The following is a 1153433-nucleotide window of genomic DNA, read 5'->3' as shown; positions in this document are numbered from 1 at the left end:
AAAGAAAAAAGATCAATCAGCGGAGGTTTCTAGGAGAAGGAGCCTATACTCATCACTAGATGAGCTCAAGGAGCCAGTTCTTGGTAGTTCTGAATCAGATGAAAAGGCTATTAGGGCCTGGAAGGCGCTCTCCTGCGCAGGTGAAGCCACTGGACAACTAACAAAGATCGTCCAAAGACCTCAGGAGTCATTCTCAGATTTTGTGGCCAGAATGACAGAGGCAGCAGAGCGTATTTTTGGAGATTCAGAGCAAGCCGCACCTCTGGTAGAATAGCTTATTTATGAGCAAGCCACGCAGGAATGCAGAGCGGCCATAGCCCCAAGAAAGAACAAAGGTTTACAAGACTGGCTCAGGTTTGTCGGGAGCTTGGGGGACCTCTTACCAATGCAGGCTTAGTGGCCGCCATCCTCCAATCCCAAAAATGCTCTATGGGCAGAAATTAATCAACGCATAGATCTTGTCCAGGAACAACTAGATGTATTATGGCAAATAACTCAGCTGGGATGTGAACAAAAGTTTCCGGGATTATGCGTTACTTCCATTCAGTATGAGAAATTTACTAGGGCAGCTAATTTGTCAAAAAGTCTTTCTCAGTATATGTTACAGAATTGGACGGCTGAATTTGAACAGACCCTTCGGGAATTGAGACTTGCCATTATTCAGGTCAAGTCCATGCGCTTGGACCTGTCCCTGATCAAAGGATTACCCAATTGGATCTCCTCAGCATTTTCCTTCTTTAAAGAATGGGTGGGATTGATATTATTTGGAGATACACTTTGCTGTGGATTAGTGTTGCTTCTTTGGTTGGTCTGTAAGCTTAAGGCCCAAACTAGGAGAGACAAGGTGGTTATTGCCCAGGCACTTGCAGCTCTAGAACATGGTGCTTTCCCTGATATATGGTTATCTATGCTTAAGCAATAGGTCGCTGGCCATTCAGCTCTTGCACCCCACGAGGCTAGTCTCATTGCACGGGATAGAGTGAGTGTGCTTCAGCAGCCCGAGAGAGTTGCACGGCTAAGCACTGCAGTAGAAGGGCTCTGCGGCATATATGAGCCTATTCTAGGGAGACATGTCATCTTTCAAGAAGGTTCAGTGTCCTAGTTCCCTTCCCCCAGGAAAAACGACACGGGAGCAGGTCAGGGTTGCTCTGGGTAAAAGCCTGTGAGCCTAAGAGCTAATCCTGTGCGGCTCCTTTACCTGCACACTGGGGATTTGACCTCTATCTCCACTCTCATTAATATGGGTGGCCTATTGCTCTTATTAAAAGAAAAGGGGGACAAATTGGAAAAGAGGAAGTCAAAATATCACTTTTTGCAGATGATATGATATTATATATCAGTGACCCTAAAAATTCTACCAGAGAACTCCTATACCTGATAATCAGCTTCGGTGAAGTAGCTGGATATATAATAAACTCAAACAAGTCAATGACCTTTCTCTATACAAAGAATAAACAGGCTGAGAAAGAAATTAGGGAAACAACACCCTTCTCAATAGTCACAAATAGTATAAAATATCTTGGCGTAACTCTAACTAAGAAGGTGAAAGATCTGTATGATAAAAACTTCAAATCTCTGAAGAAAGAAATTAAAGAAGATCTCAGAAGATGGAAAGATCTCCCATGCTCATGGATTGGCAGGATCAACATTGTAAAAATGGCTATCTTGCCAAAAGCAATCTACAGATTCAATGCAATCCCCATCAAAATTCCAACTCAATTCTTCAACAAATTAGAAGGAGCAATTTGCAAATTCATCTGGAATAACAAAAAACCTAGGATAGCAAAAAGTCTTCTCAAGGATAAAAGAACCTCTGGTGGAATCACCATGCCTGACCTAAAGCTTTACTACAGATCAATTGTGATAAAAACTGCATGGTACTGGTATAGAGACAGACAAGTAGACCAATGGAATAGAATTGAAGACCCAGAAATGAACCCACACACCTATGGTCACTTGATCTTCGACAAGGGATCTAAAACCATCCAGTGGAAGAAAGACAGCATTTTCAACAATTGGTGCTGACACAACTGGTTGTTATCATGTAGAAGAATGCGAAACGATCCATACTTATCTCCTTGTACTAAGGTCAAATCTAAGTGGATCAAGGAACTTCACATAAAACCAGAGACACTGAAACTTATAGAGGAGAAAGTGGGGAAAAGCCTTGAAGATATGGGCACAGGGGAAAAATTCCTGAACAGAACAGCAATGGCATGTGCTGTAAGATCGAGAATTGACAAATGGGACCTAATGAAACTCCAAAGTTTCTGCAAGGCAAAAGACACTGTCAATAAGACAAAAAGACCACCAACAGATTGGGAAAGGATCTTTACCTATCCTAAATCAGATAGGGGACTAATATCCAACATATATAAAGAACTCAAGAAGGTGGACTTCAGAAAATCGAACAACCCCATTAAAAAATGGGGCTCAGAACTGAACAAAGAATTCTCACCTGAGGAATACCGAATGGCAGAGAAGCACCTGAAAAAATGTTCAACATCCTTAATCATCAGGGAAATGCAAATCAAAACAACCCTGAGATTCCACCTCACACCAGTCAGAATGGTTAAGATCAAAAATTCAGGTGACAGCAGATGCTGGCGTGGATGTGGAGAAAGAGGAACACTCCTCCATTGTTGGTGGGATTGCAGGCTTGTACAACCACTCTGGAAATGAGTCTGGCGGTTCCTTAGAAAATTGGACATAGTACTACCAGAGGATCCAGAAATACCTCTCCTGGGCATATATCCAGAAGATGCCCCAAATGGTAAGAAGGACACATGCTCCACTATGTTCATAGCAGCCTTATTTATAATAGCCAGAAGCTGGAAAGAACCCAGATTCCCCTCAACAGAGGAATGGATACAGAAAATGTGGTACATCTACACAATGGAGTACTACTCAGCTATTAAAAAGAATGAATTTATGAAATTCCTAGGCAAATGGATGGACCTGGAGGGCATCATCCTGAGTGAGGTAACACATTCACAAAGGAACTCACACAATATGTACTCACTGATAAGTGGATATTAGCCCCAAACCTAGGATTCCCAAGATATAAGGTACAATTTGCTAAACACATGAAACTCAAGAAGAATGAAGACTGAAGTGTGGACACTATGCCCCTCCTTAGAATTTGGAACAAAACACCCATGGAAGGAGTTACAGAGACAAAGTTTGGAGCTGAAATGAAAGAATGGACCATGTAGAGACTGCCATATCCAGGGATCCACCCCATAATCAGCATCCAAACGCTGACACCATTGCATACCCTAGCAAGATTTTATTGAAAGGACCCAGATGTAGCTATCTCTTGTGAGACTGTGCCGGGGCCTAGCAAACACAGAAGTGGATGCTCACAGTCAGCTAATGGATGGATCACAGGGCTCCCAATGGAGGAGCTAGAGAAAGAACCCAAGGAGCTAAAGGGATCTGCAACCCTATAGGTGGAACAACATTATGAACTAACCAGTACCCCGGAGCTCTTGACTCTAGCTGCATATGTATCAAAAGATGGCCTAGTCGGCCATCACTGGAAAGAGAGGCCCATTGGACATGCAAACTTTATATGCCCCAGTACAGGGGAACGCCAGGGCCAAAAAGGGGGAGTGGGTGGGTGGGGTAGTGGGGGTGGGTGGGTATGGGGGACTTTTGGTATAGTGTTGGAAATGTAAATGAGCTAAATACCTAATAAACAATGGAAAAAAAAAGAAAAAAAATTCTTATGTGAGTGTAACTTTTAAGTATCTGGAGAATCTCCTTTTGTCAGGAGAATTCACCAACTTGCTTCTAATATGCAATGTAGCTTGTACTGAAGATTTCTACCTCAGTGGAATTCCCTGGCTCTTTCATGGTAGTCCCTTGTTTGGGTGCGATTTGCTACTGTCCTTAGTAAACACCTTGCAGACCAGCTCTGAGCTACTGACTCAGTCTTTTGTAATGCTTAATTAATTACTGAATAGGTTAACTTCCTTACTGCATTCTTACAGGATTTTAAGCTTGGCTTCTGGTACCTTGGAACAATGGGGAGACTTAACTATGAAAGAATTTTTCCATATACCAGACTAACGTGGGAATAGTGTATGAGTATATGGGTAAAAGAGAACGCCAAAACTCCAGGACTTGAGCTTCCTTGAAACTCTTTTCCTAGTTGAGTGCTTATAGACTTTTTCAGCCTGTCAAGCAGACCCGACCGGAGGGCTTGGCAGGCTTATATTTTTTCAAAACCAACTTTTAGTAAGGGTTCTAAAATGCTTTAACATACCTTCTATCCCTCTACTCACTAGAGGAAAGGTTGAAAGAGCAAAGAAGGATGTGGAACTGTCTAGAAATATTTCTTTGAAGCAATTCCAATCTATGTTGTCGGGATATCAGTAATTCAGTTCACATGAATCAGCAGCAGCAGCTCAATCCACTCAATCCAGAAGAAACCACAAGGCTCTGCTAATCAGCCTGAATCAGAGGAAGTGCCAAGAAGCCTCCAGAATACCACCAGAAGTTTTTTGGGTCATTTGTTTTTATGAAGTCATGACATACAATGACCAACAAAGAATGGCAAAGCATGCCAATACCATACAGCATCATTCACTGTCTATTGAGCTATATTTATATCCTTTCCAAACATCATGTGTGCTCTTAAGTATCCACTCTAGCTAAAATCAAATGCCCCTTTTCTAGGCTGCCTCTAGAAAAAGAAAAGCTTTTCTTTCTTTCTTTTTTATTATTATGATTTTTTATTAGCCATTTTCTTTATTTACATTTCAAATGTATCCCCTTTCCTATTTTCCCCTCTAAAAATCCTCTATCCCCTCTTGCCCTGCCCCCTGCTCCCCTTCCCACCCACTTCTACTTCCTGGCCCTGGCAGTTCCCTATACTGGGGCATAGAACCTTCATAGGACCAAGAGCCTCCCCTCCAATTGATGACTGACTAGGCCATCCTCTGCTATATTATATATTCAGCTAGAGCCATGAGTTCCATCATGTATTTTCTATGATTGGTGGTTTAGTCCCAAGGAGCTCTAGAATACTGGTTAGTTCATATTGTTGTTCCTCCTATGGCTCTGTAAACCCCTTCAGCTCCTTGGGTACTTTCTGTAGCTCCTTCATTGGGGACTGTGTGATCCATCAAATGGATGGCTATGAGTATTTACTTCTGTGTTTTTCAGGCACTGGCAGAGCCTCTCAGGAGACAGCTTTATCAGACTCCTGTCAGCTAGCTCTTGTTGGCATCCACAATAGTGTCTGGGTTTGGTGGTTGTTTATGGGATTGATCCCCAGGTAGGGAAGTCTCTGGGTGATTATTCTGTCAGTCTCTGCTTCACACATTGTCTCTGTAACTCCTTCCATGGCTATTCTTAGTAAAACATCCTCCCACATGTCTGCTTCAGAAATAATTCCTTATAAAACAGTTTCTAGAGAGGCACAGGTTCCTTCCAGTCTGGGCCAGTACCCTGAACAAATCTTGGACAGGAACTCCAAAGCCAGTTCCAAAACACTCAGTGAAAGCTCCACTCTTAGGTGCTCTAACACACCCAGGATTATAGGATCAGACATGAGGAAGACACAATATCTTCCACAACACTGCAAGTAACTGAGACCAGTGGTACCTAGGCATTCTGGAACACTACCCAACCAGTGGCACAGGTTCCTTCCTGTCTGAGCCAGTGCCCTAAGCAGACCTTGGACACTAACTCCACAGCCTGTCCCACAACACCCAGAAGAAACTCCACTCCCTGGAGCTCTACTCCCATGACTACAGAATCCCAGGTTCCCAGGATCCCAGGAACTTGGTCACACCAGGATATCAGGGTCCAAGAGGCAGCTTGACTCCTAGGAGCTCTGACACACCCAGGATCTCAGGATCCCAGGATCCCAGAGGCATCTGACCTCTGAGGAGTTCTGACACACCCAGGATCACAGGAAGGACAGGCTGCAGTCAGATGTAGTGAGGGCAGGTAGTACTAGAGATAATCAGATGGTGGGAGGCAAGCATAAGAACATAAGAAACAGAAAACAAGGTTATGTGACATCATCAGAACCCATTTCTCCCACCATAACAAGTCCTGGATATACTACCACACTGGAAAAGCAAAATTCAGATCTAAAATCACTTCTCATGATGGTGATAGAGGACTTTAAGAAGGACATAAATAACTCCCTTAAAGAAATACAGGAGAACACAGGTAAACAGCTAGAAGCCCTTAAAGAGGAAACACAAAAATCCATTAAAAATTATAGAAAAACACAATCAAACAGATGAAGGAAATGAAGACCATCCAAGTTCTAAAAATGAAAATAGAAACAATAAAGAAATCAGAAAGGGAGACAACCCTTTAAAAAACTTAGGGAAGAGATCAGGAGTCATAAATGCAAAAATCACCAAAAGAATACAAGAGATAGAAGAGAGAGACTGAGGTGCAGAAGATACCATAGAAAACATTGACACAACCGTCAAAGAAAATGCAAAAAGCTAAAAACTCCTAACACAAAACATACAGGAAACCCAAGAAACAATGAGAAGACCAAACCTAAGGATAGTAGGTATAGAAGAGAGCAAAGATTCCCAACTTAAAGGAACAGTAAGTATGTTCAAAAAATTATAGAAGAAAACTTCCCTAACCTAAAGAAAGAGATGACCATGAACATACAAGAAGCCTATGGAACTCCAAATAGACTGAACAGAAAAAAAATTCCTCTCGTCACATGATAATCAAAATATTAAATGCACTAAACAAAGAATATTAAAGCAGTAAGAGGAAAAGGTCAAGTAACATAAAGGTAGATCTGATAGGATGAATGGGATTACTCATAACAAAAACTCATAGCCTACCTATCAGAATTACATCAGACTTCTCACAAGAGATTATGAAAGCTAGAAGATTCTGGGAAGATGTCATGCAGACACTAAAAGAACACAAATACCAACTCAAAACCAAGCAAAACTCTCAATTATCATAGATGGAGAAACCAAGATTTCCCATGACAAAACCAAATTTACACAATATTTCTACATAAATCCAGCCCTACCAAAGATGACAGATAGAATCAACCAAGACAAGGAGGGAAACTACACCTTAGAAAAAGCAAGAAAGTAATCTTTCAACAAACTCAAAAGAAGATAGCCACACAAACATAATTCCATCTCTGACAATAAGAATAACAGGAAGCAACAATTACTTTTCCTTAATATCTCAATATCAATGGACTCAATTCCCCAATGAAAAGACATAGACTAAGAGACTGGATATGTACACAGAATACAGCATTTTGCTGTGTACAGGAAACACACCTCAGTGACAAAGACAGACACTAACTCAGCTTAAAAGGCTGGAAAATAATTTTCCAAGCAAATGGTTCCAGGAAAGAAGTTGGAGTAGCCATTCTGATATAGAATAAAATCGACTTTCAATCTAAAGTTATCAAGTAAGATACGGGCACCCACATTTATAAAAGAAACTTTACTGAAGCTCAAAGCACACATTGTGACCCACACAATAATAGGGGGAGACTTCAACACCCCACTCTCAGCAATGGACAACAGATCATGAAAACAGAAACTAAACGGAGACACAGTAAAACTAACTGAAGTTATGAACCAAATGGATCTAACAGATATTTATAGAATATTTCATCCTAAGGCAAAAGAATTCACCTTCTCAGCTCCTCACGGTACCTTCTCCAAAAATAATCATAACCATATAATCAGTCAGTCCTCAACAGGTACAAGAAGGTTGAAATAATCCATTCATCCTATCAGATCTACACGGATTTAAATATCAACCAAAACAACAGAAATAACACATATACATGGAAATTGAACAATGTTCTACTCAATGATGACTTGCTCAGGGAAGAAATAAAGAAATTAAAGGCTTTTTAGAATTTAATGAAAATGAAGACACATCATACCAAAATATATGGGACACAATGAAAGCAGTGGGAAGAGAAAAACTCATAGCTCTTCAGTGCCCCCAAAAAGAAACTGAAGTGAGCTTACACTAATAGCTTGACAGCACACCTGAAAGCTCTAGAACAAAAAAGAAGCAAATATACTCAAGAGGGTTAGGCAGCAGGACATAATCAAACTCAGGGCTGAAATCAACCAAATAGAGACAAAAAGAACTATACAAAGCATCAACAAAACCAGGAGCGGGTTCTTTGAGAAAATCAACAAGATAGATTAAACCCTTAGCCAGACTAACCAGAGGGCAAAGAGACAATATCCAAATTAATAAAACCAGAAATGAAAAGGGAGACATAACAATCAAAATATCTTAAAATAATTGTTCTGTTTGTTCAATATTAACAGTTGAAAATATCAAAATCATGTTCTACAAACATCCTGGAAATATTATTGATAATTTTTCTCACTGTGGTTGAAATTAGCATTTTCCTAATGTTTAACTTCAAAGAGTTTTTGATATTTTGAAAAATTTTAAGTATACTTACTGATAAAATAATTTCTCTCCTAGAAAAAAGAATTCTAGGAAAACATCACACGATACAATTGAATCTCCAAAGAAACCAAAAATTTCCACTTCAAAATTACTACACAATGATGACAATATAGGTTATTACTCATTCTAGTACAGTACTACAGAACTGCTGCTTAGAGTTCAAATGCTAACTTGTACCAAGAGGAAGATTCACAATGATTTCTTGCCTATAGCAGATAATTTACAGTGAGAACAAAACAATAGAATGCCAATTATAGGATATAGTCTGTTTCAAATCATATCTGAATTGAATGTTTGTTTAAGGAATAAAAAATGAAACTTAATCAGACTTAGAAAACAGGTTTTACCCTTGAGAAGAAAACCAAATTTGGTGTTTGTATGAATGTAAATGATGGACAATAAAAACAAAGCAATAAAAAATATTTAAAGCCATTCTTGTTTGATTGTTGAAATTTAATAAATTCAAATAACAATGTATTTAGCATATTAAAATATATCAAGAGTTTTTATTTTGGATGCACAGTATATATGATCATATATACATTTCTCTATTTCTACATTTTTATTCAAATCAAGCTAATTTCGAGACAGGAAGCAAATGAAAAGCACAGAAGGTCTATATTTTGAATTTCTCAAACATGATTAACACACCTGCTACACTAGAGAAATACAGAAACTATACAAAGAGACATATTATGTTTAACTGCTATGTAGTATACTCATTTGATTTTGTTACTATAGTCAAGATTATTTTTGAAAAACAAGATAAAATATCAAGCCTTACAGAAAAATATAAATTAATTTTTCAGTGAAATTATTTAAATATAGCACTGTAGAATTCCTATTTACTATTCAGTGCTATGGCTATAGGAAATACAGTATTTTCTTTTATTGATATGTACTGGTATTCAATTCTGTTTTCATTTATTGCCATCTTCCTAAAATTAAATGTAGAGCTGTTGCAGTATATGTTTCAGCCTCTTCATTTAAAATTTCACCTACACCTATAAGTAGGCTCATAGAGCAGACACTGTGTACACAATGCCCCCCCACAGGCATCTTGGAATTTTCTTTATACTAGGTTAAGCTGTGCCTGCCTCATCTTTTCTTAATTTAAGCTAGCCTTCTCAGCCCTCTGTATGATTCACCATAAATGTGTCCCATGGGATACGTTTTCCATCATGATGATGCTTTTTATAATGCCAAACTATCACTATACTCTGAGTCTGTTGTAGGTTGTAACTAGTAACATATAACACTTTTTACATGCTGGTGATATTCAATTTTTAGTATGCCAATATATTGCTAGTCCCAATATGACAGATAACATTAAACCTATGGCTTCTAATTGATAGAGCTGTTTTCAAGTCTTCATGCATTTACCCTCTAAAAGCTAGCTAGCTAGCTAGCTAGTTTTGTATATTGTCTTTGATTTTGCCTTTATTACTATTTCTTAGGATATCCCTTTTTCATTGATTCTAGACTCTACACTTTGGTGTCGCCTTGGTATTGTGTTCTAGACCATGTTGTACTTGCTTAAAATTCTTTATTGACTATATCAATAGGATAACATACACAATAAAATGTCATCATCCACAACACTGTTTCCTCCATCAACAGAAACACTTTTCACAGAATTTTATATCTTCCCTTCCCCTTTTCTCCCTCCCTGTCTCCCTCCTTCCCTCCATTATTTCTTTTTAATTTTATCTATTCACACACACACACACACACACACACACACACACACACACTCAAAACAAACAAACAAACAAACAAACATAAAACCCTATTTTCTACTAGGAACTTTGCTGGGCTCTAAACGTATCTTTTGTGCATATAGGTTAATGAAAAGAAATAGAATTGTATCTAACAGTCATGGGTAACAAATGGTAATCTGCAAAATTGGCAAGTTGAGCAAAATCACACATTGTACAGTGAGGCTATGGAATACGGGCATTTGGCCTTGTTCAAAACACTTGTTAGAGGAAGATAATGTAGATTATTCTATTACTTGGTGGTGGGGATTGGTTCTAATGCTTTGATTTAATTGAGAGTCTGCATGTCCAAATGCTGAAGGTCCTTGTTCCCTATTTGTTTTTGATTGAACAGTAAAGATGCTAGCAACTAATGCTTGGGCAAAGAGAGACAGGATGGTCCTTTATATTTGAGCAGGCTATGAACTTGAAAAAAGGAGACAGAGAATTGCTGTGACTCAGGAGAGAAGGATGAGACCCAGAAGCTGTGGGAGAGAAAGCCAACCAGCTATGTGAGAATTTGGGGTTGGTGGCCACTGGCCACTTCCCTGATTGGGCCTGGGGAAGCAGAGGAAGGTTTAGGAATGCCCAGTCTTTGAGCTAGCCAAGACATTTTAAAATTCTCTCTCTCTCTCTCTCTCTCTCTCTCTCTCTCTCTCTCTCTCTCTCTCTCTCTCTCTCTGTGTGTGTGTGTGTGTGTGTGTTTCATTAGAGAATTTAAAGAGTTCTTGGGTGGGTGACTGAAAGCACGCAACTGGCGGGGAGTACAAAGCAGTATAGCTAAAATTACTGCTACACTTGGCACCATGTATAAAGTAATAATCTGTCAGTTTGCCGTTCATGGTTCTAATATACTATTTTAATTCACAGGGAAAAGAAAAATAAACCACAAAATATAGAGAAGTAACTATTTGCCAGTCAATTAGATAAGTTAGGGAAATAGAAATGAGTCTGAGCTCTCTAAAGTTTATTGTAGTCAGCTGAGTTGGGGTATGAGAACCCAACTGCAACGACAGGCAGTAGCTAAGAGATTGGCAAGAACATCTTCAGCTGGACAGAGAGGAAACTTTAGTCCATCCCATGGTAAGCATCGCTTCTGACCCCCTCCAACCTTATCTTGCCATACTGGCTATGCTTGGCTTTCATTTCTCATGACATTGACTATTTTAAGATGGGAAGTTAAATACTGTCTGTTAAAGATCCTATTTGATCCAGTGGTATGCATATATGTTAGTTAAACTGTGTGTGATGGGGAGCAAAGAGTATATTTTACTAAATTTCAAATGAACTGCTTACCAATGATAACCAACTTGAAAATGTAAGAAGAAACATGTGGTGAGTTTAGGAAAAGTTAAGTTTTTCACATAATAATTGTACTAAATATTTCTTTTCTGGGTCAATTACTTATCTACATATTAGATAAACTACCATGAATTAATTATAACTCACAAAAGCTCAAGTTCTGAATTTTAGGATTTTTTATTTGAGAGATAATTTTTATTATTGAAAACATACCAATGAATTAGAGGGACAAATCCATTGAATTTTATAAAACCCTTGAGAGTCATAATAAGCATGTTCCATAAACTTCAAAATAGTAGAGCCATCTTTCACAAACTAATTTGAGGATTGAACTTCACAAATGCTGTAGATTGTACATCTGTAATCTGAAAATCCAAAATCTAAACGTTTTTCAAATTATAGAATTTTGAGGGCCAGCACTACTTGGCAATTTCCATATTTAGCCTCATGTAGTAGCTTTAGTCAACATGCAGGAATGCTAAAAGTATTGTGTGAAACTCCTTTCTTTTGTTTCATATAAGGTATATGCAAAACAAAAATGAGTTTTTTGTTTAGACTTGAATTCTTTCTTTAACACATCTTGTGATGTATATTCACATCTAAATCCAATTTTAAATCCAAAATCAAAATAAATCTAAAATCAAAGCTCCCTGGTACCAAATATTTCAAATAAAGGTTACATCATGTACCATAATCTGAAATAGATCTATTAATACTTTCATCTGTGACCTCATGTTAAAAAGAATCTTAAGAAATCTAACAACAGATTTTTCTGAAGATATCCCTTATCACATTGAGGAAATTTTCTTCTACTTTTATATGGCTTAAAGTTTGTGTTATAAGTTTCTGCTCAGATGTATTTAATTCAGTTTTGCATCCTCTGATATGCTCATGTGATTTTGTTTTTTGTTTTGTTTAACTTGGACCACTCTAATTGGTGACATGAAGATGGGAGATTGGCACCTAAAAATGAGACAGACTAAAGTCTAATGCAATAACCAGCTGTCTTAGTTGGGGTTTTACTGTTGTGAACAGACACCATGGGCAAGGCAACTCTTCTAAGAACATTTAATTGGGGCTGGCTTACTGGTTCAGAGGTTCAATCTATTATCCTCAAGGTGGGAACATGGCAGCATCCAGGCAGTCATGGTGCAGAAGAAGCTGTGAGTTCTACATCTTCATCTAGAGGCTGCTAGGAGAATACTGACTTCAAGGCAGCTAGGACTAGTGTATTAAAACGCATATCCACAGTGACACACCCAGTCCAACAAGGCCCTACCTAGTCCAACAAGGCTACATGTCCAAATAGTGCTACTTTCTAGGCCAAGCATATACAAACCATCACACCAATTATATTCAGAATATCAGAGAAGTTCAATTCTTAGAGTTAGACAATGTCAATGAGCAAAGTTCACATGATGTCAAGGTGTATACAGTCACAAGGGCAAAGTATGTTCGCATGAGATTAATCTGTATAACACTGCAAGGGCAATCATGGTAGGAGACATCATCTGAATAATAGTAGTATGATGGAAATGTGATGTAAACCCACTCCTATTTACTATAACATCACTAAGGAGAGGGATCCTGTAACTTGACTGAGCAGCACAATAAAGCTGGCCCTGTTGTTATGGGCAGAAGAGCTGGCCGGTTCATCAACTCAAATACCTCTTAGGCCCAGATCCAGGGCTTTGAATTTGCCTACCTCACCATCTACCCCATCAATGAATTGCTGGATTTCATGAAGGGGCCAGTCCTACAGATCCAAAAGTAAAGGATCTGAATGACACAGGGCAACAACAAGATATCTGAGAAGAGTTCCAATGAGGTTCTAGTACTGATAGTGTAGCAGAAGCCAGAGGCCTCCTACCAGATCAACCAATGGCTCATTGCAATGAACATTTACAAAGAATTATAAACAAAAAGGTATATTGTGGGACAAACTGACACATGCTATAGCTCCCAAAATGAGATTTTTTTCCTCTGTTGGAGGGGGAGGTTGCAAGAATGGAGGGCAGGTATGGGGGTAACAGTTGATGAGCAGGATTTGGGTCCATGATATGAAATTCACAAAGAACCTCTAAGAAGTTAAAATATAGAGGAAACAAAAAAAAAACAAAAAAAACCCAAAAACCAGTGGAGGAAGAGGAGGAGGAGGAGGAGGAGGGGAGGAAGAAGAAGAAGAAGAAGAAGAAGAAGAAGAAGAAGAAGAAGAAGAAGAAGAAGAAGAAGAAGAAGAAGAAGAAGAAGAAGAAGAAGAAGAAGAGGAGAAGGAGAAGAAGGAGAAGGAGAAGGAGAAGGAGAAGGAGAAGGAGAAGGAGAAGGAGAAGGAGAAGGAGAAGGAGAAGGAGAAGAAGAAGAAGAAGAAGAAGAAGAAGAAGAAGAAGAAGAAGAAGAAGAAGAAGAAGAAGAAGAAGAAGAAGAGATTATTCCACAAGTTCACATTGTCTTGACATGATTAATTATGCTTTAGATTTTAAACTTTTATTCAGTTAGGATGATAGAAAATGGGGAAACTATTCCTTGCAGATTTGTGTGAGAGTTTTTTAAAGCTTTCTATATTTTTCATAAAATTGATTTTATATATATCTGAAGAAATTGGGTCAATGTATGGACACTTAACTTTATAATGTCTGAACAACAAACAATTGTGTCTACTTTTCCTGATATTGGCCATTTCTGGACTCTTTCTTTGTTCCTTTGAGATAATTATAGAGATTATCTAATCAATCTGATTAGTTGTACAGAACTTTTCAATGTTTCAGCTTTTGTTTCATTGATACTGTCTTGGTTTCTTTCTTATTGCATTAATTTATTTTGGTTGTGTGTGTGTGTGTGTGTGTGTGTGTTTGTGTATTCGTGTGTATATGTGGGCAGTTGTTTGCTTGCTCATGTGTGTCAATGAAGGCACAAGTTATACAGTGGTCATGTGTGAAGTTCAAATGACAATCTTGGGGTGTTTTTCTTTTCTTTTCCACCATGTTGTAAGAAGAGACCTCTTCTTCAGCACATAAGCCAGGCTAGCTTGCCTATAAGTTTCTCTTGAAATGCTCCTGTCTCTGCATCCCATATTCTTTTATGGACATCTGTAGTACTTTGTCTGGATAGATTGTTTTACGTAGATCTGGGTATCTGAGTTCAGGTCATCAGGTTGTTTGGCAAGTAGTTTCACTCATGAGACATCTCCCCATCCTTATGATGGCAGAATTCTTTTTCAGGCTCACATTTGAGCCATGTTATTTAGAAATGTGTTTAATCCTGCCAAATTAGTTGATTTTCCAGAGGTTTTTGTTTTGTTTTTGTTTTTAAGTATAGAATAGCATTTATTCAGGGCATGGGGAGGGGAGTTAAGAGAGCAGTAGAAACAGAGAAAGGCAGAGAGAAGGAGAGAGTGGAGAAATAGAGGCCAACCATGACCAGGTTGGTGGGGGACTGGGGGAGGAAAGGGAGCAAGAGCATAAGAGCGATTTTCCAGTTTTTGATTCCTAATTTAATTCCATTCTTGCCTGGAAATGTGGTACTTAGTCTGCTTTTAATTATTTCAGCTTAGCTATGTATATTTTAAAGTCTAGAATATTGTATAGTCCAGTTAATGTTCATTTAAGCTTAGAGAAAGTGAGAAGTATGAAATTAAAGGTAAACAATTCTGCAACTAAACTTTTAAAAATGTACATGGATAAAAAAATGAAGAGTAGACATAAGTTAAAATTTATGTCTATTATGTCCCAATGAGACTTCAAATTACTGCAACTATTTATAGGATACCACCTGCTATGTATAACTTTTTTATTGGACAAAGTATAACATTATTTAGGGAAATAGATTTGACAAAATAAATACAGCTTTCAAATGTCACTTCTCTTGAACATTATTTATTTTCACTGACAGAAAATGATATGACTTTTGTGTCTATGTAATAAAAATTAAGTAAATAAAGAATTTATTGATGTTTTTGATTAAGTAAAATCAGTGGATAAACTATTGTATGTCATATGGTGAGTCTTTTTTTCCAAGGGAATTTGCATTCTTGGTCACCAAGCAGTCCTATACATTCAGTCTCTTGGAGTTGTATAATCTAAATCTAAAAGTCACTGGGTTAACTAGCTTTAGGTTCTTTATAAAGAGCTATGTGATCATGTTTCATTACCATTTGCTACCCGCTTAAGTAAAGAAATAAGGAGATGTTCATCAGAACTTCACACTTTAGATGTAAGATTAATGACTTCTGGGGATGTAAGAAATGGCCTGGGTAGTGATGGTGTGGAGATTAATCTGACTGTAATCAGTACACAGTTATAATGCTTATAATATGAAATCACTTTATATACCTTGAGCATGTATAGTCTTTGTAATTAAATATTTTCACACACACACACACACACACACACACACACACACACACACACACACACACACACAACCCAAACAAATTAGCACAGCGTTTTTTAATACTGAAAAGTCATTATCAGTGTCCTTTTTTTGCTGTTGGTATTTCAAGTGCCTGTCCTACCCTGGATTTCATTATGTAGTCTAGGTTAGCCTTGAACTCATAATCCTCCTCCTCACCTTCTCAAGGACTGTGATTATGAGCTTTTGGGTCAATGAAGGTTTTAATTAGTGTTTTCCATCACATGATCTGCAAGAGTACAGGGTTTTGTTTCTTTAAACACATAGAAATCATCTTAAACAGACATCTCTCTAGAAGTGACATTTTGTATCAGCGAGGAAGAACTTTCAGTACTTTAACAATTCACTATAATAGGTCATTTTAATATGATGGATTACTTTGGGGGTGATATATAATATTGTTCATTACAAAATGAGAAGTCTCCAAAAACAATAATCAGTTCATCCAGAATTCAGAAAAACATATTTTTCAAGTTGACAAAATGCTCCTAAATACAAATGAAATGTTATTAGCACGTGCTGAAATTGTTAGAAAACAGATTTGAAAGTTTGAAAGCTCTGAGCAAGTCTTGGAAGCAGCATTTCTCTTAGTGTTCCTTGATTCTTCCCACCCTGAAACGTAGGAAATCTGGGAAGCATTGAATGAAAGCATGCAGTTGATAAGGGCACAGCTGTGACAAGGACCTTGAAGCCTCAGGCCTGTGTGGAAAGGCACAGCTCTCTCTTATCAAGAGGAGAGAGTCTGTGTCATGGCAAAGACTTTCTTGGGGGACTAAGCGTGAGTATTGATAATATGCACAGAAACTTTCCATCATATCTTTGTCCTTTTGGATATTTAAAGCCCCGCAGACTGCTCTCCTGCAGAGACTGCTCCTACTGAGATTAGCTAAATCTGTATCTTCAATCCAGCTATAAACCCTGCCTCATTGATTTTTTGGGCGAAATAACCTCTGCCACTTTACTCAATTCTACACACACACACACACACACACACACACACACACACACACACACACACACACACACACTGAAAACCAACAGAAAAGCAAACCAAAACAAAATTAAAAAACAACAAAAACAGACGACTGGCCATCTGGAGTGTTGAGATTCCTCTAGCAGAGAGCCCAGATCACCCAACCTCATCTTTTCTATGTGTCTTACTGTCTGTCTTTTCTTCATTTTCTTATCCTCAGTCAGGTTCAAGTCCCTGGAGGCTGTGCAGGACACAGGGCCAAAGACTTACTATAATAGGACATTATAAATGGTCCTATTTCCTATGTCTGCCTTTCCTTTCTACACTTCCCCCTTCCTGTATATTGTTCTCTGCCCTTTCAGTCATCTGCAGTGTTCATTTTGATCTACAAAGAGACAACATCACTTTAATAATCTCATCATACTGTGTCAGTGTGTAACATATTGTTGGTTTAAATAAAAAGGTCACATACTAATCATTATTATATGTTGTTGTTTACATAAAATCAACAGTCAAGATAATGTAATCAATGAAGTCATTAAAGTAGCAAATAAATGGTAGAAGTATATTACATAGAATAAAACATCAGTGGTTAGGAATATGGTTCAGGAGGTGAAGTGCTTGTCATGTAGGATGAGGGCTGAGATGAGATACCTTCCATGAGAATACATGTGTACACACATGTAAATGACCCATACACACTTTCACACATATGGAAAACATCTACATGAAAGGAAACTTCAATGCTATTGTCTCATATCCTAGTTCTTATGTTGACCTGGAACTTGGCTTCCAACTTGTTTTCATCCATGTCTTTAAACGAACAACGTCAGCAAGTACAGTTCCAAACAGTCAAGTGAAACAAGACAGGGCACTGACAAGAGACATGAATGCAAAACTGTGTCTAGCATGTTAGAATCACACTGAACAGCAAGTCACTATGTTATAGAGGATGGATACTCATATTGAAATGAAATGTTTATAGCCAAGTGGACCTGCTAATGTGGTGAGTCCCATTCCTGATCCGTAACTAGAAGGCTGGTGCCCGGATGTACCGAGGCAGCACCCAGGTCAGGATCTTTCCGCAGGTTACAAGAGCACATCAGAATCCAAACAGCAGAAGCCTGTTTCGATTGCTGTCCAAACAGAAGGGAACATTGTGTTTGATTTTTTTTTTTTTTTGGTTTGCACGTTTTTGTATTAATTATTCTTATTTATTTTCATTTCAAATCTTGTCCGGCTTCCCAGTCCCCTCTTCCCAAACCCCTCACCCCATCTCTCCTTTCCATATCTAACAGGGTGCTCCCCCACTCACCCATTCACTCTCACCTCACCTCTTTTGTATCCTCCTTCTCTGAGGAATCAAGCCTTCAGAGGACAAAGCATATCCTCTGCCACTGAGGTTGGACAAGGCAGACCTTTGCTAAGTATGAACCCGGGCCATGGACCATCCCATGTATGTTCTTTGATTGGTGGTTTAGACCCTGGGAGTTCTGAGGGGGCTGGGTTAGGGTGATTTGATACTGTTGTTCTTTCTATGGGGTTGCAATCCCTCTTAGCTCCTTCAATCCTTCTCCTATCACTTCCCTAGGCTCAGTACAATGGATGATTGAAAGTACCTGCATCTGTCTCACTGAGGTGCTCGAAGAGCCTCTCAGAGGACAGCCATGCCAAGCTCCAGTGATTTAAATTCTTTTCTTGCATGTGGCATACTTTGTTATTGTAAAGATGATTAAATAAATAAAAGAGCACAAATTTGTTTTTTACTTCACATTTTTGACTCTGGTTTATGAATGATCTGCTTGTTTTAAGAAGTTCTCAAATTCTCTGAGCGTCATAAGGGTGTCCATTTGGACTTATGATGGAGTTACCACACAGGGGAGCTTCCTGAGTGGTACAAATTTGTCTTTTCTTTCTTTTTTTTTAAAAATCAATTATTAGCTTACCAAGTAAAATCTTTATTGTGACATTATCCAAACACTCTTCCTTTGGACTGTGTCTCCATTTCTGTTCCCCTCCTCTTGCTGTGCTCCTTCTTCCCCAGTTCTATTATTTCACAAGTATCTCTGCCTCCACTCTAATATATCCTGTGTTCTGTTGTTTTCCCCTATACACTACTTCTAAGCCTCTTTGCCCTTCTCTCGGGCCCCTTTCTAGATTCTTTACCTCTGCCAACATTCACTTCCTCCTAGATAGACACATTTAACAAGTGGATGCTTGGGGCTGCAAGTGGAGAGGAACATGCCAAAACTGCTTTCTGAGCCTGGGTGCTGTTTCCCCACATTCTTATATATCGCATTTGTGATTTGTTTTCCTGGAGTTCGTTATTCTCACTAGGATGTGACAATTTGCAAAGTAGTTTTGATTTACGTTTCCCTGAGATATTCAACACTTATCCAAATTTGTTGAGAAATCCTATATCTTCCTTTGAGAAATTCATTAATTCAATTCATTAATTCATTTACAGCTTAGCAGTTTGGGAGTTTCTGCATTTCTTCAACTCTTTGTCTGAAATAAAGCTAGGAAAGACATTTTCCCCATTTTATAGCACACTTCTGTTAATTGTTTCTTTTGCTGTAAGGAAGCTTTTTAATTTCATGTTATTTCATTGGTGAATTACTGTGCTGCTGGGGTTCTGGTCAGATTTTTTTGGCCTATTTTTGATCAACTTTGATCAAAATTGAGCTAATTTTTGTTCAGTCTAAGAAATACGCATCTGATACCATTCTTCTGCAGATGGGTTTTCAGTCTTGCTAGAACCAATTATTTAAAAGGTTGCCTTTGTTCCCCCCCAATGTATGTTTCCAGTGCCTCAAAATTTAGGTGACTACAGCTGTGGAGGTTAACATCTGGATCTGCTATTATGTCCCATTGGTCTGCATGTTTGTTTTAGTGCTAGTTCCATGCAGATTCTGTCTTTATGGCTCCATAGGACAGTATGGGATCAGGAAATGTGATACCTAATAGTTGTAGCCTTTCTACTTAGAATTGTTCTGGCTACCTGGGGCCTTTTGTATTCCTAAAAGAGTTTTAGGACTTTTTCCTCCTAGTTGTAAGAAAGATGTCATTAAAATTTTCATGGGATTTTTATCAAATATGTACATTATTTTTAGAGTTATAGCCATCTTTCTAATTCTTATTCTGCCAATCCACGAGCATGGAAGAGATTTTCATCATCCAACGACTTCTTCAATTTAGCTTTTCAGTATCTTAAAGTTTCCTTAAAGAAAGGTCTTTAATCTGCTTGGCTAGGTTTATTACTAGATGGTTTTAGGATTTCTATGATCTATTTCATAATTTTGTGTCTTCAGGTTTATTATTGATGTGCATAAAAGCTTCTGATTTTTATACACTGATTTTGTATCCTGAAATTTATGGAAAGCCTTTATCACAGCCATAAATATTCTAGTGGAGTCTTTGTGATCTTTTAAGTACAGAGTCATGTTGTTCCTCTTTGCAAAAAACATGATTCTGAACTGTTTCTTTTATTTTTATATTTTTATACCGTTTTATACATTTCACCTATTGCTAAAACCTAGAGTATTATCTAGGTTAAGAATAGAAAATGTGCAGCTAGGTCTCATCCCAGATTTTAGAAACAATGGTTTCAGTTTTCTCTCCTTAGCCTAATGTTGGCCTTAAGTTTGCCATACATAGCCTTTATTATGTTGAAAATCTTCCATCTATTCCTAGTTTCTTCAGTACTTTTATTGTAAAGGTGTGTTGAACTCTTTCTTATACCTATTCTGTATCTGAGATGTTTGTGTGATTTCTGGCCTTGAATATGGGTTTGCAGATATTGACCAACATTGCATCTCTGGAATGAAACCAACTTGGTTTCCTAATATGGTCTTGAATTCAGTTTGGAAATACTTCTTTTGAGTTTTTTCCTTTGTTCAATAAGATTATCTGTAGTTTGACCACTTTTAAAACTTTTTTTCTCTCTTTCTTTCTGTACATGTGTCTTTAACCATTTTGTGCAGTAATTTTATAAAAGCTTTGTAAACTGAACTTCATAGTGTTTGTGTGTGTGTGTGTGTGTGTGTGTGTGTGTATTTTGGTGGAAGTGTTAGTTATTAGGTCTCTGACAAAAGTTTGTTAGAAACCATTTGGTCATGAGCTTTTCTTTTTTTTTAATTTCTTTTTTTTTTTCCCATTTTTTATTAGGTATTTAGCTCATTTACATTTCCAATGCTATACCAAAAGTCCCCCATACCCACCCACCCCCACTCCCCTACCCACTCAATCCCCCTTTTTGGCCCTGGCGTTCCCCTGTACTGGGGCATATAAAGTTTGCGTGTCCAATGGGCCTCTCTTTCCAGTGATGGCCGACTACGCCATCTTTTGATACATATGAAGCTAGAGTCAAGAGCTCCGGGGTACTGGTTAGTTCATAATGTTGTTCCACCTATAGGGTTGCAGATCCCTTTAGCTCCTTGGGTACTTTCTCTAGCTCCTCCATTGGGAGCCCTGTGATCCATCCATTAGCTGACTGTGAGCATCCACTTCTGTGTTTGCTAGGCCCCGGCACAGTCTCACAAGAGACAGCTACATCTGGGTCCTTTCGATAAAATCTTGCTAGTGTATGCAATGGTGTCAGCGTTTGGATGCTGATTATGGGGTGGATCCCTGGATATGGCATTCTCTACATGGTCCATCCTTTCATCTCAGCTCCAAACTTTGTCTCTGTAACTCCTTCCAAGGGTGTTTTGTTCCCAATTCTAAGGAGGGGCATAGTGTCCACACTTCAGTCTTCATTTTTCTTGAGTTTCATGTGTTTAGAAAAAGTATCTTATATCTTGGGTATCCAAGGTTTTGGGCTAATATCCACTTATCAGTGAGTACATATTGTGTGAGTTCCTTTGTGAATGTGTTACCTCACTCAGGATGATGCCCTCCAGGTCCATCCATTTGCCTAGGAATTTCATAAATTCATTCTTTTTAATAGCTGAGTAGTACTCCATTGTGTAGATGTACTACATTTTCTGTATCCATTCCCCTGTTGAGGGGCATCTGGGTTCTTTCCAGCTTCTGGCTATTATAAATAAGGCTGCTATGAACGTAGTGGAGCATGTGTTCTTATTACCAGTTGGAACATCTTCTGGATATATGCCCAGGAGAGGTATTGCTGGATCCTTCGGTAGTACTATGTCCAATTTTCTGAGGAACTGCCAGACTGATTTCCAGAGTGGTTGTACAAGCCTGCAATCCCACCAACAATGGAGGAGTGTTCCTCTTTCTCCACATCCACGCCAGCATCTGCTGTCACCTGAATTTTTGATCTTAGCCATTCTGACTGGTGTGAGGTGGAATCTCAGGGTTGTTTTGATTTGCATTTCCCTGATGATTAAGGATGTTGAACATTTTTTTCAGGTGCTTCTCTGCCATTCGGTATTCCTCAGGTGAGAATTCTTTGTTCAGTTCTGAGCCCCATTTTTTAATGGGGTTATTTGATTTTCTGAAGTCCACCTTCTTGAGTTCTTTATATATGTTGGATATTAGTCCCCTATCTGATTTAGGATAGGTAAAGATCCTTTCCCAATCTGTTGGTGGTCTTTTTGTCTTATTGACGGTGTCTTTTGCCTTGCAGAAACTTTGGAGTTTCATTAGGTCCCATTTGTCAATTCTCGATCTTACAGCACAAGCCATTGCTGTTCTGTTCAGGAATTTTTCCCCTGTGCCCATATCTTCAAGGCTTTTCCCCACTTTCTCCTCTATAAGTTTCAGTGTCTCTGGTTTCATGTAAAGTTCCTTGATCCACTTTTTTAATGGGGTTATTTGATTTTCTGGAGTCCACCTTCTTGAGTTCTTTATATATATTGGATATTAGTCTCCTATCTGATTTAGGATAGGTAAAGATCCTTTCCCAATCTGTTGGTGGCCTTTTTGTCTTATTAACAGTGTCTTTTGCCTTGCAGAAGCTTTGCAATGTTATGAGGTCCCATTTGTCGATTCTTGATCTTATAACACAAGCCATTGCTCTTCTATTCAGGAATTTTTCCCCTGTAACCATATCTTCGAGAGTTTCCCCTACTTTCTCCTCTATAAGTTTCAGTGTCTCTGGTTTTATGTAAAGTTCCTTGATCCACTTAGATTTGACCTTAGTAAAAGGAGATAGGAATGGATCAATTTGCCTTCTTCTACATGATAACTACCAGTTGTGCCAGCACCATTTGTTGAAAATGCTGTCTTTTTTCTACTGGATGGTTTTTGCTCCCTACTCAAAGATCAAATGACCATAGGTGTGTGGGTTCATTTCTGGGTCTTCAATTCTATTCGATTGGTCTACTTGTCTGTAGCTATACCAGTACCATGCAGTTTTTATCACAATTGCTCTGTAGTACAGCATTAGGTCAGGCATGGTGATTCCACCATAGGTTCTTTTATCCTTGAGAAGAGTTTTTGCTATCCTAGGTCTTTTGTTATTCCAGATGAATTTGCAGATTGACCTAATTCGTTGAAGAATTGAGTTGGAATTTTGATGGGGATTACATTGATTCTGCCTCTTGGAAGCCAAAAGCAATGAATCCCTGGAGCAAGCAAGCTCCAGTGAATAACTGGTTCAACTGAAATGCTTTGTCTCAGTGAATAAAGTGGGGAGTTATTGAGGAAGGGACTCAGCACCCAAACTTGTATCTCTACACATTTATGCACATGCCTCACAAATATACAAGCAAAAAATGAAATAAAAGAAGTATCAAATAAACAACTTATGTCCCAAGAAAGTAAGAAGTCAAATGCAAATGCAGCAAATGGCAAGAATTATAAAGATCATGGAGGAAATAAATGAACTAGAAACTGAAACAAACAAATATATATATACATATATAATAATAATATTATATTATAGTTATATATTATAGAAATATAAATATTAGAAAATTATATAATATATTATTTATAATATAACTATATATTTAATAAAATAGTTGGTTATTAAAAAAATAAACAAGGTTGGCCAACCACTAGCAACATTAGCTAAAGGAAAGAGAGAGAAGACCCTAATTAATATAATTAAAGAGGGGAAATTGTTAAAATAGATTGTAGTTAAATCCAGAATGTTGGTGGGCATATTTAGAAAACAAAATTCTAATACATTTGAAAATTTAGATGAAGTATGTAAATTTCAAGTGCATAAGACCTACCAAAAAGTAAGAACTACTTCCATAGACATTTTACAAGAAATTAGAAGCAGTAACTTGAATTCTTCCTACAAAGAAAAGCTCACAAGCCCCTTCCCCTCCACTCAAGCCCCGGGCTACCTTGCCAGCAGACTTGCCCAACACCCGCACGGGCCCACACAGGATTCCCCACGGGATCCTAAGAAATCTGGTGAGTGGAACACAGTGCCTGCCCCAATCCAATCGTGCAGAACCTGAGATTGCAGGAAATAGGGAAGCAGACTACCCGGGGCTGACCTGGGGCACAAGCCTCTTCCACTCCACTCGAACCCCAGGGTACCTTGCCAGCGGACTCACCCGAAACCCGCAAGGGCCCACACAGGATTCCACATGGGATCCTAAGAACTCTAGCGAGTGGAACACAACTTCTGCCAGGAGGCAGGTTCGACACCAAATATCTGGCTACCTTCCCTGCAAGAAGAGAGCTTGCCTGCAGAGAATACTCTGCCCACTGAAACTAAGGAGAGAGCTACCCTCCCAGGTCTGCTTATAGAGGCTAACATAGTCACCTGAAGAACAAGCTCTTAACAGTGACAACTCTAACAGCTAGCTTCAGAGATTACCAGATGGCGAAAGGCAAACGTAAGAATCCTACTAACAGAAATCAAGACCACTCACCATCGTCAGAACGCAGCACTCCCACCCCACCTAGTCCTGGGCACCCCAACAAAACCGAAAATCTAGACCCAGATTTAAAAACATTTCTCATGATGATGATAGAGGACATCAAGAAGGACTTTAATAAGTCACTTAAAGAATTACAGGAGAGCACTGCTAAAGAGTTACAGGCCCTTAAAGAAAAGCAGGAAAACACATCCAAACAGGTGATGGAAATGAACAAAACCATACTAGAACTAAAAGGGGAAGTAGACACAATAAAGAAAACCCAAAGCGAGGCAACGCTGGAGATAGAAACCCTAGGAAAGAGATCTGGAACCATAGATGCGAGCATCAGCAACAGAATACAAGAAATGGAAGAGAGAATCTCAGGTGCAGAAGATTCCATAGAGAACATCGACACAACAGTTAAAGAAAATGGAAAATGCAAAAGGATCCTAACTCAAAACATCCAGGAAATCCAGGACACAATGAGAAGACCAAACCTACGGATAATAGGAATTGATGAGAATGAAGATTTTCAACTTAAAGGGCCAGCTAATATCTTCAACAAAATAATAGAAGAAAACTTCCCAAACATAAAGAAAGAAATGCCCATGATCATACAAGAAGCCTACAGAACTCCAAATAGACTGGACCAGAAAAGAAATTCCTCCCGACACATAATAATCAGAACAACAAATGCACTAAATAAAGATAGAATATTAAAATCAGTAAGGGAGAAAGGTCAAGTAACATATAAAGGAAGGCCTATCAGAATGACACCAGACTTTTCACCAGAGACTATGAAAGCCAGAAGAGCCTGGATAGATGTTATACAGACACTAAGAGAACACAAATGCCAGCCCAGGCTACTATACCCGGCCAAACTCTCAATTACCATAGATGGAGAAACCAAAGTATTCCACGACAAAAACAAATTCACACAATATCTTTCCACGAATCCAGCCCTTCAAAGATAATAACAGAAAAGAAGCAATACAAGGACAGAAATCACGCCCTAGAACAAGCAAGAAAGTAATCCCTCAACAAAGCAAAAAGAAGACAGCCACAAGAACAGAATGCCAACCCTAACAACAAAAATAAAAAGAAGCAACAATTACTTTTCCTTAATATCTCTTAATATCAATGGACTCAATTCCCCAATAAAAAGACATAGACTAGCAGACTGGCTACACAAACAGGACCCAACACTCTGCTGCTTACAGGAAACCCATCTCAGGGAAAAAGACAGACACTACCTCAGAGTGAAAGGCTGGAAAACAATTTTCCAAGCAAATGGTCTGAAGAAACAAGCTGGAGTAGCCATTCTAATATCAGATAAAATCGACTTCTAACCCAAAGTTATCAAAAAAGACAAGGAGGGACACTTCATACTCATCAAAGGTAAAATCCTACAAGAGGAACTCTCAATTCTGAATATCTATGCTCCAAATACAAGGGCAGCCACATTCATTAAAGACACTTTAGTAAAGCTCAAAGCACACATTGCACCTCACACAATAATAGTGGGAGACTTCAACACACCACTTTCATCAATGGACAGATCGTGGAAACAGAAACTAAACAGGGACACAGTGAAACTAACAGAAGTTATGAAAGAAATGGACCTGACAGATATCTACAGAACATTTTATCCTAAAACAAAAGGATATACCTTCTTCTCAGCACCTCACAGGACCTTCTCCAAAATTGACCATATAATTGGTCACAAAACAGGCCTCAACAGATACAAAAATATTGAAATTGTCCCATGAATCCTATCATACCACCATGGCCTAAGACTGATCTTCAATAACAACATAAATAATGGAAAGCCAACATTCACGTGGAAACTGAACAACACTCTTCTCAATGATACCTTGGTCAAGGAAGGAATAAAGAAAGAAATTAAAGACTTTTTAGAGTTTATTGAAAATGAAGCCACAACATACCCAAACCTATGGGACACAATGAAAGCATTTCTAAGAGGGAAACTCATAGCTCTGAGAGCATCCAAGAAGAAACAGGAGAGAACACATACTAGCAGCTTGACAACACATCTAAAAGCTCTAGAAAAAAAGGAAGCAAATTCACCCAAGAGGAGTAGACGGCAGGAAATAATCAAACTCAGGGGTGAAAAAAACCAAGTGGAAACAAGAAGAACTATTCAAAGAATTAACCAAACGAGGAGTTGGTTCTTTGAGAAAATCAACAAGATAGATAAACCCTTAGCTAGACTCACTAGAGGGCACAGGGACAAAATTCTAATTAACAAAATCAGAAATGAGAAGGGAGACATAACAACAGATCCTGAAGGAATCCAAAACACCATCAGATCCTTCTACAAAAGGCTATACTCAACAAAACTGGAAAACCTGGACGAAATGGACAAATTTCTGGACAGATACCAGGTACCAAAGTTGAATCAGGATCAAGTTGACCATCTAAACAGTCCCATATCCCCTAAAGAAATAGAAGCAGTTATTAATAGTCTCCAAGCCAAAAAAAGCCCAGGACCAGACGGGTTTACTGCAGAGTCCTATCAGACCTTCAAAGAAGATCTAATTCCAGTTCTGCACAAACTATTTCACAAAATAGAAGTAGAAGGTAGTCTACCCAACTCATTTTATGAAGCCACTATTACTCTGATACCTAAACCACAGAAAGATCCAACAAAGATAGAGAACTTCAGACCAATTTCTCTTTTGAATATCGATGCAAAAATCCTCAATAAATTCTCACTCACCGAATCCAAGGACACATTAAAGCAACCATCCATCCTGACCAAGTAGGTTTTATTCCAGGGATGCAGGGATGGTTTAATATACGAAAATCCATCAATTTAATCCATTATATAAACAAACTCAAAGACAAAAACCTCATGATCATCTCGTTAGATGCAGAAAAAGCATTTGACAAGATCCAACACCCATTTATGATAAAAGTCTTGGCAAGATCAGGAATTCAAGGCCCATTCCTAAACGTGATAAAAGCAATCTACAGCAAACCAGTAGCCAACATCAAAGTAAATGGTGAGAAGCTGGAAGCAATCCCACTAAAATCAGGGACTAGACAAGGCTGCCCACTTTCTCCCTACCTTTTCAACATAGTACTTGAAGTATTAGCCAGAGCAATTCGACAACAAAAGGAGATCAAGGGGATACAAACTGGAAAAGAGGAAGTCAAAATATCACTTTTTGCAGATGATATGATAGTATATATAAGTGACCCTAAAAATTCCACCAGAGAACTCCTAAACCTGATAAACAGCTTCAGTGAAGTAGCTGGATATAAAATTAACTCAAACAAGTCAATGGCCTTTCTCTACACAAAGAATAAACAGGCTGAGAAAGAAATTAGGGAAACAACACCCTTCTCAATAGTCACAAATAATATAAAATATCTCGGCATGACTCTAAGGAAGTGAAAGATCTGTATGATAAAAAGTTCAAGTCTCTGAAGAAAGAAATTAAAGAAGATCTCAGAAGATGGAAAGATCTCCCATGCTCATGGATTGGCAGGATCAACATTGTAAAAATTGCTATCTTGCCAAAAACAATCTGCAATCTAATTAGGGAAATCCACATAAAACCAGAGACACTGAAACTTATAGAGGAGAAAGTAGGGGAAACTCTCAAAGATATGGTTACAGGGGAAAAATTCCTGAATAGAACAGCAATGGCTTGTGTTATAAGATCAAGAATCGACAAATGGGACCTCATAACATTGCAAAGCTTCTGCAAGGCAAAAGACACTGTTAATAAGACAAAAAGGCCACCAACAGATTGGGAAAGGATCTTTACCTATCCTAAATCAGATAGGAGACTAATATCCAATATATATAAAGAACCCAAGAAGGTGGACTCCAGAAAATCAAATAACCCCATTAAAAATGGGGCTCAGAGCTAAACAAAGAATTCTTTTTTGAGGAATACTGAATGGCCTAGAAGCACCTGAAAAAATGTTCAACATCCGTAATCATCAGGGAAATGCAAATCAAAAAAACCCTGAGATTCCTCCTCACACCAGTGAGAATGGCTAAGATCAAAAATCCAGGTGACAGAAGATGCTGGCGAATATGTGGAGAAAGAGGAACACTCCTCCATTTCTGGTGGGATTGCAAACTTGTACAACCACTCTGGAAATCAGTCTGGAAGTTCCTCAGAAAATTGGGCATAGTACTAATGGAGGATCCCGCAATACCTCCTGGGCATATATCCTGAAGACGTTCCAATCGGTATGAAGGATCCATGCTCCACTATGTTCATAGCAGCCTTATTTATAATAGCAAGAAGCTGGAAACAACCCAGATGCCCCTCAACAGAGGAATGGATACAGAAAATGTGGTACATTTATACAATGGAGTACTACTCAGCTATTAAAAAGAATGAATTTGTGAAATTCCTAGGCAAATGGATGGACCTGGAGGGTATCATCCTGAGTGAGGTAACCCAATCACAAAAGTACTCGCACGATATGTACTCACTGATAAGTGGATATTAGCCCAGAAATTTAGGATACCCTAGATATAAGATACAGTTTGCTAAACACATGAAACTCAAGAAGAACGAAGACCAAAGTGTGGACCCTTTGCCCCTTCTTAGAATTGGGAACAAAACACCCATGGAAGGAGTTACAGAGACAAAGTTTGGAGCTGAGATAAAAGGATGGACCATCTAGAGACTGCCATATCCCGGTATCCATCCCATAATCAGCTTCCAAATGCTGACACCATAGCATACACTAGCTAGATTTTGTTGAAAGGACCCAGATATTGTTGGCTCACGTGAGTCTATGCCGGAACCTGGCAAACACAGAAGTGGATGCTCACAGTCATCTATTGGATGGATCACAGGGCCCCCAATGGAGGACCTAGAGAAAGTACCCAAGGAGCTGAAGGGATCTGCAGTTTATAGCTGGAACAACAATATGAACTAACCAATACCTACCCCCCCCACCCCCCGGAGCTCTTGTCTTTAGCTGTACATGAATCAGAAGATGGCCTAGTTGTCCATCAGTGGAAAGAGAGGCTCATTGGTAGTGCAAAGGTTATATGCCTCACTACAGGGGAATGCCAGTCCCAAGAAGTGTGAGTGGGTGTATAGGGGAGTGGGTGGGTGAGCGTGTGGGGGACATTTGGGATAGCATTGTAAATGTATATGAAATAAATACCCAATGAAAAATAAATAAATAAATAAATAAATAAATATTGGAGAAAACAGTAATTCAAGGCCGACATCTAAACATAATAAAAGCAATATACTGCGAATCATCAGCGAACATCAAATTAAATGGAGAGATACTTGAAGCAATCCCCAAAAGGATGACCACTCTTCTTGTATCTATTCAATATAGTGCTGGAAGTTCTAGCTACAGCAAGAGGAGACCAAGGTGATACAAACTTGCAAGGAAGAAATCAAGGTATCACTATTTGTAGATGATATGATAGTATACATAAGTTCTAGCTTGAACATTTATAAAACAAAAGGAGGTAAATGGTATTCAAATTGGAAAGGAAGAAGTAAAAAATATCACTATTTGCAGATGATATGAAAGTATACTTAAGTGACCTGAAAAATTCTACAATAGAACACCTACACCTGATAAACAACATCAGCAAAGTGACTGGATATAAAATTAACTCAATCAAATCAGGAGCCTTCCTTTATACAAATGATAAATGGGATGAGAAAGAAAATATGGAACTAATACCCTTCACAATAGTCACAAGTAATATAAAATAGCTTGGGTAACTCTAACCACACAAGTGAAATATCTATATGATAAGAACTTCAAGTGTCTCAAAAAAAGAAATGGAATAAGACCTCAGAAAATAAAGAGATCTGCCATGCTCATAGATTGGTAGGATTAAAATACTGAATATGCCCATCCTACCAGAATCAATCTACAGATTCAATGCAATCCTCATCAATATTCCAACCCAAATCTTCAAAGACATGGTAAGAACAATTCTCAATAACACATGGAAAAACAAAAACCCAGGATAGCAAAAACAATTCTTAACAATAAAAGAACTTCTGGGAAAAATCACCATCACTGACATTAAGCTATACTACAGAGCAATAGTGATAAAAAAAAAAAAACTTCATGATATTGGTACAATTACAGACAGGGTGATCAATGGAATAGAACTGAAGCCCCAGAAATAAAACCACATACTTATGGACACTTGGTTTTTGACAAAGAAACCAGAAATGTACAATGGAAAATTAAAAGCATCTTCAATAAATGGTGCTGGTCTAACTGGCAGTCTGTATGTTGATGTGACTCGAACTCATTGGCATGGGGGCAGAAGGATTTTCTAAACAGAGCTACAATGGCTCAGGTTCTAAGATCAAGAACTGATAAATGGGACTTAATGAAACTGTAAAGCAATAGACATAGTCAATAGGACAATTCTTCAGCCTACAGAATTGGAAAAAATCTTCACTGACCCTACATTTGATAGAGGACTAATATCCACAATATATAAAGCACTTAAGAAGCTAGTCTCTAAAAAAAAAAAAAAAATCGAACAACCTAATCAAAATATGGGGTAGAGAACGATACAAGATTTACAACAGAGGAATCTTGAATGGTAAAGAAACACTTAAAGAAAAGTTCAAAGTCCTTAGTGATCCAGGAAATGCAAATCAAAATGACCTTGAGATTCCACCTTACACCACTCAGAATGACTAAGATCAAAAACTCAGGTGATGACATATGTTGGCGAAATAGTCCACTGCTGGTGGGATTGCATACTAGTACAACCACTCAGGAAATCAATCTGGCAGATCCTAAAAAAAAATGGAAATCTACCTGAAGACCCAGCTATTGCACTCTTGAGCATACACCCAAAAGATGCCCCATCATGCCACAGGGGCATGCGCTCCACTGTGTACATTGTCCATAAGTTGAGGAGGAGGGCAACTCCATAGGAAGACCTATGGTGTCTCAACTAACCTGGACTCCTGTGATCTCTCAGACACCGAGCCACCAACCAGGCAGCATACACTAGCTGGTATGCAGCTCCTGACACATATACAGCAAAGGACTGCAAGGTTTGGCATCAGTGAGAGAAGAAGAATGTGGAGAAACTTGAGGTCCCAGACAGTGGGGAAGCCTGGTGGGGTGGGGTTGGGGGGATGAAGACATCCTGTTGGAGATAGGAGGAATAGGATGAGTAATTGTCAGAAGATCTGGAGGGGGATAACAACTGGACTGTCAAAAAAAAATTAAAGATAATTAAAAAAAAGACATTTCTTCTATAATTTCCAGAGATGGTTTTTATATATTGTTTTCTTTACTTGCTTTATACACAATTCCTGCATCTGTCTATCGCATCTTATATCACTACTGTGAAAACGTGGCATTGCATTTCCCACACAAAACTCAACAATTCTATACACACATTTCTCTCCACTGTGGTAATATTTTAATAACTGTATAGATATCTTTCATTTTGTATATATTATACAGTATCTATAGATTTTATAAATGCCATCATTATTAACACTGAGGTTTTTCTTATGTTTTCTGTTCACGTTTAGTCTAAAGTTTTCAACTTCCTATTTAATGTGTTTGACATAAGCTACCAGTTCAAACAGATGAAGTATGTCCTATAGAATGGGTTCCCTGGTATTGTTTTGTGCTGTTATTTGTTTCCTGAGATATTGTCCCTTTTGTTTCAGACATATTTCCTTGCTTGTTTATGATTACATAAACACAGGACTATGAAGAGTGACGAAAAAGGCCAGTAATCCTCCTGCCTCAGCTCCCAAATGCTAGAATTACAGGTGTAATCAACTATGATGTTTAAATCTCTTACTGCAAATTGATATGAGTTTGATAAATTCTGTATTACCTGATCAGATATATCCAGAAAGGATTGATTTTCCATCACTTGCTATAGCTGACAGAAATTGGTTAATAAATGTTTCCTACAAGCACACTGTTAGGCTGAAGGAAGAATTCTATGTATTCTCATGTTTCTGGTGTCCATACCAATGCTTAAAATACAGTAGTCCACAGTTTATAGACTATCTTCTTCAGCTTCTAACTTATAGAATCTTTCATAACTTGTTTATAATACAGTAATAATATGTAATCTGTAGAGTAAACAGGTATTCTTCGACATTTTATAAAAGATATTTTCTAACAGCATTTGAAGAAGTATATTACTTATAATGTTTTGGGTTCTAAGTGAATCAGGTCACAGTTCTAAATAACTCTCATTTCAAAGGACTATATTCTTAAGAACTTCCAAGGTAAGGTAGTTGGTTAATTCTATGGCTCAATAGTTAATTCTCCTTTTTCTTTCATTTTTTTCTTTTCCATAATGAGTGGATCCTTTCATATAATTACAGGTACCTAGGATGCAAGACTGAAACCAATAGACATAACCTGAACTGCAGCTATAAACATGGTTGTCAATTAATATAATTCAATATTTTAACACATATGAATAGGTCTAAGAGTATGTAATATATAAAAATTAGCCTAACATGTGATAATCCATAAATAGTGAATATGATAAAAAGGGAAATATTAGAATATGCTTAGAAGCTTGAAATATTAGAGGGAAAACAACTAAGTAAGAGGATTTGGAAATATGGGGTTGGAGGAGGCTAGCTCAAGTATTTCATTGTATGATATCCAATGACACACAACAAAATGTTACTGTTCTGTTTTTTTTTTTAATTAGGTATTTTCCTCATTTACATTTCCAATGCTATCCCGAAAGTCCCCCATACCCACCCCCCACTCCCCTACCCACCCACTCCCCCTTTTTGGCCCTGGCGTTCCCCTGTACTGGGGCATATAAAGTTTGCAAGTCCAATGGGCCTCTCTTTCCAGTGATGGCCGACCAGGCCATCTTTTGATACTTATGCAGCTAGAACCAAGAGCTCCCGGGTACTGGTTAGTTCATATTGCTGATCCACCTATAAGGTTGCAGTTCCCTTTAGTTTCTTGGGTGCTTTTTTCTAGCTCCTCCATTGGGGGCCCTGTGATCCATTCAATAGCTGACTATGAGCATCCACTTCTGTGTTTGCTAGGCCCCGGCATAGTCTCATAAGAGACAGCTATATCTGGGTTCTTTCAGCAAAATCTTGCTAGTGTATGCAATGGTGTCAGCGTTTGGAAGCTGATTATGGGATGGATACCGGGATATGGCAATCACTAGATGGTCCATCCTTTTGTCACAGCTCCAAATTTTGTCTCTGTAACTCCTTCCAAGGGTGTTTTGTTCCCAATTCTAAGAAGGGGCAAAGTGTCCACAGGAACATTGTGTTACAACACATGCAATATAACTATTTCTTACCATTCCTTCAGAGATATGTGTCCAGGTTAATTTCTCTATCTATATCTAGTGGTATAGAAGAATTGAACAGGGATAAGACTGCTCAAGACTCAATCTTGCTTGAATACTTAAATCTTTTAAATATACTTAAAAATGATAGAGATACTCTTCCTATGGAAACGTCTTTTGAAAAGGAAGGTAAAGAACGAAAATGGACTAACTCACAAAAAGCACAACTCATGGTAAATTACCCACTTTGTTAAAGCCTTGGTTTTCTTTTATGTAAAATAAGCATCAGTCTAATGGGGTTGCTGAAAAAATAAATGTAACAATATATGAAATGTGCTTATTAAAGGGCATAGCATATTTTAAATACACAATTAATGGTAGCTATTATTATTTTTCATTAGTAGTAGAAGAACCAGCCATCAACAAGACTCAGTCAATACTCAGGAATGTATGTTTATTACCATACATTAGCATAAAAGGGAAAATCATTGAACTAAGTGACACGTTAAATAGATATAATGGTCCCTTGTGCTTGGAAGTCAAATCTGCATATTGACTTCACAGCTGTAACACTATTAATTAAATCCTGTCCTTCAACATGTAAATAGCTTTTTGATAGACTGCTGCTGCCAGATTCTCTTGCTCCCTACTGCTCTCACTAGGAGTACTTGAGCATCTTTTGAAGTCTCAGAGGCTATTTTTCATGCATTAATTTAAGATCAACAGGGGTACAATTAGGTTATTGTTGCTTCCTTGGAAATTACATGACTTGGAATCATTTTACTTCCAAGTAACACATGCAGCCATAAAGATAAGCATTTTTCATCTGACATATGCAGGATACCAAGAACCATACTAAAAATTCAACTCATGCTTTTGTTTTCCAAGGGAGCTAACATTAAATTATTCTGGCATTTGATGCTAAGCAAACTTAAGAGCCAATTTTCTTTACTATTTAACATTTTGAGAGGTATAGGACATTTTTATTTTTGTGATTCCTGAGTGTTTTCAATGTTTCAAATTCTCTAAGCATTTGCATATGTATTTTTATACACAAGCAATTTTATACATAAAAAGAAAGCAGATAATGTAAAGAAATTCACAGTGATTGGTCCTACATAATTCATTGATTTCAACTTCATTTCTTCTAAACAAAATGATAGGAACCATGGCTGATATTATCTGATTGCTTACTCTGGATACATACATTATATGTTTTGTTCCATGACTGCAGTGTCCCTCTAAGGCAAGCATTATTTTCTTTTTCCTATGAAGTAGTTTACTCAAAAAGTTTAAGAAATATGCAAAGAAAATAGGCAGAAGGTGTGAAAGGAGACCACCCACTGAGATCCAGCCCACAAATCTCATACATTATCAAATCTGACTTTTCAGTGTGCACTGGCTTTCTTTTTGTTTGGTATGATGCTTACAAAACTTTCTAAGGTAGTCTGATTTATTAGGACTTTGATTCATTTTTTAAAAAAGCAATTTTAAGATACTTTCAATAGAACCTTATATCTCATGTACATGCAGAAATTCACACACATGAATTTTATGGTTCTGGAAATAAACCCAAGCCTCTGTGTCTTAGTCAGGGTTTCTATTCCTGCACAAACATCATGACCAAGAAGCAAGTTGGGGAGGAAAGGGTTTATTCGGCTTACATTTCCATACTGCTGTTGATCACCAAAGGATGCAGGACTGGAACTCAAGCAGGTCAGAAAGCAGGAGCTGATGCAGAGGCCATGGAGGGATGTTCTTTACTGGCTTGCTTAGCCTGCTTTCTTATAGAACCCAAGACAACCAGCCCAGAGATGGTCCCACCCACAAGGGGCCTTGCCCCCTTGATCACTAATTGAGAAAATGCCTTACAGTTGGATCTCATGGAGGCATTTCCTCAACTGAAGCTCCTTTCTCTGTGATAACTCCAGCTGTGTCAAGTTGACACAAAACTAGCCAATACAACTGACCCCTTGTCAACTTGACACACAAACACATCACTAGTAAGCCTCAACCCTTACATTCTTATTCATCCCCAAGGTCTAAATAACTTTAAATGTCCCACAGTCTTTACATATTCTTAAAATTTCAATCTCTTTAAAATATCCATCTCTTTTAAAAATCCAAAGTCTTTTTAAATTAAAAGTCTCTTAACTGTGGGCATCACTAAAACAGTTTCTTCCTTCAAGAGGGAAAATATCAGGGCACAGTCACAATCAAAAGCAAAAATCAATCTCCAACCGTCCAATGTCTGGGATCCAACTCACGATCTTCTGGGCTCCTCCAAGGGCTTGGGTCACTTCTCCAGCCATGCCCTTTGTAGCACACGCGTCATCCTCTAGGCTCCAGATGCCTCTACTCCACTGCTGCTGCTGCTCTTGGTGGTCATCTCATGGTACTGGCATCTCCAAAACACTGCATGACCCCTTCAGTCCTGGGCCATCAATTGCAACTGAGGCTGCACTTTCACCAATGGCCTTCCAAGGCCTCTCACAGTGCCAAGCCTCAGCTGCTCTGCTCAATTCCTTCATGCCTTCAAAACCAGTACCACCTGGGTGACCCTTACACGTTACCAAGTCCAGCCAGAGCACAAGGTACAACTTTGGCTATATCTGGAACGCAGCAACTGTGCTCTCAGAAAACACTTCCCAGAAGATGTCACCTCAATGATGCTGGTCTCTTCTTAATCACCGCTAATTTCTTAGCTCCAGCTAACCAGCATCAATAGTCCCAGTAATGCAAACTTTTTGCTTTAGTAGTTCTGGTATCTTGTTAATCACAGCTGATTCTTCAGCCCCAGCTAACCAGAACTACAGAATCTTCACAATCAAAACAGCAATGGCCCTGAAAAGAGTCTTTAATTTTCCCTCTGAAATTTCACAAACCAGAGCTCCATCTTCTGTGGTGTTCTCAACATTATCTTCCAAGCTCCTACACGACATCTGACAGAGCTCTTAACAATGGATGGATCTTCAAGCCCAAAGTTCCAAAGTCCTTCCACAGTCCTCCCCAAAACATGGTCAGATTGTCACAGGAATACCCCACTCTGCTGGTACCAATTTGTCTTAGTCAGGGTTTCTATTCCTGCACAAACATCATGACCAAGAAGCAAGTTGGGGAGGAAAGGGTTTATTCGGCTTACATTTCCATACTGCTGTTGATCACCAAAGGATGCAGGACTGGAACTCAAGCAGGTCAGAAAGCAGGAGCTGATGCAGAGGCCATGGAGGGATGTTCTTTACTGGCTTGCTTAGCCTGCTTTCTTATAGAACCCAAGACAACCAGCCCAGAGATGGTCCCACCCACAAGGGGCCTTGCCCCCTTGATCACTAATTGAGAAAATGCCTTACAGTTGGATCTCATGGAGGCATTTCCTCAACTGAAGCTCCTTTCTCTGTGATAACTCCAGCTGTGTCAAGTTGACACAAAACTAGCCAATACACTCTGCAAATACTTGCCAAATACCTATATCCTTTGTCCCTATTTTTCCATTGTCCCTGGTCACCCTTGCCTGTGAAAATTCATTTTTTTCTGTGAAGTTCTCCATTTACTTATTTCACTGGAGAATCCAATCAAGTCAATAAACTAAGGCTTGTGTGTGTGTGTGTGTGTGTGTGTGTGTGTGTGTGTGTGTTATTCCTGTTATTTACTTTAAATTACTTCTATGTACATACATGGCTTGGTGAACAGTTTATATTGATCAAGACTCAATTATTTAGTTTCCCACCAGTTTTCAGCTTACTTGGCTATGAGGTAGTATAAGGCACTTCAATTTCAATACTTTCGAAATTGTGAGTACAGGAAACCAAAATGTCAGTTTGTGCTGGATGGCTTTAATCTATCCTTCTTAAACAGTTTTGTTTTTATTTATGAATGTTAGGACTTGGATAATTCTGCCTTTTAAGACTCAGTTTTATTTAAGCACATAACGTGACAATTAGTGTAAAACTGTCATTTGCCATTTTTCTTTTCTTTTTTTTTTGTTTTATTGGATTTCTTTTTCTTTTTTATATTTTATTTTATTGGATATTTACATTTCAAATGTTTTCCCCTTTCCAGGTCTCCTCTTCAGAAACCCCCTATCTTATCCCCTTCCCCTGCCTCTATGAGGGTGCTTCCTCACCTACCCAGCCACCCACTACCTTCTTCTGGCTCTTGCATTCCCCTACACTGAGGCATCGACACCTTCAGGCCCAAGGGCTGCTCCTCCCACTAACAAGGCCAACCTCTGCCACATTTGCAGCCAGAGCCATGGGTCCCTTCATATATACTCTTTGGTTCAGTCCTCAGAAGCTCCAAGGGGTCTGGCTGGTTGACACTGTTGCTTCCCCCATGGAGCTGCAAACCCCCTCAGCTTCTTCAGTCCCTTCTCCAACTCCTCAATCAGCAACCCTGAGCCCAGTCCAATGGTTGGCTGTGAGCATTCACTTCTGTATTTGTCAGGCTCTGGCAGAGCCTCCCAGGAGAAAGTCATATCTGGCTCCTGTCTGCAAGTGCTTCCCAGCATCCACAATAGCGTCCAGGTTTTGTATATGGGATGAATCCCAGGTGGTGCAGTCTCTGGATGACCTTTCCTTCAGTCTCTGCCCCACACTTTGTCTCCATATTTCCTCCTGTGATTATTTTGTTTCCCCTTCCTAAGAAGCACAAAAGCATCCACACTTTGGTTTTTCTTCTTCTTGGGCTTCATATGATCTGTGAATTGAGTCTTGGATATCCTGAACTTTTGGACTAATATCCACTTATCAGTGAGTGCATACCATGTGCGTTCTTTGGTAACTGAGTTACCTCATTCAGGATGATATTTTCAAGTTCCATCCCTTTGCTTGCAAATTTCATAAAGTCATTGTTTTTAATAGCTGAGTAGTATTCCATGGTATAAATGTACACATTTTCTGTATCCATTCCTCTGTTGAGGGACATCTGGGTTGTTTCCAGCTTCTGGCTATTATAAATATGGCTGCTATGAACATAGTGGAGCATGTGTTCTTATTACATGTTGGAGCATCTTCTGGGTATTGCCGGCTCCTTGTTGGCAGGTCCAGGTCCCAGTCCCACTGGGGTCTCTCTTGGGCTGAGCAGAATGGCGAGAGTGTTGACAGCTCAAAAGAAATACACTGAACAGGGAGTCTTGTAAAAGCAATAATTCATCTTTATGGCATCATCCTCTCGCTTATATAAGTTCGAATATAGAGAGGGGAATTTTTGGTAGGGCAAGGTAACATAGGAGGCGGGGAAGGGTGACAAAGGGTATGGGGTGGCTAACAGGGCCAATTGCAAAGCTCTATGTCAGCAATGGCAGGACAGAGGCAGGGCCAAAGAGGTCTTGCTGAGTCACCCCTATACGAAAGTGACTAAGACAGGTCTCAAAACTCAGCCAGGCTTAGACTCTCCTACAAGTCAGCAGAAACGAGAGCCAGGCTCTGGTTTGTCCTGAAGGCCCAAACCAGGGCCAAATGGGGCCCAACAGGGTATATGCCAGGAGTGGTATAGCTGGTTCCTCAGGCAGTACTATGTACAATTTTCTGAGCAATCGCCAGACTGGTTTTTAGAATGGTTTATATGAGCTTTCAATCCCACCCATGATGGAGGAGTGTTCCTCTTTCTCCACATTCTCGATAGCATGTCACCTGAGATTTTATCTTAGCCACTTTGGCTGGTATGAATCTCAGAGTTGTTTTGATTTGCATTTTACTGATATTGAACATTTCCTTAGGTGCCTCTCTGTCATTCGATATTCCTCAGGTTAGAACTCTCTGTTTAGTTCTGTTCCCGATTTTTAATAGGATTATTTGGTTCTCTGGAGTTTAACTGATGTAGGATTGATAAAGATCTTTTCCCAATATGTTGCTTGCCTTTTGTCCATAGCCTTACAGAAACTGCAATTTTATGAGGTCCCATTTGTAGATTCTTGATCTTAGAGTATAATCCATTGGTGTTTTGTTCAGGAACTTTGCCCCTGTGCCACATGTTCTAGACTTTTCCCCACATTCTCTTCTATTAGATTCAGTGTATCTGGTTTTATATGGAGGTCCTTGATCCACTTGGATTTGAGCTTTGTACAAGGAAATAAGAATGGATCAATTTGCATTCTTCTACATGTTGACTACCAGTAGATCCAGCAACCTTTATTGAAAATGCTTTCTTTTTTCCATTGGATGGTTTTAGCTTTTTTGTCAAAGGTCAAGTTACCATATCTGTATGGGTTCATTTAGGGCTCTTCAATTCTATTTTATTGATCTAGCTGATATTGATTGCTCTAACTGCATAAATAAATGAGTTGGAATTTTGATTGGGATTTCATTGAATCTGTAGATTGCTTTCAGCAAGATGGCTATATATATGTATACACACACACACACACACATATGGCTTTTTTTAAAAATATATTAATACTGTCAATCCATGAGCATGGGAGATCTTTCCATCTTCTGAGATCTTCTTCGACTTCTTTCTTCAGAAACTTGAAGTTCTTGTTATACATATCTTTCACTTGTTTGGTTAGATTCACACCAAGTTATTTAATATTGTTTGTGACTATTGTGAAGGGTGTATTTTTCATAATATCCTTCTCAGCCTGTTTATCATTTGAGTATAGGAAAGCTACTGATCTCTTGGAGTTAATTTTATATCTGGCCACTTTACTAAAGTTGTTTATCAGGTTTAGGAGTTCTCTGGTGGAATTTTTAGGGTCACTTATATATACTATCATATCATCTGCAAGTAGTGATATTTTGACGTCTTCCTTTCCAATTTGTATCCCCTTGATTTCCTTTTGTTGTCTAATTACTCTAGCTAGAACTTAAAGCACTATATTGAATAGATAGGGAGAGAGAGGGAAGCCTTGTTTACTCTCTGATTTTAATGGGATTGCTTCACATTTTCTCCATTTAGCTTGGTGTTTGCTACTGGTTTGCTGTATATTTCTTTTACTCTGTTAACATATGGGCCTTGAATTCCTAATCATTCCAAGACTTAACATGAAGGGATGTTGAATTTTGTCAAATGCTTTTTCAGCATGTAATGAAATGATCATACGGTCTTTTTCTCTGAGTTTGTTTATATAGTAGAATACATTGATTGATTTCTGTATATTGAACCATACCTGCTTCACTGGGATGAAGCCTCCTTGATTGTGGTGAATAATCATTTTTATGTGTTCTAGGATTCAGTTTGTGAGAATTTTATTGAGTATTTTTGCATTGACAATCATAAGGGAAATTGGTCTGAAGTTTGCTTTCTTTGTTGGATCTTTCTGTGGTTTTCATATCAGAGTAACTGTGGCTTCATAGAACAAATTGGTTAGTGTTCCTTCTGTTTCTATTTTGTGGAATACTTTAAAGATTATTAGTATTAGGTCTTTTTTGAAGGTGTGATAGAACTCTGCACTAAACATATTTGGTCCTTTTTTTTATGGTTGGGAGATTTTTAATGAATGCTTCTATTTCTTTATAGGTTACGGGATGCTTAGATGGTTTGTCTGGTCCTGATTTAACTTTGGTACTTGTTATCTGTCTAGAAAGGTTTTCATTTCATCCAGATTTTCCAGTTGTGTTGAGTACAGGTTTTTGTAGTAGAATCTGATGATATTCTGAATTTTCTTAGTTTCTGTTGTTATATCTCTCTTTTCATTTCTGATTTTGTTAATTTGGGTACTGTCTCTGTGCCCTCTAGTTAGTCTGGCTAAGGGTTTATCTATCTTGTTGATTTTCTCAAATAACTAGCTCCTTGTTTTGTTCATTCTTTTTATAGTTCTTTTTGTTTGTACTTGGGTGATTTCAGCCCTGAGTTTGATTACTTCCTGCTGTCTACTCCTCCTGGGTGTATTTGATTCTTTTGATTCTAGAGCTTTCAGGTGTGATTTCAAGCTGCTAGTGTATGCTGTCTTCGTTTTCTTTTTGTAGGCACTCAGAGCTATGAGTTTTCCTCTTTAATTGTATCCCATAAGTTTGGCTATGTTGTGCCTTCATTTTCATTAAGTTATAAAAGTCTTTCATTTCTTTCTTTACTTCTTCTTTGACCAAGTTTTCAATGAGTGGAGAGTTGTTCAGCTTCTATGTCTAAGTGGGCTTTCTGTTGTTTTAGTTGCTATTGAAGACCAGCCTTAGTCAGTGGTGATCTGATAGGACGCATGGGATTATTTCAATCTTCTTGTGTCTGTTGAGGCCTGTTTTGTGATTATATGATCAATTTTGGAGAAGATACCATGTCGTGCTGAGAAGAAGGTATCTTCTTTTGTTTTAAGATGAAATGTTCTGTAGATATCTGTTAAATCCATTTGGTCCATAACTTCTGTTAGTTTCGATGTGATGTAATTTTAAATCAGAGTCTTGTTTTTCTGGTTTGTTGGGGTATCTAGGGCTTCCTGTGGTGGAAGACCTGGGTTCTGATGATGCCAAATAGTCTTGCTTTCTGTTGCTTATGTTCTTGTCCTTGCCTATTGCCATCTAGCTATCTCTGGTGTTAGCTAGTCTTTCTGTCTCTGTGGCTTGTCCTTCCTGGAAGCCTGTGTGTCAGTACTCCTAGGAGACCAGATTTCCCTGGGATGAATTTAGATATGGAGAGCTGTGGCACAGGGTCTGTTCTGGGCACAGATGGAAACTGGAAGAATCCTGTTCCAGGATGCGCCTCAGTTCCTGTGTCCTGAGAGCTCCAGCCTGGTTCCTCAGAGCAGAAGTGGTGGTCTTACCTGTGCTCACAGGTATGTATGTGTGTATAGAATGCTGTGGCTCAGGAACAGATGGAAACTGGAATGGCCTTTTGCCATTTTTAATGGATGATTTCTTTCAACATGGGTAACCACCAAGCAAAACTTTGGAATGAGATATTTGTTTTGATCTGGTTCCTGGTACTTTAAGCATAACATCTCAAGGATTAGATTTAAAGTCATTTATAAAAGCAGAATTTTAAAAATTATAATAGTTCCGACAGCATCGAGAGCTAGAAAGATAATATTGACTTTAATATTTATATGTAAGTATGAAATAGGCATTTGGGAGTAGCAATGAGTTGACAGCATATGTAGCTGAGTTTCTTAACCACTGAAGAAAAACAAATACAGCTTGCTTATTAATAGTATAATTCACTCACTTAAGGAATAACACAATTAGGAATTGTGGAAATTACTCTTAAACTGTTATAAAAATTAAAACTTTGGAATACATTTGAGTAGGTTGGTATTTTAGTTATTTTTTTTCTTGCTATGATAAAAAACCTGACCCTGTCAGCTCATACAGACAGTGTTTAATTGGCCTTATGGTTTTTAGAGAATTAAAGGGATAATGGCAACAATGGCAACAATTCCTGAGAGTTCACACCTTCATCTGAAACACAGAGAGAGAGAGAGAGAGAGAGAGAGAGAGAGAGAGAGAGAGAGAGAGAGAGATGACAGAGATGACAGGAGTCTTTGACCTCAAAGTCTGGTCTCTCTTAATCCTTCCCAAACAATTCTCTAAACTCAGGTCCAAGTATTTAAACATATAAGCCTTTGGGAGACATTTTCAATTAAAAACCACAAAAGATTTCAGATTAAGTGCTGCCTTCACATTCATAGGGAAATTAAGGATAAGAAAGAATAGACTTTACTCTAAATCTAGAAAAAGACAAAGGCTGTCAGAAATCCAAATAATATGGATGTTTGCAGCCAACTGTTGGATTAATCATGGGGACCTCAATAGAATACTTAGGGGAAGGACTGAAGGAGCTGAAGGGGTTTACAACCTCATAGGAAGAACAGCAATATCAACCAACCAGACCTCCCCAGAGCTCCCAAAGTCTAAACCACCAACAAAAAAGTACACATGGAGGGACCTATGGCTCCAGCTGCATATGTAGCAGAAAATGGCCTTATCTGGTGTCAATAGGAGGTGAGGCCTTTGGTCCTTTGAAGTCTCGATGCTCTAGTGTAGGGGAATGCTAGGCTGCTGAGATAGGAGTGGGTGGGTGGTTGGGGGAGCTCCCTCATAGAAGTAGGGGGGAGAAGGGGGATGGAATGGGGGTTTATGGAGGGGAAACCAGGAAGGGAGATAACATTTGAAATGTAAATGAATAAATAAATAAATTAATTAATAAAATAACAAGCACACACACACAAAGAAAATTGAGAAATGGAAGAGTAAATCAGTGAAAAGGAGGAAGCTTTACAAGGCTCCATCTGAGCAGCTCCCAGATTCAAAAAACATATTTCTGTGGGGTCCAGGCTGGGCAGGGTTCTTCTTTCTTGTTGGTTCTTCTTGACATACCAGAGCATCAGTGGAGGGTAAGACTTTGTCTTAGGAGATATTTAGGGTTGCTGTATAATAATAAAAATTTACTTATCTAAGTCTAATTTACTATGCTACTGTAGCTGACATGCCTTCTATGCTCCTCTGAGACCAGAAACTGCAGTCTCTGACACTATCACCTTATCTTAAAACAGTGGGAGATTAAGTAAATGATGGTGTGAGCATCAACAGCAGACATCTTGGTTCCAGGACTCCGCTGAGATTATTCTGCATAGGTGAGAGTGTGGAATAAAGAAGCTAACAGCTTTTGGGACAGGCAGAAGCCATAGAGCTTCTAAGCCAGCCCCCTTTTCAGGCCCCAGACATCTGGCCACTTTCCCAGCTAGAGGATAGGGGTCCACCTACCCAGGAGCAATTTGCCTGAGCATTGGCAGCAGACATCTTGGTTCCTGGACTCCTCCGAGAGTATTCTGCATAGGTGAGAGTGTGGAATACAGAAGCTAACAGCTTCTGGGACAGGCTGAAGAAACTCAGCTTCCTGGACAGGTCCAGTTTTGGGCCTTCATCTTCGGCCAGGAGGGAGGTCCTAACTCCAGATATCAGTGCACTTTCCCTGTAAGAGGAGAGCTTGCCTGCAGAGAGTGCTCTGACCACTAAAACTCAAAGGAGAGATCTAGTCTCCCAGGTCTGCTGATAGAGGCTAACAGAATCACCTGAGGAACAAGCTCTAACAAGAGACAGCTAAATCAACTAAATCCAGAGATTACCAGATGACAAAAGGTAAACGTAAGAATCTTACTAACAGAAACCAAGACCACTCACCATCACCAGAACCCAGCACTCTCACCTCACCCAGTCCAGGGCACCCCAACACACCCAAAAAGCTAGACCCAGATTTAAAAGCATATCTCATGATGATGGTAGAGGACATCAAGAAGGACTTTAATAGCTCACTCAAAGAAATACAGGAGAACACTGCTAAATAGGTAGAAGATCTTAAAGAGGAAGCACAAAAATCCCTTAAAGAATTACAGGAAAACACGACCAAACAGGTGATGGAATTGAATAAAACCTTCGAAGACCTAAAAAGGGAAGTAGACACAATAAAGAAAACCGAAAGTGAGGCAATGCTGGAGATAGAAACCATAAGAAAGAACTCTGGAACCATAGATGTGAGTATCAGCAACAAAATACAAGAGATGGAAAAGAGAATCTCAGGTGCAGAAGATTCCATAGAGAATATTGGCACAACAACCAAAGAAAATACAAAACGCAAAAAGATCCTAACTCAAAACATCCAGGAAATCCAGGGCACAATAAGAAGACCAAACCTACAGATAATAGGAGCAGATGAGAATGAAGATTTTCAACAAAAAGGGCCAGCAAATATCTTCAACAAAATTATAGAAGAAAACTTCCCAAACCTAAAGAAAGAGATGCCCATGAACATACAAGAAGCCTACAGAACTCCAAATAGACTGAACCAGAAAAGAAATTCCTCCTGACACATAGTAATCAGACCAACAAATGCACTAAATGAAGATAGAATATTAAAAGCAGTACAGGAAAAGGGTCAAGTAATATTTAAAGGCAAGCCTATCAGAATTACACCAGATTTTTCACCGGAGACTATGAAAGCAAGAAGAGCTTGGACAGATGTTATACAGACACTAAGAGAACACAAATGCCAACCCAGGCTACTATACCCAAACTTTCAATTATCTTAGAGGGAGAAACAAAAGTATTCCATGACAGAACCAAATTCACACATTATCTTTCCACGAATCCAGCCTTTCAAAGGATAATAACAGAAAAAAAACAATACAAGGATGGAAACCAAGTCCTAGAAAAAGCAAGAAGGTAATCCCTCAACAAACCTAAAATAAGACAGCCACAAGAACAGAATGCCAACTTTAACATAAAAAAATAATAGGAAGCAACAATTACTTTTCCTTAATATCTCTTAATATCAATGGACTCAACTCCCCAATAAAAAGACATAGACTAAAAGAATGACTACACAAACAGGACCCAACATTGTGCTGCTTACAGGAAACCCATCTCAGGGAAAAAGATAGACACTACCTCAGAATGAAAGGCTGGAAAACAATATTTCAAGCAAATGGTCTGAAGAAAAAAGCTGGAATAACCATTCTAATATCTAATAAAATCGACTTCCAACCCAAGGTCATCAAAAAAGACAAGGAGGGGCACTTCATACACATCAAAGGTAAAATCTTCCAAAAGGAACTCTCAATTCTGAATATGTATGCTCCAAATACAAGGGCAGCCACATTTATTAAAGAAACTTTAGTAAAGCTCAAAGCACACATTGCACCTCACACAATAATAGTGGGAGACTTCAACACACCACTTTCACCAATGGGCAGATCATGGAAACAGAAACTAAACAGTGACACAGTGAAACTAACAGAAGTTATGAAACAAATGGATCTAACAGATATCTACAGAACATTTTATCCTAAAACAAAAGGATATACCTTCTCCTCAACACCTCATGGTACCTTCTCCAAAATTGACCACATAATTGGATACAAAACAAGCCTCAACAGATAAAAAAATATTGAAAATTTCCCATGCATCCTATCATATCACATGGATCAAGGCTGCACTTCAATAATAAAATAAATAATAGAATGCCAACATTCATTTGGAAACTGAACAACATTCTCCTCAATGATACCTTGGTCAAGGAAGGAAGAAATAAATAAATTAAGGACTTTTTGGAGTTTAATGAAAATGAAGCCACAACATCCCCAAACTTATGGGACACAATGAAAGCACTTCTAAGTGGAAAACTCATAGCTCTGAGTGCCTCCAAAAAGAAAGGAGAGAGGGCACACATTAGCAGCTTGACAACACACCTAAAAGCTCTAGAACAAAAGGAAGCAAATTCACCCAAGAGGAATAGAAGGCAGGAAATAATCAAACTCAGTGGCAAATCAACCAATTGGAAACAAGAAGAACTATTCAAAGAATCAACCAAAGAGGAGCTGGTTCTTTGAGAAAATCAACAAGGTAGATAAACCCTTAGTCAGACTCACTAGAGGGCACAGGGAAAGCATCCTAATTAGCAAAATCAGAAATGAAAAGAGAGACATAACAACAGATCCTAAAGAAATCCAAACACCATCAGATCCTTGTACAAAAGGCTATACTCAACAAAACTGGAGAACCTGGATGAAATGGACAAGTTTCTAGACAGATACCAGGTACCAAAGTTGAATCAGGATCAAGTTGACCTTCTAAACAGTCCCATATCCCCTAAAGAAATAGAAGCAGTCATTAATAGTCTTCCAAACAAACAAACAAACAAAAAAACGCAGGACCATTTGGGTTTTGTGCAGAGTTCTATAGGACATTCAAAGAAGATCTAATCCCAGTTCTTCACAAAGCATTCCACAAAATAGAAATGGAAGGTACTCTACCCAACTCATTCTATGAATACAAAATTACTCTGATACCTAAACCACAAAAAGACCCAACAAAGATAGAGAACTTCAGACCAATTTCCCTTATGAATATAGATGCAAACATACTCAATAAAGTTCTCACTATCTGAATCCAAGAACACATCAAAACAATCATCCATCCTGACCAAGTAGGTTCCACTCCAGGGATGCAGGGATAGTTCAATATATGGAAATCCATCTACGTAATCCAGTATATAAACAAACTCAAATACAAAAACCACATGATCATCTCTTTAGATGTGCAGAAAGCATTTGACAAAATCCAACACCCATTCATGATAAAAGTCTTGGAAAGATCAGGAATTCAAGGCCCATACCTAAATATGATAAAAGCAATCTACAGCAAACTAGTAGCCAACATCAATGTAAATGGTGAGAAGCTGGAAGCAACCCCACTAAAATCAGGGACTACACAAGACTGACCACTTTCTCCCTACCTACTGAACATTGTACTTGAAGTCCTAACCAGAGCAATTTGACAACAAAAGGAGATCAAGGGGATAAAAATTGGAAAGGAAGGAGTCAAAATATCACTTTTTGCAGATGATATGATAGTATATATAAGTGACCCTAAAAATTCCACCAGAGAACTCCTAAGCGTGATAAACTGCTTCAATGAAGTAGCTGGATATAAAATTAACTGAAACAAGTCAAAGGCCTTTCTGTACTTAAAGGATAAACAGGCTGAGGAAGAAATTAGGGAAACAACACCCTTCTCAATAGTCACAAATAATATAAAATATCTTGGTGTGACTCTAACTAAGGAAGGGAAAGTTCTGTATGATAAGAACTTCAAGTCTCTGAAGAAAGAAATTAAAGAAGATCTCAGAAGATGGAAAGATCTCCCATGCTCATGGATTGGCAGGATCAACATTGTAAAAATGGCTATCTTGCCAAAAGCAATCTATAGATTCAATGCAATCCCCATCAAAATTTTAACTCAATTCTTCAGTGAATTAGAAAGGGCAATCTCCAAATTCATCTGGAATAACAAAAAAACCTAGGATAGCAAAAACTCTTCTCAAGGATAAAAGAACCTCTGGTGGAATCACCATGCCTGACCTAAAGCTGTACTACAGAGCAATTGTGATAAAAACTGCATGGTACTGGTATAACTACAGACAAGTAGACCAATGGAATAGAATTGAAGACCCAGAAATGAACCCACACTCCTATGGTCACTTGATCTTTGACAAGGGAGCAAAAACCATCCAGTGGAGAAAAGACAGAATCTTCAACAAATGGTGCTGGCACAATTGGCTGTTATCATGTAGAAGAAGGCGAATTGATCCATTCCTATCTCCTTGTACTAAGGTCAAATCTAAGTGGATTAAGGAACTCCACATAAAACCAGAGACGCTGAAACATACTGAGGAGAAAGTAGGGAAAACACTCAAAGATATGGGTACAGGGACAAAAATTACTGAATAGAATAGCAATGGCTTGTTCTGTAAGATCAAGAATCGACAAATAGGACCTAATAAAATTGCAAACCTTCTGCAAGACACAAGACACCGTCAATAAGACAAAAAAAGCCACCAACAGATTGGGAAAGATCTTTACCTATCCTAAATCAGATAGGGGACTAATATCCAATACATATAAAAAACTCAAGAAAGTGGACTCCAGAAAATCAAATAACCCCATCAAAAAATGGGTCTCAGAGCTAAACAAAGAATTCTTACCTGAGGAATACCCAATGGCTGAGAAGCACCTGAAAATATGTTCAACATCTTTAATCATCAGGGAAATGCAAATCAAAACAACCCTTACATTCTCTTACACGCGTTCGCGACCGGCCAGGAAAGACGCAGCAAACCAGAATCTTCTGCGGCAAAACTTTATTGCTTACATCTTCAGGAGCAAGAGTGCAAAACCCAAAAACAAAAGCAAAAGCGAAACCCCGTCCCTCTTAAGGAGAGTTATCCTTCGCCTAGGACGTATCACTCCCTGATTGGCTGCAGCCCATGGCCGAGTTGTCGTCACGGGGAAGGCAGAGCACATGGGGTGGAGAACTACCCTTGGCACATGCGCAGATTATTTGTTTACCACTTAGAACACAGCTGTCAGCGCCATCTTGTAACGGCGAATGTGGGGGCGGCTTCCCACAGTTCCCCCTTTTCTATTAATAAGAGCAATAGGCCACCCATATTAATGAGAGTGGAGATAGAGGTCAAATCCCCAGTGTGCAGGTAAAGGAGCCGTACACATAACCTCCTTCCAGGCTCATCACCTAGAGGGGTCCTGGTCTGGTCCCATGTTGTTTTTCCTGGAGGAAGGACACTTGAACACTCAACCTTCTTGAAAGATGACATGTCTCCCTAGAATAGGCTCATATATGCCGCAGAGCCCTTCTACTGCAGTGCTTAGCCGTGCAACTCTCTCGGGCTGCTGAAGCACACTCACTCTATCCCGTGCAATGAGACTAGCCTCGTGGTGTGCAAGAGCTGAGTGGCCAGCGACCTATTGCTTAAGCATAGATAACCATAAATCAGGGGAAGCACCATGTTCTAGTCCTGCAAGCGCCTGGGCAATAACCACCTTGTCTCTCCTAGTTTGGGCCTTAAGCTTACAGACCAACCAAAGAAGCAACACTAATCCACAGCAAAGTGTATCTCTAAATAATATCAATCCCACCCATTCTTTAAAGAAGGAAAATGCTGAGGAGATCCAATTGGGTAATCCTTTGGTCAGGGACAGGTCCAAGCGCGTGGAGTTGACCTGAAGTCTCAATTCCCGAAGGATCTGTTCAAATTCAGCCGTCCAATTTTGTAACATATACTGAGAAAGACTTTTTGACAAATTAGCTGCCCTAGTAAATTTCTCATACTGAATGGAAGTAACACACAATCCCGGAAACTTTTGTTCACATCCCAGCTGAGCTATTTGCCATAATACATCTAGTTGTTTCTGGACAAGATCTATGAGTTGATTAACCAGCATGAGACCACCCTGTATCTTGACATTAGCTGAGGCCTGTTTATCTATGACTGTAGTCACTGAGGCTGACAAAGTGTTAATGGTGTCAGTCGTCTGGACCTGTCCAGACAGAGCCAAGGCTGTCTGAATCAAGGCCAAACCCAGTTCCTAGTTAGTGGTAAAAAAGCAGGGGAATACTTGAGCATTATACATCACCGGCATTGGGAGTGGAAATGTCGACATTATCCCCCAACGCTGCTCTCTCTTTATTATTGACGCCCTGGACATCACCAAGACGAGGGACATCAGTATTCCCTTGGTCAGTCTGGATTTTTCGGGTGAGTTTTTCTGGTATCCAAAATGGGTTGTCTTCATTCTGTGGAAAAACACAAATAGCTCCCCTGGATCTTATCAAAATAGGATCCGGGCCATACCATTTATTATCAAGGACATTTTTCCATTTAACCATCTCATTGGGCCTATCTGGCTCTGAACAATGACGTTCAGCCGCAGTATGGCCATGAGCATCAATATTTAAAAAATTGAGTGTAAAGAGTGCCATAGACACAGACACTCTTGGTACTCGGGGTAGAGTCTCGACTCCCCTCTTCTGTTTTATTAGATAGGCTTTGAGGGTGCGATGCGCACGCTCAACAATACCCTGTCCTTGAGGGTTGTATGGAAGTCCAGTCAGGTGGGTCACGTCCATCTGACGGCAGAACTGCTGGAATTTTTGAGATGTATAAGCTGGTCCATTATCAGTCTTAAGGAGTTTGGGTTTCCCCCAAGCACTCCATGCCTCAAGGCAATGTTGAATCACATGTGAGACTTTTTCTCCGGTTAACGGAGAAGCAAACATGATGCCAGAGCATGTGTCAATGGACACATGGAGATATTGAAGTTTTCCAAAGGAAGAAACATGTGTAACATCCATTTGCCAGACCTGTAGAGGTCGAATACTGCGTGGGTTAATTCCCACATGAGGAACTGGCAAGAACTCACAGCAGCTTTGACATTGAGTAACAATGTCACGGGCTTCTTTTCTTGTCAAGGAGAAACGACTGCGTAATGTTTCAGCCATCACATGAAAATTGTTATGAAAATTTCTTGCAGCCTCTACCGGGGATGATAGGGCAGCAGCCACCACTTTAGTGGCCTTATCTGCCAAATCATTTCCCAGAGCCATGGGGCCAGGTAGGCCTGAATGGGCTCTAACATGAGTAATATAAACAGGAAATCTTCTAGATAACAAAACTAATTGTATCTGCTGAAAAATATTGGCAACTCTACTGGAAGGCTTAATCACTCCAGCCACTTCTAAAAGATTTACTGCATTAACCACATAACAGGAATCTGACACAATATTAAGGGGTTCTAAAAAGGTTTTTAAAACTTCTAAAACCACTAAACATTCTACCACTTGAGGTGAATTTTCATTATATTGTTTGGATACCACTTTACCATTAGCCACATAGGCACCTATGCCAGTTTTTGATCCATCAGTATATACCACAATCCCATTTTTAAGTGGGTTTCTTACTGTTATTTGTGGAAACACAACAGATTGATTTTGGGCAAACTGTAAAATTGGATGTTTTGGATAATGGTTATCTATTTGTCCTGAAAAGGAGGTAACTAAAACTGCCCAATCATTAGATGTGGCTGCCAAGGTTTGAACCTGTGCAGCGGTATAAGGTACAATTAAAAGATATGGACTTCGCCCAAAGTGGGTGATTGCTGCTTTTAGGCCTTTAAGGGCAAGCTGTGCAATTGCATCAGGATACCAATCTATTATTTTAGCTGGGGATACGTTTGGATGGATCCACAACAATGGCCCATTCTGCCACAAAACTGCGGTTGGCAATTGTGCTGTCTTAAAGACACACAAACTGAAAGGCTGCGAATCCTCAATACGTTGTAATTGTGCATTCTGTAAGGCATTTTCTACGTTTTGTAAGGCCTGGTTAGCAGCTAGAGTAAGAGCCCTAGGGGAGGAGATATGAGGATCTCCTTCTAAAATACCAAACAAAGGCCTTAACTCAGCGGAAGGAATCTTTAAAAAAGGTCTGAGCCAATTAATATCTCCCAACAGCTTTTGAAAATCATTTAAGGTATGGAGGTGATCTCTTCTTATCTCTACCTTTTGGGGCACAATCTTATCTGGGGACACCACAGAGCCCAAGAATTGTCCTGTATCAGAAATTTGGACTTTTTCTGTGGCTATCTGTAAACCCCACTGACTTAAAGTTTTAAGTAGAAAAGGATATGCCTTTTGTAGCATGGTAAGGTTTTTATGGCACAGGAGGATGTCATCCATGTAAAGGAGCAAAATTAAAGAGGGGAATTGTTCCCTCACTGGCAAAAGAGCTTCTTGCACATAAAGTTGGCACATTGTAGGACTATTGGACATTCCCTGTGGTAAGACCTTCCATTGATACCTCTTATCAGGTTCCATGTGATTAATAGAGGGGATGGTAAAGGCAAATCTGGGCCTATCCCTTGGACACAAAGGTATAGAAAAGAAACAATCTTTAATATCTATAATAATTAAATTTCAGCCACGTGGTAAGGCGGAAAGTACAGGGAGACCCCTCTGTACCGGGCCAAATAAGTTCATTTGCTCATTAATGGCTCTGAGGTCATGGAGCAGTCTCCACTTTCCTGACTTTTTCTTAATTACAAAAATTGGAGTATTCCAAGGTGAGGTAGATGGTTCAATATGGCCTAGTTTTAATTGTTCCTCTACCAGTTGAATCACAGCTTCCAGTTTTTCAGAGGATAGGGGCCATTGAGGAACCCACACTGGATCCCCTGTTTTCCATGGTATGGGTCGTGCTGCCCCAATGGCCCCTAGGGAAAACCCAGACCCTGTCTGTCTTGGTTTCCATTAGGTGAGATGGGCTCTATCCTTCCCTGTTCTTGATGTCCTAACCCTTTTCCTTCTTTATAACCCATCTTTGCCATGATATTTTTTGCTTTAGCTGAATACCCTCTCGATGGGGCGTTTTCATTGGACAAAATAAGGCCCAAATGCTGCATAATATCCCTTCCCCAGAGGTTAACCGGGAGTGGGAGCACATAAGGTATGAATTTCCCTTGCTGTCCTTCAGAGGATTCCCACGTCAAGGCAATGGAGCTTATAGTGGGACATGATTGATAACCTAGGCCCTGGAATGAATGAGATGACTCTGTGGTGGGCCATGCTTTGGGCCACCAATGTGTAGAAATTATACTTTTATCTGCTCCGGTATCAAGGATGCCTTCAAACTCTTTTCCGTTGATCTTAAGGCGGAGCTTAGGTCTATCATTTAAAGATACAACCAAATAGGCAGAATCATTTCCCGAGGAGCCCATTTTCTTTATCTCAGGTCCTGCAAATTTCTCCCTGGTATTATCAGGGAGGAGCAGCAGCTGAGCTATCCTATCTCCTTTACTAATAGAAAAAACGCCCTTAGGGCTTGAGCACAGGACCTGTATTTCAGGGGAATGTTGACAATCCATAACTCCAGGGTGGACTACTAAGCCCTGCAAGGTGAGTGAACCCCGGCCGAGAATAAGGCCCATGGTTCCCGGGGGCAAGGATGGTATAGGCTCCACTGGCACCCGCTGAATACTCATTTGAGGCATTAGTAGAAAGTCGGAGGCGGCACGCAGGTCCACCCTTGTGGGTCTTCCTGGGTCGCCTCTCTGACTGCTTCCTGGGTCCTGACAAACCGGTTCCCATATCTTTGAGGGCCCTGGGACCGAGGGCCCGATGACCCGTTTTTTGGCACATCAGCTGATTGATTATCAGGTGGGGGAAGGAGTCTGCCCTTTATATCCCTCACAGAGCGACACTGGTCGGCTCTATGATAACCCTTGCCACACTTAGAGCAAAGAGTGAGAGTCCCCCCCTGTTTATCTGGAGCTCTGCAATCTTTCTTAAGATGCCCAGGCTTTCCGCAGTTAAAACATGTCCTCTGATCATTTCTGCCCACGGAGCGGTTTTGGGATTGGAGGATGGCGGCTGCTAAGCCTGCATTGGTGAGAGGTCCCCCAAGCTCCCGACAAACCCTGAGCCAGTCTTGTAAGCCTTTGTTCTTTCTTGGGGCTATGGCCACTCGGCACTCCTGTGTGGCTTGCTCATAAATGAGCTGTTCTACCAGAGGTGCGGCTTGCTCTGAATCTCTAAAAATACGCTCTGTTGCCTCTGTCATTCTGGCCACAAAATCTGAGAAGGACTCCTGAGGTCCCTGGACGATCTTTGTTAGTTGTCCAGTGGCTTCACCTGCTCGGGAGAGCGCCTTCCAGGCCCTAATAGCCATGGAGGAAATTTGGGCATAAGCTCCCCAATGGTAGTTTGTTTGATCAGCAGAATAAGCTCCCTGACCCGTTAACAAGTCAAAAGTCCAATCTCTCTGCTCTGGAGTCAAAGCAGCTGCGTTTGCTCGGGCCTGCGCTTGTGCAGCCTCTTGCCATAGAGCTCTCCATTCCATATATTTGCCCATACTAGGGAGAGCGGCTTTTACAATCATTTGCCAGTCGGCAGGAGTTAGTGCCATGCCGGCAAGCCTGTCTAACTGCACCAAGGTAAAATTAGCATTGGTTCCATATTTACGGACCGACTCGGCAAGCTCTTTAATCTGCACATATTCTGCCGGAGCGTGGACACGCCCACCCTCGGCTCCTTCAAAGACCGGAAATGCCTGTTGTATTTTCCTTTGTTCCTCTCTGGGAATGAATGAGTCTGCGCATTGCCTCTCTGCGCATTGTCTCTCTGTGCAGGGCTGACGCACTACGCAGGGCGGGGGCTCCGCATAGGGCGGAAGTGCACCTTGAAGCCGACTGCCCGGAGGCCAAGCAGCAAACTGGCCTTTGCCAGCCGCTTTTGGCTTTTTCCTTAACTGATTAGCTAGCACTTTATCTGGCTGGTACCCTTTTCCTTCATAATGAGCTGCTTCTTCCTCCCAGTCTGTTTCTTCAGGGGAGAATTCATCATCTGATTCAGAGCTACCAAGAGCTGGCTCCTTGAGCTCATCTAGTGATGAGTATAGGCTCAGAGACCTCCGCTAATTGATCTTTTTTCTTTTCTTTTTTCTTTTCCTTCCTTCTAATCTCTCCCCAGGTATTCTTACCTGACCTTAACTTTTCCTCGGGTTCAAGACCCTTGGAAAGGCCTGTATACTTAGTTTGTGTACCATATTTCCTCTTTGCTCCTACTCTCTCTCCCCGCTTTACTTCTGATAGATTGCCTCGAATTTCGTCCAGAATCCGCCCTGCCTTAACCACTTGATAACATGTGAAAAGGAACAAAAGGGCTTCTAACACTAGAGAAAGTTCAAGGCCAAACATACCTTGTAAAGCTATTTCCCACTTTACTTCTGATAGACTGTCTTGAATTTCGTTAGAAAGTTCAAGGCCAGACGTACCTTGTAAAGCTATTTCCCACTTTACTTCTGATAGACTGTCTTGAATTTCGTTAGAAAGTTCAAGGCCAGACTTACCTTGTAAAGCTATACTTACGGGTACCCTGTTCCCCAGCTGAAGAGTTCTGAATTCACGCAGTTGAATCCTTCTCAACAGTCTGTTTTACGGGAACCTTTATGACCGTGACCCGCAAGTCTGGTTCCGGAATGAAGAATCTTCCTTGCGCCGGTGATGGTTAACTCCCGTCCCGAGTTTCCTTGTCCCGGGTTTTTTCGTCCCGGGTTCTTTCTTCCCGGGTTTCGGCACCAACTCTTACACGCGTTCGCGACCGGCCAGGAAAGACGCAGCAAACCAGAATCTTCTGCGGCAAAACTTTATTGCTTACATCTTCAGGAGCAAGAGTGCAAAACCCAAAAACAAAAGCAAAAGCGAAACCCCGTCCCTCTTAAAGAGAGTTATCCTTCACCTAGGACGTATCACTCCCTGATTGGCTGCAGCCCATGGCCGAGTTGTCGTCACGGGGAAGGCAGAGCACATGGGGTGGAGAACTACCCTTGGCACATGCGCAGATTATTTGTTTACTACTTAGAACACAGCTGTCAGCGCCATCTTGTAACGGCGAATGTGGGGGGGGCTTCCCACAACATTCCACCTCACATCAGTCAGAATGGCTAAGATCAAAAATTCAGGTGACAGCAGATGCTGGTGAGGATGTGGAGAAAGAGGAACACTCCTCCACTGTTGGTGGGATTGCAAGCTTGTACAACCACTCTGGAAATCATTCTGGCAGTTCCTCAGAAAATTGGACATAGTACTACCGGAGGATCCCACAATACCTCTCCTGGGCAAATACCCAGAAAATGTTCCAATCGGTAAGGAGGACACATGCTCCGCTATGTTCATAGCAGCCTTATTTATAATAGCCAGAAGCTGGAAAGAACCCAGATGCCCCTCAACAGAGGAATGGATACAGAAAATGTGGTACATTTACACAATGAAGTACTACTCAGCTATTAAAAAGAATGAATTTATGAAATTCCTAGGCAAATGGTTGGACCTGGAGGGCATCATCCTGAGTGAGGTAACCCAATCACAAAAGAACTCGCACAACATGTACTCACTGATAAGTGGATATTAGTCCAGAAATTTAGAATACCCAAGATATAAGATACAATTTGCTAAACACATGAAACTCAAGCAGAACGAAGACCAAAGTGTGGACACTTTGCTCCTTCTTTGAATTGGGAACAAAACACCCATGGAAGGAGTTACAGAGACAAAGTTTGGAGCTGAGACAAAAGGCTGGACCATCTAGAGACTGCCATATCCGGGTATCCATCCCATAATCAGCTTCCAAACACTGACACCATAGCATACACTAGCAAGATTTTGCTAAAAGGACCCAGATATGGCTGTCCCTTTTGAGACTCATCCAGGGCCTGACAAACACAGAAGTGAATGCTCACAGTCAGCTATTGGATGGATCACAGGGCCCCCATTGGAGGAGCTAGAAAAATTACCCAAGGAGCTGAAGGGATCTGAAATCCTATAGGTGGAATAACAATATGAACTAACCAATATCCCCCTGGAGCTCGTGTCTCTAGCTGCATATGTATCAGAACATGGCCAAGTCAGCATTCAGTGGAAAGAGAGGCCCATTGGTCATTGAAACTTTATATGCCTCAGTACAGGGGAACACCAGGGCCAGGAAGTGGTGGTGGGTTGATAGGGGAGTGGTTGGCTAGGGGAGTATGTAGGGGAGCGTGTGGGGGACTTTTGGGATAGCATTGGAAATGTAATTGAAATAAATACCCAATAAAAAAATATGGAAAAAAATTGCTAGAGCCTTTACCCTTTTGACCAGGTGCTTGTCAGGCTAGGGGGAAATTTGGAGCAATAAAATTCTACTGAAACCTGAGAATAGAATAACACTCATAGAAAGAAAAACTTTTACATAAGCAAATATGCATAAACTTACTTAAGTTTACATAGAGCTTCATGCATGCACAATCATACATTTCCACTCAAATCAGTTGGGTTGAGCTTGCATGCCTTCTCACAATTACATTCTTACACACACACATGCATACATTCTCACAATTACAGGCTTACATCCCTACACCCACACATACCCACACTTACACATGTATATGGATCAAAAGATCAAGCACCAGAAAGAACTGACTTATTCTGGATGAAAAATTAGCTCCAATCTTTGTTGCATAGAGAAAGAAAAAGATTCTACCATTTTAATGATAAATGAATCAACCTCATTGTAAAACAAAACAAAACAACCCCAACCAACCAACCCCCCCCCCAAATTAAACGAATAAAAAACCAAAAACAACAACAAAAAAACAACCAAAAACCAAAACCAAAAAAAACGAAAAAAAAAAAAAACAAAAAACAAAAAACAAAAAAATCTTTGCTCCTTTTAATAAGACTAAGCCTGACTTGTTATTCAGAAGGGGACCTGTTCTGTCCCATCGTCTGCTCTCAGCAGCTTCTTTCTTCCTCTTTCCCTCTGCATTCTGCAAATTGCTCTCTTAGTTTTATATATTAGCAATAGTTTCTAAGTTATTCCACTCCGCATTCTTCTTCTAATCTTGCTCTCTACTCCAGATGTCACAATAATGATCTTATTTTCAACGACTTTTCTACCACTGCTATGCCTATAGCTATAAGTTCTTGAGTTTGGTTCTGTCTAAAAACCGCCCTGTCTAAAAACTTCTCAGCTCAGTTTCTCTCTCAGCTTGGTTTTTCTCAGCTCAGTTCTCACTCCTCTTTTTGTCCTTAGAACTTAAACTTCTTTCAGAATACATGGTCACATGTTAAAACGATTCATCACAAGTTCACACACACAAAAATCAAATCATAAATTGAAATAGAAGTTTAAAACAATAGCAGCCTTATTTATAATAGCCAGAAGCTGGAAAGAACCCAGATGCCCCTTAACAGAGGAATGGATACAGAAAATGTGGTACATTTACACAATGGAGTACTACTCAGCTATTAAAAAGAATGAATTTATGAAATTCCTAGGCAAATGGTTGGACCTGGAGGGCATCATCCTGAGTGAGGTAACCCAATCACAAAAGAACTCACATGATATGTACTCACTGATAAGTGGATATTAGCCCAGAAACTTAGAATACCCAAGATATAAGAAACAATTTGTAAAACACATGAAAGTCAAGAAGAATGAAGACCAAAGTGTGGACACTTTGCCCCTTAGAATTGGGAACAAAACACCCATGGAAGGAGTTACAGAGACAAAGTTTGGAGCTGAGACGAAAGGATGGACCATCTAGAGACTGCCATACCTGGGGATCCATCCCATAATCAGCCTCCAAACGCTGACACCATTGCATACACTAGCAGGATTTTGCTGAAAGGACCCTGATACAGCTGTCTCTTGTGAGGCTATTCTTGGGTCTAGAAAACACAGAAGTGGATGCTCACAGTCAGCTATTGGATGGATCACAGGGCCCCCAATGGAGGAACTAGAGAAAGTACCCAAGGAACTAAAGGGATCTGCAACCCTATATGTGGAACAACAATATGAACTAACCAGTACCCCTCAGAGCTCCTCTCTCTAGCTGCATATGTATCAGATGATGGCCTAGTCAGCCATCAGTGGAAAGAGAGGCCCATTGGTCTTGCAAACTTTATATGCCTAAGCACAGGGTAACGCCAGGGCCAAGAAGTGGGAGTTGAGGGGTGGGGAGGAGAGTGAGGGGGAGTGCATGGGGGACTTTGGGATAGCATTGGAAATGTAAATGAAGAAAATACCTAATTTAAAAAAGGAAAAAAAAAGAAGTTTACAGCAGACAATGTATATATGCATATCCATTAGTAGTAATTATCTGGCTTAACATCCATCACCTGTCAGAGCTCCACATGTTCACTCAAGATTTAACACCATAACTAAGTTATTAGTGAAGTTTTGTATAGATAAACCCAGTCAATATTTATCTTCTGTCCTAGCACCTATAATAAATCATTAGTTCCCTTTTTATGATCTTTGGTTAATTGTTTTACAACCTCTTGGGATATGCTCTGAGTAGTAAAGTCTGGTTACTATCTAACAGCAATTAACTGGTGACACATGGGAGACTGGCAGAATTCTCATTGTAGTTTTGACTATCAGAAAAGAACTTAATAGCAGTCCCTATAAAAGATCTTAATATTCTCTGATATAATTTTAGGAATTCTTATAGGACGATCATTAAGACTACGAAGTCATCTATTTGTCTATATAGCATCACTACAAGACAGTACATCTTAGTGGATCTGCAGAGATCTGCTCCAAAGGGGTAGTGTAATACCTAATTATTGTTATATGTGTTTAATAATAACAGGAAAAGAATAGTAATAGCAGGAATCTTTCTTAAAATGAATTCTCTTATGGCCTTGTCTAATAAAAGTGAATCTATCACAGATTATATTATAAACTGAAGTAGACCATCTCAGAAAGATCACCTGCTAGTTATTAGCTTGTCCTATTATGGCCCCTGACAGATTTCTTGTCTTAGAAGTAAGCTAGGCTGTTCTCCTGAAATGTGCCTCTTACCCTACTCATAAGGTAAGTCCACATTTCTTAACAGCCTCAAATCTAATGTTAGGGTTTAATGAAATAGTAATTCTTCTGTTGAGATGGGTTACCAGTGGAGATGAGTTTTGTTTCATTATACATCATTGTTTAGATGCATGGAGCTAAGCACAGTCTTAAGACAAAAGCCACTGCATTATTCCAGGGTCTTAAGAGCAATCACAAGTCAGGATACCAGTAAAAAAGACTCTAGGAGGCAACTGTAATGAGTAGAGGTCAAATACTGTCAAGCCAAAATGAACAAATCACAAAAGGCTCTGCTTATTCAGAGAAATGCACAGGAGCATGAAAGTGTAGTTTTGATCATAACTTTGGAGACTGATATCACTGTGCCTGACGATAATGGATAAATGGACGAACTTTACATCCATCCACAAGGAAGTTCACTGCTGTAGAGTCTAAAAATTCCCCAACTCTAGTAAGCTACTACACTTCCACAGCCACATTCCTCCATCACAGTGTTTAATGTTTGATGTGTCATAAAAGTACAAAGACAGGCCAATATCTACACATGTTCAGTGTTTTGCTTGCTTGTCCCATTCTCCACATATCTGGGAGATATGCCCTAGCTAGATCCTTAGCCATATCAGGGTCTACAAACCTGGTAGTCTGATAAAGGTTGAGAATCTGCCTGAAAAGTTAAAAATTGCCAGAAGAATTTCCAGGTACACAGACAAGGAGATTAGTAAACTGAATATAGTTTTTGTAGACATCTGACACTTTTCCAGTATCATCTCAGAACAGACATACTCCATGTAAAACACAAGAGTCCCCAAGTTCATGTGACTGCTCACCACATCCATCTGGCAGATTCTGACTTTAAAGAACACAAAAGAAAATGCTCTGGTGTTTCTTCTTTGTAAATTTTTTACACTTCCTTTATTGAATTATTACTAATATTTTTACCTTATTTTTAATTATTTATTTTATTTTTTGAGTTTATAATATAATTATATAATTTTCCCTTACCTTATCTTTCTCTAAACCCTCTATATATACTTCCTAACATTTTTTGAAATTCATGCCTTTTTTACATTAATTTTTGCTATATACACAGACACACGTACACACACACAAACACACACAGACACAATCACACATACACATATGTAGGTATTCCTAAATACATAATTATAATTATAACTTACTTAGTCTGGAAAACATTGTTTGCATGAGTATTTTCAGGGCTGACCACTTGGTATTGGATAACTAATCAGTATGCCCTTCCCTAAGGACAGGTTCTTCTTCAGCTCCCAGAATTTCTTAGTCGTGTATAGTTCTATATGTAGGGTCTTGGACTCTCCCTACCTTTAGCCCTATCATCTGCATTGGCATGTCTTTTCTTGTTGTCCTTGTTCAGGCCACATGTAGGTAATTATGTTGGTGAGACTTTATTGTGAAACATCTGTAATCCCACAGAAAACTCAAGGTCTTTTGACACATAAATTTTCTGCCCCTTTTATAAACTATTGTCTGAGTCTTAGGTATGGAAGTGTTATTGAAAATGCAACCATTCTGGAAGTTGTCTCCTGTACCAATACATTCAAGTTTATCCCCCAATATCTTTTATTAACTTTAGTAAGTTAAGTTATATATTGATGTCTTTGATCTACTTGGACTCGAGTTTTGTGTAGGGCAATAAAAATTTGCAGTCTTCTATATGCAGACACCTAAATAGACCAACATCATTTGTTGAGAGTGATTTCTTTTTCCTATTGTATGTTTTTGGCTGCTGCTTCTTCTTTCCTTCTCCTTCTCCTTCTCCTTCTCCTCCTCCTCCTCCTCCTCCTCCTCCTCCTCCTCCTCCTCCTCCTCCTCCTCCTCCTCCTCCTCCTCCTCCTTCTCCTCCTTCTCCTCCTCCTTCTCCTCCTTTTCTTCCTTTTCTCCTCCTCCTCCTCCTCCTCCTCCTCCTCCTCCTCCTCCTCATTTTCCTGTGGGAAGCCACATGTGCCGTTGCAGGGTGGCGCTGGCTACCACTGGCCACTACCAATGTGCGCATGTGCATAAGAGTTTTTTGCTGAGTCACTGCCTGGCCTGACACATATTAATGAGGTACTGGTAGCATAACCAATCAGGTATGGACACGTCACTCCTAGGCCTATATAAGCAGCACCATTTCTGGGCTCTGGGTCTTCCTCTTCATGCTGAAGCTAGCGTAATAAAGCATTGCTGCAGAAGGATCCGGTTGTCCGCATGTGTTCTTGCTGGTGAGACGATAGCGAGCGAGACATTTTCCTCTTCCTCCTCCTCCTTCTTCCTTTTTCTCTTCTTATTCTTCTTTTTGTAAAAAGGTCAAGTTTCCATATCTGTGTGGGTTTATTTCATTGCCTTTGATTTGATTCCATTGATCAATCTGTCTACTTCTATACCAATACCATACAGTTTTTATTATTATTGCTCTGTAGTACAGCTTGAAGTCAGGAATGGTGATATCTCTAGAAGTTCTTTTGTTGTACCCTTGTTTTTTTTTGTTTTTTTTGTTTTTTTGGTTTTTTTTTTCCATATGAAGTTGATAATTGTTCTTTTAAGGTCTGTAAAGTATTATGTTGGAGTTTTGATGGGAATTGCTTTGAAACTGTGATTGCTTTGCTAGGATGGATTGAATGAATTAGGTAGTGTTCCTTCTGTTCCTATTTTGTTGAATAGTTTAAGGAGTATCAATATTAGCTCTTCTTTGAAAGTTTGGCAAAATTCTGTGCTAAAATTGTCTGGCCCTGGGCTTCTTTTGGTTGAGAGAATTTTAATGTTACCTTCTAATTCCTTAGGGGTTATAGAACTGTTTAAATAATTTCCCTGATCTTGATTTAAGTTTGGTAAGTAGTATCTATCTAGAAAATCATCTATGACATTTAAATTTTCTTATTTTTTGGAGTACAGCCTTTAGAAGTAAAATGTAACGATTCTTTGAATTTCTTCAGTGTCAGTTGTTATGTGTCTATTTTATTTACTGGTTTTGTCAATTTGGATACTCTCTCTCTGCTTTTTAGTTAGTTTGGCTAAGATAAGGAGACAGCTTCATGAAACAAATACCAAAAGCTTATGCAATAAGGTCTACAATTGATAAATAGGACCTTATAAAATTGAAAAGTGTTTGTAAGGCAAAGCAGATAGTCAATAGGACAAAAACAGCAGCCTACAGACTTGCAATAGAATTTTCACAGGCAAAATATTCCACAGAGGTCTAATATCTAAAATATAAAAAGAACTCAGGAAGCTAGACACTAACAAATCAAATAACCAAAGTTTTAAAAAATGGGGTACAGAACTAAATAGAATCCTCAACAGAAGAATTTTGAGTGACAAAAAAGCACATAAAGAAATGTTTAACATACCTAGACATCAAAGAGATGTAAATGAAAATGACCCTAAGATTCCATCTTACACCAATGAGAATTATTAAGACCAAAACCTCAGCTGATGTTGGTGAGGATATAGAACAAGGGGAGCAATTCTCCATATTTTTTGAGATTACAAACTTGCACAACCCCTTTGAAAATCAGTTTGATTATTTCATAGAAAACTGGGAATAGTTCTACCTCAAAACCCAGCTATACCACTCCTTGGGATATGATGCCCACTATATCACAGGGATACTTGTTCTACTTTGTTCATAGTAGCTTTATTTGAAATAGCCAGAAATTACAAACAACTTAAATGTCCCATAGCTAGAGAATGGATGAAATAAATGTAGTACATCTGTACAATGGAATACTATTCATCTATTAAAAAACAAAGTTATCATGAATTTGTAGACAAATGGATGGAACATGAAAATAACAACTCAAGTGAGGTCACACAGACTCAGAAAGACACAAGTGGTATGCATTTACTTGTTGGACATTAGCCATAAAGTGCAGGATAACAATACTACAATCTACAGACCCAAAGAAACTAAGTAATAAGGAGGGCCCAAGGAAGCATGTGTGATTCTCAGTCAGAGTAGGAAACAAGATAATCGTGAGAGGTGGATGGAGAGAGGTAAGTGGGTGATATCTATAATGAGGAGGGGGAGTGAGGATGGCGACCAGCTGTGGAGGCAAAAGGAGGTAGGAGTGGGCTGGGAGTGAGAATGGAATTTGGTGGTACATCTTTGGGACTGGAGACTTAGGATAGGGTAGACTACAGGGAATCTATGGAGGTGACCCTAGCTGAGACCTCAACCAGGCAGAGATATAGAAATGGCCACTGTGTGTAGGTAGCTAGTCAGGGCTTTCAGTGGAAAGAGAAGGCATCAACCCAACCACAAAACATTCAATGGAAAATTTGTTCTGTCTACAAGATCTACAGGGATAAAGATGGAGCAGAGATGGATGGAACAACCAGTCAACGACTAGCTCAACCTGAGACCATCCTATGGGAAAGCGCCAACTCCCTAACACTATTAATGATACACTGCTATGCTTGCATACAGGTACCAAGAATAACTGTCTCCTGGTAGGCTTCATCCAGCAGTGGACAGAAACAGATGCAGAGATCCGCAGTCAAACACCAAGCAGAGCCTGGAAAATCTTGTTGAAGAGTGATAGAATTGATCGAGGACCAAGTTGAGTGAGCCAGAGGCATCAAGGACTCCACAAGAAGACCTCCAGAGACAACTAACCTGGGCCCATGGGGGCTCACAGAGATTGGACCACCAACCAAAGAGCATGCAGCTCTACCTAGTCCCCCCCCCCTACATTTGTCACACATGTGTATTTGATCTTCATGCATGTCTCCTAAAACTTGCTGTCTCTGATTCTGTTGTCTGCCATTGGATCCCCTCCCTGCTACCTGGACTGCCTTTTGGGCTTCATTGAGAGAGGAGGTGCTTAGTCCTGCTGGGAGTAGATGTACCAAGGTGAGGTCTTACCCAAGGGAGCCTTTCCCTCTCTGAGAAGAAAAGGAGGAGGTAATGGGAAGAGGAATTTGTAAGGAAGAACTGGGAAGAGAGGAGGGGGAACATGACTTGGATGCAATGTGAATTAAAAATAGACAGTAACAAGGAAAATGAAAAGAAAAGAAAATACATTCATTAGAACAGCTTTCACTTTTGATTGGTTGTGTTTTTTTTTTAATAAGTCTCTTTGTTCAAAGTAAAGTTTCTTAATGAGCAATGAGGACTGCTATATTAATCTGTGTGTACAAGGACGACTATTTAGGGATTATGCTGATTTAGTGAAGTGGTAGTTGAGGGTTCTCCTCCAAGATCCATATCTTCATTAGGCCTGGTAGTTGAATAGATTTTCAATACCAGACATAATTTCCCTATTGTTGATTGAGTCTTTATGTCTAAGATTTATATTTGACACTCATGGTGCACGTACCATTAATTTCAACACCAGGGAGATAAAGACAGTCAGATCTTTGTCAGTTCAAAGCTAGCCTGAAGTACAGAGTGAGAACTTGTCCCAAACTAAACAAGCAAAAATTTTATATTTTATTACCCAGTTTATATTTCCTCTAATTTTCTTTAAATATGCTTTTATTATTAGGCAATCTTTTCTCTTTTTGTAAATGACCCAATCTTTACTCTTCTGCTTCTTAGCATTTTTAACTTATCCTTCTCTAGAATTTCTTCAGTTTGTGTTTTCTTTATTGCTTCTATTACCCCTTTCAGGTCTTACACAGTTTTATTTACTTCCTTCTCCTGTTTAATTGTATTTTTCTGTATGTCATTACAGGATTTATTTGTTTCCTCTTTAAAAATCTCTATCTGCTTGATTGTATTTTCCTGTGTTTCTTTAATGAATTTATTCATTTCCTCTTTAAAGTCATCTATCATCTTTATAAGATTGAATTTAAGGTCATTTTCTTGTGCTTCAGTTGTGTTAGCATATCCAGGGATGGTGTCACAAAGAATATCCAGGTGCTTTGGAGGTGTAAGGTTGCCCTACCTTTTGTTGATGGTGTTCTTTTAAAGTCCTTTAGCTATCTGGATTTGGTCTCTGGATGGTCTTGTTGTAGTAAGTGTTGGGAAGGGGATGAACCTGGATGGTCCTGGGGTGGCAGTCCTCTGATGGGTATCCAGGTCTGTATCACTTCCCTATATTTTAATGAAGGTGGGTAGAAGAGTGCCAGGAGAATGGAGGTCCTCCTGAGATGGCAGAGTGCTCAGGGCAGACCCAGAGGGCCCAGAGAGCAGAGAAGATTGGTGGGGGAAGGGAAATTTACCTGTATGGTATTCTGGAGTCTCAGGTCTGATAAAAGTAGGGACAGATATAGGGGAAGAGTGGAGGTCTTCCTGGGCTAGCAGGTTGCTCAGGGAAGTTTTTCTTGGTCCAGAGAGCTCAGCAAGCAGGGAAGATTGATGGGAGAAGGAAAGCTTATCTGTATGGATCAGAATCTTAGATCTGATGAAAGTGGAAGGAACGATGACAGGAGAATGGAGGTTCCCCTGGGCTAGCAGGCTGCCCAGGGCAGCTTGGCTTGTTCCAGAGATCTCAGCAATTAGGGAAGATGTGTGCGGGAAGGGAAGCTTACATGTATGGCTCAGGATCTTGCCTGATGCACATCTGGGGAAGGATGTCAGGAGAATGGAAATCTCCCTGGGATAGTAGGTTGCTTAGAGCCAAGAATATACTTTCCTCTTAGCATCTCACGGAACTTTCACTGATCACAGACAAGGATATCAAACAAATATTGTTCCAGCCTCCCACAATTTATCCATAACTATTTTATTCTTTCCTTATAAGATGGATGAAGAAACAATAGAAATCTTGCAAACTTCTGGTTACTGAATAAACTTCATCTGAATAAAAAAAAAATGGGTCAATTTACAAAGTAAGAAATTAAAGACTTTCTACATTTGAATGGAATGAATACAAAGCACACTAAAATTTATGCAACACAATGACTGTGATTCTAAGTGGCAAGTTTTTAATACTAAGTGCTTGCATAGACATATTGGAGAGCTCTCATATTAGCAACATAACAGCACTCTTGAAATCCCTAGAACAAAAAGAAGAAATCGCGGCCAAAGAGGTTGATTGCAAGAAATAATTAAACTCAAGGGCTCCAATCAATAAGATGGAAAGAAGAAAACCAAAACAATACAAAGACTTAAGAAAGTCAACTCTTTGAGAAAATCAACAACAGGAGAGATAGACAATCTCTTATCCAAATTAACTAAAAGGCAGAGAAAGGACATTGATTTACCAAAATTAGAAGTGAAAAGAGGGACATAAAAACAGACACTGAGGAAGTTCAGAGAATTCTAAGACATGTTGTAAAAACTTGTACTCCACCAAATTTTAAAAATCTAAAGGAGGTGGATAGTTTTCTCAATGGATTACATATAATAAAGACAGTTTACAGAGAGCCAAGATCAACTTACATGGGCAGAAACTCAAAGTAAGGCAACTAAAATCAAGAATAAGATGTTTGTCCACTCTCTCCATAAATATGAGAACAATTCTTTGAAGAACGTACACATTTTCCTGTGTTATCAATTTAGAAACATATTAAAAATGATGCTATGTTTTGTATAAAACCATTCCTGATACCTCTGTATGAAATCTCCTTGTCCAGTTGATTTACTACATCACCATTCAGTAACGACATTTGCTGTCTAAACTGAGTTGCTCACATTTGTTTTTAGGAGTCCTTTGGCCAAAGGAAAACACACTTGTGGCCGGTGTCTTATGGCTTTGAAGGCCTTCTACTCTTCTCACACTGTCATGCATTTGCCATTGTGTAGGTGGGGATAGAGTATACCAGAAACACATTATCATGTTCAACAAACTGAATGTTGAAAGACACTTGAGGTACTGTCCCCATAACCTGACTTCTTAGGAGCTTGCTGATATGATGACCTCTAAAGCTGCCTGGTCTCTTAGCTTCTTCCACACAGGTGGCACTATTTTTCTTAATAAAACTGTAATGATTTTAGTAAGGAAGAGTTAAGCCACAAACTGAAAACCTTGAGCTGCTGAGGGTAGGGCATGGATGCTAATGTTAATGAAAGCAGTTTGCTGCCTCCCAGAAAGCAGCTTGAATGGCTTCCTGTGAAATGTGCCCCTATGCTGTTTTAAAAGGAAATTCAAATATAGAGGTGGAATTCTTGAGGGAGGAAATTGAACATAAGGTCATTCTAGAACAGCAGCGTGGAGTAGAAATAGAACGCCAGCAAATATCATTAAGATTACCGATTCTCTTGCTGTGAAGTTAATTAGTAAACTTAATGCACATAATCTCATGGCTGGGAGACTTAATTAGAAGGAAAATTAGAAAGATAAAGAATTTAGGTGGTATTTTCAATGGCTCATAAGATAAAATAAGATTTAACATCATGTCTGTCACTTTTTCTTCTTCCTAACAAAATAGCAATTCATGGCTTTGGCTATTTTTATGTAACAAAATAAAACTTCACTTGCAATTAAATGATAATAAATGAAGTTTTAGCTGACTCACCATAGAGGATCAGAGAACCTTAAAATATACTTATAAAACACAACTCTGATATCACAAAGGAAGTAAACTCATTGCTACAATGCTACATTAGTTTGCCTTAGTATCATCCATTTAAAAAAATAAGAATATTATAAAATAACAAAAATAATTACTCTGCACAGAGAAAGTTTATTGCTGGTTTTATGAGAAGTTGTCTGTTAAACGTGATGAAGCAATATGTTCTTGAATGTGAATGGGCATATAGAAGGCTTACATTTGATTTTATAATGTAACTAGGCATCACAGAATGCCTTCAAAGTTCCTGTTGGTTAAGAACAAGAGTTCTATACCTTTTGCACAATATGTCTCTGTATGAAAATTAAGAATGAAAAAGAAGGCAGAACTGATTAGAAAAATATGGAAAAAAACTGCCTGCAGTACAAGAGCCACATTTTGGGCTAGGGATAGTATATGAATATAGCAAAATATCATTATGAGAAATTTTAATGACTCTGTGTGTGTGTGTGTGTGTGAGAGAGAGAGAGAGAGAGAGAGAGAGAGAGAGAGAGAGAGAGAGAGAGAGAGAGAGACTCTAGCTGGAAATATTCAACATAGGTTGCGTGCTACCCTAGCCATCCAAGCAGGTTTGGGCATGGGTTTCATCTCAATTTGATTATTTCCTGCTTTCTATTCCTCTTGGATATGTTTGTTACTTTTTGTTCTAGGGAGTTCAGGTGTGCTGTTATATGGAGAAGAAGGTATTTTCTATTGGGTTTGCTAAAATAGTTTTCTATATATATCTTAGGTCCATTTGGTTATAACATCTGTTAGCTCCAGAATTTCTTTGTCTTATCTATTATTGATGAGGGTTGGTTATTGAAATCTCTCCCTATCAATGTGTGAGGATCAATATTCACATGTGATATTTCAATCGTAGTGTTTCTTCTACAAATTTGTCACTTCTGTGTTTGTAGCACAGTTGTTAAGAATTGAAATGTCATCTTGGTGGATTTTTAGTTTGATGACCATGAAGTGTTTCTCCCTATCTCTTCTGATTAGTTTGTTTTCACAGTATATTTTGTGAGATAGCTACATGAGTTTGATTTTTTAGTTATATTTGATTGGGTTACCCTTTTCCAATCCATTATAATGTGTTAATGTCTATACTTGATGTTGAAATGTGTTTCTTCGATGCAGCAGTTGGATGGATCCTGTTTTCCTATCCATTCTGTCAGTATGTGTCTTTTCGTGGATAGAATTGAGATTACTAATATTGAGAAATATTAATGACCAATCATTGTCATTGTTTGTTTTTTGTTTGTTGGTCATGGTAGTCGTGGTGGTGCTGGTGGTGGTTATGGTGTGCTTGTGTTTCCCTTTTGATTTCTCTTGTCTGAGATTATTTATTCCCTGTATATTCATGGCTACACTTAACCTCATACTTTTATGGTCTTTTTTGTGTGTTTCAACTATAGTGGAATATTCAGGGCTTGCTATAGTATGATAGCTGGTCTCTGCCATTAAAGCATTTCCATGACTATTGCTGATAGTGTTCTTATGCTGGTGTCTAGGCATCTGGGTCTGGGTTGATTATAGGTCTAGGAGAAGATTTCTGAGTCGGTGTTCTTTGGATGTGTCTCTTATTCCTTGGTTTATTTCCTCTCTGGTCTGCTCTGTGCGTCCTGGGAGTTTTGACTGCATGTGTGACCTGTGGTCTAGTAGCAAGTGTCTATCAAAATTGGGAGCTAGAGTTATGGTGGCTTGTGTGGCTATTAGTCTAGAAGGGGATTTCTGTCTGAGTTGGGCATTGGGACATGATGATGAGAAAAGAGGAGAGAGTATTGGAGATGCTGTTGGGGTTGCAGTGACTGAGTTGAGGAGGCTTGAGGGTGTATGACCTACCTAGAGTACTAATGGCTGGTGTGACTTCTGGTTCAGGATAAGTTTTTGCCCATGCCAGGTATGGGGAATGCTGATGAGGAAGGTATGGGGTATTGGGTATATAGTCTGGGGGATGGCACTGAGAACATTGAGGAGATCTATGTATAGGCAACATATCTGGTCTTCTAGAAGGCAAGGCCTGTGGTTGCACAGGATCAATCTGCTGAATTTGGGAGCTGGGACATAGCAATGAGGTGGGGAGAAACAATTGAGGATTGAGTTTGTTGGAGGCTAGAGATTGGGGAAGATTCTTGGGCCATCTGACCTACCCGTGGCCTGTGGAGGTTATTTGTTTTTTTTTTTTTTTTTAACAAAAGCTTTTTTTGACAGCATTCTTGCCTACAATTTTAAATCTTTCATGTCTCATTCTTCACTATATTGAACATTGTTTCTGTCTTTCTTGTTTCACTATCTCTGTATACTTCAACAAGAGCCACTGGAAACTCCTGATTCATCTGACTACCCTGTCTTGAGGTTTTTGTTTTTTGTTTTTTTGTTTTTTTTTTTCAAAAAAAATTCATTGCTTTTGATTCACCTTCATCAAGTTCTTAGAACATGGATAGAAAGAAGTCAAGTTCTCCACTGTCGTACCCACCTCGTTCAGCAAGGAGAAACGCAACACGGTCAGATTCTTCTCAACAGCTTTTTGAAGGAACACCTCAATGCTATGGGAACTCCAGGCACCCAGGGAGGACTCCTTATATACACCCCAGCACTGGTGAGGGCTATGTGTCCTCCTGGGATTGGTCAGTCTGCCGGCACCTTAATTTGTATGCACCCGCTTGGGAGGGGTTGGCACCAGATTCGGGCTAGTGTCTGCGCAGTGATGTTGTTTACAGCAATGGTGTACCAGAGACCGGTGCCATCTTTTAGGTGTCGGCTGCCTACACTCTACCAGAATATGATAGTTGGCCTCAAGCACAAATCCTGATAGACTCCTGGTTCCTCTCTGAAACTACATGAGCTGGGCTACCAGTGTCTGCATTTCCCTTAGCATTATGGTCTTCTGAATTCCCATGACAATAATATAATAAACTCTGTTCATTACATTCTGTAGTGTCTATAACACACACACACACACACACACACACACACACACACACACACACACACACACAAATCTCATTTCTTTCACAAACTAACAGAGCACTGAACCCACTTCCTCTGTGCCAATTTGTATAAGTAGCTTCCCTTTCCTCTTTCTTCTTGTGAGTTGGATATACCCTATTCTGTCAAATCTATCTCCGATTTATCACTTTGTCTGCCACTCAATTAGACATCACTTTAAACATAGGTTCTTCATTCTACAAACTAATTTTACCTTCATTGTTTTAAATTAAAAGTGAATACTAAGAACATGTCTATATTTCAACCAGAGGGATGAAAGCTATGTCCTAAGGGCTAATCTACACCATAACTAGAAATGGGTTCCAATATCCTGTAACACAAATGTTCTTCACTGGTTACTTTTCTGACAAATACCTGGAAGAAGAAGGTTAAGGAAGTAAAAGAATAGCTGTGTTTACAATTTGAGGGTACAGATCATCATGATGGGGAGGGATTGGAGCAAAAGTAAAGGTGGTTAATCACATTGTGTCCATAGTGAGAAAGCAAAGAGAGATGAATGTTGGTATTCAAATCAGGGGTGCCATCCCCTTGAATGATGCCACCAACATTTCAGGTGTGCTTCCTTGTTCTATTATAAAGTAGTAATTTAAAATTAAGGTGACTAAACAGGTGAGAAAAAAAAAAACAGCCAAAATAGAGAAGGGAAATAGTCTTAATTTGAATGATTCATTCCTACCTATTTTGAATAAGTTAATATCTTGAATAACTGTTTTCTTTCTTATTTAGATATATATTTAATTGGCATAGAATTCTCTCAGATCTAAATAGCTGCTAATTTGTAAGGATTCAACTTTCATTCCTATAGCCTCAGAATACAGAATAAATGCTCAGCTTTTGGCTTTACTATCATTATATCTCCTCATAAATTTGACTCCCACTTCTTCAGAACCTTAACAAACAACTATGACATTAAAGACTGCACTGCCAACATGAACAAATAGCAAGCATCAAAGTTCCCACTGAGGTAACAAGTTTTATTTTCAGTACCCATTGTATATCAACTAAAGTGTAGCTTTTCTTGATAATGTCCATGATACTTTCTTATTTTATCTTCAGGGGTTTCATTTTATCCTCATATGCCAAACAATACAATGAAATTTTCATCACAAAAAAGATAATATCTGAAGTTTCTTGAATCCAAGAACTTTAAATTCAAAAGCCAATGATAACTTCTGATCATTAACTTTCATCAGGGACTGCTGCAGTAAAAATAAAAAAAAATAGCTGAGCATTTACTGTTGTGGATGTGGAGAAAGAGGAATGCTCTTCAATTGCAGGTGAACTGCCTGCTAGTAGAAACACATTAAAAACCAGTCTGGCAGTTCCTGAGAAAATTGTAAATAGTTCTACCTGAAGACCCAGCTATACTCCTCATGAGCATATACCCAAAAGATGTTCCATCATATAACAAGGACACATGCTCCACTATATGTATAATATCAGCCTTATTTATAATAGCCAGAAACTAGCAACAACCCAGATGTTCCTCCACAGAAGAATGTATACAGAAAATGTACATATACACAATGGGATACTATGCAGTGATTAAAAACAGTGACTTCATGAAATTCGCAGAAAATGGATGGAACTAGAAAATATCATCCTAAGTGAGGTAATCCAGACACAAAAGCACACACATGGTATTTACTCACTAATATGTGGATACTAGCCCCAAAGCTCACAATGCTTATGATACTACCTACAGACCATATGGAGCATAGAAGGCAGGAAGACTAGGGGGTGGATGCTTCAGTCCTGCATTGAAAGAGGAACAGGATATTGGGGGAGATGTATGGAGAAGGAGACAAGGGAAAGAGAAAGGAGGAAGGGGAAATAAAGGTGGCAGTATCTGAATCTGGAGGAGACATGAGAGAGGTATGGAAGATCAGGAAATTGAATAAAAGAGGTAGCATGGGGAAGGAGGAACTACAGATAGCCAGTGCAGTGTCCCAGATACCAGAGAAACATGAGACTCCCAGGACCCAACACGATTGGCTTTAGCCTTAGTGTGCAGAAAAGGGGGTTGATAGAACCTGTGGAGAACTCCTCCAGTAGTTAGGCATGGCCTCTGCTCGAGGCGTGGTGCCACACACCCATCTCAGAGTTTTTTTTTAACCCAGAAATGTTCCTGTCTAAAGGAAGAACAGGGACAAAAAATGGAATAGAGACTGAAGGAAGGACCAACCGGGAAATGGCTCCACCTGGGGATATATCATGTCTGTAGACACTAAACCCAACACTGTTGCTATGGTCAAGAGGCACTTGTGGATAGGAACCAGGTATGGCAATTTCTGGGAAGGTCTGGCCACCAACTGACCAATGTAGATGCAGATGCTTGGAGCCAACCATCAGACTGACTTCAGGGAACCTGATAAGGGAACTGGCAGAAGGCCTGGAGGAGCAGAGGGGGATTGCCAACCCATTGGAAGAACAACATAGGCTGGCCTGACCACCCAGTTCTCCCAGAGACTAGACCACCAACCAAGGAGTGTACCTAGAGGAATACATGGCTCCAGATACACATGTAGCAGAAGATGGCCTTGCCCGACAGCAATGGGAGGGGAGGCCCTTTGTCCTGGGAAGGTTTGGTATCCCAGAGTAGGGCGATGATGGAGGGGTGGGGCAGGAGAGTGTGGGTGAGTGGGGGAGCACTCTCATCAGGCCACAGGGAGGGAGAAGGGCAAATATGGGATGGGGTGTGGTGGAGGGTAACCGGGAAGTGGGGTATCATGGGACTGGGGGTTTGTGGATGGGGTAACCAGAAAGTGGGATATTATTTGAGATGTAAATGAATAAAATGATTAATAACAATAATAAAAGAAAAAAAGAATAAATTTAATAATCCACTCCCATATACCTAATTTCTTAAAATATTACTCTATCCCCTCTTTTTTCCTCTTAACCCCCTTTACTTAATTTAAAAATGGATAGTGAAGAGGAAAGCAAAGAGAATTCTCCAAGTCTAAGGTCTCTATTTAGACTCCTCCCTGTCCAAAATTATAATTATTCCAAAATTATCCCTTCAAAACATATCTATAATTTATAATTTAATCAAGACCAGACACCCAAACCTGGAGGATTGGAGTGACAATTTTCCATGACTGCTTTCTTCTGAGTTAGGGTGAAGAATTCTTTTTCTTTTAAGGAGTGGGCAGTAGCAGGAAAAGTACAAAAGATGGTTAGATTCAAGAAACTTAGCTGTAGCATTTTTTGTCCAGTCTCTGTATGTTGAGAAAGGTCAGGGATTAAGTGAATTTCTGACTGAAACAATCTGAAAGGTTGGACAAGCTGAGATCATTGGGGATCAGTTACTAGTTCCAATTGGTTAGCCCACATGGCCACATTTTATGGCTCAGCTAGTCCATGTTGGCTCCTTGTACCTCTCCAGTGTACTGCTCTAGGCAAGGTGGGTCTTTCATTCCCTGTTCCTTTTCTTAGTCTCTAGCCCTGGAAACCAAAACTCTCCCGATCTCTCTCTTCTCAGCTATTGGCTGCTGGCAATTTATTCACCAATCAAAATTAACTTGGGGGTGGGGTCCCAAAGGCTCTGTGTGCCTCCAAATCTTGGAGGCAAGCACTTGACATTAGAATACGGTGTTAGGCCAACCCGCTGCGAACTCTTTCTTTTGGGGATTGAAGAAAATGCTGAGGGTGCCTGGTAATTGGGCACAGATTATAGATCTGTTGCTCTGCACTGGCCACCTTGGGGGACCATAGAGCATGGCACCTAAAAGCAGTCCAGTCAGAAACACACTCCATTGGTCACCATAAACTGTGCTAGCTTCACTAGTACCTGGTATAAGTAGTCACTGTCTTCTAGCTAATCACTGTGCAATCATTGGCTCTCTGCTGGTTGGAATGAATATTTGACATTTAATGCTGACGGTCATATTTCAGAGCCATGTTTATTCTCAGCCACACATGAGATAAGCAGCATGTTCATCCATCTCTTATAATGAATTTTCCCATATTTATTCATTCACCTCCATTGCTTGCTCTTTTTACAGAATCTTTTATTTGAAGTTTCTGCTTGCAAACAGATGCTATGACAGACCAGAGCATAGGGCTGCTATGCTTAAGAAAGTGCTTTTGAAATACACTAAACAAAGTCCCTCACCTGAAAAATATGACATGTCTTCCTATTGCAGCTCCTTTTCAAAGGCCGTTGAGATATTTTTGTTATGCAAATATTGATGAAGTTGCTTCTCTAATGTCAGATCCCTTCAAGGTCCAAACATTATTTAATTAGAGTTGGTATTAATACTGTGTCAAAGAAAGGAAAGGTCTAGAATACACTGCAGTAGTCTAATAATGCTGGTTTGAAACAAGACCCCTGATGTCTTCATTTGTACATTATGCTGTTCATGGCTTTGTTCTATCATTATATGGAAAGTAACTTTTTAATTTTTTATTGGATATTTTCTTTATTAACATTTCAAATGTTGTCCCCTTTTGTGATTTCCCTGCCTCCCAGAAACCCCTATCCCCTCCCCCTGCTTTTATGAGGGTGTTCCTCCACTCATCCACCCACTCCTGCTTCCCTGAACTCAAGATTCCCCTACACTAGGGCATCTATTGAGTCTTCACAGGACCAAGGACCTCTCTTCTCATTGATGCCTGACAAGGACATCCTCTGCTACATATGTAGCAGGAGCCATGTGTACCACTTGGTTAAAGGCTTAGTCCCCGGGAGCTCTCAGGGGTCTGTTTGGTTGATGTTGTTATTCCTATGGGGTTGCAAACCTCTTCAGCTTTTTCAGTCCTTACTTTAACTCCTCCATTGGGGATGCAACACTCAGTCCAATGGTTGGCTGAGAGCATCTGCTTCTGTATTTGTAAGGCTCTGGCAAAGCCTCTCAGGAGACAGCTATATCAGGCTCATTTCAGCAAACATTTCATGGCATCCACAATAATGTCAGGCTTTGGTGACTGTATATGGGATTAATCCCCAGGTGGGACAGTCTCTGCTCTATGCTTTATCTTCATATTTGCTCCCATGAAAATGTTGTTCCCTTTTCTAAGAAGGATCAAAGCATTCACACTTTGGTCTTCCTTCTTCTTGAGCTTCATGTGGTCTGTGAAATGTATTTTGGGTACTTGGAGCTTTTGTGCTAATATGCACTTATTAGTCCATACCATGTGTGTTCTTTTGTAATTGGGTTATCTTACTCAGGATGATATTTTCTAGCTCCATTCATTTACCTAAGAATTTAAAAAATTCATAAATTTTACTAGCTGAGATATACTCCATTGTGTAAAAGTACCACATTTTCTGTATCCATTCTTCTGTTGACATTCATCTGGGTTGTTTCTAGCTTCTGGCTATTACAAACAAGTCTGCTATGAACATGATGAGTCATGGGTCCTTATTACACATTGGAGCATCATTTGGGTATACGCCCAGGAGTGGTATAGCTGGGTCCTTAGGTAGTACTATATACAATTTTTCAAGGAACTGCCAGACTGATTTCCAGAGTGGTTGTAGCAGCTTGCAATTCTAACACCTCCTTGCCTTGGTGTTTTCCATCTATTATTCTTTGTAAGGCTGGATTTGTGGAAAGATATTGTATACATTTGGTTTTGTTATGGAATATCTTGTTTTCTCTGTCTATAGTAATTGAGAGTTTTTCTGGGTATATTAAGTAGCCTGGACTGGCATTGTGTTCTCTCAGGGTCTCTATGACATCTGTTCAGGATCTTCTATCTTTCATAGTCTCTGTTGAGAAGTCTGGTGTAATTCTGATAAGTCTGCCTTTATATGTTACTTGGCCTTTTTCCCTTATTGCTTTTCATATTCTTTCTTTGTTTAGTGCATTTGGTGTTTTGATTATTATGTGATGGGAGGAATTTCTTTTCTGGTTCAGTCTATTTGGAATTCTGTAGGCTTCTTGTATGTTCATGGGCATCTCTTTCTTTAGATTAGGGAAGTTTTCTTCTATATTTACTGACCTTGTAAGTTGGGAAGCTTTTCTCTCTTCTATACCTATTATCCTTAGGTTTCATCTTCTCATTGTGTTCTGAATTTCCTGGTTGTTTGAGTTAGAAAATTTTTGCTTTTTGCATTTTTTTTGATTGTTATGTCAATATTTTCTATGGTATCTTCTGCACCTGATATTTTCTCTTCTATATCTTGTATTCTGTTGGTGATGCTTGCATCTATGACTCCTGATCTCTTTCCTAGGTTTTCTAACTCCAGGGTTGTTTCCTTTTGTTATTTCTTTGTTGTTTCTATTTCTATTTTTAGATTCTGGAAGCTTTTGTTCATTTCCTTTGCCTGTTTGATTGTGTTTTCCTGTAATTCTTTAAGGGATTTTTGTGTTTCCTGTTTAAAGGCTTCTAGGTCTCTACCTGTGTTCTCCTGTATTTCTTTAAGGGAGTTATTTATGTCTTTCTTAAAGTCTTCTATGATCATCATGAGAAGTGATTTTATATCTGAATCCTGCTGTGTATGTTCTTATGCCTGCCTTCTGCTGTCTGGTTATCTCTAGAGCTACCTGCCCTTGCTATATCTGACTGGAGCCTGTCATTCCTGTGATTTTGGTTGTGTCAGAACTCCTCAGATTCCTACTGTCTCTGTGATTCTTGCATCCTGTGATCCTGAGATCCTGAGTGTGTCAGAGCTCCTTGGAGTCATGCTGCCTCTGGAACCCTGATATCCTGGTGTTACCAAGCTCCTGGGATCCTATGATCCTGTGACTGGGTGTTACAGCTCCTGGAAGTTGAGCTTCCTCTGGGTGTTGTTAGACTGGATTCAGAGTTCATGCCCAAGGTCTGCTCAGTGCACCAGCCCAGAACACAATATACCAGTGGATGGGTGCAGTTCCTGCATTCCTGGGTCCTGCTGGTCTTTAAAAGTAACTGTTATTCACCAGTTGTAATTGTTGTCTTATCATTGTGCGTTATAATCTAACTCTTTCTTTTTTGTGAACTATGGCTGGCTAGTTCAACTTACCTATTCTGTCCCAAATTCTTCTCTAAGCTGATTGATTCGAATTGAGTTTTTTAGGGTTCAAATATTGCTGAATGAAGAATACAGACTTAAATAGTATGTAAGGACAAAGAGTGTTTATATTGCTGAAACAACCAGCATGCTAGTATCACCACCATTTCAGAATTGTGATAAAGAAAAAGACATTTGAGTCCCTTTTATAACAGACCTGTTTAAGTGCTTCTGAGACAACAATAGACTTCTAAAACCTACAGCACATTCTGAGGGGTTACAAAAACCATTAACTGAAGGTCATAAAGTAGCTAAAGATATACACCATCACTGCAAAGAGAGGCCCATTGGACTTGCAAACTTTATATGCCCCAGTACAGGGGAACGCCATGGCCAAAAAGGGGGAGTGGGTGGGTAGGGGATTGGGGGGGTGAGTATGGGGGACCTTTGGGATAGCATTGAAAATGTAAACGAGGAAAATACCTAATTAAAAAAAAAGATATACACCATAGGTACAAGATCAGAAGATAAAATATTGACTGGGGTTATGTATACAAGACTTTAAGGAGAACTTATGTTTTTTTAACTCTCCATGAACCTGCAAGCTAGTAATAAATGATGAACACTTAGCCAGATAATTACTCTTAGTGGATATGCAAGTAGACATTTTCTTTTATAAACCTCTCATTTAATTTATGACCTGAATTTATGTGCAAACTCATAATAAACTTTTTACCATGTGATCACTTACTTTGTAAGTCAAACAAATGCTGAGAGCAAAGAGCAGAGACAGATCTCGCTCCCCTTTTCTTCCAGAGTCTTTAACTTAGAGCCATGCAGTTGAAATAGAACCAAGGCTACTTTGTTTAGCCTCCTCTTGTTCTACTATTAGGTGCTAAACTGGAAATTACAGCTTCTCACCCCAGAGCAACCCAGACAGGTAGATCCGTTGCAGATCCAAAATACCTTACACTTAGGATGGGTAGCTATTGCTTTATATTTTAGTTTCTCAGTGGAGATAAAATGGGATAAAAAGGACCTTTCAGCTTCTTTTGGCTTCTGACTGAATTCTCTGCTTGACTTCAAACTAGTTGTGACAATTTGTTCTAATCTTCTGGCACCTTCTCTTTATGCTTCCTTTCTTCCCTTGCAACCTGTTTCTGTCAAACTGTCCCAGTACAAACTGCCTCTGAACTCCACAATCTGAATGGCCACCCACTGAACTGTCAGTAGCTCAATACTTTACTCAGCTGAACTACATGGCCAGAAGACAACTGACTGAACAAAACTGACCTGATTTCCCTGACTTCACTCAAATGTTCTGACTCTGAAATTCTTAACTTTGAACAGCACTAAGCTGACTGACTGATTGAACCCAGATCTACATGCATCTGACTCCTGAGTGCTGAAATTAAGGGAGAATACAACCACACCTGGACCTAAGCTTTCTTTACCTGAAACTTGCTGTGTACCAGGTTTCCTTGAACTCAGAAATTTGCTTGTCTCTGTCTCCTAGGATTCTAGCCAGATCACACAAACTGAGAAGGTCTTTGCATGTGATCACTTGCCAAAACAACCATGTTTTCTGGATGAAAAATTTTCTACAAGTTTAAAACTAATTCAGGAAAGAACACACTCTGTATGTTTACTAGAAAACTTTGAAGCTGTTAATTGGAGGAAAAAGCTGCCCTGCAGAAGGGCAGTACAGCAAGGACTGAATGTATTATAAGCTGTGTTCACCTCTCATAGAGAGAGAAAGTGGAGCTTTTTCCCCCTTCTTTCTTTAGTTCTTACAGTTTTAATTTTCCTTTGAAGAGAGTGGAAAGAATTAGGTGACAAGTTTTACTGCAGTACAAAAGAATTACAGGTCTCTAAAATCAATGGCTTTCAATCAAAGCCTAGACACTGGGTGATGTGCATAAATAATTTTAGACTGATTTGTTAGCTGCAGAAGTGAAGTTGGCCTGGTGTAGAGAAGCATTGTCAATTGCCAGCAATTTACTATGTTTTTGAAAACCACAGGCACCAATTTTCAAAAAAGATTAGGACAGTTACCAACTGTACACATGTGGCATATTTTAGATTTAGGCTATCAACCCAGAAAGCTGTAAACTGACAGCTGGAATTGGAATGAGGCTATAAAAATTGTTGAGAAACTGTTGTCCTGAATGTGTTTACTTAAGGCTATGGTTTAGCCATGAACCCACATGTGCTGTGGGAACTCAATATGAGAATGCAAAAGAACACACTCAATGAAAGGTGAAACATCTTCTCCTAAGATCATTAAGCACCTTTGCAGTGCTCAATTGAAGGACATCCAGATATGGAAATAAACTTCTAGGTGTTATTAAAGAGAGAATACTGTGAATTTATCCAATATAGTTTTGGACCACACTGTTGAATATAATTACTTCTGTCATATGCCAGAATTCTCATATGTTCCTGGATGCTTTTCAACTATAAGTTAACAAAAATATCACTACTGGGAACCATGGAGATAATTGTCAGGGCAATTTCCACTAGTGTTTACTAAAATTAGTGAGAAAAATAGTGTAGAATGCTATTGCTTCAAAGAATTTCCCTAAAAAGTATTTATATTTCCAATGTTGATTTTAACATATCTCCACAGAGACTTTAGTACTTGTTGCCCAAGGTAACAAACTCACTCACTGTCTGACTTATTGATAAGCTTCCAAAGAAAAGAGTATGGACAGAAATGCATGTGGTAGCTTCACTATGTCAAATATTCTCCACAGACAAGCAAGGACGACAATAAAGTGTAAAGAGATTGCAATAGGAAAATATTGATTTAGTTATAGACATTCTGTGCTGCTACCATGACTTAGTTCCAAATACTGTCATGCATCAACTTGATGGTTGGTTTTCTGTCAACGCATAAGCTAGCATCATTTGAAAAGATAGAGACTTAATTCAGAAAATACTTCCCATAGGTAGGACTTCAGGCACCTTTGTGGGAGGGGCATTTTCTTGGTTAATTATCAATGTGAGAGACTTCAGACTACTGTGGGCAGTGCCACCTCTGGACAGGTAGTTCTGGGTTGTATAACAATGCATCCCAGTCTCTGTGTAAGTAAAAATTAGTTGCAACCACACAGAGTTGAATAAGACCCATAACACAGCAAATTTCTGCTGTTCTTTTTAAATAACATTCATGTTAGAGTTTCTATTGCTGTGATTAGACACCAAGACCAAACAAACATGAGGAGGAAGGTGTTTATTTGGCTTAGTCTACATCACAGGTGATCAGTGAAGGAAGTCAAGACAGGAACCTAAATTTGGAGGCAGGATTTGATGCAGAAGCCACAATGGGGTGTTACTTACTATTGTGCTCCACACGACTTGTTCAGTTTGCTTTTTTTTTTTTTAAATAGACTTAGTATCACCATCTCAGGGATGCCACCACTATCAATCACTAAATAAGAAACTTCTCCAAAAGCTTGCCTACAGCCTGGATCTTATGGAGGCAGTTTCTTGACTGAGGTTCCCTTCATTCAGATGGCTTTAGCTTGTGTCAATTTGGCATAGCATTATCTGGTATAATCTTTTATGAACAACTGTGTCAGCAGTGATATTCTCATGTAAGTATGTGTGATAATATCTCCTATAGTTCTGTTACTAATAGCATATTTCTGTATTTTAAAGAAATCAGCTTGATAATAATCTCTTGAAGCTGAGAACTTCCTGCTTGGAGATGATTTTCATGAACAAAAAGTCCAAACTATGTCTGGTAATTCCAACTTTCTTGAAATCTGCTAGCATTTGCTTAAGTGCCTCAGGATTAGTGCAAGCTCATTGAACACATGTGACATTTTTAGCTTTTGTGTGGCCTATCTGACCTCTGCTTTTGGTGGTATTAATTAACCCTGCATTCTTCTGTGCCACTTTCATCTTCTGGGCAGGGACCCAGTGCATGGCATCCCATATGGTCATGAGAAGTTGTCAGATGATTGAAAAAAATAAATGAAGGATGAGGAGCTAGAATAGCTAAGCTCAAAACTCAGGTCACAATAGATGTTGGTAAGAATGTGGAGAAAGAGGAACAATCACAAATTGCTGGTGGGATTGCAAGCTGGTACAACTCTGGAAATCAGTTTGGCAGTTCCTCAGAAAATTGGACATAGTACTACCAGGAGGTTCAGCAATACCACTCCTGGGTATATACCCAGAAGACTCTCCAACATGTAATAAGGACACATGCTCCACTATGTTCATAGCAGCCTTATTTATAGTAGGCAGAAGTTGGAACGAACCCATATGTCCCTCAACAGAGGAATGGATATAGAAAATGTGGTAAATTTACACAATGGAGTACTACTCACCTATTAAAACCAATGAATTGATGAAATTCTTAGACAAATGGATGGATCTGGAGGATATTGTCCTGAGTTAGGTAATCCATTTCCAAAATAACACACATTATATACAGTCACTGATGAGTGCTTATTAGCCCAGAAGCTTGGAATATCCAAGATACAATTTCAAAATACATGAAACTCAAGAAGAAGGAAGACCAAAGTGTGGATACTTTGATCCTTCTTAGAAGGGGGAACAAAATACTCTTGGAAGGAGTTACAGAGACAAAATGTGGAGCAGAGACTGAAGAAATGAACATCCAGAGACTGCCCCACCTGGCTTGGTTGGTGAGCAGAGGGAGAGGGAGGGGAAAGGGAGCTTTCTGAAGGGAAATTAGGAAAGGGGATAACATTTGAAATGTAAATAAAGAAAATATCTAATAAGAAATAAATAAATAAAAACAAGAACTTTTCTCAGATTGGAAATGCCAACTATAAGTGACGCAAAGATATGTTCCCCACCCCTAGTGAGAATTCATTCTCCACACTCAAGAAGACTAGGAGAAGCTTCATTAACAATAGTGTGAGTCTGGCTCTGGCTTATGCCCAAAGAGGAGCCATCTTGCATAGGATATTTTGGTAGTTTATATGGATTCTTGTCTAGATTACACTTAGAGTAATTTAAACAGACAGGAGGCTGCAAGTCTGGCCACATAGGTACATGGAAGATTTATATAGAAATGATATTGTAAGAATTATTTCTCAACTGCACCGATGGTTTGTTTGTCTGTTTGTTTTATCCAGGGTTGTAACCCAGGGTAATCTTGTCCACCTGGCAGTGTTGTGATTTCCTGAAAAGAATACATGGGACTTAATGGATGATCAGGGTTGGTAGCCCTGCACTACTGCTTTGAGCTGCCCCTTAAAGTCACCATCATGCCATAGGCATGAGCCTAATGACTCATTTGGGGTTTTCTCCTTTTGTTATGGGAATGGGGCCTGACTAGAGGTAAAGTTCTGTGAACAAACAGAAGAATGTTTTCTTATCATCAACCCTAAACTTTAACTATGGTATAAAATTTCCATTCCTGCAGTTCTACCAACTCTCAATAATATTATCTCCAGCCATATTGCAGTCAGTACTCCCTTAGCTAAATTCTGTTTGTGTAACTTAATATTTCCCAAGCAAGTTTGCTGGTGAACCCTATACTATCAAGTTATTACTTCAAGTTTCTCTGTATGAGAAGATAATGAGATAGTGAACCAGGTAAGGATAGCAAGGAATCATCACTAATTGAGTGCCAGGTTCTTGTGGCTTGAGTGGATATGGAACACAGATAACAAAGAGAAATGGTAAGGGAGGGTGCATTTAATGCCAGTATGGTTGTGCCATGGCTTTTGGTACCCAAGCTGCCATGAGTTCAGCATGTCTTTGTGCCCAGCTTTTGAAACCCTTCATTTTAAGTCACGTTGCTACAGTCAAATATGACAGATCCAGAACAATAGCCAAGTAAAATGACACTGTTCAGGCTTCCCCAAGTAGAACACAATTCAAATCTGTACTCTGCCAGTATGAAACTGAGAGAAAGTGGAGATAGCATAAGCTCTCACAAAAGTACCCATCCTTCATGGCTCAGCAAGTACAGCTAGCAAAAGACAGGGATGCCTCACATTCTTGTAACAGAGTGAGGACCACGGTTCCTCTTCTGGCAAAATTAAAAAATAAAATCAATATGTGAAATGAACTGTGTTCAAGATCAAAGAATTCATAAAACTGAGAAATAATTTATAATTCCTTGCATTTGCCTTCCTTGGGAATGGAAGAAGGATTCCCTGATAGAGAGTTGAGGGGAAAGAACAAAGGCCAAGAGGAAGATGCTCATACAAGCATAAATTTGTGAAACACTATAAATTTTCCCACTGAGGATGGATGGGGAGTTAAATGAATGAATAAAAAGGAAGGTACAAGGACAAACTGGAATGCTGCTGTGATGGAAAAGGATGGCATGGTAAAAATGGAAAGAAAAAAAAAGATGGAAGAGAAAGTGGAAAAGGAAAGAGGAGACACAGAACTCCAGGTGTCACTCCGTAGGAGGCTGTGCCCAGGAAAGTGAACAGATAGCTCAGAACTGGACACTGGGGAGACAGCTTGGTTCAGTGATGACGCATTGTTAGTGCCTCAAATATGGATACCTTGGGATAAGAAATATGATTAACTGCAGACTTAGAAGGTAAAAGTGTCTGATATGAAAATATATGTTGATGCTTTTAACCACAGTAGATATCTAACACACTGTGACATGTATTATATAAAATTGCATTTAAGAATTTCTCCTATGATTTGCACAGATTGCATTAGAAGACAGCAATGTAGTTAAAGACACACTGATGACAGTATAATGCTGTGTGACTAGTAATTGTCATCTCCTGAAGGCCATCCCTGAGCAGTGAGTGAACCCAGGAACATGTCCTAATCCTATGAAGTAAGCAGATACAGATTTGGGATCTTCCTTATGGTAATTTCATTGCTTTCTTTTCATGACATGAATTGGAAATAACTTATAATGAATTGAAAATTCATCATAAAACAATATATTTCCAAAGAGGAGATACATGAATGAATGCTAGACTTTCCTGAATGTGTCATATGCTCACAATCTCACAATATATGCTCTTTATCCATCCTATAGTCTAATAAAATAAATTGGCACAAACTTGGAGAAATGTGTACAATAAATGTGATTCAGGATGAAGGGTTCCTAAGCAACAACTAAAAAAAAAAAAACAAAACAAAACAAAAAATGTTCTTCTGCAGCCAAAAGAGCTAGAGAGGGAGAATTGCCATTAGTAATACTGTTTTTCTTCAACTCACAATCAATCAACTGCTAATATTGATTTTCTAATTTGTAGCATATTTATTTTATTAATATTCTGTAGCAATTTGCTCTAAGAGTTTTTGTTTGTTTGGTTTTTTTTTTTTTGAGTGTCAAGAAAACTAAATATAATACACACATAATTCAAAAACTCCCCAAACCTAATTTAATTACAGTGGCAAAGGACCCCATGCACACTCATGTCATATATTTACAATATGTTTTTCCTCATCCTCCAGCCTACAATGACCACCAATGTCTTCTTGTCATCATTCATGATCCTCTCACTGCACCCCCACATGACAAATATCTCCCTCAGAAAAATGGTGTATGTGGTAGCACAGAGCAACTTCTCAAATACAAAATTTTCAGAATTTTAGAAGAGTAGTGTCTTTAGTCACTTTTCTTCTAAAAGCAATGCCTCACCTGAATATAAAACCTTCTCGCTAGCAGGGCAGTGGGGGGCATAATCCTTTAATTCTAGCATGGAGGAGGCAGAGGCAGAGGCAGAGGCAGAGGCAGAGGCAGAGGCAGAGGCAGAGGCAGAGGCAGAGGCAGAGGCAGAGGCAGAGGCAGAGGCAGAGGCAGAGGCAGAGGCAGAGGGTCTCTGAATTTAAGGCTAATCTGACAACAAAGCAAGTTCCCGGACAGCCAGGGCTACACAAAGAAACTCTGTATTGGAAAACCAAAAAGAAAGAAGATAAGTAAACAACTAAGTAAATAATAAGTAAAGAAAGATAAGTAAATAAATAAAATTAAAGCTTCCTCCCTGTATTTGACTGTACATAGCCATTCCCTGAAGATTCTTCAATGTGTGAGAGAACTTCAGGTGGTGCCCATCAACACTTCAGGGACATGAACTGAATCTTGGTTTAATCTAAGCCCTTCCATATGTGCTAGATTCGTTTATAAGATGTGGTAGATAAACACTAGAAAAATAAGTCATTTATACTTTTTACATAGTGCTCTGATTTTATAATAACAGTAAACCAGCCCATGGCATGAATTCTTCTACAAATGATTGCACAATAGAACTAGTTATTTTTACTTAATCTAAAACTCATATACTACAATGGCAGTAATTGTTATCATTATTTATAAATTGTATAACTGTTACCAATTCTAATAGCTCTATCATGAGTAATTGTCATATAATACACTCTCCTACATTTGATTTGTTGTTATTTGTTGTATGGTATATTTTAAACTATACATTTTTCTATTTTTTAGCCATACTAACATAATAAATACTTTTAAAAATAATAAAATTTATGTATTACTGGAAGAGTTATTATTAAAAATTGAAAACAATATATAAGGATAAAATTAATGGGAGACAAAGTCAGATACCAAACAGGTAGGTATTTATTCTCTTTTCTAAAGGTCTGAGGTTGTGTATGGACCGCCTAGGAGCTGTCTCATCTTTCTTTTCTTCCTTTCTTCTTTACTATTTTTATTGATTAATCATTTTATATGTTTATATTTCAAATGTCCCCCTTCCCAGTTTCCCCTCCATGACCCCTCCACTCTACCCGCTCACTTTTGCCTCTAAGAGTTTGCTATAAAACCACCCACCCACTCCTGTCTCACCCTTCTAGCATCACCCTTCTTGAGGAATCAAGCCTCCACAGGACCAGGCACCTCCCTTTGCACTGATTCCAGATGAGGCAGTCCTCTGCTACAAATGTAAGTGGAGCCATGGACAGACCCATGCATACTCTTTGATTGGTGGTTTAGTCCCTGGGAGTTCTGAGGGGTCTGGTTAATTGATACTGTTGTTCTTCCTATGGGATTGCACTCTCCTTTAGCTCCTTCAGCTGTTCCTTTAATTCTTTCATTGGGGTCCCCAGGCTCAGTCCAGTGATTCACTGTGAGTATCTGCATCTGTCTTAGTCAGGTGATTACAGAGTCTCTGAGAGGACAGCCATATCAGGCTCCTGTCTGCAAGCACATCTTGGCATCAACAATAGTGTCAGGCTTTGGTGTCTGCTAATGGAATGGACCACATGGTAGAACAGTCTCTGGAAGACCTGCCCTTCAGCTTCTGCTCCAGTTTTGTCCCTACATTTCCTTTACATCAGGAGAATTCTGGGTTAAGAATTTTAGATAGGTGGATAGCTTCACTGGAGGCTATGTCTATCTACTGGTGGTTGTGTCTACAAGTTCTAACGCCCTGCTGTTGGGTATTTTGGCTAATGTTATTCCCATTGGGTCCTAGGGACTTTCTAGTGGTTTCCCAATTACCCCCACCCCCACCCACTCACCCCTGCACTGCTACACATTTCTATTCATTCTTCTGGCCCTCTGGAATTATCTTCTGTCCCTTCCCATACCTGGTCCTGTTCCCCCTTTTTTCTTTCCTCTACCCTCTCCTACCTTGGTCTTTCTCTCCCTCTGCCACCAGTGATTATTTTATTTCCCCTTCTAAGTGGGTTTGAAGCATTAAGACTTTGGTCTTCCTTCTTGCTAAGTTTAATATGGCTTGTGAGTTGTATTGTGCATATTTTGTGCTTTGAGGCTAATATCCAGTTATCACTGAGTACATATCATGTATTTCCTTTTGGGTCTGGGTTACCTTACTCAGGATGATATTTTCTAGTTCCATGCATTTACCTACAAGCTTCATGAGGTCATCATTTTTAATAGCTGTGTAGTATTCCATTGTGTAAATGTACCACATTACCTGCATCCATATTGAGGGACATATGGGTTGTTTCCAATTTCTGACTATTATAAATAAGGCTGCTATGAACATAGTGGAGCACATGTCCTTGTTATATGCTGGTGCATCTTTTGGATATATGCCCAGGTGTGGTATCTTGGGTCTTTAGGTAGAGCTACTTTCAGTTATCTGAGGAGTTGCCAGATTGATTTGAAAAGTGGTTGTACCAGCTTACAATCCCATAAGCAATGGAGGAGTCTTCCTCTTTCTCCACATCCTCACCATCATCTGCTCTTTCCTGACATTTTTTATCTTAGCCATTCTGATTGGTGTAAAGTAGAATCTCCGGATCATTTTGATTTACATTTCTCTGATAACTGAGGATGTTGAACATTTCTTTAGGTGCTTCTCAGCCATTCAAAATTCCTTAGTTGAGAATTCTGTTTAGCTCTGTACCCCATTCTTAATAGGGTTATTTGGTTGTCTGGAGTCTAACTTCTTGAATTCTTTGTATATTTTGGATATTAGCCCTCTATCAGATGCAGAGTTGGTAAAGATCTTTTCCCAGTCTGTAGGTTGCCATTTTGTCCTATTGACAGGGTCCTTTGCCTTTCAGTTTCATGAGATTCCATAAATAACTTGTTGATCTGTGTTGGTTGGTATTGTGTTCTGGAAAATTTCCCCTATGCCGTATTTTTCGAAGGCTTTTCAGCATCTAATGAAATGATCATGTGGTGTTGTTTGTTTGTTTGTTTGTTTTTTAATATAGTAGATTAAGTTGACAAATTTCCTTATTTGAACGATTCCTTTGTCCCTGGGATGAAGCCTACTTGATCATGGTGAATGATTATTTTGATATGTTCTTGGGTTTGGTTTTTAAGAATTTTATCGAGTATTTTTTCATTGATATTCATGATCGAGATTGGTCTGATGGTCTCTTTTTTGGGTCTTTATGTGGTTTAGGTATCAGAATGGCTGTGACTTCATAGAATGAAATATGTAGTGTTCCTTCTGTTTATATTTTGTGGAATGTCTTGAAAATTATTGATATTAGCTCTTATTTGAAGCTCTGATAGACTTCTGCACTAAAACGATCTGGCCCTTGGCCTTTTTTTCCATGGGAGATTTTAGTGATTGCTTCTGATTCCTTAGGGGTTATGGGACTGTTTATATAGTTTATCTGGTCCTGATTTAACTTGATACCTAGTATCTGTATAGAAAATCATCCATTTCATATAGTTTTCCCAGTTTTGTTTTGTATAGACTTTTTTAAAAAGTAGGATCTGATTTTTGATAAACCTTAATTTCTGTTTTTATGTCTCCATTTCATTTTTGTTAATTAGGATATTTTCCCTGTACTCTTTCATGAGGTTGGCTAAAGGTTTATCTATCTATTGATTTCTCAAGGAACCAGATCTTGGTTTTGCTGTTGTTGTTGTTTTGTATAGTTTGCTTTGTTTTTACTCGGTTGATTTAACCTCTGAGTTTGATTATTTTCTGCTTTCTACTCCTCTTGAATGTGTATGTTTCTTTTTGTTCAGATGTGCTTAGGTTGCTAGAGTAGGATCTCTCCAATTTCCTTATGAAAGAACTCAGTGCTGTTCTCCTCTTTGCACTGCTTTCATTGTTTCCTATAAATTTGGGTATGTTCTACCTTCATTCTTGTAAAATCTAGAAAGTCTTTAATTTCTTTCTTTATTTCTTCCCTGACCAGGTTATCATTGAGTAGAGTGTTATATAGTTTCTATGAGTATGGGGCCTTTTTGTTGTTCTTTTTTTTGTTTTTGTTTTTTGCTTTTTGTTTTTTGTTTTTGATATTGAAGACCAGTCTTAGACCATGGTGATCTGATAGAATGCATGGGATTAATCCAATCTTCTAATTTGTCACTGATGTGTGTTTTCTGTATGTAACAAAATGCTAGGTTCTGTTTATATAATGAGTCTGTTAGCCTTTGGATTTTTTTGGAGGGAGGGGGATTGAGTTAATCAATGTTAAGAGATATTAAAGGCCAATGATTGTTGGTGCCTGCTACTTTTGTTGTTAGTGGTGGTATTGTTTTTGTGGTTCTCTTCTTTAGAGTTTGTTGTGAGATGATTAATTTCTTGGTTTTTCTTTTTCTTTCTTTCTTTCTTTCTTTCTTTCTTTCTTTCTTTCTTTTTTTTTTTTCTTTTTGGTTTTTCGAGACAGGGTTTCTCTGTATAGCCCTGGCTGTTCTGGAACTCACTTTGTAGACCAGGCTGGCCTCGAACTCAGAAATCCGCCTGCCTCTGCCTCCCGAGTGCTGGGATTAAAGGTGGCCCAGCTTCTTGGTTTTTCTTGCATGTAGTTCCCCTCTTTGTGTTGGAGTTGTCCTTATATTATCCTAAAGTACTGGATTAGTAGAGAGATATTGTTTAAATTTGGTTTAGTCATGGAATATCTTGGTTTCTCTATCTATGGTAATTGAGAGTTTTGCTGGGTATAGTATCCTGGGCTTGCATTTGTGTTCTCTTAGGGTCTGAATGACATCTGTTCAAGAACTTCTGGCATTTATAGTATCTGGTGAGAAGTCTGGTGTAATTCTGATAAGTCTGCCTTTATTTGTTACTTCGTCTTTTTTACCTTACTACTTTTAATATTATTTCTTTGTTTTGTGCATTTTGTGTTTTGATTATTATGTGACCAGAGGATTTTCTTTTCTGGTCCAATCTATTTGGTGTACTGTAGGCTCCTTGTATGTTTATGAAAATTCCTTTCTTTATGTTAGGTAATTTTCTTCTATATTTTTGTTGAAGACATTTCCTGGACCTTCACATTGTGAATTTTCTCTATCTTCTATTCCTGTTATTCTTAGGTTTGGTCTTCTCACTGTGTCCTGGATTTCCTGGATGTTTTGGGTTAGGAACTTTTGGCACTTCATACTTTCTTTGAGTGCTGTGTCAATATCTTCTATGGCATCTTCTACTCTTAAGATTGTCTCTTCTATCTGTTGTATTCTGTTGGTTATGTGTGCATCTGCAATGCTTGATCTCTTTTCTAGGTTTTCCATATCCAGGGTTGCCCCTCTTTGTGATTTCTTTATTGTTTCTATTTCCATTTTTAGACCTTCGATGATTTTGTTTAATTCTTTCACCACTATTTTCCTGTGTTTCTTTAAGGGATTTATGTTTCCTCTTTAAAGGCTTCTACCTGTTTACCTATGTTGTCCTGTATTTCTTTAAGGGGGTTATGCCCTCCTTAAGGTCCTCTATCATATTTATGGGATGGGATTTTAGGTCAGAGTCTTGTTTTTCATGTTTGTTATGGTATCCAGAGCTTGCTGTGGTGGGAGAGCTGGGTTCTCATGGTGTCAAGTGGCATTGGTTTCTGTTGCTTATGTTCTTGTGCTTGCCTCTCACCATCTGATTATCTCAGGTGTTAAGTGGCCTTCTTATCTCTGACTGGATCTTGTCCCTTTGTGTTCCTGTGAGATTGGTTATGATGGGCCTCCTGGGAGTTGAGTTGTCCCTGGGTGTGGGAGGGTGTCTGGAGCACTGGCTCTGTTCTAGGCTGAGTGGTGTGTTGCCAATAATATGTGTCTTTGGCAGGATAGAACAGATAGGGCCAGCTTCTGCTGGGCCCTGTGGAGGACTCACTTAGGCCAAGTATTGGAGCAGGGTAGGTGTCTTACCTGTGAGCCTGGTTGTGACAGTCCTCTTTCAGGTCAAGCTGTCTCTCAGTATGGGAGGAGTCTGAGTTACTGTCACCTCTTTGTTACATTAGAAGAACTATCTTTAGAAAGATACCTGGCATCATGTGGTAGAATGGATGCCAAAACAACCTCCTAACCTCAGCTAACATGAAAGACTGTGGTATAATCATGTATTTTTCATTCAAGAAGACTCAAAGAGGAGGATAGATCAGCAATGGAAATGATAACAGGAGTTTCTTGCATATAAAAAATATAAAGATATATATTCATTAAAGGGTACATTCAACTGGGAGTATTCTTCACACATGCCTTTTGTTGTTCATTATAGATACTTTCCCTAGTCACTCCTCTTGTCCCTTTAGAGTCTTTTGAGTTGAACCTGAATGGACTACCAGGTCTCCCTATTCCTATATAGAAGTTCAAGTTAACTTGTTCTAGAGATGAAAATCCACAGGAGCAATTTGAATAATGGGCCAACAGGCATTCTCCTGATTCTCCTGGATATTGGGCCTCAAGGGCAAGAGAGTCGCTGGGGACTGGAATAGAGGTTCAGCTCTTTGGTAACACAGGATAAGCATCACTAGGTGGTAGAAAGAGCATGGATACAAATATACAGTAGAATACAGGTATAGATTCCTTGAGTTTGTGCCACATTATAAAAACTATCCTGGAAGGGATTCTTGGAGTTTTATTCAACCCAAAGGACACTACCCAGTGCATTTCACTAAGTACTGGCAATGCAATAATAACTTAAGGATAATATACCACACCTAATAGTAAAATTGATTTTAAATTATATAAGAATTCAGAAATATGCTTCCTTCCAGAGATAGTGATAGAGATTAGGTCTCTGACTGCCAAGAAATTTTAATGTCTGTGAAGTTTATTACATTTTTCTTTTCTTAAACGTATTCCAAGTTACTGCTAATAAACAAATAAAAAAATATATATATAATATTTTTATGGACGAGATATATTTATTGCATACATGCTATACTGTAAGTGTTGCCAAAACATGATGTCATGCATAAGTAAGTTTGCAATCCATGAGGGCATCTGCTTTATAGCAGACACCAGCCTATGGATTTACATGACTTTTTTTTTTTTAATTTTATTTTATTTTTATTAGGTATTTTCCTCGTTTACATTTTCAATGCTATCCCAAAAGTCCGCCATACCCACCCCCCCAATCCGCTACCTACCCACTCCCCCGTTTTGGCACTGGGGTGCCCCTGTACTGGGGCATATACAGTTTGCAAGTCCAATGGGCCTCTCTTTGCAGTGATGGCCAACTAGGCCGTCTTTTGATACATATGCAGCTAGAGTCAAGAGCTCCTGGGTATTGGTTAGTTCATAATGTTGTTCCACATATAGGGTTGCAGTTCCTTTTAGCTCCTTGAGTAATTTCTCTAGCTCCTCCATTGGGGGCCATGTGACCCATCCAATCTGTGATCATCCACTTCTGTGTTTGCTAGGCCCCGGCATAGTCTCACAAGAGACAGCTATATCTGGGTCCTTTCAGCAAAATCTTGCTAGTGTATGCAATGGTGTCAGCGTTTGGGAGCTCATTATGGGATGGATCCCTGCATATGGCAATCACTAGATGGTCCATTCTTTCGTCACAGCTCCAAACTTTGTCTCTGTAACTCCTTCAGTGGGTGTTTTGTTCCCATTTCTAAGAAGGGGCAAAGTGTCCACACTTTGGTCTTCATTCTTCTTGAATTTCATGTGTTTAGCAAATTGTATCTTATATCTTGGGTATCCTAAGTTTCTGGGCTAATATCCACTTATCAGTGAGTACATATTGTGCGAGTTCCTTTGTGTTTGGGTTACCTCACTCAGGATGATGCCCTCCAGGTCCATCCATTTGCCTAGGAATTTCATAAATTCATTTTTTTAATATCTGAGTAGTATTCCATTGTGTAAATGTACCACATCTTCTGTATCCATTCCTCTGTTGAGGGGGATCTGGGTTCTTTCCAGCATCTGGCTATTATAAATAAGGCTGCTATGAACATAGTGGAGCATGTGTCCTTCTTACCAGTTGGGGCATCTTCTGGATATATGCCCAGGAGAGGTATTGCAGGATCCTCGGGTAGTACTATGTCCAGTTTTCTGAGGAACCGCCAGACTGATTTCCAGAGTGGTTGTACAAGCTTACAATCCCACCAACAACGGAGGAGTGTTCCTCTTTCTCCACATCCTCACCAGCATCTGCTGTCACATGAATTTTTGATCTTAGCCATTCTGACTGGAGTGAAGTGGAATCTCAGGGTTGTTTTGATTTGCATTTCCCTGATGATTAATGATGTTGAAGATTTTTTCAGGTGCTTCTCAGCCATTCCGTATTCCTCAGGTTAGAATTCTTTGTTCAGCTCTGAGCCCCAGTTTTTAATGGGGTATTTGATTTTCTGGAGTCCACCTTCTTGAGTTCTTTTTATATATTGGATATTAGTCCCCTATCTGATTTGGGATAGGTAAAGATCCTTTCCCAATCTGTTGGTGGCCTTTTTGTCTTATTGACGGTGTCTTTTGCCTTGCAGAAACTTTGCAATTTTATGAGGTCCCATTTATCGATTCTTGATCTTACAGCACAAGTCATTGTGTTCTATTCAGGAATTTTTCCCCTGTACCCATATCTTCAAGGCTTTCCCCCACTTTCTCCTCTATAAGTTTCAGTGTCTCTGGTTTTATGTGGATCTCCTTAATCCACTTAGATTTCACCTTAGTACAAGGAGATAGGAATGGATCAATTCGCAATCTTCTACATGATAACAGCCAGTTGTGCCAGCACCATTTGTTGAAAATGCTGTCTTTTTTCCACTGGATGGTTTTAGCTCCCTTTTCAAAGATCAAGTTACCATAGGTGTGTGGGTTCATCTCTGGGTCTTCAATTCTGTTCCATTGGTCTACTTGTCTGTCACTATACCAATACCATGCAGTTTTTATCACAATTGCTCTGTAGTACAGCTTTAGGTCTCGCATGGTGATTCCACCAGGGGTTCTTTTTCCTTGAGAAGAGTTTTTGCTATCCTAGGTTTTTTGTTATTCCAGATGAATCTGCCGATTGCCCTTTCTAATTAGTTGAAGAATTGAGTTGGAATTTTGATGGGGATTGCATTGAATCTGTAGATTGCTTTTGGCAAGATAGCCATTTTTACAATGTTGATCCTGCCAATCCATGAGCATGGGAGATCTTTCCATCTTCTGAGATCTTCTTTAATTTCTTTCTTCAGAGACTTGAAGTTTTTATCATACAGATCTTTCACTTCCTTAGTTAGAGTCACGCCAAGGTATTTTATATTATTTGTGAGTATTGAGAAGGGTGTTATTTCCCTAATTTCTTTCTCAGCCTGTTTATCCTTTGTGTACAGAAAGGCCATTGACTTGTTGGAGTTAATTTTATATCCAGCTACTTCACCGTAGCTGTTTATCAGGTTTAGCAGTTCTCTGGTGGAATTTTTAGGGCCACTTATATATTCTATCATATCATCTGCAAAAAGTGATATTTTGACTTCTTCCTTTCCTATTTGAATCCCCTTGATCTCCTTTTGTTTTCTAATTGCTCTGGCTAGGACTTCAAGTACAATGTTGAATAGGTAGGGCGAAAGTGGACAGCCTTGTCTAGTCCCTGATTTTAGTGGGATTGCTTCCAGCTTCTCACCATTTAGTTTGATGTTGGCTACTGGTTTGCTGTAGATTGCTTTTATCATGTTTAGGTATGGGCCTTGAATTCCTGATCTTTCCAAGACTTTTATCATGAATGGGTGTTGGATTTTGTCAAATGCTTTCTCAGCATCTAAAGAGATGATCATGTGGTTTTTGTCTTTGAGTTTGTTTATATACTGTATTACATTGATGGATTTCCGTATATTGAACCATCCCTGCATTCCTGGGATTAAACCTACTTGGTCAGGATGGATGATTGTTTTGATGTGTTCTTGGATTTGGTTAGCAAGCATTTCATTGAGGATTTTTGCATCAATATTCATAAGGGAAATTGGTCTGAAGTTCTCTATCTTTGTTGGGTCTTTTTGTGGTTTAGAGTAATTGTGGCTTCATAGAATGAGTTGGGTAGAGTACCTTCCATTTCTATTTTGTGGAATAGTTTGTGAAGAACTGGAATTAGGTCTTCTTTGAAGGTCTGATAGAACTCTGCACTAAACCCATCTGGTCCTGGGCTTTTTTTTGTTTGGGAGACTATTAATGACTGCTTCTATTTCTTTAGGGTTATATGATTGTTTAGATCATTAACCTGATCTTGATTTAGCTTTGGTACCTGGTATCTGTCTAGAAACTTGTCCATTTCATCCAGGTTTTCCAGTTTTTTTGAGTATAGCCTTATAGAAGGATCTGATGGTGTTTTGGATTTCTTCAGGATCTGTTATTATGTTTCCCTTTTCATTTCTGATTTTGTTAATTAGGGTGCTTTCTCTGTGCCCTCTAGTGAGTCTGGCTAAGGGTTTATCTATCTTGTTGATTTTCTCAAAGAACCAGCTCCTTGATTGGTTGATTCTTTGAATAGTTCTTCTTGTTTCCACTTGGTTGATTTCGCCCCTGAGTTTGATTATTTCCTGCCTTCTGCTCCTCTTGGGTGAATTTGCTTCCTTTTGTTCTAGAGATTTTAGGTGTGTTGTAGAGCTGCTAATGTGTGCTGTCTCTAGTTTCTTTTTGGAGGCACTCAGAGCTATGAGTTTTCCTCTTAGGAATTCTTTCATTGTGTCCCATAAGTTTGGGTATGTTGTGGCTTCGTTTTCATTAAACTCCAAAAAGTCCTTAATTTCTTTCTTTATTCCTTCCTTGACCAAGTTATCATTGAGAAGAGTGTTGTTCAGTTTCCACGTGAATGTTGGCTTTCTATTATTTATTTTGTTATTGAAGATCAGCCTTAGTCCTTGGTGATCTGATAGGATGCATGGGACAATTTCTATATTTTTGTATCTGTTGAGGCCTGTTTTTTGACCAATTATGTGGTCGATTTTGGAGAAGGTACCGTGGGGTGCTGAGAAGAAGGTATATCCTTTTGTTTTAGGATAAAATGTTCTGTAGATATCTGTTAAGTCCATTTGTTTCATCACTTCTGTTAGTTTCACTGTGTCCCTGTTTAGTTTCTGTTTCCATGATCTGTCCATTGGTGAAAGTGGTGTGTTGAAGTCTCCCACTATTATTGTGTGAGGTGCAATGTGTGCTTTGAGCTTTACTAAAGTTTCTTTAATGAATGTGGCTGCCCTCGTATTTGGAGCATATATATTCAGAATTGAGAGTTCTTCTTGGAGGATTTTACCTTTAATGAGTATGAAGTGCCCCTCCTTGTCTTTTTTGATTATTTTGGGTTGGAAGTCGATTTTGTTAGATATTAGAATGGCTACTCCAACTTGTTTCTTCACACCATTTGCTTGGAAAATTGTTTTCCAGCCTTTCATTCTGAGGTAGTGTCTATCTTTTTCTCTGAGATGAGTTTCATGTAAGCAGCAAAATGTTGGGTCTTGTTTGTGTAGCCAGTTTGTAAGTCTATGTCTTTTTATTGGGGAGTTGAGACCATTGATATTAAGAGATATTAAGGAAAAGTAATTGTTGCTTCCTAATATTTTTGTTGTTAAAGTTGGCATTCTGTTCTTGTGGCTGTCTTCTTTTAGGTTTGTTGAGGGATTACCTTCTTGTTTTTTCTAGGGCATGGTTCACGTCCTTGTATTGTTTTTTTTTTCTGTTATTATCCTTTGAAGGGCTGGATTCGTGGAGAGATAATGGGTGAATTTGGTTTTGTCGTGGAATAATTTGGTTTCTCCGTCTATGGTAATTGAGAGTTTGGCTGGGTATAGTAGCCTTGGCTGGAATTTGTGTACTCTTAGTGTCTGTATAACATCTGTCCAGGCTCTTCTGGCTTTCATAGTCTCTGGTGAAAAGTCTGGTGTAATTCTGATAGGCTTGCCTTTATATGTTACTTGACCTTTTTCCCTTACTGCTTTTAGTATTCTATCTTTATTTAGTGCATTTGTTGTTCTGATTATTATGTGTTGGGAGGAATTTCTTTTCTGGTCCAGTCTATTTGGAGTTCTGTAGGCTTCTTGTATGTTCATGGGCATCTCTTTCTTTGGATTTGGGAAGTTTTCTTCAATAATCTTGTTGAAGATGTTTGCTGGTCCTTTGAGTTGAAAATCTTCATTCTCATCCACTCCTATTATCTGTAGGTTTGGTCTTCTCATTGTGTCCTGGATTTCCTGGATGTTTTGAGTTAGGATCTTTTTGCATTTTCCATTTTCTTTGATTGTTGTGCTGATGTTCTCTATGGAATCTTCTGCACCTGAGATTCTCTCTTCCATCTCTTGTATTCTGTTGCTGATGCTCGCATCTATGATTCCAGATTTCTTTCCTAGTGTTTCTATCTCCAGTGTTGCCTCACTTTGGGTTTTCTTTATTGTGTCTACTTCCCTTTTTAGGTCTTGGATGGTTTTATTCAATTCCATCACCTGTTTCGTTGCATTTTCCTGCAATTCTTTAAGGGATTTTTGTGTTTCCTCTTTAATGTCTTCTACTTGTTTAGCAGTGTTCTCCTGTATTTCTTTAAGTGAGTTATTTAAGTCCTTCTTGATGTCCTCTACCATCATCATGAGATATGTTTTTAAATCCAGGTCTAGCTTTTCAGTTGTGTTGGGGTGCCCTGGACTGGGCGAAGTGGGAGTGCTGGGTTCTGATGATGGTGAGTGGTCCTGGTTTCTGTTAGTAAGATTCTTGCCTTTACCTTTCGCCATCTGGTAATCTCTGGAGTTAGTTTTTATAGTTGTCTCTGTTTAGAGATTGTTCCTCTGGTGATTTTGTTACCCTCTATCAGCAGACCAGGGAGACTAGCTCTCTTCCCTGCCTTTCAGTGGTCAGAGCAGTCTCTGCAAGCAAGGTCTCCTCTTTCAGGGTGGTGCACATTTATCTGGTGTTTGGACCTCCTCTTGGCCGAAGATGAAGGCCCAAAACGGGATCTTTCCCAGAAGCTGTGTTGCTTTGGCCTGTCACAGAAGCCTTTGTTTCAGTAGTCCACACTCTCACCTGTGTAGACTACTTTCCTTGAAGTCCTGGAACCAAGGTGGCCCCCGAGGAACGTGAGGCAGAAGCCTCTCGGGCCAGGTGGACACCTGTGCTCTCACCAGGAAGGTGGTCGGTTGTCTGGAGCCGGAAATGGCGCCGCCTCAGAGCTATATAATATTTTCATTAGGTATTTTCCTCATTTACATTTCCCAATGCTATCCCAAAAGTCCCCCATACCCTCCCCCGACTCCCCTACCCACCCACTCCCACTTTTTGGCCCTGGCGTTCCCCTGTACTGGGACATATAAAGTTTGCAAGTCCAATGGGCCTCTCTTTCCATTAATGGCCGACTAGGCCATCTTTTGATACATATGCAGCTAGAGTCAAGAGCTCTGGGGTACTGGTTAGTTCATAATGTTGTTCCACCTATAGGGTTGCAGATCCCTTTAGTACCTTGGGTACTTTCTCTAGCTCATCCTTTGGGGGCCCTGTGATCCATCCAATAGCTGACTGTGAGCATCCACTTCTGTGTTTGCTAGGCCCCGGTATAGTCTCACAAGAGACAGCTATATCTGGGTTCTTTCAGCAAAATCTGTTAGTGTATGTAATGGTGTCAGGGTTTGGAAGCTGATTATGGGATGGATCCCTGCATATGGCAGTCTCTGGATGGTTCATCCTTTTGTCACAGCTCCAAACTTTGTCTCTGTAACTCCTTCCATGGGTGTTTTGTTCCCAATTCTAAGAAGGGGCAAATATATAGGCTTACTTGTTTGGTAAATGCTACTCTTTCTAGCATTAATATGATAGTGGAGAAACTAGGAATAAATAATTGGTATTATAAAGGATCTACAAAAGTTCTTTAGGAAATACTAAACTATACCAGGCAGAATTTATGTAAAGGAGCACTTAAGAATGAGTAGCATGTTAGAATTGGTAGAAACTACAGGAAGGAAAAGCCTGTACCTCTAACATAATTAAAGCTTAGGTTTCCATATGATGGAGAAAAAAAAAATCTCTTCTGATGATTGGACAAGGCATTGATCGTACTCAAGATTATTTTTTTCTGGTTCCATCCATTTGGTTTCAAATTTCGTGATGTCATTTTTAAACAACTCCCTGTTTAAATATCCTATATTTTCTTTATCCATTCTTCTATTGACAGGCATCTCAGTTGTTCTAGCTTCTGGAGGCAACAGCTTTTCCATTCATCATCAGAGATGTTTCTTACTGCAACAGATGGGAACAGATGCAGAGACCCACAACTAGACAAAACCATGTCTAAAGAGAGGTTATAACTTACTTATTTTTATTTTATATGTGTTAGTGTTTTGCCTGTTTATATGCTTTCATGAGAATGGAGAGTGTTGGATTCCTTGCAAGACGAGTTGCAGATAGTTATGAACTGCCATGTGGGTACTCAGATTTGAGCCTAGGTCCCCTGGAATGGGGAGAGAATCTACACCAGGAATCCCAGGAAAGTGGTGGTGGAGATAGTATAGGAACCAGAGGGGATGAAAGGCACCAGAAGAATAAGACCTTCTGAATCAACTGAGCAAGGTGCATGTGAGATCCCAGTGACTGAAGCAGCAAGCTGAGGGCCTATATGGGTCTGTGCTTGGTCCTCTCTATATATACTACAACGTTTATGTTGGTATTTTATGGGAATCTTGACTGTGAGAGTGAGTGGGTCTCTGACTCTTATGCCTGAATTTAGAACTCTTTTCCTCTTGTTGTGTTGTCATGTCCATCTTTGAAACAGTATTTGCTTCATTTTGTTGTATTTTATTTTGTCATATTTTATTGTCATCTCTTAGAAGCATTTTTTCCTAAGGAGAGTTAGAAATGGTGTGGATCTGGAGGGGAGGTGAAGTGAGGAGGTCTGGTGGTGGGGTAACTACAATTAGTAAATATTGTATAAGAAAGAAAGTCTTTTCAATAAAAGTGGAAAAGAGAGTTTTTTTTTAAAGCTTAAGTTTACTGAAGGTATGTTTTTGTTAAGATTTTTTTTACTATGATTATTCACTATTCCCATTACAGAAGGAGATGATACTTCTGTCTCATACTGGCCATTAGGGCCATCATCAGGACCATTAAGGCTTCTCTGTCATTAAATCTGGGTTCTCTTATAGGGAATAACATTATTCTGCCATTCAGGCAGAATGACTGCCTGAGAAAAGTAGCCACGATAATTATGCCAACATTCTACATAGTAAATATCCTCATTTGTATAAACAACCAAATATTGGAATTTTTGTCTCCATGAAACATACTTTATTGCTCTAAGCATAACTTAGAGACATATAAGCTGAGAGGAATTTCTGTTCAGGGCTTGGTTCCCATTTGTGAATTATCCAGAATCAGACTTGCACTATTATTAAAGAACTTTTCCTTTATTTTTCTCTAAGAGCTGGAGTGATTTATCACTAAGAAGCCATATTAATTCTATAATATCATCATTTCACTATTCAAAGCTTGTTGTCTGTTTCCCCAAGAGAAAACCCTCTTTTCCAGCTGAGATAATCAATTACTAGTTGCCACTTAATGCAGCTTGGTGGTTCTGATTGCTGTGATTTATATGAAGAAACATGACTATTCCATATCATTTGTGTTCCCCAACAAAAGCCTTCTCTGTTCTTTTTTTTTTTTTAATTTTTTTATTAGGTATTTTCCTCGTTTACATTTTCAATGCTATACCAAAGGTCACCCATACCCACCCCCCCCCCCAATCCCCTACCCACCCACTCCCCCTTTTTTGGCCCTGGCGTTCCCCTGTACTGGGGCATCTAAAGTTGGCAAGTCCAATGGACCTCTCTTTGCAGTGATGGCCGACTAGGCCATCTTTTGATACATATGCAGCTAGAGTCAAGAGTTCCGGGGTACTGGTTAGTTCATATTGTTTTTCCACCTATTGGGTTGTAGTTCCCTTTAGCTCCTTGGGTAATATCTCTAGCTCCTGCATTGGGGGCCGTGTGATCCTTCCAATAGCTGACTGTGATCATCCACTTCTGTGTTTGCTAGGCCCTGGCATAGTCTCACAAGAGAGAACTATATCTGGGTCCTTTCAGCAAAATCTTGCTAGTGTGTGCAATGGTGTCAGTGTTTGGAAGCTGATTATGTGATGGATCCCTGCATATGGCAATCACTAGGTGGTCCATCTTTTTGTCACAGCTCCAAATTTTGTCTCTGTAACTCCTTCCATGGGTGTTTTGTTCCCATTTCTAGGAAGGGGTAAAGTGTCCACACTTTGGTCTTCCTTCTTCTTGAATTTCATGCATTTATCAAGTTGTATCTTATATCTTGGGTATCCTAAGTTTCTGGGCTAATATCCACTTATCAGTGATCTGTTCTTCTTTTATATGTCTGGATATTAAAATAAGTTCCCATATTGTTACCCCTGAAACAAAACACAATCTGCAAACAGAACTGGGGTCACCTAGAAATGAGCCCTAGGATAAGGAAGGAAGTTATTCTCCACAATATGCTTTCACAGCTGGGAATAACCAGGCACTATTCTTTCACCTCCTCAGGCAAGAAAATTTATCATCCACAATCCTACGACATCTAATGTCAAAGTCTAATAGAAGTTTGTCTTCCTAGTGAGGAATCACTCTACAAGTTTAGAGATTAATAAACAGAAATGTTCTTTATAGTGCGTGTCTGGCTCTGTCTAACAGCCAAAGAGGTGCTAGCCTGGAACAGAAGGCTTTACTGATTTACATTCATACACATTTGGCTTATACATTTCTTATACACTATGATCCTTTAGGTCTCAACATCAGGTTATACTTTGAACAATTAAACAGAGACAGTCTGGCCTCTTAAATGGGGCATTTGCACAGTGAAGATACTGCCAGAAATTTAAGTTTTTCAGTGATTTGTTATTGTTATTGAGGGTTTGTTGTTTATTTTGTTTCCCAATAGTTGTTTTCTGGAGTCATCTTGAACACCTGGCAGAATTATGCTTTTCCTAAGTGCAAAGAGGACTCAATAGCAGCCCAGGATCTAATGGTGGCTGTGATCCTGTGCTATTCCCCTGAGCTACTTGTTAAAAGCATGTTCTTTGGGGATGGCCCTAATGACTGGTCAATCCTAGTGAACAAACATTTATATTCTGACATGATAAATTTTCTTATCCCAACAGGATGATTAGCATACTACTTATTATTAGGGTATTTTAGAAGCAGTGCTCTCTTAGATAAATTCTACTTTGTATTACTTAATTTTTCCTGAGAAAATGTATTCGTAATTAGTTGTATTACTTTGAATTTATCTGCATCAAAAGAATAAGATGAGAATAGCTACATGTGAAGGTACAATAGCCAGTCATCATTTTAAAATTAATTTAAGACAAGGAAATCATGGGATAAGCCAGGGCGTGATAGCAGGAAGAGAAGGAAAGGTTTCCACCAGGAGTATAGTGTAGTACCAGACTAGATGTTAATAATACTCTAATAAGATAAGGAGGAGAACTAACTATTGGCTTTGGGAATGGAATCAGGTGGGATTGGAGGTCTCTGATGCTGCAAGAAAGGAGCATGAAAGAGGAGGACACTCAGATTGCAACAAAAATTGAAAAAATAACCTCCCAGGTTATTGCCAAAATAAGTGAAACACTAAATTTGTAACTAAGGGAATACAAAACCTTAAGGATGTGTTGGCTTTGGAGGTTTGGTTGTTGTTTAATATATGAAAAACATATTTGTGTATCAGTGGAAATTCTCAATTTGCAATGAAAAGTCCTTACAAGAGAGATGGGATAACATTAGAAAATGGTCTTGAACAGGCTGAGGTGAAGTCTAAGCAATTTATGAGCTTAACAAAGCAGGTAGTGGGACACTGAAAAAGAGGACAATGACATAGAGACTCAATCGGAAGACAGGAAGTACAGCGTTTTGTTTTCTTTTTCCCTTGTTGCTTTTCTATGTTGTGTTATCTATGAGAGATATCCATAGCTGAGAATAAGAAGAATTTGGAGGTATTTATGAAGACAGGAGATTGTTAAAAGAAATTCATCAGGGTGTTTGAGGACCACTAGGCTACAGTACAATATTTGTGTTAAAGTGTGTAGCCATTGATGACACTTTGACCTTTGTTAGCTTTATCACATTACATTGAAGTATTACTGGGTGAAATGTGCATTGCTACATCCACTCCAGTAGTGACAAGCTCGACAGGCCCCGAAAACCTGGGCGCTGTCCCAAGGTGAAAAGTTCACGGAAACTTAGTCTCCTGGAATCGTGGCATCCTGTATAAAGAATGCTCCAATGTCCTTGCTTTAGTTGGTAAACGGATCTGTGTGCTTTCCCTTAATACTGCTTTATTACAAATGCTCCTAAGGATTAATTTTTTTTTGACATATAGCTAAGTTAGATTCTAGGCAGTCATTGATCCGACCTTGGGCATGGATAGCTAAGTCACTGCCCTACACAGGAATTTACCATGCAGGAGTTCCAAAAACTCCTGGGGAACCTCTGGGCATGCTATGCTCCCAACATCCCTACCCCTTGGTACTTTAACCCCTTGGTAGCCCGGGTTCTTCCTCTCCTTGGCCCCATACTAGCCATTGGAGCCTTGCTTCTCTTGGTACCCTGTCTCATTCACTTTTTAAAACAGCAGATGAGCAGCATTTCTTTCTTCCTTCCTTCCTTCCTTCCTTCCTTCCTTCCTTCCTTCCTTTCTTTCTTTCTTCTTTATATCATAAATAAGTACACTATAGCTGTCTTCTGACACACCAGAAGAGGGCATCAGATTTCATTACGGGTGGTTGTGAGCCACCATGTGGTTGCTGGGATTTGAACTCAGGACCTTCGGAAGAGCAGTCAGTGCTCTTAACCACTGAGCCATCTCACCAGCCCCGATGAGTAGCATTTCAAAAAACACTACCAATCAGGTCACGGTTCAGTATCAGACTATTTCCAAAATGGGAGACAGTTACTCTGATGACACCTCTCCCTTATATAAAGAAAAATAGGGAGTTGTGGGGTGGTGGGCTGTGCACAGACAGCCTGGTCCCTGGTAGAGCAAAGATCTGGAACCCTGGTGACCCGATGGGTGGTGACTCCCACCTGAATGGGACAGCAGGTGTTTAGCCACACCTCCTGGGTACCTGGCTCCAATCATGTAGCTTCAACACTCCACCCCCAGAGAGGTGTGTGGCCACCAGTCACATAGGAGCATCACTAAGCCCTCCCACATGCAAATAAGGTTTCCCCAATGCTCTCAGACCAAACCAATGAGAAGTACCTGTTGTCAGACCCTCACCCACCCCAAAACTGTATATAAGAATCCTATTCAGAAGGATTAAAAGTGTGCAAGAACTACTCTGTCGTCTGAGCCTTATGTCCAAAGAGCTGTAACACTTGTGCAGAGGTCTGCTCTCCTGAAGCTCCACCACACTCCTCACTGGCTAGCTGGTCTTTTGGTGGCCCAGTCTGATCCGACTCCGTGCCAGGCAGTGTGGAGTAGCCTAGTAACCTGGAAGGCACAGCAGAGATGGAGGTGGAACCAACTGCAGCAGCAGAAGTGGAAGGAACCTTCCCACCTCTCCCTGCCTGCATTTGCTTCCTTTTGCTGGAACTCTCGCACCAGGCTGGGCCAGAGATCTCCATGGAAAGCCTCTGGTACACAGGTCCACAATAGATTACTGTATCTCTCAACTCTCATCACAGAAACTGCTTTGTACAGTAGATAGTCATCAACACAAAGATGTACTATGGGTAATGTGAAGAGAATAAAAGCTTTTGGAGTGCTCAGCTCTAAAAATGCCATGTATCTCTCTCCCTCCAAGGCTCAGGATCATTACCGAAAGGATGGTAGAAAGATTGTAAGAGTCAGAGGTAGTGGACCTCTTTAATACAACAGCATTTTCAAATGTTAGGGTCATGGCCCATTAACTGTCAACAGCTGTGACTGAATCCATCACACATGAACAAGTTCCCCAATACAGACGGAAGAGAAGTTTGGAAATCCCACCCTCAGCAGTGAGGGAAAAAGAGTGTATTTTCTTCTTAAATTCAAGCCTTACAGGCTACCTATCTTCAAAGTGATAGGCCTATAACCCTGAACATAAAGGAAGCACTAAGTAGACTCACTGAGTTTTTAAAAATAGCACATAATTTGGGAGAGGAAACAGGGGAGAAATTAGAGGGGGAGCAAATGGAGTGAATTGGATCAAAATATATTATATGCATGTATTGTTGTGCCTTGTTATGGAGTCCAAAAGGCCAACCAGGAGCCAACTCCAATGCAATTTCATTAAGGTCTTTTTATTACAAACTCGAATTTGGGCTTACTCACTGCCTGCCAAAAGGACAGTTTGGTGAAGCAGCCCTGAACTCTCATCAGGACAAGGTTTTTTAGGAAATGGGAGTGAATGAGGTGGTATCCATTCTGGCAAACATCTAATTGAATGACTATTGTAAGCTAACCAGTGGGTGCTCTGAAGCAAGACCAAATATAATCACAATGAGTCTGAAAGTACATATGAAACTTTCTTTGAGACTAATATGAGACTAATCTTTGATTAATTCTTGCTAGGAAGTAGCTAGGGAGTAACTCTGGCCAAAAGTCCTTCCTCATACTTGGGAGCAGCTGCTTCTGGTCAAGTTTTCTGTTTTGTTTTGGTTTTGTTGTTTTGTTTAATTGTTTATTTGTTTGTTTTCTTTTTTCTTTTAAGGTGAAGATTGGTCCCAAGATGGAGTAGGTTTAGCCTCTCAGTATGATATTCTGAAACAACAACAACAACAAACAACAAACAACAACAACAACAAAAAATAAACCTTGGAAACTTGGTGGTTGACACATAACCCAATCCCTTCAGAGTTGGAGGCACATGGAACTCTATGAGTTTGAGGCCAGCCTGGTCTACATAGTGAGCAGAGCTAGACTTTGTCTCAAAAAACAAACAGACAAAAATCTGTCAAATAACTAAGCAACTCTAGAATGCAAGAAATAATAACCCAATCTTGATAGTTACCTTTATTAAACAATTTATTATTTCAATTTTATAATTACATAAAGAATTATTATAAAAATTTAGGAAAGAAAGTGTTCACATGGGTTCTGATATAAAGATGAATAATGAGCTCCTTATACCATGAGTATGCAATCATATCTTACTATAGGAAAATCTTGTTTAAATACATATCATTCAAGTTCTGCAGGCTTGGGGATGCTGTTCCTCTAAGTCTGATATTCACAAATCTCTCTGTCTCTTACCTGAGTCTGTAACCCTTCCCTTCTTTCAGGTTTCACAGTTGCAAACCCTTTGCTGAGATCCCCTGCCCATGAATGATGTCATAATCATCTCCTAACTTTATCTCCTCCCTCTGACAAGAAGACTCTGTCACTATTCATTTGTCTTGGGGGTACTATCCATTTCCTCCTGGGCTCCTGGCAAAAATGAATGTCAAATTTAAATCTAACTTTCATTGAGAACAATGAGGATTATCTGGCTATAAAAAAATTCATGTTTATTTCTTTATTTGACAGTATTCATGTGGATAACTGAGTCCTTCAAAAGACATTTCCAGACAAGCCATTTGTCTTCTTTTCTATTCTTTTCCATTACCTAGACATTCAGGTTCATGCAACTGAAGGCCCTTTGAAAGATTCAGTGGGTCAGACAATTACCTAACAAAATCAGAAAGCTGAAGAGTATTATAAAGGGCAATGTAGGTCATTACTAAAAGCAAAATAATAACTAGTATTGATCTTAAGCATTGATCCTGCCTTTTTCTTTCTGAATGATTTTACAGTGTTTATTTAAAATGGTTTCTCAAAAATCAATACAAATTTTAAAAGCTTTCATTTCTTCTTGTCCCCAGCACTTGAACACACTGTTGAGCATAAGGTACAGGACTTAATTCTGTCATTATACATAAATCTGTTCACCTTCTCTGTGTAGTTTTATTTACAGCTGCCATTCATGACTTTGTATTTTTAAAAAAAATCTATCAATGTACATGCAAGCAAACTCAAATACGATTACTGAGTCATATAAATACATCAAAAAAACCCCCTAAAAAACCATTGCAATAGGAAGAAGACTAGTTTGAAAGAAGGGATTCAGTGGGAGATTGAGAGGACATGGAGGTTAATTAAGATGAATATGATCAAAATGAATTATATACACATAAAATTGTCAAAAACTTAATTTAAAATATCACTTATAATTTTCCTTACTAAATAAATTGAAAGGACATCAAGAGAAGTACTACAACAGGAAATCTTCACTGCTGTTATTTTTACTGTGATCCAACAGCTAGCATTTATTCATTGGTATTCAAAAGTGAAGCTGGCACTGTGTTAGGACTCCAGATACAGATAGATATAAAATACAATCCTCTTCGGTTTAATGTGGAAGAGTAGAGATTGGCTGCTGTGACAGAGGGTTCCTTTAAGGCTCATGGGGCATGGTTAATGGAGTTGAGTCTTGGGGAATGACTTGGGGAGGTTAATAGGAGGCCTGAGAGTTGGATCATAATATCGTTTCTTTTATAATATTCTCTCTAATACCTAAAGAAACATCTATGACCACCTCTACCACACTGAATGTTATAAATGAATTTCAAATATGGTGGTATAACACTCTGAGGAAATAAAGCAGAAACAGACATGCACATGATGTTTCTCCATGCTTTACAATGTTTCATAAGCAGATAACACACCTAATTAGAACCACTGCTATGGGAATAATGACCACACCCATTCAATAGTGTGTACTCAGGTCACAGAGCAAGTGTTTGTCATATAAGTGCCACATGAAGTCCAAAAGGCTGTTGTTTTGTACTGTGTGGTAAGAAAAAGTAAGCCATATTTTCAGCAGTTTGCAGGGGCGGGGGGCTTCTTCATTTCCTGTGTCTTCTTTTGAGAGCATCTCCCTGCAAGTCATCACTGCCAGTTTCCAGGTTGCATCCCATCCCCTTCCAATTAGTGGCTTGAGAAGCTCAAGCTGTCCTCTTAGTGATCACCTTTGTCCTGCTGCATCTCCCACAGTGGTATTCATCAAGAGTTGAAGCTGAAGGCTGTCAGAGGCAAGAATTGATGGCCTAAGATAAACCATGACAGTGGCAAGCAGGACTTTTACAAGTTTAGCACAATGTGAACTACAGTAAGACTTGTCTAGAGCAAGATAAGAGTGTACAGCTGAGACCCAGGAGGGAACAACAGTGAAGTCATCTAAAACTAATGTGTGGACAGCTGTGAATGGCACAGCCAGCATGACAGTATGCTCAGAAAAGGCCCAGGAGTGAATTAAAAACTAAACAGTGTAAAATAAGGTGTATTAGAGTTCTCTAGAGGAACAGGACCATTAGAAAGAATGAATATAGAAATGTACGGGTGTGTGTGTGTGTGTGTGTGTGTGTGTGTGTGTGTGTGTGTGTGTTATTAATTCAACTTATATTAAGATAGGTACAAAGTCAAATAATCCTCCTTTCTTATCTGGGCTGCTACAAGATGGTGCCTAACAGACCTAGAGTGGGTCTGCCTGAATCAATTAAGGCTACCAGGACACTTCTTTAGTTAATACTTCCCATTCAGATGATGCTAATTTGTGGCAAGTTGACTTAAAACCAACTATCATAGAAGGTAAGAAAGGAGTATTTCAGGAGCAGGCTTCTGAGGACAACTATTTTTAACTAGTCCAATCAGAAATACACAATAGTAGGTTTTGTGATCTCTCTTTCTTTTACAATTATTGTTATTTTATGTGTATGGAGGTGCATTGCATGCATGCCTCATGCTTGAAGAGGCCAGAAGAAGAGCCCAGATCCTCTGGAACTAGAAGTTCAGTTATGAACCTCCTTGTGGATGTGTAGCAACAGAAATATGTTTCTGTGAAATATTAACAAGTGCTCTTAAACACTCGGGCAGCTCTCCTACCCACTTTGGTCATTTCTGAAACATGATCTCACTATGCATAGAGGTTAGCTTTAATAAATTATCCACTTTCTGGCAGGTTTTCAGGTGTCTTCTACTCTTATCTCATGTGCTTTATGCTGAGTTGAATCTATAATGGATCCTGGCTTGCAATGTGACCCAGGTATATATCATTAGAAAGCCAATGCCTACAGGGGTATGACATGTCATCTTGCCATGAGATACAATCACTGCCCACCAAGGTACTTTATCTGTGTGTACTAAACTTCTGTTACTCTCAACTCAGAGACTCTTAACAACTACAATGATAAGTTCTCCAGCAGATTTGATATAGTCAGCAGAGTCCTTGGAAATGAAAGGTGTGGTATGAAATGATCAGGATAACATTTTTTAATTCTGTTTTTTAACTTTTGTGTCCTTAGTTCATCTTCTGGAAAGGAAGTAAGTCAAATGCTGCCAGCACCTGTTGGAGAGGCAGTATGTGAGCACTCTTGTTACCATATGAGATGCCATTGTTTAGGTAAATCAGGGAGAACACCTTAACTATGCTGGATTATTTTTTGTGGTTGCCTAGAGTGTCTCTGTTAATATTTTTTTTCTGCAAAGAAAATTGTTTTTGAAACCCCATTTGAAGATGTTGCCTCCTTTCTCTAAGGCTCCTGGTGGATAGAAATTCAAAATTTCATTCCTTTTCATCCTAATACTTGGAAAAAAATAAACCCAAAGCATATCGTTCTAGTTAAGGAGTGCAGCTAGTTTGTTGATGCTTCAATAATTCTGTTTGGGTATTTTAAAGGAAGCTTAGCTACAGCCAAACTCTTCAAAATGGTACTCTTAGCTGATGCAAGGAATACATCACTGTTAACACATCTATTTAATTATTAAAGTATCATCTGCTATCTGCCTATATCTCACAGTCTTTCCCCCATTTTATTAAAAAATATATTATTTTTTCCTATTGTATAACCTTATAATCCCTTAGCTTTGCTCTTCCAAGTTTTGTCCTATCTCCCCTCATAACTGGTTCCACTCTGTTTCTCATCGGAAAAGTGCTAATTTCTAAGATATAACGATAAAACATAACAAAATAAAATATAACATGATAAAACATAAGCTATCACATCAAAGTTGAATGAGGCAAACCAAAGAATAAAAAGGATCCCAAGAGAATCACTCCTTCCCCCAGAATGCTAAACTAAAATCTATAAATATATGCTCCGGGTCTGGTAAAGACCTCTATTAGTTCTGCGCTTGTTGCTTCAATCTCTTTGAGTATATGAGCATTATTCAGTTAATTTGGAGGGCTTGTTTTCCTGTTGTCCTCTATCCCCTATAGCTCTTACACTTTTTTTCTGTCTCCTCTTCCAAGGTGTTCACTGAGCTTGGATGGACTAGACTTGATGGAGACATCCCATTTAAAGATTTGTGACCCAAGCTTTGAGATCCAATTTCTCTTTGCATAATGTCATCCTCTGGTGCTCTGTATTTGTTTCCATGTGCTATTAGAGGAATCTTCTCTGATAATGACTGAATAGCCTCTCAATGTTAACTGTTTCTCCAAGAACTTCCTCCCTTAATTCCATCTAGAAGCCAGAGTTTTAGAGTGGTGGAACTCTCTCAATCTCAATTTGTTTCCTAAAGACACAATTCCTCCCCTTCCCTCCCTCCCTACCATCCCCCTGCAGTGTCCCTAGCCCCAATTCAGACAGGCATCTCCTGCTCAAGTACAGGCCACACCAACCAGAAGAGTAGACTTACATTTGGAAAGAGACAATGCCAGCCACCTGAATTCCAGATAGGCTACTCGCCTGGGTATTCTATCCTGTCAGTGCATCCTCCTGTTCCATCTGTCATGATATTATCCCCAATCACATACTCCCCTCCTTACTCCTCAAACAAATGTCATGCCATGTCCCAGGTAGGGACTTAGGGTCTCCTTGTTAAAGCAGAGTCTATGATGGCTACCAGAAGTCTAGGACACACAGACCAGAAAACCAAAGAGGGAACAGAAACTAAAAAGCAGAAAAGCCATCCAACAAAGATGAACTCAGAAATCAATTCCTACACCTATACTCACCTCTAACCCATATGCCTAGACAAGAGAATAAGAACATAATTAGCAACATGCAGGACAATATGTCACTATCAGAGTCCAGGTATTGTATTACACCAAGCCATTAGTATTTCAATACAGCTGAAACACACACACACACACACACACACACACACACACACACACAAAGCACCTCAAAACCAATATTATGAAGATTATAGAGATCCTTAAATAACGTGAATAAATCCATTAAAGAAATTGAGGAAAGACAAACAAAAATTAGTAGAAATGAATACATTCCTAAGAAAGCCAAAACAAAAACAAAAGCCAAACAACCAACCAAACACCTAAACAAATAAAACTGTTCTAGACATGAAAATGGAAATAGATGCAATAAAGAAAACACAAATGGGGGAAATTTGGAAATGAAGAATTTAGGTAGTGAAACAAGAATTCAAGGCACAACTATCTTAAATATAATATAAGGGATGAAACAGAGAATCTCAGGCATTAAAGATATGATAGGAGGAATTGATTTATTGGTCAAATAAATGTTAAAGATAAAACCTTCTGACTCAAAATATCTGGGGAATTTAAAATATTATGAAAAGACCAAACCTAAGAGTAATAGGGATAGGCAAAAGAGAAGAATCCCAGTGCAAAATCCTAGAAAATATTGCTAAAAGGTCATAGAAAAAACATTTCCTTAACAAATGAATGAGGTACCTATAAAATGACAAGAACCATAGAAAACACCAAATAGATTAGATCAGAAAAGAAAACCCCTCAGTCTATAAGAATCAAAATACTAAATGTACAGAGCCAACGAAAGTTAAAAGTTTCTTGGGAAAAATACCAAGTAAAAAGTAAAGGTTGACCTATTAGAATTATACTATATTTCTCAATAGGAACTAGGAAGTCAGAAGGTCCTGGACAGATCTACTAAAGACTCTAAGAGACCCCAGATGCCAGTGTGAACTACTGTAGCCAGCAAAACTTTCAATCGTCATAGATGAAGAAAGCAAGATTTTCCATGATAAAGCTAAAGTCAAGCAAAATCTAGCCATAAAGAAGGAGCTAGAAGGAAAATTGCAGTCTATTGAGGTTAACTACACTCATTAAAACACAAAAAATAAATAATTTCACACCAGAAACACACACACACAAACACACCACCACTACCACTACCACTACCACCACCACCACTACCACCACCACAAACAGCAACAACAACAATAATAATATTTTCAAAATATCAGGAATTCATAATTTAACAATTATTGGTCATTGATCTCTTAGTATCAATGAATTTAATTTTCCAATAAAAAGGCAGACTAACAGAATGATTAGAAAACAGGATTCTTTCTGTTGCATACAAGAAACATACCTCAACATCAAAGATGGACATTTTCTCAGAGTAAAGGGATAAAAAATTTCTTCTACACAACTGGACCTAAGAAACAATGTGGTTTAGGCATTCTTTTTTTTTAATTAGGTATTTTCCTCGTTTACATTTCCCAATGCTATCCTAAAAGTCCCCCATACCCTCCCCCCCACTTCCCTACCCACCCATTCCCATTTTTTTTGGCCCTGGCGTTCCCCTGTACTGGGGCATATAAAGTTTGCAAGTCCAATGGGCCTGTCTTTCCAGTGATGATCATCTAGGCCATCTTTTGATACATATGCAGCTAGAGAAAAGATCTCCCGGGTACTGGTTAGTTCATATTGTTGTTCCACCTATAGGGTTGCAGTTCCCTTTAGCTCCTTGGGTAATTTCTCTAGCTCCTCCATTGGGGGCCCTGTGATCCATTCAATAGCTGACTGTGAGCATCCACTTCTGTGTTTGCTAGGCCCTGGCATAGTCTCACAAGAGAGAGCTATATCTGGGTCCTTTCAGCAAAATCTTGCTAGTGTATGCAATGGTGTCAGTGTTTGGAAGCTGATTATGGGATGGATCCCTGGATATGGCAATCGCAAGATGGTCCATCCTTTCATCACAGCTCCAAATTTTGTCTCTGTAACTCCTTCCATGGGTATTTTGTTCCCAATTCTAAGAAGGGGCAAAGTGTCCACACTTTGGTCTTTGTTCTTCTTGAGTTTCATGCATTTAGCAAATTGTATCTTATATCTTGGGTATCCTAAGTTTCTGGGCTAATATCCACTTATCAGTGAGTACATGTTGTATGAGTTCCTTTGTGATTGGGTTACCTCACTCAGGATGATGTCCTCCAGGTCCAACCATTTGCCTCGGAATTTCATAAATTCATTCGTTTTAATAGCTGAGTAGTACTTCATTGTGTAAATGTACCACATTTTCTGTATCCATTCCTCTGTTGAGGGTCATCTGGGTTCTTTCCAGATTCTGGCTAGTATAAATAAGGCTGCTATGAACATAGTGGAGATGTGTCCTTCTTACCCGTTGGGACATCTTCTGGATATATGCCCAGGAGAGGTATTGTGGGATCCTCCGGCAGTACTATGTCCAATTTTCTGAGGAACCGCCAGACTGATTTCCAGAGTGGTTGTACAAGCTTTAGGCATTCTAATATCTACTAAAATATACTTAAAACCAAAAATAATATAAAGTGTCTTGCAAGAACACTTCATACTCATAAAAAAGTGTGTAGGGGGAAACAAAATTACATTTTAATTTTTCACATTTATAGTTCAAATGCAAGGGTACCCACATTTGTAAAAGAAAATTTGCTAAAGCTTCATTTACACATCAACTTCATACATTGATAGTGGAAAACTTCAATACCCTATTCTCACCAAAGAGCAGGTTGTCCAGAAAAAAAAAAACTAAACAGAGAAATTCTGAAGATAGAAGCCATAATAAACCAAATAGATCAAACAGATATCTATAGAACACTGCATACAAACAAAAAAGAATATTCCATCTTTCATCATGTCATGAAACTTTCTCCCAAATTAATCACATATTTAAACACAAAGCAAGTGTCAACAGATACAAGATTATTATAAGATCCTCTTGCATCCCATCAGACAACCATGGATTAAAGATAGATTTCAACAATATCAGAAACAACAGAAAGCCTACAAACTCATGGAAAATGAATATTTCTCTGCTGAATGACTACTGGGTCAAGACAGAAATAAAGAAACTAAAGACTTCCTAGAATCCAATGAAAATAAACACACAACATGCCCAGGCTTATAGGACACAATGAAAGCAGTGCTAAGAGAAAAGTTTATAGCACTAAGTGACTACATAAAGAGAATACATGGGGAGATCTCATACTAGCAACTAAACAATACACCTGAAAGCTCCAGAACAAAAAGACATAAGCACACTCAAGTGGATTAGACTGCAGAAATAAATTGAATGGAACAAAGGGAACAATACAAAGAATCAGTGAAATGAAGAATTGGTTCTTAGGAAAAAAATAAACACCATGGACAAACCGTATCCAAATTTATTAAAAAGCAAAGTAAGAATACTCAAACTCATAAATAAGAAATTAAAAGGGGTATATAACATAAACACTTCCAGACACAGAGAAAACCCAAAGCATCATTAAGATCATATTTTAAAATGCTGGACTCCACAAATTGGAAGATCTAAAAGAAAGGGAATATTTTCTCAACAAATACCACTTACCAATGTTAAATCAAGATTAGATAAACAATTTAAATAAACCTATAACTTGAGTTAGAGAAAGGACTGAAGGAGCTGAAGAAGTTGGCAACCCCATAGGAAAAACAACAATATCAACCAACCAGAACCTGCAGTGCTCCCAGGGACTAAATCACCAACCAACGAGTACACATAGAGGGATCCATGGTTCCACTTGCATATGTAGCAGAGGATGGCCTTGTCAGGCATCAGTGGGAGGAGTGGCCCTTTGTTTTGTGAATGTTCAATGCATCATTATAGGGGAATGCCAGGGTGGGTAGGCAGGAGTGGGTGGGGGAACACCCTCATAGAAGCATGGGGAGGAGAGGTGGCATAGGGGGTTTCCAGGAGGGAAACCAGGAAAGGGAATAACATTCGAAATTTAAATAAAATATCCAGTTTGAAAAAAACAAAACAAAACAAAATAGAAGCAGTCATTAAAAGTCTCCCAATAGGAATGGCAAGATGGCTCAGTGGGTCAGAGTACTGACTGCTCTTCCAAAGGTCCTGAGTGCCATACGGTGGCTCACAACTATCCGTAATGAGATAATGAGATCTGATACCCTGGTGCATCTGAAATCATATATATATATATATATATATAATGTGTCAATGTAATTCACCATATAAACAAACTGAAAACCAAACCAAACAAAACAAAACATGATCAAAACAAAACATGACCATCGCATTAGATGGTGAAAAGGCCTTTGGCAATATTCCACACCCCTTCATGATATAAGTATTTGGGAGATCAGGGATACAAGGGATATACCTAAAATTAATAAAGACAATTGCCGCAATGTTATAGCCAACATCAAGATAAATGGAGACAAAGGTAAACAATTTCACTAAAATCAGGAAGAAGACAAAGGTGTCTACTTTCTCCATATATATCCAATATAGTACTTTTAGTTCCAGTAAGAGAATTAAGACATGTGAAATAGATCAATGGACTACAAATTGGAAAAAAAGAAGTCAAAGTATCACTATTTTCAGATTGTACGATAATATAGATAAGTGAGCCAAAACTTCTGTCAGCAAACTTCTTCAGCTGATAAACACCTTCAGGGAAGTGGCTAGATACAAGATTAACAAACAAACAAACAAACAAACAAACAAACAAACAAACAAAACCTTAGCAGCCTTCCTATGTACAAATGGAAAGGGCTGAGAAAGAAATCAGGGAAATGACACTCTTTACAATAGTTACAAATAATATATCTTGGGAGTAATTCTAACCAAGTGAAGGACCTATGTGACAAGAACTGCAAGTCTCTGACAAAAGAAATTGAATAAGATATCAGAAAACAGATCTGTAATACTCATGGATCTGTAAGATTAACATAGTAAAAATGCCTGTCTTATCAAAGCCATCTACAGATTCAAGACAAGAACTATCAAATTCTAAAACAATTCTTTACCGGCATTAAAAGAACAATACTCAACTTCATAGACAAAAACAAACCAGCTGCACTATAGAGCCAAAGTAATAAATACTTCATGATATTAGTATAAAGTAAGAGACATTAATCAATGTAATCTAATCAAAGACCAATAAGTAAATCTACACACTGATAGAAACCTGACTTTTAATAAAGAATCCAGAAATGTACAAAGAGAAACAATGTATCTTCAACAAACAGTGCTGATCTAAGTAGAGGTCACCAAGTAGAAAAATGCAAATAGATCCATATACTATCATCCTACACAAAACTCAAGTCTAAGTGTACCAAATTTCTCAGTATAAATCTAGATACATTGAACTTGATAGAAGAGAAATTGGGGAATATCCTTGAATGCATTAGCAAAGGAGACAACTTCCTGAACAGAACACTAGTAGGGCAAGCACTAAAATAAAAAAAATTAATAAATGAATAAATGGAACATCAGGAAACTAAAAAGCTTCTGTAAGTCAAACAATACTGTCAACAGGACAAAATGGCAGGCTACAGAATGGAAAAATATTTCATCAGCTCTACATGTGATAAAGGGCTAATATCCAAATTATACAAAGAATTGAAGAAACTTGACATCAACAATCCAAATAACCCAAATTAAAAATCAGGTACATCTCTAAACATAATTCTCAACAGACCGCAAATTGCTGAGAAACACCTAAAGAAATGTTCAACATCCTTACCCATCACAGAATTGCAAATCAAAATTAGTTTGAGACTCCATCTTAAACCTATGATTGGCAGAGATCAAAACGTCACAGCTCATGCTGGCAAGGATATAGAACAAGGATATGGAACAACTCCTTTATAGTTGGTGGGAGTGCAATCTTGGGAAGATGCCTAGTAATTGAGATACAGTGCCTGAAGTGGTAAACAGGTAAGGCTTCCAGTCGAGGGACTGGGACTTCAACCCAGTCCTAAAACCTTTGACCTACAATTTGTCCTTCCTGCAAGATGTGCTCTGTAGTGTTGGCACAGAACTTGTGGGAGTTGCCAACCAATGACTTGAAGCCAAAACTATGACAGTAAATGTGTGTGTGACACTGCTTAGACATCTAGGTGCTAATAGATGAGAGGCTAACACAGTCATCATCAGAAAGGCTTCATCCAGCAATTGATGTATATGGATGCAGATGGCAAAGCATAAGCAGAGCTTAGGGAACCATATGGAAGAGGGCAAGGAAGGATTGCAGGAGCCATAGGAATAGAGGCCTCCTTGAGAACATGGCCCAAAGAATCAATTAAGCAGATCACAGAGCCTATATTTGTTTGAGCTAGTCTTCCAAATATATGTTAATGGTGTAATTGTGGATCTCTTAACAGTAGGAGTGGGGTGTGTATTTCCCATTTTTGCATGCTTTGGGGATCTTTTTCCTTCTATTGGTTTGCCTTTTCCAGCCTTTAAAGGGGCCATGACAAGGGTGTTGGGAATCAAAGCCAGTTCTTCTGGAATAAAAACTACTATTCTTAACCACTGAACCACCTCTCTAGTCCCCAGATATCTTTTTTCTTTTTCCAAGTTGGTTTCTTTGGAAAATTCCACTTCCTAAGCCGTACTCCATTTTAATAACCCATAAAAGTGCCAACAATTTGATTCTACAGATGATAAACTTCATAGTTCTCACAGTGGCACCCGAGGAACAAATGGAATGGAAATAAAGTAGAGACTCACATGAAGGGACACAGAGTCCCACAGGTGCACACACAATGACCCAGTAAAATTCAGGTTGGGGGAAGGGTGTGATAAAGAATGTGGGAAGTCAGACTTGATCCACAGCTACTGTAGTTGCAGGCACAGTCTGTGCACCTGCCGTCCACCTACACACTTGTAGGCCTGCACATACCTGAAGAATTACATTCACTCTCACAAAGTGGCTTTAGGTGCAGACAGCCTAGAGAATAGCTACAATCATCATCCAGTGACTACCCCAACCAATCACAGATAACTGCCTTGGCTGGCAGAAATATCTTCCCAAGCTTCCCCATATTCTTGGGTGCATTTGTTAGCTCCTCTCTGAGGATCAGTCATTGGATTTCTTTTCTGTTCTCAGCTATTTACTGTTGTACTGGAAGAAAAGAATGACATTAACGCTATGGCTCCTAATTCCACTGTGATTTCTTCAAATCATACCAGAGAAAATGGTCAAAAAGTATTGGTGATGGCAAAAATAAATACTGCACATAAGTATGATGATAGAGAAATGGCTGTAAAACTCTACCAGGCGTGAAGATTCTTTGCTGGATAATGACCAGACCGTAAAATTTGCAGGTAACAGGCAAAGGAATTAGAGCTCCATGGACCCAGGGTTGAAACAAAGCCCTGTTTATGAGCACAAAAGAAAATACAGACTGCCCTGCTGTGGGATTAAACACTGAAGATGACAAGAAAATCAGCTGTCCCAGAAAACATTAAAGTCCTTTTTGTATGGTCATTGACCACCCCCTGGTGATGCAGATTGGTTTATAAAAGCAGATGATGACACTTTTATGTTATAGTAGCCAACCTAAGATGGCTTCTGGAAAATCATGACACAGAGAAAGTTGTATTTTTTTGGGTGAAGATTCAGGCCCTATGTAGATAAGGGGTACATGAGTGGAGGGGCAGGCTATGTCTTGAGCAAAGAAGCCTTGAGGAGAGTGGTGAAGGCAGTAAAAATGATTGGGTATGAACCTTTTACCTCCTCTGAAGATGTCAATCTAGGACCATGTTTACAAGAGGTCAAAGTGAAACCAGGGGACTCCAGAGACCCTACTGGGGAAGAAATTTTCACCCCTTATTGTCATAAAGTCGCTTAATTTCAAGTTTGTATCCCAAATCCTTTTGATACCACAAATATAATTATTACCCTCCCATATATGGTCCTAACTGCTACTCTGATTTTACAGTTTCTTTTCACTATGTAGATATTAGAACAGTATATGAGTTGGAATACTACCTAGTTTATCATCTCTGGCTTATGGTTTTGAATATAGATATTAGCCTGCCTTACTTGAAAACCTACTAGAGAAAAGAAGCAAAGCAAAGCAAAATGATGATGTAAATAATTAACCCAGAAAACACTTGAGATGTTTGGTGGAGAGACTGCCTGACCTTGCATAAAAATGGAGCATTTGGTGGAGAAAGCCTTTTCTAAGTGAATACTGTATTTTTTTTTAAAGTTTATAAATGTACAGTGAAGGTATAGCAGTAACTGCAAGCTGTACCTTATTTATACATATATATCTGATAAAATACTTTAAAACAATGGTCAGAAGAGAGATTATGTATGTATTTCTGACTATACTCTTCAAACAAATGTAAAGCTGTGCCAAATCAAGTGAATGGAGCGCTTACAATACTGTCTAGGTCTGATTGAATACTAAAAGAAGGTTTAGCATTGCCTTTAATACTCCTGAGTTAGAGGGATGTACTACCTAAGTAGACTAAAATCTCCCTGGCACACAATATTTTTGTCTAATGAAAGTTTCTTCCTCATAATTTATCAGTGGCAGAATTTCTTCCAGATTTAGAATGCTACCTACCCCTTCCTAACAGTCACCAATAAAGCCACATTATGATGTTATTGCAGGTCTGAACTATGCAAAGTTCTTCGATTTAATTCATGCTTAATTTCTACCATGGTGAGCTATAGTCATTGTGGTCTTTCCCTTTGTGAAATACCTATTTAATGTCTCTGCCACCCAAACTTACTAAATGAATATATATATATATATATATATATATATATATATATATATATATATATATATATATATGTTAGTTTTCTAGAACCATTCATTTTAAAACATTTTCTTGACCAAACATCAGTGGGTGGGCAAAACACACCCAAGATGGCACCCATCTTCTGGATCCATGCAGGGAGCAAGCCTGAGACAACCCATGCCTGATGCCATAAGGCCTGGGCAAAGCATAGCATTTCTGAGGTCAAGCTGAGATGACCCCAGGCACCCTTAAGACAAGAAAATATGTGGTGGAGAAATGGGAGAGAGAAAAAAAAAGGTTGTGTGCATAGTGAAGAAAGACAGAACTGGGTACCCGAGGGTAGTGAGGGACAGCCAGATGTGAGTACCTGGAGATGCCACCTAAGATCATGGTGAGGTCATAGCCTATCTTGTCATGGAGAGCCATGTCAGGGTCCATGGCCCTATAGCAGTGGAGGTCTGTTACCACCAAAGGCTAGGGGGAGTTCCCTGGTCTGGGGTGGCATCTGGGGCCATGTTGATGTTTGAGGGCTGAGCAGAACTGCCTCAACCCTTCACCTGAGAGAGCTGGCTTCAAGATGTGAGAACAGGAGAGGAGATCCTCTCCTCTCACCAGGTATATTACCCAAGACAGTGCCCAGCATCTCACCAAGGAAGCGCAGTAGAACTTGTGGGGAATTGCAGGCTGGTCTCCAGTAGAGCTGAGGTCTGAACCCTGATGGTCATAATTCACCTACATGACACGGTAGGCATAGGCGTTCCCTCATGCTCCTAGAACTCCGGCCCCTGCCTAAGGTACCACTTCCCACAGCCCCCACAAGAGAAGCATGGCCAGTAGTCACTTAAGCAATGGCCCAAGCTTATGACCTTCAGGCTAAACTTATCCCCAGTTACCTAGCAACCGTGAAGACCATAAAAAAGGGTGCTCAACCCACACCTCACTCTCTTATTCCTTTGTCTTCTCACCTCTCTCTTCTCTCACTTCTCTCAATTCTCTCTCCTCTTCCCTTTCTCTGTGTCTTCTTTCCTCTCTTCTCTCTCTCTTTTCCTCTCTCTCTCTCTCTCTCTCTCTCTCTCTCTCTCTCTCTCTCTCTCTCTCTCTCTCTCTCTCTCTCCCTCCCTCCCTCCCTCCTTTCTACCTTCTCTCTTTCCCCTGCATTTCTATAATAAAGCTCTAAAACCATAGAGTCTCTGCTCTACTCCTTCAAGTTCTGCTGAGCACTCTGATCAGTGTTGGGAACTTCTTCCCTCTTCTCTCTCTCCCACAACCCTGGTGGCTTTAGAAAAGTGGCTCCGGGGGTGTCCCCAGGCAGGGATACCCCTTGATCACCCCCTGAAGAGTGGGGTAGAGGAATGCCCACCCAGGGATGAGTGGATAGTATAGATAGCAGCCTTCCAACTCTTGACTGACCAGAGAATAGGGAAACTCTGGCGGGGTGTGGGCATATTTTTCCTTCCATTCTTCCCCAGGGTCTCCCCCGCCCCCTTTTTATTTTGTTTCCACCAAGAACTGACTCTGGTTGTGAAGGTTTTGGGCAGAGGAGATTTGTCCCAGCCATTCATATGATGTGTGCTCTCAGGGCCAAAGGAGAGATGCCCCCTCCTTACCCCTCACCTTCTGCCAGGAGTTGGCACTGGGTTCATGAGAATATGGAAGCTTGCCCTGCCCCTCACTAGCTTCAGCAATCAGGAGAATGGGCCCTATATCTCAATTGGACAATACAGTATAGCTGACCCTGGTGGGAGGTGGTGAGCCAGTCCCAAGGGCATGAGAGTGGAAGAGTTGGCTCTCCCTCTTGCAGGTGGGAGCATTGAATGGGATATATCTAGGGAAGTGCTGGAGATCCTGTCCTTGGTGGTATGGGTACAAGAGAACTGGTGGGATGACCAGCTCAGCTACCATCCAGGATCATATCTAGGACTTTCAGATGGCACACCTCAACACTTACCGCCATCTGTGAACTGGTAGAATGTGTGAAAGGGGTGGTCCTATAGATCAAAGGCTGCAGGATCTCCATGACAGAGGGCAACAACAGGATGCCCAAGAAGAGCCAGGTGAGGATCCAGTGGCCTCAAATCTGACCAATGATTCATTGTAATGAACATCTACAAGTAAAGATGTATGGAGAACAAAAGAGTATACTGTGTGACATACCACAGCTTCCACAATAAGTTTTTTGTGGGACAGGAGATTGCAAGGGTTGAGAGTGCGTTTGAAAAGAACAAGGATATGAGTTGAATTAGGGCTTATGACATGAAATTCACAAAGAATCAACAAAAATGTTAAATGATTAAATAATAAATAAAAAAGGAATATTTTTCCCTTCTATTTGTTCATTGTCAGCTATAAATAACCCATACGAAAATTCAGTGTTGTTGCTTAGGTTAGTAATATTTAATACATTTATTACATTAAGGCTATCCTCAATTTCCTTGGAACCACTTGTCTGTTGTGTAGTTATGATCACATGACTACATAAACTCTAAATATAACTGTAATTCCACTTTGTTGTTCTGGCAAGTGGTTACTTGCAGGTGTCTTTCTCGATTTGTTTAACCTAATTTAAAGTCCTTCCTTTGTAGTTCCAACAGAAGCCATTCGTTAATCCAGCAAAATCATTTGAATGTAGGGTTTTGACAACAATGCATGTAATCACTCTGTTACAAGAAGGAACTTACCATAAACTGTGCTCTGTGGCACAGTACATGTTGAGGTGTGCTCACTTATAAATGTGTATAATTATTAGAATATTTTGAAGAGTCTTTTGACCTTTCTACTTAATGGAAAAGAGTCATTTAGCTGTTTTACAGCAACAAATTTAAAACACTGTGTAAAATACTTTCCATGCTAAAATAGTTTTAAATGTTATGTGAAAATCACATGTGTATGTGCTCACACACATATACACCACACACACACACACACACACACAGAGAGAGAGAGAGAGAGAGAGAGAGAGAGACAGAGACAGAGACAGAGACAGAGACAGAGACAGAGAGCAGAGACAGAGAGGCAGAGAGACAGAGAGGCAGAAAGATAGAGATAGAGACAGAGACATCATGAAAAATAAAGAGGTATGGTACTTTGGTCAAAATGTAGACATAAAAATGTACTGTTTGTCCAAATTCTGTGAATGAGTAACAGACCCCACCCAGCAATGAAGATAAGTATTATAGTTCATTTACCTTCAGTGGAATCAGCCCTTCAAGGCTATTTTGGATATCTATTTCAGTAAAATACAAATGTAAAACACAATATAACCAACCCAAATACATAATAACAATTTCATTTACATCTATATGGTAATATTTCTTACCGGTAATCTAAGATAGAATAGAGCTAAAGCTTCACTGTCTTAAAACTCATTATGTTTGCCCATATAAGGATGTAGGGAACACTGCTAAAAGAGACTGCAAAAGCAAGATAGCGTACATCAGTTTTCTAAAATTCTTGGAAAAGAAAACTGGGTGTTCTGAGCTTGATACAATGCTCAGACAGAAACACATATTAAGTGCCTTGATACATCAGACACATTTAAAAGCCAATTATGGAAGCCAGTTCTAAGGCAAGCAGCTCTGAGAATGGCACACAGATAAACCCTTAAACAAAATGGAAAGGACAGTAAGAAAGCTCTTCTGTCAAATGCTGTCTTGAAATGGGAGCTTGGGTGTTAGAGACGTAGAAAGAGTTCTGGTTTGTTCTGGAAGAAAGTCTTGGCAGGGGTCTTGAAGCAAGTGATATCCAGAAAGTAGGATGAGTAAGGGAGACTAGTTCAAACAGAAGAAACAGTTTATATCAAGACTCAAGGGACACACAGAACATAAGTCCAAGAAATATATAAGTGGGTCTAGAACCCAACCCCCCTTGCAGGAAGTCGAGCAAGAATTGAATCTGAAATTATAGATATGGCACATGGCATAATTGCATACTCCCTGGCACTGAACATTGACCTAAAAGTATTTTGAAACCTTTGAGACTAGTGTTTCCAAAGGACTATCCTGTTTAGAAGGACTGAGAAATGCAGAACATGATGGATTGTAAGGTTGTGGCAGTGGAGAAGAAATGCAACTGCTGAAGCCAGGATGTATTTGGAGGTAGAGTTTGTCAAGAGTGGTGGGAATAAATGTGCAGAATGAGAAATGTAAGAGTGGGAAAGGGAAAGCAATTTTCAGCTTCTGGGCATAGGCAATGGGAACATGGTGGCTGTCTTAGAGCTTATATCACTGTGATGTAAACATCAGGTAATAGTTCATAACCTAGAAAAACCAGAAGGAATTTGGAGTCAGGAGCTTTTGCATAGACCATGGAAAAATGCTGCTTAACTGGATTGATCCTCAAGGATTGCTCAGTCTGTTTTCTTATAGCACCTAAGACTACCAGCCTGGGAATGGCACCACTCACAACAGGCTGGGTCCTCCCACATCAATCACTAATTAAGAAAATGCCCTACTAACTTGCTTTCTGTCCAACCGTATGGAAGCATTCTCTCAATTGAGGTTCTCAACTTCCAGACGACTCTCACTTGTATCAAGTAGACATAAAACTAGCCATCACACTAGGGCCAGTTCTAAGAAAGAAAGACATGTGTTTGACCTGTGCATGCATTTAGGATATGTTAAATTAGACATACCTGTGAGGTCTCCTGATGCTGAAGCATAAAATCAGGATCTGTGTATCTGGGTCCAGAAGCAGGCTAGTTGGAGCCTGAGTCCTAAGTATAATCAGATTAATATTGGTATTTTAAATACAGGCAATTTAAATCCTTCCTTCCTTCCTTCCTTCCTTCCTTCCTTCCTTCCTTCCTTCCTTCCTTCCTGCCTTCCTGCCTTCCTGCCTTCCTGCCTTCCTGCCTTCCTGCCTTCCTGCCTTCCTGCCTTCCTGCCTTCCTGCCTTCCTGCCTTCCTTCCTTCCTTCCTTCCTTCCTTCCTTCCTTCCTTCCTTCCTGCCTTCCTGCCTTCCTGCCTTCCTGCCTTCCTGCCTTCCTGCCTTCCTGCCTTCCTGCCTTCCTGCCTTCCTGCCTTCCTGCCTTCCTGCCTTCCTGCCTTCCTGCCTGTCTTTTTGCCTTCCTGCCTGTCTTCCTGCCTTCCTGCCTCCCTCCCTCCCTCCCTCCCTCCCTCCCTCCCTCCCTCCCTCTCTCCCTTTCTTCCTTCCTTCCTTCCTTCCCTGAATTTCTTCATATGATTTGTTCTAATCATGTTTCTCCTCTCATCTCCTCCAAGAACCCCAATCCCCTCACCTGTCTAACTCCATGCCATTTTCCCTCATTTTAGAAAACAAACACCAAACCTGTCACAAAAAAATGGCTTAAACCTGGCTTACCCACAAGATGTTCTAGGGCAATGGTGTCACACAGCATGCACGAGTGGCTAACTAATGACTGTTCTAACTTGAGGCCCAAACCATGAAAGGTATCTCATGTTGAATACTACCTAGATGGCCAGAAACCAGAAACTGGATGGCTCAGAGACCTGGAGTAAAACCAAACATAACTAGAAAAAGAAGAGCATACAAAATGATTTCTAATGGCATTCTGCTATTGTCATCAGAGAGACTTCCTCTGGCAGCTGATGAAAGAAGATGCAGAGACTCACAGTCACATATTAGGAAGACCTCATGGATCCCCAGGGATTAGGGGGAGGAAAGGTTTAGGAACCAGAGGGTTCAAAAACACCAGAAGAATACAGCCCACAGAATCAACTAAACAGGGCTCACAGGAGCTCACAGAGACTGAAGTGTAAATCAGTAAACCAGCATGGGTCTGAAATATGTCATCTTCATATATGTTATGGTTATTTAGCTTGGGATTTCTGAGGACTTCCTAATAGTGGGAGTTGGGGAATCTCTGACTCTTTTTATTTGCTCTTGAGACTTTTTTCTCCTATTAGGTTGCCTTGTCCGGGCTTGATATGAGGATTTGTGCCTAGTCTTAATGCTTTATGTTATATCGTGTTTGCTTCATATCACTGGGAGGTTTGCTCTTTTCAGAAGGGAAATGAAGACCAGTGGATCTGCAGGGGCTGGGGTTGGGGGTGGAGGGAGATGGGACTGTGTGTCAGGGAGAACTGGGAGGTGTGGAGGAATGGAGGCTATGGTCAGGATGTGTTATATGAGAGAAAAATAAATAAAAAGAGAGAGAGAGAGAGAGAGAGAGAGAGAGAGAGAGAGAGAGAGAAGGAAGAAAGGAAAGAAAGAAAGAAAGAAAGAAAGAAAGAAAGAAAGAAAGAAAGAAAGCAAACAGCTAAATAAAAATTGAGTAAAACAAAACAAATATGAAATAGAAACAGACAGACAGACAGACAAATAGAAACATATGTACACAGAGACATACACAAAACCCATAAGAAAAAAATTGAAAATCATAACATAAGCAACAGGCCAATAGGGGGGAATAAAACCTTAAAAAGATCAGAATCCATTTTGTGATGGCCGTCTACTGCTAGGCATTGAGCATCCCCTAAATTTGTTTTGTTAAACTTTATTAGAGAAAATAGTTTTTTTCCTTTGCACATAGATGACCTTGGAGATAACTTCTGGCTTAGGGATGAGGGTTCTCATTCACTTCCCCTTTCAGCACTAACGCCCCTTGTTGCTCTGACCTATGTAGGCTTTGTGCTTGTGGCCACAGTCTCTGTTAGTTTATATGTGTGTCAGTTCTGTGGTGTCTGGGAGGCCTCAACTTTTAATGTCTTCCATTCTCATTGGCTCTTTCATTCATTGCGCCTCTCTTTCCCCCATAGTTGACCAATCCCTGAGGGAAAGGATATGATGAGGTCATCTTATTTAGAAATGATTGCTATAAAGAATCTCACTTTTCTTACATTGCCCATTTGTGGGTCTCTGTAGTAGTTCCTAACTCCTGAATGATCATGGCTGAGCAAGGCACTCATCAATGGATTTAGCAGAATGTTATCAGAAGTCATTGTATTGCTATATTCCTCCTCCTTCTCCTTCGTCGTCTTCTTTTAGAACAGCAGTATTTAATTTTACTCTAGATGGCTGTTCTATCCAGTCTCGGGTTATTGGTCACTTAAGCAGTTTCAGGCACGGGTTCCATTGTGTAGAGATGGCCTTAAGTTAAATTACATATAAGTTGGATATTACTACATTTTTTGTGCAATTATTGCCTTAGCATATGTTGCAGACAGAACACTATTGTAGGTTTTGTGTCTGGGCTTATATTCACATTTCTTTTCTGGTAGAGTACAGAGTACCTTCCTATACCAAAGATAGTTAAAACATAGGAATAAAGGTTCTATACAGATAACAGCTCAACTTCTCTGTGTTTAATGAGTCATGTAGGTGCTATCTTCACCAATGGAAGATTCACATTTTGTACTGAGCAACTTATAGTCTTGGCAAAAACCCTCATTGTTTGGGAAATTCTATGAACCTCTTTGGCTAATAACTCAATTAGATGTAACCTAATCCTAGTACTGGATGTTTCATGTAGTGATGAGATGTCCACTTGATACTCTGTCTCCCCCATTATTTGGGGATTATATATAATATAATATAATATAATATAATATAATATAATATAATATAATAAATACATACATACATACATACATCTATATATGTATATATGGAAGCTTCAACTGTATCAGGTTTTCATACTACCCCCAAGTGGCCCTTAATTTTACTGTCTCTCCCCTTGTTCCCTCCCTTGTTTCATCTATCATCTTTTTCCCCCAGTTGATTAATTCATTCTAGACCCCCACTCATTAATAACTATATATTCTGTTTCCCCTTCCTAATGAGATCTATCTGTATACTTCCTAGTCCCTTATTTTCTACGTAACCTTCATTGTTCTTTGAATTTTAGCTTGCTTATCACTGACTTAAAGGTTAATACCCACATTTGAGCAAATACATGCTATATTATTTCTAGATCTTGGATACTTCATTTCAGATGATAATTTTCAGTTCTGTACATTTACCTGAGAAATTCATGATTTTAATTTTTAAAAGCTGAGTAATACCCCATGGTGTGTACTAAATTTTCTTTATCCATTACTCCAAGGAACATCTCGGTTGTTTTCAGTTCCTAGATATTACTAACAGAGGAAAAATGAAATTGGTTGGGAAAATGTCTTTCTCAGTGTTAGGATGAACTATCTTTTGGTTATGTGTTTAAGAATGGTGCAGTTGGATCTTGAGGGACATAGATTCCCATCTTCCTGAGAAACTACCACATTGAATTCTCTCATGGCTGCTGAACTCAATTTTTAATTTTTCTGGATTTCCAGGTTGTTTGTTTGTTTGTGTTTTGTTTTTAGTTCTTTATATATGTTCACTATTAGCCCTCCCTTAGATATATAATTGGTGAAAACCTTTTCCCATTCTGTAGCTTGCTGCTTTGTCTGTGAGATGTTCTCCTTTACCACAGAGAAACTTTTCAGTTTCATAAGGTCCCATTTATTAATTGTTATTTTTAGTGCCTATGCTATGAGTGCTCACTTCAGAAAGTCTTTTCTTATGCCAAGGATTCCAGATTATTTGATATTTTCTCATCTATCAACTTCAAGATATCTGACATTATCTTGAGGTCCTTGATCCATTTGGAGTTAAGTTGTATTTAGCTGTGTTTCTTATGAAGGAAGGCTATAGGCTGGGAAGAGTAGGACAAGAGAGACAAAGAAAAGTGAGAAGGGAGGAATGTCTTACATAGAACTGTACTAAGTTGTGCCACCTCAGAGCAACAAGGCCTGGCATTTTGTCAGCAACAATATCTCTGAAGCCACTGATACTGAATGAGTCTACATTCCTGCCTTTTGCTGATCTGTTGGCATGCTGGAGATTCATTTTCTGCATCTCTTGATTGTACTACCCTGCTCTTCTAGTACCCATAAAGGACCCTGAAGCTCCTTTGGGTTCCTTGTTCTCACATTCTGGCACTCTTCCTGATGTCTCTAAATTGAGCCAGTGCCTGCCCACCCATGAAGACCTGAGGCACAATTCAGAGACAGAAGATACAGTCTTGGCATGTGGGGTGGGTGAGTTTTGACAATGATAAAATGGTGTTGCCCTCTCAGTGTTTCTCTAGTGAGGAGCCTATATAAGTAACCAAAAGATAGAATTAATTTTTTAAAGTATAGAAGGAATTGTTAAATTAAGAAATGCAAATGCATCTTCTATGACCTTAAAAAGCCTAAACAGCAGCAGTAAGAGAAGTAGAAAAAAATAAATAATAATCAAGATTATAAGAGGAAAGTATCATAAAATGTGTCCAATATGTTATTATAAAATGTACCCTTGAACCTTGAACTGTGAGTTGAATAAAGCCTTTGTTCCTTTAGTTGATTTTGACAGGACCTGTTACTCCAACATCAACAGGGAAAGAGACTAAGACACAGTATATGATCCTCACACCACACACTGCCTAGCACAGGAATGGCTTGGGTGATCCTGTTGGATAAGTATCAGAGAATTACAATCTTGGACCCTTAAATTTTATGAACCAATGTATTCATTTTCTGGTGAAATCAGTTGCAATTCTTTTCATTGCTTTATTTCTGTCTCTCCTACTTCTACAAGGAAGAGACGTATCCTTGTGATATAGAAAAATTCAAAGTAATAGAACTCTTGCTATCAAGGATTTACAAATAGATTTTCTTAGGAGATATTAATGCACACAAATTAGAATTTAGCTAAGGTGACAATGTTTCCCAAATATATCCAGATCTGTTACAGATAAGCACAATTTATAATGCTAGCATATAAATCTGCTCAGCAGGATTCACCAGTTTCTCAGCCCTTCCCCTAAGAACACACCTCTAACAGCCAACTCAAGGAGGCAGGCAACGCAGGGACAAGTGAATGTCAAGTCCTGTACTGACTGCTGTAAAACCCCCAGTTCTCTCCTTGAGAAAAGCATAATTCTGCCAGATAGGCATGATGACCATAGGTAACAACTATTTGAAAAGTGTAACACTGTTGCATTTAAGAAATAATTCTGATAAGACCTTTGCTGTGTAAAGTTTTCTTCTGCCTAAATACCAGACTTGAAGTCTTCTGTCTTTGTTTAAACTGGGCAACATATTATCTGGTACCAGGGCCTAGGAGAGATTTAAGGATGAAAATGTATGTCAAATGCATAAATCTAAGATGTATATGGCTAGCCCCAGCATCCACTTTAATAAAGAATTTTACCCCATCTCTAAATATGCTAACTGAAGAATTACTGGGAAGATGATATTTCTATGATGCTTGGACTTTATTAGAGATCCTGGTGAAGAGAATGTCAGTGAAGCAACACAGGCACATTTTACACTGATGCTCTCTTCTAGATCCTCTCCCTTCAACATGTAAATCCCTATTTCTTGTGAGAGAACTGGGTGCCTTTTAGAGCATCTGAAGAGACATCCATCAAACTTTTTTTGTCCTGTCTTTACCTGTTATGTGCATCTGCTTTCTACTGAACTATAAATACATCCAGAACACAGCAGACGTCCATGAGTTCCTAAAGCTCTCTATTGCTCCAGGATCATAACTAGATCTGAGTTTGCATTTTCTATGAGTGCCCAGTCCTGTTCCAGGTGAATAGTGATCTCTTACTCAATAAGTGTTTATCTGAAATGCATAACATTTATGATTGAGGGTTATTTCGTGGAGAGTTAGCATTGAATTGCCACCACAGAAAATGTGGCTCTACTGATGTGTGCATCAGATAGTATTTGGACCAAATTTAAAATTTCTCATTACTCTAAAACCTTATATTAATTTCATGGCTCTCTTTTTTTCTTTTTTTTTAATTAGATATTTTCTTTATTTATATTTCAAATGCTATCCTGAAAGTTCCCTATACCCTCCCCCTGCCCTGCTCCCCTACCCACCTATTCCCACTTCTTGGCCCTGGCCTTCCCTTGTACTGGAGCATATAAAGTTTGCAAGACCTAGGGGCCTCTCTTCCCAATGATGGCTGACTAAGCCATCTTCTGATACGTATGCAGCTAGAGACACAAGCTCTGAGGGGTACTGATTGGTTCATATTGTTGTTCCACCTATAGGGTTGCAGACCCCTTCAGCTCCTTGGGTACTTTCTCTAGCTCCTCCATTGGGGGCCCTGTGTTCCATCTTATAGATGACTGTGAACATCTACTTCTGTATTTGTCAGGCACTGACATAGTCTCACAAGAGATAGCTATATCAGGGTCCTTTGTTCTGACTCTTTCTTTTTTTTTTCAACATAGTGCATTTTTGTTTTACTCAAGGCTCAGTTTCCCCTTATAACAATTCTCATATTTACCCCTTTCTTTCTCAGCTATGGCATATTCATATTATATTCAACTTTGACCAAGAATATAGAGAAAACAATATATTGGAGCTTTGGGCTTCAGCCACTATCTGCCTTTAAGTATCATCATACAGTTCATGAAATTCATGGAATTTCATCAAGTATTTGAAACTTCATTCACACACTGGTAGGAAGCTACAATATAAACACAGAACTTTTGCATTTCTCTTCTTAACTCTTACAGTAATTAGTCTTTTACTACAACTATATGTAGGCAATCTTTTAGTATACCTTCCAGTCTTCCTTAAAACATAGTAAAATTTTCAGCATAGTAAATTTTGACTCAATGAGCTTTAACTCCTGAATCAGTCCAGAAAGCATGCTCAGAAAACAGACAGGATTTGGTTATTATTTTATTCTATCTTATCCAAGTGAAATATTACAGTTGGTTCTATATTTTAAATTAGACAATGAAAATATTGTACAAAATCTGGAAAGATAACTAACAAAGAATGGTATACTTTAAAATTTCTTTTAAACTATTTTTCATTTATTTTCAGTCTCTTGGTATGTATGTACTTAGGAACAGCACAGCATACATGTGAGTTCAAAAGGCAACTCACAAGAACTAAGTTCTCTCCTTTCACTATGTGGGTCCCAGGGTAAACGCTGGTCATCAGCTTTGACAGCCTGCACATTTACCTGCTGAGTCATCTCTCTTGTACCATTTCAGAACAGTTTATTAAAATACTTCTTACCTTCAGAAACCGAACTTTGCCAAACCTTGCATCTGAGTTAATAATAGTACTTGAGATTATTAGAATCTATTTTCCTCCTGTATACAGCCTGATTAACTTGCCTTCCAAAAGATAATGTAACCATCTTTTCTATGCCATAGACTTCCCATGCCATCAGGCTAAATTTTTATCTTAAACTCCGTTCTTTTCCCATGTCTCTGACCCAGGAATAATGTTTAAGGCATATGCTTGTGTTTGTTGAAAACATATGGATACATATTGGTAAAATCTGTATGCTGTTTTGAGTTCTCTTCTAGGTCAATCGGGGTCAGTAAGGTAACATTTTCCATTGTAAAACTCCATTATAGATTTCTGTAAAATCATATTCTTCATTCCTTAACCCTACTATGTTTTCTTTGATGTTAAATAAATAAAGAGCAAAGATAACAGATAACAGAGGACAGAAATACACATAACAGACAACAGACAGACTATAGATAACAGACCACAGGCTGATTTGAAGACTTGCAGAAAAAAATAAAGAATTTCAATTTGGCTTTGCTCTTGGTCCAAATTGCATGAGGAAGAATCTCTTCATTCACTAATGTGGTACCACTAAAGATTTGATTTAGTCCCTGATCTAATCTGTATTCTTATTTTATATTCTCATTTGTATTAAAAAGATACTACATTATTTGAAACATTTTTTTAATCAGTAAGGTAGTTAAGGAAAGAAGAGTTAAGGAATTGAATAAAGACTTTTGAATCTCATATTAGATTAGCCACTTTAATCCTCCACTATCAGCATGAATTGGCAATAGTGAAGACTTTTGCCACTGCGGGTAGTTTGAAATAAGTACCTGTAATAGTCTTCAATTTTCCTCATTGCAGTAATATGACATTATCATTTTTATTTATTTCTCTTTTTCCTCCTTTTTTTCTTGAAGTTTTAAAAAGTTAATTATAATTATTTGTGTGTATGCACAAGCAGATGGACATACATCATGTAGAGGCCACAAGTATACTACAGCACATATGTAGATGTCAGAGGACCACTTGTGAGAGTTGGTTCTTTCCTTCCATTGTACAGAATGTGGGGTTTATGCTAAAGTTGTCAGTCTAGGAAGCATGAGCCATTACACACTGAACAATTTGGCCAGCCTTCCTCATTCCTTCTTTCTTTCTCTTCTTTCTCCCTCCTTCTTCCTCACCCTCCCTTCCCTCTCCTGGTCTTTTCATCTCTCTCTCCTCATAAATTCATGTATGATCAACTACACATCCTCTTAGCAGAGGCATTCTCTTCAGGGCCCTGCTTGTGGTTTAAAAATGCTTCTCTTACATTGATACAGTGGCATGTTTTAAGGCTATGACTGAAACACACAAGAATAAGTAGAACACAAAAGCATTTGATTTGCAAGACAAAAATTAAACTCTAATACTATCTTTTCATTTTTACAAATCTATTTGAGTGTATTTAGCAAAGGTTTGTAGTTACAATAATGAGAAGTAGCTTGGTGCTGAGGCCTCATCATGCATAGTATATTGAAGAAGAGGAGCCTATAGTAGCTTTTTATATTACATTTTCACAGATAGTAGACCTAGACTACAAACAAAGCAGCATCTGATTACCATTATCAATATTCACAGTAGGAAATAGAGGAGATTGGAAAAAATGTCTTCAAAGTTGACATTCAAACTATCTGGTACTTAACTTACACTTCAAGCCATAGCAAAGCAGGAGGGTGGAATGAAACATTTTCAAACAAGAGAGTTCTCAAAGGAATGTTCATATTCTTTTGAATCACTAACAGCAACGACAACAACAAAACTCCATCATTATTTTAGAGGCTGTTGTCTAACAAAAGAGACAAGTGGGAAAAAGAAACAAAGGGTCATGGGATTGTGGGAAATGAGTTGGCAAGCAGAAGAAGAGTTTTCATTTCCACTGAACCTATAGTGGTAAACATTTTATCCTTTAAGGAACTTGAATGTTGGAGTTGCCTTAATGTTTTCTTTAGGGCTTCTGCTTCCCCACTGTGTGAAGCCCCTGGGCTTGACTACATGACAGTCACATTACCCAGTAACAACTCAGTTAACCTCCCAACTACTTGGTACCCAAAATAAAACAGCACATGGACACAGGAGTAGAGGCAATTAGATGAGCCAAGTCCTAACTGAGTAATGAATTAAATTATTTCTAGCCAGGCAGTGGTGGTGCATGCCTTACATCTCAGCACTTGGGAGGCAGAGGCAGGAGGATTTCTGAGTTCGAGGCCAGCTTGGTCTACAGTGTGAGTTCCAGGACAACCAGGGCTACACAGAGAAACCCTGTCTTGAAAAAAAAAAAATTTCTAGCTGGGCACAGTGGTATACACCAATCATTATATTTATTATGAGACAGAGTCAGAAATGTTCTATAATGAATTCGTAGCCAGACTGGTTTACTTTAGACCCTGTCGAAAGTAGAGGAAGAAACAGGGTCGGGTGGACTTCTAGGGTATAGTAGAAGAAGCAGGTTAGGAAGCCATTACCAGGGAACAAAACTAAGCCCCAACTTTAAGGAATATTTCCTGCCTATAGAGTATGGAATTATGGAGAACTTCAGCATTCTTATGAACCTGTGTTTGCCTTTATCATTACTATGTGAAAAAGCAGTACAGCAACATATAATATTGGGGAAAATCTCTGTAGCATTTATTTCTGACAGAAGCCTGTAGTGCTTTAAAAGAGACGGCTCCTCATAGGCTCATATATTTGGATACTCAGCAGAACTCCTCTCTGATTTTTACTTGAAGATCCTGCTTGGGTTCCTGCCCTTGACTTCTTTCAATGATGGGTTGTGATCAGGATGTATAAATCAAAGAAACCCTTTTCTCTCTTAGATTGCTTTTAATATGAACATGTTATCACAGCAACAGAATGAAATTAGGTCAGCTAAGTGTATGATTTATTCTGAGCTAGAGATAAATGTGAACTCAGGAGAGGAGTGAAAAAAAATGCATGTGCAATGGAGACTGGTCCTGCTGCTCTGGGAACCTTGGCAAGAACTCTGAACTATGCTGCAAAGCTTTCATAAATATATGATAGGGTCATATCTTTGTCTCAGCCAAAGAGCCAGCTCCATGAATTCTATAGGCTAAATCAGCAAGCATCTAGCTATCTAGTGATGTTACCTGAATGAGTGAGCTCAATTACAAACATCAGTCTGCCCAACTGAACAGGCTGGATTGTTGCCTCACATATTGTAAGCTAAAGAAACAGTAATTGAGGGATAGTTTGTTGCACAGGAGCATCTAATTGATATGTCCAGGTCACATTCAGCAAACTGTTTCCACATTTCAGGAAGTGGCATATTGCTCTCTCCTCTTTCCTGTCCTGACTTTATTTACTTTATTTCCAACATACTTCATTTTTGGAAAAACCTATTCCTAAAGGCCAGAATAGATTACATATTAATACTAAGCATGTATAGAAAACAGCATAAATCCATTGTTTTTAATAGCTGAGTAGTACTCCATTGTGTAAATGTACCACATTTTCTGTATCCATTCTGTTGAGGGATATCTAGGTTCTTTCCAGCTTCTGGCTATTATAAATAAGGCTTCTATGAACATAGTAGAGCATGTATTCTTATTACCAGTTGGAACTTCTTCTGGGTATATGCCCAGGAGAAGTATTGCTGGATCTTCTGGTAGTATTATGTCCAATTTTCTGAGAAACCTCCAGGTTGACTTCCAGAACTAACCAGTAACCCCAGATCTTATATCTCTAGCTGCATATGTAGCAGAAGATGGCCTAGTTGGCTATCACTGGGAAGAGAGGACCCTTGTATTGCAAACTTTATATGCCCCAGTATAGGGGAATGCCAGGGCCAAGAAGCGGGAGTGGGTGGGTAGGGGAGCAGGGTGGGGGAGAGTATAGGGAACTTTGGGGAGAGCATTTGAAATGTATATAAAGAAAATATCTAATTAAAAAAAGAAAACAGCAGTTGTTCAATGACTTGAATAAAATCAGGAATATCTTGATGTATCTACAGAAATTAAGAAGTGAATAAAAATGAATGGATCATATAATTTATAAGAAAATGGACTGAAAAGAATATCATCACATGAAATAAAGTAAGCCAGACTGAGAAGGACTAATCCTTTATTTTCACATACATACACACCCATGTGTGAAAGTAAAAAAGCTTACAATTTGAGAAAAGGAAAAGGAGAGAAAAAGAGGAAAAAATGATCAAAGGACATTGCAGACATGTATGAAGTGTCATAAGGAAACCCATTATTTTAATTAATATGTGGTAATAAAGTAATTCTTAAAATTTAAGTGCTAACGTCTGAGAGACACACATCTACGTATTTCCTACCTCATCCTCTGCAAGGACATTTATCACTAGGTCATAGATAAAGCATGCCTTTTGCTTACAGATTATTCATATCTTTGCACAATCTCCTTGATACTGAGTATGTTTCCAGTCTAATTAGTACCACAGCCAAGAATGTAGCCATGCTATGTCACCTTATTGGTTACTGGTGTCCTTGAGAATGCTTTCCTTACCAGCAGCAGTGAGTGGCTCTGTGAAGATCACCCTTGGTGCTGCCTCCTGCTTCAACTATGAGAGGTTAAATTTTACTTGAGTGTTGAGCCTCGCTTACTCTCAAAGCAAAGAATGCCTAAGATATACCACAGGGCCTCACGCCTATAAAATCCTCTGTGACAGTTTGAGTTTTAAATGCCATGTCCTAATCTCCAATGTGTCAACAATATATTGTTATGGCATCTCATATGCCTATGATATTCTTTGATCATTTTCATCTCTTTCTCTCTCCCAAAGTGACCTCTTTTTCTTTCTCAAATTGTCACCATAAAGCTTTTGCTTCTTTTTCTTCTTTTTAAGTAAAATTTTTAACTAGAAGAAAGGTGAAGCAGTCACGCCTGTGATGAAGGCTTCCTTCCGGGCAATAGAGATGCAGCTCTTGAGTGGAAATGTGGTACCACACCTCTTTCCCCTCTTTTTTTTTCCTTCCGTTTTTGCTTTTGGGTGAAAAATTGAAGGCTTTTATCCTATTACACATGCCTTCTGTGATGTGCCCACTCACCAGAAGCCTAATTAGATTTGCCTGATAATGGGCAGCAACCTCCAGAACCGTAAGCCAAACTCTCTCTTCCCCCACCCTTGGATATTTTCTTTATTTATATTTCAAAAATTTCCCCTTTCCAGGTCTTCCTTTCAGATGCCCCCTCCCCTGCCTATATGAGGGTGCTCCCCCACCAACCCACTCCCGTTCTCCCACCCTGGCTTTCTCTTCTTGATAGGTTAATTATCTCTGCTATTTGTTACAGTAATAGAAAAATGAAACCCATGCTCCCTGATTTTTTAATAGAGTAATGTTAGTGAGAGGACATAGGACCTCTCTACCATGTAATCATTAAAAACCATCCAAGCGGCTGGTGAGATGGTTCAGTGGTTAAGAGCCCTGACTGCTCTTCGGAAGGTCATGAGTTCAAATCCCACCAACCACATGATGGCTCACAACCATCGGAAATGAGAAACAAATAAACAAAACCTATGGGCCAGAGCAAGAGGGAGGAGTCTGGTGCATAGCCCTAGACTGAGATTGCATGTTTCACCTAGGCAATGCCTCTGCCTCTCCTGAGCTCCAAAATTGCTCTCTCACTCCCAGTTTCCTCTGCTAGCTGGGGGCACACTCTCAATAGCCTTGGCTCCTCTGTGGTTCTCTCTCCTTTAGAGCTCACTTTAGTCACCACAAATGAAAAACACCTTAGGATGAGGGGTTGGTGGAGGGGGTAACCGGGGAGTGGGCTATCACTTGAGATATAAACGAATGGAATGTTAAAAAAAAAAAAAAGCAACAGATGACACAACCGCTGGGTGAGAAATCTATCACCCTAAACTATCAACTATTCTATGTTAGAAATCAGTTCCAACAGTTCCTGTTCTATGTGTTGCCTCCTTTCCTCCTGCTCCTATCCTCCTGCATTCCTATTTCCTCTCTCGAATCGAAGGCTGCCTCCTCCTCACCCAGTGCTTGGCTTCTTGTAATCTTTATTATCCAGTCAACTAATTAGGGGAAAATCCTGCTACATTGTGGTGAACAAAATAGATTTAGAATTCCTAGCAGGGCTTCCTGCATCGCATGGATGCGCAAGTCCCTTGTAATCCATTCTGTATATGTGCTATTCTGGTCCAATGGTAAGAAAGGTTGGCCATGCACTGGGTGGAGCCTTTTCTGGTTGGATGAGCTGAGGTGGGGCTAGCCTGTTCACTCAGTTTGTTGAAAATGCTGTGGTTTGGAAGGTGACAAGGTTTCCTGAAACACACACAGTTCAGACACTGGGATGTATGCCAGTGGATTTCAGCCTCGGTTCAGTAAGTAGCTTCAAACAAACCAGGTTCTTGCTCTTGCGATTGGAGGAAAATTCATAATTTCTGGTCCCACATCACAACATGATGAAGATGAAGATGCAGAACTTTTGAAGCTCCTTCAGAAGTTCTGTAGAACACATTAAATCTAAAATACATAAATAAGTCTATCAAAATTAAATATTAAAAATCGGACCTTACTAAAAGTATTTTTGAAAGAGAACAAATAGTATTTTATTTTATTAATAAAGAGAATGAACTGAAAGGTACAAAGATCCTAGAGTGGATGAAGCCTTCATGTGTCTGGACTCTGCACTGGGGCAACAAAGCTATAGATGGAGAAGACAACACACCCACACACACACAGACACACACAGACACACACAGACACACACACACACACACACACACACACACACACACACACACACACACACACACAGGAAGGACAGAATGCAAAAGACAACTAGATAGACTCCAGCCATGTGCTATTATCAGACTCTCAGCTCTGACCTTCCACTTCAAAAACATCCATGAATATAACTGTTCATGGAAAAAACAAAAGCCTTAAAAAGATGCAAGGAAATGAAGGGAGCAAAGGCAGGAGCTAGCTATAGCTCATAAATAAGAAAAGAGGATACTTGTGAGTGGGAGGGAGAAATCAACTATTGCACATTATTATAGAACCCAAAACTAGTGCCATTACTAAAGGACAGGCATTTAAAGATATAGGCTGTTATCTGTAGACTAAGCCTCAACTCTTTCCTGGTGTCCTGCAGAATTTTAAAGCTTCTGGCTTCAAGACTGAGGTAGACTCAGTGACTAAGCTGGAAACTGCACATGTGCGTACACATGGGCAAACTTTCAAGCATACTTTTACATTTTGTTAAAAGAACACTAGGCCTTAGTTGTGCAAAAGGAGAAATGAGTGTGCACTGGAGACCTGATGATAAGCAACCACAGTGAGGCTGGTTAATGACACGGTGGTGAACTTCTGAAATGTTTTGACACTGGGGATCTAATTACAGATAGCACAGTGACCATCGTTAATGACACTGTATTGAACATTTAAAATATACTATGAGAGTTTTACATTTCCATTCTGCAAATAAAAATTTTATGTGAAATAATAGGTAGGTCAGTTTATGTCATAAGGAGACACATATCAAAGCCTGCTGTTTTAAAGTCTGCCTTTTGTTTCTCAGTAATATATCACTACATATGGACATTAACAAATCAAAATTTAAAATATTTACAAATAATACAAAAATTATATTTTACCATTGAGGTATTAACTTGTTTTGAGAGTAGAGAGAAGAACCTGGGGCCAGAACTGTGTTGTTACTGTCTATCTGGCAGCACACCTGTCTAACTGTGTGAGCTGTCTTGCTCAATGGCACAGTAAACAAAAGTATGGAGTAGAAATTCTACATATTTCTGTAATATTCTGTGTTACTATATCTGAATCAACGATATTAGACTTACTGCTTCATCAACTGATAACACTAGACACTGATATACACACATAACCCACATAAAAATAAATAATCATGAAGAGTTAAGAAAGTCAGATTTCCATTTTCTAAATTAGTTTTTAAAATTCTTACAGATTTACACCTGTAAAATGCATATTATTTATTGTTTTTGTGAATTTACAAAATATTTTAAGCATATTTATATTCAACATTGAATAGAGATATTAATTGGAATAAATAATAAAGTTGGACTTAACATCAGTACTCAACTTATATTAACTTTTAAGTTACACTCAATAGCAAACCAAAATTAAAGCAACCTTTAACCTTAAGCTTCAGACAGTTAAGAGAATATGGATTTTTTTAAATGCAGATACAGTCTATTTTAAATTCATACATTTTACTTATTGAGGAAGGGTGCTTTGTTGTAGACATTTGTGCAGCATAGATTCCTGCTGTAACATATACATAGATAACATAAGTTAGGAGAGAGAAAATGATACACATTGAGAATTTATAGTGAAGGGCCTAAAGGCTTTTACATTATATTTTCTCTGGCTTCTTCTATTTGGCTGGTTGAATGACTGTCATTTTGTATCCATCAGTTGGAGGCAGTGACATAGTGAGGGCTGTATTATGATGGATGGAACTGTCAAAACCTCCTGAGTACTTAGATAGTGCACCTGTGAATTACATTTACAAAGGGCTGCATTATGGGAAAGTGTGATTGCTCTATTCTCTTCCAGGTGTTAAGGAAATAGCTGGTAGTTAAAGAACAATAATGCATTTCCCATGCCCATCCTGCCATCTCTTCTGTGTTGCCTAGCTACAATTGAAACAAGTCCCACTGCTTTTAGTCTGTGGGTCTCGTTTCTAAGACACTGAAATCACTCATCCTCAACTAACTTCTAATAATTTAATATAGGAAATGAAGGCCCCTGTAAATCAAGTTCATCACATTGGATTCTGTAGATAGAAAAATAATTCACTACCAACCGAAACTCAGAGGACAAAGACATGAAATAAACACACACCTGCTTCTCTTGCTAATTGTGTTAGTTCCAAGAAAAGCATTTCAGTGAATATACCAACTTCATCTGCTTGCTTTCCTCAAAGATAGATTCAAGGAGCCAGCATTGCTCCTGAGGAGACTGTCCTGTTTTACTCACATGAAGGTAAAGGAAGTGAACATCTTTATGTGGCAAGACATAGATTTTTGTACACAGTGTCAAACTTAGAACTGGGAAGATGCTCAGTGGTAAAGAGCATGCACTGCTCTTGCAAAGGGCCTGAGTTCAATTGACAGAACATTTTACAGTTGAGATGTTTATCTCTAGAAAATTTTTAATCTTTGGAAAGCTCTTAAAAAATTCAAAATATCAATAATCATAAGGTTCACTTCCTATGTCTATAAGAAAACTTCACTCCTTTAACGTCGTTTTCCCACTAACTTATTTATTCATTTTACATGTGGAGTTCTCCCCTCACATAGTTCCCTCTCTCCTATAGCCCTCCCCTTCATCTCTTGAAGGACGCCCCCAGGGTACACCCCAACTCTGACACATCAAATCTCTGAAGGGCTAGGTGTATCCTCTCTCACTTAGGCCAGACTAGGAAGCCCAGTTAGGGAAACAATTCCACAGACAGGCAACAGCTTTAGGGACAGCCCTGCCTCCAGTTGTTGGGAGACCCACATGGAGACTGAGCTGTGCCTCTGCTACATTTGGGCCAGGGACCTCTGTCCAGCCTGTGCATGTTCTTTGGTTTGTGGTTCAGTCTCTAAGAGCCCTAGTGGTCTAGGTAAGTTGACTCGATTTTCCTGTGGAGGTCCTATCCCTTTCTGGGCCCCCAATCTTTCCCCCAACTCTTCCATAACAGTCCTGAGCTCTGTCCAATATTGGCTGTGTGTCTCTGCATCTGTTTAAGTCAGCTGTTAGATGAACCCTCAGATGACAGTTATGCTAGGCTCTTGCATAGAATCCTAAGTGTCAGGAATTGGTGTTTCCCATGGGATGGGTGTCAAATAACGCTGGTTACTTGTTGGCCATTCCTTCAGTCTTTGTTTTATCATTGTCCCTGAATTTCTTTTAGATGGGATAAATTCTGGGTCAAAAGATTTCTGGGTCATTTAGTATCCTTATCCACCAACTGGGGGTTCTGCCTGGCTACAGGAGGTGGCCTATTCAGGTTCCATGTCCTAACTGCTAGGCATCTAGGCTAAGGTTACTTGCATTGACATCTAGGAGTCTCCCCAATTCCAGATCTCTGGCACCTCCTAGAGATTCTCCCACCCCTAACTCCTGTCAACTGCAGATTTCCATTCATTTGGTTGTCCACCTGGCCTTCTCTCCTGTCTCTCCACAAACCTGATCCCCACCCTGCGATTCACCTCCACAACCCCTTTCACACCCAGGTCTCTTCCTCCATCTGTCTCCTGTGACTATTTTACTCCTCCTTCTAAGTGAGATTCAAACATCCATGCTTGGACCTTCTTTCTTGTTTAGTTTCTTAGGGTCTGTGGAGTGTACCATGGGTATCCTGTATTTTATGGTTAATATCCACTTATAAGTGAACACATACCATGGATGTTTTTTTAGGCCTGGGTTACCTCACAAAGGATGATATTTTCTAGTTCTATCACTTGCTTGCAAAATTCATGATGTTCTTGTTTTTTATTTCATTGTGTAAATGAATCACATTTTCTGTATCCATTCTTCCGTTGAGGGACATCTGGGTTGTTTTCAACTTGTGGCTATTATAAATAAGGCTGTTGTGAACATAGTGGAGCACATGTCTTTGTGGTATTGTGGAGCCTCTTTTGGGTATATGCTCAGGAGTGGTATAGCTGGGTCTTCAGGTGAAACTACTTCTAGTTTTCTGAGAAACCAATAGCTTAATTTCCAGAATGGCTATGCAAGTTTGCAATCCCACCAGCAATGGAGGAGTGTTTCTCTTTCTCAAAATCCTCAACAGCAAGTGTTGTCCCTTGAGTTTTTGATATTAGCCATTCTTATTGGTGTAAGGTGGAGTCTCAGGGTCATTTTGAGACATTTTGGAGCTGAGACGAAAGGATGGACCATCTAGAGACTGCCGTACCCGGGGACCCATCAGGTACCAAAGTTAAATCCGGATCAGATTAATGATCTAAACAGTCCCATATACCCTAAAGAAATAGAAACAATCATTAATACTCTTGCAACCATAAAAAAAAAAAAAAAAAAAAAAAAAAAAGCCCAGGACCAGATGGGTTTAGTGCAGAGTTCTATCAGACCTTTAAGATGACCCAATTCCAATACTCCTCAAATTATTCTACAAAATGGAAACAAAAAATACTCTGCCTAATTCATTCTATGAAGCCACAATTACTTTAATATGTAAACCACACAACATCCAACAAAGAATGAGACCATCAGACCAATTTCCCTTATTAATATCTATGCAAAAATACTCAGTAAAATTCTCAATAACCCAATCTAAGAACACATCAAAAAATCATCTATCTTGATCAAGGTGACTTCATCCCAGGGATGTCAGGATGGCACAATATATGGAAATCTATCAACATAATCCTCTATATAAACAAACTCAAAGACAAAAACCACATGATAATCTCATTAGATGCTGAGAAAGCATTTGAAAAAAAATCTTAAACCCATTCATGATGAAAGTCGTTGAATGATCAGGAATTAAAGGCCTAAATCTAAGCATAATAAATGCAATATACAGCACACCAGTAGCTAACAACAAACTAAATGGAGAGAAACTTGAAGCAATTCCACTAAAATCAGGGACTAGACAAGGCTGCCCAGTTTCCCACTACCTATTCAATATAGTACTTGAAGTCCTAGTCAGAGCAATTAGAAAACAAAGGAATACAAATGAGAAAGGAAGAAGTTAAAATATCACCATTCGCAGATAATATGATAGTATATATAGGAGACCTGAAAAATTCCCCAAAAGCTGATAAACAACTTCTGTAAAGTGGCTGGATATAAAATTAACTAAAACAAATCAGTGGTCTTTCTCTACACAAAGGATAAACAGGAAATGGATGGACCTGGAGGGCATCATCCTGAGTGAGGTAACCCAATCACAAAAGGACTCACATGATATGTACTCACTGATAAGTGGATATTAGCCCAGAAACTTAGAATACCCAAGATACAAGATACAATTTGCAAAACACATTAAACTCAAGAAGATCAAAGACCAAAGCATGAACATAAATATCTATTATAGCATTATGTAAACTAAACTACAGGATCAACCAATCATTCACAAGCAAATAATGTTTTTTTTAATGTGATTTTGCATGTATACACAGTGCATGTGTACAAGCAAGCACAAGGGAATTTTTTTCCATTATAAAAACAAAGTTACATCCTTTACAAGAAAATGTATGTAAATGAAGGTGAGCATACAAAGAAAATCACATCAATCTCAGACAAATATAGTGCCTTCTCTCCTACATGAATCCTTGACTTTGTATGTAAATGTTCTTAGGTAACACAGTACAAAAAACAATGAATATATACAATGGAAATTGAAAAACAAGAAGATTATTGGTCTGCAGATCTAGTAAAAGCCTCTTAAGGCCAAAGACAAGAAATGGTATTTCTACAGAGGTAGGTATGAATGTGTTATTTGCAAAGTGATTTGTATCGTAGGAAATTTTAAAATAGAAATTATTAAATGAATGAGGAATGATATCAATATTGTCAAGCTAGTTTTAGAAAAAGTATTGTTGATATTGAAATAGATAGCTTAAAAAAAAAACTAGAAAAAACCCTGAACATCATACAAACAACTATGATACTACATTTTTAAAAATTCAATTTTAATTGTAAGCTAGATACTTGAGATGCAATTTTAAGTTGCAAAAACACTACTCTAAAATTAAAGGTCTTTAAAATTCTTGTTTTGCCTTTGTATTTTATGCGATTTATTTATGTCAAAAGCATTGTCTTATTTCCCTCCTGTGCTCTTTAAATTTAATTTAATATTGAATGGTGAAAGCTGAATTTTAGTACCAAGATTTATCAACTTGTTGACACAGATAAATAAAAACCTTAGATATTAGAAGGTTTGTCACACTCTACAAATCTTTTCTGAAAACATTCTTAAGTAGAAGTATAATTCTAAGAAAACAAACAAACAAACAAAAAACAAAAAAAACCACATAGATTTAAAATTTTCTATTTCTTTCTAAATAATATAAGTATGGAACATATTTTTGCACTAGCATTGGAACTTTTTATCATAAATAGAAAGTTAACTCTGTCTAACATAAACAATATGTTGAAGTGTCTAACTTGCATAACCCACAATTTGTAAAGGCAAGTCCATGATTAAACCTGGCTTGATCCTCAGCCTTGCCTCTCCTGGGGTTTGCTTCCATAGTTTTTCTTCATTGCTTTCCTATACTTTATATTGGCATTCCTAAAAGTTAATGTGATAGTCCCAGACATCACATTTGTACTTCATATTATCTGGATAAGACTAATGTGTCCATGCCTCAAAATTGAGCCCCAAATCCAGGGACTCATTTACATACAAGTGGATTAACTCAATAAGTCCAACTTTGAATCAAATGTCTTAGCCAGAGTATTGACATATATTATTTGGAAAGTGTTATCACTGTCTAAGCAGAAGTGATAAGTAGACCCAACCTTTTCATATACATATGCATTCCCCAAACAAAAGGAGTTCTTACAAATGGAGAGAGAAAGAAGGGAAAAATTCCTGAACAGAACAGCAATGGCTTGTGCTGTAAGATCGAGAATTGACAAATGGGACCTAATGAAACTCCAAAGTTTCTGCAAGGCAAAAGACACTGTCTATAAGACAAAAAGACCACCAACAGACTGGGAAAGGATCTTTACCTATCCTAAATCAGATAGGGGACTAATATCCAACATATATAAAGAACTCAAGAAGGTGGACCTCAGAAAATCAAATAACCCCCTTAAAAAATGGGGCTCAGAACTGAACAAAGAATTCTCACCTGAGGAATACCGAATGGCAGAGAAGCACCTGAAAAAATGTTCAACATCCTTAATCATCAGGGAAATGCAAATCAAAACAACCCTGAGATTCCACCTCACACCAGTGAGAATGGCTAAGATCAAAAATTCAGGTGACAGCAGATGCTGGCGAGGATGTGGAGAAAGAGGAACACTCCTCCATTGTTGGTGGGATTGCAGGCTTGTACAACCACTCTGGAAATCAGTCTGGCGGTTCCTCAGAAAATTGGACATAGTACTACCGGAGGATCCAGCAATACCTCTCCTGGGCATATATCCAGAAGATGCCCCAACTGGTAAGAAGGACACATGCTCCACTATGTTCATAGCAGCCTTATTTATAATAGCCAGAAACTGGAAAGAACCCAGATGCCCCTCAACAGAGGAATGGATACAGAAAATGTGGTACATGTACACAATGGAGTACTACTCAGCTATTAAAAAGAATGAATTTATGAAATTCCTAGCCAAATGGATGGACCTGGAGAGCATCATCCTGAGTGAGGTAACACAATCACAAAGGAACTCACACAATATGTACTCACTGATAAGTGGATACTAGCCCAAACCCTAGGATACCCACGATATAAGATACAATTTCCTAAACACATGAAACTCAAGAAAAATGAAGACTGAAGTGTGGACACTATGCCCCTCCTTAGAAGTGGGAACAAAACACCCATGGAAGGAGTTACAGAAACAAAGTATGGAGCTGAGATGAAAGGATGGACCATGTAGAGACTGCCATATCCAGGGATCCACCCCATAATCAGCTTCCAAATGCTGACACCATTGCATACACTAGCAAGGTTTTGCTGAAAGGACCCAGATAGGTTTTGCAATATGAACTAACCAGTACTCCCGGAGCTCATGTCTGCATATGAATCACAAAAAAAAAGGCCTAGTTGGCCATCAGTGGAAAGAGAGGCCCATTGGTCATGCAAGCTTTATATGCCTCAGTACAGGGGAACAACAGGGCCAAGAAGTGGGAGTGGGTGGGTGGGGGAGCATGTGGGGGGCTTTTGGGATAGCATTGGAAATGTAAATGAAATAAATACCCAATTTAAAAAAAAACAAAAAAATAAAAAATAATAATAATAAAATGAGTTCTAGGAGCTTGGTATATATGCAACTCTTTGTGCTCCTCCAGTCACAGGCATGAAATAACGACTAGAGTGAGTGTGCTCTCATAGACAGGAGGTCTGGAGATCGGCTGGTTTGAAAATTTCATTCTTTCTTTCTATCCCATGCTCTCTCATCACTTTAAAATTTCTGTGTTCCCCAAAGCTATTAAAACAAGAGAGACTGATCGGTGCTAGCTGAGCTCATGTCACATTCATACATCACTCAAAAATACAAATCAGTTTTTAAAATGGGCAATATTATTAATCAAGCAATGTAAAAGTAACTAATTTGAACACATTCTGCTCTATAAGCAGACGTCAGGAAATATTCAATGATCCTCCAAATGCTGTCTGTTAAGTGTACAGCTAGAATAAGGTGACTCGTTTTACTATTTCAGGGTTAGTAAGACAGGCTACACCAGTCTTGCACCCTCTCAGCCTGCCCACTTTCTTCTAGAACAAGGTTCAAGTGGATGCTGGTCAACATTGCCACAGTGACTGTCCTCACAGCTCCACTCTATGATTTGTAAGCTAATTGGTATTCTTTTCCTTTTCCCTGACGTCTTGTTTTGTTTAGTCTTCCATCAATACTTTATTCAATATATGTGAAAAATATTCACACATTTATCCTATAATGTAGAAAGCCTATATGGTTAAGTAGAATTTTACTGTTTCTCTTACATATCAAATAAACAGATTTCAGTATCAATTATGTTCTGTCTTCCCCATTTGAACACATGTAACTGCTTAGGCATTTGAAGTGAATTTAGATAGACCTTTAACCTATATACTATTTTGCAAAAGCATAAATGAGATTAAAAAGTAGCTTACTTTTTATTTTTAAGAGTAAAGTGTACTTAAAATCAAGCAGGTTTTGCAAACACACAAAACATTTAATTAGTATTAATTATAATCAAACACTAATTAAGTTTGAAGATAACACTCAGCACTGCATGTCTGTGATCTTACTATCAAGGTCATATCAACAAGGAGGTCTTAACCAGATAGGCTTTGGTTTCTTCCATCATTTCTAAAAGAACTAAGACTTCAACATCTTGAAAACTTAACAAAGTTACAATTTATCTGCTGGTTCCTCAATGGCCTTGGTGGGGGTAGAATGACATGGCTCCTGCCCCAGGGACAGAACAGAAGAGCATGGCCCTCAAGGAGTGTCAATGGCAGCTATAGGCACAAGACTTGTTTATATAATAATGTACATACTTTCCCGTTCCTCTAAGGAATGTCCTCCCTGTTAAAGTTAATGACTCTGATAATTAGAAGCAGCTTGAATCCAGGAGTCGAGGGTGTGTCTATGTCTTTAGCAAAAATGTAATGCTATGACTTTCAGGACAGCCCTTAAGGCCATGGAAAAGAACTCTAAAAACATGAGTTTGAAAATATAATTTCTCAACTATGCAAAAATATAAGGATGCAATTTGAATTGTCTAAGGAGAATTACAAATCTAAAGGAACAGAGGTGACTACACTATGAGTCAGCTTGTCAGAAAGGTACAAAGTTAGGCAGATACAAATGTAGGCAGGTCATTTTCCTCTCTTCTCTCTGTTCCCTTTCCCACCCAGGACCCTTTGTCCCTCCCCCCTCCTGTGATTGCTTTATTCTCCCTCCCAAGTGGGATTGAGGTGTCCTTACTTGGGCCCTTCAGCTGGTTAATCTTTATGAGTTCTGTGGACTGTATACTAGGTATCATGCAGTTTTGTGGGGGATAATATCCACTTATTAGTGTGTACATACAATGCATTTCCTTTTGCGTCTGAGTTGCCTCACTCAGGATGATATTTTCTAGTTCCATACATTTGACTGCAAAGCTCAGGATGTGCTCACTCTTAATAGCTGAGTAGTATTCCATTGTGGAAATGAACATTTTCTCTATCCATTCATTTTTTTTTAATAGCAACTTTTATGACTTTGGTCAGAAAACTCATGCGCTATCCAGAGAGCTTTTAGAATTTTTACTAGAAGAGAGAGCTTTCTCAACCAGAGGGAGCTGTATCAAGCAGAATGTATCCATTCATTATGAGGTATTGGGTGGGGAAAAGAACTGAAGTCCTGAGGGCCAACAGAAAGAATAGAAACAGGCAACGTCAGGATGTAGGTGGTGGTGGAAACCCTAGAGAATGTATCAGGGACCAGGTAGACTAGAGACTCACAGGACTCAAAGGGAGTCCTTAGATGAAATGCCCAACAGTAGGGAGAGGGTACTTGTAGAGTCCACCTCCAGCAGAAAGACAGGGCATCAAGTGACAGATAAGGTTGCCATCCCACAGTCAAAAACTCTGACCCATAATTGTTCCTGTCTGAAAGAACTGTGGGAACAAAAATGGAGAAGAGCCTGAGGAAAAGGAGGTCCAGCCACAGGCCTAAATTGGGATCCAGCTCAAGGGGAGGCCCCAAGTCCTGACACTATTACTGAGGCTATGGAGAGCTCACAAAAAGGAGCCTGTCATGATGTTCTCCAAAAGACCAAATAAGCACATAAAAGAGTCAGATGCAGATATTTACACCCAACCAATGGACAGAAGCTGTGGTTGAATTAGGGAAAAGCTGAGCAGAATGGAAACCCTGTAGGAGGACCAGCAGTCTCAATTAACCTGGACCTCTGAGATCTCGCAGACCCAGGCAGCATACACCAGTTGATATGAGGCTCACAACACATATACAGTAGAGGACTTCCAGGTCTGGGTTCAGTCAGAGAAGATACACCTAACACTCAAGAGACTAGAGGCTCCAGGGAGTAGGGAGGTCTGGTGGGGTGGGGGATGGTTGGCTTAGGAGGGAGGAGGTATGAGATGTGAAACAGTCAGAGAGTGGACTGGGAGGGGAATAAAAATCTAGAGTGTTTAAAAAACAATTAAATAAAAAAACAAACAAAAACAAAAACCAATCAACCAGCCAAACAAACAGTAAAGAAAACAAATGTAGGCAGATTCCTGAGTTCAAGGTCAGCCTGGGACAGAGCTGGGCATTTAAGATCCAAGAATTTTTTTATAGCAACTTTTATGACTTTGGTCAGAAAACCTATGAGCTTATGCAGAGAGCTTTTAGAATTTTCACTAAAAGAGAGAGCTTTCTCAACCAGAGGGAGCTGTATCAAGCAGAAAGCTAGCTGTGTCAACCAGAGAGTTTGTTTGTTTGTTTGTTTGTTTGTTTGTTTGTATTTTAGAATAGCAAGGGAAAGCTATCTAGAGCAGATCAAGAGGGAGAGAGAGAGAGAGAGAGAGAGAGAGAGAGAGAGAGAACAATCTGAAGAACAGTTTCAAGTAGAACACAGAGCAAGAGCAATCTGAAAAGCTATAACAAGCAGACTTCAGAACAAAGAGCTCTCTGCAGAGAGCTCTCTAGGGAGCCCATCTCAAGAATATTGGCAGCAAGCTTGGATCCATGATTTGACTTTGAGCCTTTTGTTTTTACTGTAAGGGTCTAAGAATCACTGAAGAGAATACTCCAACTCAAATAATATGTAAAAGCAGAGTGTTTATTTTGCAGAAATCCAGCATGAATCTATCATTCACCAGGATGGAGGCAGTGGTGTGAGATTTACAGGTTCAATTTAAAGCTGATTAGGGAAATTCTAGGCAGGACTATGTAACCTCTATTCTGATTTTTTGGCTCTATTTACAGGGGTAGGAGTATCTCTGGGACTTGCTATGGCTTCAAGGACTTTCCAGAGGGAGCCTAGAAACTGTTGATGTCTCTGTTTTAACCTCCTGACTCTGTTTTAACCGCAGGCCACATGATGAGGCAACTCCTGATTGGCTGCCCATGAGGACTGTGGTTTTTCCAGTAACTGACTTGCTCAGACTTGACCAGTTCTGGTCATCAGAAATTTAGGCCTAGTCTTCTGAATTGGCATCTTGCAGCCTGCCATGGAGTCAGTCTCTTTTAGCCCTGTTGTAATCACTCCCAGACAACTCTTCTTTCAGATTCTGGAATTAGCCAAGGTTTGTCCTTAGAATTGCTCTTTCAATTTTTATGTATCATAGCATAGACTTCTTTTTTACCCAGTGTTAAAGTCAAATAGAAGGTAGAAGGTCTTGAAGCAAGTCCATGAGAAAAAATATTCAAAAGAATATGGTACTTGTTTGATGACCAAATGATTCTCTTAGGAACAGGGCATTTTCTGGAGATCATCAGCAGTAAAGTACTGTGATAGTAAGATTAGCAAAGCCATGGAAATAAACACTGTGATTTGCCCTGAAGTTTGCTTTCTAGAAGCTGTTTTCAGCCACATAACAAAGCAATAGAATCAAAGACCAGAATTCACCTGCAGAAGTTAAAGTTCAGAGAACACAGGGCAGGGTGAATAAAATTATCAAGACAAGGGAGAAGCTGGGAAGAGAGAAGAGGAGGAGACACAGAAACAGATACAGAAAGGTAGAGGGGATCACATCAGAAGATCTGTGGCTCCAAGATGACATTGGTCCAAGGAGAAGATGAGCAAAGAAGCAATGAAAGCAGAAGCCTGGATAATTCTCAGGGCTTATACAGAAGGCTTCCAATTGGTCAGAAATCAAGCAAAATTCTTCAGACACAAAATTACCTGACAGGGAGGTTAGAAAGGTAGCTAAGCAGTTAAAAACACTTGGTGTTCTTTCAGAGAACCCAGGTTTTGGTTCCAAGCACCTATATGGTGCCTCCCAACCATCTATACTTCCAGTTCCAAGAGATACAATAGATGATGGATAGATGCCCTCCTCTGATGTCCAAAGGCAGCAGTTATGGATGTGGTACACAAACATACAAACAGAAAACAGTAATCATATGAGCAAAAATAAAATTAAGTAAAAAAACAATACAATTATTAAACAAGAATTGTATTAACAAGGAAAAATTATTCTCAACAGCCCCTTATTGCTATTAACATAGCTCAAATATCAGTTTTCAAAAACAAAATGATCACAAACTGCCAACAAAAAAAATCCAATACTTTGAAAGGAACATAAAAAAATTCAGCGTCTATAATAGAATTGTTGCACTGGCTATAAATCAATTGAGAATTTACTTACACTTAATAAACCAATCCAGTCTGAACCATAATTCTACTAGGAGAGATGGATATATATATATATATATATCCATCCCACCCACCTGAAGCTGGCTGAATCAGACCTTGACTTTGCTGCCTAGAGTGGAGCCTGCCTCCCTAGATCACTCTATTGTTCAGCCAGTGTCCGCTGCTACCTGCTGGGAAGCCACCTAGCTATTCTGGAGACTACACCCTATCCTGCACCTGCACGTGGTCACCTGAAGCTGGGCTCCGAAGATGAATTGGTGGGAATGGGCCTCCCCACTCCTTTATAAAGCGCATCTGTCATTCAACATTTGAACCTTGAGCAGACTAGCATGTCTTAGTTCCATTATTTCTCGACATGACCTGCCTAGGTTCCCTCTTTTCTTTCAGCTCCAGTCTGCTTCCGAGGCTGGAACCCGGACATGAGAGCTGCAGGCTGGCCCCAGCAATTTAGCGTACCAACGCGGGACTTGGGAATGGCAGAAACACTGCTGGTAGGAAGCTCCACAGATAGGAAAGAATTAGAAAATTTGTACCTGGACACGGAGAAGCAATGGGTAAAAGGTTGCTAAGGTGTGGTACAGTCTGAGCTGGAATAGCGTTGACCTGTACTGGATCCGCTCAGGTTCAGCAGTGATATCAGGATCTAGGAACATAACAGGCAGTCGGCCGCAGCTTCCAGAAGCTGCTTTTTAGGCGAGAGAAATAAAAGGGTTTGAATTAAATAATCAGGCAGATTGGCCACAGTTGACAACTGCATCATCAGGCGGGAAGAAAATGGATTTTGAAATTCTCCCAGAGGCAGAGAGAAATCTTGGGGGTCGCCCTGCCTTTTTCTCTCTAGCCCTTCCAGCAGAAGTTCTCTGCTCTCTTTGTGTTGTCTAACGTCTAATGTCTGGTGCACTGGTCTGGTCACGTGTTCAATTCATGTGTGTTCCTGTCTAGTCATCTGAATGACTGAATGTTCTGTTTCATGTTGGAAAATAAAGATGGCTAAAACTTTATCTGCTGGTTTAGCAAGAGAGTGGCCACACACTTTAGCCAGGATCAGGCACAGCAGGAGGGTCCCTGCTGGAAAAACTGTTTTTTAAAAAAGGGAGTCTGCAGCCTCTTGGTTTTGGGGTGAAAAAGCTGATAGATGTTTTTTTCCTAAGAAAATTCTCTGCATTCGTGATTATTGCATTTAGCTAATGACAAAGTGCTTTTTATTTTATAACTATAGCTAGAAAAATTAAAATTCTCTGATTGGTCTAAGTGTAGCTGCTTCAATTGATTTTTTACTGGTAATGTGCTCTGTGTATATCTTCACAAGAGTATCAGCTTATAAGTTATTGGTTAGGATTAAATAATTGTTACATTGGTAACAGAAGATTAGCCTTAAATTGGCAACTCAGAAGTCTTTCAAACACGTGGCATAAAGCATGCCAAAGAACTAGGCCTCTTAGGGATACTTCTAGCTGAGATAATATTTAATGTGATTCTTATCCTAGAAAGTAGAATTAAGGTAAGATTTAAAGCAGTGTCTCTTTAATGAAGCATTAAAGCTTACACTGTCATGCATTCATAGGTATAAATTGGCAGCCAAACCTCGCAATGTGGTAGTGAAGTTTTAATGTTGATTCTAAGGTGATATATTACTTTGAGATTGGGTATTGCTTTCCAAAAGCTGTAGATATTATTCTAACGTTGCATAAGAAACTTAAAAATCATGGTTAAAAATTGCCGCCTTCAGCCTCTTCTGCCTGATAGGAAGGCTAAGGGTGGGCGAGGCTGAGGTGGCACTCACCTCAAAGCACAGTTTCAGCATCCTATTAAAACTACTGTGGCGCTAATAAAGAATTGTAAGATATATTCATGTATTTTAGAAAACCTGTAAGAAAAATTGTGTCTTAAGAACCTGACTAAGTGTCTGTTCCTTGTTCAAAACAGCAATTAAATTGGTTATTACAGAATATTAATAATTGATCTATTGCATACCATCATTTTAAATAAAATTGACAATCAATATCCCAAAGATAAGTTAAAAAATTGTTTTTATGCATGGTTTTTTATCTTCTATAAATTCATGCATGCATGCATTCCAATTACTGTGTTTAAAATCAACCCCTCTATTGGAAATAAGTAGATGTGAATTAGATCACACGTTTATTCTTTTGAGTTTCCTCCTGTTTCAGCATAGATAATTAAGTTGTGTGCTGTGGATGGTGTTTTAAAATGCTGAACAATCAAACCTTAATTTGTATATTAATAGTCAATATTATATCTCAGAGCTCACAATTGCTTAAGATTGTTCATCCCGCGGATGCTATTAATTCTCAGATTTGCAATTGTTTATGCATATACAACTTATAAGTAAAAATGCTGGATTTATATCTCAGACAGTCTATAGGTCCTACATATAAGATGGATAGGATATATAATCTCGTTCTTTATATATTCAAAACAGTTATGTTTTAAGATAATATTTTGATATTCTTGGAATATGTGCATTTCAAATTGTAAAAAAAAAAATTTTTTTTGCTCTTAGTGTCCTCAGTTACTACTTGTTTCCACATAATAGTGTTAATTCTTGAGGACTTCAACTTAATAAATTGCTGTAAATAATGTTCTTATTTCTGAGTTAATCAATAAATAAATTATACACATGTGACTATTGATAACTTTTCAAGCTTTCTAGTTACAACCACTCTTCAAGAGAAGCTATTGAAAGTGCAATTAGTCACTGCCCATGTTATATTAATACTGACTATAACAGTCAAGTATTTAAGATGTTTTGTCAACAAATTATTAATTCTCAAGGACAAGGTATTATGGAACTTTAAAACTTTAGCTTCTTAAAAGACAAAGAAGGGGGAAATTATACCCCTGTGCATATTATTTAATGTATTCCTGTGCACATTATTTAAATCATACTTTTATTTTAGAATTTTGAAATTTGGATGTCAAACTTAATAAATGCCTTATAGTACCTTAGAAGGATCTACTTATTGGCATATGGCTTGATCCTGAACAGCTACCTTATTAGGAAAGGGAAAAGCATAGGTTCTCTCCACAGAATGCTGCAGAAGCATGATGGCTAATTCGTGTGGCAAGCTGACAGGTAAGTTTGCTCAGTGCCCTGACTGTAGTGACAAGAAAGCTGAATTGGGTACATGTTTTCGACCCATCCTTGCTTGCCATTTTTTCAGTTTGGACAAGCGAAGCTGCCTTGCTTCAAGCTTTTTAACCTTATGGTAAAAAGAACATCAGAGACTGTGTAATCTGACTTAGAAAGATTAGTCATATAAAAAGAGTTATAGTGATTCTTCTCTTTCTCTCATGTGACCAGTTATCCTAACTCAATCTTGGACTGGTCTAGTAATAATTCCAGTATTAGAGTATCCCAGGGAAGTTAGCTAAAATATTCTTAATTACCTAACAAAGTTATATTGGAGCACAGCCTCCTCTCCCAGAAAGATTGCAGCCTTTCTGTGATTCTCAAGACCAGCTTCCCAATACCAGGAGCTCTAAGTCTAAGCTTGATTGTTGCTAATTTGCAATTGAATGGAGTACCTGCACTGCCCCAAAAGAAGCTTTTGTACTGTAGCTTTTCACTGTCTTGACTTTGTTTTCAGCCCAACTGCAGCAGGTGTGCATCCCTTCCTCCAACAGCGCAGGTGGCAGTTATTAATCTTCATTCAAGAAGCCTTCTAAGTACATATTGTGGCTTTTGGTCTGATTTGGGAATAAGGTTTGCTATGAGGGGCAGACAGTCTAAGACTGACACCAGATCTCAGAATCATATCAGTCTAGACAGAGGTACATGCCAAGACGCCATGGTTTATTAATAACACACCACAGCGCCATGAAAAGAATTGGAGGAAAAGGTTAATGTCTTAGAAGTAGTAGTCTTAACAATAGGGCAGGACATAGCATATATTAAGGCTAGAAAGGCAGACATTTCAGATATTAGCAATAGTCACTTGGACACTTGGAACATTGATGAATTGACCAGAGATTTAAAAGATAACCTAAGTGTATTGAATCCCCTGGATTGGGTTCAGTATATATCTACTTGCTATTATTATTGGCACTATTTTATTAGTAAATCACTGTGTTTCCATTTATCTTTAGAGCACTCCTGAGATCTGTAGCTATGACAAGGTGGGACATTCCGGAACTTCGGCAGAAATATAAGAAAGAGAGAGAATGCTATGCACACTCCAGTGAAGTTTGCTTGGCAGGCCGAGAGGCCTGGGAGCACTCATGAGGCAAAGAGTTCCACGAAAACTCACCTCCTGGGATTTTTTTCGTTCTCATAACCCGTATATTCTTACCCTATCCCTGAGTTAGTCTGGTGTATGGATCCACCTGCTCTCTCTTAGTATTATCTTATTATGAGTGCCTTTTAAGATTGAATTCTGACATAGCTAAGCCTTCGCCAGTGTTCCAATGTCCTAGAAAGACCTTGAAGCCCACAAACTTGGAATTCGGTAGGAATTCAGTAAGGAAGTTATCTATTCAGCATCTAATTAAGCATTACAAAAGACGGAGCCAGCAGCTCAGGGCTGTTCTTCAGAGTGTTTACTAAGGACAGTAGCCAGTCTTACCCAACAAGGGTTTATCATGAGAAAAGTAAGGGAATTCCACTGAGACAGGTTTCTTCACTAGGCCCAAAGAAATCAGGCAGAACTATAAGAGCATAAATAAATTTTATGCCTCATTCCAGCCTTTTTTTAAATATTAATAACAGGGAGGAAATTGTGACCTCCACCCAGCCTGAAGCTGGCTGAACCAAACCTTGACTTTGCTGCCACTAAGGAGATTACCTAGGGTAGAGCCTGCCTCCCTAGATCACGCTATTGTTCAGCCACTGTCGCAGCTACCTGCTGGGAAGCCGCCTAGCTATTCCAGAGTCTACACCCTATCCTGCATGTGGTCACCTGCAGCTGGGTTCCAAGGATGAATTGTAGGGAATGGGCCTCCCCCTCCTTTATAAAGCACATCCGCCATTAAATATTTGAACCTTGAGCAGACTAGCATGTCTTGGTTTCATTATTTCTTGACCTGCCTAGGTTCCCTCTTTTCTTTCAGCTCCAGTCTGCCTCCCAGGCTCGAACCCGAACATGAGAGCCACAGGCCGGCCCCAATATCCCCAACATATGTGTGTGTGTGTGTGTGTGTGTGTGTGTGTGTGTGTGTGTGTGTGTTATGGTTTCTATTTTTGTGAAGAGATACTATGACCATTTCAACTCATGCAATGTAAAACACTGAGTGAGGGTGCTGGCTTACAGTTCAGAGGTTTAATTCTTTGTTATTGTGGTTGTTTGAATATGCTTGGCCTAGGAATTAGCATTATTACGAGGGATGGCCTTGTTGGAATAGATTTGGCCTTGTTAGAGGACACGTGTTACTGGGGAAGTGGGCTTGACGACCTTCCTTCTAGCTGTCTGTTAGCCAGTCATCTCCTGTTTGCCTTCAGAACAAGATACTAAAATCTTGGCTCCTCTTGGGCCATGCCTTCCTGGATGCTGCCATTTTTCATGCCATGATGATAATGGACTAAATCTCAGAACAAGTAAGCCAACCCCAATTGAACTTTCTTTTAAAGAGTTGCCTTGGTCAGGGGGACTCTTTAGAGCAATGACAATCTTAACTAAGACAGAAGTTGGTACCAGGGACTTAGGTATTGCTCTGATAGGCCTGACCATGTTTTTGTGGAGAAATGTGGTTTTGGGGACTTTGGATTTGGAAAGTCATGGAATGCTTTAAGTGGAACCTAATGGTCCATCCTACTAGGAATATGGAAGACATTGGTATTGAGGATGATTTGAACACTGGAGATCATGATGTTTTGGTGAAGAATGTTGCAGCTTTTTGATCTTTTATAAAGAATCTGCTTGAGGCCAGGGTGAAGAGATTAATCAGATTAATTGCATTGACAAAGGAAGTCTCAAAATTCAATGCAGTTTGGACTCTGTGCTGTGGTTTTGTTGCAGGATTTTCCTTGTCTAATCACATCAGGACAGCAAGAGGCCTGTGATTGGACAGGGAAAAGAGAGGTGGAGCTAAGAGTGGGAGAGACAGAGAGCATCTCAGGGGAGAAGAAGGAAGCAGAATGGAGATGGATATAAATAAATGTGGCTTGAACCAGCCACAGTTATGATATCATAAGATTAGAATAATTGGGATAAAGATTTTATCATTATTAATTGGCTCTGAAATTATTGTATTGGCATCTTGAAAATTGTGATTTTTATTGATACATAAATCTGATTGGTTAACTATAAGCTTCAAGAGTTTTAATTCTATCAGATAATTGAGTGTTGTGATGGCTGACTGTGGGGTCCATGGGGTGTTGCATAGTAGTGAAAGAGGGGGCGGTTCTGGATAGTTGGAGGGCTGAGAGACTGCTGAGTTGAAAGCACCCCACCAGATCCCTGTGGCTTGGCAGGGCTACAGAGTTGGTGGGTTGAGAGAAGCAGGAGCATGAAGAGTTGGCAGTTTCATTTTTAATATTTCCCGCAATATGGCTTAATCTCATGAAGAGCATTTTGATGAAGGATAGCAAGCTTAGAAAAAAATTACAAAAATGTGTAGTTCAAGGGCACCAGGAAGTACAATGGAGCAAACTCCTGTGTACAGGAGATAAATATATTAAGGGAATAGTGGAAGTGACAAGATCTCTTCCAGCTAAGCATTTTGTTTATACATTTGCCATTGAACAAGGAATAGTTATAGCTAGGTGTTATCGTTACCCTGTTATTGCTTTCATTTAGACTTCTAATCTTGAATGAACTACAGTCCAGAAATAGAGGACAAAGGCTTTTGATTCAGAGCTTAGGAAAAGTGGCTATGAAAAACTTTGGTCCAGGCATGGTGGTTCAACCTTTAATCCCAAGGGACAAAGGCAAGCATATCTCTGAGTTCTCATCCTGAGACAGAGCAATTTTTGAAGAAGGAAATTTTAAGTCCAAGAGTGGTGGTACAGGCCTTTAATTCCAACATTTAGGATACAGAGCCATGCAGGTCTCTGAGTTCAAGGTCAATTTACAGAACAAGTTCTAGAACAGTCAAGCTTAGGCAATGAAGGACTAAGAAAATAAGCTGGTGATAATGTATTACAATAAGGGTGCCATGTTCCAGCTTCAGCAAGCAGCAGAATTAGGCATCTTTGGCCATGCTGCTATGGATTTAGAGTCAAGAATAGAAGATACTACTAGGACAATTGATGCTGGCTAGCTGGAGCTAAGCAAATAGCAGTGATTAGGAAGAGAAAAGGGATCATTGAGGTAAAATTTTCTACAAAGTGTTTTCTTAGAGTACAATGACACTGTGTTCCAGAAATAGCCCAGGTGATACCATGTGTTTCAGCTGGACTTGGTAATGTGTAAGAATAATGCAAGTGGTACTGTTTTTGAAGGCATGATGGGATCAGAAAGAGCTTCTGAGGGTTGGCAGTGAGAGAGCACAGGGAAGACCATTGATGAAGATTCAGTCTAGTTGTGTTGATGGCCCAGGACTAAAGGCAAAGAAGTTGAGGCTTGGCACTATGAAGGGAGCCTGTGAGAAGCTATTGCTGAAGCTTAGTTTCAGTGGAAGTTGGAGGTGCCAGTACTGTGTAATGGTCATCAATAACTGCAGCAGCAGTGGAGTAGAATCAGCAAAAGCTTAGAGTGCTATAGAGGCAGAGCTGAAGAAGTGACCCAAGCCCTTTGGAGGAGCCCAGAAGATCATGTGTCAGAAGATTCCTAGACACTGGAATGAGAAGCTATGAAATTGAAGTTGCCTTTGAGACCAAAAATGTTAGAAATGCCAGAGTCATGAAATAATTGTTGAAGAAAGCTTCTCAGGATGGAACTAGCACAGGAGGAAAAAAGGTTGCTGTTAACAAAGATAAAAGGTCTTGGAGATCTGGAAAGCAGACATGGAGATGCAGAGTTTGAAGTTTGCCCAGCTGGTTTTTGGTCTTGCTTGGTTCAGGATTTCTTCACTATAATGTTTTGGAATGGTAATGTATACCCTGTGATGTTTAAGGTATGTGATCTGCTTTTTGATTTTGACTTTATAGGGGATTACAGTTAAGTGACTGAATGAATCTCATGAAAGACTTTGAACTTGTAACATTGTTGAGACTGCTATCTACTATGGGAACTTTGTGAAGTTGGAGTAAATGTATTTTGCATTGTATTATGAGCCTCCAAAGACTCATGTTTTTGAACAAGTGGCCCAGGAATGGAATGTGGTAGTTTGAATGCACTTGATCCCAGAAGTGGCATTATTAAGAGGGTGGCTTTGTTGGAATAGGTTTGGCCTTGTTGGAGGAAGTGTGTCACTTTGAAGGCTTAGATTCCTTCCTTCTATCTGCCTGGAAGCCAGTCATCTCCTGTTTGCCTCCAGAACTAGATGTGGAAATCTTAGCTCCTCCAGGGCCATGTCTTCCTGGATGACATGATGATAATGCCATGCTTCCCGACATGATGATAATGGATGGAACCTCAGAACCAGGAAGCCAGCCCCAATTAAATGTTGAACTTTTTAAGAGTTGCCTTGGTTATAGTGTCCCTTTATAGCATTGGAAGCCCTAACTAAGACAGTCATCAAGTTAGAAAGCATGATGACTTACAGGTAGACAAGGTGCTAAAGAGTTCTACTTCTGGATCCTCAGACAGCAGGAAGAGTGAAAATGGGCCCCCTTTAAGCATCTGCGTCCTCAAAGTTCATCCCAGTGACACCCCATTCCTCAATAGTTCCACTCCCTATGAACCTATAGGGACTACTGTAATTCAAGTCCCCCACCACACACACACACACACACACACACACACACACACACACTAGCATATATGCAGAAATGTAGTTAGGTACCATGTGGCAGGGATAGTAGGTATGGGATGGAGTTTAGTGTGTATTAGCAATCTCTAGGACTTTTTGAAAAAAAAAAATCTCACATCCCAGTCCCAGGGGTAACTTTAACCTTGAGATCAATTCACTTTTTAGCTGATTAGTGAAGTCATTACTGTGGTCCATCTAGCCTGTAAGTGATTCGGCTTAGGATTCTACAGCGATCTGTGTGCTTCACACACTAACTCATGCGTAAAGACTTCACAGTATCTTGAGAAAAATGCTCAAATGAATACATTTTGTGCCTAATACATTTCCTACCTTTCTGAGGGCTTAAGGTGTAGTCTTGTTGACACTAATGGGAGCTTTTATTCCCCTCTTTGTCTGCACTTGAATGGTTGTGCTGACAGGTGGTAATCCAGAATGCATCTTGTTTTCCTTTAGTTGCATGGTGACATTCAAACATTCATCTGAGCCTTGTTATTTTGGTTTTCTTTTTAAATTAGAAAAGAAAGAAATTGTTTGACACTTTTTTTATTGTTGTCTACAACATTTTTATTTTCTTTGGAGTACTCACAAGAAAAAATGTAGGCTTGCTCCTGTTTTGTACAAAGAATGTTCTAAAGTGTCCTTATAATCAGGAGAGGACTTTGTCTACCTGGGTGGGTACAGAAAGAGGGAACTTCTGATACCTCAGGCTGGAAGGACTTAAACAAACATTTTCTCACTCCGGAATGGACAGCAGTGACAGAACAAAGTAATGATTCTACCAAAGTCCTTCCAAAGAATCCAGTTAACCTACTGGTGTAACTTACAAGAGTAGTCATAGGATGTTCCCCAGAGGAGCATAGATGACACAAAGGCAGCCATATAATACAATGTCCACACTAGCACAGGTAGACATGAAAGTGGAAACACTGAAGAGCTCTGTAGCATTTTTTTTAGGTGGTTTGGCCTGGGGCAGAGTCTTCTCCAGGCAGCATGATTGATCAGATTCCCACACACCAGCAATTATTTATGCTTACTTGGAGAGATGGGGCTTTGTGAATCTTGTTAGTTTCAAGAACTTTCTAAGACCCATGAGTTATTTAATTCCACTGTCTCGTGAGCATCATTATCCCTCTACCCTCCTAAAGGGATTATTTCAATTTCAAGAAAATGACTACAAAAGACAAATCTGATTCCTTCATATACACAAATTAAAGTTTTATTTTTTGCTCTTTTTTTTTTGTTGTTGTTTATTCTTCACCAATCTTGGACCAAATTCCTAAAATATCTTTAGACATTTCCCTGCAAAATGCTTTCAGAAAGCATAGCTAAGAGAGTGCTGTAGGTAGTAATCCTCTTTTGTGGCTAAGACAAAGTACTTTGTTTGTATTTTACTAATATATAAATACCAGAAACTTACTATTCACAGTTTGGAGTTTGAGAAGTCCAATTTCAAAGTGCTAGTAGTTTTTCTGTCTGTTCAGAGTTTGTTCCGTGATTTCATCTCAAAGGAAGGAAGGGGGGAAAGGCTGCAGGATAGTTAGCTACCTATCTCCCATCACACCAATTCCATTCATGAAGGCAGTCTTCTTAATACAGTCACCTTGAAATGTAAGTTTGAGCATGAATCATGCATGGTGCACATTCATATTATCTCAGCTCTGCTTCCCCTGATTCAGAGTGTACTAGTCAGTCCTGAGTGTAGGCCCTCATGGTCTGAAGTGATCTGCCCAGGTTTCAAATCTCGATGAAATCTTGCTGTCTTGTGCATTAGAGCTGAATGTTTGCCTAGGACGGCCACTAGTAATTAGGTACATGTGGTCTGCAATTTAAGAGGAAAAGCACAAAATATCCAAATATGTGCTGTGTTACTGGTCTTGTTCCTTGTGAGCAAGTTGGAGAGAATTTTGTTGCATATTTGTTGATCCAAGAATACTCTCAAGCCAGTCAGTATCCTTGAGAAAAAGAAGGAAGCCAAAGTTGACAGAACAAACTTCCACAATCATTGTGACTGAAAACTCCATACACTTATTTCTTACATTATAGTTTCTTCAATTGTATGCATAACATGTGTCTCCTTGAGCTGAAATCAAAGTGTCTTATAGGATAGGCTGCTCTCCGGACACTCCTGTGTGAAATCCATTTCCTTAAGTTTTCCAGAATCCAGTAACCACCTACACCCTCTTGTTCCTGTCTCTTTCCTCCATGTCTAAATCTCCAAATGTAGATGGAGTCTGCTTCACGTTTCAACAGTCTTATCCTGAAATCAAAGTGTCTTATAGGATAGGCTGCTCTCCAGACACTCCTGTGTGAAATCCATTTCCTTAAGTTTTCCAGAATCCAGTAACCACCTACACCCTCTTGTTCCTGTCTCTTTCCTCCATGTCTAAATCTCCAAATGTAGATGGAGTCTGCTTCACGTTTCAACAGTCTTATCCCAACTCCCTTACCCACCCTTTAAGGATTTTTATGGCTATATTGGTTCCTATAGATAACGCAGAAGAACACCTGCATCTTAAATACAGCTGATTAGCAATCCAAACTCAATATTAAGCACTTTTCCCTTTACATTGAATCTTCTCTATGTGCAGATTCAAAGGATAGGGACATGGTTGTATTTGCTTGTACCCTTTTCTGTCTATGCAAAAAATGTAGAAATGAATTCAGTTTTGCTACAGAGGAGATGATTCTCAAGGTTGTTTTTAATGGAGATACTGCTTGAAGGTTCCTTTAAGCCTTAAGGACTGCGTGTTGCTTGTGGCTTGGCCCTGGGGGAATGGCATGATTTGGATGATACATTACTTTTCATGGAAAGAGAGCTATAGAAAGAGATGCACCTGAGAACTCAGGCCTTCCCTCAGTAGCAGCTGGCAAATGGATACAATTGCCTTGAATGATACTAGAAGGAATTTGGAATCAGTACCCTAGTTTTTCCTAAATGTAGGCTTTGATGTATTATGTGAAAAGGATGTGCCAAGTAGTGTAAATGCTATATTAATGCAGAAGTTAGAGTTAAACTTCATTTCTAGGTTTGTGAAGAATAAATTGAACTTAGGTGTGTCTCCCTTGTGCAAGGAGGCTACATCTTAGGTAACAGCATACCTGCAATAAAAAGTCTTCCACTATCTTTGCCATCCTAGTGGTATGTGATGACATATGCACATGACAGATATCACTCTCTATTAACTCAAATTCTTTCTATGGCTTTTAAAAATATATAATAAGAGTATTTACATATATATGTATATACACATATGTGTGTAAATATACATATATATGTAAAAGAGTATAAATATGTAAAGTTAAAACAAGAGTGCTGTTAAAACAAGTTAAAAAATACTAAAACAGTTAAAAAGTTAAACTGTTAAAACAAAAGTACAATAATTGGATAGATGAGATAAGTAATAAAAGCATAATAACAGATAAGGCATCAAAGTTACCTAAGTTATAGTTGAAATGGTTTAGTGTCATTTGAGGTAAATGCATGTTAGAATAAAGACATTCAACAAATACTAAAGAAATCAGAATGATTTTAAAGACAGAAAAAACTAAAGTGAAGAGTAAAGAAAAACTCCACTATTTTTCAGTGCTCAGCTGAAATCAGAGATGACATATAAGATCACCAATCTCAGGTGTCAATTCGACTATACCAAAAATCACAGCTGAGATACACCTCAGAATATGTTCTATAGAAACTTTCAGAGATATTTAATTGATAAAGGAAGGCCCATGTGGATGATGGGTAGCACTTTTATATAGTCTGGTCTAGACTGAATAAAAGGGAAAGGAAATTGGCATCATGCCAACAACTAAGTATAGAGCAACCTAGTCGTATTGCCATGCCTTCCTTCCTGCTCATGAATGTTACCTCTCATACTATTACAGTAAAAGTTGGCTTCACTCTCTCCTTTGACTGTTTGTAGTCAGGCATTCAGTCACACTGACAAACAAAATTGTAGCAATGTATTATCAAAAAGAGGGAATGAAAAATAATCTAATGTAATAAATATTTTATAATCAGAATAAATACTAAGCACATTAAGAATCTTTTAATGATGAAGATCTAAACATAGTATTTTGAATATATGTGTATATGTGTGTGTTTGGGAGAGAGAGGGAGAGGAGGGGGGGAGGGGGGGACGGACGGAGAGAGAGAGAGAGAGAGAGAGAATCACATGAATGGGCATGCTCACATGGGTGCCTGGACAGCCTAGAGACCAATGCCAGGTGGCTTCTTCTATTGTTCTTCACTTTATTTGTTTGTTTGTTTGTTTTCTCTTTGTGTGTTTCTTTGGTTGCTTGTTTGTTTGCAAGAGTTTCTCACTGAGGCAGGAGTTTAAAGAGCTGACTAAGCTTGATCGCAAATGAGCTTCAGGGATCTGCTTCTCTCTGACTTCCCAGAACTGGAATTGCGGACACATGTGCTCTTGCTGAGCTTTTCATGTGAATTCTGTAGGTCATAAATCAGGTTCTGTTGCTTACATGTCTTTGCTGACTGAGCCGTCTCTCTAGGCAAGTATATCAGATTAAGACAGACTGTTAAAATGAATAAACAAACAAACAAACAAATAAACAACAACAACAACAACAATAATAAAACAGACCCAGCTATATGTTATCCACAAGGGACACACTCAAAAACTCATACAGTTTAAACCAAGTTCTAGAGGACTCTTATGTTATAATACCAACTAAATGGCCTTAGCTTTAATACTATACATACAAGGTTCCAAAATACAGAGAAAACTTATAGAGTAACATAATCTTCCAAACTAATGAAGATTCCAGGTAACAGATTATTGAAGTATATGAAGAAAAAAATAGTACTACAGACAGCAACAGGCAATTGCACCATTCCCCCTGAAGATATACATACTGGACTTTCAGTATTGGTAGACATAGCAGCAAAATATATTTAAGGCTATCATTGACTTGAACAACACCATCAATCAACTGGATTAAATTGATATCTATGCACTACGACTCTAAAAAGTAGCAGAATAAACATTTTTCTCAATCCTACCTGAGATATTTTGCAACACAACATCATTCTGGGCCATAAAACAATTGTGACATGAAGAAAGAAACAGAAACATGCAAAGTAGTTTCAGATCAACAGAGGAGAACTAAAGATAAACAACTGAGAGTCACCTAGTATATATATGACAAGAACTTGTATGTTAAACAGCATCTCACAATAACGTGGATTTAAAAAAATTCAAGAGAAACTTAAGCACACTTTGAGGACAATAAAAAGAAAACACAATATGTCAAAATTTGTGCAAACAGTGAGAAAGTAATGTTCTGAAGGAGATTTATAACATAGCAAAGAAGAAAGAGCTGAAGTCAGTAATTTACGTCATAGGGAAACAGAAAGCAAGGAGAAAACCACTGATAGAAACTAAAACAAAGATCAATTAAAATGAGAACAGGAGAGAAATAGAAAAATTCGTAGAAATTCAGATTATTTAAAAGCTAGGTCATTTAAAAAGATAAGAGAAACAAAATAAAATGTAACTTAGACATAGTGGGACAGTTGCTTTAAAATGCATCTATGAGTTTGATATTCTTGTGATACTCCTAACAGTAGTAGTGGTGGGGGCTGTCTCTGAATCTTTTACATGCTTCTGGGACACTTGCCCTCCTACTTGGTTGCCTTCTTCAATCTTGATAGGAGCGTACATGCCTGGATCTATTGTAAATTGCTATGCTTTGTTTGGTTGATATTCCTGGGAGGACTGAAGGGAAACAGAGGAGGGCTGTATCTAGGGACAAATAGAGGTTAGTAGAAGAAGGACTTGGAGGAGAGGAGGAGGGAGAAACTGTGGTTAAGATGTAATATATGAGAGAAAAATAAGTAAATTATTACTTGAAAAAAACAAACTACAGAAGCTCACCCAATGAGTAAAGGAACTAAGTTGGATCAGTATTTACAGACACAACAAGGAAAAGACAGCACCAAGATGAAAGAGCTTTACAGTGAAATTCTATCAACATTAATCAAGAATTCATACGATTTTTCATGACTGAATAAAAATATCAAATCAAAGGAGCCACTTTCTTAATCATTTTATATTTAATGTTCACTGTACTGGCATATACTGTAGTGTTAAGACTTTATTGCATCTATGGCTGAACTGTGATCCATCATGTGCTAGTTCAGGCATTGTATTGTCCATTACCAGGAGTTCTTACTAGTGTCACCCTCATAGATTCCAGGAAGTTTCCATTGCATTTGGTTTCTACATCACCCACCAAGTGGGCTCCAATTTCTGTTGCCTTTCCCTATACTCTCTTGCTCTTTCCTTTTCTATCAGACCTGATCTCTCCTGGTCCCATTTTCACCAATTCTCAGTCCAACCATGACTATCTATTCTATTTCCCCTTCCCAGAGAGATCCAAGTGAAAGACCCCCGAAGGGAGACCCTCACTCAAGCCTCGGGACAGCCGCGGACCCAAGAAGACACTGAGACCGAACTCAAAATGTTGAGGGCAAGATTTAATAAAGCAACAGCAAGAAAGCACATAGACCAGAGCTCTGGGGTCGAAACTCATACACCTAGTATGGTGTAGAGGAGAATCGACCTCGAGCCAAATTTTTCACAGGCTTATATAGGAAAAACTCAAGGGGGGAGAGCGGGGCAGGGAAAGTACAAGTTTGCATAACTAAGGGGTTCTGCCAAGGGACAAGGGGTTCTGCCAAGGGAATTCTACGTAACTAAGGGGTCATGTCTTATTATTTGGCAATGTACCCGGTTCATTCTGAGGTTGTTCCAGGAGGCCCTTATCTCAAAAATGTTCTTGGAACAGTCTTTAATTGGGAGGGTTCGAACTCTAGGGTGAGGAGTTCAGGAATGCATTCTGGGGTGAAGAGTTCAGGAGTGTTCCGGGAACAATCTCTAGATGGGAGGGGTCGGGCTCTGGGGTGAGGAAGAGTTCAGTAATTTTTTTTATCTTTTATTCTTCACAAGCATCCCTCCTTAGAAGCCTCTTTGTTATTTAGCTTCTCTGGCTTTGTGGGTTATACCATGATTATTCATTACGTAACGACCAATGTCCACTATAAGTGAGTATATATCATGTTTATCTTTCTGGGTCTAGTTTACCTCACTTAGGAAGACTATTTCTTGATCAATCTATTTGCCTGCAAATTTCATGATGTCATCTTTTTAAACAACTGAGTAATGTACAAGTCACTTTTATTTGCCTAGTGTAATTGTCATCTCCCAGGCTTACTGCCTCAGTCTGCTAACCTAGCCTAGGCATTGAAGGTTCTAGCCTCCATACAATCTAAACTAGGCTTAGAATGTTATTCAGCCTTACTGCTGAATAAGCTCACTGTTTCTTGTTCTTTCTGATCTCTAGCTGGCTGGCTCAACTCAGCTGTTCTGGCTCAATCTGTTGTCCATGCTGACAGATTCAATTAATTTCTCTTACTTTCTCACCGAATTGCTCAGCTTGGACTCATAACTTTGACAATATGTTCTAATCTTCTGGCTCCTTTTCATTTTTTGGCTCACTCTGTTTTCATCTATCTCTATATTGTTCTCTCTCTGCAACATATCTCTCAATAATTGTTCTGGTTTATCTGCCTCCATTCCTTTTCTCTCTTCTCTCTTACATAGCCATTCCCCATACCTCCGGACTCCTCTCTTCTTGTGAGAGTCTTATTCTGTCAAATCTTTCTCTGAGTCAGCACTCTGTCTATATCTCAATTAGACATTACTTTCAAACATGGGTGCTTCCTTCTACAAACTTTATCTTTATTTTTGGGATTAAAGTCATGTGTACTAAGAACATGTCTGTATTCCAGCCAGAGGGATTAAAGGTATGTGCTAAGGGCTGAGCCCCACCAAAACCAGGAAAAACAGAAAAACAGATTTTTCTGTTAATTATGCAATCTTGGGGTTTACAGAAAGGGATCAAATATCCTACGACATAATAATACTTCATTGTGTAAATGTACCAGATTTTTTTCATCCATTCTTTGGCTGGGGAACATTTAGGTTGTTTGCAGTGTCTTGCTATTGTGAATAAAATGCTATGCTATGTGTCCTTGTGGTAGGACAGAGGGGCATTTGGAGATATATAGGACAGAGAGTATATGCCCCAAAGTGGAATAGCTGGATTTTGAGGTAGATCTATTCCCAATTTTCTGCGGAAATCCCATACTGACTTCCATAGCGGCTGTATAAGATTCCACTCCCATCCACAGTGGGGGAATGTTCCCCTCGTTCCACATCATTGACAGCAGAAGCTGCCATTTGTGTATTGATCTTAGCCTTCCTACCAGGTTTGCACTGCTGATCTGAGAGCTGAAAGTTACAGGCAAACTGCCCCACAACCAAGCACATGAATCATAAAGGGGGACGGGATCTCTAGCCCCAGAAGGATATTTAGGGACTTTGGGGGGAGTGGCTACTATCCTAGAGGAGTGGAGAAAATTATGTCTCCGAACAAACTAGCCAATGAGAAATTCCAGCATGGAAAATTGATTAGGTATATAAAAACCACTGTTTTGTACCAATCCAGCCATTTCATCTTTCCTTTAAGTTGCTGCTGCTCACTTTGCAAGATCACAGAAGAAGCTGCCCCCTTTCACTACCCTGAGTTTCTTGAACTCTTATTATGGTAGGAAGGACCATGGTTTCTCACAGTTTTAAACATGCAAAATTTGTCATATACACAATCTTTTGGGTGTCTCTGTCTGCAGATACCTGTCCTGTATGGCTGCAACCTACTTGGAAGCAGATTTGTATTTATTTATTTATTTATTTATTTATTTATTTATTTATTTATTATTTATTTATTTATTATTTATTTATTTATTTATTTATTTATTTATTTATTTACTTGGTTTTTCGAGACAGGGTTTCTTTGTGTAGCCCTGGCTGTCTTGGAACTCACTCTGTAGATCAGGCTGACCTCAAACTCAGAAATCTGCCTGCCTCTGCCTCCCAAGTGCTGGGATTAAAGGAGTGCGCCACGGAGGCAGCTTTTTTATATTCTGAGAGAGAATAACTTAACAGGAAATAAGGTTAATTATGAAAATAGATGACATATATCATAAAAGAATCAAGAGAGGCAAAAACAATAGATCTTAAAATACTTCCTATTGAATGTTTTCCTCCTTATATGGAAATTATCTTGCTTTCATCAAGAAACTGATAGCAAGACCACTCTATCTTAACTGCGCTTTAATTATGTGTGTATAATTTTTAAGACAGGTTAATTGACTCCTTTCTATAAGCCCCTCTTTCAGTTGTTCTTAGAGAATGTCAAAAAGATAAATTAGCAAGAATTTTCTTAGGCATTTTTTTTTTACTGTCTTTTTGACTACTGACTGCTAACAGTTAGCATAGAGTAGTTGAATTTTTTTAGCCTAACAGATGCTTCTTAAAGCATTTTATATCAAGGGTATGATAATATTAACTACTTCAGACATGATTCTTTTGAGACACTTGCTGGAAGGACTTGTGTACAGGATATCATATCCTATCACTAACAAATTCAGATACAGTAGTGTTTTACTGCAAATTTTATGTCTCTATAAATTTAGACAAGTCTGTTTGCCTTGACTTCAAAGACAATAAAATAATAGGGTTGCCATAGAAAATACGCTAATATTTTTACTTTAAGTTATAGGTAAGCCCTATTCTCTGTAAGACTGAATTACTTTATGCATTCATGCACCTATTTCAAATTATTTTTCTTAGTGAAAAACTATTGAATTCAGAAAAAAATTCTTTTGTATAATCTGGACACATAAACACATTTAAAAATTGCGGTTTTAGAAATGAATTCCAATGAAAATGTCAGTCTTTTGGGCAAATATTATGAAGACAGTACTAGAGCTTTCTGTGTAATTGAAAAAGTAGAAAAGCTATGTATAATTAGAATATAAATTTGCCAGTATTTAAGTTATTCTTTTTTTATAAAAGAGATTATTAAATATTCAGTGAAATGGTATTGGAGAACAATATGTAACACCAGGGAAAGAGGTTCATAAATTATTTCAGCACAATCATTATTTCTTGCTTATTCATATATATGAAGGAACAATCCCCGCAAAAGTTACTTATTCTGATAATAAACTTATACCCAGATAATCATACTCCCCAAAGGTCTTAATGTAATTTGGAATTGATACAGGAACTGACATTTGCCGCCAGTGTATAATGTCATTCCTCTCAGATTTCTGAGTGTTCTACAAGGCATCCTTATGTTTTTCGTGAGAAAAAACAGTCTAGAATCTGTTAAGTGCTTGCTGCCTGTTCAGCCACACATATCTGCATCCTAAGGCTGCTGAAGTGCCTCAGTCTTAACATCAACTCCCCACTGAACTGGGGCAGGAATTTCATCTTTCAAATGAATTTTCTTCATAGGAGTTCTTTGTCCTCTAGAGTAAAGATTCTGAAGAAGATCCTCCTGCAAAATCGTTATTTCTTCCCCATGAACGACAGAACTGGGTGAGTGGATTCTTGGTCAGTCCTATAGTCTGAACAGATTAACTGAGACTTAAAGGCAAGGGTTCTGTGGTAGATGGAGAAAGTTGACCCTGGGACTCCTGGCTGATTCAGTCTTGCCCTCTAACTCTCTGTGGTACACTATATATCTTGTAGACAGGGAAAAGATGGGGCATGCTATGTTGGTCATCACCATATCATATGCTTACCAAAAGTCATATGACTCTTAGAAACTTCTTAAACTTTGGGAAGAAACAAAAGAGAAAGCCATTATTTTTAGAGACGAGTATTATAAGGAACAAATTCACCTTACAAAGTCTCTTATGTATAAAATTGAAAATAAGTAAGACACAACAAAATCATGAAATGAAGTGAAAGAATTTGATAATTACACCATAAGATCTAGTCTCTGTAGATGGAAAAGCAGGTTGCATGATAAATCACATCATAGCAGCCTTACTTTAAAGTCTATTAATTATATAAGAATACACAGCTACTGCTTATATCCTTTTATTAGTTAAGTCATTTGTACTACACTGTCAGCTTTTCATGTAGATCTTGGCTATGGGACTTGGGATCTGAAGACCTGAAGAATGGGGCAGATTGTAGTCTGATGCTATAGAAAACATTATTTCAGGTTCACTGTCCTTTGATAAAAGAATAAACCAAAGAAAACAATCCAAGGAAGGTTGTTTGAGTTCAGAAAAACATGATCAGAAAAGCACGTACATAAATGCCCATAAGCACATACTAAATGTTGTCAGAACAGCTGTTTCCTGGACCATGGGGCAGAATAATTGTAACACAATTGGCTGGCAGGTACTCTAGGTTATATCTGGGAAAGCAGACAAGCAAGGAAGAATGCCATATTCAGACTCAGGGTATGCTGACCAGATTGGGTTCTACAGTGAAATTCTTCCTTTCAACAAGAATAAACATGTCTTATGATTGGATGCAAATCTTTAGTACAATAGGCATGAAATCACATCCAAGAACAATCCAGGAAACAAAATACACCTGAAGTTAAAAACACCTCTCTGCTGTTTTTCCTGGAGCCTCTCTCATACTTCCCTAAGGCATTGTTAACCATGTGTATTATTTTGACCATGTTCTGACACAACACTCATATATACAGTATAGAAAAGGAAATCATTACCAGTGCAGAAAATGAGTGGATTAATAAGAGTGTGAGGCATTAAATAATAACCACTATTAACCTGTATTACTATTAAGAATGAGCCTATCCAATAAAATACATTTGCTAAAGATGTGATTATAAAATTAGAAACTATCAATTGCTGGGTGAGACAGAGACAAAAAGCAGAAGAAATTTCAGAAGGTGTATGGCCTGAGGTGTATTGAGAAGCAACACCACCTTCATTTGACAGAGACAAAAATAGAGGAACTCAGGGGTTGTGCTGACTGGTGTCATGTCACATTGGCACAAGTTAGCATCTGAAAAGAGGGAACCTCAATTGAGAAAATGCCTACATAAGATCTGGCTGTAAGGTATTTCCTTAGTTAGAGATTGATGGGGAGAGAGCTTAGTCTTTTATGGATGGTGCAACCCTGGGATGATTCCCCTGGATTGTCTAAGAAGGCAGGTAGGGCAAACCAGGGGAAGCAAGTCAATAAGCAGCACCCATCCATGGCCTCTGTATCACCTCCTGCCTCCAGGTTTCTGCCCTATTTAGTTCATATACTGACTTCCTAACAGCTACATGGAAATATAAGCCAAATAAACCCTTTATTCTCCAAGTTGCTTTTGTTCATAGTGTTTTATCACAACAATAGTAACCCTAACAATAGATGTCCTGATCTATGCAGGACATCTAGGCCTGATAATACTCAAATTATTATAGTCAGAATTTAGATAAGGGTGTGTTTAGCATCAAAATTATCCTTATAAACTTATTTTATAGTGATCCACTTGTTCTATTTTGTGAAAGTTTAAATTTTAATTTTCACTTCTGTTCTCTTATTTATTGCCTTAAGTAGTTGACATTTTTAAAAATTTATTTTTGTTTTTATACATTATTTTCACCCTAACTTCTCCCTCATTCAAGTCTTGCCATCCTTCTATCACTTCCTCTCAAATTCATGATGCTTTCTTCTCTAGTTATTATATATATATATATATATATATATATGTATATATATATATATATATATAGTACTTTCTTATATGCCTATGTGACTGAGTCTCCCCTTCTTTGCATCCATTACTTGATTGTAGCTTTTCATCTAGTCCTTATGAGATTTCCTTCATCCACATTGGGATGTTCACTGGTGGTGTGCTTTGTCATGTCTTAGAACCAACATTTAGCCTGAATCAAGACTTAGTTATAACGAGCACTCCTCAGGATACTTTGGGTGACAGCATAGAACTGGGCCTCTGCTACCTCACTGCTGACAACACAATGCTGAAGAAGTTTGAGTAGGTTTGATATTAAGCATTGCGTACCTGAAAGTAGGTTTGATAAAGTGCTTTCTCAAGTGAAAGCCTGAAAGACCATGACATTTTTACACTGAGTCTAACTATAGTAATGGTGACTACAAACATGGTTATAGAATCAGAATTGGACCAATAGATGCTTGGCTATTGTATTGCTACTCAGAAACAATAACAAGAAGGAAAGGGGGGAGGGAGGGAGGGAGAGAGAGAGAGAGAGAGAGAGAGAGAGAGAGAGAGAGAGAGAGAGAGAGAGGTCAACAACAACAAGAACAAATGAGGAAAACCGTAAATATGGTCTGTATTCTTGTCACTAATAGAATATTCACAACCACTATCAAATTATAAGTGCAGAACCACTGAACATAAGACACAGGAATGATTGTGGTGTGTGTGTGTATGTGTGTGTGTGTGTACGTGTGTGTGTGTGTGTGTGTGTGTGTGTGTGTACGTGTGTGTGTGTGTCAATGCTTGTTTATATGTTGTACATGGATGGGTTTTTAAATACATTTACATTCTTTATTTTTATATAAATTTAATTTGGAAACAACCACTAGACTAGAGGATTTCTATAATAATTTCTGTAACTTTATTTGTAAAGTTACAGGGAATAATTTTTAGAAAGCAACCAAACCTTACTTTGGAAAGGTTTACAGCTACAGAAGTAGGTGGATTTTGAATTTTGCTAAGTTGTTCACATGAATCTGAGGACACCCCTTTAAAATGGGGGGTGGGGGTAGGACCAATTTGGAATAAAGACATTGAGGCCAATTTGGATGAAGTAAAGACCCTCTATCCATGCTAATCTTTCTAAGTCAGTTAAAGAAATAAATACTAGATATGAAAGTCATTTTTATACTTCTGAAAAAATTACACTTCCTTATTTGAATATATGGCCTTGCATAAATTAATTCATAATTCCTTTGCTTGGACTATTTGGCCTTCCTCCACAGTTTTTCTTGGGATGTACCCGCACTGATGAGAACAGTGAGCCTGTGATGGGCCCAGTAGGCTGGCTTTCATTGAAAACATATTTCCTGCACTATCTAAGATGCAGCTAAGTCTGTGTTACCACAGAGTCTGTCATCACTGGAAACTCCTGAGTCCTCTACAGTGCTTTGGAATCAGAAATTTGGATATTTAACAATCTTTCTGTTATACTTTACATATGGATTTCCTCTCAAGATTTATATGTGGAATGCTTGGTTCCTAGTTGAGGTCATTCTAGTAGGTGAGACAAATGTAAGGAAGATAGAGTTAGAGGAAGTAAGTTCCTGAGATGTGCCACTGAAGGGTATGCTTTGTGCTCTGGCCTTTCTTTATCTTCCTTGATGATTCCCAAGTTGTGAACAACTTCCTATGCCACACATGCCTGCTATAATGTCCTACCTCCCAATAGGTCAAAAGCAAGAGTGTCAGCTGACCTCTACCTGTACCCTCTGAATCCTTGAGCAAATTTAACTCTTTTCTCTTTTCAGTTGTTTCTCTCAGGTACTTTGTCTTAGATATGGAAAGGTGACTACCATGTGCTTTAAGTGATTCTGATTCAGGTTAAAATTTGAGAACTACTGCTAGATCCTACCTTAACTAACCAACAGTTTTATTTCTCACAATTAGGGGATACCTTTAGCTTTAATTACATTTTATGTTTTCATAAAATTACATGTGTCATCTTTGTTCTAGGAGCTCAAATATGCAGTTCATATAGTATAGGCAAAAATAATCATAAAATGGTCATCATTTTTCTTTTATGATATGAAGAGTATATGGCATAAAATGATTTGTCACATCATCAGAACATAATTACCCAATATCTTCTATGTGTTGATTTGAGAGCTGAGTATCAAAGGGTTAAATGGTGAAACTAAATACATCCTTTCTAAAAGAGAATTCAAAAATCACATTCATTTATCAGTTGTGGTGTCTCAGATAAATCCTCTACAGTTGTACTCTAGTGAGCCCCACTGAATAAAGATCTTAAAGTCTTATTAAGGAAATGAGATTCAAAAAGCAGAACCAATTATTCTAGACAGTGGTGATGCACTCCTTTAGTCTCAGTACTCAAGAGGCATAGGCTGGCAGATTTCTGAGTTTGAGAGTAGCCTGGTCTGCAGAGAAAGTTCCAAACAGTTAGGGCTACACAGAGAAAACCTGTCTCAAAACCAAAGCAAAACAAACAAATGATGCAGAACCAATTAGTAATTAGTATAAAATGAATTATAGTCAAGTGACACAGTATAACTTATTAATAATGGAGGGATTTTTATATATTAAAGGAATACAAAGGCTTCCTTGATTTGACTTGAACTGTGTTTTAAGTATGAACAGAGTTATGGTAAATGGGTGGACAAAGGATAGACAGGTTGGTTCACTGAGCACAGATTCACTGGCAAGCTTAAGTAAATTGAATCATTTCAAATAAAACCGCAGCTTATGCATAATAATCCAACAACTTAACCTTTATTAAAATACTTTAGTCCATAAATTCAATATACCCCAAAAATGAACAAATATAGACTAATTATTATGAAGTAGGTAAGCAGTATAAACTCAGGAAAATAGAGCAAGACAGAAATATTCTGTTATCACTGTGGACAAATATTCTTTTGCTTCTATACTTGACTAAAAATAGATAAATCTCAGATACAAAAACAGCCTTAGAAATAAAGAACATAGTCAATTCATCGGCATCATCCATTAGTCATCCATTTATCTTTGTTCAAAGGAAGTACACTGTTCTCTATGCTACATTTTTCTCCATATCTACCTGGTTTTTCCTCTTGGGATTTGAGTAGCAAATTCAAATTTAAAGCAATATGGGAACAATAAAATAGAGGGGGTGTAGATTTATATTAGGGAGTAAGTTTTAGAAGTTGTTGAATACAAACAGAAATTGTTAAGATTTATGTGGAAAGAAAGGAAAAGTTTAATATTACCACGGACTGTGATTTCTATTCAGTGTTCAGAACCACGGAGGACACTGGAGTTGTTTAGTAGTTGCTCTTGTCTGTGCCACCTTTGTTCAGTACTTCTCTTAGGCTGGGCCAAAAGAGTCAGAGCAGTAGTAGGGTTATAGCTACTAGAAGTGGATAAGTGTCCTTATCTTTCTTAGTGTGTTGTATGTATTTGCTGACTCCATTTTGATTCTTTGCACCTGTAACTTCTGAAGATAATCTTTCACTCCTTCCAAAGCCGCTTACTGATTTCCAACCAACTCATAGTCTCCATAGTGAGAGTGGAGAGGAAGTGAGGGCATCAGAGCTGTCTGACCTACTTGAGACCTGTTCCAAGCAGCCTTAGAGTGAGCTCAGTTGTACCATGACCCATCCCAGATAAACCACAAAACACAATCACTTGCTAATGAACAAGAAGTACTTAGAAGAGTTCATTGATGAGAGCCCCTACCCCAAACGTCAGCAGAGATTTGGTCCAAACTGCTTTGGTTATTTGAAGTCATGAATTAAGAGTCATGACTCTATTTACTGAGTGCCTTCTAGGCACCAAGAAACTACACTAAATGCTTTGATGTTAAATGTGAGACAAACCCCATTGTAAAACTTCTATTAGTGTAATCACTGACACCAGAATGAATAGAATAAGCAAGATTTCTACCCAGAAACTTGCTCCAGATTCCTTGAGCTAAACATCAGAATTGTTTATCAATGAATGATACATCTAAATAGAATCTCAAAAAATAGCTGCAAACCTCTTACCTAAGAAGAGAGAGTAATAATTGAATTTGTAAGAATAAAACTATTCTTCATCTTGAAAACTACTACCTGATTTTTACTTTACAAATAAAACATTATTTTATGTAACAATTCTAGGCTATCTAAATCAGGGATTAAGTTTGCCCTCTGTGGATATTTGGTAATGTGGGGACACTGTTGGTGGTAAAAATCTAGTATATTAATCCTGAGGATGCTACCAAGAATCACACATGGTCCAGGACAGACCGCACAGCAAAGGTCTGTGCAATAAGAAATTAATTATGTCTACATCTGTCTGGATTGTCTTTTCCATTTATGAATATGTCTGTTTTGTGCCTGTGCGACCCAGTTTTCATCATTGTAGCTCTGTGACATAACTTGAAATCAGATTCAGCATGTTTATCTTTTGCTCCAAATTGCTTTGGTTATTTGAGGGTTGATGTTCCAGTCACTGTGAAATTCCCGGTGGAATTTCTTCAAAAAACTAAAAGCAGGGCTACCATATGACATGGGTAGATTACAATTAGTATATGCCTGAAGGCCACTAGTTGCATATGCCATACCAGCACATCCATGTTTATTGTAACAGTATTCACAACAGCCTGACTGTAGATTCAGCCTAAGTATATGTCAACAGATGACTGAGTAAAAAATTGAAATGTACATCTACATTTCATATATTCTACATACAAATGATAGATGACAGATAGATGATAGTTTCAGATAATCAGATAGGTAGATGATAGATAAAATCATTTTTCTCACCCATAGAAACTAATAAAAATGGTTACAATTGGATATCACTACATTAAAAGTCCATAATCAGAAAGACAAATATCACATTTTCTCACATTTGTGTATCTTAGGTTATTTATGAGATGAAAGTATAAAAAAAAAAATCTGAAGGTAGGAAAGGGGAGGGCAAAGAAAGGAGAATATAGGTGGAGTGAATTTGTTCAAAGTAAACTTCACTTATATGAAAATGTCTCACTCAGCCCCTCACTATGTACAGTGAATGTGGGCCAGGAAGTTTTCTGTGCCAATAGTGGTAAGGTTCCAAAACCATTACATATAGACGTTTTTACACATTTTAAAAATAATAAAATAAATTTCAATAAGTATGCTGCTTTTTCCCCATGCATTTTCTATGCTCCAACTACAGCATGGCTCTGGGACTTAGTTTAGCAATTATTTCTTGTGTCATTTTAGTTATCATCCTAAACCTTGGGTTATATCATTGCCATTTCTACCTCCAGCCTTGTTTCTCCTGCATTTGGCAAGCACAAGGGAAATGCTGATAAAACCTCAATAAGAACCTGGTTCTCACTTGTTCAGAATCTCCACCAGCATTCTTCGGGATTTTAAAATCAAATCTAGTACAAAATAGAAAACACTTATTGAATATTACAAATTGGAAGAAATAATGTCAAATGTATTCAAGGAATTATTGTTATTATTATTATTATTATTATTATTATTATTATTATTATTTACTTCTAAGTATTCAGCAGTGTGGATATAGAAACCATCTTCTTCTAATTCTTGAATGAGTGTTTTTTCCCCTCCTAAGGAAAGTAAAGAGTCAGATGGCAATCAAACAGGAAGAGATTCGTCAATGGAGAGACTTCCAGGAAGATGCCTGATGCTGAAACATTCAGATTTGCGGGGAGCTGGGCCCTTAGGAGAGGCCCTGAAAGAGGAGCAGCCTAGCTTGTGTTATAAGGGACAAGATGTGAAAGCACAAGCTTTCTCACAAGAGGCTAGAGGGCTGTACAGCAATCAATGTGCAATGCTTTCCTGTTTGCATGAGCCTGAATTCATACAGACTGTCGGTAAGCACCAACAGGAAGCTGGGGGTTTCTGTAGACAGAAGCACTGCTGATAACAGAGGGTAGAGGGTTGCTGCTTGTGTATATAATACAGCTAGTCGGTGGGTAACTGAAAAGATGGCTCAGAGCAAGACAGAAAGAAACCCTGGGTCAAATGACACCATCTTCTGCAATGTATTAAGCATTTCAAATTTTTTTATTACACTGTGTATTGCTTGGCCAGGGCACTACTTCAGCTGCAAACTCTCCCAGAATTATACATTTTCAATAAATTGCTTTAATTTTTCTTTCTTTATTCAGGTGCAGACCTGTTAAATTATGTTTCACAAATAATCAGATTCAATCAGACCCTTCATTCATACCAGCTAGGCTCCTACTAATCTCATCTTATCTGAGATAATTATAATTTGTTTTCTATTTGCATAATTAAATTGTTTTGCATTGCTCTACCATGATCCCAGGAAAACTATTTTAAATGTTAATTATTTAGTAATTATTGATTGTTTATTTCATTTGCTTAACAAGATTTAATATATTCTTCTATGTGCAGGTGCAATTACTCTAGACACATAAAGCAGGGAAATCAAAATTATTTTCAAAACACAAAGCTAGGCATTTATTTGGTCTCCGTGAAAAATAAACTATATAATTCAGAAACTAGTGCAAATTTTAAAACAGTTTGTGAACAGATTTGACCATTTTCATAAAGGTACTGATTAAATAACACAAATAAAAATAACTACAATTTTCAAATGTGTAAGCCAAAAAAATCAAGGAGAAATGATTCAAGAATCTTAAATTTGTCACAATTACTCCATAGGTTCTGTAAGCTGTCCCTGTTAGTGTCCAGAAACTAACCCTTTCTTTGCTACAATCTCTTCATGTGTAGCACATTGCTGGAGACAAAGTAGATGCAAAAGAAAAAAAAGTGTGTTGGTTGAGTGCGGCAGAGTGAGAATAATTGTCTTTTTCCACATGTCAATTATTTACCTGTTAGATGTGATCACATGGAAATTTCACTTAGATGTTTGTGAGCTATGACATTGAAAGCAAACTCCACTTGAGTTAAATCCTTATTCCTACTTATAAGACCTGCAGCGACATACTCATATTTACCTCGTTACCCCCTTTCATGTGTATCCTAGTAAGTAATTTATATCAGAAGGACATCTGTAGTGTTTAACTTTTAATGATATAAATTTTTTGTACATGAATAATTTATATTCACCACTCACTCTGCCTACCAATTTTACTGATATTAGAATACAGAAAACTGAAGGCATAGTGTTAATATTAAAATAATATACAGCTGAAAAGCAGTTTGTTTGGTGTAATGAAAACTTTATGAAAACTTCTATCCTATTCAATGTAGTAATTCAGAAATGTAAACACAAAAAATAATTTTCAAGGAATTGCGAACTTGAAAATATGGCAATGTCCTATGTTCTTAGCAACTGATTAAAATAAAAATTTTCTATAAATACATATTTCAGAATTTTTAGATATTGAAATAATAATTATAACCTATTTTGACAGTTATAAAGTAAATCATATTTAAAGATAGAATAAAATTTTAAGTTCGGCAAAAAGCTCGGTTTTTCATTTATTTCCTTATGATTTACAAAGTAATAATTATTTTACTTTATTTTTATATTTTAAAGAATTTATATTTAGTCATTTTTTCCTCCAGTTGTAGAAAGTGGCAAAGATCTTCATATTATGAATGCTTTTAAATTAATTATATAGTTAGTTAATTATCCTTACATCTCAACCCTAGTTTCCTATCCCTTCTCTCCTAACAGTCCTTCTCTCATCTCCACTCTCATTGACACCTCCTTCATTTCTCTACAGAAAAGGGGAGTTCTTCCATGGACATCAACCTGCCTTAGCATATGACCTTGGAGCAAGATCATGTTATCTTCTCTTACTGACACTAGAACAGGCAGCACAGTGGGGGGAAACAATTCCAAGGTAGGCAACAAAGTCCGAAATAGCCCCTGCTCCCTCTGTTAGGAGTCCCATATGAAGACCAAGCTGCATAAGTGTAACGTATAGGCAGAGAGCTTCAGTCAGTCCCATGGACCCCCATTCATTGGTGATTCAGTCCCGGTCAGCACCTATGGACTCAGATGAGTTCATTCTGTGACTTTTCTTATGGTGTCCTTGACCCTTCTGGCTGCAATAATCCTTCCTCCCCTCTTCTGTAAGATTCCCAATGCTCTATCTAATATTTGGCTGTGGGTCTCTGCATCAGTTTCCATCAGTTGCTGGGTGAAGTCTTTCTGATAATACCTGTACTGCGTTCCTGTCTGCAACTATAGCAGAATATTATTAACAGTGTTAGGGGTAAGATCCCTCTAGTGGATGGGTCTCAACATGGACCAGTCATTGGTTGGCTATTACCTCAATTTCGGTTCCATCTTTACCCTTGCACATCTTGTAGTCAGGACAAATTGTAGATGTCAGGTTTTGTGGCTGGGTTGGCATCCCAGTCCCTCCATTGGTAGTCTTCCTCAGTTACAGCAGGTGGCATGTTCAGGCTCCATATCCCACCCCGACCCCACCCCCCCCCCCACGACCCCGTGCTAGGAGTCTTATCTTAGATTCCGGAGAGTTTCTATTGCTCTAGGTTTCTAGCTCATCCCAGAGATGCCTGCCTCCATCCTAATTGTCTCCCTCCAGTACTCCCCTCCCTCAGTTCTCCCCCTCCCTGAACCCTCCTGTTCCCACCTCCTCATCTAGTGCCTCATGTAACTCCTCCATCCACTAAGTATACTCTATTTCCCCTTCTCAGTGAGATTCACTTGTCCCATCTTTAACCCTCCTTGTTAATTAGCATCTGGGTCAGAGAATTGTGATATGATTATCCTTTACTTTAAAGCTAATATCCACTTATAAGTGAGTACATGCCGTGTTTGTCTTTCTGGGTTTTGGTTATGTTACTCAGGATTATCTTTAAAATTTCTATCCATTTGTCTGAAAATTTCATGATGTCATTGTTTTTATAGCTAAGTAATTCTCCCCTGTGTAAATGTACTGTATTTTCTTTATTCATTCTTCAGTTGACATACATCTAGGTTATTTCCAGTTTCTGACTATTACAAATAAATCTACTATGAACATAATTGAGGAAGTGTCCTTGTGGTACAGTGGAGTATCCTTTAGTTATATGCCCAGGAGAGATGAAGCTGAGTCCTGAATTAGATCTAATCCCAATTATCTGAGAAACTGGCAAATTGATTTTCAAAGTACTATGCAACTTCTAATCCCACCAGCAATGGAGGAGTCTTTCCACATCTTTGTAAGCTTGAGTTTTTGATCTTAGCCTTCCTAGATGTATAAGATGGGGATCTCAGGGTCATTTTGAGATTTGCATTTCTCTGGTGGCTAAGTGCCATGCTGTGTCTGCTTCTTCCTTCTCCATAGCGAGGCCCTTTGGTACTAAAGGAAGAGAAGCTTATCCTGGACAGGAAAATTAGAGGCAGGATCTTGGTTGTCATCGAGTGTATAGGTGAAGAACACATACCCAGGAGCAGCTTCAGAGAACTGGTTCCATTTCTTATGGAGAACAAAGGCATTTAAACCTTTGTGGGGTGAGTATAGGCAAACAGAGTGAGTATGCACTATTGGCCAGGGCCAGGGTGCTGGGGATGCCTCATTTGCATGAGGGAGAATTCCAGGTGCTGTTAGATATGACCTTATAAAGGAAAAGGAACATGAACCTGGCTATTCACTACATGATCCTTTGTGCTGAGGCAAAGGTTGGGGGCACAGGGCTATGTGCACCAGTGTGTGCTGGCCCAGGGCAGGGACGAGTGTTCCTTCTCTGCCAATCTCAGAATGAGATTTCTGGGGTTTGGACATGCCTCCATCGCTCCAGGCCTGCTCCTCCAGTCTTCATGGCTGCCTAGTTCCACAGTTATAGATGTTGATTATTTAAGTATTTCTCAGCCATTGAAGATTATTCTGTTGAGAATTCACTGTTTGGAATCTACCCCCATTTTTAAAATTGGATTATTTAGTTTGTTGATGGCTAAAGTTCTTTATATATTTTGGATATTAGCCCTGTGTCTGATTTGGGGATAATAAATATCTTTTCCCATTCTATAGGCTGTACTTTTTCCTAATGATAGTGTTCTTTGCCTTACAGAAACTTCAGTTTCATGGTGTCCCATTTACTAATTGTTGATCAGAATGCTGGAGCAATCCATTTTTCTGTTCAGGAACTTGTCTCCTGTGCCAAAGCATTCAAGGTGATTCCTCACCTTCTCTTCTAGTACCTTTTGTAGGACTGGATTTGTGAATAGATATCATTTAAATTTGGTTTTGTCATGGAATATCTTGTTTTCTCCTTTTATGCTGATTGAAAATTTTGTTGGGTATAGCAGTCTGTGCTGATATTTGCAGCCTTTATAGTCTGTGAGACATCTGTCAAGGCCCTTCATGCCTTTAGAGTCTCTGTTGAGAAGCCCAGTGTAATTCTAATAGGTCTGCCTTTAAATGTTACTTGACCATTTTCCCTTGCAGCTTTTAATATTCTTTCTTCTGTACATTTAGTACTTTGACTATTATGTGGTATGGCAACTTTCCTTTTTAGTTCAATCTATTTGTTGTTCTGTAAGCTTTTTGTTCATTATGGACATATTGTTCTTTAGGTTAGAGAAGTTTACTTCTGTATTAGTCAGGGTTCTCTAGAGTCACAGAACTTATGGATAGTCTCTAGATAATAAAGGAATTTATTGATGACTTACAGTCGGCAGCCCAATTCCCAACAATTGTTCAGTCGCAGCTGTGAATGGAAGTCCAAGGATCTAGCAGTTACTCAGTCTCACGCAGCAAGCAGGCGAAGGAGCAAGAGCTCGAGCTAGAGCAAGAGCTAGACTCCCTTCTTCCAATGTCCTTATATTGTCTCCAGCAGAAGGTGTAGCCCAGATTAAAGGTGTGTTCCACCACACCTTTAATCCCAGATGAAAGGCGTAGCCCAGATTAAAGGTGTGTTCCTTAAACTCGGAGATTCAATCTTCTGGAATCCATAGCCACTATGGCTCAAGATCTTCAAACCAAGATCCAGATAAGGATCTCCAAGCCTCCAGATAAGGGTCACTGGTGAGCCTTCCAATTCCGGATTGTAGTTCATTTCAAATATTGTCAAGTTGACAACCAGGAATAGCCACTACAATCCACCCCTTGTCAACTTGACACAAATAATATCTCATGTTCACATGAAACAATAACAAGGTTGTAAATACGCCTAACATGATATAACTATCCCTCGTACAATCGCAAACGCATTAGTAAATTTACAATGGGCATTCATATTACTTTATAATCCTCGTTTCTGCAACTGGTTACGTGGCCTTAATTGGTATTTATAACTACCTTCCTCTACTACCCATTCTGTATTTCCTTCACCTTCAGCCAGCACCTCAGCAGGTCTTGGCTCTTTTCCTGGAGGATTGACCCATACCTTCATTCCTGATGGGTCTGTGTCCTTTGTCATCCTGCTTGGACTAGGCTGTTGTAGTTTCCCATTGACTTTAATCACAGGACATGGTAGTACTAAGAGACGCCCTAAGGGATCTCCTACACTCCAGACATACTCTTGCTTACCACCATTGTGAAGAGGTAATCCAATTTCCCCATGGTAATCTGGATCTATCACCCCTCCTAACACTGTTATTCCTTTTTTAGCCTGTTGGTTTAAGGGCATTAGAAGCCCAAAATGACCAGGGGGAAGTCTGAGCTTCCAGTTCAATGGAATGTTTGTTGTAGCTCCTGGTAGAAGCACTCCCCTCTCTGGAGCCAAAACTTCTAGGCCAGCAGAACCTAGAGTTATGGGGACAGGAAGCAAAAATTTTCCTAGAGGGTCACTAGGAGTGATAGTAAGTGGAACTATTCCGTTTTCCACCCCTTGATTCCTGGACCCATGAATCCTGGCTATGGGTGAAACTGTACCATATATCGAGCGCTGATTCAAAGCATATACTGCCTTCTGAAGAACTCTGCCCCAGCCTTCCAAGCTGTTACCACCTAATTGGCGCTGTAACTGCGTCTTCAAAAGGCCATTCCATCTTTCTATCAGCCCAGCTGCTTCAGGATGATGGGGAATGTGGTAAGACCAGTGAATTCCATGATCGTGAGCCCACTGTCGTACTTCTCTGGCTGTGAAATGAGTTCCTTGGTCAGAAGCAATACTGTGTGGAATACCATGACGATAGATGAGGCATTCTGTCAGTCCGTGAATGGTGGTTTTAGCAGAGGCATTACGTGCAGGAAAGGCAAATCCATAACCAGAATAAGTATCTACTCCAGTAAGAACAAAACGCTGTCCTTTCCACGAAGGAAGTGGTCCAATGTAGTCAACCTGCCACCAGGTTGCTGGCTGGTCACCCCGAGGAATGGTGCCATATCTGGGGCTCAGTGTTGGTTTCTGCTGTTGGCAGATCTGGCAATCAGCAGCAGCTGTAGCCAGGTCAGCCTTGGTGAGTGGAAGCCCATGTTGCTGAGCCCAAGCATAACCTCCATCTCGACCACCATGGCCACTTTGTTCATGTGCCCATTGAGCAATGACAGGGATGGCTGGGGAGAGAGGCTGATTGTCCACAGAACGGGTCATCTTATCCACTTGATTATTGAACTCCTCCTCAGCTGAAGTCACCTTTTGGTGAGCATTTACATGGGACACAAATATCTTCACATCCTTTGCCCATTTGGAGAGATCTATCCACATGCTTCTTCCCCAGATGTCTTTCTCACCAATTTTCCAATTGTGATCTTTCCAAGTCCCTGACCATCCAGCCAATCCATTGGCTACAGCCCATGAGTCAGTGTATAATCGTACATCTGGCCATTTCTTCTTGCAAACAAACTGTAATACCATGTGTACTGCCCGAAGTTCTGCCCACTGTGAAGATTTCCCTTCACCTGTGTCTTTCAAGGTTGTCCCAGAAAGGGGTTGTAATGCTGCAGCTGTCCACTTCTGGGTGGTGCCTGCATAACGTGCAGAGCCATCAGTAAACCAGGCTCTAGTCTTCTCCTCTTCGGTCAGTCGATCATAGGGAACACCCCATGAGGCTATAGGCACATGTTTGGCAGCAGATGGCATTGTAACAGGAGTAGAAACCATAGGCATTTGAGCAACTTCTTCATGTAACTTGCTTGTGCCTTCAGGACCTGCTCTGGCCCGATCACGTATATACCACTTCCATTTGATAATAGACTGCTGCTGTGCGCGTCCCACTTTATGACTTGCAGGGTCTGATAGTACCCAGCTCATGATGGGTAGTTCAGGTCGCATAGTAACTTGGTGTCCTATTGTCAAACGTTCAGTTTCCACTAAGGCCCAATAGCAGGCCAAGAGCTGCTTTTCAAAGGGAGAATAGTTGTCTGCAGATGATGGTAGAGCTTTGCTCCAAAATCCCAAAGGTCTTTTCTGTGATTCACCTACAGGGGCCTGCCAGAGGCTCCAAACAGCATCTCTATCAGCCACAGACACCTCAAGTACCATCGGGTCTGCTGGGTCATATGGTCCAAGTGGTAGAGCAGCCTGCACAGCAGCCTGGACCTGTTGAAGGGCCTTCTCCTGTTCCAGGCCCCACACAAAGCTAGCAGCTTTCCGAGTCACTTGGTAAATAGGCCTAAGTAACACACCCAAGTGAGGGATGTGTTGTCTCCAGAATCCAAATAGGCCCACTAAACGTTGTGCTTCTTTCTTGGTTGTAGGAGGGGCCAGGTGCAATAACTTATCTTTCACCTTAGAAGGAATATCTCTGCATGCCCCACACCACTGGACTCCTAAGAATTTCACTGAGGTAGATGGTCCTTGAATTTTGGTTGGATTTATTTCCCATCCTCTGATACGCATATGTGTTACCAATGAGTCCAAAGTGGTTGCTACTTCCTGCTCACTTGGTCCAATCAGCATAATGTCATCAATATAGTGCACCAATGTGATATTTTGTGGAAGATCCAAACGATCAAGATCCCTTCTAACTAAATTATGACACAGGGCAGGAGAGTTAATATATCCTTGAGGCAAAACTGTGAAGGTATACTGTTGGCCTTGCCAACTGAAAGCAAATTGCTTCTGGTGGTCCTTATGGACAGGTACTGAGAAGAAGGCATTTGCCAGATCAATAGCCGCATACCAGGTGCCAGGAGATGTGTTAATTTGCTCAAGTAACGAAACTACATCTGGTACAGCAGCTGCAATTGGAGTTACCACCTGATTTAGTTTTCGATAATCAACTGTCATTCTCCATGATCCATCTGTTTTCTGCACTGGCCAGATAGGAGAGTTAAACGGAGATGTGGTGGGAACCACCACCCCTGCATCTTTCAAGTCCTTGATAGTGGCAGTAATTTCTGCAATTCCTCCAGGAATACGATACTGTTTTTGATTCACTATTTTCTTTGGCAGAGGCAACTCTAAAGGCTTCCATTTGGCCTTTCCAACCATAATAGCCCTCACTCTACAGTTCAGGGAACCAATATGAGAATTCTGCCAATTTCTGAGTATATCTATCCCAATTATACATTCTGGAACTGGGGAAATCACCACAGGATGTGTCCGGGGACCTACTGGACCTACTGTGAGTCGGACATCAGTCAAAACTCCATTAATCACCTGCCCTCCATAAGCCCCTACTTTAACTGGAGGGCCACAATGTTTCTTGGGATCCCCTGGGATCAGTGTCAACTCAGAACCAGTATCCAGCAGACCCCGAAAAGTCTGATTATTTCCTTTTCCCCAGTGTACAGTTACCCTTGTAAAAGGCCGTAGGTCCCTCTGGGGAAGAACTGGAGAAAGGGTAACAGCAAAACCTTTGAGTGTCTTATCAAGATCCTTCCTCAGTGGAACCTGGCCACCCCTTCATTCAAGGGGTTCTGGATCTGCAAACTGTCTCAAGTCTGGAAATTGATTCACTGGCCGAGATTGCTGTTTACCACGATCTAATGTAGCCTTTCTTTCATTTGGCTGTTTACCACGATCTAATGTAGCCTTTCTTTCATTTGTTTGAGAATTTTTCTGCTTATACAGATCAAACAAATATGCAGTAGGCTTCCTATGTATTTCATTCCTGGAAACACCATGATTGGTTAGCCAGTACCAAAGGTCCAACCGAGTCATGCCATTATAAATTTCACCTCTCCTGTGCTGACCATTACTGGGTATGTTATTATAAACATTCTTTTGTCTACGCTGTCCATTATAATAACTAGAATCACCTTGTCTCGGGCGATTCAATGCTGCCACCTGGCCCTTGTTACCTCGGAATCCAACTAAACCCAGTGAATTTAATTCATCTAATTGAGCAGAAGCATCTCCAATGCTAAGATCTGGCACAAGGAAAAGGGAAAGAACAAAACCCTTCAAATGTGCTGGTGCCCCTCTCACCAATTTGCGTCTTATAGAGCTGGTGAAAGGCATATCTTCTGGACCTTCCCATTGTGGACAATTATGCTTTACACAATATATCCACTCTAGCATTGCAATTTCCCTAAGTCTTAAAATCCCTTCATCAACACTAAGCCATGGAATATCAGGCATCTCCAAGTCATTTCCAGTAGGCCATCTTTTGATAAACACCTCAGCCAACCATTCAAACAAACTTTTGACACCTTTTTTAACTATGCGAGCTTCCGTATTAAACCTAGAATCTCTACTCAGAGGACCCATGTCAATAAACTCAGCCTGCTCTAGTTTTATGTTCCTTCCACCCTTATCCCACACCCTTAAAATCCATTCCCACACATATTCACCAGGTTTCTGCTTGAATGAATTAGCAAACTCATTAAGCTCCTTAGTAGTGTAGCGAATTTCCTCATGGACTACACTTTCTACCTCCCCTCTAGGAGCCTGTTTTGCTTTGAGTCTGGTTACAGGTCTAGAAGAAACTATTGGTGGGCCGTGAGCAGACTCTGCAAAATTAATTTCCTCATGTGGGGAAGGCATTATTTCAAGAGGTGGGGCTGAGGGTACTACTTCCTCAGGTGGGGCAAACCCTTGAGAATCTGAGGATTCAAAATTCTCAGCTTCAACATGGTCTTCCCACACATCCCCATCCCATGTTGTAGGATCCCATTCTTTGCCAATTAGAGCCCTTACTTTAACTGTCGACACACTCTGAGGCTGAGACTTGAATTTTCGCTGTAGTTCAGCCAACCTTACAATGAGAGTTTCTGTTTGATTTTCTGCAACTTGAGCTCTATTGCTACAAGAGAGAAGATTCTCCTCAAGGACACACTTAGCAACTTTTAGATCGTTTACTTGTGTCTGGAGCCTTTTGATTTTATCACACAACTCCTTCCTTTCATTCATCATTTTTTCCACAGATACTAAGAGCAGCCAGCCAGTAAAATCATTTTTCGATTTTTTCCCCATCTTGTAGAAAGCTTTGTGCACTGAATCACCTAATTCATTAAGAAAATCAAGGGCATTAGCTTCTTTAAGTTCGGAATATAGTTTCAACCATGGGTCTTCAAAATTCTCTGAGCTCCCAGGAGGGAGAGAATCTGGAGAGGTTTCAATAGTTGAAAGTGCTGGTGGATCAACAAGCCAATTCCAGAATTTTAAAAGATTCATCCTTGTACTTCTGTTACTCTAGAACCACTCCTGGTACCAACTTCTGTATTAGTCAGGGTTCTCTAGAGTCACAGAACTTATGGATAGTCTCTAGATAATAAAGGAATTTATTGATGACTTACAGTCGGCAGCCCAATTCCCAACAATTGTTCAGTCGCAGCTGTGAATGGAAGTCCAAGGATCTAGCAGTTACTCAGTCTCACGCAGCAAGCAGGCGAAGGAGCAAGAGCTCGAGCTAGAGCAAGAGCTAGACTCCCTTCTTCCAATGTCCTTATATTGTCTCCAGCAGAAGGTGTAGCCCAGATTAAAGGTGTGTTCCACCACACCTTTAATCCCAGATGAAAGGCGTAGCCCAGATTAAAGGTGTGTTCCTTAAACTCGGAGATTCAATCTTCTGGAATCCATAGCCACTATGGCTCAAGATCTTCAAACCAAGATCCAGATAAGGATCTCCAAGCCTCCAGATAAGGGTCACTGGTGAGCCTTCCAATTCCGGATTGTAGTTCATTTCAAATATTGTCAAGTTGACAACCAGGAATAGCCACTACATCTTCTATGATACTCTTAAAATTTTTTCTGGTCCTTTGACTTGGGAATCTTTGTCTTCTATTCCCATTAAACATAGGTTTGGCCTTTTCATAATGTCTCAGATTTCTTTGATGTTTTGTGTCAGAAACATGTTAGATGCAACGTTTTCTTTGACCAATGTACCAATTTCTTCTATGGTATCTTCTACACCCAAGACTCTGCATTCTATCTCCTTTATTCTGTTGGTAACGCTTGCATCTGTAGTTACTGTCTGCTTACCTAGTGTCTTAGTCAGGGTTTCTATTCCTGCACAAACATCATGACCAAGAAGCAAGTTGGGGAGGAAAGGGTTTATTTGGCTTACACTTCCATACTGCTCTTCATCACCAAGGAAGTCAGGACTGGAACTCAAGCAGGTCAGGAAGCAGGAGCTGATGCAGAGGCCATGGAGGGATGTTCTTTACTGGCTTGCTTCCCCTGGCTTGCTCAGCCTGCTCTCTTATAGAACCAAGACTACCAGCCCAGAGATGGTCCCACCCACAAGGGGCCTTTCTCCCTTGATCACTAATTGAGAAAATGCCTTACAGCTGGATCTCATGGAGGCATTTCCTCAACTGAAGCTCCTTTCTCTGTGATAACTCCAGCTGTGTCAAGTTGACACAAAACCAGCCAGTACACCTAGGTTTTCCATCTTCAAGATTCTTTTTTCTTTATTACTTATATTTCCATTTTCTGGTCTTGAATAGTTTTATTTATTTTCTTCATTGTACTTTCCTAATTTATCTAAGAGATTTATTTCTTCTTTAAAGGCCTCTACCACCTCCATAAGTTTGTATTTATATCATTTTCTTGAGCTTAACTGTGTTGGGCTATCCAGGACTTACTGTAGAATAGTGGCCTTTGGTTTTGTCATATTGCCTGGGCTATTGTTGATTGTGTTGTTCTCCTTCTGATCTCAGACTGGGGGGTCTGAGGAATTGAGGAGATGGGAGAGTAGAGGACCATGAGTAGAAGAAGGCATAAAGAAACCACATGGAGGAAACAGGAAGACTTTCCATAAAATTGCCATGAGTGAGTAGCCATGGAGCAGTGTAAGCCTGGAGAAGACCAGAAGCATGTAAAGGTTCATTTTCTGAGTATTATCAGCTTAGTCAGCTTAGAGTATTTCAGAACCTTCCTACCTATTACTGCTTACAGCATGTTAATAAAAATATAAGTTCTCTCTGTCTTTATTCGGGAGCTAAAATGGGCCAGAACAGACATAGAAATGCCTTGTAGTTATTTGGAAACAAGAGGGCATATTCCCCCTCAAAAATTACATTTACAAATGGCACTCAATATTTTGCATAGAATTCAAGCTTAGAAAAATTATGGGTGAAGGTAAATGCAATCCTTCTTTGGGAACAGAGCAATTTTCTAGTTCTACACTTTTATGCCTATCTCCCTGATGGCTGAACTACAGCAGGTGGGATAGCTTTGATATCTTGGGCAATCAAAAATAGAATAATCCCCCAAGAGTGGAAAGATTTGACAGGAGCAATATTAGAACCTGGGCCAAAGTTACAATTGCTTTCATGGTGGAGAGAAGAGGCTAGGGAAATACCACAGAGAAATGTAACCAGGGGCATCAATATTTTTTAAACCATTTTCATTAGATATTTTCTTCATTTACATTTCAAATGCTACCCCTAAAGTCCCCTATACCCTCCCCTTGCTCCCCAACCCACCCACTCCTGCTTCCTGGCCCTGGCATTCCCCTCTACTGAGGCATTATAATCTTTGCAAGACCAAGGGACTCTCCTCCCATTGATGGCCAACTAGGCCATCTTCTGCTACATATGCAGCTAGAAACATGAGTTCTAGGGGTACTGGTTAGTTCATATTGTTGTTCCACGTATAGGGTTGCAGACCCCTTCAGCTCCTTGGGTACTTTCTCTAGCTCCTCCACTGGGGGCCCTGTGATCCATCCAAGAGATGACTGTAAGCATCAAGCCCAGCTTCTAGGTGAATGTCAATATACTGAGGTAGAGATGCAAATCGTAAATGATGAAGAAGTCTTGGCATTATATCACATGGCAGCCTTAAATGCCTGGAACAAGATTGAAGAAACGGGGAAGACTTGAACCATTTACTCAAGTTATACAAGGTACAAAAGAAAACAGTCACTGACTTTTTATAAAGCCTGACTTCAGCTGTAGCTAGATATCAGATCTACTAGTTAGGAAGGCACTAATAGAATCTTTGGCATTTAAAAATGCCAGCAATGAATGCAAAGAGGTTATCAGACATTTAAGGTCATGCTCAGCACCTACTGATTAATGGGATTAGGATTACTGTTGATATTGGATCTCATTCACAGAGATGACCTTACTAGGAAAAGCAGTCACTAAAGATGTTGAAAACATCCAAACTCACAAATGTCACAAATTGTGGTAAACAAGGTCCTTTCAAAAGAAATGAAAAGGAAAACCATACAAATTCAAAACAAGAGTGGTCTGGTATATGCAAAAAATGTGGCAAAGGTTGACACTGGACTAATGACTGTAGATCAACAATAAAAATAGGGCAAGCCCTTATCAAAAATGAATAGGGGGCCTATCAGAGACAATAAAATGCTAAACAGCAGAAAAACTATTCCACAATAAACTTTAACACCAATCTTCTGAACTTAGACATTAACAACCTATATGCCAAGATGAGAATAACTTCTATAGGTGAACCAGAAAACACAGATGTGGTAAAAAATTGAATAATTTGGTAAATTTCAATACATGATCAGAGGCCAAAACTATAGGTATTTATAAATAATATTGAAATTGAAGTAATGGTAGACACTGGAGCTTATGGAACTATATGGCTCTGAAATCTTGGCCCTCTAATTGACCTTTTCAAGAGATAGATATCCAATCTCAAGGAATAGGAAATTTATCCCAAGTAAAACAAAATATCATATAGCTTGAATGTATAGAAGACAGTCAAATAGGAAAATTAAGGCCATACATGGATGATATAACCTTAAGCTTACAGGGAAGAGAACTGATACCACAGTGGAAAACACAGATTTTTTTTTCAACTTCTAGAGCAAGCTGTAAAATATATGATGTTCCTGAATAAAAAAAAATTTTAAATGTTATCAAAGACAGCTACAGACTGCCCAGGCTGTCCATAAACCGGATACAGCAGAAGCTGATTCAACTTTAGTTAGGGATGGTCACTGCTCATAAAACATCGAAGGCCTTACTACTAAAAGGTTGACTGTATTGAGCAATGGTCTATGACAAAGAAAAAAATTACATGTGCTACTCCAAGATCATGTGGAAGCTTAACATATAGAAAAATCCACTAGCACTTGACATTCTCCTGTATTTGTCATTATAAATAAATCTGGAGGTAGAGGATGTGAACAGATCTGAGATCAGTAATGCAGTTATTGTGCCAATGGTTTCTTTACGGCCTGAAAATTCTTTGCCTTCCTTGTTATCTAAGCAATAGCCTAACATAGTAATTGAGTTAAAAGTTTGCTTTTTCACAATTTCTTAACAAGAACAAGATAGAGAAATATGTGTTTTCTCAGTGTGTACATATTACTCACCACTCTGTCAGCAAAAAAGATATTACTGGAGGGTCCTCCCACAAGGAATATTGAAAAGTCTTACCTTGTACCAATATTTTGTGTACCAGGCATTGAAAATAATTCAGAAGCAATTTTATCAATCCATAATTTACCATTATATGGATGATATATTGGTTGACGATTCAAATGGATACACTTTAGGAAATAATCATTAATGAAGCTAAGAGAATTTTGCTTCAGTAGGGATTGAAAATTGCTCCTAAAAATATAAGGAGGAGATTCTATTAATTATGAAAGATATATGACAGTTATGCATGAAATTAAATCATAAAAGGTATAATTCAGGAGAGAGCAATTAAAAACTCTTAATGACTAATTTTCTGAGGAACCTCCAGACTGACTTTCCAGAGTGGTTGTACAAGCTTCCAATCCCACCAGCAGTGGAGGAGTGTTCCTCTTTCTCCACATCCTTGCCAGCATCTGCTGTCACCTGAATTTTTGATCTTAGCCATTCTGACTGGTGTGAGGTGGAATCTCAAGCTTGTTTTGATTTGCATTTCCCTGATGATTAAGGATATTGAACATTTTTTCAGGTGATTTACCGGAAGATCCAGCAACACCTCTCCTGGGCATATACCCAGAAGTTCCAACTGGTAATAAGAACACATGTTCCACTATGTTCATAGCAGCCTTATTTATAATAGCCAGAAGCTGGAAAGAACCCAGACTCCCCTCAACAGAGGAATGGATACAGAAAATGTGGTACATTTACACAACGGAGTACTACTCAGCTATTAAAAACAATGGACTTATGAAATTCTTGGACAAATGGAGGTATCTGGAGGATATCATCGTTAGTGAGGTAACCCAATCACAAAAAGAGTCATTAGATATGCATTCACTGATAAGTGGATATTAGCCCAGAAACATAGAACACCCAAAATACAATTTGCAAAACACAAGAAAATCAAGAAGAGGGAAGACCAATGGGTGGATTCTTCATTTCTCCTTAGAAAAGGGAACAAAATACCCATGAAAGGAGTTACAGAGACAAAGTTTGGAGAAAAGACGAAAGGGTGGACTATCCAGAGACAACCCCACCCTGGGATCCATCCCATAATCAGCCACCAAACCTGGACACTATTGCATATGCCAGAAAGGTTTTGCTGAAGGGCCCTGGTATAGCTGTCTCTTATGAGGCTATGCCAATGCCTGGCAAATACAGAAGTGGATGCTCACAGTCATCTATAAGTTGGAACACATGGCCCCCAATGGAGAAGCTAGAGAAATTACCTAAGGAGCTGAAGGGTTCTGCAACCCTATAGGTGGAACAACAATATGAACTAACCAGTACCCCCAGAGCTCGTGTCTCTAGCTGCATATGTATCAGAAGATGGCCTAGTCGGCCATCAATGGGAATAGAGGTCCCTTGGTATTGCAAACTTTATATGCTCCAGTACAGGGGAATTCCAGGGTCAAGAAGAGGGGGTGGGTGGGTAGGGGAACAGGGCGGGGGGAGGGTATAGGAAACTTTCGGGATAGCATTTGAAATGTATATAAAGAAAAATTTCTAATAAAAAAATAAAAATAAATAAAAAAGAGAACTCTTAATGATTTTCAAAATTTCTGGCAGATATTAACTAGCTACAGCCTACAATTGGTTTGACTACTCTAGAGCTCAGTAATTGATTTCACAACTTACATGGTGATAAATACTTGAGTAGTCCAAGAAGGTTATCATCTGAAGCTGAAAAGGAATTGACTCTGGTACAAAAGAAACTACAAGATGCCATATAGATCATATTAATGTAAAGAAGGCCTATATTTAATTATCTTACCTTCTGCTCATTCTCCCACAGGAATTCATATGCAGAGGAAAGATATCTTTGGATATTTTTAGCACTCAAGCAGAGTAAAATATTAAAGATTTTTAGAATCTTTAGAAATTTAGAAATGCTTTTTAGTTAATTCTAAAAGAAAAATTGGCATTTCATCAATTAGTCTGAATAGAACTAGTTAAGATTGTGGTACTTTTTACTAATTTTGGGATTACCTCATTATGGACAGAAAATGAACATTGGCAATGAGCTTTCTGTAACTTTTTGAGAGAAATTAACAACAAATACCCTAAAAGCAAGCAACTTCAGTTTCAAAACAATGTAAATGAATTATCCTTTTTTTATAATGAAAGTGATACCAATTTCTGGAGCCCTTGCATTTTTTACTGCTGCAAATAAATCACAAAAGGCAGGATATAAGTCAGAAAATATAAATAAGGTGGTTGAGAGTCCTTATGATTCTTTCTTTAAAAAAATCAATGTTATGTGAAATTGTTATGGTGTTAGAATTTTCAAGAATCTCTTCATATAGTAACTGAATCTCAGTAAGTAGAAAGAATTGCTTTGTGTATAGATACTGTTGAACTTGTTCAGGATGATTTTAAATTAACTTCATTGTTTATATAACTACAACTGAATAGAAATAGAAATGATCCATGTATATAATACGTACTGGATCCCATATGGGTTTGCTAGACCCTCTAGCGCAAGGCAATAATGAAATTTATCACATATTGATAGGAAATGTGCTAGAGGCTTCAGAATTTCCTAAAACAACCCACCATGTTAGGGAAATATTTAAAGAAACAATTTTCTATCATTTGATAACAAGCCAAGGAAATTGTAAAGAAATGTCCTATTTATGGTTTTATATAACCAAACTCTATTACCTGTAGGAAGAAACCCTGAAGGTATTCATAGAAATGAAATTTGGCAGATAGGTTTTTTTCATTTTACAGAATTTGGTAAACTGAAATTTGGGCACCATAATATAGATATATATTCAAGATTTCAATGGGTAACCACTCTAACTTCTGAAAAGTTTAATTCTGTTATACCATATTGAAAAGAAGCTTTGGCCATTATCAGAATACATTTACAATCTAAGACTGACAATGCTTCAACATATGTCTCTAGTAAAATGAAGCAGGGTTTTTACATATTGTAATATAAACCATATTACAGGTATACCACAAAATCCTACAGGAAAAGCAATGTGGAGAGATCAAATTGTACTTTAAAAGAGATGCTTAACCAACAAAAATGACTAACAAAGATCCTCAGAGATAGATATATAATGCTTTACTAACTTTACATTTTAAATGCTAATTAACTACAACAACAACAACAAAAACTACAGCTGCAAAGAGACATGGATTATGGAAGTAATTATTGAACTAAACCTGTTTATATTAAAGATGCCCTAATCTCTGAATGGAAAGCAGGAAATTTATTATGCTGTGGATGAGATTATGCATATATATCCATGGGAAAATAGAAACTATAAGTTCCTTCTAAAATGATGAAAATCAGATTTTATACAGGGAGACCTCTGAAGATCTTGACTGCAGATAGGAAGAAGGATATCAAGAAGACAAAGACAGGTAATGTGTATATTGACCCTCCTATGTGGGAATATCTCTTGAGACTGATTGAGAAATGAATATCTATTTGTAGTCAATAAATCTTGTCAGCTACAAAGACCTCAGGACTTATGCCATTCTTTTGATAGGTTTAGAGAGAACATTTTTATTGTGGTTTGGTTGTAGTTCTAACAAACTTATAAGAATCATAGATACTTTTCACCTGCTCAGACTAAAGAAACATCATTAACTGACATGTTTACCTTGCATTTTCCAAACAAGTTAATGCTGAACTGTATATTACTTGGGAGAGTTTGTACTTTTACAGACACCAATGAAATCAGTACATCCCAGACAAGATTTGTAACTAGGGATGCTGAAACTCTGAGTCATATTGTTCCAACCTTCTGCCTGATCCTACCTCAGACTGCTTCCGTGCTGTTTTCTCAAAAGATTTGCTTCTATGACAGTTTCAAAGCAGCTAACTCAAATTGCCCATCATCATAGACTGTTCCAGTGAGGACTTCATTTAATTCTGCATTTTCACCGCATATAAAGACTGAACTATAACTGTTACAGCTAGCTTTCTTAAGATTATCCACTTTCCCAATCTTCTTGGGCTCTTTCTCAAAAGAAACCTATGCCCTCAAATCAGTAGGAAGCAATTTAAGAGAACAATGTCCTATTCCCTTAAGAAAAGGTGGGTAGGTTTTGGTCATTCTACTGGGTGATGAATACTTGTCTTTACAAAGATATTAGTTACAAGTTATTACATGGTCTTGATTAAAAAAAAACACAACATCACACACACACACACACACACACACACACACACACACACACACACACACCCTTCCAAGAAAACAAATACAATAAAAAATAAAACAAGGTATAGGTTAAACTCAGGGATTTCCCTCCTTTGCTTTCCTCTATCCTTCTTTCTTTCTTGTATAGGGTTGATATTGAAAAGAAAGGAAGGAGAGATATAGGAATATTATAAAAAAAATAGGGAAAAGGGATAGATTATTGAAGAGTAGAGGTTAGTAAGGGTAGTCTTAAACCAAAGAACTTATCATAGCCAATAATCTTATATTGGTACAGATCTTTCTATATTGATGCAAAATTAATGTAATTTTTGTTATAACATATTATGTATACATGTTTTATCTCTTATTTGAGATATTATACCTGATGATCTTAATAATGTAAAATAAAGATAAAGTCCCATTTAAAGCTGCTATTACAACCCATTTAGAATAATTAAGTAATACAAGTTAATAGCTAATCAAACTCATGGACACATTAGATATTAGGTTAGTTTATCACAAAATATGCTTCTTAGGTTGAACAGATAGTAAAATGCTAAAAAACAAAACAAAACAAAACAAAAAACGTTTGCTTAGTCAGATATACTATGTATATAATTTGTCTTCAGAAACCTTAGAGACTTGCTGAATATGACATATGAAAATGTTTTATCAATTTAGGCCTTTTCATGGACAATGAGACAGGTCTGCTTCTGGCAGCACCCTATTTCTACTTCAAAGAAGATGAGCATCAGAAAATCTCCTTATGTAGCTTGCTTCAAATGAAGCAAGCTGGCACTGGGAAAAAACTGCTCTTGCTTCAACTGCAGACAAAATGTTTTCCAAAATTGGTATATCTTTACACAAAAGTCTCCTGACAATCTTTGCAAGGATAAGCTCTTCATACTTTCTGCCCCACAAAAATCTGCCAAATATTCTGGACTAGAAAACTGAAGAAAGATGCTCCAACGTTTTATAGAAATTCTGGGAAACTTTTCATGAAACCAAATTTCTCTACCATTTCTATAGTTTTGGAAGCTGTTTGACTTCACTTCCTGAATATTCAAGTAATGTTAATACCTTCTCAGGTCTTTCATGGGATTGAAGACAATATATAGTTTTACAATTAAGTTGTTTAGGAATTAAAAAGATGCTTTTATATTTAAGAAGATATTTGTCGGTTAGTAAAACAAGTTATGATAGAAAATGATTTAGGTACAGAGCTTTGAACTCACCAAGATAGGATAAATAGTAGAGTTCTTTATCCAAAGTTGCCAAATTCAGATGGACTTGACATTGTAAAAGTAACTCCTATCTAGTAGTTTTCATAATTGTTCTTGTTATATGTCATTTTTTTTATAAGAGAAAGAGCCTTGTATTTAGAAAAAAAAGGCAGAAATATTGGGGGCTTGTCTGGTGCCGATGTGTATTCAAATGCTAAATATTAACAACCCCCCACCCCAAATCTGGTTGCCGTACCATGAGCACATTCTCATGTACACCAAATGATGTATAAACTTTGCTTGCCAATCTTCTCTAACTGGCTAAGTAGTCACTACAGCCAATTACTGGCAACAATAGAGGTAGTCAGGGTTTTGATTATAGAGCTTGGGGGTCACATGTAGAGACTATGAGATAAAAGGAGAATGGGAGAGGAGGGAGAGAAAAGACAGGTGTCTTAGTTGAAGTGACACTGTAATAAGACACCATGATCAAGGCAACTCTTATAAAGGCACACATTTAATTAGGGCTGGCTTACAGTTTCTAAGGTTCTGTCTATTATCATGTCCTGAAGACAGACATCCTGCAGACAGACATGCAGCTGGGGAAGCCAACAGTTCTGTGTCTTGATCTTAAGCCATCCAGAAGACTATCTACCACAGGCAACCATAGGAGAGTCTCTTCTACCCTGGGTGGAGCTTAAGAAAGGGACCTCAAAGTCCACTTCCACAATGATGTTCTATCTCCAACAAGGCTACATCTACTTCAATGAGGCCATACATCCTATAAGTGCCACTTTCTATGAGCAAAGGATATTCAAGCCACTACAACAGGAGAGCAGGTGGTCTCCATTAGACAGATGAACCAAGAGTATGTGGCCAAGAGAAATGCACCTGAAGACAGAGTGGTATAACAACAACATCCCAGGCAAGACTCAAACAGCAAGTAATTGGGGATCCCAGTTGAGAAACTGCCCATCTATCATAGAAAGTATATTAGGTATAATTACTCAGTAATTGTGCTAAAGCAGATTACATAAATCAATAGGATCAAATCCCAATTATTGGAGGGCTGGCCAAGTCATAATTAAAAATTAATGAAATTATTGAGCAATACAACAGAATTACACTGAAAGGGTTGCCTGCTAATGAACAGAAACAGCTTAGGGTTGTGTGTCCAGGGTCATGATCTAATGGCCACTATAAGTGAGGTTCAAAGGAGCAGGTTTCATATCAAGCTGCCAGTAGGACACAGAAGTTTCACATACATTATGATTATTTAGCAGGCCTAAACTATTCAGTTAGATCTGAGGCTAATCTTTGCCCCTGTGTTCAGGATCTAGTCTCTGCTGTCTCTTTAGATAATATCCTTGTTTATTCTCTCATATTCTTTGAAATGCACAGGATTCCATGATTTTATACATGCAGAATATATTTTGATTCAGTACTTAAATCTGAGAATGTTAAATTGTTAGACTTTTGTTCCCTTTTAAAAAGAGATTTTGTGTTGTCTTTTTTCAAGTAAATTCTGCATGTACCTCAATCAGTCTTTTATTTCCATTAAAATTTTAATTGACGTGTAGAAATCACAAATATTTATAGGACATAGAATTCCATTTGAGTGCATATGTACAATATACGGTAAGCAGATCATGAAAACTGAAATTACTCACCACCTTACACATCTATCATTTTTTTTTTGTTTGAGAAAATATGCAATTTCTCTTTACTAAATATACAATTAACTTTTTATCAACCACAGTTGTCTTAATGTGAAACAGAAAATGACATTCAACTGGAGAGAGAAAGTGGAGTGGGAAAAGGTGATGTAATTCCTTAACAATCAAAAACATCTTAAAAGATAAAAAGAAAGAAGGAAAGTAGAAAAGAGCCATCCCATCTATCTTGTATACTAAGGTACTCACCAACCATCTCCTCCCATTGTCTTCCTTTTATCTGTGGGCCCTGTTAATCATCACTCTTTGAAATCAACTCACCTTCCATATTTACTGGGAACAGGAAGTGTTTATCTTGCTATGCTTGTCTTACCTGATGGAGTGTTATCTGGTTCTATTCAAATGGCAATACATGGCAGAACTTCTATTTTCTAAACTGAATGATACTCCATTTTGTGTATATCCCCTGTTTTCTGCTGCTTATTTACTTGTTTCTCATGGCTTACTTGACCTGCATTCTTATAGAACTGAGGGTCACCAGCCCAGGGATGGCAGCATCCACAATGGACTGTTGCATCTCCTTCAATCACTAATTAAGAAAATGCCCTCCATACATGTTTGTAGAAATTTGGAGTAATTTTTTCCTCCAATTTTTATTAGGTATTTACTTCATTTACATTTGAAATACTATCCCAAAAGTCCCCTATACACCCCCCTCCCTCCGCTCCCCTACCCACCCACTCCCTCTTCTTGACACTGGTGGTTCCCCTGTACTGGGGCATATAAAGTTTGCAAGACCAAGGGGTCTCTCTTCCCAATGATGGCCGACTAGGCCATCTTCTGCTACATATGCAGCTAGAGACACGAGCTCTGGGGGTACTGGTTAGTTCATATTGTTGTTCCACCTATAGGGTTGCAGAACCCTTCAGCTCTTGGGTACTTTCTCTAGCTCCTACATTGGGGGCCCTGTGTTCCATCCTATAGACGACTGTGAGCAACCATTTCTGTGTTTGCCAAGCACTGGCTTAGCTTCACAAGAGACAGCTATATCAGGGTCCCTTCAGCAAAATCTTGCTGGCATATGCAATAGTGTCTGCATTTGGTGGCTGATTATGGGATGGACCTCCAGGTGGGGCGGTGTCCGGATGGTCCATCCTTTCGACTCAGCCCCAAACTTTGTCTCTGTAACTCCTTCCATGGGTGTTTTGTTCCCAGTTCTAAGAAGGGGCGAATTGTCCACACTTTGCTCTTCCTTCTTCTTGAGTCTCATGTGTTTTGCAAGTTGTATCTTGGGTATTCTAAGTTTCTGGGCTAATATCCACTTATCAGTGAGTGCATATCATGTGAGTTCTTTTGTGATTGGGTTACTGCACTCAGGATGAAATCCTCCAGATCCATCCATTTGACTAAGAATTTCATAAAATTATTGTTTTTAATCGTTGAGTAGTACTCCATTGTGTAAATGTATCACATTTTCTGTGCCCATTTCTCTGTTGAGGGACATCTGGGTTCTTTCCAGCTTCTGGCTATTATAAATAAGGCTGTTTTGAACATAGTGGAGCATGTGTCCTTCTTACCAGTTGGAACATCTTCTGGGTATATGCCCAGGAGTGGTATTGTTGGATCTATGTCCAATTTTCTGAGGAACTGCCAATCATTTCCAGAGTGCTTGTACCAGGTTACAATCCCACCAGCAATGGAGAAGTGTTGCTCTTCCTCCACATCCTCGCCAGCATCTGCTGTCACCTGAATTTTTGATCTTAGTCATTCTGACTGGTGTGAGGTGGAATCTCAGGGTTGTTTTCATTTGCATTTCCCTAATGATTAAGGATGTTGAACATTTTTTCAGGTGCTTCTCAGCCATTCCATATTCCTCAGGTGATAATTCTTCATTTAGCACTGTACCCCATCTTTTAATGGGGTTATTTGGTTCTCTGGGGTCCATCTTCTTGAGTTCTTTATATATATTGGACATTAGTCCCCTATTGGATTTTGGATTGGTAAAGATCTTTTCCCAATCTGTTGGTGGCCTTTTTGTCTTATTGATGGTGTCTTTTGCCTTACAGAAGCTTTGCAATTTTATGAGGTTCCATATGTCAATTCTTGATCTTACAGCACAAGTCATTGCTGTTCTGTTTAGGAATTTTTCCTTTGTGCCCATATCTTCGAGGCTCTTCCCCACTTTCTCCTTTATAAGTTTCAGTGTCTCTGGTTTTATGTGGAGTTGCTTGATCCACTTAGACTTGACCTTAGTACAAGGAGATAAGAATGGATCAATTTGCATTTTTTTTTATTTTAGGCTTTCCTCCTGTCAAATGACTTTATCTTGTATCATGTTATCATATAACTCTCCTGCACAATTAGCAAAGCATATTGTTTTAGATTTAGAAATTTTTATGATTTTTACACACTTTCTATTTATGATCTAATTCCCTCTTGTCTCAGGAATTCTGGATTAGCTTTTCTGACTTTATTTTTGCCCCAATCTTTTCAGGCAAGATTATATTAAGTCATATCACTCGTTTGGTTAATACACTACACTGGATTCCTGTTTTATTTATGTTAAAAATCCAAATATTAACTTTCAAAAATTAAGGCTTAACCTCCTCTCTGCCTGCTTGTGTTTATTTTCTGCCATAGAAAGATTGCTTACCATGGAGCGTCCCTACTGTCCTGTACATAAACTTAAGTTCATATCAACTCTGAGTATAATGAAGCTATATAAAATTTTTGGATTTCGACAAATCTTCTTAAAATCCATGTTCAGTAACTTTTATGATGAAAAATTTCCTTCACACTTTTTTTCTTACTGCAGAATCTTGGTAATAGTATATATCACAAAGATATAATATGTGAAGATTGTATCATCGACATGTTAATGTGTAATAGACAATGAGTTTCCAGAAGCTATCAGTATACAGAGGAACTAAAGTACAAGTATATTTGTCCTTGTGATATATATATATATATATATATATATACATATATATATACATATATATATATATATATAATTTGTTTCGTGTACATATTATATACACTGTATTTATGTAAAATGTATTTACACAAAAATACACGGTTGGAGTTTTACTTACAATAATTATCCCTTTAGAAGTTTTGTCACTAAACCTCCTTCCTGTCTTACCCTCAGCCTACTAATTGTCTGTTTACTTATAATACTAGCCTGTTGTTTTCTTATGTGAGGAATATGGGGACAACAGTAAGGTTACCTTATGTTTCTACTCAGTGTGCAGTTATTTGCACATTGTTTTTTATTTTCAATTATCATATAAGTTTTAATATATAATATGTATATAAAATATTTTATGTATTATTTTTAATTATTTTCCTACCAATAATTTCTGTCTGTCTATCATCTATCTACCATATATCTGTCTGTTCCATTTTCTTGTTTCTGAACTGCTTTAAATGTTTTATGTTTATCATGGGAATAATGAAAAATTGATGACTTTTCTCATTTATTTCTGTGCATGTGTCATTTTCTGTATATGAGATGTAGCAGGTTCATTACCTCTGCTTTTTTACAAACACTTTGATGTCCAGTTTCTTTGTCCAGTTGTCAGTTTGGAATACTTTAGAAGTGCGTGTTTAGCTGCTAATTCTCTATGATATTTTGTGATAAGTGATTTTTTTTGTATACAAGACTTTTACAAGTTTCATGATGCACATGAAAATGGAAGTCAGAATTTCTACAGATATTACTATATTAGAAATCTATATACAGACATTGCATTTTTCTAGTTAAAAATGAAGATTTTTAGTGGGAGAGTGGAAGAGAGAGAAGGAGAGGGAGGGGGAAAGAGAGAGAGTGAGAGAGAGGGGGGAATAGGAAGAGGAAGAAAGAAATGTTCCCTTACTGTAGAGTATTGAATAGTATTTCAGACATTTGCCACCCCCCACCAAAATACAACCAATCAACCAACCAAAAAACTCTAAAAACAAAATAAAGCAAAGCAAAGCAACAAAACCCAAGAGAACAAAATTGAATTTTTATTTAAATAAGAATGCATTCCTGAGGTGAGCTCATCTGTCTAATAGTGTCCAATAATTCCTTCCACCAAGCAAACAATGTAGAGGGACATACTGATTGTGCCTTTAAAAGCTCACCTTTATCCTATGAGTTCACTTTTGTACCCATCACCCCAAGCCTTTGTATCACAGCAGCTTGTACCTCACTATAGCATTAGTTTGTGGGAAGTATACTGATGAATGTGAAACTTATTTTTAGGACTCCAAGACATAAAGTTTCTTAATGGCATTTCGAGAGTAAGTGGTTATACAGTTGACACCTATTTCTAATTAGAATAACTTAAACATTACAACAATACATAAAGTACAGTGGTTAAAAATCAACCATCAAGAGCCGGGCATGGTGGCATACACCTTTAGTCCCAAAACTTGGGAGGCAGAGGCAGGCAGATTTCTGAGTTTGAGGCCAGCCAGGTCTACAAAGTGAATTCCAGGAAGACAGCCAGAGCTATACAGAGAAACTCTTGTCTTGAAAAATAAAACAAAACAAAAAACAAAAAAAAACAAAAAAAAAAAACAAAAAAACAAAAAAAAAAAAAACAACCAAAAAAAAAAATCAACCATCAATTGCAAAATAAACTCAGATTTTGCTCGCAGCTTGTTGAAGAGATGCAGAAATTGTCCTGTTATCTTCTAAGTTTTACTTTGTTTTCCTTTCCTTCAGCTTCCCATCAGTGGGTAAACAGCTAAATGTATTAGAATGCAAGGATCTCACTTAGTGGTTTAAGAGGTCTCATTTAATGCATTTCACCTATTATTAGTAATAGGTACATCGAGTCCTCTCTGAAATCTTTTAATTTTGTTCTACAAGTGAGCTTTAATCAACTGAATGAATGTCCTAAGTAATGCATATACTTTTGAAATTATTATACATTTGGCAAAATTATAAAGAAAAATAAATGTTTGACTTACATATTTGGTTCATAGAAATTTAATTATCACTCATATTAAAATGTTTATAGAAAATATTATTCAAACATATAAATATCTTACAAAATTGAAACTTAACATATTTAAAAAGCTAAAGTAGTAGGTCACAATAAAAGCAGCTCTGAGAGAAAAACTCATAGATCTGAGTGCCTCCAAAAAGAAACTAGAGAAAGTATACACTAGCAGCTTGACAGGACACCTGAAAGAAGTGGAACAAAAGAAGCAAATTCACCCAAGAGGAGTAGATGGCAGGAAATGATCAAACTTAGGGCTGAAATCAACCAAGTGGACACAAGAAGAAATACACAAAGAATCAACCAAATCAGGAGCTGTTTCTTTGGGAAAAATCAACCAAACAGATAAACCCTTAGCTAGACTACCTAGAGGGCACAGAGACAGTATCCTAATTAACAAAATCAGAAATGAAAAGGAACACATAACAAGAGAATCTGAGGAAATCCAAATCAGATCCTACTACAAAAGGCTATACTCAACAACACTAAAAAATCTGGATGAAATGAACAATTTTCTAGACAGATACTAGGTACCAAAGTTAAATTAGGATCAGATTAACAATCAAAACAGTCCCATATCCCCTAAAGAAATAGAAGCTGTCATTAATGGTCTCCCAACCAAAAAAAAGCCCAGGACCAGATGGGTTTAGTGCAGAGTTCTATCAGACCTTCAGAGAAGACCTAATTCCAATTCTCCTCAAACTATTTCACAAAATAGAAACAGAAGGTACTCTACCCAATTCATTCTATGAAGCCACAATTACTCTGATAACTAAACCACAGAAAGAAACAACAAAGAAAGAGAACTTCAGATCAATTTCCCTTATGAATATCGATGCAAAAATACTCAATAAAATTCTCCCTAACCGAATCCAAGATCAAATAAAACCGATCATCCATCATGATCATGGCTTCATCCCAGGGATTCAGGGATAGTTTAATAAATGGAAGCCCATCAATATAATCTACTATATAAACAAACTCAAAGACAAAAACCAAGTAATCATCTCGTTAGATGCTGAGAAAGCATTTGACAAAATCCAACAACCATTCATGATAAAAGTCTTGAAAGATCAGGAATTCAAGGCCCATACCTGAACATAAAAACAATATACAGAAAACCAGTCATGGATATCAAACTAAATGAAGAGAAACTTGAAGTAATCACACTAAAATCAGGGACTAGACAAAGCTGGCCACTTACTCCCTACCTATTCAATATAGTACTTGAGGTCCTAGCCAGAGCAATTAGACAACAAAAGGAGATCAAGGGGATATAACTTGGAAAGGAAGAAGTCAAAATATCACTATTTGCAGATGATATGATAGTATATATAAGTGACCCTAAAAATTCCACCAGAGAACTCCTACACCTGATAAACAACTTCAGTGAAGTAACTGGATAAAAAAATTAACTCAAAAAAATCAGTGGCCTTTCTCTACACAAAGGATAAACAGGCTGAGAAAGAAAACAGGGAAACAACACCCTTTACTATAGTCACAAATAATATAAAATACCTTGGTATGACACTGACTAAATAAATGAGAGCTTGTATGATAAGAACTTCAAGTCTCTGAAGAAAGAAATGGAAGTAGATCTCAGAAGTTGGAAAGATCTCCCATGCTCATGAATTGGGAGGATTAATATAGTAAAAATGGCTATCTTGACAAAAGCAATCTATAGATTCAATGCAATCCCCATCAAAATTCCAACTCAATTCTTCACAGAGTTAAAAAAGGACAATTTGCAAATTCATCAGGAATAACAAAAAACCTAGGATAGCAAAACTATCCTTAATAATAAATGAACGTTTGGTGGAATCACCATCCCTGACCTTAAGCTGTATTACAGAGCAATTGTGATAAAAACTGCAGGGTACTGATACAGCGACAGACAAGTCGATCAGTTGAATAGAATTCAAGACCCAGAAATGAACCCATACACCTATGCACACTTGATTTTTGACACAGGAGGTAAAAACATCCAGTGGAAAAAAGACAACATTTTCAACAAATGGTGCTCTCTCAATTGGCAGTTATCATGTAGAAGAATGCAAATTGATCCATTCTTATGTCCTTGTACAAAGCTCAAGTCTAAGTGGATCAAGGAACTCCATATAAAACCAGAGAAACTGAAACTTATTGAGGAGAAAGTGCAGAAGAACCTCGAAGATGTGAGCACAGGGGAAAAATTCCTGAACAGAACACCAATGGCTTGTGCTATAAGATTAAGAATTGACAAATGGGACCTCATAAAATTCCAAATCTTCTGTAAGGCAAAGAACACTGTCAATAAGACGAAAAAAGGCCACCAACAGATTGGGAAAAGACCTTTACCAATCCAAATTCCAATAGGGGACTAATATCCAATATGTATAAAGAACTCAAGAAATTGGATTCCAGAAAACCAAATAATCCTATTAAAAAATGGGGTACAGAGCTAAACAAAGAATTCTCACCTGAGGAATAATGAATGGTTGAAAAGCACCTGAAAAAATGTTAAACATCCTTAATCATCAGGGAAATGTAATTCAATACAACCCTGAGATTCCACCTCTCACCAGTCAGAATGGCTAAGATCAAAAGCTCAGGAGACAGCAGTTGCTGGCGAGGTTGTGGAGAAAGAGGAACACTTCTCCATTGCTGGTGGGATTGTAAGCTGGTACAAGCACTCTGGAAATCTGTTTGGCAGTTCCTCAGAAAATTGAACATAGTACTACCAGAACATCCAACAATACCACTCCTAGATATATACCCAAAAGATGTTCTAACTTGTAATAGGACATATGCTCCACTATGTTCATAACAGCCTTATTTATAATAGCCAGAAGCTGGCAAGAACCCAGATGTCCCTCAACAGAAGAATGGATACAGAAAATGTGGTACATTTACACAATAGAATATTATTCAGCTATCAAAAACAATGAATTAAGACCTGGGGCACAAGCCCCTTCCGCTCCACTCGAGCCCAAGGGTACCTTGACAGCGGAGTCACCCTACACCCACAAGGGCCCACACAGGATTCCCCACGGGATCCTAAGACCTCTAGTGGGTGGAACACAGCGCCTGCCCCAATCCAATCGCGTGGAACCTGAGACTGCGGGAAATAGGGAAGCAGACTACCCGGGCCTGACCTGGGGCACAAGTCCCTTCTGCTCCACTCGAGCCCCAGGGTACCTTGCCAGCGGAGTCGCCCGACACCCGCAAGGGCCCACACAGGATTCCCCACGGGATCCTAAGTCCTCTATCGAGTGGAACACAACTTCTGCCAGGAGGCCGGTTCGAAAACCAGATATCTGGGTACCTTCCCTGCAAGAAGAGAGCTTGCCTGCAGAGAATACTCTGCCCACTGAAACTAAGGAGAGCGCTACCCTCCCAGGTCTGCTTATAGAGGCTAACAGAGTCACCTGACGAACAAGCTCTTGACAGAGACAACTATAACAGCTAGCTTCAGAGATTACCAGATGGCGAAAGGCAAATGTAAGAATCCTACTAACAGAAATCAAGACCACTCACCATCATCAGAACCCAGCACTCCCACCCCACCTAGTCCTGGGCACCCCAACACAACAGAAAATCTAGACCCAGATTTAAAAACATTTTTCATGATGATGATAGAGGACATCAAGAAGGACATTCATAAGTCACTTAAAGAATTACAGGAGAGCACTGCTAAAGAGTTACAGGCCCTTAAAGAAAAACAGGAAAACACATCCAAACAGGTGATAGAAATGAACAAAACCATACTAGAACTAAAAAGGGAAATAGACACAATAAAGAAAACCCAAAGCAAGGCAACGCTGGAGATAGAAACCCTAGGAAAGAGATCTGGAACCATAGATGCGAGCATCAGCAACAGAATACAAGAAATGGAAGAGAGAATCTCAGGTGCAGAAGATTCCATAGAGAACATCGACACAACAGTCAATACAAAATGCAAAAGGATCCTAACTCAAAACATCCAGGAAATCCAGGACACAATGAGAAAACCAAACCTATGGATAATAGGAATTGAAAAGAATGAAGATTTACAACTTAAAGGGCCAGCTAATATCTTCAACAAAATAATAGAAGAAACTTCCCAAACATAAAGAAAGAGATGCCCATGATCATACAAGAAGCCTACAGAACTCCAAATAGACTGGACCAGAAAATAAATTCCTCCCGACACATAATAATCAGAACAACAAATGCACTAAATAAAGATAGAATATTAAAAGCAGTAAGGGAGAAAGGTCAAGTAACATATAAAGGCAGGCTTATCAGAATTACACCAGACTTTTCACCAGAGACTATGAAAGCCAGAAGAGGCTGGACAGATGTTTTACAGACACTAAAAGAACACAAATGCCAGCCCAGGCTACTATACCCAGCCAAACTCTCAGCTACCATAGATGGAGAAACCAAAGTATTCCAAGACAAAACCAAATTCACACAATATCTTTCCACGAATCCAGGCCTTCAAAGGATAATAACAGAAAAGAAGCAATACAAGGACGGAAATCACGCCCTAGAACAAGCAAGAAAGTAATCCCTCAACAAACCAAAAAGAAGACTGCCACAAGAACAGAATGCCAACTCTAACAACAAAAATAAAAGGAAGCAACAATTACTTTTCCTTAATATCTCTTAATATCAATGGTCTCAATTCCCCAATAAAAAGACATAGACTAACAGACTGGCTACACAAACAGGAACCAACATTCTGCTGCTTACAGGAAACCCATCTCAGGGAAAAAGACAGACACTACCTCAGAGTGAAAGGCTGGAAAACAATTTTCCAAGCAAATGGTCTGAAGAAACAAGCTGGAGTAGCCATTCTAATATCAGATAAAATCGACTTCCAACCCAAAGTTATCAAAAAAGACAAGGAGGGACACTTCATACTCATCAAAGGTAAAATCTTCCAAGAGGAACTCTCAATTCTGAATATCTACGCTCCAAATGCAAGGGCAGCCACATTCATTAAAGACACTTTAATAAAGCTCAAAGCACACATTGCACCTCACACAATAATAGTGGGAGACTTCAACACACCACTTTCATCAATGGACAGATCGTGGAAACAGAAACTAAACAGGGACACAGTGAAACTAACAGAAGTTATGAAACAAATGGACCTGACAGATATCTACAGAACATTTTATCCTAAAACAAAAGGATATACCTTCTTCTCAGCACCTCATGGGACCTTCTCCATAATTGACCATATAATTGGTCACAAAACAGGCCTCAACAGATACAAAAATATTGAAATTGTCCCATGTATCCTATCAGACCACCATGGCCTAAGACTGATCTTCAATAACAACATAAATAATGGAAAGCCAACATTCACGTGGAAACTGAACAACACTCTTCTCAATGATACCTTGGTCAAAGAAGGAATAAAGAAAGAAATAAAAGACTTTTTAGAGTTTAATGAAAATGAAGCCACAATGTACCCAAACGTTTGGGACACAATGAAAGCATTTCTAAGAGGGAAACTCATATCTATGAGTGCCTCCAAGAAGAAACGGGAGAGAGCACATACTAGCAGCTTGACAACACATCTAAAAGCTCTAGAAAAAAGGAAGCAAATTCACCCAAGAGGAGTAGAAGGCAGGAAATAATCAAACTCAGGGGTGAAATCAACCAAGTGGAAACAAGAAGAACTATTCAAAGAATTAACCAAACGAGGAGTTGGTTCTTTGAGAAAATCAACAAGATAGATATACCCTTAGCTAGACTCACTAGAGGGCACAGGGACAAAATCCTAATTAACAAAATCAGAAATGAAAAGGGAGATATAACAACAGATCCTGAAGAAATCCAAAACACCATCAGATCGTTCTACAAAAGGCTATACTCAACAAAACAGGAAAACCTGGACGAAATGGACAAATTTCTGGACAGATACCAGGTACCAAAGTTGAATCAGGATCACGTTGACCATCTAAACAGTCCCCTATCCCCTAAAGAAATAGAAGCAGTTATTAATAGTCTCCCAGCCAAAAAAAGCCCAGGACCAGACGGGTTTAGTGCAGAGTTCTATCAGACCTTCAAAGAAAATCTAATTCCAGTTCTGCACAAACTATTTCACAAGATAGAAGTAGAAGGTACTCTACCCAACTCATTCTACCAAGCCACTATTACTCTGATACCTAAACCACAGAAAGATCCAACAAAGATAGAGAACTTCAGACCAATTTCTCTTATGAATATCGATGCAAAAATCCTTAATAAAATTCTCGCTAACCGAATCCAAGAACATTAAAGCAATCATCCATCCTGAATAAGTAGGTTTTATTCCAGGGATGCAGGGATGGTTTAATATACGAAAATCCATCAATGTAATCCATTATATAAACAAACTCAAAGACAAAAACCACATGATCATCTCGTTAGATGCAGAAAAAGCATTTGACAAGATCCAACACCCATTCATGATAAAAGTTTTGGAAAGATCAGGAATTCAAGGCCCATACCTAAACATGATAAAAGCAATCTACAGCAAACCAGTAGCCAAAATCAAAGTAAATGGAGAGAAGCTGGAAGCAATCCCACTAAAATCAGGGACTAGACAAGGCTGCCCACTTTCTCCCTACCTTTTCAACATAGTACTTGAAGTATTAGCCAGAGCAATTCAAGAAGAAAAGGAGATCAAGGGGATACAAATTGGAAAAGAGGAAGTCAAAATATCACTTTTTGCAGATGATATGATAGTATATATAAGGGACCCTAAAAATTCCACCAGAGAACTCCTAAACCTGATAAACAGCTTCGGTGAAGTAGCTGGATATAAAATTAACTCAAACAAGTCAATGGCTTTTCTCTACACCAAGAATAAACAGGCTGAGAAAGAAATTAGGGAAACAACACCCTTCTCAATAGTCACAAATAATATAAAATACCTTGGCGTGACTCTAACTAAGGAAGTGAAAGATCTGTATGATAAAAACTTCAAGTCTCTGAAGAAAGAAATTAAAGAAGATCTCAGAAGATAGAAAGATCTCCCATGCTCATGGATTTGCAGGATCAACATTGTAAAAATGGTTATCTTGCCAAAAGCAATCTACATATTCAATGCAATCCCCATCAAAATTCCAACTCAATTCTTCAATGAATTAGAAGGAGCAATTTGCAAATTCATCTGGAATAACAAAAAACCTAGGATAGCAAAAACTCTTCTCAAGGATAAAAGAACCTCTGGTGGAATCACCATGCCTGACCTAAAGCTTTACTACAGAGCAATTGTGATAAAAACTGCATGGTACTGGTATAGAGACAGATAAGTGGACCAATGGAATAGAATTCAAGACCCAGAAATGAACCCACACACCTATGGCCACTTCATCTTCGACAAGGGAGCTAAAACCATCCAGTGGAAAAAAGACAGCATTTTCAACAATTGGTGCTGGCACAACTGGTTGTTATCATGTAGAAGAATGCGAATCGATCCATACTTATTTCCTTGTACTAAGGTCAAATCTAAGTGGATCAAGGAACTTCACATAAAACCAGAGACACTGAAACTTATAGAGGAGAAAGTGGGGAAAAGCCTTGAAGATATGGGCACAGGGGAAAAATTCCTGAACAGAACAGCAATGGCTTGTGCTGTAAGATCGAGAATTGACAAATGGGACCTAATGAAACTCCAAAGTTTCTGCAAGGCAAAAGACACTGTCAATAAGACAAAAAGACCACCAACAGATTGGGAAAGTATCTTTACTTATCCTAAATCAGATAGGGGACTAATATCCAACATATATGAAGAACTCGATAGGTGGACTTCAGAAAATCAAATAACCCCATTAAAAAATGGGGCTCAGATCTGAACAAAGAATTCTCACCTGAGGAATACCGAATGACAGAGAAGCACCTGAAAAAATGTTCAACATCCTTAATCATCAGGGAAATGCAAATTAAAACAACCCTGAGATTCCACCTCACACCAGTCAGAATGGCTAAGATCAAAAATTCAGGTGACAGCAGATGCTGGTGAGGATGTGGAGAAAGAGGAACACTCCTCCATTGTTGGTGGAATTGCAGGCTTGTACAACCACTCTGGAAATCAGTCTGGCAGTTCCTCAGAAAATTGGACATAGTACTACCGGAGGATCCAGCAATACCTCTCCTGGGCATATATCCAGAAGATGCCCCAACTGGTAAGAAGGACACTTGCTCCACTATGTTCATAGCAGCCTTATTTATAATAGCCAGAAGCTGGAAAGAACCCAGATGCCCCTCAACGGAGGAATGGATACAGAAAATGTGGTACATCTACACAATGGAGTACTACTCAGGTATTAAAAAGAATGAATTTATGAAATTCCTAGCCAAATAGATGGACCTGGAGGGCATCATCCTGAGTGAGGTAACACATTCACAAAGGAACTCACACAATATGTATTCACTGATAAGTGGATATTAGCCCAAAACCTAGGATACCCAAGATATAAGATACAATTTCCTAAACACATGAAACTCAAGAAAAATGAAGACTGAAGTGTGGACACTATGCCCCTCCTTAGAATTGGGAACAAAACACCCATGGAAGGAGTTACAGAGACAAAGTTTGGAGCTGAGATGAAAGGATGGACCATGTAGAGACTGGCATATCCAGGGATCCACCTCATAATCAGCATCCAAACGCTGACACCATTGCATACACTAGCAAGATTTTATGGAAAGGACCCAGATGTAGCTGTCTCTTGTGAGACTATGCCGGGGCCTAGCAAACACAGAAGTGGATGCTCACAGTCAGCTAATGGATGGATCACAGGTCTCCCAATGAAGGAGCTAGAGAAAGTACCCAAGGAGCTAAAGGGATCTGCAACCCTATAGGTGGATCAACATTATGAACTAATCAGTACCCTGGAACTCTTGACTCTAGCTGCATATGTATCAAAAGATGGCCTAGTCGGCCATCACTGGAAAGAGAGGCCCATTGGATATGCAAACTTTATATGCCCCAGTACAGGGGAACGCTGGTGCCAAAAAGGGGGAGTGGTTGGGTAGGGGAGTGGGGGTGGGTGGGTATGGTGTACTTTTGGTATAGCATTGGAAATGTAAACGAGCTAAATACCTAATAAAAAATGGAAAAAAAATAAACAAAAAAAGAAAAAAACAAACAAACAAAAAAAAAAAAACAATGAATTAATGAAATTGTTAGACAAATGGATGGATCTGGGGGATATCATCCTGAGTGAGGTAACCCAGTAGCAAAAAAACAAAAACAAACAAACAAAAAACCCACCACCACACACACATAATATGCACTCACTGATAAGTAGATATTAGCCCAGAAACTGATGAAACTCAAGAAGAATAAAGCCCAAAGTGTGGATACTTTGTTCCTTCCTAAAAGGGGGATCAAAATACCCATAGAAGGAGTTATGAAGATAAAGTTTGGAGTTGAGAAGGAAGGAAGGACCATCCTGAGACTGCCCACACTGGAATTCATCCCACAAACAACCACCAAACCCAGACACTGTTGCATATACCAACAAGCTTTTGTTAACAGTACCCTGATATAGCTGTCTTCTGTGAGTCTATGCCAATGCCTGACAAATGCAGAAGTGCATGCTCACAGTCATCTACTGGATGGAACACAGGGTCCCCAATGAAGGAGCTAGAGAAAGTACCCAAGGAGCTGAAGGTGTCTGCAACCTTATAGGAAAAACAACAGTATGAACTAACGAGTACCCCCAGAGCTCATGTCTCTAGCTGCATATGTAGCAGAGGATGGCCTAGTTGGCCATCAGTGGGAGAAGAGACCCTTATTCTTGTGAAGATTCTAGGCCCCAGTATAGGGTAATGCCAGGGCCAGGAAGTGGGAGTGGTGTGTTGGGGAGTAAAGCCAGGGGTGATGGTATAGAGGAGTTTTGGAGAGGAATCTAGGAAAGGGGACAACATTCGAATTGTAAATGAAGAAAACATCTAATAAAAATTAATAAACAAATGAAGTGGAGAAAAAAGAAAATATCAAATTAAAAAATTATAAAAATTAAAATAAAAAGAAAAATCATTAAAAACAAACAGGAATGGTATCTTTTCATTGGGATCTACTGAGGAGAGCCATGGAGAAGGCCTTCACCTAAAGAGCCACAGTCTAATCTCCAGTAGACGGCCTCTCTGTGCTCCAGGCTATGACCAAAACAAGCCCAAGCCTCAAACCCCAAAGCCAAGGACACCCCCTCAGGGCAACTCAGATCTCCCTTCCCCCTCCTTGCCCCAGGCCAGATTTAGCCCAAGGCCCCACTCCATTCTCAGGTCTTCAGTGGCTTTCAGAGGAGCCTTGATGTCCAAGAGCCTGAGAATCCCCAAGCTAGCTCCAGTGGTTCTATGCTGCAGACTATTCTCCCCCAACTCCCAGAGCAGTGTCCTGGGGCTTTCCTATGGCCCAACACCAGCCCAGTGACAGCATGGGGCAAGCACAATCAACTTCCCATGTCTCTCCTCCCCAGAGTGGCTGAGCTCTGTGGGTGAGCAGATGTAGGGACCACAACCCTACAATCTTGCTGGATGTCAGCATGTAGAAGAATGCAAATAGTCCCATATCTATAACTCTGCACAAGATTCAAAGACCTCAACATATAACTGTACTGAACCCAAGAGAAGAAAAAGTGGGGCACAGTACAGAATGCATCAGCACAGGAGACAATTTCCTAAAGAGAACACTAACACCACAGGTACCAAGATCAACAATTAATAAATGGGACCCCATGACACTGGAAAGTGCCTATAAGGCACAGGACACCGTCAAAGGAACAAAATGACAGCCTACAGAATGGGAAAAGATCTTCACCAACTCCAAATCTTACTGACAGCTGATATCCAAAATATATAAAACACTCAAGAAACCAGATATCAACAACATAAATAACCTAAATAAAGAATGTGTCATAAATGGAAAAAGAATTCTCAACAGAGGAATCTCTAATGTCTAAGAAGCACTTAAAAAATGTTTGATTTCCTTAGCCATCGGGGAAATGCAAATCAAAATGACTCTGAGATTATATTTTACACCTGTCAAAATGGCTAAGATTAAAAACTCAAGTGATGGCTCATGCTGGTGAGGATGTGGAATAAGGTGAACACTCCTTCATTGCTGATTGTAATGCAAACTTGTACCATCGATTTGGAATCAATTTGGTGGCTTCTCAGAGAATTTGGAATAGATCTACCAGCTATACCACTCCTGGGCATATTCTCAAAGAATGTTCCACCATCTTACAAGGACACTTGCTTAACTCTTTTCATAGCAGCTTTATTCATAATAGCCAGAAACTGGACAACAAACAAACAAACAAACAAACAAAACCTAGATGTCCCTCAAATGAAGAATGGATAAAGAAAATGTTGTATACTTTCACCATGAGCTATAACTTCACTATTAAAAAATAACATCATGATATTTGCAGGCAAATGGAAAAGATCATCCTGAGTGAAGTAATTCAGACCCAGAAAGGCAAACATGATATATACTCACTTATAAGTAGACATTAGTTTTAAAGTAAAGGATATGCATGCTACAAAATCACGGACCCAAGGGAGCTAAGTAATAAGGAGGGATCAAGAGGTGGATACTAGAATTTCTTTGAAAAGAGAAAACTGAATAGACATAAAGGGTGGAAGGGGGAAAGACTAGATGGAGGAGAGGGCAATGGAAACAGAACTGAACAGGTTGTGGGAGAATAGAGAAAATACAGGGAGAGAAAAATGGAATGGTGTTATAGATGAGACATCATTCCTAGGACCCTAGGAATCGAGGAAGATGATTCTGACTAAGATTCCTAGTAATGGCAATACAAGGCCTGAACTGACCAAGTTCTATAACCAGGCAAGACTTCCCATGTAGGAAGTGGGATACCAATCCAGCCACAAATCTTTGATCTACAATTTATCCTGTCTACAACATACATTGGGGTAAGGGCAATGTAGAATTTGTGGGGGTGACCAACGAATTGGGTGTTCCAGCTTGAGATCCATGCCATGAGAGGAAACCCACTACAGACACTGCCTGAAGAGCCAGAAGCTGGATAGCCCAGAAACCCAATACAGAACCAAACGTGAAAGGCAAGAAAAAAAAACAAACAAACAAACAATGAAACGATTCCTAATGATAATCTACTGTACTCACAGATTGGCATTTAGCCCAATTGTAATTAGAGAGGTTTCACCCAGTAATTGATGGAAACAGATCCAGAGACCCTCATCCAAACATCAGGCCGAGGGTGGGAAATCTAGCAGAAAAATGAGAGAAAGGATGGTTGAAGTCAGAAGAGTCAAGGACACCATAAGAAAACCCACAGAGTCAACCAAGCTGAGCTCATAAGGGCTTGGGATGACTGAACTGCCAAACAAGGTCTTTTGGTCATATGTTATAGTTCTATAGCTTGATGTTCTCATGAGACTCCTAACAATAGAAGCAAGAGCTTCCATTTGACTCTGACTCTGTTGCCTGCCTAATAATGGGGGAGGTGTCTAGTATTACTGCAACTTGATTTCCCAGGGCTGGTTGACATTCATTGAGTCTGGTCCTTTTCTGGGGAGAAAAGGAAGAAGAATTCACGAGAGGAGAAGAATTGGGGGGGGGGGAGGAGGAGAAACTGCAGTGTAAAAATAAATAAAACTCAAAGAAATAAAAAAGAAAGTAAACACTTTTCCAAGTTAAGATGCCCACTGTTTTATACATACCACCTAGTGTCTGCACTGAGTATACATGAGTATAATCAGTCAAAGTTTATGCTTGAAGCATGGGGGTTTTCATCTCTCTCTTCCTCTTAACCTCTTCTCTCTATATTTGAACACATTATTTTAGTTATAGTATGAAAATTACCTGAGAGATACACAATTTCAACAACTTCAACTTACACATGTGGACATTGGAGAAACGAAATTTTAATTCCTATTGTCTTTGCACCTACTACCACACATTGATTGATTAAGAAGGAAGAATTGGAGAGCCCACAGAAATCCAGCCATTAACTTCGAGAGTGCTCAGTGAGTTCATCTATTTAGAAACATCAGCACCATACTGCTGCAGGTGAAGACTAAAATATAATGTAGCTGTCTTAAGTGAGGCTCTGCCAGTGCCTGGCAAATTCAAAAATGGATGCCCACAGTCATCTATAGGATGGAACACAGGGCCCCCAATGGAGGAGATAGAGAAAGTGCCCAAGGAGCTGAAGGGGTCTGCATCCCTATAGGTGGAACAACAATATGAACTAACCAGTACCCCAGAGCTCGTGTCTCTAGCTGCATATGTAGCAGAAGATGGCCTAGACGGCCATCATTGGGAACAGAGTCCCTAGGTCTTGCAAACTTTATATGCCCCAAAACAGGGGAACGCCAGGGCCAAGAAGTGGGAGTGAGTGGGTAGGGGAGCAGGGTGGGGGGAGGGTATAGGGAACTTTTGGGATAGCATTTGAAATGTAAATGAAGAAAATATCTAATAAAAAAAAGAGAGAGAAAAAAATGTAGTGTCAAACAACAGAAACAGTTAAAGAACTAGGTGTATTTTCTCACTCTTCCCTTCTTGCTCTGATTTCTCTTCCTGAAACCTAATGCCAGTTATAGTGTTAATCCTCAGTTCCCTTAGAGCTCAGCATCACTGTAATTGTGGGCACAAAGTACTTGCATCAAATACCACCCATTGCTTTCATCTTGGCTGATCTGGCCTGTACTCTCAGTAACTCCTAACAAGCACTTCCCAAGAAGACTGTTTCTAAAAGTCAGCATGGCCACTCTGCTGATCTGAGGATGCTGACAGAAGACCACTTAAGGAGCTGGCAGATGCCAAAGCACTAGGTCTAAACCCTCCCATATTTATCTTATTTTACTCTGAAACACATATGAAGATGTTGTTCATAGTATTGATGTATTTTAAGGCAGAAGGACTCAGAATTTAAAGAAACAAATTCATTGCCCATTACAGGGCTGAGTAGCTCAGGTCTATGTTCAGTGCCTAGATCAGGCTGTCATTACAGACATATTTATTAGCCACTTGGATAAATGCCGTCATCATCCATAAGGACATTGGCCGCTTGGTCACTAGGTTCTGCTGTCTGAATGAATGACAACAATATTTTTAACTAAAAAATTATACAGAAAATAGGCATCTGTGTATTTGAAGTGACAGTTTAGATTGTTATTTCCATAATCCCCCGCACCACTGGAATAAATATACTATGACATGCTTCCTTCTAAATATCTGTTTAATTCCATCCTACAAAATTTTCTTTCCGTGTTTGAAAGCTTATTAGTCAGGTCCTAGTCAAAGAGCACCTCTGTGTACAGATTTCTCTATAAGCTATTGTTTCCTAACCTTATTTGTTACCCAAATGGTAGAAAATCTTCAATCGTCAGTTTCATATCCACATTGGACCTCAATGAGACTTGGTTCCTACTCACACTGCATGGAATCGACTTTAGTTTGAATACAGCTCCAGTATGGCCTCTGGGTCTATAAAGGTTCACTCCTGAGTATGTCGCTGTGGTAGGGTGGTACATGATTAAGGGGTGGGACTTAGTGGAATGCACCCAGACACTGGGGTATTCCTTCAGCAGGGATTAATACTGATTTCCTGAGAGAGTAGAATATTACTTTATTCAGCAACAATGATGCATTTTAAAATGGTAATGTACACTTGGAAGAAAAGCAAGTGTCTCAGTGTTTTCAAATCTCTGGCATAAGATTTTGAGAATCAAGGATCATAAGCAGTTCTTGCATCTCTGGCTTTGCCTCTTACCACGTGGCAAATTTTCAGGCACTTCTACCATGTTCCACAAAAGCCCTCACTACATGACAGCAAGGAGCAGCAGGATCACACACTGTTGTACTTCCTGCCCACATCATCTGTCTTTATAAAGCTTTAAGCATATTAGGGTGTTTGGGTGGTCCTGCTGCTTTATGTAAATTGCACTTGAATTTTCAGAACTTTTGATAATATATTTGCTACATTCAACAACCTACTACATGAAGAAAGTTATTATTCTATTCTTTTCATGAAAAAATGATTCATTTGTAAAAAGAGAACATTTTGCAATAGTATTTCTTCATTTTGATAAAACAACTTTGTATTTCTTATAGTCATTGATTGTGTTTTCCTCTGAGTCACTCTGTCACGGGTATAGAAATACCAACACAATAATGTTTTTATGTTTTGAATTTTATTCCATTCTGATTCAGTAAAGTGTTCCAGTACCTCCTCTTTCTGCCCAAGACATTCTTCATGTGATGAATACACTCATTTTGATCTTATTGTTCCATCTTCATGTGATTAACTATGACAACAGAGCATTCTGTATTTCTAAAAAAACAATCATGAATTATCAAATTTACCTAGAAAATGTTGCCGAATTTATTCTTATGTGTTCTAAGGAAAGAATATGAAGACTATAGTAATGAGAAGAGAAACTGTAAAATACATATTTGAAAACCACTAAGAAGAATTGAGAAGTTCCATAAAATAATGTTGGTATTGTATTGTATTTTATTGTATTGTATCGTATCGTATCGTATCGTATCGTATCGTATTGTATCGTATTGTATTATGGTATAGTATGGTACATACATATACACACATACATGTTATACTATGCTATTTGTGAAGATGAAGTTTAAGGAGTAGGATGGATTAAAAAAACTCCCAATTTGAAATTTTAATAATTTCCCACCGCATTCTTCCTTTGGAACAATGAAAGTGTTCGGTTTTCCAAATAATAAAGAGGAAATATGAGAAATTCAAGTTGTGTAATATTCTTGATTAAGGAAATTCTTTTGTTTATAAACTACTGCTCAAAAGAGCATTGGAGATTCCTATTTTTGTTGCGTTTCTCCTTTATAGATGTGTGGAGATATATAGATTTGTCCAACATATTCACTTGAGCAGATGATTATTCTAATTTACGCCATAGGTTCTGAGCGCTACTTTTTAAACACCAAGATCCATCAGCTATCCCTTTACATGGCAAAAGAATTGTATAAAACACACTCAAGATCTTAGAGGAGCCAATAGCACTTTTCACTCTTTTGAAAAATTTACATTTCAAATGCTACCCCCTTTCTTGGTATCCCCTCTGCAGACTCCTTAACTCATTCCCCCTCACCCTGCTTCTATGAGGGTGCTCCTCCTTGCACCTAGCCACTCCCTCCTCACTGCCCTAGCATTCCTCTATACGGGGCATCAAGCCTTCACAGGACCAAGGGCCTACCCTCCCATTGATGCCAGAAAAGATCCCTTCAGCTCCTTCAGTCCTTCCCCTAGCTCCTCCATTGGGCCTCCACATCTGTATTGGTCAGGATCTGGCAAAGCCTCTCAGGAGACAGCCGTATCAGGCTTCTGTCAGCAAGTGAATCTTAGCATCCATAATATGTCTGGGTTTGGTGTCTGCATGTGCAATGGATCCTTAGGTGGGGCAGTCTCTGGATGGCCTTTCCTTCAGTCTCTGCTCCACTTTTTGTCACTGCATTTCTTTTAGACCAGAGCAATTCAGAGTTAAAATTTTGGAGATGGGTAGGTGGCCCCATCCCTCAACCAGAGGACCATGCCTAATCTCTAGATATGGTCTCAACAGGTTCTCCCTCCCATTTGTGGGATATTTCAGCTAATGTCATCCCCTTGGGAGTCTGTGAGTTTCTTGCTTTCCTAGCATCTGGAACTATCTGGTTGCTACCCCTAGTTCCAGCCCCCTCCCCATTGCTACACACCTCTGTTCAATTTTCTGACCCTTTGTACAGTTCCTCCCTCTCCTCCCATACCTGTTTCTGCCTCTTTTTCTCCTCCCCCTCTTCTCTTCCTCCCAAGTCCCTCCAACCCTCTAAATCGCTTGATTATTTTGTTCCCCCTTCTAAGTAGGACTGAATCATACACTCTGGTCTTCCTTCCTCTTGAACTTCATGTGGTCCCTGAGTTTTATTGTGGATACTCCATGATCTTTGGTTAATACCCATGTATCAGTGAGTTTATACCAAGTTTGGTCTTTGTGTCTGAGTTACCTCACTTGGGATGATATTTTCTAGATATATCTATTTGCCTGTGAATTTCATGTAGTTATTGTTTTTAACAGAGCTGAGTAGGACTCCATAATTTAAATGTACCACATTTTCTGTATCCATTCCTCTGTTGAGGGACATCTGTTTTGTTTTGTTTTGTTTTTTGCAGCTTCTGGCTATTATAAATAAGGCTGCTATGAACATTGTGGAGCATGTTTCCTTATTACATGTTGGAGCATCTTCTGGATATATGTCCAGGAGTGGTATAGCTTTCTAAGGAACCGCCAAACTGATTTCCAGAGTGGTTGTGCCAGGTTGCAATCCTACCAACAATGGAGGAGTGTTCCTCTTTCTCCACATCCTCACAAACATCTGATGTCACTTGAGTTGTTGATCTTAGCCATTCTGACTAGTGTGAGGTGGAATCTCAGGGTTGTTTTGATTTGCATTTCCTTGATGACTTAGGATGTTGCACATTTCTCTAGGTGCTTCCCATTCATTCCAGTTTCCTCAGGTGAGAATTCTCTGTTTAGCTCTGTTCCCCATTTTTAATAGGGTTATTTGGTGGTGTGACTCTAACAAAACAAGTGAAAGATCTGTATGACAAGAACTTCAAGTCTCTGAAAAAGAAAAAATGAAGAAGACCTCAGAAGATAGAAAGATCTCCCATGCTCATGGATTGGCAGGATTAATATGCTAATAATGGCAATTTTGCCAAAAGCAATCTATAGATTCAATGCAATCCCAATCAAAATCCCAACTCAATTCTTCACAGAGTTAGAAAAAGCAATTCTCAAATTCATTTGGAACAACAAAAAACCCAGGATAGTGAAAAATATGCTGAAAATAAAATAACTTTTGGTGGGAATCACCATGTCTGACCTCAAGCTGCACTACACAGCAATTGTGATAAAAACTGCATGGTATTGGTATAATGACAGAGAGGTAGATCAATGGAATAGAATTAAAGACGTAGAAATGTACCCATACACCTATGGTCACTTGATCTTTGACAAAGGAGCTAAAACCATCCAGTGGAAAAAAGAACATTTTAAACAAATGGTGCTGGTTCAACTGGCAGTCAACCTGTGGAAGACTTCAAATCAATCTATTCTTATCTCCCTGTACAAAGCTCAAGTCGAAGTGGATCAAGGTCTGTCACATAAAACCAGATACACTGAGTTTCATAGAAGAGAAAGTGGAGAAAAACCCTCAACGCATGGGCACAGGAGAAAAATTCCTGAACAGAACACCAATGGCCTAATCCCCTGAGAACAACAATTGACAAATGGTACCTCATAAAATTGCAAAGCTTCTTTAAGGCAAAGGATACTGTCAAAAGGACAAAACAGTAACCAACAGATTAGGAAAAGATCTTTACCAATCCTACATCTGATAGAGGACTAATATCCAATATATACACAACGAACTCAAGAAGTTAGACTCCAGAGAACCACTTTTCACTCCTTCTTAAACTGTACTGCATTAGTCCTGGTCCTTAGCCCAACCTGCTTCTGTAGCACACCTGTGGTTTATGTTCTCTGTATTGGATGGAAACCACAAACCTCACCTTGGTATTATAGTGCCCTTTTTTTATGGGTGGAGATTACAGCCACATGATAACAAAATCTATAAGCTCTCTTAACAGATTCAGGAGAAATGTTCATTAAATACACATTTTAAACTTAGAAATCACAATTATGTACAGAAGGATCTAAACTTCACTCATGTATCTATAATGGCTAGGTTGGTTTGTGGAAAAAACATTCGTCATGACACTTGGTAAACTGTGACTGTCCCAGGTTCTGACTACCATGTCTGTGTGTCTTCATCTTCACAGAGTCAGAGTGGGTATCATGCCTGTCTCTGCCCATATTGCTTCTGAAATTTCTAAAATAGTGCTGAAATCTAAAACATAGTTTTGTTTTTAAAATTTAGTTATTTATTTATTGTTTTAACTTTCTAAAAGCTGCCACTGCTGGTCCAGTGGTGGCTCAGTGGGCAAGGGTGTTTGCCACCAAACCCAATGATCCAAGTTCCATTTCAGGACCTATGTGGTGGAAAAGCAGAACTGACTACAAATTGTTCTCTGACCTCCCACATGTGTGTGAATACATACATACACATACATTGACATACACACAGTTGCACATGCACCTGCATACATATGCACACATACACATACACAAATGCATACACACATACACACACACACACACCCTCTAGTCCTCACACACACACATGCACACAGGCACACAATGCACAAAGACACACCACACACACACGCACATGCACATGCACATGCACGCACTCACATATTCACCCACAGAGATAATAAAGAAACTAAAGTAAATGTAAAAAGGTTTAAATGGCACTCCATTTCCTTTCCCTTCCCTTTTACATTGAAATCTCTGGTCCTCGTTTCCTGTATCTTTCTGCACCTATAGCCCAATTGGCTTTCATCTGACAGTCAATATCTGAGTCTCAGAAACAGTATGTGCCTTACTTTGCTCCCTGTTATAATTATTGTTTTTCACACAACATTCTAATACTCTGAGAAACTTAATACCTGTTCAGAAAACAACACAACACAATACAACATAAACAAAAAAGAGCAGATAAGATTATTCATAAAAAGGTATGGGGCTATCCCTACATTAGACTATATTTAAAAACTGATACTCCAGTAGTTTCTGATATAGAATTGACTTCTCAATACATTAAGCTAAATTAACACTCCTATATACAAATTGTCAATATTTTGTCCTAACACTTTCTTCCCCCTAGTTGCTTTTGGTCATGGTATTTATCATAACAAAAAAGTAACTTAACTAGAACTCTCTGAATCAAGAATTCTGTTAGATAATAAAATGATACTATTTCTGATAAAGTTCTCAATGGTTATGACTTTAGTACAACTTATATGAACTATAGAAGAACAAAAGGAAAGAAGCAAGATTTTCTCTGACATTGAATGGTGCTCTCTATAAAACATAAGTGAAAATATTCACCACCTCTACCACATTTGGAAATAACAGGCACTGTAATTACAAGTCAAACTGGAAGAAAAGGGTCAAAGAATTTGAGGTGTCTGTCTGATGGCGATGAGTCATTTTTAAGAAGACTACCATGAGAATATGGGTAGACGAGGAAAACAGTATGTGAGGTCAAAGCAGAGTTTACTGTAAGGGAATTTCAAACACTTCAAGGCCAGTGCTCCCAGAATACTGTAAGAAGCCAGAAGGAAGGAAGCTCCCAGATTCAGAAAAAGTGTTACACTATCCACCCTCATCCTCCATCCCCTACCCTCCAAATCCTCCCTTTCCCTCCAAATTCCACCATCGCTGTCCCATCCCACCATAGTCCAGTGTAGTCAGTTCTTGGATTCTTTCAGGGCAGAAAGCATCTGGTAATTTCTGAGCTGATTAAAGAAAGAGGCCATTTTTAACCAAGTGACAATTATGGATGCTTGATAGCTGCCTTCCAGAATAGCATTCATTTTCACCTTAGAGAACGCCTGACTCTGTCTTAACTAATTTTCTATTGCTATGATAAACCACTATTACCAAAAACAACCTGGGGAAGAAAGGGTTTATTTTGGTTATACTTCCACATCACAGTCTATCATTGAATGAAGTTGGTGTGAGTACTAAAGGCAGGAATCTGGAGGCAAGAGTCTGAAGCAGAAGCGATGGAGGAATGCTGCTTACTGTCTTGCTCTTCTTGGCTTTCTCAGCCACAGTAGGCTCAGACTTTCCTGCATCAATCATAAATCAAGAAAATGCCCTATATGTTAGTCAGTTGGGGACATTTTCTTAGTTGAGGTTTTCTCTTCCAAATGACTCTATCTCTGCCTAGTTGACAATAAACTAGCCAGAATACTCTTCATCCTGAGGGTTAGTTACTATTTCAGAGAAAGGGAATTAAATGACCACAAGTTTACAATTCATGCAGATTCACTTTTTTTTTAATCCTCTAACTTCTAAAAATTAAACTAAGAGAAGTAGGCCTAAATTGAGTTAGAAGGAGGAGGAGGCAGGGGTGGTATATCTGAGAAAGAAACTAAGAAATCACAACTCAGTTGGCACAGAACTTTGATCCTTCTGCCTGGGCTTCAGTGGTCTCTATATAGTTTGATGCTGATAATAGGCAAGTGAAGCATTAGTTAAGATGTACTAAAGCTGCAGGAAGCACAGGAGAAAAATACCCGTAATAAACTTCTGTTAGAGCCTCAGCAGTTTTTGATTATTTTTCAACTTTAAAGCTAAATCTCTTGGGAAATATTAGGAGTTGCTTAACCAGCATTTTTGTGCACCCTATGTGGGAATTATTCCAAAATGTCCTGCTCTGCTTACTTGTAATGCACATCTTCTTGGTAAACAACCATGGATGCTTGCCCAAAAAATAAACACCAGCCTGGATTCTAAAGTAACTAAGTTATTTTTATGAGAAAATGCTATCCCTACAAAGTAAAATAGAAAGCCCTGTGAAGCCAGTTTGAGATATATTAATTACTCTTTCCTCATAGGACAGAAACAAAATTTTTGGCTCTTGGAGACTATTTGAAAGTGATGCTCAAATATACTTAATTTTCAAGAATAATGGCTAACTCCAAATTCAAGAGATTAATTGAGAATGCAGTATTAACATGAGAAAGTATGATATATTTTCTGGGGAAGTTGTAGGAAATTTTATATACAGTCCTATGATATAAAGAACAGTTTTAGGTAATAAAAATTAAAAATACAAATTGTGTTCAGTCCCAGACTTTTTCTTAAAATTATACAGCTTTAAAGTTGATAATAATATACTGTATATATGTCATATTTTATCTGTTAGTTTGTTTTATTATTGAATATTCATATTACAATATAACTGACCCATATATTATAACATGTAGATTGACAAGAAAATATAAATTATTAAAAGAACTAAAAATAAACTAGGCTATAATCAGTTGAAGAGCCATGGTTTATAGTGGGTGCCCAGAACCCTAAGTTGAATCCTCACCCCTACCTTCTCCATAAAATAAAAAGTAAGCTGGGTCTACACATGGTGAAAGAGGCATGGCTTATTGTGTTCAAAACCCTGGGTTCAATCCTTCTGCCCCAAACACAACCAAATAATGTACGGTAGCTGTGCCCATAGGGATTCTATTGTTATAACAGTTGGAGATGGTCATTCTCACAAAGAAAAGATTTATATTGGCCCACAATATTGGAGATCTCAGCAATTTCTGATTAGCTCCACTGTTTTTTTTCAATTGAAGATTATATTACCTTGTATCCAATGTTCCCAAAATTCGAGTAGAAAAATTACAGAAATTATCAATAATTTCAGCAAAGTGTTATGATACATAATTGACTTACAAAATTTACCAGTCTTAATGCATATGAGTAACAAGTATGCTGAGAAAGAGCTCATGGGCACGCTCCTCCGCCCAATTTCTCAAATAAAATAAATATTTAAAATATACATAACAAAAGAGGTAAAAGAAAACCTCTACAATGAAAACTTTAAATGTGTAAAGAAAGAGATTAAGAAACATACTAGAATTTGAAGAACTTCCAAGCGTATAGTTTGGTAGAATTAACACTGTGCAAAAAGACCTTCCTAAAATACATTTACTGATTCAATGAAATCACAATCAACATCCTCATATCATTCTTCACATAAATAGAAATAAAATCCTCAATTTGATATGGAACAACAAAAGACCCAGAATAGACTATTAGTTCTAGATATGTATTTGTTTCTATGCATTCTGCTCATTTTAAGTGCTAAGTGTATCTGTCTATGACCCCAAATTTTTTAAAGTTAATTTTTTAATTAGATATATTCTTCATTTACATTTCAAATGCTATCGCCTTTCCTAGTTTCCTCTCTGAAAGTCCCCTCTGCCCTGATCCCCAATCCACCTACTCTCACTTCCTGGCCATGGCATTCCTTTGTACTGGAGCATATAATCTTCTCAAGACCAAGGGCATCTCCTCCCACTGATGGCCAACTAGGCCATTCTCTGCTACATATGCAACTAGAGACACAAGTTCTGGGAGGGGGAGGTACTGGTTAGTTCATATTGTTGTTCCTCCTATGAGGTTTCAGACACCTTTAGCTCCTTGGATACTTTCTCTATCTCTTTCATTTGGGGCCCTGCTGACAGGACCCTGATATAGCTATCTCTTGTGAGGCTATGCCAGTGCCTGTCAAATACAGAAGTTGATGCTCATAGTCATCTATTGGATGGAACACAGGGTCCCCAATGAAGGAGCTAGAGAAAGTACCCAAGGACCCAACTTTTATACATTTGTTTCTATTGAGTCGATTTTGTTCGATATTAGAATGGATTCTCCAGCTCGTTTCTTGGGACCACTTGCTTGGAATTTTTTTTTCCAACAATTTACTCTGAAGTAGTGTCTGTCTTTCTCACTGAGGTATGTTACCTGTATGCAAAATGTTGGGTCCAATTACATATGTAGTTTTTCTGTCTATGTCTTTCTATTGGGGAGTTGAGTCCATTGATATTAGGACATACTAAGGAAAAGTGAATGTTACTCCCTGTTATTTTTGTTGTTAGAGTTGGAATTATGTTTGTGTGGCTATCTTCTTTTGGGTTTGTTGAAAGATTACTTTCTAGCTTTTTCTAGAGTGCAGTTTCTCTCCCTGTGTTGGTGTTTTTCATCTATCCTTTATAGGGCTGGATTTCTGGAAAGATAATTTGTAATTTTGATTTTGTCATGAAATATCTTGTTTTCTCCATCTATGGTAATTGAGAATTTTGCTGGGTATAGTAGCCTGGGCTGGCATTTGTGTTCTCTTAGGATCTGTATGATATCTGCCCAGGATCTTCTAGGTTTCATAGTCTCTGATGAGAAGTCTGGTGTAATTCTGATAGGTCTACCTTTATATGTCACTTGACCTTTTTCCCTTACTGCTTTTAATATTCTTTCTTTGTTTTGTGCATTTGGTGTTTTGATTATTATGTGACAGGAGGACTTTCTTTTCTTGTCCAAATTATTTGAAGTTCTGTAGACTTCTTGTATGTTCATGGGCATCTCTTTCTTTAGGTTAGGGAAGTTTTCTTCTATAATGTTGTTGAAGATATTTACTGGTCCTTTAAGTTGGGAACCTTCACTTTCTTCCATACCTGTGATCCTTAGGTTTGGTCTTCTCATCATGTCTTGGATGTTTTGGGTTAGGAACTTTGTTCTTTTTGTGTTTTTGTTTGTTTATTTGTTTTTTATTGTTGTGTCAATGTTTTCTATGGTATCTTCTGCACCTGACATTCTCACTTCTATCTCTTGTATTTTGTTGGTGATGCTTGCATCAATGACTCTTGATCTCTTTCCCAGGATTTTTAACTCGAGAGCTGTCTCCCTTTGTGATTTCTTTATTGTTTCTATTTCCATTTTTAGTTCTTGGATGGTTTTCTTCATTTTCTTTGCCTGTTTGATTGTGTTTTGCTGTAATTCTTTAGGGGATTTTTGTGTTTCCTCTTTAAGGGTTTCTAGCTATTTACCTGTGTTCTCCTGTATTTCTTTAAGGAAGTTATTTATGTCCTTCTTAAAGTCCTCTATCATCATCATGAGAAGTGATTTTAGGCCCAAATCTTGCTTTTCCAGTATGTTGGTATATCCAGGACTTGCTATGTTGGGAGAATTGGGTTCTGATGATCCAAATAACCTTGGTTTCTATTGCTTATGTTCTTATGCTTGCCTCCCTCCATCTGGTTCTCACTAGTGCTACTTGTCCTCACTATATCTGACTGGATCCTGTCCTTCTTGTGATCCTGGTTGTGTTAGAACTTCTCAGAGTCCAGCTGTTTCTGTGATCCTCTGATTCCAGGATCCTGGGTGTGCTAAAATGTCTGGGAGTGGATCTTCTTCTGGGTGTTGTGGGACTGGCTGCAGAGCTCTGTCCCAAGATGTGCTCAGGGCACTGACCCAGACTGGAAGGAACTTGTACCACTGGTCTGGCAGGATTCCTGTGTCCCTAAATTGTGCTGGTCCCAGTTACTCCTGATGGTGTTGGTTCAGATGTTGTGTCCTCCTCACCTCTGATACTCTGATCCTGTGTGTGTGTGTGTTAGAGTGTCTGAGAATAAAACTTTCTCTGGGTGTTGTGGGACTGGCTGCAGAGTTCGGGCCCAAGGTCTGCTCAGGGTTCAGCTCCATTGTTTTGATCTTGGAAAAGTTATTACACTATGAGGGAAAAGGCATAACAGGAAAAAAAAAACCTGTTCATCTTATGGCTAGTATCCAAGTATAAGGAAAAGGGAGCTGTGGTCCCACTATCCCCTACACCCGATGGCTTGTCACCAGGGTCCATTGCTTTATTTTTTGTGTCAATTGGTATTGCCATTGTTTAGGCAACCATATTGTTAATATTTCTTTGCTTGCCATTTCCTGTCATATAGAAAACACTATTTCATAACAGACATCCTACTTTTTTTAGCTTTAAAAATCTTTCTGTCCCTTCTGAAACAATCCTGTCAGTATAGGAGTTGTATTATAGATGTATTAATTATGATTTGGAATTCTTTGATCAGTTTTCTTCTTCATTTTGACCAGTTGTGAATGTCTGTGATGGTCTATATCTTATAGAAAATGATGCCTCTTTGATGAGGGATGGGAGTGACATTTATTTGTGGTTATAGGGATACATATATGAATTGAAATTGGGACTTATGCTTGCTTGGAAAGTGACAGTACTAAGTTCTCTTTCATCGTACATGGCCTCATCCACCACTGACAGTTGGCTCCTACAATATTTCTAACCCACCCTTTTCTTCAATGACCCATGAGCCTTAGAAAGACGAGTGTGCAATTTGGATTTAGAGTTGATCAATCCATAGTTGTAAGACCCCCTTTCGGGGACCCCCACTCTAGTCTCGGGAGTGTGAGATCACCCAAAGAAACACGAGGACCCACTCGCTGTAATTACATGAGGACGTTTAATTACGGAGCTCCGGACTGACATGCATCCCACACAGGAGATAACGGATGTCGGCCACGAAGCTCGAAAGCCAGGGGCTTTTATGGGGTAAGGGGCTTAGGGGTGTGGAATTCAGCATAGCGACACAGTATTGGCTTATTCAAACATTAACAGAAAGAACACAGTGCATCAGGACTTTGTTCCTGTGGGCTGGGGGCTTATCTTTGTTCACATAGCAACCAGTTGATGTATGACTTTACCCGGCGCCAAGGGGCAATAGAAAGAGGGGAGATTCCGGCCAGATGGTGTTGACTTAGATAATATAGCCCTGCTATGTCTTCACAGTCCCCTTTATCTTATGGTCAAGATGTTCCCAGGAATGTTTTAACTACGAGGCATACCCAGGTTTGTTTTTCTCTTTTCTCAGCCCCAGGCAGCCTCTAGGCTCACAAACAACCAGCAATTTCTGAGTACTTTATATGACTTACACGTCTTGAAATTTCATCTTTCTTTCATAGTCTTTTTTTTTTCTGTGTCTTGAGCAGTCTCTTTATTAATTCTCATCTACTATAGTGATGAAGCCTGAACAATACACTAATCTATGGACATAAATAAGAACTTTGGGGACACTTTATTACTACACTCATTCAACAAAATAATACTGTTAGGTTCTACCCTAGGGGCTTATTCCCTATGTACCCACTGGGTCTTCACCAAGTTAATATTACCAGACAATGATTCCACTTTATGCAATGGGATGTAAATCCAATCAGTTAAGGAGGTTTTCTATTCTCATAATGTGTTTTCCACTGTTTCCCCTATCATGCCAGATCCATCATTTTAGATTTTAGAGTTTACTGCTGTGTAAGATTGTTGATGACTTTTGTCTTCCTTAGCATGCATTGCCTTCCAGTTATTTTTATTTACTTTCAGAATACTCACACTTAGTTCCATGGCAATATTAAGAATCAAAACATTGTGCTTATTGTACCAGAACTAAGTTGGCTGTGACAGTGTACTTGTCTTGAATTGATTCACAGAAGCCGAAGAAGAAGGGGATGCAAAAGCAGCAGAAGAAGCAGAATCATCATCCTCAGCAGCAGCAGCAGCAGAATTAGAGCAGGAGCAGAATCAGAGTCAGAATCAGAGGCAGCAGCAGAAGAACAAGAAGGAAAAGGAGGAGGAGGAGGAGGAGAAGAAGAAAGAAAAAAGAAAAAAGGAAGACAGGAAGATAAGAAGACAGAAAGGAAGACAGAAAGGAAGAAAGAAAGAGAGAGAGAGAGAGAGAGAGAGAGAGAGAGAGAGAGAGAGAGAGAGAAAGAAAGAAAGAAAGAAAGAAAGAAAGAAAGAAAGAAAGAAAGAAAGAAAGAAAGAAAGAAAGAAAGAAAGAAAAAGTGCCACAGACCCTCTGGGTGTGGACGGGTCTCTGGGTGCAGATGGGCATGGAGTTGGTGAGTGACAGACAGACTAACACGCAAGATTGTGTAGAATCTGAATGTATTTTGTCAGGTTGAGCATCAAACTTTTTATACAGCAGAATAGCAAGAAACCAGATGAGATACAATCCACCAAGTTACAGTTATGCAATACAATAGGAATGTATACATCAAAAGAAGGTGGGGACCAGGCTGCTGCCACTAAGAAGGGAGCCAGGTGTAAAGCTAGTTTATTGTTAAACCCACCACCAGGGGTTCTACTTTAGCAGACCTTCTCATGAATACTGCAATACCACAACACCCCTATTTCCTGGGCCCTGATAATTTCTAGGAACTTTTAAGTATCTGTGGAGAATTTCCATTTGTCAGAAGAATTCACCAACTTGCTTCTAATATGCAATGTAGCCTGTACTGAAGATTTCTATCTCAGTGGGATTCCCTGGCTCTATCACTCTGCAGACCAGCCTTGAGCTGCTCTGGCTCCATCTTTTGTAATGCTTAATTAGTTACTGAATAGGTAACTCCCTTACTGCATTCCTACCAGATTGCAAGCTCTTTGGCTTCTGGAACCTTGGAACTCTGGTGGGGGCTTATGTATGTCAGAATTCAATCTTAAAAGACACTTATAATAAGATAATACTAAAAGAGAGCACGTGGATGCATACATCAGACTAATACAGGGATAGGGTATGAGTATATGGGTTAATGAGAACACCAAATCTCTAGGAGGTGAGTTTCTGTGAAGCTCTTTGCCTCATGAATGCTGTCAGGTCTCTCGGCCTGCCAAGCAAATTTCACTGGAGTGTGCGTATCAAGAAAGAAAGAAAGAAAGAAAGAAAGAAAGAAAGAAAGAAAGAAAGAGAGAGAGAGAGAGAGAGGGAGGGAGGGAGGGAGGGAGGGAGGGAGGGAGGGAGGGAGGGAGGGAGGGAGGGAGGGAGGGAGGAAGGAACAAAGGAAGGAACGAAGGAAGGAACGAAGAAAGGAAGGAAGAAAGAGGGAGAGAAGGGGGGAGAGAGGAAGAGAGGGAGGGAGGGAGGGAGGAAGGAAACAATCTAGAATTTGTTCTTGCTGAGAATGAAGCAGTTGAAACTGGATGAAAGCTAACCACTAGCTGATAACACTCCCAAAGTATTCGTTGAAGAAAAACATATTAAGACTCTGCTGTAAGATCATCCAAAATGTGACTTGCTTGTATTGTGAGAAGCTATATTTAAATAGATCTTATATGTGGATGGAGATGATTGGAGATATAGCTTCTGTCAGGCACCTCTAAACTAAGACTGCACTAACAAAGCACAGAGAGTTCCTATGGCCCCGTGTTTGCATGACTTGAATGTGCCTGCTAACACTTGAATACACAAGAAAGACATCCAGTCAGAGTTGTTCCCAGAGGGTGGAGATGACAAAGGTAAAAGAAGAAAGATTGTGTCATAACTCTAAAACCTGCTTAAAACAGTAGACAAGGTCTGAAATGTGCCTCCATTAGTTGATTTAGACTAATTGTACAATTCTAAAAATGAACTCAGATGACCCATCCACATAACAAAGGAATTAACAGATCTCTGCACATCTTCTGAGCCCCTGCTCCTGTATGCAGTGCTCAACTCAATAGAGGCAAATTATTAAGAACAATGATTGTTATCTACATTTCTTAACTTAAAAACAGAAACTCTCAGATTCCACACTTATTTACTGTTAACACTAGGGGTCAGGCTAAGGATAGTCCTGTTTTTACATCATAAACAATGCTTCATCTTGCAGAAATTTTAGTGAATTTCCACTAAATGCATGGTGTTTATACCTTCTCAGCTATTAAGACGATTGTGAAAGGGATTGCTTTTGAAAACTAAAATGACAGTAAATTTTTAAGTATTGTGGTAAAATTTTACTGAATACTTGGAAAATTAAATACTTAGTGACTTAGAATTTCTTTACCTTGCTAAAACACTATTGTGCATATTTCTCTGATTTTATCAATTTCTTTCTTTCTTCTACATATTTCTACCCTTCAAAATTACAAGTTCTATGACAAGGGCAGTAACTTTCACTAGACATTTAAAGTACCATTGCAAGTCAATTAAAATCATTAACTAAAAATCTAAATTCAGAGCATCATTTGATGCTCAAGTCACTAAGTGCTTGTGTATATGTTTTAACTTAGCAATAGTTTAGGTTTGTCCTATGTATAACCAATCTCACACACAAGTGCAGATAGACCTAAACTTAATTCAATTTTGCAAAGAAAGACTAAAATCTTTCAAGTAGAAATAATGAAGTAATTCAGTGAAGTAGAAAGGATATGAGGATGGAGTAAAAGCTCAGAAAATGAGACATTAAACAGAGGTTTCAAGGGTCATTCTAAGTAGAATTGGTTTCTAAGCAAAATATAAACAAATAAAATAAATTTCTCAAATTACAGAATATACCTAAAGCCTAGAGCAATAAGCAAATTAAGGGATAGATACACCATTGTCTATCTGTTTTCATTTGTTCCATTCATGCTTATGCAGAGATTAGCAGGAAAGACTTTTATTTCAGCCTCTATAATGTCAGCAATTTTGTTTTTATACTTCCCAACAGAAAAGTATTTATGAAATTATAAGGAAGTCTGTGTATGATATGTTATTCAGCCTTTCATCATGATAACAAGCACCAGATAAAAAGAACTCACAGACAAAGATAATTTAGGCTATGATTTTTGAAATTATAATTTTATTCTCACACACACTGCTTTGTGGTCATATTCACCTAACATTATTGTGTTTTATTCTATTCCCAATTTGGCCAAGTCAGTCTGTCTCCTACTTCCATATCTTTGAGTGTATGCATTCTGTCTCTCTGTCTCTCTGCCTGTTGGTCTCTGTCTCTTTTCCTCTCTCTAAATCTCTCTCTATCTCAATCTCTCTCTCTGTCTCTGTCTGTCTGTCTGTCTGTCTGTCTGTCTGTCTGTCTGTCTCTCTGTTTGTCTGTCTGTCTCTCTCTGTCTCTCTCTCTGTCACTGTCACTGTCTCTGTCTCTCTGTCTCTGTCTCTGTCTGTCTCTGTCTCTCTCTCTCTCTCTCTCTCTCTCTCGGTCTCTCTCTCCCCATGTGTGTGTGTGTTTGTGTGTGCTGTGTACATGCACAAGTCTCATGCAAGCATATAGATGTCATGTGTTCATGACCGTAATGACCATGACAGATTCAGAAGATGGTGCTACAGATTACTCTGCGTGTATTGTGCTGGATAGTTTTATATCAGCTTGACATGAGACAGAGTCATTCTGTGTTTGATAAATAATGTGGTATCTTCAGCTTTTAGCATTGATGTCACATCATCTCGTCCCAACTGGCAACTGGACTGTATTGAACATATATTAAATATAAATATTAATATATATTACTGTTTTGAGAACTTCTTAAGCTGCACACACAGCTTATAAGAAGCTCTAACACTTTCCAGAGTTTCTAAGCCACAGGATGCTTCTCTAAATCAGAAGAGCCTGGGCCATGGTGACCTAACTAAAAGAAACTAACTGGGACATTCTGGAGCTATAAGGAAGAAGCAGAGAGCAGCACCAAAACCATTAATTTTCCTCTGAATTACACACTTACGTAACAGGGTTGATTTTTAAACACCAAATAATTCAGGTCCTAACCATCACCATCCAAATACATGGTTAAGAAAAGTAAATTCAACATATCTTTTGCATAATCTGAAGTTTAAAATCTAGAATATACTGTATTGATACAGATCAGACAGTGCTCAATTACTGCAACAAAATTAAGACCTAATATGTATATTCTTCACATACGTAAATCTTCATTTCTTGATTCTCTCTTTGTATACTTATGTTTTCATTCAGAGGTTTTTGGGAGTTGTATATTATTGAGAAGGAAGTCTAACAATAGTTTACAGTTAAAAGAAATTTGTGGTGGCTCTGCTTAGTAAAATGAATCATCTTATTTAATCTGCAAATTTGTAATCATATTTGCTTACAATTGATTTATACCACTTGTGATAAATGTACATGGTATATTGTGTTAATTAGAGAGAGATAAAAAATAAATCAAGGTACAGTTTATTGACTGCAGCCCCAAATTAGCCTGTCAACTCACTGCATTTTCATAAAGCAGGCTTTTGTGTGATAGTTAATTTCTGGCAGAAGTGAAACTTAAAGAGATGATAATCCTTTAATGGCTCATTTTTATCATCCATTTGACTGGATTTAAAGTACCACTGAAACAGTACTCCATGTGTGCCAATGAGAATGCTTCCAGAGATGTTTGAGCGGGGAGACTCACTTGGAATGTGTGTGAAGCCATCCTGTGGGCTGGGGTCCGAGCCTGTGGACAAAGGAGAGAGTGACATGATTTTTGATTGTGGATGCAACATGACCAGTCACTTCACCCTACAGTTGCTGTGCCCTGCCTGTCATGAGGGATAACGTCTTCAAACCCTCCCTTAGTCCCATTTATCAGGTTGTTTTTTCATAGCAACAAAAGAGTAACAATAAAAAAGGTCACTGACTACAAATCCTGTAGTGAATATGGGGGGTGGGGGGGGTTGGTGTAAGATAAAGATACTTGTCTTTGTTAACTCTAATTTGAAACATCTTTGTTCTTCTCTCCAATTCAAAAGCAACATTTTCCAGAAGTTGATAGTAGCTGTTACTCTGTAGAGAAGATCTTTCTATAGTGACTTCACCTCACATCCCAGATATGCACACTTAAGTCAAGGAGATAGGTAACATAGAGAAACGCGGGAATTTATTTTTTTTTAATTTTTATTGTCTTGGAAAATCAGGACATTCTAATTTATGGTAATTTTGTAGTGAGAGCAAAAGGGTAAAGGCAAAAGTGACCCCAAGGTGCTACAGCTAACAACACAATTTTCAATTGTTATTTCAAACTTGGCTGAATTCTTTCCAATATAAATATAATTATGGTTTGAAAAATTACATCGTGATATTATATTTTTAAAAATACATTGAATGATGGAACGCTTACTCACTCATTTATTTTTAATAACTTTATTCAGTTTAATAAGCTTATTCAGTTTCAAAAGTTATTACTTAAAATGTATTTTAATATAATCTAAAGGTTACAAAATTACAGAAATTATACAGAAAATCATTGCACAACAGTGAAGATTCTTTGCCAAGGTTGGTCATTGGTTGCATTTGGTCCCCAAATATTATGTCTGTATTTCATTTAGTCTGTTTTTTGTTGTTGTTGTTTTTGTTTTTTGTTTTTGTTTATTTGTTATTTTAGTTTTCTTTTTCTTTTTTCTATATGTCACCCCAATTCCTAAAGAATACCAGAAGGTGTGAAGGCTTTCAGGTTTTTGCTGCTCCCACAGTTAGAAAACAGAGCCATATGTATAAGGCACCATATCTTGTAAAAAAATATTTTAAAAATCCCAGCACAGGTATTCTACTCACCTTAGACTATTTATGGAAGACATATGCACACATCCTATATATTATTATGTCTTAAGCAGCACAATAGCTGGGCAGCTGCCTACCCTCCATGTTGCTAGAATTTACTTTTGATAACCTCAAATTATTACTATTTACTATGTTCCATTTTGGAAAGTCCTCTGGGCCATGATCTCTCAGCCCTTAGCCCGTGGCAGCTCTCCCTCTTCCTCCTGCATGTTCATGTTGTTGTTGTTGTTGTTTTTATTGTTGTTTTTCTAGTCATTTATTTTCGACACCATAGATTGATGGATATATGTAAGACTTCATAATGGAATCTGCACCCAGGAAACAGGTTGACAGGTTACAAGAAACATAGATTTTTAAGTAGCTGTGGCCAAGAAATTAAAGTTGGAATTTTCCAAACAATCTTTTAAGTAATATATCTGCTGAATGATTTTTTTCCCTATCAGTGACTTTTTTAAAATTAGGTATTTTCTTCATTTACATTTCCAATGCTATCCCAAAAGTCCCCCCATCCTCCCCCCACTCCCCCACCCGTGACTTCTTTAAAATTTCATTTTAACAGTTATGATGGACTCCTAATTTTCGTTTCTTTAATAATCTATGAAGTCACATTTCTCAATTAGACCAATCAAAATAAATTTTAGTGTACATTCAAATATTGTGTTTATTTTCCACTTTGGTTAGTTCTTATTTAGTATGAGTTTTAGCATAGATTTGTGTGTGTGTATGTATATACATACACACACACACATATATGTACATATATATATATATATGTGTGTATATATATATATATATACTATGCATATTTTATTGGACACTTAGAAATATTCTTAATACTATTATTATGTATTCATGATGATTAAAGTAATTTTGTGACTAAAGATACAGAGGTAAAATTGGCTGAAAACATACCTTTGGATAAACATAATAGTGTGTATGTCTCAGTAGGAACTGGCCATTGAGGCTATTTCTTATTCAACTCTAACTTCTGTTTCTAAATTTTAATAGTTGTCCAACTTTACTGTTGCAAGCATCATGACTAGTTCAGTCAATTAAAGTATATCCATATGTTAGATTTTTTCACATTATAAAAAATATAAGGAAAAGCTTTTACAATAATTTAAGGCAAATTATTTTATTTAATAATTGAAAATAATTATTTTCTAGCATTATATATCTTGATTATAATTTCCCCACATTATACTCCTTCTAGTTCCTTCCCAACTCCCCTCCCATTCAAAATTATGCTCATTCTCTTTTCCTTAGAAAATAAGCAGAGTTATAAGGAATAATAATAAAATGTAAAACAAAACTATTATAAAGTAAAACAAAAATTATCACATTAGACAAGACAAACAGAAGGAAGAGAGCTCAAGGGAAAGCACAAGAGTCGGAGATCCACTCATTTGCACACTCAGGACTTCTATAAAAACAATAAACAAGAATCCATAATATATACACAGTGGACCCTGTGCAGATTTAAGCAGGACCGGTGCATACAAGGCAAAGTATTTTGTGATGTGTACATTGGCTGCCTGTTATGATGTACAGTCCTGTGTGAGTGTTTAAATCTTAGAGAATTGTCGTTGCATCTTCTTCTTCTGTTTTTTTAAAATATTTTCTTTATTTATATTTCAAATTTTATCCCTTTTCCGGGTCTTCCCCCCCCCCCCGAATCCCCTTTTCTCTCCCCCTCCCCCTGCTCACCAACCCACCCATTCCCAATTCCTGGCCCTGGCCTTCCCCTATACAGGGGCATAGAACCTTCACAGGACCAAAGGCCTCTCCTCCTATTGATGACCAACTAGGCTATCCTCTGGTACACAACTAGGCTCTCCTCTGGTAGAGCCACGAGTCCTTCCATGTGTTTTCTTTGAGTGGTGGTTTAGTCCCTGGGAGCTCTGTGGGTACTGGTTAGTTCATATTGTTGTTCCTCCTATGCGGCTGCAAACCCTTTCAGTTCCTTGGGTACTTTTTCTAGCTCCTTCATTGGGGACTCTATGCTCCATCCAATGGAGCATCCACTTCTGTATTTGTCAGGCACTGGCAAAGCCTCTCAGGAGACAGCTATATCAGGTTCCTGTCAGCAAGCTGTCCACATCCACAAGAGTGTCTCTGTTTGGTGGTTGTACATGGGATGAATCCCCAGGTGGAGCAGTCTCTGGATGGTCATTCCTTCAGTCTCTGCTCCACACTTTGTCTCTGTAACTCTTTCCATGGGTATTTTGTTCTCCTTTCTAAGAAGGACTGAAGTATCCACACTTTGGTCTTCCTTCTTCTTGAATTTCAAGTGGTTTGCAAATTGTATCTTGGGTATTCTTATCTTCTGGGCTAGTATGCACTTATCAGTGAGTGCATACCATGTGTGTTCTTTTGTGATTGGGTTACCTCACTCAGGATGATATACTCCAGATCGATCCATTTGCCTAAGAATTTCATAATTTTATTGTTTTTAATAACTGAGGAGTACTCCATTGTGTAAATGCACCACACTTTCTGTATCCATTCCTCTGTTGAGGGACACCTGGGTACTTTCTGGCTTTTATAAATATGACTGATATGAACATAGTATAGCATGTATCCTTATTATTTGTTGGGGGCATATTCTGGGTATATGCTCAGGAGCAGTATTGTTGAATCTTCTGGTAGTACTATGTCCAATTTTCTGATGAACTGCCAAACTGATTTCCAGAGTGGTTGTACCAGCTTGCAATCCCACCAGCAATGGAAGAGTGTTCCTCTTTCTCCACATCCTTGCCAGCATCTGCTGTCACCTGAGTTTCTGATATTAGCCATTCTGACTGGTGTTACATACAATATGCACTCCTGTCTGTAGTATGAATCTTTAAAATAGTGTCATTGCATCTTTTTGCATTTTACTCATTAATTTTTATTAATATTTATTTCACATAATTTTTTCTTAATATTTTTGTGAAAAGGTCTGATGAGTACTTCAACTTGAACTTTTTGTCAGATTTTTATACTTGATTTATTGTGTTTATTTTACAATTTTCATTTTTCTGAATGTTTAACTTCCATTTGCATCTTGCTTACTCTCATGGTGTCTTTAATTTTTCTTAAAGTTTTATTTTAATACAATTTATTTTAGTTCTACTTATATTGAATTATATATTAGAAGTAGCTATTTAAATAATGTACATTTCACATTTGGTGTGTTTGTTCTCTCATTGGCCCAAATATACTTTGGGTTTTTTTAAATATCCTTTTTATAGCAAAATTCACACTTTTGAATCCAGCTTCTCCGTGTGAAATCAGTAGCTACAGGACAGGCCCCAACTGGTAAGAAGGACACATGCTCCACTATGTTCATAGCAGCCTTATTTATAATAGCCAGAAGCTGGAAAGAACCCAGATGCCCCTCAACAGAGGAATGGATACAGAAAATGTGGCACATCTACACAATGGAGTACTACTCAGCTATTAAAAAGAATGAATTTATGAAATTCCTAGCCAAATGGATGGACCTGGAGGGCATCATCCTGAGTGAGGTAACACATTCACAAAGGAACTCACACAATATGTACTCACTGATAAGTGGATATTAGCCCAAAACCTAGGACACCCAAGATATAAGATACAATTTCCTAAACACATGAAACTCAAGAAAAATGAAGACTGAAGTGTGGACACTATACCTCTCCTTAGAAGTGGGAACAAAACACCCTTGGAAGGAGTTACAGAGACAAAGTTTGGAGCTGAGATGAAAGGATGGACCATGTAGAGACTGCCTTATCCAGGGATCCACCCCATAATCAGCATCCAAACGCTGACACCATTGCATACACTAGCAAGATTTTATCGAAAGGACCCAGATGTAGCTGTCTCTTGTGAGACTATGCCGGGGCCTAGCAAACACAGAAGTGGATGCCCACAGTCAGCTAATGGATGGATCACAGGGCTCCCAATGGAGGAGCTAGAGAAAGTAGCCAAGGAGCTAAAGGGATCTGCAACCCTATAGGTGGATCAACATTATGAACTAACCAGTACCCCGGAGCTCTTGACTCTAGCTGCATAAGTATCAAAGGATGGCCTAGTCGGCCATCACCGGAAAGAGAGGCCCATTGGACACACAAACTTTATATGCCCCAGAACAGGGGAACGCCAGGGCCAAAAAGGGGGAGTGGGGGTGGGTGGGTATGGGGGACTTTTGGTATAGCATTGGAAATGTAAATGAGCTAAATACCTAATAAAAAGTGGAAAGAAAAAAAAAAAAAAGGACAGGCCATGTGGTAGGGGGCTACTAAACAGAAAACAGCAATTGGACAGAAATTCTACTGAAGGGAGTTTGATGCTTCCTGAGTTAATTTAATCACAAAATTCTAAAGAAGTGTTGTTTTACATTTTTTTGTATGCTAAGGAGAGGTTGCCTAGGACTAAGCTCCTTTACATTATAATTTGGAATAAACTGCTTTTCAAGGAATAGCTGAACAACAAATGCAACCCTGAAAAAGCAGCATAACTAGTCTGGCATTATCTTTGACTTTTAGCCCTCATCTAGTCTAAAAATAAAGTAGACCCTTGAACGTTATTGCTTATGACTTTAAGTGAGATGTTGACTTTAAGTAAACTGTCGTCTTGAAGTTATGCACTATGCATGCAGAAAAAGTCCCAGTGACATATCATTGATTACCAGGAACAAGTATCATTTCCCTCTATGGGGCAAATAACCCCCCATCAGCTTTCTTTATGTTTTCTTTACAATACAATCAGTGTTGTTGCAAATCTCCACCCCTACCGAATTATAGTATTCTAATTATCTGTAGAGTTCATTATCACTTAGCGACAATTAATATAGGTCATTATTCTCCTCAGCTGGCCTTATTCTTGGTTTGCCATACATCTCTAATCTAGTAAAAACTCAGAGGACTTTTTTCTCCAAGAAAAATTGAGGTGACCATGGGCAATTGTAGCCTGCATTAGGCTTCTCTCCTTCAGTAATCAGGCCATGACTACATTGCGTTAACTATGTTGTTTTATTTGGGATGGAGGAGAGGTACTCAGTATTTTTCTCTCTCTGAAAACTGCTGTATCTGAGAAGGTAAAAAAAGAATGCTTTGAAGCTTTTGGTTCCTTGTACTCTAGTTATAATGGAGCAAATATTTAGAAGAGGCTCATTCCTCATTAATGGCATTCACATGGCTAAGTACACACTATACAGCCTTTCTATTTTGACTATGACATAACTCAGTTATCACTTGTAGTTCTCCATCCAAAATTGCCCGGTTATTTGCTTTTACAAGAAAAAAATGCCATCCATGACATCATCTGCATCATACCAAGTGACATAGTTGTTTCTTAAGACTAGAGCAAGCCAGGCAGTGGTGACACACGCTTTTAATAACAGCACTTGGGAGGTAGAGGCAGGTGTATTTCTGAGTTTGAGGCCAGCCTGGTCTACAGAGTGAGTTCCAGGACAGCCAGGGTTACACAGAAAAGCATCATCTCAAACAAACAAACAAACAAACAAACAAAAACAAAAAACTAGAGCACCAGGTTCCATAATGTCATTAGAGGTAGAATGTGATAGTTTATAAGTTTATACTTCTCTGCTTGCTTTTTGCAAGATATCACATATATCATATCAACTAGCATAGTTGTTTCTTAATAACAGAGCACCAGGCTCTCTAACGGCATTATTGGAAGTAGGACTTGACATATATATATATTCTGGATGAACTATAATTTTAGGATATAAATTTTCTCACCACATGCAATTTCCATAAACAGAGAAAACAATTGAAACTGGACAGCTTTGAGAAAATATGAGGTTTATGGTTGGTATACATACATAAGCCAAGATGTGCTAAATATATGTTGAGTTTTTTCTATGGAAGCCTGGTTACTGACATATAACTGTTGCAGATTAGGTGATTTCCTGAATTATGATTCTTTCACATGTTGTATGGGATGTGATGGTGTGTTTACTGATCTGAAATTGACATGTAGCTTTTCAAACAATCTCTGTTATTTATTGGCTACTCTGGCTATCAAAGAGTCATCTTTTCATGGAAATTAATATGTTTTGATATCATTGAATATTTGAGTTGCAAGTTTAATCTTGTTGTAGTGTCCATGTTTATTAATTTGTCCATACTAAAGACTTCAAGCACTTTACCTTCAGAGAGTTTATTTATTTTCTTTAAAGCACCAGTAGTAGTGCCTGGACATATATTCTAAAACCTTGAGAGATAGTACATTTCCAAAGCCTTTAGAAAGGTGTCAGTTTCAATTCCAGAGGAAAAAAAGAAAGAGATAATTTATTCATATGTAGACTCAAAGACATAGGAGTGACAAAGTAAGCAAAACTCCAAATAGAGGCGCTATATTTATATATTAAATCCCCTAGTATATAACAAAGAAAGAAGAAAGTAGAATAAGATGGTTACAGAAGCAGAATGGACATATTGCAGTCCTTTTTTGGTTTTCTAGTTTCTCAAATATACCTTCTTCTGTCACATTGCCTACAGTCATAGGTCTGACATGTGCCCCAGCTAAGTGCTGACTCTCCTTACTTTTGTTTATCATAAAAATCTTCCTAAATATAGCTTCATTTCAACATATATCACATCTAACACTCAGTTATGATATGTTCTTTTCCATGATACAGGGCTGTCTTAGTCAGGGTTTCTATTCCTGCACAAACATCATGACCAAGAAGCAAATTGGGGAAGAAAGGGTTTATTTGGCTTACACTTCCATACTGCTGTTCATCACCAAGGAAGTCAGGACTGGAACTCAAGCAGGTCAGGAAGCAGGAGCTGATGCAGAGGCCATGGAGGGATGTTCCTTACTGGCTTGCTTCCCCTGGCTTGCTCAGCCTGCTCTCTTATAGAACCAAGACTACCAGCCCAGAGATGGTCTCACCCACAAGGGGCCTTTCCCCCTTGATCACTAATTAAGAAAATGTCTTACAGCTGGATCTCATGGAGACATTTCCTCAACTGAAGCTCCTTTCTTTGTGATAACTCCAGCTGTGTCAAGTTGACACACAAAAGCAGCCAGTAGAAGAGCTTTTCATCTTTTCTACTAGACAGGTTTTGTAGGAACACTATGTTTGCATATGTAGAATGACTTTGTTCTTCCATTAATGCAAAGTTAAAACATGAGACATTTTGAGCCTTCACTGCCATGGAGACTCATCTTATATACCTATACTTTGGGCTCTCAGCATGGACAATTAACCCCAGAAATCTGATTTGAACTGTGGATTCTCAAGACTGTTTAAGAGTACTAGGTTGTCAGAGACCATCTTCAAACACCAAATATTACTTTCTAGAACCAATTCTAGAAATTCTCAATATCCCTCTTTTTTTCATTTTCTGATTTTAAAAAATCTTTATTTGCAGCCTATGCACCCACAAGATATAAATGACATTTAATATTCCAAATATTAACTAAACAGAACAGACTCAGAAAAACGTTTGGGTGGCAGTGGATATTGCTTTAAAAATAGTAATTATATATGGCCATGTGAAATTATGATTATAAATATATGTTATAAATTGAATAATAAATTAATATGGCAAAATAATACAATCCCTGGCTAACATACAGCCCAATATAAATTAGAGCTTGATAGCTTTTGTTAAGATCTATTCAATATGGGTTGTATAAAGATGATGATATTAATACTATAGACTAGTGTGTATAAGTTTTATGTAGACCTTAATTTTTAATCAAAATAAACACTACAAATAGATTTCAGGTACTCTAACACCAGGAGTTACACACTGTTGTGCTCTGGGAGCTATTGAGTAATTGAAAGCCACGAGAACACATCAGAAATACAGAATTCTGGTTCTCTACAAAATTATTATGTTTCTTGCATGATTAAATGTATGAAATTTAGGAGATGCCAAGTGTGTTTCTTTTCAGCAAAATGAAAAGAAAAAGATGGTGAACTATGGCCTGAAATAAAAGGCTATAAGAGGCTAGTGCAAGGATGTTTTACAAATGGAAAATAAATGAGTAGAGGTATTTTGTCTTGAATAGGTTTGCTTTCAGGGAGAGACCATGTGTTCAAAACAGTAGTTTGTGTAGAAAAGCTTAGACTTAGAACATTGTGATAAACTTTCAGTAACATCTGTAAGTATTTGCCCAGTTCTAAGTAACCTGCAGCTTTCTAATAAGACTAAATTTAAAGGAAGTCTATAATCCCAGAGATGAAAATAAATGTTATGTATTTGGTTTTAGAGTTAATAGCAAGAATGTAAAGGTCTTCAAGAGAAACTGCCCTGTGGACTAAGTATAGGAGCAAATGCAACATGCGATGCCAAACACTGAAAATGTGAAAAATTATTCAGAACCTCTGTAATCAAGTAACTAATGCCATTCCCACCCCTCAAATTCCATCACTCAGCACAAGTGTAAAAATAGATGTGGATGAAAATTCAAGAAAAAAATTGACTATATATTTTTTCTGATCAATTTTTAAATGATTTTTAATGGAGGGGACATGTTCTCCCAAAAAAATCCAAAACCAGAAGTGAATTAAATTCTAGACAATTTGAGTTGATTGTTTAAATGCTGGTGCTTCGGCCATTGAAATAATTTTTTAATGAGCATGTTATGAATATAGAAACATGCATACACTACGTCACCTACATATTGTTCCTGTATATAGGTATGCTCAAACAAATTACTTGCCTAAAAATTAAAACCAAGGAGACCATAGCAGATTAATACTCTTCACTTCCAAAAGAATAAACTATGTTACCCTCCTTCCATCTATTGTTAAGTAGATTGTCTACAAACCGATTGACTTACGTTTCAATTCATAAAAGTAAAGTACTAAGATTGAGTGGAAGTTTGAGAAGAGGAGGTATAGATAGGGATGTGTCCTGCACTGGAATTTTCCAGGAACTGCTTTTCTCTTTCTCCTGTCCCTGACTGACTCTTGTCTTGCTGTAAGAGCATTGAGATGCAGAGGCATGTCAGTACATGGACTGTAGAAATTTAAACTTAGATCTTTATACATGTGGGACAAGTAGTTTAAGCACTGAGACATCTTTTACAGATGAGTGTTTAGAATCTGACATGACCATTAACTGACTCAAATTTTAAAAGACTGAAATGTGTGTATATTCTACAAGACACTAAGCTGCTGCTCAGTTAAGAAACCTCATTTTCCATGTACAGATGTGTCTGGACGACATGATGGGTTTGAGTTTCTGAGCAGCTTGGGTCCAAAAAAATTGGCAGAAAAGCAGATTGTGGATGTAGTGTCTAAGGGCATGTAGAATATTTTTGACATTGACTAATGGCTGGAGCTATTAGAAGTGAAGTTACTTATATCGCAGATTAATGCTTACCTGAGAGCATCTAGAGCAGAAGATGGATTAAACATTCAAATGAATAGAATGACTCATCTAGCACATGCAAGGAAGCCCATGTGATCAGCCAGCTCTATGCTTGAGTAATAATTCCCTGATGGAGTCACTACTGTGATATAATGTCGATTCTATGAATATTCTAACTATGTTTTTTCCCTTTCACAAGGCAGAAAAATAGCTGTTGTTATTGCTAAATATTCCACCTTCTAGTCACAGACACCATTGTCAAGATATAATGCTAAGTAGAATTCACAATTTAGCAGCGATTTTCATCATAATTGAATTGGCATTATTATAGAATTGATATGCCTTTCTTGAAGTTTTTAGGGTAACACAACTACCCAACTACCCAAGGTTTCTTAGAATGTTTTAATTCCAACATGACAGGCTACATGATGTTATCATAGACTAAGGGACCTAATTTCCAAAGGCAGTATATCTTCAATATTTCTTTAATTATGTCATCTCTCCTGGTTTCATACAGACTGCACTACAGAGACAGACATTGTGTTTAATGAAATCTAGCTCCCTTTCAAGCTTCAATTGAGGTATCATCTTACAATGGCCTGTACGCTATGGAATTTTCACTATGGTAAACATCTTTAATCAGTGGTCATTAGTGGTGCCTTATCTATCCATTATACTGTAATAGTTTTAAGATAATAAAGGAACAGAATAGTAAACATTATTTTATGTAACACATTTGAAAAAATTGCACCACAACCTTAACCTGAACAGTCTTGGATATCCTGGCTTGCAGAAAAGGTACATTGTAACATTCCTATTCAATATAAAACAATTAAGCTTAGTTATCATGTGCACTTTTTTGCATTTTGTTTTTCTGTTATTTAACAGCAGAGAAAAAGGTATTTATGTAAGTGACTCTAACTATCATAGTAAGATCATGAGCTGTAAGAGGAGGGCAAAAGGGCATAAGACAGGTATTTAAATGCATATACTGCATAGCACCCCTAGGTTCAGTGTTACCTGAAATTTGGCAAGTAGTGTAACTTTGGTCATAAAAGAGCATAAAAATGGTGTCTTTAACCTAACATACACTTTATCTTGAGTCATCACAGTAAAGAAGATACCCTTGTCTAGACTAGTACCAGCTTACAAGGATGTGTTGGTGAGAAGAGGTAATGTCAGACATCAGTGATAGTCTCAAGATCAACCATGCATGCAATGCTGCAATTTGCCCCACTATGCATATTACAAGATTCCCAAGAAATTATAACCAAGCATGATCATAGGAAAAAAGTGCTCATATAGAGTAAGTCTCACAAATGGAGCATGGGATTTGGGGTTGTGACATGTGTAGACTCTTGAATTTCTTGGTCTGTTTTCCATGTTTACGATCTGAGCTGGGCTGGTCCTTGTCCATTTCCCAAGTGTTAGTTCTAATGACTGGCAAACAGTGACCACATTCTCTAATATTGTGGCCAACATGGTTCACCTCACAGGGAGTCACTCTTTCTATTGTAGCCTCAGCTAAAGAGACTAAATGTTGGAGGGCAATCATTCTCTTCTTACCTACAATGGAACTACCTCTTGCATAATGTGCCTAGTGATCTCTGTCTACCCTCAATCTATTCTCTGGCAGAGACAATGTAGTTATATTTTCTTTTCCTCTGCCAACACTCTTATGTGCCATGCCCTCTGAAAGCGCAATTTACTAGTCTTTGCCCTTCTGTGAGTACTCCCACAACCAATAGCCTCATTGTAGAACACCAGACATAGGCAAGAGTGCATTTAATATCCATTGCAATGGTTCTTACCAATGATGGTGTAGAAATGGGTTGATCTCATCAATTGTACAAGATGTGAAATTATAATCTACAAATAATCACAGCCTTTCAGAGTAGGTGGTAGTGACTTAGAAGAAAGCTCAGGAAGAAATAAACCTATACTCCTTCCACATCCTGGAGAAATGGTGTTGGATACTGCTATTCCCTATTCATTTTGCAACATTTCCAAAATGAAGTTACAAAAATTGATTCACTCTACATGCATCCAAAAAAGTCACAAATTGGGATTACATACGTTATGAATGGGATTATGAAATACTGCACAATACTGCTACTATAAGAGACAGACAAAACATGAAAATTGAAGAGAATGAATGGCAAAATTGTCAATTGGGTTGAACATAGTACCTTGGTTGTAAAACTTAATGTCATATTAACAAATGCATTAACCATTTCTATGTGTTTACAAATGTTGACATTTTACATTTATTTTTTAAACATTGCCTTATTTTGTAACATAGGCAAACCACAGTCTTTTTTTCTCAGCCTTCTGAGTGCTAGGATTTATAAGCATGCGTCACCAAATCTGGGCATCTTTTTAAAATGTTTAATTAGCTATTAAAATTTCTATAAGCTCTTGCTTCTTGCATCCATTTGCTTGGAAAACCTTTTGCCAGTTGTTTACTCCAAGGTAATGTCTATCTTTGTTGCTTAAGTGTGTTTCTTGTATGTAGCAAAATGATGGTTCCTATTTTAATAAACATTATGTCAGCCTGTGTACTTTTTATGGGGGAATTGTGTCATTGATTTTGAAAGATACTCATGACCAGTAATTGTTAATTCATATTATTTTGATGTTTGTGGTAATAGTGTATGTGTGTCCCTTCTCTTTTTTTCTGGTGTGGAGTTATATATTTTCTGTATTTTCTTGGGTCTAGTTAACAGCCTAGGACTTTCTGTGCTCTGTAGTACTGGATTTGTGGATAGATATTGATTAGATTTGGTTTTGTCATGAAATAGATTGTTTTCTCCATCTATGATGATTAAAAGTTTTCTTGGGTATTGTAGTCTGGGCTGATATCTGTGTTTTCTTAGGCAAGACATCTGCCCAGTTTCTCTAGCTTTTAGAATCTCAGTTAAGAAATGGGGTGTGAGTCTGATAGGTCTACTTTTATGTTACTTGGCCTTGTTCCCTTGATGTTTTAAATATTATTTTTCTGTATATTTAAGTATTTTGATTATTTTTGTGTGAAGGGGATTTTCTTTTCTTCATCCAACAAAACTCAAGTGGTAACAAGAACACATGCTCATCACTGTTCATAGCAATTTTATTCCTAATAGTCAGAAACTGGAAAAACCTAGATGTCCCTCAACAAAAGAATGGATACAGAAATTGTGGTTCATTTACACAATGGAATACTACTCAGCTATTAAGAATGAGGACATCCTGAGTTTTGCAGGCAAATGGATAGAACTAGAAAATATCATTCTGAGTGAGGTAACTCAGACCCAAAATGATGTGCATAGTATACACTCACTAATAAGTGGATATCAGCCATAAATTATAGGATAACCATGCTATAATACATAGACCCAAAACAACTAAACAATTAGGATGGCCCAAGGGTTGATTCATGAATTTCACTTAGAAGGGGAAACAAAATATTCATCAGAGGTGAATGGAGAGAGGAAAGGGTGGGAGAAGGGATGTGAAGCTGAATGAAGATGGAGATAAGGTGTGGGCAGGGGTGCAGGAGAGGGCTGGGGGTGAGAATCTAAATCACTGGGGGCCATATCTTGGACCAGCTGGAAACCTGGGAAGTGAGAGGCTATGAGGAGTCTATGGGGGTGACTCTAACTGGAATTCTACCAGTGAAGGATATTGGGAATGAAGTGGCCATCTCCTATAGCCAGGTGGAATATCCTGTGGAGAGAGGGGACATCAACCCACCCACAAAATGTTCCACCCAAAATTTGTCCTGCCTACAAGATGCACACAGATAAAGTTGGGACAGAGATTGAGGGAACAGACAACCAATGACTGCCCTAATTTGAGACCCATTCCATGGGAAAGAGGCAAAGCCTAACACTATTAACATTATTCAGCTATGCTAGTGGACAGGAATGTAGCATGTCTCCTGAGAGCCCTCATTCATTAGTTAATGGAAACAGGGGCAGAGCTAAATATCAGGAGCTCATGGAGTCTCATGGAAGGCTGGGGCATAGAATTGAGCAAGCTAGAGGGGACAAGTACACCACAAGAAGACCTACAGAGTCAACTAACCTGGAAGCATGGGATCTCACAGAAACTAAGCCACAAACCAGAGAGCATGTATGAGCTAGACCTTGGCTCCTTACACATTTGTAACAGATGTGCAGATTGGTTGTTGGTTTCCTCACAACTGGAGTGGGGCTCTCTGTCTTGGCTACCTGCCATTGTACCCTCTTCCCCTAGGTGGACTGCCTGATTGGGCCTTAGTGGGAAAGGATGTGCTTAGTCCTGCTGAGAGTAGATGCCCCAGAGTAGAGTGGTACCCAAAGGGGGTTTCCTGTTCTCAAGGGAAAGGAAGGAGTAATGGGGAGAAGGATTGATAAGGATGGACTGGTAGGAGTGGGGATAGGGACTGTGAAAAGGATGTAAAGTGAATAAATTAATTAACTAATGGAAAAAAAGGAAGAAGGAAAAGCTCATTACCCTTGGGAATTGATCTCTGCTTATTCTCTATCCTTAAAGTATCTACATTTTCACTCACCTGCTGCTTCCCCTGATGTAAATACTAGCTCTGCATTCAGTTCTTCTTGATTCAGCTTCTAGAAGTCTGCGCTGATTATCTTTTGCTGAAAAACTAATTATCTCAAAGTACAATAGCTTAAGACAACATGCATTTGATCAAAACTTATGATGTTGTTTAATTAAACTTGCCCTGGCTTCCATGTAATTTTCTAGACTTGAAAAGTCTAGTGTTGCTCAGTGGTATTCAGTAGGACTGTCCCAGGAGGAAGGTACAGCTTCACTCTTATGCCTATCATAGGGAGGTCTGGAACTAAAAGGCTGACCCTACTGGACATCTTGTAAACAGATCTGTCCCATATGATATCTTCACTTGGGAAATCAGACTTTTGTATGGACTTTTAGAAAGTTATGGAACCTTAGGAATTGGGTCACTGCAGCAGGTGATTTTCTTTAACTGTTTTGCTTTCTGTCCTCATCATTGCATCCTAGCTAAGGAGCCATGTGTCACGGGCTTATTCTCTCGTACCTTGAGCTATGGCAGAGCTTATATGTGGGAGAAAATATAGAATTAAAGTTGCCCTTCAAAAACCATGTAACTTTTTTTTTAAGTGCTCCATAGCCTCAGTAATAGTGTCAGGCCTTGGGACATCCCCTTGAGCTGGATCCCACTTTCGGCCTGTCGCTAGACCTTCTTTTCCTCAGGCTCCTCTCCATTTCCATCCCTGTAATTCTTTCAGACAGGAACAATTTTGGGACAAAGATGTGACTGTGGGGTGGCAACCCCATTCCTTACTTGATGTCCTGTTTTCCATCTGGAGGTGGTCTCTATATGTTCCTTCTCCCTACTGTTGGGAATTTAATCTAAGGTTCCTCCGTTTGATTCCTGAAGAGTCTCTTACCTCCCCGGTCTCTGGTGCACTCTGGAGGGTTCCCCCAACCTTCTATTTCCCGAGATTGCCTGTTTCCATTCTTTCTACTGGTCCTCAGGGCTTCAGTCCTTTTCGTTCACCCAATACCAGATCAGGTTCCCCTCTTCCTCTACTGCCCTCCCATTTACTTTTCCTCTCTGGTCCCTCCCTCCCTCTCCACTTGTGATTGCTTTCTTCTCTCTCCCAAGTGGGACTGACTGAGGCATCCTGACTTGGGGACTCCAGCTTGTTGACACTTTTGAGATCCGTGGACTGTATCTTGGGTATTCTGTACCTTTCCCCCCGATATCCACTTATTAGTGAGTACATACCATGCATGTCGTTTTGGGTCTGAGATACTCACAAAAAGGAACCTTTCATGACTGCCCCCGAAAGACCCAACAAGCAACTGAGTCAGATGCAGATATTTTTACCCAACCAACAGACAGAAGCAGCTGACCCCTGTTGTTGAATTAGAGAAGGCTGAAATAAGCTGAGGACTAGGGGGATCCTGTAGGAGGACCAGCAGTCTCAGTTAATCTGGACCCCTGAGATCTCTCAAACACTGGGACCACCAAACAGACATCATACACCAGCTGATATGAGGCCCCCAACACACGTATAGTAGAGGACTTCTGAGTCTTTGTTCATTCAGAGATAATGCACCTAACCCTCAAAAGATTGGAGGCCCCAGTGAGTTTAGAGGTCAGGTGGGGTGGGAGTGGGGGCATTCACCTGGAGACATAGGGTGAGGAGAAGGTGTGGGATGTGGAGAAGTTGGAAGGTGGATGGAGGGCAGGAAATGGAGTATGGAGTTTAAAAAATAAATTAAAACAACAACAACAACAACAAAATCCATGTAACTTTATAATAAATTAACAAATGAGAACAGATACAAGATACATATTGTCAAGAATATGAAGAAAAAGCAATTAGGGAAGTCTTTGCTAAAATAAATTTCTGTACTTGACATAGAATTTGCTCAAAATATTAAAAAATACTGTAAAATAAAGCTTTCTCATTCTGGGTATAGAGCTAACTAATATGGAAACAGGATACTGAAGATATATGTCAACTCTCATCCCTATTGCTACATTATTCACAATAGCCAAGATATAGAAATTACATAAATGTCCTTTGACTGTTGAATAGATATTCAAAAAGCCAAGAAAGACAGGAACACTACTCAACATTCAATAACATGGATGTGGCTAAAATTAAGTTTGATAAACGAAATAACAATACAATATAAAACAATTTCTATTTATGCTACACACACACATACACACACAAACACATACACACACACACACACACACACAGAGAGAGAGAGAGAGAGAGAGAGAGAGAGAGAGAGAGAGAGAGAGAGTAAAGTTGCCAAATCCATAGAAGGAGGACATGTAGGAGGGAGGTGGCTAAAATTTGAAGATTAAGATTAAAAAGTTAGAATATGTTCTAGAGCAGTGGTTCTGAACTTGGAGGTCACAAGTCATTTTGGGGGACCCTTTAATAGGAGTCACCAAAAACCATCTGAAAACAGATATTTACATTATAGTTCATATAAGTAGCAAACTTATAATTTTGAAGTAGCAACAAAATAATTTTATGGTTGGGGGTTCAACAAAATATGAAGGTCTGTCACAGCATTAAAGGGTTGCAGCATTAAGAAATTTGAGAATCAGTACAATGGAGGCCTAATGTATAGTGATGTTGATAGCAGAAACTAGAAAAAAATATTAATTTCTACATAATAGAAATTTCCTAAAAGGTGGGATCATATTTTCTCATTGTATGCATAAATGGTAACTACAGAGAGGTAATAGGCAGATTAATTGGCTGAATATATTATGTCAAAACTTCAAGTAAAATTCATTGGATATATAACATTGGTATCCCCAGACCCCCTATAACCTCCTCCTGCCCTACTCCCCAACCCACCCACTCCTGCTTCCTGACCCTGGCATTCCCCTGTAATGGGGCATATGATCTTTGCAATACCAAGGGCCTCTACTCCAATTGATGGCTGACTAGGTAAACCTCTTCTACATATGCAACTAGAGACACAGCTCTGGGGGGTACTGGTTAGTTCATATTGTTGTTCCTCCTATAGGGTTGCAGCACCCTTTAGCTGTACATTGCTTTTATTATGTTTAGGTATGGGCCTTGAATTCCTGATCTTTCCAAGAATGTGTGTTGGATATTGTTAAATGCTTTCCCAGCATCTAATGAGATGATCATGTGGTATTTGTCTTTGAGTTTGTTTATATAGTGTATTATATTGATGGGTTTCCATATATTAAACCATCCCTGCATCCCTGGAATGAAGCCTACTTGATCATAATGGATGATTGTTTTGATGTGTTCTTGGATTCAATTAGCGAGAATTTTATTGAGCATTTTTGCATCAATATTCATAAGGAAAATTGGTCTGAAGATTTCTATCTTTGTTGGGTCTTTATATGGTTTAGGTATCAGAGTAATTGTGGCTTCATAGAATGAATTGGGTAGAGTACCTTCTGTTTCTATTTTGTGGAATAGTTTGAAAAGAACTGAAATTAGGTCTTCTTTGAATGTCTGCTAAAACTCTGCACTAAACCCATCTGGTCCTGGGTTATTTTGGTTGGGAGACTATTAATGACTGCTTCTATTTCTTTAGGGGATATGGGGCTGTTTAGGTCATTAATCGGATCCTGATTTATCTTTGGTACCTGGAATCTGTCTAGAAATTTGTCCATTTCATCCAGGTTTTCCAGTTTTGTTGAGTATAGCCTTTTGTAGTAAGATCTGATGATGTTTTGGATTTCCTCAGGTTCTGTTGTTATGTCTCCCTTTTCATTTCTGATCTTGTTAATTAGGATACTGTCCCTGTACCCTCTAGTTAGTCTGGTTAAGGGTTTATCTATCTTGTTGATTTTCTCAAAGAACCAGCTCCTGGTTTGGTTGATTCTTTGAATAGTTGTTTAGGTTTCCACATGGTTGGTTTCAGCCCTAATTTTGATTATTTCCTGCCATCTACTCCTCTTGGGTAAATTTGCTTCCTTTTGTTCTAGAGCTTTTAGGTGTGCTGTCAAGCTGCTCATGTATGCTATCTCTAGTTTCTTTTAGTTGGCACTCAGAGCTATGAGTTTTCCTCTTAGGAATGTTTTCATTATGTCCCAAAAGTTTGGGTATGTTGTGGCTTCATTTTCATTCAACTCTAAAAAGTCTTTGATCTCTTTCTTTATTTCTTCCTTAAGGATGAAATAAAGTATCATTGAGAAGAGTGTTATTCAGCTTCCAGGTGAATGTTGGCTTTCTATTATTTATGTTGTTATTGAAGATCAGCCTTAGTCCCTGGTGATCTGATAAGATACCTGTGATAATTTCAATATTTTTGTATCTATTGAGCCCTGTTTTGTGACCAATTATATGGTCAATTTTGGAGAAGGTGCCATGAGATGCTGAGAAGAAGGTGTATCCTTTTGTTTTAGCATAAAATATTCTGTAGATATCTGTTAAAACCATTTCTTTCATAACTTCTGTTAATTTCAATGTGTCTCTGTTTTGTTTTTCTTTCAGGATCTGTCCATTGATGAGAGTGGGGTGTTGAAGTCTCCCACTGTTGTTTTGTGAGGACTAGCTGTGGTGGGCGTACTGGGTTCTGACGATGCCAAGTGGTCTTGGTTTCTGTTAGTAAGATTTTTTCCTTTGCCTTTCACCATCTGGTAATCTCTGGTGTTAGATATTCTAGCTCTCTGGCTGGAGCTTGTTCCTCCTGTGATTCTTTAGCCTCTGTCAGCACTCCTGGGAGACCAATTCTCTCCTGAGTTCCAGTTGTCAGAGCACTCTAGCAGGGAAGGTACACAGAAGTCTGGAGCTCAGATCCACCTCCTGAGTCCTGGAGTCAGAGCCCTCCCTGGATGCCAACTCTTCTCTGGCAGAGAAGGTGCCCAGGGGTCTGGGTATCAGCTTTGTCTAGTGGCTGAGAATGGAGGCCTGAAGGGATCCTGTCCAAGAAGATCTGTTGCTTCTGCGGCCCACGTGCTCTCCTGCATAGACTGCTCTAAGTGGTCCCAAGATTCTGAGTGTGCTAGGGCCTGCCTTTGTCCTTTGACCCTGTTGATGCTAGCACAAGACCCTCTTGGGTTTTTTGGAATAGATGTTGCATTTCACTCACCACTGATCTCAAGGTCCTGGGTGTGCTAGGGTGATTGTAGCTTGGAGAGTCCTCTGGGGACTTTGGGACCCTCCACCAAGATTGCACCCAAGATGGCAAGGGGGGTGGGGCATAAAATTTCTATAGCATGAATTCAACTGACTGGAAACTCATCAAGTTTCAGCTTTGAAGGGAATCTCATTAAATCATCAACATGGATAGGAAACATAGACAGAATATGAAGCCTAGAGTCAAAGATGAAGAGAAAGAAAATCTGTCCAAATCAAGGAGTTTAAGAAAGTTGACTGAGGCTGGGCGTGGTGGCGTATGCCTTTAATCCCAGCATTTAGGAGGCAGAGGCAGGCGGACTTCTGAGTTCGAGGCCAGCCTGGTCTACAGAGTGCGTTCCAGGACAGTCAGGGCTACACAGAGAAACCCTGTCTCAAAAAAAAAAAAGACTGAAAGTTGAGTGACAGAGGGAGGAAACATTTTGTTTGCTGAAGTTTGGGAGAAGTCGAGCAGTACAGGATGCCCCAAAGGGTTCATGAGTTGCTCTTGTTCCCTTGCTGGTGTTGCTTTTCAAAAGGTAGTGAGCACCAGGCCTGACTGGAGGAATTAGATCCGAGGAACATGTCTTGAGGATTCTATCTGATCCTTGTTCTGCCCACATCCTCTGCTTACTATTTTCCTTGCTCCTGGTGCTATGGTGTTCTGCTTGACTGTCAATACAGAAATAGTGGAGCTAAGGGCTGGGCACTGTTATGGCTGAAACTGAGCAGCCCCTTTAAATTCTTCTCTCTAGAATTCTGGTTACAATTACACAAAATTCCAAGCACAGCAGAGTCATAGAGAGAGCTTTGTGCATTCTTGATATTGTGAAGGACCCATGTTGAAGGCAAGATGGAGAAATGGGTAAATCAATTGGAAGATTGTGGCTGTAAGTCAAGTAATGCAGAACTAGACAGAGACAGCAAAATTCTGCTGAATTAGAGTTCTTATTTGCCCTCTAATTAAAGCTTACAATCATGCCGATTAATTTGTAACATAAGGTTGTAGACCTTGTGTCCTTCAGCATGTTTTTCTAATTTTACAAGGAAGAAAATTAAAGATGAATAGATCTATTTGCGGCACTGGTTGAGAACCCTTTGTGTTTCATGAGGAACTGAAGGCCTATAAGAGCCACTACACAATTGTCATAGTCTGATGAATTTTTTTTTTTTTTTTTTTTCCATTTTTTATTAGGTATTTAGCTCATTTACATTTCCAATGCTATACCAAAAGTCCCCCTTACCCACCCACCCCCACTCCCCTACCCACCCACTCCCCCCCTTTGGCCCTGGCGTTCCCCTGTACCGGGGCACACAAAGTCTGCGTGTCCAATGGGCCTCTCTTTCCAGTGATGGCCGACTAGGCCATCTTTTGATACATATGCAGCTAGAGTCAAGAGCTCAGGGGTACTGGTAAAGAAATAGAAGCAGTTATTAATAGTCTCCCAACCAAAAAAAGCCCAGGACCAGACGGGTTTAGTGCAGAGTTCTATCAGACCTTCAAAGAAGATCTAACTCCAGTTCTGCACAAACTTTTTCACAAGATAGAAGTAGAAGGTATTCTACCCAACTCATTTTATGAAGCCACTATTACTCTGATACCTAAACCACAGAAAGATCCAACAAAGATAGAGAACTTCAGACCAATTTCTCTTATGAACATCGATGCAAAAATCCTTAATAAAATTCTCGCTAACCGAATCCAAGAACACATTAAAGCAATCATCCATCCTGACCAAGTAGGTTTTATTCCAGGGATGCAGGGATGGTTTAATATACGAAAATCCATCAATGTAATCCATTATATAAACAAACTCAAAGACAAAAACCACATGATCATCTCGTTAGATGCAGAAAAAGCATTTGACAAGATCCAACACCCATTCATGATAAAAGTTCTGGAAAGATCAGGAATTCAAGGCCAATACCTAAACATGATAAAAGCAATCTACAGCAAACCAGTAGCCAACATCAAAGTAAATGGAGAGAAGCTGGAAGCAATCCCACTAAAATCAGGGACTAGACAAGGCTGCCCACTTTCTCCCTACCTTTTCAACATAGTACTTGAAGTATTAGCCAGAGCAATTCGACAACAAAAGGAGATCAAGGGGATACAAATTGGAAAAGAGGAAGTCAAAATATCACTTTTTGCAGATGATATGATAGTATATATAAGTGACCCTAAAAATTCCAACAGAGAACTCCTAAACCTGATAAACAGCTTCGGTGAAGTAGCTGGATATAAAATTAACTCAAACAAGTCAATGGCCTTTCTCTACACAAAGAATAAACAGGCTGAGAAAGAAATTAGGGAAACAACACCCTTCTCAATAGCCACAAATAATATAAAATATCTCGGCGTGACTCTAACGAAGGAAGTGAAAGATCTGTATGATAAAAACTTCAAGTCCCTGAAGAAAGAAATTAAAGAAGATCTCAGAAGATGGAAAGATCTCCCATGCTCATGGATTGGCAGGACCAACATTGTAAAAATGGCTATCTTGCCAAAAGCAATCTACAGATTCAATGCAATCCCCATTAAAATTCCAACTCAATTCTTCAACGAATTAGAAGGAGCAATTTGCAAATTCATCTGGAATAACAAAAAACTGATGAATTTTACCATTGCTTCCTGTCACATTTATGGGGAAGCAAGTAAAAGAAAGATGTGCCGATCTGCCCTTGGTGAGCCCTGACTATGGCAGCAATGATGTTCCTTCTTTAATCAAAGCATCATTCTTCTTCTTGATAAACTCAGGGAGTAATGGAAGCTTCACAGAGGATGGGAGGCTACAAATATATGAGGTTCTTTTCTGCTGTGCTGCAAACAAGTAAAAGATAACACTTCATAGAAGTCATTTTCTCTGCACCATAATCCATCAGGCTATTAAACATTTCTTTGAGATAGAATGCTAGGATTATTAATCTATATAAGAGCCACATATTCAGCCTTGGAGAAAGCAGAGGAAATTTCCCAGGGGAATTCCAACATTTCTCTAAGCCTGATGAAAATAGAAATCAATTCAGATTTATATCAATAAACCTGTAAATAAGATAATGCAGTATTTTAAAAAATTTATGAATCATCCCTTCTACTGGGTTTCTTTACATATTTTATCTGTTGGTAATCCATTTTTAGAGCTTTTTGAACTAAGTTTTACTATAAAGTATCAAGAACTGATTAAAACAGAAATTGAATGGCACACTTTATTTTTCTGCTATTTTCTATATTAGTGACACTGAGTCATGGCTCAGTTCCCTCTTACAGTGTGTTATAAATACCTTACCAGTCTATAGCTGATGATGCTAATATGTTTCCTTATGTGTATTTTGTGAAAAGTGAGTCTACATTTTGATTCTCACCCACAGAATTATTAGACGTATCTTGTTTATTATATGGAGCACTTCTCTTTATATTTTAGATTTAGTTTTCTCATTTTTACAATAGAGAATAAATAAGAATGATTTCTTATTTCCAATATATAATATAATAAAGAGATCTATTTTTCTATGAAAACCTCACTGAAATTAAATTATCAAATGTGAATGAATACTTATATTTTTAACTTACTATATGTAGATGATAAGCATTGTTTGAAGAATTTTCATTATTGATATTATTGCTTTAATATGCTGACATTTACAAGTAATCAATTACATAGTATAATGTATTCGAACTAAAATCATCTTAGGTAAAACAAGCTTAGTGATAAAAATCAACTCTAAATAAAGCATCATGACAGTGACATTCCTCTCCAGGAGCAAATCTAGCATTGTAGATATAGATGCCATTTAAAAGGCAGCAAAAGATTCAGGAAATGCCAGTGACCTGCTAGGTGATTTTTATTCTGAAAAATTTCCCCTAAGCCTTTTGATCCACTGCTAAAATAGTGTAAGATGAAGCCATTTTTCTGAAAATAAAATTAAGAAGCTCTGATCCCTGGGAGATACAGTGCTGGAGATGAATATTGTATCAAGTGGTTGGTGGGCCTTCGAAGATCCTCTTCAGAGCGGTTCAGGCTTCTCATTTACAGGTGATGGATGACTTAGTGTCTCCTCTTATGCTTTTGACATCAAAATAACTTAGAAAGTATGAACCCATCTATTGTGTTGCACATAGTCTACCTCATGTGAAAGAAATCAGAGATTTCCTGAGGTTTCTATTAACTAGCCTCTACCACAGTGAGATTTCCTTAAAAAGCAACATCAGTCTGTCACTTGATCATTGCTGAGCTAAATATTCATTATCTTCTGATATCAGTTCCCAGTGCTAAAGCAACATGTATTTGGCCTCTCAGGTTTAGCCATCTAACTCCATATTTTCTGAAACATTGGGAAATGTCAAGGATTTTTGTGAGATCCTTTATCTTGAAGCTTTTGGAAAAGCAATAATACTTCATCTTGGGTGAGGACTGTCTTTGTACCAGACTGACTCCAACTCAACTAAAATTGATGAATATCTCTTCTAAATCTAGCACTGTGGTAGGCTTTGAAGTAGACAGAAGAGAAACAATGGCCTCCACCTCTGTGTCACCATGGTACATTCTCTCTGCTGTTTCCTTACTATCATCTAAGTTCAGAGATGTCTTCTCTGTTCAACTGCTCAATTACCTGAATTATTAAGTCATTTCATGTTTGCAGCATGAATACCAATATGGAACTCAAACTCACTACTGAACTGTGGTGTCAAATGTCAGACTCAGTAGTATCTATAGTGGCTGTGTTTCCAAATACTGTGGTCATCAGTACTTACCAGAGGAAAGAGGCTAAGCAGAAGCAATGACACACATTTTTTTCTTTGCTTCTCCCCATGTTTTTATTTACTAGTTTTTGAGAATTTATGTGGGTGTTATCTTTATATCACTCTCAACATTCTCCCCTCAAGTTCCTCTGTGTCCTAACTTCCTCTCAAATTTATATTTAAATCTCATCATTGTTTAGTATGTACATATAAACAAAACCTGCAGAGTCCATTTCAGGTTTCTCACGTGTACTTTTGTTTAAGGCTGACCACTTGGAATTGAAAAACTGATCAGATGGCTGTGGTCTTAAAACCAAAACACTCACATTCTTTTTCCCAAACTGTATTTCCTTCAAACAGCAAGACATATCCATCCTCATAACATAGTAAATCAATAAGCTTTCTAGTGTAATGTTTCTTTTTATTTTTTCCTCTGTGTATGTCTGCTAGACACTCTTTCATTATTAGCTTTTCTATGTGTTTGGATATTTTTTTCATTTCTGTAATCAAATATAACATTTCCCTCATTCTAAACAACCTGCTTGTAGTATTAGACACAATTAAGTACAAAAACATCATTTTTTTTCTTCTGGTAATTGAAGCCCATTTCCCAACAGTCTTTGAGAAATATGTTGCACATTGATCCATCTGGAGGTTCTCAAGGGGGGTTGACAATACCCTTCTACTTTTCCTTAATATAAAAGCTATGTAATACATTTTTACCAACACAGCACAATCTAAAGTCATTGCTTCAGATCCAAGCCGAGTATGGTCTCTAGATAAGTTTAGCTGTCTCCCAACACTCTGTGTACAACCTCATGATGTCATCAAAAACAAACAACACCAGAGCAACCTACAAAAGACTTGCACAAAAGCACATATCCCATTCCCCAGCTAATGTCATAGATGAGTGAGTTTGAAGACAGAAAACCAAACAATCCCTTAGCATCCTACCCACTCCACCCACATTAACCCAGCTTCTCTCAAATTCTACTTCCAGACCAAATATTATTGACACAATTTTTTCAATTGTAGAAAAATCAATAAGATGATTATCATAGAGCAAATGTGTTAGAGGGACAGGTTCCACAGAAGGTCCATCATTCTCTATTAATTCTGTCCTTGATCTTGAGCATCTATTTAGTCCTGGCAAAGAGTAGGCCCTAAAGAAATGACTATGGTACTGGAAAACTTAGGGCAAGGAATATAGAGAGATAAAGTAGAAATTGTAAAATGGTTTCAGCCTCAAGAATCCTAAGTGTCAGACAACAACATAAAGAACTCATGACAAGTAAAAGAGACTCAAAGCAACCATACTTCTTTCTCATAGCATAAGTGAAGATAAACTTGGAGTTTAAAGCCCTGAAGCTGATGCAGGCATGGAGCCACCAACAGTCTACAGTCCATCCCTGAAAAATCTGCCACTAGAACCTATTCTGTCTCAAATTCTGCTGACATCTCAAAGTACACAGCAAGTCTTGGGAAGAAAATCTTGTATTTTATTCACCCTTACATTGAAGCACCTTAAATCCAGCTGACGGATTTTCATATCAAAATCTACAATGCATTAGAAACTTACATTTTAAAATGCTGACCAGCTTTTAAATGGACAATATCTAAATATATAGTATTTATATTTTACTATTTTTTCTTTAAGGAAACAAAACACACACCACCCCCTTGTGTACTATTTTATCTGCAAAAGGAAGCATTACTTTTCTGAGTAAAGGAACACACTTCTGGTAAACCAGGAATTCATAGAGAATTATTATTATATAGGAATTTTTATAGCTACACCATGTTCTCAAAAGAATCTATTAAGTATCATTATATTGATCAGAATGATTCAAATACAGTTTTTTTGGAGACATAGAAAGAGAACAGCATGTATTGGTTTTGTTTTGTTTTGTTTTGTTTTGTTTGTATTCAAGCAAAGCTAAAAGTCAGATCTGATTCCAATTACATTAGTAGCCAGAGCTCAGACTACAGAGGGATGGTATGAATTCCTTGTTTACCACAGATCTTCCTTTACAAACCAGTACATCTACTCAGTAAGACTAACAATTTATTGACATTGCACTTACATACCTCAGACTAACATGGCACATTGAGTTAAATGTATTACTTTTTATATCTATTTTTTCCTCTAATTTCTGCTATAACTTACATGTCTTCCCTCACTTTAGATATCATATATCATTATTTTAAAGGGTAATGGATTCCATACTTCTTGCCTTCAATTCATCTTGCATAACAGAGCCAACTGTTATTAAGCACTTGGGTTAATCTCTATTATGTAACTGTGACCAGGAATCCTAAAAGATAGTATTTGAGGACAGAAAAGCATCTTTTAGCCCACAATTTCCCAGAATTTTCAGTATTTGTCAGTGAAAGCAGGGCATTGGGACCACACAACAGTGCTTGTTCCAGGACAGCATGCTAGGAAGGAGCAAGCCTGGGTATAACCTTGAGAGATATGTGCCTCATGTCCTGTTTCTGGCAGGCAGACTTCTTCCTAGAAGCTCCACAATTACTAATGTTCAAAATATTAGTCTATGTAGATATTTTAGAATTAAAATATATCATTTAATAATATTTTTTTATTTTCAAGTTTCTATTTGCTGTGTTCTCATTGATTTTACATTAATATTGTGATTGACTTCATTTAAGTGTCTAATAATTATTTAAATTTGTCCTCTGACAATTTCATACAAGCTTGTAATTCATTTTTATTATTCTCAGCCCAGTCCTCTTCATACCTGTCAAACACCATCTTTCCCAAAAAGACTCTTTTTTTTGTCATGTCTCTTTGGTTTTGTTTTATGACCCAATGAGTTTAAGTAGGACTGTCTGTGTAACCATGGGCTAGAAAATATCCAGTGGAGCTTAGTATGACTATCAGTAGGAATACAACTGAAGACAATGACACAAACCCCTTTAGAATTAATCCATAAATAGTCAACTGTTCCGCATGGACAGAAAGAGCCACAGGAGTCACTCATACATGACTGACTTAGCAATCTTCATCTTGTGCAGACCAGAGAAGGCAACCATAGTCAGTGCACATTTATGCTTCACTGGCTGTTTCATACCCAGCAGATAGCATTTCAGAAACCTATCCCTGTTATCTGGCCCTGTTTTGCTTTGCCCATGTCCCTTCTTCTAAAATGTCCATGAGCCTTAGTGTGTGTATGTGGAGCTAAGGATATAAATATCCTGGCTAGGGTAGAATATACAGTAGGTCTGTATTCTCAGTGTTTTAAACAGACATGAGTCTCTGTATTCAATACTACTTACTCATTGTAAAAAGAAGCTTCTCTGGTAAAAGCTAAAATAAGCATTTGTTTGTGGGTATAAATATAAATGTTTAGAAGACAATTTAACACCAGGTCAAATATCCTACCCCCCCCCCCCAATAAATATGGTGAAATGGGAGAGGAAGAATAATATTACTTCTCAGCAGAAAGCAAAGTTACCTTCTTCCATGTCCTTTTATGTTGGCTGCCTTTAGAAGGTATGTTCAAGATTTGGGATCGATCCTCCCACATCAGGTGGTCCACCGAAGAATAACGACTCACAGGTGTGCCCAACTGCTTGGGCTCTGGTGATTTCCAAATATAGTCAAGTTGACAACCAAGGTTAGCCATCATAGCTGGGGCATTAACAGCCATTCTCCTTTCTTGTGGAGGTCTTGGGTAATCAGACATAGTTGCTGTGAGCTCATGAGTGCAATTGTCATGTCATTCCCAAAGGGCTGTATTTCATAGTGCCACACTTCCATTCTCTAGCTCTTATTCTTTTTTTCTTTCTAGTCTGTGAGTCTGTGATATTTCCTGTACTTTAGGAGTGGGACTTGAATATATATATGTCAGAGTACTCTCAGTTACTTGTTTTTAGCATTTTGTACAGTTATGAATCTGCATTAACTGCTACCTTCTACAATAAAAAAAAGCTTCTCTAATCAAATGTGAGAGTAGTACAAACTTATGGATAGAAATACAATAGAAACATGACTGTTTAGAGGGCAGTTTGACAATATGACTCTTTAACTAAACATAAGTTGGCTCTTCCCTAGAGCCTGTAGTTTCCATTGACATGTGTTTTGACTTGACTATATTTACTGTATCAGGCATGAATTATTTCCTATAAAGTCTGGTTCAAATCCAATCAAAAAAGTAGTTGGTTCCTCCCAAAAACACTCTTACCACAATTGCACCAGTAAGTCAATCTTGCCTGGAGAGTCAATATTACAGCACATGTCATCAAAGATCGGGTAAATTTCTTTTTTTCTTGTAGCATCCTGCATAACACTTGTCAGAACTATGATACTTTGTCAGCAGAAAGATAATTTCCTGATCAGCTCAAGATTGATTTCTCCATGTTATGCAATAGAGTCTTATTGTATAGTCATGATGAGTAACCAAGAGAAATGTTTGTCTTACTTTAGAGTATTAGGAATGTACAAAAAGAGGCAATGAAACCATCAAAGATAGGTTAGTTCCTCAACATTAAGTGTAATTGGGGATTACTGTTATTTCTAAAGCCAACAATTCTAGGGAAAGAACTACATTCCAGAAGTTGAAAGAACAGTTTTGTATTGATAGGGGAACCAAAGAATTCTTGTTGGTAGGTCATGAGTTGTCTAACATTACCGCAGGGGAGAGGGTGATAGAACCAATTACATTTTTGACCCTGAAGTCACAACAGATGCACAATTTGCCAAAAATATTTCAAAATTCTATAATAATGGTAATATTTCTTAAAGTTTAAAGTCCTAAAATCAGTTGCCTTGTTATAAGGAGTTATTCAGAAGTAAACAAACAATTTTGTATTGCAACCTAATAGATATTAGACATTATATTCATTTTTGATTTCTTTGAATTTTTGATCTCTACATTTTGATATTTTTTCACATATCTTGTAAATATATATTCTCTAAGCATATTATTGTATAATCATTAACATTTACAACCAATGCAAAGAATAACACCCTCTTCAGGTAAAACTTTGTTATGAAAATCTTTTCAGAAAATAAAGGAAAATTTAAAAATCTAACTTATAAGTGATCAAAACTATACAAAAGAAAAAAATATATAGAAAAGAATTCAAATAATTCTCAGGAAATTGTGGCTATTAATATAAAAAATAGAAAAGGAGAAAGTAGAATTAACCAGGCAAGCATCATCTCACAAAACAAGTAAAAACGAGAGAACAAAAATAGAGAACAGAAACCATGAATATGCAATCAAAAGTTAACTGGTAGGAAACAACAAAAAGCTGTTATGTATGTATACAAACCAATTATTTGAAGAAATAAAAACTAAAACTTATAGACAAACTGAAAGCTGATATAATCAAGTTGAAAGAAAACAAGTACAAGCATGTAAAGCTTAATTCATTGGGAAAATAACTTGAACTGTGAGGAGCCGCCCCTGCAAGCGCCATTACAAGATGGAGCTGACATCTGGTGTTCTAAATGGTAAACAAATAGTCTGCGCATGTGCTGGGGTATTTTTCCATTCCTTGTGCCCTGCCTGTCCCGTGGCGTCATCTGGGCTGATGGTGAGCAACCAGTCAGGGTGAAATATGTCTCCAACCGCTATTGTGGTCTATTTAAGGACCAAGTTTCCTGTGTTCTGGGTCTCTTCCCCAGAAGTTGATCATCTTTTGCTCGAGATGCATTAAAGCTTTGCTGCAGAAGGATCCGAGTGTGTCCTGTGTGTGTGTCCTCGCCGGCGAGACTCCTTATCACACAAGGACATATGGTCCCAAAACCCAGGAATTCTACATCATCGCTGGCACTGAGGAGACCTCCCCGGAAATGGGGCGGGTGCAGAACTGCAGTGGAAGGTAAGTTCGGAGAGATATGTCTGACTGTGAGCCTGTTGTTCCCTTTGACTTTGGTCTCAATCTAGAAGCACTGTGGGATGGATTGGTAGAAGCTTTGGTTTTTGTAACCCTGGTGTTTGCTTTCTTTCTCCTGGTGTCTTATTGTGTTTATCGTGGTTGGTGTTAACCTTGAGGTGCGGTCAGTCCTACGTAAATAACAGGCAGCACTGTCAAGCTCAGTCAGTCTCTCGTACATAAGAGAGCGGAGTGTGGCATTTTACTTTCACTTTCTGCTTCAGTGTGCCTTAAGTTGGATGTAGATAAACCGCCGGCACAATGGGGTCATCACAGTCAATTGTAAACGCACTGCAAATTGTCCTTAAGCAGAGAGACCTCAAGATTGCCACACGCACTCTACAAAATTTTGTCAAAGAGATTGACTGTGTTGCCCCATGGTATGCTTGTTCAGGTTCCCTGACCACAGCCTCGTGGAATAAACTAGGAAGTGACCTAGATAGAAAATTTGAGGAAGGAGACTTACGCCTAGGCACTAAAGCAATTTGGAAATTAATAAAGAACTGCTTAGAAGACGAGACCTGCCAACCTGCAGTGGTTGAGGGACAAGAAACTTAGAGGAGGTTCAGGACAGCATGTCAGAAACCAAACGGAGTGAGAGATTAGGAGCTCGTAAAAAGAAAAAAGACATGTCTAAGGAAAAAGGACCTCCCCAGAAGTTAGAAAAGGGGGGAGTGAAAAAAGGGGAAGGTGAAAACGCGCCCCCTACAGGTAAATTTAGTAATATTTATCCCACCTGAGAGCTAGAAGCCCTAGAACTTGATAGCTCAGATTCTGATGATTTAGACCCTAGTGAAGAGGCAGAATTAGAAGAGGAAGCAGAAAGATATGAAGAGGAAAGGTATGGCCCTGATCAAAGAGTACAACAAAAAGTTAATAAAAGGGGGGGCATACAGCCGTCACCCAAGCCCTCAGCGCCTCCACCATATGAATCAAGATATGGTGCTAGTTCCTTTCTGTCTCAGGAGGAATTAAAAAAGATTCAGATGGCTTTTCCAGTTTTCGATGCTGGAGACGGTGCAGGACGCATACATGCTCCTGTAGAATAGCAACAAATTAAGGAACTTGCCGAATCTGTCCGTAATTATGGAGTCAATGCCAACTTCACCTTAGTACAGGTCGAGAGATTTGCCAATGTAGCAATGACTCCGGCAGACTGGCAAATGACAGTTAAGGCCACTCTACCTAATATGGGACAATACATGGAATGGAAAGCATTGTGGTACGATGCTGCCCAGAATCAGGCAAGAATTAATACTGTGGCAGAAGATGATAATCATAGGCAATGGACTTTTGAATTATTAACAGGCCAAGGACAGTATGCTGCCAATCAGACTAATTATTATTGGGGAGCATATGCTCAAATATCAGCGGCTGCCATTAAGGCTTAGAAAGCTCTTACAAGAAAGGGAGAAGCTGGAGGCCACCTTACAAAGATTATCCAGGGCCGCTTAACATTGTATCAGATTCTTCTTATGTAGTTAACCTTCTTGAGACAGCTGGAGTAATAACACCTTCCAGCAGGGTTGTCAATATTTTTCAACAAATACAATCTGTATTATTAAATAGAAGATTCCCTGTTTATATTACTCATGTTAGAGCACATTCAGGCCTTCCTGGTCCTATGTCTTTGGGAAATGATTTGGCAGATAAAGCCACTAAGGTTGTGGCTGTTGCTCTGTCTTCACAGAAAAAAGCTGCAAAAGAATTTCATAAGCGCTTTCATGTGACAGCTGAGACTTTACGTCACTGCTTCTCATTAACTAGAAAAGAAGCAAGAGAAATTGTTACTCAATGCCAAAATTGCTGTAAATTCTTACCTGTACCTCATGTGGGGATAAACCCACGTGGCGTAAAACCTTTACAGGTCTGACAAATGGATGTTACTCATATCTCCTCCTTTGGAAGACTTCAGTATTTACATGTTTCTATTGATACCTGCTCTGGTATTATATTTGCTATGCCTCTAACAGGAGAGAAGGCCTCACATGTAATTCAACATTGCCTCGAGGCATGGAGTGCTTGGGGACAACCTAAAATCCTTAAGACAGACAATGGACCAGCTTATACTTCTCAAAAATTTCAACAGTTTTGCCATCAGATGAATGTGACTCATCTGACTGATCTTCCATACAACCCTCAAGGACAAGGCATTGTAGAACGTGCCCATCGCACTCTCAAGTCCTATCTAATTAAACAAAAGGGGGGAGTCAAGGAGGCTGTACCCTCAGTACCAAGAGTAGCTGTTTCAATGGCACTCTTCACTCTTAATTTTTTAAATCTTGATGCTCAAGGCCATACTGCGGCTGAACGTCACTGTTCAGAACTGGATAGGCCCAAAGAAATGGTAAAGAGGAAAGATGTCTTGACAGGAAAATGGAGAGGCCCGGATCCTATTTTAATAAGATCCAGGGGAGCTATATGTGTTTTTCCACAGGAGGAAGATAATCCATTTTGGATTCCAGAGTGCCTCACTCGAAGGATCCAGCTCTTGGACAATGAGTCACAGGAACAAGATCCCAAGACATTGATGGATCATACTCCTCATGCTGGAGATTCGGGTTCCTAGTGTATCTGGAGAGTTAAGATGGGGAATTATGTCAACTTTCCCTCTTCCTATGCCAGTTATGCATAATGCACAAATATTTTCACTACAGATAAAGAACTGGGACTTGCTTATTTACCCTTAGATGATCAGATTCAGGCTTTACTAGAAAATAGAACCTTCATCCTACAGGGAAGCCTGTGCTTTATGTTAATTTCCTCGTTACAAGATAAGAGTCAATGTATATCCTTGTATTATCAATCAGCAGCCTGGTTAAGAAAGAGCTCTTGGGGCATAATGACTGATATAAAGGCTGATACCATAGTTATAAGAGGATGGTGGCCCAGCCTAAAAGATGGAAGATCTAGAAATAAGCCGCCTTCACAACCAAGAATGGCACCCTTTTGCAAGGAATGGTCCATGAAAGATGCAATGTTACCTTGGACAGGTTGCCAAGCTAAAAAATATACTTGGGCAGTAGAGAAATATTTTTCCTTTTCCCCATATATTAATAGAGAGTATAATGATACTTTTGCTGGATATGACTTTAGTACTATGGACCCCCTCTGAACTAATACTAACCCTTTTGATAAGTGGTTGCTTTATGGGGTTAATGGAAGCTGTACTGAACTCACCCCCATGGCAATGATTGGAGGGAGGTTCTAGTGAGAAAGGAGAATTGACCTTTGATTGGAAAGGTACCTTGAAGACCGGTCGGTCTGATAAGCAGAGTCCAAATTCTTTTAAATGGACCACCTCCAATGTTAGATATAAAAAACAGAAAGAGGTAAATTTTACCGCCACCCCGGTATGTGTATGGCCCCCGTTTTTGTGGGTGGTAAGTAGCAAAAGCTTAAATCAGAATAAGATAGAGATAGGTTGCTCACAAGAAAAATGTTTTTATGCCTTATGCTGGGATGCTAAGAAATATCCTTTTGCTTTGGTTACCCGCATGCCTAGATTTGTTCCTGTTCCTGTAGATGCCCCTAATAGATTGACTTTGTTTTGAGGGAAATGAGATTTTGGTATTTCTGCTATCATAGTTGGATTGGTGGCCACAGCAGCAGTTGCAGCCTCTGTCACGGCCTTGGCACTCGCTCTATCTACTACTGTTCAAACAACACAAACTATTAACGAGCTTTCTATGATGATCACAATGGTCTTAGATAAACAGGCCACAGCCACTTCAGAGATACAAGGAGGGTTGATGTTGATAAATCAATGCATCGACCTAGTCCAAGAGCAAGTGGATATTCTTTGGCAGTTGGCTCAATTGGGCTGTGAATTCAAGATGCCTGGCCTTTGTGTTACTTCTGTTCAGTTTGAAAATTCTACAAGAGCAGCAAATTTGTCAAAAACTTTGTCTCGTTATACGTTACAGAATTGGACCATGGAATTTGAGCAAACGCTTCAAGAGTTGAGAGTTGCTATTCTACAAGTGAATTCTACCCGCCTCGACCTTTCACTGACGAAGGGCTTCTCCACCTGGATTTTCTCTGCATTTTCCTACTTTAAGGAGTGGGTGGGGGTAGGCTTGTTTGCCGTGATCCTATGCGTTGCTTTTGCTCTGGATGGTCTGTAAACTTAAAGCCCAAACAAAAAAGGGACAAGATGGTAATAGCCCAAGCACTTGCAGCATTAGAACACGGTACCTCCCCTGATATATGGTTATCTATACTTAAGCAATAGGTCGCTGGCCACTCAGCTCTTGCACCCCACGAGGCTCATCTCATTGCACGGGATAGAGTGAGTGTGCTTCAGCAGCCCGAGAGAGTTGCATGGCTAAGCACTGCAGTAGAAAGGCTCTGTGGCATAATATGAGCCTATTCTAGGGAGACATGTCTTCTTGTATGAAGTTTGAGTGTCCAAGTGTCCTTCCCCCAGGAAAACGACACAGGAGCGAACCAAGACCCCTCCGGGTGACGAGCCTGGGAGAAGGTTTTGTGTAATGCCCCTATTTTTGCACACTGGGGATTTGACCTCTATCTCCACTCTCAGTACTGGGTGTCCTGTTGCCTTTTAAATAAAAGAAAAGGGGGAGATGTGAGGAGCCGCCCTTGCAACCGCCATTACAAGATGGCGCTGACATCCAGTGTTCTAACTGGTAAACAAGTAGTCTGCGCATGTGCTGGGGTATTTTTCCATTCCTTGTGCCCTGCCTGTCCCGTGGCGTCATCTGGGCTGATGGTGAGCAACCAGTCAGGGTGAAAAACGTCTCTATCCGCTCTTGTGGTCTATTTAAGGACCGAGTTTCCTGTGTTCTGGGTCTCCTCCCCAGAAGCTGATCATCTTTCTCTCGAGATGCATTAAAGCTTTGCTGCAGAAGGATCCGAGTGTGTCCTGTGTGTGTGTGTCCTCGCCTTCAAAACTCCTTATCACACAGGGACATTGAACTATACAAATCTTTTTAAAACACTGAAGAATTTATATAGTGCTTTGTATTCCAATTTTAAACCATAGATAAAACATGCATTTCTAGATTTACATTTTTGAGATCACTCTGAGGAAACAGCATTTTGACTTTCATGTCCCTTGAAAGGAATAGATAACCACACACCATTGCTTTCTGAGATTTTGGAGTTCTTGATTAGAAGAGAGTTCTTGCATACCTTACAGAATGCATGCATTTGAGCTACGGCATTGCACAAGCAGACAAACCAAAGTCTCTGCATGAGTGGAAGAACATAGTGCAGACTTTTTACTAGAAATCTTCAAACCTTTAAAGCATGAAGCATGCTACTCAAAACCCCAAGGAAAACACATCTTCATCACTGCGAAACAAAATTCTGTAGATTAGCTAACTAAAACTCCACACTTTTTACAAGAAGGTTCCAGTTTAAATTCAATTGCCATATTATTTCCATGTCTTACTCATCAACATTTTACTGTTTGAAGTGACTGAAAAACATAACCATGTCATAATTGCGTAGTTAGATGAGGAATGTGTAAGTGGAATGCATTTAATGCTTTTCTTGTGTTAAGTCAAGTGCTTTGATCACTGAGTGTGCAATGAGACATTAGGTCCTTCCATACCCTTTTAATATTTCCAGTGATTACCGTTAAGTCCAAAACAGCTCTGCCCCCATAATGACAGTGCTAGTAACAATTTTCTAAACAGAAGGACAAAGTAAGCAGAAGGGCAGAAAGGTTGTTATTGGGCAAGCAGAAGCCTAAACTCAGAATTCCTGAGGCAGATTTCTGGTTATCAGGGAAAATAACCACCTCCCTTATCCAACCCAATGGTAAACTACCCCAGGCAAGGGTATTGAGTTTCTAATTAAAGTAAATAGCCTCCATCAGCTCAGAGAGTTCACCACATCGAATATTATAAAATCTGCTGTTTTAACCACCAAGGTGCTGTCCTCTATTCTTGGAGGCAAACCTGAAGTTTGTTACCACAGTGAGTTTTCCTTTCTATCCATGGAGTAGTCCAGTCATTTACTTCAGTGGTTTTACTCTCCCCTTATTAAGAATCCTTAAGTCTATTCCCTCTTGATAACTTGACCTTTTTATTTCAGGTCAGGCAGACTGTATGAACAAATTAATCCAAGTGGGATGAATCAACATCATGCCTTGATTTCATCAAAAATCACAGGTCTTAACCAAAAAGCCACAACTTTTGGAATATTTTGAGGAAACAAGGCTTACATCATTCAATTAGAAGAAATTCATATTGTGTTTTTATCCTATATTACTTTATTCCTAATAGCAAATACTTTATACTCAAAACAACCTTATCAGACATATCTGCTTTGTACAAGACTATACCTTGAAAATTTTATGTACAATGAAGCTATGACTTTGTTAATTAAAAAAAAAAAGAATGCTATCACTATTTAAGCTGATTTAGGGCTTTAAACAAGAAAGACTTTCAGATGAATTTCACAATGGGAATATAAAATTGATCCCAAATCAGGCAATTATTGCAACAATTACAAACATATGAATGACTTAATCACAGCCTAATCCCACTAACACATATTGATGTAAAGCTATAAATAAGCCATTAGCAAACTAAATCAGAAATTCATTTTAAATGATGCATCGTGATTAAATGGGATTTATTTCAGGAACATAAAGGCAAATCAACAACAGCATCTTAATTAATAAGGAAGCACATTTTTTGACTCTAGTAAAATCTAAAAGGGTAATAATAACTACAGCATCATTAATACTGCATTGGAGGAATCAGTCAGTCTTTCAGAAAACAAACAAACAAACAAACCAACCCCAGCAATCTGAGCCATACAAGTTAAAAAGTAGAGGTGGAATTTTTAAATAGATTATATAGAAAATTATCTTGAAATTAAATATAATCAGTGAAACAACAAGATGAGTAATTTAACAAGTTATAATCAAAATATAAAATCAATACTTTTATCATCTAAATGCTTTGGGAGACAAAAACCAACATTTATAATGGCAGCAACCATTACATACTTAAGGATTGTTTTAACACAATATATGAAGTCTAGATGGCAAAAACGGGGTCAATAAAATTTGGATAGATTGGGTGGAAAATAAATCAAAACTGTTCAAGTTAAACCATCAAATTTCAATATTTTGTTTTATCTTATTGATTTGAAGCTATATACCAAATTTTAAAGTTAATATTAAGAAAATGAATCAATAAGATTTATCCTAAACACTCAGGAAAATATGAATAACTGTGTTGAGGTAAACACACACACACACACACACACACACAGTCTTATTCACTGTCAATTAAACAAATTAGTGTCTGAAAAGTAGGAAACAAGTATGTGGAAAATTTACATGGTAAAGGTACCAACCTAAATTTCCAAGGAAATATAGAATTTTCTATTGTTAGTCTAAAATACCTAAATAGAAATTTAAAAGAAGATAATTTTTGGCAATCATAGCTCATACTATATTACTTCAAGAAATTAAAGTTGAAAGCTAAAAACTAAAACACATTAGGACTAGGGAAATTGGATGAGGTATTTTATAGCATAAGCATAAAGAGTGCTTTCCCAAGAATACTTTCATAATTTGCTTTCTGATGCTAAAATCAAGTACAGACTGTGGTCATCTGATGTAAAATGCCTCCAGGATTCACAGAGATTGGCACTATTAGGAGGTGTGGCCTTATTGGAGTAGAAGTGGTCTTGGTGGAAGAAATGTGTCACTAGGGGTTGGCTTTGAGGTTTCCAGTGCTGAGGACAGGCCTTTTGTCATTCTTTCTCCCTTGTGCCTGCTGATCCTGATGTAGAACTCTAGGCTTCTTCTCTAACATCATATGCATTCTGCCTGTCATTTGCCATGCTTCCTACCATGATAATAATGAACTAAACCTCTAAACCACAAGCCAGTCCTAGTTAACTATTTTTTCTTTAAAGAGTTATTTCAGTGCCTCTTCAAGGTAATAAAGCCCTACCTAAGTCACTGATCAAGACTAACTGGGGAAGAAAGTTTTTATTTTATCATTCCCTTTATAATCCACCATCAAAAGAAGGAAAGGCTAGATAGAGCTAAAGGCAGGAACTGAAGCCGAGACCAAAAAGAATGCTGCTTATTAGTTTGCTTTCCCCTGGTTTGTTCGGCTGCCATATCTATACAGCCCAGAGCTACCTACTCAGTCATTGTACAATTCACAATGGGGTTAGTCCTCCTTCGTCAATTAGCAATGAAGACAATGCTTCAGCTATTCTGAAAAGCCAGTCTAGTGGAGGAAATGCATCTGTTGAGATGACCAAAAAGCAAGTAGATGAGAAAAGAGTTTAATTGGCTTACACTTCCATATTGCTGTTCATTATTGAAAGAAGTCAGGACTGGAGTTCAAGAAGGACTGGAACCTGGGGGCAGGAACTGATGCATAGAGGGGTGCTGTTTATTGTTGTGTTTCACACAGCTTGTTCAGCCTACTCTCATATAGCATTACTAGCTAAGGATTGGCGCCACCCACAATAGACTAGCCCCCCCCCCTCTATTGATCACTAATTGAGAAAATACCTTAAAGCTGGTTCTCATAGTGACATTTCCTCAACTTTTCTTCCTCTTTCTCTCTGATGACTCTAACTTATGTCAACTTGACACACATAAGCAGTCAATACACAAGGTGACTCTAGTTTCTGATAGGTTGACAAAGAGTACTCAGCAAAATTTCTTTCCCAATACGCTTCACAAATAAACTCAAACTTCAAAAGAGAAAAATGTGGTTAATTAAGTTACACATATTTTCAATTTTAAATTAAATTGCAAAATAACACTTTGCACAAACTGATCTGTGAATGACTAAAGAAAACTAGGAAAAATGTTTCTACTTCAAATTACTGTCAGTTCTCCATTATGTTCAAAGCTCTTAAAATTATAAAAAGAAATGGCTTATAGAACAGTGAAAGAAGCTCCTGAAAGGACCAAAGTAGGCAGAAGTGGTAAACAGGCATTTATTTTTTTAAAAGTATCTATAAAACATATTGAGAACACACAGAAAACAAAGACACAGTTTTTTTTTTCTAAAATCTATTGAACTTTGCTTACAATAGAGTTTGTAATACTTGATAATCGCCATCTGATCTTGTAGCCTGGCTCAGAGTATATGATAGGTGCTTTACTCTAATGTGGTTGAGAATGCACACCTGACTGTGCAGTGGACGGAATGAAAATTGTTCACATAGATTCATCGGGAGTGGCATCATTGGAGATGTGGCCTTGTTGGCAGAAGTGTGTCACTGGGGTTGGGCTTTGTAGTTTCAAAAGTTCAAGGCAGTTCCAGTGTCAATGTCTCTTCTTGCTGCCTGCAAATTCAGATATAGAACTCTTGCTTCTCTTCCAATTCATGTCTGCCTGGACACCACCATGCTTCCTACCAGGATGTTAATCGACTAAGCCCCTGGAACTGTAAGCCGACCTCAATGAAATATCTTCCTTATAAAGAGTGTTGTGGTCATGGTTCCTCTTCACAGGGACAGACCTTCTAACAACTAACAGTCTCCCTGTATTATTCAGTCAAGATTGAAAGTATCTTCTCAGGAGAAGCAAATTACCAGCTTTTGTTGTTGTTTTCTCCAAGATACAAACTGTAGAAGGTAATTCCAAAAAAACACATCGATATTTGGAATCTTGTCCTGTATCCTTCCTCACTGGGCAGTGTCTCTACTGTAAGCACTGAAGCCATAAATCACAAAGATTTTCTCAGTTGGTATGACCTTAATCTGCTGACTCCAGAAAGCACCCTCCTTACCAGTCAGGGATGTCACTATAACAGAAGGCAGTCATTGCTCCAGTCCTGGAAAACAACAGCTCAGATACATTGTTCATCAGAGAAGAGTCACATAACAACACTCAGATATTCCCAGAAACCCTAACTTTTTTATGTAACTGTGTACTGGGACAGTCAATCCTAAATTTGCCCTTTAAACATAATGGTTATTTCAGTAGAAAGGTATGAAAAGGAGGTCCTTAACTGTGTAAGAGTAGAAAGAAGACTGAAGATTAGCTGTTAAAAAAGAAAGTGAAGTGATATAAAGGTTTTTAATGACTTTATCTGTTAAGGAAGAAAATGCACCAAAGATGATCTAAAATTAACCCTATATGCTCTGTGAAACAGAACAAGCAGTCAACTATGAACACAACTATGAGTATCAAACAATCATATCAGGAAATAGAAATAGAGGCAGAAAGCTCATTAAAGAAGCAAGAAGAGACAGGAAACTGTGCTAAGGCTGTGGTAGACACTGAATGTCTCCATATGACAAAGGATGCGGTCTCTGAGGAGAACATCAAAGCTTTAAGTATGAACTAAGAAGCACTTGTGAGGAAGAGGTTCAGAGGTTAGCATGGAGACCTAGCTTAGCATTAATGATCTGTTGACTGTCCCAATTTGCAGATTTGGTGTATATATTGTATGTATTTATGTGTATATATTGTATGTAAGTGGGTGGGCACATGTGTATTGGATAATATGTGTGTATGTGTCTATGGGTGTGGGTGTGTATTGTGAGCCAAGGTCTCTCATTAGACTGGGAGTTGACCAATTCAGCTACTCTAGGTAGCTTACTCCATGGATCCCCTATCTAGGCCTCCAGAGCTTTGCAATAACAGGCACATCACTGTGCCTACTTTTCATACACTGGGATTCTGGGGGATGCCAACTCCAATCCTTATGATTAAGGGGCAAGGAATTTATCCTCTGAGTCGTCAACGAGACCCAACACTTCTCCATACCAGTGAAACAAAGTTACTTTGAGATGTTCTGAAACTTGTTACCTTTAACACACAAGGACCTAGAATATAGCATGTAGTTTAAACACCTGTGATCTAGATCCTAAGTCACCTGGTAAACCAATGGATGGGGAGAGGAAATTTGCTTGAAGCCTCCAAGACCAGGGGTCTACTTTAAGATACTTTGGTCCTGTCATTGAGAGTAAGATCCTGAAACCAGTACTTTAAAAATGCATTCCATGGTTTTATTTTTGGTTTTGCATTTGAAATCAGATATGTAAGTGTTTAGCTTAAAAGTTATGAGAATATTCACACATTATTATAATTCTCATATTCTAAACCTCTCAGTCTTTTACTAATTAATCTCAGTTGAGAACCTTTATCCAGCAAAACACGTACACCTAAAATTCTCAAATTATGTCCATATGGAAATATAATGTAATCACATAGTCACTTTCAGCCACATTTTGTGGAAACTTCCATAGCACATAAAGAATAAATACCTTAAGCTCGTGTATTTCTCTGGATTATTTAGAGTAACAGAATTTATAGAATGAATCTATCATCTATCTATCTATCTATCTATCTATCTATCATATATATATATATATATATATATATATATATATATATATATATACTAAAGAAGAAGAATGATCTATAGGCTAGGCTGTGTTCCAGCTAATCCAACAAATGAACATAATGTTGAAGAATCCACTAGTTTCTCAATCCACAAGGCTGGATGTCTCAGCTGCTCTAATGTCAGTGAAGGAATGAGTTTGTTAGCAAGGTGACAGTGAGCTGGCAAGGAGCTAAAGCTTCCTTCTCATCTGTCCTGTATAGGCTTCCATTGGAAGGTGTGAGCCAGACTAAAGCTGTGTCTTCCCACCTCAAGCTCTGTTTTAAAGAGATGTCTTTATCCAAGCTCAAAGGATCTGAATTACAGGCATGTCTTCCTTCTTCAGAGATCATAGTGGATCTTCCTACTTCAAATTAAGCAAAAATCCCTCACATATGTGCCCCTCCCCATTTTTTAATTTTAATTCATTCCAGATGTTGACAATGAAGAATATACATCACAGCTAGTTTTCTGAAATCGATGAAAACAAGGATATGTATGCATACATTGTGGATTCAACAATGAATAGCACATTCATTGTAGGTTGCTACACACACAGTGAAAGGTGGCATTTCTATTCTATTTCTGCCAATTCACTTCTGGCCTGTACCTTCACTTTCATCTATTTGAAAGAAGGAATGAAGTGTTCAGGGTCAGATATGGGGAAGAACAATAAAGGTGGTCATGAAAAATGAATGGAAATCTGCAACTGATGGGGGTGAGGAGATGGGGGATGTCTCCAGGATAAGACAGAGACCTGGGATAGGGAGATAGCCACGAATCAGTGGGTGTGACCTTAGCTGTGACTCACTGCATTTGGGGATATAGAACCTTAGGAGGCCACTTCCTGTAACCAGGCAGGGACCTCAGTAGAGAGATAGAGACACCAGCCCACTCATAAAGCAGGGCAGTGGTGGCACATGCCTTTAATCCCAGCACTCGGGAGGCAGAGGCAGCAGATCTCTAAGTTCAAGGCCAGCCTGGTCTACAGAGTGAGTTCCAGGACAGCCAGGGCTACACAGAGAAACCCTGTCAAAAACAAAACAAAACAAAACAAAACAAAATGCAAAAAAACAAACAAACCAATCAAACAAACAAACAAAAAAACAACCTTTCAACCCCAAATTTATTCTGTTTACAAGAATACAGGTATGGGAGATGAAGCAGAGAATGAGGGAATGGCCAAATGTGGACCAGCCCAATTTGATACCCACTCAATGGGCAAGCACGAACCCCTGGCACTCTTAATGATACTCTGTTGTGCTTGAGGACAGGAGCATGTTGTCCTTTGAGCAGCTCCACCTAGCAGCTGACTTAGACAGATATACACACACCCACAGGTGAACAGTGGATAGAGATTGGGGACTCTTATGGAAGAATGGGAGGAAGGATTTTGGGCCCTAAGGGGATAGAAACTCCACAGGAAGTCCAAGGAATCAACTAACCTGGACCCTTGGGGCTCTCAGAGTCTGATCTACCAACAAAAGAACATTTATGGGGGCTGGACCTAGGCATCCCCACTCCTATGTAGCAGATGTGCAGCTTAGCCTTCATGTGGGTTCCGAACAACTGGAATGTGTGCTATCCCAAAAGCTGTTGCTTGTACATGGGATATGTTACACTAGCTGGGCTGCCTTGTCTGGTCTCAATGGGAAAGGATATGCCTAGTCTTACAGAGACTTGAAATGCCAGGGTCGGGGAATACCCAGAAAGGGGAATGAGGGAAGGATTATGGGAGGGGGTAATCAGGAGAGGGCATAGAACAGGATATAAAGTGAATAAGCAAAAATGTAAAATTAAGTTAAAAATTATCCATAATCTCAAGGACACAATAAGGACTCCAAGCAGTGTAGAGACAAAGAGGCATACACTCAAAGTCCTCATTACACTATTTGCTTTTAGGGCAAACCAAAGAGTCATGTAAAGGGGTAAAAGTGTAATTTTGTGCTTGACAGTACAGTTTTACCATACAAATACAAACACTGAGTGTTACTCCACTTAAGAACTTTGAGTTCCTATTTCAGGATTATGTCTGGACTATAATAAAGTATGTCATTTAAAAATCTGTTCTAGACAACACTGGCAGAAGACCCCTCCCCACTGGTACCAGAAATCCAAGGTACGTCCCCACCCACAGACCTCCAACATTGTCTCAATTCCTGCTCAGATTTCACCCAAAAGCATCTCCTCCCCTCATGTCCATATGCCTGCCCACAACTTCAACATAATCCCTCTGCTTTACTAGAGGTTATGCCAGTCCCAGAACCCAAGCAAGACCCTATCCCCAGCCCAACAACATTCCTCACAGCCCACCCAGATTTCCCCCAACAGTCACCTGCTTCTCAACACCTTGGCCCACCACTCATGCAGAAGCTTCCTGCTCCACAGAAGCCACACTGGTACCAGAACCTCAAAGGCCATAGCAGTCTCCTAGTATCCCAGAATCCCACACCCCCAGAGGTCATGCAGGCCACTAAAATCCCAGCAGAAGATCCTGCTGGACCAGAGGACTCACCAGCCACCAGAACCACAGACCACTCAGGCCAGAAGACCATGGAGGAAAGAGAAACTAAGGAAGATAACACCCATTTGACAAAAATAAACTTAGAAATTGGCACCTAAAACTATAATTATCTGAAACCCAGATGCCTAGAGGCCAGTTTAAGAACATAATCCACAACAGCCAGGGCCATCAAAGAGTTCTGGGTTTCTATTTAAAAAATACTAATAACTGTAGGAGTTGAAAGGGAAGTACCCCAGTTCAAAGGCCCAGAAAAATATTTTTAACAAAGTCATAGAAGAAAAATTTCCTAACCTTTAGAAGGAAATGACTACAAAGGTAAAAGGAATTCACAGAACAAATACTGGACAATCACTTTTGAAATTTACATGGCAGTTTCTCAGAAAATTGAGAATTGATATACATTAAGAACCAGCTAAGTTATACCAGTCCTCAGTATATACCCAAACCACATTCCACCATATCAAATGGAAACTTGCTCAACTATGTTCATAGTAGCTTTGTTTGCAATTGACTGAAACTGGAAACAACTTGTATTCCTTTACTAAAGAATGGACAAAGAAAATGTAGTACATTTACCCAATGGAGTACTACTCAGTTGCTTAAAAAAGAATGTCATGAAATGTTCAGGAAAATGGGTGGAACTAGAAAAAATTATACTGAGTGAAGTAACCAGACCCATGAAAGCAAACATGGTATGTACATGTACTCACTTGTGAAGTGATATTAACTGTAAAGGATTATCATGCTACAATCCACAAATGCAGAGCAGCTAAGTAGCAAGGAGGGCTCAAGGGAGTATGCACGGATCTCCCTGGAAAAGGGAAATATAATAAGCATTGCTGTTTAACTGAGGGCAGGTGACAATGAGAACAGCATAGGTCAGGATGGGGTAGAATGGAGCTAGAGAGTACTGGAATGTGGGGGGGGGGGGCATTTCAGGGTCAAGGTGGAAATCAAGTACAATGGAATCTACTAGAAATCTACAAAAGTGACTGTAGCTAAGACTCCTAGAAATGATGGCTCCTGGAGCCTAAACCGGCAGTCTCCTATAACCAGGTAAGCCTTCCAGTGGAGGGTTTGGGATGTCAACCCAGTCACAAAATCTTTAACCTACAATTTATCCTATCTTCAAGATGTTCTGGGGTAAAGGTGGCAAAGAAATTGTGAGACCGTTGAGCCAATGACTGGTCCATCTTGAGACCCATTTTATGAGTGAGCGCCCCTCCCCTGACACTGCTTAGAGAATCAGGAACCAGAGGCTGAACAGCCCAGAGATCTAGGCTAGAACTAAATGTGATTGGGGAAAAAAAAATCCACTGAAGTGATTTCTAATGATATTCTGCTATGTTAGTAGACAAGAGCCTAACAGTGAGGTTTCATCTAGCAAATGATAGGAGCAGATACAGACAACCAATGACAAACATTAGTTGAAGTTGGGGAAACATTACAGAAGACAGTTAACTGTGAGGAAAGATTACAGGAGCCACAATGGGCCAGGATAACACACACACACACACACACACACACACACACACACACAAATCCCCCACAGAATAACTAATCAGAACTCATAGGGCTCACAGAGACTGAAGTGATAATCAGGGAATCTGCATATATGTTACAGTTGTGTCCTTTGGTCTTCTTGTAGGACTTCTAACAGTAGTAGTAGAAGTGCCTAATTTTATTGCAGCTCCATATGCCATGTTTGGTTGCTATCCCTGGGAGGCCTGCCCTTTTCTGAAGAGAAAGACAAGGCAGAGGGAGAACAGCTCTGAGGGAGAGGAGAGGTAAGGGGAGGAACTGATAGGAGAAGAGGAGGGGAAACTGCATTTGAGATGTAATATATGAGAGAAGAATACATTTTAAAAACTATGTTATATCTTTTTTTTTAAAATAAGGGTAAGATCACATACATCAATGACTGGCTGTAGAATACACACACACACACACACACACACACACACACACACACACTCTTCAGTGTTTTATAGCTAAGAACCGCTAAATGCTAAATGTTATTCCCTCTGCTGTGCATCAGTGAACACAAGTCAACATTCCCATGCTGCACCATGCTCCAGAGTCTAGGCGTTCCATTTAGCTTCTTCATGACTCATTGATCTAAGCTTTTAGACACTCTTGCACTTCATGTTTCTTAGGAGGTGGTGATTAGAACTAGCAGCAGACAGCTCACCAGGGACAACTTGAAATGCTCCTAGAGCTGTATTAATGATGGCAGGAGCTGGGTACGGGTCTCTGAAAGGTGAAAAATTATAGGTCTGTGAGGTATACTCCTTCCAATGCTTTCAAGTTTGCTCCCAGGTGGATTTTTTTTCTAAAAATATGTCATCTCAGTGAACATTAAAAATTCCCATAGCAACGACTTGTCTGGCTGTGATGGTAGATTTTAGGCATCCAAGTTTTATGGTGAGATTCTGCTAAGCAGGAGAAATCTGCAACCTGGCAGCTAAGCCAGACTCATACCCCAGGTGTTCTAAATAATAAATATTCTTTCTCTTTTTTTGCAACCTGTCTACCCTTCAAGCAGGAGTGGCTACATTTGTCAAAGCAGTGGGGGTGTCAGGGAGAAAGTGAAATTGGGTGTTTTACTTTAGTTTCCACTAAAAGCAGAGCCTGCGAAGAGTCTCCAGGGCAGGTAATTTGTCTGAGAGATGATCTTGAAAACCAGAAATTAGAGAGAGACAGGGCAGAATGACTGAGAAAGGAGAGAAGCTAATATGAGCGAATATCTTTCCTTCTGCTGCTGAAGGCAGTTGGGCGCAGTTCATGCAGAACTGCTGAGAAGAGAGCAGAATCCTTCTAAGCAATTCTCATCACTCAGGGGCCTTTTTCCATTCACACTTTCCTCCCATTGCTTGAAGGTCACCACCAAGGGTATCTGTTTCAGGCTGCTTGTTCCGAAGTACAAAACCAGTCCTGTGGGCGTTTCTGAAAGCTATGAAGCACGCTTATTGACATAAGCAGTGCTTATGTGTGGATGAGCAAGTCGAGAGAAGCTTTATGTCTGGAACTACCTGCCACCACAGGTGAGACTAAAAGTGGCAGCTGCTACAACCCAGGCTGTTTCCCTGTTCAGACTGTTTAATGTCCTTCACTGAATCCATTTTGTTGCTGTAATTTCCAGGTGAAGACTAGCTACAGTTCTTATCCTAAAGCTTATTTATGTGGGACTCGTGAACTGAGCAGTAGCATTGTGCTGTCAAGACCATAAGTAGACTCTGTGATCCAATTCTTCATCTAGTTCTGTTGTTTTGCTCATCCAATAGTTCTGCAGAACTCAGCTGCTCACCTAGTAAGTTTTCTAGACCTTCATATCTGAGTCTGCCTTCATACTTGCTCTACCCTGTTAGTGCATCACTGCTGTGATTTTCTGTTCAGTTATCATCAGACACTGAATTGCCAAAGAACATCTCAGGATCTGAGCACTGTAGACACACTCTTCTCTTAGTTCTAGGTGTCACAGTAAGTAACCCAATGATGGCCACAGTTTCAAGGCTAAGTGCTTTGGTTAAAGACTGTCTTTGTAGCGCTCCAACACTATGGGGCTAAGATCTGTACTCCAGGTATTCTAGAGATGTGCTGCTGGAAATGATGGGTTGGAAGGGGCTTCTGCTTGTGCCTTTGCTTAATGTAGAGACAGCTTCTATCTATCTATCCCTAATCTCCAAGAGCCATTAATCCTTATAAGGGACTTTACTCTGGCAAATAATGAATTTTCAAATTACATATTGATTCTCCATTTACCTCCTATTTTTATGATCCAATCCTTGGCTTTCTTTTTGATGTGCTTTGCCATAAGACTATAAAAGATGTTTCAATGCTAACCCAGAAACCCACTGGCTATCAAAGCCTTAGCTTAGTAGTTGGACATTGAATTTTTGTTTTGTTTAAAGCCTTCAAAACAGTTTGCAAAGCCCAGCAAATTTCAAGCCCTTAAGAGTCACCTCTGGCTCTTTAAACTCTGACCTTTCTTACTCTCTAGCCCTCCTTCACTCTCTCTCCTTCCCCTCTCTCTACATGGCCATGGCCAGCCTCTCTCCCTCTTTCTACCTTCTCTCTTTTCCCCTGCCTTTCTACAATAAAGCTCTAAAACCATAAAGAGAGAGACAGAGACAGAGACAGAGACAGAGAGAGAGAAGAGAGTCACCTCTGACTCATACTGTTTAGGTTCCAATGTTCCAGGATGACCCAGTATTCAGCCTGTCTTTCACACCTATATTTCAGAAATATGTCATAATAGATTCAATTCAGGATATATCAGGTGTTGTCACTGTTCTTGAATGTGATCAGATCTCTTGAGATATCTAGTTCTAGAATTCCATCACAAGTATTTTCTTGGCTCACTTTCTATGCCAACTACCATGGTCTATGTTCTAATAGATAAAACAAAACAAAACAAAACAAAACAAACAAACAAACAAACAAAAACAAAAGAGAAAGACAAAGGGGCAGAACTCTAACATAAAAGAAAATTGGCAATGTTGCTTTTATGGAGAACAGTAGCACAATTATTCCAGAGCTATAACAGCAGAACAAATTCTCCCAGAAATAATATCCAATGGCTATTTTGCTCTAATGGACAGGCTTTTTGCATGCCTAGGTTGTGCATGAACAGAAACTGATATAAAATCTTACCACATTAGATACTATATTTAATGTGCTTTATTCACTATTGGTATATAGCCAATGCTCTGTAAGTATCCCAGGGGAAAGCTGTTATATCCATATAGGCCTATGACCAGTCTTCTCCAAATCCCTATAAAACATCCCCCCAAAATACTTCAGAGTATCCATTGATGTCCTTTATCAGGGTCCAGGGTTCATGGACCAAAACAGATTCCTCTGTGACATTATCAGATACCTTGAGAAAATACAATGATATTTGCCTCCTCTTCAGGATCCTATTGAAACAGAGAAATTATTTAAATCTCACGTGCCTTACAACAAGAAAGCCCAGCTATATGTTACTAACTCTTCACAAACATTTCAATAAATAACTGCTCACTTTTTTATAGGTAGAATCTGTAGATAGTCAAATTAAAGCCTGGTGGCCATATGCAATTTTTGCTACCTCAATTCCCCAAAGATGCTACTGCCTAGGCAACATTAAATGTGCAAGATATTTAGTGGATTTGTACCCTGAGATGAAGAAGAAAAAGTCATGAGTCGTAGAGATCCTTAAGATTCTGATACATATGTGGTCCCTTAAGAGAAAGAGGGAGCCAGACATATGACACATGTTGATTCCATACAACAATCTGGAAGCTGAAGCATGGGATTTACCATAATTTAAAGAACAGCTTGAACATCTTGTAGATATTGGAGAGGACCAGGTCAGTTATTTAGAATGACCCCTTTGCAGGAGTTTGGGGAATCAAAAAAGGTCCCAGCCTATTTTACAGTTCTGAAAATGTAAACTGGTTGATAGGAGGGCTCTAAAAAAGAAATATCAATCCTTTCCAGTTCCCTTGCAAAGCCCTACTGCTCTGTTATTCAGTAAAACAGTGACAACAGATCTCAGCATGTAACTAAAGAGAACTCAGCTGCAGGCTCTTTGTCCTCCATAGGTGTCCTCTTGATGGAGATGGCAGGGAATCCCCATGGCTATGGATCTTTCTCTTTCTCTCCCTCTCCCTCTCCTTCTCCCTCTCCATTTCAAAGTAGCTATTCCATTTTGAATCATAGATCATACATAATTTCCAGTCCCCAAACAATGAATAGCTTGAGGTGAATTTGTTTAAACTAAAAGAGTTGGAATAATTATAGAGCTACATACATAAACCTGAATATTCTGATCCCACAAACAGACCCAAGTTCTGTGGAAGAGGCATGACATGCAAGGAATGTTTGAGTCAACTAGGAAGAAATGTGTGTTCTGATAATCAATGAGCATTACATTCCTTCTACATGACACTTGGCTTTGCCTATTCAGACCTGTCCTTCACAGATGTAGACAATTTTAAATAAATGGTTAGTTTTGAGTCTGCCAAATGTTAATCTTTTCTTAACTAATGTTTGAAGATATTTGCCCTGTTGTTAAGGGTTGGCATATGATAAACCTGAAACATTCCAGGCAATGCCTTTGAGTGATCCAAAGCTTTCTGTCTCATGCACTAACACAATCCTTCATTTCCTTGTGCCTTGCACATGTCTTACTAAGGAATGTTCCTGTAGGCTGTAAGTGGCAGATGGAGGGCAAGGCCTCAGATGGCTCTTTTAACACAAACCTTTGTCTCTGCCCTGCAGTTTATCAGACAGCTTCCTGGGCACTGTAAGGAGTTCATCTTTTGTCTCTATCGATGGGCTTTTGGCTGTACTTCATTTTTCTAGGAGGGAGTCTTTCTCTGTCTGCAGATCAATTTGGACTTGATATTTAAAGCTGAGACTTCCTTCAACTTCTGAGTCATTTTATTGATACTGTGTTTTTTTCCCACTCTGTCAGTTCTAATGCTGTTCAGAATCTTTTTTAATTTAGTGTTAAGAGCATTTCAGAAAATATAAGCAGCCTGGCACTTTTGAGACATCTTGACACTCCAGCATCAGTCAGTAGCAATGTATCTGTTTTGTTGATAACTGAGAGCCAGACAAGTTTTATCTTTCAACATTCTGCACCATGACAAATGGAAAGCCCCAAGTTTGCTCTTCCAGGTGAAAGAAGCCAGTTACCTAAGTCAGGTTTTGGTGTGGGCCTGTACAATTGTCTCTTGATTTTTATCTCCTAAGAGAGCTGCAAGTGGCAGGTCTGAAGTGAAAGGGAGATGGGGTGATAGGCAGCTCTGAGCTGTGGAAGATAGCTCTTCAGACACAGGGATATTCCTTGAGCACTGTCAGTCAAACTATCACAGGCAATGTCACCAGATAAAGCCCAGATCAGTTCTGGAAACAACACTTCCTCCTCTGATATTATTTGCCTTAGTGTAATCATTATTTAGGGCTGTAAGCATGTCAAAGATAACAGTTTAGTGTATCAAATAATTTCTGTGAGGAAAGAGAATCATAAAGGTATCCAGAGGTGTGTGGTGCTTGGATAACTTAAGCCTTGTCACCTTTTTCTTCTTATGTTTGATCACCTTGTTTAATATGACCCTTCACTTTTTCTTTTATACCCTAACAAGTTTTTAAATGGAACCAATTGCCTGGAATACTGAATCAAAGAGAAGTATGTCAGAGCAGTATGACTGTGGCTGAAGTGACAGACTACTGAGCACTTCCACTGAGTGCACACATTCATTTTGCTCTTTCATTCTCTTTATTTCAAGCAAGAGAAAAGAACACTTTTTCTTTTTCTCATGGACAGACACATTTTCAGTCTGTTCCTAAGCATGCTTTGTCTGCTTTTCTTGGGCACAGCATCTGCTGGTTTCTACCTTTGTGTTTTTTGCTTTCCATAATGTGTTATGTAGCACAGTGCTTGCTTTTAGGATCAGAGGAAACACAAAGGCAGGCAATTTACCTTCTCTCCTTAACCTTGGAATCTGGGGATTAGGAAGGCTTCTTTCACTGTGCTTCCCCCATGAAAGAGAGGATGCTGTGAATGCCTCAGAACTACTTTCTGTTCAATTTTATTAAGTGAAAATTTATGGAAGTAGTTTTCAGAAGTAAGGCCACCCACCCTCTTAGGGTTATTATCGATTGCAATTGCTTTCAGTGCCACTATAAACCAGGCTTACAAGGTCCACAGTAGGGATGGAAAAGGTCCCTATAACCTTGTACTTCTCTTTGTTTTATTACCAGTTCTTAATGTCTGTTATAGCTTTTTTGTGCATTGGAATCAGTCTTACTTTTTCAGGGTGGATTTTACTTCTTAAAAGTTATAATACCTTTAGGATTAATTTTTAGATGATATTCACAGCTTAAAATAGGAGCAAGTTGTAATAATTGACACAAAATCTGATGTCACACAAGCCAGATCATGAAGTTTCTGGGAAATGGTTTCTAAGTTGGGAGATTTTATTTTTTTAAAAAGTTTTCACAAGAAGGGAAGCAAGAATCTGATTTTATTTAGAGCCATTCTCTCTCTCTTCCAAATTCATAAAAATAAGAATTACAATAATGATTTAGAAGTGGCACGTAAAATGTAATACCTTCCAGTAGACTAAAACAGTGAATTGCAACAATAAAGAAATAACCACAAAGGAGTCAAGGATGTGCCACTCTTAGCTGATACAGAACTTTAATAAGAAGAATTTGTGATTTTGGTTCCCGGATCCCTCAGGGACTAGTCGGCACAGGTGAGAGTGTGTACTACAGAAGCTACACAGCTTCTGGGACAGAACCCGTTTTGGGGCTCCAGATATCCAGGCACCTTCCCTACCAGAGGAGAGGTGTCTTCCCGGCCCGGGAGGGTTTTGCCTGACCACAAGGGGGAGCCGACTCTGGTCCAGGATCTGTCAGAGACTAGTCTGTGTAGCTGAGAGTGTGCACTACAGCTTCTGGGACAGGCCCTGTTTTGGGCCTACATCTTCTTCCAGGAGGCAGCTCTGAACGCCAGATATCTGTGCACCTTCCCTGAAAGAGGAGAGCATGCCTGCAGAGAGTACTCTGACCACTGAAACACAGGAGAGAGCTAGTCTCCCAGGTCTGCTGATAGAGGCTAACAGAATCACAGGAGGAATAAGTTCCAACCAGAGACAACTATAACGACTAACTCCAGAGATTACCAGATGGTGAAAGGCAAACTTAAGAATCTTACTAACAGAAACCAAGACCACTCACCATCATCAGAAACCAGAACTTTCACCTCAGCCACTCCTGGATACCCCAACACACCCGAAAAGCTAGACCTGGATTTAAAGGCATATCTCATGATAATGGTAGAGGACATCAAGAAGGACATTAATAACTCACTTAAAGAAATACAGGGGAACACTGCTAAAGAGGTAGAAGTCCTTAAAGAAAAACAGAAAAAACACAACCAAACAGGTGATGGAATACAAAACCATACAAAACCTAAAGAGGGAAGTAGACACAATAAAAAAAAAAAACCCAAATGAGACAACGTTGGAGATAGAAACCCTAGGAAAGAAATCTGGAACCATAGATGCAAGCATCAGCAACAAAATACAAGAGATGGAAGAGAGAATCTCTTGTATAGAAGATTCTATAGAGATCATGGGCACAACAATCAAAGAAAATGCAAAATGCAAAAAGATCCTAAGTCAAAACACCCAGGAAATCCAGGACACAATGAGAAGACCAAACCTATGGATAATAGGAGTAGATGAGAATGAAGATTTTCAACTTAAAGGGCCAGCAAATATCTTCAACAAAATTATAGAAGAAAACTTCCCAAACCTAAAGAAAGAGATGCCTATGAACATACAAGAAGCCTACAGAAATCCAAATAGACTGGACCAGAAAAGAAATTCCTACCAACACATAATAATCAGAACAACAAATGCAGTAAATAAAGATAGAACATTAAAAGCAGTAAGGGAAAAAGGACAATTAACATATAAAGGCAGGCATATTAGAATTACACCAGACTTTAAACCAGAGACTATGAACGCCAGAAGATCCTGGACAGATGTTATACAGACACTAAGAGAACACAAATGCCAGCCCAGGCTACTATACCCACACAAACGTTCAATTACCATAGATGGAGAAACCAAAGTATTCCATGACAAAACAAAATTCACACAATGTCTTTCCACAAATCCAGCCCTTCAAAGGATAATTACAGGGAAAAAACTATTACAAGGATAAAACACAGGGACCCCAATGGAGGAGCTAGAGAAAGTACCCAAGGAGCTAAAGGGATATGCAACCCTATAGGTGTAACAACAATATGAACTAACCAGCACCCCCAGAACTCATGTCTCTAGCTGCATATCTAGCAGAAGATGGCCTAGTCGCCCATCATTGGGAAGAGACACACCTTGGTGTTGCAAACTTTATATGCCTCAGTACAGGGGAACACCAGGGCCAAGAATTGTGAGTGGGTGAGTAGGGGAGTGGTGGAGGGAGGATATGGGGGACTTTTGGGATAGCATTTTGAATGTAAATGAAGAAAATACCTAATTTAAAAAAGAACTCAAAAAAAAAAGAAGAAGAAGAAGAAGAAGATTTTTGTACCAAGTGATGCTCAGGGCCCAACTGTGGTACAGGAAGTGGGAGGTAGAAAGATCACATCTTGAGTATTGGAAATGTCAAATTATATCCAGAATTGTCCAGGACACACTTGCTTGAGGCGGTTGACAGCCGAGATGCATGAAATGAATAAATGCTCTCTGTAGTGTGTGACTTGCTCTAAGCAGTGAGAAAGAAAATCCCTGGTGGGCTAACAAGGGTCCCAAAGAATCAAAATAGTAGAAATAATTTCTTGTTCTAGTGTTCACATTATGGGCAGCAAGAGACCTGCTACCTACTGTGATTTCTGGAAGAAGTCGGTGGTAGATGGGTAAGTCATGGCTCTATTCCTCAAGGGGCACACAGTTTAACTGGATAAGCATTGCAGAAAACCAAGAGAGGATGCTGTGAATGCCTCAGAGCCACTTTCCCTGTTTGCAGAAAGGTGTTTGCACTGTGAGAAAAGGAGGGACAAGAGGCTTCAGAAGCAAAGTCTCTGCACCAGAAAACAGTGCCTGCAAGAGGAAACTTTGTTTCATCATCACAGACCACTTGTGCTGATGCTGTAATAACACCTCCAAGATAGAGTTTACTTTTCTACTCAGGAGCAATTTTCAGCAAAACTACTTAAGTAAATAATATTTCAGTAAAACACTTAAGTATTTTGAAGAAATGATTTCAAAAGCTAAGCAATTTCAGACAGTTTGAACTTCAGAGATTTTGAAAAGAACTGGGCACTGAGTAGCTAGCTTCATAAATCCTGCTATCTTTGTGCATGAAATCAAAGAAATTTTCACATCTTGACTATAAATTGTTTGTTTTGATTTTATTATACTGCTATAGACTCTTAACTACAAAATATTAGCAACTAACACTCATTTGTATAAAGTAATTTATTTACTTCATGCTATAAATATTGATTAATATTCATATGGGGGAAGAAAGGAAGAAATGGGGATAAAGAAGGGGAGAAAAGGAAATAAAGAGGGAAAGAGATGAATAAATGGTTAATTTTGTTGTGTCTTTTTAAATTGACAAATTTTCTTGAATATCAAGTTAAATAGTTTGGTTAATATAGAAAACATATACTATTGAATATATGTCTTAGAACACATAATGCATGTAGAATATATGACTGCTTTCCACATATTTTGTAATAGTTATGTCATTAGTTTCTGACCCTTTTCAGGTAGAAATCAAGGAGTCAGAGTTTCCTGTGTGTTTGCTTCAATTCCAGTTACTTGGACAGTGCTTAGGAAATTATGTGGGAACACCAGGACAAGGTGTGCCCTGATGCAGAGACTCATTTATATCATAAAGAACAAGAAAGTAAGAATTTCTGGGCTGAGAGCACCCATAGACTATCCTAGAAACGTCTACCGTCAGTTGTCTCCTTTTGATCAATGAAGAAAATTAAAGCAAGTGATCCATTTTGCTTGAGTGTCTTATCATTTCAAGGGAAAAAATATACACAAAGAAACTAAGCACCTATATACCTCTTTTTCCTTTGTATTTAACCATACATATTACTGGCTAAATAACTGTAGTAATTTTTATTCAGAAAGGGAAACAAATCTTATTTGTTTCATTTGACTCTCCTATATGAGTAGAATATCCTATGTCCTTGAAGGATTAGATTTATAAAAATATAAAGAATCTAACTTATTAAGTAGAAATTATTACCATATAGCCCCTTTGAAAACATTCTTAAGAATTTCTCCTTAACTTTATACTTGCTATTATTAATTTCTGTTCATGAAAACCTGGTATTTTAATTCTGACTTCAAATAGACTATGAAATTATCTTTATTGGGAAGGGCTTAGGGGACGAGTCTTGTTCTTGATTTATATTATTTTATTTCATTATATTTTACTTGAGAATAAATTTGATACTTTTAAAATAGAAAAAGATGGATCCAAATCTTTTGGGCAGCTAATTTTCTTTGAAGAATAAGGTTATGCTCTGGAAAATCTGCTTCAGATGTTAAATTTCATCTGGCTAATTACTCATGGGGTCATAAAGACACTTGTATCTCTCAGTGGATTGTGGACTTGCTGTGAATAAAAAGAGCCTACATTAAATATCAGCTGGTCTTAAGAAAATACAAGTCCAAATGAGGACTTGAGATGAGTTCTTTTTACATAGGATTTGGTCTTCCCATGTATTAGATATATAATCATCGAAACAACATCCATTCATTTAGTGAAGAATTTTCTTTTTTTTTCCATTTTTTATTAGGTATTTAGCTCATTTACATTTCCAATGCTATACCAAAAGTCCCCCATATCCACCCACCCCCACTCCCCTACCCACCCACTCCCCCTTTTTGGCCCTGGTGTTCCCCTGTACTGGGGCATATAAAGTTTGCAAGTCCAATGGGCCTCTCTTTCCAGTGATGGCCGAATAGGCCATCTTTTGATATATATGCAGCTAGAGTCAAGAGCTCTGGGGTACTGGTTAGTTCATAATGTTGTTCCACCTATAGGGTTGCAGATCCCTTTAGCTCCTTGGCTACTTTCTCTAGCTCCTCCATTGGGAGCCCTATGATCCATCCATTAGCTGACTGTGAGCATCCACTTCTGTGTTTGCTAGGCCCCGGCATAGTCTCACAAGAGACAGCTACATCTGGGTCCTTTCAATAAAATCTTGCTAGTGTATGCAATCGTGTCAGCGTTTGGATGCTTATTATGGGGTGGATCCCTGGATATGGCAGTCTGTACATGGTCCATCCTTTCATCTCAGCTCCAAACTTTGTCTCTGTAACTCCTTCCATGGGTGTTTTGTTCCCACTTCTAAGGAGGGGCATAGTGTCCACACTTCAGTCTTCATTCTTAATGAGTTTCATGTGTTTAGCAAATTATATCTTATATCTTGGGTATCCTAGGTTTGGGGCTAATATCCACTTATCAGTGAGTACATATTGTGTGAGTTTCTTTGTGAATGTGTTACCTCACTCAGGATGATGCCCTCCAGGTCCATCCATTTGGCTAGGAATTTCATAAATTCATTCTTTTTAATAGCTGAGTAGTACTCCATTGTGTAGATGTACCACATTTTCTGTATCCATTCCTCTGTTGAGGGGCATCTAGGTTCTTTCCAGCTTCTGGCTATTATAAATAAGGTTGCTATGAACATAGTGGAGCATGTGTCCTTCTTACCAGTTGGGGCATCTTCTGGATATATGCCCAGGAGAGGTATTGCTGGATCCTCTGGAAGTACTATGTCCAGTTTTCTGAGGAACCGCCAGACTGATTTCCAGAGTGGTTGTACAAGCCTGCAATTCCATCAACAATGGAGGAGTATTCCTCTTTCTCCACATCCACGCCAGCATCTGCTGTCACCTGAATTTTTGATCTTAGCCATTCTGACTGGTGTGAGGTGGAATCTCAGGGTTGTTTTGATTTGCATTTCCCTGATGATTAAGGATGTTGAACATTTTTTCAGGTGCTTCTCTGCCATTCGGTATTCCTCAGGTGAGAATTCTTTGTTCAGTTCTGAGCCCCATTTTTTAATGGGGTTATTTGATTTTCTGAAGTCCACCTTTTTGAGTTCTTTATATATGTTGGATATTAGTCCCCTATCTGATTTAGGATAGGTAAAGATCCTTTCCCAATCTGTTGGTGGTCTTTTTGTCTTATTGAAGGTGTGTTTTGCCTTGCAGAAACTTTGGGGTTTCATTAGGTCCCATTTGTCAATTCTCGATCTTACAGCACAAGCCATTGCTGTTCTGTTCAGGAATTGTTCCCCTGTGCCCATATCTTCAAGGCTATTCCCCACTTTCTCCTCTATAAGTTTCAGTGTCTCTGGTTTTATGTGAAGTTCCTTGATCCACTTAGATTTGACCTTAGTACAAGGAGATAAGTATGGATCGATTCTCATTCTTCTACACAATAACAGCCAGTTGTGCCAGCACCAATTGTTGAAAATGCTGTCTTTCTTCCACTGGATGGTTTTAGCTCCCTTGTCGAAGATCAAGTGACCATAGGTGTGTGGGTTCATTTCTGGGTCTTCAATTCTATTCCATTGGTCTACTTGTCTGTCTCTATACCAGTACCATGCAGTTTTTATCACAATTGCTCTGTAGTAAAGCTTTAGGTCTGGCATGGTGATTCCGCCAGAAGTTCTTTTATCCTTGAGAAGACTTTTTGCTATCCTAGGTTTTTTGTTATTCCAGAAAAATTTGCAAATTGCTCCTTCCAATTCGTTGAAGAATTGAGTTGGAATCTTGATGGGGATTGTATTGAATCTGTAGATTGCTTTTGGCAAGATAGCCATTTTTACAATGTTGATCCTGCCAATCCATGAGCATGGGAGATCTTTCCATCATCTGAGATCTTCCTTAATTTCTTTCTTCAGAGATTTGAAGTTTTTATCATACAGATCTTTCACTTCCTTAGTTAGAGTCACGCCAAGATATTTTATATTATTTGTGACTATTGAGAAGGGTGTTGTTTCCCTAATTTCTTTCTCAGCCTGTTTATACTTTGTATAGAGAAAGGCCATTGACTTGTTTGAGTTTATTTTATATCCAGCTAATTCACCGAAGCTGTTTATCAGGTTTAGGAGTTCTCTGGTAGAATTTTTAGGGTCACTTATATATACTATCATATCATCTGCAAAAAGTGATATTTTGACTTCCTCTTTTCCAACTTGTATCCCCTTGATCTCCTTTTGTTGTCGAATTGCTCTGGCTAATACTTCAAGTACTATGTTGAAAAGGTAGGGAGAAAGTGGGCAGCCTTGTCTAGTCCCTGATTTTAGTGGGATTGCTTCCAGCTTCTCTCCATTTACTTTGATGTTGGCTACTGGTTTGCTGTAGATTGCTTTTATCATGTTTAGGTATGGGCCTTGAATTCCTGATCTTTCCAAAACTTTTATCATGAATGGGTGTTGGATCTTGTCAAATGCTTTTCTTGCATCTAACGAGATGATCATGTGGTTTTTGTCTTTAAGTTTGTTTATATAATGGATTACATTGATGGATTTTCGTATATTAAACCATCCCTGCATCCCTGGAATAAAACCTACTTGGTCAGGATGGATGATTGCTTTAATGTGTTCTTGGATTCGGTTAGCGAGAATTTTATTGAGGATTTTTGCATCGATATTCATAAGAGAAATTGGTCTGAAGTTCTCTATCTTTGTTGGGTCTTTCTGTGGTTTAGGTATCAGAGTAATAGTGGCTTCATAAAATGAGTTGGGTAGAGTACCTTCTACTTCTATTTTGTGAAAAAGTTTGTGCATAACTGGAATTAGATCTTCTTTGAAGGTCTGATAGAACTCTGCACTAAACCCATCTGGTCCTGGGCTTTTTTTGGTTGGGAGACTATTAATAACTGCTTCTATTTCTTTAGGTGATATGGGACTGTTTAGATGATCAACTTGATCCTGATTCAACTTTGTTACCTGGTATCTGTCCAGAAATTTGTCCATTTCGTCCAGGTTTTCCAGTTTTGTTGAGTATTGCCTTTTATAGAAGGATCTGATGGTGTTTTGGATTTCTTCAGGATATGTTGTTATGTCTCCCTTTTCATTTCTGATTTTGTTAATTAGGATTTTGTCCCTGTGCCCTTTAGTGAGTCTAGCTAAGGGTTTATCTATCTTGTTGATTTTTTCAAAGAACCAACTCCTCGTTTGGTTAATTCTTTGACTAGTTCTTCTTGTTTCCACTTGGTTGATTTCACCCCTGAGTTTGATTATTTCCTGCCGTCTACTCCTCTTGGGTGAATTTGCTTCCTTTTTTTCTAGGGCTTTTAGATGTGTTGTCTAGCTGCTAGTATGTGCTGTCTCCCGTTTCTTCTTGGAGGCACTCAGAGCTATGAGTTTCCCTCTTAGAAATGCTTTCATTGTGTCCCATAGGTTTGGGTACGTTGTGGCTTCATTTTCATTAAACTCTAAAAAGTCTTTAATTTCTTTCTTTATTCCTTCCTTGACCAAGGTATCATTGAGAAGAGTGTTATTCAGTTTCCACGTGAATGTTGGCTTTCCATTATTTATGTTGTTATTGAAGATCAGTCTTAGGCCATGGTGGTCTGATAGGATACATGGGACAATTTCAATATTTTTGTATCTATTGAGGCCTGTTTTGTGACCAATCATATGGTCAATTTTGGAGAAGGTCCCGTGAGGTGCTGAGAAGAAGGTATATCCTTTTGTTTTAGGATAAAATGTTCTGTAGATATCTGTCAGGACCATTTGTTTCATAACTTCTGTTAGTTTCACTGTGTCCCTGTTTAGTTTCTGTTTCCACGATCTGTCCTTTGAAGAAAGTGGTGTGTTTAAGTCTCCCACTATTATTGTGTGAGGTGCAATGTATGGTTTGAGCTTTACCAAAGTGTCTCTAATAAATGTGGCTGCCCTTGCATTTGGTGCGTAGATATTCAGAATTGAGAGTTCCTCTTGGAGGATTTTACCTTTGATGAGTATGAAGTGTCCCTCCTTGTCTTTTTTGATAACTTTGGGTTGGAAGTCGATTTTATCCGATATTAAAATGGCTACTCCAGCTTGTTTCTTCAGTCCATTTGCTTGGAAAATTGTTTTCCAGCCTTTCACTCTGAGGTAGTGTCTGTCTTTTTCCCTGAGATGGGTTTCCTGTAAGCAGCAGAATGTTGGGTCCTGTTTGTGTAGCCAGTCTGTTAGTCTATTTCTTTTTTGGGGGGAATTGAGTCCATTGATATTAAGAGATATTAAGGAAAAGTAATTGTTGCTTCCTTTTATTTTTGTTGTTAGAGTTGGCATTCTGTTCTTGTGGCTGTCTTCTTTTTGGTTTGTTAAATGATTACTTTCTTGGTTGTTCTAGGGCGTGATTTCCGTCCTTGTATTGCTTCTTTTCTGTTATTATCCTTTGAAGGGCTGGATTCGTGGAAAGATATTGTGTGAATTTGGTTTTGTCGTGGAATACTTTGGTTTCTCCATCTATGGTAATTGAGAGTTTGGCCGGGTATAGTAGCCTGGGCTGGCATTTGTGTTCTCTTAGTGTCTGTATAACATCTGTCCAGGCTCTTCTGGCTTTCATAGTCTCTGGTGAAAAGTCTGGTGTAATTCTGATAGGCCTTCCTTTATATGTTACTTGACCTTTCTCCCTTACTGCTTTTAATATTCTATCTTTATTTAGTGCATTTGTTGTTCTGATTATTATGTGTCGGGAGGAATTTCTTTTCTGGTCCAGTCTATTTGGAGTTCTGTAGGCTTCTTGTATGATCATGGGCATCTCTTTTTTTAGGTTTGGGAAGTTTTCTTCTATTATTTTGTTGAAGATATTAGCTGGCCCTTTAAGTTGAAAATCTTCATTCTCATCAATTCCTATTATCCGTAGGTTTGGTCTTCTCATTGTGTCCTGGATTACCTGGATGTTTTGAGTTAGGATCCTTTTGCATTTTGTATTTTCTTTGACTGTTGTGTCGATGTTCTCTATGGAATCTTCTGCACCTGAGATTCTCTCTTCCATTTCTTGTATTCTGTTGCTGATGCTCGCATCTATGGTTCCAGATCTCTTTCCTAGGGTTTCTATCTCCAGTGTTGCCTCGCTTTGGGTTTTCTTTATTGTGTCTACTTCCCCTTTTAGTTCTAGTATGGTTTTGTTCATTTCCATCACCTGTTTGGATGTGTTTTCCTGTTTTTCTTTAATGATTTCTACCTGTTTGGCTGTGTTTTCCTGCTTTTCTTTAAGGGCCTGTAACTCTTTAGCAGTGCTCTCCTGTAATTCTTTAAGTGACTTATGAAAGTCCTTCTTGATGTCCTCTATCATCATCATGAGAAATGTTTTTAAATCTGGGTCTAGATTTTCGGTTGTGTTGGGGTGCCCAGGACTAGGTGGGGTGGGAGTGCTGCGTTCTGATGATGGTGAGTGGTCTTGATTTCTGTTAGTAGGATTCTTACGTTTGCCTTTTGCCATCTGGTAATCTCTGAAGCTAGCTGTTATAGTTGTCTCTGTTAAGAGCTTGTTCTTCAGGTGACTCTGTTAGCCTCTATAAGCAGACCTGGAGCGTAGCACTCTCCTTAGTTTCAGTGGGCAGAGTATTCTCTGCAGGCAAGCTCTCTTCTTGCAGGGCAGGTACCCAGATATCTGGTGTTCGAACCAGACTCCTGGCAGAAGTTGTGTTCCACTCACCAGAGGTCTTAGGATCCCGTGGGGAGTCCCGTGTGGGCCCTTGCGGGTGTTGGGCAAGACTCTGCTGGCAAGGTAGCCCGGGGCTCGAGTCGAGCGGAAGGGACTTGTGCCCCAGATCAGGCCCGGGTAGCCTGCTTCCCTATGTACCGCAGTCTCAGGTTCCGCGAGATTGGATTGGGGCAGGCGCTGTGTTCCACTCACCAGAGGTCTTAGGATCCCGTGGAGGGTCCCGTGTGGGCCCTTGCGGGTGTTGGGCAAGACTCTGCTGGCAAGGTAGCCCGGGGCTCGAGTCGAGCGGAAGGGACTTGTGCCCCAGATCAGACCCGGGTACCCTGCTTCCCTATGTACCGCAGTCTCAGGTTCCGCGGATTGGGGCAGGCGCTGTGTTCCACTCACCAGAGGTCTTAGGATCCCGTGGGGAGTCCCGTGTGGGCCCTTGCGGGTGTTGGGCAAGACTCCTCCTGTATTTCTTTTAGTGAGTTATTTAAGTCCTTCTTGATGTCCTCTACCATCATCATGAGATATGCTTTTAAATCCAGGTCTAGCTTTTCGGGTGTGTTGGAGTGCCCTGGACTGGGCGAAGTGGGAGTGCTGGGTTCTGATGATGGTGAGTGGTCCTGTTTTCTGTTAGTAAGATTCTTACGTTTACCTTTCTTCGTCTGGTAATTTCTGGAGTTAGTTGTTATAGTTGTCTCTGTTTAGAGATTGTTTCTCTGGTGATTTTGTTACCCACTATTAGCAGACCTGGGAGACTGGCTCTCTCCTCTGAGTTTCAGTGGTCAGAGCAGTCTCTGCAGGCAAGCTCTCCTCTTTCAGGGAGGGTGCACAGTTATCTGGCGTTTGGACCCCCTCCTGGCCGAAGATGAAGGCCCAAAACAGGATCTTTCCCAGAAGCTGTGTTGCTTTGGCCTGTCACAGATGCCGTTGTTTCAGTAGTCTGCACTCTCACCTGTGTTGACTACTTTCTGCAGAGGCCTCTTGGGCCAGGCGGACACCTGTCCTCTGGCCCCAAAGGTGGCTGGTTGTCTGGAGCAGAAAATGGCACCACCTCAGAAGCTCTGTGGCTCTTGCCTGTCCCAGAAGCTGCTAGCCTCTGTAGTCCACACTCTCTCCTGCAGACTGCCCGCCGTGGAGACCCGGAACTGAGTTGGCTCCCTTGGAACCTGAGGCAGAAGCCTCCCAAGCCGGCGGACACCTGTCCTCTGGCCCAGATGGTGGCTGGTTGTCTGGATCCTAAAATGGCGCTGCCTCAGAAGCTCTGTGGCCCTCGCCTGTTCCAGAAGCTGCTAGCCTCTGTAGTCCACACTCTCACCTGCAGACTGCCCACCACAGAGTCCCGGAACCGAGATGGCTCCCGCGAGACCTGAGGCGGAAGCCTCCCAGGCCGGCGGACACCTGTCCTCTGGCCCCGAAGGTGGCTGGTTGTCTGCAGACTGCCCGCCGCGGAGTCCTGGAACTGAGATGACTACCGCGGAACCTGAGGCAGAAGCCTTTCGGGCCGGGCGGACATCTGTCCTCTGGCCCCGAAGGTGGCTGGTTGTCTGGAGCCGAAAATGGCGCCGCCTCAGACGCTCTCGCCTGTCCCAGAAGCTGCTAGCCTCTGTATTCCTCACTCTCACCTGCAGACTGCCCGCCACGGAGTCCTGGAACCGAGATGGTTACCGAGGGAACCTGAGGCAGAAGCCTCCCAGGCCGGCGAACACCTGTCCTCTGGCCCTGAAGGTGGCTGGTTGTCTGCAGGCTGCCCGCTGCGGAGTCCCGGGACTCACCAGAAGTCTTAAGATCGCTTGGCGGGTGTTGTGGGTAGCTGGCGGTAGTCAGCCGCCTGTGCGCCCTAGCTACTCCGGTGATGCTCAGACCGAAAGGGGCTTGTGCCCCTACTCAGACTGGGTTTTCTGCTTTCCTAACTAATGCAGTCTCAAATCCGGCGCGATTGGATTGGAGTAGATGCTATGTTCCACTCACCAGAAGTCTGAAGATCGCTTGGCGGGTGTTGTGGGTAGCTGGCGATAGTCAGCCGACTGTGCGCCCTACCTACTCCGGTGCTGCTCAGACCGGAAGGGGCTTGTGCACCATGTAGGTTTTTGTTTTAGTTTTTTTTTTTTTTTTTTTTTTTTTTTTTTTTTTTTTTAATAATGATTGCCCTGTAATACAGCTTGTGGTCAGGGATGGTAATTTCCTCAGAAGTTCTTTTATTATTGAGAATAGTTTTCACTATCCTGAGGTTTTTGGTCATTCCAAATGAATTTTCAAGTTGTTTGTTCTAACTCTATGAAGAATTGAGTTGGAATTTTGATGGGGATTGTATTGAATCTTTAGATTGCTTTCAGCAAAATGGACATTCCTACTATATTTATCCTGCCAACCCATGAGCATGGGAAATCTTTCCATCTTCTGAGGTCTTCTTTGAATTATTTCTTCAGAGACTTGAATGGATCAATTTGCATTCTACATGCTAACCACCAGTTGAACCAGCATCATTTGTTGAAAATACTGTCTTTTTTCCACTGGATGGTTTTAGCTCCTTTGTCAAAGATCAAGTGACCACAGGTTTGTGGGTTATTTCTGGTTCTTCAATTCTATTCCATTTATCTACCTGCCTGTCACTGTACAAATGCCATGCAGTTTTTATCACAAGTTCTCTGTAGTACAACTTGAGGTAAGGGATGGTGATTCCACCAGAAGTTCTTTTATTATTGAGAATAACTTTTGCTATCCTGGTTATTTTGTTATTCCAGATGAATTTGCAAATTGCTTTTCTAATTCTATGAAGAATTGAGTTGGAATTTTGAAGGGGGTTGCATTGAATCTATTGATTACTTTCTGCAGGATGGCCAGTTTTACTATATTAATCATGACAATCCATGAGTATAGGAGATCTTTCCATCTACTGATATTTTCTTCAATTGCTTTCTTCAGAGATTTGAAGTTCTTGTCATACAGAATTTTCACTTGCTTCGTTAGAGTCACAGCAAGATATTTTATATTATTTGTGACTATTGTGAAGGGTGTTGTTTCCCTAATTTCTTTTCAACCTTTTTATCCTTAAAGTAGAGGAAGGCCACTGATTTGTTTGAGTTAATTTTACATCCAGCCACTTTGCTGAAGTTGTTTATCAGGTGTAGGAGTTATCTGATGGAATTTTTTCGGTCACTTCAATATACTATCATATCATCTGCAAATAGTGATATTTTGACTATTTTTCTAATTCTATCATTTTTTGATCACCTTTTATTGCCTAATTGCTTCTTGAGGGCGTATCTTATGCCTCTTTTCTTCCTAAATAACTGCAGAGTATTTCTATACATGTTTTAGCATGTTTTATCTCTGACTAAATAACACAGTGACCTGTATTTTTGTTAATTCCAGCTGGAAGCACTAAGATGGGCAGGTTTTGAGCTATTCTAATGAGACGAGGATGTTAATTCATAACCTCATATCTCTTTACTTACACTGGCTCACTCTTGTCCACTGTGTCTTCCTTCATGTCTACTCTATCATAGCAACCTAATGCTAAATCCTCCTGGTTTATCCATAGGGTCTCTTCCTCTACTCTTCCATGTCTTTATCAAACCTAGTGACTTTGAAATCAGAACTCTGGTCCTATTCATTTCTGCCCAGCTAATTGGCTGACCAGCTCATTGTTAACTAGTCAGAAATAATTGAAAACACTTTTTCGTAACATTGAGACTGGAGATTCTTGACCATGCCATCAACAGGACTGCAACCAGATGCCTTGAATAGAAATCAACATCTAAATACATAAAAGCATACCCCAACACTGTATCATGTTGAGTAGGAAAAGGGGGAGCTTCAGTCACTGAAGTTGGGGTTTGATATTTGACAGATTTTACAAGCAGAAGTAGTAGCCTTTAAGATACACAAATACTCAGGGGATAGCTGCAGATTGGCCTTAACCAAGTGAGAATAGGTTTGCCTATTAGGATAAAAGAGCTTGTGCAGATAGGATAGAATTTGTAAAGAGGCCAAGGGTATTAGGGAGCATGTGAGTTGTAAGGCAAGGATGTCCTGTGGCAGGAGAGATGGGTCTGGTCCTCTAAGGACCACAGCTTCCTTATTGGCTCAGTCATTTCTATTAGAGTTAATGGAATGTTGGTCTGGTGGGACTGGAAGTTGACAATTCCTATAGATGTTGGGAGATGGGAGGCTTTTAATATGGCCATGATTTGGTCTGAATTGTTTACTGAACCTTTTTGCTGTAAGAAAGTAATCAATGTTCTTTTTCGATGGCACTGTGGGATAGGAAGATGTGAAAGACATATTTGGAGTATGTGTAGGTAGTCAGAAATTGTTCTTATGCCATTTGGAAGGTAAAAGTGAGAGCTATTAGTTCAGTTTATTGATTAATGGTATAGGCGGGTGTGGGGTGGGGGAGTATGTCTCACAAAATAGAGTCCAGTGTAACTTTGACTATCCTTTTAATTAAAGGAACTTGCTTTACAATAACTGATCACAGTGATCAACCACCTATGACTCATGGTGGAAAACTAGATACAAAAGAGAATAAGTTTTATAAGAATGCTTACATTGTGAGGATCTAAAAAAATGTTTTACAGACTAAAACTTATCCCTTGTAAACTTTAAAAAGCCTTATAAACATCAGGGAACGTACTTGAATACACTTCTTATAGGTCAAATGGACCCTGGATAAGTATTGCTGTCAATCAACAGCCTCTTTCCTCGCCTGTATATTATGATTATCCCCAATGGTGGTCTCTTTCTCTGTTTTTGTGCTCTTGAGACTCCCCTCCTTCAACCATCAGGACCATGAGCCTAAAATGTTTCAAATGTACACTTCAGAAAAAAATTTTCTCCCTAAACTCAACTTTATCTTCTGCCATTCTTATATACATATATGTTCCAGCATTATACCAGGTCCAGCAGTTTCACCAAAAATCTGCATCCTGAACAGCTTCAAAGTGGCTAGCCCGAGATGGTCCAGACTCATAGACTGCTTCCAACTAGGCCTGTAATTTCCTAGGGCACAGAGACTGGACATTTATTCTAGACCTTGGCCAGCATCCCAGCTTTTTGGGGTCCCCTAAGATGGCATTGCCACCAGACTGCAGGAAGTGGTCTAAAGAATATGATGCCCTCATTCCTGCTTCACCATCACCTCTTCCTATTTCTTCACTTTTTATAATTAAAAAAAGGGAGGAATATTGAATGTTTGGTGTTTCACAAGCAGGCTTTCAGTGACTCACTGCAGCAGCTTACATCATCAGTCACCTCCACTGTGCTGTGTGCTTCCACTGATTCTCTAAGTTGTAAGTTGTGTTTATCCCTAAGAGAACATATTGCCCTCTTTAAAAGGTCTCCCCTTGTCTCATTCATTCTCCCAGTCTCTCTGACTGTCTCTCCCTCTCTCTCATGACCTAACACTGAGATGGCCTTTCACCCTGTCTCCTCTAACAAAACTCTTGTGTTAGATGTGTTTCATGGCACAACCTTTTAGAGATATACCTTGGCCCCCAACTTCCCAAAGGTACTATCTGCCACTTTATTTTAACACTCAAGACCAACAGATTGAGAACCAATGCACTAGGGCATTTTTTGGGTAGGGCATCATAGTGGATTGATGGGTTGGTGTTTACATTTTTTGCTTTGAAGGTGTGCAGAAAATGTCCCTGTGCCATGAATATTACTCCATAGTGGCAAAGGATCTAGGTAAGCACCAGAGCAAGTTCTCTGTGTTCAAGGTGCCGTCCTCAGAAATAAGCTGTTATTGTCAATTTGTAGAAAATACCAAATGCCTTGACAATAGCCTGGGCTGTGGAAGATTCTGATGGGGCAACTGTGACCAACAATTTGATTAGATATAACCCAAGCTTTATTTGGTGACATTTCTAGTTAGGTATTTGGAAATTTCATTTGCCTTATCTTCACACAGACACAGACACAGACATAGATACACACACAGACACACACACAGACACACAGACACACACACACACACACACACACAAACACACACACACTCACACACTCATACAAGCTTCTACTGTATTAAGTTTCCATATGACCCCTCGGATGGCCCTTCATTTTTATCTGTTCCTTCTCATATTCCATATATTGCTTCTCTCGTTCCTCCTCATCCCTGTTTGGTCCTCTTGTTCCTGTCTCCTCATTCCAATCCCTCCATATCTATCTGGTTTCCCCTTACAAGGGAGATCCATTATTATAGTTCCTTACTCTATTCCATCTAACCATTTGCTCTATAACTAGCCTCTGTGGGTCTATGGATTGTAGCTTGATTACTGAAAACAAAATAACTAATATCCACATATAGGCAAATGTATTCGTCTTTCTGTGTCTGAATTGTCTCTCTCAGAAATGAGCTTTGCTAGCTCTATACATTTATCTCTGAATTACATGATTTTCTTTTAAACAGGTGAGTAATATTTCATTGGATAAATATACATTTTCTTTTCTTCTTTTTATTGTTTAATTTTGGTTTTGTTTGTATCCCTTTGTTTTTCAAGGATTTTCTATGTATCTTCGGCTTTCTTAGAGTTTTATATAGACAAGGATGGACTTGAACTCAGAGATTCACCTGCCTTTGCCTCCCAAGTGATAGAATTAAAGGCACGTGCCATCACTGTACAGCTCATTTTTTTAAATCCATTGGCAGATATCTAGGCTTTTTCCAATTTCTGGCTAGAATGAATAGAGAAGCAATGAACATGGTTGAGCAAATATCTCTGTAGTAGTTGAAGCATACTTAGGATATATTCCCAAGAGTGGTACAGCTGTATCTTGAGTTAGATCTATTCCTAGCTTCCTGAGAAACTACTACATTGATTTCCATAGTATCCATAGCAGTTTGAAGTCCGCCCAGAAACTGATCAGTGTCCCTCTCTCTCCACACCCTCAGAGGCATAAACTCACATTTGTTTTATTGATCTTAGGCATTCTGCCTGATGGAAGATGAATTCTAAAGAAGTTTTGAGTTGCATTTCCTTGAAATCTCTGTTTAAATCTACATTCCATTTTTAAATTGGGTTGTATGTTTTCTTGATGTTCAAGAATGTAGTATATATTTGAGATATTAGCCCTTTTTTAATTGTATAGCTGATTAAATTTTTTTCCCATTCTGTAACCTGCTTCTTTGTCAAAATGATGGTGAATTCTAAAGTAGCTTTGAGCAGCATTTTCTTTACTTTAGAGAAGCTTTTTAGATTCATGGGGTTCTATTTATTAATGTCTATGCTATAAATGTTCTGCTCATAAAATATTTTCCTGTCCTATTCAGTGCAAGAAAATTCCCCACCTTCTTCTCTATCAAATCTGTTGTACCCACCTTTATGTTGAAGTTTTGGCCCCATTTAGAATCGAATTTTATGCAAAGTAATAAGCATGGAATTTTGCATTGTTTCACATACAGCCATTCATCTTAATTAACATTATTTTTATGTATTTCTGGCCTCTCAATTAGAAAAATCATACATCCTTATGTATGTGGATTTATATCTGGGTATTCAATTCAATTCCCATGATAAACTTAATCTGTTTTGGTGTCAATACTATGCTAATCTCTGAGTATAAATCAGATATATTCTGTAAAATACAAATTGGGCATCTGAGCTAAGAGCCTCACAGTTCCACAACAAATCTTTTATTCACACTGAAGATCCCATAGCCCTTCCTATGATGTCCACAAGAACACAAAAACAATTGAAAATAAAAAAGACAAACACAAGACATATTCTATCACCACATTTCACTATTTTAATCATGCACACCATTAGTCACACTCAAGATGTTGATTGCTCATATTTTACATTAGAAAGCATAGAATACTGCCAAGTTTAACCCGGAAAGGCACAAGATAGCATTGTCCATTGCATGAAAGTTTTAAAGCAAAGAATGTGCTTTAGTCACTGTGTTCTCATCTTCCAAAGCCTGGGATAGAAGGCAGTCTAATGCACTACAGCTGATATCATTAGAAGGTTCTGAACATGCCTACTAGTTGAGTTGTGCATTTCTGAACTTTGGCCTAAACCTTAGATTTTAGTCCTTTGTCCTATGTTGTCATGTAGTCATAAGAACTAGGACACTACTAGATGACAAGGGACATAAAAATTTGACCAGCCAAGGCCTGGTTGAATTTTGTCTTATCTACAGGCAATTAGTAATCACTCAGTCGTTAGGTCAAAGTGTGGGATCCAAGGCCTATTGCAAGCTGTACTTAGGGCATTTATTCAAATATAGCTCTCATTTATTGCTAATATAAATCAGGGAATAGTTTAGTAAATGGTCAAGACTTCCTATTCTCTGAAGATAGACCCAAAAGTTAGCATTTATTGAAATTTATCTGTAATTCTCAACTCAGTACTTACAGCATTTTATGATCATGGACAGATGTATACATGGCAGGAAATTATGAGAGTCCGATGAAGACCTGTTTAGTTCAGTTCAAACTAGGGGATTCCTTGCCTTTTAAATTAATGGATTGTATAACCATATACACATGATTTGATGTTCTGATGTGCACATACATTATACAATGATTGAACTAAGCTCAATCATTCTTTCTCTCTCATCACAGTACTATATTCTCTCTCAGAAAGTTTCACATGTATTGTACAGTGTTAAGTATTAATCCTTCTACAATGCACTTGCTCTCTAAAATTCATCTCCCATTTGTAAATTAAACTCTGCTCTACTTGACTGGAATCTCATTGCTTGATCCTCTTTCCTAAGTCCCTGGAAACCATTTTACTTTGCATTTCCCTGATCCCAGGTGTTTAGACTTTACACATAACTGAAATTGTACATCATTTGGTAACCAGTGAAAACCAAACATTTCACACTGCAGAATGCCTTCTGGATTCTCTTAAATTGTTTAAAATAACAGTTTTTTTTTAATTTACTTTAAATTAGACTAATATTCCATAGTATGCAATACTACACTGATTTTTTCTTCAGGTGTATACCTTAATAGACAGGTCAGCTAAGTCCATGCTGTGTTTGCTGTGATGATTAATCCTGTGACCCAGTCCAGAGTCACCTAAGAGACATTTCTTGGGTGTGTTTCCAGAGAGCATTAACTGAGGGAGAGATTGTTTTCCCATAATTTCTTTCAGTATCATTTTTAGTTCATGGTCTCTAATCCATTATGGACTGATTTTTTTATATGACATGAGATGAGGATGCATTTTTGTTCCTGTGTGTCTAGCATTCTTATCATCCTCAGAATAGGTGGGGACTCCAGTCAGTGGTCCAACTGTAAAGATATGCAAATCAAAGCAGAGCCTCCATGGAGGTCTTTACTTCTTCCAGAGCCTGTGGTTCCGTAACTGCTGTTGCTGCTGATAACAAACTATGATTTTTTTTAAGCTTGTTACTGTGGACTATTAGTAGGTCTTCAGGAATCTTCATGAAACTTTCTATATAGACTTCACTAGGGTTCTGAACTTACAGAATTTTGTCTTCCTCTGCCTCCCAAGTGTTGAGATTAAATATTTGTGCCACTATGACCAAACTATAAAATTTAATAGATAAATTCTACAGGTATTTTATCTAATTTTCATTGTAATAATTTGCTTCATATCACACATCACAAGTATATGGAATAAAATAAATATGCATGCTTGAGCCGGGCAGTGGTGGCACACACCTTTAATCCCAGCACTTGGGAGGCAGAGGCAGGTGGATTTCTGAGTTCTAGGCCAGCCTGGTCTTCAGAGTGAGTTCCAGAACAGCCAGAGCTACCCATAGAAAACCTGTCCTGGAAAACCAAAACAGTAAAAAAAAATAAAAAATTTAAAAAAGCATGCTAATATTAACTAGCAAAATGGTATATTTTTCTTTTGAAATTAAATATATAATTATATATTATATCATATATTATATAATACAGTTATATATTATATAATGAATATATATCACATATCTAACACATACATATATCTATATCTATCTGTCTCTCTCTCTCTCTCTATATATATATAGAGATATATATAGAGATATATATAGAGATATATATAGATATATATATAGAGATATATATATATATATAGAGAAAGAGAGCAGTAGGTGTTTAGAAATGCTTGAAATGAATTTTTCTGGATACAAAAACTGAAAAAAAATCATAGGTGGCAACCTTCCTTCACTTTAGAGGATGAGTTTATACTTTTGGCGTAAGGAATATATGATATGATAAGGAAAGGTTAGGACTTGTTTACAAATGACACCATAGTCCTGTAGGCACCGGGTATAGCGTGAAAATGAAGAGCAAACGGTCGATGAGATGAGTCCAGGGTGAAGGAGAACCACAAAAAGTGTCCAAAACGACAAGACTTCTGGGTGAGGAACCCGGACAATTGCCAAGATGAGAGCAGTGGAAATTTATAGGCCTACATACATTTTTATATAGTGTGTATTTTAATACTGGAATTGGTGGAACATATAATACCAGGGACTAGCCGGGCATGGTGACGCACTCCTTTAATCCCAGCGCTCAGGAGGCAGAGGCAGGCGGATTTCTGAGTTCGAGTCCAGCCTGGTCTACAAAGTGAGTTCCAGGACAGCCAGGGCTACACAGAGAAACCCTGTCTCGGAAAACCTTAAAACACACACACACACACACACACACACACACACACAAAACGCACCAGGGTGGGTTAAGACACTGTTCTGTGTCCTGCCCTGGTTTCACCCTCCCCTGTATTTTACTGTCACCACATCTCACTCTTGCACACATGCCTATTCAGCAGAGAGCGCACGTCTGCTCTACTTCTCCTCCTGACCATATGGACACTAAATCCTGCAGCTGTTCAGGAGAAGCTGTACAATGAAATGTGTTTAGTGCTACAGCAGAACATGACTCATTACTTCTACTAGTGGCGGCCAGTTTTAAGACTTGACTTGTATTTATTAGTTAACAGGCTGCTGAGGACAGCACTTCATGGCATCCTTTCCCGGAAATCTTACTGGCTCAACACTCACCAATCCATCATAGCTTCACAAAAGAAACAGTAAAAAGCAAGCCTGTCTCCTATACTTCGAACTGAGATTAGTCTGACTGGACTGTGCAAGAGTCTTCTGGAGCCAACTTTGGTCAACTTCAAAGGACCCATATTTGTTTTGTATGGGCATTTTTGCTTGTTTATTTTGATTTCTTGTTTTGTTTTGTATACTTATGTGTATGTGCTTCTCATTTTATTTGTTTCCTTGTTTATTTTTAATAAGGGGAGAGAAATAAAGAAGTTAAATAGAAATAGAGGTGGTGGGTATTGGGGAGAATTGGGGTAGGAGAAAATATGATGAAAATATATTGTAGAAAAATAAATATTTTTAATGAAAACTACAGATAATTCAGAATCTGGCGCAAACAATATTAGTAACATGAACCTGTAAATGGATTTTAAATTGAAAGTGACTGTTATAGAAGATTTCAACAATTATTGTATTTATTTGATCAACCTCTTTGTTATGCCATAGCTGCCAGTAGTTTGAATATTTTTCTACTTAGTATCTTCATGAAGCAGCTTGCATTAATGAGTAAAGAAACAAGATGATAGACCTTAAATTCTGTTATGGTAGCAACTTGCCCTTACATTCTGCCTGATAATTAGAAATATGTGGAGGCTTGGGCAGGTGATGACGTTGTGTAGTAGGAGTGAGGCCCTGGGGGTGGAGGGCACAGGAAGTCAGTGGAAAGAACAGTAGTCTCTTAGTGTCAGTGGACTGTGGCTTTTGGAGGTGTCTGAGTCAGTGCTTCCAGGCCAGATTTGAAGAATATTATGAAAGAATTGTCATTAGGAGAAGCACTTTCTTATTTTTATTATATGTCTGTTGGTGTTTTGCTTGTACAGCAAGTATATGCACCATGTTCATGTCTGGCACTTGTGGAGGTGATAGATTCCCTAAAATTGGAGTTACAAACAATTATTAGACATTGGGTGGGTACTGGGGACTGAGTTTGGGTCATCTGGACCAGTGTTTTTAACTGCTAATCCATTTCTGATTTGTGTGTGGTCTGTTCCAAGTTTCCACAGTTATGATTAAGTTACAAACACAAAGCACACTGTGTTCCAACAAAGCAAGTGAATTATTTATCTTAGAAACCATTACTAGCACCTTTGTTAAGTGAACTGTTTCATAGTTAGAACTCTAAAGAACAATCTTGGGCTTCTGTGTTGGGTTTTGTTTTCAGTTTATTTTTATTCTACAATACATCCAACAACCTGGAAAATATTCTGTCACAGTCTGGTCCCATAAATATCACTCAGAGTTATGAGCATCAAAGTTTGCAAAATGATCCCCTTAGATACACCCTTCCTCTTCTTCCACCTGCTCTCCCTCTTGCTCTTCATCCTGCTCGCCTTTTCCTACAGAAAATAATGTAGTTAACATCAAACATTTATTTGTTAAGATAAAATAGTTGTAATCACTACCTGTTAATAGTAGAGTTCAGTTCTTTTCCTGTTCTCCCTTTCCCCTCTCCTTCCTTCCTTCCTTCCTTCCTTCCTTCCTTCCTTCCTTCCTTCCTTCCTTCTTTCTTTCTTTCTTTCTTTCTTTCTTTCTTTCTTTCTTTCTTTCTTTCTTTCTTCTTTCCATTTTCTTTTCCTTCGTGGTCCTGGATCTTCAATGATACTAGGAAAAGGTTTTATAACTGATGCAGTACCCTAAGCCTATTTTATTTCAACATACTGTTTCTAAGAAAAACAGCTTCCTCCTCCCTCTCCTGCCTCCCCTTCCTCCTTCTTATTCTGCCCCTCTACTTCTGAAACCAGGGCATGTGCATGTTAGGAAACCATACTTTCTGTGAGCTACATGTCCATCTTATCTTATTGTATTGGTAATTTAAACAAATTGTCACTTACCTGAGCACTATAAAACAAAGAGAAAATGAGAAGTTAACATTAATATCAATCTAAATCCAATAAACTCTACAATTTCCTGACACAAAGATAGAAACAACATACAAAATCCAAAACCAAACAAATCCAAAGCACAGACATGACAGTGAAGCAAGAACTAGAAGGAGACTTTCAGGAGATCGTGAATGACCAAGGTAAACAGCCTGGCAGTGTGTAGTTACTACTTAGGAACATTATCTAAGATACACAATTCTATTCTTTCATTCAAATTCATGTGGCAAATGAGATGGTGTAGTAAATACAACAGTTATGCAGCTAGGATCCCACTACCATATTTTAAGAACTGTGATATGAATTCTTATCATCAAAAATAATGGTTTATTACATGCTAAGATGACGAATATCAAGTTTGAGGTCCAGTCATAATAGTTCTGGCAAAAGAATTTCAAATTCAGAGAGTGCATTATAAGTATCGAATTAAGTACCCATTTTATTGAGGAAAATTTCAGTGGTCAATAAAATTTCAATTATCTGCAAAATGTAAGGCTAGCTAAATAAAAGAAATTGTCACATTGAGAAAGGTCATCTTACATTGGTCCAGATACATCCTGTTCTGAATACCTCTAGTCTATCATGCTCTGTCACCTTGACTGTGATCTCATTAAATAAAATCTAGCTGACTAACAACTTCAGCACAAGTCTGTGCATCTGATTACTAAGGTGTTCTGCAGTGGGTTTCTTCTGGTAAATATGCATTTGGGGCACAAATGCCTGTTTAATATATGCTTCAATATCATTGTCTAATTAAGAGGTTACATTTTTTGTCTTGTGTCCTTTAATTGTCAGGTATTGTGCTTTTTAAACCTTTCATCATTTTCTCAAACAAATGCATACTCTATGTCTGTCTCTCTTTGTCTGTCTGTCTCTCTGTCTCTGTCTCTCTTTCTTTCTTGCACTCACTCTCCCTCTCTCAAGGAAGAGGAATAGAGGGAGAAGGAGATGGGAAGTTATTAGGAATATCAAGATCAAGCTAAAGTTGGGAAATTTCTCAAATTCCACGAAAATTGCATAGCCACTAAAGGCATCCACTTCATCATTGTGTAATGATAGCTGGCCAGCACTGGGATGTGATCATGCAGTCACCATAAGCTGCAATTGTTCTGACTTTTCTTAGTGAAAAACCAAATGCTCATTCTCCGTATACTCTCCATACAACATCGAACAGTCGTAAGAAGAGATGAGCTAACATTTTCGACTTGGGAAGTAAAGAACACAAAATATTAGTGTTTCTCTATGGTCAGTGTCTTAGGCAATCCTCAGATGTTCACATAATTTTCTCTCCATGACAGAACCTTTTTGTATATTTTTATATATCTCTGTTTCTCCTGTAGAAAGACTCCTTTGTTTTCTATATATATTTCTTAGAAAACAAATAGCATTACTGAATTATATATTTCAGAAGTCTTATTTTACTCCTGTTTCCACCTGGGTTCAGGAAATAGACAGCAGGAGAATGACAGAAAGTGGAAGAGAAGAACATACAATTATCCCAAATCTTCTCCTCTATGGCATCAATAGAGGCTTATCGACATCCTTGCTCAAAGTTACAGCTTTGTTTAATGGCTTCCAGTCAAGGTCAAAGTGCCTCTGTGTTCAGTGACCTCCCTTGTCCTAGAAGTCAAAAATCAATGATTCATTGCTAGAAGCTACAAGCTAGAAGAAACACTGCTCCTTCTAGTTTCTCTTCACCTTCTACACTGCACTGTAATTAGGTGTTTTCTTAAAATATCTTAAAATTTGTAATTCCATATAGAGAAATAGATGGCCACCAATCTAATACATCCTCTTGGGATCCATTAGGTTTCCTCAAAGATCACTAAGAGTCAAATGTCCAACTGGCTCTGACATTATTTATATAAAACTTTTTTCAAAAGTCATGCTGAAAACAAAACATAGTCAATATGAAAAGGTAAGATTATTTTTAAAAATATGTCTTAGCAGATGCTAAGATGTATTATAGTATTTATTCATGCTTAGAGATATTAACAAGCCAGTCTGATGAAGGAAAATAGGTTAAGCGCCAAGAATAAAATCCATAGATAAGCTGAACTGATGACCTGTAGTTAAAGTTAAAAAATGGCAAAGCAGTAGGAAAAATCTTGTTATTCACTAAAAGATTCTAGAATGACTATCTATACATAAAATGTTTAATTTACTCTATGTCACCAAAACTTTTATTTATTTCAATTTAAGACAAATATTAAAATCAAAATTTTAGAATGTTTAAAAGTACATATAGGAAACTGGTAACCTTTCTTTAATAAATGATTTAATAAGAATAGAAACAAAAATATAAAATATCAATATCAGAGATGAAGTTTAATATAAGCCAAAAACTGGATAAAATTCAATTACAAAATTCGTATTTGAAAAACATATTATTGGTAAGAATTGGTGCATCCTTATCAATGAGAAAAATAAATTTAAAAGAGAAAAAAAATTTGAGACGATATTCATCTAAGAAAATGACGAGTTTGAAAATAACAATACATTGTTGAGCAACTAACTACAAATTTTTTTGATATTTTTAAATATGAAAATGCAGAATTCTTAAAAAGGTTTTAGGAGCCACTAATTCACATATTACTACACAATACTTGTGTACTTTTGAGAGTACTTAGGATTGTACATAAAAAAGGTGAAAAAATACACAGTTTATCAATGTACATATTTATAAGAAATTTTGCCAAGTAAAACTTCTTTGTTGAGAATTACATCTGTGTATAAATGGGCATTACTGGAGATCTTTGTTGGTTCTTTTGGTAATTGATAAATATTGAAAGTGGAAAAGTGAGGAAATAGAAAAATAAATTACAGTGTATGCATATTTTTGAAAATACTGTAGCAATAAAAATTCATGATCCAAGTGTGATGGAACTACTCTGGTATATCTAGAAATTAAGCTGACTGAAAATAGAAAACACAAATATGTAAAATATGAAATATTTTTTATATACAACAAAGGCAGCATAGACTTCTTACAGCAGCACAGTATGTGGATACAGACTGAAATATGTGAGGAACTGGATGTCAATAAAAGCTTTAGATATATCTATAAATTTCATTTTTATAGAGAAAAATTCTAAATCCAGATGTTAATTATATACATTAAATAAGTTAAGTAAATATTTAGAAGAGGAATGACTGACTTTGCTATTTTGCTTTTGTGTTTTCTTCTGAGTCATAATTTCTGTTTCAATAGCATCTATTATTTTCTGTGAAGCTTTTAATATAAAGCACTAACACAATCAGGTTTTTGTCTTAGTTTTCAGGTTTCTTCTTGTTTATTTTGATCTAGACTTTAAGTTTTAAATTACTATTATGCACAAAATTTGGTGTTGCTTACCGGAATCACATACACATAACAGAGAAATGATCATTCAGTCATGGAACATTAAGGAAACCTTTGAACACTCTTTGGTGTTTCTTCTCACTATCATAGCTCTCTTTTAAGGACACCCAGCATTAGAGACTAGCCTAACAAATAATAGAGCAGAAATTCTCCAGGATGCTCAGGCTTGTCCTTTCTGCATTGAGCTGAGGATTTTTTTTAAATGGAGGTTTTAGCTCCAATTTGTTTGTCTTCTTAACAAGATCTTCCACAGATTATAATTTTTCTCAAGTTTACCTCCAGTCTTTCTACTGTATAAAGAAATTATGTGCGCATGCTCCCTCTCCCTCTCCCTCTCCCTCTCCCTCTCCCTCTACCTCTCCCTCTCCCTCTCCCTCTCTCTCTCCCCTTTTCTCTCTCTCCCTCTCCCCTTCTATCTCTCTCTCTCTCTCTCTCTCTCTCTCTCTCTCTCTCACACACACACACACACACACACACATTCAAAGCGATGCTTTTTTATTTCTGTATATACTCAAATGGCTTGCCTTCTCCCTTCTTTCTAGTTTATGAAGTTGGAAAATTAAGTACGCTTCATCTGACATACTAATGAGGTTGACCAACCTCACTAACTTGGACTATCCAGGAGGTATTTCCTGCCAAGGATTCTACCAGAAATTCAATGATACTAACTTCAATATAACCACTGGGCTGGAGTTGCCTAGATAATGAGGATTTGTTCATCCTCATTGCACAGATCAGAGAACTGGATCTTGTACATGCTTGGTATAGCACAGTAACATGCAGAAACATATATCTTGTTTTTAAAAGTGCTACTTGCTTTTAATTGACACGTGTAAATTCCATTTATGGAGTGAAATATGTTGATTTGATACATAGATTTGGTTTGATTTTCTTTTAATTTTAGGTGTATGGATATTTGCCTTTATTGTTTTTTGTTTGTTTGTTTGTTTTATTTTTTGGATTTTCAAGACAGGGTTTCTCTGTATAGTCCTGGCTGTCCTGGAACTCACTTTGTAGACCAGGCTGGCCTCGAACTCAGAAATCTGCCTGCCTCTGCATCCCAATTACTGGGATTAAAGGCTTGCGCCACCACACCTGGCGATATTTGCCTTTATTTATGTATGTGCACCAGGCATAAGCCTCGTGCCTTCAGGAGAAAAGGTGATCAGGTTCTCTCGATCTGGAGTTACAGGTAGTAATTAGCTGCCACGTGTCTAAAGTGAACTGAGCCCAGGTCCTCTGAAAGAGCAGCAAATGATTTTTACTGTTGATCCATATCTTCAACCCCATTCCTGCTATTTAATACTCACATCAGGTGAGGACTTTCTATGTCCTCAAAAATGTATGATTTCTTTGTGTTGTGAACATCTGTATGTGAACAAATGTGAACATTTGGTGGTGGTGGTGGTGGGTTTTTTTTTTTTTTTTTTTGGTTTGGTTTGGTTTGGTTTGATTTTTAGAGACAGAGTTTCTCTGTGTAGCCGTGGCTGTCCTGGAACTCATTCTGTAGACCAGGCTGTCCTGGAACTCAGGAATCCTCCTGCCTCTGCCTCCCAAATGCTGGGATTAAAGGTGGGCACTACCACCACCCAGCTCTCCTAGCTTTTTAATGAACAGAAAGCATTATTGTTGTGAGTTGGTCCCATGTCAGGATGAAGGCAACCTACGGTTTGGAATTCTATTGCTCAATGGAAGATATTTATGCCCCCCATACTCCAGTCTTTTGTAACTTGGAAGTCCATACCACCCCCTAGTACTGTCCCAAAGTCATAGGCATGGTTTTATTGCAGAACCATTTTCTCAGACAAAAAACATAACGTAGATGGTTGGAAAAGTTTCAGTTTCATGAAATCTGAAAGACATTCCTTTATCGGTATATTGGTGTTTTATGAATTACCTAAGTCATTCGACAGAGGCTGGCAACTTAAGGGAATCACCTCATGAACAGCTATAAATTAAAGCCTTTTGAAAATTCTTCCCTTCTGCTCGACTCGAGCCCCGGGCTACCTTTCCAGCAGAGTCTTGCCCAACACCCACAAGGGCCCACACGGGACTCCCCACGGGATCCTAAGACCTCTGGTGAGTGGAACACAGAGCCTGCCCCAATCCAATCGCGCGGAACCTGAGACTGCGGTACATAGGGAAGCAGGCTACCTGGGCCTGATCTGGGGCACAAGCCCCTCCCGCTCGACTCGAGCCCCGGGCTACCTTGACAGCAGAGTCTTGCCCAACACCCGCAAGGGCCCACACGGGACTCCCCACGGGATACTAAGACCTCTGGTGAGTGGAACACAGCGCCTGCCCCAATCCAATCTCGCGGAACCTGAGACTGCGGTACATAGGGAAGCAGGCTACCCGGGCTTGATCTGGAGCACAAACCCCTTCCACTCCACTCGAGCCCCGGGCTACCTTGCCAGCGGAGTTGCCTGACACCAGCAAGGGCCCACACAGGATTCCACACGAGATCCTAAGACCTCTAGTGAGTGGAACACAACTTCTGCCAGGAGTCTGGTTCGAACACCAGATATCTGGGTACCTGCCCTGCAAGAAGAGAGCTTGCCTGCAGAGAATACTCTGCCCACTGAAACTAAGGAGAGTGCTACCCTCCAGGTCTGCTTATAGAGGCTAACAGAGTCACCTGAAGAACAAATCTTAACAGTGACAACTAAAACAGCTAGCTTCAGAGATTACCAGATGGCGAAAGGCAAACGTAAGAATTCTACTAACAGAAATCAAGACCACTCACCATCATCAGAACGCAGCACTCCCACCCCACCTAGTCCTGGGCACCCCAACACAACCGAAAATCTAGACACAGATTTAAAAACATTTCTCATGATGATGATAGAGGACATCAAGAAGGACTTTCATAAGTCACTTAAAAAATTACAGGAGAGCACTGCTAAAGAGTTACAGGCCCTTAAAGAAAAGCAGGAAAACACAGCCAAACAGGTAGAAATCATTAAAGAAAAACAGGAAAACACATCCAAACAGGTGATGGAAATGAACAAAACCATACTAGAACTAAAAGGGGAAGTAGACACAATAAAGAAAACCCAAAGCGAGGCAACGCTGGAGATAGAAACCCTAGGAAAGAGATCTGGAACCATAGATGCGAGCATCAGCAACAGAATACAAGAAATGGAAGAGAGAATCTCAGGTGCAGAAGATTCCATAGAGAACATCGACACAATAGTCAAAGAAAATACAAAATGCAAAAGGATCCTAACTCAAAACATCCAGGTAATGCAGGACACAATGAGAAGACCAAACCTACGGATAATAGGAATTGATGAGAAAGAAGATTTTCAACTTAAAGGGCCAGCTAATATCTTCAACAAAATAATAGAAGAAAACTTCCCAAACCTAAACAAAGAGATGCCCATGATCATACAAGAAGCCTACAGAACTCCAAATAGACTGGACCAGAAAAGAAATTCCTCCCGACACATAATAATCAGAACAACAAATGCACTAAATAAAGATAGAATATTAAAAGCAGTAAGGGAGAAAGGTCAAGAAACATATAAAGGAAGGCCTATCAGAATTACACCAGACTTTTCACCAGAGACTATGAAAGCCAGAAGAGCCTGGACAGATGTTATACAGACACTAAGAGAACACAAATGCCAGCCCAGGCTACTATACCCGGCCAAACTCTCAATTACCAAGATGGAGAAACCAAAGTATTCCACGACAAAACCAAATTCACACAATATCTTTCCACGAATCCAGCCCTTCAAAGGATAATAACAGAAAAGAAGCAATACAAGGACGGAAATCACACCCTAGAACAACCAAGAAAGTAATCATTCAACAAACCAAAAAGAAGACAGCCACAAGAACAGAATGCCAACTCTAACAACAAAAATAAAAGGAAGCAACAATTACTTTTCCTTAATATCTCTTAATATCAATGGACTCAATTCCCCAATAAAAAGACATAGACTAACAGACTGGCTACACAAACAGGACCCAACATTCTGCTGCTTACAGGAAACCCATCTCAGGGAAAAAGACAGACACTACCTCAGAGTGAAAGGCTGGAAAAAAATTTTCCAAGCAAATGGACTGAAGAAACTAGCTGGAGTAGCCATTTTAATATCGGATAAAATCGACTTCCAACCCAGAGTTATCAAAAAAGACAAGGAGGGACACTTCATACTCATCAAAGGTAAAATCCTCCAAGAGGAACACTCAATTCTGAATATCTACGCACCAAATGCAAGGGCAGCCACATTCATTAGAGACACTTTAGTAAAGCTCAAAGCATACATTGCACCTCACACAATAATAGTGGGAGACTTCAACACACCACTTTCTTCAAAGGACAGATCGTGGAAACAGAAACTAAACAGGGACACAGTGAAACTAACAGAAGTTATGAAACAAATGGACCTGACAGATATCTACAGAACATTTTATCCTAAAACAAAAGGATATACCTTCTTCTCAGCACCTCACGGGACCTTCTCCAAAATTGACCATATAATTGGTCACAAAACAGGCCTCAATAGATACAAAAATATTGAAATTGTCCCATGTATCCTATCAGACCACCATGGCCTAAGACTGATCTTCAATAACAACATAAATAATGGAAAGCCAACATTCACGTGGAAACTGAATAACACTCTTCTCAATGATACCTTGGTCAAGGAAGGAATAAAGAAAGAAATTAAAGACTTTTTAGAGTTTAATGAAAATGAAGCCACAACGTACCCAAACCTATGGGACACAATGAAAGCATTTCTAAGAGGGAAACTCATAGCTCTGAGTGCCTCCAAGAAGAAACGGGAGACAGCACATACTAGCAGCTTGACAACACATCTAAAAGCCCTAGAAAAAAAGGAAGCAAATACACCCAAGAGGAGTAGACGGCAGGAAATAATCAAACTCAGGGATGAAATCAACCAAGTGGAAACAAGAACTATTCAAAGAATTAACCAAACGAGGAGTTGGTTCTTTGAGAAAATTAACAAGATAGATAAACCCTTAGCTAGACTCACTAAAGGGCACAGGGACAAAATCCTAATTAACAAAATCAGAAATGAAAAGGGAGACATAACAACAGATGCTGAAGAAATCCAAAACACCATCAGATCCTTCTACAAAAGGCTATACTCAACAAAACTGGAAAACCTGGACGAAATGGACAAATTTCTGGACAGATACCAGGTACCAAAGTTGAATCAGGATCAAGTTGATCATCTAAACAGTCCCATATCACCTAAAGAAATAGAAGCAGTTATTAATAGTCTCCCAACCAAAAAAAGCCCAGGACCAGATGGGTTTAGTGCAGAGTTCTATCAGACCTTCAAAGAAGATCTAATTCCAGTTATGCACAAACTTTTTCACAAAATAGAAGTAGAAGGTACTCTACCCAACTCATTTTATGAAGCCACTATTACTCTGATACCTAAACCACAGAAAGACCCAACAAAGATAGAGAACTTCAGACCAATTTCTCTTATGAATATCGATGCAAAAATCCTCAATAAAATTCTCGCTAACCGAATCCAAGAACACATTAAAGCAATCATCCATCCTGACCAAGTAGATTTTTTTCCAGGGATGCAGGGATGGTTTAATATACGAAAATCCATCAATGTAATCCACTATATAAACAAACTCAAAGACAAAAACCACATGATCATCTCGTTAGATGCAGAAAAAGCATTTGACAAGATCCAAACCCATTCATGATAAAAGTGTTGGAAAGATCAGGAATTCAAGGCCCATACCTAAACATGATAAAAGCAATCTACAGCAAACCAGTAGCCAACATCAAAGTAAATGGAGAGAAGCTGGAAGCAATCCCACTAAAATCAGGGACTAGACAAGGCTGCCCACTTTCTCCCTACCTTTTCAACATAGTACTTGAAGTATTAGCCAGAGCAATTCGACAACAAAAGGAGATCAAGGGGATACAAATTGGAAAAGAGGAAGTCAAAATATCACTTTTTGCAGATGATATGATAGTATATATAAGTGACCCTAAAAATTCTACCAGAGAACTCCTAAACCTGATAAACAGCTTCGGTGAAGTAGCTGGATATAAAATAAACTCAAACAAGTCAATGGCCTTTCTCTATACAAAGAATAAACAGGCTGAGAAAGAAATTAGAGAAACAACACCCTTCTCAATAGTCACAAATAATATAAAATACCTTGGCGTGACTCTAACTAAGGAAGTGAAAGATCTGTATGATAAAAACTTCAAATCTCTGAAGAAAGAAATTAAGGATGATCTCAGAAGATGGAAAGATCTCCCATGCTCATGGATTGGCAGGATCAATATTGTAAAAATGGCTATCTTGCCAAAAGCAATCTACAGATTCAATGCAATCGCCATCAAAATTCCAACTCAATTCTTCAACGAATTGGAAGGAGCAATTTGCAAATTTGTCTGGAATAACAAAAAACCTAGGATAGCAAAAAGTCTTCTCAAGGATAAAAGAACTTCTGGCGGAATCACCATGCCAGACCTAAAGCTTTACTACAGAGCAATTGTGATAAAAACTGCATGGTACTGGTATAGAGACAGACAAGTAGACCAATGGAATAGAATTGAAGACCCAGAAATGAACCCACACACCTATGGTCACTTGATCTTCGACAAGGGAGCTAAAACCATCCAGTGGAAGAAAGACAGCATTTTCAACAATTGGTGCTGGCACAACTGGTTGTTATCGTGTAGAAGAATGCGAATCGATCAATACTTATCTCCTTGTACTAAAGTCAAATCTAAGTGGATCAAGGAACTTCACATAAAACCAGAGACACTGAAACTTATAGAGGAGAAAGTGAGGAAAAGCCTTGAAGATATGGGCACAGGGGAAAAATTCCTGAACAGAACAGCAATGGCTTGTGCTGTAAGATCGAGAATTGACAAATGGGACCTAATGACACTCCAAAGTTTCTGCAAGGCAAAAGACACCGTCAATGAGACAAAAAGACCACCAACAGATTGGGAAAGGATCTTTACCTATCCTAAATTAGATAGGGGACTAATATCCAACATATATAAAGAACTCAAGAAGGTGGACTTCAGAAAATCAAATAACCCCATTAAAAAATGGGGCTCAGAACTGAACAAAGAATTCTCACCTGAGGAATACCGAATGGCAGAGAAACACCTGAAAAAATGTTCAACATCCTTAATCATCAGAGAAATGCAAATCAAAACAACCCTGAGATTCCACCTCACACCAGTCAGAATGGCTAAGATCAAAAATTCAGGTGACAGCAGATGCTGGCGTGGATGTGGAGAAAGAGGAACACTCCTCCATTGTTGGTGGGAGTGCAGGCTTTTACAACCACTCTGGAAATCAGTCTGGCAGTTCCTCAGAAAATTGGACATAGTACTACCGGAGGATCCAGCAATACCTCTCCTGGGCATATATCCAGAAGATGCCCCAACTGGTAAGAAGGACACATGCTCCACTATGTTCATAGCAGCCTTATTTATAATAGCCAGAAGCTGGATGGAACCCAGATGCCCCTCAACAGAGGAATGGATACAGAAAATGTGGTACATCTGCACAATGGAGTACTACTCAGCTATTAAAAAGAATGAATTTATGAAATTCCTAGCCAAATGGATGGACCTGGAGGGCATCATCCTGAGTGAGGTAACACATTCACAAAGAAACTCACACAATATGTACTCACTGATAAGTGGATATTAGCCCCAAACCTAGGATACCCAAGATATAAGATATCATTTGCTAAACACATGAAACTCAAGAAGAATGAAGACTGAAGTGTGGACACTATGCCCCTCCTTAGATTTGGGAACAAAACACCCATGGAAGGAGTTACAGAGACAAAGTTTGGAGCTGAGATGAAAGGATGGACCATGTAGAGACTGCCATATCCAGGGATCCACCCCATAATCAGCATCCAAACGCTGACACCATTGCATACACTAGCAAGATTTTATTGAAAGGACCCAGATGTAGCTGAATCTTGTGAGACTATGCCGGGGCCTAGCAAACACAGAAGTGGATGCTCACAGTTAGCTAATGGATGGATCATAGGGCTCCCAATGGAGGAGCTAGAGAAAGTAGCCAAGGAGCTAAAGGGATCTGCAACCCTATAGGTAGAACAATATTATGAACTAACCAGTACCCCGGAGCTCTTGACTCTAGCTGCATATATATCAAAAGATGGCCTAGTCGGCCATCACTGGAAAGAGAGGCCCATTGGACTTGCAAACTTTATATGCCCCAGTACAGGGGAACACCAGGGCCAAAAAGGGGGAGTGGGTGGGCAGGGGAGTGGGGGTGGGTGGATATGGGGGACTTTTGGTATAGTATTGGAAATGTAAATGAGCTAAATACCTAATAAAAAATGGAAAAAAAATAGAAGAGGGGTTGTTTGGGGAGAGGAAGGAGCTACATGGGTACAACAGATAAGGAGGTCAGTGAGGCAAGAATACAGTCAAACTACATGGTATGCCTGACAACGATGTCATATATATATATAATTATATATATATAATGTTTTCATTACCCCTGCTCACTTCTACTCCTGCTCTAATCTATAAACTTCTGCTAAAATATCATTTGGATATTTTTCTTTGAGGTATCTTAAAAAAAAAAAAAAAGAAATACAGGAGAACACTGCTAAACAGGTAGAAGACATTAAAGACGAAGTACAAAAATCCCTTAAAGACTTGCAGGAAAACACAACCAAACAGGTAGAAGACATTAAAGAGGAAGCACAAAAATCGCTTAAAGAATTGCAGGAAAAAACAAACAAACAGGTGATGGAATTGAATAAAACCATCCAAGACCTAAAAAGGGAAGTAGACACAATAAAGAAAACCCAAAGTGAGGCAACGCTGGAGATAGAAACCCTAGGAAAGAAATCTGGAACCATAAATGTGAGCATCAGCAATAGAATACAAGAGATGGAAGAGAGACTCTCAGGTGCAGAAGACTCCATAGACAACATCGGCACAACAATCAAAGAAAATGGAAAATGCAAAAAGATCCTAACTCAAACCATCCAGGAAATCCAGGACACAATGCGAAGACCAAACCTACGAATAATAGGACTGGATGAGAATGAAGATTTTTAACTCAAAGGACCAGCAAACATCTTCAACAAAATTATAGAAGAAACCTTCACAAATTTAAAGAAAGAGATGCCCATGAACATACAAGAAGCCTACAGAACCCCAAATAGACTGGACCAGAAAAGAAATTCCTCCCAACACATAATAATCAGAACAACAAATGCACTAAATAAAGATAGAATACTAAAAGCAGTAAGGGAAAAAGGTCAAGTAACATATAAAGGCAGGCCTATCAGAATTACACCAGACTTCTCACCAGAGACTATGAAAGCCAGAAGAGCCTGGACAGATGTTATACAGATGCTAAGAGAACACAAATTCCAGCCCAGGCTAATATACCCGGCCAAACTCTCAATTACCGTAGATGGAAAAACCAAAGTATTCCACGACAAAACCAAATTCACACATTATCTTTCCACAAATCCAGCCCGTCAAAGGATAATAACAGAAAAAAACCAATACAAGGATGGAAACCATGCCCTAGAAAAAGCAAGAAGATAATCCTTCAACAAACCTAAAAGAACACAGCCACAAGAACAAAATGCCAACTTTAACTACAAAAATAATGGGAAGCAACAACTACTTTTCCTTAATATCTCTGAATATCAATGGACTCAACTCTCCAATAAAAAGATATAGACTAACAAACTGGCTACTTAAACAAGACCCAACATTTTGCTGCCTACAGGAAACTCATCTCAGGGAAAAAGACAGACACTACCTCAGAGTAAAAGGCTGGAAAACAATTTTCCAAGCAAATGGTGTGAAGAAACAAGCGGGAGTAGCCATTCTAATATCTAACAAAATCGACTTCCAACCCAAAGTTATCAAAAAAGACAAGGAGGGGCACTTCATACTCATTAAAGGTAAAATCTTCCAAAAGGAACTCTCAATTCTGAATATCTATGCTCCAAATACAAGGGCAGCCACATTCATTAAAGAAACTTTAGTAAAGCTCAAAGCACACATTGCACCTCACACAATAATAGTGGGAGACTTCAACACACCACTTTCACCAATAGACAGATCAGGGAAACAGAAACTAAACAGGGACACAGTGAAACTAATAGAAGTTATGAAACAAATGGACTTAACAGATATCTACAGAACATTTTATCCTAAAACAAAAGGATATACCTTCTTCTCAGCACCTCATGGTACCTTCTCCAAAATTGACCACATAATTGGTCATAAAACAGGCCTCAACATATACAAAAATATTGAAATCGTCCCATGCATCCTATCAGATCACCATGGACTAAGGCTGATCTTCAATAACAAAATAAATAATAGAAAGCCAATATTCACGTGGAAACTGAACAACACTCTTCTCAATGACACCTCGGTCAAGGAAGGAATAAAGAAAGAAATTAAGGACTTTTTGGAGTTTAATGAAAATGAAACCACAACATACCCAAACTTATGGGACACAATGAAAGCATTCCTAAGAGGAAAACTCATAGCTCTGAGTGCCTCCAAAAAGAAACTAGAGAGAGCACACATTAGCAGCTTGACAACACACCTAAAAGCTCTAGAACAAAAGGAAGCAAATTTACCCAAGAGGAGTAGAAGGCAGGAAATAATCAAACTCAGGGGTGAAATCAAACAAGGGGAAACAAGAACTATTCAAAGAATCAACCAATCAAGGAGCTGGTTCTTTGAGAAAATCAACAAGATAGATAAACCCTTAGCCAGACTCACTAGAGGGCACAGGGAAAGCATCCTAATTAACAATATCAGAAATGAAAAGGGAAACATAACAACAGATCCTGAAGAAATCCATAACACCATCAGATCCTTCTACAAAAGGCTATACTCAACAAAACTGGAAAACATGGATGAAATAGACAAGTTTCTAGACAGATAAAAGGTACCAAAGCTAAATCAAGATCAGGTTAATGATCTAAATGGTCCTATATCTCCTAAAGAAATAGAAGCACTCATTAATAGTCTCCCAACCAAAAAAAGCCCAGGACCAGATGGGTTTAGTGCAGAGTTCTATAAGACCTTCAAAGAAGATCTAATCCCAGTTCTTCACAAACTATTCCACAAAATAGAAACAGAAGGTACTCTACCCAACTCATTCTATGAAGCCACAATTACTCTGATACCTAAACCACAAAAAGACCCAACAAAGATAGAGAACTTCAGACCAATTTCCCTTATGAATATCGATGCAAAAATCCTCAATAAAGTTCTTGCTAACCGAATCCAGGAACATATCAAAACAATCATCCATCCTGACCAAGTAGGTTTTATCCCAGGGATGCAGGGATGGTTCAATATACGGAAATCCATCAAGGTAATCCAGTATATAAACAAACTCAAAGACAAAAACCACATGATTATCTCGTTAGATGCAGAGAAAGCATTTGACAAAATCCAACACCCATTCATGATAAAAGTCTTGGAAAGATCAGGAATTCAAGGCCCATACCTAAACATGATAAAAGCAATCTACAGCAAACCAGTAGCCAACATCAAAGTAAATGGTGAGAAGCTGGAAGCAATCCCACTAAAATCAGGGACTAGACAAGATTGTCCACTTTCTCCCTACCTATTCAACATTGTACTTGAAGTCCTAGCCAAAGCAATTAGACAACAAAAGGAGATCAAGGGGATACAAATTGGAAAAAAAGAAGTCAAAATATCACTCTTTGCAGATGATATGATAGTATATATAAGTGACCCTAAAAATTCCACCAGAGAACTCCTAAACCTGATAAACAGCTTCATTGAAGTAGCTGGATATAAAATTAACTCAAACAAGTCAATGGCCTTTCTCGACACAAAAAATAAACAGGCTGAGAAAGAAGTTAGGGAAACAACACCCTTCTCAATAGTCACAAATAATATAAAATACCTTGGCGTGACTCTAACTAAGGAAGTGAAAGATCTGTATGATAAGAACTTCAAGTCTCTGAAGAAAGAAATTAAATAAGATCTCAGAAGATGGAAAGATCTCCCATGCTCATGGATTGGCAGGATCAATATTGTAAAAATGGCTATCTTGCCAAAAGCAATCTACAGATTCAATGCAATCCCCATCAAAATTCCAACTCAATTCTTCAACGAATTAGAAAGGGCAATCTGCAAATTCATCTGGAATAACAAAAAACCTAGGATAGCAAAAATTCTTCTCAAGGATAAAAGAACCTCTGCTGGAATCACCATGCCTGACCTAAAGCTGTACTACAGAGCAATTGTGATAAAAACTGCATGGTACTCATATAGTGACAGACAAGTAGACCTATGGAATAGAATTGAAGACCCAGATGAACCCACACTCCTATGGTCACTTTATCTTTGACAAGGGAGCTAAAACCATCCAGTGGAAAAAAGACAGCATTTTCAACAAATGGTGCTGGCACAACTGGTTGTAATCATGTAGAAGAATTCGAATTGATCCATTCCTATCTCCTTGTACTAAGGTCAAATCTAAGTGGACCAAGGAACTTCACATAAAACCAGAGACACTGAAACTTATAGAGGAGAAAGTAGGGAAAAGCCTCTAAGATTTGGGTACAGGGGAAAAATTCCTGAATAGAACAGCAATGGCTTGTGCTGTAAGATCAAGAATCGATAAATGGGACCTCATAAAATTGCAAAGCTTTTGCAAAGCAAAAGACACCGTCAATAAGACAAAAAGGCCACCAACAGATTGGGAAAGTATCTTTACCTATCCCAAATTGGATAGGGGACTAATATCCAATATATATAAAGAACTCAAGAAGGTGGGCTCCAGAAAATCGAATAACCCCATTAAAAAATGGGGCTCTGAGCTGAACAAAGAATTCTCACCTGAGGAATACCGAATGGCAGAGAAGCACCTGAAAAAATGTTCAACATCCTTAATCATCAGGGAAATGCAAATCAAAACAACCCTGAGATTCCACCTCACACCAGTCAGAATGGCTAAGATCAAAAATTCAGGTGACAGCAGATGCTGGCGTGGATGTGGAGAAAGAGGAACACTCCTCCATTGTTAGTGGGATTGCAAGCTTGTACAACCACTCTGGAAATCAGTCTGGTGGTTCCTCAGAAAATTGGACATAGTACTACCGGAGGATCCCACAATACCTCTCCTGGGCATATATCCAGAAGATGTCCCAACCGGTAAAAAGGACACATGCTCCACTATGTTCATAGCAGCCTTATTTATAATAGCCAGAAGCTGGAAAGAACCCAGATGTCCCTCAACAGAGGAATGGATACAGAAAATGTGGTACATTTACACAATGGAATACTACTCAGCTATTAAAAAAATGAATTTATGAAATTCCTAGGCAAATGGATGGACCTGGAGGGCATCATCCTGAGTGATGTAATCCAATCACAAAGGAACTCACACAATATGTACTCACTGATAAGTGGATATTAGCCCAGAAACTTTGGATACACAAGATAAGATACAATTTGTTAAACTCATGAAACTCAAGAAGAGCGAAGACCAAAGTGTGGACACTTTGCCCCTTCCTAGAAATGGGAACAAAACACCCATGGAAGGAGTTACAGAGACAAAATTTGGAGCTGTGACGAAAGGATGGACCATCTAGTGATTGCCATATCCAGGGATCCATCCCATAATCAGCTTCCAAACGCTGACACCATTGCATACACTAGCAAGATTTTGCTGAAAGGACCCAGATATAGCTGTGTCTTGTGAGACTATGCCAGGGCCTAGCAAAAACAGAAGTGGATGCTCACAGTCAGCTAGTGGATGGGTCACAAGGCCCCCAATGGAAGAGCTAGAGAAAGTACCCAAGGAGCTAAGGGGAACTGCAACCCTATAGGTGGAACAACAATATGAACTAACCAGTACCCCGGAGCTCTTGTCTCTAGCTGCATATGTATCAAAAGATGGCCTAATCAGCCATCACTGGAAAGAGAGGCCCTTTGGACTTACAAACTTTATATGCCCCAGTACAGGGAATGCCAGGGCCAAAAAGGGGGATTGGGAGGGTAGGGGATCGGGGGGGGGGTGAGTGTGGGGGACTTTTGGGATAGCGTTGGAAATGTAAACGAGGAAAATACCTAATAAAAAAATAAATTAAAACAAAACAAAACAAAACAAAAACCTACATGGTATTGGTACAGACACAGACACAGACAGGTAGATCAATGGAATAGAATTGACAACCCAGAAATGAAACCATACACATATGGTCACTTGATCTTTGACAAAGGAGCTAAAACTATTCAGTTGGAAAAAAAAAAAAAAAGACAGCTGTTGCTGGTTCAACTGGTGCCAGCTGGTGCATGGCAGTCAACGTGTAGAAAAATGCAAATAGATCCATTCTTACCTCCTTGTACAAGGCTCAAGTCCAAGTAGATCAGTGACCACTACATAAAACCAGATACAATGTATCTAATAGAGAAGAAATGGGGAAGAGCCTTGAACACATGGGCACAGGGGAGATTTTCCTCAATAGATCAACAACGGCTTATGCTCTAAGATTAACAATATACAAATGGGACCTCATAAAATTGAAACACTTCTATAAGCCAAAGGACACTATCAATAGGACAAAATGGCAACCAACAGATTGGGAAAAGACTTTCACCAATTCTACATCCAATAGAGAGCTAATATCCAATATATACAAAGAACTCAAGAAGTTAGACTCCAGAAAACCAAATAACCCATTAAAGAGTGTAGGCTACAGAGCTAAACATAGAATTCTCAACTGAGGAATACAAAATGGATGAGAAGCACTGAAAAGAATGGTCAACATCCTTAGTCATCAGGGAAATGCAAATCAAAATGATCTTGCCATTCCATCTCACACCAGTGAGAATGACAAAGATGATCTAAAATTCAGGTGACAGTAGATGCTGGCAAGGATGTGGAGAAAGAGGAACACTCCTCCATTGTTGGTGGGATTGCAAGCTGGCACAACCACTCTGGAAATCAGTCTGGAGGTTCCTCAGAAATTTGGGCATAGTATTACCTGAAGACCTAGCTATACCACTCCTGAGCATATACTCAAAAGATGCTCCAAAGTATAATGAGAACTCATGCTCCAATATGTTCATAGCAGCCGTATTTATACTAGCCAGAAACAGGAAAAAACCCAGATGTCCCTCAACAGAGAGATACAGAAAATATTTTACATTTAAACAATGGAGTACTCCTCAGCTATTCAAAACAATGACTTCATGAAATTCCTAGGTAAATGAATGGAACTAGAAAATATTATCCTGACTCAGGTAACCCAGTCAGAAACACACACACATACACACACACACACACACACACACACACACACACACACACGGTATGTTCTCACTGATAAGTGGATATTAGCCCAAAAGCTCTGAAAACCAATGATACAATAGACAGATCATATGAACCTCAAGTAGAAAGAAGACCAAAGTGTGGATGCTTGAGTCCTTCTTAGAAGGGGGAAAAATACTTAGAGGAGATAGAGGGTGGGAGGAACTTGACAGGAGAGAGGAGGGGGATGAGAAAAATGAGGCAGGATCAGGTATGAGAGGATATAGGGATGATATAGTGAGGGTCAGGAAATTGAACAGAGGTGTGTAGCTATGGGGGATGAGGAACTGTGGGGCAATGGGCTATTCACAGACAGGCTGGTCTCCTGTTGAGCTGAGGTGTGGAACCCCAGTACCCAGTGGTGATGATTCACCTCCATGGTACAGTAGGCATTCCCTCATGTCTCCTGGACTCCTGGCTCCTGTCAAAGTTACAGACCCCCACAGCCCCCACAGGAGAAGCTGTGGCTAGTATGGCTAGTAGTCACATAGACAATGTCCCAAGCTTCTGACCTTCAAGCTAAACTTCTCTCAGTTACCTAGCAACAAGATAACAGCCCACCATAAGAGGATCTGCTTGGCCCCTCCTCACGCTCTTATTCTTACTCTCTCCTCACTCTCTTTCTCTAACTTCTTTTAAAAAAATTTTATTAGATATTTTCTTCATTTACATTTCAAATTCTATCCCAAAAGTCCCCTATACTCTTCCCCCCACCCTGCTCCCCTATCCACCCACTCCCACTTCTTGGCCCTGGTGTTCCCCTGTACTGGGGCATATAAAGTTTGCAAGACCAAGGGGCCTCTTCCCAATGATGGCCTACTAGGCCATCTTCTCCTACATATGCAGCTAAAGACATGAGCTCCAGGGGTGCTGGTTAGTTCATATTGTTGTTCCACCTATAGGGTTGCAGACCCCTTTAGCTCCTTGGGTACTTTCTCTAGCTCCTCCATTGGGGGTCCTGTGTTCCATCCTATAGATTACTGTGAGCATCCACTTCTGTATTTGCCAGGTACTGGCATAGCCTCACAAGAGACAGCTATATCAGGGTCCTTTCATCAAAATCTTGCTGGTATATGCAATAGTGTCTATGCTTGGTGGCTGATTATGAGATGGATACCTGGGTAGGGCAGTCTATGGAATGTCTATTCTTTTGTCTTAACTCCAAGCTTTGTCTCTGTAACTCCTCCCATGGGTATTTTGTTCCTTATTCTAAGGAAGAATGAAGTATCCATGTGTTGGTCTTCCTTCTTGATTTTCTTGTGTTTTGCAAATTGTATCTTGAGTATTCTAGGTTTTGGGCTAATATTCACTTATCAATGAGTGTATATCAAGTGACTTCTTTTGTGACTGGGTTACCTCACTCAGGGTGATATCCTCCAGATACATCCATTTGCCCAAAAATTTCATAAATTCATTATCTTTAATAGCTGAGTAGTACTCCATTGTGTAAATGTACCACACTTTCTGTATCCATTCCTCTGTTGAGGGACATCTGGGTTCTTTCCAATTTCTAGCTATTATGAATAAGACTGCTATGAACATAGTGGAGCATGTGTCCTTATTACCAGTTAGAACATCTTCTGGTTATATGTCCAGGAGAGGTGTTGCTGGATCCTCCCGTAATACTATGTCAAGTTTTCTGAGGAACCGCCAGACTGATTTCCAGAGTGGTTGTACAAGCTTGCAATCCCACCAGCAATGGAGGAGTGTTCCTCTTTCTCCACATCATCACCAGCATCTGCTGTCACCTGAATTTTTGATCTTAGCCATTCTGACTGGTGTGAGGTGGAATGTCAGGGTTGTTTTGATTTGCATTTCCCTGATGATGAAGGATGTTAAACATTTTTTTTCAAGTGATTCTCAGCCCTTCAATATTCCTCAGTTGAGAATTCTTTGTTTAGCTCTGTACCCCATTTTTAATGGGCTTATTTGAATTTCTAGAGTTCAGCTTCTTGAGCTCTTTGTATATATTGGATATTAGTCCCCTATCAGGTTTAGGATTTTTAAAAATACTTTCCCATAGCTTTTCTTCTCTCACATTTCCCCTTTCTCTCCTCTTGGCCATGGCCAGTCTCTCTCTCTCTTTCTACCTTTTCTCTTTCCCCCTGCCTTTCTACTATAAAGCTATAAAACCACAGACTATCTCTGTCCATCAAGTCCCACTGTGCTTGAACGATGAGATAGGCTTTCTTCTAATGAGCCATTTCTAATCTCCTGATGGAAGGCCTTCCTGTGCTCCAGTCAAGGCCCAGACTAGGGACTCTCACCTGCTTGGGAACCTCTCTCCCTCTGCCCTCTCTTCCATATCTCTGGGACTGAGGGTGTCACCCCGGGGCCCCTGGTATAAGGGGATGCCCCTTCTCTACCCCCTGTCAAGTGGGGTCCAGTGGCTTCACACAGTCAGATATCCACCTGGGGCTGAGTGGAAAGCTTCTGGAAGCCCTCTTGCATCTGCCTGCCCAGAGCACAGGAGCTCTGGCCGGACATCGGCTCTCTCCCTCCCCCCTTTTTCCCCTACCTCATAGCCCACAGGGAACTAGGGGTAGCCACCAGAAAGTCTCTGATGCCAAGAAAGTAGGAGGCTCCCAGGACCCAACAGGGATGAGAATCGCTGAAATGCCCAACAAAGGGGAAGGAGAACTTGTAGAGACCATATCCAGAGGTTAGGCAAGGCATCTTGTTGGGGGATGGGGCCACCCACTCATCTCCAAATTTTTAACTCAAAATTGTTCCTGTCTAAATGAAATACCGAGACAAAGTTTAGAGCAGAGACTGAAGGAAAGGCCATTCAGAATCTTCCCCACCTGCATTCCCATATGCAGCCACTAAGGCAAGACTCTACTGCTAATACCAAGAAGTGCTTGCTGATAGGAGCCTGATATGGATGTCTCCTGAGAGGCTCTGTCAGAGCCTGACAAACACAGATGTGGATGCTTGCACCAACTGAATACAGGGAGGAGGAGTTAGGGAAAGGACTGAAGGATCTGAAGGGATTTGCAACCCCATAGGAAGAACAACAGTTTAAATCAGCCATACTCCCCAGTGTTCTCAGAGACTAAACCACTAACCAAATAGTACACATGGAGGGAATCATGGCTCTAGCTGTATATGTAGCAGAGGATGGCCTTATCTGGCATCAATGGGAGAAAAGGCCATTGGTCCTGTGAAGGCTAGATGCCCCAGTGTATGGGAATGCCAGGGCCAGGAAGTGGGAGTGGGTAAGTGGGTGCAGGAGCACCCTCAAAGAAGCAGGGGAAGGAGAAATAGGGTAGGGGGGCTTGCAGAGGAGAAAATGGGAAGAGAGATCGCATTTGAAATGTAAATAAATAAAATATCCAATAAAAAATAATCATATTTATTCCAGAGGCTCACTTCCTGGAACCTACTGGCAACTTAATGTTGCTCACATGCATAGGCACGTCCTGGCCAAGGTGTACTTTTCTCAGGGTAGGTGTAGTCATTTAAAAAAAAAATCAGACAATCTTCAACCTCCTTCTCTGGCAGAGTGTTCCCTGCTTTGGAATCCCTGCCTCCTTCCAGTCAGACAGTAGTCCTGAATCCACCACTTACTTCCCAAATCCTATCCAAAGCCCTCAGTATCTCTTGGATTTTCCATATACCATAGCATCCCCAGTCCTCAGGAAAGATAGAAAAAGCTAACTGCTCCTTTAAAAACTCCCTTGTCAAACTGGAACAAGAATATCTCAATTTGGTAAAGCTCTTGTCCTGGACCCTTCTCAGGCTATAGCCTCTCCCAAAGCAATCTGTTCATCTCATGTACTGAGTTCATATAAGGTCAACTTCTTCTGACCCCTGGTCTTTACCTGAAACCCTCCCCTCCCTGATAACCTACTCACCAAGTTAAGCTATCATCTCTGCTCCCTCCATTGGACCTTTTCTGACCCTTGCATACGTCTGCCATTTGCTGATCCCTGTATATCTCCAATCAACGCTGGGAATTGGGTTCTTCATTTCCCTGCAGATCAGTGCCCCTCATCTCTTTACTTGAATGTCAGGGCCAGTCAAGGTAATTATTGTAACCTTCACAGTCACTAAGTTTAAGGGTCTTCCTCGTTGAATTCAGCTATTTCACTTTAAGCCCTTACTCCCCCATCTCAAGATAACTTTCCTTCCTATATATCAACCCCAATAGAATCCTGCTCCTTTAAGTTTCAGAGGACATGCAAATCAACCATCTTGGTTCTGGAAGAACAAGGTTTTACCTCAACAGCCATGCTTAACTCTACTGGATTGGACATAGTTTCTTCCTTCTCCTACTGCCTGTTTCTATACAGGATAACTCTTACATATGGAGATATGATGTCCAAGAAACCCTCACTTATAACAAATAGTCCCTCAAAATAAGGTTGAGAAATTACTCCATAGCAGAATGACAGAAGTCAATTAAAATTTACATCACTCCTATATATCTATCCCACCTTCTTCATTTATTAACTTTTTCCCCTGCTTCCTCTATGACCAGATAGATCATGATTTTAGGGAGTGGTCAGACAGATATAGAGGCTGCCCATACTGTCCTTCCCAATATCATCTGACACATATGCATTCTCACATCAATTCACCCTTCTCTATCAACAAGATGAAGCCCTTTACCTCTATGTCCTAGACACCTGGGATCCTGGGTGGGAAATGGCCATTGTCTGTAAGCTCTGGCAATTCTTCAATTCTTGACAGTCAGTGAGCATAATTAATACAGCCAGAGAAAATATATGCCAATTACTCAACTCCTGGAGATAGGTAGGAAAGTAGGGGAGGGAACCATGGCTCCCTCTCCTACCAATGGAACCAAGATTCCTTCAAGATCATTGCCTATTTAACATGCCATCTCCTAAATAACATAAACTTGTCATTTCATCTTGGGCTTCAGAGTCTGACCTCTGCCAACCAGCTCCATAAAGTCATTCAACCTGGCCACTTTGGAGATTGCTGGCTGTGTGTTCCCCCTAGGACTAGTTTATAACTTCTGCCATAACCTAGTCAAATAACCTTACCTTGCCATTCACAAACTTCCCAGAGCCTGGTATTGCCATTAATCCCTACCTTTTTCACATCAATCTCTTTGGCATGACAAACTGCTTTAAGGTGTCCGGAACACATTTTGTAGGAGCATTATCTCTCCTAGACTACACAAAACCCTAACCTTTGACCCCCCCTCCTCAGCCTCAGTGCTACCATCCACAACTCTATTCTTTACAGTATTCAAGTCTACTGTCACCTACCTGCCAGTTGGTCAGGATTTTGTGTGCTAATATTTCTTTTTCTCAAATTAGGGTAATACATGAAAAAGATCTCCTCCCAATTCCAGTCAAAGACCCTATGACTGCTCAACATAGTGAAAAGGTAGTTCAAACCCTGCCTTTTCTGGCTGTCTCCGGTGTGTACCGAGTTTCCAGGAGATCAGACAAGCTATGTCTTACCAAGTTTCCTAGCATGATCCACTGTCCCACACAGATCTTCAAAAATATAAGGAATAACTCATTGCCTCCAGCTTCTGAGCCTTTGAGAAGCCCATATGGAAGTGAATAGTTCCTGACCCTTCTTCTTCAATTTCCTGCTTTCACTACATGTACACTATTTTATTAATTTCTTTTTTATATTTCTATAAGGTCAAATTCAAAAATCTCCAATCAAACAATTCATTAGTTGTTTCAGGTCTACCAATTGCTAGCCGCAGAGACATGGGCTTATGACTACCAAATATCCCTGACAGAGAGAAGCAATGATACTTCAAAGATGGTGACATCCTTAGACAGTAAAAACTAGTCTAAGGAGCACAGCAAACCCAAGCCTGCTTCACCAGTCATGCCCAAGTATTTCCACAGCTTTTATCATAAATGAAAGGAAGATATGTTAGAAAAGCCAATCCCTAAGCCTACCTTCAGTAACCTAGCAACAGCAGAATATGCCATCACCAGTCATTAAGATACAGCACATTTCCACTGTCACCATGAGTTGCATATTCTCCCTATGCACATGTCTTTTATCTCCATATAAAAATTCTGTAGCTTCTCACTTCACTTTCTTTCCTCTTCCATCTTCACTCAGAGGCAGCCTCTGCATACCCATGTTTCAAATTAAACCTCTTCCATGAAGTCTGTTCCCTGAAATGCCTTAGTGACATCTGCTGCTTAAATAATTACAGTGACCCTTTGAAGGTCACATCTTAAATATTCTGCATAGCATATATTTGTATTATAATTTATACCTAGCAAAATTACAGTAATGAATTAGCAATGAAATAAATTTTGGCCTTTAGTCACCACAACATGAAGAACTATATTAAAGGGTTGCAGCATTGGGAAGGTTGAGAACCACTGCCCCAGTGCACTAGTGGCACAAATCTTGTGGAGTAACCAACTATTATCTGATTTGATAAATGTCTACTCCATGAGATGGGCACATACCTGAGGCTGCCTAGGTGACCAAGAACCAGAGACTAGACAGCACAGGGACATAGGGTAAAAGCAAATATTAGTGTTCTAAAAAAGTTAAAAAGAAAAGAACGTACTAGGGGATCCAGTCATATTTTATGTAGAACAGGTTACATTGACCGAGAGAAGTATAGGTTTCCATGTTGGTTGTTAAAAAAAAAAAAAAAAAGGTCTCTCCTCTTTTCTATTCTGTCCTTTCTAAGCATTATGTTAAACTATATCTGCTTTCTCTTGTCTCACAAATACTTAGGACAATAGACATTTCACCCAAACTTGTTCAGTTTCAATGAAGAATGCTTTTCCTTAAACCAGGTATAAGCAGATAAGTTTAGAATTAGATCATGCTCATTTCTGTCTTTTAAGGTATGTATAACTGGCCCTGCATGGGTTCCATAACCATAGAGTCGCTTAGTCTCAAACAAAATTTACCAGAGGAAAAGGTGCTAGTACTGAACATGTACTCAAGTGTTTTGCTTTGTATCTTTAAATAATGTAGCCTAACATCTGTCTACATAACATTTACTTTGTATTATAACCTAGAGAAGAGCTCAAATATTTAGGAAGTTGTGTCTAGGTTTGGAGTGGTAGTTGGCTAACTGCTCTGACTCCAAGCCAGTTGCATTCACACCTGCCTAGGAGTTATCTGGATTCATGAATGAAAGACACACACACAGGCCAGTTAATTTTTAATATGCCTTGACTCACCCAAAGGCTGGGCAGTTCTAATCCTCTGCCCAGTTAGCATACATTTTCCTCCAGTACTCCTGGCTCAACACCTTCTAAATTTCCCTTTTTATTTATGCTGCCCTATTACCTTCTGGGCAGCCCCTTAATCGTTGCTGCCCAAAATACTTTTTGGCAGCCCTTCTGGGGGCTGCATTCCCTCTCACCTACATTTTGGATGATTTTCCTTCTGCAGCTCTAAATCTAATCCATCTGCCTACTAATCATGGTGATTCTCCTTCTTTCTTCCTCCCAATTTCTAGCATGCACAACTCTAAAGGTCCTGCTTCAGTCTACCTGCTCCATCATTGGCCATTAGCTCTTTATTGATTGATCACAAAACAATTGGGGACAAGGACCTACAGCATTTGGACACAGATTCCAGATTTGGGAGACCGGATTAATTCAGAGCACTAGAACAAATCCCTGACATAGGTTATTTGCAAATACTATACTTTAAGATCCATAGATTTTTACTATTTATAAAAGAATCCTGGAAGAAATGTCTGATGGATACTATGATAAGAATGTGTTGAAATAAGGATTTACTAAAGCCTTAATGATGCTAAGAATTTCAATAATGTCCATGCAAATGATAACAGTAGGCAGAAATATTCTCAGACACTCCTAACAGACATGGGGCCCGATGATTCAGACATGGGGCCCGATGATGGAGGGTTAATCTCCACAGTATTCCCATGTGGGTATTCCAAGAAGCCTTAGAATAAGGTATTTTGGGGGGCAGAGCAAAAGTGCCTGGTGGCTAAGGTTTGTGTAATTGTGTACATATCTTTGGCTAAAAATCTTCAACAATTCTCTCATTTTTGTTCATTAGAATTTTGTCCTCACCACTGTCCATAAACATGAGCATTGATTCAAGAAGCATTTATTGAGGCCCTATATATTCTACAAACTGTTCTCAGAGTAGAGCAGATGCATACTATGAGCCAATACTGCCTGGGAGGAATTCTCAAAGAATCCTGCTATCTTCTGACATAATATGGCAGCCCTTTTAATTATTGTTCTGTGTTTAAAATGAAGATTATTGCTGTTCATTTACAAATAAAAGAAATTTAGTCTTCCAACCTGGATGGATATAAGTTTCTCCGTGTTCTTCCAATTAACCCGCCACCACCTCGTTTTTTTCCCGAGACAAAGTTAAACAAATTTCACCCTTACGTAGCTTCTGTAATCCAAGAAGGAAACAGCACAATACTTTTTTTCTTGTCACTCATCATACCATAACTCATAGGAGCTAGCATGAGTCAGGTACTTTTTTTTTCTTTCTTTTTCTTTCTTTCTTTCTTTTTTTTTTTTTTTTTTTTTTTTTTTTTTGAGTCAGGGTTTCTCTGTATAGCTCTGACTGTCCTGGAACTCACTCTGTAGACCAGGCTGGCCTCGAACTCAGAAATCTGCCTGCCTCTGCCTCCTGAGTGCTGGGATTAAAGGCGTGTGCCAGGTTCTTTATTATCCACACATATGATAATATTCAGTTATTATGTAGACACAGAAAGCAGATGTCACTAGATTATTTGTTTGTGATCATGTTAGCAGAGTGAAATGAGGGATGAGGAAAATCATGTGAAGTGTCTAATACAATTTTTTATCTCATAATAAATTTTGTGTCTTGTCTTTTGTAAACAAATATTACTTTAGCATCGTAGGACAAGAAATTCTCATCAATTGGTAATATATATTACAACAATTTAGACATATGGAATAATAATTGTGCTTCCACACTGAACTATGGCACTCATTTATATGGACTAAATAGTTATCTATCTTATTATTTAGTTATATTATCTCATTAGTAGAGAGATTTAACTCTTATGAAACCCATTTTAATTCTCTAATAAACTAATAAATTTGGGGTGGAGGGGTATGACCACTGGTTGTTCTTTTACAGGAACTGGACTTGGTTCTCAGGACTCATGATAGATGGCTCACAGTGATTTGTATCTACAGTTCCAGGGGACTAAAGCCCTCTTCTGGCCTCTGTTGCCACTGCACATACATGGCACATATACATGCAGGTAAAACACTTATACACATAAAAGTGAAAATGAAAATGAAATATCGAATTCAAAATGAAAGGTAAAAACAACCAACTTACAACTTGCATAGAGGAATATAGTGGTATCACCCAAACTGAGGTTGGAGGGTTTCATAATTCTTTAAAGCCAGACTTCCTTTCCCTCCCAGTCCTCTGCTGTGGCTGGGTTCATGTTTCTCTGCCACTTGACAAGCACTGGGTTTCCACACTCAGCCCTATGGGTAGAGAAATGACTAATAATAAAGTGTTTATAGAAGACTTGGTCCATAGGCTTGAATATTGCCTTTTCTCTTGCCAAAGATGTGGCCTATGTCGTGAGCAGTTCCCAAAATATAATGCCTGAACATCTGATTACTTTGGAGTTTTCCTTATTCAAATTTCCATGCTTCAATCTGCTTTAGGGACAAATACTCTAAAACACTGACAGAGAGCCCAGGGGTTTATACACATATCTTTTACAGGAAACTGATTATATAGCTGAGTGCTGCTGTTTTATGGAAGCATCTTCTCCAAACCCATATATTACATCCATATTATCAAAGTGGTTGTGCTAGAGCACCATTTCTCAGCCTGTGGGTTGGGTTGCCATGTTTTTGGAGTTAAGTGATCTTTTCACAGGGGTTACCTAAAAGCATTGGAAATATCAGATATTTATATTATGATTTGTTACAGTAGCACAATTACAGTTTTGATGTAGCACAAAAATAATTTTATGCTTGGAGGTCACTACATGTGAGGAACTCTATTAAAGGGGGATGGTAACATTAGGAAGCTCGAGAACCATCTTGCTAGTGAATGAGGGCTGTTTAAGAGTGAGAGCCACGGAGGTGGAGGCCTGATTACAATCAAGGCCCCAGAATACTTGCTAGGCTCCTGCACTAATTTGAACACTAGTGTGTTCAGACACAGTTGGAAGGTGCCATCAAGAAAGAAATGGTATTTCATATATTCTGAATCTTTTGATGCTTTTATCTTTGACCTTCCCACTTCCAGGATTCCAATTTTTTTCTCTTCTTTTTATTTATATGTCACTCACTGTATAATGTCAATGTTACTGCAGCCTGGGTAAATAACAGAGCAGAGATAAGGTGTGTACACTAGTTAGCTTTAGCTGTCAGCTTGCCATCACTTACAGTCCCTTGAGAAAGAAGTCTCACTTGAAGGACTGCACATATTAGATTGGCCTGTGGTCATGACTTGATTGTTAACTGATGGCAGGAGGGCCCAGTGCACTGCAGGCAGTACTATTGTCTGGGCAGATGGTGCTGAATTATATAAGGAAACGAGTTGAACATTAGCCCAAGCAAGCCAGCAAGTTCACTGTGGTTTCTGCTTCAAGTTCCTGTTTTACTTCCTACACTGACTTCCTTCAGTGATGTATTGTGAACCTAACACATTAAATCAACCATTTTCTTCCTTAAGTTTCTTTTGGTCATAGTGTTTTGTAACAGAAAGAAAGATGAAACTATATCAGTGGCTGTGGCTTCAGGTCTGCCCCTATGACATTTTCTAGAACACAGAAAGAACATCAGGAATTTAGGTTCTATACTTTTCCTGGCAGGTGAAAAGAACATTATCAAGGTGGATGAACACCCTATATGCCTTGTTATGGCTTGAATACGAAATATCTCCCAGGTTCACATGTTTCCAGATGGTTGGGCTGCATTGGGAAGTTGTTGAATGTTTGGGTTATGAGACTTGTCTGGTAGATGGGTCTTTGATGATGGGCCATCAAGGTACAGCCTAGCTGTACTTCTGACCCAATCTCTCTGATTTCTACAATGAAAGCTGAGCATCATGGACCCTCCCTTTCCAGAAACAATGTCTTCCTCACCATCATGAACTGTATCCTCTGTCTGTAAGCTCGAACAAATCCATCCTTCCCACAGTTAATTATGTCAGGTATTATTTGGTCACAGCATTGATAGGAAAAAAGAAAGAACACAACTAATACAGCATATCTCTGCCCTAATTTCTAGGGTCAAACTGAGTCATGCAAACCAACCTAAGGTCAGTGTGAAAGACAGGTAGGTATACTGTGTCAATTCAGCCAAGATCAACTGGAGACAGGTGCTCTATGTAGCAAAGCAGGTGCTACTTTGGTTGTCAGTGCTGTTCTATTTGAAGGATTATCATCTTGGTGCTACTAGAGAATGTGCCATAGCACAGCAATGATGATTTCATTTATTTGAGGAGCTTGACAAATGTGTATTAATTCGCCAATATGCAGCACCCTAATTATGTAAAAATTATATTACAATTTGTTAATTCAATGCAACAAATATTGTTATGGAAGAAATGGGACAAGAAAAGCAGTACTTTGTACATAGAGCCTTTACAGGGGAGACAGCCACTGAAATAAGTAAACATGATTGAAAAATGCTATATAGGTGGGATATTCATGAAGAGGCGGGTAACTTCAGTAAAGGAGACTTCAGGGAAAATGAGTTTAGAAGCAAATAAGTTTTCTTAGATCCTATCTGTCCCTGAAATCCATCCCTTTTCCTCTTAGTCTTGGCTGAGTCAGATTTTTCCAGTGTCTTTATAGTTGCCTCTGATCATGTAATGACTCTAACTCTTAAGTAAGGCCAGAAATGATATTTTCTTCCATATCTATTCTTTAAAAATGCACACACACATGCAATTATATTACTTTACCCTAGACCTCTGCTAATCAGGAGAAGGATGGAGGTACAGTTCATACAGATCATAGAAGGAAGACACTGAAAGAATCATAAAAAGTTCTTATCAACTAAGAATGTTTATATACCTAAGATATAAATTATCATAATTTCAGCCACAAAATTCAGGTTATTTCTTTTATCTACTTTCCTTTACATGTGTTTGTTGATAGCTGACAGCTATGAGGTTGGGGAGGGGAGGTAAGGATGGAGGAAGAGAGAGAGAAAAGAGAGATATGATATGAATTGACATTATATGGGTGTTATAATTAATCTTTACTAAAGCTGAAAATTGACTCTATTTGGCAGAATCTAGTTAGATTCTGGGCTAAGCACAGTTGGAATCTCTAGGGAACAGGAATTGGAGACTGAGAAAATTCCTACCATGTAGTGTATTGGATGCTTTGGTTAGTGTTCATGAAATATATGGTTGTGAGTCTATTCACTGAGATCGCTTATCTTCTTCTAACATCTTTATTATATTTGTAAAATCTGGATTTATGAAAATGTACACATATAATACACATTATTTTTTCTCATATTAAATTGAGGCTGGTTCTAACTGTGTATTTATTCAAGTTCTAGGTACCATGAATTGGTGACCTAAGTAAATCTAACCAAATGTTTATTTTGAGGCTTTATGGAAAGACTGAGACAAAAATTAAAATACAAGCAAATTATAGGGAAGAAGATTCCTAAAAGCACCTTAGAGAGAGGGAGGAGAATGCAGGTTCACAAAGGGGAGGGCTCAGCTCATGGAAGTTGGATTATACGACACATCACCACTGTGGGCACCAACTCTGAGAAACTTCAGTAGTTTGATATTCCTAAGAATTGAATCTTACTGCATATGTATCAAAAGATATCAAAAGTCGGCCATCACTGGAAAGAGAGGCCCATTGGACATGCAAACTTTATATGCCCCAGTACAGGGGAACACCAGGGCCAAAAAAATGGGAATGGGTGGGTAGGGAAGTGGCGGGGAGGGTATGGGGGACTTTTGGGATAGCATTCTAAATGTAATACATAAATACATAATAATAAAAAATATTAAAAAAAAAAGAATTGAATCTTAGGCTTCAAGCCCCTTGGCAAGCGCCTTACATTTGTAAGCTAGGTAGCCCAGTCTCCAGTTGCAAGAGTACTTTGAAAACTCCTATATCTTCTACTGGTCTTATGGATAATCTCTTACCACATCAGGAGTATTTTCTTAAGAGTCCACATAGCTAATTTATTTACATGTCAGATGCTTTCCCTCACCGATCATGCTACTCCTAGGAACTGAAGTTTGGCTTGGATGTGAGATACTGGTGCTAACAGGAGGAAGCTGAATATTTGTGCAATTAACTTGTAAAAATAGAGGAGTGAGGATAGGGTTGTGGAACATCTACTACAGGCCCCCACTGGATTCATCTACTATGAATGCTTTTTGGATATACCCACTACCAACCCCTATTGGATGCAGCTACTGGACGCTGTCTTTTTTTTTTTTCCCCCCCTGGACGCTGTCTTAAAGCCTTGCCTTCACTGGCTTTGTTGCTTGGTCATATGATTTGTGCATTTTCTTCTCTGATAAAGTAGCAGAGGGTTAACCACACACCTGATACCTATATTCAGAGGTATTGGTTGTTTTTAAACCAGAAGTTGGATTTGGGTACAGTCTTGCTTTTTATTTTAATAAATAAATCTTTGCATTCAGTTACAATAAAATAATTGAGCTTCATTTACATATTTTTTTTCTCTCTCTCTCTCTCAAAAAATCCATCAGTTTTTCACTGCCTCTCAACATAGGCACATTACAAAAAATACACTGGTTGAAAAAATCATGTAGAAACATGCTCTGTTATGCTGAGTCAGACTTCTTTCTCATGCCCCCACAGCATTGCTGAAGGCATTCTCTGGCTCTCAATGCAAAGGGAGCCCTTCATAGATACAGTTTTGCTTCAAATGCTACTTCTCTTACCCAGAATATATTTTGAAATGAACAAAAGATATTTGCTTTCACAAAATGCTTCATCAGATAAAAACAAACCTTCATAAACAGGTTTCCGTTTACTCCTGTGATCTGTGGATTACCTTGGATTCAATTTTTTTATACATTTTAAAATAAAGCATAATCAGTTTACTTTCTTCCTTGACGTTCCTCTCTCCAGCCCCTTCCAAGTCTCTTCCTCCAACTCCTTCCATTCCACTTTATTTTCAAATCGATGCCCCTTTTTGATTATTGTTACATATATATAACCCAGCTTGTGTATGTGCACATGTATATTTATGGATAATATACAAAACTATATAAAAACAATCTGCTCGGCAACACCCCGTTTGTGTGTGTCTGAGTGTATATACGGTTTCATCACGGAGGACTTTATTTTAGACAACCAATTAGGGACTCATTTCAGAGAAAGGCTAATTCTTCTTCTCTTGACAGCCATTAGTTATTATATCACAGTGCAGTTTAAAAGAAATGATTGCCCATTCTCTTGTTACTAATTTACTCACCTTGCACTCTCATTTAAGAACATAGAAGGACATAATGCTTTTTTTCTCTCTCTAATTTTAGTGGTTGTTTAAAACTTTTCAATTAACTGACTAAAAATGCTTAATGGCACAGTGAGTGAATTAGAGCATACATAGAACATGCACTATATACAGAGATTTAGCAAGACCTTGGATTCTACCTTTTAAATCAAATAGAGAAAACCAAACATTTTAAAACACAAGAAAAAATAGAATAGTTTTCACTATGAATTATAGGTTTATGTTAATGATTTTAAAAACATAAGAGAAATAGTATGTTTTTGTGTACTTGTCTAATTATTTAGGATTTTATATATATTAAAAGAGTAGGGAAGAAAAATGATAGCTATGATGGTTTTAATGAAAATGGCCCCCATGGACTCATATATTTTCATCCTTAGTCCCCAATTGGTAAACTGTTAGTGAAAGATTAAGAGTTGTTGCCTTGTTGGAGGTGTTGTGTCACTGGGAGTAAGCTTAGAGGTTTCTAAAGCCCATGGACAGGCCCAGTGGTTCCCACCTCCCCCCACCCCCACTCCCTTCTATGCCCATTGTCTGTGCATCAGGGTGTAAAGCTCTCAGTTAAAGCCTGCTTTCACACTGCCACGTTCCCTGCCATAAGGATCAGGGAATAACCCTCTGAAACTGCAAGAAAATTCTGATTAAATGCTTTATTTTGTAAAAGTTGCCTTGGTCATGGTCTCTCTTTACTGTAATAGAACAGTGGCTAAGACAATAACTAAAATGATTTTCATGTGCAACTTATTTAGAATTGTAAGTCTCCATAATACACCCAACACATTTTACATTGCTATTTTGCATTTTTAAGTACGTATTTCAGATTCCAGAGAGTATTACAAAAAATTATGAAGAGCGTGTAAGAGTTGAAAGGAAACTTCAGAATTGCATCTTTATTTAAGGAGAAACAGGAAATCAGTGTCTCACATTAAATACTCTAATTCTGAGAAATTTGAGAGTCCAAATGATATTACAAGCATGACAACCCACACCTGATTTTCTGTTGTAGTCGAAGCTTGAGCACACTTAAAAATTGCCTGTAGATTTTATGTCTAAGATGTATATGAAAGATAACAGAATCTCATATTTAGAATTGAGTCTTATCCCTTAAGTATCTTGTTTATGAAAATATTCACCAATGCCTTAGGTCCCAAGATTCTCAAATAACTGCAGCTCAGTTAAGGAATACAGGAATCAGCACTGTCAGATCTGGCTTTTTGTGTGTTGTTGTCCCCTCACATGCCTTTTTACTTTCAAAGCTTATAGTAGTAGGGGAGAAAGAATTAGAGCTTCTTAAAGGAGCACTATCCAAAAAAAATTAAGATAGAAGAAAAAATAAAGAAACAAATGAACAGCAATAAAAAATCTCTGTACATATGTACACAAATTCATTTGATAACTGCTATGGCCTCAACTAGGGATTTCTAGCATCATTCAGAAGAAAAGAAGAAAGGATGCAAAGAAGAAGAACTAAAGCATCATGCACCCTCCAGACTTGTTATTACAGTTGCTTTGTTTTTACAAATGCACTTAAAATCAATGCATTTTCAAACACTTGAATTATACAAAGAAGAATTTGCAAGCTGGGTCTCTTAGGAGATAAGTCAGAAGCACAGGGGGCTTCAGGTTTTCTCAGAACATTCCACCTGCTAACACTGTGTCTGGGGACTAGACTAGTGCAAGTCACGACAGCTTCTTCTGAGAGAGGACTTTCTCCACATTGTATACAAGTGCTTCTGTGCCCTAAGTTTTAATGACAGCCAGGAGACTGAAGTCCAGGGGCTTTCAAGTCATTTGACCGACTTTATATTCTTGTGCCTCCCTGTGGTCATCAGAGCACTCTCTCTACCTGAATCCACAGTTGTCCCTGAACCTATATCAGTGGGATTGGTGTTGGGAGTCAAAGGAGTGAATATGCATAGAGAAGGGTGGTACCTGGGATTTTACAAACAATGGTGTGTGTTTAGTTGTTGTGTAGTGCTTCATAAATCAATGAATTAAATCACAAAGAAAATACAGACAGACTTTCCTGTGTCTGTTTCTGCAACCATTTACTTCAGCTACCAGAGGGGCCAATGGCTAAGACTACAGGGAAAGATTTGGAAAAAGAAAACTATTTATTTGTCAGTGTGTATTTTTTTTATGGATTTCATTCATCAGTGATGGCCATGAATGCATTTTCTGTATATCTCATAGTCCTTGACCATGGATGCGTTTTTTTTGTTGTTTGTTTGTTTGTTTGTTTCTAGACAGGGTTTCTCTGTGTAGCCCTGGCTGTCCTGGAACCCACTCTGTAGACCAGGCTGGTCTCAGACTCAGAAATCCACCTGCCTCTGCCTCCCAAGTGCTGGGATTAAAGGTGTGCACCACCACTGCCCGGAGATGATGGATGTCTTAAAGTTAGGATAGAAAACAAAACAAAACAAAACAAAACAAAACAAACAAACAAACAAAAACCCCCACTTCTGACTACACTTGCCCCTTCTCACATGAATGAACAGGAGTTTCAAGAAACATTGTTTTTTGACTTTTTTTAATAGCCATTTGAGTTACTCTTTTGTACTTACTATAATTTCAGAGATGCCATGAGTAGATTTTTCCTTGGAACAATGTTGTCCACATTAGAAATAAAATGTATGTTGTAGGAATTACAAAGAGCAGGACATAAAATTGCAAGAGAAACAAAAATCCAAAACTAATGTCTGAATGGGTTAAATACATACTCTTGCCTTTTCTCTCTTTATAGACCAGGGTATCCTTGAACTCAGAGAGATCAGCCTACTTACGCCTCCAGAGTGCTAAGAGGCAAGAGACACTTGACCTAGCCTTCACTTTTTCTTAACTTATAAACCAAGAATCTACCAGGAGAGCAGCAATAGGTTAAAAACCGTGTTTCCAGCCTTGTTCCTCTTTGGACTCAATTTGTCAAGGGTTTATTTTTGATTCTTTTCTTTTCTTTTTCTTTTTCTTTTTCTTTCTTTTCTTTTCTTTTTTTTTCTTTTTCTTTTTTGGTTTTTCGACTTATTCCTGATTCTTGAGGAGTGATTTAGCTACAGAACTCCTGGGCTCTGCTCTGTTCATGTGAGGGTAGTCAGTTTCTTTAGAATTCGTGGAGAGTTTGTTTGGTATCTTAAGTAACTAGAATTAGGTTTTACTTCTAGGCTCCTCTCACTTTTTCTCTGTCCAACTTCTTATTTGTGTTTATTCTAGAAATATCTCATTATTATTAAAAGGCCCTGTCTTTTCCTTGTCAGTGTCTCTATGAAGACTCCCAAGGCACTCCAAATTAAAGCCTTAAGTCAGTTTGAGCAGTGTGTCTAGTCTCTGGGCTCTTGGGGGAACATTAAGCTCTGCTGTGACCCTAGGCAACTTTTCCTAGAAGATTCCAGCAGGGGCGCCTGGTGCGAAAAATGTCATCTCCGCTGACCTGGGACCCAGAGTCTTGGGTTGAGACCCTTATTGATTGAACCACCTCTTAGCGCCATGCCAGTGGCTCAGTCCACTGCCCTACCTTGGCCATTCATTATGTAGAGTGCTTTCACGTTGAGTTCCAAGTCTCTTGGTCCTTCCTCCCCACACACCAAACAGAACATGTACCTCTCCAGGGCAGCGTGGGTAAACCTAGCTCCAGGTTTTGCAGTAGCTTTCACCCACTCCTCACACCCAGAAAGAAAACCTACAGCTTATGACTCCACAATTGCTCCGTGAGCCTAGGCTTCAAATCCCTGGGGGCCTCCCAGATTCAAGCTCATTCACATTCAATCTCATCCTCCCACAGTCTCTTTCTCTCTCCCCAGACTCCTAACAAGACAAGACGATCCTCCCCAGAGGCGCTCTCTTTCATTCATCCCCTCCCAACTCACACACACACACACACACACACACACACACACACACACACACACACACACTCGCGTGAGCACACACTCTCACACACCGACCCAGACAGCCCACCGCACTTTCCAGACACCCACCTCCTGCATACTCCCCTCCCCTAAAAGACATTCACCCACTCACCAGCTGTAGCCTCTTCCATCCCCCGCCCTCCGCCCGGCTCCCCCTCCTCAAGAAGCCGACCCTCGCGCTAGGAGGTAGGGACCCCTGGCAGACGCACTGCACGGGCGCGCCGCGCTGACCTCCGCCCGCCCTGCACGCAGATTAACAAAGGCGACAGCGAGCCCCAGTCCGAAAGCAGAAAGCCGGCCGCGGGGTCCGGAGCCTGCGCCCGGTCAGTCGGGGAGAGAGCCGCGCGGGCTGCTCTGAAGTCGCAGGATACAGCCGGAGCTGCCAGATCTCTCTCAAGCGGCGCTGCTGGGACGCTGGCCGCACCATGGGCTGCTGCACCGGGCGCTGCTCGCTGGTCTGTCTCTGCGCACTGCAGCTGGTAAGTGCCCAGTGCGTCCGGGTCTGGAAACAGCCCGCTTTTCGGACTGGCTTGTAGGGCTCTGTCCCTGGATCCGAAGCTCCCGGCTAAAGACCGGTGAGCCGGCAGAGCGCATCAGAGGGATCCCCCACCCTCTCTGTCCCTTCCAGGTTATCTGTGCCTCCCGCCTGGTAGCTCTTGCCCGCAGGAGGGCGCGGTCTCACTTCTGGTCCCACGCGCTTGGGTTCACTGCGCCCCCACCCGGCATCGCCACGCGGTCGGGGGCAGCTGGGGTGGCGTTCCAGGAGAGAGCATTTTCCCCGCCCCTCTCTTGGACACCTAGCGTGTGCATCCTCTGCAATTCTGCTTAAGTTATGCCTGGGTTTGGAGCTTGCTCTTATTGGGACGGTTTTCTGGAGATAGGTTCTTGTTTGGTTAGAAGGTGCTTGAGGGCAGCTAGTTACTGAGAGAGCTACAATCTCACCTCTCTTTCAGTATCTGGAAGGCGATCGTAGAGGAGTGGAGTACTCCAGGAACATGTGGTTGTGCTTGGGAACCACAAGTTCAGCCTCTGCCTTTTCAGTTCCTCTTTTGATTTTCTTGAAATGCTGCGTGCTCAGGATGCGACGGACTGACAGCTGTCTTTGGGGAGTGAACAGAGCAAAGAAGGGAACCCGGCTTCTGTTTGGCTTGGCCCCTTGCCCAGGGAGTGAGTGGAATAGGAAGTTGGAAATCAGGGTGCAAAGATAAAAGACCTTTCTGATTCTATGCAAATACTCTGGGTCCTATTGTCATTAGGATTGATTCTGTGGTCTGTTTCGTGGTTACCAGAAGTCAAGGCTGCAATCTCCTGTGCTAGACTTTTGTGAGTGAGATTCATAGTCTTTTTTTTTTTTTTCCCTCCTAGTTCAGGGAGCAGACCTTGTAGGCTCCCCGCGGCACTTCCTTTCTTTGAAGCATTGCGTTTGTTTTGTCAGAACCCACAAAGGTGTAAGTTGTGTATTTTGACAAGGCTTTCAGAGAACTTTACCTAATGGTGATAGCTCTAGCAGGGCTCATTAACGGGAAGAAGTAATAATGAGGCTCAGTAGTTAGTCCTTGTTCACTGGAGGTTTTTAAACATTCTCACTTTTCCAGTTTCCCCCCAAAGCTTCACTGTATATGTGCTTATTCTTCTGTAATCATACACGCAAAACAGATAAATCCGGAAGACTATTGGATAGCCTATTCCACAATGTGTTTGAAATAACAATAATTTAAAACTTACACATGAGCATGATATTTTTTTTCTTTAGCTGGGGTGAAAACCCTCAAAAGAAAGCTTACATACTGATTTTTTTAAAAAGTGAACTCGGCTTTTAAATTAAAAAAAAAAAGGAATAAATTCGGTCAACTCTTGTTTCTCTAAGGCACACTGGATTGTGTGACCTGTAAAGGCATACTTTAGTGTTACATTCATATTGCACGTAAGGGTTTCACACAATCATAATTCAATTCACCAATTTCACTAATTTGCCCATGAGGAACTCATAGAGTTTTTTTTTTCCCCCCAAAGTAAGTTGTAGTATGGTAGAGGTGGAGACACGATCATACGAATTTCATAACTGGATCCTAACCAAAAGAAAGTATATGTGTTGTCTAGGTAAGAGTTTCTACCTCTATGATAAGACACTAACACACAAATCCATAACACAGTCTGTCATCAACATGAGGGTGGGAACTCAAGACAGGAATCTGAAAGCAGAGCCTGAATCAGACACCTTGGGGAGTGGGAGTGATGCTTACTGGGTTACTCCTGTGATTTTCTCAGCCTGCTTTCTTATTCAAGTCCAGAGCAGCCAGTCCAGAGGTGTCACCCCTCACAGTGCGCTGGACCTTCCCACATCAATCAGTAACTAAGAGAATGTGCAGGATAAGCTGGCAGGGGTGTTCACCCATCTGAGGTTTTTCTCTTCTGAAATGACTCCAACTTGTGTTGAGTTGACAAGACAAACTAGCCAGCATTCTTCTCTACCACATTATTAAATTAGTGCATGATAGCATAGTTCTTATAAAGAATAGTACTGCATTGAAAAAAACCACAATAATTCGTACTATAAATTACTTCTGGAATAATTCTTTTGTTTTGTTGAGTTTGACAAGCTCTTGTCTTTATAGTTTTGATGTGACTACTGTTTGATGCTTTTATTTGATTTAAGGGGAAAGAAGACACTGAAACAAAATTGGAATTCATCATTGCTGTGACCAGATTTCTTTTTCTGATCTGTGTAATAATTTACAGGCCCTAAAAGATTGTTTCTGAATTTCGTTTGACAAAGCAGAGGCTATATACTTGTAGTTTTAGTATGCATCACTGAAAAATGTTTACTAAAATAAGAGGCTTAAACAACTTCAAAAGCACAGAGAAAGAAGAATGTAGAAAAATAATTATGAAGGAGTGAACATTAGATATTTAGCACCTCTGTTTTGAGTATGATTTATTTAATTTTATATTATTGAGTCTACAAGAATGGTTATGGTTGATAACTGGCTCACCGAAATCATGCACATTTAAGAAATAATCCCTCTGAGCCTGCTTAAATCTGCTCCAGCGTGCTAAGGGAAAGGACTCCAGGTTTCCTGAGACCTAGTGCACTTCCCACTGAGAACAGCAGCCCCTCTTCCAGTTTCCTGGTTTTGTTTACTGTGTGAATCCTTGGAAGATGAGGATTATGAAACCTTAACAAGTGCTGCTAAGAAGAGGGTATGCCACTTGCTACTCAGACTTGGTGCAAGGAATTCACTTAGTAACAACAGAGTCATGTGCAGACCACTACCTAAACAGCCCAGGAGACCTAATTCGAGACAGCCAAGAGATCAGTGATCTGAGTCCTTTGCTCATGAGCTTTACTCTCTCCAAAGGAAGAAGGCACGAACTTGCCATTTTTTAGGTGACTAATACTGATGAACTCTGATTTGCAAGTCTGTCCTCTATCTTCTTTCTGCTACTGTAACTATTTTCCATTATTGCCTTTTCTCCATGCAAACTTATGTGCTTATGCCTCAACTCTGCCAGACCAGATTAAAGAGAAAGTGTAAAAAATAAAGACAGGAGCATAGAAAACTTTGTGACCTGAATCTTCCTAGGAAAGAATTGGTTACCATCCCACCCATTTCTCAAGTCAACAAAAAAACTTTTAAATACATTTTATCTAATGACACGTTTGCTGCAAGTATTCTATTATCAGGTGTGTAGAGTCCAGAGTTTAAAAGAACACTGGAGCATACGTTTGCTAAATCAGCTTTAGTCACCGTATTTAAATGAGCCTTAAATGTGTGTGTTAAATTCTGTCATTACCTCCACATGGCATTTCAGAAACATTTTCCCTGAGCTGCCTCGGGAAAGTGTTCAATGCACTATGGCAGGCATGGTTCCTACAAAGTATTAGACAACTTCCACCATATAGTCATCAGACTCTAAGGATCGTTCAATAAAACTTGACGTGTCATTACTTGGAGAAGTTATTATATTTTATATTCTTTTATGGTGAGAGCTATATTTATTGTCAGAGCTGGTAATCAGCCCATTAAAAGTCAAAACTATGATGGCATATTTATAGCCTCAGAAAACCCAAGAGATTTACCTAAACAAGCAGCTATTAACATATAGATGGGTTGTATGTTTTATTTTGGAAGAACATCCTCCCCAGTTAAAGAAAATCAGCATTTGTTTGCTGACAGACAGTGGAAAAAAAAGCTTCAAGGTTTCTGTTACACCTTCTGACTATCTTGAGAGCAGAGTACCTGTGACATTCAAAAGCGCAAACAAAATGTGCACGATTGATAGTGACATATCTGTGTAAGTGTTGAATTAAGTCTTGTGAAATGCACTGCTTATCTCGCAGAAATGTTGGACAGCCAGTATGGAAATTCATTTGCTTTATAACGTAGATATAGTGATAGTTTTGCTTTTACATGGTTTTAATTTAAACAGCTCTTTTTTTTTTCTGTGCAGAAGATTTGCCTTTTGAAGATCATTTTATTTTATATGTATTGGGGTTCTGCCAGATTTATGTCTGTGCATCGGATGCACACAATGTCTACTGAGGCCAACAGTTCCCTGAAACTGGAGTTACAGACTGTTTTGAGCTGCGACAGCGGTGCTGGGAATTGACCTCTGGAAAAATAGTCAGTGCTCTTAACTGCTGAGCCATCACTCCAGTTCTGCAATGAATTCTTAATTTTTGTTGTCTTTATTTCAATATTCTGGCTCATCTTATGAAACTTAAGAAGGTTAAGAGATTCATTAATTTATGACTAGTAATGAGACATTAGAATTGGTGTAGAAATCACCTTTCATAAGCCAAGGCTGAGAGCTGACCTACACATCAAGTACACAAGAATGTGCTATGCTGTTAAAAAATGTGGGGCCACAGGAAATATTGAAAGTAGAAGGGGGATTGTCTGGGAAGAGAAAAGAGCAGCAGGAGTGAAGGGATTCAAGACAGGATAGATAATAGGGGGCTGAAAATAGTCAAAATACATTCTATGTATGAAAATGTAGTGAGATCCGTTTAGTTTGGGTTCTCTAAAGGAACAGAACTATGGTAAATTTGCACAAAATAGGCATGCAAATACAGAGGAAGATAAAGGGAGAGGCTACTGATTATGTCGCTGGGCTACTATGACCATGGCCTCAGGCCATCACGTTCAGAAACTGCAGACAATCCACCAGGAGCTAGAAAGAGGCATAGTGCTTCTTACCAGCCTCATGGCCTCCCTTATAGGGGTGGTTGGACCTTGATATCAGGGTCATACAAGAGATCTATGAGGGGCAATCTGATTGAATATTATGAGGTGCACCAAGATTTGGATGGGCTGTCATTCAAATTAGGTAAGTTCTTTGGGTTGGAAAAATTTGGACAGACTGGACTTCTCTCAAGGCTGTCTACCAGAGGCTTCATTTCTGAAGGTAAACAGAAAGGAGCTGCATCCTTGGCTCAGAGTTGGCTGACTCCCCAGCTCTGACTGCACTGTCCCTCTGGAGTTCCTAAACTCTAGCTCTTGCACATGTGATTCTCTCCCTTGGAGGCTTACTGACTATCGAGCAACGGGGTCAGTCTGTAGGACTCCTAGAGTACTGTGTTTCCATTCTGGTCAGGTTTATTACTGATACACAGCATCCAGACTGTGTGTGTCAAGCTCAGTGCACCTTCTCTGTGTTGTCTGAGCATTCCTTTTGAGCTATATCCATTAGGAAGGAGTCCAGATAGAAGACAGGTCAGTCAGTGATGGTTTATTACAGGACAGGACTGCTGTTGTGGTAGATATGAGATCTCCCTGCCCGTGTCTCAGTTCTCTCTGTGTCTCTGTCTCTTTCAATAACTGTCCTCAGGTCTCATAATACATGGATTAAAGGTTTACTTGATGTTAATGCTCTCCAGATTTTTCTCCAGTATTTACTAGGGTGGTTCGGACCCTCTGTAAGAACTTGAAAAATGCTCTTAGTTTTACTTTGCTAACCGAAGTCCTTATTTTACTACTGTTTTTAATTGTCAAATAATACTTTTTACAGTGCACTGAACAATTGGATATTTTGATGTAGGTTCAGAATGGGGAGGATTTCAAACAACCAAACCAGAATAATCTCTTCATGAATTTGTTTGGAATTTCTCACATTTAACATTAGGTTCTCAATATTTAAACACTTTGTACATATCATTACCTACAGCCACCATATGGTCCATTTATCTCAAACTAAGGCCTGCACGGTACCAATGTTATTGAGATTAATTGAGATATATCTTTCTGATGGGCACTTATCAGAAAATGCTGAACATTTCATAGTATAAGCCTCCTGGCTAACAGGTTTATATTGTCAGATCTTTTCTTTCTCAAGCTCCATCTACTGATTACATGTTGATTTCATTGATTAATACTTTCTGCGATGCTTTTGGTTTAAACCTATTTTATGATTCTTCTCTTCCCAAATCCTTTGTATAGCTTCCCTGTTCTGCCCATGGATGCACTGCCTTTGTCTTCCGCATGGTTACTTGTTCTTAATAATACTACAATGAGATCAGCATTATTCCATCAAAAGATCATAACACATCTGTTTAAGCTACCTTAGATAACCCAGCAATACAGAATCAGTTTTCACTTACATAAATGTGCACCCCCTGTTTCACAGGGACAAATCCCAGCATCCTGAAAAACACCTGTGTTTCTGTGTTTTTACTCCCATCTCTTTCCTTGAATTTCAGAATTGTAAGGTTGAGAAAATAGATATGGATATATATGTATATATATATATATATATGTATATATATATATATATACATATATATATATACATACATATATATATATATCCCCATGACATTTCCACATTTTATTTTCTAGAAAATACCATTGATTTTAAAAATAATGTTCTCAACTTTAATCAGTTAATTTTTACAGTGATTGTTTTCATGAAGATTTTTGTTTTCCCTCAGAAGTATATCCTTATTACAAATTTGGGGAATTCTTCTCTTTATACAATCAAGTCATTTCTGAAGGACTAATACACACAATGACATATCGCAGGTAAAACGTGTGGAAAAAGTAGATGACAGACAAAGCAGCTTGTGTTTTTTAATAGCTAATATTACTGAAGTCCTGTGTGTCACCTTCTTCAGAAGGACTCTCAGCTTTGATACTTTACTCTGGCAGAGAGTGGCCTAGTGAATCTGCTCAGTTTCAGGTACTTTCTGAAGCTGTTTTGAGTTGTTTAACTTTCTGCTGAAGGAGCTCTCCCTCCAAGGTGAAAAACTTTGGTCTCAGAGGAAACTGTTAAGTACACATCACTCCATAGCAGAACATCATTGTCGCCCAAGGATTATTCCTTAGCAGTGATTAGTAGTGGCTACTAAGGTAACACAAATAAATCAACCCATAAAAGAAACTAGTCTATGCTTTAAATCTGGACTAATTATCAAAGTCCTCAAATAAAATGGGAGATGTGCTATGAATGCTTTCTCAGGGAAAGACCATTGAGCTATAGACACAATGTGCAGGAGACATTAACATAACTACAATAGAATAAATGTAGTTGGGTACAATGGTTTGGGGGATATGACCCCCTTGATACAGCAAGAAAGCCAAAAACTGTTCATTTGGAACAGAAACACCTACAGAGAGTGAAAAATGAGACCAAGAACTGGAAAGCATAGGGGTTGGCAATGGTTGAATGGCCTATTGCAGTAGGACCATTCGTTAGAATGTTTCCCATTACTAATGACATATATTTAAACCATTAAGTGGAATTAAATGTAAGGTACCTTCAACCTACTCTTTCCACTGGACTTTGCATTCTGAATGCTTCAGGCATTGTTTTGTTAGTAATAGGTCTCAGAACAAGGTCTTAAGGAAACTAGATTGTAGCAGTTCTCTTCTTGTAAGAGAATTGAGCCCAACCAGTTTATGTTAAGTAAGGCATATATAATGCTGACAGCTTGACAGCTTCTCTCTTTTTCAGTAATAAGGGATATGTTTATATTTTGGTATTGATCAGTATGTAGGAGAATAAATGTTTGTAAGTAGGAAGCTATATGATAAGCAGAATGTTTGGTAAACTCACTTAATCAGGATACATAACAAAGCACTGTGCTTGAGTTGTTTCTTCCACTAAAAAGTACCTTGAAATGAAATGATCTTAATTAAGATGTTGTGAAATAAAAAATTTTCATTAGTGGCAACTCTTCCTTAAATGTTTACTCTTTTCATCTCTCTCTCATTCTCTCTCTCTCTCTTTATATATATATATGGTATTCACATATATTCAAGTATAGGTATATAATTGAATACATTCAATTATATACTTGCATATATATATATATATATATATATATATACATACACCCACATATAGTTGCATATAAACTCTAGCTATGCAGTCTAGGATGGCTACAAAACTTCTGAGATGCCCCTGTCTCAAGAGTAGTGGAAATGCAGGTATGTTTCACGATACCAAGCTTCTTAAACTTAAATACCTAATAAAGGAAATCTTTAAAATTGTAGTTTATAAGAAGGAATCTATTTTAGCGTTGTCTTTAATTACAACATAGAGATCCGCATGCCTTTCTAGCATTGGAATCTCTTTCCCAAACATCCTTATCCCTTTCTACCCTTTCTCCTCCACATGAGCAGTTTTCTAATTGGCCAACAGTGAGATAAGGCAATGTACACTAGAGCCAACTTGTCCCAGCTGGGAAGAGTTTACAGAGAGGGTTTAGAGATTTTATGAGCCAATTGTTAAATGCAGTTTTATTTAAAAAATTAATTATATGAGCTATAAATAAATTATCTGGAAAGAAAAGTAATGCATATTCAGAAGTCAACATATTTACCATCTGGATATTATCTTACATTTACAGTGCTGTTGGGTAGGACTTTTACATAGAAGCATGCAGCTTACAGAAGATTTTGTCCAACTTTTACGTCTAGTGACATCATTTTGGTATCGATTTCTATTATGGAAGAAGTATTTTCATATGCAAATATACAAATGTCACAAATCAGGCTGCCCTGCTGTCTTCTAGAGCCAGTTATTAAACATTTAATAACACACCAGGCAAAGTCTTTTATCAGAAGGCCAGTTTTCTTCCTATGAGTCGTTACTGATTAAGGAGCCTTTAATTAATTCTTCATACAACTAATTAATTTATTAATTTATTCATGTACCGAAAACATAATGTGTACTATAAACATGTACATTATAGACATGTATAAAATTATCTAAGAATAATGGAAAAGGTTTTATTATTAAAAATTGCACTATTTACTCCTTCTGCATAGTCATTTTCTGGTTTCTGTAAAGTGCTTATACATTTTTGCAGTTCTCTAAGTAAGTTAGTAATTGATAATGTCTCATGGGTTTCATTCTAAAAGAAACTGGCTAAAACAAGACTCCTTCCCCCATGGGAGACTCATTTCTGCTTATTTTGTATTGACTGGCTCTTATGAGCAAGGACTAACTTCAAAACCTAGCGACCTGTCTGCATTATTGGCCCTAATTAGTTCTTCCCGTGAGGATGTCAAAGAATCAACATCAAAAGGATTCAAATGACTTTTTACAGCCACATCTGGCTTTTCAGACTCAAATGAATTACTATATTCCATTGTCTCCACATTAAGTAGTGAATGTTCAATCTTAAAGGAGGCTTATTTATATAAATAAGTCTATTTAATAATAAGTGTATTTAGTGTATTTAGCCATACACTGAAAGGCATTTACTACATAATATTCATTGTCTAATATTTTTTAAATGAGTCATTGATATAACAGGATCCCAAAACCATATGCATCCAAAATTTCTTTGCTTCATTCTTTGAGATGTCTTCAAGAGATAGGCATTATTATACTATCATTCATAGCCAGGAAAAAAAAAAGAAATGTGAGAAAATTACAGTGTATTGAAGTAACATATTTTCTCATTTGTACATTTCAAATGCACTTAGACATATAACGTTTTGAAGAATATCATAATATGTAGAAATGTAAGAAAAGAACTCTGTGGAATGTTGTGTCTGCATTAAAATAAATAGGCTATGCCAAAGATGTTAGTTGCAAAGTTTAATCCTTTGAGCAAGCTATTTCCTCACAGGAAAGGTGACTTTTAAAGCGTGATGCAGGAGACTTCAGTCCCAAGTAGAGATGTTGAGTTCTTAGAAACAACTTTTGTTTTGTTTTGTTTGCAATTTCAGTAGAATGTAGCCTTTCTCATTGGCCATATCTCTTTTTAGGGGCATACCCTGTTGCATTTCAAACAAAGGATTGATGAAATACAAGCTACCTGCAGATCAAGGACTCTCCCCCTTTGTGCATGCTCCATTTTCTCAAACAGATGAACTGCTTCTGGCAAGCTCTTTTACTGCCCAATATAAGCAGTTTTCCCACTGGGGTCGGTACTCATGGTGTCTTCTCTCCTCCTAAGAGTTTCAGTCACTAATCCTTTTCTGCCATCTGACAAGAAACTCTTCCTTGGCCTTGGATAGCTCACATACTAAAGATCCGAATGCTGTAAGCACAGTATTGAATGGATGGTTTAAATTCAGGGCCTCTTAGAGAGAAGCATTAGATGAAGGCTTGGAACCATTAAGGGCCTGCCAAGATCCCCTAACAGCCTTTTCATCTCACAGAGAGCTGTGGTTGGAAGTGTGCAGATGGAGCTGTCCTCAGGGATGCTTCCATGTGAGCCTTGTTGAATCATTTCACAAGTAGGAGACTTAATGTTTTATAACATTTCAGAGACCCTCCATCATAGCACAATCCTTGGTCATGTATAATTCATGTGTTTGTTTGGCTAGACCTGCAGTGTCTTTATACGTTATAACTTTTAACTCCTTCATTACTAATGGTGATTTTGTTGGAAGGCAGATGTTTTGGGGACTTTAGTTTAAGAAATTATGATTTAATAGTTTCCTTTTTCTTTAAGAACCATCCAAAGTGTGGAATACTGATTTTTGTTAATGTATTTTTCCATAATGGAGACAAACTATCTTGACATTTGAAAACAGATCTGTATCAATTTCACTTCCTGATAATTTAGTTATAATACATTTAGCTTATTTTCATATCTGGAAGACCAGGCTAAGGCATTTCAGACATATAAATGGTACATCTTTAATTTCCAATTGTCACAAACAAATTTGATTACAAAATATACATTAGTTGCTATTACTGATGAAGAGTTTAAATGCTATTAAAGGAGTGGCCATTTTATAAATAGAACTTCACTTCTTTGGTCTTCAGCATCATTTTTTAATTAAGACGTGATTGAAAATTTAGATTTGAAGTGACCAGTTGCTTTCCCTGACATGAATAAATGGAAAGACAATGAGAGAGAATCTTTCTCTATAGGACAAAGAATATCTCAGGAATTCAACACTGAACCACCCACTCAGCAAGCAGAGAACAGATTTGAATACGATATCACTGTGCATGTGTAGTCATACGGTAATAGAAGTAGGTCAACGGTGGATGGTTGGGATGAATATGAGTGGAGAGCGTGCAGTAAAGCAGGACAAATTTAATATGCTTCATTTTGCATCCCTATGGAGCACAGCCCCTGAACATTCATAGAAGACCTTGATAGTTAGGGTTTCTGGTTTCTGTGCCTCTCATATATCTGGGAATGGTGTTTGGGGCTGCATCCCATTATATACTCACATATAAACTCCTATATGGTTAGTGGTAGTATTTTATATGAGCAGCCTAGATATGATGATCTGAACAGTAATGAACCACAAACAAGAGATGAGTCAGCAATATTGTATTTTAAGTAGCAAATATAGGATTGCAAATTTGCCAGCGACCTATATAGCAATTAGCAATGCACTCTCAACAAAGGAGGGGTGATTTTCTATTTCTGACATTGAAGTATTATGAAATATCCAGTCAAACTTAATTAGAAAAGTTATTTTGGAAACACCTGTAGTTGAGAAGGAAAATGAAGGAACTCAGACATGAAGGCTAATGGTGAATTATTAGAATTGAAAGCAAATAGGTCAGAATACTAATAAAAATATCTCCCTCCAGCCTTTGCTTCAATCTGTTTCCTTTATCCCTGGAATCACTGTCCCATGTTTTGAGTTTTGGCTGAACCAAATTGCTAAACCAATTTTGCCAGAGTCAAGAGCATATATCTGTTCTTTTTTGGCTCTTCAACTGGTTTTTAGTGAGATATTAAATAACAGACTTAGATCCTTCCCCTAGAAGCAGGGAGAATGAAGAATAGTAACTGTAGAAGGCTAACTAGAGGAACTATGATCCACTCTCACTTTACCAACAGAGTTTCCAAGCTTCCTTAGCACTCCCCAAGTGACAGCTGGTAAGTAGTGATTCGTTTCTATGATATAGGGTTTGGCAGATAGATGGATAATAAGGCACAATTGAAGTTATGTTTGCATCACGTTTATCTCTGCCTATCCTGCTGCTCTCTGCATAGTTTCTTTCTGCAGAAAGGAGTGCAGACACACAGATGCATATGTTGAATTTTGCTATTCTCATCCTTAAGCAGCCAGCTGTGGCGTGATATGTCCACATGTTCATTGAGATACACGGCACGGATCCTTGAGCTCAGGTGGCAGCAGCCTGGCTGCGTCTCCCCTTGGATTTCCCTTATCACATGGATTTTCTTGAGTGTGACATTCTAATGGAGGCTCTCAGAGGACACCTAGAGCAGTGTCTCATGATCTGTCCTTTCCTCCCCATATGGCTGAGAAAGGAGGCTGTTTAACTTTCAGTACAGACAGTTTTTCTTTGACAAAAGTGGCATCAGAACCCATACCTTATCATGCATGTCCCAGATGAAATGGGTGCACAAAAGGTGTCATTACAGAAAAAGAATCAGGCAGGACGTAAGTGATCACCTACTAATTGTCTACCTCCCATCTAATTATGTAGGATTGCTACCTGGGGCTTGGAGTTGATACATGCATCATTCGACAACTCCATTGATTTTCTCTTCTTGTAAGTTCATCGTGGTGACTACTTTGTAATTATCCTTTCCTACAAAATAGCAGGAATAAGCAAATTCTATAAGAGTTCTGCCTGAACAAGATGTGTTGTCTAGCTTGTGGATGATTTGCGAAACTATTTCGATGGTGATCTACAGAATAAAATATGATAGATCTGCTTGTCCTGAAAAAAAAAAGAGAGGAATCAACTGTTACTAGTGACAGCATGCAATAAACATTTATACTCACATACAAGTGTACCCAACTTGTAAATCAAACGTTCTGATACTTACATATTTCTAAGGTAAGTTTGAATAATTAAGAGCATTCAGATGTGAAATTAAATGTATTTTATACTTTATTTATGCATTCAAGCTGGTTACTTTTTTAATCACTTAAAAACTTTTAAGTTTTCAGCCCAGTGTTGGTGCAGAAAGCTGTGAATGGGGAGAGGACTCATGGAGATGCAATTGTTCAGTGCACTTAGGTGGAGACTGGGCTCTGTGCTGATGTCCTCATCCATGGCCCTTAGATTGATGCACTATGTAACTGTGAAACAATTCACATTGTACAATGTACAGTGCCTCCAAGGAGTTCATACTAAGAGTCTGTATCTGGACATTGGATGTTGGTGAAGTCATGTAGAAAGTAGGTCTTCCCCATTTTGGGGATGTAGCTTTCAGGACATTCCATAACCCATAGGCTGATTGAAATTTAGCTCTGTTTTGCATCAGAGGGAGCCAGCTCTTCTGAGTCCTTCTTTTTTTGGTCCATTTCTTCTGTGCAAATTCTGATCTTACTAACCTTATAGTCCCATCAAGTGTCCTCTGAGATCATCACAGAGGAAATAGAAGGGGCCTTAGAGTCAGGAGTCCATATTCCATTTGTGACTTTTCTGTAAAAATCAGTCTCAGTGCTTTGTGAACAGGTGAGTTAAGATTCTGTGTGTTCAGCACTTAAGAGCACTTGCTGCTTTTGTAGAAGACCAGGGCTCTTAGAACTCACAACCGGTGGCTCATAAACACCGGTGACCGTGTTCCAGAAGATCTAATGTCCTCTTCTAAAGTCTGTGAGCACCAGCAGGAATGTGGTAAACATACATGAACACACACACACACACACACACACACACACACACACACACACACACACACACATACACACACACACACACACACACACACACACACACACCACACACATACACACACACACACACACCACACACACACATGCACAGAGTATGTGTATATATATATATTTGTTTTGTTTTTCAAAAGAGATATTTGTTATTCAAGCATGAAGAACCCAACAAGCATGCAATGAGAAGCAGGTTCTGGGAGATCTTGTAACCCCAGCATTGAGTTAGGCCCCAGTTAGCAGAGAACCCTATGCTTTCTGACTGCCAGCTTAGTGTTCAGTTCAGTAAGAGATACTGTCACAAATGAATAAGTAGAAAGTGATAGATGAGGGTACTGGATAACCTCCTCTTGTCTCCACACACAGATTTGATGCATGCAAAGGTTAATGCACCCACACATGACCATGTGCCAGCATACACTTGCATATACACAACACATATTTTATGTAACAACCACGCATAAATATACACATGACCACAACACAAAAAAGAAGAAAGACAACGTCTATGTTTTATAAAACACTGGATTCTGTGTAGGAATTAACTTGCAAAAGGAACTTATTATGGAAAAGACTTTTTAAAATTACTACTTTTACGTGAAGTGGCTTGGCTGTAGAGTTTTATAAACTTTATAGGAATTCTCAACTTAAAAAAAATAAGGTTTCTTCTCAGATAAGGGCACACTATTGATGTGAGTTAAAACATTATTATATATTAAAACATATATGAAATTAAAATTGTATCTTAGATATGCATTATTAAACCCTTATAGCTGTTAGAAATCTAATCTGAGCTCATAAATTTTGTGAGTTCTTAGTTGTTTTATTTTGGAGATTATAATCTGATTATACCACCTACCACCCCCTCCCATTTCCTCCTAACCCTCCCATATATCCTTCCTTGCTTGCTTTCTAATTCATGGCCTCTGTTTCCATTAGCTGTTGAGGTAAACACACACACACACTCTTAAATACATAAGCAAAACCTACTCAGTCTATATAATGTTACCTGTATGTGTGTTGTTAGGGCTGACCATTTGACTTTGTGTTTGATATTGTGTAACTAGTGAATTGTTTCATTTTTCCCTGAAGAGTTTTCCCAGCTATCAACATTCCTCAGTTGCTTGCAGTTCTTTGTATAAGGTTGAAGCCCCTTGGGGTTTTCTCCATGCACATGAGCGTGCCTGTTGCTCTTGTTCAGCTTGTGTTTAGGCAGCAACACTGGTGAGACTATAGGTGTGGTTTCTGATATTCCTAGGAAACACAATCTAGCAAACACCATGTTCTTTGTTTCTGACTCTTAGGATCTATGTCTTTTCTTTAATGTCACCTGAGGCTTAGGCGAATGTGTTGTATTGGAGATGTATCCCTTGAGACTGGGCTCCGTAACTCAGCGTTTGATTTGTGTCACTTTCTGTAATGGACTCTGTCTGTTGCAAAGAGAAGTTTCCTCCATAAAGGAGGAGGCCATGCTTACCTGTACATATAGTAATGCATATTTATAGTGGAGTTAGGGATGCTGCTGGCTCTGGAACATGGTAGGAAAGTCTTAGGAATTACAGTTTAAGTCCTAAGACAGAGTAGAAGAAACAAAGTTCCATCTTTTATTGCTTACTACAAACATGTTCCAAGTTAAGTATACACATTTGCAGTTTATTGTATTGTTTTCAGAAGCGTAATAACTCTAGTTTCTGAGTTATATAAAATATAACATAAATAATATAAAATAGACATTGTTTTTCACAGTGAAATCCTTAGGTTTAGAACTAGGGTAACAGAACAAGTTACTTAACTGAATTTTCATATAAAATTTATTTTCATATACAGAAAACATACTCTCTTACTCCCATTTTTAGTAGATTATTTTTAAAAAGCAGTGAAATTTGTTGAAATCTCATTGATTTTAAGTCAAATATCAGCAATGTCTCATTATTTTGCTCATTTTGCATCTTTTGGTTGATAATGTGTTCCACTAGCATGACTATGTTTATGCCGTACTGTTTGTATTCTTCAATGATTCCTGGTTTGAAGCTTTAGTGTATTTGTGTGTGTGTGTGTGTGTGTGTGTGTGTGTGTGTGTGTGTGTGTGTGCGTTGTCTGTTTGTAGGTTTGTGCATGTATGTGCAAGTGCTCTTGGGGGCCAGTGAGGGATTCTAGTCCATAGACTTCATGCTGAGAATTTGATTCTGGTCCTTTGCAAGAGCAGCAAGGACTCTTAACCACTGAGCCATCTCTCAAGCCTTTGGTTTATTTTTCATTTGGTAATTTTCACCCTGCTTCAGGGTCTAAGAGGATTCGCCTTACTTGATTTTATACTCTCCACAGAATTCTCCATTACACACTTAGAAGTTGTTCAATAGATATTTCATAATTATCCACAAATGACAAATTTTGGGGTTTGCATTACCAGGATGCTTCTCATGACAGGTAGAAAAATTGTAAAGTACCTGTTCAAAAGCTGCTGAAAGTGTGGTCCAGAGACTTGTGTTAACTTTGTGGAGTACTAGGGAGATTTGTTTATTTTTGTATTGTTTCATGGTTAAAGCCAACAAAAACTAAGTGCCTAAGAGTAACCATTTAGGAGAATGAATGTCCAGAAATATGAACTTATATTGACACAAAGGCCCAATGTGATTTGCCATTATTTTAGGAATCCTTTTTAATTTCATTGTACAATAGTTTTTTCCTCAGCTGCTGAAAATTAGGGGAGTAAAAGGAAGCCACCAAACAACCTATTTTTAAAATATAGATCGTTTAAGATCATGATCTAATAAAAATACGTATTCATTAATAAAGTCACAAAATGTCAATAAGGAAAGGCTTATTGATTTAGAATTCAGTGATGCTTAGCAGTGTTCACAATCTCATTGGCCTTTCTGGGATTGCTCTGATCTTCTGTCCTGTGTTAGTGTGTCTTCAGTAGTTCTAAGCTCATGATTTCACATGGAAATATTCAGCTTCAGAAAGAAATTGGTATCTGCAAAAGAGCCCACCTCTCCTATCTGTCTCTTCATCTGGAAAGAAAAAGCTTCCCACATGTTTCTGTGTGACTGAAGTAGACTTTTACCCTTGTTCCCTGCATGATCCCTGCCACACTATTATACCCAAGTCCTTGGAGCATAGCCACTGCAGAGTTCTGTCAGCAAAATCCCGTGGATAATGGCTGTTCTGCACATTATCTGAAGATTTCCTGTGCCCAAGGTTCACATAATACTTCAGTGAATGTAGACACTTAGCAGCAACTACACATAATCATTTCATATTTTTATTTCTCTTGCATATGACTTCTCTAAGCATTGCCAGTGTTATCTCTGTTTTACTGTCAGGGAAAAGAAGACATGAAAGTGTTTAGCACCTTGTCTCGTCCAAGGTCACACCACTAGGTAAGCAGGACATGCAATTTCAAATCTTCCACAAGAATGTCCACGTTCATGTTCTCTTTTGTTTGTTGCAAAGGTTGTTTGCTGATGTGGTCTGACTGGACAGTTTTTGATGAATAGATGATGTCAAAAACCTCTTCTAAAGTTTTCTGGGGAAATTTGTTTAAAGATAATTTTTCCTCATAAGAGTTAAACAGAAATCATACTGTTTTCTTGAGATTATGATTGATATCTATGACAAGCATCTGTCTTGCCATTGTACTCATGTAAAAGCAAGCACTATTGGTCATATAAAGTAGGTTTTCATTTAATCATATGTTTGTTCAAGTATTTTTAGCTTGCTGAGAAGAGATATAAATCTGTTTAGATGTATCACATTTCCCCCATGAATCTATTTGAAGTAGAATTTTCTGGTTTCTTTAGAGAGTCAGTTTTGACATGTGATGTTTTTCTGGAAACTGTCTTAAAAGAAAATATTTTTGCTGAAGCAGACATCTGAGAGGATACTTTGCTGAGAATAGACATGTGCTGATTTTCTGGAAGCTGCCTGGAAAAGGGGCATATGTTGGTTTGGTAGAGCAGACACTTGAGAGGACACTGTGATGTTTGGAAAGGATATAAGGATAACCCAGGAGATAGTGGAGGCACTGTGGCACTGGCTCTCCTTGCAATCCTTTGCTGGTCTTCATCAGGCTATGCTGATGCTAGTCTTCACTGACAATGCTGTGGCATTGGTTCACCTCGTCTTCTTCACAGACTTCTTAGAGAGAAATGCACCAAAGATCTTCTTGTGATATTCCAGTGGCGTTTTGCCAGCTCTTGTGTATTTGGGCCAAATGATAGAGACTTGTAGGATGTTTGTTTGTTTGTTTGTTTGTTTGTTTGTTTGATTTTCTGGATCCAACTGCCATTGCTGATTCATGAATAGTGTTTGTAAGTAGATGGAGCAACCCCTGCTGATTTGTATGAAGTGAACTGCTGAAATCTTGACAAAGAAGATTGGAATCACCTCAAAGAACTATTTCTAAACAGGTCCACATCCTTCTTTGCTCTATTAATCTTTCCTTGCTACTACCTCTGGTGGGTGGTGAGTTAGATGGGAGGTTAAAGCACTTAAGAACACTTACTAAAATAGGTTTTGAAAAAATCCAAGCCTAAGCTATTTGGGTAGGTACATATCTGTGAGATTGTTGTGTGTCCATACAAATGTCTAATTGTTTGTAAGATTCTCTGCTGGGCCCTTGGCATCTCTGTATCCAGGAGAGCTTGGGACATGTTGACCTCCACCAGATCTTCTATAACTAACCATTCAAGGAGGATGAGTGACCAGTTAATCTTAGAAGCTACACCTAAGAATCCTTTTTATATAATACCCATATTCTATTTTTATTGCCTACTTTATATAAGCCTGTGAATTTGAACTTGGGTGATTTCTAGTCTCCAATTACTTTTTAATTAGTCTGTTATATCATTTCAGGTTTTAAAAGTAGAAGGGATTGTGTAATTTTTATTTTTCTCCAAGGTTGCAAGATTATTACTTTCATTTGTGTAGATATATTGCAACTTCTTCCTTTCTCTCTGTCCATCTCTGTCTCTGTCAGTCAGTCAGTCAGTCAGTCTGTCTGTCTGTCTCTCCCTATATACATACCAAATATTTATTGCTTTTTTTTTCAGAACATACTAATCAAGCTGTCTTTTTCAGCTTAAAGACAAGTTGATGAAGAACCAACAGAATACTATGAAACTATTTAAGAAAGTATTCCTTATCCTAAACTGCTAATAGAATTCATAGCAATAGTACATATACTATTTCTGGTACTGCAGGCAAGACAATTTCTACACCAAAGAGCTAGACCACTAGTCTGAAGGTATTTAAAAAATACAATTAAAGGGATATTTAGAATAATTTATCGAAAATAAAACTTGAAGTACTACATTTTTGTATCAAAATACTGCAGACAAAATTATTTTATATTATTACCATAATATATGCATATTCCTTATTTTAAATGCACAAAATATATTGGGTAATGTTTACTAAATTTATCTAAATTTGAAGTTTTCTCATTTTCTTTTAGTAATTCCTCAGATGATAAAATAAAACAACTTTACTAAGGCTATAATGTAGCTATGCCAAGTTCAGCGTATGCTTCTCTCAGGTTAAAAGTAAGGAATAAAACTCAAGGGTGTTGCACAGTTAGAAAATATATATGGAGATATATGAGGTTACTTGTGAAGGCTTATTATACTAGGTTTTTATTTTAATAGGTAATTAAATTGAGGTATTTCTCCTTTTTTATTTTGTCATTTAATATTTTTAAAAAATATTTGGATTATATACCTTCCTTTCCTTCAACTTTTCCCTGATTCCCAATCTACCCATATTTGACCCTCACCCCCACTCCACTCCCTTCATCTCTCTCTCTCTCAAAAGCAAAGGCAGGAAAATCAACAACAAAATAATACACAGAAATCACAGAAGACTACCAACTGAAAAAATAAACAAAAAGCAAAACAAAACAAAACAAAGTCAGGAAAAGCACTAAGACAACCATCAACGTGTTAACTTGACATCAGAGATGAGGCAGAAATAAATCAGTCCTCTTGTCTCAGATCACTGCAACTTCTATCCTAGGCCCATCACAGACTAAGTGCTGACTGACTTTCTGAGTATTGAATTTTGACAATTGAAACAATGTTTTTTCTTTTTCTTTTTTTTTTCAATGCAATATCTTTATTGATTATTTGGGAGTTTCATACAATGTGCCCTAATCACACTCCTCCCAAGTCTATCTCTTACCTTTATATTCCCTGATCAAAAAAGAAGAAAAAAGAGGAACAGGAGGAAGAGGAAGAGAAGAAGAAGGAAAAGGAAGAGGAGGAGAAAAAGGAGAAGGAGGAGGATGTCGACAACGACGATGATGACGATGAGGAGAGCGAGGAGGAAGACTGGGAGGAGAAGAAATAGTAGGAGAAGTAGTAGAAGAAGGAGAAGACTACAGCAAGTCCAATTTATGTTGCCCATATATTCACTGGAACATGGAGAAACTACTGTGGCCAGCCCCTTAAAGATAACTGAGTTCTTACCTTGTCAGAAGGTATAAACTGTGAAGAGTACTTCACATATGTAATATGTACTTCAGCACATTTATCATATTTTTAAAGAACCATTTTCAATTGCTTTTTGTCAAGACTGTTTCTTTTTGGGGGGAGGAAGTTGGGGTTGTCACAGAAGCCTTCAATATCTTTCACCCTCAATTGTGAGTCTGCAGTTACCCATACTCCCTTACCCATAGCAACCAGCAACAGCACATATCATGGATTTTCCACATGTTTTCTGGAAGCAGCATAGAGCATGAACTGCAACATGTTCCCTGGCAGCAACACTTACAACTGACAGTAACATGGCTCCAGTGTAGATCAGGGACATCAACATGGCTTCAGGTAGCATCCCAAGCTGCAGACATCAACATGGTTTTCATGGAAGCACAAAACACAGACATCAACAAGGTCTCCTGTAGTTACCCTGATAATGGGCATAAACATGGCTCCCTGTTGTAGCACAGACCATGGAGATCTTTTTAGAATGTCCAATCCAGAAAATGAATGTTTCTCCATTTCAGACATATTGCCCTTGTTCAGAACCAGGGCCATCATGTGGATAGGCACTATGTTCCAGGGCTGACCCTGGGTGAGCCCAGTCTGTTGCACACTACCTTGGCACTCTACTTGGCAGCAACATGCTCCCCTATTCACCATAGGAACACACCCACACCTGCCACAAACAAGTCTCCACTTCTTCTTCTCTCCAGTGTGTACCATTTCGCTATTATGTTATTTTTCCCATGCCTCCATCACATCTTTATCCGTCGAAGTGGTATTGCAAAATGCAATGTGTCACACAGTATATATTTTTTGTCCAAATAGCTTTACATGCAAACACTCACAGTAATGAGTCCTTGGTTTGGTTCAATGGTTCTGGTTTCTAAAGTGTAATAAATACTGGACCATCACTGAAACTCTGTTGTTACTTACAGTCAGGGTGATTTTGGGGCTGCGCAGGGTGGCCAGGTGCAGGACACTCCAGAGCTCCAGATCACTGCACATCTCTCTGACCTCAGAGAAAGACCCTTACTGGCTCACCTGACTTGGTAAGGAGCATGAGCATCTCCAAAGCCTGGCTCCATGATGCAGGCCTGGTATGCTGACCTGAGCCTCCCAGGGAATGAGGACCCACATTATGAGCTGACCCTTGGTCCTGCAGATTAACCACCATCTTGAATATATTTGTGTCTGCATGCATGTGTGTGTATGTGTATTTTAAAATGTTCTTATAACAGAAATTATAGATGAGGGCATATTTACCAGAGATATAGCCATTCTCTCTGATCTTCTCTGAGGTTTTTCTTTTCTTTTTTCTTTTTTTCTTTCTTCCCCAAAGGGCATCACTCCAAATTAGGCTCTGGCTTGGTTCTGGTGTTGGGTGACAGTGGAGAGAGGGCAAAATAATTTTTTTTATTAGCTTGGAAAATTCATATATTGTTAGCACATTTATTCCCTTCGTGATAGAGGCAGGCAATATTTAATAATGTGCAATTAAAGATTACATTTTCAAAGCCAGAAATTTTAATTACTAGCAGCTGGGTTTTGATTTATGAGAGTGGTGATTTTCCATGCTATTTTCAGTAGGAATGGTTTCAACTGTTTATGCCAATCAGGATTTTAAAGTCGTTTTGATTCATTTTACCATTGACTATTTCTATGCTTTACTTACAATGAAAGTGAAATGGATGCTTCTGAATTTTAATTTTTCTACTATTCAGGATTTCTATGATATCCTACCTAATTGAGCTTTTCTTTGTGTTATTTTTTTTTCAGTTGGCATGTATGATTTGATTAATTGTTAATAAGTGAACAGTTTAATTTGGACTAGATTCCATTTTTTCTTTTTGTAATTTAATTTTATGTTTTTACTTATTCACTTTACGTCACATGCACTACCCTCTTCCAAATCACCCCCTCCCATACTCATTCTCCTATCCTCCTCCCCTTCTACGAGCTGGTAAAGACTCTCCTGGGTATATGCCCTGGTACTTCAAGTCTCTGTGAGTCTAGGTGCTTCTCCTCCCATTGAGGCCAGACAAAGCAGCCCAGATAGTAGAGCATATCTCACATACAGGCAACAGCTTTTGGGATAGTCCCTGTTCCAGTATTTTGGGACTCATCTGAAAGTCAAGCTACACATCTGCTACATACAAGCAGAGAGGCATAGGTCCAGCCTGTGTACATTTTTTCTTTTCTTCTTCTTCTTCTTTTTTTTTTTTTTTTTTTTGGTTGGTGGAGCAACCAAAGGTTTCAAGACTCTGAGAACATCAAGGGTCCAAGTTAACTGACTCTTCTGGTCTTCATGTGGGGTTCCTATATGCTTTGGGGCCTACAATGCTTCTTCCTATTCTTCCATAATAGTCTCCAAGCTCTACCCACTATTTGGCTGTGGGTATCTGTATCTGAGACAGCTGTTGGGTGAAGTCTCTCAGAGCATGAAGTGTTCCTATCTGCAAGCATAAGAGGGTATCATTAATAGTGTTAGGGTATCATGCTTGCCCATGGGATGGGTCTCAAGTTGGGACAGTTATTTGTTTGCCATTCTCTCAGTCCTTGCTCCATTCCCAGTGTCTGCGTTTCTTGTAGACAGGATAAATTTTGGGTTAGAAGTTTTGTGGGTAGGTTGGTGTCTCTATTGCTCCAATAAGATTCCTGCCTGAGTAGAAGAGGTGGGCTCTTCAGGTTCCATATCCACAATGTAGTGAATCACAGCTAAGATCACCTACATTGATTCTAGTGCACCTCCCTTATCTCAGGTCTCTGTCTTGTTCTGGAGATGCCCCTCAACCTCCTCATACCTATCAGTTGCACGTTTACATTAATTTTCATGGTCATCTAGCTATCTCTCCTCTTGGTTTTTCAGAAACCCATATATGTGAGGTGAAATTGTAGTCACCTGTGCTTTAAGATGCAATTATTAAAGCTGATGGTTTAGCATCCCCACTCATGGACGGTGCTGAGGACCCTGAACCCTGATTTCACTGACTATTTACCCAACCTGTATCTAGGATGTTCTAATGGCAACATTTGGATATTTACATGGGAGAGATGCTACAGGGTCATTGTTTATTTCTGCATCTTATTTAAACCAAATTCCTGTTTTACACAGACCTTCCTTAATGTTAATTTATACTGACAGTCCGTCATTAATCCTTTGTGTTAAATGAGCTACACAGGAGTTTCTGAAAACAAACAAACAAACAAACAAACAAACAAAAAAACAAGAGGCACTGTCATTGGGTCCTTCTGTGTTCATAGTAAAAGTTCTCCATAAATCTTTCTCCTGATAAATCTCAGGTTTTACAGAAGCTAAAGCTCTTCAATATAACTTCTATTAGACTAGAAAGAGTAACTATAAAACTGAAAATGGATGTCCTCTTAACCATTGATCTGAAGTTGCTAGCTATAAACTTTTGGTGAAATAATTCCCCTACTGAAATGTGCTTCATGATGGAGAAAAATTGAGAGATCATGTGCTCACTTACAAAGAAAGAATTTGATTGTTGTGGAAAATTCTAACATGATGTACATTATCAGAAGTGAGGATATTCTTTACAGGGGTCCTTTGAATGCCTTTGAATGAGAATTTAAGCATAAGAAGCCAAACAAGAAACTGATGCCAGAGAAGATAGGGAAGGGTAGCCACCAGAAGGTCTCTAAGCTCTAGTTTTTGGGATATCCTCTTCTGTGTTTCTCACTGACTAGCTGTGATGGCTATTTTGACTATATCTGCAATTACCTAAAAGCTAAAAATGACTAGGCATACCTCTGAAGCACTTTTAGTTTATTAAATAATTTCAAGTGGAAGATTTATCATTAATCCAGATCTTTGATGTTGGAAGGCGCACTCTTTTAATCTGGATCTTTTTACCCCTCTGGAAAGGTCCATCTCTAGTCAAGACCACACCTTCTGCTGGAAGCCTACATAAAACATGGAAGTAGGAAGCCCAAATCATTACCTTCCTTCTTTTGTCCTCACTAGCACCTCATTTCCTTCACCACCATTAGAGCCTTCTTTAGGTTTCCAAAGTCTACTGAAGATCAGCAGCAATATCCAGCCTCATGGATTGATCAACTACTGAAATGTTGGAACTTCCATGTATAGATAGCCATTATTGGATCAGCTGAAAGCCATTCCAATAAATCCCTACACACACACACACACACACACACACACACACACACACACACACACAGAGAGAGAGAGAGGGGGAGAGAGAGAGAGAGAGAGAGAGAGAGAGAGAGAGAGAGAGAGAAACAGACAGACAGATAGACAGAGACAGACACAGATAGAGGCAGAGAGACAGAGAGAGAGGAGGGGAGAGACAGAGAGACAAGAAGACAGATAGAGAGATTCATTCTGTAAGGTCTGCTATCGTAGAGGATCCAGATTAGTAGGATCTACAGAGTCTATCGCTGTGCAGTACTATTGACCTATAATTGTAAATGAAGACAAGAAGGGTTGAATGCACCAGCAGTATTTCCTTAGAATTTTATGTGATTTTCCAATTTAATTTTATATACTTCTGTATTATTAAAATATACCCTTAATTTAGACAGAACTTTTCTCCCAGATAATTGATTTTATAAAAAATAAATGTAGGCCATTTTATTTGATATTGTTTCTTGGAGTGGCTTACAAAATATTTTTAAAATCCAATATATCAACTTATGTCTGCATTCTAAATTGCTGGCCAAATGTTTGGTGTATTGTAGGCACTTAATAAATGCTTGTTAAATCAAATTGATTTTAAATTAGACCAAAGATGGTGTAAGGGAACGAAGCAATTAGAGTGGACATCTGATGATGACAAATTGCATCTGCCTCATCAGCCTCTTTCTGAGCTTCGGAGGCTTACCACATCACTCCCTTTGTGGAAAAGTCCAACGTTTAGTTTCTGACAAAACAGAACATTACCTTGGCTATAAATGAACATACAATTTAGTTTATCTAACTTGAAATAAATAAATGGAATGATACAGTAGTGAATGGCAGGAGTTTTCTGCCTGTATTGTGCTTTAGCACAAAAGACATTATGTCATTTAATTGAGTGGGTTCCTGGTAAACATTAACTTCAAGTATGGGTGCTTTGGGTAAGTTTGCAGCGTAAGATTGTGATGTTTTAGTGAGCCCTTGTATCATAACAAAATATGTCTGCTTGAAGAAATGCTTCTACATCTCAATGCTATATGTCAGAGTTGACTCTTAAGCATGGTAGCTTAGGACCTGGTCTGTGTTCTTCTCTGAACAGAATAAGTCAAGTTCATTAATCCAAGATCGAGCTACAAGGGTGAACTGAGGAGGTAATAAAAACCAGTTAATGATATGTATCTATGTTTAGAATATAGATACTCAGAAATATATTTTCTGCCATGGTTTATAAAATGTGTTATGGATTGTTTCTGCAGTCCTATGCTTCTCTTAAAAGAAAACATAGTAAATACAATCTTCAAAGTAAGATGAGTGAGTGAACCATGACAATCTTAAATCAATTGTTGAACCAATAATGGAAAAAAGATGTGAACTGCATGAGGAAAGAAGGTCTGAGAATATTCTTGAGTTTGATAGAAGACCTTCTACTCACATATCCTGGATCCTGGATTCCCAAGTATCATGGCACTTCCCCATTGTCATGCTGCTTAGTGACAGTTTGGTCACAACCTTCAACTCACAAGAAACCACCAAAATGATGTAGGTCTTGAAAGTTCATATAAATATATTACACACTAAGAATTTCTATGTTTTCTTCTATAAGGTTATGCCTGGTTTCTTTCTCTCAATACAATATTCAATTTGTAACTCATTCTTTTTAGTGAGGAATAACAGTTTAATTTCCTCTTTCCATTGGTAGATATTTGTTTCCTCAGGTGGTGGATGTTATGAATAAAACAGATGCTTCAGTAACATCTGATTATACTTTTCTGCTTTATTGAACAATGCTAGCTTCCATGTATTTCAGTGAGACATAAATTCTGTTTCTCTGGATGTTCCTCTATTTCTATGAAATATTCCAAGCCACCTTGGGACTATGTAGAGTCCCTAACCCCAAGAAGGTCATTTTTCACTTGGTGTTTCTTTTACTCATGGGCTGGCAAGCCTTCAGAAATATGAGCTGAATAGAAGCTTATTTTTCATGAATTGCCTTTTGCACATTTACTTGCAGTGACAGAAAACAGGCTAATATATCCATCACAATTCTGTGAACTCACACATCTGTATGTATACAGCAATTCCATGGTAGCCTAGACCAACTTTAACACTAGGAGATTAAGTTCATATGTATTTTTGTTTAGTCTTTAAGAGTACATCCAATCATTGTCAATAGCATTTCTGGCTTTCACTAGGCCAATTCACTCTTTTGTCATGTTTACTATGGTCCATGAAATACCACTCACAGCTACAACTCTTCAATTTTCTTGGAGGATGGAAAAATAAAGTCTGGAGACACCTTGATCACAGAGAGATTGAAAGAGTAGGTGCTAGAATGTTTTGTGTTGGTTTCTGTTGGGATATAACTAAACGTTATAGAGGAACTCCTGATAGCTTGCATGAGGCTGGCTTGAAATGTGTCTACTAGCTTATAAGGGAGTTGAACAAGGCAGAAAGTACAATAGTTGTTTATGTCTGAAAACATCTCTAAATGCATAATATACATGGCATATACATGGCATTTGCCTGCTTCCTGGAATGGAAGAAAAAAGACTGTATTTTATAGTTAGTGTAATTATCATCTTTAAAACAGCACTGAGACCTTAATTTCACATTACTGAACTCTGGACCTTTCAGTTTAGTGTAAAACAGCTTGAGAATTGTAAATCTAGATCCATCACAGCAATAAGAGAGAAAACAACTATGTCCCTTTGATGTCCACTTATGTGTCAAAATCTTCTCAATTTTCCTATAGTCCAGACTTTCTCCTGATTTTCAGATCCTAAGTAGCATGTTGCTGCTTCCTGCCTGGTCTCCCAAGGTTCCTGGAGTAGTGCTCTTTGACTTCCCTTCCTTCTACCCACATCAGCAACTCACACGTTTTTGCACCTGTAACACTTATATGCATCCAGGTATATATGACAGAAATCTGATCTTGTCACCTTCATCATTCTTCCCAGACTCTTAAAAACCTTTTAGCATTTACCTTCAAATAGCTCTCTAGCAGCTTGACTTTATCCATTGCCCCCATTGCATAGCTCTCTAGTGGCTTGACTTTCTCCATTGCCCCTACTGCAGCCTGATGTAGCGAATGCCTTTTGGTATATATTTGCCATCACCTGGCAAACAGACTGTTCCACTTCCTTTTGTTTTTGACATGGTAACTGCTGGGATCATGTAATCAATAGCTTAGTTTTGATTCCAATGAGCTGCAGCTCCTGTCCTAGAACTTTCCCTGAAATGGCTATAGTGCTTTTCATTCTACTACAGGGCATGCACTCACTGTCTCCCTCTCCACTTCATCCTCTTTTGTCTAGTGTACCAAAGCTATACTGGCCTTTTCTCTACTTCCCAACAGTTTCCTGTGTTCCGTATTTCCTGAGCCATCCAACATGCTACTTCTCCTAGGTAAAGCAAATTGGGCTCCCTGCCTTTCTTTTAGGTATCAGTGTAATACAGCATTAGACAAAGGAGCTTCTTTCTAGCTTGAATTTGTGAGAAGAGTTCTAACCCTTGTCTTATAAGCTATGAAGTGCACACTTCGGGCTTTACCTGATGGTTAGACAGGAATTGAGGAAAGGACAGGTATTCATATAGGAAAGCTGGCATTGGGTGGGTATTGTGCTCTAATGGAGATACACTGGCAGCATTTTTATCTTCTTCACATGTTTATCTTCAGCTTAATAGGGAGGTAGGTTTGTTATATACAACTTAAGGAGAAGACTAGTTTAAAAATCTTTGTAGCATGTTTTTGTAGTAGAACAGACTGGGGCTGCAGTCATCTAGGAGGAAGGAGTTATTTTTGACAGTGTACACACTGGTAATATCTATAATTAGACCAGGGGAAACATTTGCATCTTCCCTCAGCCTGACCAGGGAAGGCTTTCCTATTTTCATCAATCTAGGGTATTGGGGTCTTTGACATATCTATGCTTATGTCAACAACATAAATTTATTCAAGATTTTATCTTTTCCCCATATCTAGCATAAGTTGTATCTCTATGTCATTGCTTAAAGCCCAGTGAGATTTACCCTGTTCTCTCCCTAATTTCTCATAGTTTTTGGATGTAACTGACACATGGTAAGTCTGATAAATAAGTGAATATATGAGAAATGTTGGAAATGAGATATTTACTTTGTACTTGTAAGGCATAGCTTTTTTGGAGTTATATAAACAAATGTTCTCTCATGTCATTAAACTGCCAGTGTTGATTATGTACTACCAGAGTTGTGAATGAGAAAATACATATTGGTTTATTATTTATCTTTTGCAAAGAAAATGTTTTCTAGACACTACTTATAGTGGAACACTGTGCAAAAAGAAAAGGCATCTCCTCTTGTTCACACTGTTATAATTGCCTCCCTTTGCTATGGGTCAGTGCTTTCCTGTGAGAGGAGTCAGATGCAGGCAGTGTCATGGCTGTTTCACACTCTGTGGAGCCAGAACAACTCCGTTTAGTAACCTTTGCCAGAAAGGTGACTCTGCTGGGAATTTGAGAAAAATATTATAGGAGTCCAGCCCCACTCCCCTCCCTCCCCAGGGAGTGGGAGAGATGATTATTTGGTAAAATGAGTGCCCCTCAGGTGAAATCTTCGGATCGGATTGAACAAGGTATAGCATACAAGACTCTTAATTTACCTTTAACTCTCTGTTCCTCATCAATTCCCTATGCAAGAACTATATTCCAACTAATGACTAACACAGCGATTAGCATCTCTGTAACTCTCATGCCAACATTAGAGAAACAAATTTTTGGTTGTTGTTGGATAATATGGTCCTCTAAGTAGAACAGCTACCATCTTCATCAGGCAGCTGGGCCTGCTTGCAAGAGTCCGTCCCACACATTGGCTTGTTGACTTTATATTTCCTTATAGAAGAAAATTAAGTGCATTGGTAGATTCTCACTTGAGATTCCTTTCCTTCTTGCTGACATTTACATATAATTCTGTTCTAAATAAACATGGCTTCAGGAGTTTCCAGACGTGCTATATAAGATACAGGATGGACAAAGTTAACTGAAAGGGCTTCATCAATAAGGTTCTAGTAAAACCATCATTCATACTTGGTGAAGAATTTGCTTTTGGGGCCGTTTACACTCTACCCAGTAACTCGTCGTTCATGGTCTAAAAATAGCACAGAGGGCTTATGGATCTTCACAGTGAACTTTTGTGCTTGGTATTTGGTTTGTCTTTGGATACTGATGATGAGGGGTAGATGATGACATTTTCTGAGGAGAAATTTTTTCTCAACAGTTATAACTTTGGGTGGTGATGGTAACTTACCAAAGGAAAGTCTCTGGGCATCACCACACACATTGCTTTCTTTATTAAGTTGAATTTGATGCTAAAATTCACTTAACTCTTAAGTGAAGATTTTTACATTAGTTATTCTTAGGCATTTTAATTTAATAATATGTAGATAGATATTTTCCTTAGGGCTTTTATTATTCTTGTCATTTATAGTTACACATTATTTTCTTGTATGTCCTATTGTAATTTTAATTACAAATGATGTGGTGTGAGCTGCGCATGGCAGCGCACGCCTTTAGTCCCAGCACTCAGGAGGCAGAGGCAGGCAGATTTCTGAGTTCAAGGCCAGTCTGGTCTACAAAGTGAGTTCCAGGACAGCCAGGGCTATACAGAGAAACCCTGTCTCGAAAAACAAACAAACAAACAAACAAACAAAATGATGTGGTGGTGGTGGTGTGTGTGTGTGTGTGTGTGTGTGTGTGTGTGTGTGTGTGTGTGTGTGTGTGTGTGTGTGTTTGGTATGATACTTTAAATTCTAGAAGTCATCAACAAATACTTATTGGTGGTTTGGGGGAATGGAATGGAGGTGGTTATATTCTTTAACTTACCTGTTTCTCAAATTCAGTGTTCCAAAGCCTGGATTCCTAGCTGGATGCCCAAGAAGCACATGAAAACATTAAGGGGTGGAGTTCAATTGCAGAAAGTTAGGTGTGGTCCTCTTTTCTTCCCAGCCTCCTTGAGTGAAGCAGCTTGAATTTAATATATACTTGCCACTAAGATTCTTTCCCATGTCCTGAAACAACATTGTCCATTCATTAGAGACATCATACAACTGTGAACCAAAACAAGTCTTTCATCATCCTAAATTTTTTAAATCTACAGTGTTTTGCCCCAGTGACAAAATTCTGATTAAAATAATAGTTCTGTCTGCTTTTTTCTTAATGTAACTCTTTTACTATACAAAGTATCTCCTATAAACCACATTTTCCCTTTATTTTATGCAAAATAAATGCTTTTAATAAAATATATTCTCTAATCATGGTTTCTCATTCCCTAATTTTTCTCAGACACCCATCTACCCAATTCCATGTCCCACTCCTCAAACAGGAAAAGAAAAAGCAAACAAGCTAAAATAAACAAAATAAAGCAAAAAAGCTTAAGAAACACATGCACGCGCACACACATGTGCTCACACACACACACCAACCAAAATTATTAAAATCTAAATTTAGATATCTTAGTGCACACAGAAAAGATCCATAAAAGATGTCCAAACAAAGCAATATGAGAAAAAAAACTGTACAAAAATACCACTGTGAGCCAGGCATGGTGGCACACACCTTTAATCCTAGCACTTGGGAGGCAGATGCAGGTGAATTTCTGAGTTCGAGGCCAGCCCGGTCTAAAGAGTGAGTTCCAGGACACAGAGAAACCCTGTCTCAAACAAACAAACTAACAAAAACAAAGACAAAAAAGTAAATAAATTAAAATAATAATAATAAATAAATAAAATAAAATAAAATGAAAAAGAATAAAATAAAATACCACTGTGTTTGCCATATTGCTGGGCAAGGTTTTATTTATTTATTTTGCATTTTCTCAGTTTTACTTAATATTGTTTCCATGAGAGTTAATCTCCAGTTTCCAGAATGTGCTAACTCAGCACTGATGGAATGGTTGCCATGTTCCAGACAATGTGGAACTTAATTTTGTGGAAAGTCCTGTTATATGCTGGAGACCAACTCCAGAGAAATAGAAAAAGAAGAAACAGCTAGCGTTTTTTGGATTATTGTTTTTTTGTGTGTTTTGTTTTTTGAAACATAAGAGGGATTTAGGCCAGTATGCAGGACTGTTGAGGATGGAGAGAGCCTCCTTATGTTAGTGTTGCTTATGCTAAATCTAGAAGGTTGCAGAGAAGATTGCGAGATGAAAATGAGGAAGAGACAAAACACAAGAGATTTATACAAACACCAATAACATACCACACATTATAAACTACAATCTGTCACTCACACATCTCTCTCTTCTATAGTCTTGTGGGAAAGGCTTCTCTCCCACATCTCACTGAACTCGGGTTTCTCTGTGTGGTAATGCTTCCCCTTACATTTTGGAAAAGAGTAATAAATCAGTTAATATATACATAGTGCTTATTTCAAGCTACTCAGTATCTATACAATGCTTGTCAATTCTGCATGACTTTGTACCTGAAAAATAGTGAAGAAGTGAAGGCTACAGATAGGCCTAAATAACAGTCTTTGGAGTATGATTCATGTTTGAGTGTAAAGAACTTGATTTTAAACCTTCCCCTTGTAAAAATGATTAGTAGGTAAATATACTTAGACTCTCTAGCCTGGCTATTTGGTCAAGGTCATTAATCGTCCCAAAGGTACTCCTTGAACACAGAGCGTAAGACTTAAAACAAGTTCATCTACCCATATTTCTTCTCTATTACACTTGAGTTGCTTTTAGACGAATTTTTTTTCACATTTAGTACCATTCATATGAGGATTCTGGTAATATCTATTCTAAAACTTCATTTAAGGCATGTTTAGAGAACCAAAAAAAAAAAATCCCTTATTACAGTGTCAATGCTGCTGAGGTAGAAACCCACACAAGCAGGGACCTCATACCACAGATGAATCGTACATCTTTTTAGACAATATTATATTGTAATATTCTCTTATATTTCTCCACATTCATTTGCCCTTTAGGGATGGAACATTTGATCTTTTCTTGCTTCCTCCCTCTCTCCCTCCCTCTGGCAATCCTTCTTTCCTTCCTTCATTCTGTAACATGTTTGTATCATGTGTGAAACATGCCAAGGCAAGCACTGAGCTCTTGTAAAACTAAACGTCTTCTAACCCTCCTCGTCAGCAAGAAGGAACAGTAAGGGGGATAGAGCTGCCAAGGAGAGATATATGAATGATTTGGAGTGTAGGCTTGGGAGCGAGCAGAAATCCTTTGGTTAGTGAGGATTTGACATTTTCTATGTGATTCTTCAAAGGCCTGGAGCCCATACATTTCCTACTGTGTAACGCAAGGGGCTTGAGTACAGTTAGGGAAAAAACCAAAAAAGCATAAAACAAAAACCGAGCAGCTTAACTATTATGATTCCATGACTTATTCTGCAGTAAAGAAACCTGAAGAGCTTCCCAGTGAGGATCTGTGACTCCAGTTTTCTCCTGACAGAGTGGAGAGACGGCTGGCTTCTGTCTGAATAGGTTCTTCTGGCATACTGAAAAGTATTCCGTGCTGTTAACGCTCTCTGTCTCTTTCCTTCACCTAGAGCCTGGGCATTTGTCCACCGACCAGAACCTGTTGTTTGATAGCTGGTTGCATAGCTTTTCTACAGGTACGAGGTCTCATGAAACCTATGGCCTGACCTTTACATAAGCTTCTAGTAAGGGCACATGGGAAATAAGAGCCAGTTTATGATTTAATCACTTCAATAGTTCTTAATAGAACTTCTAGTTGACTAGATCTTATGATGTTCAGCCTAAACAGGGAGAATGTGAACATAGTCAAAAATTTTACTTTCTCTTTGATTTGACTTCTATTTATCTCTCTACATTGTTTTGGTTTTTATCTATCTTTTTTCTTGCTCACATTAGCACACTCATACATATTCATATGCACACTTAAATGCACACACACACATGTACACCCTCCCATACGCAGATTCTGGAGCTGCCACAGGCCTTTATGAAAATAATAGCACCCCTTGAAAAGTACTGGACTAGGTTGTGTTAACCACAAGTTGGGTTTTTTTTTTTTTACTTTTTTCCTAGATATTTTCTTCATTTACATTTCAAATGCTATCTCCAAAGCCCCCTCTATCCTCCCCCCACCCTGCTCCCCAACACACCCACTCCCACTTCCTGGCCCTGGCAATCCCCTGTACTGGAGCATATGATCTTCAAAATACCAAGGGACTCTCCTCCCATTGATGTTCGACTAGGCCATCTTCTGCTACATATGCAACTAGAGACACAGCTCTGGGGGTTACTGGTTAGTTCCTATTGTTGTTCCTCCTATAGGGTTGCATACTCCTTTAGCTCCTTGGGTACTTTCTCTAGCTCCATGAAGGCCCTGTGTTCCATCCAATAGCCGACTGTGAGCATCCACTTCTATATTTGCCAGGCATTGGCATAGTCTCACAGGAGACAGCTATATCATGGTCCTGTCATCAAAATCCTTCTGGCATCTGCAATAGTGTCTGGGTTTGGTGGTTGTATATGGGATGGATCCCTCGGGTGGGGAAGTCTCTGGATGGTCCTTCCTTCTGTCTCAGCTCCGAACTTTGTCTCTGTAACTACTTCCATGAGTATTTTAATCCCTATTCTAGGGAGGAATGAAGTATCCACAAGTTGGTCTTCCTTCTTCTTGAGTTTCTTGTGTTTTGCAAATTGTATCTTGAACCAGGAGATTTTTTTCAAGGTTACATATAAAAGAAGAATAAAAATCAGCATTTGCAGTATGCTTCATATAATTAAAGATGAAATCAAACTAGAAAATTTAACAGTGCCTTCACCTTCAGGCCCTGTCTTAAGAAACCCTATAAAATGCCATTCTGCCTTTGTCTCTCTCAGACATTCTTTGTTTGGGACAGTAGTCACCACAGTCCATGTCACAATGAACCCAAGTATCATACCTTTAACTAAGTAAGCATCCTTACGTTCTGATTACCCTACAAGGTTCCTTGGCAAATAAAAACATGCTCACCTACCAGGGGCCTTACCACCCTGACTGTACCTGATCTCACCTAAAAACACCAACATGCTTATTTCATACTATCCTCTCTGTTCTCACAATTCCCAAGTAGAGTTATTCCCTGAGGCTGGACTTGGCCGTGGTTTCTATTTCAGCTTTGCCAAATGGGCAAATCAGAGCATGCATGTGTGTTAATGATTCACTAGGAAGAAAGGACTTCTCCATATTTGTTCATTAATCTCTTCTATTTTCCTAAACCACATAAAAAAGGGCAGGTTTTTCCCTCTCACCTCTGATGGGTTCAAAATTTCCATTGTAGCCCTTTTCATGGAAGAAAAATGGACAACTCAATATTTCAAGACAAAGCACTTTCTCTAGGTACTATTCAGGGTAATAATTCATGTTTATTGTATGAAAGCTTTTATCCCTTCAGCTTTTCTTCAGATGCCAACTTAATAAAAAGGGACATAATTTTAAAATGGAGGATTAGTTTTAAAAATATCATTTTAACTCATCTTACGCTCTGTTGGATTTGGACTAGGAGAAGTCAGTAACCATAAGGTATGTCAGTACACCAGTTAGAGATCGGAACATGATTGCTGGCATTCATCCTAAAGTCAGGCACTTCGAGGGCACTCCGTGGCCATGAACTGAATACATTTAAAAAGTATCTTCTACCTTGCTCCATCAACAGCAACTCATAGCTGATCTCAAGAACAAATACTAAATTTGTTACTTTTTTAGTCAATAAACACATACACATGATGGTATGGTTTCAAGGGAGTATAACAGAATATGTTTTAGTGTGTATTTATCCAAAAATGCACCTTTTTGCTCATCATCTCTGAGTATTGCTTGGAGGGATTGAAGCTGTTAATATTTCCCATATTTTGCCACTCAAGAGAGTGGCAATGTGTTGTCTGTAGCATCCACGCGGAAGATCATCTATTTGCAGGCAGAGTGCTCAGGGTAGAATGGATAGCAAGGGACTTTGGTTCCCTGGTCATGGTTTTTTAGATTCCTTGCCACTATTAAAAGTGAGGAATGGAATGCAAATTATAAGGGAGAATTCAGAAGTGTGCTCTCCCGTGGATGATTTACTGTTTCTTTTTATAACAGCTGTGCTCTTTGGATACTAATTCTGTGACAATTAAAACGAAATGCATGAAAGTGCTGAGTGATTTCCCTGGCATGCCTAAGAACTTTGGAAATGCTCCACAGTGTCAACAAAGCTCCCATTCTAATTTGCTCAGGTTTCTCAACCAACCATTGAAAGTAGCTCATGACTGAAGATCCAATTTGCCAGTCCAGGCATTGCTTACCTTTTGTAATTTTAATAGATTATTTTCCCAAAAGTTGCTTGCTGACAGCATCTTGCTGTACTTCATTGAACCCAAGTGGCCTTTCGCTGAATCAGATCATGGTAATTGCAAAAAAGATGACCTTAAAATGAGGACTTTCCTTGTAATTGTAGGTTAATATGCTAAAAGAATTTCCATATGTAATTTAAATGCTATGTGAGTGTATATTTTGTACTGATAGGCATTAAACTTTTTGTCCTTTTGTCTGAAAGTGGACATGAAACAGTTTACTTAAAAATCATATACAATACAATTTTTTGAAAGCCTTTAATTTGGAAAATGGGATTACTTTGACACTGACACATTTCTTAAAATTTTATAATAGTTAAAGAACATATTGAAGTTATTGCCCAATTTACAAAAGTACACCCCCTTAAGCTTATAATCAAGTGTTTTATTTTTAGCCTTAAAATCATAAATGTGTGCAGTAAAAATAACTCGTTCACATTGCTAAAATTGCTACAATTCTATAGATTTAATTTCCAAGGGAATATTTACTCACTTATATCTAACTTCAATTTAAAAATGATATTGGAAGGTTCCTTTTAAGAACTTGCCATGGTCAAGAAAGCTTTCTTGCATGGTCTTTTCCCTGAAGATCTATGGTATCCTAGACAAGCCACCATTTTTATACTGAAATTGAATTAGGATAGGCCTAGGCAACTGCAGGAGGACCTCCTATTGGTGAGTAAACTTTGCTAAGATATGTGTATGCTGAACCCCACAGGGATGGACTTACCCAGCTGGAAGACAGCCCCAGCAAGGGCCACAGGAAGGTAATGCAGGTTGGCAGAAATGTTCTCCCCTCCCCTCCCCTCCCCTCCCCTCCCTCCCCTCCCCTCCCTCCCTCCCTCCCTCCCTCCCTCCCTCTTTCTTTCTTTCTTTCTTTCTTTCTTTCTTTCTTTCTTTCTTTCTTTCTTTCTTTCTTTCTTTTTTTCTTTCTTTTTCCTTTCTTTCTTTGTGATAGTCCAGATTTCTTTATTTCTGTATTGTGCCTCAAGCAATTACTTTCCAATGCATAATAATCTAGGTCAAAGTAGATACTTCTGTAGTGTGAAATATTAAAAAACGCAACCCATGCTATCTCTGGCAAGGCACTAGCCAGCCTCGTTTTCATATAGTGGAGACTCTCTGATCCAGAGCTCTCTGAAATCTCTCCACCCAGCTTGCTAAGTTTTTAAATATTTCACACTACATACGTGACTATTGAAATATAAATATGTATTTTAGTCCATTATCTGCAATGGTAACAGACCACAGATTATAATTTATAATGGCATGAGGGGTCTGTGAGGCTTAATATTTCTGGAGTTAGGAAGTCTCATAGCATGGCAGCAAACCTGGAAAAGCCGGGTGCTATATTGTAACATGGTGGGAGGCAGGCAAGACTATGATGCGGAGAAGAGAAATAGGATCCATTCATCCTATCTATCAGTAATCAGCCTGATACCATGGAAAAAGCCCGAACATACTCATGATAGCAGGGCTCTCACAGTCTAGTAGTGTCTCCAAGATCCAGCTTTATATAGCTGTTGCAGTAACAACTGAATTTCATCAGGGGTTTCAGAGTGGACGTGCACACCACAGCAATAGACACATAGACTGAGACAGAAAAACTCAACAGCCAGCAAGTATAAGCTGTTTTCTTCAATCTGCTGCTGAATGGCCAGGTGTTTGGGTGTAGTAACTGAAACACTAGGGTTTAATGGTCTATGATCTAAAATGTTCATAAGCATAAAGTTCAAACACCACTAGAGAGCTTAGGAAGCCTGCCAGCCTCTGCTCTGAATTCATGAGAGTTCCATTGTTCTCCTAGGGTCATGTCCGTGGCATGTGAATATTCAGCACAAAGTTCAAAAGTCAGCAAAAAAACTGCGTTAACATCAACATGGGCAGGTGTAAGACTGCTATTACCACTCAGTGATGGGGCTTTTACCTTATAGATGAAAGACTATACTTTTAATCCCAGCATGCCCAATAACAAAATTAAAAAGGAAACTTTCCTTTTCTATCTTTTAAAAAAGAAGCCTTGATTATAGTGGAAAGAAGATCCATGAGGAAAATTCTGACCAGATCTATCCTGATCCTAATAGCTGTGTGACACTTAGTCACTTATTACCTTATGTATAAATTGATATTAGCTATGTGTTTGGTTAAGGAGTATTATGGCCCCGTGTAATGGAAACAGGAACACAGTGGCCAGTTAATCAGTGGCTATGTTCACTAAAACATATCACTTACTCTTAATTATACAAAACACATTTCTAGTAAATGTGACTTTAAAACTTTAATAGTTTCAAATTATTCTGATAGAAAGTGGATTTAAAAAAACACAACAGCTTTAAAAAGTTATGCCATTGCAAACTTTAGTAATAGGGAACACACTGGTTCTCTTAGTATCCACTGTGTTCAGTGCAGTCACACTGAACAGTACTCAGAGAAGCATTAAGGGACTTAGCAGAGGAGGGAAGTAACTCCTAGTTGGCCATTGTCAATGAATTCTGCTTCCCAGAGGATCAAAAATGTCCTGTAGTCAGACACTGTTGAACTGCCTCCTCATTTTTTAGACGTCAGCAATTCAATTTGTTTCTCCATTAGTTCAATACTGCTTCACTTTTTTTTTTTTTTTTTTTTACTATTTATTAGGGTATTGTTTATGTCCTAGAAAGTGATATTAAATGTTCAGGAGGTATGAGAGGAGGAACCTCTAGCCAGATGTGCAAGTCATGTGTGAATTCTGCAATGTGCTTTGCAGATAAGAAATGAGAATGAATATAGGTAATGTACTCTTGGGTAAGGTAGGTTTCATGGTGTGGAGTAAGAAGCTGAATAAGTTTAGAGTGAATGAAGAGTCAAGTCCAGGTGATGTCAAGTTTGTGTCAAGCACATGTGACAGAACTGGTGGGAAGTGACAAAGACACCAGAACTTAGGTCTATGCCTCTTCAGACACATACTCTATAGTCCAGAAAGCACAGAAGCCGGTTTAGAACCTCAGTCTCCTCTGTTGATGGAGCTAGCTTAGCTAGAAAGCTAACCTGAAAGAAGTCAAAGGCGGTCTTTCCTAGTAACTATGGGAGGACTATACTAATGGCCCATTTTAAAGGATGCTATGTATTGCCAGTGTGTTTTGTGAAGATGGCCTCACATGTTCTGGGGGAGTTTTCATAGAATTTGGTTTTCTCTCAGTAATGCAGGCCTCTTCCTAATGCACACTGAACCAAGGGAGACTAAATTAGATTCAGCATTTTCGGTCCAGAGGTGCATGTAGTTCATGCAAGTTGATTCACAAGCTAGAATGCCTGCACTGTACATAGGGATCAGTGATAGTATTACACAGCTGGGGAAACCAGAACTTATTTAATGCAGAAGGATGAAGAAGATTTTTAAGGCTTGTCATGGAGCATGGTGATTTGGTGGTTTGAATGAAATCTTTTGGGTTCATGCATTTGAATGCTTGGTCCTTAGCTAGTTAAACTGTTCAGGAAGGATTAGTCGATGTGGCCTTGTTGAAAGAGATGTGTCACTTGCTTTGATGTTTCCAAAGCTCAAGCCAGGAGTAGTCTTTCTACCTCCCCCTGTCAGCCTGCTGCCCTAGGATCAGGATTATCTCACCTACTGCCCTAGCACCATGCCTGTCAGCTTCTAGCCATGATGATCATGAACTATGCCTCTAAAACTGTAAGCAAGCCCACAATTAAATGCGTTCTTTAATCAGACTCACATTGGTCATAAAGTTTCTTCATGGCAATAGACCAAATCAAGAACTGTATTCGAGATCATTTTGCCAAAAGCAGTCATGGCGCAGGAGAACATTTAAAGGTACATCTTAGGAGGAGTAACACCTAATATTGTAATTACAGTCTGCATGGAAGATGATATTCCTGAGTCATGGTTGATGAAAAACTTTTTATTAAACTTTTTAAAAATTAAAATTTAATTAAAATGTAACACATCCCCACTTTCCTCCCTCCAACCTTTCCTATGCCCCCTCTCACTCTCTCAAATTGATTGCCTCTTCTTGATTATTTTGTTTTACACACACACACACACATACACACTCACACACACACACACACACACACACACACACACACACACACACACACAAATGCAGAAATATTTACATATAACCTACTGAATTCATTTAGCTTGGCTTGTGCATACAGGATAACAGATCTGACCATTTTATATTCATTTAGCTTGGCTTGTGCATATAAGATATCCGACCTGACCATTTTATATTGAACAACTAATCACAGGGCTCATCCCTGAGAGAAGTTAATACCCCTCTCTCAGAAGTCATTAGTTGTCTTTAGTCCTTTGCCCAGGGCTGGGACCCCTTCTACCTTATCATATCACCATTTTCCAGATCTTATTTAATCAGCCACATTGTTGAGGTAAATAAAATGAAGAGAGCTTTCCAATGAATAGAATGAATGTGGCTTTGAGAAATAACTCTGTAATTCAAAGGACTTGGCTTTAGTTGAGGAGGTAGTTCGAAAATTAGAGCATAGTAATCAGAAGTCGTGATTCTAGCAGGTTCAGGAAGAGAAGCTGAGTATGGAAAGGGAAATTTCAGGTCTGCTGCACCAACCTGGCCCCTCACAGCTGAAGGTAAATAAATCTCTACCTGTATATTGGAATAAAGATGTTTGTCTATGTTCATAATAAAATATGTATGGCTTTTCCACTTTGGGGAATAAAAGGATCAGAATCATCCATTCGACCTTATGGTGATGGTTGAAAAGGTTTGCTATTTGTCCATGATAAATTTAAAAGTGAGTGAGATTCAAACTAAATAGAAATTGTTCAGTGGCATATAAAAAAACCCACAATCTCAGCACTCGCTGCAACCATTCTGAAGCTTTACACAAACTATGCAAGAAAAGTTTTGCCTCTTAAACTTGCGGGTCCCTTTAATGTGAAACATATTAAAAAAATACAAGTAAGGAGGAATTGGGAGGAAAGAAGGGAGGGGAAGATTCAATCACAATATAAATTAAATAAAAATAGATGATAGCTAGCTAGCTAGCTAGGTAGGTAGTAGTATTCACCTGTCTGTTGTATATGAAGTTGGAAACAAGTTCGCTTCTAGGTAGGTAGTAGTATTCACCTATCTGTTGTATGTGAAGGTGGAAACAAGTTCGTTTAGTCACAATAAAAAAAAACTGCAAGTATAACATTAAACATTGTCAAAATAAAAATTCTTCTAAGTTTCTTTGTCTTTGTGTTTACTGAGAAGTAAAACTGTCTTTTTATTTATTTTCTTTTTGTATAATGTGAGTGAATTCCATTCAGATACGTTTGAAAAGCCCAGAGCTACAGCAAGTCTCTAGATTGTAAACTGTAATAAAATACAAATCAATCCCTCAGTTTGGTCAGAGAACACCCCAGAAGCTGGCAAGGAAATGTTCTAAGCTTATAGCTGAGGAAAATCACAGGCTTATTTGGTAATTATGGGTAGAAGCCCGAAACTTTAGGTGGCTGTCCTGGAGCAAACATCACTATGATACTCTGAACACTGGTTGTACATATTTGGAAAAAAATATTTAAATGTCAATAACTGCAATTGCTTAGACCTTTTGTTTTAAGTGGAAATAGGTTAGATGTTCTGAGGAACTCACTAAGCTAGGCTTTTTAGTAGGCTGTACAATCTGAGCTGAGCCATCCTGGAACATGAGGATACTGTATGGAATCGAGGATCTGAGACACTCACTTTTTCAGGGTCATGTACAAGGTGAATGACCCTCATTAGACTTGGGATTGTGGGCATGAAGTGGGCAGCTGAGGTTCTCAAGTTTATCATTTCGTTCTGGGTCATCATTTGATGGGAAGAAAGACTATTATATGTTTAGAAGAGACATGTTAGTTTATAATGAAACTAATAAATTTAAGTCAAATTTTATTTTTCACTAATATGAAACCCAAAAGCTGTATTTTCTATAGATTTACTATATGGAGCTCAATTCATAAGTACATTGTGTGATGCTTAGATAGTATCTACACTCCCTGACATTTATTCTTACTATTACCATTTGACATAGTAAAACAGGCCAATATCTTTTCTTCTAGGTTTTCTTTCAACAGACTAGGCAGTTGCACATCACAATGTTTTGTAGTCATGTAACAATAACTTAACAATACTAACCCTATTGCACTTTCCCCCTATTGGCTTCTCTGGCAGCCACCATCCTCTCTCAGCTTCTATGAGATCAGCTCTCACTTTTATATTTGACCTTTGGAGGAACTATGTATAATCAAACATTTATGGTACCATTAAATCTCCAAACGTTTCAGGAAATTTGTATGTTGTTTAAAGCAAAATAGATATGAAGGGACGTCCCTGAAACTTGTCTATTTTTTAAAATTCAGTTTTATATATATGTGTGTGTGTGTAAGTATTTACTTTTATTTACATATAAATATGCTTTCAATGTAACACATATATGAACATATTGGTATATACTTATATATGTGAACCATTCTAATAAAACCAGAAATTAATTTCACAAACTGTCCTTTATGAAAAGAATTCTAAAAGGTTAAAAGAAAACGCCTAGACTATATACAACTATGCAAAGCCTTGACATTTCTCATTCAATAGAATGGTTAATGACACTATGTTGGTCGATGTCTTGCAGGTTTTTGCCTTCGTAAAATAATATTGGTTGCCATTATTTTCCTATTTACTTCTTTCTGTTGACCCGTATAAAATGCTGCAGTGTGAAAACCTAAATGATAAGTGGAAAGGATATGTCTCTTCCAGATGTAGTGTCTTCCCGTGTAGCCAAGGCTTGTTTTGAACTCTCTACCTTCCTCTTTAGTCTTTCAGGTGCTAAGATTACAGTCATATCCTAGTATGTGAGTGAAATTTATTAAAAAATAATTTGTTTTAAAATGTAGAAAAAGAGGAACTATGGTGTTGAAGTGATTGCCTTGCAAGCAAAATGAGGATTTGCTTTTTATTTTTTTAATTATTGTATCTTAGGGAATGATCTTTGAAAGAATTTAGGAAGACAAACCAGGATATGAGAGGCAACTGTATTTAAAGCCTTACAAAAATTGTCAACATTAATTCACACATTATAGAAAAGAAACCTTTTCTATGAAGTGCTGTGGCAGGTCTCAAAGGGAGAGCAGGGTATGTGTGAAAACTAGAACTCACTACTTTCCTTAGACTGCTGGGGTAACTCAGAATCATATTCAGAATATAGGATGGTAGAATGTGTTCAGAGTAAACAATGTAACATCGTTGCCAAAATCATCTTGCTACTTGGTTATACCTGAAAGCTCACACTTGGAAGTATGACCCCTTACATGCAGTTCTTATAAATGAATAGGATAAAGAACATGAAATACAAAAGGAAGGGAAGGACAGAAGGAAGGAAAGAAAGAATGAACAAATAAAAGAAAGGAAGAAAGGAAGGAAGGCAGGCAGGCAGGCAGGCAGGCAGGCAGGCAGGAAGGAAGGAAGGAAGGAAGGAAGGAAGGAAGGAAGGAAGGAAGGAAAAAAATGGACACAGGCAAAGTGCAACACTACCATCATTTTAACTCATTTTACTTGTAACTAAAACGGTAAATCTGTTTAAAAGTATTGTTGTTCATGACTTCTACATCGGAAGATTCACATATTGAATGTATTTGAAAATGATGAATCTGATCAGTATAGATTTTGCTTGTCATTTTCCTCAAAGAGTTTAATCTAATATTGTTAACCTAGCATTGTATATTGCAGTAGAAGTTATAAGTAATCTAGATATGACTTAAAAGTGTGCAAGTCACATGTAAACATTAGACATCTTTTTATAAGAACAAAGCCCCAGTGATTTGGTATCTGCTGAAATTCCAATAACAACAATTGATGTGTATGCCCAGTGACACTTGAAGAGGAGAGAAATGAAGAGAGAGATGTTGGCTTTCTTGAAGAGGGAGGAAGACAGAAAGGAGTAAGAAATCATAACGCATTATGTGAAGAATGTTAGGTATCTCAAAAATATATTTCTTAGTTAATCCTAACAAAGGCAGATATTGTTAGCTCTACTTATTAGCTTATAAAATCAGCTGTCTCTCTTAGAGGATTTGATTCATGAATGATTATAAACATCATGGTACTCCAGTTCACAAGGTTGTGTTTACTGACAGGATAAGAAGCAACACTGATGACTTTACACCACACCTACCCAGGGCCTTCCTGGGGTCTTATGGCTATTTTGAGACTTTCTAGAGTGTCTCAAGTTTATATTTGACACTTGGTGCTAATAAGCTTTGAGAAAAGTATATTTCAAATTGAACTATACTCTATTGACAGAATGTACAGGCCATTAAGGCATCCTGTGCATGACTACTTTTGCAGGTTGATATGAGCTCCTTGACTTTCTTACTATCTTAACTATATGGATATGTTGGAAATATACTTGCAACTGAAGTGGGCTTCTTTTCCTGCATTGCACTGGAAATTCTATTCTTTTCCACTGACAATTGGAGGCTTCATTCTAGCTCACTAATAATTTCACAGTAGCATGGTCTTCTAAGAAGACAAAGCAAGAGAAATTTAAAAGAGATTATTTTATAATTTACAGAGTAAATATTTCGCAATGATAGAATACAAAATTGTAATTATAGACAATTTGGCTGCAGATGTATTAAGAATAAAGCAAAATGAAGAGAATTTAAAGCTTTGGACACTCAAAAATGTACTTTGGGGTTAGATGATTTTGGATTCATTATGCATCTATTGATGGAAACACTTAAATAGTTCATATAGCAATTTCATTTAGAACATTGCTGATTGGGCAATGTAAATAACAATTTTTGTAACTACTTAATCTTTTAGATGCCAATTTTATAAATTCTATGAAGGTTTTGGAAGAATTATATAAAGGGGACAATAGTCAACTTTGCCTAAACATGATTAAAAAAAACATTCGATAAAAGTAAAAATTATTTCTTTCAAGTCATAGTTTTTGTACATTTCTGCTCATCATTACTTGGTCCCTGTTGCTTTAGGCCCCTGCTGAGGATTTTATCATAATGGGTAACAGTGTTCCTCATGTTATGAAAATCAGGAAGCAGGGTGAGAGAAAGGGACCAAGACAAAACTTGTCTTCGTAGAGAATCTTCTCATGATCCGTTTCCTTAAAATTATGCCCTCAAAATTTTTATTGCTTCTCCATAGCTGATCAAGTTATGACTCCATTACAGATAACTCCACTGAAGAGGTCAGAGACTTCCCCTATCCCAAATCTTACCTCTTCACACTGCCGCCTAAAACCTAAATCTTCACTATATACTATTTGGATGTACCTTTCTAAACCATAACAAACTACCAGTATGGCTATGTAGCAATATCTATTGTGGCTTCTCTAAGTTCTCTAACTCTGAGTTGAATGAAGCATCCTACTGGCATCTTCTTTATCAGCAGCAAAGGGCCAGTATGGGATAAAGGGAAGAAGGAAATGTATAATCGTTACTCTACTTCTAATTCCTGACTCAGCATACATTCACAGGTTTAGTATTTTAAAAAGTGCTTTGGATGAGAGACTTGCTCTGGCCTTAAAATCTCAAGATTGTAAGCTTCAAGGAACTACAATACAAAAACTATGTTTGAGGCTGAATATTTAAATGCCACTCCTAATAAACTGCCATGTGCATTTCAAGATTCCATTTTCAAGAGACAAGAAGAGAAGATAGTTGGCAGAGAAATGTATGCAAGTGAACATTAGGATTATAGGTGCCTAGAAAATTGTTGAGTTTAAATTAGCGGCTTCTGGTCTTCATCTCAGTATTATGCTTCATTTCTAGAAAAGAAGCAAAGACTACTTACTTATATATTCCTCTTATAAGCTAGTCATGTGTCTGTGACTTGAATCCCAGAAACTACTGTCCAATATTGGCTCATTCAAGCATTCTCTACTATGGACCAAACAGATGATAGAGAATTTTCTGAGGAAACCATTTCTGCATGTCGAATGGAGTGAAATCACTGCTCTGAGCCATTTTACAAAAGGATTTACGCCTTCATATAACAAGACATTAATTATTTTTACAAAATTATATTTAAAATTCTATCTCTTTTCCCCATCCATTTGGAAAACTGAGAAAAGTATAATTATGCAAGGATTGACTTACATCTGTTTCATAAATTTCCCTGGGATATACAGCAGATTGTTTCTTTACAAGACAAATACTCAAGAGTGAAAGTATGAGCAATTTGCAAAAGCTACTGTTGATCATCAAAGTTTTGAGGGCGAAAAGTAGACATTGGATATAAATAATGGATATAAGAGCTAAATGCCTAAAACTCTTTGGTTCCACTTTGAGGAATTTTTAAATATTTTATTCATATGTATCAAAATAATAAACATTTGTTTTTCATAAAATATTGCAAGAATTTCATCACTTTATTTTAAAAATATCCATTAGCACAGCTGATTATGCTGTTATAAGTCCATAGTCACACCAGCTATATTGGTACTACAGGATGCTCCATATGTTTCCACATACTTATTTATCTAGTCCAAAGGTTTTACTGAGTATCTCCTGTGGAAATGCTACTGAAAATATTTAAATTTTATTTGTGCACAGAGGAAGATAAGAACTGGAGACAAAATTAAACACGTAATTATAAAATTTTCACTTCCATAAATAGTTGTGCATTAGACTCATTGTAAGCATTTTTTTGTGGGTGAGTCCATCTTCTGAGTAATTACTTCTTTTAGATTTTTAAAAAATGTACTTATTTTATATGTATTCATGTTTATCTGTGTATGTGTGTTTTTATGTATGTACACATGTATGTATGTATGTCATGGTGTACGTGAGCAATCAAGTGACAACTCATAGGAGTTGATTCTCTCCACCATATGGGTCACATGGTTTAAACTCAGGTGACTGGGTTTGGCGGGAAATGCTTTAACAACCCATCTCACCAGCTCAGAGTAACTATCTCTTAAATTTATATGCAGTCATTCAGGAAATGTCTATGTTAACAGAGGATTTGAAATATTGTGTAGGTATTACGATGTTTAGTTACATTTAAAACACTCATTGGGGTGAAAGTTTTAAATTATAAAGTGACTGGGTCGATTTTGACTCTTTCAGTATTTAAGGGCACCTTAAGAAGTTCTCCTAACATTCAGCTGTCACCCTGCTGACTTATTCTAAATTCATCATATGGAAATAGTGACTATAATTTGAGTGTTCCATTGTCAGGTTCCTGGCCAGTCTTTACTTTATCCACTTAAACTGTTTAGTTTAAATGTCTTTGTGCCTGTTGTGAGAGCAAAAGCAGACTCCTTTCTTGACTTTAGGTCAGTTTCTCTGAAGAACAATTTAACTGGATGGATATAAGTGGATCTTTCTCTTTGTAAGGCTGTCATTACCTGCCTCTTAACAGCATTGCTTACTGCAACCACAGACCTCTTCCCTAGCAAGACTTGAGTCTGAGAATTAGTGCCCTTACTTGTATTGAGATGGGAGTCTGAATTTTCTTTGAAGGTGTTATCTTTGGTTGTTCTTTCTTGATAGAAAAAGCCAAAAATTCTTTTGTTTCCAGTAGCTAAATCTTGAAATCTTCAGCTTCTGTGAGTTGTAGGAGAGTATTAGTGTAGCTTGCTGATACACACACACACACACACACACACACACACACACACACACACACACACACGAATAGTACTTGCTGTAAGTTTATTGCAGAAGAGAACATTACAGATTAAAGTTAACACTGAGACATCACGGGACATGATAACAAATCTGTTAAAATGTGCTAAAGTGCACGGTGTCTAAACACTAGTTATCACTTCCTTGTATATTACTGTTATGTAGAAGAAAGCAGAATTGAAATGATTACCTCAAATGGAACTCTTAAAAGGCTTTTACACAATCAGTTTCCCCAGTTCACACACAGCATGAAATGCAAAGCTAAGCCAATGCCATGAGTGGCCTTATTGCCTTTATTTTGTTCATTCTATTGCTTATATTTTCAGGCCAGGTCTGAGCTATGAAATGCCCTCACCTCAATTCTCACGGTACCTGCAGGGATTCAGTGTGCATATCAAGAAAAGATCTTTCCAAATCTCTTGGGATGACCATTTTTGTTCGTACTACCTCACTGAAGTTGATTTAACAGGAAGGTTTATTAAGCTGCTTATTTTGGAAAGTTGAAAAGAAAGAGCAGTCCTAGTTCAGTACCTAAGATGTAAGAATGAGAGTACCAGGCATAGCAATGTAAAAAAGGTAGAAATTAGCTCTGACAGTCAAGGTTGGTGAAGCAAGATTAGAATATAAGTATTTTTTCCAGATGACTGTCAGTTAAAAAAATATGAATTTTCTTTTCTAAAAGCCAAGTAACTCTTTGGAAACTGAGCAGCAGTTCTAAGCATTTTGAAATCAGGTTATGTTTATCAAGCTGCCCTATTGGTCCAAGTATTAAGATTTTGGTGTGTGCATATTTATTGTCAATGTTTATGTCATAAATACCCATACTTCACCCAAATGTTTTTGTACTATAGTGAGAAAGCACCTGAAACACACACCTTTAAACATGTGCTGGATAAACACTATGTGAGAAATAAATTATTATTATTAGCCTTTTTCTACCCTAATGTGTGTGTGTGTGTGTGTGTGTGAGAGAGAGAGAGAGAGAGAGAAAGAGAGAGAGAGAGAGAGAATGTGGGTTAGATGGGTTGATATGTGGGCAGATCTTTGAAGCATTGGGGAAGGGAAACTATAGTTAGTATAAAATATCTATTTAAATAAAAAAGAGAGAATTAATGAAAACATTTTTAAAGTATTTTTCCATAGTGGCAGAAAAAAATACTTGGGAAAATAAAACATAGCTGAGAGAAAATTAGTTTCTCATATATGTCACAAGATCTTAAATATTAAAAGGGAAAAGGCCAGGAGAGATACCTCAACACAGTCTATTAAGGGTACCAGTAAGCATAGAAAAGATGTCCACAGCACACAACAGTAGGAAATGCAAACTAAAACAGTAGTGAAGCATTGCTAAAAGCTCATTCGACCTTACAAATTCTATACCCTGGCCTTTCCCAAAGCTGGCAAGGATGTGGAGCAGGACTGTTCCTCCACTGTTGGTTGTTTCTCACTGTTGGTGAAAAATGGTGCATTCCCTCTGGAAGGCAGTCTGGCAGTCTGTCATAAAACTAGCATGCCATTAGAGTACTGATTTCTATCCATATTTCTTCTGTACTTCCTGAGATGAAGTGACAACTTGTATTTACAACAGAATCCTACAGCATGGGAACTGGTTTTATTTACATTGCCCATACTTAGCAACAATCGCAATTTCCTTTGATATGTGTTGTAAACTCTGGTTCATTGATTGAAGAAATGAGATATTCTTCAACAATAGACTTACCAAAATCCAGAAAGAAAAAAAAAAATAGAAGCATAAATGTGTAGTGCAATGTTAAAACAAGCTAATCTTTAAAGGATATAAGCAAAAGAATTTAACAATAAATCATTCTTGAAGAGCTAAGACTGAGGGGGCAGATACACCACAATGGTGCCTGCTGTTAGTAACAGTGAAACCTGAGGAGTGGGGGTTGGGCGGGGGCTTGCCTAAAGAAACTTTCATACTTTGTAGTTATGTTTCTGTAACCCTAAATTTGTTTAACAACATAAAATGTGTTGAAATGGAGCACAAGTCTTCATTAGGTAGGCCCATTAGAAAATTTTAAGGGAAACATTTAAATAAGATTATAAACTAAAAAATATATTTGTGAATATCAAAATTGCATTAAATATTTTCTGATAGTCTTTCACTTAATCCAACTGATCTTTGTAGCAGTATTTTAAAGTTAAGACTGACTCAATTTCAAAGTTTTAAAATATACTAAATTCAACAATCTTTTGCATATGCATGTATTTTCTTTTTTTCAATTTTTTATTACATATTTTCTTCATTTACATTTCAAACATTATCCCGAAAAGTCCCCTATACCCCACCCCAACCCTGCTTCTCTACCCAACCACTCCGAATTCTTGGTCCTGGTGTTCCCCTGTACTGAGGCATATAAAGTTTGCAAGACCAAGGGGCCTCGCTTCCAATTGATGGCCGACTCGGCCATCTTCTGATACATATGCAGCTAGAGACAGGAGTTCTGTACGTACTGGTTAGTTCATATTGTTGTTCCACCTATAGGGTTGCAGACCCCTTCAGCTCCTTGGGTACTTTTTCTAGCTTCTCTGTTGGGGGCCCTGTGTTCCATTCAATAGATGACTGTGAGCATCCACTTCTGTGTTTGCCAGGCACTGGCATAGCCTCACAAGAGACAGCTTTTTCAGGGTCCTGTCAGCAAAATCTTTCTGGCATATGCAATAGTGTCTGGGTTTGGTTTGGTGGTTGTATATGGGATGGATGCCCGAGTGGGGCAGTCTCTGGATGGTCTTTCCTTCTGTCTTAGCTCCGAACTTTGTAACTCCTTCCATGGGTATTTTGTTCCCCATTTTAAGAAGGAGCGAAGCATGTAGAAACAATCATTATAAGAGGTGACAAAAACTGTAGTCACCAATTTCTTTTAAGTGGTCTTAAGTGTAAAAAACAGATAATTTCTCCCCTGAAAAACAGAAGGGGGTATAGTGGAATTTTAATCCAGCAACATGGCTGCTCTGTTAAGGTAAAAAGAATTTTTAATCCAGCAACAAAGTTGCTTTGGTTTACAAAGATATGATCTGGCTGGAATGCAGACATGCCTTTAAGATAAACCTTTAACCCCAAACAATTACAGATAATTGAAGGGCAGACAATTGATGAATCAGAGAAATATTTGACAGACTGAGTCAGAGATAGGATATGCTACTGATAAGCAGTGAGAGAGAAGATAAGGAACAAGGCTACTTAAAAAGCAGTGAGGAAAGGAGAGAGAGTTTAGATCAGTTTGGATTGGTTGAGTTCAGTTTGGTGAAGTTCAATTGAGTGCAGTTGAGCTCCATCCAAACAGAGCAGTTGATTAAGGCACAATTCAGTTCTTGGAGTACGGAGGTATTTTTCTAAGCAAAGCAATTCAATTACAAGCCAAGAAAAGCCAATTTGAAACAGTCAGCTTGGAGAGGAGTTTGAGCCAGAACAGCTGAGTTGAACCAGCCGCCAGAGTTCAGAAAAGGCTAGAAAGAGTGAGTTGATTCATCAGTAAGAGTCAGAGGCTGAAACATCACAGTCATAGATTAGCAGACAGAGGCTGGAAATTGAAGCCTTTAAGGTATAGCCTTACAGAAGGTTAGACTGTAAGGAGACTAAAAGCTTCCAGGACTAGACCTTGAGATAGATAGAAATGCTCTCTCTTCATCCCAAGCCACACATTCCTAAAGCTTGGGTATGGCGCTCATGTCATCCCTTCATCTGAGGAAATGAAATTGACATTTACACTTACAAAGAGGGCAATAAATGCCAGAAAAGCCCTCCAAACAAGGCATGAATAAAGTATGGTAACTGTTCCTTCATAGGAGCAGTGGGATCTTTGACAGTAACACTTAATAAGTCTCAGTATCCCACTCTTGAGAATGGCATGCAGCTTCTTATTTTGCTGGTATTATAAAATAGAAAATTGCTTACTCTGTCTCTTGACTGTGGATATGAAATTATTAGACATTTATGACCTTTCTTATCTTGAAAAAATAAATATAACAGTACTGTGCTTATGTGTACCCGAGCACAGCCTTCCACAGAGGTTAGACGGGAATGTTGAGTTCTCTGGAGCAAGACTTAGTTGTCAAATGTGTATGCTGGGAACTGAGCTCTACATAAGAGCAGTACTCAACTGCTCTCAACTGCTGGGCTATCTCTTTAGCCTCTTTTGTTTTCTTTGTAAACCCTTTTTAAGAAAATTTAATATTGCACTTGCCTTTTTGTTAATGGTCTGTCTTCGCCACCAGTTGTTAAATCGTGATAGTATGAATACTGCGACTTCTCTGTAAACTGAGTTCTAATGGAGTTGTTTATAAAAAGATAAATGTTTGTATTTTTTTCCTGAGACACGGTTTACAACATATTATTCATTTTTGTCATCTTACATTTCAGATAAGGATGACAAAAACATGAACGTGAATGTGCTCTGAGTCTTTTAGGTATATTGTGAAATAGAAATTGCCAGTTCATTTATTAATACTGTTTATTTTCCTAGGAAACTTGAAAACTGCTTCTCTTAGTGGCTCCACCACTTACATCCCCATCAGCAGGTACAAGGTTTCTACTAGGCTTATCTGATCACTACTTCTTGTTATTTTCTGAAACATTTTAAAGTGGCATCTCATGTGGCTTTTACATGTTTTCCTAGTTATGACTAATGCCGTCTATATGTTCACCTATGCAAGTCTTTTGTCAAATTGTGAATCTAGATTATTGTTGTTGAGTTTGGGAATGCTATATATTCTGAATATTAGCTCATTATCAAATACAGAATTTTAAAGTATCCCATTCTCTTTTTTTCACAGATGTTCCTTTGATGTGCAATTCTTCTGTATTTTATGTATGTGGTATGTGCCTTTGATATTAGTAGCCGAGCAATGTTTGATCCAATTTTGGTCAATAGATGTGAGTTATGTGGGTAACGGTCCAACTTCCTTTACTTTCTTGGAGATTTCCATTTTCCAGCTTCATTTACTTGCTAAATACTTTCTTTTCTCATTGAATAATATGAGTAAGACATTATTTTGGCCATCTAGAAATATTCCACTGTTTTCTCGTACTATGACACTGTTTTCTCTTTCATTAAATTTTCCAGCTGGAGTTGGACACATGCCTCCCTTTTACTCTGTCCAATTATTATTTTGTCAAATATTATTTTGCCTAATTTCTAAGATACTCTCCTTTCATCCCTTCCCCTTTTACTAAGCAATGTTAAGCAATTCGTAGGCTTTTCTTTGTCCAGTTTGTGTGATGGGTCATCACAGATATTGGCATGCTTTGTGCTTACAGATGATCCACTGAGGGAGGGGGAACATAAAAAAGCCTACAATGTGATCTGCCTGCCCACGTGCTTTGAAGTATTATGTACCTCTGCCCTACAAAGAAAACAAACCACACTCTGGTTTGGACACAGATGGGTTTTTATTCACTGTGTTCTTATCTTCAACCATCTCTTCTTGCCCCTCTCCATTTCCCCCTCTTTCTTTTTCCTTCCCTTTCCTTTCTTCTCAAATTCCTGTTGCATAGTTCTACCAAATACAACTAGAATCAACTTGGACCTCAAGTCTGCTCTTCCAGTGAACACACAACCACCATTATCCACAGACAACTCCTTTCATCTTTGAACACCATTTATTTTTTACCTTGCCTTGAATTGATTTGCTGTTGTCTGTGATTCCCAGCTGCCCTTGCTTTCATTCCAGTTTGACATTTCTGACTCACAAGAGAGTCGTCTGCAATTTCAGAACTTCTTAATGGTGACAGACATGGCTCTTGTGCCTGGTTCTATAAGCACAATTTCTGGCATGTAAAAGATATCACATGAGTACTGATAGTTTCAGAACAGAGTGCACAGATATCCACCTTTTCCTCACTGAAGACTATAAGACAAAGAAGAAAGTACTGAGATTAAAAGGTCTTTACCTCTGATATCTGGAAAAGAAGTAATTGCTTCTCATGAGCCATAAGAAAGAATTTTATTTTTATCCTGGATCAAATAGAAATTGACTTATCAAGTAAACAACTCCCACCTGAACAGATGACAAGTATTTTACACTCACCAGAAACAATAAACCGTAGGCTAACTTAGTGCTTTTCTGTGTAAGGGAAATTAAAGACTGCTCTATAATAGCACTTTAGAAATTCTTTTTTAAACTCCCATCTTGTTATGCTTAGCTTTGTTTTTAAATATGATTTGGCTGATGTCGTCTCTCAGTGGGGAATTCTTTGAAGCCTGAGGCAACTCCTCTGCTTGATGGCCTGCATAGGAAGGAACGTGCACCAAATGACCTGAACCTGAATGTGAAGGGAATGATTAATGACTTCTTTGCATCTGGATTCCAATAGCAATTTTTGTACTTGTGTGTCCTTCAACCTATCTACATTCCTGGTGAACCTTCAGTGTGGTATATGTGAGAGCTTCTAGAAAATCTTGAAAGAGAGAAGTGTGAAATCCTAAATACTTCACAGTGGAGAAACTGCATCATCAGTTACTATAATCTTGTTTCTGTTTAGTAGACTCTGCTAAAGATCTCTAAGAACGTTTTGGATGCATATTCATGAGACACTAGGAACATGTAACCTCACACCAAATATCCATTTCTAATAAAATACTGCAGTGAAATAATATGCACTTATATTCTGAGTAAAATAAAGGTTACCACCAGAAAGCAATAAGCACAACCAAGTATAACCTAAGTTACAAAACCTCAAATTATGTAGGAAATTACATAGAAAAAAGCACATCAGAACTTGGGACGATTTTTTTCTGTTAGACTGTAATGCATATAACACCTGTCACATGCTTTGAAATTATGTGATTTTTATCTCATATATGTAGAGACTATCATCTGAGGAAGTTAATTGAATCAAAAAGCCTGTTAACCCATGGTCATAAGTGCTGTGGTATGATACCATGCTAAACAGTCTATCATCTATCTATATCTATCTATCTATCTATCTATCTATCTATCTATCTATCTATCTATCTATCTATCTATCATCTATCTATCTCTTACCTTAAACTTGTTATGTAACTGAATAACTTTAAACTCCCTAGCCTTCCTCCTCTATGTGACAAATGCTTCACTAGAGTCTTAGAGTAAAATATAGAAATACTAATTAGATGATTTTTAGATTCTCTATTATCAATAGTAAATAAGCAAATTGCTAAAATTATAAATTTTCCCTAGGGAAATTAACATTTTCCTTGCATAAAAATCTGGAATAACTGGCCTCTGAAGATTATTTCTTAAATACTCAAAGGTATTTTATGGTTGTGGCTCATTTCACTTTCATATGACTCTAGAATTAAATGATTCTTGGCTGTACATCAAAAGATTATCATGTAGTTATTATTTATTTTTATAGCTCAGATTAATGTTACTAGTTCATTATAGTGCATGTCTCACTGGTCAAATGAATACCACCTGAAAATATGACATGCATTTGTAGTATTGATAAAGAAATTGTTATGCATTCTGTATAAGGGCACCAGCGATTTCTTAAATGGGGCTTAGTGCCAAAAGCAATACTAAAAAATCAGTACTGAAATAGCATTCAAGTTCCGTTTATACAGTCATTTCATGAAACCGGTTCACACCCACAATGAGGAGGAGGAACTACTAGGTGTTGGTTTGATTCATTCCTTTTTTTAGATGTGTGCATTGTATTTCTCTAAATGTAAACAGCATGAGCTCTTATATATTTTTTTCAGAATATTAGGGATTCATGAAGACATAGATCCATACCATTAATTCTTTACTTATGGCTCGAGATCCAAGTGCCATTATCTGAAATTTTCTTTTAACCAAACAACTGTCATAGAAAATTCCCGAATTTCATTTTAGAGAATAATTACAGTTACCTGTCACCAAATGACAGGTGAGTAATGCCTTTATCTCACAGGGTTTTATACATTTTTTTATGAGTCTGCCTGTCTCTCATCTGTAAGGTTAATTTCCATTACATGGCGGTGAAGGGCCAGGAGGACTGGAGGCTGGGGATGACTGCAGCATAATCACATAAGCAAGCACGGATAACACTGAAGATCTAGCCTACACATTCGGAGTTTATAGTGCTGATCATGTCAAGATGGTTCCCTAGGACTAATAGCACGATGTCAGCCACATTAATAACAAACATGAATTCTGCTACGTACTCCGTGATGAAGGGACAAGTTGGCTACCCACATATTTCCTAACAAAACCCATCTATCAGAAACAACAATATTTTAGTCTTATGTTTCTAAGGTTCATAATTCAAAATCAAACATCATTGGGCCATTCTCTTCTAAAGGCTCAGGTGGACGTCTCCTTCAATTTCTGACAGCAGCTGCTGCTGCTGCCCCTTGTTTGCCATTTCAGTATTCATTCTGTCAGACATTTTCCTGGTGAGTTTGTGTCCATATTGCCTACTACATATTTAAAGACACCAGTACTTCAAACACAATCTACACAACTTAGTATGGTTTTTCTCTAATTTACTCTTATTTGCCAAGACCCTTTTCATGATTCAACAAAGACTCTGAGGCTTTAAAATTAATGAAAGTATAATGGTATACAATGCTAGTATGAAATATATTTATTGTATAATGCTACTGAACAAATTACTGCCAAATAGCAAATTTCATCTTATTTCAGGATACCCGAGGTCCATATTTTGTCCGGGTCTGGCCCCACAATTGTTATCTTGTGGCATCTATAGTGGTGTTCAGCCAGAGGCTCTGCTAGGGAATCATAAATTCGCTTCAGTATAGCTACAAGGCTAGACTTAGCTTACTCCCTCACCCTCTACATAGGCTGGACATCTTGCTACATGACTTTATAGGAATTCTAACCTATTGATTGAATGCAGCAAGACTAACTTGAGAAGGAGCTAGAAATCCGTTATTTCTACTCTCATAAGGGATAGACCCCAGAATCTGCATGGCATAGTCATTACTATCTTTGTTTGGGTAATGGAGTCACAGAGCACCACCAGACCTAAGGGGAGAAATAAAATGTTCTCTATGAGAGAGTGTTTCAAATCTTGCCCATAGTTTGGTTACATTTATTTCATAGTCTCAAACCTTGTACCATTTAAGAATTTTCTTGAAATTGATGCTATTCTAATGAAATTCTGATGCCACAAATCTACTTGATCTACAGATGAGACGTTTTATGGTTGTCTCTTATCTAAGGACCTGAAACCAAGAGAAATAATTTATCTTCTCTCACTGCAATATGTTGTGGTTAGACAGAGGCAAGATTAAAATTTTCTCCTCGAAGAAGTAGAAAAAGTCTGGAAGTGGATTGCGCAGCAGTTATTATACTTTTAAATCTAACTGGAGACAGTTACTAGCTCATTGTTTAGAGTCCAATCCTATGCACTGAGAATGACTGTGATGGGTCTTAATTCTACCTTTGAAATAATCCTCCTTTTCCATTAAAAATTCTTTACAGTACTTCTAGGGATCTAATGATAATCCTGTCCACCAAAGAAGAGCTGCATAGCCATAACCATTTTTATCTTTTGAGATGAGACTCGGGGTATTATGGGAAAATAATATAAAGAATTATTTTAGTTGAAAGTGATCAGCAGGCATATTCTTAAGATATATAGGCATATCCTTAGGACTCATGAGGCCCTATTTAGCTGGCTATCAAATCGAGATGTCAAGGGAAATGCTGTCAGGCTTTGAGACACATCGTTCTATTGACAGGTAACAAACTATCTAACGTTATGCCAAAGACAGTTTCTGACTCTGCAGGTCAACTTCAGGGCCAGTCATGGAATGAAAACTATTTTTTTTTCACATCTAGTCTAACTTGACTTCCTCATATTTTCTCTAAGTTCTGCTCCCAAACTCATCTCAGGAATTCCTTTTTAATCTCTTTCTTCATATTTCACCTTAGCAACTCAAGCCAATTGTTATTTTCCTCTATTGTGTCAGTTAATCATTCTTGACAGATTTAGAAGATAATTAGGGTTCTTTCTATTCTTCTCTGTTCTTTCATGCAAAAACAAGACAGAATTTTCACCAGTTCACATGAAGATTCCTGTATCTGCACCTGCCAATAGCATGTGTTCACATCTTGAAAGACTGTGCAACAGTTTCTTCGGTCTTGGGCCTTTTCTTCGAGGTCACTGTGATGTTCTCTTTCCATCCGGGCTGCAAGAGGCTTTTCCAGTTGCCGTCTACTGTTCATTCTAAAATCATGAACATAGGTTACAGATTTCAAGCAACATACTTCTAGACAGTGATTATGTCTGTTTTTTATGATTGTTGAGTATAAATAAGCAAACTATAACAATAATTTATAAATTATTTAAATATTTTATTTATAAAATATTTAAAATATTTTATAATTTATAATTTGTGAGGGTTAAGATTATAGTGTATGCCCCAGTACAGGGGAACGCCAGGGCCAAAAAGTGGGAGTGGGTGGGTAGGGGAATGAGGTTGGGGAGGGGATGGGGGACTTTTGGGATAGCATTGGAAATGTAAATGAGGAAAATACCTAATAAAAATATTAAAAAAAAGATTATAGTGTGAGCTTGACTGATAGATTATTACTCTACACGCCATCCTCTGTTCCCATTCAGGGGTATCTGGGAAGGGTCTATCAACACCAGAGCAGAGGTCAGAAAACATACTTATGAATGACCATACTGCAAATATTCCAGGTTTTGTGGTCTGTGCTGTTTGGCACAGTCAGGAGTTTTGCTACTGAATGACAGAAGTAGGTTGCTGCCCTGTGATTCACCAGTGAGTGTGTGGTCCATGGGGAAAGAGAAATCATTATATTTTTCTTTCACTTCCATAGAAACAGCAGCCAGCTGTACTCAGGAGACCCTCCTTTTAATTTAGGTAATTTCAAGGCCTTTCTGTGTATTTTTCCTATCAAAGGAGCCCAAGTTCATACATGGAAGCCTAGGCCCCAAGGATGCTTATCAAGATGCAGAATGTAGAAAGCTTTCAGCACCCTGATGATCAGATAAAAATGCAGACCATGAGGCTTCTGCCATTTTCATTTATCAATACAATCCTCCTTTTCAGATTGAAAGGGAAGGTGGATGGATGTGTATAGACATTCTTGATGGAAAGGCCATCTTCATTTAAAACAACATAGAACCTCACAGAATATACCATTTTACCCTTGAAGAACTTACTGTATAGTATGAAAATAAATTATGAAAGTGATTTCTTAGCATACAAGGAAAAATAAGTGTGTCACAAATGGGAACAAATTAAAGCTGTGAGTCTGCCTACTGTAGTGGATGGATTTGGGAAATGCTTATGTTTGTATGTAATTACTAGCACCTGCTTCTGTCCCTTTACCCACCAAATGCAATGGATTTCATGTTTTGTTCATCTCTGTGACATAGAGCAAGAGTTCATGACACAGAAAGTATACATAGGAAATAGTTATAGATATACATGTGCACACATGTACATATGTATATAAAACATGCATATGCACATGTTTGGATGCAATCACTTCCAATATGTATAACTAAGTAAAAATCTTCAAAAAAAACCTATAGTGTTTATGGTTTTTCATTTTCTCATTCTTTTTAATTCTAGAAAAATCCTGGGAAGTTCACCAGTTGGTTTCACAACTGTAATTTCATTTCAATAACTGAGGTGTAAGAAATAAATGTGTTGAAAGGCACAGAAGACACAGGACCTCATGGGTTGCAAATTGGACAGTGATTTATTATTAAATTTATTCTTTATTGAAAGTTCTGTAGATAGTTTCATCAAGGAAATATGAAAAAAAAAACCTTTCACACCAGTTCTTTGCCTTATGACTTCTTGGACAAGCAGATGATGCTGGTATTTTTGATGTATGTTATTTGACATTTTGCTATCAATGAGCCTGATAAATTTGAGTTCCTTTGATAGCAACTACAACCTACTCCAATAAGAAGTTACCTCCTAATAGTGCCACTCCCTATGGAACTTTGGTGACACTTTTATCCAAACTACCATGGTAATGAGATGAATTTGCTCTTAGTATTAGCATAAAATATAGATCCATCTTTAAAATCCACTGATTGAGTGTTTGCTAAGTGCTTGAAATGCCACCAAGAGCAGGTAAAAAAAGAAGCTTCCATTGTAGAACTTATATCGTTTAAGGATGTATAGAAGGGATGAAGTCAGATGAAATGACTGTACGAGGATTGAGCAAACAGAAAAAAGGAAACTATACAAGATGATCAGACTTTCTGGGTAGGCTGATTGTGTTCATGTATGGATCAAGAAAAACAGAGCTGCCTATAACTAGGGCAGTGGCAAAATATTCCAGAGACAAGGCCAAGAACAGTGAAAGGTTCTGGGGTCAGAAAGTGGGTTCTGCATTTGCAAGGCTAAGGCCCTAGACTTAGTAAAGCCTAGTGAGGCCCTAGAGCTAATAAAGTGTGGAAATGAAGTAATTGAGTGAGATGCCAGGAGTTGTACAGGCATATATCTGGAAGGGCCTTCTGGTCCACAATGGAGTTTGGAGATTTTTTATTTTCTTTATTTCTGATCCTAGAAGACACTATACATGTGTTTGTAGTCCATAGACAAGGTACTGCTTATGGTTTAAAGAAGCTCATCTAAATAACTAAGGGGAGTTGTAACTGAAGGGGAACAAATCTGGAAGGAGCCTTGCCTTTGAGAGGTTTTGCTCCTGGAAATTAGGTTACCTGTGTAATATGGTGACATTTTCAGTTTAATTTTAAAAAGAGCAGAATTTTGCTAATTATGCCTGATCTACCCTGAAAGTAGAAGTCTTCTAGTTTAAAGGGATACAGTCATGGTAGGGAAGGCATGTCGCCAGGGCATGAGGTTGCTGGTTACCTTGCATCTGTAGTCAGGAAGCTGAGAATAGACAGGAATGGGAACTGGATATAAATTCGCAGGGCCCACTACCAGCGACTCTTTTCTTCTGGAAGGCTAAAGAGCCAGTCTTCCAAACCAGCACTTCCGTCTGTGAAACAAATGTTCAAATACCTGTGCCCATGAAAAGTATTTCTCACTGAAACCACAACGATGTAACTGTGGCTGTGGTCTGTATATCTCATGTGAATAAATAATCCTTATCCTTCTACCCATGGCTCTCTTTATACCCATGGATAAGAGAGAACCCTTTAAAGATAGAAATGATGATCAGAGTTTTAAATATATATAATTTAAAATAATTATTTCAAAATTTCATAGATCATATTCATTCCTACCCTAAGCCTCAAATCCTCGCTCTAGCTTATCCTAGATTCACCTCTACCTCCTATTTCCTCTTTTCTCCATTCCTTTCATAATTTTTACTTTATATGTGTGAATGTTTTGCCTCTGTGTGTGTGGGGGGGGTGTGGGTGTGGGTGTGGGTGTGCGTGTGTGTGTGTGTGCATCACATGCATAATTAGTGTTCTTTCTTGGAAGTCAGGAATCTTTAAGTATTGTGGTTAAATGTGTGCATACATATAAATACAAACTACTGATTTCACTTATTGTTATTGTATATTTTGCTTTGAGGGTTGATAATTAATAATCTCTTTCCAGTGTGAGACTAATTCTTCCTCTCTCAACAGTCATGTCATTAATTTCCCATAGCTCTTTACCAAGGATTGAGGCATTCTGAGATTTTGCTCATTTATGTTAGTGTATCAACTGGTATTATTGTTTAGCTCTGTTTTGGCTGCCATATTGTAGAGATATCATAAGTGAAGTTTTGCCTGTCCTATATACAATACACAATATGTCTAGTATACATCTAGATCTTCTGACTACAGTCTTATCTCCCTATTATCTGTGATGCTGTCTGAGACTTAGGTATAGCAGTTATATTGTAGATTTATCAGTTGAGTCTGAGCATAGTATTGTCAATTGTCTACATTTTGATCAGTTATAGCTTTCTGCAGTGGTATTTGGCTGTTGCCAAAAGAAACTACTTCAACAAGGGGGTGAGAGCCACATATATTCATGGGTATAAGGGTAAGGATTTAAAATTCAGTTAGTGATTATACGGATTTAATAGAGTGGCAGTAGTAATTTCTCCTTTAGGTTCCATTGTCCTGACAACCAAATGTAGTTGGTTAGGTTTAAAATAGAAGACATAAATCCCATCTGATTGAGTGGACCTTAAATCCAATTAGACAGTTGTGGGTTACTGCCTGATAGAAGTGTCAACTACTGCACCTTTGTGGAAATGTTGCTTAGCTGATCACTGCTGTAGCTTCAAAGTGTTGCATCTGGGTAGGATTATTGATTTTTTTTTCCTCCCTTGGCAGCATGCATAGTGCTTTTGTGTGCTATGAAAAGTAGTCTTCAAGAAAAAGACTTCCAGGTCAGTCCCAGCTCAATTACTCCAAATTCTGTGTCTGATATCTTCACCAAATTGACATTTACCTTAAATTGTGGACAACAACCAAGGGCAATTGTCATAACTTACGTTGTTTTGAGAGGATCTCTTGGGTTTACCTAGCCAACAATTTGCAAAGAGGTTTCTCATGCTTGGTTATGGGTGTTTTCTTAGATAGTTTATGGTACTGTAAGGGAAGTGATAGTTTTGACTTTTTGACAGGTGTAGAGAATAGCAAAAGAATTAAGTGTGATTTAACACTGAATACACTCAAATATAAGTAGACAGTATAGTATAGATGCAGCACAGCATAGCACTTTCTTTTCACCATAAAAGTCATGGCTGACACTCTTATAATAAATATCCTCGAACCATAAAAGATTAAAAGATAACACAAAGAAGCATAAAGAAAAGAATTTTATTCTATGAAGTTTTACATGATATAGGAGCTCTCTGAATGAAGACCATAGCAGAACATTTTTCTTTTGTTAGAATGGGTGGCTGCCAGGTAGAAATGTGGATGGGGGTAAAGGTGTGATAAACACAACAGGGGAGCCTATGTGTCAACTTTGTTGCCTTCTCTGTGCTGTGATCCTGCCTCCATGTACAGGTGAGATCCCTGACATGAGAAGGTTTGAGCAGAGAACGATGAGGACATGAAAGTCTTAGGCTTTTTTGTCTTACTTTAACTCTCACATGTAGGAAATAGGGGAAGGGGAAAGGAGGCCTGAGAGGTCGGAGAGAGCTTACTGAGCTACCTGTTCTTCATAAAGCTACTGAAGAGCTTCAGAGATCCATCAGTCTCCTTGAGCTCCTGGTAAAGCAGTGCATTTTGGGATATCATGTTCTGAGCCCAAGTAATTGGTAGGAAATATTAAAGGGCAGTTGATAGAAATCAGGAAGGAGACTGGGAGAAGCTTGCTAAAAGTACAGTGAGGGCATTTTTTTTCCTCTGAGCAGCACTTTTAATTTGAATGTGAAATGTCCCCCAAAAACTCAAGTGGAAGACTTAGTCTCTAGATAATGGCACTATGTTGAGACATTGTAGAAACTTTAGAAGGTAGGCTCTCCTAGAAGGAAGCATGACAATGGACTTATGCCTTGCTGGGGGTTTCTTATCCCTATGTCCCCTTTTGTATCTGTGTTTCCTGGCCAGCATGGCATAAGAAATGCTGTCCTACTATGCCTTTCTCTACAGTAGTCTGTCTCAATACATGCTGGAATCAGCAGAGCTGGCTGCACATAACTAAAACCTCTGAAACAAGATTTAATAATAATCTTCCTTTAAATTATTTTCATTAGTTATTTTTTTAATAGCAATGAAAATACAACTTAAACAAAAGATCAGGGCAATCATATATTAGGGGTGAGGTGATTGTCTCTCATTCCCGACCCCAGGCAAGATTTTGCTATGCCGAGTCTTGCAGGTATGAAAGAGTGGGATTTGGAGGGGACCAACTGAAGGTATCTGAGAAGGGGACATGGGAACCTAAGGAAAGTTTGGTCCAAGAGAGTTTGCCATTCTGCCATCATCCTTTAAAACAGACTTGAGATATTGCTGCTATGAAGAATGATAGATTGATGGTTATATTTTATGTGCTACCCATTAAAGTACTTACATTTTTATTTATCTAGAAATTACAGCTATATCCTTTGAAGCTTTTAGATTACCCTTGGAACTATTCTTGTCTATGGCAAGGCTTCCCTGTAGTTTATTTTAAAATTTACAGGGCACACAGACAGCTCACTTGCTAGCCATTAATCTGAACCTCTTAAAGACTAAACTGGCAATGAGAACTTTGAAATATTTATAATAGAGTCAAGTATCACATTACAATTGTGCCTGTTTGAGAAACACGTCATTAGATCATTTTGTTGTGCCATCATCGTAGAGCGCACAGTTACACAAATCCTACTGGTTTGAGTCTGTTAGCAGGTGTCATCAAATGATGTGGAAAACATGGCATGGTGAGGTTGCTGCTTGTCAGACATGACTGCCTGTTTCCAGGAAACAGTTTTTTAACTGTTATGAGATGTGTTATCTAAAATGTCAGTAAAAAGCACTGTGTAAACAGTGCATAAGCCAGTAGGGTAGTCACATGCTATATTATGAAGTCTTATGTTTTACGTAATGGCCTGTACTATATCTATAGAGCTGACAGCACGGTGTGTTTGTAGACACCAGAAGCACTATAGACGCTTAATACTACATGGCATGGAGATCAGTCTAACGCACCACTAGCAGGCAGAAACTTTTCCGTGATTCTGGAGCCTCTATCATCTACAAAAGCTGTATTACAGTCTTAGAGCTCAATACTGCTTATGTGAGCTGTACTGACTGCAGTGGCATGATGCTATGTGCATACGACTATATGGGGCTATCAATACAACAGAATTTTCTCATGTCTATGATAGACTTTTTTTGCTTAATGTAATTTACTTCCAAAAATATTTATATTGTTAACTTTATGAAAAAATGAGAAAGCTATAGTAAGTCCTATCCTTTGGTCACGCTTAAATAACACATTCCTACGAATAGCGTGCCTAAACCAAGTTCATCCTAACGATGACGAAGCATGGGAGTTAGAAGAAACTTGAAGTTCACCTAACCAAAACCTTCATGATCAGGTGACACAATTCACTTTGCCGACCACTGGAGCCCTTCTTTTTTTTTTTTTTTTTTTCATTTTTATTAGGTATTTAGCTCATTTACATTTCCAATGCTATACCAAAATCCCCCCATACCCACCCACCCCCAATCCCCTACCCACCCACTCCCCCTTTTTGGCCCTGGCGTTCCCCTGTACTGGGGCATATAAAGTTTGCGTGTCCAATGGGCCTCTCTTTCCAGTGATGGCCGACTAGGCCATCTTTTGATTCATATGCAGCTAAAGTCAAGAGCTCCGGGGTACTGGTTAGTTCATAATGTTGTTCCACCTATAGGGTTGCAGATCCCTTTAGCTCCTTGGGTACTTTCTCTAGCTCCTCCATTGGGAGCCCTGTGATCCATCCATTAGCTGACTGTGAGCATCCACTTCTGTGTTTGCTAGGCCCCGGCATAGTCTCACAAGAGACAGCTACATCTGGGTCCTTTCGATAAAATCTTGCTAGGGTATGCAATGGTGTCAGCGTTTGGATGCTGATTATGGGGTGGATCCCTGGATATGGAAGTCTCTACATGGACCATCCTTTCATCTCAGCTCCAAACTTTGTCTCTGTAACTCCTTCCAAGGGTGTTTTGTTCCCACTTCTAAGGAGGGGCATAGTGTCCACACTTCAGTCTTCATTTTTCTTGAGTTTCATGTGTTTAGGAAATTGTATCTTATATCTTGGGTATCCTAGGTTTTGGGCTAATATCCACTTATCAGTGAGTACATATTGTGTGAGTTCCTTTGTGAATGTGTTACCTCACTCAGGATGATGCCCTCCAGGTCCATCCATTTGGCTAGGAATTTCATAAATTCATTCTTTTTAATAGCTTAGTAGTACTCCATTGTGTAGATGTACCACATTTTCTGTATCCATTCCCACTGGAGCCCTTCTAATGAAGTCAGAACACCAAAGGAAATTGACTTGGGCAGCACTGGACTGACTCCCCAAATAAATTACCTGTGTTCCAGAGCAATTAAATTAATTGTTAGCCTTTATTTAGAGCTTTTGCATTTTTCAAGGTGAATAATGTAACCACTTTTTTCCCCACAATTACAGCATAGTGTCAGTCAGAAGACAAACCAAAACCTGAGAGTTGTCTATGAGGAGACAATTGGCTTTCTGTTACCTGTGGCGAGACCCTGGCGATTTTCTGTAGCCCTTCAGTTTATTGCGTGTCTAATAGCTTTGGTGTCAGCTGAAACAAGGCTATGGACTTTCACGCACTTCTTCTCTATGTTATTTCTGATATCCCATTGAACTCTTTTTGTTCTTTTATGTATATATTTGTATTGCAAACCACCACTCAGATGTTGTTAGAGAGCTATGGTCATTCACACATAAATGTGCTAAGAGAATAAACTAGAACTCTGACATCACACTGTGAAAATTTCAGTTCATTTTGTCATAATGGGAAAAGGGCTCGCCTCCTTGGCAATTTATTCTAGTGGCAAGAGATGACTTCAGTGCTTATACAAAGGTGTTTTTGAGAACATAAAGGATTTTGTATAAGCAATAAAGGATTGTCTCAGCAATTGTGACTCAGATGAAAAAAAAACAAGTTCATTTTTTTAAATCATAAACTCAGGTAGAAGAGAAAGAATAGGGCTCATGGTTTTTTCTGTATTTTGAAAAATTGGAAGTGTATTTATTGCTGTTGAGAACTGTATATAGCTGAACATGGTTACACTGAATATTCATGATGAAATTTGTTACAGGCTCCACTATCCTTTTGTATACAGACTAGCCACACCAATGTAATAGACATATTTTAAATAAAGATTATTTCTACTGTTAGCAAAAAGGGTTAGCATTTTGATTTCTGAATGCATTAAAGCCCTTGAAATATCACCTGGTGACATCCTGCTGATCTTCTGATCCTGCCCTTGCCCTGCAGAGAAGCCCAAGACTTCTCCCAAAACTCTTATTACAGAGCTTGATGCTTCTTGTCTGTTGACATCTGAATACAGGACTGCTCTTTCAAAGATGTACTAAATGCAGAAAGGGCTATCAGCAGTCACAGACAGCATGGCACATCTGCCTACACTCTTTGTAATGTTCTGTGAAAAGAATATATTAACAGTGTCAAAAGTTGAGTAGACTGCCCATTAGAAAACTACCTTCTCTTGAAAGGTTGTGCTTTTCTTTCTGAGGTTGTAATGGCAGACATTAGAAAGAAGGAACAAGGTTTATCAACATGGTAATAGTGATATCTCTAGAAGACTCTAGGAATACTACATAGAAAACAGTCTGATTAAAAAAAACTGGAAGAGTGTTGGTCGTTATTCTGGATATCTGGCTATTACATGTAATTTTTCTTGTTTGTATTGATTATTATTGCAAGGTAAACATATTTATCTTTTAGGATTCTTTATAAAATCACTATGAAACTGACCAAAAGCAGATACCTAGAGTCTCTTCTGTTGTTGCACTCAACTTCTGGTTTTGTAATATAATCTCTGAGTTACTCGTGGCTCATTTAATTATCTGGGGCAGTGGCTATTATATATAAGGCTGTTATTGAAATTAGTAGAGTTAAGCTTATTAATAATTGTAGAATGCAAAGAATATTATAGGGTAAGAATTGTTAGAATTATATTTTAGAATTTATATGTAATCTTGTTTATTCAGAAATTACTTTTCTGTTAAATTTTTCTCATTTATACAAATTCTATAAATATTTTCATGACTTATCTGGCATCATTACTGAACAATTCATTTAACAAACATTTAAACAATATTGAAAGATGTATAATTAATATCCCATTTGGTATTATTTATTTTATTTATTTATTTACCACAACCACCACCACCACCAACACCACCACCAACAAAATCCTCAAATTTAATTTCCCTTCCTCTAATTACTGTTCATCCTTCTATTCATCTTCCTGACTTGCTCTTACTCTACTTTTTTTTCCTGTGTTCACTCCCCATCAACTAGTTGCTTGTTCCACCTCTTGACCTATGGTCAATTTTTTTTTAATTGTGTTTACAATAAGCAGAATGTTCTTGGACTAGTGGTGTGTGTTAGGACTGAGCCACAACACAACTAGAAACAGGTTTTGCCAGTAAATAACACAGTCTCAGAGTTCACAGTGTGATCAAATACCCTGCAACACATAGATATTATATAATACCTTCAAATTAATATTAATAATATTAAAAAGTTATTTGATCCAATAGAATATGGAAAAAAAATGGAAAATGCCAGATCTCCATGACTTCTCTTTGGAACAGTTGCTATGAATGCTATATATAATGCACTATGTGTCTATGAACCTATTTTATGTGTATGTCTGCGTGATGTTACTGTTGCTTACATTTTTATGTTTTTTTCACAGTTATACCACGTAGCAATTTCAAAGCTCTGAATCTGAGAATGGGCATTACTAGATATCTATTGAAATGAGCCTGTCTACTAACCTCTAGGTGGATAGCTTAACATTTATACATACATTTCCTTTTAAAAATCTTTAAAAAAATAAATCACTTCATTCTAGTTAATGCACAAATAAAGTCATCACACAACAAATGTAAAGAAACAACTCAAATATTTGCCCAGTCTGAAACTCTACACACTTCAGTAAACATTTATACAGTTAGAATGGCTAGTTTGAAGCAGTGTAACTTTACTTAAGTTTATTATAATTTAATAATAAATTAAATCTGTGTATATCTATATATTTTATAGAATTTGTTACTTCATAACTCATAAAGTGGAATCTGATAAAAAAGTTACAATAGAGTACAAACTAGCAAAATCCATAGGCTTTTCACAGACATGGATATATTGTACTGTTTGTTCTCATGTTATGTGTTTCTCTTTATGAGTTGGTGTAGGAAAATATGATCTATGTGACTTAAAAAGTACTTTAAACTTTTAGATACTCCATGCTTAATTTGCAATTCTGTTGCCTATAGGTTCATCAATTGTTAAGTAGCACCAACTTTATACCTTCCATTTAAAGCAGTTGGTTTAAATACTAAACATAATGTGTATTTTATATGCCCATGATACACAAATGTTTAGCAACATCGTCAAGAAGCCTAATCTTTGTAACTATTTTAAAAACCAGCTTATGGAAATGAAACCCATATTATCTGCATGTTATGCTTTTATGAACATATTTTGCTTGCATGCTTATGTGTTTATGACATTAGAGATGTCTACATTTTTATTGTTTTTGTCACAGTAACCCTTGTGTACAGATATTTCAAAGCTCTGTATCTTGGGATGGGGACTATTAAAACTTTCTTCCCAATAGCCACAACCACTTGAGCCTTTTCAGTTAGACAGCTTAACATTTGCACATACACATTTATATATATTGTGCATGACTTTCAGATGTCTGTATTCGTGAATGGAGGTCAGTTTCCAGGCTACTAAAAAGATAGTAAACTCCGTTGAGACTAATAGATGTATCTAGTGAATAAATAAATTTGGGATTGCAAATTATACTATATTTGCCAGAAATAATAAATGTGTTAATTTCTAAGCTTAATTTAGTGAGAAAATTTAAACTACATTTTTCTTGCATTAAAATGATCATGGAAATAGTTACTTAGATATTTATCATGAGAGTTTAACCACATGCAAAGTAATTGGTTAGTCCCTTGTGATGGGCTAAGTGTAGTCTGTGCAGAGTCAGCTCCATCACTTTAAAAGAGAAGGCATACAGGCCTGGCTGTCGCTGAATCTCTCATTTCTAGATGCTGATGCTTTGAGTTCTACTTGCCACCAGAAAGGTTGATCTGAGCACAGACATCCTATATGAGCACTCTGTATAGGCTCAGCAGAGCTACTTCCACAGGATACAGAATGTGCTCTTTGTGACTCACATCTGTAATTTAGTAATCTTCACATAGTCTCGTAAGAGACCAATTACTTATGCCAGGAGCAAATGAATGACATCATGCCCCAACATTACCATTCATTGGGGCCAAAATGAATGTCATCAAGGCAACTGATAATTTATAATAGGAGAACTAAGGGCACTTGGAGAACTGAATGGGTAAGAATCCTGTTGCTGAAGAGTTAATACTAAGACCACCTTTGTATAGTAGTCACACCTTATGCTTTCATATAGAAATCATACTTTGTCTCTTTAGAGCAGATCAGTGATGGAGAATTTTACCATGAAAACGTCTATTGTAAGTTCAGGTCTGTAAAAGCCAAGTTAACTTGTCAATATGCTGTAGAACATAAAATTGCATTTCTATGGAGCAAGATAAGAGGTTTTGGAGCCCCTCTAAAGGGAAAGTGTACCTTCAATTCAGGCAGTGAAGTTTGTAGGTAAAGAAATGTTCAAGAGAAGACTTCTGGCTTTTAAAGAAGGCATCAGGAGACTTTTGTAAAAAGATGACTATCCATTTTTTTCAAAAGTCTAAGAGGGGGGCCTTTCTGAAAATGGTTAGAAGCTTTTGAAAAGCAAACCACAGCTACAACTGGTCTTATTGTGGGTCAGAAACATTTTTTTCTACAGGATTGAGGGAGCTGTTTAAAAATGAATTAACCTTTTGAGAGGTAGAAGTAGACAAAATAAGAAAGGAGATTGGTATCACTAAGCAAGGATTGAAAACACAAACATATAAATAGTGCCAAACTAAAGTCTAGAACAGGGTGATTGGTGGGTTTTAAGTTAATAATTTAAGGAATGTTTTCAAAAGGTTGTTAAAATAGGAATAAGTCAAAGGATAAGGTTACAAATAGCAACAGAAAACAATAGCAGCATATCCTTCATGTTTCCCATTTTATCTTAGTAATAGAATGACCTTTAATTTAAGATAGTCTCCTCATTCTGATAGAGGATTAAGAAGTAAGAGTGTACTTAATGTTCCATAAGCCAAACATCGAACAGGAGAATTGTTAGTTTTTACACAAGTTTAAAGATAAATTTTACATAAACTTGAGTGACTGTCAATAATTTTTAACAAGAATCTTTTTTGCTCATAAATGTGGTAGACTGCCAAATGTAAGCAACCTTGATCCCACTTTCCATAATTGAGAAAAAGATGAGTAAGACAGAAGTTAATTATGATGTTTACGAATTTCTGGCAAGGGCTAGGAAAGAGAACACACTTAACCAAAAGAAATTTATCTTTCACAAAGACCTCACAACCTCCATAAGATTACAAAGATATCTGATTTGAAAAAATTTCTCTTTCCTAGGGGTTTATTAGTCCCACAAAGCATACTATTATTTGTAGAATATTTAGTCTTTTAAAAGCTGAATATAAATTTAATGATACTACTAGAATTTTAAATTTTTTACATGATTAAAACATGCATGTTTTCAGAAATTAACTTTCCATGTACAGGATAGAGGACTACATGGTAACAATTTTAAGTTGGCTCTCTGTTTATATGGGTAAAACAAAGAGTTCATGGGTAAAACAAAGAGTACAGTTGCTCTGCAGAATCAGGTCTGAGATTAGCAGGACATTTTCCATTGTTCATATTGTGTATCCCACCTTCTTGGCATGTGAGTTTTAAGATGGGCTAAACAAATGTTCTCATCAAGGACACTGAAAATTATGGTGTAAAAACTCTATTGAAATAATTGAAAACACTGTTTTGGAAACTATTAAACATATGACCATATTAAAAGACAAAAAATAAAAAATTGACTCAAAGCACAAAACAAAACAAAACAAAACAAAAACAAATGTAAAAAACAAAAGTAACATGAAAGGTGAGGGAAAATGACAGGAAGTAGTCTTCTTCAAGGAAGAGTCCTCCCAGTTGGTTAGCCAATAGTAAGTGGTCAGCCCTGTAACTACATACATATATGTAGCATTATTTGGACTGAACATATTGTATTTTATATTTATAACTATTAAATAAATAAATATTAAATTATACATACATATCACTTTCAACAATTAATGAAATGAGTGCCAGAGGCCATGAATTTGGGAGAAAGCAAGGTGGGGGAGTAAGTGAGATGGGTTAAAAGGATGAAAGGGAAGGGGAAAATGATAGAATTACATTTTAGTTTTAATTTTAAAAGGAAAGACCTGATGAAAGCAGATGGATAGACCACTTGTCTCACTGAACAGGTCAGCTGCTGTCTTTGCTATGCCTACTTTAAAGAGGTTGCCAGCATTTTAAGACCTCCACTTTCAGTTTAGAGGAAGTGATGGCTTCTTTTGTTTTCTGGTTATGTATATTTGAACAGCTGTTATTCAACCCCACCTTGGACTATAGTATTATGCAATCTTCATGGTAATCCTTTAAAAGCTATCTCTGTGTGAAAACCAAAAACCCTTAGGTATTTAGCACCTGGGCCCTTTTATCTAGACAACTATACACCCTTTGCTGAAGCTGTCTGAACATCATCCTCATCTCCCCAGTTACCTTTTGAAGAATGACAGCAGGAGGGCTTTTTACTCCTTCACCCTACTAGGGAATGTTAGCATGAGCTACTATGCTGCAGATGGCCCAGAGTTTTAGCCTGACAAAGCTTAATCTACAGGTGGATTTAGGAAACTCAGACACAGAAGCCAAGAAAAACACTAAGATTAGAACTGACACCGGGGAGGAGAGAAATGGATTGGGATTTAGCTGGTAGAAATCAAGACACTCTTGAAGAATAGTATTGTCCTCCAAGATAAGATTTACATAATGCAGGGTCCCCAATGAAGGAGCTAGAGAAACACTCAAGGAGCTGAAGGGGTTTGCAGCCCTATAGGAGGAACAACAATATGAACTAACCAGTACCCCCAGAGCTCCCTGGAACTAAGAAAACACATGGTGGGACTCCTGTCTCTAGCTGCATATGTAGCAGAGGATGGCCTAGTTGGTCATCAATGGGAGGAGAGGCCCTTGGTCTTGTGAAGGTTCTATGCCCCAGTATAGGTGACTGCTGGGGCCAGGAAGTGGGAGTGGGGGGGTTGGAGAGCAGGGGGTGGGGGGAAGGAGATAACATTTGAAATGTAAATAAAGGAAATATCTAATAAAAAGATTTGCATAACACTGCAAAGAAGTAAATGTTAGGAAAAGGATGATTTGAGAAGAGATTGAAATTTGGATAGAACCACTAAAGCTAATCAGACATTGTTCTTGGGCCTGGGACCCAACAGCGTCAAATACACAGAAAAAAGATGAGAGTTTCTACAGCCAGGAATATACTTTCAGCCTTCCCAGTGGCAGAGAAGGGAGGTAGATGCAACATGAACTCCAGAGAAATCTCTCCCTTACTCTTTCTGTAGACCTAAAGGGCTCACCTACATTTTTGCTCCTCTGAGAAGTGAAATTGTTTCCGAAGTGGCACCCACAAGCCTGGAAAAACTAATATTTATGCCTGATTCTGTATGGTTCCTGTGCTCCCGTGCTTGGCTGGTGGGAATGATAAATGGGGCAGCTGCTATGGGAATAAAAAAAAGAGTAGTTTCTAAGAAAGTCCAACAGAATTACCATATGATGTAGTAATTCCACTTCTGAGTATGTACATAAAAGCATTAAAAACAGAGACATGGGTATTTTCACATCTCTGTTAGCAAATAATGGCAACAGCCTTGGCAGAGGTGGGAGCAGTAAGACGCTGACAGAGTAGATCAACTTGCCAGCACCAGATGAAAGCAACCAGGCAAAACATAAACACTTTCTTCTCTAGACTTCCTTTTCTCTGGGCTGCTACCAGAAGGCAGGGCTTAGATGTACAATGAGTCTTCCCACTTCAGACAAACCAATGGGTATTCCTCACTTCTGTGCATAATCACGTGCCTATTAGTTGACTCTAGATCCAGTCAAAGTGAATACCAAGACTTAGCACTCAGCTGTGGAGTACCTGATCGATTCAGGTTCTGGAGGATTCTGTGTGAAAAAAGAGCTGAGCTGAGCACATTTTCTCCTGCTTTGCTGATCTTAAAGAAACAGGAAGAATAAATAAAGTGCCTACTTGCTATTGTGCATAATTACTTCATCTTATAGCTTTTGAAACTCACAGGAGCTCCTACCCACATGAGGACATACTGCCACTGTGGGTGTGCACTCGCTTATTATTTCTCATGCCACACTGTTGTGTCTGTGTGTCTCCCATTGTGGTCTTCCCTTTATGGAGTTAAGGATGATAAGAAGGTCAACAAATCCACCATTTTGAAACACCCAATACGTAACATTGGCCTTGCTCAAGCTTCAAGGTCCCAGACACAGTAAGGCAGATCTAGTATGTTGGTAGCAGAGAATAAATTGCACACTAACTGCCTTCATGTTATATCAGCAGCCCAATCAAACAAACAACATACACAACCTGATAGGGCTCAATATGTGCCTTTAAGGCCCTAAACCACAATTCCTGAGTATACATCACAATCCCATGAACTTCGATGTCTACAAAGGCTACTGAGATACAGATCTGTGATAGGGTTCTAAACTTGGCCTTTTGGATCTCTGGCTTTATGTATTAGTCAATATACTAGTCATTTTTTTCAACTATTGATTGAAACTGTTGGGAAAAGCAAACTGAAAAAATTATAGGTTATAATTCTGAAATACATCAATCTTGTGGAGTAGATGTACTTTAAATAAACGTTGAGGTAAAAGAAATACCAGAACGTTCTAAAACCAAAGCAAAACATCAGGTTGCTGTATGTTCTGTTATAGTTAATATTTTTAGATGCTGTGATACATAGCATGCACTGATATAGCTGCCTGCCCGTTTACAGACTGTCAGTTCCTCTCCATCATCCACTGCTTGAGAATTATTCCCCTTGATTCTCAGTTGGATACTGTCATTGGGATGTGATGGTTGTGTGTGCTGAACAAGCATACACTATTTTTCCTGTCACTTTCTACAATGAAAGGTAACAACAATTCATACAACACTCAGAGTACATGAAGTATTATAAGTAATTTACAGAAGCCGCTTTCCATACATCATATATGGACTTTCATATCTGAGCAGATCCTGATACCAGTGGCCTATGAATACCAAGGAGTGAATATGTATAGCCAAGTGAGCATTTGCACGTTCCAAAAAATAAAGCAAATTTGTCAATCCTTAACAGAGTTAAAGTGAAGTTTAATAGTTTATATGTGTATCCCTAGTAAAAGCATTAGCCCCAGGATTTTAATGCTATTAGAATTCAAATCCTACTTTCTATAAAGAAATGTGTTTTCATTGGCATAACTAATCTGAAATGATTCCAGAAATCCCCAGGTCCCCAAAACATATATTTGGTACAGAGCCTGGCAACTTCTTTGTTTGTACTCATTGGTTATTCATCTATTCATTTATCCAGCTACTCTTCAAAACATTGTATTGGTGTAAGGAATTATATAGTATTGGTGTCTAAGGAAATTGAGACTATAAAAGCTATGCCATTAGATTATACACTTTAATATTATTTTTTACAAAAATATATTAATTTTGTATTATCTAGCCTATTATATTCAGGTAAACAGGAAGAACTCAATAGATATTTAGTAATGCATAAATTTTCTACTCAGGATATTTTTTATAAATGTGACTACTCTCTGTGGAGAGTAGTCTTTTAGTGCTTGTTTCTGTGGACATTACAAGAAATGAAACACAATTTGGAGATAAAACAAATAAACTACTTAGAAAGTTCATATCTATAATGTTAGTAGACATTTTCATGTACTGGAAAAATGTCAAAACCAAAGCTATATTTGAATGAAGTGTCCAAGCAACCAAGTCATCACTAGAAGCTTGAGAAGACAGGGGTGATTATGGCTCCTCTGGGGATGCTTAGCAGGGGATTTTCCAAATAGAGCAGTTAAACCTTGAAAACTAATCTGGAATCCAGCATACCATTATCTTTTGGGAAGAGAGTCAAGGGAAGATGGAATTCATTAGAAAAAAACAGCTTTAAGAGCTGTTACGCAATAAAGCCCTGTTCCTGCTATGGCTGATAGTCCTATTATGATTCACATGAAATGATCAAGCTGGAAAGGCAATCAAAGATAATAAGGAAAGGGGATATATAATAATTTTTTACAGAATTTTGCAAGGTATGAGAACGTCCTAATAGTTGCAAAGTAGCAAGTTAGCTTGTCATAGTTTCATAACTACTGATAGAAGACTCCTGGGTAAGAGGTGAAAGAGAGTTCACTGCTTATTGGGATTTTAGTGGCCACTTTGTTGGCATTTAATCACCTGCCTCTAACTCACAGCTCCTAGAGGAGATAAGAATGGCACAGGCATATGGTATATGCAGATGCAGTGGTACACTGAAGAGCTCCTGAACTTGGGTCTTTTTTTCATAGGCAAAAAAAGGCATGCCTGTCACTTCCTCTGCTGGGTGAGAGTTCTTTATTATGCTTGAGATGAAACATGCCAGCCCTTTTCTCTAGAGAGCTACTGACTTTGTCTTTCAAGGCTCTTTAAACATCTTAGAAAACATAGAAGCAAAGGGTAATGTCACCTCACTGCCAAGAGTTATAGCGTATGAGATGTCTACAGAGCATCCTCTCAATGGAATGGAGTCACTTGTGGAAGGCATTGGAAGGCAAGGGCTCTTTCAGATTATGTTATTTCCCCACAAACATAGCAAGCCTTAAGTGGCATTATTCTCAGTCTTTTAGAAATCCTGTCTGAGTAGAGAGAAATAAACATGTAATGTTCACCACAGAATTTAAACAGTTCTTGTTCTTCCTGTATATCTGTACTTTTGGGGTCACATAGGCAGGTGAGTTAAGGGCATGGCAGTATCTGACTTGTGGACCAAATTAATCTTCCTATATTCTCAATAATAAGTGTTTTGGTAACCTCAGTTGATAATGCTCTCTCTCTCTCTCTCTCTCTCTCTCTCTCTCTCTCTCTGTGTGTGTGTGTGTGTGTGTGTGTGTGTGTGTGTGTGCTTGTGTGTGTGTGCACACATGTGCATGTGGGGGACATGTGCAGCACATGGGCATGCAGGTATGAGAAGAGGATAGAAGTTGACCTTGAGGCCTTCTTTGGTCTTCACCTTTCTTCTTTAGAAATTTAAGATTAAATTTTATATATTAATTTTTATATGCGTATATGCATTCACATATGGCTCGACAGCATTAGGTGGAGGTCAGAAGGAGCTGAAAGGGGTCTGCAGCCCTATAGGTGGAACAAAAATATGAACTAATCAGTACCCCCAGAGCTCATGTCTCTAGCTGCATATATAGCAGAAGATGGCCTAGTTGGCCATCATTGGGAAGAGAGGCCCCTAGGTCTAGCAAACTTTATATGCCCCAGTATAGGGAAACCCCAGGGCCAAGAAGTGGGAGTGGGTGGGTAGGGGAGCAGGGCGGGGAGAGGGTATAGGGGACTTTTGGGATAGCATTTGAAATGTAAATGAAGAAAATATCTAATAAAAAAATGAAAAAAAAAGTGTGGGAATTACTTTTCTTCTTCCACCATGTGGGTCTTAGAGATGGAACATAAAGCCTTAGCTTTGGTAGGAAGTGACTACCTAATAACACATCTCCAGTTTCCCTCCTCCTTGTTTTCCTGTAACAGTTCTCTCAAGGATCCCGGCATTCTTCAATCACTCTGTCTAAATTGGCTGGCCCCTAGAATCCTTTGTCCTCTCTACCCTCCCAGTGCAGAGATTATAGACACTTGCTTTTTTAATGGATATTGGGGATTCAAACGCAAGTCCTAGGTTTCACAAGAGGCACTTTACCAACTGACCCATCTCCCATGTGCCTTAAACTGATAAACAACTTGGGCTGTAGGTGAAATTGTATAGCTACTTGATATAATTTTAGTCATACAAACATGCCCTTCCCTCTCCTTTTTCCCCCTCTCTATCACACACAAATCTCTCTTTTCTTTTCTCTCTCTCTCCCTCACACACACACACACACACACACACACACACACATACACTCATATACAAAGATACACATGTATAATATACATACATATATACATACACAATATACATATATAATACACACACACACACACACATATGCACACACATATAATTTTAATGACATTTTCTCACATTACCTGAAACAATGGTATTTATACTCTCTGTTCGAGCTGGTGTAAGTCGTTTAATACAGTTTTCTGGGATTCTTTTTCTATACTCAGATATATTTCTTCAAACACAGCAGATTTTTCTATATTTGATATCACTATAAATTTTTATATTAAATCAGTAACTCAAATTTTGTCTTTTAGATCTCCAGGTAAGTATGTCACCTTCTCTCACATAGAGCAAGTTAGTCTTTTTGGACAGTACTTTGGATTTTGGGGCACTAATCACTGCAGCAGTGGGGACCTGAGTCTCCCTCGAAAGGCAATACTTTCATTTCTGGGCATCCTTTTTGCTAAATTCATTAACGGACCCTGAAGCCAGTCATCTAGAAAAAGAAGATTCAGAAAGTTTTTCAAAAGAAAATTATCTTATATATTGGACTACCATGAGATATTTCCTGAGAACATGAAAACAGATGGATTCCCTCATCACTGAGGGATGATGGGGACAGAGAAAAATCATTTGTCTATGAACGTGCTATTAGCATAACTTTGCTAACTTAGCTGTGATGAGAAAATTTCCATTTTATTCCAAGTTTCATCATGATTAATATATATGTATATATGTATATATATTACACACACACACACATATATATACACACATAGTCAAAGTCTCAGAATCATTGTAAGTATTTAAATAACTTTATTTGTACTTACATATTTCCAAAGGTAATTCCTTCTCATCAGTCTCACTTTTTAGTTTGCACTAACACCCATCATCACTAAAACTTCAGACCTGGAAAGCATCTTACACTTATTTTCCAAAAAACAGACTACTAAGTTCTCCTGTGTACTTTTTTTTTTAAATCCTAATACATCTCCATCTTTTGGTCAGGATTCTATAATGGAGTGGATTAGCATAAACAATATTATCCAGATAGTCTAGCAATGGCTGACTCACACTAGAAAGGAGGGAAATATAGTAGTTGCTTAGTTCATGATCCAGGATGTCTTATCAGTATCAACCTGATGCTGAAGGCCTGGAAGATTCCTGGAGGGCTATTGGCCTTTGTCTATATTTCTAGTCAGAAGATGCCATTTCAAACATCAGTGGAAGAAAGGGCAACAACAGAGTCGATGAGCTTGACAAAAAGACAGAAGGCAAGAAGATAAAACAATGCTTCTATCTCTTGTGCCCTTTTATCTGAACTACCATCAGAAAGTGCCACTGTCATTCAGAGTGTGTCTTCACACCGACTGAAAAAAATTTCCACGGGTGTCCAGCAGCTTATAATTTAATTGAATCCTGAGTTAGTCAAGTTGACAAGCAACATTAAAGTCTCCTTTGCTAAATCCTCCTGCCTTGTTCTGGAAGTGCTCATCTTATCCTGACAGCCTCCATGGTTTCATGACAGCATCTATCCCGTGATATTCAGGATATCCATGTAAAATCAAAATCAAACAATGTCACTCTTCCAGTAGACCTCCATGTGGCTCTTCTTTCCCAAAACATAACCAAAGTGCATTCTGCAGTGTCAAATTATATATAATTTTTCATAATACGCATTCAATAATCAAAAGAAAAATTATATCCTATAGAATATTGTATTCAAACGTTTTGTTGTTGGGCCTGAGTATACCGTTGAGTAAGTAAGAGCGCTTTCTATGCATCTGTCGTTCTGATTTTGGATCCTCAGCACACATTTAAATGCCAGAAATGACTACCCACACAGTGTCTATAATCCTACAATTACTGTGGAATGTAGAAATAAAGATTCTAGTTGTTATTTGGCTAGTCAGCTTATCCAAAACAGATTCATGAAGAGAAAGCCAACCATGAGGTAGAAAATGATAGAGGAAGGCACCCAATGTACTGTTTTGTCTTCCATGTGGGTTTGGGTGGGTGTGTATATACCTATAGGTGTAAAACCACACATACAAACATCATACATACATACAGGATTCTTCACGCTGAAAACCAGTTATATATTAAAGACATAGAATACATTTCAATAAATTTGTTTCACAAATCAATTAATTATACTTGCTAAGATGGGTATGTCTCATTATATGTACTCACATATATATGGATATTACCTGTAAAGAATAATCATGCTAAAATTAATAGATCCAGAGAGGCAAAGTAACAAGTGGGGATGCAATAATCTTTCTGGGTAAGAAAAGTAGATTAGATTTTTGCGATTGAACTGAGGGTGAGTAGGGATGGGAACAGGAAGGATCTGGTTGTAGAGATGGAAGGAGAGAATACAGGGAGAGATGATTGGAATTGGGAGGTATTTCAGGAGCAAGGAAGCAACCTACTGCAATGGGAATTCCATGGAATCTGCAAGTGTGATCATACAGAAGACTCCTAGTAATGAGAGACACAGAACCTGAAACAACTACTCTCTATAACTAGGAAAGCCTGCAAGTGGAGTGATTGGGACACCAACGCAGCCATAAAACCTCTGACCTACAGTTTGTCATGTCTGCATGATGTTCTGGGATCAAAACATAGCATAATCATCATCAGAGAGACTTTATCAAGACACTGGTTGGGAGCAGACGCAGAGTCCCACACCAAATATTAGGCAGAGTCCTAAATATTAGACAGAATCCTGTGGAGGAGCCAGAGGAAGAATTGGAAAATTCAGAGGGATCAAGGATATCACAAGAACATGGCCCACGGAGTCAATGACCAGGACTGAAGTGGGATCATGGATCAGGGAGCCTAGGCGATTCTGACCTAGATTGGTGCTCTACATATATATTAGGGTTGTGTAGCTCAGTATTCTTGGGGAATTCGTAACAGTGGGAGCAGGAACAGTCTCTGAGTCTTTGCCTGACTTTGGGACTCCTTTTCTCCTATTGGTTTGCCTTGTCCAGCACTGATGTAAGAATATATGCCTGGTGAGATTGTAGCTTGTTATGCCATGTTTGGTTGATGTCCTGAGATGCTTACTCTTTTCTGAGGGGAGATAAAAATGGGATAAGTGGGAGTGGGTTGGGGGAGGAACTGGGGGATGTAGAAACTGCAGTCAGGATGTAAACATATGAGAGAAGAATAAATAAAAAGAAAAAAATGATAGGTGCTTCTTCTTTGTGAAAGTCATGGAATAAAACTCGAGCTTGTAAAACTAAAGCCAAACTCTTAAACATCGCCTAGGTCCCTCTGCCATGAGCTGAATGAACTTTTTGTCTTAACACTTCAACTTCTTGTCCTCCATATTCCAAATTCTGGTAAATACCTTGACATTTTTTAAAAGCAAGACAGAATGACAGAGAAACAGACAGAGAGAGGCAGAGAAAAAGGCACAGATACAGACACAGAGACAAACACAAAAATATAGAGAGACAGAGAAACAGACACAGGCAGAGACAGAGACAAAGGCACAGAGACACAATTAGAAGTAGGAGTTCCTCTAAAAATGATGTGTAATCCTGTCTATATTTAAAGATCTAATCAACTGTAATATTTATAATATAAATTCATATATGCAATTATTTAGATAATAGCATGGCACCTTATTTTTTTCTGTGACACATATGGGCAACAAGTTGTGTGTTATTGATGAGAGACTTTTACCTTTTATAAGATTAAATTATACATCAGTTTTCTAATTTTAGTTTATATTTAGCAGTCAATGTCTTTGAAGAAAACATCAATGATTTCACTGTGATGTAATTCAGGTACTGAAAGTAATGGGTGAAAAAGCAGTATAAAGTGTCTATGACTCAGTGATCCTGGGATTTGTTCAAATCAAATGGATGAAACAAAAGCCTGTTTCTTGTCATTGACAGTTTCACTGAGGGGCACATACATCTGTAAGACTGACTTGAACCTAATAACATTTATATCTTTGTGTGTACGTGCATACACATGTGTGTGTGTGTGTGTGAGTGTGTATGTGTGTGTGTGTGTGTGTGTGTGTGTGTGTGTGTGTGTGTGTGTGTTAGTAAGCGCAAAAGACCTGAAACTTCTAGACTAAATATTTGGCTGTTCTCATTTTCAGACAAAAATTAGACATGCTGTGGAGAGCTGAAGCAGTGTGCAGGTCAATTGCTTCTCATGATGGGATCATTTAATGCATTTTAATGTTGGTTGATAAGGTAAAAATGCTATGTAAGCCAAACGAAAATGTTTTAATCCATTATATGTTAACTGCGGACATAAATGAGTTTCCATTTATATACACAAATATCTGACATTTCCTCTTGGATATGAGTAGCAGAAATTATAGTGTGTGGCAAATGGGCAGAGCAGCCAGTGTGTCTTCACACTGCTTACCTCAGAATCTTCAGATACATCAGATCTGTAATTCAACATTTGGAAAAGACACTATTGGTGCTGAGGAGTCTATAATATCATACTTGAAACTGCAAAGTCAATTGTTTATAGCTTCTGTCAGTGTATTCTCATGTTTATTTCTAAACATAAAGGAGTATCTATATCAATTGTCTTGCTTATATCAGCCTATAGATTTCAGATTTATGTAGCTCAACAAACCTCAGAAACCATAAACACTACTAATGGAGAAGCTTAATTCTGGCAGAGATTCTATTTTCTCTTCTCACATTTAAAAGTTACCTTGTCTTAAAGAACTAAATATTGATGTTAGAGAAGTCAAGAAAGCACTCATTTTATTTACTTGATTTACAATTGACACATTGACGTAGGCATATGGGTATATCATTTTCATTCATTTAGTTTCATGTCAGGTTGGAGATAAAGCTCACTTGTAGAGTGCTTGCTTAGTAAGTTTCCATTGTCTAGGTCAAGTTGCAGCTTCACACGAATGGAATGTAGTAATGCATTTCAATGATTCCAGCACTTGAGAGATGGATGGAGGGGATCAGAAGTTCCAGGTCATCCTCAGCTTCAAAGTAGACTGTGGGGCAGTGTGGACAAAAGAACTAACCACACTTGAAGCACGTGAGTGCCATTAAGGTCAAATGAATCAGCTCACACATTCTGGTTCCCACACAAGAGATGGGCCAATACTTTAAAGAGAGATTTAGGGCCAGTATAACAAAATTACTAACTCACTTTCCTAGTTTCCATTGGAAAAGAAGACAGATGCAACCAAATCTTCCAGATTCCAACCAACAAAAAGGGCAGTGGCTGTTATCCACCTATAAGTTACTCATATTTCTCTGTGGAGAACACAAAAGGGGAAGCAAAGCAAGACCAAGTCTTTTCTGGAAAACAGAAGTGCAGCACCAAGAGTCCCTATTCTCACAAAATCTTACTGAGTCTGATGCTGATAACATAGGCAATTTGTGGTCAGTGTGCACCTATTGCATACTCTCCTTGAAAAATGCAATTGTCCTATGTTGTCTCAAAGGAAGCAATGGTATACAATGTATATCTCTATGCATGTTTCATTGTGTAGAAATTCAATAGAACTTGATGCTAGCACTCCTAGTGGAGACAGAGACAAGTCTCAAAGCTATCATAAAGTAAATGGCAAGAAGATGCAGTGCTAATGCCTATTTTTTAAGTGCCACCATCAGCTGTTAAGTTGGTTTCTGACCCAATCATTGAACCACATCAGAATACTCTCTTGAGCATATAGGAATCTCAGTACAGATGCATGGGTCCTGGGAAACCCTACCCAGGTTCTTAGAGTGAAGCTACCTGGGAGGTGTCCTGGGAGACAAGACAGAATACTATGTCTGCCCTGATTATTGAGTCGTCATCCTGTGAAAGTGAGCATGATTATTTTATATCAAAGAAACCTACTGTCAGGATATAAGAACACTGAGTTATTTAAGGTTAAAATCAACTTTTCGCCATTTGAAATCCATGTACCATAGCAATAAATAGCTCTTTTATTATAGCTGAGAGTAAGAGAAACTGGAGCCAGTTCATAAAACTTATGGTTGTTTTGAACAAGCCTCTTTATTGTGTTCCTAATGAAGTGAAATACAAATAGCTAGTGTATTTCAAAAGGGCAGTGCTCTGTCCTAAGAGCCCAATATCAATTAACTAGAGTAGAGTGTATTCTCCTCATTCGAAACACCAATACAGTTTGCATTTGGCATTGTTGATATTATCATATTTATCTTTTTATTATGAATGACGTAATGCTCTTCTCAGAAGGTTTAGTAACTGAATAAACCTCTGGAAAGAGGATGAGAAGGTCTGGATTCTCTGAGCAGCAACCCAGGCATCATGCTGACTCTCACACATATCACAGATCCTCCAGTTATCTCTAAGAAACAGTCCAGTTCAAGAAAATTAATCTGTGACTTGAAGTTATTTAGGAAATTGTAAAATATGACCAATGCCATTGTTAGAAGAAAATGTTAGTGTTTGATTTGGGTCTGACAATATTTTTGCTAAATGGACATTTGATGTGACTCGGCCTTAGTTTTATGGATCACTAGCTCCACTCTGCCTCTGTTGTGTATAATTGATTTAACGGTTTACTTGTTTTTGTGTTCGTATTTCCTTCTCTCCACTTGCAGAGTAAGCACGGGGGAAGAAGTACTTAGGAATAGCATGACTGTGTTAAAGATTTGTATAATGAATCAATGAATTAATGAAGATAAAAGTAATGTTTATTTAAACTGATACTCTATTACGTACCGTGAAGCAGAAAAGAACTATAAATAACTCAAAGTACTGAAGGAGATGAGATAAATGCGTTACTGTAAATCATCATGGATCCACAATTTTATTAAGTCAAATATACTTAATGACTCATATTCTTGGTCTAAGTATGTGGTTACTGATTTATACTCTCAGCAAGTATGCACTTGTTTATTGCCAGTTAATCGGAAGTGATCTATGAAAAGTTCATTTCTGAAAAGTCCCGTTTCCTCTGTCATTCCTTGCAGCTTCAGCAAAGACTGGATTGTCTTTATCTCACTTTGGCTCTCAGATGTATGTATACGGTTTCTCCTACTGCTAATGTGCATTTCTTTCTCTTTAATTCAATTGGTCCCCATTTTTTATATAATTTGGCTTCCATCTCTCTCCTCCGTGATGACTCCCTAGGATGAGAATGGTAGACTTGCTGAGTTACCTACTCTAGTTGATTCCTTATGAAGTTCAACTATAGATCCAATTCCAAACAGACTGGGGAATTTCCCTAACACCACAGTGGCTGAGCCACAAGGAACCATTCTAATAAATACCTAATTAATGAATGACTTATTGAAGGATCATCAAGTTTATGAGAATTAATCTTAAATGGACCAGTGTTAGGAAAACACAATAGAACTGGGAAGCAAGAATAAGAACAAACTCAGACTGCATTGTACAAGTCAGTTGTCCTGAGAATACTAGCTTTTAAAGAACTGGGCTCTGTCTGAATATTCTGATAGTTATTTATCACTCTTTACTTGCAATTCTATATAGCAAAGGAGAATGGATTGTAGCGCTAGGAAAATGTTTAGGCAGAAGACGCAGCTATAGAAAGTACAGTATATGTCTTGCCAAATGCATAAACAGTCTCTCAGGTGGAGGGGAAACTATAAGAATGGTAGAGATAAGAACAAGTAGGAAACCCTTTCATGCAAGAATGTTAATGTGCAAGTGGAAGATAGCACACTAAGGATTCAGCACTGCATTCCTGGAGCCAGAGATTTAGAGAATGTAGTAAACCTTGCAAAACAATTATAATTGAGCTCTATTCTGCAAACAGCAGAAAAGGACCCTTGTACCTAAGGATGGTGATGTTATCATCACATGTCTGCTTCTGTGCACTCTTGAGAATTGTCTGACACTTTGTATCCTCTCAGCAACGAACCAGTAGAGTGATGGACAATCTTGATTCTGAAGCTCAATGTCTGAAATGTATCAGACCTTGTAGGGGCATCCTGGGCAGCTCCCTGACAGAGACTGGAACTAAAACTGCACTGGACTTAAGTTTTCTCTTGGAGTAGTTCCAAATTTAGGGCAAGCTGCAGTTCTGCCTTCTAATGGGGCTGTCCTTGGATTTGTGATTACATAGGCTTTATAAAGTGGTAAGAAAATGATGATGACTGAGGTAGATTAAATACATTATTCTAAAATTACAAACCAAACTGTGCACTATAAGTGATTTAAATATTACAAAATGACAACACTTTTATAATAAGATGATTCTTAAAGGTTTGAGGAAAATTAATTTATGTGTGTCCAATAAGTTAATCTCTCAGCAAGCCTACATTTATCAGAAATCACTGAGAAATCTGCCTTCTCAATAGCTCTTTCGACTTGAAAGACATATATAGCTTCAGAAATTTAGTCAGAAGACAGGGCACACTAGTTTCAAGTAGAAAATATTTAATCACCTATTTTATTTCTATTATGCAGCAAGATTAGAAATAATAAAAAAGAAAACCAATGTAGGATATTGTACTATTCCTACATATTGTAATAATGAGGAATGGGTACCCAGAGACCATTTTTCATTTAATTTTACTTCTTGGCATAGAGATCAATGTTAGTTTAATTTTTCTCATGTGTCTTTTTCTTTAAAAACCATTGGCATATAAGAAAAATGAATTTTTATTAGCTATGCTAATGAACTTTCTGTATGTGTTCTGTAGAATTTCTATTAAGTGAAAGTAGTGAATCAAATCAGGGCATTATTTAATATGTGTATTAATTGACTCAAGCCTATTAATATATGACAACTCAATCACTAAATCAAGATTTATATCAATGCCACAAGATGATTGTTAATCTTTTGTGAAAATAATTCAACGTGTTCAACTTAGTATGTACAACTGTGGAACTTGGTTATGATGAATTCACCAAGAACGAGGGTCATATTCACTACTGAGCTTTTTGGTCTTTCATATAGCTCCCTGCAGCTTCATACATGGACTTGTACCTGGCTTTGCATTGGCTCAATTTTTATTTTGTATGACAGACTTCTGCTTTAGTTTTGTCTTTTAAAGATTCCACTAACAGTTTATACTGTTTAAATTTTACTTCACTTAATTTTTAGTTTTGTATAGGATTTCACATGGGAAAATGGGCACAGTTGTTCCTAATTTTTACTCAGATAAATATTGCAGCATGGTATTTTATATATTTTACCTTTTACCTACATAATGAGAATTTTCAGTCAAAGTAATCTTCTGCAAGCCAACCAGCCAACCAATAAGCACTGCAATCAATAACAATAAGAACATTATGAGTCATATAATTATATGACTATAATTACATAAATGACAACAATATGACATTATATGATAATGAAAACTTACAAACTTCTTAAAATGATATTATCTTAGAGAACTAAGATTATCTCAATATTATATTGCATTATGTAGAAATAGAGAATCAAAACCTGAAGTATCAACATAATATTTGTACAAGAATATGCACAAACATATTGTTAATAAAAATAAGACAGAAACACTCCTGCCATTATAATTCTTATTTCTGAACTTGTCATATGACTTTAGCTGATATTTATAACTGCTTTCTTCTACTATGCATTCTATATTTTGTCTACTCTCAGTGAATATCATCAGAAGGTCTTTTTCTTTTCCTGAAGGGATAATCTATTTCTTCAATTCTAAAATCTGGACTCTTTGTCACCCTGTTTAGGTTTGATTTCATAGTTTCCCATTGACCTTAATCACAAGGCATGGTAACAACAAGAGATTTTCTAAATAATTGCCTGTACTCAATACATAAACTAGTCTTCTATACCCTCAGTGTAGAAAAGCAATTCAATTTCACCATGGTGGTCTAGATAAATTAACCCTCATAATTGTTATTTCTGTTGATGTTAAGTGTACCAGAAGCCCAAAGGTGTCCAAGTCTTAGCTTTCAGCTCAATGGGATATTTGTTGTTTTCCTGGCAGAGTATTGCCCACTGTGGAAATAGAATTTTTAGCCATCAGAGCATATTTTTATGACAACAGAAGCCAAACATTTCCTTGTGGGTCATGAAGGCTCATAGTGATCACTGGCTAGTTACCTAGTTAGTAGTACTATGTTGGGGGTAGAGTGATAGCTTTTACTGCTTGCCATTGTGACATTCAGTAGCCACTATAACTAGGTAAGCATTTATAAGTGGACACCCATCTTGTTGAACCCATGCATAACGTTCTCTGCTACAACGGCTGTTTTGTTCTTGGGCCATCAGGCAATGACAAAGATGGTGAACTCTCCACAGAAAGAAGCATCTAATACTCTTGATTACTGAACTTCTCTGATGCTGCCATCACTTTTTGATGAGCATCGGCATGAGACACAAGTGTTTGTATGGCTCTCATCTTGAGACACACCCTAATCTATCTGTAGGTGCAGTGCTATAATGATAATTGGCCTAAAAGATTATCATAGCCACCATTTTGTTCTCCTTCCTCAGTCTCAGAGCCCTGCAAAGTGAAGTCCAGGAAAGACATTTACATTTGTTGCTCAAATGATGCTGTGTTTAAATTCATTCATTCTTTGTATCCCTTTCCTCCAATTTCCTTACCTTCCCTCACTGACAATCTCTCTCCCTCTCGTCCTTTTCCCAATCACTACTTCTTTTAATTTTTCATTTTATCTTTTTTTTTTTTAATTTTTTAAGGTCTTTGTTGCATGTAGATAACTTTTAACTACTTTGTTAATTTGCTTTTATTGGAAAACACTATGAAGTTAGTGCCTATCTGCATATTAAAAAGTTTCATAATTTTCTAGATTAAAAGATTTAGAGCTTTCTATGTTTATTACGATTATTTAAGTTACTATTTCTTCTTCAGGCACAACTACTACCTTGGAATGGATGATGATTTTCTCCTGTCTGTACTTATGGGAGTTTTTACGATCATGTATCTTTGGCTTTTCTGTTGAATTTTGGGATAACTTTACATTTAATATTTACATACTCCATCTTACTACATACTACTAAATTGAGTATTTTCTAAATTTTCAATTTTCTAAATTGAGCATTTTTTTCATAAATCAGGCATGGTGGCATGCTCATATAATCTTAATGTGTAGGAAGTGGAAACAGGAAGATCAGAAGTTCAATATTATCCTAGGCTATAAAACAAAGTATGAGGCCAGCCTGGTTTACATGAGACCATATGTCATAATTTTTTACTTAAAACTTTTGTTTTAATTTTGATGAGGGTTAGCTTGTTAATTTTTCTGAGCATTTGAAAAAAAACATATTTCTCTTTCATGTTTCTGACAAAATATTCACTTTTCTGCTCATTGGATGAGAAAACTGCCAGCAAAATGCACATGTTAAGTAGTTCTCCAATTTTAAATATGCACATCACATATTTTATATCATAAGCAGTAGGGCCAACAAAAGTTATTTAGCTAGGGCTATTCCTCTTTATCCTTTTAATAGATAGATTTTGAATTTTACATATTTTGTATGCTGTCTTTAAACTGTATTTTTAATTTCTTTTTATGTTTCTATGTTTTATGACATTGGAAATTAATATCAATTTTGTAAAGTCGCAACTTTGTGAAGACTTACTAATAGCAGAACACACATTAAAAACACAGACCATTGTTTGTAATATTCTCAAGAGTTTTCTATAATAATGTTTTATTAAGTTCAATTTGTGTAGATATTTAAATTCAAACAATGAAGTGATTCTCTCTTCATGGCACAAGGACAACTTTAATAGTAAGTGCAAAGAGATGTGCTGTCTCTCCTGTTAAGAAATGGTTTCTAGATGCTGCATGGAAAAAGTCCATGATGCCAAACAGCCTCCCATGTTGCTGCCTGTTTCATCTAATATGGTGATAATTGATTCAGTCATGTTCTGCTATTGGAACTGTATGAGTAATTAAATGTTCTCTTGAAATGTAGAAATGATGTTCAACTTTGAACAAAGCAAAACCCTTTATTGTTCACTTTATACTTCTTAATAAGAGAATGGGATATAATGGATAGCAAAAGAATTAGAAAATTCAAAGTAAAAAAAAATGAATACAATCTGAATGAAAGAGCTTCAAAAAGTGTCCTAAAAGTACAAATTTGTTTATGCAATGCTATGTTAATTTTTGAGACAAAGTCTTGCTTTGTAACTCAAGCAAGCCTAGTACTCCTAACCCTTCTGCTTTTACACACACACACACACACACACACACACACACACACACACAAGTAAAAACAGAACACGTGCAAAACATTTGTGGTGTAACTCTAAGCAATTGAAAGACCTGTATAAGAAGAACTTCAAGTCCTTGAAGAAAGAAATTGAAGAAGATATAAGAAGATGAATTGTTCTTCCATGCTCTTGTATTGGTAGCATCAACCTAGCACAAATTGCCATCTTACCAAAAGCAATCTACAGATTCAGTGTTATTCCCCAAAAAGTTCCAACACAATTGTTTACAGGTCTCAAAACAAAAATATTCATCTTCATATGAAAAATAAAAAAGAAACAAAACAGAATAGCTAAAGCAATCCAGTGCAATAAAAGAACTTTTGCAGGTATCAGTATCCTTGACCTCAAGTTGTACTACAGAGGAATACTAATAAAAGTCACATGATATTGGCATAAAAACAGACAGGTTGATTAATATAATCAAATCAAAGGTCCAGAAGTAAACTCACACAACTATGGACACTTGATTTTTTACAAAGAAGACAAAGCTAAACAATGGAACAAAAGAGCATTGTCAATAAATGGTGCTGGTCTAACTTGATATCTGCATGGAGAAAAATGGAAATAGATTAGTATTTATTACCTTGCAGTCTTAAATGGAGATTTAAGTTTCGTGGAAGAAATAAGTTGCAGTTAATTACAGCAGCTACTTTCTTATTCACAAAGGTACTTTTTGTTCAGAGGAGTGTTTCCTATCACCGTAGTAATTATACACAAGCTGGGAATTGGCTGTGGAAATACTTCTGGACACCATCAAACATACCTGCAGTTCTTAAAAAACTCTCATATCAGTATTTAAACTATATCTACATCTACATCTACATCTATATTCTATATCTATATCTATATCTATATCTATATCTATATTCATATCTATATAACTTTGAAGAATAGGATCTGACTTCCTGTCTTTGTTTTTAAATGATATTTAAGTTGTCCCTTACTTCTTTCTATAAGAGACTGGTTCTGGGGGTTATATGGAATTCCTGTGATATGGATTCTGTCAAACTGTTGGCAAAACTGATAAAAAGGTTTGGCAATGTATGCAGAAGCATTGTTTATATATATATATATATATATATATATATATATATATATATATATATGTATATCTATCTATCTATCTATATCTATATATATATATATATATAGAGAGAGAGAGAGAGAGACAGAGACAGAGACAGAGACAGAGAGACAGAGACATAGAGACAGAGAGACAGAGAGACAGAGAGACAGAGACAGAGACAGAGAGACAGAGAGAGACAGAGACAGAGAGAGACAGAGAGACAGAGAGAGACAGAGACAGAGAATTTTCAGGGCATAAAAATTACCAAATTCAGTGCTAAGTTATTTGAAATATTTAATAATTTTTCAGTGAAAAAAATCAAACTTAAAGGATTAATACGTTTTCATTTCTGTAGATGCACGTTTAGCATTTTATTGTTTTTGGCAGAAAGTAAACTATTATCCATATAATGTATTATAAAGACAAGTGGAAACCATCTTTTAGTTTTTTTTAAAGTACTAGCCTAGCAGCAAACTTTTGAAATATGTTGGGGTATTTGCCATCATTCATTCCTTTTCCTTGTTGGATGACTAGTTCTTGTTGAGGCATTTTCTAGCTCTAGAGGGCTGTAGTCAGAGTTAACTATTGAGTATTGAAGGCACTTGAGTATATCAGCATAGAAACCAATGGAATCACTAATACATCTTTTCTTTCGATGGATGGCAGTCTGGCATCTCATTTGCGAATTGTTTTACAATAATCATGCCTGCCTCCACACTAATCAGGTGATTGCCTGCAAAAGACAAGAAACAAATCTTGATATGGGTTGCCAGGTGTTTGCCTAATTGTAGAAAGTTCCTCTCCCTTTTCTTCCCCCAGAATTTTGTAACTTAATGCCAGCCATGCTTATACATCTAAAGCATTGATTTGTCCATAAGCCTTAGGAGGACATGTAATCAGTTGTGGAACATCACAATACATGCCTCCTTCTGTTAACATTTCAAAAGCTATGGCCACATTATTTTGTTGTTTTCTAATAGTGCTTCTGACATCTTTCTGAATAATTAGTCTTTCTCAGTAAATATTTACAAATTTTTGCTAAGATCCTCGAATCAGAAAGAAGAAAACCTTCCTCACAAATAGAATAAGGGAGAGACAATGTAAAAAGAGCACTTGGTCTATATTGATCAAAAGCCTGTTTGAGATCCTTAAGAATCTTAAGTAAAATGTCTATATAATTTCTAATATTTTGCACATAGTCATTAGGATTAAGTGCTTCATTCACTGGAAAAAGAAAATCCACTTGTATCTTCTCCTGTTATTCAGAAACTATGCAGACAGAGACCTGTACTCTGACTTAGATGGAATTAATTCTCCTATTGTGGGATGAGAAACCTCTTTTATAACCTCAGTAAGAGATTAAGTGAAGCAGTGAAAAAAAATGTTTCCATGCTATGAAGAATTGGTCTTGGACAGGTTTAGGAGCAGAAGAAATTGGAGCTGGAGGTGGGGGAGGGAACTCAGCCTAAGTAGGAAGAAACCCTTAACCCTGTCCAAAGACAGTAAATAATATACTTTCAGGGTCTAACTTTATTTTCTTTTTAAAGGGTTAGTTTTGCTTTTTCTGATAATTTTCACTTCTAACTTTAACTATGTCATTTTTACCTGCTACTGGTTTTATTTGTTTCCAAAGCTGGAATGTTTCACCAGAAATTTTTTTCTGGTCCCTTTGCATCTACCTCTCCATGAATTGTTTTTCCTAATCTGGACCAACTTCTGGAATCCAGGAATTCTTCCTCAGAGAAAAAAGGCTGAAGTTCACTAATGACCTCCATGAATTTCATTAACTGGTGATGTCATACTTTACCTCTTTCCTCCAAAGATAAATTTTGTAGAACTAGTTCAAACAAATGTTACTCTGTTGACCTTACATGACCCATCTTTTTATTATACTTATGTGTACCTGATTTCCAGGAGTTCCTTGCCATTACCACCTTTTCCCTTTTCCTTCCCTTAAGTCTCCTTATTTCAAGTCCCTGTTTGAGAACTACTGATAAGTGTCAGAGCTTACTTACCATACCAAGGTTACCTGACATGTCCAGGAGGAAGTAAACTCGGCCAGCTCGAGGATCCTCAAGAAAACTTAAGTGTGGCAATTATATTGAAAGTAGTCAGACTTTTTATACTTTTTATCAGGAGCAGATTATAATGGCAATTGCCCAGATCAATAGAGTTGCAGTTGCCAGGATACAGTGACATTTGCAAGCTATACAGGAAACACAAGATTAATGTCTAAGACCAATTGTTCTGTCATGCTTTTATGCTTGCTTGACTTACAAGTGAACATACAGGAAAACACAAAGTAGCCTGAATGCCTCACTGCCTGATGGTGTGTTTCAATCTCTCAGGAACTGGAAGGCACATTGTGCTCCAGTAGCCATGCACTCAAACCTGAAAAACTTATGTCACATCCCTCTCAAGGCAGCTAAGTCAGGACAACTTCAGGATGCCCCACAATTCTATATCAGGAGTTCATGGCCTTGGGAGTCTGGTTTGATGAAGAATTTGCTGCTTTAAGAAAACAAGGAATAAGAGCTTCATAGAAAGGTCATTTTCAAGTATGACTATGAATCATGAAATGAGGGCTTATCTTTTTAACTTATGTATTTATTCTTCTCATATATTACATCCTGACTCTAGTTTCTCCTCCCTTCTATCCTCTCAGTCTCTGTCCTCATCCTGATCCCCAACTCCCATACATCCCTCCTTCTTTTTTCTTCAGAAAAGCTCAGAACTCCAATGGATATCAACCAAACATTGTATATCAAGTTGCAATAAGAATAGGCACCAAGCCTCTTATGGATTATGGAAGCCAATATGAGGAAATAACTAGCTCATACTCTAAACTAAGAGTGACACAGGGAGGGCATAGCACATGTATGTGTTTCTAGTAGGCTAACACTTTGTGGTGACAAAATGTATGAGTCATATAGAGAGTCAGTAATAAGTGTATGCACAGTCATGCCTGCCATCATGAATGTTGTGCTTATGATCTCGTTAGCCATAGGATAATCAAGAAGAAATGCAGACACATAGTCTTCCAGTGATAGCTAATATCCACTTATAGTTAAGTACATAATATGTTTATATTTCTGAGTCTGGGTTGCCTTACTCAGGATGACTTTTTTCTAGTTCCATTCATTTGCCTGCAAATTTCATGATGTAATTATTTTTAATTGCTGAGTAACTCTCTGCTGTGTAAACTAATCACAATCACACTTTCTTCATCCCTTTTTTTTCTTTTTTTTTCTTTTTCTTTCTTTCTTTTTTTAGCTGAGGGTCATCTAGGTTGTTGGCAGTGTTTGGCTGGTATGAATAAAGCTGATGTGAACATAACAGAGAAAGTGTCCTTAGGGTAGGATAGAGCATCCTTTGGCTATATACTAATGAATGGTACAGCTGGGTCTTGAGGTCCATTGATTCCCAGTTTACTGAGGAGCTGCCATGTCAATTTCCACAGTGGTTGGACAAGTTTGTACTCCCACCAGCAATGGAGGAGTATGCCCCTTGCTTCCTATTCTCACCACCATGTGCTGCCACTATTGTTATTAATCTTAGCCATTGTGACAGGTATAAGAAGAAATACCAAAGTAATTTTTACTGCCGTTCACTAATGGCTAAGGGTATTGATATTTCTTTAAGTGGTTGTCACCCATTTGAGATTTTTCTATTGAGAGTCTTCTCAGATCTGTACCTCACTTTTAAGGGGATTATTTGGTTTGCTACGGTCTAGGTTCTTGAGTTCTTTATATTTTTTTGGATATTAGCCCTCCATCAGATGCGGACTTGGTGATAATACTTTTTTATACTGTAGGCTGTGGTTTTTGTTCTCCTGATGGTATCCTTTGCCTTACAGAAGCTTTTTAGTTTCATGTGGTCCCGTTTGTTAATTATTGATCTTACTGCCTGAATTATTAGTGTTCTGTTCAAGAACTTGTCTCCCATTCCACAGAATTCAAGGTTAATCTCCACTTTTTCTTCTGTTAGGTTTATTGTGTCTGATTTTATGTAGAGGTCTGTGATCTACTTGGATGTGTGTTTTGTTCAGGGTGCTAAATAGCAATCTACTTGCATTCTTCTACATGCTGATATCAACTTTGACCAGCATTGCTTGTTGTAGGTGTTTCTTTTTTTCCCCTTTGCATAATTTTGGCTTCTTCTTTAAAAAATCAGGTATCCATAGGTGTATGAACTCATGTCTGGGTCTTCAAACAATTTCATTGATCAACCTTTCTGTTTTTATGCCAATGCCATGTTTCTTTAAAAAAAAATATATCTCTGTAGTGCAGCTTGAAATCAAGGTTGATACCTCCAGATACCCTTTTATTGTATTGTATTGTTTTAGCTATCCTTGGTTTTCATGTTTCCATATAAATTTAAATAGTGGTATTCACAGTCTGTTAAGAATTGTGTTGGAATTTTGATGGAGATTGCATTGAATTTGGAAATTGCTTTTGTTATGATTGCCATTTTTACTATATTAGTCCTTCTGATTCATTAGCATGGGAAACCTTTCCGTATTCTGTCTTCAAAGACTAAAAGTTACTTTCATGCAGTTCCTCAGATCAAATAGGGTTTCTCCACTTATATTTTAGCTGCCTATGTATCCTCTAGGTTTACATAATGTAGCATTGCCTATGGGTTTGGGAACTGATGTGTCCTCTGCTAGACAAGTGGGGTCCTGCTGGAGTCCTGAGCCTATGTATGGAGAGGAGGGGTGAGGAGGGCTGCTTAGGGAGCTCTGTGAGCTCTGAGAAACTGTTGCATGTCTGTAGGCAGGAACTTATCTTACCTGGGGTTCTGAATACCAGCATAGCCTCTAATATAGCACTGTGCTTCTATGGAGTTGTGTGCCAGGATATTGAGACAAGGGGATGGTGCTTTTAGGAGATCTGGAAGCATTGGATTTCTGTGGGTAAGATCTTAACTGCGGTTCTGGATATAGAAGTAGCTTCCGGTACTGTAGGGAACTTTTGTGGACGTTGTGTACAAAGAAATGAAGACCTCTTAGTAGCAAATTGTACATTAGTGAAATTGGTTCTCGTGGTTTTGTTTCATCCTCACATTCTTTTCATATCCTAAAGGAAATTCTGACACATGCACCAACTCTAGGGGGTGAGGATGTGAAAGAAATGTTGAGGAGCAATGGGAACCCGACACAGCTGAAATCAGTGAGACTGAGCAAACAGGCAGGAAATGCTTTTAACCTGACTTTGATCTATGCAGAAGCTGTATATCATCTGCCTCGTTCTTGAGTCTGGAATGCAGTGAATGACTTGAACATAAGGTATGGAATTGCAAAAGAAAAAAAAAACCTACAATTAAAAGTCACATGTATGTAATAGTATTACATATATATATTCCTCCTTTTTTGAGTCCATTGACCTTTGGGTATTACAGTTTAGGTAGTTCTTATGTGTGAGTATTCTGGATCTCCTGAAATCAAACCATTACTTAATGGAGGTGCATTATTGTAGCAAATGGATGGTTCTTTGTATCACTGAAAAGCAACTTGATAGGTTTCAAGTGAGCCAGATAAGCATGCTACTTAAATTCAGGGGTTCAAATCTGTCACCTAGATCATGTGACTAATGTGACTAATGAGTGTATTAATCCTTAAAAGAAGATTTAGCTAAAATAAACAGGAAAAAAACCTGAGGGAACTTTCTGGTTGAGACCCCCAGGAGCAGAAATATTGCAGAGAAAGGAGGTACAGTGTGATGGGGAAGAGTGAATAAGTCTATGATGGCAAAAACCATCTTCTGCAGAATCGGGCAGAAAAACAGGCATTATATATCGAACATAAGAGAGGTCTTGTAAAGGGGGCCTTGAAGTGCTAATACATTTAAACTTTATTTATTAGGTAAAGATTTTTTAAAAAGCTGTTCCACACAATTTAAATAGAAAACAAAATGTATGATTCTGTAGAGAATGGTAATTTGCAATCTTGTTCTTCTATCTAGAATCAAGCCTCCATGAAAGGCACTTAAGTCATAAAAGCTACCTTTATACTTATTTTCTGTGCATTTAAATTATTTTCTACAGTACACAAAATAATAACTCTGTTGCAAGGCCTGGAAAATATGCAAAGCACTCTAAAATCTTTTCATGAAGTTCAATTGTTAGAAAGCTTTAGTGTATAAACATGCTCTGATGAGAAGGTTAATGTAATGGAAAGTTAACAAGAGTAAAATACACTTTACTATCTAATTAGCATTTAATTACCACAGAATTTTTATATTAAGTATGAAAAATATTGATGCTTGGAAAAGTTTTAAAGTGTCTATATGTTTTATACAGATATGTACACACACAGTGAAATACATGACTTCATACACATGAACACATCTGTGCCCCCATCCTCCATTCTTCTTGCAGCACAATGTCTCCTCCCCGAATCCTTTACTTAAGCCTGTAAAAATAACAAAGGACTTGTTTGTTAAATGATTTGTTCCTCAGAATCTTAGTCAGCATATCATCCATATTTTTCAAAATTTTTACTTAATTGGGAAGGATATAGCTAGTGATGGGAGCAATTTTCAAACACTTATATTATCTTACTATTTTCTTCATTTAAAAAGTACAAGGCAAAATCAAAAAAAAAGATACAATAACAACAAAAAGCTATCAGCAAAGAAACAAAAAAAATTAGTTAGGTTTTCAAACTTACTAGTTGACAGACATTTTTTACATTGTCGTATTAAAGATAAGGATCACAAGACCAACCTCAGGTGACAGAGCTGGGACTGAATTTTCTTGGATTATCTTTCTCAGAAACAAGTTAGTATATCTGAAGAAAATTGTCTCATGAGTAAACATGTTGAACCATAATATTCCATTAGTACAAAGTTTTACTAACCTATATTTTAATATATATGTATCATGGGATTAATGTCTTTGCTAGAGCTGGAGATGTGTGGTTAGCCACTCTAGTGGCTGCTCCTGTGGGGACCAAAGTTTCATTTCTAGTACCCAGGTTGGGTGGCTCACAACCACATACAACTCCAGCACCTATTCCAGGGAGATGAACCCCCTTTTCTGGCCTCTTTGATCATCTATGTTCACATGTATAGGCCCATACAGAGACACACATATACGTACAATTAACAACTTGATTAAAATAGCTTAGGTAGAATTTTGCCCAAAGGATGAGAAATATATAATATGCTTTTAATGTAAAGACGTCATGAGAGAATTGTTTAGCTTGTAAGCATTCTGTGCTTTAGAAGATCAACAAACTCACTGGTGTAATGTCTCAGGACAGATAAGATAACCACCTGAGCCTCTGGATATGTTCTTTTGCCATAAGTACACTTGTCTTAATTCCTCTGGGTGGAACTTTGTGTTTAATGAGCTCTTCCACTCCATTCCCCTATCAGGTGCCAGTGGAAAGACTAGCATATTCTTAAATACCAATGTCATCCAACTTACTAAGCAGACCCCTTGCCAGTACTAGTGAGAAGCTCCCAAATTCAGTTACTGCTGCTACCTGAGCTCATGCATGTGTCAAATCTTCTTCATCCAATGTGACAGTGAACATGGCTAGGTGTCCCCAAGGCTAATTCTGAGGCAAACTTTGTTACAAGGAGGTAGCAAAAAGGCTGGACTCAAATCCCTTAGATGAGAGAAAATCCATGGTCAATTTTGAGTCCAGACTTGAATGACTTCTCTTTAACACTCCAGAGACCAAAACAAAGAACAACCTACCTGCATTAGTTTCAAGCATGGTAAAAGCTATGGATCTGGCAGTTTGCAGCCGCAACTGAAAATGTGGGCACTTAAAGCAGATCACAACAGGCAAATTCAATCAGCTTTCCTGTGTGAAATATGTGCTGGGGTGTATGCTATTCTGAAGAACTATTATGCCAATAAACTGCAAATGTAATGTATTGTTTTCCTGTGAGGCATAAATGTGGACTTTCTAATTTACTTCTTATGGGGCCTATTGAAAAAAGCTCATGGTGATATACTCCTCATAGCCTCATTTTAACAAATATCAATTGCTTAGTTTTGCAATTAAAAGCATAAATTAACAATGCTCTACTCCATATTACTTTTATAGAATCATAAAGGTGAATGAAGTATATTTCCATACTTCTCAAGACACTTTATCATTTTGTAATGTGTGGAGCTTTCTTTCATTAGCTTGCTTTTCATTCCCCCTGGCATTGACCTTTTCTCCCGTAGTTAAACATTTTCTTTCTTTGTATGAGCAACTTTGATAATAGTGATCTATTTCTTTGCAGTTCACCAAGACATTGTTATCTTGTCAATCAAACTCAGGGTAAAATTTTACTACTAGCCTGGAACTTTAATTATGCATAAAACCAGCTTATATGAGAATGCATTTATCCTCTTTCCTTTTTAAGCCCCAGTAGTCAAATATTTAATTCTTTGACATTAAAAGCACTTTTAACAGCTAGTGGTTTAATAAAAATTAACACTTATTATTATGTAAAATAAAACAAGGGAATGAAGTAGTGTTTAGCAAACTAAACTTGTATTCATTTTCTTATGGCTGTCCCAAGTAGGAAAAATAATTACCTAAATAGCTTAATTAAATTGGCCCACTTTACTATGACTCTGACTGTGGTGTGAGAGAACATAGGTCTACAGTCAATATCATAGCCCACTTCTGATGTTGACCTTAGTACTGTTTCCAATATATGATTTTGAATTATCAGTGAATGCAGTCAAAAGAAGAAGTTCTGCTATCATTGTGAATTCCTTTGTATACTTGTTTGTTTGTTTGTTTGTTTGTTGTTGCTGCACATGTAAGTTGTCCTTTTCCTTTTTAAATGTCTGGGAAAACTCCATCCCCTGTAAACCAAAAAAGTGTTAAGACATCAAAGGTAAAGCTCCCTTCTGTTCCCTGAATACAAGTGGTGCCCTCTGTATTTGCATGTATCATAGCTATCACTGTATCATTTTCATCTATAGGCACTCCGAACTTCTGTATCTTCAAATGGCTTTCTTGATGTGAAGAACTTGACATAGACAATGTTACTAAAATATGGTTAAAAGCTTTCACCTGAAACTGGTACAAATTGAGGCCTATGCCACAGAAGGAGCCCATAAGGAGCCTAGGATAGAACCAAACATGACTGGCAAAAAAAAAAAAAAAAAAAAAAAAAAAAGTCAGTGAAATCATTCCTACTGATATTTACCTGTACTCTATACTCAGAGATTAGTGCCCAGTTCAATTTTCATCAGAGACACCTCATCCAGCAACTGTAGGGGAGCAGATGAAGAGCTCCACAGCTAAACCTTAGTCAGAATTTGGAAAACCTGTGGAAGAGTGGGCAGTAGGAGCCAGAGTGCTAGAGGACACCATGAAAATACTGCTCACAGAATCGACTTAACAAGACTCATAGAAGCCCACAGACTAAAGTGGATCTGAGTAAGGTCCTCTGCATATATGTTATGGTTGTTTAGCTTTGTGTTCTTGTGGGACTCCTAACAGTAGGAGTGGGGGTGTCTTTGATTCTTTTGCCTAATCCTGAACAGAACACCAATGGCTTATAATCTAAGACCAACATTCAACAAATGTGACCCCATAAAATTGAAAAGGTTCTATAAGGCTTTACAGGAAAACTCTCTATTGCTGGTTGGATTGCAAGCTGATACAACCACTCTGGAAATCAGTCTGCTGGTTTCTCAGAAAAGTGGATATAGTATACCACTCCTGGGCATATATCCTCCAACATATAACAAGAACACATGCTCCACTATGTCATAGTAGCTTTATTTATCATAGCCAGAAGCTGGAAAGAATTAAGACGCACTTCACCAGAGGAATGGATACAGAAAATGTGGTACATTTACACAATGGACTACTACTCAGCTATAAAAATAATGACTTCATGAATTTCTTAGGCAAATGGATGGAACTAGATAATATCATCATGGGTGAGATAACTCAGTCACAAAGTAACACCCAGTGTACTCACTCACTGATAATTGGATATTAGCCCCAAAGCTAAGATACAGTTTACAGACCACATGATGCTCAAGAAGGAAAACCAAAGTGTGGATGCTTCAGTCCTTCTTAGAAGGGGGAATAAACTACTCAAAGGAGGAAATACGGAGCCAAAGTGTGGAGCAGAGTCTGAAGGAAAAGCCATCCAGAGACTGCCCCACCTAGGGATCCATTCCATATACAATCACCAAAACCAGACCCCAATGTATGTGATAAAAAGTGCTTGCTGGTAGGAGCTGTTATGGCGGTCTCCTGAGAGGCTCTGCCAGAACCTGACAAATACAGAGGTGGATGCTTGCATCCAACCATTGGACTGAGCACTGGGTCCATAATGGAGGAGTTAGAGAAAGGAGTGAAGGAGCTGTAAGAGATTTGTAGTCCCATAGGAAGAACAACAATATCTAGCAACCAGACACCCCAGAGCTCCCAGGGACTAAACCAGCAACCAAAGAGTACACATGGAGGGAACCATGGCTCCAGCTCCATATGTAGCAGGACATAGCCTTTTTGGGCCCCATTGGGGGAGAAGTCCTTGGTCCTGTGAAGGTTCAAATCCCACATATGAGAATACCAGGGTAGGGAGGAAGGAGTGGGTGGGTGGGTGGGGAAGGAAAGCAGAGAAGGGGGAATGAGATAGGGGTTTTCCAGAGGGGAAACCAGGAAAACAGATAACATTTGAAATGTACGTGAAGAAAATATCCAATAAAAGAAAAAAATGTGTCAGTTTCTGATCATCAAACATGACTTTGTATGATTTTAAATTAATTAACTGGTTCATACTTAAGTTTTAAGATAAACTTCAAGAACAATAAAAATAGTGACTATATACCTGAGTGAGTTTATGATGGGATCTGATTTAGTAAAATTATGGGAGGGTTAAATCCTTATTAAATACATATTATCTTATTTAAGTAAAAGATGTTGCTCAGAGACTAGACTTTCAGCACCAGGTTCACAATTACCTGAGACCTGTGCTTGTTACTCAGCATTTTCATAGTTTTCTCATCTGTGACTCATGGCTTCTGCAAATGACCTCATGGACTGATATATGTGAGAGAGGGAGGGACCAGTGAATCATAGATCTCACACATGAATGCAATTTATACTTCTCAAGCACTTGGGATGTAGATTATTGGGACATACTGACCCCAGTTAAAGGGAAGCTTTTTAACTGGATACAGCATCTTCCCCTTTTCTTGCTATTACTTGACTGAACAAGGCATGCAATAGTATTTAAATGAGTGTAAAAAACAGGAGCTACTCTCTTCTTTAGGAAGTGGGGGTTGTAGGTGGGATAAACTGGGAAACTACAAACTATGATTTAGTTAACTGAGATGAATGTGGTTGTTTGGGATCCAGAGATGCACAGTAAGTGGTCCCATGTGATTTTTCATTGAAGAAGGGATGCCAGATTTTATTATTGTGTTATATGTCTCAAGCATGAAGATTATCAAGGAAATAAAATTCTCACTGTAGATTCAGCAAACAGGCAGTCATCCTTGTTTTTCTGATTGAGGGTATCATAGTGAGAGTATTTCCACGGGCTCTTCCACTCCATACCCTCCAGTGAGACCTGCTCATTGAATTAAGTACATTTATCAGTTATGTTACTGGCAACCTTGACACATAAGTATTTTATGGTGCATACTTATGGATGCCTTCATCACGTCTCTACTTTTTTGTAAGATCCTCCAGCTACTCAGAGGGGATAGAACCTTAAGCTTGGCATTACAGAACTATTATTCCCTGGCTTGCTACCTACATGTTCTGGTGATGCTTTGCCACTGAGAGAAACTAACAAGTTTCCTCATGTCCTATTAATGATTAACTAGATCAGAGCTACAGGGCTTCCTGCCTCTGATATACTGGGAGACTGCAGCAAGAGACTGGTAATAATTATAATTTTAAAATTATTTTTAATGTGATTTTCTGTCTTATCTTGACAGAAAAAGAAGTAAATAGCTCTGCTCTTATTTCTTGTTGACTAGGAAAGCATCCAGTAACAACAAGTATTCCTTTTTATATTTTAATAATGTGACTTTTCACGAATTCTACAATTCCTGGTGTTTTAAGATCTGGTGAATGGAACTGTTTCACCTTTGTTGTTGTTGTTGTTGTTTGAGACAGGATTTCTCTGTATAGCCCTGGCTGTCCTGTAACTCACTTTGTAGACCAGGCTGGCCTCGAACTCAGAAATCTGCCTGCCTCTGCCACCTTAGTGCTGGGATTAAAGGTGTGCGCCACCACTGCCCAGAGAGCCTAACTTATTTATTTATTTATTTATTTATTTACCCTTATTTTTTAATTTGGTATTTATTTCATTTAACTTCTTAATGACACTGTCAGGAATTCCAGTAAATTACTGCCATAGAAAAAAACCTTTTAAACATATTTAAATAATTAAAAGCTATTTCACTCTAAATAGTTCTAGATTTCCATTTACTAAGTTAGCATTGAATAATAATGTTATGTCAGCCACCTGTGAAATGGTATTTACATTCCAAATGTTACTATGATAATTACATATTGATGACATGCATTATTTTTTAAAGTTTCCTTTTGAACCCCAAAGTAGTTAAGAAATATTTATTTAAATGTTATTAATACTAACACTTACAATCAATTATATTTTCTTGTCTTTTAAAATTTAAACTGTTTCCAATGTTCTGGCATTCTAGTGTAATGGTAAAGAACATAAAAGTACTTCATGATTAAAGATAAGATTAAGTGGCTATGAGGAAGTCACTTGACTTGAAAGAATGAAAATGTGTTTGGTCTTTTTATCTATTTAAACTGCTTACCATGATGATTCTGCTAAGATTCCCAGTACTATGGAAGAAGAGACATGGAAATTGCTAGCCCAGTGAAATTAGTAATTCCCTACCTGCTTAGTCATGACTGTAACCATGACAAGCTGTCAGCTTGATCTGCAGGATGGTAGGTAGCCACTCAGAGACCAGAAACCCAAAGCTGCAAACCAGAAATAATTTTATCCATAAGATAAATAGGTACTTTATATCATTTGAATATTATATTTATACACAAGCACATGCCTGTGGAGTACAATGCAATATATATCTCAAATGGATAATCATACTTATCACCTCAATTTTTTTTCAATTTTTAAAGTTGAGATCATTTAAGTTTTACCTGTGTTTGTTTTGAAATGGTTATAGTAATAAAGAAATGCAGACTTTGTACAGCAGGGATTTAAATTCCATAGATGCTGGGTTCTCACTTGACACCTACACTTTACAGTTCGGAGAAGTGGAACAGGAGGAAATATATTAGCTAGATATTGTCTTCTTAGCACCTCTCTGAGGAAAAAAAATGTTGATAGGAAAGAATGGTTTATTATTGTCAAGTTGGGAGTGCTAGAGGGATCTTTCAGTTCATAAAGTGTTTGCTTTATAAATTATAAGACTTGGAATTAGACTCCCAACATGCAGGTAAAAAGCCAGGAATGGTAGAGACTGTTTATAAGCTCAGTGCTGGGGAACCAAAAATAGAGGAATCCCAATAGCTCACTGACTAGTAAGACTAGCCTAATTAGCAAATCCCAAGTTCCAGGAAGACATGAGGTACTTTCTTACAAAACAGAAGAGATTGGCTCCATAAGAACCAATGAACAACAATTGAATTGATCACCAGTATACACAGGCACACACACACACACACACACACACACACACACACAGGACCATACATGTCTGTGGTGTTCTATTTCTATTCTCAATGTTTTCAGTTGTTGCTTATATGTTTGCATTTGAGAATAAAGGGCGTTCTGGTGAGTGAAAGGGGAGTGGGGGTTTATCTTTCTAGCTTTACTAGACACTGGCACTCCTGCGGGTAGCTGACTCCTATGTATTTGTTCAATTTCGTTCTCTGGCTTTCTGGGAGTTTTATTAGATTGTTCTGTGGAGCTGAGTCTTTGTTGTAGTTGTTGTGATCAAGGTATGCGTATATTAGAAGAAGGAATTTAGAAAGCACATTTAAAGGAAAAGTCACTAATTTGGTTGAGGAAAATAAACATTTCTTTGAAGTAAGATCAGTGCCACAAGACAACATTAAATAAAAAGGGAAGAGTGGTTGAAATTATGCCATGAGCTAGTACCTAGATGGAAGACAAGATGGTAGATGAAAGACAGGTGTGAATGATAAGAAAAATTAGCGTGTAGATGAGGAAGTGAGATACTTAGACATGTGAAGGCAGAAGAGAAGATGGAACTTGGTAGGAAAGTAATGAAAAATACAACATAAAAGTAAGATTCACAGAAAATGTGTTTTAGAGAAAAGAATCTAACTATAAGAGTAAGAGTAGATGCAAATACTTGAGTTCTAATGTGGAAAATATGCCTGAGAACATGAAATGGTAGGAGACATAATGAATGCAGTGTGGAGATGGGTTTGTGCATGTGTGCAGATGCTGGGTTCACTGGGAAGTGCACAACATTGCAATGACAATCTCTTTCACACCGTGACTTGTTGCTTTGGTTATTTTACTTGTCCTGCACTCTTTTGGGCAATAGTCTGTGTCTTTCAGACATGAAAACAAGGCATTTTGACAATTTGGGAATGTTTTCATGAAATCCCTAAAACAGAATATAGTGATCAAAATTGTTTCAGTAATGTAATATCATTAGAACTAAGAAATTTTGGAGTGTGTATATCATTGAACTTTCCTAATATTGACTACTTTAATAGGACAAGTTAATTGACAATTACTTGAATTAACAATAATTTAAAACTAAGTAAGCTTGCATTACAGGAAACATAGGCACCACACCATTTTAAAGGCCATTGTACTAACTAAAAGTGATTAACAACATTTGTGATTAGAAGAATAACATTTGTAGTAAAGTGAAGTCACTTTAGAGCCAGTTTATAAGTTGGACTACAGAATGTAGATATGTTTTGTTACTAAGTATGGGAAGTTGAAATAATGAATTGTTTTTGCAAATGCTGGTTAAATTCACAAAGTTGTCTTGTTTACTTGGTTACTTTTTGTGCAAATTTAAAGTGTATCACTGTCATTGAACCATTAAATAGAAATAAAGCAAATCATTGAAAGTAATAAGCCATGAGGGAAGAAGATAGATACAATAGGAGAAGCTTAAAGATTTGATTACCTGTCAGAAGGCTACATCTGCAGGACAAGATGAACAATGAAGCAACTATTTGGGGTTTGTTATCTTTCTTTTAATCATCATAATTCATCTTTAAAAGCTGAAGATTACATTTAAACTTGAAAGAAAGAACACCACTGAGATACAAGAAAAATTGATTTTATATTCTTCTTTTACAATCACAGTTCCCTTGAGCTGGAACCATAGCCCAGGCCTTCACACTGACATGTGCAGAACACTGGTCTCCTGGTGAGAAAGATGAAGGTAGATAATAGGCCAGGATCCCAGGTGATGCTGCAGCTGACTTGTGTCTAGAATTCACAAGAGATGTGGTTAAGCGTTGTCATGTAGGAAAGGTCACTCAAATGATGTCCATTCTTTGTTTGTTTTTTATTGAAGGACCAATGTGTTTTCATGTGTTCTCTAATTCAGTATTCCATAGTTGGTAGTTAGTTCTGTAAATTTCATGAGGACTTCTTCTCAGGTTTCCTTATAAAATTTGCACATTCATTTCATGTAATTACATTAATGATAAAGTTTTTATATCATATGTGTGACCCTTTAAAATAAGGGCCACAGCACTTTATTAGACTACACACACACACACACACACACACACACATGGGCATATAGAGCTACTATATTCTATTTTTTTTTTATTGAAAACAGCCTTTGACCTTTTTCTTGGCATCTGCATTGAAAACTGATTTGCAGTGCAGCAATTATGGATGTGTTTGTAGTCTCCGAGTCCTTCTCTGTGAATTGATATACCTACCCTAATGATGGTCTCATTCTCTTTAACTGCCATGTTTTTATAGAGTTTAAAAGACAACTAATCTGATTGTTCTTCATTAAAACTTTATTTCAAGCTGTTTTCTTTCCTGTTCAAATGCTAACATTAAGTGATCAACCAATTCTATAAAGACAGCTAGGATTTTGATTCTGACTGCAATGAATACATTTTCACTTTTGGCAAAATTGACTTCAATATAAAATTAATAAAAAACAATAAATATCTCCATTTAGATGGACCCTCATTTTCTTTTAACGATGTTTTATATTGTTCAGTCCACATGCATTACACATCTTTTGCTAAATTAATTCCTAAAAATCCTACTGCCAATGGTATTTGGTGTTGGAAATCGCTTTTTAAATTCATATTTTAGTTGTTCATTGCCAGTATATAAAAATGGGTTTTATATTCGCATGTGGATCTAAAATCCTGAGACTTCTTAGAGAATTATGCTTTAATTTGAAGATTTTCAGAAGTTTAAATTTTATTGTATTGTTTCAATAGCACAGCAGGATAAATTTGTGCTGACAGGAAAAAATATTATTAGTTCTACAATGTGAATGGCTAATATAGTAAAAAGCATGCAGAATGATTTTCTTCCCTCTTCATAAAATATTTATGCATTTAGTGGACCTGTGTCTCTCTGTTTCTGTCTCTGCCTGTGTCTCTCCAGTTTTCTCTCTCCCTCTCCCTCTCCCTCTCCCTCTCCCTCTCCCTCTCCCTCTCCCTCTCCCTCTCCCTCTCTCTCTCTGCTCATGTGGTGTGTGTGTGTGTGTGTGTGTGTGTGTGTGTGTGTGTGTGTGTGTGTGTGTGTGTGTGATGTGAGTAGATGACTGCTGGAAAGCATGGAAGTCAGGGGTGAACCTTAGTTGTGGGTCCTCAACTTCTACTGTTTTTGTTTGGTACTGTGAGTGGCAGCCAAAGGAGCCAAGAGGTTCCTGTCTTTGTCTTTAATCTTATAAAAACTAGAAATTTGGATGTGCACTACCATGCCATTGTCATAGGGGTCTGAACTCATATCCTCAACCTTGCAAGCAATGACCTACCTCCTAAAGCCAAAAGACTGGAAGCAACTTAAACAGTTAATCCCTGATCTGCTGTCGGTAACCATTCTCTCCTTGTACTCTGATCTCCAAGGCAATTATTCAATAAAAATATTATTTTACCAAACAAACAAACAAACAAAAAACAAAAATGAATTTAAAATAAACAAATTTTATGGACTGTAGAAGACCCAAGTATGGTTGCCAGTACACTATATGGCTCATGACTGCATATAACTCTAGCTCCAAGAAGAATCTTTACTCTGGCCTCCACATGTTCCTACACTTACATGGCCATATGTTCACACAGACAAACATATTCATGGAATTTAAAAGTACAATAAATCTTAAAAATGAATACATTTTCAGATATCCTTTGCATTTAAAGGCTGAGATGAATTTCTGAATACACTGTGATAAAATGCTAATGTGCTCAGGGTGATGTCTTATGATATGGTACGTCCTAATTTTCAGAACATTTCCTCATGCTAATAACTTAACCTATGCTTAATGCTGCATCTTTCACACCAACTCAATCAACTTGGTTTACACTTTACTCCAGGGTGTGACTTTCCTTCCTTTCCCCTTGTGATATATTGATCACCATTGGGAAAATGGTTGCATCTCCCACTTTATACATTCTGTCTCGATGCTATTTGTTTCTGGTCATCACATTATGCTGACTTATTTTGGCATTTTCTTAGCCATGTTACTGAAAAGCTTAACTGTCCTTCTGCGTATATTGTTAAGAGGAAGACATGTGTTCTCATTAATATGCAATGAGATATGTTCAGCAATTTAATGGTATCCATAACAGACATTAGCCACTTATTATTTTGTGTATTCTTTGCAATACTGTAGATGAAGCATATTAAGACTGGCAAGTCTGGTATCAGTGAAATCCCCCTCTAAGACTTAGCATTTATTCTGGAGGTTTTGGCTGCCTCACTGGTGTGAAAACATTGGTTCTTGCTGCCATCCTGATATTTAAGTTGAGTAGAAAATAAACTGTGTAATTCCATCTGCACCTTTTGTCACATAGTTTTTCAAAGAGGAGAAGAAAACATATCCAGATTCTGAAATTTCTTTTGTTATCTTGCAAAGCGTTTAAGTTGTTTGTAGTGTTTACGAGGGAGCATTTCTGTTTTGAAGTAGACAATTCTATTTCCTCAGGAGTATTAACCACTCTACAGCTAATAACTCATTTAGACCTTTCAGATTCTGTAGAGAGTTGTAGGCAATATGTACTGTATCCAATTCATAGGACAGACAATTGAAATTGAGTGATGCTTGGAGTGTCAGGGAATCCTAATGGAATATGGGTCTCCTGACTCATATTAGCTCTCTATCCACCGAGTGCATACACTGTTCGAAATACTTGGGAGACAGACACCAAAGAATTGGATCTGAGTCTCCTAACTGACTCCATGTTATCTTTGTGAACTAAGTCATATGCTCCATGATCTCTGAAAAACTGTTGATATATTTTGTATATAATTAACTCCGTTACCCACCATTTACAACAATTCACAGTTGCTGGCATGTATCTGTTCTACTGTCCTCCAACAAATTGCAGGTATCTGCTGAATCCTTTATACCCACTGAATTCATGAAGCTGTAACAAAGACTGGAAGAAATACAAAGAGGAAAACCAGAGACAAGCTAAAGAAAATAAGAATGTGGAACTGAGTGATAGTTATACTTACGTGATCAATATTATGCTGCCTTTGGTGAAGATTGATATGAATTGTGATGGGATTACACACTGTGTGTGTGTGTGTGTGTGTGTCTGTATGTGTGTGTGCACATGTGTGCACTTGTTTGTGTATATGCTCACTTGTGTGAGGATTTTTCAATGCACATTTATGTATGTTAAGATCTGAAGCCAATATAAGATACCCTCCTAGATTGTTGTCCACTTTATTTATCATGTATCTTACTAGATTTAGAACTCTAAAAGTTTTAAACTAAAACTCTATTATACCTGCCTTTACATTTTCTTAGTCTACTTCAATGCTATCCTTCTTGATCTATTCTTTCTTGTATAGCTGTAAGGGTATGGGAGCCAACAACACACAAATTTTCTGTGCTGATAATAGTTTAATGCCAAATTAGAAACAGGATCTAAGCTCTAGATATTGGCCAGATACAGTAATATTTTACAGGCTTAATATAAACATCTAAATGTGCTCTTTGCAATGAGAAAATGATCTTTCACAGGCACTTTGAGCACTGTATCAGAACACACAATTCATTATTATCTATAATCCTTTGTGGAATTCAATCACAGATACTATTATCAAGAGTGGTTTGGATTACTTTATTTTTAATTGTCATATGGGGGTGGAAACATCCTCTTGGAGACAGGAGAGGAAGAATGGGATGAGGAACAGTTAGAGGGCAGACCGGGACGGGGATAACAACTGGACTGTAAAAAACAGATTAAAGATAATAATAATAAAGGAAAAACATCAGTGGAAACATGAAGAAGAATGCTGAAGTTTACAAAGATGATCTGCTGCCTCCTATCCACAAAAGACCAGTCTAGGAAAGGCATGCATGAAGTGTTCCCTTCTGGCCCTTTGGGAGACATTGAGGATCTGGGAATCTGTGGGGCGGCAGGCTGTGCACAGAAAGCCTGGTCTCCAGTCGAGCAAAAGTCTGGAACCCTGGGGACCTGATGGATGGTGATTTCCACCTACATGGGTCTGAAGGTGTTCAATCATGTCTCCTGAACCCCTGATTCCTGTCCAAGTTACCTCCTCCACAGCCCCCATAGGAGAGGTGTGTGGCTATCAGTGGTCATGTAGGAACAGCACCTAGCCTTCCCACATGCAAATAAGGTTTCCCCCAAGCTCTCAGTCCAAGCCAAGGAGAGTTACCTACTGTTGAACCCTGAATCACACCCAAAACTGTATATAAATCCTAACCAGGGAATTAAAGGTGTGTGAGAACTACTCCGTTGTCTGAGTCTTTTGTTCCAAGAGTGGTAATAATTAGGAAGAGATCTTCTCTCTGGAACACCACCTGAGGTTCCCCCACACTCCTCAATGGATAGTCAGCTTCTCCTTGGCCCAGCTGGACCCGACTCAGTGCAGAGCAGCTCAGAGTTACCAAGTAACCTGGAACGCATGTCAGAGACTTTGTCTCCTGGCCCCAATTGCTTCCCTTTGCTGGAACCCTCGCACCAGGCCTGGCCAGAAATCTCTGTGGAAAACCTCTGGTACCCAGGCCCACAGGAATCTAGGGGTCATTGCTGATTCTATGAGAAGCAGTGAGGATCTGTGTTTCCAGTGTTCGCTTTTGGCCCTCTTAGAGGCAGTGTGGAGGTGTGCATTCAATGCTCCTTACTGGCCCTTATGGAAGCAAAGAGGAACTATGTAGTCAGTGCTCCGTGATAGTCTGTTGGGAGGATATAGTGTGTGTGTGGGGGGGGGTGGGGGGGTGGAGACCATGGAGACCCCTACCTTCAGTTCATACCAACAATGGGTAGGGGGAGCCTGCACTGATACAGCTACCTAACATGATTTTGTTCTTCCTTTTTCTTATGTATTTGACAAAAAAAGAACAAATACCTTTAAAAAAAAAGCTTTCAGCTGGCTATTTATTCAGGGAATCGAAGGAAGAGAAATTATAGACATTTTCTACATTTTCTAGAATAAGTTAATTAATTTTCACACATGATGATGCAGAAATAGAGTGACTCCTTCAAAGTTTACAAACCTACCACATCATTATAATTTAACACAAGTTTTATAGGAGTCCTAGGAATAACTACCTTCCTGTGAGATCAAGTTTTAGAACCCTGTGAGAACCACATTTGCATTTCTGCATACTAATTTTGATAATGTGAAAATATTTTGCATTGATAAGAAATTTTATTAATGCAAAATAGACTCTGCCCTACTTTTACATAGCTTTAATATTAATGAAAATATGCTTGATTATGCCACATTTCAATGTCAGTAAAATTGGTGGGTGGAACAAAATGTGAATGAATTATTCATATACAAACAAGGACATCCTTGTTTTTCAAAAAGCAGGTCACTAGGGAATCATTGGTATAAGAGAGATAAAAAAACAAATTAAGTAGAATGTAGCTCCAAAAAGAAAATAACAGAAAAGAGGTATTTATAAGCACCGCATATTGCTAACTTGTATGAGCTTCATAAATGTGGAATCAGTTTGCAATGCTGTGTTTCACCGATATTTGAGTGAACTGCAAACAGTAAAATTTAATATACTAGTGTCAATCGTACCTCATGCTTCTTTAGTCAGTAAATATTTAATGATTCTAGTATATGCCAGGCACTGTGACACACGCTGAAGTGGACCAGCACAAGGTGAAGCTTTTGACTTCATGTGGATGAGCCTGGGAGTGAGCTTCTATCTCTAACTTATGCACACCCACTGCTATAGTAAACCATACAACAGTGAGTGAAAACACAAATCTATTTTCTTCACTCAATGTTGTGTATCTTCAGTCTTTTTATTGTATCCTCTGTTATGCAGTGGCTTCTTAGTTTAATATAATCCTGCATGTCTATTATGGCTTTTGTTGTTTATTGTTTTGAGATTATAGATAGATAGATAGATAGATAGATAGATAGATAGATAGATAGATAGATAGATAGATAGATATATAGATAGATAGATAGATAGATAGATACATGTAAAATCATCCCCCATTTTTGAAAGATTTCTCTCAGGATTTACTTCTAGAAGTTTCAATCTGAGGTCTTATGTTTAGTCCTTTGTTCATTTTAGTAAATTTACATTCATATCTACTTTTTAATCTTGAGATTTTGTGTGTGTGAATGTATTTATAACCTGCTCAGACTGCATATTGTTATTTGTATATATGCTTCCAGGGTTGACCACTTGGTATTGGGTAACCTGCTGGTGCACTCTTACCTGAGGAACACCCACTGTTTTATCCACTCTCAGAATTCCTCAGTTGCCTGTAGTTCTTAGTGGGTTAAGGTCTCTTGGAAGGCAATTGTAAGAGCCAGAAGACTATGAAATTTGCTGTGAGGTTGTGTCTCCTAGTAATGTCAGAAGTTCCATCCTTAAAGCCTCACCAACAAAACTGATCAAGGCTGAGCTGAACAAGAACACCATCAATACACTTGCCAAAGTGGCTGGGGAAAAGCCCGTGAGGCCTCAATCCTATGCAAAGAACTACCAACCACTGAGGAAAGCTGTGAACAGGAGATATAGTCTTCCCTAGGGAAGAGCATACCAATTAATTATCCAATACCAAGGGGTTAGTCCTGAAAACACTAATACAAGTAACATTATACAGACTGAGTAGTTTATATTTAGGAAACTCACAACAATAACAACAACAACAATCAATGAATTATGAATTTGGAGGAAGGAGACAGATATAACTAATGTTATCACCCTGTAATCTCAAAAGGGAAAAAATATGGAGATTCTCTTTGTCATAATGCTTGCAGCAACTATAAATGTTTAGCTTATATATCAAACTTTCAAGTACACTGAATGAGTTTGGCCACATTTACCAGCAAAATCTCAGCCTGTGGGGATATCTCTATGTTTACCATTAGCCAATCAATATTTGTTCCGAATGTGTATACGTGATGACTCTAAAATTAACCACCATAGCTTGTACCCTGGTTGTGCCACTCAAATTTGCACTCTAACCTTGGCAAGTTAATTGTCAGTTGTTCTCTATTTTCTCATTCATGAAATGGAAATAATGAATTGTTCATATAATATAAAAGCAATCAGATGAGGTAATATGTATGAAGTACTTAGAGACTTAGCATTAAATAAGCATTCAAAAATGTCCGTTATTTCGTTCTGCTCTGCTTTGCACAGACTGTTGCTGTGAACCCCTGAGAACCATCTTTCCTTATCCTGAAGATCAGCATCTTTAGTTTTTATGTCTGCTCTAGGTCCCAAACGGTGAAAGAGGAGGCACAAATAGAAGAAAGTTTCTTAAATGTCAATGTAGCTCAGTTCATTGGAAACTTACCAGATTTTTCCAATCTCTACTTGAATGGGGAGACACCTCTAGATTACAGTCAAAGGCTTCTAAGGTTTGGCTCATCAAGGAGTCAAGCAGTGACTTAAGTAGTCTTCTCTTTACCTATAGCTCCTTCTATAGTGAAAATTGAAACATGCATTTTCCTGACCACCAATGTATTAAATATATGGTCCAGCATCAAAGAACTGGATATGTTGAACATTCCACAGCTAAACCACAAAAGATAATTAAAACATAACTAGATTTTGAGAATGATAAAGTCCTTGTCCTCGTTTGCTTTTTTATTGCTGTCACAAAACACAGACTAAAAATAGTTTATGGAGGAAAGGATTTATTTCATCTTGTAATTTATTCTCCATCACCAAGAGAAGTCATGCTACAAATGAAGGTTAGGAACCTAGAGGCAGTAACTAGAAAGAGACCACTGAGAAACTCCGGTTGCCAGTTTGCTCTCCAGAGCTTGCTCAGTCCAAGACTACTAGCACATGGGTACCACGGCCTACCACTGCATGGGCTTAGCTGTCTCATATTAATCAGTAATCAAGAGATTCTCTCTTCCTAGATATGTCAGGTTTGTGTCAAGTTGCGAAAAACTAACCAGCAAAGTATTCAACCTGAGTTATTTTGGATCTTAGGAGATGGTTGGGAGGTTTTTTCACTGTATCTCACAAGACTTCAACGGTGTTTATATCAGAATATGGTCTCATCCTTCAGTCTGCATCCAACTGGTGTGGCGTTAGCAGCTTTAGTTATTCAGACATATTCCACTAAAGAAATCAGTTTCTGTCTGTTGGGCCTCCTCCTTGCAGGGCAGTGTGTTTCATCAAAGTCAGCAAAAGAGAGTCCTCCAGTAGGACAAGTGTCACAGGTTTATGCATCATAGTCACAGAACTGACATTCCTGCACTTTTTAGTTTTATATTCTATTGATTAGAAACAGCCTTTAGTCAGCAAACAGTCCAGGGTCAAGATAACCAAGCTGTATGAATAGCAGCAGACAATAGTCTTAAAAATTTATTGCTACCATTATCATTTAAATTATTTGTTTGTTCACAGGAGACTTATGGGAAATTTTCAACATTTTTCCCTTTGCATATAGTAAAACCATTCACATACCTGATGTTATACATTTTTTATTTTACACATGTTATATGTGTTTGCCATTATCCCAGTTCTTTGCTCAGCCTTGACTCACTTATTTGACTATCCTTGCCTGGTCATGTTCTCATTTTCGGGTTAGTTAGCATGTGGCTGTTAGTTCCAGGATGAATTTATGTACTCCCCAGCGGCTCAAGTGCACTAACACAGATCAAACTACCAAGATATATTTAGCTAAGACATGAGAACAATTTTTTAATTCTTGCTGTGGCTATACTCTGTTATATTCTAGATTATAAAGCTTCCAAACACAGGTTTCTTTCTTTCTTTCTTTCTTTCTTTCTTTCTTTCTTTCTTTCTTTCTTTCTTTCTTTCTTTCTTTCTTTCTTTCTTTCACAGAAACTTATTTCAAAACAATTTTCTTATGAAGCTTCTCTGGTTGTAATCACAAGCCCCACCCATTCACTGCACTACAAATTTGCCCATGTCTTAAACCTAAACAAAACATCATTTATGGCACTTCTTTTCTTTTTTTTTTTTATTTTTCTAAAGATTTATTTATTTTATGTATACAAGTACACTGTCACTGTCTTCGGACACACCAGAAGAGGGCACCAGCTCTCATTACAGATGGTTGTGAGCCACCATGTGGTTGCTGGGAATTGTAACTCAGAACCTCTGGAAGAGCAGTCAGTGCTCTTAACCACTGAGTCATCTCTCCAGCCTGACACCTGTTTTCTTTATATGATCACTAATTTCTTTCTACCACTGGACAACAAAACTGGTAAATAGCTAGACCTCATTGAGCACTGACTGCTAATTCTATTGAACTGATATACAATTTATATGTCTGCTATCTTCTCTACGACTGTAAGCCCTATAATCAGCACCACCTGATACATTGAAACTCTGTATAAATTATCATATTTACTCCGATGCTTAGAAAAGTATTGTTGTGACCTTCACTTTTTTTTAGAGAAATTATACTGCCAAAACATTTTCTACCCTCAATAGCTAACATTTGACTGAGAACATCCAAGTGTTTTCAGTAAATGCTTATTGACCAGTAAAATAAAAGGTATTAAATATTTAAGTCATACGTGTCATTTTGTTGCATCAATTTTCAATATCTTAAGAATGAGAAAGCTATGCATGAGTGGAATTTCTACCTGTGGTGATATATGAACTATGTATATGAATTCAAAGATAAAGATTTTACAGAATTTTAACAGAAACAATTTATGTGATAATCAAGATTTATTTCCTTAGTATAGGAAAATAGAATGATACATTGCTCACAGTGTAAGTCTAAAGATCTCCTCCCTGTAAAAAGCAAAGTAGCATGCTTTTTTATCACTGCTATTTTTAAATTACGTAAATTTTCACTTCAAGCCTGTGATTTTATGACACACTGGTAACCATAATGTTAAAGTATGATACACTGGTGAAAGAATATACAGGATGGAGGATATGGAGGAATGTTGTAAAAGATTGTCTTCTTGACATGACATAGATATTACAAGCTTGATTTCACAGCATTTGTAGTTAAGAACTACACAGCATAGAGCAATGAAAGATCAACAGAGTAGATAATATCTCAAAACTATCCCTTTATTCAATGGCTATTCACAGAAAGGCGATGGGAAAATAATTCTTTTCTGAGGGTATGGCCACTGGTAAATTTTCCACGCACAAGTGGATGGACCTATACCTGTGCACATATGAGCAACACTGATTGGTGTGTGTGAATGTGTGTGTGTGCACATGCGCATGTTTGTGTAATGTGCGTGTGGTTATATATATATTTCATGAATTTGGGAGGGGACCTGACATATTGGGACTGTTAAAGACAACCATCACATTTGAAGGTAAAATTTTTGTAGAAACCCAGATTTCATGGAACAAGGCATTTGAATATTTTTAATTGACATACATGCTTCCTTGTCTTAAATCATCCCCAGATAAGTTTTAGAACACTATTCATTCAAGTACCATATATGCATTTTATGAAGCATTACTTAGGCTTATGTACGCTTGCATGTACGCTCATTGTAGGTACTCGCAGAGATGGAGTCCTTCGATATTGAACCCAGAGATTAATAGTGCCAGTGGTAGTTTATTTTCCCTTCGGCATATCATCTATCTGTTAAATCTCACTAGTCAGAACCTACACAGTTATCTGAAACCAACTGTACAAGGAAAAGGGAGTCTCAGTAATTGTTTAATTGTGTGCTTGTTTGTAATGGGGCAGACAGTACTCTTCTTGAAGTAGCTGACAAGGACCTAATAATTGTGGGGAAATAAAATGATGGTTTGAAGGCTTATAATTAGGCCATGCTAAAATTCTTACATTTTATATGTATTTTACTATCAGTATTTTTATTTTTCATTTAGTTAAAATGAATTTCTATTTTCCAATATTAGTTACTGTTCATGCATATACTATTTTATAGTTTAATTTTTTTAGATTTTTCTTAAAGTACAGTTTTGCCTAAATGGATTTCTGTTTATTCTTTTTGCTTGCTAATTCCAAGACTGATGAAATATTTGATTTCAGATTTGATTTTTGTAATAGACTATTTATACTTTTCCTTGCATATTTATTAAATATTTATCTACTTTTACATTGCATTGACATCTATAATATTCAAGCTGCTTTATTTTATGTTATAGCAACTTTAAATATTATAGCTTTTATTTTCTAACCCTCTCTGGAGTTGGATTACAGAGATTTGTATTGAGTGTTTGTACGTTTGTATGTTTGGAACAAATGCTTTATAATTTGTTATCTGTTTTAACTGCTGCTCATGAGTCTGTCCTTTGTTTTCTATCTGAACTTCAGAGTCTTCAATTTTCCTAATTTCTTAGTAATTACTCATTGAATTAGTGTTTATGCAGACTGTGATAACAATTTACATCATTTGTAACTTTGTTTACTCAGTTATATTTCAGTTAGAAGCTAACCAAATATTAGGCTAATGCCAAAATTTGATTATTTAAGTACTTTAGAACATTGAAGCAGAGTCTAAATTTGAATCAAGAAATTTGGAGCAGGCTCAGTTTCTTGGTGAAATAAAACATGTGTTTGTCTTAGAATACTTGTGTGTTTTAATAGGCAAGAATATGCTAAGGTACTGTTGTAGTAGCAACTTTTCTCATTGTTGTGATCAATATTGTCATATCATCCATAAAAACATTAGAAGGAGTTGAATATCTCAGCTTAGTGCTTTTAGAAAAACATTTTTATGACAAGATATGGAAGTCTTTACTTTATTTCTAGCTTTGCTTTACAATGCTACTAATTTTGTCATAAGATATAATTTACAAATAAGCTAAGGTTCAGATTTGGATAAGGTGTGACATTTGCTGATATTATCAACTATTCCTAAAGGTCATTATTATTCTACTTATAGATTAAATTTATAAACTATAAAAACCTTTTCCTTTTGATAACACAGAAGGATCCTTAGAATAATTTTATTAAGAATTATATATTTTGTTTTGTTTTGTTTTGTTTTTTGAGACAGTGTTTCTCTGTATAGATCTGGCTATCCTGGAACTCACTCTGTAAACCAGGCTGGCCTTGAACTCAGAAATCTGCCTGCCTCTGCCTCCTGAGTGCTGGGATTAAAGGCATGCGCCACCACTACCGAGCAGGAATTATATCTTTATACATAGAAATGAGTAACTTTTCTGTCAATTTTTACTTCCAGTTATTATGTTCTGATCATAAGATGTGCCCTTAGCCTTTCTTAGAGTGTCCTGTAGCTTTTGATGGCACTCGTGCCTTACCTTCAGGATATTTAGACAATTTTTCAGATATTTACACTTAATGCTGCCTAGGGTTCAGCACTTTCAGAGGCAACTTCTGTCTCTCTCTCTCTTTTTTTTTTTTCCTGGAAGGCGCCATACATTTTGCTTCTCTTATGCATTCTAGTTCACTTTCTTTTTACCACCAAACTAATTTTTCTTAACAGGTTTAGGATCCCCCATTTTCTGAAGCTCTCAAATAAAATAAAAAAAAAATCATTATTCTTCTGTAAAATAGATGTAATAAATCAACCACATTAGCACATATTCTTTAAAATGTAGTCAGCTGCATTCCTTGAAAAGCTTCATTTAGGATATATGACAAATATATCTGCGCCTTTATGGCTGTATCTGGTCTTAAGGCTGTAATTAATCCTTATCATCTCCCTTCTACACCACTTTTTTCAGATTTCTATCATGGTAATCCAACCATTTGATAGGACCAATTGACTTACATAGTAGAAAGATCTAAAGTTTATGTTCTCTGTTGTCTAATATATATTACCTTTGGTGTTTTAGGATTAAGTCAATGTATTCTCTACATTACTCTCAGAACTGGGTGTGGAAGCATTGAGTCATAATCTGTTTGATATTTTAACTTTCAAATTTATTCTTGTTTTAGTTAGGTGGGGAACTATGTTGACTGAAAATTACAAATGTTTACTTCAATCAACACTAAACTGCTTTATTTTTCTAAGACACAGTTGGTGAACCAGGAAACACTAAAGCTCCAAGTTGAGCAGTAATATTAATATGTTCCCCACCATAAACATCCACTGCTCAAGTTAAAGGAATGAATGACTACAGTTTGCAGATAATTCTCTGAATGTTAAAAGAAATAACTCTCACTTTTCTGCCTGCGGTTTCTGGAGTCAAAAGTCTAGCTAATGGCTGCATACGAATACAGGTTGGCTATCATTACATCCAAAAGATTGATTCTCACTAGGAACTAGATTAGAGTTTTTAATTTACCCCAAACTCTAGTGTTCATTTCTTTAAGCCATTGCTAAAATGTCTCCTTCTGGAATACTGGATATGAGAAGTCCTTGTACAGGTTATGATTGGTATTTTTCCTTTGGAGGAGGCAGTGAAGCAACACACACAATATTACATTAATAGCCCAGGCCCATTGTGTAAAGCTGTACCACTTGTGAAAGTTGGTATCTCTAATCAGGATAAAACACCACTCCCCAGAATGCAGAAGTTCTGATGTAACCTAGTTGTTTGGGAGTAACCAGCTCATACTGGAAAGTGATAGTGACATGGGGAGGATTATTGCACTTATTTGTTCTATCAGGCTTTATGGTTTTATGTTGACATCCTTAATCCACTTGCACTTGAGTTTTGTGCAAAGTTATAAACATGGATATATTTGCATCCTTCTACATGCAGCCATCTAGTTAGACTGGCAAAATTTGTTGAAGATGCTTTTTTTCTGCTTTTTAAAACCAGAAATGAGGTGTTTATACATGTGCAAATATTTGTCTGGTTCTTCAGTCCAATCTCTTGATCAACATGTCTTCTTTTATGCAGCTACCATTACTATAGCTCTCTAGAATAGCTTGAAATCATGGATGGTTATTCCTCCAGAAGTTATTTTTATTGTACATGAATTTTTTAGATATCCCATTTTTGTTTATTTCTTTTTCCACATGAAGTTGAATATTATCCCTTCAAGGTTTGGAAAGAATTGTGCTTGAGTTTGGTGAAGACTCATTGCACTGACTCTGTAGATTGCTTGTGCTTAGGATGGGTAGTTTTACTATGCTCATCTACCGATCCATGAACATATCATGCTCAATTTCTTTCTTCAAAGACTTGAAGTTTTGATCATACAATTTCTTTAATTTGTTTTACTAAGGTTACCTTGAGATATTTTATATTTTCATAGCTAATATAAAGAATATTTTCCCTGACCTTTTTTCTCAGTCCATTTGGCATTTGTATATTGTAGGGCTACTGTTTTTTTTTGTTTTTGTTGTTCATTTTTGGTTAATCTTTTATCCAACAACTGCACTGACTATGTTTATCATCTAAAGAATATTCTGGAAGAATTTTGGGGGTCACTTTTGTGTACTATTATATCATCTGCAAATAAGGATATTTTGACTTCTTCATTTCCAATTTGAATCCCCCCTCATCTCCTTTAGTTTTGCTGTTGCTCTAACTTAGACTACAACTACTATATTGAATACATATGGAGAGAGTGGACATACTTGCATTGATTTTAGTGGAATTGCATTGAGTTTCTCTCCATTTAATTTGACATTAGCTATAGGCTTGTTGTAAATTGCCATTATTATGTTTGGATATATCTCTTGTATCCCTAATATCTCCAATAATTTTATCATAAAGGGGTTTTGGATTTTGTCAAAGGCATTTTCAACATCTAATGAGATGAACATATGACCTTTTAATTTAATTTGTTTTTCTTTTAGTTAGTTTGTTTAAATGTTAAACCATCACTGCATCTCTAGAAGGAAGCCTACTTAATCATGGTTATTGGATGAGATTTACATTGACAGTTTTTTTTCTAACCTAAAACTCATGGTGACCTTTTTCTTTTTCCACCTGCCTCCTGACTCTTCTCCTCTACTCTCACTTGCCTTGTGGCCAACTTCTTCTCCTTGTCTCTTCTCCCTCCTGTCCTCTTTGCTGGGATTGTAAGTCCAGCTTTTCTATAACTCTGCCCAGTCACTGGCTTCAGCATTTTATTAACCAATCAGAGATGACTGATATAGGCTACATTGATACAGGAGATTCTTCAATATTCATGACAATGCCCATGTCTGAACTGTAACTAGATCTTGTGGAGGAAAAACCATCATCTTAATACACAGGTCACAAGATCTCTTTGATGTATTCTTGGATTTGGTTTTTGAGTATTATGTTGGGTATACTTGGATGTATGTGTATAAGGGAAATTGATTTATTATTCTCTTTCTATGTTGAATCTCTGTGTGGTTTGGGTGTTAGGGTGACTAGGGCCTCATAATATGAATTGGGCAGTATTACTTTTGTTTTCATTCTGTGAAATAATTTGAGGAGTATTGATTGTTATTATCTGTTCTTGGAAAATCTTGCAAAAACCTGTGTTAAAACTGTATGTACCCAGGCTATATTGTTGCTGTTGTTGTTTTTGTTGTTGTTGTTGCTTTATTTTCTTTGTTTTTGGTTTTCGGTTATTTGTTTAGTTTTTGGTGAGGAGGGAGATTTATTGTCTGCTTATATTTTCTTAGCATCTATAGTTCTATTTAAGTTGTTTATCTTATCTTGATTTAAATTCATGTGCTATATATGGAGAATAATTTTTTACTTAGATTTTTTTTAAGTTTGTTGGTTATACATTTATAAATTATGACCTAATAATTTATTGAATTTTATCATTTGTTATGCTCCCCCTTTCATATCTGATTTTCTTCCTTTGAGTAGTCTCTCTGTAGCTTTCTTTTAGTTAGGATGGGTAAGGTTTTGTTTGTGTTGTTGGTTGTCACAAAGAATCAACTCCTTGTTTTATTGACTTCTTGCATTTTTCTGTTTCTTTCTATCTTATTAATGTGAACTCTCAGGTTGAGTATGTCCTTCCATCTCCTTCTATTTGTTGTGCTTGCTTATTTTTGTTCTAGAGCTTTTAGGTGTGCTGTTAAGTGTTAAGAGCTTTTAGGTGTTTAGATCTTTCTAAATTTGTTTTATGTATGAGGACTCAGAGTTATAAAAATCCATATTAGTACCATTTTTATCGTGTCCCAAAAATTTGGGTATGTTGTACGTGCACTCATTGTCACAGAATTCTTTATTTTTGCCTTGAACCAGTGGTCTTTCAGTAGAAACTTGTTCCACCCATGATTTGTAGGCTTTCTGTTGTTTCTGTTGCTGAAATCTAATTTTAATATATGTTTGTCTCACAGGATGCAAGATATTATTTCAATCTGCTTGTATCTGTTGAGACTTGCTTTGTGACTGAGAATACAATCAGTTTTAGAGAATGTTTCACAAAATGCTGAGAAGAGGGTAAATTCTCTTTTGTTTGGCTGAAAGATTCCATAGACATCTGTCTGCTAGGTTCATTTGGTTCATAATATCAAAGCTCTGGTATTTCTCTATTTAATTTTTGTCTCAGTGACCTATTCATTGGTAGGAATGGGGCATTGATGTCTCCCACTATCAAGGTGTAAGGGTCATCGTGTGATTTAAGCTTTACAAATGTTTCTTTTACAAACATGGGTGAACTTAAGCTTAGGGAATGGATGTTAATATTTGAAACATCATCTTGGTGGATATATTCTTTGAGTGTGAAGTGTATTTCACTATCTCTTTCAATTAATTTTGGTTTGAAGTTTATTTTGTTAGATATTAGAATGGCTATGTCAGTTTGCTTCTTAGGTCCCTTTACGTGGAAAGTCTATCCAGACCCTTTACTCTGAGATAAGGTCTGTTGGTCTTTGTTGTTGAAGTGTTTTTGTTATATGAAACCAAAAAATGGATCCTGGTTTCAAATCTTTTCTACTATACTGTGTCTTCTAGTTGGAGACTTGAGTCCTGTAACATTGAGAAAGATCAATGACCAATGATGACGAATTTTTGTTATTTTGTTGTTGATGATGATGGTGGTGATCCATTTAGTAGTGTTAGTGGTGGCGGTCATTGTGGTAGTATGTGTATGTATATGTGTATGTTTATATGTGTGTGCACATTGGTATGAGATTATTTACTTTCTGTTTTCTTAGATGTAATTAACCTTGAACTGGATTTTTCTTTCTAATATCTTCTATAGGGCTGGATTTGTAAATAGGTATTTTGTTAATTTGCCTTTATCATGAACATCTTGGCTTTGGTCTATGTTCATTTGACAGTTTTACTGAGTATCATAGTCTGGGCTGGCATCTGTGGTACCTAATCTATAAGACATCTTTTCCAGGCCCTTTTGGGTTTTAGAGTTTCCATCAATAAGTCAGGTATAAGTTTTATAGGTGTTTCTGTGCATGTTATTTGGTCTTTTTCCCTTATAGCTTTTAACATTGTTTTTTTTGTACTGTAGATTTACTGTTTTATTATTATGGCGTGAGGGGACTTCATTTTCTCATCCAACTGATTGTCTGTATGGTTCTTTTACCTTTATAGGCATGTCCTTCTTTATTTTATCAAAATTTACTTCTATAATTTTGTTGAGAATATTTTCTGGGCCTTTGAGATGAGATCCTTCTACTTGTATTTCATTTTTTCTTAGGTTCATTTTTTCATAGTGCAACAGATTTTCTTAATGTTTAGTGTCAGCAATTCTTTAGATTTCACATATTCTTTGTCCAATATACGTATTTCTTGTTATATCTTCATGCCTGCTGCTCTCTCTTCCTTCTCTTATATTCTGTTGGTGAAGTTCTTTTTTCATTTACATAGGTTTTCCATTTCTAGGATTTACCCAGGTTTTGTTTTCTTTATTGGTTCTATTTCCATTTTCAGGTCTTGAATAGTTTTATTTATTTACTTCAACTTTTTCTTTTTGTAAGCTTTCTTGGCTCCCTTAAATGTACATATATATTTCTTCCATTTTTTATGTTCAATTTAATTGAGATATTTATTCACTTCGTTAAGGATGTCTATCATTTTTTTTCTTTTTTTACTAGGTATTTATTTCATTTACATTTCCAATGCTATCCCAAAAGTCTCCCACCTGCTCCCCCACCCACTCCCCCACCCACCCACTCCCACTTCTTGGCCCTGGCATTCCCCTGTACTGAGGCAGGTAAAGTTTGCACGACAAATGGCCCTCTCTTTCCACTGATGGCCAACTAGGCCATCTTCTGATACATATGCAGCTAGAGACATGAGCTCTGGGGGATACTGGGTAGTTCATATTGTTGTTCCACCTATAGGGTTGCAGATCCCTTTAGCTCCTTGGTTACTTTCTCTAGCTCCTCCATTGGGGGCCCTGTGATCCATCCAATAGCTGACTGTGGGCATCCACTTCTGTGTTTGCTAGGCCCCAACATTGTCTCAAAAGAGACAGCTATATCAGGGTCCTTTCAGCAAAATCTTGTTAGTGTATGCAATGGTGTCAGCTTTTGAAGGCTGATTATGGGATGGATCCCCGGATATGGCAGTCTCTAGATGGTCCATCGTTTCGTCTCAGCTCCAAACTGTGTCTCTGTAACTCCTTCCATGGGTCTTTTGTTCCCAATTCTAAGAAGGGACAAAGTGTCCACACTTTGGTCTTCGTTCTTCTTGAGTTTCATGTGTTTAGCAAATTGTATCTTATATCTTGGCTATTCTAAGTTTGTGGGTTAATATCCACTTATCAGTGAGTACATAATGTGTGAGTTCTTTTGTGATTGGGTTACCTCACTAAGGATGATGCCCTCCAGGTCCATCCATTTGCCTAGGAATTTCATAAATTCATTCTTTTTAATAGCTGAGTAGTACTCCATTGTGTAAATGCACCACATTTTCTGTATCCATTCCTCTGTTGAGGGACATTTGGGTTCATTACAGCTTCTGGCTATTATAAATAAGGCTGCTATGAAGACACATAGTGGAGCATGTGTCTTTCTTACCAGTTGGAACATCTTCTGGATACATGCCCAGGAGAGGTATTGTTGGATCCTCTGGTAGTACTATGACCAATTTTCTGAGGCACCGCCAGACTGATTTCCAGAGTAGTTTTACAAGCTTGCAATCCCACCAACAATGGAGGAGTGTTCCTCTTTCTCCACATCCTCGCCAGCATCTGCTGTCACCTGAATTTTTGATCTTAGCCATTCTGACTGGTGTGAGGTGGAATCTCAGGATTGTTTTGATTTGCATTTCCCTGATGATTAAGGATGTTGAACATTTTTTCAGGTGCTTCTCAGCCATTAGTTATTCTTCAGGTGAGAATTCTTTGTTTAGCTCTGAGCCCCATTTTTAATGGGGTTATTTGACTTTCTGGAGTCCACGTTCTTGAGTTCTTTATATATATTGGATATTAGTCCCCTATCTGATTTAGGATAGGTAAAGATCCTTTCCCAATCTGTTGGTGGCCTTTTTGTCTTATTGACGGTTTCTTTTGCCTTGCAGGATGTCTATCATTTTTATACTGTTGTTTTTCAGGTCTTTTTTCTTGTGCTTCAGCTATGTTGGAACATTCAGGGCTTACTGTAGTAGGATAGCTGGGTTTCTCTGGTTGTAACATTGCACTGGCTTTTTTCTGTTGTTGTTGTTCTTATGCTGGTGTATAGAATTTGCATTTTGTGTGATTATAGGTCTGCTTGCCAATTTCTGGCATTGTTTTTTTGGATGAGTGTCTTGTTCCTTTCCTTCTGTTTTCTTTCTGGTCTTCTGGCCTGTAGTTGAGCAGTGGATCTCTTTCTGAGTTAGGAGCTAGACTTTTGGTGGCCAGTGTTGAGCAGAATCTATGCATTCAAATTGGGGGCTAGGACATAGTGATAAAATAGGGAATGGGGATTGGTCATAATATAGAGAGGCACCAAGAGAGTTGAAGAATCTACAGGCAACCTACCTGGATTTCTAGTGATCTGTCACCTCTAACTCAGAAGTTTGTCTTATTCTGAGTTGGAGGCTAGTATGCAGGGAGGAGGAGGGGTTCTTTAGTGATCACCAAGTTAGTGGAGGTCTGCAGGTGGGTAGCCTCTTGGAAGTCCTCGTGGTAGGTGTGGCCTCTTGTCCAACAGGTAGTCTCTGTCTGATTTGGATGCTAGCATATGGCTATGAAGAGTGGAATGGGGTTTGGGATATTTTTGGAGGGAGAATACAGAAAGAATAGAGGAGGTCCATGGGTGGGCAGCCTATATGGTCTTCTGGAAGGTATGGCCTATGTTTAAGCACAGATTATCTGATAAAGTTGGAGCAAGGAATATAGCTACAATGGGGGGGGGGATAACTGAATATTTAGTATGGTGGAGCCTAGAAAGTGAGGAGGGTCCACACACAGGAAGCTGATTTGGTCTTCTCTATAATTGGTATTTCGACATTAGTCTTGTCATGTATAAGGATAAGAATAAAGAGCCTAGACTTGAAAAACTATTTTTCTTTTGGTAAACCTTTTATATATATCTTTTGATACCACTGATTATTAAGCATATGATTAGATGTAAAAGTCACATGAAAACTGGAGTTTATATTTGACAAACTCATTTGACAAGGGAGCAAAAACCATCCAGTGGAAAAAAGACAGCATTTTCAACAAATGTTGCTGGCACAACTGGTGGTTATCATGTAGAAGAATTCGAATTGATCCATTCCTATCTCCTTGTACTAAGGTCAAATCTAAGTGGATTAAGGAACTCCACATAAAACCAGAGACACTGAAACTTATAGAGGAGAAAGTAAGGAAAAGCCTCAAAGATATGGGTAGAGGGGAAAACTTCCTGAATAGAACAGCAATGGCTTGTGCTGTAAGATCGAGAATTGACAAATGGGACCTCATAAAATTGCAAAGCTTCTGCAAGGCAAAAGACACCATTAATAAGACCAAAAGGCCACTAACAGATTGGGAAAGGATCTTTACCAATCCTAAATTAGATAGGGGACTAATATCATATATATTGCATACACTAACAAGATTTTGCCGAAAGGACCCAGATATAGCTGTCTCTTGTGAGAATATGCTGGGGCCTAGCAAACACAGAAGTGGATGCTCACAGTCAGCTATTGGATGGATCACAGGGCCCCCAATGGAGGAGCTAGAGAAAGTACCCAAGGAGCTAAAGGGATGTGCAACCCTATAGATGGAACAACAATATGAACCAACCAGTACCCCCCCCCCCAGAGCTCGTGTCTCTAGCTGCATATGTATAAGAAGATGACCCAGTTGGCCATCATTGGGAAGAGAGGCCCATTGGTCATGCAAACTTTATATGCCTCAGTACAGGGGAACACCATGCCAAGAAGTGGGAGTGGGTGGGTGGGGGAGTGGGTGGAGGAGCATGTTGGGGACCTTTGGGATAGCATTTGGAAATGTAAATCAAATAAATACCTAATTAAAAAATTTAAAATGAGTCTATCAAATCCATGTTCTCAGCCATCTGTTTCTGTACATAGTGGTAAATCTATTGTATCCTTCAATTCTAACCTCAGGCCTCTGTACAGTTAGCCAGGGAGAGCTGGTAGGAGAATATTGTGTTGTTAAAACAAGATAAATTCTTCAAAGATCCTTGCACTCCTGCAGTTATATTGTTAGGATCAAAATATGTATTAGAGAGTTTATACCATAATTTAGTATGGTGGACACTTACTGAGAGTCTATGTTTGCCTGTACCTTCCTAAAACACCACTCCTTAATGAAAGCATGAATGTGTGTGTGTGTGTTGGCAGCTCAAGACGAGAATTTGGCTCGATGGTTTTGCTTAATCTAGAAGTAGCCAGTTTAATGACTAGCACATACCATCTACCCGGGGTGGAGCTCATTCTTCTGCATCACCTGAAGAGATTCACTGTCTTGAGGAACGTTTTTCTGTCTTTTCACTTGTCTGCACCTGTGGATCAGTGTTGTATAAGACCCCAGGACATAGTGCCTTACTGTTGATAAGTGAATGTCTAATCAATGTTTCAATTATACTTTTACAAAAAACCTTCATCAAGCCTCAGGATATAATACAGTTGCAACATTTTAAAATATTGGGCAGTCTTGAGGTATTGATTAATCAAGTGTTTGATTATCACAAAGTAAGATGGTATACAATATACTAAGAAGCTGAATTCTAGTTCAAGTGTCAGAGCTCCAACTTCACCACTTTACAGTGATTCACAGGAGTGCTAGACTGGACAGATCAGCATATGATAATTTTGGATGACTGTTTGACTGCTAAGAGTGTGATGATCATTTTATTCCATCGCATTAAGACAATATATACTTAGAAAATGCTAATCTTTTGTTTTATATAAAGATACAAAAAATTATTTTGGGAAGATGAAATATAATAGGATAAAGTTATATCTTTTATTTTAATGTTAGAAAAAATACATCATTAAACATTCAAGAGCTAAAAATTTTTTTTTTACATTACACTATGGGAATTCTTTGCTAACACCATTTTCCTTATCCTAGCATAATAATTTGGTTTGAATGAACATTTTAATTAACCATTAAGGTTATGAACTTTTCCTTTATTATAACCACAAAACTAAAAAATTGTAATGTAAAATATATTGCTTTATAAAAATAATAAAATTAAACTGCTAGAGACCTTAAGAGAGTCTATAAACCATCTGTTTTCCAGTTGGTACTTAATATAGGCTTTAATTTGATTTTACATATCATATATGGGAGGCCTAGAAAATCACAAGTGGCAAATGAGTGGCACATGTCCCCATCATCCTGGTTTTGCATCAGAGTGGAAATTACTAGCTAACATTAGACTGTGGCCCATTGAAACTACATGATGTTTCAGAACATGTCAAGACAAGGCTTTTAGAAGATTTTGCTGATGTTAATACAGAGGTTTATATTTGTTTCCCATGTATTACTTTGATAATTTATTTTCATTTTTGTCACCTCAGATATATAACTTGAAAGTAAATATTTACTTCTTACTTAGTATATTTTATATTCTGCATTGAACAGTGAGAATAGAGTGACTGCAGAAATAGGAAAATACCTTATAGACTTTTATAAAATAATCCTGCAATCTCAATGAGTTCCCAAATAAATGTATCAATTGTATGAAGTTCATTGAAGATAATAGTCCTGGGATGTGCCAAGCCTGTATATCCTTTATTGAGTAATTGGGTGCAGGTGTAACTCAAAGATTATCCTGAGAGATGTGATCGTTCCTATAATGCCTCTACCGTAGCCAAGATTGCTGAGTCAGCCTGGAAGTGATAGGAATCATTTGCTTAAAATTATTGTGCCAGAAAAGCCTCTGAGAAAGCTACCTAACTAAATGCAAGCACAGCAATACATATAGTCACTGTCTGATATTTTTACTGTGTAAAACATGATGAAAGGCATCCTTCTATTTCAGTAACTACTTAGCTAATTCAATGTAAGTAGCTATCATACTTTCCTCTTGAAATTTATCTTCTAATAAGAACTTTGTTCATATCTGTGATCATTGCCAAATTTTTCATCTCCCATAGTTCTCTCATTTACAAAATCTATGTTCGTTTTTATGCCTATGAAGCACAGTATTCCTATGAACATTTATACAAGCTACCTACATATATACATGCACAGGTTCTAAACTTAACTATCCATCTTTCTCACATTTGCATGAAGTTGTGCACTAGTTACATTAGACATTCATCATCTCTCTATGTCCATACTACCATTGGTTTTTCTATATTCTACTGTATTTAACTGTGTCTATTCAGTCTAGAAAAAGTATATGGGAAAGTGACAAATAAAGACAATAGGTATCTTAAAAGACATACTAGGCACTCTTAAAAATGGAAGTGTTTGAAGCATATCCTTTATTGAGTAATTGATTTTTTTTTTTTGCTCTAGTACCCTTGGTCTCAATGTCTCATGTCTCTCAAAAATATGCAATATTATCTAGCAATATGACATTTTAATAAAAGTACGTTATCTCTGAGCTTTTGGGCAAATATCCACTTCTCAATGAGTACACGCCATGTATGTTCTTTTGTGTCTGTGTTACCTCACTCAGGATGATAAGCTCAGAATACCCATGATACAACTCACAGACTTCCTTAAGCTAAGGAAGGAGGAAGACAAAAATATGAAGGTTTCAATCCTACATAGAAGGAGAAACAAAATAATCATGGGAGGTAGAGGGAAGGACAGACTTCAGAGGGAGAAAGGAGGGTGGATGGGGGGACAGGATCAAGTGTGGGAAAAGACAGGAGGGAAGTATAGAGGGTGTCTTATTCAGGGTTTCTATTCCTGCACAAACATCATGACCAAGAAACAAGTTGGGGAGGAAAGGGTTTATTCGGCTTACACTTCCATGCTGCTGTTCATCACCAAGGAAGTCAGGACTGGAACTCAAGCAGGTCAGGGAGCAGGAGCTGATGCAGAGGTCATGGAGGGATGTTCTTCACTGGCTTGCTTCCCCTGGCTTGCTCAGCCTGCTCTCTTGTAGAACCAAGACTACCAGCCCAGAAATGGTACCACCCACAAGGGGCTTTTCCCCCTTGATCACTAATTGAGAAAATGCCTTACAGTTGGATCTCTTGGAGCCATTTCCTCAACTGAAGCTCCTTTCTCTGTGATATCTCCAGCTGTGTCAAGTTGACACAAAACTAGCCAGTACAGAGGGTTAGAAAATTAAATGGAAATATGGGGGGACACTGGGGGTAGCTACTAAAAAGTCCTAGATGCCAGGGAAGTAAGAGGTTCCTAGGACCTGATGGGAATTACATTAGCCAAAATACCCAACAAAGGGGATATAGAACCTGTAGGGACCACTTCTAGTAGTTAGTCACAGCCCCAAGTTATGGGATGGGGTCTCCACCCAGTTCAAAAATTTTAACCCAGGATTGTTCCTGCCTAAAGTAAATGCAGGCACTAAAAATGGAACAGAGACTGAAGAAAAGGCCATCCAGAGACTGCTCCACCTAGGGACCCATCCCATCTGCAAACACCAACCCTAACACTATAGCTGATGCCAAGAAGCACTTGCTGACAGGAGCCTGGTATGGGGATCCCCTAAGAGGCTTTGCCAGCACCTGACTAATTCATATGCAGATACTCACAGCCAATCATCAGACTGAGCCCTGGGCCCCAATGGAAGAGTTAGGGGGATGACTGAAGGAGATGAAGGGGTTTGCAACTCCATAGACAGGACAACAGTATCAACTAACTGGACCCCTCAGAGATTCCAGGGACTAAATTACCAACCAAAATGTATACATGGAAGAATCCATGGCTCCAGCTACATATGTAGAAGAGGATTGTCTTATTTGACATCAATAGAAGTGGACACCCATCGTCCTATGGCTGCTTGGTGCCCCAGTGTAGGGCAATGCTACAGTGATGAGGCAGGAGTGGGTGGGTGGGTGGAGGAGCGCCCTGATAGAGACAAAGGGAAGAAGGGAATAGTATGGGGGGTTTATGGATGGAACTCTGGGAAGGGGGACAATATTTGAAACATAAATTAATAAAATAACTAATAAAAATAAAATAAAAATGTACACTATCTCAAGATATAAGATATTTTAATTATATGGTAAAATTATGTGTCTAAATGTAACATACATTTAAAGTTCTAATTACCTTGATGGATTTGACTCATGATTGATTGACGTGTATACAAAAGTATAGCATAGTCTTGAAATATTTTTACCTATATTCTCATGAGCAATTATAAGCATCCTGGTGAAATTGGAAATGTCATGGCAATAGTTTTTAAGACACTGAAGACATAAATGAAAATGTTGGCCTTCACAATGAGTAATTATGAAAACAACTGTACACTATTAGTGATACATAGATGTCTATTTGTGCCAGCTTCCAATTACACAAGACAAAAAGAATTATGAAAAATCTAACAATTGCTATGTTACCAATACTCTTTACACTCCAAAGGGAGCCTTCTCAGAAAAGCACTCTTGTCATCATTAACAAGATGTTTAGTTATATTTTCGTACACTTATTACTTCACTTACCTCATTTCCTCTAGTCCTTCCTAGGTTCCTTACCTCCAACCACTCCCATGTCCCACCCACTCTCTTATTGTTCACTTCATTTTCTTTGATGACTATTGTTACATGCAAACACATGTATATGTAGACATAGATATGTAGGTATATGTAGATATATAAATACAGCTCTGGAATCTGTTTTTGTTCTTTTTTGTATATGGCTTCACATTTCAAGACTAACCACTTTCTATTATGGGGTTCATTCCTAGGAAAGGCTAATTCTCCCTCTCACAGAAATAGTTGCCAGAATTTGTCTAGAGGAAGGACCCTATGAAAATCTCCCTCTTAGCATTAGCATGTCTAGTGATACTTCCATTGCCAAGATCTTGTTTACATGACTGTTGCTAGAAGACTGTTTCATAGCAAACTTTCAGGTATTCTTGCTCTTACAATCTCTCTACCCTCTCTTCTGATATGTTAACTAATTCATAAATGTAAGAGCTATGCTGTAGATACATTCACTGCGATTTGTTTCTTAATGATCTTTTAGTTTTTGCATTTTGTCCTGTGTATATTTTCTGTAATGGTCTCCACATAGTGAAAAAAAATTTGTGTGTGTGCATGTGTATAATGGTAGGTGCACTTACCTATAAATATGGTTAGATTCAGAATGTAGTCAGTAATTATGCTAGACTAGCAATATAATGGTAGTATATTATTTTATAAGGTCCATGACTTCTTTGACCCTCATAATTGGCTAGATTTCTAGTTGACATGATTTCATCCTTGTTGGGTGGCCCTTACATCCAATTTGACAGCAGGTGGTTGCCAACATTTGAGTGCCATTTAGTACACCATTATGGATATGTTGTCATGCTGGTAATAGTTGTGGTTCATAGTTGTCACAGCTGGATATAACTATTAATTTATTATCATTACTGGTAGCTTCCATAGCATTTCTGGTACCATAGAAACTAGATTTCAAGATGGATGTTTTGTTTTTAGCTCCAACTTGAATTATCTGAGTCCTGTGTCCTAAGTGTGAATGTACAGTGTCTTCCACAATGGAGGACTTCCCTCAAATGTTGAGAGCAACTAAAGGGTTTCTGTGATGATATTGTCTTGGAAGTCACTAGGACTACTTATCCAACTGTTTGAAAGGAGGATTCTTGTGCTTGCTTTTTACTGGAATTTTTGTCAATCTGTGCCAGAAGTTATATATATATAAAGTTATATATATATGAATGTTTTATATATGCATATATGTGTATGTATGTATGTGTATGTATATGTGCATATATGTATATATTTATACATATATAATTTAATTTTAGGTAAATATAAGATAATATTATCTCTTCAGGTTTATCTGCATTGATCTCCCTCCCCTGAACTGAGTTGGAATCTCTTCATTTTTTCTTTTCCAGATTCATATAACTTACACCCTGCTATTCCCTCTCAAAAACCCCTGCAACATACTAGGTCCGTTTATACTTTATTTTATAATACAAAGTTTGAATCTCTTCTTTGTGGCCAAACAACATCTTAAAACCAATGTCTTGTTTATGAAAAGTCAGCATTAGTTTTTAACGGTTGCCATGGAGATGGAGATAAGTAGTAGGAATATTCCATTTGAAAACACATTGCTCTTATAATTCAGTACTTCATGCCAATTTACTGTTGAGGGACTTTATGTACCTGCAATGCTTTCACAAATATACTTTGTTTTCCCTTTGCTCCCTTTATGTGCTTGGAAAGAATGTGTTCCTGGATTAGAAGCTGTCAGTCAAAACACTTAAAGTAATAGTCGTGGATCATCACTAATCTTCAGTTTATTTGGGCTTGCTTTCTGTTCATTATGCTTTTTCTTTTTAAAATTTGTCCATTTTATGATTTTTATCTCAGAATCTAATAACTGGGAAGAAGAACTTGTGTATCCCATATTTACTTGCTCAAACATTAAATAGTTAAGACAGAAATGCACATAACATAAAGTAAACACCTATATATCCTAAGCATTCTCTCATGAACCAGGCTGTGTGTATGTGCTTGTGCATGTGTGTGTCTGAGAGAGGGAGACAAAGAGAGAGAAGAAAGGAGAGGAGAGGAGAGGAGAGGAGAGGAGAGGAGAGGAGAGGAGAGGAGAGGAGAGGAGAGGAGAGGAGAGGAGAGGAGAGGAGAGGAGAGGAGGAGGAAGAGGAGGAGAGAGAGAGACAGAGAGAGAGACAGAGAGAGAGACAGAGAGAGAGACAGAGAGACAGAGAGACATAGAGGTTCTCACAGTGTAGTCCAGGGATATTGGAACTCTCCTCTAACTTTAGCCTCTTGAGTGCTAAGGCAATGAGATGTACTGTCATAACCTATCTCTACGTAAGGTTTCTGTACAAATAACACACTTAAAAAACATGTTGTCTTGGTTGGTTTGGAGATGCTTGCACTTTTACTGTCAATTAAGGTGGATAAAGTTAAAACTTGATGACAGTTTGCATTCTTCCTCAAAGAAAGAATGTCTGTTTCTCCCTGTTTTATTGAAAACAGAATTTTTTTCTTCTTAAATTATGTATTCTGATTGTAGTTTTCCCTATCTCCATTCCTTCAAATTTCCCCCCCCCTCTCTCCTCCCATCCATATCTACTATCTGTCTTCACCAGAAAGAAAAACAGATTTTAATGGATAATAATAAAGTAAAACATAAGATAAAATATAATATGATAAAACAAAAATTAACACATCAGAATTGGGATAAAAACAAACAGAAAAAAGAAAAGAACCCAAAAGAAAGTATAAAAACAGAGACTTACTAATTCACACTTGGAATTCCCATAAAAACAGTAAACTGGAAGCAACAATTCAAAGAGCCTGGATCAGACCCATGCGGACACTGTGCATGCTTCCTCTATCTCTGTGAATTCCAGTGAGCCTTGATCATGCTTCTTTTGAGGGCCTTGTTTTCTTTGTCTCTTCCACTTCCTCTGGATCTTACATTCCTTCCATCTCTTCAACCACAGGTTTCCCAAACCCTTAGAAGAGGGACATCCAGTTTAAGGCTTAGTTTTCAAAGGTTATTATTCATTCTCTGCATAATGTCTGAGTGTGCATCTCTGTACTAAATACAGACTTTTGATACAGTTTACTAAGGAGATTTTATTGTGTAAATTTATTAATATATAAAATATAAGTGTAAGTAATTTATAATTTTTACTATACCTAAGGTAGATAATGACCTTGAAAAACTATTGTTTTAAGATCCACAGAAGCCACATATTTCTGGCCCTCTCCAGAGGCTCAGGCCTTGCTCTCTGTCTGTGCAAGATCAAGTGAAAAGTATGAAGGATGAGGAACAAAGTCTGAGGCTGCAATATGGATCCTTTTCCTGGTCCCATGACTCTCTGGTGGTAGCATGTCTTTCTAAGCTGTCAAGTATTATTTTATGATCTGCACCCATTTTTATCTTCAATTGGGTTTTATAATATATATGTATATATAAAATACAATATGTTGTATTATAATTATATAAATATAAGTATATATTATATAAATATAATTTTATAATACATATTACTAACTATATCACCTTAGTTATTTTTGTTTTGTATGGTTGATGTGTGTGTGTGTATGTGTGTGTGTGTGTATGCAAAACTATGTGGGTACACATGTGAATACGTATTAGTACATACATGTGTGCATATGAGAGAGATCTGAGGTTGATGTTAAATGTCTTCTTCAATGTCTCTCTACTCCATTTACTGAAGAGGTATCTAGAAGCGATGCCACGTTTTTTTATTTCAGTAGGCTAGCTAGTCAATTTTTTCCCAGGATCCATGAGCCAGAGATAAGGATTATAGGTGGACTAAAACACTCTTCCAATTTGTATGCAGATACTGATAATCTAGACTCCACTCTTCATACTTGTGAGGACATGCTTTGTCTACTGAATCATCTCTCTAGCTCTTTTTCTGGCTGTTTTAAAAGTTCAGTACTGAATGTGTGACACAATCATATCACCCATTTTCATGACTTTGGGGAAACTGAAGCACCATACCCATTAAGCTGCCCATAGCTCTATACATAGGCCCTGAAAAAAATCACCAATTGTTCATGTTCTGTGATTCAAACAGCTGTAAGTATGTTTTATACATATAATCAATATTTTTTTGGTTAATGCCTGTGACACAATAATATCACGCACTTTCATAAGTCTTGTAAAATTGAAGCACATTAAACTGTCCATTGACTTTTATCCAATCCCTGATCCAATCACCAATTGGTTTTTTTCCTGTAATTTTAATAGCTATATGATTTATATGTATAATCAGTTATTTTAAATTTTCTGTTACTGCCTGTTTCATTTCTCTAATTTCCTCAAAGTTCCTTTCTTTTATAGAATGTTTCAGAATGTCTTTCCTTTTCGAGGATAATAGTATTTTATTGTTCTGCATACGACATTTGGTTCTTCTCTTCATATGTCACTGGAGACTTGAGGTTTTGACCTTGTAACTTTTAGAAATAATCCTTCCATGAATATGAGGTTACAAATTGCTTTTAGGAACGGTTTTCAAGTTTTTTTTTGACAATATACTGAGAAGTAGGAGCACTGGGTCATTCTACTTTTAATCATTCAAGCATCAATAACAGTGATTTTCAAAGTGGCTCTACCATTGTACAGAGTCCCAATCTTATCACAATCCTGTGAACCTACCTATAGCATATCTTTGTAGAAAATCAAGATTAAAAACTTCATATGTTCAAGTACTTTAGGACATGAGGTTAAAATGGCTTAAATTGAAAATTTGAAAGAAAGAAATGGATTCAGAATACCAACCCAGACAAGCAGTACACACTGCAGAAAAATAACTCTTCACCCGCTCCTCTGCAGACAGGACCTGTGAATAGTGTGGCTGCAGAACAGATTCTCTTTGGAAGGAGCCACTGACAAAGCATCCTGTGGGCTTGTAAGTCCGTGTAGTCAGATGGGGGATATTGGCAGCATTCTCTCAAGCTCTGTAACGGCAACAGGTCCCGTGTACCTAGGGGTGCAAAAGAGTAGAAGTGGGAAGTTAAGGGAAATTTGCTTTAAAAAGAAGGATGGCACCAAACATACAAATTTAGAAATATGTTTAGAAATTTGTATCATTATTACTCAGAAAACCTTTTCCTCTTTGTTAGGTGAGTTTTCTCACATTTATAATTTCCCTGTCAATCTTCTTATTATTTGCCGAGAGTTCCGGAAGGACCAATTTATATTAAATTGTCAGTGATCTATGAGGCACAGTGTGTCAATGCTGTGTTTGAAATGATAAATATAGAAAGTAAGCAGTGGGAAAACAGCTGTAATTTCGGGTAAAGAGTCTTTTTGACAGAGAAAATAAAGTGTAATACCAGGTAATACATAATGTCATTGTATTTGTTCTTACACAAGGCTTGTCAGTTAAAAGCACCTTAGCTATAACCATTGATTTTCTTGTATCCTAAAATAACAAAGGATATTTTAAAATGCTTTAAGGAAACCTGAAAATAGGTGACTTGTTTCTGTTATATTTTATTACCACCCAATGTTAACAAGGATTATAAAATTTCCTTATAGATTACGTAATTATCTGTTAAACTTTACTGGGAATTGCTGGAGAGGGGCTTATAATAGGAAAAGCATAATCTGTTCTAAAATAATTTTTGCTCAGTTTTATTTATTTGTAGTCATCCCATGTTATAACCATGCAGATATATTTTCTAGTGAAATATAATAAACAATTAAAGCACAATAAGGTAGCATGAAGTTAGCTGTGTGCTTTAACCTCTAAAAACCCTAATATGCCCATTCTTCATAGTAGCCTCAACTTTCTTCTCTTTAAAGATGCAAACATCCCTTGAACTCATTCATGAAAACAAAGATTCTGTGATGTAAAACGTTCAAGGGGATCCTTATGATGAGTGTCCACAGGCTTGACATAGTCAGAGACTATGAATCCCTGGGGAAGTACTTTTACTTTGTCTCTGAACAGTGTGTTGCCTTTTCAGCCAACGAAAAATTTAGTCTTGGAGCCCTTACTGCTTGGAGGAACTTCAAGAAGCATAGAGCACTCTTTTCTAGCCAAATAATACTTTTCAAACTACAGAATACATGCAGTGAAGACTAAGAATTCTGTGTTATCAGAGAAGACTGCAGAATGATTAAGATTAGTGACTCATATGACTCTGTGACTCAAGGGCTTACACATCAAATTAATCTGCAACAGATGCTGTACATTGGCATGATATTCAGTGCCTGCCATAAGACTGCATTTTCCTCCTGCTGTCTCTGATCTTTCGAGGGGTTGTGTCATGGGAAAAGAAACTATTTGAAGTGTAATGCATTTTGGTAGAGAAGATACAGCTAAAGTTAAACCCTTACCCTGGATAAATTGAAGTATGAATACATAGTTCACATTTTTTTTTGAGAATTTGTGTTTTTTGACCTGACTGTAAGAAGAGACTGCTTGGTCCCATGGTGTCTTACATTGCAGATAGTTCAACATACATTTACACTAGCTCAATCTTTTTGATCCCAAAGTAGATCTTCCATACAGGACTGGGGCTTGGCTACACCCTGCATTTGAGGCATTGTCCTGTATCTAAGATTCACTGTAAACCCACCATCCACAATTAGAGTAATGTCAGACTTTCAATTGCAAACCATTCTATTAAATTTCTTTAACCTATAAAACAATAGTAACAGCCTCTAGCAGATATGGAAGTCTAGATTTCCTATCTTGTTTATCAAATTATGAGTAATCATATTCAATCAAGTTTCACATTTGTAGCTTTTTACCTTAAGTTTCTTTAATGATAAATTTGGTCAATTAAATAAGTTGAACTAAGAGGAAGTAAAGGTCATCTGGTAGCAATATTTTAATGTATTTTATTATTTTTCACTATGCATTTGTGGGAAGAGGGATACTCACATAAATATAGGTAACTTCAAAGGCATAAACAAGCAAATGATTTCATGGTCATAGCATTGCAGCTATAATGACTGAAATGCTGAGTGCTGCTTACTGAGTTTAGGGCCCCTGAAAGAGCAGGGACATTCCTAACCACTGAGTCATCTTTCTGGTCCCTGGCTGATATCTTTGTTCCTTTTACTGTGTACTTTAAAAGTCTTTTATTTTTGAATATTAAATTCATCAGGACATGTGAGATGTATTTCTTACCATTTTATCAGTTCCTGGCTTTGATTTTCAACCTTCCATGCATTCATCAAGAATATCTCTATTTTCTGACAGTTTGTGTTCATTGTACAGTCACAGATGGGAGCAAGGAGGATCACCATCTGTCTTCATGGAGATTATGGTCCGTGTGAGCTTGATTCTGAGCTTGTGAACATAAAAAAGACAAGATCCAGTGCAGAAATGCATATAAAATAAACCTTTTTTGTCTGGGAGCAAATCCTGACTGAGTTTGCTTTCTATATCATCAAGCAGGAGATCCACTCTTCTGAGGAAAATCTGAAAGATGAACCAGTATAGTCACCAGCTCCAGGCCAGTATAAGCAACTTAACAAGGCACTACCCCCACCACCACACACACATAGCAACTCACAGAACCAAACACAAAAGGTCAGTCATGGTGAACATTGGAAAAGAGCATGGGGGCTAAGTTTCAGAATCCAGCAGGATTTAGTCTGCTGCTATCCCTGAGTGATGGAAATCCCAACCTCACTTTTCATTGTTTCTTCAACCAATTCCTGGCTATTGTAAATAAGCAGTATGGTGGTGTAATCCATGTAAATTACATAGATGAGCATGTATCTCTAGAGTAAGGAATGCATACCCAAGTGTGGTGTAGCTGGATAATATGGTAGATATACTTTTTTTGATTTTTGAGGACCCTCCACAACTCTGATTTCCGTAGGCTGCACCAACAATGGCAGATGAAGGACGCATGGTGATAATGACACTTTTCAGAACACTGAATACTACCACACTGAATCAGTCAGAGACCCTGCTGTGCAGTTCTACAAACTGTGAAAGAGAACATGAAACACAGGAAGAGTGGATAGCAAACGTATGGGCTGAGATTCTGAGCAGATAGGGAGAAATTCCAGAGTGCAATGATGCTCTGGGTGGTTAGATTGAAGGCTTCTGGATTTTTATGCCTCAGCAGACTGCTGAATAGGATCATTAGTTTGCTTGATCTCAGGAGGATTGGTTACATACTTCACCAAAGGAAGATTTATCTAAAGATAAGCCAGATTATTTAGGGCACCAAAATACACAATTACAGGGACAAATACAAAAGCCTACTTCTCCCTTTCCTGGTTTTTCTCACTGTATTTGACATAGGTAAGGAAGGGACTGACATCCTTAGCAGGGATACCCATTCCTATAATGAAATGGCACTGTATTTAAAAGCTCTGTCTTGAAAAACATGAACCTATCAAATTGTCATTTACAGGACCTCATAGTACTTGAGAAGTCTTATAATATTTATTTATTTACATCCCAAACTCTGTGCCCCTCGTGGTCTCCCCTGAAAGAATCCTTCCTCCATTTCCCCTCCTCTTTTTCTCTGAGAGAGCGGGTCTCCATTGATATTCCCCACCCCTGACACATCAAGTCTCTGCCAGGTTAAACACATCCTCTCCCTCTGAGGCCAGACAAAGCTCTGAGGAACTGATTCCATAGTCAGGTAACAGCTTTAAGGACAGCCCCTACTTCAGTTGGTGAGAGAACCACATGGAGACTGAGCTGCACATCTGCTACATATGTGCTAGGGAGCCTTGGTCCAGGTGTGTATGCTCTTTGGTTGGGGGCTCTATCTCTGAGAGCTCCCAGGGGTCCAGCTTTGTTGACTCAGTTGGTCTTGCTGTAAAGTTTCTATCTCCTTCAGGGCTTTAAATCATTCCCCCAACTTTCCATAAAAGTCACTGGCCTCCATCTGATATTTGTCTGTGGGCATCTTCATCTGTTTCAGTCAGCTGCTGGGTAGAACTTCTCAGAACACAGTTTTGTTAGGATCCAATTTGCAAGCATAAGAGAGTATCATTAATAATGACAGAGATTGGTGCTTGCCCATGGGATGGGTCTCAAGTTGGACCAGTTGGTTGGCCATTCCTTCAGTCTCTGCTCCATCTTTGTATCTGAATTTCTTTTAGACAGGACAGATTTGGGGTAGAAAGTTTTGTAGGTGGATTAGTGTTCATATTTGGCCACTAAGGGTCTTGCCTGACTATAGAATGTGGCTTCTTCAAGTTCCGTGTGCTCCTTGTTAGGCATCTAGGCTAAGATGACTAGAATTGACTCCTGGGAACTTCTTCCATCCCAGGTCTCTGAGACTTCCTAGAGATTTTCCCCAACTCTCCACCCTGGACAGCTGCAGAATTCCATTCATTTTCCAGACCCTCAGGGCCTCTCTCCTCTCTCTTCCCACACCAGATCCTGCCCCATACATCTACTCCTACCTTCTCCCTTCCAGTAACCTTTGTCCCTCAGCCTCCTATGACTATTTTGCGCACCCCCCCCCCCTTCCTTCTAAGTGTGATTCAAGCATCCTTGCTTGGGCCATCCTTCTTTAACTTCTTTGGGTCTGTGCACTGTATCATGGTTATTCTGCACTTTATAGGTAATATCCTCTTATCAGTGAGTACTTAACATGCATCTACGTTTGGGCCAGAGTTACCTCACTGAGGATATTTTCTAGTTCCCTCCTTTTGCCTAAAAAAATCATGATTTCCTTGTTTATAATAGCCAGATAGTATTACATTGTGTAAATGAGCCAGATTTTTTTATCCATTCTTTTTTTATTATTTAGGTATTTTCTTCATTTACATTTCAAATGCTATACCAAAAGTCTCCTAGACCCCCCCCCCCACTCCCCTACCCACCCACTCCCACTTCTTGGCCCTGGCATTCCCCTGTACTGAGGCATATAAAGTTTGCAAGACCAAGGGGCCTCTCTTCCCAATGATGGCCAACGAGGCCATCTTCTAATACATATGTAGCTAGAGACACGAGCTCCGGGGTACTGGTTAGTTCATATTGCTGTTCCACCTATAGGGTTGCAGACCCCTTTAGCTCCTTGGGTATTTTCTCTAGCTCCTCCATTGGGGGCCCTGTGATCCATCCAATAGCTGACTGTGAGCCTCCACTTCTGTGTTTGCCAGGCCACAGCATAGTCTCACAAGAGAGACAGCTATATCTGGGTCCTTTCAGCAAAATCTTGCTGGTGTATGCAATGGTGTCAGCATTTGGAGGCTGATTATGGGATGGATCCTCAGGTATGGCAGTCTCTAGATGGTCCATCCTTTCATCTCAGCTCCAAACTTCGTCTCTGTAACTCCTTCCATGGGTGTTTTGTTCCCAATTCTAAGGAGCAAAGTGTCCACACTTTGGTCTTCATTCTTCTTGAGTTTCATGTGTTTAGAAAATTGTATCTTATATTTTGTGTATTCTAAGTTTCTGGGCTAATATCCACTTATCAGTGAATACATTTCATGTGAGTTCTTTTGTGATTGGGTTATCTCACTCAGGATAATGCCCTCCAGGTCTATCCATTTTCCTAGGAATTTCATAAATTCATTCTTTTTAATAGCTGAGTAGTACTCCATTTTGTAAATGTACCACATTTTCTGTATCTATTCCTCTGTTGAGGAACATCTGGGTTCTTTCCAGCTTCTGGCTATTATAAATAAGGCTGCTATGAACATACTGGAGCATGTGTCCTTCTTACCAGTTGGAACATCTTCTGGATATATGCCCAGGAGAGGTATTGCTGGATCCTCTGGTAGTACTATGTCCAATTTTCTGAGGAACTACCAGACTGATTTTCAGAGTGGTTGTATAAGCTTGCAATCCCACCAACAATGGAGGAGTGTTCCTCTTTCTCCACATCCTCACCAGCATCTGCTGTCACCTGAATTTTTGATCTTAGCCATTCTGACTGGTGTGAGGTGGAATCTCAGGGTTGTTTTGATTTGCATTTCCCTGATGATTAAGGATGTTGAACATTTTTTTCAGGTGCTTCTCAGCCATTGGGTATTCCTCAGGTGAAAATTCTTTGTTAAGCTCTGAGCCCCATTTTTAATGGGATTATTTGATTTTTTTGGAGTCCACCTTCTTGAGTTCTTTATATATATTGGATATTAGTCCTCTATCTGATTTAGGATTGGTAAAGATCCTTTCCCAATCTGTTGGTGGCCGTTTTGTTTTATTGACGGTGTCTTTTGCCTTACAGAAGCTTTGTAATTTTATGAGGTCCCTTGCACTCTAAGATCGATTATCCATTCTTTAGTTGAGAGACATCTGGGTTGTTTCTAGTTTCTAGTCTTTGTAGAGTAGTGGATAATCTTTTGGGTATAGGTCCAGGAGCAATATATCTGGGTCAGAAGTCTTATAATCTTAATCTACTGATATTTTGAAAATTATCCATAGACATTTTTTAATGATTTTAGAAATATTTTAAAAACTATTGACTAGAGGTTTCCCCCTCCAAAAAACCACAACAACAACAAACAAACACAAAACCTCTACTATTTACAAACTCCCTATTAACACTGGAAGAACTTTGAGGTGAATCTGTGAATTTTGCTCAATACATATGCTCCCTTTCCAGGCAGAAGACAGGAGACAAGGAAGCACTGAGATGTGCTCAAGGTTGGAGGGTGGAGTGATTACAGGAAAGTATTAGAAGAGAAGAAAAGGAGGAGAAATGGAGAGTTGGAATGACTAGTCTGCTTTCTAGATGTCCCCGATACTTGCTCCAGACTTTTTTGAAGCTACAATGGCTTTGCTAACATGTTTGACCACCTTTAGCCAGAGGAAGTATGAGTTCTCTATCACCACCTCAGGGCTAGATTTCCAATGGTTTAAGGGGATTCTTATCACCTCAATATCAGTTTCAGAGTAACAGCATGAATCTATGTAACACAAACTCTTTTGTTTGTACCTTTATTCCAAGCTGCATGCTGAAAGGATTATTACGTGGGACTGGGGTTGGATTGATGAGTAATGGTTCATATAAAATTTAATGAAATTAATCAGCTTAATTAAGTAGACCTGAAGGTATGAAATCAAGTATGATACTGAAAATACTAAAATACCCATCTAATGACAACCTCTAACTTTTAATGGTAATTATTTCATTAATTTATCTCTATGGTATATATCTAAGCAACTGTGTGGCTTTTCAAATTTTATATCATAAATCAAAAAAAAATGTTAGCATTCTTTATCCAAAAGTATAATGATAATGACAGTGCTTTCTTTAGTTATTTTATGTCCTATGTACTCTGCCTTTGTGTGATTATACTATAACACTTCAGCATTTATAATTATACTATCTCTTGGTCATAGTGTGTTAAAGTCACAGGAAGCACTTGAGTACATGACTTCTCATACTTACATGTAGAAGTTTTATCTATGCCATACTCCATGAACATGAAAAAAACAAAACACCAAAGGAACAACAACAAAAACCCAACCCTATAAGGTAGATAATTATCTAGCTGCTTTAAGGTATTGTATGTTTTACAGAACCATAAACAGGTTTGTGGAAGACACAGTACATCCACATCTTCACTAATTTATTAATATTTTTAAAGTAACATCTTTTAAACTTAAAAATGTCATATATATTATTCCAAATATATCCAGGTAATCAAATGAATGAACACTAGCTAGCTGTTGAGCTTAACTGAATTCATGGTTGATAATTTCATATAAAGTACAATTTCTACAAAGTCCAAACTATAGATATAACTTCTATTGACCTAGCAGTATTTAATGTAGAGTTTGACTGGGACAAAATAAAGCCATCACATTCTTTCTTGTCAGATTAAATTGTGATCATGCATCTATGGACATTAGCTTAATTAATATAAGAATTTTATATCATTAGCACTAGATATATATTTTCATCATTTCAAAATTTTAATCCTTTGGTATTATAATATAATTGCATTACTGTTCCCTTCAGTCTTTTTCTTTTTCTTTTTCTTTTTTTTTTTTTTTTGAGCTTTTTTAAATTTTAGATATTTTCTTTATTTACATTTCAAATGCTATCCCCTTTCCTGGTTTCCCTTCTCAAAAGCCACTATCACCTCCCCTCTCCCCCTGCTCACCAACCCACCCACTCCCTCTTCCTGGTCCTGGCATTACCCTATATTGGGGCATTGAGCCCTCACAGGAGATGAGAGATGTGGATGCTCTCAACCAACCCTTCAATCTTCTAAATGGTTCCATCGCTCTCTTTGCCTCCCTTTCCTCATGGCCTCTTTTTCTTTAATTATTGTTATATTTATTTGTGTGTGTGTGTGTGTGTGTTCCTAAATATACGTGTACAACTTGCTGAGTCTATATTATGTTACTTGTATTATGCTTTCAGGGCTGACCATCTGGCATTACATAACCAAGGGCTTTGCTTCTCCTTGCAGTAGACTTGTTTTTGTAGCTCATTGTATTCCTTAGGTCCCTATACTTCTTTTTTCAAGATTGAGGCCGCTTGAAATTTCCCCCAGTCATGTCAGCAACAGTCATGTTGGTGAGCTGCTAGGTGTGCGCATTCTGACATCCTTATGGGATACAGTCTCCCAGCAAACTGACTGTTCAAGTTCCATCTGGCTGTTAGAATGTTTCTTTTCCCTCCTGCCCAATGATCCCTGAAATTTGTGATTATAGATATATCCATTGGAATTCGGATCCATAACTTTGTATTTTGATTAGTTGTGGTTTTATTTTGTGGTCTCCATATTTTTCAAAGAGGTGTTTCCTTGAAGAAGGATGTTAACTACGCACATCTCTGAGTATAAGGACAAATATTTAGAATGTACTTAGTGATTATGCAGGTTCAGTAAAAGAACAATTGTAGGTAATCCTCCAAGATTCATGAGTTCACTAGCCTGAGTGTTTGGCTAGGTTTATGGAACTAGCTATGATTTCCTTCCTGTTGACCAAGACTTAAATCCAATTACAGAGCTATTGGTTACCAACAGGTATTGGTAGGTGTGCCTACTGCACCTTTAGAGATATCATGCCTTGATGATCACTGCTGTGCATCATAGCTGGATAGCACTGTTGGCTGCTTCCCTCTTTTAGAAGCTGGCTATATACATGATAAATGATGAGGTTAGAACATGGAGAACCTTAGAAACGTTAGCAACATCAGCTTTGTTCTTTCAGTGAAGAGCTTTTAAATGTGACTAGTTTCCTAGAATAGTAATGTTACAAACATCAATCAGCTTTTCATGTCAATTTTATAAAGTCAGAAACTCACTGAGGATGGAAAGTGGTGTCTCAAGCCACAGATAAGACAATAGATGAGTTGACAATTAGATGTTTTTATCTTGCTTGAAAATACCAGACCTCATACAAATCAAAGGAGTTAAAAATCCCTGCAAAGACACTTTGGAGAATTAATTTTTATGTGTGGAACAAAATGTGAAATAATACTTTTTTATAAACCTAAACAAAACTATATGAAAAACGAATAATTTTAGATTTCTCAATCATTTTTTTCTTAGTCATGTTGTTTTATAGATGACATTGACTGATAGGAAAAGGATTTTCATGAAAGAGAGGAACTGATGGTAGCTTGCTATTAACAGTTCTTAAATTTTCAAGGGTTTAATACTGGAGAAAGAAAAGGACTTATTTTAGACTCTGCGAGGCTCAAAACATAAAAAAGATGAAATTATTAATGGCCTGTCAAAGTGCTCAGAATGACTGCTGAACTAGAAATATGGGAATGGCTGAATTAGCTTATCTGAAATTACTTTAACAATCCTCATGAAATTTCTCCTGAATGTAGAGGCAAAGCTAAGACAAAATGTTTTAAAAACGGACATTTTTTACTTTTATTTTTTTATGGTATTTATATGAGTGCTTGACTGTGTTTGAGTATTCATGCCACCCATGTACCTGGTGCCCATGAAGACCAGCTGAGTTTGCTGGAAACCCCAAATTGGAAGGATGACTGTTCTGGGCTATCATGTAAATACTGAGATCTAAACCGGAGTCCTATTGAAGAATAGAGGGTGCTCTTAACCAGTGAGCTATCTCTCCAGACCCTAGAGTTGCTTTTCAAAATGAGTGCCCTGCCATTCCTGCTACATAAAACAGCACAGAATTCATATTTTATTTACAGCTTTACTTTCATTGTTGACATGATGTTTCTTATTGTCTGATGATAGACCAAGACCATCCTGTCTATGCTATTAGTGATTTAATGGTACCTCCAAGACAAGTTGTTACTTTTTTTTGTCCAGAAAGGACAGTGAAATGTATTGCTGTGGGCCACAACAGCAGGATCCCTCAGGTAATATTTCAGGGTGCCTCAGGTAATGCATAGAACTCATGGACTTGGAAAAGCATGATTGCACAAATGATTGCCAGAGTGAGTATTTATGTATGAAAATGAAAAGGATAGTGTTACAGCATCCAAATAGGAAACACTTCATGTGTCAGGTGACCTATTTTCCACAGATGATTTTTTTTTAATTTGTAATTTGGGGAGAATTCATGATGCTTTCAGAAAATTCTTGACAGATGCTATTAAATCTATTAAATCCTAAATGTATTCCTAAAGTCCTCCTATGTCCAAAGCACCCAAAACAAGGTGAAGGAAAAGGTTGATTTTACATGGCTTAATCTACCTGAGCCTGGGAGTCTATACTGAGCATATGAATTAACTGTATGACTTATGATTCAAACCTTTTTGGTTTAGTGCAATGGTCTTCTTTTAACATATACTATGGCTCCACATGCAGAGGTAGATTTGAGCTTAACTCCAGTTCCTGCTCTTGCATACCCCCATAGAAGTCTAAAATCCCTCCTAAACTCCTCTTTCTTTTAGCCTCTTGGGCTTCTGAGATCCTTTTTGCAATTGCCACATGGTAATTTTTATTTGTTATTGCATTTATTGACACAGACAATGAGTCTATTCCTATATGTAAGGCAGAATAAAAATGATTTTTGTTTTCCCTTCTTTCAACTACATTTTGGGAAGGCATTTTGCTAGAATCAAATGTCACCTGTGTTTACAAGTCAAGTGGCATTTTTATCTGTACTCTACTGCAAATAGACTCAGTACTTAGAAGTCTCTGTGCTCAGTACTCAACCTGTCACCCAGAATCAGTTTAGGTCACTCACCAAGCTGTCTGTCTTTCATTCAGTCTTCCACTTATTAAAGCTGCTCCCAAGGCCTGTGTCATCACAGAATGCCAGGATCTGATCCAGGCTTTGTTATTCTTTCTCAGAGGTATGCTCTGAAGGTACCAGGGCAGTGCAGTGTTGGGAAAATCAAAGAGACCAGTGAAAATCTTACTTTTCAAACACACTGAGCAAGGTACATATTTAGAATGAAGAGGTAAGTAGGGTAAATTTTGTAACACCTTCTAGTCTAAGGGTGCTTAGCATTATCCAAGGTTTCTAAGTAGCTTTGAAGGATATTAAACAAAATTGACAATCACCTGTGTGAATATTGAACAATGGTTTTATGTGTAGTACATGCCGGAGCAAAAGATGGATAAAGAGATGGCAGCGTGAAAGCACAAATGAGGATACTCCCCACAGAGGAAGAGAAAGCTGTGTTACATACAAGTTATGGTTTACTGCTTGTCAGGGATGTGCTACATGTCACAAGAATCTTAAGATATCATGTAGCTCCAGTAAGGTTTATCCATGCCAACCCATGCTTTTTACCAAACTTAGCAGGTGTATGATCCTGGAAGCAAGAAAGCAAATTAAAAATCCAAACATCATTTTGGCTAACACAGATATTTCCTTGAAGTGTCTCAGTAATTCAGTATGCATCCCAAATAAGAAATGTGTCCAGAACATGGATTGTTTCCCTCATAAGGATCTTGATGTCACACTTGGCAGTCTTAACACTTCATCCAATCTAATTCAGAGTCATTAACACTTGTACTTAGCCACATGGATTCAAATGCCAAGTATGCTGAGCATTTGTGGGCAGATGTTATCAAAGATGCTCTCCCAGTTTCCTTGACTAATTTGCATAAAACAGCCATTGCCACTGAACATGAGGTGTATCAACCAGAAGGAGGTTTTTGTTTGCTATTGAGTTCTAGAAAGTGCTTGGTTTAAGGAAGCTCTCACCTTACTTCACTGGAATAACAACTGCTGCAAAAATGATTAGAGTTTATAGCTTTGGCTTCTTCAATCAGTAGGGAAGTAGATTTTAGTACTAGGAAAAGGTGTACTCATTTGCAACTGGATTGGGAGTTTAAATGGATAGCTATTGTGAAGCTCCCAAAATATTGTGATCAGGTTTTGGTGTTTTTTTTTTTTTTCTTTTTTTAAAAGCAAGACTTGCTCCTCTAACAGATGTATTTAATTTACTGCCCCATGTCATTTCAAGGTCAGGGTAGCTGCTAAATTAGGAAAACACCATTATCTGTAATATTGATTTGCCTTGCTTTTTATTAGCCTTCTAAATGGAACACCAAGGGGGGGTGTAAGAAAAAAAATACCCAATCTCCAACCAAATGAACAATGTCTGTAATATGATTTTATTTTAAAATCTTACTCTTGTTCAATATGAAAAGAATCAGTTTCACTCATGAAGCCTTGAAAATGAGGCTCATAGAGACTCTCAGAGACTGAACTACCAACCAAAGATCATATGTGAACTAAATCAAGGAACCCCACCCAGCTGTAGAAAATGTGTGACTCAGTCTTCATGGCAGTCCCAAACAACTCGAGTGTAGGCTATCCCTATAGATGTTGCGGGTTTGTAGACTCACGTCCCCTAACTCAGCTGTCTTGTCTGGCCCCAGTTGGAGTATAAGCACCTAGCCCTGTATAGACTTAGTGTTCCAGGTTGGGGGATACTAAGGGATATCCTCTACTTTCTCCTAGGAAAAGGGAGTGGCATGGAGGGAGGAAATGTAAGGAGGGCACCTGGAGTAGGGACAGCAAAGTTGATGTAAAGTGAATTAAAAAACAAACAAACAAACAAACAAACAAACAATAAAACTCAAACTTGAACAACTTTATGCATCATGATATTTTTCCTTCTTTTCATCAAAATTCTTCACATAATTCAATCCTAAGTACGTCAGCAAATAAATCCTTGGCATTTTTACTTGGACTCTTTCTTTTGTGAAAATTATTTATTTTTCAAATCATTAGGAATCAACCACTCACAGACTTCTGGACTGATGAAAGTTTCCCTTACAGAGTGTATATCTGTTGGATGCTAATGGCATAGAAAGTTTTGTCACTCAGGCAGTGTGGGGCAGTGAGCTGCTTACAGACAGCCTGGTCCCCAGTTGAGCACAGGCCTTGAATCCTGGCGATCCTAAGGAAAGGCCTGGCTCCTGTTGCAGTTATAGCCTCCCACAGACCCCACCCCCACCCCCTCCCCCTTAGGCAATACCCCAAGCTCTCCATATTCTGTCTGGACTCCACCCCCACAGTTGCCTGGCAACAGCCAGGTAGGCTCCTTCCCACAGTTATCCTGCAACAGTCAGGGTGACCCAGCCCACTATAAAAGAAGCTGCCTGCCCCTGCCTTGCTCTCTTATTCTCCTGCTTCTACTTTTTTACTTTCACATATTGCTCTCTTGCTCCCCCTCCCTTCCCCCCTCTCTCCAAATGGCCATGGCAAGCCTTTGCTTCTCTACTCTTCTCCCTCACTCTGCCTTTCTACAACATACTCCTTAAAACCATGGACTGCCTCTGAAAGAACCTAGTGGGGAAACCTCAACTCTGTTCCCGATTCGGCGTACACACAAAAATTACGAAAATTATCGTCTTGATGTAAACACATGAGGTAGTTTAATGACGGAGCTCCGGACTGGCATGTATCTCACACAGGAGATTATGGATGTCTGCCTTGAGGCTCAAAAGTTAGGGGTTTATATAGGAAAGGAGTAGGGGTAGGGGAAGAATTGGTGCAGTTACACACAAATGGGCAATTTAAACATCAGAGAGTAACTCTAAAGGGAGGGTGTTTATCTTGGTCGGCAGGACATCTGGCTAAAACCCAAACCATATCAGCAGGTGGTCCATTACTCATCTTGAGCTTGTCCAGAGATTGTCCTTGCATGCCTTTCTTATATCAATGGCTAGTTGGTTCCTGGGATGACATTACAGCCTTTGTTCTTTGCTCTAAGCCCAAAAAGCCCTCCTAACTAGCAAGCTGCATGAGACATGGACCTTAAATAAGCTTTCTGGCTAGGGCTTTAAAGTCTTGAATTTAGTTTTCTTTCTTTCACCTCTTCTCATCAAGACCCACAGTGTTGGATCAATGAAATAGGTCTTCCTTTAATGAGTCTGGAGTCTGGCTTCTAACCTCCTGCAGGAGGTGGTGGAGTGGGGGAGGGGATCCCTGCGCTCCAGCCATGACTGCCAGCCCACCTGAGCAAGCTAATGACTCTTTTCCCCACAGTAACCAGCTGAAGCTCTCTCCTCCCTGCCCTTTTCCCTTTTCACCCAGGCCAGAGTCTGCCTTCCGGAACATCCAGCAGAGTCTGAGGTCCCCTAGATTGAGAAACTGGTGTCCCTGGCTTCCATGTGGCCCAGGGACCCCAGAACCAGCTCTACTGCGGCACCCAGCTCTTCTGTGGTTCCTGAGAGTCTGAACCCGCAGCTCAGACTGTGCCTTCCCAACCCCCTGAGCAGGATTCTGTGATTTCTCATAGACTGAAGTTGTCTGGCTGGTGCCATAGGGGTGTGCACAGTCAAACTTCCCAAGCCCCGCCTCATTCAGCAGCCTTAGCCCCGAGCAGATGCAGGGCCCCATTTTTAACCCACAAGGCAGTAAGCCAAGCCATGACAGAAATCTCAGTGAAGGGAAAAAAAGATATTTTCAGTGGAAAGGGAGTGTCCCCCTAAGGAAGTTACAGTTATGCTGAAACCTGTAATGTTCCTGACTGAGACAATAGTTATTGGATACCCTAAAAAGGGAACGAGCCTGATGGCCAGGGGAACACAAAGAAGATCTGTATAGTTTTGGGAAGGATAAAAATGTCGTTTGAAATGAGATTGATCATGACAAGTTGTTCTATTCTCAGTATGTAGCTACTTGGTTAGACACTTTATGAACTTTCTGTTTGAAGAGAAACTGTTTGATAAGGTTGAGATGGAATGCAGGGAGGAGACTGGGAGACATTCAGAGCCAGGTGTTGCAGCAATCTAAAGGTCACATGATAGAGGAGTGATTTGGGTGTTATAAAGTAGGTGGAGAGAAATGCATGGTTCAAGACTTGTTCCAAGGAAAGAGCTGATAAAGAACTACTAGAGACTGGACATGAGGAGAGAAAATAGATAAGACAAGTTGAGGCTGAGTTAGGCTTAGGTTTTATGTGTAGTAGGTGTCTCTTTTAACTTCCAAGGTTAAGCCTGAGGTAAAGTAATGCATTTAAGCCAATATCTGAATAGCGCCAGTGCCTGGTATAGATGTAGAGGTTATCCAATAAGTATATAGAATTGATCGAATAATGATTTGCATAATAGTCCTTAGTGGGGTCCACAGTCTTGTGTGGTTGGTTCTGTAAACTACTTATAATGAGCAATTCATGATTAAAAATCAAGAGACACTCACAAATGTTGATTACAATTTGGAAATCTGTGTAACAATTTGAATTTGCTATAATATGCAAATAGCGTTTTATTGTCCTGATCATTTTCTTTTTATTCAATGAAATGCCAGTCTGAAAATAAAAAGACACCCCCCCCCCTTACCAGCATCACTGTTTTGAATCAGTTCTGTCTATTTCCCTTTTGCTGACATCATTCTTCTTTTTTATCCAAACTGACATTGACTAGTTCCTCTGATATATTTCTCTTGTTCACATCCCCCCACCAACCCCTGCTCTCTTTCAGGTCCACTGCTTTTCCATTTCTCTTCAGAAAAAAGCAGGCATCCCAGTGACAGCAGCTGAACACAGCATAACAAGATGCAATAAACCTAGACACATACCTTCATATCAAGGCTGGGCTAGGCTACCCAGTAGGAGGACAAAGGTCCCACAGGAGGCAAAATAGTCAGAGACACCAACACCCATACTCTCATTATTAGGAGTCCAATAAAAACCCAAGAAAAAGAGCCATAGCATGTATGCACAGAGCTTGGTACAGACCCAAGCAAGCTCTTTAGTTGCTGCTTCAGTCTCTATGGGCTCCTATGAGCCCTCCTTATTTGATTCTGTTGGGTGTTATCCTGGCTTCTACAGTCCAATCTTCCCTTTTGTCTACAGGAATCCCCCTAGGTTGTTAATGTTTGGCACTAGGTATCTGCTCCAATCAGCTGCTCAGCTGCTGGAGGAAGCTCCTCTAGTGATGGTTGGGTTGGCATTGATCCTATAAGAATACCAAAATATCATTATGAATAATTTCACTTTCTTTCTTTCTTTCTTTCTTTCTTTCTTTCTTTCTTTCTTTCTTTCTTTCTTTCTTTCTTTCTTTCTTTCTTTCTTGTGAGTGATCTTTGGTCTCTGAGCAATCTAGCTCCTAGATCCTGGCCATCTAGGCAGTGTAGGACATGAGCCTCAGTATAGACCAGTCATTGTTTGGCCACTCCCACAAGCTCTAAGCAAGCATTGCAGTAACACATCTTGCACACAGGACAGGTTGTGGGTTGTAGATTTTGTTGCTAGATTAATATCCTAGCCCCACCACTAGGAGCCTACCCTGGTTACAGAAGATGACTAGTTCAGGCTCCATATCCTCCCTTGCTAGGACTCTGCTCACTGGGATTGACCTCGAAGTTTTCACTGCACTAGGTTTTCACATCACTCTAATAAATGCACACCTATTTCAATATTCAATTCTTTATTAGAAAAACAAACAGCCATTCCCAGTTTCTCAATAATCTGTAACATTCATTTCTTTATGAAAAGAGGAAAAAAATCCTGAAATTTATTATTTCTCCATTGTTTGGTTTTAGAGACTTCCTAACTTTGGTTGCTTGTAGATACAGATCTGTTACTTATTACATACTTCATATTTATTCTTCCCCATTGCTGTTGACTTTGATGCCACTGATATGGTATCTTAATTATTATGGCATTATGCAGTCCTTGAGTCCAGTGTCTTGATGCCTCCAAATTTATCCTATTCATTTAAATATTGTTTTGTGTTTTGGAGATCCATCCTGTTTCTATATGACTTATATTTTTATTTTGTCTTTGAAAAATGTCATTGACATTAGATGGCAATTGAATTGAATATGAAAATCACAATATTCAGGATGGGCACTATATAATAATTTTTCCAAGTCATGAACATAGTGGCCTTTCATTATTAGTATTTGTTCCTTTATGAGTATTGTTAAATATTCTTTGTAGAAATCAGTATCCTAAATTCATTATTCATAGATGGATTTTATATTTATTTACTTATTCATTGGAGTTATATGGAAAGCTCATAACTGGTGTATAAAATGCTACTGAGTTTAGTAAATGATGTTTAAAAGCTGAATGTCCATATATAGAACATTGAAACTAGATCCCTTTTTCTCATCCTATACAAATGTTAAATAAAAATGTCCCAACTACTTGAAGACCTAAAGCTATGAAACTTCTAGAAGAAAGGATAATGGTGACACTGTTATAAGTGATGTTTTATATGACCTCAAAAGCATAGAAAACAACTGTTAAAATAGACAGATGAGACTATGAATTTAGAAACCATCACACAGCAAATCTAAGTAGTGATGAGACAGACTTTAGGAGTGAAAAATACTTGCAAATTTATCATCTAACAAAACTTGAACATTCAAAATACACAATAAAAATCATAATCATTAAATGCTTAACAGTTAAGTGAATTTAATTTATTATGCTTAAGGAAAAAAACAAACATTTCCAAGTGTATGAAAGAGTATACAACATTGCTAGTCACCAGGGAATTGTAAACTAGAACCACAATACTATATCAGACCCAAGCAGGACAATAGACAATTGGTATTTTTTAAACGAATAAATATGAGTATGTTAAGGGAAAAATATCCCTATAATATGCTCAGTGGGATATAAGTGAATATAGACATTATAGAAAATATGACACATTCTTAGAAAATTAAAAACATCTATATATGATCAAGCTATCTTGGTATTTATTCAATTCTTATATAAAACCAGCTCATCAAAGCTTATCACAGGTTCTCCTTTGATCAGAATAGCCCTAATCACACACATCCCCCCAAAAAACTGGCATGAGTTTTTTTTTTCTTTTTATTTGAAAATAGATTTTTTTCTCATATATTATGCTTATACTTCCCTCTTTCTGTCCTTCTTTTTCCTCCTCCTTCCCTTCCACTCTGGATCCACTCCTTTTTGTTTCTCACTAGAAAATAACAGGCTTCCAAGATTTAACAGCCCAACATGAAAAAATAAAATATAAGAAATTATGCAAAAACGTACATATCAAATTTGGACAAGACAACCAGGAATTCTCATTCATAGAATCTAAACTTAACATATAATCTCTAATTTCCAATGATGGCAGTATAGAATAAGTAGTCTTTAGAGGAATATTTTTCAAGTACAAAGAGAATGCATCCTTCTATGTAGAATTGTAGAATAGAATTGGAGGGTATTATGCTAAATGAAACGAGCAAGTCACAGAAAAATAATGTCCGTTTTTACTCCCAAAGTTTTTTACAAAATAGGAAAGTAGAATATTAATTCCTGCAAAATAAGAATGGAAAAGGAGATTAAGGATAGTGAATGTCAAAGCCCAGGTAGAAATGAATTCCAGTCCTGGGTGATTACAGGTTACTCTAACTTAGCATACATTATAGAAAATCTAGAAGAGTAGACTCTAAAGATGGCAAATGTCTATTTAAAAAAATTGGTTACAGAGCTAAACAAAGAATCATCATCTGAGGAATACCAAATGGCTGAGAAGCACCTAAAGAAATGTTCAACATCCTTAGTAATCAGGGAAATGCAAATCTAAACAACCATGGGATTCAACCTCATACCAGTCAGAATGGCTAAGATGAAAAACTCAAGTGACATCAGATGCTGATGAAGAGTGTAGAAAGAGGAACACTCCTCCATTGTTGGTGGATTTGCAAGCCGGAAATCAGTCTGGTGGTTCCACCAAAAATTGGACAAAATACTACCTGAGGACCCCACTATACCACTTCTGGACATATACCCCAAACAAGCTCCAACATATCACAAGGATACATGCTCGCCTATGTTCATAGCAGCTTTATTTATACTAGGCAGAAACTGAAAACATTCCAAGTGTCCTTCAACAGAGCAATAGATACAAAAAATGTGATACATTTACACAGTGGAGTACTACTCAGCTATTAAAAAACAATGAATTCATTTAATTCTTAGGCAAATGGATGGAATTAGAAAATATCAGCCTGAGTAAGGTAACCCAGTCACAAAAGAATACACATGGTATGCACTTACTGGTAAGTGGATATTAGCCCAAAAGCTCGAAATACCCAAGATACAATTCACAGACCACATGAAGCTCAAGAAGGAAGATCAAAGTGTGGATGCTTTAGTCCTTCTTAGAATGGATAACAAAATACTCCTGGGAGGAAATATGGAAACAAAGAGTGGAGCAGAGACCAAATAAAAGGCCATCCAGAGACTGGATCACCTGGGGATCCATCCAATATACAGTCATCAAATCCAGACACTATTTTGGATGCCAAGAAGTACTTGCTGGCAGGAGCCTGATATAGTTGTCTCCTGAGAGTCTCTCCCAAAACCTGACAAATATAGAGGCAGATGCTCACAGCTAACCATTGAATGGAGCACAGGGTCCCCAATGGAGGAGTTAGAGAAAGAACTGAAGTAGCTGAAGGGGTTTACAACCTATAGGAAGAACAACATTATCAACCAACCAGAACCCCTAGAGCTCCCAGGGACTAAACTACCAACCAAAGAGTACATATGGAAGGACCCATGGCTCCAGCCTCATATGTAGCAGAGGATGGCCTTGTCAGATAACAATTGGAGGTCCTGGGATACTTGATGCCCTGGTGTAGGCGACTGCCAGGACGGAGAGGCGAGAGTGGGTGTGTGGCTGGATGAGCACCCTCATAGAAGCAGGGACAGAGAGAATGGGATAGGGAAGCCGGGAAAGGGCATAGCATTTGAACTGTAAATAATTAAAATATCTAATAAAAAAAGACAGGAAACGATAAGAAAATGACTTACGAGGGGAAATACACAAAGGATTTCGTTTATATCTGTTTATATTCATCTTTAATCAGGCCATGGGAAACTAGAGACAGGCAGATTACTGCTTTGCTTCTTGCAAGGTTTATGAAGTATGAAGTAATATGAAAATACTTGTTCAGACAAATTGCTGTTCCAAATGTCCTGACATTTTAATTATCATGACTTTTTTATATTCGCCCAGTCAATTTCTTCCTAAATGTGCCACTTACTAGTTGCTGCATGTCTACCTGATTCATTTCTAATGCTCCCTCTAGTAACAGTCAGCACTCATCATGGTTCTCTTGTTTCTATCATTTTAATGTCTTGCTTTTCATTACCTCTCTAGTGGTTTCCGCTTTTTAAAAAAATGTTATGAGGTTTTTTTATTTTTTTATTCTTTTGGTTGTTTGCATCATTTTGTGTCATACTGGGACTGTACTTGGGGCTTTGTATATTCCTAGCTACTGCTTCTACAGTTTTGAGATATTCCCTTAGGAAACCCTGCATTTTCCATCATGTTTGATGCAGTAGCACATAGTTATTATTGATAATAGCATCTCCACTTCATTTGCACCACTAACTCTGAGATAATGAATATCTCTTTTCCTTCTCCATGTCTCTTAATATGTCAATATGGTTGAGTTGCTTCTTCAAAGGCTTTAGTATGAAATCATTTGAGAGGAACTGAAATGTACACAGCTGTTTCTCAACAAATATGGTTTGACTACCATTTGCATATTTTATTATTATAAATAGAGTTAATAAAGTTGAAAGCTAGAGAAAGTACCCAAGGAGCTAAAGGGGTCTGCAACCTTATAGGAAGAACAACAATATGAACTAAACAGTACCCCCCCAGAGCTTGTGTCTCTAGTTGCATATGTAGTAGAGGATGGCCTAGGTGGCTATAAATGGGAGGAGAGGTCCTTGTTCTTGCGAAGATTATATGCCCCAGTACAGGGGAATGCCAGGGCCAGGAAACAGGAGTGGGTGGGTTGAGGAGCAGGGCAGGGAAAAGATATAGGGAACTTTCAGAGAGGAAACTAGGAAAGGGGATAGCATTTGAAATGTAAATGAAGAAAATATCTAATAAAAAATATAAAAAATAGATTTCACTGCCAAATATAAAATAAAATAATATCTAATAAAAAATATAAAAAATAGATTTCACTACCAAATATAAAATAAAATAAAGCTGAAAGCTCTAGATATTTATAATTACTTATAAATTTCTAATAATTTCTAGATGTATTATCTTTTATCTGGTGGGACTAGTGTTTTCTTATTTTATATTGTTTTTGATTATATTTGTTCTAGATGTTTTCCAATTGTCTGTATTCTCTTAACACACTTTTCAGTGATATTAGTGTTATATCTAAGAATTCATCCTTCTCAATTAGAATTTCTTTTGATTTTTTTTTATCTATTGTGAATGCTGCTATTTTGTTAGATGAAAACCTTGCAAGTCTTTTCTCACATATGAAGTGTGTCTCTTCACTCTGTTTTTTATTGCCTGTCTTTAACACAGTTTTCTAGAATATATGACTTTTTCTATTGCATTCAACTTAAGCTCCAATCTATCAAATCAGGTCATAGTTTAGTCACTACATTTTCAGTAAGAACTTATTCAGTAAGTTCTTTTTAATATTATTTAATTGTAGCTTATGTTTTCCCTGTTTACCCTTTGGTCTTTGATGACATTTCTCATATTCATTAAGAATTGTTTTCTTTGTTTCCTATTTCTCCTTTCTACATGAAAAGTTTGTTTTTATATTATTGTTTGCAATTCTTGGGGATGTTTTGTCACGATGCACTAATTGAATTAATTGTTTTAATATACATTGCTACATAGGCATCAACTATATTCCCACCTTACCCATTAGGGCATACTGCATTGCTAGACTATGATATTTAGTCACATTAAAATAGTTAAACAATTGAAGAAGCTAGAATTGTAACCTAAGCATTGTGACATTATTAGAACTAACAAGAAATAAATATAGATTCATCCATCTCAGAGAACATGTGCAGGTAAATCAAATCAGAGGAACATAAAAAGCAATTATGTTATCTGAGTTGTTTGGAAGAGTTCTTACATCTCATAAAGACTAAGAGCTCAGAGCAGAAGAAATTACCTTTATAAAGATAACTTATAATACTTGTCTTTTTCTAATACACTTGGTATTAGCCTAAAAATTGTACACATACCCTTCAAAGTAGGGCTGTTATTATACCCATTTCTCTTATAAGGAAGTCTAATCACCATGGCATTTAGTAAGCTGTGTAAGTTTATAGAGACTATGCTAAGGCTGCAATTTTAACCTCACCAGTCTGGTTCCCAAGTGCACACTTGTGGTGATTCTGCTTTATTTCTTGTATTATAATTACACAGAGGAGTAAAGATGACCCCAAATTAGTATATATGCCAAAAATTCAAGCAACACAAAGCAAAACAGCTAAAGTTCCCAACGGTGGGAAGATGAAACCTGAAGAAACCACTTCCAATAGATAGACATGCCCCCTAGTGAAGAGGTGGACCTCCCACCTTCTGCCAAATTTTCTGACCCAGAATTGTTCTCATCTAAAATAACTTCAAGGAAAAAAAATGTAGCAGAGTCTGAAGGAAAGGCCATCCAGTAAGAGGTCCGATTTTGGATTCATCCCATGGGTAGACACCAAACCCTGACACCAGTACTGATGCCATGTTGTGCTTGCAGACAGGAGCCTAGCATGACTATTTTCAGAGAGGCTTTTCCAGCAACTGACTGAGGCAGATGCAGATTCTTACATCCAATCATTAGACTGAAGTCAGGAAATCTTATGGTTGAATTAGGAGGACTGAAGAAGCTGAGGGGAGGATGACCCCTTAGAAAGATGAACAGATTCAACTACCTTTGACCCCTGGGAGCCCAGTAGGCTAGGACTTATATTGAGATATCTGATTAAGATATACCATGCGAATAAAATCTATAAAGTCTGTATTTTATAATACTTGAGGCTCTCTCCCCACCCCCCCCCCCTCTCTCTCTCTCTCACACACACACACACACACACAAACTGTGCTTGATAAGAATATCTGGAAAATCAGAGTACAAAATCATGTGAATATGTGAATATGTGAATATAAGGGTTTTGCATCTACAGTTCTCACTGGTAACTCAAGACAAAAGCAATTACTAATTTCTTAGGGACACTAACAGTTAACTTCCCAAAATATCTCCTGTTGTGCCAGAGCCAATATCTCCATACATCCACTTTGCTAATTGTAGAATAGAACCATATGCTTAAATGAAAGCAAGAAAATCTTTCTGTGGTTGGAATTTTGGTTGATTAAATTTATGTGAAATATTCCTGGGGCTTTCCTAGATTATCATAAGCACACAGGAAAGATCTGAGGCTTCTAATCACAGGTATTTGTGCAAAGCTGGAGGTGGAGTTAGTTCGCTTGATGAATGGTTTCAACATGGTTGCCCATGTTGTTGCTTACCACCATCAATGAGAACAGCTGAAATCAATAATCGAAATATATGTTGACATCAATTACAAATCTTTTAAAGTTCATGATAAATATACAATTTTTGTTGTGATAAAATATACATATTTGCCATCAAAATAATTTTAATGTAAATTTCATGACACTAAATATAGTCACATTATTATTTAATCATCTTTTTTTGTCTACAACTGAATTTTTTTTTATCTCAGAGTAAAACACTGTACTCAGGAATACTTCATTCCCTCCCCTACCAGTCCTAGTTGTCACCATTAAAGTGTCCATGAATTTTACATTTTTTGAGACTTCACATACAAAAAAAACATAAAACTTATATTCTTCAGAATGGCAGGAAAGATGGAAAGATGACAAGGACTATTTAATAATCCTCCATGAATAGTTTGGAATAAGAAGAGAAGTAAACAGTGTATTAATGAGTATTGTCACTGTGATGATATGCAAGAAATAAGAATTAAAAGGTGAAAATGTTTCTTCATTTCATACTTTCCTGATGGGAAAATATTTGGAAGAAGAGGTAATGAGAAAAAAATAGAAAAGGAGTAGAAGTATAGAGAGCAGGAGAGGGGTGTAGGAAGGGGAGGGGGAGGGGGGAAGGAATATAAGAAGGACATAGACAATGTATGTCCTTCAAGAGTTTATCCCCCAATACCCTGTTCTCATAATCTAGGCTCTAATTCCTAGTTTCCACCACATCCCAATAAGGTCATTAAATTTTGACTGTTACTACATTAATCAATGATTAAATCAGAACACTCTACTACACCACTCAACCTAGCTTTGAGGATAAAGGTTTCATATAACACATAAGCCTTCAGGGGACAATGTATATCCAAACCAAATGACCCATAAGATATGCTGCATTTATATCCAATATGTTTCTGACATATTAAAAAGGCAAGGATACTCTATTTCCTGCTTAGTTTCATATACTAAAAGGTAAGCTCCACATTATCTCATTTCTAGCAACCTGGCTTAAGTGACTGCTCTATTGTTAATCCTGGTCACTAGATATAAGAACATATGCAGTATTACTAGCTTCATTTTATACATTTCCTAGGGAATGTTCAGCCTAATACTCAAAATATTCCTTGTAAAATAAGTTTTCCTGTGAGCTCATGAAGATTTATTGCTAAGAGAAAGCAATGCGCATGTATAAATGTTCCTCTAAATTTGTATTTGCTCAGAACATACTTTAAGAAATTAGGTAGTAAATGCATTCTTTTTATGGGAGTATTAATATGTTTGATAGATACACATTATATGTGAAAATACATATATCAAGCACACATATGTATTCATATAAGTTTGTTTGTATACATGTAATAGGCTCTCAAGTTCTAAATCATACTTAAAATGTAAAAACCACAGAAATAACCCTATGCCACACAAATATGAAGACAATTTGTTACAAAGGAAAGGTGGAGAAAGTAAAGTAGATGTGAATCAATGACATAGCTGTACCCTGGCTCATCTGCACATGGCTATACAGTGGCATATCTATGCTACTAATTCTTGGAAGATAATTACTCACCCCAGTACAAAGATGATCTTCTCAGATTATCAAATTCCTCCCCACAAAGTTAAAGAGCCACCAGCTCAAATATTGTCAATATAGTAAGACATACTGCTTTCCAAAGATACGCTTAAACCAGACTGACTTCAATTGACATACCAGGCACTACCAACAAAACAAAGCTCAAGAGAATCACAAGTATTCAAGCACTTACTATACTCCCAAGCTTTAAAAATTTGGAGTTGGATATAATTAGTTCTGATTTGGATATAAGAGGTAGGGTAGATGAAGCAAATTAGTAATGGTCAGGATTTTGAAAATGGATGAGTAGAAATCACTTGTTCATTTGACCTCAGACACAGTATTTATTGTCCTTACAGTATCTATTTTAACAGACATGAAGAAAAATGATAAACAGATTAACAAAAATCTACTTTTGATGTACTACAAAAAGAATGCCAAAAAACAAAAGATAACCTATAATTATAGGAATTAGAAATGCTGTGATAATTGCACTATTCCTAATTACTTCCAAGATAAGTAATTTTTACTTTCTGAGCATCAGCAGTGTCTCCATTACTTCTCTGCCAACCATGATGAAATACCTGGCTGAAGAAACTTCAGAGGAAGAGAATTAATTTTGGCTCATACTTCAGAGCATAGCAGGAGGGAGGGTGAAAGAAGATGCGATGGCTTGAGAGTCTAAAAGAGCTTTGTTCTTTTTAATGTGAGCTGACAGCTTGTTCATATCTTGATCAAGTAGGAAGCAGAGAGCTAGACCTTAGGGAGTGATTGCTGTGATCTGTCTTCATCATGTCATGAGGAATGTATAGTATCTATAGTATGAGACAATTGTCAGGTATTGTATAGTGTTGCAGCCTTATGGAAACTTTCATATATATGTGTGTGTGTGTGTGTGTGTGTGTGTGTGTGTGTGTGTGTGTGTGTATGTGTATGTGTATGTGTATGTGTACATATATATATGTATTTGTAATGTCTGATTTAGTGTTTGGATCAGATTAGTTTCAGAACTGAAGTGTCACATGTTAGAAATGCAACATAATCCACTTGCCACTGACTTTGTAACAACCCCAGTGGGCCCTGGGTGAGAACAAACATACACATACACATTGATATTTCTGTGGAGGAAGATATTTTCGAAAGAGGATAAAAGTTAATAGCTTACCTCTAAGTCTAAGAAGGGAATTTTATATCAAAATTATCAGATAAATATCAGATAAATTAATTTAACAAATTAAAGATACATAATAATGTTTATGTATAAAACTATAAAAATAATACATATAAGTGTATTTTAGTTCAGAGTATGGGGAGGGAAGTTAAGAGAGTAGTAGAGACAGAGAAAGGCAGAGAGGCAGAGAGAATAGAGAAGTAGAGGTTGGCCATGACCACGTTGAAAGAGGGGGGAGCTAATGTGGAGAGAGGGGGAGCAAGGGGCCAAGAGGCAAGCGAGAGAAGCAGGAGTAAGCTGTAAAAAAATATAACAAAAGGAAAGAGAGAGAAGGCCTTCATAGTGGTTTGAATGCAGGTGGACCCTATAGGCTCATAGGTTTGAATTTTCAGTCCTCAGATCGTAAAACTGTTTGGGAAAGATTAGGAAGTATGGTATTGTTGACATAGCTGTGGCATTGTTGGAGATGGTCCACTGGGGTGGACTTTGAAGTTTCAAAAGCTCAAGCCTGGCCCAGTGTTTCTCTCCCTCTCTTCATGTAGCATGAAGATCAGGATGTTAAAGCTCTGAGATACTGCTCTACTGCCATGCCTGTGTGCTTCCTGCTATGATTGATCATGGACTAACCCTATGAAACTGTAAGCCAGCCCCCAATCACATCTGTTTGTTTGTTTGTTTTAAATAAGAGTTGTACTGGTTATGGTGTCTCAGCATAGCAATAGATTGACTAACACAGTCTTCTATTTGCTCCCTCTCTTTTTACCTCACTGAGATAGTTTATACATAAGGTCTTCTTATTGTTTTATCCCATTACTGTCATAGACTTGAATGTTCTCAAGTGTGCTTTTGAAACTTATCTTTTGGGAAAAAAATTGTGCAAAGGTAGCTCCTTAAAGCCACTGTGGGAGTATATTGAAGACTATTGCTGTTAGGTTTCTTGGAGCACTCTGTAGAGTCAAGGGATTTAAGAATAGATCAGTATGTAGATTATAAGGCTTATGTGTTGTAATGTAGTGGTTTTACATGCACAGAGAAGTCTCATCTTCTATTTGTTTCTCTCCTTCCAGCTTGCTTCATACATGGTGTTGGTCCTGAGATCACAGATCTAGGTTAGCTTACATTGTCTTTTCTGGTATCTGCTGAAAGAGAAATGCTGTTTTAGCATTTCCAAGCTGCAGCAAGACTATCTCCTTCTATACAGTAGCGTGTTGGCAACTCAATACATGATGCAAAGAAGTTTGCATTGTGACCTTAGAGAGAGACTCTGACTAGTTCAAGTACACCAGAAACCTACACATGCTTACCACATTAATGATCAAAGAGCTTCTATGGAGTACAAAATAAAACAGTGCTCCAAAGTGATGCACTCTTGTGAGAATGTCTCCCATACTTTAGGTCTCCTGGGTTTACAAATGCTGAATGAAAATAAGATTTTTTTGTTTTTGTTTTTGTATTTTTGTGTTTTGTTTTGTTTGTTGTTTTTGTTTGTTTTACGAGTCAGGTCCTGTCTCTAGTCTGGTGAATCTATGTCTGACGGCTTAGACCATCAGCCACTCTACTCGATCCTTGTATTTGATTGTAAGCATTAACAAATAGGGAGGCATAAAATATTTAAGCCCAGGAAGCATTCAAGACTGTCGAAAGGGATCTATTCTGCAGGCATGGCCTTATACTAGGGCTTTTAAAAGAGGGTTACCCATTTATGTCAAAAATAGCTACTATTCTTGCCTTAGTGTACTTCATTTGACATTATTGTAAGGCTAACAAGCTTTGAAATACATTTGAGGTTCTACTTCTTTTCTTCCTTTTATAGTCGTTGGGTCTCATGTACTCTACTGAGAGAGGTAGTGGGATTTTAGTGTTAAATGCTGAACGGGTGTTTTATGATTTAGAAGTAGAGACATCAAATGTCCTTCCTTTACCCTTTCCTTCCTAAATAATTCCTCTCAATGAGTTGTCAGAATAGTTGCCTTTACTGAAATATAATCAGCCACATTAAACACAGTACACTGACATTATTCACAAGGAAAGCCACCACATAAAGCTTTCAAATGGTCATGAGTTAATATCAATTATAAAATAGCTTTTACAGAAATATGTCTTAAGAAGAAAACATATCCATAACATCAAAAACAGGCTCAACAGAAAGTTAAAGGTTCATCTCTAAAATCCAATATATTTTTGTATGTTATACTGAGCATGCATTTCTATTTAGTGTTTTTTCATAGCTTTGGAAGTAAAGTGTTAAAATTTTAATAAATGACTGATAGCATTCAGCATTTATTAATTATAACTTAAATTTCATTGTGCTATTCTTTGAAATAATGGAGAATGTTGATCTAGAAGTTGTTACTAAATCACACCTATTATTCAATATACTGAATTATTCTTTGAAAATTCTACCAAATTTGTATTCACCACCTTCACAAATGTGGTTAGCAAAATGACATGGTGTTATCAGTGGCACCACACCCTTTAGTGTCAACAAAGACCTATTTTGTTGAGGTCATAAGTGAGTGAGCTAAAGAGAGTTCTGACTTTGCTATCTGCCAGAAACTGGTAGAAGAACTAACAAGATAGATCATCTGGATTTCCCATAGTTATCTGAGCACAAAAATTGAAGGCAATGATGTTTGACCTAGCTTGAGTCCTAATCTCCAACATTCAAAACACATTGGTATTTACTTTCTAGGTTTTTTTTCTTAGCATGTACATTGTTCCAAAAATACTTATTAACATAGGTGAACGCAAGATCTGAAGTCAGAGTTCAGTTTAGGCAGTAATGTGGAAAGGAGCCTAAAATAAGGTAATCCTGGGCAGATTAATTACAGAAACAATTGCTGAAATTCTTCCTTCAACCACAAATCCAATCTGCTTCAGTGTCTATAACAGGAGTTCCACCAAGGAGGTCTATCTGGATACTTTTTACTTCAATGGTATCAGAGCATTTTGTTTCTAGTTCAGTTCTTATTTGATTTCCTTATGTCATGTTCACGAGGTTGGCAGTGTGTTCAGGAGCAGTGGGGTCATATTATCTAGTTCTGATGAGAAGCCAAGAGAGTTCCACATTTCAGGGAGCCTCAATGGCCTCCCTGACTAATAATCTTAGGCAGTAATCTACATTATAATGGATTATACTTTAATAGCTTATGGCTCCTAGGGATGACCTATTGTGCATTTGTTGTGGCATAGGTTTGATAACTTCATTGCGTTTTCTAGAAAAGAAAGGTCAGTGATGGTTCATTCTGGGATTTTTTGGGGGGGAGGGTTGTTTGTTTGTTTGTTTTATATATAGGTAACTAACAAGTTAACTAAAAGTCAAGTATTTAAGGGGGATAGAGAGATTAGTCAGTAAAATTTTTGTCAAATGGCCTTGGGAACCGAGTTCAATTTAGAAAGCCTGTTTCATTTCTTTGTGTGTTTGTTGGTTTTGTTTTGAGTTTGTTTTTTAAAGCCTGAGTGTGCTGGTTCATGCTTGTAATTCCCTTTATGTGGAGAAAGAGATAGGCAGAGTCTAGGGATTGCTGTCTAGCCAGCCTTGTCTCATTGATAAATGTTGGGCCAGTGAGAGGCCCATCTCAAAAAAGAAAGTGATCAGAGATTGTGGGATGACATCAAGGTTAGCCTATGCACTCTAAATGCACAATTAGACACTTGTGCAATCCCCACATACACACCAAAATCTCACTGAACAAAAGAACTGATATTCTCATTTTCTCCTGGAAATATTGCAACATAGATATGGGAGAGAATATGTGAGTCGCAAAATAGTCTTGAAATAATTTTACACCTACTTAGATTATTTATTTAAGCCATGCATACTCATGAATTGGAAGGAAGATGAACAATCAAGCAGTCAAACAGATTGATAACTTACATAGAATATGGACTCTCACTTTCAAAGTACATTTTTCTTGTGATAAATTTAAAATATAAGCCAAAATGTATAGTATACATTATAAATGACATATATTGCTAATAAAGTAAGTACATATGTGCATATTAGGTGCAGATTGTATGCACTTTCTCATTCATCCCATCCTTAGTACAATATATAAACTTCCCAGACTCAGAATGACTTCAGAGCTGACATATTTGATATATTTGATATTGACATAGTTGACATAGTTGGCATATGTGATATTTATTTAGAAGTATAAGAACGTTTTAAACCAAACTTAGATCAAAATAAATGTCAGTTTGGTATCAGCTCCATCATTTTCATTTTTATGTATTCATTATTAATCTCAGGACTTTTCAAGTGGGAGTTAACTTCTTCACCTGAATTCCAGTTTACCCAGAAAGTTAAAAGTGGGCAACAGTCTCCCATATGCAGCCTGTTTCATACTAACTGGCAAGCATTGATGGGGTAGTCTAGTTTAACGTCTGCCATGAAAGTGTTATAATCACCCTTTAGAACTGATGTTTGACTGTCTCTACCACTTGAAGTAGATTACTTAATACATGTGAAATCAACACTCCTTAACAAGTTTTTAAAAATAATCCACCTACCTATAAGTAGGAAATTAAATTTACCTACTTCGTATTTGAGGGGAGGAGTGGTGCATAAATGTCATGGCACCAGGGTGGAGATCAGAGAACTAGTGATGATACGTCATTATTTTCTTCCACCATCTGGGCATCGCACAGGTTTATTATTTTACTAGCTGAGCCTTCTCCCTGGCCTCGCAGCATTGATTTAGAAAAAAACAAAATTGAAATAAACTAACAAGTTTGTTGTAACACTGAGGTTCTTCAGACCTTAGGTATAGAACTTTTGAAATGTGTGGATCTTCATCTGTGCTCTACCTATGAAAGAGCACATATGAAGATCCACTTGGTATGACAGACAGCCTGATGATAATGTCTACTCAGGTTAAGTTTCGGCAAAACACAGATTATCTATTCCATAGGCATCTGTACTCAATCATATCAAGAAAGGCATTTGAAACCAGATATAAATTTTGGTGTGATTTTACTTCTATGTAACAATAAAATAATTCAAGATTACCTAAAATACAAGCAAATATGTTATACAAATAATAAATCTGTTGGTTTTACTTGACTGTAATAACTAAAATAGAAGTTCAAATCATACACTTTACTAGATTCAAACTAAAGATTAATTTAAAAAGAAATATCTAAAAACTTAATTGCAAACATTTCAAGATTAATACCTTATAGATAATCTAACATATATGCATAGTATTGGAGAAATTAAGTTAACTCAGTTATTTAACTGGTGAATTTTAAACTTGTATAAAACACTGTACTGTAGGCTTTTCCCCATGATTACTAAGGAATCTCAAATGATATATTTAGTTATGAAAGTAGCCAGTTTCAGAGAACATCACAACTTTTTTCTTGTTCATTTTTAGTATCAAATATAGGGAACTTAAAAAACAGTAATTTAAAACAGAATTTATGACACAGAAATTTTTGAAATTTTTGTTCAGTGTACATAATGTAAGCATAAAAATCTAAGATATAAGCATATTTCAGATGTGAATAAAAAACAAAACAAGAATTGAGAAGATATACATTTTTAGCTAAACTTCACATATACCGAGTGTATGTTAATGCTGAACAAGAGTCATGCTTCTGCATATAGTAAAATGAATAATATGACAAGACTGTAATTGAAATATTTAATTATATTGAAATGCAGACTTCAGACATTAGCAATATTAGACCACCAAATCTTCTGTCCTAAGCCTGGTGGGTTGACCTCAAGTGCTAGGGAAGACATCCAGGGTGTGCTGGCAGCACCAGTTGATTGAACGGATTTAAAAATGGGGGGAAAGGCAGAAAGTTGGTTGGATAAGTAATTGGGAGTGAATCTGTGAAGAATGGGGAGATGTCTGAATATGAACTAATAAAAGTAGAAAAAAATAAAATTAAAATGTGGAGTGACTATGAGTTAAGTTAAAAATAGAGTTAAATTAAAAATATTACACAGAAAAATAAAAAAAATTTAAGAAAAATGCAAACCTTTTTCAGGGATACTTGCAGACTCTATAGAGATATTGTTCATGTGACTTGTGAACTATGGTGTTCTTAAATTTTATTTTGACATAACATTTTGTTTTATCCATAGTAGTGTACATGTGAGTTTAGGAGAGAGTGCACAAGTGAAATGTTGATAGACTTTGTAGGTATTCTCAGCCTTAGAATGAATATTACCTAATGTACTGTGTTGTAACTTCAGAAAAGATCATGGTGCTATATAGAATGATTTTTTTTTATAAACATGAGGCACTTCTTTTGGTGCCCAATAGACACAAATACACACACATACACACACACACACACACACACAGAGAGAGAGAGAGAGAGAGAGAGAGAGAGAGAGAGAGAGAGAGAGAGAGAGAGAGAGAGGCAGGAAGGGAGAGGGAGAGAGAGAAATCATGAGTTGATAATTCTAATTTTAATCAATAAGTAATATCTGAGGTTTTGTGAATAGAATAATTCCAGGCACTAACTTCTATAAATGTCATTTAAAAATGCTCAGAATGTTATCTTTCACTGTACTCATTACATCTCACATTATCTAACTTAATATGTTTACTGTCTCAGTATATTTTAAGTCCACAAATACAAATAGTGCATCTTTCTATTTATCAGTATATTCCAAATAATATAGTTATGCATATAGTTATATTTACTATTTATTGTGTAAGTAAAACTGGGCACTAAACTCATGAATAACTGGATAAAGGCATATAAAGTGTTCATGTGATTAGTGGGAACTATAAAAACAAAGGAACATGGGAGAAATGGATATATGACCCATCTGCAAATATTTGAAAGAAAATAAATAGAACAGAATAAAAAAAACCCGACTTTTAAAAAAATTATATTATTCTAACATAGAAGGGTAGTACACAATTGGTTACTGACTAACAACTCCCAAAAACACTTTGATTCAGGAGGACTTAAAAATAAATTAGATTGTACACCCATGAGCAAAGAGAGCTTTGTTGTCAAGTTCATATTGTCTGATAACAAGAGTGCCAACTAGATCTGAGACAAGCTTCTGACACTGATATGCAACAGAACAGATTCCCCAGGTCTGCAGGAGGACAGGAATTCTCAAAGTAGAAAAAAATGTGTGATTTTCAGTAATTGAGCCCACAATGACTTCAATTGGTAATCTATAGCTCTTATTCCCCCCTCCCCCCCTTTAAAGCATACTGCCTAGAATCATGTTAAAAATCCATTTTCTCCTTCTTTTAACCTTTAAGTTCATTTTCCCAGGATAATAATTACTATCCTATCAAAAAGCATTGAATAAATCATGACTTAAGCACAGTTTAGAACTGATTTAAATATACACAGAGAGTTCTTATACTCTAAAACAGGCATATGTGAATGCAAACAGCAAGCATTTGAGTTTGCCATGTATTGTAAATCACTTTATGATGATGCAGTTTTACTCAGTTTTCTTTCAGAGAGGATCTATCCAAGGGTTTGTCACATTGATCAAATAGTCTTGTGGCTATTGCTATCTAAGCCACTGAACTAATTGTCCCACTATTGATTACCTATAGATTTGCTGTCGCTTTTGTTTGTGTTATGTCTCCCAGTGGTCCTCAGGGGGAATAAGTAGTACATCATTCAGCTTTGTCTCATCTTCCAGCGCTTTATTTTAGTTCTAAGTGAAGCAAAAATAGTAGCATTATTACAGACAGCTTCAAGTGTATCATTGGCTTCCTGTCTAAGAATCAGCAACTCTGACTCTTGGCGTTAATTCTCTCTTCTTTAGTTGCTGCTGCATCAGAAAGAGCTAATGCCATGAATCTCAGCCTGCCCACTGCATTTCTTCCTTCTAGTGCTGTATCTATGAGAACCTATTTACTGAACCTACAGAGTGATAATCACAGACATCATATGGAATCGTGCTTTTAAGAAGAGTAATATTTTCATAACAGGAATGAACCTTTCTAAGATTGTAAACATATCCACCCCACAAAGAAAGCTTCAAAGTGATGTGGCCTAGGGTTCAGAGGCAAATCATTCAAAGTTACAACAACAAGAACAAATGATGGGCAGTGTTTTAATATTACCAGGCAGTGAATCAGAGGTCACTTTGAAGTGCTGCAAGAAAATATGATCTGTTAGCCATCTTGATTTGGATAAGAAGCAGTTGAGACAGACAATTTTCCAAAAGTTTGCCTTAATTGAACAAATTTTGTTTGTTAGGTAGAAAGTCGTTAAGATGGTCTTAAATAGTGTGTCTCTACATTTGACAGACTGAGACTGGAAAACCTGAACTGACCTCAAAAGCAGCACAAACAGTTCCTTCAATTAAATTGCCCCTTCTGGGTGGAAAGAGTGGTGGGAATAAATTGGTCCAAGCAGAATCACAATACTTTATCCTACTTGTCTACCACATGGAGTTTTTAGATCCTACAGCAGCAAACATTAAAATGCTGCAGCTAATGAAGTGAAAGGTCAGTGTTCAGACTCAGTGACATGAGAAAAACTAGTGTATCAAATAAAAAAACCCTAGTCCAGTAGTGATTCTGGATCCCAAGGAGGACTCATGGTTCTCAGTGTGTGGTCAGGAAACAACTTGATCTCTCTTCAAAGTTTCAAATTCAGAGTAGGCTATTACTTACCACTTGGTGTCTATAGTGGAATCCAGTGTTGACCACTTCTGTGGACTCTGCTCCCAGTGTTGTGCCACATCTCCAGCTGTCATGGTCATCCAGACATATCAACTAATGACAGTTTTTATCACAGTTAAAGTCTTGGTCACCTCAGTACTGCTGACATTTTTGAAGTTTTATTAAGATATAAGTAATTCTAAGACAGGTCGTACTAATCTGAAGAGGACAATAACTCCTCCCAAGACCAGAATCATTTATTCAACAGGTATGTGCAGGCACTAAATTCTGTTTAGGCACTAAATTCTGTGGATGAAATGCTGAGTAAAGTAATTATTCTGTTACAGCTTACATTTTATTGAAAAAAGCAATAAAGTACAAAATGCCAGTTTATAATAAGTACAATTAAAGGTTTTAAAGAAGCAGAAAATTGAATGATATAGTGTTAAAAATGTTGTCTTAGATATTGAAGTTAGTTCTTTTACAGTCTGGTAGAATTCTCTTTGGAAATCCATATAGTCCAAGGAGTTCTTGGTTGGCAGATTTTCAGTTGCTCTGTCTATTTCACTGGGGCTAATAGGTCTGTTTAAGTTTTTTTATTTCATATTAATTTAACTTTGATAGGTCATATTCATCAAGAAATCCATCTGTTTCTTTCAGGGTTTTCAGTTTGGTGAAATGCAGATTTTAAATTATATACTTGTTATTCTCTGAATTTAATAGATGACTGTTTTAATGCCTGTCAATCCATCTCTAATTTTATTATTTTTATCTTCTCTGAATTTTAATTAATTTGGTTAAGGGTTTGTCAATCTTGTTTATTTCCCCTAAGAACCACCTCTTCATTTTATTGATTCTTTGTATTTTTGGTGTGTGTGTGTGTGTGTGTGTGTGTGTGTGTGTGTGTGTGTATGTTTGTCTGTCTGTCTGTGTTTGTGTGTCTATTTAGAACTGTCTTCATTGGGTCCTATTGGTTTGGCTAAGTAGTATTTCATTTTCATTAAGTTCTTAAAAGTTTTAAATTTTCTTCTTGATTTCTGTCTTCACCCGGTCATCATTCAATAATGTGTTGTTCATCTTCCGTGAGTTTGTATATTTTCTACTGTTTCTATTGTTGTTGGCATCCAGTCTCAATAAGCTGTGTTCAGATAGGACTCAGTATTATTTCAATTTCTGTATCTGTTGACCTTCTTTGTCTCCTAACATGTAATCAATTTTGAAGAACTCATATTAGAGGCTGAGAAAACACACCTTTTAGTACTGGGGCAGAATGATCTATAGATGTCTGTGAGGTCCATCGGACTTATGATGATGATTTAGGGTTTCTCTGTTATGATTTTATTTTATTTTATATTATTTTGTGAGATGGCCGTATGGATGTCATCTGCTACCACTGATTTATGGCCAATGTATGATTTTTTTGTTGTTGTAGTTATGTTTGTTTATGAAGTAAGTACCCTTGTGTTTATTGTATACACAGTTAGAATTATAAAATCTTCTTGGTGGAATTTATTTTCTATGAGTTTGTAGTGTCCTTCCCTGTTTCTTCAGATTAGCTTGACTTTGAAGTCTATTTTGTCAGCTAGTCAAATAGCTATCTTTCCTTCTTTGCTGGGTAGATTTTTCTGGAAGACCTTTTTTCATCTTTTTACACTGAGGTGATGTATGTCCATGATGGTGAGGTGTTTTCTTTTAATGCAATAAAAAGATCACTCTTGCTCTTTTAATCATATTTGCTCATCTATTTTTTAATTTGGGGCAACTGAGACCTTTATCATTGAGAGTTATTGATTAGAAAAACCAGTGTGTATTTGTTCCTCTTATTCTGTTGTAATTGTGTCAGGTTTCCCCTAATATTAGAATTGCTCTTCTGGGATTATTAATTCCTTATATCCTCTTATGTGTAACCTTCTCTACAGACTGAACTTTTCATTCTATGGCCTTATGGAGAGTTGAACTGATGGACAGATATTGCTTAAATTAATTTTTTCATGGAATAATATGTTTTTTCCTCTGCCAATTGTAATTAATTAATAGCTATCTTAGTGAGTATTTCTAGTGCTATGAAGATACACCATGACCATGGCAACTCTTGTAAGGGAAACATTTCATTGGGAGTGGCTTATAGATTTAGAGCTTTAGTCAAATATTTTCATGGCAGCATGCAGGCACCCATGGCACTGAAGAAGGAACTGAGAGTTCTAAATCAGGATTGGCGGGTTGCAGAAAGAAAATACATTCACTTGGCCTGAGTTGAGCATGTGAAACCTCAAATACTGTCCCGTCCCCCCCCCCCACACACACACACACACACACCACCATTGACACACTTCTTCAAACAAAGCCACATCTCCTCCAACAAAACAACACTTCTTAATAGTGCCACATGCTATGAGCCTATGGGGGCCATTTTTATTCGAACTACCATATTATACTTCCTGGCCCCAATGGGCTTGTAGTCATATCATAATATAAATGCATTTAGTCCAATTTCAGAAGTTTCCATAGTATTTAATTATCTCAAAACTTGTTTCAAAATCCAAAGATTCTCCTGAGACTCATGCAATCTCTTAAGCATAATCCTCTGTAAAATCAAAATGAACAAGTAGATTACATACTTCCAACACATATTAGCATAGGATATATATTGTACTTCTAAAAGGGTGCCTAGTATAGGAATAGCTGACCAAAGTAAGACCAAAAGACCCAGTGGACAAACTCCAAACTCTGCATCTCCGTGTCTGATATCAAAATGTTCTTCAAATCTCCAACTCTTTGTTGACTGAAACACATATTTCTTTCACTTGGGCTGTTTTCCCTATCTGCAGCTTTCCACAGCAAAAAAAAATCACATGGTTCTGACATCTCCGATATCATGGGGTCTCCATAGCAATCCAGGCTTTACCTTCATAGCTTCACACAGTGGTCTCTCTAGGACACCTCAGACATCCATCCCTCAATAGTTTTCCTTAGCTGTGGGGGGAAGATTCAATAACCACTTTCTTCTACCCCCATCAATGAAACCAAAACCACTTAGCCAAAGCTGATAATTTTGGCTACTTCTTAGGACTAGAATAGGGCCCTCTTATTGATTTACACCTTCAACAGCTTTCTGGTTTTAGTGATTTTCTTTACGTCTTAAATTTGGCTCTACTGAAACTTGCTGTGTAGATCAGGCTGCCCTTGATTTTTCTTTAAATATACATAATAAAATTTGATATCAAATTTATTTTTTATTAAAATAGGGAACTAAAGAACATTAGAAGAAGAGATGTTCTCCTGTAGTTACGAGGTCCATTTTAAAAGAAGGGAGAAGAGCTGCAGGTATGAAATACTTGGGTGATGAGAACACGTGGAAATCTTATTCTCATGCTTCCGTTTTTCTTCATTAATTTAGGAACAATGGTATTACAGAGAGCTTGTTTAAATAAATTGAGATTGGAACATGATTTGCAGTTTCTGTGCTGTGCAAAGTCAATCAATACAGGGGTCAAGGTTTAGAATTTAGAACACAGATGGTTTCCATTGGCATTAGCAATACATAGCATGTGGTTGCTAGCTTACTTTTTGAGTTAATTACTTGTTGACAGACACTGAGATTTTACATTCATTTACAAGTTTAAATCATAGAATGTCAGTACTTTAGGACAAATTCTTGTGGCCCACTGATGATACTATTGAAATATCAATCCAATGTCACATTATATTAAACACTTTCTAAAATACTCCTCTATTTCCTCTCTTTTGGTGCATTTATTATTTTCAAATGATGAGAAATTATAGACTGGCATCATAGTGCATATATATATATATATATATATATATATATATATATATATATGTATATATATATATGTGTGTGTGTGTGTGTGTGTGTGTGTGTCTATGTATATATGTATATATATATATATATATATATATATTCATAACATTGAAAGAAAGAATAAATATCAACATATGCTTACTTAATAATCAAGAGTCTGGTTCATTTAAAGTATAAGTTTCTAGCTTCTGGTTTCTGAGAAATATCTGAATCATGTAGAAACCAACTATCAGACACTGCAGAGGAACTGGCTACTTTGCAGGCCACATGCCTCTATCAGTATGCCCTGATGAATCTGTATGAAAACATGATAAATAGCATTTTCCCTTCTTAAAATAAGTGACCTGGGCCATCTGTAACCCAGTAATTGAGGCTGTTCCACAGCCCACTGTGCACGGGTCCTGCTAAGAGGGAGAGAGCTGTTCCCCCAGGAATGCTTTCACTCTCTTGCTCAGAGATCAGATAGTCCCTTTCTCTCCAATACCTGTATGGAGTAGGGAGGTGAGGAGTACACCACTCACAGGAACAGTGGAACAACTGGGACAGGATCCTTCCAGTCACCATCTGCACTCAGAGCTTGGGCTGTTTCAGAGCCCTCTGTACAAGAGTTCCACCAGAAGAGAGCTGGTATCACAGGAGTGCTGACACAGGCTTACAGACCCACCAGTAGAGAGCTGGTATCCCAGGAGTGCTGACACAGGCTTACAGACCCACAGGAGAAACAAGCTCCAGCCAGAGACACTAAGACCTTGTAACACCAGAGATAACCAGATGGTGAAAGGCAAACACAAGAATCTACCAAGAGAAACCAAGGCTACTTGGAATCTTCAGAACCCAGTTCTCCCACCACAGCAAGTCCTGGATGCCCCAACACACAGAAAAAGCAAGATGAAGATTTAAAATCACATCTCATGATGCTGGTAGAAGATTTTAAGAAGGACATAAATAACTCCCTTAAAGAATTACAGGAGAACACAGGCAAACAGGTAGAAGCCCTTCAAGAGTAAACACAAAAATCCCTTAAAGAATTACAGGAAAACACAAACAAACATGTGAAAGAATTGAATAAAACCATCCAGGATCTAAACATGGAAATAGCAACAATAAAGAAATCACAAAGAGAAACAACTCTGAAAATAGAAAACCTAGGAAAGAGATCAGGAGACATAGATGCAAACATCACCAACAGAATAGAAGAAATAGAAGAGAGAATCTCAAGCACAGAAAATACCATAGAAAACATTGACACAACAATCAAAGAAAATGCAAAGTGAAAGAAGATCCTAACCCAAAATATCCAGGAAATCCAGGACACATTGAGAAGACCAAACCTAAGAATAATATGTATAGAAGAGAGCTAAGATTCCCAAATTAAAGGGCCAGTAAATATATTCAACAAAATTATAGAAGAAAACTTCCCTAACCTACAAAAAGAGATGCCCATAAAGATGCAAGAAGCCTATAGAACTCCAAATAGATTAGACCAGAAAAGAGATTCCTATCATCACATAATAATCAAAATACCAAATGTACAAAATACAGAAAGAATATTAACAGGAATAAGGGGAAAAGTCAAGTAACATATAAAGGCAGACCTATTAGAATTACACCAGACTTCTAACCAGAGACTATGAAAGCCAGAAGATCCAGGACAGATGGCATACAAACCCTAAGAGAATACAAATGGTAGCCCAGGATACTATACCCAACAAAACTCTCAATTACCATAGATGGAAAAAACAAAATATTCCATGACAAAAACAAATTAACACAATATCTCTCCAGGTCTTCAAAGGAAAATAAATGGAAAACTCCAACTGAAAGAGGAAAACTATACCCTAGAAAGAGCAAGAAAATAATCTTTTAAGAAAACAAAAAGAAAATAACCACAAAAACCTACTTCCACCTCTAACATCAAAACACCCATGGAAGGAGTTACAGAAACAAAGTATGGAGCTGAGATGAAAGGATGGACCATGTAGAGACTGCCATATCCAGGGATCCACCCCATAATCAGCTTCCAAATGCTGACACCATTGCATACACTAGCAAGATTTTACTGAAAGGACCCAGATGTAGCTGTCTCTTGTGAGACTATGCCGGGGCCTAGCAAACACAGAAGTGGATGCTCACAGTCAGCTAATGGATGGATCACAGGGCTCCCAATGGAGGAGCTAGAGAAAGTACCCAAGGAGCTAAAGGGATCTTCAACCCTATAGGTGGAACAACATTATGAACTAACCAGTACCCCTGAGCTCTTGACTCTAGCTGCATATGTATCAAAAGATGGCCTAGTCGGCCATCACTGGAAAGAGAGGCCCATTGGACACGCAGACTTTGTGTGCCCCGGTACAGGGGAACGCCAGGGCCAAAGGGGGGGAGTGGGTGGGTAGGGGAGTGGGGGTGGGTGGGTAAGGGGGACTTTTGGTATAGCATTGGAAATGTAAATGAGCTAAATACCTAATAAAAAATGGAAAAAAAAAAAAAAAAAAAAGAACAATCGTTTTTCCTTAATATCTCTAAATATCAATGAACTCAGTTGCCCAACAAAAAGACATAGACTAACAGACTGGATACGTAAACAGGACCCAACATTTTGCTGCATACAGGAAACACACCTCAGTGACAAAAACAGAGACGACCTCAGAGTAAAAGGCTGGAAAACACAAAATAAGCTGGAATAGCCATTCTAATATTGAATAAAGTTGACATTCAACTTAAGTTATAAAAAATGATAAGGAAGGACACTTCATACTCATCAAAGGAAAAACCTACCAAGGATAACTCTAAATTCTGAACATCTACCCTCCTAATGCAAGGGCACCCACATTCACAAAAGCAACTTTACTAAACCTCAAAGCTCACATTGCACCTCATTCAATAATAGTAGGAGACAGAAACTAAACAGAGAACAGTGAAACTAGCAGAAGGTATGGACCAAATGGGTTTAACAGTTATCTATAGAACATTTTATCTTAAAATAAAAGAATATACATTCTTCACAGCACCTCATGATACCTTCCCTAACACTGACCATATAATTGGTCACAAAACAGGCTTCAACATATACAAAAATATTGCAATAATCCCATGCATCCTATCAGATCACCACAGACCAAGGCTGATCTTCAATAGCAACAGAAGCAATAGAAAGCCCACATACACATGGAAGCTGAACAATTCTCTACTCAGTGATAACTTGGTCAAGGAAGAAATAAAGAAAGAAATTAAAGACTTTCTAGAGTTTAATGAAAATGAAGCCACAACATATCCAAACTTATGGGAGATAATGAAAGCAGTCCTAAGAGGAAAACTAATAGCTCTGAGTCCCTCCAAAAGAAACTGGAGAGAGCATACACTAGCACCTTGACAGCACATCTGAAAGCTCTAGAACAAAAAGAATCAAATACACCCAAAAGGAGTAGATGGCAGAAAATAATCACGGCTGAAATCAACCAAGTAGAAACAAAATGAATTATACAAAGAATCCACCAAACCAGGAGCTGATTCTTTGAGAAAAATCAACAAACTAGAGAAACCCTTAGCCAGAGTTACTAGAGATAGTATCCTAATTAACAAAATCAGACATGAAAAGGAAGACATAACAACAAAACTAAGGAAATTCAAAAACTCATCAGATCAACACAACTGGAAAACCTGGATGAAATGAACAGTTTTATAGACAGTCATCAGGTACCAAAATTAAATCAAGATCAGATTAATGATCTAAATAGTCGCATATCCCCTAAAGAAATAGAAACAGTCATTAATTGTGTACCAAACAAACAAACAAACAAAAAATTAAAACCCAGGACCAGATGGGTTTTTGTGCAGAGTTCTTTCAGACCTTCAAAGAACAGGTAATATCAGTACTCCTCAAACTATTCCACAAAATAGAAACAAAAGGTACTCTACCTAATTCATTCTATGAAGCCACAATTACTCCTATACCAAACCACACAAAGATCCAACAAAGACAGAGAACTTCAGACCAATTTCCCTTATGAATATAGATGCAAAAATACTCAATAAAATTCTCACAAACCAAATCCAAGAAGTCATCAAAACGACTTTCCATCATGATCAAGTAGGCTTCATCCCAGGGATACAGTGATGTTGCAATACACAGAAATCCGTCAAAGTAATCCTCCACATAAAAGCAGATATGCTGAATCTAATAGCAAAGTGGGAAAGAGACTTGAACACATAGGCACGGGGGGAAATTTCCTGAATAGAACACCAATGGCTCATGCTCTAAGATCAAAAATTGACAAATGGGACCTCATAAAATTGAAAAGCTTCTATAAGGCAAAGGGCTTTGTCAATAGAACAAAATTTCAATGAACAGAATGTGAAAATATCTTTACCAATCCTACATCCAATAGAGGGCTAAAATCCAATATATGCAAAAATCTCAAGAAGTTAGACTTCAGAGAACCAAATAATCCTTTTTAAAAATGCTGTACAGAGCTAAACAAAAAAACTCTTAATTGAGGAATATGGAATGGCTCAAAGCACGTAAAAGAAACGCTCAACATTCTTAGTCATAAGGGATATACAAATCAAAATGACCCTGAGAATCTATATTCCACCAACTAATATGGCTAAGATCAAAAACTCAGATGTCGGTAGATGCTAGTGAGGATGTGGAGAAAGAGGAACACTCCTCCATTTCTGGAGGGATTGCAAGCTGGTACAACCACTCTGGAAAACTGTCTGATAGTTCCACAGGAAGTTAGAAATAGTTTTACCTGAGAACCCAGCTATACCATTCCTGAGAATATACCCAAAAGATGATCCAATGTATAACAAGAACACATGCTCACTATGTTTATAGAAGCCTTATCTATAATAGTCAGCAGCTGGAAACAACCCAGATGTCCCTCAACTGAGGAATGGATATGGCTTCATTTATACAATGGAGTTCTACTCAACTATTAAAAACAATGAATTCATGAAGTTCTTAGGCAAACAGATGGAACTAGCAATTATCATTGTGAGTAAGGTAACCCAATCATAAAAGAGCACACGGTATGCACTCACTGATAAGTGGGTATTAGCCCAGAAGTTCAGAATACCCAAGATGCAACTCTCAGACCACATGAAACTCAAGAAGAAGAAAGACCAAACTGTGGAACAAAATACCTATGGAAGGTGTTACACAGGCAAATATGGAACAGAGACTGAAGGAAAGGCCAACCAGAGACTGCCCCACCTGCAGATCCAACCTATATACTGTGACCCAACCCAGACACTATTGTGGATACCAACAACTGCTTGCTGACAGAACCCTGATATAGCTGTGTTCCAAGAGGCTCTACCAGTGCCTGGCATATACAAAGGAGGATGCTCTCAGCCAACCATTGGACTGAGCACAGGGTCCTCAATGGTGGAACTAGAGAAAGGACCCAAGGAGCTGAATTGGTTTGTAGCCCCATAGGAGGAACAACAATATGAACCAACCGGTACCCCAGAGCTCCCAGAGACTAAACCACCAAGCAAAGAGTACACATGGAGGGACTCATGGCTCCTTCTGCATATGTAGCAGAGGATGGCCTAGTCGGTCATCAGTGGAAGGAGAGGTCCTTGCCAGGAAGTGGGAGTGTGTGGGTTGGTGAGCAGGGGGTGGAGGGAATGGATAGATGGTTTTGGGAGGGGAAACAAGGAAAGGGGATAAAATTTGAAACGTAAATAAAGAAATTATCTAATAAAAATGTAATAAGTGACCTACTCACATGTTACTTAGTACCTGCAAATCTAACTGCATACATGGATTCTCAATATCTTCAGTAAAGGTGCAGGTCCAAGCCTTATGCAAATTCTCATATTAATCTATTTATATCAGACATCAAAAGCAGGGAAAGCCCTTGGTTCCATGGAGGCTCAATATCCCAGCATAAGGGGATGTTAGGGTGGTGAGGAAGGAATGGAGGGGGGCTATCCTAATAGAAACAGGGGGATTTAGAGGAATAGGCTAGCGGGTTTGTGGAAGGGAAACCAGAAAGGGGGGACAACATATGAAATACTGAAATGAAAATAAATAGAATAACCAGTAAAAGAAGACCTGCATTATCTTTTTGCCCATTATTTTAGAATCTGAACTCCTTAAAGTGAGGCCTTTCATTTCCATTATTTTTTATTTTCATTTGTCCCTCTCTCTCCTCTCTCTCTCTCTCTCGTGTCTTTGTCTGTCAGTGTGTGTGTGTGTGTGTGTGTGTGTGTGTGTGTGTGTGTGTGTTTGCACACACAAGCACACACACATTTGTGTTTGTATGTGCATGCAAGCGTGTGCACGGAAGCCATAGATAGCATCAACAGATCCTCTGGATATAGAACTATGGGCTGTTGTGAGCTGCCTGATGATCTGTGCTGGGAATCCAACTCCAGTCTTCTAAAAGAACTATATGAAGTCTTCCCTGCTCAGTCATCTCTGTAACTCATGGCCAGCATTTTAATCCATTTTCTGCAATTCCAATGAATTACTATTGTATCTGTATTGATAGGAACAACAAAAATGTGCAATGCATGAGTTCATTGTAATCTATTATAATTACTTTTAAAAAAGTGGTAAACTTGGGATTTATTTTAGGCGCAGAGCCATTCTTCCTGACAATTACTATAGATATTTCCTGAGGAGTTGAAAGTCAAAACTACAATATCTTGCAATTCAGAGGCATTTAGATGATATGTAAATTTTCTACAATCATCTACATTATATCCCAACATGGGGTTTTCTGATTCCTGTCACAAAAACACAAAGGCATCCTAAAATGGACCAAGAGACTGCCAAACACTGATTTGTTATGAAAACTTAGGATATTGTATTAGTTTTTGTGAAAATCTTGTCAGAACTTTAAAAGTTATTCTAACTCCTAGTGAATGTGTTTATTCTGTGTTTGCCTCTGAAGCTCTGTCTTTGTCCCTTAGAACTCTATTTTATATGCAAATTCTGTTATTTTGTACATAATTTGATGTATATTGCTAATTAAAAATTGCATATATGCTGGAACAGAAATAGAATGTTATGATAAAAATTAATGAAATAAATAAAGTGTAGAATTTAATTATGAAGTATCAATTTGTTACTTTCCTATTTTGAATACTATATCTTGATAATGTATGATGGTATAAATAAAGACAATTTAGGATACAGTATTTGGGCACTCTTTGTTCTACGTTTTTTATCAAATATGTATATATCACCAAATTAAATGTATTAAAAAGTAAGTGGAATTTGGTTCAGTGTTTAGAAAGTATTAAATTTCCAAGTTCACTCCACTTAGAAATCTCCAAAAACATTTAACTCTTTAAAGAATAATTATTAATAAGTGTGATAATAGTTATTATTACTAACATTAATGTTATTGCTTGTGCATGTGTATGATGAATGGATTGTGAGTACACACACTGCAGTTCTCATGTGAAGATCAAGGTAAAACTTTGGATTTGTTTCTGTCCTTTTATCTTTTTCTGGGCTTTCAGATTGAACTCAGGTTTCCAAGCTTGTGTGGTAACTGCCTTTACCATCTGAGCGATCTCCTCAGTTTTATAATTACATTTAATAAAAGCATTTTTAATCACAAATCTAAGCCAGCCTATTACTGAATTTGTAGAGAAATAAAGTGAAAAGATAATTATTAATTGCATTAGATATAAGTTAATTTTTTTCTGTTTTAATTTTTTATTGGGTATTTTCTTTGTATTTTAAATGTTTTCCCCTTTCCCCAGTCTACCCCCACAGAAAACCCCTATCCCATGCCCCCTTCCCCTGCTTCTGGTTGGGTGATAATGTTGTTCTTATAATACCTTCATACCTTCAGCTCCTTCAGTCCCCCCTACAAATCCTGCTGGGGGACCCCATCCTGAGTCCAATGGTTGGCTTAGAACATCCAACTCTGTATTTGTCAGACTCTGGAAGAGCTTCTCAAGAGACAGCTATATCAGGCTCCTTTCTGCAAGCACTTGTTGGCATCCACAATAGTGTCTGGGATTGCTGACTGTATACAGGATGGATCCCCAGGTGGGCAATCTCTGGATGGCCTTACTTAAGTCTCTGCTCTACTATTTGCCTCCATATTTGCTCCTGTGAGCATTTTTGTTCTTTTTTCTAAGAAGGACTGTAGTACCCACTCTTTGGTCTTCCTTCTTCTTGAGCTTCATATGGTCTGTGAATTGTATTTTGAGTATTCTGAGCTTTGAAGCTAATATCCACTTATCAGTGAGTGAGAACCATGTGTGTACTTTTGTGATTAGGTTACCTCATTCACAATTGTTAGTTCCATCTATTTGCTTCAGAATTTCATGAAAACATTGTTTTTAATAGCCAAGTGGTACTCCATTATGTAAATGGATACATTTTCTGTGTCTATTCCTCTATTGGGGGCCATCTGGGTTCTTTCCAGCTTCTGGCTATTATAAATAAGGCTGCTGTGAACATAGTAGAGTATGTGTTCTTGATATATGTTGGAGCATCTTTTGGGTATATGCCCAGGAGTGGTGTAGCTGGGTCCTCAGGTAATACTATGTCCAGTTTTCTGAGGAAACACCAGAATGATTTCCAGAGCTTTTATACCAGCTTTCAATCCCACCAGCAATGGAGAAGTGTCTCTCTTTCTCCACATCCTCACCAGCATCTACTGTCATCTAAGTTTTTGAACTTAGCCATATTGGTTGGTGGAGTATAGATTCTCAGGGTCATTTTGATTTGCATTTCCCTTATGACTATGAATGCTGAACATTTCTTTAGGTGCTTCTCAGTCATTCAGTATTTCTCAGTTGAGAATTCTTTGTTTGACTCTATACCCCATTTATAATAGGGTTATTTTGTTCTCTAAAGTCTAACTTCTTGAGTTCTTTGAATACATTGGATATTATTCCTCTATCAGATATATTATTGGTAAACATCTTTCCCAATCTGTTGCCATTTTGTCCTATTGACAGTGTCCTTTGCCTTACAGAAGCTTTGCAATTTTATGAGGTTCCATTTGTCTATTGTTGATCTTAGAGCAGAAACCATTGGTGTTCTGTTCAGGAAATTTTACCCTATGCCCATGTGTTTGAGGCTCTTCCCCTCTTTATTTCTATTAGTTTCAGTATATCTGGTTTTATGTGGAGGTCCTTGATCCACTTGGACTTGAGCTTTGTACAAGGAGATAAGAATGGATGGATTTGCATTCTTCTCCATGCTTATCACTAGTTTAACCAGCACCATTTGTTTAAATGTTTTCCACTAAAACCATCTTTGCCAAAGCTCAAGTGACCACAGGTGTGTGGGTTCATTTTTGGTTCTTCAATTCTATTCCATCGATCTTCTTGCCTGTCACTGTACCAATATCATGCAGTTTTTATCACTATTGTTCTGTAATACAGGTTGAAGTCAGGGATGTTGATTCCACCAGAAGTTCTTTTATTTTTGAGAATCGTTTTTGCTATCCTGAGTTTTTGGTTATTCTAAATGAATTTAAGAATTGCTCTCTCTAAGAAGAATTGAGTTGGAATTTTGATGAGGATTGCATTGAATCTTTAGATTGCTTTTTGCAAGAATCCATATTTATTATATTAATCCTGCCAATCCATGAGCATGGGAGGTCTTTCCATCTTCTGTGATCTTCATCAATTTCTTTTTTCAGAGACTTGAAGTTCTTGTTATACAGATCTTTCTTTTCCTTGGTTAGAGTCACACTAAGGTATTTTATATTATTTGTAAATATTGTGAGGGTTTCATTTTCCTAATTTCTTCCTCAGCCTCTTTATTCTTCTCATTGGTAGACATATGTTCCTGGACAAACTTTCTAACTGTAATAGATTTCACCCAAGTGGGTTTGTCAGCCTCCAGCTTATTTCTTCCCTCATTGCTAGCTCTTAAAATAGGCTCAACTCATTGTCAGTAACATGGCCCTTATTCTAGAACTTATTAAAGATCTATTGTATTTCTGCATTACTCAGTATAATGAATTTTATTCTTACCCAGCATAATGTTCTGTTAGGTTTGCTTCAGTGTGAATGCTTCAAATTTACCACCTTCCCCACACACTTCACCTTGGTATGAGCATGGATCATGAGCCAAGTTATTTTCTAAGTTATGCTAATGATCCCCTCTGAGGCATCCTATTTCTGAAATGAGAACCTTTTCTAACCCATGCTAATAGCTGGAACTTAGTGCTGTGCCTCTGATATTTGTCAACTCAGCAAATTCCTTGGGCAGCTAGTCTAATTGTGAATAATAATGGTCATAGTAGACAACATGTAGTGAACAAATATTTAACCTAATATATCTGGAAATTTTTATTCTTTAAATAGTTCACAGACTTTTTATTGTATTTTAAATTGGGTATTTTCTTTATTTACATTTCAAATGTTATCTCCTTTCCCAACAAACCATTTTCACTGTACTTTCAGAACAACAAAAAGCTTAGAAAAGTTAAATTAGTTAACCAGTTTCACAGAAGTTAAGCAATGCAGTGGGTATGAACCTAGTGGTCCCAACTTGAACCTGTGTTCTCCACTTGGCCCTCAACTCACTAGATTGCTATTCTGTCTGACTGTCCATTGGTGGGACAGAGATGTAAAAAGATTGCTACCACATTGATATTCCCCCACTGCAGTTGCCTTTCTCTTACTCATGGATAGGAGTCCAAAGTGTATAAAACTACAGAAAGCACAAGGTTTAACTTTTTTCTAAAAGTAGATATTATAAACTCAGTATATGATATTCATCAGTCCTTCAGTTAATACTCAGGAAAGTGGTTTGTGCTTTCTCATTTTCATATTGAAAGCACAATTATTACTACTTTTGTACTTCATGGCCATTGCTAAGTACAAAAAAGAGGGAGAGGTACTTAAAACAAGCACTGTGCTGTCAAATAGTAGATCTGTTAACTTGGATTGGTCTCCAGAGATCAGTGAGTAGAGGCAGCATACAACATGAGCACACTGGACAAAGGCTTATCATGTCCTGATTGGAGCTCAAATATCTACAAAAAGTTGCATACTCAGAGTTGTGATAAGCTCCATCAAAGAAGTCTGTCATATACCAAAAAAACAAAACAAGACAAGACAAGACAAGACAAAACAAAACAAAAAAACAGGTAACAGGCTATTCAAACCTATTCTGAAAAATCAGAAAAAAATTGCTTTGCTCATCAGCCCAATTGAGTACCTCAGTATTTTTTATCTGATATATATATAACTTCCTACCAGATTCAACCAGAATGATTTCTTTAGCAGAGTATCATCTCTGAGGAACCCAGGCCTGGAATGCTTTACAAGTGCCAAATCAAAGCAACTATTTCTTTGCTACTAAAGGTTTTTACTGAGTATATTTATCAAATAGTCCATGCTACCATTAACTTATGAGACTTGTGCAATGCTAAAATACTGAACAGTCTTGTTTTATTGATTGAGTACCTACTGACAGTAGCAATATGGGACCATGCATTATTGCAGTGGGCTGTAGCTTTAATAGTTTGAAGGTACTTCTGAAGTAATTTACTGTCATCTATAGATGCTAATTCAAATACTGTAGTAGTTAGAGCTGCCAATGTGGAAATTCAGGCTTGCATACAAATGAATTATCCAGTCTTTTTAGAATTAATTTGATGAAACAAAGAATAAGAAAGCCAAGACTCAGAGAGGTACTCTAACTCGGATACTAAACTCAAGGTTGGCAGGTGGGAGCCGTTTTAAAGGAATATGGGATGGGTATATTTTCCCCAGCTTTTAGCAAAACCACTGACAGGGACTGGATGACAGTTTGTTAATGAGTTGATACAATTTATTGTCTAATTCCACTCTGTATCTTTCTATTAGAGCGTTAGAAAGTCTGACATATAAACTGAAGATAGAGAAGAGGGGAGAAAAAAATACTGCAATGTTACTTTCATCCCCATAAGTATAATACTAAGAAATTTATGGACTGAATCATTCAACATTTTGATTAATTTTTAAAAACCAAACAGAAAAGCTACTGTCCCAAAAAATCCACTTTATATTCATTGCTTTCTTTCGAGTGTGTGCTTTAAAAATGGTTTAAATTCTGTAGCTATATGCAGCTCTTGTTGATTTATCTTAACTGCTGGATCGTATTGATAGAATTGAACTAAGTGAATAAATGGTGTGGCATGAAAATGCACAATTGGTTGTTTTCAATGTCTGCCTTCACTAGAAAGCTCAGCTACTCATTTCAGCCTCATACCTCTGTCCTGGGCTCATCTTGCTCCCCCATAGACATCCGTACAGTTAGGGTGAAAACATACTCTAGAGAGCTGTTTGATAGAAGTCTAGATTTATTAACCTTTAAAAGTAGAAAATATGCTTCATGGTTGAACACAGTCATTCAGTATTCACTCCAGAACATGCATAGAAAAGTTCACAACACCTTCAGCAGAGTGGGTGGTGAGAGCTGACTGGGTCAGAGATATAGGTGTGCAATCTAGCAACCTATATAAAATTTTATTTCTTCTAACAAATGATCTGAATCATATAGCAATATATTAGTGTCTCTTCATCCTTGGCGATGATTACATAGACTTTTGTTCTCCTGTAAATGTCAACTTACATTGGGAATGTTTTATAAGCTCTATTTGTAATTATATGCTACTGTTTTTAGATGGAAAATCTTGTATGTAGTATAAAATACTAGAGGTACCTATAAAATAACTTTTATGTACATCTTTAGGTTTCTTTTGAAGAAAAATTTCTGTTTGAGTTAGAAAATCCAACATAAAAAGAAGAAAAGCACTTTTCTTTATATCAGCAAAGGCATGTGTAAGTGGTACCTTGTACCCCTGACTCACTGAGGTCAATGGTACACAGTTCAGGTAAGCGACTCATATGAAATAGGACGTGACAACCCATCCTGTATCCTGTAGTGTTTTGACACAAAGGATTCAATCCTTGTTTGAGAATAAAAATACATGGCTTTTAATGTTTTACATCAATTCAAAATGGAAGTGGGGATCAGCTACACAAAGCTGAAGATGCAGCACAAGAAGGCAATGCCCTGTTCTGAAACAGTAATACAGGAATCGACAACACACTGAGTGGGAGTCATAGGCAAGATGCTCTGTCTTCTTTTTCTCAGAAATAAGAGTAGCATTAGCATAGTGACAGTTGTAAGAGCAGTCAATGAAGTAACATAAAGTGTTTGGCATGTCAACGAAAGCTTCTTAACCTGGTATTCAATCACTCATAGCAACGGGCAGCAGGCATCCGATGCTCCATGACCACTGGTAACAAGTACAGAAAGACGCTTCAGAACCAAAGTGTAACCACTGCTGGGTAAGCAGTTCCAACACACCTGTAATAGAGGTTTGATGCTGCCATTTGTATTCCTGTACTTTAAACCATTCATGTCAGTATGTGCTTGCAGTGGAGGGTTCTGACATCAAATAAGCATTCGAAGCAGTGCTGCCTGGATGGTTGCTACCACTGCTCACTTCTGCTTTCTGACTCCCCTTTTATTCAAATTAAATACCACTTCCTCATTCAAAAACCCAGCCTTCTGCTGCTCTTCCTTCAGCTGTCAGTGTAGTTAACTAGCTCTTGGCAGGCCTTAGATTCTAAAGGGATTAGAGGATGGCTTGTAATTGGTACTGAAGTGCAGCAAGTAGCTTTGGAACGCGGCTAAGAATCTATTGTTTGGCCTTTGACAGTTTCTACAGCATCCAGGTTTTCATTCATCTGTCAGCAATAGAAAATCTTATTTGTTGCACATTCTTAAGTTAGAGCCATCATCGTTTTCATCCTGAACAAAGGAGGACTGTAAAAACTCAAAGAAAAACATAAAAAGGAAATGGATCTTATTGAAGCAAAAAGCCCCATAAAATCTGAAAAGGCCTTCTCCGTGGAAGACCTAAACCATAAAATTGATTCTTACTGCTACATTACCTTTAAAGGGGTCGAAATGAGAAATTTTGAGAGAAATGAGAGATTCTGAGAGAGTCTTTCCTATTTGTCTTCACCAACAAAACAAAGCTGGATCTTCTGAGATTGCATCTCAGAATCCCCAAGGGTTTGACTTCACCCTTTGTGACCATTACTCTTACTATTAACCTCCATATGCATTATTGCTAATCTTTGAACAACCTGACCCTTCCTTTAGGAGGAGCATAATCTTTGCATTCCTCTTCAGCCATCCCCATACCCTAGTATTAGTTTCTTCTTGTTAGGCACAAGTTTAGCAACTAAAAATACAAGGTACTCAGGTAAATTCACATTTCAAATAAATACGTATATTCCACATGCTCATGTGAATCCCAAAGGCCATATGTTAAAGGCTTAGACATACTCTGTAAGATTCTTGGCAAGTGGTGAAGCCTTAGGGATGTGGGTCTTCTAGGAAGTCTTTAGGTCATAAGCGGCATATATTTGAGGAGGATTTTAAGTGTAGTCTCCTTGTTTTCTTTTTGCTTCCCTGTTACCATGTGGTAAAAGGCTTTTTGCTTCATTGTGGACTCTACCATCATATGCCACTCATTCTATCTACCTCTAAAGTACCAAGGTTAACTGCACATGAAAAGAAATGTGTAGGTAATTTTTTCTTTATCAGTTGCTTATCTCAGATATTTATTAGAGTAGCAGAAGCAGTCACATCATGTAATATCAGAGATGTACTCTAACAAATACAAAAGTGCTTCTTGTATATTGAGGACACAAGCTTAGTTGGTACTTGTTTGATCTGGCAGCCCTCTTTTTTTTTTTTTTTTTTAATCATTCCTATCATTTGCATTTCAAATGATATCCTCCTTTCCAGTTAGCCCTCCACAACTTCCCTATCCCATCTGCATTCTCCCCTTCCTTTTTGCCTCTATGAGAGTGCTCCCTCACCCACCCACCCATGCAGCCCCACCACTCCAGCATTTCCCTACACTGGGGCATCAAACTTCCACAGGACCAAGGGCCTTCCCTCCTATTGATGTCAGATAAGGCCATTCTCTGCTACATATGTATCTGGAGCCATGGAACCCTCCCTTTCTTGGTGGTTTAGTCTCTGGGATGCTTGCAGCCCTACTTCTTTATTTAGATTACTATCTTCATCATTTACTGTCACCTAACATGTGACTAGTGTCACTCTAATTCCCATTGTAAACAATTAAAATGTTTCCAAGGTTCTTCCCAGGAGGAAAGAGAGCAGAGATGCCTTTATCACTGTGTTAAAAAGTATGGCACCAGGCAGATCTACAGACAAACATAAAAGCATGAACCCTTCTTAAAGGCACCAATGAGTTATAAGCAAATTTTTTAAAAGTACTAAATTAAGGAGAACAAGCTGATAGGAGACCCATTCCGGAGACTGTGCTCAGGTGATTCAGAAGGCAATCTTCGTAGTATGTCGATCCTCATCCTCTCACCTGGAAGCTATCATTGACACAGTGGAGGCTGAGAATTGCAGTGGAAGGGATGACCTCAAGAACTGGTAGTCAGAAAAGGTCAAATACCCACCTCCCAAAGGGTAGACATCACTGAAGCAATGGGGAGAACATTATGTATGAAATATTTCAAAATATGTGTGAAAACATAATATTAAATCAAGATAGAGTAGGACAGGTTAACAATGTCTATTAAAATCTTATAGCAATGACCATAAAATAGAGTCATAACTAAAAAGTCAGTAATCTCATGCTAGAAAATATTTTCTTCAGCCCCAGATAAAAATACAGTATAAAGAAATGAAGTGCAGCGATGAAGAACAGAAAGGACTAAAAAAGGAAAGAGAGTTTGCCTTAGTTTTCCTGATTCTGTGATTTAACAGAAATGGACACAAACAAATCAAGGGAGAACTTGTTTATTTTGGCTCACAGTCCAAGTGTGTGGTCCTTCAGGAGAGGAGGGGAGTTGAGACAAGTGCTTCCATTGTGTTCCAGTCTGAAGACAAAAGCGAAAGATGCCAGGGATGAGCTTGCTTTTGCCTTTTTATTCAGTCCAGAATCCCAACCCATGTATAATAATGCCACACATAATTAACAATTATGTTTTCTTACATAATCCAGATAATTCTTCACAGGTTTGTTGGAGCTTTGATGTCTATGGGATTCTAGATCCTGTCAAGCTAATGATGAATAGTAACCATTACAGAGTATATATCTCAGTAGAACACTTTATGATAAATTACTTTCCTTTTAAAAAAAAATGAGTGGGTGTCTTAGTCAGGGTTTCTATTCTTGAACAAAACATCATGACCAAGAAACAAGTTGGGGAGGAAATGGTTTCTTTAGTTTACACTTCTACATTGCTCTTCATTGCCAAAGGAATTCAGGACTCAATCTCAAGCAGGTCAGGAAGCAGGGGCTGACACAGAGGCCATGGATGGGTGCTGATTACTGGCTTGCTTCCCCTGGCTTAGGAGTTCAGAGGTTCAGTCCATTATCATCAAGGCAGGAACATGGAAGCATTCAGGCAGGCATGGTGCAGGAGGAACTGAGAGTTCTACATCTTCATCTAAAGGCTGCTAGCAGAATACTCACTTCCAGGCAGCTAGGACAGGGTATTAAAGCCCATGCCCACAATGACCCACCTACTACAACAAGGCCACATTTCCTAATAGTGCCACTCCCTGGCCCATGCGTATACAACCCATCACAGTGGGAGAGACATTATTTTCAGGCTACATGGGGTGCCATCCTTTTTCTCTCCTGGCCTCCATAAGTCTGCAGTAGTGCTTATCTCTACCTTATTGTTCATTATGTTTGTGCTGTGCATTAACACTTCCCCAGATGTATGGTTTATATGCTGTGTGTGGTGATTTGAATAGGTATGGCCCCCATAGACTCATGTGTTTGAATGCTTGACCCATGGGGGAGTGGCACTATTAGGAGGTATGTTCTTGTTGGAATAGGTGTGTCCTTTTTGGAGGAGGTGTGTCACTGTGAGCTTAGAGGTCTCCTATGTTTAAGCTGTGACCACTGTGGTATAGTCTCCTTCTGCTGCCTGTGAATTAAGATGTAGAACTCTTAGTTCCTCTAGCATCATGTCTGCTTGCACACTGCATACTTCCTGCCATGATGATAATGAATGGAACCTCTAAATGGTAAGATATCCCCAATTAAATGTCATCCTTTAAAGAGTTGCTATGGTCATGTTTCTCTTCACAACAATAAAACCCTAAGTAAGATACTATGTATTTCATCCATGTAAAAGGCTCCATCTTCTGCACTGTTCTCAATATTATCTTCCAAGCTCCTACAGAACATCTCACAAGCTCCTTATACCCAATGGCTCTTCTAGCCCAAAGTTGCACTCGGTCCTCCTAAAGACATGGTCAGGAGCTCATAGGACTATCCAACTCCTGGTACCAATTTGTCTTAGTCAGTGTTTCTATTGCTGCAATGAAACTCCATGACCAATAAGCAAGTTAAGGAGGAAAGGATTTTTCTACTTATACTTCCACATCGTTGTTCATCACCAAAGGAATTCAGGACTGAAACTCATACAAAGCAGGAGCTGATATAGAGGACATAGGGGAGTGTTGCTCACTAGATTGCATCCCCTGGCTTGCTCAACGTGCCTTCTTATAGAAGCCAGGATGACAAGCCTTGGGATTACACCACTCACAATGGCTAGGTCCCTACCCCTTTAATAACTAATTGAGAAAATTCCTTACAGCTAGATCTCATACAGGCATTTCCTCAACTGAGGCTCCTTTCTTTGTGATAACTCCAGTTTGTGTCAAGTTGATAATTAAAACCAGCCATTATAGGTGGGAAGACTCACTTTAACTGTGGGTGGCACCATTTCTGGGGCCACCATCCTAGACTGAATAGAAAAGAGGAAAGCTTCTGACCACTGGGTAAATAAGCAAATGTATAAGTATTTCATATAGGTGATTTTTAAGGGATATTTGACAAGTACCACAGCAATCCTTGGGTCCTTTTATCCAACTTTTTTCACCTCACCTCTTTATTAGATCTTGGAAGAAAATTAGGATCTCTTTATTCAGAGGGGGAAAAAATCTATTGAAAATAACGCTGTACCTGAAAGTTCTCCCAACTCCAGAGGTATGTGTGTTCAAGTATGTGTGTCCTCATGGACACAGTTTTATTCAAGATAGAAAACATTTGCTAAGAAAGATGCATAAAATTTTTGGTTAATTTTGTCATTATATTCATTTACCATCTTCCCATCTTCCCTCTCCTCCCTCTAAATCCTCTTCTGTATCCCCCATACTCCCCTTTCAATGCATAGCCTCTTATCTAATTAATATAAAGCAACAAGTTAGTGCGTAAGAAAAGTACACCAACTATGAAACAAATTGGCTTTCTGTTCCTGTGAACTCAGGAAAATTGCTCCAATATAGGGAGCTCAAAGAAATAATTTTCTTCCTGAGGTGGCAATGAGAATAAATTGAACAAGATGTGTAATTTATTTGGAAAAATGCATTATGCTACTTGTTCTTTTTAATAATCTCTTATTTAATTAATTCTTTGATAATTTCAGAAAATGTATTTTGATCATGTTCACCCCTATTTCTTCCCTATGTCAGCTGTGCTCGTCATTACTTTACAGGAAGAAAATTTGGGCTTGAACAATGTGAAGAATAATTTGGAATGTTCAGCTGCTCTGTTCTGTCATCAAGTAGGAAAGTTTAAGTTGTGCAACCGGCGCATCTGTTTTGAGAGAATGTTGTCACTGGGAAATGGATGTATGAATGCATCTTAGGAAGTGGCATGATAGTAAATCGTTTATAGCAAATAGAATTTAGAAAAGCAGAGTCTGCCTATTTTTGAAACTGTTGTCATAGAAGTGAAGGTCATAAGTATGTATTATTTGTTGTTTGGGAATGGTATGAGCTCACATATGCTGTGCACTCACTAATGTCTGTTTCTATCATAATTCACAGCACTGTGTAATTCCCATATACAACCACTACAGGGGATTTATTACAATTTTCTATCTCTTTGTCCATGCCTTTTGTTTCAGAAATGATGTGTTGCTTTCTTTTGACAATATAAAAGAGTTACAGGAATTTTAAAGTGGATTGCTACACTAAGACGGAGAAATGAGTACCAAGGGAGAATGCCGTGACTCTGATGGAAAGAGATGTGGTTTGACTACAAATGTGGATGCAGCTTTGATGCGGGAAATATAGGAAAGGTATCGGAGCAGTATAGTCAAAATTACACGTCTCCAGGGCAAAGGAAAATACCAATGCAGGAAATGTTCTTGCAGAGGGAAGTAGAGGTGGCAGGTATGGGTAATGTTAGAGCATCAGTCACGAAGGGATCATGGAGCTGATTGGATGAGGGTGCAGGATCCTTGCCATGGCTGTAGTAAGAATGAAGATAGTCTTAGATGGAAATACTAACTTCCACACATGTATGCAGGTTTGTGCAAACACACACACACACACACACACACACACACACACACACACACACACACCTCTATTTTATGGCATCTTTTCCCAAGGACAGAGCATACTTTTTCTACATGAAGTGAGAAATAAGAACCTGGTGATTGGGATGAATGTACAGCTCTGGTCTTGTCTTCTGGGACCAGGACTGCAGAGGCTGCTCATTCATGGAGTCAGGATTCTCAAAGGCCACTATGGCTCACTCATTACCCGTAGAGCCCAAGAAATAATTCCCTCACAAGATGGGTTATTTCGGATCTGTCTTTTATGGCTCTCTCCTTTATACTTGCTCGTATTATGCCTCCTTTATTGACAAATATAGTATTTCTAGATGAGAGTGCTTGCTTTATTTTATGAAGGAAGGTTCAGGGAATCATTTATTTCAGAACCTAAAAAGTAACATAGGAGAGAAAGTAGAAAACAAGCTAGGCAGAAATAGAGGCAGTTGTGTTGCCAACAAAATCAAATCAACAAAGCAATTGTACATGTGGGCACAGCTCAGAGGTTGAGACAAAAAGATGAGATTCTTGGATGAGGGCTGAGGAGCAGAGCCTAGAAAACTAACTAACTAACCAGCCAAATGTGTGTGTGTCCTGAAATGTGTGGATTATGAATTGTAAAGGCCACAATAGAGGCTCCTCCCCCCACAAAAAAGTGCTAAAATACCCAGAAATATATTTTTGCAGACCCAACAAAATATAGAAATTGAGAGATACAGTTAAAAGTGATGTGCTATAGTTTGTTGCTGTGTGTTATATAATAAGAGAAAAGAGGGAAATAACCATGTTTTGTGACCAGCCTTTCTGATACTGAAGATATTTAAGAGATTAAAAACAGAGGTGTTTCTTAGGGAGAACAGCAGAATTTTAAAAACAGCACAAGAAGAGTCATATCTTATAGACTTTGGGAGAAAGCAGAAAAACCTGTGTGACAAGTTATGGCAAGATCAGAAGAAGAAGTTAGTGCTAGGAGAAAAACATTTCCAACACAAAATTGAAAACATATTGAAATCTTGGAAAAGAAAGCCCATATTTCACCTCTTTTAGTAAAGAAATTAAAGGTGTAGAGATTATTGAATCAGATCCTGGAAAGATTAAAAGAGCAAAGCCTGTTGGTAAATATAACTAGTGAAGAGAACCATGTAAATAAAATATATCAAGACTATAATAATGTTGCTGTTTTGGTGTGTGGTTTTCATGTTTGTTTTTTGTTTTGTTTTTTTTATATATTTATTTTACTTTATTTTATTTTGTTTTGTTTTGTTTATAATTCATTTTTTACACTTCTTATTCCATTCCTGGACCCCTCCCCATCCACCTCCACTTGCTCCACATCCCACACCTCCTCCCCACCCAACCCCACCTCCACATGGATACCCCATCCCCCAGCCCACCTGACCTCTAAACTCCCTGGGACCTCAAGTCTCTTGAGGGTTAGGTGTATCATCTCTGGATGAACACAGACCTGGAAGTCCTCTACTGTATGTTTGTTCGGGGCCTTATATCATCTGGTATATGCTGTCTGTTTGATGGTCCAGTGTTTGAAAGATCTCAGGGGTCCAGATAAACTAAGATGCTAATCCTCCTAGAAAATCAAAAATTCTCCTCAGCTTCTACCAGCCTTTCCTAATTCAACAACAGTTGGATCTCATGCCTCCATGAGATCCAACTGTAAGGCATTTTCTCAATTAGTGATCAAGGGGAAAAGGCCCCTTGTGGTGGAACCATCTCTGGGCTGGTAATCTTGGGTTCTATAAGAGAGCAGGCTGAGCAAGCCAGGGGAGGCAAGCCAGTAAAGAACATCCCTCCATGGCCTCTGCATCAGCTCCTGATTCCTGACTTGCTTGAGTTCCAGTCCTGATTTCTTTGGTGATGAACAGCAGTATGGAAGTGTAAGCCAAATAAACCCTTTCCTCCCCAGGTTGCTTCTTGGTCATGATGTTTGTGCAGGAATAGAAACTGAGACTAAGACATCATCTAAGCATTTTAATGATGAGTATTAGTGATATACAAGTAAATGCTACATCAAACCCTTTGGGGAATAGTGACAGCCAACCACTAACCAAAGACCATGCACTGGCTGTACCTAGATCCTCTACATTTGGTGAAAGAGGTGCAGTTTAGTTTTCATGTGGGTGCCCTAATAATTAGAGCTGGGACTGTCTCTGACTTTGTTGCCTGCCACTAGATCCCTTTCCCCTACCTGGACTGCCTAGCAGTTGGACCTCAGCAAGAGAGGATGTGCCTTGTCCTGCTTAGGGTATTGTACCCAGGGGCCAACTTCTCCTTCTCAGAGGGGAAGAGGGGATAATGGGGGAAAGGACTTATAAAGGTGGGACTAGGAGGAGAGGATGGAAGGGGCTTCATTCAGCATGTAAAGGGAGTGAAAAATGTTATTGAAAAAACATTATACATGTTCAATACCAATTAAATTGTTTCCAAATTATTTTTAGTCTGCTCTACAACCTTTGAATTGTTAGTAAAAAATTTTGGAATGTTTAAATACAAAGGACACTTTAGCCCCTGTCTATGACTTCTTCTTGTCTTACTCTCACTCATGCTTTAAGACATCTTCCAGGCACAGCTGTTGCTGAGAAAACTTCAGGTTTCTCTGATATCCATCTTGTACAGAAATAAACACTCTTGAACACAACTCTATCATTAAACTTCCACGTTGCACACTGATTATTTCCATCAACTGAACTAGATATTTATGTAACTCTAGGGTTGGAGCTAAAGTATTCTTGTATTTATACATCATGAGCTAAAATGGAGTGAGTTGCACAGCATCATTGAGTAAGTATCTCTTGATTTAATTACTGATTAAAATAAAGAAAATTTACAGGAGAACTTAAAAAAAAAACCTGTCTATACATTAGTAGAAATAACCAGTGACTAAAAATAATTTTATCTTTAGCCTGACTACAAAACACATGTCATTGTGTCTACAATCCAAGAAACCATCATACACATTGAGATCAAATATTGGATGTGACAAAACCTTCTACTATAAAATTTCCCAACTTGCACATCACTATGTACATTGAAAAGATGCTCCCATTTATTTAAACCACAGAACATGTTTACAGAATAGATCTGCTTTATGTGGTGGCTTTGCACACACACTACCCTACCCTCCAACTAAATCCTTTATACTGTCTAATGTAGCTCAGCTTCTCTCCCTAGAGAAAATATCTTTGCTGTTTCTCTTTATCAAATACACTACAGGGTCTAGAGTTCTTGTTAGGAGTTTGCATCTCTCCGTGAATGCTTCCTGATGTACAATTTCTGTTCCTACACAAAGCTTTGCTCTAATCAAGGATAATTATCTCATCATTGTCTTTGTCTTCTTTTTCATTACCTCTTAAATTTTGTTTGCTAAAGACTGTTTTAATATCTACTTTTTATGTCTCCATAAAGAAAGGTAGTCAAGCAATAGGAGACATATTTGAAAAGCATCACTCAATGAGTTTCACATAAAGCTTTATTCTGCCAATGCCAAGTCTAAAGCTTTCTCTAAGAAGGAGGCAGTAGGGTCCTTGGTAACTTAAGTCTCACCAAGGGCACACCCTGTCGAGCTGTTGCATCCACATACTGGGGTGGTGGACGTATGTTTATGGTACATTCAGAAAAAGTTTGGTAACAGATGAACTTGGACAATCCAGTAGATATTCTGGTTTTCACATGGTGACTCTGGAACCTTTTTAATGAAAACTCTAGCACATAAATTCACATTGTCATCTGGCTCCTGGAGTTACCATAGGTCTTTATTGCTGAGTTTCCTTTTCTGCTGGGCACAGTGAATTCAACTGGGTACACAAACCCTTGGGTTTGTCTAGTTAATCAGCTTCATATAAGCTTTTAGTAGGATGATATAGAAGTGTTTACATGTAAACTAGACTTCTCTTTTTATGTCTTTCTTTGTGTGCGTGAAGAAGATCATGGTCATGACTACTCACTTTGAAAAAGTCTTAAAGGCTCTTTAGAAACCAATGTTGAGAGAATTTGAATTTCATGTACTGAGCCCAGTAAAATATTAAAAGAAAAGCCACCAAAATTACAGCTGAATTCTTCCTGCCCTCTTCATATAGAACTTGCCAAACCAGTCCTAAGCAGCCTTGTCAGGGTTTGTCATTGAGAGACAGCAATGTCATACTTTACATTACCATTGAGGTAGACTTTCTGGGTATAAGTCATAAATCTCCACTCACAGCCATTTTGATCCAGGACTAGCTGCTTAATAAAAAGAGAAAGGATTTTATGGCCCTCAGACACAAATTAGAAATGAACTTCAGCTAATTCCTCAGAATAAACATATGTCCCCATCTCCTTCCTTGTTCTTTTGAATATTAGTTCCTCTCCACTCTCTTCTACTAAAGATCTAGAATGTGGGACCATGGGTCTCCGGCCATCACTTTTATTCAAGCCAATTCTGCAGCTCATCATGGGACACTCTGTCACAACAAATTAGGGATGGAATTTGTATGGTAGCATCTCAATATTCTTACCACTGTGGCCAGAAATTTTCTGGACTTTGGGCAAGGTGGCAACAGCTTTTCTTCTCCACCAAGGACAAAGAACCTGCTGTGTATCATTGTCATTTGCCCTACTACCTTACATGCCAATTCTACATTTCCCTTTATTCACCAAGAGCTGTATCATACCTTACTAACCATGACTTCAAGGCCATTCCCAGTCCAGTGGAGCAGAAAAAAGAATGGTATGGACTATTCCAAAGTTTGCTCTTCTCTCACGTAGTGTGCACAACATGGTTGCATCCTATGTATTAGCTCTATCCTTGTCTTAATTTTGCATGTCGGATCCTCAGAAGAAACCAGAGTAAAGATTCACTGTTGCATTACACTTTTCCAAACCAGGGAATAGGAGCAATGAGAGGATCATTTGTAATTGTGTCAGGGAAAATCCATGGTGCACAGGACATGTGTTTGCCATATCTACCAATCATGCATCAGAACACAACATGAGTTCTCTTTAATTTAAAAAAATGTATGAGATGATTTTCATTTATTTTATTGAAAACAATTTTTTTACAGCATAGGCATGCTAAAACATGCTAAAAACCAATCATTCACATATTTATTTGGCAGGTGTGTACTTTGTTCACTATGTTTAGGCATCCTTCTGTATTTGAAAATGGGTATGAGGTGGTCATAAACTATTCACATTTCGAACTTTGAGCTTAAAGTTAGGACTTGATTTTGTAAGTGTGGTTCATCTGAATTTAGGAGGCATGTGTGTTCCACAGGTAATACTAGCAGAAGTCCAGAGGGTGGCAAGATGGAAATGAACCAAGAAGACCAGTTAAGAATCCAAAGATTCATTCTGAGAAAAGAGATTTGCATCTAAATAGTCTAATTATCCTGGTAAGAAGGGAAAAGGAATGGATTTAAGAGTGATTCTAGGGGTCAACTTGAGAGATTTAGTGACAGATCTCGAAAGTGTTTCAGCTTGAGTGCTCAAAGAACTGTTAATGCATTAAGTGCTTTATGTGATATGGGTGTGGCAGGTCTGAGAAATGATGTTAAGTCCATGTTAATTAGAAAGGAGCTATAGGCTCTGGGTTGACTCTGTGCAATACAAATGAAAGTGTCATTGTAGGTGTCAAATCATGGCTCAAAAAAAAAAAAGAAAATATGTGCAAATGTTGGTGACCCACTAAAGCTTTAATAAAAGATAAAGTTATCTAAGACAAATCGAACAGGAAAGAAACATTTACAGAACAAGGGAAACATTTCAATATTTAAGATGCAAAATAAAGGAGCCAATGAAGGAGACTGAATAAATGAGATAAGGGGCTATTCTTATGAGAATGGTGGGTTGTGCACTCTCAGAGAGGTTATGAATAGGAAGTACATATCCAGGCAAGGGGAAAAGGCCTCAATGTGTCTAATATGTTCAGCTCAAACATGAGAAAATATTTTTAAAAATTATTAATTTGCTACTTGTTTACTTCATGGCCATGTCATATAGATTTGAAAAGAAAATGTTTCTTATAGCAAATATCTGGTATTCAGATACTGAATGTATTAGGTATCTGCAATATTTTTCCATGCTATTTCAAAGAGGTGCTCAAATTAAACTTGAGAGACAGTTTCATTTCCAGTGTGCCAATCATGGGTAGAGTCGAGCATCATCTTCCTCACTTGCCTTTGGTTTCCAACACTGAGTCATGACCTAGGGCAATGTGAAAAAGTAATAACCTTTATTGCAGTTTCCTAAATACACATAGAGAATACTTCTAATCCTCCCCGTGGATTGGAAACGTGAAAGTGCCATTACTAATCTTCCTAGGGCACTTTTCCTGCTATCCCTATTACTGCTTGCAACTGCTTCAAAGTTTTCTAACCAGAAACTGGCAACAATTCCATTGTGCACTCTTTGCTGGTGTGGTTTGTCGTTTCTGAAGGAAAACTGCAAACTAAAAAATGCTAGAAATAAAGAGCTAGAATATTTAAAATGAGGATTATATACGTACACATCAGGTAGTTCCCTGATGTTGTTTAGTTAGCTCACAGTGAATTGAAAGAACAAGCACATTGACGGAATTGATAATCTCATCCAGAGCAAGTCTTCCTTACTCGCATAAGCTTTTGACACATTTTAATTTTTCTTTCTTTCAAGGAGACCTCTGACTGTGATGGAATACTAATAAGAGTCCACAATAATCAAAATAGGGACCTAAACACATAAATTGCTTCCCAAAGTATTAATTATCCTGAATGTGTAGATGAGCTGGCTTCTTTCACAGCTCAAAAAGCCACTGGTATTGAGGCATCTTAAGGAGAGAGGGCTCAGCAAGTTCCCTGGGTTGAGATTCAAAAACTGAGGCAGGCAAGCATAGGGATTACTTAGCAACTAGGGAATCTGCTTGGCTTGAATTTAACACAAATTCATTTAGCCAAGTTCATCAACCCAATCACCACCACTACAGCCACCTGCATCAAACTGCCTGAGGATTGGTTTGCTTTAAGCAACAAGAGACAGGTTTCTTGTTACTTTATAATATACCATTTCTATTCAAAGAGTTTACAGATATGTCTGGAGTTTGAAACAGAGAGCCAGTCTGGCTCAAACTAATTTGCAGTGCATTTGCAGTATGATAAGCTGGGTCCTCTCAATGAACTATTTGAGAGAATCTGCTATATACCTTCTATTCCTGTACATTATTGGGGATTCATATGAATAAAATCAAATCAATCATAATAATGGAGATATATAGTGAAGAAAGGCTTACATAACCCATCTATCAAACAAAGCAGTGGGAAACTCAAACTATCCTCATAGCGACCAGCTTTTCCTCTTGAGCTTCATAAAGAGACCCCCAAACAACAACTGGAGCGTCTCAGCATGCTCAGTTGAATGATCTGCCTCTTTTGACTGTGTATGCATAACATGTACATGTGTTTTGCTCTTAATAATACTTCCTGCTCTGTTGCTGCCCGTGTGCATCATTTCCAGTCTTTTGAGCAAAGAGCCAACTATCTGAAAACACTAAGCAGACAGACAGCATGGATAACAAACTAGACTGTGATGCTGAGAAACTGAGATAATATACACTTGCCTTGTAATCAAGAAGCTGCCCACTGAAACAGAGTGGCACTGCTTTTGGATAGTGTCAGGAGTGTATTAGTCAGGGTTCTCCAGAGTCACAGAACTTATGGATAGTCTCTAGATAGTAAAGGAATTTATTGATGACTTACAGTCGGCAGCCCAATTCCCAACAATGATTCAGTCGCAGCTGTGAATGGAAGTCCAAGGATCTAGCAGTTACTCAGTCTCACGCAGCAAGCAGGCGAAGGAGCAAGAGCAAGAGCTAGACTCCCTTCTTTCAATGTCCTTATATTGTCTCCAGCAGAAGGTGTAGTCCAGATTAAAGGTGTGTTCCACCACACCCTTAATCCCAAATGAAAGGCGTAGTCCAGATTAAAGGTGTGTTCCTTGAACTCGGAGATTCAATCTTCTGGAATCCATAGCCACTATGGCTCAAGATCTCCATACCAAGATCCAGATAAGGATCTCCAAGCCTCCAGATAAGGGTCACTGGTGAGCCTTCCAATTCTGGATTGTAGTTCATTCCAAATATAGTCAAGTTGACAACCAGGAATAACCACTACAAGGAGGAAATACTTTGGTAAAGAAAATACACTGAGGCTAGGAAAAAGAGAATGTGGACATTGATATTCTTGAAGAAGTATCCAAACTGGAAGAAGTTTCCCCTTTTTAAATATACAAAGACAGCACTGTGTATTTTAACCCTCAATGCAGAGTTTATGACAAAGAAACCAAGGTTGAATTCCATGTTGGGTTCATAGCGATGGGGCTGCTTTAGTAGATGAATGATCCTTTCATTTGAAATTTTATTTTTCTCAAGACTCTTTTATGATTTTATTGCTAAATATAATCACCAAATATGTGATAACCAAGTGAGTTATAACCCCTGCAGAGGATGCTTGTCTAATGAGTCTGGTGAATCTATTGCATGAATCTACCTTAGCATCAGCATTCTTTGTGATAGATGCACACAGGCCAATGTCATTGACAGCTACAGGTAATGAATAACAATAGAGAATGGGGCAGCACACCCTCAAAATTGTATTGAATATCTCCCCAGAACTGTGGTGGTCTCCATGAGTGTGAGAATTTCATATTGAGAGCTCATTATATTTCTAAGAAGGCAAATGGGTCATTGAGGGGTTATTGTCTGTTGTGTTGTTCACAATGTTTTACCTTAAAATCTAATCTGTATTTTTTATGAGATAAGTATGGTATTTTTAAGTGGAATCACTATTGAGTGAGAACACTACCTACAGAGAATGCCAGATAATCAATTTGGCAAACAAGTTATGTTTTTATTCAGCCTTCTAACATTTCAAGCACACAACTTTTATCTGTTTTTTCCATGCATGCACAATAAGGAATATCAATGTTCTGCTAATATTTCTGTCTCCAACTTCATCTTGGTGCCTTCATCAAGGTATTCTGGTCATTTGCCATGAAGGTATTCCTTCATTATCTATTTCTGAGCCTTGATTTAATAGTAAATGTATCTTTTATTATTATATTTGCCGTATTATTTAAACAATTAGCTCTTTGAAAGGTAAATTTTCTTCCATCTTTACATCCTTGCATCTGAAATGAATGAATTAACGTATATAGGAGGTACAGGACAGGGTGCCTCATTGCCTACCGAATGCTCTGTTCTACTTACATTTCCTGGAAAATATATTGTAGAGGTTCCTCATCCAAACCTTTAGCTTTATCCAAACCTGAAATCAGTAGAAAGAAAAAGATGTCTGAAGAGCTGTTCCCAATAGAAAGGAAAGGAACAATAGAATAAACTGAATAAAACAAACAAGAAAACATTGCTGAGTCTGTGGAATAACTGTATCTAAGGAGGCATTAATCAGAAAGGTAGGTTGAAAACTAAGTCTAGAGAGGCTCATAATATGGTCATGACACTGATCAGCCACGTATCATTAGAACATGCAAGTATGCTATATGTACAATAATCACCATCTCTTATTTTTATTCTATTTATTATATAAGGTTAGCCACATACATGTCCAAGGTATATTTGAATGTCATAAAGTAATTATGCATATACATATATATTATAGGTATGATCAACTATCTTTTATACACCATACAGGAATGTGTCTGAAAATGAATGAAAACTCTAAAGGTATCTGGCAGCTTTTGTATTGCCGAACTCTAATAGACCTTGATTCTATTTGGATAAGAGAGTTTTTTCAAAGTCAAATTCTGCTATGGATAAGTTTTAGGCATAAAAAAATTTAACTGATGACAAAAAAATTATATGCACACCGTGTGGGTGCAGAACAGAACCCAGGTCTCTGCAAAAGCAGTGGGTGGTCTTAAGTGCTGAGTCAGTACTCCAGTTCTGAAACACAGCATATTTAAAAGATATGTCTTTACCCTTTATGTTAATTATGTTCTTCAATTATAGCAAATATCAATGAGGCAATCAATAAACCAACTGCTTAATATGTGGTGCTTAATATATGCTATAAAAATTATCTAAGACAAAATTTTGTGACTTTGGGAACTGAAGTTCTCATATCACTTTTTAATGCCTCTTATTAAAAAATGGAGTAACAATTACTATGTAAGTGTACTGTCACGAGTATGCCAGAACAAAGATGTCCACTTTCACACCCAACACCATTGTCTTCCTAGAAATGTCCCTGGGTAAATTAAATATATCTTTCATTCTATGTTTAATATACATATCCAAATTTGGAGGAAATTTATTATATATTAATAATTTTAAAACAGAATAAGTTGTCATGTGTTTTTATCATATGAAAATAGGAACAGTATTCAGAAAAGCTCATTTTTGATGCATCAGTTAGTTTAGAAAGTATCACATACATAGCTACCCAGCATGAAGCTAGGAAGTGCTATATCATTGTTTGAAGATATGATAGACATCTATCGATAACTGTTTGATTTCAACCTACCTGGTTCTGAATCCGTTAGTTGAAAGACATTAAAGGCAAAGTTGAGACCACACTGTCCCTGGGTTCAAGCCTTGTAGCTTTCAATACAAACAGCAGTTTGTGTCTTTTATCATAAGAAGACAAATAGTCTGGTGAGCTAGATTTGTGGTAAGATCACTTTCTGCTTCTGCAAAGGACATGGTTCAGTTCTCGATATCTACATGGTGCCTCACCATCATCTGTAACTCCAGTACCAGAGGTTCCAATGCCACCATCTGGCTTTGTGGGAACTGCACATATGTAGTGCACATATGTACAGGCACACTCATGCATATTAAATAAAAACAAAGAAATCTAAAAAAAATAATTAGTGTCAGACATATTGATGCACAACTTTAAATCTAGCACTTAGAAAGCAAGTACTTGTGGATTTCTAAGAATTTGAGGCTTGCCTGGTCTACACAGTTAGTTCTGAACTAGCCACAGTGATATAGTGAGAAGTTATCTCAAAATTAATAATGATAGTAATAAATAAATAACAATGAAGAAGGAAAAAGAAGAGGGAGGAGGAGGTAGAAGAAGGAAGAGGAAAAGAAGGGGCAGAAGATGAGAAGGAGAAGAAAGAAAAAAGTTTAGATCTCTCATGGGACAATAGATTCTCAACAGTCTACCAACTTCCATTTCCTCGGTGTCTTTCTGAGAGTCAGAATCAATGAACAACCATCTTCAGTGAGTGTAGGATGTCTGTTAATACTCATAATTGTCTATCCATTGTTCCATAAGGAAGGTTAAATAATTAGTGGCCAGATAATAATTATACTATCAGATCAGCTTCCAAGTTTCTGTGTAGATATGAATTATAAATCTAATAGTACTAACTCCCTAGAAATACTCCCTAAACAATTCTGTGGTTTTCTTTACATAACAGATAACACAAATTAGAGGTATACTATAAATAGATTTTATAGGTCAATGGTCAGTAGTTGCGTTAACCTTTCTCCATGTGGGCTCTGCTCTTTTGCACAGGCCAAGTTTTAATCCTGTATGTTCATAACTAAGTCATTTTGGAGGTGCCAAGTTTGGAAACTCTGAATTCACTGCATTCGAATTCTCATTTAAAAGAATTTCAATCTTTTTCTTTTAGTGTCTTCTAGTTTCCTTATTTCCTGCAGAGACAAATGATAATGGTAGCCTTTGGATGTGCACTGACATTAATAGGCATTACCATTCACTGTAGCCAAGATAAAATTTGAAAGTTCTAAAAAGTGTAGAAATAGAGGAAGCAGAAAAGGCGTCATTCTAGAAGAGGGTGAGGAAAGTGGAAATAACACCAAGCTGAGAAGAGTTGCTTATTATTGGTGTCACATTAGGAAGTACAAGCCTCATTTCAAGAATCATTTCTGAGCCAAAATCAGCACATTTTTCATGAATCAAAGATATATAGGATAAGGAAAGAGCAGGTTTGGTGCTCTGGAGTATATGAGAAACTATTCTGCATGAAGAAAAAGAAATGTCCATAAATAAGTTCCAAGAAAAGATGGAGTATGCAACTGCTTCAAATAAGATAATGGCAGTAATGCTAACTAACCTCAAGAACACATAAAATGAAAATGATAATGAAAATTAGTGGCAACATTGTTCATCAAGGGACTACCAATGGCCATAATGAAACTGTTTTTGATGGTGTAAATTTTGTTTGTTTGTTTGTTTGTTTGTATTCTGAGAATAGAAGCCAGATTGCAATAGCTTGACTTTGTAATGTTGGGTAAGCAGGGGCATCTCAAATAGTAATCAACTTTCCAAGAAGTTCTATTAAGATAGAGGAAATAAAAAAAGGCTGTGTAAGTTTTCAGTGTTTATTTAGAAGCTTAGCAGTTATCATATTAAGATCTGAGAACACTGGCTAGTAATGGTCCATGAAACTTAAAATGGAGATGCCCAAAATGCACATCATAAGTACTGATCTAATACCTGGGTACAAAGTGAGAAAACTTTTGTTTAGATTTCCCTACCATCTTACCAGTTACTGTATATGTTATTTGCATCTCATAAAGATAGCTTGTCTTATTCTTTCTTATTATTTATTCACGTTATATCCTGATCACTTCTTCCTTTCCTCCCAGTACCCTCCTCTCATCCCATTTCCCACTCTGCCTCCTTTTCACCTCAGATCAGGGGAGGCTCTCCATGGGTACCAACACATCCTGTCACATTCCTACAGGACTAAGTGCATGCTCTCCCACTGAAGGCAGACAAAACAGACAATCTAGGAGAAAGGGATTCAATGGCAGGCAACAGGATCAGAGCTAGCTCCTTCTCCAATTGCTGGGGAACACACAAAAAGTCCAAGCTGCTCCCTCGGTGTCCCCGTCTGCCTGGCCACCATCTGCTGAGCCTCACTGAGAATAGCACACACCCAACAAGCCTAACAACAGCCGCGGTCCCGTCCCGCCAAAGCCCAACTTTTGTACAAGACTTCCTGGTCTCCAACTAATGTTTTGCTGTGGATCTCTGCATCTCTCCTGTCTGCAAGCATAGCAAAGTGTCTGGGTTTGGCTCTCTCCCATGGGATAGTATTAAGTTGGGCCAGTCATTGGTTGGCTGTTCCCTCTATTTCTGCCCCATCTTTATCCCTCCACATCTTATACACAGGACAAATTTGGGGTCAAATGTTTTATAGGTAGGTTGGTATCCTCCTCCCTCCACTAGAAGTCCTATCTAACTATAGGATGTAGCCGTTCCATCTACATATTTCCTCCACCTATAAGTCCCAGCTAGGGTCACCCCCATAGAATCTCAGGAGTCTCTCCTGTTCCATATCAGCTTGTCCCAGAGATTCCCCTCCCACACCAATTTCCATTCTCTTTCTCAGTCTTCTTTCCCTCAGCTATCCACACTCCTAACTGCCACCCTTCTCTGCCCCATCCCCTCTCACACCTAGTTTCCTCCCTTCCTCCATCTTCGATGTCTATTTTATTTCTCCTCTGAATGAGAATCAAGCATCCTCCCTTCGACCCTCCTTACTACCTAGTTGTTTTAGAGAGTGTGTATTAATAAGATGGTTGGTTATCACGTACTTTATGGCTAATATCCACTTATAAGTGAATACATACCATTCCTATCTTTCTAGGTCCGGTTTACCTCACTCAGCAAGATGTTTTCTAAGTGCACCAATTCTAAGTTTTCGTGATGTTCTTTTATTGATGGCACGTGTTTTTAATCTCAGCACTTGGTAGGCAGAGGCAGGCGGATTTCTCATTTTCAGGCCAGCCTGGTCTACAAAGTGAGTTCCAGGACAGCCCAGGCTATACAGAGAAAACCTGTCTCTACCACTCCTGTAAAAAAAAACTGAATAGTATACCGTTGTGTAAATGTACCACATTTTCTTTACTCATTTTATCTTTGATATTTATGAAGTGACCTTTCCAATATCATTTGAATAATTTTGGTTGAAAGTTTATTTTATTATATAGAGAATGTCTTTTCAAGTTGCTTCATGAATCCCTTTCTTGGAAAACCTTTTTTCCAACATTTTCTTCTAAGGTTGTGTCTACCTTTGTCACTGAGATATGTTTTTTGATTTTTGGGTTTTTTTTAATGCAGCAGAATGATGGATCCTGTTTTACCATCCATTCTTTTAGCCAGTTTATTTTATTAGGAAATTGAATCCATTAATTTTGAAAAATATAAATCATTAATGATTGTTAATTCTTATTATTTGATGATAGTGGGGTTAATGTGTGTGTGTGTGTGTGTGTGTGTGTGTGTGTGTGTGTGTGTGTGTGTGTACACTTAGCTTCTCTTGTTTTGTTGATGTGGAGTTATTTACTTCATGTATTTTTTTGGGTATAGTTAACCTATACCCAAGTTTGGAGTTTTGTTGTTGTTGTTGTTGTTGTTTTTCTTCTAGTATCTTCTGTAGGGCTGGATTTATGGGTAGATATTTTTTAAATTTGACTGTCATGGAATATCTTTTTTGTTTGTTTGTTTTCATCTGTAGGCCTTGACAGTTTTGCTTTGTATAGTAGTCTAGGCTGACATCTGTGGTCTCTTAGAGTCTGCAAGTTATCTGCCCAGGTCATTCTGGCTTTTAGAGTCTCTATTGAAAAGTTCATATAATTCTGATAGCTCTAACTTTATATTTTACTTTGCATTTTTCTCTTGCTGCTTTTAATATCTTCCTTTGTTGTGTACATTTAGTGTTTTAATTACTATGTGGCGGGATGGTTTTCTTTTCTGGTCCAATCTATTTGTTGTTCTACAAACCTCTTGTATGTTTCCAGGCATCACCTTATTTAGGTTGGGGAAATTTTCTTCTATGATTTTGTTGAAAATATTTTCTGGACCTTGGAGTTGGGAGTATCTTTCTTCTTCTGTTACTATTACCCTTCGGTTTGGTCTTTTTATATTGTACCAGATTTCAATCATGTTTTATGTCATGAACATTTTAGATTTAACATTTTCTTTGACTGATAAATTGATTTAAAAATTATATCTTGTTTGCCTGAGACTCTGTCTTTCATATTTGTACTCTCTTTGTTATGCTTGAGTCTGCAGTTCCTATTAACTTACCTAGGTTTCCATCTCCAAGATTCCTTGTGAAAGTATAACAAAGTAAAAACAGAATTCTAGGCCTTTAGGCCCAGGCTTGGGAATGTGGCCTTTGTAAAGGTATGCTAATCATAAAACAGCGACATTCCTCCACCCACCCACTTCCTGGGTTCAAAGAGTGCTCATTCAAAGAAAGTCACCCAGAACCTGCAATGCAAATGTGCTATTGTTAGGGGCTCTTAGAAGCTGTCTTGAGAGTTAACACTTACCAGGTATTCCTTGTGACTCTTGTAACTTTGCACTTCCTTGTGACTCTTAACTGGTATTTTTGGTATTTTCCAACAACGCCCTTCCCACCTCCTTAAGTTGTGGTTTCTTCCTTTAAATACCCCCTAATCCAGCTACTCGGGGCGCCACGGTCCTCTACCCCTGCGTGGTGTATGGGGACCGTGAGCCCGAGAGTGCTCTTGAATAAAAATCCTCTTGCAATTTGCAACAAGACCGTTTCTTGTTGGTGATTTTGGGGTGTCGCCTCTCCTGAGTCAGAACGTGGGGGAGTCCTCACGTTGTGGGTCTTTCACTTGGAGATTCCATCTCCAAGACTGTGTTTTCTCCATTTCTCTTTTCAGGTCTTGAGCAGTTTTATTCATTTCCTTCGCCTGTTCGATTGTATTCTACTGTATTTCATTAAGAGATTTAATAATTTCTTTTTAAAAATTTCTATTATCTGTATAAGATTGGATTTGTCATCTTCTTGTGCTTTGGCTATGCCCAGGGCTTTCCTGTAGTAGGTTAGCTGGGTGGTATGATATTGCCTTTGCTTTTGTTGACTGTGATCCTATGCTGATCTTTAGCCATCAGGTTATCCTGGTGCTGGCTGGATATTCCTGATGCCAGTCAGGATGTAACCTGAGGAGGCATGTAAAGATGTGGGGCTGACAATAGAACTTTCTATTCAATAGAGCATGCTTTTTTTTTTTTTTTTGAACCAGGTGGATCTAAATATTCCTGTTGCCCCATAGTGCTCCTCGGGAAGAAGGGCAAAGCCATGGGCTAAGACTATGGTGCTCAAGGACCACATGTAGCCCCATATAGTTCACCTCTGCTGATTCTGTCCCTGGTGGATCTGACATGCAATAGATTAATGGAGAGGAACTTAATTTGGGTGTTCCTTGGATTGGCAAGCCTCTTCAGGAAGGCAAGCAGAGTCCTGTGCCAGATAATGGTGCACAGGGGAAAGCATGTAGATCACCTCAGCTGGCTGTGCTCCAGGTGGCTCCTGAAGGACTCTCTAGTCTCTTAATCACAACAATGCTTGATCTATTTAATGGCTATGAGGTCTGGAGCACAATGCCATTCCTGAATACAAAAGCAGCCTCACAAATAAAAAGGCTTTGAAGTCCAGGTCTTTCCACAAAAAGAAGGAAAAAGGAAAAACATTTTCTTAATGATAAAACTGCCATTAAAGTGTCGGTAACCTGGAAAACAGGTTTTGTTTCTTCGGTTTTAAGGTGAAAGTTTGTGGTTTTTATAGTACCTGAACTCTTTACTACTTAGAAAAAAAAATAAGCAATTCATTAGTTTCCATTTATAAAAATGTGTCACTTTAGGGGAGGAAAGAATTAACATTGCTAAAAAGTAAAGCATTGTCTCTGTCTTAAACCAGAAAAGTGATGGGATTGTCTTAGCAATACATAGAACCAATGGTTGTGGAAGAAATGTCTGGTGGATCTGACTTTTAGGAATACCTTGCATTTTCTTGATAAGCTCAAGGAGAAGTCATAATATGCTCATAGCTCTGCAGACAGTTCCATTTAAAATAAAGGTCTACCTTTTGGGAAAACAAATAGATTGCTCTCCTTTGGCCATTCTTTTGTCTGTTGTCCTGCCTATCAGCTCCAGTTTGGTTTCAGACTTCTTTTTTTAATTGAACTGTATTAAATATTCCATCATGCTTTTAAAAATCATTCTATTAAACCAATTCCAGTTAAGAGAAGACCCTCCATACTTAAAAGAGAACCAAATCAGCCCTGTGCTAGCCTCACTAAAACTGAGTTTGAGCCAATTATTAAACCACAAGACTACATTGGACAGTCTTTGGGTTCTATGAACGTACATATTTATCATTGCATGAGATTCCTTCATTAAGGAATGTAGTTTTCTCATTTCTGCAACCTGAGATTTTCACATTGTCAGCTATAATTGAGTAGCTAGAAAACTCATTTTGTTATCATTAAGACTGGGACTATCTATTAGTGAAGGAACTGAGTCAGAAAAAAATGAAGGAGAATGGAGTGACCTTCATTTATGGATTCAGGTCTTCCTTTTTCTTTTTCTTTGTTCTTTTTTTTTTAAAGAACATTTCCAAATTTGCATACATGTGTATGACTATATCTAGTTTATGTCTGCACACTGCCATCACAGGTACAGAATTTCAACAACCAATTTTGCCTTAGGAATGAAAGATATATAGTCAGGATTACCATGTAATCTTGTATGGCGGAGCAGTTCTGATTTAGATTATTCAATAGCACTATAGATGCCCTTTTCTCCTCAAGCTCCCTATTGACATGTAAACTGTTATTCGGACAATCGGTCAACTACTTTTGATTCACCTTATTGCCTGCCTCTAACTGTATACTTTCTAACACACCCAGCATCACTGTTTCAACTCCCATTCTGTCTCTGTGCAGCTGCTTTTGAAGCATTCATGTTCCACTTCTCTGCCTATTCCTTTGGAATTACCTGGAACTCAAGAGATGAGCCTAGACAATTTTAAACCTCTGCTTGGATTACAATTACTCTAAACAGAATTAAATCAAATCTTTTTCATCAAAGCCAATAACACAAACACATCCAAAGTTAATAATAGTAAAACACATTCTATAATCATAATGACTCATAAAGTTCCATAACAAAGATTTTTAGATACCTGACAAGTAAATAATTGGTGCCTCCTTATTTAGTGAGACATATAAATATATACTGTGATTTAGAACATGCAAAACAGTTTCAAGACGCATGACTCTTACACTGAGAAAAGGTAGTCTCGCAAAAAGGAACCCAGTTACCAGTGTGATGGTTGTAGTAAGGCCTTCTGTTGAGTTTTTCTGGAAGGCTCCAAGAACTAGAGCTGACTTGGGGTTTTAAGGAATGAAGAAGGGATAGGCACACTAAAAGAAAAGCTGTAGATGGTGCCCTGGGCTCTCTGTTGGAGAGGTGTAATGGGGTCTTCTTTCTTGTCAGTTCTCCTTAAGGCAGTGGAGAGGGAAGAGTGTCAACAGAGGGTAAAAGTCTTACAAGATATGGGGTAAGAATTACTAGACATTTAGGGTTGCTGTACAATATTAAAAATTTTGCTTATTTAAATCTAAGTTACTTTGCTACTGTAGTTGACCTGCCTTCCATGTTCCTTTGAAGCCAGAAATTGCAGTTTCTGGCATTTAGCACCTCATCCTAAAACAGCAGGATATTAAATAAAGGATTAATTGCTAGAGCCTTTTCCTTCTTGTCCAGATGTCTCTTGCTTATGAGACTAGGGGAAGTTTGGAGCAATAAATTTCTATTGAACCAGGAGAAGAGAATAACACCCTTAGAAGGAAAAACTTTTACATAAGCAAATATGCATAAACTCATATAAATTCATATACAGAGTCATGCTTGTGCATTTATTCATTTCTATTCAAACCAGTTAAGCCCAGGATGCATACATTCTTGCAATTACATACTAACACACACACACACACACACACACACACACACACACACACACACACACCTATACTTACATATGCATTTGGAGCAAAAGACCAAGCACCAGTGCAGAAAGAACTGACTCATTCTGGATGAAAACTGAACTCCAATCTTTATTGCATAGAGAAAGAAAAGGCTTCTACCCTTTTAATGCTAAATGAATTAAACCCAAGTTTGTAAGAAGAATGCTTTGTTCCTTTAATAAGATTAAGCCTGCCTTGTTATTAAGAGAAACCTGTTCTGTCCCATGGTAAGGAGAAGCCTGCCTGCCTCTCCTGCTCTCTCTGCAGCTTCTTCTTTTTTTCTCTTTCCCTGTGCATTCTGTTTATTGCTCTCTTAGTTTTTCTTATATTATCTATAGTTTCTAAGTTGTTCCACTCTACATTCTCCTTCTATCTTACTCTCTCCTCCTACTCTAATGCCACAATAATGCTCTTACTCTCAAAGTCTTTTCTCCCAAAACTTCTAAGTTCTACTTGAATTCACTTCTGTCTAAAAAGTTCTCTTGTGTCCGCAATAAAAAAAAAATTATCCTCAGTTCTATTTTAAAATTTCTGTTAAGATCTGTCTAAAAAGTGTTCTGTCTACAAAGTTCTCATCAGCTCAGTTCTGTCTCTTCTTTTGTCCTCAGTACTTATACATCATTCAAAATATATTTGCATGTTAAAATTTAATTCATAAATTGAATGAGAAGTTTACAACAGAGAATGTTCACATGTATATCCACTAGGAGTATTTCTCTAGTTAAACATTCATCAACTGTTATAGCTCCACAGGTTCATTGAGAGTTAAAAAATATAACTAAGTTATTAGTAAAGTTTTTTTTATAGATAAATCTAGTCAATATTTTATCATCTGTCCTAGCACCTATAATAAATCTTTAGTTATCTTTTTATCACCTTTGTTTAATTGTCTTACAACCTTGTGGAATGTACTTGTAGAGTAGTAGAAAGTCTGATTAATATCTAGAATCAATTAACTGGTGACTCATGGCAGACTGGAAGAATTCTCTTTGCAGTTTGACTATCAGAAGAGACCTGATAGCAGTACCACTATAAAGGAGCTTAATAAATACTGACATAATATTTGGAATTCTTATAGGATCATCATTAATAATCGAGAAGTCATCTATTTGCCTGTATAGCATCACTACAAAACAGTACAGCTTCATAGTTATGCAGGGATCTGCTCAAACGCTGTTGTAATACCTAGTCAAATATGTTTAATGTCAAATATGTTTAATAATAACAGGAAAAGCATAGTAAGAGCAGGAATCTTCCCTAAAATGATGGGAGCAAATCTGTCATGGATTATCATAATGCAAGGAAGACCATCTCAGGAAGATCACCTGCTCGTTATTAGTTTGTCATATGATGGCTGCTGACAGTATAGCACACTGGAAGCTCAGTATGTTTATTATATAGAGTTGAAAAGGGGGCAAGTTTACTGCAAACAACTGAACAAGAAACCAGGATTGTGGTATACAGCAGAATCCAGAAAGCAGGCTTAGCTGATCTCTATCAAAGCAGTCTCTTAACTAACAGGTTGGAGAATGGTTAGGTATGGTAGACTTCTCTCTACACAATGCTGATATTAATACTTGGACAACCGAGGAAGTCATTGCTGAACTTCTGGGTCTCATGAAAGGAAGAACTCTTGTTCCAAAGGTGCTGAAGTATTGGAGTCCTCGTCATGGCATGCCAAATCAACAATTCACTCAGGGTTTCACTCTCTCCAGGTTTCCTCTGTTTCCCCACAGCTTTCCTTCTATTTTTCTTTCTTATCACTTTTTTTTCTGGAAAGACTTTTTTCCCAAATCCATTTATTTTTATCTAAAATAACATCAAAATATACTCAATACCACCTTTTACAGTACATTGCTTCCTGGCCGTAGTCCTGTTCAATCCCTACTCTTTCACGTTTGTCAGTATATATCCTCTAGAATCATGACGGGTTTCCTTCACAGAGCATGGAGCTCTGTGGTATTTCCCAGATTGTGACTAATCTAAACACAGTGAAGGTGGAGAAATTTATTGCCCCTTCACTTTACTAGACACCAAAATTTATGGATGTGGAATGGCAAAATAGCCCTGGTTTATGGGGAAACTTGATAAAGGCAACTACAGCAGCCAATTGTTTTCCATATAAAACTTGTTTTTGTTGTTGTTGTTGTTCTTCAGTGCCTGCTTAGGACAGTGTGCCATTGAATGGGTTGAGTTGAGTTCCCAAATCAATTTAATAATACTCCATGGTATTGCAAATTTACTACAGGGCTGTTTTCCTGAAGGTCTCTGACTAGAATTAAATTGTATTCATGTGAATTAGAGGAGATAAAGGACAAAGGATTATGTGTCAGTTCTCCTAAGCCTTTGAAAGACATAGCACACAGATTTAGTCAAGGCTACTCAGTAACACAAGAGGGACTCATAAATTCCCCTTTGTTGACAGTTTAGGCAATAGACTTTTACAGACAGAACCTGGCCATGACACTGTGAAACCTTGAAATTTGAGATAAATAGATTACAAAAGAGTAGGTCAGTCTTTTTCGATCTGTTTGTTTCTGTCTCTGTTTCTCTGTCTTTTTCTGTCTCTGTCTCTCTCTGTGGTCTGTCTCTGTCTCTCTAAATTTTTCTGTCTCTGTTGGTCTCTGTCTCTGTTTCTCTGTCTTTTTCTGTCTCTGTCCCTCTCTCTGTCTGTTTGTCTCTGTTTCTCTGAATTTTTCTGTCTCTGTTGGTCTCCGTCTCTCTGTTCTCTCTGTTCTCTCTCTTCCTCTGTGTCTCATTTCTTTCCTTTTTCTCTTTCTTTTCTTTTCCATTTCCTTTTCTCATTCTCTCTCCCTTTTTCCTCTTTGTCGTCTTAACTGCAAGGATTTTCCAGTTCAACAATTAATCTTCCTTTTTATTATGTCTTTTCATGGCTGAAACCGCCTCTCTCCCCTTTTTTTCTTTTTTTCTTTTCTTAGATATTTTCTTTATTTACATTTCAAATGTTATCACCTTTACTGGTTTTCCCCTCCTAAAACCCCATATCCCATCCCCCTTCCCCTGCTCACCAACCCACATATTCCTGCTTCCCTGTCCTGGTATTCCCCTACACTGGGGCATTGAGGCTGAAACTCCTAATAGATAGAGAGGACTGGTGATTTATTTAAAGAACACAATCAGACCTAACATTGTAAGGTTTGTACTAACTTCAGTGTTCCACTTCATGTGTGTTTCTACATTGGTATGAATATGTGCATCACTGAGTGTTGAGCAAGTCCCTTATGTGACAACACACTCTAATCTATTGGATTTTAACCCATTCTACCTCCAACTGCTGTAAGTCAGCCCAAAATAATTTGTTTTTCTTTATAATAGTTTCCAAGATCATGGTGTACCTTCACTGCAAAAACACACTAACTGAAAGATACCCATATCTACAAATATTGTCTTACAAATACAATATGACCATACAGTAACTGTGTGAAAGAATGACAGGCAGAGGAATATGTCATACAGTATTTTCTATGACATAACTATTAAAAGTTCTATCCATGCAGTATCTTGAACCCTGCTAAATCCTATGATGCCTGCCTCTTCTCTTTGCTTTGCACATCTTTCTTATAAAGACAAGGTAATATAGGCTAGAACATTCAACATGTTTCTTTATCCTCAGAGCCACTATCCTTCTTTCGGGCTCTTTCATTGCTTTCTCAACCCTCTATATTTACTCGTGATTTTTTCCCCCTTTCCTCATTCCCCATAGTTGTTTATCTGCCACAGATTCCAAAGCTTTTGTTGTTTCTATTGCTCTTTTTAATGGAATCAAACTGCATTCCACTTCAGCTTCTATGTCTAACCACTATGTAAAATGTATATTTTTGCTATTACATATTCTGTACAGCATGCACTAGACTAAACAGCCTGCAACCTTCATAAATACTCTCCCACTGCTTTCCTAAATGCTTGTGCTGTGATTGCTTGTTTAAATTGGAACTCAATTTTGGTAACCAGCATAAGCCACTGAACTTGTGTGTAAGTATTTAAATCTGTTCTACTTTATGTATGCAAAACAAAATCATAAGCTTGCATGACAATCCTTGGTATTTAGTAACAGTATAAATAAGCTAAGTGATGAATCATTTCTGAAATAGAGCTATTTTTCCTCAATGGATGCATTTCAAAAAAAAAAAAAAAAAAAAACCCAAGCTGGTTATCCTAGCCAAATTGTAGAAGGTTAACTCTATCTCTACCCCACAGTTTGAATGTGGAATGCCCTCCCTCAGGACCCATGTTAAAGTCATGGCCCCAAACTGTAGCTCTATAGGAAGTGATATAACTATCTAGTGAAAAGAAGTTAGGTCCTGAAGGTATTCCATGAAAGTGATCTTGATATCTCAGCCTCATGTTTTCTCTCCTTTTGGCTTCCAGGGCACCATGACATGAATAGGCCTCCTCCTTCACATATTTATATGTTATATACTCCATTTCACCAGAGTTCCATATATGTATGACACAACCCGAGAAAAATGACCAAGCACTAAAATCACAAGTCAAAATGAACCCATTCTTATTTTGAGCGGTTTCTTTCATTCATAAATCATGACAGAAGGTTGTCTAACACAGATAATCTGGGTGTGACAGAGAACTGCTCAGAGCACTCTACAGTCCCCTGCATCAGAGCTGGTATAGTCAAAGTAGGTCAGCTTTTACACTACCACTAAATATCCTGTGTGCTTCAGTTTTAAAATGTCTCATGTATTTGGAAACATAGTCCTCAAATGGTGGCACTGCTTGGGGGAAACTGTGGAACCGTTAGGAGATAGGGGCTCACTAGAGTAAGGTCACTGTGGGGAAGGACTTTATGAGTTAGAGCTTGCAGGCCTATGTCAGGCAACAGTCTCTCTGTGCTTCCAGAAGAAAATAGTGTCAGCAAGGTCCCAACGCCGTACTTTTCCCATCACGAAGACTGGCTTCACTCAACTCAAAGCATAATAAAATTATCTTTCCTTAAATTGCCACCCCCCCACCCCACGGCAGTAAGAAAAGTGATGAACACATCTACAAAATTAGAAAATCTATATCTTTCTCATACAGGCATATCTTTCCTTTCTCACTACCTTTTTTTAACCGAACAAGGCTTCTTACAGACACTAAAATATACAGCAACAAATGCATATCTGAATCTTCCCTGACTCCGGTTTTTCTGTCCTTTCTCTTGTCATTCTGTCATTGGTAAGCATCTTAAAGAAGAGACTTCATATCTTCAATCCTGGTGACCATGTCTTAGAGTTATGTTCTCTACATGAAAATTGATACATGCTACCCTTCTGATCCTATCAAGGATGTATTTGCGAAAACTCCTTGTCCTTGTATCCTCAGACAGATTTTCACAATTCATTCCAGTTGACCATCTACTTCTTGTCACACTCTCCTCATACCCATCCTGTTCATGCCCTCATTTTCATAATACTTCTGCTTTAACTCATTTCTCTTCTTCAAGTGCTCTTCCTAAATGGTCTCAGGCACTGCCAAACCCACAAATCCTGTTTATCATGTAAAATTTCTACATTATATAATACACTATTTATTTCTCCAACAACATATGGTGTTGTTTCCAATAACATATGGTAAGTGTGGATTGTTTTCACCCCACCAACGTCCATGAACCAAACACTAAATTGGGTTATAGGTAGCTTTCTGACTCTTTATTATCAAACCTTGCAGAAGAGCATTCCGCTGTCTGTGCACTTACAAAATGAAGATTAAAAATCTGATCCTCTACATGGTCCATCCTTTTATCCCAGGGATCCACCCCATAATCAGCATCCAAACGCTGACACCATTGCATACACTAGCAAGATTTTATTGAAAGGACCCAGATGTAGCTGTCTCTTGTGAGACTATGCCGGGGCCTAGCAAACACAGAAGTGGATGCTCACAGTCAGCTAATGGATGAATCATAGTGCTCCCAATGGAGGAGCTAGAGAAAGTAGCCAAGGAGCTAAAGGGATCTGCAACCCTATAGGTGGAACAACATTATGAACTAACCAGTACCCCGGAGCTCTTGACTCTAGCTGCATATATATCAAAAGATGGCCTAGTCGGCCATCACTGGAAAGAGAGGCTCATTGGACTTGCAAACTTTATATGCCCCAGTACAGGGGAACACCAGGGCCAAAAAGGGGGAGTGGGTGGGCAGGGGAGTGGGGGTGGGTGGATATGGGGGACTTTTGGTATAGCATTGGAAATGTAAATGAGTTAAATACCTAATAAAAAATGGAAAAAAAATCTGATCCTGAAGAGAATATGTGACCTGAAATACGATGCAGCAGATAGTCCTTATTTCATCCATCAACCATTTGCTGATTTTCTTTGTCAATACCTGTCCTTCCTACTGTACTCTATTGTTCATTGTGACATCATCATCCCACAGTAATTTCCTTCACTCTTCACTCTATCTTTCCAGCCAATAACTCGTTGCATTGTATTGATTCTACTTCTTTAGATTTCTTTCAATCGATTGCCAGATGTCTATTTAATTTGCTTAAACATTTGTCCTTTGCGTTGCTGTTAAAACCAAATAATTTCTTTACTTTGTCTCCCATTTCTCCAAAGCATCCATTTAGTTGTCATCAAATCTTTTCTCTGTATCTTGTTTTTTTTTTAACTACATCAATAGCTGGGCTAATCTTCCTTAGATGCTACAGTATATGTGCTTATTGCCTGGAGTACCAAGCATTATTGATCAGCTTAGATGCCCTTGCTCATTATATTGTTATTTCTATTGTCTTTCCAGGTTTTTTTCTACTGCTTCTTCCATAAACACTTCCTTCGAGCAATACTAGATTAGTGAATTTCAAGCAAAAAAAAAAAAAAAAAAAAAAAAAAAAAAGAAAGAAAGAAAAAAAATCCAAGACAATATCCAATATCCTTTCTATCTGAACAACATGCAATTTCCGCTTGGTTCCAGGGATGTTGTTGTTTGATGCTCTTTTTATTGTTTTTTTTTTTTTAATTTTATGTTATATTGCATTTTATATAGTCTTAAATTTCACATAAACTAAATTCGTTGAGAAAAATCAAGGCAAATACATCAAAGCTAGCAAAAGAAATACAATTAAGATACTAAAAGAACTAAGACAGGTAATTATTTCAGCAACACAGTCAACTTTGTGCTGGGGACAACTACTGTGTCCACAAACAAATCAAGGTTGAACCTAGTTATCTGTGAGCATTCACTCAATAGTTTATGTGTTAGATCCACAATTTGGGGCTGATATTTTTGTGTGGTACATTAGTCATGAAATGTCTTTTCATATGAAAAATGGCTGAATAGCATTAATCCATGAACTCAATTCTGAATTTGATAGTTTTTTTGTTAAATATGGCCAATTGCAATAATATCACTAGTATCTAAATAAACTATCTTTGTGCATTTAAGATATTCATACCCCTTACTAGACAGCCTGCATATATTAGATTCTTGTTGCTGCTATAAGTACTATTGCAAAATAAATGACAAAATAATTACCCTCATAATCTTCTAGTTATTAGGTTAGACTTCTCATATGGTTCTCATTGTCTAAGGAGTAGCACCCTGGAATTTTCCATGGAGTCCTTAAAGAAGAATCCATTTCCTGTCCTTTCCTAAACTTAGCAGATACTATCACTATCCTTTCTTGAGTTATGGTCGCTTCCTCTGTTTTAAAATATAAAACATAGCATCACCTCTTTGATCACTATCCCATTGTTACTTCGCTCTCTGACAGCAGCTAGCAATCCTCTTCTTTAACATATACGGTGGTATATCTGAATAATCTGAGATAACTACCCCAAATCAAAATCTTTAAGCTAATCAAATGTGCAAATTTCCTTTTAGTATGCAAGATTATGCATCCACTGCATTTAGGGGGTCATTGTAAGGTCATCTTAGGGCAAACAGTCTACCATCCATATAATCTTTTTGTATACTTCATTTTATAATGGTGATTATGAATCCATAAGCATGGGCTCCAAGAAACAAATCTCAATAAAAGTTTTGTTTTCATAGAATATAAAACTAAATGTGTAGGATTGTACGTGTATGCATGACTTAGGACTTCTGAAGTTTCATTTTTTTTTTCTTTTTTAAGATTTGCTTTTGGAATTAGAAAGGAATTTATAAGATAACAAGCTCAAACCTGCTCTGCTACAAGAATAGAGAAGCTCCCGCCATTTCTAGGAGGGAAATTTTCATTTCTCTTCATATAGAATTGAGCATAAGTTCAATAAAAGCATGATGTATACTTCTTTGACTGTAGGGAAATTAAGCAAAAAAAGAAAGAAAAGTAAGAAAACAGACAAACAGGCAAGTAGGCATAGCAAAACCATCTTTCCCAGTCCTTGGAAGCTCTTTCTTCAGGGATTGGAAATTATTGACAATGTAAAATGCTTTTGACTGTGAGCACACTGCTGATATAATCTTCTGGGAAAAATGTAATTTTTACTATAGGAATAATGTCAAACTGTTTTCCAGAGTACATGAGTAGCTGGGAAAAAAATGTTACACATCTGTCAGTTTCACTGTATAAAACTGAAACAATTGGACAAAGTGGTTGCAACAAGACTGGTGAAGATTGTTCATTTGAGTCTGAAAGAGGAACAAAACAGAAAATGTTGCTTGAAGATTATGAATTTTTCTCTATGACTTAAGACTGACATAATCAGTACCTCATCAATATCTACTTCTTTATACAGCAAGCACTCAATAAATGCATAATTTTCTACAAAAGGACCATATTTAGCTTTTTCTTCCTAGTCAATGGTAGCCTAATTATATCCCTTTTTTCAATCTAATTTGCATCAAGCAAATATGATAGCTGTGACAGTATAGGGCCTCTTACTACACACACATACACACACACACACACACACACACACACACTCACACATATTTGCCTTATTTGCCTTCCTTGTTCCAAAAGTTAGTCTACTCTCAAACTCTTTCTTTATAATACCAATTTCAGACTTTCTGCTAGGATCTACTGCCTTGCTGGACACATTGTAATTATACATTATTAGGGGAAAACCAGAAAATTGCTGCCATTTCATTTTAACTCTGTCTTTTAAAAATAGTGCCCGAGGATAGATGAAGTAGACAAGATTAATATAATTTTCCCTTCCTTCCTGTTTCAAAGTAACTTGCCTGTCCACATCTGGAACAGATTATTTGGTGGATTAAAAACCTTTTCTCATGGGATTTGTAAAAAGAAATGATGCTTGCATGGTACTGCCTTCCTTACTGCATGGGCCAGATGTAGAGTGAAGGCTTGAGGGAAGAATCTTAATGAACAGTCGGTCTTATACTGCACCAAGCAGCCATCAGAGAGATTCTATAAGCTCATAGAGTGGTACCTGAAGGTACCATATTATAATTCCTCAGTACCAACAAATGCAAAATCATATCTTGCTATGCTCTTTTTTGGTCTTGGTCTAAGATAGTAATTGGGTTTCCTAAGGGAAAATAATATACGATTATTTACCAAATATTACTCCTCATGATCTGTTCCCTGTCACCCACTCAAAGCAATACTCTGGTACAGGCAGAAAACTGTGATAATCTTGTGAGGGACCTGATAGGAGAAAAAAGTGAATCTCCCTTCCAAATGTAGAGAGGGTGTGCACACGTTCTCTGGTTGCTATGGACAAAGACTCACTTGCAACCCTGCTTTTTCATCTCTATCATGGTCTGAAATTCACAGGAACTGGGAACCAATTTAAAATTTCCCTCCTTAAGTTCCATCTGTTGAGTAGTTTGGTACACTGATCAAAACCGGATCTCCTTTTATATTCATTTTGCCATTTACTCAAAGTAAGCATCTACCACAATCTTCTTCCACAGTATAGAGCAGTAGCCTTTCCAGTTGTCACTGTGACTTCTGTGTCTCCTCTAGCACCAAGTGGAATCTGATGAAAAGCATACCACCTGCTGGAGATCATATAGATGCAATTATTTGGCTTGCTGGAAAGAGTCCACTAAATGTGATTTTACTTCCAGCTGCAGTGGGGTTACAATTAGAAAAAAAAAATCACTTTAATTTGAAAATAATGTGATCTAAAAGGCATTTAATACCTCTAATCTACCAAAGTTATAACCAATCTTAAATTCATCCACAATATTTACATTACACTAGAGTCAAGAATTTCAAGAAATTCCCTTCACCAAACCCAGACACTATTGTAGATGGCAAGAAGTACATGCTGACAGCAGCCTGATATAGCTGTCTCCTGAGAGGCTCTGTCAGTGCCTGACAGATACAGAGGCAGATGCTCACAGTCAACCATTGGACTAAGCATGGAGTCCCCAATGGGGTTCCCAAGGTAGGAGTTAGAGAAAGAACTGAAGGAGCTGAAGGGATTTGCAACCCCACAGGAAGAACGATAATATCAACCAACCAAAGAGTAGTCCCAGGGACTAAGCCACCAACCAAAGAGTACACATGGAGGGACCCATGGCTCCAGCCGCACATGTAGCAGTGGATGCCTTGTCAGACATCAATGGGAGGAGAGACCCTAGGTCCTGTGAAGGCTCAATGCCCCAGTGTAGGGAATGCTAGGGTGGTGAGTCAGGAGTGGGTGGGTGGGCGGCTAGGTGGGGGAGCACCCTCATAGAAGCAGGGGGAGGGAGGAAGGGATAGGGAATTTCCAGGGGGACCAGGTTTTGATATGTAAATAGCAAATATCCAGTTTAAAAAAGTAGAAAAAGGAAAAAAAAAAAAGAAGTTCCTTTTCACTAGCCTGGGAAAAATGTCAAAACTCTATGTTGTTCAGATTCTACTGAACACATAGCTTTCATGTCAACAGGGAGTTAAAAGTTGAACCACTGAAAATCAGGGTGCATGTGTGGCTTGTATCAGCTTCACTGGCCAGTCCCAAAGCATTCCTCTGACAGGTCCGTGTTATTCAGCTTCCCATTGATGTGTCAAGTACCTGAGATGATCAACTTACGAGAACGGGAGGTTTCATTTGGTTGCAAGTTTTACAGGTTCTAGCCCATAATTAGTTTGTCCTGTTGGTTTTAGATGTATGGCAATACAGTGAATTGTAGAGCACAGAACGGTACAAAACCAATCAGGTCACAGCTGGGACCAAAGAGAGGAAGGGCATGAAAGAAATATTTCAACATTCTCTTCAGGAACACACCACAAAATGTCAGGCCTTTAATGAATGGGCCTTTGGAGGATATTTCAATCGTTGAATGACATGACCATTTATGAAATGGCAATTGGGACCTAGGAAGATTGTTGAATCATTAATGTGCTTTCTGACCAGACCTGAAGAGTAGAGTTAGGATCCCCAGCACCTATATAAGAAACTTTGAAGTCCATGTCTGTATGACAACACTAGTAGAGTGGCGACAGATGGATTCCTAAAGTTTTCTGGCCAGCCGACCTGCCATATTTGGCCTGCTCTAAGCTCAGTGACAGACCCTGTCCTCAAAAGAAAGCAGAAAGCAACTGTAGAAGGCATTTGGAATTGACCTTTGACCTCCATGTATACATACTCCCAAAAGAATACATACATATATGCCACAGACACCTATATATGGTGATTTAGAACCTCACTTCCCTAACCCCTCAGCTAAATCCTTGTGTTTTTATGAATTTAATTCAGACTAGAGATATTGCAATATTTACAAGTATATATTATATAAAGAAATTTACACAAATTATTTACATATTAACACGATTTTCATAAAGTCAATGCCCCCCATGTCAAAGTGCCTCCATTTGCTGCCACAAAAATAAGGAAATGTGACCTTCCTGTCACTTGGTCTCTGATGATTGTATCAGGCTCCTATGATCCAGCAAGCTTTGGGCATTTGTCCTTTAGAAACCATGCTTCTTTATACAAATAACTGTTATTCCTTCAGAGCAGACACATATTTGTCCTTAGTGAATTCAACTTTTGGGCTTAGCCTATGATCTTGAATGGTCAAAATTTCCCAGTACAAATGAAGTACAATGAAAAGAATCTGTTTCCAAGTCTACAAGAGCAGCATTGTTTCTGAAGTCTAGGGTGTCAGAGAGCAGAAGATGGCTGTAATTTACATTCCACTCCCATTACAACTCACTTCTCAGAGCCCATTTTAATGTCTTCAATGACCAAATACCTAATACTCAATCAAATCATGGAATGGTGACTTGTTGGTGGCATTTTTGGCCTATTCTTGTCCCCTTGTATCTGCTGCAATTTTTATGGCTGCCCTCTTTATGTTCTTTTATTTTACTGTACTGTACATATTGTGTGTCCTGATTTAACAAAAATAGACCCATGGTTGTAATTTCTGATCTATGAGCAATAAAATGCAACAGTGGTTGCTTCCTTATCTCTAAACCCCAGAGCATCCAAGTGCCAGGACAATATGTGGTCACTAAATTACTATGAAACACAAGCCACAAATCCAAAATAAACTGTCTGCCATGAAGAGAAATCTGAAATTTCCAGGAATTATTTTCTCTAATGATTTTCTCTCTTATTCATAAATACTATAGTACACGTTTTAATACTAGTCTTATTTAAATGGAGATACTTTTATGCCTTTGCTTTAATTATCCTATCCATCAAAACTTATAGGTGCAGCAGAGCACCTATCTCAGGTAAAGTTGTTACTGACAGTCTGAAAAGAAGAACATTTCTGGCATGGATCTTGTCCTTGAGAAAAGAAATGCCTATCAAGGGATGGGAATGTGTGGAGATATACAGATTTTAAATAGACAATGAGATTTTCAGAAATCAGCATGGGTGTAGAGAGGTGAGAATGAGAGCAATTCCTTCAGACTGGAAGATGGATTATAAAGCAAGGGACACCTCAAATTACCTTGAAAGTTGGGTTGGTCTGGGGCATGTGAGCACTGGGGAGGTACTCTGGCAATACAGTTAGAATAAGAATGGGAAAATATAGGGGGGGAGGAATTTATATAAGATAGGATAATTAGTTACTTTCTTTCAGACCAGAAAAAAAGAAAGAAAGAAAGAAAGAAAGAAAGAAAGAAAGAAAGAAAGAAAGAAAGAAAGGAAGGAAGGAAGGAAGGAAGGAAGGAAGGAAGGAAGGAAGGAAGGAAGGAAGGAAGGAAGGAAGAAAGAAAGAAAGAAAGAAAGAAAGAAAGAAAGAAAGAAAGAAAGAAACCTGCCACATCCCCAAAACATGACTAAGCAGCCCGAATCCATGATTTAGGCATTGAATAACAAGAAGCTTACAATACTTTGCCTATATATTTCTAGAGACAGCTGAATCATCAAGGAATTGTTCCTTTTCTTTCACTCCATCACTTTTATCACTGTGGATCAGCTGAATGTAATTTCTAACTTTCACATCGTTTATTTTCATTTGTTTAGTATTTACAATGTGTTGTATACTAGTATATTTGCACATTTCAGTATGTATATACAGTGTATAATCACATCAGTTTGATTAGCATTTCTATTCACTCAAACACCTACTATTGTTTTGTGTTGGAGACATTCAAATTTTCCTCTCCCAGCTATTTATGAATATACAGGAAATTCCTACTAGCCTTGCCCCACTAAGCCTTATAGCATTTACACTTATTGCTGCAATCTAGTTGTATTTTGGTACCTTCTATCCACTGACTCCTTATCCACTTCCCCTCCACAGCCCCCATCAGGTTCCAGTCATTCATTCCTTACAATTACTAACTTTTGTCATTGTTAGAATAATAGCTGTCTTTCCTGCTAATAGTCTTGATCTATTACATACTTTCTAGCCAGTAGTAGATTCTTAATAAATGTGTTGCCTTAATTAAAAATGCATTTACTTTCTATTATACAACACAAACCTTAGTAAATACAGTCTTGCTAGGAAGACTTCAAAAAATTCTTATCTAATGCAATTACCAAAATTGTGATTCCATAAGTGATTGAACTAATGAGTGATGTATGAGGCTGATGAGCTTGTAGCTAATGATGGATGACAATGAGTATGGTAAGAGGCTTACAGCCTTCCTCAATAGTCACTGGCATTCTCTTCTTTAGCTTTGGGTGGCATCCTCATACAGCCACAGATTATACCCATGTTTTTGACACTAAATAATTGATGAAGACCCTGGAACTGCTCACTTCTATTTCCTGAGACCAGACGAAGGATACAGAATGCCTGCAACCTGTGATCATGTTTTAAAGAATTGTATATTTCATACCCTCCTCTTCCAGTTCGTAGTCCATCGTGCTTCAGGCTTTTATTTACTTTGCTTTTTAAGTCTTCTAAAATGCCTCTCTTCATCTTGAATTTTCACTGTAACTTTTATTCAGTCTTTTTCTGGGAAGCTACTTGGGGAACGAGCACTTGGCGGACTACATTACTCTGTTGATACCACAGGTGCTGCGTGTGGGAACCACTCAGTGAAAAGTGACCACACTGTGTTAATGTTGTGAAACTCTACCCCAAGCATTACAGCTGTTACCATCTTCATCAGGGGAACTGTGATTATCCTAAAGAAACCCAAAAGATCAGGCCTCTTGACAAGCTTTCATAGACGTAAATGACAGAGTTATTAAAGGCTCCTTCCTGAACTCTTGGACAGCTTTATGTAAGTCTGTCCCAGCTGCAAGGTTTCCAAATGGGTGATAAAGTATTTAGTAGAAAGGATAAAGTTAACTGAAATTGAGACTTCATCTTTATAGATCTTCAGAAGCTAGCATCCATGCCAGGGTGGGAATTTTAAATAACTAAGCTCTTTAGGTACCACCTATGTTCTTGTAAATAAAACTCCTCACCAAGGCTTCGGTAAGTAAAGCAAATTATAAGCTCATTAGCTCACAAAGCTAGATTGGGAGGGAGTGTTAAGTTGACCTGTCTTTGGGGCTGCGTGTTGGGTAAATAAATGGTTGTTTATATCTGCTCAGAGAAACCACATGAAGCAGTCAGTCAAACTGTAGCAGCTGCAGAGAGCCACGCCTTATCACTGCTAAGACTGTGCAAGAAAGCACAAGCTTATATTCATGTAAATCTCTGCTTTTCTCCCAAATCCTCTTTCCTATCTCCTCAAGAAAACTTGTACTTTTCATTATTTTACTTTTCTGTGAACAGATGAAACATCACCAGCAAATGAAAAATAGCTGTCTTTATAGAAAGCACTTGGAAACAAATGCAATTAATGTTACATAGTACGGCAGTAGAGGCAGTGGAAAACCCTTGAAGTAAAGGAGTCTGTCACATGATCTTCCAACTGTAACCATAGCATCTGCTTTGGAAAAACTATGCAATGTCCAAAGAACCAGAATTTGACAGCACACCATCATGTATACTTACCATGATGCCCAATTATAAAGAAAATAAATACTTTAATTCTTAAATTTGTATCCCAGAAGATAGTAGTCCTGTTTAGCATTGTGTAAGTAGTGTCTATGAATTGTGATAAATAGATATGTCAAGCTGATATAGGGCTATCTGGAAAGGTAACTGCAAATGAATGTGATGTCGATATCTGTAGACCTCATATCTATAAGGTCTTAATTTATCATAAGAATGCTCACCAAGAATTTCTAAGTGTAAGACACAGACACGACAGTACAGAACTATCTATACATTTTCAGTACAGATTACCAAACTAACTTTATTGGAATATAATGATATATAGTATTTTATTCTGTGCATCACTGTATTAGTTAGGGTTTTACTGCTGTGAACAGACACCAAGAGCAAGGCAAGTCTTATAAAAAACAACATTTAATTGGGGCTGGCTTACAGGTTCAGAGGTTCAGTTCATTATCATCAAGGTGGAAGCATGGCAGCATCCAGGCTGTCATGGTGCAGGCAGAGCTGAGAGTTCTATGTCTTCATCCAAAGGCTGCTAGTGGAAGACTGACTTCCAGGCAGCTAGGGTGAGGGTCTTTTGCCCACACCCACAGTGACACACCCATTCCAACCAGGTCACACCTATTCAAACAAGGCCACACCTCCAGATGGTGCCACTCCCTGGTCCAAGGATATGCAAACCATCACAATCACTGACAGAATAATTGAAATTGAGTAATTGATAAAGATTGTTTCTGATAATTCTTAAGACTAAGGTCAAAGGATCAACAAAATTTTATTTGCATCAGAAGGTTGTGTTTGTGTGGAGATGATTATATTGCTACTCACTGATTTGCTGCTAGTAAATCCTAGTTTCCTGTTACATAAAAGGTCCTTGAATTGTAGGATTTTTTTTCTGAGAAGGATTTGGTTTCTGTTTATCTTTCTATGGCCATGAAGATAAGAACTCAATTGCTATGTGATTAAGTGACTTTAACATTTTTTTCAGTATTGATAAAGAGTGGTCAATTCTGAATAGTAAATTAAATATATAACTAAATTACATAAGTATATTAGTGTGTGAATTAAACTAGAATATACCTACATTAGTATTTGTCTTCATTTCTTCTCAAAAACATGTTTATTGTGTGTAAATATGTTCTTTCAGCTAATTTTGGTGGAACTTCTGTGTGTCTATATTCATTTATATATTTCTATCATTTGTCTTATGGGACATAGATTAAAGTGAAACTATAAAAATAAGAAGAAATATTTTGTAAATAGATGGAATTATATGCAAGCTAATCTTGGGGGATAATAAATGAAATCACTTATACAATGTAATTTTAAAATACCATTAGATTTCCTCACTTTTCACTGATATTTCATGATTAAAAAGGAGAATGGGTATGAAATTTGTTCAGGGACATAATATCCATACCACTATCATCATGTATTGAAATAAATGGGTAATTGTGCCTCAAGTGCAATGCAATGTAAGTCAGTAATAGTAGAGCAAGTAACTTGTGTACCTCATTAACATCAGCCCCTTGGGTTTGTGTAATTTAAGAGATTTCAACATATTCAACAGCACAAGATACAGTTCTCATATCAGCAGGGACGTTACAGATTGACTAACTGAACCATCAACCTCCCTCTTCTCTTGCCCACAAATACTCATACTTAAAGCAGAATTTCACAGTATATTTTAAAATCCCACCCCATTCTTACTTTCTCTGCTGTCTTCCTGTCCTTCACACACTAAAGGTACCCATATTGATTTTTGAGGCTATATGATTGTTGAGGCAGCTGGTTGTAGTGCTGAGTTTATGGAATTTCTTTAGATGTCCCTTTCCAGTCGTTACTGTGCACAAGAGCTTTTGGTCCTGCTCATTTCAATGACCGTGTTATAATAACATGGAATATTTCCTTGCATATTTATATAGCTAAATAATATTTTTCTGTACATTTCAAAGTACAAAAAATCATGACAAAATTGAGCAAAAATATGCTAGTGGCTTATTTTTAATATATCTCTATCAAAATTAATTTTTGATTATTCATTTTGATATGTATAACTTATATATTTTAATTAACGAAATAATGTTTACCTATGATGCAACATAATGTTTTGAGATCTGTATGTATTGTAATATTAATTTTCATACCTTCTTGGAGCTCTAGAGCATAAATAATTCACATTTTATTGCACTCCCATGCTGCAAATAATGCATTAATGAGTGTCATTGTGATTTTCCCTACTTTGTAAGACAATTGCAGTTAGACTATTCAACACACACACACAAACACACACACACACACGGGTACACACACACACACATATATACATGTATATATGATTTACCTATTTCTGTCAGTGTTTGTTTTGTGCTATAACTCCTTCTTAATCTTAGTTGTTCTAAGTCTCTGTCAACTTTGTCTAAAATGTCCTTTTGGTGACAAACTGCTTACATTTAGATGAACTGGGACCCTTAATACTTTACCATATTATTTATATATTTGATAATCAAAAATTATTTTCTGTTTAGTCTTCCATTAAACTCATTGCCTCCTGCCACATTTCAGTTTCTATTCCATCTTTATTTTACTTCTATCTGGTATCAAGTAACTACTTCAGGTTTTTAATTGGTAAAAAAGAAAATTCCCCTAAAGTTTCTTCCAAACAATCTCCTAGCTGACCACTGATGTGCTCCAGCTCTGCAACGTTTCACGTTAAGCGAAGTGTGTTGCTATCTGGATCTTTCTTTTTGCATTATCAACAGATACTGCTTTTTAGCAAAACTCTAAAATGTCTTTTCATATATGATCTTTAGTTTTAATCTTCTTTTTCAAAATAGCATTAGATTATTTCATTCATATGATATTGAATACATTTTCAAAGTTCTTTCAAAAGCCTCTCTACAACGAGGACTGGCATATTGAATTTACACATAAAGTCAAGGAAATTAAATGTTCTTAAACTGTGAAACTAATCTATTAACAAAATTTATCTTTCCTTTTAGGTGCCTTTAGTGAACTTCTTTAAAAATATGTTCTATTTATGCCTTCCAGATTCTTTGTTAATTCCCTAAAAATTACCACTTTTGTTGCTACTTCAAAATCATGTAAGGCAATTTATGCCTTCCTTTCCAGATTTATTTCTGTGATTACCATAAAATACACTGACAATTGACATTTTTGTTTTGGGATTCTCCTTTGTATAAAAGTCCATGTTCACCAACTGAATGTTTGACATTCACCCCATATCCAGACACTTCTCCATTTGAAATAATCTTCTATTTTAATGGTAGGTTCTACTTTCTTCTCCTTCCTAATATCTAAGCATAAATCCTTTGTTGACTTCTTCTATACCTTATTTTCTTCACAGTCATATTTAATCAGAATTTGGACACAATTTAACATTAATTGTTAATGTTTAATAAATTAATAAATTTAATATTTACTTGTAAGTTAACTTTTGAAATAAATATTGATTGAATAAATGGGTGAATTTTCAGCAATATTTTTCTAATACTTCTCACTAAGAAAAAATGAAACAATGCTGTTGTAATAATTATAATTATTTTTCTTACTTTATTCTAAAATATATTAGATATTAATTTGAGTTCTGAAACACAGAGCAATAATGATGCCACGATTCATTTTAGCACTAACATATTGGGATATAGAGAGCTTGTCTTCTGCATACTATATATTTTTATACTTTCCTGTGTCTAAAATTAACAATAGGTCTGTTTCTAACTTTCCTTTTCAAAATTTCACTAGAAAGAATTGTCAGTACATAGATGCAGCTATACCATATACAGGTGTGTGTGTGTGTGTGTGTGTGTGTGTGTGTGTGTGTGTGTGTGTGTGTGTTTGTGTGTGTGTGTGTGTGTGTTTCATTTCAAATGCCCTGGGAAGCATAGCATGAGCTCAAATAAGAACACATATTCAGTTAAGTGAGTTGATTTTTCTGATGAGATTGGGAAAAGATATTGGATAGACAAGTATAATCCAGAACTTGCAGAAAATACCAGGTGTTCCGTCATTACATTTGTGTTTGATTCAGAACTATTCTTTTTTCCTCTGTATATCCCATTTTTCATTGAAAATCACTCTATGCATAGAGCTTGACATGGTCCCTAACAAATAATAAATGTGAGATGATTTGGAGGATCAGGGGAATTTGTTTCCATCACGTTTTAAGCATTTACTTTTTCCCTGCATATTAGGCATCACAGACTAAACTCTTTCTGAACAGTGAAAACACTTCTTTAGACCATAAATTTTCATGTTAAAATTATACTGAACTTTGAATTTTTATTTGTGTATGTGATTTGTTCATAAGTAATCTCTTCTGTTACTAAGTCTGCCTAATGAAACAAAATTTCAAGTGACCTGGATTCTGCAAACAAGCAACAGGATGTATAAGTAGTATTAACACCCATGGTCCATGTTTGTTAATTCTATCATAATAGGATTTAATGGGCATCCTCTTGAAACCATTATTTTACCTATGTGCTACTGTTGAATAACATTTACAGTGTATGGTGTGGACATATTTTCTGTAAGGATATAAAACAAAGTACTCTACAATACTTTATATAGACATTTGACCAGATCATGAACATGACAGGAATTAAGAAACTTCAAAAACACAGTGGTAGAAGGATTGTAGCGCCTAGAGTGGTCAAATACAACACAAGAAACCCTACAGGGTTACCTAATCTAAAAGGAGCTTACAGAGAATGAACTGGCAACTAGAGAGCCTGCATGGGACTGACCAAGGTCTTCTGCATATATGTTAGAGTTGTGTAGCTTGATGTTCTTGTGGGACTACTAACAGGAGCAGAGGCTGTCTCTGGCTCTTTTGCCAGATGTTGGGACTCTAGTCCTCATGTAGGGTTTCCATATCCAGCCTCAATAAAATGGGAGATAGCTAGTCATACTGCAACCTGTTGTGCCATGTTTGATTGATATCCATGGAAGGCCTGCCCTTTTCTGAAGAGAAATCGAGGAGGAGTGGCTTGGGTAGGTAGAGCATAGGTAGCTGGAAGGTCTTGGAGGAGAGGAGGGAGGGGAAACTGTGGTTAGGAGAGAAATTAATAACAAAATAAAGAAATTTCAAAAGAAGTTGGCAACACAATTGCCTTCTTCATGAGACTTCCATTTGCAATGTGGTTAAATCCATGGCCATTAAATATCTATCAGATGAAGTTGCAAAAGACCAGAGATTCTAATTGTTTGTAAAAAAATTCAGAGAATGCTCACATACAAAAATTCTCATGATAATGTATTAGAGCTTTTGGATACAAAAACTTATGTGTTGTCTTTTCAGTCCTCCTGGGGTATAACCTTTCTGTGCAAGCCTGATAAACAATCCCAACTTAAAAATGATGGAGTGATGAATTAAAATCACATCAAAGGAAGGCCACAAATATTATACATTTTATCTTCTGGAAACCTTAGAATGCATGAATATCATATATGAAATATCAATGCTTACAATCACAAAATGGACATATTTTTTCTCTTATTATCATTAAAAAAAACACCTGAACAAGATTTCAGGATGTAATAAAAGATATCATCTAACTCATTGATGGGAATATTCTTTGAACTTGTAAATTGGACATTCTGTGATTGCATAAGCATTCCAAATGATGATCCCTCCAGCAAGAGCTGGATATGGCGGTGGGCTTTTCTCAGCTATACACTGTATGGACCAACAACTTAAACCATCCTGTCAGTAATAACCCTGTTCATATGTTTCAACTGGTTGCATCCCAAACAGCTTTCTAAAATTTTAAACTTGGGACCTCCTCACTCTATGGAAGTGGCATGTGAGCACAAGTCCTGAGCCACAGGCAAACACATACATGTTTTACCATACGCCTCTTTTAGTGCTATGAATCTGAGAACTTTTCAGACCATTCATGGTCTTTTATAGTGTTCCTCTTTCAGTATCCCTCCTTTTCCTTACATATTCCCACTTCTCATGCACAAATTAAAAAAAAATCAAGAACATGTTTAAAACCAACTTGTTTGTTCATAGCATGCATGTTTATCCATTTCCATTACATTTGTTATAGCTGGGCACTGAAGCTGCAGAATCTTTGTCTCTCCGGGACTGCTTCAAGCATGGCCTCGTAATTCAACATTTAAAATTCTGCTCTATTCATTTTCTTCATTCTTCCTTTAACCTTTAATCCCATTGCATGTTTAAATTGATAAGGTAGATTTAAAACTCCAAGTTGTTTCAAATATATTTAAAATCTTACAAACAGAGAAGGATCAATTTTTAGATCTAAATTTAAATTAGGTAATATCTTTTCATTTAAAATTTGTTTTCTAGATCCCTTTACCCACATTTCAAGGAGTTTGGGACTGTTGTGGTAAATGCACATCCCCCCAGGATACCTAGAGATCTCTTCTCATTTACTGGAAAGAATAGACAGGTCTAGGCTTGAGAGCTATGAAAAAAGAAGTTGAGTTTTTCTGTACTATTCAAAATAAATGGTACAGACTATTTTTTATTATATTTAAAGTTCTAGGCAAAACATAATTTCAAAAAAGTGAGCTTTGATCTGAATGGATCTGAATGGATCAACGATGTGGCTGTGAAAATACAAAGAAGCCTTCCTCAGCTAGGTACTAATGAGTGATTTTGGAATCTAATAAGAGGGATTGTTAAGCTGCAAGAAAGAATTTCTCGCTATTCAATGTAAAAAGCCCCAAGAACTCCATCCCTGGAGATTTTTAAATTAGGGCAAATATGCATCTGCCTGGATGATTTAGTTGCAGGCCTTCCTGGAGGACAAGTGATTGAATTAATGAACATCTCAAGGTCTCTTCCTGCCCTGAGCCTGTGATTATACCAATCACCTATGGATAGATGGGCTACATCGCCAGGTGTTTTTAAAGTGCTGTGAGAGCAATTAGTCTTTGTGATTGCATGATTATTGATATAGAGCTTTTAATGTTATGTCTTTCTTGAATGAGACTAAGTTGATAATTGAAGTATCACTTAGCTATGAACTCTGGCAGGCTGGAAAGCACTGGAATGATAGAAAGTACTTGCTGTGTCCTTGAGTGTGGTCAATAGGCAGAAAATCCCATAGGTATCTCTGAGAGGTCCAGACACCTCCCACTTAAATGATTTACAGAAGACTACCAGAACAAAGGACATGTCCACATTAATCTTAGTTCATAGATGTGCCATGAACTAGATTTACAAATAATTTCCTTAGAATGCTTTGGTTGTTGGCAATTCCTTTGAATCATAGACAAAGAAGGCATCTCATAACAATATTGCAACCTGCAGTCTGCCAGAAGTTCATGTACAATTTTCCTTAGAAGACTCATTAATCAGAAGTTCTTTGGGGGGTGTCAGTGTGAAAAAAACAATGACTCTAGATATTAGAAAAACCTCTCTGCTGATGCTGTCAAAAATTTTGCCTGAATAAGATTTAGTTAGCCTTTTGTCTAAATTCTTCTGTTAATTAGTATGGAGAAACCTGGCTTCTTAAATACTACACTTTCCCTTTGAAATATATGGATTATGGAAGTAGAAGTTGTTTCTTTAATATTTGACATTGGCCATTGGTTTCCTAAACCTAGTGTGTGCAAACAGTCAGCTACAAATGTCTACTCAAAATGTGCAGAACACAAGGAGGCTATAAAGGCAAGAGCTTAGCATGGACCCTGAGATTTGTTCTCATATTATTCAGACATGAATCACTTCCTCATTTAAATTCTAGACTAGGTGAGAAAGTGCTGGGGAATATTAGTCCTTGTATTATCATGACACAGTGGACAAGGTTCTCAATAATGACTTTGTGTCCTCAAGTTCTGTAATGAGTTAGCTAACAGGAAAAATATTATTGCAATTCAGTGAAAGTAGAAGTGCCAGGCAATATTATCTCAGAGTAATTAATTAGCCACTTTTCATTGCTGTCTAATAGAAATCAAAATGTCAGAACTTGGTAATTTAATGACTGGTGCAAAAGAAGGAATGGAAAGTTTTACACTACTGGGTGTATGATACAGAATATTATGAGACTCCTAACGGGCCACAGTTGAGAGTCTCTCTAGGAGGTCTGAATACCACAAAGGTACCAGGTCTCTGAAAACTGTCAGAAGGCAAGGAATTAGAGCATCAGTAGCAATGGGGTTCTCACTTCTGTGTGAATTCTTCTCTGCGTAGATGTGTGCAGTGAAGCAAAGGAGGCTGGCATTAAGATCTGAGTATGATATTAATAGTACTACACTGGAATCAGGGGCCTTTAAGATCTATAGAGAAAACTATAGCTTCAATTCAACTGGCTTGTCTACTCTTATTATCTATGCTTTTTTATATAGTAGTGCTTCATTACAGCTATAAGAATGTCCTACTGTGTGGCTTTGGTTCTGAAGGATAATGATCTAATCTTATATTCATAGTACTTACTATAGAATGTAGATATAAAGAGAAGACTGCATGCCAATTGCTTTGATAAATCCACCACTTTGGAAAATCAGCTGTGCATGTATATGGAAAACCAGGAAAGATGAATAACATCTTGGCCAAGAATCATTTCAAGCATGCCAAGATTCAGTTGGTTTTTATGAATAACAAATAGGCAATCTTTCTGATTTGTCTGAAGATTCATTTTGTCACCTCTAAATTTTTTGATTGAAGATCCACTGCTATCATTGGATCTAATTACGAATTAGGGATTGATTCACTTAGGGAATAACTCAACCGTATGCCAGGGGATTGAAAAATGAACAGACCCTGAAGGAACACTGTGGCAGTAATAACTAATTCTGCCTACTGATAGGAATCAGCATAGGTCACTCAGAATATAGCCCTGGACAGAACAAGTTCACCTTGCATCTGGAGTGAGTGCTTTCCTTAGCTTTGCTCTACTGACATCAATTAACCCTCATGACATTCCTCAATTATTTTAGCTCACTAGACACACTCCACCCTCCCAAAGAAGCGTCTAGAATGTTTCAGGATTGTTCTGCTTTTCTTGCAAAGGTTTTATATTGAACAGCTGTGATATTTCTACTCTTAAATCTTAAGAGCATTTGTCCATCCATGTTGATTGTTTGCTTACTCTTGTGAGTGCATCTTGACATTTTATAAATGAGTATAAGTCACCAGTGAATTCTTGAGGTACTCAAGTATAATAGCTGTTCTACTTTTGTGTTTTGAATGATCATATTAAAAGAAGTATTAATTGCATGTAAGGGTTGAGGTTGCCAAGATATTCTCTCTCAGGAACCCACACATAACCATCCATTGTTCTGTCACCTCAGTCTTCACAAAGGCTACTACAATGAGAGTTAATAAAGAGATGCCTTCAAAAGGTAAATGGTTTCATATAAATTTCTTCACTTAGCAACAGTTTTATATTTCCTTCTGCTGACCACCAACTGTACTCAAATCAGTTTTTAGCACTGCAGCTATGTAGCAGCCCTGTAGGCAAATCCCATGATGAGAGAAGACTGTGTGTTTTTTTTTCCAAATGCTTGCACAAGGGCACACACTAAGTGAACCATATGTAACCTTTTCAAAATTGGCATTTGAAAAGAAACAAATACTGAGTGAAGTAGTTGTTGACTATAGATAAAGCAAGCATTTCCTAAGCTACAGATAGTGTCTGCAGCAGCACCTGCTCTTGGCGAATATGCCAGGGCATTTTCTGTGGACAGAGGCATGTGAGAATTTCTTCCTTCTCCTGTTTTGTATGTGCTACCTTATTTATCAATTTAGGAAGAAAAATATGTGAGCAACGGTAACTGGAAAAATGTAAGAGGTAAGACAATGAAGCGAATGAAGAAGAACAAAATTACATTTGGCAGTTACATATGTTGGGTAGGTGAAGGCAGAGATGAAGATGGTCACAGCATTGTTTACACCTCTTAGAAGGGGCAAGGGGCAACGTGTGGATGTGATGTGCTGCTCCACAAGATCTTGTTAAATTTTAATGTTCTAGTTTGTGTTTGAAAAATGTCTGTGCCTTTAAGAGGTAAATAGTTCTTTCAGAGCAAATGGGGCCTTTTGCCAGGCAGTAAATTCTTATTTTGGTGGGACTGAACTAGTAGCCACAAGAGAGGGTTGTCTTGGTGGTCATCTCATGGTATGGTCATCTCCAAAACACTGCTGTCTTCCCCTGTAACTAGGCCTCACCAACAGCCTCTCATAGGCACTCTTCATGGTGCCAAGCCTCAACTCCTTTGCATAACCCCTTCAGTCCTGGGCCATCAATTGCAACTGAGGCTACACCTTCACCAATGGCCTTCCGTGGCCTCTCACAGTGCTGAGCCTCAGCTGCTTTTCGTGACCTTTTCATGCCTTCAAAACCAGTACCACCTAGGTAATTCTTACACATTACCAAGTCCAGCCACAGCACAAGGTTCAACCTTGGCTATCTTTGGAACACAGCCCCTGTGCTCTCAGGAAACGCTTCCCAGAAGATGTCACCTCAATGATGCTGGTCTCTTCTTAATCACCGATAATTTCTTAGCTCCAGCTAATTAGCATCAATAGTCCCAGTAATCCAAAGATTTTTCTTTAGTAGTTGTGGTATCTTGTTAATCACAGCTGATTCTTCAGCCCCAGCTAACCAGAACCACAGAATCTTCACAATCCAAAATAGCAATGGCCCTGAAAAGACTTTAATTTTCCCTCTGAAATTTCACGAGCCAGGCCTCCATTTTTCTGCACTGTTCTCAACATGATCTTCCAAGCTCCTACACAACATATCACAGAGTTCTTAACAGTGAATAGATTTTCTGGCCCAAAGTTCCAAAGTCCTTCTAGAGTCCTCCCCAAAACATGGTCAGGTTGTCACAGGAATACCCCACTCCTGGTACCAATTTGTCTTAGTCAGGGTTTCTATTCCTGCACAAACATCATGACCAAGAAGCAAGTTGGGGAGGAAATGGCTTATTTGACTTATATTTCCATACTGCTGTTCATCACCAAGGAAGTCAGGACTGGAACTCAAGTGGGTCTGGAAGCAGGAGCTGATGCAGAGGCCATGGAGGGATGTTCCTTACTGGCTTGCCTCCCCTGGTTTGCTCAGCCTGCTCCCTTATAGAACCCAAGACTACCAGCCCAGAGATGGTCCCACCCACAAGGGGCCTTTCCCCCTTGATCACTAATTGAGAAAATGACTTACACTTGGATCTCATGGAGGAATTTTCTCAACTGAAGCTCTTTTTTTTTTCTGTGATAACTCCAGCTGTGTCAAGTTGACACAAAACTAGCCAGTACAGTAATCTTCACAAGAATAAGGGCCTCACCTCCCAATGATGGCCAATTAGGCCATCTTCTGCTAGTTTTGGAACTAGAGACACGAGCTCTGGGGGTACTGGTTAGTTCATATTGTTGTTCTACCTATAGGGTTGCAGACCCCTTCAGCTCCTTGGTACTTTCTCTAGCTCCTCCATTGGGTGCCCTGTGTTCCATCCAATAGATGATTGTGAGCATCCACTTCTGTATTTGCCAGGCACTAACAAAGTCTCACAGGAGACAGTTATATCAGGGTCCTGTCAGCAAAATCTTGCTGGCATATGCAATAGTGTCTGGGTTTGGTGACTGTTAATGGGATGGATCCCCAGGTGGGGCACTCTCTGGATGGTCCATCCTTATTTCTTTGCACACACTGTTCACTCCCTTGCACCCAGAGCCTGAAGAAAGCTTTTTCATCCCTCTTGGGTCCCACCTAAGTAAGGCTTTGCCATGCTTATGGTACTAAGACATTGGACTAGTTGACATGGCTGATCCCATGTCAACAATCACATTCACTCAGGCCATGACTCACTCAGGACTTCCTCTGTGCCTTACACTTCATAATTTAGCCAACCTAACAATTGTATTTGAGTGAGGCATTTCATAGATTAGTTGAGTCTTGAGCATGCTATGTAGTTAGAACTCAGATATTTTGTCTTAGCTTCCTAAGGGCTGAGATTAAATGTGGGCACCACCATGACTGGCATCAATCTTTTTCTTCTAAGCACACAATATAAATAAGGTAGGAGTTGTTTTACTCCTTTTGTATCACCATAATAACCAAGGGATATATCATATCCAGATACTAGAAATAATATCGTATAATCACTTGTTACCCTCTCATGGCCCTCTCATTCCCTCTTTGCTTCATGGTCTCAATATATATATGTAGTTCTTGGAATGACCACAGTATTAAATCAACAACAGGGGTCCTATCCCTAGGGAAAAATAATTGTCAGTCAGCAGTCTTCTGGCACTTCATCTAAAAGTAGGCTTCACGAGATGTCCACTATCAACACTGGCATGTGAACTGGTTTCAGGTTTTATTTAGACATCCATATTACTGGGTTTATGTCGGTGTGGCTTCCCTGACATATCTGAAAAGCACAATCCCACAGAAAACGCCCTGCTCCTCTGGCTCTTACAATCTTTCTATGCCTTTTTTTTTTTTTTTTTTTTACAGTAGTTCCTGAGCCTTAGTTCTTTGAGTAGGTGTACCAATTGGGGTTGAGCACACCACAGATAGTTGTTCTCTGCATTTAAAGTATAGTTTTAGCATTAAAGACAGCCAATCAAACATTCTGACATTGTTGCAGAAAGAAAGAAAAATTTGTGGAAAAGGGTGGTGTGTTTTTTACATTTTTGACATTGAGGCAGTTATAGGTCATCCAATTGGACAAACCCAAAGGGTGTCTCAAAAGCAAGGCCAGAGATTCAGAACGCATTCAAAGCCCATGATAGGGAACATGATAGAGATTGGTATTTTTTTCATTATTTCATTAACTTATTATATCACACCTCAGTTCATTCCAAAAGGACTACAGTCAGCTTGTGACAACACTAAGGGTACATGAAACACACTAGCTGAAAAAGTTAGTTGACAAGAGAATATGAGCTGGAGGAGAAGCTAGGGATGAGTCTTCCATTGTGTTTTGTTTCTTAACAGAGATATTTGAGAATATGTTCAAAGCAAAAAGTAACATACCAGCAATCATGAAATTTGCATAGCATATAGAGAAAAATGCATTGAGATATAAGGAAGTACAGCTCTCCTATCATCCTTAAAATGGAAAATTCCCCAAAGCACCTAAAAGGAAGCACTGCATTTTATAATATCATGAACAACAAGGCATTTCAAACCACCCATCTTAAAATGTTTCTCAGAGTGTGTGCTTACCTTTAAAAACTGCATAAGCTGATCATTTCTTGTGACACCCATGGGATTGATGAAAATTCTAAAGAGTTTATGCTTTTAACCAACAAAAAAAAAAAAACATGTAATTTTGGCTTTTATGTAAAAAAATTTTTTCTGAACGTAAACATGTTATTTCTGAACCATTGTTCAAAACTGAGCAGCATTGAGTATGTGCATCAGCTCTGACTCAGCTACTCTACTACAAAGGCTGGAAGCTACAACAGCTGTAACATAGGCTTCGATGATGAAGCATTAATCACAACACTGCTGCAGCACTTGGGAGAGGGCAGGTAATCAAGTGACCTTTCTAAAAGGGCTTGTAACTACACTGATAATTCTCTAACATTTTTCTGTAGATTTATTTAATGGGTGGTTATACGGTTATACATATATTGGGATGAGTAAAATTAGAAATTTCATACTGAAGAAAGAGGCGAAGTATACACAGTATAGCACATGTTTTATAAATATCAGAAATAGAAGACAAATCATGATGTGGACTTTGTATCCACTAACATATAATGATATCATGAAAATATGCATGGCATTGATAGACATCAGCATTGAGTCACCCTTGCCTCTGCAGAGGACAAACACAAACTCAGTGTTAGTTGAGTCCACAATGCTTTATGCTTCAGAAAATAAGCATGGGGCCAGGGAGATGGCTCAGTGGTTGACAGTCCTAACTGCATTTCAGTAGACCTGAGTTTGCTCCCAGGCAGCCATGACCTCCAGTAACTCCAGCTCCAGAGGATGCTACACTGTCTTCTCACCTTTACAGGCACTCCCATGCACACAAACGTCACGCATGTGCATGAGTAAACGATAAAGGAGTAAATTAGCATTCTGATATAAATGGAGCAATCAGCACATTATTTATCCTTGAGATAATTCACGAAATAAAAACAGAAAAGTTTAAGACATAGATATTAATAATTATGTGTCTGAATATTCATATTTAGAGTTAGTCGAATATTCTCAAGAATATAGTTTAATCAACTATAACATTTAAAAACATTTAAACATTTAAAGTGATTGATAAAATGAAAACATTTAAAGTGATTGAAATCTCTTAAAACGTTTCTAGGTGTCTATAGGATATTTAGTTTGACCTTCCTATCTGGGGTCACAACATTCTGAGTTACTGTTCACATGATGAAGGCATGACAGTTTTCTATGTCCAGTACATCATGTATCTCTCAATAAATATTTAGCTTAGAAGCAAACAATGATCACATAAGAAGCTGAGGGTTTTGAAACGCCCCAAGTTGTAAAATGACTTTGAAATAAATACTACATCCTGGTTCTGTGCTTGCATTTTTTGATTCATATTTAGTTGACGGGATCCAGACTCCATCTTGGAAAGGATGTCTGGAACATTTTATGAAAGGCATTATGTCATAAGAGATCAGTTGGACAACCTGTAGGATGAAAGCCCTAGTTACAACAAAGAATGAATAAAGGACTAGAATGAGAAAAGAAAGATCTGGAAGATGGTATTAAAATAAGATAATGCACATTACACAGGAATGTTTAAAGATTATTCAAGGTCTGAGTGAGGAAAATTTCATGGTTTTGACCAGAGACTGTGTTGAAAGATAGTGACTCATCATCCTTATGTGGTCATCTGGCGTTTACCAAATGTTCAAGGCTGAACTCATTTAAACCTCAGCTTGCTTTGCTGCATGTAAGATGTAAATGGTGTTTGCCCTTTAGTAGACAATGGTGGACAGGTTAATAGCTGATACCATGAAAAACATATTGGTATGTATTTGGACCTTCCAATAATCAACATTAATCAGAAGTATTCATAATGTATTTATAAAACTTTCATAAATGTCAAGAATTGAATGAATTCTATGAATTCATGCTAGATCTGACCTGTGAGTAAATAGCAGGATGAAGCTATTTGCTTATGAAGGAGCTCACAACTGTTTTTATGACCACACAGGTGTATACAGATGACACTATGAGGGAAGTAGGACTAGCTACTTTGTTAATATAACTATTTTTGCAAGCCTATAAAAAGTCATGTTTCCCTAAGAAAGGATCAGCACCATGGCTGACTCTCACATTTGAATCCAGGAAGTGCCATGGCTGCCATAGTGATTGGTCCATGATTTATATTTCCCTCAATTTTCCATAGAAATTTATCCTATCTAGATACAGTGACAGGTAGGTTTTTTTTTTGTTGTTTTGTTTTGTTTTGTTTTGTTTTTAAGGTTTTGAGGTTTTGGTGAAGACAGCAACCACAAAGTAACACAAAATGCTGTCATAAGAAAACAAATAAAATACCAATGAATCTTTGTAGACTTTATGATTCTCCCTGACAGTAGCTAGTTGATTCTGCTACTATCTCTGTGGCATTCATATTGCTTGAAAGACATTATCAATTTATACTGACATTAATGGTCTTTTTCCTTATACAGCTCTCATTTGTGCTCTTATTATTACTCTTCTTTTTGTCCTCTGACATTTGTAATCCTGAGAGCCATAGATGTTCATCTTCCCTGTGTGTGGACACAGGTCACTATTCTCTGTCAGAAGCAATGTTGACAGACAAATCTTGCTAACCCATCTTAGATAGGAGAACCAACATACCTAATACTTAACCTTTATAACTGCCCCATTCTTAGACCTTTTTATGCCATATAGTGACATAAATGCCATTTCGAGTTCTTCTTTCTGTTATTTGAAATAAAATGTTGGTTAAACTGTAAATATAGACACTGTTCATGAAGTTTATGAAAAGAAGAACTAAGCAAAATACCAAAGATCTAAATTTTGTATCATCTTATGCTTTCCCCAATTATACATATAAGAAAACCAAGGCTTACATACGCTAAGTAACTTACCTAAAGCCTTAGTTACAGAAATAGAATTATAATCAGATCTTCAATAAAACTGAGTCCATTTTCATTCTGCTGGACCAGCAACCCTTAACCTACTTCTTCTTTAGTATGCATAACAGATGAGATATGTTTACAAACACACTCTTATGAGAATACTTAGAGTGGAATGTAATACCTTTTCACTAACCACAACTCAGTCTGTTTATCTACTCATGCAGAAGACAGACCACAATGCAAATGGAAATTAAATTCTTAAGGATAGCCTTGTAATTTCTTTATCAGGTCAAAAATAAGAAAAGAATTATATCTTGCTGAGATCTTCTGTCTACCAAAGTAAAATAATTTCTGGCAAATCTTACTGATACCTGCACATTTCTGCCCCTCACTATATATTTTATATGTTAAGTGGCTTTATTCCTCTAATAGCCATATATTAAATCCCTGACCCATATGATGAGGACAGCAGGAGGTGAGTTTGGAAGTGGTAAATAAATCATGAGAGTAGAAAATCTTCCAAATTTTACTTTAACGTCTTTCTAAAAACCACTTTAAATGTCTAGTTAGCCCTTTACATTGTACAAAGATGTATGGAGAAAACAATATTTCTTAATCAGAAAATGGTCCTCACCAGAAAGTAAGTATGCCTGCCCCTGGATCTCGGTCTTCTCAGTCTTCAGAAATGTGAGAACTAAATATATGTTGTTCATAGGCCACCAGTCTGTCCTCGTCTGTTAAAGGAGCACAAATCATCCAAGGTCACACTGATAAGAATCAATTTGCACATTTTGGATGTGCTGACTTTTTGATCCAGATAGTGAATAAAGGAGTGGAATATTAGGCAGACTATTAAGACAGGGATTACTCTACACCCTAATTGAAAGTAGGCAAGGTTCTTTCCTGCACATAGCCTCTTACCTGGCTTTGCTGTTAGGCCCTGCCTTGTTTACTTTGCATTGAGTAGATTCACTTTGATTTATGTGTATTCACAACATAAGGCAAGGTTAGAAGCAGCTTCAATAAATATAGTTATAGAATGTGTCATTTTGGAAATGGAGCATCAGTAAAAACTTTAAAATTCTGTGTTAGCAGGGGTAGAGGGATTAATACACCAGAGTCTCCTGACTTCAGGATGAGGTTGTCCTAAAATGTGACTCAAATGCTGTATCCATTTTGTGTTTTGGCCCACAGTCCCAAGATCATTAGCAGACTGTATAATAAATATATTTTCCACACAGCTTAAATTAAGTAGGTTGGCAAAGTGAAATATTTAACAATGAGATCTTTATCATTATCTTTAAAGTCATACCTGTTACAGGAACTCAGAAATTTCATTGATTTCCTCTCCAATTAAATTCCTCTTGGATGTAAGAAAACATGAATGTTGCTCTATTCTCTTTACTCCATTTCTATAATTTTCCATTTTTTGTTTACATCCCATCATTAGTATCTAACAGCAATATATTCTCTTGAAAAGACAGGGGCATAATACAAGATTAACACATCTTTTTATGTATTCTGCTTCTCTTTGCTAAAATGACTTTCCTCTTTGGTGGTGCAGTTCAAAGGATCAGAGTCAGGGAATCCAAGGGAAAATGTCATGGGGCCTGACAGAGTTGAATGCACCTCCTTCTGGACACAACAACAAGTACTCCTGGCCATGTCTCTAACTCTCTAAAGATCTGGGGTACCTCATGGCTTCTAAGTCTTTAATTATAAGTGAAAATGAAAGCATAGCTGCTCCTTTCCATTCCATTGACACCAAGCCCTCCCCCATGGATCCTCCTACCTTTACTTAACTTAACGCCCTGTGGATCAGAATGACTTACTTCTCCATCCTGAGAGTGTGATGTGAACTCTTCCTTTCATAAACTCCATGCCTTTATAACTAGTTTAAGACTTAGACTGGACTAGTTGCTCCTTCCTTTTGCCTCCTGTTTATTCTCCACTCTGCCCATCTAGCACCATCCCTCCCTTCCTCCCTCCTCTTTTATTCAAAGCACAATAGCTTCCCTGGTAGGAATTATTGTTTATCTGTGTCTTTCCTCTTCTTATCTAGTTGTGGTTGTATCATGCACAGTCTTGCTTTTAAGGCTTTACTATGTCTGTCAGCCAGTCTTTCTTTCCTTTTTCTTAATAGCAATTGCAGCAGGCTCAATGGCAAATTGTAAGGGATTAGTCAAACATCATTTTACTCCAAGTATAGAATGGGCTTTTTAAGAATGCAAATAAAATTTCTTTTTCATCTGAAACCCATTGTAGACTTGTGTATGTTCTGTTTAATAAAGAGAATGGATCAACACATAGTTTATTTTATAGCTAGATAGAGGTGGAATAAAGTAAATAATTGACCAGTGGTTATTTGACCTCACTCCATGCTCAAATGGAGTTTGTTTCAATTAGAGATGAGTAAACAGATTTAATGAAATCACTAGACCCTATCCTGTTGTTTACTTATCCTTCTAGCATAAAGTCTAACCCATAGCTGGACAAAATTCTCTGTTTCTATTTCTGTCTCTGTCTCTGTCTCTGTCTCTGTCTCTGTCTCTCTCTCTCTCTCTCTCTCTCTCTCTCTCTCTCTCTCTCTCTCTCTCTCCTAGACAACAGGAAATCTGAGCCATGTCTTTATGTTCAGCTCCCCACTAAGTGTTATTGTGACTACTGCTTCCCTAGGGTGACAGTAATGAAGTGGAGACTTAATGGACCTCACCTCTGCATGCCTGAAGAAGGGCCCTGTCACTTAGCATCTCTGCAAGCCCCTGCAATCATGCTCTTCTGAACAACTCTACCATTTATTTGGTAAAAGCCACTAATCTAATGCTTGCTTTCTTGACCACAACTCCTTTGGGCCTTGGGGCTTCATTAAATTGTTCTTTGTCAGTGGTTCCCATGAGAACTAAGGTGGTCATTTGGCATGTACCATGCCATCATACCGCTAGGTTTGCTTGCTGATTGAATAGGAGAAAATGTGTCATCCCCAAGGTAGAAAATACACAGGCCTGATATAGAAAAAAAAATGCCATTTATCTATGCCATGATGCAGGCTAGAGCAGTATCCCTCTAAGCTGTCCCCAAGGCTGAGACTTTGCAACTTCACCATTTAATGCAAAATATCACATCTATATTTATATTGTGACTCCTAGGGGAGAAAGTTGCATTACAATAAATGTATGCTTTGTATGCAACAGCATAATAAACATGATGCTATAATTATACATGTTTACACAGAGCTGGGAAGCTAATCTCTTAAAAAAAATTAGTGTCCCTGGCAGACAGGCTCAGCATTTTCCATTTGCTTTGTGATGATATATGACTATGTAATGTATGTATGTCAGCATTTTGGCAATATCTGGATACACACTATGTTTTTCTCTGTTTTGTTCTGATTAGAACCTTATATTGTTAAGATTGTTTGTGAGATGGCTCTGGTTTTCAGTTTCACACTATGAAAAAGATTACTAATGTTATTTAAAGATGTCAATTTTTCCCCAACAACTTCTGGATTCTCTTATTCATTCTAGGTTAAATTGATTATGATAGCAATATTTGATGCATTTGAATAAAAAAGAATTCAGGTCACATTTCATATCATTACTGACTTTGGCATTTTGTACTTAAATATTGATTTATCAATTGTTTGGAGCTAGAAGATATTACCTTCAAAATATTTTTCTGTTTTCATTCATGAAATACATATTTGAGTATATGCTCAGTCATCAGTTTCTGATTCTGTGACAATGTTAAGAAAATCAAAATTTAAAAGTTCTGGTGCACCTGGGCAGCATAGTAGAGCTGGTCCTGGTGGTGGGGATCAGGAGTTGAGCCAGCCCCTGAAAGCATGAAAGCAGGAGTTCTGGCACTTCTCATTGACCACTAGAGATGGCGCTAGTTGTATAGAGTGGGAGCTGGCCAGCTGACCAACTGAGCTACCACCCAGACATAGAACCAAGGCTTTGAGTTGACCCATCCCAAACTTCTACCTCATCTGTGAACTGCTAGAATGTGTAAAAGGGATGGTCGCACAGACCCAAACCTGTAGGATCTTCAGGACAGAGGGCAATAACAAGATATCCCTGAGACCCCCTGCGATGATCCAGTGTTGATAGTGTAGAAGCCAGAGGCCTTGAATCAAACCGATGACTCATTTCAGTGAGAATTTGCAAGTAAAGTTGGACAGATAAAAGGGAATACTGTGTGGTATACCATGATGCATTGCAGCTTCAATGGTGAGGCTATTTGTTTGCTTGTCTGAGGGAGACAGGTTGCAAGGGCAGAGGGCAGATATGGAGGGATAAGGAGATAAGTGGGATTGAGTTGCATTATGTGAACTTCACACACAAAAAAAATTCAATACAAATTTTTAAAAATTTACAGTGAAGTAAAGCTGTTAACCTTATGGAGGCCAGAAAACAGCAAGAGGAAGACACTGTAATGCTAAGGTCCCGTTCAAGGAAATGCTCCCAATGACCTAAATACCTCCCGTAAGAGCAAGCTCCTGAAGGCTCTACTACTTCCAAATGGCACCACATGGTAGTGGGTGACCCACCTATATGCTATTGGGGAACATTCAAAATGTAAACCATTTCTTGAGTACTAGCAATATGTTTTCTATTGACCTGGATACTGATTATATAGGTGGAGTCTGTGTTGTTGTTAACACATATAAAAGTACATTTACTGTTTGTATTTATAACACGTCAGAAACAGATTTTAAATGGAAAGCAAAATGTCACATAAGAAGTGTCCACCCTGTGTAATAACAATAGCCTGGACAAAAACAAACAAACAAACCAACAAACAAAAAAACTTTCAAACATTCAGAGGAAAAAATAAAAATAAGCCAATTATATAAAATACATAATTGTGAAATCAGAGAAAGGAGGTTGACACTCTACATGGAACATAAGAAATGATTCTTTTACTTGGTATTGTGGCCAGGCACAGCCTTACCTCTTACATAGGCATGTATATTCTGGTCCTCCCTAACAGTTTCTGTTGCATCAGATGGAAGAAATATCTTCAAGGAGCATAGATAAAATTGTGGAGGTTGAGTTTCTTTCCATTTTGAAGTACTCGGAAAGGTTATCCATTTCCTATACGTTTTCTTTTTTTTTTTCTTTCTTTTCTTTTCTTTCTTTTTTTTTTTTGAGATCATTTAAAAATGTTTCTTATACTTGCAAACTTGATCATATCCTTGATCCTTGTTATTTATAATGGTAAAATTCATGAGTATAAATTGGTAGTTCAAGTACACAATTACATTTATAGAAATAAAAATTGTGCATGAAATTTTAAAATGCTTCAACTCTGAATATGAAATTATATAAAATGAAGACATAGTAATGCTTACTTGTGGTGTTAGTGGTGAAATAAAGGTGGGATGCTAGAATTAAAACCCGAGGTGGTAGATACCTTAAGTCTTGCCCTGATGATCCCTAAAATAAGCCACATTGTCGCCAAGTCATGAAGCAGATTGAGCTTTGCCCAGTTACTATGTTTCCCGAGACCTTTCTTGTTCTCTGATGATTACACTGCTTTGGACTTATCAGTAATCATTAAATTCTGTAGACATCCAATTACAATTCTTGGACTAGCTAAGCTATTTCATGGTGTCTAGCAAGCATTCACAGGATGCCTGAGTCTCAGTGAAACAGGGATCATGGGTGGGTAGAGTTGAGTGGCTTCCTGTGAAGGTTAATAACCACCAAACCTGGTGGGATGAAACAGACCGGTCGTAAAGACTACAAGGTGGTAAGAACGCTTATAAGCCGAACAGCTTGCTTGCTGGACTGACTCAAAAGCAGCTCTTCTCTTGCAATGTTGATTTGGTAAAACGATGGAGCCATGTCCACCCACACATCATTTATTAACTGGAAATTATGTAACCCTGATCATAATTAAAATGTAATTTTATTCCCTTAAACCAATGTAGGATGGTTCTGATCTGTGAACTGTAAAACTCACCAGGTTTTTCTTAAGATGAGGAGATGAACACAGTGAGTTCTATATATTAGCTCTATCAGAATTCCCTGGAGGGCTTGCAATACCACAGTGCTGTCCTCATTGCCAGCCTTCCTGCTGTGAGCTGGGAAAAACAGGCATTCTTATTCCTACCAGCATTTAGAAGAATTAGAGTTTGTTGGTGCCCCTGGGCCACATGTCAAAATGATTGGCCTACCAGATGCCTCTTTGCATAGCTGTTCCTCCCTGTCAGAGAAGTGCATCTTTTTTTATTCTAGGAATATAATAGCATCACTTGAATTATTTTTCGTACTTATACATTTCTGACTCTTTGAAAATGCCTAGAATTGTCCCAAAGAGAGTGCTCATAATCAGCTTTTCATGAAACACAGCTAGACAAATAATATCCTAACTACAGCAGATGTATAATTAGAATTCAAATTGATTTGTATGCTTGCTTTGCTTGTGAGTGGTATTATTTATAAAGCTTGGAATTGGACTGCCTTTATGGAGGCATTTCTGACATTCAGCTCAATGCTAAGTCATTCTTTGCATTAAAAATTGGTCCAGCTAACAAATGAGTATGAAATGGAATTGATACACTGTTTGTCTTATGAAAGTACACACAGCATATGAGCTGTGGTATTTCAGTCATATAAATGTGTTTTGTGTGTACATGTTTGTGTGTGAGTGTATGTGTGTATAGCTTGCTTGTGTATATTTACATATATATGTATATACACATAAATAGATATTTAATATATTGTATTCATATATATGAATATATAGTACAGCTATGCGAATCTATTATGTGCATACTAGGTGTTCGTTTTCCTCTGATGGTAATATACGGTCTTTCTTTTAAGGGATGAGGGTATCCCAACTGAATGAAATTATTGAGTACCTTTCTCATTGGGTGCTGGACAGCAACAGTGTTCCTATTTGTCCTAGGCAGCATATTTAAGGAGATTGTAATAAGGACCTAAAGAAACAAATTCTATGATCATGGAGGTCTCTGGAAAAATAAAATAAAAAAACATCATTCTTGAGACATTTGCTGACTCTTCTTGACTTTTAGGTTAAATTATTTTGACAAAAGGAGTTAGAGTACAGACTGTTTACTACCCATATTCTCTGAAATGATATTTAAATGGTATTTTCCCCAAGCTGATACGTTCTTATGCACAATTCAAACAGCCATTCAGTTATAGTAGAGCAATCAGTGTATAAGCTATGCTAAAACTAATCCAGTATTCGTAGACTCTCTGTTGGATACTGCTATCAAAACTGAGTCCTGTCCATCTCATAAGGACAGGACATACATATGAAACAAGAGAAACTTACAGATTGGATTCCTGCACTATATTTCAGAACCTGGAACAAAAGAACAAGTTATATTGTGCATTGGAATCACTTGGAATCACTTCTGAAAAGGGACATATTTTTTTTTATGAAGATAACACTCTAACAGGTCTACCAGAATTATAAAGCACTGTGTAAAAAAAAAATGGTTGATGACTAACTACAGAGAGGCTTCTCCATACTTTCTATATAGGTGGGGCCCAGACTAGAAGTACAACTAGAAATAAAAGCTAAAACATTTGTATTGAAGCTGTGATTGATAAGTCAATGCACTAGATTTTACTGGGAATGCCAGCAGCACTTAATAGGTGTCCTCATTGATTACAATCCCACTACATATGGTTGTGAACCACCATGTAGTTGCTGGGAATTGAACTCTGACCTCTGGAAGAGCAGTGCTCTTAACCATTGATCCATCTCTCCAGCCCCGTGTTCTTTTTAGTTAGCTTGCCATTACAGCCAGACACTTCTCTCTAATTGCACCTGCCTAGATCTCTAGATTACTTCCTTTGTCTTTCTACATTATTAATTCAACAACTCTCAACTATAATTTCTTTGATTATTAATATGTAGTTTTACAAATACTGGCTGTGATTTTTTTGGCTCTCAGAAAACAAATGCTAATTGAAATCAAGTAAGAGTCTTATTGCATGTACAAGACTTTGTCATTTTAAAAGTTGACTTTGATCAGACTGCTTTTTAAGGAAATTTTTGATCCATACCAGGTCTCAAGAAGCTTGGGTAGGGTAGTTTTTAGGTTCTTGACACAGTCCTGGATAAACCAAGTTTAATAGCAATATTGTATATCCTGCCTTAGAGTAATAGCAACTTTTATGTTCTTTTCTGTATTCGAATAAATTATTTCTCTCCGGAGAAATGGTTAATGGTAGAGGCCCAGGCCTCTGGAGAAGTTGTGACATAATCGTTTTGAGTATGGTTACTGTTTATCGTATTATAATTTTATCTTTTTAATGTGGTTGCTTCTGTTTGTTTTAAAGTATTTAATTATGTATTTCTGGCTGACATGGAACTCATTATGTAGCCCAAACCTCAACCTAAGCATCCTCCGCTCTTGGCCTGCCAGAGTATTAGCTCCCAGTTGCTTGCCATCACAATACCTCACAAAGTATTTTCACCAAACACTATGTGTTAAATATTTATTTGCTGATTTTATCACAAGATATAAATTATATGAAATAAAACAATGTGGTGTGTTCTTAAAATGGCATATGATAATGTATTTGGTCATATTTACTACTTAACCATTATCTTCTCCTATACCTGCATTGATCTGAGCCACTTCCTTCTCAATAACTTACCATTTGCTTTGCTTTTTCTTTTTAAAGCTTTTCTTTCTACATTTCTCATGAGAAAAAATATGTTGTATTTATCTGTGGTTGGATAAGAATGGTCCACACAAGCTCATAGCCATTAGAAGGTATGACTTTGTAGGAAGTGCATCCTCCAACAGGTGGGCTTTGGGTTTAAAAAGCACAAGCAGACCCAGTATCTGTCTCTTCCTGCTGCTTTTGGAACCTGACATAGAAGTCCCAGCTTCTTCTCCAGCAGCATATCTGCCTGTGTGCTGCCATGCTCTCTGCCATGATGATAGTGGGCTAAACCTCTAGAATTGTAAACAAGGCCCAATAAAATGAATTCTTTTACAAAAGTTACTGTGGTCATGGTGTCTTTTCACGCCAACTGAACATGAGCTAAGACAAGCTTCTTTTACTTAGCCTGGTGATCTTCATTTTCTTTCATTTCCCTAAAAAAAGTCATGGTTTTTTATTCATGAAGTTGAACAATATTTCATCATGGAAATATGGCACATTTTTCTTAAGCCACTCACCCACTGATTGTACCCTAAGCTGACTTGGCATGCTAAATTTTGCAAATTGTACTACAATAAATGTAACTATGTGATCTTGATGAATGATTCCTTCGGGTATGTCCTAGAAGTGATAGAGATGGTTATATGGGAGTTCTATTTTAGATTTCTTTATAAAAACCTTTCCATCGTACTTTCCATGGTAACTAGACTAATGCTCATGCTCACCAATGATCTGTGAGCTTTCCTTTCTCCTTGAATTTATCTTTGCTCTTCTTTTTCTTTACTCCCCACTTGTTTTCAATTATAATATTTTATTGATTATTTTAAAATTTCACAAATGCACTCAGATCACACTCATTACCCAGTCCTCCCAGGTCCACTCCTTGACCCTTATGCCCTCCTTCCAAAAATACCAAGACAAATAAGAAAGGGAGGTAGGAGGTGAGGTCACGAAGGATTGCAGGCCCCTAAGAGGAGATAGGAGCTCCATAGGAAGACCAACAGAGTCAACTAACCTGGAATCTTGCTGCTCTCAGAGACTGAACCACCAACCAAAGTACATACATGGGTTGCACCTACCCCTCACTGCTCATATGTAGCAGATGTGCAGCTTGACCTTCATATGGGTCCTGAACAATTGGAGCTGGGGGCTGGGGGGCTACTCAAAAGCTGTTGCCTGTCCATGGGATATATTCTACTATCTAAGCTGCCTTCTCTAAACTCAGTGAGAGAGGAGGTAGAAGAGCCTAGCCTTGCAGAGATATGAAGTACTGGGGTTGGGGAGTAGGGGAGGGGACACCAGGAAAAATTATTGTGTGAGGGATGACTGGAAGGAAGGCAGTAAGAAGGACATAAAATGAATAAGTAAAAGTAAAAATTAAATTAAATTTAAATGAAAAAAAGAAACATGAAAAGCAAACAGTAGTTATATCCAAAAAATGAAAAGGGAGTTGGATATGGTAGCATATGTCATAATCTTAACATTCTACAGGCAGGAAGCTCAAAAGTTCAAGGCCACTCTCCCCTATATAATGAGTGAGGCTAGACTGAGCTACAAGACCTTTTCTGTTACTCTTTGTGTCCTGGACTACTGAGGGCCCAGAGTTGCTAGTTCTACTATCTATCTACTGGATACTAGAAGATTGTGGACCTCTCCAAGCCTTTCTGTTCAACATTAAATTCCAGTGAGTTACTTTGGCCACCCACCTCCCTGTTAAACCGTTGTATTGTTTAAATTAAGAGCCACTGATATGCTGTAAAATACAACTTTCTCCTAATCTGCCAGTTGGCTTTCAGTATTGATTTCTTCTTTATTATGGTCAAACCACTCTTCTAAGAGAGTTCCTAAAATTAGTACAGAAGATTTAAGCTTGGAAACTTCTCACATGTAAAAATGTTCCATTGTATCTCATTATTCAACTGTGAATTTTAATAAATTGAATTTTGTGTTCAAGTTTGTTTTCTTATTGAATTTTGGAACTATTGGCTTATTTCTTTTTTGTTTCTAATTTTGGATTGAGACACCCAGTGTCATCGGGTTTAAATCCTTTGTTGTGTGATTGAAGGTAGGAATGTTTATCTGGAAACAGTGAGCTCTATAAAATCCCACATTATTTTACATACTCTCCTGCTTCATAAACTTGCTGTTACAATAATATATTCTCTTTTATGCTCTTCATTGATGGGCCTTTTATTTCTATTTTTGGCGCTATATTCTCAAACTTATTTTAATTTGTATGGTCTCTGCTGATGTACATTTTTTTTGAGGCAAGATTTCTCTATATAACTCTGGTTGTCCTAGAACCATGTAGACGAGACTTACCTAAAATTCAGAGATCCATCTTTGTTTGCCTCCTGAGTGTGGGGATGAAATTCATGCACCACCAAACCCAGATGTTTTGTTTTTTGTTTTTTTTCTAGTTCTTTTTTGCACAGCTGGTGTTTTTTAAATTCTTTCTTCATAAAACTGGGTGCTACTTATCTCTCTCTAAACAAAAATCTGTTAGCCTGCACTGCTGCTCTAAAGTTTTCTTTTTCTTACACTATGCTTATTCCCTAGTGTTTTGTAAGTCTTCTCAACATCTTTCAGGCTAATGAGACAACATGGTGTTGGCAGCATTTAGTCCTTGCTGATAATGATCTTCGCTGTCAGTCAGGCTAGGCTGACTCTCTGGACAGCCTGGCTGATGGATGACAGTATGCCCATATGTTTTTCTTTTGACCTTGTCACTTGCCTAAGAGATGCTTTTGCTTCTTGTTCTCAACGTAAAGCCACAGCTTGTTTGGTTTGGCTCGAGTGCTCCTATAAAACCCTCTTGGAAAAAGATACTAGGGAGTATCAATTTGTAGGCTTGCAGGTGATATTCTAGTTTTCTTTATGAGCATTACACTCTTAAGCTTTGTTACATTACAACGTCTAAGTTCTCTTGGCCCACCGTATCTACAGAATAAATGTTCTACCTCTCCTGGTAGACCTGAAAGAGGTGGCCATTGTGCTACACAGAATGTTTCACTCTGAAATTCTGCAATAATTAAATTACATGAAAACAAAGTTACAGTATGTATTCTTATATCTAAAACTAAATATAATATTTCTTGCATTTTCTATCTTGTTTTACATTTTTGTTCACTAATTGCATACACCTAGGTAATGTGTAGCGTATTCCATGTTGTTAATTAACTGGAATTCAATGTTTTGCTGGAATTCCTCTGAATTTTGAAGATTTTCAACTCATATTTTGTTTTATCTTTTTATAAATGAAATCATATAAGATTTAAGTACCCAAAATTAAATTGATGAGATAACTTACCTTAATGGGCAAATATTTTAGCAGAATTCATATATTAGATGATATAGAAAATCCATTTTACTCCGTGAGAATGCCATTAGCCTAACATTGAGAAAGCCCAGTTGAGATATGTGTTGGGCCAGTTTGTTACTATATGTGCTTTCCAAGTATTCTCAGGTAGTAACTTTCATTGATTCTCCTTGGTGTATCCATAGACATTCCATTGTTTTGTTTTCATATCCAATCATATAAAGTTCACTCCAATGAATCATTGATTCAGTATTTATGCAATTTTTAAGAGTCTGAAAAATTGTGTCATTAACGATTCGTAATGTGTTTGATGTGCCAGCTTGGAGGGATTCACAGAAGATGCAGTCAATCACTTTTTGCAGCCCTTGGGACCAGGAGATACATGGAATGGATTTGAGAATGTGTTCATAGAGGTGCTCCATTTTCTATCATTTTAGACTCAAATGTAACACCTTATGAATATGAGATGCTTAGTCCCCAGACATTCTAATCATCATATATTATATGAAAGTTCACTATTTGGTAATTTGGTAAAATATGTACCAAAATATAGCATCTTTGGCATATAACAAAAGGGGAATCACAGGGGAGTTTAATTTAATTACTTTCCATTTTCAGCCTTCCTTCTGTTTTATATGTTCAGTAATACATAAATGTTTTGCTAGAATTCCTTGGAATTTTGAAATTTTTCAATAAATACTCTTACCTTTTTATCCATGAAATCATTTTATAGGAAAGTATGTAAAAGCAGTAAAATAATAAAAACATGAAAAGATTATTCAGTCACTTTAATCAAACTAATACATATAATTTTTCTCCAGATATTTATCTTATTTCTTGATGACAGAAACAGATCAAGCATATTAAATTGAAAAAAAAAGTGATCTTTATCACAAAAACATGGATTAACTAATGGACATCTGGAAAATAGACAAGCATATCAGAATTTAAACCCAGAAGACTGGACTTCATAGGCTCATATGATCATCTCTGTACAGATGACATGAAGTAGAAGCAAAACTGATTACAGTAACAAAGGAAACTAATGATGTGGATGAAGGCAAGGAAGGAAAGGCTGAGGGATATACTCAAAGTGTTTTATGTACTTCCAGGCTCCTATGTAGGTCAATTATTGTTTTAAATCTGAAGAATACAACTGTTCTAAAATCTTTATGTACATTGTTTTAGATCACACCTTCACTTTAAATTACAGAAGCCAGCAATTGCCATTCAACAGATGTATTAGAGATTGTCAGTAATTAAAAGGCTTCACTGTGTTTCCCAGCACCGATCCCAAGTGTCAAACAACCACCTGCATCACAAGTTCAAGGAAGTCTAATCCTTCTGATTTCCACTGGTGTCTGTACTCACATAAACATGCACACATACACAATTTGATAATAATTACATCTAAAATAGCTATAGAACAAATATATATCATATTGTGTCTCATCTAGTCTATTCTCCTAAAACTTGCAAAAGCTTCTTTTATATTTTTTTCTAAACCACTTTCTATTCAGTTGCAATATTCATGTTAACCGAACACTCCTAACATCCAAAGGCATACTGATTATATAATATAAAGTAACTGGATAAACACGCCAATCATTAAGGACACTTACATAATTAAATTTGAAACATATATCATACCCCGATATTTGGTTCTAAAAATGGCCATTTAAAATGTATACTTCTAAATCGGAAGATACAAACCTATCTAATTTTTCTAATAATAGAATAAAATCAGTGCACAATAATTTGTGTAAAGGTTCATCAATTGACAGACAGGTTGTTTCCCCCTTTTTACCACTGCCCATAAAGAATCCTCTTCATCCACAAATTGATTTGCATGTCCATGAAAAATGTCTGTTTTGGCAGACAGGTATCTAGAAATAGGCATATTCAATAATGGAACCTATGAATATTTAATACAAGTAAAAACTGGGTTGCTTTCCAAAAAAGTCAGTATAAGTTATAGACCAAACTCCATAAACATGCCTGTTTCATCACACCCTCACTGATACTGAATATTGTTCGTATCAGCTTACCAATCTGAGTAGCACGAAGCACTCTCTTATTTTGCTATGTTCTCGACTTTGAGTACATCCAGACTAGATCTGTTGCTGATTGCTGACATGCTTCAGACATTCTCACATTCTATTCAGTAGATGAAAACCACGTTACCCAACATGCATTGCTTCCAGGGTTTGCTCTGGCTGCCTGTTTATAATAGGTTAGAACATTCCTCATTGACTTTTTTTTTTTTTCCAGAAGTCTCAGATAAAATTTAAGAGTCTTTCACTAGACAGTCCCTACTGCAACTCCTTTCCTTTTCTGGAAGTTATAGTAGAGATGGACAGCAGGAAAATACTTTGAATGGAGAAGCTGATGAAGTTCATTGGCTCCCTAATAAATAAACACAGCTAGTTTCAGGATTGGTGTGGATCTGTCTGTCACTTCTGGTCTCAGCACCACATTGCTGGCATCTTTATTAAGAACTACAGAGCTGTTTGGCTTCAAAGTAACAAAATAAAGGTGGGTATTTATGGGGGTTCTGTTGTACCAGTGTTTGTTTCTTTCTCATGGTCCAACTGGGAAATTTCACATTGATGTCCTTATCTCTATGACTACATGAATTTGGAAAGTATGTTATGAAGTAAAGCTTGATTTTATTTTAAACCACGAGCATCTGGATTGCTTCTGTGTACGGTTCTATATAATTTGACTTCTATTTAAACATAAGTTTTCAAAGAGTTTGAACAGCTTTAAAAGGGAAATGCAATGCTAGAGGTTGCAAACTTGTCATACACTTAGTGTGCTGTTCTGGGGATTCTGACAGAGAGTGCCAGGAGACCTGGCAGAGCTTTAAATATTGAACAGTGGGACCTGTGCCAATGTAGCATATGGCTTTATGTGAACAATGAATATTCTATCATCTCTTGTGTAATGCCAGGAAGGCAAGTGGATTTGTGAGGACCTGGTGCAGCTGAGCCTACACCAGAGACAATCTTTTTCATCATCATTGTCTAGTGTCTGAAACAGGAACAAGGGGGTAGCTGGAGGGAGGTGCACTAATATTGGATTTTTAATGAATTAAAACTGTGCCCCAAAAGGCAGCAATTGTCACCATCAAATACATTTTAATGACTTGATAGTCTCCCTGGTGATCTGAGCTTTATCAGAGCTGGCAGGATGTTCTTATATTAGCAGGATAGTGACTATATCCCTGTCCCACAGAGGTCTCCACTGGCTGCCTCTTGCCCCCTTTGTAGCTCCTGAACAGATGCTGGGGAAATACTACATCCCCTCTCTATCCATCAGGCATTCACTTTTCTTGTACACCTTTGTTACATACCAATTAAACTAAAATAACATAAATTGAAGGAGGAGAATCGATTATTAGAATTAATATGTTTTTTTTCAGCCTCTGTCACTGACACATTCAGAAGTACATAAATAATGGTGAGAAAAATAATAGTCTCTACACAAGTGCTTCTTCAAATTTCCATTGTTTGACTCTGTTATAAAAGGCTTAGCATCTAAAAGACATTATTTAACACCATCACTGGTGCCGGGCATAGTAGCACATGCTTCTAATCTGTTCACTCAGCTGCTGGTGTGGAAAGGATCTGAAAGTTCTTAGCCAGACAGAGCTACAGATCAAATTTAAAGTCATGTGTGTACAAAAGATAAAGAGAGAGGGCATATGTTCTATGATGATATAGTCAGGTATGGGGGAAGGGGGTGGCTTAGCGGGCCCCTGCTCAGACATCCCTTACCCCACTGAGGGACCAGCCACAAGATGGTACAGTATGGAATAGAGTTTTTAAGGGCATGGAGAGGGGAATTAAGAGAGAAGTAGAAGCTGAGCGAGGGGGAGGGGAGGGGAAGAAAGAGGAGGGGAGGGAAGTGGGAAAGGGAGAGGGAGAGGGAGAGGAGCAGAGTATAGTAGAGTCTGGTCAGGAGCACATGGAGAGAAAGGGAAAAAGGGAATGGGGAGATAGTGGGGAAGGGAAGAGCAGGGGAGCAAGAGAGAAGCAAGAGAGCTAGGAAGGGGCAAGTATCCCCTTTTACAGTGAGTCAGGTATACCTGCCTGCTGCCAGGTAACTGTGGGGATCATAGTGAATGAAGATTCAGGGGTGCTTGAGACAGAAAGACAGCTCTGTTGATTTGCAATTCTCTGCATCAGCTCTGTCCAATCCAGGCCCACCTGATCTCTTACTTCTATACCAATGAAGGAAAGTTAGTTTGTACAGTGGAATAAAGGAAACTGATGATTTACTTCTTTTTACTTCTTTTACTTTTTTATGACTTTATTAAACAAATAGAATTAAATCTGAACATTAAAAAAATGAAGTCTTCTACTGTTTGAAACATTTTACACATTGCTGAACTACAAGTAAAGTACTTAGAAGATTTGGTAAACCTAAGAGTATTGAAGATATATTGCCAATTTTGTTGGAATGTTTTTGGTATGTTACTACCCTGCGAACACTCAGTTCATCCTTTCCTTGAGCCAGGGGTTAGTACTCTTACAGCTTCATAGTTACCCATAGGTGTGAGGAGATCTCCCTGCTCCAAAGGACAATTCCATCCATTCCTATGTAGCCTCAGAACACATGGCATCTATACGTGGCAGTAAACAAAGACATCTTAATTGGAATAAATAAATACATAAATAAGTAAATAATCATGGCACTATTATAGTAAATAAGCATAAACATTCAACTATTAGAATAAAGTATTCAGAAGAAATTAATAATTGTGAAAAGCATAGCTAGCAAAATTTATATTGTTGAGGCTGGTGGGATGGAATAGGCACTAGTGCAACCTGTGTGACCTGAGTTCCATCCATAGAATCCGTGTAAGAAGGGAAAGAGAGAAAAAAAATGCCGCTTCTTTGTCCTTTGACCTTTACATTTGTGCCATGTCATGTGTCCCCACATGTGCTCACACATACAGACTGTGGTGGTCTGAAGGAGAACAGCCCCCAGACGTTCATATATTGGAATACTTAGTCCTCAGTTGGTAGAACTATATCGAGAGGATTAGGAGACCTTGTTGGAAGAGGTGTGCCACAAAAGATGGGCTTTGAAGTCTCAAAAGACTGCCATTCTTAGTGTGTTCCCATTATACTTCCAACTTGTGGATCAAGATGTAAGTTTTCAGTTGTTTCTGTCACCACAGACTCTAACCCTCTGAAACTGAGAACCAGAAATTAAATATTTTCTTTTATATGTTGCCTGGTCATGTTTTATCACAGCAATGGAAAAGTAAGTAAGACATATGAAAATAATAGAGTTTTCTAAAATGTATATTAAGTAAAATCAATCTTTAAATATTAATATATTTTGTGTTACAATTAGATAATATTGGATTGTTATATATTTATAACATAAATAACACACAATAAAGGAGTGGATAAGAAAGTTATAGATTGTGGTTGATATAACATCCTTTTACAATTCATCTTTTATTCATTACAGTTTTCAACTTCAAAAAGAGAAAAAGACAATGAAAATGAGTTGTAACCATCAATGGTTACTCTTGCTTCTCTCTGTGCCTAATTGTAACAACCTCCTCTACCAGTGTTTAGAAGAATAAACGATAGATGTTGTTTTATACAGCACTTAACTAAATATTAAATAAATGGATTTTTTAGATGTATGTGTTTTTTTCCTTTACCTTTAAATGTTATGGTATGCTTAAAACTTAGTGAAACTCACAAGTTTAAGCCTTAATAGAAAGCATCAATCTCAGGAAATTTTGGATATTTTTTTTCATGTATTCACTGTGCAAACTGAATAATAGGCTGTCAGAAGCAGGCCTTGCCTGATGTCATATAATGAAGTGCCCGAATTGTTAACCACCCACTGAATTTCTTTTAGTTTAGGCTTTTCATCATTTAGTTGGATTTTTTTCTAACTAAAAAGCTCTCTGTCATCTTGCTGTATAAAATCTTCGCATGTGGCCTAAAATCAGTAAATGCCTAACCTTTTTATTTTTCTGCTGCAACATTTGAAGATTTTATCATATAAAACTACTCAGTAGCTAATAATAACTCTGATATTTTATATTTTCATCAGATAAATAAAAATTCTCTTCAATAATTTGAAAACATGACTACCCTTGTTGAGTAGCCTATTCAGTGTCTTCTCATATCTGGATGGACCTTCATCTAATTTCTCTCCCCCAGTCTTCTACTATTCTTATTTTTGCTCTATATTTCTTACATTTTTATCTCCCTTAAATTATTTGCACTTGTAAGAAAATGTCTTGGAATTAATCTTATTTCAAATGTTTAGAGGTTGCATTTTCATATGCAAATATATGTGTATGCACTGCTATGGTGGTTTGAATGAAAATGGCCCCCATAGGCTCAAAGAGAGTGGCACTATTGGGAGATGTGGCCTTGTTGGAAAGAAGTATGTCACTGAGAGTGTGCTTTGAGGTTTTAAATGTTCAAGTCAGACCCTTATCCCTGCTCCCTGAAGGTCCCTCACCTCCCCAGCACCATGTTTGCCTGTGGGTTGCCAATCTTCCCATCATGATGGTAATGGAATAAACTTCTGAACTCTAAGCTAGACCCAACTAAATTATATATAGTATAGTGTGTATATATATATATATATTATGTATATATATTTACCATTGTCATTCTGTCTCTTTAAAGCAAATGAAATCCTAGCTAAGACAACTACTAAACATGGCTATAGTAGCACCATTTTCTGTTCTTTTATTGTCTTGATTCTTTTGCAGAGATGGTGATTGAATCTCAGACCTCGTGTATGCTAGACCCTCTCTATCAATTAACTGTCACTCAAGCACTTTTATATACAGTCAGAGCTGCAAAATCTATGATGCAAAAAAAAAAAAAGTGATGTACCTTGGATCTCTGGATTCTAGAAAACCTTGGACACTGGCAAGGTTTTTTTCTATCTATGTTTAGTAAAAGAATAAATGTATTGATAATATTTCTAGTGAGGAAGAGATATGACCTAACATTGAATACATACTCATTTCTGTTATTGATCACCTTATAACTTGCAAGTCTACATTAAGCATGTTTGCTAGTATGTTCACTCAAAGAAATATTAGAGAGATATCTTTTTGTCTTGCTATCAAACCATGCTCTTGTAAGGTGTTCACCTTTTTAATTCCATACCAGCTCCCTTTTTCCTTGAAAGCTATCACAGAATTCAAATACATTTAATTCAATATCCTAACTTAAACCAAAATTAGTGTTTACTGCAATATATATTCTTTTATCATCAGTCCTAATCTGCTTGATCACAAGGAGAGTTGACTTGTCACTGTTACAAAGTTTTAGCCCTTATTAAAGAAAATAACCATTTCTTTATTTTACTTTTGTTCAATAATATTTTTGTTGCTTTCTTTCAAAAATCTCTAGCTCTAGTTCCTAAAAATGAACTACCATTGAAGTAAATTAACACTTAGAATGTGTGGCATTCTCTGTGAGTATTGAGATACAATCGGAGAAGTTTTTATTCAGAGATGGAGAGTACAGGTGGAGATGGTAACTGAATAGGTTCTCAAGGGAAACGCCATGTTTATTAATCCTCGCTAGGAGAAAAATGAAGATTGATGTGGTGTTTTCTTTTTTTTTTTTTGTTATTGATTACTTTGTTTATTTTCATTTCAAATGTTATCCCCTTCCAAGTTTCCCCTCCACAAGCAACCATCCCTTCCTCCTTCTCCCTGCCTCTATGTGGGTGCTCCCCCACCTGCCCACCCACTCGTGCCTCAGCAGCTTAGCATTCCCCTATCCTGGGTCAAGTCTGCACAGGACCAAGTACTCTCCTCTCCCAGTAATACCAGATAAGGCAATCCTTTGCTATATATCCAGCTGGAGACTTTGTCCCCCGCCACCCCCATGTGCTCTTTGGTTGTGGTTTAGTCACTAGGAGCTTGGGGTGGGGTGGGCGTTGTCTGGTTGGTTGATATTGTTGTTCTTCTTATGCCGTTGCAAACTCATTCAGCTCCTCACTCCTAGTCCTAATTTCCACACCCGGGTCCCTGTGCTCAGTCCAATGTTTGGCTGTGTACATCTGCATCTGTATTTGTCCTGCTCTGGCGGAGCCTCTCAGGGGAATGTTATACCGGGCTCCTGTCAGTAAGTACTTCTTGGCATCACCAATAGAGTCTGGGTTTGGTTTCTACAGATGAGATGGAGCCTTAGGTGGGACAGTCTCTAGATGGACTTTCCTTCAGTTTTTGCTAAACTCGTCCCTGCATTACCTTTTGACAGAAGGAATTCTGGATTAATATTTTTGAGGTGGGTAAGTGGCCCCATCCCTCAACTGGGGACCATGTCTATCTGCTGGATATGATCTCTACAGGGTATATCTCTTCTTTGTTGAGTATTTCAGCTAAAGTTCTCCCTATTGGGTCCTGGGAACCTCTTGAGTTCCTGGCATCTGGGACTTTCTAGTGGTTACCCCCCAGTTCCCCCTCCCCCAATGCTACATTCCTACTTTCAAATTCCTGACTCTCTGTACTTCTCCTCTATCTCCTTCCATATGTGAACAGCCCCATTTTCCCTCCCCCTTCTCTCTCCCTCCCAGATCCCTCTCTTACTCTACCTCCCAGAGATTGCTGTCTTCCCCCTACTGAGTACTGTAGCATACACACTTTGGTGCTATCTTTTTTCTTCTTTGGTTTCATATGGTCTGTGAGTTGTATCATGGGCATTCCCAACTTCTTTTTGGCTAATATCTACTTATCAATGAGTGCATGCCATATGTGTTCTTTTGTGACTGGGTTACCTCACTCAGTATGATATTTTCAAGTTCCATCCATTTCCCCGAGAATCTCATGAGATCATTGTTCTTAATAGCTGAGTAGTACTCCACTGTGTAAATATACCACATTTTCTTTATACATTCCTCTGTTGAGGAACATCTGGGTTGTTTCCAGCTTCTTGCTATTATGAATAAGGCTGCTATAAACATAATGAAGAATGTGTCTTTGTTAAATGTTGAAGCATCTTCTGGATATATGCCCAAGAGTGGTATAACTGGATCCCCAGGTAGAACTATTTGCAGTTTTCCAAGGAACCGCCAGACTGATTTCTAGAGTGGTTGTACCAGCTTGCAATCCCACTAGCAATGGGGGAGTGTTCCTCTTTCTCCACATACTTGCCAGCATTTGCTGTCACCTGAGCTTGTTGTCATATATACATACATACATACATATACATATACATACATACATACATATATATATATATATATATATATATATATATATATATATATATATATGGTTATGTACACTGCAGGGTTTTATAAATTCTTAGAAAAGATTTTGTACATAGGAGGTATGAGGAAAGGACTGCACAGTTGTGGTTGGTGCAAGGATAACAATATAAAATTCTTAGTTTGCTTATAAGCCCAGAGTCTGGTGTTACAGAAGTGCTGTTAAAACTTGAGTTTCTTACTGCTCCAGGGTTCAATGTTGATCTCTGACACTATTGTTCCTTCCTTTTGAGGCGCTGCAGGACTTTTGTGGCTCAACTATTTGCCTGGCTCCTTAGTGTGATATCAAGCATTGATGGTCCTCTGTTCTTAAACTTAGTCCTTGACACAGAATAGAGAGTTAAATTTTTTATGTGATGTTTTTTAGGTAAGACCTGTAGTGAATCATGATTTCAAACAAGGAAAATTTCCACCAGGTAGTTACTATGGAAACCAAGCATCTAATTTGTATATCTACTGTGTGTGTGTCTCTATGTGTGCATGTGTGTGTGTGTGTGTGTGTGTGTGTGTGTGTGTGTGTATCTGTGTATCTGTGTGTGTATATCTGTGTATGCATGTGTGTTTTCTTATGCAAGGATGCATGTGGCAAACAAATGCTGATCAACCACTTCATCAATCACTTCTCTGTCTTATCTTTTTGAGACAAGAGTTATCACTGAGTCTCTGTCTTCCCATTTTGATAAAAATGGTAAGACTGGCTATCAAGTGATTTTCCAATCTCCATACTCCTACTCCCAGTGCTGGAGTTGTTGATGCTCATAATGACATCAGCTTTTAGATATTTTCATAAGTGCTGGGTTTCTGAACTCAGATCATCATGCCAAAAAATGGTCACACACACACACACACACACACACACACACACACCTCTTTTAAAATATTTATCCTGTTTACATGGTTTATACTAGAAGAAAAATAGTATTCTGACCCAACAAATCCTTTAGAAAAATATGCTAGTTAATTTTACCAAGGGATTTACAACCTGATTTACAATAACTCTTGATGGAGAGATTAATAATCTGATATAATGCAACATCTCCAAGCTCAGTTCAACCATATAGGTGAATGATGATCCACCTTGATGGGCAATTCATGTACAACTTCCTTTGTTATATTGTCACTATTCACAGCTAAAGGGGAATCTAGCTCTAATTAAGTGCCTTGTGAATGCTGTTTCAGTGTGAAACAAACATGAAAGAAAGGCACTATTTCTAAGCTTGCTGCCAGTTCCCCAGCTTCGCTTTTGTCTACTTTGATATGCTGAAATCTCAGCTAATGCTGTTGACAAGTACACACACTTTCAGTTGCCAAGCAGGTCTTAAATTCCACAAAAGAACTGCTGGAAAAGTTCTGGCCCCAGGAAGACTGCTGTGATAAAAAGGCACCTTTCATTTAAGATCTCCACAGCCAGCTCTGTGAGCTGTGCCCTAAAAGGGGGCATTAATGCCAGCAGAAGGCAGCCCTGAAGTTAACAAGGAGAACATTGCTGGCTTCCTGTCTGGTAGTTCAGAGTCATAGAAAATTGGCTATACAATTGCAATCGTGCTGATAAATCAATATGTGTTGCCATAGAGAGCAGGTCATAGGAGGAAAGTTGATGGTAGTTGTAGTGGCGATGGTGGGGAAAAGAAATAAAAGACTCAAATCTCCTTCCATGCAAAAATTATATGGAAGTCACCTATTCAAGAAATTGTGTATACATGGAAGCCTTGAGGTACTGTGTTCCATATTATTTTAGAAGTGTATTAGTAAAATAATCACATCTATTTTCTTAAGTTCAGTGTTTCCTCTTCGGCATCACTTGCCAACTATTCCCATATTTTTTTTGAAGCGAATCTTAGTGCCCATTCTATTTACAGAAACTGTCACGATTTCGAATAAGACTGTCTACAAATATTTTCATCACAAGTTTGTTCAAAATTATCTTCTCTGTTGTAAGAAAGCTATTATTGAATATTCATTGTGTAATCACACCATAAACACCATATATACCATTGTTAATGCCTCAGAGTACACACTGTTATTAAATGTATCAGCTAATCTGGGAGTGAGATTTTTAAACTCTGTGTCTTAATTGGTAAAAGTTGTGTTCTCTGGTGTTTATTCAGTGAAAATGAGCTTTTTCTTCGTCTTAAAATACTTTAATCTACAACCTTCTAATAGTGCAATTTTTTATTGAACAATCATATTTTAATCACTGCTATAGCAGAGGGCATATATTTTCCATTTGCCCCACTGTTTATTATAAAGCAACATTGTCGCTTGACAGACAATCAAATAGGTTTATATGCCTAATTCAACGCCAAGTAGAGAACTGGCTTATGTTCTGATAAACCACAACAGGAGAAAACCTGGCTTTCTTAAAAACATAAAAGATTAGCTGGGCAGTGGTGGCGCTCTCCTTTAATCCCAGCACTTGGGAGGCATAGGCATGCCTATTTCTGCGTTTGAGGTCAGCCTGGTCTATAGAGTTCCAGGACAGCCAGGGCTATACAGAGAAACCCTGTCTCGAAAAAACCAAAACAACAACAACAACAACAACAACAACAACAACAAACCCAGAAAGATTTCTTGGTAATTGTGTCACAGGGATGTAACATAGGTCAATATTGTGCTTGTTAGAAGAACAGTGAACTTAAGAATTTGAATGTTTGCATAAACTAACAAAGTGGCCATGGGTTTTAGCCTCTCCTAAAACTGAAAGAATGGAGGAGAGATGTAAGTCCTAAAAGATTAGCTGTATGCTTCCAACCATAGGAATAGATGGGAATGTAAAAATAAATATCTCACAAATATTTCCTATCGATATGTAAATTAATTTATCTCACTTGTCTGTTTAAAAATGGTCTTGGATTAGACCTCTGACAAAGAACATGGACATTCAGATGTAAAGTATAAACAAAATAACAAGAGTAAGATAAAAGCCCTCTCAGGTTATTTAACTTCACAATAAATCACCAAAATCCTAAAAGATATCAATAACTCTGATCTGCATGCTGTATGTGAGCTGGAGCCTCCTGCTACACATGGTGTGAGCTCCCCAGCGACCTGCTACACACCAGCAGCTTTTTACATTCTGATCTCCATTCTCCTTCCTTATCTTTGGAAAGCACTCACCATTTACTCTCTCTTTTGTACTTTAGTTTTTATATCTAGCATTTAAGCATGATGTAGTGCAGTGATTAGGAGTGTTTTTCTTGTGGCTTGTTCATTTGACTTAGAATAGTGTCCTCCAGGTTTATTCTGGTCTCTGCTCTGTGAGATGTATGTGTTAGTCCCACAACCCAAACATGCCATGACGTGTATGTATATTAAAGGACGATATAGCAAATTTTAAATGTGTATAGAAAATTCAAAAACAAAAGGATGAAGGAGCAAAGTTCTAAGCCAAATATTCAGTAAACAGCTGAGTAGAATCTACAATGACATTAGGCATTACATAATAGGCTTACTATATTTAAGAGGGGAAGAGAAATAACAAATAGGATAATATTTCTGAAGCTAGTAAGCAGAATGATGTATAGAAAAACAAATGTTAGAAAATTAGTTTATTAAGACACACTGAACTTAAAACATAAGAAAGTGTATATTCCTTAGAAAAGTGGAGACGGAAATAGTTTAATGAAAATAAAATTATAAACATGAAATGATTGATATTTTTCAGAGTTGATGAAAAAATCCAACCCAGAGTGTGATAGCACAAATATATGAATTAGCACTATAAAACCCAATACTTTCTGCCATAACCTTACATTTTAACTTAAGAAATACATTCAAAAAGGGAAAAACATAAGGCAAAAAAAATTCCAAGAAAACTAACTTAATAATTCAGTGACTTACCACATAAAACCTCTCAACACCAGATCTGTTGACCTAAATCCAACCTCCAGGAATAATAAAGTTGGAGGAGAGAATGGACTTTTACAAGTTTACTCTGACTTACACATACACACAGATATAGACACACACACAAACACATACATATGTACACACACACACACACACACACTCACATGCACACACACACACACAATTTAAAATTTTAATAAAAAGAAGTTTTAAGAAAAACAGTGAAGTGATTGGAAGACCTAGTTGAGTATAAAAAGTGGGGAGTGATTCCTTTTACAGACACAGCCAACCCTGTCTCACCAGCAGTGGGCTGATCACATATATTTTTAATATTGTGAAGAAAAGTCATGGAAAAATGTTTTAATATTTTGAAGGAAATAAGGAAACTGTCATGTGAAGGAAAATTGAGCTTGACAAGGAATCTCTTTTAACAAATTTAAAACTAAAATTGCAGGAGAAAAGAAGCATACCCAGAATGACCACCCAAGAAAGAAAGAAAGAAAGAAAGAAACAAACAAACAAACAAACAAACAAACAAAAAATGATGAGTAAGAAAGTGACAAATACATATGTACATTAGATGCAAATAGATTATCAAACGGAAATATTAATACAAATAGAATACTATGAATGAAACTTCCTATTTTGGAGAGTGTGGCATTACAAGATCACTCTATTGCTTAGGAATAACAACAAAGAAAATCACTTTATTTTTGTAAACTCGTTATGCTATCTTGAAAATCTATTTAAAGAAAATAAAACATACTTGAACAAAGGGAGAAATGTACCAGAATTCGGAAGGGGATGATGACAAGACAACGTGAAATATACAATTTCCAAGTTTGAAAGTAATTATCTTACATGTTACTAATTTCCAGTTTCATTTTCATCTTAAAGAATGCATTTTGATTTTAATAATTTCAATCCATTTTTAATTTATTGATATCTATGATGCAAACTGTGACATATCTTGCAATTTGTTTAATAATCAATTGCAAAAATTGGGGACTCTAGTTTCTTGGGCCAGTGTCTTGTAAGCATTTATATCATCACATTTTTTTCATTACAGTGATGTTTCTCTTTGCTATTCTTACAGAATTTATATATAGTTCCATTGATTCTTTGGTACAGAGAAAGATGTTAAAGTGTCTCACTCAAATTTCTTCTTTTTTATTTCATGTATTTTCTACTCTTGGTTTTATTCATGGGTCTCCTTTGTAGAGTAATGCTTTTATCATTATTAACTATCTCTTTGTGTCTCTGACTATTACCTCTTAGCTATAATATACTTTATTTGATCCTAATGTAGCCACTATTCCTTTTTTGATCAATGTATATATAATACAATTATTCTTATTATTTTATTTCAGTCTACTTATATCATTTATTTGAAGTGAATTTCTTGGTAGCATGCATAAGTGTCATATTCTTAATCCACCCTGTTAATTTACATTTTTAGTGTATAGACCATTTACATCTGGTGTTATTGTTTTATTAAGGATAAAGTCAAATGTCTTGACATTTTTGTTGGTTTTTACTTTTATCTTTTTTTATTACATAATTTCTTGTGAGCTATACATATTTGAATTTCTATTTTGACAAGTCTACAGTGAATGGGAATTTAATCTAAGCCTTCAGGAAAAGGCCATGTAGTCTTTTAAACAATCTGGGTCCAGAAACCTGATCAAGGTTGACTGTCATGCCACTTCAAGTATTCTAATCATGTCTCCTCCTTGTAACAGGCAGACCTTTAAATATCTGTTTAAAAAAAAATCCATAAAAATGACAACTGCGCACGGTTTCCTACGAAGGATGAGCTACCACTCATCATGCTGATGCTACCACAAAATAGGTGATGGGCAAAGAATAGCACTCCCACTTCTTCTAACTACCAGAAAAGGAAGTAGATTTGCAAAAATATTCTTTCCTTCAAACATGAGACTCAAAAACATATTATAGTATCATGAATATGTATTACATTTCATATATATGCATTTGCTTGGGCTGAACCGTTAAACAGCAATAAAGACTTGTCATTGTACACAACATTGTTAAAGGTCCTCATCTTTGTAAAGGACTTCACAGATATGGATCCCCACTCTAAGTAAGAGAATAAGTATGACTGAGATGCAAAGTCAGGTTACAGACAGTGTATACTCCTATGAACAATGTAGCTGCATCAGGGTAAAAAGTTAATGCTTTGTTCTTCTGTACAAAGAAACTATGTAAACTTTTTTTTATACAGATGCATATAATTTAGGATGTGACAGGTGATCATGGTTGCTGTGAACTCTGAGAGCTACATATCGGTGTAACCAATCACTTTCTGCTTCAGTAATAGGACCTACTCCCCAAGACAGAACTTGTAGCTGGTACTGTTAATTGGACCAAGACCACAGGCTGGGTAGGTGATATGCTGCAGAAGGGGAAACAGCTTTTATTTTGCTTAATGGAGTTCTTAATACTTACCTTTATATACATAGACGAGTGCAGCTTTCAGGCCTCATTGGAGAAGCTTGTGTTTAGAGTAGATGGCAATTAATACTGGTCAGAGTGCAAAGAATAAAAAATTGTGCTGTGCTCAGCTCTAAGTGGGATACTCATAGCATGCCTTTTCCTCTTAAAGCTTGGGAGTGAAGTCAGAAGACAGGCCAGAAAGATTGTATGAGATAGAGGCTGTAATGACCTGATGTAGAGCAATTTTTTCAGGACATGACAGTCCTCCCAGGGGCTATATTTATATGAGAAAAACCAGCCCCAAATAAAGCCACTTAAAATTCTATGAATAGGGTGGGAGGCTATGAAGTTTCACCCATAGCTATGAAAGTATTGGGAAGGAGAGTTTTCTTCTAAAGTACAGCATGGTGTGCTACCTGAGCTCCAGTGTATGGTCCTACACCCACATACACTAGACTAATCCACCCAGATGTGTGCATATGTTTTTTTAAGGGACATAAAGTGGGGGTAGGTTACTAGAAGTGATCATGAGTGACAAATAGGGTGGATTTGACTTTTTTTTAATGTATACATGTGGATCTTAAACAATGAATGAAATTACAGTTACCTGCCCTTCACCTTCTGTTAGGAGAATCCACATGATAGAACACGTAATAGCTTTTTTTTTTCATTTACTCTATGTATACACCTATAATCTTGAAACATGAGAGCTAGAGTTTGGTCAAGCTTTGCTGGTTGGTTGAGAAACAATTTAGTGGCCCCAACGTATCATCATAATGCGAAGAGATGGATTCAGTGTGTCCCTTAAGTCGTGAAGAACAAAGACACGGTTGAATTAGTTAAGATTGTAGTACCGGAGCTTCTGGGCGGCGCCATCTTCAGCTCCAGACAGCCGGCCACCTTCCTGGTGAGAGCACGGGGGTCTGCCTGGCCTGAGAGGTTTGTGGCACAGGCGCCGGCGGGAGCCTTCTTGGCTCCGGGACTCCGCGGAGGGCAGGCTGCACGGGTGACCGTGTGGAATACAGAGTGCCAGCCGTTTCTGGGACGGGCGAGAGAGTCGCAGAGATTCTGGGGCGGCACCATCCTCAGCTCCAGACAACCAGCCACCTTCCCGGCAAGAGCCACAGCCGGCGGGAGCCTTCTTGGCTCCGGGACTCCGCGGAGGGCAGGCTGCACGGGTGACCGTGTGGAATACAGAGTGCCAACTGTTTCTGGGACGGGCGAGAGAGTCGCAGAGCTTCTGGGCGGCGCCATCTTTAGCTCCAGACAGCCGGCCACCTTCCTGGTGAGAGCACGGGGTCTGCCTGGCCTGAGAGGTTTGTGGCACAGGCGCCGGCGGGAGCCTTCTTGGCTCCGGGACTCCGCGGAGGGCAGGCTGCACGGGTGACCGTGTGGAATACAGAGTGCCAGCTGTTTCTGGGACGGGCGAGAGAGTCGCAGAGCTTCTGGGCGGCGCCATCTTTAGCTCCAGACAGCCGGCCACCTTCCTGGTGAGAGCACGGGGTCTGCCTGGCCTGAGAGGTTTGTGGCACAGGCGCCGGCGGGAGCCTTCTTGGCTCCGGGACTCCGCGGAGGGCAGGCTGCACGGGTGACCGTGTGGAATACAGAGTGCCAGCCGTTTCTGGGACGGGCGAGAGAGTCGCAGAGATTCTGGGGCGGCACCATCCTCAGCTCCAGACAACCAGCCACCTTCCCGGCAAGAGCCACAGAGCTTCTGAGGCTGCGACATCTTCGACTCCAGACAACTGGCCACCTTCCTGGCCAAAGCAACACAGCTTCTGGGAAAGATCCTGTTTTGGGCCTTCACCTTCAGCCAGGAGGAGGTCCAAACACCAGATAACTGTACACCTTCCCTGAGAGAGGAGAGCTTGCCTACAGAGACTGCTCTGACCACTGAAACTCAGAGAAGAGAGCTTGTCTCCCACGCCTGCTGATAGAGGGTAACAAAATCAACAGAGGAACAATCTTTTAACAAAGACAACTATAACAACTAACTCCAGAGATTGCCAGATGGCGAAAGGTAAACGTAAGAATCCTACTAACAGAAGCCAGGACCACTCACCATCATCAGAACCCAGAACGCCCACTTCGCCCAATCCAGGACACCCTAACACACCTGAAAAGGTAGACCTGGATTTAAAAGCATATCTCATGATGATGGTAGAGGACATAAAGAAGGAATTCAACAACTCACTTAAAGAAATACAGGAGAACACTGCTAAAGAGTTACAAGTCCTTAAAGAAAAACAGGAAAACACTGCTAAAGAGTTACAAGTCCTTAAAGAAAAACAGGAAAACACAACCAAACAGGTAGAAGTCCTTATAGAAAAACAGGAAAACACATCCAAACAGGTGATGGAAATGAACAAAACCATACTAGACCTAAAAAGGGAAGTAGACACAATAAAGAAAACCCAAAGTGAGGCGACGCTGGAGATAGAAACCCTAGGAAAGAAATCTGGAACCATAGATGCCAGCATCAGCAACAGAATACAAGAGATGGAAGAGAGAATCTCAGGTGCAGAAGACTCCATAGAGAACATCGGCACAACAATCAAAGAAAATGGAAAATGCAAAAAGATCCTAACTCAAAACATCCAGGAAATCCAGGACACAATGAGAAGACCAAACCTACGGATAATAGGAGTGGATGAGAATGAAGATTTTCAACTCAAAGGACCAGCAAACATCTTCAACAAAATTATTGAAGAAAACTTCCCAAATCTAAAGAAAGAGATGCCCATGAACATACAAGAAGCCTACAGAACTCCAAATAGACTGGACCAGAAAAGAAATTCCTCCCGACACATAATAATCAGAACACCAAATGCACTAAATAAAGATAGAATACTAAAAGCAGTAAGGGAAAAAGGTCAAGTAACATATAAAGGCAAGCCTATCAGAATTACACCAGATTTTTCACCAGAGACTATGAAAGCCAGAAGAGCCTGGTCAGATGTTATACAGACACTAAGAGAACATAAATGCCAGCCCAGGCTACTATACCCAGCCAAACTCTCAATTACCATAGATGGAGAAACCAAAGTATTCCATGACAAAACTAAATTCACCCATTATCTCTCCACGAATCCAGCCCTTCAAAGGATAATAACAGAAAAAAAACAATACAAGGACGGGAACCACGCCCTAGAAAAAACAAGAAGATAATCCATCAACAAACCTAAAAGAAGACAACCACAAGAACAGAATGCCAACTTTAACAACAAAAATAACAGGAAGCAACAATTACCTTTCCTTAATATCTCTTAATATCAATGGACTCAATTCCCCAATAAAAAGACATAGACTAACAGACTGGCTACACAAACAGGACCCAACATTCTGCTGCTTACAGGAAACCCATCTCAGGGAAAAAGACAGACACTACCTCAGAGTGAAAGGCTGGAAAACAATTTTCCAAGCAAATGGTCTGAAGAAACAGGCTGGAGTAGCCATTCTAATATCGGATAAAATCGACTTCCAACCCAAAGTTATCAAAAAAGACAAGGAGGGACACTTCATACTCATCAAAGGTAAAATCCTCCAAGAGGAACTCTCAATTCTGAATATCTACGCTCCAAATGCAAGGGCAGCCACATTCATTAAAGACACTTTAGTAAAGCTCAAAGCACACATTGCACCTCACACAATAATAGTGGGAGACCTCAACACACCACTTTCATCAATGGACAGATCGTGGAAACAGAAACTAAACAGGGACACAGTGAAACTAACAGAAGTTATGAAACAAATGGACCTGACAGATATCTACAGAATATTTAATCCTAAAACAAAAGGATATACCTTCTTCTCAGCACCTCACGGGACCTGCTCCAAAATTGACCATATAATTGGTCACAAAATAAGCCTCAACAGATACAAAAATATTGAAATTGTCCCATGTATCCTATCAGACCACCATGGCCTAAGACTGATCTTCAATAACAACATTAAGAATGGAAAGCCAACATTCACGTGGAAACTGAACAACACTCTTCTCAATGATACCTTGGTCAAGGAAGGAATAAAGAAAGAAATTAAAGACTTTTTAGAGTTTAATGAAAATGAAGCCACAACGTACCCAAACCTTTGGGACACAATGAAAGCATTTCTAAGAGGGAAACTCATAGCTCTGAGTACCTCCAAGAAGAAACGGGAGAGAGCACATACTAGCAGCTTGACAACACATCTAAAAGCTCTAGAAAAAAAGGAAGCAAACTCACCCAAGAGGAGTAGACGGCAGGAAATAATCAAACTCAGGGGTGAAATTAACCAAGTGGAAACAAGAAGAACTATTCAAAGAATTAACCAAACGAGGAGTTGGTTCTTTGAGAAAATCAACAAGATAGATAAACCCTTAGCTAGACTCACTAGAGGGCAAAGGGACAAAATCCTAATCAACAAAATCAGAAATGAAAAGGGAGACATAACAACAGATCCTGAAGAAATCCAAAACACCATCAGATCCTTCTACAAAAGCTTATACTCAACAAAACTGGAAAACCTGGACGAAATGGACAAATTTCTGGACAGATACCAGGTACCAAAGTTGAATCAGGATCAAGTTGACCTTCTAAACAGTCCCATATCCCCTAAAGAAATAGAAGCAGTTATTAATAGTCTCCCAACCAAAAAAAGCCCAGGACCAGATGGGTTTAGTGCAGAGTTCTATCAGACCTTCAAAGAAGATCTAATTCCAGTTCTGCACAAACTATTTCACAAGATAGAAGTAGAAGGTACTCTACCCAACTCATTTTATGAAGCCACTATTACTCTGATACCTAAACCACAGAAAGATCCAACAAAGATAGAGAACTTCAGACCAATTTCTCTTATGAATATCGATGCAAAAATCCTTAATAAAATTCTCGCTAACCGAATCCAAGAACACATTAAAGAAATCATCCATCCTGACCAAGTAGGTTTTATTCCAGGGATGCAGGGATGGTTTAATATACGAAAATCCATCAATGTAATCCATTATATAAACAAACTCAAAGACAAAAACCACATGATCATCTCGTTAGATGCAGAAAAAGCATTTGACAAGATCCAACACCCATTCATGATAAAAGTTTTGGAAAGATCAGGAATTCAAGGCCCATACCTAAACATAATAAAAGCAATCTACAGCAAACCAGTAGCCAACATCAAAGTAAATGGAGAGAAGCTGGAAGCAATCCCACTAAAATCAGGGACTAGACAAGGCTGCCCACTTTCTCCCTACCTTTTCAACATAGTACTTGAAGTATTAGCCAGAGCAATTCGACAACAAAAGGAGATCAAGGGGATACAAATTGGAAAAGAGGAAGTCAAAATATCACTTTTTGCAGATGATATGATAGTATATATAAGTGACCCTAAAAATTCCACCAGAGAACTCCTAAACCTGATAAACAGCTTTGGTGAAGTAGCTGGATATAAAATTAACTCAAACAAGTCAATGGCCTTTCTCTACACAAAGAATAAACAGGCTGAGAAAGAAATTAGGGAAACAACACCGTTCTCAATAGTCACAAATAATATAAAATATCTCGGCGTGACTCTAACTAAGGAAGTAAAAGATCTGTATGATAAAAACTTCAAGTCTCTGAAGAAAGAAATTAAAGAAGATCTCAGAAGATGGAAAGATCTCCCATGCTCATGGATTGGCAGGATTAACATTGTAAAAATGGCTATCTTGCCAAAAGCAATTTACAGATTCAATGCAATCCCCATCAAAATTCCAACTCAATTCTTCAACGAATTAGAAGGAGCAATTTGCAAATTCATCTGGAATAACAAAAAACCTAGGATAGCAAAAACTCTTCTCAAGGATAAAAGAACCTCTGGTGGAATCACCATGCCTGACCTAAAGCTTTACTACAGGGCAATTGTGATAAAAACTGCATGGTACTGGTATAGAGACAGACAAGTAGACCAATGGAATAGAATTGAAGACCCAGAAATGAACCCACACACCTATGGTCACTTGATCTTCGACAAGGGAGCTAAAACCATCCAGTGGAAGAAAGACAGCATTTTCAACAATTGGTGCTGGCACAACTGGTTGTTATCATGTAGAAGAATGCGAATCGATCCATACTTATCTCCTTGCACTAAGGTCAAATCTAAGTGGATCAAGGAACTTCACATAAAACCAGAGACACTGAAACTTATAGAGGAGAAAGTGGGGAAAAGCCTTGAAGATATGGGTACAGGGGAAAGATTCCTGAACAGAACAGCAATGGCTTGCTCTGTAAGATCGAGAATTGACAAATGGGACCTAATGAAACTCCAAAGTTTCTGCAAGGCAAAAGACACCGTCAATAGGACAAAAAGACCACCAACAGATTGGGAAAGGATCTTTACCTATCCTAAATCAGATAGGGGACTAATATCCAACATATATAAAGAACTCAAGAAGGTGGACTTCAGAAAATCAAATAACCCCATTAAAAAATGGGGCTCAGAACTGAACAAAGAATTCTCACCTGAGGAATACCGAATGGCAGAGAAGCACCTGAAAAAATGCTCAACATCCTTAATCATCAGGGAAATGCAAATCAAAACAACCCTGAGATTCCACCTCACACCAGTCAGAATGGCTAAGATCAAAAATTCAGGTGACAGCAGATGCTGGCGTGGATGTGGAGAAAGAGGAACACTCCTCCATTGTTGGTGGGATTGCAGGCTTGTACAACCACTCTGGAGATCAGTCTGGCGGTTCCTCAGAAAACTGGATATAGTACTACCGGAGGATCCAGCAATACCTCTCCTGGGCATATATCCAGAAGATGCCCCAACTGGTAAGAAGGACACATGCTCCACTATGTTCATAGCAGCCTTATTTATAATAGCCAGAAGCTGGAAGGAACCCAGATGCCCCTCAACAGAGGAATGGATACAGAAGATGTGGTACATCTACACAATGGAGTACTACTCAGCTATTAAAAAGAATGAATTTATGAAATTCCTGGCCAAATGGATGGACCTGGAGGGCATCATCCTGAGTGAGGTAACACATTCACAAAGGAACTCACACAATATGTACTCACTGATAAGTGGATATTAGCCCAAAACCTAAGATACCCAAGATATAAGATACAATTTCCTAAACACATGAAACTCAAGAAAAATGAAGACTGAAGTGTGAACACTATGCCCCTCCTTAGAAGTGGGAGCAAAACACCCTTGGAAGGAGTTACAGAGACAAAGTTTGGAGTTGAGATAAAAGGATGGACCATGTAGACACTACCATATCCGGGGATCCATCCCATAATCAGCTTCCAAATGCTGACACCATTGCATACACTAGCAAGATTATGCTGAAAGGACCCTGATATAGCTGTCTCTTGTCAGAGTATGCCTGGGCCTAGCAAACATAGAAGTGGATGCTCACAGTCGGCTATTGGATGGATCACATGGCCCCCAATGAAGGAGCTAGAGAAAGTACCAAAGAAGCTAAAGGGATCTGCAACCCTATAGGTGGAACAACATTATGAACTAACCAGTATCCCGGAGCTCTTGACTCTAGCTGCATATGCATCAAAAGATGGCCTAGTCGGCCATCACTGGAAAGAGAGGCCCATTGGACACGCAAACTTTATATGCCCCAGTACAGGGGAACGCCAGGGCCATAAAAGGGGAGTGGGTGGGTAGGGGAGAGGGGGTGGGTGGCTATGGGGGACTTTTGGTATAGCATTGCAAATGTAAATGAGCAAAATACCTAATAAAAAATGGAAAAAAAAAAAAAAAAAAAAAAAAAAAAAAAAAGATTGTAGTACCAAGGTTGGTCATCACTATCAGTAACAATAAATGCAAAGAAAAGTGTAGAATATAATATTACAAGAAACAACCCAAATGTTGTGTGAAACTTTAACCAGTTGTATAAACAGAGATATAGTATGTTTGGTGGTGGTGGTGAAACTTATTTCCCCTAAGTGTATGAGCACAAGAAAGATACTTAAACAGTAACTGTAAAGAAGAAATAAAAGACACAAAGAAATCAAAAGAAAAATTAGCTACTGATACTATTAGTGCACTTTAACATCATCAAGCATTCATTGTCTAAATTTTTATACATTTTAAAATTTATATTATATTTTTAAATCATAATTTTAAAAATAATGTATATTAAAATTAGATTTTACTTCTCAATATAAGAAGTATTTGGACATGCCTAAAGTTTGCATTGTTTTATATTATAGTTAAATACAAAATGCAATTTCATTCTAACATAATGTATAGCTCTTCAGAAACTGCAGGAAGTAATGAGAATGTTGAGAGAATTTTTGTGAGTTATTTCTCCTATAAATAAAAACAAGAAAAGCCTTTTAAAGAAATGGTTGGCCCATAACCCTCTCTTCCATCTGGTCATGCTGGGTTGCCATTTATGAAACACAGTTGTGGGATTCTTAAATGCCATGATAGGCGTGTCCTGCCAGCTGTCTGTAGGATTGTATAGGTCAGTCAGCATTGGGGTTCAGCCTGAGTACACTCCAGTCCATTACAGGTCCACTGGAGAGTGGAAATTCAATCTCTGACCACTGTTCTATAACAAATTGCCACACTGGGCTTTTGCCGAAATAGGTCCCTCGTTTCCGACTTGAACTGTTTGTGCACAAGAGCTGCACTTCTTAAGGTCAACTTCCTTTTGGACGTTAGGGTTCAAGTTGGAGGATGTTCAAAGTGGGAATTTTGCAGCAAGAACTCCATTTCTTAGAAGGTGAATCAAATGTTGTAAACAACCAACTCCATAGACCAAATGACTTCCTTGGACAAACATTAAGAAATTAATCTATACTCAAATTCGAAAGAAATTTTTACCCAGGCCATTGGTGACTTAGTAGAAGCCTGGAGTGAGAGACGCATACTTTAGCTTTTAAAGGCATGCTTTGTCTTATGCCTGTACACATGACTTCACCTGTTACTAGGAAATAAGTTTCAAAACCATCCCCCAACTTATTTATAAAATGGAATAATGTTAAAGTTAATTTAATTGTGGGTAATTGATTCCCCATAATCAGACCTCACAGCTTGAAACCTCATGTTCATAATTAAGCTAAGTGTAAGAGTAGCAGAAAATTGGGAATAAAAGAATACCTGTATATGAATAACCCAAAAGTTATGGTCAGTATGCTTCAGGTTTCCTTTCAGGCTATTTACTGCCCAACTCTTGCCTGTTGTTGAAATTAGTCCAATTATATTTCATTTAACTCACATTGCAAACCACTTGACTTTTCTGTGACTTGCTAGCTGCCAGGGAGGAGTATTGAACTGCTTGTTCTAGGGTACCATAGAAGTGTAGAAACCACAGTAGATATCCAACACTTGGCTTTAATTTGGCTTTGATCAAAGGATAGGGACAGCTGAATTGGAATCTGGAATCTGATGTAATTTTTTACTTCTAGCTTCTTGATTTAGCAGTCTTTACCCTGCTGGCTAGTTTTGGTCAGAATGATGGTATAAGATGACCTCACCTGGTTTCTCCCCTTCACTTCTCAGAGGTAATTCTCCTTTAGATTTCAGATTTTTTTTTTCCTTTCAATATTTCCACATTGTCCACATTCTAAATTACCTAGGCCCCAGTGATAGTTTAGGTTCCATCTTCTCTCATTTGATGCTTCTAATGGTGTTAACAATGTTATCTTCCCAAGTCCAAGTCTCTCTTCAGCTGCCTTAGCTACCCACTCCACTTCCAAGATGAGAACTTCAGACATTGCTCAGAGGTATTTTATATGCTGTTACTATCAAACTTCATTGTCTAAGTTTTATATCCTTTAATAATTACTTGCACTGGCTGGTTTTAATAATTACTTGACACAGCTGGAGTTATCACAGAGAAAGGAGACTCCCTTGAGGAAATGCCTCCATGAGATCCAGCTGTAAGGCATATTCTCAATTAGTGATTAAAGGTGAGAAGGCTCATTGTGAGTGGTGCCATCCCTAGGCTGGTAGTCCTGAGTTCTATAAGAAAGCAAGCTGAGCAAGGCAGCAGAATTGAGCCAGTAAGCAGCACTCCTCCATGGCTTCTTTTATGAAATTGGTTGAAAGTATTGGTATTAGGTTTTCTTTGAATGTCTAATAGAATCCTGCACTAAAACCATCTGGTCCTGGGGATTTTTCCTTAGGGGTTATGGGACTGTTTATATGGTTTATCTGCTCCTGATTTAACTTTGGTGCCTGGTATTTGTCTAGAAAATCATCTATTTCATCTAGATTTTTCAGTTTTGTTGAGTGTAGGCTTCTATAGTAGGATCTGATAATTTTTTGAATTTTTTCAGTTTCTGTTGTTATATTCCCATTTTCATTTCTGATTTTGTTAATTTGGATGCTGTCTCTTTGCCTTCTGGTTACTCTGGCTAAGGGGTTTTTTATATTATTGAATTTCTCAAATAACCAGCTACTGTTTTTGTTTTCATCAAAAATATATTGTGCTTATATATTTATATTAATATATAAAATATCGTGCTGTTATGGGCATATCATACTTCACTCATGATTATGGCAACTATTTTTGGAAATCTTCAATATTCCCATTATGGGAAACATTTTTATGAGCATCCTTATCCAAAATCTAACGTGTATATATGTGTGTACTAGTGTCTGTATGTCTGTGTGTGGTGTGTTTGTGTGTGTGTACAGGTGCTCACATACCAAGCATTTATTTTCATGTCTTGTGTACAGGTCCATGTGTGTGGAAAAATTTAGTCAGTGGGTACTGTTATTTTCCTGATCTTAAATTGCACAGTCAAAACCTAGAGTTTAAGATCACAATCCATTTCAGAGAACCACAGGTTTTTGGTTTTTTGTTTTTGTTTTTTTGTATATATTTTTAATTTACATTTCAAATGTTATCCCCTTTCAGGCCTCCCAGAAACCCCCTACCCACTCCTCCTACTACTACTTCTATGAGGGTGCTCCCCCACCCATTCACCTACTCCTGCCTCTCCACCCTCACATTCCTCTACCTCTACACTGGGGCATTGAGCCTTCACAGGATCAAGGGTCTCTTTTCCCATTGATGACCAACAAGTCCATCCCCTGCTACATATGTGGCTGGAGCCATGGGTCCCTATATGTGTACTCTTTGGTTGGTGGTTTAGTCCCTGGGAGCTCTGAGGGGTCTTGTTGGTTGATATTGTTTTTCTTCCTATGGGGTTGCAAACCCTTTCAGCTCCTTCAGTCTTTTCTCAGTCCATTCCTCCATTGGCTACCCCATGCTCAGTCCACTGGTTGGTTGCAAGCATCCACATCTATATTGGTCAGGCTCTGGAAGAACCTCGTAGGAGACAGCTATATCAGGATCCTGTCAATTTTATTCTCAGCATCCACATTGCAGCTCACAATTATCTGTAAATCCAGTTTCAGGGGATCGTGTGTCTTCTGTTCTGCCTGGGTACAGGGAATACATACTGGGTACATATATGGAGGCAAAATACTCCATACAATAAATTAATAACATAAAATAAATTTAAAAGATCACAGTTTAAAATAAGTAGAAATTTTAGATCTTGAAAGATTAGATTAAAAAGCTCAAATTCCAGGCACTTATATTCACAATGTTGCTTTTGTAATTTGAACTATTAAGATAAATTCCAGAAACTGAATTTAATTTAATATCTCTTAGAAAGAACATGGTAAAGAACTTGCCAGGCTGCTGCTCAGTTCTGAGATTCTCCAGGTTTGAGCTCACTCAACTTTACCAGTTCTTCTGTCTACTGGAATGATCTCTTACCCTACAAGAACTTTCCTGGATTTTCAAATGGGCTTGTTTTGCTTCTCGCTGTAAATTTTCTGTTCTAACCCTTCTGGGCAAGAAAACTTTGTACAAAACCTTGAGAATCCTATACAATAGGGGCCTCTTCATAATGGTGTTTAGGAAATTCTTGTCTGTCAGGCTGTGGGTTCAACCATTTTCTCTTTCTTCCTTAACTGTCTTAAGTACTCCTCTGCCACAGTGCACGCAATATTTTATTATATTACTCTTTCTGTAGATCTTATCTTTCCTTCCATCTAGACAGTTACCTATTCAATGCAAACAGCTCTACCATTCACATTCCTAGCTCCATTGCAATTGTTCAGCACTACTAGTTGAAGAACTGAATGGAAAAGCAAAACACACTAATAATTTGAAGTTCATAAAATGAAATCTGGAAAGATATATCTAATGATATCTTAATTGTTGGATCAAAGTAATTTTTAAATACTTTATCCTTACCTCCCAATCTCCCACATTATACTCAGCATTGCTATAATTACGTTATATTTATTATCGATAAATTTCCACATCATAAAATCAGTTGGTATCAGGTCATTCCTACAATATCTGCTGTTCTAATTGGTTGTCTATTGCTGTGATAAAATATTCTAACTAAAAGCCTCTTGGAGAAAAGGGGGTTGATTTAATCATATATGTTACAGTCCTACACCCATCGAAACAATGGTAGAAACTCAAGACAGAAACCTGAAGGCAGAGACTGAAACAGAAGCTATGGAAGAATGCTGCTTACTGGTTTGGCTTCCATGCCTTGCACAGCTTTGCTTAAACAACAGATCCAGATGGCCACGTGTGGCATTGGTAGTACAGTGGACTGGCCTTTGCTCCTCAATTATTAAACAACAGCAATAAAAATATCCCAGGAATATGCTCACAGGCCAGTCTGATAGTTCCTCAAGTGAAATTTCCCCTTCCCAGATGATTCTAATTTATCTCAAGTAGACGAAACCTAACCAGCATCTCTCTCGTCAGGGAGAATGATACCCTGTTCACAAGAGAATAACTAAAATTTCTGTCAACTGATTTATCTAGAGAGAGTCCATTCTTGAATATGATTGGTATTAATAGACTGGAAATAAAATTTGGTACATAAGTGATGAGCATACCTGTTGATCACTGAAGGTCACTAGTGATTTCTTTTCATTGTTGAAATGAAGTGCTTTTCTTAAGACAAGGAATAAGGACTTACTGGTAATATTTTCATTTAAAATAGTTTAGTGCACTTGATAAGGTGTATCATGCACAGTTGGCTCTCTGTGTCCATGTTTTCTGTACCTTTGGCTCAACTAGCTTCAAATGGAAAATATTAGAAAAAGAAATTGTGTCACTATTGCCTAATCAAAGTATTGTAAAATGTATTTGTGAAGTATTTTGGTGTTCAAACTAATTTAGAGACTATTTAACATCAGCTGCAGGATATATACAGATTACTTGCACTGTGCAATTCTCCATATGCTGATTGAGAAGCCAGACTTAAGTTGCTATAAGGTTCCTAGAGCAAGCTGGATAGATTCCAAACGATGATAATATACTCTAGTGTGTAGAGTGAAAATGAGCCTCTGATTATTGATAGTTCTCTCAATATTTTGGGGAGTTAAGACCATATTTATTTATATCAATCCCCTTAATACTTATATCATAAAGTTTTAATCATAATGATTCTTTAATTTTTTTTTTTTCTGACAGGGCCTTACAATGTAGCACTAGCTGGCTTGTAACGCGATATGTAGATAGGTGGGCTGACCTCTCACAAAGATATGCTTGCTTCTACCTCCAGGATGCTGGGGTTAACTTTAGTGTTTTCTAAAAATAAATCTTCTGTTCACTGAGGGGTGATTTGTCAGAAGGCGTGTTGCTGATCATTTTAGTAAAGACAGTGATTACAGCCATGGCTCATTGGCAAGCCCTTACCTCAGATGGCTTTCTCAAACTGAGAGAAGGTGAGGCAAAGCATTAGAATGATCATGGACATAACTTCAGTATAAGACAGTATACTGGCCCCAGAAAGCTCTCAACTAAGAGAGCAGGAGATATAACCTGTGTAGTAGAATATCAGCCCCTAGACATTGGCTATGTTCAAACAGCTGGAAAATGATTCACTACCTAATATTAAAATGAGGAAAATTAACATAGCAGGTAGAAATCAGTATTTAGTTGACCTTAGTGGAAAAATGCAGGAACTTTCATTGGAGAGCCAAATTATTCATAAGTGTCATTGTATGTACAAGAGAGATATGACTGAGAAACATGGAGAGGTGACTCTACACAAAGACTCTAAACACTATGGCTGCCTCTGAAGATGGAAGCAAGAAATCTTCCTGGGATATGAAAAAGCCAAGGAAAGAAAATGCACTGTAGAAACACCCAAAGGAATGCAGTTCCAGTAGTACCATGGGGGCCAATTCTAGCATCTCATGAACTAGTTTTAATGAAGAAACTGATAGTTGATTAATTAGAACAGATGATGTTTCTAAAAGACAGTTTCCCTCCATTAAAAGATGAAAAGTAGAATAAAAGCCCTATTGGGAATGAATGAGGAAGAGAAAAGGTGTTAAACTGTGAAATATCACCATACATACTTTGTTGATTCTACAGGCATTTCATTTCAGAATTTAACCTTGTTAAACCATTACATGAGTTCAAAGTGACAGATGGGGCAGGGAAGGAAACTGCTTTCAGCTCTAATGTAACTTAGCTGATTTTTTGTATTTTTATAGATCTTGTGAGATAAGACATATTTGTCCCACTTTTATTAGCATCAGTTTAACAGATATTGATAAATGTTGATAATCTGCATATTGGTAAACAGTATTGTTCATGTCATATGTATAATGCTGCTATTCTCAGGCTTCAGGTCATTTCTCAAATCCATTAGCTCACTAGCATATTGAGAAGCTGTTGAAATGGTGGCCTCTCTGCTCCTTCTTGTCTTGAGTCAGGGCATACACAAACAAATACATTTTCTAAGTGAATTTCTGATATACTGATACCTCTGCCAGGCTTTCTGCCATCAGCCTTCATAAACCTGTCTGTCTACAGAATGAAATCCATTTCTTTTTAAACAAGAAATGTTCCTTGATACGTTAGTTGGATTTTTTTTTTTATGTCTTTAAGACAAATCAAAACAAATACTATGGCAGGGCATGGTGTTATATGCCTTTAATCCCTATACTTAGCAGGCAGAGATTGGAGTATTTCTGTGAGTTCAAGACCAGTCTGGTCTATATTGAGTTCCAGACCAGCCAGAGAAACACACTGAGATTCTGTCTCCAAAAAAAAGACCAACAAAAAAAAAACAAACAACAATAAAGACATTAACAAATGTGCTTTTGGTGAGACACTATACTACTTCCTTCAAGCATATACTTTCACTATTAAAATGTAAGAGTGGGGAAGACCCAGTCACTTCCTTAAGATATAGGAACTCAAAGCCCATGAAAACTTTCCAAGTGGGCTAGAGACATGTTTCTCCTCTACCAGACACAGTTCAAGAACAACACAGCAAACTACGCATCTTTAAGGAGCATTCTCTTCTGAGCATCCTACTTCTTGCCCACCTAACTATTACATGCAAACACTGATGAGCACTAGGCTATGAGATAGGGCTGTTTAAAAAAATCTAGCAACAAGAGCTGGCCATGCCTGGTAACCTGGGGTTGATTCCAGAACCCACATTCTGAAAAATAAAAACAAAAATTAAAACTCAACAGAAGAAAGTAGTGATGAGTGTAAATGTTATTGACAAATTTACAGGTATGAGGAACATCTCCAAATTGTAGCTTATCACATGTGACCACTATCTGAATAGTATGAGCACAGAAACTGTTGGTCATCCATATGGAGCATGAAAATATTTTGGGTGGTTAGTGGATAGACAATATTTTTTTAATAGTATACTTTTTTTTAATTAGGTATTTTCTTCATTTACATTTCCAGTGCTATCCCAAAAGTCCCCCATACCCTCCCCCGTCCCCTACCCACCCACTCCCACTTCTTGGCCCTGGCATTCCCCTGTACTGAGGCATATAAAGTTTGCAAGTCCAATGGGCCTCTCTTTCCACTGATGGCCGACTAGGCCATCTTCTGATACATATGCAGCAAGAGACACAATTTTTAAACAACAGAAATATTAGTGAAGCCAGGGTAGGGGACAAGGGGCAAAGACTTCGCATACCTCAAGATGCATTCTTTTGTAATTATAACCACTTTGAAATAATCCGAGAGATATGATTTCACCAAGAAAGATGTTAATTGCAGAAGCTAAACCTTCTCTTCAAGGGAAGATTTAATCCTATTTAATCCTTTGTGACTACAGAATACTTACCCATGAGTTCTTAAGGTAAAAGTTAGTCACATCAGTAGCAGTTGTACAAAGTGCTTCTAATTCAGTCTTTTATGAGAGTATGGCTGACTTGATACTTTCTTGTGTCTCTGTGGTAAGCGAGATCTCATTTCAGACTTTTTCTTCCAACTGTCTCTAGTGAGCGATGGGAATATTCAAAAGGAATGGGCATGAAAGGACTCCTCTCTCTCTCTCTTCTGAAACCCCGTGCTGTCAGATATTTTTAAAATGTTAACATTTAGACAGGTACAATTCAACACAAAAAAATGAGATAAAAACAAATAAGTAAAAGATAACTTCAACTTGATTTTATAGCCCTCAAGTGTCTTCTTTAATAATACAAAATAAGGAAAGAAAGAATGAAAAAGAATGCATGAGCTTCCACTGTACTTGTGTTATCATAAGCCAAGAAAAACACCCAGAAACCTGTTTATAGTCTAGAGGTTTTACAATGTTTTATCTAAATATAATTTATTTTTATAATCATGAACAATATTGTAAGCAATTATTCAGGATACCAAGTGAATAGGTTAGTGGCAATGTGTGAATCTATAAGACACTATAACTTGGTCTTGTTTATTAAAGTGTTTATCGCTTTTAGTTTTTAATTGATTAGGGAAAGATGCATACCCATTTTAATCATATGCTATTTTCTCCCCAACCTATCGTAACTTTCATTTAGAAACAATTCCCTTTTAAAAAAAATCTTTTTATGCTGCTGATCACTTTTTAATTTCACTTTGATGAGTAGTTGGCTCTGCTTTCCTGAAAGGTCCTGAGCCTTTATGCTTTCTTAACTTCTCCACATTTACCTCATTCTCCAGTCCTTCTCTTGACTTAATGCACTCTCTGCTCTGCAGTGACTTTTAGCATCAACCTTCCTGACTTGCCTCACCACCCCTACCTGCTGCTTCTCCTGCCCCTTCCCTTCTGCTCTCCTCTTGGCTGGGTTGAATTTGTTTGTGGTGCTTTGCAAAAGTGTTGACTTTTACTCTTGCTCCACTGAGACAGAACTGCTGCTACCAAAGTGCCCTTTTACCATGATGATGTAAATGTTCAACAGAAGAGGCTCAAAACGTAAAGGAAACCCTGATTTGTAGAATGGTGCAATTTCCATTTTTAAAATATCCTTTGCCAGTAAACACCAAGATCCCAACCTGACACCAGGAGATGAGTACCTTTAGATTGGGTAAGAGATTAACATGGTTCAAATTCCTAGCAAGGGCCTGGGGCTTCATTACACCACTGACAAGAACACTTCTAAAGCATATTCATAAAGTTCTTAAAGTGACTTATAGAGTATTTCATTTCATTTTGTGACTATGAATCTTTACTGTGGTGTCCTAGGTGCTTCTAGAGATTATGACATTCAGAGAGAATTTTTCTGCTGATTAGCTAAATAAATAAAGAGTTAAAGACAGTAGTTAAAAATGCTTATTAGAAAACTGAGTTATTTTAATTTTTAACATGGTTTCTATTGTTGCTACAGATGTTGATTTTAAACACACTCAAACCACAATTTTATGGTAAGCCTAGATATTGCAGAAGTTCTCTGCTTTGTTCTTGATACAATCTTGCCCTTACTTTTTGTTTGCTCATTTGAATATTTTGAGACAGGATCTTACAAGATAGCCCAAGCTTACCTCAAACTTGCAAGTTCCAGTTTAAACATTCTAAATAATAGAAATTTAGATGTATGCTATTTCTGATGGCTTCTGTTTGTACTTTTATTTCAACCCATCTCAATTCTATTGTTACGGTGCCCAGGAAATCAATGCTGAAAGAGATAGAGCATCTTGAATGAAGACAGCAGATTTCTAATAATTACCATTCATTTGACTGCCTTCATTATGGATTTTTTCTCAAATCATAAAAGGAAATAGTAACCATGCATTATCTGACAGCAGAGAAATGAGTTTTCTCTGTTTTAAAAGTTCACTTTAAAGGTTTCCGTGATGCATGACAGCTTTAAAATAGGGTTTCCGTTTCAGAATGAATTGCCTGTGGCTGCTCTTCAGGGTTGCTTTATTCTGAGCCTATTCATCCTATTTGAACATAAAAACAGTACATATTTATATCTCTGATGGGCCAATAAATAAAATGTTGCTTCCTTCAGGGGAAGGTTCCTGGGAACTAATTAGAGTCAGAAGCAGAGATACACAGGAGATTGAAAATATATTTTAGCATCTTCCTTTGCACTGTTGCTCTGTACTTGGGAATTTCTGCACATCTGTCTATGCAAGCAATGTTGGCAAAGCGCTTCAGAGTTAGGATGCACCTGTGATGTCCTTGTAGCTGTGCTCTGATTATCTTTGAGGATCAGCTCTTCTCTATTTTCCTCCCCAGCTTAAATTCCACTTACTGGATAGAGGACACTTCTTTATGTACAATGAAATTAAACTTATTCAGGCATACACCTGCTGCATAAGTAGAAAAATCTCTAGGGTGTCATTTGCATTTTAAAGATTCAGTTTCTACTGCTATCAATATAGCTAATTGCTGGATCATTTTTTTTAAGAATTATTATTTTATCAAGGAAAATCTAGAAGAAGACCTAAATTGTGTAAGATTGGTTTCCAAACACATGACAGGTGGGACTATACAATCTCTAGGTTTAAAATCTAAGAAGGATCATTTGTTCACAATAATGACATTGCCAGTTCACTGGACTCTTTGAAATTCATTGTTCAATCATAAATGGTTTAAGTATGCAGTTCAATTCACTGAAGTATTGCTTTAAAAGTTAATTATATATGATGCAAATATAATTTTCTATTGTATTCCTAAAATTGATATGGTAACATAATTTTTATTGGGGTATTCAAAATGACTTTACTGAATGTGATTTCAGTGAAATCACAAGGTTCAAAGGACTATTTTCTTCCAGTTTTTCACATTAGGATCACAGGCCTAGAGTAACTAAATGAGTAGAAAATTTATTAAGGAAGTTTTGAGCTCTTATCACTACTAGCATTTGAGTAAAGATAAGAGGAAGCAAGTAGATTTGACACAGTGTAGTAGTTTGTTTCCTGCCATTGTGATAAAATACCTAAGGAAACCAACTAAAGGAAGAAAGCTTTAACTTGCTCATAGTATTGAAGGTCACGGTCTATGATCAAGTGGTTGCATTGTCTCAGGTCTCCAATGAGGCTGAGCACTACTGTGGGGAACATATGATAGAGTAAAGCTCACAGCAAGGCAATGAAGAATCAAACAGGGGGACAAAGATATATACTTCAAAGTTGTCACCTTCGTGACCTATTTGTTCCAGCTATAACTCACCTTTGTAATTTCCAAGTAATCTGTGAAGTCATGAAATTAGTCCACTGTTGAGCTGAGGGACCACCACCTACCACCCACCCCACCTATGACACTGGTGCATGGACAACAAGATTTTAGCGCATGAGCGTTGGGAGTATTCTCTCTATCCAAACCAAAATTGCTTACATAAATTCATACAGGAAGATAAGCGTTTTGTTTTCATTGTTTTGTCCAAATTTGATACAAGTCATTTATTGAACACCTAAAGTTATAGTTTTCTGTTTTTTATTATTTTCTTTATTTACACTTCAAATGTTATCCCCTTTCCTAGTTTCCCCTCTGAAAAATCCCCTATCCCCTCCCCCTTCCCCCTGTTTCCCAACCCACCCATTTCCATTCCTGGTCCTGGTATTCCTCTATATTGGGGCATAGAGCCTTCTCAGGACCAAGGGCCTCTCCTCCCATTGATGACCAACTAGGTCATCCTCTGCTACAAATATAGCTAGAGCCACAAGTTCCATCATGTGTTTTCTTTGATTGGTGGTATAGTTCCAAGGAGCTCTGAGGGTACTGGTTAGTTCATATTGATGTTCCTTCTATGGGGCTTCAGACCCCTTCAGCTTCTTGGGTATTTCTCTGACACCTTCATTGGGAACTTTGTGATCAGTCCAATGGATGACTCTGAGCATCCACTTCTGTATTTGCCAGGCACTGGCAGAGTTTGGAGCAGAGACTGAAGGAATAACCAACCAGAGACTGCCCCACTTGGGGTCCACCCCATTAACAACCATCAAACCCAGACACTAGGCAGATGCCAACAAGAGCCTGCTGACAGAAGCCTGATATACCTAAAGTTATTGTCATTGTTCTAAGTATTCTGTGCTAGTGAATCTCCTGTTGGAAAATAATGATTAAGACACATTCTATGCCTGAATAATTAGGTCATGAAATGAGACATATTTAAACTCTGTACTTGAATTCAGAATATTCATGTTACTTTATAAGATTTTCTGAGTAAAACTGAATTAAACAGTTTGCTGAATAGGTCCTAGCAATGGAGACTGATGGTGAATCCCAATGTTAAGAGTCCTTGTTTAACATACAGGACCATCTCAGCTTGATCATCAGCACCACAGGAAAAAGAAAAAGGAAGCAAGAGAGGGAGGGAGGGAGGGAGGGAGAGGGGAAGATAGGGAGAAATAGAAGAGAGAAAAGACAGAGAGGAAGAGAGAGAGAGAGAGAGAGAGAGAGAGAGAGAGAGAAGAAAGGAAAGGAAAATAGAAAAGAAAAAAGAAGGAAGGAACGAACAAACGAAGGTCTACACATATGGTTGTAATTGAATATGCAGATTTCTGCAGCTGGGAGCTAATGATGAAGATGATATAATAGAGCCTGGATTCATCAGTAACACACTCTCTTTTGTTGCAGCTTTCAGCATTGGAGAGGCAGATCTTTGACTTCCTTGGCTTCCAGTGGGCACCCATTCTTGGAAATTTCCTGCATATAATAGTTGTCATATTGGGTCTGTTTGGAACCATTCAGTATAGACCACGTTACATCATGGTGGTAAGTTTTTTTTCTCTAATTGTTTATTTTATTTATTTACATTTCATTATTGTCCACCTTCCTGATCTAACTTCTGCAAACCCCCAATCCCATACTCCCTCCCCTTTGCCTATAAGAGGATGCTCTGCTACTCACCCACCCACTCCTTACACCGCTAGCATACCGCTAATCTAGGGCTTCAACCCTGTACAGGACCAAGGGCCTCCCCTCCTACTGATGCCAGATAAGGCATTCCTCTGCTACATATGTAGCTGGAGCAATGGATCAATCCATATATACTCTGGTTTGTGATTTAGTCCCTGCAAGCTCTGGGGGTGAGGGTGGGGGTGAGAGAATGCATCTTTTAGTTGATATTGTTGTTGTTCCTATGGGGTTACAATCTCCTTCAGCTCCTTAAGTCCTTCCCTTAACTCGTCCATTGCAGTCCTGGGGCTCAGTCTGATGGTTGGCTGTGAATATCTTCATCTGTATTAGTCAGGGCCTATCTCCACTTTGTAGGGTATTTCAGCTAATCATCTTAGTTGGGTTTTGGGAACCTCTCACTTCCCTGGCTTCTAGGACTATCTAGTGGTTTCCCCATTCCCCACCCCTACTGCTAAATATTTCTTTTCATTTTCCTGACCCTCTGGATTTCTCTTCTGTATCTTCTCATACCTGTTTATGCCCACCTCCCTTTTACCTTCCCCTTCCCTTCTCCCTCACAGGTCCCTCCCACCATCTACCTCCCATGATTATCCACACTTTGGCTTTCCTTATTGTTAAGCTTTATATGGTCTATGAGTTGTCTTATGGGTATTCTGAGCTTTTGGGTTAATATCCACTTAGCAGTGAGTAGACACCATATGTGTCCTTTGGGGTATGGGTTAATTCACTCAGGATGATATTTTCTAGTTCCATTCATTTGCCTACAAATTTCACAAAGTCATCATAGTTAATACCTGAGTAGTACTTCATTGTTTAAAGCACCACATTTTCTGTATCCATTCTTCCATTGAGAGACATCTGGCTATTATACATAAGGCTGCTATGAACATAGTGGAGCATGTGTTCTTATTATATGTTGCAGCATCTACCATCATTTGGGTATATAGTGGTATACCTGGATCTTCTGATAAAACTATTCTAACTTTCTTAGGAACCACCAGATTATTTTCCAAAGTAGTTTTACCAACTTGCAATCCCACCAGCAATGGAGGAGTGTTCTCTTTCTCTACATTCTTGCTAGCATCTGCTGTCTCCTTAGTTTTTGACCTTAGCTATTCAGATTGGTATGCTGTGGAATCTCATTTTGATTTGCATTTCCCTGATGACTTATGATGTTGATCTTCTTTAGGAGCTTCTCAGCCATTCAAAAGTCCTTACTTGAGAATGTACCCCATTTTTAAGAGGGTTAATTGGGTTCTCTGGAGTCTAACTTCTTGAGTTCCTTGTATATTTTGGATATTTGCCCTCTATTAGATGTAGGGATGGTAAAGATTTTTTCCCAATCTATAGGTTGCCTTTTTGTCCTATTGATGATGTCCTTTTCCTTTCAGAAACTTTTCAATTTTATGAGGTCCCATTTGTCAATTGATCTTAGAGCCTGAGCCATTGGTGTTCGGTTCAGGAGATTTTTCCCCTGTGCTGATGTGTTCAAGGCTCTTTCCCACTTTCTCTTCTATTAGTTTCAGTGTATCTGTTTTATGTATAGGTTCTTGATCCACTTGGACTTGAGCTTTGTACAAGGAGATAAGAGTGGATCAATTTCCATTCTTCTACACACAGACCACCAGTTGAACAAGCACATTTGTTGAAAATACTTTTTTCCACTAGATGGTTTTGAGTTTTTTGTCAAGGATCAAGTGAACATAGGTGTGGGGGGTTATTTCTGGGTCTTTAATTTTATTCCATTGATCTACCTGCCTGTCTCTGTACCAATACCATGTGGATTTTTTTTTTTCACTATTGCTCTGTAGTAGAGCTTATGGTCAGGGATTGTGATTCCTCCAGAAGTTCTTTTATTGTTGAGAATTATTTTTGCTATCCTGGGTTTGTTTGTTTGTTTGTTTGTTGGTTGGTTGGTTGGTTGGTTGGTTTCGTACATATTTTTTACTTTTTATTAGATATTTTCTTTATTTACATTTCTTTTTTTTTTAGTTTGTTTATTAGATACTTTCTTTATATACATTTCAAATGCTATCCTGAAAGTTCCCTATACCCTCCCTCCGCCCTGCTCCCCTACCCACCCACTCCTGCTTCTTGGCTCTGGCATTCCTCTGTACTGGGACATATAAAATTTGCAATACTAAGGGGCCTCTCTTCCCAGTGATGGCTGACTAGGCCATCTTCTGCTACATATGCAGCTAGAGATATGAGCTCTGGGGGTACTGGTTAGTTCATATTTTTGTTCCACCTATAGGGTTGCAGACGCCTTCAGCTCCTTGGGTGCTTTCTCTAGCTTCTCCATTGGGGGCCCTGTGTTCCATCTTATAGATGACTGTGAGCATCCACTTCTGTATTTGCCAGGCACTGGCATAGCCTCATACGAGAAAGCTATAACAGAGTCCTTCAGCAAAATCTTTCTGGCATATGAAATAGTGTCTGTGTTTGGTAGCTGATTGTGGGATGGATCCCTGGGTGGGGTATTCTCTGGCTAGTTCATCCTTTTGTCTTAGCTCCAAACTTTGTCTCTGTAACTCCTTTCATGGTTATTTTGTTCCCTATTCTAAGGAGGAATGAAGTATACATCTATTGGTCTTCCCACTTCTTGATTTTCTTGTGTTTTGCAAATTGTATCTTGGGTGTTCTATATTTCTGAGCTAATATCCACTTATCAGTGAGTGCATATCTAATGACTTCTTTTGTGATTGGGTTACCTCACTAAGTATGTTATCCTCCAGATAAATCCCTTTTTCCAAGAATTTCATAAATCCATTGTTTTTAATAGCTGAGTAGTACTCCATTGTGTAAATGTACCACATTTTCTGCATCCATTCTTCTGTCGAGGGACAACTGGGTTCTTTCCAGCTTCTGTCTATTATAAATAAGGCTGCTATGAACATAGTGGAGCATGTGTTCTTATTACCAGTTGGAACTTCTTTACCAATCCTAAATCTGATAAGGGACTAATATCCAATATATACAAAGAGCTCAAGAAGCTAGACTCCAGAAATTCAAATAACCCAATTAAAATTGGGGTTCAGAGCTAAACACAGAATTCTCACCTGAGGAATACCAAATGCCTGAGAAGCACCTGAAAAAATGTTTAATCATCATGGAAATGCAAATCAAAACAACCTTGAGATTCCATCTCACACCAGTCAGAATGCCTAAGATCAAAAATTCAGGTGACAGCAGATGCTGGCAAGGATGTGGAGAAAGAGGAACACTCCTCCACTGCTGGTGGGATTGCAAGCTTATACAACCACTCAGTTTAAGTCAGTCTGGAGTTTCCTCAGAAAATTGGACATAATACTTCCGGAAGATCCAGCTATCCTGGTTTTTGTTTGGTTGGTTGGTTTTTTTGTTTGTTTGGGGTTTTTTTTTTGTTTGTTTGTTTGTTTGTTTTTGTTATTCCAGATGAATTTGAGAATTTTTCTATCTCTGTGAAGAATTGAGTTGGAATTTTGATGGGGATTACACTGAGTCAGTAAATTGCTTTTGGTAAAATGGTCATTTTTCCCATGAAAATCCTGCTCTATTGAATAAATAGGGAGAGAGTGGGCAGCCTTGTCTTGTCCTTGGTTTTAGTGGATTGCTTCAAGTTTCTCTCCATTTAATTTGATGTTGGCTATGAGTTTGCAGTGTATAGGTTTTACTATGTTGAGGTATGTGCCTTGATCTTTCCAAGACTTTTAACATGTAGGGGTGTTGTATTTTGTCAAAGGCTCTTTCTGCATCTAATGAGCCAATCATGTAGTTTTTTTTCTTTGATTTGTTTGTATAGTGTATTATGTTGATGGATTTCCATACATTGAACCTTATCCCTGCATCCCTGGGATGAAGCATATTTGACCATGGTGAATCATTTTTTTTTGATGTGTTCTTGCATTGTTTACAAGAATTTTGTTGAATATTTTGCATCAATATTAAAAAGGGGGTTTGTATGACATTTTATTTCTTTGTGTGGTTTAGGTATCAGTGCATCTGTGGCTTCATAGAACAAATTAGGTTTTGTTCCTTCTGTTTGTATTTTCTGCAGTAGTTTGAAAAATATTAGTATTAGCTCTTTTTTGAAGGTCTGGTAGAATTCTGCACTAAAACCATCTGTCCCTGGGCTTTTTTGGCTAGGAGACTTTTTTTTTTTTTTTTTTTTTTTTTAGCTAGGAGACTTTTAATGAATGCTTTTATTTCCTTAGGGGTTATGGGACTGATTACATGGTTTATCGGTTTCTGATTTAACTTTGGTACCTGGAATCTGTCTTAAGAAATCATCCATTTCTTCTAGATTTTTTTTTTTTTTGAGTATAGGCTTTTGTAGTAGGATCTGACGATTTTTTTTTTTTAATTTCCTCAGTTTCTGTGTTATGTCTCCCTTTTCATTTCTGATTTTGTAGATTTGGATACTGTATCTATGCTCTCTAGTTAGTTTGACTAAGGGCTAATCTATCTTGTTGTTTTTCTTAAAGAACTAGCTCCTAGTTTTGTTGATTCTTTGGATAATTCTCTTTGTTTCTAGTTGGTTGGTTTCACTCTAGTGTTTAATTATTTCCTGCCATCTACTCGTCTTTGGTGTATTTGCATCTTTTTTTTCCCCTAGAGCTTTCAGATGTGCTGTTAAGCTGATAGCATATGATCTTTCCAATCGCTTTATGAAGGCACTCAGAGCTATGAGTTTTCCTCTTAGCACTGCTTTCATTGAATCCCATACTCATGTGTATGCTGTACCTTCATTTTCATTAAATTCTAAAACATCTTTAAGTTCTTTCTTCTTTCCTGACCTAGTTATCATTGAATAGAGAGTTATTTAGCTTCCATGAGTATGTGGGCTTTCTATTGTTTTTGTTGTTATTGAAGACAAGACTTGATTTGTGGTGATCTGATAGAATGTATAGTTCTAATTCCATCTTCTTCCATCTGTTGAGGCTTGTTTTGTTTCTGATTCTATGGTCAACTTTGGCAAAGGTACCATGAGGTGCTGAGAAGGTATATTCTTCTGTTTTCATGTGAAATGTACTATAAATATCTGTCAAATCCATTTGGTTCATAGCTTCTTTTAGTTTCATTGTGTCTCTTTTTTGTTTCTGTTTCCATGATCTGTCCATTGGTGAGCATGAGATTTGAGGTCTCCCACTATTATTATGTGGGGTTCAATGTGTGTGCTTTCAGCAAATATGGGTACCCTAGCATTTGTGGTGTAGATGCTAAGTATTCAGAGTTCATCTTAGATTTTTCCTTTGATGAGACTGAAGTGTCCTTCCCTGAAGTCTATTTTATTGGATATTAGAATGGCTACTCCAGGTTATTTTTTGGAACCATTTTCTTGGGAATTTTTTCCAGCCTTTTACTCTGGGGTAGTGTCTGTCTTTGTCACTGAGATGTGTTGTCTGTATGCAGCAAAATACTGGGTGCTATTTTATGTATCCAGTCTGTTAGTATATGGCTTTTTATTGGGGGAATTGAGTCTATTGATTTTAAGACATATTAAAGACCAATGATTGTTGCTTCCTTATTTGTTGTTAGATGTGGAATTATGTTTGTGTGGTTCTGTTCTTTTGGGTTTGTTGAGAGAAGATTAATATCTTAGTTTTGCTTGGCTGTTATTTCCCCCATTGTTTTGGAGTTTTCCATCTATTATGCTCTGAAGGACTGGTTTAGTAGAAAGATATGATTTAAATTTGGTTTTGTGGTGGAATATCTTGGCATCTTCATCTACAGTGATTGAGAATTTTGTTGGGTATAGTAGCTTGGGTTGGTTTTTGTGTTCTCTTAGGGTCTATATGACATCTGTCCAAGATCATCTGGTTTTAGAGTATTTGTTGAGAAGACTGGTATAATTCTGATGTTTTTCCCATACCACTTTTAATATTCTTTCTTTGTTTTGTGCATTTGGTATTTTGAATATTTTATGACAGGAGGAATTTCTTTTTCTGGACCAATCTGTCTGGTATTCTGTAGGCTTCTTGGGCATCAATTATGGGCATCTCTTTTTTGGTTTAGGAAAGTTTTCTTCGATTACTTTGTTGTAGATCTCTACTTTCCCTGTGAATTGGGAATATTCTCTCTTTTCTATTCCTATTATTCTTAGGTTTGGTCTTCCCATTATGTCATGAATTTCCTGGATGAATTGGGTTAGGAGCTTTGCAAACACTTTGTAATTTTTTTTAAGTGTTGTGTCAATGTCTTCTGTGCTATCCTCTATACTTGAGATTTTCTCTTTTATCTCTTGTACTCTGTTGGTGGTGCTTGAATCTATGACTCCTGATCACTTTTCTAGGTTTTCCATCTCCAGGGTTGTCTCACTTTGTAATCTCTTTATTGTTTCTATTTCCATTTTTAGATCATGGGTGGTTTTGCTCAATTCCTTCACTTGTTTAATTGTGTTTTCCTGTATTTTTTAAGGGAATTATTTATGTCCTCCTTAAGTTTCTCTATCATCTTCATTAGAAGGGGTTTTAGATCAGAATCTTGCTTTTCAGGTGAGTTAGAGTATTCAGAGATCACTGTGGTGGAAGAACTGGCTTCTGATGATGCCAAGTAGCCTTGATTTCTGTTGCTTGTGTTCTCACTATTGCCTCTGGCCATCTGGTTATTCCTGGTGTTACCTGGCCTTGCTGTCTCTGACTGGAGTCTATCCCTTATGTAAGCCTGGTTATGTTGGGCCTCCTGTGTGTCAGGCTGTCTGTAGACAGGGAAGGGCATCTGGAGCACCTGATCTGTGAGCCTGGCTGTGGCAGAACTCCTGGGAGTCAAGCTAACTTTTGCTGTGGGCAGGGTAGGGAATGCTGGAGCATAAGACCTGCTCCCTGCAATGTTAAGGACTGGAAGGAAGATATGTCTTTGGCAGGGCAGAAGGCCTTATGTCCTCTGCCACCCTCCTCCCAGGGAGATGTCCCAGTTAGACCATGTGTTGGGGGAGTGGCCGAGTCACCTGTAAGCCTGGTGCTGTCATAACTCCTGGGGGTCAAGCTGTCTCTGAGTGTGTGCAGGGTTGTGGGTTGGGAGCACTGGAGCAAATAATCATCTTCTGGGTGCAATAGCAAGCTGTGTCTCTAGCAGAGTGGTGGGTCTTGTGTCTTCTGGGCCTCAAAGGGGGTCCCAGTTAGGCCAGGTATTGGGTTGGGAGGGGCAGACTCACCTGTGAGTCTGATGGTGTCAGAACTACTGGGGGTTAAACTGTCTGTGGGTGTGGGTGAGGTGGAGGCGGGGTGGTATTCTCATGTCTTTTTATATAATCTTTCTATGACCTTCCTATTAAGAATAAAATAATTTGTAAGCACTTTAAATGATTTTAAATGATATTTCTGCTTGACCTCTGAAATTCTTAATTTTGGAATAAACCTCAATCTGTTAAATAGAAAATTCAAAGAATGTTTCACCTAGAGCAAAGAAATACTCATAAGTCTAAGATGACAGAATCATTCATGGTGTAATGAATTTAAGACACGGTTTGGATAATAGAAGACTTGATGAAATAATTGATGCTATAATGAGATTTAGTATATGTTCATAGTCAATCAGTGTATTCAGGTACCATTAATATCAGTAAAACTACCACTAACCATAGAAAGCAAACATATCTAGCACAATGATCTAATCATTGAACATAGTAACACACCATTTTCACTAACATAGAATAGGGTAGGTAGTATAATAGCACAAATACAATGGTGCTCAATATACACTCAAAATTTTTGTTCCCAAATTGTTAAAATTGAATGTGTCTTCCTTGTCAAGATATACTTCAAGCACTTATCCATATTGCAAAGTATGCCAAGCATGGCCAGCCTACTGTGTGGCAGGGCACTCATTGAAGTGCATAGTGTGTCCTACATGTAACTGATGACATTCACAGTATTCAGTTGTCTTTCTTATAAAAAAAATAAGACAGCAATATAGACTACTTTTATGGGAATTAATGAATTATAATAATGTAAATAATTGTAAGTAGTACTATCATTCTTTAAGATGGCCATCAGGCCTATAAATATAAAATATACTATAGAATTTTTACAATGTTGTGGATTTACAACATTAGAAAAAAGTGGCTTAAATATCTCATCTTAAATTTTATTAACCCCAATCAAAAAACATCACTTACTTTGAAAAATATACCAGTTATATCACTGGAATATCAAGGTAAACTTTGCAATATCTTTCTTCATTTCATAGAAATAAAGATTTGGAACTTGACAACAAGTAAAGAGATGTTCCTCGCTTTGCGGTCGGGCTAAGCAATTCCTGTTCTACTTTTGAATATCATCTGAGCTGTTATGTGATTTACCTGAAAGAGATTTACTGAGGATGGCATAAGATGCTTTAGTATCTACAGAATAGCAAGTTATTAATTAATTTTCAAATAGTAGTAATTTCAAGTCACTTTAATTTTTGCTATTGTTATTCTACTAAGGCCCCAGGACCAGACAGGAATCTATAGAGTGAAGCTTCAGTTATCTGTTGGAGACACTGTCTAGTTTGGGTGACTTTTATACTCTAAATGTACCCTTTCTCTAGAACCACTGCTTGAGTGAGGTTTCTGCTATATTTCTTCAGTATATGCGATTTCCCGTAAGCTTCCAGTGTTAGTCTTTTCCAGTGAGTTTGTTTGTGCTTTCCTAAATTGTTAACTAAAACCTATCATATACTCCCTAAGAGGTTAAGATCAACAATATCCTTGATCTTCCGACCAAATTTATGTCTGACCATAACTCTCACTTTCTTTTCCTTTCCCTTTCCCTTTCTCTTCCCCTAACTTCTTTCCTTTCATTCATCCTTCTCTCCTAACATCCTTTTCTCTTTTATTTATTTATTCATTCATTCAAAATATCTTTCATTTACTTATAATTAAAAGTCTCACAATGTATTATATATGGAACATTAGTAATACCGTATTGCGCTTTTCTTCCTCTTGCAGTCCAGAATGGAATTGTCTTTAGTTTTCAGATTCAGATCTCCTTTTGCTGTCACTGAAAAGCTGCTGCCCCTTGAGTCACTCATGTGACTTACAGCACAGCCATTTTCTATATTTTTTAATATTAAGATCTACTTCAGGTCACTAGTTATAGGGTCAAAAGAAAGCACACACATACATACTCAGACAGACAGACAGAGAGAGAGAGAGAGAGAGAGAGAAACCATTGAGGAACACAGTTTACTTGTGTGTTCATAAGACAATGGAAAATTAGCATACAATAGCAGCAGTGCAGTAACCTTCCTCAACTATGAAAGGAACCGTTGTGAACAGATATATTCTTGTGATTCTGTCTCAAATAAGAATGCCTTAGTTTCATTTCCTGTGACAAAATACATCGATGTAATCAATTTAAGGGTTAGAGAAGTTGTTTTAGCTCACAATTCACAAATCCACCACTGCTGGAAAGTGAAGGTGGCAAGAACTTGAAGTAGAAACATGTCTAGAAGAGAGAACAGTCAATTAAGACATGCATGCTTGTGCTCAGCCCACTTTCTTCTTTTTTATATAATCTAGGACTTTTCTGCTGAGTCATTTCACAGTAATTTAACTAATTGAGATAGCTCCTGACAAACATGCCCACAGGCTAGCTAATGGCAACCATCCTCCACTGAAACTCTCTTTCCAATTGTTTCTTTATTATGCCAAGTTGACAATTAAAACTTATCATTGGCAATTTGTAGCCATGTGGGAATTTGGATCTCCAAATAGGCAATAGTAATCTATGATTGCCTGGGAAACAGATCAGGGCTAGTTCTAAGGTCAGCATTTACATTAGGAACAACTTAAGGCTTGAAATCTGGTTATAGAACTTCAGGAAGCTAGTAAGAGGAGTGGGACCTCTGGTTCACCTACTCTCTGCTAGGTCCCATGAGCAAGTCACTTAGCCATCTAACAAGTTCCTCTTCACCTATAAATTAAGGATGCTGAAACAGACCTCACAAGATTCTTAGGAAGTTTAACTCAAATGAAGCATTTGGCATAGAAGTCTTGCTTTCCCAGAAAATTATTGCTTTCTTTCTCCACTTCCCTAGGAGTCTTGTAAAGATTCTGACAGATCTAATGCTTCCTTCTCCTTACTGGGTGTAAAAAGGGAGGAAGGAAGCAAAACAAAGAAACCAGAAAGAAAAGCAATGCCCATGACTCCCAAGGGAGCCTTGTGAACTGATGAGGTGTAAGAGTGAGAAAACAGTATATGCATGCACAGACTCTCTGATATATTGAGTGTTCTCAAAGATCCTGCCTAATAAAGGGGATTTGCATATGAACAAATTGTTAATCATGCTCATGGCACTGAAGTGAAAAGCAGAGTGATTTATCATTAAACTGCATAGAGGGTTATGTATCCAAGGAAGCACTGAGCTGGGCCACAGATACCAGGGAAGATTGTGGGAGAAAGGGGCTGGAGAGGTACAGAGGTACACAGGAACAGAGGACATGTGAGCTAATGTGCCAGTCACAAGCTATTCAAGTCTCTTCCCCTGGCTCAAGCATCCCCCAGGCCTCTACCTGACTGTTCTCACTCCAATTTCAGAGCATTTGCCTCTGGAGCAGGACCCCACTACCCTCACCTTCTTCCTTTGTTAGGGAACACCTAAAAAGATGTAACACTCTTTATATGCATTCTTTTCTAGTTACCAAGACCTACTAAAACATAGTATTCTGTGTCTTTAGTGAATGAATGGTACTTATGGCTTTGAACTTAGTGTTCTGTGTCCCAGCCCAGAAATCCTTTCAATCCCTGTTCGTCTGAGGATTCGCACCACAGATCTCAGTTTCTATGTGCTTCTGCAGTGAGCCTAACCTTTCCATATCCTCACCAGACATCTTATGACACACTGCAGCCCTTTCTTGTATCCCATACCATAGTTGTACCACAGTTGCTGTTTAATATTTAGGTTGTAGGAGGGTTTATCTCGATGTCATGTTTGCTGTTCTTTGTGCACCCTGATTTTTATATGCCAATTATACTTAGTCCACCAAAACTAACAAATGCTTTGAAACATCAACACTGGGTTCATGCTAAGTGCTTCCTCAGAAACTAATAACATATGATGTCTGTTACTGTGGCAACTAAATGGAGCTCAAAATATAGCAACAGGGAGGTTAAGTTTCTACCATTTCTGACAGAAGATCATCAGTGAGGCTATGCTTGACCTCAAAGAACTAATCACTCTTGTAAAAAGACTTGGCCAAATGGATATGTGGAAGAAGCTCTTCAGCATCTTTCATCAAATTGCCAAAATACATAGAGTATGAAGTCAAACTCAAGAAAATTGTTTTTCTGCTTTCTTATGCCTTCTCCCATCCTTTCAAAGACCTCTGGTGTTACCTGTGAGCCACAAGCTCTTTTGCCTTCTCAGGAGCACATTCTGAATCTTCTACCTGGAAGGCCCTTTTCTCTTATCTTCTTGGGAAATTTGTAATCCTTTAACTAAATTGGCACGTAGTAAATGCCTACCCTATTCTGTTCACCTAGTGAGGACTAAGTGCCTAGTCCAAGCTATGAGTATAGATTCTGTTCACATTCTTCTTTGCCCTGCCTAATTATCCCAGTTTGCTGTCTTGCACACTGTATTCAGCTGGTGCTCTTGAAAGCAGAATTGTAGTCACCCACTGCTGTACTTCACTTCACGCATAATGTTTGAAGAACATTTATGTTTAAGGAAATAGTAAATGAATGTAAGGGTTTTAGATGCAGTGACTTTGTTTCATGTATTATTGCCTGTGAAGCCTTGGAATATTTGTTTGAGTTTTTAGTTGCCATATTTACCTCCTTTATAAAGCCCCAGGTCATAGATTTGTTTGTGGAGTGAGAATGTATGTGGCAGGTTTGTCCTGGCCCTCACCTACAACAAATCATGAAACATGGTTGAACTGTTACTACTCATTACAGTTATATTTGCCTTCACTCTGACTTGCTTACTAGTAAGGTTCATCGATAACAGGTTTCCCTTAAGGTTCTTCTCACAAAAATACTATACCCCAGGAGATAGCAGAGCAGTATAAAAGCAAAGAACCTACTCTATTTATTTCATATCATATTGTAAGCAAATGTTGTGGTAGATTCATACCAATGGGGGAAGAAAAAAAGAAGTGACTGTCTAAATGGCCTTAATAAACAATCTATGTTAAAGACTAATGCTCAATGGTGGAAATACAGACTGGAAAACTTATAAAGTTTATGTCAGTTACCAAATGCTTACATAGCCTCGTGAGATGAGGGCATGCTTAGGAAATCACACAAAACCATGCATTGTGTGGGGGACTTGAAACGTGTATGCTGTGTTTAAGGAAACAGAAGAGAGGGAGAGATAATGTGTAGGTAATTTTAACATGGAGAAGTCAAGTCATTCACACCTCAATTTGTATAACCAGCATAGATACACAAGCCTAATGCCATGTTCCATACTAACTGAAAGGTATTTGTCAAAAACAGAAAGCCATCTTGCACTATAATTTTCATGTACTCCGAACTATTAGTCAAAGCAACCCATTTCAAAGGCAATGTGCAGGGGATGGCCAGGCTCAATGGTGATGACTTAGTATTTCTGGCTAGATAAATGCCCATCCACGAATTTGTTTTGCCAGAGTTCTCTTCTGCATGCTTATAGCCCTGTGTGGTCTATTAACTGCTCATTGGAGTGTATTATTTATATCCCACACAAACTAAAATTCAATCATACAGGCATCATTCTCAACCAGCAATATGTTAGAAGGAGCTCTACCCGTCTCCCATACAAACAGAAGTATGTCAGCTTCCTACCATGTGTGACAATGTGTTACAGAAATTATATAAATTAACTATATTTTTAGTAAAATGGTCCTTTGATCCATTCGTCGTCTGATGAGTTGAAAAATTCAGTGAAGGGTCAACTTACAGTTAGAATCCTTTTCCTACGATGCTCTGCAGTGAAGCCTACCAAATTAAGCATGCTGACTCTGGAGCACTGCCAGATTTTATACGAAAACTCTGATGCTCTAAAGAAAATCAAAGGATGACCCATCCTTCGGGGGCTTAATATGTTGACTTGAGTGATATGCCCCCTGGAAAGTGCCTAGTATAACACAAGGAATACAGCCTTCGTTACACTCAAATGTGTATAACTAGGCAGCTGCCATCAGTGTCTGGGAAAGGTCAGGAACAGAATCTATAATACAGTTTGGAGATCCTTATTTCCCTTCAGGCATTGTTTGTGCTATGAGTTTTTAAAAGGGCTAGTCTTATTGTAGCTTTGCTATGCTCTGGACAGTCTCAATACTTGTGCGGTTAGAACTGGGTTGTAATAATTAGGAACTACATGGCTTTTCTAGGGATGAAGTTCTGAGATACAGAACTTGCCTAGGGTCTGGAAGGGCCTGCTTCAGTTCCCAGAACAGGAAAACAAAAACGAACTAGCAAAAACCCTTGTCATGGCTTAGTATTACTTCATTAGAGGTTGGTTATTGGCTACTTTATTGCTGGCCTGCTCTGATACACATATGTTTCATTTGGTACTCTCTGATTAGCAAAACATCCATAGTTTTTGGTTTGGTTTTTTTTTATTTTTTTATTTTTTTTTTTTTTTGTATTTTTGATGTTTAGAAATAACCCATTAAATTTGTATTTAAGATATTTTCAATATCCATTGAATGGTGTATGGTTTAGAAAAGCATATATGAATGTATCACAATAAATGCAAGCATAACCTATCATGTGCATATGACCTCTTTAACAGGCTTTAGTGTAAATCTGCGGTGTTTGTGGAGTTTTAAGTAACGTAACATTATTACCATTTTTTCTTTGCAAAAAGCAAGTATTCTTAGAAAAGAGAAATGTTACATCACATACATTCATTTACAATTTACACACCAACATACGATCATTTTGAAACATTTTAAAATCATAAATGGCAAGGATATAGTAGATTGCATATTACAAACTCTTTTAGTATATATCTGAAAGGGTCATGATTTTAAAACAATGCCTAATGTTTATATTTTTATTATTTGACAAAGGGTAAAATTATGAAATAATTTCGAATTTTTATCTTAGAAATGGGATACAATGATTGCAACCTACTGATAGAAAGAAATTATTTAACTCAAATGCCTATTTCAACAATTCATAGATTTTTTTTTGTCAGTACAGTAAAATGAGAATACAAACAACTGTATTTCCTCAGTCAGTGGTCCTTACAGCGTAAACTGTTTGCACTTGTCCAGGAGTCTGCATCTCTATGCAGTGGTCTGATCTGGACCACATTAAATCAGATTGGCTAATGCTCTTATTGATGTTTCTGACTTTCGAAGCAAGATGTGGATGGATGGTCTTTTTTATAATAGAAATCAGATATTTGTTGTCAAAATACTGGGATTTTGAAGGCATTTCATGAACTTATTCTTTCACTAATTGATTACAAGAGTTGTGCACTACTCTCTGCAAAATAACACAACAGAGAAGTGTTTGATAATTCCTCTCCAATATTCCCTTTCAAAGTCCTCATTCAGAGATATGGACGTTCGATTTTGACTAGATTTCTGAAATTAAACAACTTTTATTATTAGATATTTTGTTCATTTACATTTCAAATACTATCCCAAAAATCCCCTATATCCTCCCCCTGCTCTGTTCCCCTACCCACCCACTCCCACTTCTTGGCCCTGGGGCATATGATCTTCACAAGACCAAGGACCTCTCCTCCCAATGATGGCTGACTAGGCCATCCTCTGCTACATATGCAGCTAGAGACACAGCTCTCAGGGGTACTGTGTAGTTTATATTGTTGTTCCTCCTATAGGGTTGCAGACCCCTTTATCTCCTTGTGAATTGAATATTTTCCATCTAATACATCTGAATATTTAGATGTATTTATGTAAGTGGCCAGACAGAAAGATAAAGAAATAGACAGTATATCGATAAATAGATTGGTAATAAGTAGATTGATGATTCACAGAAAACTACATAATTGTGTTATCTTTAAAAGATAATCACAGAAAACAGAAATCATGTGAGTACTCAGATTTAAGTTGTACCTGCAACTTAGAAAAGGATCTTAGGATTCTAGGTTTCCAGGTGTTCATTAACAACTGTAGGGACCAGGGCTTTACAATTTCTAAATCTTAGGATACCTGATAACAAGTGATTTTTTATCTCAGTACTCCCTGTTTACCCACAAAGGACATAATTATTGACATTTCTATTACTAATCGATTTCAAATATGTGATTTTCAACTGCATTTTTTCTTTCTTCTTCTCCACCCTTTATTTTCAGTATACAGTGTGGACTGCTCTCTGGGTCACTTGGAATGTGTTCATCATCTGCTTTTATTTGGAAGTAGGAGGCCTCTCTAAGGTGAGCTTACCATGTCTTTGATATACTTCGAAAGCATATAGTTATAAATTAACTACTATGATATACATTTTTATTATAATACTTGAGTGGAGAAATATAGAACTTTTATACTTAATACTGACTTAAAAAATAGTCTAAGCTGGTATGTGTTACCTATCTGTAATCACAGCACTTGGGAGGTTGAGATAGGAGAGTCATTTTAAGGTCATACTTGTTTCCATAGTGAATTCAGAGTTGGCATGTGCTCTGTGAGATGCTGCCTTAAAAAGAAAAAAAAAATGCCTGAATTCTATCATGAAAAAGTGATCTTGAAGAAATGCATGCTAATGTAAAGGGCTTTCAAAATCACGGCTTCTATTTTGTTTGTTATAGTGAAATTTGAAATTGAAGCTGATCTTGTAATGAATTCTCATGTGCTTGATGAATACATAGAATTATAGTGACTGCAGTCCTATCTATTAAAGCAAAAGGGGGTATGAATATTCATGGTTAAAGTAGGAAGGGGGTGTAAAGAATGGAATCTCTTTAACTATAGCACACTTACTAACATGTGAACACATGGGTACGGTGGCTTCTGTTCTGAGGTTCTCACTAGACAGAAGACTCTGCTCTTAATTCAACATGGAACACATGTTATTTCTGTCTGCTTACAAATCTTGTTATCATCAGGCTTCCTGAAAACATATCTTTTGATTGTTAAAAAAATATAAAAACAAACTGTGTTAAATTTCTAATTACTAGTCTTAAAATTTTTATCTAGCTTAGTATTCACTGTAAAGAAGATACATAACACAATAATACAAAAATATATAAGGAGATTTATTATATTTAAATATTTTATTTCTAAATAAATTTAAATTACCTATTGTTTACTGTCAGTCTGAAATCATACATAGAATACCGACCTATACTTTCATTTGGGGTCCTGATCTTACAACTTTACCTTAAAGACCAACGATGCTTTTAGAACTGTTAGACTCTATTGAAGTACATGATAAATAAAGCATGTCTGATTCAGCCAAAGGAGTGAACATCACTGAAGGATTTACTCTAGCACCTTTCTATACCATAGTGATTTAAAATTAGAGATTGCCATCATTTCTCCCATTGGAGAGTTCAGAGACCAGAAAGGACATTTCTGCGACTGAGACCCACACAAAAGCTGCAGCAGCTTTCTTGATGATTTATGCTACTGAGTGTTCATCACCACTAAAGACAGGACATAAAGCTTGACTAGACTCTGCATCCAGGTGTTGTTCCCTATCAAGTAGATTATAGGTCATTTTAAAATGCAAATCTGATAAATAAAAGAATAGTGAGCACCAAGTTGAACATAGTATTAGCCTTTAATTTTTTGTCTTGTAACTAGAATGGTCACTCTATTATATGGGTATCTTCATTTCACTGGGTGGAAACTGTCTTTTATTTTCTTCCTTATGAATTTATTTGAAATAAGTTAGAAGAGAGGAAGTTTGCCCTGAGGAATCGGCATAACAGTGTGTTGAAAGAATAGAGAGTTCCAATAACAAGCATTTAGTTCAGGTTTCATCTGTAGCACTTACTGTGAGCTGTGAACCAACCACTGTTCCCCTGTGATCCCGTGAAAGCATCCTAACAGGGCCAGGGTTGCCAGTGAATGTGATAGCAATTGGTGGCTCTGTTTATGTTTATCATACATGGTAACTCTGTAGGCTTCAAAACAGTTCTGTGGAGTAATAAAAATAAATAACAGCAGTTATATGCTCTGTACAAGTCCAGTTATCTATTACTGCTTGAGATTATTTTTGCCCTTTATAACTGTTTTTCCTGACAAGAATTTCTTTTCTTTTCTTTTCTTTTCTTTTCTTTTCTTTTCTTTTCTTTTCTTTTCTTTTCTTTTCTTTTCTTTTTCTTTCTGTTCTTGTTTTTACTTTTTTTTTTCTGGTCTCCTTTTATTGGATATTAGTTAGCAGGTTTGAAAAAGACTTGACCAGGATGGGAACTGGGCAGATAGTCATGTTCAAAAGAGTAGACAAACCTCCATACAGGTCCCTCCTTGGTGGTTCTTGAGTCATTGCTTATGCTTGTGTTCATTATAAGAATAGCATTAGCAGAAGAGCACATAGGAAGCCAGCCCCATGCTGTGCCCAACAAGCTGATGCATTTGGGACCTTGGCTGTTTGTTTTTAACCCATTCAGAAATCCATTAGGTTGCCAACAAAAATTTTTGGTTAAAAGGATGCAGGAGTCCAAAAAGAATATTCTTATTATGTTCGCTTAACTTTTACAGTCTTTCTGGCTAGGCACAGTTAAATCTCAAATGGAGCCTACAGAAATCTACTCTGAAAGAGTAAAAGTTAAGGACCCTTGATAAGAAATACCCCTGCCAAGCTTCTTACTGTATTCTGTTTTCTAAGAAAACCCTTAGCCATATGTGATAGCTTCTGTACTAAACTTATTAAAGAGTTCTCCATCTTCTGCTAGTTCTGTAATTACTCACTTTATTAGATTAACAGAAGCTACCCTGTACCTTGAGTTTTACCCAAACATGCATTCTGGAACAAAGAACCTGTTGAGCGCATTTTCCTGGGGAAATGTACAGTAAGATTTATTCATACCAGGAAGAGAGTGCAGCAATATGTCAAATCACAGCTCTGTCCATGTTCAGCTTAATGAACCTGTATCATCAAGGGTTTCCCAGAGAAGAAAATGGCTAGGCTGAGTGTACATTACAGAAGGGATTTATTATATTTGCTCACACAAGTCAGGTTGAACAATAACCATCTTCATGCTCAAAGGGCTAAGAACATGGTAATTGCACAGTCCATAAGAATGACCACCTCAGTAGTTCCAATCTGGAGAGCAACCGGTTCAAAAAATAAGGCAAAGAACCCAGGTTCAGATCTCACCAAGGATATGCAACAGTCATTGTAGGCATAGAGGAGATGCATGTTTCAGCAAGGCAGGCAGGCAGGCAGGTAGAAACAATTGCATTTCCTTAAGATTGGACTGCTGCTGGGAGACCCCCTTTACCCTGAGGGAGGGTCTCCCTCTGAAATTAATTCTTCCAAAAATACCCTTATGAATTACACAGACGTGTCTTATACTTGACCCCAGACTCAATAAAGTTGACAATATTAACCAGGACAGAACTAATGACTTTATTAGGATTGCTTACACAAGGACAGGCAAGACAAAGGTGTCTAAATGACTGAAAAGTCCCACCTCAACATGAGTTCTCAACATAGAACCATATCACTGGAATTCCCTACAGATGTCACTGACATCTACCTACCTTACTGTCTTTTTCCTGATAAGTATCCACTTGCCATTTGTATAACTTTGAAGATGGATTTTGTGTTTCCTTTAAGTTTGCCTACTTTCCTGGTCTATGTGTTTTGTGAGCTTCTTGTGTTGCCCTGCTCCCACGAAGAAATGTTTCTATCCCTAAGAAACAGCTACAGAATAGAATCTTCCTGCAAACACTGAACCCGGAGTAATCTTCACATTGTGTCTGTGAATGTAGTAATCATTCTGTAGTGGTATATGGGTGATAACTTGGTACTCCTAAAGAAGTAATGATCCTATGAGAACAAATAATGAGGCAGGGAGCCCTTGCCTGGTACAAACAAAATGCCAGTGCAGTAAGGTAGATGAAAAACTATCCATGTGTGAAGTATGTAGGTGAGGTATAAATAGACTAAGCACAATCGTTAAAGACAGGTTCAAATACTAGGTTTTTACAAAAACAAGATTCATGTTACTGATGTAAATATATTTAAATGTACGCATTCAGTAGACATTAAAAGATAGAATAGGATATTAAAAGACAACAAGAAGAAAATCTTTGCAGTCCTATATCATAAAACCCAAGTCAAATATCATAATCCACATAAAAGAGATGTTTTATACTAAGTATAAGAGCATAAATTCATCAGTGAGACATAATACTTAATCATATCAAAACACAAATGTTTAATTACATGAAACAAAGAGAGAAATTGAGATGATGGAAACAAACATGGAGAATTTAATAATAGTTTTGTGCTTATTACTATAAAATAGGAACAATTAAATAGAAATAAAAATTGTGCAATCTGTATGACCAATGTATATACTGTATTACAATCAGGACCAAATAAATGTATATTTTATTAAAATATCTGTGGAACAAAATGATCAAAATTGTATTCTGAGTCACTCATAAATACCAATAACAAATAGTACAGAGTACTCTTTGCCACAAACAAAACAGTAACTTGAAATCTAGAATGGTTAAAAATCTCTAGAAAGTGCTTAAATACTTGGAAATCAAGGCAATTTTAAATAATCTACAAATCATAGTATGAATTTGGAGTAATTTAAATAATTTTAAAGAGCAAAACAAAAAACAGATTGGATGGAGGAATTCAAGCAGTGCTCAGAGACTATGCCTTACAGCAAATATTACTAAAAGTGGAAGTTTTAAACAATATTTACAACTATTGATCTTCAGAGGAAAACTGAGCTGTGTGTGTGATCCCATACTGTGTTGCTTTGGGCTAATAAATGAAAGTCTAACTCTGAGATAAACGAAAGAGCAACGCAAATTCTCATTGTCAGTAAAGAGTCATGACTATAGATGATCCAGACATACAAAAACACCAATAACATTGGCATTTTAAATGAAATGAATTGATTTCTTAACAGAATAACAGCAAAAATATCATAACCAAAATAGAAAAAAATAGCCAACCAAAACTTAGCATTAAAAATGTTTATAAAAGAAGACCCTCAAGCACACGTAGAGCCAAGGATAATATGGCAAGCAGACATGCTAATCTTTTTTTTTCCATTTTTTATTAGGTATTTAGCTCATTTACATTTACAATGCTATACCAAAAGTCCCCCACACCAACCCACCCCCACTCCCCTACCCACCCACTCCCCCTTTTTGGCCCTGGCGTTCCCCTGTACTGGGGCATATAAAGTTTGCAAGTCCAATGGGCCTCTCTTTACAGTGATGGCCGACTAGGCCATCTTTTGATACATATGCAGCTAGAGTCAAGAGCTCCGGGGTACTGGTTAGTTCATAATGTTGTTCCACCTATAGGGTTGCAGATCACTTTAGCTCCTTGGCTACTTTCTCTAGCTCCTCCATTGGGAGCCCTGTGATCCATCCAATAGCTGACTGTGAGCATCCACTTCTGTGTTTGCTAGGCCCCAGCATAGTCTCACAAGAGACAGCTACATCTGGGTCCTTTCAATAAAATCTTGCTAGTGTGTGCAATGGTGTCAGCGTTTGGATGCTGATTATGGGGTGGATCCCTGGATATGGCAGTCTCTACATGGTCCATCCTTTCATCTCAGCTCCAAACTTTGTCTCTGTAACTCCTTCCATGGGTGTTTTGTTCCCAATTCTAAGGAGGGGCATAGTGTCCACACTTCAGACTTCATTCTTCTTGAGTTTCATGTGTTTAGCAAATTGTATCTTATATCTTGGGTACCCTAGGTTTGGGGCTAATATCCACTTATCAGTGAGTACATATTGTGTGAGTTCCTTGGTGAATGTGTTACCTCACTCAGGATGATGCCCTCCAGGTCCATCCATTTGGCTAGGAATTTCATAAATTCATTCTTTTTAATAGCTGAGTAGTACTCCATTGTGTAGATGTACCACATTTTCTGTATCCATTCCCCTGTTGAGGGGCATCTGGGTTCTTTCCAGCTTCTGGCTATTATAAATAAGGCTGCTATGAACATAGTGGAGCATGTGTCCTTCTTACCAGTTGGGGCATCTTCTGGATATATGCCCAGGAGAGGTATTGCTGGATCCTCCGGTAGTACTATGTCCAATTTTCTGAGGAACCGCCAGACTGATATCCAGAGTGGTTGTACAAGCCTGCAATCCCACCAACAATGGAGGAGTGTTCCTCTTTCTCCACATCCTTGCCAGCATCTGCTGTCACCTAAATTTTTGATCTTAGCCATTCTGACTGGTGTGAGGTAGCATCTCAGGGTTGTTTTGATTTGCATTTCCCTGATGATTAAGGATGTTGAACATTTTTTCAGGTGTTTCTCTGCCATTTGGTATTCCTCAGGTGAGAATTCTTTGTTCAGTTCTGAGCCCCATTTTTTAATGGGGTTATTTGATTTTCTGAAGTCCACCTTCTTGAGTTCTTTATATATGTTGGATATTAGTCCCCTATCTGATTTAGGATAGGTAAAGATACTTTCCCAATCTGTTGGTGGTCTTTTTGTCTTACTGACGGTGTCTTTTGCCTTGCAGAAACTTTGGAGTTTCATTAGATACCATTTGTCAATTCTCGATCTTACAGTACAAGCCATTGCTGTTCTGTTCAGGAATTTTTCCCCTGTGCCCATATCTTCAAGGCTTTTCCCCACTTTCTCCTCTATAAGTTTCAGTGTCTCTATAAGTTGCAGTTTTTATCACAATTGCTCTGTAGTTTTTTTCTGTTATTATCCTTTGAAGGGCAGGATTCGTGGAGAGATAATGGGTGAATTTAGTTTTGTCGTGGAATACTTTGGTTTCTCCATCTATGGTAATTGAGAGTTTGGCTGGGAAGGTGCACAGTTATCTGGTGTTTGGACCTCCTCCTGGCTGAGGATGAAGGCCCAAAACAGGATCTTTCCCAGAAGCTGTGTTGCTTTGGCCAGGAAGGTGGCCGGTTGTCTGGAGCTGAAGATGGCGCCGCCTCAGAAGCTTTGTGGCTCTCGCCTGACCCAGAACCGGCTGGCCTCTGTATTCCACACCGTCACCCGTGCAGCCTGCCCTCCGCGGAGTCCTGGAGCCAAGGAGACTCCCGCTGCCGGGGCCTGAGGCACAAACCTCTCGGGCTGGGCGGACTCCTGTGCCAGCCATGCTAATCTTATTTCACCTTTTTAGATAATGAAGGTTAAAACATATCCAAAATACATTTCGGGTATTACATGATTCTGCTATTGCATATTATGTGAAAGCCGTGTTGTCAGTGAAATCCTAACAGTCTTTGGGTCTTTCCCAGGAAACGTGCCATTATGAAGGATGTTAGGAAGTTACATTACTGAGTGTTTCTGAAATGTTATTTGTCTTAGTCAGGGTTTCTATTCCTGCACAAACATGGCGAAGAAACAAGTTGGGGAGGAAAGGGTTTATTCAGCTTACACTTCCACTTTTCCTTTCATCAAAGGAAGTCAGGACTGGGACTCAAGTAGGTCAGAAAGCAGGAGCTGATGCAGAGGCCATGTAGGGATGTTACTTACTGGCTTGCTTCCCCTGGCTTGCTCAGCTTGCTTTCGTATAGAACCCAAGACTACCAACCCAGGGATGGTACCACCTACAAGGGGCCTTTCCCCTTGATCACTAATTGGGAAATCGCCTTACAGTTGTATCTCATGGAGGGATTTTTCTCAACTGAAGCTCCTTTCTCTGTGATAACTCCAGCCTGTGTCAACTTGACAAAAACCAGCCAGCACACTATTTAACTTAATGACATCCAACTGTATGTTGCTACTAAGTTCTTGGGTAACTTTAAATTTTTACCTAATGTTACATAATATACATAATATAGTTTTCACACCTATTATTTGCAATTATGAATGTCTTAGTTAGGGTTATTATTGTTATGATTAAATCCTGTGGGCAACAGTAAATAGGGAGGAGAGAATTTATTTGGTTTACACTTCCACATCACTGCTTATCAGTGGCAGAAGTGAAAACAGAACTGAAGCAGGGCAGGAACCTAGAGGCAGGAGCTGTTGCAGAACCCATAGAGGAGTGCTGGCTACTATCTTCTTTCACTGTTTTGTTGTTAACTCAGGACCAACCATCTAGAGGTGGTCCTACCCACAATGGCCTAGGCCATCCCAATCAATCAGTAATGAAGAAAATGTCCTACAGGGTTGCCTATAGCCTGATGTTATAGAGGCATTTTCTCAATTGCTGCTCCCTCCTCTCTGATGACTGTAGCTTGTGTCAAGTTGACATAAAACTAGCCAACACAGTGAAATTTAAACTAGGTTCCTTTCCTCAATTAGGGAGGTGAAGAGGGTGTTGCTAACTTCAAGTGGAAGAACTCATTTATCTTGCTTAATTATTTAAGATTTTTAAAATAGTATACATTATTCAATGTACTCAGGCGTTAACTACGTTTGCTCTTTTTATTAGTAATTTGCACCTTTTACACTGTCTTACAGCATGATGTTTTGGTCTTTAGTTTCCTGGAGCTTAATTTTTTTGAACTATGTAAAGTGGCAATCTAACATACTTTCCACAGAATCATAACAATAGTACAAATCATGTTTATTGGGTAGACTTGGCACTGATGTATGGTTTTTTATTAAGTAATAAATGTTATAGGACTTGATATAATACAATCATGTGTGACACATTGCTCTTTAAATGAAATTAGTTTGTTTATTGAGTAGAAATAATCTATAATCCAACATCCTCTTCCTCTGTGATTTGGCCTCATACATTCACAGGGTTTTCTTTGTAGGGCTATATTTGAACAAATGTGTTTCAAACATACACATACATGCCTCATTTTGGCTTTATTTTAGTTACTACATTGAACTTTTAATTAAATTAGAATATGTGAGGTAAAACTTTCATTATACAAGTCAGGAAAGAAATCTCTAGTAACAGAGAACTAGCAACTGGTAGGAAGCCAAAATGAATGAACATAAAAAGGCGGGTGATAAATTATGGTTTGATTCAAAACCTACCATCCATCAAAATTAGCCTTCACAGGCAGTCCGGATTTCTGGGTTCCACTGGACAGAGACCTTAATATGACCCATGCAGAGAGAAAGCTGAAAATTCAGATGCTCAAATAAACAAGAGGCTAAAGAACTGGGTTCCGAAGCCTTCAGACAGCCAGGAGTAGTGACAGCCTTAACAGAACGCTGCTGCTTAGATGGAAAAAAGGGCCCAGCTGCTGTCCATCTGCTCCTGCTTTACATTACTAAGGTGTGATGGGGGAGGATGTGATTGTCCCATATGGAGCTACCATCTGCTGCTTTGCCAGGGCAAGGAAGGGTCTGGATTAGAGGTCTAACTGGTTACACAAACCCAAGTCTTTTCAAAAAAGATTCAATGTAGCCTGAAAAGATGGAGACAACTGAGGTCATCCTGAAACTCAGTCTGGCCATTCTCACTAATGAACAGTACAGGCCCTCATGAATGATTAGACACCTGGTTAAATTCTTATTAGACCCTTGATGGTAGTTTTCAGATGCATTGATATCCTGTACCACCCAGCCCTACAGCAGGTATCTGCCACTACGGTCTTGAACACATTGAATCTCCCCACATCTTCTAACACTTGAAGGTGATGGATGCACTGTGTTTGAAAATCACTGTATATGGGTAACCAAAGTGTTTGTATAGTATCATCTTCTGGAGTTGCACTTCCCTTTCCTACAAAACCTAGGAAACTAAATCAATCAAGTTGTTAAGTTGTTCTTAACTTAAATTTTTTAAAATTGAATGAAATAATACTATGTGGAGATTAGGAAAGACCTAAACATATCATGAGGTCTCAGGAAATGATGGTTCTTTATTGTTATCATGGTCATCTTTATAAATTTGGGACAAATTAATAGAGATTATTCACCTTGAAATCCTTTGGGGCATATATTTATTAGTCTGCAAGAGCTACCCAATGTAAATTTGTAGGACTAAGTGGTTTAGGGAAGTGTTAAACAGCCTTTTGATAGGATCTCAGTGCTGCACATTAACTTCTCAGGTGCATTGCTGTTAGCTAAATCCTTCCCTTCAACAGATAAACAGCTTCTTGATATAATCTGCAGGCAGGTGTTCTCTGTGATCTTTCTGCTCCCACTTGAAGTACATCAAACATCTTTGAGAGCCTCTGTGGTTGTTTGTATGTCTTTTGTTTTCTAGATTAACAGGGAGACAATTAATAACTTAATGCCACTTCTTTGAAATTTGAAGATTTGAAATAATTTTTCTCCTGAGGAATATATTCAGAACATAAATGCAAAACCCTTTCCCATTTTCTATCACATCCTTGAATCACTAGAGTCCTGGACCCTGGAATAGGACAGCAAGGGAATGAAGAAAGGAAAGATACACAGACAGAGAAATGCTTGAATTGGGTGGTTTGTCCACTCTAATGGAAACATGTCTCTCAATATACACACATGGACAAGAGGAAGGATTTTTCAATCCCTCTGTACCGAGGAAAAGTTTTGCCATTCCCATTAGGCTGAAGCACAGAAGTCCTTGACATTACTCTGCTTGTGGTAACACATGCATTTACTCAGGATTTCACACAATCTCTACAGTTTTCTACATTAATAAATACTGGAAGTTGTGAGTTACAGTGAGAACATGAGTTGTAGTGCTTTTTTTTATTCCAAAACAATTAGGCTGGTATTTTAATAATATCTTTTAAAGTTTTTTTCCCAGAATTCTACAAATATTAATCTAATATTTATTCTAAATGAGTTTTCTTGAGGCATACAATACTAATATATTATCTTAGAGAATGTCAAATGTATCATGTTTTCACAGAATTCTGAATGCATATTACTTTCTGTGGACATCAATTTAGTCATAAAAAAGGGCAATTCTATGAAAATTTATCCAATCTTAATTATGAGCTTGGATCAAAAGCCTTCTAAAATGCTCCAAGAACAGGATTGAACTAACTCATCATGGCCTGCTTCATACAGGTGCTATGTTTGTGTCCTTACCTCCAGAATAGAAATTATCTGCATTTTAGAGATAAGGGACCTTGATGAGAGGATACTGCCTTGCACATGTGCAATATCGGAGTGTCAGGCTTAATGGCCCCATCACCCTTCATTGTAATCCACACAGAAGAAAACCTATATGCAATTGTTTCTCACTGACTTGTTCCACCTCACTTTTTTGGTTATTAGAATTTTAGTTTTTAAAGAAATGTAAACTGCTTTTTCCCTAAAGACAATAATAGTACTTTTTTGAGTGTCATTTTACATAAGCTGACAGGGTTGCTCATGAGAGTCTTCGGTTAAATCCTCACATACATAGTCCCCTTGAGCAGCCTGGGGCCTCAATGAATTCATTCTCAAGGCATATTGTCAATGGTCGATTTCCTATGTGTTACTCAGTAAATTATTTTTCTTGGTCAAGATTTGCTTTCCTCCAAGGCTAGATTCTTCAGGATGGATAATCAAGACTGATTATCTGCCCAGGAGACATTTCATGGCAAACAGTTCCCCATCACTTTCATGGCTTACAGTCCAAAGAAAGAACTTAAGCCATATCTTTCCCTTTGGTGTGGGAACCAGTGCCTGGAATGCCTGAAAACAAAATGGGCAACACCTCTGTTCAGTGAGGGGCTTGATTCTTCTTGGACCTATTCCTCAGTAAAGAAAGGTTAAACATAGTTTTCTAAACTTCATCAAATACCAGCATTTTTATGATTGTTATTATACAAGGACACCCTAATGTTGTTATTGCACTGATATGCAGAAATCACAAACTTCCATTTGCTATTACAATCATGAGTAATAGCAAGGGTTGTAAATTAGAATTCTGTTATAATCTCATATTTTTTATCAAAGTTCAATTAAGTCTTTCTCACTAGAAGGAGGATATACTATTTGTTGTAACTATTGGAGCTCTTTCACATGTCTTATGATTAGAGACTACATTAAAAAAGGTCTATGCAAATATCCTCCTGACTCACTCTCCACATGGGAAAGATAAGGACCTTCACACCTATGCAAATTTGCCTAGAAATGCTTTATCTCTGCTCTATGTATTTTGTTCTTTCTCATTTCTCTACTGAAAACATAAAATGTTACTGAGATAACATTTTAAGAAAAGATAATAATTTTACCTATGTATCAAGATTATTTCCAGCATAACATTAATTATGGAATTGTTTGGCCTTGCCTAGTAAATAAGAGCTCAAATCCTGTCTTAAATCTAAATTCTATCATTAATAACTGGGTAATAATTTAAATAAGAGTGATGGGAATGAAAAATTAGCATCCTTGCTTCAGGAGATTGAAATCTGTTGTTTCAAATCAGCTTTAGCTAATCACCTAAGCTAACCACTTCTCAGAATTTTTGTGAAGGTTAAGTCTGAACAACATGATTGGATTAAGATCTACCTAAGAGATTAATGAAACACAACTGTGATTGTGTCTACAATAGCATTTACAAACACCATTAGATCATCCAGACTTTGATATAACAATGGTTTAATCCATGCATTGATACAAATTAGTGCAGAAATGAGAGGCTAATGGATCTATGGAGGTAGAGGCTGCTTGGGAGAATGGATCAATAAGGAATCGTCTCGGCTACTGTATGTTGTCATAAACCTTTCCTGCTTTGGTTCGCCTGGGTTTGTTTGTTTGTTTTGTTGTTGGTGTTATTGATGTTGGATTTTCGTTGATTTTGAGACAGGGTCTCATGTACAACATGCTGGAATACACACACACACACACACACACACACACACACACACACTGGCCTTCAACTTCTGATCCTCCTGACTCTACTTTCTATGTGTTAGGATTATAGTTAGGGGCCATAATCTCCTTTACCATTCTCCTTTTATGATTCTGTTCTGCTTCTATCTGCTTCTAGGCCAACATATGGCCTGTTTCTCTAAGCCTTTCCCATCAGAATAAATCAAAACCTCTGAAACCATGAGCCAAAATAAAACTTTCTTCCATTTAGTTGTTAATATCAAGTGTTTTATTCATAGTGATTCACACAAAACTAATATATTTATATATACTTCCCCCCTCTTTCCCTATATTTTCCTTGAAAATAAAAATGGGAAATAGCAGTTTACTAAGCCAGTTTCAAGGGATTTTTATCTCAGTCAGTTATGAGTCTGTTCCAGTGACTAAAGGGATCTGTCTCAATGTATATCTAAATATGATGAAATATCTGACCACCTTCAATAAACTGGTATTTGAAAGAATACAATTACCCCAGTACAAAAAGGAATATATTGCATAACCCTAAATAATTCTGAGTCACCACAATTGCTGAAATTTCATGTAAGTATCATGATCAGGAGAATTTGGATACTGCAGAGATCTTGCTTTTCCAGCTTGTATTCAAAGGCTTCGCTGCCATTAAAAGGCAATTTAAGGATTCTGGTGCATTTTTGATGCAGTCAATTAAACATGAGATTGTTTTTGAAGAACAACACATAGTACAAACACAACACATGTAATTGCCTTTTAAGATTTGGGATTTTCTTATGATGTTAATTGGTTTGTTTAGAAAGCACAATCTCTTTGCTGTGAAGCATCAACAAAGAGTCCAACCGTGGCAATGGATTTCAGGTGATATTTTCCATGGTTACATTGCAAAAAAGACTATGATAAACATGTTTCACTATAGTGACTTACTTCTCTAAGCTAAGTAGCAGTATATACTTTTGGCAAATGTATAAGGTAAAATTATGCACCTGCAGCTTTTCTGAATGAAGTTTGTAGAATGGCCCTGTAATTGACAGGGCAGCCTGTATTGACAATCATTCAGTTTCTCAGCCAAGTATGTTGCAGAGACAGATCACAACTCATTTCAATGCTTTTTATCAATGTTTCCTCTGTAGCCTAATGAGATAAAAATCATCCTTAATAAATTATTTTGCAAAGAGAACCTATATGATCAAGTATTGTGATGCCATGAACAATTATTGGTCTAAGATGTCAGACTGAATCAGGGCAATGTCACAAGCACAGATGTCTATGAAAGTGCTCGGGTGCCCGATTTGTTAATTGTCTGGTTACAGTAGCTGCTGGGGGCCCCATGGTTCTAAGCATGCTGGCTGTTAAAACACAAGAACTCTGGATCACTTGCTGAGCAAGGATAAGTGTGAAAATGTAAGCAGAACAGAATGATGAGAGTATCAAGCATACAGGTCAGGAAGAGTGTATGAAGCGACTGACCAGAAAAATACAACGTGAAATATGAGAAACAGGCGGGAAGATAGGTTTTACTGTTCTTGATTCAAAGACAAACCATAATCCATTGAAAGGATCCTAACAACACAATGTCTGCGTACAAGTGGCACAAAGTAGGGTGTTAGCTATGACATGGACATGCCTGGGAAGATGGGTGAGGGAATGTGGGGAATTTTAGCTCTCTCTTGTGTTCTGTCTGAGGATTGATAAGAGAGAAAGATGAGAAGAATTACTTAATGTGGACATCACTCAGATCTGGCAGTTAGCGAGTCTAACTCAGTATAGATCGCGGGATCGAGGTCAGAGGTTGAAAGCTGAAGAGCACAAGGATCAGCTGAGGTCTGCTTCGTCAGGATTGAGCTGATGTCTCCCAGTCCTTTGCAGGGCAGGAGCTCATCATTGATTCACCTTTCCCTGTTTCCTGACTCAGCAATAGAAGAAATTCAGGACTAAGTCAGCACCCATTTGTCTGATGAATAATTGCCAGTATCTGTGCAGGTCAAATCAGCAAAAACTTCTCACCACTGGGCATATGTCCAAATAGGAGAAATCAGTATATTAAAAAGACACCTGACTACATGTGCCCGTTGCAGTCCTTTTGAACCAACCAAAATTGGGGATCAAATGAGGTGCCCTGCAACAGGTGAATGGATAAAGAAAATGTGGCATAGATACAACAGAATATTATTCTTATTTAATATGAATAGACTCCTGTCATTTACGGCAATATGGATGGTGCTGAAAAACATAATATTAAATGAAACAAGGCAAATGCCAAAAGATCCCATATCCCACATGCTACCTATCAAATGTATGAACTAAAATAACTTGATTACACAAAAGTAGAGTGGGATAGTGGTCATTGAAGGTAGAGGAATACAGAGAGCTGAGAAGAGAAAAAGACTGATAAAGCCTACCAAAAAATAGCTTGGTAAGGATTACTTCTATTGTATGGATAGAGATGGTAAAAGTAGTTTTGCTTGACTCTTCTAGTTGTTGACAACTTATTTATGGAACCTGAATATTCAAATTACATCAGAAAGGCCAAATGTGAAATAAAATTCAATAAAAATTAAAAGGAAAGATGGCCCTTTATATTAAATTACAAAATAAGCAGTGGATTTCCATTAAAAAAGTGACAGCATTTTTCTAGTTCTCAGGTACCCACATCCATTTAGTCATCCTTCATTGGTCAGGTGGCAGAGGCTTTTGCTTGTCTTTTAATACCCAGTACCCCTGTTGGTTAAAGATCTAGGAAAACCTGGCTTTTATCTAAGGTTTCAGGACTCTGTCTGTCTGTCTCTGTCTGTCTGTCTGTCTGTCTGTCTGTCTGTCCCTGCCTCTCTCTCTGCCTCTCTCTCTCTCTCTGTCTCTCTCTGTCTGTCTGTCTGTCTGTCTCTCTCTGTCTCTCTGTCTCTGTCTCTCTCTGTCTCTCTGTCTCTCTGTCTCTCTCTCTCTCTCTCTCTCTCTCTCTCATGCATACACACAGTTTTGACAGAGGAGATACCGTAGAATATAATGGAATAGCTGTTTAAGAGCTATTAGAAGCAGAGCAAAATTTAGTCAACCAATACAAATTACTGCCTTGATTTTGGTAGATCAGAAATCTTACATATGTTTTGCAGGGCTAAAACCAATGTGCGTATGGGGCTGTATTTCTGTCTAGAGAGGTTGGACAGAAGAGTGCATGCACCTTCAAGGTGACCACATGCATAGTGATGAATCCTTTTATTCTCAAAGCCAAGAAATGTGGCAATATTCTTGGTATTCTGTGGTTAAAAAGTATCCTTGGTTTTGAAAGACTCCTGGGATGAAAACTGGGTTCAGCCAGTTACACAAGGTAATCTTTCTACCTGCCAAATCTTATTTCAGTCATATTTGTAAAACCTCCTATTCTTTCTCATCTTTTTGTATTTTTTATTTATTAGGTATTTTCTTCATTTATATTTCAAATGCTATCCCAAAAGTCCCCCATATCCTCCCCCCCCACTCCCCTACCCACCCACTCTCACTTCTTGACCCTGGCATTCCCCTGTACAGAGGCATATAAAGTTTGCAAGACCAAGGGGTCTCTCTTTCCACTGATGGCTGACTAGGCCATCTTCTGATACATATGCAGCTAGAGACAAGAGCTCCAGGGGGTACTGGTTACTTCATATTGTTGTTCTACCTATAGGGTTGCAGACCCCTTTAGCTCCTTGGGTACTTTCTCTAGCTCCTCCATTGGGGGCCCTGTGATCCATCCAATAGCTGACTGTGAGCATCCACTTCTGTGTTTGCTAGGCCCCGGCATAGTCTCACAAGAGACAGCTATATCAGGGTCCTTTCAGCAAATCTTGCTAGTGTATGCAATGGTGTCAGCGTTTGGAGGCTGATTATGGGATGGATCCCCAGGTATGGCAGTCTCTAGATGGTCCATCCTTTCGTCTCAGCTCCAAACTTTGTCTCTGTAACTCCTTCCATGGATGTTTTGTTCCCATTTCTAAAAAGGGGCAAAGTGTCCACACTTTGGTCTTCATTCTTCTTGAGTTTCATGTGTTTTGCAAATTCAAAACCTCCTTTTCACGTAGGAAGCAGGCACAGGTGCTGTGGCTGAGGAAATGAATATCTTAGAGACTATTATTTTATTACTACAGATATGACAATCATGTTACCCTGAAGATGGTCTTGAAAATATTACCAGTACATGAGAATCTGAATCACAAATAATTGTGCAGACTGAAGTTTCATAGTAGCTCTTGCCTGCCTCGTGCCATGTTCATTTTTCTATTAAAATATATACATCAGCCCCTGTTAAGTAATGTGAAATATGTAGTTAAAATCATTACCTCAACAGCCATACTGAAGTGTACAATTCCTCTACTCTTGGTTTATTTCGTTCCAAGCATAGTACCCAAAGCTCTAGCCAGTATACAATGGTTACCCCCTAACGTGTTCAATGCACAATGTTCTCAACTTAAACTTTCATTAAATTGTGTGGTGGTTTGAATGAGGTGTTTCCATAGTCTCAGACATCTGAACGCTTGGTTCCATGTTGGGTTGTTTAGGACATGTGTGACCTTACTAGAGGAAGTGCATCACTGGGAGTGGGTTATGAGTATTCTAAGATTCAGATCGATTCTAGTTTTCTGTCTCCTGTATATTTATGGTTTGAAGATGTGAATTCCCAACTTCCTGTTCCTGCCACTTCCCCATCATAAAGTAATGTTATCCCCCTGGAACTGTAGGCAAAATAAACTTCTCATTTTGTTAATTTTATCACTAGCACAGTGAAAAAAAAAAAAAGAAAAAAAAGAAAAAACCCTAAATTGTACCACTTATTCAGAATCGGTATAACTTTGATGCCTCTGTAAAGTAAAAAATGTAAGCAGTGACAATTAATAACAGGAAAGTCAAACATTCAGTGAGAACTAACAGGAGGATGCTTGGGGTGGTTGCAGTGATAATAGAAAGCAGACACACTCTATACCAGGGCTGGAAGCATAGTCTTTACCAGGATTCTCCCCAGGATCCGAAGCTGCTTTACCAGGAAAAAATGAGCTTAGGCGTATGTCGTTCTCTGTAAAGAAAAGCATTTCACATGACTTTCACAAAGATGCTAGTATTTTCCTTCAGAAAAGTGCTTTGAGTTTGTGCATTTGCTTTTCTTGATTGGCTTCTTCCAATTTTCTGCCTCAACTCCACACTCATTTTCAGTCTCTCCTTTGGTCATCATGTACCATATAGAGAACTCTGTGGGCTATGGGGGTCAGAACTGAGGTCACTGCACTGGAGAGGTGACTATGAATAAAATAAGTTTAAAACACAGGAGGTCTTAAGTTACACAGTGTGCCTGGCAGTGACCTAAACTATCTACTGAGTGAGGCACAGTAAGGGGGAAATGTGTCTATGGCATCCTCTTGATGCTATTGGTGTTAATGTTCCTGAGCTTACAGAGACAAGAGTGTTCCTCAAGCAGAAGACTGTTCATTGTTCCTTCCATAGCTTAGCTCAGAGCCAGTACTGACTCACACTAAAGGACAGGTAAATATGCTTCCCACAGAATCCCCTTAAGGAACTACAGTGCTGAAAAAGAATCGTGCAGAGAAGTCCTTTCAGAACAAGCTCTCTCTTTCTACATTTATTTCAGCAACAAAAATTCAATTTGCTTGAGCTGTGTGGAGACAGGAATTGACCCGCTCTCTAGAACAAAGTGCAGCAATTTGACAATATAGTTTTAAAGGGGCCTTCTGATGCTTTGCTTGGTAGAAAGAATTCATCATTTATTCTTGTCCTGTAATTATAGAATTAATAAAGAAGACTGAGTATGCCTCTGAGTATTTGACTATTAGGGCATTGAGGCTATCCTGATGTCTGAGAAATGGCCCTGCCCTGCTTTGGAATAGCATCAGAAGCACCAGATGTATAGTAAGCTGCGCTTGCCATCAACTGAGATACTGAGGTATAATAATAACTGCAGTCATTATCCTTGCATACAATTTTGCATGAGGAGAGCACAATATGGATTTCAGTTCCGTATAAAAGGCGGACTACCTGATGTCTGAAATCAATGGATGTCAGAAGAGCCTAGACATTGGGTGATGTGCATGAATAATTGAAGACCGACTTGTTAACTGCAGAAGTGAAGTTGGCCGCACAGAGAGAAGCCATTGTCAATTGCCAGCAATTTACTATGTTTTTGAAAACCACAGGCAGCAATTTACAGAAGAGATTAGGCCAGTTACTGTATGTGGGTGGCATTTTCTTGATTTAAGATGTCAATCTGGAAAGCTGTAAAGTGACAGCTGGAGTTGGGAATGAGGTGATAAAGTTTATCGAGGAACTGCTTTTCCCTGAGCATGCCTATATTTCTATGTGGGATGCCCCTGAGCCCGCATCCCCTGCTGTGCCTAGCTGCTGTATGCAGATGAGCATTGTCACAGAAGGGTGATCTATTCACTTTCAGAAACATTAAGCACCTTTGGAACACTAGGTGTTCTAATGCAGAGCTTTTATGAGGGGGAGGTGTTCAGATTTTATTTCTTGAAAAAGAAATCACTGTCCATATTTCTTCAATCCTGTGCCATCGTGGGCAGGGCGGGGGTATCATTACTTGCACCCCCTATCAAGAGCTTACTTGACAATTTTTCATAAGAAAATGATTAAGGGAAAATCTCCTTTTTATTAGTGTAATCTCTCTCCACTTATTCTCCCCATTGGTGTTAAGTCAGTAAAAATAATTTCTTCATATTGAATTCTTCATGCTTGAAAGTAGGTTCAGCCCTCCAGAGAATTTGTAACCCTGGGGATGGTGAGGGTTGACTTGTGGTGGATGAATATTCATGAGATGCAGCACTTCATAACTTATACACAATAAAATGTGGCCCATAATGAACCATTTTTAGAGTTTACCAAAAATGGATTTTTTTTGATATACTTTGAAATTTATTCTCAGTATTTACATTCATTTAATTTATCATCTTTTCTAGAGAATATTTTTGGAAGCTTAGATCTTGCAAATCTTCCTATTTAAAGTCTCTTGTGTCAATGCCCTTTTTGAAAATGGAGTTTGGCTTTCCATGAGAAACTTTTCAACAATTCTAGCAATGTGGTATCCTTACCAATTAAATCAGTCTGAAAATTAAGACATACATGTTAAGTTATAGCTCCTCCCTAAAATCAGGCCACATCCCCTGCAGGGTTGGTAAGAAAATCATACTATGGCCTTGGAATAGTTCACTTCCCTTTAGAAACCCTGTGAAGCCCAGCCTTCCAGATTCCCAGACCCAATGAAGGCTTTAATTCCTACATCTGTGAGTTTGCCATACCCTAGGCTAGCCATTCTCAGTCTGAGGGTTGTGACCCCATTTGATGTGGCCAAGAGACGCTTTCAGGGGAGATGCCTGAGACCGTGGGAAAACACAGGTTTTTAACAATTTATAACAGTAGCAAAACTACAGTTATGAAGTAGCAACAAAAATAATTTTATGTTTAGGAATCACTACAACATGAACAACTGTATGAAAGGGTTTCAGCATTAAGAAGGTTGAGAATCACTGCTCTGGAATCTTAGAACAGAAAGCAATCTCCTTTGTGATTTGGAACCTAAGTACCTTTTCATTTGGCACCCATCCTGGCTTCCTGTACCCTTAAGGCTTTAATCTACTAATAAAGCTCTCCTGAGGGGTTATGAGAATCAGTTCCTTTCTATCAAATCCATAATTATCTTTCTTCATTTAAAACAATATGTCCACTCTTTTTTGTTTGTAAACTCATGAGTTGGGTCTAGGCACTCCTTTACAAAATAATGGTGACTCTCCTGTTTTGTCTTGATATTACTCTCTCAGAATTTTGTTCTCAAAATTGAGGGTGGGGAGGAAAAAGATCAATGTGTGTATGTTTGTGTGTGTGTGTGTGTGTGTGTGTGTGTGTGTGTGTGTGTGCATGTGTGTGAGAGAGAGATCTCAAACATTAAAGCAAAATATAAATGTTTAATAATTAAACATAAAGAGTAAAGGTTGAACTGCTTAATATTAATTAAGCATTAGATTATGATTCTTGCTTTATTCACAGGTTTGTCAATAAACTATAAAGATTAACACAATGAAAGTTCACTTGAAAGGAGCATTTGAATACATTATGTTGAAGACACACAAATGTGATGTGGCTAGCCTGGATTTAAGGAATTTCTTTTGGGAACACAAATACTCTTCCCACTTCGAGCAGATTCAAGTTATTCTACCTGATAGTTTTAGATGTGTTGCTTTGGAAAGACAATAGGCAATTTGATTCAACTTTTCCAAGATGTTCTTTATGTAGTAGTATTGGGCATTTGTAATGAAGGCCTTGAAGAATGGAATCTAATTACTTTAAGCCTTACTATAAAAATAACAAATATATATATATATATATATATATATATATATATATATATATATGTATGTATAGGTATATATATATATAAAGTTTTTTTTTTCAGAAAGGAAGTTTGAAAAGAGCTGGAAATAAATTTCTAAGGCTGAAATATTGAAGGTTTATACTCTAAGCTTGCTGCTTCGCTCGGCTCTAATGATTTCAACTTGATCTATGTTTTACTCTTACAAGCTCCCTAATTTATTTTTCACCGGATCATTGAAAACTCCACATACTTTATTAGGAGGATCACGCAGAGGCCCTTTATTATTAGTTTGCATTTATATTGTATTTTCCTTCCCGTAGCTCTGGCTGTTTTACAGTACATGACAGAAGCCGTCAAAACACTTTGTCAGGCCTGTGAGGTGAGAAATAATGTTGGAATGTGCTAGAGGCATGTTGCTTATTGGAAAATGCCCAATCTCTACGTAATTTGTAAAGAATATACTTTAGGACTTTCTTTTATTTTGACTCTCTTAAACATTTCCCTCTCTTACCCACCATATTTACTGAGCATTTAGTCCATGAAGCTGCTGATAAGATGAAGAAGGCTTCCCAGATATTAAGTAAGGCTATCTTACCTCAGATGGGTGCAAGGGTGGGGTCAGAGGCATGAGATCTGAAAAATCAATAGCCACCAAAAGCCATCTGGGCTAGTGGTTTCTGGGTCCTTCCTTAGGGAACTCAGATGATAAATTTCCCAGACAAAAGAGAGCAAGTTTTTTGAAAGGAATTTATTACAGGTTCTCAGAGAAGAACTTTCAAGACAGCAAGCAGCTGTGGCAAGCGCGGTCGTAAGCTATGGGTCCCCGGCTTTCCATCTGCGGGGATTTTAAGGCCAGATGGTCCACCTATAAGTTGTTCCTGTACCTCAGTTTTAGCCTTACAGTATTCAGCTTGGAGGAAGTGCTGCTAGGGCTATATAAAAGGAAAGGAAAGAAAGCAAGAAACCTGAGCAGGAGCCAAAACCCTCAAATACTTCGGGCATTAAAAAGACCGACAAGGACAGAATCAAGAACATTTGCAACTTACAGCCAAGGTCAAGAGCCTGAGCTGTGACTTTGGATTTGAGATCCGTGTCTGATCTGTTTAATCTCCCCTTGTCATCAGTGTTATTGTACACACTAAAAATAAAAGAGAATAAAAAAGTTAAAAATAATTTGCTCTTGCTCTGGGAGAACAGATGTAATATATAAATAAATAAAGACAACATAATGTATTGTGACGTGGTGGCAAGATAAAAATGTAAGACAAGGCTTTAAGGCATTGGTTATCAACAAGTAGGTAACAACCCCTCCAGCAGTTAAACCAAGGTTCACAGGAGTTACCTAGGACCATCAGAAAACATACATGTTTACATGACGATTCATAACAGCAGCAAAGTTACAGTTATGAAGTAGCAGCAAACATAATTTTATGTTGGGGTCACCACAATATAAAGAACTGTATTAAAGGCTCACAGCATTAGGACAATTGAGAACCACTGCCTTAAAATAACATAATCGCAGAAAATGCATGACTCGGCATTGCTAGTTTGTTTGTTTGTAGCTGTCTCTTGTGAGGCTATGCTGGGGCCTGGCAAACACAGAAATGGATGCTCACAGTCAACTATTGGATGGAGCACAGGGCCCCAATGGAGGAGCTAGAGAAAGTACCCAAGGAGCTAAAGGGGTCTGCAACCCTATAGGTGGAACAACAATATGAACTACCCAGTACCCCGTGGAGCTCCTGTCTCTAGCTGCATATGTATCAGAAGATGGCCTAGTTGGCCATCAGTGGAAAGAGAGGCCCATTGGTCTTGCAAACTTTATATGCCCCAGTACAGGGGAATGCCAGGGTCAAGAAGTGAGAGTGGGTGGGTCGGGGAGTTGGGGGGAGAGGAGGGTATGGGGGACTTTTGGGATAGCATTTGAAATGTAAATGAAGAAAATACCTAAAAAAAAAAAAAAAAGAGTATAATTAAGGGCTGGAGGGATGGCTTAGTGGTTAAGAGCACTGACTGCTCTTCTGAAGGTCCTGAGTTCAGATCCCACAGCCATTATAGATGGTGGCCCACAGCCATCTGTAATAAGATCTGATGCCTTCTTCTGGTGTGTCTGAAAACAGCTACAGTATACGATGGATCACAGGGCTCCCAATGGAGGAGCTAGAGAAAGTACCTAAGGAGCTAAAGGGATCTGCAACCCTATAGGTAGAACTACAATATGAACTAGTCATTACCCCCCGGAGGTCATGTCTCTAGCTACACATGTATCAGAAGATGGCCCAGTTGGCCATCAGTGGAAAGAGAGGCCCATTGGTCCTGCAAACTTTATATGCCTCAGTACAGGGGAACTCCAGGGCCAAGAAGTGGGAGTGGGTGGGTAGGGAGTAGGTGGGGAAGGATGTGGGGGACTTTTGGGATAGCATTGGAAATGTAAATGAAGAAAATACCTAATTAAAAAAAAGTGTACTTACATATAATAAATAAATAAACCTTTTTAAAAAAATACAACTCAGAAATGAGCAAGTAAAAGAGAGATAGGGGAAGACAGAGTCTGTGTCCTCACCAGCCTGAGGTTTTCATGGGTGACATGGTCCCAGAATTGCATTATTCAAGTAATTTTTTTTAATTTAGTTTTTTACATTTTTCTGAACTTAGTTGATTTTAGGTATCTATATACATGTGAGATAAAATATTTTTTTTTCTGAGACTGGCTTAGATTATCCAGTTTGATTATCTCTCCAACTGCATACAATTGTGAGTAGATGGCATTCCTTCATTCTTTATGGCTGGAAAATAAAATCACATTTTCTTTACCCATTATTCTACTGGTAAATACCTAGCTTGGTTCCATGATGTAGCTATTGTGAAGAGTTTTGTAAAAAGCACTGATGTACAAGCATTTTTGTAACATATTGACTTGCAGTCCTTTTGGTACATACTCAGTAATAATACAAATGAGTCAAATGGAAGAAATCCTTTCATTTTTTTGAAGTACGTTCATCCAAACTTCCAGAACAGATGGAATGGTTTACATGCCCACCAGCAGAGTCTATGAGAATTTTCATTTACCTATTCTCTCACCAACATTTGCTAATGTGTTACTAATGACTGCCATTCTGATTGGGGTAAGATGTAAACTCAATGAAGTTTTGATCAGCATTTCTCCTAAATATTTTGGGGTGGATTGACCATATTTATTTCATCTACTGAGAACTGCTTGTGCCTTTCATTAATCTATGTGTTAATTTCAGTGTTTAGTTTATTACTGAGTTTTTAAGAGCCTTCATATAGTCTAGGCATTACTCCTCAGCTTTGCAATGTAGGCAGGATTAGTTAAATTATGGCCTTCCCTGCCTGAATTTCCTCTCTAGCATCTCTAAGCTTCTTTGGAAGTACAGGGTGGCAGCTCCAACTTTCTCATCATGTAGTTTGTTACTCTAGCAACCAATGTTCATTATGAAGCTGTGTAGCTCCACCCTACTCCCAAAAGTCATTTCAGTAACAAACTCAACTATAATTAAAAGGAATGCTTTATTAACAGCAAAAAAACATTACTATCACTCAGGAGATCCCTAGGGTCTTAGAAACTCTGTTCAAGGGATGGGATAACACACCAAACAAGCACACACACTTTAATTATTCTACACTAATCATAGCATCTTTAATTACTAACACATTGAATAAAGAACTTTTGGAGCACCTTGACAGTAGATGCTGAGGTCAAACCTGAATGAGACCATCTCTGAATACAAAGAAGTTAAAGCTAAGTAAGAAGGCAGAACATGCAGACCAATTGGATCCCAAGCAGGTTTGCCTCAGGAGTTTCTGTTCCACTAGCCTCAATCCTGCATAGAAAGCATTCCAGCTACTATTAGATAGGAAAATAGAATATTATATAAACAATTTCACCATGGCTAGACAAGTGATACCAGATAATGTTCAACCTGGAATGATCTCTCCAAGGCTAAGATTATATTTATTATTTACAGCTACCACATAAAAGAGACACAACAGTCAAAGAACAAAAAGCAAAACAAGACAGATATATTACTGTTTAATACCTGATTCTCTTCCATGATAGTGGTTTTCTGTTTTATATAAGCAGAAAAAAAAAACTTCATATTTCCTAGATTTATGAATAAACACAAGTTTGTAGCAATGCCTGGCACCAAGGCTACATCAAAAAAGATGACATGAAGATTTAGCATATTAACCCTGTGAGTTCATGCATGAGGGTCTGTTGTCCTAACTCATCATTCATATTTCCAGATTTCAGGAAGTCTTTATCTTAAAATGTATGGAAAAAAACATATTTCCACAGCTTAGGGACTAGGTTTTAGAATGCTGGCCACCCCACTTGCTGTATTCATTAATCACCCATAGCACAAAACCTTGAATTTCCTGTAACTTCACCCACTTTTTCTCATTTTGGTAGTGAAGATTAATGGATGCTAGGCTCCATATTGAATAAGTATCAGGCCGATATACCTAGTAATATTCAGGCGATGCTATGCTGGCAGATGAACAGACTGACTGTCACCTGCATCTCATTGTGCAGTTGCATGGTATCTATTTAACTTTACTGAATATAACTTGACAATTTCCAAGCTGCATCACTTGCCTTAACAGATACATAGAAGTGTTCAAGCTGATACAGACTCTGTAGCTTAAAGAAGTTGTAAAGAGATGTTTTACTTGTAAAGATCTTTCTAACTCTTGATAAATTACTGAAAAGCTTGTTTATGTGGCCAAAAAGTAGTTAACATCATTCCTGAATAAATATGAATAAACTGAGGGCCAGACTTGAAGTGTTGAGAGGATATGATAAATATTGTGGGGCAGGAAAAACTACTTTTCCTTCTGCCAGACTTGATTCATTGATTTGGCCCCCTGCAAATAAAAGTTTATCATAAGACAACTATACAAATGCATTTATTTTAGCTTTTGTAAGGAAATGAAGTTCTCAAGAATTCCTAAGGTCTTGGTTTGATGAAGAGTTTGCAGTCACAGAAATGCAAAAGGGTGTAGAAGTATGATGTGTTATTGATAATGATGGCAGGAGGAAGTTACTTAGCAAGGCCAGTGTTCTAGTTTTATTCCTGTTACTGTGATAAGTTTCCACATGAAAAGCAACTTAAGGAAGAAAGGATTTATCTGACTTAAAAATCTCTGGTCATAGACTACAAGTTTAGGTGAGACAGATTTTAAGCATGTATCACATCCATAAAATCAGAAGCAGAGAGAAATACATGCATGTGCAGTTGATACATACATGTGCTTTACCTACTCTTACACAGACCAAGGACCCATGCATAGGTAATGTTGCCACGCACAGTGGGCTTGGAATTCACACATCAACTAACTTCATTAAGATCCTCACAAATAAGACCAGCCTAATAGAGATAACGCCTCATTTTGTTATCTGACTTAGCTATAGCCCCAACAAGCCAAATTTGGCCACTTCTCCTCACTACAACTTTTGGTAGAGCTAAATTGATAGTGAAAATCATAAAAAGGAGGTTTGATCAACTTAGCCACATTGGGGGGGAAGGACAAAGAAATTCTCCCTTTTCTATATTTGCAGTCCTGCAATGATGCAGGATTTAAATAGAAAGTAAGAGGTGTGTATAATTAAGCATTAAGGCCAAGTCCCTTGTAGACTACCACCTCAACTCTAAGTCAGTCTCTCCTATATCATTGCTAACTTGTAAAATTGCTAACTTAAAAAAAATTGTAAATCTTTCTTCAGAACACAAGTCTTCTGGCTGCTCTCAATTCCTCAGTCATTTCTTCTCCCCAGCAGAAAATTACTGGAGAAATTCTAATTTGGGGGTATCTACTTTTTCTTGTAGTCTGACAGCCAAACAGGGAAGAAAAAGCATCAATTCCAAGTATATTCACAACTTCCAGACAGGTCAGTTACAGATGAAACTTCCTGAGTGTTTCTAGGTTTTGTCAGTTTGGCAAATAAACAACTATTAAAGTCAGTTAATTGAGATCCTTCTGCCCCTAAGTTTTCCAAAATAACAGTGTTTCTTTTCCCGGTTCCACATCTCACATAAAAGGTTTTAATGCCCAGGTACAGGAGGAGGTCACTCCTGTGCATTCCCTTTCTCAATTCCCTTCAGCTTAAAATACACAACAGGCTTGCTACACTGCTGTTTCTTGGGCTGATATGTTAACTTCTACCCTGGCCCATCACCAATACTGATTATTCTGGTAGTACCTTTATTGGTCAATTCAAGGATGCCGGGGGAAATTCTAAATACTTTACAACTTATACCTTTGATATAGGCTCATGTTAGATTCAGATACCCCCATAGGAGGCAATTGTTCTTCATCTGTGTCTAATCTGTGAGACCTGATAGGCAGTCATGTTATGTCTAGGAGAGAAGAGAGTGTGAAATAACCCCATTTTCCTCCTAAAACTAAAAATATAATTGTCTTAAACTCTTCCTCCTCTAGTCTCCTTCCACATTCTATAAGTAGAGTCCTTTTTCTTTCTGCTAAGAAAGATGTTAATGATATGATTAACATATTCAACAATGGCCCAGGAAAGGCTGACATTTCCCAAAGCTTTTTGGTCAAGGACTAAAGTAATGAAAATTGCCAGTTATTCAGGTCAAAATCATAAATGCTTTAAATTCACTTCTGCCTGAAAGGCCAGGTAAATTAAAGGACAATGGAGGGCTGGTCTGATTGTAGGGAACCTGAGAGCTCTTTGGAGTGGCTGAAACTAAGAATGCTCGCATTAATTCCAGCCAGCTTCCTGGTATCGATTAAGAAGTCATTGCAAGTGCTCATTTGTGGGCAAATTAAGAGAGAAGTCCTTTTCAGAAGGTCATTTACAACCTTCTTTTTAATTAATATCACTGCCTCGAAGATGTGCAGTTAAATTAGTCCATTAATTATGAAAGTCTTCTTTCTGAAGAATAGGAAATGATAATTTATTTAATATCAGAACCAGGTGTCCCATAAAGCCCCTTCTTCTGACATTCTACTCGAAAGATCTGGAGTTTGAAATTTGTGCAGAATGGGTGTGTACAACCTAAGCAGATCTGTTTTGTTGTCTATAAATATTTTCTAAAATGACAAATATATTATGCTGGTATTCTGACTAAACTCTACCCATACTCTTCCCCACTGTTACCTGGCAACAGCCAGGTAGGTCTGGCCCACTATAAAAGGGACTGCTTGCCCCTCCTCTCTCTCTTACTCTTGCTCCTGCTTCTCTCCCCTGCTCTCCCTTTCTCCCCATTCCCTTCCCTCATCTCTCCACATGGTCATGGCCAGCCTTTACTTCTCTACTGTCTCCTTCTCTCTGCCTTTCTCCCTGCCTCTGCTACTCTCTTAACCACCCCCCCATGCCCTATATAAACTCTATTCTCTCTATTATACCATCATGTGGCTGGTCTCTTGGGGGAAGGGATGCTGAGGCATGCTTTCCTCCCATACCTCACCACACCCTGATAGATCCTATCTTATAGCTCTTTATTTTTTTTTTTATAATCACAACATATTAAATTGTACCAAAGGGGGACAGATCTGCCTTCTCCCAAATACCAATCAAAAATAAACTGGAATTTTAATAGTTATTCCTTTTGGGAAGAACTTAATTTTTTAATATCATTTTCAATTAAAATATAATTACATTAATTCCTCTACCCTCTCCTCCCTCTAAGTATTCTCGCAACCCTCCCCTTATTTCATCTCAAATTTATAGCCTCTCTTTCCTATTGTAACCTATATCTATAAATGCATTAAAATATAAATACATACTTTTACTAAGCCTAGTATAGTCTTCTTAAATTAGTCCTTGTTTAAAAAATCCTTATGCATCATAATAAAGTTTTTTATATCACATAAATATTTTAAACACAATGTTTTTGCAAAGCATAATACTTTAAAACTATTTGTAGGCAGGTCCAATGAAATCTTTACCAAGTTGCCCCCTGTGATCTGAGCACATTGATGGCAGAGAAAATAATACAAGTTCCCTTAAATCTGTATGAATGATTAGGATACGCCAAATAGTGAGATGATAATCTTAAAAACAGTGGTCAGGAAGCAACTGTCTTGGAAAATCAATATTGTTGTTATATTCTTCTGTGTAGTAAGACTAGGTATTTCTAATTAGCACAGTATAAGATCAAATCAATACTATGGTTAATTAATATATTACAAGTTTCTAAAGATATTATTTTATGTATCTAAGCTAATTGTTTACAAAACTGTTATAAAATTTATACATATATTTTGGTTATGGGCCTAACCTTCAAGGACTGAGCAATCTCTTAGGACTCTTTTCCTCCTAATGGGGTCCTGTGTTAAACTTTAATATGATAGATTTTGTTTCGCTTTATTATATTTTACTTTGTCATGTTTAGTTGCTATCACTTAGAAGCAAAAAATGAATATATATATATATATATATACATATAATTATATACGGCATTTATATTTTTGTAACTTCTCCTATAAGCACTACTGCATACACAAAATGTTCAATACAGAATATATTCCATTGCAACAATACCACAAATCACAATTTTTAAGATTGCTATCTAGTGCTACTTTGGTTTGATATTTCAAAGCATGCCACATTCAGCCCAAGTTAATCCATCAAGACTCATTCAGGCACCCATTAATTCACTTAACAGTTGTCATGGTATGCTGGGCATTGTGCATTATGAATGGTAAGATTTTCTAGAAAAAGCTGGAGCCACAAATTGGGTTCCCACTAGTTCTGTGCAAGCACTTGTCTCATAATTTTGTGAATAAACTTTACTTTAGAGAATATTTCAACTTGTAGCAAATCCACATAGATATTACAGAGTTTTCATGTATTCTGTCCATACAATCAATGTGCAGTCTGCCTCATTAGTAAAGGCTTCATTACAGGGGTGTATTTGTCAAAAAAGACAAAGTTACATTGGCACATCATCATACCCCAAAACAATAGCACATATTAGAATTTTTTTCTAATTAGAGTTCATTGTAACTGGTTTACTTTACATTAGACTTTACTATAATTAGTTTACACTAGAGTTTGTTCATGGCATTCTATACTCCATTGGTTTTACCAATGTAAAATGTAATTACAGCAGCAAGCAAAATAGATTTCCTGCTCTAAAATCCTAATAGGGCCTATTATCCCCCATCTCCATCCCTTCTTCACCTCCTGGGCACCACTAATTCTCTCATCTCTATAGTTTTGCATTTAGCAGAGTGTCATATCAAAACTCCCAACTCTTTATAGGCTTTTGAGTTGGCTTTTTCTTTTATTACCTAATAACCACATTTGGGTCTCATTTTTTCATGGCTTATAACCTCATTTTGTCTTGCGTGTGCCCAACTCACCAGCAAGAATGACACTGCAACAGGATCCTTCTGCACATGTTTATTGGGAGAGCTTGATTGCAGAGGCGGAGAGACCCCAAGCATAGAACTGGTGCTGCTTATATAGGCCTAGGAGAGGCATGTCTCACACCCGGATTGGTTGTGCTTGGGTTATGCTTACTACCTCATTTGCATGCCTACATCTGATTGGTTAACTTCTCTCTCATTTGCTTGGTTAACTCTCTCTCATCTGATTGGTTAACTTCTCTCTCATCTGATTGGTTAATTTTGGTTAGTTCTCAAAACCTCATCTTGGCAAAAAAAACTTTACTGCCTATGTATGCGTGGTGGCCAGCAGAAGCCAGCGCCACCCTGCAATGGCCCATTTGGCTTCCCACAATTTTGTTTCAATCTTGAGTAACATTATGCTGTCCTGATATATCAATCTCTTTACTCATTTATTTTGAATGACATCTTGTTTCTAGGTTTTGACAGTTGTAAATAAAGCTGAAATAGACAATCATGAGTTGTTTTTTGTGAACATCAATTTCCAAATTGTTTTAGTAAATGTGAAGTTAATCCATAAGGTTTCTGTATAATGAGGTCAATGATAAGGTTGTGTTTAGTTTTATAAGAAAATGTCAAATTGTCTTTCATTGTGTGCTGCTGTTTGCATTCCCCTCAGCAACAAACGAGTCTTCTATTTGTTCCTTTTTCCATCTGTGTTTATCATTTGTGCTGTAGGCCTCTGGATCTAGACCATTCCAGCAGATGTGTGGTGTCTATCATGTTTTAACTTACAGTTTCTATCAATGTGTTGGTCCTTTGCATATGTTTACCTTTCGTCTGTGTATCTTTTCTACTGAACAAAGTTATTCATCACTTTTGACCATTTTAAAATTTGGATTGGATCTCTTCTTACTATTGAGTTTAAAGAGTTCTTTGCTTGTTCTAGATAACACTCTTTTATCCCATATGTCTTGGTACATGTATTCTCACAGTTAAAAAAGTATCTCCATTTTCTTCTATTATTTTAAAGGCTTATTTCTTTTTATTTTATGTATGAGTATTTTCCTCCATATACATATATGTAGCACATGTGTGCCTGGTACCAGTAGAAGCCTCTTCCACTTTCTCAGCATTTGACATAGAGTTTACTAAATAAATTTTCAAAGATTCAAGTTTATTTTCAAATAACACTGCAGCTCTTGACTGTTTCCCAAAGTGGAGAGTGCATAATAGAAAAATATTCCTTAGGGTGGAGAGCTGGCCCAGGGGTTAAGAGCACTCTTATGGTCCTCTTAAGGTCCTCTTCCTCCTGAGGACCCAGGGTCCATCTACAGCACTCATATGGCAGATCACAACCATATGTAACTCTAGATCCAGGGAATCCAACAACCTCTTTGGGCCTCTGCTGCACTGTGTGCATATGCTGCATAGACATACATTCAGACAAATTCTAATACATATAAAATGAAAGGGAAACATTTGTAATTTTCCTTTGATTCATCATTATCTATCATCTCTCTACTAGGATATATATGAATAAATACATATATAGGGAAAGATAGAGCACATACATGTGTGTGAGGAGGGGTGTGGAGTAATGGAAGGAGGTAGACAAGAAGGAAGGAGCAAGAGTTAGAGGAAGTTGTTTTGATATTAACCCATCTAATTCTGACTCTGAATTTCAGACAGGGTCTCATTGTGTAGCCCTAGCTGACCTGTAACTCACTATGTAGACCATCTGACTTCTAATTCCCTGAGGTCTGCCTGTTTCAGAAATTCTGGGATTAAAAGGCTTATGTCACCATGCCTGGCTTGGTTATAATAGCTGTTCCTCCAGTCCCTCCAACTTATGTTTTGATTCTTAGTGTGCCAGCCCTTGTGAGGGTTCTCTGTTCATTAGTACTTGCCTGTAAGGAAAGTGCCACAGAGAGTTCCTTCCTATACCACAATATACAGGAGAGGCTCCCCATAGTTGCTTCTATGTTATTCCAGGAGTACATTGCAGATATGCCACTCAAAGCCCCTCGGTGTTCAGTGATTTCCACAGAGAAAGGTCGGGCATCAAGGAAAGGTTTGTTTCTTTCATAAACTATTATTTCAGTCTGGACTGGTAAGTCTCTTGGGTAGGAGATCGAATTTCAATCAATAAATACATAGAAGGTTCTGACTGAACAAATACATTATGTGGTCCATTGGGCATAGGCTAGAAAGCTTTAAGGGCATGAGGGCATGATTGTCTTCAGACTTAAACATTGATTACCCTCCTCCTGAGAACCAAGTCCCCCCAGTGCTTCCCAGAGTGAATTAAAGAAGGTAAATGGTATCATTCCAGAAGTCAGGTACTTTGGGGAAATATTCTTAGGATTTTCATCCCACCCTCACCTGCCAGCTCTTGGGAAAGTCACTTAGCTGTGCCTCAGTGTTATCATCCATCCAATTCCTATGAAATCAACATGCCCACCTTAGAGAAACCACAAGTATCAAATGCAAAAGTCCATGAAAGCATAGTAAATAGAACTCAGCACATTAAAAAAAAAGTGCACTTTTGTTTTTGAAGCAGAACATTTTGTAACTGATCATTGAAATCCTCCCCACAGCCACATCTCTGACCCATAATTGTTCCTGTCTGAAAGAATTACAGGGATGGAAATGGAGAGGAGCCTGAGAAAAAGAAGGTACAGTGACAGGCCCAAAGTGGGATCCAGCTCAAGGGGAGGTCCCAGGGCCTGACACTATTACTGAGGTTATGGAACACTCACAAAATGAGACCTAGAATGACTGCCTTCCAAAAGACCCAACAAGCAGCTGAAAGAATCAGATGCAGATATTTGCACCCAACCAATGGACAGAAGCAGCTGACCCCTGTTGTTGAATTAAGAAAGGCTGAAAGAAGCTGAGAAGGGTGATCCCATAGGAGAACCAACAGTCTCAATCTGGACCCTTGAGACCTCTCAAACACTGAACCATCAAACAGGCAGCATACACCAGCTGATCTGAGGCCCCCAACACACATACACTAGAGGACTTCAGAGATGATACACATAACCCTCAAGAGACTGGAGGCTGCTGGAAAGTTAGAGTTCAGGTGGGGTGAGGGATGGGGACATTCACGTGGATATAGGGTTGTGGAGGAGGTATAGGTTGTGGAACAGTTGGAGGGTGGATCAGGGGCATGATGAATAAAATATGGAGTGTAAAAAATAAGAAAAAAAAGGGAAGGAAATTTAAAAAAGGAAAGAAAAAAATTCCTCAAGTGAACTGGATGATGCAACAGCCACCTCTTAGGTTTAGGTGTCATTCCTTCATGGAACCAGTGTCTGAAGTTTCTATAGACATTTTAGCTGTGTCATTCACCCTGTCCCAGGAGTGTTCTGTCTCTTGGTCTTCGTAATTCATTTATACTTTTTTCTTGCATATGAGTACTACTTATTTGCTGGTTCCTCGTGGCTCTTATAGCAGCATTCAGGATTACCTTTTCACTAGTCCAGCAAGCACCAATCAAGAAAATTCTCTGCAAGCTTACCCATAGGCCATGTAGTAGAGGCATTTTCCTAAGTGAGGTTCCCTTTTCCAAAATGACTCTAGCTTGTGTCAAGTTAACATAGTTGATATAAAACTAGTCAGCACAACCTATAACTTTTCAATGCATATGCACATATGTACACACACACACACACACACACACACACACACACACACACACACACCATGGAAACACAGTGGAGCATCTTAAGTACTACTATACTACCCATGGCGGTAACTTACATCCTTGTATTTTGGAGCCCCTTCAGACATCAGATTAGCAGCAAAATGAACCACAAAGAAGGCAGAATGAAAAGATGACTCAGCTTGACTTAGTAAGACTTTATCAAAGTTCAGGAATCTGATGTTGGGTATTTTATTGTAAGCGTATGTAAACACAGTAGAATTTGGGGAAAAAATGTTCCCAACCAGCAATCATTTCTATTCTATTCTAAGCCCAGTAAAGCTTAAGGCATGACTACATAGAAACTCCTTTGCAAAGTCCATGTGACTCTAAAGATGGGTTCTATAGCTTAAAATCTACAATCTTTTGTGGTCTCTGATCAAGACAGCATAGATGTTAGCAAGCTGTAAAAAAATGTGACGTGTCTTCTAAAAATATCTATCTAAAGATAGCTTCTTACATAAAGATGGAAGGCAGCATCTGGAATAGACATTCTGGCGGATTTGGGTGAGGTTTGCCCTACAGATAGCAAAGGTCACTAGTTTACTAACAACATCCATTTCTAGATTTCTGAATGGAAGGCTAGTATTTTATTTCTTCTATTGAAGAGATATCCCTGTATATCTAACATTCTGGGTTTTCCCTGTGCTTATTTGTATTTATGAAGCTTATTTAGAAACCTGGATCAAACAGTGTAACTGATTTTGAACATTTGAAAGGTATATATTAACGATTCTTTATTTTACATTAATTTGTTTATTTATTCCTTTTACATCCTGTTCACTGCCTCCTCTCCTGATTCCTCCTCACACAGTCCGTCCCTCCATCCCCACTCTCCTTCTCCTCATAGAGGGTGGAGACTTCCCCTGGGTATCCCACCACCCTGGCACATCAAGTCTCAGGGCAAGGCTCACCCATTCCCACTGGTCAGATAAGAGCTCTATTAGGAGAACAGGATCCACAGAAAGGTAACAACTGTAGGTACAGTTGCTGCTCCAGTTTTTGGTAGACCCACATGAAGACGAAGCTGCATATCTGTTACATAACTGTGGTAGCCCTAGGTCCAGCCTATTTATGTTCTTTGGTTGAGATTCTGAAAGCCCCCAAGGGTCCAGGTTAGTTGAAACTGTTGGCCTCCCTATGGTGTTCCTATCCCTTCTGAGGCCCTTAATCCTACCCCTACCTCTTCCATAAGACTCCCAGAGCTCCATCTCATGTTAGGCTGTGAGTCTCTGCATTTTTTTCAGAAATCTGCTGGGTGAAGCCTCTTAGAGGACAGTTATGCTAGGCTCCTATCTGCAAGCAAAGCAGAGTATCATTAATAGTGTCAGAGAATGATACTTACCCATGAGATGTGTCTCAAATTGAGCTAGTCATTTGTTGGTCATTTCCTCGGACTCTTTGTCCTTGCATTTCTTGTAGATAGAACAAATTTGGGTTCAAAAGTTTTGTGGGAGCCAGGCCATGGTACCTGATGCCTTTAATTCCAGCACTCAGGAGGCAGAGGCAGGTGGATTTCTGAGTTTGAGGCCAGCCTTGTCTACAAAGTGAGTTCCAGGACAGCCAGAGCTATACAGAGAAACCCTGTCTTGAAAAACCAAAAACCAAACAAACAAAAAACCAACCAAACAAAAGAGTTTGTGGGTAGGTTAGTGCCCCTATTCTTCAACTGGTAGTCTTGCCAGCTACAGGAGGTAGACACTTCAGGTTCTATATCCCCACTGCTAGGAGTCTAAATTATATCTACCCCCATAGACTCCTGGGAGGCTCCCTTATCCAAGGCCTCGGGCTCATTCTAGAGATGCCCTCCCATCCCCAATCCTTCTAGCTGCTAATTTCCCTTCATTCTCCAGACCCTCTGGTTCCTTCTCCTTTCTCTCCCCATAACTGATCCTGAGGACCCCACGACTCCCTCCCCATTCCTTTTCCCACCCAGTTCCCTCCCTCGATATGCCTCCTATGATTTTTTTACAAGCCGCTGAAAACCTGTTCAACAGAATTTATTATATAGTAATTTGTTATATGGTTAGATTTACAAATACCCTTTGACCCAGTGATTCTGCAGTGAAGTAAATAAACACTCTACATAGTCATTGCTTGTACTCACAAAATCATATGTGCAGAGTGTCACTCAAGTATGACAGATTGAGTTACATATTATGCATATGGACTTCACTAATTTTATAAAGAGAATTCTATGCTTCAAAACTATGAGAAAAGTAAGTGCATGTCTTTTATAATTTAATATAGTCTTCCTGTGTGATTTAAATATTTACAATGAATAATCATGATTATGAGAGAAAATATTTTCACTACACAAAATTCCTAAAAACCATGCCTTTGTTATCCTATGATTATTTTATCCCCCTTTGTATGTAGACTCAAGTGTTCAAAATGGGACCTTCTCTTTTGTTTACCTTCTTTGAATATTTGGAGTGTAGAGTGGGTATCCTGTACTTTATGGCTAATATCCACTTATAACTGAGTACATACCATGCGTGCCCTTGAGGTACTGAGTAGTATTACATTGTGCAAATGAACAAATGAACCACATTTTCTTTTCTTTTTTTTTTTTTTTAAGTTGGATATTTTATCTACTTACATTTCAAATGTTATCTCCTTTCTGGATTTCCTGCCCCAGAAACCTCTTATCCCATCCCCCATCCTTCCACCCACATACCGACTACTGCCTCCCCACCCTGGCATTCCCCTATACTGGGGCATTGAGCCTTCATGGGACTTCTTCTCCTACTGACGCCCTACAAGGCCATCCTCTACTACATATACGGCAGGAGCCATGGGTCCCTCATTGTGTACTCCTTGGTTGGTGGTTTATACCCTGGGAGCTCTGGTTGGTTGCTATTGTTGTTCTTCCTATGGGGTTGCAAACCCCTTCAGCTCCTTCAGCCCTTTCTCTAACTCCATTTTCATAATTCATTCTTCAGTTAAGGTACAGCTGGGTTGTTTCCAGTTTCTGGCTATTATGATTAAGGCTGCTAAGAACATAGTGGAGCACAGATCCTGTGGTGTGGTGGAGAATCTTTTTGTTATATGCCCAGGAACAATATAGATGTGTCTTGAGGTAGAACTAGTCCCTATTTTCTGAGAAACTTCCAAATTGATTTCCAAAGTAGTTGTCCAAGTTTGTATTCCCACCAGCAATGGATGAGTATTCCCCTTGCTACACATCCTTGCCAGACTTTCACTTGAGTTTTTGACCTTACCCATTTTGACAGTTGTAAAATGGAATCTCACAGCAAATTTGATTTGCATTTCCCTGATGACTAAGGATGTTAAACATTTCTTTAAGTGCTTCTCTGCCATTCAAGATTCCTCTGTTGAGAATTATCTATTTATCTCTGTACCTCATTATTAATTGGGTTATTTGGATTGTCTGTATCTAATTTCTTGAGTTCTTTATAATTTGTAGATATTAGCCCTCTGCAGGATGTAGGTTTGATGAAGTTTTTTGTTTTTTTTTCCCAAACTGTAGGCTGACATTTTGTCGTATTGACATTGTCTTTTGCCTTCCAGAGTGTTTCAGTTTCATGAGGTCCTATTTATCAATTGTTGATCCTAGAGCCTGAGCCACTGGTGTTGTGTTCAAGAAGTTGTTCCCTTTAGTAATGAGTTTAAGCCTACTCCCTACTTCCTGTTCTATTAGATTTAGAATATCTATTTTTATGTTGAGGCCTTTAATCCACTTGGACTTTAGTTTTTATGCAGGGTGATAGATAAGGATATATTTTCATTCTTCTACCTGCAGACATACAGTTAGACCACCATCATTTGTTGAATGCTTTCTGTTTTACCTTGTATCATTTTGTCTTCTTTGTCAAAAACTAAGTGTCCATAGGTCTGTAGGTTTATGCCATTGTTCTCAGTTGGATTCCATTGATCAACCTTTCTGTTCCTATACCAATACCTTGCAGTTTTTATTACTACTGATCCATGAGCATGGGAGATGTTTCCATTTTCTGATGTCTTCCTCAGTTTCGTTCTTCAGTGACTTGGAGTCCTTGTCATACAAGTCTTTCACTTGCTTGGTTAGTTATACCAAGATATTTTATATTATTTATGGCTAATTTGAAGGGTGGTGTTTCTCTAATTTTTTTCTCAGAACATTTTATCATTTGTATAAAGGAGAGCTTCTGATTTTTTTTTTTTTTACTTAATTTTGTATCCAGCCACTTTCCCAAAGTTGTTTATTAGCTATAGGAATTCTCCAGATGAATTTTTGGGATCACTTACATACACTATTATATCATCTGCAAATAGTAATACTTTGATTTCTTCCTTTCCAATTTGTATCCCCTTGTTCTCCGTTAGTTGTTCTAGCTAGGACTACACAAACTATATTGAATAGATAGGGAGAGGGTGGTCAGCCTTGTCTTGTCCATGGTTTTAATAGAAATACTTTAGGTCTTTCTCCATTTAATTTGATGTTGGCTATTGGCTTGCTGTATACTGCTTTGATTGTGTTTAAGTATGTGCCCTAGACCTCTGATCTCTCTGAGACTTTTAACAAAAGGGCATGTTGAATTTCTCAACGGATTTTTCAAGCATCTCATGTGATGATCCTGTGATTTTTTTTTCTTTCAGTTTGCTTATATTGTGATTTACATTGATAGATTTTCATATACTATACTATTCGTACATTCGTGGGATGAAGGCTACTTGATTATGGTACATAATGTTTTTGATGAGTTCCCAGATTCAGTTTGAGTGGATTTATTGAGTATTCTTGCATAAATACTCATAAGAGAAATTGGTATGTAATTCTCTTTCTGTGGTTTAGGTATATGGTTGAGAATTCTGTGCTAAAAACTCCTGTCTTTATTTTGCTTTGTTTTGTTGGGGTTTTTTGTTGTTGTTGTTTTGCTTGGTTTTGTTTTATTTTTCTATTTTGTTTTGGTATTGTTTTTTTTTTTTTTTTTAGGTTTTTCAGTTTGGAAATTATTACTGAATATGTCTATTTCCTTAGCAGTTATATTGCTGGTTAAATAGGTTACCTGATCTTGATTTAATTTTGCTAAGTGGTATCTATCTAGAAAATCATCCATTTCATTTGGATTTCCAATTTTGTGGAGTACAGGCATTTGAAATAAGACCCAATGATTCTTTGAGTTTCTTCAGTGTCTAATGTTATGTCTCCCTTTTCATTTCTGATTTTGTTTATCTGGATACTGCTTCTCCAGGTTTTTCACATCCAGGATTCCTTCAGTCACTGTTTTCTTTTCGTTTCTATTTCCATCTTCAAATCTTAAACAGTTTTAATTATTTATTACTCCTGTTTATTTGTATTTTACTGTAATTTTAAGGAATTTATTCACTTCCTCTGTAAAGGTCTCTATCGTCTCTATGCGGTTAAATTTAAGGTCATTTTCTTTTCTTTCATGCTATGTTAGGGTATCCAGAGTTTGCTATAGTAGGATAGCTGTGTTCTGAAGGTGTCATACTGCCCTGGCTTTTGTTGTTTGTGTTCTTATGCTAATCTTTAGACATCTGGTTGTCCTTGGATGGTTCTGTTGTAGCAGTATTGGGAGACATCCTTACCTGGTGTAGGAGGCTTCTGTTGGGTATCCTTGGGCTGAAAATTGGAACTCAGGGCACTGTGAAAGTCTAGCAGTTGGGTGTATCTCTGGGACAGGCAGAAAAGAAATTGGGGCAGGGGACGGTGACAGAAGAAGGTAGGCAGAGAGGTGGCTTGAAAATGGAGGTCCTGAGGGCAGCAGGCATCTCAGGGCAACTGGTAGTCTTAATAATTCTTATGCAATTATAGTAGACTGTTGTTTGAGCAAGAACTAGTCTGAACATAAGAATATTGTAGTGTGGAACACTTTTTCATAAGTGAATATACAACCATTCTGGAAATCAATCTGGCGGTTCCTCAGAAAATTGGACATAGTACTACTGGAGGATCCCACAATACCTCTCCTGGGCATATATCCAGAAGATGTCCTAACCTGTAAGAAGGACACATTCTCCACTATGTTCATAGCAGCCTTATTTATAATAGCCACAAGCTGGAAAGAACCCAGATGCCTCTCAACAGATGAATGGATACAGAAAATGCGGTACATTTACACAATGGAGTACTACTCAGCTATCAAAAAGAATGAATTTATGAAATTCCTAGCCAAATGGATGGACCTGGAGGGCATCATCCTGAGTGAGGTAACCCAATCACAAAGGAACTCAAACAATATGTACTCACTGATAAGTGGATATTAGCCCAGAAACTTAGGATACCCAAGATATAGGATATAATTTGCTAAACACATGAAACTCAAGAAGAACGAAGACCAAAGTATGGACACTTTGCCCCTTCTTAGAATTGGGAACAAAACACCCATGGAAGGAGTTACAGAGACAAAATTTTGAGCTGTGACAAAAGGATGGACCATCTAGAGACTGCCATATCCAGGGATCCATCCCATAATCAGCCTCCAAATACTGACACCATTGCATACACTAGCAAGATTTTGCTGAAAGGACCCTGATATAGCTGTCTCTTGTGAGACTATGCCTAGCAAACACAGAAGTGGATGCTCACAGTCATCTATTGGATGGATCACAGGGCCCCCAATGGAGGAGCTAGAGAAAGTACCCAAGGAGCTAAAGGGAACTGCAATCCTATAGGTGGAACAACAATATGAGCTAACCAGTACCCCCCAGAGCTCATGTCTCTAGCTGCATATGAATCAGAAGATGGCCTAGTCGGCCATCAGTGGAAAGAGAGGCCCATTGGTCCTGCAAACTTTATATGCCTCAGTACAGGGGAATGACAGGGCCAAGAAGTGGGAGTGGATGGATGGGGGAGTGGATGGGGAAGCATGTGGGGGACTTTTGGGATAGCATTGGAAATGTAAATGAAATAAATACCCAATAAAATAAAAGAAATTTTAAAAATGATGTGTTAAACAAAGATGTAAACCATAGAGTAGACAAAATGTACTACTAGATTATTTAAGCATATTCTGTAGATTGCAGAACCTGCCTTGTTGAAATGGTGATGGGTGTCCATCCAGAAAACTACACATCATCCACCCTGCACCTGCTTTCCACCACCTGCCTCACATCCTTAATACACTCTGCCCTAGAAATGCACAAGCTACCTAGCATGCCAGATCCTAGATACTGCTTGCTATTTTAAGCTGGAATGGAAGACTGGTTCTCTCAGCCTGCCCTCTTTCTTTCTGAAAACATTCCTTGGAGTAATGTCTACCCACCACATTTGTCCTTTAGAAATTGCATTTTTGGTACTACTCTATATATCTTATTGCCAGATACTTGCCTCAAGCCTCTGCTTGAATATAAGGAGAATAGTATCTTTTCTTCAGCTTCTGCCCTGGATACATCTTTGAATAAGCACATTTCTAGAAGGATAACTTTATTCTAGCTGCCTGTATTTTCAAGCTTTCAATTTACTCCCTAAAAGAGACAGCCCTCATTATTTAAAGGACTAGCTATAGAGTCACTAGTGACCCTAACAATTATCCACGTAGCAGGAACCTTTTTAATTGAAAATTCTGGAGCCCTGGAATCATCTTACTACATTCTTACAATGTCTATAGTCAAAAAACAATGAATCTCAGCCTCCCTCCAGTGACCCCAGCTATACCTGGGCATTACCATTCATGTCTACTCTGGCATTACAACATGTCAGTGGTTAGCTTTGTCACCCCTCATCCCCATTCTGGCCTTTTGTTGACATTTCTCACTTTGTTGAAGATGACATCCTTAGTCATAGCCTAAAAAAACAAAAATGAAGAATTTTCTAGGCTTTTTCCATCCACATCATACTGGTACCAGAATATTTTTTTTTTTTAATAAAATGGAAAATAGAGGGAGTCAAAGCTGTATTTTTTTAATATCTCAGTGCTTTCTTACAGCTTTCAAAAGAAAAGCCAAAATATTTAACACATTTTCACAGAGGCCCATATGGAAAGATCTATGCTAAGTTTTCTGCCTCCCTGCTTCTTGACCTTTCTGTCCAGGTGCGTTTCATTCCATCTGTTCCAAGCAGACTTTAGTTCCCAGAGTCTTCCCCACTCTTCCATTTGCCAGACAGGCTGCTCCCCATAAGGTCAGCTCACCCTTTGTCCTCACAGCCACATCAAGGGGCCTCTCCTCTGTCAACTTTCTTCTGAGGGTTTCTCTCCTCTTACACCCCAGCCTCCCTCTCTACTTTGAATTTAAATTCCAGCACTGGTGTGAAAAATTTTCTAATTAGCTTTAAAGTCTCTTGAAGATTTGTGTGGACTCATATGTTGTTTTTTTTTTTTTCTTTTTTTTTTTTTCCATTTTTTATTAGGTATTTAGCTCATTTACATTTCCAATGCTATACCAAAAGTCCCCCTTACCCACCCACCCCCACTCCCCTACCCACCCACTCCCCCCCTTTGGCCCTGGCGTTCCCCTGTACCGGGGCACACAAAGTCTGCGTGTCCAATGGGCCTCTCTTTCCAGTGATGGCCGACTAGGCCATCTTTTGATACATATGCAGCTAGAGTCAAGAGCTCAGGGGTACTGGTTAGTTCATAATGTTGTTCCACCTATAGGGTTGAAGATCCCTTTAGCTCCTTGGGTACTTTCTCTAGCTCCTCCATTGGGAGCCCTGTGATCCATCCATTAGCTGACTGTGAGCATCCACTTCTGTGTTTGCTAGGCCCCGGCATAGTCTCACAAGAGACAGCTACATCTGGGTCCTTTCAGTAAAATCTTGCTAGTGTATGCAATGGTGTCAGCATTTGGAAGCTGATTATGGGGTGGATCCCTGGATATGGCAGTCTCTACATGGTCCATCCTTTCATCTCAGCTCCATACTTTGTTTCTGTAACTCCTTCCATGGGTGTTTTGTTCCCACTTCTAAGCAGGGGCATAGTGTCCACACTTCAGTCTTCATTTTTCTTGAGTTTCATGTGTTTAGGAAATTGTATCTTATATCGTGGGTATCCTAGGTTTTGGGCTAGTATCCACTTATCAGTGAGTACATATTGTGTGAGTTCCTTTGTGATTGTGTTACCTCACTCAGGATGATGCCCTCCAGGTCCATCCATTTGGCTAGGAATTTCATAAATTCATTCTTTTTAATAGCTGAGTAGTACTCCATTGTGTAGATGTACCACATTTTCTGTATCCATTCCTCTGTTGAGGGGCATCTGGGTTCTTTCCAGTTTCTGGCTATTATAAATAAGGCTGCTATGAACATAGTGGAGCATGTGTCCTTCTTACCAGTTGGGGCTTCTTCTGGATATATGCCCAGGAGAGGTATTGCTGGATCCTCCGGTAGTACTATGTCCAATTTTCTGAGGAACCGCCAGACTGATTTCCAGAGTGGTTGTACAAGCCTGCAATCCCACCAACAATGGAGGAGTGTTCCTCTTTCTCCACATCCTCGCCAGCATCTGCTGTCACCTGAATTTTTGATCTTAGCCATTCTGACTGGTGTGAGGTGGAATCTCAGGGTTGTTTTGATTTGCATTTCCCTGATGATTAAGGATGTTGAACATTTTTTCAGGTGCTTCTCTGCCATTCGGTATTCCTCAGGTGAGAATTCTTTGTTCAGTTCTGAGCCCCATTTTTTAAGGGGGTTATTTGATTTTCTGAGGTCCACCTTCTTGAGTTCTTTATATATGTTGGATATTAGTCCCCTATCTGATTTAGGATAGGTAAAGATCCTTTCCCAGTCTGTTGGTGGTCTTTTTGTCTTATAGACAGTGTCTTTTGCCTTGCAGAAACTTTGGAGTTTCATTAGGTCCCATTTGTCAATTCTCGATCTTACAGCACAAGCCATTGCTGTTCTGTTCAGGAATTTTTCCCCTGTGCCCATATCTTCAAGGCTTTTCCCCACTTTCTCCTCTATAAGTTTCAGTGTCTCTGGTTTTATGTGAAGATCCTTGATCCACTTAGATTTGACCTTAGTACAAGGAGATAAGTATGGATCGATTCGAATTCTTCTACATGATAACAACCAGTTGTGCCAGCACCAATTGTTGAAAATGCTGTCTTTCTTCCACTGGATGGTTTTGGCTCCCTTGTCGAAGATCAAGTGACCATAGGTGTGTGGGTTCATTTCTGGGTCTTCAATTCTATTCCATTGGTCCACTTGTCTGTCTCTATACCAGTACCATGCAGTTTTTATCACAATTGCTCTGTAGTAAAGCTTTTGGTCAGGCATGGTGATTCCACCAGAGGTTCTTTTATCCTTGAGAAGAGTTTTTGCTATCCTCGGTTTTTTGTTATTCCAGATGAATTTGCAAATTGCTCCTTCTAATTCGTTGAAGAATTGAGTTGGAATTTTAATGGGGATTGCATTGAATCTGTAGATTGCTTTTGGCAAGATAGCCATTTTTACAATGTTGGTCCTGCCAATCCATGAGCATGGGAGATCTTTCCATCTTCTGAGATCTTCTTTAATTTCTTTCTTCAGAGATTTGAAGTTTTTATCATACAGATCTTTCACTTCCTTCGTTAGAGTCACGCCGAGATATTTTATATTATTTGTGGCTATTGAGAAGGGTGTTGTTTCCCTAATTTCTTTCTCAGCCTGTTTATTCTTTGTGTAGAGAAAGGCCATTGACTTGTTTGAGTTAATTTTATATCCAGCTACTTCACCGAAGCTGTTTATCAGGTTTAGGAGTTCTCTGTTGGAATTTTTAGGGTCACTTATATATACTATCATATCATCTGCAAAAAGTGATATTTTGACTTCCTCTTTTCCAATTTGTATCCCCTTGATCTCCTTTTGTTGTTGAATTGCTCTGGCTAATACTTCAAGTACTATGTTGAAAAGGTAGGGAGAAAGTGGGCAGCCTTGTCTAGTCCCTGATTTTAGTGGGATTGTTTCCAGCTTCTCTCCATTTACTTTGATGTTGGCTACTGGTTTGCTGTAGATTGCTTTTATCATGTTTAGGTATTGGCCTTGAATTCCTGATCTTTCCAGAACTTTTATCATGAATGGGTGTTGGATCTTGTCAAATGCTTTTTCTGCATCTAACGAGATGATCATGTGGTTTTTGTCTTTGAGTTTGTTTATATAATGGATTACATTGATGGATTTTCGTATATTAAACCATCCCTGCATCCCTGGAATAAAACCTACTTGGTCAGGATGGATGATTGCTTTAATGTGTTCTTGGATTCGGTTAGCGAGAATTTTATTAAGGATTTTTGCATCGATGTTCATAAGAGAAATTGGTCTGAAGTTCTCTATCTTTGTTGGATCTTTCTGTGGTTTAGGTATCAGAGTAATAGTGGCTTCATAAAATGAGTTGGGTAGAATACCTTCTACTTCTATCTTGTGAAAAAGTTTGTGCAGAACTGGAGTTAGATCTTCTTTGAAGGTCTGATAGAACTCTGCACTAAACCCGTCTGGTCCTGGGCTTTTTTTGGCTGGGAGACTATTAATAACTGCTTCTATTTCTTTAGGGGATATGGGACTGTTTAGAAGGTCAACTTGATCCTGATTCAACTTTGGTACCTGGTATCTGTCCAGAAATTTGTCCATTTCGTCCAGGTTTTCCAGTTTTGTTGAGTATAGCCTTTTGTAGAAGGATCTGATGGTGTTTTGGATTTCTTCAGGATCTGTTGTTATGTCTCCCTTTTCATTTCTGATTTTGTTAATTAGGATTTTGTCCCTGTGCCCTTTAGTGAGTCTAGCTAAGGGTTTATCTATCTTGTTGATTTTCTCAAAGAACCAACTCCTCGTTTGGTTAATTCTTTGAATAGTTCTTCTTGTTTCCACTTGGTTGATTTCACCCCTGAGTTTGATTATTTCCTGCCGTCTACTCCTCTTGGGTGAATTTGCTTCCTTTTTTTCTAGAGCTTTTAGATGTGTTGTCAAGCTGCTAGTATGTGCTCTCTCCCGTTTTTTCTTGAAGGCACTCATAGCTATGAGTTTCCCTCTTAGAAATGCTTTCATTGTGTCCCAAAGGTTTGGGTACGTTGTGGCTTCATTTTCATTAAACTCTAAAAAGTCTTTAATTTCTTTCTTTATTCCTTCCTTGACCAAGGTATCATTGAGAAGAGTGTTGTTCAGTTTCCATGTGAATGTTGGCTTTCTGTTATTTATTTTGTTATTGAAGATCAGCCTTAGTGCATGGTGATCTGATAGGATACATGGGACAATTTCAATATTTTTGAATCTGTTGAGGCCTGATTTGTGACCTATTATGTGGTCAATTTTGGAGAAGGTACCATGAGGTGCTGAGAAGAAGGTATATCCTTTTGTTTTAGGATAAAATGTTCTGTAGATATCTGTCAGATCCATTTGTTTCATCACTTCTATTAGTTTCAGTGTGTCCCTGTTTAGTTTCTGTTTCCATGATCTGTCCATTGGTGAAAGTGGTGTGTTGAAGTCTCCCACTATTATTGTGTGAGGCGCAATCTGTGCTTTGAGCTTTACTAAAGTTTCTTTAGTGAATGTGGCTGCTCTTGTATTTGGAGCATAGATATTCAGAATTGAGAGTTCCTCTTGGAGGATTTTACCTTTGATGAGAATGAAATGTCCCTCCTTGTCTTTTTTGATGACTTTGGGTTGGAAGTCAATCTTATCAGATATTAGGATGGCTACTCCTGCTTGTTTCTTCATACCATTTGCTTGGAAAATTGTTTTCCAGCCTTTCATTCTGAGGTAGTGTCTATCTTTTTCTCTGAGATGAGTTTCCTGTAAGCAGCAAAATGTTGGGTCTTGTTTGTGTAGCCAGTTTGTTAGTCTATGTCTTTTTATTGGCGAGTTGAGACCATTGATGTTAAGAGATATTAAGGAAAAGTAATTGTTGCTTCCTGTTATTTTAGTTGTTAAAGGTGGCATTCTGTTCTTGTGGCTGTCTTCTTTTAGGTTTGTTGAGGGATTACCTTCTTGTTTTTTCTAGGGCGTTGTTCCCGTTCTTGTATTGGTTTTTTTCTGTTATTATCCTTTGAAGGGCTGGATTCGTGGAGAGATAATGCGTGAATTTGGTTTTGTCGTGGAATACCTTGGTTTCTCCCTCTATGATAATTGAGAGTTTGGCTGGGTATAGTAGCCTGGGCTGCAGTTTGTGTTCTCTTAGTGTCTGTATAACATCTGTCCAGGCTCTTCTGGCTTTCATAGTCTCTGGTGAAAAATCTGGTGTAATTCTGATAGGCTTGCCTTTATATGTTACTTGACCTTTTTCCCTTACTGCTTTTAGTATTCTATCTTTATTTAGTGCATTTGATGTTCTGATTATTATGTGTCGGGAGGAATTTCTTTTCTGGTCCAGTCTATTTGGAGTTCTGTAGGCTTCTTGTATGTTCATATGCATCTCATTCTTTAGATTTGGGAAGTTTTCTTCAATAATTTTGTTGAAGATGTTTGCTGGACCTTTGAGTTGAAAATCTTCATTCTCATCCACTCCTATTATCCGTACGTTTGGTCTTCTTATTGTGTCCTGGATTTCCTGGATATTTTGAGTTAGGATCTTTTTGCATTTTCCATTTTCTTTGATTGTTGTGCCGATGTTCTCTATGGAATCTTCTGCACCTGAGATTCTCTCTTCCATCTCTTGTATTCTGTTGCTGATGCTCAAATCTATGGTTCCAGATTTCTTTCCTAGGGTTTCTATCTCTAGTGTTGCCTCGCTTTGAGTTTTCTTTATTGTGTCTACTTCCCTTTTTAGGTCTAGTATGGTTTTGTTCATTTCCATCACCTGTTTGTATGTTTTTTCCTCTTTTTCTGTAAGGACTTCTACCTGTTTGATTGTGTTTTCCTGTTTTTCTTTAAGGACTTGTAACTCTTTAGCAGTGTTCTCCTGTATTTCTTTAAGTGATTTATTAAAGTCCTTCTTGATGTCCTCTACCATCATCATGAGATATGCTTTTAAATCTAGGTCTAGGTTCTCAGGTGTGTTCGGGTTCCCTGGACTGGGCGAAGTGGGTATGCTGGGTTCTGGTGATGGTGAGTGGTCTTGGTTCCTGTTAGTAAGATTCCTCCGTTTACCTTTCGCCATCTGGTAATCTCTGGAGTTAGTAGTTATAGTTGACTCTGTTTAGAGATTGTTCTTCTGGTGATTCTGTTACCATCTATCAGCAGACCTGGGAGACAGATTCTCTCCTCTGAGTTTCAGTGCTCAGAGCACTCTCTGCTGGCAAGCTCTCTTACAGGGAAGGTGCACAGATATCTTGTATTTGGACCTCCTCCTGGCCGAAGAAGAAGGCCCAAAACAGGACCTTTCTCAGACACTGTGTTGCTTTGGCAGTTCCCAGGTGGTACAGACTCTCACCTAAGCAGACTAAATTCCTAAGTTCCTTGGAGTCCCGGGACCAAGATGGCGACCGCTGCTGCTGTGGCTTAGGCCGCCTCCCCAGCCGGGTGGGCACCTGTCCTCCGGTCCGGAAGGTGGCCGGCTGTCCCCGGCCCACACAGGGTGCTGCCTCAGCGCCTTTGTGCTTCCGCCTGTTCCAGAAGCTGTCAGGTTCTCTGGCGCACCCTCTCACCTGTTCAGACTAATTTCCTAAGTTCGGCGGGTCTCGGACCAAGATGGCGACCGCTGCTGCTGTGGCTTAGGTCGCCTCCCCAGCCGGGCGGGCACCTGTCCTCTGGTCCGGAAGGTGGCCGGCTGTCCCCGGCCCACACAGGGTGCTGCCTCAGCGCCTTTGTGCTTCTGCCTGTTCCAGAAGCTGTCAGGTTCTCTGGCGCACCCTCTCACCTGTTCAGACTAATTTCCTAAGTTCGGCGGGTCCCGGACCAAGATGGCGACCGCTGCTGCTGTGGCTTAGGCCGCCTCCCCAGCCGGGTGGGCACCTGTCCTCTGGTCCGGAAGGTGGCTGGCTGTCCCCGGCCCACAAAGGGTGCTGCCTCAGTGCCTCTGTGCTTCTGCCTGTTCCAGAGGCTGTCAGGTTCTCTGGCGCACCCTCTCACCTGTTCAGACTAATTTCCTAAGTTCGGCGGGTCTCGGACCAAGATGGCGACCGCTGCTGCTGTGGCTTAGGCCGCCTCCCCCTCATATGTTGTTTTTAATCACCCGGTTTGTTACTAAGTGACAACATCTGCACAAATTAAGCATTGTGTGCTGTCATGTAATATTGTAGTTGATCTAGTGAACCCTGAAGATAAGCAGAATGCACTTATGCAGAATCAGGAATGCAGTGAGTGACCCTTGACTCTATTTTCCCTCAGGCCCAGTGACTACCACCCTTTCTCAAATGCACATTACCAAATGAACCAGAATAATCCCTTGTATTGCTGTGGTAGTTCATTGTCTTTTTCTACACGTTATTAATTTAACATTTATTTATGATTGCTATAATCAGCTAACGTGAGACTATTTTATGGAAAGATCTATTATTAATTCTTCAGGGCCCATACTGGCTAGTATACATATTATTTCATAACATGAAAACATCAGATACCATCTGCAAGTATAGAAACAAACTTTAGACTGTTTGCTTCTTTTCTGTTCTGGGCAAGACATTTTGAGTTTGGATTTAGGAAAACAATTGCATAGTAAAGTCCTCAGAGCTTATTGACAAAACTCTTTAATTAAGGGCTACATTAAATGGCCCCCAAAGGACTATACAATTTACAGTAGGAGAGTACACATAATAAATATGTGACCCTGGTTATTTTTCCCTGCTAAAATCAAGTTATCTAGCAAAGGTTTCTGTCTTCTTCTGAAAGCATTAGCAGATGTCTGGTGGTAGATTCGGGGAGTGGGCAGCTACAGAGGAAAGTGGAGTTAAATCAAGATGCATTTTACAAAATCTTTCATTTTTTTAATAAAAATGATTTTTTTGTATTTTTCTATTTGTGTGCATATGTATATGTCTCTGTATTTTCTCCATAAGTATGAGTACTCATGTGGAACATAAGATGGTATCTGATCCCCTCTACCTGGCATCACAGGCAGCTGTGAGCCACCTGATGTGGGATGTGTGCCACCAGTTTACTGAGGGACTCTGGGCCCCTGAAACCTCAGCTAGTGTCTCTAACCTTGAAGCCTTCTTCTCAAGGCAGCACATGTTTTAGACACAGAAAGGGGTATGAGACACAGGGTAAGGGTTAGGAATGAGTCTTGATTTCTGCTTCAGAAGACAAGTATGTTTTAAATACAATTTAATTGTTTTTTACTTATTCACTTTACATTCTGCTCATTATCCCCCTCCACAATCCTTTCCCAATCCCTCCTCCCCTTCTCCTTGAGCAAGTGAGGCTCCCTGGATGTTCCCCCACTCTAGAACCTCAAGTCTATGCAAAGATAGACCGTTCCTCTCCCAGTGAGGCCAGACAAGGTAGCCCAGCTAGAAGAACATATCCCACCTAAAGGCAACAGCTTTTGCCCTGCTCCAGTTGTTGGGAGACCCACATGAAGACCAAGCTGCACATCTGCTATGTATGTGTGGAGAGGCATAGGTCCAGCCCGTGAATGTTCTTCAGTTGGTGGTTCAGACTCTGAGAGTCCAGGTTAGTTGTCTTTCTTGCTCTTCCTGTGGAATTCCTGTCCGTTTCCATGCCTGCAATCCTTCCTCCTATTCTTCCATAAGAGTCTCTAAGCTCCATCCACTGTTTGGCTGTGGGAGTCTGTATCTGTCTGAGTCAACAGCTGGGTAGAGCTTCTCAGAAGATAACTTGCTCCTGTTTGTAAGCACAACAGAGTATCATTAATAATGTTAGGGACGGTGCTTGCCCATGGGATGGGTCTCAAGTACAAATATAATTTTAAAGTATACATAAGTATAGACATATACACACCAATATATTTTAGTATATATTATATATATTACATATATGCATGAATATATACATGCATATATGCACACATATATTCTGAATATATATACTATGTATATGTATGAAAAGTGTATATACATATATGTGTACACACACACACACACAAACACACAGTATGTAGTTCCGTTCTCTTAGTTCCAATGCAACTTTAATTTGATTGTCAAAACAATCAAAACTACCCAATTTTTACAAAAGTTACTCTCAGTAACTTTAAGTTATTAGATGAGGCCTTCCTGTATTCCTGTATTCTCACTTATGGCTCTTGTTTCTTGGAATGGGAAACTCACAAAAATAATGACTTCCTACCCCTTGCTTGTCATTTGGCTGGGCCTTTACAGTCATCGCTTGTCTCTACAGTTGTCTTTAAGGGGAAAGGAGAAAAGATGAAGGAAATACATGTCCCATGTCAACCTTTAGTTAGAGACTGATCCTTCTGGTCCAGAACAAAATTTTCCTGCTTATCACTGCTGAGATCTGCACCTAGAGATGAAGTGAGCTGACTTACAAGAAACACCTCATAAGAAGTATTCAGGATGGTGTCCCTATCTCTATTTTCTATCTAGGCAAGTATAACTATTGCAAACAATTGAATATTTAGCATTTATGGGGTAGGGTCTTTCTTCTATGAATACAAAGGAGCAATACAGGATTTCTTTATAGACTCTAAACCTCATACATTTGAAACAGAGGAATTAGAAATGCAATTATATGCAGAAATGTGTGGCTCAAGAAAATACTTCCGTGCCTGTCAGAGACTGAATCATTTCTCAGCCATTTGAACAAGATCAAATACAGAAATAGGAGGAGGCAGCAGCCAGTGGGTATTTGCCAGGAAAATCTTGAAGAGAAAAGGCAATGCTCTGAGGGTACAAGGCTGTACCAGTATATGGGAATGAAGAATAGAAAAAGGAGAGGGAGAGAGAGAGGGAGGGAAGGGGAGGGAGGGACGCAGTCTCTGCAATTGCCTTCATTGAAGGAGGAGAGAGGGTATATTTATAATATAAAAAAATATATAATATAAAATATTATTTTTTATAAAAATATAAAAAAAGGAGTTACTTGCTTGAGATAAACCAAACAAGAATAAAAGGGCTACTGTAACTTGTATTAGAATACTCCATTAGACAGGAAGCAAAAGGAAGAGAAAGAAAATGAAGAGGGAAGAAAAGGGGAGAGTAGAATGAAAAGAAAAAGGAGAAATTCCAGGTGCTGTTTTAAATATGAGTCTCAGATCAGAGAAGAGAAAGAAAACATGCAGAAGTGAAGCCATGAAAGAGAAAACTCTGAGCATCTGAATTCTCATTTACCTGTAGGTCAGGTGGCTCTCAACAAGGAGAAAGTGGGCATGAGAGCCAGAGAAACAAATAAATAAGTACCTGTGCAGGGCCCTGGGGACTTGTGGGCATTGCCAGGGCATTCAGATAGATGAAATAATGAAAATGAATCAATTAAATACAACAACAAAGCAGAAAAGGATAGAACCTGCCTCCCCCCACCCCAAAGAAAAACCTGTTTACTGCTTTAAATATATGTTACTGAGATGATGTCTCTTTTTAAAATTATCAGTTGCTTCTGTTAGGACTTCTCTCATTATATATTCTTCTATCCTGGGGTTCTCATGAGTTGGGATAAGAAGGCAAGTGTGCAGAGAACTTTGCAAAGCAGAATTGTGTGGTTCTTGCAGAAGAGTTTTCTTCCACAAGCATAGCCACACAATGGCTTATATCTGGAAAATCTTTAGGGAGGACATATGATCAGGATACTTGTACTTCTCTCCAGGTTAGTGTGTTTTCATCCTAGCCTCAGAGTGGTGTAATAGAGAAATGAGTATTTTAAGAGATGGTGAGTCCTGGAGAATCCCTGTTTGTCCTTTCTACTATGGAGTGGAACACTGTGGGGATATACCTATGAATCAGGAACGGGCCTCTTTATCTGGAATTCTTAGGTTCCAGAATAAGGAAGAATGGGTTTCTGTTGGTTAAAAGTAACCCCACCCCCACGCACACATACCCAGATTATGACAAGTTTCGCAGCATCATCTTGAAAAACATAAAAAGATATTCCCTTATATTCTCAAATCACAGTCTTATAACAGTGATAATCAATGATAGAATACTAGCAGAAGCTACACCATTGTATGGGGGAAAGGCAATATGACTCTGCTGTCTACACATAAACCACTAGTCCAGTCCACATAGGAAAGGGGGTCATGGGTTTCAGAATGGATCCGTATGATCTCTAATCATATGGGAGCAGACTCAAGACAGTTGTAACAGGCAGAAAGAAAATGCCCATGGCTGACTTCCATAATGTAATTTCAGAAATAGGTTGAGAACCATTGTCTGAGAAATAAAAATCTCTAACTTATTAGTGCTTAATTTATTTATAAGACTCATTTCCCAACCTGAAATATACCTACCCTCAAGATTTTCTATGTAATAGGTTTATGATAAATTTCAAGGAAGAGATATTTTTCTTGTATTCTGTAGCTTCTAAAAATTGTAGTTATGTGGTGCTCTGTAACACACACACACACACACAGACACACACACACACAAAATCAATACATATGTCAGAAGTACCAACAGCTCCATTATAATTGTCCTGATGTACTTTACAGACCACAGTCTAAAAGGGACAGTCAAGTAAGTTTTCCTTTGTACTTTTAAAAAATTAAATTTGCAGAAAGAGTACTATATTTAAAAATACACATCTTTGAACAACATTGCTCCTGAAATTGCATGCCTCTTCTAGTTCCAAGACCCTAAAGTATAAGAAAAGGTAGCAATCTAAGTGGAAAATTCTCTCCTTTATAAGTGATCTTGAGTTTGTCCATTTCTAGGCCCTCTAGGAAAGTTTTTCTTATGGTAACAGAGTGGTTCTCAAAGTGAAACATCCATTTGAAGTCAAGAATTTGTCATGCATATATATATATATATATACATATATATACATACATACATACATATATATATATACATATATATGTGTGTGTATGTATGTGTGTATGCATATGTAATATATAATATTAAATATATTACATATAGCATTAATATATTACACATATTCGATATTATATATTATATATGCATGTATAAATGCAAGTTGCACTTATACGCTAAACAAAAGGAAATTATGTTCATGATATAAATTTTGTGTGAAAGACCTCATTAGAAAACTCTAAAATCTCAATTTATCTTATGTTCATACTATCCAATGATAGTAATTAACAATGGTAAATTAATATCTGAAAATGTACGTAAACCAACTAATCTAATTTCACTATGACTAGTATACTTCCATATTTGTTATTGCTTAAAACTGAAATTTTTCTTTGTTGGAGATTGTCAACTTCCTCATCTTACCTCATTTTTAAAAATTTTGTGCACATATCAACAAGCATTAGATTCATCTTAATTGTGAATACAGTTGTTTTGGGGAAATATGCTTTCAAGATTATGACTGGGGATACTTTAAAGAGACAAAAGCTACTTGAAGACAAAAACCACAGTTGTTTTCCTTTCGTTCATGAGGTTCAGTGTTTTCTGCCTTGCGCCTTCAAAGAGCCTCAGATGCTTAAGGGTCCATAGCAACATTGAATGCATGAGTACATTGTAGACAAAATGAGGAAAAAGAGCAGAGGGTCTTGTGTGCACAGCAGCCTGTGGGAAAAAGAAGGTTCTGTTCTCCCCTCATCAGCAAAATCCTAGGACACTCCTCTACCTCAGAATTCCCTACACTGAAAGCAAAACTAGTGAAACCAAGCCATGAGTGGGCTACATTCTTCCCATCTGTACTTAATATTCTACCTACAGCAATCCTCAGCCCTTTAGAACCACTAGTAAAAAAAACCTAAACTGGCTCCCAGGGCTATGTTTTCAGGTGTCCTGAAGTGTTGTGAATCCTGAACACTGTCATTAGTTCATTAAGAGTCATTAAAATAATTCAAATAAGACAGCACAGGAAACAGGCTATGGAGCAAGAGCTACCTGTCTTACACTAAAGAATGGGAATTAGAGAGGAGAAAGGGAGCAAGAACATACAAGAAAATGTAATGATCAAATGATCAGGTTTCAAAGACAGACAGACAGACAGACAGACAGACAGACAAAGGTTATCCTTTTCCAGTGATTTCTTCTGCCTATGGCCAATTATAACAAATATCCAGTAAAGGCATAAACAGTCATGTGTGTAAGGTTTGGGAGGGTGCTCTGGTTTGGGCATAAAATATCTACGAAAGACAAATATCAAAAGGTTCATCCTCTAGTGATGGTGTCTTGGAAGGTTTTAAACTAAGGACACAGGAAAAGCTATAGCAAGTAGGTCACTGGGATTACATTTTGGGTGGGGGCTGAACCCTGTCCTTGGGGACTTTCCACCACTTTCTCTCTGCTTCCTGTCCATCAATGCCATATATACCCACCTCCATGGCCTTCTGATTCCCCACAAGCTCAGAAGAATGGAGTCTCTGAAACTGAGCTGAAATGAATATTTTACAATAAAATCATTCTCTTAGGTATTCTGACCGTAGCAACAGATAGCCAAATAACACACAACTGCTTACAGTCTGTTACTAGTATTTTAATTATCTTGTTCCTTGATGCCACTTATAGCTGTCCATTTGAGAAAGAATCATCAAAAGAGTCATTAATGTTGGGGTCTTTAAGATAGTAATAAAATAGCTCATAGCATACTCCTAAAACATTTTGCCTCATGGAAATTTGTAAAGTCTTAAAATATGAATTCCTTCAAAAATTCTACCAAAATAAAAGAAGGAAATAAGAAGGAAAGAGAGAAGAAAGGATGGTAAGAAAAGTGACTGACTCATTTTACAATAAGATCTGTAAGTTATCAATCTACATGGAAAGCTTTAATAAATAACAAGAGAGATATCTTAGGAATTAAAGCGCTTTTCACACAACCATGACAACTGGATACTGTTCCCACAGTACCTACATAAAAATCCCAGCATGACTACTTATCTCAAATCTCAATTCTTTCGAAAATCTGAGATAGACAGATCCCAAGAGCTTGCTGTCCAGTATAGCAAATGGGTGATTTACAGATTCAGTGAAGAGACAATCTCAAAGACTGGTGAAGATAGAAAGAGAATACCTAATGTCAACCTCTAATCTCAACTCATGTATACAAACATGTACATGTACATATACCACAAACAAACACACACACATACCAAACTTTTTATAAGACAGTAATTATAAGATGAATGTTTGTTTTAAAGGGGTAGTTTAGTCAGTTTTCAGTAGATCTTGGTTATGTACTAATCTTCCACAACTGAGCTGTGTTATATAAATCAGGATATAGGCAGGGAAGCACATGATGGTAGAGAAATATTATGAGAGGGTCGGTAACTCTGGATGCATATACCTTTCAAATCTCTCATAGCTAAGTTGGACATCCTCTAGATGACTGTGCTAAACTTCAGGTCTAAAATGCTCATGCCTTTGATATATGGATTTAACAAGAAAAATTTAACAGGTGGGCATGACTCTTTCTTATCCTAAATGTCACAAATGAAAACACCTATCCGCATTGCTTCTGCTCTTTATTTGATCCTTCAAATTCAAATTTCTTAACAAGGGTAATCTTTCCTAATACTACTGATTAAACTCTAATCACAAAGCTAGATGTCATTTCTTTGTTCCTTCATCTCCAACCCACCCAGTTTCTGTATGCTTACGTGCAGTTTATGTAAAGGCCAAAGCATGCACCGAGGGTGTCAAGTGGCCCTTGTGCTTTGTATTTCTCCCACCAGCAGATTCAGCCCTACTCTTTGTTTTGCTGTGATAAGACTGTCACAGTCCTGACTATTTGGCCATAAGCTTTAGTAGAAAATGTCTTGGTGAGTTTGCGACCTTGTTCAGTGCAGTGTTCTATATCAGGAATCTTCTCTCACCTTTTAATCATAAAAAGATCTCCAAGGCTCACTCTGTATTTTAAGTTTAGTTATCCATCCAGCCATTCATTCCTTCTTTCACTTAGTAGGACTGTGTCCAGGACCCCGTGTGTGATGGTTTGTATATCCTTGGACCAGGGAGTGGCACCATCTGGAGGTGTGGCCTTGTTGGAATAGGTGTGACCTGGTTGGAATGGGTGTGTCACTGTGGGTGTGGGTATAAGATCCTCACCCTAGTTGCCTGGAAGTCAATCTTCCAGTAGCAGCCTTTGGATGAAGACGTAGAACTCTCAGCTCTGCCTGTGCCATGCCTGCCTGGATGCTGCCATGCTCCCACCTTGATGATAATGGACTGAACCTCTGAACCTGTAAGCCAGCCCCAATTAAATGTTGTTTTTTATAAGATGTTGCACGCGCTCAACAGGCCAGGAAGAACGACGCTGCTACAGGATCCTTCTGCACACATTTATTCAGTCCTGTTTCTTCTTTCTCCATATATATCCCTTGTTTATATCTCCCTTGTTTTTATATCTCCCTTGTTTTTATATCTCCCCTGTTTTTATATCTCCCTTGTTTTTATATCTCCCTTGTTTATATCTCCCTTGTTTTTATATCTCCCTTGTTTTTATATCTCCCCTGTTTTTATATCTCCCTTGTTTATATCTCCCTTGTTTTTATATCTCCCTTGTTTTTATATCTCCCCTGTTTATATCTCCCTTGTTTTTATATCTCCCCTGTTTATATCTCCCTTGTTTTTATATCTCCCTTGTTTTTATATCTCCCTTGTTTTTATATCTCCCCCACTAATAGTAATCCTCTCTCGAATAATAATCCTCCCTCTAACCCGGGCCTCTCACTCTTATATACTCTCAGTTCCCATCCACGCACAGCAGGCCACGCCACTTCACCAGGCACGCAGCTTCAGCTAATCAGGGCATCAGGGGCAAATCTCCACCAAATTGGATTCACCTGTATCCTGGTACACCTGCGCAGCACTCAAGATGTTTGTGTCTTATATGAGGAAGTCAGGTGCAAGTCATATGACTTAGCTGCAGTCCCTGGCGCCTTTGGGACTGCCGCCACACCCGCTCCCCACAATTCCCCCTTTTTTCTTTTTTGGCAGAGAGAATGTCTGTAGATAGCCCCCCACAGCCATGCCCCTTACCCGTCTTTGGGAGACAAACAGCATTGGTTTGATCCCTGTCTTAGGTTGGTGACATGCCCAGGGAGTGTTATCACTGACTACCTCTCTATTATGCCAAGCCACTCCTGGGGAGATTGTGTTTTGCTTGCGGCAGGTGCATCAAAAGGCTAGGATGTTACTTAACCTATGGCCAGATCTTAATTGCTGCAAGCAAGCCTCATGGGTGAAGGTAGTGGTCTGATCCCCAGTGTGCAAGCATAGGGGCCCTACACAAAACCATCCCTTAGGCTCATCACCCAGAGAGGTCTTGGCCAGCTCCCGTGTCGTTTTTCCTGAGGGAAGGGAACTAGGACACTGAACCTTCATGCAATCAGACATGCCTTCCACAGGATGCCAACAGCAGCTATCCTCTGTGCAGTGCTTAGCCTCGCACCCCACGGCATAATGCAGCATAATTTCTTTTAGAGTGGCAAACCGAATCTGAGGAGATTGTCCCGCCTCCACTGCAGCAAAAGCCTACGCTACCATGGCGAAAGTGCGGACCCGCACACTCTGCACCTAACACATGTGCCAAACACAAAACACACACACACTATAACAAGCATACATCCCAGGGCTCTCATCCCCGCTCATCTTCCCTGAAGCAAGGGATAGATGGCCAGCGGGGCTATCTCTTTAAGGGGAATTCAGGGATCAAAAAGGCATAGAAAAATTTGAATGTCATGTCGAGCTGGTATTGGCGCTTCTGGAATACCGAAAGGATCTCCCATCTCGGCTCCATTGTTTGTGCTTGTGGGAATATCCACCACATCCACAGGGGCAACTGGATCAGGAGCCTCATTCTTGTAGCGTCTCACCAATCTCTCCGGCACCCAAAGAGGTTCCATCTGGTCCTGTGGAAACACACAAACAGACCCTCTCGCCCACATCAACACCTGATCTGGTCGATCCCCAGGGGGGATGGACACAATACCTCGTGGTAATGAGACCATAACCTCAATCACCTGTGTGTCCATCTGGGGAGTCAATATGAGAGTCAAGTTTTCACTGCTGAGGAGGCATAGGGAGGAGGCACAGAAGCTAATTCGCCTTCCTCCTCCACCTCGGCTCTTTTGTTTTGTCCTTTCTGTCCACCTGATAACACTGTGTCTCCTTTCTTTTTCCTTTTTCTTTTTAAGCCCTTCTCCTCTTCCGACATACTTTCTTGTTGCTCTGTAAGGATTTTCTGACCTGTCTTGACTGCCTCTCGATTCAAACAGTAACAGAGTCCATATATCAGAACAAACAAGACCAAAACTATCAGACCTACCCACAAAGGGTCAATGGGAGAAAAAAGCATAACTACACAGCGAGGATCTATTGATCACTACACTGAGCTTATCATAGTTCCTTAACTTGTCCCAAAGCCGGGAACCTTTCGTTACCTTGTGCCTGCTTCCTGGCAACTTTATGCTCGCCTCTATTTTATCCGAGGTCCTTCCCAAACTCCTGGGTTACTTTGTGCCTACTTCCTGGCAACTTTATGCTCACCTCTATTTTATCCGAGGTCCTTCCCAAACTCCTGGGGTCGCAAGTTTCACTCACCGTGAACTTACCCTGCCAGCAACCACTGACTGCTGAAAGTTCTGAACTCGGTGGGGGAGTCGGTTCCCTGTACGGGCCACCAATTGTCGCGTCCGCTCTCGACCAGCAAGAACGACACGACCACCAGTCCTTCTAACAGCAGTTTATTCAGTCTTCATCTTTCTTCTTTCTCTTCATCAGTACCGTTCCCCAGCTGAAGAGTTCTGAATCCACGCCGGATCCTTCTCAACAGTCTGTTTCATGGGAACCTTTATTAACCCCTTCTTCCCCGTTATGCAGTTCTGAATCCTCCCTGTAGCAGGGGGTCTTCGCTCATGCCTGAAGATGTTTCTTGTCCCTTGTCCTGGGTCCCAGGTCCCGGGTTTCGGCACCAACTGTTGCGCGCGCTCAACTGGCCAGGAAGAACGACGCTGCTACAGGATCCTTCTGCACACATTTATTCAGTCCTGTTTCTTCTTTCTCCATATATATCCCTTGTTTATATCTCCCTTGTTTTTATATCTCCCTTGTTTTTATATCTCCCCTGTTTTTATATCTCCCTTGTTTTTATATCTCCCTTGTTTATATCTCCCTTGTTTTTATATCTCCCTTGTTTTTATATCTCCCCTGTTTTTATATCTCCCTTGTTTATATCTCCCTTGTTTTTATATCTCCCTTGTTTTTATATCTCCCTTGTTTTTATATCTCCCCTGTTTATATCTCCCTTGTTTTTATATCTCCCCTGTTTATATCTCCCTTGTTTTTATATCTCCCTTGTTTTTATATCTCCCTTGTTTTTATATCTCCCCCACTAATAGTAATCCTCTCTCGAATAATAATCCTCCCTCTAACCCGGGCCTCTCACTCTTATATACTCTCAGTTCCCATCCACGCACAGCAGGCCACGCCACTTCACCAGGCACGCAGCTTCAGCTAATCAGGGCATCAGGGGCAAATCTCCACCAAATTGGATTCACCTGTATCCTGGTACACCTGCGCAGCACTCAAGATGTTTGTGTCTTATATGAGGAAGTCAGGTGCAAGTCATATGACTTAGCTGCAGTCCCTGGCGCCTTTGGGACTGCCGCCACACCCGCTCCCCACAATAAGACTTGTCTTGGTCATGGTGTCTGTTCACAGCAGTAAAACCCTAACTAAGACACTGTGTAATTTAAGCGAACACTTAACCCACAGAGATAGAGCCCTGTCCCTTTTTCCACATTTGATTGGAACAAGATCTATGTTGCCCAGACTGGCCTAGCACCATTTTTCTCTTCCAGGCCAACCTTAAACTTGCAATCCTCCTACCCCATTCTCCCAAGTCACTAGAATTATAGGCCTGGGCTGCCAAGTCTGGCTTTGGGTTGATTTCAAATATGTGAACCAAGTGAAACCTGCAGAAGCTGAATATGGCAGAAGGAGAGAAACAGGAGAGGAGAAAGCAGCCCTGGGAACTATAGAACGTGAGGTTTCACAGGTAAGAAACTTCCTGTGGTTTTCCAGGGAAAGCACAGTCATGTTGGTGAGAAAGTGAAGAGAAGGCTTCCTAAGGCGAGCAGGTGATCACCAGGTCACAGACTACCGGGACACAGGAAGCTCTTGTGGAATTAAGTCAGACATGGACCACCAGATTTGGAAATATAAAACCCAGGTTAATGGGTGGAGATAAATGAACATTTTCACTGCTTGCTTGTGGGAGAAGAATGTTCAGGGTACATGAGGAAAAAGCAACCTGAATTGTAGACTCTTGCTGGGAATGAATGAGGTAGTGGTTTGTGTGCATGCATGTCAAAAACAAAAATGTTTTAGTATCTCTTTTTTTAAAAAAAAAGTCTGGACAGCTCTAAAGTGTGTTTGTAAGTACCCAGTTAGAGGCCCTTCTGGGTGAGTAATTTGATCTTATAAAGGATAGAGAAGAAATTACAAAAGACCCCTGAGCACCTTTCAGAGGTCTAGCTGTGTGCTTTGAGCAGCGTGGAGAAGAGGTGAGGGAGAGTCAGGTAATGGGAATCATAAGGTGGTTGGTTTGCTGATGGACAGAGTTGAAGATGTTTTCCTGATTTGAATTTTAACAAACAGAACAAAGAGAGGTATAGCTGAAAATGATGAAAAGCCTCGTAAAAGCTGGGAAAAACAGATACAGTCACTAAGCATTGTGGAGACTGGAGAATGGAGGTAGTGTGAGATGGCGGCAAACATGAGATCAACAGTTTTTTGTTGTTGTTGTTGTTGTTTTGTTTTTGGTTTCTGGTTCTTCAAGACAGGGTTTCTCTATATAGCCCTGGCTGTCCTGGAACTCACTTTGTAGACCAAGCTGGCCACGAACTCTGAAATCCACCTGCCTCTGCCTCCCGAGTGCTGGGATCAAAGGCGTGCTCTAGCACGCCCGGCTGAGATCAACAGTTCTGATTTCATATCTAGATTACTATGCTGCACTTGTAAGCCCTCTGTTTATTCATACATATCTTAACTGAAATATAGTAATTTATACATATTTACACAATATAGTGTGGCATTTCTATCCATATAACAATCTGTATTGATCAAATCTGGATAGTAGGTATACATGTCACCTGAGACACATGATTTCTTTGTACTGAGAACATTCAAAAGTCATTGAATTCACTATATTGAAATTCTCAACTAATAAGCTGTTATTATCTAACTGTCTATAGTGTATTAGAACTCTCCTTCAACCCATTCATACCTGTTTCTTGTTTATCATATTTTGATATGCACATATAATTTCCCAACTTGTCTGTAAGGCATTGAAGGAAGAATCCAAGGAATATCCTACTTTGCATTTTCTCCCAGCCCATAACTTAGTGCTCTGGGAATCAGGTACCACATATACATTAGTGAAATTGAACACTGGAGGTTGAATTGTGCATTACATGCAAGACAAATACATCTTTTCTCTGTAGCTGTTTAATGGAGGCTCATAGATGATATTTCTGACTCTCCTTTAGTGGATCCTGGCTCTGGGATCCAGTAGAAATCTGCTAACCCCAGAGGTGGAGTCAACTATGAAACCATATAAATCTCATCTCTGTTACTAGAATCAGTTCTCTTGCTAAAGAGAACACTGATCTGAGCTTTTGTTGCTTGACTTCCATTTTCCTTTGGTAAAAAGCAACAGGCAAGTTCTATTTCAGATACTCTTGTTGCTCAGATTCATCTGCCTCAATGACTTTTCATCTTTAGCATTATGGTAGCAACACACATAGATGAAAAAAAAAAAAAAAAACAACTTGTCCCTCATCTTTCCAAACACATGTTGCTCAAAGTGGAATGGTTCCAGCAACACTGGTGTCACCTAAGAGCTCATCACAAACAAAGAATATTATTTTCAAGCATGTACACTTATAATCTACCATTAAATATAAAGCTAATTTTTTAGGAAAACAACTCCAGGCACATAGTTCCACAGTGTCGTCACCATGTATAAATCTTCCCTTTAACAAGATACACAGGTAACGATTTGCAAGCCTCCAAGACTCACTTAGCATACTAGGTAATAAGAGAGAGGCTTATAAATAAAGTCTTCTAATTGTGGTAAAAGAACCCTTTGCAGAATATACAACACTGCTTTGATTTTCTGTTCATGAACCACATATAGCACACAACTTAGCTATCTGCTTAGCTTTAGCAAAAAAATCAGAAAACTCTCAGTAACTGGGAGGAGAGCTGAGCTCTGTTTAATGGAGGTTGACACTTCCTTGTGAACTATAGTTAAAAAACTGACAATGACATATCTGATCACAGAATCAGGATGTGCTCAGTAAACCAGTAACACTCTGTATTAAGTTTGCTCTTTGTAAGCCTCTGATGCATGCCTGGAAAAACAGCTGGGGTTCAAAGCAGTAACAACAGCATATTCAAAAGAATAATCCATATCTGCCTCAAAACTCCAAAGCAGAGAATTGTTCCTTGGGTAAAATGCTGCTCAGCAGTGTACGAGCTACAAGCCTGATGTAAGATGTAAGCTCAGAAGGGGTTATTCTATAACAGAACAAATAAAATGAATGAGAACATTTGTATTCAACTTGTTTTGCCTGCTATAAAAGAATTGAGTTGCTTGTACATCTACCAAAAAATTACTGTCTATTCAATTCTTGTCATATACTTAAAAAATCAATTTTAAAAATTCAGAATGTGTTTTGCTGTCACCTAGAATTGAGTAGCAACCATAGATGAGGCTTTTACTGACCTAATTGACCTTTATTGTCAAGAGGAGGATAAGTCACTGGATAAGGAGTTCTTTCTGAGCATGCTAGAATGAATCCTGACAAGGGCATAACTTTTCTGATGACATGGGAACAAACATATGCTTGCACTGAAGGACGAGCTTAGCAAACCAGTGAGTATTTTGAGGTTCCTTACAGGGGTATGGGTGACTCAAAGGTGAGCTCCATATCTTGGAAGACTGCTCTTGAAAGCTGTCTCCCTAGAGCTTCCTGCCCAGCAACTTTTTATGATTTTTATAACCTTGAAAGTGGTTTGAGAATCTATAACTTTCTGAGTGTTCCGGCCTTGTACGTTGTATTAGCTCTGAGTCTCGTGATTCTCACGCTTCCTTCTGGCTGAGAAATTACAGTGTCGAAAACCGGAAGCAAATCCGACCACACAGCTATACCTATTTCAGAAAAGCAAATGACACTTTTCTAAAGGTAAGGAACTCCAGGAAAGTAAAAAAAACAAAAAAAAAAACAAAAAAACAAAAAAAAATTAAATAAGAGCAATGACTCTTCCTTGTTAAAAGTTCAGAAACTAGTGAAATAGTTAGAGAAAATTACTCCTACCTCTAGCCACTCTGAGATAACCAGTATGTCCTAGGGAACTCGATATGCATGACCATGCTATGCAGCATCAAAGAACCCTAACTGAAACTTCAGGCAGACTCCTGCATCTCTCACAGCAGTACACATTGATAGGATACAAAGATGTTGAAATGAGAAACGTCCCCATAACTCATGTGTTAAAACAGTTGTTTGATCCCCAGCTGGCACCCTGTTTTGTTAGGCTGAGGATCCTTTCACAGAAGGAGAACATAGGAACTCTCCCTCCTGTCTGGCTCTGTTTCCTGGACCAGAGAGATGTGAGTGGGCTGCATTCAGCTGTACACATCTACCACCACCAAAAGGTCTCCTCTCGCTGCTTCCCTTCTCTCCATCGTAATGTACATTCCCAGAACCACAAACTGAATTAAACCACTCTTCCCTCACATTGCTTCCCTCAGGTGTTTGATCACAGGGACAGGGACAAATAATGCAAAGTAGTTCTTGAACAAGAGCCCTGTGGTTTGCTGTCATTAGCACACATTCTCATATGCAATGAGTAGCTATTTGAAGTTGGTAATTTGGTGCTGAATTCTAACTGCTAGTCTTGAACGATAGTCTCATTAGTATGATTATTATGATTCATTTCCTATTTCCTGGCTTGTTGTCACTTTCCCAGAGAACACAATGCACATTGTTTTTTGGTTTTCTTTATGATTGAACTAATAACCTTTTGGATATATATTTTGTTTGCATGCACAAGCCAAAGTAAATGTATCCCAATAAATGCACACTTTAATGTTTTTCTGCCAAAAACAAAAGTGTTCATTTTTGTCCTTGAAAAGCTTTCCCTTTGGTCCATTCCCAATAGAAAAAGCAGACATTTTTCCTGTGCAAAGGTTATTAAATAAAATTCAAATGATACTATGCATTCAGTAGACATGGCCATTCCTAATTACTTCATATCCCCCTACCATAAAACACATTTAGAAACCTAGTTACCATTTTTAAGTTAGTTCATATGATAACAGTTTGTGTGAAAAAAAAATTATCAGTGAATATAAAAAGGGCATTTGTTTTCTGTAAGAATGGGTATGGATCATATAGCTTTCTCAGCATTACCGGAAGTTGATATATTTAAGTTTTTATTTTACTTATGCATTTACATATTTTTAAATAAAATGTCTAGTTTTGTAATGTTGGTTGGCCTAGAGTTCACAGTGTTTCCTAGGTTGGGCAAAGCCCTCTGCCTCCTCAGATGTGGGATTCCACACAAGAGCAACCAAGGCCCCTTGAAAGTGACCCATTATTAAGCACAAAGAAATCACTTTCATAGTTTCAACTTTTTTTTAATATAGTTTTTAAGGGCATTTTTTGATGACCTAAAAATAAGTGAAAATGACCAAGGAAGTATATTGATAAGAGAATTTTTTGACATTCTCTTAACCAACCTTTCCAACATGGTCAGGTTGTCACAGGAATGCTCCACTATGTTTATCTTAGTCAGGGTTTCTATTCCTGCACAAACGTCATGACCATAAAAACAAGTTGGGGAGGAAAGGGTATATTCAGCTTACACTTCCATGCTGCTGTCCATCACCAAAGGAAGTCAGGACTGGAACTCAAGCAGGTAACACCAAATGGATCTTTTAGTCCAAAGTTCCAAAGTCCTTCCACAGTCCTTCCCCCCAAAATGGCCAGGTCACAGGAATACCCCACTATGTTGGTACCAAAGCATTTTAGTACCAAAACAAGGAAATGTCTTTACCAAATTCATTGAATTAGATGTAATTACTGCATATATATTTATTGACCCCTTGTACTTTAAATATTATCCTTCTAGTTAAATAATATTTTACAAATTTGATCTGGAAGAGGAATAGTATGTGACAAAATGGTAACCTACATACGTGAATGCTATCTTAGGCAACACAGAATCTCCTCAGGCTGACCCCACCAGGAGGAGGAGCTAGCTATCTGCCAGGCTCTAAGAAAGCTGCCAATCACTCCTCACAGGATCCTGAACTGGGCCAAATGTCCAAGTAATGTCAGCTGTAGAAGTCCAGCTTTGGCCTACCTCCAATCCTGTTAGAAAAGGAGTGGGCGCTTCTCTAGTTATGTACCTAAAGAGCACCAAGTCCATTGCCAGGAGAGCTCCATAATAGTACCGTGGATTCTCACAGGCTGCCTAGGATGCAGTGGCCTGAAAAGACCGCACAATTGCTCCTCTAATGAACACAGCTGTAGGAGGCCCTGGTGTGTGATGATTTGTTATTTGCCACTTGTTTTTCTGTATCCACCTCCAGCTGATCCATCAACACAGCAAGCATTTCTAGGTGGGTTTCATATTGGCTGAGAATGTCTGTCTCTGTACCTCTTAGACCTCTTATTCTAATGCAGTTGTCATGGTGATGCACAATTTCTTATAATAACTTGCTAGCTACCTCTCACCTGAGTTTTTTCATTTCTTTCCCGTAACTGTCCAGACTACATTCTTATAGACTCCAGTAATGTTAGGCTGGCAGGCGATGACACATGGCTCTGATGACTTATCTCTTTTATCCCTAACTCATCTTAGTGCTGACTGGCCCTCCATTCCATACCGTACAGTCTTTTATATTAGTTACTCTTCTGTTACTGTGGTAGAACACCATTACCAAGGTGACTTACAGAAGAAAACACTTAGTTTGGCATATGGTTCCAAAGTTTCACGTTCATAATGGTGGAGGCAACATGGTATAGGTAGCAGGTATAGAGGTTGAAGACAGGAGCAGAGAGTTTACTCCTTGAACCACAAGCAAGCAGCAGAGAATGCAATGAGGAAGTAGGTGAGGTGTTCTAATCTCAAAGCCTGTGACCTTTTTCCTCTAGCAAAGCTGAAGCACCTAAACCTCCCTAAGTATCACTGCCAACTGAGGATCAAGAATGAAAACGGCTGAGGCTATAAAAGATAGTTCTCACTAAAACATTTATACTAGTCTAGATCTTTTCATTGCCGTTGTAATTATTGCCTTTGTAACTTAATATTTCAATTGCATGTCCAGCTCTTCCCATTGAGAACACTAACAGATACACATCAGGAATAGCATTCTGACTAAAGAACATAGCTATGCTGATATTTTTAGGAGTATCGGGAGATACAAACTCTTCAAGATGACATTTTTAACTGCCAAAAAATAAGCATCCATGTCTTTGTATGCAGTCCATATACTGCCCCCAAATTCCCTAAAAACTCAGATTTAAGACTTTTGGATAGGGGGAGGATTGAAGGATCTGAAGGGGATAGCAACCCCATAGGAAGAACAACAGTATTAACTAACCTGGGCCCATGGGTGCTCCCAGAGAGTAAACCACCAACCATAGGACATGGTCCATGGGCTCTTGGCACATATGAAACAGAAGACTGCCTTGTCTGACTCCAGTGGGAGAGGATGCACGTAATCCTGTAGAGACTTGATGCTGGGGGAGGTGAAATGGATGAGGGTAGGTGGGTAAAGAGGGTAGGTAAGGGAGCACCCTCTTAGAGGCAAAGGGAAGGGGAACGGGGTGAACAACTCTGGGAGGAGAGATTGGGAAGGGGGACAGGAGACAATATTTGAAATGCAAATAAATATAATTTAATTTAAAAAAGACTTGGAGCTTTTCTAAGACTATACAACTCAGAAATAAATGCTGTGAAATTTGTGGGATTTGCTATTGGTATTTGTTATTATTATGGCTGCAGATAGTAATGCCTACATAGTGATTATAAGTATTAATTTTGGCAATTGCTTTATGAGCTTTTCTTTGTTTGTCTTGAATGTCATCTACCTCTGAAATTAATACATGAATGGATGTAGCTCCATAAGAGAATATTCACCTAGCAAGAAAGACTTACTGGGAGGATCCTAGCACTACAGTAGGAATGAAATTAATCTAATTTAAAGGTCTTTATTTGTCTGTCCTCCACATGAGCTGGCATGGTTGTTAAGCAAACGCAGATGAGTAATAACTAGTGGCTGATGAAGATGCTTGCATAATTAATTGCTATGCAGTTATCAACATTTGCTCTGTAACTTTGTATGCAGGCAGGTCATCTATAGCTTCATTATCTCCAGAAAATGTGAACTATGTTGCATTTTCTCATTACATAGATTAAAGTCAAACCCAGAGGGAAATTATCCAGTAAATACTCCTTGTAAGAAAGGTCTTTAACTTTGCTGGATTAGGTTATCACTCACCTGACTAGAATCATAGCAATCTCTTGATAGTCTGATTACAACACTAATTAAGAGCCAGCTGGGCAGGAGAAGCAAAAGGGTGTAAGAATAGATTTGAATAACTGTTTAATAATGAACTCGGCAAACTCAGTCCTCAATGCATTCAGATCATAGAGCAGAGTGGAGGGGGGCTAGTTTAAAGAAAAGCTGAGTTCCCAATTCTTTGGAGATATTGCACATCCATATGTTATACTAAACCTTCTATTTATTTCTATTGAAGATTTTAAGAAGAGAAAAGTGCCATTAGGTTTTTGTTTGGTGTGTGTGTGTGTGTGTGTGTGTGTGTGTGTGTGAGGGGGGGGGGAGTAGGGGAAGGGAGGGGGAGAGAGGGAGGGAGAGGCAGGGGGAGAGGCAGAGGGAATTTCTCAAGCCCCTCATGATATGATATAACAAAAGGGCTTTAGGATGGGGATAGCAGTAGGCAAAGGTGGTAACAGCAGAGAGAACTCAGTTTTGCTGAAATAACAAAGGACATCTGTCAAAGGAATCAAGAACTAATGATCTTTATTGTCTGTACAATTCTAAGTATGCTCAGCTTCTAACAACCCACTCTTAAAAAATAACAAAGTCTGGAGAGATGGTTCAGTGGATAAGCTGTTTACCATATAAATCAGGATTTGAAACACCAGCATCTACATACAAGTTAAATGTGATTGCATGTATTTTTAACCCTGGTTTTGGGGAATAGAAAAAGGCAGATACTCCATCCAGCCTATGCAAAACATAGTGAGATGAGAGATAGTGAGATTCAGTGAGAGATAGTGTCTCAAGAAATAAGAGGGCAGCCCTAGAAGAGGATACCCAGAGTTGACCTCTGACTCCCCATACACAACAAAGCGTATCCACACTCTCAAGTGCACACATATACATATCCTGCACACTAGACAAATGTAACAGTAGATTGAAGACACTGGTCCAAGACCCACAGCACATATACAGCTGAGGACTGCCTTGCCTGGCCTCAGTGGGAGAGGATGTGCTTACTCATGTACATACTTGATGCTCCAAGGGAAAGGGGGTGCCAGGAGTGGAGAGGTATGGGGACCACCCTCTCAGAGGCAAAGGGGAAGGGGTGAAGAACTCTGGGAAGGGCGATCAGGAGAAGAGATCAGGAGGGGAGCAATATTTTGGATGTAAAAAAGTAAATTAATTAATTAATAATACATAGTTAAAGCAAAAATTAACCAAATATATATGAAAAGATAAATTCTCTAAAATCTGGAGACCTATTTTTTTTTCTAAAGTAGACATTGAGGAAGGATTTCCACTTTCAATTACTGTTTCCATCATTATTCCATGTCTATAACTCAGACCATCCAAGGGTCCTATTTCTCACTGGTAAATCCCCATGAAACAATGTTTACAAGTATTGTCTAGTTAGCTAATCTAATGACTCGTTTGCATAAAAGTATGATTCTATAATTCCCTAAATATTGCTGCTTTCCAAAGGTATCTGATAGTTTTAACCAATAAATGTATCAATTACATTGGAATATATACCAAAAGCTTTAGATATGATGTGTATAATCTAAAATTTGTAATAAAATAGTGGCACAAAGGTGACTTTTTTCATTGTGATGGTTTAAATAGGAATGGCCCTCATAGGCTTATACATTTGGATGCTTAGACACCAGGAAGTGGAATTATTTGAAAGGATGAAAAAGATTCAAAGGTATGGTCTTGCTGGAAAAAGTATGTCACTAGGGATGGGCTTCAATGTTCCAAAAACTCATATTAATCCCTAACCTCAGAGTTTCTCTTCTCTCTCTGCCTACAAATCAGGGTCAGTGCCTACAAGTCAGTAGTTCTCACCTACTTCTTCAGTACACTGCTGCATGCTGTCAGGTTTCTAGTCATGTTGATAACAGGCTAAACCTCTGAGACTCTAAGCAAAGCCCTAATGAAATGCTTTCTCTTATCAGAGTTCCCTTACTTATGATGTTAACTCTTCACAGCAACAGGACACTGGCTAAGGCACTCATCATCTGAGGGAACTATGTGCTAAGGCATTCAGCTCTGCATGTTTTTACTTGCGGGTTCATTTTACAGCTTTACTCCTTTAACCACCATCCATCCCCCACCCAATGTAAAGCTTTAATAATGCTGGGAATTTGAATTTCTTTTTTTAAAAAATGTTTTATTAGATATTTTCTTCATTTACATTTCCAATGCTATCCCAAAAGTCTCCTATACCCTCCCCCCAACCCTGCTCCCACCCACTTCCACTTCTTGGCCCTGGCGTTCCCCTGTACTGAGGCATATAAAGTTTGCAAGACCAACGTGCCTCTCTTTCCCATGATGGCTGACTAGGCCATCTTCTGCTACATAAACAGACATGACTCAACCCTATTGATAACATGCCAGGACTTTGCACTAAGAATACAAAGAGTTCTATTTGAGTCAGAACCTTTTGAGATTTTTTTCCATGGACCTGTCCAACTTCAGACAAATCATTTAGTTCTTACAAAAATATTTTAATAAATGTATTTTAATTAAAATGTTATCTTTCTGTACATATTTTATTAAATGTGTATTTTATAATTTTTTAGAATTCAAATAAATTATATGTTATGTACATAAAGTGTACACAAAACAAAACAAAATTTAGAAATGTTTATAAAAATGTACATTTGATAAAATGTATTTTATTAAATGTGTACAGAATGCACAACTGCCTGAAACCCTAGCTCCAGGGGATCATCTGACTTCCTAAGGCACACACACACACACACACACACACACACACACACACACCTGGTATACACACAGAGAGACACAACTGTACACATGAATGAAAATAAATCTTAAAATTATATTTTAAAGGTATAACACAATATAGTCTACCACACAATAAAATACCTAAGACAGAGATCTATAGGAAGGAGCAGAAATGTCAGCTCAAAGTGGTATAAATGAGTGAAAAATGACTTGTGTCCCCAGCTCCCTGGCAAGCAACATTAATGAGAGTATTATTTACTCACTTGCCATGAAATCAATTCTTAAAGACTGGGCTTTGACACTCTATTTCATCAGCCTCAGAATAAATGATAGAAAGGAGATAGATTTTTAAATACCGAATAATAACTGCAGTATCTACTTCTTGTCATTTCTCAGAACTAGTCGATGAAGTAGTCTACCTTAGAGTCCACATCTTAAAAGTCACTCTGACCTTACCACTCAGAATTTTATAAGCAACATCTGCTAAAAGAGTCTGTAGAGGCAAGACTAAGCACAGCAGTTATCTAAATTTCTCGGAGAAAATACTGGCTGTTCTGGGACTAGACACACACAGAGAAAGCAGAGGAGTGAACCTATTTATAAAGGTGTTTATAAATCGTGATAATTCTAATTCTAGTCACTATGCCAGCTTCCGAGGAAGGCAGATTATAAGCAGGGAAAGCAGAGGGGTGATCCAGAAAGACGTCTTAGCAGCAAACCTGATAGTGCTTTTGATGGTGTAGGGGCAAATAACAAAGGTGCAGTCGCTACTATGGCAAGAACCATTGACCTGAGGGGTAAAACGGAGGGGGGAGTCTGACTAGCCTTGCTGGGGAGAGATGTCTAAAGGTGAGGCAAATTTTAACAAGCTGGGGGAAAGAGAGGTAACACTGTGTGAGACAGAGAAAATGGGAATGTGGAAAGACTGGGTGTGCAATTTAAAAGGATGTATAGGGAAATAAAAAATCTAGTAAGTCTAAAATCTTAACCCCCTGACTAATCTGGGGTCAAGTGTCCAACCTGGTATAAAAATATGAGATATTATATAGAAAGCACACTATGCTAGCTGAAAAGTATTTTTTTTTAACTGAGTGGTTGGTAGATAATGGGCAGAATAAATCTACTAAAAATGTACCTTAAACAAAATTAACAACAAACACACTGAGATTGTTCTTCCAAGAGAAGAACTAAGCAGAGGAAACTGAGACTGTAGAGGTGCAGAAAATGTCTAGGAACAACTGTGGCAACGGAGTTTATGAAGTGTACAGAGAGGCAGAATTTTCAAGACTTGTCGAGAGAATGGATGCAGAGTGTGGATAAGAGAGACGCATGCATTGAAATCATTTTCAGGTCTCTGGTTTTGAAAACTCATTTATGGTGTGCCTCTTACTAAGAAAAATGAGCAAAACAAGAGCAGTTTGGTCTAGCTTATGGATTCATATGTGGCAAATTGGACAACATTGAGTTGACAATACCTATGAGCTCACTGTGTAGTGGTAGCTATTAACGGCAAGACAGTATGACTGATATTTCAAGGGAGCAGCCAGGTATGGAGACAGAGTTCTGGGAGTGATCAGATCACAGTTTTACCCTGTAATTGAAATATGGGGAGTGGGTAATAAGACAAGTAACTTAGACGGAGCCCTAGGGATATCATGAATGTATGATGCGCCTAGGGTCTTAGCCAATGTGTTTTATAAAATAAAGTTACATTCTCACACTCTGTGGTGGAGGGTACTATAGCAAAATCTGACAGGATTTGGAGAGGCAGGAGAGTCAATTGTCAATGTTACACTACCCAGCCAGCTTCATAGGAAGCACAGCTTGCTATTAGTTTTGTGAGGCTTCTTCAAGACTCTTCATCATGACCTTCAAAATGGCTTCCTGATGTGTAAGGCTGTAGAAGTTCATGTACTCTATTATCTTCTGGTTCCTTCTATTTCCTGCCTCTCAATGACCACATTTTTGGATCTTGTCACTTGTAGGGTTTAGCCCTTTCCAACAGCTATTTGGAGAACACAGAATTTTTCTGGGTCCAGTCTGATGGAGCCTGGGTGCTATGGATTGAAGTGTTCTTCCTCCAGTGGACATGATAGCTGTCCTCAGTCAGTAGCCCCCTGGTTGAGGAGAATATGACAGCAATGTGAAAAGGACATTCACACAAGACTCTTCTCACAGCAACCAACAGATTTCCTGAGAGTAAAAACTCCTTCCAGAAAAGCATTCTTCCAAAACTTACCAGCATTACCATCACCACAACAATCAAATTTCAATGTCATTTTCAAAGGGAGCAAACTATAGCCACACTGGAACATGTTTTGCAGTTGCTCTTCTCTTGGGGTTAGGGAAATGAAATACAAAGATGTTTTGCATACCTGATTACAAACAGCATGCTGAACACAGATACTGAGGTCTGCATTTCTGAATATCACCACATAAAGGCCTATGCCAGGTGAATGTCAGATGCTAGCCTGTGGTCAGACATCTGTCTTTGCTTTGCTTATTTGTCTCATTATTTCCTGGAAGAGGTGAAAATGGAAGTCACTGTCAATGTTGGTGACACATTCCTGACATGTTTTGAAACACAGTGTAAACACAACCAAATTTGTTATAAAAATAACACCTAGTATTTTATATTGGCCCAAACAATGTTTTCTTTATATAAGAATATAAATTTACACTTCATGACATTTCCCAACAGGAATACTCTAATCTTTCCTGTGACTCTTAAATGGATATTTCAAGTTTAAACATGCCCTCATTTTAATATATCACTAGTCCCTGGAAAAAAATAAAACATGGTAACATGCTTTCTAAAAGAAGAACAATGAACTTATATATTTTTCTTCCAAGAGAAACAAATGTTCTAAAATATTATTAAAATTGTGATTATATCATTTCCTCTTTTTTTCCTCCAGGTAAACCAGTGCTTCTTAGGTTTTCTAATGCTGCAACCCTTTAAGTCAGCTCCTCATGTTGTGGTAACTAACCATGGCTCATAGAATTATTTCATTGTCAATGCATAACAGTTTAATTTTGCTACTGTTATGAATAGTAATGTAACTCTGATATGCAGGATATCTGATATGTCATCCCTATGAAATGGTGTTCAAACCCATAGGTAACATGACCCACAGACTGAGAACCAGTGCCTAAACCCTCCTGGTTTCCAACTCCCTACCCAGACTGGCTCTCTGTTGCCTGTAGGTATTTGTCAAGGCCTCACGGGATTTTACCCTTCCACATTAGTGTGTGTATTTGCTACCCTTCTTGTTAAGCTTGTGTTTGGGCAGCTTGCTGGTGAGATTTTATGGTTGTAGCCTCTCTGATATTTGTAGGAGATACAATCTTACACCTAACTCCCTGTCACTCTGGCTAAGGTTTTTTTTTTTTTTTTTTCTTATTTCTTTTTTCCCAGAATAACTCTCCCAGTTTTTTCCAATTAATGATTGAATTGTTATTCACATTTTGTATTCATATATGCATGATTAAGAGGCTCTGTATCCCTTTTAAAGCACATCCTTATGATTTGAACTGCTCAAGGAAAATACCCAAGGAATCAGAGGAGGAGCAATGGTCATGTCTCATAGTGTAATTTACATTACTCTCTAATAATCATCTTAAATATTATTGACAAAGATTGTCCACAAGGGTGTGGGAGAATTGCGTCTAATTCTGTTCAGGCTGCTATAGTAAAATATCATGAACTGGGAAACATATGTAGAGAAGACATTTATTTCTAACAGCTGTGGTGCTTAGGACTTACAGGACCCAAGATATAACTGATATAACTGAGTCTAATCATGAAGACTTAGCAAAGATCCCACCTCCTAAACCATTATCAACATTCGGTTGGGGATTTCATCACATGAGTTTAGACCACAAGGGGAAAGAGGTTCAAATATTCAGACTGTCAACATGGTAGCCGTCTGCTTGACACCTTTAATGGGAGGTCAATATTCTCATTCAATACTTTTGTTGTTTTTTTTCCCAGCATCTAAAAGATGATGTTGCTAAGTCCCCAAATTAAACATTAATATGAAAATTATTTTGCATCTAAAATATAAAGCAAGCCAAATTATCAGTCTAATAGAGGTATATTTTGAAACACATATCTCTTGAAATTTATCAGAGAGAGAGAGAGAGAGAGAGAGAGAGAGAGAGAGAGAGAGCAAACAAGGGAGAAGATGTCAAGAAAAACCAGAAGAAGCAGGAGCTGTAAAATAGGTAAGAAACAATAGGAATTTTCACAGTTGTAGACAAATTAACTGCAAGGATTATTGCTATGCATAAGCATGGTCCAAATGGGAGAAGGAAGAAAGTATATGGTCAAGCAAAGAAAGAAAGTCATATACAGGTTCTATAATTCGGATACAATTCAACACAACAAGATGCTAATGTTTGGAGTAGGAAAAGATGATCTATATAAGGAATCATGGATTTTAAAGTGCTGATGACAAGGCAGCTGTTTTTAGTTTCTTCAAGGGCATGGCTAGATGAGCCTGAGAAGGGTCTTCTATCCCTAAGCTCCACAGCAAGAGCTGCCTCTGATATACTTTACATATGAATAAACAGAAGGATGCTATCAGAACAGAGGATATGTATTGAGATTTTATATTAAGGAGATATATTAAGAGAAAGTAGGAAGAGGAAAGGAAAGGTAGGGCAGAAGAGGTAGAGGGAACAATAACTAAGAATGTTTGAAAAGGCCACATGGAAGCAGAAGTGTGTGTGTGTGTGTGTGTATGAGAGAAAGAGAGAGAGAGAGAGAGAGAGAGAGAGAGAGAGAGAGAGAGAGAGAAAGAGAGAGAGAGAGAGAGACAAAGAGAGAGAGAGAGAGAGAGAGACAAAGAGAGAGAGAGAGAGAGAGAGAGAGAGAGAGAGAGAGGGAGAGAGAGAGAGAGAGAGAGAGAGAGAGAGAGAGAGAGAGAGAGCAAAGATACCTCTTTGGTCACAGGAAATGGGGAAATCAAATTGTCACTAACCAGGAAGTTTCTTCCTAGTGGCTAGGTCTCATAGTACCAGAAGGCTACAGGGAAAGAAGAATCCTGAAATGACCTTGAGAGCTACTGTAATGACTGCTGTGACAAGCTATGTCTATGGATGCAATGGTGGCAGAAATATTATGTATTATGTTGGTAACAAAATGCTTTTTGTTGGACTTAAAGCCTATTCCACATGCAGAAATATATACCTAGTACTTGCAATCTGGGTAAAACCTTGTGACTAGGAAGCTCACAGGTCCCAAGGACCAACTGACCACTATTTTGCTAAATGTATATAGAATCAAACTGCCATCTAAATTCTTATTTCTATACCCATAGTTTAGCAGAGCTCTCAGACCTGATCAGAGAACTTTGTGATGTGGACAGTCATTAATTAAGAGACTCTCAATTAATCACGTGAAAAGATTAAGTGTCTATTAGGCACTCAGTCATACATGGAATTCATTCATTGTAAACAGTCAGGGAGGACCCTGGCAAAACAGTGTGCTCTGGACATGGCATGACTGAAGAACTCATGAACTAATCAGCACTACCGTCCTGCACAAGACTAAGCCAGGCAACATGCCAGTTCAGACGGATCTAAGAGTTATCAAGAATCTACCCCTAGTTGATGGGTGCTAGAGACCTGAAAATCAGTTTTCCTTAAGGATGTGCCCCCTGTGGGTCTACCATGATCTACTGAGTAGACTCCCATCCTTTTGGGTATAAAGAGTCCAATTGCACTCTGTAAGTCATTAAAAAAAGAATGACATGAAGTTGAGAATAGATGGGGATGTAGGGAGAAGATCTAGGAAGAGGTAGGGAGAAGATTAGGTAGTGATTATGTTCAAAATATATTGTATGCAAGTGTGAAATTCTCAAATAATTGATAAAATGCATTAAAATTACCACTAGTCTAATACGCAGGTTGCCACTGAAATATTTTAAAACAGGAAAATGAGTGACATAATCAGCGTTGAATTTCTATTTGTTTGTTTGTTTGTTTGTTTATTGCCATGCAAGACAACTGTTTATTTCGAAAGGATTTTATAATAAACACAGTGAACAGGCTCCAAGTAGCTGTCTATTCTTCTCCCAAACCCCTGTCTGCATAGGAATCGATGCCTACTTCTTCATAATCTTTTTCCAGGGCAGCTATATCCTCTCTAGCCTCAGAGAACTCCCCCTTCTCCATTCCCTCACCCACATACCAGTGTACAAAAACCCTCTTGGCAAACTTGTGTTCCAGACAGGCCTAGGCTTCAGCAATGGCAGTTGTGTTGTTCAGCATGCACACTGCATGCTGCACCTTGCCCAGGTCACCCCCAGGCACCTCAGTGGGTGGCTGGTAGTTGATACCAACCTTGAAGCCTATGGGACACCAGTCCACAAACTGGATAATGTGCTTTGTCTTGGTGGCAGCAATGGCAGCATTAACATCCTTGGGCACCACATCTCCATTGTACAGCAGGCAGTAGGCCATATACTTGCCATGCCGAGGGTCACATTTCACCATCTTGTTGGCAGGCTCAAAACAGGCATTGATGATCTCTGCCACTGATAGCTGCTCATAATAGGCCTTCTCTGCAGAAAAGACTGGTACATAGGTAGCCAAGGGTAGGGCACCAGGTTGGTCTGGAACTCTGTCAGGTCCACACTGAAGGCCCCACCAAAGTGCAAGGAAGCTGTGATGGAGGAGACATTTTGGCTGATGAGGCAGATGAGGTTGGATGTTCAATATCCAGGTTATGGCGGCAGATGTCATAAATAGCCTCATTGTCCACCATGAAGGCACAGTTAGTGTTCCAGGGTGGTATAGGTGGTCAGGATGGAGTTGTCAGGCTCCTCTACAGCTGTGGACACTTGTGGGGCTGGGTAGATGGAGAATTCCAGCTTGAACTTCTTGCCATAATCAACAGAAAGCCACTCCATCAGCAGAGCGGTGAAGCTAGGGCCAGTGTCCACTCCAAAGCTGTGGAATACTACAAAGCCCTGAAGTCCTGTGCATGGATCAGACAGCTTGCAGATCTGGTCCAGCACTGGGTCAATAATCTCCTTACCAACGGTGTAGTGACCATGGGCATTGTTGTTGGCTGTATCTTCTTTCCCAGTGAAAAGCTGCTCTGGGTGGAAGAAATGGCGGTATGGGCCATTTTGGATCTCATCAATTACAGTAGGCTCCTGCCCCACAAAGACCACCCAAAGCACATGTTTTCCAACTCCAGTTTCACAGAAGGTGGTGAAGGAGTTGTCCCCTCCACCAATGGTCTTATCTCTGGGCATCTGCCTATCAGGCTAAATCCCATGTTCCAGACAGTAGAGCTTCCAACAGGCATAGCCCATCTGGACGTCTGCCTGCCCCACATGGTCTGAAACACACTCATGTATGATGAGTTTGGGCTATACATCTTACATAGAGTTGGGATCACTGTTTTCGGTGAGATCTCCAAAGTTTTAAATTTTAAATTATGATATCAACTCCAAGGTTGAGAAGAGATTTGAAGAAAGTAAGGTTAGAAAGTACAAAATGATTTAGAATGCTATGGTGAATGCAGTGAAGACATTGTAATTAATCTGAAATTCCCGTAGTGACTACAGGAAGGAGCAAAGAGAGGATCTAACACATCCATATGAAACAAACTAGAACTGATATAAACAGGGAGAGACACAGTGAGAGAATGATAACACTCAGATTTCTACATGACTGTGTTGATGGTGGTTAGTGCCAAAATACAAATACAGGTTGACAATGTTAAGATTGTGGAGCTCAGATACTGTGGGAGGTGAAGACATCCATTTAGGACATGTCAAATCCAGAGGGAGATGTCTAACAGGCAGCAGAGTGTGTGCTTTGTCATTCAGAAGGAGATAAATTTGTGCTGTGGCATCTTAGAAAGAATGAGTCGAAAAGAGATCACCTTCAATGCAGAAGAACAAGACAATAGGAAAGTGCAAGAGCTCATGAGTAAACTCTTGGTGCTCAAATCCTAAGTAACTGTAGCTTTGGGAGGGTTGGGGAAGAGATCGTATTTTATTGAAATATGCAAATAAAGTCAAATGGAAGTTGTTTTCTGTGGCAATATCCCAAGTGCCTTTGTCCTAAAAAGGGCAGAATCATAGCTCTAGAGAAGTCCAGGGAGAAGGTGGTATCAGAGAATAGACCTGGGGATATCTTCCTTCAACAATGGCTTGACCACCTCAAAAGCAACAGGACCTGAGTACCACTGCCTCTCCTGCCTCTCTGGCCATGGCCACTACAGAGTTCCCTTTAAACTCCCTGTTTTTCAATTTAGATAATCCCATTGAGCATGAAGCTCTGTGGTCAACCTTGAAAACTGACACTGGCTTCTAAACTGGAGACTATTGCGGTGTAATTTAACAATGGCTGTTATTTTATGTATCAAGAAACCTTCAGAAAATTGAAGGATTGAAAAACAGTTGCACAGAATTATGGAATCCTGTTGGAATTCTTTGGCAACTTTAGACAATGAGTATCATAACTTAGGACCTGGCTTTTGCAGACTTTAATTGCATTTTAAATGACAGGTTTCTGAAACCTGAGTAATTTTCAACTTTTAATTTGGGATTTTGATTTTTGATGCTTTTATGATTTCAAGGCCCAGCTGTCCCCTAGTCCCCATACTGTGGGATATTCTCATTCTTCCCAGAAGCCCTCCACCCTCTTCCTTCCTTTTTACTTTCAATGGAAGCCTGTGCTGGTGTTCTGCAATTCTGAGGCTGCCTCCAGCTAAGACTGTTCAGGGAAGATAAAGAAACCAATAAACAAGACAAGAAAAAGGAACTGGCCAGTCAATCCACATTAGGAAATAACTGAAGATTTTATTAAAAATCCATTTGTGTGAAATGAATTCCTCTAAAATAAAAAGTTGTTCTGTGTTTTCTAAACTCAAACTTTAGAAAAATCAATTTTCAGTAGATGAGGTCATGTTAGTTCTTCCTGTTTAACTGTCTTCAGGCTAGTTACACTGTTTGTACTAGAAACAAACACTATCTAAACAATTTCAACTTTTATATCATTTAAACAACAGACTCTATGGGATTTTTCTTTCAAAGTAGCTACCAAACCATATTTGAAATTTACTATTATTTATCAGCTAATTGGGATAATCTTGTAAATATTTCATAGGCACACAATGTAAGTACTCAAAATGTCAGAAACTATTAGAAATTGCAATAATTCACAATTACATTTATTCAATAAAATTCACTTAAGTGGATTGGCTAGTCAATATCCTACACTTAATTACATCCATTTGGATCCATTTTATATTGTATTATACAAAACCCAAATTATATCCTGCTGTAATTGCCTACTGCCCATCTCAATAACAGGAAGCCAGGACTCTCACAAATAATTAAATCATTTTCTGTCATCTTCCATACTCAAGGTTAATTCTGTCATTGCTATTAATTTCCCTACAGCTACAAATGAAAAAAAACTAGAAAGAATAAGACTATGTGGCTTACCTGGATGCTATCAATCCCAGAGCATCTGGAAGGAAAAACCTTTGTTTTCTCATCATTTTCCTTTCTGAGCCTTGCGTACTATTCAGCACACACGGTACTTGACAAACTCCTGTGGAATCTATGGCATCCTGTCAAATTTGCTTTAGTGAAAACATAGCAAAAACAATCCTAGCCTGGGATTTGGGACCTTTGAGCAAAAGGACTCCAAACAGCCTTTGCTCATCATAGATGACCTTGCTGTGGAGAATGAGAGTACAATTACCCATCCTGTCACTCTGAACATTCAGTGAAACATAAGAGGAAAGCTCTGTACACATCCACCTGACCAACATCGTAGGGCAGAAAGCAGTAGCTGTAAATAATGCAGACCTACCTCTATGTTTACCGTGGGTTTCTGTTGGTCCTGAATTTTTAGTCATTTGCATCAATAAGGAGAGTTGGCATATGCAACATCCTATGTGCTTTCACTGAGTTTTGCAATTCCTCACAAACTCTGGAATCACACTGTGAAGGCCCAGCTCTACAGATATGCCTTTGGAGAAAACTTATGACCATCTTAGTTTTCCCATGCCTTAAAGATGCTTTCTCAGCCCTTGGTCAACTACAAGGGCAGCATTAAAAAACAAACAAACAACACCCTATCACTTAGCAAAAACTTAGTCTTCTAATAAGGTTTCAGTGTAGGATTCTTTATTTCATATTGGAAATGGTCACTTTGATTACCTCTTTGCAGAAATTGAGGTTATCATTGGAAAACTGAGGCAGTAGTTGATCACTATTGACATTGATCACTATTCTGTATACTTTATAAAATGAGACTTATCTCACATTTGAATAAATAATATTATAACATGAGAATATTGAGTCTTTAAAATAAGTGCAGAATTTAAAGCTTCTCTTGTACTTGGTGACATATTATTGAAGACACATGGGCTTTAAAATACTGTCGAAATAATTTATTAGTTTCCTAGCCTGTGCATTTGTTGGCTTGGTTAATAATCTACCCCCTACCCCACACCCCACCCCCAGTGCATCAGTTGGCTGGAAAACTACTATCGTACCTTCAGGAAGTGAAGTATTGCCTACTCATTTCTCTCCTTATGCCTGCAGGCTACACTGTAATTCTCATCTGCCCTACTTTGCTCTGGACATATTTTTAAGTGTCAGAATGTTCTGCATATTTACATGGCAATATATATCTGGAATATGGAGGTTATGCCAGACCCTTAGAATAGAGCAGTGACAAGAAGGAAGGGGTGACAAGAGTATTTTGTGTGTGTGTGTGTGTGTGTGTGTGTGAGAGAGAGAGAGAGAGAGAGAGAGAGAGAGAGAGAGAGAGAGAGAGAGAGAGCCAATCCAGGGGGGAAGAGCATGTCCTCTTTAGGAAAGGGCATCATTATGCATTTTCCAAGTGTCCACTTCAGTCAGCCATCATTTGGGTCTCTATAGAATTCCTTTGTCACTGTATTAGCTATCCTAAGAACACAAAGTTAACTAGTTATATAGCCCACAGCCAGCCCCACAGACACTTGTTCCATTTCCTTTCTGTGTCTTACCATACTGGTCTCCCCCCCCCCCCCAAAATGATTTACTCAGGTCTGTTTCTCCTGTCTGCCAAGGAGCAAAGATGTGTTCTGCAAAGACTCGCCTTCATTCAGTCTCTTCTATAAAGGAAATTAGGAATGAAGCCGACTGGGATTCAGAGACCAGCTCTGGCTCTCGCCAGTTTTATGTGAAGATTATTACAGGAAGTGCATGATGCTTATCAGAAAGTGGGAAAATACATAAGAAGTACTTAGGTCTCTGGATTTATTAAAACCTGTTTTCTTTGGGAGTGTTTGTTGGGAGTTGTGTTTAAGTAAATTGTGGTGGATAGGTACACTATAGTTCTGCTTTAATGTCATTATAAAAGAAAGGGGGAATATAGATGGAAACCTCAGGTGCCCTAACATGGTCCATGTTACTACACGGCGGTAAACAGCCAGCTTTCTGTCTCTTGTAGTCCAGTCATTAGATGTATGCTGTGTTCTGGGCAAAAGAGAGAAAGAAATTTATTCGCCTTTTGTTGTATCCTCCCTGGCTAGCTGAACAACTCAGGAGGCAAGGGTGGGTGGGGGGATTTCTCCCTGCTAAGCATGAAATGAAACCACTCCTGAGATTGTGCCATGGTTTGGAGGCAACATGATTCCTGGGTTGAACACAGAAGCAGGAATCTAGAGGCCTACTCTTTCTGCTACCTGGTTCCAGTGCTGATTTAGTAAGTGACCTTGAGCAAACCACTTTGTTCCTCTTCTCCCTATTAAAGAAAACTAATTGATCTTGTGGTCATACTTCACAAAGATGTAATGAAGATGAGTGGAATACAATTAAAGCAGCTTCAAATAAGAACTCTACCCAGTACATAATTAGTTCTATAATCTATAAGTCTGAATAATACCAAGATATCTACATCAGAATTAAAAATTCAAGAAGTAAAGTATATTTTTCCTCTCTGAGAAAAGAATTCAACAATACTTCAGTTCATATAAGTATAGATGGTGACTTGAGAAATATCACTGGATTAAGTAATGGAAGACATGATACATATGGTGGCCTTAACACCTTAGGCGTTGATGAAATGATTAAATGTGATCAACCAGACAAGGACTCCACATAGAGGTACAAAACTGTTTTTTGAATAACAAAAATAAAGAACTCTGATCAAAGGTTGTTAGAGGTGATATTTAGGTTCATAATCCAGTCTGGAAGTGGATGTATCATAAGGTAAATTTAAAGACTAAAAAACTCTGAGAATCCTATCAAGACTCCATGTGTGCTCTCTATGTCTAACATCTCTCAGCTAAACAAAAAATGAATAGCAAAACCCTTAGCAGCGAGAAAGTGTGTGTATGGACTGTGGGTCCAGTGGATCAATTCACTGGAGGCCCCATGGTACTTGGGCACTTCCTGTTTGTATAACACACCTCTACCTGATTCTGCCTGCAAAACTAAGTGAAGTAAAGTGATTTATCTATGCGAAGGATCTTTTCAAGCTTTCAGTGCATTTTCAGATGTTCCCAAGAATGGTGTAGAGATCACTGTAGAAACACATGGTGTTCTGTCAGTTGAAACACTGGGGGCATGAGTACAAATCTTTTTGGCTAGAAAGATTTACTGCATTGATCTAATGTGTTCTGTTCTACCAGGATTTCCTTTTCTGATCTGGGGCAGAAACAATGAAGCAGTGATCTATACTTAGTCATCACTTGTGTGTTTCATTCAGGCAGTCTCTACAGGGTACTGGTCCAGGGATGAAGCTTCTCCTTCTAAAAGACCTATTCTGCCACCTTTTTACCCTACTTCTTACTCCAGGAATTTCTGGATAGAAAGAAAACTTTCTCTTAATACCAGGTTTGCAGTAAATCTGATCTCCTCTGAAATTTGGTGCACGTTCCCTGCATATGAAGTTTGTTGGTTCTTATTGTTCTTTGACTGAGAGCTGGAGGGCCCAGCCTTCTTGAAGAAATCCTGCCTATATTACTGAGCAAAGACTGACTGTTTTCACCCTCATCCAAGATTATTATTCAGGAAGAGCTCAGCATCTCTGAGTGCTGGGTAGGCTCATCTCTGTTGCAAACTAATATATTTTACCCTTCAAAAGCATTCTATGAGACAGAAGAGACCAGAGTATTCGTTAACCTATGTTCATTTAACCCTTCCAACAGGCTCTTATCCAAGCTTTCTATCTCCCAACCCCTGATAATTCCTAAGTGGCAATGAGAAGTTACCATATCACTCATGGCGATTTCTGAAAGTCACAGCATTGTTTCTTAACCTTCCCCCAGACAGTTCAAAGAAGTCAAGGTCGATCATTCATGTAATTCTTGTTCAGTTGAACATTGTTCTCATTCATGTAGCTCTTGTTGAATTGAACTTTGTTTTTTGTTTGTTTGTTTGTTTGTTTGTTTGTTTGTTTGTTTTACTGTGCCTTGCTTCCTTATCTATGTATATAATAGAATAAGCCAGGTCCTTTATAAGTTAAAAGAGCCAACATTTGTGAGATCATGTACTGTCCATATTGGACAGCTATATTTTGTGATAGTCTTATTCTACTTCACTTTATGGCAGAAAGAATAAAGGCAGCAGGTGTGTTCAGAACCAAGCAAATGAACTACTAAGATAACCTGTCAAGTACCATGGGAGTGAGAACTCAGTAGGGAAGGAAAAACATAACCCATGTATGAGTGCTCCTGCTGAATGATGCAGACACCTTCCACTGGGCCCCCTCCCAACTTTTCTGAAAATGGATTTAGCTATGCCATGAGTTTTAGTGGGGACAAATTATACTGAAATCAAAGCATTCTATAATTTTTAGAAGTTTATAAAAGTCTCTGTTCTGTACTTTATATAATCTAGTAAATGACTCCAAAATCCTTTATGTCACTTTTTATGAGTTATCTAATAGTTGGTTGATAACATTCATTAAAATATATTTGAACAAGGCACTTGACAAGACATTATATAAATATGTTAGGGAAATCACTTAATGGTGAGTAAAAATCATCTTTCTATTATATAAGAAATGAATAATTAAGTATGGGGAACACATAGACAACAATATTATCTATTGCACAAAATATTAGTACTGTAATATATGATTTAACTCATATGGAGATTCAAAAAATGACACTTCATTCTGACTTGATACTTCACAGATTTTGCATTTAATATAGAATGGATGATGAATCCCTGAAATATGAACCAAGATTAGATTGAAATATGAAAAAGCAATGTAGACAGCAATGAAGGCACTTAAGGTCTAGGAATTGAAGTCAAACAGGGCAAGTATGTATGCACTGCTGCAGCATAACATGGTTTCATGTATCAAAGACAAGATAAAGCTGAATAATCTTAGACCTGTTGCTTATAAATATGATGTTGAACTTAAAGAGTTACTTTGAATGGCAACTTTTGAGAAGATGGACCTGTGCTTTAGCAAACAGATTAATTGCTGTTTCTTTTTTTTTAATTATTTATGATGAAATGGACAATTTTCTGGACAGCTACCAGATAGCAAACTTAAATCAGGATCAGATAAACTAAATAGTTCCATGTTCCCTCAAGAAATAGAAACAGTCATTAATAGTTCCCCAATCAAAAATAAGCCCAGGACCAGCTGAGTTTAGTGCAGACATCTACCAGACCTTCAAAGAAGACCTAATACCAATACTCCTCCAACTATTCCACAAAATAGAAACAGAAGGTACTCTCCCCAATTAGTTATATGAAGCCACAATTACTCTGATACCTAAACCACACAAAGATCCAACAGAGAGAATTTCAGACTAATTTTCCTTATGAATATTGATGAAAAACTACTCAATAAAATTCTCACAAACCAAATCCATGAATACATTAAAATGACCATCCATCATAATCAAGTAGACTTCATCCCAAGGATGCAAGGATGGTTCAATATACAGAAATCCATCATCATAACCCACTGTATAAACAAACTCAAAGAAAAAACCCATATGATCCTTTCATTAGATGCTGAGAAAGCATTTGACAAAATCCAACACTCCTTCATTGTAAAAGTCTTAGAAAGATCAGGAATTCAAGACCCATACCTAAACATAGTAAAAGCAATATACAGCAAACCAGTAGCCAACATCAATCTAAATAGAGAGAAACTTGAAGCAATCTCACTAAAATCAGGAACTAGACAAGGCTACCCACTCTCTCCTTACTTATTCAATATAGTATTCAAAGTCCCAGTCAGAGCAATTAGAGAACAAAAGGAGGTTAAAAGGATACAAATTGGAAAGGAAGAAGTCAAAATGTCTCTATTTGCAGATGATATGATAGTAAACCTAAGTGACCCCATAAATTCCATGAGAGAACTCCTAACCCTGATAAACAACTTCAGCAAAGTAGCTGGATATAAAATTAACTCAAACAAATCAGTGGCCATCCTCCCAACGGATAAACAGGTTGAGAAAGAAGTTAGGGAAACAACACCCTTTACAATAGTCACAAATAATATAAAATACCTTGGTGTGACTCTAAGCAAGTGAAAGATCTGTAGGACACGAACTTCAAGACTCTGAAGAAAGAAAACGAAGAAGATCTCAGAAGATGGTAAGATCTCCCATGCACATAGATTGGCAGAATTAATATAGCAAAAATGGACATCTTGCTGAAAGCAATCTACAAGTTCAATGTAATCCCCATCAAAATTCCAATTCAATTCTTCATAGAGTTAAAAAGAGCAAACTGCAAATTCATTTGAAATAACAACAAAAAAATAAAAACAGGATAACAAAAACTATTCTCAACAATAATAGAATTTCTGGTGGAATCACCACGCCTGACCTCAAGTTGTACTACAGAGCAATAGTGATAGAAATGGCATAGTATTGGAACAGAGGCATGCAGGAAGATCATTGTAATAGAATTGGAGCACCAGAATTGAACTATGGTCACTTGATCTTTGGCAAAGGATCAAAAGAAGACAAAAGAAGACAGCATTTTCAGCAAATGGTGCTGGTTCAACTAGCAGTTAGCATGTAGAAGAATGCAAATTGATCCATTCTTATCTTATTGTACAAAGCTCAAGTCCAAGTGGTTCAAGGACCTCCACATAAATCCAGATATCCTGAAACTAATAGAAAATAAATGGGGACGAGCCGCCAGCACATGGGCACAGAGGAAATTTCCTGAACAGAACACCAATAGTTTATGCTCTAAGATCAAGAATTGATAAATGAGACCTCATAAAATTGCAAAGCTCCTGTAAGGCAAAGGACACTGTCAATAGGACAAAATAGCAACCAACAGATTGGGAAAAGATCTTTACCAATCCTACATCCAATAGAGGGTTAATATCTAACATATACAAAGAACTGAAGAAGTTAGACTCCTGAGAACCAAATAACCCTATTAAAAATGGGGTACAGAGCTAAACAAAGAATTCTCAACTGAGTAATAGAATACGAAATGGCCAAGAAGCACTTAAAGAAATGTTCAACATCCTTAGTTATCAGGGAAATGCAAATCAAAACAACCCTGAGATTCTACCTCACACCGATCAGAATGGCTAAGATCAAAAACTCAGGTGACAGATGCTGGTGAGGATGTAGAGAAAGAGGAACACACCTCCATTGCCAGTGGGATTGCAAGCTGTTACAACCACTCTGGAAATCATTTTGTTAGGTCCTCAGAAAATTGTACATAGTGATACCTGAGGACCTAGCCATACCACTCCTGAGCATATATACCCAGAAGATACTCCAACATGTATAAGGACACATGCTCCACTATGTTCATAGCTGCCTTATTTACAATAGCCAGAAGCTGGAAAGAAACCAGATGTCCCTCAACAGAGGAGTAGATACAGAAAATGTGGTACATTTACACAATGGAGTACTACTCAGTTATTTAAAACAATGACTTCATGAAATTCTTAAGGAAATGGATGGGACTAGAAAATATCATCCTGAGTGAGGTAACTCAATCACAAAAGAACACACATGATATGCACTCACTAATAAGTGGCTATTAGCTCAGATGTTTGGAATACCTAAGATACAATTCATGAAGCTCAAGAAGAGAGAAGACCAAATTGCAAATACTTCGGTCCTTCTTAGGAGAAAGAAAAAATACCCATGGGAGGAGTTACAGAGAAAAAGTGTGGAGCAGAGAAAGAAGGAAAGGCCATCCAGATACTGCCTCACCTGGAAATCTATCCCATATACAGTCACAAAACCCAGATACTATTGTGGATGCTAACAAATGCTTTCTGACAGGAGCCTGATATAGATGTCTTCTGAGAGACTCTGTCAGTTTCTGACAAATACAGAAGTGGATGCTCACAGCCAAACATTGAACTGAGCACATGGTCCCCAATAGAGGAGCTAGAGAAAGGACCTAAGGTGCTGAAGTGGTTAGCAGCCCCATAGGAGGAAGAACAATATGAACCAACTAGTACCTCCAGAGTGCCCAGGAACTAAACCACCAACCAAAGAGTACATATGGAGGGATACATGGCTCCAGCTGAATATATAGCAGAGGATGGCCTAGTCGGACATCAATGGGAGGAGAGGCTCTTGGTCCTGTGAAAGCTCTATGCCCCAATGTAGGGGAATGCCAGGGCCAGGAAGTAGGTTGGTGAGCAAGGGGAGTGGGGAATGGATAGGGGGTTTTTGGAAGGGAATCTAGGAAAGGGAATATCATTTGAAGGGTAAATAATGAAAACATCTAATTGGACACACACACAGACACACAGACACACACACACACACACACACACACACATACACAATGTGATAGGAAGTAATATGCTCATAAATTGTCACCTATGTGCTATGATTGGGTTCAGTCATCCTGGTTCACATGGTTACTTCCAGAGGCTGTCCCTGTAGTATATTATTGACATTGCCTGCTTTGGAATCTGGTTCTTGGCGTGTCAGATACAAATCTAAGTGTTTCATGTGAACCAGTTAATAAACTATTACATAAGCATGTTAGATGGGCATGATTATACCCTGATTCATGATTTAAAAATGGAGGCATGCAGAATTGAAAGAAAGTAACTCCTACAGTGTCACAGTTCCCAACAGCAGAGGTGATATTTGAACCCCTCATTCTAGCATCATGGTTAAATATCTTAATCACTAAACTATACTGAAGCAGACTATATACTATATTAAAGGCCTCTGGTATTTTCAAGCTACTGTAGCCTGGCTTCTAGAGAAGTTTTCCTCCATGAGATTTATCTGATATGGTGGCCACTGACCTTGTGAGGTTATTTCACTTTATTAAATAACATTAAAGTAAGTAAAATGAAAGAGTGTATACTCTATCCCTGTGATGGTTTGTATATGCTTGGCCCAGGGAGTGACACTATTAGAAGGTGTATCCCTCTTGCAGTAGGTGTGTCACTGTGTGTGTGGGCTTTAAGACCCTCATCCTAGCTGCCTGGAAGTCAGTCTTCTGCTAGCAGCCTTCAGTTGAAGATGTAGAACTCTCAGTTCCTCCTGCACCATGCCTGCCTAAATGCTGCTATGATCCCACCTTGATGATAATGGACTGAACCTCTGAACCTATAATCCAGCCCCAATTAAATGTTAACTTGATTAAAAAAATATTTCTTAATTTTTTTATTATTTAAGTGCATTTTATACATCAAACATAATAATATTGAGTATTTTGAGAATCAAATAATACATACAAAATTTGTTCAACTTTTATAGTCATATCCTTTCATACCCTAAAAATATCATTAATGAATATTTAATATTATCTATAACTGAGGAACATGTATCTAATGTTGAATACTAAATTGTTTCAAAACATGCAAAATATTCTTTGGGAACTGAGCATAGTAAAAAAGCATAAAATATTAAAAATTAATCCTTAAGAAATACATTCAAAAGCCCTTGTATGATACCACCTAACATAGTGAGAGAGTATTTAAAATGCATTATAATCTGTGTACATTGTTTAATAATAAGTTTATTATAAAAAGATTGTCAGTGTTTCTAGGAGAGAAATTATTTTATCAGTAAGTATATTTTAAAAATTTCAAAATAGCAAAAACTCTTTGAAGTTAGACACTAAGAAAATGCTAATTTCAAGCACAGTGAGAAAAATTATCAATAGTATTTCCATGATATCTAATATTTTCAACTGTTAATATTCAACAAACAGAAAAATTATTTTAAGATATATTTCATTGTTATGTCTCCCCTTTCATTTCTGGTTTTATTAATTTGGATACTGTTTCTTTGCCCTCTGGTTAGTCTGGCTAAGGGTTTATCTATCTTGTTGATTTTCTCAAAGAACCAGTTCCTGGTTTTGTTGATTCTTTGTACAGTTCTTTTTGTTTCTATTTGGTTGATTTCAGCCCTGAGTTTGATTATTTCCTGCTGTCTACTCCTCTTGGGTGTATTTGCTTCTTTTTGTTCTGGAGTTTTCAGGTGTGCTGTCAAGCTGCTAGCTCTCTTCAGTTTCTTTTTGGAGACACTTAGAGCTATGAGTTTCCTTCTTACCACTGCTTTCATTGTGTCCCATAGGTTTTGGCATGATGTGTCTTCATTTTCATTAAATTGTAAAAAGCCTTTAATTTCTTTATTTCTTCCTTGACCAAGTTATCATTGAGTAGAGCACTGTTCAGGTTCCAAGTGTATGGGTGTTTTCCATACTTTTGTTGCTATTTAATACCACCTTAGTCTGTGGTGCATAGGATTATTTCATTATTTTTGTATCTGTTGAGGCGTATTTTGTGACCAATTATGTGGTCAATTTTGGAGAAGGTACTGTGAGGTACTGAGAAGAAGGTATATTCTTTTTCTTTAAGATGAAATGTTCTAAAACTATCTCTTAGATCCTTTTGGTTCATAGCTTCTGCTGTTAGTTTCACTGTGTGTCTATTTAGTTTCTGTTTCCATGATCTGTCCATTGGTAAGAGTGGGGTGTTGAAATCTCCCACTATTATTGTTTGGAGTGCGATGTGTGCTTTGAGCTTTAGTAAAGTTTAATTTATGAATGTGGATGCCCTTGCTTTTGGAGCATAGATGTTCTGAATTGAGAGTTCATCTTGGTAGACTTTTGCTTTGACCAGTATTAAGTGTCCTTCCTTATCTTTTTTGATAACTTTTGGCGAAAAGTCAATTTTATTCGATATAAGAATGGCTACTCCAGCTTGTTTCTTGGGACCATTTGTTTGGAAAATTGTTTTTCAATCTTTTACTCTAAGGTAGTGTCTGTCTTTGTCACTGAGGTGGGTTTCCTGCATGCAGCAAAATACTGGGTCGTGTTTACGTATCAAGTCTGTTAGTGTATGTCTTTTGGGGGGAATTGAGTCCATTGATGTTAAGAGATATTAAGGAAAAGTGATTGTTACGTCCTGATATTTTTGTTATTAGAGGTGGAATTATATTTGTGTGGCTGTCTTCTTTTGGGTTTGTTGAAAGATTACTTTCTTGCTTTTTTCTAAGGTTTAGTTTCCCTCCCCGTTTTGGTGTTTCCCATCTATTATCCTTTGTAGGAATGGATTTATGAAAAGATATTGTGTAAATTTGGTTTTGTCATGGAATATCTTCATTTTGCCATCTATGGCAATTGAGAATTTTGCTGGTTGTAGTAGCCTGGGGTGTCAATTGTGTTCTCTTAGGGACTGTATGACATCTATCTGCCTAGGATCTTGTAGCTTTCATAGTCTCTGGTGAGAAGACTGATTTAATTCTAATAGGTCTGCCTTTACATGTTATTTGATCTTTTTCCCTGACTGCTTTAAATATTCTTTCTTTGTTTAGTCTATTTGGATTTTTGATTATTATATGACAAGAGGAATTCCTTTTCTGATCCAGTCTATTTGGAGTTCTGTAGGCTTCTTGTATGTTCATGCGCATCTCTTTCTTTAGGTTAGGGGCGTTTTCTTCTATAATTTTGTTGAAAATATTTACTGGCCCTTTAAGTTGGGAATCTTCCTTCTCTTCTATTCCTATTATCCTTAGGTTTGGTCTTCTCATTGTGTCCTGGACTTTCTGGATGTTTTGGGTTAGGAAATTTTTGCTTTTTGCATTTTTTTTGACTGTTGTGTCAATGTTTTCTATGCTATCTTCTGCACCTGAGATTCTCTATCTCTTGTTCTGTTGGTGATGCTTGCATCTATGACTACTGATCTCTTTCCTAGGTTTTCTAACTCCAAGGCTGCCTCCCTTTGTGTTTTCTTTATTGTTTCTAGCTTCATTTTTAGATCTTGGATGGTTTTGTTTATTTCCGTCTCCTGTTTGATTGTGTTTTCCTGTAATTCCCTAAAAGAATATTTGTGTTTCCTCTTTAAAGGCTTCTAGCTGTTTACCTGTGCTCTCCTGTGTTTCTTTAAGGAAGTTATTAATGGCTTTAAAGCCCTCTATCACCATCATGAGAAGTGATTTTAGATCTGAATCTTGCTTTTCCAGTGTGATGGTGTATCCAGGACTTGATATGGTGGGAGAATTGGGTTTTGATGATGCCAAGTAACCTTGGTTTCTGTTGCTTATGTTCTTACACTTGCCTCCTACCATCTGGTTATCTCCAGTGCTACCTGCCCTCACTATATCTGACTGGAGCCTGTCCTTTCTGTGATCCTGGTTGTGTCAGAGCTCCTCAGAGTTCACCTGTCACTGGGATACTGGGATCCTGGGATCCTGAGATCCTAGGTGTATCAGAGCTCATGGGAGTCAAGCTGCCTCTGGAACCCTGAAATTCTGGTGTAACAAAGCTCCTTGGATTCTGGAATCCTGTGATCATGTGATCCTGTGGTCCTGGGCAAATTACAGAACCTGAGAGCAGAGCTTCTTGTGGGTGTTATGGGACAGGCTGCAGAGTTAGCACCCAAGGTCTGTCTTCTCAGGACACCTCTGATTCTATGATTCTGAGCATGTTAGAGCCCCTGGGAGTGGAGCTTCCTCTGGGTGTTTTGGGACTGGCTGTGGAGTTGGAGCACCAGCTCAGACCAGAAGAAACCCATGCCACTGGTCGGTTGGAGTTCCTGGGTGCCTGGGTCTTGCTGGTCCCAGTTACTTCTGGTGTTGAGGCAGATATTGTGTCCTCCTCACCTCTGGTCCTATGATCCTGGAAGTGTTAGAGTGCCTGGGAGTGGAGCTTCCTCTGGGTGTTGTGGGACTGGCTGTAGAATTTGTGCCTAAGGTCTGCTCAGGGCATTGTCCGAGACAAGAAGGAACCCGTGTCACTGGTTGAGCAGAGTTCCTGGGTGCCCAGTTCCCACTGGTCCCAGTTACTTCCAGTATTGTAGTGTAATTGCTGTTTCAAAGTATCAGTATGCCAGTCACCATCTCAGAAATTCAGATGGTAAGTTATGAGAAATAGAAATAGGCAAAAAAAATGAAAATAAGAGATGTAAAAATTAACAGTAAAGTAAGAGAACTATATCTTATAAGTGTATTAGTTTAATAAGAAACTGAAGGAATATCAAGAGTGCTAAGGTGTTTTTGAGCTGGGATGTATGGGAAGTTCATGTGCTTGGATAAAGAGCTGTCACAAGTTACTCAAACAGCCAACTGAAATTCTGCCTGTATTCCTGCCCAGTGCTGAATGTAAATATATTGGCTAATCTGGGTCTGAAAGCTCTAAGGTTATCAATTTTTTTCTTGATTCCAGGATAATGAGATCAGATCTTGAGTAATTTCATCTTGTTCTTAACTAGTAGTGTGGGATTATGTTTAGACTCCTTCTTTTAGCTTTTTCCATGATGTATTACAAATAACCTCAATGAGTACTATGAGAAAACAATTGTCAGTGGATGAGTCCAATCAACTATGTAAAGCAGAAATGTATCATACCAGATAATCCTGTATGAGTATTTGCTAAATGAATGCATTGAAGTTACTTAAGAAGAGGATCTACTTACATGAGCTGCACTGACAGACTAAAGAATGCAACAGATATTAAACATTTGGATCTTGGTGACCATACATTCCTCATCTTATATTTTCACTTTCTTCACTGGAGACCTGGGCCATGTACCTGAGCCGGCATATTGAACCTAAAGTTTCTATGAAAGGCAACTTTTAAAGATACTCTTCTGTGGTTCAGCAAACAGTAAGGAATCACTATTCAAAATGCCAGCCTCCTTTTTTGTTAAAGTAAGGGAAACACTCATTTATTTCTTCTCTAATACCAATCTCTTTGTTGCCTGGATAATATTAATATATCACCTCTCTCTGAGCTAAAACTTTAAAGATTACATCTTCCAAATTATGAATTGCTGAAGTCTCCTCTAATGGACCATTTTGACTAACATACCTTTAAACGTGTTACATCTTTCAAACAAATATTTCAAAAATTTTAATTTCAAAATGTTTAAATTTCACCCAAAGCCAATTTCTCCAATTTTTAGAGGATGCTGATATTTATCACCTAAATATCTTATTGCATTGCTCACCTCATGCAAATTAAATCTCCTTTCCTTTTCTCTTCAGAAATGTGTCTGATCATGACCATTTAGGGGGAATGGAAAGTCATGAAGTCTATCTCAATTTTTTGGCCTCTTAGTTTTAAATATGGCTCACTCCTCTTTACTTCTTGATTCATTTATTAGTGAAGCTCTAGGCTCCTAACATTGCTCCAACATCTCAACAACTCATTGCCAGAATGCTGACAATGATGACTCCTTTCTCCCTCTTAACCTTCCTCGGGCACAGTTCCCTGGGTATAAACAGCCAACGCCCAAAAGAATCTAGAAATGTGCATTCCTTGTCCATCAGGAGTAGTTGATAGGTGATGTTGGGTTGTTCCAAGGAAAGGAGCCACGGTAAATGTCAGGGTTGCCTGGCATTCAGTCCTTACTCTTTGCTCACCTCTAACTAACTTTGTAATGCAGGTGGTCATGTGCTGACGACACCCCAAAGATTTGCTTTTAACCCAGAATCTCCTCTGGATTTTAGTGACTTTGTAATCTCAATATGAGCTACTTGTCATTATTGTTGTTTTTGCTGTTATTGTTATATTATTGCTGATGGTGGTGGTAGTTATGACGGTTGTTGTTGTTGTTGTTTTTGTCTCTGTGTGTGTGTGTGTGTGTGTGAGAGAGAGAGAGAGAGAGAGAGAGAGAGAGAGAGAGAGAGAGAGAGAGAGATCTTTGTGCTGGAAGAGTGTATGCTACAGTGTATATGTGCATATTTGAATATGTGGAGGTCATTGGCTACATTCAGACACGAGTTCTCTCTTGCTTCTAAGGGTTCTGAAAATTAAACTCAGTAAGACATTGCTTCAAGGTCTAAAAAGAGTTATTTCTCTTTGTCACCCCTTTTCAGACAAAATTTCCTGAAATATAAAACCCTAAGGTCCAAAGGGATGCATTCTTCTCTATCCATCTGGAATGCTTGATAGGCAGCATCCTTAGATAGGAAGTATGTGATAAGGATGAGCAATCTCATGGACCCTGAAATACTTTTAAAATATTGGGGCCAACTGAAGAGATGCCTCTGTGGTCAAAGCAGTAGTAACATAAAGGGAGAACTGGAGATTGGATCCCCAGAGGCTGAAATGTCATTAGCCCCTGACTGTTATTTCAGAACTCAGAAAGCAGATACCAAATCCCCAGAACTGATTTTTAAGCAAAACTAGCTTCTGACAGTGCTGTCAAGGTCTGGAGCCAATCGAGAGACCTATCTCAAGATGTAACTGGGAAATGATTTAAAAAGACACCTAACTATCAACCAGGGGCCTCCATAGGAACACACAAGTTCATTTGCATCTACATGCATAGTCATGCACTTATACACATGAACACCTCACACAACTATAAACATAATTCAGCTTTAAAATTAATGTATTGATGTGGCTTATCATTTTTCAATTTTCTTTTATTAGGTTTAAAGTTGCATTTGAAGGAATCTGTTTTATTACAACATTTTTATCAGCCTTTGTTCTGTTTTGATTGTTTTTATTCACTTCCCTCTCCTGTCCCAGTGCCCTCCGACCTCTTGGCCTCTTGGTCTTTTTTCTTTCCCATGAATTCTCTTATATTTCCTCCTCTTCTCATCTCACTCATATCTAACAGTCAGCTTTCTAGTTCCGTGACCTATAATTACAGAACATATACATGCATATGGATGCATATATGGAAAAATCCATGATTGTCATATGGATGAAAGCACGCAGCATTGTCTTTTTAAACCTGGGCTGCTTCACTGAATCTCCAGTTTTATCCATTTTCCTGCAAATGTTATAATTGACATTGTTCTCTGCAGATGAATAGCATTCTATTCTGTATACATGCCATATTTTCTTTCTCCAGTCATGTGTAGTAGGTTGATTCTGTTTCTTAGCTGTCTTAAGTAGTGCATCGATAGATGTGGATGTACATCTACCTGTCATAATATTTGAAGTCCTTTGTGCATATGCTCATGAATGGACCAGCTCTGGCACACCTAGAATCATGTTAGAAATGTAGAATTCCAAAGCCTAGCTCAAAACTGAGTCAGAATCAGGATTTTAACAAGATTCCCAGAAATTTATATGCATAAGTAGGTTCGACATGCATTGGAATAAAACATTTCAAACTGTTTAAATTCTTCTATGCATATCTGAGTGAGAGATGTATGTGTGTATACATTTTTGTTTGTAAACATGTGTGCATATGGGTTTATGTGCACGTGCCTGTGGGAAACAAAGCTAATGTCTGCTGTCTTCCTCAGTCAATGTCTACTGTACTTTTTGAGATAGGATCTGTCACTGAACCTGAACCTATGTATTCAACTAGACTGACTGGCCCATGCATTTTGAGGATCTGCCTGTCTCACCTCCTTGCCCCAGCACTGTGCTATCAAAATATGCCTCTGCATGCGGCTTTTCTTTTTGGTGCTAGAGATCCAAGCTTAGATTCTAAAGCTTTTCTGACAAATATTTTTACTGGCTTATCCATCTCTCCAGCTCAAAACATTTCAATTTTAATATCCTTGAAAATACTGCTTTATTTTCCCTTATTGCTCATTGATATTGTTAGAGATTCTTGATTAAATTTCCTATCTATGAGACTGAAGCCCCACTAGAGCTTACCAGTTATCCAGACCATATCAATTAGTCCTTAGACTAAAGGATTTAGTGGAAAGAAGTGTAACCATGTTTTATGTCCCTAACTGCATGAGCCATCTGAGTTCTCCTCTGTGTATGACCGATATTCTCCAAGGTTAACTCAATTCATCTATATTTTATGAGAACTGAATTTCAGTTTGAATCCTTTCCTTATCCAGTGTCCTCTCAGACACTGACCATTGCTCATGCACTCTTACCATTGTCTCGGAATCTGCTTCCAAGAGAATCAAAATGGTAGGTTTTCTAAACTCTTTTCATTCTTCCATTTGTGATAAATGTCAAGCAATTTTGTGTTTGGTGTACAATAGTTGTGGAATGCATAGCTGTGATTATAGGATAAAAAGAAAAATAATACAAAGGTAAGGACACTCATTTCAGAGTGATTCTAGTGACCATTATGGCTTTGGAGTCCATTTGTTTTTCTGTCCCTTGGCTCAGTTATTAGAAGGACTTTGCCTTTGTAGTTATTCATCTAGGCCCTGCCATGGTGAGCACTGTATTATGATACATGAAACTGTCAAAACCTAGTGGGTTTTTAGACATTTCTCTGGTGCATTATATTTACAAATAACTCTGCTGCAGAAAAGTATGATTGAGCCTTATTCTGTGTGTTCTGCCTGATAAGAGAGTCAGTGACTAAGGAGTCACTTTCTCTGAAAAACAAGAGTAGATTGTCCTTCCTTCTTTCTGCAAGGCAACGCTACAGAACAGTGATGGAAGCAAGTTGTCAATGTTTTTCTATACAACAAATTTTTATCTAAGAATTGAGTGTTGTTTTTGAACTACTTGTATAATCCAAATTAAGAAAGTTATTATGTGTATTAAGTCTATATTATGAAAAAACCCAAAATAATACTGCTCTGGAAATAAAGAAAGTGAATACTGATAAAGCCACCAACCTTCATTTCTTCCTCAGGGCTTAAAGATACTCCTTCTCTTTTAAGTGGGCCAAGACCCACTTAAGCAGTATCCTGCAGCCTGAAGAACATTTCACCCTAGACACTGTCTTTGAGAAATGTCTATCCTAACTCATACCTGGAAGAGTATTGGAGCTTTATCCCTGAGATATTTATTACTGCTCTGTACTTTAAACTTTGGGACATGACATAGAAACCAGTTGTTATACTGTTGGTTCAGGGTAATCAGGGTTCCCTCTTGGGATTTTTTTTATCTCATCAGTAAAAGAATTTAAGAGTAATAGAAGCTCAAGGACAAGTTTATTAAAGTTTTAAAAATTAGGACAGGAAAGCTTTAAAAATCAGAAACTGGCCAAAGAAGAATGAAGAAGAGTAGGAGGTGGGTAGCATGTCATTTAAGCTGGCACATATCACACACTAGGCAAGCAAGTACAGAGAAATAAAGGCTTTTTTAAAAAAAAAAGTAAAGGAGCCTAAAATGTTAAGAAAAACACAAACTATTAAAGAATTACACTTAAAAAATAGATGAAAGGGGAAACTAAGCTTTTCTGAATAATTCAGACGAATGACAGACTTACAAATGACATGTCTACAACTCCGTAAACTACTATGCCTGGAGCAGGGGCTTTGGAAGGGAAAGACAATTATCTTTAAATAATGAATTGACTTTGCCTAACACTTTAGCATGGCTTAAGATGAGCCTACCTTCCTAGGGATGGTTGCTTGGCCAGGGTATTGAAGTATACAACTGGAGGCTTAGGTCTCCACCCATGATAGACATTCCATTCTTTGATGAGAAATTGGATTGCTTTGTTTTACTATAACTATAATAGTTAATACAATTAACTCCACTGACATTCTTCTTCATTTAGACAGTCAGTAATCAGAGTCAAGGATCTTAGATCTTTAGCTACTGCTGTGAAAATGTGAGTGGATTTTGCTGGTGAGGAATAAACCCTTCTTAAATGGCCACAATTTCCTTTGAGAAGTTGGCTTATTCCAGTATTCCATATGGTCCTCTTTACAAGTCAACTCCAGAGGCTTCAGACTCCAGTAAAGAAACTACAGGCCACCCACAATCCTGTAGTCAAAAGCAATTCTTGCTGGGGTTTTAAAACAATCACCTTGAGCCTTGAAAATGCCAATGTTCCACAATTGTTTAACCCCAGCAATGAAAATGTGTACGGTAGAATCTGGTTTCTGTTTTGTCTTGCTTTGTGACTGTGGCTCTGTAGCTTCGCTCATTTCCAATGTTTCTTTTAAGCAGCATTTCCAGACTGACACCTATCTCAGACCCCTCACATGCACTCACATGTGCTTCCTTTCTCCAAACTTCTCTATATATACTTATAAAATATGATTTTCACTCACTTGCTTAGAACTATGTAATGCAATTATATTGATGTATGTAATTATATTCATATATAGATATATGACTAATAATGTTATATATTATATACACAAAGCAAAGAAGCAAAGCTCAGGAAAGTCCTTTGAAGTCACCAAGTACTGGGTCTCTCCTGCTATTTATATGCAGAGCATGTCTAATAGCTTTCTATGTGTGCATCGCTTCTTGAAGGATCTGGTTGCTTTTAAGCTCTATGTTTTCTTCATTCTCACACATCTGAAATGTTTCATTCTCTCTGGGAAATAAGTCAGAAATGGAAGAAGACAGACCACCCCATCCTACTACTTCCCTGCCTGGGTAAGTTGAGAGTTTTGAGAAACAACCTGACAACTTTTAACCATTTTATTTTTGCTTTTTTAATGAGTATTTTCTTTACTTATATTTCAAATGTTAACCCCTTTCCAGGTCTCCCTACTGGGAACCTCATATCCCATCTTTTGGGTATACGCCTAGTAGTATAACTGGATCTTCAGATAAAACTATTTCTAATTTTCTGAAGAACAACCAGACACATATCCAGAGTGGATGTACCAGCTTGTAATCCCACCAATAAAGGAGGAGTGTTCCTCTTTCTCCACATCCTCACCAGCATCTGCTGTCAGCTGAGTTTTCAATCTTAGTCATTCTGACTGGTGTGAGGTGGAATCTCAGGGTTGTTTGCATTTCTCTGTTGACTAAGGATATTGAACATTTTTGTAGGTGTTTCTCAGCCATTCGATATTCCTCATTTGAGAATTCTCTGTTTAGGTCTGTTCCCCATTTTTAAATAGGATTATTTGGTTCTCAGGAATAAAACTACTTCTGTTCTTTGAATATATTAGATCTTAGCCGTCTGTCAGATGTAGGATTCATGAAGATCTTTTCAAGGACCTCCCATGCTCATGGATTGGCAGGATTAAATATAGTAAAAATGGCCATATTGGTGAAAGCAATCTACAGATTCAATGCAATCCCCATCAAAATTCCAATTCAATTCTTCATAGAGTTGGAAGGAGCAATTTGAAAATTCATTTGGAATATCCAAAAACCCAGCATAGCAAAAACTATCCTTAGCAATAAAATAACTTCTGGGGGAACCACCATCCCTGACCTAAAGCTGTACTACAGAGCAATAGTGACAAAAACTGCATTGGTATTGGTTACAGTGACAGGCAGATACATCAATGGAATAGAATAATAGAATAGAAGACCCAGAAATTAGCACACATACCTATGGTCACTTGATATTTGACATAGGGGCTAAAACCATCCAATGGGAAAAGACAGCATTTTCAAAAAATGGTGCTGGTTCAACTGGAGGTCAGCATGTAGAAGAATGCAAATCAGTCCATTCTTATTTCCCTGTACAAAGCTCAAGTCTAAGTGGATCAAGGAGCTCCACATAAAACCAGATACACTGAATCTAATAGAAGAGAAAGTGGGGAAGAACCTCGAGCACATGGCCTCAGGAGGAAAGTTCCTGAACTGAACACCAATGAGTTATGCTATAAGACTAAGAATTGACAAATGGGGGGCCAGGCGTGGTGGCCCTGCCTTTACTCCCAGCACTTGGGAGGCAGAGGCAGGTGAATTTCTGAGTTTGAGGCCAGCCTGGTCTACAGAGTGATTTTCCAGACAGCCAGGGCTATAAAGAAAAATGCTGTCTTGAAAAACCAAACAAAAAAGAAAAAAAAAAGAAAAAGAAAGAAAGAGAGAGAGAAAGAGAGAAAGAGAGAGAGAGAGAGAGAGAGAGAGAGAGAGAGAGAGAGAGAGAGAGAGAAAGAGAGAAAAAGGGAGAAAGGGAGAAAGGGAGAAAGAATTGACAAATGGGACCTCATACAATTGCAAGGCAATTGACACTGTAAGGCAAATGACACTGTCAATAGGACAAAATGGCCTAGACCTGCACAACAACATCCTGCTGTCTTTCAAGTGTTCATGACAATAGCTTCAGACTTGATTACTTTAAACTAATGATTTTGTGCCTTGAGAATAGAAGCGTGTTCTCACTAGAGAAAGAACACACACATGACTTTGAACAGCAAAGAGGTGCTTAATGTGATGGTGAGGATACACCTGAAAGAATAAAAATATAAATTCAGGTGTGAAATTACACTAGGAAACAACATAGCTTATGCCTTTATTTTTTTCTTTCTGTGTTCTTCTTTTTTTTTTTAATGAGAAAGTAAAAATTACAATGATTCTGTGAGGTAATTTGTTACATATGAACATTTCATTTTATAAGAAACATTACAAACTCAACTCTGCTACCTTAATCTATTTGCATATATGGCTCAAACTTCAGACACCAATTATCTAATTCTTGAGATAATGATATTACTGAGATATGTACCTGCCTCATTATATTTTTCTTAATCCCTATGACAAAGTTATTTTTATTGGTACAGCTTTCCCGGTAGCATGAATTAGAAAAATGAACAATGAAACTAAAAGGCAGTACATGTCTTAAGTGTGAGTTATTTGTACAAATTAGAAAATGGTAACACAATTTTCTAAGCTACCTATTTCTCAGACAGACTGTTGGACTGGATAGAATACCTATCATAAGTTATGGGATGTGTTAAGTGCTTTCTGTGACCCGTTGCTGAAGTTGTGGGGGGCTCAGGTCTCCAAAACCACATGGATCTCTAGACAGAGTCTTTGGGAAAAGGGAAAGGAGGAAAATGACATGGCGCATATAATGAACACGTGGCCAGTCACACACAGTCCTGCTTAGAAGCCATAGTAAACTGCAGGTAGCTGGTATGAGTTCATCCATCTCTTTCACATAGGAAGCAACATAACTGTACTTTACTATGGGATAAGCTGTTTAATGTGGCATGGATCTGAAGGTCTTAGATTGCTATACTGAAAAATGACCTAGAAGTAGATGAAGAAATACCTATTTATATGACTGGACTTCATAAGACCATTAGATAACTCAAAAAGTCTGTTTTACCCAATGAAGAATTTCTTTCTTTAAAGGGACCATGGGCTTGCATGAGGACAAGAAAGGTATTACCAGTTTAAATGCAATTATGTGACTGGTGCCTTGTTACCAATTAGCTTAACATGTGAAGAAGCAATAATACTATCTCTGCGGATTAATTTTAGCATCAGTCACACAAGCCGGTGGAGATCTTTGGAAATTCCAGTTGTGGAAGACAGCTCCAGAGGCTAATGTTCAGAGGAAGGCTGTGAGAATCCTTTAATGCTGTAACCTCACGAACAGATCACATTCCTTGCCATGACATCCACGACCAATTCCAGAGGTTCTAGTTAAGGTCAGTTAATCAGGGAGCGTCATGAAGCCCATGTATCTGCTCCCTACTAAGACATTCCTCAACTAATCCTAATGTACTGTACCTTATCAGGCTCAGCTCCTGCTCAGCCTCCCTTAAGAGCTGAGGAACAGAGTGGGCTGTGCAGTGCTTGAGTCTGGAAGCACAGAAGTTAATTATTTTTTCAGTTAATGCTTCTGAGTTTCAGTTTGATCATTTGCAAAATGAGGTTACAGATATGTAACCTATATCTCAAAAGATTATCATTCCCATTAAAATATGCAAGAGAGTTTTGTAAACTGCCAAGTGATGTAAAAATGAAAAGTAAGGTTTTGATTTTTTTCTTTCTATAGCAAGACTTCAATCTTGTGTCAGTTTTATTAAATTTTAGATGCCCTGTGAACCATCGAATACCACTGAATTCAGATCTTTTTCATGATCTCTACATTACTATTTTTAAAAATCTCCCAATGGGTATTGACCAAAATAATTGAATAATTTATCACAAATCAAAGTTAATATTTTTCCTATGACCTTTCTATTCAGGTTATATATATTTTTTCTAAAACACGAAAAATTCATCTAAAATTTATAATAGCCCAATTTATGCAAGCAACTAAAATTAGCAAAAGCAGGTCAAGTTTCTTCCTTCTAATCTGGAAGAGTAGCTCTGTGTACGTAGAATAAGGGTCTTCCAAACAGGCACTGTGGAAGTTTCACTGGGAAAAGAAGGTCCTAGGTTCTAAGATTGCAGCTAAGAAGAGAGGGAGACCTGTAACATCTATTCACTCTTTCCTACCTCATCCAACAGTATACACTAAACTCTCGGGACAATCCTGCCAGGAATTCCCCCATGGAATCCACTGGTTACTTGCCATTTCTAACTCATCAGGTCCCCTAGATTATGTGTAGACCACAGTTAAACCAACTCTGCTTTCTAGAAAACACATATGGACATTGATATTTTGAGCCTTTTTTAAATTAGAAAAGGGGGGGGGCATTAATTTGATCCTGGCTTTCCTACTCCTCTGTGTATTATCTTTACTTATTTAAAGTAACCACATACAGAGAGCATATTCCCTGCTCTCCTGTTGCCATTATTCTCTGAGGATGGCTACAAGGGAAAGAGGAGGCTCTGGGGTATCCTGTGCGGAATGGAAAGGAAGTAGTGTTCCCAAATTGCCTTTTCATGCTAGGCAGATTTATTCTGTAAAGCATAATTCATTTCATAACCACCTTGAGAAGTGACAAGGATGCCAATCTCCTATTACAAGAAATCGGATGGGCTAAATTGTAGAAGATACAGAAATTTATATCCAAGTGTGTAACATGGTTAAAAGCTTAGGTCAGAACACATGTTGAAAATTTGTTGTCTTGGGAGTCTAGTCAAATACTCAATTGTTCTAAAAAAAAAAAAAAGCCTAACTAACTAAAATACATATATACAAACATACAAACATACATACATACATACATACATACATACATACATACATACATATATCTAACATTGAGGTTAAGGTTTTTTTCACATATAAGGCAAACCTGGAGGCTGTTTGTGTCTTATGCTATGGAAGATTTGTTTGTTTGTTTGTTTGTTTGGTGGGTTGTTTTTTTGTTTTTGTTTTTTTTTTTTTTTTAGTATTTTTCAGACACTTCTTGAGTCAGAATCTCAAAGAGACAGTCTTGAAGATGTATATTGCATGGCAAAGAACTTCTAAGATGCATTCCTATAAAAAGAGGATGTCATAAGGATTAGCAAAGTGCCTTGTGAGATGTGACAGACTAGTAGTAGATGCCTATGTCACCTAGGGAACCCTAAAGCAGCCAAAGACCTTCGCTGTCACCCATCAGAACAAGAGGCCAGGACCTTGTGCCTCCACACAGAGTAGCACATTGCAGAGAGTTATGAGTCCAGAGACTCTACATTATTCTATAGGAATAGACTCTATATTATTCTATAGGAAAGGGCTTAGAAGAGGACTTACCTGGAAGCCTCTGGCCCAGCAGAGACAGAATAGAGAACTGGACAGGCTCAGTGCAACTTATACTGCAGTTTCCTTTGTGTCCTCAGAGGTCACTAAGTTCACAGGACAACGTCATTTGGCATGTGATACCTTTCAAAGACCTTGGATAGATTATAATTGGAAGGCTGATGTTCTGTGTAGCCAGGAGGTCACAGAAGTGCTAACTATTCCCAATTATGAAGTCTTCTCAACTTTGACCAACATTTATGAATTTCTAGATAGGGTGGCTCAGATGTGCCTCTCTGAATATTCAGTTCTCTCCTTATGCCATAGCACTACACCTGAAGATTTCTTTCTAAACCTGAGTGTAGACAAAGACACTAGAGATAATCTGTGCTTGAATTCAAAGAGGTTCCTTTCTCTCTGCCTACTGTCAGGGTCAAGATATGCACAATGCTCCTGTCTGATGGAATTTGGCTTTGTTTTATTTTTGCCCTCTGGTATTATCTACAGTTTTTGTTTTTGTTGGGGCAGGAGGATACCTGTTAGTTGATTACCTATGCTATCATTTTTTCCTTACTGTACATAAGATAGTAGTGTATATCACTGTGGATTCATGCACCCTATCATTTTCACATGCTCCACTGAAGTGCACCTAACAATACCTTCCAGAAATACTAGGTTCTTCTTCCTAAACTCCTAGAGGTTATCTTTCATGGTCAAGTGTTTTAGCTGAGACTAAATTAAGATTGAGATGGGAGCTTATCCTGTGCTATCTAAGAGGCTCTAAGTGCTGCCACAAGTGTCCTTAAAACATACTTAAACAGGAGAATTGAAAAACATAATAGAAAAGGCCATGTTGGAGCCAAGGAAAAATTGAAAATAATAACCTTGAAGGTTAAAGAACCGTAGCCAAAATTCACAGAATGCCTGACATCTGAAACTGAATGACAGGAAAGGCCCATCAGCCCATGGGGGGACGACGGTGGTGGTGGTGAAGGAAGCACACTATTTGTTTTCAGATACTGTTTGAAGGTAGGGTAAAAGAAAACTTGCCTCCTATATCAAGCCAACTAATTGTGGCTATTTGTTACAGCCACCACAGAAAACTAATACGCATAGGGCTAACCCAGGTCCCAGTTTCTGACTGATTTAATTTTCTTCTCCATTTTAGGAGCCAGTCTGGAGATTATATAAAGTAAATGTAGATTCCTCATGCAAGCTCTGGCTTTTAATGCTGGCCCTACCAATTCTCAATTGTGTGAGCTTTGACACACAGAAGTATTTTGTTAATAAGTAAAGATTCAATTAATATGAGGTAAAAACCAATATGACAGCATTCCTAGAATTATGTGGCATGAAAGAAAAAGGTGTTTGAATTGAAGATTGCCAATGGGCTCAGGGAAGTCTTGATAGAGAAGAACTTTTTCAAAGTAGATAGTTTTTTAGTAAAGAAGAAGAAAGAAAATTTCTCTCTCTGAAAATAGCAGTAATATTGTCCTAACATTAAAGGGCTGCTGTAAAATTAAGCTCTTAGCACATTGAGAGGTATGTAATGAGAGTGAAGTGTTGTTAGTACCTGTGTTCATTTTCTTATTTGATCCTTCCCACAACTCTTAGGAGGCAGAGCTTTTTACAGAAGAGAGTTGTTGGACTAAATTATTCTGCCGTACATAGCCATTGTTATCTGAGCCAGGATTCAAGGTGAGGTCTTCCTAAGAGTAGTCACTAGAGCATCTAATAGATAATAATGAACCATTTTAGACTTCACAATTTTTCAGCAAATACTAAATGTACTATCTGCCACACTGGAGATTTCTAAGTGAACTATTTACCACAAAGGAATGTCTTATTGTTGAGAATTCCAAAAGAAAAATCAGAGTGTTAAAAAATACCCTGATGGAAAATTTTCTGTAATAGAAAGCAGTTATAATTAACTAGATCTTTTATCGTTGAACTTCACCCTCTCCAAAAACTTTTAAAATGTCCATGTTTTAGAATAATGAGACATGAATAATACTATCCCTTTCCATGTATAAAGTGTAAATATTCTTGAAGGGTTACTAAATGATTACCCATAATTCCCCATACACTTATCTATGAGTCTACTAAGTCTGTAAATATGTGCAGCTTCTTAATGATATGTGTAATTAATAAAATATCAGTAACTAAGTCAATTGTGTGCATAGAGCCATTAATGCTATTCACATGTTTTCAATTTTAGTTCTGCTTCCTCTATATCAGGTAAGGAGTCAGAATATTTGACAAAATTCTTTAACATCATTTCCCCAAATAAAATATAATTTCTTACCATCAAAATCATCCTATAAGCCTATCAACTAGATCACATCAAACAATAAATGAAACAAACTTTGTGAACAAAGGACCAATTCAAGCTCATTGTGGTGGTTTGCTCAACAATAGCCCCAGGCTCTTATATTTGAATCCTTAGTCATCAGGAAGTAACAATACTTAGAAGGATTAGGAGACATGACATTGTAGGGATAGGAGTGGCCTTGAAGAAAATGTGTTACTGGGGATGGATGTTGAAACCTAACTCAGGCCCTGTGGCTCTTTGTCTCTTCCTGCTTCCTATGGATCTAAATGTACAAGTCTCAGCTATTTCTTATGCACGATGTCTGTATGTATGTGTGCCACCATGCTTCCCACTGTGGCCATAATGGACTATACCTCTGAAACTATAAGCAATTTCCAATTAAATGGTTTTTTAAATGAGAGTTGCTATGGTCCTGGAGTCCTTTCATAAGAATAGAATGTTGATTAAGACACCCATCTACTCATTAAACTATGACTTGCCCTTTACTTCTTTGTAATCATCTTGAGACCATAAAATGAAATGTCATATACTAACCCTTTAAGAACCTGGTAATCTGGCTTTAGTCCTATTAACTGAGAGAACATGAGATGTAGTATAGGCAAAGTATATGCAAACTTAATATTGATCAAATGTTGACAGATATAACTTCCACACTAAGCAATGTGAGAGCTTGAGAGATAGTGCCAGGATAACCTTTAGAGATGGATGAGATGCTCCATTCAGGGAATGGACAGAGTGTGAGCCAACAGAAAGCCAAGGCAGCAGGAGGGCAGTCTCTGGGAGGCCTCAGAGATATCATTCACACTTCTCCATTTGAGAACATTGCCCTTTCACTCCCTATCTGATGCAGTGTATATGAAAACTCAAAGCAAGTAAGAGCTCAACACAGTCAATAACGTTTACAAAGTGTCTTCCCTGGACAAAAGGCTGTGCATGATCCTCAGTACTGGAATCATTTTCCCATTCTCATTCCTTCAGTGTTTGTGTGAGTCTTTGCTGCAGCAGTCATTATTTCTACCTTAAATCCCAGATATCCATTTATCAGCTACCTCATCTAACAGGCATGTACCTGCCTTGAAGGAGGAATTCAAACCCATCTCATTTGCCTTGCAGCAAACTGCAGTCCATAAACAGTAAATCATTATTTGTAAATTAGCTTATGGCATCATAGTGTTTGAGGAAGCTATGAGCTTTGACAATGTTTACCTAGTGCCCACAGCTACCTCATTTCATCTCTACAATTAGTACCATGTAGCTGATTATGTTATTATAATATCAATGTAATTTATCAATATAACTGATTTATTAAATGATCCACATTATTAAAATGAATATGCTAGAACCTTGTCATTTCAAGTACATTAATTCCATCACTGTAGTATACCACTGTTGAATAATTTATCAAGCAAACATATATCAAAAACAGTTGACCTAGCTGCATAACTTATCTCTATTAACCATATACAATTTTATTTAGTTGTAGCTTATCACATCACATGTGGATTCTAGTCAGGTGATATGTATGCCCTGCATCTGATGACTATTAGTTGATCAGGCACTTTTGTACTATTACATGCCAAGTGGTAACTTAGAAAATACAAGACTGGAAGGCCGTGATGCCTGGTGGTGATAAAGGAATATTAGTCACACCAGAACCAAATGAGAAGCCACAGAAAGACTGGAGAGGGGAGGCGGCCTCAGGCTCAGCAGCAGCGGTCGCCATCTGGGTTCCAGGACTCCACAGGACCTAGGAAATTAGTCTGAACAGGATAGAGGGTGCGCCAGAGAACCGGACAGCTTCTGGGACAGGCGGAAGCACAGAGCCGCTGAGGCAGTACCTTTTGCAGGCTGCAGACAGCCGGCAACCGTCCGGACCAGAGGACAGGTGTCCGCCTGGCTCGGGAGGCGGCCTCAGCCTCAGCAGCAGCGGTCGCCATCTTGGTTCCAGGACTCCCTGGAACTTAGGAATTTAGTCTGCACAGGTGAGAGTCTGCACCACAGAAGCTGACAGCTTCTGGGAACTGCCAAAGCAACACAGATTCTGAGGGAGGCCCTGTTTTGGGCCTTCTTCTTCGACCAGGAGGAGGTCCAAAAACAAGATATCTGCGCACCTTCCCTGTAAGAGAGCTTGCCAGCAGAGAGTGCTCTGAGCACTGAAACTCAGAGGAGAGAATCTGTCTCCCAGGTCTGCTGAGAGACGGTAACAGAATCACCAGAAGAACAATCTCTAAACAGAGTCAAATATAACTACTAACTCCAGAGATTACCAGATGGCGAAAGGTAAACGTAGGAATCCTACTAACAGGAACCAAGACCACTCACCATCATCAGAACCCAGCACTCCCACTTCGCCCAGTCCAGGGCACCCCAACACACCCGAAAACCTAGACCTAGATTTAAAAGCATATCTCATGATGATGGTAGAGGACATCAAGAAGGACTTTAATAAATCACTTAAAGAAATACAGGAGAACACTGCTAAAGAGTTACAAGTCCTTAAAGAAAAACAGGAAAACACAATCAAACAGGTAGAAGTCCTTACAGAAAAAGAGGAAAAAACATACAAACAGGTGATGGAAATGAACAAAACCATACTAGACCTAAAAAGGGAAGTAGACACAATAAAGAAAACTCAAAGTGAGGCAACACTGGAGATAGAAACCCTAGGAAAGAAATCTGGAACCATAGATTTGAGCATCAGCAACAGAATACAAGAGATGGAAGAGAGAATCTCAGGTGCAGAAGATTCCATAGAGAACATCGGCACAACAATCAAAGAAAATGGAAAATGCAAAAAGATCCTAACTCAAAATATCCAGGAAATCCAGGACACAATGAGAAGACCAAACCTACGGATAATAGGAGTGGATGAGAATGAAGATTTTCAACTCAAAGGACCAGCAAACATCTTCAACAAAATTATTGAAGAAAACTTCCCAAATATAAAGAAAGAGATACCTATGAACATACAAGAAGCCTACAGAACTCCAAATAGACTGGACCAGAAAAGAAATTCCTCCCGACACATAATAATCAGAACAACAAATGCACTAAATAAAGATAGAATACTAAAAGCAGTAAGGGAAAAAGGTCAAGTAACATACAAAGGCAAGCCTATCAGAATTACACCAGATTTTTCACCAGAGACTATGAAAGCCAGAAGAGCCTGGAAAGATGTTATACAGACACTAAGAGAACACAAATTCCAGCCCAGGCTACTATACCCAGCCAAACTCTCAATTACCATAGACGGAGAAACCAAAGTATTCCACGACAAAACCAAATTCACACATTATCTCTCCACGAATCCAGCCCTTCAAAGGTTAATAACAGAAAAAAACCAATACAAGAACGGGAACAATGCCCTAGAAAAAACAAGAAGGTAATCCCTCAACAAACCTAAAAGAAGACAGCCACAAGAACAGAATGCCAACTTTAACAACAAAAATAACAGGAAGCAACAATTACTTTTCCTTAATATCTCTTACCATCAATGGTCTCAACTCCCCAATAAAAAGACATAGACTAACAAACTGGCTACAAAAACAAGACCCAACATTTTGCTGTTTACAGGACACACATCTCAGAGAAAAAGATAGACACTACCTCAGAATAAAAGGCTGGAAAACAATTTTCCAAGCAAATGGTATGAAGAAACAAGCTGGAGTAGCCATCCTAATATCTGATAAGATTGACTTCCAACCCAAAGTCATCAAAAAAGACAAAGAGGGGCACTTTGTTCTCATCAAAGGTAAAATCCTCCAAGAGGAACTCTCAATTCTGAATATCTACGTTCCAAATACAAGGGCAGCCACATTCATTAAAGAAACTTTAGTAAAGCTCAAAGCACACATTGCACCTCACACAAAAATAGTGGGAGACTTCAACACACCACTTTCACCAATGGACAGATCATGGAAACAGAAACTAAACAGGGACACACTGAAACTAACAGAAGTGATGAAACAAATGTATCTGACAGATATCTACAGAACATTTTATCCTAAAACAAAAGGATATACCTTCTTCTCAGCACCTCATGGTACATTCTCCAAAATTGACCACATAATAGGTCAAAAAACAGGCCTCAACAGATTCAAAAATATTGAAATTGTCCCATGTATCCTATGAGATCACCATGCACTAAGGCTGATCTTCAATAACAAAAAAAAAAATAACAGAAAGCCAACACTCACGTGGAAACTGAACAAACTCTTCTCAATGATACCTTGGTCAAGGAAGGAATAAAGAAAGAAATTAAAGACTTTTTAGAGTTTAATGAAAATGAAGCCACAACGTACCCAAACCTTTGGGACACAATGAAAGCATTTCTAAGAGGGAAACTCATAGCTCTGAGTGCCTCCAAGAAGAAAGGGAGAGAGCACATACTAGCAGCTTGATAACACATCTAAAAGCTCTAGAAAAAAAGGAAGCAAATTCACCCAAGAGGAGTAGACGGCAGGAAATAATCAAACTCAGGGGTGAAACCAACCAATGGAAACAAGAAGAACTATTCAAAGAATTAACCAAACGAGGAGTTGGTTCTTTGAGAAAATCAACAAGATAGATAAACCCTTAGCTAGACTCACTAGAGGGCACAGAGACAAAATCCTAATTAACAAAATCAGAAATGAAAAGGGAGACATAACAACAGATCCTGAAGAAATCCAAAACACCATCAGATCCTTCTACAAAAGGCTATACTCAACAAAACTGGAAAACCTGGACGAAATGGACAAATTTCTGGACAGATACCAGGTACCAAAGTTGAATCAGGATCAAGTTGACCTTCTAAACAGTCCCATATCCCCTAAAGAAATAGAAGCAGTTATAAATAGTCTCCCAGCCAAAAAAAGCCCAGGACCAGACGGGTTTAGTGCAGAGTTCTATCAGACCTTCAAAGAAGATCTAATTCCAGTTCTGCACAAACTTATTCACAAGATAGAAGTAGAAGGTACTCTACCCAACTCATTTTATGAAGCCACTATTACTCTGATACCTAAACCACAGAAAGGCCCAACAAAGATAGAGAACTTCAGACCAATTTCTCTTATGAATATCGATGCAAAAATCCTCAATAAAATTCTCGCTAACCGAATCCAAGAACACATTAAAGCAATCATCCATCCTGACCAAGTAGGTTTTATTCCAGGGATGCAGGGATGGTTTAATATACGAAAATCCATCAATGTAATCCATTATATAAACAAACTCAAAGACAAAAACCACATGATCATCTCGTTAGATGCAGAAAAAGCATTTGACAAGATCCAACACCCATTCATGATAAAAGTTCTGGAAAGATCAGGAATTCAAGGCCCATACCTAACATGATAAAAGCAATCTACAGCAAACCAGTAGCCAACATCAAAGTAAATGGAGAGAAGCTGGAAGCAATCCCACTAAAATCAGGGACTAGACAAGGCTGCCCACTTTCTCCCTACCTTTTCAACATAGTACTTGAAGAATTAGCCAGAGCAATTCGACAACAAAAGGAGATCAAGGGGATACAAATTGGAAAGGAGGAAGTCAAAATACCACTTTTTGCAGATGATATGATAGTATATATAAGTGACCCTAAAAATTCCACCAGAGAACTCCTAAACCTGATAAACAGCTTCGGTGAAGTAGCAGGATATAAAATTAACTCAAACAAGTCAATGGCCTTTCTCTACACAAAGAATAAACAGGCTGAGAAAGAAATTAGGGAAACAACACCCTTCTCAATAGTCACAAATAATATAAAATATCTCGGCGTGACTCTAACTAAGGAAGTGAAAGATCTGTATGATAAAAACTTCAAGTCTCTGAAGGAAGAAATTAAAGAAGATCTCAGAAGATGGAAAGATCTCCCATGCTCATGGATTGGCAGGATCAACATTGTAAAAATGGCTATCTTGCCAAAAGCAATCTACAGATTCAATGCAATCGCCATCAAAATTCCAACTCAATTCTTCAACGAATTAGAAGAAGTAATTTGCAAATTCATCTGGAATAACAAAAAACCTAGGATAGCAAAAACTCTTCTCAAGGATAAAAGAACCTCTGGTGGAATCACCATGCCTGACCTAAAGCTTTACTACAGAGCAATTGTGGTAAAAACTGCATGGTACTGGTATAGAGACAGACAAGTAGACCAATGGAATAGAATTGAAGACCCAGAAATGAACCCACACACCTATGGTCACTTGATCTTCGACAAGGGAGCTAAAACCATCCAGTGGAAGAAAGACAGCATTTTCAACAATTGGTGCTGGCACAACTGGTTGTTATCATGTAGAAGAATGCAAATCGATCCATACTTATCTCCTTGTACTAAGGTCAAATCTAAATGGATCAAAGAACTTCACATAAAACCAGAGACACTGAAACTTATAGAGGAGAAAGTGGGGAAAAGCCTTGAAGATATGGGCACAGGGGAAAAATTCCTGAACAGAACAGCAATGGCATGTGCTGTAAGATCGAGAATTGACAAATGGGACCTAATGAAACTCCAAAGTTTCTGCAAGGCAAAAGACACCGTCAATAAGACAAAGAGACCACCAACAGATTGGGAAAGGATCTTTATCTATCCTAAATCAGATAGGGGACTAATATCCAACATATATAAAGAACTCAAGAAGGAGGACTTCAGAAAATCAAATAACCCCATTAAAAAATGGGGCTCAGAACTGAACAAAGAATTCTCACCTGAGGAATACAGAATGGCAGAGAAGCACCTGAAAAAAATGTTCAACATCCTTAGTCATCAGGGAAATGCAAATCAAAACAACCCTGAGATTCCACCTCACACCAGTCAGAATGTCTAAGATAAAAAATTCAGGTGACAGCAGATGCTGGCGAGGATGTGGAGAAAGAGGAACACTCCTCCATTGTTGGTGGGATTGCAGGCTTGTACAACCACTCTGGAAATCCGGCTGGCGGTTCCTCAGAAAATTGGACATAGTACTACCGGAGGATCCAGCAATACCTCTCCTGGGCATATATCCAGAAGATGCCCCAACTGGTAAGAAAGACACATGCTCCACTATGTTCATAGCAGCCTTATTTATAATAGTCAGAAGCTGGAAGGAACCCAGATGCCCCTCAACAGAGGAATGGATACAGAAAATGTGGTACATCTGCACAATGGAGTACTACTCAGCTATTAAAAAGAATGAATTTATGAAATTCCTAGCCAAATGGATGGACCTGGAGGGCATCATCCTGAGTGAGGTAACACATTCACAAAGGAACTCACACAATATGTACTCACTGATAAGTGGATATTAGCCCAAAACCTAGGATACCCAAGATATAAGATACAATTTCCTAAACACATGAAACTCAAGAAAAATGAAGACTGAAGTGTGGACACTATGCCCCTCCTTAGAAGTGGGAACAAAACACCCTTGGAAGGAGTTACAGAGACAAAGTTTGGAGCTGAGATGAAAGGATGGACCATGTAGAGACTGCCATACCCAGGGATCCACCCCATAATCAGCATCCAAACGCTGACACCATTGCATACACTAGCAAGATTTTATTGAAAGGACGCAGATGTAGCTGTCTCTTGTGAGACTATGCCGGGGCCTAGCAAACACAGAAGTGGATGCTCACAGTCAGCTAATGGATGGATCATAGGGCTCCCAATGGAGGAGCTAGAGAAAGTAGCCAAGGAGCTAAAGGGATCTGCAACCCTATAGGTGGATCAACATTATGAACTAACCAGTACCCTGGAGCTCTTGACTCTAGCTGCATATGTCTCAAAAGATGGCCTAGTCGGCCATCACTGGAAAGAGAGGCCCATTGGACACGCAAACTTTATATGCCCCAGAACAGGGGAATGCCAGGGCCAAAAAGGGGGAGTGGGCGGGTAGGGGAGTGGGGGTGGGTGGGTATGGGGGACTTTTGGTATAGCATTGGAAATTTAAATGAGCTAAATACCTAATAAAAAAATGGAAAGAAAAAAAAAAAAAGACTGGAGAGGTTCCTGAAAGACACACTTGGAGATCCTAGCTTGGGACTGGCAAATGAAGAAACAATGATGCTTAGTTCAGGAGTGAGAAGAGAGCATATCAGATAGCCTAGTACCCAGAATGAGCACCACTGAAGATTCTTGTCAAAACTACACTAAGGCAGCAGACCTGCAGAAGAGAAATGGAGCACACAACTAGACTAGAATATTTAGAAGTTGAGGAAGAGGACTTCTGATAGAGATCATCATTTATCCCCTATTCAGAAGGAACCAATGCTCAGAGTTTGCAGGTAGAGGTGAAAGAATATAGCTGATACAGGTGAGATGGAACCAGACAAAGAAATTGCTAGCTCTTAACAGTTGCTTTCCCCACATATCACTAGTCCCTAAGTCTAAGGGTCTGTGAAGATATTAGCTTGCGTTTATAACAAAGATCATAAACTTGGTAAAATAGGTGACTCAGAAGGACTCGAATTACTCAAGTGAGCTCTGTTTAAGCACATGAACCATTAACAGTGGTACTCAGCCTTCCTAATGCCCTGACCCTTCATTACAGTTCTTCATGTTGTGGTGACTCCAACCATAACATTATTTTCTTGCTACTTTGTAACTGTAATTTTCTACTGTAATGAGTCATAATATAAATATCTGATATGTAAGATATCTAGTATGTGACCCCCGCCCCCCGAGAAGGGGTTGGGACCCACAGATCAAGAGTCACCGCTGTTTTAGCTTCATAAGACTGTCCTCTGCATGAAAAGTTCCCTAATTGAAGCAGAGAAAGTCAATTGTCAAGTGGGTTAATACATGAGAGTAATTTGACCTTTACTGCTGGCTTTGAAGCTGAAGAAGGCCACACCCTAGGAAGAAGTTCTGTGGAAGTTGAAAATCGGAACCTTCCAACATCCAGCAACAGAACCTGGACTACTGTCTCACAAATGCAGAGTACTGAGTCCTAATACTAGAAGCAGAAGCAGATTGCATCTGAGCATTGGCTTAAGTACAGGACTCAGATGTTGTATGCCTTATGAAACTAGCTAAGTTACCAATTCTCTGACATGCAGAACTGTGCAATAAGAAATGTTTGGTTGTGTTTAAGCCACTCAAATTATAGTGATCTATTTTAGGAGATAGAGGGATCTCAGATTGGAAAGAAACCTGTAACTATTGACACATGGATGTCATAAAAGGAATTCTAGTCACCGTCCTTTCCTTCATCCTGTCTCTCTGTTGAGAAGATATTATATTCTCACAATACTGGAGAATTCAACACATCTCATGCAGAAAGAGGGCAGAAAGGCCTTAGTTACCTCCTTGAACATTCTTTGAAGAACGCTGAAACAACCTTTTTACAAATATTGTGAGCCCCCCAAAATAATAACATGTGTTTTGATTGTTTCTCTGTGTGTATGTATGGGTATATACATTTTAATGTCTCTTTACAAAAACAAAGCATAGTGCACTAATTTTCTTCATTAAATTATTTTAGGTTAATACATTTCAGCTTAATTGCATAAAATTTCTTTGAAAATTGTCATCAATTACAACTAATTTAGCCTCAAATTATAGTAATTGGGAAGTTGAAAGAAAGTTGTAATAAGAAGTAAGTATTTTTGGTGAGCTGTAACATATACACAACATGAGATCTGTAAGCATTGGAAAGAGGGGCAACTAAGCATGAGTTTATATACAGATAAAATTAGATGAATTTCAGAGAAGGGGAAAAGCATCCTCTTTTTAAAATTTTTATTGATTCTTTGTGAATTTCCCATCGTGCACCAAACTTCACTCATTTCCCTATCCCTCCATATCTGTCGCCTACCCTAAACCTTAGACCCTAAAGAAAACAAAACAAAAGAAAAACAAAACAAAACAAAATCTCACCATGGAAGCTGCTGAATGCCATACTTTTTCACACACTTTTGTCCAATGTTCATTGCAATGATGCATTGATCAGGTTTCAGACCTGTGGCTTTTCCACTTTCAAGACTGGATTCTCACCTAGACTCCTCTCAGATCTTCTGGTGTTGCCCAGTGTCATGGAGATCCTGTACCTTTGGTTCTGCAGGACTTGCTTCTTCAAGTGCCCCGGCAGTTCACAGATAGAGTAGGTACCAATCTATTCTCAGTGATAATACTTCCTCTGAATGGCAACTTTAAAAGTAGCTCAAATGCCGATGCTTCCACATTGCATTTATAACTGCATTGTGACTGCTTTAGCTGTGTGGTCTCATGTATTTTGATGAGTCCGAAGGTCACTAAGGAGGGACTCTAGCATATCCCCTTATCAACCACGACTTTCACATTTACCTTCAACATTTCTCAATTACAGTTAGTTATTATAAGTGCTTGGAATGGTGTGAAGACAGACATATTGAGGTTGTGGTAGATGAGTTTAAAAATACAACACTGTGAAGCCATCTATTGTTATTATCTTTTCTATTAATTACCTCACTCATATACTACCAAAGGGACACTCATTCTAATCAGATTTTATACTATGATAATATGATTTTAAGTCATCTTCCTGCTATCACATTGAGTCTAGGCAGTAATGGTTAGTAATGTACAATCTTGAGAAGTTATTTAAGTTTACGTTGATCTTCAAAAATAGGGACTGCCACCCAATTTCACAGAACATGTCTTGTCATTACCTCTAAGAAGTACACTAAATGATGTGATGTTGCAAAGGCACTTGAGAGGAGCCCTTGATGTGTAGAGCCATCCTCCTTCCTCTTATTCATAGTGCCACATCCTATGAATTGTTACCTGTAGCCAACTGAGAATCAGAAACAGCAGTGATAACTTATAGGAAAAAAAATCATAATCTTTATGCTGTGCACTTTTCTGAGAAGTATAGTTAAATCTCACACCAATTATCTCTCCCACCCTGGACATATTTGCTCTGTCAGTACGCTGTGCTGTGACAATAACCCTGTCCCTTTGTTTAACCTCTTCACATAACTTCACAGTTATCAGAGCACAGGTCGTGTTATCAGAGTTCTAAGCAGTTGTGTTATCAGTTCTGAACAGTTATCTACCATTTACTTAATAATGACCCTAAAAACCAAGAATATTGACATTGACATTAGTAAGAGAAACTGAGAGGCTGGAATATTGTTGTGATACAATATAGGGACAGATGCCAGCTATGATTTTAAGCATCTATTAAAACACTTAAAGAATATTACTCACATAAAAAGGGACTGGTCAGCTATTGGTCACAGGGCCCCCAATGGAGGAGCTAGAGAAAGTACCCAAGGAGCTAAAGGGGTCTGCAACCCTATAGGTGGAACAACAATATGAACTAACCAGTACCCCCAGAGCTCATGTCTCTAGCTGCATATGTAGAAGATGGCCTAGTCGGCCATCATTGGGAAGAGAGGCCCCTTGGTCTTGCAAACTTTATATGCCTCAGTACAGAGGAAAACCAGGGCCAAGAAGTGGGAGTGGGTAGGTAGGGGAGTGGGGGGTAGGGTATGGGTGACTTTTAGGATAGCATTTGAAATGTAAATGAAGAAAATACCTAATAAAAAATTTTTAAAAAGGGACTGGTATAATAACCTATCAATAAATATGAGCAAGATTTTTTGTGAGCATGTATGTGATATGTGCATACTCATTCTTGTGTATGCCAACAAGGATTCATGGGCCACAATGAGGACAAGCAGACTTTCAACCCCCACTTTCTACCTTGTTAGATTTGGGGTTATTTTGTGATTCACTGCTGTATGCAACAGGATAGCAGGCTACAAGTTTGCAAAGATTCTCCTGTGTGCCAGGATTACAGATATGCATGACAACATCTGGCATTATTGGGTTCAAAGATCGGAACCCAGTCATTGCTTATTCAGCAAACATTTTACCCACTGAGATGTTGCTTCAGAACGATTTTTATCTGTAGTAACACCAGGAATGAAGGACTCAATAAGGTAAGGAATTCACAAATGCTACAATATTTTGGAAAACTGGGTGGAAAAAAGAAGTGAAGGGAGATCATTAAGTAGTGGATGAAACTACTGAAAAACACTCTAATGCCAAGTGTCGGGGTGCACATGAGCATTCCCTCTGCCACACTTGCTGTCATGTTTTTAGTAAGTTTTAAATATGAGCAATATTCACTAGTAGGCTTAGTTAAATTTAACCAAATATTAGACTCAAGACCACATTGTACTTCACTATATATATATGTGTGTGTATATATATATATATATATATATATATATATATATTCTCTCATATATTACAACCTGACCACACTTTCTCCTTCCTCCACCCCTCTCAGACACTCCTCTACCTCCTCTATTCCCAAGATTTACTCCCTTTGTTCCTTGCAGAAAATAGCAGGCTTCCCAGGGATATCTACCAAATATACCATAATGAGTTACAGCACGATAGGGAAAAATTCTGATATTTGGCTGGGCGAGTTAACCTAGTAATAAAAGGGTCCCAAGAGCAGGCAAAAGAGATACTCCCCTTCAGTGTTATGAGTCTCACAGACTACACAACCATAACATATGTGCAAAGACCTAGCTCAGACACATACAGACTCTGTAATGGCTGCTTCTGCCTTTGTGCTCCTACAGTCTCTCCTCCATGAGTACAATGTTATTCAAGCTCCATCTAATTTTTGAATGTGGGTCTCTGCATAAGCTTCTTTCAGTTCCTGGATGAAGACTCTCTAATGATCGTTGGGCTAGGCTCTGGTGTACGAGTATAGTAGAATATCATTAGGTTATATTGGTCCATCCTGGGTCTCTGGGCTATTCAACATCTGTTCCCTGGCTTTCCGGGCAGTGTCAGGAGTGGGTTTCTTCTTGTTAGGTGGAACTTAAGTTCTGTAGTCCACACTTGCACCAGTAGTCAGAGAATTTAGATGGGAATGAGAATTCAACAATAAGATAATCTTCTTCCTGGGAGGTTTTTCACTTTACCATGGTGTAGTCAGTGCCTTTAATAAAGAATTTAATGTAGCATGCCATGAATTTTAGGCAACTCTATAACTGAGCAACATCTTCAGCCTTCTTTTAGTTTATGGTGAGACAAGGTGACACTAGGTTGATCAGCTGACCATGGACTTTTTTTAGTTCCTGGGTGCTCCAGAACCATTCCGAAAATGAGTTTTGCTAGTTTTACTAGGCCATGTATAGAAGGACCCAGTCTCCTATAGTTTCTCCATAGATGTAACTTCTAAAGTCCCCATAAGGGAAATCTATCTGTCTCTGTCTCTGTCTCTGTCTCTCTCTGTCTCTCTCTCTCTCACACACACACACACTCACACACACACACAGCCAAAAGTGACAGTTTTTCACTAGCATTTATTATCTCAATGAATGTGCACTTCCCCAGAAGAGATCAGTGTTTACCACCACCAGTGCTGACTCATAGTACAGATGGCACATGTCTGTATCAACTCATATTGGAGCCACAGTGCTGGGGGTGTGGGGGCTCAAAAAGACAGACTCCTGAGGTTTGCTGACTAGTCACTCTAACCTATGTGGTGAACCTCAGGCTAGTGAAAGGCCCTGACTTAAAAAGGAGTATATAACACTTGATGATCTCAGAACTAAGCACACACACACACACACACACACACACACACACACACACACACACAGAGAGAGAGAGAGGGGGGGGGCAGGGGAGAGGAATACATTCACATTATACACACTCATATGGATCTACATCCATTCATACATACTAATAAAGAAGTCACAGTTACAACTGTGTTTATAGGTGGAGACTCTAGATAGATAAAGTTAAATGAAACCTCTGGTTGAACCCTAATCTACTATGACTGATGTTCTTCTATGAAGGCTAAGACAGACAAATACAGATGGCATTCCCTATGGAGAAGGAAGAAACTATTCTGCCTGTATCCTTGTCCTGGATTTCAGCCTCCAGAGTTCTGTAAAGTTAACTGTGTGACTCATGAGTGTTATAAAGGCCTTACTGAACTAATTCATGAGTGGGTAGGGTCCCATTCTACCCGGGAGGCTTCTTCTAATGTAGTAAAAGATGGCATTGGCATTTCATGAGCAAGGCTTTTACCAGTGATGGTACCCCTCTGAGGAGACTTACTATCCTATTGAGAGAGTTTTACAAGCAACAAAAGCCAGGAGAATAGTTAGTATTGTTTCTGTCTGGAGAATGTATAACAAATTCATCAGAGCTCAGGGGACCAAATTGGATTCACAGACTAAGAATCAGGTGAGAACTTCTAGTCTTTATTATTATGCAATTTGCTTAAAAGAAATAATATTTAAAATGTTGTCCTCATTTTCAGGCACTGGCTTGTAAAATGGCCTCCTTTTTATTTGTTTTCTTTAACTTTCTAATCCTCACAGGTAAATAAATTGAATTTAATAAGCTACAATTCTTCACTTCCGGCCCACCTGCTTACTACTTTCATCTTGGAAAAAATTTGGTCAATAACAAAGCACTTTAAATAAATCATAAAGGCTTTGGTCATTCATTTCACAAAAAGAGTTCAGCAACCTCCTTTTCTTTACCATTCTTTTAATCAAATGCTAAATTTTATTTTGTTTTAACCCAGATGATATTATGGAAGTTATGCCATTCAAATATTTTCCCTAAGAGCCTTACATTAATTGAATTTATACAGGCACCTCCAACCTGCATATGGGAACGTTTAAGAATCTCTACATAATGGCTTACATCACAGTCACTTGTTCTGACAAGATGGCTTTCAAGCTTTTAAATAAAGTATTCTCAGACGTTTGGCAGATAATTTAAGTCAGGCAAGTCTTATTTATATTTCTCTTCCCAAACCATTTTACAATTTTTCATCTTGAGAAATTATGAAACCAGTCTAAATCAATATCCATAAAAACATAAGAATTATAGCTTAAAAGTAAACAGCGGTAACTTTGAAAGCCATGGTGGTGTACCACTCCAATCCTCTTCCAAGAACAGCACCTGATTTGAGGAAGTCTTCTGGTGGATATCCTGCAGTTACAGGTCCCTCAGGACCAAGCCCAACCTCCTGTCAATATCCTCTCCCGGGCTTCGCCAAGCTTATCACTGAGCACAGTGATGCTGTTCGAAGGGCTATTTTCTTCGTCAGGAAGCCCAACACTCTGCCGTTGCTGAGCCTCATGCTCAACCTTTGTTCAGAACTTCAGAGAATTCCAGAATCCCTCCACCTAACCCTCATTCTGTGTCTCCTCGCTGAAGCATCAAACTGCTCTTTTGAAGTGAGCTTCCCCCTGCCTGTCTCTCTTACTTGTTCTCTATCATTCACAGGCCATTTCCTCTTAAATCTCTCACTCTATAATACTGCTTCAGAAGAAGCCCACTTGCTATGAGACTATCTGTCCAAGCTATGGGTAAAGAATGGCATTAGAAAGGGGATTGGAACGATGGTACCTACCACTTCTCCACTCTTCAGGGAGACAGAAGAGATCCATTCATGTCAGACTCAAATATAAGAAAGTATTTCTTGAGGATTTTGCTTTTGTTAGTTTGTTTGGTGCTCTTTTGGGTGTTTAAAATAATTGATGGGAATAGATGAGGATGATCTCTCAAAATGAGCAAGTTAACCCTATGAAGGACAGAGTTGGACTATTCAAAACATTTACCTTAAACAATCCTCATTGGAGCAAAGTGTGTTTAGATTTCAATTAATGGGGGATGGCAGGAAATAAGCAAGGTGACAAGGTGAAATGAAATCTTCAAACAGTGGCTTGATTAGCCTTCAGGTCTCAGAATAAAATTCTGAGCCATTATTATCACCTTTTGAATAATTTCTATCTTGAGACAACACATCCAAGTAGGGAATGTCTCTTGTACCCTGGCATTTTCTGATACTCTTTCTCCCTGTGTGCCCTGGATAGTCCCACCAGACCATGTCATGCTGAGATTTAATGTCTCCCAGGGTTTTATCTGAACAGATATGTTTTGTATTCTCAAGACCCTCACCTCGTTTTCAAATCAGCTTTCCTCCATGTGACTTACTTAACTAGTAAGGTGCCTCTATCCCTAGAGTGGGAGGCACCTTGCTCGACACTAAGTTCTCCATGCCCCATTCATTGAACTCAAGGTCAGCAGTATTTTCTCAAAAGTCCAAGTACATTATCATATTTGTCCAGAAACTGCTTTGATCTTCTGCTTGCATGTTTTGTCTATGCCATAAGCTCCCCGTTTTCCCTTGAAAGTACTGACATTTTGCAACAGAAAAGCTGAAGGAAGGAAGATTTCTGATTGCTGAGTGTCTTTCTCCTGAGGCAGTCAGCACCATAAAAACCATCTGCTTTAAAGGAAAAGAAAACAAGGAAAATACCAAGAAAGGGGAAGGACCATATCATTCTGTCACCTCAGCATGTGTCTAGACAATAAATTAAAGTTTTAAAGTTGATAGAAGACATTAGAGGTTTCTCATCCAAGTCTTTTCCAGTCTTCTCTGATACATGACCTTGACAGATGGTCAAATAAGCTACATAATACAGTGACAGATACTCACTTCCTCATCAAGTGCACTCTAGAATGCTTACAGATCTCAAACAGTCCATCTATCCCATCATGCGATAATCAAGGGCAAAACTGGTCCTGAAGCAAAACACTAGACAGGTATGCCGAGCTAGTTTCTATAAGCTTCAATTTCTCCATCTGTAAAAATAGATATGATAATATCTATGTTTTAAAGCAGTAGAGAATTAGAAGGCAGGCTCCTTGATGCCTTCATGTGTGTGTCCTTTTACTAATCGGGTATAGAAATTTTCACATTTGTTAAACTTAAAGTTAATTTTGAATTGAGATGAATGCATTTTAAGTACACAGTGTTTATTTCCTGATAGGTGTTTGCTAATTTGATACACCCTAAAATATAACATTCAATAATGATTCAAACTCATTCATTTGTGTGTATTCTCTTAAAATATCCACTGAGCACTTACTCGAAATTACCTTTAAATATAACAAATGTGAAAATTTCAATGACCAATTAGTAAAAGTGCATACACATGAAGGCATAAAGAAGTGTGCCTTCTACTGTACACAGAGAGGGAAGGGGAAGGGAGAGAGGGAAATAGTGTGGGGAGAAGAGGGGAAAATGGAGAGATAAAGATGGGGAGAGGAAGAGAGGAAGGGAGGAGGACCCTTTGTGTGCTATTTTGTAAAATAAAGAATAAACATTCAAAGATTTTCATCCATTGTCCTAGTCTCTGTTAAGGGATAGTTTTTTCCCTGTTAAAATGGATATCATTAAAAATATCTTTTTTAAACTTAGTTTTAAACCTATCGACAAAGGACTTACGTTATTTTAAATTTGTATTCATGTTACATAAAATAACGGCTGCAACTGGGTTCAAATTTCTGCTGTTTGCACAGTCTCTCATAGTTTTTAATGTGTTGTTATATCTGTTATATGTGAGGAAAATAAGTTTTCAAAGAAATTATAATTCATTTCTTTCTAGAAACCTGTGTTTGAAGTTATTTGGATAACTTGATAGGGTTTGCAAATGCTCTTTCTCAGCCAGCTTAGTCTGCTTTTCATTTTTAATGATGTGATTTCCCACACTGGTTAACTAGAAAGGGAAAGCATTTACTTTGGCTTACGGTTCTCATCCAGTGTCAGGCTGCATCTGGTGATTGGTTTCTTGGTGGGAGAGTTCCCAAAAGATACAGAACATCAGATGGTGAGAGAGACAGGAGAGCAAAGGAACTCAGGGTGTCTTGGAGAGGCTGAAAGAGAACCATCCATCCTGTGGGAAGAAAAAAACGAGAGAATGTGGGAGGGGCCAGGTATCCTATATAATAGTCCACCTTGAACTTAATCGAGCTCTGTGAAGCCAGCATCAATCCTTTTATGAGCGTGAATGACAAGCTATATAGAAATTGTTGCATCTCCAAACTTGCTGCTATAGTAAAGACCTTCAAGGGCAGTGCACCGTCCCTTTAAGGAGTCTGCTATTTTGCATTCAGTCAACTGGCCCTTTGCTCCTCTGCCCAGAACACAGTCACTTCCTCCTTTTTCCATTCATCAATCTGAGTTCTCCTCTCTCCCTGCTCCTTGCCTTCTGGTTTAAAGAATCTGCCAGTGAACATTGCTTGTGTGCATTGTCGTTTAAAGCAGGCATAGAATCCTGACAATCCAGGTTTCAGTGGGGACATGCTTGATCCCAAGTGACTCCGCTTTATAAAAGTGGACCCTTTAGGACTTTTCACCCAACTGTGTGTCAGAAGAGCACATCTGAAAGAATATTCAGAAAATCCTGTTAGCGATGCCACTCTAAATCACACACCTAGAGAATTCCTCTACCCTATCAGAATCTCTTTCTTAAATCTTTCGAACTTGAATATTTTATTTATGTGATTGTAAATGTGTGTTTTGATCCTTAACTCACATGATTGACTCGCCTCCTGTCTATTCCCTAAGAAAAAATAAAGCATTAGATTTTAATTTCCTCAGCTATAACCAAGTAAAGCTCATTGACATTTTATAGTATTCAGAAAACCAAAGTCAAAGGTAAAAGAAAAAACAAACAAAAAAAAAAAAAACCAAAAAACAAAAAACCAGAGGTACAATGGATTGAACAGGACAGATAAGAGCCTACCTCGACTGCATTCATAGCTATCTCCCTCTCCCCCCCTCCCCCACCCCCGAAGCCTTCCCACCCCACTGTCAAAAGTAGCATCCTTTAGACACACCAGCTGGACAATAGCACTAGTCACAGGACCTCTGTGCCAAGTAAGCACTTCCTGTCTCCACACATTCACCAGCAGCTACAATGTCAGGGGCAGAAAGTAACGAGGCAGGCACTTGTCCCTCAAAGAAAGAAGAAATGTCACTCTCCCTCTGTGAATAGATGTGGTTGTTTGCAGTGTCTCTCTTGAAAGCTTCATTCTCTGAAGTACAAGCTGTGAAGCCAAGGCAGATGCACAAGCTGGGAAGCTTTCCAAAGTCATCATAGAGAAGCAGGGGGTGCTCAGCATTAGTGCCTCCATCTCTCAGCCTCAGTCAGCCTGGCTGGCAGCAATGAAAAGTAGACAGTTGCCCAGAGGCTCGGAAGGTAGGAGCTGAGCATCCTGACAGACACATCTAGCCAGTTTCTCAGTTTGCAGTACTGATCAAGTTTCCCCTGACAGCTGCACACATTTCACACAAGCAAAATGTTCCACTGCTGAGATGACAGCTTGAGTTTGTCCGGATAAACGATACCCCGGGAACACACACAGTCTCAGATGAGCCTCACTGCGCCACAGTTCCAGGGGAGAGATGCCTAAGCAATTGCCACTGCTACTGATTCCAGCAGAGGTGGAGGGAGACACTGTGTGTGTTAACTGCTTCACCAATTTCCGTCGCATTCCCTGACACTCCAGATCCCGAGAAAGTAAGGAATAAATTATGCAGACAATGTGTCCCCTTGATAGAATGCAGGGGGATAACAGGTGCACCGTCCTCGCCATCTACAACAAAACATTTGCATATCTTAGGGGTTTCTTTAGCTTCAAGAGTGTAGTTCACTACTTTTTCTTGTAAGAAGTCTTCACAGCTGAGTGCCAACGTTGTTTCTTTATCATATGTTACCAGTGATCTCCTCCTTTGTGCAGGTGATTCTGATAGTGAAGTGGGTGACCCTGTAGAGAGGCTGGCAGACAATAAGTGTGGGTGGTCTTAAGCACCGGTTTAGAGATGTAACCCAGGAGAATGAGATGCTTCGTCTCATGACAACTATTCCAAAGTAAAGGCTTTGAGAGCCTACAGAGTAGTGGAAGATGAGGATGAGTATAATGCTGGTGCCCTTGCTTGTGTAGTAGCAAGAGTTAAATGGCATGATTCTTTGACTCTTTCCCCTGGATTTCTCATTGTTCCAAGATTTCAAAGCATTTTAACATCATGCTAGGAGCCTGCTCTTGCTGCTGGCTTTGTTTTTTTTTTTTTTTTTTACCCAAGTGGGAAAAGAAATGTACTTGAGAATGTTAAATTCTAAAATTTTGAACAAAGATCCTTGAAATCTCATCATGATTCTCCTTTACATAGACCTCCAGTTCTCTCTGCACACGGAGGCATGTGGCATGCCACCCTCCCAAATCATGCAATATTGCTTCTATTCTTTACAAGTCATTTCCACTTCTTTCTACTTATATATAATTGGCGACATTTCTACTTATACTTTGGTCCCTGCTTCTCCTTTATGCATCTTTGATCACAACATTATTTCACCCTTATTTCTACACCTCTATAACTGGACTTTGAATATCCCTCTCCAGAGATGGAATCTGCTTTCCAGTTCTTGAATATCATCTGTTTTCTTAACCCACTACAGGCAACAGAAGCATACTGCGGTACTCACTCACTCTGAGTCTAGGCTTCAAGTGGCCATGAGAGCTTCCACTCTGTCTGAGACACAGAGTGTTTGTGACAAAGCCCATAGTGGACTGTTAGAAAATGTCAGACCAAAGACTGGGGAATGGATAAAGGGCATATAGCACACGTGTGAAGACAGGCCTTTGAGTCCCCAGAACATGGATCTGCCGTAGGAGTATGTGTTTGTTATCCTAGAGCACCAACATTAGACTGGGATCAGAGATGAGAGAATCCTGCATACACAGTGTCTGTTGGGTGTTCAGCTCCTGCTCAGCCAGCCTGTGGCCAGATGTGTACTTTTCATTGCAGCCAGCTATAAGGGTTGCCTTAGTCTGGATTTCGATTCCTAGACAAAGCATCATGACCAAGAAGTTGGGGAGGAAAGGGTTTATTCGGCTTACACTTCCATACTGCTGTTCATCACCAAGGAAGTCAGGACTGGAACTCAAGCAGGTCAGGAAGCAGGACCTGATGCAGAGGCCATGGAGGGATGTTCTTTACTGGCTTGCTTCCCCTGGCTTGCTCAGCCTGCTCTCTAATAGAACCCAAGAATCCCAGCCCAGAGATGGTCCCACCCACAAGGGGCCTTTCCCCTTGATCACTAATTGAAAAAATGCCTTACAGCTGGGTCTCATGGAGGCATTTTCCCAACTGAAGCTCCTTTCTCTGTGATAACTCCAGCCTGTGTCAAGTTGACACACAAAACTAGCTGAGTCTAAGACAGAAACTTCCCATGAGACCTCCCATCCCACACTAAAGAATCAGTGCTTTGTTCAGTTAAAGGAAAGCAGAGTTAGGTCAAAGAGATATCTGCACTCAACACTAACTTATGCTTTCATCACCTGTGAGCTCAGTGGTAACTTTTCTGCCCTGGTTTGCTTGTTTGGCTGACAACATTTCTTTATTTGCTTTTGCCTGCCATCCCTTAATGTTACTCCATCCTATCTTCTTCTGTTGGCATCCCAACAGGCCTGCATCCTTCATTCAGAAATTCCTTCTCAGTCAAATTTACCTGGTTACCTGTTAGCTGTAATGTCATTCTTATGGCTTCTGTACCTCTGATCTTGGAGAGTCTCTGCTGAGCTTGGGCTTGGTGATCTAAGTGAATCCTGTGTGTGTGTGTGCGTGTGCGTGTGCGTGTGCGTGTGCGTGTGCATGTGCGTGTGCGTGTGCCTGTGCGTGTGTGTGTGTGTGAAAGAGAGAGAGGGGGGGGAGAGAGAGAATCATACAGGAGTACTGTATTTACAATATTTATACTCTTCCATCTCCTTATCTATTCTTTTATAATTATTGCTATATGTATATGTGTATATGTATCTCATTTAGTATTGCTCTTTTGTGCATGTGATTAGGAATGTCTACTTGGGATTGAATAACCTATTGGGAGCTCAGCCCTGGAAAAGACTGATTCTCTCTCTCAGCAGTCATGGACTTCCTGTAGCTATTCATGTAGGTGGTGAGGCCTTGTGAAATATCTATATTGGCATATTGTCATGCCCTTTTAAGGTAACAATATCATTGAGCTTTCTTGGGTATACCTTTTTTGGGAGCACAAAGGTCCTTGTACCACAGATCTCCAAGGAAACTAGGAATGTTAAGCAAACATGATTGTCCTTTCAAAAGAAAGGGCATACAACCAGTTCTTCTATCCAGAAATCTCAGAATTGGACATGATTAGTAACTTGGTGATCTACATTATCTTTTAGGCTAGGCTATTTCAAGTTCTTACAACTTTACTGGATTTGGCTAGTGATTAAAATGACTATTTCCATTACCTGTAGAGTCAGAGGCTCACACGATCAGTACCAGGGGTGGCTAATAGCCTAAATGACCTCTAAGTATCTGTATGACTGAGAGCAGGCCTAATTCTTCCCTAGGCCTTTAAGCTAATACAAGTATCCTATCTCTAGAACCCATCTTCTTAAAAGAAATGACATGGACACTAAAGTTAAATTCAATGTAATTATACCTCCTTGAGCTCCAGGATTGTATTACACCATAAAACCTTTCCCAAATTGTACTGTGTTTAAATATGCTGGCAATAAACTGCCTGTCATCAGACTGTCTAGAACAGGGGTTCTCAGTATGTGGGTCACAACCCCTTTCTGGGTCAAATGACCCTTTAACAGGGGACACATGTCAGATAATCTGCATATTAGATTCTCTGCATAATTAGATATTTATATTACAATTATGAAATAGATGCAAAATAATTTACTGTTGCTTTCTGTGACACATGAAACTGTATTAAAAGGTCATAGCATTAGAAAGGTTGGAACCACTGCTCTAGAAGTTTGAGACACCCTGACTAAGTTGGGCTGAACCAACTCTTCATTCTCACCTCTTTGGAGTTCATTTCCCTTTCTGCCATGATGCTTGCAGGGACCACATACACAGTTTCCCTATCATAATTAGAACTTACTATCTCCCAGCAGGCATCTTGATTCTCTGGTTCTTCCAATCTTCTGCCCTCTTTCACTATGTTCCCTGAGCCTTAGGCTAGTGATTACATTGAATTGTACAACTGAAATGGGGCATTCAAAGGTCATGTATTCTCTGCATATTTACCAGTTGTGGATTTCTATGATAATCTGCATCTGCTATTAAAAAAAAGTAACTTCCTTGGGAATGGTGAGAGGATTGTATCTGTGGGTATAAAGACACACATTTATATTACAGTTAAAAATTATGCTGTCTTATGAAAGTGTCAATAGTAGGTTCTCCCTAGTAGGGTCATAGACCCTACATAGTAGGTCTCTTACCTCTCCAGGCTTGGGTAGTTGGCTGCATTTACAGAACCAGGCATGCAATCCTTTCTATCAAATGAGCTCAATGTGTACTTAGTTAGCTGTTTGTTATACTTGCCATAATAGTGCCACTAGTTCCCCATTGTAGATGTCTTTGCAGACTGGCCAGTTTCTGAGGTTTGTATGTTTTATAGTTTCATAGGACTGTTGATTGTTTTCTTCTTCCTTGGCAGCTTTCCTAGCACCTTCCAATGTTGTGAGAGTTCATTTTCAGGGAGGTTCTACCACAGAAATACTTGCTTTCCCCTGGGCATTGCTGCTCTAGCCACAATAGGTACAAAACAGAACAAGCCTAGATATCCTTCAAATAATGAATAATGAAAATATGGCACATATTCAGAGTGGAATTCTATCCTGATATAAATAAAAATGGAATTGTGAAATGTGCAGGTCAGTGGATAGAACTGGACAATACTCTACTAGAAGATGCAACCCATACTCAGGAAGACAAATGCCCCATGTTTTCCCTTATATGTGGATCCTTGCTCCAAATTTTTATGTTTCAGTTTATAGGCTGAAGTTGCCATAGAAACCAGGAAAGTGAAAAGAGACAATGCTGCAAGGGGGTGGGGAGAAAGAATGTTAATATAGTAGTAGGACACAGGTATTAGAAAGGAAAAGGAGGAAAATGGGGACTCTAACTATGGAGCAGGAAGGGAGGGTAATATAGAGGGGAAGGGTGAGAGGGAGATAAAGACCACAAAGGATGATTGAAATGCAATAGCAAAATATCATTCTATAAGCCTACTTAAAATACATATATATATGTATGTGCATTTAGAAACACATATAGCTATACAGGTATATGTGTGAATATATATGTATATATGTGTATGTAAGTATATGAATATGTGTGTGTGCATATATAGTTTAAATGAAATTATTCCATATTGGGTGATAACACACCCCTCAGCAGCCACAAAGTAAGAAATAGCCTGTGCCAGACTTCTCTTAGAGTTGTTGGTTAGGAGAGTCCAAGGTACTTCGGGAATCCCAAAGCAATATAGGTTGTTGCCATTGCCGTGGGTTGAAGGTGGGATCCTATTACTGCAGATACCACACACATTAGTCAAAGGACTTGCGGATGTGTGATCTCAAAGATTAGAGCAATGAAACCTTCCAGTGTGACTTTTGACTCTCCACACAGACATGATTTTGTGGTCAGATAACACCCAGTATTTCTCCATGGTAACCAGACTGCTTAGTTTAGTCTTGTTCTTAATTTTTTGCTCCCAAATGGATTGCATTTTTCCTGTATGTCTGAAGTCAGTGCATATAATAAATGCTAACTTTGTATAACCTACAACAACCTTGAGAAATGTTTCTTTAAGCAGCTTTTTTCCAGAAAATATTATTTGGAAATTAATATAAGGGAAATAAAATCACAACTAGTTTTATTGAAGCATGAGGAAGGGGCCCTAAAGAACCTAAATTAATTATATTATAAACCCAAAACTAAAAGAAAGAAATAAGCCAACAATGTATAGAAATGCAAGATTAGTATGCTCTGGGAAAAATAAAATGCCACTTATACAGAAATACACACATCATAAGCTGGATCTGAAGATTATAGGAAAGAGAAAAAAAAGGTGTGCAAATTGAAAAAGAATTGGATTCAAAACCTTGGTCAAGTTGTTGAATATCATTCCCAATTTTGACAAACATGCTTTATGTTATAAGTTGTAGTTGAGGGTTTCCTCTGTATCTCCCTGTGCTCAGCTGTGCACCTGGACTACCCTGATATCTCTTTCTGAATCTCTTACTGTCATTTTGACCTACCCAGTCACTGATCAGAACATCTCCCAGTGTCATCTTCCTAAAACCTAGGATTATCCCATTGGTTCCATTGGCCATGGAACAGGGGTTGAATTCAACTTTGTTAGCCTACTTTCATGTCTCAAGCTCTCTGAACAACCCACCCTTCCTTCAGAGCTCACATTCTATGTTCTTACAATATTGGAACAGTGAGAGATTATCTACCTTGAAATTTTTCCTATTTCAAGATCCCTATAAATATTTTTCTCTCTGCCTAAAAATATCTTCATCCATCTGTCTCTTTTACACATATTTCATGTCACTTCCTGTTGGGCTTCCTAACTGCCACATTGGGGTGCCCAAGTGCCTCCAGGGAGGCAAAACAAAGTCCACAATAGGGTTCCCAGCCTGTGTTTCCCTGGGTGAGAATCAACGGGATATGGGACAGATGCTGGGGTTCCTTGTCTCCTTTGTATCTAGATGGCGCTGAGTTACTACTGGGAGTTGTGATGAGGGTCACGCTTCCCCTCGATGCATTTATATGAGGCAAGAAGGGAAAGGCAGAGCCCCAGAACCGGGGCAGAATCCAGTTTGGTTTCTGTGAACACCCAGAGTACTTAGGGGCTGAAAGAGAGGACTTCTCTTGGAGATTTAGGCAGGGCTCTTTATGATAAAGGCCTCCCCACCATTGATCTTTGATGAAGAACATAGTCCTTACTTGTCCAAACTGCTTTATTTGATGGTAGATGTGAATGTATACATCCTTCTCAGGGTGACCCAGGAAATAAATACCTTTTGCTGAAGGGAATTCCCAGACAGAGACGCTCATTGGGACCTGACTAGGTACTTCATTAGCATGGAAAACTCCAGGTTTTCATACTGCTTGACCAATTGTTATAGTTCTCTCCGTGGAGTTTTTGGTTATGTGATCCAGATCAGATATTTTGGCAAGGAGCTGGCCTGCTCTTCTCAATTCTGAGATTCTGTAGTGCTTGGAGCTGCTCACCCTTACCAGTCCTTCTGTCTGGTAGCATGGTCCATTTGCCCCACAATTTCCTCTTTCTGGAAAACTTTCCTGGTCTTTCCTTAAGTAGCCTTTGCCTTCCTTCTTTTAGTTGCTAACACACTTTGTAGATGCAGATAAAGTTTGAGTAGCCATGCTGCATCTAAGTCATTTAGTGACATTGTTTCTGTGACACATGTAAACTGTCATTTCTACATGTGATAGCCCAAATTGTATTTACCTTTCCCTCACTGGCACTGGGCACAGTATATAACACCAAAGAATGGTTCAGGACTCTCTCTTACATGAATGATAAAGCACAGCTTCAAGAAGGTAAGCGCAAACACAGCACAGAAACGGAACTGAAGATTTAGCTACGTACAGGGGAAAATCAGAAAGGTACTCAGATAATCCAGGCTGGTGAAAATTGCGATGAGACAGAATAGGAAATTGACAATTGAGTCAAGAGTACTGGTCATCTGTAAAAGTGGAATCAGCAAAGGCTCAAACACATAAGAACAGTTTATGACAAATTCAAACTTAAGCCCGGAACCAAGGGTGAAGAATTTTACTACATGGCCTTGAGGAGCTTGATATGGTATGATACTATTTCTTGAGAGACAGAGACTAAAAGAGTACAAGGCTACTATGAGCTATATGAAGACATTCTCTACATGATTACACTGTACTCTATGATCAGTTCTAAAGACAGAAGTCAGGACCCAATTGATCCTCTGTTGTGATTGGCTTTGATATATATATATATATATATATATATATATATATATATTATATATAACATTTATATATAATGCCTCCCATATTGGAGCCAATCATACTAAGGGGCTGCAAAATACATCACTACTTCATAGAGCTTCAAGTATCACCTTGTCTCTGAAGTCCGAGATCAGTGAGGTATTAAAATATATATGGTTTGGGACTACCTCATAAATAAAGCAAAGTTTTAAAAAGTAAGGGCAAATACAGCACAGAAAAGGAACTGAATATTATATATATATGTCCCAAAGTATATAGGAAGCCACAGTCAATGCTGAAAGTTGGGCCACTGATCTCTGACATCAGAGACAAGGTGATACTTGAAGCTTTATGAAGTAGTGATGTGTTTTGTAGCACCTTAGTATGATTGGCTCCAATATGGGAGGCATTTTAACAGATTATTTATATGGGTATAAGTATCTCATATTTTACACATATATAAATGTATATTAGGAAGCTAGGTTGTTAACTTTTTCCATTTTTAATAAGCTTAAAATCTTAATCTAAGTTAAATATTTAAATGGATTATTGTGCATTAACACCTGAAGTACATTTTTTCAAAAGACTATGTTGAACTGTTCTGTTAAGCTTCCCTTAAATAATGGTTGGGAATTTCTCCTTAAAGGTCACTCACTATAGTAGATGAAGATGTCTTAAACCAGGATTAAAAGCTCTAGGTGAGTGTACCGTGAGTTTCCCCAACTCGGAGTTAATGACTATTCCCTGAAGATTCCCTATCTAAAGGCAGCGTGCACCATCTTGTTGAGCTAAGATCCCATAAAGGAACTGGATTCACTCCCCATTCCTAATGAGAAGAGAATGGTACCAACAGTAATTCTAATTACACCTCGATTTAAGAGCTCATTTCTTTTTAGGAGCTAAATGGAAGGGCTACGTCTGTGGCATAGTTTATATAGAATGTGTGCTTTGATAAGGGTGATACTATAGGTCAGTGTGAGTAGAACCACAGATGATTAGAAATCTGGATTTTTTTTGTTTTTCTTTCTGTTGTTTTCTATCTAATCCCTTTTGCTTTCTATTCCCATGGGTTTCTTAATGGAACATAAATTATACATATAGAATCTGACATACTGGAGAACGATGCAGAGCCTTGGAGTATAGATTTTAAGAAATTTGAAGCTTTCACTAGGGGTGTCCTAGTCCTTTACCAGGATGTTACCTGACTGTTGCAGTGTGAGATAGATTCATTTCCAAGGTACCTTACAAAAGTATGAGTCAGTATTTCTGTGTCATAGCCTTTGTTATACTTTTCTTTCTAAGAAAAGCCAAAGCACGTGTATAGATAAGCAAGAACAGGCATTTTTTAAGGTTCTTCCTGTTGCCTAGAAAGTAAATAGAAGAGCCGTGACTTGAATTTGCACAGTTCAATAAAATGGTAGACGCTCACGGTCTTCTGCATAGCTCCTATTCCACTATCAAGCAATAACAAGCCATTGCTATTGCCCAGTGGGTCCTGATCACCTGCTCTTTTACACTGTGTTGCAAGCCACACCTACTTCTCTGTCATCAGTCTCCTGGGACAATCTGCCTCATGGCCTTGGCTAGTTCTAATTCCCTCTTTCACATTATCCTAGTGGCTGTCTTTATCCTCTTCCATAAGTCCTTGTTCAGATATTGTTATCTTAGTAAGAACAGCCCTATCACATCCTGTAGAAAACATCAACCTTACTCCACACTATTTTGATGAATAGTGTTTGCTCCTTTCCTACATACTTCATCATTTGTTTATTCACTTTGCTTGCTTCTGTTCTTTCCCACAGCCTTTAGAAACTCCCACCTGCTGTATCATCTGCTGCTTATGGGAAAGCATGTGTGTGTTTTCTGCACACTGGTGCATCTCTGGTACCCAAAATATTGCCAAGGACATGTTATGTTCTCAGCAAAATGTTTTGGGCAAATGAACCAAAATGTATTTGCCTATGGACAATGACTTAAAGTGATTAATGGATTATTTTGTTTTTCACTTTTCTAAGAGGTATAGTGTATATGTGAGTGCATCCTATAGCTAGACAAGCAGGATCTTTACATTCCTAAAAATTTACTCAAAATTACACTTAAGTAAAGAGAGGCATGATGCAAAATAATGCGTGGAAAGGCAAAGTATAAAAGAATTAAAGCTGAATATCAAAACCAATAAATTACTAATTGGATCTCAACCATTTTAATGTTATTAAAATAATACACATTACAAAAATAATTCTTTAAAAAATGAGTTATGTAGAAAAAATGATTTCTCTAAATTTGGTACAAAATAAAAAATTTAGTAAATATATAAGTGGAAATGGATTAAAAATGAAAAATATACATTGTAAAAATGAGGAGAAAAACTTTTCATTTTTCATACAGCAGTACAAGATGTCTAGTGTTAGTATGAAAATGCCATTCAAAGATAAAGAAAGACCCAAATATATGTCCCTCAAACCCTGCCTGTGAATTACAGTCTTCACTCTGTGTGTGAAGAATGTATTTCATTCCATCCATGGGCTTAGCCTATCACAGGCTGCATGAAGGCAAAAGTGTTTGCACATTCCTGAGCTCAACTTTCTCCATTGGCTGCAACATTATTTCTCTTCTGGCAGACTGACAGAGTGACAGCCGGAATTGAACAAAACCTCCAGCTTGGTCACTGCACCAAGGGAACTTTAATGTCCTCCCATTTCTAGTGATTTACTTCTCTGTCGTTCTCTCTCTCTGTCTCTCTCTCTGTCTCTGTCTCTGTGTGTGTCTCTCTCTGTCTCTGTCTGTCTGTCTGTCTCTCTCTCTCTCTCTGGGTCTCACTCTATCTCTTTGTCTCTCCCTCTCCCTCTCTCTCTCTTCTTTAAAAACCCTTTTATTGGTTCTTTAGGAATTCCATCTAATGTGTTTTGATCATATTCACCTCACCTCCAACTCCTCCCAGATATACTCTCCCTTTGTTACATGTCTAACTTGTGTTCTTCACAGAGTGTTGTCAACTTCTGAAAGGTTATACTCTTAAGAAAAGTGTCTTTTTCTCTCAGGGCTCCCTGTTGTCAATAATCCCTTGGCTTGTGCTGAGATTTTGTTCCCACATACCCTCTCCATGTTGGGATTTAGTCTGACTCAGGCTTGCACAGGTGTTTAACATGCTGTCACAAGTAATATGAGCACACTATTTTGACATGTCTAGAAGATCTACTACTGTTGACTTTTTTTTTTTTACTTATTCATTTTATATCCTACTCATTGGCCCCACTCCTGGTCACCCCCTCCCACAATCCTTCCCACATACCCCTTACTCTTCTCCTCTGAGTGGGTGATAGCCCCCTGGGTGTTCCACACACCCTGGCACATCAAGTCTGTGAGCTTAGGCACATCCTCTCCCACTGAGGCCAGACAAGGCAGTCAGCTAGAACATATCCCATCTGTAGGTAACAGATTTGGGGAAAGCTTCCCACTCCAGTTGTTTGGGACCCACATGAAGACCTAGCTGCATATCTGCAACACGTGTGTGGAGATGCCTGGGTCCATCCAGCACATGTATGTTTTTTGGTTGGTTGTTAAGTCTCTGAAACCCCCAAGGACCTCTGATGGTCCACCTGTGGAGTTTCTATGCCTTAAGGATCTGGAGTCTTGAGCACATCTGTACTTTTGACAGCTATATAAACTTGTGCCCAGCTGTTCTTAGCAAGTTTAATTCCTAGCATATTCTACACTGTGTTCATTGAAGTCCAGACCTGAAACTTTCCAGTCTATAGAGCAGCTGGATTTTAGCCTATGCACAGCTTCCCTGAGTACAACTGGATTCAGCATATTCACTAATCAGGTAATTAGTGTCAAGTACAAATTTGAGGGAACTTTCCATTTATTTAAGAAATTTAATTGAGAAATGCTGAGAAGGACAGTTGAGGAGAAGAGACCCTGAGGCAATCCACCAGCAATCTCCCTGCTGATTGGCATCCAGTTATTAATAAGATACATTGAGTTGGAGTGTCTTAGACAGTAATTGAGTCATTTACCTGTTGTTGAAATTACATGCTTTACTATTTAACAAGTAAGAATATTGTCTAGATTGTTGTCAATTTAAAAACTAGTGCCAGAAAATGGTTTCTTTATATTATTCTCTTGCTAAACCCATCACAGAAAAAAAGAATCCTGACATATTATTACCATTAGATATGATATGATGGCTTTCTTGTGACCTTCCTAGGGAATAGTTATGCATCACCTCTTGTGAACTTACTCTGAAATTTGATTCACAATGCATATCAAGTTTGCTTTTTTTCTGGCCTAATTTTTGAAAACGAAGGAGTTAACATGATGAAACTACTCAAAAGGTTATCATCAAAGGTCAAATAGGTTCAAGGAAATTAGTGCAATACGCCCCATGATTATAAAGCACACCACTAGACTTCTCTGTAATTATACTTTTCATTCTAAGCCAATTATATTAAGAACCCATATTCAACTATGAATGATGACCAATTAAAAACATCTTTAAATAGAATTGCCCTTCAAAATGAAATTAATGTTAACGAAATATGATGCTTTTGATGTTGTGAAAAAACATGATAAAATTATTACTACTGTGTGTAATTGAGGGAACCTGCATACCTAATACTTCTAAGTATCTTGTTTTCCCTCTCATTTACTTTTCTCATTTCTTTGGCAGAAAGAGAAGAATGGAAATTAAGCCTTATGCCTCGAAAATTACATATACCATTCCTTTCATTATGTTTTATTCCACATTTCCAGTCTTCTGGTATCATCAAAGAAAGATCTATAATCCTGATGGTTCTTAATATTACTGTGGTTCTGATTAGTCTTACACTATGCACTTTGTGATATTATACTATTTCATGTTACTCAAACATGTCTGGTATTTTCAACTTTAAGCCCAGGTAACTTAAGGATTATTACTTAGAACCTGACTTAGTCAATGTTCTATTTCTACAAAGAGACACCAAAAACCAGGGACTCATAAAATAAAGCATTTAACTGGGGTCCTTGCTCAAAGTTCCAGAAATTAATCCATTATTATCGTGGTGAGGCGTGAAGAGCATGGTGGCACTCAGGAAGACATGGTATTAGAGAAGTAACTGAAGAGTTCTACATGCTGATGCACAGGCAGAGAGAGAGAGAGAGAGAGAGAGAGAGAGAGAGAGAGAGAGAGAGAGAGAGAGAGAGAAACTTGATCTGGAGTGGGTGTTTGAAACGTCATAGCCCATGGCCAATGACATCCTTCCTCCAACAAGGCCATACCTACTCCAAAAAGATCACACCTTCTAATCTTTATAATTCAAACAGTTCCATTCTCTGATGACTAAGCTTTAAAATATCTGAGCCTATCGGGCCATTCATATTCAAATCACCACAGAAGCCTAGTAATTTTTAAAGAATATCGCTTTAAAGAGCTCACTTATGTAGCTGGCTAGTGGTGATCATGACATTAGAGTGATTGTACCTTGTTACTTTCATATGCTGTGTCTCTACTATGACAATGGACAACTCAAGGAATGTGGATGTGAGAGGTCATCTCAAGCTTGTTTTGGTTTGTTTATTTAACTTGGGTTGCTAATTCAAACCTGTAGTGGCTAAAAGATAGAGGCAAGAGAGTCTGTAGGTCATGAACCCAATTCAAACACGAGTGTTTTGGGTCAGCTTGTTAAAACTCTCAGCATCAAAGTTTCCTAGGCTTAAAAGAAATAGAGAAACAACACTTTTCATTCATTGCATAGAGCTAATTACACTCAATTATGAACTGTGAAATCAGTGCAGGTTTCTAGAAATATAATCTCTTTCCATATGTCCTTCTAATTCCATCAGAATAATCAATCTAGAAGATATATATTACCTGAATATTGAACTACATATTAATCAATTTTGTCAAAGAAAGTTTAGGTACAAAAACAACAAATCCTACTTTTTTCTTTTTAAATTCAACACATGGTCTTGAGCACAAATTGTATTTATGGGTTTAAAAAATAAATTTATCTTGAGGAACACATTTTTTCCAAATAATTTCATTTTGTTCAGCACCCATAGTGTGAGGTGAGACCTTCTCCCATATATGAAAAAAATAAAAGACATCATCACTGGACCATATTTTCTAAGCTGAGAAATATGACAATTATACAATTATCTCCCATCCGCTTACTTTATGAACCGGAACTGTGCATTGGCACCCTGAGCCAGAAACAAATTATTTCCAAATATTATGCTTGCATTTTGATCCTTTAGCTTAGCCATAAATATTATATATAGCTAGTCTTTTATCCTATAAACCCACCTGTCCTTGATAAAAAGTAAATGATTTTGGTGAAGGTCACCATTAAATCCAGCCAGACTTATCTTTTTATAAATCCCTCTGCATTGCTTAGATAGTTAGCTTTTTTATCACTGTGCAGTAACCACTTTGGCCCCAGAATCTTTTCTCTCAATCTGATTCATAACACTGTCACCATAATGCAATAAATGTTAGGATTTGGCCATCTGGGCTTTTTAAAACATGGCATCCAACCATGTTTGAAGCAGTGCTCAGCTTGGTGTAGAGCCTGGTGTTCACCTTTGAATGTGTGCTGCCAACCATTTGTCATAAATGCACAGTCTGTATCCTGGAGTATATAGTGGTGAAGTATGCATTTGTCATGCATCCTAAATCCCAGTTAGAAAAATATCAAATTCAGTCATTTCCTATTTTATGGGTTATGGAAATATAAGGGCCTTGAAATGGACAGGAAACTAAAAAGTCTGGCAGCCAGTTAAATGTGAGCCAAGGAGACTCCTCACAGCCCCAGGACTGACTGTTGCTCCTATTCTTGGCGTGTGTTGAAATCAAAGCAAAATCCAGTTTGGGCTATGTAGCAAAGTAGGGACTGCAGAACTCTACAGATACAACTGGCAGCAGAGAAGTATGTGCAAAAGTGAAGCAAAGAATGTAACTTTCTGTCTAGGCTGTTCCCAAGAGCTTTGTTCAAAACCACCCCTGCTATCATCAATTCAAAATAGGCCCTAGTGAGAAATGCATTTACAATTCCAGATCTCTAACGTTCCCGAGAATCTGGGATGCCTTAGGCTTCAGCACAGCCTGCTTGAAGCTCTTTCACATGTGTCCATTTGGATCCGACTGTCCAAATGCAATTCCAAAACTCCAACATAGCAATCCCACTGTCAAAGTACTTGTCCCATGGGATCCTCACCCACCAAGATGCAGGGCGTGGAACCCCAGTACAGAATCTTATTAATTACCTAAGGAGACCCTATCAGCTAACAGCAGGCACATGTGCCTGTGAGTGAGGAATGTCTTAATTCTTCTTTGTTTGATTTTGTGCATTACACATCTGTCTCGATGCCCAAATTATAGGTTTCTGCCACGGTGTCTTCACACTTGAACATTTGTAGACAAATAGTGAAAGTCAAGTAAATGCTGTGTCACATAAAATCAAGCAGTTTTCAGTTCTGACATGACTGAGTACGTCCATTAACATTAGAATGTATCTGTATTTTATATTTGATGTGAATATACTTCATACCCAGGATTTGTGGGTGGTGTTATTCTAAAAAAACCTTCAGTTTAAATGCATAATCTTGTACTTAAAAAAAAATGGGAAGAGGCCAAATATCAAACAAATAGTTGATTATTATGATCTCAAAAATTAGATGGGTACAACAATAGTATTTTGTAGAAAGGCAAAAGTTCTTCGGGAAAATTTGTTTTCCTACTTAATTAATTAATAAATTGTTTTATTGTGTAACCAAGGACAAGCACTGATGAATAAGCAAAGCATCATTTTTGTGACATTCTCCTTTTTACACATTTGAAACTTGCCATTTCGGAACCAGAGCTGGGTGTTTGTTTGTTTGTTTGCTTGTTTTATTTCTAGAGGCTAGGGATATCAGCCAGTTGCTAAGTCTTATTGTGCCAGCTTGAGGACCTCGCTAAGATTCCCAGCAAACAAGTGGAAAGCTAGTTAGAATATGCACTCCTGTAATACCACCACAGGGGTGGAGGTGGTGGCTGGGGTTGGCGGTGGGGTGCAGAGACAGGAGACCTGGAGCTTACTCACAGCCAGTCTAGCTAATCACTGAGGACTTGATTCAGTGAGAGTCTATCTCAAAATAATAAGATGGAGAGCAACTGAGGAAGACATGTGACATCAAGCTCTGCACCCCCACACACACCTACAAATATGCACATGACTGCTTTTACTCAGTGTGATTTTAAAGTTATTTGAAATTGTTCTGTCATGAAACCTAATACATGCTTAGCATAATTTAGGATTTTCTTTCCAAACTTCTGTTTTGGGAGATTGTTTTGCCACACTTTATTTTGATGCTCAGGTTAAATTTTGATTATTCTTTTAGAAGTATCAATATCCTACATCAAATCAATTCTAACTTAAGTGAGGTCATATAATTACAGATGAATTTAACTGATGGGGAGCTTGGCTTGCTGGACTGATTCAGACTGTCATTAATTATTGCCTCCATTTGCACCAATGTTTCATTCCGTGGCATCCTAACAATGAACAGCATCAGTTTATTGTGTTCCAAAGCAGCTCATTATGGGGGTGGGGCGTAAGGGAATTGGGGTGTGGTTCCACGGCAGCAGCACTAAGTAATAGCTCCTATTCTACAAGCATTACATACATTTGTTACTTTAACTTATTGCAAATAGATTATCCAAAGCCAGTTAGCTAAGTAATGCAATTATTTAATCTCATGATATATAATGTCTTAAGCATCTGTTACTAGGTGTCTTATGAAGCAAATTCTCAATTTCATTTTAAAAATATAATTTTCTAATTTGGTCTTTGAAGGTCACCAGACCATTTCAGCAAAAGAGTCATTAAATATAGATTTTCTAACACTTCTAAATTAATGTTTTGTTTACATGTTAATATTTTCGTACCCTAAAAGCCACATTATCCTCAAATTTTCTCTTCGTGGAATCATTTTCAATAAAATATTTATTTTTAATTATGTGAAAAGTGTAGGCTTAGATTTTTCAAAACCTACTTTATTTAGACTTTTTAAATACTTCAACCTTCCTTCTAACCCACTGACCACTGATAGGGGAAAAACAAGGTTATTAGGAAAATAGTGTTGTGCAGTTATTGAATAGTTGTTACTTGGGGGTGAGTCTACTCTTTATTGTCAGCATACCAGCAGTCCAGTTTAATAACAAACAGTAAACATGAATGAGTATTGGCAGCTTGATCCAACAGAAACAGCAAGGCTCTGCTGAATTGGTATGAGTCGGCAGAAGTGGCCTGAATCAGCTAGAGTACCACAAGAAGCTCTTTGGAATTTTTCACTGTATGAAACAATAACCAACAAAGACCAGCAAAGAAGTGAAGACCAGTGAGGTGTTGCATGGCAACAGCATCTTCTAACTGTGGTGCTCCATTGATATTCTGTTTAAATGGGCCCTCTCAAGTGCCCGTTTTCAGCAAACCATCTCATTCCCTCTCCTAAGACAGCTTCCAGAAAAACATGTGATACAACTGAGTTTTTAAAGAAACCAGAACTTCCTACTTCAGAGAAGAGGGCTCGGGGGGGGGGCGGGGGGGGGGGGGTTGTGCATATGCATGTGAGTATTTAAAAAGTCCAGAAAAGGGTGTCAACTCTCCTGCAGCTTGGGAGCTTGAGGAGGTTGTGAGCTGTCCAATGTAGGTTCTGGAAACAGAACTCTGGTCCTCTAGAGGAGCAGGAAGCATTCTTAACTATTGATTCATCACTACTGTTCCTTTTCATTGAATCTTAACCTTGCTTGATAGAATATTGCTCTCTGCTTTCTTCAGATTTGAGAGTTAGCTGTTTTTCTCCCACAGAAAGTGATCATCATTGGGCTATCATTTGTCCAAATACTTAATGTGTTTGTCTCTCTTGTGGTCTCTATCCTTGGTCACATGGGCTTTTTTCAAATGTCTAACAATCTTAGAAGCTAGGTGAGGAAGTAGTCTTAATATTTGTCATTTTCTGGGTGCTATGGCTTCTTCACACAGGATGATAAACATGACATGACACTTCTAAAGACAGACCCCTAGTCTCCTACTTGTGAATGGCCTTTGTCTCTTCAAACTTGTATGTTTTTTTTCTTGAAACTCTTACTTACAGTTGAGTGAATATGAAGAGGGAACCAAATAGTTATTTTTGGTTTGAGTCCCATCCTGATTGAGAATTCTCATATTTCTGTATAGCCTTGGCAAGTAAGCACAACTAGAAAGGATATTAATCAAATGTCCTGGAAGCTTCAGCCCTGTTGGCTCGCTTTCATAATATTTAAAAAATGCTATATGGGATACCAGGGGAGAAAAATCGTCAACAGCTTTACTCAGCTGTGAGTCCTGTTCACTAAAATAACAAAGGCCTGGGAGGATATTCCCATTGGTACAATGATACACAAATATTATAAGGATAAGTAGCCACTTTTTTATTGGACTAAAGTTTACCTCACAAGGTAGAAGTTATGCCTGGTATTTAGGCTAGGTAAACTGTAGCTGCTTATGTCATTGGCCTAGAGAAGAACTTAGTACTGTGATTCTGGTAAACTGACATAATAATAAACTGCTCTCCAAGTTCTTATTTTTCTATCCATAGATATAGTATGTCACTTAACTCTCATCTCAGAAGTTTCTTTTTATAGTACATGAAAACCAATACAGAGTCCCACAACAGGTCAACATGCAGAGAACGTGGGATTATAGAGTGCTCTGTTCTAACTAAGATAACTGTATCATATTCTGTCTCCTGTAAAACTCATGGATCATTGTGGAGGATGAAGGTAGAAGGATTATAAGAGCCAGAAGTTGTGGAAATGTACAGTGAAATGTACAGTATTTCTGGACGCTAGTGCCACATGAATTCACAATGGCTGTGACTGTAAACATAAAACCAAGCCAACCAAAATCTCGGCATGGATAGGATAAAGTCCCATACTTATCTGAGAATCTATTTGCAATTGATATTTGCTTTGAAAAGCCAAGCTTCTTCAGGGAGGTGGCCTCTGAGAGGTTACAGTACTCCAGTAGATGACCTATGTGCATACAGGTAGCACTAAGTTTGAAAAAATAGCATTTGAAGCTAAGAAGGAAAGTGGGAAGAAGATACAAGAAGAATTAGAGTAGACTGCATACATACATGGAAGTCTCAAATCTTAAAAAAAAATAAGAAAAGGGGGTGAGAAAATGGGAAAATATGAGAAGTTAAACATTAGTTATCACTGTGACTTTCCCAGTGCTTTACGAAAGGAAGGTCTTAATTTGAATTCAAGTCTAAGCTCCTGAAAAAGTTTCTTAGACAGCTATTAGAAGACTTGTTTGATAGTAAGAACAATGATCTGGTTCAGTGGTGTGAACAGCTTTAAGAATCACTCTTGTCTTATGAGCATTATCTGGCACTAGTCATCTCTTTTATAGAAGCCGATAGTCCTTATGTTGCAACATATATAATGTGTCTTGAATAGTCTAAGAAAACTGCAAATATATAATTTCATAGACAAATTTCCTCTCCTATTTATTCATTTATTTGTTTGTTTGTTTGTTTATAATATAGTCCAATCAGATGGTTCAGTGGGTAAAGTACTTGCTGCTGAGCCTAATGACCTGAGTTTGATCCTGTAGACACTGGAACCTACCAGGTGCAAGGAGAAAACCAATTTGTACAAGTTGTCCTTAAAGGTTCATTAATTTTCTTGTGACCTTCACATGCACTCCATGGTTTGTTCTCCCTTGCCTCAAATAAACAAGTAAAAATAAGCCATGCAAGGGCTTGCCTTAAACTGCTTTACTGTTTTAAAATTCCATTATCATCAAGAATTTTAAAATGTATTCTTCCATGGTTCAGGGAATTAAGAGAGAGGTTAATGAGAAGAAAAACCAAACAGGAACCTTGAATAATATCTATCTTAAAACACTTGCTACAATTAGTGAGGTATTTATTGTAAGAGCCGTTTGAGACATTGTTGGATCTAGTGATTGAGTTCTCAGAAACAGGAATGTTTTATAAAATAAACATCTTCTACAGAAATTATCAAGTTCTCTTTGTGGGGAACCATGACAGAGGTTGGAAATTGTTCTTTAATTATATGGCAATTTTTTTCTCCGTTTATAGTCTTTGCTTCCTGATGTCATTTCGGTTTATACAACCCTTGCATACTCTGAACTATTCTACATTCTTACCTTTGCTTTCAAAATTTTTGTTCCTTCAGTTTTGTTTGTTCGTTTGTTTATTCTCCTTATAGACATCTACAAAAATCTTCTGCTGACTTTTATTTTAATTTATTATTCCTCCCCCAAAAAATCCCACCCCCATCCACCCTCCTACTGCTCCACATTCCATACCTACTTCCCACACCCCTGTCTCCAGGTGGATTACCCTAACCCCCACCCTGTCTGATCTCTAAACTCCCTGGGGCCTCCAGTCTTTGAGGGTTAGGTTCATCATCTCTGAAGGAACACAGACCCGGAAGTCCTCTGCTGTAAATGTGTTGGTGTCCTCATATCAGTTGGTGTATACCACCTGTTGGGTGGTCCAGTGTTTGAGAGATCTCAGGGGTCCAGATTAATTGAGACTGCTGATCCTTCTACAGGTTTACCCTACTCCTCAGCTTCTTTCAGTCTTTCCCTAATTCAACAAGGGTCATCTGCTGACATTTTATTTGCAAGTCTATATTCTCCTTGTTTCTTGTTATGTGTTAATAGCACCCTGTATGGGACACATTACTAATTCCTCCATCACCTCCTGTCTATCTTATTATTTTCTTTTCCGTTTTTCTTTTCTACCTTTTTGACTTAATTACTTACTATTTTGTCTTTCCTCTTCTGCAAGAGCATCTCACTATATTTCTGAGGCTCAACTAATGCTCACTGTTCAGCATAAATTGACTTTGAATTTAAGGCTCTCTCTTGGTGTCTGGTTGTCTTTAGATTCTATCCTTTTATAAGTATTTAGTTTAGTGAATATGTTGTCAGTGTCCTGCCTTAAGAAGAGACTGGGTGTATAATTTTCATTTTTGACCCTCTCATAACCTTTAACAATGTCTTGCATGTAGCAGACACTACACTACAGGGTACTTGTAGATTGGATAAGCGCCTACTTTCAGTACATCCAAGATATATACTAGAGCATACTTTACATTCTTTTTAACAAGCTAATAAAACTAAATGTTTCTTCTTCCTACTAATGCAATGTGTACATAGTCTGGTAAATTAAAATAATATTTATATGAAGATGAAGTTCACAGTAATTTAGATGTGCATCAAATTTGTCCTCTGTCATGAACTATTCAATGAATACTTATTAAGGAACCACAATGTCACAAATAATCATTGAGATTAATGTTTATATTTACTATAAAATATGTCTAATGCCTTCTACATGAATGCTTATAGACTAAGATATGTTAGCTTCCAAATCAAAAGCAGATTGAAATAAACACAGCTTATGTGTATCATTCAATACAACTTTTATATAGAGACTACCTCACTTAATTTAAATGTAAGGATGTAAATAGAATTTTAGCTTATTACTTCTGCATAAAGCTTCATCAGATTTCTAAGGAAGCTAGAAAGCTAAATGATAAAGCATTGTAAATTTGGATAGGATTAGGTTATTATCATTAATATTTCTTTCAACCAGAATTATACTTCAAACCACTAGATTTTTACAGATAATTACTAGTGGTATAATATTAGATATTTATCATTTTTACTTGGATAGGTTACCTGTGCAAGATTATAGATGAGGAGACAATATAATTTATCATAGACTTCTCCACTTTCCATTTCAGAAAGAAATAAATTGCTTGGAAAATAGGAGATTTCTTAGTAAACATTTGTATACAGTGTAATTGGCTTTCATTTATGAGAATCAAAGTGTGATGTTTAGGTTCAAATAGAATCATTGAAAAACAAACTTATATATAAAAGATCATGGCACATTTAATGAGCAGACATAAATATATTACATTTATTTCTTCAGTGTGTGTATGTGTACACTCATGTAACACCATGCATGTGTAAGACAACATGTGAGAGTATGTTCTGTCCTTACACCATGTAGATTCTAAGGACTGAATTCAGGTTATCAAGCTTGGCAAGCAAATACATTTCCTTGTCGAGCCATTTCACCTACCCTAATGTATAGGAATGTATATGTACTTTTTAATAAAATAATATTCTATGGTAGCTAATATAAAAACAGAGAGGGTTTCTTTCTTTGAGTATAAAATATTTAGAAATTTGTAACTTTTAATCATATGTAATTAACTAGAAATAAAAAAATCTATGTGCTGGGTTTTTAACACTTTTTATTTTTATTTATGAGTATGTGTCTGTATGTGTATATGTGAGCATGCATCTATGTTCAGGTACATGCAGGAGCAGAAGTGTTTTGTGTTCATAGGTGAGTTTTAGCATCTGAACTTGGGTCACCTCCAAGATCAGGAAGTGCTCTTACTCTCTAAGTTCATCTCTCCATATACTTATATTTTAATGCCTTGAGTCCAGTTGATGATGTTGGCCTGTGCATGGGTGAAGAGTCATCCACATAGCCTGGGCAACCTACCTGAGACAGCATCCCTGAAGAAAACAGATGACTCCAACCCCAGTTGGCATCTACTGGAACAGCTCCCTGGCTATTCATGGGAATTCATGAATCCTCCTCATCCACACTAAAGTTCTGATTAGTTTGATCTTATTTGGGTCTTGTGCATATAGACACAACTGCTTTGGGTTCATGTGTACAATGGCCCTGCCATGTCCAGAATACACTGTTTCACAGTAGACCTCAGCAGCCTCTGGCTCTTACAATCTTTCATTCTCTTCCTTGATGATCTCTGTGAGGGAGGAAGTGTTCCATTTCTGCAACATCATTCTACAGTCTCTTAGTCACTGCACTGTGACCATAGTGAGTCTCTTATCAAGATCCATAAACTCCATCTACTGCAAAAAGAAGCTTCAAGGATAAGATGCGAAAGCTTCACTAGTCTGACGGGGTGGGGAAGCAAGATCTGACAAACAGTTTTAGGGTGCTTCATTAATGACTTCTTTACAGAAATGTTACAAATTTATTCAAACTATGCAGAATACTAAATTCAACTATAAAACATGAGATGCCATGGTTAAGAGCATTAATAGTAGCTGATATCCATTGAATGTGTGTTCCATGAGTGAGTGAGAAAGGAGTGTAGTGTGAAGTACTTCTAGAGGCTGCCTGTGCATAGCCTTCCTTTTTGTGCAGTTTCACTTTCTTACCATCATGAAATATCCAATGAAAATGTCCAGAATGAGAAAATTTAAGATTTTAAATGGCCCTGCTTTAGGCCATTATGTAAGACTATTCTGTCTTTCCTTGGGTGAAACACTTTCATGTCCCCCTTCTTATCCTAGTCCTTCACTGACTTTGCAAAAGTCAAGTGGGTGGCAGGTGGGGGATCATAGGAAATGTAGCTGCCTTCAGTCACATTCTTTAAGATCAAGGAGAGACCTTGTATAGCATTGCATCCTTTCTACCTATGTGGAATTCATATCATTATTGCTCCTATTTTGCAGATTGAAGGAGTCTTCAGAAGGGGTTGGGGTGGGGTGACTTAAAACTAGCTGGCAAAATTCAAATCTAAGTGGCTCTCTCCATAGTTAGTATGAGAATAAGCACTTGGGAAACATTGTGTTGGGAGTTACAGAATCTGTCTCCTCACAAGCCCTGACATTTAGTGCATTTCACACCTCAAAGTCCAGAGGGAGAGCTCTTTGCAAGGCTGGCTTACTGTATGGCATCATCAAAGACTCTGGTTCTTTCTGTGTTACAGCTCTGAAGAAAGAAGCTTCCCCAGTGTAAAGGTTACAATTCTGAGGGGAAAGTCTTCCCCCAATTCTGTGGGCAGAGTCTGGTGGTTGGAAGTCTCAGCGGCAGAGCTTGGCCACTCACTATTTCCCTTTTCTCTCTTGCCAAGTCAAATTACCTTTTAAAATAAGGTTTTCTTGATGTCAACCTATTCTAGCAATTTATTTAAAATCACTACACCTGAGCATATTCAAATATTACTGGAAACAGTGAGTCTGTAGTCTCAGTTTACAAGTAGAAAAGTGAAAGTAGAGGCCCTGCCAGGTTTGGTGTTTTGCTAATTCACTTTGGTGGTTTGAATAAAAACAGTCCCCTGAGGCTCATATATTTGAATGCTTAGTCACCAGAAATGGAACGGTTTGAAAGGATTTTAGAATTGGGACCTTAAACAAGTGGCCTTGTTAGAATAGGTATGGATTTTTGGGAGTGGGTGTGCACTTGTTGGAGTAAGTGTGGCTAGCTGGAGGAAGTACGTCACTAGAGGGGTGGGGCTTTGCAGTTTCAAAAGCTCATACCAGGTCCAGTTCCAGTATCTCCTCTCTCTCTGTTTCCCCCATCCCTGCTCTCTCTCCCTCTCTCTCCTCTCTCTATCTCTCCTCTTCTGTGTCTCTCTCTCCACTCTCCTCTCTGTCTCTCTCTGTCTCTCTCTCTGTCTCTCTCTTTCTCTCCTCTCTCTCTTTTTCTCCCCTCTCTTCCTCCCCCCCCCCACTGTGTGTGTGTGTGTGTGTGTGTGTGTGTGTGTGTGTGTCTTGGTCTAGCTCTCACCCTTGCTTCTCTCTACCTGGGAATCAGGGTGTTGTTCTCAGCTATATTCAATCTTGTGTAAGAGTTGACTTGGTCTTAGTGTCTCTTCACAGCAATAAAGCTAATATGAAGACACTCAGTATCCTACTTCATGAGGCTAGCATCACCTCCTTGAGTTGTTGTGAAGATGAAGTCAGTTAAAAATCTGTGGAGAGCTAAGAACTGAAGCTGGCAGTTTGGAAGTGCTACATCTGTCTTTCTCGTCTTTGTTGATATGCTATTGTGACAATGTCCAGAAGAAAACCAATATGTCATATCACATAGATATGAAGAAGATTACAGTCAGGTGTGGTTGGACAGTCCTGTAGTTTCAACTACTTAAGAGGCTGAGACTAAAGTGTTGCAAATTCAGAGCCAGCCTGTGAAACTTAGTGAGATTCTGGTACAAAATTAAAAGAGAAAAGAAAAAATAGATCGCTGAAGATATATCTCAATGATGTGGTGATTGCCTAAGATGTATGAAGCCCTAGGTTCAATCTCTAATACAGAAAAAATAAAAATAAATGAATAAAGAAAGTAAGAAGATTGAGAACCCTGTTTGTTCATTTCAAAATTCCATCTGCTCTGGTTGGGAGGAGGGGAGTTCTAAGTCCTCTCCTTACACAATCACTAGATAATAAAACAGGATCGGCTTTATGTCAACAAATGGACCATTGGGACGTGAAAGCAGCACCATAGTCTCTGAGCAAAACCACACAGGGCCACACAGAGCCATAGCAAAAGGGCAGGCTTTCAGCAACCTCCCTTGTATATGCATAACATAGAAGCTACTATCATCAGCTTAATGGGAAAAGCAAGGAACAATCAACACCCTAAGGTTGTCAGCACGCTCCACTGTGGAACTGCCATTTAGGTGAACTAATGTTTCTTCAACCCCAAACGGCTATAGTGTTACACAGAGATGTTTTCCCAAATTTACTAAGTGACATCCTCTTTCTATGTCTCTACTTACAGTATGTTTCTACCAAAATTGCCCACTCATCCAGTGGCCTTCCCAGTCAAAGAACCCTTTGTCTCTTTGTTCAAGGACACACAGATACCATGCTTCCCTGTCAGGATTCACAAACAAGAGAGAGTCAGAATACATGCATCCTTTTATTAGAGGATAGTTTTAGAAACCACATCTGATAATAGATGTGAAAATGCTCTGGGAATCACCAGACACTGCACAGTCACACCGAATGAGGGTAATTTACCCTTACAAGGCTTGGCTCCATCTGCAGGGCTGGCAGATCAGCCTTTCCTGGTAATGGATTAATGGCAGCTGTGCAGCATTAGAAGCTGCGTGGATCATTAACCCATGATACCAGCGTCGTAGTTACAGAAGTGAACAACTTTACGGAACACATATTAGCAAGAACATTAACGAAATGATCGGGATTTAATGTTTCCTAATGGGCCATTATATCTTTTTTGTTCATGAAGTAGATTAAAAAGTACATGAGTCTCTGGCTTAGAGATTAATATTGTTCTAAAGAGCCAGTGTCAGAATGTTTATAGTCATGTGGGAACTTTCTTCCTTTGATCTGGAAACTGGCATTCAGAAAAAAAAAAAAAAAAAACCAGCTGTTTGAAATCATTTCTCAAGGAGCCCAACAAAAATTTACCTTTCTTCCATTAAAGATATTCCTGATCTGCTAAAAGAGCTAGGAGAATTATCCTGGTTTCAATTCTAACTTAAGAATTCCTCTAGACAAAATTGTATATGGTGGCTCTCACCTATAATTATCACGTTGGGATGCTGAGCATGACTGCCATGACTTTTGAGCTACATAATAATTTCCACAGCAGCCAGAGGAACACAGCAATTAAACATCTCATCTATATAGCCTCTCTAAGTTGCACAACATTGCAGAATAGAGGGCAGACAAAAATCTAAGAGCCAAAGGATGTTTCTGGAGTGCTGAGAACCAGTGTCTTCAAGATAGAACAAGACCAGGCTATTCGTACCCACAAACTACTGTGGAAGACCTGAAAGACTTTAGGCAGTTAACGGGTCCTGGGGAAAGAAGAGAGTCTTCGGTCAGATGTGTAGCTACTGATGTTCCCTGCATGTTCCCTGCATGCTCAGACAAGCGTGATAGTAAATCAGATGCAAATTTATGCATGAAAGCCTACAGCTCCTGACTTCACAGATCCAGTCTTCTCCTGAGTGCTTCTTTGTTTTCTTCAACTGTGGTCATACAGTTTTCTCAGTAAACATCACATATTCCTTGTAATGTAGTCTCAGTAATTACAGGTCCTTTCCTTGCCATGACTTCCTGGAGCTGTAACCTGGTGACATTAGTTCTGGCATGACCCTTAAAATATGCTGGCTTTATTGAATAAATTCCATGAAATATACTCAAATCAATTTGTTGAGTTTCAGACATTTCAATATATTTTGCTTAATTCATGAAACATTTCCCATTAATATATTAAGTCAATTTTTCTGTGTAAATGTGATGTGATTAGCATGAATATTTCTTTTAACATGTAGTTGGAGATATTTAATTTGATAAAGCCATTTTTCAAAGTAGCTTAATGGGTCAATCTGGAACAGATGACTTTATCTTCTGATGCCAAGTCTACTTTATTTGAGCATCAGCTAAATCAAGCTTAGAACTATATCCAGTCATTTTCTTTTCTTTTTCTTTGCTTGTTTTATTATAAAGTGTTACCTTTAAATGTTCATGTCTGTTTTCCCTTATTTAATTTTATAGCTTGAGCTTAAGTTTTTGATATGTATGTATTAGACTACTTGGTTTTTAAATGTAGATGTTTAAATACATCCACTGGAAACTCATTATACACCTCTCAGACAGATAAAGACACATAGACAAACTCAGACCAGGTACTGGAACTGTAACCACAGTGAGCAGGAAAGACTGGAAAGAGATGAGCAACTGTTTGGCACAGGAAGTTCTGGGAGTCAGAAGAACACACCACTGTGCTGATGATAGTAGCTTCCCCATGGACCAGGGTCCATGCTTTTTTCTATAATAGGATTTTGATGAGTTCATAATGTAGAATTCTTTTAACAAAGCAGAACTCACAGTAGCAGACAAAAAGCAAGCATAATAATAGTGGCTCAATGTTGATGGCCAGGCCAGGTCAGGAACAGTCTATATGAGCAATAAGAGACATGGTACCTAGGCACAACGACTCTTACCTCATAAATATCTAAACTGATTCATAGGTGAATATTCAGCATAGGCTGGCGTTCAGAATAAAAAAATTCTGATACATAATCACAGACCTAGGAAGCACACCAAACAACCCTACTGTTAAAATCAGACACTGTCCTTTCCACTGCTGCTCTTTCCTATGCCTCTGTCACCTCGCTGTGTGAAGCAGGAGTCTGGTTAGGATCTCTTGAGAACCAGCTTTAAAGATTGTAATCGATCAGACAAGCACTGGAAACTTCTGAGATGAATTAGCCCTGTGAATCACTGTTCAGTGATCAACCAAGATTATGGTTGATGTAATATTCATGTAATATTCACTTGATTGCGATCTCAGCTGATTTTTGGTACAAATAACAGTAAATAATCCATTTGCCTCATGCTTTGTCTGACAGACGAATCTCTGTCTTCATTGACACTAATGTGTCAGGCGCCTTCTCTCATCTATGTGCATTTTTTAAATGTTAATTCTTATTAGATATTTTCTTCATTTACATTTCAAATGCTATCCCCTTTCCTAGTTTCCTCTCTGAAAGTCCCCTATACTCCACCCCTTGCCCTGCTCCCCAATCCACCCACTCCCGCTTCCTGGCCCTGGCATTCCCCTCTACTGGAGCATATGATCTTCTCAAGACCAAGGGCTTTTCCTCCTGTTGATGGCCTACTAGACCATCCTCTGCTACATATGCAGCTAGAGATCTGTGCGCATTTTTATTACATGCAAGAACAGTACTTGTGGGTGAAGAGAAGGTTCAGTGGTTGGAAGAACTTGTTGCTCTTTCAGAAGACCAGGTTCATTTCCAAGTACCCACATAGTGGTTCACAACTGTCCATAACTCAAATTCTAGATGATTAGATGTATTCTTCCAATTTTTTTACAAGCACCAGGCATGCATGTGGTACACAGATATGCATGCAGCCAGAATGCTCACACATAGAATAAAATAAAATCACTCTAAAAGAATTGAACTACCTCCTAATAATAGTTACCACATTTCAGACACAGATACTAGCTAGAAGACCCAATTAATGTGAAATTATAACTAAATCAAGTAACCAAGCTAAGAATTTATACATGCTTATGTAAAATCTATTATAACCATGAGAATGATTACATAGAAGCCTCAACAGTTCTCATAATAATTCCTGGTATTTATGATGAGATGACAGCTTTAACACATTTATGTGTTTTCATTAAATTACAAGAACAGCTTTATTTCTGTTTTAATAAATAAATATGCATTGTATGCTATGTATTTTATTATAAGCTATTTGAACATTAGAACAATTTTGACCATCATGCATAAAACAAATGACCATGGAATACAGGAATTACTAATTAACTGCCAAAATTATCAATAAATTCATCCTTTATTAATTGCAAATAATACCCAACTTGAGCAATGGACTGCATATTTACTGAGTTACCCATAAAAATCTCTATTCTCTGGGTCTACACAATCAATCTTTCTCTGCTAGTGACAGCTTTTATTTCCTCCTATCCTTTTTTGCCCATGTGTTAATTCCCAAAGTCAGTGATGCAAAGGTCACAGGGTAATCTATCGGCTCTCTTGCTACAAATTGGTTCAATTGGTTGCATTACTCCAGTGAACGTTAGTTCAATCCTTAACAAAGTAGGGAGAGGAGTTGAAAGGAAGAGACTTATTGTTCTTCTTCAGATTATTTTGACCAAGATAGAAGGTAACTATCTTATTTTCATCTTTTTTTCCATTTCACTGTTTGTCTTTGGCTATGTGCTATCTATCTTGCCTTATCTGAGATACTTTGGTGTGTGTTATGTGTTATGTGTCTGCCTCTTCTCTTATTTCCAGGGCCTTCACTGTTATCTATGTAATGCCATCTGTCCCATAATTTGAAATTGTACAGAATCATGGGAGAAGAGAGTTAGAAATGCTTCTGTTTTTATATAACTTGGAGGGGACATATTCTCCACCTGTTTCCTCAAATCTTACTTTGTCATAATATATAATGTTGCTTTCAAAGTTGTGTATGAAAATTGTTGACTTTGGGGAGCCAGAAAAATGACTCAGAGGGTAAAGGCGCTGGTTGTGAAATCCTGGTGACCTGAGTTTCAATACCAAGGATTGACATAAAGTGGGAGGAACAAAACTGACTCCAAAAGTCATCCCTTGATCACCACAGGTGTGCCATGGGATAAGAGGAAACATTCACATATTACACACACACATACCATTTTAAAAAATGATCATTTAAGATCCACTACTAATTTATCATCAGTCTGTCCCTAGATAGAGAGTAGTGTATTAGATACCATTACACTTTGAAGAAGACTTCCTTTTGTTCCAAAATATAACCAAAGTCCCTGGAATTGGAATTGAAAACTTAGACAATGAGCTTTGCTGTGCTGACACTTGTCGTTTGCCTGTAACTGGAGAACACTAAACAGGTCAGAGAAAATGAAACTCCTCCAGGAAATACAGAGGGAAAGTTCAACTACTTTAATTTTCCCTTTATTTAAAGTAAGCTGAAGCTCCCAGAGGCTTTTTGTTACCTTGTTCCCCAATGGTGACCAAGAGTGAGAACTGCAAACACTGCCTAAGTCTCACTTACCAGGTCTGCTGTGCTGAGAGGTCACCTTCAGCCATACACCATCAGAAACACAGACCAATAGTTCGGGCAATGTTCCCAAGTCCTACCCATTGAGATCTACACTCCAGTGTCCCACAAAGCATTCAGAGGAAGCACAAGAGCTTGTCAAAAACTGTAATGCAGAATTTTTTTATGTGTTTTCTCCTCTTTTCAACCTTTAACTTTTTTGTTATTCCCTCACTTGCAATGCCTTCTTCTCCTACGTTGGTTTTAATTTGTGATAACCCCATACAGCAGGCACCATTGTTTTCAGATCCCATTTAAAAGTACATTGTTGGAAACAGCCTCAGAATATAGAAGAGCTTTGTGGATAGAGGCAAACCTGTGAAAGGGAAGAGTCGCCCACTTTGAATAATAAGATTTGCACTCATGTATGCACTTTAAAAAAATTATAGATCTGAATGCTGTGGAGAAAACACGAATGCTTTAAGAGTAGTCACTGTGGAAGGTCAATGTCACTGCCCCCATGCATGCCTCATAGTACTCTGATTGAAAGAATTCCAAACATTGTTCAGAAAGCTTCAATTCTAACATTTTTTTAAAAGACAAGCTAAAAGTGCTTTTATTTAATTAGGGAAATTAAAGCTAACTGGATTAACACAGCTAGCAAGAATGAGATCATTCACTCTCTAGTGCGAATGACTTAATGGCTTGGAAGCACTCACAGTTTTGCAGCCAAAAGAAGATAGCCCCATGACTCAGACCTGTACAAAAAATCATTTTTAATTTTTTTCCAGATAGGTGCATCAGATTTTATATACCTCTATTCATTCAGTCAGTACCATACACTTGCTTTTCATTTTGAACAAATGGAGAATAACTGTTTGTCCCACATTTTAATCTCCAATAATTGTTCACCATCATAGCATGCACAAAATAAGACTCATAGAATTATGAATAAATCCATTCAGACAAAGAAGTTCTAATGCCAAAAAAGACAATAGTGTCTACTTAACATCATTTGAGTTTTGGACGAAAAAGTATACAGACACCCTTTTTTAAGTGTCAGAAGGAGTCAAAACTTTACTCTTGGCATTAAGGGGTACACTGGGAAAAGTGAACAAACAGACAGGAAGAGCTTGAGTTTTATTCTAACGTAGGTGATGACTCTATCTGCCCTACATTGCCCTTAATGTCTTAGTTGATTGGATTGTCTTAAAACTGGCATATGGAAAATGGAGGAAGGAGAAAGAGAAAAGTGTCATTGCTTCCAGGGGAAAATGATAATGACCCACATAGAAAGCATTACTGCCTCAAGAGGAAAGGGCTCATTGTTCTAGGCCATCAACTTCCCAGAATACAACAGGGTTTCTTTGTGTAAAATAAATAAATAAATAAATAAAAAGAAAGAACTTTATTTGGTGTGGGGGCTAAAATTTTTGGGTAATACTCATACAAGATGGGGAGAGAAAAAAGATTTGTCTTCTGTTTGTAGCATTTGGTAGAAAATTCCTTCTTTAAACTTTCTTATGAATTCACTTACTTATTTGTAATATCTCTTTTTTTCAGACACATTACATTGTAGGTGTAGGCTTAGATTTTTCAAAACCAAGTTTGATTATGACTTTTTAACCTTTCAGCCTCCCTTCTAGTCCACCCCCTACCAGAGGGTAAGAGCTGGTCTATCCAGCACATCTTCACTGCCGTAAGTGACTCTACCCTCTTAAACCATGAGGCTAAATAAGTCCCTCTTTTGTTAAGTTTTTGCTTGGTATTTGTTAATAATAATGTAAAAAACAACTAATATATACAAATACCCAGCATGATTGGATCCCCAAATATTCATGTGAGAATAAAGGCACCAGGAAGATCATAACACACATATATCACTCACAAAAACCACCTTGAGATACTGTATTTCACTTATTGTCTCTGAGGTGTCCGGATCCTACAGGATGCCTGCTGCAAACCACCAAGATTGCCATGAAGCCACTGGTGATAGGTGCTAACAGATAAAAGTCTGTGGAAAAGGTTTTAAACACAGCCAACTTTATAATTAATCAGATTTCTTTCCAGACTTCATAATTATTTGATCAAAGGAAGCAATTAAGAAAACGAAAAATATTTTTTCTTAGCACAAAATGTTAACAACATCCATAGTACAAAAGGGGCAGTATTATTCTATTTACCCAGTTACCTTTTTAAAAAGACAGCAACTTAAATATTATAGGCTATTTGTTCTTTTAAAATTATATCACATTAAAACATTTTTTTTCTCTAACAAGTGTGGGTTTTTTTTTATTGTGAACCAAATAATAAACAAGGATATTCTTTCCAGGTGGTAAATGGAACAAAACCAAATGTGAATAGAATTTTTCCTTTGTGCAAATTAGGTAGAATGTGTGTAGACTTGCAAATGTGCTCATGATTTATGAATACACTAAACTATAAATATAACACATTAGTGCCAGCATGAAACACAAAGGTAGAACAATTTTATGGTCTCAAAAGTCTAATTAGCATAAAAGACAAACCATTGTAATCAAATAATTATTGGTTAAGACAAAGATAAAGAAGCCAGATGTGTTGAATCATATGGTAATTACCTAAGTAAACTACAGATGTTAAAAATTCATAGATTACAAATGAAATGTGCATTATTCCAATTAAACTCACATGTAAACACATCTTAACATAGTCATATAAAAATTAGTATATCATAAGAGTAGATATTTATGAATGTGTATTATACCAGTTTAATAATAGTCTTAGGATATCGCTAACATAATTTTGTGTTCCTAATAAAGTATGGGAAGATGTGATGGTTTTCACCCTAAGACAGAAGTTGGTACTGTGAGTGGGGTATTGCTGTGATAGGCTTGACCATGATTTTGTTTGGAAGAATGTGGATTTGTTTGGAAGAATGGAATTTGGATTTGGAAAGCCATGAAATGTTTTAAGTGGGGCTCAATGAGCCATCTGAGTAGGAATATGGAAGACTTTGTTGGTGTGAGTGATTTGAACTGTGCAGACCTGGCCCAAGAGGCTTCAGAGGAGAAGAATTTCAATATGTAGCCTAGATACTGTTTTTGTGATATTTTGGTGAAGAATGTGGCTACTTTTTGGCATTGTCTGAAGAGTCTGCCTGAGGCTAGAGTGAACAGACTCAGATTAATTGCATTGACAAAGGAAGTCTCAAAAAAGCCCAGCAGAGTCTTTATTCTCTGGTTAGAACTCACAAAGATCATTTTGAACAAATGTAGCAAGCTTAGAAAGGACAAATGTAAAATATATGGTGTGAGTATTAAAGAGACTCCAGAGTGAAATGGAGCCAAATCCTATGTTCTAGGATATAACAGATTAAGTGAATGGAACTTTGTGGCAAGATCCTACCCAGCTAAATTTAGATCCAGGCATAGTGGTACACACCTTTAATCCTAGGAGACAGGCATACAAATCTCTGAGTTCAAGGTCAGTGAAGTAGTTGGAAAACAGAAAGCTAGTAATAGAACAAGGGGACCATGTTCCAGTTCCCACAAGCAGAACTCTGCAGCTTTGGCCACGTGGCTCTGGCTTTAGAGTCAAGAATAGAAGGAAGTACTAGTACAATTGATGTTGGTTAGTTGGAGCTAAGAAATTCGTGGTGTTTATAAAGAGACTAGCATCACTGAGGTGAAATCTTCTAGGAAATGTTTTTTTTTTTTTTTGAGAGCACAAAGAAACTGTTCCAAAAGTTGTACCTCATACTGTACCTGTAATGTATGAGTCACCCAGTTGGTACTGGTTTTGAAGGCACGAAGGATTCATGAAGAGCAGCTGAGGCTTGGAACTGTGAGAGGTCATGGACGGCCATTGGTGAAGGTGCAGCCTCAGCTGTGGTTGATGGCCTGGGACTGAAAGGGTCATACAAAGGAGTTGAGGCACCATGAAGAGAGCCTAAGAGAGACTATTGGTGAAGCCTAGTTGCAGCAGAATACTCCAGTGTATAGTAGTTGCCATTATCATGGGATGATCACCAAGAACAGCAGCAGCAGTGGAGTGTGTCAATCTGAGCTTAGAGTACCACAGAGGGCAGAGCTGGAGAAGTGATACCAGCCCTTTGGAGGAACCCAGAAGATCCTTTCTGGATCCCAGACATTGAAACCAGAAGCTGTAGCATTGAAGTTGCCTTGGAAAGCCCAAGACATTAAAGATTCCAGAGCCTTGGGATATGTGCTGAGGAAAGCTGCGAAAAGGGAGTGGAACCAACCCAGGAGAAAGAACTTTGTTGTAGTCAACAAAGATGAAAAAGGAGTGGAGATCTGAATACTGCTTTGACACCAGACATGGAGATGCAGAGTTTGGAGTCTGCCCAGCTGGTTTCCTGGCTTGCTTTGGAGATTACACTTAAGCGATTGGATGAATCTCAGAAAAGATTTCAAACTTTGGAATTTTAATATTGTTGAGACTGCTATTAAACTATGGGAACTTTGGAATTTGGATTACAAGTACTTTTTTATTGTGCTATGGCTTGGTATGGTCCCCATAGACTCATGTGTTTGAGCAAGCCTTTAGGGACCATGGAATGGAATATAGTGGGTTGCATATGCTTAGCCTAGGGAATAGCTGTATTTAGAGGTGTGGCCTAGTTGGAGTAGGTGTGTCACTGTGGGTGTGGCCTTTAAAACTCTAGTCCTAGCTGCCTGGAAACCAGTCTTCCACTAGCCGCCTTCAGTTGAAGATGTAGAACTCTCAGCTTTGGCTGCATAGTGCCTGCCTAGATGCTACCATTCTCCCACCTTGATAATAATGGGCTGGGTCTCTGAACCTGTAAGCCAGCCCCAATTAAATGTTGTCCTTTATAAGACTTGTCTTGGGCATGGTGTCTGTTCACAGTACTAAAACCCTAACTAAGAAGACATTGGAAGGGAATAATCAGATACACTTTCTCAATCCTTTAAGGATTTAAAGCACTGGTGACAGTAACCCAGATTTGGAATCACCTTAGATGTTCACCAAGAGAAGATATAATGTGGTACATACTCAATGGTATTACTGTTCAGCAATAAATTGGGAATGCAATTTTCTCATCTGCAGGAACAAGGATGAGACTAAAGTGAAGTGAGTTAGATACAGAAATTACATGTTTGTATTCCAATATTATTCTTCTATGAACCTAGGTACAATACATGATCCCAGAGAACAAACTAAAGCAGCCATCACTAGAGCATAGAAGAAGTAGTAGTTTAGATCTAGAGTATCCTCCATGTCACATGTATTAGTTGCCAGCATTGTTCTTGGAGATAGTGAAGACATTAGAAATTAAGCACCCCCTGGAAGAAATAAAGGTCAATAGACATATGACCTTGAAAGGGATATTGGGCCACCAGTTTATCTATCTATCTATCTATCTATCTATCTATCTATCTATCTATCTATCTCTGATAAATATCAGTTATAGATATCAGATAGATATCTATCAATACTATATATGTATACTATATATATACATACATATATATATATCAGACATATCTATATCTATATTTATATCTATATCTATATGCAGATACAAACATAGATAGGTAGATACCATCTATAATTATATATATATGTACATATATATATGTACATATATATATATATGTGTGTGTGTGTGTGTGTGTTTGTATCTGTTTTTAACTTTTTATTAATTGGTTATTTTATTTATTTATATTTCAAATGTTCCTCTTCCTGGTTTCCCATCCACAAATCCCCACTTATCATTCCCCTTCTGTTTCCCTCTAAGAAGTTGCTCCCCTACCCACCCACTCTAGTATCCCCTTAAACTGCATCAGCAGTAGTGTAGGGGGTTGGAGTCTGCAGATGGGATAGATAACAAGGTAGGACAGACGGTTTCTGGATGACCTTTTGTTCAGTCTCTGCTCCATTTTTTGTCCCTGTGATTCCTTTAGACAAGAACAATTCTTGGTTAAAGTTTTTGAGATGGGTGGGTAACCCCATCCCTCAACTAGGGGGCCATGCCTATCTACTGAAGGTGGTCTTTTCAGGTTCTATCTCCCATTTGTTGGGTATTTCAGCTACTGTCAACACTGTTGAGTCCTGGGAGCCTCTTGCTTCCCTGGGACTTTCTAGTGGTTACTCTGTTCTCCACCCACTATGGGTACATATTTCTATTCATTCTCCTGCCCATCTGGACTTCCCTCCTGTCTCTTCCCATACCTGATCCTGCCCCCCATTTTTCCCCTACCCCTTCCTTCTCTGTCCCAGTTCTCTCCCAGGTCCCTCCCACCCTCTATCTCTTGGGATTATTTTGCTCACCCTTCTAAGTAAGATTGAAGCACCCTCACTTTGGTCATCCTTCTTGTTAAGTTTCATATGGTTTGTTAGTTGTATCTTGGGTATTCTAAGCTTATGGGCTAATATCCACTTATTAGTGAGGACATAGCATGTGTGTCCTTTTGGGTCTGGGTTGCCTCACTCAGGATGATATTTTCTATTTCTATCTATTTGCCTGAAAACCTCATGAATGTGTCGTTTTTAATAGCTGACTAGTATACCATTGTGTAAATGCATCATAATTTCTACATCCATTCTTCCGTTGAGGGACATCTGGGTTATTTCTAGCTTCTGGCTATTACAAATACGACTGCTATGAACATAGTGGGGCATGTGTTCTTGCTATATGTTGGAACATATTTTGGGTATATGCCTAGTAGTGGTATACCTGGGTCTTCTGGTAGAACTACTTCCAATTTTCTGAGAAGCCATCAGATTGTTTTCCAAAGTGGTTTTACCAGCTTGCAATCCCACCAGCAATAGAGGACTGTCCCTCTTTCTTCACATCTTCTCTAGCATCTGCTGTCACATGAGTTTTTGATCTTAGTCATTTTGATTGGTATAAGGTGGAATCTATGGTTTGTTTGGTTTTGATTTCCCTAATAACCAAGGGTGTTGAGCATTACTTACATGCTTCTCGGCCATTCAAGATTCCTCAGTTGAGCATTCATTGTTTAGCTCTGTACCCCATTTTTAATAGGGTTATTTTCTTCTCTGGAGTTAACTTCTTGAGTTCTTGGTGCATTTTGGATATTAGCCTTCTATTAGGGGTAGTAAAGATCCTTTCCCAATCTGTAGGTTGCCGTTTTGTCCAATAAATTTTCCCCTGTGCCAATGAGTTCAAGGCTCTTTTCCAATTCCTCTTCTGTTAGATTTAACATATCTGGTTTCATGTGGAGTTACTTAATCCACTTGGAATTGAGCTTTGTGCAAAGAGATAAAAATGGATCAATTTCCATTCTTATATATGCAGACCACCAGCTGAACCAGCACCATTTGTTGAAAATGCTTTCTTATTTTCACTAGACGGTTTTTGCTTCTTCCTCAAAGATCAAGTGACCATAGTTGTATGGGTTTATTTCTGCATCTTCAATTCTATTCCATTGATCAAACTGTTTCTCTCTTTACCAATACCATGTGGCTTTTTTCACAATTGCTCTGTTGTAAAGCTTGAGGTCAGGGAGGGTGATTCTTTTATTGTTAAAAATTATTTTTGCTATTCTGAGATTTTTTTTTTATTCCAGATGAATTTGAGAGTTGCTCTTTCTCTTTGTGAAGAATCGAGTTGGAATTTTGATTACATTGAATCTGTAGATTGCTTCTGCATGGGAGATCTTTCCATCTTCCGAGGTCTTCTTCAATTTCCTTCTTTAGAGACTTAAAGTTCTTGTACAGATCTTTCACATGCTAGGTTAGAGTAACACCAAGATATTGTATATTATTTGTGACTGTTGTGAATGGTGTTGCTTCTCTGATTTCTTTGTCAGCCTGTTTATCCTTTGTGTAGGGGAAGATTACTAATTTGTCTAAGTTAATTTAATATCCAGCTACTTTGCTGAAGTTGTTTAGCAGCTGTAGGAGTTCAATGGTAGAACCTGGTGAGTTGCTTCTCTGTACTATCACATCATTTGCAGTGATACCGTGACATCTTGCTTTCCAATCTGACCTCCCTTTGACCTCCTTTTGTTGTCTAATTGCTTTACCTAGAACTTTGACTACTATATTGAATAAATAGGGAGAAAGTGGACAGCCTTTTCCTTTTCCTTTTCCTTTTCCTGTCCCTGATTTTAGTGGGATTTCTTCAAGTTTATCTCCATTTAATTTGATGTTGACTATGGGTTTGCTATATATTGCTTTTATTATGTTTAGGTATATGTTTTGAATTCCTGATCTTTCCAAGACTTTTAATACAAAGGATTGTTATATTTTGCCAAAGGCTTTTTCAGCATCTAATGAGATGATCATGTGGTTTTTTTTTCCTTTGAGTCTATTTATATACTGGATTACTATGATGGAATTCTGTATATTGAACTATCCCCGCATCCCTGGGATGAAGCCTACTTGATCCTGGTAAATGATTGTTTTGATGTGCTCATGGATTCAGTTTGTGAGAAAAATTTTTTAAGTATTTTTACACTGATATGCATAAGCAAATTTGGTCTGAAGCTCTCTCTTTCTTCTATCTTTGTGTGGTTTAGGTATCAGCATAGCTGTGGTGTCATAGAATGAATTAGTGTTCCTTCTCTTGCTGTTTTGTGGAATAGTTTAAGAAGTATTGGTATTAGGTGTTCTTTAAAGGTCTCATTGAATTCTGCACTAAACCCATCTGGCCCTGAGATTTTTTTTGGTGACTGGAGATTGGAACACTTTTACTGACTGCTTCTATTTCCTTGGGAGTTACAGGACTGTTTTGAGGTTTAGCTGATACTGATTTAACTTTGGTACCTGGTATCTGTCTAGAAAATCGTCCACTTCTCCTAGAGTTTCTAGTTCTGTTGAGTATAGCCTTTTGTAATAGGATCTGATTATTTTTTTTTTAATTTCCTCAGTTTTTGTTGATATGTCTCCCTTTTCAGTACTGATTTTTGTTAATTTGGATACTGTCTCTGTGCCCTTAAGTTAGTTTGGCTAAGAGTTTGTCTACCTTGTCAATTTTCTCAAAGAATCTACTCCTAGTTTTGTTAATTCTTTGTGTAGTTCTTTTTTGTTTCTAATTGGTTGATTCCAGTCTTAAGTTTGATTATTTCCTGCTATATGCTCCTCTTGGGTATATTTGTTCCTTTTTGTTCTAGAGCTTTCGAATATCTTGTTAAGTTGCTAGAGTAGGAACTCTCCAATTGATTTATGAAGGTGCTCCGTGCTATGAGTTTTCCTCTTTTCATTGTGTTCCATAAGTCTGGGTATGCTGTGCCTTCATTTTTGTTAAATTCTAGAAAATCTGTAATTTCTTTATTTCTTCCCTGACCAAGTTATCATTGAAGATAAGTTGTTTAGCTTCCATGAGTATATAGGCTTTCTGTTGTTTTTGTTGTGACTGAACAACAGCCTTAATCTGTCATGATCTGATAGAGTGCATGGGATTAGTTCATTCTTCTTCTATTTGTTGAGGCTTCTTTTGTGTCAGTTTTGGAGAAGGTACCATAAGGTGCTGAGAAGAAGGTATATTCTTTTGTTTTAGGTTAAAAAGTTCTGTAGATATCTGTCAAATTCATTTATTTCATAATTTCTGCTAGTTTCACTGTGTCTCTGTTTAGTTTCTGTTTCCATGATCTGTTCATTGGTGAGAATGGGTTGTTGAAGTTGCCCACTATTATTATGTGAAGTTCAATGTGTGTTTTGATCTTCAGTAATGTTTCTTTAATCAGAAACTCTGAAATTCAGAGTTCATCTTGGTGTAATTTTCCTTTGATGTGTATGGAGTATCTTTCACTATCTTTTTTGATAAGTTTTGGCTAAAAGTTTATTTTATCAGGTAATAGAATGGCTACTCCAGATTGTTTCTTGGGGCCATTTGCTTGGAAATTTCTTTTCCAGCCTTTTACTCTGAGGTAGTGTCTGTCTTTGTATTTCTGGTATACAGTAAAATGTATCCTCTCTGTTTATGTATCCAGTCTGTTAGCCTATGTCTTTTTAATTGGGGGATTGAATAAATTAAAGACCAATGATTGTTGCTTCCTATTATTTTTGTTGTTAGAGACGGTATTATGTTTATATGGTTCTCTTCTTTTGGGTTTGTTGTGAGTAGATTAATTTCTTGGTTTTTCTTGGGTATAGTTTCCTTTCTTGTGTTGGAGTTCTCCTTCTGTTATTTTCTGTTGGGCTAGTTTAGTGGTAATATATTGCTTAAATTTGGTTTTGTCATGGGATATCTTGGTTTCTCCATCTATGGAGATTGAGAGTTTTGCTAGCTATAGTAGCCTGGGCTGTTATTTGTTTTCTTTTATGGTCTGCATGACATCTGTTCAAGGTCTTCTGGCTTTTAGAGTCTCTGTTGAGAAATCTGGTGTAATTATGAAACGTCTGTCTTTATGTTACTTGATCTTTTTCCCCTTACTGCTTTTAATATTCTTTCTTTGATCTGTGCATTTTGATAATTTTGTGAGGTGAGGTGAGGGATTTCTTTTCTGGCCCAATCTGTCTTGTGTAGGCTTCTTCTATGTTCTTTTTTTTTTTTTTTTTTTTTTTTGAGACAGGGTTTCTCTGTATAGCCCTGGCTGTCCTGCAACTCACTTTGTAGACCAGGCTGGCCTCGAACTCAAAAATCCGCCCGACTCTGCCTCCCGAGTGCTGGGGTTAAAGGTGTGAGCCACCACGCTCGACTATTCTTCTATGTTCATGGGCATTTTTTTTCTTTAGTTTAAGGAAGTTTTCTTCTGACTTTGTTGAAGACGTTTACTGGCCCTTTGAATTTGGAACTTTCGCTCTCTTATCTACTTATTATTCTTATGTTTGGTTTTCTTCATTGTGTTCTGGATTTCCTGGATATTTGGGGCTAGGGGCATTTTGGACTTTGTATTTTTTTGAGTGTCGTGTCAATAGTGTCTATGGTATTGAAAGACTCCATGAGGAGACCCTCACTCAGGCCTCGGGATAATAGCGAACCCCCAAGAACTCATGAGAGACCAAACTTGATGCAAACCACATGAGGCTTTATTCGGGGAAAGCCAGAGCTCTGGGGATGACTCATATCCCATGCAGGGGTAGAGGAGTTGACCTCCAGGGGAAACGGGTCCCAGTTTCTATAGGCCTTCAGGGGGGGAAAGGAGTTAGGGGGAGTAGGGGATTTCCAGATCTAAACAATGTCTATTCTCAAGAAATGGATATGGGAGGGGTACAAGGAAAGAGTCTGGTGCAGGTGTAGCAACTCCGGATTGGCCCGGCTGTGGTTGCTGGGGAGATTTTCTGACTCTTCCCCAGCAACCAATATCCCAAACACCTGGCAATGGGCTTCATCAGTGGGTACACACATGGGTTCAAGGAACGGTCAAAACATTGGCAGACACACGGGTTCAAGGAGTGGCCAGAGCATTGTGCACCTCTATTTTTCTAAATCAGTGAAGCTAGTTCTGCTAACAATAAAATCTATTTTGCCAATTTCAGGGCTTCTTTGACCTTTTACATTCTGTCAGGATCTTTTAGTATCTTCTACATGAGAGTCTCTCTTCTATCTCTTGTATTCTGTTTGTGATGCTTGCATCTGTAACACATGATCAGTTTTCCATCTCCAGGGTTGTCTCCATTTGTGATTTCATTTTTGTTTCTATTTCCATTTTTCGATCCTCGACGGTTTTGTTCAATTCTTTTACCTGTTTGATTGTGTTCTCCTGTATTTCTTTAAGGGAGTTATTTATGTCCTCCTTAAGGTCTTCATCATCTTCATGAGATGAGATTTTAGGTCACAATCTTGCTTTTTCAGATGTGTTCGGGTATCCAGGCCTTGCTGTGGTTGAACTACTGGATTCCTGTGATTCATTGGTTTCTTTTTTCTTTTTCTTTTTTTTTTTTTTTTTTTTAAGTGAAATACAAGCAGTCATTAAAAGTGTCCCAAATAAAAAAGCCCAGGGCCTGATGACTCTGAATTCTACCAGACACTTTTTTAAACATTTTTATTAGGTATTTTCCTCATTTACATTTCCAATGCTATCCCAAAAGTCCCCCATACCCCCCCCACTCCCCTACCCACCCACTCCCACTTTTGGGCCCTGGTGTTCCCCTGTACTGGGGCATATAAAGTTTGCAAATCCAATGGGACTTATGTTCTTGACCTTGCCTCTCACCATTTAGTTATCTCTGGTGTTACCTGGCCTTGCTGTCTCTGACAGAGACTGTCCCTCCTGTGAGCTTGGCTATGATGGACTTCCTTGTGTCAGGCTGTCTCTGGATGTGGGAGGGAGTCTGGAACAATTGATCTGTGAGCCTGGTTGTGATGGTCCTCTTGTGAGCCTAGTTGTTTTGGAACTTTGGGGAGTCAAACAGTCTCTGTGTATGGGCAAGATGGGGTTGGGGGCTGGAGCAGACTGGAAAAAGAATATGTCTCTTAAGAGCAAAAGGTCCTCCATCCTCTGTCCTCAGTGAATGGGGGGGGTCCCAGTTAGACCAGGTATTGGGGCAGTGGAGGGCAGGTTTCACCTGTGAGCCTGGTGGTATCAGAGCTCCTGAGAGTTAAGCTGTGTGTTGGTGTGAGGAGTAGGGGGAGGGGAGCTGGAGCACAGAATCTGCTCCCAGGCACACTTGTCTGCTTTTCACTTTCTTGAAGTGAATAGCATTACTTTTCCATTTCATGTATTACACAATGTTCACATTTCCATAAGACTAAAGTCATAGCCCAGGTAATCTGTGACCACTGGCCAGAAAATTTTCTAAACTGATTACCTCAGGTATTTTCTCCGTGATTAAAAGCTGATTAAATACTGAAGGGTAGCAAGGAGTGATACTAGATAGAGGTTGAAGATGAAGCATCAAAATACAGTTAGGAAGGAATTGATTCATATCTTCTGAGGCACAGCCAGAAGCAACAAACAAACCTTCACTCAAAGCATACTATAGAAAAATCTTGAATGTTTCTATGACAAAGATATCTGGAAATTCTAATTGGACTGACAAGATCATGCAGCATTGTATAAACACTGTACCCTATCAAACTCCGATGCAGATGTACCAGTTAAAAGATTATTTAATATTTTATTTGCTTTACACATCCTAATAAGATGAATAAAGTCATTATTAAGAAAGTAGGGGGTTCTTATTGGCTCCTTTTAACATCATGAGGTGAGACCCAAATAATATAAAGAATGGTTCCTTTCTCTTTACATTTCTGTACATGTTCTTTAACAATTTTAATCACATAGGAAAAGATTCTTGGTCCTTTCAATAAAATCTTGCTAGTATATGCAATGGTGTCAGTGTTTGGATGCTGATTATGGGGTGGATCCCTGGACATGGCAGTCTCTACATGGTCCATCCTTTCATGTCAGCTCCAAACTTTGTCTCTGTAACTCCTTCCATGGGTGTTTTGTTCCCAATTCTAAGGAGGGGCATAGTGTCCACACTTCAGTCTTCATTCTTCTTGAGTTTCATGTGTTTAGCAAATTGTATCTTATATCTTGGGTATCCTAGGTTTGGGGCTAATATCCACTTATCAGTGAGTACATATTGTGTGAGTTCCTTTGTGAATGTGTTACCTCACTTGTGAGACTATGCCGGGGCCTAGCAAACACAGAAGTGGATGCTCACAGTCAGCTAATGGATGGATCACAGGGCTCCCAATGGAGGAGCTAGAGAAAGTAGCCAAGGAGCTAAAGGGATCTGCAACCCTATAGGTGGAACAACATTATAAACTAACCAGTACCCCGGAGCTCTTGACTCTAGCTGCATATGTATCAAAAGATGGCCTAGTCGGCCATCACTGGAAAGAGAGGCCCATTGGACTTGCAAACGTTATATGCCCCAGTACAGGGGAACGCCAGGGCCAAAAAGGGGGAGTGGGTGGGTAGGGGAGTGGGGGTGGGTGGGTATGGGGGACTTTTGGTATAGCATTGGAAATGTAAATGAGCTAAATAAAAAAAAAGGAAAAGATTCTTGATCACACCTTTCTTTTTTATTTTTCCTAAAAAGTTTGTTTGGTCATACTAATGGCAACTTTAAAATGCCTGAGACAATGAAGGATACCTAGAAAATCCTGGAATATCCACTTCTTTTTTTTTTTTTTTCTTTTTTTTTTTTTAAAGGAATATCCACTTCTAACTTGTAGATGTTTCTTAATGCAGTAGAACTAAAGACATGAGACTTTGCCAGCATAGTCAAACCTCTCTTGATGACTAGCCCACAATGTTTTCCAGCCCCATCTCCAGAGATGACGTTTACTCCATTTAGTTATGTTTACTATACTTGTATTTTAGATAATTGTCATTAACTATATTATCCATAGGTGGAAAACAAAGTTTAAGGATTTTTCTAGTACTTGTGTCAGTATGCAGAGATTTTGGAAGTCACCACCATTTCTACCATATATAAAACTACAAACAGAAGATTGAGGAGCTCTTAAATGTTGAGAACAAATAAAACTACAAGAAAATTGTCCCTCCAAGTTAGAGCTGTGGATAAAAGAATTACATTGTACAAACCTGAAGGTCACAAGCAGAAATCTCTGGTGAGATCTGTTCCTGGGCAGGAAAACCCAATTGCTATTTATGACAGAGACTTCTGTGTACAAGTGACAGAGTTAAACACTCCAGAGAACCATCAGCAGTACTATACACTTTCTTCAGTATCATTTGGCTTCCTGCACCCTTCTCACAAGGCTCAGTAACAATCTCCATGTGTCACTTTCCGGGAAGGAGAAAGGGACTGTTCTGAAAGTTGTCAGAACAACATGTTCCTTGCATCATCTTTCACATTTCCCACTACAGAAACAACTTGATAAGCTTCTCTCCATTTTTGCCCAGTCACATCCATCCTCTAAACTCCTACAAAACAGGTGACATCAATATTTGGCTGCCTATCTGAACTTTGGGTATTTCTTGATTTTTATTAGGGCTTTGTCTCCTATAACTTCAAATCTCTTTAAAACTACCCAATCTTCGTCTTAGCTTCCTTCCATCTATAGAGCCATTTGTCAGTTCCCTGACTATTTAAATACTTTTATCATCTAGGGTTTTCATCTTTGTAATCCATTAGCTGGGAACCTCTTTTTCCTAATACTTTTTTCTATTAATAGTTTTCTTTTCCTTCAGTAAATATTTTCTCAAGTCTTTAAGATTTATTTATTTTATTGTAGGTGTATGATTGTTTTCCCATCCATGTATGTCTGTGCACCATGTGTAAGCCTTGTGCCCATGGAGATCAGAAGAGGGCATCAGACTTCCTGGAATTGTAGTTCCAGGCAGTTGTGAGCCACTGTATGAATGTTGGGAATCAAACTCTTGTCCTCTATAAGAGCAAGTACTCTTAAAGACTAAGCCACCTCTCTATTCCTTTTGTGTATATCTTACCCTAAATATCTACTCAACTTAGGGAAGCCATTTCTAGGCACTTTATATGAAGCAATTCTATGCACTGATAACAAATTACTTCTTTATATGACTTTTACATTGTATAATGGTTTTGTGTGTCTACTTGTGTTCCTTGTTACCCACTTTGGAGATTGACTTTTAAGTATGTGTATATATATATATATATATATATATATATATATATATATATATATATATATATAGTATTGTGTGTATATGCACACACATTCTCATGATGGGTCCAGGCTATTATTAAATTATCTCAATCCTCCTGCCTCTGTTTACCAAGTGCTAGGATTAGAGAGGCATACCTCCACTCTTGAATTTTCATTCTCTTATTTATACACAACCAATTACTATGACCTTCAGGAAGATTTGGGAATGCATCAACAAATGACAGATTTCCCCTGTGGAAGCTTGAATATTCTATAGGCCTTTCTATAGCATCTGTTCTTACTACAGGAAAAGAGTACACAATCACTGTTATATTTATATCAATGAGAAGTTAGAGGGAGTGATTAAATTCCAAAGAAACTGTGTATAATTGACATGGGCATGGCCATGTCCAGGACCACACTTCATCATACTCATGAAAATGGCCAAGCCTTCCCTGGGCGATGCTTAGAGAAATGGTAACATTTTCCTCTGCTCCAAGTACAAATGTTATAAATGATTGCTCTTTAGCTAAAACTATTGTGTACAGAAACTATTAACCCCAGCATCTCCTTCCCTGATGACTGTAACCCTAAACTGCTGCCCTACAGAGACTCCCTACTGAGAATAACTGACCTACCTCCTTCTCTGTTGCCCCAGTTAGCTCAATCCTTAAACTTTGCAGGTCACTATGGGAAGTCTTTATATTACAGAACTTAAATACTTAAACGTCCCTGTGAAGCACATATAAATATAAAATATAAATCCATATCTCTCCCTAAAATACTTAGTATAGAGAAGATAACTAGATATGTAGAAAATTAACTCAACTGTTATAATTCACATTTTGGAATGCAGGAGTGATTTTATTGTATAAATACAAATTCTAGCAACTCTTGAAAACCAAGAAAATTCCTGCTTTTTAAGCACGTATGGACTTCCCTGTAACATTACATGTTTATCCCCCAGTTGTGCTGGCAACTGATGAAACAAGGTGAAAAGACAAAGAATACAGATGTCTATATAAGAATGAATTCAGGAATCCTTTGATGTGCATCTAGAATGAAAGAAAATTGTAAATATTGTTTAGTTGGATCTGTAGTTCGAAATAAAGAGGATTATCTAAAACCAAATTGAGCATATATCAAAAGTAAATAAAATGCCCAAGAGATTAATTCTCTTTGGCTAATGAAAAGAAATACATAGTGATATTTTTGCAAGTGAACTGATACCTCAGAAACACTGTGAATAACATGAAGTTAGGCATGTTTACATTTGGTGCTAATGAGCAACATTTCAAAAGATTTGTGTAGATTAATGCAATGAAAGACCTGATTAAAAAAAAAAACAGGATAAAGGCAGATATTCAGGAAGTTTTCCAAATCACAGTACAGGAAAAGATACTCCTGATTGACCTTATATCAACATCCACTCTTCTTGTCCACTGTCAAACCACCATCTTACTCTCATACTGCCATCATGCCTGACTGTTGTGCGTAATTTTAAAATGCCTGCTTGCTCCTTGCCCGATGCTGGCAACGGCCATCTCACCCAGCTTCCACGGCTAGCTTCGCCAAGCAGCTCTGGTGTCTATTTGCTCCTTTCTGGGTGCTGGCATCAGCCATCTCACCCAGCTCCTACTCTGCCAAACCTCTAACAACTGCCCCGTGGCTGTGCCTTTTCTCCTGCCACCTGAGTCACTGCCATAGATGGAAACACCAAGACAGCCTTAATATTTTAAAACCAGCCAGATTAACACAAGTGCTGGACAAAGAATTTGCTATCCTAATCTACCACTAGCCTTTTCCATCCTCCTTGCCTCCACCTGTGGCCGAGGCTGCATATTATAGGTGACCTGAGAGACCTATATAGCTCCCACTTCCTATCCGCTCCTCAACCTCCTCTGAATCCCTTATCCTCTGCCTCCTCTTCTCTTCCGGTCCACCCGGAAATCCCACCTCTATGCCTTCACCCAGAGATTGGCTTCTACATTCTATTGCGTCCCGCTCGACCGGCAAGAAAGACGCAACAAACCAGAATCTTCCGTGGCAAAAGCTTTATTGCTTGCTTCTCAGGAAGATCCCAAACCGGGCGCTGCTTTTATAACCCGCAGCGTGACGTTTCAGCACCTGATATGGCGTGACAGCTCCCGATTCGTTGCTTGCCCATCACCTCACTATTACACCCCGAGAATGGGAGTGACTAGGAGTGAATTCACTCTCGCACCTGCGTACAAGGCTTGTTTACTAGTTAGGCACAGCAGAGGCCCGCGCCATCTTATAATGGCGATTGCTCGGGGCACACACGGCTCTCCTCAGAGATTACTGGCGGCACACATGCGATTGCTCGCAGCACGTACCGGCTTTCCACAACATTCTTTATTGACGTAATCAAGATACAGTTGGGAATCTGATTTTGGTTATCACCTCCTCCCCCTACACCTGACCTCACAAGAAAGATACCTGGAGCCTTCCGCTCGACTCGAGACTCGAGCCCCGGGCTACCTTGCCAGCAGAGTCTTGCCCAACACCCGCAAGGGCCCACACGGGACTCCCCACGGGACCCTAAGACCTCTGGTGAGTGGAACACAGCGCCTGCCCCAATCCAATTGCGCGGAACCTGAGACTGCGGTACATAGGGAAGCAGGCTACCTGGGCCTGATCTGGGGCACAAGTCCCTTCCGCTCGACTCGAGACTCGAGCCCCGGGCTACCTTGCCAGCAGAGTCTTGCCCAACACCCGCAAGGGCCCACACGGGCCTCCCCACGGGACCCTAAGACCTCTGGTGAGTGGAACACAGCGCCTGCCCCAATCCAATTGCGCGGAACCTGAGACTGCGGTACATAGGGAAGCAGGCTACCCGGGCTTGATCTGGGGCACAAACCCCTTCCACTCCACTCGAGCCCCGGGCTACCTTGCCAGCTGAGTCGCCTGACACCCGCAAGGGCCCACACAGGATTCCACACGTGATCCTAAGACCTCTAGTGAGTGGAACACAACTTCTGCCAGGAGTCTGGTTTGAACACCAGATATCTGGGTACCTGCCTTGCAAGAAGAGAGCTTGCCTGCAGAGAATACTCTGCCCACTGAAACTAAGGAGAGTGCTACCCTCCAGGTCTGCTCATAGAGGCTAACAGAGTCACCTGAAGAACAAGCTCTTAACAGTGACAACTAAAACAGCTAGCTTCAGAGATTACCAGATGGCGAAAGGCAAACGTAAGAATCCTACTAACAGAAATCAAGACCACTCACCATCATCAGAACGCAGCACTCCCACCCCACCTAGTCCTGGGCACCCCAACACAACCGAAAATCTAGACCCAGATTTAAAAACATTTTTCATGATGATGATAGAGGACATCAAGAAGGACTTTCATAAGTCACTTAAAGAATTACAGGAGAGCACTGCTAAAGAGTTACAGGCCCTTAAAGAAAAGCAGGAAAACACAGCCAAACAGGTAGAAATCATTAAAGAAAAACAGGAAAACACATCCAAACAGGTGATGGAAATGAACAAAATCATACTAGAACTAAAAGGGGAAGTAGACACAATAAAGAAAACCCAAAGCGAGGCAACGCTGGAGATAGAAACCCTAGGAAAGAGATCTGGAACCATAGATGCGAGCATCAGCAACAGAATACAAGAAATGGAAGAGAGAATCTCAGGTGCAGAAGATTCCATAGAGAGCATCGACACAACAGTCAAAGAAAATACAAAATGCAAAAGGATCCTAACTCAAAACATCCAGGTAATCCAGGACACAATGAGAAGACCAAACCTACGGATAATAGGAATTGATGAGAATGAAGATTTTCAACTTAAAGGTCCAGCTAATATCTTCAACAAAATAATAGAAGAAAACTTCCCAAACATAAAAAAAGAGATGCCCATGATCATACAAGAAGCCTACAGAACTCCAAATAGACTGGACCAGAAAAGAAATTCCTCCCGACACATAATAATCAGAACAACAAATGCACTAAATAAAGATAGAATATTAAAAGCAGTAAGGGAGAAAGGTCAAGTAACATATAAAGGAAGGCCTATCAGAATTACACCAGACTTTTCACCAGAGACTATGAAAGCCAGAAGAGCCTGGACAGATGTTATACAGACACTAAGAGAACACAAATGCCAGCCCAGGCTACTATACCCAGCCAAACTCTCAATTACCATAGATGGAGAAACCAAAGTATTCCACGACAAAACCAAATTCACACAATATCTTTCCACGAATCCAGCCCTTCAAAGGATAATAACAGAAAAGAAGCAATACAAGGACGGAAATCACGCCCTAGAACAACCAAGAAAGTAACCATTCAACAAACCAAAAAGAAGAAAGCCACAAGAACAGAATGCCAACTCTAACAACAAAAATAAAAGGGAGCAACAATTACTTTTCCTTAATATCTCTTAATATCAATGGACTCAATTCCCCAATAAAAAGACATAGACTAACAGACTGGCTACACAAACAGGACCCAACATTCTGCTGCTTACAGGAAACCCATCTCAGGGAAAAAGACAGACACTACCTCAGAGTGAAAGGCTGGAAAACAATTTTCCAAGCAAATGGACTGAAGAAACAAGCTGGAGTAGCCATTTTAATATCAGATAAAATCGACTTCCAACCCAAAGTTATCAAAAAAAGACAAGGAGGGACACTTCATACTCATCAAAGGTAAAATCCTCCAAGAGGAACTCTCAATTCTGAATATCTACGCACCAAATGCAAGGGCAGCCACATTCATCAGAGACACTTTAGTAAAGCTCAAAGCATACATTGCACCTCACACAATAATAGTGGGAGACTTCAACACACCACTTTCTTCAAAGGACAGATCATGGAAACAGAAACTAAACAGGGACACAGTGAAACTAACAGAAGTTATGAAACAAATGGACCTGACAGATATCTACAGAACATTTTATCCTAAAACAAAAGGATATACCTTCTTCTCAGCACCTCACGGGACCTTCTCCAAAATTGACCATATAATTGGTCACAAAACAGGCCTCAATAGATACAAAAATATTGAAATTGTCCCATGTATCCTATCAGACCACCATGGCCTAAGACTGATCTTCAATAACAACATAAATAATGGAAAGCCAACATTCACGTGGAAACTGAATAACACTCTTCTCAATGATACCTTGGTCAAGGAAGGAATAAAGAAAGAAATTAAAGACTTTTTAGAGTTTAATGAAAATGAAGCCACAACGTACCCAAACCTATGGGACACAATGAAAGCATTTCTAAGAGGGAAACTCATAGCTCTGAGTGCCTCCAAGAAGAAACGGGAGACAGCACATACTAGCAGCTTGACAACACATCTAAAAGCCCTAGAAAAAAAGGAAGCAAATTCACCCAAGAGGAGTAGACGGCAGGAAATAATCAAACTCAGGGGTGAAATCAACCAAGTGGAAACAAGAAGAACTATTCAAAGAATTAACCAAACGAGGAGTTGGTTCTTTGAGAAAATCAACAAGATAGATAAACCCTTAGCTAGACACACTAAAGGGCACAGGAACAAAATCCTAATTAACAAAATCAGAAATGAAAAGGGAGACATAACAACAGATCCTGAAGAAATCCAAAACACCATCAGATCCTTCTACAAAAGGCTATACTCAACAAAACTGGAAAACCTGGACGAAATGGACAAATTTCTGGACAGATACCAGGTACCAAAGTTGAATCAGGATCAAGTTGACCATCTAAACAGTCCCATATCCCCTAAAGAAATAGAAGCAGTTATTAATAGTCTCCCAACCAAAAAAAGCCCAGGACCAGATGGGTTTAGTGCAGAGTTCTATCAGACCTTCAAAGAAGATCTAATTCCAATTCTGCACAAACTATTTCACAAAATAGAAGTAGAAGGTACTCTACCCAACTCATTTTATGAAGCCACTATTACTCTGATACCTAAACCACAGAAAGATCCAACAAAGATAGAGAACTTCAGACCAATTTCTCTTATGAATATCGATGCAAAAATCCTCAATAAAATTCTCGCTAACCGAATCCAAGAACACATTAAAGCAATCATCCATCCTGACCAAGTAGGTTTTATTCCAGGGATGCAGGGATGGTTTAATATACGAAAATCCATCAATGTAATCCATTATATAAACAAACTCAAAGACAAAAACCACATGATCATCTCGTTAGATGCAGAAAAAGCATTTGACAAGATCCAACACCCATTCGTGATAAAAGTTTTGGAAAGATCAGGAATTCAAGGCCCATACCTAAACATGATAAAAGCAATCTACAGCAAACCAGTAGCCAACATCAAAGTAAATGGAGAGAAGCTGGAAGCAATCCCACTAAAATCAGGGACTAGACAAGGCTGCCCACTTTCTCCCTACCTTTTCAACATAGTACTTGAAGTATTAGCCAGAGCAATTCGACAACAAAAGGAGATCAAGGGGATACAAATTGGAAAAGAGGAAGTCAAAATATCACTTTTTGCAGATGATATGATAGTATATATAAGTGACCCTAAAAATTCTACCAGAGAACTCCTAAACCTGATAAACAGCTTCGGTGAAGTAGCTGGATATAAAATAAACTCAAACAAGTCAATGGCCTTTCTCTATACAAACAATAAACAGGCTGAGAAAGAAATTAGGGAAACAACACCCTTCTCAATAGTCACAAATAATATAAAATTTCTTGGCGTGACTCTAACTAAGGAAGTGAAAGATCTGTATGATAAAAACTTCAAATCTCTGAAGAAAGAAATTAAGGAAGATCTCAGAAGATGGAAAGATCTCCCATGCTCATGGATTGGCAGGATCAACATTGTAAAAATGGCTATCTTGCCAAAAGCAATCTACAGATTCAATGCAATCCCCATCAAAATTCCAACTCAATTCTTCAACGAATTAGAAGGAGCAATTTGCAAATTCATCTGGAATAACAAAAAACCTAGGATAGCAAAAAGTCTTCTCAAGGATAAAAGTACCTCTGGTGGAATCACCATGCCAGACCTAAAGCTTTACTACAGAGCAATTGTGATAAAAACTGCATGGTACTGGTATAGAGACAGACAAGTAGACCAATGGAATAGAATTGAAGACCCAGAAATGAACCCACACACCTATGGTCACTTGATCTTCGACAAGGGAGCTAAAACCATCCAGTGGAAGAAAGACAGCATTTTCAACAATTGGTGCTGGCACAACTGGTTGTAATCGTGTAGAAGAATGCGAATCGATCCATACTTATCTCCTTGTACTAAGGTCAAATCTAAGTGGATCAAGGAACTTCACATAAAACCAGAGACACTGAAACTTATAGAGGAGAAAGTGGGGAAAAGCCTTGAAGATATGGGTACAGGGGAAAAATTCCTGAACAGAACAGCAATGGCTTGTGCTGTAAGATCGAGAATTGACAAATGGGACCTAATGAAACTCCAAAGTTTCTGCAAGGCAAAAGACACCGTCAATAAGACAAAGAGACCACCAACAGATTGGGAAAGGATCTTTACCTATCCTAAATCAGATAGGGGACTAATATCCAACATATATAAAGAACTCAAGAAGGTGGACTTCAGAAAATCAAATAACCCCATTAAAAAATGGGGCTCAGAACTGAACAAAGAATTCTCACCAGAGGAATACCGAATGGCAGAGAAGCACTTGAAAAAATGTTCAACATCCTTAATCATCAGGGAAATGCAAATCAAAACAACCCTGAGATTCCACCTCACACCAGTCAGAATGGCTAAGATCAAAAATTCAGGTGACAGCAGATGCTGGCGTGGATGTGGAGAAAGAGGAACACTCCTCCATTGTTGGTGGGAGTGCAGGCTTGTACAACCACTCTGGAAATCAGTCTGGCGGTTCCTCAGAAAACTGGACATAGTACTACCGGAGGATCCAGCAATACCTCTCCTGGGCATATATCCAGAAGATGCCCCAACAGGTAAGAAGGACATATGCTCCACTATGTTCATAGCAGCCTTATTTATAATAGCCAGAAGCTGGAAAGAACCCAGATGCCCCTCAACAGAGGAATGGATACAGAAAATGTGGGACATCTACACAATGGAGTACTACTCAGCTATTAAAAAGAATGAATTTATGAAATTCCTAGCCAAATGGATGGACCTGGAGGGCATCATCCTGAGTGAGGTAACACATTCACAAAGAAACTCACACAATATGTATTCACTGATAAGTGGATATTAGCCCCAAACCTAGGATACCCAAGATATAAGATATAATTTGCTAAACACATGAAACTCAAGAAGAATGAAGACTGAAGTGTGGACACTATGCCCCTCCTTAGATTTGGGAACAAAACACCCATGGAAGGAGTTACAGAGACAAAGTTTGGAGCTGAGATGAAAGGATGGACCATGTAGAGACTGCCATATCCAGGGATCCACCCCATCATCAGCATCCAAACGCTGACACCATTGCATACACTAGCAAGATTTTATTGAAAGGACCCAGATGTAGCTATCTCTTGTGAGACTATGCCGGGGCCTAGCAAACACAGAAGTGGATGCTCACAGTCAGCTAATGGATGGATCATAGGGCTCCCAATGGAGGAGCTAGAGAAAGTAGCCAAGGAGCTAAAGGGATCTGCAACCCTATAGGTGGAACAACATTATGAACTAACCAGTACCCCGGAGCTCTTGACTCTAGCTGCATATATATCAAAAGATGGCCTAGTCGGCCATCACTGGAAAGAGAGGCCCATTGGACTTGCAAACTTTATATGCCCCAGTACAGGGGAACACCAGGGCCAAAAAGGGGGAGTGGGTTGGCAGGGGAGGGGGGGTGGGTGGATATGGGGGACTTTTGGTATAGCATTGGAAATGTAAATGAGTTAAATACCTAATAAAAAATGGAAAAAAAAAAAAAGAAAGATACCTGGAGCCTTGTACTTTCCACAGCTGTTCTCTCCCCACCCTATGCTGGGCTGATTAGCAAATGATGGGACAGAATAACAGAGAATCAAGCAAGAGCTTTGGCATATAATTTCATATATATGTGGATAATAACCCAATTGGGTTATTATCAAAGAAATGGTTCAAATACCAGCCCTAAGCACACACACAGGAGGCAGTGCGTGTGGAATGCTACAATAAGGGAGAAATTTTAGACACTGTGTGGAGGTTCCTTTATGCTATTTCCAGCCCGCAGCAAGTAAAGCCATGTGAGATAACCAAGGCTGACCTTTCCTTACAGGCGAGGAAGGAGGGCAACTATGTAAATTAAGATCCTCATTGAAGCAAAGAAATTTTCTTTTCAAAGTTTTTAATTCTAAGTCATTTTCATACGAAAATGTCACATTTTGAGATGCCAAACTCTGTTACCCTTCACTTATAATTTCATGAGTCTGAACACTGTTGTTTAGATTATCGCTAGTTATAAAGTAATAACTCAGAGTTGCATTTGTTGTTTTATAATTTTTAACCAGGTGAACTTAAAGCATCATATAGCTTTCTACTTACATGTCAAAATGAGAAATGACATTTGAAATATTAAAATTATTTTATTTTAATATCATTGATCTGTAGTTTCATAATAATCTGTGTATTTAAAAACTCTAGGTCTTGATGTAGTAGCAGTTTCAACAATGCATTTCCTTTTGTCTGATTTGTCTTGTCCAGAGAAAATCGAGTTGTTATGTGTTTAGTAATGTTTTTGTGTTTGAAATCTAGAAGTGAAGGGCATAGAAAATGGATACAAACTTAAAATAAAACTTCAGAGCAAACCCATGAAATATAAACCTTAAATGTAATTTTATGCTATTGATGTTCACTGTCAAATTTTAATACAGCCGGTAGAAGCATAGTATGGTTAATAAATGGTTGTATCTCTACACATAAGTAAGAACTATGCTGAGATGTTTTATGGGTTTAACAAATATGCATAATTTGTGTTTTATTTGTATACATTTTAGTCAAAGTCACATTGAAAGAAACTAATGTTCCACAATAACGAAGATCACTAGATATGAATGCTTAAAAGAAAAAATTCTCTGAATTTTGAGATCGTGTTAATTCATCCAGAACCTAATGAATTCTATTAAGATGGAAAAACACATAGCTCTTCTATATTAATCAGGATGAACTGTAAGAGATTAAATCTGATGATCAGGAAGTGGGGCAGTCAGTGTGCATCTCTGCAGTTTGCCTGCAGGTAAATTGCTTTGCATTAAACTAAATTCACCAATGAAAGCAATTATTTTTCTGTAATATTTTACCCTCGGAGAGCTGGAAATGATTCATGTAGCAAATCAACAGACCCTAAAAATGAAGCAAAATGTTTTATTGTCAATAAAGCATTATTGCTGTAAAGGTAATTGAATAGCAAACCAACTAGCAAAAAAAAATGTAAAATGTTTTATTATTGGTATAATTTCAGGCATGCTCATAAAGTTCCCTTCAATTTCTTAAACTGAGGGAAAAAATATAACTATATAGAGAGTAGCTTTGCCCTGGAATATGCTCTGGGTATTTTTGTGGCCTCCTGCCTCACTGTATGCACGAAAGTATATGGGATATACTTGTTTTTCTGCATTTTTTCAGAGTGGTGACATTCAAAATGGTGACATTCAATCTCACCCATTTACAACTTCAAAGGCTTTCTCTTTTCCATCAGCTTCTTTATGCTTGCAGAGTCCAAACCATTACTTTTATAAACTATTAAAATTATGTCCACAGACAGGACTGAAAGTAGTCAAAGAAGCAGATATCAGGATGCTCAGTTGACCAACAGCCTCTAGTCTCTCAGCAAAGGCCATCTATGGAGCTGCTCCAGCAAGTGTCTGGCCTGAATGACAACATGCCCTGTTTACAGGAAGCTGTGAACCCAAGAGAACCTGACCCTGTTCGTCCTCCCCCAGCTTCCCACCTATGCAGTACTCTAGCCTGGGCTTGATCCACCCCCAAAGATGCTTAACTGTTCAGTGCCTCGGCTTGCGAGCCACCAGACTGGCCTGCATTACTAGTTCTTCCTCCTCTATTTCACATGGACAATTGAAATCCTTATTTATTTTATGTCCTGATTAGATTTCTATTGCTGTGACAAAGACCATAACCAAAAAGCAACTTAGGGGAGAAATGGATTTACTTAGTTTACAATTTGTAAAGCAAATAGGGTGGGAACTCAAGGCACAAAGCTGGGGGCAAGAATGGAATCATATGCAATGGAGGAGCCCTGCCAAGGACCAGCCTCAGCTTGGGGAGGGGTTCTGAGAAAGGGGTGTCTGGGAGGGGAGAAAAGAAGGACTCAAAGCTAAGGACCTGTGCTCTGCTTGGTCCAGTTCTTTCAGTCTGTGTCTCTCTGTGTTCTGTTTTCTCCCTGGAGATCTTCCTGTCTATATTCTGCTTACTTGCTAACCTATGAGATCTCTCTGTGCATGTTCTACTTGCCTGTGTCAGTTCCCCAGGCTGTTCTTTCTTTGTATCCTAAGTTTCTCTGAAAAATTCATCTCTAGAGTTAAACCCACAATGAAAAAGCATTTGGAGTCCACCAGTGCTGTCTTCACATTAATAGGGCCATTTCTATGTGCCTCAGGGCTTTGGCTAGGCAGTCTTCTCTTTGAAGTCTCTTTGCAAATTCTTCAGTACTGACCCTTTTGCTAAAGGTATCACTACCTTACCAAAATTTACAATTGGGTTTGACGCTCATCAGGGGTGTGGCCTTGTCTAAGGCTAGAACTACAAATCTCTTTTCACCAAGGGCTGCCTCTGCTAACTTCTGGATGAGGACTCATTTTCTGTCCTTCCACGAAAGTGGAGATGTGTTGTGTTTAGTTTCTACTACCCCACGTTAAGCTGCAGGAGGACCATGCTACCAGCCACTGCCCTGTTTCCCTTGGATCCTTCCATGAAGGACACATACACACATAGCTCATTTTTAAACCACCATATGGGCCAGTGGCTGAGCTCTTCTAAGCCTCCCATGGCTAGCATACTCTGCCCTTTACTCCTTGCTCAACATGCTAAATCTGCCCTCAACTTAGTTGCCCAGTCACCTCCTCCTTGCTCAGTACCCTAAATTTGCTCTCAGCTTAGCTGTTTCTAATCTCCCGTCTGCTACCCAAGGATCAATCGGGAAAACAGGAATGGCCACTCCACCTGAGATCTCACATGGATGATGACTCTCTCACTCTCCAAAGCATAGTGAATTTCTTTTTTTTTTTTTCCTCCAACATCTCCTAGCCTTCCTGAGGGAACTTGGAAGTCCTACCTCTTCTGCCCAGCCATTGGCTGCTGGCATCTTTATTGATTGTACACGAACCAATTGAGGAAGAGGACCTTCATCATTCACATGTAGCTTCCCAATCAAAGTATCAGAACCACTCTCTACAGAGATGTCCTGTGCTTGGATATTTCTACTGACTGTATTCCTGTTCTTCTTTCTCTGACCTTTTCAGATGCTCTGTACTGATTTTTGAACATTTTCAAAGATGTTTCTTTCTCTCTTTGGAATAGATCTATTTTTTCCTTCACTCATTCTGTCTTTTCACCAAGTTACATAAAGCCAATTTCTAGTTGACATCTCACCCAAAAGTTCAAACACTAAATAAAATCTTAGTCTACCACAGGTGCCCTTGGAGAAATATAGATTATGTGTCTTGTATCCAAAATGACTGGGATAAGAAAATTTTCAGATTGACTTTGGTTTTCTAATATTTGCATATGCCTACAATGCCTTGATTGTAGGACTGAAGTATAATGTATTCCTATTTCAAAAACACATTGAAGCCTGGGTGTTTTTCATATATACCTTATATACATAGCCCAATGTAACTTTATAACATTTTCTACACACCTGTCATAAGAGGTCACATTTCAAACCTGCCAATGATACTTTCCTGTTGACAATCAAAAATGTTGATATGCTTTTACTATTAAAGATGCTCAGCCTAGAGTAAAGGTCATCTCTTGAAGATGGGAAGTCTGGAGTTGTCTCTACTCTGACAAATTTTAAGTTGTAAAAATTGAAGAGTGTCTTCTTTATCCTTTGGATTGACTATTAATGTATTTTGTTAAGATAATTGAAGAAGGAACCATAGTTGTCTTCAGGGTATAGAGCATAATCAAAGGTTTAATGGAAGAGATAGCAAAGAATGCACATGATGCTGTTCATAGAACTAAAAGTAGACTTCATAGCTCCCAGTCCTCCCTCTACACCTTGCTTGCTCTACTAACTTATGCCAATTAATTTACCTATAAAAATTAATTTTCTCTGCCCACACTAGTTTCTTATGGTTGTCATAATAAATTATCACAAATTGGTTGGCTTAAGCAACAGAAATTCCTTCTCCCTCATTTCCAGAGGCAGAAATCTGAAATAAGTTTTCTTGGGTTTAGTTTGTTGTTGGCATTGCTGTGAACCATCTATCTTCATAGATTAGCTATTCGTTTCATTATTCTCTTTCAAATGCCCATGGCATTTCTTGGCAGTGGTTTGTATCCCCCCAATGTCTACCTATATGGTCACATTGGCTTCTTCTCTTTCTCTGTATATCTCATCTTCATTTACAGCCTGTTTATTTTACATGTGATTTCACCCAAGTAGAGTGACACATGACACATGCTGTAAGGTGGAAGCTGTGGTAGAAGGCTTAGTAGATCAAGTCCATTCTCCAATGCATAGCACATTTGAGGACAATTTCAGTTGTAAGAAATTGCCTTGGAAATGGAAGGAAGGAAGGAAGGAAGGAAGGAAGGAAGGAAGGGAAAGAAAGGAAAGAAAGGAAAGAAAGGAGGGAGGGAAGGAAAGAAGGAAGGAAGGAAGGAAAGAAGGAAGGAAGGAAGGAAGGAAGGAAGGAAGGAAGGAAGGAAGAGGAAGGAAGGAAGGAAGGAAGGAAGGAAGGAAGGAAGGAAGGAAGGAAGGGGAAGACCTGTACCTGGGATTATTGTCTAGGCTCATCCACGCATTTTAGTATAACATCCTGACCACTGATCTGCAAATTTTTGCTGATGATACATAAGAAAAATTCTTAGATTATAGAAATTGAACATTCATTTTAGAGGATATAATTATTAAGTAAACTATAAATTCAGTAAATATAATAAGTATATACAACTACCTATATGAATAGCAAAGGCTATATAGTTAGATATTCATATCAGAGGGTTTCATATACCTATATTCTACCAATCAATTACTAAAAATAGTGAAATAAGACAAACTGTGTCTCTACAAAACATATGCAAACTATTTTCTTATTATTTCCTCAACTACTTACACAGAATTTACACTGTACTAGGCATTATATTAAAAAATATGGAAAGCTGGGCAGTAGTGGCGCATGCTTTTAATTCCAGCATTTAGGAGGCAGAAGCAGGTAGACTTCTGAGTTCGAGGCCAGTCTGGTCTACAGAGTGAGTTCCAGGACAGCCAGGGCTATACAGAGAAACCCTGTCTCAAAACAAAACAAAACAAAACAAAACAAAACAAAACAAAACAAAACAAAACAAAATATGGAGATGATTTGAATTTAGGTAGAGATAGCTATAGTTTATGTAAAAAATATTGTACCATTTTACATTAGGTATGGTCATACATATATTTGATATTTGCAGAGAATTCTGAACAAATTCCCTATGAAATCCCCAGATACATCTATAGTGTATGGAACTTTTATACAACATCATTTAGTATGCAATGAAGCACTCAGCAAATATGATTGTAGGATAATGATATCAATGATAATATCACAATAAAGAATGCAGGTAAGCAAAATACAAACCCTCTGGGCTCTTGATGTGTAGCAACCTTACAAGGCTAATGTTATTATTCAAAGGACTCTACATTGAATGATTTTAAATCAGTAGTGCAAACACGTCATGTATATGACATTTTTGGTTTTCAGTTTTCTTCCTTTCTTCATTTGAAACTAAAATCATATCTGCACTTTCACCTATCTTTAATCTTTCCAATGTCAATGCCAAAAAGTATGATGTAATAAGATTGTCCCTTTTGTTCTCTTGTTTACTGCCATATAGGACACAGATCTGATGACCTTCAACATCTCTGTACACCGGTCATGGTGGAGGGAGCATGGACCTGGCTGTGTCCGGAGAGTGCTACCACCATCAGCCCATGGCATGATGGATGACTACACATACGTCTCAGTCACAGGCTGTGTTGTCGATTTCCAGTACCTAGAGGTCATCCACAGCGCTGTACAAATACTGCTATCGGTAAGTCACACTTTTGAATCGTTGTCTGATAGTCTCCTTTGTTGACGTCTTGTATCTTTTATCTGGTAGGTAGTGAATGCTTCAGATAAGCACTGAGCACATATTAACAGCAGAAACAGCAGCAGTTGTGGAGTCATTGATGATTCATAGTAGCTGGTTACCTCATTTTTCTCCACAGACATTTTGTTTAGAATCAAGTAGTTACTATGGTTTCCAACTTGATATCCAACCTGCACTAAGCAGTGAAATACATTATCATCACCTGAAGTGGTCCATTGTCCAATGGACACTCCGACGTGTGAGGCTGATGTAGTCTTCAAGTGGTGTTCTTCAGTTCTAGAGTAAGCGTGTGAACCCTTATATTGGCTACATAACCATAATGCACTTCATGCTGCAAATAATCATTCCTTTAAAAAAAAAGTCTTTCCCAGAAACATTTTAACATTTGGTGTCAGTTCACAGGTCCATAAAGAATCAGAGGAATTGGATTGATTAGACCACAAAAAGTTTTATGTACTAGGAATTAAGGTAATTTCCTTCCATGAAGCTCCTACTTAATTCTGACTATTGTGTGGAGTGGAATTATTTAAAATATGGAAGATTAAGAACAACATAGAGTGGTTTATATAATTTTTGAGAAAGAGACTTACTATGTTTCTCTGGTTGGCCTGGAACTTTGGTGTTAAATCAGTCTGGTCTGAACTCAAAGACATACTTGCCTCTGATTCCCAAGTGCTAGGATTAAGGGATATGTCAGCAAGCTCAGCTAAATAACTATGTGTCTTTGAGACCCACTATGTACCATATACCATCATTTCCACATGATTTTATCAATCTTTACTTTCTGTCCTTCTGGTCTTTCTTTAGTCTTTTTCTCCAGTCTGGTTTAAAATATAAAAGAACTGTGGAGCATATTGGTGCATGCCTTTAATCCAAGCACTCAGAAGGTAGAGGCAGGGGAAGCTCTGTCAGTTGAAGGTCAGCCTAGTTTACAAAATGAGTTCCCGGACAGCCAGGGCTGGCTCTGTTACACGAAAGAAACCCTGTCTTGAAAAAAAAACCAACAAATAGATACATAGATGGATTGGTGAGTGGGTGGTGGGTGGATGGATGGATGGATAGGTAGATAGATAGATAGATAGATAGATAGATAGATAGATAGATAGATAGATAGATAGATAGAAAGAATGTGGTAAATGATTACTTCTAAGCCTTTTAATTTTTAAATCCAAAATTTTTTCTAGACATATGTAGAAAAGTAAACCTCATGTAAAAAGGTTCACAATAAATTGCTTAATCGTTTTTTTGTGAAAATGAGAGCATGTACCCCCAAGATTTGCAATGTAACAGAATGTAGTAACAAAAAAAAATGCCATTTTCCAAGAAATTGGCAAATAAAGCAACTTGAACCTAAATGCAGAACAAGGTGAGAATATTTCATAAACGTTGGACTGTCTCATAAAAGTGTGCCCAAAGGAAAGTCTGAGTAAATCATATAGGTTGCCACCTAAATGTACTTGTCACTTGTAAATGAATTTCTTAATTTATTTTAGTGACTAGTCAAAGCTGCCAGTATGAATTCATAGCTTTGACTATATTATGCAGTCCTTAGGAAATAAACAGATTAGCCATTGCTCTCCGAAGTTTTTATGTAATACACTTGAAAGGTGAGGTATTTAATATTTTATCTTTTTACATGGAAACATAGTGCTCTCTGATTTGTTTCACAACTGTAGGATTATAGTAGACCATCCCGATCAACAGGGACTACATGAAGACATCTAGTAAATTCCTAATTCATATCACATACTAATAATCTATCATCTACAGATATTTCTGGATCCTTATACGTTTCTTCCTACTCATGTCTGTCTATGGATAAGATTTAAGTAGATACAGTAAAAGATTAACAATAAAAATTTACATTAGATATTAGCAACTTTAGCATGTTTTTTCTCTTTCTTTCTTTCTTTCTTTCTTTCTTTCTTTCTTTCTTTCTTTCTAGCCTTAAGTCAAGAACATACATACAAGAACATTCATATTTTCACTTAGACGAAGTACTTTATGTCTTTGCTAGTTTTCTGAGTTTTAAAAACTATTATATTTGTGCTTTGAGAGGTTATTGGTGAAAGTAAAGTAATAAGAACATAGCCACTGCTGTAGGATCACTACCAACCTGATACCTTAGAGACCAGGTAATCAATAGAGCATGGGTACATTGAATAGAAGGATAGCTCATATCCCTGATGGAATGAAGAGGAATAGTAACAGATTTCATCACAACCATACTCAAAATTATAATAAGTTTAAAGTACACATATGGTTAGTTTCTTGAGTAGGCCACTTAATAATTTTAGACAGAAATTAACTGTAGGTACCAACAAAACTATTAGTAAAAGGAGACCACTTTGTGTGTGTGTATGTATATATATATATATATATATATATATATATATATATAAATGTTGAGGTTGATTTTTATGTTTCTCTTTCATAGTTACATGTAGCCACTATTATAATTTTTATGTCCTAAAATCTGATCATAAAAGAATTACTTTTGTATCCTATATTCACTGACTCCTGTGTGCTGATTGGCTACCATGACTGTGACAATATTTAAGACTCTGTCAAGGGTGGGTCAGGCAACCATCAAGAAACAAGAAAAATCTCTGATATGTGACAGGGTCCTGCAGGCTGTTGCACAAAGTGCTGTGTCTCTAACTACTCAGTGGATATAAACACTAAGAGAACCTAAGGAAAGGATCACTGTCAGACTTCCTAGATGGTTGGGAGAGGGACTCCAAGGATTTCAGGACAGCTGTTCTCCGATAAATTACAGGAAGTCTGCCCAAAAGGGTACAACTTTGCTGACTAATTGAACAATTCTGTATTTAAGATATTGATTAGAGGTGTAAAGAAGAAGTCTCTAGTCAAATTTTTCACAAAACTCACAAAAGTTTGATTGAAATGACAAAATAACAGCTGGCAAAGGTGATCATGGATGAGGTTTTAAACACACACACACACACACACACACACACACCAGTTTACATGTACTCTTTTCTTTGAAGCAGGAGTGGAAGATTGCAAGGCTAAGCAAAAGTTCGTCTTGCCTTGTATGCCAGCATGGCTACATTAAATTGTGAGCAGCATGGATGATCAAGATGAGAAACTGAAATCTATGGCTGTGGTCCAGCTGTGAGATGATCTGTGTTCCTCACAGGCCTGAATGTCCAGTTTGATCCACATGTTCATTTCTCATCTGGAAGATGGTCATCAATGTCAAAACATTCCTATAGAACTGGTTCTGTCCCCCCTGTGACCTAGCACCCTCTGCTAGGAAGATAATTACAAAGCACTAATCTAACCACTCTGTTCTCTTGGGAACATGGGAAAGAACTCTAAAACTCACCCTATCTATCTCTCTTTGGAAATAATTCTACACATGTTGTTTTGAGTACTCAAGGTCAAAGTATTTTCTCTTAGGTCTCACTGATACTGAGTCTTATCAAGCCCCATCTTAGGAATGGTCTTCATGGTTGGATCTGGGATCAGAAAGCTCTGAGAATCAGTTTTACATCATCCCTGTGTCCTTTGACTTACGTGTCTCTTGCCACATCTTCATCTGTCACTGTTCTCCACCACACAGATCATAAGAACTCAGCCTAAATTTAGATTAAACTGCATAGAAAAAAGGTGTCAAATAACCAAAGGCTGTAGAGATAACCTTTCTGGTCTCAGATTCAATTTCACAGCAATAGTCACAGATGGCTCTAAAGTTAATTCAGTACTATATACTCAGAGAATACAAAGGAAGGACAAAACGTAAGAGCAAGCCTTACTTCTTTTTTTTTAATTTTTTTTTTCCATTTTTTATTAGGTATTTAGCTCATTTACATTTCCAATGCTATACCAAAAGTCCCCCATAGCCACCCACCCCCCACTCCCCTTTTTTGGCCCTGGCGTTCCCCTGTACTGGGGCATATAAAGTTTGCGTGTCCAATGGGCCTCTCTTTCCAGTGATGGCCGCCTAGGCCATCTTTTGATACATATGCAGCTAGAGTCAAGAGCTCCGGGGTACTGGTTAGTTCATAATGTTGTTCCAGGGTTGCAGATCCCTTTAGCTTCTTGGGTACTTTCTCTAGCTCCTTCATTGGGGGCCATGTGATCCATCCAATAGCCGACTGTGAGCATCCACTTCTGTGTTTGCTAGGCCCAGGCATACTCTGACAAGAGACAGCTATATCAGGGTCCTTTCAGCATAATCTTGCTAGTGTATGCAATGGTGTCAGCATTTGGAAGCTGATTATGGGATGGATCCCCGGATATGGCAGTCTCTACATGGTCCATCTTTTTATCTCAGCTCCAAACTTTGTCTCTGTACCTCCTTCCAAGGGTGTTTTGTTCCCACTTCTAAGGAGGGGCATAGTGTCCACACTTCAGTCTTCATTTTTCTTGAGTTTACCACTGGTGTACCTCCATAAAGGTAGTGAGCACAGTTAACAGTTGCCCTTCCTCCCTCTGCTTCCCCTCACATTTGCTTGGCACAGCACTAAGTGGTTCTCAATGGTTTGCAAGTATGAATTCAATCCCCCAAATGCCTATTAGATAGATGGATTCTAGATGTCATGCTTTACCCATATCACTGAGCATCCTTGTGCCATGGCAAAGGACAGCACTCACTTTCCCAGAAGCCCATTGTTGAGTTGAGTTTTAAGTGCACAGAGAAGTGAGGTTGTATATCTCCTACTGGGTTTGTGAGTTTATTTGGAAGTTCTATGATATGAAAATAACAATAAGAAAACATATATATGTCTGTCTGAGATTTTTACGGCGGTGCTGAGGAGATGGCTCAGCCACTCAAGTGCCTGCCACACAACTATGAGGATCTGACTTTGTATCCCCGGGATCCATGTAAAAGCTCAGAGTAGTCATGCATAGTAAGAGACAGCAAATCCCAGGAGCTCTCGGACTAGCTACTCTATCCAATGGGCTTAGTGAGATGCCCAATCTCAGAAGACAAGTTGGAAAGCAATTAAGGAAGACAAATACCTTCAACCACTGACCTTCCCACACCCACTTGCACATGTGGACATGTACATAATATATACATAGACATTACATATGTGCACAAGTGCATCCACACCCATTTGCATGAACATGTGCATATACAAACCACATACACAGATATTATACACATGTGTATATTATACACAGTTGCACACATGCACATACACACCACATGCACAGGCATTACACACATACATAATGCATGAACAGCCATTTGCCACATATATACATGCTACATACATAGGAATTAGACATATTTATACATACACAATGATTTTTGCAGTGAATGTTTTAAAATATTTTCTTTGACCCTCTAGAACACAGAATGTCAATCATTTTTCATCACATTTTTTTTCAGAGTAGAGGGTTTCAAAGTCACGAATGTCAAACCGAACAGGCATCGTTCCTGTTTTAGTTTAAGGATTTCTTCCTCTAGCTAGGGCTTCCCAGCTACGTACTTCCCTCAACAAACCCAGTTGAGGAAAATCATAGCCATCTCTTACCCTTCCTTGGAATTGTTCTTTTCCCAAGAAAATTTTATTTATGAGAAATGTATGAGTTTTGTCTATACCACATATTTAGTCATTTCTGGATGACATATATATATATATATATATATATATATATATATGTCATTACTTATTCCTTACACACCATCTCCATACACTGTACTTCATCTTTGTCTAAACACTCAAAGCAGTTAAAGATTCACTCACCCAATGAATCATGTATTACTATAGCAAACTACTGGGAGATGTGTATGTTTAGGAAGAAAACTATGGTTGATCAGTAAAGCTGTTAAGCTGTTTATGCTTGTTGTCTGAATAGTGATTTTGGTTTCAGGCATCGATCTATCTGGATATGCTTTTTTGATACTCAATTTATATATCATTGAAGTATATATTTCAACTGCCTTTAGAAAACTCAACACTATGTGTAACTATATTGTCTCCTAAAGGAGCCGCCTCCACTCAGCTATCACAGCCTCCACTGCTTCCTCAATGCATTACATACTTCTTTGGTTGCTGTGGCAATAGGCCTAGGCAAAGAAACTTAAGGAAATGTTTATTTCAGCTTGGCAAAGGCATACAGTCCAGAATAATGGCAAGACATGCAAGACTTAAGGGGCATAAGGCAGCTGGCGAAGGTATGTGTGCAGCCAGGATAGACAGAGAGAAGGCAAGTGCTCAATTTCCTTTCCTTTTCTATTCAGTCCCGGACCTCCATATTCAGTATGGGACTTCCCTCTTGAGTTACATGTTCCTGGAAATTTCCTCATATATGCACTTTATAGAATATCCCCTCGATAATTCTGAATTCTGTCAAGTTGACAATGAGGATTAAAGATCACACTCTTGAACTCTAAGCAATCACCTACTTTTTCCTTCATTGGACTACTTATAATGAATATTTCTTATAATTTGAAATCACAGCTAATTGTCTTGAACTTGCCTTCTTTCAATTAAAAGTGTTTTCAAAGTTCATAACCTCACTCCCTATGCTTGATTTTAATTCATAGGCCTCCTATAGACATACACAATGTTGGGTTAAATTTTCAGAACCATAATTAACATTTATATGGCATTACCTTCCCACTGATAAAACTCCCAGGGTAATTTCAGCAATTGATCTTGTACCTGTCTATGTAGTATCATTTATCATTTTCTAGAAACATCTGATTTATATGTAGCAATTTTCCATTCTTGTACAGTGTCTCAGTTTTGTATAAACATATTATTGATATTGTGTAGCATTTTATACAACATCTAAATCATGTGAATACTAAAGATCAGATTAATTTTGTATCATATTCATAAGATATATGATGGGATTTCTTTTCTGCAAGGCAATCAGCTAGCAGAGTCAACAAAGCTATCATTTCATTTCCAAACAATGAAATTCATTTTTCTAAGCTTCAGCATCTAGACTATTCTAAACATGTTTGTGAGTTTTTATAAATTATTACTGCCTTACTATTTTAAAACAATTTTTCTAGACATGCTAAATGAAAAACTGAGTAATGATACTTAGTGGACTTAAATACAGTTAAATCAGAGAAACTCAAAGATTAATTAGAAACCATATCTGGCACAAAATCCATTTAATGTATAAAAACTAAAATGTTCTTAATAATTAATCAAAACAAACATTGTGGCTTTGGGCTTTTAGTGGTATTAGAAGCAAGAAATTTAATTTTATTGACATTTACTTAGGGTAATCTTATGTTATTCAGATGTTGTCAGACTTTTATCTGTATCTCTTCATGAGAATAGCTATTAGGTTGGAAAAATAGCTACACATAATAATGAAATTATTTTCAAAACATTTACTTTCAAACAAAGTTTTGGAAAAATTTAATAAAGAAAAATTTGCCATTTCACATTTTGTCTTCTCTGTAAATGAGTGGTTTCATTCATTCAAAAACAGTAGTAGCTCTCTGCTTTCTACAAAGTGATTTGATGAGAGCTTGGTTTAAGAAGTTGAAAATAAATTAACTTGAATTTGGTTTGTCCTTGCTGAAGTATGTTTTGATCTATTGTAGATCATTAAAGCAGTAAAACTGCATAAGTACAGACATAAAATGAATATTAGTTTCTAAGAATATAACATTAATTGATTTCATTACTTAATTAGCTAGAAAATTAATTTCCCCATGCCATTACAAAGTATAGGAGAAAGAAGCATTCAGAGAAGCTGTGATCCTTTGTCTAAAATGTTTCTTAGATAAGAATAAATGTAAAAAAATTCCACATAGAAAAAACACTATAGGAAAAGATATAAAAATAAGAAATTAGGAGAAATATGAGCAATCTTAGTTTAAACAGTGGCTTAAAGCTGAATAGAAAGGGTGACGGCCATATGGGAAGTTTGAATACCAAGCTTATAATGGGTTGTGTCCCTAGTGTCATGTACTCTCCACATTGAGGAGATTTACTCTCAAGAAAGAATATTAAAGCTTCTAAGAAATCCTGCTATTGAAATAAAGTAGTCACCTAAAACCAAAGCAGAGTGAGGAAGTCTTCCAGATTAGAGGAGACAGAAGGCACAGGACAGCAAAATGAAACTGTGACCCTAGTCTGAAGACAGACCACAATGACACTGTTATTTAAATTTATGTTAGAACCAGTAAGTCTGCTGTGAAAGAGTCTCTCCTTGGAATGGGTGCAGAAATGAGACTAGAGCAATGGCACTGTAAGTGGAAATGTGAGCATGGAAAGGAAAAAGAATCATGAAGTCCTTCCAATACAAAGAACTTCAGGCAACCAATGAGTGCTGGGAGAGGGAGAATTTGCCTCTCCTCTCCCAGGAATGAGCCCTGCCATTGGTTATCAAATACAAAGTGTTCAGCCCAGAAACCTTACACAGCCAAACAAGGAAAGTGAACTCAGCAGATTGAATTTCATTTTATATATTTGTGATTATATATATATATATATATATATATATATATATATATATTCATGTGTATATATATATGTATATATGTATATATATATATGCCACAAAGAAAAAGAGACCATCATTTGAGAGCAGAGAGAAGCCATGAAAGGAAGAGTGGAAAATGGGATGGTAGTTCAATTCTATTTAATTAAAATGTATACAAATTTTAAAATAGATTAAATAAAATTAGAAAGAAAATTTAACTTATCTGTGGACTGGAGGACAGAATTATGCCAGTGGTAATTTTCTGGTTCTTTTTATTATACTGTAGTTGTGTGAAGAATCAGGTTTGTGAATATATAAGGAAACTTTGTACCGTGTTTTCCAAATTTTTGTAACCCTGAATGTATTACAAATTTTTCATTACAGAATGAAAATTTGAGAATATTGATAAATTGTATTTATTTTATCTTATGTATGTATGTATCTTCTAAGCATGTAAGTATAACAAATGCGTGCAGTGCCCATGGATGGTAGGAGCCTGTGTTGATCCCCTTGGCTTGAGTCTCTAAAAGTTCTGAGCTGTCATGAGTGTTTGAACACTAAATTTAGAACTTCTGTAAAAACAGTCAAGGTTCTTAACCACTGAGCAATCTTCTTATCCCTGAGAATTTATTTAAGCAATTAAAGCTCTAAATTTGTAAACAATTTGCTCATAGAAATCCTTTGACAAACAATAAAAATGTTAAAAGAAATATTATAACATATCAATGGAAATAGAAATCCAAGAGAAGATCCTAACCATTGCCAAGACTTGTAAACAAGCATACAAAAAGGGAAGAACAAAACAGTGCTTATCTTGCATGCTACAAAGTGTAGAGGAGGTGACATCATGAGTATTGGCAAAGGATGGGGTGACAGAGCAAAATGCAATGGTCTGGATGCATTCCTTTTTGCACTTGGCATCTTCAGTGCATATACAACATAAAGCTACTCTCTTACAGCAAGGAGCTAATATCTTCCCCCTGACTCCCATCTCTGGCTTTTCATTGCTCTAACTAACAGAGAAAAGGGAAGTAGGAAAAGTTACCCAAAAGAATTTTCAAGACTACAAATGTGACATTCTGAGAACACAAACCTAATTTCTTCTTTCACATAATTCTAAAATTAGGATTTCCCTTATTAAGGTTGTTGAAATTCTCCACTTAAAAGGGGCTCCTGGAGACCAGAAGTTGTAAAATTCTGATACCTTGCTATTATTGGTAAAGGCATTATTACTTATGTTCATTTTTCTACAACCTGTAAAACAATGAAGAGTTAATATGAATATTTTTCAAAACTGTATTTTTTTACTCAATGGTCACACACGTCCTTAGAATAAATACCAGGTAGAAAAATAAACTGGCAAACTGACAGCTAGTTAGAGCAACATGATTTTTTTCTGAAATTTTAATTTTTCTGTCAGTGTTCATTTTTGTGAAAACATATCTCAATATAAATGCTTACTATATGAATTATGTAGAATTATTGAGGAATGAATTGTTGTAGAGATCAAAACACAAAAGTATTAAGTATTGAAATGTTAAAATTTATTGTATAATTTTGCTTAACATAGACAGAGACCAACTGTTAATCTGGGATAGTCAGAAATTGTTAACAAAGTTGAATTAAGTGCCTTGTAGAATTGAGTTTAAGAGACAATTTGGGGTTGAGAGAACATCCCTATAAACAGGACAGATCCCTTAATAGTGTATGCAAAATGTAGCTGGCGAAACATTTTGGACAGAGGCCAAATCAGGAGAACTTGGTCACTAATTCAATTAGCAATTGAAAAACAATCTCAAACATAATAAGAGCTGAAGTCAACGGACGAGTACAATTGTTGTAGCTTTACAGAAAGAGGAAAATGATGAATGCATATTACTTGAAACTCAACACAACTCATTTAAGTTTATGCAATTAAAAACATCACTTAAGAAAGTCAGTATGATGTACTGGAAGCAGAGTAAGGTAGATCCCTGTGAGTTCAAGACTAGCCAAGTTTATACAGTCAGTTCCTAGCCAGCCAGTGCTACAGAGTGAGACCTTCTCTCTAAAAAAGAAAAAAACAAAAAAGAAAGAAAGAAAGAAAAAAGAGAGAAAGAAAGAAAGAGAGAAAGGAAGAAAGGAAGAAAGGAAGAAAGGAAGAAAGGAAGAAAGGAAGAAGAAAGAAAGAAAGAAAGAAAGAAAGAAAGAAAGAAAGAAAGAAAGAAAGAAAAGAAAGGAAGGAAGAAAGGAAGAAAGGAAGAAAGAAAGAAGAAAGGAAGAAAGAAAGAAAGAAAGAAAGAAAGAAAGAAAGAAAGAAAGAAAAGAAAGGAAGAAAGGAAGAAAGAAAGAAAGAAAAAGAGAATTGGGGGTAGGTGTAGAGATACAAAAATATAGAGAAAAGGAGACACCAGACCAGTGGAGAAAAAAAGGGGGGAAATCTCATAATAAAACTCATGTTTTAGTTTTAATTTGAGGAGGAAAGTGAAAGGAAAGTCCCTCATGCTCAGAGACATGGCCATGTGCTGGAAATCAATGGCACCTACGTGGGACCTAGGGTAGGTGACTCATATATAAAGTGAGATGTTGCTAGAGCTCTTATACCTCCTACAACCAATTAGTCTTTGCTGTCCTTTTTAATTCAAAGATGCCTTAGCTCATTGCTACTGACATAAAAAGTATATGTTTTACCAGTTATTAATTTACAGTTATGTAAAGCTGAGTTGTTACCTGCACAGATGCAAAGGTAACTTGAAGGGACTTGAACTGCACTATGAAAGACTTGGGTGGATGGAGAGAGGTGAACACAGAGCACCGTCCTTTACCAACTCTGCTCTTGTTACCCTGTAATGGGGCTCTCTACAAGGATCTGAGCATCTAAGATAATTTAGGATTCTGTTGCCTCATTCAAACTTGATGTAAGTTTCCATCTTGCTACTAGACTATTGTAAGAGTATGCTTTTCAGACTGTCTAAAAGAAAACATAGCTGGGACTTAATTGATACTGTAGAGCAGTTTTTATGATGGGTTTCAGGCTATTTGTTAGTAAACATTTGTATGTGTAAGGGAGATTCTACTGAACTTTGTTTGATTTATGCTAATAAGGTTATAGTCAAGAAAAACATTGTTCCTCAACTTCCCTCAAACAACTAGCCTGAACAAAGTCTGCTCAGGTTATTAAAGTGCTATAATTGATTCTTATCAGAGTAACTCAGGGTAACTTCTTTTACTATTAGGCATTCTACTTGAAACACCAATGAACCCATTTAATTAGTGATGTTAAGGATATTCCAGAATAAACAAATGTTCACAACCTTGGCTAGATTTTGGACAAATATGAGAAAAATTATCAAAAATGAAAGCAGAAAAGCAGGTATGAAGAAGTGAGAGGGCCCGCACATTGTGAAGCAAGCATGCCACCTTAGCAATGAGGAAGCTGAGTAGGCACATTGTGCTCCATGCAGAGAACCTGGATGTATGCAGTAACCCTGATTCAGCAAACCCAAATTACAAAAGAATGTAGAGGAGGAGAGAGAGGCAGGAGGAGGAGGCAAAAAACTTGAGAGAGAATCTACAAAGACTACTCAAGAAAGTCTCACCATCTGTATTTACAAAAGTGACTTGGGAAATGTCCAGAGAAGGGACTCAAAATGGGAAAAAATAGAAGAAAATAAATAGTGCAAAGGAGAGAAAATTATAGCTTGAACTTAGAAGTAGTTGCATAAATTGAAACATCTAGTCCTTATAGGAAGAGAGGAAATGATTTATGAAGGAAAGAGAGATATGAGGAACTAACTCAGGTTTGGGTTGAGTGATGGGGTAGAAGGTGCTGGTAGCTACTGAGATGAGAGGTTCTGGGATGTTTATTTATGTAGTTTTTCTTCATAATAAAAAAATGAGAAATACGAGTTGTTTCTAAACAGAGTTTTGGATAGTGAGAAACATTGCAAGACATATGAAAATGTCTATATTTAGCCTAAATTTCAAGGAGTATCTTCTAGAAATAGAAAGCATACCTTCTCACAATGTGTAATCCCACCACTTCAATGGATCAAAATCAATTGTCATTTCATAAGGACTTAAAGCATTTAGTGCAGCACCAGCCACTCACACCTGATCAGAAGTAAAATCACCAATAAGACACTGATTAGTATAAATTTGAAAACTGACTATGTAAAATTCAAGAAAATGTTTGCAATACAAAAGTATTTCTTAGTTGCAAAGATAAACAGTAAGTCCTTAGAGAATGAAATCTGAACACATTAAAATATTGGAATACACAACAGCTTTTAATTAATGAACTAAACTAATCCAAAGAAACAGGAAGATGTGTTACAAAATTTTGCTCCAGAGGGCTTTCAAGCCAGTAATTCTAATAACGAGAATCATCATTCTCATTTACTGGAAGTATTCTATGTCTGGCGTCTTCCTTTGATGTGCTATCAGGCACACCCTTCAGATCACATAAAGCAGGCTTTATCATCTCCAACATATGTATTTATAACAAAGCCAGGACAAATATGTAGCCAATGGCAGGAGTTGGGAAGGGACATCTCCCCCCTGGTTCTGTCCTATCTATGTAACTGTACCCACTGATGACTCTTTAATACATGCTACAAAAACTAATGTACAGTACACTAAATTAGTGATTTTACACTAATGCATGTTTTGAAAAGACAGTAAGCTTTAACAAGTCAATTTGTAATTTTTGTCTATTTGGCACTTTCATGTAAGTCAAAATCCCCATATGAGATTTCTGTGTCCCATATAGATTATTTCAAAGAAAAAAATGTTTACAAAATTATTTCCATTGATAAAATCAGTACCCCAGTACTGTTCCTTCTCAAGTCTCTTCACCTGAACCAACATTTCACTCAAAGCTTCCTTAGAATATTAAGTTCCTGGATCTAGGATGTACTAATAGGACCCAAGAAAGGTCTTCTGTTGGGAAGTAAAAGGTCTGCTTTGACTTTCAAGCCTACTGAGATATGTCATTGTAGATGCTGGTTATCTCTGGATAACATCTACCTGAGAAGAATATTGATCTATGAAAATGAAGGACATACAGAGACAGAGGCAGACAGGCAGACATTATCCAGACATCCCCCAACAACTCTTTTTCACTGGTCTTTTCCTCCATCAGAGTTGATAAATACTCTTTCCTGTTTACACTGGTTTGAGGGACAGTCTCTAACTTAGACTACTTTCTCATTGAGTTTTTTTTTAAAATGACTCCACAGTATCTTGATTTATTCGTGCTTATTTATATTCACTTAGGACCCTAGGAGTTTTTGGAGAAGGGATTGTCTTGCTTTGGGGTGTGTGTGTGTGCATGTGTGTGTCTGTGTCTGTGTGTGTTTATGTGTGTTTATGTGTGTTGTGCCTGAGTGCTGCTGATAGTTGAACCCATGGCCTCAGACATGCCAGGCAAGCACTCCACCTTAGGATTATTAACTTAAAGGAAGTTTGAAGTAATCTAGTTTAATTTCCCCAATGGATGCCATCACAACATTAGTACCACCAGCTGTACATTGCTCTGGGACAGATAGAATGAGGCAGGTACAGATAAATCCATGCTGTGAATAAAAGAGCACATTTTGAAAACAGTGAAAAAGGAAAAGGCAAACTATCAATCATTTTTATCTATGTTGATTAATTATATATAAGAATAGAAGTAATCTGTATATGCCATAATAGAATCTTTTATTAAAATTAGTTTCACATATTCATTTAACTCTTAATGTTTTAACATAATTTACAATCATATATGCAACACACACCATATTTCTTTTGGGCAGTGCTTGTCTAGGATATTGCTGATAAATATTGATACAAACCCTGGTTAAACACATACTCATTTGCCCACTAGTCAGACCTTTCTATCACTGATTTCCATAAGCATAAAAATGACTTCCATCTCTTGATATGCAATAAATCACTTTGGAATGTTCCATGTCTGCACTGGTTCTGCCTCCTGTGTATCACACAGAACCTATTCCTCATCTGTACCCAGGTCTTCTGACTTGTTAAAAGAAAGTTGGCATCCAAAACAGCAGATAAGGCATAGACTTCTGTTGTAGAGAGGGGAAGTTCTCCCTACCCCAGGAAGATATGGCCTGGAGAGAATACCACACTAAGGACAAGTAGTAGAGATACTATGTCTTGTTTAAGTTATTTCCTCAGAATTAGCATGGATCTTAAGTTGAGTAAAAAGAACGCCAGGGCCAAAAAGGGGGAGTGGGTGGGTAGGGGATTGGGGGGGTGGGTATGGGGGACCTTTGGGAAAGCATTGAAAATGTAAACGAGGAAAATACCTAATTAAAAAAAAAAAACAGCTTACGGAAGTGCTGACCCTGTTTTGAACACACAGGGACTATAGCAACATTATCTGAAGATGGAAACAGACTGTGGTAGCCATAGTTAGCAATAAGAGATTATTTCCTTATTATGGTATCCTTAACACAAGATCAAGAACATTAATTTATTTTTTAATTTAAAAATTCACCAATGAAATAGAGTAAATGACGTCTTTACAAATATTACAAAAATTTCTGGTTCTTGATACCTTCTCTTATGATTAAGTAGAATTCAAACCTCTTGTAAGAAATAAAAACAAACTATAATACTAACATTTGGATATATGATAAATTTACATATTTAAGATATTCTCATTGCAATGTGTGGGTACCTGCACAAATGAAGACTTTTAATTTACACTACTTTCATAACAGGAGACAACAACAAAAAAAAATCATGTCTTGAAACTAGACATGCATTGGGCAAACATCTACTTTTTTTTCATTTCGTTTTGTTTCAACTTCAAGGACATGATTAATCACTAAGATTTATATTTTAATACATAGACAATATTTTTCCTAACTAGAAAAAATATCTTATTAGAAACAAATTGTTTAGTGAGAAACTTAAATAACAGAAGTTCTAAAGTTCAATCCAGGTTCTAATTTGAGCGTGTGGGATCTGTGCCTCTAATTACTCAGACAAGCAGATTAAGAAGTAATAAACTCTACAGTGATGAGTTCACTTAAAAGTATTAACAGATGCTAAGATACTCCACAGCACCTCACACCCAATTATTTCAATTATAATCAGTAGTCAAAGAAAAAAGTTCTAGCCACACAATGCCAAATTATTTAGTTAATTCTATTTATTCAACTCAGATAATTCAACTACAAAAAAGAAGTCCAATTAATTGATGAGTTATCTTTCTTTCTCTAAAACAGTGATCAGATGGTTGGAAATTAGTGACGGTTAAAAGAAATTGTCTAAAGACAGGGCTTCCATCCCTTCTCAATACTACTTCAGTAAGTCCTTTTTCTCCTTTCCACTACAACATAATAACTCTAACTTTCTGATCCCCATTTCTCTCTCTCTCTCTCTCTCTCTCTCTCTCTCTCTCTTCCTCTCCCTCTCCCTCTCCCTCTCCCTCTCCCTCTCTCTCTCTCTCTCTCTCTCTCTCTCTCTCTCTCCCTCCCTCCCTCCCTCCCTCCCTTTTTTTCTCTCTCTCTCCAAGCTGCAGGTGCCTCTCCATACCATCAAACCAGAAGCTACTAAGATTCTGTTGTTACTAGAATAATCCTGGACAATGAAACTTTAGGCAATTCCTAAATCCTTAAGTCATCAACCACAGACTAACTAGGAACTTCGGGATTCTCTGTATTAGTTTTTATTTTATTTTATTTATTTTTTTTTATTTTTATTTTATTTACATTCTACCAGTTGCCCCCCTTCCTCCCAAGGTGCATCATTCCACCCTCCCATCCCCCCCTGCCTCTAGAGGGTACCCCCTGCATCTAAGAGGGTGCTCCCCTCCCACCCCACCTCGCTTCAGCCAGAGTCCCTCTTCCCTGGGGCATTCAGTTTCACAATATTGAGCACTTCCTCTCCCACTGAGGTTAGACAAGGTGTCTACCCTCTTCTACCCATGTGCCCAAGGTCACAGACCAGTCTCTGGGAGCTTTGGGGAGTCTGCGCTAGCTGACAATGTTGTTGCTCCTATGGGGTTGTAATGCCCCCAGCAACTTCATTCCTTCCCCAAACTCTTCCATAGGGGTCCAGACCTCATTCCAATGGTTTGCTGTAGTATCAGCATTTGTCTCAGTCAGCTGCTGGTAGAACCTCTTAGAGAACAGCTGTGCTGGGCTCCTGTCTATACACACAATATGACATCAGTAATAGTTACAGGGTTTAATGTGCACACATGGGATGGATTCCAAGTTGAGTTGGTCACTGGCCTTTCAGTCTCGGCTCCATTTTTGTCCCTTTATTTCCTTTAGACAGGGAGAATTTTTCTTTATTTTTTTTATTACGTATTTTCCTCAATTACATTTCCAATGCTATCCCAAAAGTCCACCACACCCCCACCCCAACTCCCCTACCCACCCATTCCCATTTTTTGGCCCTGGCGTTCCCCTGTACTGGGGCATATAAAGTTTGCCTGTCCAATGGGCCTCTCTTTCCAGTGATGGCCGACTAGGCCATCTTTTGATACATATGCAGCTAGAGTCAAGAGCTCCGGGGTACTGGTTAGTTCATAATGTTGCACCTACAGGGTTGTAGACCTCTTTAGCTCCTTGGATACTTTCTCTAGCTCCTCCATTGGGGGCCCTGTGATCCATCCAATAGTTGACTGTGAGCATCCACTTCTGTGTTTGCTAGGCCCCAGCCTAGTCTCACAAGAGACAGCTATATCACGGTCCTTGCAATGGACACTTTGCCCCTTCTTAGAATTGGAAACAATCACCCATGGAAGGAGTTACAGAGAAAAAGATTGGAGCTGAGACAAAAGGATGGACCATCTAGAGACTGCCATATCCAGGGATCCATCCCATAATTAGCCGCCAAACGATGACACCATTGCATACACTGACAGGGAGAATTTTGGGTTAAAAAAAATTATTATGGATGGGTGGCCTCATCCTTCCATTGGGGGCCATGTCTATCTGCTGGAGGTGGTCTCATCAGGTTCCATTTCCCCACTATTGGGCATTTTGGCTAATGTCATCACCATTGAGTTCTGGTAGCCTCTCCCATCCCAGGTCTGAAATTTTGTAGATGTTCCTCCTGCCTCCAGCCCCAATGCTGCATATTTCAATTCATTCTCCTAGCCCTCTAGACTTCTCTTTGTTCTCCCCCCATACCTGATTCTGCCCCACCTTTCACCTCCCTCTACCCTCTTCGACCCAGGTTCCTCTGCCTCCCATGATAATTTTATTCATCTGTGTAAATGGATTTGAGTTATCCACACTTGAGCTTCTTGTTAAGCTTCCTACGGTCTGTGAGTTGTATCATGGGTCTTCTAAATGTAATGTACCCTTCAATAATTTGTCTCTTTTCGTATCAATGTCCCCTTGCAAAGTCCAGCTCCTCCCGGTTAGAATGAAGTCACCTAAAACTTGATTTTAACCAATTGTAAGTGAAAAAGACAGTGAATGTCCATCCTATCATATATTAATTTATATGACAAAATGCTATGCTGCCCCGGTTTATATAAAACTGGGAGGGTGCAAATCAGCAATAGCAAATCGAAAAGACTCAAATTCTTCAAACATCACTGCTAGCTGGTAACTATATGCCTGTACAAGGAGGGCCTAAAAGCACAGAAGAAAGAACAAGTGGATAGTTTCCTACATTTTAATGACTTCAAACCTCATACCAAGAACCATCTGCAGAGAGCACGGTTATTGATGCTAAGTATATCTTGATGAATTAGGATGCATAGATAGAATACTAGACTAGGTTCCTGGTAGTTTTGCAATTATTTTTATGCAACTTCAAATATTGTATGTAGCAGAAAAAAGCTCAGGTCAACAGCTATAAATATGTTCAAAATTAAAGGAAACTATTTTTTGGATCGTAAAAAGAAAATATGAGAAAAACAGAAATCAACGAAATAGGAAAGGGGTAGTGGGCCCACCAAACTGGCTCGTTTGCCATATTCTGTCTCTGGGCTGAAAGCCCTGGATATTTTTCCACAACCTCTGTCATTCTGTTGCATGCTAGTATGAAAGAACAATATGGAAAAGAAAGTGTTGGGTGTCCGTGGTCTCAGGAACTGACACTGCATTATCAAGTCTGCATGAGATTTGAAGTGTGAACATGTATTTAGTGTATGGTGTATAATGAAAGCCCTAACTCAGCACCTTTCAGATGTTCAGAAACTATCTCCATCAAGACTAGCCAGAAAAACCAAGAGACATTCCTGGTAAATGGGAATCACCAACAGCAATACATCAAATGAAGAGATGCTTAAAAACTAAAGTTTAACACACAAAGCTATTGACAGACAAAATCCTATTAACTTAGAACATGTGGGGAAATGTTTTGCCAGAAGTCAAACATCAAGAGACAGACATCACACCTGTGATAAATATTGTGAATGTATATAATCCTTTCTTTTCTAAGTCAGACCTTATTCAATGCCAGTTGCTTCAAACAGGAGAAATCCTGTCACTATTAAGAATGTAGGAAGGAGGGGCATAGTGTCCACACTTCAGTCTGCATTCTTCTTGAGTTTCATGTGTTTAGCAAATTGTATCTTATATCTTGGGAATCCTAGGTTTGGAGCTAATATCCACTTATCAGTGAGTACATATTGTGTGAGTTCCTTTGTGAATGTGTTACCTCACTCAGGATGATGCCCTAGACTGAAGTGTGGACACTATGCCCCTCCTTAGAATTGGGAACAAAACACCCATGGAAGGAGTTACAGAGACAAAGTTTGGAGCTGAGATGAAAGGATGGACCATGTAGAGACTGCCATATCCAGGGATCCACCCCATAATCAGCATCCAAACACTGACACCATTGCATACACTAGCAAGATTTTATCGAAAGGACCCAGATGTAGCTGTCTCTTGTGAGACTATGCCGGGGCCTAGCAAACACAGAAGTGGATGCTCACAGTCAGCTAATGGATGGATCACAGGGCTCCCAATGGAGGAGCTAGAGAAAGTACCCAAGGAGCTAAAGGGATCTGCAACCCTATAGGTGGAACAACATTATGAACTAACCAGTACCCCGGAGCTCTTGACTCTAGCTGCATATGTATGAAAAGATGGCCTAGTCGGCCATCACTGGAAAGAGAGGCCCATTGGACACGCAAACTTTATATGCCCCAGAACAGGGGAACGCCAGGGCCAAAAAGGGGGAGTGGGTAGGTAGGGGAGTGGGGGTGGGTGGGTATGGGGGACTTTTGGTATAGCATTGGAAATGTAAATGAGTTAAATACCTAATAAAAAATGGAAAAAAATAAAAACTAAAACATGTTAAAAAAAAAAAAGAATGTAAGAAGACTTTGTCCCAGAAGTCATCTCATCTCAAATTATAACAGAGAATTTGTACAGATGAGAAGTCTTATGGATATACAAAGTGTTGGGAAGCTCTCTATTACAAAGCACACCTCCCTAAACATTAACAACTCTTTACAGGTGAGAAGCTATAGCATTGGGAAACCTTTCAGCTGCAAGCACTGTCTCACTAGACATGAGATGGCTCATTGATAAGAATCTTTGGATGTCAATAAAGTAAACACAGTCAGTACAGTCAGTCCTTACTTGACATCACAGAATGCATGCAGATGAGGAAACTGATGCTTGTCATGGATGTGTCAAATCCTTCCACTCTATGTCTGGCTTTACTCAACATCAGAGATAGTGAATATGAAGAATGTGCAAAACCTTTTACATTGCTGGTCTTTCTCTTTTTATTTTTATTGGATATTTTATTTATTTACATTTCAAATGTTATCCCCTTTTCCGGTTTCCCCTCTGGAAACCTCCTATCCCATCCCTCCTCCCCCGGTTTCTATGAGGGTGCTCCCCCACCCATTTACCCACTCCTGCCTCCTTGCCCTGACATTCCCCTACACTGGGGCATCCAGCCTTCACAGGACCAAAGGGAATTTACAGAATGTAGGAAGCATTCTACAATTAGGCAAAGCTCAGATGACATAGGAGTATACATGCATGTGTGAAACCTGAGTGATCGTGATGGTCAGTCCTAGAAACATGATGAGATTTCAAGTAAACATGGGAACAGATGTCTAGATATGGTTGTGAAGGAGCTTCTACACTTGGTTAATAGATCTGGGAACGCACAACCTAATGGAAGTTGCCACCAATCCTAAGGCTGGGGTCCTGGATTCAGTAAAATAAACAAAAGAAGCTGGGCACACCTCCCAACTGGATACAACACAAATGACAGATAACTACTATGTATAGGGTATCTCAATAACACTTTTATGAAAAATATATAGTATGACTAAATAGCTGTATTCTCAGATTATAAAATTGTAATGTAATACCCTTAAATCCAGTGTTTCTCTGTTCTTATATTTAAGAACAATACTTCAGTGTATAAAGGCACTGTCATCCTTTTAGAAAGTTTTTGTGAGAAAGGAAAATTTTGCTCTCTATCCATTTTTAATTTAAGAACCAGGCAATAAAATAATCACACAGGCATTAAAGAAATGAAAAGAAATTATGACAAACATAAAGCCAATGAAAAGGCAGGACTTTGGATGGGCATCTCAAATGCCTTTCAGATACCTGCCTCCCAACTCCAGTATTCTCACAATTGGATAACCCAGTGTCCCTGATGGGGCCAGGTGCTGAGCAATTCTCTTTGCAGGCAGGCTGTCTCTTCCAACTTTCTCTCCACATTACAAGCTCCTAAAAAGTTAAGACATGAACTCAAGAGCCTTCAAATTCAGCCAAAACTCTTTACCCCTTCTAAATGGATACACAAAGAGTGGAAAGAGATGTCCTCTTACAATTTAGGTAGTTTCCTACTGGATATATGAAAATCAAAATTAAAACTTTCAGTTGTGAATAAACACTTGTTTAAGATGTATAAGGGCTTGAGACTAATTGTACTTCATACTGTAATACAAATTCATTTTTTTTCCACTGAGATATTTTAAGTCACTGTCGACTTTGTAAGCTAGGACTGGCAGCTGTTGTATGTAATCTTTCAGGTTCAGCCCATCCTGTCCATCCCACTGCTCCTCAGGGATTGCCACCTGCTCTCAGACTGTCTAGGCTCTGCTTCACTACAGAATTACTAGAGAAGGATGCATGTCTAATTACTTAGCAAAACTGAAAGAAAAAAAAAACCTATAGAGTCCATCACTAGTGATCCACGGAATAGTAACAAAAGGGCACAGGACAAAAAAAATGGTTTGTAATTGCATTCTGTCAAACAGCTAGATAAGAAGGCAGCAATTTTGCATTAGAATGCATTTGGCTGGCCCATTTACAATGGACTGGTAATCCCATACATATTTATTGCCAAATGAAAAAAGGCAGCATAAGCTTTTACCCTTTGAAGAAGGTCTGTAACACGCATGGTGTCAGTGAAGTATGAAAATGGGGTGACTTGGTTGCTTCTTCATTTGTCAAAAAGGGTTGCCTGAGCTGGCACATGTACCCAGGCTGAACACAGCTGTAGGAAGCATGCTCTGAGGGCAAGGGCGAGCACAGGTTTCAGTTGGTGATCTGTGGTTTCGACAACTGCTCTGACCTGAAGCAGGGTAATGTGGAATCCCCAGGTTAGCAGACATAACCTTGCATGGCTGAATAGAATGGACTCAGAGAATAGAATGAACACAAAAAGAGAAAGAGGAAGGCAGGAATAAAGAAGCAATTCCCCTGAGGTGATTTTATGTTGGTTTACAGTGCATAATATTAATCCTTCATACTGACTGAGGAAATAAACCAATTATTTCCTTGAATGGAATGGTGTCTCTCATGCAGTAAATATATTGCAATTCTGCATGCTATGTATGTCCATGAGCAAATATTAAAATATATCATGTATCGTTCTACAGGTTATTTTACATTGTTTTCGACTCCACAAAAGATTTAGATAGCTAGTAAGAGCAAGCAATCAATAAATAAATGAATAAATAGGGCTGGAGAGATGGCTCCGCGGTTGAGAGCACTGACTGCTCTTCTGGAGGTTCTGAGTTCAAATTCCAGCAACCACATGGTGGCTCACAACCATTTGTAATGAGATTGGATGCCCTCTTCTAAAGTGTTCTTGCATATAATAAATAAATAAATAAATAAATAAATAAATAAATAAATAAATGGACCAAATCACCTATTAATAAAATAAAGAAAATAGTTAACAATAAGAGAAAGGTAGAGAAAGAAATCTCAGGCTTCAGGCTGAGAAATATCTAATTAAACATGATAAATATGAAATATGTTCTTTGAAAGGCCAGAACAAAGGAAAGTTCAGCAAATGAATATGATTAACCCTGAATTTTTGAATATTATTAGAATTTATTAGAATTCTTCAGATGTAGACATCAACACTACATTTGTTTCTCTTGCTATGTTGGTATAATGATGAGTGCAAATAGGCAATGAGTAGTGAGTGAGTGCCTCAGTGTGGGTGTATGTTTGTGTGTGTGTAGTATATGCATGTGTATGTATCTGTGTGCAGGTGTCTCTCTGTGTGTTCTTGTGTGTGTGTATGTATCCGTTTATAGGTGTCTGTGTATGTATTTGTGTCTCTGTGCAGGTGTTACATGTGTGTTTGTGTATGTGTGTCTATGGTATCTGTATGTGTATCTGTATGCATGTGTCTGTGTGTGTCTGTGTGTGTAAATTGTACATAAACATTCCTACTAATGTTTAAAGAGGAAGCTCAAAGGTTACGTGTGAGTTTAAAGACCGAGATTCTTAGAACTAGAGTTATAAAAGGAATATAATCATTGTCTCATAAACTCTGCTGTATGTCTGGTGCCTTTCTAGGCACTGGGTTGCATAGAAAAAAAAATATATATATATATATATACAGTCTTGTTTTCTTCATACTTAAAAGGTTTATAGAAAGCATAAATGTGTCTTACAAGAATAAAGAACAACTGCTGTATTGGGGTTAGCAATATGAAACTGTCATTTCTGTAGGTCAAAAAATTCAAATATTCAATTTCAAATACTTAAGATTCTCTTTCAGAACTCTATTTTTCTTTTTTTTTAATTGGATATTTTCTTCATTTACATTTCGAATGCTATCCCAAAAGTCCCCTATACCCTGCCCCCCCCACCCTGCTCCCCTACCCACTCACTCCCACTTCTTGGTCCTGACTTTCCCCTGTACTGGGGCATATAAAGTTTGCTAGACCAAGGGTCCTCTCTTCCCAATGATGGCCAACTAGGCCATCTTCTGCCTCATATGCAGCTAGAGACATGAATTTCTGGGGGTACTGATTAGTTCATATTGTTGTTCCACCTATAGGGTTGCAGGCCCCTTTAGCTCTTGGGTACTTTCTCTAGATCCTCCATTGGGGGCCCTGTGTTCCATCCTATAGATGACTGTGAGCATCCACTTCTGTATTTGCCAGGCACTGGCAAAGCCTCACAGGAAACAGCTATATCAGGGTCCTTTCATCAAAATCTTGCTGACGTATGCAATAGTGTCTGCGTTTGGTGGCTGATTGTGGGATGGACCCCCAGGTGGGGCAGTCTCTGGATGGTCCATTCTTTCATCTTAGCTCTAAACTTTGTCTCTTTCAGAACTCTTAAACTACCTTCAACCTTGACATCTTGGAATAGTTTTTTCAAGAGGATACACTTGTCTATGAGAAAAGATGTCCTCTCAGACAAAGTAGTTTTTGAGGGCAAACTGAAACAACTTTCTCAGAAATATAAGAACAAGGGTTGGACTTAGCTGAATTTTGTGTTTAATGACTCCTACACCCCACCCTCACTATGGCAATGCTGCCGTGTCAAGTATCTTCTCCCTACACATGACACGCCCAGTACATGTCCCAATTATACCACTGGCCTCCAGGTTTCTTAGTCCAAGGAGAACTACAGGTGTGCATTACAGTTCTAGAAGGGATTACATCCACACAGATCATCTTTTGGCACCCAGCTGCAAATCTTGGCCAATTTAAACACTAGTTGTCTCTCTGGCCTTCATATCAACCAGTAGAAAAATCAACTGTAGCAGTGGAAGTAAAACAGCTGTGTGTGGTGCCAATTCTTGAGATAAGGGTGTGGCAGACAAGAAATGGAGAGGGAGGAAAATGAAGTTTTCGTTCAATGCTTGTTGAAATCAAAATGACTGAATCTCTTGCCACTGCCACCCAACCCAGGAAGGTTGATTCAAGCACCAGAGCTGACAGCACTAGATATATAAGAAGATCAAGTCAATAATATCGTCTTTGTACCTGTAAGAACATTCTAAAGAATGTGTTCCTATTATCATTACCCAGAATACCACTAACTTCATCAAACCTGACATTTCTACAATAAGTAATTCCTATCAGTACTGGAACCTTAGCCTGGGGTGGGAAATAACTGATTAAGTTGTAACAGCCTGATGCCAGCTCTTATTGATTAAGTACTTCTGAGAATATAAGCAATAGTTGACAGTCATTCCTTTTCTTCTCATTCAGAAAGATAGGCTTTAATATCTGCTGTTTGATGTTTAAGATGAAAAGAGTCTTATAAAGCCAAAGGCTCCTCAGTGAGGCTGTGTGTTCCGGCACTGGCAGCATCTTGTCATCTGCTTTCTGTCACTGTTTGGGGCCTCAGAGCACATCTTGTGTCATATTCGTCTTTATAAGTTAGGTGTCTTGTCTAGCAAGAAATGACTTTATAATGAGGTAATTATTTTTGACATGTGTATGTAGGTCTTGTCGGATTCTAAGAAATAGCAAATGCAGCATGAGATGAAAAATAGTTTTACATGTATAATGTGGTGTGTAAACATAAGAGAGACCCATTCAAGTGACACTAAGAAATACTATTAATAAATGGTCACCATACAAAGGTGGAAACTAGTACCAACCTTGTACTAGCAGAATAGTCCTTCATCCTGAAGCTACTCCGTCCCTGCCAACCTACCATACATCGAGTAAATGTCTCTTGAGCTAAAGACTCAAAAATCTCAAAGTTTGGTCAGCAAGAGATTCCGTCATTTTGATTTCAAAGAACTTTGAATGAAAACTTTATTTTCTTCCCTCTTCATTTCTTACAATTTTTGTCATTATTGTTTGTTTTATTGAAACTATTTTATACAATATATTGTGATTACAGTTTGTTACCCTCACCTCCTCCCAGATCCTCTCCATTAGGTCCTTCTCCAAAAGGACCATTGACTTTGTTTTGTGTTGGTTGTTTACTGCTGAGCATGAGGTCTCCCTTTAAGTCTGGATGTATACTCAGTAACACTCCATTGGAAGACAACAAAATGTTCCTTTGTGAGCAGTTGTCACACCTAGAACCTTCCCTGAAACACATAGGTCCATGATCCTGAACAATTAGTATGCATTCTCAGTACCACCCTCTTAGGTTATGTGAACATCACAGGCACACACCAACCTAGATGTAATGGGTTCTGGTCAGACTACACAGCACTGTCTGCTATTCCTAGACTATCTGCATATGATAATAGTGTTGTAAAGGCCACAAATAACTGTAAAATTCAAGTTAAAGGTCTTGTTTGGCTGTTTGCTTTTAATGATCTGCCCATATAGCGCACTGACAGGCCTGGAAGCAGCTATGTTGCTCCAGGGAGTGAGTGGGAGTTGGGGCTACAGCCCTGAGCCTTTGCTGCTTATAGAAGTTAGAACACTGCACATTTATGATGCACCAACCTTACTTTTAAAGTTCTTCCTTCTAAGTTTCTGGGCTAATATCCACTTATCAGTGAGTACATATTGTGCGAGTTCCTTTGTGATTGGGTTACCTCACTCAGGATGATGCCGTCCAGGGGCCTAGCAAACACAGAAGTAGATGATCACAGTCAGCTATTGGATGGGTCACACGGCCCCCAATGGAGGAGCTAGAGAAATTACCCAAGGAGCTAAAGGGGACTGCAACTCTATAGGTGGAACAACAATATGAACTAACCAGTACCCTGGAGCTCTTGTCTCTAGCTGCATATGTATCAAAAGATGGCCTAGTCAGCCATCACTGCAAAGAGAGGCCCATTGGACTTGCAAACTTTATATGCCCCAGTACAGGGGAACGCCAGGGCCAAAAAGGGGGAGTGGGTGGGTAGGGGAGTGGGGGGTGGGTGTGGGGGACCTTTGGGATAGCATTGAAAATATAAACGAGGAAAATACCTAATAAATAAAGTTCTTCCTTCAATCATAAGTTAAGGAGCTAGAAAGATGTCTGGGTCCTTAAGAGTACTTGCTGCTCTTACAAAGGACTGCAGTTGAAGTCCCACGAAGATCAGTCAGCTCAGGATGCCTATAACTCCAGCTGTAGGGGAACCTATGCCCTCCGCTAGTTTCTGTCAGCACCAGCACTCAGATGCATACACTGTCCCCAGCATGCAGGCATGCACATTCATCAGATAAATCTTTTTTAAATCATATGTTAAATTTTTGCTTTACATGTTAATGTTTCTGCCTTTTGATTTGTCCTGCTAACAGCTTAAAAAATAGAACACTGCACAGTTATTTTAGTAGTATTTTTTTACTCTTAAAAAATTTAAATGACTTATTTTTTTCCCATGAATTGTCTTCGATAAACACAGTTACGCTAGGCCCATACCATGCCAGGCTTATCACTGTCTTCTTCCTCCTCGTTGTAAGAATTCCCACCTGTGAGGGCAATGCCTTCTAGAATCCTTCTTCATGGCCTGCCTGAGGAGATATAACCTTTTCTCTTCCATTTCATATGAATAGGGGCACACTACAAAACAATGCTAAAAGCTACAGTATAGTATATACATAGCATTATCATCTACCACAGACTGTGAAATTCCATGTGCGATATTGTCTATCTTCCCATCAGAAGTGTCATAGAAGATACATCTTCAGCAGTGTTGTCAAAATCCTATAGTAATACGTTCTGTTTTGAGTTCACAGTGGCAATGATCTCACCAAGCAATGAAAATCTTAGCTCTTGGAATCTTGTAGGAACACTTTTGTAAACCCTCCTGCAAGGAACCAAACCATGCAGTGAGTGCCTGTACTTTTTGCTTCATTCCTTGGTCTATGAAGAATTCAGTTCATCAGACTTTTTTCTCCAAGGGATGAAAGGCATGCCCCAGGTATTCATGTACAAAATGAAAAACTATGAGTGCTTTGCCATTTCGCTCAACAGCAGCAGCTCTTTCCTAGAGCCCATGTGTGTCCTTCCTCTCATGTTGTCTTACTAATGGAATTATAGTCTCTATATATTTTAACAGAATCTGCTGGGGGGGGGGGTTTCTATTGCCTTTTTCTTGCCTTTTATCTTCTTTCCTACTTTCTCTGTGGTCGATTTTTTTTCTCTTCTTTTCTTTTCTGCTAGTTGAAGAATTTTGTATCTATTTCTAGACTCTCAATGATTAGACTTAACTTCTGTATAATCATTTAAAACTCTAAATTTAAGCTATGTTTTTATCATCTTTTGGTGACAATAGTAACCACATAGCTTTAATTCCAATCACCTCTGTCTTGATTATGTTGATTGTATTGAATTTTTAGTTTACATTGTCTGCAATGAACATAACTTGATATTTGCATTACAAGTTTTCTTTTTTTTCTGTGGCCTAAACATGTAGTGAGAAGAAATTTAGGAAAATAAGGATTGATTTTGATTCCCAGTTTCAAGATATACATTTTATCATTTCAGGGAAGGCATGGAGCCAGGAAAGTAAGACAGTCAGTCAGGAGGCAGAGAACCTTTAGGAAGTAGGCAGATGTATAAAACTACAAAGCCTGCAGCTGCCCGAGGCCCCGACCAGTGAATGGCCCACGTTTTAAACCAAGGTTCCACCTCTTAAAGATTCCTCAACCTTCCCAAACAGAATTCTCAAGGCTTAATGCAGGAAACTTTTAGATACATTTCACTTACTTTTTCTTTTTTTCACTTTACATCCCAATAGCTGCTCCCCCATCACCCACAATTCCTCCTCCACCCTTCTTCTTCTCTAAGGGGGTGGAGGAACCCTGGGTATCCCCACACCCTGGCATACCAAGTCTTTGTGAGGCTAGGAGCATCCTCTCCCACTGAGGCCAGACAAGGCAGCCGAGCCACAGAAACGCATCTCATAGATGACAGCTTTTGAAATAACCCCTGCTCCAGTTGTTTATGATCCACGTGAAGTTAGAGCTGCACATCTGATACATATTTGCTGGGGTGGGGAGGGGTTTGGTCTAGCCTGTGCATGCTTTTTGGTTGGTGGCTCAGTCAGTCTCTATTAGTCTTCCTGTGGAGCTCCTATCCTCTTTGGGCCCTTAATCGTTCCACAAACTCTTCCATAGAGTTCCTGTTGTATCTTATAAAAATAAGAAGAGCAGGATATGTTTGTAGAGCCAGGTATGGTGAAGTGGAAGGGGGTGCCTCTGCGAGCACATGATGAGGCACTCCTTCCCCCTGAGGTACCAGCCATATGAGGATGGATATAGTTTAGAATTGAGTTTATTTGGGGCATAGCAAGGGAAGTTGGGAAGGGAGTAAAGACAGAGAAAGGGAGAGGAAGATGGAGAGAAAAGCAAAGAGAGGGAAGGGGAGGGAAGAGGAGAGAAGGGGAGAGGAGACGAGGGGAGAGGAGAGGAGAGGAGAGGAGAGGAGAGGAGAGGAGAGGAGAGGAGAGGAGAGGAGAGGAGAGGAGAGGAGAGGAGAGGAGAGGAGAGGAGGGAAGAAAAGGGAAGAGAAGGGGAGAGGAGAGAGAAGAGGAGAGGCTGGCCAGGAGCACATTAACAGGAGAGATTGGAAGGAGGGAGAAGGAGAGAGAGGGAGAAAGGAGTCAGGGAGAGATGAGAGTCAGAATAAGAGAGTGAGGAGGGGGCAAACGCCCCTTTATAGGCTGTTTTCCCTCACATTGTCTAGTGGGTTCTGCAGCTGTCATTTCCTGCTACTAATCACACTGCTGTATTATGCACTCTAGGTAGCACATGTGTGTGAAGGCAATATTTGACCTGATATCTCCTGGGGAAACAATAGGAGGGGTGATTAGAATAGTTCTACTGCTGCCACCATACTTCCCAGTGTGATTCATACCTGTTTGACAAGTGTGTTGAATTCTCACTGTAAGTCAGGGGCTTTTATTGATTTACCCAGTGAGTCCTCCAATTCAGGGAATTATTTTAATGCCACATATTTTACAGATAAAGATAGAGAAGACCAGGGTAGCAAATAATGTAGACTTGACCACCCAGCTTAAAAGAAATCACATCCCCAGCATACAAACTAGATCTTCTAATTCCAAATCTAGTCTAATTGCCTATAGAGTCAAGAATACTTATTTTCAGCTTTGCTTACTTGTATGACTCAAAGAAAATATAATATTGATATAAAGACACTTTGGCCATTTAGTTGATTGTCATATAATTGAGTAAAGCCTGCCTTGTCAGGTCTAAGGTGAAAGTCAGACTGAAAGCTTACATCAGGAGCCCTAATGCACAGATCTGGAGAAGTCGTTCCGTTCTAGATGGCCGAAAGTTCTGGACACAGCTGCTTGCTTGAACAGCCAAGCTCATGAATTTTAGATGTGGGATAGATTTCCCTACCGCATGTTGAGAAATTGAAAAATGGGAAAAGGGAAGAGTAAATGACCTTTGAAAGACAGAAGAGCTTTTACTCTGGAGAGAAATGTTATTCAGTTTTCATGCACATTCCAATTCTTTTAGAATTTGATGACTTATTGAGATGTGTGAGCAAGTTTAATGGGATATATTTACAGGAGGAGGTCATTTCTAAGCTAGAAAAATATTTATAGCATGAAAGCATAAGAATAAGGGAGGGACTGCATTTCAGTGTGTGCTTTGAGAGTAGGTATAAGCCACACTGCTCCAGGGACTTCAGCTTTCTCATTTATAAAATGTTAAGCCAGACACCTGTCTTCTAACATATGAAATGAATATGTTTCTATTTATTTGGTAACACATGTTGATATTGATTCTTCCTTACAACATGTGATACATAGGTATTTTATTTTAGTATCTCTTTTACTGACTTCTATTGAGTTGATAAAGTTTTTAGTATTCTTCATCATATGGGTGTGTGTATGTGTATGTATATGCATATATGTATGTGTTCACTGACCACTTTGAAACTGAATATGTAGTTCATTAGAGATTGCTGTTAACTTAGATTTACTTTTCTAGTTAACCTTTTTGAGGCTTGAAAAATGTTAATTTGTTATAGTTCTAAGATATTATCAAGCCATTGTCCTTCTCCCTCCAGTTTTCCAGGCAGCAAATATATCTTGCAAATCCTTCAATGGAACTCCCTGTGCCACCATCCACATGATGGAATAGGCAAATTTTCCTACTTTCTTATTCACTGCTAGCCTGGAGTGTCCCTTGGTAAGACAACACCACAGGTTGCTTCACTAATTGCTTGTGGAAGGACATCTAGGTTGTTTACGGTTTGAGACCATTATAAATGAAGCCATTAAGAACAGTTGTGTGCCAGGTTTTAAATGAAAAGACACAATTCTTTTATTTTTCAGGGACACTCAGGATTGTAGTTGCTCAGTATGAAGGTACTTGCACATATGAATATAAGATAAATTACCAAACTATTTTCTTAGGTGTCTATGTCATTGCATAGCCTGTCAAGCAATGCATGAGGGAGCTAACTTTTCTAAATTCTCACCAGCATTTGGTATTGGCACTGTTTTTTGTTTTGTTTTGTTTTGTTTTGTTTTGTTTCTGGTTGGTTGTATTTTTTGGGTTTTGGGGGTTTTGTTTGTTTGTTTGTTTGTTTGTTATCTTGTTTTGTTTGACATTTTATAGGAGTGGAGTCATCCCCCTTGGTCGTCACTTCCCTGATATCTAATAATGATGAAAAAATATTATGTATGCTTATTTTTGCTGTTTGTGCAGCCTCTTCAGTGAAATGCCATCCTTCTCTGCTACAGTTTGAATGTGAAATGACCTGCAGGCCTATGTGTTAAGGCATTGGTCACCACACACTGTCACTACTGGGAGATGATTAAACACTGAAGAAATGAAGCTCAGTAGAATGTTAGGGATCTCTAAGGGTGTAGCCTCAAAGAGTCTGTGGGAGCAATGGTCTCCTTTGTTTTTCCCTTTTACTCCTAGTCATGAGGTGCACAGCTTTGCTCTGCCCTGGTGTGCTATTTTAACTCATTGGTGCCCTAAAAGCAATGGGATCAGTTGAGCCTAATTAAAACCTTCGAGACAGTGAACCTGAATAAAGATGTCCTCTTATGAGTGAGTTAGCATAGGTATTTTGTTATGGTAACAAAGATCTGACTAAAACTATGTCTTTTGCCCATTTTTATTTGGGTTATTTGTTTGTTTATTGTTGTGTTTGGCATTCTTCTATATTTTCTAGATGTATGATTTCTCTCTGTCTATAGCTGAGCTACCTGTTCTCTTAGCAAGGTCTTTTACAGTATAAAAGTTTGTAATTTCCTTTAGGCTCTGCTCCAAACTTTGTCTCTGTAACTCCATAGGTATTTTGTTCCCCATTTTAAGAAGGAATGAAGTATCTACACGTTGGTCTTCCTTCTTCTTGAGTTTCATGTGTTTTGCAAATTTTATCTTGGGTATTCTAAATTTCTGGGCTAATATTCACTTATCAGTGAATGCATATCATGTGTGTCCTTTTGTAATTGGGTTACCTCACTCAGGATGATATCCTCCTGATACATCCATTTGCCTAAAAATTTCATAAATTCATTGTTTTTAATAGCTGAGTAGTAGTCCACTGTGTAAATGTACCACATTTTCTGTATCCATCCTTCTGTTGAGGGGCATCTGGGTTCTTTCCAGCTTCTGGATCTTATAAATAAGGCTGGTAAAAACATAGTGGAGCATGTGTCCTTCTTACTGCTTGGAACAACTTCTGGATATATGCCCAGGAGAGGTATTGCAGGATCCTCCGGTAGTACTATGTCCAATTTTCTGAGGAACTGCCAGACTGATTTCCAGAGTGGTTGTACAAGCTTGCAATCCCACCAGCAATGGAGGACTGTTCCTCTTTCTCCACATCCTCTCCAGCATCTGTTGCCACCTGAATTTTTGATCTTAGCCATTCTGACTGGTGTGAGGTGGAATCTCAGGGTTGTTTTGATTTGCATTTCCCTGATTATTAAGGATGCTGAACATTTTTTTTTCAGGTGCTTCTCAGCCATTCGGTATTCCTCAGTTGAGAATTCTTTGTTTAGCTCTGAGCCCCATTTTTTATATTTAAATTTTTATTAATATATGCATATAACATACAACACAGTACACAAGTAATTACATAATAACATATAGAACATATAGAAAATTACAAACGTAGCTATTGTCATAGGTGGACATATTCTTTTTTTTAATATTTTTTTTATTATGTATTTTCCTCAATTACATTTCCAATGCTATCCCAAAAGTCCCCCATACCCTCCTCACCACTTCCCTACCCACCCATTCCCATTTTTTGGCCCTGGAGTTCCCCTGCAGTGGGGCATATAAAGTTTGTATGTCCAATGGGCCTCTCTTTCCATTGATGGCCGACTAGGCCATCTTTTGATACATATGCAGCTAGAGTCCAGAGCTCTGGGGTACTAGTTAGTTCATAATATTGTTCCACCTTTAGCTCCTTGGGTACTTTCTCTAGCTCCTCCATTGGGAGCCCTGTGATCCATCCATTAGCTGACTGTGAGCATCCACTTCTGTGTTTGCTAGGTCCCGGCATAGTCTCACATGAGACAGCTATATCTGGGTCCTTTCAGCAAAATCTTGCTAGTGTATGCAATGGTGTCAGCGTTTGGAAGCTGATTATGGGGTGGATCCCTGGATATGGCAGTCTCTAGATGGTCCATCCTTTTGTCACAGCTCCAAACTTTGTCTCTGTAATTCCTTCCATGGGTGTTTTGTTCCCAATTCTAAGAAGGGGCACAGTGTCCACACCATTTTTAAATGGGGTTATTTAAGTTTCTGGAGTTCAGCTTCTTGAGTTCTTTGTAAATATTGGATATTACTCCCCTATCAGATTTAGGATTGGTAAAGATCCTTTCCCAATCTGTTGGTGGCCTTTTTGTCTTGTAAACAGTGTCATTTGCCTCATAGAAGCTTTGCAATTTTTGTCTATTCAGAGACTGCCCCACTTGGGGTTCTACCCTATAAACAACTACCAAACCCAGACACTAGGCAGATGCCAACAAGAGCCTGCTGACAGGAGCCTGATATAGCTATCTCCTGTGAGGCTCTTCAGTGCCTGGCAAATACAGAAGTGGATGCTCACAGTCATCCATTGGATGGAGCACAAGGTCCCCAATGAAGGAGCCAGAGAAATACCCAGGGAGCTGAAGGGGACTGAAGTCCCATAGAAGGAACATCAATATGAACTAGCCAGTACCCTCAGAGCTCCTTGGAACTATACCACCAATCAAAGAAAACACATGGTGGAACTTGTGGCTCTAGATATGTTTGTAGCAGAGGATGGCCTAGTCGATCATCAATGGGAGGAGAGGGCCTTGGTCCTGTGAAGTCTCTATGCCCCAGTATAGGGGAATTCCAGAACCAGCTCTCTTCCACAATCACTTCTCTACCTTAGTTTTAGAAATGAAATCTTTCGTTGAGCATAGGGTGTACCAGTTCAACTAAGCACCTGGACTCTGCTTTGCTGGCCTACATGCCTGACCTTTGATATGGGTTCTAGTGTCCAGTCTCAAAATCTCATGCTTTTCTTGTGTAGCAAGTACTCTGCCAAAGGAGTCATTTCCCCAGATCTATTGGGTTGTGTGCATGCCTTTGTTTGCTGTTTGTCTGTTTGCCTGACCGTTTTCCCTCATACCCAGCTATTGTAGAATTAATTCTGTTCTTTATAAGACCATCTTCAATTAAATGTCTTCAGTCCTCTTGCTTAGGATCTTGAACACACATAAATGTTTTCCTACACTCATGTGGATTTATAATCTGAAATAAATTCATGTTCTAGTTGTGTATTTTGTTAATGGTGTTTCTAAGCAAGGGACTTCCAGATAATTTTTAAATTTGGCTGATAATAACCTTGTAAGAGACTCTGGGTTTTCTCCCTTTTCTTCTGGGTGCTTCAGTCTTTCGCAGTTTGGCATTTGTTAGCTTCTCTGTGGTCCTACTCCTGCTCAGAGACTGCAGACTTTCACTTGCCAACCAGGTCTCCAGGTGGTTGTAAGACCTCTGTTCTGAGAAGTTAAAGGCCACATCGGTTCCCACCACTCACGTAGATCCAGCTTCTCTCATAGAGATGAATGCATATCTTCCCTGCTCAGATACTTGAAATGTTCATAGAAGCCTGGGACTTAGGGTAGAAGTTACCAAGCAGACAAAGGGCTTTAGTAAGGCTGGCTGTGTTATTTGTGGCATTTGTCTCTGGCAACCACAGTCTTTGCAGATGCTTCTTGTTGCCACACCATAGTATAGCCAATCTGGCCACTGTTCCTGAAGCATTTTCTTTCTTCTGGTTTCTGCTCATGTTTAATTCCTCTCAACATTTGAGCCTAAAAATATGTTGTTCTGTCTCTTCACATATTTTGTCGCTTGATATTTGAAGTAGAAGAAGAAATGTGTTCACATTAACATTGTACAGCTTAAGCCAAAACTTGTCCTAGAATTAATAACATTTTTCTATTTGATTTTAGAACTCAGAAAATTTTAAGTGGAAGATATATCCGCTTATCTGCTACCAAAACTAGAGTTCTATAAATTCTACATGTCTATACAAACTCATTTAGTGTACTGTAAGTCTATATCTACACATAAATGCAATGTGTTAATGTAAAAACTGAAGAAAACTCCTCTGTAAAAATGAACTGTTGCCACTTAACCCCTGGTTTTGACATTTACATCAAGTAGTAGTTGTTATCAGTGAAGGATATACAACGCACAATATACTATTTTTGGTTTTGTTTGTTTGTTTGTTTTTGTTGTTGTTGTTGTTGTTGTTGTTTTTCGAGACAGGGTTTCTCTGTATAGCTGTGGCTGTCCTGGAACTCACTTTGTAGACCAGGCTGGCCTTGAACTCAGAAATCCACCTGCCTCTGCCTCCTGAGTGCTGGGATTAAAGGCATGTGCCACTACGCCTAGCCACAATTGTTATGATTTCCTGTGAGAGTGTGATTAGAGACTTGAGCATTGGCTGCTCATTCCGAAGACCTGCATTCAACACCCAGTACTCATGTTATACAGCTTACAACGGCCTGTAACTCCAGCTTTAGGGGGTACAATCCCCTCTTCTAGCCTTAGAATGACCAGAAAACAAAAACAAACTCATTGGACAATCAAAAAATATATAAACAGATTGGGTAGGCTAGTAGTGAATTACTATATAATAATTATTTAATAATAAAAATATGAATAAAAATGGAGTATATTTTTGGTAGGTTAGGGAATTATCAATTACATATATTTTTAATTCCTTGAATTTTTAATATTGTTGTTTTGCTAAAAAGTTATGTCATGACACAAACTAAAGGATGCAAAATGGCATCATAACTGGCATTTGCTGCAAAGATTAAAATGAGGGGAATAGGTAATGGTGGCTGACAAAATGTTACTAAGCATTGCAGTTGGTTAACCGGTGAGAAGGAGGCCATCCAAGCTGCTCTCTATTATGTTTATGTTTCCGATTTCACAGTAAAATTCTTCTCAATCAATGTTTTATGTCACATCTTCAGATTATTTAGACCCACTCCTCATTTAAATTTATTCTGAGTTACAGAGAGTACACAGGTTAATTTTTTCAGTCACAGTAATACTTTTTGTTCCTCTGAATCATATCTTTTGTATTCTAATGTTCCAATCACGTATCATGCAAAAAATAGTATGTTATGAGTCTTAGCATTCCCCTTATAAGTTAGATAAAATGACCTGCTTTGTTTTTCAAGCAAAATTATTGAGGAAAAGATAATTTGCCTCCATTGCTATTACCACTAGTCTAATAACTGATATTTTTATTTGATATGTATATGGGTGTTTATTCTGCATGTGTATGTGAGCCACTTGTGTTCCTGATGCCCCTCAAAGCTAGGAGAGGGCATCATATGCTCTAGAACTGGAGTTATAGACAATTTTGAGCTGTCATGTGGCTGCTAGGAATTGAACCTGAGTCTTCTGGAAGAGCAGTCATGGTTCTTAACTGCTGAGCCACCTTTCTTGCCCTTGTAGTAACTGACTTGTATCAGGTATGAAATTGTTAATTATTAAATAATCTTAATATCAGTAAGATTTTCAAAGTTTCTAGCAAAAGAATTGCATGGTGATTTTTTTAATTGCAGATTATATACATGCTTTATGTTTTAAAAGACTAAGTAAAATAAAACAAGTTTGGCTGCTGGCAAAGGAACTCAAATGACATTACTGAGAACAGAAAAACATTGCCAATTAAATAAAAGAGTTCTATTTTAGGAAACTATTGGAATATTGGCTACAGCCCTAGATTAACTAAAAGCCAAGCACTAGAAAGGTCATGAAACTGGAGGGTAATTTAGAACCCCATGACTAAGGACTTTTTCTGGCAAAGTTGTCCTTAAATGTTTGTGTTTTATCTTACAGGTTAGAAGAACCAAGACAGGTCTGCTATAGGAAGACAAAAGATTTGTATTTGTTAAGCATAGATCTCATGCAGTGGTGTAGAGTATGGAATGTATAATGAGACCCAGACATGAGGGAAGTGAAATACAAAGCTATTTTAAAGGCCCCAAACAAGAGAAAAAAAAATGGCACAGGAGGTGGGAGGTGAGGGGTGGTGGGGATACAAGGAAAAATGCCTTGTCTGAGAAACAAGATCTGTAGGCTCCATTGAAATAGGTTGAAGATGAGCAACTAAGAGTTCTATGTCACCTTGGGAGACTGTTCTGAGAGTTACATGGCCAGGTGATTTCATACTTATACTTCGGAAAAAGCCAAGCTACCTGTCACTTCCTGCTGGCCTTAAACTACAAACCTGAATGTCTTATTATAAGCAATTGTGACATAATGATAATTGTTTGTGCATCTAAACATATCTGGCTATGAAAAAGATCCAGTACTAATTAGATGATATGAAATTGTTTTAGTTCTGTTTGTAATATTAGGGGACTACAATCTTCCTGTGGTTTATTCTTAACTAAAACACCATTATGAATAATATAACTGTAGTTGATAGTAACATTGTGATCCATGATTGAGAATACAAAGTAGGATTAGGAGAAAACCGGCATGAATGTGAGGTTTAAACGTCTTAAATTACCTACAATTACCAACTCAGAACTAAAGTATAATCTATTGCTTCTAGCCTGAGATTCCCGTGTGCCACAGAGTGATGAGAATATGACCAAACATCAAACTTTAAATTTAGTTAAAACCATATGAGGTATGTTTGCATCTTTTTTGTTGTTGTTGTTGTTTAATTGCACAGTTCTCAAGTGTCAACTTTCAAGTTTTCCTATAGTGATGTTGTGTCACAATGTCCAAAGCCTAGACATACTGGAAATAAGGAAAAAGACAAGACCACATGAGCCAATTCATTAAGGTATTAATTCAAAAGTCACTAGGTAAAACGCAATCAGCAGAGGCAAAAGAAGAGTCATCCAGAAGCCTAAGGAAACAGGGAGAACTCAGGGAGTCCTTGGTAATGAGAAACTGGTGTGTTGCATGACTCTAACATCCATGAAGACGAAGCCTGGATGAGCAAATACAAACACAAGTATACACAGTTAAATAATGAGAAGCAATCTGAGCTTACAAAGCTTTTATTTTTGCCTTGTTTCCTGCTTGTTTGTATTCTCCTGAACCTATAACGGGCATAATTATAAGCAAGAGTACTTCAAAGAATGCTCATTGTGTTAAACTTTGAGATATTTACAAGATTCAAAGCCTAAATTATCTTTGTGGGAATGAGCTTTGAGCTTTTCATTTCTTTAAAATGAAAACAGAGTTCAGAATGATATTAAATATTTTCTTCTCTAACGTTTTTTCCTTCTTTATTGATAGTATACAATTCTTTTTATCCTGTGCCTGGCAAATTCATTAACAAATATTTCACTGTCAAACAGATGACAATCTGTAGCCCAGCTTAACCCTCGTCATTCATTAGAAGAGAGATGGGAAATGGGGAACTTCAATTTCTCTCTTACTGTATCAAGTCTGAAATCTTACCTCCACATCAAAGGTTAGCTTTAACACTCAAAAAAGAATGCCTTTCGTGTCATTAGGAAAGTGTCTGTCATGAAGATTCTCAACCTTGGAAAGAGAACAGGACATGGACTGTTCACCAGTGCTCCACATCAGTGAAATAGGTACATTCATAAGAAACAATAAGGACTTTTGCAACAAGAAACAGAATTTTGGAAATAGCATCCTTAGTTCACTTTTAATTGTCAATTTCAGTGACTATAAATTCCTATATCATATGCTAGCAGATACATATATGTGCCATGAGGTACATCTTTAGCTCAGGTAATCAAATATCAGTTGACATTATAAAACTTGCTAAGAACTTTATATGCCCCAGTACAGGGGAACACCAGGGCCAAAAAGGGGGAGTGGGTGGGCAGGGGAGTGGGGGTGGGTGGATATGGGGGACTTTTGGTATAGCATTGGAAATGTAAATGAGCTAAATACCTAATAAAAAATGGAAAAAAAATAAAACTTGCTAAGAATGTTCTTTCTGAGCCCCCATATTCATATCATTTGGAAAGCCAGGCAAATGAGAGATTTTTAATTACATCCACCATGCCATGTTCTTGCGCACATATTCCCATGCGAGTTTCACAAAATGACAGTGTGTTATCAAAAGAAAAGCCTAGAAAAACCAGTAAACTTCCTATTTTCTGCACACTGGGAAAGAACGCCCACAGAGTCTGTGCTTTTTGAGACGGTAGCCTGGCTTTGAAAATCCATTACCTGAAGGTTGATAACCACAGCTACACTGGGTCTCCTTGAGAATGGCGTTACTCCTTTATGACCCTGTATGGAGTTTAAATTGGGTTGAACAAGGTGACCAAATCCTTCTGTTATCGAAATGAAGCATATTGTCAAAAGGAAAAGGCAGCGGCTGATCTATAGTAGTTGTTTTATTGCTGATTTTATCTTCTTGATGGTAGAGTATAATTTCTTTCCTCTCCCTGGGATGGGAGAGCAACTGTTTGAAAGATTCTAACTAAAAGCATCAGTAGGAAATTACTTTAATACATATACAAAAATAGAAACTAGGTGAAAGATTTCTTTTAGTATATTAAGAGCTGTTCAATAAAAACATTAATGCGATATAAATTATACATTAAGGAATTTTAAGGCACTTTAGCATCTGACATCTACACAAATAACATGTACATGTTAATTTTGTGTGGTTATCAAGGTGAAAGAACTGTGGCAGAATGCCTACATGCCTCGACTAATGTTCTTGAACAGAAGTACGAACAGTCTAAGAAAGGCTTATGTTTGAGCCATGGTTCTCAGCGGCCTCATTTTCTCCTTAATGTGGGGGTTGTGTGGCTGGTGTTAAATTATGTTCGTGTTCACATTACACATGCAGCTTGGAAGTCCCAGAGACTATTGCTAGAAGCCCTGACTTTGCTGAAGATATTTCTCATTACACAAACATATATTTATGTACACACACACACACACACACACACACACACACACACACATACACATACACACATGCACGGAAAAAACTTAGATCATTTTCTCCTTGATATTGTAATACTAAATATAGTGAGCCTTTTGTATCTTGTGCTTGTATAAGTTCAATTAAAAGTACTAAGAAAATTTCATCAGAGCATTTATGAACCTACTATTCTTTCTTAAGTAATGCATGAGAGTGTCTATTTACATTACTGTGTAACACTAGATATATTATAAGTGATCTAGAAGTGATTTAAATACATTATATATTCACATATTAAGATACCCTATAGAAAATATTTTATCCTGTTCAGGTTTTTGTGCCTTTGGAGATCTTGTAAGCAAGATCTCCTGTAGAAACGGAGGGAGAGAAAAACTAAAAATAAATAAATTGTATATGATGTTGAAAAGAATAAACAAAGGGGCATGTTTTAGAGTTGGTACATGTTTTAGATATATTACAGAGTTGAAGCCTAATAGCAAATTTCTATTGTAATAATAAAGTGAACCCTTACTTAAGTTTATTTTAAACCCAAGTACTTTGCAAAAGCTCTCAGACCTCAGAAACAGCCAAGACAGTCTTGGAAAAGCAAAGTTCTCAGACTGAGTAGTGAAGCCATGCCTCATGTTCCAGTTCACCTAGCCATCTAGTGCTGTGCAGCTCAGCTGAGGGCATCTCTTCCGGCTTCATACTCACTACAGGTTTAAATATTTAGGGTACTCATTTTCTAGAAGATAGATAACTTAAACTTTGAATTCTCCAGAAAGACTCTTTTGGGTTACACACAGCCCAAACCTAACTTTCCTATTATTAAAATTTAACCACCATATCGGTTATCTTAGATTAATCCCATACAAAACAGCTCTAAGGAGGAAATTATTGTATCGGGTGTTTAATGGTGTGTGCCCTTTGATGAACACTGGAGGAAATGAAGGAACACATTAATAGGGGGTGTGGGGCTGCAGTGCAGTCTCAACAAAGACTCTAACTACATGACATCTGAGAACAGGCAATATACCTTCCAAACCGCTTTGTGTGGGAAGCAACAAATTTTATGACCTAATGTTGGCCTCCCCAGAGCTGAAGGAATGGGTACTTGATCCTGTAAAGAGAATCTGAGTAACATGTCACAACATTCAATATACAAGTGTACTATAAACCTTTCTCCTGTTCATTCATGTAATGGACAGTTATTTCTGCTCAACCTACTGGATGTGTGATTTGAGCCTTGGCAATATAAAAGTGAACATAAAATGTTTCTGCAATATAAGAAAAACAAACAGATAAACAGCAATAACAACAACAAAGAAGCAGAATGGACTTGACAATAGAAGCTTTTTGTGCTTTGGAAGTAGAAAGGATGGGGAATTTCGCTTCACTTAGTGGGAAAGGTCCTCTCCACTCTCATACTACCTCTGACCTTCTTCTCCCCCCAGTACTCTGCCATTCTCCAACCACCTGCAATCATGGGGGAAACTTGTATCCCAACGTTCTCACTACCCCAGTAATCCTCAATACTGCATATCATCACAGTTTTATAGGCATCATGTCAGTCTCACTAAGTAGTTCTAGTAACTGGAACAACACAGCGCTCAGGAATCACAGAATGGAGTTAAAAGAGCGCGTACAGGGATCTAGATCTAGAATCCCAAATTGGGTGTGGAAGGTTGCTACAGTGTGGGATATAAGGAAGTGTGAATAATGCTTATTATGTGGTCTGCCATCTGGCAAGGCAAGAGTTTAAACTGAAGAGCAAGTTAACGGACTGCCTTACATTGTCTCCTGCAAAAATGAATCATTCAATGAGAGTCAGACTTAGCAAATTTAAGGAATCTGATTCACTTGTTAGGAAGTAGATTCGTTTTCCAAAAACAACATTTTATCAAGTATAAGTTTTAATTACTATATGTTGTTCAATTCAAGTGTGTGTGTGTGTACCTGTGTATGTGTGTGGATATACATGTGTGTGTGATGTGTGTGTTTGTGTATGTCTACAACTGTCTCCTTCATCCTCTTAACCTAGGCATCTCTGTGATTAGTAGAGCTACCACAGCAGACCAGAACCCTGTCCATAAGCTAAGCATATGGCAAGAGCATCTTCATCTTCATTAATACAGTGTGCATACCTGACTATGCATGAGTCTCACCTACGGATCACACACACACACACACACACACACACACACACACACACACACACACGACAGATGGTGAGGAGAATCCATAATATGTTTATCCAGCTAAGCTTCTTTGTTCTCTCCCTAATCTCTGTACTCTGTCCCCAGGAGAGACTGCATGTTATAATGAGAAAAAAATTCACTATATCAAATGAAGCAATGGCTTAAATTTGTTTTTATCACTTATACATGATGTACATATTTGTGTCACCTTTATGCACTACTACATTTAAACTAGTTAAACAAACTGAAACATGGATTCCCTTAGCCAGATTGAGAATTAGAATAACTCCGAGATTGTTTAAGAACATTTTGTCCCTTTCCTTGAAGATATTCAATGAATGGATGTGAAATGGGGTCAGAGGACTATGCAAGAAGAGGAATATCCAAGTATTGACATTATTGTTTAATGCATGTAAACAAATATGTAATTATGTAAACTTCCTTGACTAAGGCTAAGTGTTTATCACAATCTCGCACAGAACTCTACTCTAGAATGCAGCCCACATGTCTCACTTCTCTAGTCTATTCAGGTTGATGTAGTTCTCTTAGGTGGTACATATTCAAATTTCCTTAAAGTTACAATCCTTGTTCTTTAACTTTGTTAAATACGATTTCCCATACTCCCTCCAAAAAAAATTTCCATTCTATACTAACAAGGTTGATTTTAAATGGATAAACCTCAAGAAATTGAATTCCACTCCCTAAGCACTTCATAATTACCAAATAACAGGCACTGATCACTCCAAGACAAAAACCTGATCTCATTAGTACCTGAAGCTTTGGTAGAAAGAAGACAATCATATGTGAAGGGCACTACACTTTTGGAAATGCTAATTAATTATACATTATTTATTAGAAATACAATGCTCTCCCTGTACTGTAGCTAGGAATACAGAGGATGCCTGGGAGAACCTAAATAGCTGAGACATGCTGAATTGTAATGAACCACAGTTGTTTGTTCTAAAGCCAGGTTCTTTTGCTGGTTTGGAAATAGCTTTGTATTACTCTCTTCTATGTCTTTCCCCTGTATTAGAATGAACTTTCAAGGTCTAAGAATGGTAGTAAGAGATTACTTTGTCATCTGGCAGGTTTCCGAGAAACTACCCTGGCCCTACCATTTGAATTTCTCTTTGACAAAGGGAAATGATAGATTAATAGTAATATATTACGGATAAATAATTTGCCAGCCCAAACTTCATCTGTGGCTTTAAAGAGTGACTTGTAATGTAGTAAATTCAATCCTTTTTCATAAATATTGTTGAATTGTACTTATTCTAAAATCATTACCCATTTTTTTCTACTATTTGTTGACATTAGCAACAAATAGCTACTAACAAATTCTATCTCTCTTCATATGGGACACTCTGAGGACATCTAGTTCCCAGGAGCCTACATACTTATCTGTTAAGTTTTGACTTAGAATGCTAAGGAAGGAAACAGCAAAGATTAAACAAGAGTGCCCTTGTAGACCCCAGATGTCTCTCACCTTTAATTTTATTATATGATTTCTAATGTAGTTATCAAGTCTTTCAAATAGCTGTTCAGCTAGAATGTGAGGAACATACATACTTAATTTCAGATTCCTATGTAGTGTCTGCTAAAATCCACTGGTTAAGAGCTTGATAACTAGAATACATTTAGGAAGCCATTTAGTAAGGAGCCCAAAGCCACTCCAGGAGAATCTGATGGAGAAAAAAATATCTAGAAGCAGCATCCCCACCATGTGAATAAAGGGGATATCCAGTCAAAAGATACCACCTGCTCTGACACAGGAAGGCAAAGACAAAATAGCACACTTCAATCTGCCAAATCAAAAAGTTCATAAGCAAAGTAAGTTCCTGTGGTTGCTTTATAGCTACTCATTTTGATATTGTACAGTAGATAGATACTATGAATAGATAAAGAATCCCTCATAAGGTTGATGATAACTATGCAAAAGTAGGTCTCAGAGTCAGGAGCTCAGTCAACCTGAATGCAAAGTAGCTCAGAATGTCAGTCTCTGCCGCCTGAGTCATAACACTCAAGTGCTTTGGAAACTTAAAATTCAAAACCTCACCCCATACCAGACTGAAAATATAGACACTCAGTTTCAACAAGGTACCCAGTAAATCATGTCTATCCTGATTCCCGACCCTTACAATCTCAGTCCCTCCAAAAAGATCTCTGGAAGTATTTGGACCAAGGGATGACATAATGTATCTCCAACAGTAAAGGTAAAGAAAATCAGTGAAGAAGAAAAAAAAAGCAGTGTTACAAGGAAAGTATATGAAAAGATTCGAGAAAACTTTTTCTTCAAGACAAAAATCAAACCTAGCAGAGAGAAACTCCACACAGACTGTAATGTGTAAGGGAGAGTTTGAGAGGGTGGGACCTGTCTGTTATCGCAGTATTCATGAGGTAGAACAGAAGAATCAGTATTCCAATGCCATTCTTGGCTACATGGCAATTTTATGCCAGACTAAGCAATCCAGGACTCTGTCTCAAAAGGATTTTTTAAAAATGTATTTATTCATTCGCTTTACCTTCCACTATCAGCCCCCGTCTTCTCCCAGTACCTTCTCATGCAGATCCTCACCCCATTTCTCCCTCCCCTTCTCCAATGAGAAAAGAGAATACCCCTCTAGGTGTTCCTCCCACAACCCCCGTACTACCCCTCCCCCAGGCACATCAAGCCACTGGAAGACTAGACACATCCTCTCCCACTGAGGCCAAACAAGGTGGCCCAGTTAGTGAAACTGGATTCCTAGGCAGGCAGGTAACAAATTCAGACAGTCTGTGATGGTTTGTATATGCGATGCCCACGGAATGGAGCTATTAGGAGGTATAGCCTTGTTGGAGTAACTGTGTCACTATGGGCATGGGCTTTAATACCCTTGTCCTAGCTTCTTCAAAGCCAGTCTTCTCCTGTTTGCCTTCTCAACAAGATGTAAAACTCTCAGCTCTTCCTACACCAGGCCTGCCTGGATGCTGTAAAGCATCCTTGATGATAATGGACTGAACCTCTGAACATGTAAGCCAGCCCCAATTAAATGTTGTTCTTATAAGAGTTGACTTGGTCATGGTGTCTGTTCACAGAAGTAAAACTCTATGACACAGTCCCTGCTTCACTTGTAGACCCAGATGAATACCGAGCTGCATGTCTGCATCAGCTAGAGTAGCCCCTAAAGATCCTCTGATATATTCCACCATTCTAGGTCTCTGACTATCCTAGAAATTGCTCCCACAAGGCCAATTTCTGTTCTCTTGCTCACCCTGCACCTGATCCCTCCACCCTGTTCTCTTCTCTATCTTCTCGTCCACCTAGTTCTGCCTTTCATCTACCTCTGATATCTGTTTTATTTCTCGTTCTGAAAAAGATTCAATCATCCTACTTTGGTCCCTTCTCATTATCAAAATGATTTTTTAAAGAGAAAAATAATGAGATTAAATACATTTCAAATTTTATTAAGGTATTTATTAAATCACTACATAGAATACTAATTATTTCTAACAAATTGAATAATTTGAGATTAATTAGACACCAATGTATAAAGATTAAGAAAGCATATTTTAAACATTTTTGAGAATTTCATACATGAGTTCTATATTCATATCATTACTAGCCTGCTGCATCCCTCCCAACTCCTCTCTTGTCTTTCACAATTCCCTCTCAAATTCATGACTTCTTCTTTAATTATTATTGTGGTGTGTGTATGTGTGTGTGTGTGTGTGTGTGTGTGTGTTTTATAACCTACGGAGACCATTTAATATCATTCTTATATACATGTGTTTAAGGCTGACCACTTGGAATTGGAGGCTGTATCAGGAGTCTAGTTGTCTCTAGAGAAAAAAAGATTCTCCTTTCAGCATCCATTAATTGTTCTTCATCTCAAAGTGGGACATCATGAAATCTTCTTAGCCACATTGGCATGCCAATCTGTGTTGTCATTCTTCAGGTGTTGTTTGGCTATCATATCATTGAGCTTTCAGAAGTAACAGGATACACAGTAATAGGAAAAAATCAACTTTAAAAACCAGTAGTCTTTCAATATACCAATTACAAGCATGCTGAGAAGAACATAGAAGTATTTCCATCCACAATAGTCTAAAAAAAAATATCTAGGAATAAACCTAACAAAGGAAGTTAAAAAATACCTGTAAAATAAAACTTTAGTCTCCGAAGAAAGAATTTGACGAAACACTTAAAGATAAAAGTACTTCCCATGACTGCAGATTGATATAATTAATATTGTTAAAATGACAATTCTATCCAAAACTATAGGTTCAATCCAATTCCAACCTAAAACTTCATGACATTCTTCACAGAAATTAAAAAAAAAATCTAAAAATCATAATGAAGCAGAGAAGAGCTCAGATGGCCTAAGTAATCTGAGAAAAAATAACACTGAACGGACCACCATAAGCTATTTCAAGTTAAATTACATAAGCAGCATGGTACTGTCACTAAAACAGAGGTGTAGATTAGATGATTAAAATAGAAGATCCAAACGTGATTACATGTACCTAAAGCCTGATATTTAACAAAGATACCAGGAAATACACACTGGAGGAAATACAGCATCTTAAACAAATAGTGCTAAGAAAAATGTGTCCACATAAAGAGGAATAAATTATGATCATACCTATCATCCTCAACAAAAATCAGCTCCAAATGGACCAAAGATCTCTATGTAAAACCCAAAATGCTGAAGCTGCTACAAGAAAACATAGGTAGTTCTCTACATGATATGCAGTAGATTTCAACCTGTGTGTTGCGACCCCCTTGAGGGTCAAATGACCCTTCCACAGGAGTTGCCTAGGATCATAGAAAAACGATATTTACATTACAGTTTACGACAATAGCAAAATTAAAGCTACGAGGTAGCAACAAAAGTAATTTCATGGTTGGGGGTTGCAGCATGAGGAAACGTGAGAAGCACTGAAGTATAGGCATAGGGAAATACTCTATGAATAGATCTCCATTTGCTCATGACTTAAGGCAAACAATTAACAAATGATACTTAATGATATCTCTAAGCCTCTGTAAACCAATTTAATAAAGAGGAAGCCCATAGAGCTAGAGAGAAGCTTTAATACTATATATCCATCTATCTATTCAATAAAGAATCAATGTCCACAAAATACAAAAACTCAAAAAGATATCAAGACAACAAATATCCCTATTAAAAATAGACTATGTATCTGAACAGAGAATTTTCAAAAGAAGACCTAAAAATGACTAAGAAATATCTATTAAACTGTTTAGAATCCTCACAATTATAAGAATGCAAAATTGAGCTACTTTGAGATTTCAACTTCCCAAGCAAGAATGGCTAAGATTCATTCATTTCATTTAAATAGAAAACAATTGGCAATAAATGCTAACTGGATGGTAAGAAAAGCAGAAATCTCATCTACTGTTGGGGGATTATAAACTGTTGTAACACAATGGAAATCAGTATGAAGAGTTATCAAAAGGAATGGCTAATTCTGTTTGTTTAATGACTAGATAGCTACAAATGATAGGATAGGAGCATAGTAAGTAATAGAAAAAGAATGAGGCTGAACAACACTCTAATCAATGATACCTTGGTCAAGGAAGAAATAAAGAAATTAAAGACAGTTTAGAAATTAATGTAAATGAAGCCACAACATACCCAAACTTATGGCACACAATAAAAGCAGTCTTAAGAGGAAAACTCATAACTCCGAGTGCCTCCAAAAAGAAAAAATATATAACAAAAAAACCTAGAGAGAACTTACACTAGCAGCTTGACAGCACACCTAAAAGCTCTAGAACAAAAGGAAGCAAATATGTGCAAGAGGAGTAGACAGCAGGAAATAACCAAACTCAGGGATGAAACCAACCAAGTGGAGACAAAAAGAACTATTCAAATAATCAACCAAATGAGGAGTTGTTTCTTTGAGAAAGTCAACAAGATAGATAAACTCTTAGCCAGACTAACTAGAGGGCACAGGGAGAGTATCCTAATTAACAAAATCAGAAATGAAAAGGGAGACATAAAAACAGAACCTGAGGAAATCCAAAACATCATCAGATCCTACTACAAAAGGCTATGCTCAACAAAACTGGAAAACCTGGATGAAATGGACAATTTCCTAGACAAATACCAGGTACCAAAGTTAAATCAGGGTCAGATTAATGATCTAAACAGTCTCATATCCCCTAAAGAAATAGAAGCAGTCATTAATAGTCTACCAGCCTAAAAAAGCCCAGGACCAGATGGGTTTAGAGCAGAGTTCTATCAGACCTTCAAAGAAGACCTAATTCTAATTCTCCTCAAACTACTCTACAAAATAGAAACAGAAAGTACTCTACCCAATTCATTCTATGAAGCCACATAAAGACCCAACAAAGAAAGAGAACTTCAGACCAATTTCCCTTATGAATATCGATGCAAAGTACTCAATAAAATACTCACTAACTGAATCCAAGAACACATCAAAATGATCATCCATCATGATCAAGTAGGCTTCATTCCAGGGATGCAGGGATGGTTTAATATATGGAAATCCATCAACATAATTTACTATATAAACAAACTCAAAGACAAAAACCACATGATCATCTTGTTAGATGCTGAGAAAGCATGTAACAAAATCCAACACCCATTCATGACAAAAGTCTTTGAAAGATCAGGAATTCAAGGCCCATACCTAAACATAATAAAAACAATATATAGCAAACCAGTAGCCAACATCAGAGTAAATGAAGAGAAGCTGGAAGCAATCCCACTTAAATCAGGAACTAGACAAGGCTGCCCACTTTCTCCCTATCTATTCAATATAATGCTCAAAGTCCTTGTCAGAGCAATTAGACAACAAAAGGAGATCAAGGGGATACAAATTGGAAAAGAAGAAGTCAAAATATCACTATTTGCAGATGATATGATAGTATGTATAAGTGATCCTAAAAATTCCACCAGAGAACTCCTAAACCTGATAAACAGCTTCAGTGCAATAGCTGGATATAAAATTAACTCAAACAAATGAGTGGTCTTTATCTACACAAAGGATAAACAGGCTGAGAAAGAAATTAGGGAAACAACACCCTTCATAATAGTCACAAATAATATAAAACACCTTGGTGTGACTCTAACTAAGGAAGTGAAAGTTCTGTATGAGAAGAACTTCAAGTCTCTGAAGAAAGAAATTAAAGAAGATCTCAGAAGATGGAAAGATCTTTCATGCTCACGGATTACAGGATCAATATAGTAAAAATGACTATCTTGCCAAAAGCAATCTACAGATTCAATGCAATCCCCATCAAAATTCAAACTCAAATCTTCACTGAATTAGAAAGGGCCATTTGCAAATTCATCTGGAATAACAAAAACCTAGGATAGCAAAAACTATTCTCAATGATAAAAGAACCTCTGAGGGAATCACCATTGACCTAAAGCTGTACTACAGAGCAATTGTGATTAAAAAGTGCATGGTGCTGTTAAAGTGACAGACAGGTAGATCAGTGAAATCGAATTGAAGACCCAGAAATGAACCCACACAGTAAGCTAAAACCATCCAGTGGAGAAAAGACAGCGTTTTCAACAAATGGTGCTGACACAACTGGCAGTTATCATGTAGAAAAATGTGAATTGGTCCATTCTTATCTCCTTGTACAAAGCTCAAGTCTAAATTGATCAAGGAACTCCACTTAAAACCAGAGACAGTGAAACTTATACAGGAGAAGGGGGGTGAATATTGAAGATATGGGCACAGGGGAAAACAGAAAAGCAATGGCTTCTGCTATAAGATGGAAAATCAACAAATGGGACATCATAAAATTGTGAAGCTTCTGTAATGCAAAAGACAACATCAATAAAACAAAAAGGCCGTTATATGTAAAGCTGCTATGAACATAGTGGAGCATGTGTCCTTATTAGCAGGTGGAACATCTTCTGGGTATATGGCCAGGAGAGGTATTGCTGGATCTTCCAGTAGTACTATGTCCAATTTTCTGAGGAACCTCCAGACTGAGTTCCAGAGTGGTTATACTAGCTTGCAATCCCACCAACAATGGAGGATATTAGCCCAGAAACTTAGAAAACCCAAGATACAATTTGCAAAACACAAGAAAATTGGGAAGAAGGAAGACCAATGTATGGATACTTCATTCCTCCTTAGAACAAGGTACAAAATACCCATGGAAGGAGTTACAGAGACAAAATTTGGAGCTGAGACAAAAGGAAGGACCATCCAGAGACTGCCCCATTCAGGGATCCATCCCATAGTCAGCCACCAAATGCAGACACTATTGCATATGTCAGAAAGATTTTGCTGAAAGGACCCTGATATAGCTGTCTTTGGTGAGGCTATGCCAGTGCCTAGCAAATATAAAAGTAGATGTCCATTGTCATGTATTGGATGGAACATAGGGCCCCCAATGGAGGAGCTAGAGAAAGTACCCAAAAATCTGAAGGGGTCTGCAACCCTATAGGTGGAACAACAATATGAACTAACCAGTACCCACAGAGCTCATGTTTCTAGCTGCATATGTAGCAAAAGATGGCCTACACAGCCATCATTGGGAAGAGAGGCCCCTTGGTCTTGCAAACTTTATATGCCCCAGTACAGGGGAACACCAGGGCAAAGAAATGTGAGTTGGGGGGTTAGGGAGCAGGGCAGGGGGAGGGTATAGGGGACTTTCAGGATAGCAGTTGAAATGTAAATGAAGAAAATATCTAATAAAAAATTGAAAAACAAAAAAAACAAAAAAACAAACAAAACAAAACAAAACAAAAAAAAAGACAAAAAGGCCACCAACAGATTGGGAAAGGTGTTTTACCAATCCTAAATCTGATAGGGGACTAATATCCAATATATATAAAGAGGTCAAGAAGGTGGACTCCAGAAAATCAAATAACCCCATTAAAAAATGGGGCTAAGAGCTTAACAAAGAATTTTCACCTGAGGAATACCCAATGGCTGAGAAGCACCTGAAAAAATGTTCAGCATCCTTAATCATCAGGGAAATGCAAATCAAAACAACCCTGAGATTCCACCTCACACCAGTCAGAATGGTTAAGATCAAAAACTCAGGTGACAGCAGATGCTGGCGAGGATGTGGAGAAAGAGGTAAACTCCTCCATTGTTGGTGGGATTGCAAGCTTATACAACCACTCTGGAAATCAGTCTGGTAGTTCCTCAGAAAATTGGACATAGTACTACCAGAGGATCCAGCAATACCTCTCCTGGGCATATATCCAGAAGATGTTCCAACTGGTAAGAAGGACACATGCTCCACTATGTTCATAGCAGCCTTATTTATAATAGCCAGAAGCTGGAAAGAACCCAGATGTTCCTCAACAGAGGAATAGATACAGAAAATGTGGTACATTTACAAAATGGAGTACTACTCAGCTATTAAAAAGAATGAATTTATGAAATTCCTAGCCAAATGGATGGACCTGGAGGGCATCATCCTGAGTGAGGTAACACATTCACAAAGGAACTCACACAATATGTACTCACTGATAAGTAGATATTAGCCCAAAACCTAGGATACCCAAGATATGAGATACAATTTGCTAAACACATGAAACTCAAGAAGAATGAAGACTGAAGTGTGGACACTATGCCCCTCCTTAGAATTGGGAACAAAACACCCATGGAAGGAGTTACAGAGACAAAGTTTGTAGCTGAGACGAAAGGATGGACCATGTAGAGACTGCCATATCCAGGGATCCACCCCATAATCAGCTTCCAAACGCTGACACCATTGCATACACTAGTAAGATTTTATCAAAAGGGCCCAGATGTAGCTGTCTCTTGTGAGACTATGCTGGGGCCTAGCAAACACAGAAGTGGATGCTCACAGTCAGCTATTGGATGGATCACAGGGCTCCCAATGGAGGAGCTAGAGAAAGTACCCAAGGAGCTAAAGGGATCTGCAACCCTATAGGTGGAACAACATTATGAACTAACCAGTACCCCGGAGCTCTTGACTCTAGCTACATATGTACCAAAAGATGGCCTAGTCGGCCATCACTGGAAAGAGAGGCCCATTGGACACGCAAACTGTATATGCCCCAGTACAGGGGAATGCCAGGGCCAAAAAAATGGGAATGGGTGGGTAGGGAAGTGGGGGGAGGATATGGGTGACTTTTGGGATAGCATTGGAAATGTAATTGAGGAAAATATGTAATAAAAATATTTTTTAAAAAAATGAGGTACAAAGCTAAACAAAGAATTCTCAGCTGAGGAATACCAAATGGCTGAGAAGCACCTGGAAAAATATTCAACATCCTTAATCATCAGGGAAATGCAAATCAAAACAACCCTGAGACTCCACCTCACACCAATCAGAATGGCTAAGATCAAAAATTCAAGAGACAGCAAATGCTGGCGAGGATGTGGAGAAAGAGGAACACTCCTCCATTGCTGGTGGGATTGCAAGCTGGTATAACCACTCTGGTAATCAGTCTGGTGGTTCCTTAGAAAACTGGACATAGTACTACTGGAAGATCCAGTAATTCATCTCCTGGGCACATACCCAGAAGATGTTCCAACTTGTAATAAGGATACATGCTCCACTGTGTTCATAGCAGCCCTATTTATAATAGCCAGAAGCTGGAAAGAACCCAGATGTCCTTCAGCAGGGAAATAGATACAGAAAATGTGATACATTTACACAATAGAATACTACTCAGCAATGAAAAACAATGAATTCATGAAATTCTTAGGCAAATGGATGTATCTGGAGGATATCATCCTGAGTGAAGTAACCCAATCACAAAAGAGCACATTATATGCACTTACTGATAAGTGGATATTATCCCAGAAACTTAGAATACCCAAGATACAATTAGTAAAACACATGAAACTAAAGAATACAGAAGACCAAAGTGTGGATACTTCGCTTCTTCTTAGGATGGGGAACAATATACACATCGAACGAGTTACAGAGACAAAGATTTGAGCTGAGACTGAAGGAAGGACCATCCAGAGACTGCCCACCCGGGGATCCATCCCATATCCAACCACCAAACTCAGACACTATAGTATATGCCAGAAGGATTTTGCTGACAGGACCCTTATATAGCTATCTCTTGTTAGGCTATGCCAGTGCCTGGCAAATACAGAAGTGGATGCTCACAGTCATCTATTAGATGGAACACAAGGCCCGTAATGAATGAGCTAGAGAAAGTACCCAAGGAGCTAAAGGGTTATGCAACCCTATAGGAGAAACAACAATATGAACAAACTAGTATACCCCAGATCTGCGTCTCTAGTTGCATATGTAGCAGAGGATGGCCTAGTCGGCCATCAATGGGAGGAGAGGCCCTTGGTCTTGTGAAGATCATATGCCCCAATACAGGAGAATGCCAGGGACAGGAAGTGGGTGTGGGTGGGTTGGGGAGCAGTGAAGGGGAGGATGTAGGGGGCTTTGGGGATAGCATTTGTAATGTGAGTAAAGAAAATGTCTAATAAAAAAGGTCCAACAACAACAATGATAAGAATGACTAGGTAACAGGTTAAAATATCATTGCAAGCTGGGCAGGCAGACATCTGAATTCAAGGCCAGCCTGGTCTACAGAATGAGTTCCATGATACCCAAGATGACTCAAAGAAACTCAGTCTTGAAAACCAACCAACCAACAAACAAAAAATCCCAAACCACAACCATGTCTCTTTATGTGAGAAATACTGAAATATTTGTGCATAAAGTAGGCTCCTGTATGGTATACTTCTTACCTTCTATCCCAAAATGAAAGAGTAAGGAAATGCCATGTATGCTTCAGATTGACTTTGAAATTAAGGAAGACAAAAGGAAACTCAAGGAATAGTTCTCATGTTCCAATTACTAGAAGCAAAAGCATCCTTCAAAGAAAACAGATTTCTATACTTGATCTTAGCCAAAAGGCTGAGAAGCAATGAAAACAGATTTCCATAGTAATTATATATTTGAAACTTAAGGTGATGAAAGTTGTCATGAAAATGCAGAAAGCAAAAGAATCTAAGATTCATTTCAGAGCATAGAAATCTTCAAGTTATGCCTTCAGAAATAAGTAGTGCCTTTGTCTTTTATTTCACATAAATGTGGTTTTAGTAAGTCATATGACACAGTTTCATTAGTTAACTGATCTTATGTGACTATTTATCAAGTAAAATTTAATACTCATATTTAGTTATCTTTCCCACTTAGAAATTAATGAGTCTAGAGTATTCCCCTGTATTTGATGAGCCGCTTGCAGTCCACGGGAGTTATAATAGTTATTTAAAGGTGGCTGTAAATAGTACTAGTGACAAAATTGAATACTAAAGTAAATGTGAACAAGCAATGTAGGTCTTTATATACTACAAGGATTTAACCTTATTAAATTTCCTGAAATCCTTCTGTCCTGTTATCCATCTCACTGCTATGATAGGCTACTTCAGATATGTCACCAAAAGGGTTCACCTTTAACTCAAAGTTTCAGATAGTGTTACCTGTGGCTGCTTAGCCCATTTATTTGGGAAAGGACATCATGGCTTCAAACATGAGTATTGGAGACTGTCTTATCCTTCTTTGGCAAACAGGAATCAGAGAGAAGGATACAGGAATTCATGAGAACATACACACCCAAGGATATGCTCCCAGTCACCTCTTGCCACTAGCTTTGGTTTTCCTGGGTTCCATACCTCTCAGTAATGTGATTATATTATGAGTCATTTAAAGACTACTCTATTGAAAAGGTTAGAAAGCTTTAAATCTGTCCCTGGAAATGCCTTGCCAGACTTTCCCAAAGGTATACTTTGCTAACCTCATAGGTATTTACTAATCTAAGCAAATTCACCATCAAAATTTACCATCTCCCTCTCCCTCTCTCTTTCTATTTGTCTGACTTGACCTCAAGGTCTATGGAAATGAAGTTATTTCCATATTAAATACAACCCTAGTATAAAATAGCATCACGATTTGTACAACTCAGAACTGGAAGTCAACACAGGAACTAAGTTAACCATTAGAATGTTCATAGAGTTAAGATTAACTTTAATATGAAAAGTAACACCTTAACCTTTTAATAAACTTTAACCTCGCTTACCTAGAGAATGAAAATTCGATGGACATGTTCATTATTAAAATTGGTAAGTGTCATTAATGATAAGTCCACTTTTGGTAAAAACTAAAATCAGTTTTGTTTTGTTTTGCTTTGTTTTGTTTTGTTTTGTTTTGTTTTGTTTTGTTTTGTGGTTAAATTCCCTTAAGACTCTAATATTTGTTTTCCTATGAAACCACTAGCAAGGTCTTCAGTGTTTGGACCTTGTAAATGACATTGTGGATAATGAACTGGTATTTATTTTTAATGAATGCTATCTTCTTTTTTCACATACTTCATAACGTAAGGCTTATTTAAAATGCTTACCCTCAATTGATTCTATGCTTTGTCATGAGCTTACAAAAGTAACACTCTCCATTTAGGATTAAAACACTACTTTATAATCCTTTCAAATCAGTAATAAATGATTTAATAATGGTCACAACTGATAATTAGTAAGTGGATATTCAGCCATGCAAAGACAAAAGGAGATAATCCTACAACTGCTGTCAGTCAAATTATTGAATCTTTTTTGGGGGGATGCTTTAGGATTCCAGTAAAACTTTAATCTTATCTTAAAGAGATTTTATTTTGCAAATGAATATAGCATTCATGGCCTTATGTCATAGTTCTAGAATGTGTTGCTATTCAGACAGTGACATTTTGGTTTGCATTACGTAACTCTTTGCTTTCCATGACTTCACACAAGTTTTCAAAACCCAGAATGATTTGAGATCAACATAAAATAAAAGATTCTAAGACAATTTACATTGTCCCACATACTTAAATAATATGAATATACAAAGACTATTTATCTTACCTAATCACAATCCTACATGCCACTGTACCTATAGAAATGTAGTCATGGAAGCTATTGGATGCGTGGGTTTGGTTTCTGGATGTGCTCAAACTTAGTGGAAATTTGTTTAGTTGTTCAGTTTGTGGTTTTCAGTCTCTATTGTGTGCAGGATACATCTGAGCACTGATGATCAGATGAGGATAATTTTAATGATTTTCTACAATCTTCTCAGAAGAGCATAGGGTAGAAATAGTTAAACAAATAATTTTCACAACACACACACATGACCACACTGCCAAATTATTCAAAGTGTTCAATGAGAAAGACAGCTATGACACTTAGCAAATTGCTGATTTAGTAGACTCTTAGTAATGAAAGACACAACAAATTAAAATTGTGTAGATAGGATAATTTGAAATTATCCATTAATTGTCATAGTTGATCTGTAAATGTTATATGGCCTCCAAGTATCTGTGTAGACTCAACCTGGAGAAATTTTAACCTTATGACAGAGATGAAAGCATTGGTTGGCAAGGAGTGACTGACCATGTATGTTGATGTACTTTGCATGTGTAAGGTGCAATTATTGAGTATCAAAGCTAGAAACAGCCTTGCTTGTGTATTTTAATGTGAATGCAGTAGCCAGAGATCATGAACAAAGGAAAACTCATTAGCATTTGAAAATCCAGTTTCTAATTATCCAAGAAAACTGTGGACATGTATAAAGTCCTTCAACAAGAGCCTGAAAAGGATATTATTACTCTGAGAATTACCAGGATTGTTTGGAATTTTAATACGGGGAAATGATTTTTATTAACTTGGATAACTTTGCACAAAGAGGGAAGAATTTTGGATTGTTGTAATTTGACTCCACACCTGAGCAGCACACAGTATAGACATATTTGCTATACTTTTATTCCCTGCTAACATAGGCACTGCCACATTCCTACCATAACCAGATTGATATTGTAGTGATGCTGTTCTATATCATATCATTTCAATATTATTCTCTCCTTTTTCTAGTGGCTTAGAAAGTATATCTTTCTCTTTTAGCAGTTCCACCTTTGTTATTTTTACATAATCTCAGTGCTCTTTTATTGGCCAAATTAAAAACATAAAGTCAGATCGGCTATTTGATTTCAGTGATATATATATATATATATATATATATATATATATATATAATAACACATAGTCAAATATAGGGAGAATATTTGCACATTTCTTTGTCAAATAAATTTCAATATTAGAAAATATCCTTTATAAATTAAAGAGAAATAATATATCTACATCTTAAATAGTGGTGCCATTTAAATGGTGGTGCTTCTTAAAATTATAAATAAATATATACATATATTAGAGATGATCATGATCTTGTATTTGTCATATGTGTAAACTAAGAAGAGGACTACAAACTAACAAATCACAGATTAATTTAAATATTTCCTGTCTAGAGAAAAATCTAGGTTCAGGATGTTGTGAATGTAACTTTCACAATCACATATTAATATCCAAATACATCTTCCCGTAACCTTGATCTTAATGAACATAAAATAATATTTTATATATAAATGGTCTTTCTATTGGGTATTTTATTTATTTATATTTCAAATGCTACCCCATTTCCTGGTTTCCCTTCTGTAAACCCCCTCCCCCACCTCCCCTCCCCCTGCTTCTATAAGGATGCTCACCACCCATCTATCCACTCACTCCCACCTCACTGCCCTGGCATTCCCCTACACTGGGGCATTGAACCTTCACAAGATCAAGAGCCTCTATTAAGGCCAGATTAGGAAATCCTCTGCTACATATGCAGCTGGAGCCATGGGTTCCGCCATGTGTACTCTTTGGTTGGTGATTTAGTCCCTGCGAGCTCGGGGTCAGGGGGCGTCTGGTTGGTTGATCACAAGATGTTCTTCCTATGGGGCTGCAAACCCCTTCAGCTTCTTCAGTCCTTGCCCTAACTCTTCCATTGGGGTGCCTATGTTCAGTCCAATGGTTGGCTGAGAGCATCTGCATCTGTATTTGTCAGGTTCTGGCAGAGCCTCTCAGGAGACAGCTATATCAGGCTCCTGTCAGCAAGCACTTCTTGGCATCTGTAATAGTGTCTCAGCTTGGTGTTTGTATATGGGATGGATCCCCATGTGGGACAGTCTCTGGATGGCCTTTCCTTCAGTCTGTGCTCCATACTTTGTCCCTGTATTTCTTTTAGTTAGGAACAATTCTGGGATAAAAATTTGTAGATGAGTGGGTAGCCCCACCCCCAACTGGGGGCCTTGCATAACCTTTGGATATGGTCTCTACAGGTTCTCCCTCCCCTTTCTTGGACATTTCAACTAATCCCATCCCTGCTGGGTCCTGCCATCTTCTTGCTTTCTTGGCATCTGGGACTTTGTTATCATTCCTGAGGATGGATGATTATATTTCTAGAACACATCTTGACTAAACCATACCATCCTTCCGTGACTGGCTTATCATAAAAAGCAGAGATTCCCAGAGAGGTATATTCCCATTGCTAACTACATAAAGGGAATACAATGCATATGTCATTTACATAGTTATATCCATCAGGCTTCCTAAGAACTTTTGAAAAATTTAGTTTCTCAATGTGAGTCTCCCTTTGAGGGGCAGTTGAATTATTTAAATCTTAAAAGTGATGGAGAATAATCAAGGAAATAAGAGAAATCACGAAAGAAGAAAGAAATCTTCACTCAATTTTGTGTGCATATGAATATTTCCATGGAGAGTTAAAGAAGAGATGGCTGCCTGGGAAGATCAGATGCCTCTTTGCTGTCCCAGTGCTTACTGACCCTCTAGGATGCAAAACATCCTACAAGTAAATGCCCTAGTTCTAAACAAGGCAGACACTCCTGGGCTCTTTCCCTCTCATTATATTAGTAATATTTTCAGCTCCTATTGCTATGTTAAAATTTGTGCCATAAAGAGGATGAAACAGCCACTTGCTAGAAAATTCTTGTACCTGAAATCATCATATTAAGCAAAAAAGCCAACCTCATAATGACAAATACCACATTTTATATCATGTGATTCCTACCTATATATTTTATAGAATATAAACCTATTTATGTGTACGTATGACCAAAAGTATAAGCTGTCAAAAAGAATCAAGGAAAATATCAGGAGAGATGTCAGAGAGAGGGATGGGGAGAGGCAGCAAACATGATCAAATATATGATATTCTTGAAAGGAACTCTGTTTTTGAAACCTAGCACCATGGACAATGGCTATACACCAATAAAGAATTGTTTACATTATTAGCTCAGCCTATCAAAAGGAAAGGTGCAAAGTTATAAAGGTTCCTATTGGAGACATCACTGAGAGCATTTGAAACTGAGCTATCACATCAGTCATTATGGACCGTAGTCCATCATCACAGTAGTGGGGGACAGTAACATGCATGCTTGCTGTGTGCTTTTGTTTTTGCCAGAGATTTTGAGATTAAAGTGGTCTTCTTCATGCCTCCCATATATACTCAGATATATAATGTTCCCAGTTGATATAAGACTGATTTCGTGAGGTCCTGCAACCATAGGTTTCATTAGGTGACTAGGTTTTGATGACTTGCTACAATAATTAAGCAGACTGCTTTTTCATGTGTCTTGGTTTTCTTGCCTAGAAGGTGAAAGCTCTGCAGCAGCTGTACAAAATCCTGCTGAGCATACGCTGCACTGTAGCATAGCTTGATCCTCTTCTTTGCTGATGTTTATACCAATTTATAACATCTCTTGGTTGTGCAAGAGAAATGGCACCACTGGAGTGGGAAAGCTGGAAGAGTGGCTTATTAATGATAGGGACTTAGACTGTCCAGGCACAGATCCACTGTTATAGAACGATTTTAGTGTCCTATTCAGGAAAATTTCCCCTGTGCCTATGTGTCTTGACAGCTTTATTGATGAAAGAGTATTTGCATGCCAAATAAGTACAGCCAGGACATGATCTGAACCATAAACCGAAAGGCCCCAAATACATAGATCTGTCTGTCTGAGAGAAGAGGACCTCTTTGGCCATAAAGATTTTCATGCATCCCCATTTGTTTGCATTTCTACCTTGAGCTGTTAAACATGGTGATCCTGTGATTTATGGACAGCAGAGTCGAGGAAGTCTCCAGGTCATTAAACATTTTACTGAGTAGAAAATGAGAGCATCTGCAAAGAAAAGCAACTCCTCATTAGCCATCTGTGCCCATGCCCACTGAAAAAACACTCTCTGTCCCTGAAGATGAGGATTGGATATTCCTGTCAGAAAATGTCAAATCAACTGCTATTATTGCTACTTCAATCTTATGTTAGTTCTTACAGCAAAGTCCAAAGTCAAGTTTTTTTAAAAAAAAATGGTTTTTGTTTGTTTGTTTTTGCTTTCTTACTGAATTCAAACTTTTTGTTTTAACTCCACTGCAATCACAAGATGTTTTATTTAATTTAATTCTTTTACTTAATTCATAGCTGGGTCATAGTGATAACACCTTATCTGTGCTATATTAGTAGTAATAAACACAAATGAGGGTGAATTAGAATTGAATGTGATTTCACTGAAGTCTAGTAGAAAGAAAGAAAGAAAGAAAGAAAGAAAGAAAGAAAGAAAGAAAGAAAGAAAGAGAGAAAGAGAGAGAGAGAGAGAGAGAGAGAGAGAGAGAGAGAGGGAGGGAGGGAGGGAGGGAGGGAGGGAGGGAGGGAAGGAGGGAGGAAGGAAGGAAAAGAAAAAAGAAAGAACCTTAGAACAAAAGACAAAAGTGAGAAAGAATTTTCAGTCAAAGTTGCTGGTCTCATTTGGTGATTGTACCCAATGACCCCATTGTCTGTCTTGTGGGTGGTGATCACTACCAGGATTATGACAGGACAGAAGCCCTGAGCCTTGGCAATGGCTCACACTTCCTGAGTCATAGCACCACTCATCAGAAAGGAAACACTTTTGAGGAGTTTCATCCAGTTTCTCTGCCCTTCAGGGTGACCTGCCTTCATGTTCCACATCTTAAAAGAAGTTCAAACAAAATTTTCCTACTAATTATATTATGTATAATTATAAGTCATAAGAAAACCATTTCTAGGCCCATATCCTATTTGGATATAAGTAGAAATTAAAGATATTTCACCATGTCCTGGACCCTTTAATGTTAAGACAAAGACAAACGTTCAAGTTGAGGTTGCTTTTAACATGCCTTCGTATGTTCAGTTCTCTTGGTCCGATGTTAGTCATATGTTTTACGTATCTACTTCATACAAAGCTATGGACTCTCTCATTAACCAACAAATAAAGCAATATTGGATCTAACAGAATTTACCTCTTGCTTTATATAAATATAATTCCCTGCTTTCACGCCTTCTTTTTGCTTTCCCAAATGAGAACTTTGACAAAAAAACAAAATCGGATCCCAGAGCTCCTTTAATACTCTGATTCCCACTGTCTCCTGGGAGCTGAAAGAAGTCTATAAAGTAGAAATAGTGGCCCAGGTGGGAGTAGATACAATAGCCAATATGAAGGAGGAAAATTGGATCAGATCCGGGTGGAAGATATCTAAGTGACTGATGTAGCATTTCTATCATTAACTGTGTCTTATCCCAGTTATGCCAGTTGATGTGAAATAAAAACAGAGAAAAATGAAGGGTTAGGCATTCAAAGTAAGACTTTGACTTCTGACTAAGTCGATATCTTGGCAGACAGGATGGGAACAGAAGTAGACTGGCATTATAAGCAAGGATTGGATAATGTGTTATGAAAGAAATGGACAAGACAGATTTAGTTCAAATCTGACAGCCCTAAATCCCCCTTATGTTGCCAGAGTAAATATATTTTTTCCTGAATATATCATTAGCACTTATTTCTGTATTTTATTTTATTATTCAATAAAATGTTCCTGAGTTATTTTAATTCTTAGCTCCATGTTGGGGCCTTCAATCACATGAGAAAATAGAGGATAGATTCAGAATGTCAAATTTCACAGATTTGACAGTTACCCGCAAGGCAGAAACGTCCTCCTCAGAACTTGAGTTTTTAAAAGTCCATCCATGATCTTGCAGCTACCAGGGAAGATTGAAGAACAAAGATCAAGAGCACAGTGGTGGCATGTGAAGGGCAGGGGAAAGCCATGCACTTTCCACCCAGAAGAGGTGAATGTGTAGGGAGAAGCAGAGAGTAGAAGAGATCTGAGGAATGAATGTTCTCAGAAATCAATGACGTGATGGCAATGACGTGATGGCAATGACGTGATGGCAATGACGTGATGGCAATGACGTGATGGCAATGACGTGATGGCAATGACGTGATGGCAATGACGTGATGGCAATGACGTGATGGCAATGACGTGATGGCAATGACGTGATGGCAATGACGTGATGGCAAGGGCGAGATTTATCAAGCAGAAGTGCAACCGGTGCTTGAGCTTTCCTGTTTTTATAAATGATAAGATGGTTTATGTTTAAAACCAGCATCATGCGATGTTTTAATACCTGTGTCTAGCTTCAACATGACCTGTGATAAAAGACAAATACATAAAGAATGTATACTTTCCTTGCTACCTTTTGCTCTGCTGGGAGAAACTTCTGTTCTCTCTGTTTTGAGCTCTAGTTTAATTGCAGAGCCTTATATGTGCTAGGTTATAAACTAGCCTAGCTCAGTTCCTTCTTAAAAAATGTTTTCTTTTCCCAGTTACTTTATGCTGTAATTTTCCTTCAAATGAAAAGAGAGATAGTTTCACTTACCCCAAATCAATTAAGTATGCAAAAGCTTCAGTTGTTTTCATCTGCTTGTCCCTGATTCATACACAAATCCTAGGGAGGCATTTCCCGTCTACTCCATTTGTAGTATGGAATAGATGATCGGCCATCTCCTGTAAGTAGAGCCACAGCTATAGCTTCTGTGTCATACGCAGTGCTGGGACATATTTGTTTGTTATGGTGCTAATGTCAATAACATAAAGAGGGCACAGGCTGGTAAATAGAAAGGCAGGGAGAAGGGAATTTTAATAGCTCTGCTCCCTTGGTGCTCTGTCTGAAAGAATCACTCTTGCCTTTGGGATTTCTTGCCATTTTGCTTTTTCACTTTGAAATGTGGAGCTGGACTGTGTATCTTTGTTGGAAGGAGGAGAAGTGACTTCAGAAATGTCATAATTATTACCACTGGCAGCCTTTAAGCATAGATAAATGGATAAGTTGGGTCAAAAAGTACTTTATCACTCTGTTGTAACATTTGTTGTGGTTGGGGTGGTAGCCGAGAAAACTCACTTCAGATATGGAAGCTTAAAAATGAAAGCTTTATTTTCTGAGTGCTCATGGAGGAGTCCAGTTCCAAATCTGAGCCATGTCCTGGAAGAGAAATCAGACAATGTTTTTAAAGGATAGGAACACAAAGCAACTGGAGGAGGAGCTGCAGTATTATCCAATCATATTTTGATATGGGTTAAGCTGGGAGTACCCATTGGCGACAGGTCCATACTCAGCACAGCTGGATTCAAGGTCCTTCATTTCTTCTCCGGACTTAGGTCCAGAGCTCAGAATGATACGAGAACAAAGGATCGGGTCAACTATGTGTAGTTAATTGGGGCATCACAGACAATTAGTTATGTTTTATAACTTATACACCTTGCTTTAGATAACAGCAATTTCTATATTCTTTATCAGTTAACAGGCAGTTAAGAAAACATTTAGAGAAGTGGGATATGTGTTCATTCCTAGGACTGGAAGTATAAACTTCTTTGACCCTACCAGCAAGATGGAAACATTGTTCTTTAGATGACTGGGCTCAAACAACTGTCTCCTTAAAAGTTGTCCTTGAGACGTCAAGCCTGAAGAACTGCTCACAACAGGAGCTGTTCAGCTATAGGACAGTCCCCAACACCGCTAGGCCTGAGACCTTGAGCTTAGTTTCTCCCTATGATTAAATGGAGTCTGAAAATGAAATAGTAGTACTTAAAATAAGTTTCTTTCGCTTGTTCTCAATAGTTGACTATGAAGTAGGGATCAGGAAAAATAATGATGTGTATATTTGAGAATGCTGGGGGATGGGCACTGAGCGGTCACTCAGCCAGTAAAGTGCCTAACACACGAGCCACTCAAACCTGAGAGCCTAAAGTGAGAAGAAAGCAGAGTATAATAGCAAGTGCTTACACATCCAGCACTGGGGAGGTGGAGACGAGCAGATCCATGAGCTTGCTTGTCAGCCAATCAAGCTGAATCAGGAAGCTCTCAGTTCAGTGAAAGACCTTGTCTCAAAAACTACTGTTGAGAGCAATCAAGGAAGATATTAGATCATTCTGTTTCAGTGTTTGACCTTTGTTCTAGACACACACACACAAACACACACGCACATAAATTCACATATACCCACACAGCCTAGTATACCTATAGGCACATTTAAACACACAAATATATATGTACACACAAAGACAGCATAAAGGCAAAATATGTGCTATGGCAGGAGTGGTTTCTTTTCAGCAAGTCATGCAGTATGCTAGGTATCATAGGAGTGAGAATAGCATGTGGGCAAACCTAATAGAATTTCATTCCTGTCCTTCCTTGTGACCTTGGACAAAGTCCACAAAACAAGCTTTACCTTTCTCCCCTGTAATAGAAAAGTATGCCATGCACCCCTTGGGTCTGTTGAGAAGATTAATGACATTGTGTACACAAAGTTTCAGAACTCGCCAGTGCTAGCTTGCCTTCCCTCCTTTGTTTCTATTTTAAACACACAAATAATTTACAATAATGGGTCATGAAAAAAAACAAGTCCCAAAGCCATTGTATGAGACTGTCCCTACCTAACGATGTGAAGAGAGATTAATTCACTGCAAAGAGCTTGTTCTGATATTTTTTCTGTTAAACATGGTATTTCTAAGCCCCTGGTGATATTTGAATAGTCAGAGTAATACTTGCTCACATTTTCTTGCCTGTATATATAAGGTCAGTAGTCTGGGACATGGTGCCAACAGAAGATTTCCTCTCTTCCAGTGTGCCATGGCCAGAACCCTAATGTCTGAATTAGGTTGCAAGTAGTGACTGGAAACAGTTGTATAAGTTATGTTCTTTGTCTTGCACATAATTTACACTCAAGAGTCAGCCACCTCTAATCCATATACCAGATACATGAGTCTAGGTAAATCCACTAACATCAGCTTTCCTCTGTGGGGAAACAAGCTTGGTAGAACTGTACCAGCAGGCTGGTCTCATTTCAGGGAAGAAAGAAAGGCATGGTTCTTAGTGCTAAAAGCTAAAGCTAGTTAAAGCAAATCACCTTTCCACACATGGCATGACAGACTTGTCTATGGATTGATCACAACTTTCCACACAGCTGAGTATATAAAAATGTCCAGGACTGTAGGGTCATCAGGAATATGTGGTACTTGAGATGATAGAGTCTGCCACAAGGACTACCATGGAACATGGAAGTAGGTTGAAAACGTCATTCTATTGGAATTTACAATATGGCGCTGGAGAAAAGAGCTTGGTGGTTAAGAGCACCGGTTGCTCTTCCAGAAGACTCAGGCTCAATGCTCAGCATCCACATGGTGGTTCCAAACTCACTGTCAATCCAGTTCTGGAAGTTATGATGCCTTCTAGCCAATGAGGGCACTGAATACAAGTGGTACATTCGGGCAAACAGTCACACATGTAAAATAAAAACTCATTTTTTTAAAGAGACTCGCCATTATTTAACAGCTTAGTCTATCCACCTACTGAAAGCTTCAAGATCATACACATCCAGAACAAGTAACATCTTGACCTGGATTGCACTAACATGAACCCAATACCACAAACAAGCACAACATCTAGTCAATGCCAAAGCAAGTTTTAGGTCCAGTAATGATTGTGAACATCACAGAAATATCCACTCCTGGGTGTTATGTGGTACCACACAGCTTTAGGATTCTGGAGGGTTTATCTCTGCCTTTGTAATGGACATTTTCATATCAACTTGACACAAGCTATAGTTACAAGAATATTAGAACCTCAATTGAGAAAATGTTTCCATAAGTTTGAGCTATAGGCAAGCCTCTGGGGCATTTTCATAATTACTGAGGGCTCAGTCCATTGTGCATGGGACCTCCACTGGGCTGGTGATATTGGCTTCTATAAGAAAGCAGGCTGAGAAAACCATGAGGAGCAAGCCAGTAAGCAGTAACCCTCTGTGTCCTCTGCATCCGCTCCTGTCTCCATGTCCTCTCCCTGTTTGAATTTCTGCCCTGGCTTCCTTCAATGACGGACTACGAGGATATGAAAGTGTAAGCCAAATAGACCACCCCCTCCCCAACTTGCTTTTAGTCACAGTGTTTCATTACAGAGATAGAATCCTGCATCACTAGAAGTCATCAGTAGGCAAGATTTCAGCATCATTCTGACAGCTAATCTCAAGAAGGGACACACTCAGCTGTACAAAAGCAAGCAAAGCAAAATGTGTTGTTTCAAACAGAAAGCCCAGAACTAAAAGCTATTGGAGCTTTTAAACAAAACTGTACCTGTCTCTACCCCTCGACCTGAGCAATCATCGGCTGGATACATGTATTCTTGATGAGACAGTGTTGGCCTCCTGTGGAGAATTTAATGAAAAGAATTCACAGAAGGGCCCATGCTGTCCTCCAAGAAGAGAAGTAATGATACTTGAATGTGCAACTAGCACCAGATGTTGCATAAAGTTATTATCCAAAATCAATGCCCTCCCATTGGCCCCAGGCTGGTAGCATTATAACAGGGAGCCACAATTTACACCAAACAAAGAGTCCTGAGGACACACACTGGTAAGAATCACATACACACATTAAAAAAAAGCCCCTATCTTGGAGGGTTTGTAGCCAATTTGAATATTACAGGCCTCTCCGACTTATCCGACTATAATTGTGTTGGACTGCTGCATAATTTTGTGGTTGGGTAGCAATTAAGTTCTGTATTTTAGCACCAGTCACAATACCAGCTTGCTACCTATTTCAAAAATTATGAATTTCACTTTGCCTTGGCAAGATTTTTGAAACTTGAGGTCCGGTTCATTTCAATAGAACAATCATGTATTAAAAGCACACATATAACTAGATCTGACCTATGTTTCCCTAATCCAGTAATTTTCATATACATATTAAGTAATGATGCACTTATACACTTGTGTATTTATACATTATACTATATTATATAATTTTTTATTTTTTGTGAGACATCGTCTTAGTAGTCCAGGCTGTCCAGGATCTCACAGTATAGTTAGGAACACCATCAACTCCTGATCCTTCTGCCCCTACTTCCCAAGTTGTAGGATTGTAAATATGAGCTACATTTGATTTAGCTGGTACTGGAAATAAATAACAAGCCTACGGTCTCAGTATCATGGATACTAGACAAATGTTCTATAAGCTGAACTACATTTTCAGCACTTTTGAATTTTCTTTTTCTTTTAAATTGCTTTTTAAATTCTTTTTACATCACTTTACTGCTTCTCTTTCCTCAGCCACTCCCATGACCCTCATTTTCAAACTGATAGCCTATTATGCTTGATTAACATTGTGATGTGCATATACACATATAAGTGTGCACAGATATATGACTACACCCTGCTTAGCCCGTTTTTGATGTTTGTGAGTATGTGGTCTCAGAGCTGATCACTTTCTGCTGGAGAACCAGTAAGTGGGCTCATCCCTGGGAGAGGCTAACTCTCCTTCTCCCAGCAGTCACTAGATGCCTGCAGTTCTTTGCCTGTGGATGGAAATTTGCCTCTTCCATGTTAGAATGCCCACTGATAATGCCATTGTTCCAGACTTACAGATGCAGCCACTTCTAGGAGAGATGTTTCACAGCTGACATCCTTGTATTCTGGCTCTTAATTATTCTGCTTCCTCTCCTCTGGTGTTCCCTGGGACATAGATGCAGGAGATACGATGTAGATCTATCTAGTGGGACTAGAATGTTCACAGTTTTTTAATCTCTGCATTTTATCTAGTTGTGTTTTCAGTGATTGTTTCCATTTGCTGTAAAAGGATGTTTCTCTAATAAAGGGTGACAGCTATGCTCACCTGTGTGTATAAGAATTATATTTAGAATGAAGTCATGTATAATGCTAGTCTAGCAAAGTGGCAGTAGTAGATTCTCTTCTAAGGTCCATAACCCTGGCAATTTGTGTAGGTTTCTAGAACTAAGTATAATTTCACTCTTGTTGCGTGGGCCCTAATTCCAATTACACAGCCATTAGATGCCACCAACGTGAAAGTGCTACTTGTTGCACCTTTGTGGCCATTGCAGTGGCTCATAGATACTACAGCTGGGTAGGACTACTAATTGCTTGCTTCACTGTAAGATTGTACATTATTTTCTGGCACAATAGAAGGTAGACTACAGAAAAGAAGCTTGCATATTAGACACAGCGTGAGACATATGAATTTGGTGAACAAAGTGGGAAATATCTTCAGCAGTAAGAGCTGTACTTCAACCTCTGTTATGCAGCCAACTGATAATCTGTATTGTTTAGGGAGTCACTTGGACTACCCTGAACAAACATTCAAAAGGATGTTTCATTTGGGACACTGAGGTTCTTGTTCGTTTATGATTCTTATGGTGAGCATTATCAGCCCAAGTGACATAATTTCCATGTATTAAAAATACACACACACACATGGACACACACATGCACACACACACCTGTACATATATATAATTTTGGTAAATATAAATAATGTAATTTCTTATGACTGTATCAAGTAACATTGGTATGATTTGCCCCATCCCTCTTTCTTATGTGTTGACTTCTCTCACTCCTCCTCATACCATACCAACTATGATTCCACTTCCTACTGCATAGCACCTGTATTCTGCTATCCTCCTCTTAAGCGCACGCGCGCACACACACACACACACACACTTTGTGGTCACATTATACAGTAATGGTTTTTGTGGTTACTCAATACTGTATATTCACATCTGAGGATTTAGAGCTAGGAACCACAGATAAGAGAGAGCATATAGTGTTTGTCTCTCTGACTCTAGGATACCTCGCTTAGTATAATTTTTCTACATTCATCCATTTGCCTTCTAATTTTTTCATTTTTCTTAACAGCTGAATATGATCCCATTTTGTATAATATGTACCACATTTTCATTACCCTTTCTTTGGCTAAAGAGCATTTCATTTCTTTTTATCCCCAAGCTATTGTGAATAGAGCAGCAATGAACATGGCTAAGCAAGTGCCTATGGAGTAAAAAAGTTCTTCGGACATATGACAAGAAATGACATAGCTGGTCACATGGCAGATTTAATCCAGTTTCTTGAGGATTTCCAGAGTGACTGCACCAACTTGCACTCTTATCAATGGTACATAAGGGATCTGCTTCCCCACAACATCACAAGTATTTGGTGTTGGTGTTGTGTTGTTCTCAGCAATTCTTTCTAGGATGAAATAAAATCACAAATTTGTTTGAATTTGCAGTCCCTTAGTTGTAAAGGATGATAAACACTTTTCTTTTTTTTTTCATTTTAATAATTTTTTCCATTTTTTATTAGGTATTTAGCTCATTTACATTTCCAATGCTATACCAAAAGTCCCCCATACCCACCCACCCCCACTCCCCTACCCACCCACTCCCCCTTTTTGGCCCTGGTGTTCCCCTGTACTGGGGCATACAAACTTTGCATGTCCAATGGGCCTCTCTTTCCAGTGATGGCCGACTAGGCCATCTTTTGATACATATGCAGCTAGAGTCAAGAGCTCCGGGGTACTGGTTAGTTCATAATGTTGGTCCACCTATAGGGTTGCAGATCCCTTTAGCTCCTTGGGTTCTTTCTCTAGCTCCTCCATTGGGAGCCCTGTGATCCATCCATTAGCTGACTGTGAGCATCTGCTTCTGTGTTTGCTAGGCCCCGGCATAGTCTCACAAGAGATAGCTACATCTGGGTCCTTTCAATAAAATCTTGCTAGGGTATGCAATGGTGTCAGCGTTTGGATGCTGATTATGGGGTGGATCCCTGGATATGGCAGTTCTACATGGTCCATCCTTTCATCTCAGCTCCAAACTTTGTCTCTGTAACTCCTTCCATGGGAGTTTTGTTCCCAATTCTAAGGAGGGGCATAGTGTCCACACTTCCGTCTTCATTCTTCTTGAGTTTCATGTGTTTAGCAAATTGTACCTTATATCTTGGGAATCCTAGGTTTGGGGCTAATATCCACTTATCAGTGAGTACATATTGTGTGAGTTCCTTTGTGAATGTGTTACCTCACTCAGGATGATGCCCTCCAGGTCCATCCATTTGGCTAGGAATTTCATAAATTCATTCTTTTTAATAGCTGAGTAGTACTCCATTGTGTAGATGTACCACATTTTCTGTATCCATTCCTCTGTTGAGGGACATCTGGGTTCTTTCCAGCTTCTGGCTATTATAAATAAGGCTGCTATGAACATAGTGGAGCATGAGTCCTTCTTACCAGTTGGGGCATCTTCTGGATAAATGCCCAGGAGAGGTATTGCTGGATCCTCCGGTAGTACTATGTCCAATTTTCTGAGGAACCACCAGACTGATTTCCAGAGTGGTTGTACAAGCCTGCAATCCCACCAACAATGGAGGAGTGTTCCTCTTTCTCCACATCCACGCCAGCATCTGCTGTCACCTGAATTTTTGATCTTAGCCATTCTGACTGGTGTGAGGTGGGATCTCAGGGTTGTTTTGATTTGCATTTCCCTGATGATTAAGGATGTTGAACATTTTTTCAGGTGCTTCTCTGCCATTCGGTATTCCTCAGGTGAGAATTCTTTGTTCAGTTCTGAGCCCCATTTTTTAATGGGGTTGTTCGATTTTCTGAAGTTCACCTTATTGAGTTCTTTATATAAGTTGGATATTAGCCCCCTATCTGATTTAGGATAGGTAAAGATCCTTTCCCAATCTGTTGGTGGTCTTTTTGTCTTATTGACGGTGTCTTTTGCCTTGCAGAAACTTTGGAGTTTCATGAGGTCCCATTTGTCAATTCTCGATCTTACAGCACATGCCATTGCTGTTCTGTTCAGGAATTTCTCCCCTGTGCCCATATCTTCAAGGCTTTTCCCCACTTTCTCCTCTATAAGTTTCAGTGTCTCTGGTTTTATGTGAAGTTCCTTGATCCACTTAGATTTGACCTTAGTACAAGGAGATAAGTATGGATCGATTCGCATTCTTCTACACGATAACAACCAGTTGTGCCAGCACCAATTGTTGAAAATGCTGTCTTTCTTCCACTGGATGGTTTTAGCTCCCTTGTCGAAGATCAAGTGACCATAGGTGTGTGGGTTCATTTCTGGGTCTTCAATTCTATTCCATTGGTCTACTTGTCTGTCTCTATACCAGTACCATGCAGTTTTTACCACAATTGCTCTGTAGTAAAGCTTTAGGTCAGGCATGGTGATTCCACCAGAGGTTCTTTTATCCTTGAGAAGACTTTTTGCTATCCTAGGTTTTTTGTTATTCCAGATGAATTTGCAAATTTCTCCTTCTAATTCGTTGAAGAATTGAGTTGGAATTTTGATGGGGATTGCATTGAATCTGTAGATTGCTTTTGGCAAGATAGCCATTTTTACAATGTTGATCCTGCCAATCCATGAGCATGGGAGATCTTTCCATCTTCTGAGATCTTCTTTAATTTCTTTCTTCAGAGATTTGAAGTTTTTATCATAAAGATCTTTCACCTCCTTAGTTAGAGTTACACCAAGATATTTTATACTATTTGTGACTATTGAGAAGGGTGTTGTTTCCCTAATTTCTTTCTCAGCCTGTTTATTCTTTGTATAGAGAAAGGCCATTGACTTGTTTGAGTTTATTTTATATCCATCTACTTCAGCGAAGCTGCTTATCAGGTTTAGGAGTTCTCTGGTAGAATTTTTAGGGTCACTTATATATACTATCTTATCATCTGCAAAAAGTGATATTTTGACTTCCTCTTTTCCAATTTGTATCCCCTTGATCTCCTTTTGTTGTCGAATTGCTCTGGCTAATACTTCAAGTACTATGTTGAAAAGGTAGGGAGAAAGTGGGCAGCCTTGTCTAGTCCCTGATTTTAGTGGGATTGCTTCCAGCTTCTCTCCATTTACTTTGATGTTGGCTACTGGTTTGCTGTAGATTGCTTTTATCATGTTTAGGTATGAGCCTTGAATTCCTGATCTTTCCAAAACTTTTATCACGAATGGGTGTTGAATCTTGTCAAATGCTTTTTCTGCATCTAACGAGATGATCATGTGGATTTTGTCTTTGAGTTTGTTTATATAATGGATTACATTGATGGATTTTCGTATATTAAACCATCCCTGCATTCCTGGAATAAAACCTACTTGGTCAGGATGGATGATTGCTTTAATATGTTCTTGGATTCGGTTAGCAAGAATTTTATTGAGGATTTTTGCATCGATATTCATAAGAGAAATTGGTCTGAAGTTCTCTATCTTTGTTGAATCTTTCTATGGTTTAGGTATCAGAGTAATAGTGGCTTCATAAAATGAGTTGGGTAGAGTACCTTCTACTTCTATTTTGTGAAATAGTTTGTGCAGAATTGGAATTAGATCTTCTTTGAAGGTCTGATAGAACTCTGCACTAAACCCGTCTGGTCCTGGGCCTTTTTTGGCTGGGAGACTATTAATAACTGCTTCTATTTCTTTAGGTGATATGGGACTGTTTAGATGGTCAACTTGATCCTGACTCAACTTTGGTACCTGGTATCTGTCCAGAAATTTGTCCATTTCGTCCAGGTTTTCCAGTTTTGTTGAGTATAACCTTTTGTAGAAGGATCTGATGGTGTTTTGGATTTCTTCAGGCTCTGTTGTTATGTCTCCCTTTTCATTTCTGATTTTGTTAATTAGAATTTTGTCCCTGTGCCCTTTAGTAAGTCTAGCTAAGGGTTTATCTATCTTGTTGATTTTCTCAAAGAACCAACTCCTCGTTTGGTTAATTCTTTGAATAGTTCTTCTTGTTTCCACTTGGTTGATTTCACCCCTGAGTTTGATTATTTCCTGCCGTCTACTCCTCTTGGGTGAATTTGCTTCCTTTTTTTCTAGAGCTTTTAGATGTGTTGTCAAGCTGCTAGTATGTGCTCTCTCCCGTTACTTCTTGGAGGCACTCAGAGCTATGAGTTTCCCTCTTAGAAATGCTTTCATTGTGTCCCAAAGGTTTGGGCACGTTGTGGCTTCATTTTCATTAAACTCTAAAAAGTCTTTAATTTCTTTCTTTATTCCTTCCTTGACCAAGGTATCATTGAGAAGAGTGTTGTTCAGTTTCCACGTGAATGTTGGCTTTCCATTATTTATGTTGTTATTGAAGATCAGTCTTAGGCCATGGTGGTCTGATAGGATACATGGGACAATTTCAATATTTTTGTATCTGTTGAGGCCTGTTTTGTGACCAATTATATGGTCAATTTTGGAGAAGGTCCTGTGAGGTGCTGAGAAGAAGGTATATCCTTTTGTTTTAGGATAAAATGTTCTGTAGATATCTGTTAGGTCCATTTGTTTCATAACTTCTGTTAGTTTCACTGTGTCCCTGTTTAGTTTCTGTTTCCACGATCTGTCCCTTGATGAAAGTGGTGTGTTGAAGTCTCCCACTATTATTGTGTGATTTGCCATGTGTGCTTTGAGCTTTACTAAAATGTCTTTAATGAATGTGGCTTCCCTTGCATTTGGAGCGTAGATATTCAGAATTGAGAGTTCCTCTTGGAGGATTTTACCTTTGATGAGTATGAAGTGTCCCTCCTTGTCTTTTTTGATAACTTTGGGTTGGAATTCGATTTTATCCGATATTAGAATGGCTACTCCAGCTTGTTTCTTCAGACCATTTGCTTGGAAAATTGTTTTCCAGCCTTTCACTCTGAGGTAGTGTCTGTCTTTTTCCCTGAGATGGGTTTCCTGTAAGCAGCAGAATGTTGGGTCCTGTTTGTGTAGCCAGTCTGTTAGTCTATGTCTTTTTATTGGGGAATTGAGTCCATTGATATTAAGAGATATTAAGGAAAAGTAATTGTTGCTTCCTTTTATTTTTGTTGTTAGAGTTGGCATTCTGTTCTTGTGGCTGTCTTCTTTTTGGTTTGTTGAGGGATTACTTTCTTGTTTGTTCTAGGGCGTGATTTCCGTCCTTGTATTGCTTCTTTTCTGTTATTATCCTTTGAAGGGCTGGATTCGTGGAAAGATATTGTGTGAATTTGTTTTTGTCGTGGAATACTTTGGTTTCTCCATCTATGGTAATTGAAAGTTTGGCCGGGTATAGTAGCCTGGGCTGGCATTTGTGTTCTCTTAGTGTCTGTATAACATCTGTCCAGGCTCTCTGGCTTTCATAGTCTCTGGTGAAAAGTCTGGTGTAATTCTGATAGGCCTTCCTTTATATGTTACTTGACCTTTCTCCCTTACTGCTTTTAATATTCTATCTTTATTTAGTGCATTTGTTGTTCTGATTATTATGTGTCGGGAGGAATTTCTTTTCTGGTCCAGTCTATTTGGAGTTCTGTAGGCTTCTTGTATGATCATGGGCATCTCTTTTTTTATGTTTGGGAAGTTTTCTTCAATTATTTTGTTGAAGATATTAGCTGGCCCTTTAAGTTGAAAATCTTCATTCTCATCAATTCCTATTATCCGTAGGTTTGGTCTTCTCATTGTGTCCTGGATTTCCTGGATGTTTTGAGTTAGGATCCTTTTGCATTTTGTATTTTCTTTGACTGTTGTGTCGATGTTCTCTATGGAATCTTCTGCACCTGAGATTCTCTCTTCCATTTCTTGTATTCTGTTGCTGATGCTCGCATCTATGGTTCCAGATCTCTTTCCTAGGGTTTCTATCTCCAGCGTTGCCTCGCTTTGGGTTTTCTTTACTGTGTCTACTTCCCTTTTTAGTTCTAGTATGGTTTTGTTCATTTCCATTACCTGTTTGGATGTGTTTTCCTGTTTTTCTTTAATGATTTCTACCTGTTTGGCTGTGTTTTCCTGCTTTTCTTTAAGGGCCTGTAACTCTTTAGCAGTGCTCTCCTGTAATTCTTTAAGTGACTTATGAAAGTCCTTCTTGATGTCCTCTATCATCATCATGAGAAATGTTTTTAAATCTGGGTCTAGATTTTCGGTTGTGTTGGGGTGCCCAGGACTAGGTGGGGTGGGAGTGCTGCGTTCTGATGATGGTGAGTGGTCTTGATTTCTGTTAGTAGGATTCTTATGTTTGCCTTTCGCCATCTGGTAATCTCTGAAGCTAGCTGTTATAGTTGTCTCTGTTAAGAGCTTCTACTTCAGGTGACTCTGTTAGCCTCTATAAGCAGACCTGGGAGGGTAGCACTCTCCTTGATTTCAGTGGGTAGAGTATTCTCTGCAGGAAAGCTCTCTTCTTGCAGGGAGGGTACCCAGATATCTGGTGTTCGAACCGGACTCCTGGCAGAAGTTGTGTTCCACTCACAAGAGGTCTTAGGATCCCGTGGGGAATCCTGTGTGGGCCCTTGCGGGTGTCAGGCGACTCTGCTGGCCAGGAAGCCTGGGGCTCGAGTGGAGCGGAAGGGGCTTTTGTCCCGGGTCAGGCCCGGGCAGTCTGCTTCCCTATGTACCGCAGTCTCAGGTTCCGCGTGATTGGATTGGGGCCGGCGCTGTGTTCCACTCACCAGAGGTCTTAGGATCCCGTGGGGAATCCTGTGGATAAACACTTTTCAAGGTATTTCTCAGCCATTTTTATTTCTGCTATGAGAACTCTCTGCTTAGATTCCTAACCCATTTTTTAGGTACATCATTCTGTTCACTTAACGGTTTTCTTTGAGTTCTTTGTAATATTCTGGGTATTAATTCATGGTCAGGTGTTCAGTTTGCAAAGATCCTCTCCCATTCTATGAAATTCTTCTTAGCTTGAATGTTTCCTAAGCTATTCTTTAGCTCTTATGTTTCATGAGGTCCCAATTTTCAATTGTTTCCCTCATTGGTGGGACCATCCCTGGGCTGGTGGTCTTGAGTTCTATAGGAAAGCAGCCTGAGCAAGCAATGGGGGAGCAAAAAAGTAAGCAGAACTCTATGGCATCTGCATCAGCTCCTGCTTCTAGGTCCTTAAGTTCCTGTCCTGACTTCCTTTGATGTTTAAATGTGCTGTGGAATTATAAGCTGAATTAAGTCTCTCCTCCCCAAGTTTCTTTGGTCACAGTGTTTTGTTATAGTAATAGTACCTTTCAGACATGAGCCACTGTATAGAACTAGCCTTATGGAATGGAGAAAGGATAGGAAAATGATAGAAGCTGATCAGGAGAGATGGCTGGTGAACAAGGAAGGTTTGTGGGCCACAGGACTAGAACGAGTTTCTATATATTTTTAACTCCAGAACAAGTTGTGCTTTTTTTTAAGAATTTTTTATTAGATATTTTCTTCATTTACACTTCAAATGCTATCCCCAAAATCCCCTATACCGTCCCTCTGCCCTGCTCCCCAACCCACCCACTCCTGCTTCCTGGCCTTGGCATCCCCCTGTACTGGGGCATATGATCTTCACAATACCAAGGGCCTCTCCTCCCACTGATGGCCAACTAGGCCATCCTCTGCTACATATGCAACTAGAGACACAGCTCTGGGGGATACTGGTTAGTTCATATCATTGTTCCTCCTATACAGTTGTAGACCCCTTCAGCTCCTTGGGTACTTTCTCTAGCTCCTTCATTAGAGGCACTGTGTTCCATCCAATAGCTGACTGTGAGCATTCACTTCTGTATTTGCTAGGCATTGGTATAGACTCACAAGAGAGAGCTATGTCAGAGTTCTGGCATATCCAATAGTGTCTGGGTTTGGTGGTTGTATATGGGATGGATCCCTGGGTAGGGCAGTCTCCGGATGGGCTTTCCTTCTGTCTTAGCTCCGAACTTTGTCTCTGTAACTCCTTGCATGGATATTTTGTTCCCCATTTTAAGAAGGAACGAAGTATCCACAATTTGGTCTTCCTTCTTCTTGAGTTTCATGTGTTTTGCAAATTGTAACTTGGATATTCTAAGTTTCTGGGCTAATATCCACTTACCAGTTAGTGCATATCATGTGAGTTATTTTGTGATTGGGTTACCTCACTCAGGATGATATCCTCCAGATGCATCCATTTGCCTAAGAATTTCATGAATTCATTGTTTTTAATTGCTGAGTAGTACTCCATTGTGTAAATATACCACATTTTCTGTATCCATTCCTCTGTTGAGGGACATCTAATCATCAGAGAAATGCAAATCAAAACAACCCTGAGACTCCACCTCACACCAGTCAGAATGGCTAAGACCAAAAACTCAGGTGACAGCAGATGCTGGCGAGGATGTGGTGAAAGAGGTAAACTCCTGTTTTGTTGGTGGGATTGCAAGCTGGTACAACCAGTCTGGAAATCAGTCTGGTGGTTCTTCAGAAAACTGGACATAGTACTACTGGAAGATCCAGCAATTCCTCTCCTGGGCATATACCCAGAAGATGTTCCAACTTGTAAAAAGGACACATGCTCCACTATGTTCATAGCAGCCTTATTTATAATAGCCAGAAGCTGGAAAGACCCCAGATGTCCCTCAACAGAGGAATGGATACAATTTGTGCTTTTAAAAAATATAAAATAAAATTCCACTAAGAACTTTTGTTCCCTAGGTTTGTTATAACAACATACCACATAATGGGTGGCTTAAACAGCAGAAATTAATTTCATTACAGGTCTGGATAATGACAGCCTGACATCAGGATGCTATCCAGGTTGATTCCTCCTAAGGGCTATAAAACAAAATTTGTCCTTGGTCTTTCTCCTAGCTCCTGGTGACTTGTGGACAGTCTTTTACAGTCCTTAACTTGTGAAAACATCACCCAACCTCTGCCTTCATGTTTACATGGTATTCTCCATTTATATTTACCTCTCTCTGTATCTAAAGGTTTCTTTTTTATAAGAACACAGGTTTATTGAGTTAGAACTCACTCTAATGACTCTACTTTAATTTGATCATCTGCAAAGACCCTATTCCCAAATGAGGTCAAATTTACAGGCACTAGGGAAGAATCCACAATATCTTTTGGACGATAAGCTTCTAATTCACAACATAACTCCATTGTCAAGCATAGGGTAGAAGCTACTATCTTAGTAGGTGTTCTATTGTAGTGAAGAGACACCTTAACCACAACGACACTTATAAGGAAAAGCCTTTAATTGTGGCCGGCTTTCAGTTTCAAAAGTTTAGCCCATTGTCAGCATGGTGGGGAGCATGGCAACACACAGGCAGACATGATGGTAGAGAGATAGGTAGCTAAGAGTTCTAGATCTCTAGATCTGGATCTGCAGGCTATGGGAAGAGAAAGAACCACTAGGCCCAGCTTGGGATTTTGAAAAAAACCTAAAAGCTCAAAACCAGTGACACACTTTCTCTAACAAGGCCACACCTCCTGATCCCTCCCAAATAGTGCATCTTCCTGATTAGTAAGCATTTAAACATATGTGCCTATGGGGGTCATTCTTTTACAAACCATTAAATACCTTTCAATGAACTAGAGGTTAAAAAGTCCTTTCTGCTTGATATCTATCTCTATCATTGTCTATCTCTCTCTCACATTTTTCTTTCCTTCCATACCCAATTGATATTTCTCTAAAACACCACGAGCTACACACTACTATAAACTGAACTTCAAGAGAAAAATCATAGTCTCTAGTGAATATCTGATAAGGTGAATGTTATAGACACATATACTATTAACTGCTACATCTAATTTCACAGCTTTAAAATTTGGGGATATTTGGGATCTTGAACTGTATCAATGAAAATCACCAATAGCAAAACCAACCCTGGTCATATCAACATTGCTTCCAGCAGCAAATCTCAGGCAGTCCTGAAGACAGGATATGAAATTAAAACAAGCTGTTCCAGATAGAAATATCAAGAGTAAAAATCTATTTAAGCCTTGAAAAACTTTTCTTAATTGCTTCCTCAATAAAATTGGCATGCAACAATTTTCAAAGATCTAGGAAGAGTTAAGGGCTGTACTTATGAATTTAATATTAATTATATCTGAACAACCCAATCTTGTGACTTGCCCTGATTGTTGGCAGAAGCCCTGGGAGCAAGAGCAAGGCTTCCTGGGCCCCAGGGAAGGCAGTGATAGAGATATTTCTAGAATGGTCTCTGTAGAGTTTAGCATCTTAAGAAAACAAGCTATTTTCCATCCAACCATCAGCATCAACTCAAAAAACACTTGTGGTCCTTTCTGGGTCAAGAAAATATCACTCAAAACATCATCAATGACATATGACTGATAAGAAACTATAAAATTGTTTACTGCTCTCGAGGTAGTGGGACCTGGGGAAATGGTGCCAATAAATGAGGTAGACTAAAGTTTCCTGCAGTAGCTGACTTAATTCAGAGATCAGATAATTTTTACTCTGAGGGTTAAAATGAGGCACATGAATAAACTATATAGTCATAAGGCCAAACCACATATTGTGGACATGACACACATGGCAAAAGTCTGTTTTTCCATGGAGGCTTATATCCAGTTGTAATGAATAATCAGAAATAAACTCATTTCTATTGGCTAGACCTTGGAGAGGCACAAAAACACATTACAAGAAAATTTTCATGTTTTAGAACAAATTGAGGTCACAGAACTCTTGTGAGCTTTCTCAAACAAACACACAAAATTCTCCTGACATGATTCCATTCTTGGACTGTGTTCCAACAAAAATAACATTACAATTTTTCAAATAGCTGATAGCTAAGGAATCCATATGTGTGTATATATGTGTGTATATATGTGTGTGTGTGTGTGTGTGTGTGTGTATTATATGTACATATATAATACTCTTTTTAAAAATCTGTCATTTGCTTGTAGGTTGATCCCAGAGAAGGGTTGCAGGTCATGAATGCTTCAAAGCATTCTGAAATTTGATGAAAAACTGTAGTTCTTGTTGTGTTAGAATATGACTTTTAACACATGTGGTTGGTACCAACCTGAAGGGATTTCAGCTTTTTATTTCAACTCCTTGCTCTTTCCTTTATTCTAAGCTGCACCTGTCCAGATCAGCCCACCATAAAATCATAGAATGAGCCATAGTCTTGGTAATATTCCACAGGGAGTTTATGAGTATCTATTAGACTAGGAATTCTCAAAAACTTTCAAATCTCCACCCATTTTTGACAAGAAATTTTTACATGAACTCTGATATGTAAATATGTGTCACTGGTATAAAGAGCAAATATTTACTACTAGTAAGTAATTTGGTTTTAAAAAGAAAATTGGTATACATATAAATTGAGTGCTGATTGAACATGAAAACAAATTTGGATTCTAATGAGCTGGCTGTACCTATTTCTACATAAAGAATTAAATCTTGTCAGAATATTAGAGACTGTAGGATATGTTTCAGAATCAAAAGTATTTTGATTTCATAATCATTAATGCTGAGAATATTATTCCACATAAATACAATATATGAAGTGACCAAAGTATATTGATTTCAGCAATTTTTAGGAATTCTGTTCTGATCACAAGCAAAATAAAATCTATTTAATAATCTTTTTTATCACTATTAAACTCAAGTCACCAAGAAATAATTTTTCAAAACAAGTTTTCTAGCACTATAAAATTAAAAAACATACTGATTTGATATGTTCTCACTTAGAATAAAAGTAAGAAAATGTTTGAATTATTTATTTTCCATAATTAAACAATTACATGTTTATAAGGACAGAAAATTTTCTATGTACAGTATTGTGTGCAATTCACAACACACAATAGTCCACAATCAGAGCTGCCATATTTCCCACACCTTTTGTTGAAATTGCATGGCACAATGATGTTCACATATCAAAAAAAGCATGTAGCATGTTCAGACACAAGGCTGTAGTGATGTCACATGATGTTCTGTAGGTGAATACTGATAGAAATACCTCAGATTCATTTCACATTATAAATTAATTGTCAGATATTGTGCATTCTGGAAGCTTTTACTGTTACCAATTTTTTATTTCAAAAAAAAAAAATAAATTATTTATATTTCAAAAGTTATCCATCTTCCCAGTTTTATCTCCACAAGCACCCTCCCCCACCCCTCCCCCTTCCTCTATGAGGGTGCTCCCCCACATGCCCACCCACTCCTGCATCAGTGCCCTAGCATTCCCCAACAATGGGTCATGGAGCTTTCACAACACCAAGGAGCTCCCCTCCCAGTGATCCCTGATAGGGCAATCCTCTGCTCCATATCCAGCTTGAGCCATGGGTTTCCCCACCCCACCACCCCCTACACCCCACCACCCCACTCCCACCCCCACCCCGTCCCCACCCCCACTTCCCTGTGTGTACTCTTTGGTTGGTGGTTTAGTCCCTGGAGTTCTGATTGGTTGATACTGTTGTTCTACCTATGGGGTTGCAAATCCCTTCAACTCCTTCAGTCATTGTCCTAACTTATCCACTGGGGTCACCATGCTCAGTTCAATGTTTGGCTGCACCTGCATCTGCATCTGTATTGGTACAACTCTGACAGGGCCTCTCAGGGGACAGCTATATTAGGCTCCTGTTAGCAAGCACTTCTTGGCATCCACAATAGTGTCTGGGTTTGGTGACTGTACATGGGATGAATCCCCAGGCAGGACAGTCTCTGGATGGTCTTTCCTTCAGTCTCTGCTCCACACTGTGTAACTCCTTCCATGGATACTTTGTTCCCCCTTCTAAGAAGGATCAGAAGTATCCACACTTTGGTCTTCCTTCTTCTTGGGTTTCATGTGGTTTGTGACCTGTTCCTTGGTTATTCTGAGCTTCTGGGCTAATATCCATTTATGAGTGAGTGCATATCATGTGTGTTCTTTTGTTATTGGGTTACCTCACTCAAGATGATATCTTCCAGAATCCATCCATTTGCCTAAATTCATTGTTTTTTTGGTTTTGTTTTTATTTCTGTTTTTTTGTTTTGTTTTGGTTTGGTTTTGGTTTTTTTTTTTTTTTTTTTTTGAAGAGCCTAGAAAAGAACTGTTCCAACTGGAGATGGTGAGTGCCATTCTCTCATAAAGCTGAGATCCGAATGGTGGTACTGGGTAGAGAGCATGTCAGATGGCTGGCATTTGGCCACTTCCTGGGGTGACTAGCTGGGCAAAACATGAACACTGCAACTGTGGAGCTAAGTACCTATTCACACTGGCACAAAGACAAGAGGGCATGTTGTGATATAGGAGACTGGAGAACAACATGCCAGTAGTAGTTGTCCCAGACAATGACTAAGCAGAGGCAACATGAACCAGGGTATGTGAGGGCAGCAAGCACAGACTTAACTCAGACCATGTCTCAGCTTATGCCTATCTGTTGCTTGCTCTAACAAACATATCAGTTTGTCTGGTTTATAAACCACAGACATTTATTCCTGAGAGCTGGCATTCTGAGATCAGAATGGCTGTATGGGTTAATATGGATGAGGGCTCTTTTCCACATTGCAACAGTCAGATGGTTCTATAGCTACTTCTTAAAAAGTGCTCACCCCATCCATGAGGATTGAGCCCTCAGCACTTACTTACCTCCTAAAGACCCAGGATTTAATTCCATCGCTGGGATTTAGGGGTTTAGCATATTAACACTCAGTCAAGGCATAGGAAACTGCTTCCATGCTCTCACCAAGGTTTTAAATTAACAGGCCATACAAATACACTCATATTCTACTTTCCACTACATACCAATTATGTCATATTGTTACATGGTAGAGACTAATTCTGTGATTAGGACAGAGCCCTCATGCTTCCATCTCTCCCTTTAACACAAGCCTTTGTGGAATATCTCATATTCCTATCATAACAAAGTTAAAATTCATTGTTTTTATTAGCTGAGCAGTACTCCATTGTGTAAGTGTATCTCATTTTTTGTATCCATTCCTCTGTTGAGGGACATCTGGGTTATTTCCAGCTTTTGGCTATTATAAATAAAGCTGCTATGAACATAGTGGAGCATGTGTCCTTATTACATGTTACAGCATCTTCTGGGTATATGCCCATGAGTGGTATTGCTGAGTCAACTCAGCCATATTCAGTCACTCAATCATATAACCAATTAGGAAGTTATATGTTAGATCGAGAATCGATAAATGGGACCTCATAAAATTGCAAAGCTTCTGCAAGGCAAAAGACACCGTCAATAAGACAAAAAGACCACCAACAGATTGGGAAAGGATCTTTACCTATCCCAAATCGGATAGGGGACTAATATCCAATATATATAAAGAACTCAAGAAGGTGGGCTCCAGAAAATTGAATAACCCCATTAAAATGGGGCTCAGAGCTGAACAAAGAATTCTCACCTGAGGAATACCGAATGGCAGAGAAGCACCTGAAAAAAATGTTCAACATCCTTAATCATCAGGGAAATGCAAATCAAAACAACCCTGAGGTTCCACCTCACACCAGTCAGAATGGCTAAGATCAAAAATTCAGGTGACAGCAGATGCTGGCAAGGATGTGGAGAAAGAGGAACACTCCTCCATTGTTGGTTGGATTGCAAGCTTGTACAACCACTCTGGAAATCAGTCTGGCAGTTCTTCAGAAAATTGGACATAGTAATACCAGAGGATCCAGCAATACCTCTACTGGGCATATATCCAGAAGATGTCCCAACCGGTAAGAAGGACACATGCTCCACTATGTTCATAGCAGCCTTATTTATACTAGCCAGAATCTGGAAAGAACCCAGATGCCCCTCAACAGAGGAATGGATACAGAAAATGTGGTACATTTACACAATGGAGTACTACTCAGCTATTAAAAAGAATGAATTTATGAAATTCCTAGCCAAATGGATGGACCTGGAGGCCACCATCCTCAGTGAGGTAACCCAACCACAAAGGAACTCCCACAATATGTACTCACTGATAAGTGGATATTAGCCCAGAAACTTAGGATACACAAGATATAAGATACAATTTGCTAAACGCATGAAACTCAAGAAGAACGAAGACCAAAGTGTGGACACTTTGCCCCTTCCTAGAAATGGGAACAAAACACCCATGGAAGGAGTTACAGAGACAAAATTTGGAGCTGTGTCGAAAGGATGGACCATCTAGTGATTGCCATATCCAGGGATCCATCCCATAATCAACTTCCAAACGCTGACACCATTGCATACACTAGCAAGATTTTGCTGTAAGGACCCAGATATAGCTGTCTCTTGTGAGACTATGCCTGGGCCTAGCAAACACAGAAGTGGTTGCTCACAGTCAGCTATTGGATGGATCACAGGGCTCCCAATGGAGGAGCTAGAGAAAGTACCCAAGGAGCTAAAGGGAACTGCAACCCTATATGTGGAACAACAATATGAACTAACAAGTACCCCAGAGCTCTTGTCTCTAGCTGCATATGTATCAAAAGATGGCCTAGTCAGCCATCACTGGAAAAAGAGGCCCTTTGGACTTGCAAACTTTATATGCCCCAGTACAGGGGAACGCCAGGGCCAAAAAGGGGGAGTGGGTGGGTAGGGGATTGGGGGGGTGGGTATGGGGGACTTTTGGGATAGCATTGGAAATGTAAACGAGGAAAATACCTAATTAAAAAAATAAATAAATAAAGTTCAAGGAAAAAAAAAAAAAGAAGTTATATGTTAGACCAGAATCTTAACAACCTGATACAAATTTGAATTATTTCTCATTTTCAGAGTGTTTTTGAGAATTCACTCTATTTTCTAAATGAACTCAATTCAGTCAATGCCTTGTAAAATAAAGGGCATATTCATTCCTTCCAGGCAGTGCAATTCTAATGCAGTTTTGCATATTTATTATATTAGGATATTAACATATTCATTATGAATAAAATCAGTGCTGTTGTGACTCAGAGTTTGGCATTTACTTAATGCTAAAGATACTATATGTGATTTTAAGACTTAATCATAGATGTGCTTCAATCGGCAGCCTCAATTTTATACTATAAAATGACTTCAAATGAGTGAACATATACAGAAGAAAAGCTCACCTTAAGATGCTTGAACCTGAAGGAGGTAGCACGGAGACTTCCCTTATAGATTCTTTAGTGTCACCTATGAAATGAAATGATGTGTTTTATACTCAATGTTACATTTGTAGCCATAATACTCTCTTTATCTTGAAGATTTATTTAGTTTTATTATATATGTAAGAGTATTTTGTGTGTGTGTGTATGTGTGTGTGTGTGTACACATATATATGTATGTATATATACACACCACAAGCATGGATTTCCATGGAAACCAGAAAAAGGCACCTTGGAACTGGAGTTATAAGTAGTTGTGAGCCATCATATACAGCCTGGGAACTGAACCCAGTCCTCTGCAAGAGCAGCAAGTGCCCCTAATAATCACCTAGCCATCTCTCCAACACCCCATCCCATTTTTGTGAGTAAACAACTATACTTGTCCTAGCAACAGCTCACTTATGGTATGTGAGAAGGAAGAAGAATATAGCTGATTCATCAACAAGGTGTGTGTGTGTCCATATTATAGATATTGATATGACAACAACTAACATTTCGTATTTCTTAAGATCTATTTACCCATGTTTCTATTTATGTACCTATGTATCTATCATCTCATTTCATGCGCAAACTTATGAGCTAGCAACTACCATTATTTTCATTGTGGAACAGGGAACAGACCAGCAAGGTTGAGCAAGGAATCAGGACTCCGTGTCCGCCCTGCACATTACACCTTCACTTGCTCTAGTCCCATACTCACAGAGACCCATAATGCCTCTTGTCTTGGGTGCACATGATGCATTGCTCCCTTCATACTTTGAACTCTCCTCTCCTCCCTCTTTCTACCCTGATCTTAGGACACTGACTCAGAGTTCAGGATATATTTTGTGAGAAAAAAGACATTTTTCAAAAAAAGAAAAATGCTGACCTCTAAATCTCCTCTTTGATTAAAGGGGAATTTAAAACACTTAACAACAATTTACATGTCAAATGTTGGATATTATTTTAACCTGTTGTTAGTCATATTATGCCCGTACAATTAACCATAACAATGGGTGAAATAATCCCCTTTTATAGGAGAAGGATTTTGAGACAGGGTTCTTTTGTATAGCTAATCTTTTTTTCAATAAATTCATTTTCTTTGATCTCTTTAACTTTTAACTACTAAAATGTTCTGATTTGAACCTGCTCTCTTCTACAAGAAATAATAATTTCCTATGGACATGTAACATTTCTATAGTATTAACCCTTGATTTCATGTTATAGTTTCTCCTTTATCTGTCATCTCTCTGTCTCTCTGTCTCTCTCTGTCTCTCTGTCTCTGTCTGTCTCTCTCTCTTCCTCTCTCTCTCTCTCTCTCTCTCTCTCTCCCTCTCTCTCTCTCTCTCTCTCTCTCTCTCTCTCTCTCTCTCTCTCTCTGCCTGTCTCTCCATGTTTGCTTGTTTTGTTTTTTTCTATTTTCTTTCTAGACTTATTCTGTGTACACTGTCGTCACATCATAGAAAGTTATAATAATAATTCATTACTTTTGCTTTATAGATGAGAAGGCAGGTCATGCTTTTGCCTTAAATATGGAGAGACTCCTATCTACCTATCTGCTCTTGTAGCAGATCACGAATGGAAAACTAATGTTTGTTAAAACACATTAGTAGCACAGATGCACACGCTTGTAGTCAAAGACAATGGAGATTCTGGACACTTCAGTCCTCCATACCACATGTCTCAAAAGTTAAGGAAGAGGTAAAGATAAGTAATTTCAGAACATTTTAGCTGAGAAATATATGCACATATTGAGGAATACCTATACAAAGACATGTAACACTCAGCAGTATAGGAATAAGTCGCTTTAAAACATATCAGCAAATCAGCAACTAAATCATTCAACTGACAGGAAGCCTTGTTCTCAGTCATCTGTCATTCTGAGAAGAATATATGGATCTGACTAGAATCCATTATGAGACTAGTGTGACTGGAGTTTGAAAGATTTCTTTAAAGAAAAAGGAAGTATCGCTCTTAGAAAAGGAAGCAGGAACTATCGATTGTGGAGAGCTACACCTCAGCATCTCTATCACAATTATTAAAAGTTCTCTTTGATGTCTTTCCTGTTACTTTTATTTTTTTGGAAGGTTTGGGTTGGGGGTAGAAGTTATCACAGGGGTGTAGATGGAGCATGGCCAAACTCCCAATTTTCTTTAAGGGCAGAAAACTGGGAGTTTGGCCATGCTCCACTAGGTGTATGGACAACACAAGTTGGACTTGATTTTTTGTGAGGTTGGGGATGTCACAAGAGTGGGGGGAGCAGATATGGAAGGAGTGGGAGTTGAATGTGATCAGGGTGTATGAGGTGAAATTCCCAAAGAGTCAGTGAAAATATTATTTTTATAAAGAAGAGGAAACAGATGTACTTTCTAAGATAAAAACCCAAATTATGAACATTTGAGCTTTACACCAACTTTAGTAACCCTCTCTGGTGCAACATAAGAACTCTAAACTGCAATGAAAGCAGAAATAATTCATCACCCCAGCCATAGGGTAGTTTTTCTTCTCATATTTCTCTCTCTCTCTCTCTCTCTCTCTACCTCTACCTCCCTCCCTCCCTCCCTTTCTCCCTGCTCTCTTCCTCCACCTCTCCCTCATAGTTTCTGTTACAAGTTAGGACTTGAATGGTGAAGAGAAATGGACCAGGGAGTCCATTTGAGTAACTCAAGCAAAAATAATTCACAGCTGAAGGAGCCAGACAGTTCAGATAATGTGGGGTTTTGCTTAGATTAACTACAGACCTAATTTGGCTTCACACACACACCAAGTGATGACAGTGCTGTGTTCCAACTGTGACTCATACCTCGTGCTTGGCCCAACCTGTTTTGTGGGGCCTGCTGTGACAGCGCTTGCATTCTCATATACATGAATGCTCATTAAACACCACAGCTCATTCACATATTCTAAGCTGACTAGTGAGAGAAATTTTACTCATGACTTACAAGCTCTGGTAAGCTCCATTTCTCAGTAATCCAGAATCAGCCAGGAGGACAGTCACCAGATGCTGTGGCTGAACTGGAACATCATACGTGCTGTTTCCATGTCCTGCCTTTAGACTTCAAGCTACATTTCTAGAACCGGATGAAGATATTTTCTGAATCACTTTCCAGACCTTTGTCACTTGCTCTTTACAGTCAAGATAAAAGAAAGAGAAGAGATCATTCCATTTTCTTGTCACCTCTGTTGTACTCTGATGATCAGCCAGTTACTAGACACAATAAGAAAGTGGTGTGCTTTTGGTCTCCCATGCTCTGAAGTGACCTCACCTAAAAATACTGCTAGAAATAGGTATTAATTACAAAGAAAAAACATCTGAAACTTTTATAGAAGTGTGAGGTTTCAGAGGGGCAGGGCAGATTCTTCAACTTGTGGTACTATTTTTCCAATAGACTGATTTAAAAGTGAATAATAATATCTAACCTAAGAAATAAACTAAATGGTAGGAATCTGAAATCTGACACCTAAACTTAAAAGAGGTAAAAAGAAGAATAGAAAGACATTTCAGATGAAGTAGATAGCAGTGTAACATTTGAATAGGATTCTGAGGAGAACCTGGTGTTCATTTGCAACCAGACAGAAGGGAAACCACTAAATGAGGCCATTTGTGCTGGCCTTCCAAAAGCAGGTAGAAAGAAAGACTTGGCTGGTCATGCATGGTCGGTTAGGCCTTAAGCCCTAGCTCTTCAGAAGTGGGCTCAAGGCCTATGTACATTACAGCATGAATTTAAGAGCAGCCTGAATAACTTAGTGAGACCTGTTCAAAGATAAATTAAGGAAGGAGGAAGGAAGGAAGGAAGGAAGGAAGGAAGGAAGGAAGGAGGGAGGGAGGGAGGGAGGGAGGGAGGGAGGGAGGGAGGGAGGGAGGAAGGAAGGAAGGAAGGAAGGAAGGAAGGAAGGAAGGAAGGAAGGAAGGAAGGAAGGAAAAAGGAAGGAAGGGAAGAAGTTTCCACCGTCCATGATTTACTGCCTGCTTAAAAACAAGCAAGCCATTCTCCAGAAATGGTCGACTAAGTGTTGCCTTAGGCCATTGAACTTGAGGCTAAATCAGGAATGTGCGTAGCAATTTACATGCTTAAATACCAACACAGGTATCCATTTTCTTTAAAACAAGCAGGAGGTCTGGAAGATTTACTATTGTGCACCCGTATTCACCACATAGATCTGTATGTTGTGGTGAGAACAGACAAATGTAGATGTTCTGGATCCTACTAGAGGTTCTTTTAGTATTTCACCTTCTACTACTGACAACTGACTGACCAAAACCTGCTTGATACTGGAAAGTGGAGGCTCTTCTAAGCAATGACTCAAAGTACAGGTGCTGAAACTAGACTACACATTTCAAGGTGAGTTGTACAGGCATGTTACACATATTATCCATACTTAGCTCAGCCTGTATATCCAATCTCCGTTCTGTAATGATCTTTCTTCCAGTTGACCTTATGTTTAGAGTTTAGCAAACAGCATAGTTTTCCCAAGTACCCTTTACTCTTTGATATGGATAATCTTCACCTTGTGTGAATATACCACACCATGGAGTGCATGGGAACTTGTTACTTTCTGTTATGTTTTGCTGCAAACCCAATTGTGCTGTAGAAAAGTTTATTCATCTAAACCTCTCACATTAGAAGAGTCCTTATTATATAACTAAAGATAGTATATTGAATACAATAGTCTAAACTTTATACTTTGTATTGAAATTCCTTCCTGTTGTTATACATCGTATAGGTTTTCAATAAATATATGACTATACTCATTACCAAAGTATCATGCAGAATTACTTCACTGTCCTAATATTTCTCTATATCCCTCCCCAAACCTTGGCAGCAACTGGTGCCTTTGTTGCTCTATATGGTCATCTTTTCCAGGTGACCATTACTCTAGATTCATGCATGATTTCATCACTTAAGACCTGCTGTTTTCCCTTATTAATGTGCATTTAAGTCTCTTCATCTTTTTTCTGTGGTTTATGACTGGTTTCTCTTTAGGCTGGTGTCCTATTGTCTGAATAAACCAAGTTTTATTTATCCACTAACTTGGCTGCTTCTAAGTTTTAATAACTATAAATAAATTTGCTACACATATTTAATCATAGGTATCTATTTATACTATCTTGTTTGTTAAGATATCTCTTCAGACCTTTAGCCCAGCTTTTCTTTTCACTATTTATTTTCTTAGGGCTGAATTTTAACAGTTCCTTTTAGACTAGGGATAGCACTAATTTATCAAATTTGACCACTGTAAACATTTTTACAGTATTTTTGTTGCCTATCTTATCTTTCTTTAGACATTGTCATTGACAGAACAGAACTTTTTAATTTTAATGAAATCTACCTTATCAATTATTTCTTCATAGATTGTAATTTGATGTTATTTTTAAAGGCATTACCAGACATAGGACCACTTAGCTCTTCTTGAAAATTATTGTAAGGGAATTTCATAGCTTTATATTCTACATATAGATCATAAATCAGTTGGAGTTAATCCTTTGATGAAAGTACACAATTTCTGCAAATATATTTGCAGTTCTCCAAGAGCATTTGTTGAAAAAAAAGTATTTTGCCCAACCACATAACTTTTGCTTCTTAGTTAAAAATAAAACCACTTTACCCTATTTGTGTGGCAAATTTTCTGGGCTTTCTATTCTGTTCTGTGACACTTTCTGTCTATTCTTTGGCTAATGCTATACTCTATCACTATAGCTGTATGCTATGATATAAATTCAGGTCTTGACAAATATTATTCATGTCTCTCTAAATATTCAGCAAAATTCACTAGTAAGCTCAGGGTCCCCTGACTTTATTCTCCTTGATATAATGTATGATATTCTAATATTCACAACTCTCCATTAAAAAAACCTTCAACTTCAACTTGTAGATGTATGTATACAGTGTCAATTTCTTGAACTTTTATTGGAGTTTCATTGAAACTACCAATTAATTAGGAAAGCCATCTCAATGGAATATGTTCTGGATAGAAAACCACAAGAGACATCTTCCTCTGTCCTCTGAAGTGTACACATGAGCACACACAGCATAGACACACATGAGCACACACAGCATAGACACACATGAACACACACAGCATAGACACACATGAACACTCACAGCATAGACACACATGAACACTCACAGCATAGACAAACATGAGCACACACAGCATAAACACACATTTTTAAAAATTCTGTTGAATTTCAAAAGAAACATCAAAGAGCATCAAGATGACACGATACATAATTAGATAAAATGAGATACAAATATTAAAGTTTGTGGGTATAGTAAGAAGCCATCACTTTCCACGCACCAACTAGAAAATACATTATATGGATGTTTTATATAAAAGGTTTTTAATAACTCTTCCATGGAAAAGATGGGCTTTTAGTGGCTCTTAAAAACTGATGAAAACTGGTAAGGTAATGTGTAACTTAGAAATATTGAATAAAGAGCTCCTCTACCCACTTACCCACTCCTGCCTCACTGCTCTAGCATCAAACCCCCACAAGACCAAGGGCCTCCCCTCCCACTGATACCAGCTAAGGCCATCCTCTGCTACATATGCAGCAGGAGCCATGGGGTCCCTCCATGTGTGTTCTTTGGTTGGCCATTTAGTCCCTGGGAGCTCTGGAGGGTCTGCTTGGTTGATATTGTTCTTCCTATGGGGTTGCCATCCCCTTCAACTCCTTCAGTCCTTCCCTTAGCTCTTCCCAGTGGGGTCCGTGGGCTCAATGCAATGGTTGACTATGAGTATCTGCATCTGTATTAGTCAGGAGGATAGGATGGGGTTTGTGGAGGGATATCATTTGAAATGTAAACAAATAAATTTTATTTGATTAATTAAAAAATGAAAGAAATACAGAATAGACATGATAGGGCACTTCAGAGATGATCAGATGGACTCAGAGGCCTTCATGGCAGGCTCCCAGGACAAACCTGGAGTGATAACCAGGACTGAAGATGGAGGTTATAGTATGAACGATCCAGCATGGGAGGAATGACTGGACCCTCATCCAGTCTGCACTTGGAAACAAAGAAAATGCACCTTACTGATATTGATAGACTCATGATTTGAAACCATCATGGAATTACATAGAACAATTCCTAAAGCTTCCTAGAACAAAATTCTACTTGATGCCAACACAAAGAAAAGATATGTTAATATGTTATATGTTCACCCTCACAATCAAAATAAATGTAACTCATAAAATAGATCTTTTTTGAGATTATAATTTTTATTGGATATTTTATTTATTTATAGTTCAAATGTTATCCCCTTTCCTGGTTTCCCCTCCACAAACCCCCTATCCCATTTCCCCTCCCCCTGCTCCTATGAGGGTGCTCTCCCACCCACTCACCCACTCCCACCTCACTGCACTAGCGTATCCATACACTAGGGCATTCATCCTTCACAGGACCAAGGGCCTCCCCTCCCATTGATGCCAGACAAGGCCATTCTTTGCTAACTATGCAGCTGGTGCCATTGGTCCCTCCATGTGTACTCTTTGGTTGGTGGTTTAGTCCTGGGAGCTGGGAGTAGGGGTGGTTGATATTGTTGTAATTCCTATAGGGTTCTAAACCCCTTCAGCTACTTCAGTCTGTTCCCTAACTCCTCCACTGGGATCCCTGTCTCAGTCTGATGGTTGGCTGCCAGCATCCATATCTGTATTGGTCAGGCTCTGGCAGAGTCTCTCAAGAGACAGCAATATCAGGATCCTGTCATCCAGCACTTGGCATCAGCAATAGTGTCTAGGTTTGTTTTTGCATGTGGGATGGATCCCCAGGTGGGGCAGTCTCTGGATGGCCTTTCCTTTTGTCTCTGTTCCATTCTTTGTCCTTGCATTTCTCTTGGACAGGAGCAATTCTGGGTTAAAATGTTGGAGATGCGTGGGTGACCCCATCCCTCAACCAGGGGTTGGGGGGCATGCCTAACCTCTAGATATGCTCTCTACAAATTCTCTCTCCACTTTGTTGGGTATTTCAGCTAATGTCATCCCCTTTGGGTCCTGGAAACCTCTTGCTTTCCTGGCATCTGAGATTTTCTGGTAGCCACCCCCAGTTCCCCATCCCCTATTGCTACACACCTCTGTTCAATTTCCTGACCCTCTGTGTATCTCCCCTATCTCCTCCCACACGTGATCCTGCCCCCTTTTTAAATTCCTCCTCCTCAAAATTCTGTTTGATACCAACATGAAGAAAACATGTGTTAATGCCTGATATGTGTTTGCCTTCACGATCAAAATATGACTCATAAACTATGTCTTATTTTAAACATTTCCTATTCTTGAATATATCACAGGTTTACTGACCTTTCTCGCTATTGGAGTCTGCAATACTTTTCTTGGACCTGTTGATCTAAAGCCTAATGAAGGAAATTGTTAAATTATTTAAAATGACAGTAGACTAACATTTAAAAACCCTGACCTTTAAAGATAATCACTGAAGATTGTTATGCTCTGACTGTAGATTGTGTGTGTGTGTGTGTGTTTGCTCATCAGCATATCCTTTGTTAGCAAGTAAGATTGACAGCTCTGCCTTTCAACTCCCATTGTTTGAATATTTGAACAGTGAGAGGTTACAACATTCAGGTATCTCTCTCCTTCCAGCTTGTGAAAACTTGCTATGCAGACAAGTTCTTCCTCTCAACCAATCTGTGTTTTATGATGTTGGTTTCTAATTCATGAAAAATCAGTTTCTCTTCCATTTACAGCCATTCATTTTCCTTTATCCCTTATACAAAATAGGTAAAGTCTACAGCTATGAGAGGTATTCAAACATTAAAAAATGGTCAGCCCAGACTCCTTGTTAAGATTTCTTTTCCTCACCCAAGTGTGCTTGGGTGTCTATATTTTGGGCATTCTCAACCTCATTGTTACCAGTGGCCTCTAGACAACCACAAAAATGCAAGTTCAGTCACCTTCACCTTGGTTGTGAAACTGTGTGTGTGTGTGTGTGTGTGTGTGTGTGTGTGTGTGTGTGTGAATTAGATATTTTCTTCCTTTCTCCCCCTGCCCTACTCCCAATCCACCCTTATCATCCACACAAATTCTCCATAACAAATTGTCCTTTCTCATATCCCAGATAGAAGGTCACGCCCTGAAATTTATTCACCTGTGATTGTTAAATTGACATGTTTCTTTAATGTTTTATCACTTGAAAACTACAAAGTGGCTGTCATTTTATTGTCTAATACAAACAAAGTATTTTAGACTATACAATCAGGGGTAAGGTGGGATTAGGGTGACAGAGAATTTCACTGAGGCAGAGAATGGCAAGGTAGGCACATGTGCAGCCAAGAAAGGCTTTAAATAATGTTTAAATAACATTTCTATTTAGCCACTTAACAGAGACAATTTTTTTCTTGCCAAGCTTTTTGCTATTTCTAATATGTAGTTAAAATCCTTCCAAAATCACTAGTAAGATTTTCACCTTAACAATATTATTAACAATAATATTAACAATATTATTCTTTCTCTCTCTCTCTCTCTCTCTCTCTCTCTCTCTCTCTCTCTCTCTCTCTCTCTCTCTCTCTCTCTCTCTCCCCTCATCCTATTTATATTTCCTGTTCTCCCTTCCATTTTCATACAATATGTACAGTTGATAAATGAGTAGAGAAGGATAAGAAAGATGCTAGGAAAGTCCTTGCCGACAGCTATCCACAATCCATCATAAATGGAAGAAGGTTTGAATGACTTCTTTGTGCACAGTTGGAACATCTCTGGTTTCAATAATAAAAATAAGAGAAAAATATGGCTTATAAATATTCATAAGCCAGATACCTCAGTAGATTCCTGGGGCTACTTTTATTCATTTTAATAAGGATTAAACATATTTAAATAGTTCTATGTTATATACCATGTAATTATTTTCTGAATGGGGGCTCCAAAGAAGTAAAACCCTCTGGAAAGTAGAAGAAAACAATGAACAGAAATGAAAAGCGAAGGCAGAAGCACACTGCTGTAGATTAACATGCTTTCACTGGCTCACACAGGTTAGCATTTTTGAAAGGCATTCACAACATCTCCCTCATGTCTGAGGGCTTCCCCAGCTCTGATTAACTTCACTTCACATTAGCACCTTGGGAGGGAGAAAGCAGACAATTGTTCTAAACTATCATCAAATGAGCTGATGTGAGAAACCATTTCTGGATCTAACGAAGCATGACTGCGGTTTATTCTGATGCTTTCTGGCCACAGTGATTAGTCCTCTAGTGAAATGTTCAAATTGGATGTTAGAAACTACATCTGCCATTGTCCTTCCAAAGACTATAAATAAATAAAACTCAGTCTGTCAGTATAATGCAGGTAATAATAAATCCAAACATAAAGGCTAAGAAAATCTCAAATGTGCAAATTAGTAACAAAACATACTGTCATGTCAAAATACCAGTTGTGTGATTTGATTGTTCACACAGATTATGCACATGATCTTTTGTGCTCGAAAGAAAGAAAGAAGAAAGAAAGAAAGAAAGAAAGAAAGAAAGAAAGAAAGAAAGAAAGAAAGAAAGAAAGAGGGAAAGGAAGAAAGAGGGAAAGGAAGAAAGAGGGAAAGGAAGAAAGAGGGAAAGGAAGATGGAGGAAGGAAGGGAGGAAGGGAAGAAGAGAAGGAGGGAGGGAGGGAGGGAGGGAGGGAGGGAGGGAGGGAGGGAGGGAGGGAGGGAGGGAGGGATGAAGAAGAATGGTGTCAATGATTCCAGAACTCCACTATTAATTTGGAAGGATCAGATATATAGAGAAGAGGCAAGGAGGCTTAGAAATAGCAATGAGTCTTCTTAGGTGATGATAATCAGCCCATGAGTGAGTTTCCTTATCTATAAAATACAGGGACAAGGAAACTTATGCTATAGGCTTTGTTTTATGTTCCAAGTGCCTGTTAGTATAAAAAGTGACTGAATAAGAGGAAACACATTGAGTATTCTGCACACTGCTATACACAAACAGTTTATGGCTCCTTGTTCAAAGAGAACACAGCTTAGACATGATGTAGTCATAAGTTTATATTTCTCCGGAAATGGGAATGTCTACTACAAAGTTTTGTATACATGTTTTTGCTCCACTAATAGATCATTTATCTTTCTTGAACATGTTGAACTCCCTCATCAAGGATGGATCATGACCACAGGAGGAGAAATAGATACCTGTCTCAGAGTTCAAGGAATTGGACTGCATCATCAAGCAGTTATCATTCAGTTTGAACCAACTGTTGACACAAAATATTAAGATTGTATTCTTTTCCAGTTTTAAAGTGAAACAAGAAAGTTTTACTTTTGTAAAATTTTCCAAAAGACATTTCTAAAGTAAAGTTCTAATTGTGAGCAATTATGTTACCATGTTAAGGAAATAACCCATGAAGTAATTAGAGTAAATTTTGGAAGGAGTATGTGTCTGTGCACACAAGTGTATACATGCACATAGACAGGACAGCTAGGAAGGGAAGAGAAGGGCAGTCCACCAGGCTGAGAAGAGATTCACAATCAACAGGCTGAAAGAACAAGAAATTATTGGGTGTATTCAGACAACACAAGAGAAACCCACCCTCCCTTGCTAGGTGAAAAAGGATAAATCACTATAAAACAGAGCATTGGAAGGCAAGTAGGAACACTTGTGTGTGCAGAAAATTCTGGAACAATCTTAACTAATTGCATTTTGATTATCCATAAAGATTTGTGTCATCCAGGACATGCATGATAAAGTTACGAGACCAGTGCAAGTCTTTGACTTTGTTAAGGTTAACTGAATTACATCAGAAACCAACATGCAACAGCATTCAAATCCATTTCCACCCCAGCCACCTACTTATTGGCATCAGCCATGAGAATAAGGTAGACAGTGGTTTTCATCAGGGATGATGCTAGTGTTCTGATTATTTGGACAGTGATCCTGGAGTAAAATTCTCTAGAAGGTGAAGCTGAACTGAATGTCAAACACATATACTAATTTCCACTTGTGTAGGAATATCTACTTAAGCTCATATAAGGCAGGTGGGCCCATTTACACCTTTAATAAAAACAACATACCACTCAAAGAAAAGACATCAGACATTGAAAAGCCAAAGAATGTTTCTCTGCAACACTCGCTGGTTATGGTTTCACTTGCTCCCCTCTTCTGTTCAGTGCTGACAACTCATTCCTTGCTACTGTGGTTGTTTCTCAAAGAGGACAGAAGAGATACAATACAGATACTTGCATGTCTTCCCGGCCTTTCGATCAAAGAATATTGGTTCCTCTCTCCAAAAGCAATACCCAATATCAGTTGTTGAATATGCTTCCAGAAAAATAGTGCTAATACCAGAATCATAGGGTCATTGACTTCATCACAAAATAAAAGGAATTCCAGATAATAGTTAGAGGGTAAGTAAAGATTTATTTCTGCTCCAATAGAAGAACTCTGGAAGCAGACACTCCAGGTTTGGAGTAGTCACATAGGCACCTTTGGTCTTTTTCTCTTGCCATTTCCAGGGTGTGGTTTTCATATATAAAAACACCTCATAAGTGCAATATGATTGCTACAGTAAGAACCAACAAATTAACATTCCATTTAAGAAGGGCCAAAGGAATTTCATAAGTTCATTCTTTTTAATAGCTGAGTAGTACTCCATTGTGTAAATGTACCACATTTTCTGTATCCTTTCCTCTGTTGAGGGGCAAATTCCTAGGCAAATGGATGGACCTGGAGGGCATCATCCTGAGTGAGGTAACCCAATCACAAAAGAACTCATACAATATGTACTCACTGATAAGTGGATATTAGCCCAGAAACTTAGAATACCCAAGATATAAGATACAATTTGCTAAACACATGAAACTCAAGAAGAACAAAGACCAAAGTGTGGACACTTTGCCCCTTCTTAGAATTGGGAACAAAACACCCATGGAAGGAGTTACAAAGACAAAGTTTGGAGCTGATACAAAAAGATGGACCATCTAGAGACTGCCATATCCGGGGATCCATCCCATAATCAGCCTCCAAACGCTGACACCATTGCATACACTAGCAAGATTTTGCTGAAAGGACCCTGATATAGCTGTCTCTTGTGAGACTATGCCAGGGCCTAGCAAACACAGAAGTGGATGATCACAGTCAGCTATTGGATGGATCACAGGGCCCTCAATGGAGGAGCTAGAGAAAGTAACCAAGGAGCTAAAGGGATCTGCAACCCTATAGGTGGAACAACAATATGAACTACCCAGTACCCCCCCCCCCCACGGAACTCGTGTCTCTAGCTGCATATGTATCAGAAGATGGCCTAGTCGGCCATCAGTGGAAAGAGAGGCCCATTGGTTGTGCAAACTTTATCTGCCTCAGTACAGGGGAATGCCAGGACCAAGAAGTGGGAGTGGGTGGGTGGGGGAGTAGGTGGGAGACTTTTTGGATAGCATTGGAAATGTAAATAAAATAAATACCTAATTTAAAAAGAAGAAGAAGAAGAAGAAGAAGAAGAAGAAGAAGAAGAAGAAGAAGAAGAAGAAGAAGAAGAAGAAGAAGAAGAAGAAGAAGCAAAGTTCCAGGACAGCCAGGGCTATACAGAGAAACCCTGTCTCGAAAAACCAAAAAAAAAAAAAAAAAAAAAAAAAAGTTTACTGAACATTCAATACTGTATCTAAATGTTTGAGGTCTGAGTTAGCAGATGAAGCCACTGTAACTTCGTAACGTGGGAATGCCATGGATAAAGAGATAGTTTCTGCCAGGATATTTTTTGATTTAACATTGTCTTTGATTGATGTATCCATTTCTTTGATCGTGTCTTCTATGCCTGAGATTCCCTCTTCCATCTCTTGTATTCTCTTGGTGAAACTTTCTTCGAAGGTTTCTTTTTGAGTTCCTAATTTTTTTATTTCCAATTTTTTCTTGCTTTGAATTTTCTTTATTGATTCTATTTCCACTTTTATGTTTTGAATGCTTTCATCCATTTCCTTCTACTGTTTGTTTGTTTGTGTTTCCATAGATTTCTCTAAGGGATTCGTTCATTTTCTCCTTAGAAACCTCTATGATATTTATAAAGGCCGTTCTAAGATCTTTATCTTGTACCTCAGCTATGTTGCTATTTGCATGAACTACTTACTTTGTAGGGTTTGAGCTGCACTGGAACACATGCTCTCCAGGCTGTTGTTGATTGTGATTTTATTATGCTGGGATCTGGGTAGCTGAGTTTGGGAAAAGTTACTAGTGGGGGTGCAATGGCTGGGAACTGCCTGCTAGGAAATTCTTCTGGGATCCTGATTGGTGTAACCACGGAAGTTTCTCTGTAAAACATGTTTCTAGGTATTAGCTGCTGATGGTTAGATTGGGGATGAGCTAGAAGAAAGTGGGAGGATATCAGAGTGTTCTACCAGGATCTGCTTAATCCTCTGGGGATGTGGGCAGAGAGGGGAGAAATGCCAGGGCATAAAGTCAGCTACAAAACAGGGGATGAGACTATAGAGTATTGGATGTGGAAGGCAGAAGAGGGAAGAAAGGAAGCTAACAATTCTGTACTGATGCTACTTGCTAATCCGTCAGAATTGGCTGCTTGTAGTTCTGGGCTGTGATAACAGGATAAGTAAAGAAGATGGTTAAAGGAAGATATCTGTTTGATCTGCTAAAGATGAAGTTAAGAAGGAGAAGGAGGCCACTGCCTGTGGCCTGCTATAGAATGGGGAGGGGATATTTTGGGACTGAATTTAGAGGAAAGATGGGAGAAGTGAAGATCTGCAGTTAGACTTTCTCTTTTCTAGCTGTGGTGGCTGGTGTTTCCCAATGTGTTTCCAAAGTAGTGAGGACTGGATTAAAGTGAAGGGGATGGAGGGAGGGATGGAGGGATGGAGGGATGGAGGGAGGGATGGAGGGAGGGATGGAGGGAGGGATGAAGGGAGGGAGGGAGGGAGGGAGGGAGGGAGGGAGGGAGGGAGGGAAGGAGGGAGATTGAAAGGGAAGATCTCTATGATCCATAGGAGATGAGGCAAGAGGTAGACAAAGCAGAGCAGGTGGTCTGTTACAGAGATGGGAACTGTATTTAGAGGAGAGGAGAGAGACATAAAGATCTGTAGTTAGCCTACATGATCCCCTGGCTGGTATGTTATATGTTTATTTCTCAGTAAATTACTAAAGCTCATTTTAGCATCTTTAATATTTTTCAGTGGATCAATATTAATGCCTAGAATATCACATTGTATAAGTACACAGAACAAAATTATGGAAATAAATGTTTATAGCCATTACAGAAAGTTGTTTAAAATTCTGTCCTAACATCAAGCCAAAAATCATTTAATAATTTTAAGTGAAATTTGAGTCATCAATTCAAGCAACATTTTCTTTTTTTTTTTTCCTGATGGCATTTTTTTCCATTTTTTATTAGGTATTTAGCTCATTTACATTTCCAATGCTATACAAAAAGTCCCCCATACCCACCCACCCCCACTCCCCTACCCACCCACTCCCCCTTTTTGGCCCTGGCGTTCCCCTGTACTGGGGCATATAAAGTTTGTGTGTCCAATGGGCCTCTCTTTGCAGTGATGGCCGACTAGGCCATCCTTTGATACATATGCAGCTAGAGTCAAGAGCTCTGGGGTACTGCTTAGTTCATATTGTTGTTCCACCTATAGGGTTGCAGATCCCTTTAGCTCCTTGGGTACTTTCTCTAGCTCCTCCATTGGGAGCCCTGTGACCCATCCATTAGCTGACTGTGAGCATCCACTTCTGTGCAAGCAACATTTTCTAAACCAAGCATTCTTACACAGTATAATCCAAAGATAGACTAATTCCTACATGCTGAGGAATAGAGATGGGAAAATATTAAATGTCTTGGTTTTCTGTAATTAAACCAGTGTCTCTTTTAGAGAGGAAATGGTGTGGGTACAGTAAAAACACTATAGGTCATAACACACTAGAGTCTTAAATCTGGCCTGAGGTATTTCAGGCAGTGTCCACAGGTCTTGTATGAGGTAATAGCACACACAGCACAAAGTACCCATGATATATGATCAGATAGGAAAGTCAACAGTGGTGAGCAGGTCCAACGGCACCTCATCTTCCTCACACACTTGATGTTTAATATGTTTTGATAGCTGTGCAATCAGAAAACTGAGTGTTACCAAAATGTCTGTGGAGCCCCACAGTCATTTACACTGCCCAATATTGGATGGTGACCCACAGTTTAAGAAACTAGATTATTCATAATCACATTTAGGCTTTGAATACAGGACATCCCAGGGAAATCCTAACTTGATACATGCTGTTGAATGATGGTAGGAAAACCATCCAAAGAAATGAACTAAGAGATAAATCTCCTAAGAAACAGGTTTGACCCTACTGTGTTCCGGCATAATGACAGCTCTCAGCGCCTTTTTATGCTCACAGTTTGCTCTGTAAGCCAACCAAACCAAGATGATTTGACCTTAGCTTGATTATTGTGCATTGGGCACCCTCCTGACTAGTGCTGAGGACTGAAGTAGTTCCATGTCCTAAGCTACTGTCTGTGATAAGTGTGAGGAGGGCAGCTCAGTGCTGCACACTTGCTGATCTATTTCTGAAAGTACCAAAGCTCAGACATTGTAGTCTTATCCAACTGGGATTCCTTCTTTCTTGCCTCCTCCTATCTACCAAGAGGGACAGAAAGTTCTACAGTTTCAGCTTCTACCACACACACACACACACACACACACACACACACACACACTCCTGCTGTTACCCCCAGCTTTTCTTAGGAAGCCATCTTTGTTTCCAGCTTCTGAGTCTTCTCAAACAAGCCTTGTTTTGGTTTGGTTTGGTTCAAGCAGCAAACCTGTTATTTGGAGCAGTCTGCCATTGAACTGACTACACAGCCCAGGGTGAACGGACTGCATAGCAAGAGTGGCCTGAAACTTATGGCAAATATCCTGCCTAAGTCTTCAGTGCTAGGATTACAGGCATGCACACTCTCATATACCTTGTATGGTTTATCACCATTCTGAAACCCAAAACCTGCTTCACCTTGTTTTCGTGAATTGGTACAAACTTGGTGTTTCAATGAGCCTGAACAGAGTTTTAAAACATGGGTGCCTTATAGGCAACAAAAATAAAAGGAAGCAACAATTACTTTTCCTTAATATCTCTTAATATCAATGGACTCAATTCCCCAATAAAAAGACATAGACTAACAGACTGGCTACACAAACAGGACCCAACATTCTGCTGCTTACAGGAAACCCATTTCAGGGAAAAAGACAGACACTACCTCAGAGTAAAAGGCTGGAAAACAATTTTCCAAGCAAATGGTCTGAAGAAACAAGCTGGAGTAGCTATCCTAATATCTGATAAGATTGACTTCCAACCCAAAGTCATCAAAAAAGACAAGGAGGGGCACTTCATTCTCATCAAAGGTAAAATCCTCCAAGAGGAACTATCAATTCTGAATATCTATGCTCCAAATACAAGGGCAGCCACATTCATTAAAGAAACTTTAGTAAATCTCAAAGCACACATTGCACCTCACACAATCATAGTGGGAGACTTCAACACACCACTTTCACCAATGGACAGATCATGGAAACAGAAACTAAACAGGGACACAGTGAAACTAACAGAAGTTATGAAACAAATGGATCTGACAGATATCTACAGAACATTTTATCCTAAAACAAAAGGATATACCTTCTTCTCAGCACCTCATGGTACCTTCTCCAAAATTGACCACATAATAGGTCACAAAACAGGCCTCAACAGATTAAAAAATATTGAAATTGTCCCATGCATCCTATCAGATCACCATGGACTAAAGCTGACCTTCAATAACAAAATAAATAATAGAAAGCCAACATTCACGTGGAAACTGAACAACACTCTTCTCAATGATACCTTGGTCAAGGAAGGAATAAAGAAAGAAATTAAAGACTTTTTAGAGTTTAATGAAAATGAAGCCACAACATACCCAAACCTATGGGACACAATGAAAGCATTTCTAAGAGGGAAACTCCTAGCTCTGAGTGCCTCCAAGAAGAAACTAGAGAGAGCATACATTAGCAGCTTGACAACACATCTAAAAGCTCTAGAAAAAAAGGAAACAAATTCACCCAAGAGGAGTAGACGGCAGGAAATAATCAAACTCAGGGGTGAAATCAACCAAGTGGAAACAAAAGGTACTATTCAAAGAATCAACCAAACCAGGAGCTGGTTCTTGTAGAAAATCAACAAAATGGATAAACCCTTAGCTAGACTCACTAGAGGGCACAGGGACAACATCCTAATGAACAAAATCAGAAATGAAAAGGGAGACATAACAACAGATCCTGAAGAAATCCAAAACACCAATAGATCCTTCTACAAAAGGCTATACTCAACAAAACTAGAAAACCTGGACGAAATGGACAAATTTCTAGACAGATACCAGGTACCAAAGTCAAATCAGGATCAAGTTAACGATCTAAACAGTCCCATATCCCCTAAAGAAATAGAAGCAGTCATTAATAGTCTCCCAGCCAAAAAAAGCCTAGGACCAGATGGGTTTAGTGCAGAGTTCTACCAGACCTTCAAAGAAGATCTAAATCCAGTTCTGCACAAACTATTCCACAAAATAGAAGTAGAGGGAACTCTACCCAACTCATTCTATGAAGCCACAATTACTCTAATACCTAAACCACAGAAAGATTCAACAAAGATAGAGAACTTCAGACCAATTTCCCTTATGAATATCGATGCAAAAATCCTCAATAAAATTCTTGCTAACCGAATCCAGGAACACATTAAAGCAATCATCCATCCTGACCAAGTAGGTTTTATTCCAGGGATGCAGGGATGGTTTAACATACGAAAATCCATCAATGTAATCCATTATATAAACAAACTCAAAGACAAAAACCACATGATCATCTCGTTAGATGCGGAAAAAGCATTCGACAAGATCCAACACCCATTCATGATAAAAGTCTTGGAAAGATCAGGAATTCAAGGCCCATACCTAAGCATGATAAAAGCAATCTACAGCCAACCAGTAGCCAACATCAAAGTAAATGGTGAGAAGCTTGAAGCAATCCCACTAAAATCAGGGACTAGACAAGGTTGCCCACTTTCTCACTAACTATTCAACACAGTACTTGAATTTCTAGCCAGAGCAATTCGACAACAAAAGGAGATCAAGGGGATACAAATTGGAAAAGAGGAAGTCAAAATATCACTTTTTGCAGATGATATGATAGTATATATAAGTGACCCTAAAAATAGAAGAACTCGGGCCAGGGACCCTGGTGCTGCAGTGGGCCGGAAGTCCAGCTTTAATCTTGAACCAAGGCTGGTTGTCCTTTATTATTCTGTTTTGTTCAATAGTAAACCAACATAAATTTCTCACAGCACCATTCTTCTAAAGCTAGAGAGGAACTAGTTGCTATAGTTAAATCCGCCAGAGGGCATTGTGTTAAAAGCTTGGCCTCAGTTTGGCACTTTAGTAGAGGGAACACTTAAGAGGTGGGGCCTAGTGAAAAGTCGTCAAGTCCAGACAATAAACAGAAATGTCTTGCTGCCTCATGGTGACCACATTCCTCTATGTGTTCTCCCACCACCGCAAAGTGAGGTTCTGTTGCACAGCAGGCCACAAAGCCACAAAGCCAATTGGCCATGGGCTGAAAGTAAAAAAGCAAGACAAACCTTTCCTGCCTGTAAGTTGTTTGTCCCAGATATTTTACTACACTAATAGAAAACTGACAAGCTCTGTTATTGCTTGGACCCTTCATTCCTTAAGTCCTTTCTAACCACAGTATAAGCTTCTGAGGCCAGACTGCAATACAAAAGTTTGGAGCTAGACAAAGGTGAGCCTGCCCGGGTGCATGCAGTCTAATTAGGGCATGGGGTCAATACTATATAAATTTTGATGGGTAAAATAGCTATTAGATTTGATAAAATGTTGGCTGTTAACCTTTAGGAGAGCAATCTCAGCAGAAAAGTCCAGCCAGAAGCCAAGCTGCAGTGAATCAGAGGACAGACAGGAAGAAGAAACGGAGGGCCCACTTCAGACCTTCATGAGTAGCAGGGAGAGAATCAGGTGGCACTTTTCTAAGATAATGGATAAGTGATCCATTTCGAAAGAAAAGGAAAATCATCTGTGCAAAGGAGACATTGGAAGAAGGAAAATGGCTTTGGGTGTCCAAAGTAAGGGCAATGTCAGACTAGAGCCATCTTTAAACAGAGACTCCCCTCCTCCAGCACAACAATGAGTGAAGAAATGAATATGAAAACAAAATCCAACTCAGAGTGCCTACAGGACTACTACTCATACTACTAATTACTCACAGATGTACAACATAAGAGGCAAAGAGAATACTGAATTTGGGTAGGAGTTCTAATGGAGTCAAAAGGCTTATGGAAACAATCTATTCATATTTCTCTCCATTTGAAGAAGTGGGAGACCATAAATGGATAAGGTAAAGTGATTCAATAAGATGGTCTTAAAGGAATCTGCTATGCATTGGGATTTGACCCTGTCACATAATCCTTCAAGACCATGAACTGAGCAGAAGGCAGGATTTGCTAATCCATGGACAGAATGCCCACACCATGGCAGGCATTCAGGACAAAGATGAGTTTGAGACTGGAGATGATAATCAAGAGGGCAGCTGAGAAGTAAATTCGTAATTCATTTTCACTTGCAGCTCTGCTTTCCTTGTAACCCAGGAACAGGTTCAAAGAAAGCACATGCAGAAATGACTTAAGGCTGATGTCTTTGTGGTGGTCAGTTAGCAGGAAGGAAAAAACATCCGAGGCTGCAGAAAAAGTAGCATAAGCCATCAGGCACCTCCATGGTGGGGTGTCTCCAGTATATCAACTACTTCTCAGATCTGCCTTGTGAAAATGGACATACTGTGCACTATGTTTGAGACAGAAACCTTTGGAAAAGAAAAATATGTGTTGCTCTGATCCCACCACTTGCTAGCTTTGGGAACAAAGCAAGCTGCTGTGCTGATCTCTGCTTTTCTCATAAAAAGAAAGAGCTGAGAATATTCACTTCACAAAAATGCTGTAATGTTTGTTATTGATTTTTTTGTCAATTTGACACAAGCTAGAGTCATCTGGGAAGAGGGAACCTCAATTAATAAAATTCCCCATTAGATTGTCTTCTGGCCCAATCTATGAGGTATTTCTTAGTTGACACCATAATTGATGGCTCAGACCACTATGAGTGTGTGTCACCCAGACAACTTATTGTGTAGTGCATGAGAAGGAAGCCAGTAAGGCGCATTCTTTCAGCTTTTGTATCAGTTCCTGCCGTGACCTCCCTCAATAACAGACTATAATGTGAAAGTAGACAATAAAATATATCCTTTCTTCTCCATGTTGCTCTTGGTCATCGTGTTTGCCACAGGAATAGAAAGAAAACTAATACAGCAAAGGCATCAAGAAGCAGATAAATTGCTAGACGGTACCTAAAAAACAAGCAGGTCAACATTAAAAAAGACTTATTTCATAATGTAATACAAACATGCACCATAAAAAATAAAGAGATGTTACCTGCCCAGATATATTATATTGTTATCAGAAACACTCTTGTTATCAGAAATAGTATACACACTCTTCAGGGCTTCTCTACAGTTCTAATAACAAGGGAGACAATTGTTCAGCTCAGCTCCCTCCATGAAGGAAAGATGAGAGCCAGCTCACCAGTAGAAACTATGTACTTTCAGAGTTGATTTAACACTATGGGGACCTGGATGGCATTTTCAAAAGCCATGTCATTAAAGCTCATTGAACACTATTCTTCGCCACTGAGTTAAAACAGTGCCAAAGTTTCTTCCCCCACAGTTTCTACCTTTTGAGCCCTAGCAGGAAGCCAGGCTCTGATTATTATTGAGCCAATCCCAACACCCTCTGCCCTTCACAAAACTTGTCTTAGCTGCTGGACACTTACCATCTGACAGAGAAGGTGAACTGAAGCCAGAAGGCAGCAGGCAGCCCCACTGCTGGCTCTTGTGTTTATAAGAGCTGAAATAAAAACAGAGCTAATTGTCACTCACAACCACATGCCCATGGGAGTATTTTAAGCAAAAATCAGAAATAGTCTAGATCACATCACTGGTTCCTGGAGCAAAATAATGTAAATTCCAAAAATTACAGTTGAAAATGGTATGAAAACACTTTCTATCCTATCTGATGGGAAGTTGAGAAATGGAATCATGAGTTTAGGATCAACATGGGATACAAAACAAGATCCTGTCTCAAAAAAAAAATCATCAATCCCCTGGAGTCTAGCCTTTTGTGACAGTCTTCTCTTTGAGGGGAGTTTGGCTGCAACAGGAGTGTAGCCTGTCCAGTCTAGCAGGTGCTCTCCTTCCAGAACTGGCTTTTAGAAATTCCAGCTGGCTTTTAGAGCAAATGAAGATTGCCTTTCTGTCTCTTGATAGAAGCACATATCCCAATTTCCCAAAAGATACATTCCCAAAGTTATGAGAAAACCACCCTGCCTCCATTCCATCTTTACCAAGCACATTATTTAAGGATTATAAACAACAAAGAAATTGAACTCGAGGTCAAGATTGGCACATTGAGCAAGTTATGAGTTGACTTTGCCTCATTTTTGGACATGGTTATTATATAAATCTTGTGCCAAAGATAGATTTAATATACGCAACTTTAATAATACTAATTTTGTTGGACAAAGACAGACACTAATATAGAAAGGTAAATATGGCCACATAATTCTGTTCTCTTAATTTCAACAATGAGAATATAAGTATCATCAGAAAAAAAGAAAATTCTGCATTCCTATAGATGGTTGGATGGTAACAAAACTTAAGATATTAACAGTAGCCCTTCCGCTCGACTCGAGACTCGAGCCCCGGGCTACCTTGCCAGCAGAGTCTTGCCCAACACCCGCAAGGGTCCACACGGGACTCCCCACGGGACCCTAAGACCTCTGGTGAGTGGATCACAGTGCCTGCCCCAATCCAATCGCGCGGAACTTGAGACTGAGGTACATAGGGAAGCAGGCTACCCGGGCCTGATCTGGGGCACAAGTCCCTTCCGCTCGACTCGAGACTCGAGCCCCGGGCTACCTTGCCAGCAGAGTATTGCCCAACACCCGCAAGGGTCCACACGGGACTCCCCACGGGACCCTAAGACCTCTGGTGAGTGGACCACAGTGCCTGCCCCAATCCAATCGCGCGGAACTCGAGACTGCGGTACATAGGGAAGCAGGCTACCCGGGCCTGATCTGGGGCACAAGTCCCTTCCGCTCGACTCGAGACTCGAGCCCCGGGCTACCTTGACAGCAGAGTCTTGCCCAACACCCGCAAGGGCCCACACGGGACTCCCCACGGGACCCTAAGACCTCTGGTGAGTGGAACACAGCGCCTGCCCCAATCCAATCGCGTGGAACTTGAGACTGCGGTACATAGGGAAGCAGGCTACCCGGGCTTGATCTGGGGCACAAACCCCTTCCACTCCACTCGAGCCCCGGCTACCTTGCCAGCTGAGTCGCCTGACACCCGCAAGGGCCCACACAGGTTTCCACACGTGATCCTAAGACCTCTAGTGAGTGGAACACAACTTCTGCCAGGAGTCTGGTTCGAACACCAGATATCTGGGTACCTGCCTTGCAAGAAGAGAGCTTGCCTGCAGAGAATACTCTGCCCACTGAAACTAAGGAGAGTGCTACCCTCCAGGTCTGCTCATAGAGGCTAACAGAGTCACCTGAAGAACAAGCTCTTAACAGTGACAACTAAAACAGCTAGCTTCAGAGATTACCAGATGGCGAAAGGCAAATGTAAGAATCCTACTAACAGAAATCAAGACCACTCACCATCATCAGAACGCAGCACTCCCACCCCACCTAGTCCTGGGCACCCCAACACAACCGAAAATCTAGACCCAGATTTAAAAACATTTCTCATGATGATGATAGAGGACATCAAGAAGGACTTTCATAAGTCACTTAAAGATTTACAGGAGAGCACTGCTAAAGAGTTACAGGCTCTTAAAGAAAAGCAGGAAAACACAGCCAAACAGGTGATGGAAATGAACAAAACCATACTAGAACTAAAAGGGGAAGTAGACACAATAAAGAAAACCCAAAGCGAGGCAACGCTGGAGATAGAAACCCTAGGAAAGAGATCTGGAACCATAGATGCGAGCATCAGCAACAGAATACAAGAAATGGAAGAGAGAATCTCAGGTGCAGAAGATTCCATAGAGAACATCGACACAACAGTCAAAGAAAATACAAAATGCAAAAGGATCCTAACTCAAAACATCCAGGTAATCCAGGACACAATGAGAAGACCAAACCTACGGATAATAGGAATTGATGAGAATGAAGATTTTCAACTTAAAGGGCCAGCTAATATCTTCAACAAAATAATAGAAGAAAACTTCCCAAACATAAAAAAGGAGATGCCCATGATCATACAAGAAGCATACAGAACTCCAAATAGACTGGACCAGAAAAGAAATTCCTCCCGACACATAATAATCAGAACAACAAATGCACTAAATAAAGATAGAATATTAAAAGCAGTAAGGGAGAAAGGTCAAGTAACATATAAAGGAAGGCCTATCAGAATTACACCAGACTTTTCACCAGAGACTATGAAAGCCAGAAGAGCCTGGACAGATGTTATACAGACACTAAGAGAACACAAATGCCAGCCCAGGCTACTATACCCGGCCAAGCTCTCAATTACCATAGATGGAGAAACCAAAGTATTCCACGACAAAACCAAGTTCACACAATATCTTTCCACGAATCCAGCCCTTCAAAGGATAATAACAGAAAAGAAGCAATACAAGGACGGAAATCACGCCCTAGAACAACCAAGAAAGTAATCATTCAACAAACCAAAAAGAAGACAGCCACAAGAACAGAATGCCAACTCTAACAACAAAAATAAAAGGGAGCAACAATTACTTTTCCTTAATATCTCTTAATATCAATGGACTCAATTCCCCAATAAAAAGACATAGACTAACAGACTGGCTACACAAACAGGACCCAACATTCTGCTGCTTACAGGAAACCCATCTCAGGGAAAAAGACAGACACTACCTCAGAGTGAAAGGCTGGAAAACAATTTTCCAAGCAAATGGACTGAAGAAACAAGCTGGAGTAGCCATTTTAATATCGGATAAAATCGACTTCCAACCCAAAGTTATCAAAAAAGACAAGGAGGGACACTTCATACTCATCAAAGGTAAAATCCTCCAAGAGGAACTCTCAATTCTGAATATCTACGCACCAAATGCAAGGGCAGCCACATTCATTAGAGACACTTTAGTAAAGCTCAAAGCATACATTGCACCTCACACAATAATAGTGGGAGACTTCAACACACCACTTTCTTCAAAGGACAGATCGTGGAAACAGAAACTAAACAGGGACACAGTGAAACTAACAGAAGTTATGAAACAAATGGACCTGACAGATATCTACAGAACATTTTATCCTAAAACAAAAGGATATACCTTCTTCTCAGCACCTCACGGGACCTTCTCCAAAATTGACCATATAATTGGTCACAAAACAGGCCTCAATAGATACAAAAATATTGAAATTGTCCCATGTATCCTATCAGACCACCATGGCCTAAGACTGATCTTCAATAACAACATAAATAATGGAAAGCCAACATTCACGTGGAAACTGAATAACACTCTTCTCAATGATACCTTGGTCAAGGAAGGAATAAAGAAAGAAATTAAAGACTTTTTAGAGTTTAATGAAAATGAAGCCACAACGTACCCAAACCTATGGGACACAATGAAAGCATTTCTAAGAGGGAAACTCATAGCGCTGAGTGCCTCCAAGAAGAAACGGGAGACAGCACATACTAGCAGCTTGACAACACATCTAAAAGCCCTAGAAAAAAAGGAAGCAAATTCACCCAAGAGGAGTAGACGGCAGGAAATAATCAAACTCAGGGGTGAAATCAACCAAGTGGAAACAAGAAGAACTATTCAAAGAATTAACCAAACGAGGAGTTGGTTCTTTGAGAAAATCAACAAGATAGATAAACCCTTAGCTAGACTCACTAAAGGGCACAGGGACAAAATCCTAATTAACAAAATCAGAAATGAAAAGGGAGACATAACAACAGATCCTGAAGAAATCCAAAACACCATCAGATCCTTCTACAAAAGGCTATACTCAACAAAACTGGAAAACCTGGACGAAATGGACAAATTTCTGGACAGATACCAGGTACCAAAGTTGAATCAGGATCAAGTTGACCATCTAAACAGTCCCATATCACCTAAAGAAATAGAAGCAGTTATTAATAGTCTCCCAACCAAAAAAAGCCCAGGACCAGATGGGTTTAGTGCAGAGTTCTATCAGACCTTCAAAGAAGATCTAATTCCAGTTCTGCACAAACTATTTCACAAAATAGAAGTAGAAGGTACTCTACCCAACTCATTTTATGAAGCCACTATTACTCTGATACCTAAACCACAGAAAGATCCAACAAAGATAGAGAACTTCAGACCAATTTCTCTTATGAATATCGATGCAAAAATCCTCAATAAAATTCTCGCTAACCGAATCCAAGAACACATTAAAGCAATCATCCATCCTGACCAAGTAGGTTTTATTCCAGGGATGCAGGGATGGTTTAATATACGAAAATCCATCAATGTAATCCATTATATAAACAAACTCAAAGACAAAAACCACATGATCATCTCGTTAGATGCAGAAAAAGCATTTGACAAGATCCAACACCCATTCATGATAAAAGTTTTGGAAAGATCAGGAATTCAAGGCCCATACCTAAACATGATAAAAGCAATCTACAGCAAACCAGTAGCCAACATCAAAGTAAATGGAGAGAAGCTGGAAGCAATCCCACTAAAATCAGGGACTAGACAAGGCTGCCCACTTTCTCCCTACCTTTTCAACATAGTACTTGAAGTATTAGCCAGAGCAATTCGACAACAAAAGGAGATCAAGGGGATACAAATTGGAAAAGAGGAAGTCAAAATATCACTTTTTGCAGATGATATGATAGTATATATAAGTGACCCTAAAAATTCTACCAGAGAACTCCTAAACCTGATAAACAGCTTCGGTGAAGTAGCTGGATATAAAATAAACTCAAACAAGTCAATGGCCTTTCTCTATACAAAGAATAAACAGGCTGAGAAAGAAATTAGGGAAACAACACCCTTCTCAATAGTCACAAATAATATAAAATATCTTGGCGTGACTCTAACTAAGGAGGTGAAAGATCTGTATGATAAAAACTTCAAATCTCTGAAGAAAGAAATTAAAGAAGATCTCAGAAGATGGAAAGATCTCCCATGCTCATGGATTGGCAGGATCAACATTGTAAAAATGGCTATCTTGCCAAAAGCAATCTACAGATTCAATGCAATCCCCATCAAAATTCCAACTCAATTCTTCAACGAATTGGAAGGAGCAATTTGCAAATTTGTCTGGAATAACAAAAAACCTAGGATAGCAAAAAGTCTTCTCAAGGATAAAAGAACTTCTGGCGGAATCACCATGCCAGACCTAAAGCTTTACTACAGAGCAATTGTGATAAAAACTGCATGGTACTGGTATAGAGACAGACAAGTAGACCAATGGAATAGAATTGAAGATCCAGAAATGAACCCACACACCTATGGTCACTTGATCTTCGACAAGGGAGCTAAAACCATCCAGTGGAAGAAAGACAGCATTTTCAACAATTGGTGCTGGCACAACTGGTTGTTATCGTGTAGAAGAATGCGAATCGATCCATACTTATCTCCTTGTACTAAGGTCAAATCTAAGTGGATCAAGGAACTTCACATAAAACCAGAGACACTGAAACTTATAGAGGAGAAAGTGGGGAAAAGCCTTGAAGATATGGGCACAGGGGAAAAATTCCTGAACAGAACAGCAATGGCTTGTGCTGTAAGATCGAGAATCGACAAATGGGACCTAATGAAACTCCAAAGTTTCTGCAAGGCAAAAGACACCGTCAATAAGACAAAAAGACCACCAACAGATTGGGAAAGGATCTTTACCTATCCTAAATCAGATAGGGGACTAATATCCAACATATATAAAGAACTCAAGAAGGTGGACTTCAGAAAATCAAATAACCCCATTAAAAAATGGGGCTCAGAACTGAACAAAGAATTCTCACCTGAGGAATACCGAATGGCAGAGAAGCACTTGAAAAAATGTTCAACATCCTTAATCATCAGGGAAATGCAAATCAAAACAACCCTGAGATTCCACCTCACACCAGTCAGAATGGCTAAGATCAAAAATTCAGGTGACAGCAGATGCTGGCGAGGATGTGGAGAAAGAGGAACACTCCTCCATAGTTGGTGGGAGTGCAGGCTTGTACAACCACTCTGGAAATCAGTCTGGCGGTTCCTCAGAAAACTGGACATAGTACTACCGGAGGATCCAGCAATACCTCTCCTGGGCATATATCCAGAAGATGCCCCAACAGGTAAGAAGGACACATGCTCCACTATGTTCATAGCAGCCTTATTTATAATAGCCAGAAGCTGGAAAGAACCTAGATGCCCCTCAACAGAGGAATGGATACAGAAAATGTGGTACATCTACACAATGGAGTACTACTCAGCTATTAAAAAGAATGAATTTATGAAATTCCTAGCCAAATGGATGGACCTGGAGGGCATCATCCTGAGTGAGGTAACACATTCACAAAGAAACTCACACAATATGTATTCACTGATAAGTGGATATTAGCCCCAAACCTAGGATACCCAAGATATAAGATATAATTTGCTAAACACATGAAACTCAAGGAGAATGAAGACTGAAGTGTGGACACTATGCCCCTCCTTAGATTTGGGAACAAAACACCCATGGAAGGAGTTACAGAGATGGAGTTTGGAGCTGAGATGAAAGGATGGACCATGTAGAGACTGCCATAGCCAGGGATCCACCCCATAATCAGCATCCAAACGCTGACACCATTGCATACACTAGCAAGATTTTATTGAAAGGACGCAGATGTAGCTGTCTCTTGTGAGACTATGCCGGGGCCCAGCAAACACAGAAGTGGATGCTCACAGTCAGCTAATGGATGGATCATAGGGCTCCCAATGGAGGAGCTAGAGAAAGTAGCCAAGGAGCTAAAGGGATCTGCAACCCTATAGGTGGAACAACATTATGAGCTAACCAGTACCCCGGAGCTCTTGACTCTAGCTGCATATATATCAAAAGATGGCCTAGTCGGCCATCACTGGAAAGAGAGGCCCATTGGACTTGCAAACTTTATATGCCCCAGTACAGGGGAATACCAGGGCCAAAAAGGGGGAGTGGGTGGGCAGGGGAGTGGGGGTGGGTGGATATGGGGGACTTTTGGTATAGCATTGGAAATGTAAATGAGTAAAATACCTAATAAAAAATGGAAAAAAAAATAAAAAAAAATAAAAAAAAAAGATATTAACAGTAGTCCTCAATGAGTTAAAAACATACACTGTAAAACCAAAGGTAAAGTATAAGAACTCTATCTGGGTCATCAGGCATAGTATCCTAATGTTGTCTCATGAATTTTACTTAAAGTTTATACCTTTTGTGCTTAAGGAAAATGATGTTAGAGATTTAGACACCATTCTAAAAATATGACATATAAAATGAAGATTTAATGATATGGCTAGGCAGACAGCTCTTGGTTCTATTAAAGAATAACTACAAAACTTCTTAGGCCATGTAGTACTCGGGAGTGTGCACCTGCTTCAGTAGCAGATGAGGGTGTGGGGTGGAAGAACTCCTTTGTGGCAAGCAATAAACAGAGTGTCCCATCTTGGGCCTCAAGAACATCAATTCTTTCCTAAGAAGTTTGGGGACTAACCTCTGTCCCTCTGCTTTGAAATTAAATGTCTCCCCTAAGGCTCTGAAGGTGTCCTAAAGTTGCCTCTCTGGTCCATAAGTCAGAGCCAGCTCTAAAGTTAGACTTAAGAACAGCATTAAGGAATCTGGGTATGAAAAAAAAAGGGAACAGAAGATCCAACAAGCAAGTCTGAGGTCAGTTCAGTTTGTCTGAATGGACACAGAGGGTCCTGTCACCCGTCCCCATCCTGCTTTCTGTTTCTGACAGAAGTGCTCACTGTATATTCCTAGCTGTCCTAGAACTCTCTGTGTTGACCAGGTTACCTTCAGACTAACAGGGATCAGCCTGACTTTGTCTACCTAGTGCTGAGATTAGAGGCATGTGCCACCAAGCCTTACCTGGATTTTACTCCAGTTTGCTAGGTCAAACTCTTTTAATAGATAAGGCAAGAGGAGGCAGGACTCAGGGCACACTTAGGGATTTCTCCACACATCTCCACACATACTCAAGCTCAGATATTACCCATCCAATCTGACACTGCTACAAAAATAATTCCCTAACTCCAAAATACATTTAGAGTTACCATCCAGAGTTTTAAAGTCCATTTTAGTTATAGTTAGGATGTAAAATCGGTTGAGACTATATGAAATTTTCCATGCTAGACACATTTATTTTTAAAACCCTAGATACATCTATCTACTTAAACAGGTACTGTTTGAGGGGGGGAACCTAGACACTACCCTTAACAGCATGTACTCAAACCAGCACAGGTAGAGGATAAATTATCTGAGTTTAAGTAGCACTTGTGTCCTCTATGATATTGCTGGACTCTTTTGTGCAGTGTCTGCACTACAAAAGCATGCCACTGAAAGTTTCTTCTCTTTTGGTGGAAGCCAGAAAATCATTTGTTTTTCATTTGGAAGCTGTCTACAGGAATGGTCCAGACCTACAGAAAAAAGGTATAAAGCCTCAGAGGCTGAATGCATTTGGTCCAATCCCTGCTGTGCCTTTTTATGGTTATCATAGAGGGGACATCCACTTTCCATATTCATTGATTTATTGGGAGTTGAGGTTCCAGGGGACCTCTTAGGAAGGAACCAAATATCTATAGGTAAGTTCAGACTTCCCTAGGGCACCATAAATAGACATAACTCTCACTGTGGATCCTGAAAAGAACAGTATAAGCAATTTGATTAAAAACAAGTTGGTTAGTTATTACAAAGATGCATACTCTCTCCACTGATCTAAAGAAGCAGAAAGTCATTCGCTCTCAAGACTTCTTCCCCTGGGGTTCCTCTGATAGTAGGCCTCTGTTGGAGGCATAAAGGAGAAAGCAGGTGAACCTGGTAGTAGTGGCTCAGAAAGGCTCTCTTGGGAACAGTAAAGGAAGAAATGTGTCCAGAAAGCAGTGTGAGATGAAATTGTCCATCTGCTACCTGTTCTTTGGTATCTGAGGGTTTTTTTGGGTTTTTTTGTTTGTTTGTTTTTTTAGTTTGCTTATTTTTATCCAAAACTCCTTAAAAGGAAAGATAGACCTGATGACTAACCCAACATTGAAAGTGAATCGATAGACAGTGTCAATCCTGATTCCCCAGAAAGAGAGGTCAAAATTTCTTACGTTACTGAATGAATAAGGGCAGTAACCCAGTATACAAATGCAAGAGACTAACACTGGCTGAATGACATTCCTGACATTGGTAAACTGGTAAAACCCAGAATTCAGAGTTTGCTCCACATTGTATTAGAATGCAGGCTCCCATCCCTCAACTCATTCAGAAACTCTGATGAACACCTGCCTCTTACAAGGTCATGTACTGAATATTAAAAAAAAACAAAATCTCATGTTGAGCTGCGGAAAGAAAATTCTATGGTAGAGCTTTGTGGTCTAGACATGAATAGATGGTGCAATCATTTTAAATGTGTCCCTGTAGAGGGTTTATGAGCCTGGAGCAAAGTAGAGAAAGACACAGACCATCTCCCTGAGGGATCAAGACAGGACTCTCAGAGGGTTACAAACCAAATGTCTGATCATTTCCCAATTGTGGAAAGTAATTAACCTCTTATATGGGAAAAAATGGTGTTAACATCAATTCTTAAGTCATGTGCCTTCATTAAGTATATTGGAGAAGATAGTTTTATGCTGCCAGAATTTACAACACAAAGAAGATAATTTTCAATTCTATAGGGCAATGGATGGCTTTTACAGAAAAGACAAAAAGTTTACCTTAAAAAGACAGTCTCACCATTGCATACACTAGCAAGATTTTGCTGAAAGGACCCAGATAGAGCTGTCTCTTGTGAGACTATGCCTGGGCCTAGCAAACACAGAAGTGGATGCTCACAGTCAACTATTGGATGGATCACAGGGCTCCCAATGGAGGAGCTAGAGAAAGTACCCAAGGAGCTAAAGGGATCTGCAACGCTATAGGTGGAAGAACAATATGAACTAACCAGTACCCCGGAGCTCTTGACTCTAGCTGCATATGTATCAAAAGATGGCCTAGTCGGCCATCACTGGAAAGGGAGGCCCATTGAACACAAAAACTTTATATGCCCCAGTACAGGGGAATGCCAGGGCCAAAAAAATGGGAATGGGTAGGTAGGGAAGTGGGCGGGAGGGTATGGGGGACTTTTGGGATAGCATTGGAAATGTAATTGAGGAAAATATGTAATAAAAAATTTAATGTTCTGCACTCAGAGTGTTTTCTTTAAAGTTCTTATCAAGAATCCAAATGAATAAAGAGTGAAGCAAGTAAAAAAAAAAAACAGTCTCTTTTATAACTTTACTAAAATTAGAAATATATACCAGGACTGTATTGAAGTGCCAAGCTCTAAACTAGCAGTCATGAAAGTCATGAAGCTCCGTGTTCAATCTTTAGAACTTCAAGAAAAAATTCTTTGCCCAGGTAAAATACTTTCTACCTATAGCTTTAGCACTCTGGGACTGAAGCAATGGCTTGCCATGGATCTGAAGGTAGCTTGTGCTACAGTGTACCCCAGGCCAGCCTGGGTTACAGAGTGAGACCCTGTCTCAAAAATCCAAAATCACAAAGGATAAAATACTGAAGACTGTCACTCTTGTGTTACTTGTGTTGTATGGGTTTTTTTTTCTCTCTTGGCAAGAATACATTTGATTCCATTTCTTGTTGATCAGCAGAGAGCCACAGAGATTATTTCAACTTTTACTCTAGGAAACCAAGAAGCACACAGCCAGCCATCTACAATTTGGTGATTAACAGGATGTCTAGACAGGCTCTTATGAGCATAACATTATTAATTAACCAACAGTTTGGTTAATCACAATAGCAAGAGTAATTCCTGAAATAAATATTTTATTAATATGCCCATCAATAAAGCAAAAGTAAGAGGAAATATTTTAATTAATTCATTTGCAATAATATTGAGATTATGACTGGCAAATTCTGTTTGAGAGTCTGGAGAGTGAGCTAGTGTTTCTAGCATAGTAAATCTTCATCTTACTGTTTCTAATGGAACTGTATATTTCAATTTCCTGGCCAGAATTCCTTTTATGTCATCAATCTAGACTATATTAAGGTCCATTAGTGAACAATTGGCTCTGACAAACATTCTGTTGGTACATATTGTTCCTTCCTTTTAGAACTGTGCATTCCCAAAATCCCACTGGTAAGAACATTTTTTTTTTTTGCTAGATAAGGAATGTGCTGTCACTATGATTAAATATCTGATAATATCCTCTGTCAATCAAAAACATATATGAAAAAACACATAATATTTGAAAAGGAAAAAAGTAAATACATTGACCAGCACATACACAGTACACATTTTCATGAAATACAGCTAATCTAATATTTTTCAGAATCCATAGCTTTAAACCATGGGGGAGAAATACAAGTTACATTTAATCTGAAAATATTAGCCCAAAGCCTACTGTTTTGCCTTCACAGAAGTCCTTGTATAATGAACTTCCATGTTCCTCCTGACTTCTTTACTGCCATGAGCAATCCATCTACCCCCAAACTGTTTATTCCATTTCAGCTTTACTTACTTGGATGAGGAAATGAAGGCAGTAAACCTCACATCTTATCTTTAATGTTAACCATCTGGTCAACAGATATTTTAAGGCTAGAAGAAGATTTGAACTATAACCACATAAAAGTTTCCTGCAAAAAGTAAAATTTTATTTTATGCTATAAAAATCCCTTGGAGGACACATATTTGTATCTTTAAGTATATAAGTGTATATTAAAATGATTTACCAGTGAGCACTTAATACTTTCCAGACCTGTTCTGGCAGCTGGCAGGAAAGCAGGAAGGCCAGGCTTGCACAGTTGCTCTGTCAGGGAACAGGAGGTGGGGGTGGGGTGGCTGCTCAAGGCAAAGTGGACTCCTGTTGAGTCTCCAAGCTCAACTCCATCAAATTAACTTCACATATTGATATGTGAGAGCAGTGTTTTAGCAAGACTGTTTGCTCCTAAGGGGCCTTCTCATCAATCCTCTGGCCTTTCTTCCCGTAAATGCCAATAGAGCAGCCAGTAAATGCTGATGGACTTACCAATAAATGTTGATGGATCCAGCTGTGCCAAATGGAATGAGCAATTTTAGAAAACACAAAAATATATGTTCTCTGTCAAAATGAACAGTAATGTGTGAATGCATACTCTAGATATCCTGCTCAGAAGACACTCCAAAAAAAAAAAAGTTACAAGAGTCCACATTCCCTTAGGTCAACACTTAGGTGTGCATAATGGTGTTGCCTGTTTTCTTAATTACAACAGAAATTCATACTCACAATAATAAGGATCATGATAGTCTCAGACTTGCTTCAGAGCCCCTAGTGCACTTGTCCAAGCATGGCCAGACATCATTGTCTGCCTTTCACTTATCTAGATGAGATATGGTGATTATGTGTGAGAAGTAATTGGCCTTAGTTTGATATAAAACTTAAAATACAAAATTATCATATAACATAGCAAGGTCTAAGATAAAATTAGAAATGCTTGTCTAAATTTCTGTCTGTGTGTCATTAAACACCAAAACTGGTCCAGATGGGTTTCTATCAAGGCCAGGCCTATCTTTTCCTACAATGTTGTAGAAGACCCAAAGTGTCATTTTAGTCATAATGGATAGGAAGAAACTTACAGCCAGTTTAGCTACATCTTGTCTACCCCCTTATGGTTCCAAAGAAACCTAATCCATTAAAGTTTATCTTATTGAACTCAGATTCCCTGAACCCATTAAACTATCTTGTCAAGCAAAAAGAATCTCTTCAAAGATAGTTGCCAAAAGCAGGTTGTCTTAGTCACCATTTCATTGCTATGAAGAGACATCATGACTAAGGCAACACTTCGAAAGCATTTAACTGGGGAATTGCTTACAATTTCTTATGGCTTATTCATTATCAGCATAGTGAGATCATGGCAGGACACAGGGCGGCATGGCCCTGGAGCTGAGAGCATTACATCTTAGACAATGGGCAGGAGAGAGACAGACAGACAGAGAGAGACAGAGAGACAGACAGAGAGAGACAAAGAGGGACAGGGAATGTTTGGGTTGCTGTGGACTCTTTAAAACCACAAAGCTCACCCATCCCTAGTAACATACTTTCTCCAACAGGCCACACCTATTCCAACAAGACTATGCCTATTAATTCTTCTAATCCTACCAGACAGTTCCACTCCCTGATGACTAGCCATTCAAACATGTGAACCTATGGGCTCCATTCTAATTCATAGCACCACACAGGCCAAACAGATACATTAGACAGCCCAAGATACAATCCAGAATGCCTGAATCTGAAGGACGTACAGATAATATATGTAACATGAGAATAAATACTACATCAATTTTCATATTTACTTTTATCTGAACCTAAGAAAATTGAGCTTCTAATAATATCCGATTTGTGGACTCCCAGGGGTGGCCTTACCCAGGCAAATACATCAGGTGAACTGTGGCACTGAGACCCCACCAATGCCCTAGAGAGTGTGGAAAGGGAGAAAGCAGGAGTCACAGTGTGACTAGATTTCCATTGGCAGTCATGAGGAACTAAGATTAACTGGAATTCATGAAGGATTCAGCACATTTACAAATTACATACTAAGTATAGCAAGGAAAAATTTCTTTCACTGATGCTTCTGCAACAATCTGTGGCTTATGAATAAAAATGTGAATTATGTTTCTTGTTAAATAAGAGTGCACATGCAGCATCCTCTTGGTATAAGTGTGGTATCTGTCAGGCACAATACAAAATAAAAACCACACTCTTTCAAAATGAAAGATAGCACACACACGCACACACAATTTGAAGTTGTCACTATAACTACTTGAAATGAGTGGTGTTTAAAGCACTTAGGTTCTGCTCCTGAAGCACATATTTTAGAAAAGTTGAAAAGACATAAAATCAGAAATAAAATGTGCAGATGCTTGTAGCTGCTTTCATTTCAGTATTACACAATGGCATTTCCTGAGAGGAATGAATGAAAATGTGACTTCAATATCATTATCCCAAACACTGACCTCAGAAAGTTATTCTCTCACACTATCTCCTAGAGCTAAAATTGTACAGTAAGCTTGCCCATGACTTAATCAAGTTTGCAGACATGTAATGTATGTCCTCAGATGGTTTCCACATCCTAATTCATGATACCTCTGGTAATATAACTACTCAACACAACGGGCAATAAACTGAGTTTGCAGATGAAAGTAGGTATGATGATCAGGTGGTCTCAACAGTGGGGAGATTGTCCAAGGCTGTACAGGTGAGTCCAACACAATGGCCCAGGAAAAGCAGGACAAGGAGGCAGTGTGGCAAGGACAAAAGTGATAGAAGCGTGAGAAGAAATCTGTCTTGGGGTTGTTAGCACTGTCTTGGTTGTTAGCTACCAGTGAAGCGATATTAACATCTTAAGGAAGCTGTAGAAGCAGGAAAACAGATGTTGACAAGACCGTCCAGAATTACTACAACTCTACTGATATGTGATATTAGATCAGGGAAAGCTATTTCAGACTCCAGCAAGGAAAACCAATTTATGTTATGAATGCCAATTTGTTACACCAGCAACATAAAACCAGTATAAGAGAGTTCCCAGTTTAAGCATAAGTACATATGTTATAGACTTATAGAGACAGAGTTGAGAACAGTTGCTGCTCTAGCTGTTGTGTTGAGTGCACAATGTGTACTCCAAAACAGAGACACCAACAAGAACTAGGTACCTGTCCATTGGCAGATGCCTTCCAGTATATGATTTAGCAAGAAAACTATTCCATGGCTGTAAAGGCACAATTACTTTGTCAAGTAAAAAAATAAATCCAATCTATTTAGCAAACATTTTAGACCATAAAAAAACTTATACACACACACACACACACAAGACTAGAGTCTAGATTGATGGTTAGGAGCACTTACTATTCTTGCAGAGGATCCAGATTCAGTTCTCAGTATCCACATGGTGACTTATAGCCATCTATACCTCCAGTTCCCTCTTCTGGAATTCAGTACCCTCTTCTGGCTCATACAAGCACCTGAACATGTATGGTACACACACACTAATGCAAGCGCGCGCGCACACACACACACACACACACACACACACAAATAAATAAATAAATCTCAAAAAAACAACAAATTTTTGAGAATGTCAAATTCTTAAATGAACAAAGAAACTTTTCATATAATTCACATAACTAATAAAGAATAAAAATGTATCCGATGACGTAAAGGTGTTACAAGGTAAAGAGGTGTTTTATTTTATAAATGAATGCTTTCTAGGAACAATATTCTCTAGTGTCAATGACTGGTAAAATGAGTATTTCGTTACTACTGTGGTTGAATAAGTGATACTTCAGCTTATTTTCATTGTTTTATTTGAATCATAATAATTATATATTCTTCCAGCATCAAATATTAAAAAATAACCAAATGACCAGATTTTGAATGGTCTAACTATAGGGAAATGGAAAAAACTTTCTAAATACCAAGTCAATAGTTATAAAAATAACAAAAGGAAGTGCCCAGTCGTATTTTCCTATAGTAGTAATTCTACTTTAGGAAATAAAATACAGAAATAGAGACAAATGCATGGAAAAAAATCAATATTACCATAGTATTTATAATAAAAGTGACCTAATAGTAGGGTAGTGTATATTACAGTACATTCAAATGGTACGTATTTATGCAGACATGAGTAGTTTAGTATTGACCTGTGTCATGGCAGTGTCCCTATGACTTAGAGACTATGTGAAAGCACCTTAGAGGAACCTCCAGCAAGACATCATAGTGCGTGCGGACGTCGCAGGTCATGTCTTTCTCTGCATGAAGCTGACTTCCTGCACAAGCTGGATTCCGTAGAAGCCGATTGAAAAACAAGTCATGCTTCCACTGAGACTGCAGCACATTCAAGGACCCTATCTTATCTCACAGTCTGGATCATAGTTCAACCTGAGTTTACAGCTTTGGGAGTTCCCTTGTAGATATAAAATTATCTCAGCCAGGTTCATGTGAACCCTCAGCTCCTCCGTCTGAGCCGCATCTTACTACCCAGGTCTTCATTAAGAAGGGACCATACAACTAGCTGCTTTCCTCTCCACTCCTCCCTCTTTGGTCATCCAGGGGATGAAGGAGTTGTGATGGAAGATAGAGGGAGTAAGGATGGAACACCACTGGCTCATGTGTAAGCTGGCAGAGAACACTGGCTGAATCTGACAACTGGTGATTTCTGCACTGACTACTGTTTCATCTAGAAAGCAATTCTGTGGGTGTCTCAGAATCCCCCCCAACACCTCCTTCATGATTTCTCTGCACTGTCTATGTGTCTCTCAGCATTACCACTTTCTGGCTGACCACTTAACACCCACCCATACTTTACTCTTTGGACTCAGAGTCCCAGCCTTCTTCTCCTGACCACCTCAGTAGGAAGCCCCTCTGTAAGCATGTAGAGACCTCCTCCCTAACAACTCACTCAACATCTTAGACTTCTTGGCCTTAGCTCCATCATCTGGGGTAGAATATAAGCCTGAGTTAGGAATCACTATGGGTGATTGATATCCAACAGGCATTCCCCACAATAGGAAGACTAGCCTTTGACCCTGGGACTATCTTCATTATAAAACTAAACTAAAGACGAACAGTTCCTTTCCAGTGTTATCTCACAATGAGGATAGGAGAAGGGAACAAGCTTTGACCACACAGAAAAAGGCAACGTGGCTGACTGTACCAGCTAGAGAGGCAGCAGTTTTTAACTCCATTGAAGAAGTCTAGTAATTTTAGATTAGCTGAAATTAAGTAACAATGTTAACCTCCAAGAACTGTTGTGTCCCCTGGCTGAAATTATCTTTCAGGGAAGTGCAAGAAAAGAAAAATACAAGAAGTACCAAAGGCTGTTCTGTGATATGTTTGTTCTCTCCTACTGCATTTCACCACTAACAGCTAATTACCAGCGAGTTAATGTATTTTCTTATGATGTAATTAACAAAACAGCTCAGCAGCTGATAGAATTTACACTGTCACAGTATTTTAAATTATTAAGTAGATGATTGCTGTTTAATTTATGTGCAACATATTTTGGTTTCTTTTTTTTCATGTTAAACATTAAAATGGTTATAAGAATAATGAATATAGTACAAATTGCTTTATAAATAGGAAAAAACTAAAATATATTCTATAAATAATTTGTAATGGTTTGTATATTTTAAATCTAAGTGAGGTATCCAAAAACTGTTTCTTCTTATTTATCTATAATTTTTAGAAAGCTATTTAGCTTACTGAAAAATGAATGTTTTAAATTACAGCTATTGTTTAGGTTTAAAAGTTGATTCTACTACACATTCATAGAAGTTATTGATATATTGATACAAACTCTAAAAACATCTGCTTTTTTCCAGCTGGTTGGTTTTGTGTATGCCTGTTATGTGATCAGCATTTCCATGGAAGAAGAAGACACCTGTAAGTACCATAATCATTCCCTGGGGTCCCCTCTGGGTAAGACACTGACCCCTAAAAGCGATTATAAGGCTAGGAATCTTTCATATTTCAATCAGAAATATTATAACTCAACAGAGTGAAGTTATAATAGAGGAACCAAAGTCAACCTCATATAAGCTAGTGGGAGAGAGACTCAGAAGGCTGGAGAGTGCTGTCAGAGCATGTCAGAGGTCCCAGCATGGGTGTAAGCAACATGCTCAGCAGTTAGGGGATATTCTATTCATCATCAGTTGAGAGCATGCTGGTGGTAAAACTTTGAAATTTAACTAACAGCAATAATAGTAATACAATGTGATGTATGTGAGACATCCATATGTATATGAACTAAACAACAAAATTACATGAATGATACCACAAAATTACAGTTTTTCATGTGAAACTCTTTTGAAAAAACTTGAAGAGAATAAAAGTGACTTGTGGGATGCTCACAAACTAAGTAATGGTTTAGCATCAAATAAAAGGCATATCGTGCCTTGAGGTTCTGTTTTAGAGGCATATCTGCACAGGTCAACAAATGCCACTTATTGAGCACCTGAAAATTTATAAGGCATTTTTACCACAATTCTCTGGTGTGACCATGTAAGATATTGACCAGTTTTTACAGTTGAATTACTTTAGAAAATCACATCTACCCAATTTCCACTGTTGTTCATATTGCTTAAAATAGAGCTTTTAAGAAAATGGGGTGGTATAGCTAGCCTTTTCAATGGCCTTTCTAGAATACAGTTCCCAGGGCAATGGTGCCCACCAAACACATGCAGAAGTGGTGCCTAAACCAAAATCCATGGCAATGTGGTCTCATGTCAGTTAGCACAACAAATGATAGACAATTCTAGACGTTGAGACTAATAGTGTCAGTTGGTAAAATAGGTAAACACTAGCAGCATGTTTAGTGTCTACTTGGGATAATTTGCTTTTAGTGTTAAATGGGAAAGAATTCCTGGCAATTTTAAAGTGCAGTTAATGTAACAACCTGTCTTACTTGGCGAGGAGCTTCCAGGATGATAGCTTCAAAAGCTCATTGGTTGTGAAAACTGACAAATGCAAACACAGATCAACATTGTGATTCAAGCCCATGCTACACACACACACACACACACACAGAGAGAGAGAGAGAGAGAGAGAGAGAGAACAGAGAAAAGAAAGACAGAGAGAAGAGAAGAGAAGAGAAGAGAAGAGAAGAGAAGAGAAGAGAAGAGAAGAGAAGAGAAGAGAAGAGAAGAGAAGAGAAGAGAAGAGAAGAGAATTCACAATCCACATGGCCAGGAACAATTGATTGAATATGACTATCAACTGGACTGAGATTGTAAAGAAGCTGAGATTTGGGCTAAATAAATACTTCAAATGTTGTCTTGAATTTTGAATACTTGCTCTCACATTACCCACAAAAAAGGGACTTTTTTCTTTCTCCTCACTGAACTGTTCAGAGGCTCTCAGAAGATGCCAGTAGTCCACCTTGCTTTGCTGAGGAGAAAAGGCATTCTAATCATTAATCTTTTGTCAAACACAATAAATATAGAAAAACATTTCCTCAAGGCTTATGATTTTTGAGTGAAATTGGAAATACTCAATAGCATGCAAAATAAAAGTCTCACCTACACTGGATAGAGATTTTTTTGAAACTCTATCAAACTCCCTTGAGAGCAGTAGTTCTCAACCTGTCAGTTGCAACCACTTTGGAAGTGAACAACTCTTTCACAGGTGTTGCAAATCCAATATTTTTAAAAATTTATAACAGTAGCAAAGTAGTTATGAAGTAGCCATGAAATCATTTTATGTTTGAGAATCACCACAACATGAGGAACCATAGTAAAGACTCACAGCATTAGGAAGGTTGAGAACTACTACTTTAGAGTAATAATGTCAGAGAGGAACTGTATTGCTACTGGCAGATACTGTAGTTCTATTGACTTTGATATTAGTAATCAAGTGAATATTCTCTATACAAATCTCTGAATCAGCTACCATGATGCCATCAAACTCAGACTGAAACAGCTGTTCACAGCCTAGTCTATTAATGGTTTAATACGAGTGTTTGTTATTAGGGTTATACATAAAGTTACTCAGCAACATCTGGATGTCGTTGTGTTGCTCTAAATTCTAATAATACTAAGAGTCAAAAAGAGCCTAGGATATGCAAAACAAAGCCTTTATGCCCAACATAACATGATCATCTGCCGGAAGAAGGATGACACTGAAAAAGAAATTGCAAGCCTTAGAGACTGGAAGTCCTCATGACAGCTTTTCTGCTTTTACTTAAAAAAAAAAATCAAAAGAATGGGTGAAATTAAATTGTACCAGAGTTTTCAGCAGCAGATGGGAGTAAAAAGCAATGTCTATGGCCAATTTTGATGATCTCATAGACTATCATAACCACTGCCAACACTTTGTAGAATTCTAGGCAATGTGCAATGCTCTTTGGATATGACATTGCCAGCCCACAGCCAAAGGGAATCACACTTTCTTTGAGTTATTTTTCGAAATGTAAACACTAAATAAATAAAAAAACTACTAATTTTACAATGTCTTTAAGTATATATTCATCTAGAAAGCTCATTCTGAAAGGTAACTTCAAAACTAACCTAATGACACCGCCTGTTAGTCAATATTCTGTCATTCATCTTGATTCCTATTTGAACTAAGATAATCTCCACATTATTCAAAATAGAATAAAGCCTGTTCTTGGACTGAAAGATGCCAAGAAGAAGAATTAGTAGCAGCTCCACATTCCCTCCTCTGCACTGTTCATATAGCCTGTGAAGCTGATATTTCAGATAGACATTACAAAAGGGTAACAAATGTTTAGGGAAACATTCATTTCCAACTACTCACCTTCCCAGTTACCTCTCTGCCTCTTTACTCATTGCTTCACATAAAGACTGTATGCATAGGTCAAAGACAAAGAGATAAAAGCTGGCAGAGCAATAGGTGGGATCTGTGTGAGACCTGCCATCATAAAACCCAGCTGAAATCTCCTTGGTGAGTTCTCCGCCAAAGTGAACTGCCAATTTGTTACTTTCTTATCAGACATACCAAACATGTAGAGGTAAGGCAAACTATCTTGAAAAGTAGGCATTAGTGTAGAAAATAATTGCCAGGAATTTCTCGGGCATCTATTCTAGTCTTGCTTTTCATCTTGGCTTCCAAATTGTACCGGCATATTGATTTGGGCAACTGCCATGTCAGGGATCTGTGGATAGCAGTTTCAATCATCCCACCTAAGGGAAGATCAGGCAGCTTAAGAAGGGCCTGATTTTCAGTGCAAAGGCAGAGAGAGAGAGGAAACTAGTTCCTGGATATGTCATAACACACACACACACACACACACACACACACACACACACACATTAGATGGGAGAGAGAGGGGGCGGGGGGATAGGTAGATAGATAGATAGATAGATAGATAGATAGATAGATAGATGATAGATAGATAGATAGATAGATAGATAGATAGATAGATAGATAGATAGATAGATAATTACTCTCATAGGCATCCAAACAGACTAAACCAGACTCACCAAAGGGGATAGAGGAACATTTCATTGAATCCATTTCCAAAGTAAAGGCTAAAATTACTATGAAACAGGGCCTCAGCTGCTCTCCAAAGCAGTCAGACTTCTGTAGCTCTTCTGAGCAGGGACTGTCTTGTTTGTACACTGCTTCCTTCATGCACTTCCAGCCTAAAATCACCATTCTTTTGCCTGCTCACACCTTGAAGAAGGCTTCTTCCCTGTCTACTAGCAGGTTTCTTTCCATAGGAGTTTAATTGCCTCTTCCCCAATTTGGTCAACTTCTCCCTCTTCCAGGCTATCTTAATGGCCCTGTGATATGTTGCCCAATGCTTTCCTGGCACATTATGTGTTTCCTTTGAAGACAATTAACACAACTGTAATTTTCTAAGGTCATGGTACTTACCATGGAAACCTCATTTCCTAACACAGTTGGCATTCTATACAATATACAATTTTGTGACTTTTTCTGGGGAAACGTGCATTAACTCCAGATGCAGTATCGAAGGCAGAATAAGGAAGTGACTCTACTCACATCTGGTTTAATGAAACAGTGAGTGTACTGGACTTCTTTGAGGTGTACAGGTCAGGAGTTTCTTACAGGATCATGGTGACTCAAAGAGAGCTGTATAGCTGACAAGCCCACCACAGCATAGGTGACAACCCTTGAAAGTTGTGTCCCTTCCCTAGAGCTCACACTTGGCAGCAATGCTGAGATACACAAGCCATTATTAAGTTGATGGTGAAAGAAAAAGAATCTGCTGTCCAAATGGCATAAAATGGAAGTTGGGGAACTTGAAGCTCAGATTCACATGAATCTCAGCTTTCATGAAGCTCAGATTCATGAAAGAGTAGGGTCACACATGACAAACTTTCCACATGCTGTGGCATCTAGAATTCATGACACAAAGAAATTCAGTGTAAGGTTATTAGTGGTAAATTTTAATAAGAGCAAGTGACAGCATTCTGCCCTTTTCCTGTATTTTTATTTTGTATTTGAATTCAGTAACCTTAATCCCAACTCCCATCTCACCCTCGGTGACTAACCCACTAATCCAGCTTTAGCAGCCTCACTAGTGGTTTGAGGAGGGTCCTGCAGTTGGCAGGGCAGGGAAGTGAGCCTTGAAGAGATACGAATGAAAACCCGGTGCAGAGTGACATTGTCAACCTGGGTCAGTTTTCTGGGAGGCGAATGCCAGGCAGTTCATCATATTTAACACACCACGTTACAATTTGGGAAAGGTTTCCAGGCAACAGTCAGTACAATCAGTCCAATTCCAGGTGCACAATAAAGCTTAAGGCGTGACTACACAGGAACTCCTTTACAGTGTACAAGTGGGAGCTGGAGAGATGGCTCAGCAGTTAAGAGCAACGACTGCTCTTCCAAATTCCCAGAAACCACATGGTGGCTCGCAGCCATCTGTAATGAGATCCAGTGACCTCTTCTGGTGTGTTTGTAGACAGCTACAGAACACCCATAAAAGTAAAATAAATAAATCTTAAAAAACAAAATTAAAGAAAACAAAACAAACAAACAAAAAAAAACTGAAACATAGTCCAAGTGAGCATGAAGATGAGTTCTGTAGCTAAAAGGCCTACAATCTAATGTGGTCTCTGACTGAGAGCATAGAGGCCAGCAGGCCACAAAGTACATATGACATCTCCCCTAAGGATGGGTAATAGCCTAGGGAGGGAAGAGTCTGGGACAATTATTCTAGGACTCTGGGTGAGATATGCTTCTATAAGATATGTGGCATCTACCTCCACAGATAGCAAAAAGGTCACCTGGTTGTCAACAAAATCCACTTTCAGTTTTCTGGATGGAATACAGGTATTTGATTTTTTTACTCCTTCTGAGAGGACATTCCTAAGTAATTAACATTCCTGATTCCCTTAGTGCTTCTCTGTGAGTTCAAGGACCTCTGTGCTCCCAGCAATGGTATACTGTGTCTTCCTTTCTCTGTTTTGGCCTTTAGCTCAGTAGTGTTGCTGACAGTAGTACCATAATGAAGTTTTACAGTGTTCCTTGACCAATTTTTAGTCAGAATCTTCTCCACATCTCATATAAGCTTCTGAGTTATCTGTATTTCAGAGAACACTACATTTCAGATATTGGCATTCCCACCTCCTGCTTAAGGACGATTGACTGAATCTCAAAGTGATAGTGTGAGTCACAGTTCCTTCTCTTCTTTCCAGTGTCTTTATCAAGAATCTCACAGAGGGCTGGAGAGATGGCTCCCTGGGTTAAAATTCTTGCCTGGCAAGAATAAAGGTCTAAGTTCAGATCACACCACTCATGTTAAATGCCAGGTAAAACTGGGAAGGGTTACATATATACCTATAGCTCCAACACTGGGTAGGAGGGTGTGTTTAGACAGTAGGATCATTGAACTTGCCGGCTCCAGTCTAGTTTCACATTCAATGAGAACCCCTTTCTCAAGGGAATAAGATAGAAGGCAATAGAGCACGAGACACAACATCTTCCTTTGGCCTCCACACCTGTGTGCACAGGTATACACACCTGCATACACACCTGTGCATCTATGACACCTACACAAAGACTACCACTGAAATATTGTCACAAAGGAACTTTAAATCCATGTCCTCCCATCCCTCAAACTCCTGCGCTTGATCTCCACTCAGAACCATCTGTCTTCCTATAACTACAACCTCCTTGACATAGAAAAGGAAGATTCATTCCATACTTTGGGTCTTGTGGCCTTTATCTCTATGTCTCCAACACATAAAGATTAGTTGCTCCTTTAACTATTTTGTCCTCTCCTCCTTCAGCTACTGTTTCCTCCCCTTCTCCTTCATCACTTAAGTAGGCACACACATTTTTTTAAAAGAATAAAAGAATGCCTGCAGCCTCCCTACCAGGCATGCAATGAATGTGCTTCCTGTCTTCCATGCCTCTTCATTGCGTCTCACAGACTGGCAGCTCCCATTTTTCAACTTCTCATTCAGGACAAGTCAATTGCCATCACGTGTTGGTCATTGTTAGCTCCTGGAAATCTGGCCTTTTTGGATTTCTAGGTAATCCTGTTCCCTGAGTTTTGGCACAATAGATCCTTTCTTTTTCCAAAGTGCATATTTCACAATTTAATTACTGTTTTTAAATCTTCATACCAATGTTTCAAATTTATTATGGGAATGCTGCATTAAGAACTTGAAACCCTAGCTCTGGGTACATTTGAAATGATAACTTATCTTTGTCTTTATAATGCTACCAGCTTTTCCTCTCTTCAGACTTAGCATGATGGCTCATACTCTTGTATGATGCTGTACTCCTGTATGTTAAAATGGGGCAATAAAATAAAATATTTCAAATACAAAGTAGTAAAAGAGATATTTGGGTCTTTTAGATAACTAAATGGCACATCATAGTTCTAAAACTCTATTGTTTCAAGCTAAATATTTAAGATTTTATAAAGATCTGATTTTATAATCCCTTTGAAGAAATGCCATGTAAGTAACTAGCTGTAAAGGCATATATGTAACATTAGTGTTGTATAAACATATGTCCTTCTAGTAAACCACAAACAATAATAAAGTAGTGTTACTTCTGGGAACAATTTTTGAACCTGGGACTGAAATGAGGTAATTGGGTGTGTTCACAAGATTTAGACAGCAACTTAGAAGCCTGTGTATAGCACAAAATGGGTAAATTATAGTATGTAGCACAACTGACTAGCTTCTGTTTTGTCCAAATTTCCCACTTTGAAACACACACACACCTTTCCCCCTCCTTCCTTCTCATCGTCTTTGCTCATTTGCTCGTCACAAGAACAGAAAGTCTACATTAGAGTTAATGACCATTTCCCAAGGACATCTTTCTTTCCACAGTTCAGTCAGCAGCAAACTTGTAGTGATTCATGAAATGCCATCGTTAGATATTTAATGGCTATACAAGCAGTAGCAGAGGCTTCCTAGCTAAGCCACTAAAATCATCTGTTTTCCAGTGCAGTTACAGTGCATGCTGCCGCCTCCATAGAGTTGGGTTATTGGCTTCTACAGGATAGATTTCAAACCTGGCTCCTAAATAACCTGTACCTGCTTCTTTACAAGGTCTCTTCCTTCAACTGTGGGACATGAACAGGCATGGAAGCTTTGGAAAGCATATCTAAAATGGAGGTGCCACATATTACACAGTGCCCAAGTGCCCTGGGTCTTGCAAGAAAGCTGATGATGGAATTTGAAACTAGGACATTAAATGCCTCTGTGGCTCAAGGTGCTAAAAAGCATGCAGGAATATCTGCAATGGGGGATCCCTGAGCTAAAACCCTGCTCTTCTCCTTCATGACTCAGAGAGCTGTTTGGGGATGAGAGATTTGAATTAAGATCCATAAGACAGGAATAAAACTGCCAAGCAAAGCCAGACTAGAGACTTCCCTAGAGGAAGAAACAGGAAACACACAGGAAATCACTTCCTGAAGGACAATTCCTTGAGTCAAACCAAGTGTGGCTCCAGTAACGCTCTACACAAACTCCTCCAACAACGGGTCAAAGCGGGTGACCTGGGTTTTCCTGCCCTGATGACTCACAAAAGGGTAAACTATCTCCTCATTGTATCTCCTGCTTATGTGCTGAGCAGGAGAACGATGGAAAAATGATCAAAGCTCCCGTTTGATTTCAATTCTGTTTGATCTATTTAAATCCAGGGTCTGGATTCATTTGCATAATCGGTTTTATTTACAACTTAGAAATCTCCTAGCCTTTAACCTGTTCTGAATTCATTAGAGTTATGGCTGTTGTGGAATTTTTCACAGAATCTTTCTAATAAAACTGCATGTTTGTTGTTTTAAAGCTGCCCCAGCAGATAAATCTAATAAAGTAAACTTATACAAAAATTAGATTTCAAGTTTTTAAAAAATGTCCCATGCATTTAATGAAATTTTAATGTCTTTCAACCACCTAAAATTGCAAATGAAAAACAAACCAATTTAAAACTTGAATTGGCATTACAGGAGAATCTGTCTTTTCTACTACAATCTATATGATTATATTAAGAATTGCAAATATTTTACACACCAAACTGGTATAAATTCTAGGTAATAGTCAATAGGAGGTTATTAATACTATACAGTACAGCTGCTTTACTTTCTCCCTTTCCCTTAGTAGACATGCACAATTTCTATCTAATGTAAGCTGGTATTTCTTCATGATCAGGATCTTTCTGGTGGAAACAGGGCATTAATTTCAAATGAATATCTTCCTATGAATAGATTTAAATAATTGATATGCATTCTGTATTGTGTATGCATTGCAGCTATATGTTTATGTATATGTACATACATATTTGTTAAAACAAGAGGGATTCTCATTCCACAGTCTACAACTATGATTAACAGTTAATTTGAGTAGACAAACATGTTTTCTGTACTCAATTTATTTGGGGTGCATTTTAGGCTTGCCGTCAATTTAAAACACTTCACTATCTTCTGGCCTAGCTTGACAGCACTTGGTTGGCATTCTGTTTGTTTCTATTAACCATACCACCTGGTGGCACTCTACACTGCTTCCATTTCCCAGGTAGGATGCCAACTGTTGTAGACATTTTAGTGATTAGTTAGGCTGAATTTCAATCATACTTTTTTTCTTGTTCTAAGGTTATTGTCCTGGCCCAAAATAGTTTTTGGTTTTCAATGTCTATACTAGCTCAGATAGCAATCCCTTGTGGATTTACTATTGATCTACTCATTTGAGAAGCAGTCATTGAGGGGCTTCTGTGTGGTAAGCCACTCCATACAGAGATGAATTGAAGAATGTAGCCATATCCCAGGGGATCTCACATTCTAACAGATGAGCCAGACTTATGCATATACAGACCTGTGAAGAGGAGATGATATTATGGCAAGTGAATTAAGTAGGCCAAAAAACAGAGGCTGTAGTGTAAGTGAATCAAGCCCAGATGTTCAGAGCATGTGTCTTGTCCACATGTATGGAATATCACATTGTAAGGAAAAGAACAAAACAAATACGTTTTTAAATAATAGAAAAAAAATATCTACTAAGCTAAAATTCTCAAAAAGAATTTTAGGAAAAAAGAAAGAAATCATATATGACCTTGAAGTCTTTTTTTGCACCAGCAGTGCCAAAAATGTTTTATATTTGGCACTCAGAGACATAATGTCAACACATATACAGGCACATAGCAAATAAACTACCCTTCCCTTAGTAAGAAACAAGTGTCCCAAAGGGCTGGTTGCTATCTATTCCAAGTGTCACTTCCCTCAAAATCGTCACACATGCACACTAGTGCATTCACAAACATGTCTACACACATATAGAGATACATGCATATATACACATGAGTATGCACACAAACACATATACATGCATATATTCATGCACATAGTTATGCACACGTATACACATGTAACATATACACGAATACTCATGTATCTACTCACAGAGACACTTCAGAGAGTAAGGCCATCAACCTTCTGTCAGTTCAGCATCCTCTCAGGCCATGCCATTTGGGGTGTTCTACTGGATGGTGTGGAGTGGTGAATAGATTTAATCTTGGGAATGATAGGTTCTGATCAATTTTCTTTGGAAAGTAATTCACAGAGAAAAGGATTTATGAGAGAAATCGCAGTAAAGAAATGATACTTTTGATGGAGATTGTCCTCAGAAACAGAACAAAAACTGATGATGCAGTTATAAAACAAAAAGGAGGAAGAGGAGGAGATGAAGAAGAAGAAAGGAGGATGGGAGGAGGAAAAAATATTGTTTCCAAGGAGAAATGCCTAAAATTGTAGGAGCAGACAGTAAAAAGGAGTTATAGCGAGGCTTCAAAGCCAACAAGTATTTGTCACTTGATTTATAGAGCAAAGTAAAATATCGGCTAGTCATAAGCAAAAATGATAAAAAAAATGGACTGAGTAAAACTGAGTAACTGTAAGAAAATACCTTACATGGGTCAGGAATTCACTTAAGAGTTGTTGAGACAAATTCTGGGACTGTTTGTGCCCTCATACCTTTTGGAACATTTTTTTTTCAGCCATTCTCTTCTGCTTCATTGACCTCAAAGAGTTTCTAGAATTTATTATCTCATTATTTAAGTATTACACACTCTCTGGAAATTCTAAAGTGGAAAGAAACTGTCACCAAAGATTACAAGAAACAGTTTGCTCCAGGAATCTGAACTCACAAAGGGAACAAAAGCCAAAAGCACAGCCAATAAAAACTCAGGGTAGTACAAAAACACAGGGAGCAGAGAGAGGATGAAACTATCTGGCAGGCTAAGGGCATTTCTACCATAATGCAACTGGTGTAGCTTTCAGAACTGAGAAAGCTCAGGAAGAATTGAATAGCTATTAAAATGAATGTCACAGAAGAGAAGGAAAAAACTAAACAAAAGGAATGATGCTTGCTGTGGTCCCAGCAGTTGGGAGGTAGAGGAAGGTCACCACCTCAATGACATCGTCATCTGCATAGTTGAAGCTAGGCTACATAAGCTTTGTCAGGGAGAAAATTTAAAAGAAAAAGAAAAGAAAAGGGCAATCCCTGGTCTTTTCTAAATGCTAGAAAGTAAACACACAGTGCACATGTTAGGTTGATGTAAAGGTGTCATAAGCATCTCATAAGGATGAGACAGCTCTTCCAAAACAAAGCCAAGTGTAAAGGAAGAGAATAGTAGATACTCACCATCATCAAAGTACCTTACAAGGAGACTGAGCAGCGTTCTCGATATATGAATCAAAGAGAGCATCCTAATCCTTCATGGTCTAGGTGAGCCTTCTGCAATAATATATACCCCAGCAACTAAAAGAACAACACTGGAAATATTAAGAACACCCATGGAAGGAGTTACAGAAACAATGTTTGGAGCTGTGACGAAAGGATGGACCATCTAGAGACTGCCATATCTGGGGATCCATCCCATAATCAGCTTCCAAACGCTGACACCATTGCACACACTAGCAATATTTTGCTGAAAGTACCCAGATAGAGCTCTCTCTTGTGAGACTATGCCGGGGCCTAGCAAACACAGAAGTGGATGCTCACAGTCAGCTATTGGATGGATCACAGGGCCCCCAATAAAGGAGCCAGAGAAAGTACCCAAGGAGCTAAAGGGATCTGCAACCCTATAGGTGGAACAACATTATGAACTAACCAGTACCCCAGAGCTCTTGACTCTAGCTGCATATGTATCAAAAGATGGCCTAGTCGGCCATCACTGGAAAGAGAGGCCCATTGGACACTCAAACTTTATATGCCCCAGTACAGGGGAATGCCAGGGCCAAAAAGTGGGAGTGGGGGGGAGGGGGAGTGAGGGGGGAGGGTATGGGGGACTTTTGGGATAGCATTGGAAATGTAAATGAGGAAAATACCTAATAAAAACAAACAAAAAAAAAACAAGACAAAAAAAAAGAATAAAAATCGCTGTGTGTGTATCACACACAAAAAAAGGGCATATTCATCTGCAAAACATCTGTGGAGTGACTTAAAATATGAAGAAATGAGAAATCTCACCCCTTCGAAGTCCATGCTACTGGAAAAAATAAAGAACAGGGACAAATATCAATGCCAATCAGAACTTAAAGGAAAGATGAATGACACCATCTCATGGGCATTCGGACAGGTTCTACACTCCCTCCCCCTCCCCAGCAGCAGTATACAGAGAGCCTAAACAGATCCCATAAGTGAGTTGAAGCCACAAATTCTTCCTCAAACGAGTTTTGTTTTGTTTTGTTTTTCTTGAGCAGAGTTTACAAGGGGAAGTGTACCTTTCTAAAAATAAAGCCATTCATAGAAGATAGAACCTCTAGGCATCAAACTATGACTGACTGATAATTTTCTACCCTACAAGTCAGCTAACCTTTCCAACTGAGAAAACAGATCTCAAGTGCAATGCAGGTTCTATCAGGTCCCAGCACTCTCCATGGGAACAAGAATGCATTGTTGGGATTTTTACAAATTCTCATATAACTCTAAACTAAACAAGATTTCTGAAATATGGGAATTCAATAGTCGGAGAAAAATGTGTTATCAAGAGAAGTACATTGATATCCACTGTAGCCCTGTTGGGAGACAGGGATTTGAGACTGTGTCTCAAGAGGGGTAAACGTCATAATTTTATGGGGAAGTGTATAAAAACTCCTCAGAACCGTTTGCTTCAGTTCAAAAATGGAATTTTTAGAAATTAAGACATCAGCTGGGCGTGGTGGCACATGCCTTTAATCCCAGCACTCGGGAAGCAGAGGCAGGCGGATTTCTGAGTTCGAGGCCAGCCTGGTCTACAAAGTGAGTTCCAGGACAACCAGGACTACACAGAGAAACCCTGTCACGAAAAAAAAAAAAAATCAAAATGTATCTTTAGAATCTAACCAGATAGAGAAAGTAAGAGAGACAGAGAGAGATCATAAGGCATGTGGTCTAAAGGTTTAAAGTTTTTGTTGTTATTGTCATTTTTACTTTTCCTGGTGGTTGTATATAAACTTCCTAGGAAGTTAATCAGTGAATCAAGAATAACCCTAATTATGATTTAGACCTTAAAGTTCTCTCCAAAGTCAAGTGTCTCTACCTGATGAGAGTGTTAGGAAAAGATGAGAGGGGGGAGGAGACTCGAGTAATAGGGGGTGTAAATGTGATGAAAGTACATCGTGAATATATGGAACCTGGTGTTTTACAGTTCATATCTACAATAAAACAGCCTTCATTGTTAAAAAAAAAAAAGGGGGTAAACGTCTTGGTCAAGAAGATGGCTAGATACAGAGCCCACATCTTCGACTTTCTGCCACCTGTAACATCTTCTCTTGCACATGTTCTTATGGCCTCTCGTCTTACACAGGAGTTATGAGGCAATACAAAAGCCCTTAATAGAAGCCTCCAGATCCACCAACTTAAAATTCCTTTTCATTCCAAGTGAGTAAGCCATCTCAAAAGTTGGTCCTCTCTCTCCCTGCTAAGAGCCACTGGCTAAGACAGAGTGAAGCAGAAATGATTCTTCCTTGCTATTCTGGGCTCCAACTGTCAATCATGAGCAAATGTTTTTAAATCAACCCTATAGGGTGACTGATCACTTGTTAACTGATAACTCTACAAGCCAGCTGCCTAAGCACATAATGCACTAAGAAATTTAATGATATTCCATAGTTCTAAAGCTAGAAAATTGCAAAGTTGAAGTGTAAAACAAGGCCTGCATGATATGTAAAACCAAAACATGATAGATGTGTGAGTTTTCCCTGTATTTGTAACTTGTATTTCTTAAAATCAAAAGAAATTTGAATAAAATACACTGAAATATTAGCAATCTTTTTACCTCTAATAATAGAAACATAAAAATCTGTTCCTTTACATTACATTTTTTTCTGGGCATTATAAGTGTGTTATAATTTATAAATATATTCTCACAGATAACAAAGAGAACTTATCAACTTCTTAAATATGACTAGTTAAATCCAAGTAGGGCTTTTATTAAAATTCAGAGATATTGCTGCAAAGACCAGGATGGCTAGGAGGCTCTCCAGGTTCCTCAAGAATGCACAAGCAAAGGAAGTGGGGCTGACTGTACCTGTCACAGTTGAGACTCTTACTACAACCAAGTCCTTGCTCAGCTCCTACACTAACCATGTTGCCATGATTAACCAGGCTAAGTACAACTACCCAGTGCCTGCTCCATGAGAATATGCCCAAAGAGCCCAGGCTAAAGACCCTAAGGCCCAAGTTTTAGCCAATAGCTAAAGAACCTCTGAATACTCCCACAAATGGAAAGGACTTCCTTCTCTATGACCTTAAAAAAAACGAGAGTAGGAAACTCAGACAGTACCCCGGAGCTCTTGTCTCTAGCTGCATATGTATCAAAAGATGGCCTAGTCGGCCATCACTGCAAAGAGAGGCCCATTGGACTTGCAAACTTTATATGCCCCAGTACAGGGGAACGCCAGGGCCAAAAAGGGGGAGTGTGTGGGTAGGGGAGTGGGGGGAGGGGTATGGGGGACTTTTGGTATAGCATTGGAAATGTAAATGAGCTAAATACCTAATAAAAATGGGGAAAAAAAAAAGGAAACTCAGGCATGAAAAGTGAACTAAGATGCTAAAGGCCACATTTTATAAACTAAGACACATGATTAATGTGATGTCTTGATAATAAAAGAAAAGCTTGTTCCTATGTGCCCAATGCCATTTACATATATTGTAAGCTTTTGGTTCAGAGGAAGTTTGAAAATACAAAGAGATTCAGATACAGTGAAAAACAAACTCCCTCTCCAGGAGGAGGGTCTATATATCAGCATCAGCAGAAGTTTCCTCATGAGGAATGAGAAGGATCAAGGCCTGTATGGCCTCTGAGAAGCATCAAGAAATTGTCACATCTGAAGGGGACTTGTCCTACAACCCTAAAGGAAGGGCTTTCCATTCTCAAATGGCTTGCAATGCATTATTGTTCCCATGAAACTACTGCTTTCACTACCAAGTATTTTGTACATATTCTGTGCTGCACACAATGCCCAGCATCTGCCTTATATTCTTCAATCCCATGTAAGGGAAATTTGCAATGGCTGAGCAAACATGACTGACTCAGGAACATGAATGAAAGCTTCATTCATGACCTAAAGTGTCCTTGGGGTGAGTATGGAAGTTACGATTGGTTCTGAAAACAAACCTGAACGTTCACAATGGCATAAGGCTCTGTAGACAAGTGCTGTCATTCATTCAGTTGGGTGAGAACCTTGTCAGGGATTCAGAGGGCTACAGCGAGTACCCGCAAAGATATTCAATTACAAGCAACATTAGTTCTTCCAGGAAGATGCTTAGCTGTGCAATTGAAAATTGGCACCAGAAGTGAATTTGAAGGACTGAAACAGGGGCCATTCCTGGTCCTGCGCTCTCCATGTGAGGCCTGATAGCAACGCCTCGGTTTTGAGAACAGAAGACACAGCAGTGCTCGACTTTTCTAGATAGTGGCTGCCAACTCCCAATTGTGCTAATTGATTTCTAAAATGCACACCGTACTTGTGGGATGTAATAAGTAGAGTCTACAGAATTCACCCTCGACACCCTGAAGGTTCCTGGCAAGCTGTGGCTGGATACTGCCTTCTACCGCTGCCTGCATCTCTGCCACACTCACTCTTACGGTTTGCTGTTGTGACTACAGATTTCACAGGATGTCACCATTACAACTTCCAGAGTCCCTTCAGCTATCAATTTCAATTATACTAATGGTAAGCCAGTGGAATGGATTAGCAGGTAAAGCACTCATTGCCAAGAATATTGAGGAGAGGTGAGTCCCAGAATCCACATGGTAGAAGGAAAGAAGCAACTCCGGCCTGTTGTCCTCTAACTTCCACGTGTGTGCCACGGCACACAAACACACCTACACTCAGAAATAAATTAAAAATACAGCGTTGAGGCTAGAGAGCAGCTCAGCAGCTGAGAGCACTTATTGCTCTCGCAGAGCACCTTAGATCAGTTCACAGTACCTACATAGTATCTCACAAAATCTGTAACTCCAATTCCTGAAGATTACACACCTCTGCTGACCTCTGTGGCTCCTGTAGGCACACAATGCACACACAGAGATACATGCATATAGGCACATGCAGATACGTATAAAACAAATACCAAACTATAAACAGTCATTTTAAACTTTTAATTTAAATTTGCTAATTCTACAAAGAAACTTCAGAGAAAGCTATAAATAGATTAATAAAAATAATGTAATTAATATTGAACATTTGTTTTCCTCAAAATACCATTTATGTGATATGTCAACAACAGAGATAATTAAGGAACAGATAAAAATCATAAATTTCTATAGAAAATAATGACTATTTAACATATTGTTAAAAAATTGCTAAAAATCAATATACAGACCTACTCATTTTATTTTTCTTTGATACATATACATATATACCACCTAATGTCTCAATTTTGAATATAGTTTTTAAATCTAACTATTTTATTTATTATTTATATATTGTTATAGTTATTTATAAATCTCATTTATTTTTTATATCCTCTTTACTTTTTAAAAGTGCCCTACAAGTAATCAATCATTCAGTTTTAATCAATGCAATGATCTTCCTTCTCCAATTCTTCCCAGAGATCCAAAGAGTTGAGGACAAATAGTTTATAAAATTTCTTATAAAGCTTAGTCCAAACTATCACTTAAATGTCTTACTCACACTCAGAGAAGAAATGTTTTCAAGGTCCCAGGCAAGCTGCCACTCCTCACTTCCCTCCTGAAGGTGGTATCCTATTAACCTGGGCACATGACAGAAAAATGGTGGCCTGCCTCCTTTACCCACTAGGGGAGTTCTACCCATAGAGATGCTCCTAGCCATTTGTGTGCTAGGCACTCACAGGCTCATGTTTATTTGTTGAGCTGGTTAAAATTGGATTTTCCTGGGTTTGCTTCAGCTACTCCCAGGAAGTGAAAGGATAAATTTAGTCAGCAGTTGCCAGAGTTGCTACAGCTAGCCAAGAATTCAGCAAAACTTCCAGGCTCATTCATCAATCCTTCAACCATAGTTCCTGAAATGCCTATCTTGAGCTGAAGAGTGATAGTTTACATATTGTGTATCTTACTGTGTGTGTACATACCTCATACTCATGTCCCTGAGAGTCCAGTGCCCCTGTATGCCTACATACCTATTAATAAACCACAGTTACACACCAAACCTCAGTGGTTTTCAACCTTCCTAATGCTCTGATGCTTTAGTGCAGTTCCTCATGTTGTGGTGACGCCCAAACCTAAAATTATTTTCATTGCTACTTTATAACTGTAATTTTGCTACTGTTATGAATCATAGTGTAAATATTTGCGTAAGTATTTGTGTTTTCTGATGGTCTTAGGTGACCCCTATGAAAGGGTCATTTGGCCCTCCAAAAGGGTTGTAATCCAGAGGTTGAGACCTGATGATTTAGAGTAATAGCTTCAGTGAGAAATAGAATACAAGAAACAAATTAAAGATTTGAGAGTAAAGTAGTGTAAGGCAGAAGGAAATAAATATGGTTATAAATATGGTTATAAAAATCGCCATGCCTCCAGAGACAGCAGCCCGATCCCCCATTGTGTCCAGACCATGGAAACTTCACAAAAGTTGCAAGATAAATGTTTGTTTCTTAGGAGCAACTTGAGGTCAGAGGCATGGAGACTGATTGACTTCCCAAAAGTGTTTTTAATGATGCAGTGAATATGCACAAGAAGGTAAAACGTGGATTTTGGCAACCAAAAGAAAAGAATGTATTTTGAGATATAAGGAGACACATTATTTCAAACCTTACACTATTTCAGATGACCATATTTTTATACTAAAATCAATAGCAACTGTGTTTTGTTCCGGCCCTAAAAGCTTGGTTATTTGTGTGCTTTTTAAAACTCTCCCACAATAGTTTTAGGAGCCCTTCATAGTAAATACTCACTTCTTCCCCTTTATAGGAAACTGATATTTTTCTTAGTCTTGTGCATATGTAGTCTACTTTAAAATTCTTGTGTCATACGTTTTCATTTATACACTGATCCAACTTGGGCTGCTGTATTTCAGTTGATTTCATAGGTGGACTAGACGCGCACTCCCACTACCAGGATCATGTTGCATTAAAGCCTGTTAAACCTGTAAGTAGAGGTATGACAGTGTGAAAAATATTAATCTGTCTAACTTGGCCTAAACTAACCAACCATGGGGGATTTTGAACCTTCTACTCACCACTGCTTTAATCTCCACTCATATTAAAACAACCTTCCATGTATAACCCAATGCCATTCTTACTCACTGCAGAAAGGATTTGCTATAGGTGATGTGGCATGCACTTCTAAAGTGATGTTCTTGTCTAAATTTTCTCATCAGCCATTGTCTGCATTTGGAAAAATATGATCATTTATTCTACAGAAATCGGAGACTTGAATGAGTCTCTGGACACAACAGCAGAGTAAAAGAGGGTGGGGAAGGAGTGAGGATTAGAGTCCAGGCTTCCAGAATCGAGATACCTTGCTCAACATGTCTGAAACTTGCATCATCTGTTAAATGGCTTCATGGGAGAGGAATGAGTCATTATGGGAATGAAGTAATCTTCAAGAAGCACAGCTTATATGAGCAGTTGCTTCTAATTTTTATTTACACTCACTGTTGTTTATAATAAAAGAAAACCCTTTGGGAATCAGTTTATTATATTCCTTGAGGATATGGAAAACATCAACATTGAAGTGACCCCATAGAACTCTTCCAGTTTCAGATTTAGGACAGAATCTCTGTCACTAGATTGATAAAACCTTAGCCTATAAGGAAAGAGACTTGGTTACTCCACTCTTAGGAAACTCAAAGTAGAATTAGACATGCATTCAAAACAACAGCTGTCATATGCTAGCTATGTTGCCTACAACTCTTATTTAATTATTGTGAAATGTATATTTTTAGTATTTCCATTTTATGAGTAAGGAAACTGAAGATCAACAAAGAATTAGGGAGCTTTCTAATAAGTTGAAGAGCTGGCCTCATCCTTGGGTAATGAGAGGTTATCTAACCTGACTGAATAGACATGTTCATATGGACTTCCTATATATTCATCCCAACCTTACTTAATTCTATTATAGCAGAGATTATCCTGTGAAGCCATTACTGGTTTGCAACCACACAGCAAAGGCTTCACTGTTGCTTTATTGGCACTTTGTTTGCAGCTCAAATCTTCACTGTTCCCCTAGCACCTCTGAGGACTGAGGTCCTGAAGAAGCTGCAAATGGAAAACATCTGTCCTACATAACACCCCAAGACCATTCATCACCTCATTACATATGCTTTTGGATGATACAAATGAGGTGCTCCAAATGTTGGTATTTGTGGGTTAGGGAACTTGGCTAGGGTTATGACAATTAGCAGGATGTCACTTGCATTGAAAACAAAAGAGAACAAAACAAAGCCCAGTGATGGCTGGGAAAACCTTCATATATTTGATATAAGATAAGAGGATGATTAATGGACTCTTTAATCTTACCATGAAAAAAAAACCCTCTACCAAGAAATAGCAGTGTGAAAAATGCTGCTGCATAAGAGAGCATATTAGCAAGGGTATTAAGAACTCTAATTGATTAATGCTGATAATAGAAGTCTCCTTTCTTGGGGGACATTAAAAATAGATTATTAAATACCTGAGCATCTCTCAAGGTGCATGTGGCATGTCTGAGGGCAAGGAACCTCCTTTTATGTTCTCTGAAGTCCCTTCCTCTCTGGGAATTGAGAGCACATAAAACATCCTCAAGATCACCTACCAGGCTTTGATCAAGACCTCTCAAACCCTCAAAGGGTTTTCTCACTATCCTGGTTCACTTTTGAATAGTCACCACTTCAGTGGAGCATTAGCATAAACTACCAGCTACAAAAAGCTACAGAACAAGGCTCTGCTTTGACACATTATGCTTATTAACACATCATATGAATATGGAGAGCGTTTCAGCCGTGAAAGGGATGGGAACCTGAAAAATCAAACTGAGCTTGAATTGAAATCATTGTGCATAGAACTATGTAGGAAATCAGTCTCTATTCCTCCCCAGTACGAAAATGTTTCAGCGTTGATCTAGTGAACATCTGTCACATGCTTGGTTTCTTTTGCTAAGGCCTGTTACATTAGATTGCAATATACCCAGCACACTCATAGCATAGTATGTATGTGCGCACGCGTGCGCGCGCACACACACATCATCATCATCATCATCATCTTAGTGAAAAAGCCAGTTTTCTGAACTAAATTGGTCAAGAAGAGAGTGAATGCTCCACTGATTTTAAACTTTCATAAGGCTCTTTCATTTACATGGAGATAAAGCCAGATTTCCTGAGGAAGCCCCTTTATTGAGAGATTCAAAAGAATTCTCAGCATATTCTCAGACACCTGTGTATGAACAGGTGCCTTTCTGTTGAAGAATTGATAAAAGCTAACAGCTATTCATAGGCAGCACCATACAAGTAACTGCACAGGAAGATTCCATATGCCTGTGTCAGCATCAACTTGTGTGAATATATATAGCCGAGAGCAGTGTTGGGGATTGATGTAGCCCACATACAAGGCTGGGGGTTTTTATTCTTTTTTTTACAGTAATGATATCAAGCCCCACTTATTAATTATATCACTTTAATTCAATTTGCAGTCATTAATTGATGAACTGCAATGATGTGAACCACTCACTGCCCTGGGAACTGGGGATAGAAAGATAAAAAGCAATTGAGCATTGGCCTCTAAAGCTGATCACTGGGGAGAAGAGACCTACATAGAAAAAACTAAACATAAAGTAATATCCCCACCATAATGTTTTTTTCAGAAGGGAGATGGCTATGCTTCCCTTAGTAGAGAATGTTTTCACTGGGAAATGACACTGAGGGAACATGGTCTTTATAAAAATAAGATGGAGTCCAAGCTTGGTGGCACACACTTCTAATCCCAGCATGAAGAATGCAGAAAGGAGGGAATTTCTGTGAATTCAAGTCCAGCCTTGGCTACAGAGTGAGAATGTTTCATAAATAAATGATAGATAGATAGATAGATAGATAGATAGATAGATAGATAGATAGATAGATAGATAGATAGATAGATTGATTGATTCTAGAAAGATAGGTAAATGAGGAAGGCATTCAGTCCTGAAACAAATGCAGAATGTGCACAACCACACACACACACACACACACACACACACACACACACACACACATGCATTCACACATGAATCTTCATACATAAACAGGAAACACTCTCAGTGGTTGTCTTCTGAGTGGGGTTTACAACTGTGGGAGGAAGGCTGGAGTTAGCTTATGCTGGAGTCCATCATCTTTCCATGGCTGACAATTTGCAGTTAACATAGCCTTACACTAACTCCCAGGAGGGTCTCTACCAGGCCTTCTCTGACTACTGCTCACAAAGGATTCTATCTCTGCTAAAGGCATAAAGCAAGAGCCACTCTGGCCTAAGAGGACCAAGGGTTCTAGAGGCCAGCCGGGCTTTGAAGAAGCATTTACACATTGAGCCAATAAGAATAGCAAGGGGAAAGGACTAGCCAAAGTACATTTACCTTTGAGAAGGAAACTAGTAGGGCATAAAACCATATATGACAGTGAGATGCAATTTCAGAGAACAACATAATGAGTGACTAAATTAAAGTTTGTCAAAATTGTGACTGTGTATTTCCATTCAAAAGACAGCATCTGGATAGCAGGAAAATTAACTTCCATGTAGCAGTAATTCTTCACATAAAAGTAATTAGACCAAGGCAGTTTGTCAAAGAAAGATAGCAGCTGAGTTCCAGATCTGTAATGTACAGCAGAAGTGAGGCTGGATCGGAATCTGTTAGAAGTCATCCAAGAGGAAGATGCCCCAGAGCTACGCTTAGAGAGATTTAATGAGATATTTATTCTGAACTTGCCTGCCACTTTTTAAAAATCTTCTTCTAAGAATTCTAATGGAGAACTTGACTTTTCTGTGGTATCTTGACTTGTCTGATTGTCTTTGCTGGAGACTAATTTTTCTTCACAAAAATTGTTATATGTTCTGTGACGACTGCTGATTGAGTGGCCCCTATTGCCTCTAAGTACTAAAAGGCAGAGGCAGCTAATCCCCATTTCAAGACTACACTGGCACGCAGGTACCTTCGTTGCCTGATTGTTTTCTCCAATAGTCCAGACCAATGCCAAGAAGAATATGTCTATTTCTCTTTCCTGAGAATACTACTTTTCTATAAGTAACAATACCATCGCGAATTGTTTCCACACAAGATCATTTTAGATTTAGTGTCTTGATTGAGCTCTAGCTAGTAAGACAGACCAGGTGTACAATCACAGTACCTGGGGTAGGGGAGATGGGTAAGAAGGCGGAACAATGAATTTTCACATTATTATTTTAAAAAATGGCTATCACCACTTCAGCCAGGAAAACAGGTAGGCTGATGTCAGACCTTCACTTCTCCTTTTGCTCTATCAAATCAAATCCCCAGTCTTATTACCCAGGATTTTTACCAACTCCATATCCAATAGAGGGCTAATATCCAAAATATATAAAGAACTAGAAGAACTAGATATCAAGAAAACAAATAACTCAGCTAAAAATGGGGTACAGATCTAAACAAAAGAATTCTAGAGGAAACTCAAATGCCTCAGACATACGTAAAGAAATGTTCAATATCCTTAGTCACCAGGGAGATGTTAATCAAAACTACTTTGAGATTCCATCATACACCTGCTAGAATGATTAAGATCAACAAAACAAGTGGCAACACTTCCTGGTGAGGATATGGAGTAAGAGGGACACTCCTCCATTGCTAGTGGGAGTGGAAACTTGAATAGCCACTTTGGAAATCAGTGTGGCAGTTTTTCAGCAAGATGGACTCAAAATCCAGTAATACCAGCTATGGGCATATACCCAAACAACACTTCATCCTACCACAAAACACTTGCTCAACTATGTCCATTGTTTAGAACAACATACCAATTTCATAACCCAGAATTGGAAACCTAGATGTCCTTCAACAGAAGAATGGGTAAAGAAAATGAGGTACAGTTACACAACAGAGCATTACTCACCTATCTCTTTTTTAAATGGCATTATGCAATTTGTAAGCAAAATGGATGGAACTAAAAAATTATCCTGAGTGAGGTAACCAAGACCCAAAAAGTATAGTGCATATTTGTTTATATGTAGATAGTAGCTGTAAAGTCAGTGATAAGCAAGTTGCCATCAAGAAAACCAGAGTGGCTAGGTACAGGGTAAGGGACTAGAGGAAACAGATCTAGTTAGAAAAGGGAAATAGAATGGATAGATAAGAGTTCAAAGGGCTTCAAAAGTAGGAGTACTGAGTTGGGAGAAAGAGAAGTTGTGAAAGGGAACAGGTAGGGTAGAAAAGGTAGCTAAAATTAAGGGGTGTGGGAGGGGTAGTATGTAAATGTAGTACAGTAAAAACTTCCTAAAATATATGCATACATATAGGAAGGCAGTTTAAATGAAATTGCCCATAATGGGAGAAAGAGAGCGAGCACCAACTGAGTACCACTTGTCACCAAACAATGTGTACATTATGGGAATTGGGGTGCATTTACTTGAGTTGTTCTCCAAAGGGACTCCTCAGAAATTCCCAAGCAACCCTGGATGTTGCCAAGAATCTATGTTGTTTTCCACAAACTGACAGTGAAGCCCCATTACTGAAGACAACACCTATAGAACTCAGTGAACATGGAGAGGTCGAGTTTGTGCCTACACAGAGCCTTCACCCTACATTCTACAGTCTTTGAAACAGGAAGATTCTGTACATGCTATTAAAGGATAAAGAGAAACACCAAACTAGCCACAAAACCCTTGATCTAAATAGAGTAGTAGCTGCAAGATATGTTAGTGCAATGGTGTCACAGAGCTGGTGGAGTAACCAACAAATAGCTGATTTGACTTAAACCCCAATTCACAGGATGGAACCCATACCTAATACTGCCTGGGTGAACAACAACCAGACTACATAGACCAGAGACCTAGGAAAAACCAAATAACACCAGTCCACAAAAAGAAGAAAATGTATGATAAAATGACTTTTAATGACTTTCTGCTAGACTCACAGATGAGTGCCTCATTTGGTGGTCATCAGAGAAGATTTAGTTGCGGCAGATGGGAACAAAATATAGAGACACACAGCCAGATGTTATGCAGAGAAAGGGAGACTTTCGAATACTCAGTCCTAAATGGGATATCTCCATCAAATCTTACCCTTCAGATCTCTGGAAACACCACAAAAGAAGGGACAGAAAGAATATAAGAGCCAGAGGGATGGAGAACACCAAGAAAACAAGGCCCTTTAAATCAACATGATCAGAGCTCATATGAACTCACAGACACTAAGGCAGCAGGTTCCCTTCACTTTTATGATGGCTCCCAGTTTGCTGTTTTGTTCATGGGATTCGTGAGTGTGAAAAAGAGTGGGTCTTTGATTCGTGTGCCTTCTTAGGTTCCTTACTTTCTGTTGGTTTGTCTTGTCCAACTTCAATGTGATAGTTTTTGTTTTGTCTTATAATGTTTTAATTTAATTTTTTTAATATTTTATTAGGTATTTTACTCATTTACATTTCCAATGCTATCCCAAAATTCCCCCATACCCTCCCCCCAACTCCCCTACCCACGCACTCCCACTTTTTGGCCCTGGCATTCCCCTGTACTGGGGCATATAAAGTTTGCAAGTCCAATGGGCCTTTCTTTCCAGTGATGGCCAACTAGGCCATCTTTTGATACATATGCAGCTGGAGTCAAGAGCTCAGGGGTACTGGTTAGTTCATAATGTTGTTCCTCCTATAGGGTTGCAGATCCCTTTAGTTCCTTGGGTACTTTCTCTAGCTCCTCCATTGGGGGCACTGTGATAAATCCAATAGCTGACTGTGAGCATCCACTTCTGTGTTTGCTAGGCCCCGGCATAGTCTCACAAGAGAGAGCTCTATCTGGGTCCTTTCAGCAAAATCTTGCTAGTGTGTGCAATGGTGTCAGCGTTTGGATGGATCCCCGGATATGGCAGTCTCTAGATGGTCCATCCTTTTGTCACAGCTCCAAACATTGTCTCTGTAACTCCTTCCATGGGTGCTTTGTTTCCAATTCTAAGAAGGGGCAAAGTGTCCACACTTTGGTCTTCCTTCTTGAGTTTCATGCCTTTAGCAAATTGTATCTTATCTTGGGTATCCTAAGTTTCTGGGCTACTATCCACTTCTCAGTGAGCACATATTGTGTGAGTTCCTTTGTGATTGGGTTACCTCACTCAGGATGATGCCCTCCAGGTCCAACCATTTGCCTAGGAATTTCATTAATTCATTCTTTTTAATAGCTGAGTAGTACTCCATTGTGTAGATGTACCACATTTTCTGTATCCATTCCTCTGTTTAGGGGCATCTGGGTTCTTTCCAGTTTCTGGCTATTATAAATAAGGCTGCTATGAACATAGTGGAGCATGTGTCCTTCTTACCCATTGGGAAATCTTCTGGATATATGCGCAGGAGAGGTATTGTGGGATCCTCTGGTATTACTATGTTCAATTTTCTGAGGAACCGCCAGAATGATTTCCAGAGTGGTTGTACAAGCTTGCAATCCCACCAACAATGGAGGAGTGTTCCTCTTTCTCCACATCCTCACCAGCATCTGCTGTCACCTGAATTTTTGATCTTAACCATTCTGACTGGTGTGAGGTGGAATCTTAGGGTTGTCTTGAGTTGCATTTCCCTGATGATTAAGGATGTTGAACATTTTTTCAGGTGCTTCTCTGCCATTCGGTATTCCTCGGGTGAAAATTCTTTGTTCAGTTCTGAGCCCCATTTTTAATGGGGTTATTGGATTTTCTGGAGCCCACCTTCTTGAGTTCTTTATATATATTGGATATTAGTCCCCTATCTGATTTAAGATAGGTAAAGATCCCTTCCCAATCTGTTGGTGGTCATTTTGTCTTGTTGACGGTGTCTTTTGCCTTGCAGAAGCTTTGCAACTTTATGAGGTCCCATTTGTCAATTCTCGATCTTACTACACAAGGCATTGCTGTTCTATTCAGGAACTTTTCCCCTATACCCATATCTTCGAGGATTTTCCCTACTTTCTCCTCTACAAGTTTCAGTATCTCTGGTTTTATGTGGAGTTCCTTAATCCACTTAGATTTGACCTTAGTACAAGGAGATAGGAATGGATCAATTCGCATTCTTCTACATGATAACCACCATTTGTGCCAGCACCATTTGTTGAAAATGCTGTCTTTTTTCCACTGGATGGTTTTAGCTCCCTTGTCAAAGATCAAATTACCAAAGGTGTGTGGGTTCATCTCTGGGTCTTCAATTCTGTTCCATTGGTCTACTTCTGTCGCTATACCAGTACCATGCAGTTTTTATCACAATTGCTCTGTAGTACAGCTTTAGGTCAGGCATGGTGATTCCACCAGAGGTTCTTTTATCCTTGAGAAGACTTTTTGCTATCCTAGCTTTTTGTTATTCCAGATGAATTTGCAGATTGCTCTTTCTAATTCGTTGAAGAATTGAGTTGAAATTTTGATGGGGATTGCATTGAATCTGTAGATTGCTTTTGGCAAGATAGCCATTTTTACAATGTTGATCCTGCCAATCCATGAGCATGGGAGATCTTTCCATCTTCTGAGATCTTCTTTAATTTCTTTCTTCAGAGACTTGAAGTTCTTATCATAAAGATCTTTCACTTCCTTAGTTAGAGTCAAGCCAAGGTATTTTATATTATTTATGACTACTGAGAAGGGTGTTATTTCCCTAATTTCTTTCTCAGCCTGCTTATCCTTTGTGTAGAGAAAGGCCATTGACTTGTTTGAGTTAATTTTATATCCAGCTACTTCATTGAAGCTGTTTATCAGGCTTGGGTGTTCTCTGGTGGAATTTTTAGGGTCACTTATATATACTATCATATCATCTGCAAAAAGTGATATTTTGACTTCTTCCTTTCCAATTTGTATTCCCTTGATCTCCTTTTGTTGTCTAATTGCTCTGGCTAGGACTTCAAGTACAATGTTGAATAGGTAGGGAGAGAGTGGACAGCCTTGTCTAGTCCCTGATTTTAGTGGGATTGCTTCCAGCTTCTCACCATTTACTTTGATGTTGGCTACTGGTTTGCTGTAGATTGCTTTTATCATGGTTAGGTATGGGCCTTGAATTCCTGATCTTTCCAAGACTTTTATCATGAATGGGTGTTAGATTTTGTTAAATGCTTTCTCAGCATCTAACGAGATGATCATGTGGTTTTTGTCTTTGAGTTTGTTTATATACTGGATTACATTGATGGATTTCCGTATATTGAACCATCCCTGCATCCCTGGGATGAAACCTACTTGGTCAGGATGGATGATTGTTTTGATGTGTTCTTTGATTCGGGTTAGCAAGAACTTTATTGAGGATTTTTGCATCGATATTCATAAGGGATATTGGTCTGAAGTTCTCTATCTTTGTTGGGTCTTTCTGTGGTTTAGATATCAGAGTAATTGTGGCTTCATAGAATGAGTTGGATAGAGTACCTTCTGTTTCTATTTTGTAGAATAGTTTGTGAAGAACTGGGATTAGATCTTCTTTGAAGGTCTGATAGAACTCTGCACTAAACCCATCTGGTCCTGGGCTTTTTTTGGTTGGGAGACTATTAATGACTGCTTCTATTTCTTTAGGGGATATAGAACTGTTTAGATCATTAACCTGATCTTGATTTAACTTTGGTACCTGGTATCTGTCTAGAAACTTATCCATTTCATCCAGGTTCTCCAGTTTTGTTGAGTATAGCCTTTTGTAGAAGGATCTGATGGTGTTTTGGATTTCTTCAAGATCTGTTGTTATGTCTCCCTTTTCAGTTTTGATTTTGTTCATTAGAATGCTTTCCCTGTGCCCTTTAGTGAGTCTGGCTAAGGGTTTATCTATCATCTTAATTTTCTCAAAGAACCAGCTCCTCGATTGGTTGATTCTTTGAATAGTTCTTCTTGTTTCCACTTGGTCGATTTCACCCGTGAGTTTAATTATTTCCTGCCGTCTACTCCTCTTGGGTGAATTTGCTTCCCTTTGCTCTAGAGCTTTTACATGTGTTGTCAAGCTGCTAATGTGTGCTTTCTCTAGTTTCTTTTTGTAGGCACTCAGATCTATGAGTTTTCCTCTTAGAAATGCTTTCATTGTGTCCCATAAGTTTGGGTATGTTGTGTCTTCATTTTCATTAAACTCCAAAAAGTCCTTAATTTCTTTCTTTATTCCTTTATTTGACCAAGGTATCATTGAGAAGTGTGTTGTTCAGTTTCCACGTGAATGTTGGCTTTCTATTATTTATTGTGTTATTGAAGATCAGCCTTAGTCCATGGTGGTCTGATAGGATGCATGGGACAATTTCAATATTTTTGTATCTGTTGAGGCCTGTTTTATGACCAATCATATGGTCAGTTTTGGAGAAGGTCCCCTAAAGTGCTGAGAAGAAGGTATATCCTTTTGTTTTAGGATAAAATATTCTGTAGATATCTGTCATATCCATTTGTTTCATAACTTCTGTTAGTTTCACTGTGTCCCTATTTAGTTTCTGTTTCCATGATCTGTCCATTGGTGAAAGTGGTGTGTTGAAGTCTCCCACTATTATTGTGTGAGATGCAATGTGTACTTTGAGCTTTACTAAAGTTTCTTTAATGAATGTGGCTGCCCTTGTATTTGGAGCATAGATATTCAGAATTGATAGTTCATCTTGGAGGATTTTACCTTTGATGAGTATGAAGTGCCCCTCCTTGTCTTTTTTGATGACTTTGGGTTGGAAGTTGATTTTATTAGATATTAGAATGGCTACTCTAGCTTGTTTCTTCATACCATTTGCTTGGAAAATTGTTTTCCAGCCTTTCATTCTGAGGTAATGTCTATCTTTTTCTCTGAGATGAGTTTCCTGTGAGCAGCAAAATGTTGGGTCCTGTTTGTGTAGCCAGTCTGTTAGTCTATGTCTTTTTATTGGGGAGTTGAGCCCATTGGTATTAAGAGATATTAAGGAAAGGTAATTGTTGCTTCCTGTTATTTTTGTTGTTAAAGTTGGCGTTTTGTTCTTGTGGTTGTCTTCTTTTAAGTTTCTTGAGGGATTACCTTCTTGCTTTTTCCAGGATGTGGTTTCTGTCCTTGTATTGGTTTTTTTCTGTTATTATCCTTTGAAGAGCTGGATTCGTGGAAAGATAATGTGTGAATTTGGTTTTGTCGTGGAATACTTTGGTTTCTCCATCTATGGTAATTGAGAGTTTGGCTGGGTATAGTAGCCTGGGCTGGAATTTGTGTTCTCTTAGTGTCTGTATAACATCTGTCCAGGCTCTTCTGGCTTTCATAGTCTCTGGTGAAAAGTCTGGTGTAATTCTGAAAGGCCTTCCTTTATATGTTACTTGACCTTTCTCCCTTACTGCCTTTAATATTCTCTCTTTATTTAGTGCATTTGTTGTTCTGATTATTATGTGTTGGGAGGAATTTCTTTTCTCGTCCAGTCTATTTGGAGTTCTGTAGGTTTCTTGTATGTTCATGGGCATGTCATTATTTAGGTTTGGGAAGTTTTCTTCTATAATTTTGTTGAAGATTTTTGCCGGTCCTTTAAGTTGAAAATCTTCATTCTCATCTACTCCTATTATCCGTAGGTTTGGTCTTCTCATTGTGTCCTGGATTTCCTGGATGTTTTGAGTTAGGATCTTTTTGCATTTTGCATTTTCTTTGATTGTTGTGCCAATGTTCTCTATGGAATCTTCTGCACCTGAGATTCTCTCTTCCATCTCTTGTATTCTGTTGCTGATGTTTCTATGGTTCCAGATTTCTTTCCTAGGGTTTCTATCTCCAGTGTTGCCTCACTTTGGGTTTTATTTATTGTGTCTACTTCCCTTTTTAGGTCTTGGATGGTTTTATTCAATTCCATCACCTGTTTGATTGTGTTTTCCTGCAATTCTTTAAGGGATTTTTGTGCTTCCTCTTTAATGTCTTCTACCTGTTTAGCAGTGTTCTCCTGTATTTCTTTAAGTGAGTTATTAAGGTTCTTATTGATGTCCTCTACCCTCATCATGAGATATGCTTTTAAATCCGGGTCTAGTTTTTCAGGTGTGTAGGGGTGCTCTGGACTGGGCGAAGTGGGAGTGCTGGGTTCTGATGATGATGAGTGGTCTTGGTTTCTGTTAGTAAGATTCTTATGTTTACCTTTAGTCATCTGGTAATCTCTGGAGTTAGTTGTTATAGTTGTCTCTGTTTATAGATTGTTCCTCTGGTTACCCTCTATCAGCAGACCTGGGAGACTAGCTCTCTCCTCCGAGTTTCAGTGGTCAGTGCACTCTCTGCAGGCAAGGTCTCCTCTTACAGGGAAGGTGCACAGATATCTGGCTTTTGGACCTCCCTTCTGGCCGAAGATGAAGGTCCAAAACAGAACCTTTCCCAGAAGCTGTTTTGTGTTAGCCTATCACAGAAGCTGTTAGCTTCTGTGTGCACACTCTCACCTGTGCAGACTACTTTTCGGTGGGGTCCTGGAACCAAGATGTCTCCAGCCGTTCCTGAGGCAAAAGTGTCCTGGGTTGGGTGGACACCTGTCCTCTGGGCGGGAAGGTGGTCGGATGTCTGGAGCCCGAAAAGGGTGCTGCCTCAGAAGCTCTGTGGGCCTGCCTGTCCCCAGAAGCTGTCAGCTTCTGTGTGCACACTCTCAACTGTGCAGACTACTTTTCGGCGGAGTCCCAGAACCAAGATGGCTCCCACTGATCCTCTATGTTTTAATTTATATTGAGTGAAAGAAAGAAATAGAGAGAGAAAAGAAAGAAAGAGAGAGAGAGAGAGAGAGAGAGAGAGAGAGAGAGAGAGAAAGAAAGAAAGAAAGAAAGAAAGAAAGAAAGAAAGAAAGAAAGAAAGAAAAAAGAGAAAAAGAAAAAGAGAGGGAGAGAGAGAAAAGATAGACAGGAAGAAGACAGGAAGAAAGGGAGGGAAGAAGAGAGGGAGGGAGGGAGGGAGCAAGGAAGGAAGGAAGGAAGGAAGGAAGGAAGGAAGGAAGGAAGGAAGGAAGGAAGGAAATAAATCTAGCAACTAGGGTAATGGTTAACAACTAAACTGTCGTTTACCCCTGTTTGGAGAGGGGAAATAGGCTTTCTCCAATGAACTGACACTGAGTATATCTCATGTCTTATGTAAGGGCATGTCTCATGTTTAGAAGTAGTTGATCAGCATATAATATACTCCATAGCTTTTTTCCTCGATCAGTTTTCACAGCTTACCAAGCAAGATGTATAAAATATGCTAGCTCTGTCCTCTGTGGTACATAGAGAACTTTTATTTGGCCACAGTTTGGTGAATTGTTGTTGGTTTTGTTTGTTTGTTTGTTTGGTTGGTTATTGACTTTTTTTGAGGGGTTAATATTTTATGTTGTTTTCTTGATTGGGAGGGGTGTTGTATTGGGTTTTTGTTTGTTTATTTAGGAAAGAACTAAGGTTGGTTAGGTAGGGAGTAGGAGAGGATCTGACAGGACAGAGGTCTTGGGAAGAATATGACTGAAATATATTTAAATTTAAAATGGTTTTAAATAAAAAATATAATAAAAAAGAAGAAAAACTTATAGTAACTAATTGTCAGCAACAGTAGCTTAAATAAAATAAAGATGAATAAATGATAACTCTCCTTAATGTTGTTTCCATTTGTCCTCGATCACTTTTCACAGCTTACCAAGCAAGATGTATAAAATATGCTAGCTCTGTCCTCTGTGGTACATAGAGAACTCTTAACTAAGTTTTGTTCCTAGTGATGGCTGTCTCACTCTTTCCATTGCTAATCATGGAGTCCCACTCATTGAGAACCACCATCAGCCCCTGGAAACAGAAAGCAGTTTTAGAAACATTAGCCTTTGAGAACTATCTCAAGGGCACTACAAAGGCAACACACTCAGTGCAGTCTTAGTTGTTCCAAAGGAGAGACAGGATTTTCTGTACATATAACACAAGGATTGCTTCATCTCAGCATTTTAGGTCCACTCATGTCACCAAACCATTCATCTTTTAAAAATCAGTGTATGTGTTTTGTGTGTGTGTGTGTGTGTGTGTGTGTGTGTGTGTGGTTTCAGCACAGCAAGGTCTCAACCATGCCTAGAATTCAGACTCTTGCCTCTTGGGTGCTACAATTAAAGGGTTGCACCACCACACCCCTCTCAAAGATCAGTTCTTTACAACTGTGTGTGTGTGTGTGTGTGTGTGTGTGTGTGTGTGTAGTGTTGCACGTGCGCTATGTCAGATATGTGGAGGTCAGAGACAGTTTGCAGAAATCTTCCTTTGCTTCTGCCATCTGTGTTTGAATTACATTAAAAACACTATTACACTATTTCAAGTCTTTGGAAAAACAATACTAGAAATAAGCAAGGACAGAACACTCTCTCTCTCTCTCTCTCTCTCTCTCTGTCTCTGTCTCTGTCTCTCTCTGTCTCTCTTTGTGTGTGTGTGAGAGAGAGAGAGAGAGAGAGACAGAGAGAGACAGAGAGAGACAGAGAGAGACAGAGACAGAGACAGAGACAGAGAGAGAGAGAGAGTTCTGTCCTTGCTTATTTCTAGTATTGTTTTTCCAAAGACTTGAAATAGTGTAATAGTGTTTTTAATGTAATTCAAACACAGATGGCAGAAGCAAAGGAAGATTTCTGCAAACTGTCTCTGACCTCCACATATCTGACAAAGCGCACGTGCAACACTACACACACACACACACACACACACACACACACACCAGACATAACACCAAGAAACTTAGAAAACAAGTAGAAAGAAAAATTATTGCAAGATTACCAGGAACACATTGAATTAGCATCATTGTCTTGCCATCTGCTTTTTCTCTGCCTTTGGAGGCTGGGTTAATCTAGCCATTAATAAACTTTATTCATGCACCTATTTAAAAGCAAGAAAGTGAGGAGAGTCATGAGTTTAAGGATCCAAAATCAATACCTAGACCTATTGCTCATTTATAACTATTTCTATGCCACATAAAAAAATGCATGTATACCACCACCAACCAGATATGGACACCAACCAGATGCCTGTCTGTAAAGTCAAGCCTGACCTTGAACTACTCTATTTAGTAACATGAACCAAATCTTGATGTCCATAATTAATTAGAAAAAAATTAATTATGGGAAAATCTTAATAATTAAAATAGATTGAGGAGACATAATGGTCTAATGTAATGTGGATTATCATTTAAACAAATCTACTATAATGAATATTTCTGGGTAATTGGAGCAATGCAGGTATGAAATGTATTAAATATTATTAAGAACTGAGGTGGTGGAGACTAAGTAAAAGTAAGCAGACAAGCAGGCATATTCTTATAGTCAGACAGGTAATCCTGGCCTCTACACACACTTTTTTGGGCCAGGTAATTCCTTGGATCAGGTCTGTTCCACTGTGAAACTGCTATCCAGTAGTATCCTTGGCTCCCATATATTAGATACAGTAAGGCTCCTGCTTTAATCTACTTCACTCAAACAAGCTTCATTGAAACCAGCTTCATGTGTTCACAGAGACGTGATCTTTAGAACCTACACTCTTCCTGCTAACTTAAGACTGTATGAAGTCATAAATTCCTATTTTTATAATCACATCTCTTTATGTCCCCATGGAAATCACAGTTAAAATGCAGAGTGCAAGGATTAGACTTAGGAGCTTGCCACTCAGACTCCAAAGAAACAGAAGCACAGAATCAACGCTGCAGCAAGACTCCAGATGGCCAAGGGCCTCCTAGGTTGTGCAGGAGGAAACACAATTTGTGGAGAGAAGAGAGACACAAGAAAGGGAAAAGTAAGAAGCCAGAGATTTTTTTAACTATTTCAAATTATGACTGAAAAGTGCATCCCAAGCAATGAAGTCACTGAGCTACACGAGTGGGAGAGAAACGTCTAGACAGTGAAAGTAGTGTGAAACAGCTTTCCTTGTCAGGTGCTTAGGATTATTGTGTTAGTCAGGGTTCTCTAGAGTCACAGAACTTATGGGTAGTCTCTATATAGTAAAGGAACTTATTGATGATTTACAGTCTGTAGTCAAACACTCCAACAATGGTTAGCAGCAGCTGTGTGAAGGGAAGGCCAAGATGTTGCTCAGTCCCAAATGGCAAGCAGGCGAAGGAGAGAGAGAGAGAGCCTTCCTTCTTCAAATGCCTTTATATATCTCCATCCGAAGGTGTAGCCCAGATTAAAGGTGTGTGCCACCACACCTTTAATCCCAGATAACCTTGAACTCAGGGATCTCCCTGTCTTAATCTTCTGGAATCCATAGCCACTGTGCCTCAAGATCTCCATACCAAGATCCAGATCAGAAACTTCTATCTCCCAGCCTCCAGATTAGGGTCATGGTGAGCCTTCCAATTCTGGATTGAAGTCCATTCCAGATATAGTCAAGTTGACAACCAGGAATAGCCACTACAATTATTTTGGGAGGGAAAAACTCTTATGACTTCGATGAGCAGGGTAGAAAGTGTCTTGAGTGGCCACTAGCCGCACATAGGGAAGTATAGAGCTCACCTGAGTTCTTGTAGCAGAATGAGACATGGCAAGCTAAGCACTAGTACAAGTGTACAGAGGCCAGTTTCCCCTGGGCTGTCAAATGAGTGTTAAGGTTTAGACCAGCTAAAGCTTCGCAGAGAGAGATGGAGAGAGCTAACACACTCTACCTGGCTATGCAGGTATGGTGCTGAAGCTGACTTTGACTTTGAGCACAGACACACCGTTCACATCTAAGCATTCCAAAGGCTACAAAAGAAGTTGTGGGAACACTCTGTTCAAAATGTGGAGACCGGAATGATTCACACAGGAGGGTTGTAGTGCTTTGGGATTGGCCAGACAAGCAAACTTTACATTGGTGGTTTTGGGATAGGGGGGTGCTGCTGGAGACACAGAAGCAGGAACTGAAACAGGAGGTATGGGGGTAAAGGATAGAGGGGGAAAGAAGAAAGAGTTGGTAGAGATGTTAAGAAACTGGCCTATGCAGTAATTGAGCCTGGAAAGTCTTCAATCTGCAGTTGAGGCTAGCAGATTGAAGAACAGGACTAAGTCAATGTTACAAATGACCTGACAGGAGAGCCCCCTGTGACTCAGAAAACCTCACTGTGTGGTGAGGCTTTCGAATGATCCCACAACGTCCACCCACACTGTGGAGAAAGATAAACTTTACCTACTCCATGGACTGAATGTTAATCTCATCTGAAAGACACTGCCAAGAAGAGCTTTTTTGTTTGTTTGTTTTTTCCCTCCTGGTGGAGTGGTGGGATGTGTTGTTTTGTTTTGCTTTCTTTCTCTTTCCCCACCAAATATTTAGGCACAGTGACCAAGGCAAATGAATATGTAATGCTATATATCCCAGGATAGGATATTGGTGAGGGAGCCAGGTCCACGATTTTTCTCAGACCAAGACCGGTATCATGAAGAGGCTACGGGAGTATGGCTAGTAAATTGGGGATATATAGTGCCTTCCCTTCCGAGACAGTGAGTCCACCTCATCCCATAGTCCTGTGGCTGTCAGCTGTCTCCCTATCTGGACTGCCACAAACTGATCTGGAAAGCAGAAGAGCTGAGCCTTTAACCTTCCTAGCTCCTGGGTCCAAGAGAAGCAGGCCCACCCTAAATTGCTTTGCATTTCAAAAAGCCTGGAGAAAGAGACAGGCTTTTCATTTATCAGCACTGGAGTTTTTTAAAGCAATTTATATTTTCTTTTTCAGGTCGAAATAAGTAATGACATTGACTCTGAAATGCGGCTCCTGGACTTGAGTTAGGGAACAAAGCACCATTGGCCTCTAGCTCTGGGGATCCTACAGCGTCACCTTCCTCCTAGACAGCAGGACTGCGCCCCCTGCCGACCAGACCAGCGAACACGGAGCTGCGAGGTCTTTGGTCTCAGCCTGTGTAACATTAGCGTTGTTTGCTAGATGCGTTCTGGGTGCTTGGGTGGGTTTGTTTTTTTTGTTTTGTTTTGTTTTGTTTTGTTTTTAAAGTCATCTTCTTATATAAGCACTTGTAAATTGTAAAAAAAATGGTTTTAAATTGTTTTTAATTTAACTTGAGGCATGCAAAATGAAAAAAAAAAATCTATGAAAATCTTCTCCAAGTCATTTCTAAGAGGATTGTCTGTGTTATTGAGCTGTGACATCCAGGTTACTGGACCCTGAACCCTGCTAAGCTAATGGTTTTGTATACACAGACATTGCCTTTGGGCATCAGACACAAGGGTAGACCTGTGGCAGACTGCACAAAGACTGGATCTAACTTTCCAACCTAGCAAAGATCACTGTTTAAACAGCACCAGACACAGACAAAACATGAAGCCCTTTGTTCTGAATCTCTAAAGAGTGCACAATCTCTAAATAGTCCGATATAAATGTGCAGATCCGTGTATCTCTTGTCCTTGCAATGTTCCAAGACACACATGTATGTGCGTGTTTATATTATGACTGAGTACAAACCCAGAATGATGTGTGGAACCCTTCCTAGGCAGGGAGTTGGCTGGCTGTGAGCTTCGTATTTTCTGCTCTTAGTTTCACTCTCACCACTGATGTCAGACCTATACATACAGCTCAAGGGCTGTGGGACAGAAATCACAGCCATAAATCTGTAGTCAGGAACGTTTTGAATATTCAAAGGGGGCATTCAAATGCTATAGAATTCTCTATAGAGATCTGTAACAAAAATATTTATGCCTGAGTTACATCAGTTTTTCTTTCTTTTTCCCCATTCATCCCAATAATCAAGAAAATTAAGTGGAAAATCTAATTTTCTAAGGGGGAGAATAGGTCCATCTTGGAAAAAGTATTGCAATTCTGGGGCCTTTTAGATTCAAATGAAATATAGATATGGTGAAATGCATAGGTTTTTAAGGGTACAATGAGAAGTGCACAAACTTAATGAGCAGTGCTTCAACCAAAATACAGAACATGTCTGACCCTTTAGGAACCTTCCTTGGTCCCCTTTTCCATTGGTCTCCATGATGCCATTGATCCCCAACAAATACCACATTAGAAATTGCAGTGTGCTTGACTTAGTCTGCTGATGTAAACTGGTTTTGACCAAATACCTGGCCATTGTAAAGTGGCCAAGTAGATGGATAAAATCCATGTTGATTCTCACTGCTAAGGTTTAACTGCATCGCTGATGAACTGTCTGCTCACCGTATAAGGCAGGTATTTGTCTCACCACATTGTTTTCCTGTCTCTGCCTTAGTTCTCATGTGAAAAGCCATTCTGGTCCTTTTGTACACACACAAAAATTGAGTCTTCCCTTCATCACAGTTCTGTCTGTCCACTGTTTGCTCCAGAGTCAGTCCAGTGCAGCTCACATATCTCTAAGGCATCCATAAACCACTGAAATTGGTACAAAGTTTTGTATGCTTGTGGAAGTCTCTCTGTTCCCTCTTCTCCCTCTTATATGCATAGATTTCATGAGTCTGCTATCAGAATTTAATGCAATCCCCTCTGCCCTAATGCCTCGAAGTTCATGTACTAGGCTGTATCCTGTCCTTTAGCTGGTACTCCCACTGAGTTCTCTCCTACAGAATAAACCTAGATTCTAAATGACAGGGAGCTCTTGGAACCTGAAAGGTGGTGCCATCAAACTCCCATTTGAGGAGACCAGGGTTGTGGCAGGGTGTAGAAGAATAACACAAAGGCCATGTCTTGGCACCAAGTCTTTGCACTCATGACCAACCTGGCTCCAGGCACAGCCTTCTTTTGAATGAATGACTTACTCTTCCTTGGAGCAACCAGCTAAATTATGTGGAAATGCAAGAGCTAGGATGGCATCAGCTTATTTATGGGAACTTCCAATCATGTGCCAGCAAAAGTTAGGCAGAAAGATAAAAGGATTAGAGAACTCTCGGACATGAAGTGGCTTGAGCATGGAGCAGTCCATATCAGAGAAAAACTATATGAGTATGTTCTCCAATGATCTTAGCCTCCTTTTTACCACCATAGAAAGGGTGAGGGTGTGACCCTGAAACAAGAACATGTCTTCATACAACTCTAAACCTTGAATGTGGTTGGTTCACCTTTTTTTAGAAGATAACATGGCATCTTGTTCTAGCAATATATTGATGCATTTTCTTATCCCTTTGGTAAAACAAACCTCGCTGTTCCCATAAGCCCAAATAACAGAGGCAGCTATCTTTTAGTAGCTCAACCTGACAGGATATAGCAAAATGACTGGCTACCTGTTTCATCCAATGAACAGCCCTTTTCTGATAAGCGAAATTTGTCTACGTTAAAATCAACTGAAATGTGTGTTGTGAAGGCGAGAAAAAACATCATGACCGCTAAATGGAGGAGCAAGTAAAAACCAAAATTGCACTTTTTGTCTCTGAAAATTAGAATCTTGCCAAGATAAAACAGACTTTCATTTTTTTTTTTTACTTAATCTTAAATTTTATGTTCCCAAAATAGTCTCACTATGGAAAACAGAGATTCTGAGTGTGTGGTTTTTAAAGTAAATACTTATCACTTATGAGTCACTTTAATAAGGAATTCAGAAAAAAAAACTTTATAGGTTGATTAGAATTCAGGTGTTCTGATTTGACATTTTAGCCCAAACAATATACACTTTCTTTCAAGAGTTGGATGAATAAAGTAGGAAAAAATACAAATAACTGATGTGTTATGGACTGGCCATGGGCAGCTCAGATGAAACCAAGTCCAAGACAGATATTTCTACACTAATGAGCTAACTCCAGGGTGGCTTAATGTGTTCCTGAACTAGCCCCAAGCTGTGAGCAAAGCTACTGACCAATGAAATGTTTACAAACTTGGATTTTTGGAAAAGGCCCTTAGACCTGGCTTCTCTACTCTCTCCGTGGATACCCATCAGCAAGAAGAAATAAAAACTGGCTTCTGGTGTGGTCCTCGCTTCAGTGACTGTTGATCTTCTGACACCATTGTTGAGCTCACACATGCCCACTTGTCTTTTAAAGACTCGGAAACCTTAAATTTCCAAACTTACAAAACATATTTTCAATAAGCAAGTGGTCTATAACATTTTGAAGTCAAGGAGTCTTTTAAGTGTCCAGAAGTCAACTTTAAATATTTGTTATAAATAAGGCTACAAAATAAGAATATTTTATCCAAGAGCAAAACCAATGGAAAGCATTACTCCTTGTGTGATTAAGTAATGTGCCACTCAGAAAGGAAGTTGGTACATTTTAAACATCAGACAAATGTATTTATTAAGAAAATGAAATCTGAAAAGTGGAAGACTAGAAAAATTCACATTTTGTTTTGTGAGTGGTATCTCTTTTGCTCCTGAAGAGAGTTTAGAGAAAAGGCTATTTCTTCATGGTGGATAAACCTTCTTAAATCCTGGGATCTTTCAGGGAGTCAGCACCCACAGAGAATTAACCATTGCCTTTGAACTTGCATTCATATAAAGGGCATGGATCCTATTAAATGGTAAACGCTTTAAAAAATGAAATATTCAAAGGATCCAAATATGTGTGGGCTTGAACTTGAAAGATAAGTTAAAAGAATAAAGGAATGGATGAAAGAGAGCAGCAAAGAAGGAGCAGAGTGAGAAGTAGGTTGAAAGAATGGAAACGGAAAGTTACGCCATCTTTATTTGGATAATGCCAGTTTTGCTTCTTTGGTCAAATGGCTGTCTTTGTTTCACTGAGTAAAAACACTGAAGTACATTTCCCTTCCTCTATAGAGCTGGTAAGAAGTAGTGTGATGAAATAGATAATCTAGGTAGTTTTCCTCATAGTATCTGCCTTTATAAATAACCAGTCAGTCTACTTTAGAATTAAGTTGAACCACAAATGACCATTACTGTCACCAACACTAACAACGAAATGACAACAGCTTAACTGAGAGAACTATTCCTCTTCATATTCTAAAGTTCTGAACAGCATCCGCAGGGAACAGCATGGGAGCTTCCTCGAGAGCTTGAGGTCTTGCTGCTTCATCTTGTGAGGTTATGGTCCTCAGATCATAACAACATTCACAATGACTGCTGAAGCATATGTCTCCTTGTTTAATTCCAGCCAGGGGAACTAAAGGGAATAAAGGCAAAAAGAATGACATTTCTTTTGTTTGAGGACACATCTCAGAACCTGGCTTTTTTTTTTAAAGATTTATTTATTTTATATGTAGGCACACTGTAGCTGACTTCAGACACCCCAGAAGAGGGCATCAGATCTCATTAAAGATGGTTGTGAGCCACCATGTGGTTGCTGGGTTTGGAATTCAGGACCTCTGGAAGAGCAGTCAGTGCTCTTAACCACTGGGCCATCTCTCCAGCCCCAAGTATGTCTACTTATATCATTTGCCAAAGTTTGGTCTACCCCAAACTTTATAGCAAAAAATGCTGGACACTAGAGCCTATATTCTAGATGAAATTGTACCCATCTAAAACTAAGAATAGTAAATACATAGAGAAGAATATTGAGCAGCCTTTTGCATATACTTCAAGAACACCATGTTGTTGAAATGGAGGTCTCGAGTTTTTAATTGTCATTGATTATACAAAAAAAGAGACATATACTTTCTAACGTTGTAAAAGTACCATCATCAGCTCCATGAAATAAAACTGTCTGCATCTTGCTTTCTTATCTGGTCTTTATGGTCAGAAAGAAAACTTAATATATGATGCTAGATTGTCCAGTGTTTCATTAATTCTGTAGAATGTATTTTGGCTTTTCTGCTGTTGCAATGACTCTAATTAAAAGAGCCAGTCCAATACAGGTCTCAGTCCACACATAACAGCACCAATAGGCTAATTCTTTCATCTGAAACAGTTGAACTCTGTTCCACAGGATCTTCTTAATTGATCAATAAGGTCTTTATTTTATTGCTATTTAATTGAACAAGTACCTAGAGTATACAGTGCTTAGTAAAGTGGATCAGGACAGGTAGTGTGTGTTTACATTGTGTGATCTTTTGTACATCTGTCTCTTGTTCCTGATTCATGTGGATTTACTTCGAGTTTCTCTCCATTTAAACTTTTGTATTCTGCTATTTCCTCTGTGTTAAAGTTGAGCTCAGCTACTCATGGTGGCACAGACCTATAACCTCTACTACATGGGAGGTTGGGGCTGAATAAACACAAATTCAAGAGCAGCCTAGGTGGCTTAGTGAGAGTCTGTCACGAAGATTAAAAACGGAAGAGAAAGAAAAGAAGGAAGGAGAGGAAAAGGGAGAAAGAGGAGGAGAAGAAGAAAGGGGTTGTTGTTGCTGTGAAGTTTAACGTTTAAAAGCGGGTCTGGAAATGGACTTCAGTGGTGGAGCACATGGCTGTCACTGAAGCCAAGATCCTAGATTTGATTGCCAGCACTATGACAACTAAATGAAAAAAAAAAGTACATTTTTTTTTTTTAAGTTGGTCAATCTCTTTTCACTTTTTTTCTTGGAAAAAAATACATTATTTTTGAGAAACTTAAAATTATAAAAAATTTTATCATTAGACTTTACTGTGCCCTCTTCCTGAACCGTGTGCCCCAGATACTGCTTATTCAACAACACTCTAGGGAATGATCTGGGAAACTGAAGAGTGCTGCTCATAGACTCTCTGAGCATACATTGCCTCCAAATCTAGGTAGTGCCTGATAATTTCAAAATGATTAGGTGAGTTGGACTCTAATACAGGAGCCTGAGGTGGAAGGATTGCTTGAGGCCAGAAGTATAAAGCCACCTTGAGCAGAATAGCAAGATGTCATTTTTAAAAATTTATATAAGCAAGGGGCAAAAGAGATGCTTCAATGTTAAGTCAATCTCAGGATGATTAAGTGTGTAGTGCTTGCCTGCAGCCCTGGCAAAGGACCCAAGATAAGTTGTCCACATTCAGTAACTCACAACTGCCTGTAATTGTAGTTCCAGAGGATCTTACTTCCCCCTTTGGCCTCTGAAGGTGTCTGAATTCATGAGCACACACCGCCAAGTATATGCTCTTTCTCTGCAAGCTAAACTCATAGCAGTGGAAAGACCTGTGATATCTCCCTGTGCTCATTTGAAGAGGAGGACGTTGAGGCTAGTCACAGCAGTAAATTCTTCTGGTGTCCTATTATATGGGAATCAGCCTTCTTCCCCTGCATTCATTCCACCGCTGTCTTTTTTAGAGTCCCTACCGATCAGGCTTTTATTGGCCGGCTCTTTTGTGATGACATTTGATGCAGATCTGGATGATCAGGTTGTAGGCCCCCTGCAGGAAGACACATGCTGCTGGCCTCCTACCCATAACCTGCTTCTCCTTTCTCCTTAGCAGAATCACTAGCCAGAGGACATTAGTATTCTCTTCGGTTTTGTTGTTGTTGTTGTTTGTTTTGTTTTGTTTTGTTTTGTTTTGCTTGTTTTCTTGACGTCATTTTGTCTTCTGAGGGGATAGTTAGAAATCCCTGACCACAGGTCACTCTTTCTGTCTGTTTTATTTTATGTCTTTAAGACTTGTTTATTTTATGTATATGGCTACTTTGCCTTCATGCACACACACACACACACACACACACACACACACACACACACACACACACACCGGAAGAAGGCATCAGATCCCAGGACAGATGGTTGTGCTTGATCAGCTTGGTCTCTCTGTGTCTGCTTTCTTCACTTGCAGCTTAAACACAATTTTGTATGCTCTGAACAACCTGCATACTACATTTACCAGCTAGATCACAGAGAGCTTACTTTCAATGACAGGTCCTAGGGAAGTGAATATGCTGATAACTTGCTTAAAGCCACTTTCAGACTGCTTCTTACAGTTTCGTCTTCCATGAGCCCCCTTGCTCAAAGGCAATCATTCTATTTTCTTTCTGGCATCTTAAATTCTAACCACAAATCATATTCACTGCCTGTACTTTTACAAAATAGTTTATGAAGAGCACCTGCAGCCTCATATTAAAATCAGATCCCAGTAATCAAAGTTATTGTAGTGAATTCAGGTCTTGATAGAAGAAATAGGTACTAAGGATGTAGGTCATTGATAGAGTGCTTGCCTAGCATATGTGAGGCCCAGAGTTCAATCCTCAGTTCTGTTAGTAAGTAAATAAATAAGCAGAAAACAGAAACAGGTAATGCTCTGAATATTAACCGGCTTTCCAGTTCCTTCATCAATACCTGCATTGTATCATACAGACTTTCCTTCTTATTGCCAAGTGGGGGGTTATTATTATAAACACTTTATAATAATAGATCAATTTATTCATCCAATATGCATAGTTATTTATTTGGGTTCTCTATAGCTTTTCATCTTTGCCTTGCTTTTAAGATTCCACCACCACAACCGGGGCTTGGTGATTTATGCAATTTATAATGTATGAAGTAGTAAGTTAAATATCTGTTTGTTTGAGGCAGGGTCTCAATATATATGGCATGAAACTCACAGACACCCACCCACCTGCCTCTGCTTCCTAAGTGCTAGGATTAAAGGCTGGTGCCACAATGTGCAGCCTGCATGCTAAGTCTCTTTAACACTAGAACTCCTGTGTTCTTACTCTTGTGGCTTCTTTAACTTGTTTTTGGAGGACAAGTAAGACTCGTCAGTTCCTTTCATTGTTTTTAAACCACATGCTTTATATAATGGGTTTAAAATATCAGTTGGTGACTGTTAGACTTTTTAATAACACAAGGGAAGGTATTGATGACAGACGTCAAACTACCTGAAATATGCCCAGAGATCAAAGTCCCTCCGCTGGCTCTAAAATGCCCCCCTGTGGTCTTAGGTCTGCAGGGTCTGCTTTGACTCAATCCTTCTCAAAGTAGGAGGGCAGTGATATCAGCAGGTTCTGGGCTTGTTTCCTTATTTCTCCTTTGTTTCAGGACCACTGCCATCTCCCTGCCTTGATTTCCTCCACAGAAACCCCATATTTTCATACCCATAACTAAGGAGCTGCATAATTAAACACAACCTTTAAGAAAATGGAATTTTCATTAAAGTTCTGCTGGGGATATGAACTGCAACATGACAGATGCTGCTAGAAGCCCAGAGTATTATTAGCATCAATAATAATTGCTATAAAAGCATGCCTCGTTCTCTGTTAAAGATGTAGATGTTACATTTTTTTTCCCCATTTCACATAGCTAAAGGGAAACGTGGGTGTGAACACTTCAAAACACTTTCACGTCCTCAAGGGAAAACCCTGAAGTGGAGCGAGTTAGAATTAATATCCATATCAGTTCCTAGAGCAAAATGCCTGACACAGAATAACGAAGCAATTTCTCATCCTCGCCTAGTAACTTGTAGGTGAGAGTTCCCAGAGAGATCCCTTGGGCTGGAAACAATGACAAATTTCTGACTTTGTATGTTTTTGGTTTTCTTGGTTTTTTGGCTTTTGGTTTTTTGGGTTTTTTTGTTTTGTTTTGTTTTTTGTTTTTTGGGTTTTTTTTTTTGTTTTCTGAGACTTCTTACATATGACAAGAGCCCTGCTGCCTAGCAACCTCCTGCACACACAGCAGAACCAAGGAGCCAAAGACAGACAAAATGGTTTCTGCCATTCTTGGGTAGGTTTTTTTATATTCCACATTTTGAAATCCCTAAGTTCTCCACAGAGGGAAGCTCTCCAGCCTAGTATTTATTAGTCTTAATTAAAACACAGCTTGGATTTTGTTAATAAAGTAGTTTCCAAGCACCCAACAGATTAAGGAGCAGGAAACTATGCAGAGAATATGCAGAAATGCTGACAAGCGTTTAAACACGCGACCTCTGAAAGAGCACACGGAGGAAACCAATATAAGAAGCTGAATCCCTGGCATATGGACACATGTGATGTGAAAACCCCTGTAACAGTCTACAGGAAGTAGTGCATACCTTTACTAAACTGTCTTACTCCTACTAACATAAAGCCAGATGTTAGCTAAAATCATGTCTGTGTGAATAGAGGAGGTACTCTAGTTCTCTTTGACCTGTCTTACAATTATAACCATTATTGCTTTTCTGTCACGTGCATCTGACATGTGGCAGTTCAGAGCCCCACATCTGAATAAGATACACTACTTCTGGCTGCTGGTAATTTCTTTTTTTCTGATGATCACACAGATTTCCATTGTCTGTGCTTCTTAAATATGGCATTGCTTTCTGTAGCATGATATTTCCAGAGTGTCCGGTGGCCTGTGATCCTTAGCATCTCTAACACTAAAGACACTTGATAAAGAACACTGTGTAATTATACTCCAGTTATCTCCCCATGCATGCCCCACATAGGAGCCTCAGCATGGTGAGAAACTATCCAGGCGAGAGGAGGATTTGATTTTCAAAGGATTTAAGTCCCTAATACGCGTTTCTGAGAATTATCCCCTGTGATAAATTTCCCTTTACCTTGTAGTTACCAAATTGTCTCTTTTAGTAGAACAGCATTTCACAGAACAGGTAAGGGTTCCTCCAAAGCATGCCACATTGGTCTGCCACGCTCTCTTCCGATTCAAGAGTTCGGGCTTACATTTGCCCGTTTTGTTTCCTGTACTGTTTTTAGTCTATCAGTAATTGACAGCTGCTCACTCAGGCAAGTTTATCATTTCTGAGTCAGTCAGATTTGCCCTTTCATGTAGAAAGATGACCATCTAGGATCGGCTACTGCTAGGGAGCTTTTATTGCAAGTCACTGCCATACTTGGCAGGTTTTTTTCTTTTAATCCACCAGCATACACCGAGGGACACAAGGTTCTATGAACTCTTTTAACTGACACCATGTGGTGGCAAGCAGTGGTAACGGCCTTTCTTTCAAAGCATGCCTGCAGAGAATCTCATGGGTGAGAGGCACTGTCCAATTATTAGAGAAATAAAGCAAAATAAAAGAATCTTCCACGGGGAGCATACATGTTATCCCTGGGGAGATATATTAATCTGCAAAGCCTCAAGAAAATACCATTCTAGAACATCTGGACCCTGGAAGAAGGTGTGGACAATGTCCTTCCCCACAGATTCTGATCTTTGGTGAGTAAGGAAAATGGTCAGCCCAAATGCGACCTTCCTTTGCTGCCTTGGGATGCTTTAAACAAACACTTGGCAAGAATCTGGTTTTGAAAGCACCCCTCCCCATCCCAGGGGGTAGAGGGGCAATGAAAACTAATCAAATGTCCCATTTTTCTTTGAGAAGTTGATTATAGAAATCTTCATAGCTTTGGGCAAACGTCTTCCTTTGCAGAGCTCAGTCTCTGTGACACCACTCTTCATTCATTCTGTGATGCTCAAGACACTGAGATCTAAGCAACATGTCTCTCTGAGCATGTGTGTGCCATACTTGAAAATGGTGCCCTATCACTTAGGACTGGATTGACAGATCTAAGAACCAGTTACCGGATCACATAGCCAGTGCCAGCCTGTCGCACCCCTCTCATTAAGGTAGGCCATTCTGCAGCCCCTGCCAGTCTAAATAATTATGCTTGCTTCAGCCACACGCAGATAAACTCTAGTTAACTCTGTGATGATCTGAGAGTACCACCGTGGGTCCTGGAGTGACTGGGTGTGGAAGAGACCCTGCAGAGTCATAACTGTCTGGAAAGAAATAGCAGTGCTCAGAGAGGGGGTCTCCAGGAAACACTGCTATACGTGGAGGTCCACGCATAGCTGCTCCTTTGCTGCTATTTCTGACAAACTGGGTACTATTAGTACTATTGTAGAATGAAGATAGCAATAGTGAAATGCTAAGAATGACCCTAAGTCTTCTACTGTTCCCAAGACTAACAGTGAGTTTGCTCTTTTCTTTGTAACACCAACTCTGCCATCTTATGGAGAGGAGTGGAAACAGCAGAGCATTTTGCTCCGTGCCTGCTGTTAAAATGACAGGTTGTAGCAACTTCTACCCAATTCTAGTTGCTTTTAAACCACCAACAATTTACCAGCAAAAGTATTTGTTTAAGAAAATCTGTATCTAATAATTCTCAGATTGCTTGCTAACCAAGATGTCTCTCAAACTTGGCACTAGAATTCTATGTATAAACCTCAAGTGATATTTTGTATTAATACGAGTTTCTACTATCACATAACACTGTGACGTAATTTCTTTGTATATTAGTGTCTTTTTCTATCATTTCTTGAGCTACCAGGTGAAGTAAATGAAAATACCTGAACTCTGTCAAGAACTGCCCGGTATAATATTGGTAGCCTGTAGGAAAATGAGTCTTGTTTTTCTTACACATACAGGTAACAGGACTTGTTTTCACAATTTTGCTTTTTACATTTTGTGCTTCTACCTGTATATTATATTCTACAGTCATTAGAATATGTCATTTAATTCATATGTCTTTCTCTAAACACTGATTCTGAATAAGTTTACAAGTTATATGTAATTAACTATTATTTTCAACCATGAATAAAAGTGTACATTGAAATAGAAGGTGAATGCTATTTTCAATGCTTCTCCTCATAATAAATGCTCAGCATCCTGAATCCCCAAGTCCAAGGTTGAAAACTTTTTTAGCACTGCATGATGCCACAGATCCAGAATTCCAGGTCATGAAACTTTGACTCACATAAAATTGGTAAAATAAGTAATATCTTATGCATATTATAAGATTACTTTCAGGGGCATAGAAATCACTGGATTCTGTGTTTAGTCTTAGAGTGCATCCCTAATTTCACTATGCAAATATAAATATTTCAAAATTCAAGACCTGTGCTCCCGGGCATCTCAAAGAGCAATGCTTCCCCTATCCTATGTGTTTGTAAAAGAAACTTGGACAAGTGTGCATCCTGAGTGTTCCTGCATTCTTCAGATTGCAAGAGTTTACACTTCTGTTTCACGAGCAAGGAAAATCACTGGCTATTGTGACTGGAAGAAAACAGTCCACTTTCCAAGAAGTCCCAGAAGACTTGAAGGACTACAAACCAACTCAACCAATTTGCCACTGGTTGTGGCTAAGCTGGCTTCTCATCCAATGATCTATTCAGTTCTTACCTCTGTCATTCACCCTAGGCTACCACTTCCAAAGCAGAAACCAGGCTATAATTTTGTTCTCCACGGGGAAAAAAAAGCCTTATAACTAATTAATTAGACCATGGTTTGATGATGACAGTGTAACATGCTAAATACAGCCCAGGAAAGAAATGTCTAAAAGTTGGCACCAGGACCTAGTGCACTGAATCATACTGAGTTCATTCTTATGGTAAGTGATTTCTTCCTTCCCCCTTGTCTGTCACCATGTTACTCCCAGGATAACTACTTTCCTAACTTCTTCACTGTCTCTGAGTCAAGTCACACAAACTACCCTCCACCCAGCCTACTCGGGGAGCAATAACCCCTTATCACCAGCATGATTTCCCAGATGTAAAAGAGTGTTAAATATCTGACCTGAGTCACCCAGGCTGGGATTCCATCTCCAGGGACAGGGAGTGGATTACCTTTGTAGTGACTGCCACTCTTCACCTGAGCTCATCACCATCAGACAAAAGGAAAGGGAGGGGCACATTGCATGGGAAATGTATGCATTAAGTTCATAGTATTAATGTGGTTCTGTAACTTTATTAAAACTGAGAAAATTGTTTTAGTGACACTATGGTATGGATCTTAAATGTCCTCTAAAGTCAGTAGATTAAAGGCTCGGTCTGCAGCTGGTACGCCATAGGAAGATGGTAGCTGCTAGGAGATGGAGCCTAATGTGTGTGGAGGCAGAATGGCAGAGTGGGGATGGTGTGTCAGGTTTTAGGTCACTGTAATTGTTCCCTAGGTAAACATAATATGGCTCTAACCCTTCTTTCTTTCCTTTTGTTTAACTACAAGCTACTGGCTTTTTGCCTCACCGCCTGCTCTCTATCATGACAGTTTGTTTGCTTTACTACACTAACACAAAAGTAATGAGGCATCTTGAGTTCCACAACTGTGAGCCAAAGTGACCTTTCTCTCTTTGCCTGCTGATTTGTTTCTGGTGATTGTTACAATAGCAGAAGAAACATGACAATATAAAAATCCTGAATATTTTGTCCCTATCTACACTAATCAAAGACTAAAGTACAGTAGTGTAATCTAAAAGCACTGGTCTACTTCAAGACAAAAATAAAGACCAATTGATCATGTTGAACATTGTATGGCTTTTGGCAGTGGAAGGGATGGTGTGACATGGTTTCCACCCCTGGAGCTGAGCTAGCAGGACATGGGTCTCTTCCTGTGCTGATGGCTGCTGTCAGCATAAAGCTTGTGTGCATAATAATGTATATATTTTACTTCATATTCCTTTTTGTGGAATGTTCTTCCTGCCATGGATAATGACTCCATGATAGTCAGAAATAACATTATTCCAGGAATCAAGAATGTGTCTGGCAATCCTCAACCATCTGATAATGCTGTAACCTTCAGGGCAGCCCATAAGGCTGTGGGAAAGAACTCTGAGAAGATGAGTTCAAAGAGAATGGAATAGTTAAAAAACAAGGCTAAGATAGATTGTTACATAATATTAATGGTGAAATTATAACATAATATTAGTAGTCTTCTCCACAGAAGCCATTAACTAAATTTGATCCAGATATTCTACTCCCTAAAGGAGGGAGTTATATGTGTTATCCAAATAGAGGTGGGGACAGACAAAAGTCAGAAAAAAAAGATGATGGCTTCATGATATTTCTACTTTCTGGGATTGCTTAATACTTATTAATAATAAGCCTCAGAGTCAGTGAGATAAAAAAGAAAAAAATCCAAAGATTAAAAGAACATATTGAGGTAGCTAAGAATTACAAAAATGAGCTTCAATGCTGCTTGCATCAGCATAAACAAGAGCTCACTAAATTGAAAAAAAAAGTTATAAAAAATACTATACCTAAAGCTAACTTTCTCATTTAAAATCAGCCTCTCTGTTTATCTAGACTTGACAACCACAAGTGCCCCAAAAACCTCATTGGACTTGCTATTTTAAAATGTATATATACTTGCTGTCTTGTTCATTTGCCTAGAAAGTGTTCTATAAATCAGTTTCTAAGAGTCAGGAAGCTAAGGTCATAAAATGCTGACTCTTAGGATGATTACAAGGTAAATATTAAACGAATACACAATTTCTAAGGTATTAGCTTATGCAAATAAAAGACTTGGCTTTGGTCTGCAAGAGAGAGATCTTAAGCAGAACACAGAAATGTCAGCTAGCATCCATTACTGACTTTGAGTCATTCTTCTACCACTCACATTCACTTCCTCAGGCCCCTCTCTCAAGCTAAGACTGATTCTCAGCAAAGGATCCCTTGACTAGACATTTCAAGTTTAATGTCTAGTTGGGCAAACATCAATGATACTATCTGTTTCCATGCTTTATCAAGGGTATGGATTTAAATCACAAACTATCATAGATTTTTTTCACTCTTTCACTTTTTTGCCTACTTTAACAATCTCTCTCATTTGTTAGCTCCTACTCTCCAACCCCACCACCTTCAATTATGAGTCTTATCATCTCTATATTAAATATGCCTCTAATGGAGCTTCAAGTGTCCTAAATTTCTCTTCTCCTCTTCTCTCTTTTGCGCTCTTCTCCTCCCCTTCCTCCTCCCCTCCCCTTTCTCTTCCTTCCTTCCTCTTCTAATCCCCAGCCTTCTCCTTCCCCTTCCCCTCCCCTCCCCTTCTGTACTCCAGTCCTCTTCCCCATTCCTCTCTATCATCCCCTTTCCTCTCTTCTCCCCTCCATACCTTCCTCTATATCTCCTAAATTCTTAGATAGAAGGAAGTCTTCCATCTCAGACTTCTGAGGTTGGGAAGACAGGAATATGTGTCTGCACCTGACAAAGCAATGCTGTATTTCTAACATAATAAATCTGAGCTTTGTTTGCTTACAATGTTGCAATGGGTGACCAGCATGGAGACACACCTGTGATCACAGCACTTGGGAAGGTGGAGCAGATAAATCAATGTGAGTTCAAGGTCACCATGGAGAAAGTCCCTATGAAACTATAATGTGAAAACAAAAATAAGATCTAGGTGGAAGATCTTCATGTCTGTACTGAGATCATCCATGGCCTGAAACAACCTGAAGTATTACTTTAAAGTATTTGCTTAAAATGCTGCTGTTACTTCAATGTTTCTCTTAATGCTCTTATCTTCATGCTTCCTTATTTCAACGTGGGTCTCCGACTGGCTTTTGTCAAACATCCTCCTCCTCCCTCATCCTTACATGACTCTTTATCTATAATTCTCACCACTTAAGTTGTCCTCTGACAGTCATGTATTCTAAAGTCAACCCCTAAAACACCATAGTGACAGGTGGCTCTTCTGTGAAATGGTTAAGTCATGAGAGGTCAGCAACTGGTGAATCACCCATGCTTCAGTAGATGGTCCACATACATGCTCACATGCTCAGCCCTGGTGAAACCTAATGAGTCACAAATCAATACCACCATCAACAAAAAGACCTGTAAGTAGGATGGAAACTTGGTAGGAGAAGAGGTGGTTGTAAGGATAATAGGGAGATAAGGTAGGCAAGAGGGATGGATGTAGCTAGAATGTATTGGTGAACACATGGATGAAATTGTCAAAGGATAGATATGTTTTAAAGAATCAGATCACATGTGGATAGCGCTGTGAGAAATGAACTGAATGATGTGAGAGAGAGGAAATGGATGTGGTGAGATGCGGGACAGTACTGGCTCCAGAGTGCCTTCCAGGCCACATAACTTTTCTCTGAGAATGAGCCACTAGCTAAGACCTGAGCAGTCAGCAATGCAGATAACCAAAGCAGATACCTTTGGGTCTGAGAGAGGAAGCTACATGATGCAAACATAGGAGAGCATGTCTCAGGAACTGAAAAGAGTCTAGCCAAGACAAGGGTTGGTCAACAGAAACCACTAGCATGCCTTAGGTTTTTATTATTAAATTTTAAGATTACTATACAAAGTAATGGGTAACATTTTGGCATTATCATACATCTGTCTCCATTATACTTGGTTCTAATTTGTCTTCTCCCATGCTCCATTCTTACTGATCCACTTCTCTCAAATAGACAAACCCTTCCTGTTCTCATACTGCATGTATTATATCCTGTCTCTCATCCCCAGCCCCATACATTAAGTCGAAATCACCATCGGGTAAAATTAACCACGTGCGACGGTGCCTATCTGTTAAGAATGGAAAAACCTAGTAATTAACAGAACTTGGGAGTATTTTGTATTTATTTGCTGTTGTTTGTTTGTTTTAAAGACAAAATTTCCATCTGCTGCTCCTGGTGGCCTTAAACTTGAAATCTTCATGTTTCAGTCCCCCCAGAGCTTGGATAACAAGCTCTGACACAACCTGCTGCATATACCTTTAAGAATCAGAATACTTGACAACAAATACAGCGTCTGCATTCTTCCTCTCACTAAAGCATAAATTTAATTTTTTCCTTCCTGTAAGTCACTCAAACTGATACAGTGGTATCAATGTACAACAAAGGACACTCTTGGTCATTTCTCAGTGATGCATACGAATTTGACATTCCTCGATATGGAAATTCAGTCACAAAAGACATTTCTGCTTCCAGATTCTGTCAAAGTGTCTTAATCAAGTTAGCACTCACAATGCGTCACCCCTAAACCAGCCATCTCCTGTAAGAGGCGTGTTAAAGTTCTCTAATGAGGAAGACCAGCATTAGTGGAGTTTGACTCTGACCTTGTCATTTTGTTGATGAGAAATAGAAGATGATGGCACATCTCAAGTGAATGCAATCCTTTTAGAACTCCAATTGAAGACACCTTTAAGGACAGTGTAACCTAGGAAACAAAAACTGCTGGAAAGGATTTTCTTGCTTTGCAGTCCTGGTTGCAAAGTGAACATAGAGAAGAGTGGTGCTGTGTCTCACGTCCCACCCTGGCTCCTTTCAGTCCTTTCTGTCCTTTGCTTTTCTTCTCTGCCTTTCTCTCATTTCTATGCTTCCTGCATTATGTGGTTGTCATTCTCAATTAACCCATGCTATGCTAGTGCCCAGTCCCACTAACACTAATCCTTCACTCTGCACTTGACCCACAGACACCATTTATAAATAATTGACTATAATCGGTCTCAATTTCCTAATCTATACTAGAACTCCACCACCATCCCACTTGATTACAAAGAGAGAAAATACATGAAAACCAGTCAAAACAGATCCTGACATCAGAAGACTCCCAAAATCTTAGGGTTTGCATACCCAGCCCACCCTTCAAACTTCCCTTCATTCTCTTCCCCTGCCATACCACAGGGCACTAAGCTTCCAGTACACACACACACACACACACACACACACACACACACACACACACACACCTTAGTTTGGTATCCAAGGTCTGAAAGCTTCAGGTTCCAAATCCAGTGCACTTAGAAGCATATTCTAGCAAGCCGAGTATCTATTTTGATTTTTAGTTTGTGAGCATAAGAAGTTTCAACAAGAATTGTCTGACTACCCACACTGATTAAGGAATACCTTTTTCAGATAAATGTCTGTCCCCTCTTCTCCTCAGGAGTTTACTCCAAATGGGTGCAGAGTGAGAGCTGGGTGGGATAAAGCTAAGAAGACAGATAGTAGAGTAGAGCATGTCCCAATCCCTGCTAGGTGTGCTGTTGTAGAGGCTGTCAGCAAAAGGAAAAAGAGATCTCACACACATTGCCTGGCTTCTGGGGACCGGTACTTGAGTATGATCTGAAAACTGGCAGAGGCTGGCCTGATCTATGTGAGAAATGTCTTGGAGATACAAGGTAGAAATGAGACTAGGGAACTAGAAAGTCATAGGGAAGGGATAGGTGAATGGCTGTGTGAGACGAGCACAGTGCAGGCACTATGGAGAGAACACTCGTTTCACAGTGCATGCATCCAAATCTCAGGTTAAAGATGTCTCTCAGTGTTGAGAGTGCTCACCTGGCCTGTGCCAGACCCTGGTCTCAATTCCAAATAACCTCCCAAAAAGAGAAATAGATACAGTCATACACCTTAAGTATATAAATTGCCCATTTGTCAGTTAGCCATTAATAAAGCTGATTTAAAGATCAGAGTAAATCTAAAGGATCCAAATGGGAACCTTAGGCACCCCTGGTGGCGCACAGTGTAACAATCTTTCCCTTCCTAGGGGAATCAGCCTCCCACCCTTCCCAGCCCCTGTTGGAGAACCCTTGAAGACACTTTCTGCTTGATGTCATTTCCAAGTCTACCTGTGTTATAAACTCCAGCAGCACGAACCTATGTAGAACTTCTATAAGCGGTCTTCTGGTTAGTTGCAAGACAGACCTATTCACTGAAAGAAATGATAATAAACCATCCCTCCATTAAAAAGGGGAAAGGTGTTTCCAGAAATTAAGATCAAAATGGAATTTAAATTTTTTGAGATAGAAAAGGGGGAAGGCCAGGCAGAAGGCAAACATTCAGATTCATGTTTGAGGCAAATATATAGCTTTTAGGTTGGATTTTGAGATGTGTCAGTGGATAAGAATGAAGCAATAAACATGCAAAATAATCTAGGGCTTAAGAAGGTAAAATTTTGGGGGGTATAATTTATATGAGGCTCCCTGGGGGCTGTGTGGTGTCACGAGTAGTCAGATCCTATGGCATTTGACCTACATCCAAGCGTGTGTGTTACCATTTTAGATAAGACACTATGTATAGGGGCTTATCAGAAACTCTCCTGGTTTCCATTTATTCTTACATTATTGTGATAGTATATGTGATATATGTATATAGTATAAATAAAAAGTGTTTGACTATAGCTTGTCCATTTTGAACTTACAAAATAAATAAGATCTTTCTTTATAAAAGAGAATGTGGGGCAGAGAAGAAGAAGAAATGTTTGCGGAGTAGGTTACTAAATCTTGGTTTATTTTTCACAATGAAACTGCTCCCTTCTTAACCTTATAAAATTAAAATGAAAATAGCATAGAATGACCTACATTAATCTTCGGCGCTTTTTTTTTTTATATCAGATTTACAGTTTTCCCTAATGGATTTATTCTATTGCAGTAGAAATGTTAAAGTTGAGACCCTGAGCCTAGTACTTTTTTTTTTTTTTTGTATACCTGATGTTCAGAATCACTGACCTCAGCTCTTACATACTGAATATTAATAGATGCTTTAAACACCTTCGGGTTACAGGGTTCTTGTCATTCATTTTATGAAAGAGTCCATCTGGAAGCTATCTGTAGAATGGGGTCAAATTCTCCCCAGAGGTTAAGTGTAATGTGAGTGTGCAAGGCAAAAGGCAAATGTAGTCAAATTTTCCTCTAAAGATATTCAATAGCACAGTTCTCACTCATACTTGGTCCAGGCAGGGGTTTTGCTGGCACTGAGTACACAGCACTTCCTTTATTTATGAGCCACTAGACATAGGCAGACAGTGATATAGGGCAAAATCAAGTTCTTGTTTTCATGCAAATTGCATTGCAGGTAAGGAGGCAGAAAATAATTACATGAACAAGTAAATAAAATTACGTTGGATAGTTTTATATACTGTGAAGACAAATGAAGCAGCAGACAGGAGCAATCCTGACAAGAAAATATGCTCCTTACCACAGTGTTCAGGAAAGGCCAACCCAAAGCAGGCAGCAAAGAAGCAGAAATGTGTGTTTGGAGGGTTGAGCAGTGGTGGAGAAAGGTCAAATGCTCAGGTATAGAGACAGGAAGAATGCAGTGTGTGGAGGCCAGAACCTATGACCTCACAGGCTAGCATATACATTAGGTCTCACTCTGAGAGAGCTAGGAATCAGCTCCAGAATTCAGACTGTGGGGAGCAGGAGAGACGGATCCTTTGCTAATCAAAGACGAGTGCCTTTGAAAGGCAGAAATAGGTTTGGGGAAGGAGGATGAAGCAGTACTCTTCACTAAAAGATGAGGGTGGCGTCCCCATCACAATGGTGAGCACGTGGTAAGAGCTGACTGAATTCTCCACTCACCAGCTAGTCTAGCATACTTTCTGTTGCTCTGATAAAACACTGACCTAAACCAGCTTAGGGTATGAACGGGTTTATTTGGCTTACACATCCAGATCCCAATCCATTTTTTGAGGGTAGTAAGGGCAGAAGTAGAGACAGGGACCATGAGAGAAAGCTGCTTCCTGACTTGCATTCAGCCTTGCATTCTTTTATAGCTCAGCCCTACCTATCAGGAAATGATACCTCCCACAGTACAGGGGGACATACTCCATCCTCCATCAATTAGTAAAATTGCTCCCCACAGGCCTCTCTATTTGTTCCCATCTGCTACAGGAGAGGCTTCCCTGATGATGACCGAGCTAGGCACTGATCTATGAATACAACAGATTTCCATTAGGAGACATTTTATTGCTATATTCCTTTAGCAAGGTGGTTCTCAACCTCCCTAATGCTGTGACTCTTTAATATAGTTCCACATGTTACGGTGATCCTTAACTGTAAAAATTATTTTCATTGCTGCTCCATAACTGTAAGTTGCTACTGTTATGAATCGAGCTAATGTCTGACACGCAGGATCTCTGATATGCAATCCCCGCGCAAGGCTCGGCCGCAACAGGTTGAGAAGCCCTGCTTTAGCAGGGCAGTGGTATGTCTTTTTCCCTGGGTCCCTGGGCAAGCCTCATATTCTTATCCACCCAAGCAGTACAGGGTGTGGGTTCCAGCTCTTGGAGTGAGCCTTTACTCAAATCAGATATTGCTTACTTACTCTAACAAGCTTTGTGCCACCGTTGCAACAGTGTGTCTTGCTGGCAGGTCCCTCTTGTAGAGTTACAAACCTTTGCGTTTGTTTGGAACTGCCTGTTGTTTTCCTTCCTTCTTTGGTAGTGGACAGAGTAACTCTCAGAACCAGGGACTGAAAGTTTCAGTCCATCAAGGTGAAGACTCTAGGCAAGTACTAGCTCTATTTCTCTGTGTTTGATAAGCTGTGGAGGACTTGTCTTCAGCGATAGGGCTTTATCATTAGTTTGCAGAGAGCCATCTATAGCCTGAGTTGTATGGGGGTTCCAATAAGACACTTCAGCCAACGACTCAATCAGTTGTAACAGAATCTTAGTACTGGAAGATGCCTTTGGTGTCAAGAGAGGGCCAGTTGGGATTTTTATCTCCTCCATTATTTGTCAACTTCATTGTGATCACCTTCATCTATGTATATATTTCAGGAAGCTTCTACTGTACAGGTTTCTACAGAGCCCCTCTAATAGCCCATAGTTTTTGTTGTCCTTCCTCATATTCTTTTTCCCTGTACCTCTATCTCTGTTTAATCCTCTCATTTCAGTCTTTCCCTTTGAAACTCCATAACGATCTAGTGTATTTCCCAAAGCCCTTACTCTCTACGTATCGTCTGTGCTTGTATAGATTGCAGCTCCCTTATGAGCAAGCAGTGACTTATGAGCAAGCATCCACATGTAAGCAAATGCATATCATATGTGTCTTTCTTGTCGAGTTACCTCTCTCTGGATGGTTTTTTCCTAGTTCTATCCATTTACCTGTGAATATAATTTTTTTTATCAGCTGGGTGATAATCCATTATAGAAATACACCTCGTTTTCTTTATCCACTCTTCTGCTGAGAGACATCGAGGTTTTTACTGATTTCTGGGTATTATTAATAGCAAAACAATGAACATGTTTGGGCAAATGTTCTTGTGATAGAATAAAGCATCCTTTATGTATATTCCCAATAGTAGTACAGCTGGATCTTGCAGTAGATTGATTTGTATCTTGCTGAGGAACTACCACACTGAGTTCTATAGTGGCCATCCCATTTGCACCCCTATCAGCAATGGATTAGTCACCCCTTATTCCACATCCTTTCCAGCATGATCTGTCACTTGTTTTATTGATCGTAGCCATTCTGACATGTGTAACATGAAGTTTCAAAGTCGTTTTGATGTGTATTTCACTGATGACTAAAAATGTTATACATTTTAAGCGCTTCCCATGCATTTGAGTTTCTTGTTTTGAGAATTCTTTATTTAGATCTGTACCTCATTTTTAACGGGCTGTTCCTTGATATCCAGTTGAGTTCTTTATATATTTTGGATCTTAGTCCTCTATTCGGTGTGGGGTTGGTAGGTTTTTTGGGTTTTTTTTTTTTCCATTCTGTAGGTTACTGATTTGTCCCAATGCTGTTAAAAAGATTTTTGCCATATAAAAGGGTTTTTTTTCAGCTTCACCCATTTATTGGTTATGATTAGTGCCTATGCTAATGGTGTTCTGTTCAGAAAATCTACTCCTGAGTCAATGGGTTCAAGACTATTCCCCACATTCTCTTGTATCAGATTTGGTGTACCTAGCCATATGATGAGGTCTTTAATCCATCGGGAGTAGAGTTTTATGTGGAGTGATAATATGGGTTTACCAAGATTATTATTTGAAACTTCATTATTACGCTGTTAGAGGTAAATACATATTTGTTAACAACTCCCTAGGAAAATTCATATAACATTATCCTCTGTCTACTTTTTTAATTGGATTTTTTTTTTCTGTTTTTGCTTGGTCATTTGACATCCTCATACATTTTCTGTATTTTCCTCCTACCACATCCATAGCATTCAAATACTTTCTTCCATTCTGTGTGGTTTCTTTTTACTTTACTGATTATTTTCCTGCCTCTCTTGTGGCTTCTCTGAGTGCTGTAGTCTCTCATCTAGCTTTGCCTCTGTTTGCATTGAGCTTACCTATACCCAGCTCAGTGTCAAGAAGCTTTCCCATCATGTAGTCTTCAAAAAGTTTTCAAGTCTTGAGTCTGCATCTTATGTTTATTCTTTAATCTTTCCTGAGTTGACATTTCTATGGTATGAGGTAGGAGTCCATTTTTATTTTTCTGCGTGTTGGTATCCATTTTGTGTCTGAGCCTTATGTTTATTCCTTAATTTTTTCTGAGTTGACATTTCTATGGTATGAGGTGAGGGCTCATTTTTATTCTTCTGCATGTTGATATCCATTTTGCCAACACCATACATTGAAGCATTTATCTACTCTCCATTGTGTGTCTTCAGTGTCCTCATTCAAATTCACTGACTATAAGTGCATGGATTTATTTGGTCTTGGAGAACATGTAGAGAAAAAAAAGGCTCATATATTATTTGTGTAAATATGAGTTAATTTAGCCATCATTGAGAAAAATATAAAGTTTCTTCAAAAATTAAAAGTAAAAGTACTATATAAGTCAGCAATCCTACATCTTGGAATTTATCTGAAAGAATTAAAACCAATATCAAAATCTTGGTGTTCATGTGCTGAGCTGTTACTGCAGCACAATTCAAGAGCCAACATATGGTATTAGCCCAAGTGTTGATCAGTAAATTAATGAATGTACAAAATTGATGTTTATGAAAAATTAGATCATATAACATCGTTAAAAAAATGAAATCCTATCACTTGTGCAGAACAGTATGCTAACTATAAAAGACCAGGCACAGAAAAACAAACACACGGCTAGTCTCAGAAGTGACATGTTGGACACGGGTCTCTAGAAGAATGGAACTGATAGAATGTGTGCATATTACAAAAGCAGGTTTACTAAAATGACTCACATCTAACTGGGAGGGCTTTGGCAGTGGCTTGCTGAGGAGGCTGAGAGCCCAGTAGTTACTCAGTCCACAAAGCTGAATGCTGCAGCTGTTCTAATTCAATACACAAGGCATACAAGATTCCTGGAAACCTGCTGGACTATGATGGAAACCTGCAGAAGTTAGAGTTTGATGCCAGCAAAAGACAGACATGCTCATGGCAAAAAGTGAAGGCAGGCAGGTAAGCACACAGCCTCTTCCTCAGACCCCTTTAACTGGGCCACCTGCCAGCTGGTGCCATCCATCCTGGGAGGGAATCACCAGTAATTCCATCCTTCCTGGAAATGCCCTCACGCACCCAACTAGAAGCAGATCTCCTAAGGGATTGTCAAGTGGCACTCAAGATTAATTAGTATAAGTGAAATATTTAAAAAGCCAAACTCACAGGAGCACAAAATAAAATGAAGATTCCTAGAAAAGGCAATATGAGAGCAGAAAATGTGGAAATTTGGTTTAATAGATAGAAAGCTTCTCTCGGGAAGGAGGAATACATTTTTAAAATGTATTATACAGCTGAGTGACTACAGTTAACAATTTACATTTTTAAAAAGTTAAAAGAGTAAATATCAAATATCATACCAGATGCACAGGCAAATTAAGGATGTAACTAATTAAATTGACCTAATTATGCCATATTTTATACATATATCAAAAAATCGCATCATATTTGTGACCATTGCTTATACCATTGCTGACCATAACCATGTCAACTCATAAATGAAAGTATTTAATTGAAAATGGCTTAAAGTTTCAGAGGTTTAGACCATTGTCCTCATGGCTGGAAGGATGGCAGCATGCAAGCAGGCATGGTGCTGGAAAAGGAACAGAGAGTTCTGTGTCTCTATCTCTAAGCAGCAGGAAGAGAGAGGGCCATAGGATTATTATTACTATCATTGTCTTTATCATTATTGTAGAGAGAATCTCTTGTCCTGTATGGAGCCATCACCTATCAATAAAAACATTTTTTTGGCCCATTACCTTAGGCAGGCAATAGGGAGGTGGAAGTTTGGGTACAGAGAGAGGAATCTGGAAAAATAGTTAGGTGTGAGAGATTTGCCCCAGACACAGAAGAAGATGGTCATATGAAACTGGGAACCAAGTAACAAGTCATGTGATATGACTTGGAATAATATGAATGGATAAATAAGATATGGGCTAGTCAGAGACCAGGCCTAAGTGTTTATTAATATATAATTAAGTCTCAGAATCATTATTTCAGGGAATTTATGTACAGGTAGGAAAAGTCACAGTTACATATTATTTATTTTTATTTATTATTATTATTATTATTATATTTAAGACAGGGTAACTCTGTGTATCTCTGGCTGTCCTGGAACTCACTCTGTAGACCAGGCTGGCTTCCAACTCAGAGATCTCTTACCTCTGCCGCCTGAGTTCTGGGATTAAAGGGATGAGTCCCTACTGCCTGGTGGTAAATGGGATTTTTAAAAATTGGAGATGACATAGTTAATATGATGACCACAGTGATTCTGTATCTATGAAGGGATTGTGGTATAAGAAAAATCATATGCTAGTGTGACTCTCACACATGGTGGGAAAGGGAAAGGACCTGCCACTCAGTAACCTGCCATCCATGGATGCTGAGAGAAGAGGCAGGGGAAGCAGACTGTGAGTGTGCAGGCACATGCTCTGATGGCTGAGCAATGGAAGCTTGCAGGCATTTCTTCTCTCCTTCCTGATTCGTCTGAGCACATAGAAGCAAGTGCATCATTATAAAGGATGGAGAAAGAAAAAGAGCTGCAGCTTTGGGAGGATGCGTAGGAAATAATTTCCTAGGACAACAAAACCCTCAATAGATGAGGAGTGTGCATCTAACTTGTTCAGGATCACTGAGGCCCCGCTTTTCTAGGTGCCACCTGCTCCCCCTCTGGATGAACACCTCATAAAATCACTGGTTGGCTTTCAGGGACTGTGTTATGCATGAAACACAGATCCGAGGTTGTTTCACCCATTACAGCTTTTCATTCATTTTTTACTAATTTTTGAGTTTGAGAAGCTAAACACCCACATGAGATGAATGTGAACTCACATGTATAATCCATCACTTCAGAGGCTGAAACACAAACACAAGTTGCAGGGTATCTTGGGCTACCTAGTGAGCTTGAGACCAGCTTCAGCTATAGGATGAGACCCTATCTAAAAGAAAAAATTCATTAATGCATGAACAAAAGAATGAGCAAATGCTATTCTTTCCTTTTAACACAACTGCTCACTCACCCTTCAAAGAATCACTGTTCTAGACCCACATTCTTTTAATTCTATGTGATTCTTTGCACTCAGCATCTTGCTCACACAGGTAAGTGGAATGCTCGTACTCCTAATGAGACAGACATTTGTTAAGGAAACTAAAAAGAGAGTGCTTAGGTGTTCCTTAGAAGCGGAGTTCCTGCATAGCATTCACAAAAACCTGGATTTCATACCCAGTGCCTGGAAAACTGATAAGATGAATTTCTTAATAGTAGGCAAACATTTTTTCCATTTGTTTCATAATATTTCACAAGTGAGGAAGCCATAAAACCTTGTCTTTGGACTTCTACCTCTTGATAATGTTTTGCCTAATTTCTTTGCATTTTGTGAGGTTCAGTTTGTTTTCAAAAGTTTATATCCTAACATCTGCACAATAATATCACGGTGCCAGGTTGGAGCCCACCATTAAGAGGGGAACCCCTGAGTTCTGGTGTTCATATGACGTTAAGAATCTCTCTCCTTGGGGCCCAAGGACAATTCCAAGGCTCCTGCAGAGTGTATGGCCCTGAAAGCTGACCCTGTAGGACTGAGAGCAATGGTACACTTCTCAGTCTTCTTGGACATTATGCACCCAAACAATTTCATTCCAAACCAAGATTCCAATGATATGCTTTATGGTAGGCAGAGGGCCTATAAGACTTAACTTTCAATCCTTTTTCAGAAGTAACCATACTGCAATAGAGACCAAAACAGAATTAACATCCACAAAAATTCCATTACGCTTCAGACATCAAGATCAACAAAGAGCCCATCATGTGGCTTTAAGCAGACCACAGCCACTGGAGACTCCTCATTTGCCAACTAAAGTGATAACAGTAACAGCATATGTTATAGGAGACCATGCTCACTGACTACAGTGGTTGTTACCTGCTTTACCACATGTAACTCTTCTTGTACAGGGCTCTGCCCAGCAGACACTTCTTTTCCCATGTCTGCACTCCTGTGTTTGAGTGCTTGCTCCAGGTTAGGCATAGGAAAAATTAAGCTAACCAGAACTCAGCAGTAAATTAAAAGCCTGACTTTGGAGTCCGTTGAAGATGTGGGGTGTGGAGAAAGCTTCCACAAAACAACTCCCTAGCTTACAAATATCAGGCCAGAAAAGACAACTACTCAGGAACAGACTGATTGAGAGGAATTAAGCAGACTCCAATATAGCTGGAATTGGGTAAGATCCTGACCTCAATGTAAGTTTCTCATTTGTCATAAAGTGAAATAGTGGAAAAAACTGTTCAAATAGGTCAGTCGATGATGAAAATTATGTAGCATTATGCAATAGCATGGGTATTGGAGTATTTAGAGGGAGAAGGCCATTTATCTGCAATTTAACTTCAAGTGTTTTTCATTATATGGGGGTTGGCCTTAGGAACACACCAAGTTCACAGAGAAGATGAGGAGAAAGATGATACAAATGTACAAAGTACTGACTCAAGGGTAGAAAAGAATGTTTTGTGTGGTGTTTCTAATTTCTCTATGAAGTGAAATTATTTTAAAATTTAGAATTTAAAATGTTTATAAACAGTAAAATAAATGACTTTTCTGTCATAATATCAAGAAACACTAGAGCAGAAAAAAATTGGCATCATCAATATTAGCTGCCAGGCTTGTAAACACATTCAAATGACCACAGCTAGAGGCCTGGAAAGATAAGAGGTTGCTGGAGGCTCTAATTAGAAGATGTGAGGCTTATGCCAGTGAGACCTTGAGATAGTCTCATTGGCTCAGCATCAATTCTTTTTCGGAGGTGCTCTTCAACAGCAGGGCACTTTTTGTGTCTTCCTGGGTACCTGGAGGCTCTCTAGAGTTTCCCAGTCTGTTCTGTCTGGACAGAAGACAAAGGTAAAGCTTAGCTGTAGCTGCAACTCTCCCAGGCTTCTAAGCTACTCAATAGCTTCTTGAAGATGAAGCACCCAGACAACAGCCTGCAATGCTAAGCCCCCATAACTTTAATTATAGCATTTCAGTATGCAAATAACTCAGTGCCCCTTAATGGGCACATTAAATTCCTTATTTCTGGGAAAGAGTCAGCACACATATATGTCTGTCTATGTGAAAATTCATGTGCATGTGTGAAAATGAGTTATATATTGCAATAAAGTATATTCTATATTTATGTATAAACATGAATATAAGATAAAATACCAGTCTGTTGACATCAATAAAAATGGTTTTTTTAAATTCATAAATGGCTCAATAAAAGGAACAAGTATAGAAAGCCACAGGCAGGAATCAATAGAGTGCTGGTAAGACAACTCCTACCCCTCTGTTGCGAATAAAGCCTGTTATAAATGTCTAAAGAGATCGCATTTTTTATGGGCTCAAGGGAAGTAATTTAAAACTTTATGTTGAGTAAAGCAAATAAGCTCCTTTGAGAAATAGACATGATAATAAAATAGCAAATTGTATTCAAAGATGACTGTGGCGTTCTTTACTAAATTAGGAAATGCAGAGGGTGTGTGCTGTCCTATCAAAAAGATCTGCTTGGTTCCCGGGTGTGGTAGCAGCTATGGAACCCGGTATACTCAGGAAACTGAAGCAGGAAGACTGAAAGTTTACTGTCAACCTGGACTACAGAGCAAGACTCAGACAGGCATATAATTATATGCCTCTCTATATGCTTGCATAGAAATAATTGATAAAAACTGAGGTTTTCTCAACTTAAAATGTAAGTCTATTGCATTTCTATTAAAACCCTTTCTACTGTAGGAGACAGGGCAAGGCTGCAGTTTGATAAAAGCATTGCAAACCTGATCTCACAACATCATGACAGTTTTCCTCACTCTTGCTCTGTTTTGTTCTGGTTTTTGGCTATTAAATGGAATTAGGAGCTGATGTGTTTCATAATCACAATCCATTTTCTAGTACCAATATCACATTTTCTTCCCATCCTTAATTATACATAATGCTTCCAAAAGAATGAATTAGGCTATTATAAGTACTTATCAGGTTCTATCAAATTTAATTTGTGCTAATTCTTATGTAAGTACTTCTACTTTAATCAAAATATACACAATAATACAGACTCTCTCTATATATATGTGTGTGTGATATAGTTTAAAAATTATATATATACAATTATATACTTTATTCATTATAGTACAAAATAATACAAATTATATATATGTGTGTGTGTGTATATATATATATATAATTGTATATCTCATACACACATATAATTTTCAGGTACCCAAACACATCAACCTATTATAATTGTTTCTGGTTGCCAACCATACTAGATGCTGTTAGCATTTTGTCTCAGCTTCATCCCACAGTTACCTGGCAACAGCCAGGTGTGCCTGATTCATTATAAAAGGGGCTGCTTGCCCCCGCTCTTGCTCTCTTGCCTTCTTGCTCTTCCTCTGTCCTCTCATCCTCCTCTCTCCTAATTCCTCTCACCTCTCTCTCTCCACATGCTCATAGCCAGCCTCTACTCCTCTCTCTCTCTCTCTCTCTCTCTCTCTCTCTCTCTCTGTGTGTGTGTGTGTGTGTGTGTGTGTGTCTGTCTGTCTGTCTGTCTGTCTATGTATGTGTGTGTGCGCCTTTCTCTGTCTCTACCCCCATCTCAATTCCCCTCTCCATTCCCCCAATAAACCCTATTCTATACTATACCATTGTGTGGCTGGTCCATCAGGGAGAAGAGAAGACTCAGCATGGGCCAACGGAGGCACCCCCTTTCCCCACACCGGACTGCATATCCACCAAATATATTCCTTCTCTCCTTACCTTTGTATAAAACACATTTGGTGTCATGACTTGGATTTAGAAACTGCACAGGTTCACATCCCCCCTACTACCACATGGAGAACCAACACTCACTAACTCAAACTGTTGTGGATTGTCCTAGTGCTGTTTGCATTTTGATGCCAATTCCACTTTCCCAAGAGGGGCTGCCTGGGACAAGGAGTGAATCACATACTCAGATGATTTCAGGTGAACCTTCCCCTAATGATTAAAGAGTTCAGGGGACAATCACTGGGCAAGGAGTAGTGGGACTTCCAGGTCAGAGAAAGGAAGAGGGGAGGCAGGGGAGAGATACTTTCTTTTGGACTGGGAGTTGATGGAGGCCAAAATGTAAGTAGTGGAGGCCCCAGTTCAGGTGGATTGGGATCCACTACTGGAAGATTTACCTTAGAATGGCTTACACATTAGAATCCTAGTTGTTGTACCCACCGATACTATTTCCTTTTGATTCTAGACTAAGATTGTGTGATGTTTTCCTTCTCCCAGTGACTCAACTGCAAAAAGAAACTGACCAAAGAAAAGGTATGATGGCAGGGCACCCCAGCCAGCCATGGGAATTTGGAAGCTTTGGGCTGGCATGGCAGCAACCTTCCATGGAAACTTACTAGAGAAATTTTGGAGCTCCAGGTCAGAGAATCTGCCGAGATGAGGACAGGCCGGCCTGTCCACCGGTGCCTGGTTGGCCTGCCTGCTGGTGTCTTGCCGGCAGTAGCATGACTGCTTTTTAATATTTCATGCAACACCAAACTTCAGAGAACTGGTAAGCTCCCTCCCCCACTGGTCAGAGTAAATGTCCCCATGGTTCCAACAGCAAGTTCTTGAGTTCAGAGCTACCCCTGTGCTGCCCTTGTAGATGAAGACATTTAGTCTTTTCACTGAACCTCATTCTAGGACATTTTCTCTTGGGTGAGATTTTCCTCAGTCCTCTGAGATGGTTCCTTTCTCACTGCTGAGAAATCCTAGACCTAGGTGAACCACTCTCTGTCACTCAGGACACCAACCCAGTGTGTGGCCCCCAGACCACCACGTGATTACCTGGTAATCTGGCATGGCTGTCAGTCTCCCTGGTTATTAATAGTATTCTTAGGATGCTGGTATAGGTAATTAATAACCCTATTCTCACCCAACAGGTTGGTCTTCATTGCCTTGTTCCTACTTACTGGAACATCCCAGTCTAATTCACAGTATGAAGCTAGCAATATCTCCACATGGCCACCAAACTGGCACTTTAAAACAACTCCCTCACTAGCAATCTGAAGTGTAGGCTTCCCCCTCCATCAGACTCTCCCCATTTGCTCTGCTGCTAGTTTGCCTCCTGAAAAGCAGATCTGGCCCCGCTTCCTTCCTGGGGACTGTATCTGCTGGGATGTTGCTTTCCTGAGTGCCCCTGTCCCTGTTCTCTCTTTCTTTCTATCTCTATGTCTAGGACTTTGCTCCTGTGCTCTGCCTGCCACGGCTGCCACCACCCCTGCCTGGCACTTCGAGCTCTGCCAAAGCTACAAGAAAAGCAGCTTTCCCCCTGCCCCTGTGTGCTTCCCATGCTCTGTCTGCGACTTTATTTACTGAGATGCTGTTTACCTTTAGTCAGGACCATCCCCCCTCTACTTGTCCTCTCTCGCATACACACATGTGGGCATGTATGAGTCTCTCTCTTTCTTTCTATGCCCAGGACTCATTTAAGTGAGCATGAGTCCCACTGCCTGCCACAGAAATAGTGAGCACATTGCTAGGAGAATGCTACTTCAAGTGCTTCTCTTTCACCACCTACTGCAGACTCCAACAGGCAGGACTGAGCAGCACCACCGGCCCACAGCCTGAAGTATTGGTGGAGGGGTGGTTCCAGCTGCTAGGAGGAAGCCCCCACCCCCCACTTCAGAGCATGCACGCTGCGCAGCTGTCTCTGTCTCAAAATGAAGCCAGCAACATCCAGTCCCTCTCATGCTCCGTCTGGACTATTGTGACTCCTTGCGATCTGCACTTTTCAGACTGTGCACATGTCCCACACCATCAACCTGGGTGCATGCCTGGTGCTTCAACTGCACATGCCTGCACCTGTCTCTCACTCCACAGGCTGGCCCAGGTCAGAAGTGGAACAGGTCAAAATTCCCCAGCTCCAGCAGGGATCAGGCTGTGAGCTTGCCAGGCTCTGAATGCTGTGGCCTCCACACCATACCCATCCAAAGCCCTGAGCTAGTGCAGGTTGGTGCTCCCTGCCCACCTACTCCTGTCACCAGCCTGAACCAGCCTGAACACAATCACTTTTGTCATCACGGCTTCATGCCACCACTGCCAGCTTTCTGATTCTTTTATATTCTGGTTCTCCACACCAATTTTAAGCCAAGTGTTTCTCTACAAAATATGTTTTCTCTACTTATACAACCTGTCAACGTGACTTAACAATTAATATGCTTGTTCCTATTCTACCTTGGTGAGTAATGATTTTTACTACCACTACTAAGTTATAATATTCTCTAATTACTAGATACTTTCTTTCTTTCTTTCTTTCTTTTTTTTTTTTTTTTTTTTTTTTTTTTTGACAGGGTTTCTCTGTATAGCCCTGGCTGTCCTGGAACTCACTTTGTAGACCAGGCTGGCCTCAAACTCAGAAATCCGCCTGCCTCTACATTCTCAAACAAGTAATTTAACAAACACAAGTTGTCTAACTTGGATATGACCAATAGATACAGCTCTCAATCTTGTCAGAAGTCTACTAGTGTGTGTGTGTGTGTGTGTGTGTGTGTGTGTGTGTGTGTGTACTCAAGCTTATGACAGACAAAGATTCCCAGAGCCTAACAACTTACCCCATAAGGTCTCAGAAGATAATGAACACAGCTACAAGAGATTTCCTGGATTGTGGAATGATAACCACTGAGAAACACTGTGGACAGAACTGGATACCCTGAGAATCAAGTGACTCATATTGTCTAAATCAAGGTGAGTCATTTCTCATTTCACACATATCTATTCCACAGGGAAAAAAAGCTCTCCATCTTCTAGGCTTAAAAGCCAGACTGACTCTACCCAAGTTTCCATGGAGACCACAGAGACCCAGGAAGTGTTTGGATTATAGATGAACTGTCATTTTTAATTAACACACGAGTCCTAGATTATAATTTATTCTTCCCCAGCTTTCTGACTACATTGACAGCTAAGGTAACTGTAGCTTGAAAAGAGGCCTAGCTCCTTACCCTAAGGCAATCCGCCACTGTATTTACTCATTATTAAATTCATTAACTAGCTAAGACCGCATTCATGATAAACAATATACAAGTTCAGATGTAGGCTTTCACAGATAGAACCTGTTACTTTCTTACCTAAACTCAGTTTCCAACAACTAAATGCTTCATAGTTTCTCTCCTGGCTATGTCACTGTCTTAACATTATTTGAGTTCTTATAAATTTGTGTAAGCCTAATGAAACATTCCGCTATACAATCCAACTGTCTAATCACAAATTCAAATTTTAAGTTTTCTTTGATTGTCTTTTAACTAAATGTGTTCTCATTATGTATATTCAGTCTCCTAGACAGAAGGGAAAAGACCTTCTTGTTCCTTCTGCTCCCCAAAAGGTTTGTCCATCTTACTGTTCATGCTGTTAACAAATCTATGTCTTTTGTAAGCTAATAAGCTACAGGAAACTCTCTCAGGGACCAAATAGACTCCAACCAGGTAAGTATATCTGGTAATCAATAGCCTAAAGTTCCCACTTACTACCTATTCCAGAGGGTGGGATTCCTCTGGGTTTCAAATGTACATCTAAGAAAAAATTTCTTCCTCCCAAACATACTTAACTTTATTCTCTACCTAGTGTGTGTGTGTTTCATGAACAATACAATACTTCAGTTCCTCCTAAAACCACAACCCACCTTCTTCCTAGGCCATTGTAAATTCCTGTGTATGGAGTGACTCAGCTACTGTTCTAAGTATTTACTATGTAGACTAGCCCTGAGATTTCTAGTTCTATTCAAGTAAATTGTAATGCCTGATTTCTTTCACTGTCTCTCTTACAATACTAGAGGTAATTTTGAATGTTATTGAATAGTTAACATTCTTACCGAATTCCAAGCCCAAGGTCGGCTCAAGGACTGCCTAGGACATTAGAACACTGGTGGAGGCTAATCTAACTTAGCTATATGTCAAAAATCAATCCTTAAAGGCACTTACAATAAAACAATATTGAAGGAAAGCACGCAGATCAGTTCACCAACTAAAGCAAGGACAGATTTGGAGCATTCATTTTACAGGATGCCATGTTTCCAGGAGACTGAGTTTCCATAGAAACTCTTTGCCTCAGGACTGCCTCCAAGCCTTTAGGCCTGTCACGCAGTTTTCACTGGAGTAGGTGTGGCAAAACAGGTCAAAGATACAGAAAATATTTTCAACAAAATCATAGAAGAAAATTTCCCTAACATAAGAAGGAGATGCTATCAAGTTATGAGTGTATATAGAACACCAATTATGTCTAGACCAGGACAGAAATTACCCTGGGCAGTGAAGAATCAATATACTAAGCATACAGAACAAAGAAATTGTATAAAAAGCTGCAAGGGGAAAGGATAAAGTAACATATAAAGGCAGACTTATTAGAATAACACCTGAGTCCTAATTGGAGACTTTAGATGACAGAAGGACCTAGACAGATATTCCACAGATTCTAAGAGGGCACAGATGCCAGGGAAGATTACTATACCCAGCAAAACTTTTAATCATCATAGATAAAGAAAATAAGGCATTCCAAGATAAAAACCAATTTTAAGTAATATTAATGTATAGGTCTGCCTCTGCAGATGGTACTAGAAAGCAAACTCTAAACTAAAGAGGCTCATCAAACCAAGAAACCACAAGTAATAAGTAATCTCAGACAAGCAAACAAGACAAACAAATCCAAAGAGGAGAAGCACATGCATACACACACACACACACACACACACACACCACCACCACCACCACCACCACCACCACCACCACCACCACCACTACCACCGCAACTAACAACAACAACAAAATACTAGAAATCAACAAACACTGCTCATTGACCTCTCAACATCAATTATCTCAATTCTCCAATAAAACTACACACACTAACAGAATTAATATGAAAAGAGTATCTATCATTCTGTTGCACCCAAAAAACACACCATAACATCAAGTATAGACATCACCTCAGGGTGAAAAGATGTTCTGAGTAAATGGATCCAAGAAGCAAGCTACAATAGCCATTTTAGTATCTGAAAAAAAATAGACTTCAAACAAAAAATTAGTTATGGAGAGACACTAAATACTCAACAAAGAAAAGAGTTCACCAAGAAGATACTACAAATCTTAACATCTATGCACCAAACACAAGGACATCTAAGTTTAAAAAGAAACACTATTACAGTTTAAGTCACATGATGACCTTTACACAGTAAGAGAGAAGACTTCAATACCTGAATTTCACCAATGGACAGGTTATCCAGACAAAAACTAAAGAAAGAAATTCTGGAGCTAATTGATTTTATACACCAAATGAACCTAACAGATATTTACAGAACCTTTCAAACAAACACAAAAGAATATACTTTCTCTGCATCCCATACAATTTTCTTCAATAGTGACCACATACTTAAACAGAATACATGTCTCAACAGGTACAAGATGATTGAGTCACTACCCTGTATCCTATCTGACCATAATGGATTCATTAAAGCTAGATATAAACAACAACAGAAACAACAGAAAACTTCTATACTCATGGAAACTGAACAATTTACTACAGAGTGAAAAATGGGTCAAGATAGAAATTAAGAAAAATACCACAGACTTTCAAGAATTGAATGAAAATTAATGTATAATATATTCCAATTTGATTCATAGCATTATGTGTCTACATTAAAAATTGGAGAGATTCCAAATTTGTGACTTAACAGTACAGCAGAAAGCTCTAGAACAACAAGAGGAAGCACACTCTAAAAGAAAAAATGTCAAGAAATAATCAATGAAAAGGACACATAACAGACACTTGAGGAAATCTAGAGAATCCTAAGAACATACTTTAAAAACCCATATTCCACCAAACTAGAAAATCTAAAAGAAATACATAATTTTCTTAATACATAACATTTATGAAAGTTAAGCTAAGATCAGATCAGCATTTAAATAGACCTATAATTACATGACAAATAAAAGCAGTAAATAATGGGAAAAAAGCAGTAAATAGAAGTCTATCAGCAACAACAAAAACAACAAAGCCTAGGGCCAGATGGATTTAGCACAGAAGAAAAATTAATGCCAATGTATCCTGAAATTATCCCATGAAATAGAAACAGAAGGAGCATTTCCCAGTTCATTTTATGAGGCTTTAGTTACCTTGCTACTCAAACTACATAAACATCCAACAAAAAAAGAAAATCACAGACCAATTTCCCTTACGAATATAGATGTAAAAATACTCAATAAAATACTTGCAAACAGAATTCAAAAACACACCAAAAAGATCATCCACTGTGATCAAGCAGGATTCATCCTACCCATGCAAAGATGATTCAATATATTAGATCAGCTAATGTAACTCATCATGTAAACAAACTGAAAGACAAAACCTACATGATCTTCTCATTATATAAAGAACAGGCCTTTGACAAAATCCAACATACCTTTATGATAAAAGCCCTGAAGAGTTTTAAAATACAAAGGACATACATCAAATTAATAAAGGCATTGTACAGGAAGCCCATAGCCAATATCAACTTAAATGGAAAGAAACTCAAGGAAAACCCACTAAAATCAGGAAGAAAAAAGGTTATCCACTCTCTCCACACTTAATCCATATAGAGCTATAAAATAACTGGAAAAAGTCAAAGGGGTATAAATTGTAAAGAAAGTATTCAAAATATCTTTATCTGATACATTCATAATATGATAGTATACATAAAGAACCCTGCAATTCCACCAGGATACTCCTACAGTTGATAAACACTTTCAGGAAAGTAGCTGGATAAAAAGTTAACTAAGAAGATCAGTTGTCCATCTATATAAGAACGACAAACACTCTGGGAAAGAGATCAGGTACACAACACCTTTCACTATACTCTCAAATAGTGTAAAATATCTCATGTTATCTCTAATGAAGCAAGTGAAAGATTCATATGATAAAAAATCTTTAAGATACTGAAGAAAATACCATAAGATAGAAAGATTTCCCATGTTCATGGAGCAATAGCATTAATACAGTAAAAATAACCATCCTACCAAAAGCAATCTACAGATTCAGTGAAATTCCCATCAAAATACCAACACAGTTATTTAGAGATCTTGAAAGGACAATTTTCAGCTTCTGATGGAAACACACAAAAACCCAGGATGGCTAAAACAACCCTGCATAGTAAAAGAACTGCTGGGGGTATCACCATCCCTGACCTTAAATTGTTCTACAGTGTTATAGTAATAAAAATCAGCATGGATTTGGCCTGCCAAGACAGACAAATCAATCAATACAATTGAGTTGAAGTACCAGACATAAATCCATACACCCAAGTACATCCATTTATTGACAGAGGCCAGAAATACACACTGGAAAAAAGACAGAATCTTCAATAAATGGTGCTGGTAAAACTGAACAGCTGCATGCAGAAGAATCCAAATACTTATCCCTCTCTACAAAACTCAATTCTAAACATATCAAAGACTTTAACGTAAAGATAGATACCCTGAACCTGGTAGAAGATACAGAAGCTTTGAACTCATTGGTACATGAGTATATGTTCTGAATAAAATACTTTTAAAATAAGCTATTTATTATTATTATTATTATTATTATTATTATTATTATTATTATTGAATGGAACCTCATGAGGCTGAAAAGCTTCTATAGGGCAAAAGATACCATCATTTGGACAAAGCAGCAGCTTATAGAATTGGAAACGATCTTTATCAAGTCTACATCTGATAAATGGCTAATATCCATAATATATAAAGAACTCAATTAGATATCAAAGAAGCAAATAACCCAATTAAAAATGAAGTACTGAACTAAACATAAAGTTCTCAAAAAGGCAAACACAAATGGTCTGAGAAGCACTTAAAGAATTGTTCAACACCTAGTCATCAGGCAAATAGAAATCAAATGACTTTCAGATTTCATCTTACACAAGCCACAATGGCTAAGATCAATAAAACATGTGCTGATAAGGATGTGCAGCAAGAGGAACACTCATCCACTGCTGCTGGGAGTGCAAACTAGTACAGCCAATGTGAAAATCTATGTTGTAATTCCTCAGCAAGATAGAAATAAATCTACCCAAGATCTCGCTATGCCATTCTTTGGCATATACCCGAAAGATTTGTCATCCTACCACAGAGACACTAACTCAACCATGATCATTCCTACTCTATTCATAGTATCCAGAAATCAGAAACAACCTAGATGCCTCTCAACAGAAGAGTGGATTTAAAAAAAATGCAGTATATTTTACAACAGAGTATTACTTGGCTATTAAAAACATTAAATTCACAGGGAAATAGATAGAAGTAGAAAAATACCCGGAGTAAGGTAACCCAAATCCAGAAAGACAAATATGGTATGTATTTGTTTTTTTTTTCCATTTTTTATTAGGTATTTAGCTCTTTTACATTTCCAATGCTATACCAAAAGACCCCCATACCCACCCACCCCCACTCCCCTACCCACCCACTCCCCCTTTTTGGCCCTGGCGTTCCCCTGTACTGGGACATACAAAGTTTACGTGTCCAATGGGCCTCTCTTTCCAGTGATGGCCGATTAGGCCATCTTTTGTTACATATGCAGCTAGAGTCAAGAGCTCCGGGGTACTGGTTAGTTCATAATGTTGTTCCACCTATAGGGTTGCAGATCCCTTTAGCTCCTTGGGTTCTTTCTCTAGCTCCTCCATTGGGAGCCCTGTGATCCATCCATTAGCTGACTGTGAGCATCCACTTCTGTGTTTGCTAGGCCCCGGCATAGTCTCACAAGAGATAGCTACATCTGGGTCCTTTCAATAAAATCTTGCTAGGGTATGCAATGGTGTCAGCGTTTGGATGCTGATTATGGGGTGGATCCCTGGATATGGAAGTCTCTACATGGTCCATCCTTTCATCTCAGCTCGAAACTTTGTCTCTGTAACTCCTTCCATGGGTGTTTTGTTCCCAATTCTAAGGAGGAGCATAGTGTCCACACTTCAGTCTTCATTCTTCTTGAGTTTCATGTGTTTAGCAAATTGTACCTTATATCTTGGGAATCCTAGGTTTGGGGCTAATATCCACTTATCAGTGAGTACATATTGTGTGAGTTCCTTTGTGAATGTGTTACCTCACTCAGGATGATGCCCTCCAGGTCCATCCATTTGGCTAGGAATTTCATAAATTCATTCTTTTTAATAGCTGAGTAGTAGTCCATTGTGTAGATGTACCACATTTTCTGTATCCATTCCTCTGTTGAGGGGCATCTGGGTTCTTTCCAGCTTCTGGCTATTATAAATAAGGCTGCTATGAACATAGTGGAGCATGTGTCCTTCTTACCAGTTGGGGCATCTTCTGGATAAATGCCCAGGAGAGGTATTGCTGGATCCTCCGGTAGTACTATGTCCAATTTTCTGAGGAACCGCCAGACTGATTTCCAGAGTGATTGTACAAGCCTGCAATCCCACCAACAATGGAGGAGTGTTCCTCTTTCTCCACATCCACGCCAGCATCTGCTGTCACCTGAATTTTTGATCTTAGCCATTCTGACTGGTGTGAGGTGGAATCTCAGGGTTGTTTTGATTAGTATTTCCCTGATGATTAAGGATGTTGAACATTTTTTCAGGTGCTTCTCTGCCATTCGGTATTCCTCAGGTGAGAATTCTTTGTTCAGTTCTGAGCCCCATTTTTTAATGGGGTTATTTGATTTTCTGAAGTCCACCTTCTTGAGTTCTTTATATATGTTGGATATTAGCCCCCTATCTGATTTAGGATAGGTAAAGATCCTTTCCCAATCTGTTGGTGGTCTTTTTGTCTTGTTGTGATTTCCGTCCTTGTATTGCTTCTTTTCTGTTATTATCCTTTGAAGGGCTGGATTCGTGGAAAGATATTGTGTGAATTTGGTTTTGTCGTGGAATACTTTGGTTTCTCCATCTATGGTAATTGAGAGTTTGGCCGGGTATAGTAGCCTGGGCTGGCATTTGTGTTCTCTTAGTGTCTGTATAACATCTGTCCAGGCTCTTCTGGCTTTCATAGTCTCTGGTGAAAAGTCTGGTGTAATTCTGATAGGCCTTCCTTTATATGTTACTTGTTCTTCTCCCTTACTGCTTTTAATATTCTATCTTTATTTAGTGCATTTGTTGTTCTGATTATTATGTGTCGGGAGGAATTTCTTTTCTGATCCAGTCTATTTGGAGTTCTGTAGGCTTCTTGTATGATCATGGGCATCTCTTTCTTTATGTTTGGGAAGTTTTCTTCAATTATTTTGTTGAAGATGTTTGCTGGTCCTTTGAGTTGAAAATCTTCATTTTCATCCACTCCTATTATGCGTAGGTTTGGTCTTCTCATTGTGTCCTGGATTTCCTGGATGTTTTGAGTTAGGATCCTTTTGCATTTTGTATTTTCTTTGACTGTTGTGTCGATGTTCTCTATGGAATCTTCTGCACCTGAGATTCTCTCTTCCATTTCTTGTATTCTGTTGCTGATGCTCGCATCTATGGTTCCAGATCTCTTTCCTAGGGTTTCTATCTCCAGCGTTGCCTCGCTTTGGGTTTTCTTTACTGTGTCTACTTCCCTTTTTAGTTCTAGTATGGTTTTGTTCATTTCCATTACCTGTTTGGAGGTGTTTTCCTGTTTTTCTTTAAGGACTTCTACCTGTTTGGCTGTGTTTTCCTGCTTTTCTTTAAGGGCCTGTAACTCTTTAGCAGTGCTCTCCTGTAATTCTTTAAGTGACTTATGAAAGTCCTTCTTGATGTCCTCTATCATCATCATGAGAAATGTTTTTAAATCTGGGTCTAGATTTTCGGTTGTGTTGGGGTGCCCAGGACTAGGTGGGGTGGGAGTGCTGCGTTCTGATGATGGTGAGTGGTCTTGATTTCTGTTAGTAGGATTCTTATGTTTGCCTTTCGCCATCTGGTAATCTCTGAAGCTAGCTGTTATAGTTGTCTCTGTTAAGAGCTTGTACTTCAGGTGACTCTGTTAGCCTCTATATGCAGACCTGGGAGGGTAGCACTCTCCTTGGTTTCAGTGGGTAGAGTATTCTCTGCAGGAAAGCTCTCTTCTTGCAGGGAAGGTACCCAGATATCTGGTGTTAGAACTGGACTCCTGGCAGAAGTTGTGTTCCACTCACTAGAGGTCTTAGGATCCCGTGGGGAATCCTGTGTGGGCCCTTGCGGGTGTCAGGCAACTCCGCTGGCCAGGAAGCCTGGGGCTCGAGTGGAGCGGAAGGGGCTTTTGCCCCGGGTCAGGCCTGGGTAGTCTGCTTCCCTATGTACCGCAGTCTCAGGTTCCGCGCGATTGGATTGGGGCCGGTGCTGTGTTCCACTCACCAGAGGTCTTAGGATCCCGTGGGGAATCCTGTGTGGGCCCTTGCGGGTGTCAGGCAACTCCGCTGGCAAGGAAGCCCGGGGCTCGAGTGGAGCGGAAGGGGCTTTTATGTATTTGTTTATATGTGTATATTAGCTGTTAGTCCATGATTCCTACACTATAATCTATATATCTACTGGTGTTAGGAAATGAGTAAGGAACTATAGGAGGTAGGGATAGAGATTTAATAGGGATTAAATAGTTATGTGTGTAAATGCTAGGTTTCAAAGGGAGAATCAAGTGGTAGGGGGATGGCAGAGGATGATGAAGCAGGGGATTTAGAGAGAGATATATAAAATTAAGAGCCATTTGAGAGGCAGTATGGAAGCAATACAGTAGAGGCTTCCTAAAATATATTTGTACTGGCTAGTTTTGTGTCAACTTAACACAGCTGGAGTTATCACAGAGAAAGGAGCTTCAGTTCAGAAAATGCCTCCATGAGATCCAACTGTAAGGCATTTTCTCAATTAATGATCAAGGGGGAAAGGCCCCTTGTGGGTGGGACCATCTCTGGGATGGTAGTCTTGGTTCTATAAGAGAGCAGGCTGAGCAAGCCAGGAGAAGCAAGACAGTAAAGAACATCCCTCCATGGCTTCTGCATCAGCTCCTGCTTTCTGACCTGCTTGAGTTCCAGTCCTGCATCCTTTGGTGATCAACAGCAGTATGGAAAAGTAAGCTGTATAAACCTTTTCCTTCTCAACTTGCTTCTTGGTCATGATGTTTGTGCAGGAATAGAAACCCTGACTAAGACAATATTCATATATGTTGGCAATCTAAATGAAATTGCCACTTAATGGGTCTGACAGAGACCCAAATGGCCATCCATCTCTTGTCACTAAAGGATGATTGCAGTACTGGGATTCTGCTACATCCAATTAAGTTCTTGGCGGAAGGTATCCCACAGGAATCCCCAAGCAACTGAAACTGTTGTTAAGCCTATAGATTGTTCTCCACAAACTGATGGCAAAGCTCCATTAGTGAAGACAACATGTGAACAAGCCATTGGACACAGAGAAATCAAACTGATATCTAAATAGAGTAATCATCGTTATGTGTTACCATCTTTGGTACAGGGAGCTAATCTGTAAACTTCCAAAGTAAAAATGTAAACACCAAGTCACCCACATAAATAGTGATCTCTAATGCTGTCCTGCCTGCAAGATAGTACAGTGCAATGGTAGTGTAAAGCTTGAGGGTGTAACCAACCAATATCTGATTTGATGTAATATTTACTCCAGGACTAGAAACACACATTCAACATTTCTTAGGTAACCAAGAACCAGAGACTAGTTAGCCCAGGATCTAGAGTAAAACCAAATACTGCTGTTCTAAAAAATAAATAAATTAATGTAGCAATAAAATGACTGCTACATTAACATTTTGTAAACATTTTGTAACATTTTGCTACATTCATAGAATAGGGAGTACCTTGCTCAGCCATAATTAGAGAATCTTACTCCTGAAGCAGATGGGAAAAAAAATAGAAACCCACACCTAGACATGTTCAGAGTAAAAGACACTGAAACATTTTAGCCTTAAATAGAATGTCTCCACCAAATCCTTCCCCTCAGATCTGGGAACCCTGCAGAAGAGGAAGCAGAAAGAAAGTAGGAATCAGAGGGGATGGAGGACATCAAGAAAAAGGGGCCCTCTAAATCAAAAGGATCAATGTACATATAAACACAGAGACTAAAGCAACATGCATAGGGCCTACACCCAATGGAGTCCTAGAGATAAAAGGAGAACTGGACACAAACCCTTATCCCTATCCCAAAAGCTATCTCCAGTTGATAGGCACTCACAAATGAAAATTTTATTTTCTCCAAAGGAGTTTTACTGGAGAAAAAAAAAAAACACTCTAAAAGGTAACTGCATGCCCAGTGGTAAATGGCCAACAGAAAATGAACTTAATGGCATCTTTGGAGGTTCCATGTCCAATAATGTTGTGTCAGGGCTTTTCATTTTTTAAAATATATTCTGTATTATTTTTTATTTTTAACATACACACACACACACACACACACACACACACACACACACACACACACTGAAATGTCAACCTGTACTGGCTTTAAAGTGATCAACTTATATATCCAAAGTAGACAAATTTTGGTAACTTTTCCAGATTATTTTGTAGTTACTGAAAGTAAACTAATGTAATACTTTGCAACTTTACCTGTAAGATAAGAGATGTTGTGAGACCCCAACTTAAAGCATTTCTCCCTGAAAGGTAAAGCCCCTAAAATATTCCCCCAAGCTTGTTTTCCCTGATCTCTAAAAATACAGCTAGAAAGAAGCTCTTTGTTCTCTATAGCCAGCAAAAGGCCTTTTTGTTTCTATGCCTTACAACCAGAGATGCTATAATTGTAAAAAGACCTAGCCAGGCAGTTGCCCGACTCCCTGTGCCAAGAACATGGAGATAAAAGTTCACAAAGAAGAGCTATAACTCACTCCCAACTCCTCATGCCTTGTAATTTTACCAAGGACACCTGGCAGAGAAGAGCTGTAGCCCAACTTCTCCCAACTCCTCCCAACTTTCTTCCTAACTCCTCCAAATTCCTCAGCTAGCTGTTAAAAGCCCCCTACTGTTACCATTTGGGGTCGAACTCCCCTGCCCTGCGTGGCAGAAAGAGTTCGTCATCAGCTAGCTGATAATAAAGCCTCTTGCAGTTTGCATCAGGTGTGGTTTTCTCTTGAGTCATTGGGGTGCCGGCCAGCTCATCCCAGGACTTGAGCAGAGGCCCAGCTTCGGAGGTCTTACAATGTGAGTTAGTGTCAAAGGGCAACCTTTCAGAAGCAAGAGAAACCACGAAGATGGGCCTCTAGGCATGCTGTGGTGTGTTATCTTGATTTCTTGAATTGATGTAGAAGGACCATCTTGACTATTGGTAGTCGCTCTGCAGAGGATTTGAACTGTATAAAATAGAGAGACTGAGCTGAGCACTACCTTGCCTCCATTGATCTGTTCTAGACTCTAGATGTGATACCATAAGGTGATTCAGACTCTGGCTACCTTGATTCCATTCCAAGATAGGCTGCACAGCTGATGGGTGGTGAAACAAAGTAGACCTTTTCTCCTTTGAGTTGCTTTTCTCAAACTTGATTTATCAAAGCACCAAGAAAAGTATCCGTATCCAATAGAAGCAAGCTTCCTTTTTTTTTTTTTTTTTTTTTTTTTTGAACATGGAGATCTTGACATGGATTGTGAGAACCAGCCTCCATTTTAAGCTGCTTTTACTCTGTTCCCCAGTTTCTGGTTCTCATGAGCACTTAATTGTCGCAGACCCTCTGGGTCCCTTTGTCTGCGTGGACGGGTCTCTGGGTGCAGATGGGCAAGGAGTCAGTGGAAATGACAGACAGATGCACACAGGAGATTGTGTAGAATCTGAATGTATCTTGTCAAGTAGAGTATCAAAATTTTTATACAGAAGAAAAACAAGAAACCAGGCAAGATACAATCCACCAAGTTACAGTGACACAATACAAAAGGAATGTATACATCAAAAGAAGACGGGGACCAGGCTGCTGCCACTAAGAAGGGAGCCAGGTGTAAAGCTACCCTATTGTTAAGCCCACCGCCAGGGGTTCTGCTTTAGCAGACCTTCTCATGAATACTGCAAGACCACACACCCCCTATTTCCTGGGCCCTGATAATTTCTCATATGAGTGTAATTTTTAAGTATCTGTGGAGAATCTCCATTTGTCAGAAGAATTCACCAACTTGCTTCTAATATGCAATGTAGCCTGTACTGTAGATTTCTATCTCAGTGGGATTCCCTAGCTCTTTTGTAAACCCACCTATCAGTTAGGCTAAGTGTGTATTCCTTTGTTTTGGTGAGGCTGACTGCTGTCCCTAGTAAACACTCTGCAGACCAGCCTTGAGCTGCTGGCTCTGTCTTTTGTAATGCTTAATTAGTTACCAAATAGGTAACTTCCTTACTGAATTCTTTTTTTTTTTCTTTTCAAAATAAATGATGATGATGATGATGATTATTTATTAGGTATTTTCCTCATTTACATTTCCAATGCTATCACAAAAGTCCCCCATACCCTCCCCCACCACTCCCCTACCCACTCACTCCCACTTCATGGCCCTGGCGTTCACCTGTAATGAGGCATATAAAGTTTGCAAGACCAATGGGCCTCTCTTTCCACTGATGGCCGACTAGACCATCTTCTGATACATATCTAGCTAGAGACACGAGCTGGGGGGGGTGGGGTACTGGTTAGTTCATATTGTTGTTTCACCTATAGGGTTGTAGATCCCTTTAGCTCCTTGGGTACTTTCTCTAGCTCCTCCATTGGGGGCCCTGTGATCCATCCAATAGCTGACTGTGAGCATCCACTTCAGTGTTTGCTAGGCCCCCGCATAGCCTTACAAGAAACACTTTGCCCCTTCTTAGAATTGGGAACAAAACACCCATGGAAGGAGTTACAGAGACAAAGTTTGGAGATGAGATGAAAAGATGAACCATCTAGAGACTGCCATACCCGGGGATCCATCCCATAATCAGCCTCCAAACGCTGACACCATTGCATACACTAGCAAGATTTTGCTGAAAAGACCTTACTGAATTCTTACCGGATTCCAAGCTCGTCGGCTTCTGGAACACTGGAACACTGGTGGGAGGCTTTAGCTATGTCAGAATTCAATCTTAAAAGTCACTTATAGTAAAATAATACTAAAAGAGAGCGCTGGATCCATACGCTAGACTAACTCAGGGATAGGATGTGAGTATATGGGTTAATAAGAACGCCAAAGCTCCAGGAGGTGAGTTCCTTTTGAAACTCTATGCCTCATGAGTACTCCCAGGCTTCTCAGCCTGTCAAGCAGACTTCACTGGAGTGTGCGTGGCAGTTAATTTTATTGGTCCTTTTTTGTACTTGAACTTTTTATTGTATGTGTGTGCTCTAACTTGGATCCATCTCACTCCTCAATGATGGACCATGTAAAAGGGAATCCCTGCCCTGGCTGAACCACTCCACCTTCTACAGTGACCAATCCCAACCTGCTCAGTTCAGTAGCTCAAGCATCTTGTCATTCCAAGGAATTGCTAGGCTGGCAGTGTGGCAACACCAAAACATGATATTTTTGATCCACTAAAAGTGAAAGACACTGGGCATAAATTTTGTGCACAAGTGTTTGCAAGCGTGTCAAGGGGAAGTGATTGAAGGATGCTTTCGATTCATTTTTTTCTCTTGTATTTCTTTATTATTTTATTTTATTAGATACTTTTATTTACATTATTTACATTTCAAATGCTATTCCGAAGGTTCCCTATACCCTCTCCCTACCCTGCTCCACTACCCACCCACTTCAACTTCTTGGCCCTGGCATTCCCCCTGTACTGGGGCATATAAAGTTTGCAAGACCTAGGGGTCTCTCTTCCCAATCATGGCCGACTAGGCCATCTTCTGCTACTTTTTTTAATCATCATTATTGTATTGGTATTGTTCTAAAGTTTTTCCTAAAATGATTCAAAATGTATTTTATGCAACTACTTTCACTCAAAATTGGGGTCAATTGTCATCTTTAATTATACTGACAGATTTGCATAATCTCCTTTTGCCTTGCATAAAGACTGGTAAAGAGCAATTTAAATTCCTTTGAGTACAGAAGAAAAACTGCAAATGATCCTCCTCACTTCAACTTACTTTTCAAAATCGAAGGAGAAATAACAGGTTCTTCAGTGGGAAAAGTCAAATTGCTATACTGATCCAAGATGAAAACTTTTATCCTCCTGTTTAGCTTGATAGAAAGTATTTTTTTCTCAGATTATCAAATACAGTAAAAGCATCTATTTAGGTTTGTACAGCACTGTGCTCTGAGCCAAATGACTGCCATCTTTGTAAGACCAGCTGGGTCTACTTGCAAAATATCATCACAGCTATACTTGTTGACTGACAGTCCCTGCTAGAAGAAGGGGTTTACTGGGTCTTTTAAAAGATCCTCAGCAGACTATCCAGCCATTCTTGCTAACCTTGTGTGCAGGCTTAGACTTTTCAAAACTTACTAAATTACTTAGGGTTCTTAAGTGCTTCAATCTCTATTTTAACCCACCAGCCAGAGGTGGGTGGGGGGAGTTCAAAAGCTCTTCCATGTTGAGCTATTCTAATCTTCGAGGGTTTCTTCCTTAACCGCTTTCTAAAGAGATCAGCTTGAGTCAGCTCCAGCAGAAGGTGTTTCGAGTAACAGTGCACTTTCTAAAGTTCAGATTAATTGTGAAATGGGCTGGCTCTAAATTAATTGAAGTTGATGAAAATTATTACAAATGCCAGAGAAATGGGAGCCTAAATTTCTTCCAATTTTATTCTCAGGGAACAAGCCCACCAGGAAAACGAAACAATAAGAGGTATGGCACAATCTCAGGGAAACTAAGACATGCTCTTTGCCATATTCTGATCACAAGGTTTACCCTTGGTGGAAAACAATACAAACAAGTGCCCATGTTTGCTTAAAGCGTCACTCCTATGTTTTTATTGGAGAGGAAGGGGTATTTCCCTTTGGATTTTAGGCCATCTCTCTAGGCTTCCACATCCCCAGGAGCATATTGAATAGAAAGAGGTGGCATGTGCTCCCTAGGAAAACAATTCTGAGACACTTAGAGGGGAAAGGAAAAGAATACTTTTGGGTTTTGTTTGCTTCTGTGGTTGATTGTTTGAAATAGCCTGGTTGGCTTAGAACTCACTGTATAAACAAACCTAACATTAAAATTGTAGCAATCTTTCTGCTTCTGCCTCCTAAATGCTAGGGTTACAGACCTGTACCACTCCTTCCAGGTAAAAATTCAATTTTATATACACATTAGTGTGTGTAAAAGACAGATCCCTTTACAAATGTTCGAAATTGTTTTGTTTCTCACTTTTACTGAGTCAGAACTTCCTCACAGATAAGACGGGAAAGCTTCCATTTTTAGATGCAAGCCTATGTTTGTATATTCATACATTGTTTAAAAAATCAAAATTATACAGTAGCTTGACTTCTAGCAGTTTCCTCAAATCTATAACTGGTTAAATACCAGAAGGGCCGGTTCTCTCCTGACATCTAGTGTTTCTCATGCATCCCTACAAGATATGTGAACCTACTGTCCTTGTGAAAATTATATGCGAAATAAACACTTTAGTATAAAATAATTTCAATAAGACAAATACAAGTCTGAGTAACACAGTCACAAAGCTGCTGCTTTAGGAGAAAAAGACTTTTCTTTTTCCTTTTCTCTTTTCCAGTCATTCTTCCTTTCTTTCTAATTCAATAATCTATTTTAATATACTTTAAACTTATCTTTGAGAATTTCATAAATATTACATAAAATTCATTTTGATCACATTTATCTCCCACTCTCTGCCTTCAACCCCTCCCAGGCAACCACCCCATGCTGCAGACCGGCCTCAGTCGGCCCTCCTCAATCTGCAGGAGAAATCAGGGCCCGGGGCAAGAGGGCAGGAGTCTGCGAGAACTGACAAATACGGACACAAAGGAGTGTGCTGTATCAGAATGTAATTTGTCAAATCGAGCATCAAACTTTTAATACAGAAGAAAATAGGGAAGTTAGGTGACACATTGACAAAGTATGAGGTTACGGGATGCTTAATGGTTCTTACACAAAACAGAGGAATGCAAACATAAAGACTGGCAGGAACTGAGCAATAAACCAACTGAGACAAAGTCAGGGGAGTCGGTGATGCCGGTATTGGGGGCTGTGTCTTCGGAGGTGAGTGGATGTGCCTCTATCACCCAATGCCACTCACTGGCTTTCGAGCAAATGTTCCCTAACTACAGAGGCAGTGTCTTAGTGTTGGAGCCAGGAATTGGCCCTTCCAGCCTGGGGAGCATTAGATGAAGTACTCTTCCTTCTCTCTGCCCTTGGCTGAGTCAGTCTCCATCTGGAGGTTGGCACTGGGCTCCCCTTCTGCAGGCTCAAAGAAGATCAAGGTCACACTGAGAGCAGGGTAAGGAACACCACGGTGATAACAGCTGCAATGAATGCGATGCTGGCCTCTTCAGCTTGTGCGGACAGGGTCACGGGGGCCTGAAAAACTGGCATGGTCATCAATTCTTAAAGAGAAGGTGTGGCCGGTAGGTTGTTCATCATTGCTGAGCGCAGACTATCTCTTAGGGTCAGATCTTTCCAGTCCGTCAGGCCACTGAGTGCTGGGAGTTGAATCTGGGTCCTCTGGAAGAACAGCCAGTGTACTTAACCATTTAGCAATTTACCAGGCCTACCAATGTATTGATAAGGCAAATAAGGGCAGTGACCCAGGCAGGAACTTGGTGGAAACCTTGGAGGATCTGTTTATTCACTGGCTCATACTTAGTGAGCTTTCATATACATTTGAGGGCCACTCTAGGGAATGGCACTGCCCACAGTGAGCCAGCTACATCAGGCTCAAGAATCAAGAAATAAGAAAGTTCCCTGCACACATGCCCACAGACCAATCTGATCTGGTCAATCCCTCAGTTGAGACTCCCTTTTCATATTACTCTAGGCTGTATCTTGACAAAGCAGTAGGACAAGAGTCATATGCCCCTCCCCCAAACCAGGTGAAATGTTGACTGCCTTGGTCTTGTGCAGCTCTTTAGTGGGCAACCACAGCTGCCATTAGCCCATCAGTGTGACAATCCTGTCATGCCCAGAAGTCACTGTTTTACCCTAGTGCTCCCCACATCTGACTCTTAAAGTCTTTCTACCCCTGTTCCATGTTCCCTGAGCCCTGGGGTTGTATGACATAAAGGTCCCATTTATGCTGAGTACTACAGAGATATTCGCTCTGTACTCTGGCCAGTTTGGAGTCTGTATATACGTGCCATCCACAGTAAAAAGAAGCTTCTCATATGACAAATGAGAACAACACAAATCTATGAGTAAATGTACATCTTTAGAGGCAGTGTGATATTATTCCTATTTAGCTGAATAATAGTAGGTTCTCCTTTAAGACCTATGGTATTTCCAGGCACAGATCTTGGCCAGTGTTACAGTACTAAGCATGAGTTTCCTCCTGTGGAGCAGGCCATCCCTATTGACATTCATGCCACTACTGTACCCATGGGCATATCTTGTCAAGCCAGTCATTACTATAGCTTGCAGGATTCAGAGCTATGTAAGATGCTTCGTGACGTTTTTCCCCAACAGTCTGTATAGCACCTCTGGTACTCTGAAAACTAGCCAGGCCGGAAGGAAGCTTCTAGATCAATATCAGCCTGCTTCCTCCATGTCCTATTTTAGTATTGTGAAATTCTGAACATAGAGACAAGATGTCTAGGCTTCCTTGGGAAAACAACTTAAATGTACATGCATACGCTCAGACAAACTATTGCTTGTAAAGAGACCAAGCAATCAATACAGTAAAACAAGGCTTTTAATATGACTTTTACTTCTGTCTCCCATATACAGTAACCTAACTTTATTGGTTATTTTATGTAGAGGGAGGTGTTGATTCCCTAATTGGCTCTTGATTGTGTCAATAAAGACAGTGGAAGCTAATTGCTGGGCAAAAAGGAAAGGATGGGGCTTCCAGGTCCCAGGAAGAAGAGAAGGAGATAAGATGGAAGAAGCAGAGCAGGTGGTGGAGCAGAGGGAGTGTCAGACCTGTAGGTCTCCGAGAACCTAATTTGTAGCTTCTGCCATGGGCAGAGGCCGAGGAGGATGGGACAGGATATTCTTCACCCAGCCATTGAGTTATCTGGCTAGTTTTAAAATATTAAGGCTGTCTGGTGTTTTCCACCTGTGGCTAAGGTGGGCAGAAGGAGAAAGTGGGCAACCAGGGCATTGAGCCAGTAGCGCGTGAACAGCAGCTCCCAGCATTGTGGGATTCAGGGGACAGACGCCAGTGATGGCTTGGTAGAACTGAATGAGACCAGTGCAGCTTAGCAATTGGAGCATAGCCGGAGGAACAAGCCAATTGCAAGTCAGGCCTGGGGGAGCCTGCCCCAGAAGAAGGAGATACTATGGTTTGTTTGTTTGATTGTTTGTTTGTTTTTAATTACATACAACAATTTTAAAACATTGATGTGGTATTCTAAAGATGGTATAGATGTGGTGGGAGAGAGGAACACTTGGGGAATATAGCAAGGTCTTACACAAGCATTTTGGCAAAGACTAAACTATGACAGCTTTTCTGTCCTTCCTTTAAGGTCTCTGGGAATGTTTGCTAAGCTAGGAGTGGGCTTACAGGGGAGAGGTGGTCAATTCTATGAATGCTCAAGGACACTGCTTAGTCAGTGTGGCTATATTCAGTTTTTATTTTCTATGGCTCTCAGGAGTCCCTACGTTATGAGCAAAATGTGCATTATCTTTAACAATATGCGCTTACCACCAAGTGCAGACGGTAAACCAAGACCAACAGCAATAGATTGTGTTGTTCAGGAGCCTCTGGAATGCCTGGGAAAGACTTGAAAAGAGGTAGTCCACACCTGCACTGGGCTTCTTGTTTGGAAACCTAGAGCTTATGGGAGAAATACAATCTCCTATATAGAGTAACTCCCGATCTCTCCCTTCTCTCTCTCTCTCTCTCTCTCTCTCTCTCTCTCTCTCTCTCTCTCTCTCTCTCTCTCTCTCTCTCTCTCTCTCCTCTCTCTCTCCCTCTGTCTTACCACCACCACCAAAGAAGCTTTTGAAATAGATTTTCATAAGACTTTAAAACACCATTTTAGTTATTCCTCCCCGCCCCATACCTTCAACCCTACCCACTTCCATCTGCCTACCCCTTAGCTCTCTCCCACTTTCCTCCTTCATTCTGCGTGTACTATTCTACCTTCCCCGTACTGGATCCTCCCACCTTGCTTGCCATGAACAGTGCCTTTCTAGTTTCTTGGCTTCTATGGACACTCCAAGTTAAACACACAAATCTAAAGATTAAATACTACGATCCAAATATGAGAACACAAAGCATTTGTCTTCCTGAATCTGGGTGGCCTCATTCAGAGTGACTTTTCCACTTCTAAGCACTGACCTGAAAAATTCATTTTTCTTCATAGCTGAATAAAAATTCCATTGTGTTTATTGTGCAACATTTTTATTATCCATTCATTGACTTCTAAGTTGTTTCCATTTTCTAGTTACTGTAAATATAGCAGCAATGAATATGGATTTTCCTATGTATCTACCGTAGCAGATAAGAGTCCTTCTGGGGTCGTGCCTAAGAGTAATAGAGCTGTGTTAAGTCGTAGTTCTATTTGTAGCTCTTGAAAACCTTCCGCACTGTTTTCTTTGGTAGCTCACCAGTTTGCCATCTCACCAACAGTAAACAAGGATGCCCCTTTTCCTACATCCTCATCAGCATTCGTGTCCTTTGTGTCTGGCTTGGTTAAGCTGAAATCTCAATGTTGTTTTTATTTCATTTCTCTAATGGCTAAGGATATCTGAACACTTTTGAAATGTTACCTTCCTCCAAAATAAGGAAGGGACACAGAGGCTGGAAGTAGCCCTGGTATAGGCAGGGGCAGAAGTTCTGGTCCTCTAACAGATGAGTGGCTAGAGCCAAGGTCCAAAGGGGTGAGTGTGGCAGTCATCAGAACACAGATCTCGCTATCTGTTCTTGAGCTTGTCTCCAAGAAGCTACCAAGAGTGAGTGCTTCTGCCCCAGGAAAAGAAGAAACAATATGGAACATAACTGTCTCCCCCTCAGAACAGCAGTAGCAGAAACCCTGTCTTTCAGGATTCCTGGGACATGGAGTCATTGAGCAGTGACAATGGTGGGAGACACAAGAAGCATCAACAACCTCGACAGGGCCAGTAGACTAGAGAGCAATGAGCTCGAGCCAGCTCATCACTGGATACAGGCTCAGTGTGCCCCAGCAATTGCCTGAGCTATCAACACTATGGCAAGCCTTTGCCCCACATCAGACCATGAAGGAGGCCCACATGTAGTACAGTCTACAGTACTGAAGCTGCCCTCTGATGATATGCTGGGGCAGTTTGCTTTCTGTGACAGGACAGCCCTGTGTACATTTTATATTTCTACTCTGGATTTCTTTTTAAATGTTGCACACAGGATGTAATTTGCCTGTTGGCTTTCGGTCTATATTCAAATTAACAGGTGGACAGGCAGTCATTTGTGGGATTGCTGCAATATTGTAATTTCAAGGGAACTTAGGAGCAATTCTTTATAAGATTGTTTTGAGGAGGGATTCAGATCAGGGAACTGAATGAGAAGTCTCATTTGTGTTACCTCCACAGAGTGTCTAATTTAGACTGATGTCCAAATCCGCTAATTAGCATTCTAGTTTATATAAAGGAACATTTAAAAAATACGGGATATTCATTCTTTTTTCTTAGAATTTAATATTGTAGTGAAAATAAATGCAATGTTTCTCAGCCACTTATATTTCTTCTTTTGAGAAATCTGTTTAGTTTCAAGCCCCAATTTTTATGTAGTACATTTTTGTATATTCTAGACACTCATCCTGTCAGCTCTATAACTGACAAAGACTGTTTCTGTTTATAAGTTTTTCCCCTTTTTTTGTAGTACCACTCTTCTATCAATTAATAGCTTCATTTGCAGTACATAAGTTTTTTTTTAATTTCATAGAAATTAAAAAAAATTACCTCCAGCAGTTTTCATTGTTCCAAAATGGATCATTTCATTGTTGGTTTTTTTTTTTTCAATTTCTGTGGCGAACTGGGATTTGGATGGGGAATGCATTGAATCTTATGGATATTATCAGAGTATTAATCCTGTCAATCCATACCCATGGGATGTCCCTCTATCTTTCGATGTCTTCTTCAATTTCTTTTTGTGTTTTAACATTTCCATTTTGTAGGAAATGGCCTTAATTCTTCTCCTATGAGAAAATTCTCCAGTGGCGTATTTTTTTAATGCAATTTTGAAGGGTAAATGCAAGAAACGCCCCCCCCACCCCCACCCCCGCCGTCAGGTGTGTAGAACACAGCTCTAGTTTGCTAGTTTGTTTCTAGCTCTAGTTTGTTGCTGTGAGAAGTACGATCACCAGAGTTCAGAATAGGCACTCTCTAAAACCTTTCAACCCTGGTGCTTTCGTGCTTTTAGAAACAGTGCCATGCAGGTACCCCTTAACCATTTCCAACTTCAGTTGCCAGCTTGAGGTGACGCCTTGGATTCCTTGGACCAAGCTTGTGTGTGCTAACCCTGAGCAAACACTTTCCTATGCACCGATCTCACCTGTGATGCTGGTCTTTTATTAATCACAAATGAGTTTTAACCTGCAGTAGGCTAGTAGGTAGTTTGCCACTTTGGCCTAGTGACAAAAATTAGGAAATTTCTCTACTCTGGGGTATGGCATGGGGAGATACTCAGTATCCCCCACAAAACATCTTGGGCCAGGCCTCAAATTCAGTGCAGTGGGTTCAAAGAACTATCCAGATGACTAGAAATGATATAGAAAAAGCCCCTTAAGAATAACCTCATTAGTGCATTTATACACTCTATATATGTGAGAGAAGGGGAAATGCAAGAGAGAGATACAGACAACATTCTCAAAACAGCCGTGAGAGATGCAATCAGCTGAGTGCCAAGAACACTGCTCATTGCCTGCAGACAGGTCCAAGCTCCCACAGCCTTCCTTTGTACTTTCTCATGGTTACTTCCTATAATCCACACACACTCCCTGTCTTAGTTAGGGCTTTACTGCTGTGAACAGACACCATGATCAAGATAACTCTTATAAGGACATTTACTTGGGGCTGGCTTACAGGTTCAGTAAGAGGTTCAGTCCATTATCATCAAGGTGGGAGCATGACAGCATCCAGTCAGGCATGGTGCAGGCAGAGCTGAGAATTCTACATCTTCATCTGAAGGCTACTAGTGGAAGGCTAACTTCCAGGCAGCTAGGGTAAGGGTCTTAAGCCTATGCCCACAGTGACACACCTACTCCAACAATGCCATACCTCCCAATAGTGCCACTCCCAGGGCCAAGCATATACAACCATAACACTCCCTCACTTTTGTTTCAGTCTGTGCTCCCATCCTCACAGCAGTGTAGCACACAGTCCCGCCCCCTCATGATGTTCCATGGCATGTTCCATGCAAGCCACTGGGCACAGAGCTCCATCTTCCAGAGCCATGGTTCTGCAGTAGCATCAAGCTCTTATAACCAAAGCCCTGCCTCGTGTTCTCCTGATGGAAGAACACCTGGTCTCGTAAGACAGCCTGCTCTTCACACATACTGTCAAGGCCTTGCCTGTCCTTTTTGTGTTGTAGTAAGGTAATTTTGAAAAAGATCCTATTCTTGAGATGAACAGATTCTAATGTAAAAATTTAAGCACACACACACACACAGTTGAAAACTAGCAAATTTAACATGACCAGAAAAACGACCATTCAAATGTTCACACATCTTTTTTTAGTCACCATCAACAAACCAGTTTTGGAGCAAGCAAAAGGCAGCAGTTAGAGGCTGCTAGGAATTTGCTAAGACAAACAGATCTATGAAGTTCTGATCCACCCTGCTGAACAGTACCCCAGTGCTGAGTCATAAATGTCTCTCTTCTAGTGGCAAAAGACATGAACTTGGCTGGGAATGGGATTTTTAACAATATTCAGTGAAGAAAGCAAATTTGCCACGCAGCTACAAAAGCTCTGTCTCAGCTGTCCAAGACTGTAATCCATTTTGATTCCTGTGCTCTGTCCTTACTGCCCAGAGAGTATGGTTTCTCATAGTACATTCACATCACTATTCTTACATTTTTGCTCATAAAATCATTCCATCTCCTGTATATTATCTTCAAAAACAGTGGAGAACCAGTTATAAGCACCATTTATTAGACACAAACCAAATACTCTATTTCTGGGGCTGAAGCAATGGATTGGCAGTCAAGAACGTGAACTGCTCTTGCAGACAGAGGGCCCAAGGTCAATTTCAAGCACCCATGTCAGTGGATTCCAACAATCATCAACATAACTAAATTAAAAAAACAAAACAAACCTGGAAGGGGAAAAAAAAATCTAGCTGCTTACAGGTCCCAAGCAACAGCTCTGCTCCAGACTTTTGAGGAAGTATATAGGATAGGAAGGGGCCACAGGAAGTCGAGCAAACAACCAGAAATAAGGGTATAAATGTTTTTCAATTAATTTACATAGGGAAAATGCTCATTTTACAAGAAGCCACTAGAATTTCTTGAAAGTCTAGTTACATGTGGCAGATAAAAGTGAAATAAAACAGACTTTGATTTCAGTATATTAATCATGAACATAAACAAAGCCAAAAGAAAAACATTTACATAACTTTATAAACACACACACATGCACACATACTCCTGACACCCAAATGAAGACATAATAGGTACCTGGAGGTATAACTCAAAAAAACTTTTGCAAAATTAATTTGGGTAGATTTGGGATAGCTTTTCCTCCTTGAGCCAATAATCACAGACAAAGTATATTTTCAAAAACTTGTATTTTAGAATCTTCAGACATAAGAAGGCATTTTCATGAAAAACACTCTGATTTTTTATATTTTTCATTGTCAGGTTATCAAATCTGATAAAAACAATCATGTATTAAGCCAGGAATCAGAACCAGGCACACAGCAAAGATATCTGTGTGGCTTTCTCATACTGCCCTGAGCTGTGTTAGCAATTCAATCACAGAATTACTCAAAGCTGCTGGGTTACCATATTGAAGAATTTCAGTCAAACATATAAGCTTGCTGAAATGAAGAAATATTTCCAGTATAAATTGGATTGAACTTGTAAATCAAGGATGCCGTCTCCTTAACCACGTTCTCAAAGTGGTGACTGTTCTTCCGAGCTACAAGAGAAAACAATATTCATTTGTAAAGGCTGGTGGACAAGAGCTCACGAGACTGCTTTGTAATAGTGCTTCCTGAGGTCAGAATTACTCACTGGGGAAGCATGGGCAAGGACGGAAAGGCCTCAAAGCATCTCCTCTCTAATACAGCAGTGCCAATGTGAGCACAGTTGCTACTGTTGCTGTAGCTAATTCACCCCTAATTCAGTATAATTCATTATAAGGCTAAATGTGCACAAAACTTGTTACAGCCCTGCGATGAAAGTAGAGATGGGACACTGACCCATCACAGGAGAAACACAGCCTAGCGGACATGCAGACTTAAATGGTGGACTATCTCCATAGTACACCTGCAACTGAGATGGTGAATGAGTTAAGGGGGCAGAGAAACTAAAGTGAATGCCAGTGAAGGAAACAAGGCAGGATTAGTCAATCCAGAAAGCCAATGAGTAGTCTGTACATGGTGAGAGCTAACTTTTGAGAGCAAGTCAAAAGTAAGGCCTCTGATTTTTGATTGGGAATGTTGGCACACACAGACCCAACAACCACCAAAAAATGAAAGCTGCAGCAAAGGCTCTTCTGCCCACTGTAGCTACTCATTCCACCCACAGGGAAATGCTGCTCAGGACCAGCATTGCACATGGGATGGATTTGCTGTTTAAAACTTATTTAGATTTTTTTTCAGTAATTCTTCCATTCAACTAGTAATAATTTCAAACACAAATGAAACAGATAGGAGGATGGTGGCTTCCTAATATGGGCAAGAAGGTAGACAAAAAACACAGGGAAAGCTGGAGCTAAGATAAACTCTAGGTTCATCATGTCTTCAATTAGCCACACCTCACCTAAATGCTGCTGCTCTGTCCCTTGCACGTTGCCTCTACTGCTCTTACCCACCTCCCTCAACTAAGATATAAATACCTACACTCAAACTCTCTATTCAACCACAATAATAAATAGCATGGAAATCTGTATTGTCAGCAGCAATCAGACAAAAGTTATTAACTTTTCCCTAGTATCCCAATGCTGAAGACAAATAATCATAATGCACTGTGATAGAATATAATTTAATTTATATCATTGTCTTGGAAAAATATAATACTCAGAGGTTGTTATAATTACATCATTGTTCCTGAAAATCAAAATTGAAAGTACTCAAGGAGAAAGAAGAAAGAATTCCACATCCAAATTTTTTTTTCCAAGACCGGGTTTCTCTTTGAAATAGCCCTAGCTGTCCTGGACTCTCTTCATAGACCAGGCTGGCCTCAAACTCATAGATCTGCCTGCCTCAACCTTCTGAATGCTGGAATTAAAGGCATGTGCCACCATACTTGACTAGAAACTACACATTCTTTAAATTATTGCTCAAAAAATCAGCCCACTGGATCACAGATGACTCTATTAAATAATTGCTCTGATTTTTCTTGAATAGCTACTATCTCAATTTCAAGAATGTACCATTACTTAGTACTTTTCAGTTAAATCTAAAGACCTTAAAGAACATTTATAGAATAAAAAAAGTATACAGAAGCTAAGGCAAGGGTATGCACTTTCCCTCAAAATTATAATGGAGTGATGAATCAATTATACGCCCATATATTACCTTCAGAAACTAAAAATTCTGCTAAGTAGAATGAAGTCTTCACAGCATTTGGTGCATGAGAAATGCCGCCCAGATTCTTCCACTCAAATGCTGCTTTCTCAGGATGCCACTGGACAGCATACACTGGATACTTAAATCCTGGGTGGAGAGCATGCACCATTAAACAAAAAGAATGTCTTAGGATGATACTGTCCATTGTTTCATGCCATGCATGTGACATAAAAACATGTTTCAACTCATCCAAATTGGAAAATGTAAAGGTTGTAAATATTCTCTCACAGAAAGGATGGCTCACAGTCAGCATTAAAATACCCAATAGTGTACCTCACCCACATATACACTCCTAAAAAATGAATGGGAGCTACACTTCCAGGAAATCAGAGTAAAGTCTGGGCTGGGGATACATTCCAGTCAACAGCCAAGTGAATAGTTTCTGTTGTCTGTGAATCAAACTAGGAACACGCCCATGCTAAGTAAACATTCTTCCACTGATTTATATCTTCAGGCCTAAGGACACACTAAGTTGATGACACACATTTCTATATCTGTATTTTACCTCTCTTCATACAAGTTTCCTCCCATGAAGACTTAGGGAAAATGAAAACTAATCATCTAGGTCCCAGCCGATGGAATGAATGATTTGTGACTTTAGAATAATAATTGCTAAAATAAGTGCTAACGCTTTAAAAAACATTTGTACCCTTGGTAATTATAATTTAGTTATTTTTAGAACTCAGATAGTATACATACTGTTAGCTAGGTAAATTATTTAATCTCTAGAATTAGATGGAAAAAATAACTCAGTTTTGGGAGAAACTTGTATAAAAGAGTGATCATTTGCTTACTGATTGGTTAGAACTTAGAAAGTTTAATATATTAGTCCCTTATTTTTCTCACATGCTATAAAAGCTGCACAATGTTTTAGAAGAGTGGATATATACATCTCTGAAAATGAGCAAGTCTATTTTTATTCACATGTGTCTCTCCTCATCTTAAGAGAAAGCACTCCCACCCTCAACGTTTTAGACTGGAGACCATGAATGCTCCCAGAAAGCCCTTGGAGGGCACAGGGGGAAGGACTGTCTTCTCACACCCCACTCACTAGCTGTTCCACTGTAACAGCAGCTTGCCAGAAAGCCAGCTCCTCATCCCAGTCTTCTTGGCGTCCACAGGAAGCAGCGCCTACCAGCCAGCAGCTCCAGACACAGAGCTCCTCACCTCCCTCTGCCTCCCTCTCCCTCTCAGGTTGTAGCATTGTCTTTCTGCAGCCTGGGATGGCCCACAGGCAAAAGCATGGCTGAGGATAAAAATGTCTAGATGAGGATTTATTTCATAATCAGACACACACAGGCAAGCAGATGCTGATGTTCAGAAACAAGTAAGGCTTACTCTTTAGAAAACTCTTCTTAAAAGATCAATGGCACTTCTTTACAACTGTAGAAATGATAACCTCAATCACTGGGTTAGAACGAGATCATCAAGAGTGAAAAGAAAATACACAAGTAGTAGAGCATCAAGGGTCCCTAGTGCACATATATTATATATGCTCCTAACATATATGCCTGTCTATATATATGTATGTCTATGTGTGTATGTGTGTGAATATATATATATATGTATATATATATGTATGTATATGTGTGTGTATATATATATATACACACATACATATATACATGTAAATGTGTGAATATATGTCTGAATATATGTATATATATGTCTGTATATATACATATATATGTATGTATAACATTTTCAGGCTCTAAAATGTTTACATGATAACATAGTCAGAAATAAACAACAAAGAACCGAAATCTTCCAACCCAACACTATTGCTTAAGCAGTCATTCATTCATTCACTACCTCTAGTTTCCCCAAAGCCCTATAAAAAGGAAAGTAAGACAAATGCCAGCCCTCAATAGGCTCCAGTTGAGAGAGAAAGTTGGAGTTTGAACAAATTCAAGCAAAAAGCAACATTCCCAAGGAACATGACGCAAACATACAAAGAAAGATGAAGGCTTCTCAAAGATGAGACATCTAGCTTGAGTCTTTCAATGTAGTTGAGAGCTCACCAGAGGACATGAGAAACATGGGAGGAAAGAGAGGTGACAAGCACTGGTCTGTGGAGGGCACCAGTGGGATGCACACATCTCAAAAGACCATTCTGCAGGGAAAGCAGCAGAGAGCACAGACTACAATGATCAGGTAAATCTGGCTTTGCCCTCCCATAGTGAAGAGCTACTGAGTTTTGTTTGGGCAGCACAATCAGATTGGTTTCTTTGTGAGATTCCATGTGTAGCTGGAAGATGACTTATGGGCAATTAGGAGGGGTCTGGGTAGAGAGAAGAAAGCATACACAAGTTAGACCTGGGATGAAAGAATTGGTGAAAGGTTTTTAGAAGTAGATAATGAGGCAGGGAAGCCAACATGGATTGCAGGTTTCTACTGCAGGGTGTTTCGAAGGTGGTAACTCTAGCAACTGGGTACAAAGATAACTCTACTTCATCCTGGGCTGACCAGTTCTTCTCAGAATTTCCTGCATATATTTCTTTCTACCTCACTAACTTGACCAATGTGCTATGGTTTAGGAGTGGTCCTCAGATTTGGAGGTTGGAAAGTTAACTCCTAAATCATGTTAATGGTACATGGAAGTGTAACCTTAGGAATTCAGATTAGAAGAGGTTGGAAAGATGAGACCATGACAGTATCAGTGTCCCCGTAAGAAGGAAAACTGATCGAGCATCTCACTCAGGGATGCTACATATAGCCAGAAGGTCCTTACCAGATCTTAACACGATGTTCAAGGACCCACCAACCTCCAGAACACTTAGATTAATCCTTATTTTTGGATGATTTGGTTTCAGAGACTCAGTTACAGCAACATAGAATGAACTAAGTCACAATCTCCAAGTACCAATCCCTATCCCCACCTTATTATGGGTTACTCCTTGCTAGGCCTCTGTCCTCTCAGGTTGCTCTCTTCAGCTTCATCAAATCCAAGAGTCTACCTGAGAAAGCAGAGAAAGTATCTTCTGTCTCTGGGTCCCTTCCTGATTCCAGCTCCGCCTCCTCCATCAGCCTTTGCTTCTAGATGGTCCCATCTAAGTTTACAGTCATCCAGTCATGGATGTTCTGAGGGACAGAACACAAAGTCTATAAAATGACATGTCTTGGGGGTCCTGGGTGAATCATTTATTTGAACAAATGTAAAAACAATATGGTTCCTTATTATGCACCACAAACACTGAAACATCAAGTGTGACTGATACTGGCAAATCTCCTTTTCTGGACAGTAACTACCATAATAAATTGTTCATCCCCTTAATGTTTCCTTCACGTTACCATCAAGAGAGAGTGTGTGTTGTCTTTGCATCATTTTGTAAGATCGTAGAAAGGAAAACTATGTGTAACTATGTAGGAGGAAACACTGACACACGACTGTGATCGGAGCTTGGCAAGCTGAAACTGGAAGACTACTACAGGCTGGAGGCCAGCCTTGGATAATGACTTTCTAGGCTTCCACCACGAAGGGAAGTTATCTCAAAACACAAACAAAATGTGATATATATTTCATTATACTTCTTTATGTTGTTTTTTAACTCAAAATTGTTTTTCAAAGTCCATCCAGAATGAGGAACACAGGTACGCGCAGTGATTTGAATAACTGCATAGTATTCCGTTATATGATTCACTCCTTGTATTGTGAGGTACTTGGCTTGCTTTTAACAACCTCTCTTTTTGCTAATAGGCATAATTATATGTACATTTCTAGCTAGGTTCATTGAAGTGGTTTTATTGATATTACTTTTGTTTTATCTTGGTTTTGGATTTTGTGACCGTCTTACTATATAGCCCTGGCCTAACTAGTCCCAGCCTCCCATGTGTTAAAATAAGGGTGTGTGCCACCATATGCAGCTTTGCTAGGGAATGTTTAAATATTGAGACTGCTGGTTAACAGGACTGGAAACCATTCAGCTTCACCGAGAAAAGGCAAAGGCTACCAGGCACTCTCACAGTGACTGAACTGGCTGAATGTGCCCAGAGCAACAACCTGGCTGGTGCTTGTAGTCCTTGGTCTTAACCCTGTCAGTCCTGATGTAAAATGGATTCCTTCCTGAGCTTCCATTGCATTCCACTAGTGAGTGCTCACACTGACAAATTCCCTCAATCCACCATGTGTGGACAACACACTGGTGTGCACTCTCCAAGGCATCTAGTCAGAGCTCCTAGCTATTTAAAAAAAGCTATTATTTAAATCTTTATTAATATAAAGGCTGTTATTTAAACCTTATTACTTCTTCTAAACATGGACTATTTGCAGCTATATGCATTATAAATATATATATTTTCTCTCCTCCCTCTCTCTTAATATAACCTACAAATTCAGCCAAATTCCTCAGTCTTTACAGTTATGAATTATATTTTTTTATGTCTTGAAAACTTCCCTTACCCAAGATCACAGACTTTCTCCTTTATTTCTCTAAGGCCTTTCTTTACCTTTCCAGTTAAGTCTTTTATCCACTCAAATATCTCTTTTTAACATTGAAAAAAAAATGTCTCTGACCCCTTCCTCCTTGGTTCCCAGAGCCCAGTCTGGTGTTGGAATACCTTACCCCTGGCCTCCAGATTCCCACCTCTGGGCAGCCACCTAAGACGGACTCGGAATGTTTCCTCTAGATCTATCTCCCGTCTATGCTACTTCATTCTCTCTTTGTGTCTTAGGATTAACCTCTCTTCTGAGATGCCGTTTGAACTTCTTTCGTTTTCAGTAAGCAAAGGTAGTCCTTGTCGAGTCTCTTTTCTGCTCCCCAGCCCCCTGAGACAGGGTTTCTTTGTGTAGCCCTGGCTGTCCTGGAGCTCAGGAGTTCAATCTGCCTGGTTCTGCCTCTAGAGCGCTGGCATTAAAGGTGAGTGCCATTCTACCTAGCCGTAGAGATTTATTTTCAAATATTCCTTATTTCTTTGTAACTTATGGTATAATGTCATAATGCTTAATAGCAGAAGTCTGAGCAGGCCTGGCTGCTGTTTCTCCAACTTCCCACATGTGATACTTTGCCTCCTTTCCTTGTACGTTATCTGAGACCTGAACCACTCATATCCCATCAAATGTCATCCAAAGAAATATCCTGAAGCAGAGACAGAACGATGCTTGCCCTTTCCTAGACAAGCATTCTGATTTGCTTCTGCCCTGCACATGTGTGCTACTGCGTACATGAAACCTTTTCATGTACATAGCAAACACGGGTTAAGCATTCAACCCGCCCTCTGACTACATTCCCAACTAGGACAATGTAGGCCACACTAGACCATTCTGTCACTCTGAGGGCTTAAGGCTCACTCACTCCACCTTCATCACCCTCTGTCCTTAGCATGGTCAGGCAAGCAATTCTTCTCAAAGTTCCACATCAGGATTCCAAGCGTTTTTGAGCTTAACCTTGCAGGCAAGTACAGCCTGCAGCCGTGCTCCCTGGTGTCCTTTTGATATATGGGCTTTCTCTCTTGCACTGGACCGACAATAATGTGCATCCTATACCCTTAGGATTTCAGGCTTTAATGTGCTTATTGTCTTGCCACCTAGCTAACAGATCTAGAAAGACGTTCTCCTCTATCAACCCATCTTTCAGAACATCTGAAAAAATAAACAAGGCACTTGATCTGTGATAACTCTAGAAATGGGGTGGTTTTCTCACCCTTCCTTGATTCTCAGTTTTCTTCATTATTGGCCCGGTTCCCAAAACTACCCAGGTAAGCCTGCACTGATTTGGGATATGAACAGAATGTGTCTTCTCTCTTCAAAAATAACCCTACTTCTGAGCTCCAAAGTGACATGATGTCACTAACAAGAAAAGAGATCTATAAGATTAAAATGAGAAAATTAAAGCTTAGTTGCTCTATAGCTATACATACCTTCCATGGATGAAATGAACTCAGTTTTGCCATCTGTATTGGTTGTTAATATATTGAAAAACTTCTTTAACTTTTCATTTTCTGTAAAATTCTAAAATACAAAAACAAAACAGAGGGTTTGATTCTGTAGTTAGCCTGATTGGATTCATCTCACTGGGAGATACTGATTGCGTAGTCATGTGATACCTTCACAGAGAGGCTCCATTTGTGAAAATTTGCGGTCAGATTTTCTAATGCTAATGAATCCAATAATTCAGTAGGAAAATGTTTGAACATTCTGCTCTTCCTTGCACCTAGAATAATTTAAGCACAGAAAAAAAAAGACTTCAACACATGAAATAAATAAATAAAAGATAAAGCCCACCAAGTCACTTACCTTTGGCCAAATAGCAGCCAATATTCAATGTGAGTGAATGGGGGCAAAGCATATCTCCACTGGCTTCCAGACAAGTACCTATAGCCTGACAAAGGCAGCTCTAACATGGAGGCAAATAAGATATGCTCCAGATGTAATTACCTCTTTTTAGATTTTTAATAGAATGACCACAAATAGGCTATCCATGGAAGAGCAGAGAATCTTAACTCTGGCTTCCTCAGACGCCTCTGAAAAATAAGAATTCCCAAATATATAAGTCTATGCTCCCAGAAAAGGACATTAATATTTCCAATGTATTTTCAAAGGTATATAAGACTTTAAAGGAGAGGGCATTTAGGGCAGATTAACCAAAATGAAAGGCTCTATGAGAACCTATTATTTTGTAAGTCAACTACAATTTGTAAGTTACAGGGCTGGAAAGATGGGTCCTCAGTTAAGAGCACTTGCTTCTCTTTCAAGAGGATTCAAGTTCAATTCCCAGCAACCATGTCTAGCAGGCTCAAAACCCCTTTAACTACAGCTTCATGGAATCCTACTCCCTCTTTTGGCATGTGCGTGCACACACACACATACACAAATACAAATATTCTTTAAAACATATATCCATATACACAAGCATGTATGTTTGTGTATATGGATATATACTTTAAAAAGAGGTACTCTACATGATTAGGTAATACTGCTCCTATAAATCCCTGTGCTAGGTGTGGGACACAACCTTGTAACTGCTGTTCAGGGAGGCCAATAGGACTCCTAAAACAATATAAGCTCTTGCCATTCCTCTTAGTTGCCCCACAGAACTAGATGATAAGACTCTGTTGCTGAGGACACCACACATCTGGGGTACAAGATCAAGCTGGAACTGAGGTAGAGGCTTTCTTCATGCTGGTTAGCGTGCATACTGCCAGAAAGTGCTATGCTGAGGGAGAAAAGGCAACCGTGGTCTCACCCAGCTGTGGACCTACAAACCTAAATGCCAACCTAGAAAGCCAGATGTGCACCTTGTTTTAACAGCAGCATGACTGTTATGGAAATAAGGCAACTCCTCTCTGTTAAAAGAATATATACAGTGGGCTATGAAACCCACCAAGAAATCCCTAATTTAGCAGACATAATTTAGTACCTAAAACAATTTAAGAACAGAGAAATAATTTAAACGCATGAAGAAAATAAAACCCACTATGGCACTTACCTCCAGTCAAACAGCAGGCATTATTAACATTATTATCAAAGTAAATGGTAAGCAAAGCATGTTTCCACACAAATGCCTAAGGTTGGGCCAACATGAATTTTGGGATGGTCATGGGCCCTAAAATGGGAAGGAAGATCATGGGCCCTGACGTGGAAAGCACCACTATTGTTTAGCTAAACTGACATGGTGCCAAGCCTCATTCTAAATATGTGTTTATACCTAAATGCTAACCTCTCCTAGTTAGAGTAGTTTCTCTTTGCAGTGAATGACAATGAATGTAGACCCATGGCTCATCACATGATTAGTCTTTCTGGTAATCAGCCCATTCTGAGGTAATGTAAGGGTTAGCAGTGAAGAAGAAGGGAAGAAGGAAAGGATGTAAAAAATGAGAAAACAGAAGAAATGTGAAACGCTTTTCAAAACCCATGGTCACACAAGGAAACCTAGTTAAAGGTCAGTGAGTCACAAAACAAAAATAAAAAAGGCATAAAGGAAGAAAGGCATGTGTAGGGAGGAGGCTTGTTAGTGGGGAAGAGGTCGAAAAAAGAAATAAGAGAGGGTGTTGAGTATGAATATATTATATCCATGTACAAGGCTGACAAAGAATATGTTTAATCAACTGAGGAAAGGTTAATTATGCCAACTAAGGAGAAAAGATCATTAACTAAGTTAAAGAAAAGATCTATGCTGCAAACAGATAGAGAGGGCAGTGTTGATTTGTGGATCACCTCGGAAAGGGTTCTGATTACCAGAAAGATTATCCATGTGTTTCAAGGAGCCCAACCTCTGGGAATGGAAGAGGCCAAGGGGGCTGTAGTCAGGTACGCAGACTGGAATACCAACAGAGGAATGAAAACACAAACCTGACAGGTTTAAGGTTCTGATGCTAAGTCAGGCCTCTAGTCTTGCTAACGGCTTCAGTGGGTACCTTGCATAACTGCTTTGTTGTAGAAACTGGGCTTTTGTTATATAGCAACCCCAAAACTCTGACCAAAAATAAATACTTCCCATAAGGTTTTCTCAGTGACTGAGAAAACAAGATTTCTGAAAGTATGGAATATCCTATGAATACTATGACTGATCACTATTCTTCCCTCCCAAAATCGTTAATAAGAATATCAATAGTTGGTAGCACCTAATTATGATGATCTAGACTTTATATGGAATTTCTTTTAGATTTCCAACTAAGAGCTTCTTAAGGCACTGATATTTCCTGATAGAAGTGTATTATGATAATGAAATGATTCACTGCTAACCCTTACATTACCTCAGAATGGGCTGATTACCAGAAAGACTACTCATGTGATTAGAGGACTTTGAAGCAGCCCGACCTCAGGAAGTGGAAGAGGCACAGGAGACTGAACTCAGCCAAATGATCAATGACTCAATCATGTGTTGCAAGGAAATGCCAATAAAATCTCTGAAACTCTAGGAACCCAAGCTCATGGAAGCTCCAAGATGGTAAGCAAATACAAGGGGTCTTTCTTTGCCTTTGAGCAACAAAAGTTGATTAGTAAAAGTTTTGAGTAGTGAATTATAAAACATGACAGCCATGTCATAGGTATTTGCAAAGGTACAGCAGGTAGCAAGAACACTGGTGGGACCAGGTGACTGGCCTTCAGTTGGACACAAATACAGTGGTGTCATTTGACATCAAGCCCTTTAATTTGTGAGGTCTCATTATGTCCAAGAGTTTAGTGCCAGAAAAAATCTGTAATATAAAATACTCAAGACAGAAACAACATGTGTCAACGATGAGAAAATACCGGTGGCTGGAGAGATGGCTCAGTGGTTAAGAGCACTGACTGCTCTTTCGAAGGTCCTGAGTTGAAATCCCAGCAACCACATGCTGGCTCACAACCATCCGTAATGAGATCTGATGCTCTCTTCCAATGCATCTGAAGACAGCTACAGTGTACTTAGATATAACAATAAATAAATCTAAAAAAAAAAGGAAGGAAGGAAGGAAGGAAGGAAGGAAGGAAGGAAGGAAGGAAGGAAGGAAGGAAGGAAGGAAGGAAGGAGAAAATACTGGCATGATAGCAATAATACTTGATACTTATACGATCTATATTTAAAGTACTATACATACAAACTGGAAATCATCTTGATTAATTCTCAGAAAGCATTCCCAGCGGTAGAAACTTTTATAGTGAAAAACTAAGAAAGACAGAATGATTCTCCAAGACCAAAGTGAGAAAGTTAGAACTCAAAACCAGAACTGGTTTGTGAATTCTTACCATATGATCCTGAGACCACTAGAATACATATCAAACACAAATATTAAGAAAAACTAGATCAAACACAAATACTATCATCCTCACAAATGAATAACAAAGGGCTCACTCATAGTTTTGGTCTTTAAATAATTCAAAGACTAATGGCAATTCCTGTCTTGATATTCAGTATTTACTAATGCTGCTGAAAAATAATTTGAAAGAGTTGGTGCTTATTCTTACCTTCAGTGAAGTTCAAGGGCAATTTCTTTGACTTAGTGTCTGTACTCGTTAGTAAGTTCTCTCCACTAACCAGGACAGAAAGCTCCTCAAATCCAAGGCATGTTCCCCACACAGGAAAATGGTCTCCATTATCAAAGCTCTTTGGGAGAATGAAAGAGAAAATTACGTTGATTCAAAGAGAGGGAGAGAGAGAGAGAGAGAGAGAGAGAGAGAGAGAGAGAGAGAGACAGACAGAGAGAGACAGAGAGTGACAGAGAGACAGAGAGAGAGACAGAGCAAGACAGAGAGACAGAGACATTACTGCTACACAGTTTTCTTCAGAATTCTCTGGAAATCATCAGCAGGCTACCACTTAATCTGTATTCACAAAAACTCCCAGGTGGAATAGAAAAAGGAGAGTTGTGGGCACACTATGTCTTGACCCAAAGGCCCATGAGTTATGCATTTTAACTTAAAAGTTATTAAGCAAGTATCTCCAAAAAAAGTAATTACTGAAGAAAACATTTAAGGGAGACTGACAAGATCTGAGTGCCAGGAACAATAAATGAAAATTGATATCAAGATTTCAGGGGAGAAACAAGGACCAAAAACGCTATGGGTGGACCCAGCTGAGGCATTGTATAGTAGCTGGGCACTGTGTGTGATAAACAGACAAAGGCTAAGGTATATGAGCTGAAGTGTTCTGAAGATGCCACATCTGTCTGGAAGAGTCTATGGCCTGACTGACTAGAACTTTGTGCCCATGAAGTAACATCATACTATAGATAGAGCCTGAATTCTCTCGAGCTATCTTCAGTCTGTTTTAATAGCCATTTATTACCAACGTCTGTGTCTGACCGGACATGGCTACTACTACTTGGTGCAACTTTTTCAAATGCATTGCTGAGCTTAGCAAACTTCTGGCTTCTGGCAACCCTAAAACTAAATATTTTGTACACTAGCACCTGAAATTCCCATACGTAATCTGTCCACTCTACCATAATGTGTCATGTGATGTTCTCATCCACCTGGTAAAGTATTTTTGATACTTCCTTTTTGTTCTGTTGAGTATGAAGAGTATGAAAGACTCGTGTCTTTCAGTTGTATTTGGCTCAGAATAAAAGCTCACTAGCAATAGCTGTGTCTCGTGTTAGAGGGCGGCTGAGAGAATGAGGCTGGATGGAGAACTGAAAGGAGGAGAGTTAGTATCAAAGGAACAATGCCGAGTGTATAACAGGCCAGAGGGAGGCACAAGCTTTACTGAGCTATGAGGGTGAGCTCCACACCAAAAATCCCCAGAGCACATGAAACAAAAAAACAGCCGGTGAGTAAACACCTGACTCCTGCAGAGCAGGTGTCCGACTATATACTAGAATAACTATGAAGAAATTAATACTGTACACTTACAAAAAGAGAATTGTCCTTATGGAGATAGACAACCCCATGGGGAGTAATGAGAAATAGGAGATATTTACCTCTAGAGCCTTGCTGAAAAATATTTTGGCCACTCGGGAATAACCTGAATCTGTTAGGTTAGCACCTCCTCCAGGAAGGAGAACTCTGAAACAAAATCAATTAAGATGTATTTTCCTCCATTCACCAAGTCAATACACATTCTTCACTTAAAGAACTTTTTCCTTATTATATTACCAGTAAGATATATATATAAATATATATATTTATATATATAAGATATATATCTTAGATATATATCTAAGATGTGTATATATATATACACACATATATATACATATATGTATATGTATATATATGTGTGTATATATACTCATGTATACATATATAATATTTATAATTCTAGACTTTCAGAAACTACTGCGGATAAGAATTTTACACATATTATCTTAAAACTTTTTCAATGAAATTTTTTTACAAGCTCACTGAAGGAAATATAGCATGAACAAACCAAAGGCATAAAGGGTTAGGGGGAGAAAGACTAAAGAGTATGAAGAGACAAAACTCCAAGAATAGCTGGCTTTGAATTAAGGTGATCAGCAAGGCCAAGTCAACTGTAAATATACAGCTATTCTAACTCCAAAATTATATGTAAAATTAAAAAGCACATAATAATCATAATTATTTCTACTAGGATTAAATATCTACAAGATATCATAATAGTCTTGATATTTCTTAATAAGAAACACAATATTAGGAATCCTGAAAAATCAACAGAATTATTCTAGACAGTTTTTTTTTTTTTGGAGTCCCAAATATTAGGTTCTCTTTTATTCTACCCCAAAAAGATGAAATTTAGGAGAAAAAAATGTACCATGTTTTTATATTAGGGTTTTGGAATGATGTTAAATATATAAGCTCTTTAACACATCTTGAAATAAGCAAGGATATGCAAAAGTATTCTGGCTTCTCTGGCTACTTTTAAAAGTTAGACTTTTAACATATTAATATTCTGAAAATATAAAATGACTTTGCCATATTATACTGAGAATATATTTTTTTAATTTGCATGTGATGTATGTGTGATGTGTGTATGTGAGAGACAGGAAGGCAGGGAGGAAAGGAAGGAGGGAAGGAGGGAGGGAAGGAGGGAGGGAAGGAGGGAGGGAGGGAGGGAGAGAGAGAGAGAGAGAGAGAGAGAGAGAGAGAGAGAGAGGAAGCACACATGATCTCTCTTCTCATGTGGATATGGAGATGGAACTCAACTCACCAGGCTTGTGTGGCAAGCGCATCTGGAGGTATCTTTCCAGCCAGAGGCTATTGTTTATTTAAGAATTACACCCTGATTCTTCTATGAATCAGGCTTTGTATCAGCCTGTGACAATGCTAGTTTCCATTGTTAGGAAACTCACAGTCAAGTGGGAAAGGTTTAAACACTCATCTGCTAAATCAGCTACCACAAAGTCACAGCAGAAAGCCATGTGTGACTTAAGGGGACCAATTAACAGGTCCCCTTCAGTCCCCAGTTAACTCAGTCTTTTAAAACCCACCTCTGACCAAGTCTGGTCTATGGAATACTACAGCTCTTTTACACAGTAAAAGTGGACTAATTCTCCAAGAAGACAGTCTCCCTTAGGGCAGGCTCCACACTTCATCTGGTAGTGTTCTCCCACATAATTTTCTACCCTACTTCCAATAAAGTGTAGGGACTACCAACATCTGCTGTGCTGATAACAGAAACACACTGGTAAACAGCAGGTTTTGTTAACACTGTTAACACAAGAGTCGTGTTTCAAAACAACATCTACAAATATCTTCAGTTTGAAATCCCTGCATAAGGTTCTATTAAACATACATAATTATCCCACTGAACTAATTCCTTCTACCTCCACCTCTCCACCTCCCTCCCACCTCCACCTCTCTATCTCCTCCACCTCTCTCCTCCACCTCTCCTCCACCTCTCCTCCACCTCTCCCCCACCTCTCCCCCACCTCTCCCCCACCTCTCCCCCACCTCTCCCACCTCTCCCATGCCTCCCACACCTCCCACCTCCACCTCCACCTCCACCTCCAAAGCAACTTCAACAGTTTAGAACTTTTGGGACAATGCCTATGTTATGTGCAAGTCTTTACATAACTCTGTACAAATATTTATTTATTAGATAAATTTTCAAGTTCCCAGTCATAGAGCACATGTCTTTCTAATTGCACTAGTTACTGAAGAAGAGCCTCAAAGATTGGTTCATTCTAACACCCACAGTGAGAGTCTTGTCCCCCGCCCTATCCCCTTTACAGAGTATTAACACGTTTTCTCACTTCTGCCAACTTGATTCATGATTTCTATAATTAATTGTACTTTAAGTTACGAGCAATAAAGGGAATTTTTCATGTGATTTCCAATCTCATTCTGCACTCTAACTACTCACATATTTTAAGGAGAAACAGAGAAGAAATTGTTTTCTAAGTTTGTTTCAAATTACCTCTGAAAGATAAACAATCTGTAACTTCAGACCTAGAGACTTGGAAATTTCAAAATATTTAAGCATTTAAACAAAGATTAAGCTAAAAATAGTGAGCCTATCATATAACAATTACATATTTCCTATTTTGCATCCTATTGTATAGCAGGACTGAACCAAGAAAGAGCCTCATGAAAACTAGGCTCTACCACTGAGGTGCACGCTCAGCTCTCTTTTCTTTCTTTCTCAGGCTGGTGAACTGTCTGCTCTCTTCCCTGGATTTGCAGTACAGGCTTAAACCCCCAGATCATGTCCTCTTCCCACTCTTTACTGGGTCTTTACATCTCCCTTCAAAACATTTCAACAAATACACTTGGGAAATTATTATCAGACAACTTTTAAGGAAGCTCTATAGAAACACAGAATACTTATATGTAAATTTTGCAAAACGTTGATATGTACACATAAACACATTGTTTTAAGATTTGATGCAACATCAAGCCTACTTACCCATTAATAGATCTAAAAAGTTCTTCATACTCTGCATCACTAAGATCGGGCCTGAAAACAGGAAAATGAATTTTACAAGAAAATCAGTTCTGAAGCCTAAGGAAAAAGTTAACATTCAATAGAAGCCACCACATCATTTATTTTAACATTAAATGAAAAATAAGTTGTTTGAGGTACTGCATATTGAACTCAAGACTCTGTCCATTCAGGGCAAGTGCTACAACACTCCTGCCTAAATATCAGACAATAGTACATCTCTACCTTAGAGGTATTCTTGTTAAGCTACAAAAATCACAAAATTATACTATATTTGGCTAATCAGAAAGGTGAATCTGTTTTTTGGGGAACTGAATGAAATTCAATATTTTAAAGTGGATGCTAATATAATAAACAGTGGACACTAGTATTATCTGTTAGCCAAGAAACTTATAAATATTCACCTGTTTTTTTTATAAAGACAAAAAATATAAAGCTCTGTGGGGCAGGAGAGATAGTTTAGCAGTTTATAGTTCTTGCTAGCAGATAATACTAGTGTCCAGAGATTACCACTGCAGGTGTCCCCACATCAGCTTCAGGAGATCATACACACACTTTGGCCTCAGTGGGTACCGGCACACACTCAGAAACATCCATCTTTTTAAAAAGCTTTACTATCACACCCATCTTACCACAGGCAGCTTGGGAAAATGGAAACATATACGAATGGACACCAAATCCCAACATCTCATCCCTTCCAACCAGCAGCAAAGGTCTGACTACTGCACATAAAATCTAGAATAATCCAGGCCTAAGGGCAATCTCCTCAGAGACAGCTGGGCTCAAGTACTCTGAAGCATCCTTGATCAAGCACCTTGACAAGAGTTCTAGCTACTGCCATGTTACTGAAGGTCTGATCTCTTTGCCCCAGAGAAAATCCAAAGGAGCTAATCCATGACAACTGGCTACGACCTTGCAATCATCCTGTGATGTCTATAAAAGTGTGTGTGAATCCTGCAGTAACTCTCCTACACTGAGCAGATTTTTTTGTTTCTATAAAACACCAGCAAGGCACACACTCTCTCCCCATAGACACATCCATAAACTTGTATAGTCATTAGTAGAATATACTCCATTTCTGCCCCAGGAAAAAGATATACGTGGACATAGGTTGATTTAGAACATGCCTCCTGTTGTTACTAAGTGAGCTGTAATTCCTAGCCCTTGCCTAGTTCTGGCAGTGAACTTCTCTGACTCTCCACCAAGTCCCAGTAAGCTCTGAAATCCACATAGGTTATTCAGAAAGCCATAGTAATCTTCTTTCGGGATCAGAGCCACAAAGTAGTCAGTGAGACAGCTATAGAACTATTAATGTGACAGGTGACTTGGCCTCAGAGTACTAAGATGAATTGTAAGTACACATATTCTCGGTATCCTGCCAATCCAAGTTCTTCAGGTTGTCCCAGCAATGGCAAGATCTTCCCCATCGATCAGGATGAGCAGCACGCCACAAAGCTCTGAACCAGCTTAACAAGTAGGTTCTGCACCACTTGAGACTGCATGCTTTAACAATACCTCTCCATACTAAGAGGCAACTCCAAAGCACCAAGTTCTGGGAAAGAATGTCATCAGAAAAGGCAGGATGAGCCGGGCATGGTGGCGCATGCTTTTAATCCCAGCACTCAGGAGGCAGAGGCAGGCGGATTTCTGAGTTCGAGGCCAGCCGGCTCTACAAAGTGAGTTCCAGGACAGCCAGGGCTACACAGAGAAACCCTGTCTTGAAAAACCAAAAAAAAAAAAAAAAAAAAAAAAAAAAAAAAAAAAAAAAAAGGAAAAGAAAAGAAAAAGAAAAAAGGCAGGATGAAAAAAGTCAAGCATCACCTACAGTAGAACTCTGCCCAGGTCTCTCATCTATCTTCTTCTCTCCTCTGAACCAGAAAGAAGGTCTAGCAACCTAACAGTAATGCTGAGAGTCTCCTCATTTTACATGTAGAATTTCCCTCACATATATTACACCATTTCTACAGGATCACATGATTCCAACTTCAAGCAATTAATATCAAAATGAACTTTGAAGTCAAAGCTGGAGTTTAGCCTGCAGGCTGCCAGCCAGGGTTTCAGCATCTTGTCATAGATGCTAATATTCCACAGGTCATTAGGTTTCAAAACTCCCCAGGCTAACAACTGTCCATCATGCCCACTTAATGCATTCTCAGCAACCCAGATGTGATGAGTGATCGTCTTCACTGATTTTTAAAGACATCTACCTCGCAACTCACAATGGCGGCTCCAAGTCACACCCACTCTCTCTCTCTATTTCATAGCCAGAACTTTCCAGTGGCCTCTGAACTGGGCTGCCCAACTGTGGCAATTCTGAAATGTCTTATCCCCATTCACACTAACTTCCTAAATAGCTTGCATTTAAACACTTCCATCATCAAAATCTGAGACACTGTGCTGCAGCCACGCAGAGATCTCTTCCTCAGAGCTAAAACTAGAGTGTATGGTTTCACATGAGATTAGATTACTACTAAAAAATTAAATACTAATTTTAAGGGTATGTGTCATTAATCAAAGGTGAAAGGTGAAAGAAGACAATCCTTATGAATCTCAACATGAAGACTATTTTTCATATCTACACTATATTTACATTTTGATTACTAGTAATATATAGAGTACAAGAATGTCTTTGTAATTACTTGCAGAATAGGTTGTAATAGTTGTGCTTTGTTCTGAAAATGTCATAGTAGATTATATGAGAGATCTGGGAGATTCTCATGCACTAATTTTAGCTGAAAATTTAAGTGCTTAGAAGATTTTTGTTTATTAACTCTTTTCAAGTGAAAACCTGTGGTGAAATAATTCCTCCAAAAAAATATGAGATTAATCATATTATTTTTACTGAGCCATATAATTATAAAATAAAGCACCTTTATAAAGTTTTTTATTAGTGTGTGTGTGTGTGTGTGTGTGTGTGTGTGTGTGTGAGAGAGAGAGAGAGAGAGAGAGAGAGAGAGAGAGAGAGAGAGAGAGAGAGATAAAGCAGCAAGTGTACTTAACCACTGAGCCATGTCTCTAACCCCACGCTTCACCCAGTTAAAACTGCAATGCCTATCACTTACACTGCAGCAACACTAAACAGTCACTACTGGCAAGCTTTTCCTAGCTGTGAAAGTATATTACAGTAATATTCTAAAATGTCTCCCTCATTCCTTGAGGATTCCCTTATGCTAATAGTAGGTGGAAAGCTAGATAAGTTGGAGAATCGGTTATAATTTTCATGGTGTTCATGAGAAGTGTCTTTTCTGGGGTAAAGGAAGCTATCATATTTTTCTCAATGCTAATAGACATATAGAATACTATCAATGACATTACAAACACACAGAGAGCTTCGTAAACAATTTAGTGGGAGACTGCAGGCAATAGGTTTGTGGCTGAAATCAGATGCAACAACACTCCTTTTAATGATACAATCATAGGAAAGAAGAAGGCATTAATTTTAGAGACAAAAGACCAGTCTTTACATCCCTGGTGAAAACCACTCAAGCATACCTTATGGGCACAACTCGTGCACCTGCAGACTCTATATACTTCACATAGGATGCAGCAATGTAGTAGTTTCCCAACTTCGCCATTTTCCCAAAACATTCTTGCATTACTACTCCTAAATTTAAAAGAAAAGCTTTAGTTTCAAGCAAATTCTTTTATTTCTTACTCAACACTGAATCACAGCACAGTAAAAATGTCACTACTTTAGTTTCTCAATGTACAGACCTACAGCTCCTGCAAGTTTACCCACAGTTGTTGGGAAAGTATTGGGGAAGGACCATCTGAGTTTCTTATCACACCATTGCTGTGGAGTATATTTAATCTCAATCAGTGGCTTCTACGTCACCTTTGATTATTCAGTTCCAAGATGAAAGGCACATTTGACCTTTAATTTATCATAAGCCTTTATCAGCACTAATGCTGGGAAAATATCTACCCTCTCTGCTATTAGAATCTACTTTCCTACTGATAACCCCGAGTTATTACTTACTATGTTTCATCTGGGCTGCTCTTAACTCCATGTCTCTAATGGCCATGATTTTATGATTCTCACCACATGGAGTCTTCTCGTCTCTCCACCTTCCTCTCGTCTTCACCACCCCCAAGCTCCGGAACCCCAAGCATTATCTATCCCAATTCTGCCCAGCTATAGGCTGTAGGCATCTTTATCAGGAATAATTTGGAGCACAAGGTCACTTAGCATAACTTAGGTCTATATGTGCACTCTCTGTCTCTGGAGGCAATCAGGCTTTAGGGACCTGTATTTAGCATTACAATACAAGTAATATCAGACCAACCCACCACACACAATGAATATCTAAGAAGCTCCCAAAGTAAGTTATAATAGCCCCAACATTTTTCATTCAACATTAAGACTATTCATAAACAACTCACTAAATGTATAAAGGGCAAATCCCTTTCCCCACAAAGCCACAGTTGTATCCTTGTCAGCAAAGCCGCAGTGCAAACAACTTTGATCGCCATCTTTCTAATAACCTCACTATCTAAGCAACCAGCATTCTCCAAACCCATCCCAGATTATTAAAACGTCTCTTTCCTCTCTAAAGTAAGCCTCCTACTTCAGTGTTTCCACAGAATAAGGCTGGCCCCACCATCATTCCCTCACTCATTGAATACTGGCTGCATTGCATTCCAGACACTGAACTAGGTGCCGAGGACACAGTAATAAGGAAAATACTCTCCACTTTATAGGCTCTCATGCTAGTGGGTGGGAGAGGAAAGTGGTAAAGACAAACAACAGAGATTTAATTCTAGGGCCAGTGATGACCGCTGGTGCTTGTGTTAAGAAGTCAATGAAATATGGGTTCCATTTACAATGTCTCTGTAAAAGGGTGGCAACTCTCGCTGGGAAAGAAGAACAAGACTTCAGAGAGGTGGAACAGGTTCTCCCTAGGAAGGTGTGACATAACACTTATTCAAAGGCATCAGTGGACTGAGGCAGTGAACCACACACCCATATCTGAAAGCAGAGCGATTCAGAGCAAAGGAAACAGTACCATGCAAAGGTCATGAGCCAGCCTGTAACTCTGCAAGAAGTCTATCAGACTGGGAACATGTAAGAGAAAACAAGAAGACAACAGGTAACAGAGCAGAGAATTACAGACGCATGGAGGCTACCATGTTCCTCACATACCTCAGTGGTTCTACATTGGCTCTGTGAAGTCATGCTCTGTCCCACTCATCTCTGATCTCCTCTTACCACTGAAACCCAAGTCTAGTACACTACTGACACATGACATTCATCAAAACATGTCACATATGCTTAGCATGTGCAAGGCCTTAGGTCTATCCCTAGCCTCCAAAACTTAAACAAACAACAAAATTATCATGCCTGCTCATTTGGATATCTGTGCCTCTGTGAGTTTAACTGTCTCAGTGGGACACAACTCCTATCATCTATATTAATCACACCTGTACGCTGGGCTTCTTACAATAGTTGACATGAATCACTACTGAATATCAAATGTCAAAATGTATCTAGTAGGAATGTTTCTCTCCTATCAGATAAGATGGTCTTCACAATGGAAAGTGAAATTTGGCCAAAAATAGAAGAGTACAAGAGCTATCATAGAAAAGAGTGACACAGACAGGAGAGGAGGTGCCACAAGGAAGGCATGCAGAATTATGTGAATATAAGTGCCTGCAACACTAAATTAATTCCACAACACACCCCAGCCCATTCATTTTTTTACCTCACTCCTAGGCAAAGAGCTCAGATTGTATGCCCTGGTCTCAACATGTGCTCCCAAATGATGGCTTGTACACTTTAGGCTATTTCACCACTTCTGTGGCTTCCTTGTCTTTGAATACTTTGTGTTTCCTACAGTAATAAAGTATCCATATTACATGCCCAATCGACAATATTATCTTAATTGATTGGAGAGGTGGCTTCACCATCATTTAGCAGTAGGTAAAGGCACTTGCTGCTGAGTCTGAGGGCCTGAGTTAGATCCCCAGGACTCATGTGGAGAAAGATAACTGACTCCTGAAGTTGTCTTTTGACCTCCATAGGTGTATGTGAGAAGCATGCACATGCATGTGCACATGTATACACACAAACTCTAAGTATAAAAGGAAAACATAATTGATTAGGTTAGCCAAAACCATACTTTCTCTCTTTTGTTATATGCAACTTAGAGTTGCCAAAATTCTAAGAAACAAAATCTCCTGTCATCTTTTAATTTTTTTTTCTATTCGCTAGATCCACAAACGCAATTCACTACATATGTTACATGACTCAACTTGAAGAATCTACCCATCTATGGAAATAGCTTTGAAGGAAGGGTTCCAAATATTAGTAAGCCACCCACTTGAAAACCGGACCACTCCTGAATACATAAAACAAGTTTCTAGTTTCTCTTTAGTGTTCAACTTCAAGGAAGAAAAAAATAAGATAAATGTCAAATTCCTACATTTGTCTACCTATAAATTTCTTTTGTCAACTTTAACTACAGGCTGATTTCTCCTTGGATGCTATCAAATGTCTGACATGAATGCAAACCAGTTTTACCCTGATTGAAACATAAATATGCCAGACAGAAACAATGTCACGATTTGGCTGAGATAAAATGAATATTCAAATCCTCAAAGTCGATGTTGATACTTGATGCTAAAAATGGCAAAGTCCAAGTCCAGGACACACTTTAGTTTCTTACCTATTTCATGTGTGTGTGTATGTGTGTGTGTGTGTGTGTGTGTGTGTGTGTGTGTTGTATCTTCATGTATGTCCTGGAGCAAAGAAACGTAAGTTTTACCTGTGTGCAGAATTTCTGGGATTGGAAAGGCAGGGAAAATGGTGGAAACACAGGTCAGGAAAAGCACCCATCACCCTGAAATCTGACTAAATCCTCTCACCAGTTAACACTCAAGAGTAAACTAACATTTTTAAGGTCTTTCTCCCTTCTCTGTTATTTCCTCTGATATTTCACTGGAAACTTCATGTACAGTAAAAGACACATACTAACCCCTTGTGCAACACTAGTAGCTCCTTGCTCTTATCTTATTCAAGGCACCTCTGCAGCCGTCCTATAATCTTAATTATCATTATGGACTACGAGAACAGGAATAAAGAGTGAGATCCTCTGGAAACTTCTTGAACTACGAAATTGAGCACTAGGTCAGCCGAGGTGGAGTCTTCTCTGAGAAACCCACAGCACGATTTCTCCTCTGCTTCCTTCTTAACTTGAGCTCTTCTCTTCCTACTTCTGATACATCCTAGCTTGGTTCACACTGACTGTCCTTAAAATTCTTTTCCCGCACGGAAACCTCAAATCCTGGGTTTGCCTCAACTGTGGTTCCTAAAAGTTACGGGACCGCCTCTAGCTGCTTTGGGTGCCAAGTAGTAGCGAAGAGCTGAGCCTTCATTGGGATCCCGATCCTCCAGATGCAGAGGTCTCTAGAAGGACATCAGCATAAGGTCCCATTGATGAGAAGCGCGCCGCGGGGTCTGCACCGCTGAGAAACAGAGCGCCTCGCAGACTACCGGTCCGCAACACCTGCCCCAAGCCTCCTTACCGATGATGGGCCTCTCGGAGCCATGGTTGTAGGGTCTGGACATCCCGGGACTTGAAAGCCCGCATAGTAGCAAACCCAACAAGCACAGCAGGTAGCCCAGGTTCGCCATCGCGATCGCAATCGCAATCCGGCCTCCGCCCCCACTTAAAAAGGTTCTTCAGCCAGGCGCGCGCCCGGCGGCCAGGTTGGGGCGCGGTCTCGCGGCCTGGGCGGTGCCAAGCTCGAGGGCGCGCAAGGCCGCGCCGCTCAGGCCTCTGGGAAGTGCAGTCCGGGTGCTTGCGGTGCGGAGCTGGGCGGGCCGGGCGGGGGCGGGGCCGGGGGGCGGGCCGGGGGGCGGGCCGAGGCGGGCCGGGGGCGGGCCGAGGCGGGCCGGGGGCGGGCCGGGGACAGAAGGCTCTGGGAGCGTGCTCCAAGCTTGTCCATCGCCCAACGCGCGACCTGCAACTCGCATCCCGCGGCCCAGCGAGTGGCACGCGCGCGAAGGCAGCTGTGGAGACCTCTGAATGCTCCCTGTGAACTCTTATGTGGCCTGGCGAGGTCACCTACACCAAGTGGATACGACCACCCCGGGACCTGATGGCGAGCTCGGGTCCCACCTGGCTCTGTGCGGTAACCAAGCAGCAAGGCCCGCAAGGTTCTAGAAGTTACCAGAGAACTATGCTGCATAAACGCATAGGTTTTCTGGCTTTGATATCCTGACAGCATTCGATGTTAGGACAGGGGTTCACTTCCGAAAAACCACTGATAACATATTTATTTGGGCACAAGGATGTCTGGAGGAAGTAAAAAGCACAGAGTACTTAGAGTACTTGTGTCTCCCTTTCCTTTAGAACCCTGTCAAGGGAAGGGGCTGATTCTTGCCACCTAGCCCCCCAAAAAACAATACCAGGCCACACTCGATACAAAGTGCTTGATTAACTTCGCTGTTACCAGCAACCCCAGAAAACCACTAGTATCTTATAAAATGATAAGAGCAAAGCTAAGCAGTTAAAAACTCAGGTTGACTAATATATTTTGAATGTTCAAATGCATGCACTCATAGCCAGCAGCACAAGGTAAGTTTCTTCCTATCAAGGTTCAACTAAACTCCAGGTTAAAATAGAAAATCTGTTGAAGATGAAACGGTATTTTGAATGGTGTTATTTGTGTAAGAGGTATACAATTTAGGGGGAAAAACATACAATGTGACTTGTGGAAAACTAGTGACAAGGTTCTGGCATTCATCAAGAAATGCAATACATTGTTTAGTTTAGCAAGACTATTGTAGACTGGAGTGTCGAAAGATATTGAGAAAATGCAAAGCAGGATTGAGCCTGAGTTGATAAGGATCTATTGCAAATATGCATCCATGCCTCTGGAGCAGCATCTATCCACAAAGGAGGAAAATTATCTGCTATTATTCACAAAAATAAAATCCAGATAGAGAAAAGATACAAAGGGGAAAGGGGAAATACTAGACTTTGGTATGAAAATATAAATTATATGTGTATCCATTCATAACTTTGATGGTCAGATGTTTTCATAAGATATCAAGTTTTATGAACATCATAAAACATTTAAAAAATCAAGTATTAATGAAAAACGAATGGGTTTGGCCATGTTAAATTTTAATAGTTCTGATAGCTTATCAATTATTTTTAACTGTTTTAGGAAGCTATTAGGTAATTTCTGCTAGAGGTGGAAAGTCACGTATTCTGTAATCTACTACTTCTCAAGGTATAAATATGTGTCTACTACATGATCTTACTAAACTAGGTCATGGGGACTCCACCCTCATAAATAGATTGCTGCTATCTCACAGATATGGGTCAAGTCTGACGGGAGTGCATACTTTCCTTAAAAGGGGGTTGTTGTACGTGGAACGACACATGCCCCTGTTGGTTCTCTTGCTTCCTTTTGTATCATATGAACTCTCTTACCCTTCCACTCCCATACATGATGGCATTGGCTATGAGGCTATAAACAGAGGCCAAGATGCTAGTGCCTGTTAGAACAGAGACCTAAGAAGCCTGATCCCCCAGCCTAAAGACATCAGACCATGCACCTTGTACCTCTCTCCCTGGGACAGAAAATCAAGCAACTATTCTATGTTGAGGACTAACAGTAGTCACTAATCTGTGTTGCTGACCACCACCTGGCTCTTCCATGCACTTTGTCACTTATCCCAAACTAAATCGAATGATGTAAAACTTCTTACCCGCCATCAAAACTTATAAAAAACAAACAAACAAACAAACAAAAAAACCAACATCAACAACAACAAAAACCCAACAACCACCAGGTAACTTGGTGTACACACCTCTATTCTGGCACTGAAGAGGCAGGGGCAGGTGGAATTCAAGGCTAGCAGAGGTTACACAATGAAATGCTGTGTGTGTGTGTGTGTGTGTGTGTGTGTCTGTGTGTGTGTGTGTTAAGTATAAAAGTCACATATTTTCCTTTGTTTGCTGGATTTCTCTGAAAGCTCCTCTGGCCTCCCCTGTCATCATCTTAACAGCCCCCCTCCTTACCAATTAACTTTAAGCTATCACTCCTGAAACACCTGCCCAGGAATTATAAGGAATCCTCTTATTTTGTGGTCCTGTTATGCTGTCATTTGGTGATTTGCCTGAAACATATAGAGATCTATCTGCCTCCGAAGTGCCAGAATTAAAAACATATGCCACCATTGCTGGCTCCCTGGTTGCTGGAGGCCAGGTCTGGCAGTGAGTTCAGTAATGTAAGGAGGAGATGTGGTCTCAACAACTAATGTAAAACAGGCATATACGCACACACACTTGGTGGATAAAGCGAGGCTCCAACAACTTTATTTTTTTCTCCCATATCTTATATCCCTCCAAAAAAAATCTTTCAAGCAGTATAAAAATTGCAATGTGGCTACATTCCATTTTTTTTAGGTGAGTAATTATATAAAGAAGAAAACAGCATGCTCCTCAATACCCTTACATGATAAAACATATTGCCTAGTACAGGTGAAAAACCAATTATTCCCAAGGACCCACATAGATTCATGTCTAAGCAATTTGTTACAGATTAACAGAGTGTAAGCAAGCAAAATACATTTCTCAGCCAGTTCTCTTACTGTCAGGCTGCGTTTTGCAGTTACAAAAAAAGATCAATCATTTTATCACCTCAAAAAGTAGTCCTATAAAAAAATTTTAAAAGAATCACTAATCTACACTTTTATATATAAAAACTCAAGTCTTTCTATAGTATACTCAGAGTGCACACCCACTTTCCAATAATTCTTTATTAAATCATATCAAGTAGCCAAGGGCAAAAATTGGTACAAGAAATTACTCATCACCTTTGATCATCAACCCATCTTTATCAAGAAAGGCACATCATCCTGTAATAACCTAGTAGTAAGCAGGCTGCCATTGTTCTTGTTCCCGGACTTCAAGGAGTCCCTTGCTCAACTATCAGGAATGTGCCTTTCTAAACTTTAAATTGTTCCCCAAGATTTCTACACCAAAGCCACTAACAAAAATATCTTAACTTTACTAACAATCTATATCTCCAAATTCTTTCTAAGGGTGGTTGAATCATTAACTTGCTCCAGTAGCAATACTTGGAAAACATCAACCACTATTATCATAACTACTAGTAACAATCCCCAGTGAGGGGCTACAAACCCCCTTAGAGTTTTCATACAACTGATGGTTTATGGGAGACATGGTGACCTCAAGGTCAGTAAGCAGAGTGGTACTCAGTAACAGCATGAAGTCTTCAGCACAGTAATCCACAGGGCTCTGCCTCTCCTGAGGCACACCCATCATGGCTATGCTGACAGGTGGACTGCCTTCCATGAGTTCTAAACGTGCTTGTTGTTCCTCTCATATGTCCCGAGGCCCCTGACACCTGGTGATGTTAAATCCCATCAAGTTGGCAATTAAGATAAACCATTACGAGACTTCATGAAATTAAGCCTCTGAGAGACAGGAGAAACAAGTGAAAAGGTAGGCTACAGAATGGGTAAGATCTTTAACTAGCTATATAACTGTCAAAGGACTAATATCTAAAATATACCAAGATCCTCAATGTATAACAAAAATCAAGCATCCTAGTCTACAATTTCAGTAGTATATAGTTCTCAAAAGACGAAACACGAATAGCTAATAAATACATAAAAAATTCAACCCAACTAGCCATCAGAGCAATATGAATCAAAACTCCATAGACATGCCATCTCACCCCAGTGTGAAAAACTGTCATTTAAAAATAGCAAGTACTATTTAGACATAGGAAAAAGAACTCCTAGACACAGTTGATTGGACTGTAAACAAGTCCATCTGCTGCACAGATGAGTATAGAAATGTTTCAGAAAGCCAAAATAAGGGTTAGTAAGACAGCTCAGTAGGAAAGGTGCCTATCTGCAAGTGTGATGACCTGAGTTCAGTTCTCAGGACCCACATGATGAAAGGAGAGAATCAACTCACTCAACTTCTCTTCTGACTATATGACCACCGCAGCTTGAGCTTGCTCATTCCTCACATAGAAAATAAATAAAGTGTCATGAGAAATTAATGTAAAACTAGTCTAAAAATAGATCTTCCATACAATCCAGCTGCATCACTCCTGGGTATTTACCCAAGAGACTCCATTCATAGATCCAGTGTACAACAGAGATTCTTGCACATGGTTTACTGCAGCACTATTCATGGTAGGTACATGGCATAACCAGCCTAGAGATATGGCAACAAAGAATGGTTACAGGAAATGTGATATATATATATATATATATATATATATATATATATATATATATACTCAGTGGAAGTTTTTCAGCCGTAAAAAACAAAGATGTCATTTTCAGGAAAATGGATCAATGGAAGATAGTCATTGAGCCAGTCAGAAAAACAAATATTGTATAATTTCTCTCATGTATAGTTGTTAATCTTTATTTTTTATTAGATATTTTCTTCATTTACATTTCAAATGCTATCCCGAAAGTCCCCTATACCTCCCCCCCCCCCGCCCTGCTCCCCAACCCACCTATTCCCACTTCCTGGCCCTGGCATTCCCCTGTACTGGGGCATATAATCTTTGCCAGACCAAGGGCCTCTCCTCCCAATGTGGCTGACTAAGCCATCTTCTACTGCATATGCAGCTAGAGACACGAGCTCAGGACATACTGGTTAGTTCATATTGCTGTTCCTCCTATAGGGTCACGGACCCCTTCAGCTCCTTGGGTACTTTCTCTACCTCTTCCATTGGGGGCCCTGTGTTCCATCCAATAGATAACTGTGAGCATCCACTTCTGTATTTGCCAGGCACTGGCGTAGCCTCACAAGAGACAGCTATATCAGGGTCATGTCAGCAAAATCTTCCTGTTATATGCAATAGTGTCTACATTTGGTGGCTAATTATGCTATGCAATACCTCTCCTGGGCATATACCCAGAAGATGTTTCAACTTGTAATAAAGGCACATGTTCCACTATGTTTATAGCAGCCTTAGTTATAGTAGCCAGAAGCTGGAAAGAACCCAGATGTCCCTCAACAGAGGAATGGATACAGAAAATGTGGTACATTTACACAATGGAGTACTACTCAGCTATAAACAATGAATTTATGAAATTCTTAGGCAAATGGATGCATCTGGAGGATATCATCCTGAGTGAGGTAACCCAATCACAAAAGAACTCACATGATATGCACTCACTAATAAGTGGATATCAGCCCAGAAACTTAGAATACCCATGATACAATTTGCAAACCACATGAAACTCAAGAAGAAGGAAGACCAAAGTGTGGAAACTTTGTCCCTCCTTAGAACGGGGAACAAAATACCCATGGGAGGAGTTACAGAGACAAAGTTTGGAGTTGTTAATCTTTATAAAGATACACAAAATCATATCTGTATAAATGGCATGAAGTAGAAGTGCAATTTTCTAGAGGAACAAAGAGAACTTAAGAGATGGGGTGGGAACAGGAAAGGATTGGGAGTAGGAAGGGGTATTCATTCACCATGCACTGTGTACTTGTATGAAAATGATGTCATGGGACACAGAACCGTGAACTACCACTGTCCAAGACAGAAAATACCCAAATGGAAATTTAGTAAATATCACTGGAAAAATATAAAGGAAACCAATTGAATTAAAACAATACGAAGATGTAAAAACAAGAGTGAGAGGAAGTGTAGGATATGAGTTACAGGACAAGATGTCATAGCATATGAATTATTACAATACAGAAAGGACAAGACGATGCCCAGAGCCAGAAGAGCTCCATGCACCCATAACACCTGCACATGACAGAGCACTGGAAAACACTGACCTGGAATGACCTGTCTGAACACCTACACCAGTTAAAAGGCACTCCGGAAAAACAACTCCTGTCTTCTAAGCCACCAGATGAATTCCACCCTGTTTGGATAACCTCAACCTTCAGGAACGATATGAATATCAAAACAGGATTGGCAAGATGCCTCAGTGAGTAAAAGTAGTTGCGGCAAAGGCCTGTGGCTGGAGTTCGTTCTCAGGAAGCCACATTTAAAGAAAAAAAAAAATCTAGATGCAGCAGCACCTATCGGTAATCCCAGCACTCCTATGCGTAGATGGGAGGTAAGGACTTGGACAGGAAGCTCATGGGCTTATTAGTTCCAGATACACAGCATGGCAGAAAAAAACAAACAAACATACAAAACACCAAAGCCCTGCCTCTCAACAATATAGGAGAAGAGAACAAAGTTGCCTTCTGACACGTGTACTCAGCACACACACACACAAAGAGAAGCAACTATTGAAAGTTGTCTTTGACCATATATGCACAGTCTTACATGCACAAACACACACACACACATGCAAGCATGAATGCATGCATTCACCTACTTAAGAAAATCAAGACAACAGGATTTTTTTAAAACTCAGATTCATTTGTAGTCCTAAGTATAGTTGAGCTTTTAAGTGGCAGGGCCAGACTGAGTTCTGACCCTTTGCTGGATACTGGCTGGATACTGGGTCTCAGAATAAGGAAAAGAGTGTCAGTATGTAAGGTCACCGTCTGGCAGAACACAAGCAGGAAGACTGCTCCAAATTCAGACGCGGATCACAAGAGAACTAGGTAAAGAATGCTCCAGGTTCAGATGATCCGGTACGGAGCAGAGGAAACAGTTCAGAAATTCCGAATACAAAACACACCTTGTCCTCTTCCTGTTTCCTACTTCTTGTTCAAAAAGGGTGATATTTTCAGGGCTGAGGAGGCGGTTGGCAGGGGGCTTTGGGAGTTCTGCAGTGAGAGAATGGAAAACAGATTGGGCCTGGGTATGAAGGTCTTCCATGTTAATCAAAAACTACTTATCCTGTGTGTATTCTGCTATATTTGAAGGAAAGAACATGCATTCTTGCAGAGATAATTCTGGCAGTGTAGAAAAATGCATGGAAAAAGGAACAATGGGAAGCCTGTGGTTCAAGAGAAAGCTATTGCTATAGATTGGATAAGATGTTTAGCAATGTGGACCAGGGTCACACGTGACAAAGCAAGATGGATACAATCTATACTGCTCACCATTCAGAGACAAGTCTAATAAAAATGCTATGATGCAGTAAACACACAGCTAAGTGAGGTGGATTCAGTCTATCACTAGCACTGTGATCCTGCACAAATGACCCAGTGTCTACAAATCTAATGTACATAATGTATAATAATTTGTGCTGTTTGTATCCAAGGCCTCCCATATTAGTACCTGTGTGCACTTCCAAGGTGACTGAATCACTCCTTTGTAATATCCCTCTTGGCAAAATCACATGGCTGTTCACTATGTCTCAAAAGGGTTCTCATCTGGAAGACTTTCCCAAAAATGTTCTTCTTGTTCACATCTCCAGGCCTTTGCAATGATACTTTTTTTTAAAAAAATAGTATTTGTCATAAGTTGAATGAGAATGTCTTGCACAGGTCCATGTTCTAATACTTGTTCCCCAGTTGGTGGGGGAACTATTTAGGAAGAATCAGGAGGTGCAGTCTTGCTGGAGGATGTGTGTCACTAGGGGCAGGCTTTTAAGTTTCTAAAGACTAAAGCCATTCCCTGTGTGTTATCTCTCTCCTGCTTATTGTTCAAGATGTGAGCTCTCAACTGTTCCTGTGCCAATGCCTTTGTTGTGTCATCATGGATTTGGACCCTTTGAAACTATAAGCCCAAGTGTATGCTTGATTTTGTAAATTTTCTTGGTCATGGAGAAAGGCCAAACCTTTTAAGTTCAAACTCCATTTTAGAGCACCTGACCTAAGTTTGAACTCAGGTAAAATAACAGGCTAGTACCTAGCATTAATTTACAAGTTATCCCCCAACAAAACCTAAGCCTAGCTCCAGTCTCTAGGTTAATCACCCCAAAGACCAGCATCTCCAGGTTACAAGCTCAAAAAGACCAGCGTCTCCAGGTTATTACCCCCAACAGATTTGCACCCCTCGGTTACAAGCCTGCCCCTGCCTAATGACCACCAATGCAGAGGGGAGCAGAAATTCAGTTTTTGATATGACTCCCAGCACCAGCCAATTATGTTAAAGGTCACAGTAGCTTTCCAATTAGATGCTTGCACACTTAACCCCCCTCTCCCCCAACTTGCTGCTTACTATAAAGCCTTGCCCCAGTAGATATTCAGGGCTCCTCCACCACCAACACCATCCTTTGTGACAGAGGTGTGCTGTCCCCCTCCCCAAGCTAGCTCAAATAAAATAAAGATCCTGCTGTGAGTTGCATTGGGTCGGCTCCTGTCTGTTTTGGGGTTTTTGGTTTTGGGGGTTTTTGGGGGGAGGGGTGTCGATAACACTTCCCTGGCACTACAGTTGTGTTTTGTAACAATGGAAACCCTAAGACAGGCTCCAACTTCCTCTAAGTTCTCATTCCTACCATCTAGAAAAGTCAATTCTCCTTTAAGCCTGCCTTTGATCATACCTCATCTAAAGAGTACCTCCTCGGTTACCCCAGGTAGATACTCTCTTTCCTTTAGTTAAATCTCAGAGTTCTTTATTGGAATTACTCAATTTCCTTTATTATATAATGAACTGTTACCTGACAATTTTTGATATGCTATTTTCTCTCTCCTGAGTAGTATCTGTGTAATATTTGTAGTAGTGTGAATGAAAATGGTCCCCATAGGCTTGTATCTTCGAATGCTTAGTCACCACGAAGTGAAACTAGAGGGTTAGAAGGATTATGACATATGGCTTTCTTAGAGGAAGTGTGTCACTGGGTGTGGTTTTTGAGCCCTTTCTCCCCCCCCCCTTCTTTCTCGTCCTCTCCTCTCCTCTTCTTCCTCCAGCTCCAGCTCCTGCTCCGGCTCATTCTTCTCTCTGTCTCCTACTTATGGTTCCAGATGGGGCTTCAGCTACTTCTTCAGCATCATGCCTGCCTGCCTTCCTGCCATCGTGTTCCCCACCATGATGAAAACAGATTTGTCTTTGAAACTTGTCCCCAATTAAATGCTTTACAATATAAGAAATGCCTTGGTCATGATGTCTCTTGACAATAATAAAACAGTGACTGGGAGTGGCATATTGCTGTGAAAGACATGATTATATTTGTTGAGGAAATATGAAGGATTTTGTAATATTGGACTAGAAAACCAGTTTAACACTTTAAGCAGGGCTTCATGGGCCATTACTAGTACAGGCATGGAAAAAATTGGTGCTGAGGGCAATGCGAACTGTGGGGACCCAGCTCAAGAGTTTTCAGAGGGAAAGAATATTATCAGCTGACATTGAATCCATTCTTGTGCTGTTTTGGCAAAAAATGTGGTTGCTTTCTGCTCTTGCCCTAAAAATCTGCCTTGGGCTAAACTGAAGAGCTTTGGATTAATGACATTGGCCAAAGAGATTTCAAGACAGCCTAGTATTGACTGTGGAATATAGTTATTAATGATCACTCTTATGCAGATCTATAATATATAATGGCAAAGAAAACTCCATTCTGTACCAGGAGCTCTCTGTAGCTATTGACCGTTGTCTTGAATTCCTAAAGATGAGCTCCTAGCAATCTGAACAACTCTCCAGAATGTTGTTTAGAGTGTGAAGTAATTAACCATGTACTCTTTTTTATTGCTACATAAAAACCTAAGCAAACCTGCTTATCTCTGTGCAACCAGGCCTGAGACAGCTCTTTCTTTCACCGTGTAATAGGAAGTGAGAGGAGCAACCTCTCACCGCTGAGGGGAGGGAATCAGTTTCTCATGAACCAGCAAGTTTCCCCTTTAGAAACCCTTCATCTAGCCCCTTCCAGATGGCAAACCTTTAATTTGCCTGGCTAGCAGTGATAATAAAACCACTTAAAACTTTGGATTCAGTCTGTGGTCTTTCCCCAGTGGTCTCCAAAGTTCATAACAAATGGAAAAGAACAAGCAGGGCAAAAAGAAATACAAAATGTTCAGTTTGAGGAGAAAAAGTGATAGCTGGAAATGTTTTGTTGGAGTCAAGTGCAGTGCTCAAGGATATGAAAGTTTAAAGAAAAACCTGATGCCAGATGGAATAAAGAAAATAGTCCCCTCAGGGCAACATCCCATCCAGCTAAGTGTCCAACTTGTAGAAAGTAATTAAAGAGAAGTTTAAACTGTAATCCAGTCCCAATTAAATGCTTTGCTTTATAACAGTTGGCTTGGTCATAGTGTCTCTTCATAGCAATAAAACAGTGACTAAGATAATGTTTCTGTTTTCCACAACACAGAATTTAATCCATGGTGTTGTCAAAGCCGAAACTTGAGGCTTGAGAGATGGCTCAGAGGTTAAGAGCACTTTCCAGAGACCTATTTAATTCAATTCCCAGCAGATGGTGAATTTCAATCACCTGTAACTCTAGTCCCAGGGAATCTGGCACCCCCTTCTGGCTTCTCCAGGCACCAGGCACACATGTGGTACACAGAAGTACATTGAAGTAACACAATACAAATAAATTAAAAGTAATAATTAAAAAGTAGACAGTCTTGATCGACTTGAATAGATAAGAGCAGTTAGTCAAGTGTTAAGGATAGGGCGAGAGTAGGAAGATGTGTATCTTGGCTGATCAGTGTTCTCTGTCAGTCTTGATTTTATTGGCTTCATTTCTGGTTCCACCTTTGTGACTCTGAGTTCCTCCAGTTTTCCCATCTAACAAAAGTTAGATTCAGCTTATGTGGAGTGGAGTGTTCCAGAAAGTACAGTGTCATTCATTGGCTGGGTTGATTTCTTTCTACAATTTAGTTTTTGGTCGATAATTTTAATATAAGTTAGTGGTAATGATGTTTGAAAAGTATCTTAATGCTATTTCCGTAAGTAAAATCTAGTTTAACAAATAAAATCATGATCTTGGTTGGTAGAAAATTGTTCTAAAATTGGATTATCTATCTTTGTTGGGAATAGAACCCCTGACTAGGGCATATACATAAAAAGAGCCACACAGCTGTTTGTGTAAAGCTAAGCCATGCACACTTAAGTTACAACTCTAGGCAAAATGAAAATAAAAGTAAAGATCACAGTGTGCTACTTAGTCAGATAATGTGTGTTTCTTTAATAGATTTTAATTTTTCGGGATAATTTTACTATCCAAGTAAAACTGAACATGAATTCCAAAGACAGATTTCTCAAATCCAGAACTAGAGGAACTAGAGATTGTGTGCAGCGTCTGCACTTGATCTAGCAAAGACACTGAAGGAAGCAGAACAACAGGGAAAGCACCTGCACCTAAACAACAGAACCAACATTCGGATAACGGCTAAGATGTTTTTACTGCATTCGGATAATGGATAATATGTTTTTACTGCATTTTTCTGAAAGAAAAAAACATTTCTCTTTTCTGAAAAGAATGCTTCCTTTCCATTTTAGAAAAATATAAACACCATGGTTTGTGAGGAAAGATGTTTATTTTTAACAATAGTAAAGCAAATTATTGTGAAATTCAGCAGCACGGTGAGCACCTATGGAGCTCAACTTTCAGAATATGTTTCTGGCACAAGTGTGGTGAAGCCATGTGGAAAGTTCCAGTTATTCACCAGCACCTTCCAAACAGTTTACACATTGCTCATTAGTGTTCTCTGTAGAACTGCTTCACTGTAGAAACGTTTTCAAAGCCCTGTCATAGGCTGTACTTCCATCGACTGACATTTAAATTCAGGTTACTGTTAATTGCTTTACTAGTATACACATTCAAAACATTAGCCTTTATTGTAATGTGCCATTCCTTCACAGAGTCATGGCACGTGACTTAATAGCTCTCTATAAATAAAGTGACATCTGAGTTTCCTTCTATCATAAAAGGTTGATAAGCCAGAGGTGTTTTGTTACTGTTCATTTCTTTAACTGATTTTTATTATTCTTATGTATACAATTTCAATTTCATAATTTAGTAACGAAGGCTTTTTTAAAGAAAAAGGCAAGATTTTTTTAGTAAAATTAAATAGTAAAGGTAGCGTCTAGTTGCTAAGTGAAAATTAAACACGTTCTCTAAAGAACATCTGGCCCTCCTTTCACTTTTGTCAGAGGTATATGTACTGAGAATCGTAAGTATCAGCTCATCTGATTAGACTTATTTTCTTATAAAGAAAAACACCCTTGTGCAATGAAAAAGATCCTTGTACAAAGTTACTCTAGTGTAATTAATGTAGAAATTGAACTACTTGAACACAAATTCAATAAGTTCTCTACTTGTGTTCTTTCCAGTTTAAAATAAAATTAATTATAAACATTAAGTATAAACATTATGCCAGAAGTTGAAGGCTGTGCTGAATATGGGATAAGATTACATCTTTCTCAATGAATGGAAGTCTTAGAAATGAACCACACTGTGTTAGAGACAGCACATCCCAGCTACTGACTGTTTAAATTAAATCGTGGGACTCAGAATATTCTGAAATAATAGTAGATTATCTCAGAATAAAATGAAAGCATTTTATGAATATTTGAAAAATACTAGAGTATAATTGCTGATGGTTTAAAATGTAAGCACCCTTCATTGATGTAGTTGTGTTAAGTTTTCAAGTATAAATGTCAATGTAAAAGACATATTCCTCTACTTCCCTGTCTATAAACAGAAGCCATACTTATATTCTTATTTGAAAATACAAAACAGTGTGAGAAACCTCTCAACTGTCCCCAGAAAAATGTCCTAAGTTTTAGATCATTTTTATCAAACATAGTGATTTCACTGATGACAACAATAGTGTGTGTGCAGACTTACATTCAAGGGCTTCTATTGTGATTTCACTGATGACAACATTATCGTGTGTGTAGACTTACATTCACAGGCTTCTATTGTGCATTTGCTAGAGTAGGATTTACCTGAGATGAACTGTCCTGAGATGAGATTGTATTCAGGACAGTCTGATTTATATGCTGACGCCAACCTTATCTGAGCATCGATATTGTTTCACCATCAGTTGATACATACAGTATTTCTTTCCAGTAGGTAGCCATCAATCTAGTATTAAACAGTGTGATCATAACGTTTTGTTTAAGATAAAATTTCCTGAACCATACAGAGACACACTGGAACAGCTGCTTTACATGTAGCTATGTTTGCTCTTCAAGTTCAAACAGGAATATCTTCTTTCCTAACATTTAATTAATTTAAAAGGAGCAGCATTGTAGAAGTTAAAACATTCCCCAAATATCCATGTTGCATGTTTTAAGATCAAATAAGCATCAATTAGTTTAGAAGGTTTGCCCTTTAGTTTAGAAACCAGATAGGATCCCATCCTTGAATTTTAAATGAAGTCATTTGCAGGAAATAACTTCTCATTGGATGGTCTCAGAAATGCTGCTGAGATAATCTTCAGACTTCATTATAAAATTTGTCCACTCCTGACAAATATCCTCCATGGAGAACTCTTTACCGCCATATTCCCGAGGAAGAATGTCTGGGAAGTGCTGAAGCATGCTTGATTTGTAGTTGTTCCCGTGCAGATGAATCTGAAATAGCCACAATGTTTTACACTTCACTATGCTGGAAGACTTTCCAGTGAAAAACTAACCTCACAAATCAGGATTCCCAGGGCAAGCAGGTAATATAAATATTGCTCCTTGATTTTTCTGCTCTAGAACCCAAGAACGTTGCTTATCTTTAGATTATGCTGCTGTGAATCATATAATTTTATTGCTTCCTTAAATTTGCATTCTTGTAACTGTATATTTATAAAAACATAAGAAATGCACTCTGTAATATTAGTTCATAGTAAATAGAAGCATACAACTTGTACCCACGTTAGGTTCATGAGGAGTAATTTATATGTGTTTGGTTTCAGACCCTGGGACAAGGGGCTGAAGTGCATATTTTACATACCAAAGTAGACTTGGCCGCGAGGTTCTCCCAGCATCCCTCACTCCTACCTGGCATACACAGCCCCCAACCCTAATCTTTCCAATCCAGGGACTGGGCTGCCCTTACCCTAGAGGCTTTTTCCTGTATAATCCAGACATTTTCTTTCCCCTTTCTTCTCTCTTTCCATCTCTCTGCTTTCATGTTCTTTCTCTCCCCCTTCTCCTCTTTCTCTCTCCTCATAGCAATAAACCAGCCTCTCTATATTTTAATCTGGCTTCAATTGGCTCATGTCATGGGCAGAGAAGGATCAGAGGAGAGAAACAGTCCTCACGTGGCCAGGAAAGAGCTGGGTTCAACTCCTCATGGGTTTCGGCGCCATCTATAGCTATAGTCAAGAAAGTATGATAGATAGTGTGAGCCCTACATTTTCAAACATTTTAAATTTCAAACAGTGTCTGTAGAATGCCAGTAAAGGACGGATAAAGCAAGCCATGGAAATCTTATAGAAGTAGGTCTTGCTAGAGTAAGTAAATAAAATAATCTTTCCTATAGCTAGTGGTGTAGAAGAATACAATCCACAAGATCCCAGATAACACTAGAGAAACCAGGACTGTTAAACACTTAGGTGTTTTTTTCATTAGTGGACAACATTGACACAGAGGGAAGGCTGGAGTGGATGTGTTTTAGTACCCTGGTAATTTCTTGCTATTCTGTGGAACCAGCCTATATCAGAATCCTCCAGACTCCTGGGCCTGTTTCTCAGTCAATATAACTCATTATTATGAAAGAGGTCACACATACTTTGAAAAAGATATTTATTTTTGCTATTATGCTTATTAGAAATACTTTCTCGAGATGGATATGGTAGCGCACGCCTTTGATCCCAGCACTCGAGAGGCAGAGGCAGGCGGATTTCTTCGAGGCCAGCCTGCTCTACAAAGTGAGTTCCAGGACAGCCAGGGCTACACAGAGAAACCCTGGCTCAAAAAACCAAAAAAAAAGGAAAAAAAAATCCTTTCTCCTTAGCACCATTTCTCAGTCAACTGAACCATTTTATGGAAGAGGTCATAAGTTAGGAGTGCTTTGCAAAAGAGATGTACTTTGCAAAAAAGTTTCAGTGTAGCCATAGCTGAAACTGTTGTGACAGTTGACAAGAGGAAACTCTTTTTTTCCTCTCTTAATATGTAAAAGATAGATAAATGCATTAGGGTCCAACTCCTGAAGTTTGAACCAGCCTGGCTAACTAAAGTCTTGCTGAACCAAGTTTCCTTTTTGCCTGTCTTGGGATCACTTTTCTCCGGACGACAGAGCTTACAGGAATACTCACACAAAGGAAAATGTTTATCAATGCTTTCCGCAATCATTAAATGAGAACCTATGTGTGTTAGGAATGAGGGTTGGGAGTGGAGAGATGGCTTCTTGGACTTGAGTTAGTTCCCAGCACCCATAGTGGGCAGTTTGTAACTTGCAGCTCCATGGGATCTGATGCCCTCTTCTCATCCTCTCAGGCATCTCAGATACACATACACACACTTTAAAAAATTAAATCTTTTTAAAGGAAAAAGAAATTAGAAATGGTGAATCTATATGTAAGAACTTCAGATGCCAACCCCTTGACCCTTGACTTTTTTAAACTAAGATGCTATCAGTTAGCTAGTAAGAAACTCTATTTTTCTCAGAAAAGGAGAAATATGGAAATGTCTAGTGTTGCCCAAAAGCTGAGCAGGAAAAGTGCCTGAGTTTGTTTACTCATTCTGGTTTGTCTGCTGTGAGTTAACTTGCACTGGCCTGCCTCACTTAGTATCTCAGTTTTTAGTGTTTTTCTATTTTTTTGGTTCATATTCTCCATTTTCTTAGATCTACTTACTCTCACTTTTGCTTGTTTGTTTTTTCTCTTTTTTTGGATTTTGGAGGCAGGGTTTCTCTGTGTGGCCCTGGCTGTCCTGGAACTCACTCTGTAGACCAGACTGGCCTCGAACTCAAGAGTCTGTCTGCCTCTGCCTCCCAAGTGCTGGGATTAAAGGTGTGCACCACCACCGCCTGGCTCTCACTTTTGTTTTTAATTGTTCAGAATATAACCCAAAATAGATAAACTTCTTTTTAGAACTTTAAGAGTTAATCAGATGGTATCCAATGTTACTAAGTTACACTACATGGAAAACAAAACACCTTATAGAAAACACTAGAACACAAAATAGCCGAAGTGGCCAGCTTCACTAGAGCTGACAATTTAGGGATGAAACCTTAAAATACAGACAGAAATTGGCCTGGAGAGACATGAGTGCTTGCTGATTTTCCAGAGTTCAGATCCCAGCACCTACATCAGTTGGCTCCCAACCACATGTAGCTCTAACTCCAAGAGATGTGGCACTCTTCTGGCTTCAGAGGGTATCTGCACTCAGAAGCCCATTCTTCCAAGCAGAAATTTGTATAAAAATAGAACAAATCTTTTTCTCTAAGGACAGAAATACCTACTGGGAGTCACAGATAACAACAAGAATTCATGAAAGAAGGAGAGGAACTGGTTAGGAAGAAGGGATTCCATGGAAGTAGAGGAGAATGAAAAGGGGAGATGAGAAAATACATTAGATACATGCTTGGAATTATCAAAGAATAAAGAAAGAAATTTAATGAAAATAAAGAGAAAGAAATGCCAACTGGCTCACTTAATGTGTCAAGATTGTCTCTAGGGTCATAATAGTCTGACCAGGAGTAAAATGTTATGCTTTCTTAAGATGGAAGAATAATTTCTAAACTTCCAAGTATCTCATTATAATCACTGCAATCACTACTTATATTTTTGAGGCCGAAATGGCAAAATTCCTCCAAAACTATTTGCAGTGGGCAAATGGTGTTCAGCTGTGCCTGCCACAGTTGCTCAGAAAGCCAAGATGGGAGCATCCCTTGAACCTAGAGACCACAGACAACATGGGTGATGAAACAGCACCCTAAGGGAAAGCTGTAAATGTATGTGTTCCTCTACAGACTAATGCAGGGAAGCAGCTGCTGCTCTCGAGAGCAAGTTATTGTCAGCCTTTCAAAAGTTCTAAACAACAAAATGTGAACTAAAAAATTCTACATGAGCTGGGTGGTGGCGGCACATACCTTTAATCTCAACACTCAGGAGGGAGAGACATGCAGGTCTCTGTGAGTTTGAGGCCAGCATGGTCTACAGAGAGAGTTCCAGGACAGCCAGGACTACCCAGAGAAACCGGAGAAAAGAAAAGACAAGAAAGGCGAGGGGGAGGGAGTAGGGAGGGGAGGGGGAGAAGGAAGAGAGAAGAGAAGAGAAGAGAGGAGAGGAGGGGAGGGGAGGGGAGGGGAGGGGAGGGGAGGGGAGAGAAGAGAAGAGAAGAGAAGAGAAGAAGAGAGCTCTACATGAAATGAAGCTCAACAGGAGAGGTTAGTGAACATCAATTCCTTTGCATCACCTGTAAAACAATAAATCACATACCCCAGATGTGATGTGTTTCAGTTACATGGGCTTAATAGCTAAGACAGTCTGTGTTCTTATTTGTATAATTTACACATCTAGGTAAGTTAGAAATCAAAACAAGTTTAAAAACAAACAACACAGACATTGGTATAAACTCTGCCCTCACCTACCATCACTGGATCATTTGTCCATCACCCACGCTTCTGTGTATACTGACAAAATACATTATTGTAAAACTATAGTTGTATGTTCTGATTCTCCCTTTTTCACAGAAAAAGCATGCCATCAACACTGATCTGCACTGGCATGAATTTCTCCTCTAAAACATACCCTCCAGTCCTGTGTGGATTTGTCACAGTTTTTCCACCCCCCCCCCCACAGTGAATGCTTGGAGGTTTTAATGATTGTCAGTATATGTGCCTTTGTTGCTATACAGCTTTATCTGTTTTATAACTTCCAGAAACTGCTGACATAGTTTGTCATGGCTATTACTATACTGCCCTCTAGAGGGACCATACTTTACTCTCCAGTGATACCTGAGAGTCCGGTTTCCCAAGAGTCTCCCAGCCAGTAATGATAGATATTTCAAAAGTAAAGGTAAATTTTAATTTATAAGAGTAGTATTTGCAATATTGGTCCAATGGTTTAGTGCAAGGAACATGGGAATATAGTAAAAAATCCTTAAATGGAAAGAGGTAAGATGTAATCACGAATATATTTTACTCACCCGGTCCTTAATCTTTTCAGTCAGAAATGGTTTAATCATGGAGAAGACAGCATGGAAAATGACTGGCTCATTTATCAAATGGATCCCACGAACTTTCAGTGGAAAGGAATCCTTTCGAAAGGAAAGGATAATAAAAACCTTAATAACGCAACATAAATACAGCAGTTACATTGCTAAAGGCAAGTCTCTTGTGGAACACATTATAAAGTTCTGGTACGAGTCTGAAAGATGGCTCCATGGGCATCGTACTTGATGCACAAGCATGAAGACCTGAGTTCAGACCACAAGTAGCCATGCACAGCCATCATGTCTGTGTCTGTCCCCAGAGCAAAGGAACAAAGGAGCAGAGGCAGGCAGATCCCCACTCTACCCAGCCAAGTACGAATGGTGAGCTCTAGGTTCATTCAGTTCAAGGCCCTGTTTCAAAATATAAGATGGAGAACCATAAAAGACACCACACATTAACCTCTGTCCTCCAATGCATTTTGGTGAATACTCATGTGTGCGTATACTCAGCAGAATCTAAAGTGACTTAATTTTCAAAATGATTTATTCCATCAACACAAAAACCTGGTTTATATATCATCAGTGCACTCAGAAAAGATCTATAGAAAGCTTGTCCCCACTCCCCCTTAGATTAGGCTGAGTATTTTAAGAGCCTTTCAGAAAAACAAAATCCACTCTAGTCACACATAAAGTGTCTCCTAAGTAAACAATGACAATTGGGGACATATTGATCTAGTATATTTTTTTAAAAATATATATTTTTAGAGAAAAAAATTAAACATCCCTGAAAATTAAAAGAACATAACAACAGGCACACACTTTTTAAACATTGACATCGGTATATATCTTTATATCTTTAGTATCAAAGTCCTAAAAGGTTGAGACCTAAAAGAAAAATAGATTCATCAATAGTTTTCTTATCCAAAAGTTCAATCACTACTGTTAATGACACTGTTAGTGACACTACTGTTAATGACACTACTGTTAATGACACTGTTAATGACACTACTGGTAATCAAGACGTTTTCTTCCTCTTTCATGAAGAATTTCCCATCTTGCAATTTAGAAATGTATTATTAATTTCTTTTTACAGATTCTATGTATAATTTTATTTAAACTTAATTGCCAACACACTCTGCAATCCTCTTGTATCCTGCTCTCTCCTATTGTTGCAATATGATTTGTGGGGAGCATTGTGAGTTCTAACATTGTTGAGCTGGTCCATCAAATGATGTGGCATCATTTACGTGATCACTTCCCTTTCTCCGCACAAGCTGTATCTAATTTTCTTGTATTAGACACCATGCTGCAGGCACTGTAGAACAAGGGAGGTGACTGTAGAACAGCTTTTACCTTCAGCTGACCTAAACTTGGATCCTTCAATCATTTCTGACTCTAAACTGTTCGCCAACACCTAGGATTACCATTTGAAAGACAAATGGCAAACACTTTTGAAAGACTTAGGAAAGTAGCTAAGGCAAAGTAAGCTATTACCATTACAATGCACAAAGTTCAGACTCTATTCAGGATTACCCTTTGTCTAGGTCCCAGAGGTAAAATTACTATATTAATGGCTATTCTCCCCAACACCTGCCCCCCCACCCCCACTCCTAGGGTTTCTCTGTGTAGCCCTGGCTGTCCTGGAACTCACTTTGTAGACCAGGCTGGCCTGGAACTCAGAAATCCGCCTGCCTCTGCCTCCCGAGTGCTGGGATTAAAGGCATGCACCACCACCGCCTGGCTGATTATGACTATTTTTAAAGACTCTGAGATTTGGAAAGATGGCTCAGTCAGTCATTTGCTTGCTTTGCAAACACTTGTACTTGGGATTGATCCTCAAATTCATTAGGTGGAGGGAGTTAAGCAGGTTGGTATATGCTTATAATCCTAGCACTGGGGTGGTGAAGACAGGCTGCTAGGATTCATTGGGGCCAGCAGAGCTTAACCAGTGAAGGCCAATGACAGATTGTGTCTCAAAATAGAGCAAATGGTACTTCAGGAATGGCCCCTAAGGTTGTCCTCTGCCTTCCATACATACATTTACACATGTGTAGCTACACACACAAGAACAAAGTTACATACAAAGACTAGACTTCTGAAGAAAAGAATATCAATTTATAGCTGGCAAGACATGTGACATCTTATTGTATAATTTTATTTATGAATATTTTTGAGTCAGTTTTAGTGTTACTGTTGTTATCTTATGTAGCGACTGGCTTCCTGATCTTCCTGCTTGCTCAAGACAAAGCCTGAGATTACACATGTGTTCTACCATGCCTGGCTTGACAAAAATAAAACAAAATCACTTTGTTATTGAAATGTATAATTTCTGGTTATTTTATGTTGAATATACTTAGTTTTTAAAGTTTTCTACATTTTTAATGTAATTATATTTACTGTTAATACTTTTCAAATATGTATCTATCATTTCTAATGTTTCTAGAGGTGAATAAAACCAGACACTATTATATAGTTATCACTTAACAGTTGAGATGTATACTCACTGTAAGTACAGCAGCAATCTTCTTGGCTACAGATGGGGTAATTTGGAAAGCATGAGAAACCTGCCAGCCTTCCAGGTCAAATATAGCTTTAACTCCATTGCGTTGAGTTTCCACCTCCTGTACAATGAGCTCTGATGTGATCAGACTTACACGAAATACATCATAAGCTGTAAAAACTTTTGGGTCCCAGTATGCTACAACAAATAAATAAAAAGACATCACATCTTAGGATGAAGACTCCTCCACATCCTTGGATGAAGAATCAGAGATATTCTTTACGGGAACGGATTATTTTAAAGCCTAAAGGATGCTTAGAAATAAAATCATGAACAAAGGATCATAAATCAAGTAATACATTGAACTGAGGCCCAGATATTTGCCTGCTTCTCCCTCCTTCCTTAAATTTCTGGAAATTAATAGATTTTAGGAGTATGGGATAGGGATGTATGCAGACCAAATGTGATTGATAAATGAAGTCATATCATCACTTCAAGACTGTGCATAGAAATGGAAATGTTTAGTGCCGCTGACTGTGCTTCAGGTTCAGAAATAGAAAAGTATGAGCCTGGGTTGCAATCAGTAGCAAGTATCATAGTAGCTTGTAGTTTGGATCTGAAGTATACCCTCAAGGTCATGTGCTGCAGGCGGGGTTCCTCATGCTTCAGTGTTCAGCGATAGTGCTTTCTGGAGGGAACTAGCTCAAGAGAGCTCTAAGCTCATCAGTGGATTAAGCAATCTATGGATTCACAGTGCACATAACTTAGTGCACTGTTGTATGTTGAAAGTAGGGTCTGGTTGGAGGAAGTGGGTCACTAGAGATGTGTACTTGAAGAGGACATTTTGTCTCTTGTTCTTACTTGTTGCCTCCTGAACACCATAATCTTTTAAGATTTCCTCCATCCTGCTCTCCCTATTATGCTCTGTTGCATCAACACAATCCTACAGTAATGAAGTCAACCAGTGATGGGCTTGGACCTGTGGAACTAATCTTTCCTCCTTTTGTATTGATTTCCACAGGAACCCTGTCACAATGATAGACAGACAACTAACACAGCAACCAAAGAGGTTTCCAAGGGAAAGGCCTGTGGAGCAGATAGACAAGCTGGTCACATGCCAGATCTCCAGGACCAGCGGAACAGAGCAATCATGTCCTTGCAGGCTTGAGCAGGAATCTGGTCTCAGGAATGCAGCTGATCATGTCCAGGGAAAACAGAGTTCCTATGGTAAGAGGAGTATTGATACTCTTCTCCACACAGCCTGACCCTCCCACCATTCCTAAGACAGGCTGTGGCAGGCAGAAATGATAATAGTAATGGACAGGCAAGAAGTAGTCTTTAAAAGTAATCCAGATTTATTAAAAATTGTCATATATATACACACACACAGAAGACAGGAACAAAACTCCATAGGCAAAGCAGGAAAAATCAAGTAAACAGTTAAGACAGAAAACTGAATTAAAAGAAGCAATAATTTCAACAAATGTAAGAAGAGGAGACTGGAAGCTATTTTTAAGAACAGATAGCTATAGCAGGAGAGGAAACTAGCAAAGGGGATAGCATTTGAAATGTAAATAAAGAAAATATCTCATAAAAAATTAATTGTAATAGATACCTTAAAAAAAAAAGAAGAAGAAAAGATAGCAACAGAAAGATGATTCAGTGGGTAAAAGTTCTTGCCACCAAGCCTGACCATATGAGTTCAATAGAAAGAACCAGCAAAGAAGAAGCGCTCGGAAGGTAGAAGCCAGAGAATGAGGAGTTCAAGGTCATCTTCAGCTATTCGGTGAGTTCAAAGCCAGCCTGTCCTCTATGAACTCCTGTCAAAAGATGGAGAAAGGGAAGAAGGGAGGGAAGGAGCAAGGGAAGAAGGGAGGGAAGGAGGAAGGAAAGGAGGGACGGAAGGAGGAAGGGAGGGGAAAAGAATAAAAGGACAAAAATGATTAATAACTAAGAAGTCATAAAAGCTCAGAAAACAATGATCCCTACTTAGGCCTTCAAGTAAGTGGGAGGTGTTATTTTTTGAGTAGTCTTTAGCGGTATAAAGAGCATTAATACACATTCCACAATAGTGACCAGGTGACTACCAACTGGATGCAGGTAAAACAGAGAACCAGTTGTATTGATCTGAATCTCTAAAGAATAAATCATGGTAAAGACACAATCCTGGTAGTTACTCATGTTTATATGGCACCTGTGATAGGGACAGTCTAGAATAGATCTGCTTTTCTCTGTTACATGAGAGATATAATGATACATAGAGAAGCTGATGGGCTGGAGACTCGGCTCACCAGTTTAGACGGTTCTGCTCTTGCGGAGGAACTAAATTTTATTCCCAGCACCCATATTGGTCACAAGCTGCTCACAACCTTTGGTAGCTCAGCTCTAGGCGAACCCATACCTTCTCTGGCTTCTGTGGCTGTCTTCACTCATACCCCTTTGCTAATGCACTTTTTTTTCAAGTTTTTAAAAAGATACATATGAAATGGAGGCTGAAGCCAGTGTCCTGTCCGATTCCAGAACTTAAAGGTGGATGAAAGCAGGTAATTTCTGTGGTAGAAAAAGCTCTAGAGAAATATTCTTTATGAAGTGTTCTTCACACAGATTGGTTGAAGGAAAAAAGAAAAATACCTGGGCCGGGCGTGGTGGTGCACGCCTTTGATCTCAGCACTCAGGAGGCAGAGGCAGGCGGATTTCTGAGTTCGAAGCCAGCCTGGTCTACAAAGTGAGTTCCAGGAAAACCAGGGCTATATAGACTAACCCTGTCTCAAAAAACCAAAAAAAAAAAAAAAAAATTAAAAAGAAAAAAACCTGGAATTCCTGGCAACAAAGACACAGCACAGTGGAGGTCGTAAGATAAAAGTGCTGGCTCATGACTGAAGCCAAGTAGACCTTGGCTTGTTTATCAGATTTGCTGCAAAGAGAATTGCTCACCACAGTTGCCTAAGGTCCTTTCACTAGAGCTGGAGTGAAGTCAGACCAGGACACAGATGAGAATCTTGAGAGTATGGTGGGAAAGCCACAGAAACACAGAAGTATGGATGAGAACAGATGAGGAGGGACCAGAAGTGGCCAAGTGGAGGCTGGAGTGGGACTAAGGAGGAGTTTTTGTTTTCAGAGGCTGAAACTTAACAGTTCTAAATGTTGGTATTATTTAGCCTTGAAGAAAAAGATAAATATCTAAAAAGGGAAAAGATGGCTATGGAGTTTATAGTAAGTCATGGTGGGATTTCCCTTTGCTTTACAGCAACTCAGATTCTTGGTAAGAATATTGGAATTATGAATCGAGTCCAAAAATGTGACACTACTCCAGCTGAATACTACAATGATGAAATCTGAGCTCAACAAAGGAAATTTCCAGATCACAAAATAGTATTCGAGTAATTACTAAGCCAACCCACTTGTATTGATCTGTTTGGCTCTCTATTCACTTTCTGTGAGTATAAATTAGTTCAGTTTCTGAAATTTTCAACAGTTCTGTGTAGGCTAGTGGCTACTGTAGAACAGGATCTTTATAGAAGGTTCAATTGCACAGTATTGTCTGACTAAGCAAGCCCAATAAAGAAAGACATGAGAAATTAGAATTTTCATTTGTTCCCTAACATCTACCTAGAATTTCTTATTCATTGTTTGCCAGATAATGTTCTTGTTATAATATGTGTGTGTGTGATATGTACTATATAAAACAAGATATAATTCTCACAGCAACTGTGTTTTATACATATATGTGTATATATATATATATATATCAATCAGATTTCAATTAAATCAACATGCTCCATAGCTTCAATTCATAACTCAAGTATGACTGATAGTGAATCTTCATTGTTAAATATAGATGTTGGTCTCAAAGACCTCATATTACATCCTCTGTCACAGAGTTGATAAAGGTCCACATATCATAGCAAGGGCTCTGTGTTTTCTCACTGCTTTTACTGTACTGACGTGGTACAGAGTGGAGATGGCTGCAGTAGGCTTCTATGAAAACAGTCTATCACAGATGCGGCTACATCATTAAAAGTTTGCTCTGTCTTTTTATTTTATTCATAAAATTCTAAGTTTCCTTTTTTCATTCTAAAATAACATAGCACACAGGAGAGTTGCAACCTACCTTTCTGTTTTGACCTTCCTTAAATTCTACCTATCTTAGATGTTAAATATCTTTGAGTTAAACAACCCATCTTTTCCCACTCCACCCCCCCCCCCGTGTGTGTGTGTGTGTGTGTGTGTGTGTAACATGTACACTTGACTATACATGGAAGTCAGTGGTCAATGATGGTGTTTTTATCATCTATCCCTTATTTTTTGAGCCTGGAGCTCTCTGACTTAGCTAGCCTGGTAGACCAGTAAGCCCTGGGGAATCTACCATTCCCCATCATTAGGATTACAGACAAGTGCTGGAGCATGCACTAGCTTTTTACATGAGTTTTGGGGATCTGAGCTCAGGTCTTCATGCTTACTTAGCAGATTTTTACCAACTGAGCTCCTAAATAACAAATGTTTAAATAACTATATTCCCAGAGGCCCATACTTTACAGTGCACCTGTTAGTTTCCTGCTATGGTACTTGTGATTAAAAAAACACATTGGCTTTCTTACTACAAAAGTATTGTTCTATTGGCTTTCTCACTATAAGAATGTCATTCTCATTTATTTTGTCTTCATTTCCACACTAAATACAATAATTACCCAGCCAGGTACTCCAAAGCCAAGACACTTAGAAAAGCTGAGGAGGTGAGCAGATAAAAATAAAATAAAACATTTTGTATGTTTCAGCTTTATGCTCTTGGAACTTAAGCACGGTTGTCATGTAAAATATAATCACCACTTAAAAGTGAATTTCAGATAAAGTGGGTGTAAGATTTAGTATAAGTATGTCCCAAGAATAATAAAAAGTTTATTTGTGGTTTATCTGAAATTTGAATTCAACTGGTAACCCTAAGTTTTTATAATACATTGGTTTCTTTGCTAATTTAAGGATATATTCTGGCCAGCCCATCCCTAAGGAGCTTCCTTTGACATAGGTGGAGCAGCAGAAGGAGAGAAAGGCCACACTGAGTGCTCTGTGGGTGACAGCTTCATGGTTAGTTCTTGATATATACTCTAGGGGCAAGAAGTACAGACTCCAATCATATGTACTCACCTGATACTTTCAAAACCAAAAAACAGCATCTCCTTAACTAAACACAAAGATGAAGTAAAGTCAGAGCTCTTATACAGAGGTAAACAGTGAACATTAATAAACAAACATTTTAAATCTTTAAAGAAGAAATTAGCTGTGCGCGGTGGCACATGCCTATGACTGCACTAATCAGTTGCTGAGGCAGGGTGAGCCTTTGAGCCCAGAAGTTCAAAGCTACTTGAGCTGGAAATTAAAAGTCCTTATGAGCAGTATTGTGAGAACTGCATCAAGAGAGACAGACAGAGACAGACAGATGATGGTAAATATAATTGGAAGAAACAATGTTCCTGAAATAATGATTAACTATGTCAATCAATTGGACTGAGACAGTGCTGGGAATATGAGGTTTTATTTTTTGGTTGGGTTGGTTTTGTTGTTGTTTGTTTTTTCCAGTGCAACACATTCACTGACTATTTGAGAATTTCACATCATGCATCTTGTTCACACTCCCCTCCCAATCCTCTTTGGTCACCTCCTACCCCTGTGACACACACACCTTCCAAAGAGGAGGAGGAAGAGGAGAAAGACGGAGGAGGAGAAAAGAGAAAAGAGAAGGAGGAGGGGAGGGTGGAAGAGGACGAGAAGGAAGAGAAGAAAGAAGGAAGAAGGAAGAAAAAGGAGGAGGAGGAAGAGGAGGAAGAGAAGGAAGAGGAGGAGGAAGCAACAGCCACCACCGTATTAATGTCTGTGGCCCATGTTACAACAGAAGGCCATGAAATGTCTGTGGTCTGTGCTGTCATCTGAAAGCCTTAACCACACAGAACTAAACATGAGATTATGGATCACCAGTCAGTCATGGTTCTCAGTATCTCTTCCAAGTTCACATGCTAGAATTTTACCTACAAGTTTATGGTCTTACTCTGTGTACACCCAGGCCCAACACACATACACACAGAAATGCATGACATGGCGCACATGTAGAAATCAGAGGATAATTTCTGGGATTTGGGATTTCCCTTTTATTATGGGTTCCAAAGTTTGAACTCAGACCATCCGACTTTTTAGCAAGTACTTTTATATGTTGAGTCATCTTAATAGTGTAGTTCACAGTACTAGGAAGTAAGTAGATTTGGGAAGGCCATTAGGTTATATGGGTAGAATCCTCATGAATGGGATTAGTGCCATTTTAAGATGCCCCAAGGGATGTTTTACGGCTTATACTATGAGAGGTCAGGGTGAGACGATCTCTGTGAACCAAAACACAGCCCTCATCAGAACAAAATCACCAGTGCTTCAGTGTTGGACTTTACAGCCTTCAAAACTAAGAAGTGAGTTTCAATTTTTCTATGCAACCAGTCTAAGGGACTGTGCTATAGCAGAATGATCAGATTAGACACTGACCAGAAGAAACACTAAAATACCTAGTAATGAATGCAGATGTGAAGATGGAGTGAACAGGAGGAGACTTGCTGCATACCACTCACCAATTCTGTAAATGAGAACTCTACTGCCAGTAGAATCCCGGGACCTGAGCACGCCATGGTAGCCAGCTTTCAGAAGTCCAAGGATACTTCTAGGGCGTAGATCTGCACTTAATTCTGGGCATTCTGCTCGCCATTTATAATAGTTTTTCATTAACTGAAAAATAAAATTAAATATCTCCATAAATGGTGTACATACTAAGCATTTTGTAACAAGGTTAAAAAGATGATGTTGTGTGGGAACCTTGTCATCTATAGGTGTCAAAATCTGGAAGAGCTTTTTAGTTGTAAAAGCCTAAGTTCCTTTCAGTCAGGAGTTGAGATTCTTATCTGACTTGAGATAAGAGTTGGTCCTGATTTCAAGACTCAGTCATTTTTCATTACAATTTGTTAAAGTCTCCTAAAATAGTTACCAAGTCCAGACCTTCTGAGGTGGAATTAGCTTAGGATGTGAGCTGGCCTTAAACCCTACTTGGACAAATAGAGTGGTTGTGGGAATGACACTATACTAGACTTAAAAAGCCTGGTGCCTTCTGAGTTTGCTTTCTGAAATCCAGACATATGTAAGATTACTGGAAGGTAACAGTCCATTTGGAGAGAAGCCCAGGAGATTAAGAGGTCATCCTAAATAGTCTAACTTCAGTCAAGTTCCCGCTGGATACCATGAGGACTTTCCCCTCATGCTTTCTTTCACTGAACCTCAGCTAAGCTAGAGAGCTCAGACCAATGTGGAGTTGTGCTGTAGATCAGAAAGCCTAAGAAATCTTTATCTTTCTTCTTCTTCTTCTTCTTCTTCTTCTTCTTCTTCTTCTTCTTCTTCTTCTTCTTCTTCTTCTTCTTCTTCTTCTTCCTCTTCCTCCTCCTCCTCCTCCTCCTCCTCCTCTTCTTCTTCTTCTTCTTCTTCTTCTCTTGTTTTTTGTTTGTTTGTTTGTTTGTTTGTTTTCAAGGCAGGGTTTCTATATATATATCCCTGGTTGTCCTGGAACTCACTTTGTGGACCAGGCTGGCCTCGAACTCAGAAATCCACCTCCCTCTGCCTCCCAAGTGCTGGGATTAAAGGTGTGTGCCACCACCGCCTAGCTAAGAGATATTTCTTACTTAGCAATAGGAATACTAACCCCTAGTACTTTATAAGCAAGTCAATCAAATGAATTAAAAGCAAAGAAATCATATAAACAAATAACAGATCTTGGCAAAATATGGTTCAGAGGAAACCCATTGTCCCCAGCTCCATAGAAGTTCCACCATAATAGGCCAGTCAACAAAAGTTACTGTCATTTCATTTTCTGTGTGACTTTCTTGTCTCATTTTTTCCTAAATCAAGATTGTACTTGATTTATGCTTAAAGAGTGCTGTTGACACACTGAACCACAGTTAGGTGAAAAATAAAGCTACACAGAGCATTTTGTGGAAACACTAAGAAGATAGTGTGTGTGAAGTTTGTCTTCATTGGGTTAGAGTCTTAATATCATGAAGGTTCATCAAAGCAACGTCAAACTTGAAATCCATTATTATAAACATAGTAGCTGTAGCCACAAAGCTGTAATAGTCTACAAATAGCTCATGAAGAGAATGAATTATGAGCTGTGGAGGAAGTCCCTGCTTAGAACTGGTTAGAAGAGCCAGTTGGACTATGAGAGAGATGTAACCATGGAGTCCTCTAGGACATAGCCTCCGCAGTCCTCCCTTCTCTTCCCTCTTCCTCTCCCCCTCTGCCTATTCTCATGTTGTCATCTTTCCTTTGGTCAGTCTTTCTCATCTCTGCATCTAATAAGTCTCCTTAGCTTAAAAGGGAGACACTTACATGTGCAGCAAAGTAAAAAGAAAGAAAGTCAGTCAATTTGCCAGCAAAAATAATTGATGACCTAAATAGACATTTCCAAAGGCAGCACGAACAAGAGGCTCATTGTAGTTCTGATACACTCATTCTGTCCCATACGGTGAATTTCCCTTCTTCCTCCTGTCCTAGATGTCATTGGAATCAGTGTCAATGACATTTTATAGTGCTTACTTACTTTTTTGACAGTTTCTTCAGATAAAAGCAAACCTTTAAATCCTGATTCAGTGTAAATGTTGAAAGCAGATTCTTGGTGACTATATATCACATTGGTTTTATTGTCCTAGGAATGGTAAGGTGTATTACAATATAGAAGATCATTGCTCTCAAGGAGGTAACACAGTTAATATGTCTCTGCAGACTGTGGGCTTTTGGGAGATAGAAACATGTTGAGTGAAAGATCAATGCATGAACCCATGGGCTGTGCCCACACTTGAAAAAAACAATCACTTCTGTAAATATAAACAGTTTTTGTCATGTATCTTGGCACTTGCATCTCCCAAAGGTTCAAAATCCAAATCTTTGCTCATTTATTCTATGCAGATAAACAAATTTACAGACCCAATTGACATAAATGTTAATGGTAAAATAAATTGCTCCTAAGCAATTCACAAGCCAAACTCAAGTTCAGAGCAATAACAAAACTAGCTACAAATGAATATTTGTTACTGACGGCTGCTTATTTCAGTCAAAAATTGGAAATTTCTACTTAGAATGTTATATTTAGGCTTGGTTCCTTCTAACACTTTCCGATGTGTTTTCAGACCTCCACCACCACCACAACAAAACATATTTGTGCCACTTTTATACAGTACAATAACACCATCTCAGTTCTGCCATACAATGACTCTGAGAGGTAACTACTGTTATCCCATTGATAGATTACAAAGCCATGAGAAATTGTGCGTATTCACTAAGCTGTATAAAGATTGAAATTTATATATGCTATGATAAATTTCAGGAAAAGAAGCTACAGTTTGACAGTAATTGTCAGGAAGGGGCCATAGAATTTTAAAAGCCTTGAAGTACTAGTGGAAATCATAAAGATAAAATACTAAAACTCTGTATATGTGCTGATTTATTTTGTTGCTAGTAGTAAAATAAATGACACAAATTATAAAGAATTGAAGTCTATCTAGCCCAAGGTATAGTAGAGCACTTATGCTATTGGCATGCCTTCTTGCTGATAGAGTCTTCAGAAAACACCAGTCATTATATGGCAAGTGTTTGTGTGTGTGTGTGTGTGTGTGTGTGTGTGTGCGTGCGTGTGTGCATGTGTGTGTGTGTGTGTGTGTGTGTGTGTCCTCTTCTCTTATAAAAACTATCAGTATTCCGTCATGAATACTCCACACCTACTAATTCTTCCCAGAAAGCTCCCTCCACACAGTAGTTGAATTACATTTCTGTCCTTTTCTGGTAATGGTAGGGGGTTCAAAACAGTATTTTAATGTGTAGAGCTGGCTGTCTGGAGCTCACTCTGTATACCAGGCTAGCCTTGAACTCTCAGAGATCTGCCTACCTCTGCCTACCCAGTGCTGGGATTAAATGTGTGTGCTACCACCTGGCTTTTCATTTCTTCCCTGTTAGTACTTCACTGTATGAACTGAACTTCGATATAAGTCTTGAGGGAACAAACCGAATGTAACCATCACAGCTTAATACATAAATGTAAGGAACTAGACAGTTTGCTTGTTGAGCAGATGGGGGCTATTTTTCATGCTCACTGTTCTCTTCCAGAAGCATAGACTCTCCTGAGCTTCAACCAACTTCAAAGCCCTATACTACAGCTTAACAGCTATGTGAGAACTGATGACTCTATATCTCAGTTCCTTGAAAAAAATAACAGAGAGTCTATACAAACAGTTCAACAAAGTGCCTGTCACTACATAAGCATAATAGGTATTAAGACTAGAAAATATTAATTTATCGTATGCTCAAAAGCCAGAACAATGAGAATTCCTTTGTAACTGGGGGACTTGTCAAGAGTTTCTTCCTACAAAACTTCCGCGCTCATATACCATGGCTTTGCACCAAGTACCACTGCAGAGGAAAATAAAAAGAAAGTTGCACAGTTTCGCCCTTTCCCCCTTTCTTTCCTGTTGGCAGACAAGTCAGAGAGGTCACAAACAGAAACTTGGGTTCTGTCCAATGGACACGGTCCTGCTAGGCAATCCATCAAGGGGTCTATGCAATGAGAACCATTCAGCAAAAGAAAACAGGAAACACACATATTCTCACAGAGGCCACGGTTTCTACAGCTCCATCTGCTTAGTCGTAACTGTTTTAAAAGGCATCCAAGACCAAGGGAGGGAGGGAGAATTTTACAGTACCCCAACACAAAGGATTGGGGTGTGATTTAGTAGAACAGTGAGTATTTATCTTGCAAAACTTGGGTTCAATTCCACAAAAGAAAAATGCTGGCCCCATGAAAGGCAAAACACCTCAAGAGTTGCAGCATTTGTCTAAGATCATGACGCTCTACAGAAAGAAAAATAAGAAACAATGAATGGATGAAGAAATCCCATTTCACCAGCCTCATGGCTGTGTCACATATGACAAGAGTTAGTCTTGACAAAGACACAGAACCTGCTGGCCTCCTTGTGATACAGTGCTGAAACCAAAACACAAATCAAACCCAAGAGCAAAAAACAGTCAATAAGTTTAGTATATTAATAACAATAATAATAATTAATAAACACTGATTCTTTCAGAAAGGAAATGGTTTAAATACAAGGTAGACTAAAATGTAGGACAAAGACCTAATTTCTTTGATGTAGATAGGTATTTTTGAAGAAAAAACAAGTGGCAAACACAAAAAAAAGATAAATGGAAAATTAGTTTTAGATATTTAAAATATGGTTAACCACATTTATAAGAAAATTAATGTATATAATAATGAAAATGCAAAACTATTCCTCGTCTAGCAGGCATACATCTTATTTGGTAAGACAGTGTACATAACAATAGAGAGAAAAAGACGTCACTATGCAGTGTGCATTTCATCAGAGTAGCAAACACTGAAAACTCCCTGCAAAGGTGGTGTGCTCCTCAACAGTAAACATATCTGCGTCGTGCTTCAGCGACTGATGGATTTGTTCAATAAGGATATGTTCCAATTTATGTGTACAGACAAAGACCAACTTAGATGCAGTCAGGGAGAGAAGAAAATACTCACCTGTTGATGGCATTTGTATACTGCTAGGCAGTGTGCGGATATTAAAAAGAAAAGAAAAGAAAAAGAAAGAAAAAGAAGGAGAAACTCCAAATGAAATGAAGAGGTGAACAGTGAACATGGCAGCGCTGGGGTCCCCCATCACTGAATGTAGGGATGAACGATCAGCATAGGGCCTAACAGCACCCGCCCAGTAACAATCTCTACAGCCACAAACAAAAAACTGACTAGATATCCCCAAAAGAGTAGTAGGTGTGAGCACATGTTCACATGACCTGATTCTATAACAGCATGCAGTTGAGAAAAGCCAAAGGAAAAAATAAACTCACAAGCGCCTGTTTGCGTGAGCATTGTTACACAGGCTTGAAGTAACAGGTAATGCCATACTTCTGGGTCCTCAAGGTCTAACTAGAGTTTGTGTTGGGAAATTCTTTTCTTTTAGGAAATTCCTTTGAAGTTTTTCCTGTTTTGTATTGTTTGTGGTGTTTTTTGCCATACTTGGTGCTTATCCAATAAAATTAGTTTCATAAACCCAGGGCATGTTGGAAATCCGCAGCCTGCTGATCACTGACTACTTTCTCCGTGCCAAGCACAGGGTTTGGCACATCTTGTTCTAGCATTCCAGGTTAATGTGCAATTCTCGAAACTACTGTCATGTCCTCACAGTTACTGAACAGATAAGGGTGCTGACCCCAAGAGGGACAAAGTCAAGGTCGCATCTCCCTGACCCCAAGGCCCCATCTCTCTTGGCCCCAAGGCCAGTGTGTTGTGAATACCTGAAACATAAAAGAAATCATCTGTACTGCCCTGGGTTTCAAACATGCCAAACTGTGCATTTAGCTCTATTAACATAGTCTTTTTCAAGATGCCTTTAGATGTCCATTTCGTCGTCCTCTGTCCACACCTAGTTATCTATTCAGTTAACACAGCTGAGCACCCCGGGGGTCAGGGATCTCCACTTTGTTTAATTCCCAAGGACCCTAGTAGTCCACGGGATGTCCTCCGCGGCGGCGGGGACCAAAACATCGGCGGGGGCGAAATCGGGGTTCTGGGCGCGCCTGCAGTCACACTGCCACGCTCGGCGCGCGTGGATTCCGCCGTCGCCGAGCTCTGCCCGCCCCCGGTGCACACTTACGCGCCAGGCCAGATCCAGATCGAAATCCCGGGCGCGCAGGAAGCGCAGCAGGAAAGCGTCTGTGAGAGGCTGCGGGGTCTGCGGGACGCCTGCCTCCTGCACCCGGCGCCTGAGCTCCGCCAGGCCGGGCTGGAGCAGCGGCGAGTGGTCGGGCAGCTCGTTGAGCTGTTTCCCAACCAATGGCCCCGGCCGCATCTCTGCCATGCCCGCCGTGCTGTCCCGGCGACAGGGGGGAAAAGTGCGGGCCCAGAGCCACCCTCCGCCCCCCGCCGTGGCCGCCGCCCCACGCACACTCACCCGGGCCGCCCCGATCTCCCGTGCCCCGCCGGTGCAAGGGTCACGGCGCCCTCTTAAAGAAGCCCACGTGGTGCCCTCCGGTGCTCACCAGGGTAACCGCAGCCAGTCCCAGGGAAGGAAAGTCACTAGTGTTGAACCTAAAGAACGGGAAGTCGAAAAGTTACTTGGGATGTTTATAATCAGGCTGCCAGAGACTTTTCTCACCCTTTCCTCGTTGCCCTTCCCCCTCTGTCCGTTTTGGAATCAGGGAACACTGTAAACGGCTCTTTAATTAGCTTGGGTAGCAGACACTCAGGAACCCTCCTCCTGACCCCTTCCTTAAGGCTGAGCTCAGGCCATCTCTGGCATTCTAACTAGTTTCCAAAATGTAACTCAAGGAAGCCACCTTTGGCAGTCTCCTCCTCCTCCTTGCTTCTCTCCAGGAAAATGCTTTCCAGATCTTGGCATCTGGCTCTACTAGAGAAAGGAGAGCGGGTGGGGGAGGTCACATTTTAAACACTAACGATGTATGTGTTTAGATGCCACCAGTCTCTCAATCAAAACCCTTACTTAAGGAACCTGAAGGATGTCTGCTGAAGAATACACAGAGATGACCGCGAAATCTGAATGAACACACGGAAGTATTTTTTCCTTCATTTCCATTAAAATTATCCTACACTTGAACTGCCACCTGAACAGAAGAAAGTCCACAAAACTAACTCCTCTTAATATGCAGTGCATGTTCACAAAACACTGATTTTGCGAGTGAAAGAGGCCTTAAAGGAACTCAGAGCAAGAATGTCTGATGGAGTGGCTCTTGGGTAGAGACCATGTTCCGATTATTGAGGATATCCTCAAAACAGAACTCTTGCCTTGGAGACGTTTTTCATTTTTGTGTGGGCTGGAAGTAAAAGGAGCAGAGGTAAATCTCCTCCATGGTGTAGGAGAACATTAAGCAAACACCAGGGAACAAGGCCAAGCGGCTGTGTTGTGGTGTGAACCCCTGAATCACAAAGAGAGCTGGCTGGGGTGCTTGGTTACCGGGCTGAGAGCTTTGAATTCTATACTGAGGAAGGAGAGGGAACAGTATTAAATAACCAGGATCCAATCTGAAAACTGTTAAGTCTCAAACCCTGGGACAAGTAGCTAGGTGCCTTTTAATACATCAAAGTGGAGCTGTCCCCTAGGTTGTCCCAGCATCTCTCAGTCCCTACTTGTTAGAGGGCATGGCAGGTATGCTCCACCCCACCGTCTCCCTGCCAGCCCTCCAGCCCAGGGTGTGGGCCGTCCTTCCAGAGAAGCTCATCCCTATATAATCCAGCCGGTTTGTTACCTTCCCTCTTTAGTTTTTAGCCTTTTCCTCTCTAGACTGCTGCTCCTGCCCCACCCCCACCCTCTTTATTTATTAGCCTTTTCCTCTCTAGGCTGCTGCACCTGCCCCACCCCCACCCTCGCTCAGGTTCATGTCCACATTTGACTCTCCTAAATGTGTCTGCCTCTGGCTGGGCTCTCCCTTTTTATTTACAATACATTTTCTCTTCCACCGTACCTAGGAACAGTCATATCGTTTTCATTTTATTTCTTTCTTATTTTGTTTTTTTTTTTAAATTTTTTTTCATTCAGGAACCAGAATAACTGAGGACTGGAAAGTGTAAACCTTAGCTGATACTTCTAGAGAGATGGAAAGCTGTTGGAATAAAACTGACAAATCAACATGAAAACCAAAGTGTGGACACTTTGCCCCTTCTTAGAATTGGGAACAAAACACCCATGGAAGGAGTTACAGAGACAGTTTGGAGCTGTGACGAAAGGATGGACCATCTAGAGACTGCCATATACGGGGATCCATCCCATAATCAGCGTCCAAATGCTGACACCATTGCATACACTAGCAAGATTTTGCTGAAAGGACCCAGATAGAGCTGTCTCTTGTGAGACTATGCCGGGGCCTACCAAACACAGAAGTGGATGCTCACAGTTAGCTATTGGATGGATCACAGGGCCCCCAATGGAGGAGATAGAGAAAGTACACAAGGAGCTAAATGGATCTGCAACCCTATAGGTGGAACAACATTATGAACTAACCAGTACCCCTGAGCTCTTGACTCTAGCTGCATATGTATCAAAAGATGGCCTAGTCGGCCATCACTGGAAAGAGAGGCCCATTGGACTTGCAAACTTTATATGCCCCAGTACAGGGAACGCCAGGTCCAAAAGGTGGGAGTGGGTGGGTAGCGGAGTGGGGGGAAGGGTATGGGGGACTTTTGGGATAGCATTGGAAATGTAAATGAGGAAAATACCTAATAAAAAATAAAAAAGAGAAATGTAAACAAATAAAATAACCAATAAAGAGTTTAGAAAGAAAGAAAGAAAGAAAGAAAGAAAGAAAGAAAGAAAGAAAGAAAGAAAGAAAGAAAGGAAGGAAGGAAGGAAGGAAGGAAGGAAGGAAGGAAGGAAGGAAGGAAGGAAGGAAGAAAGAAAACCGTGTGAGAGAAGCCTGGGAGACAGAGCACTGAGCCATCGGAGCCTGAGAGCCTGGGAAGGCCTAACCAAGGAGCCCTATTCCAGACCTTTGTGACTACATAAGGAGGACTCACTCCCCAGGCAAAGGAGAAAAGGGCGGGGCAGGAAGAAAGGTACCAGACAGAAGAATAAATTGAGTCTTACTTGTGAAGTTCTGAGATTAAAAGACACAGGAAACTGGTCTTCTGTGGCAGTGTCGGATATTTGAAACGATATTAACCAGGGCACTGGTGTCTTCGTCAACATGATACAAACTAAGGTGACCTGGGCAGTTGAGGAATTGCCTCCATCAGGAATGTGAGTAATGTCTATGGGACACTTTCCTGCTTGATGACTTCTGTGGGAGGGCCCAGTTCATGCTGGGTGGTGCCACCCTGGGCTGAGCGCAGGCCAACAAGCTGCTTGCCTCGGTGGTCTCTGATTCAGTTCCTGCCTCCAGCTTCCACCTTGAGTTTCTGCCCTGACATCTCCCAGTAAGGGACTCTTACCTGGCAGTGTAAAATGAAACTTTTGCAAACCAATTTTCTTTGGCCATTATTTTATCACAGCAACAGAAAAGCAAATTAGAACAAGATAGTCTTGGTCACATGGCTTGTTTTCTTCTCTCTCAAAAAATATTTCAGGTGGCTGGAAAGATGGCTCAGAGATTAAGAGCTCTGGCTGCTGTTACAGAGGACCCAGGTACAATTCCCAGCACCCATTGTTAGCATTTTGTCTAAGCTCCGCCCCACAGTTACCTGGCAACAGCCAGCTATGCCTGATTCACTCTAAAAGGGGCTGCTTGCCCCCTCCACTCTCCTCTTCCTCTAGCTCTTGCTCTTGCCTTCCCTTATGTCCCCTTACCCCCTCTCTTCCATGCCCTCCCCTCCGCCTCCACCTGCTCATGGCTGGCCTCTATTCCTCATATCTACTCTCTCTCTCTGCCTTTCTCTGCCTCTACTACCCTCTTAACTCACCTCCCCATGCCCTGAATAGACTCTTCTATACTGTGCCATTGTGTGACTGGTTCCTCAGGGGGAAGGCATGCCTTAGCATGAGCCCTCAAAGGCAACTCCTTCCCCCATACCTGACTACACCTCCACAAAACATATCCCTTCTCTCTTTATCTTTTTATAAACACATCACCCATACCATGGCTTCTGGCTGCTTGTAACTCCTGTTCCAGGGGATCTAATGCTCTCCTCTTGTGACTCTCCCTGCCCTCTTGGGGTGCCAGTTGATATTGGTCCATGGGGGCAAAGTAGCAGAGAGGACAGATTGGGGAGAGGGATGTTTCCTAAGCCCTGTCAGTACGTACAGTGAAGGAAACATACTGGGACATACTGGGTGATTCAAGGCTTATATAATTAGTGGGGAGGGAGGTGGAAACATTCAGGATGGGCACAGGCATCGCCTGAAGCCTTAGGGTACTGGAATACCTCATTAACATGGGAAAGCATTTCAAGAAGCTCGGGACTAGCTGAACAGGTTCTTACCAAGAGAAAGGAAGTTGAACCTGTAATTAACTGAGGCTATGTGACACTCTTCAGGAAGAGGTGTGGGGATTTTTGAACTCCCCAAACAAGGTCTGAGAAGGAGATCCTTCAAATTGCGCTGAGTCCCAGAAGGCTCTCCAGTTAGTGGTAGACTTTATCCTTAATTAGTGGGGTTTGCCCACACTTCCGACCTCCACTGGGACCAGAAACACACATGTTGAACAGACACACACCTGCAGGTAAAACATTCATATGATAAAAATGAATAATGAAAAAATATTTTAAACTTAAAAAAATATTTCAAAACTACCTTCTAGATGGTTCCCAGTAATAGCATCAGCTTCTTGGAACTTGGATAGAACGATCAGTAAACAATTAAGCAGGTTGACTCTTATGGCCATTTTTGAAAGTTCAGTATACGTGTTCTGTATCTGTAAAACTCGTAAGTGTGGAGAGCTTTTTGGGGTGCCACTTGGCAGGAATCTAACATTAGGCCATGACAAAGAAGTCCAGGCAGGAATCTGACATTAAGGCATGACAAAGAAGTAAGTTCAGGCAGGGACCTGACAAGGAAGTAATAATCTGGTTTTAGGGTAGAGCAAAGAAGTAGACTCAGATATCTTGGACATCCTTAGATACAGCATCACCGGAGTGATCATGGGGCTTTGTGTTTATTGTCTTGCTTGTTCCTTGACTATTGTCTTTCTAGTTCCTTATTGTCCTGCTCGCCCTTAATACCTGCATGTAATTAAAATGGTATAAAAGCAGATTGGGAAAATTAAATTTGCCTACAGTCTCAGAATTGACTGGGGCCACGCAACAATGTTGTCTAGTTGTCGTTTTTGTTTGAATCCTCACTCCTGCACTGAAGAATCTGTTGACTGGCTGAGCAGGCTTGGTCACATAAGCACGAAATTATGTCTATTAATTTCACCAAATTCATATTAACAAATACAACTTGCAGCTCATGGCAAGGGACTATGGAGATCAACAGGTAGCCTGAGGAGTGCTGTTAACAGAATAAGAGGATTTGGAGAAATGGCCGAGTAGGTATCCAAGGAAGGACTCATCTAGTAAAAATTAATTACTTTTGGGGAAAAACTATGCAGGTGTGCTGTATTTTTCAATAGTGTGTCTAAATCTTTATAAATAAAAATCTTTAGCTTTCTTATGTATTCTTCAGGGTTTTGTTTTTGTTTTTGTTGTTGTGGTGATGGTGGTGATGATGGTTGTTGCTATTGTTCTGGTGGTGGTGATGGTGTAATTGTTGTTGCTATTGTTCTGGCCGTGGTGGTGGTGGTGGTGGTGGTGATAATGGTTGTTGCTATTGTTCTGGCTTTTTGAGATACAGATCTCATTTTGTAGTCCAGGCTGGCCTGAAACTTGACATCCCTGTGCCTCAGCATCCCTTCCAACTTCTGGCATTATAGGTAAGAGCAATCAGGCTCAGCTCAAAACACAGGATTTCTTGGCATATGTTTTTCAATAACATTCTTCAATTTTTCTTTGAAATTTTTTTTTCCATTTTTTATTAGGTATTTAGCTCATTTACATTTCCAATGCTATACCAAAAGTCCCCCATACCCACCCACCCCCACTCCCCTACCCACCCACTCCCCCTTTTTGGCCCTGGTGTTCCCCTGTACTGGGGCATATAAAGTTTGCAAGTCCAATGGGTCTCTCTTTGCAGTGATGGCCTACTAGGCCATCTTTTGATACATATGCAACTAGAGACAAGAGCTCCGGGGTACTGGTTAGTTCATATTGCTGTTCCACCTATAGGGTTGCAGTTCCCTTTATTTCCTTGGGTGCTTTCTCTAGTTCCTCCATTGGGGGCCCTGTGGTCCATTCAATAGCTGACTGTGAGCATCCACTTCTGTGTTTGCTAGGCCCTGGCATAGTCTCACAAGAGACAGCTATATCTGGGTCCTTTCAGCAAAATCTTGCTAGTGTATGCAATGGTGTCAGTGTTTGGAAGCTGATCATGGGATGGATCTCTGGATATGGCAATCACTAGATGGTCCATCCTTTCATCACACTTCCAAATTTTGTCTCTGTAACTCCTTCCATGGGTGTTTTGTTTCCTATTCTAAGAAGGGGCAAAGTGTCCATACTTTGGTCTTCGTTCTCTTGAGTTTTATGTGTTTAGCAAATTGTATCTTATATCTTGGGTATCTTAAGTTTCTGGGCTAATATCCACTTATCAGTGAGTACATATTGTGAGAGTTCCTTTGTGATTGGGTTACCTCACTCAGGATGATGCCCTCCAGGTCCATCCATTTGGCTAGGAATTTCATAAATTCATTCTTTTTAATAGCTGAGTAGTACTCCATTGTGTAAATGTACCACATTTTCTGTATCCATTCCTCTGTTGAGGGGCATCTGGGTTCTTTCCAGCTTCTGGCTATTATAAATAAGGCTGCTATGAACATAGTCGAGCATGTGTCCTTCTTACCGGTTGGGGCATCTTCTGGGTATATGCCCAGAAGAGGTATTGCTGGATCTTCCGGTAGTACTATGTCCAATTTTCTGAGGAACCGCCAGACTGATTTCCAGAGTGGTTGTACAAGCCTGCAATCCCACCAACAATGGAGGAGTGTTCCTCTTTCTCCACATCCTCGCCAGCATCTGCTGTCACCTGAATTTTTCATCTTAGCCATTCTGACTGGTGTGAGGTGGAATCTCAGGGTTGTTTTGATTTGCATTTCCCTGATGATTAAGGATGTTGAACATTTTTTCAGGTGCTTCTCTGCCATTCGGTATTATTTTTAAATGTGCTATACTCATAGGACATAAACTACTGAAAAGTTTTCAACATTACTGGAATGCAGTCAGCCCTCTGCCACAGAGATTCCAAGGAGGATTCAGGAACCAGAGGTATACAACTTGACTTCTGTAGGGGAACTGTAGAGGAACAGAACCAATCAAATGCTCCTATCATTGTGAGGGTACTATCAGATTGGCTCAAATTATAAAAATAGGCATAGGCTCACAGTGGTTGTCTATAATTTGGAGACTGGGAGAAACTAGTACCTGCTTAGTGCTGTAAGACTCCAGGGAACCTTAGCTTACCAGAGACCCCCTGAGTGAACCACCTGGAGCCAAGATGGATGCAAAAAGCAAGAGGAATTTATTGTTCTGGTGCACTGGGGTCGTCCCAGACCCAAAGAAGAGGCAAGTTTTTATATGGTTTCCAGGAGCAGAATAGAGCATCAGAAACTAGGTGGAACAGTGCAGCCTTTAAACTGATTGGTCTTTAGGGAACGAGGTGACATTGACTTCTCTTGTCTGAAGGTGAGCAACAGTCATCTTGGGGAATGTGATCCCACCTGCAGGTCGGTTCCTGCCCTGTGGTCTGAGAAATGTTAATTTGCCTCTCCCTTCTGAAGAGGCAAGTATTTCATGGCCTTCCCAAAGTTCCTGAGCTGACCTTTTTAGTGCAAGCAGCAGAGAACTGTCAAACAACAATACTGTCCCTGGCCCAAATCTGAAAGTCTCGAAGGCCCCCTGGAGAGTGGCTGGTGTGAGTTCCCTTTCCAAAGACCAAGAACTTACAGTGACAGTAAAGGTAATAGCAGCACTCACACCTGGTGAAGATGTGCTGTGCTTCTTTCTATACACGTGTAAACTTGCCCCTCTGCCAGTTTTGTTGCCATTCAGACCTATAGACCTATAGACCTATAGACCTATAGACCACCAAAGGCTAGTCTTGTCTTCTCAGTTCCTGAATGCACATGCCAGTTATCTCTGGAGATACCTTCACAGATTTACCAATTTTCTAGTAAATCTCTCAATCCAAGTTTAACAACCAAGAGTATTAAAAACTATATGATGAAGCTTGGCAGTGGTGGCACATGCCTTTACTCCCAGCACTTTGGAGGCAGAGGCAGAGGCAGGCAGATTTCTGAGTTCGAGGCCAGCCTGGTCTACAGAGTGAGTTTCAGGACACCCAAGGTTATACAGAGAAACCCTGTCTCAAAAAAAAAAAAAAAACTATATGAAATTAAAAGGGTGAAAGGAAAATTAATATTTATACAACTAATACTGTATTATTTAAATTATTTTCTAGTTAGGGGCTGGCAAGGTGGCTCAGTGAATAAAAACACTTCCTTCCCAGAAGACTCAAGTTCAATTCACTTTTATTTTATTTGATTACCAGTGGCTATCTGTAAGCCCACAGCTAGGAGCAGAGACAAGTAGATCATGAGATCTTGCTGGCCAGCCTGTCTAGGCAAAACAGGAATTTCACAAGTTCAGTGTCTCAAGAAAAATACAGTGCACAATTATAAAGAAAGATCCAACATCAACCTTTGGCCTCCACATGCATTCAAGGAAGCTCACACAAACACACACACACACACACACACACACAGAGACAGAGACAAACCTGCAGTTTTTATGTAAAGATTGTAACTATTATAGACGTAACAATAATGAATATACCTACTGAAGCAATGTTATTTTGGAAATCATGTTGGATCTCTCTATTCTGTTTCAAGAAGAGAATTCCACATGTACCATATTTTCTGGAATGTACTGCAAAAATTATTTTGTGCATCACTGAAATATACTTTTCAATCCTTAACAAACTGCAATGCTCTCTAAATATCATGAAGTACACAGTCTACAGTACAATGTCCCTATCATCTAATCTTTTAAGATATCCAGATTAAGACTCACAATGTCTACATGTTGAATTTGGTTGTATCTAAACATCTAGAAGAAATACAAGAAAAAAAAAGAGATTCTATATCTATATCTATATCTATATCTATATCAATATCTATCTTATTAGTGTATTGGAGTTTTGGAATAGGTGCATCAATCTTCTTAGGCTTTTTCACATTCTGAATTCTTCTAATTTCTTCTTACTCATGTTGTTAAAGTGTTTCTCTCCTCTTGCATTTCCAGTTAATAGTATTTTAGATCCAAAAGTTTTATTTGGTCTCACTTTTATAGGAACTGTGTGCAAAACACTAGGGCATGTACATATGTAAAAGAAACATTACTAAAACTTAAATCACACATGGACACTCACACATTAATAGTAGGAGATGTAAATACCACACTCTCACCAATGGAAAGGTCATCCAGACAAAAACTTAATAAAGAGATACTGGAACCAACAGATATTATCACTCAAAGGGACCTAACATATAACTATAGAAGATTTACTCAAAAACAAGGGAATATACCTTCTTCTCAGCACCTCCCAGAACCTTCTCCAAAATTGACCATACATCCAGTTACAAAGCAAGTCTCAACGGATACAAGAAATTTGAAATAACCTCATGTATCCTATCAGACCACTACAGATTAAAGCTGGATTTCAACAACAACAGAAAAATCACAAACTCAAGGAAACTAAACAAGTGTGTACTGATTGACTACTGGTTAAATGCAAAAATAAGAAAGAAATTAAAGACTTTTTTAAATTCAATAAAAATGAATGCATAACATAACCAAACCTGTGGGACACACTGAAAACAGCGCTAAGAGGAAAGTTCACAGCACTAACTGCCTTCATAAAGAAATTAGTGAGATCTCATACTTAGTAACTTAACATCATACCTGAAAGCTCTAGAACAAAAAGAAGCAAACACACCCAAGAGGAGTAGTTGACAAGCAAGTATTAAAATGAGGGTCAAAATCAATTAAATAGAAACAAAGAGAACAATACAAAAAAAAACCAATGAAACAATGATTTGGTTGTTTGAGAAAATCAAAGAGATAAATAGACAAAGCCCTATCCAAATTTACTAAAAGACACAGAGAAAATACATTAACAAATAATAGATAAAACCAGAAGCAAAGCAGGACATTACAACAGACATGTAAGAGACCCAATGAGTCATTAGGTTATACTTTACAAACATGTACTTCAGGACAATTTAAAATAAGTAAATAATTTTCTTTATAGATACCATTTACCAAAGTTAAATCAAGATCACATAAACTATTTAAACAGCCATCTAACCACTAAGGAAATAGAAGCAGTCATTAAAAGTCTGCCAAACAAAAAAACCCAGGGCCAAATGGCTTTAGTGGAGAATTCTACTAGACTTTTAAAGAAAACATAACATCAGTATTCCTCAAATTATTCTACAAAATAGAAACAGAAGGAATATTGCCAAATTCACATTATGAGGCCATAGTCACCTTGACACCCAAATCACACAAAGATTCAACAGAGAGAATTACAGACCAATTTCTTTTATGAACACAGAAGCAATTATACTCAACAAAATACTTGCAAACTGTATCCAAGAGCACATCAAAAAGATCATCCATCATGAACAATTAGGCTTAATCCCAGACATTCAGAGATGGTCCAATATATGAAAATCTACCAAATAAACAAACTGAAAGAAAAAAAATCACATGATCATATCACTATATGCTGAGAAAGGCTTTGACAAAGTCTAAATACCCTTCATAATAAAAGTTTTGAAGAGATTAGGGATACAAAGAACATACTTAGACATAATAAAGGCAATTTACAAAAAGCTTATAGTCAACATCAAATTAAATGGAGAGAAACTCAAATAAATTCCACTAAAAACAGAAACAAGACAAGGCTACCCACTCTCTCCCTATATATTCTATATAATACTTTAAGTTCTAGCTAGATCAATAAGACAACTAAAGGACAGCAAGAAAATACAAGTTGTAAAGGAAGAAATCAAAGCGTTATTTGGAGATGAGATAATAGTGTACACGATCTATCCCAAAAATTCTACCAGGGAACTCCTACAGTTGATATCAGTATCTGGATACAAGTTAACTCAAAAAGATAAAATTCAGTAGTCCTCCTATATACAAATGGAAAATGGGCCGAGAAAGATATCAGAGAAATGGCACTTTTTACAGTAGCCACAAATAATATGAAATATCTTGTTTTAAACAAGAGAATGAAAGACTTGCTTGGTAATAACTTCAAGCCATTGAAGAAATAAGTTGAAGAAAATATTAGAAGATGGAAAGATTTTCCACACTTATGGATCAGGAGGATTAACATTGTAAAAATGGCCATCCTACCTAAAGTAATCTAGAGATTAACTGCAATACCCATCAAAATTCCAAAACAATTCTTTACAGACCTTGAAAAAGCAATACTCAACTTCATATGAAAATTAAAAAAAACAAAAAACAAAAAAACCCAGGATAGCTAAAACAATCCTGAACAACAAAAGAACTCTGGAGAAATCACCACCCCTGATTTCAAGCTGTACTACAGAGCTATAATAATAAAAACTGAATTGTTTTAGCATAAAAACAGACAGGTTATCAATAAAATCACACCGAAGACCCAGATGGAAATCCACATATGTATGGATACCCAATTATTGATAAAGAAGCCAGAAATAGACAATGGGGAAAAAGCCTCTTCAGCTGGTAACTGGTAGCTGGTTGTGTCTGACTGGAACAATAAAAGTATATCTGTATTCATCATCCTGCACAAAACTCAAGTCCAAGTAGATAAAAGCCATCAACATAAAACCAAATACAATGAACCTGATAGAAAAGAAAGTGGGGCAATAGCCTTGAACACGTAGGCAAGAGACAACCTCCTGAACAGAACACCAATAGTGCAGGCACTCAGATCAACAATTAATAAATGGGACCTTATAAATCTGAAAAGCTTCTGTAAGGCAAAGGACACTGTCAATTGGACAAAACAGCAGCCTACTAATGGGAAAAGATTTTCACCAACTCTCCATCTTACAAAGGACTAAGATCTAAACTACATAAAGAACTCGAGAAACTAGACATAACTAAACCAAAGAATCCAATTTAAAATGGGGTGCATAAGTAAACAGAGAAATCACGACAAAGGAATCTCAAATAGGTGGGAAACAGTTAAAGAAATGCTCAACATCCGTAGCCATCAGTGTAATCTCACCAAAATGACTTTGAGATTACATCTCACACCTGTCAGGATAGCTAAAATCAAACACAGAAGTGACAGCACACGGCTGGGAGGATTTAAAGCAAGGGGAACACACTTACATTGCTGGGATGAGTGCAAACTTGTTCAACCACTGTGGAAATCAGTATGGCAGTTCTTCAGGAAATGGGAATCGATTTACCTCAAGACCTAGTTCTATCACTCCAGGGCATATACCCAAAGGTCATTCCACCCTTCCACAAGGACACTTGCTCAACTATTTTCACAACAGCTTTATTCATAATAACCAGAAACTGGAAACAACCTAGATGTCCTCCCTCAACCAAAGAATGAATAAAGAAAACATGGTACATTTACACAATGGAGTACTACTCAGTTATTAAAAACAATGAGAACATGAAAATTTGCAAGCAAATGGATGGAACTAGAAAAATCAACCTGTGTGAGGTAGCCCAGACCCAGAATGATAGACATGGTATACACTCACTTTGAAGTGGACATTAGCTTTTAAGTAAAGGACAACCATGCTATAATCCAGAGACCCAGGGAGGCTAAGCATCAAGGAGGGCTCAAGGGGGAAGGGGGATGCATGGATCTCCTTGGACAGGGAAAGAGAATAGATTTATCTGGTGGAATGGAGTCTGGTGAGGATGAGAACAATAGGGATCAGGTGGAAAGGAGGAATAAAGGGAAGAAAAAGAATGAAGATTAGAAATCTAAGAATACCGTATAAGGCAGTCAGTATTTAAATCCAATTAAAATGTGCTTTTCTCTTTATTGAGCCAATACAATGCACATATTCATTCATGTTTGATCAGTTTATATAGATTACATCTCCATTTGGGGGAAATTTAATTTTAACTTCAGCTATACAAAACAAACAAACAAACAAAAACACATGAATGAAAAGTCAGGGATAGTGATGCATACCTTTAGCCCTAGTTCTCAAGACCCTAGTACCCAAGAGGCAGAGTCGGGAGGATCTCTGTGAGTTCAAGGCCAGTCTGGTCTATACAGACAGTTCCAGCCCAGCCAGGGACTCATAGTGAGACTTTGTCTAAAGAGAAATGAATAAAGATTATGTTCAGAGAGGAGTTGGTTTATTTTGCTTTGCTTTTGTTTTGTTGTTTGTTTTAACATTTTTGATTTTAGTGTCATTTTATAATTTTTATTGAAAATACTGGGTTTTTTTTTTACATATTACATTAAGGATTATCCTCCCTCTGCTCCTGTGCAGTCCTCCCCAGTCCCCTTCCACCTGGACCTACCATTTTCTATTACTTATGAGAGAATAAATATGCTTCTAAGGGATATTAATAAAATATGATAAGATAAAACAAAAATTATCAGGTCAGCTTAGGACAAAACTAACAGAAGGAAAGAAGTCCAAGAAAAGGTACAAGAAACAGAAACTCACTCATTGACACACTCAGGGATCCCATAAAAACACTAAACCTGAAGCCATAATATAGTCACAAAGGACTTATAGTATAAAAGAGAGAAGCAAGTGTAAGTAAAATACAATACAATACAATACAATACAATACAATACAATACACAAGATAATTATTATTTTTAAAGGAACTACACAGATGTGATGTGATAGGAACCTCCGAAGATACTCTTGAGTTCATTGACTGCTAGCCATCTATCATTGGGCACGTGCCTTCCCTTAAGAGTAGTTTGTTTCTCCAGTGAGACTCCCTTTGGGAAAACTAAATGTGCATTTTCAAGTGTTTATCATTTGAGGATGGTGTTTGCATTAGGGATAGGGGCATGTGTCCTTTTCTTTCAGCTCTAGGACTCTATCTGGTGTAGACATGCGAAGGCTCTGGGCACTGTGTGTTCGCATGCCCATTGATGCTGTTGGTTTAGTTTTCTTGGTATCCTACATCCCTTCTGGCTCTTGCACTCTTTCTGCCTCCTCTTCTACAAGAGTACCTGATCTCTGAAGGGTGGGAATTGATGGAGACATCCTACTTAGGGCTGAGTGTTCCAACATCTCTCACTCTCTGCCTTACGTTTGGCTGTGAGTCTCTGTATTTGCTCCCTCTACTTCAGGAGGAAGCTTCAGAGAAGAATTTCTATTCTCAATTAATGTATTTTTAGTTATATGTATGTGTGTGGATTTGTGCACATGCATGAGATGCCCACAGAGGCCAGAGGACGGCATCAGACGCCCTGAGGCTAGAGTTACAGGTGGTTGTATGAACAGATGCTTCCAGTTGGTCCTGAAATCCAACTCTGGTCCTCTTCAAAAACAGTACTCCAACTCTTAACCACTGAGCTGTCTTTCCAGCCCACTCACAGAGCTGGGTTTTTTTCTTTTTTTTTTTTATTAGATATTTTCTTCATTTACATTTCAAATGCTATTCCAAAAGTCCCCTATACCCTCCCCCACTCCCCGCCCTGCTCCCCAACGCACCCACTCTGGCTTACTGGCCCTGGAATTTCTCTGTACTGGGGCATATGATCTTCTAAAGACCAAGAGCCTCTCGTCTCATTGATGGCCGACTAGGCCATCCTCTGCTACATATGCAGCTAGAGACACGAGCTCCAGGGGTACTGGTTAGTTCATATTGTTGTTCCACCTATAGGGTTGCAGACCCCTTTAGTTCCTTGGATGCTTTCTCTAGCTCCTTCATTAGGGGCCCTGTGTTCCAGCCCACTCACAGAGCTGTTATTTTCATAGCTGCTACCTTCACATTGTTCTTTCCTGTGCTGTTTTTAGGACTGGCTGATATTTTGATTTTGCTTTTTTTGTTTTGTTTTGTTAGAATAAAAGCAAATACAGTCAGGACTTGAAAAACATAGACTTAAACTATATGGTTTTGTAGACTAGCAACAATTCATTAAGTAAAAAAAAAAAATCAAAATAAATCACATAGCCTAGATTCATGGACAAAATAAGAAAAGGAAAAGATAATGGGTATCAGCAGCAGCTGCAAGCAAGATGGAGGCATTCCTTGTACACTGTCAAGGCCACCCTGATTTTGGACAATGATGGAGACACACTCTTTGCCAAGTACTATGACGACACCTACCCCAGAGTCAAAGAGCAAGGGCCTTTGGAATGAACATTTGCAACAAGACACATTGGATGGATAGTGAAATTACCCTTTTGGAAGGGATGCCAGTGATCTATAAAAGTAGCATCAATCTCTATTTCTGTGCGATTGTCTGCTTCTATGAAAGTGAACTGATGCTTATGGCTGTTCTCAACTGCCTCTTCAACTCCCTGAGCCCGATGCTGAGGAAAGTTAGCTTTGCTGGAGATCACGGAGAGGCTCTTCTTAGCTGTAGCTGAACTGTAGATGGCGGGGGTACGATGATCCTGGAGAGTGACCATGTTTCTAACCATCTCTATGGCTCCAATATGGATGCTTTTAACATCTTACATTTATTTCGCAGTTTTGAAGAGACTGCATCAATTAGGGCCCCAATTGACAATCTTCAAGAAACTGCATCAATTAGGGTCCTAGCAGGAAGTGGACAACACATCCATAGGGACCAGTTGGCTGAAATTTACAGAAGGGGACTATTTAGCAAATGTAGACAGACAACCAAGGGAAGATGAGACACAACACAGTCAACTAGAATGGGAATTACTACTGCTCCTCAATCGAACCAGAAAGGAACAATTGTGCAACCCAATGAAACCCAAAGCAGTAGGAGAGCGTGTCTCCACCTGCAGAGCATACTTCCCATGTCATCCTGAGCCTATGCTATATGAGCTATCAGTTATTCTCGTAAAGCAGGTTAGGTCTTCATCCTTCCTTTGTACCTGTGCTTGTCAATATAGAAGAGGGGTAAGATTGCTGCATGATCCTGAGCAGAGTCCTAAAATGACTTTTGGCTCTCTGCTTGCATTTCTGAAGTCATTACGAGAATGTGCCCATGTAGCTCATTGCAGGGTGATATCGGCGGCAAAGCCAAGTTCCCTGCCTGATGCTATTCCAGTTAAGTCAGGTGATTCTTAGTCATGTGAATGAGCCATACCAAATTGGCAGAGCCAATTAGACAAACCTAGCCAAGCGAGCAGTAAACCTATTGAAGCTGCCTTTTTGCAACATCATGTTGGTAATAGGTAATGGATTCATTTCATCTAAGTTACTATTGATAGCCACCTTCATCTGTTATCTATCTTGAGGTCTCTTTATTCTCTTCCATTGACACAAATTTTTTTACCTGATGAGAGGCTCCAAACTTTTGTTTCTACAGCCTCCAGGCCTGGGATGGTCCTGATGCTCATGTGCAGAGCTTCCATTGATTGCTACCTCAAATCACAGGACTCCCAAATACACTTTCTAAGTCACAAACATAGCCTCTCACCCTCATTGTGAAACAGACAGTCTTTGGTAATTTCAAACAACCACTCCCCTTTTTAATGTTGGATTCAGTAACTTGAACTGGCTGTTGGATGTTTTGGTTTATTTACTGGAATGATAACTATGTCACTGTCTTCCTTAGTGAATGTTTTTCTCTAGGGAATTAAAATCTCCAGACTTTCTAAGACAAAGCTTTTGAGTTTAGTATGTGAAAACATTTCTTCGGTAGACTGACAGATGTCCGAGTAAGAGAGATGTGGTCACTGCAGCCTCCTGGGAAATGGAGGGTACTGAGGCAGCATGTACTGACTATGTTTAAGTTATTTCTAGCTCTCTTGGACAACTGGCTAATAAGCAGTATGTTCTTTCAGGTAGACCTCTATCTGCGCCTTAGGTTTATCTTTCTCAGTCTCTACTGGTACCTTACTTCCTTTCCTGCCACACTGACAAAATAGCCAACTGCCGGGAGTGTGCATGGCCTGGAATGGGATTGAAGTGGGACACAGTATAGGATGCAGTCTTAAAGACCAATGGTCTCTGGCCTTCTAGCTCTCTAACTATGCTTAACTTGCTGTTAACTTGTAAAGGATTCTAAAAACATCCTTGCTAGTTTATGGTTAAAAACTCTGGCTTCTTTTCTCTTTAACTCTGTGCTTTATTAAACATTATAATATTTAATTATTTAACTCGTATGCTTAAATAAGCACTAGGGAAACTTAATCTCTTTCTTACTGTTTGTGCTTCATCAAGCACTAAAAACTTAACTCTTTATTGACTCTTTGATATTTGTGTTTTAATAAGTGATAATATCTGGCCAATGACACATGCTGTTTAGCAGCAGGGAACTAAGTAAAAGGATTCCTTGCCAGTGCACCTTTCTCTGGTGAGTCCTCCAGAAGTCTCTCTGGTTTACCTGGTTAACTCTTTGAGAACTGGAGAGGAGGGAAAGAAAAAGAATTAAGATGCTTTGTATAGGCAAATATGCACAGACACATATACATTCATTCAATCATTCATATACCCACACTCTGGCCGGGCCCGACCATCTGTAAAATCAACTCCACAAGTATTCATGCATGTTTACATACATACACATAAACCCTACATGTAAACATATAGGCAAACAGACATGCACATTTGGATGGATCGGTGGGTGGATGGATGAATGGTTGGGGCAAAGCTCCCCAAGCCAAAACAGTCAACCAACAACCAACCAACTTTATTTCTTTATTCTGGTCTTTTTTTTACCTTCTTAGAAAAATAAAGTTCTTTACAAAATTAATTCAGAGATAAAATGTTACATAAAATGGGAGTTATATAAGGATGTTAATATTAAGTTCAAAGCAGTGTTTCATCATAATATACTCATTAAAAGTTCAAAGCAACAGTTTTTTACGTGGCCTTGCCTTATCATAGTGCACACTTGTGACTTTATCCTTGGACCTAAATGTTTTTCCTTGAACACAAAATCGTCCCAAGTCTATTATCTTTCTAGTGTGATTATGAAAATTTATTGTATTTCTTACTATGCAGGCTTTACTTACTATTCTGGGGAATGGGCACATTCTATTTTTTATTCTAACTTTATTACATATTTCTAGCAACTAAGACAATTTCTAAAAACTTTCTTCCTAAAATTATTTGAATCAAATTAGGAATTCTATAGAATTATTGTCTATTTGTCTATGTAGCATCACTTATAAGGCGATGTACATCTTCATAGGTCTGCAGAGATCCACTCAAAAGGGTGGGCTAATACCTAGTTGTAGTTATATATTGAATAATAACAGAAAAGCACATTAATAACAGGAATCATTCCTAAAATGGATTCTCCTGAGCCTTGTCCACCAGAGCTGTCATAGATTTTAATCCAAGGTGAACCTTCTCAGGAAGATCACTTGCTGTCGTAGATGTTAAGCTGAGGCAGACCATCTCAGGAAGATCACTTGCTAGTTTTTAGCTTTTCCTATGATGGTTCCTGACAGCCAACAAAAGAGCCTTGAGGAGGAAAGTTTATTTTCACTCTCAGTTCAAGTATATGATCCATCATGGTGAAGAAGTCAGACAGTAGGAGCTTGGGGTGACCACCAAAAAGCAGAGAGTGATGACCTCTGGAGTTCAAATTGCCTCTTGTTTTCCCTTGATCCAGCAGTCACAGAGGGATTTCCAACCTCAATGAATGTAACTGAGAAAATCTCTCACAGACAGGCTTGGGAACCTAACCTAATTTAATAAGCCCTCAAAGGCAAACCCAGAGATTCTAGAACCTGTCAAGCTTACTCATCACACCTAGTTTCTAAGTCAGCAGCACTTGTGACTGTGGGGATGGAAATAGAGCTGCAAACAGACTCTGTTGGTGAGACCCATTGTTATACTTCCTGTGCCACAGGACAAATTTTGTAGTCAGAGGAAATGTGTATGGGAAATAATACTGGTGACAAAGTATCTGTGGGCTCCTTGTGTTTTATCTAAAGCTACTCCAATAAGAAAAGTAGACACATATTGCCTTCCATCTCTGCCCATTCCAGAGCTACAGCTTTCTGTTTTCACCCACTGTCCTGATTGTCAAACCTCCAGGACTGTTACTCCCAGTTCCCTTATTTGACTCAGCCCTGGCCATTTCCTGAAAGTCTGAGTAAATGTCTTTCAGGCCTGATGTCCTTCAGCATGGAACAGACAGATCTGCAGCTGAGATCTGCCTCCTGAACCTCTGCCCAGTGGGAGATTTTCCTTCACTCTGTCAGGACTAACCTGAAGCAGGACTCTCAGGCAACCATTGCCCCTACCCAACTGGTGTCGATGTAGAATGTGCTTTCTCTGAAACTCAGTCATGGGATTCCTTTCTCCATTTAACTAGCTAAAGGGCATCGCCATGATTATCCAGATATGAGCTATGAGAGGGATAGCAAAACAGTAGGAGCAAGTGCTTTGGGGATTTAGGCTCCATATAAAATGGTTTGTGTTTTCCAACACACTAGAGCAGTGGTTCTCATCCTTCCTAATACTATGACCCTTAAATAGTTTCTCATGTTGTGGTGACCCCCTACCAAAACACTGTTTTGGTTGCTACTGTAATTCCTAGCTTTAATTTTGCTACTTTTGTGAATCATAATGTAAATATCTGTGTTTTCTGATGGTCTCAGGCAACCCCTATGAAAGGGTTGTTCAATTGAGAAGCTACTTGTTTGAGTCTAGCATTCAGCTACAACAGCAAACATAGGTTTGTGGGTCTAATAGGCTGACAACGGTCCATAGAATACTGAAGTTTCTTCCTGTTCTGTGTGGCCAGGAATTCAGACTCTAACAAGGCCCAATGACAATGGAGGATCTAGTGTGTGCTGTGTGTGTGTGTGTGTGTGTGTGTGTGTGTGTGTGTGTGTGTGTGTATGTGTGCGCGTGTGTCTTGGTTTTGTTATTGTTATGCAGTTTTATGGGGTTTGTTTGCTGTGGCCTCAAACTTAAGACAATCTTCCTGCTTCTGTCCCCATACTTAAATTATAAGCATACTCCACTATGTCCAGCTTTTTTGTTTTTTAAATTTTATTTGTTTTGAAATGGGTCTTACTGTGCTACCTAGGCTTGTCTCAAATTCATGAACTCAATTTATCATCTTGCCTCAGTTTCCCACATAACTTATGTTACAGGTATCCATCCGGCATGCCTCACTTTTTTTTTTTGTATTCTTTTTTAAAAATTTGTTATTTTATTTATTTACATTTCAAATGTTATACCCCTTCCTGGTTTCCCCTCTGCAAACCCCCACCCCATCCCCCCTGCTTCTATGATGGTGTTCTCCCACCCACTCACCCACCCCACATACTTCTGCCTCACTTCCCTAGCACTCTCCTACACTGGGGCACGGAGCCTCCATAGGTCCAAAGGCCTCCCCTCCCATCAATACCAGATAAGGCAATCCTCTACTACATATGCAGCTGGAGCCATGGGCCCCTCCATGTGTACTCCCTGGTTAGTGGTTTAGTCCCTGGGAGCTCTGGGGATACTGGTTGGTTGATATTGTTTTTCTTTCTATGGGGTTGCAAACCCCTTCAGCTCCTTCAGTCCTTCCCCGAACTTCTCCATTGAGGCCCACATGCTCAGTCTGTTGGTTGGCTGTGAGTATCTGTATCTGTATTTGTCTTGCTCTGGCAAAGCCTCTTAGGAGACAACTATACCAGGCTCCTGTCAGCAAGTGCTTCTTCGCATCAGCAATAGTGTCTGGGTTTGGTGTCTGCAGATGGGATGAATCCCAAGGTGGGGCAGTATCTGGATAGCCTTTCCTTCAGTCTCTACTCCACTCTTTGTCACTGCATTTCCTTTAGACAGGAGAAATTCTGGAATAATATTTTTGCGATGGGTGGGTGGCCCCAACCCTCAGCCTAGAGCTGTACCTAACCTCTGGATGTGGTCTCTCCAGTTTCTATATCCCCTTTGTTGGGTATTTCAGCTAATGTCATCCCTGTTGGGTTCTGAGAGCCTCTTGCTATCCTGGCATCTAAAGCAACATTTATAAATGAAATGTTATAAATTGGACAGGGCTTATCTAACTTTAAATTTTAAAAAATCTCAATGGTTCTTTGAAAGTTTATGTCATTCAAACACCATGAAGTGAGTGAGAAAGGCCAAATAGCAAGACACCTGGTGTTAGAACCTAAATCTACAGCTAAGCCTATTCTTTTTTTTTTTTTTTTATGTATTTTCCTCAATTACATTTCCAATGCTATCCCAAAAGTCCCCGTCCCCCATCCCCCCAGCTCCCCTACCCACCCATTCCCATTTTTTGGCCCTGGCGTTCCCTTGTACTGGGGCATATAAAGTTTGCCTGACCAATGGGCCTCTCTTTCCAGTGATGGCCGACTACGCCATCTTTTGATACATATGCAGCTAGAGTCAAGAGCTCTGGGGTACTGGTTAGTTCATAATGTTGTTTCACCGATAAGGTTGCAGATCTCTTTAGCTCCTTGGATACTTTCTCTAGCTCCTCCATTGGGGGCCCTGTGATCCATCCAATAGTTGACTGTGAGCATCCACTTCTGTGTTTGTTAGGCCCCGGCCTAGTATCACAAGAGACAGCTATATCACGGTCCTTGCAACAAAAGCTTGCTAGTGTATGCAATGGGGTCATCATTTGGAGGCTAATTATGGGATGGATCCTTGGATATGGTGGTCTCTAGATGGTCCATCCTTTTGTCTCAGCTCCAAACTTTGTCTCTGTAACTCCTTCCATGGGTGATTGTTTCCAATTCTAAGAAGGAGCAAAGTGTCCACACTTTGGTCTTCATTCTTCTTCAGTTTCATGTGTTTTGCATATTGTACCTTATATCTCACTATACTAAGTTTCTGGGCTAATATCCACTTATCAGTGAGTACATTTCATTTGAGTTCTTTTGTGATTGGGTTACCTCACTCAGGATGATGCCCTCCAGGTCCATCCATTTACCTAGGAATTTCGTGTTCATTCTTTTTTAATAGCTGAGTAGTACTCCATTGTGTAAATGTACCACATTTTTTGTATCCATTCCTCTGTTGAGGGGCATCTGGGTTCTTTCCAGCTTCTGGCTATTATAAATAAGGCTGCTATGAACATAGTGGAGCATGTGTCCTTCTTACCGGTTGGGACACCTTCTGGATATATGCCCAGGAGAGGTATTGCTGGATCCTCAGGTAGTACTATGTCCAATTTTCTGAAGAACCACCAGACTGATTTCCAGAGTGGTTGTACAAGCTTGCAATCCCACCAACAATGGAGGAGTGTTCCTCTTTCTCCACATCCTTGCCAGCATCTGCTGTCACCTGAGTGTTTGATCTTAGCCATTCTGACTGGAGTGAAGTGGAATCTCAGGGTTGTTTTGATTTGCATTTCTCTGATGATTAAGGATGTTGAACATTTTTTCAGGTGTTTCTCAGCCTTTTGGTATTCCTCGGGCTAAGCCTATTCTTATTCAAGGCCCCTTTCAACACTGCAGCTTAAAAGCCCTGTGACAAATGGGTTTCAAGAAATGTATAGGATCAAAAAGAGATTTGGGACTTTGAATTTGCAAAAATTTTGCTGTATTCGTCTGCTTTATGTTAATACAAGAAAAATACTGCAAACAGCTAACATATCAAACCCTTGAGAGACTTGAGGCCCCAGGGAGTGGGGAGGCCTGGTAGGGTGGGGGTGGGGGTTGATAAATCCTCTTGGAGATGGGCGCTGGTAGGGGAGGTATGGGAAGAGGAGCAGTGGAGGGTGGGGGGTGCCAGACCAGGAGGTAGATGAAGTCTGGATTGTAAAAAAGGATTAAAGAATAAAAATAAAAATAAAAATAAAAATAAATGATTATTTATCTCCCAGTTTTGGAGGACTAAAGTGTAATTATGGGCGATCCCCTAACCACTGCCACTTCCTGGGCCCCAGCAGAGGGTAGCAGATGGTACCAGCAATAGGAGAAATATACACATAAACCAGGAATTGTGACTCAGACAGGAGCAGGAAGAAGAACTGGTTAGGGCAGACTTGATCATTGCCTAGTAGTAGTCTCCTGAGAACTCAGTGGATTGCCAAAGAGCTGCCTCTCATCCCTGGTGACCTGAAGACCTCTCTTGAAACTTCCCGACCTTCCACAGTGCCAGCCCTTTCACCACAGAGTCCCTGGCAGGGAAAGAGCATTCAAAAAACACCCCAAACATCTGAGATATTTTATGGATGAAATCCAAATGTTAACATGAAATTCATGTGGGTTTTTTTTTCCCCTGTGCCTGTGGAAGCCAGAGGCACCAGATCCCCTGGAACTGTGGTTGCTGGCAGTTATGAGCTGCTTCATGTGGCTACTGGGAACTAAATGTGGACCCTCTGCAAGTGCAGCATGTGCTCTTAGCATCCCTGGAACTCATGATTTTCATACAACTGGCACAGCAAATCGGGAATATCTCATCAGGTGCCAGAATGGAATTATCACTATGTCAAGCATTTGAGGTAACTGTTACTGTAACTGTGAGTGTGAGTGTGTGTGAGTATGTGTGTGTGTGTGTGTGTGTGTGTGTGTGTGTGTGTGTGTGTGTGTATGTTTGGTATGTGCATGTGGATTTACTTACTTATAAGTACACATTTGGAGCCCAGAGCTAAACAAACCTTCCATAATTGATCTCCCTCTCCCTCCCTCTCCATCTCCTCTTTGTCTCTGTGTCTCTCTGTCTGTCTCTATGTATGTCTCTCTGTCTGTGTCTGTTTCTCTCCCCCCCACCCCCACCCCTTTCTGGGGCAAGGTGTTTCACCAACCTTCAGCTCATGATTTGCTGGTGATGAGATCATTTGGATCTACCTATCTCTCTACCTCCTACCACAGTGGTTACAGGTATATGTCTGACATTTTATGTGAGTGTAGTATCTGAATTCAGGCTCTCGTGTTCGCATAGTAAACATTCTACCCACCAAGCCATCTTGCCAAGGCCTAGAGTTGACCTTTATTGATTCTCTCAATGTGTTCACCTGCTTGCTGGATCCTATCTATGTTTGGTGAACAGAGGTACTGTCTAAATAATTTAAGTTCAGAGTCATTCACTTGGCTCTCTACCATAGGGTCACATGTTGGATATGCTCCACTGCTGAATACCAAAATAATTCCCATAGGATATACTCTACTGCTGAATACCATAATAATTCCCATAATAGTTATGGTCATGTCCATAATTATCTACTTGTTATCTCTTCAAGTCTGTATTAGTTTGTGTAAAGTAAGTTAAGAAATAGTTCTGGAGAGAGAGTCTGAAGTCCAAGGGTTGTGGGACCTTACTCCTCTTTTGGAGGTTCTGGGTCCAAAAGAGCCATTTTACATGCTTCTTCATGGCTTCTGCTTCTTGACATATCACACCAGTTTTGTGAACATTGTGATATGGTGTTCTCTATGTATGTTTCTAAATGTCTGCTCTTATAAGTACACCAGCCATGTTGAATTAAGGTCTCTCTAACAAAGTGTGACTTCAGCTTAATTCAATCACATCTACAAAGGCATCATTTCCAAAGAAATTCACATTCTCTGATGCAAGGAAGGAAAATTACCTTAGGAGGACACTGTTTGACTTAGTACAAAGTTTCCAGGTACTAATGATTCTAGATTCCATACCTTTTTTGGAGCAATATAGCATTGTTTTGTTAAACCACCTTAATTATTCAATGTGATTACCATCTGCTTCTGTCCATAATAGAGGGCTATGATGATTATCAAGGTCACAGGCTTCCAAGGGAGTGAAGCAATTAAACAGTCTATAACCCCATCTATAACCCCAAGAACCATGACAATTATCAGCATGACTAGATGTGTATAAAGGTGCAATAAGTGGCACCATGGCATGTCTGTGGCAACCAACAGCTGCCTGATTGGACTCAAAGCCCACCCAAAAGGAGGACATAACCGTGCCTAGTATGGGGAATGTAGCCAGCTTCCCAGGGCTAGTGAGGTCACAGACTAGAAACATAATCTATTATTGCCGCTTTGATAAATCAGTCGAGTTCCTAACTCCATTCTATATTTTATTCTTAGCACTTATGTGTACCTACCACCTAATCAAAGAAGACCCTCTTTAAAGCAAATGAAAACCATCATAGAAAACTACAACTGAACATAATGCAAAAATCAACAGATCATGAGGAAGCAAGCCCCAGTGAATATATCTACACCACAGTTCCTTAATCTGTGGCTCACGGAACATTGCAGAAGAGTGGACTGGAGTGGAAAAGATTGTAAGAGCCAGAGTATCACAAGTCTTGTACAAAACAGTCTCTTCTAGAAACGGCTTCAGAAACAAGACTGGAGCAATAACAATGGTAATGGATGAGTTCACATAGAAGAAGGGAAATTTCACAGGGTTCCATACCTAAACAAGGAACTACAGGCAACTATTGACAGCTGAGAGAAAAATTTAGCCTCTACCATGGATTAGGCCTCTTACTGATTGTCTAATGCAGAGAGGTGAGCCTCAAAACCATATAAACAGCAACAATTAAAATGGAGCCAACAAATTGTATTTATATACTTGTGCTCGTGTATATGTATTATGTAACCATACTGAAGAAGAAGAGGCTATCAACTTGAGATGGTTGTTATGCAACATAAGGAGTTGGAGAGAGGATGGGGAGTGGGGGGGGGAATGGTATGTAATTCTATCTCAATTTAAAGCATTAAAATAATATAAGAAGTATTTGGACATTAAAAAAAGGAGAGGCCCATTGGTCTTGCAAACTTTATATGCCCCAGTACAGGGGAACGCCAGGGCCAAGAAGTGGGAGTGGGTGGGTAGGGGGTGGGGGAGGGTATGGGGGACTTTTGGGATAGCATTGGAAATGTAAATGAAGAAAATACCTAATTAAAAAAAAGGATTATCAAGGTCTCAGAGCTGAAGTAATAGCTCAGTAAAATGTTTGCTCTACAGGTGTGAGGATGTAAGTGTAAAACTGGGCACAGAAGTACTGACCTGTAGCCTCAGACCTGAATAGACAGAGAGGAGAGAGTTACTGGAGCTTGCTGGCCAGCTAATGGACCAGAATCAGTGAGATCCAGGTTTAGAAAGAGACTGTGTCTCAGAAATTATGATGAAGAGTGATTGAAGAAAGTCCTTGATGTCAACCTCTGATATCCAAGTGCATGCGCCCTATACACACACATACACACATATGCACACACATACACAGAAAGAGAGACAGACACACACACACACAGAAAGAGAGAGAGAGAGAGAGAGAGAGAGAGAGAGAGAGAGAGAGAGAGAGAGAGAGAGGTACATGCTGGTAAGTTCTGGGGTGCCTCATAGGATGGTTAAAGCTGGCTCCTGGCACTGAGTACCTACATGTGTGAGCCTCTGCCACTTAACAGCATTTCAGTGATCTGAGCACTACCTCTGTGTGGTGAACATTTGACCCTGATTACATCAAACTCTGGAGCCAAAATAGCATGCTAGAATGCCTCTACTTACCCATTCTTGGCTCATCTGACACAGAACCCAAACTCAAATGACCTCATATACATCATAAAAACAGGCAACACTAACTTTCCTGTGGTGAAGTGTGAGGAGCGGGTGTGGCAGCAGTCCCAAGAAGGCGCCAAGGACTGCAGCTAAGTCTTATGACTTGCACCTGACTTCCTCATACACCTGAAAATAAGCCACGACCATCGTGAGAGCTGCACAGGTGCACCATGATGCTGGCGGTTTAAACAAGTCCATATTTGGTGGAGACATGCCCCTGCCGCCCTGATTGGCTGAAGCTGCGTGCCTGGTGAGGTGACATGGCCTGCTGTGAGTGGATGGGGACTGAGAGTATATAAGAGTGAGAGGCCCGGGGTTCAGAGGAGATAGATGAGGAAAAAGATGAAGAGAGAGAGATGAAGACAGAAGTTTGCTGAATAAACTATTGTTAGAAGGACTGGTGGTCGTGTCGTTCTTGCTGGTCAAGAGCGGACGCGACAGTAAAGCCCAAAAGGCTTTAGAATCTAAAGACCAGGTCCAGAGCCAGTAATAGCTTCTCATAGATGAGAGACTGAGAAAGTACTGTGGATACTTGCTGTCTGCTCTGCACGGGATTCCTCCTGTTCTCTCATAATGCTTTAGTCAAATAAATGAGATAATACATCTAGATTTATTTGAAGGCAAATCCAAATTTACTGTATGACTATAGTTGTCTGTTTGTTCAAAAGCTTTTCCTTGTTAGATAGATGCATATTATGTACTTTAACACACCAGAATGCTCACACTCAAATTGACTATTAGATTAAAATTTCTATTTCATGCTTACTGCTTTGTATGAATGTCTGTATACAAATTTGCTCACTATTCATTTGGGAAATCTATTTTTATTTATGTCTTTGCTTATAGTAACACCCAAGTCTATCCCAAGTCCTTGAACTTCATTGCTTCTGAGGTACACACTGTCCACATTTTACATCTTTCCAATCCAGATATCAATGGATACAACTACTATTAGAAAAACCACAGTTACTACATCATGAATGCTGCTCGAGCTCCTAAGAAGGCCAGAAATAATGGCACAGCCCTATAATACCAGTATGCAGAAGCCAAAGCAGGCTCAGAATTTCAAGGTCAGCCTCAGTTAAAAAGTGAGGACAAAAAGGAGAGTGGCCAGGAGTGGTAGTGTACATCTGTAACACCAACATGAAGAAGCAGAGGCAGGTAGACCTCAAAGAGTTCTAGGTCAACTTGGTCTACATAGCAAGTTTCAGGTCTGCCAAGGCTACTTAGTGAGACCCTGTAAACAACATAAAACATAGAAATGAAAAAGAGAAAGGAAAGAATAAAGGCAGGAAAGTAGGCAACAAGATTGGTGGAGGAAATATAATATGAGAGGTATAGAAGCAAAGGCATAGATAAAGTCATTGAATAATTTTTCATATACTTATTTTTGGTGGTAAAATATAAAGAACATAATATTTATCACTGTAATTGCTCATAAGTAGATAATTGAAATAAAATGCATCCATCCACAATGTACTCACTGTCACCTATATTAAAATATTTGACCACCTTTAGCAAAATTTGTACCCATGAAGCGGCTACTGGTAGCTTCTCTTCTAGTTTCTATCTCTGTGAGTTTGCCTGAGTACCTTATGCAAGTAGAATAATGCAGTATTTGTCCCTCTCTGTGAGACCTACTATCCTTAATACAACTTTTGAGATCTATAAATGTAGCATATACAAAATTATGTTATTTATATGGCCATTAGAATTTCAGTTGTCAATTTGATATACCTGGGAAGAGGGAGCCTCAGTTGAGAAATTGTTTCCATTAAATTGGCCTATGGGCATGTTTGTGGGCACTTTCTTTCTTGATTTCTATGCACAAGAGCCCTGCTTACTCTGGCCAGTACTGTCCCAAGGCCTGAGATGTATAAGAAAAATAGCTGAACACAAGCTGAGAGACAAGTTAATAAGCAGCATTCCTTTATTGTTCCATAGCTTTAGGCTCCTGCCTTGAGTACTTGCTTATCTTGATTTCTCTCAATGATGGGCTAAGACAAACCCTCTCCTCTCCCAGTTACTTTTTGGCAATGTTTTATGACAGCAACAGAGACACTAAACAGGGAAGTTGCTATGCTTTATTACATTATGTGCATGTACCATATTTTATAGTCTACAATTTATTTATCTGTTCATCTCTCTGTGGACAACTGGGTCATTTCTTCCCTTTAGCTAAGGTTATTATGTGTACAAATTATATTGGTGTACAAATACCTATTTAATAAAGACCATTAACTTTTTTGTCATTTACCTAAGTGTGGATTTTATGAGGTCTTAATACTTCTCTTCTCTGTTTAACCTTTTGAGTAGATGATAAACTCTTCTTCCATGAAGTCTTCATATCAGTACAATCATTTAACCCAAGTAAACTGGAAGGTTGAATATATAACCCAAAAGGTCATGGGGAAGAAGGATAGGAGCTGATGATGTCCATCAGTTTATCAAGAAACCAAATATCAAAATAAGGTAAGTTTACTTGTTGCAATGACAACTTGGAAGTCAGGATTGATGAAGCGCAATTCCTTTGTGGACTGCTTTAACAAATGATTCATCTTGATGCTCCACAGAACAACAGTGACTTGGAAATTATCCATAAGGATAGCAGAATTAAAGGGTGACCCAAAAGTAGGGGCATCTGGGTATGAAGACATTAGAAAGGCATTAAGTAAAAGTGACTCTAACTTGCCACACATTGTAAGAATAGTTTATGTATGTCGTGAAAATAAATTCTTTGCCCATTCACTATGTCACATTGGTAGTGCTCACTACACAAAACATTATGCTTTCAGCAATATTAATTGGAGAGAAATGCATACCAAAATTCAAATGTCTGTGTTTCTGAAATTTACTGAGTTGTGCATGATAAAAATCTGAATGTAGTTAAATTTCAAGGAAAAAACCTTTATATGCAAATAAAGATTTAAGACATTTGAAAGAACTGTGTCATCCTTTTTCTTCTATCTGGAACATAAAAGGATGATAGAGCTAGCTGTGGATTACATGTTAAGTTTGTTAAAACCAACTTCCTCTGTACTGTGGATTCTGTTCACTTCCTAGTCTGCTCTTACATTATAATATTAGACCTGTTTACTTGTACCCCTCTGTTGTTCTTCTATTTAGGAGTCATAGCATCATGATCTGACCCATGGATCAGACTAACTCTTGTTTCAATGTTTTTTTTTATTATTATTTTATATATACAAATGCTTGCCCGCAACTGTGTGCCATCTCTGTGCCTAGCACCTTTGGAGACCAGAAGATGGCATTAGTCCTGTGGAACAGAAAATATAGATAGTTGTGCACCACCAAGTCAGTAGTGGGAAGTAGACCTGCATCCTCTGCAAGAACAGTAAACACTCTTAGCTGCTAAGCCATCTCTCTAGTCCTGGAGCTAAGCCTTTCTTTTCAACGTTGTCAGGATGGGTAACAATGGAAGTTCTGTAGCTTGCTATTGAGTTTCAGATCTGAGCTAAATTTTGCAAGACCAGATAATTTCTAATCAGTTCAAGAGAATTTGTCCAGCTTTTTTTTAACTTAAAAAATAATATTCACAGGGCTCCCAATGGAGGAGCTAGAGAAAGTACCCAAGGAGCTAAAGGGATCTGCAACCCTATAGGTGGAACAACATTATGAACTAACCAGTACCCCGGAGCTCTTGACTCTAGCTGCATATGTATCAAAAGATGGCTTAGTCGGCCATCACTGCAAAGAGAGGCCCATTGGACACGCAAACTTTATATGCCCCAGTACAGGGGAACGCCAGGGTCAAAAAGGGGGAGTGGGTGGGTAGGGGAGTGGGGGTGAGTGGGTATGGGGGACTTTTGGTATAGCATTGGAAATGTAAATGAGCTAAATACCTAATAAAAAATGGAAAAGAAAAAAATAATATTAATAATAATATTTCCCAATCATCACCAAATATTAAAATAATTTACCTGGTGTTTTGTTAAAGACGGAGATTTTCAGCCTCATTCAGATATCTGTGGAATAAGGCTAGATATATGAATTTTAAAAATATATCTGTCATGTGTGTTACAGATTGGCAGTCTAATTTAGGGTAAGTCAAACTTCTTAATTATTGATTATACAACAAATGAAACACTAAACATCTGTAGTGATCATTAACTTATTTTACACCAGATATTAAAAATAAACTAAATTTGAGAACTTTCAACTATGTTATAATCTAGTTTAGTTCCCTCACCTGCAAAATCCACGCCTATAGGATTAGAATACTGTGGAGGAATGAATGTGGACCAAAGGGATACTATGGCACTTTGAACAATATATTTTATCATATATTTTCCCAAATATTTTATATTTAATAGAAGTAAATGTTAGGCAGGGCACTGGTGTTGCATACTTTTAATCCTGGCACTCAAGAGGCAGAGGCCGGTTAATCTGAGTTTGAGGCCCATCTGGTCTGCAAAGTGAGTTCCATGACAGCTAGGGCTACAGAAAGAAATTCTGTTTTGAAAAATTAATTAAACATAAAAATAAAAATTATGTTTTCTGAAATCTACTTAGCTGAGATCTGGAAATTCCTATGCTCAGTGAGGAGTTAAAGAAGTGATTAAAGAGTAACCTGTCATGTCCATATCTCTTAATATACAGTTCATTCGCCTCAGTACAGTTCACACAGGAACATACATATGTTTTATAAGGTGTTAGATACATATAGTTGAATTTAGGGGAACTGTTGAGATACAAATTGCCCTAAAACTTCGTCAAAGGTATCAACAAGCATTTTTTAATCACAACAGATAGAAGGAAATACCAAAATTTCTTGGAAATAGTTATTCATAACATGGGCCCATTATTTAAGTTACTACATTATAGTCATTATAAATCATATACATTATGAGTTCCTAACCTTCAGAGCCTATGTTCAATCAATGTAATGTTTTTAGAAACCATTTTCAGTACAGCTCAATACCACTGCACAACAGAGCAGAGGAGAGTCATGTAGCTCAAGGCCCGCTGAAATTTCAACCAGAGTTTTACACTTAAAGTACATGGGCAGACCTACTATGTGCCAAGGAGGGTACTGAGAACTT

The 1153433-nt window shown here is 38.7% G+C and overlaps 3 protein-coding genes, 3 long non-coding RNA genes and 4 pseudogenes across 16 annotated transcripts; 4 read left to right on the top strand and 6 right to left on the bottom strand.

Moving 5' to 3' along the window:
* On the top strand, nucleotides 119591-120600 carry Gm11871 (predicted gene 11871; annotated as a pseudogene).
* Nucleotides 349798-1019478, top strand: Nkain3 (Na+/K+ transporting ATPase interacting 3). 5 transcript variants are annotated; one of them, XM_006537951.4, is made up of 7 exons: nucleotides 349798-352245; nucleotides 645486-645623; nucleotides 660987-661067; nucleotides 847449-847646; nucleotides 972107-972167; nucleotides 990211-990281; nucleotides 1007851-1019478. In XM_006537951.4, exons 1-7 carry the CDS (start codon nucleotides 352192-352194, stop codon nucleotides 1007902-1007904), a joined length of 657 nt encoding a protein of 218 aa, XP_006538014.1. In that variant the 5' UTR covers nucleotides 349798-352191; the 3' UTR covers nucleotides 1007905-1019478. The 5 variants fall into 5 exon arrangements, with proteins under 5 accessions (XP_006538014.1, XP_011248348.1, XP_011248349.1 ...); XM_011250046.3 differs by having other exon boundaries at nucleotides 990211-990291; NM_001290410.1 differs by lacking the exon at nucleotides 990211-990281 and having other exon boundaries at nucleotides 351839-352245; nucleotides 1007851-1011633.
* Nucleotides 738038-739469, bottom strand: Gm11873 (predicted gene 11873; annotated as a pseudogene).
* On the bottom strand, nucleotides 781058-787589 carry Gm11872. 2 transcript variants are annotated; one of them, XR_003955372.1, is made up of 3 exons: nucleotides 786611-787589; nucleotides 785509-785664; nucleotides 781058-784570 (listed from the first exon to the last, which is right to left on the bottom strand). It is a non-coding gene; the product is annotated as a predicted gene 11872 (long non-coding RNA). The 2 variants fall into 2 exon arrangements; XR_003955373.1 differs by having other exon boundaries at nucleotides 785519-785664.
* On the bottom strand, nucleotides 901559-901702 carry Gm52761 (annotated as a pseudogene).
* Nucleotides 1056717-1057187, bottom strand: Gm29814 (predicted gene, 29814; annotated as a pseudogene).
* On the bottom strand, nucleotides 1064396-1088510 carry Ggh (gamma-glutamyl hydrolase). 2 transcript variants are annotated; one of them, NM_010281.2, is made up of 9 exons: nucleotides 1088225-1088455; nucleotides 1084193-1084304; nucleotides 1080665-1080715; nucleotides 1077759-1077843; nucleotides 1076305-1076443; nucleotides 1072464-1072570; nucleotides 1072278-1072368; nucleotides 1066371-1066508; nucleotides 1064396-1064767 (listed from the first exon to the last, which is right to left on the bottom strand). In NM_010281.2, the coding sequence occupies exons 1-9, from the start codon at nucleotides 1088331-1088333 to the stop codon at nucleotides 1064646-1064648; spliced, it is 954 nt and encodes a 317-aa protein (NP_034411.2). In that variant the 5' UTR covers nucleotides 1088334-1088455; the 3' UTR covers nucleotides 1064396-1064645. The 2 variants fall into 2 exon arrangements, with proteins under 2 accessions (NP_034411.2, XP_006537682.1); XM_006537619.3 differs by lacking the exons at nucleotides 1064396-1064767; nucleotides 1066371-1066508 and adding an exon at nucleotides 1066515-1069502 and having other exon boundaries at nucleotides 1088225-1088510.
* A 92-nt stretch (nucleotides 1088511-1088602) lies between these two features.
* On the top strand, nucleotides 1088603-1097720 carry 4930598A11Rik. 2 transcript variants are annotated; one of them, XR_001784255.2, is made up of 3 exons: nucleotides 1088603-1088858; nucleotides 1089267-1089279; nucleotides 1097488-1097506. It is a non-coding gene; the product is annotated as an RIKEN cDNA 4930598A11 gene (long non-coding RNA). The 2 variants fall into 2 exon arrangements; XR_881147.2 differs by having other exon boundaries at nucleotides 1088603-1089279; nucleotides 1097488-1097720.
* Nucleotides 1097721-1099684: 1964 nt separating this feature from the next.
* Ttpa (tocopherol (alpha) transfer protein) lies at nucleotides 1099685-1122613 on the bottom strand. Of its 4 annotated transcripts, XM_017320306.2 has the most exons (6): nucleotides 1122546-1122613; nucleotides 1122161-1122297; nucleotides 1115723-1115876; nucleotides 1109122-1109315; nucleotides 1106612-1106722; nucleotides 1099902-1102099 (listed from the first exon to the last, which is right to left on the bottom strand). In XM_017320306.2, exons 3-6 carry the CDS (start codon nucleotides 1115871-1115873, stop codon nucleotides 1101926-1101928), a joined length of 630 nt encoding a protein of 209 aa, XP_017175795.1. In that variant the 5' UTR covers nucleotides 1115874-1115876; nucleotides 1122161-1122297; nucleotides 1122546-1122613; the 3' UTR covers nucleotides 1099902-1101925. The 4 variants fall into 4 exon arrangements, with proteins under 4 accessions (NP_001304652.1, NP_056582.1, XP_017175795.1 ...); NM_001317723.1 differs by lacking the exon at nucleotides 1122546-1122613 and having other exon boundaries at nucleotides 1099685-1102099; nucleotides 1122161-1122264; NM_015767.4 differs by lacking the exon at nucleotides 1122546-1122613 and having other exon boundaries at nucleotides 1099685-1102099; nucleotides 1121864-1122178.
* A 2154-nt stretch (nucleotides 1122614-1124767) lies between these two features.
* On the top strand, nucleotides 1124768-1151062 carry 4930480G23Rik (RIKEN cDNA 4930480G23 gene). Its single transcript, NR_040768.1, has 5 exons — nucleotides 1124768-1124959; nucleotides 1125286-1125343; nucleotides 1145123-1145326; nucleotides 1146891-1147319; nucleotides 1150687-1151062. It is a non-coding gene; the product is annotated as an RIKEN cDNA 4930480G23 gene (long non-coding RNA).
* Nucleotides 1151063-1153433: the final 2371 nt, after the last annotated feature.

Source organism: Mus musculus, chromosome 4 (genome assembly GCF_000001635.26).
Source record: "Mus musculus strain C57BL/6J chromosome 4, GRCm38.p6 C57BL/6J".
Lineage (NCBI taxonomy): Eukaryota > Metazoa > Chordata > Mammalia > Rodentia > Muridae > Mus > Mus musculus.
The sequence above is the reverse complement of the archived record's forward strand: the minus strand, read 5'-3'. Positions and strand labels throughout refer to the sequence as shown.

What these genes read in the sequence shown, in the direction of transcription:
- Ggh (NM_010281.2), bottom strand. Translation starts at nt 1,088,333, where the DNA reads ATGGCGAACCTGGGCTACCTGCTGTGCTTGTTGGGTTTGCTACTATGC. An exon ending in CTTTTTAGATCTATTAATGG is followed by an intron (nt 1,077,844 to 1,080,664) that starts GTAAGTAGGCTT and finishes ATTTTGTTTCAG; the next exon opens with AGTTCTCCTTCCTGGAGGAG. An exon ending in GTTCATTTCATCCATGGAAG is followed by an intron (nt 1,066,509 to 1,072,277) that starts GTATGTATAGCT and finishes CTCTCCACCCAG; the next exon opens with GATTTAAGTATCCAGTGTAT.
- Ttpa (NM_015767.4), bottom strand. Translation starts at nt 1,122,067, where the DNA reads ATGGCAGAGATGCGGCCGGGGCCATTGGTTGGGAAACAGCTCAACGAG. An exon ending in AGTTCTCATTTACAGAATTG is followed by an intron (nt 1,109,316 to 1,115,722) that starts GTGAGTGGTATG and finishes TATTTGTTGTAG; the next exon opens with CATACTGGGACCCAAAAGTT. An exon ending in CTGAAAAGATTAAGGACCGG is followed by an intron (nt 1,102,100 to 1,106,611) that starts GTGAGTAAAATA and finishes TGGCTATTTCAG; the next exon opens with ATTCATCTGCACGGGAACAA.
- Nkain3 (XM_006537951.4), top strand. Translation starts at nt 352,192, where the DNA reads ATGGGCTGCTGCACCGGGCGCTGCTCGCTGGTCTGTCTCTGCGCACTG. An exon ending in GACCACGTTACATCATGGTG is followed by an intron (nt 645,624 to 660,986) that starts GTAAGTTTTTTT and finishes CTTTATTTTCAG; the next exon opens with TATACAGTGTGGACTGCTCT. An exon ending in AAGTAGGAGGCCTCTCTAAG is followed by an intron (nt 661,068 to 847,448) that starts GTGAGCTTACCA and finishes ACTGCCATATAG; the next exon opens with GACACAGATCTGATGACCTT.